This window comes from Lepidochelys olivacea (assembly GCF_965140295.1).
Source record: "Lepidochelys olivacea isolate rLepOli2 genome assembly, chromosome: 2".
NCBI lineage: Eukaryota > Metazoa > Chordata > Testudines > Cheloniidae > Lepidochelys > Lepidochelys olivacea.
In genome coordinates, this window is record NC_140412.1 from 225,816,680 (window position 1) to 226,964,723 (window position 1,148,044).

Consider the following 1,148,044-nt stretch of genomic DNA (forward strand, 5'->3'; position numbering starts at 1 on the left):
CTTGAGAAACAGTTTCAAATATTGGCAACTATGAAAGGGGACAGAGTTGAATGTGGTGAGATGTCAGTGTTATGCAAACTTTTCCTGCTGAGTCCTCACTTTGGGTGAGATTCTCACTCCTGCACCAATCTTTCTATACTGAATAAAGGGACCAGAGTACAATAGTATAAAGGGGCCTAAAAACCCCAGGTCTAGCTGGGGAGAGTTCCTTTGGAACAGGAGCTGGGGGAGAGAGCTGTAGGCTGTCCTCCTAGGACCCTTCTCAAGCCCGTGTGTAGGGGTTGTGCTGGGGAAATGGCTGCGGCTGGGAGAGGAGTGTTTGGAGTGAGGCATGTGGGAAATTCTGGGCAGCACTACTGCCCAGGGAGTCTGCCATAATGCAGACAGACCTCCAGGGCTTCCTGAAATATGACGGGGGAGGGGGACCCTTCAGCCACCAGAGCAGTCCAGAATCGGGAGCGTGCAAAGGTGGTTTAAAGTTACCCTAGCTTCCCACCTGGGCTGTCTGTACCATGCCTCTTAAGAGATGGAAGCCTGAATCTTAATCCTTTAATGTAACTGAATATTTTATTCTGGTTTCATGGTAGTAATCCTGTACACTTCTGTTCACCTCCATCCAGAATTTTAAATGAATGAATTTTAAACAATTTATTGAATTTGCTAATTTATAGGGGTTTTTTAAGCCATATCTTTTAACTAAATAATTAGATATTCCTACTTGGGCAGATTTTGTTTTTATTTTTTTTAAGCTCTAACTATTTAAACAAATCCACCCACATTCTTCATTTAGTGTCCAGTAGCTGTGCATAATGACTGTTTGTTTTCTTCCCCTCAGATGATAAACAGTGGACATACAATACTACAAAGATAATTGCAGCAGCTGATCCCTATGGCAGCCAGGGGACTGATGTGCATGAAAAACTCACTTCTTCACAATATGAATTGTTTCTGGCTGATTAGATTTTCTGCAGAGATTGCACTCAGACCTGTGTCTTCTAGGCACTTCTGTCTGAAGATAGAGAGTGCTGATGCAGATTCATGCCAGGAGAATGGCATTCTAGTAAACAATCTGGCATGCATGGGAGTGGATGTCAAAATGGCAAGAAGGCGACAACCTGGAGTTCTGAAGAAGCTGATCACAAATGAAGAGGGCCTCAAAAAGTTTCTGCAAAGCAAAGGGGCTACTAATGAAATCATTGCTAGCATCATCTCACGTTATCCACGGGCCATAACGCGTTCCCATGAGTCTCTTGAAAAACGTTGGGAACTTTGGAGAAGTATTTTGATGACTGATTTGGAAATTGTAAATATTCTGGGACGTTCCCCTGAGTCCTTCTTTCGTTCCAGTAATAACATGAATATGGAGAAAAATATTACATTTTTCTGTTCTCTTGGGCTAACCTCTAAACACCTTAGCAATATGTTGACCAGAGCACCACGGACTTTTTCTAACAGAGTGGAGCTGAATAAGCAGATGACTGACCTCCTGCATGAAATCTGTTTATCTTTAGGTGGTGAAAACCCAAATGGTTTTGTGAAGCACATAATTTCTAAAAATGTTTTCATCCTCCTGCGGAGCAGCAAGCAAGTGAGTGCAAACATTGAGTTCCTGCAGTCATCTTTCCATCTGAGGAATGAGGAATTACTAGCTCTGCTACATGGCACTGGAGCTGACATTTTGGACTTATCTAATGAATATATAAAAAAAAACTTTACAAATGCTAAAGAGAAGTTGTTATCTCTTGGGTGCACTGAAAGAGAGGTGGATAGATTTTTCATTAAATATCCACGAGTGCTCTTTCTTTCAGCCAAGACCCTCAGTGATAAAATAGATTGCCTCTTGCAAGCAAAGATTCACATTAAACAAATAGCTGAAACTTCTCGCGTTCTGGATTTAAGTATCAGTACTGTAAAAAGCAGAGTCAAGGAACTGGAAAAAACTAGTTATGACTTCAAAACCTATGGAATTGGCATCCTTACTTTAAGTAAAAAGAGATTTGAAGCTAAATTGGAAAAATTACATAGTGCATGGTGATTAACCAAGAGGACAGCATCCATTCTGTGAGAACACAGGGTCAGATTTTGAAATTAAAAAACTTGAAAAAGGGTCCTGTTTTGTTATTTTGAAACTTATTTCAAAATCATTTGTGGTTACTTAGTACTGCTTATTTAGGATAAGTAAATTCTCAGCTATCACTAGCGGGGTGGTATGGGGTGACCAGGAGACCCGTTTAGTGTCTTACTGTGAAGGTAGTGGATCACAGATATTGAAAAGGGTGGGACTGTTTAGAGAGGACTCCAGTTGGAGGAGATATTAGAGATATGCAGAATAATGAATAGTACAGAGAAGATAAGTCAGGTATACTATTTGCCCTTTCTTCCATACAAAAGCAAGGGATCATTCATACCCTTGATTCTGGAACTGGCTTAGCACAGGCAAACCATTGCATCCATTTGGAGCCCCATTGAAGCCCTTGCGGGAGCCAGTTGTTGGACTGGGGTATTCTATTATTTCTTTACATTGTTTCATCTTATCACAGATAAGTAAGATCTAGGAGCCTGTGTCCTTGAGAAATGCATTGAAAGGTCTGTTGATAAGGGTTGGCATAGATGTAGTCTTTATGATAGAAGCATGTCCCCGTAAGCCTATAAAATCTAATAATATGAAGAGTTGGCTTAAATCTAACAGGCACACTTAGAAGGGCAGTTGGTAAAGGGATGTGACATCAAAGTATTGTCCACAGCTGGTGACAGATGATTCATTAAATGCTACAGAAGTCTCTCAGATGAGGACAAATGTACTTGGTATTTGCAAATCATAGATACTTTAAGGAGGTAGCTCCTAAATGCAGAAAACTAACATGACATTATTCCTTGAAGCATAATACAAACTGCTTTTGATTTTAAGAACAGGTAATTCTGTTTATTTCAAGTGTATAATGACACATTTTCCCCACCTAATTACATGATCTAAGGATTTCTGTATATTTACATATGTATGTTTTTATGTTTCTTACCCTTTGATCACGCATCTAGTCTTCTTGCTTTAATTAGGTATAAGTGTCTATTTTTTCACTCCCTCCTTTGCAGGAGGAGAGTGAAGTCAAAGAACTTGGATCCTAAGTCTGAAGTCTAAGCAAAACTTTGGTAGGTACCTGCTTGTGTTTGCAGGTTTTGGGACTTAAATTTGATCTTGAATTCTCAGGATCCTGGGAAATGTACATTTTATCTGAGTATACATTTAAATGTTTACAAGAGAAGCATTACTTACTGAGTAGATTTGCAGCAGAGAGACGCTCAGACTTGCGTCTTCTAGGCATTTCTGTCTGAAGATAGCGTGCTGATGCAGAGTAATGTCAGGAGAATGGCATGCATGGGAGTGGATGTCAGAATGGCAAGAAGGTGACAACCCAGAGTTCTGAACAGCCAGGACAGGTTAGGCATTTTAGAACTCGCTACTCAAAGATTTAAATTTACGTGTAAGAGAGAAATAAAAATTATGAAATGCATAGACCAGTCAAAAAACTAAAATAACACACTTTTAAAGAATAAAATTACAAAGAATATATATGCATTGCAGGAAGTACCAAGAAGTAACAACAACACAAGTATGTGCTGGGAGGGGAGTGGGAAATACTGTGTGCGTGTGACACAGAGACAGTGTGTGTGCTGGCTGCTGGGGAAGTTTCTGAGAGATGCTGTACACTGTCTCTTTAAGGCATTCACTGAAAGCTGTCCCGATCTGTGGAGATGGGGTACCTGGGGATGCGGAGAGACTCTCTCTCTGTGTGTGTGTGTGTGTGTGTGTGTGTGTGTGTGTGAGAGAGAGAGAGAGAGAGAGATTGTGTGAGCTGGCTGCTGGGGAAGTCTCTGAGAGACCATGTGCTGTTTCTTTAAGGTACTCACTCGCTCACTCACCCAGAAAGCTCATTCAGACCACAGCAGCTCTCTCCTGCTCAAGTCCTGAGCCCTCTCCCCTGTTCTGTGGAGATGGGGTACAGGGGCTGGGGAAGGGGACACCCTGACAGCACCCCCTCTACCTCCGCTCTGCACAGTCAGCAGGAGGGTCCCGGGAGCAGCTGCGGGGGGGGGTGGGGGGGGAAACACACCTGAACACACTCTGCCAGATGTGTGTGGCTCTGCTAATCAAGTGCGTGGCATTTGAATCACTTGGAGGGAACACAGCCAGTGACTGTCTCCCATACAATAGCTTGAACAGGAGAAGCCTGTGGATGCTTGGGGCACCTCATGGATGGTGAACAGGAGAGGTAGGAGCAGGTGGTCCCAGTGTTGGGAGATCAGTGACTACAAACTTCGTCAGCATGTTCTTTAATGTCTCGTTGAACCATTCCACCAATCTGTTGGTTTGAGGGTGGTATACAGACATTTTCAAAGACTTGACCCATAGCAGGCTAAAAAGCTCTTTTGCTAATTGTGAGGTGAAGTTGGTTTCCTGATCCCTTAACATCTCCTTGGGGATCCCCACACAGGAAAAAACCTTCAGGAGCTCACTGGTGATGACAGCTGTAGTTGGTCAGAGAAGGATGCTTCGGGGTATAGGGTGGCATAATCTAGGATCACCAGGATGTATTTGTTCCTAGCTGCAGACTTTTCTCACGGGCCCACCAGGTCCATGGCTATTCTTTTCAAAGGGCACCCTATGATGAGTAGTGGTACCAGAGGGGCCTTTGGAATCTTTTTCTGACCTGTCCACTGGCACTTGGGGATGAGTGCAACTTTAAGTGGATGCTCAGCCAGTGGAACCATATAGTCACTCTGTTGCATGTCTCGTGTCTTTTCTCTCACCAAGTGGCCTCTGCATGGTATTGGATGGGCCAGTTGGAATACCCACCTTTGGAACTTCCTGGGAACTACCAGCTGGATTCCCACTTCTCCCTGTCTTGGAATCTTTCATGGCCTGGTATGTCTTTCCTCAAGCAGTTCAAAATGGGGCCACCATTTCAAGAGCTGAGAGTTTAGTACTGTGTTGTCCACATGGGCAATCTGGTCATAAACCTGACCCAAGGTTGGGTCATTGTATTTCTACGAAGTCCGGTCTCACCTGCCAGTACGTCCACATTGAAGGGCGATGGTAGACCTTACTGCTCTGGTTTGGCACTGATGAGTGGTCATTGTACCCTCCCTCACTGGGACTGGGTATCCCAGTTCTCTGGGACCCGTTTAGCTGGATTTGAGGGTTGGTAGTATGTGGTCCCTGGGGCTTTCTGGTCTGGTCTTTGGTGTTTCTGCTTTGGACCCAAGGGAGGCTAGTTCTTTGCCAGCCCAACGGCTTCTGCAAGCATTTTGAGACAGTGCCTCACCACGCATTCACCCCCACCTCATCCATGGGGAGGATCTGCGTGAAGTACTCCATGACAACCTTCTCCATCACCTGAACCCCGGTGCAGCCCTCTGTCTAGAGCCACTTCCAGCAGTGTTCTTTCAGATTCTAGGTGACAGCTTTGGGCTGAGTCCCAAGCAGGAATTCAAAGAAACAGAACTCCTGCTGGTGGGTTATGGGAGATACATTCAGGATATCCAGGACAGCTGCCTTGATGTGGGTGTAATCCTAAATAGCCACCGCAACGAGGCCCTAGTATGTGGCCTGGGCCTCGGCTCTCAAGTAGAGGGCTAGTGGTGACTTTCTTGACCATGACGAGGAATGCCTCTGGGTTGTTCATGGGCCCCATCTTTGTCAGTTTAACCGGCTTGAATGGCATTGGGACGGGACTTCCCTTTCTATTGGTGAGACTTGCTGCTGACCTAGATGGCTGTAGGAGCACCGTCATCTGCTGGATGAGCCACTGCTGCTGCTGCACCATCATTTCTTTAATCAGCTGCTGCTGTTGGATGCTGGATGGTGAGCTGCTGGAGCAGTTGGTTCTGTTGGTGCTGTTGTTTGGCTGCCTGCTATTGTTGTTTTTTTAAGACCCATGTCAGCAACTTCTCAAAATCCATTTTTGCCTCTCCCCACTCCTCCCTGTGTCTCTCTCTCTCTCTGGCCTACTTTCAGGACTTCAGACTCTGCTGCCCGTATTCTCCGCCACATAGGATAGGGGCTTGGAGGGCTGGGCAGCCTAGTGGTTAGCATGCGTAACTTTCAGCCTCTTGCTCCTATGTCTGGGTGGAAGATCTTAGATGTTCCTGATCTTAAGCAGGGAATCTTTGACTTTCCACCTGCTTCTGGGCCTCAGCTCTCAGACCTGGGCCCTTTCTTGCTACTGGGTCCCAGCCCAGAGCCCTGGTGAAAAGCAGAACTGGCATGGTCCTCTCTGCAGCAAGTCCAAGTTTGCTTTGCTAGGCTACTTCCTGCCAGTAGGTCCCTTCAGTATGGGGCATGGCCCCTATAGTCCAACCAGTCAGTAGCTCAGCAAAGAAAGAATCCAAAGAAGCAGGGCCTTGCTGGACCTACAAGTTCTCAGAGGAGGCGGAGGTGGCTAAAGAAGGCATTTAGTCTTACCCGCTCCATGGTCCCCTCACAGGCTCAATCTTCTGTCTGGCTTCCTGGAGAAGGATTCTTCTGACTTGCAGTCTGTCCACAACCATGTGCCTGGACTTCTTAGCTCCCCTTTAACCCACTCCTCCAGTTGGAGCACGCTCTGCAAGCCTGGAGTTGGGGTGGCTGCCTGAGCCCAGTATTGCCTTTTAATCCTTCAGGTCCAGTGTGGAGTTTGTGTACCCCATCATAGGAACAGTAAAACTTTTGGGCCTAATCCTTTTGAGCTCAATGGCAGGATTTCAGTGTAAAAAATATAGGATTGGATTGCTGCTGTGTTTGACAGAGTGCTTTAGTCTTGTTTTGGTTTTGACATATTTTTGGCTCAAAACGGTTATGGTTGGAAGGTAAGCCCTGGTTTAGACTGGGGAGTGTAACAGGGCCTTGCAGGGCCCCCCTTGGTCCTGCCTCTGCTCTGCTCCAAAAATCATGCAGAGGCCTTCTGGCTCAGCAGTCACAGGTGCAGTTTATTTACAGGGAACAATTCCCACCACCGTCTCACCACATACAGCGTGGGGGTTTCAGCCTTAGGGACTGCTCAGTCTCTGCGGCCAAGAAAGAAGGGCTACCACTCTCTGGCATCCCTACCCTGAGGCTTTTCTGCAGCCCCAGGCTAATTAGGCTGGCGGCTGTTTCCCCTTTGCCAATGGGGCACAGGTTTCTCTAAGCAGCTCCAGTCTAACTCCATTAATGGGAGCTGGCATGGCAGAGGGCTGGCTCAGGAGTCCGAGCCCGACACCCTGTCACAGGAAGTCAGAACTCTTTGGCATAAGGGAATTTTTTGTCCTTAGCTCCTTCTTTAAAGGGGCAGGTGATAAGCCATATGCAGCAAAATGCATCATCAGTCCTCTGAAATAAACAGAATTATTTGTCTTTAAAATCAAAGGTAATCTCTTTTTGCTGTACAGTCTGATATTGCCTTGGGAGAGCACCCCCAAAAAGTCACCAGAAATTTTAACTTTATTTCTGCTGATGTTATTTTCAGTGATGGATTTAGAAAATGGAGTTCTTAAAGATCAACAGGGCAGGGTGTAAATATCTGGCAATTTCAGTAGCTTTTATGCCATGCATTTGTTTTTCTTTACTGTTAACATGTTGTATCATTTATCAAGATAAATTAGTATAGGCCATGCTTTTAAAATGGTGTAAAATAATAATTTTAATGGCTCTAATAACAACTTGAGATTGATGCTGGAAAACAGATACTCCAAAATGTCAAACTGAATATTTATTTTTTGGCTCAGATATAAGTTAAAGTAAATGCTGCTTTTGTATGAAATGTCTTTGACTGTCAATGGAAGAATTGTAACACATTTACTGAAAACAAAAATTGGAATGAAACATGGTAGAGTAGAACAGCAGTTATTTCCTTTTTGCCAATCAGAGTGAATTAAAATAATAAATCATTAGGACAATAAAGGAAGATAGTTTGAAACGGGGCTTAGTTACAAGTAGGTATACTTCAATGAAAGAGATTTACAAAAATGATAGGTTCACATATAGCTCACTGATGACCTAGAATTTCCATTAAATACTGTGTTTTCTTTCCATTTTAGTGATAAAGGAGGTAAAACATAAAACCTTGGTTCTTTTTTTATTATTAATGTGTATGTTAAAATAGAAACTTTATGAAGGCAAAGCAAAGAGGTAATAGTTGTTAAATGGAAAAATAACTGGCAATCAGTAACTACAATGGCCAAAAGCCACTTTTGTTTAAAGTTGTCAGAGAATCATAGGATGGAAGCCTTTGGGGAATAATTCATGTTATAATATATTGCTACTAATTACTGGTTTTGTGAAGTGCCCACCTTCATTTGTGAGATACAGAAGATTGTGGGTCACATTTATCCATGGTGAGACCATCAGTGTTATTGCACCAGTGATGAGCTTGACCTTCTGAACCCTGTAAAAATTCTGAAAACAGTAGTATGTGAAATGATTGATGAAAAGCTTTGTTGTATTGCGACTGTATTAACTTGTTCAACACTTTTTGCTGAATAAGGGAAAGTTACTATACTTGCAGGATTCCAACTCTTGGGCCTCAACTTCCTTGTACAAGACAGATAGGACTTATCCAAACTCTGAGGTTTTTTTGACCCACTGAAACACTTGAGAGCCGAATGAAAGCTCTTCTTCTATGCTCCATTCTAGCTGTCACTGCTTCCTCTCAGTTTAGACTCAGTTCCAGTTTAGAACCTTCTGAGGAAGTTCCTGAATGTGGAGGAAGCAAGAACTTTCCTTTAAATAAATAAATAAATAAAACAAAAGTCACAAGATGCCAGCCATCCTGAGGGCTGAAATAATAGAAAAGCTTGACTTCAACATAGTGTCTTAGAACAGAATCACAAACTCTAAAAGAAGATGAGCGCATAGGAATCCTGCGTGCTGATATTGTGAAAGAAGCAGAATTACAGTGAAGGATGTATGTAAGCCTGTCTATATGATATGACCATAACTTTGTCTTAGAATCAGGGAGCTGGAATCCTTCCACATCAAATACTGTTCCTGTGGAACCCCACCTTCTAGAAACCTGTCAGTTGGTAGAGATCTTTCACACTGCAGAAAGGCGAGCCAGCGTATCTTCTACATGAACATTTGTAACTAGAATCTCAACTTGATCAGATTGACTCCGTCAACCACTTGCAAGATAGAAACCATATGTGAGCAGTTTATAGATTTACTCAGTTTGTTCTGGACCACTTCTAGTATAGATTTTGGAAGATTTTTTTTGTGCACGTTCATAGCTCTTGTGCAGCTCAAACTCAGCCTCCAAGTGAATAAAACAGCACAAGGCCACTACTGCCATAGAACTGTATTACAGAACTGTTTGAATGAATTTGTTTACTGAAGTGGTATGGAAAATGTGTTGCTCTGAAAATCATATTGTTGAGTCTGCGGCAAGATGATGCCAGTGCCTCCTAAATAGTGAGAGTATGCTCCTGTTTATCCAAATGGCCTGGAAGATGTCCAAAACTTTTGGATAATGAGGTGTCTGGATAAGGGGAAGTGCTATTTTGAGCTGCAGTTTCACAGGCATAGTGGCCCCTTCACGTAGCTCTGTTAATCGTATGCTAATAACATCTCAACTATCCTCTTAAGACCTGATAGGGCTAATCAACATCTTTATATGGATTAGAATTTAGAGGCTAATTAAGAAATTATTAGTGGGTGACTCATGAATATAGGGGTACATGGGGAAGGAGGAACACACTGTGATTTCAAATAACTATTATTTTGGGTTAAGAGAATTTCGATAAACAGAACTGTACTGTATAGCCTAGAGCACATGAATAGGTTCAAGTATGAAGAAGCACACATTCTTGGGTTCCTGGGAAAAAAGTAACATATTAAAGGATAGGAACCCCTCCCTAAAGCTGTCTAGTGTGTCTAGAGCAAGTATGGAAACAACCTCCTTCAGAGAGTGTCTATACTTTTTTGGGGGTGGGGTGGAGGAGGGTGAAGGATGGGGGGCTGGTATTAGCCTCCTGCATTCTTTGTTGTATCAAACTCTACAGTCAATGTTGTGTGGCGATCTAGCGGCTGGGCCACCAAGGAACCACAATCAACAAAAATGGGGCTCCTGGCCTTTCCTCTGTTGTAGAACCCAAACATTTTCACAATGCTAGATGGTGTGAACTTGGGTTCAGTTAGACAAGTATGACCCCAAAATTTCACCAGGGTCTAAGCGCATTGAGAGGGCGCAGCTGAAAACTGGTTTAATTACTTGTTGCTGGTTTAGTTGGTCTTACCAAGGGTTCTAGGCTACATTATGCTTTTGACATTAAAGTGGACTGAGCTCAGGAACCATGCTCATTTGCATGTTATCCTAGTTCTTGAAGTTCAAGTTCATGGGGCTCTCAATGAATCAGGAGCTTGGGTTGTAAGGAGAGATGATCTTGCTTAAACTGATGACAGGGACAGTATCCTGAGATGAATTGCATTGCAGAGATCTGACAAATCAAGGGTTTATACCACATTATGGTTTTAACACCATGGGAACTGGCAGGTATTGCCGCACGCATTGGGAAAACCATTGCTCCAAAAGTCCCTTCTCTAAATCCTCCTGTCAACAAGCATGACACTCCCCCCCCCCCCATGCATTGTGCTGCAGAGATACTGGCTGCCATCAGATGACTGTGTGTTTAGTGGAGATCCTGAAGATCATATAAACCAGGGGTGGCCAACCTGTGGCTCCGGAGCCACATGCGGCTCCTCAGAAGTTAATATGCGGCTCCTTGTACAGGCACCGACTCCAAGGCTGGAGCTACAGGCTCCAACTTTCCAGTGTGCCAGGGGGTGCTCACTGCTCAGCTCCTGGCTCTGTCCCCACTTCACCCCTTCCTGCCCACTCCCCTTAGCCTGCAGTGCCCTTGCTCCTCCCCCCCCCCGACCCTCCTGCATGCCACAAAACAGCTGATCAGGACGTGGGGGCAGGGGGAGCAGATGGGAGGCTGCTGACGTATTATTGTGGCTCTTTGGCAATGTACATTGGTAAATTCTGGCTCCTTCTCAGGTTGGCCACCCTGATATAAACCCTTGGTTGTCTCTGCACCTAGGAATATGGTGCTGTCAATGTGCTGAGCTTGCATGCTATTCCAGGAAATTTTGTATGACAGCTTGCAGCCTTTGCGCTGACATAGGCAAAGTTTGATGTTGGATCATAAGCAAGGTCCTGACTTTGAGCAGAGCAGTTCAGTGCCTAGGCCAACTCAAGCATTCATCAGAGCATCCCTTTTGTGGGACTTGAGGAAGCACTACCCAAAGGACTCCCACTCCCCTCTGCTAGCCTGATGCCTTCCTGGGACATAGGACTCAACCAGCTAGAAGGTTCTATGAGTACTGTGTAGTGAGATGCGGGTAGAGAAAGCCTTCAGCACAGATGATTCCCTGAAAAAGTGCATGCATACATGTACACAGCATGCATAGGTGCCCCAAATCCATTAAAAACAGCAATGCAAGCCTAGCCTGAGTATTAGACAAAGCAACCATTCTCCACCCTTGCAGAGAGACTAACGTGGTGAGGACAAAGCCACTTTTTTAAGAAGTTGCAGACAGAATACTTGTAAGAACAACCATTCTGAACTTCCACAGGCAGACAAACTAGGGAGCAGCTGCGTTAACTCAGAAAACAACTAAAGTTTTGAAGGAAGCCACAACTGAAACCTAATACCCACAGCTCAGCACCACTTGTGAACTCATTAATTGGAACTTCTGAAGAGGGAGAGACCAATAAAGGCTATGACAGAACTTCCTGAGGTGAGACAACAGCCTAGAAAGTGCTGTAGCAGCAACAGAAAATGCCCGTGCCCAGCACCAATGGAGAACCCCTCTATTGATCACTGTCATAAAGAAAATGATTACGAAGGTTCTAGATGGAAGTGAGGTATTGGCAGCTGGAATGGAACATGAGGAAAGGGCTCATGTTCCACTGCCAATGCCTCAGAAGGCTAAAAATCTGAGAGGCAGGGGAATTCCAAATGTCTCATGCTGCAAAACTGAGACCCAATAATGGAAATCCTGTGTGTATGGTATCTTTTAAAAGAATGTTAATTATTAATGCTCCTTTTTGACATGATGGAAAGAGACCAGTTGAGAGCCTAACAGTGGTCCTGTTGTGTGCTATTTCACAGCAAAGCCAAAAAAAATGGTAAAACTATATTTGGGCATTTTAAAAAGGACAAAAAATTGCTTGAGGCTTTACTGCCCTGAAACATTTATTTTGGTGTATGCCCTATGTGCCTTGAAAATTATTTGTTTTAAAAATATTGTTTCACTTGGAAGAAACACAGGACAGGAGGAGAATTGCCACCAGCTGGAGTTAGCTCACAGCTATATAAAGATTCCCTCACTATTATTTTACCTTCTTGAAGTTCACTGCTGACAGATGTAATAAAGTTGTGAAGTCTGGGCAGCTTCCCAGGGAAAGAAGGAATCTTTAGCTAATAGGACTGGCTTTGAGGTCAGCATGGATAGGGTAGTGCTGAAGGTGGGAGGAGTGACAGTGCTGATATTTTATTGCACCCAAAAGCGCTTCACAAAAGTCATGACCCACATTCCAAAGAGCTTACAAACCACATTGTAGACATGACATGAATTAAGGGGATAAACAAGAGGGATGAGGAGGTATATGGGTAAGAATTTGATAATACATTTACTTATTTTAAGGGATTTGTACATCTTGTTCCCACAGGGTTCTTTTTCATGTCTATAAAAAGTTAGGTAAAGATGAAAAATAATGAATATTATTGTCTCATTTAGTGTAGGCACTGTGGAAGAAATGAGTTCTCAGGAGTGATTTGAATGAGAAAGTAGCACCTTGGTGGAACAGAGTAGTGAGGGCATCCCCATGTAGAATGGAGAAAGACACTTAAACACTTGTGAGAGAAATGGACAAATGGAGTGTTGAGGCCAGCATCAATGGTGGAACACGGGGGATACAGTGCATCAGGTGTGGGCAAAGCGGGAGGAAGTGAGAGGATTGTGCGAGATGCGAGGAGAGATTGGCAGACTGAGGAAGAAAATGGGAGTATTGAGGTAGGAGCCTCTACATCCTAATCAGACAACTATAGCAGGCTGATGAAAGTGTGCTTGCTATACATATGCAATACCCAAAGTGGAGATAGGTGCTTGGTTGTATTACAGGAAAGATCACAACACTGGCTTATGTGTTTCCAATATTAATACTGTACTGAACCACAAACTACTTTGAGCAGAGAATTGATGCCCACCAAAAAGCAGTGGTACAATTCTAGCCCAGGTTCAAGTGGGTACAGCTCCATTGACCTTCGTGGCACAATATGTAAGTGTGCTAAATTTGGCTCAGTATGCGTAAGTAAGAACAATTGTAAATTTTTAAATAGCAACTGTGTGTGTGCAATTTTTAAAAAATATTCTACTAAAGTATTTACTCTTCTTAACCTTCTTGCATATAAATCTTTCCTGGGACTCTTAAGAACAACAGAGCATGCCTTATTGACTCCCTGGTTTCTGCTCTCCTTTGTAGATCCCTAGTTTATGGTCTTAATCTGTTTCACACATTTCCTGATTCTCTGCACTACCTCACTTGTGTAGACCACCAGACTACACCCAAGATCACTTTTGAGAAAGTTCCTTGAGATGTGGTTTCTGCAGTTTGGCTCTGCTTTTCCTCAGGGGCAGCAAGTTCTTTCCCTGCCATCCGGGTTTCTGAATAGATTCCCTAGACTCAGCTTTCCTCCTGGCTCCTAGGTTGTTTTCTTGAAAATAAGATGAAATGACAGTTCCTGTATCAGTCTTAAATTTAGATCCCTTTTTCATATACATAGAAATGATTAGAAAACCCCACAACTTTATTTCCTTGTGGTTTCCCATAGCATTCAGAATACCATCCCTTTATTCTTTTGCAAAGGGAAGAGTGTGTATCTGTATTCTACTTCTAATACTATTAATCATGATGCCGTAGATTGTGATTTGAAAGTTTAGATGGTTAAAGTTTCTTGACTAAAATCCTTCTGTGACCAAGTATCTAAAATCTTGGGTTAGTACTTTAAAAGATACCTAGGATAACAACTTGATCACACACTCATTGTTACATGTTGTTGACCATCTCAGGTAAGTATCGTAAGTATCTCAGAGGACCAAGCATCAGGAAGGGTAATTCAGAATTATTATACTTGTTTTAAAAGGCACTAGGGCAGATTATTTAGGAATTCTTCTGACATAGGCCACCTCAGTTTAAGGGGGAATCCATGTATCCTTGGAGAACATTCCCACTGACATAAAGCAACCATTTTTGCTCTCTGTATCAGCCACAGGAGGTGGAAAGAACAAATTTGGTTTAGATGCATTCTTCCCTACCCCATCCATAGAGAAGTACGCTAAGCACAGTTTGGCCAAATCCTGGCTTCTGGGTCACGGTATGTGAAAGTGCAATGAAAGCTTAGCCTCCCATCAAACGTAGGAGCACAGGACTTGCTGTAACAGATCAGGCCAGTGGTCCACCTAGTTCAGTATTCTTCTTTGACAGAAGCCAACACCACATGTAAGAAACCTTATAATAGGCAATTATGGATTAATTTGCCCATAGGGGAAACTTCTTTCTAGCGTTCAATCAGTTAGTGATTGGTTTATGCCATAAAGCACGAGGCTTTAAATCTCTTCTAAAATGTTTTTGCCATGTCTAGTCCTACTGGGAATTTTCTGTCACCATTTTGTAACAAACAGAAGGAGGAAACAGCCTGTTACCACCAAAGAGATTCCAACACAACAGTTTGAGAATTTTTTCCAGGAGAGGAATATTTTGTTTCAGTTGAGCAGTTTAATCGGTACTGTAATATAAAAAACAACAACCCACCACTAAAACCCAAATCATTTTCAATCTATTGCTTGGACACCTTCACTGAGTGCCTTTTGCCTGAAGAGCCTGATGCCCTTGAGTTTGGGGGAAGATGACAGTGGACCTGCTTTGCCAGCCTGTATAAAAAGTGAAGGTAGATGCTGGACCAGTGGGCTTTGCCAGAAAACAGTAGAGGGGAAGGAGGGAAATGCACTATTCCCTGTCTTTAAGGTAAAGGTAAGCTTTGCCCTGAGGGGCTAGTGGTAAAAGAGATCCATCATGATGGATGGGGGATACTGGAGGTTATGGTAGGAGGTACCACAGGTGGAAATGGGAAGCCATGGTGGAAGCTGGGGTTGACATGGAAGAAACCTTGGGAAACAAAGCTGGGGTAAGGGTCTTGTTGGAGGCAGGTTTCAGGGAAAAGTGCAGAAAGGAAGATTATGAGTGGGCAACCAGAGGCTGGGGAGTAACTGGAGCAGGTGATTTTGGTTGATCCAGGATAACAGGGGGGTTGCAGCAGAGGTAGGGTTTGGGCTTGTGAAACAGGTGCCCAAAAAGTAGATGTGGAGAAATTGCAAGGACCTGAAGGAATCTGGTGACATAGGGCTGGGTAAGGAACTTGTCCAGAGCCTGGCACGGTGTTGGAGCAGGGAGCCTAAAATGACTAGTCACACAGTATGAACCCTGAATAATAATAATTATTATTATAATAATTATCTCAAACAGTCACAGCACATTTTTCATGAACTACAACTAGTTTCATTTTCAAACATTTTAATCCTGTGATGCATGTATGTGAAGAAATCATAATCTATTCCTGGGAAAAAACCCGGTAAACAAACACAAACCTGACAAAAGATGAAATTCATTCAATAAATTATTATAGATGGGTTGGGTAGGTCCACCGATTAAGGCTGCCCAGTACTTCTCATTGTAAAGCCCTGTTTTCAGTTGCTTATGATTTTGCCAAACTTTAACCATTTGGGCTGAAAATTTAACATGGTATTTGCCACAGGCTGATTTTCTTTTAATTTCAGCCAGAACAGTTCAGCCATTTCTGAGATTTGGGCTAAGGAAAAAATTTGTTCTTTCCCATGTTAAAAAATCTTGGCAACCTTTTCTCTGAATAGCTCCAATGCCTCCCCAAATCTATAAGATTTAAAAAATTGCAGTTCACACATGCTCAGTAGAGACCTCTTTGATGTTAGCTGCTAAAATCTCCCATGATTCCATACGCACGGTCAAGCCTCTGATAGCTCCTAACACAGATTGCCTCTGCCATCCTCACAGAGTGAGTATGCTTCATCCCCTCACAGCTCATAGTGCTGACCAAATGATGCATGTGCCATCTTTACAGAGCAACTGAGCATGCTCCAGCTCATGGTAAAGGGGGTTGAGAAGGAATTTCTCTGTGATGGTTGCTCCCAACTGCTCAGGGGCAGGGTGGGGCCAGGCACTGGGATTGAGAGCAGAGGGCCTGTCACACCTGTGCTCTCACTTACCTCTCCCAGCTGGCACTTCAGGCATCATGGAGGAGGAAACTGCCTGATTTAAATCCAGAGGAGACAAAAGCCAGACCATGGGTGAGGAAAAGGAGTATGTTAGTACAGAGTCTGGTGAGCCCATCTGGAGCAGGCAGAGAGAAACTGCAACTTATCAGATAGCCGGGGAGGAGGAAAGGGCAACCTTAATTCTGGCATTTCCTAACAATTCAATGCTCGACTTCAACTTAATGTTCTTTTAACATAGGGTTTTTTTGTGTGTAATTATAAATAGTTTGCAAAACTCTCATAAGAATATAAAACTACAAATGATGGAAAACAGGAGGCTATACACTGGATGAATCCCTGTTTGACACTGAACATGATGCTTTAAAAATAATTTCTCTAAAAAAAATCCTATCTTGAAATTACAGCAGTTTGTACTTATTTTAAACCTGTACATTTCAAAAAAAGTTTCTACTTTAAAAAAAGAAAAGGAGTACTTGTGGCACCTTAGAGACTAACCAATTTATTTGAGCATAAGCTTTCGTGAGCTACAGCTCACTTCATCGGATGCATCACTTCATGCTCAAATAAATTGGTTAGTCCGATGAAGTGAGCTGTAGCTCATGAAAGCTTATGCTCAAATAAATTGGTTAGTCTCTAAGGTGCCACAAGTCCTCCTTTTCTTTTTGCGAATACAGACTAACACGGCTGTTACTCTGAAACCTGTCATTATACTTTAAAAAGTTTTAACAAAACTGGCCTTCCTGCTTTCTGTAGCTAGGTGGAGTATGCGCAACACTGAAATCAAGTCATAATAATGGGAATATAATACAAAACTTGGTAAGAAACTAACTGAAAAGGCTTATAGTGTTGTTTAAGGTATTCCTACATATAAACTTAATTCTTTTTTGGGTATAAATATACTGTGTTGTAACTTTTGGCAACTCTGTAAATAAGATATAACTTAAGTTTGTGTTTTATGCCCCTTATGTAGTACTACATTTTCACTCCATCTAATTGTGAGTAATGTGTAAGCTATCATCATCATTCTGTTTTACCATCATTGTCTCTGCCTCTGTAATTAACTTAGAGTGTTATGGACAGGATGAAAATGGCAATGGGCAGAAGGAAACATTGTTACTCTGATTTTAAAAAATAGAAATAAACTGATACAGTGAGAGAAGAGAAGGGTTTGCTCTTGTCAAAGAGTTACCCTTCAAGATCCCTTGACCAAAGTGACCACTGGAAAATCATTGGTCTTGCTGGTTTCCTGTCCAAATATTAAACAGCAAATTGGTTTTCATTTTTTTTATTGTAGATATTTCAGCTCTCATCTACCTCCATCAGCTTCTGAAAATGTGGTAGGTTGGCAAGATATTTTAAAAACAATAAAATGCATTCTAATCACAGATCTGTAGCAGTAAAAGTAAAGGAAAAAAGGTGTTTCTTAAAAAAAAAAAAAAAAGAAATCCACCACCCTGCTTCTGGCTGAACTGTAGCCTACAATGTTGTATAGAGTTGTAGATTTTTAAGGCCCAGGGGGAGAATTATTATCATCGTCTGACCTCCTGCATAACACAAACCACAGAATTTCACTCAGCAGTTCCTGCATCAAACCCAATAACTTCTCGATGAACTAGGGACACAGAGAGCTGAGGAACAGAGGTTAATTGACTTGCCCAAGCTCACACAGGGAGTCTGTGGTTGAGCTGGCAATTGAGCCCAGATCTCCTGTGTTGCATTCCAGTGCCTTCACCACAAGACAAGTCTCTCTCTCAAGACTTGGACTCAGTAAAGCACTGTCTTTGGCAGTGAGCATTTTAACTGTATAACTGTGTAGTTAAACCATGTGAGAACATAGACTTATATGGCAGGTCTGCCTGCAGTGACAGGGGACTGGTCTCAGTGATCCAGGAAGTCTCTTCTAGCTCTATCTGCTGTGTTTCTAACATCCATTCTACTCCTCAAGGAACAAGTTCAGAAGTGTTTAGGATTGCCATGGCATCATGGGACAGATAAGGAAGTATCCCATAATTCCTCACACTGTGTATACTGAGTTGCACTGCACTGGTGGAAGGAACCAGTATGACTGCCTCTATGGAAGATATTTGTAGCAGCTTTGTTTTTTGTGTTCCTTCAGACTATGTAGATGAGTGGTAAACCATTAAGTCCCTTTTCAAAAACGTACATAGCACCCTATGTTTTCAAAGTGTTGTAGGAGCATTCATGTGCTTCTTCAGCACTCCAGATATATGTGTAGAAATGCAATCAACCTTTTTTACCTATGGAGAAAATGAGACATAGGACTTGTCTACACTACAAAATTAGGTCGAATTTATAGAAGTCGGTAGAATTTGTAGAAAGTGTTTTTATACAGTCGATTGTGGGTGTCCCCACACAAATGCTCTACGTGCATGTAGTTGGTGGAGTGCGTCCAGTATCGAGGCAACCGTCGACTTCTGGAGCGTTGCACTGTGGGGAGCTATCCCACAGTTCCCGCAGTCTCCACTGCCCATTTAAATTCTGGGTAGAAATCCCAATGCCTGATGGGACTAAATCATTGTTGCGGGTGATTCTGGGTACATATCATCAGGCCCCCCTTCTCTCTCTCCCTCCGTGAAAGCAACGGCAGACAATCGTTTCACGCCTTTTTTCCTGGGTTACCCGTGCAGACGTCATACCACAGCAAGCATGGAGCCCGCTCAGCTAACCACCACCGTATGTCTCCTGGGTGCTGGCAGACCTGGTACTGCATTGCTACACAGCAGCAGCTTATTGCCTTTTGGCAGCAGACAGTGCAGTATGACTGGTAGCTGTCGTTGACGTATTCCAGGGTGCTCTTTTAACCAACCTTGATGAGGTCAGGGGTCCCTGGGAAAACATGGGACTGACTCAGCCAGGTCATTACCCTTTTATGTTTCGTCTCATGGCGATTCAGTCCTACCGGCACTGCACTGTCTTTTAATGAGCAGCCAGGAGACGATGATCGCCATGAGACGAAACGTAAAAGGGTAATGACCTGGCTGAGTCAGTCCCATGTTTTCCCAGGGACCCCTGACCTCATCAAGGTTGGTTAAAAGAGCACCCTGGAATACGTCAACGACAGCTACCAGTCATACTGCATTTTCTGCTGCCAAAAGGCCAGCAGTCATACTGCACCATCTTCTGCCAAGCACCCAGGCGATGATGATGGCTAGTGGTCGTACTGCACAGTCTGCTGTCAGCAAGATGTATAAAGATAGATGAAGTGGATCAAAACAAGAAATAGACAAGATTTGTTTTGTATTCATTTTCTCCTCCCTCCCTCCGTGCAATCAACGGCCTGCTAAACCCAGTTTTGCGTTCTATCCTTGAGGTTTTGAGCTCTATCCTTGAGAGGTCCATTCAGTTTCTCACAAAGCCACCCCCTTTGTTGATTTTAATTCCCTGTAAGCCAACCCTGTAAGCCATGTTGTCGGTCGCCCCTCCCTCCATCAGAGCAATGGCAAACAATCGTTTTGCACCCCTTTTCCCTGGATTGCCCGAGCAGGAGCAGACGCCATAGCACAGGAAGCATGGAGTCCGTTCAGCTCACCGCAGCAGTTATGACCATTGTAAACACCTCGTGTGTTATCGTGCAGTTTATGCAGAACCAGCACCTGAAAAACCAGGTGAGGAGGCGACAGAAGTGTGGTGATGAGGACATGAACACACTTTTCTCTAAAACCGTGTTTCCCCACAATTTGGAGATCATGGTGTTAATGGGGCAGGCTCATGCCATGGAACGCTGATTCTGGGCCTGGAAAACAAGCACAGTGTGGTGGGATTGCATAGTGTTGCAGGTCTGGGATGATTCCCAATGGCTCCGAAACTCTCGCGTGCATTAAGGGCACTTTCATGGAACTTTGTGACTTGCTTTCCCCTGCCCTGATGCGTAAGAATACCAAGATGAGAGCAGCCCTCAGAGTTCACAAGCAAGTGGCAATAGCCCTGTGGAAGCTTGCAAAGCCAGACAGCTACCGGTCAGTTGGTAATCAATTTGGAGTGGGCAAATCTACTGTGGAGGTTGCTGTGATGCAAGTAGCCAACGCAATCATTGAGCTGCTGCTATCAAAGGTAGTGACTCTGGGAAATGTGCAGGTCATAGTGGATGGCTTTGCTGCAATGGGATTCCCTAACTGTGGTGGGGCCATAGACGGAACCCATATCCCTATCTTGGCACCGGAGCACCAAGCCGGCGAGGACATAAACCGCAAGGGGTACTTTTCAATAGTGCTGCAAGCTCTGGTGGATCACAAGGGACGTTTCACCAACATCAACGTGGGATGGCTGGGAAAGGTTCATGATGCTTGTGTCTGCAGGAATTCTGGTCTGTTTAAACAGCTGCAGGAAGGGATTTACTTCCCAGACCAGAAAATAACTGTTGGGGATGTTAAAATGCCTATAGTTATCCTTGGGGACCCAGCCTACTCCTTAATGCCCTGGCTCATGAAGCCGTAAACAGGCACCCTGGACAGTAGTAAGGAGCTGTTCAACTATAGGCTGAGCAAGAGCAGAGTGGTAGTAGAGTGTGCATTTGGACGTTTAAAGGGTTGCTGGCGCAGTTTACTGACTCGCTCAGACCTCAGCGAAACCAATATTCCCATTGTTATTGCTGCTTGCTGTCTGCTCCACAATATTTGTGAGAGTAAGGGGGAGACAATTATGGCGGGGTGGGAGGTTGATGCAAATCGCCTGGCTGCTGGTTACGCACAGCCAGACACCAGGCAGTTAGAAGAGCAAAGCAGGAAGTGCTGCACATCAGAGAAGCTTTGAAAACCAGTTTCATGACTGGCCAGGGTACTGTGTGACACATCTGTTTGTTTCTCCTTGATGAAAACCCACCCCCTTGGTTGCCTCTAAATTCCCTGTAAGAGGCAGTCTGTGATCCTGCTGCCGTTCATGAACCTCCACCAGACGCCAGAGCATGTCTGTTTGATCCTGCAGTAGCCCCAGCGTTGCCTCATGCCTCCTCTGATCTTCCTGCTGCCACCTCTCCTCATGTTCTTCGGCCACTGTCCTGTACTCTACTGTTGTATCCCTCCACACTGCTCTGTCAGTGCCAACCTCAGAGAACATTTAATCGCGCGTGTGTTTTTTTTGCTGCCTTATCTGAGATAGCCTTTGGGACGGAGGAGGGAGGCTTGAAACATTCATAGCTGCTGGAGGAAAAAAAGGGAGTGAAGTATTTAAAAAGATACATTTTAGAAAACAATGGCTATACTCTTTCACGGTGAGCAACACTATTCACATTATATAGCACATGTGATTTTGGTACAAGGTCACATTTTGCATCTTATTTTGAGTGCCTGCGGCTTTGGTGTTAGAGATCACACACGCAGTGCTGGGCAACAGAATTCGGCTTGCAGGCGGCCACGGTAAGCCATAGTCTTTCGGCTTCTGCAACCTTCATAACAGCAGCGCCCTCCTTTCCCATATCAAGCAAAGCCCGTTGAGTTGGCCATTTAGTGCTGCAGTTTTCCTGTTAACGTGCAGCAGCAGAAACCAAACTAACCCTCTATCCCCATCCAATTCTCTGGGATGATCATTTTTCCCCTCCCCCCACCGCCTGGCTGGTATCAGGGAAGATCTCTGCTAGCCAAACGCAAACAGCTCAGCACCAATACCTCCCCCCGCCCGGCGAACTGCGGGGAGGATTTCTTTTCAGCCACAGGCAAACAGCCCAGTAGGAACGGGCACCTCTGAATGTCCCCTTAATTAAATTCCCCTATTTCAACCAGGTTACCATGAACGATATCACTCTCCTGAGGATAACACAGTGAGATAAAGAACAAATGTTGCTTGAATGCCAGCAAACATTGGGACCATATGCTGCCAGGTTTTGTCATGCAGTGATACCAGATTACTTGCTACTAGCATGGCATGGTAAAGTGTCTACCATGGAGTATGGAATAAGGCTGCTTTCCCCAGAAACCTTCTGCAAAGGCTTTTAGAGTACCTCCAGGAGAGCCTCATGTGTTACTGGAGGATTTCCGCTCCATCCCAGACACGTTAACAGACTTTTCCAGTAGCAGTACTGGCCATGAATGCATCCCAAGTCCTCAGGGCTACTTAATCATTAAAAAACACTTGCTTTTATAACCTGTATTATATTTTAAAAGGTACACTCACCAGTGGTCCCTTCTCCGGCTTCGTTGGGTTGGGAGGGTATTTTAGTCAGGGTGATAAAAAGATCCTGGCTGTTGGGGAGAATGGTGTGCTGTGTGCTCTTCTCAAGCTCATCCTCCTCCTCCTCCTCATCTTCCCCATCTGCAAAATCCTCAGGCATAGCGGAGAGTACCCCATCATCGGAGTCCACGGACAGGGGTGGGGTAGTGGTGGTGGCCCCCCCTAGAGTTGCATACAGCTCAGCATAGAAGCGGCATGTCTGGGGCTCTGTCCCGGAGCGTCCGTTTGATTCTTTGGTTTTCTGGGACGCTTGTCTGAGCTCCTTAAGTTTCACTCGGCACTGTGTTGCATCCCTGATGTATCCTCTGTCCCTCATGGCCTCTGAGATTTTTTGAAATGTTTTGGCATTTCGTCTTTTGGAACGTAGTTCAGATAGCATGGATTCCTCTCCCCATACAGTGATCAGATCCGGTACCTCCTGTTTGGTCCATGCGGGAGCTCTTTTTTGATTCTGGGACTGCATGGTTACCTGTGCTGATGAGCTCTGCATGGTCACCTGTGCTGATGAGCTCGCCTGGCCAAACAGGAAATAAAATTCAAAAGTTCCCAGGGCTTTTCCTGTCTACCTGGCCAGTGCATCCGAGTTCAGAGTGCTGTCCAGAGCAGTCACAATGGTGCACTGTGGGATAGCTCCCGGAGGCCAATACCTTCGAATTGCATCCACACTAACCCTAATTTGAAACGGCGATGTCGATTTCAGCGCTAATCCCCTCATTGGGTAGGAGTACAGAAATCGGTTTTAAGAGCCCTTTATGTTGAAAAAATGGATGTGTTGTGTGGATGGGTGCAGGGTTAATTCGGATTTAACGCTGCTAAATCTGACATAAACTCATAGTGTAGACCAGGCTATATAGAAAGGTTAAGTGGCTTGTCCAGTGGAACTGTGGTTTAGTAGATTAGGAATTGGTTGAGGAGATCTGTATTCTAATCATGATTCTGACTCTGATTTGCTGTGCAACCTTAAGCAAATCAGTTTCAGTAGGATTTTCCAAAGGGCCCATGGGACTCAGGTATTTTGAAAATGCAACCCATAATCTTCATGAACTACAGTTTCACTGTATGTAAAACAGGGGTCATGATATTTACTTACTTTATAGGGGTTTTATGACACCTACCTAAACAGTATTTACAAAGTGTTGTATTAGTTCTAACTATTAAGATCAGTGAGTAGCGGAGGTGGAAATAAACCTCAGGACCTGAAGGCACCTAACCCTGTGATCAGTCTAGTAGACCATGCTGCCAAATGTTTTGTGAAGAATATTTTACCAAATGTACCAGGTGCTCCACTTGTTTCCAAGGCAGAGTATGAGTGCTGCTATCCTGGATACTACACAGATTGGGCTACATTCTCTGCTGTGCCAAAATCTGCTCAGAGAACTGCAGGGGAGGGGAAGAGGAAGAGACAGTGGGTGCCAGAAGGAAACTATTTATGGTGCTCTGATTTGGTGACTTGTTCTGTCCTGGCTCCAGTGGAGTTTAGAGCAGTTGGTAACAGCCCCCAAATGAGTGTATTGTAGCTGAGGATTGCTGAAGCTCAGCATGCTCTGGCCACTCCCTCTCACCTTCTGTTGCCCTGCCGTGCAAGGCAGGTGGTTTCAGAGATGGCCCACTGGGTGCACCATGTGTGTTAGAGAATGATGTATTTTCTTCTAGTGTTTGGGTTGCAAACACTAGTGCTGGATATTTGATTTACTCTCCACCAACATGCTCATGAAGGAGGTAATCTTTCTGGAGCACAAAGTGAGGGCAGCTACCCCTGCTAACAGTGCTTACTGCCCCAAGAAATGGAATGCATGGGCATGGCAGTTACTCAGCCCTGTCTTTACATATTGTGCTGAAAGGACTGCAAGGTGGAACTCAGTGGCTGCTCACTGCACTCCCTCAGTGTTATGAGAGGTGATATATCTTGCACATAACGCCTCTTTCCACCACACTGTTGGAGCACCACAGAGGTTTCTCCATCCCTCCCAGAACTCCCCCATCTCTCTTATGGTCATCATTTGGATCTAAACATTGGAAGCAAAATGTTAAATACATTCAACATAAACCAACAAATGTAGCAAGACTTTTGAAAAAGTTTAGTTAGAAAAACCTAAATCTGGCACTTACAACAAGTTGACTGCGCTCCTTTCAATGTGCTGTGAAAGTGGCTTACTATGCCTTGGAGGTTTCAGAGTAGCAGCCGTGTTAGTCTGTATCTGCAAAAAAACCAAAACAAAACAGGAGTACTTGTGGTACCTTAGAGACTAACAAATTTATTAGAGCATAAGCTTTCGTGGGCTATAGCCCACTTCATTGGATGCATTGAATGGAACATATGGTAAGAAGATCTAGTAAGAGGCTGATTAATTAAGATGAGCTATTATCAGCAGGAGGAAAAAAAACCTTTGTAGTGATCATCAAGATGGCCCATTTAGACAGTTGACAAGAAGGTGTGAGGATCCTTAATGTGTGGAAATAGATTCAATATGTGTAATGACCCAGCTACTTCCAGTCTCTATTCAAACCCAAGTTAATGGTATCTAGTTTGCATATTAATTCAAGCTCAGCAGTTTCTTGCTGGAGACTGTTTTTGAAGCTTTTCTGTTGCAGAATTGCCACCCTTGGGGGGCTGTCTGTAAGTCAGGACTGGTCTATCTCCCAAGATCTGTGAGAGTGAGGGATCATTTTTCAGGATAGGTTGTAGATCTTTGATGATGCGCTGGAGAGGTTTTAGTTGGGGGCTGAAGGTGATAGCTAGTGGCATTCTGTTATTTTCTTTGTTGGGCTTGTCTTGTAGTAAGTGACTTCTGGGTACTCTTCTGGCTCTGTCAATCTGTTTTTTCACTTCAGCAGGTGGGTATTGTAGTTTTAAGAATGCTTGACAGAGATCTTGTAGGTGTTTGTCTCTGTCTGAGGGATTGGAGCAAATGTGATTGCATCTTAGAGCTTGGCTGTAGACAATGGATCATGTGGTGTGTCCTGGATGGAAGCTGGGGGCATGTAGGTAAGTATAGCGGTCAGTAGGTTTCCGGTATAGGATGGTGTTTATGTGACCATCACTTATTAGCACATTAGTGTCTAGGAAATGGACCACTTGTGTGGATTGGTCTTCGCTGAGGTTGATGGTGGGACGGAAATTGTTGAAATCATGGTGGAATTCCTCAAGGGCTTCTTTTCCATGGTTCCAGATGATGAAGATGTCATCAATATAGCACAAGTAGAGTAGGGGCGTTAGGGGACGAGAGCTGAGGAAGCGTTGTTCTAAGTCAGCCATAAAAATGTTGGCATACTGTGGGGCCATGCGGGTACCCATAGCAGTGCCGCTGACTTGAAGGTATATATTGTCCCCAAATGTGAAACACGTACAAGATCTCTATCAAGCATTCTTAAAACTACAATACCCACCTGCTGAAGTAAAAAAACTGATTGACAGAGCCAGAAGAGTACCCAGAAGTCACCTACTACAGGACAGGCCCAACAAAGAAAATAACAGAACGCCACTAGCTTCAGCCCCCAACTAAAACCTCTCCAGCGCATCATCAAAGATCTACAACCTATCCTGAAAAATGATCCCTCACTCTCACAGATCTTGGGAGACAGACCAGTCCTCGCTTACAGACAGCCTCCCAACCTGAAGCAAATACTCTCCAGCAACCACACACCACACAACAAAAACACTAACCCAGGAACTTATCCTTGCAACAAAGCCCGATGCCAACTCTGTCCACATATTTATTCAAGTGACACCATCATAGGACCTAATCACATTAGCCACGCCATCAGGGGCTTGTTCACCTGCACATCTACCAATGTGATATATGCCATCATGTGCCAGCAATGCCCCTCTGCCATGTACATTGGCCAAACCGGACAGTCTCTATGCAAAAGAATAAATGGACTCAAATCTGACATCGGGAATCATAACATTCAAAAACCAGTAGGAGAACACTTCAACCTCTCTGGCCACTCAGTAAAAAATTTAAGGGTGGCAATTCTGCAACAGAAAGGCTTCAAAAACAGACTCCAGCAAGAAACTGCTGAGCTTGAATTAATATGCAAACTAGATACCATTAACCTGGGTTTGAATAGAGACTGGGAGTAGTTGGGTCATTACACATATTGAATCTATTTCCACACATTAAGGATCCTCACACCTTCTTGTCAACTGTCTAAATGGGTCATCTTGATGATCACTACAAAAGTTTTTTTTCTCCTGCTGATAATAGCTTATTTTAATTAATTAGCCTCTTACAGTTTGTATGGTAAATTCCACCTTCTCTGTGTGTGTGTGTGTGTATGTGTGTGTACATATATATATATATATCTTTTTACTATATGTTCCATTCAATGCATCCAATGAAGTGGGCTGTAGCCCATGAGAGCTTATGCTCTAATAAATTTGTTAGTCTTTAAGGTGCCACAAGCACTCCTGGTTTTTTGATGCCTTGCAGAGAACAGATGATTGCTCAGCGTCAATGGCTTCCCCTGCTGGAAAGAAATGATAGTCTTTGAAAATTTGTGGCAGCTCAGTTTAAAAAAAAAAAAAGAGAGATGAATGATCTAAGGATTAAAAAAAATACACAAATCCCAAACTGAGGTGGAGCTGATGGGAAAACATTATGTTTCTGCATTTACCAAGAGATGTTAGGATACCACAGAATTCATCCTGGATGTTTGAGGACACACATCCCATAGTTCATCCTGGATGATTAAGAACACATCTGCTTCCTTTTCTCAAGGCATTTATTTCCTGTGTTGTTGATGGAGTGGGTGCACATCTTTCAGATCTTTCTGAACTCTGCATTACCTTCAATCCACAAATATGCAAAAGTTGCATATGAAACCAGACCTGTTAACTAAATTGAATCTTAAGGAAGGGTTGAGTTCGTATGTGGATATAATTTATTACAAGTTAAGTACTGGTCATGACCTTGCAAAATAATCCACCAGCACAGACCCTTACTTCCACAGACTTCCACTGACATAAATGGGACCTCATATGGAAGTATGCCTCTTAATTTGCAGATCCCTTTGACAAAATGGGGCCTAAATTCCTAACTGATATAGGTATGTACATTAAAGTTTATCGCTTTAAATGAAGTTACTACTCTATATTCCATACAAGAAATATGAGGGAGAGATGGTTAAGCTCAGGACTGGGAGCCAAAAGCTCCTGAGTTCTTACCTGACTTTGACAGAGGACCGAATCTTGCTCTGTGCCAAGCAAGCAGTAGGTGCATTTGAGGGGAGTTCCTCGTCTGTAGCTATTTTCTACCATCCTTGTTCCATCCGTGTTTCTGGAGCAGCCTTAGGGCTGCATTAAACTATGCTGGCTTCTAACAGCCCCTAAACGGCCATTTCACTGGTGGGGATCATCAGAGTGCAATACATTTCAGCCTGCCCCTCCCTGCTTCCTATGCCTCTTTGCATTGAAAGAGGTGTGGGATAGAGTTGAGACCACAATCTGGGCCTTAATCTGTGGCCTTGGGCGAGGTAAAGCCTTAACCTCTTTCTTTATCCCATTTGTAAAGTGGGGATGATAATCCGTAGCTGTCTCACAGGTGTGTGTTAAGGATAAATTAGGTAAAGTTTGTAAATTAAAATGAAAAATATTACAAGTAGTGAACATTAACGTTATATAATATATAATAATGTAATAATAATATGATAATTGTGTATATAATAATGATATATATAATGTATAATTATATATATATATATAATATAATAATATCTAAACATTATTTCTAGCCTTATAACATTACAAGGCTAGACATTAAGAATGTACTCAAACTGGCTTGAGTTGCTCAGTATTTTTTAAAGAGGAACATATTTCACAAGGAATATCTACGTCACAATGTAAAGTACATGTACAGTGATTGCCACTGAAAAGTCAGCATTCACCAACTGTTACTACACACTAGTGTCTAAGAAACTGCAAAGGTTTCCTACCCTAAATATTGGAAGACACCTTGAATACCACTGTGTGGTAAAATTTAGCAAATATTGAAATGTAGTAACAACAGTGTAAATAGTTTTCTTTGGATATTTTTGTTGATAAGGGCTCAGTTGTGCCTGTAATGAACTGTCCTGCATTGTGAGGAGATTTGTGCCTTAGGGAGGCAAAATGGCTTTTGAACTCCCAGGTGCGCAGGGGCAATGTGCTCGTTCCTACACCTCTTAATGGGATGCGGCATATGTTTCCCACTGCAGCAAACCGATTTGGCAGTGCAGGGGTGGGACATATGGTGGTTAGTGCCCTTATTTTGCACAAACAAAGCTTTTAATACAATTACAATAGAATATAGTATAATATAAATAATTAGGATGTAGTACAGTTTGGTATTAAAGTAGTATTTTTGAATCAATCTAAGTAGTGATAACAGCCATGAATTTTGAGTCAGAAATGTCTGGTGAAGTGCATAGAAGGCTTTCCAAAGGATTATTTTTCCACAAAAGATTAAGGACCAGATACCCCAGAACAAACCTGGAGTAACTACATTTGCTTCAATGTTGGTAATTTTAGTGGAGCTACATCAATATTCAAGTGTAACTGAGATTTGAAATTGGTCCAAACTCTGAAATCTCTAATTTTGAACAATGTGTATATTTAACATATAAATACAGTAAGGGTTTTGAATAGGTTGAGATGCTGTATTTTCATTTAGTTAACTTGTTGATAGATTTTCTTCTTTTGTATATTTCTTTCATTCCTTTCCTTCTAAAAATGGAGAGCCATATTTTTGCCCTGGCTGACTCCCATGGAACTCCATTGACATCTAGGGGGTAGTAGAGGGGTAAATCACGTCAGAATTTGGCCATGAATCAAATCTGGCCCTGAATGACATAACACGCACACTTCTGTGTTGGGTAGGTCCGGCCTTAGAAGATGCCTTAGAGAGATCTCTGCATTTTCTTCCATTTATCAATTTCTTCCTTCCTTCTCTTGCTGTCCACTTCTTCCACATTCTGCCTGCTACATCATTAGTCATTTATATTTCTCTCTTCCTCCTAAAATGCTGAGTCTTCCACCTACCATTTCTCCCTATTATGTTTCTTTTTAGTGGTTCCAGTTGAACACCAACTATAAGAAAAGCATCAAATGGTTTATATGAAACATGTGGTTCTTATTTTGCCCCATTTCCAGATCTGACATATATGCATGTAGGAAGGAAGATGAAGTAGGTAAGCGTGGTAACTGAAAAAGATGTTTTATAGGAACAACTGCTTACATAAGTGATTTAAAAATATCCTGCCAGTTAAAACATTTTTTAAAATGTACATTCTGTATTAGTATCACAAAAATAAATATCTTGCCTTGAAAACTGGCCATTTTATTATCTGTAGTTAGAGCAGTATTTTCCAAAGCCTGGTTTAAACCAGGAGTATTTACAAAGAAAGTAAAACAGAGAGTTAAAAAGGGTTTCAAATTTTTGTTAGTTCATAAACGTCAATTTGTGGCAAAGAAATAAAATAGAATTTCAAGACAGGAAGAAAACAACATTTCATTGGGAGAATCATTCTTTCATGACAGACGACTTTACAGATAGTTTTGAAAATCACCCCCTGAAGGATTAGGAGCTTTTGTCTCATTTTAGCAAAAGCAGGTAGTAATATATTAACGTATATTTAAAGAAGGAAATAACATATGGAGACTCTAGCCCCTTTTCAGGCTGACTGGCAAACCTTTTTCTGTACTTTACACAGAAAATCAATTTTGCAGAATACTGGAGCAACAGGGGACTGTTCTTAGTCTGACTTTGCTGTGGTTTACCATGAGGATTTAGACACTTGAGGGCTAGATAGTCAAAATCTTGCACCGCTACTGTGCACCTAAAAACTTGCATTTCAGTACATAATTGTGTTTCTGAGATCCCATGAAAAGTGTTTAGATACAGGGTGAATTTCACTCCTCATTCCATAATACATGTTAAAGGGAAAGAGAGACTGTGCATATGTAAGGGTTTATACATGCACAAAGCACACGCCAACTCAATGTGTGAAGGGAACTAAGTAGAAATTGAAGATTGGAATACACTGTCATAACTTGTATGTGGGGTCCCCAAGGCTGCAGTGTAACCTTTGGAGAAGAAAGCTACCAGAGCTTTCCCTGGGATAGTGCTTGGGGGTATGCTACAGACCCCAGAATCTAATTTGGATATGGCTAGAAACCTCTTCAATGTTTTTATTGAAATAAACACTACTGGGAATTGTGTGATTATGGGAGACTAACTTCCCGGATACAGATTGGAGGAAAAGTACCACCAGTAATAGTGGTAGTAGTGGATGTGACAGCTGACAGATTTCTTCACCAAATAGTTGCTGACCCTACGAGAGGGGATGCCATTTTAGATTTGGTATTGGTGAGTAGTGAGGACCACATAGAAGAACTGGTTGCAGGGGACAATCTTTGTTCAAGAGATCATGAGCTAATTCAGTTTAAACTAAATGGAAGGATAAATAAAAATAGACCTGGAACTAGGGTCCTTGATTTCAAAACGGCAAATGTTAAAAATTTAAGGGAATTAGTTAGGGAAGTGGAGTGGACTGAAGAACTCAAGAATCTGAATGTGGAGGAGGCTTGGAGTTAGTTTCTGCAACTTTGACAAAGTATCTGAAGCCTGCATCCTGAGCAAGGGGAAAAAATTCATAGGGAAGGATTGCAGACTAAGCATCTCAAAACAGGTAATTAAGAAAAAGCAGAACGCTTACAAGAAATGGAAGAGGGATGGATCAGCAAGGACAGCTACTACCTCTTTGAGGTCAGAAAGAATACAGAGCCAAGCAGAACTGGACCTTGCAAAGGAAATTAAAACTAGTAGTAAAATGTTCTATAGCCATATAAATAAAACAAGGAAAGAAGACGTGGGACCACTAAGCACTGAGGCTGGGGTGGAGATTAAAGATAATCTAGGCATGGTCCAACACCTAAACAAATACGTTGCCTCAGTTTTTAATGAGGTTAATGAACAGTTTAGGGGTGTTGGCAGGGTAGCTAATGGGAACTAAGATATGGAAGTAGAAATTACCACCTCAGATGTGGTAGTCAAACTCAAACATCTTAATGGGACTAAATCGGGGGGCCCGGATAATCTCCATCCAAGAATATTAAAGGAACGGGCACATGAAATTGCAAGCCCAATAGCAGGGATTTTTAAGGAATATGTAAACCTGGAGGTTGTACCCAATGATTGGAGAATTGCTATGTTTAGGAAAGGGGAAAAAAGATGACCCGGGAAATTACAGGCCTGTTAGTTTGACTTCAATTGTGTGCAAGTCTTTGGAACAAATTTTTAAAGAGAAAGTAGTTAAGGACATAGAGGAAAATGGTAACTGGGATAAAATACAACATAGTTTTACAAAAGGTAGATCATGCCCGACCAACCTCATCTCCTTATATGAAAAGTTAACTGATTTTTTAGACAAAGGCAATGCAGTAGATATAATCTGTCTGGATTTCAGTAAAGCATTTGATACAGTTCCACATGGAAATTATTAGCTAAATTGGAGAAGATGGGGATTAATATGAGACTTGAAAGGTGGATAAGAAACTGGATAAAGGGAAGACTGCAACAGATCATACTGAAAGATGAGCTATCAGGCTGGAGCGAGGTTACTAGCGGAGTTCCTCAGGGATAGGTCTTGGGGCCAATCGTATTTAACATTTTTATTAATGACTTTGGCACAAAAAGTGGGAGTGTGCTAATAAAATTTACAGATGACATGAAACTGGCAGATATTGCCAATATGAAGGAGGACTGGAATATCATACTGGAATATCTGGGCAAACCTGGAATAATAGAAATGGGATGAAATTTAATAGTGCAAGATCATGCACGTAGGGACTAACAACTAGAATTTTTGCTATCAGCTGAGGACATATCAGTTGGAAGCGATAGAGGAGAAGAAAGACATGGTTGTATTGGTGGATCACAGGATGACCATGACCTTCAATGTGATGCAGTTGTGAAAAAGGCTAATGCAGTCCTAGGATGCATCAGGTGAGGTATTTCCAGTAGAGATAGGAACGTGTTAGTAGTGTTATACAAGGGACTGGTGAGACCTCATCTGGAAAACTGTGTGCAGTTTTGGTGTCCCACGTTTAAGAAAGATTAATTCAAATTAGAACAGGTGCAGAGAAGGGCCACTAGGATGATCAGAGCAATGGAAAAGCTACCTTATGAGAGGAAACTCAAAAAGTGTGGCTTGGTTAGCCTAACCAAAAGAAGGTCGAGGAGAGATACGATTGCTCTTTATAAATACATCAGAGGGATAAATACCAGGGAGGGAGAGGAGTTATTAAGTTAAGCGCCAATGTGGACACAAAGAACAAATAGATATAAACTGGCCATCAGCAAATTTAGGCTTGAAATTAGATGAAGGTTTCTAACCATCAGAGGAGTGAAGTTCTGGAAAAAGCCTTCCAAGAAGAGCGGGGTGGGAGGAACAAAAAAACTGAACTGGCTTCAAGACTGAGTTTGATAAGTTTATGGAGGGGCCGGTATGATGGGACTGTCTACAAGGGCATGTGACCCATCAGTGACTGCCAGTAGCAAAAATCCCCAATGGTTGGAGATGGGACACTAGATGAGGAGAGCTCTGAGTTATGACAGAGAATTCTTTCATAGGTGTCTAGCTATGGTTGAGGGTTCAACTGATTGCCATATTTGTGATTGGGAAGGAATTTCCCCCCAGGTCAGAATGGCAGAGACTCTGGGTTGTTGGTTTCTTTTTTTTCCTTTCTCTGCAGCATGGGGCACGGGTCACTTGCAGGTTTAAACTAGTGTAAAGGGCAGATTAGTTGTAACTTGAAGTCTTTAAATCGTGATTTGAGGACTTCAGTAACTCAGCCAGAGTTTAAGGGTCTATTACAGGAGTGGGTGGGGCGAGGTTCTGTGGCAATGTGCAGGAGGTCAGACTAGATAATCATGATCAATGTTCCCTCTAATTTTTGACAGGCCGTGTGAGCAAAAAATTTCTTCTGTGCAAATTGTTGTGCTTCTGTGCAAATTTTTGTGCACGAGGTGTTTTGCCATGTGTGTGGGGTTTAGGATCTGTGTGCGCATGCACACATGCACAGCTTAGAGGGAATAGTGATCATGATGGTCCCTTCTGACCTTAGAGCGTATGAGTCTTGTTATGTGTCTAGATGGATGCAAATTAATAAAATGCAGCAGGAGGATTTCAGCCATGTAGGTTACTTGCTAAAATGCTACTTGGGGCAGGATTAGCAGAAGGAGAACTCTTACAAGATTCTACGAGGAGGTACTCTTCAATTGGGCAAATAGACCCACTGGGATCAAGAATGTGTTTAGGATGAGTTAGCGAAGGGAATCCATTAGCTAACTCATCCTAAATACATTTCTGATCCCAGTAAGCACATTGGAGGGCTCAAACATAAAGGAACCACACTTAACTGTTATACAGAAAAAGTCACAATGATATTATCATTCTAAATTTTAGGGTTTTGAGCACAACAGTAATTTTTATTTCACAGAAAACCCTATTGCTATATGACAGGTTTCAGAGTAGCAGCCGTGTTAGCCTGTATCCACAAAAAGAAAAGGAGGACTTGTGCTCAAATAAATTGGTTAGTCTCTAAGGTGCCACAAGTCCTCCTTTCCTATTGCTATAGCAAATCCAGCATACATTACATCTCATTTTTTGTCTGTACATGAAAAATTAGTTTCATGTTAAGCAAAACTACAAGAGTAACATAGCCATGTCACATTACTTGCTAGTCACTCATGTTATTGTGGACAATTATAGGGATATTGATTATACATTCAACATATGACATTTTAAAATGACATCTTAAAGAAGGGCCCAATCCTGTGAAACGGTTAGAGTCCCCCACAAATCTTTTGGTTAAGGAATAGAGAATGATCATCATAGGGAGACTGGTACATTACCATCAGAATAATGCAAGTGATGTATGCCATAAGCAACAGTCACAAGTGCAATGTGTGTCTGTATTGCAGGGTTGCATGCTATATACAGTAGTTGTATTTCGGTGGTCGTAGTGGTGACTAGGGAAATGCATAGTTGTTTCTCATGGTGAGGGTTATACGGTCCAATTCACCACAAGGTCATCTCCTTCTGGCTGCTCTGGGGATTAGATCTTTCCAGGTTCAACACCACCTTCTGCTGCTTGTTGCGTGCCCTGCTGCCTCTTTCTCTCTCACACACGCACTCAGTGACTCTGAGTGCTCTCCCTTTGTGGCTTGGCCTTCTGGCCAGGTGTCAAGGCTGATTCCCCACTCTGGCACTTTGAGTGCAGAAGGTGGGAGCCTGCAAGGATTTTAAAAATTAATACTGGCCACTCCAGGCTTGTATTAAACTCCCAAGGCTACAGCTTCTCTCTGACCTTGGATTGGTAGATGCTGCCACCATGCAAGTGCAGAACCCCTTAGAGAATCCAGGAAGGCGCACTTGGGAATTCCTTCCTGTGGGGTACCCCCACGCCCTTTCACCCCCACTCTGGGGAAGAGCTGAGAAAGGAAAACAAAGAAATCAGCTGTTGCCACCAGCTAATTAAAAAAGTGCACAAACCTCTTAAGACACAAACATCCAAATCCTGTTCTTAAAAAAGGGTAAAGTTTATTAAAAACAAAAAGAAAGAAAATACATCTGGATCTTAGGCTTTTAATAGATTTAAAAATCCCCCTTACAAAAATTAAACATCAAGAATAACCTTCTTGAGGTCCAGCTTAAAGGTTACAAGCAAAAGAAAAGCTCAGAGGAGTCCACAAGCCAATAAGAAATAAACAGAAAAAAAATTAATTGCATCTTTCTAGATATTTTCTGATTTATGAGTAGGTTTTAGGTATGATCTGATGATTTCCATACCTGCCAAAAAGCTTTTTACAGCATAGTCCCAGCCATGTCTCTGCTCTGTCCCCTCTCTCCGGAGAGAAACAGAACAGGCAGGGAAGTTTTCACCAATTTTAAAAAGTTCTAGCTGTCCAATTGGCTCTTTTGGTCAGGTGCCCACTCCTTTTTTTTAACCTGTGGACTTTTTAACCCTTTACAGATAAAGCAGGTAGAGAACAACTCCTAAGAGGGATTTTATAGCTAACTGGTTCACTCTCTACTCTGAGTTCCAGTCAAGGGACCCTATATCTAGCAACTGTGGTCTGCTTTCCCCCAGGCCTTATTGTTATTTCCCTGGACTCCTTCCTACCTCTTCTGGCTCCCCCTCTCTGGGTTTACCAGCCCAAACTCCCTCCTCCCAGGAAGTAACTGCAGACTGCGTAACTCCAAAGCCCCAAACACACCTCCTGTCTCTTATGGAATGACGGTAGACTACTTTCCAAGCAGCCCTCTCTGCTGCCAACTTCCTGGCTTTATACCAGCCCCCCTCCAATTCCTTTTGAGCTGGGCTCCATTATTAATCAGCCTTTCAAGCCCTGGTTTTCTCCCAGGTGCAGCCTATCAGGTTAATTAACCTAATTTAACATTCTCTGTTTTGTGTGGGGTGAACACTCCCATCACAGTCAGTATGAGAACATTGATGCCCTACTATTGATATCCATAGATATACGTACATCTGGATAGCTTCACTTGGGGCCCGATTCTGAATTCTTTATACAGCCAAAAATCTCATTGAGGTCAACAGACATTTTAGGTACCAAAAGAATTCAGGACTGTGGCACTGCTGAACATTTAGGCCCTAATCCTGCAAGTTGTCCCACACAGGCAGACCCTGCACCAGTGTGGAGCCCCATTAACTTCAGTGGGGCTCTGTATGGCCTCAGGAATCCAACTGCACAGACAACCTACAGGATCAGGGCCTTTGGTTGTTTAGAAAATAATGCAATGCTCATGCACCGTTCACCATTTCCACTAGAACTTTTCTCTCTCAACAAATTTCCTCCCCAAAATTAGCAAAGCACACATTCCTTACAGAGGTCTCGCAGAAATGCCAAATCAGAAGTTTTAAAGCCAAACCAGTCTGGAGTTATCGCAATGCCAAAAAGCATCTGAACAATTTTCCAGCAGAAAATCCTCATTCTGTTTTATTCCTTGTATAACTAAAAAAAGGACAGGATGTTCTTCAAACAGCATAAATAAATAAATAATGAATGTGGATTGTAAACAAGCACAAAGAAATTCAGGTGAAAGGTAGTTTTTGGGGAAAGATATAAAGCACTGGAAACAGGGCCTTGGAGAGAAAATTCTATCTTAACCTACCTGTAGTCATAACTGCAGTACTGATACAACACAGTACCATTCAGCTGAAAATTGGTAGATTGTATTAAAAGTTCAATTAGCACTTTCATTCCTAAGTGATAAAAAGGTTCATTCAAGGATTTCTCTTACTGCTGAAGTCTCTACACAAGGACTATTCAAGCAAAATTCCCATTGACATGAAGGAAAGGACTGCAGGATACATGACCCATTGAGACTATCTTGTGTATGAATAAGAGAGACATTAATGAACAATTATTTGCCTCTTAAATCATACAAGAAGATTAACACCTTGAAGACTAAAATAAAAAAAGAGCAGTCAAGAACATTTTCATGGTCTGTTTTCGAAGTAGAAATTCAGCCTGAACATTGTGTGTGAACGAGCTGCATGGAAACTATTTCCAAACACCATAATAGAGACTCAACCTGAACATATACTGCAAATGAAAAAGAAAAACAGTAAGAGGACCAAAAGTGCCACCATGGCTAAACAGAGAAAAAGAGGTGGCTAGAGGCAAAAACAAATCCTTTAAAAATTGGAAGTCAAATCCTATTGACAGGTTTCAGAGTAGCAGCCGTGTTAGTCTGTATTCGCAAAAAGAAAAGGAGTACTTGGGGCACCTTAGAGACTAACAAATTTATTTGAGCATAAAATAAATATTGGAGCTCAAATAAATTTGTTAGTCTCTAAGGTGCCACAAGTACCCCTTTTCTTTTTGAAAATCCTATTGAGGAAACTAGAAAGGAGCGTAAACTTTGGCAAGCCACATGTAAAAACATAATTAGGCAGGACAAAAAAGAATTTGAAGAACATCTAGCAAAAAGACACAAAAACAAACAGCATTTTTTAAAAAAGTGTATCAGAAGCAGGAAGCCTGCTCAATAATCAGTGGGACCACTGGATGATTGAGGTGCTAAAGGAGCACTCAAGGAAGACAAGGCCATTGCTAAATGAATTTTTTTAATCAGTTTTTCATTTTCAATTTTTTTCATTCTGCAGAGAATGTAAAGGAGATTCTCACACCTAAGCCATTCTTTTTAGGTGACAAATCTGAGGTGGTAGTAGGGGAGGTTTTGGAGCAAATTGATAAATTAATTCTGTACTAATATGTCACCAGGACCAGATGGAGTTCTGAAGGAACTCAAATATGAAATTGCAGAACTACTGCCTGTTGCATGTATTACTTAAATCAGGTTCTATACTAGATGACTGGTGGATAGCTAATGGCATGCTGATTTTTAAAAAGGCTCCAGAGGCGATCCTGGCAACTACAGGCCTGTAAGCCTAACTTCAATACCAGGCAAATTGGTTGAAACTATAGTAAAGAACAGAATGATCAGACACATAGATGAACATGATATGCAGGGGAAGCATTAACATGGCTTTTAAAAAGAGAAATCATGTCTCACCAATTTACTAGAATTATTTGAGGGAGCTCAAATATTTAAACAAAGGTGATCCAGTGGATATAGTGTGCTGGGATTTTCAGAAAGTCTTTGACAAGGTCCCTCTCCAAAGGCTCTTAAGAAAAATAAGCAGTCATGGGATAAGAGGGAAGGTCCTCTCATGGACCAGTAGCTGGTTAAGAGACAGGAACCAAAGGGTAGGAATAAGTGGTCAGTTTTCACAGTGGAGAGAGGTAATCAGTGGGGTCTTCCAAAGATCTGTACTGAGACCAGTGCCATTCAACATATTTGTTAATGATCTGGAAAAGGGAATAAACCATGAGGTGGCAAAGTCTGCAGATGATACAAAATGCCTTAGAATAGTTAAGTCCAAAGCTGATGGCAAAGAGTTATAAAGGGATCTAACAAAACTGGGTGATGGGGCAAGAAAATTCCAGTTGAAATTCAGTGTTGATAAATGCAAAGTAATGCACATTGGAAAGCATAATCCCAACTCTATATACAAAATGATGGGTTCTAAGTTAGCTGTTATCACTCAAGAAAGAGATCTTGTAGTCATGGACCGTTCTCTGAAAACATCTACTCAGTGTGCAGCAGCAGTCCAAAAAGCTAACGATGTTAGGAACCATTACAAAAGGGATAGATAGAAAAAAATAACGCCACTATATAAATCCATGGTACACCCACACCTTGAATATTGCATGCAGTTCTGGTTGTTCCATCTCAGAAAAGATATTAGAATTGGAAAAAGTACAGAGCAGGTCAATAAAAGTGATTAGGGTATGGAACAGCTTCTATATGAGAAGAGATTAAAAAGACTGGGACTGTTCATCTTAGAAAAGAGACGACTGTGGAGGGTATGATAGAAGTCTATACAATCATGAATGGTGTGGAGAAAGTGACGAAGGAAGCGTTGTTTATCTCTTCACATTATACAAAAACCAGGGGTCACCTAGTGACGTTACTAGGCAGCAGGTTTAAAACAAACAAAAGAAAGTACTTCTTCACACAATGCACAATCAATTGGTCGAACTCATTGCCAGGGGTTGTTCTGAAGTCCAAAAGTATAACTGGGTTCAAAAAAGAATTAGAAAAAAAGTTTATGGAGGATAGGTCCATTGATGGCTATTAGCCAAGATGGTCGGGGATGCAACCCCAGGCTCCGGGTGTCCCTAAACCTCCAACTGCCAGAAGCTGGGATGGATCATGCGATAACAGGATGGATCATGTGATAATTGCCCTGTTGTGTTAATTCCCTCTGAGGCATCTGGCACTGGTCACTGTCAGAAGACAGGATAGTGGGCTAGATGGATCTGACCCAGTATAGCCATTCTTATTTTCTTAACAGAAAGTTACCTTTTCACTTCTAAAATCATGGCATTTGCACATCTACTGTATGGAAACAACTTTTTTTCTGTCTGCAAAATGCACACTTTCCAGCTTAATTGATGAACATTTAATTGCTGTAAATTCATAGACTCGTCTTCAGGAATGAGCTCATCTGCAGATGGTCAGTCCATATTTCTAGAAATCTAACCAAAAAATAATCTATTTAAACTAGCTGAAATGGAAATTAAAAAACAAACAAACAAAAGTTTCAGCCAGCTTCTGTTAGTGATCTGGAAAGAAAGCTCTGTTAGATCAGTAGGGCTCAGTTCTGCTATCTGAGCATATGCTTCCACTGATATTTTAAGTTAATGGAGGTGGTTTTTAATTCTGACTGAGAATAAACAATGGTGTAAACATGCTTTTCCATGCATTTTAATTCTTCATAGGATTCACTACTGGTTTACTATACTTTACTTATTCTTCTGGTAGAATAAATAAGATCTGGTTTGTTCTATTTCCAAAGCACTAATTACTCCTGGGGGAATTTTGTGCCAAAAAAATTAAAAATTCTGCACATATTTTAAAATTCTGCAAAATTCAGTGTATTTTATTTGTCAAAATAATAGAATATAATCACACCAGTTTCAATTATTTGGTAATTTATTTCAAAATACCTGTCAGCAAGTATTTCTGTAACAATACAGACAACAAAAAAGATTCAGGAAATGTTTTCTGACAAATAGATTCCCCATGAGGCATATTAACACAGAACCATATTTCTTGCACCCCTCAGAAGCACTGCAAAGGCTTGGGGGAGTCAGGGGTAATGGAGGTGGTGAGGGAGAGGGAAGAAATTGCTGGGAAGGAGCCTGGATATGAACGTGAAGGGTTGTTGGGTATGAGCGGGAAAAGTACGACACAGGTTTTTTGGGGGGCAAGAAGGGATTGTTAGGGAGCATCCCCATGCAGACCCTGGCTGACCCCTAGCCTCTCCCATTCAGTCAGGTACATCTGCCCTGTCCCTATGTGTCTCTGTGCCCCCACTCAGCCATCCCCCTTCCCCCTGTAGCCCCGCACCCCCTCTGGCCCTGCACCTCCCTCCCCCCTGTGGCCCTGCACCTCCACTCCCATTCAGACCCTGCCCCTCTCTGTCCTCCCCACTAGCCCCTGTCTGATACTGCAGCAGCCCCATGCTGTCTGTTTCCCCATAGCCCCTGTCTTCTGATCTGGCCGGACAAATGCTGTGAAGAAGACAGGCTCTTTCTCTTCCCTATCCTGACTGGGGCTTGCCAGGAGCAGCTGCTGTGTTCTACTGCCACAGCACCCTCTGGTGGCTAAAAAGCAGAACTGCAGCAACTTTTGCGCTGAATCTATTTTCTGGGAAAAAAAATTAAAAATATGCAGAGCCCATGAAATATGCACAAGTGCAGTGGTGCAGAATTCCCCCAGGAGTAACTAATGTATGATGTCCATAACCTTGGTTGGTTCCACCTAGGGTTAGTCACCTGATCTGAGCTATTAAATTTTACACCACTAGTTCTGTGTACATCAAGATAGCTGCCCCATTAAAATCTGGTATAGGTTTGAAATCTGAGATACTACACTGAATTAGAAAAAGGAACTCAGTTTCCTTTACTCATCTCAGAAGCATGAGAAGGATAAGAATCTCTGTGACAAAATAAAACTCATCCACTGTGCAATGAACCATAGCTACATCCTCATAGACATGCCATGGTTGCCAGAACAGCTCTGACCTTAAAAACCCATTTAAGCTACCAGAGCATTCCTCATGCTAATTTGTTGTAGACACTGTGGCCAGGCACTAGAGGTGACATGGTGAAATACACTGTCAGTGTCTGCTTCTGTTTGTTCCACATTTCATGGAAAGAAGCATTGGTTTCTTTGTATTTAAAGTTTGCAATGTTTATTATCATCGGACTAATGTGATCCATATTATGAGACCAAATAGAGACTCATCAGAAAAAAAATTCTTGAAGTTAAAATAAATTCTGCCTCACAGTGTGTATATAGAGAACTTTTCCTCAGCATGTGTTTGTGTAGGGATCATCTTCTTATTGGGGATATTTTATAAGGTCACAATTTTCACTTCAGTATAAAATGGAAAGGTGAATCTGAGGACAGAATTGGGTCAGAAGGGCTTGATCCTGGACAGGGACTGACCACGTTCAACTTCTGCTTTGGAGGCATTCAACATTGTGCAGAATTGACATCTAAGCCTTCACTGGGAGAATTATATTTTCTCAAAAAATGTCACCTCAACATCCCTTTGCAATGTAAAATATTAGGATTTAATATTAAATTAGGATTACTGAAGAGGAGATATTACTTTTATTAGATTTTATATTTAGTATTTAAAGATGCATTTTTCTTTGTGCACAGCGTTTTGGGAGACAGTTTGCATGACAGATAAGATAAAGTGGTATAATATTGTGCTCCTGTTCCTTGTGGTAAGAAGATCACTTCTCCCTCCTTTCTTTCATATGCCCCTCAGGAATTAGTGCCGATGGTAGTCAACAGCAAGTGTGCATGTTATGGGGAAAGGAAGAAATAATAAAAACATCATCAATCCAAACCTTTGTAAATCTATTTCGGGAAATGGGCAACTTCCATTGGTATCAAGGAAAAGTGTGTACTGCACACTGAAAAAATAACTTTTCAGGCTCTGATTAGATAACGTTCACTTAAAAAAACCAATCCAAACCAAACCCTCCACAGAGCTTGTTAAATCAATACATGAATCCAGCTAAAGACCATTGGAATGTAATAGGGATTAAACCAGTTGGTGCTATAGAAATTAGCTAGGGTTCTTATTCAGCTTACTCTGAAACCTACAGATTTTAATACAGAATGCTATTTTTTAAAGTATCCCATAGAAGTTAATCCTTTCTATATTATTCTATAGTTGATTTAAAAGCTCTGTAGAAAGGTTCCCATTCTTTATTAGATTCTGTAGGACTTTTCCATAAGGTTATATTCATACTTTTTAATGTGGAAAACCAAGCTATATTTCAAACCAAAGCATGCATTCTAATAGAGTTAAAACCTGGAGTGTATTAGATGTGAAAATCAATCTTCAGGTCAGTCTAGTGGCCTGGTATATTGCTTTATTTCTAAGGCAGTAAGAAAACCTCAGGCAGTGATTTTGCTGTGGAAGCAGCAACTGTCAGCACTCACTGAAACTTTTTATACTTGCCACAAATGTGAGTGATATTGCAACCCCACGTAACTCACTCAAATTTGACCTGGCCACCCCTTTGTCATGTTGGAGAATCTGAGTGAGTAGCGTTGCGACCTGATGCATGGGGATGCAATGCCACTCAGATTTGGCCCAGCCTCCCCTCCATCATGACCCAGTGGGGGGCAGTGGTGGAGGCAGACAAGGAGGAGTATAGGGCCAGGGACCCAAGCTGGTCGGGGTCAGGCTCCCCAGTAGGCTCATATTGCTCGCTGCTCTGGGCTGAGCACCACACCCTGCACTCAGCCCTGCTGCGACTGGCCTCGCAATTTGCACAGGTGCAGTTCTGCCTCCACCAAAGCAGCAGCAACCCTGAGCAACCGTGAGGACTTTGCCTTCAGCAGCCGCTTGACCGCACCTGGGGTTGGGTTTGGGAGTCCCTGGTAAATGGGAACAGGCAGGGGCTGGGTTTTATGCCTCCTGCGAGGTTCAAGTCTGAGATAGGGGAGTCCAAGTGGTGCCGGACCCCCACAAGGTCAAGGTGTCTCTGAGCTGGAGCTGGCTCTAGGGTGCAGGGGCTCACTCCCCATCTCCCCTAAGGCCTGGAGGGAGTGTATACATCCCCTGTTGGAGAGCAAGGGACACAGCTGCCAATGAGACACCTAGTTAGAAAACTAAGAATTTAGGTTCCTGCACCCCCACATCCATGTCCTGAAGCACCCCCCGACCCCTCTACCCCACTACACCTCTGCATTGAGAGTACCTCTATACATACCTGCCAAGCATGATGGAGGGGCAGCTGAGCCAAGGTTGAGTGGTATTGTGACCCTGTGTGCCAGTACACTGCACCAAAACTTAACAGACTATAGTTACAACTTCTTTTTGTGTGTGTGTGGGTGTGGGTGTGGGTGAAATCATAACTTAATTTTTTTTTAAATCAGACTTACTTAATTCTGAAATCAGGAATTGCAAATGATGTTGGGGTCTGCTGGCACTGGGAGTATCATAAAGGTGATGGTTTCAGAGTAACAGCCGTGTTAGTCTGTATCCACAAAAAGAAAAGAAGTACTTGTGGCACTTTAGAGACTAACCAATTTATTTGAGCATAAGCTTTCGTGAGCTACAGCTCACTTCATCGGATGCATACTGTGGAAGTTTAGAAGATCTTATTATATTCACACAAAGCATGAAAAAATACCTCCTCCCACCCCACTCTCCTGCTGGTAATAGTTTATCTAAAGTGACCACTCTCCTTACAATGTGTATGATAATCAAAGTGGGCCATTTCCAACACAAATCCAGGTTTTCTCACCCCCCTCCCACACAAACTCACTCTCCTGCTGGTAATAGTTTATCTAAAGTGACCACTCTCCTTACAATGTGTATGATAATCAAATTGGCCCACATTGATTATCATACACATTGTAAGGAGAGTGGTCACTTTAGATAAACTATTACCAGCAGGAGAGTGAGTTTGTGTGTGTGTGTGTGGGGTGAGAAAACCTGGATTTGGGCTGGAAATGGCCCAACTCCTTGATTATCATACACATTGTTATCATACACATCGGTTAGAGCCGATACTGAAGCACCACTGCACAACATCCAATTCATTGTAAATATGTAATTAACCAGGACACTCTGACAATCGAATAAAGAAAACTCTATTGTATGTGATTATGGCTTCGTCAGATATAAAGGGCCATATGAAAAAAAAATACTACAGGTTGAATAACAAAGCACAGCTTGTATTTGAACTTGCCTGTGGTGAATTAAAATGAATTCCCCAAGTCCCTTCACTCATGGTAGTTTTAAATTTTGTAGCATTTTCCAACCCTCTTGCTCCTTCAGGGTCATGAGTGATTAATTTTGTTGACTTAATCTCAACCTGACATTTTTACTGCCAATCCTTCCCGAATTTTAATGGTATAATTTCACTTTAAATTATTTCAATTTGTAGTTCATTTTTTTCATAGAGAAAACGCTGGTTTTTATTTTGCATTTTTAAAAATGCATTTCTTTTCTGTGCATCATTCAAACTGAATCAATAACAACATATGCTCTTCAGAAATTGGGAACATTTGTATGTTTGAGACATTCATATTGACCACTGAAGTCTGCTCAGTTGCTTTTTTTGTCCTTAGTTTATGATTGCATAATTAAATAAGTCTGCAAGCAATTTTAGCCTTAACCTTAATAAGGGTATGTAGCAAAGAATTAATAAGCGTGGCCAAAATTTAATATTTGAGCAAAATTCTTCTTTGTGAGCTGCACTACAGACAGTTATCATTCTGCATGCTGAACCCTTACTGATGTTAATGAAAGTTCAGCGCACATGATGGGACTATTCAGTAGAGATCTGCAGTGTAAATAAGGGCTCCACAGCCCGGCCTGGAGAGAAGAACTCTGCCCTAAATGTATAGTTTTGGAAGATCAAGTATAACTTTATACTAGACCAACCAAGGAATTTTGCATTATACCTAAACATTTACAGAAACATAACTGTAATCCGGTGTAGCGAGCATAAGAGAATACCATAGCCAGGTTATTGTGGGTCAAATTTACAAAGTGACCTGAAGCTGACATCTGTTTGCATGTGCCTTAAATGTGCAGTTTTTGAAAGCTACCACTTATGCACACAATTGCATTTACACACACACAACTATTTGTGTTCTATTCATGCTTGGTTTAGTATACACATCAGCTGTTGCTGAGGCTCCTCTATGTGCTGTGCATTGTGTGTCAGCATGTGTGTCAGACCAGACCCACTCAGCCAAACCGCGAGGAACAAGGTTTTAGGCTGTAAAGAACAGGATTGCAGTCCAGCAGCCTCCTCTCTGCTTGCCTGCTACGTGCTCCCAGCTCAGTCAGTGCTGAGACTCCTGCTGGGAGGGGCAGAGGGGACTTTATATAACACAACCTCTTACAGACATATTCTCCATTTGTTTCATTTACACTCCTCTCAGGTTCCTCTCTAGGCCAGGAGCGGCAGAAGCTCCCTAAAAGTGTGTATGTGTGGGATCACTGGCGCCTGAACTAGCTATGCCACCCTTAACCCTGAGGCTCAGCCCCCCAAGCTGCTCCTTGCCCCAGAGGCCACCCCCACTTGTCTTCACCCCCTCCCCACCATCTCTTGCCCTTACGTCCAGTAAAAAGTGGGAGGACATAGCTGTAATTCAGTGTAGCTAGTATAAGAGAATACCATAGTCAGGTTACTGTGGGTCAAATGACCGGAGTGACCTACATCTGACATCTGTTTGCACATGCGGTAGCTTTCAAAAACTGCACATTTAAGGCATGCACACACAAATAATTGCATCTACACACACAGGAGCCTTTAGAGTAGCGGTTCTCAAACTGCAGTCCGCGGACCCCTGTGGATCCTCAAGGGGGTCCTTGGACGCTGCTGAGAAACTCCTCCCCCTCCTTCCCAGCACGCTAGGGAACAGGCTTCCTACTGCCCTTGCTCTGCGCCGCTCCTGGAAGCGGCCAGCAAGTCCCTGTGGTGGGGGCCGAGAAGTCTCTACACACTACCTTCGCCCCAAGCCCTGACACCGCAGCTCCCATTGGCCAGGAGCTGTGGCCAATGGGAGCTGCAGAGGTGGTTCCTGCAGGCAGGGGCAGCATGTGGAGACCCCCTGGACCTAGGAGCTGCTTCCAGAGGGATGTGCTGGTTGCTTTTGGGAGCAGTCTGAGGTAAGGGCTGCCTGGCCGGAGCCTGCACCCCTCACCCCCTCCCTCACCCTAGGGCCCTGCCCTAGCCCAGAGCCTGCACCCAAACTCTCTCCCAGAGCCTGCACCCCGCACCCCCTCCCACACCCAAACTCCTCCCAGAGCCCATACCCCCTCCTCACCCAAACTCCCTCCCAGAGCTCACACCCTGCACCCCAACCCCCTGCTGCAGCCTGATGAAAATGAGTGAGAGTGGGGGAGAGCGAGCGACGGAGGGAGTGGGGATGGAGTGAGAGAGGGAGGGGCCTCAGAGAAGGGGCGGGGACTCAGGGCAGGGAAGGGGGTGAGGCAAGGGGACTTTGGGGGGGGTCCCCTGAAAATTTTTAAATCAAAAGAGGGGTCCTCGGGTTGCTAAAGTTTGAGAACTGCTGCCTTAGAGTGTGCAATGAGCTCAACCTACAGAAGCAAAGTGTGCAACCCTCTAGTGTATTCATGAACAAAACAAACAGAAGTCACAGCTTTAAATATTAAAACCCTGAGTTGTAAAACGGGTCTAACTCACTTAATCATTTCCCTGCTACTGCAGGGAACTGGTGCATCTCAGTCCCTGCTATTCTCTGCCTGGAGCATATAAGAGTCTACTCTTCTGTAGGCTGTAACACTTTGGTCAGTGGGGTTAGTGTGCAGGTGCTCGGTGCCGTTGGTGGCAGGCGATGGACAGTCAGTCAGTCTAGGTATCAGGTGGTCCTCTCTGGACTTAAACTCAATGACTCTTCTGTCTTTATGATATGATCATCTAGTTATAAAATGATTTTCCAATTATTTGCATGTGGAAAATTGCTGCTGTTACTTACAAGCACTTAAATGGGAGGCTGCTTCTGGGGGGGAAAAAAAAAGTAAATAAAAAAAGACCCAACCTGGACATTTTTCTTTGAATTTAGTAAAGCGAGTATCTATGATGTTAAAAACCTGTCAGTTTAAATATTTTTTATGTATGAAGAACATAGGTTTGGTACTCTTTGCTTTCTATAAGTGGCTAATGAATTGCGAATTCTCAAGAAATGCCTACCAATGTGGTTTTTTGGGGTTTTTTTTTTGAGAAGAAATAAGGTCACATACAAATGTAAGGAGATGATAATCTGTTATAAGGACCTAGCATAGAACCAACTACATCTCACAGGTGGTTAGGTAAAAGATTAACTGAAGTGTAGTTATGATCAGATGAGAGCCTATTGTCTCAACATAATTTCTGTCTGTGGGGCATATTTTCAAATTAAGCTAAAGTTTTTGTGAGCCCAGTCAGGCACCCAAAATTCTGACATGTGCAAGATTATGGCACTGTGCCTAGAACCTGGCTTGTTATATTTCTAAATTTCTCAATGTTTGTGTTTATATGATATCTTGTATCTGCAAAGTTGAGCATCCAAACACTTGAGATCCAGAACTGGAAGATCAGCTGAAGGCCTCTGAAAATGTAACTGTATCTTCAAGTCCTCTCTACTTATACAGTGCTAACAAAAACCAAGTTCACTACTGTCATACTACAGCACCCAAACAGCTACTCCAAAAAGAAAAGGAAGCTGGATTTTATTCAGCTTCAGACATTATCAGAATAGTCAGTGAGGTTTAAACTGTAGAACTTTATTACTTGTGAAGATGTAGGATACAGAAAATACCAGGCTGACTTAGCAAGGCTGCCAAGTTAGAACAAAAATATCTTTTCCCTGTAGTTCTGTGGGCCAGCTGGAATCTGTTGTTATGATACAATCAGGTGCTCTGTTGTTGAGTGACGGGCATAATATTGCAGGTATTCTCCGCTCCTGTGGAGGGGGGGAGGAAGGAGTGACACTATATATGAAAGATAATGTAGAATCAAATGAAATAAAAATCTTAAATGAATCCACATGTTTCATAGAATCTCTATGGATAGTAATTCCATGCTCTAATAAGAATATAACAGTAGGGATCTATTAATCAACCACCTGACTAGGACAGTGATAGTGATGATGAAATGCTAAGGGAGATTAGAGAGGCTATCAGAATAAAGAACTCAATAATAGTGGGGGATTTCAATTATCCCCATATTGACTGGGTGCATGTCACCTCAGGACAAAATGCAGAGACAAAATTTCTTGATACTTTAAATGACAGGTTCTTGCAGCAGTGGATACAGGAACCCACAAGGGGAGAGGCAACTCTCGATTTAGTCCTGAGTGCAGTGCAGGATCTGGTCCAAGCGGTAACTATAACAGGACTGCTTGGAAATAGTGACCATAATATAACAACATTTAACATTCCTGTGGTGGGAGGAACACCTCAACAGCCCAACACTGTGGCATTTAATTTCAGAAAGGGGAACTGTGCAAAAATTAGGAGGTTAATTAAACAGAAATTAAAAGGTACAGTGACTAGAGTGAAATCCCTGCAAGCTGCATGGATACTTTTCAAAGACACCATAATAGAGGCTCAACTTAAATGTATACCCCAAATTAAAAAACACAGTAAAAGTACTAAAAAAGAGCCACCGTGGCTTAACAACCATGTGTAACCCTTCTGCCCGACAGAGTTGGCAGCAACAATGGCTGGGTTCAGTATCTAGGGGTTCTGTTTCAATAATACAATGCAAAACTGGCTCGAGCCCCCACCCAGTGACCTGTGACAATTACATACCACCCCCCTGAGCACCTCTAAGAGGCAATACTTCCCCTCTCGCAAGCACAGAATCTGAGTGTAGCAAAAGCCTTTTAATAAAGGAGGGAAACAATGCAGCATTATGTGGGGGAAACACCACAAACAGGATTCATAACACCAACCATGAGCAAAAGACCCACTCCCAAGTAAGTTTGGCAGTGTCCTTTTCCCCTCAGGGTCTTAAGTCCAGCAACCCAATAGTCACCCCCCGCCCCACAGTTTCTGTCCTTGGTCAGTGCAGCCCCCCAGAGTTCAGATGTTCATCTGCAGAGTTTACCTCCCAGCCTGGGTGGAAGTGGAGGGAGGTATGGGGGGCATCTTACATGCTCCGCTTCTTGGGTCGACAGCGGAGTGCCACGCCTCTCCATGGGGTTCTGCTGCAGTCTTCACCGCCAGCCATCCTTCTGGCCGCTCCTTTCTGCCAGCCACCCTGCTAGCCACTCTGCTCCACTCTCTGTGCCTCTCCGCTAGCCATCCTGCTGGCCACTCCTCTCTACCAGCCACCCGGCTATCCGCTGTGCTCTGCTCTCTGCACTAGCCAACCTGCTGTCCGCTCACCAACTTGTCTTCACCCCCCGCCCCCTTAACACAGCTCTCAGCTCTTAGTAACTTCAGCTGTTTCGAGATTTCAGCTCTCAGTGATTTTTAGCTGGTAGTAGGGGAGCCTCAGTGCTGGTGCACCACTAACCCAAAGTAGGTCTAATGCTTAGACCTAGGTATTAGTGATTTCAGCTCTGCGGCATGTCTCAAGTCCCCTAAGGGAGCTAAAATTAGCTCTGTTATTACGAGTAGAGGGTGAGTTGAGAGTAGTGTTTCAGACCCTCAGAAGGGGCCCACGCTACTATGTACACATACCTGTCCCCAGCCTCTCACAATTCACTGGCTTTTGGAACCCATGTCCCGTGGCTAGCTAGTGCTACTTAGTTGAGGGCGAGTACAGTTCTACTATCCTTGATTCACATAACCAGAATAACAGCGCTTTATTACTCCTGCCCTAATAACAAAGAAACTAGGGATCCCATAGCAGCCAAAGTGACCATTTGGGCAAGCAGTCCATCATGCTAGGCAGAGTGGGTGTGCCCGTGCAAATGAGATCAGCCCCTGAAGTCCTTTTCCACAGCTCACCACCAGATGTCCGGGTAGAGCTCATTCTGACTCTGCTTACACATGTAAAAGAAGCAGTGAGAGATAAAAAGGCATCTTTTAAAAAGTGGAAGTCAAATCCTAGTGTGGTAAATAGAAAGGAGCATAAACACTGCCAAATTAAATGTAAAAATGTAATAAGAAAAGCCAAAAAGGAGTTTGAAGAACAGCTAGCTAAAAACTCAAAATGTAATAACAAAATGTTTTTTAAGTACATCTGAAGCAAAAAGCCTACTAAACAACTAGTGGGGCCCCTGGACGATCGAGATACAAAAGGAGCACTTAAAGATAAGTCATTGCAGAGAAACTAAATGAATTCTTTGCTTCAGTCTTCACGGCTGAGGATGTTAGGGAGATTCCCAAACCTGAACCATCTTTTGTAGGTGACAAATCTGAGGAATTGTCACAGATTGAAGTGTCACTTGAGGAGGTTTTGGAATTAATTGAGGAACTTAACAGTAACAACTCACTGGGACCAGATGGCATTCACCCAAGAGTTGTGAAAGTTCTCAAATGTGAAGTTGTGGAAATTGCGGAACGATTAACTTTTGCAAATCTCTCTGGCCACTCAGTAAAAGATTTAAGGGTGGCAATTTTGCAACAGAAAAGCTTCTAAAACAGACTCCAACAAGAAACTGCTGAGCTTGAATTAATATGCAACCTAGATACCATTAACTTGGGTTTGTATAGAGACTGGGAATGGCTGGGTCATTACACATTGTGACAAAGTTCCTGCTCTACCTTGGTGGGTCTAGCGCTTATTGGTGGATTTGCTCGCCTTGGAGCTTCATAGCAGCCCTCAGCTTGGCCGTTTTTCTGAACCCACAGTCCAGGTCAACCCCTCCTGTGTCTGACCAGGAGTTGGGAGGATTTGGGGGGAACCCGGGCCCGCCCTCTACTCCGGGTTCCAGCCCAGGGCCCTGGGGAATGCAGCTGTCTAAGGTGCCTCCTGGAACAGCTGTGCGACAGCTACAACTCCCTGGGCTACTTCCCCAGGGCCTTCTCCCAACACCTTCTTTATCCTCATCACAGGACCTTCCTCCTGGTGTCTGATAATGCTTGTACACTTCAGTCCGCATTCTCACTCTCAACTTTTAGTACCTCTTGCTCCCAGCTCCTCACATGCACACCACAAACTGAAGTGAGCTCCTTTTTAAAACCCAGGTGCCCTGATTAGCCTTCCTTAATTGATTCTAGCAGCTTCTTGATTGGCTGCAGGTGTTCTAATCAGCCTGTCTTAATTGTCTCCAGAAGGTGCCTGATTGTTCTGCAACCTTTCCTGTTACCTTACCTAGGGAAAAGGGACCTACTTAGCCTGCTCTCCTGCTGTTACCCTCTGGCCTGGGCTTTCCTTGCTTTTTGCCCCTGCTTTAGTCCCGTCCCCCCCCCGCGACCGGGCCAGATGCTTTTTCTTCACTTTGGTTTTTTTTTGCGTTTTTTTTTTTGCTGCCGTTCGAGTGCTGGTCGGCTGCCAGCTTGCCTGCCAGCCCCCCCACGCCTGCCCTCGGACGCTGCTATTGCTTTAGCTGCAACCCCCGGAGGAGGGGAGTGGACGCCCCCAGACCCAACCGTTTTGCTGTTTGTTTGTGGACCTGCAATTAATTGTCTTCTTATCTTTGCTTGGCATTTTTGGAATGCTCTACAAAGACCAGGAGAGAAGACAACTGACAGAGACATCGCCTGGGGAAGCTACAAATCATCGTGGAGGGGGCCGTAAGACTGAGTAACTTTTGAACTGTACTCTTGTGTGGGGGGAGTTTGACTGCGTCTTAACTCTGTTTGTAGGGGCACAGGGGGTGTGACATGGAGCTGCCCCCCCGATCCATCAGTGCCCCCCCAACAGTACTGCAACCGTCACGGCCCCCCCCCCCCGCCATCCATCCCTGCTGGCAACCTGCCCTCTGCCTCTAGCCTCAACTGCTTGCTTTGAATTCCATCACCCGGACCAGACACAACAGCCGACCAAACGAGACTCTTTGGATAAACACGCGTGGGTCCGTGTTCCTCCCCCCCCCCCCCGGACTGCCCATCCCACAGTTTGCCCCTACTACCTGACCCCAACTCCTGTTTCCTTCCCCTGTCCAGTCTGACCCATTTGGCCCCCCCTGCCTGCAGCCCAACAAGGAGAAGTGGTTAATCTGCTTCCCCCTCCCCCCTCCTCCTTCTGGTGTCTCCCCGTCTCTCCCCGCTCACGATGGCAGGGAATGAGAGGGGTGAGGCCCCTCTAACAACCTCAGTTTCCCCTACCCCCCTGCCCAACCCCCAAGCCCCCCCCCCACTGCTGCCAAAACACCTGCCACCGCCCCCGCTGGGGCATCGGCAGCCGGAGGCACCGGGGCGACTATTGCCGCTGCTACGCCCACCGCCCCCCCCCAGATTCTAGGAAAGCCCCCCCGGTTAGCCGGAAAGGCCAGGGTACGAAGAAGGGGAAGGGCCCCGCCACAACCACCAAGCCCTCAATGGCAGAGGCTGCCCCCACCACTGTGGCCTCATCATCGACCATGGCGTCCCTCCCCGCTGTTCCCTCCACCAGCTCTGCGAGCGTCCCTCCCCCGGCCCCCAGGGCATATGCCCAGGTGGTGGCAGCGCCTGCCGCCTCGTCACCTCGCCCCCCCACCGCCTCCACTACCATCAATAGCGGCTGGGGCCCTTTCCCCACCATGACCAGGAAGCATGGCGTCCGTTACCTCCTGGTGCCCGCCTCGCCCCACGTGGAGACATACGTGCAGGCATTGGCGAGGGTGGTAGGACCCACGGCTATTGTGGCGGCCTCCAAAATGTACGGGAAGGTCGTCTTTTTCTTAGCAGTGGAGGCTGCCGCCCAGGAGGCGGTGGAGAAGGGCCTGGCGGTGGAGGGGTGTTTGTCCCCCTGGAGCCGCTGGAAGACCTGGGCGTCCACCTAGTCCTGACCTCCATCCCTCCTTTTCTACCCAATGCCCCTGTTACCCGCTCTCTCCACCCTGGAGAAACCCGTTTCTGTCATCAGCCCTCTCCCTTTGGGCTGCAAGGATCCCATCCTCCGTCATGTCCTTTCGTTCCGCCGGCAAGTGCAGCTTTTACCGCCGCCGGTGGCACGTGATGGAGAGGCGCTCAAGGGGTCCTTCCTAGTCCCCTACCAGGGAGCCCGCTATCGGGTCTACTATTCCACAGGAGAGGCCCGGTGCTACCTCTGCCAATCAGCAGGGCATGTCCGAAGAGACTGCCCCTTGGCCCAGTGGGGAGGGGCACCCGAGATCCCCGAGACCTGGCAGGACATCGGCTCCGTTGTTGCCGATGCCCCTGGCCACCCGACATCTGAAACCACCTCTCCTCCTGCTCGATCCACCGCTGCTCCTGCCCGGGCCCAAGAGACACCTCTCCGATGTAAGCAGTGTCAGGATGAGCTCCACCCTGACATCTGGTGGTGAGGTGTGGCAAGTTGTGGAAAAGAACTTCAGGGGCCGATCTCATTTGCATAGGCACACCCACCACGCCTAGAATGAGACCATAGCTGCCCAAATGGTCACTTTGGCTGCTGTGGGATCCCCAGTGTCTCTGTTATTGGGGCAGGAAGAATAAATTGTTATTACCCTGATTATGGGAACTGTGCTTGGAACTGTACGTGGCCTTTTGTTACGATGGAGGGATTCACCATCATCTAAGTAGCACTCGCTAGGCAAGGGTCATGGGTTCCAAAACTGTGTGAATGGAGAGAGGCTGGGGACAAGTATTAATACTTGGTGGCATGGGCCCTTTGGTGAGGGCCTTACATGCTAATTGCACTTCCTCCTCTCTCCACTGTGGAATATCAGAGCTAATTTTGATTTCATTAGAAGTCTAGTTATAGGCTGCTGAGCTCACTTTGGGCTGACAGTGCACCAGCACTGGGGCTCCCCTATTATAAGCTGAATTCACCTAAGCGCTGAAATCACTGAGTGTTGTGTTAAGTAGTGGGGGAGCCTGAAGATATATTGTGGAGCAGTTTGCGGGACGGCTGGCGAAGCAGTTCGACACGGAGCAGTGTGTGGATGGCAGGAGCTGCTTGTGGGCCGTGGAGCTGAGCGAAGGAGTTCGTGGGGCGGCTGGCGGAGCGGAGCGCAGCTGAGCGAAGGAGTTCGTGGGGCGGCTGGCGGAGCGGAGCGCAGCTGAGCGAAGGAGTTCGTGGGGCGGCTGGTGGAGCGGAGTGCAGCTGCGCGAAGGAGTTTTGTGGGGCGGCTGGCGGAGCGGAGCGGAGCACCGCTATGGAGCTATGGGGCGGTCAGCTTCAGATCACGTAAGGTGCCTCTTACCCCCGTCCCATTTCCACCCAGGTTGGGAGGTAAAGCTCCGCCGATAAACTTTCGAACTCTGGGGCTGCCCTGACCAGGGACAGAGACTTTTGGGGCATTGGACTTTTGGGGTTGCTGGACTCAAGAACCAAAGGGAAAAGGGCATGCCCCAATTTGCCTGGGGTGGGGTTGTTTTTGCTCATGGGTTGTGTTATGAATCCGGTTGGTGGTGTTTCCCCAACATAATGCCACATTGTTTCTCTCTGTTATTAAAAGACTTTTGCTACACTCAGACTATGTGCTTGCGAGAGGGGAAGTATTGCCTCTTGGAGGCGCCCAGCGGGGGTGGTATATATTTGTCCCAGGTCACTGGGTGGGGGCTCGAGCCGGTTTGCATTGTGTTAAAAAGCCCTTTCACATCTCTCATCCCACCGTGGCCCAAATGGTGCAAAGGGGCCATTGTGTCTCTGCACAGGAGGCTTTGGGGACCTCCCCTTATTCTTGGACTTAGATTTGTTCTTGCTGGACTGATGTCCCCTGGTAAGATCATTCAGAGGCTTTACAATCGTAGCATAGTTTTTCACAAATCTGCGGTAGTAGCCACTAAATCCAAGGAAGGTCTTGAGTTCTCTGTAGTTACTTGGACGTGGCCATGTAGTGAGTGCTTCTATTTTATCAGGATCAGTACTCACACCTTCTTGGGACACAATGTGACCCACATACTTCACTGAGGTTCTGCAGAACTGGCATTTGTCAATTGAAAGCTTCAGACCATAATCCTCCAACCTATCAAGCACTTTAAGAAGTCTTTCTTCATGCTCCTCTAAGGTTCTTCCAAACACAATCAGGTCATCCAAATAAACTAACACTTGCAGTAAATTCATGTCTCCCACAACTTTCTCCATGAGACGTTGAAAGGTGGCAGGTGCTCCAGAAATCCCTTGGGGCATGCGTTCGAACTGATAAAACCCTAATGGGCAGATGAAGGCTGTCTTCTCCTTATCTTCTTCTCCCAGAGGGATCTGGTAGTATCCACTTCGAAGATCCAACACAGAGAACCACTGGCTTCCCAGCAAACAGTCTAAGGCGTCTTGCACTCGAGGCATAGTGTACTGGTCGACCACCGTACGGCTGTTTAGGGTGCGGTAGTCAATACACATCCGGATTTTCCCATTCTTTTTGCGGACTACCACAATGGGTGAGGCGTATGGGCTGCGGGACTCTGTAATGATGCCATTCGCAGCCAGCTCCTGAAGATGATGTCGCACATCTTCCATCTCAGAGAGAGCAATCTTCCTAGATCTCTCCCTGAAAGGTCGAGAGTCATGTAGTCTGATATTGTGCTCTACTCCTTTTGCACATCCCACATCCCACTCATGCAGTGAGAACACCTTGGATCTTTCACAAAGTTTCTTCCTCAGGCGATCTTTCCAGTCCTCGGACACTGGTGAATCTCCAAAGTCAAACTTTGCTGGGTCTATTGCCGGAACTGGAGTTTCATACTGGGGTTTTACAATCGACTCAGGCTCAAAGAGGTCTGCTATCTTTTGTCCTTGCTTCACAAAAATATCACGACTCGTTTCATTAGCAATCAGTATAGTCACCCTTTCCTGGGCTTCAGCAGGTAGGGTTATGACTCCACTGGGGACCAGCACTCCTTCAGGGAGCTCTCCTCCCATCGGCTGCTCTATCATTGCTAACGTCCCTTTACTGCCTTTCAGACAGGTACTCATGACAAGCACTTCTTGCTCTGTCCTTGCAGGCACTACTAAGGGGGTTGTGCCCGCGTACTTCAGTGCCCCAAGCGGTAGCTCAGATGTGTCCCTTTTAGCGCTCTCAATTTTCCTATAGGCTTCAGCACAAAGCGTATGGATCATCAGGGTATTCAGGTACTGGTCCCCAGCCCGCCTTCTGCAGTAATCTGCGAGTACCTTGAAGAGACTGGAGTTGGTCCCTATCAGCACAGACACATCAGAAGTCCCTTTAGGGTCAGGGCATATTAAGGCAGCTGTGTCTACCTCTTCTCTCACCCCAGCAACCTCCTCTGGGAATTCCAGGTGCACTATGACATACCCTTGATAGGGGTATTCATCCATGCTGAGGCCACATAGGCCAAGGCCAGTCAGTGGCTGTATAGGCAGGTGCCTAAGCATCTGTTGGTAGAATGACTGAAATATAATAGTCACTTGAGATCCAGTGTCAAGCACTGCTTTACACTCCACCCCTTCAATCCTCACCATGACCTCTGCTCGAGGCCCTATCAGTCCTGCAGGGATCCCAGCTGGACAGTCTTTTCTGGGGGAATCTTCAAATCCTGCAGACCTGGGGGGTCCCCGTCCCCAGACCCTCTGGCAGCTACCGGATCTCTCCCAACTGATCCTCAGCTTTCCATACACTAAGGAGGGGTTTTCTTCATTACGGCACTTGGCAGCACTGTGTCCATCCTGACCACATCGGTAGCAGAAGAATTGACCTTTCCCCCTTCGCCTGGGGGGGATGGTGGCTCTAAGTGCGGGCTTCTCAATCGCCACAGTTTGAGGCTTCTTATTCCTAGAAGTCTTAACTCGGTCAATGGTACTTTGCAGCTCAGCTATCCGTTCCGTCAGGACCTGCATTTGTTGGGCAAGTTCCTCTCTGGTGCTCACCATCAGTACACTGGCCATTTGCAGTGGTGTTGTGCTGGCTGGCTCCGATGTTTGGGCTTCCCAAAACTCACTGGCAGCCTGCCTTTCTTCCTCCTCTCGGACCTCTTTTATCAGCTGGGAGTAACTTGGGGGATGTTCCCGTCGTTCTCTTAGCCGGAGATGAAGTAGAATCGGGTTCTGATACTGAGTTCCTCTTACAATTTGAGCCAGTCTGGCCTGATCCATCTGCTCAGCAGTCACTGCTCCCCTCATGACAGCTCTCTGAAGCAGTCTCTCCAGTCTCTTTATGTAGGCTGAAGCCTTCTCGCCCTTTTGTTGTCGGGAATTAAGGAACTTACAGTAGCTGTCTTCAGGGCCCTCTACGCTCCCAAAGTTGTGTTCAAGGGCCTCTAGGCAGTCCTTCACACTGACCCCAGGGTCAATGAGCTTCAGGGTGCGAATCACATCTAATGCTGGGCCGCCAAGGCTCTCTATAAGGCATCTTCGCTTTTCTGCATCTGGTACGGCCCACTCTTGCAGCATTTCAGTGGTATGCTCTAACCAGGGTTCAAACTCCTCCTCCCCAGCAAATAATCTTAATTTACGACAAGAGTCTGACTCAGCATGGGGCAGCACAACCTTTTCCAATATTTGCCCCAGAGCTTTTGTCCAATCATCAGCCGAGGCTGCAGCCTCCGAGCTAGAAGCTGCTGAGCCAGGGCCCAACAAACCTGACATATTAGCCATTATACAAACAGTAATTTCCTCAAAATATAAGCACAAACAAAAAAAAATATAAATTGTTTCCCAATGTAGTGGATCACTCAACAGGTGCTTGCGAGGGGTACTGACCCAGGCGATCCCGGACGAGCCCCCAAAAATGTAACCCTTCTGCCCGTCAGAGTTGGCAGCAACAAGGGCCGGGTTCAATATCTAGGGGTTCCATTCCAATAACACAATGCAAACCGGCTCGAGCCCCCACCCAGTGACCTGGGACAAATATATACCACCCCCGCTGGGCGCCTCCAAGAGGCAATACTTCCCCTCTCGCAAGCACATAGTCTGAGTGTAGCAAAAGTCTTTTAATAACAGAGAGAAACAATGTGGCATTATGTTGGGGAAACACCACCAACCGGATTCATAACACAACCCATGAGCAAAAACAACCCCACCCCAGGCAAATTGGGGCATGCCCTTTTCCCTTTGGTTCTTGAGTCCAGCAACCCCAAAAGTCCAATGCCCCAAAAGTCTCTGTCCCTGGTCAGGGCAGCCCCAGAGTTCGAAAGTTTATCGGCGGAGCTTTACCTCCCAACCTGGGTGGAAATGGGACGGGGGTAAGAGGCACCTTACGTGATCTGAAGCTGACCGCCCCATAGCTCCATAGCGGTGCTCCGCTCCGCTCCGCCAGCCGCCCCACAAAACTCCTTCGCGCAGCTGCGCTCCGCTCCGCCAGCCGCCCCACGAACTCCTTCGCTCAGCTGCGCTCCGCTCCGCCAGCCGCCCCACGAACTCCTTCGCGCAGCTGCGCTCCGCTCCGCCAGCCGCCCCACGAACTCCTTCGCTCAGCTCCACGGCCCACAAGCAGCTCCTGCCATCCACACACTGCTCCGTGTCGAACTGCTTCGCCAGCCGTCCCGCAAACTGCTCCACAATATATCTTCAGGCTCCCCCACTACTTAACACAACACTCAGTGATTTCAGCGCTTAGGTGAATTCAGCTTATAATAGGGGAGCCCGAGTGCTGGTGCACTGTCAGCCCAAAGTGAGCTCAGCAGCCTATAACTAGACTTCTAATGAAATCAAAATTAGCTCTGATATTCCACAGTGGAGAGAGGAGGAAGTGCAATTAGCATGTAAGGCCCTCACCAAGGGGCCCATGCCACCAAGTATTAATACTTGTCCCCAGCCTCTCTCCATTCACACAGTTTTGGAACCCATGACCCTTGCCTAGCGAGTGCTACTTAGATGATGGTGAATCCCTCCATCGTAACAAAAGGCCACGTACAGTTCCAAGCACAGTTCCCATAATCAGGGTAATAACAATTTATTCTTCCTGCCCCAATAACAGAGACACTGGGGATCCCACAGCAGCCAAAGTGACCATTTGGGCAGCTATGGTCTCATTCTAGGCGTGGTGGGTGTGCCTATGCAAATGAGATCGGCCCCTGAAGTTCTTTTCCACAACTTGCCACACCTCACCACCAGATGTCAGGGTGGAGCTCATCCTGACACTGCTTACACCTACAAGGCACAGAAGAGCGAGGGAGCCCCGCCCTTGCTGTTAACAATCCAACAGAGCCTATGAAGGAGGGTGCAGCAAAGATATTACTGGACATAGGAGAGGGCCCGCCCCAAGGAGAACTGCCCCCCGCTCATGCTGCCTCACCATTACCCCCCCAAGCCCCTGAACCATCGCCTCTGCCCCCCGACACGACCCCTGCTAACCAGCCCCCAGACAATGCTATGGAGGGCTGGACCCTAGTCCAGGGAAAGCGAGGCAAGCGGAAGGCTCGAGCTCCGCTGCACCCATCCGATGCGGAGGCCCCCTGGGAGACCAGGAAGGGAGGCACTGGCACTGAGCCTTCCGCTATGCCCACGAGTGAGATCCATCCACCGGTGTCGGGAGGGGAAGACAAAATAGCACTGGAAGGTAGAATCTCCCCTCCACGGGAGACCCTCCCCTCCTAGACCCCTGAGGAAGTCCCTTCTGCCCGAATATCACCCTAACCCCCCGCGAACCCTGAAGCGACTGTCATAGTGGGCGCCAGAGGGGAGACCCCCGGGGTGGCAGAAGACGACCTCTCCTCCATGTATGAGGAGATCGAGGCCCTAGGTTTGAGCCTGGTCACCCAGGGAGAGAACCTACTGCTGGCTGGCCTCGATCTGGGCAACCTTACCCCAGTCCCCCTTTCCCCATGCTCCCTCCCCATAACTGCCTTCCCGGGCAGGCACCCTGCAGAAGGTGTTCCACCACCTGAGGCCATGGCTGCCAAATCCACCACAGAGCCTGCGCCTAGCATCACTGGGAGCCCCCTCCCCACCCCCTTAACCCTCAAATCTGTTCGGGAGGCACCACCTCTCAGCTGCTTGACTCCCGAAGCCCAGAGCCTCGCCTCTGCCCCCGCCCCCACCCCCGCCCCTGTCCCTGCCCAATCCACCTCCTCCTGCAATGCTATTGCCGCCCCCGGGGTTATTTCCTTCCCGTTTTTTGTGGATCCCCCCCAAGGAGCAGCCTTTGCATTTTCCTGCCGCGACCCATTAGGAGCTGCAATTTTCCCTCCGCCATCCTCTTTTACCTCAAGGCTTGAGACGGACCTAATAACTTGAGCCTGTCAGACACCCCATCGGTGGTCTGCACCCTGCCTGCCCGCCTCAGCAGACCACGAGGCTGCACCAAGAGCCCCACCAGGGAATAATCCGGAAATCGCAACCCCACCCCCCCATGAACTGCGAAAAGCGTTGCAACAGTTTTTAGAAGACATCCGTGGCTCCCGCAACAGGGTACAGCTAGCTCTCCAGCTATGGGGGGACTTTGATCAAATCCTCCAGGCCACAAGGGCCCTTATAAAGGAGGGCAAAGGGAAAGGAAGGCACAGTGCCGTGGCCTACAGGCGGGCCCGCAGCTTCCGTGACGATTTACTCACTTATGGGATGGGTCACGGATTGTTGCGTGACCCACCGGGGGCTGCAAACACCCCCGCCAACAAGGAAACCCCACCCACCCCAGCCCTCCACATGACGCCCCTCATTATTGCAACTTTGAATACCAGGGGCTGTAGGATGGCTCTCCGCAGGTCCCAGGTGCTCTCTTACCTTCGGGAAGGGGGGTACTCTATGGTTTTCCTGCAGGAGACCCATACGGATCCGACCGCTGAGGACAGATGGTGGCTGGAGTGGGGGGATGGGGTCTACTTCAGCTTGTCGGATCATGAAGTAGCTGGAGTGGCGACCCTGTTCTCCCCCAACCTACGGCCCGAGGTGCTAGGGGGTCACTGAGGCAGTGCCGGGCCACCTGCTGCATCTCTGAGTCCGTATGGAGTAACTCGTGGTCAACCTCGTTAACATCTATGCCCTGACAACGAGCCCGAAGCGGCCACAATTCTATCAGCGGGTGTCCGACTTCCTCAGCACCCTAGATTCTCACGAGTGCTTAGTCCTGGGAGGGGACTTTAACACCACCCTTGAGGAACAGGACCGCTCAGGGCCGAGCTGAGCCCGGCCGCTGTGAACATTCTCTGAGAAATAGTTGAACATCACTCCCTAGTAGACGTCTCGTGTGACCACCAACCAGGTGACACTTCCACGTTCACCTTTGTCCGGGTGGAGGCCCATCGGTCACACCACTCTCGGTTGGACCGTATTTATTTATCCCGTTTCCATCTTTCACAGGCCCACTCCTCCAACATTCGGCCAGCCCCATTTTCTAACCATCATCTAGCCACCATAACAGCCTCCCTCTGTGAAGAGAGGCCGGGGCCGGCCTATTGGCACTTTAACAACAGCCTGTTGGAGGATGAGGGCTTCGTGACGTCCTTCCGGGAGTTTTAGCTGGCCTGGCGAGAGCAGCAGCGTGCCTTTCCCTCGGCGCGGCGATGGTGGGACCTGAGGAAGGTGCGCACCAAGCTTTTCTGCCGTGACTACACCCGGGGCACCAGCCGACGGAGAAATGCGGCGATAGAGCAGTTGGAACGGGAGGTCTTAGAGATGGAGAGGCGTCCGGCCGCCAGCCCCGAGGACCCGTCCCTCTGCAGAGCGTGCCAGGAGAAGCAGGAGGAGCTCCGGGCCCTCGAGAACCATCGGGCCTGAGGCGCCTTTGTTCGATCCTGCATCCGCCTCCTTCGGGAGATGGATCGCGGCTCCCATTTCTTCTACGCCCTGGAGAAAACGAGGGGGGCCAAGAAACACGTCACCTGCCTTCTAGCAGAACACGGCGCCCCCCTCACGGATCTGGTGGAGATGTGTGGGAGGGCCCGTGACTTCTACACAAGCCTTTTCTCCCCGGATCTGACCGATCCTGGCGCTTGCAGGGTGCTCTGGGAGGAACTCCCCACGGTCAGCGTGGGCGACCGAGACCAACTAGAGCTGCCTCTCACCCTGGCCGAGTTCTCAGAAGCCCTCTGTCGCATGCCCACCAATAAATCTCCGGGCATGGACGGGCTGACCGTGGAGTTCTACCTCACATTTTGGGACATTCTTTGCCCAGACCTAGCCACAGTCTGGGCTGAGTCTTTGCAGGGCGGGGTCCTCCCTCTTTTGTGCAGGCGAGCAGTGCTCGCCTTGTTTCCGAAGAAGGGGGACCTCTGCGATTTACGAAATTGGCGTCCCGTCTCGCTCCTTAGCACGGATTACAAAATCGTAGCGAAAGCAATCTCGCTGTGGCTAGGGTCTGTGATGGCGGACGTGATCCACCCAGACCAGACCTATACTGTCCCGGGTCGCAGCATTTTTGACTACCTATTTCTAGTCCGAGATCTTTTGGAACTCGGGCGTCGAGACGGTCTGTCGTTCGCCCTCCTGTCTCTTGATCAGGAGAAGGCGTTCGATAGAGTAGACCATGGGTACCTCCTGAGCACTCTGCAGGCGTTTGGATTTGGACCTCAGTTTGTGAGTTTTCTCCGGGTGCTGTATGCCTCCGCGGAGTGTTTGGTTAGGCTCAACTGGACCCTGACTGAACCGGTCAGCTTCGGGCGAGGAGTGCGGCAGGGGTGCCCCCTCTCGGGCCAGTTGTATGCTCTGGTGATCGAGCCTTTCCTCTGTCTCCTCCGCAGGAGGATGACAGGGTTGGTGCTGCGGGAGCCGGAGCTGCGGCTGGTCCTGTCGGCGTACGCCGATGACGTACTCCTCGTGGTCCAGGACCCGGGCGACTTGGCGCGAGTGGAGGCATGCCAAGCCATCTATTCGGCAGCCTCCTCCGCCCGAGTCAACTGGGTCAAGAGCTCTGGCTTGGCGGTGGGGGACTGGCGGCAGGTGAGCTCCCTCCCACCCGCACTTCAGACCATCCGGTGGAGTGCGGGTCCACTGCTCTATCTCGGCGTTTACCTTTCCGCCACGCATCCTTCCCCGCCGGAGAACTGGCAAAATTTAGAGGGCGGGGTGATAGAGCGGATCCGGAGATGGACGAGACTTCTCCGATGTCTCTCCCTCCGAGGGAGAGCACTGGTGCTTAACCAACTAGTCCTGTCCACGCTCTGGTACCGGCTCAACACCCTGGCCCCGGCCCCGGGTTTCCTGACCCATCTCCGGAGATTGATTCTAGAGTTCTTTTGGTCGGGAATGCACTGGGCCCCTGTTGGAGTTCTTCATCTACCCCTGAAGGAAGGAGGGCAGGGCCTGAAGTGTCTGCACACTCAGGTCCGTGTCTTCCGCCTCCAGACCCTGCAGAGGCTCCTTTATAGTGCAGGTAGTTCGACGTGGAGCATATTGGCGCACGCCTTCCTGCGCTGTTTCCAAGGGCTCCGATACGACTGGCAGCTCTTTTATCTTTGTCCAAGAGGTTTTCTGCGAGACCGCTCCAGGCTGCCGGTCTTCTACCAGGACCTCCTCCGGACCTGGAAACTGTTTTCAACGGCCAGGTCCATGGCGGCCACTGTGGGAGCAGATCTCCTCGCGGAGCCCCTGCTACACAACCCCCAGCTCCGCGTGCAGGCGGCGGAGTCCCGCTCCCTGCGCCAGAGTTTGGTCCTGGCGGAAGTCACGAGAGTTGGAGACCTCCTGGACTACGACCAGGGAGACTGGCTGGATCCCGTGACGCTCGCTCGGCGCATGGGGCTCTCCAGACCTCGTACTCCCCGGCGCGTACTTCAGGAGGTGAAGGCCGCCTTGACGCCTGCTGCTCGGGCTTATCTCAACCGAGCCCTGCGCGAGGGCGCACCCCGCCCACCCTCTACCCCAGGCCCGCCGGACCTTTCAATTGGGCCCGTACCCCATAGATCCCAACGAACCCCTCACCCTTTCACTGCGAGACGGCTGCATGAACTGCAGCCGGTCAGCTTCCAAATCGCGCCACAGAAATATCTATACACACTCACGCTTCACACCCTTCACGCCCACACCCTGGTGTCCTGCCCCGATACAAAGTGGCGGGACCTCCTGCCACCTTTAGAGGGTGAGCAACCCTGGTGGGCCAGCCTGTATTCCACCTTGGTCCCAAGGCTCGTCAGGGACATTAGTTGGCGGCTCCTTCACGAAGCTGTGAGCACGGGCATGTTTTTGAAACGGTTCACCCCCATCCCAGATACTTGCCCTTTTTGCAATGTGAGGGAAACCCTGGCGCACGTATATTTGGAGTGTGCCAGGCTGCAGCCCCTTTTCCGGCTCCTCACAAATATTTTATTACGCTTTTGGCTACACTTTTCCCCTCACTTTTTTATTTACACACTCCCCACCCATGGCCCCACAAAATTGCGAGATCTCCTGGTTATCCTCCTCCTAGCCCTAGCTAAAACAGCCATTTATAAAACCAGAGAGGGGAGGTTGGCTAATGAAGCGTCCTGTGATTGTAGGGCCATTTTCTGATCCTCAGTACATTCACGTATCCGGGTGGAGTTCCTCTGGGCGGCGTCCACCGACTCCCTTGACGCCTTCGAGGAGCGGTGGGCGCTGTCCGAGGTTCTCTGCTTGGTGACCCCGTCCGGTTCCCTCCGTCTGACCCTTTGATTGAGGGGAAGAGCGAGAGACCCCAGCCCCAGCCGTTGCCGCTGTGGATACCATCATCACTGTCACCTAGGAGGGGTCCTATCATACGTGATGTACGTCCTCCCCACCCCCAAACTGCCCACCCCACAGCCGTGCCCATCTTGTCGGGCACTCTCAGGAGAGGGATAATCGGTGACACTGGGCATGGCACTAGGTAACTCGAGGGGGTGGAAGACCACGAGTGTCGAGGAAGCCCCCCCGCTCTAGGCCACCAGGTAACTCAGGAGGGTGGAAGACCACGAGTGTCGAGGAAGCCCCCCACTCTGGGCCCAGGCTAGCCTGAACACTTCTCCCTCCTGAAGGCTGCTGTGTTATACCTTGTGTTTGCTTTTGTTTTGTTGCATAGTTTTGCTTTATCCTGTCTTGGTGATTCCTTGTAAGTGTTACACAAATAAAATTTTTTTCTGCTTCAAAAAAAAAAAAGTATTCTCCTATAGCCATCTCACCTGACCCTGTCACATATCCCCCACCTCTGCTCAACACTACGGGGTTGGGCAACTTGGGACGTCAGGCAGTGTACTCGTGACAAGCCATCTGCATTGCCATGGTGGCTTCCAGCCCGGTGTTGTATGGTGAATTGGAAAGGTTGTAGGGACAGGAACCATCTGGTCACCCTTGCGTTCTTTTCTTTATTTCGCTGCATCCACTGGAGGGGTGCATGGTCGGTCACAAGGGTAAACCGTTGACCCAGAAGGTAATAACATAGTGTTTCCATGGCCCATTTCACAGCTAGGCACTCTCTTTCAACCGCAGCATACTTCTGCTCTCTCAGGAGGAGTTTCCTGCTGAGGTAGAGGATTGGGTGTTCTTCATCTCCAACCATCTGTGATAGGACAGCTCCCAATCCTACTTCAGATGCATCTGTTTGTAAAATGAATTCTTTGTTGAAGTCTGGGGCTATAAGCATGGGGTTACTGCAGAGGGTTGTCCATAGATCCATGAATGCTTTCTCTGCGGCATCTGTCCACTTCACCATGTCCGGACCCCGGGCTTTTATCAGGTCTGTCAGGGGACTCGCTCTGGTAGCAAAATGGGGAATAAATCATCGTTAATACCCCACCACACCCAGGAATGCCCGGACTTGCTTTTTCCTATTTGGCCGGGGCCAATTTTGGATAGCTTCTAGTTTGTTTAGTTGGGGCTTGACCATGCCCCTTCCTACAATGTAGCCAAAGTATTTAGCCTTGGCTAGCCCTATAGCACACTGGGTTGGTTGTGAGGCCAGCCTGTCTTAGCGTGTCCAGAACCGCTTCCACCTTTCCTAAGTGGGTTTCCCAGTCAGGGCTGTGAATAATCACGTCATCCAGGTATGCCGCTGCATAACTGGTATGGGGCCATAGGAGCTTATCCAGAAGATGCTGTAAGGTGGCAGGTGCCCCATGCAGTCCAAAAGGAAGAACAGTATATTGAAACATCTATTCTCTCTGGTGTAGAGAATGCCATCTTTTCTTTCGCATCTTTGGCAAGGGGAATCTGCCAGTATCCCTTTGTTAAATCAACGGTGGTCAAAAATCGGGCACTGCCCAGGCGGTCAACTAACTCATCAATAGGGGGTATGCATCGAATTTGGATATCTCATTCAGCCGGCGAAAGTCATTACAAAACCTAGTGGTGCCATCGGGTTTGGGCACCAACACAATTGGGCTTGACCACTGACTTTGGGACTCTTCGATGGCTCCCAGCTCCAACATCCTTTTTACCTCTGCCTTGATCTCCTCCCTTTTTGCTGCTGGGACCTGATAGGGCCTTAAAGTTATCTTTGCCCCAGGGTCTGTGATAATGTGGTGATATGTTTCAGTGGTCCGGCCTGGTTTGGTTGAAAATACATCCTGGTATCGGTTATCATCTCAGTTACCTCCTTCTTCTGGTTTGGTGTCAGATCAGTGGATATACTGATCTGCTCCTGCATATTATTTCCCTGGATCGGGGTCTCTTGGGCCACCACACACGCCTCTCGTTGGTGCCATGGCTTTAAGAGGTTAATGTGATAAATTTGTTCTTGTTTCTGGCGTCCTGGCTGCCACACCTTGTAGGTTACTTCCCCCACGGGTTCAACCACCTCATAGGGCCCCTGCCATTGGGCCAAAAGCTTGCTTTCTGCTATGGGTACCAACACCATCACTGATCCCCTGGTTGGAACTGTCGGACTTTTGCCTGGCGATTGTAAGGGGTTCGCTGGCCCCCTGCGCCTTTTCCAAATGTTCCCATACAATAGGGGTGACCCGGGCTATCTGCAACACATGGTCAATTATTTCTCCCCCATTGGGTTCCTCTTCCCAGATTTCTTTTGCAATATCTAGTAAGCCACAGGGGTGGCGTCCGTATAATAATTCAAAGGGGGAAAACCCAGTTGAGGCCTGAGGTACCTCCCGGATTGCAAACATAAGGTAGGGTAGTAGGGTGTCCCAATCCTTCCTTTCTCGACTTACCACTTTCCTCATCATTGCCCTGAGGGTTCGGTTAAACCTTTCTACCAGCCCATCGGTCTGTGGATGATAGACTGAAATTCTCAGTCTATGTTTATGGAGCAGCGTACAGAGGTCCTTCATTAGCTTCGACATAAATAGGGTACCTTGGTCTGTTAATGCCTCCTTTTGTAGTCCCACTCGGGCAAAGATCCCCACCAACTCTTTAGCTATCGTTTTAGAGGCCATGTTCCGCAGGGGGATGGCTTCGGGGTAGCGAGTAGCATAATCCAGAACGACAAGTATATATTGGTGACCCCGGGCTGTCTTCTCCAGGGGTCCCACTAGATCCATGGCTATTCAGTCGAAGGGGACCTCTATGATGGGAAGGGGTACTAAAGGTGCCCTCAAGTGGGGATGGAGGCTGTGCAGCTGACACTCTGGGTAGGACGCACAGTACCTCCGCACTTCTTCATGTACTGCGGGCCAGAAGAATCATCACAGGACCCGTGCCAGGGACTTCTCTACCCTCAAATGCCCCCCAAAAAGATGACTATGGGCCAGACTTAATACAGCATTCTGGTGTTTTTGAGGTACTAGGATCTGCTGTACCTTCTGCCCCTGTACTGGTGCAACCCGGTATAAGAGATTCTTCTTCATTATGAAGTAGGGTCCTGGTCCCTAAGTTTTCCCTTCCATGGGGACCCCATCTATTTCGGTCACCTCCTTCCTAATGTTGTCGTACATTGGGTCTTCAGCCTGGTCCCGTCCTGGTCCCGTCCAAAATTTCCTCTCCCGGGGCTAATCTGCCCGAGATCTAGGGGGCCAGTCTCTGTTGCCTCTACTGGTTCAGAAGCGTTAGGATGTGGGTCAGACTCGGGTGCTTCTCCCTCCTGGGTGGCCTCCTTTTCAGCTGCTCGGGTCTGCCTACCTATGACAGCGACCCTCTGGCTTTGGGCCAGCCTTCGGGTTCCCAGTCACCCGAGGTCTAGGGCTTGGTACTGCTAGTTTAACCCGGGGTGCTTCTTCCTTAACTGGTTGGGTCAGTTCCCTCGCCATCCTTCGCCTTTCTACCAGCGCGACATCCTCAGCGTAGGTGGAGGGTTCGTTCTGGCTTACCCCAGGCGCGTAGGTCTGGCGGTAGTCCTCTCAGGTATCGGTCGATGACCAGAACGTCAAGTATCTCCTCCGGGACTCAGTTTGTAACCACTTTCATACGAGATGGATGAGGTCATATAATTGGGACCGCGGGGTTTTGTTTTCCTGGTACCTCCACTCATGATATTGCTGGGCCCGCACTGCGGCCATTATCCCAGATCTGGCCAGGATCTCTGCTTTCAGCTATGGGAGTCTGCCGCAGCCTCTTCAGGCAAATCATAGTAGGCCTTCTGGGCCTCCCCACACAGGAATGGAGCGAGGATGCCAGACCACTGTTCTTGGGGCCAAGCCTCCCGCATGACAGGATTTGGAAAGATTATTAATATTCACCAACAGATTAGGTCAGAGGGATTTCTGCATGATTCAGTACTGCACAATTTGGCCCATAAATTTTATTAAGATAAAGATCAATACAAGATGGAATTTTATCCCTGCTAAGTGTTAGTTGTTACAGAACTAAGGTTTTTCAGCCCTTTATAATGTGCATAGGTATCGGTCTGGATCACTTAATCCCTCTCAGTTTATCGCAGCTTCCTCAAAGGCACTAACCTCCATGACCTTTACGTCACCATCTCAGATGACTCCAATTATTCTGCTGTGAGCTCTGATGCTTTCACACAGCCTATACTTAGCTTAAAAAAAATTGAGGAGAGTGGTGGTGGAATGAAAGCAATATCACATGTCCTAACCACGCTTTATACCCTATGAGATAGGCAACAAAAATCTTAGGGTGATGGAGAGGGAATTTTTCTTCCAAATCTGTAGATATCAAGAGGAACACAATTCCACAACACTGAGGTCAGCTGTGTGAAAGCACTATATTTTGGCTTAGCCAACCTGAAAACTGAGGGGGAGAGTAGATAAATGAGCCACAGAAAGTAGGTTATGAGAGGAAACAAACGTGGCTGAGGTTATGCAAGTACACAGGGGTTGAGGTTTGAAGGAACTTGAAAGATAACAGTAAAATTCTGAATTTAAACCTGAGTTTCAGAGAGAGACAATACAGTTGCTTGAACCAAGGGGTAATGTGGAGACAGCAGGAATGATTAAAGGTGAGCTGAAATGCTCTTATACAAAACACCCATAGGCTACGCAAGCCCCCAAATAAGTAACCTGTTCATGTTGAGATTGGGGTCTGATCCAGGTTGCACTGATGTTAATTGCAAAGCTTCCATTGACTACAACTGGACAAGGATAGGCCCTTAAAAATTAAAAACCAAGTTGTACATCTTTTTTTTTCTCCACTCACCCTCCAGTGCTTAGATTCAAGATTCTCTGTTTCCAAAATGCTAACCCTGACCCATTAAGCAATATAAGGAATGAAAGTATTCACCCGCTCCTCTGATTTAGATGTTGCTTGAGTTAGTGATGGCTCCAGTTGTAATAGGTTAGAAGAAGCCAGACCCCTGAACTAAGGTTTTGGCTAGAGTCAGGTGGGAAATGATTTCCCCATCCCACAAGAATTTGATCTTTCAAAAAATTTTCCCGTCCCACATTAGGCAAAAAGTAAAAATCTTGGAAGTTTTCTTGAACCAAAACCCCCGCCCCCCACCTCCAAAAGTTTCAGATCAGGTCAAATGAAATGTTTAATTTTAATAATTTTGAAGTGTTTTGTTTCAATGTTGATCTTATCAGTTTTGAAACTTTTAAAAACTACTGATTATCTTAAATTTTGAAACACAGTCATTTGAAAACAAAAATGGAAATTTTCATTTAGAAAGTGTCAAAACAGAATGTTTCAACAATTTAGAATTGTTCACAAAGTTTCAAAATGGGAAATTAATCAAAACTAACCCTTTCCCATAAAAAGTTTCAGTGAAATGAACTGGGATTTTCCGATAAAAAAATGTTTTGCTGACAAATTCCTGACCAGCTCTAGTCTTGGAAGGCAAAAACCTTTCAGCCCATTTTAAAACGAGCAGCAGAATTTTGGACCGACTTTAGACTGATATTGAAAGATGGTGGCATGCATCTTAGAGATGTAAACATTGTACCAAATGGACACTCATTTTTTGGTGTGAATTAAAGGTGAATTGCACAGCATTCTGCCACACATAAACAGTCATTTCCACCCTGCAAGAACATATGTTAATCCTGCCTTTGATAAGTAGCATAATTAATAACCTTTATTGCTAAAGAATTTACAAATTCTAAATGTCAGAAGTAATATAAGCAACTGTCACCATCCTATGTGAGTGTATACTGTGCTATTTTCCATTCCTTTGTCTATCAAGCTCTACTTCAAATGAATGATACAAAAAATGGTTACATTTTACTTAGGCTAATTAGTGTCTAATCTGTATTATTTTCCCACTTTAATTCAGACTACATTACATAGACATGGATCTTTATACAAAATAGTAATTTTTCACAAACAAAACATCTGGTGCCAGACAGTGGCTGGCATTGCGCTGATACACAGGGGGAAGGGAGAAAAGATACAAGGAACAGCTCATTGCAATATGACTAGCAAAGGCAGGTAATGGCACTAATCTCCTCAGAAGAAGCAGACTGAGGATTGGAAGCTCCCCATTTTATTGGTGAGGGTGGAGAGGAATACATTTGGTATCTTCTCCTAGAATTCCTGGCCAGAATGTCTCCTGGATATTTTCATTGCCGCCCGGTACATCTTCATAACCTGGGGTCTGCGCCATGTTTTTAAACCACAATTTAGATTATTGCTATTATTTAATAGCACTCTCAGGTATCAGTCTGAATCGGGGACCCATTCTGCTAGGTGATTCCAAATAAAGGTAAAAATGGCCCCTCCTACGAGCTAACACTACGGATGAAATCCTGGCCCCACTAGAGTCAATGGGAGTTTTACCATTGACTTTCATGAAGGGCAGGATTTCACCTTGAGAAACAATACATAGTTTATATACACATACTATTTTAATTTTGTTTTGTATTACATATATAAGTATCAAGGTTCCCCAGCTGCCCGTCAGTCTAGCTATCAAACTTCAATACTGGATAAATTGGTTGAAAATAGTTAGAGACGGAATTAAAAAACTACCAAAAAGAACCTGAGAGAGTCAAACCATCACAGCTTTTGAAAAAGATAATCATACCCCTCTATTAGAATTCTTTGAGATTGTCAACAAAATAGTGGATGAAGGAGAAAGAAGTGATATGATTTATTTGGATTTTCAGATGCCTTTTATGCTCTCTCACACAAGAAGGAAATAAGGAAACTAAATCATAGGGTGAGAGGTAAAGTACTGTTATGCTACAGTTATGTAATATAATGATAGTAACTGAAGTGTTATGAACTCAGAAGTCATGTGTGGGGGAGAGAAGGAAGGCAGGTCCTTTCTTCTCTCCCACACACATCAGTCATGCATGGGCAAAGAGTGACAATAATGGATCTATTCATTATGCTTTTTCACTGGCGTTTCCGCGGACCAAGAAATCAATGATTACAAAACACTTAAGTGAAAAGAAAAGGAGTACATGTGGCACCTTAGAGACTAACCAATTTATTTGAGCATGAGCTTTCGTGAGCTACAGCTCACTTCATCGGATGCATACCGTGGAAACTGCAGCAGACTTTATATACACACAGAGAATATGAAACAATACCTCCTCTCACCCCACTGTCCTGCTGGTAATAGCTTATCTAAAGTGATCATCAAGTTGGGCCATTTCCAGCACAAATCCAGGTTTTCTCACCCTCCACCCCTCCACACAAATTCACTCTCCTGCTGGAGATAGCCCATCCAAAGTGACAACTCTCTACACAATGTGCACGATAATCAAGTTGGGCCATTTCCTGCAAGTGAAAAGATAAACTCTATGTATTTTTATTCACTGAGACGTTAACACAAACTTCTCAAACATTTCTCCAGTTTCAGCCCACCCTCACACTGTTTTGGATCTGAGTCAGACCTAAATTTGGAAATGACATTTTCTTGATTCAGATGTGGCCAATATTTCAAAACAAAAGTTTGCTCACAAGATATATATATACACACCAAAGGCAGTGGAATCCTGTATGAATAATTAATCTCAGTGATTTCTGCAATTTGGGACAAGATTTTTAGAAAAATAGTTTGGGAGATTTCAGTGCAATGGAATCCACACCTGCAACCTAACTTGATGCAGTATAAAACCTAATTTCATAGAGTCATAGAATCATAGACTTTAAGGTCAGAAGGGACCATTATGATCATCCAGTCTGACCTCCTGCACAACGCAGGCCACAGAATCTCACCCCCCACTCCTGTAACAAACCCCTTACCTATGTCTGAGCTATTGAAGTCCTCAAATCGTGGTTTAAAGACTTGAAGGTGCAGAGAATCCTCCAACAAGTGACCCATGCCCCAGGCTGCAGAGGAAGGCTAAAACCCCCTACAGCCTCTGCCCATCTGCCCTGGAGGAAAATTCCTTCCTGACCCCAAATATGGCGATCAGCTAGACCCTGAGCATGTGGGCAAGACTCACGAGCCAGACACCCAGGAAAGAATTCTCTGTAGTAACTCAGATCCCACCCCATCCAACATCCCAACACAGGCCACTGTGCATATCTATCATTAATAGTTGAAGATCTGTCCCATCATATCATCCCTTCCATAAATTTATCAAGCTTAGTCTTGAAGCCAGATATGCCTTTTGCCCCCACTGCTTCCCTTGGAAGGCTGCTCCAAAACTTCTCTTCTCTGATGGTTAGAAACCTTTGTCTAATTTCAAGTCTAAACTTCCTGATGGCCAGTTCATATTATATATATAACATAATCCAGATTCAAACACAATGATCACAGTGACTAATTTTTACATAAAAAGAAAAGGAGTACTTGTGGCACCTTAGAGACTAACCAATTTATTTGAGCATAAGCATAGTACTCCTTTTCTTTTTGAAATACAGACTCACACGGCTGCTACTCTGAAACCTGAAATGTTTACATGTTCACTTTTAGAAATGAACAAAGTTATGATATTTTGGAAACTTTTCATTAGATTCCTATCCACCCCCAGCAAGTGGAGGCACCAGTGTAGTTAGTTTGGTTTGAGGGGTTTACACCCTTTGAGTTTTGAACTTCAAAACTCAGAGTGAAACATCTGAAATGGTTGAGTTTCACCTGTGTTCCATAATTTCCAACCAAACAACTTATTCCAGAGTGTTTTGAAAGTTGGCTTAGTTCCACTCACTCTCTTCCCCTCTCCCCATAGACTGGCTAAAACATTCTCAAACTCTGGCCTCAGTTTTGGGTTTGGAACAGAACCCCAAACAAGGCGATTTTCTCTTGGTTAGTGTTTTATTTTGATAGTTTTACAAAGCGACAGGTGGTATATACTAGAATGAAGGCATGCATCAGCAAATTACAACTGGATTTTCCAGCATCAGTAAATATTGTTTATCTTTGTTTGCAAATAATGGTGACTTCCCTATGAATAACAATGAGGTAGGATACAAAGGAAAAGTTCAAAAATGTAAATTTGCACTTTTATTGCAGCTTCTTGTTTTAAGTGCTTAATGCCTATTAATTCAGATGCCACATTTTCCCTTTCTTCTTCATGATCATTTTGACTTGCCCAGCTTAGGAAAAACATTCTGAGGAAATCAGAGTCTTTTTTGTGTATGACTTATCTATAGACTCACTAATTCCAGTCTCTTTTGAGTCCTTTCATGCTGATAACTTCTTTTCAACAAAAATTGTTTAATGACTTTTTTTTGTGTGAAAATTTTCTTTGTTGATTTTACTCTCCTTTCCCCTCCCCAAAAAGAGGCCATATTTTAAACAGAAGAATAACTAACTCTTTGCGTAACCATTTACTTAACTGGAAGCTTGCCATATGGACTGAGAGCAAACCGAAGGCTGTCCCTCATTTTACTTGGCCACACAAAGGAATAAGGGGTAGTTACTTCCCCTGCCCCGCCCCTCACATTTACTGCCCTTGCTCATTTGAGGAAGGCAGCTGAGGCTCTGGCTGCAGGGGAAGATAGCAAGGGCTGCTCATGAAGTATGCTCTCCTCTGTGAGCAAATGAGTAGAGAAAGGGGCAAAGAGGGTAAGGAACAGGAGGAGCCTTGACTCCTCTCCTCTTATTTATTAGCCAGATTAGCTGACAGGAGACAAACCTGAAGAATCAGCTGATCACCTAGGTGTTAGGAGGGAATTTATTTCCCCCATACAGTGTAGTGTAAGTAGATGTTATTTATTTATTTATTTATTTACACGCACTTTGGCCTGGCAGGCATAGGTCACTGCAGTAGGCAGGATCCTGTACACTGGTATACAAGTGTTATGCTGCTGTTGCTAATTACCGTTTGACTGTGAACCACCCAGCACATTTTAAGGCACTAACACATAAGACAATGTGATCCCTCCTTGCCTTAAAGAATTTATATTCTGGAGGGAGGTTACCAGTGGAGTTTCTCAGGGAGCAGTTTTGGGACCAGTCTTATTTAATCTTTTTATTACTGACCTCGGCACAAAAAGTGGGAGTGTGCTAATAAAGTTTGCGGATGATACAAAGCTGGGAGGTATTGCCAATGTAGAGAAGAACCAGGATATCATACAGGAGGATTTGGATGACCTTGTAAACTGGAGTAATAGTAATAGAATGAAATTTAATAGTGAGAAGTGTAAGGTTATGCATTTAGGGATTAATAACAAGAATTTTAGTTATAAACTGGGGACACACCAATTAGAAATAACGGAGGAGGAAAAGGACCATGGAGTATTGGTTGATCATAGGATGACTATGAGCCGCCAATGTGATATGGCCATGAAAAAAGCTAATGCGGTCTTGGGATGCATCAGGCGAGGTATTTCCAGTAGAGATAAGGAGGTTTTAGTACCATTATACAAAGCACTGGTGAGACCTCACCTGGAATACTGTGTGCAGTTCTGGTCTCCCATGTTTAAGAAGGATGAATTCAAACTGGAACAGGTACAGAGAAGGGCTACTAGGATGATCCGAGGAATGGAAAACTTGTCTTATGAAAGGAGACTCAAGGACTTATGACATTATGAAAGGAGACTCTTGTTTAGCCTAACTAAAAGACGGTTGAGGGGAGATATGATTGCTCTCTATAAATAGATCAGAGGGATAAATATCGGAGAGGGAGAGGAATTATTTAAGCTCAGTACCAATGTGGACACAAGAACAAATGGATATAAACTGGTCATTGGGAGGTTTAGACTTGAAATTAGATGAAGGTTTCTAACCATCAGAGGAGTGAAGTTTTGGAATAGCCTTCCAAAGGAAGCAGTGGGGGCAAAAGACCTATCTGGCTTTAAGATTAAACTCGATAAGTTTATGGAGGAGATGGTATGATGGGATAACATGATTTTGGTAATTAATTGATCTTTAAATATGCATGGTAAATAGGCCTAATGGCCTGTGATGGGATGTTAGATGGGGTGGGATCTAAGTTACTACAGAAAATTCTTTCCTGGGTATCTGGCTGGTGAATCTTGCCCATATGCTCAGGGTTTAGCTGATCACCATATTTGGGGTCGGGAAGGAATTTTCCTCCAGGGCAGATTGGAAGAGGCCCTGGGGTTTTTTTGCCTTCCTCTGTAGCATGGGGCATGGGTCACTTGCTGGAGGATTCCCTGCACCTTCAAGTCTTTAAACCACGATTTGAGGACTTCAATAGCTCAGACATAGGTGAGAGGTTTTTCGCAGGAGTGGGTGGGTGAGATTCTGTGGCCTGCGTTGTGCAGGAGGTCGGACTAGATGATCATAATGGTCCCTTCTGACCGTAGTATCTATGAATCTATATTGTGTGAAGTTAAGGACAGCAAGAACATTTCTGTTTACTCTTTTCGCTGTTTACAGGTTTCTTTTTAAATTGTGTCACTTTGCTATTGCCCATTTTTGCCCATTTTATATTTATTAGTCTTTGCTTTTTAGTTGCTTCACCCATGACTATTTGCCCTTTGATTTCTGGGTCATTTATTGCCTTTATTTGAAGTTCAATATTTCCCCCATTCTTGTCACGATGTTCCAGAACCTTTTCAATTTTCCACTTTTTAAGAGCATCGGTACAAACGAAAATTAAGAAAAATAAACTTAGGCATGTCTTGCTAACTCTGTGGGGGCCTGGTCCTACAAGCCTTACTCCCATGAGTTATCCATACACAGTCATCCTATTTACTTAAGTGGTGCTTCTCCCATGAGAGAGGACTGCTCACATGAGTTTGTGGAATCAAGACCTGCAAGACAAAGTACACTGCAATTTGCAATATGAAAGGCATTTTCTTTTTTGAACACATTTGCAAAGACTAAATGGCTGATAGTCATATGAAGTTCCTGGGCCAAATTAATTTCTGGTGTAACTCCATGGAAGCCAATAATTACACGAGGGATGAATTTGGACCACTGGTTTGAGATTTCAGTTTCACTCCACTGAGTTGTAAATTGCTGTGGTCTCACATAAGCAAATATGGAAACACTAATTATTTTAAACTAAATGTATATTGTTGTATTCAAGGGGTATTCACTGCTCTACTTACTTTTTTGTGATTATTTATTTTAAAATGTCTAAGCAGAAGAAGCAGGCCCTGCCGTATACCTGGAAATGCATAAATAATGAGCAAAACCAGAATGATATAGTGCAGATCACCTCACAGACATATATGCACATTTGCAGTTTAAACACTGCCATGTTGTCTGCAAGCTTGGGAGAGTAATTCTGTGAGCAATCACAGTGCAGTCAGAATCAGAAACTTAGTAAAATAATACTACTTTGGAATAGCAATTAAAGTACATGACCTTACAACTCTCATTCAGTGGATGACTAGTCCTGTGTCTAAGAATTATTCACATTATTGATATTACAGTAGGGCCCAGAGGCCCCAGCCAAGATTAGGGCCCCATTGTGTTAGACATGATACAAGCACATAGCAAGAGACAATTCATCCTGAAGAAGTTATTTTTAATTTACATAGACAAGGAAGACAAAGAGTGGAAGGAGACACAGGCAGAGAGATGATGTAACTTAAGGTCACAGAGCAGGTTACTGGCTGAGCCAAGGCCAGAACCCCATCACAGTCCAGTGCCACACTATCTTACTTACATTCTGCCTGCCTTACTCAGGTCAGTAAAGGTATAGGATCGGGCCTCCAAAGCTTAATTCTTATACATGTGGAACAATAACGTCATATATGGCATATGTTATTTTAAATACATTAGTCTAACTTTGCACCTTTTTGTTTAAAATTTACCGTTTTTGGTACCTTAAATCCCACAATAACCATTTAGTTTCTATTATACACAGTATGATCAGCCTAGCTAAAGTATCTTTCCACTGCAAGTAATAATGCAGCAAAAGCCATGTCACATGACTTTAACAGAAGCATTTAGCATTTTTACTGACAGAATCTAAAGCATGTGGTTATGAAGTGTGAAATACTCATTAAAATTCCTTGAGGAAAATCAGTTGAATAAATACCAGTAATCATTACAGTGCCTCCCTTACTGTAGTTTTATAACGTAGTAATTCTTATCACTGCTCTGTTTTACTCTCATAGCAAATAAAAATCTCAGATGCTTGTTCAGAAATTTATTTCCTTCTGGGGCAATTTTAATATTTGTAACTCTAAAGTTTAAAAAGTACATTATACTAACTATGGGCCAGATCATGTCCCCGTGTTTTGCATGCTGCTTTAGTATCTTGGGGACAGTGTGTGCATGCATGTACCCCCTCCATAGCGCCATTCCCCTTTTACGAGACCCCACAGAGGATGTTCTAGAAGGCATTTGGGACCTCTGTGTGGGAACTGGTGGAAACTGGGCAGGCTGGGAGTGTGGAGTCAGCTGGGAGTCACTAGGTGGTCATTGGTTTCAGAGTGGTAGCCGTGTTAGTCTGTATCAGCAAAAAGAACGAGGAGTCCTTGTGGCACCTTGTTAGTCTCTAAGGTGCCACAAGTACTCCTCGTTCTTTTAGGTGGTCATTGAGTTGAGGAACATGTCACCCTAGGCCCCTTTTGTGGTGGGCATCCTTCTCTATAGGGGGAGGAATTCTGGGAGGAGCAACCATAGCCAGGGTTATGGAACTGTGCTGCCAGGGAACAAGTAGGGAGGACACTGAGCTGTTGCAGATGCACAAGACCTGTGTGTGGCCCTGGCCTCATGGGGAACTCCTGGGGCAGCTTTTGAAGGCAGGCTCCAAATCTCATTCAGGGAGATAGGCAAACTCTGACCCCAGATGGAACAATATTAGAGAAACTCCATGAGGGGAATTTTTGTGGAGTTTTCCATCCCCATTGGCCATTGGTTTTAGCATAGGAGTGGGCAATATAGCCCTATCTTTGCCTTGTCTGCCTCACTCATGAGGCAGCAGTGCTAGGGGAACCCTTCAAATGTCCATGACTCAGCAGATACACTCTACCCCTCTAGTGCTGCTGTGTCCAGTCACCAGGGAGCTCAGGCAGCAGTGCCGGGGGGCTTTTCTGGGGCACATGCCTCTGTGGAAAGTACTAGACTCCCCACCGCCCCAGACCACCCACACAGTCCCATTTCTCCCCACATTTCCCCTGCACATAAACTTCTTCTTCCACAGGCTTAGTCTACTTCTCCAGGCCCCCTGAAGCCCTGGTCACCACCTGTAGTCTCACTCTCCCTGCAACCCATGCCCTCTTCCCCAGCCCTTCCCAATCCCAACAGATTGGTGCCTGGTGCACCTTGGAGCTAAGACAGCAGCCAGAAGCCCTGTTTCACCTGCCCCCCTTCGCACTTTCCCTTCAGCCCTCTCAGTGCCCTCCCTTTAAGCTGCTCAGTCTGCCTAGACTCCAAAGTCTCTGTTTTGAGTAGAGGTGGCTAACAGTGCTGAACAAAGGAAGTAGCCAGTGGAAGTTGACAGATCTGTTGACTTTTCTTTGTGGGGAACAAATAGGTTCTATTGAATAAGGGGCATGGCTCTCATTTTTGTTACACTAGAAAATACTTAAAATCTTTCCTATCCCTGAGCTGTTGTGAAAAGGTCTGTGTACACAACGTTTGTAGTTTGTAGGCACTCTGGGTTTTTAGCTAGGAGAAGCCAATCACACATGAGACTCTCAGGAAAAAATCACAAAGGTCTAATTTTAAAAACATTGCCTCTGCTGAAGTTATTACATATTTGAACAAGGAAATATTATAGAACATTCAGCTGGTCTGCAAAAGACACTTAAAACTGGAGAATAATGCCAATAATTAGTATGTGAAATAGAGAAAACCTCAACACAACTTTAACTATGGAGCTACAAGGGCATGTCTATAGCCCAGTCTATAAAACATGAAGCTCAAGTAGTAGAATATTTACTGTAAGCGAACAAATTGCCTGAAGAAGTGATTTGAAATGTGAATATTGCCTGTATTCCCTTTAGCTGATCTTGGAGGCCAAATGTCATACCAGAGAGCTATTCAGAGCAAAACCATTACTTTTTCTTCACAATTCAACCTCAAGGTGGCATCATATCATATCTTTTGCAGGAATACCATTATGTTTCCCTCTTCTACAGAAAAGATTGATGTCTTACAAAACACTAAGCTAGGCTTTCTTGGTGTGATAGATACAGTGAATCATTATTAATGCACTATGTTCCATCCAGATATTGAGGGGGTGTTTTTCTCTAGCTGCTCTTACTTGCTGGCATGTTGGATACACACAATTTTTTCACTGATCCAGGTTTTTAATCAAAATAAAATAAACTTTATCTAGCCTCCTACCAAAACATTTACTATTATAAAATGTCAAATATCAGAAGGGTAGCCGTGTTAGTCTGGATCTGTAAAAGAGGCAAAGAGTCCTGTGGCATCTTATAGACTAACAGATGTATTGGAGCATAAGCTTTCATGGGTGAATACCCACTTCATCAGATGCTATTATAAAATGCTATTTCAATTCTCAAATATTAAGCCTTAAGGGACTATACTTAATAAAGAGGCAAAATTCTTTTCTTTTACAATGAATTGGTCGCAGCCAGATGGGGCTGTGCTGGGTAGTGCTCAAAACTCTCTCAGCTGGACACTGAAGTCAAATCCTAGCTTAGGATATAGACAGAGCTAGATTAAATTCCAGAAGCCAAATTTTGTTTAATTTACCCCTCTGCAGCTCTACTGAAGCCAATAAGGGGGTACATAGAGATTGGAGAAATTTTTCAACTGAAACTTTTTTTGACACCCCCCCCCCCAAAATACAGACTTGGTGACACCAAAACATTTTGTGAATTTATGTCAATTTTTCTGAATTGCCGCAGAAGACTGAAGCGGAGCGATTGAGCTGCCGCCGAAGTGCCGCCGCCAAGGAAGAGAGGGACTGAAAGACCTGCCGCCAAGTTTGCCCACACCCTGTCTGCGGGGCCCAGGGCCTGGGGCAAATTGCCCCACTTGCCCCTCTGGGTGGCCCTGCTGATGTGTGCTAGATTTGATCTGAACCAGCACCCTGGATGTGAAAGGTCTATTAATAAAGATATGCTCTACTCCAACAGCTCCCAAACTTATTGATTTATGTGCTACCTTCTTAAAAAAATAGTTGTGAAGTGAACTGAGAACATCAAGCTCACGTACCACGAGTGGTACACATAATACAGTATAGGAATTAGAACAGAAATTAATTCAGGGAAGTCCAAGGCCTGTGTTATTATCTAGTCTGAATTTCTGAATCACAATGGCCCCTTCTGGCTTTGTAATCTCCTAAACCAGTTACACTTATAGCAATTAATTCCCATCAGCTACAGACCTATAAGGTCTATAAAGCTAGAGCCTCGCAAAATGTTTTGCTGAGCACACTGGGTTGTTTTTGGGAAAAGCAGTCTTCATTCCCAAAACACTGATTTTCATTAATGCAGACTGTTCAGGTGATCAGAACTTTCTGTGATGGAATGGAAATGGTGAAGACAACGTTTTCTAGCATTGTTTTGAGTAGAAACCTGTTAGAGAATTATAGATGAAAATGAAATGAGTTGAGCAGTTTTATCCTGGTCAGACAACTACCACTACATTTGCATTGCATGAAAAAATGCAGCTTAGTTTAAGTTGATGAGAAAACAAGGGTCCATGTGACATAATGACTTGTGTATACACATAGGGCCAAGTTCTGCTGACAGCAGTCATGCAAACCCATTGAATGTAACGGAGAGCAGAATCTAGCTCATAGGCTGATGTGTAAACCTGTGTTTAACGGTTTGATTTACTAATGATTTAACTCAACAGAGAATGCTATCAAAGGCACCATTCTAGTGCACAGTCAGTTTATACTGCAGAAGTGTGAAGCACAAATTCTTCAGCAAGTAAAAGTTTTGTAAGCTAGGGTCAAATAGACTGTTCATGAGTTGATTCCTCAGTACAGATGTGAAATGTGAGTAAAGTTCTGTAAGCTGGTCTTAAAACCTGTTTATATCTGAAGCTTCTGGTCAGGAGAGCCCCTGACATGGGAGGGTGGGAGGTTATAGGTGAGGACATGGGAGCACTGTAACAAAACTGTATAACAGGAGCTTGCACAACGCCTGTCTTCAGCATGACTGATTCTAGCCAGTGCTATTAGACCTTCATAAGGGACAATTTGACCCTTCACGTTTTAAAGGTGAATACCTACTGCTGCATGATAACTTATTTTTCTAGTCTGTTATTTTAGACATATGTTAGCTGGTCAACATTGCAATACCACTAACAATAGGTAGCAAAGGGCATAGCATACAATGCAGAAGCTTGATGATCTTCTTTGGTATATGAGGTTGCAAACTGCAACCCGTGTCAGCAAGAATTTTTGCATCTAAATGGGGATTCATCCTGGGGTGAATAACTTTGACTAGCTGATGAGGCTTTCTGTGATTATGTTGAATCAGCCCACTCGCTGAGAGCCTTAGCCATGTCCTCTTACACCACCAGCATTGCCCATCTTGGGGGCTCCACTAACTAGCTCTGGGTATGCAGGCACATCAGTTTGTGATCTTTCTGCCACTGATGTATCCCAGGACTGAGCCAAACTTCCTATCTATATTCTAGAGGATTTTACGAGTAGCTAGCCAAGCCCTTTCAATTTCTAATTATAAATGAAACATAAGGTCAAGAAACAGATGAGAAACCATGCTGAAGCAATACTGAACTGATTTTTCCTCACTGATTTTTTTGAAGGGTGTTTGCTTGGCTAGTAATATTCTGGGACATACAGACAGAAAACAGTTAACAGAAATGCCTGTAAATGTATTTATTTGGCATTTTGTTTCACTGAGCATAGAAGTCATCTGTCCAATCTTAAATTTTTTTCCTAAGGAAGCAACACAAAAAGACCCTGTAAGACAAAGAAAAAAAAAATCTGCAAATGCTTCCTTGAAACGTGGTCTTTCCCCTGGTTACAAAGTGACATCGATACACAGCTGCAGATTTGTTGACCTACGCATGAGATTGAAAGTGTAATATGAAAAATGAAATTCCCTTAAGATAGATTTTTTTCCTCTTAGATGCAGCTAGTGGGAACAATATAATGACTGGAAGGATCTGCAGACCTCTGTAAAATGTTAGAGAATGTCATGTTGAGAAAGGGCATATGTTCTCTACATCAACACTCCTTAATCTTCTCAGATTTTCACAAAGAAATCATATTAATCAAATCTGCTTTCAGCTATATGAAAAGTATAGTCTGAATGGTTTATAGCTTACAAGGAAATTGAATATAGAAGAAAACCTAGATAGAAAGAAGCCTAGAAGTTTAAATAACCTAGTGTTTTCAGTATCTCAGTTTGTGGTCTTCAATAGCAATGTCAATTATGCATCAGAGAGCTCTCAAACTACCCCATACTATGGAGTGATCCATGAAGGCAACACAGGAGAATAGGAATTGCCACATCAAGTCAGACCAGTGAGCCATCTGCCACTGCCTTATAAAACAAAAATCCAAAGGAAACCTAAACACCCACCACCAGACAGATCAACATAGGGCTGGCTTTTCTCTGGTCCTTGAACCGGTACAGCACCTTCCCACCCCACTTGGGTAGCCCATGTAGGGGCCAGGCGCAATTACAAGCCCTGTGCTCAGGGTGTACAGGGATTGTTTTAGTCTTACTTCCCTAGGGAAGTGTTACTCCAAATGGGGAGGAGATAGGTTGGCAGAAGGCAGGACCCTGGCTTCAGTCCCTACACACCAGCCAGTGGAGGGCGACTGGTATACACTACAGAGCAGGAGGTACGCCATAAAGGGGTGTAATGGGTACGCTCTCTCTGCATTCCAGGGAGCTCTGGGAGCCATTGTACCTTCCTGATACAATAGCTCACTGGGGCGGTGCTGTTCAGCACTGTCCCTTATTATGGGCTGTGCCTTAAAGGCACTGTAACCTACAGAGACCTGTTTTATTATAGATAACCCCCAGTAAAACATGCAACACTTATAAGCTGTTTCCATTGCTATTAGTGTTTAATATTTGTTCAATACCGATATCGTGTATGGGACTTTATGGAACATAGAAAGACATGGTCCTTGAATTTGATTTCCTAAGGCCCCAGTCTTCCTCCTGTAATCCTTCTGGCAACATGCTGGCAGTGTCAAGGGCTTGGTCCTTATTTTATTGGATTCTCTTCAATTATGGCTCAAGCCCCTACCCAGTAATCTGGGAACCTATAACCATTCTGGGTACCTTTATTAGGCAAATCTGTACCCACTCAAGCACAGAAGTTTAAACAAATGAACTTTGGTGGTAGGGGGAGATAAGGGAAAGAACAGGTTGAACTAGGACATATTTACAATTTTACACTTTCCATCATCATTTACCTCAAGCTGCATAAGTCACAGTCCCAAGCAAAGTGAACCCTGAATGGCTGATACAATTTGTTCTGCCTCCCACTCTCAGTTTGTGGGTCCCCGAATTCCTCGCTCACAGTTTGTGCTTTCAGGAATCCAAGAAAATCAGGATTGCTATGATTTCCTCTGCTCTAACTCTGCTGCTCACCTGTTGGAAGCTATGGCCTGTGGGTGAATCCAACTGCCGCTTTCTTCTTCTCTGCTCTCTCTCTGCTTTGCTCTGCCTGCTGGGTGCTGTGGCTAGGCTCAACTGCTGCTGCCTTCTGCCGTTTTCTGGTTCTCAAGTGACCAGAACTGCTGTTGGGCTCTGTTTGCCACTGGCTAGACAACTGGAACCGCTAGTGGCCGCTGCCTACGTAAAGCAATTACAGCTCTGTGATGGGGTATACAAACCCCACACTGGGCAACAAGGGTTTAAGGATCAGCTCTGGGCTCAGCCAGCCCTCTCCTTCCTGCCCTGCCCCGCCCTACCTGAAAGAGATGCACAGACTGGGCGAGGAGTTAAAGAGAGCAGAACAGCTTACTTGGTTGCGGACCAAACGCACAGCTCCCAAGGAAAGGCAGGATTTATCCCCACAACATCTAGCTGAAGGTCCCTCTCTGAGGGCAGGGAGGACCTTCAGATACACCCCGAGGCATTTCCTCCTTTCTCATCTGAACTCAGTTTGTGTTAATTCCCCTTGTGTTGTTTATGGACTACCCTGGCAGGGGAGAGACTTTGAACTGACCTGGCCAGAAGGCCCAGTCACAGGAAGAGCCAGCAGCTGCCCCAAGAGAGAGACAGAGAGAGAGAGAGAGCTGCCATGCCAAGCACGGCCATGAGGAGGTGCCCAGCGTTAAGCTGACCCCCTTAACACCACCTTGCCACAGACTGCAAACTTTGGACAATAGTGGGGTGGTAGGAAGTGGCCAAGGGAGGGCAGCCTTAAGGTGATCCTGGGTGTCAGACCTTTGATAGTTCTCACGGGGGCCCTGGGCCAGAGCCTGGTGAAGTGGGAGGGCCCAGCATCTCCTACCAAATGTCCCCCTCCATGTTGAAAGGCCTAAGCCCTGACCACTACACAATGTTCCCCACAAGTGCAAACCATCACAAACTCTTAGCTCAGGTCTTTCAGATACAAGGGAATCTGGGGTCTTAGAAACCCGTCAGAGTCCCTACCACCCAGAGAAATATTCCTGGTAACAAACAACAAATAAGAAGTCCCCCTCCCCTTGCCCTCTATCTCTGTCCAGGGCCTCTTACCCCACCTAGGCAAATATCAGTTTTAATCAGGATGATGCCATATGCAGTTGTTGTCCAGGCAGGTTCTTAACAGGGTACTCTCAAAAATAGGGGCCCCAAGTAAAAACTTTGTTAAATTATACCCCAAAGACCCCACCTACTTGCAGTTAATATGCAAATAAGGTACTGCCTTACTCAGTTGACACCCCTTGCTTTCCAGCAGATGCCATCAGGGAGCACATTCAATCACCTCCCTTGTTTAATAAGCTTCAGGCCACAGGGTTTAAACTCCCATTGAAGGAAATCAGAGGTGCTGGAACTAGGGGTGCGGGAGCACCCACAGGCGTGAAGTGGTTTCCATTACAGTTTTGTCCAATGGCTTTCAGAACCCCCACTACAAAAATTGTTTCAATGCCATTGAAGGAAATAGGATTTTTGCCATTGTTTTTAAAAAGAGCAGATCGGACTTGAAACAAAAGACCACAGCTCAGACACAAGAACCACCACATAGCAACCCCTTCCCCTTTTTGATAAAAAACCCAAAACATAGTAAATAGCACATCTGCAGGTGGATGATTAATACCGGTACGTAGAATGTTTGGAGAAGAGATTTGAAAAGAGAGAGGGTTGCTTGTTACAATGGAACAAAGAGGGCGCTTCCTTACCATTCAAAACTTTTCTACAAGTTTAATGTGACTTTTTGCAGTCAGATTATATTTGCTTTAAGAAAAAGAGTTAACCCTAAAGAGGAGTCCATTTAAAACTGCTAGGAAAACAGGACATACTTGATGTCTCTCTGAACACATCTGCTTCTGTCTAGACTCTGGAGAAAATCTACTAATAACCAAGACAACAACAAAATTACAGTCATAAGACTAATGAGAATGGGTTAAGTATCTACCAGTATAGTTCCTGCCTCAAGAATAGCCTTTTTTGGAGTTATTGACGTTCTCCCTTGCTTGCAGATGTCATTTCATGTTTGCCTTTGCTATATTTGGAAAGATCTGAAGTTGTTTACATACATGATTACATTGTTTACAATCTGAAGTTGTTTACATTACTGTATTTTAGAGTATTGTCTCCCAATGGGTTCAATGGCAATTCTTAATGTAATAACTGCTAGCCAATTCTGGCTTTTTAATGGCAACCACCCTGTGGTATTTGAGATCAGTAGTATTTCCTTACATTTAGATTAGGAAATACAGAAATGGCAAACATCTGAGAAGAGCTGAGCTACAGGAGGCTTGTAGTTACTCAGCACATCTCAGGATCAGGCCCTATCATTATCTCACCTATTATAGTACAGCAACTGTTGGTAAATGGCGACTACTGTAAATGTCACAAAGCATTCCAGACTCTTCAGAAGATATCCAGTGAATCTGCAGTTTTGTCAGATAAAAATGATGGATTCCAGTACAGGGGAAAATACATTTTTAGGCACTGAACTCAAGTCTGGGGGCAAAGTCTTATTTTTCTTTGGATAAACTCCTGATGTGCAGGTAGTTGTTTTAGTTAAAGCATTCTTGGCTTTGCAGCAATCACACAGAAGTAAGCAATTCACTTTTGGGATATAGAATGACTGACAGAAATAGCTTTTTCTGCCTAACAGCCTCAAATTGAAAAAAGTGACAGCTTTCTATTAGAGTAATAAGACAGTTAAGAGAGGAACTTGCTGTTTGGGCTGCCTTTTTGAGCTTGTTCAATATTAACATGTCTATTTAACAATTCCAGTAAATAGCTGTGATTTTTTTTTGTTGATGTATGAAGTTAAAGAAGTTTTGGTGTATAAAGAGCCAGGCTTGTTAGTGAGCTAAAAGAGGTGGCTAGAAGTGAAGAAGAGTGTTAGTATCATGACAAATCAGGAATAGGCTTTTTACCTTCAGCCCTGTCAGGTGGTGGGTAGGGGAATTCAGCCCCACCCTCTCTGCTAGGTACAAAGGAGTACCTCTACAATGTAACTGTCTCCCTGCACCACTTCCTACCAGCTTCCCTGCACAAGGCATAAAAAACAAAAAACAAAATAATTCTGAGAAGAAGCCTTCAACCTTGCATATGTCCGGAGTCTTTTTCCCTAGGAAAGTCAAGGGTGGCTGAGCCACTCACAGGGTTCCCTTTGCAGCACTTCAGAGTGTAAGTAAATCTGATCAACTCCACTAGCTATGTGTAAGAGAGCTACTCTCTCCCTCTTTTAACTCCTCCTCCAGCCTGCATATGTACTGCAGGTGTGTTGGAGTGGAGCTGTCTGGGCATCCCATCACATGAAGTTATTGAAATTTAGCACAAAGTCAATGAATTTGGTGCCCATGAGTTCTGAAGGTTTTTAGTGTTTGCTTTCCAATTTGCTCTTTTTCCATATATGTGATCTGCAATCAGAGCTGATTCTCTTCGATGTGTCACTGGTCACATTACAGTTTGCTGGCATTAGAAGATGAAGACTTATCTCATCCAGTCCCCAAATCCTTCCAAGCTCTTTGCTCATAAGAAGGGTGGGTACGAGCGGAGTTTGGATGGTTCCAATTCCAAGTGTAACATAGCATATGTATAGTTTCCCCAAATTCTTGAGTGTTTTTTTCTAGGAAAGGATTGGGCAAAGTGTGATTTCCCTTTCCTCCCAGCTGTCAAGGTGACATGCATTATAAACACTGAGTTACTACATTGTCTAATTCATTGATCCACACATTGCCTGAGGATTTGGCAAAACAAATAAAGCAGGAGTTTGCTAAGAGAAAATTCTGTACACCAGCTGTTTCAGGCATGTTTAGTAGCTCAGGACAATTTTATGCAGTGATGGATGAATCTCAAAATATGTAGAGGTTCACTTAGAAGAAATACCTAAAAGTTCAGTTGATTCTTTGAAATCAAACTTTCAACTCTTACATGGTGTAGGAGACAAGGCTGTGTTGGTCAGAGGACATAGGGCTGTCTAAGGACAGTAGGTGGGACTAACTTAAGTCTGGAGGAGAAGAAGGCAGGGTGTCTTGACATGTTTCCCCCTCCACCACAGACTAGTGCCAATAACAAAAGGGAGGTTCCCAAGACCCTTCTGCTCAGAGACTTCCCCCCTCAACCTTGAAGGCTGAGCAGTGGGGGAGATGGAGGAACTCCAGGGCCTGGACTCCTTCCCACTAAGATGCTCCTTCTGCAGGGTTGGGGGCAGCCTCTTCCCAAAGGTTGCTCCTGTTACTGGAAGTGTATGCCTGCTCTTTACAGATAAGATGGAGGACACAAGTGAAAGTATCTCAGTTTTTGTACTAAAAATGTGACTTTTACAACAGGCTCCTCTTTGATGCTGACGCGCCTTTTCCAGCAGCTGAAATTTGAGAATCACTGAACTAAACCTTTTCAGGTCTCCCTTTTCTGATCCTTTGCCTGCCTAATCTCCTGTCCTCCATACACCCAAGCCAAGAAGATCCTTTTTTCCATTTCTCCCCAACTCTCTCCTCTAACACCCCTGCTCCCTCTTTCTTGTCTCAAACAGACCTCTGAATTTCAAGTTGGTTTTCTTGCCTCAGCAAGCCACTCTACTTTGACTGATACCATATTTGGGTGTTTTACACTCTGGCTCAACCAGAACAAGAACCAGAGTCTTTCTTTCTCCCGACCCTTTCATATAACTACTAAACCACATGGTATCCTTAGTACATGTTTTCCCTGCATTCTGTAGCCTATAAAAATGGTAGTATGATACACTATCCTAAACTCTTAAAAGTGCTGTGGTTTGAACAACTGGTCATTCTTCCTCTTTGTCACAGGTTGCCAGATCTGTAAATGGGGAAGTAAAAAGACTGTAAACCAGTCACATTATTGAATATTGAAAAGATAAGCTAATGCAGTATTCTGCTCTTTCATAGAATGGTTGAGTGATTAAAAACATAATTTATGTAAGAAATATTGCACTGGAAACTGAAAATCACAGACAAAAATCATGTAGTCCAGAGGAGGTACTTGTACCAGATCGGATAATTAAAAGTGGGGACTAGAACTTGTTGAGAAATGATTTTTTTTTCTGGTGGAAAAATTTTGACTTTTAGATGAAAAATTGAAAACCAAAAGTTTTTGGGCCAAACCCCAAAATTGCTGACAGAAATCTTTCATCTGAGAAATTATGAATGTTAATTAGGAAATGCTGGTGAGGTACCTCATAAAAGTTTGATAGCATCATGTCCCCCGCCTCTATGGGCTGGGCTCCCTGGTTGGACTATATGCACCATAATGCATCACAACACTGTGTATCATGGGAGATGTGATCTGCTGGAGAACCAGACCCATGAAGGAGAATGGAGGCACAAGACACCTGAATTACAACTTCTTGGTGTCATTTCCAAACCAAAGCTTTTCGGTTTTTGGCTGACTTTTTTTTTTTTTAAATGAAAAGTTAAAGTTTTCCATAGGAAGCAGATACTTTTCATGGAAAAACTTCATTTAGCTGAAAACCCAATTATCAGAGAAAATCTAGCTCAGATGGAAACTTTTCAATGAGCCCTAATTGGGACCAGTCTTTTACAATTTTAATAACGTATTTTGTGATTTTTTTTTAAATACCTCTCATAGTTGTCCAGGGACGCTGAAGAAAACATATAAAAGGGAGTACGGGGATTGGGTAAGAAACACTCTTCATCCATGATGCCATCTGTCCATTGCTAGCTGTATTCTGTAGCAATAAAACTGGAGAATATAATTAAATTGCTCGAAGCTTCTTAAATCAGACATTAAATTAGCAACAGGACTGGCACTTTTAGAATGAGCTGATGATTCTGGGTCCTATTGCCTTCTCTTACTTCATTTATTATTAGTGTTAGGGGGTTTATTCCTTCACCCACTTACTTCCCTGGTCCTTCTCGCATGAACAGAGAGCAACAATACCCAAAGTCCAAAGGTGCAAACAATTCGATGTTTATTGGGGTGAACTTCCAGCAAGCATGATTCCAGTTTCCTTCCTTAGTATCCTCCCTCCCAGCTCTGACACCACAGAGCCTTACACCTGTGTCCCTGTTCCCATTCCTGCCCTTAGCCAAACATGATTCCAACTTCCTTGCCCACATTCCCTGTTCCCATTTTCTCCTTTAGCAAAACATGATTCCAATTTTCTTACCCCCATTCCCTGTTCCCATCTCCCTCCCCCACCCACTTACTTCCTGATTGACTGCAGACTATATAGTAAAACTTGACTTCTGCTTTGCTATACCTTAACCAATCATGTTCCTGAAATTTAACTATCCAATCCTACCATATTGTAACATGATTATGTAACCAATTATATCCCACCACCTTAATTAGTTTACACCCAGCAAAATTAATTATACAGCAGACAGAAACAATCACAGAATCAGACAGAGATTATACAGACAAACAATAGCAAAGTGGGAACTATAATGACAAAACAATACAGAAATGAGGATTCCACATCCCAGCTATTGATAAGTGAGTTCTTGCCAGACAGGATGCTATCACACTAAAAAGAAAAGGAGTACTTGTGGCACCTTAGAGACTAACCAATTTATTTGAGCATGAGCTTTCGTGAGCTACAGCTCACTTCATCGGATGCATACCGTGGAAACTGCAGCAGACATTATATACACACAGAGATCATGAAACAATACCTCCTCCCACCCCACTGTCCTGCTATTAATAATAATGAATAATAATGCTAATAATAGCTATTACCAGCTTAGCCAAAGGCCTTAGCCTAAGAACAGGGCCTCAGACTGTCACAGTAAGAGAAGGCCCTTACACTGGCAGACAGTGGTTTTGATTCTTTCTTTTATACCTCTATAACTAGCCAAGTGATAAGAATACACCTAAATTCTTAGAGTATAGGCCTTTACAGACAGACCTGAATATCTATATCCTAACAGGTTTCAGAGTAACAGCCGTGTTAGTCTGTATTCGCAAAAAGAAAAGGAGTACTGGATGAGCTATTGCCAGCAGGAGAGTGAGTTTGTGTGTGTATGGGGGTGGGGAGGTGAGAAAACCTGGATTTGTGCTGGAAATGGCCCACCTTGATTATCATGCACATTGTAGGGAGAGTGGTCACTTTGGATGAGCTATTACCAGCAGGATAGTGAGTTTTTGTGTGTGGTTTTTGGAGGGGGGTGAGGGGGTGAGAGAACCTGAATTTGTGCAGGAAATGGCCCACCTTGATTATCATGCACTATTGTGTAGAGAGTCGTCACTTTGGATGGGCTATTACCAGCAGGAGAGTGAGTTTGTGTGTGGTGGCGTGGAGGGTGAGAAAACCTGGATTTGTGCTGGAAATGGCCCAACTTGATGATCACTTTAGATAAGCTATTACCAGCAGGACAGTGGGGTGGGAGGAGGTATTGTTTCATGATCTCTGTGTGTATATAAAGTCTGCTGCAGTTTCCACGGTATGCATCCGATGAAGTGAGCTGTAGCTCACGAAAGCTCATGCTCAAATAAATTGGTTAGTCTCTAAGGTGCCACAAGTACTCCTTTTCTATATCCTAACACTCCACCCCTTAAGGTTAACCTGTCCCCCTTATTTTCAGGCTTGACTTGTTTTTTTCACCTCCCTTTCCTGGAGGGCCATGATCTGAGTCTTCTAGTAGCTTGTTTGCTGACTGGATGTATTCATTATTTGCAGCTCCTTTGTGCCCATCAGCTAGGTAATTTGCATTTACGCAGAGGCTTACTAGCTTGCTTCTGGATCCAAAGCTGTTAGCAGCTCAGACACTGTCTTAAAAGGGAAGCATTTTACTTCCACCAGAGTTCTGATTACTTTTATCTCCTGCTCCAAATCACACAGAGATCTGAAAAAGAAAGCACAACCTATTGTGGCCTCTTTTGGAGCCCTAATAGGATTTTAATTGAGTACCATGCTTTATTTGCATTTCTTTTACCCCTTCTCCAATAGGCACTCCACACGTCCTGGGAAAATGCACATTCCTTCCATATAGTTTAACCTCCATAACATTATATTAGCCATATTAATTTTACACAAGGTGTAACTGCCTCCCCCATGCCCACAGAGTTTTCATGCACACCCACCAAAGCAACAATCTGATCCCCCAGAGCCATCCCAAGGCTCAGTGTTCCCATCAATTAGTAACTATTATTATGTTTGCTAATAAGTGTTTAGTGAGTCATGGGAACTCCTGTCTGTAGAAAAGTTTACCAGAATTAAGAATAATACCAATGGGTGCGGAATATGCTGAAATTTGGTACCCATTTATCAAGTATATGCAAGACACAAGAAATCTCTCTCTTTATAGTTTAATTTATTAACTGTTTAGCATAATAATGCCTTCTTCTGTTTTCCACATCAGAGAAGCACTAACAATGGGACTCAAGAGATCTGAGATCTAATCCTACCTCCGCCACAGACTTTGTGTGACCTTAGGCAAGTCACTTATGTCAATCTTTTCAGAAGCCTATGCTATCCAAGTGTCCTGTTGGGCATGCAAACAACAGTGCAATTAATTTTTGGGCACTCAGCTGATTTTAAAAACAGGAGTTTAGTCATGCCCAATTCCTCTGAACAGTCTAGGTTCTGAGTGCTTCAACAGTGCAGGTCCCAGGTGTGGTTAAAGGGCTTGCCAATCAGTTAGTATATTGAAAAGAGTTCAGAGGCCTTCACACACCCAGCCAGATGCTCCCAACTTTGTCATGTCAGAGGCACTGGTGAAGCCATTCATTCACCAGCTACTCTTTGGCTGCTCTACATACCTCACACCACTGTACCCACTGCAAACTGATTAAAAAATTCCAGACACACTGGAGAAAGGGAGAGAGAGAGTGATTCTCAGACAGGCATTGTGCAAATGAGCAATAACTAAGGGGCCTGGGGACTAGGGCAGAGCCAGAGTGGAGGGGACAGGGTGGGGGGATAGGCAGGAAAAGAAAGCTGACGGGGACAGGCAGGTTCATCAAGGGATAAGCAATTCACGGTGAAGCACTGTAACAGCCAATAGTTACAGCTCAACTCCCAGCCATGCTATGGTGGTACTGGTATATTTTGAGGTAACTGATAAAAAGGAGGAGGGCCAGGCTGACTCTGGCTCAGATGCGGAGAAGACACCATTATTCTATAAATAGAATGTATGTGTAGTATCTTACAGATGAGCAGTCAAGCTGAATTCTTCATTATAAATAGCAATGAGGTAACAAAACTTTCAGCTACTTGGTGTATCTGTAGCCTGCAACTGCCTTGTCCTGGGCTGCTTTGTTTCTGCCCAGCAGGGAGTATGGCACTGGAAAGTAAAGAGGGCATAGAGTGTACAGAACTGTGGCATCTTCACCCTTCTGGAGGACTTACTCTATAGCACACAATGAACCATGAAAGGCCTTCCATGACTTCACGTAAATGCGTATCATCCAGAGGTACAGCCTCATCACAGAGCTATCATACCCCTTGGTAAGCTGAAGTGGAATCTTGATAGGGTGATCAACAGGACCTACGCCCTTTTAGTGCCAGTCTGGTCACCACAGCACTAGGAATACCTTAGGAGACACAATGGGAACTGGTCAGTCAGCTGCCTCCCACCACCCCGAGGGACGTCTTCAACACCACCAAGAAAAGGGCAATAGCATACACCAACTTCCCCATGGAATAAAAAAGAAAGGAATTCTAAATCATACAGAACTTCTATGAAATAAATAACTGTCCCTCAGTAAAAGGCAAATGTAATGGGGTTATGAATGGTATGATAAAATGGCACAATACCTCACCCTACGTTATCTCAGTGGGACATCTCTCACAACTTCCTGCATTACCAAGAGGAACAGGCTGCCTGGTGTTCCCTGCCTGTGGGAAGGGGTGGGACATGAATAATTGCAGGGCACTTCCTTTCCCCCCAATCTGCTTAGGATGGCGATGCCAGTAGGGCCTTGCCTACTGGGTTCCCAAAACACTCTGGAATTGGATTTAAGGCTGAAACCCAATTACACTCTCTCTTGAGGGACCATCAAAGCTGCTCGTGAGAGCCTTGGACTGAGTCTGAACTGAAGACTATGGTGAGGGAGCTTCCAAATTGCCTCGTCCTCCCAGCATGGTACCTCCTCCCCAGATGCACCTCTTACCTGCTCAGATCAGTTATCTTCTCAAAGAAGGACATCAGGTTGGTCTGGCATGATCTACCTTTTGTATCTCCCCCCAGAGGACAGAAGTTACACACTGTTAGGCATAGCAGATCTCAAACGTGAGCCCACAGGACTGCCAAGCAAGATCCTTACCTTGTGTATCACCATGCTGCATGGTCAAGTGGAGGAACTGCCACTAATGCCCCACCATTAGAGACTGCACCTGCTATCTCAGTAGGGTCAGGTGACTAGCAAAGGGCTTCTGGTTGGGTATAAAGTTTCCTGTTCCTGTCCTCCTTCTCTGAGCAGCTAGTTCAGTGGTTCTCAACCTGTGGCCCATGTGACATCCTCAGGGCTATACAGGCAGTATTGGATGCGACCCACAATGGTAAATAGGTTAAGAACCACTTAGCTAGTTGCTCAGCATATCGCTGCCTAAATCCCTGAGACTCAGTCTCTGCCGTTTTGTTTAGTTCCTTCTCCTTTTTCCTGGATCCTGCTACTTCATCTGGATCCTGTTACCATGCCTTGTCCCTGCTCCTGGTACCACCTCCTGCTCCTTGTTTGTTGTTCCTGGTTCCTCGCCATGACTCCTGACTGCTGATTCCATCCTTGACCCTTGGCATGACTTCTGACTCTGGCTTCATCCTTGACATGGCTCTGGCTTTGACTCTGACCCTTGGTGTGGCTTCTGGCTCTGACTTAGGTTCTGACCACCAGGTTAAACTGCTCTATTATGGGTCCTGACAGTCTCTCAAAATGTAGCTTCTCACCCAAACTATAAAAACTGAAATATAATCCCAGCCCAAGTATAATAGTACTCTCAGGTCCCCAAGAATGGTCAATAGTGCAGACATTTGGCACCTTCAAAATGTCTGCATCAGATTAACAGTACATTCCAATATGTTCTTGAAAAAGTTAACAGGATATTCCAGGTAAGCTTCATGCTCCACGATATTGTTGAATACCTTTGCAGGAGAGAGCTGACATTACTGATGTCATTAACCATGCAAATGAAGATGCAGATGAGGAGGTTCTACAGGAAGAAGAGAAACAAGAAGGATTTGACAGCACGGGGGAGCAAGGACAGCAGCCACTTTCACCAGACTCCAGGACTGTCAGGTTGAATGGCTTCCTGCTGAGTACTTGAGGCTCAGATCACGACAAGGGTGCTTTGGTATTTAGGAACAAGTGGTCACAGTAATGGGTGGGTACTATAGACTTTTTTGATATTTGGCTTCTAACCCTCCCTGTAGCTGAGCACACAACTAAGCAGAGCAGGGGACGGATTTTCAAAAATTCAGCAGCAGCATCGTCAGTTATGAAAATTTCCCAGATTTCCAGCATACCCTGAACTGAGCCCTTAAATCTCTGCTTCATGCCCAGATTGCTGCTTGGAAATTCTACATATTAGTTTCTCAGTGCCTCAGTTCCCCATCAGTAAAATGGGAATAATAGTCATTCCCACCTCTCAGGTGTGCTGTGTGGGTACGTGGGGCACTCTGATGATATGATGTGTGTGCTACAGAAAAGTAAATAAATAAGATACATAAATTTTGGACTAAATTACTTCCTACCTACTTAAAAACATTGGGATCACGTGTTCTACATAAGCTCTGTAGGTCTATTCTTTCAAAGATGTATGGAATGTCTTTGAACAACCAAGGTATTGTACAGATTTTACTTTTTCTCATATTCTCCATTTGCTTCCCTAAAGGCAATTTATTGAAAAAGAGACTTGCAGCTGAGATTTCAAATATGTCGTAGTCAAAAAACTCTCTGAACTTCCCAGCAACTGAAATGGTTTCAATACAAACAAAATCAAGTCACAATTTAAAATTTATTATATCATTCAGCTAGTCCATAACTAAATGCTGACCTCCTGATTTACTAATCTGTAATGTGAAGGAGGCTGTGTCAGGCATAGGGAGCATGAAAAAAAGGCATGGAGACAAGGGATGGTGAATAAGATGAAGGATTCAGGGAGGCAGAAGCCGTTAGCAGAGTGTATAGTTCATGAGCAGGGGTGCCAGATGGAATAACGGCAGATGGGCAGTACTGTGCAGAACCCAGAAAGTCAGAATGAAGAGCTTAAATTTGATGCAAAATAAAACAGGAAGTCAGAGAAGGGATTTGGGCGGGAGGGGAGTGCAGATGAAGTAATACTAGTGGCAGGGAGGATTTTAGATGCAATATGCACGATGTATAGTCTGATTTAGGAGCTGCTTAGTAATTTATGGATGACAGAAAGCTTCCCCTCTCCATGCGGTCAGTCAGCCCACCCTAATGCCCTGATATCCTGTGCAAATTAGTGGGATTGCTTGTTGGTGAATACTGAATAATTGCCCTTGTCACTGGAGAGAGTAATCACATAAAAATTAAGCCTATGTAAATGCAATCTTGCTTATTAGGCTTTTAGTGTTTTGCTTAACTGTTAGAAAAACAGCACAGTATGTACTGTATTATCAGTATTTTAAAAGTTGAGTTTGACATGAATTCCAGCATTAAAAGTAATCCTATATAAAACTCGCTCCAGGAGCTAATCTATTGCCAGTTCCTGTTTATATAAATAGAGCGACCATAATGAATTAATAAAAATACAAGGCAATTCTTGATGAGCTAGCTAGCTAATGAAACACATACTGTGGATACTTTCTTTAAACTAATACTACTAACACATAAAACATACTGCCTTTGCATACTGGCTCAAATTTTCAAAAGTGGCCTCTAATTTTGGGTGCCCAATTTTAGCTACAAAGGGCCTGATTTTCAGAGGCCTTGAGCACCCGCAGTCAGTGGGAGCTACAGGTACTCAACAACTCAGAAAACCGGGCTTCATCTGGGTCAAGTTAGGGTCCAGCCCATTGAGCTACCCCAAATTAGATGGGGTATCAGTGGATGCCTGATTTGGCAATCTCATTGTGTTTTCATGGCATGTTCTATTAGCTCCCTATGGGTAGTTCAGAGGGGCCACATGGCATCCCCATGCCTACCAGGGAATGCCCCGGGTTTAGGTAGCCTCATTGGCAAATGTAGAGCCAGCTTTCCCAATGCTATGACTCCCGCTCACCAGCAAGAACCCCCAGTGCAGCGAGTCCATGGGGGAAGGGAGGAATATGACTGGGAAGTTCCTATGCTCTGGTTATTTGCCAGATGTTACAGGGCTCTGTATGCCCCAGTCAGAGGATGTAAAAGCTGTCTCCCCTTGGTCCCTGTGCTGGGCCCTGTACTAGCGTAGGGATGAATGAGGTTCTAAGGGAGGCTGTCTGTGCTAACAGTAATTCTATTATGTATCATAGAATAATAGAAGATTAGGGTTGGAAGAGACCTCAGGAGGTCATATAGTCCAATCCCCTACTCAAAGCAGGACCAACACCAACTAAATCATCCCATCCAGGGCTTTGTCAAGCTGGGCCTTAAAAACCTCTAAGGATGAAGATTCCACCACCTCCCTAGGTAACCCATTCCAGTGCTTCACCATCTCCTAGTGAAATAGTGTTTCCTAATATCCAACCTAGACCTCCCCCATTGCAACTTGAGACGACTGCTTCTTGTTCTGTCATCTGCCACCACAAAGAACAGCCCATCTCCATCCTCTTTGGAACCCCTCTTCAGGTAGTTGAAGGCTGCTATCAAATCCCCCCTCACTCTTCTCTTCTGCAGACTAAATAACCCCAGTTCCCTCAGCCTCTCCTTGTAAGTCATGTGCCCCAGCCCCCTAATAATTTTTCATTGCCCTCCGCTGGATTCTCTCCAATTTGTCCACATCCCTTCTGTAGTAGGGGGACCAACACTGGACACAATACTCCAGGTGTGGCCTCACCAGTGCCGAATAGAGGGGAATAATCACTTCCCTTGATCTGCTGGCAATGCTCCTATTAATACAGCCCAATCTGCCATTGGCCTTCTTGGCAACAAGGGCACACGGCTGACTTCTCATCCACTGTAATCCCCAGGTCCTTTTCTGCAGAACTGTTGCTTAGCCAGTCGGTCCCCAGCCTGTAGCGGTGCATGGGATTCTTCCGTCCTAAGTGCAGAACTCTGCACTTGTCCTTGTTGAACCTCATCAGATTTCTTGAGAAGCTCCCCCTGGGCATTTTATAATGAATGGCCTAGTGCTTTTCCTGGGCTTTTTCATTAAAATCCCACAGGATGGCTGTAAAATGGTGCAGTCCCTGTAAGATACCTGTTTAGCACTTGATGGTGACATTAGTGCCATCTACATTTCACTATTGACAGTGTGTTCCTTAGGAATGAAGCAGGAGTTAAGTATTTGTAGAATGGGATAGGAGACTGAATCAGAAGCACAGGAACAAAATTGCAGAATAACATGAAAGATATTAAATGAGGTGGTGGTTAGGGATTAGGGTTTCCTCCTGTCCTGGGTTTTCCAGGGTCATCGCTTTTTAAGGCAGCTGTCCCAGGAAATCTGTAAATCTTCCTGGCACATTAAAAGTCCTTTTTTTGGTCAGTCATACTCCTGATGGCTCCCCCAACCCCTAGGAGCAGTAGTGGAGCAGTGATGCTTCCACAGAGGGAACTCTGGCTCTGGAGTATCCAGGAGCCTTAGGGACAGGGTGGCTCAGGAGCAATGAGCAGGACAGAGAGCTTGGGGCCAGCAGTACCCAATCACCACTGCACCCTGTACTGACTCTGGGGGTCATTGCCAGGTGGGAGCAGGGTGGATCCAGCTGGTGCTGCATCCTGTTTGGCAAGATTGGTGACTGGGGCGGTCCCAAGAGACGGAGCCTGTGGATACTGGTGCCCTTGCCCAAGGTGGGATGGGAAGACAGTGCCCTAGCTATGGGGGCAGGTGGTACCCAGGGGTGTATGTGGTGGGGTGTAGGGGGCAGGCAGAATTTTTTGTACCTCAAGAGGGCAGATGTCCTGGGTTTTTTTGTACCTCTGAGGTGGCAACCCTAGTAGAGATGGATATGGGCCATGAGCCAGAGGATGTAGAAGAAAAACAACTGGAGCAGTGGATCCAGCAAATTGCCTAAAAAATGTACTGATGGGCTGTAAGTGTGAAGCATGAAGCAAGCCAGCCTGAGGCTCATGGCCAGCTCAAGTTTACTTCAGAACTTGAAACTTCAGAAAGCAGCCCTGTCCTTACAGGCCAGCACACTGATGATTATCTTCAGGCAGCACCTGAGTGAGATGAGGCTCAGCATGGGAAGAAATTGGACAGTGGTGACTTGGGGACAATCACTTCCAGGGTCTCCTCATTCTTACTTGAGGGAAGGATTGGGTGCAGCCAGCAGGGGCTGTTACTACCACCTGCATTCAATGTATGCTGCATGCAGGAGACCTACCTTTGCCTTCCATCCACTTCTCCACTCTCCCTCTCACTGGTTCATTCCCTTTTCCAAGCAACTTTCCCTCCTTTTACCCTAAGTTAGCATCCCTTCCCTTCCCTTCCTTCTCTCTTCTGCTGCTGGCACCTCCGTTCTTCTCTTACCCCCAACCCCATCCACTCCAGGCAGTTACCTTTCCACTCTCTTCCCAGTTAGCTCACATCCTTCCTTTTTGTGGATACCCTTTCTTTTTACTGTGCAATTCCCATTCCTTTCCCTCATTCCCCTCCTTTGGTAAACAAGAGGTGAGGGTTATAAATGCAAAGGACAACTGGATAACAGCAAGCCCCTCACCTCCCTTTTTCCTAACCGTGGTTGTGCACACCTCTCAACGCCACCCAGTATGTCATTTAGACACACTAATATCTTTGTAAAATCAAAACCAATTGTTTTCAAGCTGAGTAAAGTGCATGCTTCACAAAGGACTATGTTGCAGTCAAGTTTCAAGCTTCAGCTCCTTTTGCTGAAGCTTTCTTAAAAATAGATATTTGTTTTTGTACAAAGGGAAAAGTGTATATTTTTTCACTCATGTAACCCCAAAACGAATAAACGGATTTGCTCAAACTTTAAATAAATATTAGTATGGGAAGGGACTAACCATGGAGAAAGTCAACTCAAACGGTGATTAAATATAAGTCTGTGAAACAGGGTGTTTATAAGGAGGATTGTTTTGATATCTTAACCATGGCATGGCACAGGGGCAACTGGAAAAAAGTGGTTCTTTACTTATTATTAAAGTTCAGTTGCCAAACACTTACCTAATCTCCAGGAAAAATTAGCCAGGACATAATGCGTTCTTGGATTTTAAAGGGCAAGCTTCTAAAGGAAATACGTGATACCAAGAAATTAAACCTAGAGGACCAAGTTCAATTCTGGTGTAATACCACTGACTTCAGTGGGCTTTCTCTAAGGATAAGTTTGGCCTAGAAAGTTTTCCAAGAGCCAGCTATCCATTTAATTTCTTTCAAAGTGCCATGGTTGTTTCATCAAAAGTTGCTGTAAAAAGCAGAGGTGTTATAAAAACATTTACATTCCTAATTAATAATGAAAGGGAACCATTACAATGGATTTAGTTTTATGCCCCAAATTACAAAACAACTGCTTAGGCTATTAATTACAAGTCAAAAAGGAAAGACAATTTTTCCATCTTGAAAGTTTTGAACTAGGCCGAGTACGATATGGCTTTATCGTTGAGTGCTATGAAATTGTTCCTAAATACAAATGCCAGGAGGAAAAGGGAACTCAGCAAAAGCAATTGAGAATACATGCATTACACAATGGTTTTTCCAGAGACTTATTTTTGCTAAAGCGATTCTTAGTGTTCCAAAATGATAGGTATCTGCCAGTTCAAATGATAAAGGTTAGATTTTTATTTATGGTTTCATTCCAGAAGAGTGGGGATTTGGAGCTCAGTAATGTCCTTGTTTTTGTTTAAGACTAGGCCTAGAACAGAAATGAATGCCACAGTAGCTTGTGCATTTTATATGATGAAGGGTAGTCATTTTCAAAGGGCCTCTTAAACTGCACTGGTTAATGTTGCATTCGACTAAAACACATGAACAGGCAATTATGTGCATAAAACAGGTAACAGTAAATACAGGGTTGTGAAAGAAAATACAGGTTTTTGAACATGCAAGTGGATGGAACCACTAAAAAATATTTGGGCACAAATTTGGAGGAGGCTACTGGAAAGTTTGAACAAAAATATTCTTGAGTTGGAGTGACAAGAAGGTATAAACAGGGTGTGTACGTACACAAACACTTTTCTCCAAACTTCAAAAATGAACTTGGTACCGTATAAACAAGCTGATCACCAGACAGGTCACGTTTTAACTTAAAAGTTTCAATGTTGTGACAAAATTGTTGCAAAATGTGGCTTAATTTAATATTAAATTAAATATTATATATATATCGGCAGTGGTGCCAGCAGCAGAGCTACACATTGTAAGGGAGATTGCAGTCATGTCTGCTACCACACCTCACATTCCTGCTACTCCTATCTGTCAAAAAGTTCTTTTAGGTCCATGGGTAGTTGGTTGTAAGTTAGAGCAGCATTCAGGGTGGAATCAGACCAGTTTCTGGCTGGTCCCAGACTCCAGGGAGACAAAAGTGGCAGACAGTCGCCTTTGTCACAACCCTCCTAATCTGTACGGAGTACAATTCAGCTCCAGATCAGAATCTGGACCAATATCTTTATTTTCTGAATATAAACAACTGCAGTCTTTCCATAGAATCTACTGACTCTAACCTCTAAAGCCATATCCAGTAACAGTTATAAAGTGAAAATTCCTTTATAGCAATTGTGCGCTTGCTGCATACGGCACATTGAGCATTCCTACCAGTATCCTTTTTTCCCTTTGAGCAGAACATAAGATTCAACAAAAAGAAAAGGAGGACTTGTGGCACCTTAGAGACTAACCAATTTATTTGAGCATAAGCTTTCGTGAGTTACAGCTCACTTCATCGGATGCATTCAGTGGAAAATACAGTGAGGAGATTTACATACACACAGAACATGAAAAAATGGGTGTTTATCATGCACACTGTAAGGAGAGTGATCACTTAAGATGAGCTATTACCAGCAGGAGAGTGTGGGGGGGGAGGAGAAAACCTTTTGTAGTGATAATCAAGGTGGGCCATTTCCAGCAGTTAACAAGAACGTCTGAGGAACAGGGGAGGGAGGGGGGGGGGGAATAAACAAGGGGAAATAGTTTTACTTTGTGTAATGACTCAACCATTCCCAGTCTCTATTCAAGCCTAAGTTAATTCTATCCAATTTGCAAATTAATTCCAATTCAGCAGTCTCTCGTTGGAGTCTGTTTCTGAAGTCTTTTTGTTGAAGAATTGCCACTTTTAGGTCAGAAATCGAGTGACCAGAGAGATTGAAGTGTTCTCCGACTGGTTTATGAATGTTATAACTCTTGACATCTGATTTGTGTCCATTTATTCTTTTGCGTAGAGACTGTCTGGTTTGGCCAATGTACATGGCAGAGGGGCATTGTTGGCACATGATGGCATAGACCACATTGGTAGATGTACAGGTGAACAAGCCCTTGATGGTGTGGCTGATGTGATTAGGTCCTATGATGGTGTCCCTTGAATAGACATGTAGAAGAGTTGGCAATGGGGTTTGTTGCAAGGATAGGTTTCCGGGTTGGTGTTTTTGTTGTGTGGTGTGTAGTTGCTGGTGAGTATTTGCTTCAGGTTGGGGGGCTGTCTGTAAGCGAGGACTGGCCTGTCTCCCAAGGTCTGTGAGAGTGAGGGATAATAATAATAGTCGCAGTTTCTGCCATGATTACAAGTCAGTGGGAATTCCAAATTCAGATTGACAGTAGGATTAGTGTTAGTGCAAAACACTACTGTTCAACTCCTTATTCATGCCAGGAAACAGGAACACATCAACCAGCATCCTCAGCAATCCTGCTTGACTTCTTATTTTTTTCAAAATATAGGACATAATCTCTATTCGAGGGCCAAAGTCTACTTGCATTAGAGCAACTCCACCAAAGGCAATTTAGTTACACTGGTGTAACAGATAACATGATTAGACTCAATGGGCCAATTTCTCATTTACAGTTCTTTACACTGCCAGAGTGGTGTAAAGTGGCATTAGTGTAAATGAGAATAATGTCCAAAGTATTCAAGACCTTTTATGAGCTTGGTCCCAGATGTCTGTGCAAACTTCTGTTAAACTGCTCTCCAACCTATTCCTTGTACTCCCCAAATGCAGAGTTTGTCCATCACCTCTGTCAGGCACACATGCAAAGACATGAAAAAATATATTGCTCCAATGCTTTTTTATTCTATGTGTGTGAGAGTAATATGAAGTACCTTCAATAACTGCTGACAAATCTGAAAATTATACATCAATAGTTTGACCGGAGCCTTGACCATTTAGTGCCAAGATTTTTTTCCCAAGTGGGCACGCAAAAACAATCAATTCTGTATCTTCTCGGGGCTGGCTTGTAGATTATTGTTCTCTGCATTGGAAAAGAGTTATGGGAGATATGTTTAACCATAAATGAGAGTAGATAATGTGGTTTTCTGGTCCACATACTTCTGTGGGACAAAACCAAACACATTTTAGACTGAAAGACACCCCTAGTATTTTATTTACTGATTAAATTAGTACTTCATGAACTTGCTAGATCGGGAAGGATTCTACTTCTTTGGTGTAAATTAGACATTATTTAATTATAGGATGGAAACGAAGAATGGTGTTTATAACTCCTAATCTACTTAAGTTATTATCTAAGGCAGTCATGAGAGAATACCTAACATATTGAATTGATTCTTGCATGCTTTATTAGCTCTTCGTATCTTAACTGTACATTATAAGACCCAATTTTGTCATAGGTCCATGAGTGGAATTCCCATTGAAGTCAATGATAGGGTTCAGTGTAGACTGATTGTAAAACAGTTACTGGGACAAATTTTGCCTTCAACTTCATTCTCTGAAACATCACTGGTTTCAGTGGACTTGCTTGAGTTGAGGTGTTAGTGAAAGCTGAATTTGGTTTAGTCTTCTGGAATTTATTCAGATAAGTTCCTTGGAGAGCCAGAGGTTTCTCATTTATTTTTATTTTTTTGAGTGAATTTTCTAAATTATAAAAAATAGTGCAATTAGGGCCCAATCCAGAGTCTTTTGTTTCCTTTGAAAAGCCATTTCTTTTTGGCTAAACAAAAATATTTACCAGCTCTAATGAATGCAGCTGTGCTGTGGGCAGGCAATATACAAATACAGATCTGTATGTGCAGAGCATCAGATGGAGGACTATGTATATATTTTGAGGGCTTAAGTGGGACTTCAGTGGTACTTAGCCTTGTACTGGACCTCAGCAGAAGAGGTAATTTGCCTTAAATGCAGGTTAAACATCCCTGTCATTTGAGTCCAAGGCCTTTGTTAAGCATCAACTGTCAATCATGCCAAATTGTTTGGTGGTATCAGATTTTATCTAGTCAGAACCTAAATTCAAACCAAACATTTTTTTACTTGAGATTGAACATAGATTAGAGCTCAGCTCTGCTGAGAGGAAAAACTAATTCATTAACCTTTTGTACCACCCACGCACACAGTTAAGACCACTTAATTTTCATATGCAGGGTCTAATTGTTTAGACTGTTCGGGTACCTCTTAACTACACTTAATTCAGGCTTTTAACTGGTGTTGTCCCAACCCCCATCCCACTCACACTTATAACCTTTCACCTCAAGTTTAGTGATGCCTTCAAACTGGGCTAGCTGGCCTGGCTGGGGGTGGAGCTTAGAGTTCAAGTGCCACTTTCCCTTGGGCTGGTAACCTGTGTACTTTCCAATGAGGATGCAGGCTAAATCACTGAAATGCTGATAGTCTTCCAACAATTCTCTCCAGGTGCTTAGAAGGACAGACAAGTTGTCCCACAATTCACTGGGAAAATACCATTGCAGTAGCTCAGCATAGAGAACCAGAAGTCCTAGCAACACACACACAGGTGAATTCATCATCACTAGTGAGGACACAGTAACTCAGGCATGACTTTCCGGGATAGCTGCTCATACATGATCTGGACTAACCCAGGTGCAAATCATCCAAGTTAATTTTGAAGTGAAAACATATCATTAATATTAACACATCTCCTACAAAAGTGCTAGTGTAGACCTAGCCTAAGTAATCACATTACACTGACCTGTGGGCACCATTATAACAATAGCTCACAGGTCAGTGTAATGTCATTACTTAGGTTAGGTCAACATTAGCACTTTTGTTGCTATTATGTAGGTCACTCAGGGGTGTGAAAAAGCCATCATCCTGAGCGACATAAGTTATACCGAAAGAAGTGCCGGCGTGGACAGTGCTATGTCGGCAGGAGATGCTGCTTCTGCCAGCTCTACCCCACCAGAGATTCCTCCTACACTGCTATCCCTAGCAGTCTGTGGTTGGTTTAAGAGCTCTTTGCGTTTCTCTGGAGCTGAGAATCCAGGCCTAAACCTTTGTTCATGATCCCATGGTACAGATTCACAGAGAAGAGTCAATACATATACCCTACTGTAATTAGCCAACATTATTTACACAGATGTGGGCCAGTTATGTTCAGGGTGGACGCAGCTTCTGCTCAAGTCAATGCCAGTTGCACCCAAATATGTGAGGGTAGCCTGAGTTTCACATCCTCATAGTTTATAGCTTGTCTACTTGAAAGTTAATTTGATTAAGGTATGATGTGAATTTAAAGTGAAGTAGCTACTCCAGAGTAACACCTTGTGTAAACAAGCCCTTTAAGCAGCCTGTGGGCTGCTGTAATTTGTGACACCTAAAGGGACATCCACCAGCGGGTGATAGCTGAAGCATCATGCAATCTGATCATGCCCCCTTTATGCCACCTCCGTAGTGCAGACCCTTGGGGCACCCAACTAGCAATCTTTCACCAAGCTGAAAATGTACCATTCATTTCTACTCTTTAATTTCTCTTTTAGCCAGATTCTTATGCATGACAATACTTTACCTCTCACACCAGGCCTATTTAGTTTCCTTAATGGACTCTGGGGAGAGACTTTGTCAAAGGCTTTTTGAAATTCCATATAATTATATAAGACATTTATCTTTAATCTATTCTTATGTTGACATGCTCAAAGAATTCTCCTAGGTTAGAGTGGGAAACTAGCATCATGAACTGAATGTGAGTTAGCAGTATCACAGAACACCACCTTTCAGAGTGTTTACTTTGTGCAGTATTTTGTATTTCATGAATCACTAATAAAATAATTGTTTGTATCTTTTCCAATTTGGTGTCTTGTGGAAAGAAGAATAATGGCAATATTGGGTTGGCATTTTCCTTGAAATGAGTCAGATATGAATGACTTATTGGAATGAAAAGGTATGAAATGTACATATAAAAAAAAACAAAGGTCAACAGTAATTTTATTTCCCCCCAGTAAAAGCCTTCATCTAACCAATGACATCTTTATTAATTTTCTTTTCTTCCAATTTATTCTTCCCTTCCTTTTTTTTTTTTCGGGGGGTGGGGTGGGAGATAGGGAGGACAGAGCCCAGGCCCCTTGAATATGGAAAAGATAATGGTTTGCAATCAATGCTCACAGACCAGACAGCTAATCTGAACTTAACCAAAAAGTCAATATTTAGCTGTTCCTTATCAGTGAAGAAATGTCAAGCACAGAGGTAGACATGGACAAATTTCCAACTGATTTCTCTTTTTTATGCTTTGGTGTTCAAAGCTATGTGGAAGAGCTTCAACATCAGATAAGACAAAACTGCCTTTGGAAAAAACACAACAAATGGCAAACTTGCTGCTGCATAGACTAGAGTTTATTTAATGAAAACACACATCAAAAATTCATTCTAATCTCCTCTCACACATTCCAGTGGTCACCTTCCAGTCTGTGTGATGCTAGCAGTTGATAGTAAATGCTGCAGGCAGGCTTTAGAGATAGCAACAGGAAATGTTTTCTTGCTGGGTGAAGTCGTAATTTGTTGCCACCAAAAACAATTGACATAAATAATTTGGATTCTAAAATTGCTAAGGGCTTTAATGCACGAGTGAGGTGCTGACTTGGAATAGCATGGTTGTGCAAGGTGGGTTCCCAAAGTAAAGTTGGTTTTTGGGATTAAACCCTAGTCTTTAAAGCTATGGAAACTTTTCATTTATCAAGCCCATCATGAATGCTCCTTCTGCAAAGATTGCAGTTCATTCAGCTTTTGTCTGCTGGGTAGATTTTTCCATTAAAGATCAGTTAAAGGGATGAATTTAATCCAGTGGTTGGCAATTAGAACTCCTAGGTTTGTTCCCAACTCTGTCATTTACTTCTTTTTGGATCCTATGGCCTGATTTTCAGATGAAATGACCCACAGCTCCGTCACTGGGCCTTGTACCGGGGTGAAAGTAATATTAATCTCTTACCAGTACGGGGGCCAGCTCCGGGCCTCCGGAAGGGGTGGGGCTTCGGGTGGAAGGGGCAGGGCTGGGGGGGTCAGCCTCCCACAGCCAGCCCATCCGCACTGCCTCGTCCATGCCACCCTGGGCTCCGGGTGTGATTTAAAAGGGCCCAGGGCTCTGGCTGCTGCCAGTAGCGGCGGCTATGACTGGGAGCCCCAGGCCCTTTTAAATTGCCGGTCCTGGGGTGGCTGCCCCTTTTGCTCCCCCATCGGCAAGCCCTGCCAGTATGGTCCCTAGTCTCCCCTGATCTCCACGGGATGTATGCAATCATGGTTTCAGCATCTCTGCCCCCATGCTTCCAATGTCCTCAGAATCCAGTTTGTACTTGGGACCATGGAACCCCTGTGGAGCTGGTCCCAAGCATACAGACTCCTGTTCCTCCTTGTCCTGCCCAGCAGGACTACCCCAGTTCCACTGTTGTAAAGGCCCTCTCTGCCTCTGGGAGAGGAAGGGCCATGATTTGTACCTCAGTGGGAATTCTGTGAAATAAATGTAACCCTTCTGCCAGATGGATCTGGCAGCAACCAGGGACAGGCTCAATATTTAGGGATTCCTTTTCAACAGCACAACACAGAACTGTGTCAAGCCCCCCCACACTAACCTGAGAAAATTACACACCACCCCTGGGCACCTTTGAGAGTCAATATTTCCCCACTTGCAAGCACAGCGTCTGAATGTAGAAAAGAAACTTTTAATGAAAGGAAGGAAGTCACCCGACATTAATTAGGGAAAATGCAACAAGCAGGCTGTGAGCAGGACACCCACCCCAGAGTGCATGGGGCAATGCCTTCTGCCTCAAGTCCTTGTATTCTACAACCAACAGTTCCTTTTCTGTACCCCTCTCTGCTCCCTCACCATACCCCATTCACAGTGGTTGTTCTTGGTCAGTGAGGATCCACGATTCAGAGGTGCATCTATGTGATTTCGCCTCCTACCTTGCTTGTTCTGCCATCTGAGCACTTGCTCTGGCTGGCTGTCCTGCCAGCTGTGGTTCCTCTCTGCTGGCCGCCCTGCCAGCTGCTCATTCCACTCACACCAGCTGCTTGTTTGCTGCTCCTGCTAGCTGACTGCTCACTACTCCCACTGTCTGCTCCTGCCGGACAACCCCTGGCCGCTCCCACCAGCTGACTATCAGTTACCTTCTGCTGCTACCTGCCTCTCTGCTGTGACCTATGCAGGTCAGTCTCTTAGTGATGGTCAGCTCTTAGTGATTTTCAGCTTTTAGCAGTGTGGCAAAATACCTTGTTTGCCTCAGTAGGCTCAGTCCTTTTTAGCCTTGGAGGCTCAGGTTTGGGGCAAGGCAAATCCTTATAGGTGGCACTGGGTCCTGCTACTCCTCTCCTCAGTCGGTCCCTTGTACTTGTCTTCCTTCCCTTCTCGGGAGCAAGTGCAGCCTCCCTATTAGGAGGGTCTGGTGTCTTGCTACAAACAGCCTACTGGCAACTTCCCTGATCCCCTCACTCTTTTCCTCCTACCACCTCTGGGAGGGTTTAAAAAGGTCCCAAATAGTTGGGCTCAGCTGAACCTAATTGGTTCCCAAGCAACCCCTTTTCCAGCTGAACCTTATTGCCCCATGGTTCTCTCTCCTCAGTGGATGGGGAGGGGCCTTTTAAACCCCTGGGACTAATTACTACCCCTCTTTTGTAGTTGTTTATCCTGGGTTTAACACAGCAGGATGGGCAGAAATGCTGTCCCACCAAAAGTGGCCCCACAAAGTCACGGGACCTCCTTGTCAACCTCCTCCTAGCACTGGTCAAAGTAGCCATCTATAAGACCAAGAAGAGGAGGTTGATTGAAGGGGTTTCCTGTGACTGTGAGGCCTATTTCTGATCCCGCCTTCGCTCATATATCCGGGCAGAGTTCCTCTGGATGGCGTTTGCTGGCTCCCTTGACAACTTCGAGAAGCAGTGGGCGCTGTCTGGGGTTCTCTGTCTTCAGGTCCCCTTTGTTTGACCCTTTGACCTTGGAGTGGGGCAGTTGCCCCACTCCAAGGTAAAAGGGATTAAGAGCAGCTGATGAGGTAGTTGGCTCCAGGTGTGGCTGACTTAATAGGCCACAGCTGGCCTGGATAAAGGGGCTGTGGGTCCAGGAGACAGAGAGTCTTACTCCAGCCCTGGAGTGAGAAGGGCCTAGTTGCCTAGGAGCACAAGGGTACCTGAAGCAGAGCAGTGCTAGGGAAGGGTAAAAGGAGCTGGGGAGCTCCAGCCTGGCAACTCCCCAGGCTGAGGCCTTGGAAAAGGCCTAAGCAGGCACTGGGAATGCAGAGGTGCAGCCTGAGGATAGGCAAAGGCAGCAGGTCCAACACCCTTGCCAATGATGAGTGGCCATTACAGACTGTAGTCTGCCCTAGAGAAAGGGGGCTAGATGATGACTGGCAGTAGCCACTGAGGCAAGGTGGGCATAGAGGGTTGGGGGGTTCCCCTGGGAGGGGACACTCAGAGTGCGGGGGTACTGCTGGGGGCAGAACCCCAAGGTAAAGGGCACCAGGGTGCGGGAGGGACACAGGGGCCTGAGGCAGGCGAGACACTGGCCAGCAGGGGGTGCTCCGAGGCTGGAACTGAGCTATTTCCTGAGGCAACCAGCAGGAGGCACCACACCAGTGAGTCCACGACCTGCTACAGACCTTCACACCTGTCTCTGTTACATTTTTGGTTGTCCCATGTAATTATTTGAGTTTCTGGACCTTTTGGATCCTTCCCACAGGCTGGGGGAGGGTCCTTTAGCAGTGGGTGGACTTGTGCCTGCCCAGTTCCTGGGACCCAATATGACAAGTGATTTCAGCTCTCATTTAAGCACTTAAAATGACAAAGGCTCCTACGGGGACCTATTTAGCTCTGTCTTTGAACAGTGGGGAGGAACAGGTTAAACCAGACCAGGGACCCTTAGGGAGAGTGCACATCTACTGGCTGGGGTTTGGCATTCGATCCCCTGGCTTAACAAGGTCCTTTCAGCTGAGGGTGACCCCCTCATTTGGGACAGGTTAGGCATAGCTCTGCTCCCCTTTATTCAAACAATAAAGACAACAACACTGATAAAAAAATTTCACGACCCCTGCATTCAGTACTACAGTGATTTGTGACCCAACACCAACCAAAGTTGATTACTTTGATTACTGCTCAATGTGCTGGATATCTTGGCAGAGTAGGTGTGTTCGTGTAAATACAGTTTGCTCCTAAAGTCTTTCCCACTCCCAGCTAGCTGTCAGGGTAGAACTCATTGAGACCCTGCTTACATAAACAAACAAAGAAGCAAACCCCACAACAGAAAGGCCTTTCTTTTCACCAGCATTTTGACTCCCTAATTTTCTGAAATACTTCACTAGTTAACCCATTTCTCTTGTTACTTGTGAAACCAGATTAGCATTGTGAGTGGTTTAACAAAGAAGCATCTTGGAAGCTCAGACATATTACTTACCTCTATTCCTTTACTATCTCTCAAAACCTATTTGACCAAGAACTTCTGATCTACACACATAGTGCACACCACAGAGCCAGAAAATGGGACTACGTTCACATTGAACATACACATAAGTAATAGAAGAATAAACTAACCATGGCATTCTCCAACAGAATGGTTCTCAATTTTAGAATATGCAATAGAAAATGAATTATTAATAAATAATTAATAATCTTTTCATCCCAACCATTTCAAAGTGCTTGATGTACACAAATTGTCAACACTACCCTTTAAAAGAATATGCCTTTTTTTGTGTTCTGCACCTTTAAATTTCTACCAATTGCATGAGGTGCTTGCTGCAGAGAAGATACACCCTTGCTTTTTTATGGGGGCTTTGCTTTTGTTATGTTCTTGTCTGGCTATTTGCTTCTTATAAAATAAATGCCCCTCTAAGTGACAGTATATTGCTGCTCTTTGCATATGGGAAAAATTACAGTCATCTAAATCACATGGTATGGTTTCTGTCTCCTGATTGGATAACTTAGCTCTTATAAACAGGAGCAGTGGCCAAAGAACTCATTAGGGCTCTGTCTTGGCATGGTCTTTTAAGGGGTCTCTGCAGCTTCTCCTTAGTTTGTCCTCCATCAGGGCAGTTCTTGGACCTTCACCTCTAGTTAAGTCTGATGGTCTGCTTTAGTCTCTTGGCTGTGTTCAAGGAGGCAGGCTGGTCTAGGGGTGTCACCCCTTTGCTATCCCAGGCCTTTCTGCCTCCCTTTTCTTCTCTATACTCTCTCCTTTATAGCAGGCTTTGTTTCCTCTATTGGCTGCGGCTGTGGATGCCTGCCTCTGTGACTGGCAGCTCTGACAGCTGCGTGGGGGTGCGGTCATGTCGCTTGCTTGTACACTGGAAAGGTTCTCCTCCCCATTCTATGTTCAGTATGGGTTAGTAGACCCCATTAGAGGCTCTGATTCTGTCAAGGGAATGGTGGGGAGATTTTGGGGAGCGAGGTTCTGGAAATATGGGAATTTTAAACTTATATATTTATGTGTCCCCCACATTTGAAAATATGTGGATTTCTTCCTGACCCGAAGACAGAAGCTAAGTTTGCTGGCAGCTCAACATATTTGACACAATTTTTTCTCTTTTCACATTAACATAAAGTAATTACTGTGATTCCTTGCTGTCTCCCTGCATTAAGATAAAGGTTGGCGTTTTCCCCACTTCTCCATTTTTCCCTGATGCCAGCAGTGAAGTTCCTCCTCTTCACCTTGCAAATGTTAGTGTGGCTGCTAGATAATATTTTAGCCCGATGTTGAGTATAGAGGTAGTTCCACAGAGAAGTTATCCCTGGCCACTGTTTCTACCCTTCTTTCTCTGCCTGTATATCTGGTTACATTGAATTTACTTTGATACATGTTCAAAAGGTCCAAGAAAGAGGCCAGTCATTATTATTATTATTATTTGTATTAATAAGGGCCCTGTCGTGCTAGATGCTGTACAAACACAGAATAAAAAGACAGTCCCTGCCCCAAAGAGCTTACAATCTAAGCATAATATAAGAGATAACAGATGAATACAGACAGATAGGCCGGAGAGTACAAGGAAACAATGGGACTGTATTGGTCAGTATGATAGGCAGTGATCTCACCACACCAGCAGCCCAACTGTTGTCAAGTTTTTTGTAGCAAAGAAGCGTTTTAAGGCGGGATTTGAAGCGGGGTAATGCATTAATTTTGCAGAGGTTCATGGGGCACAACTCCCAAGCATGAAGGCCAGCCTAGGAGGAAAGCCAGCCTAGGAGGAAAGTGGCATCATGGAGCAGGAGTCAACCTTTCAATACCAAATGACAGATGATAGGAAAGGTGGGGATAGGTTGTGAAGGGCCTTGAAAGTGAAGACAAACAGCTTATTTTTGGTGCCATGGAGAAGGGGGAGCCAGTGGAGGGATGCCAAGAGAGGTGTGAAATGGTCAAACCAACAGTCTAGGGAAATGATTTTTGCAGTAGCAATCTGAATGGAAATGAGTGGGTGAGATTGTCAGAGAAAAGTATGTTGCAGTAATTGACACATGAGATGATGAGATCCTGCACAAGAGTAGATGAGTAGGAAAGGCCATATTTTGGAGATAGAATCTCAAAGATTTAGACATAGCTTGGATGTGAGGACCTCGAGAGAGGTCTGAGTCAAAGAGAACCCCCAGATTATGGGCCTGAGTGACAGGCAGGATGGTGGTGTTTTCTACAGTGTTTGAGAAAGAAGGTGGGGAAGGGAGAGTGCTTGTGGGGAAAGATTAAGTGCTCTGCTTTTGTCAGACTGAACTTGAGCTGATGGCTCCTTGATCTTGAGATGTCAGAGAGAGTTTAATTTGGAAAGAAGGATACAGGTCTGGAGTAGGGAAGTAGATCTGTCAATCATTGGCATGGAGATGGTAATTGAATTTGTGTTTGCAGATGAGATTACCCAGAGATGATGTGTAGAGGGAATCTGCTGCTTGATCATCTTCCCTCAATTCCATTTATACTCTCTGCACCTCACTAACATTCATTGTCTTCTATTCTTCTGTTGTGTCCTTATAGCCCAAAGTGACATGCAAATTTTAAAAAGTATATATTTCTCTTCATTTTGAAAATACAACTATAGGCACCATCCAGTGCTCTGGGTGCCTGTTCAATACATTGAACATAAAGAAAGGACTGCCTATATATATATATACCCATCTGAACCTAGCCCCCAACAGTGTTAGAGAAGACGAAACAGATGGGCTTTGCAATGTGCTCAGAAAATTAACAGATCTGGGCTCTGGTGGTCAAAGGGGAGGAGTGAGTTCCAAAGCCCAGGGCCCCCTCAGAGAGCGCATTGGTCCAGCAGATCCCTCACATCTGTATTAAGGGAGCTTCAGCTCAGGGGTCTCTGATGGATTTCAATTGCAGCAATGTGTCAGGGGAAAAGCAGCAATCTCTCAGGTAGCCAGGTCCCAAACTATATAGGGCTTTATAGGTTAAAACCAACACACTGAATTCCACTCGGAAGGTAATTGAAAGCCAGTGCAGATCACAGAGCACTGGTTTAATGTGCTCCCAATGTGCAGCTCCACTTAATAAGTGATAAAATGATATTTTAATAATGTGTGCAAGCAAAATCCTGCTGCATAAATATGAACAGAAAAGCGAGCAGAAAAATGCAGTATTACCAATCACAAGTATTCAGATATTGTGTCAGGAACAAAAACCTCATGAGATTGCCTTAAAAATCATGATATTTTTTAAAAAAAATACATTCTGAGTTCTTTTTATTTGTCTTCCAGTTCCTGAGCCTTACATTTACTTCAAGCTTTTCTCCGCATCCACGAGGGCTAGAAAAGTACATTGTTTTGTTTTTGAATGAAAGCTCAGATTCTTATTCCATCTCTTGAGTCCAGCAATTGGGGATTTAAGAAACACACAAAAAATCATGAGCCTCGCAACAAAATCATGAGTGTTTGCAACACTTGAAATGCATGACCATGGAGGGAGAGAAAAATCACAATTTGCAATTCACAAACATTTTTGTGAATTTTTTTTCCCACCGTAGCCCAATTCTATTTTTAACTGAAGTTTTGTATGTGCTGGAGGTGTCCCCTGGTTAAATACTTGTTTTAAAAATGGCTAAATGTAGGATTCAAACTAAAGGGGAAGTTTGCCATTTGAAGAGATATGTGCTCTTAACTACGTGTCTGGATAATAGAAATTGGCATTAAATAGTTAACTAGTTCACAAAACAAACAAAAGAAAACTGATGTTTCTACTTTCCCTCAGAGAAAAAGCTGGGGAAGAGTGAACGTTTTTTTGCCAGATTCTGGATCCAGTCAAACTGTGGATTCACAAGTTTGACTCCAGCTAGAAAATTATTTGGTTTGCGTTCCACTTAAAAGATCTGGAAAAGAGGCCAGAGAGGACAAATCCAGTGCAATACAGGGTAAAATATGGAACAGAGAGTGGGTAGAATGAAAAGCAAATACAGAGAGATGGACAATTGAATTGTAAAGGGGATAAAAGAAAAGTTCTAATTAAAAATATCCATTAATTTATTTTATGTCTAATACATAATGCTATCTTCTTGGTTCAGCCTCACACTTGGGGCCGAGGGGAGGATATAATCAATAAATATTAAAAGATTCCCTATAGATAGGATTTTTAAAAGTGAATCACTCCAAACCCATGGGTTTTAATTAAAAGAATAAAGGTTCACAAACTTTAACTAGTTTTGTGAACCCTCTGAAACCAAAACAATAGGTTGCATAGGTCACCCATGTCCAGACAAAACATCTCTGCTGCAACTGATGGCTCAGATAAAAGGTGAATAATTGCTGGTTCACCGTAATCAGCACTTCCTGACTGTAATTACAAGTGACATTAACATTCTGCTTGCCCTGAAGGAATCATTTGTTAAATTTAACAGTGAATGAACACACTGTTCACCTTGTTATTTGGGGCAAACTTCCACATGAGGTTGGCAGCCATACTGTGTATTGTGTGCATATATTGAAGAAGGAGATAAACTAGCTTCAGGAGCCACCAATTTTCCCTGGCTTCCTGTTCTGGTGAACCTCGTGCCTACAGTGAAGGAGTTGTACTGTGGAAAGAGTGAAGGTCATTTGCTACACAAACACCTGAATCCATTGCTGAGCCAGGGTATCTAGTCTTGGACTACTGCTGTTGTTTCCATCAGAATGGACTGGTCCTATGAAGAGGGCAAGATGTTGGTGTGCCTAAGGGAAAAAGTGAGGATCCTCAGGACCGCATTTTGTCTGGCCTCAGTAAAACTAGGTCAAACATAGCAAGATCAGACCAGGCTTTCTGACGGCACTGAACTGAAAAGCCCGCCTGCTGGGTTTGTAGAGTTGTGGTTACTTCTTCCAAGGGCACCATTGAGTGGAGTTCAGCTGTATGGAATATTGTAAAGGACATTCATTGGCCAGCAGTTTTGACTGTTAGCTGAAAAGCTGGTAGTCTGAGGCAACCCCAGGATGCTGGCAAACTGCTTTTAGGGCCTAAATGTAATGGTGCTTGAAGTGGCAGAAATATGTATGTGCAATGGATGCACTTCAAAAGTTGTTTTGGTTCTTTGACTAACTGTTTCTGTCCCGCTTTTAATTCTATTAAATGTTGTTTCTGCAATCTGCAGTATGAATAAAAGAAATGAAAGCAATTTTCCTGATATTCCACAAGTGTTTCATAGATTCACAGATTTTAAGGCCAAAAGGCTTCATAAGATCATCTAGTCTGATGTCCAGTATGACACAGCATGTAGAATTTTACTCACTTACTCAAGTACTGAGACCAGTAACTTGTGTTTGACTAAAGCGTATCTTCCAGAAAAGCACCCAGACTTCAAGAGATGGAGAATCCATCACTTTCCTTGGTAGTTTGTTCCAGTGGCTAATCACCCACTCTGTTAAAAAATTGTGCTTTATTTCTAATTTAAATTTGTCTGGCTTTAACCTCCAGCCACTAGTTCCTTTTATGTTTTTCTCTGCTGGTTAATGAGACCTTTATTACTCTAATACATTAATTTTTTCAGGATAGATGTAAATATAGTAACATAACCATACAGGTCTAAACAAAATGTTTTAACATATATTCTATGTCACATCCTCTGCTCATTTGAAAAAATAAATGAAAGGCCCTTTGTGAATGTGTCATAAACATGTGACTTGAGATTGCACAAATTTTGGGGTACAATGTGGTAAATTTGGAATGGAAGCTAAACCCTACATGTTCTTGCTATAATCCTTTTTGTTTTAACCTTAACATAAAAGTAATTCATACCATATATATATATAGTCTTCATTGTTTGTTTTGCATCATTCAACTGCCTGAATTAATATGCTCCAGGCTAGGTCATGCATATATCATTTCTGTGTAGGAGAACGTTCTGTTTGGGATGAAATAAAATAACGTCTACTTATCACTAAAAAGAATAATTGTCTGGAACATCTGCTTTTTGGCCCTCACTTGTGCACTGCAAATGAATTATTGTGCTATAGTTACAATAAGCAGAAATGTTTCTGGGTGACAAAACAAACAATGCAACCTATAGATAGTGTGAAATTCCATGTCAGCTCATCATGCTTATCGTTAGTCATTGCAGACGATATGAGATGATCAATCATTGATATGTATTTATGCTGGTATAACTGAAAATGGTCTTAAAATGCATTTCTTGAAAGTGTTTCATATTGCATGACACTGGCTCCCAGCTTGCTTTATGCATGTTTTGTATTATTTGTTGAATTAGAGCCGGTTATGAAATATAGGAAAAGGCATGATAAATTTGATTTTGACAGATGATGTCTTTTCCCCTGTTCAGACACTATCAATCAGGAAACCCAGGGAGTTTTCATCATTGCCACACTGGACTCAGTGAATTAATGCACACAATTTGTGGAAACTGTGCAGTTGCTTTCTGAAAACTGTCTTGCTTCTTCTCCTATTTTGCCCATTTTCAAGGGCTTTTATGACTATTTACACCCGACAAATGACCTTTTTTCCTCATTTAGTATTATCTGAGAACACATTCTTTCTTCACTGATATGTTTTTTTAAAAAAACATAATCTTCAATGCTGCTTTTTTAATGATCTGATGCCAAATGCATGACTAAGTCTAAGGAGGAAATAAAAGATATTTGGCATTAGACTTCTTGTTACAAAAATCCAGCTGTTTCCTATATTTGGTAGAAAAGCTGGTTGAAACTTATTTGTGAACTTTGCATGATTCTAAACAAAATTTTGCTTCAACTGTGTTTACAACTCATTTTAATTCACTGTGAATGTTTGTTGAAGTGAAGTTTTATTTATACTGATAGTGGAAAAATATGTTTGAGAAACATCATTATGGAATCTGTAGTTGAAATTCATCTAGTAACAAATGAGAATTCGTTTTGGGATGAAACAAAGCTAATTTTGGCAGAAGCAGAAGTAATTTATAAATTAGGTTAGGCCACCCCAAAATGCAAAAATTATTTATTCAACAATTGCGACAAGTGGACACATTCACAAGAGTAATGAACAATCTGTGAGCAGGGGCCGGGTGGGAAAGGCTAAATTCTCAAAATAAATTGTTGAGAATTGTTGTCTTAGCTCTGTTTGGGTGCCTTTGTTGTTTTGAACGGAGATCAATATGAACTAAAACATCAGATGCAAACAACGACAACCACTAAGCCTAACTTGTGATGAATCTTTTTCTCCATAGTGGACCAAACCAAAACCATGGATCCAAATATCCCAGATTTTAGGGGAACTTCATGTCTGGATCAGAATTTTGTGGCTTGGGCCTGTCTCCATTAGCAAATACATGTTATTTACACTTGTTATGCCTTTCAGTACACAAGAACAACCATATAATTACATTAAGAGAAAGACAAAACAAAAAAGAACAAAAGTAAGGTATTCATGAGAAAGTGCAGGTTGTATGTGTCTCCTTCGTAGCAGGTTGCACGTGAATAGTATCTGTAGCTCCCTCTGCAGCATGGAGGTGGATTTCTCTTCATTTTAAGGTGCAGTACACAGTAAATAGGTCATAATGGAATTTTATGACTCAAATACAAGTTTGTCCCTCTTCAAAAATAGCTGTGTGTGAGGTCTTTCACAAATCGCATGGGGGTAATTAACATAATGAGGAAACTAGTCAAAAAGGCTATAGTGTCAAACATAAGGACATTAAACTCCCCCTAGCTTCAATCTGGACACTTTTTAAGCAGACCATCTCAGAGTCACAGAAGACATTTTTACCCCTAAACAAAGAAGGAAGTATGAAGACAAGAAAAATCAGTACAATGAAATGGCAAGGCCCAAGAGGTTACTCAAGTCAAGCAGATATCCTTCAGAAAATGAAAATCTAGTCCAAGGGAGACCAATGGAACAGACTGCAAATTATGGCACATAAAAATGTCAACTGGAGATTGGTATAGTTACGTCTCTCAGGGCTGTGAAAAATCCACACCTCTGACAGATGTATCTGTACCAACCTAACCCCCTGCACAGAAAGTGCTAGGTCAATGGAAGAATTCTTCTGTTGATTTACCTATTGCCCCTGGGGCAGGTGGATTTTCTGCACCAATGGGAGACCCCTCCCATCAGTGTAGGTCGTGTCTACACTGAAGCTGTTTCGCTGTAGCGTTTTAAGTGTAGACAAGCACGAAGTCCTCATGGAGAGATCATTAAAAACCTCTGCTCAGTATGTGATGGTGGTCAAATAACCCCAAATTGTTAGGTTAGATCAATAATTGGAAAGAAAATAACAGTGAAAACATCCCTAATTCCATTATATACATTAATGGTACATCCTCATGTGTTCAGTTCAGGTCACCCTGACTCAAAAAAAGTCATAGAAGAAATAGAAGGGGGTCAGAAGCAGGTGATGAAAATTATTAGCAGCATGGCAATATCTCCATGTAAATAGAGAGTGAAAAAAATTGGCCTTTTTAGAGAGGAAACAGTTGGACTGTGTAAGGATCGGTAAGACTAGAACCCAGGTCTATAGCACTTAGGGCAGCAGATATTTCTACATTACCACTTAGGAGGCCATATAGAGCCATCTCCAAGGAATCCTGAAGAGGCCAGCATGAGAGCACTCTGATTGACTCATGCTTACTACTCAACCCAGGAGGCTGCCCCAGAAAGTTGTCTGGGCAACGGTACAGATGTTTGGCTTGCATGTGCTGCAGACCTGGCCTCTGACCCCTACTTGCTGACCACTGCCTCATGGCTACCCCTTGACTCTGTGGCACCAGCCCAGTAGTAACTACTGGGCCAGACTGCCTATGCCCCAGTCTCTTACAGTCTGGACTGCTTAGCCAGGAAACAGATAGAAGCATACAAAAATGAATAATATAAAGAAGGCACTCAAAACACAAGAATAATGGGGCATTCAATAAAATTGAAAGCTAGCAAATTTAAAACATTTAAAAGAAAATACTTCCGTACCATCAAACAAGACACCTGTGGAACTGTCTGTCACTAGCTATAATTGAAGATAAGAAAATAAAAGACTTTTAAAAGTAAAATACATTTATATGTATAATGTGAATATTCACAATTACATTACATGTGATTAAAAACCACTTAGGTTTATAAACGCTCATGCTTTATGGCAAAGCCAGCCATTAACTGATGAGGTTTAGGAAATAACTTCCTCTATGTACAGATGATTCATCATTGTCCATTACAGCTGGGATTTTGAAAGGAATGTAAGGGAATTAGGCATGCAGCTCCTGTGGATTAGCAATAGGAGATGTTCTACTTTGAAAATCTCCCCCACAAAGATTTTTGCACTTTGCATCTGGTACTGGTAACTGTCAGAGTCAGGATACGGGGCGAGGTGCACCACTGGTCTGATCTGTCATGATATTCCTATTCCTATTATGTGTTTAGAAAAACAGGATTGGGCAGCTTTAGACCTGGGGTGCGTGTGTGTGTTGAACCCTTGAGGAAACATCTGAGAGGGGTATCAATGTGTTAATGCCAGGGAGGTTTGGAGCTATACATTCTCCTTTCAAGTTTGGGTCATGATGACAGATCAATGGGTAAGGAAGGTGGCAAATGCATAAAGGGAAAGAGAGCCAACACAGTGGGGTCCCCAAACATGCAGGGGCCCTATGCAGATGCAGTTTGGCACAAACCTATAACCAGTCCTGTATTAAAAGTAAATCTGAGAGTTCTTTCCTTGAGCCATAAAATCAGCATGGTGTTTATTTCATTATTTTAACTGGTATGGGCCAGGAATATCCCAGCAAGGAGAAAGAAAGCCTATTGATGCAGAACTCATACAAGCCTCAAATTAAAAAATGGATCTAACATTTGGAAAACTTGCAGACATCTGAAACCAAAAGCAACAATCTACAGATTCCATTGAGTCTGACATACTGGACAAAGCCCTTGAAAACATAATGTAGGGATTAGGGGACAATCCTGCATTGGCAGCAGGATAGACAAGATGGCCTAATATGTCTTTTCCATCTCTAATTTCTATGATCCTATGATCCTATAAACCCCCAACTGCAAGTAACTTCATAGGTAATGCTGAAACACCATCCGCAACTTGCCCTTTGTGTCTTGGCATCGCTACTTACTCATCCTGTTCTGAGACCTCTGCAGTACAGAGGCACTACAGGCTGAGTTAAGTGCATGTGGTCATCTTTAACTCTTGTTTCAATCTAGACCCCCATGTTATATGAACACTTTTTTATGTTTTCATTCCCTACAGACCTTTGTATCAGATTAGTGTTAAAAATAAAATAAAAAAGGAAATAAGCCTGTCACACATGTAGATCAGTTTAAAAGGAGTTTATCAGAGCCAACCCGTTGTTTATGTTATTTTACAATTTGATATACAACAAGATCCATCTATTAAGTAACATAAACTTTTAAAATAACAATCTCTTGGTTAATTAATGGGAATTTATCAGGGAATGTTCAAAATACATGTTATTTCTATTCAGTGGGAACCATGGTCTAATACATGGGCACTGGGGTATTTTGTAGAAAAGTGCAGATTTGATTTGATATGAAGCAATTTTTGGGGCACTGTTATGTGGACATGTTTTTTATCAACCACAGGGCCATTATTTTAGAATACACACACATACAGATAGATGTTAAAACAGAAAGACTCACAGAATAAGGTACAAAACCCTTTAACTTTGCAACTCTGTCGAGTACAGATATCACACTAATGATGAGATCTGGGCCAAAACCACTGGCAATATTTTCAAGACTCTAGATGTGTAATGCATCCATTTTTAGTGGAAATAGATCTTGGATAATCCTCTTCCTATGTCGTACTGGTAGTTCAGTGCTGTGTAATATGTCTGAAAACACAGTCCTTGACCAAAATTACACAAAGTCCCATATCTAGCTTTAATTTTTAAGGCCTCGTGTTCCGTTTCAGCCATTGTCCAGAATTGTGGACATCATGTCTTCTTCATGCAAAAGAAAAGTTTCTTCCACTTTGTTAAAATCACAAATCCATTTGATACTAGAGGTAAAGCATTAGTCAGATCCAGACAGAAAGAGAGACCAATCCAAGATCTGCTTCTATTTTTTCAAGAATGTATTCTTTTCCAAGTTTACTGCATACAACATCCTGAATTTTAGACCAAAAATTACTGATAATTAGGCAGGAACAAATAATATGTTCAAAGTTTCTGATTTTGCCACATCCTCCCTGACCTGTATAGTGGCTCCCACAAAAATGTGGAGTATTTGGTAAGAAATGCCACACAGTTACTATAATTATTTCCTACTGTAAATATAGGGGAAAGCTGTGGTATCTCAGATACCATTCAATGGTGACTGTTGGTAGATGATACTTTTAAATGGGAAACTGCGTATGCAGTATATAACTGTGATTTTGTTAAGTGTATCTTGTGTAGCGTATCTTCTGTACAGCTGACCTCTTAATCTTTGACACAATAATTTTTGGTAGAAATCCATGGTAAGAGTTCCATATCTGAGTGCATGGACTAAGAAATGCTGGTGTGAATGTGTGTGTTACTTTGATATACATTTTTGTATATTACCATCTACGTGCATTGCATTCATGCAAAAATAAATACATAAATCTCAGGTTAACTAATTTCTTTTCTTATTTTGCACTCCAGTGTGGCCAGATGGATTTGGAAACAATTCCCAATTAAAAATTCTATATACATAGCACCTTATCATACCAAGACATCTTAGCACCATATCGTGCCAAGAAATACAATTAATAGTTCAGTAACACAAGCCACAAGCCATCCACTGTGCAGCAAGAAGGGGAACAAAAAATAATTCAGGTGTGCTATGAATACCTAGAAAGATTGAATACTTGCTAAATTTCGCTATTCAAACAAATTTATCCTCATAATGCCTCATTATCTTCCCCAATTTAAGGATGTGGAAGCTGAGAGCTTGCTCGTTTGCTTTTTTTTAACCAGTGTAGCTACACTGACAAAGTTGCCCCACTGCAGCTACATCAGTGTTGCTAGACCTGAGGAAAAAAACCTCCTCCTCAACCCAGCAAACCCACCTCCAGTGTAGACAGACCCTAAGGTGGAGATATGAAGTGACTTGCCCCGAATTGCACAGAAGGGAGTGGTAGGGACATCTTTGGGACTCAGGACTTCCTGCTACGGGCACTCCTTTTGACCACATCGTTTCAAGGAGTAAAAAGCTTGCAGTAGTGGAATTGGAGTGAAAATCCATGGTAAGAGTTCCATATCTGAATGCATGGACTAAGAAATGCTGGTGGAATTGGAATGAGGATTTTCTGGATAAAAGTCAGGATATGCTTCTATGGGCACAAAGCTCTAAAGATTTAGAGCAGGTTGCACAGCGGAGCCAAGAGGCCAGTGAGGAAGCTTGGCAACATGTGACCTCCAGAAGAAGAAGGGGGAATGTCTGGGTACCAGCAACACGGACACAGGTAAGTAACCGTTTTCATGTTTTCTCCACAGGTACCATTGCGGAGAGTGGACCAGATGATACGTCTTGGGGGAGAAAGCAGAAGGAGACTCCGCTGGTTGGAAGGCATGAGATGCGCTGTCCTGAGGTTGGGGGTTCCACGACCACCACTCCCAAGATAAGGAGGCGGGTGATGGTGGTTGGAGACTCTCTCCTCAGGGGGACTGAGTCCTCTATCTGCCACCCTGACTGGGAAAACAGAGAAGTTTGCTGCTTGCCAGGGGCTAAGATTCGCGATGTGATGAAGAGACTGCCGAGAATCATCAAGCCCTCGGATTGCTACCCCTTCCTGCTTCTCCACGTGGGCACCAATGATACTGCCAAGAATGACCTTGAGCGGATCACTGCGGACTATGTGGCTCTGGGAAGAAGGATAAAGGAGTTTGAGGCGCAAGTGGTGTTCTCGTCCATCCTCCCCGTGGAAGGAAAAGGCCGGGGTAGGGACCGTCGAATCGTGGAAGTCAACGAATGGCTACGCAGGTGGTGTCGGAGAGAAGGCTTTGGATTCTTTGACCATGGGATGGTGTTCCATGAAGGAGGAGTGCTGGGCAGAGACGGGCTCCACCTAACGAAGAGAGGGAAGAGCATCTTTGCTAGCAGGCTGGCTAACCTAGTGAGGAGAGCTTTAAACTAGGTTCACCGGGGGAAGGAGACCAAAGCCCTGAGGTAAGTGGGAAAGTGGGATACCGGGAGGAAGCACAGGCAGGAACGTCTGTGAGGGGAGGGCTCCTACCTCATACTGAGAATGAGGGGCAATCAGCAGGTTTTCTCAAGTGCCTATATACAAATGCACAAAGCCTTGGAAATAAGCAGGGAGAACTGGAGGTCCTGGTGATGTCAAGGAATTATGACGTGATTGGAATAACAGAGACTTGGTGGGATAACTCACATGACTGGAGTACTGTTATGGATGGTTATAAACTGTTCAGGAAGGACAGGCAGGGCAGAAAAGGTGGGGGAGTAGCACTGTATGTAAGGGAGCAGTATGACTGCTCAGAGCTCCGGTATGAAACTGCAGAAAAACCTGAGTGTCTCTGGATTAAGTTTAGAAGCGTGAGCAACAAGGGTGATGTAGTGGTGGGAGTCTGCTATAGACCACCGGACCAGGGGGATGAGGTGGATGAGGCTTTCTTCCGGCAACTCGCAGAAACTACTAGATCACACGCCCTGGTTCTCATGGGCGACTTTAATCTTCCTGATATCTGCTGGGAGAGCACTAAAGAGGTGCATAGACAATCCAGGAAGTTTTTGGAAAATGTAGGGGACAATTTCCTGGTGCAAGTGCTCGAGGAGCCAACTAGGGGGGGAGCTTTTCTTGACCTGCTGCTCACCAACTGGGAAGAATTAGTGGGGGAAGCAAAAGTGGATGGGAATCTGGGAGGCAGTGACCATGAGTTGGTTGAGTTCAGGATCCTGTCACAGGGAAGAAAGGTAAGCAGCAGAATACGGATCCTGGACTTCAGAAAAGCAGACTTCGACTCCCTCAGGGATCTGATGGGTAGGATCCCCTGGGGGAATAACATGAAGGGGAAAGGAGTCCAGGAGAGCTGGCTGTATTTCAAGGAATCCCTATTGAGGTTACCATCCCGATGTGTCGAAAGAATAGTAAATATGGCAGGCGACCAGCTTGGCTTAACAGTGAAATCCTTGCGGATCTTAAACATAAAAAAGAAGCTTACAAGAAGTGGAAGATTGGACAAATGACCAGGGAAGAGTATAAAAATATTGCTTGGGCATGTAGGAATGAAATCAGGAGGGCCAAATCACACCAGGAGCTGCAGCTAGCAAAAGATGTTAAGAGTAACAAGAAGGGTTTCTTCAGGTATGTTGGCAACAAGAAGAAAGCCAAGGAAAGTGTGGGCCTCTTACTGAATGAGGGAGGCAACCTAGTGACAAAGGATGTGGAAAAAGCTAATGTACTCAATGCTTTTTTTGCCTCTGTCTTCACTAACAAGGTCAGCTCCCAGACTGCTGCACTGGGCATCACAGCATGGGGAGTAGGTGGCCAGCCCTCTGTGGAGAAAGAGGTGGTTAGGGACTATTTAGAAAAGCTGGACGTGCACAAGTCCATGGGGCCGGGCGCGTTGCATCCGAAAGTGCTAAAGGAATTGGCGGCTGTGATTGCAGAGCCATTGGCTATTATCTTTGAAAACTCGTGGCGAATGGGGGAAGTCCCGGATGACTGGAAAAAGGCTAATGTAGTGCCAATCTTTAAAAAAGGGAAGAAGGAGGATCCTGGGAACTACAGGCCAGTCAGCCTCACCTCAGTCCCCGGAAAAATCATGGAGCAGGTCCTCAAGGAATCAATCCTGAAACCCTTACATGAGAGGAAAGTGATCAGGAACAGTCAGCATGGATTCTCCAAGGGAAGGTCATGCCTGACTAATCTAATCGCCTTCTATGATGAGATTACTGGTTCTGTGGATGAAGGGAAAGCAGTGGATTTATTGTTTCTTGACTTTAGCAAAGCTTTTGACACGGTCTCCCACAGTATTCTTGTCAGCAAGTTAAAGAAGAATGGGCTGGATGAATGCACTATAAGGTGGGCAGAAAGTTGGCTAAATTGTCAGGCTCAACGGGTAGTGATCAATGGCTCCATGTCTAGTTGGCAGCCGGTATCAAGTGGAGTGCCCCAAGGGTTGGTCCTGGGGCCGTTTTTGTTCAATATCTTCATAAATGATCTGGAGGATGGTGTGGATTGCACTCTCAGCAAATTTGCGGATGATACTAAACTAGGAGGCGTGGTAGATACACTGGAGGGCAGGGATAGGATACAGAGGGATCTAGACAAATTGGAGGATTGGGCCAAAAGAAATCTGATGAGGTTCAACAAGGATAAGTGCAGGGTCCTGCACTTAGGACGGAAGAACCCAATGCACTGCTACAGACTAGGGACCGAATGGCTAGGCAGCAGTTCTGCGGAAAAGGACCTAGGGGTGACAGTGGACGAGAAGCTGGATATGAGTCAACAGTGTGCCCTTGTTGCCAAGAAGGCCAATGGCATTTTGGGATGTATAAGTAGGAGCATAGCCAGCAGATTGAGAGACGTGATCGTTCCCCTCTATTCGACATTGGTGAGGCCTCATCTGGAGTACTGTGTCCAGTTTTGGGCCCCACACTACAAGAAGGATGTGGATAAATTGGAGAGAGTCCAGCGAAGGGCAACAAAAATGATTTGGGGTCTGGAACACATCACTTATGAGGAGAGGCTGAGGGAACTGGGATTGTTTAGTCTGCAGAAGAGAAGAATGAGGTGGGATTTGATAGCTGCTTTCAACTACCTGAGAGGTGGTTCCAAAGAGGATGATTCTAGACTATTCTCAGTGGTAGAAGAGGACAGGACAAGGAATAATGGTCTCAAGTTGCAGTAGGGGAGGTTTAGGTTGGATATTAGGAAAAACTTTTTCACTAGGAGGGTGGTGAAACACTGGAATGCGTTACCTAGGGAGGTGGTAGAATCTCCTTCCTTAGAAGTTTTTAAGGTCAGGCTTGACAAAGCCCTGGCTGGGATGATTTAATTGGGGATTGGTCCTGCTTCGAGCAGGGGGTTGGACTAGATGACCTTCAGGGGTCCCTTCCAACCCTGATATTCTATGATTCTATGGAGTTGTTCATATTCGTCCCCTCTCCCTGAGCCCATAGACACTTTCCCTTGTGATGTGCATTTGGGACTCTGCAGGTTTTTAGGGGAAAAATGTGTCTGGAACACTGTTAGAGGGGAGCCACTCTGCATAGCCTCCCCTACTAGCCCTACTGGGATCCAGGAAGACTGCCAAAGGATCTCCGACCCCCTCCCCCCGCAAGCCTAAGAGGGGGGTCCACAGCACCTGGAAACCAAATAAGTACAGGGCACAACTAATGAAGTAACAGGGACAGGAGAGCGGTCAAAGGGTCAAACGAAGGGAATCCCCTACTAGCAGCTGGTGGATTAGCATGCCTCTCCAAAGTGTCAGAGGAGGAAAGAATTTGCTGCTCAGATTCAGAGCATTGCTAGTACGTGGGTGTGCCCTACCTGTGAACAGGACTGTCGCTTGTGCATCGGACTCAGCAGCCATCAAAGAATCATCGGTGAATACACCATGCTCTGTGAAGAGTGACAGTGCCATTGATCCCAAAGCTTTGAGGTAGTAAGCAATCGTGATAGGAAGCCAATGGTACTATGGGTCCTACATGAGTCCTGCTACTTAAAGAGATGGGGAACGTGAGGATCAGTGAGGTAAAGCTCACTCCCCTGTAGACCTCTGAGATCAATAAGGATGGAACCAAATTTTCCCAGAGATTCTTGGGCTCCAGGTAGCCACAAGAGCAGATCATGCACCTTCTCACTTCTATGCTTCTCTGTGGTGCTAGTTCATATTTGCAGAGTTTAAGAGAAATTTTTTTCCTTCTGTTGTTTTTTCTGTAGGGCTATGAGACCTGGAAGGATTTTGTTCATAAACTGCCTCATGGACTAAAAGCAAAGGGGAAGACAAGGCAAGGCTTCACTCTGTTTTGGTGTAATAAAAAATAAGAGGGCAGTATCATGGTGGTCTCTAGGCTGAGTTCCAGAGAGAATATACTGACTGAAACCATGGCTGCTGGCTGTGCTATGCTTAACTGCTATGAAAACTGATGGCTCCTGGGCTGAGTCCTTCTACGGTGAGTTTTAGCCAAAGTGAATTTTCACAGTAACTGTGCTGAATAATGTGAAGGAAATTTTGTCAGGCCATTAATGATAGCCAAGCTAGTAGGTCCCACAATGTCACCACTAAGTTTGTGGTAAGAGCGGTTATTTTGTTGTTCGCATTTAGAGTCTTTGCATGTAAATCTGTGTTGGCTCTCCACTTGGTCACAAGCAGCTTAATAAGATGCAGATGGTGCTGCACAAGTGGTCACAGGGATATACAATTCTCTTCAAACATGCAAGAAGAGCTCCCATTTCTGGCACAACATCATAAACCTGAAATCCCAGATCTCTTTTTTGATGTTGGTTTTAATTCACATCTAGATCGTAATTACATAGGAAATCTAAATTAATAGGTATGTAGCAGACAAAGGTACTTTTTCTTGTTCAAAAACATTTCACAATTCCATGGGTGGTCAGGTAAAACTGAAAATACCCACAAATGGCACAGGGCTGAATCAGTCTGACTCTATAAAACCACATACAATCTTACAATTCTGTGGCAGCCTTCAGATAAAAACTTCAGGGTGCCCTGCAATTGCTAGAAGGTAAAAATGGCACAGAAACACACCACATTCCCAAAAGGATCTTATGTAAAACAATACTAAACAGAACAAATAGCAGGTAAATCTGGATTATAGTGGTTCCACCAGTCAGTGCCCTAACCCTCATTTCAACTGGCAATGAAGTCCAAAGCTGGAAAGTCACAAAGGCCTCTGATACCAGGTAATGCTTTAGAGTCATTGTAATTTTATATATTTCTGGGAGGGGAAAAGCAGAAGTTCTCTATAAGTCTCAATGTATGACCAGGAATACAGCTAAACCTGTATTCAGGATCATATAAATCTCTGTTTGTCGATTGTTAGGCTACCCAAAATTTGTATCTATCTCTTTAGATTGGAAATTCATACAGAAAATGAAATGTTGTTTATCTAAAACTTTGATTATCCAAAGGTTTAAGTTGTCCCTCAGACAGTCAGATATTCAGAATTTACCACTGAAGTGTGGTAATGGATAGAAAAGTGACTATATAAAAATGACAGCTTCTTATTCAATAGAGATGATCTCTGGGCATCTATGGTATATCTGCTTGTTTGACTGACAAAAATGCATTTTCAGTGTTGAAAGCACAGCAGAGTTAACAAAGCTACAGAACACTAACTGGATTCTAACTTGAACATAACTAATAGAATTTACAGTCATGTTCTGATCGCAATTACCAATCAAAATCTATCTCTATCAGGGTTTTTCTCTAATGCCTATCACAATATCTCTTAAGTGCTTACTGCTGGTGTGGATTCAAGCTAAAAATTGTGATCAGATTCTCCAAAATTGTAGGCCCCTCTGCTCTCTCTTACCAGCTCATCTTCCTAATGGGTACTTTCTTCCTCTCCCTTCCCACACAATGGATTCTTGTCTTCCTCTCACTCTTGCCTCCTTCATCTTTCGGCCAAGTGAGACAGCTGAGCCCAGTCCACCAGGTGGCTGGTTGGCTCTGGCACCATTCATCTGCTCCTCTGTCTCACTGCTGCATCTGGACTGCCTCTGATCACAAATCCTGGACCCCAAGAAGGCTTTCCTTAACCACTCCAGCTAGTTATGATGCAAAAGGCAGAACTGCAGCTTGCTTTTCTGATGCAAGAGAGAGTCTGCAGCACTGGCAGCTCTAAAAGTAATCATTTGCCTAGTAAACTGAATAGATTTGATTCAGAAGTCATTGAAAGAATAAACATAGAATCTGCATGGAATGGCATTGTTTCAGAGTCACTAATAACTTCACTCAAACCATTAAATAAAGGCAAAGTGGTGCAATGATTTGAAATCAGTTCCATGCTGTTATTAGATTATGTTGTCATGCTAGCAGCATTGTAAATTAAAGTCCTTTATTTTCAATAACTTATGGCTATCATCCGCACACAAAAGCGGCAAGGACTCTTTGCCACTTTTACAGATCCAGTCTAACATGGCTACCCCTCTGATACTTGACATCCATACATAAAATACTCACTGGGATGATAAAATACTCAACCCAAAGATGATATTTTTCCCATCTCAAATTCTAACTAAATTTGATTTAGCCACTTTTGAGATATCTGAGCATTAACAACTGTGGGTCCAATAGTCCCTATGCAAGGTTATTACAGCACTGAAGATGTGTCATGCCGCAAGTTTTCATTCAGTTTCCTGCTTTTTCTTCCCATGGGTGGGATACAGAGTTTATCTGTGGAAGTGGCAGTGAGATCAACTCCTGAAACCCCTGGATTCTCCTAGAAATGTGCAGCTCCTCGAGTCCTCAGCACCTCCACACTGCCATTAGCCTCCCTCTGCCAATGTCCCTGGCTCCAGGCAGCATGGCCAGTAGAACTATACTGCCAAGAACTTTACCACATGCTAGTACCCCTGCAACTCAAGTCCATTCCTGCTCTGTGTGTGTTTGAGGGTTGGAGGGGAGTGAAGGGGGTGTAGAGGGAGAACATTAACTTATGCCTGTTTTCCTTGTGCTTTTGGGGTTGAAAACTAGGTTGGAAGATCAGCTGTCCCTCCAGACCTGACATTTCCTACCTGCATCAAAACTGCAGATGTCAGTCTCCATGGAGGGGGTGTCAGTGGGGCAGGAAAGAAGTGGAGAGTAAGCTATGCAGCTGGCACTCTCCTTCTGTGTCAGATCTTCTGGGTGCTGTTACCCTGTGCTCCTGGAGATAGAAGGTAGCAATGAGCCCTGTGTTTTCTCACTAATTAAGAAGATTTTCAGATGCTTTATTTGTGCCTAGGTAATAAAAATTGCTTCTTATGAAAATGTCATAGTTGCCATGCTTTGGGCCACCCACAGCTTTTGGAAGCAGGCATAATTCCACTGAAGTAGGTTGATTTACTCCCGGGCTGAATTTGGCCTTTCATTCTTAAAGATGCTTTCGATATGTTTAAAAAATATTTTCATATAATTAAAAGTTATAAGTGTTTGAAATGCAGATGCTGCTCATACATAGTATACAGTATTTTACTAGATTTTTAAAGGATATAGCAAGTTGCAAAGGTCTAGGCAGTAAAACTGGGAAAGATGGAAACCCAATTCTACCCTCCTGTACTGTTGTGCAGTGCTTGATTTTGCTGGTGACAGAATTTTAGATTATTACTACCAATGAATAATGTTGTTGTGTTTAGTCCTATTTAATTTAGTCTGTTTGCCTAAGGTATTGATAGACTGCCAAGCACTGTAATATCTCGGTGCTGAAATACAATAAAAGAGAGGGCAGAATGTGTAATTAAAGTGGGTCCACTCTTGCCTTCCTAGGCTTGTCCTTTTAAAAAAATTACTTTAGAATTATTTGAGGGCCACCATTTGACTTACTTGGCAACTATAGAAGGACTCAGGGACTCATGTTCTTTCTAAACTGCAGCCAGCCAATAGAAGCCAATGTGCGTGTGCGTATGCAGTCTTGCACAGCTTGATGCAGCTCCCATTGAAGTCAAAGTAAATGGCAGTAGTTCTTTGACTTCAATGGAAGTTTTATCAGGCTTATAGTGGCCAATCATGACCTCACTGATGTCAGTGGCAAAAATGCCCATTGGTAACAACAAAATTGGCGTTGGGCTTAAAATGATCCACAATAAAAACTGTTAATAACTTTGGTTAATTGTCGTGAAAGTAGGCTGTTTTGCAGGCCAAATCAATAAGCCCTAAGCCAAAGTTATATAGGGATCTGGAATAGGGCTTCAAAAAGGAAACTGTTTAACCTTAACTATGGAGCAACCAAAGCATCTCCAGGGAACAATCCTGAATATGCAGGAGATGGTTCCATATGACCTGGTTTATTGTGTCTCTAATTTGTAATAATCTATTCACCATTTAATAAAACCATCAAGCAACAAACTTTTGCTAGTTTCACTTTACATGTTAGGTCAAATTTATGATGCAGCTCTAATGTTGACCTCCTGCTGTGTTTTGCACAGGAATCTGAACCAGGATGTTAATCTTGGCTTAGAGTTGTGGCATGATGCAGGAGGATGGCACACTGAGGCTTTGGGTTATGAATGCCATGGCACAGGTCAGTCAGCCAACATACAGGTTGGAACATACAGCTGTTACAGACTGCAATTTGTTAGCTGGCATTTTATTTATATTGTCAGTCAACGCTGATAATAAAAACTTTGCCAAAATGTCGTTCCAGTTTCTATAAAATTATTTCATTTTGAAGCTATGCTTCATTAAAGGCTATTTTGCTATTAGCATTAAGATTCTCTGCAACTATAAATTGACTCTGGCTTCAGGTTGGTCACAGACAACTTAATAAGATTCAGATGGCGTACAAGCTATCAGAGGGATATAAAATTCTTCAGACATGCAATAACAGCTCCTGTTCCTGGCACACTATAATATCAGCAAACTCCAGTTCCGCTTTCTGTTTACTGTAGATGGTTTTGATTCACAGCTAAATTGAAATTACACAGGAAATCAAAATATTCCAACTTAAAGGTATGTGACAGAGAGTCTCTTTCACTCTTTCAAGAGCGTTTTATAAATCAGTGGAATGAAGGAGTTTTGCAGCTGTGTATAGCACATTAAAAATTCCAGAGAAAGAAAAATATATGGTAGGAAAAGAAGCCAACATAAAAAAGAAAAAGAGAGAGAGAGAGAGAGAGAGACTAATTCCCATTGACAACTCCTATTCAGAAAATAAGTGTATTTAGCATAAGGAACCATAATTGAACATACTCTGATTACCTATTGTTTAACATGTTCTGAAAATGGAGAAGTAAAACAACAGATGGAACTCTTTGCATTCTTAACCATTTTGTCAATAACTCTATTGAAACTTTTACTGGAATTTCCACATACAAAAGCAATTTCTGATCCCTAAAGTTAGGAATTGGTCCTGTAGATTTCCATGTTGATGTGTGTGCGTGGTGTGAGTATATATCCATACACACACATATACACATGTACGTAGGTCTGTGTATGTATTTGAAACATGCAAAGTGTAATTAAAAAATTAGGTTCTTGGGAATATACTCATCATACTCTTTTTTGCTGTCTACAGAGGATGTGATTCTTTTGGCTTGAATATCTCGCATGATGACAATAAATTTGCAGACTGGACATCAGCCAGCTTTACCATCTATTATATTTTGTTTAGTTTGCTCAGCGTTATTGGCAAATGGCTCCAACATACCGCCATCCCTTCATTCTCAAGGGTATTTGAAAACTTAAAATATATGAATATGTTTTGTGTGAAATTTAGATAGCTGTCAGAATGATAAAAGCTCCAACAACAACTAAACAAAATAAATAAATGCTGGCAGAAAGTAAATGTTCTCTCAACTATGTTTTTTGGATCATCATGATTGCAAATGAATTATTTGCTGATGAATATATGGATGCTGTAAAAAGATTTTAAAAAGACAGGCTACCTTCTAACTAAGCTCACTGTCTCTGCAGTTGGTAAATGCTCCATGTCCTAATTTCTGAGCTGTTCTCAAACTCACTAATTAATTCTACAACTCATATTCAGTAATTACCATTATCATATTTTTTAAACAGCAGAAGGGTTTAAATTCCTCTGAAACCTGGTTTTTTCCTCTCTCTCCAAACAGTGAAAAGCTGTTGAATAAGCACAATCTATTTCTTATCTTTCAGGAGCTCCGGCTGGTTCACAATATAAGCAGCTAAGCTGAAAGATTTAATTCATCTTGTTCATTAAAATTCAAATACTTATAAAGCCACAGATGTTAACTTTTCTGTTATTACAATACAGCTGGCAAATAGAGACCATTGCACCAGTTGGGAGAGTTAAAACCATCTTTGGCGGTCAGATAATTTTATTTAACAGTTTAGCAGACATTTTAATCAATACTTCTGAGAAATCTCCTTTATGAAATTATTATAATGAGTAATTGATTTATATATGCGTTTTGTGAGTCTCAAAATATTTAACAAGATTATATACTACATACAGATAGGGATCAATTCAATTGTTTGTAGGTATGATTCTTACATTCTTTTAAAGTGCTAGGCACAATTCAGCATCGAAAGGAATATGCACTTAAGACATGAATCTGTAATGCTTCTGGTGAGTAGCACTTACTTATGTAAGTAGTCCAAATGGCTTCAATGGGAGTGCTTGAATGAGCAATACTCTCAGTGGACTAGCGTTGCAGAACTGGGCTTATAACATCTGCTGAGACGTTTTCAGTTTCTTCTCTTACTTTTCACTCTATTTAAACCCCATTGAAACTTCTTTTCTCGCCACTTACACTTTGTTACATGGCTCAAGATTCAGAGTTTTTCTGGAATAAGCACTGAAAAGGTCAAGTGTATAATTACATGGCTTGTAGCTGTCTACCTCGAAAATGAAATGTTTTCACAAAGGAATTTCCTTAATAGCACCTGCCATGGCTGCCAGTCAGAAACATTCTGACCAGGCACTAATTTCTAGTCACAAAATGAATGTCTGTCCTATGGGAGACTCCCATTAACTTCAATGGGCTTCAAAAAGCCCTATCTGCGTTTCAACATACAGGGAATGTAGTCTTGGCTGATTTTTTAAATTAACAAAACACTTTTGCTTTAGGTGTATGCCAGAAAACGGACCCAAGTACATTGAAGACTTTACAAACAAGTGTGAAACAGTAGGGCAAAGGAAGGCCTTGTGTTTGTAACTCCATCAGTCTTGTCTCTTTTACAAGCAATACATTCACATTGCAATTAGCGTTGAAAAAAAAAATCTGATTGACCACTACATGTCACCATTGCGCCACACGGACACGTCCCATTTCAGAATCATGTGTTGTCTGGTACAGTATTTTGTGTTGTGGTAGGGAATGAATCTTTTAAAAAGGCCTTTTGGACAAAAAAGCTCAGGTGGTTTGGCAACCTTAAATGCTTCCCTTTGATCAGAAATACTAGTAATGCTGCTAGAGTGAAATAGTATTGTCTGATTCCACCACCAGGAACCCTGAGAGAAACTCTGCTGTGTTAATTAACAGTTGAAGGGTGTAACTCCAATGAAGGTGCACAAGAGCATAAGGAACGAATATGCTGTCAATAAAATCAGAAATTTCTAGTGTCACCTTTGTGCCATCCTTAAACAAATAGTTCTCCTCTATCCCTTTATATTAATTGATTAGGAAGGGTTAAATAAGCATGATTGCCATGAAAATTTATTAGTCATGATTAGTTTTCTACTTACTTTTCTTCTGCTGTATTGAATGCCCTTGCGATAGAAAGAACAAACATCAAAAGTACCTTTTAACTTCACAATTCTTTCTAAATTTCTTTAAACTTATAGGCTATAGGCCGGCTTTCAAACTTCAAAGCATGCAGAGAGATCAGGGTCAGATTGAAAAATTATTCCTTACACTTTAATAAAATATGCATGTGAATTGTATGACCTGGCAGATAAATTATTTGTGTTAATGTAATATTGTAACATTAATTACACACTTTAATTTTTTTCTTTGTTGCTTCTTTACTAGTAAGTACCGTACAAGTGCTAAAATTTGCTTTAAAACATATGATACATTTCACTAAAGCTTAAATTGTTTCCTGACTGAATTGTTGTTCGATGAAAACAACACGCCCTTTTTTGTGGAATTTGTAAGGGGGAAGGTAACTGAGTGCTGTTGCCTTTAATTCAGAGGATTAATGACGGATCTCTTTCCAACTTCCAAAATTTTATAAGTCTTGTGTGTGTGGCGTACATGTGTATTGATTATTCCACATATGCCTACTGCAAATGAACATTGACACATCCGGTTCTAGCTATTGTTGGAGACAGGATACTGGATCAAATGGATTATTCATCTGATCCACTATGGCAATTCCTATGTTCCTAAATATGTATATATATATACACATAGTACACATACTAACACACAGAAATATACTGAAATTTACAGCAGTGACCTGAGGCCAGATATTATTCATATAAAGATCTAATCCGTTATAGAAATGTTCTAAGTTATTTGCTCCAACAAAGTCATGTGGCAATGAATTCCACAGTTCAACTATAAACTATCTAAAAAGGAAGTCTGGGCTTTTGTTTAGATTTGAGAGTGAGCACATACTTGCTGCATGATCTTGTTGAATCATTTCACCTCCCTGCGTTTCAGTCTCCCCATCTACAAAATAGAGACCTCATTCATTAATGCTTGTAAAGTGCTTTGAGATTGTCTGATGGAAGGCAATATAGAAGCGCAAAGTATTATTTTAATAAGTATTTGCTTTTATCCATTTTCATTATTTTGCCTTTTAAAATTCCCTCAACAGTTTTTCTGTTCTTGTACTATGACCCAAGGTAAATTACGGAAAAGGGTAAATAAGAGCCCATCTTGCCTTGTCTGTATCATTCATTATGTTATATAGATCTATCATATTTCCTCTTACTTTTCCTAGCTAAGTAATCCTAGTCTTTTTAGTCTTCTAAAGAATCTGCCTGCCTAATGTTTCAAAGTTATTGAGTGATAGTCCTACTGGGGTTATATTTTTATTTAAAATTCTTTATACTTTTGTGTCACTGTCAAATGGATCAGTTACACTTAGTTCTCTTTACATTCCTAAAATTGTCATCATTTATAAAATAAATTCAGTGAATAGTGTCAGATTAACAGGGCTGCAAAGTTCTCTAGCAACTGAATCAGTATAGCATGGGCAGTACTACATTTCCTACACTGCCTCTGGGCATCAACCCTGACCCGCGTATACCACGTTGAGTGGTAAGAAGGTCTCCCCACTCCACACTCACTCAGAATCTTGGCCTCTCTGCTGAGACTGCCTTCAGAAATGCCACTTTAGTGTTAATTGGTGTTTGAGTCAAGACCATTTGTCCACTAGAAAATGTACTTGAACCACAGACTTATTTCACAAAACTCCAACAAGCATATGGTAGTGACTTCCACTCAGCTCTGATTTGGACTGATCTGGACTGGATTTCAGTCTGTACCCTAAATATGAAACGATCCAGAGTGTATTGCTAAATTTTTGAGCCATCCAATCCTTTGTAATGCAGTGTTTGGGATGTGGACCCAATCATTTAGGCACTAGACTGAGACCACCATGTATTTGTCACCTACTGCCTAAGAAACTGGACCTTGTCGTATTCAAAATTCTGGTTTGGAGATGAATTTCAAAAACTCTGCCGGGTCCAAGTATACTGGGCAGAATACTGATGTCAGAACTTCAGCTTATACAAAATGGATTCAGATTGTTACAGCAGTCCAGAGGGAGCAGTAATTAGGGCTGGCCTAAACAGTTCACATAAAATATCATTCTACATGCACCGTCACCCAAAACACAAATGAATCAAACCTGAAGCCTTTTTCAGGTTTAAACACTGTTTAGTTTTATTTCAGAGTAGCAGCCATGTTAGTCTGTATTCGCAAAAAGAAAAGGAGTACTTGTGGCACCTTAGAGACTAACAAATTTATTTGAGCATAAGCTTTCGTGAGCTACAGCTCACTTCATCGGATGTATTCAGTGGAAAATACAGTGGGGAGATTTATATACATAGAGAACATGAAACAATGGGTGTTACCACACTGTAACCAGAGTGATCACTTAAGGTGAGCTATTACCAGCAGGAGAGCGAGGGAGAGGGGGGGAACTTTTGTAGTGATAATCAAGGTGGGCCATTTCCAGCAGTTGACAAGAACGTCTGAGGAACGGTGTGGTGGGGGGGATAAACAAGGGGAAATAGTTTTACTTTGTGTAAGGACCCATCCACTCCCAGTCTCTATTCAAGCCTAAGTTAATTGTATCCAGTTTGCAAATTAATTCCAATTCAGCAGTCTCCCGTTGGAGTCTGTTTTTGAAGTTTTTTTGTTGAAGAATTGCCATTTTTAGGTCTGTAATCAAGTGACCAAAGAGATTGAAGTGTTCTCCAACTGGTTTTTGAATGTTATAATTCTTGACGTCTGATTTGTGTCCATTTATTCTTTTACGTAGAGACTGTCCAGTTTGACCAATGTACATGGCAGAGGGGCATTGCTGGCACATGATGGCATATATAACACTGGTAGATGTGCAGATAAACGAGCCTCTGATATTGTGGCTGATGTGATTAGGCCCTATGATGTGTCCCCTGGATAGATATGTGGACACAGTTGGCAACGGGCTTTGTTGCAAGGGTAGGTTCCTGGGTTAGTGATTCTGTTGTGTGGTGTGTGGTTGCTGGTGAGTATTTGCTTCAGGTTGAGGGGCTATCTGTAAACAAGGACTGGCCTGTCTCCCAAGATCTGTGAGAGTGATGGGTCATCCTTCAGGATAGGTTGTAGATCCCTGATGATGCGTTGGAGAGGTTTTAGTTGGGGGCTGAAGGTGACAGCTAGTGGCGTTCTGTTATTTTCTTTGTTGGGCCTGTCCTAACCCAGACGTCAAGTCAGACGTCAAGAATTATAACATTCAAAAACCAGTCAGAGAACACTTCAATTTCTTTGGTCACTCGATTACAGATCTAAAAGTGGCAATACTTCAACAAAAAAACTTCAAAAACAGACTCCAAAGGGAGACTGCTGAATTGGAAATAATTTGCAAACTGGATTCAATTAACTTAGGCTTGAATAGAGACTGGGAGTGGATGGGTCATTACACAAAGTAAAACTATTTCCCCATGTTTATCCCCCCCACCACCACTGTTCCTCAGATGTTCTTGTCAACTGCTGGAAGTGGCCCACCTTGATTATCACTACAAAAGTTCCTCTCCTCCCCCCCCGCTCTCCTGCTGGTAATAGCTCACCTTAAGCGATCACTCTGGTTACAGTGTGTATGGTAACACCCATTGTTTCATGTTCTCTATGTATATAAATCTCCCCACTGTATTTTACACTGAATGCATCAGATGAAGTGAGCTGTAGCTCACGAAAGTTTATGCTCAAATAAATTTGTTAGTCTCTAAGGTGCCACAAGTACTCCTTTTCTGTTTAGTTTTATGTTTTCTTACACTTCAACATTCCTTGCAGTTCTCTGGGACTAGAAGCAGAACTACAAAATTTTCACAGGTGTTTATGTGGTATTAGTACCCTGAAGGAAGTCAGGAAACATTGGAAGTCCTTGGAGAGCCTTTTGTTATGAGATTTCCTACCTAATTTCTAGAAAGTTTTGGAAAAGTTCTATGAGTTTTGGGTAAATGTCCAGATTTTAGGATGCTTGTCTGAAAATAACTGAACTGCCAAATCTTTTCAGGTTCAGTAATTGCAATAACAACTCCCAGATAAAATAACTCCATTCATTGCCAATTGTACTTTTGTGACATTTCAGCACCTTCACTTACCACAGGTCTGGATTTGACTGCGTGGTATTATACACTATTAGACAGCCCTGAGGACCACCACTAACAGGAAATACCTTGTCTTAAATGACTGTTTTAAACTATCTTCATGTGGTTTCTGGTTCAAGGAGATGTAGTGTGTCCTGGAGCACTAAGCACAGAGTGGCCAGACTGGAAGCCCTGTGTTCTAATCCTAGCTCTGCCACGGACTTTCTGCAGGGCCTTGGGTAAGTCACTTTAGCTTCCTGCCTTGGTTTCCCCATCATTAACATAGGAAATGATAATGCTTGTGAGGTTTAGTCAATATCTGTACAGTGCTTTGAATGTGCAAAGGGATATACAAACGTTAAATATTATTAATTTTTTTAAGTCTCATTCTCTTTTCCTCCTGGCAGAGAGCCCTTAGGGGTGGAAAGTCTGCCAGACTTGGAAGAGGGTTGTGGCATTAGGTACCTACAACCTTAGTTCCACCAGGGCATTTCTAGGTGGTGAGGACAATTCAAAAAGTAGTTATTGCTGACTGGTGAGGGGAGTAACCAGGATACACACTGATTCAGCATATTCCATTGGTGGCCTTCAGTAGCAGGGCTCTTGTAAAGCCTTCAGTGTGAACTATAACTGTCTTTAACTGGCAGAACCTGTGGGCTGGGTGGTAGTGAAAACATCACCCACGCTCCCTTGGAGTGAGTCCTCTTGAAGTGCAAGGAGTCAGGCTGTGCCAAGAGATGCAGCTTGCACCACCTGAACCGTTACGGTGAATTTAACCCATACTGTATACTAGATAATTGCTATGTTGATGTTACCTTGGTTTCAGTGTAAGAACCAAAAATGTTCTTCTCCTTTTTTGCTTTTCACTCTCAGAATCTCTTAGAAACACAGACTTCACATACTAACAACTGCCAAGCCCAATGAATAATAAAAAACCCCATATTTTATTTACTTAATTTCACTTTTCAAAACCCCTTTATTTTTTAAAAAATATGTTTTGTCAGCAGCAGAATTTGTGACTGATAATCAAAGATTAATAACATTAATAAACTGATAAAACTTCATTCTTTTTTCTTGCTATAGAAAAGTAGATTATTAGGTCCAAATTCTGAAAGACATTTAGGCTCCCAACTTTCAATAGATGTTAGGGGAGCCTATATACCTTGGAGAGTCTGGGCCTTAGTAACTAGGTAACAGCTGTGTTAATTTTCACATCTGGCAAATACTGCCCCACAGTGGATAGGGACTGATCTGGTAGTCAGGAGACCTGGGTTCTACTTCTTGTCAATGGCAGAACTAATAGGTGGGGGTGGAGGGACTGCCACCCCCGGCAGTCTTTTGTGTCTGTGTGGCACCTTTTTAAGCATACTCTCCAGCTGACAAAAGGAGGTGTCCAACGTGAATTTTCACACAGGGCTGGAGAATGAGTCCACCCTTCACTCACCCAGCAGTGGTTGCTCCTGTTCCATGGGATTGGGCCCACCTCTCAACTCCAGGCATTATGACCTGGTGCAAAGGGTCACATGGTGCTGCATAATGTTGCAATACCATTAACTCAAATTTGACCCAGTTGCCCCTCTGTCATGAGGGAGGACTGGCTGGGCCAACTGAATGTGCCAGGTCGCAATAGGGAGCCAGGCATTTGTCTGATCCATGGAGTAGCGTTAGCAGGGGAATAAGTGAGAACTATGTCAAGCAGTCCTAGCTGTGGGACTGGGGATCCACTTATGACAATAGATGTGTATGGCATAATAATAATGATAACTGACTGGGATGAAGCGGAGAAACTGCTTGCCAGCATGGTCGGGGTTAAAGAGAGCCTTTGGGCCCAGCTAGTCTCACTAGGCTGCTACCAGGGACTAAGTGCTATCTCCATGGCCAAGGGAGACTGGGGAGGAGACCTAGGAGCCTCTTGTAACTGATGTAACTGGATAACTGAAGCCCAGAGACAATGCGGGGCTCGGCCTCACCAAACTTGTGACTGCCCCTCAGAAGGAGCCTGAGACCATGGCAGGATGCTGCCCAAGGTCCATGAGGGGCACTACTGGAGGCAAGCCATCCCAGTGGTTTGGACTGTAGGGGCCATGCCCCAAACTGAAAGGACAGTGAACAGGACAGGAAGTAGCCTGGGAAGTGCATTTAGACTCCCTGCTGGGAGGGTCCCCTGTTCAGGGGTTGGCTTGCACAGGGCCCTGGGCTGGGACCTGGTGGAGAGGGAGGGGCTGGATCCCCCTACTCCACCACCTAAGAGTCTGAGGCACCTCGACCAGGGAAACAAGAGGCTGGAGGTCAGGTGGGCCAACCAGTAGGCTGCCCGGCCCTCCAAGCACCCTATCACACTGACTTTTATATACTGCCCCGCCCGGGGTGAGCTGCCCAGGAGAGGTGGAGGGTTTGGGACTCCTGACAGTGGCCTGGGCTCTCTGGGTGGCTCTTACCATAGTCCAGCTCCAGCTTCTGGCCTGGCCAGGGGATGGGATCTTGGGGGGAAGAGGGAGAGGAGAAGCGGGGGGGGGGGAGAGGGGGGCCCTGTGGTGAGGACAGGGGCTAAGGCCCAACACAGCCCCCTCATCAGGAAGAGGTTGGTGCAGCTGGCAGTGGCTGCGCTTCATGGCACCTTATCAGCTCCCCTGCTGTGAAGTGAAGCCCCTGTCATGCTGGCCTGAGGCTATTATGCCCATGTTAAAAAGTGGGCTGTCATGGTCCTCCCACTTTTAAAAGTGTGGGGGGGGGCCCTGGCCTGACTAGCCCCAGGTTCTGGCATCCCTGCTCCCACTGTCAGCCCCAGGTGGCTGGAGCTCCGGTTGACAGCCCCATGTATGGCAGGGCTCCGACTTTTATCCTTGTGCATGGCGGGGCTCCTGCTGTCAGCCCTGTCCATGCTGCATGTGGGGCTGAAATTTGTGATTTCCACCGAAAGGAAGCATTTTGGTGGAAATAATAAATTCTGCGGTAAAAGATAGAATTCTGTGGGGAATATTAAATCTGCACATATTGTGCAGTAGTGCAGAATACCCGCAGGAGTAAATGGCATTGTATACCCACATAATGAAAAAATGGGCTCTACCCCAAAAATTTTACAGTCAAAGTAAGCTATCTTAGAATATCTCTACTCTTTTCACATTTAAATATGAAAATTGCCTATTGATATTCATCCTCAGACTTATATTTAGTAGTTACTGAACAAGAATGCTTAGGAATTAAAATAAGTTTGGTCTTATTTCTGCAGCATGGGGAAGTGCTTGTGGAATGAAACTCATAATTCTATTCAGTTCCTTCTATTTTAAAAGTATGTCACTGGTCAGTGGCAACTCACTGCAATACCATGTGCAGGCTTGAAGATCCGAGTTCACAGTCCCATGCATCCTAATATAAAGGAAGCTGAGAATATTAGTGGAGGTGGCCCTTTGACTCTTCCTCTGAGTGACTGAAGGAGTAACAGTGATGGCTGTTAGAGAGAGCTGCATCTTGCTGTCTTCTCTGGGGAGAAGACTAGTGAGTTAAACATATTTCAGAGCTCAACCACAGAGGGAAGAAAAAGACAAAACTTGGGAGATCCTAGAGAATGCCCCAGAAGAAAATGTAAATGTTATTGTCGTTGTCTTATATTATTATTGACACAGAATTTTATTTTTCCCGAATGAGACATCAACTTGCATATTATCTTTCCCAGCACCATCTTTGGGTTGGTTGATTAAAAAACAATGGAAAACTTTTGATTTCACTCAAGTATATCAAGTTAAGTACAGAAAAAAAAAGTTTTAAGTCTTTTAGTTATTTTATTTCCAGTAATAAATGACTTTAGTTTCTGTCCAATAGCCTTGCCGTAGAGCCATTTGATCAGCTGACTACTAAGACACGTGGCTGTTTTGCACGTATGCTTCTGCACACATACTAGTGCTCAGTGCTTCCCTGGTCCCACATGTGACCTCTATGTTGCCTGTGTTGTTAAGGCAATTGATTTTTCTCAAAGATGTGTCTAGGAGAAGGGTTGAAAAGACAGAGCTTCAAAATGATGATGGAAGGGAAGGTGATAACTCATATGTTCATGAAATTTCACTGTGAATCATATTTATATAATCTGAACTGATATTCTTTTTAGCTAGAGATATTGATAATAAAATATTGCACTTTTCCTCTATTAAAATAGCACACATGCACAAGGAACTCTAGAGATGGAAGTTATTTGAGTTTTTGAGCTCACAGACGAGGCCATAAAACAGGAAAAGCAGTCACAGCAGAAATACGGCATATTGAGTAGGAAACAGGAGAAATAAAACTATATCTAAAAAAGTAAAGGCATTTAACATTTCTGAGAGGTGTAATTGGCAGCAGCAAGGGCCTGCCTGAGATGATGTCTATGAATTTCATTTAGAATCAATAAAATGATCAGTTCAAGCCCCCACCTAAAACCTTATCTACTCCCTGATTTTAGGAACTTAAAATTTAAAATCTATCTAGTCATCAATATAGGTGTTTCTTCCTCAGAACAAGTACTCAGGAATCCTTGGGAATATGGAACCACAAGTTTTATTTGGGAAAAGAAGATAAACATATATTCAAATTGTAAAATGAAATTACCAAACCTCTAACAGTGTAGGAGGGATATGGTCAACCCCACGGGCCCAGTTATTTATTGCCTAGCCTGCTGGGAGCCCAGAACTTCTATTGCAACACAATCACAACGCAGTAAGCTTCACTTATAAATGCAAATTGGTTCAGATGTAGTGAAGTGGGTGTCAGGAGGTCACTTTCCTCAGCCAATCTGCTGCATTCTAGCAAAGTCTGTAGCACCAGGTCCTTCTCTGATCTCTGGCTACAAGGTCTGGTGGTTGTGCAAAGCCAGCTCCATCAGGTATGCTACTGTGAGATCCTGGCTTAGTGAATTTAGTGCTACCAGGCCTGCTACTGCCAGGTCCTGGAAACTGAACTTGACCAGTTTAAGTGCAGCATGGTATGATTCTACAAAGTCAACTCTGCTCCTATCAGGTCTGGTCCCATAAAGTCAGCTCCAGATAGGGATCCTGGATGAGTCTCTGTTCTCTCCTACACAGTCCCTGCTTGAATTTGGGCTCATTACCCGCACAATCTACTACATACCTGTCAGATTAGGGTGACCCACTTTCCCCAGACTATACCTTTCATAAATACACAACATGTATGAATTAATATAACTTTCAAAATCAACACAAACAAAACGATCAAGAACTGCAATGGGGCAAAATATAATTTACATAAATAAAGCTGCCTGCAATAGTTAACTTTTCTCCTTTTTCCTACAGGGGGAACAGAGAGATTCTTTTTCTTTTACGTCTTTTAGCTCTGGGGCATACAGGGAGTAAAACAACATGGTTTAAGAAAAATAAAAGTCCGGTGTGTGCAAGCACACACATATGTACATTTCATAAGTAGTGCTGAATGTTTACAATGGACATGTAACAAAGGCGAGATACCAGAGATGAGAACAAATGTCCGTATAAGAAGATAAAATTGGTCAGATAAAGAGCATTCAATGTAAAAGGATATTTAAAGCTGGCAGTTCAACCTTGCTGAGGAGAGGTGTCTGTCCTGGGTAATTTTCCTAATGGAGAAAAGAAGGTGTGTGGCGGGGATGGGGGGAAACGATAAAGACCTGAATATATAAAGAAGCAAAACCCCATCCAAACCCTATTGAAGCTGAGGTTTTTGCTAACCACAAGCCTTACCATTCACAAATTCATAAAAGGTTACCAGTTTAAGACATATATGGGTCAGATTCTCAGCTGGTGTGAAGTGGAATAGCTCCAGTGACTTCATTTTCACACCAATTTACCCCAGTTGAGGATCTGGCCAAAGCTCACAATGGTGACTTGTTAGTGGAATCTTGGAAAATGAAAATATGCTCTGATGCAGGGCTCATTGCTGTTAGCAAGATTCATGATTTAAGCTTTTGATTAAACAGAAAAAGATGGATAAAAGTGCTTCTTTGTCCACAGCAGCAAAGTGCACCGGCCCCGCTAATTGCATGCAAGCTGGACAGAGTGATATATATTCACTAGACGTTTCTTTTTCTGTGTAAGAGTCTGAGCACTTAAACAAGGAACACATTTTTCTTGTCAAATTCTGAAAATTCAACACCTCTATGTTACTCCCACAAACCCAAGTATTTATGTTTCCCATTAAAAAAATAAGCTGTTCAGGGTCTCATACATTTTAGACAATCCCCTTCCCTTAGTTACCATTGCCCAGCACATGTAACTCAACCTCTTTCTTGGCCCACTGGGTTTTACTGGCTTTCAGGCATGCAAGCGTCTAAGCTTCGTATAGCGGAGAAGTGAAATCTTATTTCCAATCAGTTCTTGCATATAACCCATTTGTTTGTTTGTTTTATTAGGTCGAAGTGTTCTCACAATGACCTGCCTTGCATAATAAGCCAGATTCTGCAAGATGCTGAGTGGCCTAAATTCCCAGTGAAATAAATCTATGGAAAATAGGAACTCTCAGCACTTTGCAGGAGGTATTCAGCATTGGGCATTATGTGACCATGAAGAGGTAATGAAGATGAAACCTTAATTAACAGGATAGGTGTCAATTTTAAGGCTATTGTTGCGTTGCAAGCATTGTAATCTCTAATACAATTGAAACAGAGCAAAACAATGTAGGACTTTTTCTTCCTTCTCTCTGATAGATCCATCTATATTTTCCTTTGGGATCTTTTAAATCACAAGGGATAAATGATTAAAATTTTTATTCAATGAACCTATGAGTAGCCAATAAGGCTGTCGGATTTCATTAGGGACAGCTGAGAAATATCATATTAACATATAAAATAACTTAATTGTTTCCACATTCAATGGGAAAAAAAGTATTGTAATCAAAATAGAAACTAGTCACAATCCCCAATACTACATGTATGGGTTAAAAATAGAAAGGAAAATGATATGTTTTAACTTCAAGATAAATATTCCTACTTTATGAATGCTATTAAAGTGTATCCCCATCTGGAAAAATTGTACCAGATCTAAAAAACTGGCGTTTTTGCACTCCCTAAATCTTTTTGTTAAATTGACCCATATGTCATCATTTTTAACCTCCATGCAGTAATTAACCATTCTGCAAGTCACCACAAGTAAGCCAGAAATGAATCACACAGAGAAAAAAAATACTGTAGCATCAATAGGGTTTAATCCAAGGTAAGCAAACCTATGCTACTACCCTCTTGTGCTTGTCAAGCATAAATGTCATGAAATTTTCAGCAGCTTCCCATGTCCTGCATAACAATTTTGGTTGCAGAAGCTGCAAAGCCTGAATCAAAAGGAGAGACTAAAATGAATAGAACTGCCCTTGAACTCACCTTAAATCGTTTACATTTGTTATCCATGCAAAGCAAAGCATACTTGCTGGCTTGGATGTGAAACTTTTTCCAGTGCCTTGCATAAAATGATGAGAAAATATGCAAATAAGATTAAACATCTTGCAATGCATTTGATCATATCTTCTAACATCTTGGGGGTGGAAGAAATATGAGGAATGGTGTCATTCAGTTTTCCCTCTGTTTTTTGTTAACTGGCAGAATGTCTACATACAGAGAAACAAGGTGGGTGAGGTAATATCTTTTATTGGACCAACTTCTGTGGGTGAAAGAGACAAGTTGGTGCAATAAAAGACAATACATCACCAACCTTGTCTCTCTAACATTGCAGGACCGATGTGGCTACAACTACACTTCATACAGAGCTCCTTTCACTTATGCTGGTGCAAACTGGCTATAAATCTATCCAAGTCAACAGAATTATTCTAATATAAGGCCAATGTAAGTGAGAAAGTCAGTCCTATACAATTTAAGCTGGTGAATATAGTTGAGTCTAGAACTTGCGTTCTAATCTTCGTCCCTCAGGCACAGTGCTCAGAGAGCTGGAGGGGCACACGTCTTATCAATGTACAGCTACAAATCTTTCAGTAAATCTATAGTAACCTAATAACTCCTGACTTAGTATGTGCTTTGTTTAAAAGAATACACTGCAATATTTTCACCCGCATGCGACCTATACCACCATTTAGGTCATTGCTGGATTTGCCCTTGTGAGTTTCATGTAATTTTACCTCATTGCAATAAGGGAAGAATAAGCTACTCATTACTAAACATTCATTTATAAACAGCTGATCTAAAAGAGGTTTGTATGTGTTTGTGTGTACATATCTCTAAGTCTGGGCATAAATATATTATTGTAATTGGATCTGTTATAATCTTTTAGAAATCACAAGAAAATATATTAATATGAATAAACCTCTTAACCTACTGGAACCTAAATGTGCAACCCTATTTGGGAAGAGGTCACAAGATGTGAGAGACAGAAAAACACAGTGCAGCTTTAAACAACCTAGAAATAATATATTTAGAAAAAAATGTCTCTAGCTGAATGTCTTTGAGTCAGTGATTATGAGGTAACAATTTAGTATGATAAAAGTGAGATATTACCAGGTTGGTGTGGGATGGAAATATTTTGGAGTGGGATTCTGAACTTAATTACAGTAGAAATCAAGAATAATTCTATTGACCTGAAAGTCAGATTTTGACCATGGCACGCTAATCTGAGGTGTGTGTCTCCCCTAACGAGGGACAGTTGAGAGGTATTTGAATATGAATTTTAATCAGAACAACCCCATGTGAATGCTATATGCTGATATGTATATAGTTATGGTCCATAAAGTAGTCCTCTACCTTGTGACTATGGAAACTAATTAGGAAACTCTTGTGTATGCATAAGCAGGTCATAAACCTGTGGGGAAAAATAAAAATTAAAGTTATCACAAAAGATTTTCTAAATAGGAGGAATATATCTCCACTCACTCTCTATAGGAGCTGAGTGAAGAGTCAGTGCTGTATTCCAAGATCGGTTGTACAGTTCTACATAAGACCTTATTGTAGCCTTGGGCAATTAGTACAACAACTTCTTGTCCCAGAAACTGAACACTATACAGTATTTGTCAGCATTCTTTGGAAGAAAGAAAAGTATGTCTTAGCCAGTATGTGTGGGGCAAGTGATGTTAGCCATTGACTGGAGATTATGGAGAGCTAAATTTGCCACTTTTGAAAAGAAAGGGACATAAGACAGGAAAGGAGCACAGGACTAGCTGAAAAGAGAGCACACATGAGAGTCTCCCTGGTTTTGTTTTCTTTTTCCTTCTCCCTTTCTTCTCCCTCATCTTCCTCTCCCTTTCTTATCTTTGCCCTTTTAATCCCTCTTTCTAACTTATTTTCTTCTCCCTCCTTTTACTCTCGCTTCCCTTCTTTCCTCTTTCTAAATTTCCTTTCCACCTTGTAGGTTTCCATTATATTTCCTTTTCTATATTACCCTCTTTCTTAAAAAGAAAAGGCTACTGTTGAATCTAAGTATTCCTGTCATCTGTCTTGCTGCTACTGCTTGTCTTTTAGCCAGTTTTCATACTGAACTGGCACTTGCTGGAGGGAGTGCTGTCTGCTAGGTACTGACAGGAAGTTCTGCTTCAGTGCACCTGTCCATTCAGTATAGTAGGATTAGGGGCAAAGAAGCAAAGGGGAAATAGCAGCAAGAACAACTGTACAAACAAAAAACGAGTCGGTCTCCTGAATTGATCTAGAGACAATGGATGTGCTGCATCTCTAAGGGGTGCAGTACAGAACTCACAGTCCAGCGAGCTATGGCAGCTATAAGTCACCTGTGTGCCCTCCCAATTCTGGATTGTTCTCTGGTCCCCAGCTCTCTCTGTATTATAGCAGCCTGTTCTCAGACTGCCCTGTGGGCTACTGCACTGTATACTGTGGCTTCACCCCCTGACAGGCCCTTCTTGCTCCCCAGCCTCACCTATCCCTATGCCAGGATGTGGAAAGGGGTCTTGGAAGGCAGCCTTATGGCTGTCATCAGAGTTCCTACAGCGGGGAATCCTTCCCAAGCCAGATCTGGAGCTTTCAGAGCTCCTTTAGGCTGATCCAGCCCTTTTATCTGATGTTAAGGGGATGAAGCAGGGATGAGAATCTCACCAAATGGAAATGTCATAGTCATTAGGTGAGTTGCACTTTAGACCTTCTTGAGTGCACCCCTCAGGTGACAGACCTGGCTTCCTTCACCTCTCTCAAGGGTGGAAGCACTCCAGTTAACCACTCTGGATTTTAGCCCCCCAACCCTGCTTCCCAACACAAGAGGCCCAACTGGGTTTTGCATTTGTAACTGCCCTTTTACTCTGGGAGCCTGTGCCAATGGGTGATTAAAGGGACTCAAAAAACAGATTCTTCAGAACAAAGCATTATTTATTTCTTCACGCAAAGGTACATAGCATGCCAAGCGAGGGGGTAAAATAACAAAAGGCCTGTACACATAATCTTACATTAATCTTTCCTTGCAAGCTTCTATAAGTTCCCTTCCGCCGAGCTAACCTCTCTCTCTGGCCAGAAGAAGCAGACTGCTGTAGCTTTTCCCTCTCTCTGTGTGCCTCTGACAACCCTCTCACTCTTGTTCTTGCCTAGTCCAGCACCTTTAAGGTTTTAGTCTTCCCTCTGATCCTGAATTTAGGCCTGGGGAAAAGTAAATCTTTCTAGCCTGGTTGGAGCCAAGCCTGACAGCCTCCTTTGACTTATCCTGCCTGACTGCAAGGAGTTAATTTCAAACAGATTAACTGAGGGGCATATGATATTTATAAAAATACATATAACTACTTCATTCTCCACAGAAACCAATAACCTCTCTCATGTCTCAGCAGGGTGGAATGCCCTCTACAGAACTTGATTTTTCAGCATCGCTGGTCTGTCTCTGCTGCAAAGATGGCTTTATGAAACTAGTTGCCACTGCTGCTTTTCTAGTCTTGCTGCCTCAATGCATTCAGTCCTCTTTCAGTTCTGAAAGTCAAGGAAAAGCCAGCAGAAAAACAAGGGAAAGTTTTTTTTTTTTGTCTTACAGCTTAAAATAATTGTTTCACTTAGACCTCAGCAACAACCTCAACCATCAAATGATTTTATTGTTATTTCTTTCAATCAAAATTTTTGCACACAAGTTCTGTAGGAAATGGTTCTATTTGTGACTCACCCAGCAACGTTGAATGACCTTCTGTTACAGTGAATACTGAGTGTCTAGTGATGCATGGTGAATAATGCTGAGAAGGTCATGTAAACAGTGTTATTTATGGTGATTACAGCACTCAAACTTTCTCATAAACTTCCCACATGTCTTTTATAATAGGAATAGCTTAGAAATATTTTACCAATAATTTGCAGTGTTTTGCAGCTAACATGCTGTATAAGCCAAAACAAAAGATGTGTGTGTGTGTGTGTCGGGAGGGAGAATCACTCCAATGAAGCATGGGGCAGTTCTAACTCCCTTCATCCACCATGGATTTTAATTTTTCCAATCTTTAAATTTCCCTTAATCTTATAATAAACGATTTCATTACAGATAAATCAGTGGCATAGCTAGGGCAGGTTAGGATAGGCAACCCTCCCCATCCTCCAGGATATACCATACATCCATAAGCTATGGGATAAAGAAAGAAAAGTCTATTAGTACAGTTTTTTGAAAAGTTGTGTCACAAATCCACAATGCAGTGAGAAGCTATGTTTTCTGTCTTATATAATCATAGCGTAGCTATTATCCACTTGCTCATCTTGTAGCAAATTCAGTGTTGCTGGGATTGTCAACAACATTAGCCAAGAAACAGGAGAAAGGCTCTTGGACCCCCAGACGCCCATAGGTAGAAAGCGAAAGCAATAGGATAGTTAGAAGCACCATACTGAAAGCTTAATATATAAACATATGCAAAGAATGGCAGCAGCTGAGAAAATGGAAAACCAATTGGTTGTATGTGTGTCATCTCTTGGCCCTGGTGTACTAGCTTTGTTTTCTGTGAGTCAAGCATATGACCTGGGCATATATCAAAACCATTCTTTTTTCTGTGAATATTTGCTTCTGTAAAAATAGAATCCATCTGATCTGTATTCATACTTCTTTTTGTGTTCACTTTTCACAGATATTCTAGCCAATAGCTTATATTTGCACTATGGCAGTGCCAGAAGGCCACAACCATCTTGGGTCCTGTTGTGCTGTACATTGTATACCCATATAATAAATGACAGTGCCTGTCTTAAGAGCTTACTGTCTAAAAAATAACATGCGATGGGTGAATGAGACAAACAAGCAAGCTGGTGTGGGGTGGGCTATGGTGAGGAAGACGGGGTAACAGCTATAATAGGATGTGCACAATTCTTAGCTGGTCTGTAGTAGTGATCACAGCTCTCTACATGCCCCCTCTGTGACATCCTGGCACACTCTTATTCACCACTGTCAAATAATTACGTATGTTTTGCACAAAGTATGCCTTGTGAGGTATCATTCTAAAAGTCTTGATCTCCTAGACATTAATAACTCATTGGATTGTGTGTGGTATCATAGTAGGTGAAGTTATGAAGTTTGGCTCTGTATGTGTTACTGAAACGTGTTGTGAGGTTGAAAACACGCACAAGCAGCCTTTCAGGTTCAAGAGGAAAAAGGCCAAAGAATGTTAATGGCTTATTGAGGAAATGCACACAAGCACAAAGATTGCCCCAGGAACTGTGTGTGATAGAAACCTCTCAGACCAGGGCAGGATGGTACTGCTCTGCGGTCCTAGGCTGGGAGGCTGGTGGCCTGCATGTATCTGCAGCTGTGTATGTCCCTACCTGCGTGAATGCTGATGAAAGTGCAAGCTTGGAGGGCTTTGCAGCTTGTCACAGCAGCACAGTGTGAGAGGGAGCTCAGGCTGGTGGGTCAAAGGGCTCAGTGGCACCCCAGGGGGAACCCATCACAGATCACCACATTGTACTTTATTCCATGTGTATTGGAAGAGGTGAGTTTTGAGGAGGGACTTGAGGGAAGGCAAGAACTTGATTTTACAGATTTTGACTGAGAACTTTCTTCACTTTTAACAGGTGCCATGGGTATCATAAGCAAATATTAGAGAATATTTCTATTGTATACATTGTTAAAACTTGTAAGTGTGAATATATGCTCCAGCAGTGTGAATGGAGACACTAAAAATACCATGTTTCAGAGTAAACATAAATGTTTAAATATAAATGTGTATAAATAAAGTCTGCTGCAGTTTCCACGGCATGCATCCGATGAAGTGAGCTGTAGCTCACGAAAGCTCATGCTCAAATAAATTGGTTAGTCTCTAAGGTGCCACAAGTACTCCTTTTCTTTTTTTAAAAATACCATGTGATCTATGTGACCAATCAAAACCAACGGACACAGCACAAATATCTGACACTTGCAATGAATTGCTTGTAAACAATATGAAAACTAAGAATTATTTGCCGAAATTATTTGGTGAATAATTTTGAATAATTAATATAATTAAGAAAACAGATGATAGAGAACTTCTGCCTTGAAAGAGAGGCTAAGTTCATTAAATAGAGGACTTCTTAAGAAATGTTTGCTCAGATCTAACTTCTTATATATTGGGATGTATCAAAAATCACTTGTAAATAAATGAGATGTTTGCAATCCAGTAAGAACATGATGGTTGTCATGTACACATTACTCAGTGTGCTACTGTTAAGTAGTTAAAGTATTGGCTATGGATCTGTGCCCTGTGGGCAGGCTTTTTATCCTGATGCATTTCAGCAGGTCAGCCATTTAAGATCACAGATAACACCTAACTTTCCCCATAACATACAGTCAGAGTTGACATCCCATCATGTATTTTGGGTGATATTTTTTCAGCACCCAGAGAGAATATGTCTTCCCTTTGAAATTTTTAATTACGTTCCTGGTACAGTCAGCATTTGAAGTGGTGGTTTGCAAGCATTCCCTGTAAATGGATGGGCTAGAAGGAAAACATAATGTTGTGGATTTTTACTTTTTTTATTACAGAGAAACAAAAACTAGTGAAAGAGATTAGAGAAAGAGAGTGTCCAGCTTTTTGAACGTGAGTCCCATAGACTGTGTTGTGGGTCTCAGAACAGTTCTTGAGCAGGATTGTAAAACTCTAAGGTAATACATTATTTCCTAAAGGTTTTCCATATCTAGATCTATGATAGCTGCTTTAATTTCTGACTAAGACGCAGTGGTCTCCAGAGCATCCTACTCTGCCAATTGCAAAGCAGGCATATCACACCATGACAGAAATGCATCAGCAGCATTTGGGTGAACTTCACACTATGACATGTTCAGCCTTTTATAAAATAAAGCTCAGACACCATATTAATATTAACATTAACAAGGTGAGTTAGAATTACTCTTAATGGCAGGGATTAATCTAGTCATGGTTTGCAGCTTTCGTCACAGTACTAACAGTGTCCAGGCTTATCATTCTGTTCACTGTATTGTATCTTTACTCAGTGCAATGAATAACTGATTTGGTCTCATTCACAGCAGTAAAATCATATTTCAGCATTTCCACTTTTAGGAAAGTATGAATTTCTTCCGCAAACCATGGATCTGAGCCTTGAGATACTGTAGCTAATCAATTCTATTAATTTCTTATTGAAGCAGTACAAGAAATTTTATGACCATTTAAAGGAGTACTTGTGGCACCTTAGAGACTAACAAATTTATTTGAGCATAAGCTTTCGTGAGCTACAGCTCACTTCATCAGATGCATTCAGTGGAAAATACAGTGGGGCATCCGATGAAGTGAGCTGTAGCTCACGAAAGCTTATGCTCAAATAAATTTGTTAGTCGCTAAGGTGCCACAAGTACTCCTTTTCTTTTTGCGAATACAGACTAACACGGCTGCTACTCTGAAACCTATGACCATTTAAGTATTTCTACGTTCGTGAACCAGTTTAGGAAAGCAGTCAGACCATTGATAGACACTTTTTCCCCTTAATTTGGAATTACATTACACATTATGATCTCAGTTGATAGAGATGTCCCAAATTTACACCACTATAGCTGAAAACAGAATCTGGCCCAAAAACTTTTGAGATGGTGACTTGTTTTGGTAACAAAATTTCATATAAAAGGACTAGATGCACCAGAGAACACAAAGCTAATCATATGACCATTCTACATAGTACATCCATTCAAGGAGCCCTCATGTCTGCTTGTGATGCGATGTACCAGGCCCTTTGAGGCCCCCTCCTACTACTTGCAGCCCCAGAAAAGGAGCAGTGAAGATGGGTCCTCCAGGCCTGCCTAGAAATGCTGCAAGGAAGCAGCCAATCAGAGCACAGAAGGCTCAGTTAAAAGGAACTGCAGGACTTAAATAAGGAAGTTGCTGGTGGGGACCAGAAGGGGTCAGAAGGAATGGAAGGCTGTGAAACTCTACAGGTAAAGAGGCCTGGGAAAGATCCTGGTCAAACAGGGAAGAGACAGAAAACCCAAGAATCTGATGGAACTGAGTGGAAAGCAGCAGTAAAAGGAAAGCAGCATATAGCTGCTGTATATAGGGTCCTTGGGTTGGGGCCTGGAATAGTGGGTGGACCCAGATGCCTTCTTCCACCACTGGAAAAGTGGCCTAAGCCCCAAGAAGAGACTAAGACTCTGTATTAAAAGCCCAAGAAAGGGGCTGGGAATTTCAAAGGCCCAGGGAGTGACCTGGCTGGACAGCTGGGACTCCAGGGAACTTCTAAAGGCAAAGAGTCTTGAGGGAGAGAGCCCTGCGGGCACTGCTCTGTACCAAGGCAGGCATGGATTTAAAGCTAGCCCAGAAGATGCTGAGAACTGAGCCCAGACACAGGGCTACACACATTAACAAGGGGACAGGCCCTGTTGGGCCTTTCATCCATTCACTTATTAACTGAATGACTTAGCTGGAGGGCTAAGCCACTGAAGACCCACCTGATGCAGGCTACAATCAACAGGGGCTACTGGGAGCAGAAAAAGGAAAGAGTGCAGGATCACACCCAGCCAACAGGAGGCACCTGTGAGAGGTGAGTGTGTACTGTCACACTCCTTCAAACTGTTAACAACATATTGCCATAGAACTTGGGTTGCCAAACTTATTGACCCTGTGAGCAGCATACAACAATCTTCAGAAGTTTGAGAACTGGGGCACACCTGCAGGGGCTCAGAGCTTCAGCCCCGTGGGAGGCGCCTGCTGGGGCTCGAGGCTTCAGCCCCGCTCCTGCTGAAGCCCTGAGCTCCTGCAGGCCTGCCTCATGGGGCTGAAGCCCTGAAACCCCCCTCCCTGCTAGGCAGAAGTCCCTACCCACCACCTTGCTGTAAGGCAGAGGTCCCAAGTTCCCCCCAGTTAGGTAGGTGGAGTATGGGGGTGGGTTTAGGGGGCTGCACTTTTTATCTGTAAAAGAGCTCCATTCAGTTTGTGAGCCACGGTTTGGCCACCCCTGCCATAGAATAAAGTTGTAGAAAAAACATTAAGCCATTTTAGAGCATAAACAAGCTCATCTTGGAACTTCCCAGTAAAGTGAGCACATTCTTCCTGTTTTAAAGTGTTTTGTATATTGTAATTTTAGGTTCTTATCCAGAAAATCCTTCATGTCTTACTTAATGTCTAATTCCTGCTCCCACTGGAGTAAATGGTAAATTTCCAAGGGAGTTGTGGATGCTCAGGACCTCTTAAAAGTCAGATTGCTATTTTAAACAAACAATAATAGGAGAGGAAAACCTGTCAAAGAGAGAGATGGATCATAATGACTAATGCACTCTACGTAGAAAGCTAGGACCACTAACAGTTTAGCACAATGACAACAGACATAGGAAGGTTTCAAGGATAGCTCAGTGGATTCACATCAAAGCCAGACAGAATCTGCATCCTGAGAGGAGTACTGCCCTTGTCTGGAGTCTCCCTGAAGTGAACTTTTAAACATATTATTTCTTAACATCTGGGGAAACCACTCAGGAGAGTTGCTGTTTTTGAAGCAAACTTGAGCTGATGTATTTCAATGCATCCAGTAAGAACCTGTAAATATAAGTACATAGGAGATCAATACATCTTTCTGTAAAAGTGTGGTGAGAGAGTATATTCACCACCTGGATAAGTAGCCAACAGAGTGCTGCGATTCCGGGAGATTCTTTGAGACTTCCTACTACAGACACAAACCTATCCATTGCTATGTCTGCTCGCTCTTTATGCTTGGAAGGTAAGTACTTGCATGTTTTCTGTAACTTAAGTTTTAGTCTATTTACATATTTTTATATTTGTGCTTTTCATATGTATCTTTCTACCTGTCATTTATGAATAACTTGTACATCCTGGGCAATTTTTCGAAAGGGAAGAAACCCAGGTCTACACACTGGATGAGTTTCCAATTATATGTCTAATTTGCATGTGTAATTTTCACAATTGTGAATGCAGATCATGTATTTGTGGACGCAGATGGCTAGCTAGACATTTATCTAGTTATTCTTATTCCAGATACCTCATATGTGCACACATTTATGAGAATTTCACATATAAATTGTCCATACCATTGGACACACATTTTTACAAGGGCCTTGGGCTATTGCTCTTTCAAGAATTAGGATCAGCTAGTATTCTCATGTAGTTGGAATCTGCACATCCAAATTAAATGTTTGGCCACAGTCAGTCATCTGGTGAGAGGCTGGTGTAAATCAGGAGTAACTCCATTGAAGTCAATGCTGGTATGCAACTGGTGTGTCAGGAGAACCAGGCCCAGCATGTTCTATTTAATGAGCGTTGGTGTTGGCGGCAATCCCCCGAGGCTGAGAATGATCTCTTTCACAGGTTTAATTTTTCATGGGTCCTTTGGTGACAGAAGAGTCCGATTCTTGAGCCACAGGCTCATTGGCAGACATTGTAGGTGGTGTTGGAAGACAGGGTTGGACCACGATTGCTGCGTGACAAGTCTTCGCCAGTTATCCCTATCCTGGGCTGCTGTGTCCCAGTGTGCGGTGTTGATGCCACATCTCTTGGTGTTTATCTTGAGGGTGTCTTAAAGTGTTTCTTTTGGCTTCCTCGTTTCCTTTCTCCTTTTGTGAGTTGGGCATACAGTAGTTGTTTTGGTAACCGAGCATCAGGAATGCGCACACAGTGCCTGCTCCACTTCAGCTGGGGCTGGATAATCAGGGCCTCAGCACTGAAGATGTTGGCCTCCGTGAGGACACTGACATTAGTGCGATGATCCTCCCACTTTATGTTGAGGATCTTCCAAAGGAAGTGCTGGTGCTGCGTTCCGGGTTTTTCAGATGTTTTCTGTAGGTCACCTAAGTCTCTCAGCCGCAGAGGAGAGTTGGGATTACCACCGCTTTATAACTAAAAGTTTAGTATGTGTTCTGATGTTGTGATTGTTGAACACCTGGCGAGACAGTTCGCCAAAGGCAAGGCTCGCACAGCGAATTCTGTGCTGAATCTCAATGTCTGTCTGCCCTCTATGAGAGATGTTCTGCCAAGATAGGCAAAGTGTTCTACATTTTCCAGTTCTTCTTTGTTGATACAGATCTTCCTTGCTGGGTCTGATGATTGTCCGGGGACTGGCTGATAGAGAAATTTTGTTTTGCCGATGATCAGAGTTAGCCCTAGACTTTTGTAAGCATCAAAGAAGCAATTAAGGGCTGTTGAAGATCCTCCTTTGAGTGTGCAACCACAGCACAATCATCTGCGTACTGGAGTTCCGTTATTGTCACCAATATTACTTTAGTTCTGGCATGGAGACTAGAAAGGTTGAAGAGGTTGCCATCAGTCCAATATTGGATGCCAGTGCCTTGTGGGAGACAGTCTTCGGTTAGTGTTTTCATAGCTGCTAAGAAAATGGAGAAAAGGGTGGGTGCCAGTACACAACCTTGTTTTACGCCAGTTCGGATGACAAAGGGCTCAGAGGTGGAGCCACTGCACAGGATGGAGGCAGTCATCTGGTCACGGAGGAGTCTTACAATGGTGATAAATTTGCTTGGGTAGCCAAACTGTGACATGGTATTCCACGTCTTATGGTTGGCAGAGTCAAAGACTTTGGTCAGATCGATAAAGGCCATATACAGCTCCTGGTGGTGTTGACATTTTTCCTGAATCTGCCTGGCTGTGAAAATCATGTTGATGGTCTGAAGCCACACTGGGACTTGGGAAGTACTTCCTCTGCAAGAGGGAGCAGGCAATTCCATTTGGTGCTCTTCCCTGTAGGTCTGGAGCAAAGCAGGGAAACCCAGGCCTGCCCCCTCCTCTGGATTGCAACCCAGGGACCCTATTTTAGGTGGATCAGACTCTTTCCATCCCTCTGCTGCTCCTACTTTTGCTTTGCTTGGTGAAGTCTTCACCAGGTCTCTAGACTCTGGATCTGTGGTTTTTCACAGCTTCTCCTTAGCCCCTTCATAGCTGGCTTTCTCAAAGACCACTCAGAGTCTTCTCTGCAGCAGTGGGGCTGTATTGTGGGCAGTGTATTTGTCCTTTAAAGCAGTTGATATCTCCTTCCTCCAGACAGGAGTTCTCCCCACCCCAGCCCTCTCCCTGGTGCTGGTAGTTGTATCTTATGCTTCTTGCCTTAGAGGAATCTCTCTTCCCCCTTCTTCAAGCAGGAGTTTCTCCCTCATTCCTCTCTCTGCGGCTGGGAGTTGTATCTCAGGCTTCTTGCCTTGGAATAGTCAGCTGCAAGGCTTTTGCTAGCTTCCTTCAACTGAACACCATTTCCAGATAACCTTCCAGTCAGGAGTGTTCATCAAGCCAGTCTTCTCCTGTCCGTCCCTCCTTGCTGTGAGGGAGAAGGCAGCTGGCCCCCTTCTCCAAACTCCTTCCCAGTTGATGGGGTGAGAGGAGACCCTTGTCCTTAAAGGTACAGCATCAGGGTTCTTTCCTTAACCACCATTCATTTCCAGGACCCTTTAGTCTTACCCTATCTGTTAGACCCTTCTGAACCCTGTGACCTCTCATGGACCAAATCCCCCTCCCCCACCCCCGCCCAAATCATAGGCCAGCATCCTTCTCCTCCTTCCCCGCTGCTGCCACCTCCTCCTCCCTCTGGGAGCACTAACTACCTGCAGCAGCAGCCTCTGCCCTGGCATCTTAATCTGAATCCAGTGTAGAGGGAAGAGGAGGCCCCAGGGTGGGAGGGGGGCTTAGCTTGCAATGGCTGCTCCTGTCCCGCAGGGCTGGGCCAGGTTTCCCACTCCAGGCATTGCAACCTGGCACATAGGGTCAGGTTTGGCTCTGTGCCCTTCCGTCATGATGCCTCTCTCCACCGGGCCAGGATTAGGGTTAGATGTTGGGGCGGAGAGTGCTGCTGCTGGTTGCCTGAGAATGCAAAGGGGATGCTGAGTTGCAGAGGTACTCTCACCAGGATCCTGGGTCTCCAGGGTTTCTTCCAACAAAATCCACCCCAGTTTCTCAAGATTTCTTCAAAGGGGTTCTCAGTCTTGGCCTAGGATGACTGGATAAGCAAGCTATGGGGTCAGTTCTACCACAAGAGACCTGCTGTGCCTCCCTCCTAGCTGGCAGGCTGAGCTGATAATCTAGGGTGTCACAACCCTGTGGATGCATTGTAAAAAAACTGTTTCCCCCTGGGACCACCTCTGAGCTGATCGACAGGCTACACCCAGAGTCAAGTAATCCAACCACTTCTGCCCCATTCACTTGCACAAGGGCAATCAGCTAAGCTGGCAAGTGTGTGTGGGCCTGCATTTCTGCAGTGCACACCCGTATGTACACCCAGTCTGTGGGGGTTGCCATATCCCCTGCTCCTTTTTCTTCAGCCTCTGCCAGATAAAGACCACTTGCCCCTGCTGGTGCTGCTATGGTATCTGCCGCAACAACTCTTGCTAATCAGTAAGCTCTCTTGGAAATGGGTCCAGACATATCTGGCTTCTAGACTCCCCCTTGGACCTGTCAGTGGGGCAGGAATTATTTTTTTTTGTCATGCCCTGTGTCAGACCTGGAATGTCTTTCTGCGTTCCCCACCGCTTGTAGCAAAGTGACTTACCAGCTGGTGTGCCGCCTTATGGTTAGATGTGGTATCACAGCATATTTTCTCTGTAGTCCTGCCAACCAGGTCTGCTGATGGTCCCCTTTTACCTTGCGACTTCCAGCTGGGTCACATTTAATCTCATCCATTTCAGGGTAAACCAGCGTTTTCACCCAGTATTCCCAGAACCTGACAAGTCAACAGCACTGGTCCAAGCCCAATAGTCCTTCTGACCCCTTGTGTTTGGGCTCTTCCTGCTAGTCTTCCTGGTGAGATTGTAGGGGAACCCAGACCTTCCCTCTACCCCAAGTTCCAGCCCAGGGACCCTGGGAGCAAGTGGTTGAGGTCTGTCTGGTACGATCTTTCTTCTTCCATGAGGTAATTTCTACATTGCCCACCTTCTCATCCAGGGGCTTGTATTCTCAGTGGGCATGGATGTGGGCATAGGTGTGCGCATGCACCCCGAGTCAAGTCCCTAGTCCTAGTTCTCAAGTCAACAAAGAAAAGGAAACTAACAGAAATAAAGAGCTGTATCAGCTTCTCTGTCGTACCGCTCAGTGCTCACAGGCAACCAAAGATCGCTTGGCTCTCTGCTCCGCTCCTATCTGGCGGCTGAGGACAAGAGGCCAAAGCTGCTTTCTAACCCCTTCTTGACTGATGCGGGATGGCTACACCCTGTCACACCATCCTTATTTAGCAAAGCATGTAGTACATGTTTAACATTACATGAGCTTAAGTCCCATTGACTTTAATAGTTAAGCATATGGGATGGACTTTACCATGTACTTAAGTGCTGTGCTGTGCCCTAGAGGTCTGCTTCTGCTTCTACTGAAATCAATGGCAAAGCTCCCATTGATTTTAATAGGGCAGAATCAAACCCCTAATGTAGTGTAAATATAGTTGTACATGAGAAATTATGAACATATGTGAATATACTTATTTGTGTATAAATACATGTATTTGTAGAAATAAAAGTTCTTCAAACACTTGGGCAAAAAGCTGATTTAATGAATGAATGTTTGTGGAAAAGTGGTTTGTATTGTAAGTCAGCAAATATTTTCACAAATAACATTTCCATTCTTTGCCCATCTCTAGAGAACACTTGCTTATTCCAATGGAGAGATGATGCAAATGAATGCAGTGTACTTCAGGTAGCCTGGGAGTTGGTGAGGGAAGAGAACTAATCATAAAACAGATATGCATGTTGCAAAAATATAGATGAGTATTAATCGACAATCCTTCAAAATGCATTTCATTTCCTTGTTTTAAATGAGAGCAAATTATTTTCTGTATTGAAAGAGAAAGTGACCAGAAAAATAGAAGGAATAGTAAAGAAAAGGAAAAATTCATGCTCTCTGAGGGCAAGCATGCATTCCGACAAATCCTCCTCACAAGCAAACTGAACTTGTCTATTTACATTGGAATGCTAATATTTTTGTGCATTGTAAAACCTTGCACTTTCTTGAAAATGTCATTCAGGAAAAAAAAATCCTTATTCCCCTGTTTGGCAGAATCTCTTTGACATCTCCTCTCCTCTCCTGTCATGCTTCTGTCTGTTTGAGGATAAATGCACTGCAACTGGAAAAGTGAGATAAATAGCATAAGGAGAAATCATTATAAACCTCAATGCTTGAGCAGTACATTCTTGGAAATGCACAAGTCATAAAACCTGACCAGGCCTGAAAAATAAAAATCCCTCAAATAATAATATAGGATCCCCATGGACCGTTTTTAATGCCTCTTCCACAAGCATAGAGCATTAAGAGATTGAGAACTCTTTTCACTTCGTTTCATGCAGGCTGAAAAACCATATGACATACTCCCCATGCATTTATAACAATATAATGCAGAATAATGGAATTTTCCTTGTTGGGACTGGGCACAGACCAGAACTTGTCTCTGCAAACTGAAATACAACTAAAAGAAATATGGAGGAAACATATTATAATCAAAGCCTAAATATCCTTCCCTCCCTTCCTCTGACAGATAACAAGTAGGCCTGGTGGAAAGGAAACTTCGTCATGTCTTTAACTGCTGCCCTAAAATGGTGAACTCTACTTTATCCTAGATTGTAAGTTCCTTAAAGGCAGGGCCAATGTCTCCTCTTTTCTCTCAACACGATGAGCACACTGTGTCAAAGCTCCCTAAAGCCAATGGCTCAGCGAGCTGATGCGGTTAAGACATTTCAATTTCATACAGCCAGCATCACATCTGACTGCCTTTGAGAGCCTTAATGAATGAGGTACCCGTTTTGCAGCTGGGTGAACTGCAGATGGCTTTTCAGTGTGAGATTGAGGAAGACTTGAACCTTCACCCTTGAGGATTGTTATGTGCCTTAACCACTCTGCTAACAAATAAACAATTAGCAACTCTTTGGCCACCTAAGACTTGATAGTTGTTCTGCAGTACCCGTGGGCCATTGGATCTGAGATGTACTGGAACACAGTGAAACAGAGTTCCTCCTAATGATTGCTACAGAGCATGTTACAGTATGTTCTTGTGTATTGTTCTTCCTTGTTAATAAAGTTAATTCAAGACTGGCTCTCTGTGTAAGCCTTGTTACTGCAGTTATCTCCTCAAGAAAACCATTCCATGTAGTGTTCAATATGCTCATCCTGTTTCACACATGTCAGAATGCTATACCACTGACTTTACAGGACTGGTTTTTATATATGAGAAACATTGTTTAAATTGAGAACCATATTCATCAGGTTACAAAGAAGAGGCTATGGTATTCCTATTAAAAATGGGGACCTCTCTAATGGAAAAAACTTGTTTAGCTCACTTAGTGTTCCCTTTGCCAATTTAGTTTTGAATATCCCTAACAGACCACAACAATCTACCATTAATCCTAAAAATGTGGGGCTGGAAGGGACCTCAAGAGGTCACCTAGTCCAGCGCGCCCCCCCCCCCCCCGTGCTGAGGCAGGACCAAGTATACCTAAACCATCTCTGACAGTTGTTTATCTAACCTCTTAAGAACCTCAGTGACAGGGATTCCACAACCTCCCGTGGAAGTCTATTCCAGAGCTTAACTATCCTTACAGTTATAAAGTTTTTCCTAATATTTAACCTAAGTCTTTCTTGCTGCAGATTAAGCTGATTACTTCTTGTCCTATCTTCAGCAGACATGGAGATCACCCTTCTCTTTATACAGCCCTTAATGTATCAGGTCCCCTTCAGTCTTATTTTCTCAGGATGAAACCTGCCTAGTTCTTTTTTTTAACCTTTCCTCATAAATCAGGTTTTCTAAACCCTTCATCATTTTTGCTGGTTTCCTCTGGACTCTTTCCAGTTTGTCCACATCTTTCCTAAAGTGTGGTGCTCAAAACTGGATACAGTATTCTGGCTGAGGCCACACCTATGCCAAGTAGAGCAGGACAATTACCTCCTGTGTCTTACGTACAACATACCTCTTAATACCCCTCAGAATTTTATTAGCTTTTTTGCAACTGCATCACATTCTTCACATATTCAAATCTATGATCCACTACAACCTCCAAATCCTTTTCAGCAGTACTGCTGCCTAGCCAGTTATTGCCCATTTTGTAGTTCTGCATTGGAATTTTCCTGCTTAAGTGTAGTACTTTGTATTGGTCTTTATTGAAATTTTCTGTTTGGCAAGGTAGTTTTGAATTCTAATCCTGTCCTCCAAAGTTCTTGCAAACTAGCCCCCAACCTCAGCTTGGTGTCATCTGCAAATTTTATAAGCAAACTCTACACTGCATTATTCAAGTCATTTATGAAAATATTGAACAGTACCACACCTAGGACAGACCCACTGTGGGACCCTATGCTTTCCCTTTTTGATCGTCAACCATTATACCATACTCAGTGTTATCAATGAGAAGTTCTTTCAACTAACTTTGCACCCATTTTACAGTAATTTCATCAGACAGTATTCTGTTAGTTTGCCTATGAGAATGTCATGTTAGGACTTTGTCAAAAGCCTTACTGAAATCAAGATATTTCATGTCTACAGCTTCCATCCTATCCACTAGGCCAATAACTCTGTCAAAGAAGGAAATCAGGTTGGTTTGACATTTGTTCTTGACAAATCTTAGAAGCCTATCTTCAAGGTGCTTACAAATATATTAATATAATTTGTTCCAGGATCTTTCCAGGGAATAAAGTTAGGCTGGCTGATCTACAATTCCCCAGGTCCTCTTTATTTCCCTTTTTAAAGATAGGTACTATGTTTGCCATTCTCTAGCCCCCTGGGATCTCACTCCTCCTCCATGAATTCTGAATGATAACTGCTAACAGTTCTGAGATTGCTCTGGCAGTTCCTTAAGTTCCCTAAGCTGAATTTCATCAGACCCTGCCAACATGAATACATTTAACTTATATAAATATTCTTTAATGTGTTCTTTCCCTATATTGCTTGTGTTTCTTCCCCTAGTTGTAACTATTAATAGTGTTAAGTATCTGGTAACTATTTACCTTCTAATGAAGACAGAAGCAGCCTTCTTGATGTCATCCACTTTTAGCTCTTCTACCCTGTTAAGAAGGGGATCTACATATTCCTTCACCTTTCTGTTGCTCCTAATGTATTTATGAAACCTCTTCTTATTGCCTTTTATGCCCCTTGCTCGGTGTAACTCATTCTGTGCCAGAGCCTTTCTGATTTTTGTCCCTACATGCTTGTGCTGTTCTTTTGTACTCCTCCTTCACAGGTTATCCATGATTCCACTCTTTGTAGGGTTCCTTTTTGATTTTTCTGGTCGTTAAAAACTTTTTCTTGATCCATAGTGGCCCCTCTCTCTTTTTCTTATCTTTCCTTTGCATTGGGATAGTTTAATACTGTCTCTTTTGAGAAACTGCTAGGTCTCTGCAGAACCAGGGCTGCCTCTAGGCATCAGCAAAACAAGCAGGTGCTTGGGGCAGCACATTTCTCCGGCTCCCCTCACCCCAACCCCCTGCCCTCGCTCGCCGCCGCTCCGCCTGCTCCCCTGAACACGCGGCCTCTCCCTCACCGGAGAGGGAGGGGGGAGAAGCGGAGCAGCGGCGTGTTCAGGGGAGCAGGCGGAGTGGAGGTGAGCAGGGGTGGGGGGGAGCCACAGGAAGCAACGGGGGCGGGAAATGCGGCATGCCCGGGGGAGGAGGTGGGGCCGGGGATTTGGGGAAGCGGTTGGGAAAGGGCAGAGTTAGGGTGGGGCATGGAAAAAAAGCGGGGACGGCCAAAAATTTTTTTGCTTGAGGCGGCAAAAATCCTAGAGCCGGCCCTGTCCAGAAGTCTTAGATTTTCTTCCCATGGGATCTTACCTACCAGTTCTCTGAGTTTGTAAAGTCTGCTTTTTTTTTTTTTTAAAGTCCATGGTCCTTATTCTGCTGCTCTCACTCCTTCCTTTCCTTAGAATCATGAAATGATCATTTCATGATCATTTTCATCTAAATTGCCTTCAATTTTCAGATTCATGACCAATTCCTCGCTGTTAGTTCGAATCAAGTCGAAAATGGCTCCTCCCCCCCCCCCGTCTCCTGGTTATTTTCTTCATCTTCTGAAACAAAGTTTTTTTTCTCAATCAATTCCAAAAACGTATTGGGTATCTTGTGTTTTGCTGAATTATTTTTTCCAACAAATGTGTCTCACTGTCAATCAGCGTACAGACTAGATTCTATAGTCTGGCTAAATCCACTTGGTATAGGACTTGGGGGGCATGGGGTGGAAAGTAACTTGCACTCAGCTGCAATGCACCCCAATAATGTTCCAATCATGCACTCTTTTTTCCGTTCCCACCCCCAGCCATGCCGTCTCTGTTGTGGCTAGCTCTGCATCACCTGAAGTTTCTTCTACATAAAAGAATTCCCAATCAGTTGGGAAAGCCAGTTTTCTACTTCCTGCAGCAAGCAGAAGAGGGACTAAGATCTGGACATATGTGTTCCTTCTATTAATTTTCAGCTCATAATTCCGAATTATATCTTCAGTTATCCTAAATATTCTTCTCCTTGCAGTTAACCCCTTGTCAGTTATGACAAATATATATATGATTTGCAGTTCATGACTGCTTTTATTACTTTCCAGACTTTCCTCCTTCCCACTGAGTGTATATTTTATTATTAGTTATTGGTATTTGTGGTAGGATCCTAAAGCCCTGTCAGGATCATTGTGCTAAGCCCTGTGTAAATACATAAGAAAACACAGTCCCTGTACTGGAGAGATTATCTAATCTACCAACCTGTGTTTTTACTTTAATGTCTCCTCATGCATTAGTTAGGAAATTTTCAAAGCTGAATAATTTATTATTTTCCCCTCATGTTTCTAATCAGTTTCCTTTGCATTATTCCTCTTTCCTCATCGGTATTTGTAACTCATGTACTAGTCCCTTTCTTAATATGGTACTTACTCCATCACCAGATCTATAATAAAACATTAAATAATGAGAGGCTATATACTGATCCCTCTGGCATGCCACTTGTCATAACCCCAACAGTAATATTGCTATTGATCATTATTAACCTTTCTTTGTGGTCCTTCAGCCAGTTTTCAGTCCACATGACTGTGTTCCTACCCAAACCAATTTGTTTTCATTTTGTAAATAAGATTGTGAGACACTTTATCAAATCCAAATGTAAAACAGCTACCACTTTTTATCTGTTCATTTTATTTTATTTAAATAAAAAAAGCGCTGGAATGTGATTTCACTGGAGGTCACTAGTACACGTGCACTCACATACATTGTTCATTGCACCATACTTTCTTGATCTTTCTTGGTTCTCATCAGTTCAACAAACACCAGTAGGTGGTTAACAATTTTGCTGCATAGTGCTGGAAGCTCAGTTCTCTCCCACCACTTACTCAGCTATCTGTGCTGATCATACACTATTGGACTTTCTGAAGTTTCCTTTGAGACACCCAAAGACTTTTTCAAATCAATGATTCCCAAGTAAAGTATGTTCCCTTTCTAAATACTTGACGGATAGAGTGTAGCATTGTTTATTTAAAGGCTGTCAGATGTTCGTCTTAAACTGGAGGTGAAGAGAATGGTGTATTGATTTGCTGATTGATCACTAATCTGTCAGCAAATCTCTTTTAGACAGAGCAGGGGAATAATTATTCCTCAGTTTACAGGAAATGTAAAATTGTGCTCAGGTCTAAATAGCATTAACCAGTATTTGATATGTTTCTCCTTAAGTAATATGGTAAAGAATATTAGAGTACTTCACATTTAGCTCTGATTGTGACTCAAATGTGAGACACACAAAGGTCACTCAATAAGTCTCCCCCGCCCCCTGCAAAAAAACCCCGCCCCTGCTTATTCACCCAGGTGAAAAATTGCTTTGTTCCTGAATATTGTAGCCTTTGTAGACCTCAGAGAGCTGGACTAAATAGTTTTAAAAACTTCTGCTAAAAATAGAATCTTGTAAACATTATGGACTGTGATGGGGTGGTTAAACCCCACACTGCATAGACAACTCTGGGCCTGGGAAGCCCTGCCCCAGCAAGCCCGCTGGGGCATCCTCCAGTTGGAGGAGAGGCTTAAAAGGAAGTCTGTTCAGCACAGCAGGGTGGTAGGCAGAGAAACTGACCTGCAGTCACTGCTATGCAGGGGTTATGCCAGGAGACTACCCCCAGGAAGAGGACTGCTTCACAAAGCCAGCACTCCCCAGCCTGCAGAGGACCATGGGCTGTGTTGCAAGGGAAAACCACAAGCCATGAGATGCCCTGAGGATGGATAGTGAGGTGGGAAGAGTGTTAGCGAGACCTCAGGTAGTGGATGCCTTCTTTACAGCACCCAAGAGGGCCCTTGGATCAGAACCTGGTGGAATACTGGTAGGTGGGGCTGCCACCGTGGACTCTTACCCTTAGACAGGGCTGCTGCCACAAACTCTAACTGCTAGCTGGGGACCTGTCACAATTGGAGAATGTGGGCATGACAGCCCAGTCCTTCTGATGGACGTAAGGAAGGCCAGCAGAGAGACAAACACAAAAAGGCAATGTGGATGTGGAGAAGTTGCTGAAGTAGGTAGTGGCACGCCAACAACAGGTAACCCAGATGCAGCAGCAAGAGAGTCAATTACTGGCAGCTGGTAGCCCAACACCAGCAGCAAAGCAGCCCAATAACAAAAGCAATTCATTAGAGAGCTGATCACACAACACCTGGTCCAGCAAATGGTGGTGCTCCTGTAATCCCCAGAAACTTCTGCGAAACCAGGGCCAGAGTGCTCTGTGAGGTTGCTGATGCCAGGGATTTAAGTCAAGCTGAAGAATGAATATGAAACTGTCTTGGTGGCATTTGAACCTGTGGCTATTGTGACAGCATGGATACTGGATCATTGGGTTATGCTCCTGACACCAAACCTGACTGGGCTGGGCCAGGCAGTCTATAGGGCACTAGATTCCATGAATATCCAACACTACCATAAAGTCAAAACTGCCATTTTAGACTATTTTGATATCTCCCTCGGGGCATACTGTGAGCACTTTGGGAGGAAAATACCCTCTGGGGCCTGCCCCCGGGTAGTGGCCCAGTGCCTCAAGGAGTACTGCTGGAGGTGGCTAATCCCAGATAGGCAAACTGGCGTGCAGACTGTGGCAGAGGATATTGTGGTTGAGCAGTTAAGTCAGGTTCTCTTGGTTGGGGGATGGGAGTCGGTGCAGAGGCATCAGCCGGGTACATTTTCACAGGCGGTAGGCCTCATGGAAAAGTGCCTGGCAGCTGAAGAGGCATTTCAGAGGCTACACCATCACTGAGCATGGCGGAGCACCAGGACATAGGAGGCCACTGGCTGAGGTGAGGCCTGAGTCCTTTCTCCAGTAGAGAATTGGAGGCTGAGCTAGAATGCCCCAGAATGCACAGAGGCCTAGGGAGCCAGGCAGCACTGAAGCTAAGGTTTCTACAGTCATGACATCCCCAAACAAGGGGGGAAGAAGGGTGGAAGATGGTGGGCATTTGCTTCGAGTATGAGCATCGTGGCCATTTTCAATACTTCCAGAGAAAGTTTAATGGACTGGTGGTGGTGAATAAAGTTACAATGGAAATCTGAGGGAGTTGTCTGTCCAGAGGATGGAAATATCATCAATGTATATCACTGGTTTCCATTAAACTCTTTGTGGAACACTCCCACACCAGCATCAACTTCCTGGACACCACAACAATGGAACCCTACAAACAACTATATACAAGAAACACACGGATCACCACACCTACCTTCATAGATCCAGTAACAACCCAAAACACCAAGAAATCTGTTATTGAGAGTCAGGCATTTGGGCACCACAGAATATGCTCCATGGAGACATTCCAGGATATACATCTTAAGACACTCAAAACCACCTTCATCGAAGAGGGAACTCCACCAGAGAAATAGATTGCATCATGGAACAGGCCATCTAAATACCCTGAAAGAACCTGCTTCAATACAGAAATAAAACCCCCTCTGAGCGCACAAGCCTATTTGTCATGTACCACCCCACACTGGAACCCATACAGAGTATCCTCAAACAACTACAACCCATATTCACAATTAAATTGGGGAAGAAAACTATTAGAGCCTCCCCTGGGATAGTGCTTGGGGTGTGCTATAGACCGCCGGGATCTAATTTGGATATGGATAGAGCCCTTTTTAATGTTTTTAATAAAGTAAATACTAATGGAAACTGTGTGATCATGGGAGACTTTAACTTCCCAGATATAGACTGGAGGACGAGTGCTAGTAATAATAATAGGGCTCAGATTTTCCTAGATGCGATAGCTGATGGATTCCTTCAGCAAGTAGTTGCTGAACCGACTAGAGGGGATGCCATTTTAGATTTGGTCTTGGTGAGTAATGAGGACCTCATAGAGGAAATGGTTGTAGGGGATAATCTTGGCTCAAGTGATCATGAGCTAATTCAGTTCAAATTGAATGGAAGGATTAACAAAAATAAATCTGCAACTAGGGTTTTTGATTTCAAAAGGGCTGACTTTCAAAAATTAAGGAAATTAGTTAGGGAAGTGGATTGGACTGAAGAATTTATGGGTTTAAAGGTAGAGGAGGCCTGGGATTATTTTAAATTAAAGCTGCAGAAGCTATCGGAAGCCTGCATCCCAAGAAAGGGGAAAAAATTCATAGGCAGGAGTTGTAGACCAAGCTGGATGAGCAAGCATCTTAGAGAGGTAATTAAGAAAAAGCAGAAAGCATATAGGGAGTGGAAGAAGGGAGGGATCAGTAAGGAAAGCTACCTTATTGAGGTCAGAATATGTAGGGATAAAGTGAGACAGGCTAAAAGTCAAGTAGAGTTGGACCTTGCAAAGGGAATTAAAACCAATAATAAAAGGTTCTATAGTCATATAAATAGGAAGAAAACAAAGAAAGAAGAAGTGGGACCGCTAAAAACTGAGGATGGAGTGGAGGTCAAGGATAATCTAGGCATGGCCCAATATCTAAACAAATACTTTGCCTCAGTCTTTAATAAGACTAAAGAGGATCTTAGGGATAATGGTAGCATGATAAATGGGAATGAGGATATGGAGGTAGACATCACCATATCTGAGGTAGAAGCGAAACTCAAACAGCTTAATGGGACTAAATCGGGGGGCCCAGATAATCTTCATCCAAGAATATTAAAAGAATTGGCACAAGAAATTGCAAGCCCATTAGCAAGAATTTTTAATGAATCTGTAAACTCAGGGGTTGTACCGTATGATTGGAGAATTGCTAACATAGTTCCTATTTTTAAGAAAGGGAAAAAAAGTGATCCAAGTAATTATAGGCCTGTTAGTTTGACATCTGCAGTATGCAAGGTCTTGGAAAAAATTTTGAAGGAGAAGGTAGTTAAGGACATTGAAGTCAATGGCAAATGGGACAAAATACAACATGGTTTTACAAAAGGTAGATCGTGCCAAACCAACCTGATCTCCTTCTTTGAGAGAGTAACAGATTTTTTAGATAAAGGAAACGCAGTGGATCTAATTTACTTAGATTTTAGTAAGGCGTTTGATACTGTGCCACATGGGGAATTATTAGTTAAATTGGATAAGATGGGCATCAATAGGAAAATTGAAAGGTGGATAGGGAATTGGTTAAAGGGGAGACTACAACGGGTCCTACTGAAAGGTGAACTGTCAAGTTGGAGGGAGGTTACCAGTGGAGTTCCTCAAGGATCAGTTTTGGGACCAATCTTATTTAATCTTTTTATTACTGACCTGGGCACAAAAAGTGGGAGTGTGCTAATAAAGTTTGCGGATGATACAAAGCTGGGAGGTATTGCTAATTTAGAGAAGGACAGGGATACCCTACAGGAGGATCTGGATGACCTTGTAAACTGGAGTAATAGGAATAGGATGAAATTTAATAGTGAGAAGTGTAAGGTCATGCATTTAGGGATTAATAACAAGAATTTTAGTTATAAGCTAGGGACGCATCAACTAGAAGTAACGGAGGAGGAAAAGGACCTTGGAGTATTGGTTGATCATAGGATGACTATGAGCTGCCAATGTGATATGGCTGTGAAAAAAGCTAATGTCGTCTTGGGATGCATCAGGAGAGGTATTTCCAGTAGGGATAAGGAGGTTTTAGTACCGTTATATAAGGCACTGGTGAGACCTCACCTGGAATACTGTGTGCAGTTCTGGTCTCCCATGTTTAAGAAGGATGAATTCAAACTGGAACAGGTACAGAGAAGGGCTACTAGGATGATCCGAGGAATGGAAAACTTGTCTTATGAAAGGAGACTCAGGGAGCTTGGCTTGTTTAGCCTAACTAAAAGAAGGTTGAGGGGAGATATGATTGCTCTCTATAAATATATCAGAGGGATAAATACCAGAGAGGGAGAGGAATTATTTAAACTCAGTACCAATGTGGACACAAGAACAAATGGATATAAACTGGCCACTAGGAAATTTAGATTAGAAATTAGATGAAGGTTTCTAACCATCAGAGGAGTGAAGTTTTGGAATAGCCTTCCGAGGGAAGTAATGGGGGCAAAAGATCTATCTTGCTTTAAGATTAAACTCGATAAGTTTATGGAGGAGATGGTATGATGGGATAACATGGTTTTGGTAATTAAATATTCATGGTAAATAGGCCCAATGGCCTGTGATGGGTTTTTAGATGGGGTAAGATCCAAGTTACCCGGGAAAGAATTTTCTGTAGTATCTGGCTGATGAATCTTGCCCATATGCTCAGGGTTTAGCTGATCGCCATATTTGGGGTCGGGAAGGAATTTTCCTCCAGGGCAGATTGGAAGGCCCTGGAGGTTTTTCGCCTTCCTCTGTAGCATGGGGCACGGGTCACTTGCTGGAGGATTCTCTGCTCCTTGAGGTCTTCAAACTACAATTTGAGGACTTCAATAGCACAGATATAGGTGTGAGGTCTTTTTTAGGAGTGGTGGGTGAAATTCTGTGGCCTGCATTGTGCAGGAGGTCAGACTAGATGATCATAATGGTCCCTTCTGACCTAAATATCTATGAATCTATGAATCTATGAAACTCTTTGTGGAACACTCCCACACCAGCATCAACTTCCTGGACACCACAACAATGGAACCCTACAAACAACTATATACAAGAAACACACGGATCACCACACCTACCTTCATAGATCCAGTAACAACCCAAAACACCAAGAAATCTGTTATTGAGAGTCAGGCATTTGGGCACCACAGAATATGCTCCATGGAGACATTCCAGGATATACATCTTAAGACACTCAAAACCACCTTCATCGAAGAGGGAACTCCACCAGAGAAATAGATTGCATCATGGAACAGGCCATCTAAATACCCTGAAAGAACCTGCTTCAATACAGAAATAAAACCCCCTCTGAGCGCACAAGCCTATTTGTCATGTACCACCCCACACTGGAACCCATACAGAGTATCCTCAAACAACTACAACCCATATTCTATGGGTACTCCATCCCGAAAAATCTTTCCTGAATCCCCTCTTCAGGCCTTCAAACAACCCCCCAACCTCTCCAAGCTCATCAGAAACAAGCTCCCACAGACCAGGACACACCAAGTCAGAGTGGCACCAGACCCTGACAGAACAGATGCAAAACCTGTAGACATATCTCCACAGCTACAGTGATCAACACCGCCCCCCCCCCACACACAAACACCTTTCAAGATCCATGGGTCCTACTTGTGCTTGTCACAACATGTAGCATATCTTATCCAGTGCACTAACAGCCCCAACAATTACGTGGGTGAAACCAGACAATCATTACGCTCTCAGATTAATTCACACAGGAAAATGATGGGGAAAAAAAAACAAAAACATCACATCACTTGTGGATGAACACTTTTTTTTTTTCTATAAAGCAATCACTCTATCTGATCTATCAGTCCTCATCCTCAGAGGAAACCTGCACAACACGTTCAGGTTAAATTCATAACTTTGCTACACACTAAAAATCATGGGCTGAATAGAGACACTGGATTTATGGTTTATTACAACAATCTATAATCTACTAACAACCCCCCCTTCCCCTGCTTCCTCCTACTCTTCCTTTCCTCCCTATGACTGGAAGGGTGCTATTGGGCCACTTCACCTTGAATGGTCCCTTGAAATATGTTAACTACTTATGCTAAACAATCTGTTCCACTTTGTATTTAGCGGTGACATTCTGCGTGAGGTTCCCTGACCTAAAGAAGAGCTCTGTGTAAGCTCAAAAGCTTGTCTCTCCTCAACAGAAGTTAGTCCAAGAAAAGTTATTACCTCACCCGCCTTGTCTCTCTAAGCAGGCCTGTGGCATGCAATGAGTGGTAAATGTTTACTTGATGTCTATATGGTGTGCTTTAAACTGAGATAAAGGCCTACTCTTTATAATTGACATTGTTCTTCCTGTCTTGCATAAGACAATCTGGTGGCACAGCTCTTTTAATGCAACATGTTTTGTTGCTGTAAGCTTTAAGAACTTACTGGGCCTTGCTTTGATTTTTCCTGCAAGCAAATGGCAGCCTGCTCTTGTGCAGATACCTATTATTCATCACAATAAACTCATTCCTTTGTCTGACCAAAAGCTCTAATCGTTTTGGCCATGGGAGCACACCTAGTGTATCTGAGTCCTTAGCTATTAGACTTACAATGAAAATCTCAAGGACTTTTTCTTTACTTATATTCTGTGTCTTGAAGATAAACACTCTGATCTCACAGTGAGTTTAGGAGGATTTATCAACATTTTGTGCACCTGTACGGTTACTCCTAAAGCTTGTCTTCATTAAAACCAACCACGCTTATGTGAACAATATGAAATGGTGGTAGGTGTAAACAAGAAAGACACTACTAGGCTGCAGATTTAAGCTCCTCTTAGAAGGGATGAACCCATTCTATCTGACCTTTCCGGCTGTGCAAACAGCAGTACCGAGTGAGCTGTAGTTAACTTTACTAATACATAGAGATATTAGAACAGAGCCTGTGCTACATATAAATGATGTCTCTGTTTATGAAGTACTTGAATGCTAAACAGAGGTAAGAAAGGAACTACAGTGGTGACAGAAGCTTTTTTCCCCAGCAGTCATGAAATGAGATTGAATTCTCTGCACGTCCCCAGCATTAATTCTTTTGGTTGCCAGTGGCTTCTACCTTCCTGAGACAGCATTACATGGTGTGAAAAACTCCACAATTTATCAGACCGTTAGGAAAGATAACATAGGTCACCACATTCACATTTCTCTTCCTAAATCCTAAAACAGTGAACACCAAAATTCCAGTGATATGTTTTAGTTTAACCAAGAATTACTCAGATTGTACTCTTAATACACAGCAAAGATGACTGAGGAGTAAAGATTACTTAAAGAAGTTAGATGTCTTCAAGTTGCCAGGGCCTGATGCAATACAACTTAGAATACTCAAGGAGATATCTGAGCCATTAGCAATTATCTTTGAAAAGTCATGGAAGACAGGAGAGATTCCAGAGGACTGGAAGAGGGCAAATACAGTGCCAATCTGTAAAAAGGGGAATAAGGACAACCCAGGGAATTACAAACCAGTCAGTTTAACTTCAGTACCCATAAAGATAATGGAACAAATAATCAAGCAATCAATTTGCAAACACCTAGAAGACAATAAGGTGATAAGTAACAGTCAGCATGGATTTGTCAAGAACAAATCATGTCAAACGAACCTAAAAGCTTTCTTTAACAGGGTAACAAGCCTAGTGGATAGCGGGGGGGAAGCAGTAGATGTGGTATATCTTGACTTTAGTAAGGCTTTTCGTACTGTCTTGCATGACCTTCTCATAAACAAACTAGGGAAATACAACCTAGATGGAGCTACTATAAAATGGGTGCATAACTAGTTGGGTGCATTCTCAGAGAGTAGTTATCATTCGTTCACAGTCAAGCTGGAAGGACATATTGAGTGGGGTCTTGCAGGGATCAGTTCTGGGTCTGCTTTTGTTCAATATCTTCATCAATGATTTAGATAAGGCATAGAGAGTACACTTATAAAATTTGTGGATGATACCAAGCCGGGAGTAGTTGCAAATGCTTTGGAGAATAGGATTAAAATTCAAAATGATCTGGACAAATTGGAGAAATGGTCTAAAGAATATAGGATGAAATTCAATAAGGACAAAAGCAAATTCTCCACTTAGGAAGGAACAATCAATTGCACACACACAAAATGGGAAATGACTGCTTAGGAAGGAGTACTGCGGAAAGGGATCTGGGGATTATATTGGACCACATGCTAAATATGAGTCAACAGCGTAACACTGTTGCAATCCCCCCCCCCCCCGAACATCATTCTGGGATGCAGTAACAGGAGTTTTGTGAGTAAGACATGAGAAGTAATTCTTCCACTCTACTCTATGCTGATAAGGCCTCAGTTGGAGTATTATGTCCAGTTCTGGGCATCACGTTTCAGGACACGTGGACAAATTGGAGAAAGTCCAGAGGAGAGCAACAAAAATGATTAAAGGTCTAGAAGAATGACCTATGAGGAAAGATTGAAAAAATTGGGTTTGTTTAATCTGGAGAAGAGACGGCTGAGGGAGGACATAACAGTTTTCAAGAACATAAAAGGTTGTTTCAAGGAGGAAGGAGAAAAATTGTTCTCGTTAACCTCTGAGAATAGGACAAGAACCAATGGGCTTAAACTGCAGGAAGGGCAGTTTAGGTTGGACAGGAGGAAAAACTTCCTAACTGTCAGGGTGGTTAAGCTCTGGAATAATTTGCCTAGGGAGGCTGTGGAATCTCCATCATTTGGAGGTTTTTAAAAACAGATTAGTTACACAACTGTCAAGGTTAGTCTAGATAATATTTAGTCCTGCTTTGAGTGCAGGGGACTGTACTAGAAGACCTCTTGAGGTCTCTTCCATTCCAATACTTCTATGCTTCTATCTCTTAATTAGTTTGCAGCAACTTCTAATCAGACTCTAGTGACTAAGGTTACTGCTTCATGAATGTCAGGGGTGATGGGTCTCAAGCCCTAGTCCATAGGGCTCTTTGGAACCAGTATGTTCAACCCACTTGTGATGGAGCACTTGCCCCACACTGGGCTCTAAGGGTTAATAGATTCTAGGCCCACAATTTCTCTCGCCTTTGCTTCTAAGTAAACTAAGCAGAGGAACAGGAAATCATCCATGCAACTGGGTTTCCCTTGCTTAGGAGTATGTCCTTTGTGCTATCTGCTCCTTTTGCTTGACTCTGATCTCCTGGTAACCTGACTCTGCCTACCTCCTGACATTGGACTCTTGGTCTGATCTTCTGGGATCCTGACCAGCTTCAGCTTCCTATTCTGACCACTAAGCGTGATTCCTGTTCTGACCACTAGGCATGACTGCTCCCATCCTGGTCATGATAATGAAATATTGAATGCATCGAGAATCACTGAAACACTATTTTCCACTGTATGCATCCGATGAAGTGAGCTGTAGCTCACGAAAGCTTATGCTCAAATAAATTTGTTAGTCTCTAAGGTGCCACAAGTACTCCTCTTCTTCTCCTGTAAACCAGTTGTGAAAACCATAGTTACATTATTTTCAGGTACAGTTTGCCCAACAAATGACTGTGGTTCATATATGTGTATTTGTGCTTAGCCACCATTGTAACAATCCTGATATGTCACAAAAGGCTTACAACAAAATAGAAACACAGTCTACTTCAGTTGCAGTGACAGACATTACAAACAAACGTCAAAAAGAAATACCAGTGTCTCACTTGAAAACTTTCAGACTAAAGACTTGAATGGTAGACATGAAGCCTGCCATTTCACATAGATTTTCCTTTTTCTACAAAGCTAGCATGCTGTTCAAGACTAGTTAATTCACCCAACTGTGACTATACTGTACCAACATGTATAGCTAACCTTTTGTGCTCAGAAAGTATGCTTTGTGAAAACATTCTCCTGTCCTCAATTTCAATCTCCTTCTTGCTCCTTCCATCACACAACTTTTCCCCCTCTAGCTAGAGATGTGGGAGACTTTTGGAGCTTATGCCAATGCTGTGCTGTAGAAGCAGCAGGGGAATGATACAAATATGGCTAGGCCTTTTCCTTTCATCCTTAGTAGCTGAATGCTTTGTGTCCATGACAAGCAGTGCTTCCACTAACCTCTGTGACCTTGTCTGGACTCAGACACAGATCTTTCAGTTTTTGGTGGAAGCCAACAACTTGCTAGCACACCACCAAATCGGCTCCTACTACTGAGTCATTATTTTCAGACGCGTTAGATAGTAAATTTACTATTGGCTTCCCTAGTATCTCCTTTCTTTGCTGTTCATTTTGGATTAATTTACTTTAAACAAATAGGAGAAATAATATCTGAATGCAAATCCATGTTCTAGGACTTATTCTAACATTCTTATCCTCTGAGCCACTTCAAGCTTAATTTTAAAAAAATATCCTTTTTACTTCTTTGCCTCCCAAATGTAGCAGTCCCTTGTCCCATCCCCAAAAGACACCTAGTCAAGGTGGATAATGGGGAAGATACACGCTTGGGAGCTTTTCTATATCTAAAAACATCACAAATTTAACTCCTATTATTTCACAGCCCTGCCGGAGTAGAAATGGGAGATTTATGATTGGTAAAGGAGGTTTTCTAGCTTCCCAAAGAGACTCAACACTTGGTGTTAATCCTGGAAGGGCTATTCCCAATAAAATTATTAAAAATTTTATAAAAAAACCTTTGAAAGTTCTGTTTTTTTCCTTTGTCACTCATGTATCATATATAGAATACATGATGGTTTTGGATAAATAGGGCTGGAAGAAAGTTTCCCATCAAAACTGTTTTTCAATGGAAAACTGGAATTTTGACTGATGTATTTTCATGAAAAAATCTTTCTGAGGAAAAATTAATTTTTCCACCAAAAAACGAATGTTCAAACCCACAAAAGTTTTCAGTTTTCTGCTGAAAACCCAAATATTTTGCTTTGGATATGCCTCTGGGATGCTTCGTGAGAGTTTTAGTTCTGTTGTCTCATGTCCCCATTTTCCTCTGTTGTCTGAGTTCTCTAGCCAGACTTCATATCTCTTGATATACTATTAGATTCCTATGACACATCATAGCCACTCACCAAGAGGAGAGTATAGGGTGCATCATGGAAGATGTAGTCTGACAAGAGGTCTCAGCCGATAGACGAGAATAGGAGCATGAAGTACCCAAAATACAATTATCACGAGACACTGTAGCAGCATTCTGGAATCAATATATTTCAGTTTTCATCTGCAATATTTTAGGAATCAATTTTTCACCAAAAAGTCAAAACTTTTAGCAGAAAATAACCTGGTTTTCTGACCAGCTCTAATATAAATGTTTAATCAACACTCTTCTAGGTTTCAGAGTAGCAGCCATGTTAGTCTGTATCTGCAAAAAGAAAAGGAGTACTTATGGACCTTAGAGACTAACAAATTTATTTGAGCATAAGCTTTCATGAGCTACAGCTCACTTTATCGGATGCATGTCTAGGTTGACCTGCATAACTCATTCTTGGCTGCACAGTTGTGAGTAATGTGGCAAACTCAAGTTGATAAAACCTTATGCCACATCACATATCTATCTATCTGCATATACCTGCAAATTTGTATACATCACTGTTATATACTCTGAATAATAAATACTGTATTCCTAAATGAATGGTTTTTGCGTGTTTCCTTGAGCAATTGATTTGAAAACTTCCTATAATGGCATCTAATGTTTGGGGTAGAAAGTGTCCAAGAGTCCAGGAATCTGGATGCTTTAAAGCAATTTCTGGAAGAAAGTCTTTAAAAAGAACATCCCAAGCAGTTGGTTAGTCCAGGGAATTGGAAAATGGATAGGGCTTTTATATCTAGATCAGCAGGTAGGAATGGCTTTTAATATCAATCTGAAGGCTGCTTGGTGGTCTTAGTTGACCTAATTGACCCAGGTCCACAGCACTGAAGCTACCATCCTACTGGACCTGCTTGTTGGTAATCTTGCCAGAAAAGCCAAGGAGTGAATGGGCCTGGAGACGGAATCAGAACTCTTACCGGGTCAATGCTGGGACATATAGGTTTGCATAGCAGGAAGAAGCACCTTAACGATCTCTGATGTACTGTGCTGGTTCTGTGGATAATTAGAGCACTTCACTCTGCACAGCTGTCTATCTAGCACTTTCCATCAGGAAAGCAAGTGTGTATTTATTTTTACATTTTAAAGTATGTAGTGTGACCCACTGGTTTCAATTTTGGCTCCTAACACAATTACCCCGTGAGTGGTTGCAGAATTTACATATCCTCTTGGATCAGAAATGCTAGTAAACAAGCTGAGGATCTGTACATCTTGACATACAAGAATGAGACAAAATTCCTCCCATTATCTACAAATAAGGAATTTTATCACAAAAAACTTTATTGAAACACATCCATTATGCTAGCACAGGTCCAAAATATAGGCAACGGTAAAGACTGTATATCTAAGTGTTTCCCCTGACTTAGGGAAAAGGAAACTGCTCAACTGTCAGAAAAGGATATTTATTTTAGGATAGATTTATACAAAATAACAGTATGAATTGTGTTCCATTAGGTTCCTATCCTGTCCCACTGAACTCAATAGCATTTTTGCCATTGATAATACCCTAAGAACTTATTTGTGGTTGGGAATGGATACATGTTCTACTAGTTCTAAAATAAGATTAATTAAAGAGTGACATTTCACCAATCACATTTATTGCCTATGAGACAGTATCCTGTATTAGAAGATCATGGGAAAATGCAGATTTAGGATCAGGTTCAGCCACTGTTTTTCATGTGGGGTGGTATCTTACTGCTCAGGTAGCCTCATTGTTTCCATGGGACTACTCATAGAATAAATTACTATTCAGCAAGAGTAAGGGTGGTGGAGTCTGATGCTCAGTGACTTATTTTAGATACTCCGCTGCTCTGTAATGATGACAAGTGCTTGGTTTATTGAGCCCAGTTGTGCAAACTTAACTTTTTTGGAGTGTGTCTGAGTGGTGGCTTGTACTCAACTCTGGAGCATCCCCTTGTCATCCTGTTGAAGTGCTGCCATTCTTTTTGACTACCAGCACCCCCTGCAGGCTCTCAGCCTGCCTCTGTGGGTCTTCTATGACTTGGTACTCCAGCCATGTCACAAAGTTCAAAGCCCCTTTTGGGGTATAACAAACTCAAAATATAGAAATAGATCCTTGCCTTTGAAGGCCAGTTATAAACAAAACAGCTTTCTGGGTTAAATTCCCTCTCCAGGATTGAAGCAGAGGTTTCCTTCTCAGCCTGAAGAGCGGGATTGGGATGTCAGTCTTGTTTGGGGGTAATGTCTCTTCGACATCAGGAGAAAAAGTCTGCATTCCCATATTGGGATCCCAGCTGGTGTCATATCATGAAATCATGGGGCTGTAACACCAGTTACCATCATGTAATGCAGGGTTTTATATTTTTCATTGCCTTCATCCACTTTGAAGGAGGTGTGGTCTGTAATCAGCTCACCCTAAATTCCTAGCAGGTAATCTCACAGAGCCACTACTGTCACCGTATGTCTAGGCTCTCTTCTTGCTGGAGTTTATTGCTTAAACAGTACTGGTTGTTCTACTGCTTGGAAGTTTTGTGAAAGTACAACCCCTAAGCCTACTTTAGATGCATCTGTGTGTGAGATAAATGGAAATGAAAAGTCTGAGCATCGAAGCACAGGTTGCTGTTCCAAGGTGTCCTTTATTCTTTAAAATGCATTTTGACACTCCAAAATCCACCGCACCATTTTTGGTGCTGATATCTTCATGAGGTCCATTAATGGGGTAGCCCCTCTTGTGAAATGGAGTATGAAGCAACTGTAATAACTCATTAGGCCTAGAAAGGACCACACTTGCTTTTTGGTCTTTGGAATTTAAGGATTTTCCTCAGGGCCGCTGTTTTACCCTGAAGAGGATGCATTTTCCCATTTCGTACAAGATATTTGGTCTCCTACGTACCAAATTTGCATTTCTCAGAATTTGCAATGAACCCAGCTTCTCCCAGTGACTGCAGTACCAATGCTGCATTGACAAGATGTCATTGCCAATCTGGGCTGAAGATCACCACATCATAAAGACTGGCTGCTGCAAACTGTTGATGGTGACAAAGTATGTTGTCCATGAGGTGTTGAAAGGTGGCTAGGGTTCCATGCAAACCAGAGGGAATGGTTGTAAACAATCCTAGCAGGCTGTCTTTTCTCTTGAATAAGAGAGTAAGGGGTATTTGCTAATACCCTTTTGTCAAATCTAACATTGTAATGTAGTTAGCTTTCCCAAGTTGGTCCGGGAACTTATTTACTCGGGGCATGGGGTAGGTGCTGAGTTATGAAACCTCATTCAGCCTTCGAAAATCCACACAAAATTGGGTCATACCATCTGGCTTAGACACCAGCATGACTGGACTACAGCAAGGACTTTTGGATATTACGTAATGACCCGACTTCTAACATTGCCCAAACTGCTTAATCCACAGCCCCTTGCCACATCTGTAGAATCCAGTAAGTTGATCCAGCAGTGAGGAAAACATAGTGCTGAAATACTCAAGTAAGTTCCTGGCCTGCCGTTGCAGACATGGGGAAAAGTTCACCTTTATAGGTACATATGCAGGTCCTGTGGGAGACTGCAATTCAAGTAATCAGTTGATCTTGAGGGTCTATGAATAAGCCTTCTTGAGCTCTCCACAGCGTCACTAGGTTCACATGATAAATTTGTTTTTCCTTTTTCTTGTTGGGGCAATGGATTTAATAGTCCACTTCCCCAATCTTTTGTAGGACCTCATAAGAGTTCTGTCCCAAAACTGTCTCTCAGTGCTGAGCAGTAATAATAGTGTAAGCAGAGTCAGGATGAGCTCCACCCTGACATCTGGTGGTGAGGTGTGGCAAGTTGTGGAAAAGAACTTCAGGGGCTGATCTCATTTGCATAGGCACACCCACCCCACCTAGAATGAGGCCAGTCCTAGAATGAGGAACTGGCTGCCCAAATGGTCACTTTGGCTGCTGTGGGATCCCCAGTGTCTCTGTTGTTGGGGCAGGAAGAATAAATTGTTATTACCCTGATTATGGGAAACAAGGACAGTGGAACTGTACTTGGCCTTTTGTTATGACGGAGGGACCCGCCATCAACTAAGTAGCACTCGCTAGGCAAGGGACATGGGTTCCAAAACTTTGTGAACTGAGAGAGGCTGGACATAGGTATTAGTACTTGGTGAGGGCCTGAAACATCAATTGCACCGCAGTCTCCCTCCACTGTGCAATATCCGAGCTAATTTGGGGTCTATTGTCTAGCTACAGGTGCTGAGCTGAATTCACTTTGGCCTTATGGTGCACCAGCTGAAATCACTAAAGAGCTAAAATTACTAAGAGCTGAAATTACTGAGCACTGTGTTAAGTAGTGGGGAGCCTGGAGCAGAGCGGAGAAGTTCATGGACCAGCTGGTGGAGCAGTTCATGGGATGGCGGGAGCTGCTTGTGGGACGCTGAGCGGAGCAGAGTGAAACCCTATGGAGCTGTGGGGCAGCCAGCTTCAAATCATGTAAGGTGCCCCTTACCTCTTCTCCCCCCCCCCACACACACGCACATTTTCACCCAGACTGGGGAGTAACACTCTGCAGATGAACTTTTGAATTCTGGGGCTGGACTTTTGGGTTGTTGGACTTTTTGGACTTTGGGTGATTTTTGGATTGCTGGACTCAAGAGACGTTTGGGTTGTGGGACTCAAGAACCCGAGGGAAAGGACATGGCCCAGTTTGCTGCGGTGGGTCTTTGCTCATGGTTTGGTTGATGAACCCTAGCTGTGGTGTTTTCCCAATTTAATGCTGATGTCGTTTACCTCATGTTATTAAAGATTCTCTGCTACACCGAGACTCTGTGCTTGCGAGAGGGGAAGTATTGCCTCTTTGAGGTGCCCAGGGGTGTGTGTAAGATTTTCCCAGGTCACTGGGTGGGGGCTCGAGCCAGTTTTGCATTTACTTTGATGAGAGGGAACCCCTGTGTACTGAACCCGGCCCTTGCTGCTATCAGCATAGCCTGGCAGAAGGGTTACAATAGGACCTGGTCCCCTGAGTGGAAAATTCTTTCAGAAGCCCCTTTATTATAATATAGGGTCTGAGTTTTTGGGCCCATTCCAGATTATCTTGAGCAAACCATGACATGCAGTCTAGGTGTTCACACATCTGTATAATGTATTGTAGCATGTTTTGGGAGAAGAAAAGATGTTCTTTGCATGTTTCTTTCAGTAAACTGAGAATTCCCTGTCGCTGCTGGCCATATAATAAAGGGAGAAAATCCCATTGAAACTTGCTGCACTTCTCGTATAGCAAACAACAGGTATGGCAGTAGTTGGTCCCAGTTTCAAGGGTCTCACTGGTTTCCAAAATGGCTGCTCTTTTCTTCATAGATAACTGTTTCCTGGGATGGGATGCAGCAGAGCACTGAGGCCTCCAGTAGGGGGCCATAGAGGCCTGGTACATCCTATCATAGTCTGGCAAGACAAAGATGTAGCCATAAATCCCCCATCTTTGCACAATCGCTCCATATTTTTAATTGTGTAGCAAATGCAGCTGTCCATGCACAAGAATGATGCCTCCCTCCGCAGTACAGGAGCTGAAGGCTCTCTCCCGTTTTGCTTCCCTAGCTCTCAGGAAACCTAATTTAGCTCTGGGATGTGTTCAGTGTAAAAGAGGGTACTGTGCAAATAGAATACTTGGATGACATTCAAAATCTGCTGGAAACCTTGTTAAAAATAAAAATTGGAGCCCCCTTCTAAACACAGTGGTTCTGCAGGATCCCTGGTTGCTAAATCGTTGAAAAGATGAAGAAATGAGAGATTCTTTGGAGGATAAACCTGTTTATTAATAAGGATTAAAATATATAAACTGATTCACTCAATTGGGCATACCTACCAGCTCTGCATGTGTTCACGCCGTGTCTGTTAACTATTTTTAGCTGTAGAAGATATATGTACTGTATACAGACAGTGAGAATTTAATAGGTTTTTGTTTTAAAAATTTTGTCCTCTGCTCCCACGCAACAGATCTCTTTCCCCTTGACCCTTTCCCCAGGTTTCTTCTCCTTTCCCCTCTTAGCCATCTCCCTATAAGTCTTTTTTCTGGTCTTTTCCCACAGATCTTTTTTTCTCTGCTCCCACTTAGCTCTCTCCACAGACTTCTTTTCTACTCCACCTAAGCCACCTCCCTCCTGCCACAGTTTTATTCTCCACCTTCCCACATCTTCTGTCTCCACAAGTTTTTCCTCCCCATTTTCCTCCCCTTCCTCAGGTATCATCTCCTCCTTCCCCCCGACAAGACGCTCTCTTCCCTCCCCTTTCCAGGACTGAGACGGGCTTGGGCAGTAAACCTGCTCACTGCCAGGGCATCAAAGGCCTGAAGAGCTTCTTCCTGTTGAGACCAAGGTGACTGAAGACTGATAGGCTGATTCTGTCTGTCTAGATTTTATGACATACTCATCTCCATGATATCTGGGGGTCTGTTCTTCCCCATCAGCTCTGGCATAGCTGCAGCAGTAGCAGCAGATCTGATTTAGTGTGTCTCAGCTGATCACAAATAACAGCCAGAGGGTGCAGGGCACAGAGGGGTGCCTAAAAGCACTGCAGGGTGAGCAGATGCCCCTGGAGTTTTACTGAAACCCAGCTGAAATCTCATTTTCACTAAAACTAGTTGGGACACTGTCCCAGTTTAAAGGAAAAGTTCTAATTCAAGTAAATGAGGATGTCTGGGCACTCTTCCTATTCCTGCTTAGAATAGAATTAGGAAAAAGATACAGAGCCATTCTCTGCCTGGCATTTATGTGGGTGTGCATGCGAGGATGAGAATAAGGAGCCTGCCCCTGTAATGGGAGGCTCATGTAAGGGACAATGTGGGGTGATGTGTCAATGGTACAGTGCCCTTCTGGCCAGGCAGAGCATTACCCCATCTGGATAACCCAGAGTTCACCCTATCTGGTTCACCCCAATGAACCCAGAGTTCACCCCATCTGGTCAGGTGGTCAGTCAGTCCTCCTTGTCCAAGTCTTGCTGGGGTGTGTGGGTTTTCTCTGTAATTCCTGGCAGGGTCAGCTGGTCCTGGTGCCCAGGGTAGTCTGGAAACCCCCTCAGTTCTTAAGACTCTCCAGGAGGTTGGTAGTGTTACCCACACACTCTAGGGCACCCCACCTTTACCCTTCTGTGGTCTCTAGGTGTAACCTGGTTAATTTAGACACCCCCACCCTTTCCCAGTTCCTAAGGCTCCAGGTGAAAGGCACCTACCTGTACCTAGTTCCTAGGGCTCAGAGTGTAATCTTCTGCAGGTTTGTGAGGCCTTTTACCAGTGAAAGAGCCTTAAACAGTTATATTCTTAACCTCTACTTATTAACAATTAGCAAAACAGAATACACATGCTAAGCATACAATGCTCACCACTCCCAATAAGGCAGGTAAACTTTTCCTGGTGACCATTCAGGATCAGGTCATCCAGGGCTCCTCAGGCTTTTGCACGATATGGTTGGCTGGGTGTTGAGGTCTAGCAACTCTAATCTTGGGGCTGTGATCTGGGGTTAAGTTCCAAAGAATTTCCTTTTGGACCCCGGTTTAGATAGTTGAACTTGAATCCTGCTTAGCTATACCTTAACCAGTCATTTTAAACTAAAGTGCTAAAAGACAGTATTTTTCATCAATCCTTGCCCATTACGAAATAAATTCTTTAACCAATCAGAGCTGACCACCTTAGTTGATTTAAATCTTGCAAAATTAGTTATGCAACGGACAGAAACAACCAAAGAATCAGTGTGATGGGGCAGGTATGCCCCGCACTGGGACTGCACGGGTTAACCCCTCACTGTGGGCTGAGGAAGCCACGTCCCCACAACCCTAATGGGCATGCTCAAAGTGCAACACCATGTGGTGTTTAGATGCTGCTTGTAATTATTAGAACTGGGAGCACTGGCTTGTCATAAATATAAAGGAAAGGGTAACCACCTTTCTGTATACAGTGCTATAAAATCCCTCCTGGCCAGAGGCAAAATCCTTTCACCTGTAAAGGGTTAAGAAGCTAAGGTAACCCCGCTGCACCTGACCCCAAATGGCCAATGAGGGGACAAGGTTCTTTCAAATCTGGAGGTGGGGGGGAACAAAGGGTTTGGTCTGCATGTGTGATGCTTTTGCCAGGAACAGATCAGGAATGCGAGCCTTACAACTCCTGTAAAGTTAGTAAGTAATCTAGCTAGAAAATGCATTAGATTTTCTTTTATTTAATGGGTTGTAATATAAGCTGTGCTGGAGGGAATGTGTATTCCTGTTTTTGTGTCTTTTTGTAACTTAAGGTTTGGCCTAGAGGGATTCTCTATGTTTTGAATCTGATTACCCTGTAAAGTGTTTACCATCCTGATTTTACAGAGGTGATTCTTTTACCTTTTCTTTAATTAAAATTCTTCTTTTAAGAACCTGATTGATTTTCCATTGTTCTGAAGATCCAAGGGTTTGGGTCTGTGTTCACCTGTACCAATCGGTGAGGATTATTATCAAGCCTTCCCCAGGAAAGGGTGTGTGTAGGGATTGGGGGGGGGGGAAATTTTGGGGGAAGAAGTCTCTAAGTGGTCTCTTTCCCTGTTCTTTGTTTAAAACACTTGATGGTGGCAGCATACTGTTCAAGGACAAGGCAAAGCTTGTACCTTGGGGAAATTGTTAACCTAAGCTGGTAAGAATAAGCTTAGGGGGTCTTTCATGCAGGTCCCCACATCTATACCCTAGAATTCAGAGTGGGGAAGGAACCTTGACATGGCTGTTGAGAGTCTGAAAGGACAGGAAACAGGAAGGAGGGGGGGAAGTTGAGGAGGCGGAGTGAGAGCTACTGAGGGTGCAGCAGCAGCTTGTTAAAGAGGTTTCCACTTTAAAAATAAAAATCCTGTTGAAGTTTGTTAGTACCTTGCCTGGTTGCTACAACATTTTGACGATGTTGCTCACCACTAAAGGACTGGGAAGAGCAGGATATTGTATTGCTAGATGGTCTGCAAGACTACTCTCTTTCAATTATTAACTAGAATCTTAGCCTGGAAACCAAAATGTGGTAGCTGATGGCCTTTCTCACCTGCCTTTGCCTTCACCAGATGGTCCACTGGAGGATGAAGATATAGTAGTTGCGCTTATTACAAGCACTCTTACTGCAGTTACAAAAGAACAATTTCAAGCTGCTTGTTCAGCGTGTCCAATTCAACAAAATCTATGGGAATTTCTGACAAAGAGATGGCCCAGAAACCCTAAAAACCTTGACCCAGTTTTGCTGCCTTATTTTAGAGTTTGGTATGAACTTTTGTTGCTTGATGACTGTGTGCTACGAGGTACACACCGGCTACTTGTGCCAGAAGAATTATGTTCAAAACTCATACACCTGGCACATGATACTCACCAAGGAATTTTCAGAATCAAACAATGACTACGGGATCTGTATTGGTGGCCAGGGATAGACTCTCAAACTGAAGCACTCATAAAATCCTGTGTCACTTACCAAATGCCTGATAAGTCAGCAGTGACATGTACCCCTCCATTACAGCCTGTTTGTTCCTCTTCCTGAATCTACCTGGGAAAAAGTGGCGATTGACATTGTAGGACCCTTTGATACTGCTCCAAGTGATTGCCGTTATGCCATCACTTTAAGAGACTATTTCAGTAAATGGCCTGAGGTAGCGTTTATATCACAGATCTCTTCTGCTACAGTAATTAAATTCCTCTCTTCAGTTTTTAGCAGGGAATATAACCCCAAAGAACTGGTTTCAAATAATGGTAGTCAATTTACTTCTCTGGAGTTTTAAACTTTTCTAGCAGAGAGGAACATTTTACAAAGACGGTCATCCCTATATTACTCTCAAGCCAATGGGGAAATTGAATGGTTTAACAGAAGTCTGAAAGAGAGTTTAGAAATAGCTAAACTGGAAGGGTGATTGTGGATAACCTTCACTACTGATTTCTTGCAAGCATACCGGGCTACACGGCATGCCACAACGCAAAGATCACCCACAGAGTTACTGCATGGGAAACAGCTGAATACTAAACTGAACATTGCTGGATTGTTAAAGGCACGACCTGATGCCCCAACCGAGGATGATGTGAGAAAAACAGTTGAACAGAACCAAGCAAAGTATAAGGCTTTCACAGACAAGCGGCGGGGTGCTAAGGAACCAAAGTCTGAGTGTGGTTAGAATACGAAAACCTGGAATTTTACACAAAGGGGACCATAAATTCACAGCTCCTCTTAAAATCATAGAGAAGGAGGGACCTTACATCTATTGACTTTCTGATGGGCGGGTATGGAATGCTTCTTATTTTGCACCTGCCTATGCACCAAGAGGAGATTATGCCAACACCCAGTCTGCATTGGATGACTTCACCGTAGTATCAACACAACAAGACATTGCATTGGAACCGGGGCTTGAGAGACAGCCTGTCAGACCCAGACGACCACCTGTCTGGACTAGAGACTATGTTATGTAGTATCTACAGTGTTTTCAGTGTGCTATTTCTGCCAACAGTATAGTGTCTTGTTTCATATTTGTTCCTGTGGTTAGAACAACGTTTGTTTTAATTGGGAGAGTTTCTTAAGAGAGGAGGGAATGTAGTGTTTAGATGCTGGTTGTAGTTATTAGAACTGGGAGCACTGGCTGTTGGGAGTCTGAAAGGACAGGAAACAGGAAGGGGGGGGAGTTGAGGAGGCGGAGTGAGAGCTACCAAGGGCGCAGCAGCAGCCTGGTAAAGAGGTTTCCGCTTTAAAAATAAAGTCTTGTTGAAGTTTGTTAGTACCTTGCCTGGTTGCTACAACACACCAGTATAAGAGGGAGCAGCCTGGCTCAGTCTGGGGAAGGAGGTGTGCTGCTGGCCCCTGCTGAAGGGCCACGGGCACTTCACAACGCGAAGGCCAGACAGCTGACAGCATCCCTCAACCCCCAGGCCCTGGACGCGACTGAGGGAGAAGGAGCTGAGAGAACTAGGAAACCATGAGATTCAGAGAAGCAGGTAGGAAGTAACGCAGGGAGTCTTTGTAGGGAGTTGGTTGAACGACCAGAGGCTAGCTCGGTGTGTTTCGGACGGATCCCCGCCAAGCTGGTGACAGGCAACCCCACCACTGACAGGAGCCTGGGTTGGGACCCGGTGGAGAGGGAGGGCCCAGGTCCCCCTATCCTGGCTGCCGCCCCCCTGAGATGGCGGCCCATCCTGACAGTGACTGACTCTGGCCGCTAGGGCACACAGCCCTGAGCCTGGAGGCAGCTATTGACTCTGGCCACTGGGCCGCACAGGCCCCAGCCTGGGGGCAGCTATTGACTCTGGCCGCTAGGCCACACAACCCCAAGCCTGGGCAGCGATTGACTCTGGCCGCTAGGCCGCACAGTCCTGCGCCTGGGGGCAGTTATTGACTCTGACCACTCGACCACGCAACCCCGCCTGGGGGTGCGCAGGCGCGACCGTGGGCCCGACCCGTGACAACCAGACAGAAAACATTCAGAAAAACTATAGAGAAGTAGGAACCGTAAAGGCAAAACGATAAAGATGTATACATTTCACAATCGCAACTGTTGATAAGTGGTTCCTTGCCAGACAGAATGCTATCAAACAACGTTTTCTGTAAACATCTTAAAATCTGTTTCTCTATCTGGTGGTGGTGGGTACTATTACCCAAAACCAGACCCAGATGGTGGGTACTATTACTCAGACCTGACACCATGGGTACCCAGGCCTGGCCACTCCCCTGGGTTCTAACTCAGGACCCTTCAGCCAGGCAGGCAGAATCAGTATTCAATAACTCTGGCTGGGCCCTGAGCTCCTTCCTATCTCCCCTGGCTTCTGTGGCTTTTCAGCCTGTTGGTCTGGTCATCTCAGGGTGCTGTCTCTGAGTAGCTTCTCAGCACTTTGCTAGCTGAAGTTCCCTTCTTCAGCCTGCTTGTTCCTCTGACAGCCATCCAGCCTCTCGGCTTCCTAGCTCTCTTATTGTCCCAGCTGCTGTGAAGCTGCCAGTCAGCATTGACCTTGTTGGGCCAGCACGGGGTGTACAGCCCATGACAGACAGGTAGAATTTCAGTCCCTGTGCCCAGGGGAGTATAAAGGCACTCCCTTCTTATTCTCTTGGGAAACACAATAACCCAAAGGGGAAGGGAAGGCCAAGAAGGAGGCTGGGCTATGGCTTCACACCCGTCTGCCCAGCCACTGGCTATCACTACTGGCTGGGTATACAAAGGGGAATAAGCAGCACCCAAAAAGGAGTGTTGTGGCAGTTTGCAGCCTCTGCACAGCCCGGCATGCCTGGTGAAGCATGGCTCCACACAATACTTTACAATGGGTAATTTGCACAGTCAATCCAATAGTAACTGAAAATATTAAAGCTAGAGGCCTGCTTTTGCTCTCACTTTAGTTTTGCACGGGTGTAACTCTACTGGACCCTATTCACAGTGGCCCCAGCACTTGCTTTAGGGGCAGGTGATCAGGGTGTTCACCCTTGGCACTAACTTCTAGGGTGGAGTGGGTGGGAACGGATCAGGGGGACACACTGTTGCTTGGAAAGCACTGAAAACATTTGTCACCCTGGGTAGCCATGCACCATGAGTAGTCTTTTATGCAAGATTACCTGAATGCAAAGTGGGTATAAACTCTGCCATTCCAATCTGATAATGTTTTCCACCCACTTGGTTTGGTGTAAATTACTGTACAAGGAATGGTAAATGGAGCTGGTTAACTTCAATTAAGTTACTCCTGATTTACACCAGAATCAGCCCCTATATATTTTTTTAACAGTGATCAGAAAGCAACAGCCCATTTCACTCTATGGAGGTGGATCTAAGACCCTGATTCAGGAAAGAATTTAAGCACATGCTTTACTTTCAGCGTTGAATTAATGAGACTTAAGCACATGTTTAAAGTTAATCATGTGCTCAAGTGCTTTCCTCAGTAGGGATGATTTTCTGAATGAAGGTCTAAGAGAAAATAATTGACTATAATGAACCTGCAAATAGGCCAAAGAGAAGAGGATTGTTAATGCTTTCAGGCTCAAAGATGACTAATGTTTAAATATCATGCTGCTACAATGAGATATGAAAGCCTCTTACAGAAGTGTTAAATCAAATCAGGTCAATTTAATGTCATTATAGTTAATGAAACTCTATTTGGGCTCTATTCTTTGCTCAAGACAGGAAGTTGAACAGTCAGGTTATTCTGGAAATGAAATAAATTCCTCCTCATGGACTTTAAGTTCAGAAGGGGCCATCATGATCATCTAGTCTGACCTCTTGAACATTGCAGGCCACAGAACCTCACCCACCCACGCCTGCAGTAGACCGTAACTTCTAGCTGAGTTACTGAAATCCTCAAATCATGATTTAAAGACTTCAAGTTACAGAGACTTCCCTATTTACACTAGTTTAAACCTGCAAGTGATCCATGTCCATGTTGCAGAGGAAGGCGAAGAAACCCCAGGGTCTCTGCCAATCTGACCCAAGGGAATAATCCATCCCAACCCTATACAGTGATCAGTTAAACCCTCAGCATGTGGGCAAGACTCACCAGGCAGACACCTGTGAAAGAATTCTCTGTAGCAACTCAGAGCCCCCTTCCCACCCACCCCGTTCTAGTGTCCCATCACCGGCCATTGGAGATATTTACTGTTAGCAGTCACAGATCGGCTACATGCCATTGTAGGCAGTCTCATCATACTGTCCTCTCCATAAACTTATCAAGCTCACTCTTGAAGCCAATTAGACTTTTTGTCCCACTGCTCCCCTTGGAAGGCTATTCCAGAACAGTTCTCCTGCTAGGAAAATTCTGTTTTCTGCTGAACTCTATAATGTAGGTCTCCAATCAACAACGAGCCTCTAAGTGTTGCAGTATTTGGGAAGAATCTTGAAATTGCCCAGAGGGTGGCCAAGAACTGTAACATAACAGAATTAAAACTGAATAATGAGGTTCTCTGAACCAGAACCATAGAAGTACCTGGGAGAAAAGTTCTTGCACAACTTCTGTTTTGTTGGCAATACTGTCAATAGCTGGGATGAAAACCCACAGAACTAAAGATCAGAACCTAACCAAGTTTTTCCAACTGGTGCTAAAACCAGGGTTTTTAGCAAAAAAGCCCACCCAACAATTTTTAATATTGCTCCTCCTCACCCTGCAAACCCATTTCTGCTGATAGAAAAAAAATCATTTGCTGGTTGTTTGCAGCCCCAGAGGGCAATTCCAAGATGCTGATTTAATTAGAGCATTTAATTAGACCATTTAATCTTAAACACAGGTGCTGCAAAGATCAGTTGTCAAAACAAGAAGAACATTAGGGAATCCGATCTCCAAACCTCAACAATATTTAATGTAATTACTTTATGATGCCTTAGCAATGATACTTTAATATGGTGCACCCAAGTTCTATGTGAAGGTTATTTGGAGGCAGTAGATAGCAGCTTTTATGTTTGTGAAAATATACAGTAACATCATTTTTAGAAATGGGCCAAAGCCAGAACCTTTTACCCTGAATCCTCTTGTAGTTCAGTAATATGGAGCCAGGATCTGAAACAGCCATAGATTTGGTTTTGAAACTCCAAAATGTAATTGATGAGATATTGCAGAAACTAAACCACTATTGCTTACCCCATAAAGAGATGGTCCTGTACTGAAATATTTGATGAAACACCCAACCCCTCCTGACCTTTGGTGCTCCAAATAAAATGGAAAGTGGATTTGAATTTTCCTTAATTTACAGAATGAAAATTAATTCAATGCGGTTTCACAAAAAATAATTCCTGGCCTTCTGGGACATCTATAATTCCTATTCGTTCAATTTAAAGATTTTCTGGTTACCTTGGCTTAACTTACTGCAGTAGATAATGTCAAGACATGTATAGTAAAAAGGTTAACTCAGATATATTAATAGCTAGACTGACACATTAAAACAAACAAAACAAAACAAATAACTTAACTTTGCCCTCAGTCAAGGAATAGGACTTCAGAAGTTCTTATGCCATGACCATTTCAACATCTCTTACTAGCCTTCTATAATATACCCAACATGATTTTGCAGAAAGGAAAGGTCATTTATTTATTTAGGAGGCATCATATCTGCAGTCAAGGACCAAAGATGGCTAGAATATTCTACTAGGCCATCGAAGTCTTCCAGTGATTGGGTATCATGTGCCTTTGAGAGCTCTGAAACCAACAGGGCCCATAAAATTGGTACCCTATCCCAAAAAAGGCAGAACTTTGTCCTCCATTTGAAAGCTGGCTATGACCTGAGAATGATTAGGGAATAAACTTTCCCCTCCCCAACCATAAATCTCCAATTCCAGACCCAAAACAGCATACAATATGTGACTATGTTTATTCAATGAGTCAGAAACCACCTGGGACATTTCCATATTTGTCAGGGTAGCCATGAGATCTTGGGCTAATGCTATCATCTACATTGTGCTAAAATCACCCTAGGCAAGAAGCTTTGGTGAGTCCCACATCAGGTTGGCTAAGATCTCAGGCTTGGTCTACACTTAAAAGTGTTAATAGCAAAGCTATGGTGATTGGGAGTGTAAAAAAATCACACCCTTTGCAGACACTGCTATGCCAGCAAAAGCCATAGTCCAGATGCAGCAATACTGTCAAAATTATTTTGCTGGTGTAGCTTATTCCATTCAAGGAACTGACTTAAGCTATAGTAGTAAAACAGCTCTTTTGCAGGTATAATGGACATCCTCACTAGAGATACCGCAACCACTTTTAATTATAGACAAGGCCTCAATTAAAAATTCAAAGAGCAAATCAGGATCTCATGGGCCAGCCTGTGCATTACACTAGGACTCTCATGCAAGATGGACATGCTCAGATGAATTTATTTTTGGAGTGGGAGACCTCCCACAGTTCAGGTCAGGTACAACCAATACAGATATACCACTTCCCTGAGCATCCCTTTGCTCTTGCTGAAACGAGTACCTGTCATAAAACTATTGGGTTAACAGTTTTCCAGCCAGATCTTGGTGATTTAGCCAAACATCAGAGGATCCATTGATGTTTCTCTGTTCCTTACTTGGGCAACGCTGGCAGGTAATAAAGGGATGTTTTAGGCTGGATCTATACTAGCACTTTTGTCGGTATAACTGATGTCACTCAGGGGTGTGAAAAAACAACCCCCTTAGCAACATAAGTTACATTGACAAGCGTCGGTGTGGACAGCGCTATGTCAGTGGGAGACACTCTCCTGCCAACATAGCTACTGCTGCTCATTGGAACTGGCTTAATTATGTTGATGGGAGAGCTCTCTCTCATTGGCATAGAGTGGATGCATGAGCGATCTTACAGCAGCACGGTTTAGCTGTGCCTCTATAAGCTTGATAGTGTAGATATAGCCATGATGATCTTATGAAAGAACAAACAGGTACAGTGAAATCTCTCTTAAGTGGCCACTCAAGGGGCCCAATACAAAGTTTGTTGAACAGTGATGATCATCTAATGGAGGCGGAGCATAACTATACCAAGAACACAGGGTGAGCCTTTGGTGGAAATGTCCTCAGAAGGAGTTTGTCCAAGGCAGATGGTCTGTTGCATAGATTTCACAATATAGCAATACAAACGAATGGAGCTTGAGAAGGAATATTATTGAAATGCAGACCTGCTGTTTTATGCAGACTTAAAGTCTGTTAGATATGCTTTTGACTTTCTTTTCTCTGAAGAACAAATATAACACAATCCTCCTTAAACACAAATGCAAACCAGTGTGGCAATTAACTAGGAAGGTAATAACAAATGCTATTTAGAAGTTGTAGTGTCTTTCCTGTCTATCTAATATTCTCTGGAGGGCGGGCTAAAGAGAAAGGGATTGCTCAAGGGATGATGTCAAATTAAAAATCATACTTCTTAATGCAAATCTTTCAGCTCTTTGAGGCCAACTTATGTGTGAGTTAGGTACCTAGCACAAGGGGGTCCTGATCTCCCCTGCCCCACTGAGGGTTCTAGGTGCTCCCCTGGTAACATTACAAATCTACTGCTGCTACAAGTGATTGCCAAGGTCACTATAATTGCAAGACATTAGAGAAAAGTATTTTTCTCTGTTTTTTCAGATGTTTAGTTTGTGATTTGGGCAGCAATGCTGTGTGAATATGACCAAGCATTTCAACAGAAGATAGCAGCAAAATTACCTCCACTGAATGAGCAAAACCAAGGACTCATAAATGAAACTTTGACTGTATATAATATGCATAATGTTGAAACTGATTTTTTAACTTTTAATACCTTAAAAGTAAGGTATTATCTCAATGTGTTTTAATAATAATATCATGTGTAGTATGTGTGTGGGATAGCTCCTATATAAAGTAAAAGCAGCCTTAAGTGATATGGAGGAAGAAAACTTGCCTTCTTATCACCACAGATAAGTTAAAAATTTAGCACAAGAGAGGTGACACCAGTTGGTGCATGGAAAGAAAATTGTCAAGAGTCCAATACCATGAAGTGAAATGTGAAACCAGATAAAAACAATCCCCATTTGTATATAATGACTCCATGCCATTGTAAGTTGCGGACATAGAGTAAATGGATAGGCTCCTCCACTTTTATCGCTCTCGGTTAGAAGAGCCAAAATTATTTTAAAGTAATAAATGAGGCAAATTCCCCAGGAACAGTGCATATTATCACCCAATAAATAGGATTAATTTAGATTTTAATATATTACAGCATCTACAATATTTGCTTATGGTGTAGATTACAGTTTGTTTTGCCCCCAACAAGTTTAACTCAGATCAAGCAGGTTTTATTATTATTCATCCATCCTCTGAGAATTATATCTTCTCAGTATTTTCATCATGAAGTGACTGGTTTTACTTTTAAATTTATTTTATTTCTCTATTCTTGCCAAAAAAGCATACAACTCTCTCGAATGGACAATATTTTTCCCGCTTTGGGAAATTTGGATTTAGCAATCAATCCATCAAAACGATTCAGATTCTTTAGGACACTTTACAAGCTTCAGCATTCCACATCTCTCAAAGTTAGGTAATAAATTGACTTTCTTCCCTTCCCCCAGACTATCAAAAAGAGTTTAGATCAACCTGCCCTTTTCCCCTTTGGAAGAGACTACGGAACCTCTTTCAGAGGCATTGCACTCCTTGGCTTTTATTTCACTTCTTTGATTTTATTAATTCAGTGGGCCTTGCTTTAGTCAACAATAATAACTAATTCTCATAAACCACCTTACATCTAGAGAGTTCCAAGTGCTTTACAAATGAGGTAAGGACAATGTAGTCCCATTTTACAAATGTGGAAGCTGTTTCACAGAGGTGAAGTGGCCAGAGCCACGCAGCAGGCCAGAGTCTGAACCAGGAATAGAACAGGTCTAGATGTAAAATGTAAGAACTAAGTAGAGCCCAAAGTCAAATGGGAGCTGTTAAAGCAGCACTGCCTCAGGAGGAGCACCAGCAGCACAGTGCATTCCAGTGCTCCCTGGTGTACTAGTGGGAGTAACGTGCAATACCTCATTTCATGGGCAGATTAGGAGTTTGTGGGGGCCTGGGCCAGAGCAAGTGCCGGGAGCTAGGTTGGAGCGTGGGGGCGTCCCGCGCACACCCAGCGCCCCAGCTGGGAAGCGGGGTTGGGGCACGGGGTGCCCATTTTTCCAGGGGGCCTCCCAATTGGCTTGGGCTCCTGGGCACAGACCCTGTTGATCCAGTGGCTAATCCGCCACTGAGTGTAGCAATTTCCCCTTCCCTCCTTTCTCCCCATGCAACTGACCAGCAGATTAGAGCTGGCTGGTGCCTAATGATGTGGAGAGCTGAATCATAGACGATAAGGGTTGGGAGGTACCTCGGGAGGTCATCTACTCCAACCTCCTGCTCAAAGCAGGACCAACCCCAACTAAATCATCTCAGCCAGGGCTTTGTCAGCCAGGGCTTTGATGGAGCTTATCCACACCCCTCCATTCCCAGTCACTCCCAGAGAGAAGCATCTGGGGCTGTGACTCTAGGGGGATTTTAAATGGGGATAATCTAGTCCTTTGTGAATACAACTGACTTCAGTGTTCAGTGTATGCACTGTTGCTGTAGCTGTGTTGGTCTCAGGATATTAGAGAGATCAGGTGAGTGAGGTAATATCTTTTATTGGACCAACTTCTACTGGTGAGAGAAAGACAAGTTTTGGGCTTATACAGAGTTCTTTTTGAGGTCTGGGAAATGTACTCTGTATGTCTACACAGCAATATAAGATGAGGCTCATGTGTGGGCTCAAGCCTACCCCCCCTTGCATCCACACACCAGTTGTGTTAACCTAGGTCTCAAACCTAGGGTACCAAGACCCTTGCAGCACTGGAAGGTCTGAGCCCATGTTAAGCTGTGACCTAGGGTCCAAGCCCTATTGCTTTCCTATGTACATGTGGCCCCAGCTTGATTTGGGTCCTGGAAGTCCTTTGGATATATCCTAGAGTTCCCTGGGGCAACTTCCTTGGTCTTCTCTACGCAGACAATCAGTGGTGCAGTCTATTGCAAATGGAAACCACACATTCCTTTGCAAACACTCAGGTCTGTGTTAACACATTGTCTGCTGAACACTGGTCTGCAAGCACGTTCTCAGAGAGCCTGCGGGGTTTTCAATCGAGACCGATCAGACAAAGTGTTTTGCAGAGAGCTGCTTCCTCATCACAGGAGCACAGCCAGATTTTGGTGCATGCAGCCCAGGGGCCCCTGCACACGCAGCCCCAGGAGGGCAGTGGGGCTTGGGAGCCAGGCCAGAGAGTGGGGCGGGAATCAAGCAGCTGCCCTGCAGGGAGGGGGAGTGGAGGAGTTCCCAACTCAGCATGGCTGGGGAAGGAAAACTCCCAACATTCTGGATGCTCCCCTCTCTGCTGGGCAGCTGCTTGGTCCCCGCTCCACTCTCTGCCCCCTCACCCCACCTCGCCTCCCCTGGGGCTGCATGTGCAGGGGCACCCGCGCAACCTGCACGCTCAGGGTGGTGAGAGGGAGCCAGCCTCAAAACCTCCCTGCAGCGGTGGCTCCACTGTTGCACAGAAATTTCCCGGAGCAGGGAGCAAAGCTGACAGGTGGGAGGCAGCTCCCGGCTGCTAGGATGTTGGGGGTCATCCCTTCTCCAGCTGTGCTGAACTAGGAGCTCTGCTGCTTCCCCTCCCTTCAGAGTGGCACTCGGTCCCCACTATGCTCTCTGGCTCTTGCTTCCAGGCCCCCCGTGTCCTCCCTGGGGCTGCATATGGAGAGGGGCCCAGGTTGCGTGCACAGTGAGGGTGATAAGTGGGAGCCAGCCCCAAAGCTTCCCCACAGCCTCCCAGGGATCTCTTATCCTTGGATCCCGAGGTGTGGCAGGGTCAGGGATAAGGATCCCCAGGGATGCGTGGAAGCACACTGCATCCCAGCCCCTGGGGATGCACTTCACCGCTCCACAGCCAGCAGCAGCCAGGCTTGGGTGTGTGCGTGTGTGTGTTTTTCCTCTGAAACCTATATTTTATGTCAAATTTCAAAACAAACAGACAAAAATAAACTAACAACCAAACAAAAACACCTTCATGAGCATCCCATTTTAAAAATTAAGAATTGCAAAATTTCATTTTAATAGTTTGACAGCCCTGGAGACTGATGTCCTAATTATCCTCAGAACAGGTGCACACAGGCATTTACCTGCGAATGTGACTCTGCCTCGCAGTGGAGAGCCCATTTCTCAGATTAGATGGTAGTTCAGTGGAAAGCCTTCTCAAACTGCAGTCATTCCAGTGAGACAGCCACAAAAGGAGCTAATTACACTGACTCAAGTCCCGCTAACCCTAGGTTTACATGGCTGTGTAGACATACCTAGTGTCACAGCTAAATACAAGGTGAAACAGATTGTTTAGCAGAAGTAGTTAACACATCTCCAGTCACAGGGGGAGAAAAAGAAAAGCTGTGGGGAGCGGTTAGTGGGTTACAGATTGTTGTAATAAGCCATAAATCCAGTGTCTCTATTCAATCCATGATGTTTAGCGTCTAGCAAAGTTATGAATTTAAACTCCCAGGCTTTTGAAGGTGTTGTGCAGGTTTCCTTTGAGGATGAGAATGGAGAGGTCAGATATAGGGTGATTGCTTTGTGAAAAGCAGTCATACTCAGGTGATGTGGTGTTTTTGTCTTTATCATTTTTCTGTGTGAGTTCATTCGAGAGCGTACTGATTGCCTGGTTTCACCCACATAATTGCTTTTGGGGCATTTAGTGCACTGGCTGAGGCATATCACATGTTGTGATAGGCATGTGTAGGACCTATGGATCTTGAAAGGTGTGTTGTGAGTGGCGTTGATCTCCGCTGCTATGATAATATGTCGACAGGTTTGAATCTGTTGTTCTGGCAGTGTCCAGTGCTGCTCTGAGTTGTGTCCTGGTCTGCGGAGAGCTTGCGTCTGATGATGAGCTTAAAGAGGTTGGGGGGTTGTTTGAAAGCCAGAAGAGTGGGTTCAGGAAAGATTTCTTTCAGGATGTGGTCCCCATCGAGCATGGGTTCTAATAGTTTGATGATACCCATATGGATTCCAGTGTGGGATGGTAGGTGACAACTAGGGGTGTGCGGTCAGAGGGGTTTTATTACTGTGTCAAAGCAGGTTTTCTTGGGGCATTTGAATGGCCTGTTCCATGATGAAATCTACTTCTCTGGTGAAGTGTCCTTGTTTGGTGAACGTAGTTTTAAGTGTGTTAAGGTGTATATCTTGGACTTTCTTCTTGGAACATATTCCGTGGTATCTGAGTGCCTGGATGTATATAACAGATTTCTTGGTGTGTTTGGGCTGGTTACTGGATCTGTGATGGTAGGTGTGGTGACCCATGGGTGTCTTGTTTCACAAAACTATATACAATTTTTGTATTTATTTATAAATTCATATTGGCATCTATACTACTGCCCCCCACCGTGTTTGAACAAAACATTCAAGCCGCCCACTGCCTGCTAATGACCTACCTTCCCCAAACAAAAGATCCATTCCCTATTTTGAATCAAACCCACAAACATTCAATACTAAATAAGGTACTTATACTGCAAGCAGCCCTGTGTGGATGGAGTCTAAGCTATACAAGTTGTAATATGAAGACAGTCCCAGACCAAAAGAGTGTATAATTCAATAGACAAAAAAGATGGGCATTCTGGGAAGCCCAGAGGGAGAAATAATTTAGGCCCTGATTCAGCAAATCACTTACAGGTACCTTCTGTTTGGGATTTCACTCATAAGGCAATTTTTAACTTCCATTTCTTTGTTAACAATTTCACACAGTGTGTCAGTCTCTGTCCCTGCTGTGCTGATCTACAACTGTCTTCTCTTGCTCTTTATAAATCTCTTTCCATCTCTGCTTTCAAAATGTTATCTTAACTAGGATTAATAAAGATATACTGGGGACTGTCTTATCTCTTATAGGAATTATGTTTATAATAAAAAAGCTTTAATCTTGGAAGAGAGATGAAGGTGAAAAGGGAGCTAGAAAGAAAAATTAAAATGTAGGAGAATGGAGGAAGGAGGTTAGGACAGGCCAGTGGTGGACACAGGTGGGCTTGAACCAAAACCTTAGATCCTAACACCTCTGAACTTTGGGAACATTCAAATTCAGATCAAAACTTTTTTGTCTGGTCCCACCTCTCTTTTGTGAATTAGGGATGGATAAGCTGGTTCTGATAAAAGAACCATCCTGATGCTTTTTTGAAATTCAAAAGAGTTCAGTTTTAGCTTTTAAATTAACGTCTGAGCAGCCTTCTCACATCTTGTGTTCAGACAGGAGAGGATGAGGAAATATCAAAATACAACATGAAAGACATGCCTGCCCAACCTGAATGAGGATGTACTGAAAATCTCATGGGAGAAATTGATCATCTGAGATTTCCAGAGCAAAGAGGTCTGGATATGCTTCAGATAAATAGGCAATTATCTGAATTAAATCACAGCACCAAGGTTCTCCCACCCCCATTGTTTAGCTGGAGTATTTATTCTAGGGATGTATGTGGGTCCTTGTACTTTGTAACCTAAGACCAATGATGGCCTCCTCTACCCATGCTCAAGAAACCATCATTTGATGTTTGCGATCACATAAGCTACTGCCTTGACTCTGATCTCGCCGTTCTGGGGAAGGTTAATGAGAACATGGGAGTGGCCATCTCCTGTGTCATCTGACTTTCTCTTTCCTGTGTGACTTTTCTGCATCCCTATCCAGCAAGGCTTCAGCACAACTGAAAGACAGTGCTTATAGAGGAACTCCTCATGTGCATGGAGAGAAGCTGGATGTACATGCCAAATCTGTTTGGGCTACTGGTAGCCTTTGATATTGTTCATCATCAGGACCTGGCAAGAATGGATGGGTTATTTTAAACTGGGCCTGTTCCATCCTCTCACAAGGGCTTGTGAAGGGTAGCTATATATTCTTTCCTAAGGGTTCTTACCTGTGAAATCTGTCAGGGTCCCATGTTGTTGCCTTTCTTGTTAAACATACTGATAACATGTAAACTCATGTAACATGTAAACTCAAGAGTCAGGTCCCCTGTCTGTTATGATCTATACCATTATCACCTAAAATGTGTACTATTGCAATGTGCTATATATAGGACTGGCTCTGAAGGCCACCTGGAAACTAAAGCTGTTTCAACTTGCAGCAGCTCCTCTCTTAAGTAAGGCAGACCAGTGAGAGCATCACACAGGAGTTAGCATGGTTGCCAATGAAACTCAAATTCTTGGTCTTTAAAGCCCTACATGACATTGGACCCAGCCATCTCAGTAAAAAGAAAAGGAGTACTTGTGGCACCTTAGAGACTAGCCAATTTATTTGAGCATAAGTTTTCGTGAGCTACAGCTCACTTCATCGGATGCATACTGTGGAAAATACAGAAGATGTTTGTTTTTATACACACAAATCATGAAAAAATGGGTGTTTATTACTACAAAAGGTTTTCTCTCCCCCCACCCCACTCTCCTGCTGGTAATAGCTTATCTAAAGTGATCACTCTCCTTACAATGTGTATGATAATCAAGGTGGGCCATTTCCAGCACAAATCCAGGGTTTAACAAGAACATGGGGGGGGGGGGGGAAGAGGAGGTTAGGAAAACAAGGGGAAATAGGTTACCTTGCATAATGACTTAGCCACTCCCAGTCTCTATTCAAGCCTAAGCCTCAGACGTTCTTGTTAAACCCTGGATTTGTGCTGGAAATTTGTGCCACCTTGATTATCATACACATTGTAAGGAGAAAGAAAAGGAGGACTTGTGGCACCTTAGAGACTAACCAATTTATTAGAGCATGAGCTTTCGTGAGCTACAGCTCACTTCTTCAGATGCATATCGTGGAAACTGCAGGAGAGTGATCACTTTAGATAAGCTATTGCCAACAGGAGAGTGGGTTTGTGTGTGTGTGGGGTGGGGTGGGGGAGAAAACCTGCATTTGTGCTGGAAATGGCCCACCTTCATTATCATACATATTGTAAGGAGAGTGATCACTTTACATAAACTATTACCAGCAGGAGAGTGGGGTGAGGGGAGAGAAAACGTTTTGTAGTGATAAACACCTATTTTTTCATGATTTGTGTGTATAAAAACAAACATCTTCTATATTTTCCACAGTATGCATCCAATGAAGTGAGCTGTAGCTCACGAAAGCTTATGCTCAAATAAATTGGTTAGCCTTTAAGGTGCCACAAGTACTCCTTTTCTTTTTGTGAATACAGACTAACACGGCTGCTACTCTGAAACCAGCCATCTCAGTGACCACTCTTAGGATATAGATATTCAAGCCTGTCTGCAAAGGCCTGGACTTTAGAATTTAGGTGTATACTTATCCCTTGGCTAGTTATAGAGGTATAAAAGAAAGAAAGAATCAAAATCACTGTCTGCCAGTGTAAGGTCCTTGTCTTACTGTGACAGTTTGAGGCCCTGTGCTTAGGCTAAGGCCTTTGGCTAAGCAACAGAGGCAGCCATAAGCTGGGAAGTGAACGGTCACATCCTCACATTCCAAACTAGTCACATTGAAATAAGGTGCTATTGGGCTGTTAGGCACTATCAGGACAGGATTGTATTCCTGTCACCTCCAGAGAAAGGGAAGTGCCCAGAAAATGTAAAAGGAAACTTAGTTTGATAGCATCCTGTCTGGCAAGAACTCACTTATTAATAGTTTTCAGAGTAACAGCCGTGTTAGTCTGTATTCGCAAAAAGAAAAGAAAAGGAGTACTTGTGGCACCTTAGAGACTAACCAATTTATTAGAGCATAAGCTTTCGTGAGCTACAGCTCACTTCCTCAGATGCATATCGTGGAAACTGCAGCAGGCTTTATATATACACAGAGAATATGAAACAATACCTCCTCCCACCCCACTGTCCTGCTGGTAATAGCTTATCTAAAGTGATCATCAGGTGGGCCATTTCCAGCACAAATCCAGGTTTTCTCACCCTCCACCCCCCCACACAAATTCACTCTCCTGCTGGTGACAGCCCATCCAAAGTGACAACTCTTTACACAATGTGCATGACAATCAAGTTGGGCTATTTCCTGCACAAATCCAGGTTTTCTCACATCCCCCCCACCCCCATACACACACAAACTCACTCTCCTGCTGGTAATCGCTCATCCAAACTGACCACTCTTCAAGTTTAAATCCAAGTTAAACCAGAACATCTGGGGGGGGGGGTAGGAAAAAACAAGAGGAAACAGGCTACCTTGCATAATGACTTAGCCACTCCCAGTCTCTATTTAAGCCTAAATTAATAGTATCCAATTTGCAAATGAATTCCAATTCAGCAGTTTCTCGCTGGAGTCTGGATTTGAAGTTTTTTTGTTTTAAGATAGCGACCTTCATGTCTGTGATTGCGTGACCAGAGAGATTGAAGTGTTCTCCGACTGGTTTATGAATGTTATAATTCTTGACATCTGATTTGTGTCCATTTATTCTTTTACGTAGAGACTGTCCAGTTTGACCAATGTATATGGCAGAGGGGCATTGCTGGCACATGATGGCATATATCACATTGGTGGATGTGCAGGTGAACGAGCCTCTGATAGTGTGGCTGATGTTATTAGGCCCTGTGATGGTGTCCCCTGAATAGATATGTGGGCACAATTGGCAACGGGCTTTGTTGCAAGGATAAGTTCCTGGGTTAGTGGTTCTGTTGTGTGGTATGTGGTTGTTGGTGAGTATTTGCTTCAGGTTGCGGGGCTGTCTGTAGGCAAGGACTGGCCTGTCTCCCAAGGATGACCCAACACTCTCACAAATCTTGGGAGACAGGCCAGTCCTTGCCTACAGACAGCCCCGCAACCTGAAGCAAATACTCACCAACAACCACATACCACACAACAGAATTGGAATTCATTTGCAAATTGGATACTATTAATTTAGGCTTAAATAGAGACTGGGAGTGGCTAAGTCATTATGCAAGGTAGCCTGTTTCCTCTTGTTTTTTCCTCCCCCCCCCCCCGATGTTCTGGTTTAACTTGGATTTAAACTTGAAGAGTGGTCAGTTTGGATGAGCGATTACCAGCAGGAGAGTGAGTTTGTGTGTGTATGGGGGTGGGGGGGATGTGAGAAAACCTGGATTTGTGCAGGAAATAGCCCAACTTGATTGTCATGCACATTGTGTAAAGAGTTGTCACTTTGGATGGGCTGTCACCAGCAGGAGAGTGAATTTGTGTGGGGGGGTGGAGGGTGAGAAAACCTGGATTTGTGCTGGAAATGGCCCACCTGATGATCACTTTAGATAAGCTATTACCAGCAGGACAGTGGGGTGGGAGGAGGTATTGTTTCATATTCTCTGTGTATATATAAAGCCTGCTGCAGTTTCCACGATATGCATCTGAGGAAGTGAGCTGTAGCTCACGAAAGCTTATGCTCTAATAAATTGGTTAGTCTCTAAGGTGCCACAAGTACTCCTTTTCTTTTCTTTTTATTAATAGTTGGGATGTGAAATCCTCACTTCTGTATTGTTTTGTCATTATAGTTCCCACTTTGCTATTGTTTGTCTGTATAATCTCTGTCTGATTCTGTGATTGTTTCTGTCTGCTGTATAATTAATTTTGCTGGGTGTAAACTAATTGAGGTGGTAGGATATAATTGGTTACATAATCATGTTACAATATGTTAGGATTGGTTAGTTAAATTTCAGGAAAATGATTGGTTATGGTATAGCAAAGCAGAACTCAAGTTTTACTATATAGTCTGCAGTCAATCAGGAAGTGAGTGGGTGTGGGGCTGGGAATGTGTGTGGGGGAAATGGGAAGCCCCCTATCATCTTGGTGCCGGTGACTCAGATGCATCGCATTGGATAGGTGAGTGGCAGTCTGTAAGTCCCCCTCCCCAACAGTCCGCGCAGCTGCTTGGAGGGGGTATCGCAAATTCTCGTGATGGTAGTTGCAGGTTCTGGCAAGCCAGGGTAAAGGATTTTTTGGATAAATGGATAAGGAAGAACCAGGGCCCATACCAAGTGCAGGGGTCAACCTGGGATGAGATTAAAAAGGAAATGGAGGAAGTGTTAGGGGACCCAGAGGTATGGGGGGTGGCTGAGGAGCCCACCCTCCTTGGTACATGGGTAGTGGAAGAAGGTCCCTGCCCATGGGGACTGAATGCCTTCCAGGGAAAGGAGGCACTTCAGTCTGCTTGTGAGAGGTTTGAAGTAAGGGCAGCATTATGAGAAGCTGCCAGTAATCTTTCAAGTTTGGTGCTGCTTCAGCAAGGGCTGCTGAAGGGTTGTAAATTAGTTAGGGGTAGTGAAAGATGATTTGGCACAAAAGCAGAGTTAACAGACCACCTTTAGAGACTGAATCCGGGACTTGGTCCTGGGGGAGTGGAAAAAAAAAATTTCAAAGTGCAACCTGCCTTTCCACACTCTTTTGTTTTTCTGACGTTTTAATGGAGGGTACTTTGGATACTTATGTGAGATGTCAAGAAGGAAGTTTTTGTTTAATGATAAAACCCAGTTATATAAATGTAACTGTATGTGCAACTCTGTGCAGTCACATTGGATGGAAGCTTGGTAATTAAATTTTCCAAGGGGGTCAGGTAGAGTGGCTACTACCACCACTACGCTTCTGTCCCCAGAAGCCTTTACAACTATTCTGAGGGAAAATGGGCCCTTTTCCCACAGAAATGGTCTATAAGGGACTGCTGCAGGCAGCAGGCAGAGAGAGAATCTGATCAAAATTATTTGACTATTGGGTAATGTAATCAAAATCACTAAAGGATGTAAGGGGTTTCTTATGGAACTTAACTTGGCTGCTCCTGGTTGTACAAGATGGATGTGTAATCGGGGTACAGTTGTGTAAAAAAGTAATCACAGTGCAAGAAATGTTAGGCAAAAGGGAATTGTGTGTGTGTGCATGGGAAAAAGAAAAGGAAAAGGGGAGGAATGATGGGAACACTGAGCCTTGGGATGGCTCTGGGGGACTAGATTGTGGCTTTGGTGGGTGTGCATGAAAACTCTGTGGGCATGGGGGAGGCAGTTATACCTTGTGTAAAATTAATATGGCTAATATAATGTTATGGAGGTTAAACTATATGGAAGGAATGTGCATTTTCCCAGGACGTTTGTGGTGTATATTGGAGAAGGGGTAAAAGAAATGCAAATAAAACATGGTACTTCATTAAAATCCTAATAGGGCTCCAAAAGGAGCCACAATAGGTTGTGCTTTCTTTTTCAGATCTCTGTGTTTTGGAGCAGGAGGTGAAAGTGGAAAGTAATCAGAACTCTAGTGGAAGTAAAATGTTTCCCTTTTAAGACAGTGTCTGAGCTGCTAACAGCTTTGGATCCAGAAGCAAGCTAGTAAGCCTCTGTGTAAATGCAAATTACCTAGCTGATGGGCACAAAGGAGCTGCAAATAACGAATACATCTGGTCAGCAAACAAGCTACTAGAAGACTCAGGTTATGGCCCTCAAGGAAAGGGAGGTGAAAAAAACAAGTCAAGCCTGAAAATAAGGGGGACAGGTTAACCTTAAGGGTGTGTGTGTGTGTGTGTGTGTGCGCAGTGCTAAAATCTGAAGCTGTGTCTCCGCTATTACCTGAGAATAAACTTAAAGCTTGGTACAGCAGAGAAACTATTGCAAACATAGTCTGTTGTACAAGAGGGAAACTGAGGTACACCACCTCATGAATTTCATAAATGACCAGTGAGTGGGGTAATACACTAGCCTGACTATAGAACAAAATAAGGAAAGCTTGGAGGTAATTCTTCTGTTTTTCCTGCAATTAGCAAGAAAATTTGTAAAAGAAAGTGGTATTATTATTAAGCAATAGTCTGTCCCCACCATGGGGGTGGAAATTGTTTCTTTTGTTTTTCAGACACTGTACAAGCAAGCTGGCGCCAGCGGGAAAAATAACCCAGAATACCATGGATCTGTGTTTTGTGTTTGTCTGTGGTGTTTGTCTTGTTGCTAGCATTGTTGTGTTTTAATGAACAGAAAACCTCATGACATGGGTAGGGGATGGCTTCAAAAGGCTGACCTGAGGGGGAAGATGTGTATAGGAATGCAAAATGCTCAACTAGGAGGCTAGGTAAAAAGAAAAGGAGTACTTGTGGCACCTTAGAGACTAACCAATTTATTTGAGCATAAGCTTTTGTGAGCTACAGCTCACTTCATCGGATGTATACTGTGGAAAGTGTAGAAGATCTTTTTATATACACACAAAGCATGAAAAAATACCTCCTCCCACCCCACTCTCCTGCTGCTAATAGCTTATCTAAAGTGATCACTCTCCTTACAATGTGTATGATAATCAAGTTGGGCCATTTCCAGCACAAATCCAGGTTTTCTCTCCCCCCCGCCCCCCCCACAAACCCACTCTCCTGCTGGTAATAGCTTATCTAAAGTGGCCACTCTCCTTATAATGTGTATGATAATCAAGGTGGGCCATTTCCAGCATAAATCCAGGGTTTAACAAGAACTTCTGGGGGGGGGGGGGGGTAGGAAAAAACAAGGCGAAATAGGTTACTTTGCATAATGACTTAGCCACTCCCAGTCTCTATTCAAGCCTAAGTTAATTGTATCAAATTTGCAAATTAATTCCAATTCAACAGTTTCTAGCTGGAGTCTGGATTTGAAGTTTTTTTGTTGTAATATCACAACTTTCATAGAATCATAGAATCATAGAATATCAGGGTTGGAAGGGACCCCAGAAGGTCATCTAGTCCAACCCCCTGCTCAAAGCAGGACCAATTCCCAGTTAAATCATCCCAGCCAGGGCTTTGTCAAGCCTGACCTTAAAAACCTCTAAGGAAGGAGATTCTACCACCTCCCTAGGTAACGCATTCCAGTGTTTCACCACCCTCTTAGTGAAAAAGTTTTTCCTAATATCCAATCTAAACCTCCCCCACTGCAACTTGAGACCATTACTCCTCGTTCTGTCATCTGCTACCATTGAGAACAGTCTAGAGCCATCCTCTTTGGAACCCCCTTTCAGGTAGTTGAAAGCAGCTATCAAATCCCCCCTCATTCTTCTCTTCTGCAGGCTAAACAATCCCAGCTCCCTCAGCCTCTCCTCATAACTCATGTGTTCCAGTCCCCTAATCATTTTTGTTGCCCTTCGCTGGACTCTCTCCAATTTATCCACATCCTTCTTGAAGTGTGGGGCCCAAAACTGGACACAGTACTCCAGATGAGGCCTCACCAATGTCGAATAGAGGGGAATGATCACGTCCCTCGATCTGCTCGCTATGCCCCTACTTATACAGACTTTCATGTCTGTAATCGCGTGACCAGAAAGATTGAAGTGTTCTCCGACTGGTTTATGAATGTTATAATTCTTGACATCTGATTTGTGTCCATTTATTCTTTTATGTAGAGACTGTCCAGTTTGACCAATGTACATGGCAGAGGGGCATTGCTGGCACATGATGGCATATATCACATTGGTGGATGTGCAGGTCAACGAGCCTCTGATAGTGTGGCTGATGTTATTAGGCCCTGTGATGTGTGTGTGGGGGGGTGAGAAAACCTGGATTTGTGCTGGAAATGGCCCAACTTGATTATCATACTCATTGTAAGGAGAGTGATCACTTTAGATAAGCTATTAGCAGCAGGAGAGTGGGGTGGGAGGAGGTATTTTTTCATGCTTTGTGTGTATATAAAAAGATCTTCTACACTTTCCACAGTATGCATCCGATGAAGTGAGCTGTAGCTCACAAAAGCTTATGCTCAAATAAATTGGTTAGTCTCTAAGGTGCCACAAGTACTCCTTTTCTTTTTGCGAATACAGACTAACCCGGCTGTTACTCTGAAACCTGTCACTAGGAGGCTAGGTGTAATAGCTACTGTGGTACCTGGAAATGGAATGGCAACTAAGGTGGCCCCCACAAGCCCTATGGAAATAATGAGAAGGGGAGGAGCTCACTGGGAATCAATGGAGGGGTGTGTAAAATAGTGTAAATCAATAGAAGATGTTTGGATGTGCCCCTCTCCTATGACAATAGAGGAGCAGGATCAATGGCCTATGCAAGGGGTGGACAGTTGGGAGTACTGTGTATAAGGTGTTTTGCTGGGAATGTATATATTACTGGGGGCACAATTACACCAGCCCATAACCAAACTACACACATCTACATGCTGCTATATGGACTTTGGTGCACAAATGGATCTGTGAATCTTATTGCTGTAAATAAGCCAGGGCCTACTGCCTGATTCCATACCAAGTGGTCAAGCTAGTTTGGACGATATCCCATTTCTCTGTGAACATTCAATGGACTTATGATATGGACAAAAGCAAGCAAAACCTGCAGGGGCAGCTTGTTGCAACTGCCAGCAACTGGACACATAAGATCGTGACCCCATCGAAGGAGGAGAGGCAGTGTTTTGGGGGTGTCTCAGATATTGGACCATACTGCAGTGGTCAGGACTCGGTGTTGCTGTGGATTTTGTATTGTTAACTGTACTTGTGTTACGTTGCATAGGGAGATAACTTATAAGTAATGTAGTAAGCCCTCCAAACTCTACAGTGTACTAGACAACCGGGATCCAACCTTCTCGGGCCCACTCTAATGGGAAGTCTGGAACACTAATTGGAATAGGTGTGGTATGCCCGTATGAGAGAAGGTGCAGGGCACTATACTACACAAGGGGCAATGGGACAAATGGAATATCGACACTTTCCACCTTGATGCCTGGCCCTATCAGGAAATGTGTCGCCATATGTCCTATGCTTTTCCAGGGATACCTGGGCAGGAGGATCCCAAAAGAAAAAGAAAAAAAAGGGGTGGAGTGTTAGGATATAGATATTCAGGCCTGTCTGCAAAGGCCTGTACTGTAAGAATTTAGGTGTATTCTGATCACTTGGCTAGTTATAGAGGTATAAAAGAAAGAATCAAAATCACTGTCTGCCAGTGTAAGGTCCTTGTCTTACTGTGACAGTTTGAGGCCCTGTGCTTAGGCTAAGGCCTTTGGCTAAGCAACAGAGGCAGCCATAAGCTGGGAAGTGAACGGTCACATCCTCACATTCCAAACTAGTCACATTGAAATAAGGTGCTATTGGGCTGTTAGGAATACAATCCTGTCCTGATAGTGCCTATCACCTCCAGAGAAAGGGAAGTGCCTAGAAAATGTAAAAGGAAACTTAGTTTGATAGCATCCTGTCTGACAAGAACTCACTTATCAATGGCTGGGATGTGAAATCCTCACTTCTGTATTGTTTTGTCATTATAGTTCCCACTTTGCTATTGTTTGTCTGTATAATCTCTGTCTGGTTCTGTGATTGTTTCTGTCTGCTGTATAATTAATTTTGCTGGGTGTAAACTAATTAAGGTGGTGGGATATAATTGGTTACATAATCATGTTACAATATGTTAGGATTGGTTAGTTAAATTTCAGGAAAATGATTGGTTAAGGTATAGCAAAGCAGAACTCAAGTTTTACTATATAGTCTGCAGTCAATCAGGAAGTGAGTGGGTGTGGGGGTGGGAATGTGTGTGGGGGAAATGGGAACAGGGAATGGGGTGGGTGTGTGGGTGGGGGAGATAGGAGTAGGGAATGGGGGTAAGGAAATTGGAATCATGTTTTGCTAACTGGGGAAATGGGAACAGGGAATGGGAGTAAGGAAATTGGAATCATGTTTGGCTAAGGGCAGGAATGGGAACAGGGACACAGGTGTAAGGCTCTATGGTGTCAGAGCTGGGAAGGAGGATACTAAGGAAGGAAACTGGAATCATGCTTGCTGGAAGTTCACCCCAATAAACATCGAATTGTTTGCACCTTTGGACTTTGGGTATTGTTACTCTCTGTTCATGCGAGAAGGACCAGGGAAGTAAGTGGGTGAAGGAATAAGCCCCCTAATAACCACCTGTCAGTGCAATGGGAATATTTCAGCTGACTGGCCATTGGCCAAAGTCCATGTATGGTAGGACACTCAAACTTGCTCCTGATGGAGGATAAGATGAGCTTTACCATTGCTACTTTCATGGCTCAAGGCAAGACCCATCTCTGTGGGCATGCTTTCCTCAAGAGAGGAACACAATAAAGGGGTGTAATATCACTGAAATCATTAGGAGCTACAAAATGAAATCTCTGCACAGCGCTTTGAAAATGTAGAGGTGTAAATCTTTGGCATTTTTTGTCTTCTATTGGCATCTTTTTAAAAAAAGCTTCATTGTATGTCGTTAGGTTTGTCTGGAATTATGACTAGAGATGTTGAGATGCTGTTAAACTGACACTGTCAGGTAGAGTTTAAAAAGAAATTCTTTGCCTGTGTGATATATCAGATTATTATAACAGAAGATTTTAAAGAATGCAATATACTTTGCACAGGTTTAAATAACTACACAAGGTGTAAGGCAGTTAGATTTAGGCCCATTGTTTTAACCTAGGTACTCTATTTCTCTCCCTCTCTCTTTCTCTGTCTTGTTATATAGTCTCCATCACTGACAAATCTGACCACCCCCAAAGTATTTACAAACCAACAATCCCTTTCTTTCTTCTCTGGTTTCTGGAGAAATAACAGTTATTGGTTGGCAGATGTGTGTGAATGGGGGCGTTATGTGACCATGTAAAGAATGTATTGTGGGAAAGTAAGATGAAGATATGAGTTTTGAATTTAGTTCTGAATTCAGTGAGTTATGTGGTCATTCTTAGGTATTCTAGGGGTGAGTTCCATAGTGTATATCCTGCTGCTGTGAAAATTCTGTCTCCTGTACTCATGAGGATTCCCTATTGGTCAATTGCTCCAATAGAGCAACTGGGAGGTTACAGTTGAGAATGAAAAGGTCTAATCTTGTGGAGGTCTTGGAATCAGAATGGAGACCTTGATTTGGACTTAGTGTTCACTGAGGACCCAATGCAGAGCACCTGGATGATGAGCTTGTGGTGAACTATGTTGCTGTGCAGACAGAATGTTGCTGTGCAGACAGAATGTTGCACAGCTGAAGATTTTCAGGGTGTATCACTTCATTCTTTGATATAATAAATTGAAATAATCAAGGGCAGAGGTCATGAGTACAGGGGTCACCATTGCCAGATTTGAGCCCTGTAGGATGGAGTGCAATTTCCTAGCCAGCACCCAATGGAAGTGGGTGATTTTTTTTTCCCACCATATGTGTGCTATACCTGTGTATATGTGTAAATATTTGTGTTTGTGCGTAAGAGATGGAGGGAGAAAGAAAGAAAGAAATCCCCCACAAATCTAAATAAAAAAAATACTGTTCCTTTATGAAGCAAATAGGTTAGTCTTGCGTTGGTTGCATTGCTTGCATAGTTGCTAGTCTAATCTTTGTCATAACATTTTTTTTAAGATGTGTGGCAAACTGGAACATAGGTAGAAATATTATATTTTGGTTACAGAGAAAAAACTGGCGCAGCTTTAAAGGCACACATTTCATAACACCACATGTGCAAAGCATTAAAATAATTGTGCTCTGCACATTGGTAACAGACAGAGTGAACAATGAATATTAAAAACACATTCCTAAAGCTGGCCTAGTGGCTTGGCAGCAACATTTTGCATAGGAGACCTGTGCTGGAGTCCAAATGGAGGGGCGTTTGCTTCCAGAGCTGTCAGGGTTTGGCAGTAGTTGAGGTGAAGCTCTTTGGTGAAGGGTGAGAAGGGGTGGGGAAGAAATTAGAAGGGCGTTCCAGCTGTTGCTGTTCAATTTGCCCTACTGGCTGAACCACAGATTGGTTTTAGAAGATATTCTCTGAGGAAATTTGGCTTCATCCATTAGTGGCTGCAGTTGAAAGCTGTAGCAGTGCCAGGGTAAGGAGGAGGAGGGATGGGTATAGAAGAAAAACAATGCAGAGAACAAATGGCAATGCTGGGAATATCCAGCCTGTGTCTATGTTGAGAATACTAAAATGCTCTGTCAAGTCAGATGTCCTGAAATATGTGCTTCTGGCCAAGATGGGGGAAAATAAGCACTCATATGCATGTGCGTACAGACAGGCTCTTGTGGCTCCTACAAAGTGATGATACATATACTTTCAATAACAGCCTATGCAACATATTAAAGACTTAGTAGGGGGTTGAGCAGTGGGATATCCATTTAACCAAGACATTCTGTTCCAAGCATTAAACCATCTCACAATGAACAATTTCTATTTTCATGAAGACTCCAGCGCAGGATGATTTTGAAGATTCTGATATATTTTCTTCAAGCAAAATAACATGATCTCAGAAGCTACATGAAAAAGGAGTTTTCATTTTACAGCAGCGGGAAACTTGCCATGAAAGGCCCAGCGGTCAAATGCCTTCCACAAGAGAGTGCGTGCTACACAGGAGATAAAAGCATCCAGCCACACCCTAAAAATGGGATAGAAGTCAAAGTGCTCCAACTCTAAATTCAGGGGCTTCTGCCATATAACTACAGCTGTGAAAGCAATGTGAAACCAAGATTTTATTAGGAACCATAGCCCAGTGAATATAGAACACTTGGTCTCAAGGTTCAAGTGGTAATAATTTTACAAGGAAATTCTCTTTCCATTTGGCCCTCTCCTCATGATATTTGACTCCTTCTTTTATTAATCTATTTTAGTCATTAGGACCATTTTCTTCAGTTCTCCCTCAATTTGAACCTTAGTTGCCCTTTGTTAAAATATCGTTGTAAACATAAACATGAACTTGATTTAAAAACTGTTTTCTTTTTGATCTTTAGATCCTCATTAGCACCCAGTTACAAATTGACAGGGCACGTCTTCACTAGCAACGTTAAAGTCCTGCCACAGCTTGTGCAGTTGTGGCATAGCACTCGGAGAGAGCTCTCCCAGTGCTATAAAAAACCCACCTCCATGAGGGGAATAGCTCCCAGCACTCGTGCACTGTCTACACTGGCACTTTATTGCTTGGGGAGAGGGGTGTTTTCACACCCCTGAGCAAGCAAGTTGCAGCGCTGTAAAGAGCCAGTGTAGACAAGCCTGTAGACAAAGAATCTTGCTCTTCCATGCTACTGACTATTAAAATGACAATAGGCATATTGAAATAAAGTCAGGCCTCTTGGTAACTGTGAGTCTGGGTGTAGTGAAGGGGAGAGAACTCCTCTGAATTTTAAGCTATGTAAGGCCTTGCCTACACTACAACATTTTGTCGAGAAAAGTTATGTTGAGGACCAAAAAGCGCTATAATAATCTTGCTATTGCAAGTTCACGCTACGCTCCCTCTGTTGGCAGAGTACGTCCACACTAGGTGCTCTACTGTTGACAGTAGGAGCAGTGCACTGTGGGAAGCTATCACACAGTGCTACTGTAACCCACACACCTTCTGGCTGTGGTGTTCCGTCCCATCTAGTGGCACCGAGACCACTTAAAGAGAGAGAGAAAGCAATGAATGAGTCTGCTTTACAGCCTTAGCTAACAGCCAGTTGGCTTTTACCTCATGCAATAGAGGCTCATGCACTAAGCTCCAGAGGTCCCCAGTTCAATACTGCCCACCAACGACCAGGGTCTGTCAGCGTTACATTACTCACCACCTTCTGCCACTAGGACTTGTGGGTTGTCGTAATGGATCACAATGCATCATGGGTGCAGGATCAGTGTCCCATGATGCATTGTTTTCCATCCCAGCATTTTATGCTCTTCTGACTGTAGTGTGCAGCATTTTTCATTTACTGTGCGCCTGCCACCTGTGTAAAAAGATGGATCCTGCAGTGTTCTCTACTGCTCTGTTAACTGTCATGATCACATCATGGATTGCAGTGTAGTTAATCATGAGGAAATTATCTGAACAGGAATTAGAGTTGCCTGACCTGCTGTGTGCCAGGAATAGAAGCAACACCAGATTACTTTTAGCATTCATGGAACAGCTGCACACAGTGGACCGTCACTTTTGGGCTTGGGAAACAAGCACTGAGTGGTGGGTTCGCATCATTATGCAGCTCTGGGTTGACGAGCAGCAGCTGCAAAACTTTCAGATGCAGAAAACCACCTTCCTGGAACTGTGTGTGGCGCTCATGGCCCAGCACTGCGGCACATGGACACTAAAATGAGAGCTGCCCTCTTGGTGGAGAATCTCATGATGATGGCTGTGTCAAAGTTGATGACTCCTGACTCCTACCCATCGGTCGCAAATCAGTTCAGAGTTAAGAAGTTGACCGTTGGGGTTGCATTAATGCAAGTGTGCAGGGCCATTAATCACATCCTGCTGCAAAAGACTGTGATTCTTGGCAATGTGTGTGAAATAGTGGATGGCTTTGCAGAAATGGGTTTTCCTAACTGTGGGGAGCAATAGATGGCAGACATATCCCAATGTTGGCACCGGACCACCTTGTCACAGAGTACATCAATAGAAAGGAGAACTTCATGGTGTTGCAGGTGCTTGTCGGTCACTGTTTCACTGACATTAACGCAGGATGGTCCAGGAAGATGCATGATGCACGCATCTTCAGTAACACTGACCTGTACAGAAAGCTGCAAGCTGGGACTTTCTTTTCAGACCAGAAGATTCCAGTGGGGGATGTTGAAATGCCCATAGTGATCCTGGAAGACTCAGCATACCCTTTACTCCCATGGCTCATCAAGCCTTACATGGGAACCCTGGATAGCAGCAAGGAGCGCTTCAACAATAGGCTGAGTAGGTGCAGGATGACTGTTGAATGTGTGTTTGGCAGATTAAAGGCATGCCGATGATGCCTTTATGGCATGTTATTCCTCAGTGAGAAAAATATTTCCATGATCATAGCCACCTGTTGTAGGTTGCATAATATTTGTGAATCTAAGGGTGAAAGGTTTGCTCAGTGCTCAGTTTGTGGAGAGCTGAGGCAGACCGCTTGGCTGCTGATTTTGAGCATCTTGACTCCAGGGCTATTTGGGGGGCAATGGGGTGCAATTCAAATCAGGGAGGCTTTGAGGCAACATCTTGAGAATGAGAGCCAGTAATATATATTTTTATGCTGCAATCTATCATGCTTCATCAAATCATGTTCTGTTAGGAAGCACTTGTGATGATTTGTGGACTAAGTTTTCAATAAACAAATGATTAAACTGCCTGCATATGTTTTACTGCCAGCTGCTATCACAATTTATAGGACACAAATAAAGATTAGTGATCTTTCAGATACTTTGTTTTTATTAAATACCAATTAACATACACACAAAGGAAGGCTCCCTTGGTGGGAAAGGAGGTTCCAGTGAAGGACAGACTGTCATAGCTGTGTGTAGGTGCAGCTATCATTTTGAAAGCTGTACAAAGGTGTGGAGTGAATGGGAAACCAAGAAGTTCCGGAAAGTTGAAAGGAATGTGTGGGAGGATCTTAGGGAGGGCATGGAAAACACTTCTGGATGGGCTCAAGGGGGGCAGGGCAAGCATGATTAGGGACTTCAGCATCTCTGTTTGCTCCTCCATTACTCTTATCATCCACCCAGTGGCCTTTAGAACAATCTCCTGATTTTCTTTTCTGTCCCACCTTTCCATTCTCTCCATTCCCTGTGCTCCCTTTTTTCGGCATCAGAGAATTCCAGCACCTCATGGAAACTTGCCCCATCTTGGTTGCTTTCTTATCTGGTGGAGGCACTCTGCCAGTGTGTAGGAGGTTCCCCTGAAGTCCACATCTGCAGAAGCACAAGAAACAATACACAGAAACATGATTGTTAGTTACATAAGAACATAAGAATGGCCATACTGTGTCAGACCAAAGGTCCATCTAGCTCAGTATCCTGTTTTCCAACAGTGGCCAATGCCAAGTGCTTCAGAGGGAATGAACAGAACAGGTAATCATTCCCAGCTTCTGGCAAACAGAGACTACGGACACCATCCCTGTCTATCCTGGCTAATAGTCATTGATGGACCTATCCTCCATGAATTTATCTAGTTCTTTTTAGTTTACACACAGCATAGAACCATTATAGTAAAATATACCTCTTGTAACGCAAGCACTTTCTCACTAACCCCTGGCAAGCACACATCTTGGTGAACACCCTAAGCATAATGAGTTTAGCCAGGGTTTTGGGGGAGGGGGCATTCTAGCTGTGGGAGTAAAGAGCAATGGTGGTAATTCATGGGTCGTAGTGCAGGTGATTAGGGATAATATTGTAAATTCATCCACCATTTTCCACAGGCGGAGGTCACTGAAGCAGAGATCTCACTCCTGAGGGTAAGCAAGGGTGCATCTACTGCACACTTGCGGCTTCAGAGCCAGTCCCGATGCTAGTTTCCTAGAGATCTCTCTGGAGGATTCCCATGAAATCTCAGGTGTGCATCAACACACTGTTCCATCGCACTGCTTAGCTGCATAAGGGAATATGCAGTACACAGAAACACAACTAACTTTGTACATTTCTCTATCCCCTCACCCACTTCGCAATACATAAAGCAAAGGAAAGCTGGACATGATATGGCTAAGCAGCATCAACTAAAAAAAAACCACTTACCAGGGGGGTCTCCTCTCTTACTTCTTGCTCACTGGAGAGGGACTGCTGGGATTGGTTAGACATCTCTGGAGTGGAGAAGAGTTCCTGACTCACCGCCCCACCTGGAGACCCTGCCTTGGGCTCCACATCATCCTCTAAGTCCATCTCCTCATCCACGGCCTTGTCCTCTGGGTTAATCGACCACCTCCAGCCCCACCAAAGTATCCATGGGATTTTTGTCAGTGGAGGTGGGGCACTGCCAAGGATAGCATCCAGCTCCTTATAGAACGGGCACCGGAGTGATGGTTTGCCTCCCTTGCATTCAGGTATGCTTGCCTCAGCTTCCTTAGCTTTGCTCTGCACTGCACTGTGTCCTGATCTTAGCTCTTTTCACGCAATCCATGAGAAATCTGCCCATAGGTATTGAAATTCCTATGGCCGGAATACAGCTGGGACTGAACAGCCTCCTGTCCCCATATACTGAGCAGTTACAACAGCTCTGCATTTCTCCAAGCAGAAGAGCATTTGCTACATGGAGCTGCCATGGTTAGCTGGGAAGATGCGATGTGAGCTCTCTATACCGAACAAACAGGAAGTGGAATTTCAAAAATTCCCAGGCCTTTAAAGTAGGAGGGGCATATGGTTGTTTACCTGGCTGTAGGGCAGTGGAGTTCGAACTGCTGACCAGAGCAGTCAGGATGGGCATTGTGGGACACCTCCTGGAGGCCATTTACAGCTGCAAAAAGCCCTATGTCTCTCATCAAGGTGGCTTTATTTTGTTGCCAAAACAGGACAGATTTATCACCAAAAGTTGCACTGCAGGGTGTACATGCCCACTATTTTGTTGAAAAAAGCTGCCTTTTGCCAACAAAACTGTGTAGTGTAGACAAAGCCTAAGGAAAAAAATCAGTATTTCTGTACTTGTAACGTTTCTGTTAACTGGCCATCTGTGGTTGTGGGCTGTGGATACATAACAGTCCTTGGTTTAAAGGAAAGGGATGTGTTGGTATTCATTACAGAATAGGCTCACAAAGGGTCTTTTTGCATTTGGAGGGTGAGTCACTTTCCTAATCCCTTGTATTCTGTTATGCCTGGTGGAGGAAAGAGGCACAGATGACAGTCATCCAACATATGCGGTGGAAAGCAGCTTCTGTGATGTTCCTCCCCATATGTCTGGTGGTTCTAATGGAAGAGTGGGTCATTGTGCCACCCTATATAATATCTAGCCACAGAGCTTTCACCTGAAGTCTTCTGCTACAGGCAGGAAGGGAAACCCAGGAGACCACAGAAGTGTGGGATAGTCCTGGTTTGCAAGAGCAGGGCAAAGGTCAGAGGGACTCTGGGAAGGGAATTTAAAGAGGCATATTTAGTGTTCCTCTTAACCAGGGAATCTGGAATGCTCCACGCACAGCCGTATTCTTGTTAGGGGTTTTGCTTCACCTCAAAATGTACTGAGCATAAACCTGAAACTATAAAGCTGATGGGAAACATGCACGCTTGCAATAATAGCTATGTCAGCCCAGAAATAATATATTAAGAATGAATAATTGCAATAAATGATACATTTAAATGAACAGTCATATCTCTGGAGACACATATAACAGTGGTTCAACTGTATCAAATACTGTTCCTTTAAGGAAGGAAAGGAAAAACAGGAATGTAGGCTTTGACATCCGTGCATACAATATGGTTATGTCAGAATAATGTGCTAGTGTTCATGGATCAGCAAATCCCAGAATGCCAACAGGTCTGTCTCCATTTTCATTAATATTATTAGCAAAAAAAAAAAAAAGGTTGCAACACTGAAGACATTTTCAAATTGGAAAAAATAGTTTAAAATGTCTAAGATGTTGGTAGTAACAGAACTACGTGAAGAAAAGGCTTAAAACAGAATTCCAAGGAAGGTTGTGTCTCTCTCAGCATAGCTGATTTCTTTGGAAGGTCAGATAATGAAATCTAGATATCTTCAATTGCTGCATAACCTTGAAACCACATTTAAGATATGAGAGATACATGCTAACTCTGGCTAATCTCTCTGATTACAATTCTACACAGCAAGTTGTTTTAGTCTTAAAATATGAACATTTCCCTTCTTCAGCTGTAAAATTTAAAGTTCTTAAACACTGTTGGGAATAGGTGAATAATACAGTGAATGAATTATTTACATATCTACTTAAAAATCTTCCAGTTCATGAAATCGTATCAAAATACTGTATCCATCACATACATCTTCATTGTTGCGCTTAGAGATGTGGGGTCTGATTCAGATCTCACTTACAGTGATTTTACATGCTGGTATAATACCATTGACTTCAGTGGAGTTACTCAATTTAAACCAGTGTGGGATCAGAATCAAGCTCACAGAGTAGCTGAGATAAAGGGTAACGTTAGCATTTGGGATTTTAATTATTTGGCTTCTCGGAGCTTTTCAGTTTTAGGACTTCTCACATTTTTCAGATTACCTTCCGTCAAAAGAAACGGGGACTAGTAACAGAATTTCTAACTATAAATAAATAACCTACTGTCTGAAAATTCAGTTTGTCCATGAGTTGCAGGAAGGAATCCTATCATTAGTCAGTCAGATGGAAAACACGCAAACCACAGCACACAGTGCCCAAGAAAAAAAGAATCTAGTGCACTCATACAATAGTTGCTTACAGTTCAATGACTGTGCCCTCAGTATAGTATCAACATGACTATTATTTATGACTGTGGAATGTCTGGAAAACAAAACAATGGGATATACCAAAAGTCTGACACTGATGGGAAAAAGAAAATAGGACCAATAATGATTTTAGACTCTGATGTTAACCTTGTTGAGATGCTAATAAAGCAAGGAATGCTTTGAGCTGCAAAAGCATCTAGAAGAAAATACGTACACAACCACAGTATGCATGGTATTATTTCAAATAGATGGATACAATGCAGGGCACAATTTGACAAGGACACCACCTTGGCAGACTAAAGGAAAAGCCATCCCGATGTCTGTGGAGTGAACACAAGACTGAATTCACTCTCCGAATCCTGCCACCCAGATAAGCACACAGTTACCAGAACCCCACGAGTGAATTATAGCCTGCGTGCACCTTGGGGCTGTCAATTATCTGATATATACCCCAGCCTGCTTGGTATTTGGCTAGTGCCTACCTTTCTTTTTTCTTGAGGACTGTTGGATAGATAGGGCCAATTTCTCAGATACCTGGGCAGCAGCTAGTGACTGCCCCAGGAGGTGCCTGCATATCCAAGGGTAGAATTTAGCCCAGAGGCATTAACTAATCAGAGCCTGAAACCCTCTTCCTCCAACCAGTCCTGTCCCAATGCACAATCAAGAAGTTTATTATTAAACACTCCATGCAATAATATTTAATGTTTGTTCCTTGAACTCTCCCTACAAACTTAATTATTTAAATAATTAACACAATAAATTATTCCTTTGAAAACCACTCTTACTTCCTTTTTAAGCTTTCGTTTTAGCACTCACATTGCAGTGTGTGTTTGGGTTGGTTTATTATTTTTCCCCCCTCAGTAAATTTTCTTTCAGATAGCTGTGGAAAACCTCTCTCTGTCTGTACATTATTCAGTAATCCTCCTGGCTTTGTCTGTGTTTATGGCGTGGCATGTTCCTATCAGATTATTGTCTAACTTGAAAAATTGTATTTCCACCCCAGAAGCACTCCATATGTTGCCCAATAAAGATTTATCATCCACTGATTTGCCAATTGACTTGGAACTATGATTGGAATAAAGAATTCTAACACTGTGTTGTATGGCCTGATTCTTTCTAGATCGACCTTGGTTTCTTAGAGATGTCTTGTAAAGAAACTATGTCCTTGTATGGCTAACACCTTTAAGACCCCTCCTCCATCTTCTCTTTAAAATTCTTCTCTGGGCATGTGTAGCCAGAGTTGAAATTAAGAGAGAAGCTTCCTAACAGCTCAGAGAGCTGTCTCCTTTTTTGTATTTTTAAACATGTGATCCTTATTTTAGGCTCTCTGCCTATTTAAACTTCTTTGATTCTTAGATTGTAAGCACTAAGAGGCAAAGCCCATTTCTTCATCTGTGTTTTTAAAACACATAGCACAACAAGGCCTTGTAAAACCAGCTAGGAAATTAAATGGATTGGGTGAGGTCCCTAGCAAAAAAAGTTGTAATTGCAAGAAGAATAAATGCTTTTGGAGAGGTAAAATTCCCCCTTGTAAATTGCAGTAATTTACTATTATAAAAGAAATTGCAGTTGATTTTTGCTTCTGCCCTCGTTTTCCTCTCACAGATGATTCTCTTTATAAAGTGGAATTACTGCTTTGTTTCATGCCTTCAAAATGTAACGTTCACCTGTCAGTGAACCTTGGCATAAGAGAGAAGAGACAGTGGTGACACAGTTATGGAAAAGGCAACTCAAATTTTAACAGCCACGACCTAGGAATTATTATTATTTAATATTTATATTACAGAGGTGCTCAAAGGCCTTGTTGTGCTATGTGTTGTAAAAACACAGATGAAGAAATGGGCACTGGCCACTGTCGGAAGACAGGATACTGGGTTAGATGGACCATTGGTCTGACCAGTATGGCCGTTCTTATGTTCTTATGAGATCCTTCTGCCCTTCTCCCTTACCCCACACTAACCTCCTGTGTGAAATTACAACAAGCACAGGTTAAGTTAACTGTGGTGGACATAGAAAAGGTTGATTTCTGGCTAGGTGAAAAGGGGACAAATTGAGCTGATATATGGAAATGGCACTTCTCTTGTGGTCCGGCAGTTTTGTGTGGAATTTAAGTTTTCATTTTAAAAAACTTCCTTTGGTACTCCTACTGAAATGAAATTTTCCTGAAATACAGTGTCTAAGAGAGGTGCAAAGTCAATGAAGTGTTAACTCTGAAATCTAATGTGGGAATCTTAGGACTAAATTTTTAAAGATCTGAGGCCCAGCTTCCCTAGTTAGAGATTTGTGATGGCAATTGATTTTCAGGTGCTGTAATGGCTGCTGGTGGTCATTTTAGCAGCAACATCTAGGGACTCTAGGGTGGTATTTCGGATTGTGGTGGGTGGAGTCTGAATAGAGCATCTCTTCCTCCTCCCCAAATGTGGCCCTGGGGTTTGAGTTTTTATTTCAGGTTCAGATCAGTTCCTGTTTGTTTCTGAGCTGGCTCACCCATCTGAAGTAATTATCACAACTAGCTGTAGAAAAAAATATTGAGTAACATGCCAGGGGCTGTATTTTGCCATTGGACAACAGATTTTCAGTATCACTTACACCTAGAGTACTAAGGTAACTGATTATTTTTAGAAGTTTAGCACTGCTGAAAAGAATTCACTTGTATTGCTTCAGGCGGGTAGCCACTTGCCTACAGGTGGGTGGTGGTAGTTTAATATCTGGAATACATTTGGACTTGACTTTCTGGTTTTCTTGTTTCCCAGGTGATTGATTCTGGTGTTTGTAGAATCATTTACTGCATCCTGAACATTTTCTGTATATCTATGACTGGGAACATTTCAATCCTCAGCCAAAGGCACAGGCTGTGTGATAGTTTGAACACATGTAACATTGCTTTATCATTTTAGCTCATGCCCTGTGCAAGTTGCCTGCTATTTTGGAGTAGGAGAATAAATTCAAAGTCATTGATCAACTCTTTCTTTCTAAACAACTTTCATCATCTACAAGAAATTCGTTGAATCCTACAAGAGGAAGACAGACAGAGAGCGCTAAATGGTATTGCCGGTTACTGTCCAGTACAACCCTGTTAGGCAGGTATCTTGTAGCAGCAACATAGGAAAACATAAAAAAGGCCACACAGGAGGAATACATACATGAGAAGCTCAGTTCTGATCTAATAATGAAATACAATGAACTGGGATGGAGGATATTTGAAGTAATGTCAGGAAGTAATAAAGCTTCTGTGACTAAGTCTTAAAAAAAGGGATCATGCCTTGAGATATCTATATTTATATCGATGGATAGATATTAAATGTGTATGTGTGTGATTATATGTAGTCCAAGATTCTTAAAAAAGAGGCTGCCATACAGCATCTCCACCCTCCCGTGGCCGACCTCAGGGTAATCTGCATCAGTCTCCTCACAGGCTAGGGCTTCTGTACAGGAAATCCACCAGTCTTTAACTGTTCTTATGCCCAACTCAAGCTTCTTTATTAACACAATTTTACCTTCTTACTCCCAGAGTCACAGGACGATTCCCCACATTCAACCCCCCAAAGTCCATATACAATAACTGGCTCTTCTTTGTCAGATGATCGTTCTGATCCACCCACTGCTGAGCTCCTCTTCCTTAAAGCTGTCTTAATGCAGTCCTCAACAACTGTACATGCAGCCACCCTACACGAGGCGATGCCTCCCAGGGCTCCCTCTGGAGGCCAGCTTCTTCCCTAAGCCCAAGATCACTTTTCTTTCCCCAGCCCAAGGATTCTAGGTACCTCTCACCTACTGCCTCCCACCATGCTGAGCCTTCTAGTTTCTGCCTAGCCTCCTTTCTTTCTGTCACCTGGGCCCAATAAAAGGTGACCCCCTTCTAATCTTATTCAAAGGAAATTAGGTGGTTGCAGATGAACTAAGGCCAAAGCGTCTTAAAGGCCCAGTGTCCTCTGTGAAGAGTACCTAAAGATTGGCTTCTAACTCCTTATTCAGGCTCCTATACAAATGACACGTTCACAAGCGCTGAGCACACAGCAGCTCCCATTGAAGTCAAACTTTAGGCATCCAATTTTTTAAAATCTTGGGCAGTACATACAGACACATGCACGTTAATTACAGGGACTGATCATGTTTTTCTTACTGTAATTTGTTAATATGTGAATTAAGCTGTGGAGTTTCATGTGTGTATCTCCAACAGCATTATTGAAGTCTCTAGGCTGTGGGGTTGCAGGAGAGGAGGAGGAATGTGCTGGCAGGGTGGATGTGCACACAGATTGAAATTAAACGAGCAGCATTAACCCAGTTCTAAGTGGCCATAAAGGAAACAAGTCAAGTTGTCTTCTTTCTTCTTACCCTGAACCATCTTTATGGAAATGGGAAGTGGTATGGTATCACCATTTATTCCTGTCCATGGCTTGTTCTTCCATTATACCCAGCCTGGTCATGTGCCTGTGTATGATGTCCCACCATCTAGTTGGTGATCAGCCTCTAGGTCTGACTGACCTTGGTTGAGTTTGCATTATTTTCTTTGTCATCCTATCATCTGTTTGTCCTCCATGGTGTCAACACCATTGTAGTATTTTTGATTGCAGCCTATCAAATTGACAAGCAGACCAGTTTCAAATGGAACTCTTTACTAAGAATGGAAACTATACACAGAAATAAGGGAATGTTATGAGCTGTGTGAAACATGGTTGTGAGTTCTGTTAAAACCCCATTGTGATTGGTAGGTGTGAACTCATCCTTTAATTAACTCTACTGTAAGCATAAGCCCCACCGAAGACAAAGTTTTATGTGAACCCACCCAGGAGCTTTTGGCTGAGTGTTGTTTTATGTAGGAGCTTCTTTTTGCGAGGGAGAGATAACACAGATGGTAAGATAAGAGCAGACTGAGATAGAGGCAGCCTGAAGGAACATCTAAAAGCATGATGGCTGACCCTGAAAGAAACCTGGAAAGGGTTTTTTGGGACAGGGATGCAGGCTAAAAGAGTGCTCTTGGTGCTGTGAGCAAAAGAAGATGTTTCCTGCTATTTGATTCCTTCAGTGTTCAGAGACACAGGACTTTGTACATTCTTTGTAAATAAACAAAACTGAATGAAAGAAAATATCACTCTATCAATTTCTACTTCCAACTGGGACAACTTCCCTGAATCTTTGGCTTACCACTCAGGCCAAAGACCTGTAACATAACTAACTACTGTTCTCTAGCTGTACCCTGCAACAATGGCCAATCCCATGCTCCTTTGTTTTGCTCTTACCCAGCATGCAATGCCTTACAGGAAGACCAAGCAACTGCATCAAGAGTGTACAGAACGTGTGACATCTCTGCTCTTCCAAGAGGATTCATTGTATAGGACAGGTGCTGGAGGAGGCTGAGCTGGGTGTCAGGAATCTCAGGTTGGATCCAGATGAAAGGGAGGAAGCAGTGTCGTAGCAGTTCTGTCTACTAGTCTCACCTGGGCCAGTCTGAAGCTAACAGGAATTCTTTGCTCTGTCTTTTGGTATATTTTACTAGCTTTTCCATTAGATGCCTGGAAGATACTATACTAAGCAATCATGTAATCATGAAGCTGTCCTACATCCATCCTTTGTGGAGCTGGCAATGGCTGCAATACTTGGTCACTTTGGAACAGATGCTGTCTACAAAGAGCTCTATTTCTGATCCCCATTTGAAATATGATCCCGGAATCCTGTTTGCCAAGTTACCATGTGCCCAGGTGAAGAGTTTCTCTTTTAACTGTCTACTCCTTGGACATGCAGAGGTCTGAATAGACAAGAGTTAATAACTTGTAGCACATGACTTATTTGACAAATTTATCCTCTTGCTCTTTTTCCATACACAGCAGGGTTTCCTTGAATTCAATCATTATTCAAATATATTCTATGAATAAATAGCCACAAAGTCTGCATTGTCAGATTTTGCCTTGGGCAGGCGATACATCTCTCTAAGGGCTTGTCTGACCATTCTGAACTTGAGGACATTTATGTGGAGAAAGTGTTATGCTGTGGATCACATTTTCTGTGCTGTGACAGTGCTCCTTCTCCCTTCAGTTTGAAAGGCTGCACTGTGTGGTGATACAGATTATATTTGATTCTTGATGTGGGGTGAGTCAAAGAATGTTATGCTACTCCAGAATTACAGGGTCTCCATTAGGACAAATAGTCTCACATTAAGGGTGTTATTCTCCACTTCTGTAGGAATTTTGGGCTAGCACTGGGACCAAGGAACAAAGTTGTGGCTATTCCAGGGATACTGATATACCTACTGGCAAGTCTACACTGCCCAACCATCCAAGACTTCCACTCCTTTAGAACTGTCTGCCTGCATCACGGGTGATCTCCTGCCAAGCCACTGGGCCAGACTGAGTAGTAACTCTCTGAGCCTCAGGCAAGCTGGTAGGTCGGCAAAACAGAGGTATCATATTGTAAACAGGAGGGATTGATCTGATCAAGGAGGGTACCACCGGTTGTTGGTGCTTTGCAAAGGGCCTCACCATGCATGCAAACAGGTCAAAAGGAGCCAGCAACAGAGGCTTTTAGTAAGCATGTGGAATGCTGACAAACTCTCTCCTTCCTGTCCTTGAAGCCAGTTTGATCTGTGAGCAAATACAAATTAAGGCAAAAGTGGCTCCACAAAAAATGAATGAGCAGGGGGTTGGACTAAATGAATGAGCAGGGGGTTGGACTAAATGAATGAGCAGGGGGTTGGAGTAGATGACCTCCTGAGGTCTCTTCCACCCCTAATCTTCCATGATTCTATAAATGTAAATAAGGCTGTGTAGAAAGATCTGGCGAGGCACATTGGAGGGTAAGGTGCCTCCATCTGACTGCCTGCACAAGAAGCAGGAAACAGATTGATAGGTGAAAGGAGTTAGGATGAGAGTTAACATAGATGAGATCTGGAAAATGCTTGACCCCATTGTCTGCTACCTGTGCTGTGGAAGCAAAGAAATGGACTATGCCTTAGTCTGCACAGGTGGAAACCAGCCTACAGAATTATACCTGTCATAAATATAAAGGGAAGGGTAAACCCCTTTGAAATCCCTCCTGGCCAGGGGAAAGCTCCTCTCACCTGTAAAGGGTTAAGAAGCTAAAGGTAACCTCGCTGGCACCTGACCAAAATGACCAATGAGGAGACAAGATACTTTCAAAAGCTGGGAGGAGGGAGAGAAACAAAGGGTCTCCGTCTGTCTATATGCTGTTTCTGCCCGGGATAGACCAGGAATGGAGTCTTAGAACTTTTAGTAAGTAATCTAGCTAGGTACGTGTTAGATTATGATTTCTTTAAATGGCTGAGAAAAGAACTGTGCTGAATAGAATAACTATTTCTGTCTGTGTATCTTTTTTGTAACTTAAGGTTTTGCCTAGAGGGGTTCTCTATGTTTTGAATCTAATTACCCTGTAAGGTATCTACCATCCTGATTTTACAGGGGGGATTTCTTTATTTCTATTTACTTCTATTTTTATTAAAAGTCTTCTTGTAAGAAAACTGAATGCTTTTTCGTTGTTCTCAGATCCAAGGGTTTGGGTCTGTGGTCACCTATGCAAATTGGTGAGGCTTTTTACCAAACCTTGTCCAGGAAGTGGAGTGCAAGGTTTTGGGAAGTATTTTGGGGGGAAAGACGTGTCCAAACCACTCTTCCCCAGTAACCAGTATTAGTTTGGTGGTGGTAGTGGCCAATCCAAGGACAAAGGGTGGAATATTTTGTACCTTGGGGAAGTTTTGACCTAAGCTGGTAAAGATAAGCTTAGGAGGTTTTTCATGCAGGTCCCCACATCTGTACCCTAGAGTTCAGCATGGGGGAGGAACCTTGACAATACCAGAGTCACACTATCTTGTTTACCACTGTACTTTGTCCTCTACTCTATGACTATGTCCTCAAACATTGTACAAAACAAAGAAGTTTAAATAGGTGTGGAAAATTCCATCATTAGAAGATGGGTGAAGTTCTGGAATGGCCTCTCAAGAGGAGTAGTGGGGGCTGTGATAGGGTGCTAAGCAGAAAACTGCTTAGCCAACCCTCTGTCACTCCAGCTCCAATTAAGGGAGGTGAATTGGAGCTGGGTAGATCACCAGGCCCTTATTGGGGAAGCTGGAACAGCTGCTGCCTCATCAGGCTGGAGCTGGATAAGAGCCCCAGGGGAAGGAGCTGGAAAGAGGGAAGCTGTAGTAGAGGAAAGGTAGCGAGGGGAAGCAGAGCGCAGTAGCTTGCCTCCTGCCAGTGGACTGTAAGAAGGGGACTATGTTTATGGTGGAAGGGTGGTGGGAGCACAGCCTGTAAATAAAAGCACCAGGTGAGCACTGCACCAAGGTCTCTGTGTGACTTTCTCAGCCCAGCGGGGGCAGGAGCCAGGAGGGCCCTGCAGGGACTCCGGTACAGGAGCAAACAACTTAATTAGTTTTAAGAGACAGATGGACAAATTTATGAATGTGATTGTATACAGGGTTGCTTGTGATGATAGAGGGTAGGGCAAGGGAGCTATGGGGGTCCCATCTTGTTCATGTCTGATCTTAAAATTTCATGTTTCAGTTGGTCTCCTGCAGTGGTCAGAAAGGGATTCCCTTCTACTGCAATATATTCTGGTTTTTCTGTTCTTCCTCTGAAGCATCAGAAATGGCCACAGCTGGAGATGGGACACTGGGTGGTGGTCCAGGGGTCTGAGATGGCACTGAGCATTCTCTTTCTCGGGTGCTTGACATGCTCAAAGTCCAGCCAATTGCCATATTTGGGATTGTGAGGGAGCTTTCCTCCAGGTCAGATTGGCAGTGACGTTGGGGGATTTCTTTCTCTGTTGGGTGGGAAGTAGGTCAATTGCTAGGATCATCTGGGAATATCTTACTTAATTGTTTCCCTGCCATTCCGGGGGCCTCAGGCTCTGGTGTATCTCAGTCCCCCCCTTCTCTGCCTATTGCACATAACACTTCAGTTTCCTGAGGTCTGTAATACTTTGGTCTAATTCTGATTGCTGAGTGGTGTTGGTGGCCTATGGTGTACAGGTCAGCCTACATGATCTGGTGGTCCCTTCTGGCCTTAAGTGCTATGACTCCATTTTAAATGATAAAATCAATAGCTGTATGTTTGAACATAAGCTGGGAGTTCTTTACCTTATGCTGTTGTGAAGGGAAATAAAGACACAACATCATGGATTGAATTTTGAAAAAACTTCACATATTATACAGAGGAACTATGGAAATTTTCCCTTTTATCAGTATTCTGTAATAAATTGCTTCTCTCCCTAGCTAATGTAACCATAAGCAAGCCCAGCTCTTCCACTAGTGAAACCAAAAGCTGTGTATGACATAGGGGAAGCAAATCAAAGCTCAAATCTAACTTGGCGCATCACTTGGTATCATCCAAATCATACCATGATGATAGCTGGTGCTCACTGCAGGCCTGATCCTCAGAGCCGTTGAGTACTCACAACTTATATTGGCTATCACCAAGGTAGTTGCAGTTTCTTAGTGCCTCTCAGGATCAGGCATCAAGAAGGGCTGTGTAAATGCCAACAACAGAACAATGGCCTTATCTGAAGTACTGTGTCCAATCGTAAAGGGAAACTCCGGCATAATGTGAACAATTCACTAAATGAACCAGAAAGATGATCAAAATCAGAAATAAAAAATCCTTCAGTAGCATCTTGATCAAGGACCTCATTCTCCAGTACTGGAACTACTTCTCCTAACTACAGTCCATCATTATGTCTTTCAGATGTATGACTGTGCAAATGTTTTCTCCCACTGACTGAATCTGCTCTTCATATTTCACATAGAGGATATTTCTGTATGGATTCTGCTCTTAGTGACCAAGAGTGGAGACATAAAAAGAACTATTCAATGTCTTTGGTTACAGAGATAAGTAAAAGAGTCATTGGAATTAACTCTGTAGTAATAGAAGCAATAAGTGCTGGGCATGATGCTGGGGTGCCAGAATATTTATCAACCCATTAGGAGAAGCTGTGCCGAGCTGATAAGATGACTGCAACTGATGAAGTCCACTTGAAGACTCTGATGACGCTGGGACAGATTTGCAGCCATAAAATGCGGATTGCAGGGAGTGCTGCCCTTCTGAGCAGCATGTACTGTTCATCAGCAAAATTATACAATCTACCACCTGGGTCAAGCTTATGGAATCTTTAATAAACAGAGTTGGTGAAGATCCTGGTATATAAGCTCCTCACTGATTAGGAGCCATACACAGAGTGGGCTGCCAAGCAACAATTTCACTGAGTTGGAGGCAGAGGGGAAGGAGGTGGGGGCAAGGTAGGAAAAGGAATCAGTTTCAAGAGTTCTAATCCATGGGCTTCTTTTTAGGCTCTTGCTATATCAAACTGTACCAGGCTTGTGATGGCTCTGTGCTTGGAAGATGAAATCACCCAATTTATATCACTTAGAGCCTCTTACTGTCATCAAATCAAAAGCAGGTTCAGTCATTTTGATTGGAACTAGAGCAGGAACAGATTTTTCTGCTATAATCAGATGTAAGCAGCATGAATAGGGAAGGATTTTTCTCTCCCTTTCTCATTTATAGTTTGCACCTGTATTGTATCCTGGGTAAGACTGGGTCCTAGTGTTTTATTTTAAATTGAGATGACTGAGTGCCTTTCTCTCTTCAACCCTTCAATAGTTGTGAAAAGATTTTATAATCTGCCCTGTCCAGATTGCTTATCAGCTTTACAGTTAAAAAACTGAAGTAAACTTGGAGCACTCTAATAATTTGTTTTGCTTCCTCATATTCATTCTGGGAAAAAGATGTTAAATCCCACTAGAACATAGAAACTATCATGGATTGGGGCCAGAATCAGGTAGTGCCCAAAGGCAGGTGGGGTGGGTATGTGTTTCTCTAAATGGATAAAAGTTATAAAGAACTGAATAGGAGTAAATGAGCCAGCAAGTTGCTTTAGACAGGAAACAGCAACAACATATTGAAGGCATATGGTGGTTTCATCAGGTTATGAATGAGGGTGTCAAGTGTCAAACCAACCAGCCTCCAATGTCTTCCCAAGTGATTCAGTGCTGACTCACGTGGCTTGGCCATCTGCTCTGTATGCCAGTGTCTATGTCCATACCAGCTTGCCAGCTTTATTCATTCGATCCAACAAAAGCTGGATGGAGAAGTCCTTGTGGACGATCTCAAACACATTGGAAGGATTTTGTTTCTTTTGACTTTGCCTTCCTTAGCCTTAATATTGAGCAGGCCACAACACTAATAGCAGACTGAGTTCTCTGGAAACAGGTGATCTGAAGTGTGCACTCTGTGCTCCACAAGCAGGAGGATGAATGAATGAGCAGGAATATAAATGTTTTCCTTAAATACATAAATAAAAACATTGTAAAGTATAAATTTACCCTCCCAGAATATTTTCAACACACATTTCCTCACTGACCTACTCCATGAGATCCAGTAAATGAAAAGAGTAGAAACTAACAGAAACAAAAGAGAAACTGAGAGAATTAGCCTGTTCTTATTGCCCAACTTGAAAGAAGTTCAAAAAAGTGAACAAACAGATTGTATAGATAAAAGTAAATTGGATTATAAACCTCTTCTTGATTTAATCATCTAAAATATTAACACAGATAATTGTTTTTAAATATGATTTTTAACTTGTGTCCTTTTAACACATAAAATACATAATTCCATTTTTTTTGCTTATTTTTATAAACCAAATTCCCAATGCTTCAAATTTCCTTTAAACTGGAGAGTGACCGAACAAAAGAACATAACTTGCCACCTGATAACTCTTTCTATATAGGAGGCACTAAGGAAGGCACCACTCTCTGGGCCTAATGTTTATCTAACATGGGCACTTGCTGTCCATACAGTGAAGGAATATTAACTCTCTGTGTACTTGGTCTTTGTTTTAGTTACCACAAATGTCAAAGCAAGAAAATATTGTTTCTAAATAAATTCCTCTTCATCTTTCTTCCCCAAATGCAAAGTGTTAGCAATTGACAGCGACATGAGACGTTTCCATTGGAGCTCATATACATATCTGCAGCTGGAGATAAAATATTAAGTAGCACATACTCCCTAAAACATTAACACTGAATCCACAGATAATGCATGTTGCTGTAGGCTGTTTTTCAACTGTTGTTTTCACTTCCCACTCACAGAGTATGCTTTTCTGTAATTAAGTATCTCTGTTTAGGATTATAGCACAAATACAGTGGCCCAAAAGGTTTGGAATATACTTAGTTGTGCCAGCAATACAGGCCCTTGAGGCAACAAACCCTCTGTCGCAAGCAGAAAAAAAGACAACCACATAGCTGTCTAGACTCACTGGCTGCTTCAATGAGAAAATCGTAATTCTGCAAGATTTCTAAACAGAGATACTCACTTATTGCAAGTCACTCGCCACTCGCTAACTGAAAAAATAAGTAACAACAAGTTCTACGTTTTCAAAAATGACTGGGGTGGGTGCTCAGCACCTCTCAAAAATCAGGCCCCTTTATCTATCTATGGGCAAGTCTACACTACAGCGCTACACCACTACACTGCTGTAGTGCATCTGATGAAGACGTTCTCTGTCGGCAGGAAAGTGTCTCCCGCCAACATAGTGCTGGTGTGGACAGCGTAAAACTTGCATTTCTTGGGGAGTGGGGACTTTTTCACACTCCTGGGCAGTGTAAATTAACTTATATAGCCCCATTACCGTAGTATCTGAGCACCTAATACTCTCTAATGCCTTTACCCTCAGAACACCCCTGGGAGGTAAGCAGGTTCTATTATCCTGTTAGGCAGATGGAGAACTGAGGCTGAGTGATTTGCACAAGGGCACACAGGAAGTCTGTGGGGAGCAGGGACTGGAACAGGGATCTCCCAATCCAAGACTGGTGCCCTAACCAGAGGCGCCGACTTCTGCTGGCGCTGGTGGGTGCTCAGGCTCACCACCCCGCCCCTGCCCTGACTCTACCCCTGCCCCTCCCCCATTCCAACCCCTTCCCAAAAGTCCCCACTCCAACTCCGCCCCCTCCCTGCCCCTATTCCAACCCCTTCCCCAAATCCCCTCTCCAGCCCCGCCTCCTCCCCAGAACACACCGCGTTCCTGCTCCTCTCCCCCTCCTTCCCAGAGCTTGTTATGCTGTGAAATAGCTGTTTTGCAGCAGCAAGCGCTGGGAGGTAGGTGGAGAGGCGGGGATGCAGTGCCTCGGGAGGAGGCGGAGGTGAGGTGGGGCATGGGGGGGTGGGGAGGGGAGGTTGGCTGCCGGTGGGTGAAGAGCACCCACTATTTTTTCCCCGTGGGTGCGCTAGCCCCAGAGCACCCACGGAGTCGGGGCGTATGGCCCTAACCACTGGGACATCCTTTAAGGAGTCTCAGGTTGGGTATTTTAAAGATTTCAACACCTATTTATGCACCAAAAACAAGTGGCCAGGTTTTTAAAAAGAGTACAATATGTGCCACCTTGGGAGCTGATAGGTGCTGAGATTTGTGGATAATTGGGCTCTTCTTTTGATGCCTAAATGGGAAATGACTTTTACACTAATCTGGGCTCAATTGTGGGGGCTGAGCACTTCAAAATCTGAAAGCGTGCTCTTTCAATAACGTGACCCAGGGGCAAAGTTGGCCTTTGAGCCTGGTCCCTATGCACGGCCTTCCTAAACCAGTAGAACAGTAAGCAGTGGGGGGACATATCTTACCTTTCAATAGCTGAAAATCTATTACATTATATTATATGTAGCCAATGTCCTTTGTGTTAATGTCCTGCTTGTATAAACAGCCTACTGTTATGCTGTAAATTTACCTTTCACTGCTGTGAAGACAGAAATAAATGTTACACAATCAAAGAAAACAAAGTAAAGGGACCTGCAGAAAAGGTGGGTAAACACTGAAACATTCTACCTTCTCAGTGTCAAATGCTGAAAATTCTCTCAAATGTTAGAGCTTTTTAACAATTTGAAATCACATTATAATCCCCTGGTTTAGAATCCTTATCATTTATACAGTTTAATGCCTAGACTCAAGTTACAGTGCTCCAGTCATTTTTTCAATTCTGTCAGACACATTGTAGGATAATCAGAATATTTTAAATGCTAAAATGTGTTAAACTCATTAAAACATTGCAATAGTTTTTATGTATTTTAGCTTGTGTTAGTCACTCAGTATTTTAATCTGACAGATCGATATGTAAAGTAACAACAACTCTAACAATGACTCAGAAAACAGAAATCAAACCATGACTTTGATAAAAGTAATTGTGCTTTTCTCTCTGCCTGACTATGCCAGTTAATCAACTTTAGGGGATACAGCAAAATTATATATCACTCTAAATGTAGGGGAAGATTTTCAAAAGCACAAATTACAATCAGTTATGCACCTAATAGCCATTTGTGCCTTTGAAAATTTTCCCCAAATATGGCAGGAACAAACCTACCAAAAGAGCATCTAGTATTCATATATCTCCTGGGATATAGGCTCCTCTTATTATATTAATTATTATTATTATTTATTTATTAGTACCATTATTAATTATTTTATTGCAATAGTGCCTGGGAGCCCCAGCTATAGACCAGGGCCCCCATTGTGCTAGGTGCTGTACAAACACAGAACAAAAAGTTGGTCCCCTTACCAGGAGTCAGATGAGAAAAGAAAATGGAGGTATTCTTCTAAGTTCCACCCACAACGCAAGCTCTGCTGCACTTAAGACACAAAAATGAGATGCTACTCTCAATAGTTGTGTGTATTTTCATAATCTTTCTTGCATGCTTTGATTCAGAAGTGAAATATTTCACAAAGTTTAAATTTAAATTGCCATCATTGGGCTTCAGAGTCAACACTCCATTGAAATGAATCATAATCTCTCCAACCCATGGTCAACTACCTCTGCCCCCCAATGTTTTAGAAAAAAGCTGGTAGTGGCAGCATGTTTGGAAGGTTAACAGAGCTAAGTTCCATTGGACCATGAAGAAAACCTTCAAAGATGATGCCCTACCAATATCTCTTTCTCTCTTTTATATCAAGGGACCTCCATCTTGAGTGCCTACACCAACCACAAGGAAAAAGGTGGTTACTCAGACAGCCTTTACTCATACTCATCGTTACTCATCCAAACCATAAAGGGGCTTTAAAGTCAAAGCCAAAAGCATACCTGTAAAAATGATATTATATGCATTTTACAGATGGATAAACTTAGTCCCAAATTCAGAGATGGGCAATGAAAATGAGTAGACACATAGAAGGATTCCTGTACGAAGAGAGATTGAGAAGATTGCAATTGATTGGTTTAAAGAGTCTATAAATGGTATACAGGAATAGAATTGGGTGTTTCTATTCATTATACAAGAACAAGGACACAGCTAATAAAATATAACGGCAACAAATTTAAAAGAGATTAAAGGAAATAATTTTTTGCACCTATAATATTAACCTATGGAACGTGCTTCCATAGGATATTGCTGAGGCCAAGAGCTAAGGTACATTTTTGAAAATTTAGGCCCTATTCCATTTTCTGAGTCACAAGTGATTTTAGTTTTAGATTTTAGCTTCAGTTTTGCATACCCAACTTGAGACACCTTAAAGAGACTTGATCTTTCCAAAAGTGCTGAGCAACTGCTCTTTGAAAATCAGGTGCCTTTAAAGTGTCTCAAATTGGGCACCTGAAATCACTAGTCATTTGGGAAGATTTAGGCCTACACATGTATATGTATAGTGGGAAAGCCCACAGTTACATTAGGAAGACTAAATTTTTTTTCCCAAGAAATATATATAATCATAATAAATATAAACCCTCATATTTCAGTGCATTAAGACAGCCACAAATTAACAGAGGTTAGGAATAAACGTCCTCAGTAGACAAATATAAATTGGAGTGAAGACTTATGGGAAATTTTTCCCTGTATTTGCTTTGTGCTACCATGGTTTCTAGAGGTAACAATGACTGGCTGAATAGTTACCATGAAAATGCTTTAATGATACCTCAGTATGACATGATGTTTTGAGCTATATTCTCTGCCATGGATTATTCTTCATGTTGCTTCATCTTCCCAGGAACTTTCATCACATAGCATTCTGCCTGCAATTTGTCTTGTGATATTTCATTGCCCTAAAATTGTTGCATGATGATTGGCTGTGGACATTTAATTGTCCCCTGTTATACATATGCAGCCCAGAGCCTCAGTGCATATGTACAGGGCCAGCTCAAGGATTTTTGCTGCCCCAAGCAAAAAAATTTTTGGCCACCCCCACTTTTTTTTCTTGCCCCACCCTGCCCCTGGCTCCGCCCCAACGCTGCCCCTTCCCAACCCCTCTCCCACCTCCTCCCCCGAGTGCGCCACCACTCAACTTCTCCCTCCCTCCCTCCCTCCCTCCCAGGCTTGCTGCGCCAAACAGCTGTTTTGCGCGCGGCAAGCCTGGGAGTGAGGGGGGAGAAGCTGAGTAGCAGCGGCGCGCTCGGGCGGGCAGGCAGAGGTGGAGCGGAGGTGAGCTGGGGCGGTGGGGGCACATTTCTAGGGGCGGCATGGCCGGCGCTGGAATGCTGCCCCTAGAAATGCGCCGCCCCAAGCACCTGTTTGTTTTGCTGGTGCCTAGAGCCGGCCTTGCATATGTAATATTGGGTATGAAAGGTCCATGACCAAAGGTCCCTGAATAAACGTCAACACATTTTTGCATTACAAAATATCCCACCGTGAGATCTCACTGGAAGCAGATGGTCATAGTGAAAAGTATGCAGCAAGATTATGTGGATCCATTACTAAAATCCCCTTTAAAAATCACCATCTTTTAGGCCAAATTCTGCTCAGATATATTCAGGTGACTCCAAAGTGTTTTGCTAGGATTTAAAAAAAAAATTGTCAAGTGTCTGTATTTTCATGGCTTACAAGTGATTTATACATTCATTGATTTCCATTGGTTTGCAAGGGAATAGCTGAGAAGAGAATTTGGCGTACAGTGATGGAGCTTAAATGAATGGAACATATGCAATGCAAAGAATTATTGAATTATTCTTTTTTCCTGCAGAAATAAAGATAGTATCCTGATAATGTCAGTTCTCACTGATCCTTCCCATTAATATTTTATCAGCACAGTCTGCAGATCTATATCTTGTTAAGCAATATAAGCATTGTCTATTGAATCATTCCATCCTGTGTTAAGCACGGTCTTGTTGGTGCATGACAGCTACCTAATCTGCTTATGCAGTTAGGCTCCACCAGGTGAGTTAGACATGACAGTTCCTATTGGGCGGATTAGAATGTCTAACATTAGGTCACTCTTGAAATTGAAAGTCCCTGCTAATACAGACAAGAACAGGGCCACAAAAAGCACTGTAATCCCATGCCCCAGGCTGATGAAGGCTGAGCTAGTACCTCAGCTGCTCATTTAACCCCTTCAGGCCTTTAGACTTTAGCAACGAAAGGGCTATTGGCTGTGTTCTGCTGGTACAAATGACACTCAGCAAAAAGCTATTGCCTGATCTGTCTGATGACGACAGAAAATAAATAGTTTTGTTCCCCTGCTGCAGATCTCACAGGCATGTGAGAGGCTGACAAAAAGTCAGTAATATTAACTCTAGTGATGAAATGGAAAAATGAGAATTGTGTTGCAATTAGAATAGTTCTCCCTGGGTGTAGGGTATGGGGAGATGGGAGCATTGTGGAAGGGTGCAGTGTGCATTTGTGTTTCTCCTTGGTGTCTCAGCTCGGCTGACCAATGCTGGGGAATGTGCATCTACGGCTACAAATTACATTCACTAGTAGCTGCCTGGGTGGGTCACAATGTGATGTCTAAGAAAAAAGCCAGTTATCTTACCTCTAGTTCCCTTTACTATCCCTACCTCATTTGGGAAGGATAGCACCACTGTCAGTGCTAGTCTGAAGTATTGCTCATGGTCAGAGAGTACAGAATTATAGTTGGGACTAGACCATGAACCCTCTCTCAACCATTTTCTCGTCACAATCCAGACCATACTATATTGAATCTTCATTGTTTTCCATCGAAATCTGGCTTTGCTAACTACCTGACAATCACCAAGAAATATTTGAAACATTTCTGCATTAGTTTCCCCACTCACTCTTCTTCCCCTTCTATCCGTTCACTTTGCTTTTAATTTTGGCTCTTTGGAACATTTGCCTCCTTTTTTCCTTGGAGTCTTTAAATGCCTAAATAGGACCCTGTAATAGGAAATTAAACACTAAAGTAGATAGGTGCTTCAGTGCACGTAACTTTAATAATATGAAAATATATGCATCATACAGTGGTACAAACATGTTACAATAGGTTGGGCTCAAGAAATAACAAAGTGGATTTTGTTTGTTTGTTGCATTTTAACGAATATATGGTATTTCTATTTCCAACTTCTGTAATTTTGAATTTTGACTAGCCCTAGTGTTAATTACTGAAATTCTATAGTCATAGAAAATCAGCAGAAACAATATGTAGATAACTCAACAGGAAAATTCAATATAAACGTAGTGCAGATTTTCCAGAAATAATGAAATTTGGTAATCAGAAGAGCAATTAGGAATTCCCTTCAGAATTTTTCAAGCAAGACATATGTGACAGTTATTACACGAATTAGATTTTAGACATAATGAAAACAAATCTTCCTAAGGTACTGGAAAAATGTCACATTTTGTTTCTAATCCAGCACTCTTTTTTCTTTTTGTCGCACATGTTTGTAAAGTCTTTACACCTTTAAAGGGATTACATAATAGTGATGAGAAAAGGAGGACTTGTGGCACCTTAGAGACGAACCAATTTATTTGAGCATGAGCTTTCGTGAGCTACAGCTCACGAAAGCTCATGCTCAAATAAATTGGTTCGTCTCTAAGGTGCCACAAGTCCTCCCTTTTCTTTTTGCGAATACAGACTAACACGACTGCTACTCTGAAACCTGTCGTCATAGTGATGTAGTACTTCACACTGTCATAGAAATTTTTTTGTGAGGTTCTAAAAGCACTTTACAAACATCGGTGAATTAAGCCTGACAGCACCTCTGTGTAGTAGAGAGGTATTATTAGCCCAATGTTACAGCTGGATAACCTGAAACATACAGAGATAGGTAGAGTGATTTGCCTCGGCCACACAGCAAGTCAGCAGCAGAGCCAGTAATAGGACCCAGGACTTTCAAGAGCCAGGCCCTGCAATGAATACTAGGCAACATTCCCACCATTGCTACAGTATTAACTTCACTATTCAGTAGTATTAAATTATTCTCTCTTTACTTGCTAGCATGATAAATGAATTCCAATTAAACCTTCTATTCTCTGCCATAATTCTCTTTTTGAGTACCTCATGTGTATTGGTGGAAATCCATACATTTTTAACCTTAGCTCTTGTGAGGATCACTTCTTTTTCTATTCAGACACCTGACTCTAAAGTGGGTGTGAGGAGGCAAGTGAAGTCACAGAATTCTATAACATGGCCCACAGCTGGTATAATCATTAATACAGAGGGGTGGCTAGAGCATTCTACATGTTCCAACCTGCAACACTCCAACTGGAACAAAGCCACACATCCATATTGAAGATAAGGGTAGTCCCCATTACATGCATATTTAGCCATGGCTTTTGGACTGACAAGTTACCAATATGGGTCTCAGTTGGGTGCCCTTCCTCTATATCAATACACCATAAACAGTTCTATTTTCAGTTCAGTTCTCAGTCTTTCTGATTTTAATAACTGCTGTATCATTTTCTCCATTTCAGAATCAATCTTCTCAGGTCAGCAGAAAGCCTGATTTTCAGACTCACACTGAGGGCACTTCAGATGCATTGATGCATGTCATCCTGGGAGCTCAGGGCCCTATGTGGAAATCATATTCAGCGGGTGTGGTTTTACTTAACTCCTAATTATCACTTCTTCCCCCCATGGGAGCTGATTGTTTGAGGAGGATCTGTACCAAGAGGCACTGTTTTATGGATGGCAATTGTTAATGTGTAAAACAAAGCCACTTCTTTACACTTGACTAACAGACAGTATCACATGCTTGTTTTTAAGGATTATAAAAGGAATGGTTTAGGTTAAAAATAAATCTAATAGAAACTATTGTAACACTTAAAAGACTATGACAGAGCGCCAGATATTATGCAATCTGTTTGACGCAGCTTCATGAGTTGTGGAATTAAATCTCTGTAACCACAGGCATGAAACTGGTTTCTCATGCTGCTTTTGCAATTGTCAATATGATTTAGAAATAACTAAAATCAATGAAACTTTCGAGGACAGACTAAATGTGTTCATTTTTAAGTCCTCCCTCCCAAAGACAAGTTTAGGAATCCCTGCTCATTAATTTGCACTCATATGCTTTTCATACTGAAGGGCCAGGGAACACTAGTACCAAAGTGATTTAACCATCTAACTGAATGCATTCCTTTCCTTAGGATTCACTAAACCCTCAAACCACTGTCTGCAGATTGTGTTGCTCAAGACAAGAATCCTGTCATGCCAAAAAGATAGAAGGAATAGGCTTCCCAAACCAGCACTTTTGCATTCTTTTTTATCTTTAAAGAAACTTTTCAAAATAAAAGTGTGAAATGCAGTACTTCTAGGGTAGACATTACATTGAAAATATGCCCCTTAGGGTTTTGAATAGTAATATAATTTCTGAGACAAGGATGAGAGTGTGGGTTGGTAATTGAACCCAGACGTGGAAACCAGAAATCCTAGGTTCTAGACCAAGTGTTGCCTCTAGCTCATTCTGTGAACTTGGGAAAGTCTCTTAGGGCAAAATTTTCAAAGATGGGTATTTAAAGTTCAATGTCTACCTTTTGGCACCCAAGTTTGAAAAATTGGGCCTTTAATATCTTTGTGTTCCATTTTCTTCATCTGTAAAATGGGGATAATAAACTCACACACATCACAGGAATGTTGGGAAGCTTAATTGATAACATTTAATGATCCTTGCAAGAAAGGCGCTATAGAATTGCGGAGTATTATCACTTGCAATTCTTCTAGTCAGTGAGGAATAATTAGCACAGAATTTCATATTAACAACGGATTGCACAATTTTGCGAGGTGTGAGCAATTAGGCTAGACTGAGCCTTTAGCACCAGCTGTGTGGTGTGAGAGCTGTGTGACCCCCAGAAGAACCTTGGGTAGGAACTGTGACTCTGAGTCACAATTCCTCCCTGCTCCTACCTTGTTTCCAGGAGAAGAAACTTAGGCCTGGTCTACAGTATGCGGTTATTTCAGAATTAGCTGAGTTACCTCGAAATAAAACTGGTTCCATCCACATGACAAAACAAGTTTTTTCTATTTAAAAGGCTCTTTACTCCGATTTCTGTACTCCACTTTGGCAAGTGGAGTAGCACTAAAATTGAGATCACAGTTCCGGGTTACAAGTACTGTGGGCACAATTCAATGATATTGGCCTCCGGGAGCTATCCCAGAATGCTCCCTTGTGACCGCTCTGGACAACACTCTGAACTCTGATGCCAGGTAGGCAGTAAAAGCCCCGGGAACTTTTGAATTACTTGTTTGGTCACCATCAGCACAGGTGACCATCAGCACAGTCCACCGTCACAGGCAACCATGCAGAGTCCACCATTTCAAGAAACCACGCAGTCCTGGATTTGGAGACAAGCTCCTGCATGGGCCGAACAGGAGGTACTGGATCTCATTGCATGTTGGGGAGATGAATCTGTTATGGCAGAACTACGTTCCAAAAAAAGGAACGCAAATACATATGCTAAAGCCTCCAGGGCCATGACGGAAAGAGGCTACTCCAGGGACACAGAACAGTGTCGTACAAAAATCAAGGAGCTCAGGCAAGCATACCAAAAAGCCAGGGAGGCAAACGGGTGCTCTGGGTCACAGCCCCATACATGCCGCTTCTCTCTTGAACTGCATGCAATTATGGGGGGCGATGACACCACTATCCCACCACTGTCCATGGACACCTGCAAGGTGGGAGTGGCATGGAGCGAGGAGGATGAGTTTTTGGAGGACAAAGAGGAGGAGGAGGAGGACAGTGCACAGGCGGCAAGTGGGGAATCTGTTTTCTCCCCTAGCCAGGAACTATTCTTAACGCTGGAGCCAATAGCCTCCCCCTACTCCCAAAGCATGCTCCCAGACCATGACCCTGGAGAAGGCACTTCTGGTGAGTGAGAGCTAGATCAGAGCCATGCAGTGGGGGGTGGAGGGAAACCCAGCCATGCTGGGCTGTTCGCGTTTAGTTTAAAGGACTCATCCCTGCTCGGAGCCTCATCAGAGCCACGTTGGGCTGTTCGCATTTAGTTTAAAGGGCTCATCCCTGCTCAGAGCCTCATCAGAGCCCCGCGGTGTGTGTGGGGGAGTGGGGTGGGGGGGGGGGGAGGGTGTTGTGTGAAGCGATCATCCCAGAGAGCCTGCAGGCTGTCTGCAAGCTGAATTCTGTTGCCTGGCCACATGTGATGGCTTACTCACACCAAAGTGGCAGGCACTTCAGTATAAGAGGCAAAATGAGACCTTGTACAGAAAGAACATGTGCTGTGTACTATGAATTGCCTGTTTCACTGAGAAATAGTGTCCCCTTTGTTCTCTAAAATGTATCTTTTAAAATACTACCCTCCCTTTTTCTCCTCCTGCAGCAGGTGCAAATGTTTCAATGCAGCCCCTATCTACTCCATCCCAGAGGCTGGTCCAGATTAGAAGGTGGAAAAAATGAACTCGGAACGACATGTTTGCCGAGCTCATGCAGTCCTCCCGCACTGATAGGGCCCAGTTGAATGCGTGGAGGCAAACAATTGCGGAGTAGCATAAAGCGTTTCATGAATATGAAGAGAGAAGGGGTGTGCGCAATGAGAGCAGGCAGGATGCTATGGTCAAGCTCATGGGGGAGCAAACTGCCATGCTCCACTGTATGGTGGATCTAATGCGGGAAAGGCAGCAAGACCATATGCCGCTGCAGCCCCTGAATAACTGCCCTCACTCCTGCCCAAGTTCCATAGCCTCCTCACCCAGACACCCAAGAACACGGGTGGGCTGGGGAGGCTACGGGGACCCACATAGTCAACCCCAGAGGATTGCACAAGCAGCAGAAAGCTGGCATATCCTAAATTTTGATTTGGTTTCTGGACTTGTCCTTCCCTCCTCCTCCACCCCACTAACCCAATATCCCCTCTCCCCCTTCTGATTTCTTTCAATGTTTTGTGCAACAAATAATAAAGAATGGTTTTTAAACAATTGTGACTTTATTTCCTTTCATATATATATATATATAGGGGGTGGGTAACTTTCAGAGAAACAAACACAACTCTCACACCGTACCCTGGCCAGTCATGATACTGGCTTTCAAAGCTTCTCTGATGTGCAGCGTGCCCTGCTGCGCTCTTCTAATTGCCCTGTTCTCTGGCTGTGTGAAACTGGCTGCCAGGCGAGTTGTCTCAACCTCCCACCCCGCCATAAACGTTTCCCCCTTACTCTCACAGATATTGTGGAGCACACAACAAGTAGCAATTACAATTGGAGTATTGGTTGTGCTGAGATCTAACCGAGTCAGTAAACTGCGCTAGCGTGCTTTCAAACGTCCAAATGCACATTCTACCACCATTCTGCAGTTGCTCAGCCTATAGTTGAACTGCTCTCTACTACTGTCCAGGGTGCCTGTGTACAGCTTCATGAGCCATGGCATTAAGGGGTATGCTGGGTGCCTGAGGATAACTATAGGCAATACAACATCCCCAACAGTAATTTTCTGGTCTGGGAAGTAAGTTCCTTCCTGCAGCTGTTCAAACAGACCGGAGTTCCTGAAGATGCGAGCGTCGTGCACCTTTCCCGGCCATCCCATGTTGATGTCGGTGAATTGTCCCTTGTGATCCACCAGTGCTTGAGGCACCATGGAAAAGTACCCTTTGCGGTTTATGTACTGGCCACCCTGGTGTTCCAGGGCCAAGATAGGGATATATGTTCCGTCTATTGCCCTGCCGCAGTTAGGGAACCCCAGCGCATTAAAGCCATCCACAATGGTCTGCACATTTCCCAAAGTCACTACCCTTGATATTAGCTGGTCAATGATTGTGTTGGCTACTTGCAGCACAGCAGCTCCCACAGTAGATTTCCCCACTCCAAACTGATTCCTGACTGACCGGTAGCTGTTGGGCATTGCAAGCTTCCACAGGGCTATGGCCACTCGCTTCTCAACTGTGAGGGCTGCTCTCATTTTTGTGTCTTTGCGCTTCAGGGCAGAGGACAGCAAGTCACAAAGTTCCATGAAAGTGGCCCTACGCATATGAAAGTTTCTCAGCCACCGGGAATCATCCCATACCTGCAACACTATGCAGTCCCACCAGTCTGTGCTTGTTTCCCGGGCCCAGAATCAGCATTCCACGGCATGAACCTGGCCCAACAGCACCATGATCTCCCAATCGCCACATGCCGTGCCGTCTGTGTCCATGTCTTCATCAGTATAGTAATCGCGCTGTCGTCGCTTCCTCGCCCGGTTTTGCAGGTACTGCACATACTGCTGGATAATGCGCGAGATATTTACAATGGTCAAAACTGCAGCGGAGATCTGATCGGGCTCCATGGCTATGGTGCCTGCACAGGTAATCCTGGAAAAAGGGCGCGAAATCTAAGAGAGCAGAGTGGCAGTGGACGCTGTGCTGTTTGGTTCATAGTAGCCGAACAAACGCTGAAAATGGTGCTCTTCTGTGGCTTTCACGGAGGTGGGAGCCCAGGACAGACAACATGGAGAAGCTCGGAAGTGTGGCAATAGCAGGAGAGCAGAGTTGGCAGCGGAAGCTGTGCTGCTCGGTTCATGATGGCCAAGCAGAGTTGAGTTGGAGAGGTGGATTCATAGTAGCAGGAGAGCAGCAGTGCACCGTCTGCTGAAAGCAGTATGGTGTGGACACGCCAAAAAGGTGTGAAATGATTGTCTGCCATAGCTTTCTGACGACACAAACCCAGAAACACCTACGAGAATGTTTTTGCCCCATCGTGCACTGGGAGCTTAACCCAGAATTCCAGTCAGAGGCGGGGACTGCGGGAACTGTGGGATAGCTACCCACAGTGCACCACTCTGACATTTGATGCTAGCCTTGGTACTGTGGACGCAATCCACCAAATTCACGCGCTTTAGTGGGGACACAGAAGACCGAATGTATAAAATAGCTTCCGAAAATTCGAATAGAATAATTTCAAAATAATTTCGTACTGTAGATGTACCCTAACTGTAGCCCTATGCTGGGTGCAGATTACTTCCCTTGCTCATGCAGGGTCAGCTCTGCTGGCTGCCTGGCACGTTGCATGGAGACAGAGTCAGCTACTCCTTGCCCTGCATTTGCCCACCTGCTTGTGGGGATAAGTACTGAACTGCACATGAGGGGAATATTAATATGGCCATGCAGAGAGGTTGGAAGAAGTCTTACTTTTCTTTACTCCCCTGATCTGCCACTTAGGGCTGGATCAAAAATCAGCCACTTAGGAAGACACTATTCCTGGAAAAGCTTACATTCTAATTATTACTACTATGTATCTTTTGTATTTTGGTAACACTCACAGAATGCTAGGCTCTATCCATACAACCAGGAAGACAAGACCCTAGATTGAAGCACTAACAATCCAAGGCTTTGTCTTTCCCGACTCAAATGTCTTTTTTTACAATGAGATAACTAATGCATGATAGTTCTTGTCCTGTGAAATCCTGTGCCAAGATAAAGCAATCCCAGTTTTTAGGTGAGGCAGCTAAACTTGCTCAGCACTACCCCTCATCCCCAAGGTTGGTCTTGCTTAATTTGCCTTGTGGTAAAACTACAGAACTCTGTGTTCGCAATGTTTTTACAGTGAGATCGCTATTGCACATTAATTATCCTACAGTTAAAAGCATACCTGTTCTGTCAGTGAATACACAGCCTCCGTGCCTACTGGTCTAATACGTGTTTGCCTTGCTGTCCCAGCAGTTCTTACCACTCTAGCAGGTCCCTGAATAGCAGCAGTATCAGTATTGTGGGAAACTGACTGGAAGTGAGGTACTGAAGAGGAGGGATGTGTCTAAGAGAATTGCTAAAAGTAAACAAATATCAGCAGGCTAGTTCATTTCTTTTTCTTTTGGGCTTTAAATAGTTACTGGTTTTGCTATCCAGATAGATAAACTCTATCTTGGTAGCCTTCAAAAAGCCCTTAAATGTCACTGGATATTTATTACAGTGCCATTTAGGTGGTAATGCCCCATCTTTCTCATCATACTTTGGAATTGGGTTTCATTCTGGAGAGTTTAAAATAAATATGGCTCTGTGATTTTTGGGCTATGGGAGCAGAAACTCAGGGCCCCTATGGAAAATGAATTCCTTGTTATGTAACTAAAAACTGTTTTGCCACATGTGAGCCCCAGTGACACAGCAGCCATGACAGGTGAGTATATTGTAGGGCTCAGTTCCGCATTCCTTCTGCACCCAAAACTCTCACTGGGTGCTTTGGGCATGCAGAAAGGCAGGATCAGTCCCATGTGCTCAGGCAGGGGAGTAAAGGGCTGTGAATAACCCATACTTCCCTTGTGCTTGCTTCCCATATCATGGGTAACAGTGTGGGGATGGGAGAGTACTTGCCCTCAGGTAGTTACTCTCTGTCCAGTTGAGGTAGCCAGAGAATGGCTGGTCAGAGGTGGAGCCTTGGCCAGCGCAGCTGAGCCAGGCCAGAAGGGGAAGTAAGATGTACCAAGAAAATGACTGGGATAGCTTGCATCCCCTCTCTGGGTGAGGACCCTGCTCAGCTCCTATGGCAGTAACAATGCTGCCCCTCCCTTATTGGACAGTGAAATATGGGTCTTGGGACACAGCTTTGGGAAATTTGGCCCATAAAGCTAGGGTTGTCTGTTTAAAGGAGAATTACCAAACTATTTTATTTTCATACAGTTCTGTTGGGTTTGATTTCCAAAAAAGATGCATGATAATCATCGATCTTTGGACTTGATCCTGTTCACAGCAAACCTCCCAATGACGTCAGCAGGAGTAGTAGTGGGAGCTTCATTTGTAAACCTGTTTGAATGACATTTTACAATATCAATTACTGACACTATATTAAATATTGAAAATCCTGAACCCCAGTAGCTGCCATCTCAACACACTGCAATAATATAACCATCAATATGCAGATAACCAAACATGTCAATACTGTTATTTATTATTAATAATAATTATTATTATTATTACATTTACCATCATATTTTCTGGAGCAAAGCTGCTTCCTTTTTGTCATATTTAAATTAGATTAATTTCTATGTATTTAAAGAATTCTAGGTCCAGTCTGATTTATCTCTAATTCATAAAATACAAATACAGTAATTACAATATCCTGGTAGTCTGTTTTGCAAATAGAATATGGAACTAGTATGATAGGAAAACTAGACATAAGGATATTGTGGCAATGCAGTAAAATTATACCTTCCATATTCTTCAGTGATGCAGGGGCAGTTCCAAACTAGGAAAGATCATTGCTTCTGCTAGACCACAAGGATCTAGACAATTAGGAAGAGGGAAAGAGGCATCTTGGGATGCACGAGGTATTCTGTAACCATGTCATTTATTTCTATTTAAAGAAACCAAAGTCTACACTAGCACCAAAGGTGGAAGTTGCAAAGAGGGAACAAAGCAGCTTATTCAACTGATAAAAAGTGTTCTCTTTTAGAGCTAAGATAGCTATATATATTTATAAGGATATCAGGCAAGGGTCAAGAGGTAATTAAAAAACCTGAGAAGGATGGTCCTGTGGTTAAGATACTGGACTGAGAACCAAGAACTGGTTCAGTTACCAGCTCTGCCAGGATTCCCCGTCTGACCTTATCTAAGTCTCTTTTAGTGCCAGATTTTTAAAGGAATGTAAGCAGCTAAAGATTCAAGTAGGCACTACTGGGATTTTCAAGAGCACTCAGTACCTATATGTATCCTTATGCAGCTAAACAGCCTTAATCTCTCTGTGCCTCAGTTCTCCGTAAGTAAAGTTGGGGACAATACTACTCTCTTTTTCTCACCCATTGCCTGTCTCATCTGTTTAAACTGAAAACTGTGGGGCAGGGATGGTCTCACGCTATGTGGATGTGCAGAATCTCACACCAATCTCATTTGGGGGCCGCAGGCATGGCTATACTGCTATTAACAATGTGTCCTGATTATACAATTTATAGAGACTAAGGCCAAACTGCTGCCTTCATTCTGCAACAAGTGTGGCCTCCAGCTCTCTACTTTAAAGTAATGGAATGTTGTCAAATGTGAGTAGCAATATTTTTGCTATATCTGTCCTTCATTTTGCAGGTGGATGCTCCTAGACTTCCATGCTGTTTTCCCTAATTTCTCAGACTGGCCAGTAATTTGTTCTTTATAAGATGGAGACCCTAACTAACCGCTGCCTTCACTTTAATCAAAGACAGCAAAAATAGCCCTATATCTTGTGGGGTATTCATTTATTTATTTATTTTTGAGGCACGGGCATTCTCATTCCCAGAAGCCTGGAGTGAGAAATATCCCTTGTTCACACACAGCTGACTCCAAATATTTCTGCACTTCAAAGTGAATTCTTTTATTCATCTGAGTGTTTAACTATGTCAATGTGCCCTTGTTATCACATTTAATTGAGTAATTCTCCAAGGTAATATGCCTGTGCACACATCATATAGACAAATTTGTAGATGTATCTTTGGCTTGCAGTAGTTATGGCAACACTCTAATACACTGAGTTATTTAGAGAACAAATAGTGTGTGTGTGTGAGAGAGAGACAGAGAGTGAGAGAGAATATGTGAGTGACCATATAAACACCACCAATAATATATCAAGACAATACATTGAGTTATACATTTTATTCTCACAGGATAATGGAAGGAAGAAGCTCCTGCTTCTCTGTCAAGAGAGAGGCACCGTACATGGCCTACCCTTTCACAGACACAAGAGGACCTTTTATGAAATATCTCGACTTTAGCTGAGAACTGCAGAGTGCCACTCATTGCTTGCTTCATTTTCCCTTTGCATCTCATCTCAAGTTGTGATCCTAGGTGCTCTCATCTGCTAAGGAGGGTCAGGCAAGCACTTGGGATGGATAGCTCTAGAGATGATGTAGGTGCTGATGGAAAGAATGTTGGCAGCTGTTTCACCTCTGAGTACCCAGTGAACCAATGGCCAGCGTTAGAAGGCACCGTGCTGTCTTTTAAATGAAACATATAAGAGCCAACTTGTAGTCATTAAGGGTTTAATCCAAAGCCCATCAGAGACAATGGAAAAATCCCATTGACTTCAGCTTTGATTCAAGCGCCAAAACAATGAAAATTTTTATTAGAAAAAGTGATGCTAAACTTGATGTCCAGGTCAAATTCTAATGTACATAATTACATTTTGCCTGCCAACAGTCCTCCTGTATTTTCAGTGAATATGTATTCTGTATGAGAGCTGGGCAAAGAGTGCATTTTTTCTGTATGCATTCTAAATCAAATCTGATTTTACAGAGCCTGCAGCCTTCATAATTAACTTTCTATGAACATTTGTATAAGCCAGGTTTTGTTTGCACAAATGTTTGGGAGAATCTCATTTCTCCATGTAATTTATCTAATCTGTGGTGGCATATTTCCATGATTTCTATCACCTGGGTATCTAGATGCTGAATATTTATTTATTTGAATGCTGTCTCCTATGAAGCTCTGGCACCCTTGACATACATTTAAAAACACAATAGGAGATAACAGGTAAAAATCAATCAGAGCAGAGCATCCCAGGACACAGCTACTATGTGATCTTCCAAAAGCTGACTGGGATTCAAAATTGCACCTGATTAATAAATGGCAGGTATGCATCCTCAATCAAAGGGGAGCATCAACATGTCTTCTGGTTGCTTCCCCCAACCTAACAGTATCACATCAATCTTAATGAGGTTGAAGTTCAGGCCAGTTAGTTCTATCCCATGCCCCCCTCTCTCTCAGACACTGGGCTAAGCATTCAAAGGTACTGACTGTATATGGTGAAATGGAGTTCTAAAGCTGAGTGTCATCAGCATATTGAAAGCATGGCAGCTCATGCCTCCTCACCTACTCTCCTAACAGGCTGTATGTGGCCATACGCTTGTTTAAGTACAAATTCATAAATTTGCATGAATACGTGTTCTTGCAAGAGCACTGATCTGCTCCAGAACTGCTTACAGGGTGAGCTGGTGTGACAAACTTTGTTGGAACTGCATATTCCAACTTAATTGAAATGCTTTTGCAAAATCAGGTCAGTTTTGCTGGAATTTCATTTTGCAAAGAACTGGAAAAAAACATCCAACAATGTCAAGACAGGACAGTTTTGGAATGAAATGTTTCAATTTTTCATGTTGAAAAGACCTTTTATTTTGAAAGTTTTTGTATTATATTATACGTTTTAATAATATATTTTGATATAATACAAAATTAAAAGTCAAAATAAAAATGAAACATTTCAATTGACCAAAAATAATTTTTAGAAATTTTTCCTTCATGAAGAATTTTGAAAGTTTGGTTTTCTTTCTGTTTCAGCATGAAGCCAGATTTCAAAATCTTGAAATCCTTTGCAAAATGGAACTCCCTCCCTCCACATAGATCTATTCACACCTCCATTTTAGATTGAATCTGAGGCAATTAGTCAGATAATATGGATAAGGATATGTGACCATATTCTTTGCAAATAGAAGTATGCATGTATCTGCAAACACATTGATTGTTTGTGAAGGTGATAAAAGAAAATATTTAATGTAAAATGTGCTGTAAACATATGACTCTTGCTTCTTGTGGTTTGTCAGCCCTTTCCCCTCCATCAGGAAGGAACCCAGTTATTTTAAACCCTGGTGTCCATTTATGTAGCCAGAATATAATGTGCTTGTGGAAAAGGGGAAGGAAAATGTGTAGCTTTTCTTAAAATTCCCTATGCTTGCTTATCTCTTGCTAAATTTGAAGGGCTCCCACTTTCTCCCTAGATATTAAAAGCTAAGAAACGTATTCCGTTTTTCCTACTATACGTAAAGGGTACAACCATCCATTTTTTCTTTGTGCCGAGGCCTCAAGAGCTATTACAATGGGTACTGCAGCCTGCTTGCAACTTGGGGGAAGAATCAGACCTGTCACTCACTGGCAGCAGGGGAATGACCTACCTTTTGAAGTTCCCTCCATTTTTTTCTGCCCTTGCAGCAGCAGGCAAGCAGGCATATCCAGACCTCCCTGCTGCAGACCTGTTCTGAGAATTCCAAACTTTACTTCAAATTTACAGAGTAATATTTTGGCTCAATTATTTGTCTATCTAATTCCCAGCTGTATCCCAGGGCTTCATTTGCTCCTTGTCCCAGCCCTATTCTTGCCTTAATGTAAAGTAGTATGCAATCAAGTAATTAAAGACTGTATCGTAATGCATACACAAAAGTGGGGAGAATTAAAGGTGAACAGGCAATCTAAATCCTGGCATTTTCTAACACCTGCGTACTTCACTTTGCAATCTTAATAATGCTCTTTTAACATAGTTTGTTTTGTGTGTGTGTGCACGCAATTTCCTAGATATTTAACAAAGCAAACTGAAAGAACAGATATTGCTTTATGTGGCATCATACTGACATCCACATGGGTCAGCAGCAGCTTTGCAACTAGAGTTTGTCAGAAATATTCAGACAGAACATTTTTTTAGTGAGAATTTGCTGATTTGTCAACATTAAAACGTTTGGTGGAGTTGGTTAAATTTTGATGAAGATGGAAACCAGGTAGATCTCATGTCTGATCTCCTGCCAGCTCACCCACACGGCTCCTCAACAATGTGCTATGCAAGCTGATGTGGAGTCCCTTACTAGCCTTCCTGGTGGTTTGATGGGGAGTCAAGAGCCTGGTAGCCAAAAGCTGGGGCACTTAGGCTTATGGATTCTTGTCAGCCCAAGCTCTCACAGCTTCCACCTGGTGAGCTGCCCTGAAGCTGGGGCTCCACTCACTTTCATGGAGAATTTCAAAATCAAATTTCAAAATATCAAAATCCTCCACAAAATGGAATGACTTTTCTCTGCTCAGCACTAGTAGGAAACTTTAGATCATATAGACCTCTGCCACTTAAGCTAATGAGGTGACTGATTGCAACAGCAGGTTGTCATCCTCTTTGTGGACTAGCACTAGAGAGGAATTGGACGCTTTCCCTGTGGGTTTCACAGATGTTTGCTGACAGCAGAGGAATGGTGAGACTCAGGAATCTTGGGTTTCATTCCTGGCTGTGGAGTGGAGTGTGCTCTACTGGGCACAGACTCTTCTACCCATTCCCCACAAGCTTGACCCCTTCTGCTCCAAACTGTCCCAGTCCTGTCTCTTTCCTACCCGTGGCCCCTTGTCCCAGCCCTATTCTTCTAACCTAGCTAATCCCAGTCTCCATTCCTCAGTCTTTTCATCCCAGTTCCAGCTTTCTTGTCAAGCAGCTCCTAGTCTCCTGCTCAGGATTCCCTATCCCAGTGTCCTACACACTTCAAGTCCCAGTCTCCTTGCCCAGCCATTCTCAGTTCCCCCACACTCCCCCAGCTTCTTGTCCACAGTCTCCTTGCTTAGTCAGTCCCCTTCTGGCTCCTCATCCAATCTATCTCTCCTCCCCACCCTGAGCTCCAGTTTCCCCCACATCTCCCACCTTTGTTCCTGATCCCCATGGCTCCCAGACCCAATCTTACTCCCTGGATTCTTATCTCTCTCCCCCAACCCTGGCTCCCAAACCTAGTTTCTGCCCTGGCTCCCAGTCCCACTTTCCTTGCCCAGCCAGTCCAAATCTCATAGATTCATAGATTCATAGATATTTAGGCCAGAAGGGACCATTATGATCATCTAGTCTGACCTCCTGCACAATGCAGGCCACAGAATTTCACCCACCACTCCTAAAAAAGACCTCACACCTATATCTGTGCTATTGAAGTCCTCAAATTGTAGTTTGAAGACCTCAAGGAGCAGAGAATCCTCCAGCAAGTGACCCGTGCCCCATGCTACAGAGGAAGGCGATCCACCAATCTCCTCCTCCTCCCAGTCCCAGTTTCCTTCTCATTCCCCTGCCAGTCTTCAGTCCCAGTCTCCCTGCCCAGGCTCCTTGTCCTAATCTACTTCCCCATTCCCCTCAGGTCTGGCTCATGTTACCTCTATAGTCAAATCAGTCAGCTTTCTTGTCCATGTTGCCTGTGCCAAGCAGGGTGTCACTGAGAGACAGTCTCCCTGCTCTCAGTTCAGGTGCCTAGCCCCGGTCTGCAACAGCTCAGAGCCACGACTGCAGGGAAAGCTCTGTTCAACTCTGGGCTAGACTTAATGCGAACAGAATCTGTGGAAAATTTAGCTGCAAAGTTTTAGCAAATCCCTACTGAGCATGTGCAAACTAAAATTTTTCAGAGGCTTATAAATTAGACAAATCTGAGGGGATATTACTGGGGAGACAAAGGGTAGCCCTAATATAAAGAATACTCCCCACCAAATTAAGTCCCTGGTCCAAAGCCTCATGGGCTGTAGAGTTTCTCAAAATAAAAGGTCCCCAGAATTTTTTAACATGAGCAAAACAATAAATTTTTCCCTAGCCTTGTTTCAGAAATGGCTGACCTGTTTTGACAGAAGTTTTCCAAAAGTATTCAGCGTGAGGCAGACACCATGTATGTATGGTGAAATTGATGTTTATCGACATTTACCGATACAAATCTAATTCTTCCAAACTTAACTATAATGTTCTCATCATGTTCAGTAAAAGGAAGTTTCGTACAGATCCCAACATTAAATGCTTCCATTGAGCATCAACTTTATTCCAATCCCACAAGGTCACAGAGCACAACCTTGGGATCTCATTCTGTTCTTTACAGATTGAAGCCTACAGGAGCTACCATTATCCATTGGAGTAGGCCTCCTTAGGGCTACTCTCTCCAATCGCATGAGTTTCTTATTTGACATTGGAAGCTTTCTCTAAGAAGACATAGTATTGTACTTTTAATTCAGACATTTAGTCCTCACAACAGTCACTCCCTTAATAAAATCAAGAAATAGTCCTCCTCTGGTTAAGAATTAAAGTCCAGTCCTTAGCAGCACTGACCATCTGAATGCGGAGCAGTCATTTCTCCTGTATTGAGATTTGTTAGATGGCCACAAGACCATCAATATATAAATTCACCAAGTTCTGGACATTGGTCATTCAGGTTATTGAGAGGCAAGGTGGGTGAGGTAATATCTTTTATTGGACCCACTTGTGATGGGTTTTGAGCTTGAATGCTTGCCTCTCTCACCAGTAGAAGTTGGGCCAATAAAATATATTACCTCATCTCCCTTGTCTCCAAATATCCTGGGACCAACATGGCTACAACACTGCATTCGGGATATGGGTCAGTCAATTTTAGCCAATCATAATTCCTTTCTTTTTGGCAGAAGTCTTCTCCACACCTTAGTGCCTGGGGAAAATGGAAATGTTATTTATTTATAATCTATCTCATTTGGGGTGTCCACATTTAAAGATAATTCTGCATCCCACCATTGAGGCACATGGTTACGAAACTCCCATTGTAGCAGATCTGTTGTCCTTAGTATGAAGAAGAATAGGAACATTATCTATGCTTAACTGAAAATTACCTTTCTCTCAGTAATAAGATCCATAGATGAGGCCCACCCTGGAAACAAATGGTTCTCTGCAGTAGGGCAAATTGCTGTGCTTTTCCCCCAAAGGTCTTTTAACTCAGTCTATAATTTAGGAAAGTGGAATTGAATTATCCTGGCTGTAGAAGTTATCTCAAATGGAGGGAACTTCCAGAGGCAGGTCATTCCCTTGCTGCCCATGACTCATAGACTTTAAGCCCAAAAGGGACCGTTGTGATTATCTAGTCTGACCTCCTGAACATTGCGGGTCACAGATCTTCACCCACCCACTCCTGTAATAGACCCGTAACCTCTGGCTGAGTTACTGAAGTCCTCAAATCATGATTTAAAGACAAGAAGTTTTAGAGAATCCACCATTCACACAAGTTTAAACCTGCAAGTGACCTGTGCCCATGCTGCAGAAGAAGGCAAAAAATATCCCAGGGTCTCTGACAATCTGAGCTGGGGCAAAAGTCCTTCCCAATTTTTGTCTGTCAGTTGGACTCTAAGCATGTGAGGGAGAGCCACATGTAAGAACCTGCAGGACTGGAACCTGGGATCATGGGGGTTCTGTACTGCTGATGTTGCCACATCACGACTGGAAGCTTAGGCTAGGCTCCTACTGGAGGATCCTGGGATGCTGGCCTTGGCAGGACATGCTGCCCAGCAGGACCTGAGTGGCAGCCCCTCGCAGCCCACTGATTGGCTGGTACCAGTATTAAACCAGGAAGCCATGATGGGAAGCTGTCTGAGCAACAATGCAGACTGCCTCCCTGTCTCTGCTTTAGACTCTGCTTGTGATAGAGCCTAAATTCCGGCTTCTGACCCTGGTTTGTCCTTGGATTTGCTCTTCAATTGCTGTCTGTAACCTGGCACCTGACCCTGCCTGACATCTGACTCTCAGTTTGCACTCTGACCTCATGGTACCTGACTTGGCCTGGCTCCTGACTCCCATTCTGACTACTAGGTCTGACTGCCCTCATTCTGGTCATGACACCACCAGCCAGACACCTGGGAAAGAATTATCTGTAGTAACTCAGAGCCTACCCCATCTAGTGTCCCATCTCTGGCCATAAGGGATATTTGCTACTAGGAGCTGCAGATGGGCCACAGGCCATTGTAGACAGTCTCATCACACGACCCTCTCCATAAACTTATCAAGCACAGTCTTGAAGCCAGTTAGGATTTTTTGTCCCCACTGCTCCCCTTGGAGGCTATTCCAGAATGTCCCTCCTCTGATGGTGAGATACCTTCCTCTAATTTCAAGCTTAAACTTATTGATCCATTTGTTTTTGTGTCCACACTGGTACTTAACTTAAATAAGTCCTCTCCCTCCCTGGTATTTATCCCTCTGATGTATTTATAGAGAGCAACTATATCTCCCCTTAGCCTTCGTTGGTTAGGCTAAACAAGCCAAGTGCTTGAGTCTCTTCTCATAAGGTAGGTTTTCCTTTCCTCTGATCATCCTAGTAGCCCTTCTCTGCACCTGTTCTAGTTTGAATTCATCTTTCTTAAACATGGGAGACCAAAGTTGCACACACTATTCCAGATGAGGTCTCACCAGTGCCTTGTATAATGATACTAAGACTTCACTATCTCTGCTGGAAATATCTTACTTGATGCATCCTAGGATTGCATTAGCCATATCACATTGACAGCTCATAGTCACCCTGTGATCAACAAAAACACTCAGGTCTTTCTCCTCCTCTGTCACTTCCAACTGACAGGTCTGGTTTTGGCCCCCTGCTGCAAGCAAGCTGAAGTACCCATTGTAATGGACCTCTGGATCTTATTACTTGAAGAAAGGCAGTTTTTAGGTAAGCACAATACATTTTGCTAATCAGGGAATAGAAACAATTCTATGTGACTGATGTGATAGATTTCAAAACTTGAACATCTAGTACTCTTAGTGAACAGTTTGTGAACATTCCGTGGGCTCAAATGTGCTTGTGGAAAATATTTGTTGAATGACAGTGAAAAAATAACAAATTTAAGGAGTGTTTCTAGACAACTTATATGCAGAAAAAGGGTAAATTATTTAATTGTTCACTACAAATAATTTGTCCCACTCTACTCTGCACTAATTTGTTCTAAGCTGTTCAGTATTGCTGTTGTGCCATTTTCTGTTATCTATTTCCCAACTTTAAGCTTCACAATTTTATAACACTTGCTGTGGAGCTCAAGCTACAATTATATCAGAAGCAGGTCTAATATGCCATGTTCATTCTGCTGGCTGATCGTGTTTGCTAGGGATAAAAAGCATTTTCTCCATGTAGAGATGGACCCAAAGCACAAGATTCAGAGCTAGAAATGGATTTCAAATAAGCCCAGTGTTCAGGTATGCTTGGACTGTGAATTTCATTTTAACTTATAAAGAGAAGAACTATTTACAAAACTCAAATGTAGATCTGGGTTTGGATTTCAAATTCCCAAAACATTTAGGGGCACTTGGATGCAGAGTTTTGATTTGGGACCATTTCTTCTTTTCTGTGTGACTATAAGCAAAACTGTATTTAATTAACCTGTTTTGCATGCTGCACAAAATTTAAAAGTGGTGATGAATGGATTAATACCCAGAAATAAAACAGATCCCAATACCCAGGGCATTAACCCACTTGACCCTCTAATGCAATCAGAGTTTAAAATGGAAGCACAACTAAACATCACCAACTTGTCATGTCGGCTCTACAGGACACGCTGAGCACCACTAGCTCCTCAAAGGGGAAAATATTTTCCATCATCCCAGAGGTTCAGCTTGAAATATTGATGAAATGTTGACTACAGATCCTGTTACCTCTAAAATAATCTGTCACCTGGAACAGATCTTTTAATGCCTGATTTCAGAGTAGCCGCCGGGTTAGTCTGTATTCGCAAAAAGAAAAGGAGGACCTGTGGCACCTTAGAGACTAACCAGTTTATTTGAGCATGAGCTTTCGTGAGCTACAGATGATCCGATGAAGTGAGCTGTAGCTCACGAAAGCTCATGCTCAAATCAATTGGTTCGTCTCTAAGGTGCCACAAGTCCGCCTTTTCTTTTTAATGCCTGAGTACCTTTACTTTCTATCTAGTAAGCTAGTTTTCTGGGCATATCTATCCACATCAAAGAGACCAAAACAGCAGCATATATTACCAGTTAAAGGGTTCACAGAGAGCCTTGATTGCACTACAGTTCTCTCATAATCAGTTTCTATGGTAGCTGTAGTTCAAGTGACTAAACTTCATAGACATTCAGCCAGTGCAAATCAATATAGCTCCATCTGAAGTCACTGGAGATAGGTCAGTTTATACCACCTGAGGACCTGGCCCCATGTGCTTTTTCTTAAAATATTAGATATTAGTAATCATAATTAGTTTTCATTTGCTTTATGTGATGTGCCTTAAATAACCAATGATTTTAGGGTCAGGTTGGGAAGATAATAAATGGCAACAGGCTCCATGCAAAGTCTCATTATCTGATCAGTGGAGTTATGATAATACCTCTGCTCTTGCCAACAACTGGGGATAGTGGCTTTGGAGAGGCAGGCTTATCACCAGGGCATTGCCCCTGAATCTCTGTAAGGACCTCCCCACATTTATGTCTACTTCTGGCTAATAGCCTTAGTGCTCCAGCTAGTAGGTGTCTGTTTTTTATTTTCAAAGTCTAGTGCAGCTCATGTGGAGGTAGTTCCTTCGATACCGGGTGCTCCAAGAGAGCCAACTTTAGTCACAAGGGCTTGAGACCTAACAATATTTATCAGCAGAAGTCAAAAATTTGCACTTCAGAAATGTTTGTTAAAAAAGTTTCCGGTATTGTTTCACTTAATAAGAAAACAAACATGAAGATTGAAAGCAAATAAAGACAAACTTATATAGATTTTAGGGCCAAAATGGACCATTAGGATGATCTCATCTGATCTCCTGCATAGCACAGGAATAGAATTACCACAGAATTTCATGATCAAGCCTATAGCTTCTGTTTGAGCTACAGCATGTATTGTAGAAAGACATTCAATCTTGATTTAAAGACTTCAAGTGACAGAGAATCCATGGCAAGTTGTTCCACTGGTTAATTACACTCACTGTTAAAAACTCACCTTATTTCCAGTCTTGTTTCTGCCTTTTTTCTTGAAAGATAGAGATTAAAAAAAAAAGAACAGTTCATCTGAGGATCTCACCAGGCTTGTTTTATATTGTTCACTAGTATTTTATCCTTTCACCCTTCTTGTTTTCTCACCAGCTCAGCACAGAACTACAGCATTAGACGAGTCCCCCACATAGAGACAAAAACTCTTATCTTCCCCCTTTAAGCTGTAATAAATGAAGGATAATGTCTTTCTACAGAATGACAAGTACAAGCAGAACCACCATAATGGGGATAAAAGGAATTTCAAACAGAGCTGGCAGCATATTATGTTCTATTCGGGTTCTTCTACAGCACCCATCATCATGGTATACGAACACCTTTCAGAGCGGAAACACACAATATGGCTTATAGTGACACAGTAAAGTTAAGTTTCCTCTCCATTTTCCACAATAGTAACCTTTTTAATCCACAGGTAAATGCTAGGAAGTTGGCAGCTGCTTTGTGGAAAAGTAGGGACAAAAAAGTTACTTTTGCATTTGAAGCTGAGAGTGGCGAGGTTTGCGGTCACAGTTCTTTCAGTAAAGAATTCCAGTGTCTCATGTCAGCGGCTGAGAAAGTTCTGTCTCCTGCATACGTGAGCATCTCCCCTGAAGAAGATAGTTCCGTTGTTCCAGAGGAGCACAGTATTTAGAGCAGTTGAGGTCCCAGAAGGTGAAGCAGGCCTCTAGGTATCTTAGGCCCAATCCCATTGAAAACAAGGTCTGAGACTTCAGCATAATTTACTATTCATTAGGGAGCCAGTGGGGCAAGCAGGGGTGATATGCTCTCAGTAACCTGCATTGCTGAGGAGATGAGCTATCACATTCTGCCCCAGATACAGCTCTTTCAGGCATGATGGTACTTTTAGCCAAGGTATATTGTATTGTGGTCTGGAGGCAACAGAAGGTGGTATTGACTGAGACCAATCTGTCATCTGAGAGAATGTGGCCCAGTACCCTACCTAGACACAGATGGTAGAAAACATTTTTGGTGGCCAATGCTATGAAAGAGTTCATTGTCAGTGAGGAATCCAGAAGGGGCCCTAGACTGTGGGTATCATGGTTCATGTGGGGCAAATATCCTTGCCTAAAGGGAATATCAGGAAGGACTCTTGCAGCTAAAATAATGGAAAAAGTCAGACTAAACTGTATTCTTTAGTGGATCTTTGGACACCTCATTCTCCCGTTAGCACATCTCACTACTCCTTTGAGTGTTGGTGTGGATAGCTAATAAAGATGGCCATGTTCTATTTTACCCCAAGTATAATCTGGGACCCTATTCACAGTTACCCTGCACATATTTAGTCATTCACACCAGTACAAAGTGAGTCCCAAACAGGTGCAAAACCCTATCAAAGCAGAATGAAAACATTTTATGCCTACCTTGCACCAGTTTAAATGACCCCAAAAGGTGTAGAGCAAAGATGAGTCAGATCTTTGGTTGGCACTGGAGCCCAGACATCACAACAAAGCATCTAGAAACTCTAGGACTTCTGGAAATGGACTCCAACCCCATTCTCCATCACGGGTAGTCTAAATCAAGACTGGATATCGTCCTGAAAGGTATACTTTACTTCAACCATAAGTTGCTGGGCTAGATATAGCAGGACCACGTGGTGAATGAATAAATACCCTGCATGTAGATAAGATAGCTATGTGATTATGTGCAGAGCTGTGTGATAAAGAGAGGACTGAAAAGAAAAAGGCTGTAGCTTTCTTTACACAAGAAAAAGTAAATAGAACAATATTTCTCTTAAATACTGAAAATAATCAAACCATGCTAGTCCCATCCCATTGGGCATAACATGTGGTCCCACCAATATGTGATAGAAGAACAGCCAAATGGATAACTCCATCCAATTTAATATTTATTGATGAGCTCCATTATCTTATAGAAGTTCAGATCCAATCCCTCCCTAAGAAGCCAAAACTCTTACAATGAAGATCGTTCCAAAATGCCCCAAACCGGGATAATTCCTCAGTAATGTATTATGTGCACCAACACTTTTCACCCAAAGCAGTCGTCACGTATCCTAATATGGACTGCACTACAATTACAGTATCTTATACAGTATATATATATTTTAATGGCCAGGAGTTTGGGACTGTACAAACTTTAGGGTTACAGGTATTCTGAGTTGTAAGCAGCAGTTTCTTACTCTTTTATTGTCTTGGAGAGAAATTTCTTCAGACAGCCTTTTTACAAAGTCCCCTTCCAATATCCTCCCAATAAATAAATATTTGAGCACAGAATACTGTTGAAGTCCTAGCAATAATCTTTGGATTTGCTATAAATACACTTCACAATGCATGCACTTTAGCAAGTTTAAACAGCAGTTTCTCATGTATTTAATGCATTTGCAAAGGTAGAGAATGGAGGGATGCATTCAAAAATCAGGACTGTCCTGGAAGTTTTGGAGGTGACTATGTCATAGTTCAGGTCAACTGCACCTTTATTCCCCCTCAGGTACCCTTCTTTGGCCACAGTTTTTAGTCTTCTGGCTGATGGGAGCCCAGAGTGTGTGCCCTTGGTGGACCCCGGTGGGGGTAATACAGGTGCAGTTGCCCTAAACTGTGACAGGCGGTTCCTAGTGTATGCCCCAGAAGATTGTCCAAAGACAGATTGTGAGTCCTGTGTACACTAGCCATAGACACTGAACCTCCCCATGAAAGCTTTCTGCAGACCCTCTTATTCCTCATCTTCAATAGTGCCAAGGTGGGGTTGTTGAATAGCACACCTGCTCCAGAGCTGCTAATTTTCAGGTTAACAGCTACCAATAGCTGACACAATAGGGAAGACATCATAGTGAACTTTACGTTGCCCTGCAAACCTCCTGTTCATCCTGTTCCTCATACCCCATGACTTCCATACCTGCTACTTGATTCCCCTCTATCATACACCAATTTTACATCAGAGTGATTCTTTTGAAGTCAATGGAGTTATACTGGCATAAAACTGGAGTAACAGAGGGAGAATCAGGCCCTTAGTCTTGAGAACAATTAAAAAAATTGAAATGGAGCTATACACTTTCACACTGCATTACAAATGTGTGAACTCACTTAAATAAGTCGTTTTAATGGTTGGCTAATACAGCAAAAAATAGCATAGCTGGAGACTTGCTGTAAGTGGCTAAGATTGTATGCTTACCCATATTTCTGAAATAGCTTCCCCAAATAATCCCAGAAAAGTCTTTCCTCATAATGGTCCTCCTTGTTTTAAAGACAATAAAGACTATAGACTCACAGGATAAGGGGTTGTTCCAGATCAGAATCTTTATAGAATTCAATAGGATTTTTATAGGACATTTTTATAAGAGTGAAGGTGAAGCAGTTACTGTGTTAATGATCCTTGCTGAGTTTGATGATGAAAAGAACTGACTGGCAAGCGGATGCAAAAGACTGGGACATCTTGAAAGTCTTCCTTAGCCTCTTCCAAAGTAGCAGCTTGAGTCTCTTCTTTAGGAATTTAATAGCACTGGGGTGTTTCCTCTTCTGTCTTTTATCAGCCCTTTTTACTATTGCTATGAATGTTGGATCACTGGTGTACCATTGCTTCCACTTATCTGGAGATGGGCCCATGCTGCAAAATGTAGAGCCAGAATTCAAACCCTACAAAGTCTTGAGAGGAGTCAATCTGGGTTTTTGGTCCTGCCCGTTATGGATAGGGGCTATGATGTTTACTGTTTTGAGGTGATTTGCCTCGTAATTTTTATTTTGATCCAGGCTTAGAGTCCAATCCCCTTCTCCTTCTCAAGTCTGTGGGAGCTGGATTCTGGGTTTTGGTTCAGGTACATTTTTGTATTCATCCAATGAAACCTTCGACCCAAGCTCACGCCCCTTGTTTGTTGCCCCTTTTCAAAGGCAAATATGCCTCCTTGCTGACACATGCCCTCTTGGAATTGTGACTCATGAGCAACCAGGAAGAAAAAAATAGGGGAGTAGGGTGGAGCCATCAGGCTGCTTAGGAAACGCCCTACAGGAGTTGCACAAAATAGCAAGTCCAAACAGGTAACAGGAGAACTAGTTTTCCCCCCGAAGACCATGATTGTCGTAATTACAGTCATATAAATCAATATGATGAAAGAAAAAAATCACATATTTCCAGATGCCCATAGTAAATCTCTTTACTGTAAATTAGAGCTGGAGTTAAGTATGTGGAAATCTCCTATAATTTGGGCCAGAACTGCAAGAAAAGGCTCTAAACTGTGGCTTTGTTTTCATCACAGTATTTTGTTAGGCCTCTTCTTTTTGCTCTATCAAAAGAAAGTTTGGATGCAGCAACAGTCTCTTTACAATAGCCCTGTTATTCAGTTGGGAAAAATAAGAAAAAAAGTACACTAAAAGAGTTGAATGATTACCTTTAATTACCACTTGCTCACTATGCTATGTCAGATACAAAGGTTTCTATATTAAAATGAATGCTTTTGAAAAACACATCAAGCACATTTCTGTGACTTGTCCTGCCAGTGGATTCCAATATTAATCCAACCACAGCAGCACTGCTGAGAACTGAGGTCTGTCCAGAATTTCAATAGCTGTCTCTCTCTGGATCTAAATTATGAGTCTTTTGTGAAATAGCCTGGGTGTCTCATCTATTGACTTTTGTTTAATAATAATAATCAGAGTAAAAGTGCATTGATCTTTTCAGAGTTAGTTTTTCCCCAGTAAATTCTTTTATGATCTTTGTCTTTATTCATTCAGATTTTAGAGCTGGGTAACTATTGATAAACATATAAGATTTTCACGAATATTATTAAAAAAAATTCACAGATTTTTTTCTCCATCATTCACCCAGGGCCACAACCAGTTCTTTGCTTTGGCAGTAAATTCTAATAATTCACCATTACAGTCCTCATTGTCCTTTTTATTCGAAAGTTAGCGTGCAAATGGTTCAAATGTATTCATAAGATCCAAACAGAGGAGATATCCTACTGGGAAAATCCAGGACACTTTTTCCACAATGCTTTCTATTTGTAGTCAGTTTTTTTAGTGCTCTTGAAAATCCGCAACTATTAGCTTGTTCCAGGCATACAGCTGTGCTAGAGTCTCCATACATCTCTGCAAATGTACCCAGTCCTGCCTCGCAACACCCTGCTGTTCCAGTCCTGAGCATTTCCTTCAGCACTAATTGTGCTGAACTGTTCCAAATGGAATGGAAGTTTGGCATTGCCCGTTATGGCCTAGAATCTGCTTCTCATTGTTGTGGTAACACTTCCAGCTGACAGAAATCCACTAGAACCTGAGCCACAATCGCCTGGCTCAGCGGTGTGTGTGTGAGCTAATGTAGCTAAACCAATTTGCCCACCAGTGTCGGGTTTTTTTTAAATATAATACTTCACTGATTAATTGGTTTCAGACTGATTTTCTGCTCATTTTAAATTGTCACCCTGGACTTGCAGCTTGTGAACTGCACCAAGCAGACACTATTGAGGAAAATTTGGTGTTAAAATGTAATTATAGAGCTGACTTAAATCCACAAATGGTAAACAAATTCACAGATAAAACTGGAGCAGTCCTTTATCAGTGGCTCTTCAGGCCAGTGTGGGATCTTACTTTCATTCTTTAACGCGGCCCTGGGTCTTGTCATTAAACAAACAGCAGCATCCCCAGATGCACTCCATGGCACAATCTGAAGCGTCCACTGGTGGAGTGTGTGTTGCAATCTGCAGCCCCAGAGGGGGATCCTAAGGGGAGGCCAGATCCCTCAGAGGCACTCTTTGAAGCTGTACACAGCTCTACGGGGTTTCTGGGAGCCTATCTGCTGTCCAGAAGAATGGGGATGGAGTCTGCAGTTCTGAGAGAGGTCTATACTAGGTGACTTCCATGCAACATCCCACAACGGAACTCGGAGTCGGGGGAGAAGGGTATGAGCTTTTTACTTCCATGGCCTGTAGCTGTAGAACATTGTGCAAGTTTCTGTCACTTTCCTTGTTGCAGGTTTTGTTGAATAGAGTCCCTTGTACCTTGTAATTCTTTAGGATTTGTGTTGCTGGGTTTTTTGCAAAAAGCGATGAAGAATCATCTGAAATTATTTAAAATATGACTTTTGTTTTGCTTGTCTTTCACCAAAAAAAATTACAGGAAGAATGCACAGCACATCATTTATTTGGAGAAGCAATCTGGTGAGGTTTTGTATCCTAAACTGAAACTGTATTCACAGCCATAGGTTTCAAGGGCACAGCACACAGAACTGTAGTTAATTCTGTTAGCTTTCATTATTTAGCATTCACACCAGATGAGGAGCATTAAAACTTTTGGAGAGCTGAAAGCTGAATACTATGGCCAAAATTTTCAAACTTTGGATACTTAATGAGAGGCATATAATTCTTTGTTCAGTTCTGTAGGATAGCTCTACAAACCTATTGAAAGTTTATCATTTTCCATTAAATTCTACAGGACTTGTCCATAAGGGCATATTTAGGCACCTGGATAAATGGTGTGAGTTTCCAGAGGTGCTGAGTGAACACATCTCCTACTGATGTTAATGAAAAGGGCCCACTCCAGCTCTGATTGAAGGTTTTTCATTGATTTCTATGAGAGTTAGATTGGGGTCCACATTAGGCCATTAAATTGGATGCCTAAATATGGATTATGTGCCTACATTTAGCTGTCCCTGTTAGAAAATGCAGGATCTAGAGACATTTTAAAAAACAATAAAGAGTGTTAGCTGTTAATGATGTCAAGATTGCTGGGACCTGTATTATATATAGATGTCTATAATCTGCATTAGTATCTGGTTATATCTTGCAGTCTTCATTAGGGATCTGATCCTGCAGCTAGCCTTCTTTGGGGATTATTCACATGAGTAAATGCAGAAGGATAAGGTCCTACTTATTAATATGTATTATTATGTATTAATATGTATTATGACCTTTATTATATATTATTGCTGTATTGTCTAATAGCTGAACATCAGTTATAGCCTATATTGTCTTAGTACGTGTGTCATAGACTGCACTGTGTCTGTTCTACTGTTCTACTCTGTCATTAGAGCTGATATAATTATTCACCCAGAACAATTTGGTAGATGAATCTGGGTATCTTTCTTTGAATAAATGTTTTGTGAATAATTTTGCTCCAATATTTGACTGGGTTGGTCACATAATATTCAGCAAATAATGTATTGGATGATTTTTACTTCTACCCATTGTCAGATTTTTGCATTTCTGTCAGTCATCAGATTAGCAAATAATTTATCAGTTTTTCTTTATTCAATGAGCTCTAGCTTTCTTACATTTATTACAGCAAAAGGGGGAAAAAAGAGAAAAAACATGATAAATAGAAAAGGTAATGCCACTGTTTCGTCCTGTGTTTATATGATGTACTATTTATGGTAGTGAAAGGAATTTGTTGTCCTTTCTAACTCAATGGTTCTATGATTCTAAAGAAAAACGATTCCTACCATGGTTAAATCCCTAGCTGTGCCTTGCTAGAATGAATATGCTCAGTCTTGAAGCACTGGACCTCATGCAATAATGGCCAAGCCAATTTACTACTTCATCAGATAAGAGTCACAAAAGCAAAATGAAGAGCTTCATATGAAATCTATAATGCATTTTAATATATATTTCTACATATTTTACAGGTTGTAGGAGATTAAAGTGGAAGTAAGTTGTGCCACTAAAATAATTCAACTGTAAAGTTTAGAACAGAGGTGCGTGTAAGAACCATGAAACTATTCTGTGTTTTATAGCACCATTTACATGGAAGATTATATTTACAGCTTTTCCTTTGAATACACATGAAAACGATAGTCAACAGACGCAGGTAAAATAAAACCTTTAGTCTTCAGCTCTCCTGGTTCCGAGAGAGTTGGAAAAAAATTAGACTTAGCCTTAACAAAGCCTCAAAGGAGACATGGAATCCTAGCTAATGATATCCTGTAATCTGATCCCAAGCGGTCACTGACAGCTGTTCTCAGAGCCCTAATGAACCGTGCACATTTACAGATCACTGATTAGCAGAAACTGATACTGGTGGGCACAGACAAGTCCTAACACTATTGGAAATAGCTTTAGTGGTATTAAATAACAGATCTGTTATCATGCGATTACCTGTCTGTAAAATTCCCATTTTTCTTCATTATGCTGCTCCTTTCTCAGGGACAAAAAAAGAGGAAGATTTGTCATCCTTGATACTACACTTGCTGCTTTACCTCTTTAAGTTTCTTTGTCAGCCAAATGGATTCTCCTGTGTCAAGCTCTGAGTGGTGTGTCTGTGAACAGCTATCTCATAGAATGAATGGTAAGGGAAGTTCTGGTAGTTGCCATGTTACTATATACAGTAGCAAGAGGCATAGCAAAGCATGGCATACTTGCACCCCAATGTCATTGACATACTTATGGCTGCATTTTCTGGCTATCTGGTCATAGTAAATTGCATGGGTTCCCACAGAGGAAAAATGTGAGCTCTTAAGAAGTGGAGTCCAGGAAAATAACCGTAGTAGGCAGGCAGTGTCAGTTTCAATCGGTCCATGTATTTCATTAAGAACAGGAGTGGCACAACTTCCCCCTGTAAGCACCTCCTAAGCTTTCTTCTGGGTCAACCCCCATCTCTCTGAACCTCTTTTTAACAGTTAACATCACAAGAAAGAATGTAATACTTCATATTAGCTTTATTTCTAGAACTCATGCTGCTGAATTCAAATAAATCCGTTATATTTGTATTTGTTCAACTGAACTCCTATAATTCCTGATTTACTGTCCCAGCAGGCTCAGTGCTCAAATGACTTTTATCCGTACCTAAACCTACTGGGGGAAGAAGAGTGGGGGGTGGAGTGTTGGGGGTGGGCAGGAAGGGCAGGAACCAGAAGAAAGGCAAGGATCAGGCAAGGTGGGAGCAAGGTGTGATCTAGGAGGGAGGGCAGGGGTGAGGCAGGAGTCCAGGAGCAGGTGAGGAGCAGAGCAGGAATCAGGAATAGGTTTGGATGCAGATTTCAGGAGGCAGGTTCAGATGTGATGGTGGTGGCAGTCCCATTCAGATGTGATGGGAGTCGGCACAGTTGCTCAGATGGCCAATCCAGTTCACTTCCTGGTTCAGGTAGTAGGAGTGAACCAGGTGGCTTCTGGCCTTAGTGCCCCTATAAGACTTCCAGGATTGGCGAAATGCTGCTTCACCCATCTCTCTTCGTGGTGGCTAGATATTGTCAGAGATCCAGGGTGCCCACTGCCTGGGATCCTAACAGTCTGTCCCATTGTGGACCCCATTCATCTGATCAGATGGATGGAAGTCAATTGTGTCATTTTCAGAAGAGATTTTCCTTCTGTTGCTGAAATGTCTGACCCTTGCATAGTTTTGGAAAGATTGTACACTGCGTTGGGGACTTTTTGACCTAGTTCTATACCAAAGAGGAAGTTCAGCTTTTCCATTTGAACTACTTTGCCATCAATTTGAGCTCTCATTTCAGGACTTTTTCTTGCAACCTTCACAGTCTCTGAAGTTGCATATAGTGCAAGCTAGTTCTCAGAAACAGAAGCTAATGCTTCTGCACAAAGAGTTAGTCTTGTTGGACAGAGGACATGGATGCCTGCTGACTTCATATTTTATGTCCTGAGATACAGCATCTCGATTGGGAGACTTCATTTTGTGATTTAATTAACAGCTTCAAGAGTATCTTTTATGATACTTACGATTTTTAATAACCCAGAGCATGGTTCCTCTTCTTGCAGTCTGGTTGCTATATCTGGTATCATGCCTGCCATATTAGTGGCACCATCACAGGAATGTCTGTGACAATTATTGATCCCCAGATTTAGATGCAATAATTACTGATACAATTACCGTACATGGAACAATCAATGAACTTTTCATGAACTTTCATGTCCTCATCCAGATATCACAGATATAAAACCATTTTCTCTTTGTTGGAGAAGTCTGGTTTCATCAACCATAATTATATATCACTTTCTAGAAATTGTCTCAAAAATATCCCTCAAAATCATAAGGGCCATGATTTCCATTATCTGATTTTGAATTATGGGACTTGTGAATTTTTCTTGAATCCTTGTTTAGCCACTTTGAAATATCATGAAGTGGGGACACACACCTCCCCCCAGGGAATCCCCTCCATGTGCCCCCCTCCCCCCCCCGGTCCTTGACTCCTCCACTCTCTCCTTTAGCCAGGGTCATGGACGTGTGATTGCGAAGAGGTGAGGGTGCTGCCAGATCATTTAAAGCTGGGGCACTGCCAAGAGATTTGGGAACAGTCCATGACATAGCTTGGAGATCTCTTAAGTAAAATAAAAATGTTAAGGTGGGTCATGATTTAAAAAAGAGTGAGGAAAATATGCTCTAGCTCAAACAGGAATTAATTCCTGGAAATCCTATTACCTGTTTTAGACAGGAGGTCAGACTAGAGGATCTCAGTGGTCCTGTCTGTCTGTACAGTCTATGAATCTAAAAAGCACAGCCAAAGAATCATGGGTTCCATGCTGTCTGGCCTCTGCTTTTCCTTTGTGAAAAGAACAGAGAACATTGAGGATGGATGAATGTCATTTGGTATAGAAGTCTCAATCTTTGGTATATTTTAAATTGCTCCAATGGTTCCAGTTATTTATACAATTTCTGGACATGTCCTTCTGCAACACTGTAACCTGATTGTTAGACGTCAGTGCCTCCAGTGAAAGTCAATTGAAACTAAAGAGATGGTTTATTGTGGCCATAAAAATGATTTAGCTTCTGGTTTTGGAAGAATAGAACTCTGTTGTAAACCTTCAGAACTGGCTTTATTTTGACTCAAACTTTTATTGATGTTGTAGCAACCATATGATTTCAAATGCAGAAATAAAAAAGCTGCAAAGTATCAAGTTAGGAAGTGATAACAAGAAAGTGACATGTTCAGTGTATCCAATCAATAACACGTTCTTTCCCACTAGGTCTAAAACAGTCTGCAGTCCCTTAGGCCAAAATTCTACTCTTGCTATAAGCAGGCCCAAGGAGAGGGTTCAGCATGGAGCCAGCGTTGGTTCCTCAGATGGTTCCTGAGCTATCCTGTTGGTGCAGGGGTTGGGAAGCCATGCTTTTATCATTCCAAAGGGGAGAAGAATGCACTCATACACACCCTGTATTTGCTGCTGGCTTCAGGTATGTGCACAGTAGAGTCAGGGGCCTGGTCATGTCCCCAGACAAACAAATCCTGTCCCCTTTGAGTCATGGATCCCCAGAGGTCAGAGGAGCTAAGATTTCTTCTTAGTACACAAAGTAGAAGCAGAAGAAGCATGTCCTGCTCTGGTCTGGTGTGGGTGTGCTGAAAGGCTGTCTGCAGCCTTCTCTATCCCTGGTGCACTGTCCAATATTGGGCAGAATTTAACCTTTGAAACCAAATAGTTCACTTTAGTTTATTGTATAGAATGGGTCACATCCAAGACAATATCTTTAGGTTGTTAGGAGCCTGACCTAAACAAAATATCTAATCTTGATGCCACACCATCAATTGGAAATCCAATCAGTTCATTTTAAAGGGTGCATTCAAGTAGTTTTACGTGTTGACCTATAACTCCTGAACAGATCTTAGGGTACAAGATTAAATTATATATCATGCTAGGACATATTAAAATGCTTTAAGATAGTTAAATAGAAGCTTTTAAAGCTGTAATGCAAGATGTGTGAGAAGGGAAATATAAGATATGGTATAATAACTAAGATAAGCATGGCAATAAACTGAGGTCTAGTACGCCTGTTAGTAATTTTGATAATCTAAAGCAAAGAAATTAACATGACTGCTTAATCTCAGGATAGCAATAGCTTTAGCGATATTTTACAATATGGAGTATGTAATGAACAACTTAACTCACTGCAAAAGAACAGTTTATACTTAAAAATGGATGTGAGGGGGGATTTTTTTAGTATATCTGACCATGGGGTTAACTGGATTAACATATTGGAAACACTGGAAAATGTACTGATGCAAATAGTTTGTCAACAATCTGAAACCCAGTTATGGTTCCCCAGATAGCCAGATATGGATATGGAATTGGGACTTAATCAGATATGGTCACTGATATATTAATATGTAAACAAAACAGTATAAAAGCTAACGTGTGTATGTTTATCAATGGGGCATCAGTACGATATAGTACGCAGCAGTCAAAACAGTCGTCGCTATGTAGGATGACCTCCACTTACTCTTCTTTCCATCTTCACATCTAATGGTGTCCTTGAGGTTGTAAGTATGTCACCATTGGGGCATTGCTTTATCTTTTGCCATCCTAAGGCTGTAAGTATGCGTGATCCAGGGGGGTTGTTTTGCACTCCAGGGTTTCTCAGCCTTTTTCTTTCTGAGCCCTCCCCCCCCCACCCCAATGCTATAAAAACTCCATGGCCCACCTGTGCCACAACAACTGGTTTTCTGCCTACAAAAGCCAGGGCCAGCGGGAGGTGGTAGCAAGCAGGGCAATTACGCGGTGCCCCATGCCACGGGGGGTGGGGGGCTGCAAAGCTTAGTTGCTCAGGCTTCGGCGTCAACCCCAGATGGCAGGGCTTGGGGCCCTGGGCTTCAGCCCCGTACGGCAGGGCTTCATCTTTCTGCCCTGGGCCCCAGCAAGTCTAATACCAGCCCTGCTTGGCAGACCCCATGAAACCAGCTCACGGCCCCTCAGTGAACCCTGTACCACTCGTTGAGAACTACTGTTGTACTCTACCTTATTTTCCTATGACTTCAATTATACTTATTTGTACTGACTCAAGCTCATAAAGTCTCTGTACTTCACCAATCTTAAACTCAATAAAATTTCCTACCCGGCCATCTGAGTAAAAGAACCTGTGACAAGCACACCCAAACTAATCCAAGGCTACACAAGTACTACACCTGCCTTGGATCCACCCCTCCCCCCCCACCAAATAACTGAGTTTTTAAAATCACATTTCCCTGTGTTTTAAAAATGTTTCTCTCTCCCCTGTTGTGTGAAAGGCCCATGCCCTGTGTGAAAAGCAGATAGTAAATAGGTCCAATAAGTAGTATTTGAATACTAAGGGTCAAATTAAGTCTTCTATACGGGGAAGATGGGAAAAATGGAGGAGACATAGTGCCAGACCAGTGGCCCTGAAAGCACTATGTTTGTTGAAGCCAAATGCAGATATGTATTGTCTCAAAGGGTGTGGGATGGGGAAGCAACATTAGCTCTATAGATGTATGAGCAGAGATCCTCAGTCTCTGCTCTTGGCCATGGTGCAAAGGGGCCAGAAAGCTGCTTTATCAGAGCAGCTGGGATACCCCTCTCCCAAACACTCTCCCCTCTCCTGTGCAGGAGACACGTTGAAGACAGGAGAGCACATGGCTAGAGTGTGCTGCACTCCAGTGAGCCTTGTGAAGGTAAAAGCCCTAAGGGTCAGTTACAAGCTGGCACAAGTTAGACTGCTCTCATCTCTGATGGGGGCAGAAAAGACCACCTGATGTCCGAAGACCAGAGAATGGCTTTCGACCACCTTTGCAAATACTGCCTCCACAGGTGCACCCTGTGGAGTTCTGTCACCGCTGAGCAACCACACTGTGTATATACTGCCAGCAAATCCGGCCCGCCTTCTCCATGGCAATCCTGGGCACAAGCAGTCAAATTCTGGTTTCCTCCTATGTAGGAGCAAAGGCGCAAGGAGAGAGTATCCATGTTGTTTGCTCCCTTTCCGGGAACCCATGCTAGAGTGGCCATAATCTGACTCTAAATTAAAAGCTGCATTCTTCTTTTGCATTGATTCTGCTGTGGTTGATGGTTCTGGGGCCTTTGGGAGAATTCAGTCTGTAAATAATATAAATGAATATCTAGTGTTCTATTTATTTTGTATGCCAAGATTTCTCTCATAACCTTTAGGACTTTACGTATGTTAACGTTTTAAACTCAATGCACCGTTGCCCAAGAAAGCTTTTCATTACACACCCCACCAGTCAGCCAATTTCACTATAAGATATATGAATCAACATGCTGGAAATATGTAATAGTGTCTTTTTTTTAGTCACTTATCTATAAAGCCTGCATTACCAACAAGTGCCACTATGGTTTCAGTCCACTTCCAATAAAGTTAATGGGAGCAGGAATGGACCCTAAATAAGTCTGCATATCTTAATGAAAACACAAATCACCCTATATTTGGCAACAGCCAGAGTCCTCTTCATCCTCAGACCTCTTATAAGACCTTTGCAATATATCTGATCATGCTGCTTATGTTTACACAGGGGTACTCTACTGTTTTTCCCAATGGCAGACTTTCCACACTTGCCAGCTATGTTTCCTGTTTCCCTTTATAGAACTCTGCAAAGGGTTTTGTTTCGCTTACAGTTAGATGGTATGTCATAAAGTAATGTGCAGTACACAGTGCAGGTCACATTTCTTTTCAGTTCGACATGGTACAGAATGGAATCTGAAAGTTCCCCATGTGATAATTATCTCCAGCTTGTGTACAGTTAGTGTTAAACAAATTCTACATCTGGGGTCTCTCTTCTGAAAAACTCCCTTGGATATTTAGCCAGCTATAACGCAATACATCACTATAATAAGCAGAGCTAGATCCAACCTAAACCTCAAATCTTTACACCTGAAAATTTTGGAGAAATACAAAACTTTGAAGTTAACCCCTTAATCTGTAGGTCTCGAGTTTGCTTTGCATCTTATGTAGTCACTTACGGCCTACAAAATGAGAATGAATCACTACCATTATGGTGTGGTAGCTTTTTACAACCATTTATACTCACCTTGCACTAGCTTACGTGACTATCCAAGATACAAAGTGAAGGAGAATCAGCTAAACCAAAATTGTGATCCCTCCCAAAAGGCACTGAACTTTGGAAGAGCATAGAACCAGTGTCAGAACTAAATCCACATCCTAGTTTTGTGTTTCAGGCCCAAATGCTATCCTGAGTAATACCAATATTTAGTTCTCCACTAAGATGTGTATTCATATCTGAAAACAATTTGCATCCCAACATGACATATGCACTACTGATGAGCATGATTTTCCATGATAATAAAACCAAAATTCTCCAATGAAAGAGCATAAAAATCCATGTTTTTCAGTGATTAAAATGAAATCCTGAATTTTAGTTTCCCTAGCCACAATATATATAGGTATCAGTTGGACACAATGTTTTATTGATATATTTTAAATTTTTAAGCAAGTTTGAAGCCTACCAGTGCCATCAATCATTACAATAAAATAAAATCAATAGAACTGTAATTTATATTTCTTACATATACCAAAAAGTTCTATGTATACTATATTTTAAGAAATTATTTTTAAATGTACAAAAATAAAGCAAAAATTGCTTGTATATTAACATTACTCACTTTCTGAATTAGTCCTGGTTTTTAGCATCTTTTCGTAACTTTAATTACTCATGACGTGAAATTTGAGATGCATTAAACATGAACACCGATTTGCCATTGAGTAACCTCTGTACGCTGGAAGCAGTTTATTGGAGTATGTGTTTAGCTATTGTGACAGGATTGGGCCAGATGGCTACAGGAGAGTAATTTTTTTTTTTTTTTTGCAAAAAAGGTATTTTTTTATTTGCATAACATACTTACAAAACAAAAGAGCAGCATATACAATGTATAACACAGCAACCAATCACAATTGTTTTCTCATTCGCTTTAGGGGAGGGAAGTGTTCAAGCTTGCCTGGGCCAAGAGCGGGGGGCTTCCTCTACTCTTGTGGTCTTCCACCCTTCCGAGTTACCTGGTGGTCCAGAGCGAGGGGGCTTCATCGACTCTCAAAGTCTGCCACCCCCTCGAGTTACCTGATGCCATGCCCGAGTGTCACCAACAATTCCATCCTCTGAAAGCATCTAACAAAAGGGGCAGGCTGTGGGGTGGACAATCCGGGGGGGGGAGGGCACGTGTGAAAGGACCCCTCTAAGGTGGTGGTGTCCGCAGCAGCAATGGCTGGGGCTCGGGTCCCTTACTCTCTCCCCCAATCAAAGGGTCAAAACAAAGGGAGCTGGACGGGGACACCGAGCAGAGAGCCTCGGACAGCGCCCATCACTCCTCAAAAGCATCAAGGGAGTCGGTGGATGCTGCCCAGAGGAACTCCGCCCGGATACGTGAACGGACTGAGGATCGGAAAACGGCCCCACAGTCACAGGAAACTCCATCGGCCAACCTCCTCTCTCTGGTTTTATAGATGGCCATTTTAGCCAGGGCCAGGAGGAGGTTAACTAGGAGATCCCGCGACTTTGTGAGGCCACAGATGGGGAATGCATAAATAAAAAGGTGAGGGGAAAAATGCAACCAAAAACGTAATAGAAGATTTGTGAGGAGCTGGAACAGGGGCTACAACCTGGCGCACTCCAAATATACGTGAGCCAGGGTTTCCCTCAGTCTGCAAAAGGGACAAAGTATCTGGGATGGGGTTGAACTGCGCCAAGTACGTGCCCGTGCTCACAGCTCTGTGAAGGAGCCACCAACTGATGTCCCCGATGGGCCTCAGAACCAAGGTGGAATACAGGCTGGCCCACCGGGGCTGCTCACCCTCCAAAGGTGGCAGAAGGTCTCGCCACTTTGTGTTGGGGCGGGACACTAGGGTGAGGGCGTGAAGGGTGTGGAGCACGAGCGTGTATAGATGTTTCCTTGGCGCGGTTTGGAAGCGTACTAGCTGCAGTTCATGCAGCCAGCTCGCCGTAAAGAGGTGAGGGGGTCAATTGGGTCTACGGGGCAGGGGTCCAATTAAAAGGTCCGGCGGGCCTGGGGTAGAGGGTGGGTGGGGCGTGCCCTCGAGCAGGACCTGATTCAGGTAAGCTCCAGCAGCAGGCAGCAAAGCGGCCTTCACCTCCTGAAGTACACGCCGGGGGGTACAAAGTCTGGAGAGCCCCATGCGCAGAGCGAGCGTCAGGGGATCCAGCCAGTCTCCCCGGTCGTAGTCCAGGAGGTCTCCGACTCTCATGACTTCTGCCAGGATCAAGCTCTGGCGCACTGAGCGGGACTCCGCCACCTGCACACGGAGCTGGGGGTTGTGTAGCAGGGGCTCCGCGAGGAGATCTGCCCCCTCGGTGGCCGCCGCGGACCTGGTCGTTAAAATCCGTTTCCAAGTCCAGAGGAGGTCCTGGTAGAAGACTGGCAGCCTGGAGAGGTCTCGCGGAAAACCTCCTGGACAGAGATGGAAGAGCTGCCAGTCATATCGGAGCCCTCGGATGCGGCGCAGGATGGCGTGCGCCAGTGTGCTCCACGCCGAACTGCCTGCACTATAAAGGAACCTCTGTAGGGCCTGGAGGCGGAAGACGCAGACCTGAGTGTGCAGACACTTCAGGCCCTGTCCTCCTTCTTTCAGGGGTAGATGAAGAACCCCTACAGGGACCCAGTGCATTCCTGACCAAAAGAACCCCAGAGGTTCGGAGGTTAGTCAGGAAACCGGGGCCGGGACCAGGGTGTTGAGCCAGTACCAGAGCTTGGACAGGACTAGTTGATTAAGCACCAGCGCTCTCCCATGAAGGGAGAGACATCAGAGTAGTCCCGTCCATTTCCGGAGCCGCTCTATCACCCCTCCCTCTAAATTTTCCCAGTTCTCCGGCGGAGAGGGATGCCTGGTAGAAAGGTAAACGCCGAGGTAGAGCAGCGGACCCGCACTCCACTGGATGGTCTGAAGCGCGAGTGGAAGGGAGCTCGTCTGCTGCCAGTCTCCTACCGTCAAGCCTGAGCTCTTGACTCAGTTGACCCGGGCAGAGGAGGCTGCTGAATAGATGGCCTGGCAAGCCTCCACCCATGCCAAGTCGCCCAAGTCCTGGACCACGAGGAGCACGTCATCGGTGTACACCGACAGGACCAGCCGCAGCTCCGGCTCCCGCAGCACAAACCCTGTCACCCTCCTGCGGAGGAGGCAGAGGAAGGGCTCAATCGCCAGAGCGTACAGCTGGCCCGAGAGGGGGCACCCCTGCCGTACCCTTAGATGTGGGTTGGAAGGACTGTGCCTGCCAGAATCCATGTGAGGGTTGGGTTTAATTCTGGTAAGCTTATTATCATGCATGTACTTTTATTGATTTTAATATGTTTTCTCGTTAATGTTTTTACCTTAACAATAAAGTAGGCTTGCATGATGTCCTGCATGGCACCTTATAACTGTAACAATTACTCTGTTAACCACGTCTGAAGAGAAAGCAACTAGTTGTCCTTAGGCAAACTGTCTGTGCTGGGGATAACACAGTGTAGGCAAGGAACAGTGTACCCTGTGAAAAAAAAAAATCCTGTATGAAGGATAGAGATGCGGGTCTCCTCCCAGAAAGGTGATGGCTGGGGATCTGGAAGTCTGAGAGTAGGTGTCTTTGCTGGATGCCTAAGGGGAAATACAGCTGCATTTGCCCTGAACAGTGACAGGAAGGCCCTCAGCTCAATCCACAGCCAAGATGGTAACCATCACATATCCATGAGGAAGTTTTGTGGCATTTCACCCCTAACACCCATCTGTAGGCATCCGTTCTTCCTTCATTCACTGGTACTTTACATGCCAAATAGTGCAAATGGCCCTACATATATTTTCTATGTACATGAGGTGAGGGAGGAGGGAAAGCTTCAATGCTGCTGTCTCCTTTGGTTCCTCTCCTCATGGCACCTGTACTTGGTGAGGGAGTGACATTTCCTCACAAAAATTGAGACTGAAATGCTCTGGACATTTCAGAGTGACTTGTCAATGTGGGAACACTACTCTTGTTGACTTATTTATTTTGCTTCTTGGTAGGTTTTGTGTTTTGTTAGTGCCCTGACACTGACTACTACTCATCCAGCAGACATTCTTTCAGAATCTTTTCTTTCCTGAATCTATTCTTTTCTCTTTTTTTTTCTTCCTTTGTGTAAAGGGTATGTACTGGCTTTGTGAAATTCCTGTAGCAAGTTGTGAATGATGTATGAACTGAAAAATCTTTGCCTGGTACACAGTAGGAATACAGAATGTGCTGTGCAGTCACTGCTGTGCTATGCTTTTTCTATATATACAGAATTCATCTCGTATTCATTTTGACAAGCCCTTCAAGTCCAGAAGTCTTCGGGATGCAATAGCTTGTCTGTAAGTGTACCACTGGCCTGTACTGGAATCTATATCAAAATGATTTCTGTGCATAATTGTTCCCTGTACTGGTGAGGGTAAGAGAGCTGTTTCTTTTAGCTCTAGCTAATATGTCAGCCTTTTTAAAGCTTTAGGTACTGAATTTAAATTCAATGCAGCAGGTATACATTGGAATAATCTCTGGGGTGTCTGTTTGTTACAAGCTGTTTTTCAGACAGGGACTTGAACCCTAGACACTGAGTTACTTGTTCTGAACTTGAGGACAAGCTCTTTTGAACTGGGGTGAATACTTCATATTTGCTGTTTACCACCTTTATTCCCTGTGATGGACTCAGTCCTTTCTGTTCCACTGGGCATAGACCTTTGATTTTGTTTTCAGTGAGCTTATGTATGTCAGGAACACATGCTTCTAGGTATGGAAGGAGCACAGGATGTGAAATAGAAATCCAAGAGCAGACTGGAGAGGAGAATTTTAATAACTACAAGATTCATGTTCCTTCTGAGATACCTATTATTAACTTGCAGGGGCTTTAGACTTTTGATTTCCCATGCGTTGTATCTGAAAGGGACTCCCCTGTGCTCAAATATTTCTTCAAGACAAGTGCAACAAAAGGAACTCTCATTTGATATCCCCCAGTTATACTGAGAGGTCCTCCTAAAGTGGAATGGAAGACTCCCTTCCTTCCTTCCTGTATGTTTCTATAGTACACTGTTAATTGATTGGACTTGCTATTGTTTGATACCATCTCTGAAGAGATTGCATACAGTAAGCCCAGAACTGTAATTTCTTCTGATGGTGGATGAATAATGTTCTTGTCACACTTCCTTTTCTGTTCTTTTGTATTCAGCTCTTGAACCCTGGCATAGAGCATGTGATGCCAATATATCTCTCTACTCATGCTTAGGCAAATGAAGTTGATTCCTGAGACTGTAAATGTATTGTAAACATAGCTCCATTTATTGCAACCTCAGTTTCATTAAGCTGGACCAAGGCTATATTTCTGAACGTGCTTCAGCATAATTCTTGTTTTAACTGTGGCGCCTTGGCACTGCCTTGCCCCAATATTTCTTTGAGTAGGTGTGATGGGGTCCATGGGGTGCAACCTGTAACTGTGGGACCACTGAGCCCTCCAAACCCACCAGCCTGGGCTGTCCCTCACCCTGTGATGCTGCCACTGTCAAGCTGCAAGCCTCTGGCAGGTACTGCACTTACACAGCCATCCACAGGCCGGGAAACACCCAACTGAGTTACATGAATGATCGCCCAGCAGCTCATGAACCATCAATTGGGAGGCTGCAGCCAATTCCCCCCCAGCTCCCCAGCTTTGCACCCCAGAACTGTACCATCTTGCACTGGTCAGAAGCCTGATTAGTGTAAGCTCATTGCTTAATTTGCCACTTCCTCAGAGTAGAATGGACATAGACTAGCCTTTGTAGTCTGAGCTGAGATTCCCCAGGCACTTCAATCAAAGACACACTGTTTTAGGAAAAATATAAAACAGATTTATTAACTGCAGAAAGCTAGACTAAGTGATTATAAGTAGCAGGTATAGAGATAAGAGCTGGTTACGTAAGAAACAAAAATAAATTTGCAGTCTAAGTTCTAAGTTAAATAGACTAAGCAGGATTTGACTCAAGCAGTGTCTCACCCTAACAGATGGAACAGTTACTCAATACACAGACTGGATTCCCTTCCAGCCTGGGACCAATCTTCCCCAGTTCAAAGTATTTATCTTTCAGACATTCTTCCAGGTGTTGAGATGGGGGGGTGGGGGTAGGGAAAGGCCAAGTGATGATGTCACTGCCTCTCTTTTATACTTCCAGCTTCTAGGAAGATCCTTGCTGTGATGTTGGGGTTAGGCAGTCCCCATTGGTCAAGCAGTCTCCATTGCATATATGCCTTCTCTAAGGAGCGTCTGGGTAGTGGATTCTTTTTTGATGGGCCATCAATGCTCATCTGGCCAGTGATGGGTGCTCCGTTCAGTAAGGACAAAATCTGGCTGTGGGCATCTCCCAATCTCACAACATATTTCAATAGCACAGATAGCAATACTTCATAACTTCACATACCATGATAGTACATTAATATCCAGTTGGATTGTATGTTCAAGACTTTTAAAAAACGATACTTCACAAGGTATACTTTGTACAAAACATGTCATAATTATATGAGTGTGGTGAGGTTTCAGGATGCTACTTTGAGGTACAGAGTGTCACAGTCAGTTCTCGTGCTGCAACAGTTTAACATACAAAGAATGTCTCTGCATTTACTTGAGTCCAGAAGAAAATAGACAAAGAGAACTCCTATCTTCTGTTTCAAGAAGGTATATGGACATGAGTCCCCTGGGATGTGCCAGGAATTGGATTATCTGATTCTAGTTACACCAATACCACGATGTCAGAGACAGATCCCAAAATGAGTGACAATAAGGGAAAATAACCTCTGAAACATGAGGCACAAGGAGGGACAACATTTGCTAGACATTGTCCCCTCCATCGGTCCCAAAATGTTCCCATTCTCTCCAGTGTCTCCCTCAACTGCTGCCAAAATTTTCTTCTTCCTTTCTTGGTGTGTCTCAGTCACCCCCAAACCTTGCATTTGACACAGCTGGGTCTCTCCGCTGCAACCCAAATGCCTTCTTCCCCTTTCATCTCCCTAGCTTGAAATTCACAGGTTTTCCTCTCCATTGATCCCAGGAAATGAGACGCTTCCCGGCAGCCCCAGTGGTCACTTTGCAGCTCACAGTTTCTCTCTCAGGACTTTTCTGTGACACTCAGGGTCAAGACACCACAGGGGGAGAAGAGGGATGGGAACCCCAAAGAATAAGGAATTGAAGTAGCTGATTGTATACAATCTTATTGTACTATAAAAGTGTATCGAGTGAGATATATAAAAATTGGTGACACGCTGGTTGTGAATCCCTGTGTGATGTATGTACAGATTGTGTATAAAGAGCTATGTATGTGTGTTGGTAATAGATCCTTAAAATACGTTGTGGAGGCAGTGCATATATTGAGCCATCCCTAGACAGAGGAACGTGGATTTCTCTGACTTGATTACAAGCAGAGGACAATGAAAGTACATTTACATATAAGGTAAACAAAGAAATAATGTTAACAAACAACAGAGGAAATAGCTTAGTGAGCTCCCCAGGGATCAAAGTCTGCTCCCCAGGAAGCCTTCCTGGCTCTTGTGGCAGAGATAATGGACTTTGGGTAATATAAGGGGAGCAAACACCCATTTGAGTTAACCCATCATATAGGAGGCATAAGGTACAGCATCTTCTGAGCCTGTGAAAGTTTGACCTCCTAGCCAGGATGGCTAGAGGTGCTGGTAACTTGATGCAAGTATGAAAACTGCTTAGGTAAAGATTGTGACTTGCTAAAATTAAGTTTTAGTCACTGGAAAGTGTGTTTTATTTTGTTTTGTTTTGTTTGTAACCATACCTGTCTCTTTTTCCCTGGCTTAGTACCACTTAAATTTCTGTTCTTTATTAATAATAAATTAATAATAAAATAAATAATATTCTTGCTCTATGACAAAATCATCTCAGTGCTCTGACCTACAGTCAGCCAGGCAGAGCAGTAGGGAGTCTATTCGCTTGGGCCCTCAATCAGGGTGGGGCCACAATCAGTTCAGGTAAGGGGCTCTGGCCTGCTGTCAGGCAGAGCAACAGTGCAGTTTAGGGGCGATTAGCTCTCTGGTGGATGAGTCAACAAACCATTTGGTCCCCTAGTTCAGGTGAGGGCCAGACCAATGCAGGTGTCCTGACCACAAAGCGGGAAGGCTGCCACCCCTGACAGTGGCACGGCGGGGGTAGGGGGATGCAGGCCCTTCTACTCTACCCAGCCCAGGGCCCTAACAGTGGCAGAGTGGTCTGCCACTGGGTCTGCAGGGATATCTGACCACAACACGCTGGCTGGCTTGCAATCATTCACACAGCCGAACCCTAATCAGATCCCCTGGGCTCCTTCCTACACTCCCAGTCCAGGGGTACCTGGGTTCTGCGGTTGTCATTGGTCTCACTCGGGTACACAGTAAGCGGCAGCCCCAACAGCAACCCAGGGTCCCCGGTGCCCGACAGTTCTGGCAGTCCTTCCAGGTCTCTGGCACTGTAGCTGCGCCTGTCAGGTTTCGGCTCCAGCAGCAGGAGAGAGACATTCTGCCCCTCTGGCAGCTCTGCCCCAACTGAGCTAGAGGGCCGGCATTTTATAGTTCCTGTTTCTGATTATTACCTGAAAGGCAAGGTTTAGACTGTCAGTCTCTCCAGGAGTTTGCTGGCAAGTCAGACAGGCTGGTGTGTCAGGGAGCTGACACATAGCTGAGCAGCAGCAGTACTCTCGCTTGCTGGGGCATAGTAACAGAATGGCTTCCCATTTTGGGTGTCCTGAACAGAATGTCACACCTTCTCTTAGGTGATGGCCATAGCATGGTGTTGGACTGGCTCCTGCTTGGGAAGGGGGGGGTATAAAGAGATGGGGAAAATGAGCCAGCAGCTGCAGACAGGTGGTCCAGACATTATGGTGGTGGTGGGTGGCAGATGATAACATGATGAGCTAAGAATGGAAGAAAAGCAAAGGCAAAGGCTTATGGAGCTGATGCTGCAAGAGGTTCCCATTTAGCTGCATGGGCTCTGCTAATGGTGGCATGCGTACAAGTGGCCAGTAGGCAAAGGAGCCAAATAGAGGTCAGCTTATGAGTGTGGCAGGAGAGTGGTTTATGTTCCCAAACACCTTAAGAAATGTGTGATGATCTGCACACTGTGGGATGCTTTTGAAGTGCTCATGCCTTCACCCCCATATAAAATTTGATCAGCCACACAGAAGGAGTGTATGCGGGCACTGAGAGAAGTTTGTGCCACCACATGAGAAGAACACTGGGCCTGCCCCTCAGTGATGTCCTTAATGCAGTGGTTCCCAAACTTGTTCCGCTGCTTGTGCGGGGAAAGCCCCTGGCGGGCTAGGCCTGTTTGTCCACAGGTTCGGCCGATCGCAGCTCCCAGTGGCCATGGTTTGCCGCTCCAGGCCAATGGGAGCTGCTGGAAGTGGCGCAGGCCAAGGGACAAACTGGCCGCCGCTTTCAGCAGCTCCCATTGGCCTGGAGCAGCGAACCGCGGCCAGTGGGAGCCGCAATCGGCCGAACCTGCGGAGGCGGCAGGTAAACAACCCAGCCCGGCCCGCCAGGGGCTTTCCCTGCACAAATGGCAGAACAAGTTTGGGAACCACTGCATTAATACATCCCTTAGGAAGCAAAGTGAAGCAAAAGGCTTGCAAAGTGATCATTTGGGAGATTTGATTTGAATAACCATCAATAGAGGCCAATAATCTTGCTAGCTGCTTCGTGCTCCTTCCTAGGTGAGGTCGTTGGGCAGCCCATCTTCATTAGCATCTAACTTCTGCCAGTATCTAGTACCCGTAACAGAGACTATAAAGCTATCTATGGCACAGAGACAGTTCTGTTCTCACTGGTGTATGATTGCAGCAATTTATCTCCTCATAGCCATGAGGCTATCTGTTACATAAGCACAGCCTGCCATGAGTTACTGCTAATGTCATTTCTGCCCTACTTTCATAGATTAACTCATAGTCCCTTTCTAGTCATCTGATGTCCACTGACCAATGATTACTAGCTAATATTCCAGTTATCAGTGATAATTAGCTGCTTTAAGCAATGAGAGAGATAGATGGTCATTTCTTTTGGTTCTGCCACAGAATTTTATGTGCCCCAGTTTCCCTTCTGTAAAACAAAAATAATAATATTTAGCTACTTCACAGGGATGTTATGACATTTATTAACATGTGCAAAGTGCTATGTGATCTTTGGATGAGAGGTACTTTATAAATTCAAGGTATTATAAAGTAGATACAGAGCTGGGCTGCATTTGTAATGAGGTGTGTTTGTTAAAAGGTTTTGCACTGCTCATTCTAAGGCAAGAGTTCCCAGACTGTGGTCTGCAGAGAGCTAGTGGGCTGCAGAGAGCCTGTTGGTCAATGTAGCAGGGTGCTGGTGCAAAAGCACCTAATTAGCCCCTGCCCAGTCAGCTCCAAGCAGGGGAAACAGATTGGGGCTGATGGAAAAGGCCTGATGCTGGCCTGAGGATTGGCAACACCTGCTGGTCTGACAAGCCAAGGGCTATAAAGACTGGGAGGGAGGGAGAAGTCAGGCAGGGAACTGGCGATCTTCCAGCAGAAGGCTGGCTGTGCCTGTAAAAGAGGAGATTAATCCTGTAAAGTTGTATATAGATAGATGCTGGTGGTGGGATAAGCTTTAGTAAATTGTAGCACCCCCCCCCCCCCACTCCACCTGGTTACCTTCTTTAATGCCAATTGGTTTACAGGTTTTGATGGACAGATCTGGGTTCGTCTGGATCCTGTCACCCAGTCAGCAGGGTGTATCTTCTTTATTTTTTCCTATGAATTTATTTGGTGGTGCCTCCACCCCCCTCGCTCCTTCCTGGCAGAGTCACCAGGGCAGCTTGGATGGAAAATTCTAACCTCAGGGTAACCCCCACTTACTTGCCACATAGTTGGAGACTTCCAAGAAATAACACAAACAAACATAATAATTATATTGAACAGGAGACAAATAACAGGGCAAAACACAATTCTTACGGTCACCAGTGCGCACGCTGATAATACCCATGACTTTCCCCAGTCACGTGACCTGATGTAGCGAATGTAAGATTAGTGTCCCATTGGTACGTATACTTTGTTAGGGCCCTTCATGACCTATGACCACAAAAATTCTTCTCTGCAGTGGTTTAGCAGTGTGGCTGACTGGGTTCAGTACAGCCCAAAGGACTCACAAGTGGGAGAAGCTGGTAAATTCCTCCACAGGTTTAATATGCAGCAGGTTATAAAATTCCCAAACCCTCACTCCCTGGCTTGAGGGCACAGTTCTGGGAGTAGGGGGTCCCCAAAACAAATCCCCTGACTAGCTAAAAGATGGTGCACTCACAAACTCCATGAATGATCCTTGGGTTCAGAGTTGACTCTGGACTCCACAGTCACTGCAGAGGGGCTGATCTCTGCTGGCAGGGATCCTCTTCAGGCAGGAATCAGGCTGCTTTGGTCCTAGGATTTCCCCTCACAACAAAGGGGTGCAGGGCTCAAGGTGCAGACTACACACCTGTACTAAATCCAAACTGTCATCTCCTAACCCAGCGTCCAGACACACTCACAGCAGGCAGCAACCCTGGACTAGCAGCCACAGCAGAGCTGACCATGTGCTGACTGGTCCCACCAAGGGAGCTGGAGGGCAAACTCAGCCTGGCTGGGGAAGTTTCCCAGCAAAACTCTACAAACTGGGAATCATCAGTGGAGAAGGAAAAGCCCAGCTGAGGGATCTTGCTTTCAGGTCTCTAGAGGCTAGTTCTCAGGGGGGACCCTGCATGCAGGCCTGGGACTCACCAGCTCCCCTCACAGCCAATCCTGCCCTTGCTCTGGCTGGCTCCAGACTGACTCAAAAATGGCTTCTCCCCTTTCCTGAACCTCTTATTGGGAAGGACTCCCTCTTGGTTGCTGGGCAGGGAGGCCACCACAGAGTAAAACCCCAGGCTGAGGAAAGAGGGACCGAGGAAGATCAGGCCCTACATCGGCTTAAGGGGAGAAGGTATGTAGCAGGGTGCTGCTGCAAAAGCACCTAATCAGCCCCTGCCCAATGAGCTCCAAACAGGGGAAACAGATTGGGGCTGATGGAAAAGGCCTGATGCTGGCCTGAGGATTGGTAACACCTGCTGGCCTGACAAGACAAGGGCTATAAAAGTTGGGAGGGAGGCAGAAGGCAGGAGAATAGCCAGGGAGAAGTAAGTGAGTCAGTTAGTCAGGGAACTGGAGGTCTCCCCGGGGAAGGTTGGCTCTACCTGTAAAGGAGGAGATTAATCCTGTAAATTTGTATATAGATCTGGAGGTGGGATAAGCTTTAGTAAATAAAGACAGGGGTGTTGCACAACGCTGAAGCCTCTCTGAGTCTGATTGTGGGCAAGCAGGCCCTAGGAAGAGGGGCAGGTTGTGAATCATGTTACTATCAGATAATGCTTAACTTTGTTTCCAAATGCTGAATCATTTAAAGAGAGAGTCACAAATAGCTTAACTTAAACAATAACTGTAGTTACACAGAAAAGTTATGCCCAATCACAAATGGGAAAGTGGTGCTCATGAGACCATTTCTCTATTAAGATGTAGTTCACACTGTGGGGAAAAAAGTTTGAGAATCCCTGGTTTAAGGGAAAGGCCCATATCGGATTTGCTGTGCTTCATCATGTTGTTAATTTTTTTTTTTCTACATCACATGCTTCCCCCCACACCCTACCTGAGCCCCATTCCTTCATAACCTCTTCCCCCCCCCCCTCCCAAAGAATCATCAGCTGAAAGGTAACTGATTCAGTGAGGGAAACAAAAACAGCCTATGCTGAAATGATGTGCTAAAGCAGATATGGATATAGATACAAGGCCATTTAGATATTTCAGCATTGGAAATTTACAAGCACAGTATCAATGAGGGTGTCACTACCAATCCTAATCATGTTCACTTTATTGTCTGAAACAACTCAATTAAACACATTTTAGACCTAAGTCTCCTGACTGTAGGAAAACAAAACATTCTTGCTGCAGAGAGGAAATGATCAAACAGAATTCTTAATAAAGTCATATTAGCACAATAAATCGGTTTCAACAATAAAAAGCATATAAAAGTAGAGTTTTTTGAGGCCACATTTAGGGTTACTTTATAGTATTTCTAATACAGCTGCAGTCAAGGTGCATTAGGTGCATTTCTGGGTGCATTAGGCTTATTAGAACATTCTTGATAGTGGATCATACAACATAGTTGGAGCTTTCTTCTTTCTAAGAATACCATTACCACACAAAACAGTGTACTTTTACACCCTGCAATAGGGTGCGCTTGGTTACAGTGCTTGGTGTTGTACAGTACTCCCTGGCATCAGCCTTCAGTGATTAATATATTTACTTTAGCACATGGCATATAAAACATTAAAAGCGTTTTGAAAATCCCTCAGTTTTTCTACTTCTGAAGGATTATTAACTTCAAAGTCTGAAGAAATGTCGGCCTTCTATGTGTGGAAATGCCAGCAGCCTTTGCATATCCCCACCACAGTACCCAGCAACCCCCAGCAGAGAGCAACGATTACTGCCTTGGTGGCATGAGGATGGCTTTTGATCTCCTAACATATTGGAAATTACTTAAAGGTAAGCCATCTGCTAGCTGAGGAACAAAAATAGATTACATCACACCCTGCCAGAAAGATTGTGTTAAATCCTGTGTATCAAGGCTTTTAATAATTCTATATTAACTCAGCTAATAGGATTAGGTACACATTTTCCTTAGGCTTATTTCACCAACTATTAACAAAAAACTTTTTTCTGTGATGATCTGTAAAATTCCAGAGTGTTCCACTGAGAATAAAAAGAGTTCTTTCAAGAATGAAAAATTTCTTCAGATCACAGTTGCTCTCTGAAGGCACTTACAGTAGGAGTGCACTTTCAGGGTGGTGCATGGGGAGTGACAAGCACTAAACTCCTTTATTATTAATATATTAGTATTAACCATTAACGGTGGATTGCTCAACTACAATGATGTTACGGTTACTATATACAGTAAAACATGTCTAAACAGAACGTTCCAGGGACTGACAAAAATTAGCTTTTTCATGGAGGTGGCCTACTAATAAAAGTAGGGCAGAACCGTGTACATATGCTTGGGGTATGCTTTGGTTGCTGTTTCTTAAGACTGGCTATTGCTTAATAATGATGAATGCTTATCCATGCTTCATTGTTTGTTACCATGATAGCAGCTGCTGGTAAGCTGGTCATATAATAATGGTAAATAGTCTATTTGATACTCACCCTGCTCGTCAATTGCTGAGTAAATTATTAATGAACAAATTCCCCCCCCCCCACTATTCCCCTCCATCTTTAAGGATGACTGAAAACATTTGTTAAATAAATTATTCATTATTTGTTTCTGTCAATCAACAAATAATTTATTTGTGAATACTTTTTTTTACACAGCTCAACCAAGCCTGTGCTTCATAACTAAAATGTCCTCCGTATGGTCTGGCTGACAAATATTCGTTTAATTAATTATGGTTCAGAGTTTAACAAACATAACTATGGTGAATAATATCTTCCTCCATGAGCAGTTCTATTGATTTCAATGGGACTATTGCAGAGTAAAGTACTACTCAGCATGAATGAGAGTGATATAATCTGGCCTATATTAGCAACACATCAGACTAAGGAGTCAGAGTATGTATTTTCTGAATGATGCAAAATGAAAAATCAAGATAACCATGGTTTCAGTCCAGAAAAAACACTTAGGCATGAGCTTAATTTTAAACACATGAGTAGTTTCACTGACTTGGAGTCTATGGGATTATTTATGTGCTTAAAGTAAAGCATGTGCCTAAGTGTTTTGTTGGATCAGGGTGCAAGAAACCATCACCAGTGTCTGAACAGGAGTTGGAGTTTGCTGGGCTGCAGTACAGTGGCGGCCCCAATTAGATGACAGCAAAACTATTTATATTTTGCACAATAGAAATCATTTCCCTTTCTGGCTTCAGATACACCATTGTGCAGCTGTTGGGAAATACCACAGAGAAGAGAGGTGTTAAGCATGGGACTATATTACAACAAGAATTCATCCAGAATCATATTTCTGAATGTTGGAAGGCTGGTATTGCAGAGAGGTCAACTTATCAGTACTGAAGACGTCTCCTGGCTAGGGAGGAAGAAAGGCTTTATGTTTAATAAAAGGAGGGTAGGCTGATAGGAATGCGATGGGCTTCACTAACACAGCCCAAGCTGATTGGAAACATGTCAAGCTGCAACTCTAATGAACAAAGCACACTAGACCTGCTTTTCAGGGCAAAGGTTTAATGTGCAAACCCCAAATACTGCACAAATACCAGCTATATTCAGCTTATGGCTGAATATTGTTTCTATTTATATGCAGAACAGGTAAAGCTTAGACAGTTGCAGGACAAGCGTTACCACAACTCTGCTAATGTGCCTGTACCCTGACCTGGGATGAAAAGATAGTTTCTTCTCCATGCCCATTCAGTCCTTGGTTCCTCTCTCGTGAAACTGTCAGTGGGGGCAATTTGCAAAGAGAAAAGAGACTAAGTTCATTGAATAAATTGTTCACTCTAAACAGTTCCTGTAGATTTAATCGGTCACCTTCTGACTTGGATTTAAAACAGAAAACTAGAGGGGAAAGGATGCTAATTTCTAATTTGAGCCAAATGTCTTCATCATCCTTCATTACTTGCTATGTTACATGAAGGAAAGCACCTTTTCCATTGGGGGAAAAAAACCTCAGTGAATGTCCTAAAGTATGTCTGCACATTTACTTAAGTCTACATGCCTAGAAGTGCATGAAGGGTCCAATTCAACTCTCACTGAAGTCTGCGGGAATTGGACTGAGTGCCCGAACAGCACACTTATTTAGATATGGATTTAGGGCCTAGCTCTGCAACTCTTACACACTTAAGTGAACACTTATTGAAATCAGTGGCATGACTCATATGAATAAGTGATCATTAACATGAACAAGTGTTGCATGATCAGGGTAGATCAATAAGATTCAATATTTTACTTAAACATAACTGCTGAAGACTGCTATACAAGGTGATATCAGTGTGCTGTTATAACATGATATGGTATTTATATAACCACTGGAAGTATAGATGACCTTCTGACTAGGACATGCCCAAAGCCATACCACTTACTGAGCCACTGATTCAACAGATGCTATTTTACGCTTGAATGAATGGACCAGAATTGCAACTAAGACATCAGTATCTCCAGGACTGACATAAGTAATTCTCCGGAACACATGCCAGCTTAACTGGTGAAAATCTGAATGCTAATATTCAGGAAGGTCTTCATTCAAATTTAAATGTCTCAATTTTTCTACATTCAGAAGTTGGTTGCAAGAAATATAGATGCCTTTTTATAATAAAATTAGCTTTTTGTTTGGAGTTGTTTGTTGAGGTGGCCCTTTCAAATGGCCCTTATCTTTGTCACAGTTGACAAGCTTGAACTAGACAATGGTGGGCATTTAGCACCACATAAACTGCAGAATGGAAAATATTCCCACAAGATTTTTGGGAGAGAAAAGGTTGGCATTTATTTATTTGTCCTAATTCTTCACTGAGGGAGGAATTAATACTTTTTTTTAACATAAATGTTATTAATTGTGTGTATTTACAGCTTCTCTACTGACAAAAAGCTCATAAAAACTGTAGCTAAGAACATTTAGTAGTTGTCTATTATTCTTTAAGTAATGCAAATTATTCGATTTTCTCATTTTAATTCGCTGCTCTTGACAAATCAACATAGCTAGGGTCAAATTCTGCAGTCTGGCACATTGGGCCCTTCCTCATTCAAAACTCCCATTGATTTCAGTGGGCATTATGACAGAGTAAGGACTGCAAGATTTGGCTCCTAGTCAATAAATGTTGCTAAATTTTATTTAAATCAATGGCATGGTTTAGTCTCCTTCAGCAACAGGTACCACCTAGAAACAGTCATCCAGTTTAAACTCTCCACAGGCCTGATCCTCCAAGGTTCTGAGCATCACCTGTGATGTGTTGATGAGGGAGTGGAGGGTGTTTCAAACCTCACAAGAAATAATGAACATCTTGCAGCATCATGCCCTAGATGAATATCTGGAGGAGGTACAGGTCTTTGCAAAATTATTAGAATTCTAGAAAATGTGATTCGTTTTGCATGGACTGAAAAGTAACATTCTCGGTGGCATTTGTCAATATTTTGGTTATGGAGAATGCATCCATGTTAAACTTCACTAGGTTGATTAGTTTAGCTTTAATTCTTGATACACAGATAGAAACCTAAATCACAGTAATCTCTCATCCACTTGCCCTGGATATGCTCCTTTATTAACTCTCATGTTCACCTTCTATGAGATTTTAGCTTGAGATACCCTAAATCTCTAAACTTCTAAGAAATGGCATTCTAAGAAGTGGCATTAATTTTTTTAACTTTCTTTTCAAACTAAATGTATGTAGATATTTTAAATCATATTGATACAAGCCACCACATCTAAGCAATTAGCAAACTGGCTACTACAGACTTTACCCCTCTAGAATATCACACCATACTTCCAGATTTTAATGACTAGCTGCATCTTTGCATCACTAAATTCTGGATATGGTATAACTTATTGAAGGATATGTCAATGTTTACCACTATCTACATTGTGTTGCTTCAATGTGCTTTGCTTTCCTGCCTGAGACAAAACAGCATGCAAACTGTTGAAGCTCCCATGACTTTTGACCTCAGCAAGCTTTGTTAGATCATCTTATCTTTACACAATACCCACAAGCATGTATAGGACACTAGAATCAATGTACCGGAAATTCACTGCAGTCTTGAGTCACAGTGCCATAGGCTAAGAAGATGTGACATATATTTCCATATCAAAACAGTAAAAACCTTTCTTTCCCCTCTTCACCAATGCATAACATCCCAAAAGGCAAGAATGGCCTTCAGCTAACACAGATCAATTTTCTTTCAGCTTCAATCACCATTTAATTACTGTTGGCTTCTTTAACCTTTTTCACTTCCTTTATAGATTAGGTTCCTTTATACTCTATTGCCATTTACTTTTTCTGTGACATAATCAAACTTGAAATGATATGATAAAATTTCACATTTTTATTCTTCCTTCCTGCTCTTTATGTTCAATTTACTTCAAAAAACAAATTATTTCTTGAAGGAGAATAGTATTTTTTAATGAATTGACTTTTAACTTTATCATCCTACAGTATCTGCACATCATTTGCTTAAACCAAGTAATTGCTCAGATGACTGGATGGTTTGCTGGATAAAAGGACTAGCTTTTCACCTCTTGGCTCTTTGGTTGATAAAACAACATACCAATATGCTTTGAATGCAGTGAATTTTGTTGACTCAGCTCAGTCTTCAGCACCCAGTACACATTTCAATGCCTCTACTGAACCTGCCGCCAGATAAAATTCAGCAAAATTAACATTTGTCATCAGGAGAAGGCTTTGCTCAGTGCACGTGGAAGATGAATCATCTCTGTGCATGACTATAAAGAAATCAGGAAACTGTTCAGAGCACCCCTTCAATCAAACAGGGTATTGACACATCACAAGCAACCCACTGATACCACTGGGGTTGTGCAGGGTGTAAATCAGGATAAACTATGGCACATTATAGCTATTAAATCATTCTACTTCCTTTCACTGGAAGTATAGGGCACAGTCTGCTTCTGGGGACACCAAAAGATTGCCTATTAACCCTTAGAATACAGCAGATGGGATACCTGACATATACATGCAACTGACTATTAATATATGTACACCTAGCTAATATATTTAACATTGTTTTCCCATTTCTGTTACTCTTGTCTTCCTCCTTCCTTTCCCCTCTATTGTATTTCACATTCTCCTATCACATCTGTCTCCATTTTGGCCCCCTTCCACCTAAACTCCTGGCACAGTTATCCACTCATACTGAGTAGTTTGTGTGACAGGGGCCTTAGGTTGTAAGTGGGAAAGGGAAGGGAAGGTCTTTTTGTTTGAGGATTATAGAGCAGCCAGCACAGTGGGTGGATTGGGGTCTTGTGCACAAATAATAATTAGCTGTTCGTGCCCCTCAGACCAAATTTTTGTTGTTCAATGTAAGCATCTATTTTTTCCATATTTGTCCGTGTATGTCACAGTTCACCCAGAGTGACTGAGTTACAAGTGTCTCGAAACAGCAGATTCTAAAGAAAAAATGAGAATACTGCAAAATGTTTGAAATGGTAGAATAACATTTGGCAGTTGCTTGGATTCAATGTATTCTTTAGTCAACAAACATCATTATAAAAACAGCTTTGTTTCAAGCGATCTCAACATTATAGTCCAGCCAAACCATTTCTTTAGTTTACCCTATGTCCCTTGTGTAGTACATATTTACTCCTCTCTCTGTATATATCAGACTTGTTCGAATCAGGTTAAGCTTGAGGGCTAAACAGGATACAGAAAAGTGCAAACTCGTATTTATTTTTGCCATACAATACTTACCTGCTTTTATGGGTAGTAATTAAACAATTAAATCTCATCTTACATTAATTATATATTACAGCACAGAAGTAGGTAGAAATTAATTCACTGGAGAAATATATTTCATTTTTGGCTCAGTTACATTGAAGTAGCCAAAATGGAGAAAACATTCTTAAATGAACCATGTGGAAGGGAGAGCTCAGAGTATAAAAACAAATGAAAAAATAATACATTTCAATTGCTTTACTGTGGTGTGGAGAACCACATCAATTAAAGATGAAAAAGCCCCTGTTGGTCATCTAATCCTTTCTTCCTAACAGTACAGAATTGTTCCTGGTGGTATATTTTCTTGTAGTTTTTCCAGTTTAGCTTTAAAATTCTCAGGTGATGTGGCTTCTACTTCTACTTAATTAAAATGCTCCTAGTGGCTGGGACCTGGTCTTCTTTAGTTATTTGTAAGACACCACACCCAGCAATGGCATTCTATAGTTAGGCCATAATTTTCAAATATATATGCCTCAATTCAGGCACCGGGACAAAATGTAGATGCCTAAATATGGTTTTAAGTGCCTAACTTTAAACACCCAGGTTTGAAAGTTCTGACCATAGTATATAAAAATAACTCTGTCTAATAGTAACTACTGTAGATTTATATTCTATCAATGTTTTTTTTTTAAAAAGTCTTCAGTTTTAACTGAAGCAGTAAGGATATTTCCTATTGAACTTACAATATCATATTGAACTTGGATATAATTATGGTGAGTCACTCGTTCCATTTATTTTACTCAGCCTTAATTGAGTTGTAGTATGTCACATTCATAACATCCAGTGGGCTTGTCTACAACTGTAAACAGAGCAATAAATCAAACCAACTGCCAGTTTCCAATCCTACCTGTATTTGTATGAAACTTAAAACCATATGGAAAGGGCATCTATTGTCTGGATGTTTAAGAAACACTTTTAAAGATTACTGCATTAGCTTAGTACAGGAAAATGTACAGTGCAGTACTATTTAGGCTCAACACTTTTTGTCCCCAGTGTGTGTGGATTTAGTTTTAGACGACTGATAGTCTCTAACATGCCTGCTAGGAATAAATATATAATGTATATCAAATATAAAAACCTGAGTATTTCAGATTTTTTTTTGTATCTAAATTGAGAGACCACTTTGATAGCTCAGGGGGAATGCTTTGACGTTCAAAAGAGTTATATTACAATTTCCAACAACTGCATTCTATAAAATATTTTAAGGTCTTCCATGGTGAAGATTTTAATAGTAAATAAGTAAAATACAGTTAATCGAAGCTACAAGTAATGAAACAAAATTCCAAGCATCAGCTAATGCAAATGAATGGATATTTTTTGTGTTAATATAGCTCATAAAGCTAGCAAAAGTTCAAAAAACATGACCGATTTCAAGAAGGATTAATACAAAGTCTGAATGTGCCTACTTAATATCTGCATGATGCATTCAATTCTCCGCTATTAGATCAGGCACTTAGTTGAGTGTAATTGGATGTTAAATGTAATTTATATCATAGCTACTAATATTTACAGCATAAGTGATGTGAAGGGATTTTGTTTGACATCTGCAATATACACTGCTTATTTTAAACTGTCGCTGTAACTGAGCAAGGCCCGACCATTCAAATCCATTTACAAATTAACCTTCTCTAGCCCTGGCACGTGAACAATAAGTATGGCTATGATATCTGAATAGTATATGGGGGACATTTTCAAAGGCACTCAGGGGAGCTGGGTGCCTAACTGCCAGTGACTTTCCATGGGAGGTGGAGGCCTCACTTCCCTTTGTGCCTTTGAATATATCCCCCATATTCATAGCACTATTAAAAAGCACCTTTACATTTTTCAGTGCTGTCATTTTTAAAGGAGGTGTATTCCAAAGGAATTCCAATTAACTACAGGAACTACCATTACAAAATGACAGTGGAATCGTATAGGCAAGATTAATTTAACTGGAGTCTTTGTGACTTCCCTATACCTAAGTCCAAATTATCCCTGTCTCTTAGATGGCTGCAAAGGGAAGGGGCAAACTGCCTTTCTCATGTTCATGCCCTGCACAAGGGTCAGGGACAAGTGCAAGGGCTTGAGGGCACACATCACTTCAAAGTGGGCAGAAAGTGACATGGCCCTGTCCTCTCCTCTGGCTTCTGCAGGCCAGGTGCACTGGGGAACAGATTGCAACATTCCCCCCAAAGGATAGTGTGGCCTGTGTATCCCCTTAAGCAGCAGAGAAGTCCGGAAGGGATTGTTAATCGGAGGCTTACAGTGTTTTACTGAATTGGGGCACTCTTCACAATCTAGACTTTAGAATGTTCATAGAATATGGAACCATGTGAAATACCATGTATGCCAATAGGATTGTCATGCTTTTAGTGGTATCTGAAGATACAGAATATTTTGAAAGATGGTAGGTGAACTGATAATGCTGTGTTCTGAACCCAGTCCTACAAACTTCTGAGTGCCTCACGTGAGGTGCTGAGTGCCCTCAGTACCCATTCATTTTGGTGGGCTCTTCTGGATCATCTGCTGCTGCTTGCTCTGTGGCATTAGAGAAAAGGATGAGATCATTCCACACCATCAGCAATCCAAGCAAGGAATGACTGTGAGGTAGTCCACTCTTCTTGTGGCAAGAATCTTGGCGTTAGTGTTAGCCGCGTGGAAACTCAGCTATTGTGTTTCTAAATGCCAGCCTGTGAAATGACGTATTTTGGAAGGAGAGGAAGCAAAACATTTCATCTGCCCTCTAAAGCTATTCATTGCATGCTGTATTTCCATTTCACAAAGTGTAGTTTTTCACTTACAAACATGAGGCATGTGTGTTTACTACTCTGTGCTTCAGTGATTGTGGTGTTAAAACAGCATTGATCAAAAGGGATCAATTGGACTCAAAGGGAGACATTGACCATCTTCTTCCACAGCTTATTCAATTGGAATTGATTTGTCTTGCTTAGAAAGACAAAAAGATGCTTCATTGGTTGGTGATGATCACATACCACTTTCTGGAGTAATGCATGTTGTTGCAAATCAATGAGTTCTAGGTGAGGTCAATGCCTCCTGGTGGCAAGTAACCTCCACATCTCCATTTCATACAGCTTCAGAATGATATAGAGATAATCATGTTGCCAAACTCTGAAGTTCTTACTCAGGATAAATTCATTTGACCATATGGTGAAATCTTTGTTACTTCTAATGTTTGCATTATATTATCTGGATATTTCAGGAGAGAAGTGACATATTACTTTATAAAATATGTAAGGTCATTTTAAAATGTTTGTTCTTGATTGGGTATGTGGTACTGTACAGTGAATATATAGTGGTCAACACTGAAATGTCAGTGGGTCCAGTTCATTCCAGATAGTTCAACCAAGATTGGAGCCCATGGTGATTGTAAGGACATGGAGGGAATGAAGGTGGGAAACAGGGAACAGGAAAGGGAACAGGCTGGCTAGAAGATTTACTCATTCACCAATTAGGGCTCATAGGTAGCTCTGGCCAGCATTTAAAGTTGCCACCCCCTGTTAATGTTTAAAGTATCCATTTGCAATTTGCTTTAATTTTTTTATCCTCTCCCCAATTTTATACCTACCGTTTGTTACTTGATTGAATGTTATTTCTTCCAGGTCAACAGTACAATGGTTTAAATTAAAAAGGAAGCATTTATCATATCATTATTATTATTATTACATTGACAACAGCAACTCTAGGAATAGGAAAATATCACAAATGATTATAATAAGGTCAAAATTGCAATTACTGTAGAAAAGAGTGATCATTGTTAAAAGACAACATTTGACAATGAATACCATAGTTACCTCTAGATTTCTACATTGTTTCCTACTCTAAGTATAAGGGGAAATTCTGGCAATACAGCTATCGCTGTGAGGTAATTGAGGTAATTGTAATTGTTGACAAATGATTACTTCTTAATGGTGATCACTGTATACAACAAACTAAATTGCAACTAATATCTTTTCGTGTGGCCCAGAGCTTGTCATCCCTGTCTGTGCAGAGGTGTTTCCATTAATTAATGCTATATTTTTCCATCTGCAAGACATTTCTTTAGCCGCTCAAGTGGCTCACCCTCTTAAACCATACTTGTTGATTATTCAGTTTAGTCTTTCATGAGCGATTCTACTATATAAAATATTTTTTGAAATCTAGCTAAATTATGTCCACATCACCCTGTCTGGTAATACCAGATGTGACTGAATGTGTTCGGTGTGAACTTCTTTTTGCCGATTCACACTCTGTCATTAAGCGTCTCTTTCTAAGTATTCTATAGCTTTGTCTATGATCTAGTGTTTTCTAGTGAAGCAACACTTACAAGACTGTAGCTCCTTACTTTTCTGTGTCTTATCTAGAGTCCCACTAACATGAATATATATCCATCCTCAGGTAGTTCCTCGGTTTTACAGAAAAGAGAATTAAAGCTAAGGAAAGATCTTGGACCTCTATTAAATGCATGCACTTTGTTCTATTTGGACCATAAATGTTCTTTCAAAGTTATTTTCCACAGATTTATATGCAATCCACAAAGTATGATTCATTTTGTTCACTTACCTTTTGAATTCTACACTTACTGTATCTGTTGAGCGGGTTATAAAATATGTAAGCTGGTGATAGTATACACAAGTATTTCCATTGAGTAGTGGCACTTCAGGTAACTTGACAATACACAACACCTCACAAACCTCTTTTGATGCTTTGAACTAATTGAGTTGGAAGGTATCACATTATTCATGAACAAACAAGTAGCAGACCGCTGCTCAGAGAAAGAAGTGGGGGGAGGGGCTGCTAAAGGGTAAACAGGAGCAAAGAAACACAAAAAGACACCTGTTCTCATTAATTCCAGGGCTAGTGTCACACAGCCCTATTACACAGAAGAATAAAAACTGTAATGAATCTGCCTCAGACTAAATTTGCCATGGAAAAAAGAGGCAATAATGACATTCAAGTTGATTTGGCACACGTTTTGGGAAGATGATGCTCTCACAAATGAGCACTGAATCTGCACGGAGTATGAAAGCAAAAATACATGGCTGGAAATGGTTCCATCCCCCAAGTTTTATATGGAATCTATTTTAATAACATCTAAAGACCAAATACATCAAAATGCAGCAACCATACATTGTTTATGTCTCCGTTACCAATGCAAGATTAAGAACTTGTGTTCTTTGTCTGGTGACCATGTGCAAACTTCAAATATCTGCAGTGAATCTTGACACACACTACAACCACCAACCCCCACCACACCTTCATTTTGAGAGGCAATGTGATCTAGTGGACATAGTAGTTGGTTGAAGGGAATATCCATTTTAATGATGGATAAACCACTGAGGAGGTGGGGGCACATTTTCAGTTGGTTTTCAAAAACATGCCTGCAAAATGTGCAAATGCTGCTTTCTGCTGCTTAATAAACATGAATGGGTCCATGTAATTTGTTTTTTACTTGTGCAAATACATATTTTGTATGAAAACAGATACTCCCCACTGGACACTATTTCTGTAATGGGTCAAATTTTGCATCTCAGATCCATCTCTAAGTAAAAGTGGTGTCGTTTTCTGAAAAGTTCACTCCCAGTAGAGATTGTGGTTGTGTTGGATCAAGCAGAAGTTCTATTTTGTAATGCAGCATTTCTTTGTTCTTTCCTTTGGCATCATTCATACTCTCTTCCCAGACTAATGTCTGATGGTGACTAAAAAAATTTCTTCTTTTTATAAGATTTAATCACTAGTGTTTTAACCAAACACAAGCAGTTGCTAAAACCAAATCAAAAGTATGTGCCAAGTTTCAGTCAACATGGAGAATTTCCTTACACAGAACGGGTATGAATCAAGTTTAGTACTTTAATTAGGACTTGGAGTTGAGGCGGGGGAAGGGAGAGAGATGATCTTTATTCTCTTTTCCCCTTTCATATAATGTAGCTTTGCAATTTGTTCTGGTTTTGTCACTGTGTTTCTTAAGTAATCCTTAGCTATCACTTGAGGGTGCCATGTAAATATGTACAGTGTAATATAATGTAATATAGCTTCACAAAGCCCTAAATGAGTTTAGTTATTCAATATTTTGTTTCACAGATCATTGATATTATCAGTGAGATTTGGTCAGTTGGAGTTCTTGAACTACTTACAGTAAGAGAAAGGGATTTAAATAATAAAATCAGAGTTTCTATTCATTCAGTGTAAAGGACTAAGTCTGAACAGAAAAACAGCTGTATAGCCATTTTCAGCACTCAAAGTCTGGCACAAGGAAACTCTATTCTGCACCCAAATGTCTCTTTCACCATTTCTGTCATTAATTAAAATAAATAAAGCAACAGAAATATTAAAATTGTCCTGCAGTTTTGATCACAAGCAGAGTGTTTCCTCACATAAGTATTAGCTCAGATATTTCTGAAATAGAGTGATTATACAAATAGGAACAGGAGACAAACAGGAAAATGAGAGGGATCTTAGGGTTATCAGTTTCCCCACCTGAAGGCAAAACAAGTGATGGGGCCCTAGGTGATGAAGCTTTGATGGCTTTAATATCTGGCATATCTAGTTTGGGAAGCCAGCAACAGAATAAAAGGAGCTTTGGAAAATTCTGTATACAGAGCGTAGCGGGGTGGTCACCCGCTCTTGCCCTGAAGAGCTGGAAAGCCAGCCCTTGGGGCTGTGGGCTAGAAGCTGGGCTGATTGGTGCCCCAATCGGGGCCCAGCTGGTCCTTATAAAGGCTGGGAGCCAGAAGCTCAGGTAGACTTTCTCTGCTTGTAGAGAGAGAAGGCCAGAGTGAAGCAGAGCCAAGGCCGCGGCTGCTCTGGAAATCCCCCTGGCTGTGGCCTAGTTGAAGGCCAGTTAGGTAGTGGGGTTGCAGGGGGAAGCCCATGGGTAGGCAGAGGTGGCAGGTCCAAACCCCCCTTGCTTGTGATGAGTGGCTTATATACTGCAGTCAGCCCCAATGAATGGGGGCTAGATAGTGACTGGGCAGTAGACAAAGACTGAGGTGAGGTGGGGATAGGGGGGTAGGTTCCCCTGGGTAGGGGGATCCTGCAAGTGAGGGGTTACTGCCAGGGGGCAGCACCCTGGTGTACAAGGGGCACTGGGTCTGGGAGGGACTGGGGGGGCCTGGTGTAAGTGGCACACTGGCCTGCAGAAGGTGATCCAAGGCTGGAAGTAGAGCTAATTCCCAGGACAACAGCAGGAGGTGCTGCAGGGGTGAGTCCCACGCCCTTGCACAGAGAAATAACACAGCAAGGGAATGGGTACAAACAAAAGGGATGTGTGGATCTGAGGGGGAATTAGATATGAAGTGGGCATGCTATGTCATATTGAGTAAAGGCTACATCTTGCCATTTCTCTGTTTGGGAACATTGTACTGGGGCTTGGCAATGCCTGCTAGCTAGAGTGTTTGTGGGAGCTGAGGAAACCATGAACTAGTGCTAGTCACACAATAGGCAGTGGACTCGGCACACAAGCTGCCTAATCATTGTCAAGGTTTTTTGTATGCATCACATCAAGGGAGTGTTTTAAGGAGGATGCTGGCTTTGCTTATATATATGGGGAGCTCATCTCATGGCTTAAGTGTGGCAGCCTCTGCTGAGCCTGGACACATCCTTCTTCTGCTGGATCCAAGGAAGCTGTTCCCTATCCCTCATGTAACTTGCTTATCAAGTTCCAGGTGTTGGAATTAATTACCATATGATGGTGAGTTACATCTACATTTCCACAAGGAGTGTTGAACCAGCAGTATCTTCTGGAGGAAATGCCAAAGTCTTTTCCTATTCAATGATTATGGTGCCTCATTATTTCTAGGAGGCTCCCTCACCTTCCTGTCTCTAAATCTAGCCTTTAAAAGGCTTCTTTAATTGCCACTACTTTAGATACTTTTCACAAGTCAAGGTAATTGACTTTTGATTTGTATGTCCTTAATTATTAATGTTAGATCAACATCCTCATTCTGGATGGATTTGCCTCTCTTCTAATCCCTCTTTATCAATTTTCCCTAGGTATGAAATATAAACTGACAAATCCTGAATCCTCTATCATGGAAATGATTGGAACAATGGCTCACGCTACTCTTTTGGTCATAAGGAGTCTAGAGTGGTATAAAAACGAAACTATTAACAGTGCCATCCAGCTATGCCTGATTTTTTCAGAGCTCAGCTTTTTAGTCTTTTGTCCATCACGCACAAATCCTTTGGTTGTCTTCCTTTGATTTGGCATGAAGACCAGTTGAAAGCTAATGAACTAGTGACCATTGTTGACTCTCTTCCCATGATATTCCTAAAGCTATCTTGAGACACATTTACTCTTTCATTCTGAAAGAACAAACACAAAATGCCCTATGATTATAGGGATCATGTCTGGAACACAAAGGTGAAAAGGTGGTGCTTTTATTTTTTTTGTCAAATCACAAATGCCATCATCCCAACGGGCCTGATCCTTTAGCATTTATGCAGATCTACCTCCCAACTGTCTTGAAGTAAAGCTACCTATAACTACCTTAGACATGATTTATAAGCCCAAAATGGGAGTTTTATTTGCACAGGGACTGCAGGATCTAGCCCAATCTCAGGTGAAGGATGTTTGCATCCATTACTCTTTCCTTAGCTCTTGTAGTATTCCCATATTTTCTCTACTTTAATGCCCCCCCCTTGATTATTAATGTGTAATGGATGCTTTCTGCAGAGTTCAGAACATGACAACACCTGAGAAACCCCATTGCAGTATATGTTGTTTATAGGATTTCAGGTTTGCATTTCCCACAATTTCTGAGATTTTTATAATTAAAAGTCTACCAGCACAGATTCAGATGGTGAAAGAAGCTCCAGAGTTCTGTTTGACCTATTTATGCCAGAATGCATTGTTAAACACTAAAAACCTATTTGTGGGGAGGGGGGTGTCAGATTTCATGTATTAATGCACAGAGCTATGGGATGGACCTGAATAATTGTTTTTGTGCAGCAGTCTGCACTGCACTTTTATTTTATTTATTGTAAACTATGAGTATTTGAGTCATTTAAACTCAGTTTAAGACTGCACAGACAGGTGAGTAATCCTCACAGTGTTTTCAGCTCCTCCTTGTATCTCTTGGCTCTTTTTAAAATTCCAACCGAAGCTGTGAATCCTACCTCAGCAGTGCCCAGTGCTGGTGCCATACCTCTAATCTCTGAACTATGCTTACAGTCATTAAATAATCCATGTAGCAGGCAGCATGATCCAATGGATAGGACAATAGACTGGGAGTTAGGAGAACTGGATTTTCTTCCCAGATCTGACCTGGAACAAATCCAGTCACCTCTGTGTGTCTCCATTTCCTCATGTGTAAAGGTAGGGGCATGGGGAGATCATGATGATATTCTTTGGAAAGTGCTTTGAGAGCTTCAGATGAATAATGCCATTTGAGTGAATTCCAACCCCAGTTTGGAAGGCCAGGCAAGAATCCCACTTTGGGGTCAGCCAGCTGACTGACTTTCTGGAGCTACTTCTGTATGCCCTGTAGGATGCAGAATCAGCCTTTACAGGTCTCTGGCACAGGTCACTTGGAAGGTGGTCTGGAAGGGCTGGCCACGGAAAGAGTAGAGGATTCATCCATTTATGTGGCTCCAATGCTGTACATCCAGCACAAAGGGGCTGAAGCTCTTATTCCATCCCATAGACTAGGATAGAAGCTGTGGGAGAGTTGAGCTACAGCCCTGAACTCTAGAATGGGAGAAGGAGGAACTCTCTGGAGTTCCTCTGGAACTTTACCTCTCTGCAGTCCACCCACACAGCGTCCAGTTACATGGTCTTCAAGCTGGTGTACTGAATTTTACCACATAAGAGCCAAGTTTCCATATTCACCAGCTGGTTTATTTCTGTCCTTCATGACGCAATATTGGTGGCCCCTTTAAGACTTCCATTTCATGTTTTCTAAGTAAATCAATGAGTTTGACTTTACTACTTCTTAGCTCTCTAGAGCAACTTGGGAAAGGTACTAATTTCCTTTTCATTTCAGACACTGCCACCAAAAATAGATGGAAGAATGTACAGTGTATATCCAATGCTGTGGGTTTTGGCTAAGTAATTTAAATGAGGAAAAGTAGACATTAAATAGCTGTTTTGGGCCTTACTAAGTTAGAATAATAAAAGCCATTGCACAACTAAGCACAGTGTGGAAGCAGTAAAATGATAAAAAAAAATTTAAATGTAGTTTGAATAGACTTCAAAAATGTGTTAGAAAACAGTAACTTTCTACTAGAACTGTAAAGTAAAGCTTCACTCCAGAAAATACTGCTTTCTGATTTGGGGATTATTTAATTATTTGTCAAACAATTTATTCATCAAATACACGTCAGTAACAGCTTGTGTCTACAGTATGTAAAAGCACACATGAGGGGGGTGTGTGTGACTAAATACAAATAACACGCACTCTATAACAGACTGCTATTGATTTGCTGTGTTTCTGATGTGCATGCCTTAGGGTGTTCTCCACTGCCCCTGTGGAGCATGTGCAAACTGCAGTGAGGGTCTGATAGGAGGCAAATAGTGGCAATTTTGAGTGCAGTTTGTCACACTGGTTTCACTGCCTAAGTCACAGGCTATGTATGTATGGTGCTCTAATTGCTTCATGTAGACACAGGTGGCCCGTTCTCTAGGTACCTTTTAGAGCAGGCCAGCAGGATCTACATGGAGCAGTTAGCATTCTGTATAGTCACCACAACCTGTGGCTTAGGCAGTGAATTCAGTGCCCTAAACCCAGCTGCAGCTGGCACTGTTGGCCTGGACCACCAGCAGCCACAACAGCCTGCAGGAGGAGGAGTTCAGAGAGTTGTTCTTCAATGCCCACGCCGCCTCCTTCAGGAGGCCTGTAGGCAAAGCCAGGGCTAACTCACAGCTAAGTGCAACATCCCTTGTGCAGTTCTGTCCTGCCTTGGGCGTCTGGGCTCCTCTCCTCCCCAGCCCACCTACAGCATGTGTTGCCAGGTTGGCCCTGCTGCTGGCTGAGTCTGGAGGAGTCCCAGATACTTGGGGTGAACCCTGACTTGACCTGTTGCCAGAAGTACAACAAGAGGGGAGGTGGGACAAGAGGCCCACCACACCCCTCCTTGGCTGAAGACTAGGAAAGTGGGAGAGATCCTGGATGGTCAGCATCCCTCTAATGGGAAGGAGAGGGGAGGAACCCTATATACACACACCCCACTTTCCACACAGTTCACCAGCTGCCCCTGTACACAGTAGCCGTTTTTTGTGTTCACAAAGTGTGTGCCAATGGGTGACCATTTTTTCACAAATATTTCCCTTATTCAAAGTTGTTTGATGGTACTTTATGCACATATATTTTAATCATTTGTGCAATTTGTAAACAATCATCTGATTATTTGAAAATAATTCTTGAGCTTGTTATGTTTCTGTATTGATTTGGGGAAGCAGTCTGTACAATTTATGAATTCTGGTTGAAAGTATGACTCTGAAAATGACTGTATCATTGAATACCTCTGTGTAAATGTGGAATCCAGTATGAGCTGGCAGAGCTAGCGCGCATCCATACCTGCCCCGGGACAATGGAGAATAGATAACTTTGACAACTGTACTTTTACCTCACAATGAGTATGCTAAGGAGATTGGTTGGACCAAGCTAGGCGAACCAGTTTTTTCCCTAACCCCTCAATAAAAGGCTGGGGTTTGGAGGGTAGAAAATTACCAGCAGCAGGATAAAGAAACCCAGGTGTTCATGCTAGCCTTAAAAAGCACAATAGCTGTGTGGGTTAAGGGAAGATCCAGAGAACCACACAGTTTTGAGCAGGAGAGGAAAAGATACAGACATGCTTTCCTAGGAGTGAGGCCTGGTTTAGCTGTGGGACCAACCCAGGTCAAACAAAGTAAGCTGATCTAGAGAGAGGCTCCATGGCTGAGAAGATAAGCCCTATGCTAGCGGAAAAGGACCCTGGATGGCCCCGATCCCAACCCAAAAAAATGCTCTGGAGTGGTGAGGAAACTGAAGCAGGGAAATGGATGTAGAGTTAATATTTTTGTATAGTTACGTGTATTTATCATGCAATTAAGTAAAGAGTAATTGTGTTAACACACGCACAGAGGCTTTGCTCAGGATACTATGTGTTACATGTATCATGTGCCATTGAAGAATTTCACTGTGGACCCAGAGCACCAGCACGGCTGGAATTCTGGGAGAGGATATGTTTAAGCTGTAGGGGTTCCTCAGAGGGTTGGCATTAGTGCCAAGGACTATGGGTAGTTGGCCCATGGGCTCTAAGCTATCAGGAGGAGGTGCTAGCTAGACTGTGCCTAGGGACCCCAAGATAGGGGCTGTGCCTGGACTCTGTTCGGTCACCAGAGGCTTAATGCTTGTACGATCTAATGGTGGTTTGGCTCACAGCAGGCTGGTGGGTGACCAAAAGGGGGCATTCAATTAGGTTGAGACAATTTCTTTCCCTTTATTGGACAGCCTAGCCTTTTATAAATGTAAAAGATCTGTGAAGATATGCCATAACACCTAGAATTTAGGTGTCCTTTGAAGTTTGAACTTTAAAACCACTCCATAAATTTTGTTGCTCAGCCTGATGAGGAGACAGTCTAGCATCTGTTGGGGCTGAGATTGGGAGTGGGGCTTACAGGGTTCTTAGAAGTGTTCATAGAAAAGCTGTTTGAAAGCCATAGTTCCTTTTGGGACTTCACTTCAATAGAACTCATCTATTTTATGTTTGCCATCATACACACTGCATTAGCTGTGCTGTCCAGTAGTGTCTGATTTCTAAGCAGGGATACCAACAGAAGTTCAGCATGATTTGGATGCTGTGCAAAGAAGGTGGAATACAGCAGCCCAGGACTGGGAACAGGTGCAGCAGTAACGCAACAGATGATGATTCTAGGGTATAATCTAAACCTGCTGGTGCAGGGAATGGTAGTTGGTGTGGAATCAAAGTCATTAATTCCACTCCTGCTAGCATTCCCATACAGAGAACTCTAGAGAAGGAGTTGTCTTGTGGCAGATTCATTCTCTCTCTAAATAAATAAATAAAAATTACAAGCACTTTCTGGGGAAGTCTGTCAGGGTGTGAGTAAACAATATCTCAAGTTAGGCAGAAATGTATCTCCCTGATTCTTCCTAGGTAATTCAATACAACCAGAGCAAACCAAACAAAGAAAGAAGTGGACTGCATTAGGTCTCCACACTATCTTTGATACTTCGTGATGATCTGCCTCATCCGAGGTCACTCTTAGAATGATGAAAGCAGGCTTATATTGTGTATAATTCTGCATCTCCAAACGGGCATAGCTTTTCTCCCTCCCCATATCCCCAGCCCTCTCTGGAGCAGCAAGATCCTATAAATGTTGCCAGCTACCACCACCAATGTTTTCTCTGTTGGCTTCTGCTAGCATACAAGCTCCCTCCACACTCTCTCCTTTAAAGTCATACACTGAAGGATCGGGAATGTGGAGCACAAATGGAATGTCATCTGAAACCAGAGGAGTTGTTACACAGTGATGCGAAAAGCGTCTTTCCCCTTGCTATGCCTGAACAATGCTCCTGCAGTCCTGGGACTCTCACATATGCAGTAGCAACCACAATAGTGTTTCCCTGACCTAGCTTTACAGTATTCTGGAATTTTAATTTGTCTCTTCAATAGAAAGACTAAATAAGTCACAAATAGAGAAAGCAGAAGGCAGAAGAGAAATAACATACCTGAACTGAAATGAATTAACAACATTAAATGGGCTTTACAAGACAAAACACGCTGTATCACTCACTGCAGGAATAATGCCATGAGCATGCACTAAGTATTCTACTGGAAGACCCAGTCACTATTACATAGTTGTTCAGTCTCAGTAATTATGTTCTTAATAATAAATTGACGTTTATATAACACAAAATAATTGTCTACATTAATCTAAGTTAAATAACTGCTTTAGGCATGTAATTTACCATCTCTGGATAGATAGTGTAAGCCATTCTGAGGACAAACAAAACAAACAAAAAACACCCAAAAGAATTTTTAAAATGACCAAGAACCAGTTTATTATCAATTGCTATAGAGTACATTGATTTCCTGTGTTCTGTTATCTGAAGACAGTTCTCAACAATTAAATCATTGTCCTTTTTAGTTGAATTTCCTATAATAATATGAATACATCTTACTATAACTGCTGGATCTTTTATAATATTATTTAGATGTCAAAGAAATCATTCAGCTACTTTTATGGCAGGCACAATATAAAAACCTAGATAGGTAGAAGTCACAGGTACAAGATGGAGAAACAAGTGTTACAAGGTACGCTTGGCTCAAAGGTTCAGTTTAGTTCAGATAAAAAGCTGTAAGTGTGAGCACTTGTCCAAATCTTATCTGAATTTCATGACAGGGCAATCTGCTCAAAAACTTTGTGAGCTCAGGAGCTTTCCAGCATTTTGTTAAAGACTATTCTGGCAGTATCACAAGAGTTAACAGCCTCCCCGTGTTCTCACAATCTTCTGTGTTTTAGAAGCCACCTGATCTCTATCAGCACAGCAGTGTGTGTAAGTAGCTATGTCTTATGTGTTGTATGGATCTAGAACATCTAGAACATGGTTATTTGGAGCCCATGTGGTTCTTTCAATTTATGGTTTTTGTTTAAAGAGGAAAAGATACCATTTTTCTATGTACAGGTGACTGCCTAGGGAAGGTAGTGGGAGAAGATGTGTAACTGAAAGGCATACATGCCATCTGGAGGTATACATATTGGACCCCATCCTGGGCCACATTCTGTCTGCTACGTACAAGTCCACCAGCACAAAGCAATCCAAAGTCTAGTAGATACAGGCCTCAAAGCATCTCACCTGTGGAGGGGAATCCTTGGGAGGCATAGAGCTGCTACAGTAGCTCTTACATCATCCCCTTCTCTGCTGCTGATGGAGGGGATATGGCTAAAGGAAGGGGCATTGGCAGGGCTTTCCTGGACCCCAGTGACCTCCAGCTCCCAAACCAGCCCCTTAGACCTGTGCTAGGAGACCAACCTGGGCAGAGCAGACCCCAGAGTTGAACAGTGCAAAGGGCAACTTTGCACTCTCGCTCCTCAGCAGTGCTCATTGGCTGAAGCTGGTAACCTGGTCCCGGGATGATATAACTTGTGACAGCAAGGGGCCTTGTGGTACATCATGAATTTCCCCTGCGGGCAGTATGAGTAATTTCACTTTCTTATGTACTGGGTTGAGCAGGAAGAGGTCTCTCCCTTTTTCTATAAAGACTGTTGGCTGATTGGACATGGAGAGAAGCCTGATGTCTGATATACATAGATTATAATTATATGCCATGTATTTCTCTCTGGCCTCACAAGCCTTAGGACTCAAGATGCGGGAGTTCCAGGCAGAAAACTTAAAACAAATAAAGAAATAAGCTCTGGGAAATTCAGAACTCCATGACCCCACTTTCCTAAATTTTTTGTTTTATTCATAATTTACATTCCATTGTATGTTTTCAGACTTTATTCTTTTTCGGTTAGTTTATTTGTTATACACTGATCATCCCTATGTAAGCATTGAATGGAATAATATAGGCAGGCTGTGATGCTCTATGACTGGAACATTTATATCATTGATATTGCCACTGTTAGACAATTGCAACAAATCTTATACAAAGTACATCATGTATCAATGGAAAAGTTACAATATATCAAGTATGATTATCCAGTTTGTATGCATGTATCATCTTTGTATCTAAAGTTATTAATATTGACTACATAAAGGTATTTCAAACATGTTTGCTCCTGGGGTAAGGCCCAAAAGAAAATTTACATCCAGTCTGGCCAGCACAGTGTGAATGAACTATTTGAGTTGATGGCCCATTAAAGAATACTTAGCTCTCACAATGGGTTATAGAAGAAGCCTATCCCTGCCAAAATATGGTTAATGGCTGCTCCTATGGGTCATCAAAGCATGCAAGGACATGTGACTAGCTCATGTGACCCTGGCCTCCATCTTGTGCCCATAATGTTCCACAAACTAAGACTGAGAGTAGTCCCTCCACATGGGAGAAGGTATAAAAGACCCTGGAAGCATCTACATTTTACCTCTTTCCTGCTCTGGACTATGGATTTACACTAAAAGGAGCATCCCAATCAATGGACTGAGGACCTTCCAATCTTTTGGAAGTTATCAGAGACGGTACAAGCCAACAGTCTGTAATATCACTGCTACAGACCTGATCCAAGAACTTTGCCATGATTATATGTATATGATTTCTTTGTGACCATTTTAACTCTCTCCTCTTTCTTTTTCTCTTAATAAATAACCCTTTAGATATTAGATACTAAAGGATTGGCAACAGCATGACTATTGGGTGAGATCTGAGTTATATACTGACCTGGCTACATGGCTGATCTCTTGGAATTAGAATGACCGTTTGTTTGATGAAACTGGTTTTCAGTAATCACGCATCATAAAGTCTAGTGTCTGGGTGGTGAAACAAGGGCTGGGATGCCTAAGGAGACTGCAGCTTGGATGTCTTGTTAACCAGTGTGGAGAGACAGAAGTTTACTTTTGTTTCTGGATTGGTATATCTAATAATAGAATAACCACCAGTTTGGAGTGAGTCTGCGCTGTTTCTCAGCAGTTCATCATGAATTTGGCATCTTCATCTGTGATCCACTGAGGCATGGTGACACAGGTTCAGCCAGGATTTTGATACCAGAAGTATCACCACCTCTTTCCTGTCCTAATATTTGAAGCTCCATCCCCAAGACAATGAGAGGGCCAGAGTAACACTAAGGTAATACAAAATTTGAAATTTGTTCGTGAGATTTGACATGACACAACATTGTCCGTGAATAGGGCCACATCCTCAGCTGGGAAATGAGGCATATCTCCATTGGACTGAATGGAGTTATTCTCATTACACCAGGTGAGGATCTGGCCTATAGTATTTCAGAACCATCACTGTGTCATATGGGAAATGTCACAAGATCTCTTACAAGAGGTGCTGTGAAATCTTGCAATAACCGTTTTCGTCAATGGAACGAAATGGTGCATTGGCAGAGTCTGTGACGCTAGGTTACAGAGCTCACTAGAGCTGGCAGTGTAATAGCACAAGCACTGTGTCTTCTCTATATCCTTACAATAGTGGAGCCACATTGTCTGCTGGTGAAAATGGTTACAAGTCTATTGAATCCAATGGAGCTGGTCCGCTGCCATTATACATATGTTCTGAAGGGGAGGAGGGACTCTAACATTTTCTCACCCTCCAGCTGAACTAATGTGATTGAGCAAGATGAGGTAAATGCATTGTGAGATACAAACCGCTCTGTGCTGGACTGAGGCTTCCTTTCATACATGGCATTACACGAATGAAAAATGGTGACGGAATATTAAGTTTGTAACATGTTACAACACTGTGTAGCTGACATACCAGTCAATGAAGTTTCCATTAACTTAAAAGCACAAAAGCATTTGCTGAAGTTGAGAGTAGCTTGCTGTATCAGCAGTCAGTTAGCATTAGTCTAGACAATTTTAAGATCATGAGAACAATTGAACCAGACAAAAGAGACATAACCAATTTGTTTAAATGTCCTGTCCAAATGTATCACATTTATGCTGAAATGTGAACCGTAAAGAAACTTTGGAATAGACCTCTCAGTGGAAAATGAAATCTTTTACTGTTATCCACTGTTACTAATCTGTAAATCTTGCTAACTGCTATTTGTGGCCTTGTTGCTAAGCAATAATAGGCCCTGCTTTTGCTTTTGGGAGATTATAATTATTAATTTGAATAAGACAAGGAAAGTATTTCCTTCATCTTAAAGGAATGAGATAACCAATCAACCCACAAAGAATAGCTGAAGTATATGTAGATACTTGCAAGATGTATGTAAATACATAGTGACACACTATACAATTCCATCTAAATATCTAATTTTTCTTTGGTTTAAATAAGGGTTTAGAATGCAGGAATACCTTGTATTACATGACTGAGATTATTAAGCTAGATGGGTGTTTGCCTTGCTGACATATAAAATACATGGAGTATTACAATATTAATTAATGAGGGGAGGGATAGCTCAGTGGTTTGAGCATTGGCCTGCTAAACCCAGGGTTGTGAGTTCAATCCTTGAGGGGGCCATTTAGGGATCTAGGGCAAAAATTGGGGATTGGTCCTGCTTTGAGCAGGGGGTTGGACTAGATGACCTCCTGAGGTCCCTTCCAACCCTGATAGTCTATGATTATACCTGATTTTTTGTCCTAAGGAAGATTTTTTAAATTACATACTTCATCCACACTATAGCTTAGCACTCATCTTCTAGTCCACAACCTGTCCCCTTCCCCACCCCCGCAACCTCCCAACCCCATGCCTCATAACAGAATCCTTAGAATCTACCTGTTAAAACCTGTGGTCTAAAGAGCATGCTCAGAAGAGGTCCAGACCTTTCTTTGAAGGGGACGGAGGGGCTTTCTGTGGCAGCAGGGTCTAAATCACAATGTGCTAAATTCTATTATGTGCCTCAAAGCTGACATTAGTGTGGCTCCATGGGTGTAATTAAGAACAGAATTTGGCCCAATGCCTGAAAAAGAAAGAGGGTAAGATAGTTTGGGTGATTACTATTCTTGCTCAAACCAAAAAGAATAACCACCAGGCCAAAATAATTATTTTATAAAGAAGAAAAGAAAAAACATGTCAGCCAAGACTATAAACAAGGCTGATTGTGAGTGGGAGGTTGGTTTGGGGGAATTGCTTCACAAATGTTCTAATTTTTAATCATAAAATATCTGTGGGGTTGGATGGTCCAGGGGATATGCGCTCTCTCTCATACTTTTCATTGTATTCTGAGACGGCAGTGACCCTTTGGTTAAGGTTGCCCAACACTGTCCATTACGTACCCTATTTTCAGTTACTTACAACTTTGCCAAATTTTACCATTTGGGCAGAGAACATCTGTGCTGGGTGTCGGCCTCAGGCTCCTTCTTTTTTAAAAAATTGTTTATTTATTTTTACGTCAACAAAAAATAGTTCAACTCTTCCTGAGAATGAAGTAAGGGGAAATACATTGTTTTGCCGATGTCAAAAATTTTCTTGTAACTTCCATCCAGAAGCTCTAGACATGCCCATGCCGTGGAACAGGGGCTTGAACTTCGGCAAGCGGGTCATCCTGGTGTCACAGAGATGCCTTTTGATATTCCCGTGAATATTCACTCCAACTGAGTCAAATTATAAACCTCTGAAAAATCCCCATTTGAACATGCTCAGTAGAAGTGTGTTTACAAAGTAGCAGTGAAATTCTCCCAACTTAGTTTGTAGTGGGCATGCTCCACCACCCCCACAGAGCTCACTGTGCATACTCCAGCCTGGAAACAGGACTTGTCCTCCATTGTTCCTTCAAACTCCCACGGCTGAGAGAGAGGGAGACTGACTCTTTTGTGTTTTCAGTGCTCCCCACTCTGGTGCCAGGCAGCCTGGAGAAAGAGGGAGCAGTTGGAATTGAATACAGAGCTATGAGGAGCAGGAATTCAGGATGGGTGATATAGGTAGGGATGGAAGTAGTGGAAGGGTAAACTGAAACAGGTTAGAAGAGGCAGGACTAGAGAAGGACAGGCTGGACCATACGGAGATGAGAGAAGAAGGAGAAGGGAACAGCCATGGGGGAAATAGGAGAAGAGGGGGACAGTGTAGTATGATTAGTGGGACTGGTGAAAGAGGGTCAGGTTTCAGGAGGGACCTGACTTGGTGTGACAGCAGGAGACTCAGGAATGTAATCTGTGATCAGACTGCTAGCTCTCAAATGTTAGAGCCCCAGCAAGTAGCAGTATATTTTATAAAGAATTCTTTCCTATAACTGGTGTTTAGCGGGGGGGGGGGGGGGGGGGGGCTGCAGGAAGAGAGAGGATGGTCTCATGATTAGGGATGTAGAATGTCACCCTGGAAGACTGGATTCTGTCCTGGCCTGTGACACAGTGCTCCTGTGTGATGCTGGGCAAGTCACTTATGCCAGACTTTTCAGAGATGGCTATTAAATGTGTGTTTTTATTTTTGGGTGCTAAACTTGAGTAACCTAGGCACAGATTCTCAAGTTTGGTGCCTAAGGAGGGAGTTAGGCACCTAAATATCTTAGAGGATCTGGCCCCTGGTGCCTAATCTGCAAAAGTGATAAGTGCTCATAACTGCACCAAAAGTCAATAGGAGCTGTTCTGAAACATGTAAAGTGCTAAAATAATTCTAATTACTCTGACAAATCAAAATTCATGAATGAATGTAACCAGTTTTGGCCTTAGCCATTCGGTGCCTAAATTCCCCATCTCTAAAATGGGGATAACCACCCATGCCACAGAGGGCTGTTGTGAACCAAATACATTCATGTTTGTGAATCACTCGGATACTATGGTGATGAGTGTCATAGAAAAGCCTAAGAGGAAATTAATAATTCTGTACTTGGTGTAAGGTTTGAATGGTGTGTGGTAAATAAGGCAACATACCAGCTATTGACTGATGGGGATAAAAGGAAATATTGAATAGCTACCCATTCCATGACCACCAGCCATCCTGTGCACTGAATGAGTCAGACACCTTGTGGGCAAAACAGTATGATCATGCCATTAAATAATGCATATGCACAAAGAGGCTGAATTAAGATTGCATCTTAATACTGGTACTTTTGAGTTCTTGACTTTGCAACCTTAATGCTCTTTTAATGTAGTTGTTTTGCAATGTACCTATATATATATAATACATACACATATACTATTGTAACAGGCATTTTAGAGATGTGTGTGAAAGGGCCATAATAGGAAACAGAACCCTATACCCTTTTGTTAATCACTTTTTCAAATTCAGCTCAGGGACAATGACTGAAAGCCAATACTACCTGAAGGCTATTCAGCAGAATATATGAAATAAATTGGTGGTCTCCATCCAGTTCTAACAGACATTACAAAAAACACTGTCAAGATTGATACTAACTGGCACCCTTGCTGGCAGTTCCAGCAGAGGTCCAAAGACTAACTGGGCATAGAGACTGCACTAACCTCTCAACCCTACAGTGGTCCCTCTGATCAGGGCTGAGGGACATTAGTAGGGTAGAGAGGAGAACAGATTCTGCCCATGTTATACCTTTTGTTTGAAGAAATGGAAGGGTAGCTCTGGAAGATGAAGTCTTCTGGCACCTTTCACAAGTTCAATTAAATAAAAAAAAGATAACAGAGGGACTTTGGGAATCAGAAATAAATTACTGTGACAGTATGGGGGCTGGGAAGGAGTGTTCATTAGACCTTTTCCTTTTAAGTGTCAACAGAGTTTGGACCTACATAGAAGAAGAAAATACCTTTCTAGGTTAGTCAACAATGTTGCTGAAATTCAGGTAGTTCTCCCCTGGAATTCAATCTTTTGCAGCTTCCTTGAATTATTACCATGGAACACAACCCCAACCCAGGCAGGAGTATCCATTCCTACAAGAGCCTGATTAACGCTTTCCACAGGGTCACTTCCTCAAGTTGAAAACATGTCTGTGAGCTACAATCTACTATTAAGGCAGATTGTGAAGACTCCCAAACTTAAGAATGTGCCATGACATTTTTGTAGAAAACGTTCCCACCTTTCGTTCCTGAATCTGGGGCGGGAGGACCACAAACACACACTGTAATTTCTTGCTCTTTTTATATCTTGTTGACATAAAACAAATAGAATGAATACCCAGTAAATACATGGAGTTCCCAATCAATTAAAGAAAAAGGACAAGGATGACTGACCATGGGTATCTCGGTTATTTTCTTTGCTAGGGCTATGCCTGGAGTTATAATAGCTTTCATTTAAGTATTCAATTTTTATTATTTTATCACCTCTCTAGAGATTAAGTAAACAAATCATAAAATCAGAAAGCTGTCAATAATTTTTTTCTAATACTTTAACTTCAAGGTGAATTATTCCATTTTTAATTGGAATTTTTTTAAAGCAATTAATATGCTTTTCTGGAAAAGCATATTCATTCCTATAGTTTTAATTCATCTGCAGCTGATATTCTCTTTAATCATAAATAGTGTACAGAATCAAAGAAAAATACTAATTTATATTTTATTGGTCATGTTTTATCTTTCTTGCTCATTTAAAGCTATTTTCTGTACTTGTAACAGCTCTTAATTTGAATATCTTAACACATATATTCATACACCTATGCCACATATACAAATTAAATATAATTACTCATGTACAAATATGCATATATGTATAGTTATATACACAGAAATGTTTAAGACATTTTTTAAATACATCAAAGGGAATCACTACCTGTTATCCAGCAGCTGTGACCAGAACTCTCTCTTTAACTTGCTGCATTTAATGAGACATTATGTTAGTGTCTTTCTCTCTCTCTCAAAAAAAAATCTACATTAAGATCAGTAAGGGAATTATGTAAATAAAATAGTGAGCCCTGATGAAACAGCAATTATATATCTCTGCAGCTGTGTACTTCTGTTCATGATAGATGATTAACTAGAAAATTGTTTACATATTTGTTTTATGGAGCATTTGGCAATTTAACTAGTTAACTACAGAGGTTTATCCAAAAGTCATTAAAATGTTTAGACTGGCAGAGATCACAGTTGGTGCTTATAACAGGATGGCTCACCCCTTAAGGGCTGGAGCTAGCCAGCCCTGATTGCAGACTGGGTCACCATACGTGGGGGAGACCATGGTGATTTCCCTATAAAGAGCAGCTGAAGGGTACATGAGGGGTGTTGGGAAATGGTAAGGAGGCAGGATGAAAGATTTCTGTAGGGAAGATCTAGAAACCAAAGGAGCTGCAGTGAGCAGGAAGCTCCTACTAGAGTCCCTGACTGAGAGATGGGTTTGGTCCTGGAAGCCAGAATCAGAGGGCTAAGCTCTAGCCAGGTAAGGCCTGGGAGTCCTAGGCCTAGCTCCTACCACAGATTAACTTGGAGAAGGGTTTGGGGGCCTAGAAGCCAGAGGGCTGAAAAAGGCTGAGCTTCAGCCCAGTAAAGCCTGAGGGACTTTGAACTGGGACCTAGTTCTGGGAAGAGGGGCTGGGGACTCTCTATGTCAGGGGTCTCAAACTCAATTTACCTTAGTGCCAGTGCTCAAATCCTCCCAGTGGGCCAGTAATGTCACCGAAGATGGTGTTCAAAAAAGAAAACATTCATATTGTATTTTTTATTTTGAATTTCTTAGAAATAATAAAACTGTCATACAACTTTATACAATTCTTTGCCTGCCAGAGAGTTTTTAGTGTTTGCCAGGCACCTGACAACACTTCAGTTCTGTCAGTTTGTTGATGTTTGGCCTCAGTGACTGAGCAGTTGACACCTTCAGGATTGCAGCAAGGTGGATAGTTGTGTTTGGTATTTTGACTTGTTTATATTCATTGTGGAAGAAAGTGACATTGCCTCCAGGGCTGACTCTGCCCGGCAACTAATGATGCTGTTTCCATTGCTGACTCTGCCTGGCGACTAGTGATGATATCTCTGTACCTCTCCCCCAGCCAATGGGAGCTGTGGGGGGCGGTGCCTGCAGCAAAGATTGCCGGCAGCGTGTCTGTTTGCGTCTCTCCTCCGCGGGCTGCAGTGGGGAGGTTCTCCCTTGGGCCACAGATGGCCCACGGGCCGGGACTTTGAGACACCTGCCCTTTGTAAAGGGAGAGGGTGGCTGAACTGGGGTTGAGGCTTGGAGGGCCAGTATGTAAGGACCTATGGGGTGCTGAAAAGGGGAGGAATTGGTGGTTGGGTACCGCAGTGACCTATGGCTGTGAGGGGTTTCTTAGAGGGTTGCCTTGTTACCGTGCTTTTTCAGCAATCTTATAAAACACAACTGGCTTTAGAACTACATCAGTACTAAACCTCTCTTACATAACCAAGTGCTGCATTGGTTGTTCTGAGGATGATTTTTACATTGTATTTTACTGAAGTGAGCTTGGGAGCCCATTTTAGAGCTTATATTGTTTTCTGGTTTTGATTCAGATGCAAGGAGAAACTAAAGGAGACATCAATTTTGCTATTAAATTTGTGTGCTTCATTATTTGCATGAGACAAAGCTATTCCATAAGGAAAGCTAACTTTACACCCAGCTCTGTAAGAGGCAGCACATAACTGCCTGGCTGCAGAAGGAGTTCCAGGAAGAAATGGCAACTCAAGCATGTGTAGCTCCAGCTAAATCAATGAGACTATGCCCATGTGTAAAGTTAATGATGTGTTATGTGTTTTACTGGAGCAAGGTCAGAGGGCTCAGCACCTTGGGTGATCAACCTTGTTACTTCACCACTTTCAGGGTTCAGTTTATTCTGCTATTATTCTACCTACTCCTTTCCTTCCTGCCCACTTTCTTGCAGGGAATTACACTGTAACTGAATTTTAAAAATTATACTACAGTGAGTTACAATCTACACCCTCTTTTATGCTGTCTAATTGGTTAAATAGACTTTGTAGGGGAGTTGTACCTTCCTTTGAAGTTTGACATATGGGTTCTTGCCAAAGTTAACTCAATAGGCTAGGTTGGCCACTGGTCTGACATAATCCGAGGACATATGCACAAGCAGAGGACTTTGAGAAGCCCCATGCTATAGTTTTTATCTTTTTAAAATATAATTATTTCATGTTAAACTGTTCTTTCCTAAAGAGGTTGTATAAAAAATTTCTCCTAGTTACTCTAGATCAGAGCTGCTGAGTCTGAGGTTAAAAAAAAAATAGCCTTGCAAATTCATCCTGGGATCTGAAAGTCAAGAAGAGTTCTCTCCTGCTCTTGCATCACCATCAATAACAGACTGCAATCACTTGGGGCATAAGTACACAGTGGGGTAACATGCTCTAAGGGGTATGATTTCTAAAGTGCACTCATGGGTTGCTCATTAATTGGTCCACGTAGATCCTGCTTGTGCACACTATAGGTTCCCTAGCGTGCTTTAACAGAGTACTGATTCAAACAGAACTAAAAAGAAAAGGAGTACTAGTGGCACCTTAGAGACTAACTAATTTATTTGAGCATAAGCTTTCGTGAGCTACAGCTCACTTCATTGGATGCATTCAGTGGAAAATGGTATGCATCTGATGAAGTGCCACTAGTACTCCTTTTCTTTTTGCGAATACAGACTAACACGGCTGCTACTCTGAAACAGAACTAAGTTGAAGCACACCAGCAGGGTCTGCACTGACCAATTAATGCATAGCAAATTAGTGCACTTCTAGAAATCACACCCCCCATAGACAAGCCCTTAGTTAACAATTCTTTTGCAATGAGAGCCAGAATAAAATCCAGTTCACCCTCCTACAGCTGTGTTGGCTAATAAAGCTAACAGGAATAGAAACTAGTAAAAGCTTAATTTTGTCACTGAAGTAAACAGGTATGGTTCAGAACATGCAGCGGGAGCAGATCTATTGAGAACAAAGGTGCCATTTTTTTTGCATGGTTCCTTTTGATTGCACCTGCACTTCTAATTCAGTTAACCAAACAACTATCCTATTTCAAATTCTAGTTCAATATAATTTCTTGCCAGAAACTTTCTGTGAAGATCTAATTGCTTAAACAAAATAGCTTAACTAGGACCACTTCCAACCAACAAGATTGGTGAGATGTTGTTGCCCTTTTTGACCTGAGCAGCTAGCCAAAAATCTGGGGTCTAGTAGATTGTTCCAGTTAGGAGGAGAAATTGACAGCAGTCAGATATTCTCTCTAATTCAGTTTTGTTTATTTGCGAAGAATGTGCAAAGTCCTGTGTCTCTGAACACAGAAAGAATCAAATAGCAGGAAACAGCTTTTATTGCTTGTAGCACCAAGAACGCTTTTTTCCTGCCTCCATCCCTGACCAAAAATGACTGCTTCTTGGACCATCTAGTCCTGGAATGCAGAAGCGGAGAGGCAATTCTTGACTTCGTCTTAAGTGGAGCACAGGATGTGGTCCAAGAGGTCCATAGAGCTGAACCCAGGGCCAGCTCTAGGGGTGGCGCTGCTGAAGGGGCAGCAATCCGTTCTTGGGGCAGCACTCTGGCAGCAGCCCCGGCGGCAGTTCGGCGGCAGCACCTCTCCCTTGTTTCCCTCGGTGGCAATTTGGTGGCAACTCTTCTGACTCGGGTCTCGCTGTCGGTGGCAATTCAGCGGCAGCTCCCTCTGATGTTCCTGTTCTCTCTGGCAGTGACACATTCGGCAGGTTGGTTTTTTTGTTTTTTGGGGGTTTTTTTTGTTTTTTTTGCTGCTTGGGGTGGCAAAAAAGATAGAGCTGGCCCTGGCTGAACCACTTGTAATAGTGACCATAATATAATAAAATTTAACAACTTTGGTGGAGGGAAATATCAAAGAAGTCCACTGCAGCAGCTTTTCCCTTTAGGAAGGGGAACTATACAAAATGAGGAAGCTGGTTAAATGGAAATGAAAAGGAACAGTCGCAAGTGAAATGCCTGCAAGCCGCATAGAAACTGTTTAAAAATACCATAATAGAGGTTCAAATTGAATGTATACCTTTTTTTAATTTGGGGGTAAGAGGACAAAAAAAAATGCCACCACAGCTAAACAACAGAGTAAAAGAGGCTGTTAGAGGCAAAAAGGCATCTTTTAGAAACTGGAAGTCAAATTCTACTGAGGAAAATAGCATAAACTCTGGCAAATCTGATGTAAAAATATAATTAGGCAGGCCTAAAAGGAATTTGAAGAGCAACTAGCAAGACTCAAAAACCAACTGCAAAAATATTTTTAGTACATCAAAAACAGGAAACCTGCAAAAGGATCAGTAAGTGCTAAAGGAGCACTCTAGGAAGACAAAGCCATTGCAGAGAAGCTAAATGAATTCTTTGCATTAGTCTTCACTGCAGAGGATTGAGGGAGATTCCCACACCTGAACCATTCTTTTTAGGTGACAAATCTGAGGAACTGTTCCAGATTGAGGTCTCAATAGGAAATATAAATCTGTGGTATGTCCATACCTTGAATAGTGCATGGAGTTCTGGCTGCCCCATCTCAGAAAAGATATACTGGGAAAAGGTACAGAAAAGGGCAACAAAAATGACTAGGGGTATGGAACAGCCTTCCATATGAGGAGAGATTAATAAGATTGGGACTTTTCAGCTTGGAGAAGAGACAACTAAGCGGGGGGATATGATAGCAGTCTATAAAATCATGACTGGTGCAGAGACAGTAAATAAGGAAGTGTTATTTACTCCTTCTCATAACACAAGAACAAGGGGTCACCAAATGAAATTAATAGACAGCAGTTTTAAAACAAACAAAAGGAAGGTATTTCTTCACACAACCCACAGTCAACCTGTGCAACTCTTTGCCAGAGGATGTTGAGAAGGCCAAGACTATAACAGGGTTCAAAAAAGAACTAGATAAGTTAATGGAGGATAGGTCCATCAATGGCTATTAGCTAGGATGGTCAGGGATGCTGTCTCTAGCCTCTGTTTGCCAAAAGCTGGGAATGGGTGACAGGGGATGGATCACTTGATGATTACCTGTTCTGTTCATTCCCTCTGGAGAACCAGGGACTGGTCACTGTCGGAAGACAGGATACTGAGCTAGAGGGACCTTTGGTCTAACCCAGTATCGCCATTCTTATGTTCCTTCTTGTTCTTAAGTGTTTAAAAAATGTAAAAGCTGTTTGCACGGGGGCAATGCAGGTCCCCCCCAAATTGAAGTTCCGTACGCTGTAAACTACATTTTTGCCTAGTTATTATATTGATTACCAAAGAGAATGTTCAGAGTGGGACACATCACAATGTAGTTAAAATGCCATTACGTAGGGTCTGAAAAATAGATGTTGCAGGTCAGAATGTACAAAGTCCTGTGTCCCTCTGAATGCAGAAGGAGTTAAATAGGAAGAAACAGCTTCTTCTGCTCACATACCAGGAACTCTCTCTTCAGCCGGCACCCCGGCCCAAAAACCTCCCCACAGGCTTCTTCCAGGGTCAGCCACCATGCTTTCAGCTGCCCCATCTGGGCTGTCTCTCTCCCTTTCTTCTGTCTTCCCTCACTGTCATTCCCCCCCCCCCCAACCCTCCAATACTCAGCAAAAAGCCCCTCCATCCACACAATCCAGAAACCCCTGAGTGAGCTCTCTTAGGCCTTGTTTTTTAGATGTGGACCCTTATGTGTTTCTTACAACCATCTTACATGAAGGGTGCATTCACACATCAGTTTGAATGAGGGTTTTAATTCAGCTTGTAACAAGATTTCACCCAGCTCATAATGATATTGAATACATTCTCTAGCCACTCTCTGTAGGAAAACCGACTCTCCGGGGCCAATATCCCCTTCCTTCTGTCCTCCGCACACCTCCCGCCACGCCCCAACCCCCCCCAGCCAATAGTCTTCTATAGTCGGTCACTCTTTCATTGTGTGTGTAATCAGTTTAGCTTGTAAACTACTTGAGGCAAAGTCTGTGTGCACCTGTATGGAACTATATAAATAATAAACTAGACCAACTCTCATCAAGTGTCGTAAGACAGATGACCAATTTGTCAAGACCGTAGCTTGCTTCTGAGATAGATGATCCCAGAAGTTTATCCCAATTAGGTTTCTAGGACAAAATTATTGCTGTGGGGAGGGGGAAAGATGCACTTAGCACACACAGTGATGCTATCTTTATTTATTCTCAAAAAGAAAAGGAGTACTTGTGGCACCTTAGAGACTAACCAATTTATTAGAGCATAAGCTTTCGTGAGCTACAGCTCACTTCATCAGATGCATATCGTGGAAACTGCAGCAGACTTTATATATACACAGAGAATATGAACCAATACCTCCTCCCACCCCACTGTCCTGCTGGTAATAGCTTATCTAAAGTGATCATCAGGTGGGCCATTTCCAGCACAAATCCAGGTTTTCTCACCCTCCACCCCCACACACAAATTCACTCTCCTGCTGGTGATAGCCCATCCAAAGTGACAACTCTTTACACAATGTGCATGACAATCAAGTTGGGCTATTTCCTGCACAAATCCAGGTTTTCTCACATCCCCCCCACCCCCATACACACACAAACTCACTCTCCTGCTGGTAATAGCTCATCCAAACTGACCACTCTTCAAGTTTAAATCCAAGTTAAACCAGAACATCTGGGGGTGGGGTGGGGGGTAGGAAAAAACAAGAGGAAACAATTCTGGACGCTAAAAAAACCCCAAACTCTATTTGAGTCTCCTGTGGGGCCTATCTGAATCTCATCAGGTGAGCTGAGCTGTTTGTCTTTATTGCTGTGGCCACCTAGGGACTGGAAAGCATTGTGGCAAGGGCAAGGCAGGATCACACTTCTTTATTTCTGATTCAGTGGGGAAGGTGCTGCTAACACCCTTGGGGAGGGTGCAAAAGGCAAGTTTGTTTAAAGAAGTACTTTCCTGGTTGGTAGATCAAAATAGCCTGTTCCGAATGTTTTTTTGCAACCAACTTGTAATACTGTGTGGAGTTTTTTTCATAGCTTGTAAGGCCAGAAGGGACTACTGTGACAGTGAGAAGTGCGCTTGTCCTATCTAATCCATCTAAATGAGCTTTGAAAAATTCCACTTGCTTCCTCCTCTTAGTGAGGAGTAAACTGTGACAGTGAATATAAACATTGCCAACAGCTTCTGCAGAACCCAAGCTTTCTTTTTTTTTTTTTAAAAAAAAGCAGGTTTTAGCCTTTTTATGGCAAACAAAACTTTAAAATGAATCCAGAGTAAGTGTGGTGCTGCCAGAAGTGGACAGGAAAATCCTTCCCTTCCTATGAAACTTTATGCAAGTTCAAAATGTTTTTCTGTATTGAATCAGGCCAGAAAGTCAATCTCATATTTGCAAACTGAAAAACAGATTTTTTTGAGTGGGTGGTTGGGAGAAGAGGTATTGGGTGATTTGGGGTTAATCTGAAAACATTTTTGTTTTGACAGTTCTGAAATGTTTTGATTTGGCTTCAATTTTTAACTTTTTTTTCAGTCCAATTAGCTAAAATGTCAACATGAAAAGTCACTTGAAACAGGAATTTTTATTTTGAAACCATGTTTCTACTATTTTGAAACTCTTATGACATTGTGTTGGAAAAATTGTCTAAGCTGACCCTGTTTCATGAACTGTTTGTTTCAACAAATCAGCATTTTTCAACAACAAAAATGGTCAAAATCCCTGACCAGCCCTGATGCTACAGCAGCTAGTCAGTGAAAGCTATTGCTTCTGCTACACAGTCGGGCCTGTAGTATCATTCACATGTGTGTCAAGCATGGTTGTGTCATTGCTTCAACACTCTTCTCCATTTACCTTGCTGTGATCCTGATTCTCATCCATGACCGCCTTCCTGGTAGAATGGGGATGACTATCGTATGGACGGTCAACTCCTCAATCTCCGATGTTTCCAAACAAAATCTAAGATCACAAGAACTGGCATCACTAATCAATATGCAGATGAGTGAATCATTCTCGTGCGCACAGAGGCTGACCTGCAAAGTACCCTAAACCTTTTCACAGATGCCTGTCATAGCCTGGGGGTCTCTCTCTCTCAGCATCGGGGGAAACCAAGGTACTCTACCAGCCCTCACCTACACAAACTACTCTTTATACTCCACAAATCGCCATCAGCAAAGAACCCCTGGAAAATGTGGACCAGAAAATGTGGACTTAGCAGCTACCTCTCCCAAACAGTCAGCATTGACACAGAAATTATTTGGGGGGTGGGGGGGAGAATGTCTTGTGTCACACTGACACTTAGTATGTACATTATCTTATTTGAGAAGGTTGTGGTCAGCTCTTGGTACTCAGGCAATTAACTGAGAAAGAGACTCCGACCACGGGCTTTTGAGGGAGATTTTTTTGTGTATGTCCTCATCTTATATACAACATACACACAGAATCATACAAATATAAATGGCTCTATGAAGAGGTATTTTCATAGTGTAGCTATCCCCAAGTGCTGATCCCTCCCATTTCGTTGTCTGGTCACATTGCAGACACCTTGCTCCATATTGTGGGGTTGCGACAAGTTGAAAATTCTTTAAGACCTTTCTCCTACCAGATCTTCCCCTCCTTCTCCTGATGCCAATGACTTATCATTCAGATTTGTTAGTTTCAATATTGCCAACCCCAAACATGCAAAAATAATGAGTTGGACCCCAAAAAATCATGAGATGAATTTAAAAATATTGTTTTAAACAATTTTTTGAATGTTTTTATTTGACTTCTGGCTTTTGAGCCTTTAGGTCGTTCTCTAGTCATATTTAAAGCTATTCTTTGCAACCATAAGAGCTAGAAACTTTTCTTTTCTTTTTTTAAAGGGGAGGGGAAAAAAACCCTAAGATTTTAATGTAATTACTTGTCACCAGGAGTTGGGGCTTTTAGAAAAATATCAAAGAGTGCAAGACTCATAATAAAATTGTGAGAGCTCTCAACACTTTAAATCACCATCTCTGTCTCCCCTCTCTACCCTAGTTTCTTTCTGTCTCCTAACAGCTAATTCCTCAGTCTCAAATAACAAAGCTAGCATGCATGATGCCAGCCCAAACTCTGAATACAGAAACGGATTCAAATTTTGCAGCTCAGGCCAATCTCTTCTCACAGCTGGAAGAATTAAAATCCAGAGAATTAAGAGGAAAATAAGTTTATCATTCTGCAAAATTCAGTCACTTCTCTAAAGATTCAACTTTCATTTTGAAGGGGATGAGTCTTGATAGTTGATGGAATGTGAGCATTCAGAAGTAACCACAGTGTAGTATGGGCTATAGAGATCAAGGGACTGAAGTCACCATTTTGGAATAAACTGAACTACAGCTGGTTGAACACTGCAGTTGGGACCTCCAGCTGCTGCTGTAGGAAAACAGATAATTAGAGCTGGTTGGCTTTTGTTGATGAAAAGAGTTTATTGAAAATAAGTTTAAAATGAAATTTTTTCACAAAAAAATTGGTTTAGATAAAATATTTTTTTCATTGAAATATCCACAACCCTAAAACTTCCAGTTTTTCACAACTGGACATTTTAGTTTAAGAAAACCCCAAATAATAAATTATACACAATAAATGTAAGGAGTATATTTATTTATTTACTGTATAGTAGTGCCTTGGAACCACTAACCACGGATCCGATTGTGCTACTCACCGTAACAGAGAAGGACCGCCCCCACTCCAGTGTGTTTACAGCTTAGGAGTCTACTGGACAGCAGAAATGAATTATGGATGACGAGATAACAAAACAAGAGTTTAGCAGAAAAATAGAAGTCTCAGCTTGCTGTGACAGGATTGTGTAACTTATATTGCAGATCTGAATGTTTTGGGTGCACCTTGAAATACATGTGTAATTTTTCAAAGGAAGACTAGAAGCATACAGAAATTATTACAATATCCCAAAGATACTGTGCCTTGCAACAGTGGATACAGTACTTTTGGAGTTAGAGTTTTGGACATTCAGTCTAGACTTTCTTGTGAAATTACTGTCCTTGAGAAGATGTATAAGATAGTCCTCATTATAGAAGTAACTGAATACAGTATGTACAGTACCATAACATTTTGAAAGGATGGGGATCAACTTATTGTTTGACAAAGCTAAAGCAAGAATGGTAATCAATCCCTTGGCAATAGAAATTTTAAATTTAAAATAAGCTTCAGCAAAGCCTTTGAACCTTCAAACCCTTTATCCTTAAGAAATTAATGGGTCCCTGAAGAAGTCTTATTTTTTTTTCTCTTTCTGATACACACACACATATATACTCCAATTATATTAATCAACAATGCAGCAAAATAATGCTACAGGCCAGCCTCATGGAAAAATCTCTGCATGCCTCTTTTCCCCCAGCATCCATCTTTTCAGCATGTGATTTGAAAAATTCTTTGGATATTGGAGACGACAAACTGTGGGGTTTTTTTGTTTGTTTGTTTTTAAAAATTTTGATTTATGCTAGTTTTGGTTTGCACCCCAAACCCAAGTCATCCCCCCTACAACAATTTCCATTGATTACAGCATCACCTACTAATTAAAGTAACACTATGTGAAAGGGTTCATTCAGCTGAACTTAGAACTGCACTGAGGAGTACTTCAGATGTTTTGCCCCTTTAAAGACAATGGGAACATTGTCTTTTCCTTCTTAGGAACAATTACCATTGTGGTCCTCGAGCTACCATGCCAGCCCCTGCCTTTGGGCAAAAACGAACATATTTTTCAGCTTTCACTTCATCAAAACCTTCTAGAAGTGACCTTCTGTGTAACAGGTATAGATTGTGGCAGCCTTTATTGTGTCTACTCTTAAATCCTGTCATAGTTTCAGTTTAGCTTGGCTTTTCCCAAACATAAAAAGAGACTTTGTGTGTGAACTGTTGACACTGTTTTCCTCTCTAGGTTCCTTTACGTGCCTTTATAAACTGAAAGTCTAAAAATAGATGTCTCCTAGCTTCAGTCTTCTGTCTGGATTCTTCTTGCATTGTTTTGTAACTAGCTCATTTCCACCAGTGCGGCACCATTTTTCATTCTTGTGATGTTTAGCTGATTTTTCCTCTAGCACTACCAGGTAGCACCACTGTATAGAAGCTGTACGTATATTAGCGTTCCTATTATAAACTCCCAGCACTTATATAACTCAGTGGTAAGAATTTGGTTAGGGCTGAAACTTGTCAAGTCTCAGCCTAAACGTAGATTTTTGTTTAATCTCATGTAAATAAAATTGACCTACTGTGGCAGTTTTTTAAATAAAACAAGCACCCAAAGCATAAATAGTGAGCTTTTATAGATGCTGGGCTGAGTTCTCTGCGTTGGCGGAAAGTTCACTATGAAGGAGCTGTAGTGGCTCAGAGTTTCCTCCTCCTCCTCCTCCTCCTCCTGTGTGGCAAGGACTGCAGTTAGCAGATGATGCTGATTAGGGAGATGAGCACAGCCAGGAGTGTAGGAAATGAGCTGATTCAACACATCCCTTCAGCTTCTTCTGAGCTATATCAGATTGTTCATCAACATGACATCCATCTCACCGAAAAGCCATGCTTTGCAAATACTTTGCATCATTTCACTTTGCAACTATGTTGTTGTGTTTACAAACTGTACATGTGTCTTACAAATAAGATGAGCAGGTTGAATGAGACCAATATATTCAGTGATGAATATATCTTGATATGTAAATATATTAAATCATGAACAAGACCATTAGAAAACATGACTTCACTAACCATAACTTTTTAAAACAATAACCAGCCTGATTTTTTTTTAAATGGGGTCTCTGATATTTGCTTTCAAAGAAATTGCAGGAACAACTTTGTGGGTGCAGATAACAGAGTGTGTGTTTACACAAAATAGATATTAATGGCCTGTAAATCCCAGCGCTCTGAAAGCTATATAGTGCAGCTATTTGTGCTCCTAAACTTTTGCAGATGCAACATTAGAAGACCAGCTGAGGCCTTCTTAAAAATCATAGCCAACATGTACAAGACCTACCAACAAAGGTTGGCAAATTCACAATGCTTCTGAAGTGTAGTCAGAAGGCACACCATATTGCCTGTTGTTCTGTTGGCTTTCCACAGTGTTTTATATATTTAACTGGAAAATTCCTCACATTCTTTCCCCTCCCCCCACCCCTTCCAGTACTTTAATGTAGTTCCCTGTCTGCTGTATAAACGTGTCTGCTATTGTCACATAAGCAGAGGGGGTTGTGGTCTGATGCTGAAAATAAATACTTTCCTTAGCTAAGAGGTAACCACAGTCAACCCCCTAGATTATAAACAATTCAAGATATTTAAGTGTCAGTTCCGATAATATACAACATTCAATAATACTGTGCATTAAGAAATGAAATGTTTAGACCCTCTACAGTGTTACGGCCTGGTTCTGACCAGTGTAACTTGAGTGGAGAAATTTACACTTGTGTAAAATCAGTTGAGGCAGATGGAGGTTTATTGAGGCCCTGGCACAAAGAACTCTTAGGGCCCACACATCCCCCTCGCCATGGGGCCCCATCCCTGCTCCTCCTCTCCCCCCAAGGCCCAGCGGCCAGGTGTTTGAGCCAGGCCGTGGTAAGAGCCATGCCACCTAGGGAGCCCAGGCCCTTCCACCTGCCCTGGGTATCGTGCCCCAGGGTTGGGGACATGGGCCAGGGGCTGGTCTTGGGCCCTCTGACCAGGGCAGGTAGTGGGCCCAGGGTTCCCTGCAGTGACCTGGGCCTCCTGGGTGGGCTCTTACCATGGGCCAGTTCCAGCTTCTGGCCTGGCCAGGGGACCAGGAAGAGGAAGAGGAGGGGCAGGGCCTCCAGGAAAGAGAAGGAGCAGAGGACAGGGCCATAGTTCCAGTGCTTGTGGCCCCCTCACCTTCTACCCAGGTTTTGGTGCTCCTGCGGGGGTCACCAAATTGGCCAGGGCCCCTGGCCATGGGCGCCTTTACTCCTTGCCTTAATCTGCCACTGAAAATCAGGAGTGAGATCAGAATCAGGCCCTCTGTAAAAAGGTATATTTTCATAGCATGAGCTGATGGGAACAATAATTAGTAACAGGCCAAAATCCCAGTTCAGAACACTCCCCCATGTTTGCAAAATTTAGATTGGGTCTTCACTTCATGGGCTAAATTCTCAGTCTGGCTGAGCGGTGCTCAATACAAAATCTGAGAGAAGGAAAAAAGGTATTTTTAAGCCACATTCCCAGTTATTCTATCCCTGTAAATAAAGGTAGAGGTTGCAACTGTTGGGGGTGGGTCTCTTATTAGCAGACACAATACTTCACTTTCTTTTGAAAGGACATAATCTTGTTCTGCATTAGGACACCAGCTGCTGCCAAACCAACCAAACAGAAATAAAAACTAAATAAATTGCTGCTTTGCTACCAAACAAGGTAGTTTTAAAGCATATGTTTTGTGGGCTTTTTTGTTTTATTCCAAGCACATTTAGCTTTCTTGAAGAGGGAGAATAGGGTCGACTCATTCTCTTCACTGAGAAATATGTGAATGATATTTTAAAGGGTTTCTATTTAGGTTCTGGAGGGGCACAATTTATATGGTATGCCATGCCATGCCATTCCAGGTATAAAGTTAAGAGGACTTAAATGGCAATCATTTCAGATAGTCAGTCATTTTCAGCTCTGATTTATAATGTTTTTCACAGAAATAATGTCTGGGTTCATAATTACAGGGCAAGTTCCAGGCATCTGGAAAGTGAGTGTGAAGAGATTGAGCAAGTCATTCAAGTACTCAAGTGATAATATATTTCTATACTAAGCTAACAAATTTCCCAATTTCTCTCTTAGTATGTGGAAAAAGAAATTTTGTGTGCTTTAATTACTGATTTGGTCAGGAAAAAATCCCTCACACTACTTCATACAAAACACCAAAACAGCCAGAGACAATTTCTGTTAGTGTTGCTTTTTTTCCAAAGCATCTATTCCTCACTAATGTAACTACCCTACATTAGTGTCTCCTTGTCCTGGATATGAATAAATCATTAACCTTATTTTATTAATGAGGCCAAGCTAACAATATTTCCGAACTGGCTCTGCACTCATATCTTTCAGCAATATACGTGCAAATGTCATCCTGTCGTTCCTAAATCAGGAAAGGTTATACGCTTCAGTGATGTGATTTGGGCAGTATCCAGAGTGTCATAATTGTCACACATGAGACGTGTTATATGCAAACCAGGGAGAAAGCGGTTAGTTGGTGCTAAAATTTGGCTTATCATTTTTAAACTGAAAGGTTTTTTCCTATTTTTTCATTAATTATTTTTTACATTTACAGTATATAGCATCTCTTATCCTAAGGTACTTCACAAATATTACAGGAAATAATTTTCACAGCATTCCTGGGATTACTCTTCTACCCATTTTACACAGGCACAAATTTTGGGAGGCAGTGTGATCTAGTTGATAGAGCACTGGACTGAGACTCGGGTGACCTGGATGCTAATCCTGGCTCTGCCACTAATCTTTGTTGCCTGGAGCAAGTCACTTAACCTCCCTGTGCCTCTGTTTCCCCTCTACTCTTTGCCTGCCTGGGCTACTTAAGCCCTGTGGGGTAGAGCCAGTTTCATATTTTACCATGCCCATCACACAGTGGCTTTGATCTGTTTTCTCAGTGACTTCTAGATCAAATGTGTTCTGCACACACAACATTTTTTACTTTTGTGGGGCAGTTCCAACTACCAGCCCCATAAAGTCAACCTGGATTTCTACAGTCAAGATGTGCTCTTTTCCTTCTCAGTGTCATCACCATTAATAAAGTCTCTGCAGGCTAGATTAGGGTCTCAGTTACACCATGAAATTCCACATTTTTCAAATTTTGCCTTCAGTGATGTGTACGTAACCGCTTTGTGCAACCACATTGCTTTCAGTGGGTTTGCAGAGGTGTCACTGATTAGTACTTTGTTTATCAGCAGAATTGTTTACTAAAAGGCATAGAATCCACCTTACCATCTTTTAGCTGTGTTGGCTCTTCAGTGCTAATGGGTAAAAAGCAATAAAATGTTGGGTTTTTGTCACTAAATCAGCAAACCTGGCACTACATATACACAGGAAGCCCATCAGCTGAGAAGGAGCTGCAACTTGTATGTAGACACTTGTCACAATAGAACTGCATTCTAATGTTTTTATCTATTCTTCAATAATTGAGATTTTCATGGATATCATGAGGGGAGTTTGCAGGAACAAAGAATGAGAGAAATAAAAATGGAAAGGAGAGTGTGTAGTGGGAGATGGCAGAAGAGATGGAAGAGCAAATAAGAAGGGAGACGAGAAGCATGGGAGAGTTAGACAGGGACAAGAGGCGATCAGAACAAACAGCCAGTCAGCAAAAATAAAGTCTAGTGATATAAGTTGGATAGTTCTGATGCTAGACTGGTTGCAAAGGATGTGGAGTATGTGGTAAGGCTCTGCTCCTGCCCTTGGTTCTTGCTTTTGAGGGTTCTTCCTTTGAACTCAGTGCTAACCATATCCTGGGCTATTAAACTTTGTCTCTTAGCCTCAGAGTTTATTTGCTGCAAATATCTGCACTACTTTATTCAGGAGAGAGTTGTTACCTTACAAACCAGGAGCATCATCTAGTCGTCATGATGCTGATGAGATTGCCAGACAAACTCTATCAAGTCAGGAGATTCACCCACTAACGTTGAATTTCCTATCTTTAATTCACAACACTTGGCATATTTTGGGGTTAGGTGTTTTGTTGTTTGTTTTGTCTTGGTTTGTGTTATTAAAACAGCTCTACCTGGGATTTTTTTTCTTTTTTAGTATGTTTTGGAAAATTGCAATCCATGGTGTTTACTGCAGCTATAGTGACTTACCCCAGCTGAGGATCTGGCATTAAATATCCCAACAACATATGCCCCATGCCAATAATCACAAAGGTTTCCTATCATCAGTGCATGTCCCTTTGCATTGCTTTATCTGTGCATTTGGATACTAACATGAAAAGACAGAGAAATAAGCATGATATTGCTCTTCTCCATACGATGCTAGGAAAGAATCCAGGGAGTGTGCATTCCTCAGTAGTCTCTTTGTTTTTGTAATAAAAGTATATTTTTCTACCACATCAGCAAGTGAAGACAAGTGTTATCTGGTGCCAATGAACTATTGCACTTGATTAGAATACGTTAAAGTGCTATTATTTTTAATATTTAAAGCTATAGGGTTGCTATGTAGCTGGGGGGATGGGGACTTTTTTGTGTCTAAATATTTAATGGTTTGTAGGAGTCCAACTAGAGAGAGAATTTCTTCAGGATGTTAACATTTCAGAGGCCCACCCTGGTTTGATAGTTTTTGTTAGCCGTGGAACTGTATTGCTGGAATTTGTTAAGCGTGACATTGTTCATTCTGAGACCATCCAGGACTAGGGAGTAACCTTTTTTCTTTTCTCTTTTGCATACTCCAATTGTAAGTTTTCTCTAAATGTTCTGAGTAGGAAAAAAACTTTATTTGATGTGAGAGCCCTAGTCTAGTATTTTGTAATTAACAAAAAATATTTGTCATCCCATATATGAAGATTTCTGCGCTCCTAAAGCATAATAAAGGCTCAGATTTATTGTGCACATCAGCTATTTTGTGTCACTCCCATGATACGTGGCAGCTGAAATGCCAACTTAACTGATCTGAGTTTATGGTGCAAAGCAGCAGGAGCATACAGGTGAGTCTGGCCCCACATGTACAAATTGTATTTTGTTTTTGCACTAGCATGTATTTCTTTGGGGGTCAGTTGGCTGCACAGTATCTCTTTTATATACATGACTGTGTATGTAACTGTGATGATAAGGTTAAGCTGCTGCAATCAGTGTCATGTCTTCAGGATATGATCAACCTGCCAGAGTTGGTCCTGATGATACAGCTTTGTAACTGGACATCCTGCAGGACAATTTTGTCATGTGGTGTTTCTTTGGAACCAGTAACTGAGTAATTTGATCCATGAGAGGACCTTTCCTCTTTCCCATGACTGCTTAGCTCCTAGCATAGTCTGCCATCCTCAACCTCTATCAGTGTGCTGCCTGCTATAGGTGTGAGCAGCTTTACAACCAATCAGATGCTGCCTAATTACTTCAAATAAGTAGTTTTAGAACTTCAGGCTATGTCTTCAGCTAAGCCTCTAAATTGCATGTGTGCAAATCTGTATTTGTTTGCTCAAACCTGAGGCTTAACTCTGCAATTTGTGATTAAAAAATTTGCTCTGCAGATGTGAGTTTATATGTGCTGAAGGATATGCATGAGACAAGGTGGTTGAGGTAATATATATTTTTGGGCCAATGTCTATTGGTGAGAGAAACAAACTTTTGAGCTTACATAGAGCTCTTCTTCAGGGCACCTCTGTGTAAGTTTGGAAGCTTGTCTCATTACATTGCTCATCTGGTCTTTCTAATATGCTGGGACTGACATGGCTACAACAACACTGCATACAAAGGGTATATGTAACCCACACACTTCCTGGGTATGGTGTTCTGTACCATGTAGTGGCACTGAGACCACTTAGAGAGATTAATGAGTCTGCTCTACAGCCTTAGTTAAGAGGCATATGGCTTTTACCTCATGCAGTAGAGGCTCATGCACTAAGCTCCAGAGGTCCCAGGTTTGATTCTGCCCACTGACAACCAGGGTCTGTTGGCATTACATATGCATGGAATTTTAGAGGACTCACAAAAATAAGAGCTTATCTAGAAGTCTAATGGCATTTGTCATACAATTGACATGGCACAAACTTTTAGTATTTAGTTTAAATTTCTCAGACCAAATGGCAGACTGCCTAGTGTGTGATTATTTGACTAAGGTGTTAAAATGCTATGGTGTAGCAAAACACACAAACAAAAGCCTAAAATAAGCAAGAAAAAACAAGGATCTCAATGGTATGACTGCAGCTAGCAGATGTGTGCTGCTGATTAGCATACTTTGCTATCCTTTCATGTGCATATGTGCCCAAATTATGGCTTGTGCTTACACTAACTGCAAATGCAGTTATCTTATTGCACAAACCCCAAAACATGTTGTATTTTGTTTCTTGGGATTCACTGATAAGTGTGAAGCCCACACATTTCCCTGTCCCCCCACTTTAATCTCTTTTGAAGGCTCTTGAATTACTATCCAGAAGAAAATGGAATCGGATTGTTACTACTCTTTCAAGGGACAAGTTAGGCCAAATTTTAGGTTTTCTAAAACAAGCTATTACCAAACTTAACATCAGTAGATAGATTTCTGTGAATTTTGCAGGTTTAATTAAGACAGTTTATTTTTAAAGGAGAAAGCGTTCCCTGGCATTATTTGCAGCTCAAACATAGTATCATCCTAGTAATGTGTGAGAAGCAGACCGGGAACTAGATTAGGAACTAGAGGTGGTCAAAATTTTTCAGCTGCACGTTTTTCCAACAAAGCTAAAATAAAATCTAAAATACAAAAATATCACAGGAAAATATCAATTTCAACAAGTTTCCAATTTTTTTAATAGGAAAATTTGAAGTGAGGCATAGTTTCAAAGCAACACTGACATTTGGAAATATTGGAAATGGCAACCATTGTCAAAGTTGAAATCCCATGTTGTGAAACTAGTGAAATCAACATGTTGTGTTTGTGAAACTAGAGATTTTGATTGAAAATCCTGTAGACACTTTTTCAGAACTTTTCATTCCACAAATTTTTCTATTTTGATTTTTTTGTCTTTTTCAGGATAAAAAGAAATGTTGAAATTGCAGAATTTCATGTGCAACAGAAATTAATCTATAAATAAATTGGGCAAGTTTGCTTTTCAGTGAGACAATCCTGACCCAGCCTCCCTCTATGGTGCAGTCCAAATAGGTCAAATGGTCAGAGAGAACATGAAATGCTGTGGGAAGGCTCCTCCCTCCCCAGTGAACAACAGTTTTATAACTTTTACAACACCAAATGACCTTACTCCCCACAAGAGGGAGAGACTTTTTTTATTCACCTTTCCTCTACCAGAAGTGGCAAGGTGGGGACTGAGGGGTGAGGGCAGGAATGGCAGGCCATGATTTTAGTGCGCTCTCCTTCTAATGATGCACTCCACAGTCAGGATATCTGCACAAGGAACATTAGGCAGGGACATATTAGTTGGGATTTTTTTTTAAACCAAAAATCAAGAAACCCAAAACAAGACCGACTCTTTATCACGGCAAAATAAAATACGTTGCTAATTGTGAAACATGGGTCAGTTTTAAATTCCCTTTTTCCCCCAGGATTATGGAGTAAAGCAAAATCAGTAACTGCCTATCTATGCAAAGATGGACTAACCAAATAGCATTTGTATGACCAGCAATAGTGATAATGCTGAACTTGTCTCTTTTCTCCATTGCTAATGGAAACTTACCTCTTCCCAATCTACTTGTAATTAACCAACGGTGCTGTTCATTACATTGTGGAAGTGGAATGTGTCATTTTGACCTAAGCTTTAGCACTGTGTGATTTTATTGCATGTTTGCATCTCTGCAAAACAACTGTAAACGTTAATGAAAATACCAGGTAAAGAAACCATGTGGCACAGGATCCCCAAGCAAATGCCTAGGGATCCATTTTAGATTTTGTTTTTCTTTTATTTACCTTTGAAATCAAGAAGGGTATGCTGATCCACCCTGGAGATGGGCTAAAGCTGATCCCTCACCATAACACCTATCAATAACAGTAAGCATAAAAACACACTTCTCTTTCTGAAGGAAGCAGGCTTCAGGGCTGGGCTGTGTAGGCAGAGGGATCTTGGGTTTGGGACAGAGATAACCTAGCATGAGTAGCCCTGAACTGGAAACCCTAGAAGGAATCAAGCCTGGGGAGAAGGTGACATCAACAGGAGTTCCACACAGGGATCCAGGGTAGCCATTCAGGAAAGATACTAGCATGTTAACTATAAAACTGCAGAATTGTGCTAAGTGAAAATGGGCTATTTCTGACTTTCCCCCAGGATTTCCACTGGTTGAAACTTTAGGACATGAATATTTCCATGGTATGCAAACTGTCCTCAGTTTATCTCTTTTGGGGCCTTCTCACACTTAGTCCTATACGGTGAGTCAAACACTTGCAAATAGTCTTACAATAATCAGCTGCATGATGCCAGAAACTGATTTGCCAGACCTCATTTATATGAAAGCTATCTCAATCTGGGTACTGCAGCCGTGGCCCAAAACAAAGTAATTTTATATTCATGAATACATGCATTCATCTATTGTACATGTCTGTCTGAGGGCTAGGTACCAATAATTTGGTAAGTGACATGAACAGATGCTCCCTCCAGAAGTTCAACCTGTCTCTATAGTATATTAGCTTCAATAATATAAAGTACACTGACTCTCTCTTCTGAGTAATAGTATTTATGCATGACATGGAATAAAGCCTACCAGGAGCAATAAAAGGAAGAAAAGTGCAGTGAGCTACCATCTATATGATATGACTTTGTTAACATTTCAACACAGTGTAATCTTTTTGTGCGTTCAAGCAAGATAAATTAATGCATGCTGCTGTGAGACCCGTCAGATCTGACAGATAGAAATGCATTTTAAAAACCCCGTTCAGTGACAAACACTTTACCATTAAGCAAAATCTATTATGGACCTGAGCAATGAAGATAAGCAATCCTACGGTAGCAATAAAAAAAAACCCTCTATATATTCCTCTGAATATGTACAAATATCCTGCAGCTGAGTTCACCTAGAATATTCCGAATGTAAAACATGCATTGTCACAAAGGATTCAAACTTAATCTGGGAATCATGAATATTAGTATGACAGCCTGTGAGTTGCTTGTGAGTAAGAGGTATCAGTACCCACACCGAAAATGCACAAATAGAGCTGTTATAGCTGGTCTTGGAAAAGGTTATAGCTAAAGCTTTGTGTATATTTAATGCAGAACGTCTCTTAGGGATAAACCTAAAAAGAATGACTGTGAATAGAGTGCATATTTTCAAACACTGTCACTATATAAGCTTGCTGTATTTAGGACTTTGAGGTTTTGAAGACTTCTCTTCTTAGGCTACAGTATAGTATATGTAAGTAAATGGGGAATTATTATGGGATGTCAAATGTGTGTTTTCTGACAGACAACCCTGCTAACTGATAGCATAATCTACGGTATACAGACACCACAGTGCTGAGCACAGTACACATACCTAGAAAGATAAATGGATCAGCTTTTTTTCCAGCGTGACTGCTGCACACACTATGGATAATCTTGCTAAGATTGAAGTCAATGGCAAAACTTTCACCGACTTCTATGCTAGCAAGAGCAAGATCAATACGTAACTTGTGGGGAAAATTACGCTATTCTTTGGAACAGGAAAGTAGACTGCATTGTGGTTTTATTAAGCACACTCTACCAAGATATACTAATTTAATAGGCTATAAACCAAGTGTTTGTGTAACATTCAAACCATCTCACAGATTCTCTAGGCCATGGCCAGCTATTGAATTCAATGTAGAACTTCATCAGCGACGATGACCTCTATCTAGTTTTAGGATGAGCATAGTTTGATAAATCATTGTTCTAAATTTGTTTATAATCTTCCCTCTTGTTTAGTTTCTTTACTGCCTAATCTAGATTTCCCATGTATTCTGCCTCATAAAGAATAATTTGTTCAGTCATCGCATCATCTACATTGTTCCTGAAATGATCACTTAAAAAATATTGGGGGCTCTAACTAGTGTCCTGTTATGAACAGCTATATTAAGGTTGTTTTTTCATATTTTTTTTGTCAGCTGGGAACTGTTCTGAGGAGCTGAAGTGACATTTTGCTTTTTGAAGTCAGCTTTCAGACTCCCGAAGTTTTAAAAAAAAAAAATCTTATCCAACAAAGTTTTGTGTGGGTATAACTCACCAAAAATAAATGGAAGGAAAACTGCAAAAAGCTTTGTTCTCATAATAGATCTGTTTCATAGTAAGCATCCTATCCAACCCCTCCAAGTCTTTCTGAAATAGAGAAAGAGGGATGTGGAAGGGGGAAAAAAAGAAAGGGAAGAAAGGCACATGGTGTGCTACAGGCAATGCTTCTGCTACAAAATTGCCAATATGCTGCCCTTGTATGTATTATGTTTCCTCTACATCATCAGAAATGGGCCTATGCAACAAAATTCAGATCTGGATATGAACTTTCTCAAATTTTGTGGGGTGCTTGGACCAAGGCTTTGGTTTAGTTCCTTCACAGAGATTGGGGCCAGCTGCAGAATTCAGAGCCAGAGCTGAACTTTCCTAGAGTTCCTTGGTGTCTGGATCTGCAGTTTTGGCTCCGATTACTATAGAGTGGGTCAGCTACAAATTTGAATCCACATCTGAACTTTTGAAGAAACTGAGGATGTTCTCAGGTTTCAGAGTAGCAGCTGTGTTAGTCTATATCCACAAAAAGAAAAGGAGTACTTGTGGCACCTTAGAGACTAACAAATTTATTTGAGCATAAGCTTTCGTGAGCTACAGCTCACTTCATCGGATGCATCTGTAGCTCACGAAAGCTTATGCTCAAATAAATTTGTTAGTCTCTAAGGTGCCACAAGTACTCTTTCTTTTTGAGGCTGTTCTGTTCCTAGATTTGTGTTTCTCTACTCTCTAGAGTATGTAAAATCCTGACCCCATTGAAGTCAGTGGGAGTTTTCCTATGGACTGTGTTAGGGCCAGGATTTCACATTCTGGCAGAGAAATATCTAACTAGTGCTTTTGGGCCACCATAATCTACATACTTAATAATAATTCTATGAATAAAGCAGGATACTATGAGAGGCTCATTACTGCCTTTTCCCAAAACTCTGAAAAACTTATAAATGAAAGACTAATTTAGCTCATTTATCAAACTCCTCCAAAGATCATTACTCAAGTCACCAAATCTATTAATGATTAATTATTTTTTAAGTGCTGTCCAGTGATAGATTCATGAGCTTACAGAAAAGAAACACGTACCCCAACTCTCCAAACCCTTCCATGGCTCCTCTATGTCCTTTATCTTCTTCCCAGAGTTCTTCTGCCTCTACTCCTACACTCCTTCTGCAGGTCTCCCCCTTTGTCTCCATTATCCATCCCCTCTGCCACTTAAGAGTTTAAGAGCTTCTCTGCCTTTCCTTTACCAGCTTAACCAGCCCCAATCATAGAAAACTTCTGCCTTCCCAGCCATGCTTTTGACATTGAATGATACAAAATTGCAGGGTGTTTGGATCTGGTGTTGGAGTTCTGCCATTTATAGAGATGCCCAAATGATGAACTGTAGCTCTAGATCCAAAATCTGAATTTTCCATGTACTTAGTAGAGCCGGTCAGGACTCCTGACAAAATGCTTTTCCACTGGAAAATCCTGATTCATCGATGTTCCTTCATTCCACTCCAAAGTGCCCAGTATCTGGTGGTTAGGGCACTCGCATGGGGGAGAGCTAGGTTCAAGTCCCTGCTCTTCCTGAACAGGAACTTACACCCACACACCCCAGTGAGTGTCCCACCCATCAGGCAACACAGTCAGTCAATGGGTACATCTCCATTGCAAAAACAAACCACCACACACCCTGTGGCAGCAAGTCTCCAAGCCCGAGTCAACTGACTCGGCTTGTGGGGCTCATGCTATGCTGCTAAAATAAAAGTTCCTGCACACGGTGGAGGCTCTGAGACGCACCCCCCTGCCTGGGCTTCAGAGCCCAGGCTCCAGCCCAAGCAGGAATGTCTACACTTCTATGGTTAGCCTTGTAGCAGGAGCCTGAGTCAGCTGACCTACTGAGACTCTTTGCTGTGGGTTGTGTTTTGGGGTTTTTTTGTTTTGTTTTTGCAATATGGACATACCCGATCTCTCCTGTTGGGGCTGTTCCACTTTCTATAAATAATTAAATATCATTGGGCCAGAGAAAGAAAAAGAGAGACTGACTTTATATGCACCAAATCAGGTAGATCAAGATCTTGAACCTGGGTCTCCCACAGGCGAATGCTTTAACCACTCAAACTATTGGCTAGTCTGAGGTCTCTCTCTCTGTTGTTGTTTTTTTCCTCCATGAAAAATGTTAGAAGGTCTCATTTTCTTTCCAATGTAGACCAGAAACAAAGGTCGAAACCTCAATTTTTTTCACAAAACAGATTCCTTGTTTTTGAACCACCCCTACTAGTAGCATTGCTTTTAGTAAAGTTACCATGTCATTTAAATTTGGCAAAGCCCTGCATTCTATTTCACAGCAACTCAGGAAATAGCCTGTGTTAGCACAGCATGTCCTCTGCTTTTACTGGTTTTACTTAAGTAAATAACTGTCTCACAATGTCTTTCCTTGCTTATGGGATGAAATATTGATTCAAACCATCACTGCAGAGAAATATTAATATTCTCCCAGGCAATTCTGGAGTTTGGCTCTCAAAATGTACTGGAAACACTCAGATACAATTTATATTGAAGGCAGTTTCTAAGCTGCATATTGAGTCAATCATCAGAGTTCTCCTTTCAGAAGTGCCCAGAGATGTTAGTGCCAAGTCTCACCATTAATCAAAAGACATGAGTTTCGGTCTTTAATTTTGATTCTCTTATGAATTTGCATTTTTTCCAAGTCTAGCTTAATTTTTTTGACATCTGTCATCTTAAGAGATCAAAGTGTTCACATGCCATACAAATATAAGTTTCCACACCCATTCCTATTACCAACAGCTACATTTTAAGTTTTAAAAGACCCATAACGTGAAATCATTTTTCCCAGAGCCCCATAGTAACACAGTCACATTTCTACAGATTAATAATTCCCTTTACTGTAGGTCTCATGAATTCTTCCCCTTTCCCACCCCCACTTAATAAAGTCTACACTGTGTGACAAAGCTCTGTCCTTGCCTCTGTGGGTCCCGCATTTCCTGGCGGATTTCGCTAGCCTCAGAGGCTCACTGTGACCCTCCACGTAACCCTTCTCTCTCTAGAGACAAGGGTCACAGTCTACTGAGCCATTTTCATCATAAGTCAGCAAGGGAGGAGAGGAGAAATTATCCTTCCTTGCACAGTCTCTGTTGTCTCCCAGTCTCAGTGATTAATCAGGGGGGAAAGGGGTGGGGGAGCCCAGGCCCACCCTCTAGTCCAGGCTCCAGCCCAGGGACCCTAATAGTATCAGCTATGGTAGCTGACCTTTTAGAAACATGACAAGTACAATTCCCTGGGCTACTTCCCCCACAGCAGCCCTCACTTCCTCAAGCTCCACTTCACCCTTACCTCAGGGCCTCCTTCCTTGTGCCTGATATGGTGTGTACTACTCAGCCTTTCCAACAGCACAACTTCCTCCCACAGCTCCTGACATCCACACCCACCTGACTAACTGGGAGGCTTTTAACTAGCTTCAGCCAGCCCCTGATTGGCTTCAGGTGTGCCAATCAACCTAGCGTTCTCCCTGCCTTCTGGAAAGTTCTTAACTGGCCCCAGGTGTCTTAATTGACCTGGAGCAGCTGCCATTTCACTTATCCTGGTACCAGGGATTTGTTTAGCCTGAAGCTAATATATCTATCTCCCACTACTTTTCTATAGCCATCTGGCCTTGCCCTGTCACAACTGTGATTCCAGTGGTCTGGTGAGGTTTGCACAACATTGTATGGTTGTACTGCTGAGAGACTTTTCTTTGGAAAGCAAAAAGAAAACAAAAGGAAATTAGCAACAGACAAGTTTTTACTTTAAAAAAAAACAAAACCCTCTGCCAAAACTGGCATTTTTTTCAAGTAACACTTCTGGATTTGCTGAGAAGAGACTCATATCCTAATTCAACATTCTTCAAAGGGAGCCTACAAAAAGAGAACGGAAAGCAACAAAATACACCACCATACATGAGTGAGCACTGTAGAAGGGAATACTTCTTAATATTTGGTAATTTGCTGATGAGGTATAGGCTGTGGCTACACACTATATAAACATACAGTCCTGCTTTAGAAACACAGCAGTCAGGTGATCAACTAGAAGAGAGAATCATCCTGTAAGGTTTTCCTACACCCAAACCTCAGTTTAATCTAGACTGCTGTGCAACTTAAATTGAAAAATAAATATGATGCATTTATTTACCCTTGGCAATGCAATAATCAAAGTGCTTTACTACCAAAAGGCCACTACACCTGTACAAAGCAGCTAACTGGGAAACCACAAAATAATCGTCTTGCAGCAGTGTCCAATCAAAAAAGAAGCAGGAAGACAATCAAAACTCAGAGTGACACACGCACAAAATTATAATTAATTTGAAAAGACCTTGCCAGCATTTTCCTCAATAAACAAAAAGCATCAGACGAGTTAATTAAACATTTCCCTAAACAGGACTTTAAAGGACAGAAAGTTAGTGAAAACATCCACAGCAGACATTAGATGTCTTAAAGGGTATATCTACACAGCATTTAGGAGCCCACAGGAGCTAGCCTCCAGCCTGGGTCGACAGAGTAGGGTTCACACTAGCTCTTAAAAAATAGCTGCATAGACAGCACTTTGGAGGTGAGACTTCGGCTGGAGCTGGCTCACCTAGGGAGGGGAGAGCCAAGGAAGGGCTTCACAGATAAAATGTACCTTAAAATATCACCACCCTTCTGATCCCGTTAAATCTGTCTATTTTCCAAAATGGGCTGCAATATTAAATAAAATTGTTTACTCTGCTAGGCAACACAAGAAGTGCCATTGAGTTTCTTTGTGAGCTTGAACAGGGTATGCACATCTGATGGAGTCCTGTCTCTCTGCCTGTTTGCTCCATCCAGGTGAGGTATTGAAGTGCACAACAATCTACTGCTCAAGCTCTGGAGACTACAGCCCAAGCAGAGCTGGTGGGACAGCGCAACATGCTTACAAAGGAAATGCTCAAGATCACTGAAGGGAAAATATACTCAATGTAGTTCTTTTACAGATCCTTCCCATTTATAACTCTCAGTTGGATTCACTGATTATTCCTATTTCTACATTCTCAAAACGTACTAGAGCTGCATTTCTCTGATGGGTTGGGTCCTGGGATGGGAAGAAATAGATCTTGGCAAAACCACATGTGCACTTCTGAGGTGGAGGCCACCCACAGCCATGTTTGTATAATCAATTTTATGTTGAGGAATGATACAAGTGGGGTCTGGAAGTGATACTCAAAATAAATGAAAAAACAAAAGTCTTGAGTCATTCTCATCCTTCTTTAACTCCCAACAGAACATAAGCAGAGCTCCAAAATCTTCCAGCTAGGAAGTATGCTCTGAAACCATCCCCTAACTGCTCAACAGCCTGTTTTACATGGGGTTTCTGATCCTGTACAAAAATTCTGCCCATATTTGTCCATCTCTCAGTATCCCACAGAGCCATGTATTTGTCTTCACAAGATAAGAGGCCATCTTGTGTCACTCCACTGACTTTAATAAATTAGGCCAAAATGTACGTAATAGGAAACACTATTTATTATGTGGACTAAGGCCTTGAAATGTGGCAGAGTGGCAGCAATAGAAGTTTGTCAGCACTAAATATTTAAAGCACATTCAGTAAGATCTTGGGGAAACAACTTGCATATTTCTCAGCCAATGAACCTAAAATAGACTTTCAGGACTGCAAAGCATTTCTGTGTGTCAAGGGTTCTGAACAGAAAGGAACTTGATAGGGGGTGGGTCTTATATGAGGAAAGGGGCTTATGGCAACGTTTGTTCTGAGCTAACTTTTTGGTTTGGGGCTTGTTAATTTTTACCTGCTGGATCTCTTGTTTGTCATAATTTTTCATCTAAAGAGCCTAGGGTTTTAAGATCGGTACTACTTTGTTTAACATTTTTATAAATTAAAAAAAATAGATCTCTGACCTACAATAAGACAAAATTATTAAATATTAAACTATCCCCATTCAAATGTGGATTTCCATTGTCAAAACTACCAGGTTGCTACCAAACCCATGGCAGGACTGTGATGCAGCCAGGCTAAACAAGGAACCGTGCTAATAGCACCATGTGCATTTCATTTAAAAGTCTGGACAAGAGATTTGGAGCAATCAAATTTTTGAATTGCTCCGCTGCAGCTCTGCTCCGGCACCAATAGTAACTGCTCCAACTCCGCTTCGACTCCACTCCGCGCTAGAATCATTCATAATTCATTCTGTAAAAAATTATTGCAGCCATCAAGTCGTCTTTCATAGCCTGCCGCAAATCATTTAAAATTAACTTTAAAGCCGAAAACAGTCGCTCTACACTAGCTTGAGTTGTTGGCATGCTCAAAGCAATTCTACAGACAGGCTGAATGCAGTGTGGGTAGCTGTGAATGGCCTCAAAAACAGACTTAACTTTTAGCCTACCAATAGACTCCATCGCCTCACCATCTTCCTAAAAGTTTCTCTCGAATAATGCTTTATTACAATTATGAATCGCAGAAACTCACCGGCATCTTTCTTGTTTATCCAATTCCATTTCAAAGGCATCATCTTCTGAAGAATTGGTGCTTGAATTATCTCCATTTCCCTGTGATGGTTGAAGACATCTCAGGGATGGACGCTTGAAGACGTTCAGAGTGGAGACGGAAGTTTGAGAACAGCCTGCTATTTCTGAAGGATGTGAATGTTCCGAAACCTCAGATTCGACTGTTGCTGACTCCTTTTGTTGTGTTTCATTTTCTTCAACCTCTTTCACTGAGTTCAAATGTAGCAATAGATTTTGTTTTTGAGTCGTCGAGCAATATCAAGGAGCGCTTCCTTTGCCTTTGGTATTTTCCTTGAGGTAAGAAGAATCTGATACCATGGGTCAACATAAACTCCAGCAAGGAAATGAATATTGTCAAAAAGCTTTTCTTTGCATTTCTGCATAGAAGATAGAATTCCTTCTGCAATTTGTCCACCATTTTCTTGCAAGAATTTTGACAGTTTTCGCCATTCCTTCATTAAATCTTCCAGGGTTACATCAACAGCTTGAAGATTCATGGTTGTTTGGGTTGGCTTTGCCAAAAGGTCTCGCAGCTTCTTCACTTTGTCCCATTCAGCTTTTGTTAACTTGAGTTCTCTTGTTCCAGCAGCAGCCACTTGTTCACAGTAAGACTGAAAAACGAGAAGCCAATCAATCATCGCAAATGTTGAATCCCAGCGAGTCACAGTATGCAATGATTGAATTACCCCATGTAGATCAAGCAGAACACTTCAAATACTTGGGGTTCGTAGTTTGACAACGATTTGTTGCATTTTTGTAAGAAATTTCTTTGCATGTTCTTTGTTCAGTCCATCCCAGATTGCCAACTGAAGAGTGTGAATACCACACCTCATCAGTTGGACTTTTGAGTTGTCCTCATGAAGCCATGTTGGAAGTATGACCCTAGGGTCATTAACCCATTGCTCAGCAGCGTCCATGTTGAGTTCGATTTCATCCATTCCGTTAGTTCCTTCATCAGGCAAAATTGCTTCAGTTCTGTCCACATCCCTGTTCTCAGAGGTAGAAATGGTTTCATTGTCCTCGCTGAAATTTTTGACGGCACATGTCATGTTTGCTGCATTGTCAATGCAGATGCTCAGCACTTGCATTTCACTGGTCCCAAATTTTTCTAAAATAGCTTTTACTTGACTTTTCACATATGAAGAATGTGACGCCCTTCAGTGTCGATTTATGTCCAAGGTTTTTACCACAGCTTTATCTTTTCCTTCTTCGTAGTACTGAGCATTGATTGCAAGGAAATTTCTGTTTCCACGGGTTGCTGCATCCATTTTCAGGTAGCACAATTTTTGCTCCAAAGCTTTTTTGAGCTCTTCGCAACCAGACCCAGCTGTGCTGACAACTAAATGATGAACAGCATCATGCCCGGTCGAAATGCCAAGCTGCCGACACATTTCACCTGCAATTTTGTGGAATCCTTTGTTCTTTAGCCTGAAGGTAGTGAGCGCTGTTGAACTCAAGCAAACCATTTCTATCAGCCCTTCACAGAAAGTATTGGCATCCATGGTGACTGTAACCTTTGAGGACTTCAAATATGAGTCAAGTTTTGTTTGTTCAATTTTGGGTTTCTTTTCAGATGAAGCGCCGCAAAAAATCTTTTCTCAAGGAGTTTTCAAAGAGCCAAATGAATGTCATTTAACCACATCAGCTTTCTGTTTTGCCTCATCTTCCTAATCCTTTTTTGTAACCAGAGCCGCATAGTTTTCAGGATGGTTACGTTTTACATGTCACCAAAGGTTGAAACTTTTCACGGCACTTGTCTTGAAGCTACATGGTTTGAGCTCGCCATTCACTTCCTTTTCCACCTTGCATGTTGCCAATTTCTTCTTTGCTTTTCCCAAAAGCCCAAATTTGGGCTTCAAATTCAAAAGTAGAGACGTCGTTGAGATCCTTTTCCATAAATCGGCTATCAATCATGGGGGGCTGATTTGATTCTTTTGTGCAAGCCATGGCCAAATCTTCTTGTGCTGCTACTGCATCCAAATTGTTTCTTGTTATGATCTTCAAAAAGCAATGAACAAAAGCATTACATTTTTTTATAATGACCTGCTTGTGATATCTTAACCACTTAAGGTACTTCAGATTTATTTTGGATTTTCTGGACAAAAATGATCGCATTTTCTTTTTACACAAAATTATTATTAAAGTATATTTTATTATTTTAACATGTTTCTTGCAGTTTTAGTGAAGTAAAAAGTATTTTAATATACATAATTAATATAAATTTTTATTTATAAATTGCAAGTTAGTTTTTTTAATGAAATTTTGTGGTAAAAATATTTGAAATATTTTCCAAGTTTTTAATTAATATCTCAAAAATGCTTTAATATAGATATATCAATGAAATTTGGTATGTGCCGTAGCATTAGTATGTGCTATCGCTGTTCTACAACATTAATTGTTGGGAAGTAATGAGGCTACACGTTACAAAGTTGAAAATAAACTTTAATTGGAAAGCACATCAAATTTTTGGAAATATGTTTTTGTTTCATCAGGCTGGAAACATTATACAAGATAGAACCTGTTATTTGCTGTATCTTATATAATGTTTCCAGCCTGATGAAGGAGAAATATATTTCCAAAAATTTGCTTTCTTTACTAAAAGGACTGTGCTTGCAATTTGAACCCACTTTCCCGTTAAAGTTTATTTCCAACGTTCTATCATACAACATCATTCAAATAAAATTGTTTAAACTACAGGCGTCCTGAACTGAGGGGACTGGGCCAATTTTATTTAATATTTTTTAAATCTTCGACTATTTAACAGATACAACCCTGGAATATGCTTTAATGCTAAAACATGCATTAAAATGGTACTCTTAATTTATTTTGTATAATTAACCGTTTCCGAGAAAACTGTTTAAAATTTTTAATCTGCTTAGATGCTTAGAATGATACAAACAATTTTACTTATTACTTATTTTTCAACTTTGGAACCATAAATTTTAAACATAATAAATAATAACCAAACGAACGGCTATGGTTTAAATAATTTTAGATAATGTAATATGGTAGCACATACTAACACTAAGACACAGACATAATTTCATTACTTTATATTAAAGCGTTTTTGAGATATTAATCAGAAATTAACTTTTCATCACCTCCTTGAAGGGACCGTAGCTCCCTTAGGAAGAATTTTAGGACACGTGTTCACAGAAATATATTTTCTTAAAATGACCTAAGGATTCACCCCCAAAGTTGTGTTGGACATTCTCCAATCACTCTGGATATATCACAAAAATCACTCATAATTTATGCAAAAATGTTTACTGTATATTTATATGCCTGCTGCATGCGACTTTTTCAGTAAATTTAAAATAACAAACAACGCTACGAAAAGACCGTTGAACAGATGACATATAAAATAAGTCCACCAGAGTGATACAGGAGCATGTACAAATGAACAAATGTACCGGTAACGGGAGCCCATGTGAGAAATGAGCTAAGTGACTAATATCTCTTGCGATATCTTAATATATCAATAAACAAAAACATTATCTTTTTTGCAGTATACTATTTGTGATATCTTAAATGTTGTGTCTTGAGTCACACTTTTCCGTAATCGCAGCACTCAGGCGTCTCGCTGATCAACCCTTACAAAAGAAGTATCAACACACATTAATCTAACTATCTAACTAATCTACGTGACTATGTACTCGCCTAACCTTGGCACAAGGGTGGGAGCAGTCTGTAGTGTTGCTGGATGTCTGATAATTATCTGATTCTTTAATAAAACGTATCTCCAAAAAACTTTGTAATTTTGTATCTGTACATTAAATCTTGATTTCGGCCGAAGTGAGAATAACTGTGACATATTACGTAAAGTGGTAAAGTAGATGTCAATATCAATTGTTATAAAATCTGAAACTTTTTTGCACCTTTAGGACTTTCTTGCTAAATATCATTCATTTTGGATTGAAAATGAGGAAAAAAAACTGGAGCAGTGGAGCAGTCAAGATTTTCTGTGCTCCGGCTCTGCTCCAGCTCCAGGCAAAAACATGCAGCTACACCGCTCCGGGCTCCAGCTCTGGGCTCCTCTCCAATGCCCTGGTCTGGACAGCAATTCAATCAAAATGAATTTTGTCATCCTGGTCAGGACTGGATTCAGTCTGTGTTGGCAGCCATGAAAGGACACTCCACTATACATTTTTATAACCACGACTCATTCTGCTGCTATAATCTTAGATAGGTAGAGTGCACTGCCGTTTCTTGCCTGTTTCTCTCCTCACAACTGTAACTGTTGCTTCACTAATCACAAAACTCAGTGATTATCAGGACGGTGTTCTTGCCACTTGCTCTAGAGAGTAGCTGTTTATATTCAAGGTTTTTCACTTTCTTTCAGTTTTTCCCTCTAACTGTGACTCCTTTTCTCAAGTATAAAAATGTATCTCATCTTTCCCTTCCAGCTACAAGACAGAAAAGTAGCGACTATATCAGATCTGTCTGATATGGCCCTTCTTGACTGATTTGTCTGATGAAAAATGGATAAACAAGTAGAAAATATTATTATCCCAAAGCAATTCTTATACAAAGCATAACAACCTACTAACCCTAGCAGAAGCAGCAACTAACTGAGCTATGATATTTTCATTTTCAAGGGATTTATCTTCTGTCATTGTTATATAGACTGGTTCTGATGTTTATTAAATTGAATGGGATCAAAAAGCCTCGGTGAAATCCTAGACTGAATGAAATAGTGAATTTCTTCATAACAAAATATGGGAATAATAATTGGGAACAATATGCATACAAATTAACCCGCAGGCTGGAAACATTATACAAGACAGAACCTGTTATTTGCTCTATCTTATATAATCTATTCAGGCTGATGAAACGAAAACATATTTCCAAAAATTTGCTCTCCCTACTAAAAGGACTGTGCTTGCAATTTGAATCCCCTTTCCCGTTAAAGTTTATTTTCAACCTTGTAATGTGTAGCTTCGTTACTTCCCAACAATTAATGTTGTAGAATAGTGATAGCACATACTAACGCTATAGCACATACCAAATTTCACTGATATATCTATATTAAAGCGTTTTTGAGGTATTAATAAAAAACTTGGAAAATATTTCAAATATTTTTACCGCAAAATTTCATTAAAAAAACTAACTTGCAATTTATAAATAAAAATTTATATTAATTATGTATATTACAAATACTTCTTACTTCACTAAATCTGCAAAAAATGTTAAAATATACTTTAATAATAATTTTGTGTAAAAAGAAAATGCGATCATTTTTGTCCAGAAAATCCAAAATAAATCTGAAGTACCTTAAGTGGTTAAGATATCACAAGCAGGTCATTATAAAAAAATGTAATGCTTTTGTTCATTGCTTTTTGAAGATCATAACAAGAAACATTTGGATGCAGTAGCAGCACAAGAAGATTTGGCCACGGCTTGTACAAAAAAATCAAATCAGCCCCCCATGATTGATAGCCAATTTATGGAAAAGGATCTCAATGACGTCTCTACTTTTAAATTTGAAGCCCAAATTTGGGCTTTTGGGAAAAGCAAAGAAGAAATCGGCAACGTGCAAGGTGGAAAAGGAAGTGAATGGCGAGCTCAAACCATGTAGCTTCAAGACAAGTGCCGTGAAAAGTTTCAACCTTTGGTGACATGTAAAACGTAACCATCCTGAAAACTATGTGGCTCTGGTTACAAAAAAGGATTAGGAAGATGAGGCAAAACAGAAAGCTGATGTGGTTAAATGACGTTCATCTGGCTCTTTGAAAACTCCTTGAGAAAAGATTTTTTGCGGCACTTCATCTGAAAAGAAACCCAAAATTGAACAAACAAAACTTGACTCATATTTGAAGTCCTCAAAGGTTACAGTCACCATGGATGCCAATACTTTCCGTGAAGGGCTGATGGAAATGATTTGCTTGAGTTCAACAGCGCTCACTACCTTCAGGCTAAAGAACAAAGGATTCCACAAAATTGCAGGTGAAATGGGTCGGCAGCTTGGCGTTTCGACGGGGCATGATGCTGTTCATCATTTAGTTGTCAGCACAGCTGAGTCTGGTCACAAAGGGCTCCTTGATATTGCTCGACGACTCAAAAACCAAAATCTATTGCTACATTTGAACTTGGCGAAAGAGCTTGAAGAAAACAAAACACAACAAAAGGAGTCATCAATAATCGAATCTGAGGTTTCGGAACATTCACATCCTTCAGAAATAGCAGGCTGTTCTCAAACTTCCGTCTCCATTCTGAACTTGTTCAAGCGTCCATCCCTGAGACGTCTTCAGTCATCACAGGGAAATGGAGATAATTCAAGCACCAATTCTTCAGAAGATGATGCCTTTGAAATGGAATTGGATAAACAAGAAAGATGCCGGTGAGTTTCTGCGATTCATAATTGTAATAAAGCATTATTCGAGAGAAACTTTTAGGAAGATGGTGAGGCGATGGAGTCTATTGGTAGGCTAAAAGTTAAGTCTGTTTTTGAGGCCATTCACAGCTACCCACACTGCATTCAGCCTGTCTGTAGAATTGCTTTGAGCATGCCAACAACTCAAGCTAGTGTAGAGCGACTGTTTTCGGCTTTAAAGTTAATTTTAAATGATTTGCGGCAGGCTATGAAAGACGACTTGATGGCTGCAATAATTTTTTACAGAATGAATTATGAATTATTCTAGTTTGTATCATTGCTGATGACATTTAAATTGCTTTAAAAGTCTGAATAAAAATAATGTTTTTTTCAAAATTACAGTATGCACTTTTTTATTTAGTTAAAAATTAATTTGAGTCGGAGCGTGGAGCGGAGTTGGAGCAGAGTTGGAGCAGTCACTATTGGTGCCAGAGCAGAGCTGGAGCAGAGGAATTCAAAAATTTGATTGCGCCAAATCCCTTAATTAAATAACCATCAGTGCAAGGTTGGAGTCATTTAACGGTCTGATTCAATGCCTGTTAAAGTTACTGGAAGTAAGGAAGAAGGAAATAAAGTTTATGTGGATACCATAATGAAGTAAAAATAATTGTAAAACAATTGTTCTATTTCTTTCACTTTTTTCTATTTAATCCTTACCACTATTCTTCCCTCTGCCCCATATATAGGATTGGTGAGGTTGGAGGTTTGGTTCAGATCGCAGTATGTAAATGCTTATCCAAACCTTACTGGAAATATCAAAATCTTACCAGGATGCAAAAACTGGGTGTCTAATAAAATAACTAGTACCTTTTACTTCTAGGCAGGCCAAAGACCCCATGCCAACATGCTTTTCTCTTTTTTTAACAGTATCCCAGCACTGGCCAAAACCTGGAAGTGTAGAGGTGTGTGAAAGTTCAAAATAGTTTTAAAGGTATCCAAAGTTGTTTGGGGCTTTTTTGCTTTGTTTGTTTGTTTGTTTTTGTTTTTAAACCTTTTGAGTTCACTTCTGGTTTGGGAGGAATAGACAACTCAGCTATGAAGACTCCATGTGTGCACATGAGGGGGTGAGATGGGGAGTACACATGCACAAGAAAAAAAATTAATTGAAAATCTACTTAAATTTGACAGCTGGCACTCTTAGTGTTACAATGTTACAGATCCAATGCAATTGCCTACCTTTGTCTGTTGGCTCTTAGTTCTGAGCACTGTGAAATAGATCTGTATTCTGTGTTCTGTGCTGGGAGGAGTTTATGACTAGATTATTTGAACAAAAGAAACAGACTGAAGTACATGACTAGACCACAGGCATTTGGAACCAATAATTCAGTGGTGCTGGAACAATTTTTATAGTGGGGATGCTGAAGGCAGAAACCATGCATTTGGGTTGTTACTACTACTTCAAGCCAGGGGATGCATCAGCACCCCTAGTTCTAGCACCTATGCTGTAATTGTAAACTCAGTGCTGTGCTGAACTAAAATAGCTTTCTAAATGGCCGTAAAAACTAGAATCCTTCATCTGTCATTAACAGTTACTGAGGAAACGATCCAAATTAAGTATTGTTTTATGCATCTTGTAAGATCTGACCAAGAAAAGGTTTTTGGATAGAGTGCAGTAACCTTACTAATGACCCAGCAGGCTACAGCTATCGAAACGGACTAAATGGGGCTAATGTGTGTTAAAAATAAGTTTCTGATCTTTTAAAAAAAATTATACAACATTTTATTGAGGACAACCAAACAGTGAGGCCAGGTTCTTATCTAACTTTTCTGTGTGTTTGCTGTGAACATAATAACGTGGTTTGAAAATGCTTTGACTTCTCGAGGTCCCTTCCAGACCTACATTTCTGTGATTTCTATATATTGCACATGAGGATTCTTACTTTGCTGAGGGTAACTTACACATGGGCAATAAAAATAAAGATTATAAATTACATTTTTAGGACCATTGTAAACAAATTGAGAATAGTTTTCTCTGTGTGTGGATAGGAATGATGCATTAACCATTGTGAATAAGATGGTCCCTGGTGCATTGTAAGGGTCATAGAGCAGCCTGTGTTGCAGTTTTCCCATCCAAAGAATATAAGATGCACTTTTCTAACCATTAAATCCTCAGGCATACAGTATACGTGTGGATAGGAATAATTTCATCATTAGGCATTCATCTTATACCTCTTGTGAATACAGGACTGTCTCATAAGCATCTTTGGCGTCTCTGGAGCTATAAGAGAGGCTCTCCTGTGAGAGTGTTGCCACCTTTATACATAAAAGTAGATCATAAAAAATAGGTGATAAAACTGATCACAGTAAACTATTTGCATTTACAAACTGGGACAAGCTAGTCTAAAAATTAGGTAATAAACATAGAAACCCTGATCCTGTTGGCTGCCTATCCCTTGATCAGGCCTACAACACACAAATATTGGCCATATGCAAGCCAGTGCTCAAAGGGGCCTTCTCTCCACTTAAATCACCCTTTTGAAAATTCCTTAGGGTATGTCTACACTACGAAATTAGGTCGAATTTATAGAAGTCGGTTTTCTAGAAATCGTTTTTATATAGTCGATTGTGTATGTTCCCACACAAAATGCTCTAAGTGCATTAACTCGGCGGAGCGCTTCCACAGTACTGAGGCTAGCGTCGACTTCCAGAGTGTTGCACTGTGGGTGGCTATCCCACAGTTCCTGCAGTCTCTGCTGCCCATTGGAATTCTGGGTTGAGATCCCAATGCCTGATGGGGCAAAAAACATTGTTGCGGGTGGTTCTGGGTACATGTCATCAGGCCCTCCCTCTCTCCCTCCGTGAAAGCAAAGGCAGACAATCGTTTCGTGCCTTTTTTCCTGAGTTACCTGTCACTGTATGTCTCCTGGGTGCTGGCAGACGTGGTACCGCCACCTTTCAGCTTCAGCCCTCTCTTCAGCCCGCCACTTACTCTCCTCAGCCCGCCACCTCTCCTCCCGGTCATTTTGTGCTTTCCTGCACTCTGACATTGTCTGCCTCCACGCATTCGTCTGTGCTCTGTCAGTGTGGGAGGACAGCATGAGCTCAGAGAACATTTCATCGTGAGTGCGTTTTTTTCGCCTTCTAATCTTCACTAGCCTCTGGGAAGGAGAAGATCCTGTGATCCTTGAAACACATGCAGCTGGTGGAGAAAAGAAAAAGGGACAATGGTATTTAAAAAGACACATTTTACAGAGCAATGGGTACACTCTTTCATGGTAAACCTTGCTGTTAACATTACATACAAAGCACATGTGCTTTCGTTCCAAGGTCGCATTTTGCCTCCCCCCACCATGTGGGTAGCCCCTCACCCCTCCCCACTCCCCGTGGCTAACAGCAGGGAACATTTCTGTTCAGCCACAGGCAAACAGCCCAGCAGGAATGGGCACCTCTGAATGTCCCCTTAAGAAAAGCACCCTATTTCAACCAGGTGACCATGAATGATATCACTCTCCTGAGGATAACACAGAAAGATAAAGAACGGATGTTGTTTGAATGCCAGCAAAAATACACTGCAATGCTTTGTTCTACAATGATTCCCGAGTATGTGCTACTGGCCTGGAGTGGTAAAGTGTCCTACCATGATGGACGGAATAAGGCTGCCCTCCCCAGAAACCTTTTGGGAGTACATCCAGGAGAGCCACGAATGCCAGAGCAAATTAATCATTAAACATTCTTGCTTTTAAAAGGTACACTGACAAATATTTTGGCATTTCGAAAACTTACTGAGGCGGCCAGGAGCACCTCGGACACAATGATGATGGTTTTCAGGCCTATTGGCAGACACCATACCATGGCAAGCATGGAGCCCACTCAGCTCACTGTGGTGGGGCCATAGACAGAACCCATATCCCTATCTTGGCATCGGAGCACCAAGCCGGGGAGTACATAAACCGCAAGGGGTACTTTTCAGTAGTGCTGCAAGCACTGGTGGATCACAAGGGACGTTTCACCAACATCAACATGGGATGGCCGGAACGATTGTCTGCCGTTGCTCTGATGGAGGGAGGGGCGACTGACGACATGGCTTACAGGGTTGGCTTACAGGGAATTAAAATCAACAATGGGGGTGGTTTTACATCAAGGAGAAACAAAAACAACTGTCATACAGAATGGCCCCCTCAAGGATTGAACTCAAAACCCTGGGTTTAGCAGGCCAATGCTCAACCCACTAAACTATCCCACCCTCTGATATTTCAGGCAGGACTGAATCTCCATGAAAGTTTTCAAGGTGCCCCTGACGGACCTCACCGAAACGATTGTCGGCTGTTGATTTCACGGAGAGAGGGAGGGAGGGGGGAGAAAATGAATACAAAACAAGTCTGGTGTATTTCTTGTTTTGATCCACTCCATCTATCTTTTACATCTTTGGCTGGCAGCAGACAGTGCAGTAGGACTGCTAGCCATCCTCATCTCCTGCCTGCCCGGCAGAAGATGGTGCAATAGGACTGCCTGCAGGACTAAAGAGAATGACCTGATCGAGTCACTCCTAATTTAGTCCCTTCGCCCATGTCTGCCCAGGCGCTCCTGACCGACCTTACGGAAGCGGCCAGGAGCACCTCAGACACAATGACGATGGTTTTCAGGCTTATAGCTCCATCTGCTACCACAAGACAATGGGTTGCTGCTGCTGTGTAGCAATGCAGTACCACGTCTGCCAGCACCCAGGAGACATACGGTGATGGTTACCTGAGCGGGCTCCATGCTTGCCGTGGTATGGCGTCTGCACAGATAACTCAGGAAAAAAGGCGCGAAACGATTGTGTGCAGTTGCTTTCACGGAGGGAGGGCCTGATGACATGTACCCAGAATCACCCGCAACAATGTTTTTTGCCCCATCAGGCATTGGGATCTCAACCCAGAATTCCAATGGGCAGCGGTGACTGCGGGAACTGTGGGCTAGCTACCCTCAGTGCAACACTCCGGAAGTCAACACTAGCCTCGGTACTGTGGAAGCGCTCCGCTGAGTTAATGCACTTAATGCACTTAGAGCATTTTGTGTGGGGACACACACAATCGACTATATAAAAACTATTTCTAAAAAAACGACTTCTATAAATTCGACCTAATTTCGTAGTGTAGACATACTCTTAATCAAAGAGGCACAACTCACCCCAACAAGGGAGCAGCCTGCTATCTGTTTATCTGTTCTGGAGTTTAAGAATAAAAGTAGTGATCTGTTGCAACCTACCAGCAAGAGTAGTTTGTTTTTATGTAACATCTCTGGGTGTATGCTGTGAACATGACAATAACATGCTTTGAAAATTGCATTGTTAAGACCTCTCTGTCACAGTGCTTTTGTTCCCATGTAACTTCACTAACTTCAGTGGAGTTACTCCCAATTTAAACCAATCTGCAAATCAGGCCCATAGACTAAGGGCTATTATCTATTGATGAACAGAGATTTATGTAATAGATTATAAAGTACAGGTGGTCATCATTTTAAGGTTTTTTTTAAGGATAAGTATACTGGACTCTTTAAGTGCTTTGAAATGACTGATAAAAAGTGCTATAAGGGTTATGTATTTTTTTTAAAGATTTGATGTGGTTGGAAAGATTTTATGTTGTTCTTTTTTAACAGAAAAATTCAAATTTTTTTACATTGGGAAAAGGATATTTTGTTTGGGAAAAAAAAGATTTCAAATTTTTGTTTCTCTCTCTCTCTCTCTCTCTTCTTCCCTTCTAGTCCCACATTTTCCCATCTCAATAGTAAACAACAAGAGAAAGTGTGTGTGTGGTGGGGAACATTCTCACCTTTTGACTTTTTTCCCCAGTGGAAAAGTAAAAATAAGTTTAAAAAATGAGAGACAGTGTGTCATTTTCTCTCATTTTAAAACATTTTTCATACTTTCCCAAGGAAAAAAATCTTTAGAAGTGCAAGAAAATGTCTTCTCTGTCTGTTCATTAAAAACAAACAGACAGACAAACAAACAAACAAAAAACCCCAAACACTTTTCTCCAATTATTTCCAGTGGAAAAAGTAAGTAATTGAAAATTTTTTCCTCACTTTTTAACTTGTATCTTTATTACCAAACGTATACTTTTGAGAAATGTCTGCCAATAAGTTTTAAAGCTGAAAATGAGTATTCAGTGAAGGCGAAATAGATAGGTCTTCCCAGAAAATAGGTGAAGGTGAATGATGTACACTGGAAAATGTACCCCAAGGAATAATCCTGAAATGGCAGGTCTTTTCCATGCTCAACTTCCATGTTAAGAAAAAGAGTCAAGTGGATTTAACAGGCCTAGTTCTTTTCGACTAAGATCTAAATCTGTGTGATTAAATAACTGTGCAACACTGACAGCGTAGATCTGCTGACCCACTGGTATTTATTGTTTCTCCAGCAAAGCAGGCTGAAAAACTCAGTACTGTCTTCTTGTCTGATACTCAAAAATTGCTATGCATTTGTTTGTGTCAGTATGTTTTAAATATCTTATTAAAAGATTTACCCTGCAATTATCATATAATCTAATGTGATCATAACATGACACTTGACAGGATACAGCTGAAAATTCCAGCTGCCTTTCTGGATTAGTAGCACAACAAGGCTGATTTTACAACTGTAAGTAGGAAGGTGGTAGGGTCAGTGAAAAGGAGTCTGCACAGTTTATGCAGACAGATGAAGCTGCTCCCAAATCATTGTCATTGCCATTCACCTTGTTAGTAGTTTCAGCAAACTGAATGGGTTGAATTATCCTTCTTTCCAAGAAGGGACTCTTCAGATCAGGTCAGTGGTGAAGTATGTGAATAAGGAAATGCAGGGAGTTTAGAGAAAGGGTTTAGTGTGCTTTGGAGTTTCAAGTATATGTAGCGCTCACTGGGGGACACCAACTTCAGGAAAACCAACTCAAAGTGCCATAGTAGATCCATCTTCAGGGAGTTCACAAGCCAGTCTCCCTCCCCACAAGGAATTTCTCTTTAGGGACTCAGACAGGGACATAAAGAAAACTGCTCCAGGCTGTATTGTGGTCCTTGAACAACAGAAGAAGACGGCTTCTTTGGAGACAGGGAAGACTTATGACACACACAGTTACCAAGGTAGCAAAATAGGAAGTCAGAGCAGACAAAGACCCACTTTCACCCCCTGTCTCTTACTCCTGAGGTTTCTAGTCATTTAATTAGCCTCCATCCCATAATAAACAAGGGCAGAGAACAGTACTTCCTCAACCAATGCTTTCATGGGTAGAAGACAGAGGAAGCAAGTCCTCTGACAATTTCAGAAAAGGAAAGGAGACAAAGTTACAGATCCTAGGATCATGGCAACAATTTGACAACTCTATTATTTAGTATTATTTGTATTTAGGGTGACCAGATAGCAGGTGTGAAAAATCTGGACGGGAGTAAGGGGTAATAGATACCTATATAAGAAAAACCCCCCAAAATCGGGACATCTGGTCACCATATTTGTATTGTGGTAGCACATAGGAGCCTCAGTCCTGGACCAGCACTCCATTATTCTAGGCACTGTACAAACACAGAACAAAAGGATAGATTGTAAGCTTTTTGGGGTACTAAGGCCCAGCTCCTCAAATATTTAGACATCTAACTCACATTGAAATCAGCAGGAGATAGGCTCAGATCCTCAAAGGTGATTGTTAGGTGGTATCTAAGTAATTAGTAAGACTGGCAAGAATTCGTTACATTTCCATTTCCACCATAGAACATAAATAAGAATACTATAAGAGGCATACAGCTAATTCTGTTTATTTCATTTCCTTTAGGCAAACTTCATCAAAGAAAATGGAAGAAAGAGAATTCAAGAGGCAATCTTAGGGTACATCACAATCAGAGCTGTTTGAGAAACAGAAAAATGCATCACAGAAATTTCGGCTAATACAATTTCTGTTCCATTATTTTACGAAATAATTTGATTTTTCATTTTCTAAATTCTCCATCAAATTTTAAGACAATATTTTTTATATTTACTATTTAAGATATTTTAGAATTTTGAACTGAAAAATATTCCACCATGTGACTGAGCTGACAAAGCAAAACCAGAAATACAACCTGCCCTCCAAAAAACTGAAACAAAAAAAATCATAATCAGAAATACATTTTTGCCAAACAATCCAAAAGGGCTTAATAAATTATTTTTACATTGACATTTTTTGGAAAAACAAAATGATTAGTTAAGACGTTTTTTCACAAACAATTTCATTCTTGAAAAAGGACAAACTTTGACCAGCTATTGTTGTAATGAGTAGCGCTGCTCAAAGTGCAAAAAAAAAGACCAGAGTCATCGTCATCCTTCCTTTGGCAACACTTCAACTGAAAGCAAAGGGTTTTTTTGCAGTGGGAGAAAAATAAAACCAGTCATGCAGGCAGGAATACTGAAGAACTAGCAAGTGACATAATTAGGAAATATTACATTTCAGCCATTAAAAATATACTTTTAACAGAATAGCCTCCCAGAAACAGGAAAGTAACAATCCTGCAAATAAGTTCACAGGTAATTAGGCATGGAACTTGGTCTGGAATGCAGACTGCGGGGAATCTGGCACATTGAGGTGAAAGTTCACAGTTTTGAACAGCAAAATAAACCAAACCACTGAAAGTTTTCTGTTTTCATTCTCTTTCAGCTTGTCACTCAACACTGGTAAACATTTTTGTGTGGGTGGATTACTTTTCCTCCCTTTCTGCGTAACAGTCTGCACAGCTGCTTTATCTCTAGGAGGGACTGTTTGTGTTCCATACAGTGACATAATCGGCCTTGTTGTTAAAGGGAGAAAGAGAGAAATTATTTTCATTACAGTAACTCCTGGAGGCCTCAGTCAAGACTGGGGCCCCATGGTGCTTGTCACTGGTGTGAGACACTTTCCTTTTCTCTCTTTAGGGCTCAACTGGACAAGACAGACAAAGGGTGGGAGAGGAAACAGAGACAGAGAGGGGAAGTGACTTGACCAAGGTTACATAACAGGTCAGTGACAGAGGCAAGAATAAAGCTAGTGACAGCACCAGAACCAGATCCTCATCCCTGCTCTGTCCCCATAATACTGGGTTAAAGGGCTGGCAAGGTAAAAATGGCTCTAGAAATCCTGTATCTAGCAGAGGGAAGAATCCTCTGATGCAGGAAAGATGGAAGATGAATGTAGAGTAGGTTTCAGAGTAACAGCTGTGTTAGTCTGTATTCGCAAAAAGAAAAGGAGTACTTGTGGCACCTTAGAGACTAACCAATTTATTTGAGCATGAGCTTTCGTGAGCTACAGCTCACTTCATCAGATGCATACTGTGGAAACTGCAGAAGACATTATATACACAGACACCATGAAACAATACCTCCTCCCACCCCACTCTCCTGCTGGTAATAGCTTACTAAAGTGATCATCAGGTTGGGCCATTTCCAGCACAAATCCAGGTTTTCTCACCCTCCGCTCCCCCACACACAAACTCACTCTCCTGCTGGTAATAGCCCATCCAAAGTGACCACTCTCTTTAAAATGTGTATGATAATCAAGGTGGGCCATTTCCAGCACAAATCCAGGTTTTCTCACCGCCCCACCCCCCCTCCAAAAACCACACACACAAACTCACTCTCCTGCTGGTAATAGCTTATCCAAAGTGACCACTCTCCTCACAATGTGTATGAAAATCAAGGTGGGCCATTTCCAGCACAAATACAGGTTTTCTCACCCCCCCACCCCCTTTTTTCAAAAAAACACACACACAAAAACTCACTCTCCTGCTGGTAATAGCTTATCCAAAGCGACCACTCTCCCTACAATGTGCATGATAATCAAGATGGGCCATTTCCAGCACAAATCCAGGTTTTCTCACCCCCCCCCACCCCCATACACACACAAACTCACTCTCCTGCTGGCAATAGCTCATCCAAACTGACCAGTCTCCTTACAATGTGCATGATAATCAAGGTGGGCCATTTCCAGCATAAATCCAAGTTTAACCAGAAAGTCGGGGGGGGGGGGGTAGAAAAAAACAAGGGGAAATAGGCTACCTTGCATAATGACTTAGCCATTCCCAGTCTCTATTTAAGCCTAAATTAATAGTATCCAATTTGCAAATGAATTCCAATTCAGCAGTTTCTCGCTGGAGTCTGGATTTGAAGTTTTTTTGTTGTAAGATAGCGACCTTCATGTCTGTGATTGCGTGACCAGAGAGATTGAAGTGTTCTCCAACTGGTTTATGAATGTTATAATTCTTGACATCTGATTTGTGTCCATTTATTCTTTTACGTAGAGACTGTCCAGTTTGACCAATGTACATGGCAGAGGGGCATTGCTGGCACATGATGGCATATATCACATTGGTGGATGTGCAGGTGAACGAGCCTCTGATAGTGTGGCTGATGTTATTAGGGTGAGAAAACCTGGATTTGTGCTGGAAATGGCCCACCTTGATTATCATACACATTTTAAAGAGAGTGGTCACTTTGGATGGGCTATTACCAGCAGGAGAGTGAGTTTGTGTGTGTGTGGGGGGGGGCGGAGAGTGAGAAAACCTGGATTTGTGCTGGAAATGGCCTAACTTGATGATAAGCTATTACCAGCAGGAGAGTGGGGTGGGAGGAGGTATTGTTTCATGGTGTCTGTGTATATAATGTCTTCTGCAGTTTCCACAGTATGCATCTGATGAAGTGAGCTGTAGCTCACGAAAGCTCATGCTCAAATAAATTGGTTAGTCTCTAAGGTGCCACAAGTACTCCTTTTCTTTTTGCGAATTTAGAGTATGTTCTTTAGCACTAAAGAAGACTTGTCAATGTGAGGTGTTGGGGTTTCAGTGAACCTCCACCATACCATGAAGGTTACCACTGAAGTACTACTAAAATAGTCCGTGTTAGCTTTACAATTGTAATGCAGCTACTTGGTGCATTTTTGTTCATGGAAGTTACCTCATGTAACTAAAGCAATTCATATCCTTGGACCACAGATACAATTATTAAATAAATAATGTTTATACAGAGGGGTCCGGGACTGGAACCCTTCTTCTTCTAGCCCCTGACACTTTAGCCTGAGGAAGAACTTTTAGCTGGTAATAGTAGTAATAGAGCCCATCTGTGGGATAGCCACTAGAGGGCAACCTCAGAAATGCATCTATGCAAAAATCAGTACAGTACAAGCATAGCGCCATAGGGTGACAAGGTACCCAAAGGCTCATCTAGTCTAAGACCCTGTCAGGATTTCTTGTGTCTAAACCACCCAAGACAGATGGCCATCCAGCCTCCTTTTGAAAACCGTCAGTGACAGAGCTTCCACGACCTCCTTAGGCACAATCTCCTTTATGGCTCTCAACAAGCAGAGTAGTTCAAATTAATCCCTAAAGTAAGAGTCACACCAGGAATCAACTGAGCTGCTCCTTTGATTATCAAATTTCATATGTTTTCTTGGCTGTTCATACCCTTCCTTGTAGGGTAATGGTAGCAGCAAGGCAGCAATGTCAGCTGCTGACAGCGCCGGGCTTTATGCAGGACTGACAAAGAGCGGTTCTGTGACACTATATTCAACGATTTCACAGAAACCACATGACTTTTTAGAAGGCTTATTCTGCATTTGTGTGGCGCCATTGACCCTGACCCCTCTGCTAAAGTGGGGTGTGCTTTTATGTCAACAGAACAGGAAACAATATTAATGAAATAGACAAAAATCCCACAAAAGACTCTGACTCACCCTGTTTTGGTGGCAACTTTAGAAAACTTTCTGTTTCAGCTACTGTTTTGATTCTCCATTCCTCCCTCCCATTCACACCGTATTCTTGAATATGTGTATGGTCTTGCCTGTTCTTCCTACCTACAAGCAAGCCATTTAGTAGTACAACTTAAAATATGGGCATCATGTCAGGTACACAAGCAGCCTCCTTGTCCCACACTCTTGAGCTCCACTTTGAGCGTGTAACCCCAAAATGATTTAACTGAAGTGACCAGGAGTGGGAAATTGTTCACCAGACTGCCAATATAATTGTAATTGGACTTCTTTGCACTTTGCTTCAGGAGATGGCAGTGAAAAGATTCAGCTCTGACACCACTGATGGATTGAGTAACTGACTTCAGTGGCTCCAACCAGCACTGTGGCACAAAGTAAACAGCTTAGCTGATGACTGACGTACTGCAGCAGGCACTTCAAACGTAAGAATTATAATTTACATTGACGTTATTTGGAAAACCCTAGCCTAAGGTCCTCTATGAGAAGTGTGCTCCCGAAGCTAAACAATTAAGTATAGCTACTAATAAATTATATTGTGAAATTCCATATGCAGGTTTGTTTCACAGACAGGCAGGTGAGGGTATGCTGAGCTGTGTGTGATGGGAGCCGTGAATTAAACAGACCTAATGACCTCGTTTCTTCCCAAATACTTGTCCAAATTTAGTTAGCTACAAAAAACACACTCCAGAAGTTATAAACTGCACACATAAGTGCAGTACAATTCAGCTTCAACTAGCAAAGGTGTCCACATCAGAATGTTGCCTGTGAAATAACCTCCTTTCCTTAATGCACTTCGAGCAGGCACTCCAATATTACTGTAATAAGAGTAGAACTAGAAGAAACTGAATAGAATATTCAGATAAACGGAGATTAATATTGCCACCCCATTACACTTTAGAAACGATCTGCATCAGTTAGTTGGGCCAAAACTCTGAACCCCTTTGAATTCTGGGGACTGTTTGGAATTGAAACACCATATCTAAACCTGTCCCTTTGGTTTTTGTCTCAGGAAGAAGCCTATTTTTCTTCTTTTGGTTACAATGTGGTGAAGTTCTCATGAGACCATTTTGTGAAATTTTGACCCTAGTTGGTGGCAATTTCATGAGAACAGCTGATCTGATGATACTGATGTCATCTGATGCTCTTGTGAGATTTCCACTCTTTCAGCAACTTGCAGGATTTCAGCACCATCAAATCTGTATCTGAACACTAGCGCTGATTCAGATTTGATTAATCCTAGTCCAAATCCAAACACCACTTCTAGAGCCCAAACCCAGTTTAAATGTCTGGGTGAGGTAGCTAGGACATCTGAATTAGACTCAGGGGATCTAGGGTTGGATTCTGTACTGCAGCTCTTCCAAAGGGCATTAAACTAAAACAAACTGTCACTTTACTGCTGAATGACAGTGTCCATGCAGGAGTATAAAGCACTTTAACTCACGGGTGTTAAATTCATACTTTCAACTTCACTTTCCTGAGCATGCCCATGAAGCCTGGCCCTTAGAGCTCACAGTCTGGGCAGAGATGGGGAGTTAAGGTAACTTTATACCACGTCCTGCCCTCCTAATCTTGTGCTGCTCCAGGGACTGGCAATTCCCGAGCATAATTTAGACACCTTTCTGGGCCTGACTAACGTATGGCAACCTCCCTGGGCTGCCCTATGAGCGCCAGTACTGCCTGGAATCACTGCAGCTCTACATGCTACAACCCCAGGAAATTAAAAATATGTCTAAGGTATGGTGCTCCTCACATCCCCTTTAATTATTCCCCAGACCGTCTCCTTTTCTTCCAGTCCTCTCTGCCTCCTGTACCAATACCGCATAGAGTAACAAGCTGAAGTTTAGAGCTAAGCCCAGCTCCTGACTGAATGATGCTTCTGTCTAACAACTGCTATTAAATCACAAGTGCAACACATTCACCAAGTACCTTGTAAAACAAAGGGCTGTGAACTCGTTGCAATGTGGTGGTTGATTTATCATGGAAACAACAGAAGGAATGGAATTTCATTAGGGAGTCTGATCAACCTTTTCTACTGATGAAGATTTTGATGGATTATGTGAGATCGAGTCAAGCAAATGCACATGCCATTACATTAATATAGTAAAATGTTCTTTGGCAGCTTATCTCTAAGTACCTCTGCAGGACTATCAGGGTGTTAGCAGTATTGTCCAACTCTACAAAACTCATACTGCAGTATAATGGAGACATCTAAATCCTTAGGAGAAATAAGGTATATTCTGAATGGAACACATCACCTAGGATGACCAGATGTCCCAATTTTATAGGGACAGTCCCGATTTAGGGTCTTTTTCTTATATAGGTTCCTATTATCCCCCCAGCCCCCCACCCCACCCCCTCTCCTGATTTTTCACATTTGCTGTCTGGTCACCCTAACATCACCGTCCAGGGAGATGGCTGTCCTTTGGTTAACGAAGTGTTCTGTTGAGTGTAAGTCAGATAATCAGTATTATACTGAAAACTAGAAAAATGTATTGTTTCCAGAGAATTATGCATTGCTAAGCTCCTTTCTGCAGCTAAAGTATAAAATGGGTGTAAATCTGACTGAGAAGGGTCAAGTTACACCCAAAAAGAGTAAAGATCAAAACGGGAATGATGCAGTCAGAAAGGCCCAGGCAGCAAGGAGTGTGAGAAGACAAGCAGTCACATCTTCGTTTCACAAGTAATTACCTTGCATTTACTTTGCGCTTCCTGTCTATTTGTTGTATTCATCTGTTGTCTCATGTGGTGTACTTATTCTGTAAGCTCGCAAGGGCAGAAACCACATTTTTTTTGTACAGTGTTTGGGGACAGCCTAGCAGAATGGGGCCTCAACCTTAGTTGGGGGCTATAGATCACCTCCGTTCTGTACATTGTGTGATTGACAGGTCTGAATGCAAGCAGAGACTTGTTGCTCTCTGTGGTAGCAAGGGGCATGCCCACAAAATAACATAGGCATTATCTACTGCCTAGAGGAGAGGAAAAGGCACTGTGTGTCCATCTCTCTAACAGGGTGATCTGCCCTTTTGGCAACCAGGTGGCCTAGGACCAGCTGGCAAGTGGCTGAGAGAGCTCACTTGGAGGAGAGCTACAGGAGCAAGGCTGGCTTTTGTGTGTGATGCTGGAGCAGACACTGTATGTCTACACTGCAGTCAGACACCCATGCTGGCCCATGTCAGCTGACTCAGGCTCACGGGGCTGTTTGATTGCAGTGTAGATGTTAAGGATTGGGCTGCAGCCTGAGCTCTCAGCCCCTCCCCCTCACTGGGTCATAGAACCTGGGCTCCAGTCTGAGCCTAACATCTAGGCTACAATTAAACAGCCTTGAGAGCCTGTGTCAGCTGGCAGGGGCCAGCCATAGGTGTCTAATTGCAGTATACACATACCTAGACAGATGCAGCATGAAAGGTCTCTGGCCTCCTGCAGCTCCTGTTGGCCGAGCAGCATTGCTGTAAGTACTGATAAAAAGGACTTCAAAAGTGCCAAGTACACCATTACAGAAGTACTTATAAGTACACATACAAGTATCCTGTGGAAATAGTGCTTATGTATTTATAAGTAAGAGCACAAATACAAGTATTTTCAACTTCCATAAACCCTGCAATTGTCAGGGCAATACATGGACAACTATCTAAATAATACAAGCATGCAGTGGAAGAGAAAGAAAAATAACAACTATGAAATTTTATTCATATACACAAATAAGCACTGAATAACAATAAAAAACAATTGCTTATAAATGTAAACAAATTAAAAAATTTCCTTTCTCACATATATAAACATATACACAAAATTATGTACAGACAACATATCATAACATGAAAGGGGCATTTTTCTTCAGCAGCATAATCTCAAACATTTCATCCTCAAGATGGTTCCTTTGTGTCGGAATCACTACTGAATAGTATTTCTATGCGAGCAGAGCTTGGCAGTGTGCTGTTACATATGAGGAATAACCTAACAACTGCTGGCTATCTTTGCAGTTGATTCAGTTCATGCGATGGATCATGGAGGAGTTGCATCCCAATGACTTACCTACATCATCTGCAGATGCCTTCTGGTTATCAAAGCCATAGAAATTAGTGGCAGCTTTGGATGTTGTAGGTTGATCTATATGCTTCAGTAGGTTGTCACAACAAACCAGATCTTGTTTTAAAAAAAAAAAGTTCCTGTCCAAATTTTCTCTGATCCTGATTCTGCTGCCAGTGCAACTTAAAAAAATGGGTGTGATGCAGAAGCTGCAACAAATGACTTTGTACTTCTGTTATTCACAGTTGCATCAAAGGTCAAAATATGCATGAACCATCTTCAAAGTCCCTCCTTCAAATTATTGACCAATCAATAAAACACAGAAAAGCCCTGGCAGCCAGAACTCAGGGCCTGGAACTCTGAAGCCAGGACAGTGGGTTCTGGGAGCAAACCATAATCTGGGACAGTTGGGAGGGATGTGATGGTTTCAAAAAACTATTTTGAAAAAGTACTTGCAGATTTTTAAAAAGTTACTTGTTCTTTAAAAGGTACTTGAGCACAAGTTCTGATTACAGAATATTTAAAGTACTTACGTACAAGTCTGTACTTTAAAATACTTAAGTACAAGGCTGTGGCTAAGGGAATAGCTTTGTTGAGAGGTTTGGGTTTTTTTGTTTTTAATTAAGAAACTGTACCCTGAGGAAAGGGCCTGATTCAGACTCTGGGTTCAGTGGTTCAGTCCTTCCTGATCCAGGGAGACAGGCCCAGCAGCCTGTAATCCTACTTACATGTCAGTTCATGGGCCTATGCAGTTTATCCAGGAATTCAAATACAACCACACATGCTGCAGGCTACTAGAGTTGTATATGCTGTGGGAGATAACTGCATCAACTGCTCCCCACAGATATAAAGCAAGTGAGGTCTTGATGAAGGACAAAGGATTGGCAGTTGTTGAACAGACAGCAAACAAGGTCTTAGTGAAGCACAAGGAGAAAGCAGAGCCCAAAGGAGGCCATCTAGGAAAGGCAATGTAAAAAAGAAGCCCAGCTGCATGGTAGGGGGTAAGTAGCTATGTATGGAACTGTAAAGAGTTGCCATCATTCTGTTTTCTGTTATTGAACCTTTCAATGGTGAAGAGTTGCTTTTCCTGCTGCTGGGGTAGCTGTGGCTTTGTGTTTCAGTTTAGATGCAGAATGTTAAAGTGAGTCTGGTTGTTAAGTTTCTCTTTATCAGGTCAGAAACTTATTTTTCTTTCCCTCTTTTGCTATTTTCCTTAACCTGAAACAAGTTATCTAGCCTGAGAGATACATGTTTACATTTTATATAACACATTCTGGCAAATATAATTAACAAATAAACCCCCCAGAAATCACTGATACATAATAGTACATCACTTGTTACACTGGTGCACCTATTTTTGACTTGTTTGACGCTGCTTTATCTTAAAGGATTGTTACATGTTTCATCCACAAGATAGATGTACACCTCTTCTGTATAAACCATGCCCACTTTCAGCTGGGCACACACCCCTATTGGCTTTATATCTAATTACCCTCCTCAGAAGCCATGTCTCTCAATTTATATGCATTTTGCATAATTGCATAGATAACAGAAGATGGACTCAAGGTGTAAATGGCCTTCCCATCCTTTGGATGCCCTCTTACCCCACCAATGAATTAAGCCCAGGAAGGGATATCTTGGAATTATACCCATTGTATATGAATTTATTCAGAAGATAAAACTCACTAATCTCTTTTTAAAGAACTGAATACATTTTTTTAAATGGGCCTATATTTAACCATGGTCCAATTGAATGGCATCATCCAGTAATTCCACATTGATGTAATACATGATGACAATAAAGAACAAATAGACAGGGCCAAATTCTACCCTCAGTTAAACTTGTAAGGTTGCATGGGTGTTCAGTGTAACAGGACAGAGTTTTGGCCAATCCTTTCATGGGATATTAATAGTTAGGCTGAAATATGTACATGGGGAATGTGTGTATTTACAGGGTCGGATTTAGGGGCAGGTGTCCCAGGCGACTGTCTAGGGTGCTGGGCTTGGGAGGCACCGGGCTCAGGGTGCTGTTTTTGTTGTTAGCAACTAAAAGGAAAATAGAATGTTTGAAATAAAATGTTTTAGGTATTCCGTATGTGGATTCATTTTTCACTAACCTCCTAGAATGTTCTGGACCTTTGTAGAATCTCATGGAACCTTCCAGACTTTGAGAACTACATTTTCCTTGAACCTCCTAAAATGTTGTCAGTCATGCCCTTGTGGGTATATAAGGGGTGGGGTATCGCCATTCAGTCAGTGAGATATAAGAATGAAGTGAAGGAAGTGAAGTGAAGTGAAGTGAAGTGAGATCCCAACTGTGATATTGTGAACCTTACTTTATTGTGTAATCATGAAAGTGTCCTTGTATTTTAAGACTTGAAGAGTGTAAGTAGCAATTAATAAAGGATATATTTAATGAGATGCTAGCGATATCTATTAAACCCATATCAATGTAAAAATATAAAAGAAATACTGTTACTTCTGTTGCCATGCTTAACACATGCTGTTTGATCACTTTCTAAGATTGAGGAACATAGACTTTTGCTCTCCCTAATACTGTTTTCCCCAATAGAAAATAAAAGTCCAAAAAAGCCTTCAGGAGCTCAGTATAGGAAGCAAAAAGCTCAACTGCAATCTAGTTTGCAGCAAGGGGCAAATTTGGTGGGAAAATATCTGAAACAGAACAACATAGACTGGGCTTTAGGCAGTAGTGATCATCCCAGTGCAGAAGAAATTGAGGAGAGAAGCATAAATGATGGAAGTCCTGTTACTAAGGAATTAGCAAATTTACCTGAAGATAAGGAATGGAAATGTGAGGAAAGCGATTGAGAATTGTCCAGTTTTCCTGGCAGCATAAAGGAGAGTGATGATAAAGAAGAATGTGGCTCACAAGAAAAGGCGAGTAATGACAAAGAAAAATCTGGTTTACATGAAAAGGAGAGAAACAATAAAGAAGAATCAGCCTTGCATGATGACAGAAACAGCAGTGAGAAAAATTGCACACCACAAATTGATATATCAGATCCCGCTTTATGGCCGGCCATCCTAAACTCTGACAATATTGATCGGAAAATTTTGAATGGGCTGGGCAAAATCGAGGTTAGAAAGTTTCCAGTAAATGAGCAGAAGAGCCACTTCTCAAAGTCACACTGCGAAAGAGTGGTAGAGAATGGTGAGAAACTGAATCAACATTGGCTAGTTTACTCAAAATCAACTGACAAAGTGTTCTGTTTTTGTTGCAGAATATTTGTCAAGAATGCCAAATTGTTGCCTGCACTTGCCGGGTACAATTACTGGCATAACTTAGCTGATGCTCTGAAGCAACATGAAAATTCACCTGACTGTTTTACGGTCTACTCCAAATGAATGGAGGTTGAGTCCAGGCTCAAGCTGAATAAATGCACAGATGTAGAAAACCAGCACATTCTTAATGTAGAAACCCAGCATTGGAGGAAAGTGCTTGAGCATCTGACCCTCTTCCTTGCAAAGAATAATTTGGCTTTCCAGGGTTCATTGGATAAGTTGTTAACTGAACATAACAGTAATTTCCTCGGTTTGGTAGTGCTCCTTGGGAAATATGATGATGTCATATAAGAGCACCTACGTTGAGTAGTTCATAAAGAAGCTATGGACCATTACTGCAGCAAAACAATTCAAAATGAATTGATTGACCTTATGGTAAGGAAGGTGCTTGATAACATAATGATGCAGCTCAGCAAAGCGAAGTATTACGCCATAATACTGGACTGCACTCCCAACATTAGTCACAGTTAAAATATGACATTTACAGTAAAATTTGTTGACGACAAGGATGGCTGTATCCCAGGAACACTTCATGTGTTTCTGGTCTGTGGACGACTCTACTGGAAAAGACCTAACAGAAATGTTTATGAACATTTTGAATGAGAGTAAAACGAAGCTTCAGGACTGCCACAGCTAAGGCTATGACAAAGGCGTAAACATGAAGGGAAGAAACCATGGCATCTAGGCAAGGATCCTTGTGCTGAATCCAAGAGCTTTCTTCATGCCTTGTGGCTGCCATTCCCTCAGCCTGGTTGTGTCAGATGCAGCATCATCTTCTTTAGATTCAGTATCTCTCTTCAGAGTACTACAAAGGATATATGTCCTGTTTTCAGCATTAATTATCAGGAAGAAGATCCTCACAGACTGTGTTTCAAATCTGACCAAGAAGTCACTGAGTGACAGTCACTGGGAGTGCCACATTGACAGCGTAAAGCCAGTGAGATAACAAGTGACTGAGGTTTCTGACGCCCTGATGAAACTGGCACAGTTGAGTAAAGCCAAGGCCAGAATCTGACACGAGGTGCAAAGCCTGTCAAACCAAATCACTGACTTCAAATTTCTGGTCTCATTTGAAGTTTGGCATAAAATCCTGTTCCAAGTAAACGTTATAAGCAAATTCAAATCAGTCGCCGGACTTTGCAACCACTACTACTTTGATGAGAAGCTGCCTTGATTTTGTTGTGGCCTACACAGACAAAGGATTTGAGGATGCCATCACTGCTGTCAAAGAAATGGCAGAAAATTTAGTAGTCGAGCCTGTCTTCAAGGAAACTCGAATTCATTGGAAGAAGTTTGGTTACAAGGGCAGAGATGAGCTGATGGGAAGCGCGGAAGAAAAATTCAAGAGGGAGCTTTCTTGCTCACTCATTGACACTGCTCAAATGTCCATCGAAGAAAAGTTTGGACAAATGAAGCACCCTGAAAAGAGCTGGCCTTCTCTAATAAAAACCAAAAACAGCACATCATACATCAATGCCAAAAATACAAACAAAACATTTCCACATGCAATTACCCCCCAAAAGAAGAGGGAGAGAAGAGAAAAACCACATATGACAGATGCTAGTCACATTACTTACTGAGCTATTGAAAGGCATTCAGATGTCACACTGATGCATGTAGCATAAGAACTTAAACAGAATAAAATAGAATATCCATTAGTAAATGGCATGAGGACTAAAAGAAAATGCAGTGTCTTTCACCTCTAATTGACCGGGTCAAATCCAGCTCAAGTTAGCAGTGACTGAAAGTCATTGTCATCTTAAGGCTTGATGCCCAATACAAAATTAGCTGCTGGGCCATGAGCCATTGCTTCAGAATCACTATCCAAGCTCATTACCAAGAGAATACAACACCGTCTATAATAATGACAGCATAGTATAGTTTCTGTTTCTTTCAATAACCATTTATACTTTGGTTACCTCAGTGTTGATTGCAATTTGATGTTTTGATGTCTGGACAATACGGTATGGTCCAGATTCTCCTTTACCTTGCACAGTCCTTTATACCTGTACAGTGAGAGTGCCAAATAGTTGTACAATGCTACCATTTTGGTTCTGCAGCATTTTACACCCACTTTTCACTGGCATAAGTGATGACACAAGGTAGTGAAGAATCAGAGCCTGTCTATAAAGTCAGTTCCTCAAACCCTTTGTACTGTGAGTATTTCTAGTGAATTGCACTTTCTTTAATGAGCTCTGGAGTAATGTTACATCATCATTAAAAAGGACGTGAATAGTTATGGAATTACGGGTAAAATATTAAAAACAAGTTCTGCTTATACATTTCAGAGGACTAGTCACACAGTCCTCATTTTGAAAACTGGCATTTCACAAGGTGATTTTTTTCTATCTAAAAAAATATGTGAAATTGTTTCCCATAGTGCCTTGAAAAAGCCATAATACATTTTCAGTTACAAAAGGCTTTGCAGAGATTTCCTGAGAAAACTGGATAAAGATGGGTAATTCAGTTTTTTATGAGATTTTTTTAAAGCCCTCACTTTACGTATCCAAGCTCTTGCTGGCTAGTGCAGTATTTGCAACTCTAAAGTGCAGGAAAGGTAACTGAGCCTTTCAAAAAGCAAATAAACTTAGATTTTTCTCTATCAATGTTGGGCATGCCAAGGATGGGCAATAGAGCGGTGGCTCCAGAGCTTTTATAATAAAAGTGAAAGATGAACAGTTGAAATAATATTTACACTTTTGACAAGGAACTTGACAACCCATGTATGGTCCAGAAAAAGGCAGAGGCATTTGTTTAAGATTAGTGCACATTGCCAATCAAGCAGTGGTTTGGGGACGGGAAGGTGGATGGCTCAACTAAAAACTCATTTTTAATTGTAACCTGAGCCAGGATTTGAACTTGGGTGGCAAAAGATAAAAGACCAGTTCATTGGCTCATTACACACCTAGCCTCCCACAACCAGCCATCACTATAGTCTAGTGCTTAATTTGTAATGAAAGAGGTGCCAGGGCTCAAGCAATTTTTTTACATTCATAACGGATGCGCAAGCCCAGAGGTGCTGCGACTAATAACTGCCAAGCCTACAGGTGCCAGAGCTCAGCCCTGGGAAGCGCTGACACAAATTCAGCCCTGCTATATTCTATTCTAGTTTAGCTGCTCTGAGGCAATGGTATTGTGTTGCTCATAAACAGTGATAGACTCAATGACATTTTTTTAAAAAGTCTCCCCAGGCCTTACCTCAACTCTACTGTGAAGCCGAGTGTTGGTACCTCTAGAAAACAGTGTTAGGTCTTTGTGTCCCAGGCACAACTTGTTTACTGCCCCATCCTAAGTGAATAATAAGAGCTGGATCATTCTGTTAGGACCAAATTCACTCCCAGTGTAAGTGGGTGCAACTGCCGTTGAAGTCAGTAGGAGTTCTACCCACTGAATTTACCCTCAGAATGGTACCTGACAGCATTTGAAGGCAGAGACAAAAACAGCTTAAAAGAGTTGATCACAGACAGAAAACCCCTGAAAAGATGAGGAGAAAGGTCCTCTGGGCAGGATGCTAAATATTGGTTTTTTTAGAGATATTTTTATGTAATTTCGATTTAGGCTGCTGATCCCAATCCTCCAGCTACAACTACAGGGAGAAGATATTGAGCGCATTATCATGAGCTTCATTGTGCTATCATGACAGGTTTCAGAGTAGCAGCCGTGTTAGTCTGTATTCGCAAAAAGAAAAGGAGTACTTGTGGCACCTTAGAGACTAACAAATTTATTTGAGCATAAGCTTTCGTGAGCTACAGCTCACTTCATCGGATGCATCCACTGAATGTATCCGATGAAAGGGGGCTGTGGCTCACGAAAGCTTATGCTCAGATAAATTTGTTAGTCTCTAAAGTGCCACAAGTACTCCTTTTCATTGTGCTATCAGTTTTCTTAGCTGGACATTTTCTTTTTGTTCTGTTAAGACTCTCTGGGTCTTCCTCCCTGCATGTGCAACAAACTGCTGTGACAACAAACAGGCAGGATGGTCAGGTACAGAACTGTGACTCGGCTCTGGGTTCTGTGTACAGTTCTCTCACAGACTTCTGGTGTGACTTCAAGCAAGTCCCTTCTCCTGTCTGTGCCTCCATTTCCATGCCTGTGAAAGAGGGGTAATTTCCCGACTTCTCGGGGGTGTACTGAGGCATAAGTAATTAATGTTTGTAACATACCTGAGAAGTACAAAAGATGATTATGTTTAATTAAATGGCACCTTTGATACCAAAGCTCCGAATCAAAAAGACATAGAAAATGCTTAAGTGTACAGCTCGCCGTGCTGGTCACACCTGCCTACACACCAAATGTGTCAGCCTGTCTACTCTGACCCTGCATTCCATTTCTGCTATTTTAAAGTGACCTTTGCTCTGCAGAAACTCAATAATCATTTCTGATTAGTCTACAGGCCAAGAGCTTAGCAGGAGTCAAAATAAAGATTTGACATTTTGATGGTTAGTGAAAACAGCCATAGTTACGTTAGGACAAAAAAATTATAAGCCGAATGGCCCTTCATGCTTCAGGATATAAGCCATTCCCTAAAGGTATGTCTACATTTTGAGCTGGGGGTGTGATTCCCAGCATGAGGAGACAAACTTGTGCTAGCTATAATTGAGCTTTCACACTAAAAATAGAGAATAGCTGTGGCAGCATGAGTTGAAGGATGAAGTAGCTACCCTGAGAACGTGCCCCAGGATATTTACTTAGGGTGGCTCCCCGCTTTCCACTCTACTCAGTGCTGATTAGGTCTCAGCTGAACTATTGTGTCCAGTTCTGGGCACCACATTTCAAGAAGATGTGACCAAATTGGAGAAAGGCCAGAGGAGAGCAACAAAAATGACTAAAGGTCTAGAAAACATGACCTATGAGGAAAGATTAGAAAAAAATTGGGTTTTTTTAAGTCTGGAGAAGAGAAGACTGAGGGGGACATGGTAACAGTTTTCAAGTACATAAAAGGTTGTTACAAAAAAGGAGGGTGAAAAATTGTTCTTCTTAACCTCTGAGGATAGGACAAGAAGCAATGGGCTTAAATTGCACCAAGAGAGGTTTAGGTTGGACATTTAGGCGTAACTAGCGCCAAGCACAGCAGGAACCAGGACATGGCCCGTTATATTCTCAGATTGCAAATATTTGGCTGAATAAAAGATGCAAACTCGCATTGTCAATATTCATGATCCCTTCTATCCTCTTCTTCTGAATATTCGTGCAAGAGAAATTTTGTTTGCAAAAACAGTTGTTGAATGAGAAAAGTGTTCTGCCTATTCATGGAAACATGTATTCCCCAGTGGCTCTTCAAAAAGCTCTTTGTGGGCTTGGGAGTCATCCACTCAGGGAACAGAGACATCATCATGGGCCAGATATTCAAAAGAGCTCAGCTCCCATATAGATTCCTAAATAAGGAGCAGATTTTCAGAAGAGCTCAGTACCCATAATACACCCAATACGTGTAGTTCTTTTTGAAATGTGAAGACACATGTTTTGGTGCCTAAAAATGGAAACTGAACTCTTGAAAAATCTGGTCCTGATTTTGGATAGTGAGCTATTTTGAAAATCTGGTGCCATGCATTTTAGAACAGAGGCCAATCACAAAGTACAAAGAAGGAATTATGAATAGTGAATAGTCAGAGAAGTAGTCATAGGGAATACTTCATGAGTGATGTCTAGGCCGTAAGCCAGTAAAATTATTTAAAGCAAAAAGCAAGATAGCTCTAGATCAGAGAAAGGGGCTAAATTCATCACATTAATTATTCAAATCAAATAGTTTACCCCATCATAGTTCTGATGAAGTCTCAGTCTCATTGCTTTCTGGGTTGGGATAACTTCTAGTAATTTGGTAAGAGGGGAAACAGAACACTCAACATAGTAAACTTAGGTAATAATATTATTTTAGGTAGGGCTGGTACCACTGCCTATTAATAAAGTTGTCCAGTACTTCCCATTGTAAGAGCCTCTTTACAGTTTCTTCTGCTTGTAATGTCAATGCCCTTAGGTGGGTCATCAGCAGCAGGAACTGTATTTAAGACCTCTAGATCTTAATACATGAGTCTCTACTACATGAGCTAAAAGACCTACCATTCTAGCCAAGGCAGTAACAGACTCCATCTTCTAGTTGCTCCAGCTACCCCCTAGAGGGCGACACTGCACTACACTGAACAGACACAGTTTACGCAACTTTGCAAATTTTAATAATCTGGGCTGAAATTTTCCATGTCCATTTGCCCTTGTTACCTTAAGTCATCTTCCTTGTGAATATGTGTTATGATACAGGCTTTAATTATGGGATCACATACTATTTCCCCCCAGAACCCGGCTTTATTCAGTGCATAGGCTGGACCTATCTGGGGCTCAGTCAGGGTTGTGTAATAAAGGAGACCTTTCTGTAGGACCCCTGTAGGTTGCATAGGCAGCTTTAATTCTGGCATATTGAGTACTTGACTTGGAACATTCATAATGTTATTTTAGTGTAATTGTGAGAGTAATATTATGTATATCTTTATTATAAAAATATATGCACCAATATAATATTTTTCACTTTTGTAGCATCTTTCATTAGAGGCTTGTAAATAGCTTTAGAAACATTAAGCAACGAAACAGCTAATTAAGCATTGCGACTATTATTTTACAGATGGGGAATCTGCAGCATAGAAAGGGTAAGTGATGTGTCAAAGGTCACATAGGAAATCTATATTACAACTAAGAATAGAATTCAGATCACCCAACTCCCATTCCTATGTGTTAACTAGCAGTTCCATCCTTTCCTACAAAACCAGAACACATATCCCCTTTCTGAGAGGAATTCCTTTAAAATATTTATCTAACACTGCCTGGTAGTCTGTCCTCCCAAAGGAAGTTCATAGCATGGCATATTTTAACTCTGCTTCTATATATGGCCAGAAGGAGGAAAAAATCCTACTTTTCACATATTGAAAGCCAAAGGGAAACAAGCATTCAGTCTCCAAACACAACTGCCCTCAAGTAGTTGCATGCTCAAAAATTAAGACTCTGATGACTCTGGGTTTGATTTATAGATTTCCATCCTCTCTGTGACAGTGATCTGAAATATATGATTTACGCTACATAATTTTAAGCAATGTATATTTGACATTCACATTGCCTAACAGGAGTTTCCATGTCAGAAGATTTCATCGTTATAACAACATTTTGAAATGTGTTAATTAGCTTATTCCTAACTCTATCTACATCAGTGGTTAATTATAGACTTAAACCAGGAATATTATAATAAAGTGTTTCATTAACTATCGTCTCTAAATATGTATAGTGCAGCTACAAGGGTAAATTCAAGAACAGCCAATGACATTTCACAAGATATTTATTATCCTGTTCAAAGGGTTCCAGAGGTAATAGCCATGAATAATGTTAGTTTTTAAATGCTGTTTTAATGAAGTCGATATTTGCAATAGGTAGGATTCGTGCAGCTCAAGGGTAAATTTCCGTACAAACACAGGGCCAGAGTCTGAGAGCTTTTGCATGGTCATTGAAGAGCCAAATGGAATCTATGGGCCCAATTCTGACCTCCAGTTTCACACTGGGGCAACCACAATACCTTTAAATGCTCCTGCTTGACATCAGTGTGACAGAGATCAGAAACCATTTCTGAGATTTTAATGGGAATTGGGTTTTCAAATTCCCTAGACAACTTTGCAAATCCCACCCTATGTGTTTTCCTCCATACTGTGGTATAGAAAGCAGCAAAATACGATGCTAGGACCCCTCATCTCTCTGCACATTTTGATGTGACAGCCACAGCAACTATCAACAGGGAGGAGGAGAGCAGGTATGTCACCCACAATCAAGGGAGTGGCCAGTGGGTCCACCTGGTAAAAATCCCACATAGGGGAGTAGTGGGGCAGCTCTGAAGCTCACCATCACACTCCCAGCAGTGGGGTGGCTATATGGGTGCCCAAAACCTGAAACATAATTGGGACTGAGGATCCCTTCCCTCAACCTTCTTGTTTTGGAGCACATTTCCACAGAAGCAGACTTTTGTGTTCTTTTTTTCAGAAGAAGGTCCCCCAGATTTTAAAAATATCTTGGTGTGCTGGGGTGGAATCCCCCCAGTCTCCCCCCCCCCCCCCGCCACACACAGCATTTAAGCATTAAGAGGAGCTCAATAACATCAAGAAGTGCATCCAATTATAGCTGGAGGGGCCAGGCTCAAGCTGGGATGAGACCCAGCTGGAGAGGAATGGGTGGCTACTATAAGGGAGGGCTTCAGGAGGCAATGGTGACCCAGGGGGAAATTGGGCCTTGAGGGAGAGGAAGCATTGGAAAAAGGTCTGGAAAGCTGGGCTATAAGGGAAGGGAACGGCAGTGGGCCCTGGAATGAGGGCAGGGCTGGGTAAGGGCTTTGAAAAAGGGAGTTAAGCACTGAAGGAGGGCCATGGTTAAGAAATCTGGGCTCTGGAGGAAGGCCCAGACTAAAGGGGAAAGGAACCACAGACGGTCCTGCATGAAGGTGTTCATTGTCTGGGACTGTCCCTGAAGGGAGAGCGCAAGGTGGGGAGAGGAGACTTCTAAAACAGGCCTGGGAGAAGAGAGACTCCAGGGAAACCTCCCTGAGGTTCAGTGGCTTGGGAGGAGGTGGCCCTCCAGGATGAAAGCCCTGGGCAGCAGTGTTCTGTGACAGAGTGAGGAGGAACTCTGAGGTGCCTGGGAGAGGGGCAAAGAGAATGCAGAGGATTGATTCTGGGGAGGATGAAAGAGTTTTTGTTCCTTTGAGTCTGGGCATTGTTACCCCAAAAGACTTAAATGTGAGCCCTGGAAGAGAAGGCCCAGGAGTGCCTGCTGGCAGGGCGTAAACAGGAAAAGGAGATGCTACTCCATGCCTGGCCACAAGGAGGCCCTCCAATCCTTCACACTTGGATTTTGAAGCCAAAACATGCTAGTTTAGACTTACTATGCCTCTTCTGAATAGTCCTTGCCTTGTGCTCTTGCATGTAGTCCAAAATGTATGTGAATTTTCAGAAGGAAAAAAACTTATTAGGTATACTGATGTAAGTAGAAGTGTGCAAATAACTGATTTCAGTTCATGAGCTAGACAGGAAATAAACTGAAAAAACAAATTCATTTCAGGCTGACCAGAAATAAACAAATTAAAAAAAATTGGCCAACCAAAAAAGTCAAAAAGATTTCATTTTGGGTTGAAGGAAACATTTTATTTGTCCATAAACAATAAGTTTAATTTAGTTTGAGGGTTTTTTAACCTTTTGAAGTAAGATGGAAGTAAAATTCAAAACAAAGTAATTTCAAATTCAAAAATCAAAACATTTCATTTAAAAATGTCAAAATGAATCATTTGATTTTTTTTGACCAAAACAATTGAGTGAATTCACAAAATGTTTTGGTCAACCTGAATCTGTATTTTTCAGCAGAAAAAAGATTTATCCAAAAAACTTTGCTCATCTCTCAATGTAAAACCTAATGGCTAGAAGCTCCAGAAGGGGAAAGAACTTTCTGCTCCCTCTATTGGTGAAAAGAGGAACATGCTGCCATACAAAATTTCATTTGTTTTAGCTACCTACTCACAAATTCCTCTAGCGACACTTGGTTGGTCATCATAACTATACATGAACTTGGATTTTAGGGGGTAGTGGGCTCCCAGAGAAGCTAAAGAGGGAAAAGAGCTTTTATCTTGTGGCCAATACTGAATTTTCAAGGAGACAGAACTCTGCTCAAGAGTCCTAAATGCTCTTGGTTTCCCTCCTGTGGGGAATAATACACACTGAGGATTTTGCTGCGAGCGATGATGCAGAGCCAAGATTTTGCTGCAGTAGACAGCACAGAGGACTTCACAGTCAGAGATGATAGAGAGATGAAGTAAAGGACAGCAGCAGAAGTGAACTCTGGTGAGACCCTTCCTACTCAGCATCTTCAGGAAGCTGAATCACTAAACTGGGATAGGTGGTGATGCCACCAGGCAGGAACACACAAGCAGTTCCCTTGGCACTGGAGACAGACATGGAAAGAGATATTTGGGCTACTGCTACTTGTTGATCCCAACCATTAGTGGGTTTTGGGGATGGGTAAGGTGGTGAGGTCAAGAGGCTGTTACGTATGGGACATTCTTACTGGTAGGTGGGAAGGGAATTAGATGGATTATTGTCAAAGTTACTGGGTGGTGGGAGGGAAGGTTATTCTATTTGCATATGTATTCTGTTGATGGGTTTTCCCAAGTTTATGACTGTGCTCGCTTCCCCCAACAAAGATTTCCTTGGTTGTACACACTCTTGGAGTGCTTGTGAATGGGGAAGTTCTGCCTGTTAAGGGCACCAAGGGAGCGTGCATTTAGTTCTCCTAGGTATCTGCATGGTGGCTTAAGTCAGTTTAGTTATTTGTCAAGAGGGACTTTAGGTATATTGAACCTGATCTGTTTATCAGTCATTAACCACCTGGCAGAAGGGTTACACAGTGAATGAGAAAGTGGTGTGGCACAGCAATCTCAATGCAATGACACCAAAGGCAAAGATGAGCAGTCAGAAGAGACATGAGAACTAGACCTGTAGAGTGGAATAAGTTTACTAAGCTGCTCCCAGTTCAATTTTAAACTTGTTAGGGTCAGTGGCATATAATTCCATTTCAATAAGTTCTGTTTTTTATTGTCAGATGCCCAGTTTTAAATAAAAATCTCTCATCCTACCATAGTGATTGCTGGATGGAGCCAGGTGAAACTTCGTAGTAGGCCTCCCTCATCATGCTATTTCTCTCCCCTTCCACATATTCCATGTCTTCTTCCACCCACACAGCCATGATACCCATTATCTCTCTGCCCTTGTTAATGTACGTCTGTACCCACTCGCTCACAGAGGCTTATGCAGAGGCACCCACATAGATGCTTCAAAGTTTTTTCCTGCTACTCCCCCCTTTCCAAGAGGCTAGAGGGAGGGTTTCAGCTGAAAGAATGTGCAGGAGCTTTTCACAGACAAGCAGCAGTGTCTCTGTCCCAAAGGAGGCTGTCAGACCTTCTCTGCCAGAAGGGCAGTAGGATTAGTAGCTTCAGTGGGACTACTCCTGTCAGTAAGTGCTCTCGAACATGAGAAAGGGCTCCACAGCCAAGCTCTGACTGAAATTTTTCTTTAAAGAAAATATTTTCATCAATAAGCAATCTGTAGGACAAGGGAATTAAACACTAATGTTCCCCCCGTCACACAACACGGTTGTTGATAAACTCGTTTATGTAAAAATGTATAGTACTGCTAAGTATTATTTTTATTATTCCATTTGGCATCTAATGAACAGCTGAATATCATGATGATATCCTGAATTGATTTGCACAGGCTCTAAAACAGAGATCACCCATCCCAATTTGAAACTCAGACACAGCATGTTAGCCAAACTGATGACTGTAATTATTTGCAAGGCATTTCACACAGCTTGTTTTTAGGAGTGAGCAGATCACATGATACAGCAAACGTTTTCAGATTTGTCTAGCAATAATGGCTAACCTGACAACAATGCAATAATTGGGAAAGGCCCAAGCTTAATCCTGAGCTCAAATTTATATCTTGGAGATGAATCACTCAATACCAATTTGGATATTTATTTTCACACAGAGGCACGTAAGTTACTTCTGCAAAGTGTATATTTGCCACACCTGGATTTGCACATCTAAACCAGGTTTCAGAGTGGTAGCCGTGTTAGTCTGTATCAGCAAAAACAACGAGAAGTCCTTGTGGCACCTTAGAGACTAACAAATTTATTTGAGCATAAGCTTTTGTGGGCTAAAACCCACTTCATCACATGCATGGAGTGGAAAATACAGTAAGCAGTATATATATTACAGCACATGAACAGATGGGAGTTGCCTTACCAAGTTCAGGGTCAGAGGATTTCCACCCCACCATCAACCTCAGCCTCGACCAGTCAACACAAGAGATCCACTTCCTGGACACTACAATGCAAATAAGCGACGGTCACATAAACACCACCCTATACCGGAAACCTACTGACCGCTCTGCCTAACTACATGCCTCCAGCTTTCATCCAGACCACATCACGATCCATTGTCTACAGCCAAGCTCTCAGATACAACCACATTTGCTCCAATCCCTCTGACAGAGACAAACACCTACAGGATCTCTATCAAGCATTCTTAAAACTACAATACCTGAAGAAACAGATTGACAGAGCCACAAGGGTACCCAGAAGTCACCTACTACAGGACAGGCCCAACAAAGAAAGTAACAGAACGTAACTAGCTGTCACCTTCAGCCCCCAACTAAAACCTCTCCAGCGTATCATCAAGGATCTACAACCTATCCTGAAGGATGATCCCTCACTCTCGCAGACCTTGGGAGACAGGCCAGTCCTCTCTTACAGACAGCCTCCCAACCAGAAGCAAATACTCACCAGCAACTACACACCACACCACAGAAACACTAACCCAGGAACCTATCCCTGCAACAAACCCCGTTGTCAACTCTGTCCGCATATCTATTCAAGGGACACCATCATAGGACCTAACCACATCAGCTACACCATCAGGGGCTCATTCACCTGCACATTTATCAATGTGATATATGCCATCATGTGCCAGCAATGCCCCTTTGCCATGTACACTGGCCAAACAGGACAGTCTCTATGCAAAAGAATAAATGGACACAAATCAGACGTCAAGAATTGTAACATTCAAAAACCAGTAGGAGAGCACTTCTGTCTCCCTGGACACTCAATAACAGACTTAAAAGTGGCAATTCTTCAACAAAAAACTTCAAAAACAGACTTCAACGAGAAACTGAAGAACTGGAATTAATTTACAAACTGGACACCATCAAATTAGGCCTGAATAAAGACTGGGAGTGGATGGGTCACTACAAAATAATTTTTCCTCTGCTGATAGTCACATCTTCTTGTCAACTGTTGGGAATGGAAGACGTCCATGTGATTGCATTGGCCTCGTTAGCACTACAAAGGTAACTTTCCCTCTGTTGATATTCAGCCCTTTTTGTCAACTGTTGAGAATAGGCCACTTCCACCTTAATTGAATTGGCCTCGTTAGCACTGATCCCCCCACTTGATAAGGCAACTCCCATCTTTTCATGTGCTATAATATATATACTGCTTACTGTATTTTTCACTCCATGCATCTGATGAAGTGGGTTTTCGCCCATGAAAACTTATGCCCAAATAAATTTATTACTCTCTAAGTGCCACAAGGGCTCCTCGTTACATCTAAATCAGAATTTGATCTCCCAAATGCCAATTGTGAATATGCAAATAACTTACTGCATACACAAATGAACTCGTCCACACTATTTCAGTTAAATTTTCTTCTTCAATACTGAGCCCAACAGTCGGCGACAGTGATAGTTCGCCATTTGGTCTGTTCCTGTGCGGCTGCAAGGGCTTGGACTTTCAACCTGTCAACATCAGAACAAAATTGATGCACCCATGTAAGAAGAGTTCTGCCTCTGTGCCATCTCCATCCCTTGGTTGGTGGAATTTTATCCTGGATGTTGCAAGCCACCCGGAGAACAGAGTTTGCTGGAACGTCCTGCGGCATTCTGGAGACATATCTGAAAACTGTAAGACACCAGCTGCATACAATGGCCCCAGTAGTCTGTAGACTGGAGCGACCATAAATGTCTGTGTTATGAATGAAGTTGTTCCACTTTATGCCCAATGTCCATGTTTCACAACCATACAGCAGTACGGAATGGATACAGCTCAAACAGATCCTGAACTTGGTTGTCGTGCTGAGATGATGTTGATTCCATATTTGTCATAAACGGCCCATGGCAGATGCTGTGATGCCAATCCGGTGAAGAACTTCCATTGAGAGTTAGAGAACTGGAGAGTATAGATCCCAAATAGGAAAAGCTGCTTCCATGGTTTCATTATTCAAAGAAATAATGAATTTTGGTGCTCAAAATTTAAAATGTAGCCCTATAAATAGGAATAGCTCAAGCTCACTTTATAATGTAAAAGACAAGACTATAACTATCAATAAAGAGGAAAAAATAGTGACCCACTTAAGCAAACCACACAAATTTTCAAATGTAAATGAAAACCAGTTTCCTCCTACACTACATTTAATAAAATGAGGTGTCTAGAAATATCAAAGACATGTTGACATTCATCAGTTTCTCAGTTTATAGCCATGGATGTTTTATGAGGTTGCCCTATGTTAAATGCATTTGTTTCTATCCCGTGTATTTACTGCCTGATGAATACACCCAACGGAATGATACCACCTCGCCTTCAAACAGGCTTCTCCCACACTCCACTCACTAATATTAAATATTCATATAGTTATCACTTACAATACTTGTTCATAATTTTTACCTCAAGAAAAAAGAAATTTAGATAGGTGTGCGGGGGTGGGGGAGGTTATTCTGTTGCTGGAGGCTGACACACAAACTGCTTTTACAAAATGAACCCTACAGACTGCAGAAGAAATCAACATGTTTGATCATAAAACACCTTTAAAAAATGGAACAAAAATTGTGTTAAAATGGCTTCCGCAAAGCAGCTCTGAGTGTTTTGTTTTACTGTTTTCCAACAGCTGCTTTGCTGGAACAGAAATTGTCCAGGTCAGCTCTTCTTTTTCTAGATGCCTTTCCCCTACTCCATGATAGGGAGGTTTTACCTCAACTACTGTCTCCCAGAAGAGTCAAGCCTGGAAAAAATACTTTCCCTCAAGTAAAAAACTCATATTTGGCTTGAAAAAAAATGCCCTTTCTGTATTAAATACACAGTTGTTGAACATATTTCTGTCCATGTCCATAGCTGGCCGCAGCTTTAAATGCTCTACCCTGACTGAAAATGCTGTGGCTTGTGCCAGTTGTGCAAGGGACCAAGCACCCTCATCTTCCACTGAGTGTAAGTTCAGGAGTTATTTGAAGTCAGTGGGAGTTTAGGGTTCTTAGCACTCCACAATTAAGTATCTTGCTCACAGGCAAAGCTTTGGGACCCTGATTCAACAAAGTACTTATGAACTTTAAGGGGACTACTTATGCACTTAATACTACATAGATGCTTAAGTGCTTTGCTGAACTGGGGACCTGCAGAGGGGAAATAAATAGTAAGCATTAGCACTCGTTGAAAAATGTAGAAAAATCTTCATGAAAATTTTTCAAAGCATTTCACAAGTTTTGTTGAAATTTTGAATGTTCAAAAATGTTGTCCACTCTATACACTGGTTTAATATATTTTTTTCACAAAAACGCTTGAAAAATATTTGCAGTGGTGGATTAATGTACCAGCCCACGGGTGCCCCTGCAACAGCACCGGAAGTGTGGGGGGGCATTGGTGCCAGAACTGTGGCCTTGCCCCTCCTCCTCTTCCCCTTGAGGCCCCATGCCCCTGGCCAAGCCAGAAGCCAGAGCCGGGCTGTGGTAATTCACCCGTCATTGCCCATGTCTAGCTGGACTGCAGGAGTGGTGGGACTACTACTGCAGACTCAAGGCTGGAGTATACTAGGAACATGGAAGGAAGATTCCTTCTACTGTCAGCTGTTATGAGGCTCTTTCCTGACTACTTAAGTTTGGTGTGAAGGACAGGATTTACCTTTAAAAGCAAAATTATAGGATGGATTCTTATCTTACATAGAATCATAGAACTGGAAGAGACCTCGAGAGGTCATCTAGTCCAGTCCACTGCACTCAAGAGTTTTTTCCTACACATATACTGGTGTAGACAAGGAGTAACTCTAGTGAAGTCAGTGGCATGAAGCCAGTATGAGCTCAGATTCAGGCCCACTATGCTTATAGTTTAAATGAAATCTGGTAAAATGTATGGGTTGAAATTCGGACCTATTGATATCAATAAGAAAAATTCCCAATAATTTCAATGGGGCAAGAAGTTCACCTATAGACCTCAATGGCATAACTTTTAGAAATCAACAAGGCAATATGTTTTTATGTAGCATAAAAAGCTTCAGATATGTTAAATAAATAAAAAGCAAAATGATCCACTATTAAGTGGCACAGTAGTTTTGGAAAACAAAATAATATTGACCATGAAATCAGTATTTTCAAATTTATTTATAATTGACCTCTCCCTACATTAATGCAGCCCTTTTCAAAAACTACTATTATTACTTGTATAATAGTTTTTTTATGTGGGAAAGTAGGTTAGATGTATTTTTACTGTTCCTAAATTGTGGATCTTTCTCTGTCAAGACTAAGTAATTGGGATCAATCTTGCCAACCAGTTAATTCATCAACAGCTGCAGGTCCTTCTGAATGATCAGCCAATTGTTTCTGACCAGCACCCTACTTATTTGGAGTCAAAGCTTGACCACACTCTGTCCTTGACAATACACTGAGGAGACACGTGCTAAAATCCAGTTAAGAGTCGCACTCTGCCGAAGACTTGCTGGCAACTCATGGGGCATTAGTGAGGCAACCTTATAGACATTTATTAATGCCCTAATTATTGCAGCTGTTGAATACTATGTGGCAGCATGGGGCTCCAGTCATCACTGTGGCGAATTGGACTCAATTATCAACTCTGCGCTTAGTATCGTTACTGGTGCAACCTGGACAACTCCAGTTCTAACCTTACAGTCCTTGCAGGCATTGCTCCTCCAGCAATTGGGTATGAAGGCAAGGGCCTGAGTGCATTACTACATGCAGCCAACTATCAAAGCAGCTTACTTCTCAACGCCACATCAAAAAACACTGGCAAAAGTCAAGATTCCTCTTTTCTGGCATAGTTGAACCTCTCAGACAGTACGTCAGACACAACCTTTCTGAGGAACAGTGGCAACGGGTAGTACGGATCTATATTTTGGATTGATGGTACATTTCCTGACAGATAGACAACTCATATCTGTATCTCCCAGTCTTGCCGGATTAGCTCCTGCATGCCCCATAGGATTACCATAAGAATCCTGTTACATCAGGTTAAGTTATGGTCATGGGCAGTTTAACTTACATCATTACCACTGGGGCTTCTTGAGCTCCACATCCTGCCCCAAGAAGCTCAAGAACAAACAATCTGCCATCTGGTTATAGACTGCCTTCTTTATCATCTAGATGATGGATGGATGTGTTTGATGTCTCTGGACAATGTTGCTGTGATTGAGTGTCTACATCACTTACCAACATCTAATTCATTGTTTGTGCCATCAGAAGCCATACACCAGAAGACTATTACATCAAACACAGACCTGATATATTTTGATAATGACAAAACTACACATCTGAAATCTGTATTCTGTACCTCCTGGGAAACCTAAAACGTGGGAGGGAGACAATTCAGGTAAATGTGGCTCAGAGGCTTTTCAGTTTTATCACATCTGATCCATTTACCTCAAATCAAAAGAGCACAACATTGCAGAGGATTACAGACTGGCCACCATAAAACTGACCTTATTTTATTTTACTACAGTTTCTTGGCTCTACAGATTTCTAAATAAATATAAAGTCACTAGCAATCAAACAGGCAAGTAAGAAATGATAAGTGTTTTGACAGTGCTCATAACACTTTGAGGTATTTTTAGCATAGTTCTAAGTCGTATTAGCTTAACCTGTAATAGAATATAAATGAGCCCATATGGCAGAGATGTAATTATGTTCCATGTGAGAAATCCCTGTGGTAGATTTGGAGAAGAGAGAAAAAAAACCTCACCACATGTGCCTTCTGGAGGGCACGATTTACAGATGATTACTTACTCATTTGCATTGAGAAGAATATGAAGTAACACAATGCTAACAACACTGTAATGAAAAGGGCAAGCAAAAGACTTGACACCCTGGGGGTGCTGATCCCTATGACTGACATCCAGTTAGGAACAGAGAATTTTTCCCCTTAGGGAGTACATTTTATGAAGCGATCTTTGATTACGTGGGCACAGTAATCATGAGTCTTAATTATTATTACTGCAAGAGAATGGGCTACAAATCTCTAGGGACCATCTCTGTCACAGATACTTGGCTGTTGAATGCTGAAAATGAATGTTTACCCAAGGATCATTTTCATTCCAACCTGATATTTAGTTGAAATTTCTTTGACTACTAGTCATGAAACATTAAATATAGATTAGAGGCAGAGAGATGTTGAAAGTTAAAATTCACCAGAGGTGCACACCCGTGTACTTGAGAGACAACCCCAAATGTTGTCCAGATGTTGTAGCAACAAGGCTGACGGTTCCCAAGCTGCAGCACAGCCACAACAGAAGAGAAAGTGGATGTTTAGCATTCCACAGGCCTTCTGTTTAGTTTACTTGCCGTGTATTAATTTAGCAGAAAGTCCTAACAGCCTGTTCGTGGTAGATGTTACAAAGTCCGCACTACCCTGAAAGAATGAAGAAATTCTTTTATAGCAGTAAAGGGAGTATAATTCAAAGCACATAACTGATTTTCCACATTTTCAAACTGTGATAAGACTAAGCATTAGCAGCAGAAACATATGTCTGCAGTTTTGCCAATGTTTCTCAATGAATTTAAAAAAATGCAGCCTCTAACTTACTGGTTAGATTGTTAAGTTGTTTGGGGCATTTCAGTGGCTATTAAGACACTTGCAATAATAAAGTGATCTGGGAAATAGACTCAGGGATGAGGTGAAGAATCATTTTATGTAGCAGGATATGCCAAAAAAATTTAATGGCCATTCAAAATAATTCTCTACAAGAAGAAGCATGTTAGAAGAACACCATATCTTTCTTCTTAATGAATTGGCGCTGTATTTACATGTTAGGCACATGTACCTCTTCACCCCTTTCTATACCATGTGAACAAACCAAGAGAGGAACATTGATTGCATGAAATGGTTTTTTACAAAGATAAGCAAAGGCTAAGCAAAGTATCTACAGAGTAACACTGTTTTTGACCATAATGTTGGTGCAGCCACAAAATTGTTGTATCAGTGCATTCTGGGACTCCTGGTGTACTTAGCCCATTATGTCCATCACTACTTCTAGGAGCAGGATCTTTTGGATAATTCACAAATATAAGGCGACACATTGCCTGGTGGAATTAGGAGAGTCAGATGAACAAGTGCAGCTGCAATTCATAGATACATTTTTAAGGTCGAAGGAACCACTGTGATTGAGTCTGACATTCTATATAAAATAAACCTTAGTAGTTCACCCAGTAATTCCTGTATCAAACCCAATAACTAACAGGTGAACTACAGCATATATTTTGGCTTGATTTCCAGACTCCAAGTGACGGAGAGTTGGAGAATCCACCAAATTCTTGATATGTTCATTCAATGGTTTACTGTTAAAAATGTGTGCTTATACCCAGCTTCCAGAAATGCCTATGGCTTCCTGTTGACACTGGGAAGAAACCATTATTGGTTGCACTGCTTCAGCTAGATCTGAGTGAAAGATCTGCACTCCTGTTGTTGCAACCAAACTTATAACCAATACTTATAAAAAGACCTGGGACATCTGTGGCACTGTACTAATGCTACAAGCTCAAAGTGTTACAAGCAGTGATTTCAGCAGTACTTCTCACTTACTATAGATGTGTCCTTATACAGCCTTAGTTTTGCAGTATGTCACACAAGTTTGACAATTTTGGCCAGCTATTGGATTGGAAAGTATACGTGGACTAGTAATAGAAGCAAAAACAATCCAGTCTGGTAGCACATTGTGTTGCCACTTTGAGGACCCACATTTATGAACAACCTGTGACTCTCATTCCATGTATTGGAGGCACTTAAAGAATGATTCAGTAGACTAGAGCCAAGACCAAATATTCTAGCTAGAATTAGAGCCTAGATGCTCATGGAAAAAGAAGAGTAAATTGTGAACCCTCTTTCCCTCTTCCCCCTTTCCTACTCGCTGAAGACACAGGAAACCAAAAAACCACCCTCTGAATTGGACTAGCATTCGTGACTGATGGACTATTAAATCTCAAGGTGAGCAGATCATCAGGTGGGATCAGAAAGAAAATCCCCAGCATGTGCATCATTGGTATTTTCACAAATACATTAAATACTTAATATAGGGCCGGCACTGTCAAACACAGGAGAACAAACTAGAGTGGACACTCATAGGAACAGTTACATTAGAACCTATGTTCTGATGCTAATTTTTTTCTGTGTAGTTTGCCACACTGCAGCACCAAACAGGGGTGCTGGAACAATTTGTACAGTTGGGGTGCTGAGAGCCATTGAATCATACTGTAAACCCTGTATATGATGGAGACCACTTCAAGCCAGAGTGGTGGAGCAGCATGCCCAGCATCCCTAGTTCCAGCACCTATGTTGGCTACTGACAATCATTTCTCCTCCAGCCAGAAGGGGAGTCCCACATTCAGTCAGAAATATCAAAAGAGATGAGGTACAAGCAGATTAAGATGGCAGTTGTTATACCAGAGGGTGAGTAGGTAGCCTCAGGACCAAGGTCACTAATATGGCAAGACATGCACCTAAGAGAACTAAAATTTTGGCAAGCATACTTTTTTGTGACTAGAAAGTTTTAATTAAGACTAGTTCTAAAAATTACATCAGACGCCTGTTAGAGTAGGAGAGAGGCACCAGTACCTACACAGCAAGTGGACGTTTGCTACATTAGGCCTTTCTCAGCTTCCATTGAAGTCGTTGGCAAAACTGTCTTCAATTTCAATGCAATTGTGACCATATCACTGGTGTATTGCAAACAGGAATGTGGTGTTTCAGTTGGAAACTCTTAGCAGTCTGGTTGGGCCCTAAGGAAACTTAGCATTCCTTTTTTTGTGTGCTGGCTTTGCAAGTGAGCCAAAGGCCCGAGACTGCCTTGAGGAGCAGGATATCTCTGTCAGTCATGATAGCAAGCTAGTTGATTATTCATTAATCATACATTAGGTAAAACACAACATTGGGTGCCAAGTGGCCTTCAAAAGCATCCCTCTGTTAAAGTTATTTTACCTGCCATTCATTGAATACTTATAATTACAGGCATATTTCCAATTTTAGTTAATTTCAATGCACTTTTATCGGAAGCGAGGATGAGGGTTGTGGTGGAGGGGGCCTCTGTGTTTGGAAAGGGAAAGTAAAAGAGAAGTAGATGAGGTTCCTTCAGGAATGGTCATGAGGGAAGGGAAAAGAGTTCAGGACTGGAAACAAGTCAGCTCACCTTCACTCTCTCAGCAGAGCAGTGAGGACATGAATGTTCCCAGTATTGCTAGGGTTAATGTAGTTTGCATAGGAGACTGAAGTTCAGGAGATTAGTAATGGGGTACAGAGCCTCATTCAAATTTGCCCCAGAATGGTAGCGACTCAAAGCTGTCACCCATCCAATTACTATTTGGTGGAATGTGACAGGAGGTGATAGTCTCATACCTATGCCTAATGGACAGCTGCCCATATCACAGAAACCACCATAATAATTGGCTCCAGTCTGAGCAGTCTTATCAAAGAGACCAAGGAGACTGAGTGACACAGTTCAGATTTCATGCCTATCTTTCATTTGTAGAAGTGGTTCCACTAGAACCAGGATTCGAGTGCTAAGTAGCACTTGCACTTCCATTGCTTTTGCTGCAACCGCTCTGGGACAGAAACATTCATTTCTGGACCTCTAGAACATTTCATCAACAATAAGTTCATTTGTTTAAAAAAAAAGAACAACCTTATGTGAAATGGGTCATTGGCAAACCCAACTCCTTTGGAGAATTAGTACCAGCTGTAGGGTCAATAGAACATAATGGCAAGTGAATGATCCTTTTTAAAAATAAGATTCAAAGACTTGAACAGACGTGAATCCTTTCTGTTGTTTAATTTACCAACCTGGGGATATAGCCTGAAATATGAATAGTGAAAATGGCAGCCCAAGAAGTGAAAAAATAATTGATGGCTTGTCCCCTCTGACACCTCGTTTTCCTTCTAGTAGCCAATCAAGGCGAAAACAAAAGGGAGATCAGTATTATGGCTATAAGATGCTGAATAACTCCTAATAATGACCATGTTTGTTGGCATAATTGTTCATGTTGATTTGTAACTTGTGTTGCCAACTCTCATGATTTTGTTATGAATCTAATTATTGTTTTCCTTAAAGCCCCAGCTCCTGGAGTTCAGTGGATATGTGACGATTTCAGCCTTCCTTCTTAAGGAAAAAGTAAGTTTCTAGCCCTCGTGGCTGTGGAGAAGCTTCAAAATGTGACAAACACCCCAATGGCTCAAAAAGCAGAAGGCAAATGAAAAGAGCATCAAATCTATTCATTGTACATAATCTCATGATTTTCAAGCCAATCGTATGATTTTTCGTGAGCCTGACTCAGGATTTTTGAACATTTGGGGTTGGCTGTAGTCACACCCAGAAAGCTCCTGTGTGTCTTGTTGAAGTCAATGGGACTCAATGGCACTCAGCAACTTGTTGAAGTTGATGGCACTCAGCAACACACAGAACCTGGCCCTTAAGCAGCCCAACGACTTTTCCTGGTTTCTGCACCTTGGCTGCTTAAGAACATCACATAAACCCAGCCAGCGTGCCGCACCATTATTCAAATGGAAGAGCGATGGTCTTAAGTAATTTTCAGCCATTTTTTGTTTTGCTGTATTTCTAATTATGCTTAATTTAAAAAAGACTTGTGTATGTTTCCAGTCATGTGGTGGCTGATCCAGCTCCCCTTGAAGTCAGCAGCAAAACTCTTTCTGAGATTAATGAGACTGGGCTCTTCACACTGTATCTACACTAAGGGATGATAGATTCCAGCACAACATTTGGGCAACACCTGCAGGCTGAATCAATTCCTGTGAATATTTTAAATGGGTGTCACCATGAGGAATTGATCCCATAATTCATGGTGCCTTTATTACCTCTTGCAGGCTGTCCACACCCAGTTTCCAAACTGGTTTCAGGGAAGCAACATGTCTTGTTACTGACTGCAAAGCAAGGCTATTTGCAGAACTAGGAGGAGGTTGGGGCCTGCGGTGGACGGCATCAGCTTTGAAAGTCTATACAATATACATATTTTTAAAACACAGAACTGGAAAAAATATACAATGACAGAAGGGCCCCTCTGCACATTCTGGCCATCAGTATGTTGTACAGGAACAAAAGTAGCCTCATTTTAAATATGTTGGACAGCTTTGCTTTAGAAAACTCTAACCCTGAAATAACTACTACTGCTTGGGATGAACCTTTAACATGTACTACCACAGACAGAATTTCAGAGGAACTAATGTGAACTGCATTTTTTGGTGGGGAGAGGGAGGAGAGAGGTACTGGAGATTCCCAGATTCTTAGATAAATTAGCTGCCACTGGAAGACAACCATGTACTCTGAATAAATTGGACCTGAGTAACATTAGAGGTGCTTTTAGGGCTTAATGAAATGAGCTGCCACTGGGATCTGTCTTCTCAAGAGAAGTTTGTAAATTACCTTTGACCCTACCCATATTTTTTAAACTTAAAAATTCATTTTTGAAGCATTTTAAAAAGTCCTGGGTTGAAATCCTGACCCTATTGAAGTCAATGGGAGTTTTACGATTAACTTCAATAGGTCCTGGATTTCATCTTGATGTAAGAGATACTTACAACACTGGGCCCAATCGCCCACTCCTGTGGAAAAATCAACTGGAAACTCAGCTAAGCTCACCTCAGAGTTTCCCTCCCATTTTCTCTTGAGGGGAGTGGATTTCTAATCTCAGGGTGGAGAATGTGACATGGGGACCTCTGGGCACCGTTTTCTGTCGGAAAGCAGGCTGAAATCCTATATATCCTGGGATTGTAACGCAGCAAGAGCTGGCTTTTCCCTAGTACTCCTCACATTCCCCTCTCCCACCAGCTAAGAGAACTCTCTAGCTGACCATTGGCCTGTCCCCTTCCATGGGGGACCAGGAGGCATGAAGTGAGCATTAGTTCTGTGTAAGCCAGTATTAGCTATCGAGATTTCTCCTCTGCTGTGCTCAGAAACAAAAATATCTCAAACAGGAGCTGCTCCTCTGGCTCCACCTTTTGCTAGACATGTGAACCCCAACACCACAGTTCCTTTGAGGGGCTTCTGCGGAGTGGACAAGCACACCGCTGAGCCCCTCTTCCCAATTCTGGTGACATGTGCTCCTTTTACCAAAGCAAGTGGAGCAGATCAGCTAGGCCTATGTACTGAAGAAGGAAGGGTAAAGACCAAGGAGTTTTAAACAGGAACTTATTTGCAACTCCACAAATGTAGAGGCCTGAGCCTGCAAGATTGTGAGGACTTCACCTTTCCCTTGAGGGGTTAAGCACCCTTCCTATCCACGGATTTCAATAGCCTGAAACAAACTTTGCTTTGACTTTTCAGAATTCAATTAATGTTTTTAACCCAAAACATTGCTTGAGATCTTAATTGAGTAAGGGCCTCATCTCCAATTGGCCTTCAGGGCCCACAACACCTCTCAGAATTGGGCCCAAATAGATGTACAGCTCTAAAATACAGATAAATGTATTTACAAGTAAACTAAGGGCCTGCCACAGAAAAATCTGAGTTTGTGGCTAGCTGTTGCTTGTGCAACAGCCTGTGGTGTCATCAACACCAGTAACAGGAGCTGTATTTCTCAAGAGGGCTTATAGACCTGATCTGTTCCTGTGGGAGAAATACAGATCCCTGAACACAGATCCTTGCAGGTAAGTCAAAGAGGAATTATTTTCAAATATGTTTTTATATTGTATTTGTTTGAAAATTTACATCAACCAAAGTACATAGGATCTTTGACAATTCACTGTAGTTAGTAGAAATGCAGTTCAGTTTACCTTGAAAGGAAAGCAGGGTAGGATTTTCAAACCACCCCATCAATTTAGGAACACAAGGCGCAGTGACTTTCAATGGGATTTTGCTCACAAATCACTTAGGCACTTTTGAAAAGCCAACCCATAGTCACTTTGGCCCAGATCCCCAAAGATAGTTAGGAGCCTAATTCCCATTGATTTCAATGGCAGTGCGACAGGCCCATTGATTTTAATGGGAGTTAGGCTGCTAAATATCTTAGAGGATCTGGGCCTTTGTCGCTTTATAGACCAAATACTCCCATGTTTCCCAAGGACACAATTTTATAGGGATACATTGACTTTTCTTCTTAATCTCAAATCAGCTACAGAGAGCTGCTTTATCAGTAATACCTAGTACTATTTATGTCTGAGCAAGTGGCTAGTCCCTATTTGTTCATACTACACTGATTAGTATTAATGCAAGATCAGCTCTTTCTGGAAGGTATTTTTTAAAAAAAGATGACATGAGTGACAGGAGCTGTCAAACAATTTAATTTTTAGAGCAAAAGTCACTTATCTTTCATCCTGGTTCGACTGGAGGTGGCAAACAGTTTCCCTTCTCCACAACTCACTTTCCCTCTATGGCTTTTCATGAACACTGCCAAATTACTCCACCTCCTGATGGATTACAAGGGCCATATTCTACCATTAGCTACACTAGTGCGACCTCCAATGTAGTCAAAATGTGGGTTGCCTAGGTATATCTAATAGCAGAATTTAGGCTCCAGGCAGCAGAAAATCTGCTAAGGATGTTGTGGTGGTACAAATGTCCTGCAAATGTCCTCTATGGAATGCAGGGCTTGCAAGCAGCCAAAACAGCCCTCCAACCTAGGTGAGAGGAGAAAAAACAGTGTGTCACTAAAGCAGCCAGGGAAATGTGCTAATTCAGTATATCCCCAGTATAGCGTCTACCTGTAGGACACTCATGGAGCTCTCAGAGGAATGTAAATATCACCGCTGGGGAAGGTGTCAGTCAGTCCTCCATTCCCCAGAATGCAGCAGCACTCAATAAATCAATTATGTGGAAGGTGTCAGGGAGGATAGATCTGGTCTTGTCTGTCTAAAGTAGACTGTAAACTCTAGGATATTAAACTGTCTTTTAGGTTTCTACAGCACCATGCACATTAGTGGAGGTAAATAAGTAATAACTTGGAACAAAACAACAATGCTCATTCATATGAACAAACCAACATAAAAAGTCAGTGGGGTGTTGTTACCGCTCAGTTATATTAGCCTCACTACTATATTAGTCTCACTAAGATGGTATTGTGACTAACAAACAAGGCATGCAATTTAGCATGTAAACAGTTATAAAGTACAACAGCCCAACTGTATGTGCTATTTTAAAAGCAAGAAATATGTAATAACAAAATATAAAGATCTACCAGGCTTAGGGATTTCGGCTACTTGAGTTCATCTTCTGACTTTGTCATCAGCAAACCCTTCAATAAAATTATATCCTTTTCTAAAATTTGCATTGTATAAGTATGGCTTATTTTAATAAAACTGTACTAAAGCTGGAAAAAACCCACAGACTGTTCTTGGTCACACCAAGAGATACTGACAACATCATGGTAGCATGAGCAAAGCTCACATGATTTGTGATACTATTAAAATAAGAAGGAGATACAGTCTTATTTGCCATTGCAGTCCATCATCATCAATATAACTATTTCCTGTAGACAGTTAATTTTAGTTCCACTGTTAGGGCCATCAGATTGATTAAATTGCCATAGAAGTTATTTTAGGTCTTCCACCATGAAATATCTTTCTTGCTAGCTGGCAATGGGAGTTTTTCTATATTAATTCTCTTCATATGCAAAGATAATTTTTAAATTATATTGTAATGATTATGACAAACATACACAAAGGGAAATCACAATAGCAGTTACACTATTATGTTGTTCACTTCCTCTTATTGCAACCAAACCCTTAAAGTATTTTGGGAAAAAAACCATCTGATTAGAGGATGGTAACTAAATGCACATATTATGGGGTTTTTGAGTGCAAGCCTCACTGATGACTGAATCGTCATAAAATGGCATTGCTTCCCTGTATGTGATATTGGTGTGTGCATGTGGGTCCTCAAAAGGGCTGTCTGACCAGAGTACAAGACTACAGTTTATTTACTCGTACAGCTGATTTGAATGAAAACAGGGGCAAGCCCTGGTCTGTGGGAGAAGCCTTGCTGTGGTTGCACTGGAAAATTAATTTAAACATATGGGGAGGTCTGAAACAGGGAGATGTTCATGGATTACAAAACGGTAATGTTTTTCTATTGTAGAATTAAAAATATTGGCTATAATGAAATGATCAAAATGTTGCTTTTTCTTTTTCTTTGTGAATTATTACCTTATTATATTAAAGCCTGTTTTTTTACTAGTTTATTGAGATCTTTACTTGTAACATACAAATCTTGCCTACTAATAACCATACAAGTATTTTGCCACCTAACTTATAACTTGATAGCTTTTAAAGAAGATTTAACATTACCTCACCAACTGACACAGCTTTAAGTAAATGTACAGTGTAAATTTCAGTTTATAGTTGCATGAAATTAAGTGTTGATTTTTTTTCTTTGTTTACTTCCAGGACACTCTTGTCAATTTATCCAGCTTGATTTGATAGTTATTGGGCTAACCCCAAAGCATTTTGTGCACAATATAAACATCAAGGCCCCAGTCTCTTGAAGTGCTAACCACCCTAAACTCCCCCTGACTTCATAAATTGTTGGTGCCATTTTAATAAGATCTTTGATTAACCATGCCTCCACTTATTAAGTCACCAAGCTTTGTTTCCTTTATCTCTTTACTCATTTTAAAAACATTAACATGCTAAAACTGCTGAACTTTAGAAAATGTGGGGTACTTGTAGCACCTTAGAGACTAACAAATATATTTGGGCATAAGCTTTTGTGGGCTAAAACCCACTTCATCAGATGCATGCAGTGGAAAATACAGTAGGAAGATATATATACACAGAGAAAATGTGTTACTCTCATCACTCTTCGGCACTGTAAACATATTGAGGGCATCAGATGATTCAATGTTTGAGGCAGAAAGAACTCTGTCCTTCCCTCTTTTGTGTGGATTATTGCATATCTTGCAAACTCAGCTGGTGACCTGTATGTCTGATAGATTTAAGATTAGGGGTGTTGCATGCCAGTACCAACATAGCAGAAGACAGAAGTCACAGGATCTAATGTACATAAGTGCTTGCAGGATAGAGGCTTTAAGACTGTGATCTCCTTGTAGCAGAGCCCATGCTTTTCTATGTTTGAAGAGTGCTCACCACAAAAGGTCCTTCCTTGATCTGAAGTTGCTGGATCTCATTATGGTACAAGTAATAAATAGTACAAATCTAACTGGATCTTTAAAAACAGGATATTCATAGTCGAGGCTGAATTATGTTGTTACATGGGCCTGTTTAGGTACTGCAGAGATCTTAGCACGGTAGGTGATAGCCACCAAGAATATTGCAATTATATTGTCTGGGCACTAGAGGGTGAATGGAGGATGAAATAACAGCCTTACCTCAGTTTCCAAGTGAAAAGGTCACACTATAAACTAAGTTTGTGAGGATTCTCTTCACCATTTACATGGAAAGAATCTTTAACTGCACTTGTACATGATAACAGCTATTGAGCTAGAGATATACAGAAATGCACCCCCCATGTTAAGTTAGAATGTAGGTCTATTAGAATGCAGCATTTCAGTTTTTAAAAAATAGCCTTTTAAAATATTCTTGTAAATTGGCAGTTTTGTGGATAATTTATGTGAACAAGTTAAAAGCCCTGAAAAAATAGGATTTGTTACGGAAACTACAGTGCAAGCATGCTACTTTACAAATAGTGCGACTGTTACAGAAGGATGAACTCTAGTTCAGCATCCCCAGTTCTCCATGCTATCACGATATTGCCCTCTATAGAGAATAGCTAGAGAAACATGTTTATTTATATATGCCTGCTCATTTTAGATCAGTGGCATGCTAAATGAAAGAGCATAGCATTTGATTAAAGAATGCCTTTTACCAATATTCTTTAGTCTCTCAGTCAAACTTTGCCATATCAAAGCTTTTGTTATATTATCTTCTTTATGAGACACAAAGTAGAATTTTGCAACATTGTTTCTTTTTATACTACAATACAGTCTACTCATAAATATGGCATACCAATTATACATAGCGTTGTCAGAAATCCTATGTCTTTCTAAATACCCTTGAGCTATGGAACACTGGATATGTTTGGAGTATTTTACTATGGTGAAGCATAAATTATTTTAATATGCCCAAAAGAAGGCACCTTCATATTTGTTTAATCTACTTAGACTTGACTTTTACAAAAAGTCCTAAAAACCACGATAGGTGCATTTGAAATATGTAGACAAATAAAAGTATGCCAAAGAAAAATGCAAGAAGAAAGTTGTGCATTATGATAACACCCACTAATGACTTATGGAAATTACTGAATTTTGCAAATTAGCATGCAAATGAACAAACAACAAAAACAAGAATGATGCACAAATAAGATGGAGCTTGCTGCAACAATTTAATTTTATGATATACTGTAGTCTATTCTGTAAAAATAAAGAAGACTGAGCAATGTGAAATTCCCTATATTTAAATCTTGGAAGCACAAATTATAAAGTGTGCAGACCCGAACTGGGTAGACTAGCAAAATGTTACTTTGTATAGAAATGACATTTCCATTATTAAATACAAAAATTGTTATAACCCTAACGCACTTTCTGCAATGCATAAATGAATAAACAAATATTCGGTTTCAAGGTAACTGGTCAAAATATCTCTATTGCTGTAATTATTCACCTGACCATAAAGGACCTGCACTTCAAATGAAGCTGAATGGTTTGTGCTTTAGACCATTGGAACTGAACGCTGAGCAGTACTACTGTAACTGCTAGAACAGAGAATTTTTTTAAAAAAGACAATATTTAAGAAAATGGACAGTACATTTATGCTACAATAAAAAGCCCTATGGTTAAATTCTGCTCTCATGTCTATGAGGGCAGATTTTCGCCTCTAATTTCTAAGTCTTGCTTCCTTCGTATTGCATGTTAATTTTTGCCTGATCTTTTTTATAAACAATTTATATCCCCTACAATTCTGTATAATGAAACACAGTGCTACCTTATAACAGTGGAAAGCGTCAGAAACAAAAATCTCAATTATTCAAGTATGCCTACCAAAACCAAACCTCTAAAAAGGCACTTTGGAAGATAACAAAAATGTTTTGGAAAAAAGCTTAGAATGTATGTAGTTCTTCAAAAACCGGAATGGAAATATTTTCATGTACATATTTTACAGCTCTGGTTTAACTAAACAGTCAAGATTCCAAGAAAACAAAAAGGGCTGCATACGAAAATATTCTGAGGAAGACAATTGTTTATATTTTATAAACACAGCTTGAATGTGATTCTGGCAGTGAGAAACTGGCTAATTTTTTAATAGCAAATATAGAAGGGTTTTTCCAACTTAATCTCTCCTTTGCCAAAAATAAAGAAATCTGCAAGCTTCTTTCTTCTCTTGCCATATAGCAGATCTCTTCTTGGATTTCACACCATCAACCATATCCTATCCAGGATCTTGAACAGTATACATTAGTTCTTTTGAAGGATTAATCTGGACTGTCCTAGACATAAAAAAGAAGCTGCATAATGCATTCCTACACTGAATTCTAGCTTGTACTGTGAACGCAGTTAAAAAACAAACAAAACAACACCCAAACCTTGTAATATATGAAAATAATGAATACAGCATATATTGAGTTACTGTGAGGCATATGTAAAAGGACAAGATCATTTTGTACAAAACCTCAATTTATTTAAGAGAAATTAAAAATATGGTATTTAATATATATAAATTTCTATTCCTCTATAAATATAGATGATCTTGTGATAATGAAAGAAATAAATGAATACCAAATTCAAATACCATTGCATTTCAGGATATGGTAGGCAGAGATAACATTTATGAACCTAAATACAGACGCTTGTTATATAAAAACTTTTAAAAAATACAATCAGGAGAGAGAAGCATTCTGTTTTTTTCATACAGAGGACTAAATATTAAAATGCATCTGTGAAGAGTTACATTTGATGTGTCTTGTTTAAACCTCTTAAAAAAAACAGGAGCATACATTTTTTAAAGATAGCAGACATATTGCACACATGCTTCACAGTATGCAACGTAATTATGGTACTAGAAAGGACATCAGAGTTTCCTTAAAGTCTCATATCCCATCAGATTATTTTGTTTCTTGGTTGTTGTTGTTGTTTTGTTTTAATAGTGGAATAAATCATCCCTCCCTCACAATTTGTACATAATGGAGCATTTTAATACAGGAGCATTTTAATGTTTTCAATATTTCCAGATTGAAAAGTCAATTTATAGATTTAATAAAAAAGCTGAATACTGCATGTCATTCCAACTAATCTCTTTTTACTGAGCTCATATTTTCTGACCCTGTTTATATTGAGCAGTCTATTAATCTAAGTAAATATCAAGTACCTCAACACAACCTTCCAGGTCGTTCTCCCTCAACAGTTTCATTGACAGAAGAAACAATGTTATATCACACACAAGCTGACCCATCAAGGAAGCAGATAGCCAAGAAACTGAGCACACACAAATTAACATTTATAACTATCCTCAGTCTTCCTTCCCTCCACACACTGTGAAACTTTTGGGACAGCAACAGCCAATAACCCCATTTCTGATGAAAGGTTAGCCAGATCAATCACCTCTTGGGTTTCCATTAGAAAAAGAAATAAGTTTATTAAACAGGTTAAAAGGAAAGGTTGCTATCTATGCTCTCTTATCTCTCTTAAGCCATCAAACATACTATAGGTGCGGCTGATATTAGACCTCCACTCCTGACCACTGACAAAACAAACACATGGTACAGTTAAATTTAAAAAAACAGAAGGCAGTCAGTCCCCCCACCCAGTGCTAAGTGTTGACAGGTTTAGTCTGCTGCTCTGCCCTGATCAGACACCTCTGCGCAGGGCTCAGGAGATTGTTCCCTCAATGGTTGGGTAGCTGGGATAAGATCTCCTTGGGTATATATGGCAAGGACTAGACATGTCTGGTATTGGGCAGCAAGGGTCAGACCATCTTCCTCTCCACCATCTATGGCGGAGCTCACAGAAGTGAGGTAAAGCCGTTTGCTCCCCCCATCCCCTCAGGATGCAGGCAGCAAGACTCCTCCATTATGCATCAGGTATATGGGGCAGGGATCAAGTCAGGTGTCTGTGCCCCTCCCCATTCCCACCCATCTTGTAGGCTGGCTGGGATCAGGACCCAGCCTGTGTCAGGAGGAACCTTAGGGAGTTACAGCAGCCTCAATCCAGGCCATGCTGTTCGTGCAACTGAACTCCAAGCAAAACCATTAAAAAACCTGTGCTGGGATGAAAGGAGTGGTTTGTTTTAGTTGCTTTTATTTTTCCATCCTGTACTAAAATGAAAAATAAAATCCAAAGCCAATTAAAAACCGTGAGGAACATCTGCAAATGAGTTAAAATGTCCTAAAAATAAAAAAGGTGAGAGATCTTTGTAATTTACAAATACAAATATACTTACAAATCTTACACAGGCTATTTACAACCCTCTCCCCCAACCACACATAATGTTCAGTCCCAACAGGAGGCAAAGCCTGTCCCATCTTAGGAGTTTCCCCACCTGCCTCCTTATTCTCACTTCCCTGCAGGCTGGAGAAACGGCTAGCAGTCTGAAAAGTTTGCCAAGAGTGGATGTGCAGCAGCCTCTCCCCCCTTCCCTGATTGCGACTGTGGGCACACAATGGAGTTTGGTCCCTCACCTGCCCTCTCTGGTTGGGATGGTGGGTGTCCTTCGGCCTAGCTGAGCTGGGTTTCACACTGTGGTTTCCCCTTGCTTGCTGTTGGTGAGCCTGGTATAGAACTTCCTCCAGGAATTGAGTGTTTTCCCCGACCAGATCCAGAAGCCCGAGGTGATACCCACAATTAAGGTCATGAGATATTTGATCATGAAGACAGTAAAGTCAGGGCTCATGGGTGGATGGTGGTAGCTGTTGTGGTTACTGGGGCAGGGGATGGCATAGCTCTTACAGCTCTGGGCGACCCAGCTGCTTTCCCACTGTTCCCTAAAGGCTTGCTCATAAAAATAGCAGGCGATGACTATGGTGGCAGGCACCGTGTAGAGGACACTGAAGACCCCTATCCTCACCATCAGCTTCTCCAGCTTCTCTGTCTTGGTGCCATCGTGCTTCATGATGGTCCTGATCCTGAAGAGGGAGACGAAGCCGGCCAGCAGGAAGGAGGTGCCGATGAACAGGTAGACGAACAAGGGGGCCAGCACGAAGCCCCGCAGGGCATCCACGTTGTTGATGCCCACGAAGCAGACGCCGCTGAGCACGTCGCCGTCCACCTGCCCCAGGGCCAGGATGGTGATGGTCTTGATGGCGGGCACGGCCCAGGCAGCCAGGTGGAAGTACTGCGAGTTGGCCTCGATGGCCTCGTGGCCCCACTTCATGCCGGCGGCCAGGAACCACGTGAGGGAGAGGATGACCCACCAGATGGAGCTGGCCATGCCGAAGAAGTAGAGCATCATGAAGAGGATGGTGCAGCCCTCTCGCTTGGTGCCCTGCGCCACCGTGCGGGCGCCGTCCTCGGCGAAGCGCTCGTTGCAGACCACCCGCTCCTCCAGCAGGAAGCCGGCGATGTAGGCCACGGCCACGGCGGTGTAGCAGCCGGACAGGAAGATGATGGGCCGCTCCGGGTAGCTGAAGCGCTTCATGTCCACCAGGTAGGTGAGCACGGTGAAGAGGGTGGAGGCGCAGCACAGCACCGACCAGATGCCGATCCAGGTGCGGGAGAAGCGCAGCTCCTCGGGCCCGAAGTACATGAGCCCGTAGAGGCGGCCGGGCTCGCAGGGGGCGCCGCAGTCCTTCTCCCCGAGGAAGCGGTAGTTGAGGTAGGCGGGCACCTTGAGCGCCCGCGGGCAGGCGAAGCGGCCGCCCCGCTCGCCGCCCGCCGGCCCCGCGCCGCGCTGCTGGGGGTGGCTGGTCCAGAGCTCGGGCAGCAGCGAGGGCGTGGGGGTGCCGCGCTCGGAGGTGTTCTGCCCCACGCACAGCTCGCCGGCGCCGTGCACCGGGAACTTCTCGCAGCGCAGCGTGTCGGGCCACTGGAAGCCGAACTTGTTCATGAGCGCCTCGCAGCCCAGGCGCGCCCGCTCGCACAGGGAGCGGCAGGGCGGCAGCGCCTGCTCCAGCACCGTGCACACGGGCGCGTACATGGAGCACAGGAAGAACTTGAGCTCGGCCGAGCACTGCACCTTGACGAGCGGGTAGAACTGGTGCACCTCCAGCCCGGCGTCCTCCTGGTTGGTGTGGCCCAGCAGGTTGGGCATGATGGTCTGGTTGTAGGCGATGTCGGTGCACAGCGGGATGGAGATGGGCTGGCAGTAGCCGTGGTCCGGGATGGAGATGCCCCGCTCGCCGTTGTACTGCTGGGGCTGGCCCCGGGCGGGCAGCACCGGAGCCTCCGCCCACAGCAGCAGCAGGAGCCCGAGACACCAGCCGGGGCGGCTGCCGCTGCCGCGCCTCTTCCTGCCGCCCGCCGCCGTCTCCCCGCCGCGAACTTCCCGGCCGTGCCCGGACGCCCCCGGGGGTGCCCGCTGCTCAGCCATACTTCGCCGGCCCCTGCCTCGGCGCCGCTGCCGCCCCAGCCGGGCTCCCGCCGCCGCCTGCTGCCTCTGCTGCGCCCGCATCAAACTTGAGACTCATGAAGGGGGGCAGGGCGGCGGGAGGGGGACACCCCGAAACTGCCCCGCTCCCGGCCCCGCCAGCGCTCCTCACTGCCCCGCAGAGCCGAGTGGCGAGAGGCGGCGCGCGGCTCCCCGCGGCAGCTCCTGCCTCCGCCGCCGCCGCCGCCTGACCATTTGTGTCAATCCCTCAAGTGCGCTCCCCCTCGCCTCTCTCCCTCGGACCGGTTTCCAGGCGCCCCGCAGTCTGCCGTTCGCCAGAAGGGAGGAGCCTTGAAACCGACGCCTGAGTTGCCTGCGGAAGGGACCGTCTCTCAACATCTCACTCAGCTGCCAGGCGCAGAAGGAGGTTGGGTCGCCCAAGCGCCGCTTTTCAGCCTGTCCAAGGCACAAAGGGAGCAGAGGCGGGGGCTCGCGGTTGGGGGGGGGGGGGGTCACTGTGAAGGAGGCCAGGCTTGATGGGTTTTGCTTTAAAGGAAAAAAAGAGGAAGGCTTGGGAGGAGAATAGCCCCATATGCTGTGAGAGCATAATGAATAGAATAGGGCAGACAATTGCTTTTCATTTTTATGGTTAAAAACTCTGCAGTTCACACTAATGAAAGAGGGTGAGTCAAGGCTAGGATCAGAACAGATGTTTCTAAGTTAAAGTTTAGTGTTTGCAATTTAGGAAACACATTTGTTCCATAGTTTTACAATAAAAACTTAAAGATTGTAACCTGATGCAAGAGATTCTTTGGATTCTGGTAAATATAATAGTGCTAAGCTCGCATTGTCTTAACACTTTGAAAACTTTAAATTGACGCACTATGCCAGTGAAGTACATAAGTAAAACTCTAAATGTCATTTGTAAACCAAATAACCTCTTCCTAGCAACACACACCAAACAAACCCCCAAACCCTAAAACAGCCATTTTGTGTGGAACCCTCAAAAATATGAAGCCTCAACTTCCTCTCTGGTATGAGTTCATAGATGTCAAAGATTAATTTGACCACTGTCTTCAGAAAGTGATGAGAAAAACATCAGCCTGCAACACAGAAACTTTGAAATATGCTTTAAAACTATCCATTTGCTGTTTTAACAGATCTGTCAAAGGGGAAGGCTGGACCTACCAAGTTTTGTTATAATAGGCATTTGTGTTGTCCCTCTTCTCTGCTTGCCTGCTCTCTCTTTGTGAAGATTTGTGCATGTTGTGATACCCTGCATCTTCAAAGGAATGGAAAAACAGACAAAAAACCAACACCAAAAAAGCAGGATGGAAAGACAGTTTGTGCCAGCAGAGCTAAGAGTAGCTCTCTCCTGAAAAGTTAGGATTTTAGGAATGTTACAGACATTTTTTAGAAAGAATTGATAGATTCCCCATAATCAATACAGCACAAAACATTGAATTGGTTAATATATGTTACATTTTGGGTCCATCAGTCTTGACAGTGTCCCTTTAAAGAAAGACAACTCTCTTACTTCCAGCTCCATTCAAAACGCAGCAGGGATTTTGGGGAGTGGGAATCAATATTTGCCTCAGGGCACAATCATAGGGGTGGGGGAGAAAGGGATTGGGGGGATGACAATATAATTGTCAGGCTTCCAAAAGGCAATTGCAGAGAATGGAGAGTAAAGTAAATTAAAAACTGTGAATAGTAACTGAACATCTTTGTAAGACTTGTATTGCCATAATTTGTTTAGTGTAACAGTTTTTTTGGCACAAAAATGAGGAACAACCCTTTGAAATTAGGGTCCCTGATAGTTACACTGAGTATATACTGGTGGTGTTCTGAAGGTTGAAAAATAAAAATAAGTATCAAAGGGCATTTATCATATCAGTGTTGAGTTACTTTTACATTCTAGGATAAATGAACTATAATAACCTAAAATATAAAAGTAATAATTACAACAGTTTTTTCTTGCCTAGCAGACAGTTAGTTTAGGTCAGTGTAAGATTAAAGCCACCTTACTTACAAATACCTTGGGACAGGTTTTTCTAAAATATACACTACTTCTGTAGATTGCATGTTTTGTTGAGTGAATGTGCATACAGTTATTACCAAGGATAGCCATTTCCTCCTATGTTTCTAAGCTACATGTGCTCACAGCCAGAGGAAGTCATGTTGGCTCTTTCAAAATGCATACTCAATTTATTAAAAGGAAAAAACTGGTAAAAGCTAGATGGGAAATGTACTTTACTCACTGAAATTCAATAATAGTAATAATAAACTAGGCTCCTATAATCTCAAAGTGTTTTACAAACATGGAGTATCTGGATCCAAGAACACCTCTACACTGTGGAAATTCAAATTCCCATGTTTGACTGACTGTCCCAAAATCACACAAAGATACATTTCTTACCATCATTACTGTGTGCCCAAAGTCAGTGGCAGAGTCAGGAACAGAAGTCCTGACTCCCAGTCCAGTGCTCCGACATGTTGGACAGCCCTTTTTCTTTCCCTAAACCAGTGGTTCTCAAACTTTTGTACTGGTGACCCCTTTCACATAGCAAGACTCTGAGTGCAACCCCCTCCCTTATAAATTAAAAACACTTTTTTATATATTTAACACCATTATAAATGCTGGAGGCAAAGCGGGGTTTGGGGTGGAGGCTGACAGCTCATGGCCCTCCATGTAATAACTTCACGACCCCCTGAGGGGTTCCAATCCCCACTTCGAGAACTCCTGCCCTAAAATTTTGAGGCCTTGCAGTATATTGTGCCATCTTCAATTTGTACACCGAGGCACTGTATATCACACTTTTATTACACAGTGTCAGAAGAAAAAGAATCTTTGGCAAAAATGGGGCAAATGAAGCCATCCGAATCCTTTGGTCTGGAAGAAAATGTGGTAGAGAACTGGAGGAAGTGATTGCATGCTTTCAAATTTTTCTGGAAGCAAGTGACATTACAGAGAAATAGGAAAGCGTGAAAACCACCACTCTGCTTCATGTGGCAGGCCATGGGCATTGGAGGGCTATAACACATTCCTGTGGGACCATGAAAGGGAGTTGGAAACTCCTATGAGGTGGGGAAGGTCTCAAAGCCCGAGCTCTAGCCTGAAGGTTTTTAGCCCTGCAGCCCAAGCCTGAGTCAGCTGACCCAAGCCCTGAGACTTGGTGCCAAGGGGTTTTATTGCAGTGTAGACATACCTTCGCTGTCTATCTTGTCGTAACAATAGATGTCCTGTTTTGGACCAGAATAAACATGTCCACTGAAGTTAAAATGTCCAAATAGGAAATCTGCATCAAATATCAACTTATAGACTATAAACCTCATTTGGCTCACCATGGGATTCTAAGTAAGCTAATAACTGATTGTGAGCCACAGTTCACGAGTGCCTTATTGTGGCAGTTCTCCTTGACATATTTGTTTTAGCACATCACGTCAAGCCCTTACTATTTTTAGTCACATGTGTTAGGATAAAAGTCAGTACAAATAGCAAAAATGTGATAAAATAAAATGTAGCTGATTCGAGGATTCCACAGCTATCACTGTAGGATCATCACAACATACCTCAGTGTTTTATTAGGGCTAAGATTTCAGAGACCGACAGGTAGAAAAACAAAACCCTTAATCTACATATAACAAACTTCTTGAGCCCAAGACAGTTAACCCTGGGGTAGGTACCAAAAGATTTATGTGCCTGAAAACTGTAAAAGAAAATATACTCTTACAAGAATCCCAGACAGACGCAGCCATTGCAAAAGTGTGAGAGATTTCAAACAGAAAGTGTCTAGCCACCCCCCAAGGTAATGGCCACCTGCATGAAGAACATATGTCATGACAATGTCTGAGGGTCATTCCTATAGGAGAAAAAAAAGACATATAAAAAAACCTAAGCTGGACCCTGGCAGTCTGTTTCTTGGGAGATCCAGAATGCTACTGTCAGTGCTTCTGTACTGACAGAAATAGCACAAACCCACACAGTCATTGGCAATGAAAAATATCAGGAACAGGGAACATGAGGCCCATGTGATTGCCTGCCCAGCAGCCAAACAGGCCACTGCATAAAGAGTCGTTCTGAGAACATGAAGCCATGTGACCAGAAAACCATTTAGGCTCAGAGGCAGTAGTTATCAAAGATGCAGAACAATCCTCTTTTCTGTCAGAGGGTTCAGGTCATCCAGCCCTGAAATCTATCCCCAGATATCTCTATTTATATATTTTGTTATTAGTTTGTGGTTGTCAGTTTTGGTGGAAATTGTGTTTTATCTACACTTAATTTGGGGAGAAAAACCTACCATGTGATAGCTTTTCTAATCCTGATCCATATCATGTAACTTGGGACAGGAATAAATATCAGTCTCTTAGGAGCTCTCCTGGAAGTTAGACCCTTTTTACATCTCATATTAAAGGAGGCACAAGAAGAAATGATAAGCACATTCAAAGTGCACTATAGAAAGTCTCTTCATCACAGTACCCACAACAATTTTTCTGGTCGATAATGTTTATAGAGCAGTTTAAACTAAACTCAATATATATTGAGCATGCAGGCTTATTATTTGGTTTTGTCTTCTTCTAGAAGAAATGTAGATGATCCCTTGTAAATTAAAGCCCTATGTTGCCTGTGCTTCCTGATCTATTCTGTGATTGGATGAGAGAGAAGCTGGGACTGTAATCATTCTAGTGCTGGAACAAGTTTTTTGGAGAACAAGAAAAACTCACCACTCTTAAAAGGGCAATTATAGCTCATGATTCATTTTGTTTTAGGGAAAACATGCACATTTCTCTCTCTCTCTCCTTTTTATTTTCCCATCTTAAATTAATTCTTCTAAAATTATATATATACAGTGCCTCAAAACAACCCAGTTTCTTATTGTTGTGTCTCCCCCCCCCCCATATTTCCTGGATTTAGGGCCTGATCTGCATCCTTATGCTCAAGAGTAGATCTATTGTTTCATTGACACTAAGTAAGTGAGTAAAGCTTTATAAGGTTTTGCCATACACCAAGAAATTCACAGTTAAGGCTGCTCTTGATCTCACACTGTTTGGGGGACTGGTTTAAATCCATTGATTTCAGTGGAATTATTCCTGATTTACGTCAGTGTACATGAGGTCAGAATCATGTCTGAACTGTTGCTCAGAACATACGTGGCAGGGGATGAGCGGTTGTGTGTCTTGTTCTTTTTATGCATGCATTTCCCAATAACATTAGCGAGCGTTATTTATGTAGATTGACAAGAGAGTGTGAGACAAGGTCAGATTTATTGATGTCCTGGAAGGGACATATCAGGGTCTTGCAAATGCCCTTGTTAATGGCCTTGTTCCCTACAAAGGAGAATCTCAGTTTTCACTTCAGAAAGAAATCTTTGCTCCTTTTCCTTGCAAAGATAGCCTTGAAAATATAAACCAGTACATGGATGTAAACTGACCAGGGTAACTGAAAGGAATGAGCTACCAGGTTCCACTTCTAAGAGTCCTTCATCTGCTGAACTCACAGTTTCTATAAGATGTGTCACTTAAGTTTGGGGTATAGTTCAAAGAACCTCCTTATTAACCCTTTCCAAAATCTTCAGGCTGGCTCCGATAATAGTGGTGTGGTAAAAGTGGGCAAGACGAGAACGAGAACAAAAATTTGTTTCATAGGCTTTTCCTAAAATTGGAAGGCAGACTCTACTTTTAAAATGTTCAGCTCTCTCTGAAGCTGGCTACTGACCCAGCTGCTGCACACTCAGACAGCTGTCATGGCATGGTGTTCCCTCCATTCCCATGGCAGCTGTTTCCAGTGGAACTCTCCTTCCTGTGTCCCCATCAGAATCTCTAGGAATACATGGGGGATGAACCACATGGTTCCTATACACACAGCAAGCTGCTCCAGAGGTATGTGAGGAGGAGAAAGCGAAGCACTTTAAACAACTCATCACCCCTGTATCACAATTCTGCATGAGGGTGTCTGCCTTCAGATCAAAAAGAAAAGGAGTACTTGTGGCACCTTAGAGACTAACAAATTTATTAGAGCATAAGCTTTCGTGAGCTACAGCTCACTTCATCGGCTGCATGCAGTGGAAAATACAGTGGGGAGATTTATATACACAGAGAACATGAAACAATGGGTGTTACCATACACACTGTAGAGAGTGATCAGGTAAGGTGAGCTATTACCAGCAGGAGAGTGGGGGGGGTGGGTGGGAGGAGGAGAAACCTTTTGTAGTGATAATCAAGATGGGCCATTTCCAGCAGTTGACAAGAACGTGTGAGGAACTGGGGGCGGGGGGGGGGGGGAATAAACATGGGGAAATAGTTTTACTTTGTGTAGTGACACATCCACTCCCAGTCTCTATTCAAGCCTAAGTTAATTGTATCCAGTTTGCAAATTAATTCCAATTCAGCAGTCTCTCGTTGGAGTCTCTTTTTGAAGTTTTTTTGTTGAAGAATTGACACTTTTAGGTCTCAGAGTAACAGCCATGGTAGTCTGTATTCGCAAAAAGAAAAGGAGTACTTGTGGCACCTTAGAGACTAACCAATTTATTTGAGCATGAGCTTTCGTGAGCTACAGCTCACTTCATCGGATGCATACCGTGGAAACTGCAGCAGACTTTATATACACACAGAGAATATGAAACAATACCTCCTCCCACCCCACTGTCCTGCTGGTAATAGCTTATCTAAAGTGATCATTAAGTTGGGCCATTTCCAGCACAAATCCAGGTTTTCTCACCTTCAACCCCCCAACACAAATTCACTCTCCTGCTGGTGATGGCCCATCCAAAGTGACAACTCTTTACACAATGTGCATGATAATCAAGTTGGGCCATTTCCTGCACAAATCCAGGTTCTCTCACCCCCTCACCCCCCTCCCAAAAACCACACACACAAACTCACTATCCTGCTGGTAATAGCTCATCCAAAGTGACCACTCTCCCTACAATGTGCATGATAATCAAGGTGGGCCATTTCCAGCACAAATCCAGGTTTTCTCACACACACCCCACCCCCATACACACACAAACTCACTCTCCTGCTGGTAATAGCTCATCCAAACTGACCACTCTCCAAGTTTAAATCCAAGTTAAACCAGAACATCGGGGGGGGGGGTGTAGGAAAAAACAAGGGGAAATAGGCTACCTTGCATAATGACTTAGCCACTCCCAGTCTCTATTTAAGCCTAAATTAATAGTATCCAATTTGCAAATGAATTCCAATTCAGCAGTTTCTCGCTGGAGTCTGGATTTGAAGTTTTTTTGTTTTAAGATAGTGACCTTCATGTCTGTGATTACGTGACCAGAGAGATTGAAGTGTTCTCCGACTGGTTTATGAATGTTATAATTCTTGACATCTGATTTGTGTCCATTTATTCTTTTACGTAGAGACTGTCCAGTTTGACCAATGTACATGGCAGAGGGGCATTGCTGGCACATGATGGCATATATCACATTGGTGGATGTGCAGGTGAACGAGCCTCTGATAGTGTGGCTGATGTTATTAGGCCCTGTGATGGTGTCCCCTGAATAGATATGTGGGCACAATTGGCAACGGGCTTTGTTGCAAGGATAAGTTCCTGGGTTAGTGGTTCTGTTGTGTGGTATGTGGTTGTTGGTGAGTATTTGCTTCAGGTTGCGGGGCTGTCTGTAGGCAAGGACTGGCCTGTCTCCCAAGATTTGTGAGAGTGTTGGGTCATCCTTTAGGATAGGTTGTAGATCCTTAATAATGCGTTGGAGGGGTTTTAGTTGGGGGCTGAAGGTGACGGCTAGTGGCGTTCTGTTATTCTCTTTGTTAGGCCTGTCCTGTAGTAGGTAACTTCTGGGAACTCTTCTGGCTCTATCAATCTGTTTCTTTACTTCCGCAGGTGGGTATTGTAGTTGTAAGAAAGCTTGACAGAGATCTTGTAGGTGTTTGTCTCTGTCTGAGGGGTTGGAGCAAATGCAGTTGTATCGCAGAGCTTGGCTGTAGACGATGGATCGTGTGGTGTGGTCAGGGTGAAAGCTGGAGGCATGCAGGTAGGAATAGCGGTCAGTAGGTTTCCGGTATAGGGTGGTGTTTATGTGACCATCACCTATTAGCACCGTAGTGCCCAGGAAGTGGATCTCTTGTGTGGACTGGTCCAGGCTGAGGTTGATGGTGGGATGGAAATTGTTGAAATCATGGTGGAGTTCCTCAAGGGCTTCTTTTATATTGTCATCAATGTAGCACAAGTAGAGTAGGGGCATTAGGGGACGAGAGCTGAGGGAAGCATTGTTCTAAGTCGGCCATAAAAATGTTGGCATACTGTGAGGCCATGAGGGTACCCATAGCAGTGCCGCTGATTTGAAGGTATACATTTCCCCCAAATGTGAAATAGTTATGGTTGAGGACAAAGTCACAAAGTTCAGACACCAGGTTTGCCATGACATTATCGGGGATACTGTTCGTGACGGCTTGTAGTCCATCTTTGTGTGGAATGTTGGTGTACAGGGCTTCTACATCCATAGTAGGTAGGATGGTGTTTTCAGGAAGATCACCGATGGATTGTAGTTTCCTCAGGAAGTCAGTGGTGTCTCAAAGATAGCTGGGAGTGCTGGTAGCGTAGGGCCTGAGGAGGGAGTCTACATAGCCAGACAATCCGGCTGTTAGGGTACCAATGCCTGAGATGATGGGGCATCCAGGATTTCCAGGTATTCCGTAGCCCCAGTGTTCATCTGCTTATGGATATCCCAATAGCCACAAACATGAAAAATTCCCTTTTCCATCTGTGAATGGTAAAGATACTGTACCATCCTCTATTGGATTCAGACATAGCGATGGTGGTCTACTCATTCATTACCTGCAGACTTGATTATTGTAAGTCTCTGTACTTGGGTATGAAATTATAGACCTTAACCAAGCTGCAGTTTGGTTCACAGCACAGAAGACTATCTGCTCAGCAATGCAGACCACTGAGATGCCTTTATCCCAGTGATCTGCTCTCTTCACTGGCTTCCTGTTGAATATTGGGTCCAATTCAAGATTCTGCTTCTCACCTTCAAAGCCATACATGGGATTGATCCAAGTGAGCTGAGGGACTGCCTCACCCCGAGCAGCTGTGACCTTCTGTGACAGCTGTATTCTATAGGGCAGTGTCAACCTCAAGGTGACTGTACAGGAGGCAACTCTTGGGCAGAAAATGGAGCTATTGCAGCAGCTGGCTCCCAAATCTGCAACTCCCAAGAAGATATATGAGTGACCATGAACCTCAGCACTTTTAGAGCAAAATACCAAGCCCACTTATTTGACCTACAGTTGTCATCCCACAATAATGTAAAGTCCCATCCCTGCTGACTATAGGAAAAAGAGCGAGAGAGAGAAATATCTCTTTGTTCATTCTTTAATTTTTGGGGGCTCTCTGATAGCGTGGTGATGGGCACTATATATGAATCTAGATGACAGATAGAAAAATAGAGTGAAAAATATACTACATGTAGTGCAAACTAATGTGGAAGGCTTTTTAATGGAGCCTCTTGTTAAAATTTTGGAAGCACATTTGCTCTCAGGTTGTGTAGAATATTGCATATTGTTCACTGCTCAGAGACTCTTGCACTATTTAGACAGTAGGACAGACAAGTTAAAGATGACATCTTTGACGGTCTTAAGGTTAATAAACAAAGTGGAAAAGGTGGCTACCTACAAAGCCATTAATCTCTTGTACAGGGATATATTTATGTACTTTTCACAATGCAGCTTATTTAAATACATTTTGCCTTTTCAAAATGTAGATTGTGACAAGCCATTAAGGTATATTGTGTTTTTTAAATCTTTAAACGTTAATAAAAAATATTACCTCATAGGCAGTAAAGGCTTGCTAAGAAGCATTATATTCTGTCATGTAACTGCAGGATAGAATGTATTTGAGCACTATCTAGGATCTCCATTGTGCTCTTTTGCTCTTTTATCCTACAGTGAGGATACCTACAGTACTGGGTGTATATATCTTTCTATGCATTCATTGGCCTGGAGGTGTTAGAGTTAAAAGGTCCCACATTGTCCTTTTGGCAAGGGAGGGTAGCCGCAGATCACCCTGAACTTTATTGGTGCTGCCTCCAAGATGGCTGTAAGGGTTAGCTGAATTGCCTCATAGGGTTGCCAGGTGTCCAGTTTTCAACCGAACACCCAGTCAAAAAGGGACCATCCCCAGCCCAGTGAAAATGAGTGAGTGAGTGAGGGTTGGGGAGAGCGAGCGATGGAGGGAGTGGGGATGGAGTGAGCTGGGCATGGCCTCGGAGAAGGGGCGGGGCAAGGGTGTTCGGTTTTGTTGGGTTAGAATGTTGGCAACCCTATAAATGGGGCACTTTTACCCCCTCCCTGCAGGAGGTAAGCCTGCTGCCTCCAGATTGCATAATGTAGAAATTGCACAATTGCACTCAATCCATAATGGGAATTCCTTGGCTTGTCATGAACCCATAGACCTCAAGCCTCTTTCTGATGTTACTCCAGTCTCATTTCATTCCTTCAAAATTCCCATGGGACTTGGTTCCCATGCAAACCTCTAGCACCTACACACCAAAAGAAACATATCAGAGCAAGCCTAATGTTGAGACAATGATTCACTTGGAATGCTAAAGACGTGATGTATGTCTGCACCCTAATCGTTTTTGACATTTCCACTTGGCTACTTCCACTGTATCTTTTTCTATTGAAATGTTCCACTGTAGGTTTAAGGGACTTAGGCCTTGTCTATATGAGAACATTGTACCAATACTAAACTAGATATATTTAGACATTTATTTAGTTAGATCAGTGCACCCCTTCTTCACTTGTGTGGACACTCAGATTTCACTTTCAGAGTGCCTTTTATAGGTTAGGTTTAGTTGATTCCTTGCTGCTTCAAGTTTAATCAATAAGAAGCACTCACGCTTATAAGTGATCACACCAAAGGCATCGCACTGATTTAGCTGAAACAGTACAGTTCTCCCACAGGTAAGGCCTGGTGATAACAACTGGTCACGTATACACTCTGGATGTTTTTACAGACTTTCTACCAAGTAGACGGGTGTACGCTAAGGGGTTCCATTTTGTAACCCAATAGGACTATTCCATCTTACTGGGATAGTAGCTTATCACATACATTACAAATACTGTACAATTTACTATATATTTTCACTCTCTTTTTAAATCATATGATTTAAGTGAAGTGTTAAGTGCTCTATTGTCTGCACTGGCTGCTGATTAGAGAGGAATTTAAAATGTTTTGACCTATCCAGTCCTAAATGGGCTGGCCTTGGACCTACTTATCTAAGAGATGACTTCTCTTCCTGTGCCATAGCTGAGATTGGCAAAGGAACTTGGACTTACCTTCTGCCCAGCTTGGTCTGCTATAGTCCAAATCTGTTGACTCTTAAAGCATGTTGCAGAGGCCATCTATTTCCCCTGGCTTTGGAAGGAATAGGAGGAGGTGTGATGATAGGGCCAGGGAATTTTTCAGCCTTTATTCCTTGACAGCTGTTGTTGATAAAGGGAGATAGGTGGCATTGATAAAGCAATTTGGGGGAAGCTATTATGTTTGTATTTTTTAAAAATTGTCTGGAGTGCCTAGAGCTGTAGATAGGCGTTCTCATCTTTTCCCTGCATGAATCTAAATAAATAAATGAATACGGAATCATAGACTACAAAATATATAAGATTTTGCTATCATGTCCCCTTTATATTAGTTTGAATCTAATTCCATCTACAGATGTATAGTATTGTAGAGTTAGGGTTTTGAGATTGGACAAGCATAGCCAGAAGGCTGCCAACTGGCTGTCCATTCTGAAGGCATTCAAATGCATAAGTTACTCCACATCAAAACTGAGTTGTGACTAGTTCAAAATTGCTTCAAAATCAGCCTGGCACAGACAGCAGTTTAAGAAGTACTTAAGAATTTTGCTCATACAGTTACTGATTCAGGAGCCTAACTTTAGGCTCTCAGGTTTGAAAATGTTGGCCTGTGTGCCAAAGTCAACTCAACTTTCTGTGCCTTAATTTAGCCATTTATAAAAGAAGGTTAACAATACATGCCCATCTCACAGGGATGTTGTGAGGCTTAATTCATAAATGATTGTAAAGTATTTTGAGAGTGTTGGTTGAGTAGGTCACTGTATGTGAGTTGTTATGTATATTACTTCCTGCTTAAATTTGATTGTTAGCTTTGAAGGGTTATGAAATGGATATGTTTCTTCAGTCAAAAAAGTTTGCTGGCTACCGAAATTTAATACAACTAAATCAGTTCAAGAGGTTTCTAAAATATTCTTGAGGAATAAAAAAAAGTGTGTATTTTTTTTGAAATTACACTAGGAAGAAGTAAATATATCCGCTCTGTGTATATATTATGTACACACCATATATATGGATGGAGCAAGGAAGAGAGAGAACTAACTACGCCGGTAACTGCAAAGATATTAAGTTCTTTCCAAGACCTAACTTCACAGCATTTTCTGTATGTAAACCAGTACACTAGAATAACTGAAATATCTAACAGAAATTAAGCAAGTGTGTGTGTGTGCACCTCTGAGAAAAGTATTAATACAGCAATACAATTATTGAGATGGTCTAAGAAAATATCTTGCCCTAAAAATGTAAAAGCTTTGTGTTCAAAGGGTTTAGAAAATAAACTCTCTTTCTGGAGAGCCCTGCCCCTTGGGATTTGGCATAAAAAAGTAAAGAGAATTTCTAAGAAATATCAGGTTGTCTTTGCTGGCCTATTTTTTCTTTGTTCTGAATGGAAACATCTTGAGCTCAAAAGGTAAATTCCATTGACTGTAGATTTTAATAAGTGTGAGTTTAGAAGAGAAAGCGAAGGGTGTACGAAATGTGACTGCATTTTGCAGCCCCTTTTTTCGTCTTTTTTCTTTTGATAAGCGCTTAACAGAAGTCTATTCAGTGAAAGCTGCCAATTCTTACATTTACTATATGCACAGATTGGGAATGTCAGAGAAAATATGTGTGGCAAATTAGGGTGACCTCTGTGGCTTGAATTTCAAATGAGAGGGCAAAAGAAATAAGGGATTTATCTACTATTTCACTGCACTCACTTGTGATTTCTTTCCATGGTACCTTTATAAAACTGTCCTAAAGCCATTATCATAACTGAATACTTTGCATAATGGAAAACATAGTCACCTCAGATCTTCTTTTGCATGACAAACCCTTCATTAGAAAAATAATGGGATGGAAATGGAATTGGTATTTACTCTGGCTGGCATACAGGGTTATTCTGGAGAGGAAAAAATCTGGTTTTAAAAGCATCAAAGGCAAAAGAATTGAAGTCATACTCAGTACACTAGGGAATTGATACAGGCAGAAAAAGTGTGCATCTATTTACTGTAAACTGTTTATAGTCCATTTTATAAGCTAAAAAACAAGGGGAAAGTGATACAAATATCTCTTCTACGGTGAGATGTTCCTTAATCTCATAAGAAAAGGTCCTCATATTATTCAAAAAAACCACCCATCGTGAGAAACCAAAATATTATTCTGTACCAATAATGGGCCACCCTACAGTTCTTATTGAACTGTAATGCTCATATAGACTAATGTGAAACCATATACCACAATATTTCAGAACTGTATAATACTGAAAATATTCAGCACTGGTGAGATACAGTCCTTGGGTCAGTCTGTCCAGGGTTATGGATCTTTCTCACAGAACTGAGAATAAATATATCGAGCTAGATCCTCAGCTGGTGTAAATTATCATAGTCAATTTACATCAGCTAAGGACCAATCTACAATGCCTTAGGATCTAGGCAATTATGCAGGTAAATGGTATATCATTTGCAGAATACATTCATGTTCCTGCACACACTGACAGACACAGGCAGCTAGTCCCTTTTGAGTCCATGCACGTGTAAATATTTTCAAGATCATAGGGTACCAGACAGGTAACAGATACGGCAATTTTACCTCCCCCCACCCCGCAAAAAGTATCTTTACAATTTTTTTTTAAAAATGACATAAATGTGGCTGTAATAATTATAAAATACATATACAAATGCTGTTGAAAGCCAATGATTAAATGAAGTGGCTGGGGTGTGGATTTAATTTCTGTGATTAGTATTTCAAATCATCCCACCTGGTTTGAAGTGAGTTGTAAGCCTTTTGATAAATGGACTGAAAAGTTGTCTTGATTTAGTGTATTGTACCTTCTGTGAGTACCAGAGTCCCTCTGCTGAAATACTGTATTGTAACTTCCTTAGAGGAATATTGCTCAGTGAATCAGCAAGAGCCCGCCCCCTTCCTCTTCCACAGCATGAGTATGCCAGACAGGATTTTTGTGTGTCTCTCTGTCTCTCTCATAGCAGAAGCATACCACTGTCACAAAATGCTGCTCAGTATCATGCCTTGAAGATAGCAATAGGTCCTGCAGTAACTGCACATGCTTAGTGAGTGTATTCCTCTCCCTATGGTGCATTCCATTAACAGACTGCTGTATCAGAGTTATGCTTAATCTACTAAAACAATGGTTACAGCTGTAAAGGCAAAAAGATTCTAAAACAAAAAAAGAGGTTCTAACAAGAGAAATGTCGTCTAGTCAGATAACACTGAGCAGCAGTAAATATAAGGCAGCAGGATTTGCTTTGTTTTGTTTTAAGATAGCAAACTCAGTCATGGCACCATTTGTAAATGCAACAGACATTTTTCCATTCCCCCGCTTTAAATAAGCTGATACTGGATGCTTTTTAGCCGGTTCCAATTTTGGTGTCTACTCTATCTGACCCAGTGAAAACAAATAAACAAAAAAAAAAATCCCATAAGGAAGGGCAGGAAGTTCTGAGAGCTGTTACATGGTTATTGTTACTAAGGAAACCACTTCCTTAGTATTCATGTGTTCAGCAGATCTGTCTGCCTGTGTCTGAGTCTCAGGCAACATCATGAAGTGAGTAGCACCAGGAAGAATAAAGACCCAACCCAGTACAATCTACAGTACAAGTGTCAAAACCCACTAGAAAAAAAAAAACGTTTCGGTAAATCAACTCTAAACAGCAACGTGCTTTGTCTTAGTATTGTTATTGTACCAGGGCTGAGTATGCTTGTGATGTGAGGGGTGAGGAGCTCTCTTCCTTCGGTCTCGTACTCTCTGCCTGAATCACAGCCATAGCTTAAGTGTTGGCGGGGGGGAATTAACATTTTTCAGTACTGAGGGGTCAGAACCCTGGGCTCAGGCTCCAGAAATGCCGGTGAGAAGTACCACAAAGCAGCAGCCCCCTTTGCCCCTCCCCGACACCCTCACTAACATCAAAAAGTGGTTACCTTATCAGCAATTATCCCACTACTGATGCATTTGTTTTCCCTCTACTGCATCTTCTTGAAAAACTCAAATGAAAGAAAGAACAAGCAAGCAAACAAGGTTGCACACCCTCTAGCTGAGTTTTTTTGGCCCCAGGCTGTCAGCTTTAGCACTAGCCCAATATGTGAAGAGCATGCTATTGATGCTTCTATTTTATTGTCCTCCCCATTGGCCTCCAATCACAAAGTAGGTTTTTCAGTACATAAAAATTCCTGTGGAAGCAGTTAGCAAATTAACCACTCTGAAAATTGTTGTTAAAAGTAAAGTGCTCCCATCAATCTCTCTCTCTCTCTCCTCATAGTCAAACCTGTGTATCTAAATACAAACTACAAGGTTTACGCCTGCAGTAAAAATGGGTAAAATTGCAATGTGCAGGCATTGTGCATAGAATGATCCAGGGGTTCTGTTCACTTGCTGTTGGTGAAAGATATTTCTAACCTGACATTTCAGAGAGAAACAGAGGTCTGTGAGAGGCAAAGGGTGAGGCTAAGGGAAAGAGTTACAGAGAATAGGTACAGAAAGAATGTCAGTGTCTGGGTCTCTAACGAAAGGGAGAAAAAAGAAGGAGAGGAGATAGACAGTGACACAGGGAATAAGTTGTTTTTCCAAGAAGTAGTATAATGAGCTTTCAATAAGGCGAGACGATCAGCAACTAACTAAGCCTCGCTGAATTTGGAGACTGAAACTCGATACATTAATGGGGAGGAGGGCGGGAGCGAACCCAGAAACTGCATGGAGAAGCCCTCTACAGAAGCAGAGCCTCTCAAAGAGTTTTTTAATTTCTCTCCTTTTTCGAACTATTGAAAAATAATATTTTACACCCTAAATTATAAACTGTTAGTAATGTGAATTCACGTGGGACTTCACAAACATAGGGCTTGATTCTACTCTTATTTCCAATAGTTTTACATCAGTGTAACTTCATTAACTGAAAGAAGTTATTTCGGCTTTACACTGGAGCAAATGAGAAGAGAATCAAGCCTATGGAGTTCAGAGATATTCCCTGCCCTAAAGAGCTAACATAGACAAGGAAAATCAAGACAAGACACAGGATCACAGGTCAAGTACCAGTAAGGAAGGGTGGTACACAATACATCCTTCCAACTGCACATTGGATTCTATAGTAGACAATCTGATCTGCTGATTGACTAAGTTAGAAAGAGAATCAGAAAATGCTTAGCATAGACTGTGCAAAGTAGAACTTTCTAGCACAAATCACCAGTGAAGAATTCTGTGAGTTAATTATTAGTTAAATAATTAATTATTACTACTCGAAATAAAGGAAAGAAATTGCTGCACTACAGACTGAAAAATGCAGTGAACCAACAGAGTTCACAAAGTGTGGATGGAAGGCACCCACCAGAGGCGAAAAAGCCAATACACTAAAGAAAGAAACTGAAAGAAATTGCTTATTGATGCCCTGAGTTTTGGATGATCTGATAAATGTGAATAAAGTTTATTGTATTTCTTTCAAGTGACAGCATAGCACCACAACACAAGTAAGCACTTCCACTTTTCAGGCTTCTGGGTGTAAAGGACAGAGATGAGCTAATTTTGGAGGTCAAGCAATGTAAGAATTTGTACTAAGGATAAGGAAGAGGGTTCCCTGGACCAGTGATGAGCCCTGCATAGTCAGTAAAACAGGGGGACCAGATTCCACCAACGGAGAACAGTGCAATCCCTGTTTGAGCTTTGTTCATGGCAAAGCTACACCTCATTAGGAAGCTGATACCTATCTTTCAGGGAATCTGTGGCTATGGCGGAATAGCTAACAAAATTAACAGCAAAAAGAGCAATTAGGAGGAAAGACAGCCTTGGGAGCAAGAGACAGACAGCTCCGCTATTTGTAGGATGGGGTGTGCTAGTGGCAGAGAGCTGGAGCTGCAGGAAACACCTCCTGTGGTTCTCTGAAGCTGCAGTTGTCTGAAGAGAGCAGGAGCCAAGTCACCGGCTTCTGCTGTGCTTTGAGATGTGCAGTCAGAAGCAAGTTAGAAAGGGAGACAGACCCCACCAGCTGAGTTTGCACTTCCAGCAGGAGCTGTGACAAGGACCCCAGTCTGCAGGAGATCAGCCGGTCTGTTCTGAGGAATAGGCCATGGCACAACCCTAATTTGCATGCAAAAATTCTAGTGCAAGAGGCAACAACTCAGTGGGACTAGTGGGTTTTATGGTGTGAGTGATGGGTCAGGTTTCAGTAAGTTATGATCAGGAATGGGCCCAAGACAAACCCCTGTACCTGAATGACACTACTTTTTGAAGAAGGCTGAGAATCCAGATCTGAACTTCGTTGTTGAGGTCCATATCTATTTACAATATTCTGAACAGGAGGAAGCAGTGCAGAAATAGCTAAGGAATCAAATAATAGATATTGACGGCCACCCATTGTGATCTGAGCACTGGATAGTTTGCTTGTGAACCATGAGGGAAGTTGATGCTGATGAAAGCTCTCTCAGCCAAAAATCAAAAATCTTCCAGGAACACGTTTATACTTCACAGTGAAAACTAAAGCAAAGCCGCGGCTGCTTTTAGAAATGCAGGCAAAAGACACATTCTTAACTTTTCCGCAGGTTACAGAGTAAATGAAATGTTTGACAGAGAAGACTATATGTTGGTAACATTGTTCGATTATCGTTTTGTAAGGGGAAGATTAAAGCCAGGCTTTCAAGGAGTTTAGACATTTATCACAGAAAATACTTTGCTGCTAAATGCAAGGAGACTATGAAGTCAGCCCCCCACTCTCCCCATCCAGGAGAGAGCATCATTCAGAATCAGAGCAATATCCTAGGAATGCACAGAAAGAGAAGATGAGGAAACAGTTGCTCTGTTAAAAACAAATGTTATTAGCCCTTCTTTGAGAAAGAAAACAACATTGCGAACATCTGCAAAGAGCTGGGAGAGGCACATCGATAGCATGGATGTGCAAATTTACAAAACCAAGGGCCATATTAATAACTTGTTAGGCCTCATGGATGCACCACATACATTGCACATAGATTTCTAAATCAGAATGACTGCACATAACCGGATTGGCTTGCTTTTGTAATTTGAAACCATGATGATGAGTGTTGTATGGAAACACAAATCAAATGGTAGGAAGAAACAAAATTGCTTCAGATCACCAGCAACAGAAAGCCTGTCATTGATTATTCAAAAATTATCATGTTACAAACAGAGAAATGCCATTGAGCTGAGTGCAAGGCCTGGCTTTGCTCAGCCAATGATTGTCTTCATGGCCGATTTCTCAAGGATAAGAAGCCTGGTAAGGCTGATGCTGCAAAGGTTCTTAGTTGATAGTAGAAAGTAAGTGTGGAGCAGCTAGAAAAATGCTTCAAATTATTTGCATAATTTATTGAAACATAAATTATGTGCAGAATATAAAACTATATGAAAATATGTGTGCATCTGCGTCTCATTACCCATAGTGCGCCCCATGTAATCAAAGGAGAACCATTATGGGATTTCTCTTGTGGCAAACAGGAACACAACTCTTTTTCTTTTTGAATGAACCATCTATGACTGTACCAGCACCATTATCAAGAGTAAAAGAAACAGACTAATTTTAAGGGAAAAAGAAATAGACAGCAATTGCTCCTTAGTAAAATGAGTGTCCCCGTAGAACTTCCTTTGTTTTCTAGGTTATGAGTGCAGCATCATACTTACATATAATATTGTAATACATAGAATCTAATTCATTCAAGTTTATTTAAAGTGAACCCCTCTGTATCTGACATGCTTCCTAAACTTCTTGTTTGGGACAGAACATTGTATTTATCCACTTCAGTTTAATGTGCTAACAATCGCACTTACATTAGTTAGTTTACAGAGAAATGTTCACTTCATATCGGAGCCTCCATGTCAGCAAACTTCAAGTCTCAGAGTGACTATAATCATTTTGCAAATGTGACCCTCACGGGATAAAAGTTGTAGATCTGTTTATGTACTTTTTAAATATCAGTTCAGAATTCCAGGGTCCACGTGTATGCCCTCACAACAATGCAAACACTAATAGGAAGCAAAGAAATCATAAATTAAAGCAGTGTTCACAACCAACATTCAGATGCAACTTTAACTACCAAACTTACCTTCTGCCCACGCACCATCTCCACGAGGACTACTTCTAAACTTTCCAAGCCTCTGAGGAGTTTCAAACAGTTGCAGAAGAAACAAGAAAAATCAGACTGACATAGCTCTCCCTTTCCTTCGTATGTGGAATTTCCCTCATAAAATTATATAGGGCTGAGGCCTAGGATACACTTTATGTAGTGCTGTCCAATTATAGGTTGTAATGTTCAATGTCTCTACTTTTCAGAACTACAAATGGGATCGTTATACTGCTGGAAAGTTGAGATTCCCATTGTTCCACTAGGAGGCTGTTTGTAGCTTTAAAAGGTCATCAGAAACAAATTTTTTTAGGTTATCATTTAGAATTAATTTTTCTTTTTCTGAGAATTATTTCACAGTTGGACTCACCAGTATCTTAAGACCCCTGAGGGTTTTACAAGTGAATAGATATGAGAAATGGTACCAATAGCATTTGAAAATACTTTCAAAATATTTCTAAAATAGTTTTTTCTGTAGAATGTGTCAAAATGTCACCAGTTGTGAAAAATGTGAGCAACCCAAACTCATGTCCATAAAACCTCTATACCATACCACACAAAAATGTATATTCTCTATAAAGAAATAAATCTCAAATACAAGTGGGACCATTAATAGATTAATAGTTTTGAAGGCCTAAAGGGACATTTTGATAATCTAGTATGACCGCCCGCATAGAACAGGCCATAGATGTTAACCGAGTGATTCCTGCATCAAATCCATAGCTTCTAAGAAATCCTGGCCCCACTGAAGTCAATGGGAATATTTCCATTTATTTCAGAAGAGCCAAGATTTCACCCCCACTCTTCTTCTAAAGACTTCAACTGATAGTGAACTTACTACATCCTTAGGTAAGTTGCTCCATTGGTTAATTATCTTCATTGTAAGATAAGATTGTAATTATCTTCATTGTACCTTCTTTCTAGTCTGTATGTGTCTGCTTCAGCTTCCAAACACTGAAACTTTCTATGACTTTTTTCTGTTAGATTAATGATCATCTGTGATCAGTTATCTCTTCCCCCTGTAGTTGTAGACCATGATCAAGTCATCAGAATAACTATGAGAAAAATAAAGCAGGTAGAGATGGAGGAGAAAATACTAAATAGCACCTCTCTTTCTCTCTTTGTAGTAAATGTCCAAGTTAAGAAAACCCCACCTAATACTATTTTTCTCACTCAAGCTCCAAGGACCCCTTAAAGGATAATATTGGAATCTTTTCTTCCTTGTTTGGAAGAAAGTAAGAAAAAGATCAGGATCTGGGGCAACTGTGCCTTTACATTTTCTGATTCTGCCTCAGATCGTCACATACCAGTACAACTCCCAGTTACTTTAATAGGAGTTGCATGGAAATATTGGAGGCCAGATGATGGCCTTTGGGTTTTGCTATAATCTGCATATCTGGAAGTGTTAGAATATATGGGCATAATACCTGAATAGCAGGGTTATATTCAAGTACTTTTTAATGTCTATTGAATTCATGGAAGCCATTGGCTCATATTTTACTGGATGACAGTTGAGTCTACTACTGTATCAACACTGCAAGGAGAATTATTATCCGTCTTTTTTATTCTACTAGTCAGCCATTAGTATGAGCATTTAAACGCGTTGGGCCCAATTCTATCTTTACATATTCATGCACAATTCCCACAAGTGCAATAGAATTTCCACAGATGTATCTGCATTTGGACCCCCGTACAGATTTGGACCCCAATACAGTAAAAAAGCTGGTTTTAGCTTAGTGATTTAAATATAACATTTCCTCTTTTATTTACTATGCAATATATTTAGTTGAAAGCTTGGAGTCATAACTAAGAAGTGAAACTGAGGGAAATGACTGGTAAACATATGTGCCATTCGATGAAAAAATCCAAATTAATCTCAGTGAAAATTTTTAAAAGGTATTCAATTTTCCGTTTTGTTCAAAAAAATTCTGGAAATGTGATGTTTCAATAATAAAAATCAAAACAATGAAATAAAAATGTTCATTTTGTTCCATTTTTAATTGAATTTTATTCTTTTTTGAAAATCAAACGTTATGTTTTGTTTTGTTCTTTCTTCTTGTGTTCTTCCTTCCTGATCCCCTTTTTCTCTCTCTTCCTCCCCTCACACTGGAAAAAGGGGGGGAAAAAGTAAAAGCTGGCGAGAAAGTGGGGAAAAACATGAAAGAAATGCCCCCTCCTACTCTCTTTCACGTTTTCTATTCTTGGGTGGTTTTCAAAATTTCTTTGCAGTACAGATCTCTTGTGCATTATTTTAATTTTAGATTCTTTCTAGTCCTCTTTTGCAGCACCTTGTGAAACAAAATTGTTGCAGCCTTTCCAAAGTGACACTAAACATTGAACCATTGGGGTCTGAGCTGGCAAAGTGTCTGCTAAATCTTCTGAGCCTGGCAAAGATTCTACTAAATGTTTGCTCAAAACACGTTATCTAAAGCAACATTAAGCAAGCCCAATGAACATAAATGTGCCCATTCTCTGTTACTGGCACATTCTAATGAAGTATTCTCGGAGTCAACATATTTTGGTGGGAAGTTAGCTCAGTAGCTAGATTCACAGAGGCAATAGCTAATTGAGCTCAGTATCTGAAGGGCATTTCAGGTTTCTGTTAAGAAAGTTACTTTATATGTGGTACAGGCACATCAGACGACTGGATAAGAAAATATGGAGGCTAATGAATATGGAGGTTTTATTTAACAAAGGATGTATTTTGATGTATACGTTAAGAACTAGCTGAGTGAACTGATGGCATGTGGCAAAGCCAGATTTAATTCCAACCTGTCATTCATTCTCCAGTAAACTTTTTTTGTTTAAAGAGTAAGGAAGAGTGTTTCCAGTTTCCCTGCACAGCATGATTCTCCTTCCAGCACGCTGCTGCACTGGGCTTGTTTTAGTCACACATCTATCTCCATCCCGCACAAACCTAATATGCTTTCATTTTTACTGTAGCTTACCACAGAAATGTTGGCACATGAAACTGAGGCTCCAGATATTGTTACTAATGCTGGAGAAATGAATCCCACATTGCTTAAAGCCCCCTGTGTTATCTCTCTGTTGTTCTTCATACTGGGATACTGTCTAATGTGGTCCCTCATATCTGGGGCCTTGGAAGACCTGGTCCAAACACAGTCAGGAAGCCCTGCAGGCCCATCTGCTAAGAAGACCTCACTTACCATTTAATCATTCTGTTTTTTCCCCCACCCATCCTTGCAACTGAAAGCGTGGGTGCATGTTTGGAGAGGGCACAAAGGGAAGAAGAGAGGAATTTAGAAGTCAGGACAGGAAGTAAGTAGCCGGGGAGCACTACCACAATATTATTCAAGGGTAGTAGCCTGTTGGTTGGTTTCTGAAGCAAGGAAAATAGTCAACAGGTAAGGGTGCCAGACAAGAGAGGAGAATTCTTACCACCTCCTCTCCCCAGCCACACAGGCACTCAGCCATCCAATATCCTCACTTCCCTTTCCCTAGTGTCTTTCCCCAGAGGTCTCCACAGGGATTGTGGGGCAGACAGCAGGCAGCGCCAAACCAGCCAGCTGGGTCTGAGGGGCAGCCAGAGCATTCCTCTGCTCAAAAACCAGTGCTTGCTCACTGACTCTGTTTGAGCTAGAGGAAAAGTGAAGTGCATGGGTATAACTAACTGTATGTGGGACTGCCCCCAACCTGGGGCTCCCTACCACCCAGGTTACATGCTCTATGCAAACCACAGCAGTGCCTCTGCCTTGTGCATTTTAAACACTGACATTGATCATGTCTCTGGCAATATTTTTCTCTGGGCAGATTTCTGAAAGGGAGAAAGTTGGGGGCATGTGTACGTACACATGCGAGAGCAATAGACAGAGCTTGCAACTCCTCGACTCACCACATTCTCTTTCCCACAGCAAAAGTGCAACTCTGGTGCAACTATTCTGTACGTTGTTTCTTCTTATTAGAACATACTATCTCCTCAAGACCAAGACAGGAATTCAGAATACTTACCAGCTAGATGTGAGCAAGCCGCAGCTACCTCCAAAATAGCTATTTTAGGACTACATGCATTGGCTGTCAAATTTAAAGGGGCAGACCCCAAGAAAGGCATACTGGGAAAAGTACCTATGAAAAGCCAGCCCTCCTATGTGGAGGGTCAACAGAAAGGGGCTGTTTTTATGTACTAATACATCACTACACAGATAAAAAAAAATTTTATTATGTTATATGAGTTTACTTGGTCTGCATGCCAACTGAGGTTTAGTTAGGGTGACCATATGTCCTGTTTTGGCCGGGACAGTCCCTTTTTTAAGCCCTGTCCCAGCTGTCTTGACTTTTTTTGCAAAACTGGGCATCTGTCCCATTTGCTCTTGCCAACTGATCATCCACCTTACCAGGGTGCAGAGGAACATTTGGGGCGTGACAGTTCGGGTGAGTGTCTCAGGCCAAGCCAGCCCTGCACATGAGCGGGGGAGAAGTAGCACGGGCTGGCCCCATGTGGGCCAAAGTGGGGGAGCGGCGCGGGTTGCCCAGCTGGGGCCGAGCAGTGGTGAGTGGTGTGGGCCGGGGCAGGGTGAGCGGGTGGCTTGGTCTGGCCCCATGTGGGGTGAGGGGGGAGAGAATGGCTTGGGCCAACTCTGCATGGGGGTGTATGTTTCACGCCAGCAGCCGATGCCTAAGGCTAGCCCCAGGTGGTGTCCCATTTTCCTTTTGGGCAATATGGTCACCCTAGTTCAGTGCATGCTAGGGACCTTGAGGGATTTTCACACGCTTTCAGGAGTTGTAACCAAGTTCCCTAGCTCACAAGGTTGTTTATTACATTTTGCAACAGAGCTAACATGATGTTGAATGCAATTTATCCTACTCTATGCTGACCTGATACTGACCATGAACGAGCAACTCTTCTCAGTCATGTTTGAATATATGCGATATTCTAGTACAACCAAACCATTTGAACATTCAGGCAACTTGTTTACAACTAACAAGCGGTTCTGAAAATCCCTAAAAATGTCTGAACATTCTCAGCTGAAATGCTTAACAGGCCACTTGTGTCCCTGCAAGCCTTTGAAAATATTGGAATTAAGCTATCTGTTCCTTAGTTTTTCCATCTGTAAAATGTTCCGTTTTCCATCTGTAAAGCCCTATGCCATATGTCTCAGGTGTGTTGTGAAGATCACTTCATTAATGCTAGCAAACCCATTAGAGCCTAAGCCGGAAGGTGAGTGCAAAGTATTACAATTAGGTAAATGTTAAGATGTGCATTCGCTCTTCAGCATTGCTGTGACACAGTGGCCTATCAATGCCCAGTGGCAAAGGGTTCATGCTTCTTTACAAGCAACTCCTATCTCAGACCTGAGAAACTCACTACATCTAATACCCACCTTTCATGATATTTAGTCATGAAAGGTAGCGTGTGAGTGGTCTGTTGAAAGCTTGTCACTTATCAGTACTCACAATCATTGGGAAATGTGCATACGGATGAGCTGTAAGGAATAATGTAACCATATTGAAAACTATACCTTATGGGCTTGGCATAAAAATTAGTCACCAGGGTGCCATATGTCTTGGTGACTGCCCCTGCAAGCAGGAGGGAGTTATTACTCCCCCTGGTCAGCCTGTGATGTAATGCAAGGTTCAATTGTCTACCATTACCCTAGCCCAGAACAGTTAATGGAAAATCATGAAAGACAACTGCAAACAATCAAACTCACTTGCAGGTGAAAAGGACCATTGAACTAGACCATTGAACTGTCTGTGGCCAAAGACAAACGACTGAAGGTGTATCTACATTACAACTTACGTCAGTATAACTTACGTCACTCAGGTGTGTGAATAAGCCACCCCCCGCCCCAAGTGACAAGTTACACTGACTTAAGTGTCGGTGTGGACAGCCCGATCTTGGCGGGAGAGCTTCTTGTGCTGCCATAGCTACCGCCTCTCAGGGAGGGAGGGTGGCTTAATTAAGTTGATGGGAGAGCTCTCTCCCATCGGCTTAGAGTGGCTACACTAGAGCATTATAAGTGTAGCCATAGCCAGAGTCAGTATATCACAGGCTGGAGATAGGTGCTCTGCATCCATTCACTCAGGTGACATCTTATTGAATAGAGGTTTTTTTTCATGCAAGATTGGATCCTGGGTCCTATAAAGCCAGTCAGCTCTGCAACAGACTGACCGGGGGGAGGGGGGAAAAGAACTAACTTTGTTAGATAGAAAAGATAACAGTTAATAAATGTAGGCCCTAGTTCATGATTTATGATTTTGTTTTGTATTGTACCCATTTGTTTCCATCACTCTCTTTTGTTTATAATGGAAGCTCTATTCTTTCTTACAGTAAAACAAAAGGTGGTGTATTTCAGTGCCCACAAGTGCTGTGTGTTACACAGGAGTGGCGATTTAAATGAAAATTGGGGTACGCTGTCCCTTTGGGGGCAGAGGATCTGGGAATGCTCTGAGTAGCCAGTGTCAGGGGCTCGCTATCACAGGAGAATGGGTCAAGGGGACTCGGGACCTCGAGTGCATCTATCGTTAACCTGCAAGTCAAAGACAGGGCTGTCATCACCCAGTGCTTGAATAGCTGCTGGTGATAAGGCACTAGCATCCAGCTACCACAGGCAAGACTCCATCTCACTAGGGACAGGCAGTAACAAGGTGACGCACAGTCCTGGGTACCCCAAAAACCATCTCAATGGCACCCTGTAAGCACATGATTCCACATGGTCCTGAGATTCTAGTGTTTCAATGGGGTACTAATATGCCTTTTAGGCTTCAATAGTATGTTATTTTACTGGAATTCCTTCTGTGGCCCTGAATGTTTTTGTATATTGCATCGTTTATATGAATTACTGCACTGATCCTTTGAAAATTGATTTAAAAATCTCTCTCTGCTTGGTCTTAGCCTAGCAACCCAGCCATGCAGCCTGGCCCCAACAATTATTGGTGGTCTCTCTGGGACGGAGGGAAAAAAGAAGACAACTTTAGAATCACATTCTACTAACTCAGTAACTACCATTGGCAGGGATTGACTGTGAGGCTGATCTCAGCTATTATTGTGCTTGGCTCGCTCTCAGCATGACTCACTGCAGACAATATAGAACACCTCTCACAAGAGGAATGAACAGTAAATACTTGGCCCTGGATTTTTTTTTAATCTTGTCAGGTTTTCCCTGATTTGTATCCTTTATCCTAGCCCTCGTGCTGTATAAGCTTCTCAAAGTTAATGTCCATAACACCACCACCCACTGGTAGCACAAGGCTGTTCTGCCACTGTAGGGTTCTCACTGCAAAGATTTACAATGCCAGCCATTATTCAGAAACGGTATGTGTTAACCTAGTGGCACAAGGTTGCTCAAACACCTTCCCTCTGGTTTTTCTTTTCTCTGGGGGAGGGGTGGGAGGGCAACAGCTATTACAGGCAGGGCATCTTTTCCTTTGCTGTAGCAGCAGGCTAGTTTGGGAAGAAAATATTAGGGCCACAATGGAACGGAGCCAAAGGCATTCAAAATTAAAAATGCAAACCTTGTACGGAACATATAGTACAATTAACAGCTTAGTCTGAACAAGGGCAGTGGTTATTTTAACCTACATTTTAAACTAATGTAATAAGCCTTGGTTTCCATCTATATTTGCTATTATGGTACATTACAACTGCCAAGTGAGTAGTAAGCCATGAACACCAAGTAATGAATAACCTGGTAATACCAGGTGCCAAGGGATATTATGGTACTCTACAACAGCAAAGTGAGTAGTAAATCATGAACAACAAGTAATGAATAACATGGTGAAGCAAGGGATTAAAATGGTAACGTCTTCCCCTTCTTTCCCTGGGCCAATGACTACAGTGGAAACACGTCAACCTTGGGGGTCAGTGTGTGTAGTGCCATAGGTTGTTTTCGTGCAGCTCCCTCTGGGTAGAGGATGACAATTCCCTGTTGTGGCAGCTTTGGATATTTGTTTTCATTCTGCATTAGAACAAAATCAAGACCTTTACACCATTTTCACAAGAATGGAATTGTGTCAAAATGTCCATTTTTGGATCAAAACCTGAGCATTTGTGGTTAGGACACTGGCCTGAGATGTCGGGAGACCCACTCTTCCTGATTCAGAGCTAATTTTTTCCTACCAGCTCATTCTAGAATCAGACAGAGCAGGGACCTTCAATATCCATATCCCATGTCACTGCTCTAACCATGAGACTATAGAGTAGGAGCAGGCATCTCTCTCAAACACACACACATTTGCAAGTGAGGCTGAGTGGGGTTGCTTTGCTGTTCTCTCTTTTGGGGACATGAGGTTTTTGTGTGTGTATGTGTGTGTTTGTTTAGTTTTGTAGCTGTTGTGGGTTTAAGTTCAGGATTTCTTCTAGCCCAGAGGGACAGAGGCCTCAGTTTGTTGTGGATTCTGAGGGTTTAACCTGTGGCTATGGGTTGCAGATTTTGCCTCCAAACTCTGCCTCTGTGGAGGGGCATGGTCTAGCTGTGGGAAGGGTGAAAATTGAAAATGTGAGGTATGCCTCCCTTGTGAGCACAGCTGTTTTTATGTTTGTTGCCATGTGTTGAGCAGGTGGCTCTGAGGACAGGGCGGTTATTTTTGGGAAGCCTGAGTTGCCTCAAAGGATGATTTCCCCTCCTTTAGGCAACGGTGCAAGGTGTGTAAAGTTAATATTAAATGTTTGTCAGCAATTCACGCAGCAGACAATCATGAGCCTTTGCTGGAGTATGGAGGAGTTAGCATTGGGGATTGCGGAACTTGAAAAAATCTTTCATGACACTAATGATGCTGGGTTGTATGAGAGCTTGCAGTATAAAAGCCAGCTCTTGTGGGACCTGTTGGATAGCAAAATTCAGCGTTCACTGGTTAGGGCCTGATTTTAGAGCTTTTCTCAGGTGGACGCACCTACTCAGTTTTAATTCAGCCTGGAAAAGACACATGCAGAGTGGAAGATGACTGGCCACTTCAAGATGTCATCGGTCCAAGAACATTCAGGTCCTGTGGGGATTAGGAACTTTGCTATGAATTTTTTTCTCAGATCTGAATGCCTCAGAGCATGTGTGGCCATCTGAGATTCCGTGGCTCCTTGAGGATCTTGGTAAGATCTCACTCTTGGGTGTGGACAGACTTGAACGAGATCTGACACTCTCAGAATTGACTTCTGCCCTACATGGTTGTGCTCCATGGCAGGCACCTGGTATTGATGAGTTGCCTGTTGAGTTTTACAAAGCCCTTTGGACCCTTCTGGGGCCTGACTTACACTCCTGAAAAACCTAGAGCATCAGTGAGAAGATATTGCCACTCAGTTCTCATCAAGTGGTTATTTTTGCCTAAGAAGGGAGACCTTGAAGAGGTGACAAATTGGTGACTTGTGGCCCTGCTTTGCTCAGATTAAAAACTTCTATGAAAGGCCTTTGCAAATAGATGAAAACTGAGAGAACTCTCATCAGACCTAATGCATCCCTAACAGATCCATTTTTGATAACATTTTCCTATCATGGGATGTAATTTCAACCTTCAAATGTTTGAATTGCGTTTTGGGTTGATTTCCCTTGATTGTGACAAGGCTTTTGATCGTGTAGATCATGGCTTTATGTTTTGTGCCCTTTGTGCTTAAGGTGAATGGTTTTGAGCAGCTCCCTTTCAGCCTTTAGGGGCATCAGACAGGGTTGTTCCCTTTTTGGGTTATTATATGCTTTTTCTATCAAGCCTCAGTTACGCACATTGCGAAAGTGCCTTTCTGGCCTTTCCCTCTTCCAGCTTGAACTCTGGTGAAAGTAGTCACATATGTTTACGATATGACTGTGTTTATTACTCATGCTTGTAATGTCCAAATTTTGACTGGATGTCAGCGTTCTTTTGAGAAGGCTTTCTCAGCTTGAATAAACTGGAGGAAGAATGACACCCTCCTGCTATGGCCTTGGATGATTTCCTGCCCCCTCCACCTTTGCCAAGGGGCTACTGTGGAGCTGAACTGACTTTAAGATAATGGGCATTATGCTGGGACCAGATGGTATTTTGGATTGGATTTGGGAGGGAGTTACGGAAAAATTGGAGGGGAGGTTGCAAAGGTGGAAGGGATGTTTGCCTCGACACTCATTCCAAGGGCAGATGTTAGTCATTACAAGCAAAATGGCCCCTGTGTTGTGGTATAAGTTCACAGGTTTGGATCCCTCTGCGCAGGTTTTTAGAAAACGTTCGTTTGGCCATTGTTGGCTAAGGCAATGTGTGCTGTACTTGGTGGTTGTGAAAACGGGGGGGATCATGGTCTCATTGATCTTTTGATCAGAGTTGCTACTTTTCTGTTACAGTTTCTGCAGCAGTTCTTTGTGGATGATCCTGTTCCTTGGAAGCAGCTAGCCGTTGCTTTTCTTCAGCTGGTAGGGGATTTGGGTTTTGATCAGGAACTTTTTTTTTTTTTGGCTTATAGGTGCCTCAACACTGAGGTGTTACCTGGTTTTTATCAAAGCCTTTTTAACATGTGGAGTTTTTTTTAAGTTGAGGCCACTGGATAGGTACCTGCAGTTCCCATGACTGCATGCTGAACCTCCTGTTTATAGCCCTGCTGTGAGGATTCCTAGTCTTATTTACAGGAGTCTTGTTTCTTCCCTTATTGCAACAGCTGCAAGAAAACTGATTAATTTAATTTATTTTTATTAATTTTACCCAGGTTGCAGCAGATATCTTGGTTGCCAGCTTGGTTTCATTCCATTTGCTGGGTTTCTTGGTTTTTAGCAGCTCATCCTAGAGGCGGTATTGCCAGGCTAGACAATTGTCTCCTCGAGTGAGCCATTCCCAATTATACTCATGTTTCTGTTTTCTTGCTTGTTGCAGATTGGGATGTTGACAAGCCTGGCAACTTGTTTACCTTCAATGGGTTGTCTGAATTTACTTTTCTTAGCTTAGGCCACACGTCACCGTATACGTCTGTGGCACAGCTTCGTCATTTTCGAACACTTGGTGATTATCCCGCTAGGATATCAAGACGACAGCTTCTGGTGACGGACTCGAGCCATCCAGCCTGGAGAACTGTATACAAGCTCCAATTGTGACGAGGATGGGTGATCTCCAATGCAGAAGTCTCCCCAGGGCTATTGCCACGAATGTGTTTGTGCATCGTGTACACTCTTAAACTGTCTGTGTCACGTCCTTTTTTTGTCACATGGAGGGGAGACTTTTTTCATATGTTTCTTACGTGTTCCAGGTTACTACCATAATTTGTTTTAATTCAGGCTATTTTTTGGTTATTCTCCCTTGATTTTTCTCCCACTAAATTTATTTTTACTTTTAAGTATAGGTTCACAAATAGAGCCTTGCAAACTTTATTTTGGGTCAAGCAAAGATGGCCATTTTAAAAAGTTGGTGGTGTAAGGTATTTGGTACTAGGGTTGCCTATATTCTTCAGTTCTTTTAGATTTGTAATTGTTTTATGCCTTCACCTGGAGTTTAGGTATTATATGCTTATAAATGCTTTGGCTCAATATATTCAGTGGTAGCTATTGCAAATGCACTTTATACTGTTCAGGATGGGCGATTATTTTTGAATTTGTAATTTATTTTCTTGTTTTTACTGTGTTTCTGTACTGATTTTATTAAAAGGGTTTTTAAACGTTTCTCTCTCCCCCATGCCCCTTTCCCTAGATTAAAACTTAATCGAAACAGCATATTTTGGCAACTTTTTATTTTGTCAAAAATGTTCTGACCATCTCTGCTTCTGGGCGCTGATGTCTGTGAAAGTATGTTGCATCTGTTTAGCATTCTTTGGCTTGAAGTAGGACCTACCCAAGATGATGGCTGCAGAAAACGGGAAGAACTTTAGTAGACCCCTCTGGAGAATTATTATTATTTTAAGGAACATGTTGAGGCCCATCTGTACAGGGCATAAATGCTTGCAGATTGCTCAGAAAACAAATGAACCAATACCCAAAGCAGCAGTTACAACCATTAAGTTAAATCTTACATAGAATCCTCTCAAAGCTTGTATGAATTGGTGATGAAAGAAAGTATGAGCTTGGAGTTCAATTGTTGTAAAATTGGAATAATACAGTGGTAAATCGGGCAAATTGTCTTAATAGAGCTAGGAAAAATTCAGTGTTTGTTTTGAATAATTTTGCACAAGAATTGTCACTTCCATTTCATGAGAGTTTGCAACACATCAAAGTTTGATGTCTCAGTTTGATACAATAGTAATTTTCACATTACATGCAAAACTATATTTTGGACATATTTTTAATATAAATACCATCTCTAAAAATGAGCCCATTTTTGCTCAGATATTTTTGCTAGGAAACAGCCTATTGCCACTTAAAAATAGGTCACTTTTTTTTTTTTTTTTTAAAGTGAAGCATACCATGAATAGGTCTATTATGTTCATAACAAAATGATAAAAAACAAAAAACCCCCAACATCCCTCCAACCAAGCAATTAACATCATATTAGGTCTAGATAGGTCGAATTTCAACTATATTTATTGTTGTATTTTTGTTTGCCCTACATAGATACTGTCACCTTTAAAAAAAAATAACCTCTTCTGTGCACTATTATCATGCTACAGAATTCAGCAGAGTATTCTGGAACATGAAATTAAAAGAAGAATAAATATATGTTCAAAATTTACTTCACTAATGCCACAATTTTAAAATGAAGCATGTACTTACATCCTATTGGTTTCAAATGCTTGTCTAAGCATGTGTTTTTAAGTGGCTTGCTGAATTGGAATGTGCTTAATTATGTGCTTAAAACTAAGTGTGTGCTTACCTGCTTGGCTGAATCAGGGTTTAAAGACTCTTCAACTTATCATCTACAGAGTGCTTTTTGCTGTAGTTCCATTCCTTAAAATATAATTGTTTTCAATTTGTATAGCTCGTAAAGAAATTGTTTATAGATGGCGTTTGATTCCAGTTGAGATCCATCATATTTTTGCTTCTAGAGAGGGGCTCTGTTGGAGGGGTTCAGAGAAAGGGGAACGTATTTGCACACGTGGTGATTATTAAAAAGATTCATCTTACGTCAAAACGCCAGCTTCCCAGGGATCCCCTGACCTGCTTACATAATGCTCCAGTAAAGGATCCACATTTTAAAGAGAATGACAAATTAATATCTTTTTTATGGTTAGCAGCTAGACTCAGGATTGCACATTCTTGGAAATGTGGGACCCCTCCTGCTCTGGAATTGTAGTATAGTAAAATATGCACTGTCCTTGTAATGGAAAAGACTCCACAACAAGTATGTACACAAGAGAAGCACCAAAAACAGGATAAGTATTTAGAAATTTGGCCATCCTTCCTAGCATACTCCCCAGCCAGAATCTTTAGTCATGTTCTTTCAATATTAACTTGATCCTAAGTAGGTAATGTACAGTGAAGTATATTAATGATTTATTGTAATGTTGCCTTAACAAAAAGTTTTTAAAAAATGTTCACAAGCACTATCCTTCTCATTTATCTGCAAAGAAATTTGTACTGTGTGGTAGTTCTACAGAGCAAGCACCAAGGAGAGAAGAGAGATTCTCTACCCTTTATTCAATATCATGTTACAAGAAAACAGTTACAGCTGACAAACCATTACATCTTTCATAATACAGACAAATTACAAATTGTAACAAATGTCACATTTATTTTACTGTACTGTTTACTATGCTGCTGTTCTGAAGTATGTGTGTGTATTTATATATATATACACACACACATAGACACACACATATATAATTACATTAACATTGTTTTCACGTACCAAACCCCTGTTAAAAAGAATGCCTCTTACTGAATCATACAAAAAGCCAAACTGAAGTTGGTGAGTGGGTATTTTGTATGCAGCACTGTCAAAATGCAATTTTGGGGTGGGATTTTTTAGTGCATCCTCTTATTTTTGCTTATGTGAAAAAAATGCAAGGCAGTAACATACAGTTATGTCCACCTTTATGTTGGTAGGGGAGATTATTGTTATAGGTGGCAAAACCACATATTTCTATTTATATGGGATGTCAGTAGTTTGCCCCCAAGTATGTACAGCCTAAACATCATTTTATATAAACAAAGGTTACAAAACCAATAATATTCACAGAGGAGTATTTTGTATAGAAGCATAACGTAGAGCACTGAGAACACGTTTCGTCATGTGTGCACTTACAAAGAACACACTGAGGTGTATTTCTCCCACCGATCAGTGGGGAATTGATTATTGTAATGTCCTTGAGCATTAGTGGGAGTTCCCAGTGTAAAGTTCTCCCTCACACCAAGGGCAAGAATAGACCCCAATGTCTGCAGCATTGCAGATAAGCGTTTTCATGTGCTGCATGAACAGATTTGCTATCCTAAACCACGCTTTTCTGAAACCCACCCACCACCCAATCCAGGATACTATGCAGTGATGTAATGTTGATACTATCATAGTGCTAAGGGGTCCTGATTAGTGCTGTGCAGCGCCCTACTGGGTATGGTTCATGTAGGATTGAAGATCAAAGCCAGCTGGAGATGGTAACATATATGGTTAAGTTCTATGAACCTGAACTTCGAAGAAATCCTCCCTTCCACAGATCAGCCCCTCACCACCTCTCCTTTCCCCTCCACCTACTATTAATATTTTTATGGAGCTACGACATGCCTTTGAACTTTTACTGGCCCACTGCCACGCCCCTGGATTTTCAGGGATGTCAGGCAGCTGCCCCCCTTCCCTCAGGAAAAGCCACCACCTCCCCTCAACATCAGAAAGAATCTTCAAAGGACCAGCAAGGCGGTAGAAGGGAAATTATTCCACTGTTGCTGCCAGCCATGGTATTATTGACTAGGGGCAGGTAGCGTCCCATAGCTTCACAAACTATTGTGCTCGAGGGAGTAATGGCCATTCCTACCCATACTAAGCAGCTAACCCAGGGCTTGGGAGTGTGAAGTGCTACCTAACGTGATGCAGCGGCTGATAGCAGGATTCTTTCCTGGCTCCTGCTTGTCTCTTCAAGAGCCAGTTTGCCTCCTCTTGCTTCCCTGAGACCCTTCTAGCTTTGGGGGTCAGCAGTGGGCCTGTGCAGTGCACCCTGGAAAGTATTTAGAGGGAGAATGGCCAGCCAGTACTTCTTAGGGGAGCAGGGGAGGAAACACCCAGTTTCAGGATGCTGCAGCAGGATTGTTTAGTCTTCCAAAGAGAGATCCAACGTTTAGTTGGGGTTCCTAATTGATGGGTATTGGAGGGTGACAACTCGCTAAGTACAGGCTGCTCTGGAAGGAGAGGGAGGGGGAGCAGAGCTGTACAATCACAACCACCCAGGGCTAGGGAGCACAACCACCCAGAACTCAGAGCCCTATCTGCTGTTGAGTGGGTTTGAGGAGCCGTGTGAACCTTTTCGAAGTCTTACTCCCAACCCCATCAGCTGTCTGAATGCAAGCTGTCCGTCCATGAAGACAAACGCTCACATTTCAGAACTTCCTCAAGAGAATAATAAATCTGCTAATGAGCTCAGGCCCACAGTGTTCAAACTTGGGTGTTTGAAGTTAGGTGTGTAAATAAGTGACCTGATTTTCAGGAATACCGAGTTCCCAAAATTCCACTGGGAGTTCAGAGGTGTGCTCAGCCCCTTTGAAATTTGAGTCACTTTCTATTTAGACACCTAAATCTAAATTCACATACCCAACTTCAGGCACTCAAATTTGAACATTTTGGCCATAACCATTAATGATTGCAATGGTTGTTTAAAAGTGGGAGAGAAGAGAGTGATATACACTTGATTTAAGCAAATGCTATGCTTGATTTACCATGGATAAGTAAGGTGCTAGACTTGTATCCTTCCGAAGGGAACAGTTTGGGGAATTACTCTCTATATCAAACCACCAGATGTTTCACGGAGAAGCATAATTGCTCACCTCCCTATTTAAGCTGACAAAGTAAAAGATATAGGACTAAGGAACTACCCTTATTTTCCTAATTGAAAGCTTTATTACGTTTTCAAAAATTCTTCAGATTTTTGAAGTAAAGCCTTTCTTAAAAAATAGCTAATTTCAAACATCAAATTGCATATGATTTAAGTAGCAAAGATAATGTACAAAAGATTTTTCTCTAAAAAATAAAATTAAACATGTAACTCAAAGCAAATGACATATAAGGCAATTTTAGTTTGTGATGAGTTTGAAAAGTTCAGTGGGCTTGCTGCTTATTTTTTCCACCTCCTGTCCTTGTAAGTACCGGAATGAATTTGTAGTAAGTTTTAAAATAGGATTGTGATTTAAGTAGCTTTCATGTAGTTTTTACAAGTTTCTAAACGACAGAGATGTCACAGGGGGCATATGGTTTTAATGACTGTGCAACTATTGGGTATATTTTCACATCTTAACTGTGTTTGAAAGTACAGAACAATGTTCACCGTAGTTCATAAAAGGAAACCTCTACTGGTAGCTTTTGGACAATCCAGGGTTTGCCTTGTTGGGTGTTCTTTCCTAGTTCCCAACAGAAACACTGCTGAGTTTAATAAAGGGGCAGTAACCCAACTCTTTCCCCCTTTCCCTCCAAACAAAACACTAAATGCGAAACCAATGTGGTTTTTGGCAGTTGATGCATCCAGGAAGCAGAGGAACTTTACGTTTTCAATAAAATAGTCTAACAAGCCCTTCTGTTTAAGCACCGTTATAACTCAACAGCAGGATTTGCCCCATTCCCAGTCTCTCTGAATTCAAAGTTTCATACATTAGGGCAATCATATTCCACAAGTTCCCCTCAAGCCCTGCCTCCCCAATCCAGGGGAGCTGGGGTCTCCTTTTTTTAAAAATGACATGACTGCACTGTTTGCCAAGTTTGCATTCGAGTGATTCAGTCAAAAAAGAACTTAAATACACAGTAGCTGGTGGCGTCCTCCAATCGGATTAAAATGTCTAAGGAAAGTAAGTGAAAGTGCTTTGGTGTGGAACAGCAAACCTTTTAGATCGGGGTGACTTTTCATTTTGCTTTCTAAGAAGCAAAACAACAAAGGTAGTTTTAGTGGCTCCTTCAGCAAATACAGTTTCTGTACCCTAGCGTCTGTCCTAAAGTAAACTCAATTCTGTCTCATGCTCTTTTTGTTTTCTTTTTCAGAAAATATCCCAGAAGTTAAATAGGGTGTGAAAAAAGTAAGTAAAGATGGAGCCAAGACATATAAAACGTATTTAAAAATCTGTATTAGCGAAGGGTAAGGAATTCATCACTGTATCCGTTAGTATAGTATGTCCTGTCATTTTTTCTTCACTGCAGGCCTATTTTGTAAAGTGGCATGCTATGCAGCCTATGCAGAATAACCAAATGCTGAGTTTCTAAATAAACATGCAATTATTTCCAGGTTTAAAAAAAATGGATGTGAACATTCTGAACAGTTAAAAATCCACTCTAGGAATAATGGCAAGACACTGTACTTATCCGTCAATCTGAGGACTTGGGCTTGTCTAGCTAGAAATAGCCTCCCTACTGGTTGAAAAATATGTCCAACTCTCAAAGAAAACACACACTTTTATGCCACTATTGGGTTTTATGCACAGACATTACTGAACAAGCGTGAACACCCAATGTGTTGTCTTAACGTATTTAAGACCTTGCTGGTGAAAGCATAAAAATCTTTACAAAGAGGCTGTGCTGCAGTGGAAAATCAAACAAAATCAAATGCAAAAGGCTGAAAAGAGTACATCCCATGTACCAGTAAGCAAAAGCTAAATCTTCACATAGTTCTCTGAAATCACAAGGTATCCAAATGCGTGCAAGGTTTTAAGTAAATTGCAGGGAAAAACTGGGTCTTGCCAGCTTCAGTTTTCTTTTGAATGAAATCCACCAGAGAGAGAAAAAGGAGACAGGGCCACGGTTCCTTCAAATCATTGGTCCTCTCATTAGGTTTTGTTTCCCTCCTGTAGAGTGGTGAGCGTAATCCTGTAAGGACAAAATAGATATTATAAGCAGTCTTATGACTTGCATCATTTTATGATTTCTGAACCTAAAAAATATGTTTGCCCAAAGCCAGCCCTCATTACTTTATTACTCCCACTCTAACCAAAATACTACAAACACAAAACATATTTAGATGAGGTGTCTCAACAAAGCAGCAAACCTAAAGCAGTGATCCCCAAACTTTTTCTGTTGCACCCCACCTTACCCGTAATGGAATCAGCCACGCCCCCATGGGAATCACGGTCAGAACCAGGCCAAGGCCTTACTCAAAGTCCGGGAAGCGGTCGGAAGTGGAGTCTTATCTGGGGCCAGTACCCGGGGTTGGGAGCAGAGCTGTGGCTGGGGCCAGAGGCCGAGCAGAGCTGGGAGCAGAACGGTGCTGGGTAGTGCTCCCTCCCTGCCCCCCGTAGGGGCTGGCCCAGGCCCCACCGCACGTGCCCCTCCGAATGTTCCTTTGCATTCCCCAGGGGGGCGCGCCCCGCAGTTTGAGGACCACTGCCCTAAAGCCAGCATTTTCCAATTGGGTGCCTAAACTGAGGTGCCCAAGTCCTTATTAGGGGATCTACCTAAAAGTGGCCTACTCTTCAGATGGGCCATGAGCACCACCACATTCAATTGGGAGTGTATACACAGGTATACATGGTACCAGACAGCTGTCTCTGCAGGAGATGCTCAAACCCTAGGCAGGTAAAGAGGAACTTGCTGCTTATTGGTGTAGCATTTGGAGTTTATAAGCTATGTCTGCTCCCTTCCCTTGCTGCTTCTCCTGTACTGCACCCAGCAGTTGCCATAAGGACCATTCTCCTCTCCTAACCAAGAACTGGGCAGCTGAGGCTGATCTGCCTGATAAACAGATTCCCTCAGACTTTGCCCAAAAACGGAGTTCACTTATACGTAGGTATATATAGCAAATAGCTCTGTAAACTCCACCTGGTAATGATAAACACCCAGGAACACAAAACACTCATTTTTATTCTGGTGCTTTTCTAGCATATGTATGTTGTAATCATTTCCCTAGTTTTATCTTTGAATCATGCCAATGATTTCCATTTCATCAAACTAACTCCCAATTACTGATTCTGAAAAGATGGCTTGTGATCATTCTGCTATTTATTTGGGGCCAGCCAAACAGATGGAGGACCCGGAGGGCATGATCCTGAAGTATTAAAATAAAAATCCCATTGACTGTAATAGGAGCTATAACTGAGTAAGGGCTGTAAGAATCAGATCCACTGGAAGGATTTAAGTTTTGTCACTAGCACTTTTAACCTTCAAAAATCTCCAAATGGATTTCTGTACAAGCCCTTTGCTGATGAAGATCAGGAATTCTGTAATTACTAAAGACAGGTTCGAAATACAGATATAATTTTTAAAACAACTGGTTTTTCCAAAAGATGAGATTTGAACTATGGGCACTTGTTACACTTTTAAGTGCAATTGCAAGGATAGATTGACAATATACAAGAAAACAGCACTTAAAAAGGCAGTTACGTAAAAATATTTATCAGACTTAGAGCTGTGTTGGAATTAGCACCTCCTAAAACTCCACAAATCAAACGGTAGGCGCCACAGACTCCAGTCTATAAGGACCTCATTTCAACACCAGGAAAGAAACGATGAAACAACTGCCTGAAAAACTAATGCAAACTGCAGCTTCAAGCATAAGACTTTAATTGCTTTTTTCATCAGAAGTAGCTTAAACAATTTCCACCTTTTGCAATTTCTCTCTCTCCACCCATGCCAGGCTCATTACCACAGTCCCTGAGTGCTCCTCTCCCTCCCCATTAAAACTACACAGCACCTGAGCTGGATCAACAAGAACACATTATGAGTGGTGTGTGGCAGTCAGTGTCTTATGGCCTCTTGGCTTTTGTTCGACCATCTCTGGAGTCCTATGTGGGTTGTTTTCCAATTGCCTTTGTGGTTCATTTTGGACACCTACCAACACTTTACTCCAGGCATCCACATGAAAATCCCACTCTTTTGTTGGCTGCTGGTTACGGTTGATGACTCAGTAACTCTTGTTTTAAAAAACATATTGAAGATGACTTCTCTAGCTGACACTTATGTAAGTTTAGCCAAAAAAAGAAGCGCAATATTTTGGGGGTTCAAAATTTCACTAGTGCTCAATGGTGACATTTTGTTGATAATATTCCCCGAATTCCAAGTTTTCATAAACTAACACTGCTTAGTGGAGACCCCCACCATCCTCTAAGGAAACAACTTATAAACAGGAAGATATATAGATCAGTGGGGATAGATGGGTCTCTACCACCTTGGGTTTATATGCTGCACCCCTAACTTTGGTCTGGTTGGCCTGCTGATCCTGGAGCTGCTTAAAAAATGTCATTGCAGGCAGAGAACAGCTGGCCATACTATAGGGGTAAACATATAATGCTGGAGTCCCGGGACTTGGTATAACAAGCAAAGCAGACATCATCCAATATGAATGGCAAAATGATTGGGACATAAGACAAGACCCTGTCCAGATGCTGCTTTTCAAAGTAACCAGATCTGGGATAACAAAGCTTGAGTCTCTGGCATTTGTAACAGAAGAACAGAGAAAGAAGTTTCCACTAAGGGCACAAACTGCTCTTTGCCACAGTGAACAAACAAAAACTTTCCCAGTGACACTAAAGATTTCCAGTTGCAAAACACCTAAATTCTCCAAGCTTTGGCTCTCCATGTAAAACTGATCAGACACAGACAACTGTCAAATGAAGGGCCAAGATCTGAGAGATCGGGGCCAGCTCTAGGTTTTTTGCCGACCCTAGCTCCGAGAGCGCAACTGCCCAAGCAAAAATAAATAAATAAAATGCCGCCCCTGGAATTGTGCCACCTCAAGCACGTGCTTGCTTTGCTGGTGCCCAGAGCTGGTCCTGAATGAGATGCTACAAGCCCTCTGTGCCATGCCACGCACTCTTCATTCCCTGGTGACATTAATGGAATTTGAGGGTGCTCAGTAGCTCACAAACAGATGTTCAGCACTTCACAGAAACAGGCCAGCCGTTGTGGAGAACACAAGAACCAGGGGTCACCCAATGGAATTAATAGGCGGCAGGTTTAAAACAAACGTAAGAAAGTAATTCTTCACACAACGCACAGTCACCCCGTGGAACTTGTTGCCAGCTGATGTTGTGAAGGCCAAAGGTTCAGAAAAGAATTAGATAAGCTCAGAGAGGATAGGTCCATCAAAGGCTATTAGTCAAGATGGTCAGGGATGCAGCCCCATGCTCTGGGTGTCCCTAAGCATCTGACTGCCAGAAGCTGGGAAAGAGCGACAGGGAATGGATCACTCGATGACTACCTGTTCTGTTCATTCCCTCTGAAGCATCTGGCACCAGCCACTGTCGGAAGACAGGATTCTGAGCTACATGGACCATTGGTCTGACCCAGAAGGGCCATTCTTATGCTCTTATGCTAGCACAAATGATTTATGACACTAAACAGCAGAAGCTGCCAATTTACGTGCTGGGAAACACTGACAGCATCATTTTGGTTACAAGATGGAATAAGGACCGACAGTGGTGATTAACATGTGGAGTAATGTTCAAAGCTTTCTATAGAGGCTCCTTTGTTTTTCTGCTGTGGCGCTGAATAAGAACCCTCCGAACTGTTACAGTGCAGTTCTCCCATCCCCAGCGCTGACTGCTTCGGAGACACCTTTCCTTTGGCTTTCAGGTTGGGATGGAGTCATTCCGAAAGGGTTACTGAAGAGCAATGTGGTCCACGCTGCCCCCACCCTTCAAGCACGAAACATCGAAGACCCAAGGCTGTTTCTGAACCAGGATTCTCCACACAATACCACAGCACAATTCCCAAGCTCCTTAGCAATTCTGCTTTTGCATGTAAAAAAAAGAGATCCATTTTAGAAAAATCCTCACTAAAACTGCTTATTTTTTTTCTGATCATACAAGTCAAAGTTTTGCTTGGTGACTTTGCCGATCGTGTGTATGGCCCCTGGTCACAGCTTTGCTTATAAAAGCATAAGCTGTAAAATGGAATATTTACAATTTACGATTTCCCAAGAGCAAACAAGGGCTCTTTCAGATCTCCTTAAAATACCTTCTGACATGAAACAGACTGCCTTAAAAATGAACTTTTATTTTTGCACTGCAGGATGAGGCAGTTTAGATTTTCATAACATCTCTATTAAAAATAATAAAAGATTATAAGCCAGTTAATGATGCATCTGAAATATTTAATGATGCAAATCAAGCCATGTAATTCTATGTAATTGTAACTGTATGAAATTCTGTGCTGCATACACCCTGTTTTGTCATATAATTTATTAATCCAGCTTAAAAATAAGCAATGAATAACTGTATAATATTGCAGCTGTTGATGTAATAGCAACACTATTAAACGATACAAAAGCTTTGTATTTTAAATATTAATTCTAAGTTTCAAGGCCTGGGGCAAGGGTGGGATGACTAAGAGGCCAACACTTCCTGAAGATTTTCTTTTTTTTAATTTATAAAAGGAGAGTTCTTCCCTTTAAAAATATTTATCTCTGGTTCCCTTACAGGCTACTTTTGGCAGCCTCAGCATCCTTCTCAAGGTGCTATTAATTAGGGAGCAAATTATAAAATGGGGTAGAGCTGTGCTCATGCAGAGTCCTTAACATGCAAAGCACACTCCGGGTACAGTTCTATTTACACGGCTGACTGTTGGCACCACTTTAGACAGTTTATTCCTATGAAATACGGTTGTAAACACAAATGCAACCGGATAACCAGGGGAATACTGCATTTCCTGGAAGGTGAAATATACTGGCAATTTAAGACCATCAACATTAATTTAAGTCCCCTCCCCATATTAATATACCCAGCTATTACTCCAACAAATTGTAGAATATTAACAGATAATACATTTCTTTCTTGCTTATTTTTTATTCATCTCTGTACGAGTGAAGCTATTAAAACAAATATATTATCGATAAAATTTGTATTCCGGTAATATCTACATACAGCTCTTTGCTATAAATGTTAATTAATTGGATCACCAATACCCATAATGCAGCTTTATTCTGACCCGCATGCCCTATGAACTAGATTTTTTGGGGATTCAGTTTTCTTAAAGCCAACTGTCAGCATCATGTGATGGAAGAGATGAAAAATGAAAATGAGCATTCCTGCTGTGCAGGTGAGTGACCTGTGGGAGACAGCTCTGCCGGGCAGGATTTTTACACGTACCAGACGACACAGACCAATTGATGAGATCATCGTATACCTGCCACCAACTAGGCTCAAGAGACTAATTAGAGAGAGTACTGCCTGCACAGGCACCCCATTGACACCTAATTTGCTCAGCCAAAGCCTTTGGGGAGAATGTATTATCTCTGCAGCTGCACTTCATGCATTTCTGATTGGAGGCATAAGCAAGAAGTACTTCATCACTCTCTTGAGCAAACTGAATGTATAAGCCCTTAAGTGCTGAATACAAGCAAACAGAGAAATTAAATCAGGACAGCCTCTTACAAATGCTTCACCCCCCTCAAACATAGGTACATATACATACATTATTTTAGCTCTGTCTATATGCACACACATGTATATACATAGCATGTATAAGTACGTGTATGCATAAAGGTATGTAAAACATACATATTTAAACATTATATAAATACATATTTTAAAAAATACAATTTTTATATATTACAAGGTACTTTGTTTCTCAAATCGATTTGCACTGCGGCAAGTTTTAAAAAGAATTATTGTCGTATTTTATAAAAAAAATTATTTGCAGTATTGTTAGCTTACGCCTTCTATTTATCCACAGGCCAGGATCAGTACAGACAGCCGCCTGTTAGGTTTCTTTACATATCTTCAGTGGCATTAGCTCAGAGGTGAAATAAGTGATTATTTCAGTACCGATTGTAGCTCATTTGTAGGCTTCTCTTCCATAGGCTAAACCATACAGCTGGTTTGTTGAGGAATACTATTCACAGAGGCTAAGTATATGGCTACTCAAAACTGGTTTCTCCTGGGCTTTAGTTTTATCCAGTTACTCCATGCTCCTGCAATGCACTGGTGAGCCAAGTCTTAAGGCCAGGATTAAAAATTTATTTTAAAATAGATTTTTTGATTCTAGAAATAAACTATGATTTTTCCAAACTGGCAATGTTTGTAGGAACTATTTTACAGCAGAATTTATTGTGCAATTCTCTAGTTCACACACCCCAGAATTCAAACAAAAAATGGCAGTCTCTCACCACCTCTCAGCTAGATCTATTAGAACCGTGCAGAAATGAGGTCTCTTATTTCCAAGACCTTGTCTATACACTTGCACCAGTTTAAATCTGTGTCTTGAATTTAACTAAATTGGTGCCAACTCCTGTGTGGACACTCTCAAGTTGGTTTAAGAGTGTCTATGTAGAATTTTGCACCAGTGTAACTAAATTGATTTTAAAAGAGATTTTAGCTAAATTGGTGCAAGTTGTGTGTATAGGCAAGGTGTAAGCCCTAATTTAACCAGCCATATTAGGGCAGTGAGACTCAGCCTTTTTCATAAAATGGATCACACCTTAATACAGACGGTATCTCCTCCCATTCTGTCACACAGGCCACATCCCTTCCAGATCAATTTATATTTATTTGTAGCTGTCTTTAATTGTAGCTTATCAAGCTGGAAACAAACTGAGGAGCTAGCGCTACGTGATCAGCCAGTGTGATACAGAAGATTTACTCATATGCTATGAAATATCATCAGAACCATGCTCGTCAAATAAGTAAAATGTTTTCTGAGGCATTTTATTTACTCTTCTATATGTGTCTTACTTCTTTACTGTGTTCATTTGCTAATTCACGAGTCTCTCTGATTTCAGTCCCAAATAGAAAAATATTGCTGCATATTCTAAACCACGTCCAAAAACCCTAAGTTAGGAATATTAATAAAAATGTAGGCAGTGTCTGTTTTTCATAGTTCCTGATCCTGCAGAGAACTTTGCCTGGGATACTTCCTGCTCCCACACAACATCCCTCATTCAAGCACCTGAATGGAGATCACTGCTGGATCGAGATTTGGTTCTGTTTACAACTAAAAGACCGAGTAAATGAATTGCCAGGTATGAAGAAGTAAACTCAACCAGAAAAAAATAAGAGTACTAACATGGAAATAAATAGGAGTATTCAAATATCAATGCATTTAAGAAAATAGCAGATAGCCACCAATAGGGTTGTCACCTTTCTAATCCCAAAAAAGTGAACACCCTTGCCCCACCTCTTCCCCGAGGCCCTGTGCCCTGCTTACTCCATCCCCCCTCCCACCATTGCTAGCTCTCCCCCACCCTCACTCCCTTTCACCGGACTGGGTCGGGGGTTGGTGTGCTGGAGGGGGTTCGAGGTGAGGGCTCCGGCTGGGTGGTGCTTACCTCAGGCAGCTCCAAGAAGCGGCCGGCATGTCTGGCTCCTAGGCGGAGGGGCCAGGGGACTCTGCGCACTGCCAGTACCCGCAGGTGCCAACCCCACAGCTCCCATTGGCTGTGGTTTCTGGCCAATGGGAGCTGTGGAACCAGCGCTCAGGGTGGCATGCAGAGCCCCCATGGCCACCCCTGCGCCTAGGAACTGGACATGGCGGCTGCTTCCAGGAGCCATGCGGAACAAGGGCTGGCCGGGAGCCAGCCTTAGCCCCGCTGCACTGCCAACCAGACTTTTAGCGGCCCGGTCTACAGTGCTGACTGGAGCTGCCAGGGTCCCTTTTCAACTGGATGTTCCAGTTGAAAACCAGATGCCTGGCAACCCTAGCCACCAAGGATAATGGGCCTATTAGTATGCTGCAGTGGACAGGGCACTAGATTGGGACTCAAAAGACCTGGTTCTGTTCTTGACTCTGCCACTGAATAGATGCATGATCTTGGGCAAGTCACTTCACTTCTGTGCGTGTCTGTTTTGTTTGGTTAGATTATAAACTCAATGGGGTAAGAACTGCCTCTTACTGTGTGGTATACAGTACCTAACACAATGAAGTCCTGATGTTTATTTGTGACCTCCAGGTGCTCGCATTATATAACAATAATAATGAGGCAAAAATCCTGGATCTGAACAGCAGCAAACTCTGAAGTATGTGTTTGAAATCCTAACCCAGATCTGACTATGAATTTTGAACCTGTCATTATAATAGTCCCAATCAAAGCCCTAGATATTCTTTAACTTTAGATTGTCAGAAATCTGAATCCAGATGTTGTAGCTTGGATGCTGTACAATACCTATTATAATGGAGGTTTGATACCTAACTGGGACATCTAGGTGCTATAGTAATATAAATAATCTCTTAGAACAACAAATTTAGGGAATTTTTGCACTCAATACTCAATTACAGAATACCTTGTACACAGATCTCTCAAAACTCTTGCACATTTGTTACTGGACAAAACAAAAATGAGTTAGCATTTTATTCACTATTTTTGTTTTCACTAATATTTGGTAACATACTTTGTAGTTTATCTTTTAACCTTTGGGTGGCTGTGGTAACTTCCAAGCTAGTTGTTTCTGTGAGTCTTTCAGCAAAAATTCTCTACTACCCCACACTGGCCACAGCTGTATTTTTTTTTTCTTTCCTTGAGTAGAGAACAAAGCCCACAAAGCCTTTTTCAATTACCATTTGAATAAGGCTTCACATGAAAAATGGCCAGGAAGGAATCTACTATACCTCTTCCAGTCTTTGAGAATAAAATAGAGTTCTCTGCAAGTGAGCTCTGGGAAAGTTAATACTTCAGACAGAAGTACTACAAAGATAGTAGTCTTAGTGAGTTCAATATAGTTTGCAAGCAGAGTCATATGAACCTTATTTTAAAAAAGAAAGAAGCTTAATAGCTCAGTCATCAAGATTTTGGAACACATCAAGAATACAGAAATATTGGTACCTCTTCTTTCACTAGAATGTGCTTTTCAAACCAGACAATGATGGGCCAAATTCTTACAACTTCTTCCATGCTCCTGTTTGTTTTTCCGGTTTCAGCTCTGACCGTCAGCCCTCAGGCATGACACTTACAATAATTTATTGACTTGTCACCTCCGAGATTGGGCCCAATAAGATCAGTGGGCAAAAACTCACTCACAGACATTTATCCCCACAGTTGTATAGTAAAACTAAGGAACATAACCCGAAGAGCTTGCCACGCTTTTTCTTGTCATCTGCTTGGTGGCAGTCTCCTCAGTACTGCAAACATTAGGTCTCTTACCCTTATGTTTGCAAAGAAAACCTGCCAAAGGGAACCATCTGCACATAAACTGATGCAATGTTGTCTTCCTGCATTTGCGATCAGACAGCCACAACCAGTTGCTCTAGGATGTGTTTGTACATGGTGCCTAACACAGTGGGGCCTGATTTCAGTGGGGGCATCTCTGTATTACTGTAAAACAAATAAATAATAATAAAAGACGTGAGCTGCCCACATTTATATCAACGTGCTATTTAATGCTGATGCCTAATTAGAATGACTTAAAAGCCAAGGTGGATTTAAAAAAAAAAAAAGAAGCCTTTACTGTTGTTCATGCTAATCAGAAGAGGTTGGATTTAACAGAACACAAACAGGAAAGACCTATGAGGTCAGTGGTGTACTGCCTAAAGTGCTTTGGCTGCTCCTGGGTTGAACCTCTCTCTGGAGGTGTGGAATATATATGAGAGAGCAGATGGGAGAATTCCTAGGTGCACTCGATAAGCCAAACAGAATGGTGGGAGGGACTGGAAGCTTTAGCAGGAACCACCAGCCGAGGGAGCTTTAACAGACTCATTCTTCAACTAAAATAATTTCTCATAGCTCACCACTTGCTGCAGGCTTCCATTTTCTGCAAGTCTGACTTCCTGACTCGCAAACAATGAATTCTTTTCAGATACGCAGAAATATAGTGAAATCTGTCTTAACTGATTCCTTAGCGGCAAAAATTGGTTGCATAATGGAGAAGGGCTACTAATAAAGGAGGAGCAGAACTGAACTCAAAAGGTTGGAGGATATTTTGGGATGGTCTCTTATGATAGGATATTGCCTAATAAAGACAGCCATTTTGTACATGCTTCAGGAGAGCAGAGAACAAGATGGGACTGAGGGCCTATGCAGTAGATGGAAATTTTGTTTTGTTTTGTTTACAGACTGATTCAGTGGAATGGCTTCTCTCATTTTTCTGACTTATCAACAATTACTCAAGAAGTAGGAGTATAATAGTTGTGTGCTTAAGGGATCAAGAAGCTTCAAGATTAATTTAATTAACAATTCAGAGACTTTCAAAGGACCAGAAAAACGTTTAAGTTCTCTGCAATCTAATTTCTAACTGCAAATGAACAGTGTAAACCACTGATGGGCAACCTGCAGCCCATCAGTGTAATCTGATTGCGGGCCGCGAGACATTTTGTTTACGATGACCGTCCGCAAGCACGGCCCCCCCCCACAGATCCCAGTGGCTGTGGGTTGCCGTTCCCGGCCAATGGGAGCTGTGGGAAGCGGTGGGCTGCAGGGATGTGTTGGCCGCCTCTTCCTGCAGCTCCCATTGGCCGGGAACGTCGAACTGTGACCACTGGGAGCTGCGGGGGGCCATACCTGTGGACGGTCAATGTCAGCAAAATGTCTCGCAGCCCACAATCAGATTGCCCTGATGGGACGCATGCGGCATGCGGGCCGTAGGATGCCCATCACTGGTGTAAACCTTACACTGTAAGGCCAAAGGTCAAGGTGAACAGATTGAGTATTCATTCCTCAATCCAAATTTCATGAATGAAACGTACTGAATTTCTATAAATGCCTGTCAGCTGACTGATCTCCAGTGTTACACAACACTGGAATTGTGTAAGCGTCTTTGGAAGTACTTACATTTGTGAACACACTATTTGTCTGCCTCTGAACTGAAACATCACAACTGGCTAACAGTCTCAAAGCTTCATGAAGTAATGTTTGTGGTCATCACACAGATAAAAGACATCAGTACAGAGAAAAAGTTCTGGTTTTCCTATTGATAGTTCCCCCCCACTGCCCTCAAGCATATTTTGTCTATGTGTTCTGTGAAATGAAATGTCTACATAGAGCACTCTGCAAAAACATGACTGCATGTTTATATCTGATTAAAATCCTCTGCAAATTTATATGCAAATTAGTCTGGCCTTTTGGTTCCAGGGAAGTTGCCAGTACAGGCTGCAGTGCTGCCAAGGTTGTACACTGCTAGAGTAAAGGTTTCACAATCTACTGTGTAAAATGCAATATACGTTAACTGCATGCTAGATGAGCTGTTAGCATCCACCTCCTTTGAAAAGAAGTTTAGGGGCCACATTATATGAAGCTCCAGTATCTTACAGGTAGTTAAAATACGGCATTTTGCATACACATGATCAATATATTCAATTTTGCTACATGGTTAATCGATGTTCTTAGAGCACATTTAAGACTTCTGGTGCAAAATAATCAAGGGGAGCTTGTGTCTAAATCCAGATGCAATTGGTGAGAAGGAACTGCAGGAGGGTCTAAGACAGTGATACTCAGATTGAGAACTGGGAGCCGCAAGTGGCTCATTAATGTGTCTCCTGCGACTCTTTGCAGCACACATGATGTTAAAACACTGTGTGATTTAATTATTAACCAGTCTAAGTTATTAAACAGTCAGGATGCTTTTATTATGTTATTAACCAATTGCAGAATACTTGGTCAGTCATTCTGCTATGAGTATATATATAATAGTATATGAAACAATGAACTTACACTCCTGTGGCTCTTTTGAGTAATGTTTATTGCTAATTTGGCAATGAACCACTGAGGTCTGAGTATCACTGGTCTAAGGAATGGTATGGACAATCTTTCTGGCTCATTTAAACAAAATAAACAAGAACTATTCAGGTCTTAAAGATAGCTCCATGAAGTACTGAAAATATTTTAAATAAGCACAATTCAACAGATTCAAATATTATTCATGACAAAAAGTGAGGCCGTACGAGTTTATCTATCATTCTCAGGGTCTTCAAAATACTTTTTCAGTCTCTGGAGCCAGTTTTGGTTCTAGCTACCTTTGTAAATATTTTGATGTGGGGAATGTGTATTTGGGTGGAGGAAAGAGAAAGAAATAAGAGACAGGAAAGCAGAAACCTCAGAAAAATTCATTTTTCATCCGTATTTCTGCTTTTGATACATGTTTTCTCCCGTGTTTCTCTCCAAAAGGGAATACTTTTGAGACCAGGAAGGAATTCTTAATTAATCTGGAATGCTGATTTATGAGAGCCTTTGTTTTTAGCTGAAGAGAAGGGACATCATTACAGTTGCATCCTGGATAGCAAAATACTCTTCTGGTTGAAAGCTGCTATTTTTTAAGACCCATCAGGTTATACTACTCTATTTGCTGGTCTGGCTTTTCAGAGACTGAACATCATGCCAAAGTAGTCACATAAATTAAAATAAATCCTATAGAGCAGCATTGCAAATAAATAAGTATATATAAAATTAAATAGAATGCAAACCTCACAAGCTGAATCACAAGGTATATGAGATTAAATGGCGGCTTTAAGTAACAGATATAATTCACATTTTAGAATGTTTCCCACTACCATTATAGTACATAGGGCTATACTGTGGAGTCCCACAAAGCACACCACACCACAGAAGAGGGACACAGAGATCAGAAAGGCTTGAAGTTGACCTTCTGAAGCTGAGGTTATAGTCTCCCAACCAAGCAGAGACTGAGAATCTACAAGGAAAGGAAGCCTCAGTTCTGCATGGCAGTTTGTCCCCTCCATGCTACCTTTCCCTCCTCACTGTGCTTTCATTAGCTGGGTCCCCACATGGCTGTGTAGTTGTAACACCTGAGGGAAGCAATGCTGCTTGAAGTAGCATGAATGACCATTTGGGTTTCTGACTGAAATTCTGTGGGATGCTACAAAGAGCAACTGGTTGCCTGTTCTATCCCTCCTGGCGCTGGTCTTTTATAGAAAGTCACATGGAAACCTAACACTGTAGAACCGCAGCAGAGGAGCATCTGTAGAGTAGGGGAGGACAATATTGCAGAATGGCAGATCTAATTGCGGACCCCTGATTTGTACTAGTGGAGAGAGAAAAAGCGAGCCTGGAAGTTTCATTTCCTATGAGAAGTAAACATTCTATCTAAGGTAGGAACTCTTTTCATGCCCATGGTCAAATAAGACCAATGATTTTGGGTGCCCAGTTTGAGACACCTTATAGTGGCCTGACTTTCAGAAAATGTGGAGCAGACACTCTCTGAAAACTAAGACTTGTTTTAAAGGTGTCTCAAGCTAAGCACTCAAAACCACTAATTGCTTCTGAAAATCTTGGTCCATATTTGTATCTAGTTCTGTAATACATTCTATATGTTCCTCATGTTGAACAAAAATAATAGATATTAGATCAGGCATTACCTATACCTATGGTTGGTACATAAGAGTCGGAACTATGGTCAAATAGGTAACTGTAACCTTTTCTTTCAGAGGCATTGCATCAGTTTTTCTTGTAACTGCCAAGGAAAAAATAATCTCTCTTTTGAAGCCCTATTATATATTAAATGTAAGGTTTTGCCTGGTTCATTTAAATAGTTTAAATGACAGAAGGTTAAGAACAGAAAAGTCTTTCACCAAAGGTGGTTAGTTCTTTTTCAAAGATTTATTATTATTTGAAGCTTACTTTCACTGCATTCCTTTACCTTGGCTATTTCCCAAGTGGGTACCAGTTAATTAAATAGGATTTTGACCATTTAACCTTCCATATAAACTGTATCTTTACCTAGTCTATTTCAATAAATCAAATAAAAAGCAATCGTGGCAAAATACGTATTTTTACAGCTGTGAAAAAAACAAACATGTCTAATAAGGCTATTTGTAAGTACTTAGTAGTCAAAGCTACAGCAAGGAGTCATGGATGATTTTAATTAAAAAAATATGGGTGGGTATATAAATTCATTTATGATGGATTTTCTCAATCAAACTTTTCTAGCATTATTACAGAATAATGCTGTAGTCTCATAATTACTCATTTATTTATGGCAACTACTGTTCAATCCACTTGATTAACTTGCACTTGTTTTATGATTCATATAAAGTGTAGCTGGTCTTTAAAAAAAAACATTGAAAGGGATGAGGATAAAAGACGGGGGAGAGGGAAAAGGAAGGAGAGATAATAAAAACAAAAATAAAACCAGGATAATTTGTTGCGATTTCTATAGACATTAGACTTTCTGGGGTCAGATTTTTAAAGAATGGGGAAATGAGTGCAGAAATCTAGACTTATGTTTACGAACACAGGTAATTGTTCATTTGTGTGCCCTTTTGCACACAATCACCCATTTTGTATCTCCAAGCATAGGCTTGCGACTGGAAATGCAGGCTTTTGTGCGTTTATCTATTGCCCCCTCAAAATATTTGGCCTTTTCTTTAACTTCATCAGGAAATCAAGTCTATTCTGGGTTTGAAGGATTACAGTAACAGTTTCTGTAGCCAAAAGATAAAAAAAAATTAAATGATTAACAATATCTCACCTATGAAGAACACAGAGACAAGTAAAGCCACCTTTTTGTAATTTGCATGTGACAGTGGTTTTTCCTGGTCCTAGAATCTGCAGTGGCAAAGAATTTGCCAATGAAGCAGGGGAACTGATCCAGTCTTTCTTCCACTGCAGGAACTTTACAGTTGAAATATTACAGAAGATGTAATGTTCTGCATATTTTAGAACTAAATCCTGCCAACACCATGGATTGCTGTGTAAATAGTGATACTAACAGATGCACTACAGTAATCCTCAGCTAGAAGGTGAGATCACATCTGTTCTGGGGTGATAATTCTTTGATAGATGGCACCTTCCTATTCTATGACACTCCTCTTAACCTGACATCGATGAGTTGCAATCCCCCCCATAAATCATAGGTTGGTGGAAGAAAGCAAGATAAATGTATCATCTGCAACATAACTCCCTTCTCACTTTGCAGACTGATCTGCACAAAAGTAGTGATGTAGCCTTGTGAGCATGGTCCCCTGAGAACCTACTCACTAGAACCCTGTGCAGGGCTATGTTTTTAATCCCGCTCCCACTCCACCCTGCAATATCCACTTCTACCGTGTTTCTTGCATTTTTATCCCACTCCCACCTGCAAAAACCTTAGCTCCCACAAATCCTGCAAGATGCCCCCATGCTACTAATTCCTCCCCTGCCCCAGCCAAAAAACAGTCAGTTAATATATGATATGTATTAACGGAATTCAGACCCAATTTTTACCACTAAAAGAAAAAACAAATCTTGCTTAAACCATGTAAAAACTTCTTTAACTCCCACTATAATAGATATCAAATCTCTTTCTATCCCTCACTTAAATTTATGAACTAAAATATCTTAAAAAAAAAAGAGAGAAAAACTTGCTTTACATTTCTGAAATTCTATTTATGACAAACTGACAAGAGATTTAGTCTTCTCCCGCAAATTACCATAGTCTCGTTTTTTTGCCCACCTAATCCCACCCACAATAAAGTACATTTTACCTTCTCCTGCTATTATGGCAGCAGGACCTGCGGGATCACAGTCCCGCTGCAGGGCTCTACTTTTATTCACCTCTTCATACACTATAAGTGCTGGATTTCGTGGTGCCATGCATGATTGCTCCAGAAATGCTGATTGTCGGTCTTTCCTTGCTACAGTATCTCATGCCTGGTTTGCGGTCTTGTATATAGTGTGATAACAGGAATTAGCGGGAAGAAATAGCTTCTGTTTTTCACATTTCACAGGATTGGGGTGTACACGCTGAACAATAAGCAACAACAATTTTCCTGCCCCCGTACATCGCCTCCCCACCAAATCAAAGCCCAAAAGTGAACGGTGCCTTGAAAAAAGACTCTTTCAAAATGAAAGACTGAAAAGTAAAACAAACAATTTAAAGGGACATTAACAGCCTAAAAATCCTGCGTGAGAGAACATTTTACCTACTACTGATACAAACACCTCCAACAGTAAAGTAATAGTAGTCCACAGAGATTAGAGAAAAGTGTTTTTTCTCATCTGTGCCTTTTGTGTATGTCAGGACTTTGTATATAGTTATTTTCATTGTTTCCCCTGTGGTGTCTTTCATATATCAACAGTAACAGGGGAAGAGAAAAAGACTTTTAAAATAGGAAATATTATGGTAAAGCCACTAAAAATGGCAGAGGGACACGGGTAATGTAGTACCCTAAAGAACTTTAACTCATTTTACAAAATTGACTAAAACAGGGTGTGTTTCTTTAGCAAAGGTTCTAACCAAGAGCACCAGAGCTCCTGTTTATGCAGAAATAAAACAGTCACCACTGTCAAGGAAGAGACTGATATTCTACCCTGGGAAATTTCAAAAACATTGACACTCCAGGGACATTTTGGCTAATCTCAAGTAGCTAATTTTTCATTTGACCTTTGTAAAAATCTATCAGTGAGGTTGTTAAACTTGTAATTAAAACACAATGTAGGTTCCACACTATTTATTTTTAAATATAAGCAATTTCTATATGCATTGCAGACCGTGAGAAGACAAAGTGAGGGCCGGCTTTCCCTTCTTCCATTTTGCTGATGCTAGAGGCCCCAGGAAGACAAGAGGATTCTGAAGTTCACACAGCTGTTCTGACTATTGACTCTCAACATGCTTCTGGGTTGGGAGTTACAGGTTAACAGAGTAGCTCAGGGAAAAATGGGCAGTCAACAGGTGGACAAGGCAGCATGAGGGGACCACAACCAAGTGAGCAGCTATGATTGAAAGGGGGCACAATGAGGCAGCAATCAGGTGATCAGGAGCAGGAGGAACCAGACAATCTGGGCAGCACAGAAATACTACTGATCACAGCAGAAACTGTTGCAATATGAAAATGAATTCCTACCTTCAAGGCTCATATGTCATCACACTAAACTAGCTGAAGCTGCCTAACAGAGGAGGCAGCCTTGTAACAACTCAGCAGGACAGTAGTAATTAAGGTGCCACCCACTCTGCTAATCCAATTCAGCCCCTCCTGATTTGCTATTAAATATTAATGAGTGAGGAGTCAAGAGGAGGAAATTCCTGGCAGTCAAACCAGCATGTGAGTGAGGCTCTATGCTTTGCATACATCTTGTGCAAACTAGCTCTAAATGCAATGTCAAGTGACTAATAGTGGTTAAACTAGAAGATCTGGAATTTGCCATGTTTTGAGTCATCCGATCTTTGATCAGGACATGTGGGAGAATGAAACACAGACACAAAGATACATTTTGAAATAGAAAGCTGCAATGTTATTAACTTTTTACTTTACTGGGGGTGAGAAGCTCCCACAAACACACACATACTGCAGAAATTTACTTAGATCCAGTGCAATGTTAAAAATGGACTACATGCCAAATAGCCAATGTTCAGGATTGGCCCTTTTTTATCTTAGCTCCTAGGATTCAGCCTAGCTCTGAAGGGGATTTGTGGGGGGAGGGGAAGAAACAGAGGGAGGAGCCGGGGAAGGGACAAGGGCAGAAGAACTTAGTCTCTTATGCCCTGGTATTCTCAACCTATAACCACTAGAGCACACCCCTCTCCAGACTCTGGAAGAACCCATTATTCCTGAGTCACTACCATTAAGTGGATACAGAATTGGTTAAACAACTGCAAACAAAGGGTAACTATTTTGAATTGGAGGGAGGTCTCAACTGCGGTTCCACAGGGACCTGTTCTGGGTCCAGTGTTGTTTAACATCTTTATTAATGATCTGGAATAGAGAGCATACTGATCAAATTTGCAGATGATACAAAGCTAGGGAGGTTTGCCAACACTTTGGAGGATAGAGCTAAAATTCAGCGGGAGCTTGACAAATTGGAGAACTGGGCTATAGACAACAACAACAAAATTCAAAAAAGACAAATGTGAGGTGCTACACTTAGGGAAATAAAACCAAATGCACAAATGCAGAATGGGGGATAACTGGTTTGGCAGCAGCACTGCTGAGAAGGATCTGGGAGTTGTGGTGGATCACAATCTCAACATGAGTCAGCAATGCGATGCTGTTGCAAAAAATAGCAAATGCAATTTTATGTTGTATTAGCAGAGGCATAGCATACAAGTCTCGAGATTGACAGTACCTCTCTACTTGGCGCTGGTTGGCCTCAGCTGGAGTACTGTGTCCAATTTTAGTCACCAATGTATAGAAAGGATGTTGAGAAACTGGAAAGGATCTAGAGACGAGCAACAAAGATAATCAAAGGGATGGAATGCAAGCCATACGAGCAAAGGCTGAAGGAACTTGGTATGCTTAGATTGGAAAAGAGGAGATGGGGGGATGGGGTGGGAACACATGATAGCGATCTTCTAAAACTTGAAAGGCTGCCATAAAAAAGTTGGAGAAAAGTTGTTCTCTCTTGCCACAGAGGGCAGGCCAAGTGGCAATGGATTCAAACTACTGCATAGCAGATTTAGATTAAATCTCAAGAAAAATGTCCTAACTGTAAGAACAGTAGGACAATGGAACAGACACCTAGGGGTGTTGTGGAAGCTCCTTCACTGGAGGTTTACAAAAGGAGGCTGCACAGCCATCTGTCTTGGATGATTTAGACACAACAAATCCCACATCTTGGCAAGGGTTAGACTACATGTGGATCCTTGTGGGCCCTTCTAACCCTATGGTTCTATGACTCCTCTGCTGTCTAGCAAAGAGCTGTGAAACCATTTTCAAAGTGTATCCCCATCTTCCCCTAGTGGCAGGTCCACATAGAAAATAATAGCCTCCTACTGCCACCAGTTACTCAATTAACTCAAGTGGTAGACAGCTGTGCTGTAGATTTATAGATCCCAATCCCACTGATGACTAATGTGGTGGTGGTGGTGGTTCATACGGTTCCATACAATTAAATTGTTTTTTCTTCAATTTTTAAGTTTTTAAAAACTTAGGAAATTCTATCCAAGAAAACTAAATTAGGAAATGCCACAATAATGGTTGACCATACAACCTTAATTCAGTTCCCATATGTGTATGCATTATGTTGTAGTCTGTAACTGCATGATCATATACTATTTTTTTCCACAGGATTGCAGACTCTTTGAGTGCACAGGATGGATGGTGAGGAAAGAAATAAGGCTATGAGGTGAATAAGGATGATGTCTAAGATCCCTGCCTTGTTTGTTGCTCAAGTTGGAACGTATGTAGTAAACGAAGCAAGGGACTTCAGGAAGAGAAAGGATGGTCTCATGGTTGAGACAGCTGAATATATCCTGCAGAACTGGATTCTGTCCCTTTAATAGGTGGCAGGTTTAAAACAAACAAAAGGAAGTATTTCTTCACACAATCCACAGTCAATTTGTGGAACTCTTTGCCATGGGATGTTGTGAAGGCCAAGATTACAACAGGGTTCAAAGAAGAACTAGATAAATTCATGGAGGATAGGTCCATCAATGGCTATAGCCAGGATGGGCATGGATGGTGTCCCTAGCCTCTGTTTGCCAGAAGCTGGCAATGGGCGACAGGGGATGGATCACTTGATGATCACTGTTCTGTTCATTTCCTCTGGGGCACCTGGAATTGGCCACTGTCAGAAGACAGAATACTGGGCTAGATGGACCTTTGGTCTGACCCAGTATGGCAGTTCTTATGTCTTCCATCAAAAGTTCCTATGTGATGCAGTGCAAGTTATATAATCAAAGTTTTCACAGGTGGTCACTGTGTGTTCTTGTGTGCCCTGCCCAATACCCTAGGGGTCTGATTTGAAGAAATGCTGAACACTCACAGCTGTAATTGAGGTCACTGCAAATGAGGTGTACTCTGCATATATGAAGTACCACTAGATGTTAAGTTTTCTTCAAAATCAGGCTCTATGCTTCTCAAATCAGGCACCCAAAATTAGCTAACAATTTGTACTTTAATCTAGGCACTTCAGTTCCCCAGGTGTAAAACAGGGATAATAATACCAACTCAGCTTGCCGGGGTGTTGTAAAGATTAATTAATTAATGTTTGTTAAGAACTGAGATACAATGATGAGAGCACCACAGAAAAAGACCATGAGGAAATTAATAATCCTGTATTTAGGGCAGGGTTTGGATGGTGTGCCGTAAATAATGCATGGGGCCAGACATTGAATGATGAGGATAAAAATAAATGTTGAACAGTTACTCTTTCAGTGACCACTGTCCATCCTCTGCACTGAATGATGCAAGGTGCTGCAGAAAAAATACTAAGTGATCATGCAATTAAAATCTTTTTATCATAATGCATATGCACAAGGGGACCAAACTAAGGTTGCATAGGCAACCTTAATTCTTGCATTGCCTAATTTGTGAGCACTTGACTCTGCAGCTTAATAACGTTCTTTTAATATACTTTTTTAAAATGTAATAACACTATAAAGAGCCAGATGATTAATTATCTTTCCATTTAGTCACAATCATCATGAACAACATAATAAGAAAAATGGGATACTAGGCTGAAAACTTGTCTTATATAGATTAACAACTTGCAAAATTTCAGGTGAAAGAAACAACTATTTTTATATTACAAGGCTATAGAGAAAACATTCCAGCATTCATGTCATTGTTTAATTTGACAAAGAAAGATAAGAACTTGTTGCTTATTCAGTATGAAATGTATTCCATTTTGAGAACTTTAAAACTGTATCTAGCATATGCCTTCTAAAACTTAAAGGCATTGTATACTGGCCTGTTCTTTGCACTAGTTAGTTTCCTGTTGAGTAGGTAAAATGCTTGGCAGCCCTGGGGAGACCGCTCAGAGGCTTAAGCACTGAACCATGAACTTTTCTGTTTACCATGATATTAAACAAGTAGACACTCTCTCTGACATTATGGAAAAAAAAAGATTCTGTTAAAGTATTTGTTTCACTACTGTTCTTCTGAACCATAGATCTATTAAAAGAGATATTTAGGTAATTTATAATGACAATAATATAAAAATGTTATTCAATTCAGTAAACTGAGTTAATACAACATTTAGTTTAAACACACAGAGGTCAAAGAATACAAACTTAAAGTTGAATTTGGACATCAAACCTATGGGCAAAATTTAAAAGTGATGTGTAGGATGGTGAAAGTTAAACCTCTTTACAATAAACCCCCTTACTCTCCCCTAGGTCTACTTATATCCAACCTAACCATGAGAGAGGGAATCTAAGCACATCCAATTCACAACTCAGAATTTAAGCAGACACAATAACTTACAGGGGTTGCTCTGCACCTTGCAGAATTAGACTACAAAAAAGACTATGCCTTTTACTCTTACCTTCTTCTCCATTCCTTTTTAGGGAATGCTTGATAGCTATAGATAAGGCACAATGACAATAAAACATATGACATATATAAATAGAAGGCTAAAGTGCCATCATTAATTAACTCAGTTTTACTCCCATAGACATTAAATATGCACACATACGTATATACATATCCACTATGTTATGTATACATGTTTCCCCGGGCTGATACTTCGTATCACAGTATTTAGCTCAGAGCTAATTTCTGAGTAAAAACTTGGCCTGAAAATAGGGGCTTACAAACGAACACTAATAAACCTTTAATAATAGGGACTCTAGCAGCCACTGCTATAATAGCTTTGCGATACAAAACCTGTGTCAATTTATGGACCGCCCCATAAATCTTCTCTTCTCTTCTGGATTTAAGTTTTCAGCCAAAGAAAACCACCTTTTTCATAAAATTAATGAAAACAAGCTGCTCTCTGCCTACTGATATAGTGTTTTTCTTAACTACATTTTTTTCTTTGAATCATATATCCTGTAGTTTGATTAAATCTCCTCACAAGTCAACTAAAAATTAGAGCTTTGCAGTGTGAACCTCAAAGGTGGTGTTTACTTGGAGAATGTAAACCCATCAGGCCTAGAAAGCTAATATTTAAATTAAGAATAAGAGCAATATGCAATTTTTTTAAAATTATTTCACTGCATAAAGTTATTTTCAGGAGTTAAAGTTTTGAGAGAAATATGATCTAGGCAATGTCTTTATTAGATATAAATGTACTGGAAAAATGAATATAGATAAACTGAGAATATTAGAATTCTATTTAATCCCATGAGGTAGTAAATTGGGATTTCTAAAGCACTTAACGCAATATATCTGCAACGAGGGGTTAAATATATAAGTGTGAAAAGTCAAAGACAAGAGTTAGATTAAAAGGTTACATGGAGACTGTTGAAAAACTGAAGCCATGCTGCTAAATAGGCATCCAATAGACATTTCTTTAGGCTGAAGCAGCCAATGGCATATAGTATGTTCTAAATAAATTCACACACAATATATAAATTTAATTCTAGTGGCAGCCCGGGATCATATTTTCTGTTTGGAACCAAAGCAGTAGATTCTCTTCTATGAGTACCAAGCTACACAGACATGACAGAGCTAATATAACTGCTCATACTGGAAAATAAAAGTGCCAGTCTATGCACTAGCTACATTGTCAGGTCACAATCGCTCTGAAGAACCCCTTAATCCCTGCTACTGGGCCCAGACCAATTCCCAATGAAGTAAATGGAGGCTAGAGGAGATACCCATTAACTTCAGTCATAATTGCATCAGTGCCTATACTTCAAAATTCTTCTCCATTCTGAATCACAATTAACCTGAAGAATTAAAGTCTTCGTCATAGAATATCAGGGTTGGAAGGGACCTCAGGACGTCATCTAGTCCAACCCCCTGCTCAAAGCAGGACCAATCCCCAACTACATCATCCCAGCCAGGGCTTTGTCAAGCCTGACCTTAAAAACCTCTAAGGAAGGAGATTCCACCACCTCCTTAGGTAACGCATTCCAGTGCTTCACCACCCTCCTAGTGAAAAAGTTTTTCCTAATATCCAACCTTTGTCAGGCTTTATCATCCCAATTCCTTTCAGTTCCTTGTTTTTTTTTTTGACAGTGAAATTCAATAACGCAAACTCCTCCATTGACCTCAGTGTCAACTGTGCCTCCTTATGCCAACAGTGAATGTGGCCGTATAACCTTTCAAAGTCTCTATCTATGCAAAATTTCATCATTATCAGACTCAACTCACAGTATGTTTTTCTTCTACAAAAATGTGGGCAGCAGAACAAGAACTTTCCTGTATTTTGGCAACAAATGTCTCCAGAAACATCGCCTTTAAAATCATTATTTGTATGTGACATAAAAAAATCTATTCCAAAGAAGGAAACACAAACAGAGAATAAATTTCCATTATTTTTTTTCAGAGCAATTTCCTAGTTTAGTTATATAAGATGGAAATAGCCAATGTCTTTTTCTAATGTGTCTCTAATCTCTTCTTCCCTGCCTCTGTTGTCAAAAAAAGTGATATATCTGAAGTGCAGAGATTCATTTCAATCTACATTGTAAGTAGCAGGGCAAAAATCTTGTTATACAGGTTTATATAGCTATCCAAATGCAAGTATGAAAACTTTTTCCTGAAAAACTGCACTTAATTTTATTGACTTCAGTGGGATTTAGGCACATATTTAAAATTAAGTATGTGTTGAAGAGCTATCCTGAACTGGTAACTATATGAACAGGGAATGAACAGATATGATTTTCTTTGAGTGCAAAATCAGAGAATTCATAATATTTGTTAGTATTCTGGAGCCAATCCAATGCCCACTGAAGTCAATGAAGTCTACATATCAATTTCAATAGATATTGAACTAGGACCCATAAATACATTCCATTGCTTTCATGTTTATTGCTTTTATTTTTAAAAAACAGAATATGTCAAACTATGGAATCATAATTTGTATCTATGTTAAAAATAGCTGATATAGTTTGATTGGTTATTAAAGCTAGTATTAATATCAGCGTTTAATAAAAATGTCAGTGTTTTTTTCTTTTCTATTTTGTTGCTGTTGTTAAAGATACATAGTTATTTCTTGAAATCTTCTGCACCCTCAAAATGGATTTTAACAGGCTCTTACATTAGTTGTTTTAATTAATATCATTAATCGTCTGCCTTTGGAATAAACATGTCACCTAAGGCCAGGTTTATAAAGGTATTTAGGCACCTAACACACTGAAATCAAAGCATGAAATCAATGGGAGTTCGGTGCCTAAACACGTTCAAAAACTTGGCCCTAGAGCTTGTCAGGAAATTGTCAGAATGACTACACAAGGAATACTCAGATCTCAGTGGTTCAGGAGCCAAATTAGTGATCAACATTGCTCAAAAGAGCCACAGTAGTGTGAATAACTGGGGAATATTTAGTTTTTATACACACACACATTATTCTCACAGCAAATAACTTAGTGCAAGTTAATAACTTAATTGATTAATAATATAGTAAAAGCATCCTGATTCTCAGCTGGGTTAATAATTAAATCACACAGTGTTTTGATATCATGCTGCAAAGAGCTGCAGGAGACACAGTAAAGAGCCACTTGCGGTTTGAGTCTGAGTAGCACTGCACTGTACTTTAGGTCATCTTCTCATTTGTTACTTTTGTCACCAAGTAGTACTCATGCTCAGAAAGTATCTAAGATACTTCCAGGAAATGCCTGAAAATCTCAACACATTCCTAAACAATTTAGTTGTCACTTAAAAAGGAGATATCTATAAAGTTAGCTAACACCTTTAAAACATGATCACTCTAAATTACAAAAACAGTGTTAAAATATTATTTGTAGAAGTGGCTACTCTGTAAGTCTACTAGATAGATGTCATATCTCTTTGCAAAGTGCTTCTCTTTTAATACGCCAATTTGTAATGTTCAACAATGATATGTTCTTTTAAAGAAAAAAAGCAAATAGTTGGGGGAAACAATTATAAGTTACCCTTTTATCATTATTTTTATTCCTGTTATAAAGTTGAAAACCTTACTCCCTTGGGTATGCATCTGTCTGTGAAAGTACAGGGACCAAGTTATCAGAGCATTGCTAATGCAGCTGTATTTGATCTCTGAGGAACAGTTTGTGTCATCATGGAGCAAAAGTGCTGGTGAAACATTTATCTAGATAAAAGACTTCAAGCAGTTAACCTGCTCAGCAGAGGCAATGCAACCAGGCAACAGGATAATGACCTCTACCCAAATGTGGAAGGTATATCAATTTAATACCATGGCAGCTAGACAAAAGATAATGGTAGCTCAGCAGGAAAACATTAGCAAGGCTATAACTCTGGGTACTGTATGTGAACAGAATGATTCAGAAGTACAATGCAGCCTGGTATTTTAACTTATAACAGGGATTTTTAAAGGAAATTTATAATTTGGTTTATACTTGCATTTTAAACACTTCATTTTTCTCTTCCAAGAAAAAAATCCCAATGAAAGAAATCTACTGTATGGATAAAAGTCAGTACTACCAGTACTTCGATACAAACACCATCTGTCACTTGATGCAGGAAATGTTGGAAGGCCAAGCTATTTCTTACCTAACTTTATTATGACACTACATTTTAACAAACTAGCAAAACCTGATGAGCCTTGTTTAGCTAGCTGAACCAGTTCTAGGAGACAGATTAATCAAATTTAGTATGCAAGTTTATTTAGGTTTATAACAACTTGAATTGTTTAGCATGACCTTCTTTTAAAGGAAAAAGGAACATTACATTGTGTTTTTGCTGTACAGTACATCTTGTATATATAGGTGCCATTCTTTCACTGACATATAGGAAGTTTGGTTTTTAAAATATTTAATTTTAAAGTAGTAGCATGATCCGACCTGCATGTTTATCTAAAGATCTTTACTTTATGACAGAGATTTTAGTCTGTCAGGTTTCCTCTACACATGGCAGGCAGCTGTCAGAACCAGTGTGAAGGGTGAAGGGTCAGTGCAGCTTCTCTGTTAAATCACAGGGTTCCATCAACATCTCAGAATTCCTGCAGAGTGGGAGCTGGGAGACCACAGATTAGAGTACACTGGAGTGTGTATATAAGGTCACTTCACGTCTATCAAAGTGAAATCAAACTGGTAAGCTGTACAATACATTTCACTGTGTTCTGTGTTCAGTGAAAGTAGCAAGAAAATGGCCATGTGTGTAGCAGACCACAGTTTAACATAAAATTTCACATTGTCTTTTAAACAGATGGATTTATTGTTTGCAAAGACATGTTGACTGTATACACATCACATAAATGTGTTGACTGAGAACTGTGTTTCATAAATTCTTCATGTCAGACACTGAAAAATCAAGCACTTGTTGTTCAAGCAATTGTTTTCAATTAGACTGCAGAAGTTAAATAAATATTAAGTATAGGAACCAGATGTTTACATTTACTGAATTCTATGGACATAAATTTAGACGTATTACTTCTGATAGATGTACTTCAGTGCTTTCCCATAATGTGGTTTAATATCTCCTAGACAAACTTCAAATGTATGAGATCAGTAGCTGTATCATCCTAAGGATCAGTCTCGCCTTAAAACCGCCTCTGTGACTGCTGGCCCACAGACGCCTCTTAAATGTCCGAGGATAGGCTGTTCCTTATCCTAAGAGTGTAAATCCTATTTAGACAAAACCATGTAGTGCTGTTTTGCACATTAGCTACTTCCCCAAGCCTTCCCTCTCCCAGGGATGAAGTCAAGGGTTTTTCTTGCCTGAATGCTGTATCGGGCTTTTTGGAATCAAGCCCCATCATCTATATACATGTATTCCCCCATCATGACAGTATCTGGACACCTATTGTAGAGCCAACTGAGCAAAAATGTGTCCCTTGGCAAAACAAAATATATACTGGGTATCTGATATGAAGAGATTAAATGGACAGTACAGCACAGGATTTTTGCTGCCCGAGCTCTGGAATGATTGTGACAAAGATCTCCCTAACGGTCAACATAGAAGCGGAAATTTCCACCTCTGGTGATCATGGGCAGGAGTCGTGTTCGGCAAAGGATACATTGGAAAAGCGTTTTAACCAACAGAATTTGTCTAATTTTAAGATAAAAAATTGTGATATATGAGCAGTTTTATGAAATTTCAGTATTTTCCCACAGCAACGTATATTTTACGGTCTGGACAGCTGGAAAAAAAATTGCAAAGCTGAAGTCACTCTAGATCACATGGTCAACAGGAATCTTGCAAATTCCTCAAGAAAATTTACCAGCCTAGGTGAAAAATAATCTGCTAGCCCAGCCTTACCAAAAACACCAGCACATGCTACCAACTCCCATATAAACACATGTACTCACTCCCACCCACATGCTCCTGGTCACATGCACTCTCACATTTGAATGGATGGATGCAATCACATCCCCTACATGTTCTCTTTCGCACACAAACTCAGATATCTTGCGCCTGCAGGAGGAGGCAGCGTGCAGAGCCGCCTGCCGCGTCACCACTTAGGAGCAGCCGGAGCCTGGGACAGGTTGCCACCTGTAGGGAGCCGCCCGATGTGAATGGCCCCTGGATCCAGCACCCCGTACCCACTCCCCAACCCTGCACCCCCTCCTGCACCCAAACTCCCCCCCTCTTAGTTAACCGGCATTTTTAACTTACTAGCATCCCCCAATCCCCCAACATGCCAGATAAAACAACTTTTACTGTACATCCCAATTCACCCCCATATTCCAGCTTGGTCACCCTTCCATTCTGACTAGCAGCTGCAAGTGGCTCATGGATAGAGGGTTTTCTTCTGCCATAAGAGCTAGAAAAAGGTAGGTGAGGGGTTCGGTTTATTTTTTTTTCTGGATGAAAGTGTAGATTCTGAATAAAGCTTCCTATTCACCCTGGGCAAGGAGGATATTTTGCAAGGCTGATCTAGAGGAATAAACACAGGCCAACGTTACAAGAAGTTCTAAGTTCCATTCCCACTTCTGTTGCTGACTGACCTCAATCATCATAGAAATGTAGGGCTGAAAGTGACCTCAAGAAGTTACCTAGTCTAGCCCAGTGAGCTGAGGCAAGACCAAGTGTAGCTAGACCATCCCACCAGCGTTTTTTTAATTGTTCTTAAAAACCTCCAAAGATGAAGATTCCACAATCTCCTGGAAGCCTATTCCAGTATTTAACTATCCTTATAATTAGAGAGGTTTCCCTAATATTTAACCTAAATCTCCTTTGCTGCAGATTAAGTGGATTACTTCTTGTCCTACCATCAGTAGATTTGGATATCAATTGATCACCATCCTTTTTATAACAGCCCTTAATATATTGGAAGATTTATTAGGTCCCCCCGCCAATCTTTTCTCAAGACTAAACATGCCCAGTTTTTTAACCTCTCTCATAGGTCAGATTTTCTAAACCTTTTGTCACTTTTGTTGCTCTCCTCTGGACTCTTTCCAGTTTGTCCACATTTTTCCCAAAGAGTGACATCCATAACTGGACACAGTATTCCAGCTGAGACCTCACCAGTGCTGAACTGAATGGGATAACTACTTCCCATGTCTTACACACAATACTCCTGTTAATACACCTCAGAATGATATTAGCTTTTTTCACAACTGCACCACATTCTTGGCTCATGGTAAATTTGTGATCCACTATAACCTCCAGACGTTTTACACTGACCTAGAAATGTACAATGAGCACAAGTAAATCAGTAAATATAATTGCTCCCATTTTACAGATGGGGAATATTGAGGCTGAGAGATTAGAGCTTTCTGTGAGAGTTGCTTAGGGATCTGCCCTTGGTCCCCTTCTCTTCTCCCTCTATACTTTACCTCTGGATAACCTCATCCGCAAACACAAATTCAACTACCAGGCCTATGTGGACAATTCACAGACCTGTCTCTTTCTAGCCAAACAAAAGTTTCAGCCTGTAACTCTGATATCTCCTTGTGAATGGCTAGCTATCAGCTCAAACTCAACAGCTAAAACGGTGCTCCTAATCTTCCCCCTACAAGCCTTCCTTCCTACTTCTTTTCTCAATCATTGTGGACGACACCACCACTCTGCCTTAACCTCGCTGTCATCTTCAACTCAGGCATTTCTCAAAGTCCTCATGTCAAGGCTATGTTTAAGTCTTGCAGATTTTTTCTGTGCAACACCTCTAAGTTACAGCCTTTCTTATCCATCCACACAGTTACAACTCTGATCACCTCAAGTGGCAAATACTGCAATATCCTATTCCCTGGCCTTGACAAATATGATCTTGCTCTGCTCATATCCATTCAGGATACTGCTGCAAAGATCATTTTTCTAGCTTATCACTTTGAACATGTCACCGTTCTCTTTGCATCTCTCCACTGGCTCCCCTTCTTCATCATATTTTATCCCCCTACCTATCATCTCTCATTCAGTATCAAAAGGTCAACAGTGTACAATAATACAAAGAAATAATAACAACTTAAACAACATTTCTGAAGTCAGAGAACAAGTCAGTGTAAGTCATGAAACCCCTCTGAATCTCAGTCTACCCCTCTGAAACTTAACTGATGTTTGTAAATGTCTGTATAAATGCAAAATATTAAGGCCACATGGTGGCAGGTGTTGGGAAAAGAATTCAGGATCCCACGGTTCCCAGTCCTGTGCCATTCCTCTGGCCATGTGGCTTCAGAGGAGAGATGGGGAATACCACAACTGCCTCCACATTTCCATGAGAAACCAGCTTTTCAAAATTTTGCATTCTTCATTGTGAATAATTTTCAATCCCCTGAACTTTGGTGAAAAACTTACATTCCAAAGTGGAAGTAGGGAGGAAAGGGGTGCAAAATGTCACAATTATTTGTCAATAATGTTCTCACCAACCTCACTTTCCAACTCAAAGTTTATTTTAAAACCATCATGGCCCAAAGGTGCATTGCTTCCCTCCAGAAGGACTGCAAATAGGTTTTACTCTAACACTAAGGCTTTAACATTTCTCATGGTTTGTGTGGTACCTGCAGGGGACGATAGAAATTATGGTGCATGGAAGGCATGCAATTCATACGCATGAATTCCCTGCTTCCCCAATTATTTCTGTAACTCCACCATGCACAGAACAGTTGGTGATTTCTCTTTTCCTGGGTAGCATGCCAATTTTTCCTTTGGGTAGGTCAGCCTGCTACATAACGAAAACATACAGCCCAGAAGGCTCCTAATGTAGTTCCAGAAGCATTATAATTACATCAGCTTTACTGTAAAGGAAAAAACAATACAACAAAAGAAAGTTCCACAAAACAAATAGCAAAACTTACAAGAAGAATGAATGGCTCAGTGGATTTGTAAGGATATACAAACGTTCATTTCAGGTGACAATGTTTGAATGTGGTGAACATTCAGTAGTTTGTCCAGTTCTAGTGGGCAGGTACCATCAACGCAATTTGACACCCTTGGTTGATAATCTCAAGAGAAGCCAAGGATTAAATGGATCATCAAAACTCAGCTATTCTTACACTCCTGCCTGTAGTCTGTAGACACAGAATGCATTGGTAGGGCAGTATAGGTAAGCTTCTAGTGGTCATGCTGTATATAGTTTGTTTTAGAAAATTTCAATGGCCCAATGTGATCAAATTTATCTTCCACGAACACTAACGATTCACTGAAAACATTTAAATGACTAATTGCCAAAATATGTTCTCATTGAAAAGGCTAGTTATTGACACTCCTAAAATTAAGAACTTTTGAATAATTATATACTGGAGCAAGCCAAGCTTATAATTATTCTATTGGGCTGGTGAACTAATACTATTACAAGTCATTATTTACATGTTGTTAGAGGCATATGGCAAATCTAGGTCATACCATTTTATAGTTTGTGTATTACTCATTTTTAAAATACATACAGAAAAAACCTATAACTTCTTTTCCAAAATTAATAAGGGAATCTCTGATTAAAAACTTCCACACGAGCCTGGTATTTATTTACTCATTTTACTTTAAAATAAATAAAAAAATGAATTTTATCTCAATGTTCAGTGAGGTCATGTCCACCAGGATTGTTAGGATAAAGATATTCAGTCTTTCATCATAGACATACAACTTTTAACAAGAGTAATCTCTAGCTGTTAAACAACAATGCCTTCTCTGTATACCATGTGTGGTAATTTAATCATGCAACAAAATATCTGTACAGCAATCCAGTGATAATATTGAACAATGCTCATGAATTCAATTAATTTTAGGAAAATGTAGCTTTGATGCTCCCAATAAAGTCTGTTTTCATTACATCTATATAATAAATAAACTAGCCCCTCACTATTCTTCGTGCCTGTTTAAATGCAAACAAAATATTTGCCCAAAAATCCAGTTATAGAAGTTAAGTGAGGACAAAAAGTACATGAAGGTACCTTTATTAACAACTTTCAAAAGAACATAAAAATAACATTTGTAAATATCAGGAACTTTTCTGGGAAGTCCTTAAGCATAACTAAAAAAAAATCCACTTCAAATTTTCCTTCTGCTTTCACTCCCAGGTATTCCCCTTCTCTCTCCATTTTCTGTCATCTGCTTTGACAGAGACAAAATGTCAGTAAGAAAATTAAGGCTGCAGGGAGGCCTTGTAGTGGCAGAGTTTCCCTGCAAGCTGCAAAAGTGGGAGATGACTCCCTTAAAAAAAATAAAATAAAATAAATTAATAACCTAGTCCTGGACTAGAAATAGCATTTCTATATGTAAAAACACGATGGCATTCAAACCAGATATATCACATTTCTGAAGGACTAGAAACAGGACCTTCTAATGCAACTGGTAAGCAGAGATTCCCCACTTCAAAATTGTGCCAACACTTACATCTATTAGACCATAAAACTGTGTCATTTTTTAAGTGTAGAAAAGCATTTTGGAGGTATTTCACCTTTATTAGATTTAATTTTTCTCTCTCCCTGACACAATTGGATTCACATCACCTGGCTTTAAGGTGGAGAGAGACAAGAACAAGTCACAAAATTTGTTTGTAAAAATCTCTAAAACATTTATAAAATAGTTTTTCATTAAAATATGTATAATATACAGAAAACATGATGGTGGGATTAGATATAAAAGTTTTAGCAACATTAATTTGGAATGGTTGTATTATTCACAAGTGGCATAGCCACAAATAAATTATGTAGGTCACCCAAAATGATTGCTGACGAAGCCACACCAATATGCATTCCATATATAGTAGTACGTTTTCATAAGAACACAAACACAAATATGCAAGCCCATTTACACATGTACAGTTTAAGCAGGGAAATTCCTGCACATGCTTTGGAGTATCTGTATGCCTAAAACATGCTCTTCTAAAAACTGTGCTCTGACCTCTGTGCACTGATCAACTTGTAAGTAAGTAAATATTATAGAAAATACAGATGTGTACCACAGAACGAATGCGCCATTACTGGGGAGAATACTATATCTCATTATAGTTCAACAATGTTGATGATGGTAATAATAAATAATGCTTGCAAAGCAAGGTACTATTCAACATGAGTAAGGATGTCAGAATGTGGTTGATAGCTATTAAATGTGTCCTATTTATTGTGCAAGTTCTTTTCAGTTAGATAAAGCATGTTTTCACAAACTAAATGTTATGGATCCGTAAATAATCAAACAGATTGTGTATGCTAGGTACAACTGTGCGTAATACTTGCAACATAACTCTGGCCTTTTGCAATGTTGTTATAACAATCTTGGGGTTTGTTGTGACTGTTGGAACCAAGTGGCATAGGGATCACTGAAGAGCGATCACAAAAATACCTCTCTTTCCCTACGGTCCCTCAAGCAGCTGGGATCAAATAACTCTCTCTCAGCTGTCTCTCTTCTAAATAAAAATATCTTCCTCACTGTACACGTATCTGTGGCAAGTTGATGTCTATTTCCTCTCTACTGTTTTGTTTTTCAGACCCGCAACCTCAGATCACAAGGGGTACTGAGACTATAAAGGGCCTAATATGATGTTTTACAAACTTGACTCAGATTGTTTAGGTAGGTAAGAACCAGAGGCGGCTCTACCAATTTTGCCGCCCCAAGCAGTCGCTGCCGAAAGCCGCCGCGGCGGGAAAAGCAGTGGGGCTGTCACCGAATTGCTGCTGCGGGACACGGACGGCCGCCCCATTCTAAATGCCTCCCCAAGCACCTGCTTGGAAAGCTGGTGCCTGGAGCTGGCCCTGGTAAGAACGTGGGTTCAGGAGGACCTGTCTTCTTTTGTTTAAGAAACAAAGGCATTGAAGAATGATGCAGATAATGATCACAAATAGAGATAGTAGGAATGAATCATTACCTAACACCAAATCTAAATACCTTTACTATATAGACTATGACTGTTAGAAATTCTTGCTGAGCTTTGCTATTTTTGTGCTACTGACAGATATTTTTAGTTGAGTACAATGAATCCACAAACACTACTAGATCCAAATATATTTTTTCCACTTTTCAGCAACAAGTAAAAGTTTAAAAATGTAGCCACTAATCAGATGCTTTTATGGATTCACAGTTGACTATGCTATTGATAATATCCAACCAATACCTCTGTGAAAGAAACATACTTTAGTTAGTTAGGATTTGATCAATGAACTGATATACTGCAGTTTATGGGCTTGAGTCTGCTCTTACTAACACTCCACTTTGGTTTCAGTGGAGACATTCCTGATTTTCACTAGGTTAAGAAAGAGGAGAATCAGGCTCTCTGATGTTATATAAAGTGTATCAGTGTACATGCACATCTACCTTTACTTGTCTTAAGTGTGCCATTTTTAAAAAAACGTAATTGTCTAGCTTTCCACTTGTTTCATCCATTTATCACATGACGATTGCACATAAGCGTACAGGATTGTAACAAAGATACAAGCCAATTTGGGCTATGTAACTGCTATTCTAATGCTTAATGATATGTATACATAAATGCTTGGAATATATATATTGTGGGTAGTTTTATCAGCATAATATATACATATAGTATATTAGTCAACAGTACAGTGGAGAGTTAAGTAGCGGCCTAATTCTGCAGGCCCTTGAAAGAGAGAACAAAGATCTTGAATGTGCTGCAGGAGGCAAGGAGAAGCCAGTGTAAGGAATGAAGGAGGTAAAGGAAGATGGCTTTGGTGGCAGCATTTTGGATGGACTGGGGGAGGGTTGAGGTTGAGTGTTGGGGTGGAGAGAAGAGAAAGTTGTAGAAACTAAGGGTTTGGAAATAGGGTTTGATGTTGGGAATATGATATGCTGGAAGAGCCACAAAAATGCTTGTTCAGTGAATAATGCTGTAAATCTTGAGACTCTGAGGGAGTTTAGGTAAAAAAGTGGACAGATTACTTCAGCTACAGTGCACAAATGCAGTTAAATGATCAGAAACCACATTTATCAAAAAGGGTATTTTAAACTCCAGACAGAATAGATTAATTTACAAGTTGTATAGTTATCTGAAGCTAGTTTTGAGTGTACTTGCGTTTACTAAATTTCCTGGGGTTCAGTTGTAATCATTTTGCTACTGTTCTTTACTTCTTTTTCTTTATGAACTGCAGCCTGGGTTACTAACATTTATTCCTCAATAATAATGACTGGGAAATGTCTAAGCGCAGGATATAATTTGTTCTCACCAAGTTTCCTGTAGGATTTGTTTCTGGGCAGTAAAACACAACAATCTTTTAATTAAAAGAATGTGTGTTTGCTACTTTGTAGAAACTAGGAAATGTAGTTCATATAGTTAGATAGAGTGTTCTATGCACACCATGCTTTGATTACCTGTGATAGTGAAATTAGAAACAACTAAGCATTGTGTGTTTGTGCTCACAAAGTAGGTAGTTAGATGTCCAATTATTACCACTGCATGTGCCAATAACTGCACGTGCAATTTAGGTCACTTACACATTTATTTAACAGATTGGCTGGCCTAGTCAAGTGCTCAGACATCTAAGGGTATGTCTACTCAGCAGCTAGGATGTGTGATTCTGATTCCCAGCTCAGGTAGACATGCAGGCACGAGGTTTTCTGGAGCAAGTGCCTAAAACTAGCAGTGTGTTTGAGGTGGCTTTGGCCACGGCTTAGACTAGCCACTAGAGTACTTACCCAGGGGCAGGATTGTTCTTGGGCCGCTAACCTGAGCCTCTGCCTATGCTGCTGAAGCCACACTGCTATTTTTAGCATGCTCGCTTGAGTGTGTGTGGAGGAATCACACCTCCCAGCTGCTGTGCAGACATACCTTAAGTGACCTGAACTGCATTCACAAATATTTATGGGACGTGTGCACTAAGCTGAGCTTGCAAATTGCAGATGCACAAAAGAAGGCCAGCGTTTAAAAGTCAGTCCCTAAAGGATATCCTGCAAGATATTTATCTTCTTTTGCAAAACTGTAGGGGAAAAATAGGAGATAGGGTTGAGACCTTTTAAAAAACTGGGCCCAAAGTGTATTAAGAAGGCAGTCTGCCTCTGTGGGGAGAGCGGGGGAAGATAGTTGTCTTCTCAGAAGAACCATCTTTTATTTGTATTAATCTCAAAACCCTCTTCTCCCACCTCAGAACTCGCTGCTTGTGAAAGCACTATAGTGGGGGTGGTGGTAGTAATATACCTGGAGGAAAATTTGATTTAAAGATGACTCAAAATGACGTTTTCAATTCTCTGCCCTTTTTAGGCAGGCTTATCATGCATAAACATTAAGTGGCAAGGGAGAGATCCCTATCTAACTTTGGTGCCTTGAGACATAAAAATACTTGAGAAAAAAAGAGAAATTCCTTAGTTCCCATCTGTTCTCCCCCTCCTCAGTGAAAATCAACCCTAATGTCAGTCGTTAGTTATAGCTCATAGTTTTCAGCGGGCATGACACTAAACTAGCATTTTCTGTTTTTAGTTAACAGCAATGTGAAGGTGCCAGAAAATATTTGTCAAAACAGTGACGTTTTCCATTTACGAGTGCTGCTTCCATAGCCAAATGACCGCAAGATCAATCTTGCATTACAACCTTAATGCAAAGCACAAACTTACTGAATATACTGTTCCTGCTGCCAACATATGTTTGCTGAATATTAAATAAAATGTTCACAGATATTAAAAATGTCCAGATAAAAGTTTTTTTTATGGGTAAGATTGCTGAAATTCAACATGACTGCCCATTCTTTATGGCAGCCCTGAAGTGTACAGTTTAAATACTTAATCTTTACAAGATGGTTCTAGACAGCACGGATCTCATACATACTTTGTTCTTGTTCTGTCTACATTTGAAACAGCAAATATTTCAACCCGGCACCTTTATTCCTATTAGGGTTAAAAAGGTAACCTGCCTTCATAACGATAATTTACTAGGCCTTACTTTTCTCTTCAGTTCTTTTCTCAGTTAATTTAATATAAAGGCACAATTGCCTGTGTCTTGCCATTTTTCCAGGTGGACTGTCAGGAGAAATATACTATAACAGCAAGATGTGTAATATTGAAATACTGTGGCACATGTGAAGAATAACTGTATGCAGATGGAAAAAAGACACATGCACAAATCCTATTCCATGTTTCAAAGCCTGAGGATGTAAACATGTGCAGGTGAGGTCCACATGGATGTGGGAAGATACAGGCTTCCTCTCATGTCTGCTGTATGGCTGCTACTCTCTATAGGGAAGGGGTGGAAGAACGGTTGGTAGATGTGTAGTTGCAAATCCATCACTGCTTGCTTCTTACCCATCTTCTGATCTGATCCTATGGCTGTGTGGAAGGAGCCTCCATGGAGCACAGTTCACTGGAATGAGGATGAGGACACTTGGAATGGGCCATTACATTTTGGGCTTACTTTTGCCGTGACTTCAACAGAAGCAAGATCACTTCTTTTATCTGTATATTTCATAGATTAAATATACAGATAAAAGAAGCCTATTTATTTATTTATTTATTGCGGATCTGCATCTATATTCAGAAAAGCAGGCTCTAGAAGAAGTTCCTGACTCTAGAGAAAGTCAGGTCCATTTCAAAAGACCTGGCTCTAGAGAAAGGTATAATATGATCCAATGGCTAGAAGTAGAAAGTAAACAAATTCAGAGTGGAAAAAAGGCATACATTTTTAATGGCAAGAATAATTAATCATTGGAACAATTTACCGAGGGTTATGGTGCATTCTCCATCGACAATTTTATATCAAGATTGGACGTTTTTCTAAAAGATGTGCTTTAGGAATTATTTTGGGGACGTTCTATGGCATGTGTTATACAGGAAATCGGACAACACGATCACAAGAGTTCCTTCTAGCCTTAGAGTATACAAATCCATGAGAAGTACAAAATTACTCTTTCCCCTCAGTAGAAGGTAGGCAGTTATTATGCTGCTGTTTTCTCCGTTGAGTTGTCTGTTTTGAAGGGCGATTGGAGGAAAGCTTTGAATTCTGGTGGGGACTTCAAAGGTGCTCAGCCATCAGGAGCAGTATGGAAAACCTACTGAATTAGCACACTCAGCAGTTGAGCAGTTCCCAGCAAGTGCAGCAACCTCCCCTGGTGGTCTTATGCCACTGGGGACCTATACCACGGTTTGTGTTAACATATTATGGTGAATTAAGCATGAGTCTGCCCCATGGACTATTTTAAGTTATATGCAAGTAGGGATCTACTCAAGCAGCACAATTCAGAGCTAGATTTCAAACACCACAAAGTTAAGAGTTTACTTGGATTTGGGATTTTGGTTTGTTTGGCCAATTATAAAGACAAACTATGTGACAGATGGATCTGGGATTCAGACCACCTCTGAAATTCCTGGAGGTTAGTGCAAGAGATTTATTTTTAGCACATAGTGTATTATTCAAGTCTACTACAAAATCATGCTGGATAGGGGATGTGGTAGGATGGACAAAAGTGGGGACAATAAATAAATGAAGAAGAGTATGTCAGGAAAAAGAAAACAACAATCCCAAAGTTTTGCCAAGTATCAGAACAACTGGCAATGTAACTGAATGGCAGGGTCTGATCATTTCCAAATTTTTCCGTATGCAAGTAATAACCATAACTTACTGGGAAGCTGTGCACATTGTGCATTGTTTGGTTACAGTCTGTATGTTTCCCAGTCTTCCTTAAGGTTGATAGAATAAATTTACTGTGTGCTAGAAGCTTCTTTTTTGCTGACAGAAACCAACTACATTTTGTTTCTTTTAAACGAACCAGTGTACTTTTCACTCCATAAATCTCGTATTACTTCCTTCCTTTCCAGTTATTCTTCACCAAATTGGGAGGCATTCTTAGCAAAAGTGGACTATGGTAGCAGAAGTAAAACAGCAAATCAGGGTGGAAGCTGCATGAGGAAAGTAAATCAAACAAAAGCAACAAGGTCATTGTGATCTAACAAGATTTATGGGGAAAGTAAGGTGCATATAGATTTAATACAGAGCTGGATAAACATTACATGAAGGAAAATAGTATTAAAAATAGGCTAAACACTAACAGATGATTTGGGAAATTAAGTACTAGTTTATATTCAAGATAGAAAGACACTGCCAGATTTGCAAGTTTCAAATGAGACACAAGTTGGAATAACAAGTGATAATGAAATACAAACACACAACCTGAAAGGTAGAAAATGTGGAACAACTTAATTAAGGAAAAATCACCATCTCTTCAGCACCGAAAGAAAAACTTGCCTTGCAAAATATCAGCTGTAATGCAAACCTTTTCAAACAAATATTTGAAAAATTCCTTCAGCTGGTTTTAAGTGATAGGAGTACAAAACAAATTCAAATGTCACTGGCTGCAGAAGCATCTGGTGTGTATGTAGAATTTTTAAAAGCAGCTGTAGTTTCAATGAGAAATTTGGCAAACACTTAGTATAATAAAATACAACCAGTTTTTCAGACTTTTCCAAATGGCTTGAATATGTATTTTTAAAATACTTGCACGGTCATGTAGAGATGTAAAAAGATGTAACTACGATATTATTTGGGTCGGATACAAAGCCTGGCCAGTGTATCTTAAAAGGATATTATAGTAAAAAAGAGGGTGTTGAATTTGCAAGTAAATTTCACACATTATGTATGAATATAAATGTGAACAGTAGGTGATAATGAAATGCAAGCAAGTAAATGCACATGATAAATCAGAGACCTTTGGGAGATGGGACTGGGGCAGGGGGGCTGAAGGGGAGGAAGAATGTCACATTAAATGTACCTCTCGAAAGTTTAAGTTGTACCTAGGTAGACTTAATATTAAAATAAAATACACGTGAAGAAAGGGATCTTGGGCAACAAAGGATGATACCAAGAAGGTATGGAGGCAGAATGTATATTCATAGTAATGACAGAAAATGATATGCATAAACAGAGGAATTATATGTAAGACAAGGGGAGATAATGCTTCCATTATACAAAACAACAGTTAGGTCTCATATGAAATACTGGGGATTATACTGGTCACCAAGTTTAACAAAGATTTCCACGTCTTAGAAAAAGTCCAGAGGATGTCCCACAAGACACACATGGTATCTGAATAGAAATCATTCCCTCTGGGGAATGGCTTAAGAAAATGGATATGCTTGGTTTAGAAAAATACATGCTTGAAAGGTTTGTAAATAGTGGTATTGTACAAATATATAAAGGGGCCACACAGCAAAGAGGGAATTCACTTAGTTTCATTATAGGATCATTGTACAATCTGTGGACATAAATTATAATAAGGAGGAAAATTAGATGAGATATCAGGAAGAGCTTTTTCACTCAAAGGCTTCTTAGAATACACAGCCCAGGCTTCTCTGATTTTACCTTCCAAATGGCAGTGGATGGTCTAGAAGGGCAAATATTTCTCTTCATCTCAGTTATTCTTGCTCCTAACCTGCCTGCCCATTCAATAAATAATATTTAAAATTTCTTTAAAATGGAGTATTACACACATGCCCCCACCCTACGAGAAACTGGGTCACTTTCTTCAGAATAGTTCTAGTTTATTGGAGACAAACTACACACTATGGAAAAAGAGCTGCCATTACATACAAATTTATCTGATAGGATCTATAAATGGCAGGCACCTATCAATTTCAGGATCATGCTGGTGAGGTCTGCTCTCTTCCTTTTCCTATCAGACGTGGCTTTCCGGTGGCAAGCAGAAGCAGAGTTTGATGTCCTATCATGGCCTTCACTGCACTTGAAGGATTTTCATATTGTTTTATTACAAAGTGGGTTTAAAAAAATAAAGCACAATAAATACAAAAAGTGTAAATAATTAATATTATAGCAAAAATTGACCAAAGACAGGCACTTAAGAGTTAAGGCTGTTAATGTGATTGCACTTGTAACCTTAGATGTTAATTGTTCTTTCACAACAAGACTGATGCTCCATATTTGGTTTATCTTCATTCTGAATATTTTGATTCCAAGCCCCAGGGTAGGGGGCATGTCTGGGTAGAAAGAGGCCTGGCAGGGGCATTCCTGTGCCCTACTTAATACCTGGCTTTTGGAATGATTGCTGGAGACCTATGGTAGCTGCCAAAAAATCAGGGCAGTCTCCAGGCAGCTATAATCTGCAGCAGGAGATCAGCCTGGCTTTGAGTTGGTTGAGAATTTAGGGCCTAATGCCACCTTCGCCAAATATATTTTAGGTAGCATGTAATGGAAATATACAGAACTTATGGTACATTAGAAGCTGAACATGAAATACAAGAACAAGGAAGATCAATCTTTAAAAGGTATATGTAACATATAATTGGCAATTTTTTTTAAAGAGATTCTCAACAGTATCTATATTGCATGTGTATAACATTACAGGGAAGGATTTTAGAAACAGGCATTCTCAAATTTTTTTTTTTAACTGGCTCTCAGGCACGTTGTGCCGCATACATGGCACTCAAAGGGTTAATTACACAGCTGAGTGTCGGCTTCATTTACTGCTGAGAGGAGAATGTTGTAATTTTTTGGATTTATGAATTGCTTAGGTCAGTCAGCATCTTGTGCACAACAGACTCTGTCTAGATCTATTCCTTACCTGCTGGGCAGAGACAATTCCCTTCACACTTGGAACCCTGAAGCCCTTTAAGCTGCTTGCTCTGTAACCTTGGCAGCTGGGCCTCACACAATTCTTCATCTTTTCCAACTGGGCCTCACTAAATAAAAACTATGGTCCCTTGTTAGCCAACAACTGAGCGTGAAATCACGACATTGCAATCCCCTACTCCACAAGTCAATCAATTTTTTTTCATTACAGATTTGTATGCTAGGGTCAACAAGAAGAAGAAAACGTATGGAACAAAACGCACATAACAGAACAACAAGGGGGAAAAAATAAACCCTATGCTCCATGCTGGGTAGGATATACGACACTGAACTGTTTACAACAGGTCATAAATCATCACTGAGAGTACAGTGTTTAGCATCCTATCCTAAAGTTTGACTATTACTTTAAAAAGAACAGATTTTAACATTAAGTTGTCGGTAATTGTAAGTGAAAGGGTAAGTGACCGGGTGTAAACTGCTAAATTTCCTGGATAATATTTGTATTGTATCAGTAGTTGAGATTAATTAATTAGTTACGAGAAGGATTAGATAAGGGTTTGCTGGCTAAAATGACAGAATTTTAGCTTAAGAGTCTGCTCCACAACTACACCCAGATCAGGAAACTTGTTTACAATATAGTAGTCCCCTGGCCGAGTTAAAGCAAGGTTCTAATTTTGTATTGTGTGGTACATAGTATCTTAGCTGCTTTCCTGAATCATGTTAAAGCCTTAGCCCAAGCCTTAGATTTGAATAAGCCCCCAAACCTCATATCTTAACATGCCTGAACCGTAGACTTATGTAAGGCTTTGTCATAGTTCAATAACACAGTGATGGCCCCATCTACATTGTAGATTGGAACTGGGTTTTTACTAGGCATGCTTTAACACAATATGTTTGTAATGGTAGTACAGACAGGGGGCAAAGGTCATAATGTGAGACCCACTGATATATGCTCAATATCTCCATCTTAATTTCTAACAAAATTCACAAACCCATCGCACATCCTCTGTGCAGCAAGACACCAGATACGCATTACTGGGACAACAGAAAACCCAGTAGGTTTTCCAAAATCTGGACTCCACAATTACGGCAAATTTCAACACTTAAAATAATTTCTGCAAAATCTAAAATTGTTAAAATTAGCCATGTTCTATTGTGAAGAGAGCCTTCTCCATGTGAACGTTCATAAAGCTCTGTTGCCTGATAACCTGTCCTTGCAGAAAATTGTTTTCAGCCAAACAATAGCAGTGTGAAACGTGAACCTAACTCAGTGATATGTTACCTTTAAAGTCCAACTGGGGAACACTTAAATGCTGGCAAACTTTTGGTGGTAAATAAATAATAAGTAATATTAAGCAACAGCAATTTATGACCCATAAGACAGCCTTTATCAGAGGCAGAACTACCACTTATATCCATGGGGATTTAGGGCAGTACTGCATATGGTCCACGGACCCAGCTGCTCAATTCAAGTCATTTTCAAAAAGCTCTGGGCCAAATTAATAAACCCTCATGAAGCCAAGTGGGATTTAGAACAGGGAATGAATTTGAATCCACATCTTCAGGCTCTTTCTTCCTCTGTTATAAAATCCACTTTTTTCTTCAAAGAAGGATGTTGCTGTCTTATTGCTGAGGCTGGATGATGCCCATTCATCCTTGGAATTTTACCATTTTATTTCCCGTATCTCCTTGTGTAGCAGTCACAACTGACAATGGGGCATGTCTCTGTTTTTATTTATTTATTTTAACTACCCCTACAAGCCAGCAAGGTAGTGCTGTGGAGTCGAAAGGCCAACACTTAACCTCTAGTGATTTGCAGATGCCTTTGTATTACCTAGAACTTGATTCTTCTCTTACACACACTACTTTTAAACTGGCATAACTCCACTGACCTCAGTGGAATTATTCCTGATTAGACTCATGTAAGCATGAAGAGAATCAGAATCCTTATCTCTCACAGAAATGGAAGTTGAATCTAGGCTGAAGATTGCTAAGGTCTCCCACTGTGCTACATTAAAAAGAGATAGGTTTCAGAGTAACAGCCGTGTTAGTCTGTATTCAGTATCACAGTGACTTAATTCAGTTTTATAGCATTTTACTAAAAATTTGAGATTCTCAAACTGCAAAGGTACAAAAGAAGTCAACAAAAAATAGGAAAGTTCCTTTCAATTTTCAGCAAATATCAACGTTTTTCCGCTACAAGTTTCCATTAGTTTACCAGAGGTCCAGGTCTAGGCTGAAAAAGAGACCAGCTCATCTCCAACTCCTGGTTATTGTTCACAGCAAAGCAGATGAGGAAAAATTTAAGTACTAATACATTTTATTTATATAGGGCTATCTGCCAATGGTACCCAAAGCACTCCACTGAAAGCAGCACAGAAAAATACCATTCCAGGTTAAAATGACTAAAAATCCTACCAGATTAAAAATAGACCAAATAAATCAGAATGCAGTTGGAAAACAGATTCAGGAGGTGCTAATGGTGACTCTATAGTTGTGGCGGAGTTAGTGAAATAAAGAGGTCCCTATATACTCTTTTAAAGAAGGCAAACCTCTGGCATGTGTCAAGCCCCACAGTATGGTATTCCCAAGACATGAGGCAGCAGACTCAGATTCAGTACGAGCTATACCTCTTATGCTCTTGCAAGTTTTTGAGATCAATAGCTCCATGTCTATTAACCTCAAAGGGCAAAAGAATATACAGTAAAGAAAGCCTAAAATTCAGAAACTTGCTTAGAATCCAGGACTTTAAGACTTTTAAAATAATTGACAAATTTTTGAAGTCTATCCATGTGACAACAAGCTGTCAATAGCACATATAGAGCAGCAGATAGGCAAAATGCCTGCTGCCCACTCTGGCAATAAGTGTAATGTTGCACTGCATACTAGCTTCAGACAATAGATCACCCTTTTGGAAAGCCCATTACAGAGTGCCCAGAATTAATCTGATTTGGGTTTTTTCCCCACCAACATTTTATATATACAGAATATTTTCAACTCTCATCTGGGGTTTATTTTTGTATTAATTACCTCAAATTATGAAATTTCCTAAAAGTTCAAGAAAGGAGAAATAAAAGATTTTATGTGGTCCTTCTCCCCCTAGCCAAGTCAAAAAGAAATGCTCCATCAAACTGCTTCACCTTTCATCTAATCCAAAGAAAGAAGAAAAAATAACTCAAAGAAAAATATAGTTCTCACTTGGAAATTTATTTTGTTCAAAACAATACATGTTATGATTTTGTACATAGGGATAGGTGTTTCGCTCTCTGTAAATTTGTAGGCATTATGGTTTAGAAGATGATTTCCAGTGTACAACACTAGAATTCACCCACCAACTGCTCTTAAGAACTCAACTGGCTCCTAAGATTTCTTGCTGAAGTCTTCCTTGTGATGAATTGGCATATGAGCTTCTATGTCTTTTTTATGTCCCAGTTGGATTGGGATGTGAATGTGTTTCCTTCATGCTAAGGCTGAGAGACAGAACTAAGATGATTGGTGAAAGGGTCTCCAAGTACTGAAGGTATTTAATTGACTTACTTGATTAGTGCTTTGAGGTTTGATTCTTCACTCAGATTGTCCCATTTCTTGGGGATGATGAAAAAGATTGAGTACATCCCAAAGGAACACCACAAGAGACAACCGACTTAATGACTCCTGTCTCAGGTTGATGTTTGGACAGTGGAATGTCTTCAGATTTCTGGGAATCTCTTGGTCTTGAGAACTGATGGAACCATCTTGACACAGTCCAGGCAAGCTCTAGAACATAGCTGCTGGATATTATTTCAAACACCCATTTGTCTGAAAGGTTGAAATTTGTACTCAGGTTTATCAGGCCGTTATTGAATGGCCTTTTGTTTCAAGATGTCCTCTGACTACTCTGGTCTCTTTGGAAAGCTAGATTGTGGCTTCCCCCAAAACTCTTCCTTTCTTTCTCATTGAATTGCTTATCACTACGGAAGCTGGCTATGAGATTAAGACATCCAGGTTTGGCGGTTGAAGTCACAGATGCCTGCATGATATCACAGAACTAGCGAATTACCTAAGTGAGTATACCATAAGGGAATGACATCATCATCAGAAGGGGACCTTACTTGTCTTTGCAGGCAGTAATCTTTCTAAATGCCTTGCAAACCAGCAACAATGAATCTGGAAAATCATACTGGGGATGAAAAGGCCCAACTGTTTCTTCTTGTTTGTGTTACGACTGACAAAAGTGTTCCCCTCCGAGGAAATTATGGAGTCATTTGTGTCGTCTGCCATTATTGAGTCCACACTGGAGAAAGTGATGTATGGGTTCCTTTGCTCTTTTTCTATTATGATATTTGATTGATCCCATTTCATTTTTAAATCTCCCAAAAAAATACTATGGGTAATTTCTCCTCTTGCTGAGTTTGAAAACCAAGTGCCCTGATTACAAGCTTTGACAGTCTTAAGCATATCTGAGGCTCTCTTCTTGGGTTTGAAGGGCTATTTTGCCTAGTCTTACTGGCTGGCTTTGCTCTATCAACGTTAAATTCACACAGATTCAGAACTCCAGGTTGTGAGGGATCATAGCTGTAATAATAACACCATTAGAATCCATGGGGTATAACTTTTACTAACCTTGACCCATATCATGTGCCTGAAGCCAGGAACTTAGTAGCACTCCTGCGTATACCACTTCTATTCAATACTTGTCCATCCCTACCTTTGTTACTGACTGATAGTCTCCATTGGAGGGATTTAGTTAACTCTGGAAATATTTGCTTGTTAGAGACAGAGTCACTCACTCTGCTGATCATAGAGTTCAAGTCCAATACAGCTGAAGTAGCACTCTGGGACATTATTGTCATCTGCAGGTGCAAGGACTTTGCCTGCTTGCCTGTGACAGCATTCCCAAGGAAAGAGAGACCTGGCTTTTCCATCATCTCTGTGGTTGGGGCCCTCCTCTGCTCACCACAGCCAGTGTTCCCCTAGACGAGAGTGATGGGACCTTGATTGTCATTGCCCACATGGGCGGGGACACTGCCTGCTTTGTTTGTTTCTCTGTGCAATAGTATAAAGCTCTCGCAGCTATCATTTGTTTGCATAGGTGGGAACCCCACCTGCTTGCCCCTAACGGTGTTCCTCCTTTAGCTTCGTCCTTTTGGCTTCCCATTGTCTTCAGATTCACATGTGGCGGACAGAGCTCACTGGAAAAGGTTGTGTAACAATGTTGGAGTTCATTAAATAACGAACAGGGAATGAGAAAGGAACAAAACTTTACTAAAACAAACTGGAGAATGTCTTTGGTGAACTGCTGCACACAGCCATGCTATGTTCCCAGCCCCTGACTCCAAAGCACATCTCCAAATTCCTACACTCACAACATAGTCCCTTACAAGGGAGCATCTCCAAATCACAGTCTTTCATAAACATCTCTCTACAGGTTGGTTTCAGGAAGAGCAGAGATGATATTTTGCCTTTGGTCAGGTATGCTTAGCTTTTGACTCCCTTATGAGTGGCTACCCAACAGGGGAAGTAGAGGATTCAGCACTGTGGTAGCAAAGCCAATTAAATTAAGCCTCCAAAAGGCCCCAAAGTGCGTCTCTACCAAGAAAAGAGTTAAATATAGACAAATTCCTGTTTTGTGAGATCTTTCATTTTAACTGACTCCAATACTTCTGAAAGTACAGACCAGCAGAGGAAGGATATTCTGTGCAGGGAAACAAGAGTGGATACAGTTTATGAGAGACCTGGAAAACTGATATGTTGAGGCTGGCATCATGGGGTAAATAGAGAAAATGGGGGAACAGCATGTTTCAGATATGAGGTCCTTTATGCAACATATTAAGTTAGCTTCACTTGCTCAACACTGTAAACTCAGCTTTACCCTTTGAACTCACAGTAATGCACTACTGAACTCTTATTCAAATACTACATAAAATAACTGGCATATAAATTGTCTTTTTTATCTGAATATTGGTAATTTGATAAACTAACACTTGCTCTGCCCAGAGCTTGCTCGACATCAGGTAAGTGGGAATTAAAACACAGAAAGTGCAAATGAAAACAGTGTCGCCTTCTCACTTTCTACTACTTACCACTGTAAGAAAAAAACACGTAGAGATAGATATCTTTACCACATTATGAAATATGTAGATTATAACAAAATAAGTTTCTTGGGAGGGGGCGGGGAAAACTACCTCACTGGATTGAGGACTCAAATGCAACGCTGTCCTACAATGAAAAAAATGCTTTTTGTCTGCTTATTTCTGTTGAAGTTTTCAAAATAATTACAGCTAAAGGAAGTTCAATAGGTTTTTGTTAGTTTTGTCAGTATATGAAAATGTTTCCAGTCATCACAATAATGTGAAATTACATTAAAAGTAAACCTTCATGGGACTCTCCAATAGAGTATTAACATCTTTCCCACCAGAGCATTATGGTTTTAATATACTTTCTATTTTTAAAATTTCGTATGCTTGAGGTAGCTAGAATGTCTCCTTACATGACACAGCAATTCAGTAATTGCTCAAGACCCATGCCTGTAAATGACTATGTGACTGGAACATCTGAATGTCACAGAATCTGTGTGAAAGAATCCCATGACTTATCTGAACAAGGTGGCTGATTCCATGTGTACAAATATGGCAGTCTGCCAAGCTGGAAACAGGGACTGAGAGATTGTAAACTCTTTGTGGCAGGGATTGTCGTTTAATAAGCAACCGTACAGTACATAATGGGACCTAACCTGCTTCAGCCACTATCACAATACGAATGTTAAATAAATAATAATTATAATACAAAGGTTGGGTCTGTACATTATATCGAACACTTTCTCAAGAAAGCAAAACTAATGACAACTCAAAATTAAAAAAAACGTGGTAAAGCTGAAGATTTTACATCATATGACAAATACCTTAAACGAAACCTTAGAACAGCTTTAAATAATAGAATGACTTACCAGGTATCCCTAGAATTGAAGATGAAGAACTTCACAAGAAGATTAAATAATTAGGGTGACTTATATACAGCAAATACAATGACTGATGGCTAGGAAGACTGGAACAATTACTAGGTAGGAAGGGAAATCCCATCAGATTTAGCTGAAGTGGATTGATTTGTAGCTGACATTATAAAGATGACTACTTACAGGAATGTAAGAATTATGGCTGAAGGCAAGTTAACACTTTCAAGTTTACACAGACAAGTAAGATATTTTTGCTATGGCTCTGTAAATTATACATAGGTCAGCTGTTATGGACATGAAATTTAGGTGTTTAAGAATTAAATGGAGAATACTGCTCCTGTAAAGCTATACATGCATGCCAAATCAAGGAGAAGCAAGAAGAATAGTTATACTTTGTTTACACAACCATTTGAATCAAACAAACATGAAACAGTCCCATCAGTTGAAAATCTTTTGAACTGGTGAAAGGATTTATTACTTTAAACCTGAATTAATATGTGAGAGGCAAAAATGTAGATGGTCAAGTATGTCCATTTGTATCTTAGGGAGATACTATTCACTTAAGTGAAGAAATGCAGCAACTTAAAAAAATGCATAATAAATACAAAAAATGTTTCACTAAAATTACTCATGTTCTTAACTTTAGGCACATTCATAAGAATCTTTTGGAATTGAGATCTATATAGGAATCATGTGCAGAGTTTTGAGTGCAGTATAGCCTATCATCTAAAACCCCAAAGAGTTTAACTCATTAACTTGCAACAATCTTCTCTTCACTTTTAAAGAGAGTATTTTCAAATCTTTGCATCCACTCAAATTAGATTATGATCTTTTGAGGAAGCAGTTCTTTCAGTATCTCCAGATAGAAACTCCATTAAATTTCCTGGATGCTTGATATTTCACAATTATCTGATTCAAGATTGTAATCACCATTTAAAAATAAATTACGCAATAAAAATAATTTTTAACGTAACTGAATAGGTGAGGATTCTCATTCAAATAAGAAAGTCTCATATGAAAAGGGTTTAAGAATCTATGACAGAAGTTCCAGGAATGACTCATTGTTCTAAATGCTGGAAAATTTCTACTTGCAATGAAAACACAGAAATTTAGTAGAGTGCAACTCTCATACAAAAATACAATAAAGCCCTTCAAATAATTAATTAGTATTGATATTAATTTGTTAGAGTAATTAACTTCCAGTGCTTTGAAAGGCAAAATGCAATGGAAAGTTGATCAGATAAAATAATTGCTCTGTTAAATATGTTTTCTTTGTGCCAAATAAAAAGATACATAATAAAAGAGGAAAGCTCTATTTTGAAGAATCTGGCAGGGAGTTTTTGGTCTCAAATATGACCTGACTCAGCATTCTTAGAATGGTCTGTGGTTTCTGCTACTATGTTGGCAAGAAATTAAAATACAATAGACACCATTAAAATACACATGACCATATATGTGCTCTGGGTGTCACACAGCTATCTACCAGAGAATGCACAAGTTAACTAACAGACTCTACTCCCACCTCAGCAAGACTGAGCTGCATTAACCCACCTGTGGGAGGAAGCTTGCCAAAGCCATATTCCGAAAAGTCTGAATAAATGGCTCATGAGCAGGAGATCTCTACACAGGTCAGATGGGGAATGGCCGCCTTTCCTCCAGTGCACAGGACATCTGCATGGCTGTTCTGCAGATGCTACTACAGTCCATAGTCTATAGCAGTGGCTGAGTACTCCCTTACCCCACATACAGGGGTTTATCCAGTGGATCTGCATAATTGTGGATTCACTGGCCATGTGTCAACCATTCTCCTCCACCCTGTCCCCAAGCATCTCCCATGTTGCAGAGGAGAAAGCCACCACCTAGCATTACTCTAAAGCTGGCACTTGTGAATAAACTCTGCACAGACTGTCTTCTCCTACATTTAAGACCTTCTCAACATGATTTGACCCACAGTCTTTAAACAACATTGTGCCTTGCTTTAGCCAATGCTCCAGCAATTTTAGTACTTTTCTTTCATAAACTAAATTCACCCTCAAAAAAACAAAACCTGGGAGGAAAGCCCAACAACAAACAAAGAAAAATGAAAGAAGCCCTCTTCTCTCAATTGTGTTGAAAATATTGATGCCAATTTTGAATATGATCATCATAACGTAGGCGTAAGACATCACAAAGTCATATGGCTTCTGACCCATCCAAGAGGGAACAATGAATGTTTTCCAAATGAAAAAGGAGGAAACAAATAGGGAAGGATACGTTTCTAAGAAGCTATTACAAAAGGTAAAAAGACTGTCTGGCAAAAATTTAAAATTAGACATGAAAGACAGTGCCCCCTTTGAATTAACCAATTTTGGTGTAACAAGTTAATTTAATTGTATGAAATGATAGTGAGAGACAGTTAGAATGTCGAATTTGGGTTTGCATTGTGAGCTGCATATTTTAAAAGTTGAAGCCCATTGCCACACCTTATAAAGTATGCAAAGTATTCCAATGCCTTCCCAACTTAAAATGCAAATACCGATTGTATCTGTGATTAGCCAATTTGTCTGCTTGCACACTAGTGGGCTTTGAACATTTTATGCTTCTAATTTTCAACAATTGGAATATATTTTTCGTACTCAAAAATTCAAAATTTTATCATGATTGTGTCCTAAAGGTTTGTTTTAAAAGTTTGGGTGCACTAGTATTGCACTGATCCTAAAATCTGCATTCATTGTCAGACTCAGGTAGCTGTTGAGGATAGCAATACTTTACAAAGTTGGAGAGACACTGTGTTTCTAACCTTATGAGCTGGCATTGGTTCTTTCAACAATTTTGTCTTTAAAATGAATAACTAGCTGGTATACTAGTGTGATGAGTCATCAAATCAGTCCTACATCTCTCTTATAAATAGATGTGACTATTCCTTTATTAGTATTCTCATTCAACTGTAGCTGGGAATAGGTTTTGCTATGTACTTACATTATACCCAACACTATTAGCTTAAAATATTGCTGATTTTGTTTAAATTTATAAGAAAGGTTTTTATATTTTGTCATAAAATATTATTACAAAGAACTTTTATTTTAAGTGTGTTTTATAACATCCAACCCATTGTTTTCAATATATACCAATGCTTGGAAAACATTAAAACACTGCATCAGAAAATGGATGCTATAGTGTTCTTTCTAAAGAAATTAAAAAGTAAATAAAAGAAAGTAATAAAAAGATAAAGCCTTCATAGAGAAATGCAGCAATTATATCACCACAACGACAATATAACCCAAAACTTTGCAAAGGCTTTGATTATTGAACCATGGCTGAAGTGAATAATTTGGCTTTCACTAAGAAAACAAGCACATTCATTCTCACCACAATGGAGAGAGGCAGTTTTAATTAAACCTTATCAAAAGATGAATAAAGAATAAACTCAATACCCATTCCACAGGACTCTATTTTTATCTGTTTAGTTTAAGCTTGCCATGTTCATGCAATAATTAACCACTGTCCAAGGATTGCTGGAGTTGTGTTAATGTTGGTAAAGATTTAATTAGTTCAATTATCTGGAGAGTATTGAAGGCTCAGAACAGCACTAATTTCTTCAGGCTTTATATGTACCTCAGATCAAAATATATTAAACTGAAATATAAGTGAACAAAGGAAACCTACTATTTCACTTCTGTTATTGAAAGAGAGTGTATATTTAACAATCTTAGTGCCCTAGCTTTAAAATGGATCTTTAGAAGAACAACATGTTGACAGTGGCTTCTCTCTCTCTCTTTTTGTTTTAAAGAGCAACTTTACTAAAATCAGTTGGTAAATATCTTAGCACAGAATTAGAGTTTACATTTTAAAGAGGAAAATCTATGATTTTTTAAACTTCAATCTAGGAAAAAATGTGGTTCCTTTTACATTTTTTTCCCATTGCCCACATATTTTCTCTCTTTCATGGAAAGTGAGGCATTTAAAAAAGCATTGAAAGCACAGTGACACAGACAACTGTTTCAATCTGTCAGACAGCATGGACAGACAGTCGGGATCATTTCAGAAAATAGAATGGCCCCCCAGCGGTCTGACCTTCCTGGTGGGAAAGAGAACACAGTGCTGTGCTTGACAAGCTCAGCAACAAAGAAGTATATTTAGTTCCCCCAAATTCTGACACGCTTCTCACAGGAAAAAATGCAAAAGGGAATGAGGGGGAGTTTACTACTTCTAGCAAAGCACGATTTATAATTTGAGATTTCACATGTCCCTCAAAACAAAAAGAAATGAATGAGAAGTAGAAAACATCCACATCAATGAACATACTGGTCATAAATGTGGGATTTCATCTCTTTTCTATTTTTACAAACTATGCATCTTAACATTAGAGCTAATTTTGGGGCATATGCACCCTTGATCTGTGCATGCAGCTCCCAATGATGTAAAACGGAATAGTGCCCATTAAACTGCACGGCCCTTTTTATCACTGAAAGACCATACTATTACTATTATTAAAAATATTTCCACTGGATGATTAAATAAACCTTCTCTGAAGACTAAATACATTTCTATATGTTATATTTATTATTACTGCATTTCTTTATTTCCCCAACATTGTATTGAGCATTGTGTGTATATATATATATATATTATATATATTTTTAACAACCACAGTTATATACAAGATCTCCCGCATATGAAAAATTCACGTTTGTTTCCTTGACTGGGTAAGAATGCAGTGGAGGATGTTTTCATTTCCAACTAAGCAATGAAAAATTATGAGTGAAAAATAGGGAAAAAAAACCCACTTGATACTTAAATTGAGAAATGCACTTCAGACTGGTTGGCTTCAAGTTCATCTATAGGTTTTTATACATTGTCAACAAATATATTATGGATTGAGTTATTCTGTATTTTCTGGCTGTGAATGTTCTATGGGAAATAACCAAAGTTGTACTTTAGATACCTAATTTGCACTAGTTACATTGATAAGAAAAATGTAAGCACCTACAGGCATCTATTAGCTACGTTCACCCAAGCTGATGCATGTGGGTATAAATTGCTCCAGTTTGTGCCAGCTGATCCCCCTGAATCACCCCAGAGGAGCAGGTGGTTTTGCCAGTGTTTGCCCTCACCTTCTGGGTTTCTGCAGGAAGGAGGAGATAGAAATACTAAATTACATTCAGGTTTACTGAGGAGTAACTGGCAGAGACTGCTCAGGAAATAACTTTATGCAGAGCATACATATCCTGGCCTCCAATGTGTGGTCACTGGCCTGCACCACCCTTTTTTTAGGGTTGCTCTGTCACTCCATGGATAGGAAATCTTCTGGTGCTGTACACTCCATCCCTGTTAGACTTGCTAACACTATAGCGTGTATAACAGCATAGACATAGGAGTGAGCTGGGCTAATTTCTAAGTATTTATTGGCTGTAGAAATGTTATGTGCCAGGGTCAAATTCTATCCTTGAATAAGCACAAAACAGCTCCTATTCAAACTAAAGCAGTTGCAACACATATTTGAGAGCAGAATTTGTCCATAAACATATTTTATATCACATGAAAAAGTTTCAATCTTTTTTCTCCTTAGTCATAACAATAATAATTGAATCACTTGAGACAGTTGCACAACAAACACACACAAAAATACTCATACAGAACAACTGTATATTCTGTTCTACAATGGAAACTGCTGTTAGAGGATGCTCCTACCCTTGGTCCTTGGGATTAGATTAAGCACTCTTTACTTCTACATTATAGAAAATTCCAGGTGTATTTTAAAGACATTTTGATTTGGCTTTTATCATCTTAACATCTTCATCTGTCTATCATAGTGGAACATACTATGTTGCTTTATAATGGCCACTTGAAACTTAATTGCACAGAAATTTGGCTAACTAAAGATGCTCACTGATTTCGTATCTGAATACAGTACAAACTGCATCATACCCTGTAAAGTATTTCTGAACTAGCATAGTCTACATTAGGTAATATTTTTTATTACAAAAAATATAATACTGGATAAAAATGTTTCTTTCTAGGCTATAGCCATAGTCTTATAACAAAATCCAGTATATTTTCAGATTCTGTCCTTATTGTATTGCCTCTTCTGTAGCTCGGCACTAAGCCCCTTCCTGACATTGTGCAATTTCTATAGTTGTTTATATCTAAATTTTAAAATGTAATTTTGAGATGGCAGGAAATCGCATATCATAATAATAATTAACCATATTAGGAGGAAGGGAGGGAGAACACTGACTCACTTAACTTGGAGGCCTTTCTGTTTCTCTTGCTACCTCAAATTTTTTCAAGTATAGTTCTATCTTGTTTTCTAGCCTGCAAACATTTTGTGGTACATGAGTTTGGTTGAAGAAAATGAGGGAATTTTGCACATAATAAAAGGAACTTTGGGGTATTTTGTGAACATAATAAAAGGAACTTGTTCAGTTTTGCAGAGCAAGTCATTTTTACCACACAAATTCCCTGCTTTTGTGCTAGTAAAGGGGAATACTTTGAGCCCTTTCAGTTTAGAAGATCTTCAACAGACAATAGTGTGTAAACAATCCACAAGTACATAACTTTACTAGAACAACCTCAAAGCTGAGACTGAGGCTTTTAGAAAGGCCCCTTCATCAGATTTCCTTCTACTCTTCACCCTGAACAAAGCCTTGGCTGACAATACAGAAATCTCCTCCTTTCTTCGGATTAAACCCCCTTTGCAGAAAAAGTATGCAAATGCTGTACGTGGTTCCCTTGTCTGAGGCTACTCTAAACCAGCTATCTTTTCACTGTCTATTTTACTCAGGCAGACCATCCTACTGGCTGACAGGGAGACCAGCCTTCCAATTCAATATCTTTCACAACACTGACAGTTGGATCCTGGGGCCTGCCATGGACTCTAAAAGGAGCTCATTTAGTCATAATTAACTATTCCCTGCATATTTCCTAAGGTATGGTAATTGTGCTAAAAGCCAACAAGTGAAGCATTCATTCAGGTTTTCTTTTAAACTTTGTTTTTCCACAGCAGTTTTATTTTTTTCTTTTCTTTTTTTTTTTTGTCTCCTCCTTGGTAACATTCAGAGTAAAGAGAAGGAATGAAGGTGGAGATAGGGAGCTGCAGTAAAACTGTGATCTAGACAGTTCAAAAGGCAAAGATTGCCATACGATACTGGACTCCATGGCAGGACTAAGCTGTTCAATTGGATAAACAAAGAAAAATGATACGAGTAGAATGAAGCTAGCGTGATTAATACAGAATAGCCAGACCAACGTATTTGGAGAACAGGGGAGTAATGAATACACATTTCCAATTCCTTCGATATGATGATAATTGGATTTCTGTTTTCATAAACATCTCCCCTTTGTCAGTTTATACATACTTGCCCAACCTACAATCTTCCAAAGTAATGCAGATTCAGAGTATTTTAAATCTGCATAACTTAAATGCCTGTGCTTCCCCTATCTGCACCACACACTTTATAATCCCCACCGTGACAAACAAAACAAAAAAGCAAAAAACCAACCCACTCTCCTCACTCCTAACAACATACAAACTAAGGAGCAAATCTTGCTTGGTTTACACACACAACCAGTTCCATTGACTTCAGTGGGGCTACTCACATGAGTAAGGCAAGAAAAAAACTGGTTCTAAATGCAGAATAGATATGTCCCTGCTAAGGTGGAACATTTTGGGGAGTTGATAGGGATTATTTACCTTAAAAGGCAAAATTTGGCCATCAAGTCTGCACTTATCTGGTTGTTGTTTTAAATTAAGTAAGAAGATCTGACAGCAGCCTCCTCCTCACATGCTTCATGTTCTGCTGGAATTCTGCCATCTTTCAGAAGTATGGAACTTATCAGCTGCCTGTTGGAAGCCTTTGCTAGGCCATCTCCAAAAGGAACAGAATGACCAAAATGCTGAAGTTCCTCATATTCTACTCTTTTCCTCCTTGTATTTGGACCCAGAAATCATCACTGACCTTTGCAGAGAGGCCACCATTCTGGGGCTTACTCACTGCGATTTGAGCAGCTATGCCAAATAAAATGTAAACAACAAACAAACAGAGAAAATAACTCTTGGCAGAACATAGCATTGCATTTACTCATACTGTTATTTTTGTGTGTTATTTTTACAGTGCTCAAAAGTGTGCTAGGAACTTAAAGAACAAGAAAAAGATGGGCCAGTCATCTGAAGAATTTACAGTCCAGAGCTCGGACACAATACAACAAGTGAGGTTTATAAACAAACAAAAAAGAGGTAAGGGTGGAATTAGGGCAAGGATTTCAAAAATATATTCACGGAGTCACTCTTTTTAGGTATGTTCTTATCTTGATGGGTGGTGGTGTTTTTGTTTTTAAGAATATTCCCTTATACTCTTATACTGAGCATAATGCTCACTTTATTTGTGAGTGTATTTACGATACTCATGTGATACTTCCTCCTTTGCCCCGATTTAATTTCTCTCTCTTTCTCTCTCTCTTTTAAAGTACAACTATCCTTTGATGGAATAACATACATATTTGAAGCTTCTCAATGTGAAGACAGGGAATTGGCTAAGTAAATGTGTTTTGAAAGTCCTCTCTCTCAACTTTATACTTACAGTACTGTAAGTTTGTGGGTAGGTGTTTCCTGCAATGCCATGTAAACTCATTTTAAAAAAATTGTCATCTTGTTGCTGGAAATCTTAATAGTAACAGTTTGATTCTGTAGCCAGATAGGCATGATTATCATCAGCTGCTAATCTTTTGTCCTTATCACCCCACATATTGCTGTATTTTGGATAAAGATCAGATTTCCATGATATTTAAACAGGAATAAACAAATGTGGCTCTTCCTAAACATAATCTGGTGAAGATAATGTCATTAAAAAAATCTGCTCTTTCACAAATGAGAAGAGGGAATGGATCATATCTATGTGTAGGTTTCCTGGATTTCACCCCATAAGGAAGTTGGTTATAAAATTCTCCATCAGAACTTTTTGTTTGGTGGAAAAAAAAATGTCTTCGCCATCAACTTCGCTTGTCTAACTGTCTATACTAAAAACTTAAGTCGACCTATGTTAAGTCGACTGCAGTAATTACTGAGGTGGTTCACATCCACACTATCTTCCTTCCGTGAATGGTGCATGTCCTCACCAGGAGTGCTTCCACCGACTTAAGAGGGGCAATGTGGGGCTGCCAGGAGCATGGCAGCCCTCTGGGCTCCCAGTGGGGAGCTCTGAGCCTGGAGCCAGGGCACCTGCCAGGCTCCCAGTGAGGAGCAGGGAGCCTCGGTGCAGCCGTGCTCCCAGCGCGGAGCTGGGCCTGGGGACCCCGGACAGCAGCCCAGATGGGAGCAGGGCTCTAGGAGCCCGGAGGCAGCTGGGTTCTAGCTGGAGCCCCCCACCCTGTGATCACCAGGGTCACAGCCTGATCTGTGAGGCTTTCTTGGAAATTTCACAGCTCCAGCTCAGAACTGAAAATTGACAAGAATGACAACCAACAGCCGATGTAAGTAACCTGCAGTGTCTACGACACTGTGTCGCCCTAACTACAATGGCATAAGCCCTGCATCTCACCTGGAGGTGGAGTTATTATGTCGGTGTAGTATTGCACTTACATAGATGGGAGCAAGGCTGCAGTGTGTACACTGACATAACTGATGTAAGGCGCCTTAGGTTGACCTAACTGTAGTGTAGAGCAGAACTAAGAGGAATCATGTCTGCTGTTACTTTACATGTGATGGGTTACTTCTGTTGATTGGACAAAGGCCACTAAACAGTACATCTGGATGAACCTAGAAGGAAAGGAGATCAGCCCTCAACATGCTGTTTGAGTCTGTCAATGGTCTGTGAAGTAGGTCATAATGAAATTCACTAGTGAAAGGTCTGAATTTTTATATTACTATGTTCACACAGAAATATCCCCAGCCACAAAGGCTGACAGATTAGGATCAACTGACATTTATTATGTGATAGACCACTGAGGAGCCTGAAAGATGTTTTGTTTTCGAACGCATACAGAATCAAACAGTATTCTTTGCCCAAAAGATCAGCAGGCATGCCTTTTCTTGGAGATGAAAAGGACAGGTACGAGAAAGGAATTTTGTGTTCTTTGGGTGGCACTTCTACTGATTTCTTACCATGTAGTAAGTGATCAACGGTGAAGAAGAATAGAGCAAGTGGTGGAATGATGAGAGAGAAACGTATCAGATGGGTACCACAGTGGCAAGTGAACTTCTGTTAAAGGCTATTTTAAAGATTCCTGGAGATCAAGGTTACCATGCTTTGTGAATGTCAGCAAGTACCTATTTTTGGCACTATATAAATAAAACAAAGAAGGGAATAAAATAAGCAACAGTATCTGTAGCTGCTCTGGAGATTTCATCCGATGGAGCTCATGGTTTCCCTGCCCACACTGTCTTGACCCCTCTGGGACAGTATGTCCTCTCACAGCTGCATAGTTGGAGAGATCTTCTGCACCTTTATGCCTCTCTGATGCACTCATATATCAAGATGGAACTGGTATCTTCCTGTGTCCTCTGTCTTCCACAGTAATTCGACAACAGGGAATCAGATTTTCCAAATCACTCCGTTCCATTGAGGCATATTTCAAACACCCCTCTGACATCCCAGGTACACTACAGTTTCTCTTTCTTATATTTATGATTCTGATAGAATAAGGGAGGACTACTGTGACGTTATCTGATTAAAATATGACCATGTATATCATTGTTGCTACCACTGTTATACAATTGCAAAAAATCTTGTACAAAGTGTGTCATGTGAGGTGTCAATGGAAAAGTTATGATTTGCTGAATAGGATTATCCTATCAGTATGCATGTATCATGTTCATATCTGAAGTTATGAATATTGACTTTATATCTGTATTTCAAATGTGTTTGTTCCTGTGAAAACCCCCACAAGGTAGTTTACATCCAGTCTAGCCAGCACATTTTGAATGGATTATTCAAGTTGACGGCCCATTAATGAACACAATGGACCATGGAAGAAGCTTATCCCCACCTGATGGACTTTCCTGTGGATGTTCCAAGCAGAATATGGGTAATGGTCCCTGCTATGACTCATCGAAGCATGCAAGGACATGTGACCAGCTCATGTGATACTAAAATCCATCTTATGCCTCTGCTTTTCCACTAATTATGCTGGGGGCTTTGTTTGGGACAATGACATTCCCGCCATATGGCAGAAACTATAAAAGGCTCTGAAAACATCTCCATTTTGCCTCTTTCCTGCTCTAATCTCTAGACTGTGGACTTATACTAATGGGCGCATTCTAACCGAAGGCCTGAGGACCTTCCAATCATTTGGAAACAACCAGAGACTTAACAAGCCAGCAATTTATTTCATCACTGCTTCAAACCTGATACAAGAACTTTGCAATTATTGTATGTATTTGATTCCTTTCACCAATTTTAACTCTCATCTCTTTTCCTCTTATAAATAAACCTTTAGATATTAGATACTAAAGGATTGGCAACAGCATGATTGTTGGTTAAGATCTAAGTCATATATTTACCTAGGTATGTGGCTGGTCCTTTGGGATCAGAAGAACCCTTTGTTTGATAGGTTTCAGAGTAACTGCCGTGTTAGTCTGTATTCGCAAAAAGAAAAGGAGTACTTGTGGCACCTTAGAGACTAACCAATTTATTTGAGCATTAGCTTTCGTGAGCTACAGCATCCGATGAAGTGAGCTGTAACTCACGAAAGCTTATGCTCAAATAAATAAATTGGTTAGTCTCTAAGGTGCCACAAGTACTCCTTTCCTTTGTTTGATGAAATTGGTTTTAAATAACCATTCACCATTAAGTCTAATGGCTGGGTGTTGGAACAAGATCTGGGATACCTAAGGAGACTGCATTTCTGACTTCATTTTTGCCAGTGTGGTGAGACGAAGTTTATTTTTGTTGCTGGTTTGGTATATCTTGTGATCTTGTGGAAGAACAACCACCAGCTTTGGGGTGAGTCTGCCCTATTTCTCAACAGTTTGTCCTGAAACTTGTATTCTCAATTGTGATCCACTGAGGTACGGTGACAACTATGTCCTGCAATCTGTGGGACACAGATCTTCTTTGGTGAGAGACCCTCTAGGGCTCTCAGAACCACTGTGTCCTGGTGAAACAAACAATGCTGTGGCTAAGTGGTAGAAGCTCCTACTTCTGATATCAGATAAGCTGGCATGGTGGCTGCTAGGAAGATGATTGATTATCGAATTACAAAGATGCAGAATTTAGGATTTTAAATGGTTGTGAAGACCTGCAAAAACTAAGTTGAGAATCCAAGTCCAGCCCTTGAAAGCACAGAAGAGGTCTCAGCTTTCTAGCTGCCCTGAGGAAATGTGCCACATTCGGGTGATCTAATGAAAACAAAAAACTCGGGACTAAAGCATGGACTCTTGGCATGCTGCCCAGTATGCCAATGGCCAGGTTGTCCTGAAGTGAATTGCAAGATTGATATGAATCATTATGGTGCCATATTCCTTTCTCTCATATTCTAACTTATCTGAGCATGGCCTAGAAGTGCATTCTTTCTGAAAAGTGAGAAAGGGCATTCAATGCCACTGCCTCATGAGTTTTCCTCCTTGAATAGCAACATATTTCCACTTTGTGGCTATATGTTCTGGCCCATATTCTCCATATTGGAATGGTTCTTGTATATCCTGGAGAGAACGAGGTGTTGAAAAACCCTCCTGCACTAATGGAACCAGGGTAGCACTTCAGCACAGCACACTCTCTCTTACATTCTCCCTCCCACAAAGATTTTTGAATTTGGATATGGTCTGGAGGCAGGCCCTGTTGATTGCAGACTGGTGATTTTCTATCCTGCTTTGTGCCAGAAGCTTAATTCTTTTGGAGATGACTACACCAGAGCGGGAAACTGTCTGCACCAATGCCAAGTTACTCTTCTGTTGGTTGATCTGCATTTTGTGAATGTCTGTGCTCTGGGGGACTACCTGTCAAATAAAGGATGGCATCTAGCAAATCTAACTATGAGTAGAACTTAATAAACACCCAGAGCACCATAGAAGTCAATCAGGAGTGCCTAACATGTATTTTGAGGTGATATGTATGACCCTCAGGAACCTCCTGTGGGCCAGCCTGTGTGTGTAAACATGCTTCTTCAAGACTTAGATCTGGTCTACACTACAGAGCTATGTCAGCATAACTATGTCATTCAGCAGTTAATGACAAAAGAAGAAAGAAGAAAAGAAGAAAACAGAAGTTTTTTCTTCTTCAAAAGAAGAAAACAGAAGTTAAGAAAGGAGCTGGAGGGAAAAGTGTAGAAATAGTTCATTGCTGGGCTTCTGGTTAATGGAATTTTGTAGTCCTTCAACCAGTCCTATCTTACCACATTGACACTTACGCAGAGTCATCAATTGAGTTATATTTCAAACATGGTTAAATTATTCAGATTAAAACATTTTCAATCAAAAACTGCAAACACTGCTTGAAAACATTCCCCTAGATCAGCGTTTCTCAAATGCAGCCTCCATGGCTGCATGCGGCCACCAAGGGCTTTTCTTGAGGCCACAACCTCCTGGGTGATGGTTGAGGGGTGGGGGAGCAAAGCAGCAGCCCCTCTCCCGGGGTCACCAGGAGGGGTTGGTCCCTGCCCCCCTCTGGAGCCACACACACTGTAGAGCCAGGCGACCAGTGTGAGTCCCCCACCTTCCTGGGGGCTTGGGCTTTAGCCCTGGGGTGGTGGGTAGGCAACAGGCTCTGTACCTCAGCCACAGGGCTTTGGGCTCTGGCCCCAGGCTCACCCCACCGCCCCTGGCTCCTGCTGCCTCTTCCAGCCCCTACTCGTGCAGCAGGACCCCAGGCTCTAGGCCTGGACTCACCCCCTAATAGCCCTGACCCCGCTGCCTCCTCTACCCCCCATCCAGTCCTCATTGCCCCTGGCCCTCCTGCCTCCTTACCCACCTCCCCATTCAGGATTTAATTTGTCCCCCAGCTTGCTGGGGATGAGGAAGTCTGCTGTGAAAAGTGATATTAACAAATATACAAATATCACTTTTCACAATAGCAGACTTACTAGCTAGCAAGTCTTAAAAAAACAAACAAACAACCCAAAAAAGCAAAACAGGCAAAGCACCTTATTTTTGCTTCTATTCTGTTTAAGGCCAGTAAAGAATAGGAACAACTGTACCTTATTTTTATTACTGACTCTGCATAATAAATAAATTACAATGATTTGGACATGTATATGTGCATATTTATTTGTTTTTCCTAAAGTTAATTAAGTACTTTAGGAAAAATTGTCAGAGCGACCACCACTAAGAGTTAGTGGCTGCATTCTGAGGCCACCAAAAATTTTGTTGTGAGAACCCCTTCCCTAGATCATACTGCATTTATGTGCATGCACTGGGTTTACTGAAGCACTTGCATGAGAGGAAAGTGATCAGGAACAGCCAGCATGGATTCACCAAGGGAAGGTCATGCCTGACTAATCTAATCGCCTTTTATGATGAGATTACTGGTTCTGTGGATGAAGGGAAAGCAGTGGATGTATTGTTTCTTGACTTTAGCAAAGCTTTTGACACGGTCTCCCACAGTATTCTTGTCAGCAAGTTAAGGAAGTATGGGCTGGATGAATGCACTATAAGGTGGGTAGAAAGCTGGCTAGATTGTCGGGCTCAATGGGTAGTGATCAATGGCTCCATGTCTAGTTGGCAGCCGGTGTCAAGTGGAGTGCCCCAAGGGTCGGTCCTGGGGCCGGTTTTATTCAATATCTTCATAAATGATCTGGAGGATGGTGTGGATTGCACTCTCAGCAAATTTGCGGATGATACTAAACTGGGAGGAGTGGTAGATACGCTGGAGGGGAGGGATAGGATTCAGAAGGACCTAGACAAATTGGAGGATTGGGCCAAAAGAAATCTGATGAGGTTCAATAAGGATAAGTGCAGGGTCCTGCACTTAGGACGGAAGAACCCAATGCACAGCTACAGACTAGGGACCGAATGGCTAGGCAGCAGTTCTGCGGAAAAGGACCTAGGGGTGACAGTGGACGAGAAGCTGGATATGAGTCAGCAGTGTGCCCTTGTTGCCAAGAAGGCCAATGGCATTTTGGGATGTATAAGTAGGGGCATAGCGAGCAGATCGAGGGACGTGATCGTTCCCCTCTATTCGACATTGGTGAGGCCTCATCTGGAGTACTGTGTCCAGTTTTGGGCCCCACACTTCAAGAAGGATGTGGATAAATTGGAGAGAGTCCAGCGAAGGGCAACAAAAATGATTAGGGGTCTAGAACACATGACTTATGAGGAGAGGCTGAGGGAGCTGGGATTGTTTAGCCTGCAGAAGAGAAGAATGAGGGGGGATTTGATAGCTGCTTTCAACTACCTGAAAGGGGGTTCCAAAGAGGATGGCTCTAGACTGTTCTCAATGGTAGCAGATGACAGAACGAGGAGTAATGGTCTCAAGTTGCAGTGGGGGAGGTTTAGATTGGATATTCGGAAAAACTTTTTCACTAAGAGGGTGGTGAAACACTGGAATGCGTTACCTAGGGAGGTGGTAGAATCTCCTTCCTTAGAGGTTTTTAAGGTCAGGCTTGAGAAAGCCCTGGCTGGGATGATTTAACTGGGAATTGGTCCTGCTTTGAGCAGGGGGTTGGACTAGATGACCTTCTGGGGTCCCTTCCAACCCTGATATTCTATGATTCTATGATTCTACTTTATACAAAACAGTATGATCCTCTAACACGAATGAAACAAAGTGCAAGGGCTCATGCACACAGACCATGAGTCACTGTACTGGATGCTGGCTGTAATCGCTAAGCACTGAGGGCACTGCTTAGTCTCATAAAACGTCACACATGCGGCTTTGCATGTGTTGTTCAGTCTTTGTTGGAGCTCATTTCTGTCTGAGGGGTGACTCAGAAAGCTGGGTCACTTCATGAAATGAATGGTGTCAATTTCCAAAGACAGCTCAGAAATTTGAAAATGAAGATGTGGAAATATGTGGACAAGTATGTAACGTTCTTTGTTTCTGTCCTCACTGGGCTACCAAGGAGCCAATTAGGAATAATTAAAAATAGATAAGTCAGCATTTGTGGGAGCTTCAGACCCAACTTCAGGACTATCTTCCTGTGACCCGGAGGGGCAAAAGAGGTGGATCACCAACCCTTTCATTATTATTACTATTATTTATTTGTGGTAGCGTCTAGGAACCAAGATGGTGTTGACTTCGGAACACTGGCTGGGCCACTGCAAGACAGGATCTCTTGTAACAAGATCTTGCAGTTGACACTCTCAAGCCAGGATCTCAGCAGATTCCAGCCTTCTCTGAAGGAGAAAAATTCTGGTAAAATTAAAGGGATTTATGGCTGAATTTTGTGGTGTGGTTCAGGAGATACTGGCTGGGCTACTTTTGCTTACTAGTCCAACCTTCAACTTGTGGGAGACACTAACTGTGAGGGCCCTGGCAAATTGCTTTTTCAGTAGGATGGTAAAGGTATTCTTTGGTCCCTGATCATGGCCCAAGTAAAGGCTTTCCCATCTCTAGCTCCCATGTCTTTTGTCCTCCTGCCTGTCCAGCTCTTGCAAGAAGCAAAGAGGGTCATCCTGACACTCATGTATGCGCCTCATAGAGTGCCCTACTCTTGTAGCCCACTTCCACAGGTTTATATGCTTTCTGGGTCTTTAGCCTTAAATCTGTCCTGACAGTCAATGCACCTGACTATTTCCTAAATGGCTTTTCTCCTTCCCTAACAAAATTCTAGCTCCACTCCCACCCCCAAATCATTAATGTACTGTATTTTATCCAGACTCCCTAATATTTGAAATATCTAAGCAAAGTAACAAAATAGGTTTTCATACAATGATGATGCATCATGAACTCTTTCAAATGGATTTTAAATTTTTTATTCATTAAATAGTGTTATTCTGCAGGGCAGCAGTTCTTAACTGGGGCTCTGCGGCCCACTGCGGGGGGTTGCCAAGCAGGGCTACTCAGAGTCCCGAGCCCTGGCACCATGCAGGGCAGAAACCCTGAAACCCAGGCAGCCTGCACAGCAGAAGCCCCAGTGCCCCATTGGATGGAAGCCCCGAGCCTGGGTGCCCCATGGGGCAGAAAAGCCCCGTTCCCTGAGCCTTGGAAGAAGCCACCCTGCGTGGCTAAAGCCCTGGATCCCAGATCCCCAAGCTCTGGCAGAAGCTGCCAGGTGGGGCTGAAACCCTGGCACCCGGGCAGAAGCCCAAAGCTCCGAATCCTGCGGGGTAGAAGCCTTGACCCACCAGCCCCTTCATCCGTCCTGAGAGGCAGAAGCCCTGCTGTGGCTCAAGCCTGAGCCCTCCCTCAACAGCTGAAGCCCAAAGGTTCCACCACCCCAGGCCCTGGAGTTTCTATAGCATATCAGAGGTGTGTGTGTGGAGGTCCTCTGAAAGTAAAAGGTTGAGAACCCCTGCTCTAGACAAGCCCTGAGTTGGTTTCTGATCCATGCCTGCTTAGTTTCCTTACTAGCCACTTGTGAGCAGCATCTTGACAACAGCATTTTCAAATACAAATGATGGCAAATTGTTCTTGTTCTGCTGTTTTACTCATGTGCCCAAAGAACTGGAATGGTTTAGTCAGCCATGGGTTTTCCTCTGCTAGTTATTTCGTATCACAGAGACAAGGTGGGTGAGGTAATATTTGTTACTGGACCAACTTCTGCTCCTGAGAGAGACAAGCTTTGGAGCTTAAAGAGAGCTCCTCTTCAGCTTAGGGAAATGTACTCAGAGTGTCACAGCTAAATACAAGGTGGATAAAATTGTTTAGCATAAGTAGTTAGCACATATTTCAAGGGACCTTTCAAGTTGAAGTGGCCCGTTAACACCTCTGCAGTCCTAGGGGACGAGGAGGGGTTAGTAGGTGATAGATCAGGAGTGGCCATGTAACTCTTTTACAGTTAAAGTACAGCTCACAGCAGCCCCCACATTCTCTGCGGGGGGGTGAAGGGGGAAGAGAAACTTGGGGCTTCTGCCCACAGCAGGGTGGTGGGGCTCGGGGCTTCTGCCCTGCAAGGAGGGGCATCTCAGGGCTTTAGCCCCATGGGGTGCCTGCCAGGGCTTGGGACTTCAGCCCTGCTCCTGCTGAAGCCCTGAGCTCTGGAAGAAGCTGTACCGCAGGGCTGAAGCCTGGAGCTTCCCAGCCCCAAGCTGCTCCCCTGCCACAAGGGACAGAAGCCCCGAGCCCCCTGCCCTGCGGGGCAAAAGCTTCCCACAGGTGAAGCCCAGAGTCAACCCCGAGGCTGAAGCCTGGAGAGCCATGGAGTTTCTATAACATGTTGGGAGGGGTGGGGAGGTGGGGGTGGGGAGGTGGGGCTCCAAAAGAAAAAGATTGAGAACTCCTACTATAGGGAATTTACAGATTTACATAACATCGGCAAAATTCTCCCTTCAGGTCTGCACAGTGGAGCTCGATTCCAATATTCTGCTCTCCTTATTGTACATGCACAGATCTGAGATATATGCATGTATGGGGAGATCTGAGTACTAGAGCTGGTTGCCGCGGTGTGGACCAGAGAGGAAAACTTGTATTAAAACAAGCCACGGCTATTTCATTACTGTCTTTGAAAAAAAACTCTCTCAAGTATATAAAAAAGGGAAAGCTGAAGTCAGAGAAATGCTGAAAAGACACACGTGCAGAGTCTGAATACTAAGCAAACATACCTCAGAATTAAAAAAAAAAATTAAGCAGTGCTGTACATGACTTGCAACAACAATCAAACTTGCTAGATACATGTTTAAGATAAATGAGATAACATTCCTTGTCAAGAGATGATACACTTTGCAATACAAGTTATTCAAAGGCAAATTGCTGCTTTTAAACCAAGTTTCCTCAGTCTAAAATGGTATTAGTGTTTCCACGATGTTTTTGATAAAGGATCCAATTCCATGCCCATTTAAGTCAATAGGTGCAGGATTGAGCAGAAGTGTAGGCAATGGCATGCGCAATATTGTTTTCTCCTAGTTCAATCTACCATCATTTTTCAAAAATGTTACCTATGTAATTTAATTTTCCCTGTCATGCAATATAACTTATACACTCAGATACAGAATGATGAAACAATCAATGGCTAGTAGCATTAATAGCCAAGGTTTATTTAACTCCCTGGGACGAAGATTCTGCCTGCAATTTTCAGTCACAGAATGTCTCAAACAACACTGAGTATTTTGTATGGCTGAGACTCGATATATGCATCCTATAAGTCAAAGGTAGCCAGGAGACCTTGTGGTTTTTCATTTATATTTAATTTTAAATGAAAAAACATACATTTTTAAACCATATTTTTCAAAAAAATCTTTACTTTCTAAGGGCATATAATCTTTTCTGGAAATGAAATTATATTGTGAAACTGGAATTGCATTTCTGATTTTATCCAGTCTGACTAACCAAAGATAAACATGAGCTGTGTTATAATTCAGTCTGCCATTGAGACACATTTTTCATAACAGTAGCTTAAAAAAGATAAATCTTTGTGTCCAAAAACCCAAAACCATACCATACCACGTTTATAATAAATGCATTTTCTATCTACCAGGTTCTGCCGAACTGCTACAATTGCCCAGATAAACCATTTGAGAGTATGTCAGGTTTAATTAATACAACATGACCTGATCATTTCCATAGCAAGGAAGAAAGAAGTTTGCATTCTTTAAATCCAGAGCTCAACCTGGAGATTATGCTAAATTGCTTCATTCATAGTCCACACTCCTCCGCACATGTCAGGACGACAGCATTTGTCCCCTCTAGTAATAAACAAATTATACATGAAATCAATTCCACTTCACAATAATTTTCCCAATTGGATATTATCTTTCCTCCTCTGCTCCCTCTAGTTAAGCTTGCATCCTGTAACTTGCTAATGAGCTGGGGGCTTTCTGTTCCAGGTGGCACCCCCTGCCTCGAAGTCATGACATTTCCCATTTTGAATGCTGCTGGCATTTTTCGACAGCTCCTGCTAACTAGCCTTTTTGACCTGCACTAAGAGGAACTCATCTGATCGAATCCTCTAACCTGCCAATCATTCCAACAAATGATCTTCACAGTCACTCCCAAGACAGGGGGAAAAAAAGAAAGAAAGAAAAAGCTAGCAAGAGAATGAGGGAGTAGGCAAGCGAGCTGCCTCTGCAGCTACCTAATGAGAATACTTTAAGTCTCTGAGGCAGCTGAAACACTGAAAAACTGGTGGGAAAATTAGGGCAGAATTGAATGTCTAGCTCTGTACTTACTGATTTCTTTCCATCCTGAGATCATTTTGAGAGCAACACCTCTGAGATGTGCCATTTTCTAAAGAACACAAGTAAATTTTATCATATAAATAGAAAATATATGTATTTCCTCTGCCACCACCAATATGTGGCCCTCATAATTCTGCTCTGCCAAATGGTGTTCTTTACAGAATTAATTAGGAGCTGTAAACTTGTTATATTAACATTTGCACCTAGGAATTATGAATTTTTTGGGTCATGTAAGCCATAATTAGTATTTTAAAACCTAATTTAAATGCTGGCAATATTTACCCCTCTGTTTTTAGGCACAAACATCTGTAAACAACAAATATACTTTGAACATAGTTTATATGAAGTTTTGTGGGTTGAAAACAAGCATAGGAGTTATGACAATGAGTGATTTGTTTTGGTTTAGTTCATTTTACAGTGTGATAGGTTAGCTACTGTTGAATTATTCAAATGCATTAGGAGACCTGTTTAATTTTAAGATTTTTTTTTTTGCTCTTATAGAACTTTTAACATTAAATTTGTTCCAGATCAGGTTCAGTAGGTGGATAGTTCAGACTGAAATAACAGATTTAGAAGAAAATACATAAACTAAGCAGCTACAGTGTTGTACTAAGTAAAGTAGTACATATTTCATGTAATAACGAATGCAAAACTTTTATTAAGGGATTATACAACAACATTATATGTTGTCTTTATACCATTACAACACATGTAATAATATTCAGCACATTCTCATGATATTGTTCCTCCCGTTTATAGCAATTATGTCAAAAGATATATTTGCAACAATTATAGTATATAATTAATTGCTCTCTACCATTGCATAAAAATGATAATCCACAATTTAAAAAATCAAGACGTGTGCAGTCAAAATTATATTAAAACATCATTAGTCATTTATAACACCACCACACAATTATAGAACTATAAGTCTTAAACTCCACTTCTGAGAAATCAGATGACACTGCTTCAGTGTTACCCTCCTTTGTTGTGCCAAGGTATTGGCAATTTTAATATTTTATTCTGAATTTGTCTGCTTTTTCCCCTGAGACCTTTAAGATTATTTTAATGACGTGCAGCTATGGGAACAAAAGTCAGACTAAACTGTAAATTATGGGGCAGTGTAAACTCATGCAATCTGATCAATTGACTCTTAAAAATATTACTGCATTCATGGGCCCAATTCTGCCCACAGCTGAGCACACTCAATTCCTATTAACTTCAGTGGGTGTTGCATGTACTTATCCAAGAACAGAATTTGGCCCTGAGGGGTTTTAGTTTCTTTGTTTCATAGTCTACCACCATAAACTATGCAAATGAAATATTGATACAAAGCTCTTGAAACCACTTATTCATAGAAACCATCCCAGTGCATACTGTTCAGAGGAGTTTACTGAAATAGATTTGTGTTTTATGATTTTACTAAAAGTAAAATGCTTTATTAATTCTGAACACTGCAAATTATGCCTTACAGGCAATGGCTCTCATTAGATTTGCTGTCTCTATAGGTTACAGGCCATGTGTCAGCACTAGAAACTTCTTCTTTGTCTGGGAACCTAAGTTTCTCCCCTTCAGTGGTTCCACTTTTTCCCCCCATAGACAAAGCCTAACTGAGGAATCATGTGACAAAATAATCCTAAAGGAGAGGTGACCGTCCATGAGAGAATAGGATAGTTTAGAGCTTCTTTTGCTTCTCTTCCAGTCATTGTCATTTAGACATTGTCCTCTCTGCATTCAAATGTCATCCCAGACTATCAGCCCACTTCAACTCAAACAGCCTTTTATGCCTAGACACTTCTTAGAGCATGAGCGGACCACAAAGACTGTCTAGTGGGAATCGGTTGCTATTCTAATATTAATAATACAATACAGTGCACATGGGGCACACAAGATTCCGTTTTCTGTATCCCAAATTCAAGAACAAAAACATGAAATGAAAAGATGGATAAACAGTGTTAGCTGAGCATTTGTGTTATTGAAAATACCACCAATATCTTCAGAGATTAACTGCATTATCTGAGATTGCTAAATTAGAATCCTATACACTGAAAATTACTTAAAACTACAGCTAAAAATGCTTAAGGGTAAATTATCAGAAGTGAACTAAACATAAGCATCAGACTATACAAAGGTAGAAAAAAAATGATATTTTCCCTTGATGCAAGTTCAACTTTAACATTAGCGATACTTCCTTCCTAATCTGGCGGCTGTGTAGCTGACCTGACTGTGAAACAATGCAACTCAAAAATACACCTATAAATATGCAACAACAAGTTCCAACAAAGAATAATATAGAATATACAATCACAATACAGAATGTATAGACCCTAGCCTGGGATATTTCAAAAGCTGGTCATGGCAAGTGCTCTGAGGTAACAAGCCAAAGTGTGACCACAGTCTCTCATTCTGTCTTCCTCACTGCTCCTTTTCCTTCATCCTCAACCCCTTCCCCGCCCCATTCCCCACCCCAGTGGGCCTTTTAAAGAAGCATCTTGCACTAGTACTAAGCACTTGCCTTAAAATCCTGCCCACAGTTTGGGAAGCTCTTTTCATGTTACTGTATTTAATCAGAACTTCTCTTCCCCAAAAATCTCTTCCAATGTAGTTCAGGACTAAAAAAAAATAAAACATTTTTTGCCCTCTTTTGCAACATGTGCCACTTATCATACAAATACCTATCTAATACCTTTGCTGCTCCTCTGGACCATCTTATTTGAACTGCTGCTTCTGTTCAGGGTCTATTTCTTACACATAGAGGAATATGTGCTTTCCTGGCCTTTTATGAATGGACCTGATTGGCCTACTAGGTCCAGTGTTTGAATGGCTTAATGAGACCATGTGAGAGGCTCCCACCAAGTGTGGATTCTTTCATGTCAGTGGATTTCCAACTCCAAATGTGGATTTGATTCCCGAAATCCAAGGGAGTTGTGTATTCCAGTGTTTCTTGTACTGAATATTACCAGCAGTAACAAAATCCATGTTAGAGTAGAATATACTAACTATGGACACAATTTAGAAAGCACTTAAGCATGTGCTTAAGTACCACTGAGTACATAGGGCTGATAATGGAAAGCCTTTCTGTGGCATATAGGTCCCCTTGGCCACTGCTCCATCTGCAGTTGGCTAACACAAATCCTATGTGAGACTGAAAGATAGCCTAGTGCTGACCTGCTACATAATGGATGAGAATTTTATCCTCTGAGAATATGCATGCTGGACATACTGGTCTCATTGGATTCAAGGTGTTTGCATGGTTGGGGCTTGAAGGAAGAGCTTAGTCTATAACTTCCATTTTACACAAATTAGAACAAAACAGCTTCAAGATGAGAATATAGTCCAATGCCTGTGGCTTTCTTGGACAAATTGCTATATGCATATCATTTAGGGTGTTTTCCATCAGCGTGATGGCCTTATCCTTTGATGCTAACTAAAACACAGTAGGAGTAGCCCCATAAAACCATTATGTTACTAACCTTCTAAAATTATGGCACTAAAAATGGTAAAAAGCCACAAAAACCTCTAGGATCCTGCAGTTCTCTTTGCATACTCACTACTAATTTAACATTTTACAAAATTAATGCCACAATTTCAATTCCAGTTAGTACTATTACTGGACTCAAACCCAAATTGCTTTCAGCTGGCCAACACAACTGCATCTTATTAGCCTTTTCACTAAAGACAATTTATGCAAATCCAGTATTTTTAGTTAAATAATTAAAATGACCCTCAACATTCATTTATAGACATCATTTGGTAGTGAGAGATGCAAGAAAAATTAGGACTTTAAACACCCCCATCTTTAGTATGTAGGCTTCCATCTTTTCAGTTGGTGCAACACGAATGCTTTATACAACTATTTGAATCCAACTCTAAAAAATCCCAGTATCTTTAAAATGGTTCCATCTATTGTGGTGATGTTACACTTCAGTGTTATTTTTTCTACAAAGACTTTGTTTTGCATTGAACTTAGAAATTCTGGGAAGGATAAAATTCTGTGTGGGGTTTTCAGCTTTTGATTAAATAAACAACTACAGAATCAAAGTCAAGTTAGCTAGTAAAGTAACTCAGTCCAGCAATTCCCTTTACTTCATTATAGACCCTATTTCATTATAATTACTATAGTTTTATCTCCTGATGCTGCTCAGAACAGGAATTAGAACCACAGTATATAGCTTTCCAGAGTGATTTAGCAGTGATGGGACACAGAGGGTAGAGAATAGCAAGGTGATGATGAATTAGAAAGACTTTTCAAAACAGACTGACTCATACACTGCTGGACTATAGCTTCCCCACAGCTCGAGTTAAAGAAAAGCTTTTAAAAATGATGTTCCTATACAGCAGTGCTGAAGAGGGTATCTTACACTATTTGTAAATGTGTAAGGAGAAGAAAAAAACTGAAAATGAAAATATTTGGCTTGATCTGTAATATACTTCTCATCAGACATAAAAACAAGCTACTAGATTGGAAAGAAGCATTTTTACAAAACATTTTTGTGTTTTTGGACATCATGCTTTTTTAGCCATTAGCAGTTTTTGCCATTCTACTAGGAACTGTTGTCCAGTAAGCTTTATTTTGTTTCACACAGCTGACCTGAATGAGGATATAGCATTTCTGATTGGCTGGGTTTGTGTCACTTGCTGGCTTAAATGGACATAGAAGAAAGAATTCAGCATCCTGCAATTGAAATTCAGGATTGCTTGTCTGCATGTGCCTGTGGAGAAGCAATACAAATAAAGACCACTTTTTGTTTTGTTCCAGTGAATTGTCAAGGAGATTTATAAAGCCAGGGGGATCTCATTATGGTAATACAGGTTAAATACTTTAAAAGCACATGGCGTTACCATCCTGAATTAAATTGTCCCTGCTGGCTCTAGGAGGCACACAATAATTGGTCAGAAACACATCTTTGTCTTTGTCCAATCAATCGGAACTCAGGATATGAATTACTATGTGAGAACATATCATACAATGTGATAACAGATAATGTTTTGCCTTTTCAATTACCATTTGATTTACCCTCTACTGGAGAAACAAGTTTTGGCCATAATTTTTACTGACCAAAAGGCAAAAATGGCTCTGGTGTTTTTTTGTGGCCCAGTCTGGTTATTACAGAAGCTAGCAATGGCAGAGCTGTGTGCAACCACCAGTTTTTGTTTTATAGGTATTGACATGTTTACTGCCCATTAGAAAAAAAAATGAAGAAAAATATTAGACATGAAAGAAAGATATTTTGCTTTCTCATGAACCCTCCTAAAACATGATTTTTGGTTGTAGTCAAGAGCTTTTATCACAGAGTTCTACTCATGGGCAACAAAGACTTTTCCCTGATATAACTCCTGGTGAAATTCTGTGCCACTGCACACTTGCAGAATTCATGTCCCCTGCAGATTTTTTCTTCCAGCAGAAAATACATTCTGCCGGAAGGCCCTGCAATTACACCTTTTGTCTACCAGGGGCTGCTGTGGCACCAGAAGAGAGGGCAGCAGGCTCAGCCAGCCATGGCAAGGGAGGGAAAGAAACTGCCTTCCCCATAGCGCCTTGCCAGAAGGGTCAGATGAGGAGGCATGGGATATGGGGGGAATAGACAGAGCGGGCTGCTGGGGGGGTCACATAGACCGGGGTTCAAAAGGAAGTGGCATAGGAGCTAGTGGAGTGACAGCATTGAGCCAGAGCTGAATGGGTGGGGGTGCAGGGACACATGGGGATGGAGGAGAGAGGGTGAGGGGATTCATGGGGTCAGAAGCAGATGTGTCTGGCTGAATAGGAGAGGCTAGGGATCAGTCAGGATCTGCATAAGAGAGGTTTCCCAACTCCCTAACAATCTCTCATCCCTCAAAAACCCCCCAGCCTGTTCCATATTTCTCCCACCCACATCCAACAACCCTCCAAGTTCACTCCCAGGCTCCTTCTCAGCAAATACTTCCCTCTCCCTCAGCTCCTCCAAGCTTTTGCACTCCTTCTGAAAGGTGTGGGAAATACATTTCTGTATTGTTCTGCATTAATATACTTAATCTATTTGTCAAAAAACATTTCCTGAATCTTTTTTGTTGTGTGTATTGTTACACACATACTTGCTGACAGGTATTTTGAAATAAATTACCAAAATAATTGAAACTGATGTGATTATATTGTGTTATTTTGACAATTAAAATATGCAGAATTCTGCAGAATTTTAAAATATCGTGCACAGAATTTTTAATTTTTTGATGCAGAATTTCTCCAGGAGCACTGATATGGAGCTCATTATTTGATATTTACTATTTTCCCCCCACTAGTGAACAATCTTCAAGATGGTCTTTGATGATTTACTGTGCTGGTGTTTTAGGGGATGTACGCTGTCTGTCCAGTACGCCCCAGGAGCAGCGGGACAACGTGCCATTCCCTACTTGGGGTTCATGGCAATGCCATAATTTAGCCCACAGGGAGATCACATTTGTAGATGTCAGGAAATCATATCTGGGGGAGATAGCCTAGGTTTTCAAAAAACCAGGTAACTGCTTTCTCACCATTGTTTTGGGATTGTTGGCAGCTGTATAGCAGGCAGGCAGCAACAGCACTGCTATACTCCAAGAACAATAGTGCCTCTCTGGGATGTTGCGAATCCCTTCCCAGCCCCTGCTAACAACTCTGTTCCTTGCATTAATTTCTCAGGTGTGATTAGCAGGAGATTTCTGAGGAAGAGTAATTGGGGAGGAATGGGTACACAGAGGAGCCAAGGGAGGAATCACTGAGGAGAAGGAGAACACAGTCTCAGTCAGCCAAACTTCTGGGTATTTGTGCATTCTGGGGAATTTTACATAATTTTTCTTTGCCATTTTCTATCACTCTTCGAAGAAGAAAACAAGTCAACGTTAATCAGTAACACATCAAGCTGAATGGCAGAACCAAACCTGCTTAGTTATAACTCAGTAGTTTTAGGGAGACAAACTATTTAAAAATATTTCTTCTTTTTAGATGGTTGATGAGCAGAGAAATATTTTATATATTGTACATTTTAGGATCATCACTAGCTTCTAAGACTGCGCCCATAGAAATGAAGAAGATAGTTCAAACCTCGGAGATTGTTTCAGGCTCGCATAAAAGCATCTGTATTCCTGTCTACTTTGCTCTCATTTCCTTTTTATTTTGCTTCATTAGTGGCAGAAAAATCTCTCAAACATCTCAATCCCTTTCACCCCTTCTCAGTTTATGTACCCTGAAAACCTCCAATTCTGTTCCAGGCTCTATGGAAGAAAGTAGATCCAGAGATGAGGAGAGACATTTACTATTCCTTCACAGTGCTGCTTTCTACTCCTCTGTGCTCCTAATAATAATACTTATATAGCTCTTTTATATTTTCAGACATCTGCACAGCCCTAACCTACTCAATTTTCGCAAGAGCTTATGGGAAAGGTAGGCAAGTATTATCATCTGCATTTTACAGATGGAGAATTGAAGGCACAGACAGGTTACATGTATTTCCCAGGGTTACAGAGCAGGTCAGTGTCAGAAGACCTGAATCTGAACTTTAAGATTTCCAGATTCATTCCTGAGATCACAGTGCTGCCAACAAACTAACTTACACCCGAATTTTCTAAAGTATGCAGGTCAATTTGTACATACCTACCTCAGGCTTTTGAAAACCATCATGCACATGCACGTCAGGGATATTTTCCAAGAGTCATTGGAGCAGGGCCATAAACCTGGGTCTTGGTCCTCCCAACTGAGGGCCCTAATTACTGGTCTACAGAGTCACTCTTTTTTTATACACATCCAGCCTACCCTATAACCTAGGGATTAGGGCAATTTTGCCTTTGTTACCATTTTCTCCCCAGTTGGCTGTGTTCACCTTGTATTATACTTAGATTGTAAACTCTTTAGGAAAGGGGCCATTCTTTTGTTCTGTGTTTGCATAGCACCTAGCGCAACAGAGGTCTGATCTATGATCCGTAGCAAGTGCTACTGCAATACAAATAAATAATAATGATCAATTTGCAAAGTGCATTGGGATCCTATGGAATGAAGGATGCTGTTCTGTACATACGTAAGATATTGTTCTGGAGTAGCAACCTCATCTCTCTCTCACACACACACGCACAGTGATTCAGCATCACCAGAGGGCAGCAGGAGCGTGTTAGAAGGGAGCCTTATTCCCTGTAGAGGGAAGAAAGTTTGCTATAAATTAATTAAGGCACCTGAAGCCAGTCACATAATAAAACCCCCCTGCTTCAATCAGACAAGAGGAGGAGTTGAAGCAGAGTGGATTGGTGTTGGAGCAGAGAGCAGTTTGGAGGAGCTGAAGCAGAGTGGATTGATGTGGGAGTAGAGAGCAGTTTGGAGGAGTTGAAGCAGAGCGGATTGGCACTGGAGCAAAGAGCAGTTTGGAGGAGTTGAAACAGAGTGGATTGGTGTTGGAGCAGAGCGCAGTTTGGAGGGAAGCAGAGGAGAGTTTGGAGAAGTGCTGCGGTGGGCTAAGAAGACCAAGACCCAAGGTAAAGGGACACCTGGTTTGTGCAGAGGGAGGGCAGGAAGCCCCATAGGCTGAAGGGCAGGAGAGGGAAGTAGGCTAGGGAAGGAACTGCTAGTTCTAGTGGTTTACCGCTATCCCTAGGGCCCCTGGGCTGGGACCCGGAGTAGAAGTAGGGCCTGGGTCCCTCCCTCTCCACTCCCCTCCTCTAGGACACTAGTGGGGCAGTTAATACCCCAGTTCAGGGGCAAGAAAAGGGTGCCCTAGAAACCTCCCCCCCCAAGAAGAGAAAGCGCGAGACCCATCATAGTAGTGCTGGCAATTTGCCACAACACACATATTTATACACACATACATATTTTATATATATATATATACACATACACACACACACACATATATACATACAATCCCACGCTCTTTCTTTTTCTAGGGCTGTATTTGACCCACTGTATCCGTTTTGGTATGGAAAAGAAACCACCTAATTCTGTTCATATAGGTATTGAAGAATGAGAAAAATTTCCTTCTTCCCATTATTTTAACAGCTTACTTTCACATATGAACTTCCATTGCGAATTCTGTGCAAATTCTTGTTTGGAGGCAACAGAAATGAGATTTTGTACATAAGCTTCCAAACAAAATGTATTCACCACAGATGGGCACATTCTAACTTTATTTTAGATGGATGATATATCATGTTGAAACAGGCAAGGCTGAAGACATGTCTGCAGGGGCACAGCTCCAGGAAAAAAGTAGGGCTTAGCTTGTCAATAAAGATGTAAACAGACTGCTCTGAGACGGTCTAATTTCTGACATTAGAAAGTCTTAAAAGCTTTGCTGGAGAAGAGCATGTGCAATAACTGGGACAGATTGCCAGAAATGAAATCTGATCACGTCAGTTTTCCATAGTCACTGTTTACCCTGGAAACCACCCCCTTAACAATACAGGTTTTTAAAAAATAGAATTGAACATCATTTTATAATGGTAGAGACTGCAGTTAGAATTTATTGGGGATGTGCATCTGATATTGTAACATGTACACATAGCTAACAAGATTTATTTATTTTTCACAAAGAATATTAACAGTATGAATATGAGATTATAATATACATTAGGCTAGTTTTATAGTGGGCGATACAGTAACATTACAGTTTACCTCACTTCCCAGTAGCTCCTTGCTAATTTATTGATGTCAACAATACTAAACAGTAAAATATATTTTAACCTGCAAACAGAAAAGTGCTAGGGTAATGCCTCTTTCAAAAGAGGATTCTTTTAAACAATGGACTAAATTCTGAAGTGACATAAGGCCAATATGAGATATGCTTTGGGTGCTCCATAAATTAGTAAGAAAATGAGTGTAATTGTTGCCTAAATTGTGCAGATAATGGAATCACAGAACTGTAGGACTAGAAGGGACCTCAGTAGTTCATCTAGTCCAGTCCCCTTTACTCAAGGCAGGACTAAGTATTATGTAGACCATCCCTGACAGGTGTTTGTGTAACCTGTTCTTAAAAATCTCCAGACGGAGATTCTACAACCTCCCTAGGCAATTTATTCCAGTGCTTAACCACCCTGACAGTTAGGAAGTTTTTCCTAATATCCACCTAAGCCTCCCCTTGCTACAGTTTAAGCCCCATTGCTTCTTGCCCTATCCTCAGAGGTTAAGGGGAACAATTTTTCACCCTCCTCCTTGTAACAATCTTTTATGTACTTGGAAACTGTTACATGTCTCTTAGTCTTCTCTTCTCCAGACTAAACAAACCCAGTTTTTTCAATCTTTCCTCAAAGGTCATGTTTTCTACACCTTTAATAATTTTTGTTGCTCTCCTCTGGACTTTGTCTTATTTGTCCATATCTTTCCTGAAATGTGGCACCCAGAACTGGACATACTACTCCAGTTGAGGCCTTATCAGTGTGAAGTAGAGTGGAAGAATTCTCATGTCTTGCTTACAACACTCCTGCTGATACATCCCAGATGTCGCTATGAAAAAAAGATGTCTAACTCCATTTAGGTATTACAGGCACAAAAGACATCCTAGGAGGTGCAGGTGGAAAAAGGGGACATTGGTGGTCTAAAAGAGTGTATGTCAAAGGGAGGAAAGCCCTGCTAAGCCTATACTGTGGTAATAATGCAAACAGACAAAAAGTAATTAGTAGGTCCGCACAAAATATAGAACAGGCATCCACCTATTTTAACCTACTCTTACAACATGAGAGACATTCCCTACAGCCCAGAAACATACGGGTCTCCACAATGCTGTTAGAAAGTCTGATGCCATAACAAGCAGAATTTCAACACTGAAATATGTTTTAGATCTTATGATTGAAGAGCTGCGGGCTCAAACTGAATCCACACAAGACCAAAGCGATGATGGAAGAAAAGGAGATTTATTTATAGGAGCCAGCCGAGATCATTCCCTCCATCAAGGGCATTGGCCCTCTATTTGTCGTGGTGGTAAACTCCGGATAGGACTCTTAGTCTTATTGAACTCACCACTAGTTTCTCAACCCATATCTAATAGCAAAAGCAATATGAAATGCCTTCTTTCTTCAATACTGCACCAGAAATCAGTTACTCCCTCTAGGTACCAGCTTGTAATGACCACTGACTGCTATATCAGTGCAGAGTTTCCTATTGGCTTCTGCAACATTCCCAACATGTCAACCACCTTAACATGTCAATCAGCCCACCTCTTCACTGTGCCTGGGACTAACAACTATTTTACTCATGCAAACTCCAAGCTCAGATTTACACACATGCACCTAATTCCTTTTTTTTTTTAAAGTTGTTCTTTTTTGCACCTCTAAAGCACAATTTAATCCAATGCTGTATTCAAATAAATTATTTCTGATAAGCATTCTTACCTGCATTCTCTGTAGTAAGTCTAAGTATTCTCCTCAGTGCTTGCTGTTTGATAAACCTTTGCCATAACTATTGTTTTTCCCAAAGACTCTCATGCTTTCTCCAACCTCTAGTTGTAATCTTACATTCGGTACCGTAAAAATAGAAGACACTGTGGAAAAAGTGACAATTCAGAATCGTAATTATTTTACTTTATGATAAATGTATTGCTTTAAAAATATTCAGCTAAATGCTGTGGCAGACATTGAAATAAGGAATAAGCTTTGTGCTACTTCTAAATTATTTTAAAAAATCTTCAGTGGGAAGGAAGTAGGGTTGTTTATGGGGGAGATTATCTGAGCAGACAACATTGTCAGACATCTTATAAAGAGTTGTGTCTTCATATTTTTTTGTTTGTTTTTTGTTTTTGCTCACTCTGCTCCCATCTGTGATTCATTTTTTTCCTATTACTTTTGAAGTTTCTCCTGTATAACCTTTAGAAATATACCAGAATTTCTAAAAATAAGACAGGACGTTCAATAATTCGATTTCATGTCTTCCAGCTTCAAAACTTTGCTGCCTGTGGAACTGAGCCTCTGCATTTGCCTTCCCTCCATTGCAAAAGAACAGAACAGAACCACAGTGTTAGAGACCATTAAAGTCTTTTAAAAAATATCCAGTGAATATTTAAAAGCAAATCAAATATATCTACATAGTGCAGGTCCAGTCTATATCAGATCTGTCGCTGAGCCACTGGAAAAATCTGTATCAAGATTGCAAGTTGATGGCAGGAAAGTGTGTGTGGAACTAATTATTAATGGCCATGATAATATTAATGATGAATGTCAAAATAGAAATGGTGAAGGGTTCACAATAATGATCAAGAAACCTAATTCCAATTAAAATGCCTCAGACTGGTTGAGAGAAACCAATATTTTATTTTTTTGCAAGCATTAGCACCTGTGTATCAGGCTGTTAGCCATAAAAAAAAAATCTATTATGTGTCCCTGTGAGATTGAGAGAACAAAATTACAGGTGCACATTTAAAGGTTAAACTAAGGCCTTCATAGTTTTTTTTTTTTTTGTCCGACAGATATTAATGCAGCTAATAGGTGTTAGAGTCACCACATTATTTGTGTACATTTAAAAGATTCAGCTATTTTTATTGTATGGAGACTGTGTTTCACTATTTATTATAATACATAGTCTTGTAATTATCATCTCTGTTGTACTGTACTCATACTAAAATTTATTTGGGGTGTTTCTGTGGCCTTTTTTAAAATCAGAAGGTGTGTTATAAATTATTTACACACTTATGCATGGAAACGCTTATGAGCTTATTTAAGTAGGAAAGAGTGAGAAATTATTTTATGGAAAATGAAATCGGGCACAGTTAGTACAAGTATTTAGTTCCTCTATTACAGCTCAAGTCTGGGGTTCTTGGAAGACTGTGTGATCTCAGGTATTGTACTGTATTTCCAGTATTATAAGATTAACTATTCCTATGTCTTTTTTTAAATTTTATACACTGAAAGTGAAGATTGCAGTGTAGGTTAGGTAGAGTTAGTTGGAAAATGGAATTCCCATCCCATGGGCAATTCCAACATTTCAAAACTTTTTTCATTCTGAATCAGAACAAAAAGTCAACATTTCAACATTTGTCATGAAATGTCAATTCCAAAAAGTTCAAATCATAATATTTCATTTCAAAAACATCAAAATGTTATGTTTCAATTATAGCAAAACATTACAATAAAGTAAAAATTATATGTTAAAATTATATCATAAAAGTTAAAATGTTGATATGATTTGTTGACACTTATTCTATAAAAAGTTCATTGAAATCCACACTTTTCCACATAATGTTTTGATTCAGATGAAACTCCAATTTCTGATGGAAAAGTGTTTCTGACAAAATTCCTTCTAATGTGAGGGATTCCTTTCCCCCCTCACACAATTGTGATTCTCCACAGACTTTTTATGTTAAAGATTTCAATTTTGCATGTGGACTTTGCAGTATAATGTATGTTCCATGAAGAGGACCATCTGTAACATGGACTCCGAAAATGGCCTTGTAGTGTTTTGATTGCAAGGCTGTTGACTGTATTGTGTGCAAAATACCATTGCATTTATCCAAAAATTTTACTAAAATAAAGTATAAATAGGAAATCTGTCCAGACACCTGGATAAAGTATTAACTCAGACAAATGAAGTCACCAAAACAAGTCATTTCACTACAAAGTAAACATTTTCCAAAGTCTCCAAAGTATATGACTTCTTTGTTTTGTAAATATGTTTACAAGTATATCCAAGTTGTACTAAATAGAAATGATTGTAGTATTTGATACTGGGATTGTCCTTTCTTGCATCTGGATTTATGCTTCATAATGATTATCTACTAGACACAGAAAGAGTATATCTGTAACTCAAATTTTACTGGAGGCATTTAACAGAACCTTGCTTTAAAATATAATGATTTTTCATCTTTATTCTCCCCCCTTCAAAAGGTTTCGCTGCTCCTGATGTTTAACGTTATGCAAAGACGTGTTTCTGCCAATGAATATCGCCTTATGGTTATGCTTCTGCAAATAACCTGCTGTGAGCTGATAAAAGGATTAATGCAGCCAAAATTCTTAATCTGTGAAATTACAAATTAAATTCTCATATTAAAAATACCACCCTGAGGTATTTTTTGTGGTTTTAATTCCCCTCTGGTGTTCTGCATACATTGTGCTTGTTAATGACTAGGACAAGACTGTCTCTGTTGGCAGCCTGCTGCAGAGTGATAATGTGTAGGCATTTACTTCACTGATAGAACTGGATTTAACCACTGACTGATAAACTAAGTGGCAAGTGGGTAATAAGTCCATATTAAGAGAAAAGTACTACTACAGAATTCAGAATTCATAGACTATCAAAATCCTGGCTAGACTAAATTGCACAGTCAGACAGGATTGAGATGTCACCAGTGCAGATTGATTTTTGTTTTCCATTTAGTGGGAAAGGGATAACTGAACTGGCATGTTTGATTAGCCATGAACTAATGAATCTCTTTGCATCATACTTACAGCAAAGACAGACTTCCTTACAGCATCATTAGCTTAGGGTGCATTGGAAGGAGGGCTGATGTATGGATAGGCAGGTGAGCATCCTGGATCTAGTGTTAACAGAGTAACTGAAGATCTATTAGCACTGCAGGTGAATTGGAGAATATAACCTGTAATTAGTGACAAGGATTTTTATCTCCGCATTCTCCAAAATGGGGGTTAGTCCCAAAAGCAGGTACCGCTGGGGAGTAGGGTACCTTGAGTGCCAGTTTACAAAGCTGCCTCAACAGGAGATCCAGTGCAGTTAACTGTTGGAGACAGAACAACTAAAAATTTGGAAGAGGGAAAGTTGACTTACTAAAAGTGAAGTAAACAAAAAAAATCTACTGTTGACCAATATTTGCATCCTGGGCCCAGTTTTTCAGACATTAATGTCCAAATCTCACATTTTATTGCTCCAATCAACCATGCGTAGGCACATAAATGCAATTGTTACATGACCACATAATGATTTAAGTCTCTGGATATTGGATTTGGATCTCCTATTAAGGTACCTGTGTTTGAAAACTGAAAACAACTTCTATGGTTAGAGTGCAAGAATTGATTTAAATAAAAATCACAAATAAGATTCCCATGAGATACCTATTTATGGTAACAAAACAGTCTCTGGATCAAAAATACCCTTATGTATTGTAAGCATGGGTTTGCCAGAATTCATGGTGGTGACAGTTAGCATTCTGGGAAAAGATAAGGAAATCTGTGGTATAAATATTTCACGAATATTTAAAAAGCAATTGACAGCATTTGTGCTGGATGGAACATTTTTGCCAAGACAACTGGAAAGCGTTTTATTTTATAGGAGAAACAAAAGAGCTGTGTGTGAATACTGAAAGCATTCTCAGCTAATAAAATGAAGTTTTCTTCTCATACATTTCAATTCAGCAAATTAACCAATTGTCTACTTTGTGTTCCTCAGTCTTCTGAATGCCAAGTCTTTTTAAAGGGTTATTGTTATAAGAGATGAAGTGTCTGAGAATCAAAGATTGCTGGATTTTTATCCTGTGTGCTGCAGCTAGTTAAAAAGTACTCTCTGTTATGATGTGAAAAACACTAAATATGTAAATTGTATTTTTTTCCTTTTGCTTTATGACAATTCAGATAATTCTCTTGGCTGCACACATAATCAAATACAAAGATAGCTAGCTGCAGACTGCAGAGTAGAGATAGCAAAAGAGAATCCATTTTTTCCTGTGTCAAGCAAACTATGCAATTTGAACTACAGAATTTTGCTCAAATATATATATCTATCTATATACTGATTTCCTTGCTTTTATTCAGCTCAGAGGTTGTGTCATACTCACTATCAGTTAGCTCCCATAGCCGTGGGGGCAGATCACTGAAATATTCGTGGCTCAGGGCTGCCTGTGCTGACAATCTGTTCTTTGGGAAACACTGAAGAAGTTTGGAGGCCAGATCCTCTGCATGATTCATATAGCTTAGCCTGAAACACAAGCAAGGAGAAGTAAAACAAACATACCTATGTACAAGCTGCTTACTCTCTTTACTAATATCAGCTGGATTCAGTATAGTTAAAAATGTAGAATCTCACATCACTGAAGATTCAGGGACTGAAAATTACACTGGTTCCACGTTTTTCTGTACTCAGTGCTAGACCAGTGCCAAAAACATACTCCTTAGAGTAAGGGTGAGATTGTTGTGATCGATATCTTATGAATCACCAGAACATGTATATCATATAAGCTTTACCTACCACTGGAGGAAAAAGCACACAACTCTGATTACCATTTTGCTTTTCCCATCCCTATTTCAGTTGAACATGCTGCTAACTTGAGAACTGCTACACCTACAAATGACTTCTACCATCTAAAAACATGAAATCCTAGCTTTCAAATGACAATAAAAGTCTCTGAAGTTTCTGAGACAGCAGTTATGAAAACAAATCATATTTACCATACTATATAGGTATCCTCTTACTTACATTGCAAACTCTTTGGGGCAGAGTGTGATGCTGACAGACCAAGTGCCAGCTCATGCCAAGATCCCAATGTGTTTAGACTTTATGGAATGCTTGTAAGATGCTTCATGTATTAATCCTACTTATAATATCTGTATCCCATGTTATAAAGTTAATGTTTAAATGTTTGCTCTGTGACTATAAAAATGTTTGTTTGCTAAGACTGTAAGTTCCCCACAGTCATCGGAGAAGCATTACCAAGTGTGAAATATAAGTCTACCCTAAGAGGTGTTATCTCCTGCTCATCAGGAAGGACTACTGAATCCAAATGGGTCTTATGGAACAAAGACTTTGTCGATTGCTCCCCTCAACATCCATGAATAGGTTACGTGCAGGAGCGCTCATCCCATCAGCTTGGATTCTGACAAGGAGAACTGGGTCTCTTTACCATATGGGCTCAGTGACAAAGATTCCTAGAAATAACAATTATCCTCAAGCTTCTTGGCTTGGTTTATCCCCAAAGGGCATAAAAGCATGCTGGTCATAGAAGCCTAAATTTAAGATTGTTCCTCATTTGTGTGTGTATGTTTATTTGCTTTAATCTTGTAAATAACTCTCTTATTTCATTCCTTAGTTAACAAATCTTTACTTAGTTTATTACAGGATTGGTTACAGGCGTTGTCCTTGGTTTGAGATCTGAGTACAATTGGCCTGAGGGAAGTGACTGGTCCTTTGGGACTGGAAGTAACCTGAATATTGATGTGATTTTTGGTGCAAAGTGACCATCTATCACCTAGTCCAGCTTGCCTCAGGGGACTGTCTATGACTCTGTAGTAGGAATGCTCTAGTGCTTTAGGAGTTCACACTTGTTATTGGGTTGGTGAAATCTAATTATAGATCATACCACCAGTTTGGGGTTTCTGCCCTGTCTTTTGACAGTCTGCTCAAGAATTCATTGGTCTCGAACCACTCCAGACTCAGATATTGTCTTTTTGTTTTGTGTATACACAGCATAATGAGGCCCTTACTCTTCTCTGAAGCATCTAGGTGCTAATGTAATACAAATATTAAACAACAGCAGTTGAGGTTTTAAACATGATGAGTGAATTTAGATCCAGGACTCATTCATTTTAATGCAACTTGTGTGGCTAGATCTCCATTATAAATCTCAACCTAGAACAGCAGCATTTGGAGTGAGGAAAAAGCAAAACAATAATCAGAGTGATATCACAAAAGGTCTGTTATCTTCTAATCTGCCAGGTCCAGAAGTTTTTTGGGAGACTGGTAAACTTTTCCATACTCTGGCTTTGGAAAAAAGTGTTCCAAAAGAAAAAAGGCTGGATCCTGCACACACTGAATATATCTTCATCATCATTTTGTTTTATAAATTCTAGCACACTTTTTTAACTAAAGATCTGTTTTCAGACAACAAAACCAGAACACCAATAATTTAAAATGCCTCCACTTTGCAGTTCATGAGTTGACAAATAAGGATATTAGATAAGCAGGCCAAACTATCAAAATGTTGGAAATAGATACTATTATCTGCCTGTCATGGGGCACAGACTCACCCAGCGCCGCCTCCTGCTGGCTGCCTGAGAATTAGCTCTTTTTACCAGCTCCGGAGCACCCTCTGATGGTGTCTCGCTGTCGCTGGCCCCTGTGTCCCTCCCGGACCCTGGTGCCCTTTTACCTGGGGTGCTGCCCCTCCAGGCAATACCCCACAGATCTAGGTCTCCTCTCCCTGGGGAACCCCCCACCCTCTATCCCCACCTTGCCTCAGCCAATGGGCTACTACCAGTCACCACCTAGCCCCCTTTCACTAGGGGCCGATTGCAGTCTGTATAAGCTAGTCATCATAGGCAAGGGAGGTTTTGACCTGCTGCCTTCCCCTGCAACCCAGTACATCCAGTGGCCTCGTACAAGGCCCTGCTGCCTGGGGAGTTGCTGGCCCGGAGCTCCCCAGCTCCTCTGGCCTTTCCCCAGCCCTGCTTCACTCCAGTGCCCTTTAGCACTCAGGCAGCTAGGTCCATCTCCCTCCTCAGCTAGAGGGAGACACTCTGTGCTCCTGGCCCACTGCCCTCTTATAAGGGCCAACTGGGCCCTGATTAAGCCAGCCGCAGCCTGGTTGGGGCATGGCCCCCAGCTGAGGCTACTTCTCCCAATCAGCCCCGCTTTTCCTTCTCTGCCACAGCCCTCTCCCCAGGCTGTTTTAAGCCTTTTAAGGCAGGAGCAGAGTGACCACCCCGCTACACTGCCCATAAAACTCCAAAGCCTCCAGAGTTCCATCCAAATTTAGATTAATAGAATTTTGACATGAGGACAGTTAGTCCTTCCCCTTGTTTGTCTCAAGCTGATTTTCTGGAATATCACTCAAGAAGCAAGATGATGTATAAGAAAGTGTCTCTCTTTTTATTCTCAGGCGCTTGTAACAGTGGTTTGAGGTTCAACAGTTTATAACTGTCACACTTACAGGTGACCAGAGAGCTGAAAATCATAAGCAGGTTACAATGAATAAAAGATACACCAGAGAGAACATCTCTGTTGCAGACTTCATAAAGACTCAACTTCTTCTGCCCATCTTACCATACTCAGAGTTACAGTACAATGTTCAGTATGCTTATGAAAGCGACAAACATCTCTTAAAGCTACTCTAATCAAAATAACACATTCATTACAAGAGGAAGCACAATGATTCCTCTCTGGGGTGGCTTTACACTTTCTCTTTAAGACTTTAGCAAACTCTAATAAATACCAGTAATTAATACAATTAAATTATGGGCTGACATATGTAAGATATGCTGCTATTGATAGTGATCCAAAAATGTGATATTCACTGCATTTTGGATCTATGACATCTGTGTGCATTATAGGGATTTTCCTCTAATGAGCCTATCTGCTCCATTCTTGCGAACAGATAGGATATTTGTCCAGAGAATTCCTGGGTATCAACAATTGACTGGAAAAAGTTGACAACCTCAGGCCATTAATCCCAGCTAGTTATTATTTGAAGAAATTTCCAGGACTTGGTTTTTTATTGTTATTCTAGGGTAAACATATGCAAAATGCAAAAGGTACTTTTCAGTGTCATTTTGCTATATCTTTTCCTTTTTCAGTTTGTGGTGCAATATGGGCATCAATGTCAGTCATTCACCATAGCCTAAGCTTTGCCAGAGGATTAATTCCAGGTTCCTTAAACAATTGTTTTATTTGGCTTTTCATGACATTTACAAGGAAGTGCTTTACAAACCAGGACACTGGTAAATGTCAGTACACATACTGCTAATTAGGGGCTGGCAGATAAAGTCTGGGAAAAATCACATTCATGTGGGCACACCTAAACTTCTAATGAACCAGTGATTACTTGGAGCTAGCAAGGCCTGACTTAGTGAACGGCATATGGCACTGGAAGCCAGGAAGTGTGTGGCCTCGGGCAATGTTGTTGTAGTCATGTTGGTCCTGGGATATTAAGAGAGACAAGGTGGATGAGGTAATATCTTTTATTGGACCAACATCTGCTGGAGAGACAAACAAGCTTTCAAGCTTACTGGGAGCTCTGCAGAAGGAAGCTTGCCTCTCTTACCAGCAGAAATTGGTCAAATAAAAAATATTACCTCACCCACCTGGCCTCAGGCAAGTCATTTAGGGCAAAGTTTTCAAATGCCTCCATATTTAGGAACCAAAATAAGAGAGTCCTGATTTTCAGTGAGAACTGTTTTCAGAGTAACAGCCGTGTTAGTCTGTATTCGCAAAAAGAAAAGGAGTACTTGTGACACCGTAGAGACTAACCAATTTATCTGAGCATAAGCTTTCGTGAGCTACAGCTCACTTCATCGAATCCGATGAAGTGAGCTGTAGCTCACGAAAGCTTATGCTCAGATAAATTGGTTAGTCTCTAAGGTGCCACAAGTACTCCTTTTCTTTTAGTGAGAATTGTGGGTATCTAGCACCTTTGAACATTAGGACATGTATTTCATTACCTGTATCATAGAATCATAGAAATAAAGGGCTGAAAGGGACCTTGCGAAGTTATCAAGTCCAGCCCCTTGTGCTGTATCAGAACCAAGTATACAGGTATTGTGTCCAACCTATTCTTAAAAACCTCTGATGATGCAGATTCCACAACCTCCATTCAAAGCCTATTCCAGATCTTAACTACCCTGGTAGTTAGAAAGTTTTTCCTAATATCTAACCTAAATCTCCCTTGCTTCAGATTAAGCCAATTACTTCTTGTCCTACCTTCAGCGGACATGGAAAACAACTGATCACCATCCTCTTTATAACAGCCCTTAACATATCTGAGACTGTTATCAGGTCCCCTCTCATTCTTCCTGTCTCAGAACTAAACATGCCAGGTTTTATTAATCTTTCCTCATAGGTCATTAATGAAAATATTGACTAGTACAGGACCCAGGACTGACCCCTGTGGGATCCCACTAGATATGTCCTCCCAGTTTGACAGAGAACCATGGATAAAAAATGGTTACTTATCTGTATTGTAACTGTTGTTCTTCGAGATGTGATGCAGATGTGTATTTCATGTAGGTGTGTGCGCACCCAGCGTACTGAAACCAGACAGCATAGCCCACCAGTACCCATAGGGGTGAGTGCACTGTAATCCCTGTACCTCCCCTGGCTTTATAAGAGTGGCACCACCCTGACCCCCCTCAGTTCTCTTGCACCAAACGTCATGAGCACAGACTCCAGTGTACAGAGGATGGAGGGTGAGTTGTGGAATACCCACCTGCATCATATCTCGAAGAACAACAGTTACAACACAGGTAAGTAAATGCTTTTCTTCTTCGAGTAGGTGTAGTCGTGAATTCCATGTAGTACTTGCAGGAGGTGGGGCTCAGAGTCAGTGTTCCCTCTAATTTTTCCCCACCCATGTGCGGAATGAATTTTGTTGTGTGCACCAATATGGAGGTGATGTGTGACAGGCTGGTACACACAACAAAATTCATGTGGCGGTGGTGCGGCTGAGGGGTTTGGAGTGTGGGAGGGGGCTCAGGGCTGGGGCAGAGGGTTGGGGTGTGCGGGGGGGTGAGGGCTCTGGCTGGTGATGCGGGCCCTGGGGTGGGGACGAGGATGAGGGGCTCAGGGATGGGACAGAGGGTTGAGGTGTGTGGGGGAGTGAGGGCTCAGGTTGGTGGGTCTGGGCTCTGGGGTGGGGCTGGGGATGAGGGGTTTCAGGTGCAGGCTGCTTTGAGGTTACATCGGGGAGAGAGAACTCCCCCAAGCTCTCTCTCCCTCTCCCCCTGCAGCAGCACCTGGGCTCGGGGGGAGAGGTGCCTCTCTTCACCATGGCAGCTCCGGGGCTGGGGTTGTGGGATAGGTGCCTCTCCCCCAGCTACAGCAGGTCCGGGCCGGGCCGGGGCAAGGGCGCCTCTCTTTCGGTTGTAGCAGGTCTGGGGCCCCGGGATAAGCACCTCTCCCCCAGCAATAGGAGGGCTGGGGCTGGCTGGCGGCAGCCCTGAGCCTCTGCGGCACTTAATAGGCTGCTACATGACCATGCAGCTTAGAGGGAACTTAGCTCAGAGTCTATTTGAACAGACTGAAGGTTTGCCTTCCCAAAGTTTGAATGTGATCTGGATGCAGTAGTAATGGCATAGGGGTTTGTAAATGTATGTACAGAGGACCAAGCGACAGCCCTGCAAATATCCAATATAGGAATGTCAATTAGAAATGCGATCAACATTGCCAGGCTCCTTGTGGAATGAGCTTGTACCCTTTGAGGAGGAGCAGTCAGAGCTACTTCATATGCTGTCATGTTACAGGAAGTTATCCACTGGGAGATTGTCTGTGAAGAGATCTCTTGTCCTTTAACTCAGTCCGCATATGAAACAGATGAGGTGAAGAATGGAAAGGTTTAGTCTTATCAATATAAAAAGACAAACATAGCCCGATAAACAGCGTGAAGATGCTGCTCATTTGGGGTTGAATGTGGCTTAGTGATGAACACTGGTCGATATATAACTTGGTGATGAATATTATGGGTACTGCTAGACAAAGTTCTCCAACTTCAGCATGCTGGCCATGCAAACACTTACATGGAATACATGGCTGCGTCTACTCGAAGAACTATTCTCTGAGTATGGTCTTTCAACCAGTGGTACACCCACCTTATAGTAGTTTCATCTTGTAGTAGTTTGTAGTTGTTTGCTTATGAGAAAGTCAAGTAGAACTGTGTCAAAGGCCTTACTAAAATCAAGATATATCACATTTACTGCTTCCTCCCATCCACTAGGCCAGCTACCCTGTCAAAGAAGGAAATTTGGTTGGTTTGGCATGATTTGTTCTTGACAAATCTATGCTAGCTATTCCTTAAACATAACTCAAATGTAAAAAAAGTTTTTAACTTCTCTGGCCCTCATTTTCTATATTTGTAAAATGAGGATGATAAGAAAAAGGAAAAATGTGAAAATAAGCATTTGTGTGAATTCTGAATTACAAGTTTGATTTAAATATGTTAGCATCCTATTTATGTTTGCTTTCTTGAATACATTTGAACATGCAAAATTATGAGTGCATGAATGTTGGTGGAACTTGGGTATCTGGCCCATAACCAAGATTTGTTTAACTAAGAAACAAATTAAGTTTCCCAAAAAAATGAAAGATACTTTGAGTGGAAGTAGTTTATAAAGCCAAGACCATTCTGTCAAGGAACAAAAATAATACTAGCTGACTTAGATGACCAGTCAAGAAGCAAATTCCAAATATCAAATAATCAACACAATACTCAGTACAAATACTATGCAAACCATCTTTAGCTCGAACATAGTCTTATCTATTAGCCAAACAATTTTGAACAGGCAAATAAATTAGTAACAATTGGGACCTGTTCATGGAAAATTTGTGAACAGAAAAAAAAGGACTAAACTTACCGAATAAAAAGTTTGCAATGAATAGTTTGACCTACTCTGACTATAATGGTTACTTACCCCTTATAATGTTTAGAGGGGTGTTGTGAGGATCAGCTGTTTTTACATTGCTTTGAAGTTTCCAGAAACTAAGTTATTAGTATTATTATACTCTCATGCATTCATAGATTTTAAGGCCTGAAGAGACCATTACAATCATCTAGTTTGCCTGCCTGCTTAAAACATACCACTGAAGATCACCCATTAATGCCCGCATCAAGCCTGTTACCTCTAACTGAGCTAGAACATACCTTTAAATCTATGTAAAAGTTCTATTTTTGTTTATGTAGGTTGGCTCAGCAGTGCAGCAATTGTTCTCCAGGAAATTTGTCTTTTGCAAAGATCATTTATGGAGATTAGCTGGACATTGCAAAAGGAAATATGCATGTGAAGTCCTGAGACTTGTTTAAAGCAAGTCATTCTCCAACTTATTAAAAATATACTGCACGTTCATATACTATGAACACATCTACTACATGAGAACTTGTTGGTGCGATTCATTTAATACATAATATTGGTACCTTTTTAAAAATACGCTCTTTTAAAGTTCCCCTAGAAATTAGTTAAATTTATCTGATATACATTTCAGATCGTATTCCTTAATATGGGGTGAGGGGGGGAGAGAATTGTATTTTCTGATTGAGTTCTGTATGTAGGTGCTATATTCTGTAGAAGAGTTTTTAAAAAATCAAAAGAAAAAACTTTTGAATTCCTAAATACACCTCTTTCTATATGGTGATAGGGTGGAATTTCATACAATATGGCTTTGTATCTACGACATAATAGCATGTTTTGTCTCACAGCACTTGGGCCATATAGTAACTTGGCACGCAAGATATGGCAAGTCTCAATATTCATGCTTCACTTACTGTCACACTAATCACTTTGGAATGGTTACTGGTCATGGCAGCATACATAATTTCTATAGAAAATGCTGCATACAGCCAAGTACAGTGAAGCCCTTAGCATTGACCATTAAATTATATGAAAGTGCTGGTACAAGTAGTAATGGAAAGATTTTTTAAAAGAGCTAAACTGTCAATATTTACAAAAATACCTGCTCCCTTAAAAATAAAAGCTCTGAGTATACCCATCTCCTTAGCATAACAAAACAAATGCCATTTAGTTTATTTCACTTTAAAGTTATGACTAGGACAAGAATTGAATAGTTGTAAATCTCACTGGATTATAAGAATTTGATTTAATTTCAGAAGAGGTTTACATTTCTTTCTGTTGCAAAGGCAGGTCAGTATTTGGTCAAGCAGAACATGACTAGGATCACTGAAGTTTGGTTTAAGCTTTTGAGAAAAAAACCCAAAAGATTCAGGCATGTGCAGTGAACTTCTGAACTCAGGGTGCTTTGCTTGTTAAATGAAATGAAGAGCGGGGTTTAAATTCACATTAATAATTAAGACGTGGGTATTTAAAACAAACAGAGATTAGTCCTGTCTATGCATTTTTGACAGCAAATGAGGTGAATACTTTCCCAAGGTAAACAGATTTTGTTTTGTGTTTACAATTTCCAAATCAAACTGTAATTTGACAGTAAAACTCTCACGGCATACTTCTAATTTGTTTCTCTTAAGGCACCTGACTCCCTTAATTCCCTTTGAAAATTCCAGATCTGCCTCCTTTTGAGTATGCAAGGAAATACTATAATTATTACTTCATTATTCATATTGCACTACTGCTGAGAGGCCCCAATTGTTATCAAGGCCTCTTTGTGTGAGGTCCTGTATAAAGATATAGTAAGAGACCGTCATTGCCCCCAAACAGCTTGCAATCTAAACAGACAATGGAAAGGAGAAAAGATGTAGTATTGACATTTTAAGGCTGGAGAATTGAGAGAGAGAGAGAGAGAGAGAGAGATTAAGGGGGATATTTTCAAAGCATGAAAGGCAGGTAAGTGCCAATGCCCATTGAAAGTACCTTTAAACATCTCCTCCTAGGTGACTCAGAGTCACACAGCAAATATAGGGCAGAGCTGGAATTGAACCAAAAATCTCCTGAATATCTGCCCAGTGCTTTAACTATGAGACCTACACTCTACCACACTTCTCACCTAAAGCATTGGATATGCTTGCCAAAACAAGTTATAAGTAGAAAAACCACATCATTTAGTTGAGTCTAAAGTTTAAATGGAATGAATATGAATGGTAAATGTCTTATAGTGATGAAGCCTGTATTACACTATAAATCCAAAATGTTACTAAAGAGTAAACGGTTGTACTGTGATTTTTGCCACATCACCCAACTTGTGTTTTTAACTCACAGGACTCCTATCCAGTAAACGACAGAGACAAAAATGCATTTCCTTCTTGTCCCAGTTTTAGGCCACTCCTCAATGCTGATATAAAATGGTGCCAATTTTAGGTGTGATAGTTAACGTTTTCTTTGTCAAGCCATTCAGTCTTCAGTCAAAGATATCCATATTTGTATTTCTGAGAAGTACGGTGCTTTTTCTGCTACATAAAACATTACAATATTCTGTAGCAGGTAGATCTCTTTCTGGAAGGGCTTATATTTAACAGATTTGAAGTGTACACAGTCAAAAGGACATCTTCATACTCAAGAAAACTATTTAAACCTGTACCAATGGTGCAGATTAAAATATATTTAAGATGGTTATTATTCAAGCCAATTTCTTTCATATTAATTTGGCTGTGTAGCTGAGCAGTCTAATATGGGCAAAGTTAAGCAGTTGCATAAGTCTTTGCAGGACTGGGTCCTTAGTAATGCTTTGGCTTTCTTTTCCCAGGAATAGAATTTTTTTACTGGGTAAAACATGGCCAAATACATTTGAAGGGAATGGGTTTGAATGAGACCCAACTGAAACACACATTATTTCTAGAATCTTGACACAAGCTGAAGTAGTTCTGTATTTCTGAGCATGAGAGAGACTTCACTAGGAGTACGCACATGTATAAAGTTAAGCGTGTGTGCCAGTCTTTGCAGGTCAGGGCAAGGCCTAATTTGAGTAACATGCATGCTTAGGGCTCCCATTGACTCCAATGAAACCATTCCTATGATTCAGAGTATAGAATTTTACCATGTAGATATAAAATACTGGGCCATCTTAATCCCTACTGTAACTCCACCAGAGTCAACTGAATTACATCAGGGATGAATTTAGCCTATTATCATTACTGTGATGAAATCACTATAGTGAAGACCAAACTAGTACTGCTCTCCACTTTGGATGCTTTTAACTTCTGATGCAAATAAAAGCATAAAACCTAAAAATTGTGACAAACATCTACAACTATTGAAGAAAAGATTTTACATTGCCTAGTCGGTCTACCCCAGTCTAGCCTGCTGCCTGTGTAAGATGACATACTCCCCTGCAATAAAGATTTGTGAGGAAAGAAAATAGTATAAATCAAAGACCAAACGAATGCCTAAAGGAGGCATACACTGTAAAAAGAATTGTTAAGGCAGTGCTACCCTCATTGTCTGTTGATTTATTTTGTCAGATCACAAAATAAAGAGGCTCTTTACAAGGTTTCCACTATTTCCATAAAAGTGTATGAAAGAAAAGATTATTGGAAATGTACAGGTTAGTTAGCTCAGTATCTTTTAACTATACTTGAATAGTTTAGCATCAGTATCCTTGTTTATTAGGAGTACTGGAAAGGTGGCTAAATCTTTATCATTAAAATAAAAGCCGAGACAGACATCAATGATCATTTTTCCTGTGGTCTTTGTACATTGTTATAAGTGTAAGTGTTTGATTTCTTGGTATTGCCAAGAATGTAGGTGTTCAAGAAGGCCATAGCCCTATTTAGACAAGCTATGTAGGTGAGCTGATTTAGTGCATTCCAACAAGGTAATAAGTCTGACCTATTTGAACCAATCTCACTGAACAGTCACACAGCTGCTGCTAACTGGAGAAAAAGCCAAGATGAATACTGTGTCATGATAAAAACCGTAAATGTGGCACATAAAGGCCACCAACAAGGGGGACATAACTACATTACTTATGAAAACATTTGTGCTAATTAGTGTATCTTGTTAAAAACATTCTTGTAGGAATTTTTAAGGCTAAAATCTACTGGCCGATATATATTTCTAATACCAGTTTCTAAACTTAACGGGAATGTAGAATGAAGACCATAATCTTTTTTGTCCAGTAGCCTGGTTTGAGGATTTTTAGAAAACAAATATGTGGAACAGGAGACTCAGTAATGCTTTAGTCCAGAAGATTTAGCACTAGGTGCTGCTGAATGCACCAAATAGCAAGAGTATGAACCAGTCTACACACTCAAAACAACTGAGGTCAATAGGGGTTATTAAGCTCAGTTGTATAGAACCAGGTTATAAAATGCCTGTGTGGACATGGCCAGATACAATCAGGCTAAAACGCATGCTAGGTTTCCACTGGAGCTAATTTCTCACCCTGTATGGCTCTGTCTATACTAGGCATGAGCTATAGGTTAGCATGGTATATGCTCTGTATAGGTGCATAATGTTCCTTGCAATGCCTACAATGAAAGATCTGCTTTGCCTCTTGCTGAATCAATGTCATTTACATTGTTTACTTTCCCATGAGGTGTGATTATAGCTCCTACAACTGGCTGTCTACTTAAGCCAAAGCATTTTTTAAAACTTGACTACAACATAGTTTGGGCCACAGATCAGACTAGTGTGTTATCACCTGGGTCATCCACAGCGTTGATTAATAATCATGATTGAGAATGAGGAACAAATGGGAGAAAGGACAATCTTCAATACATGGACCATGCATGAGGAGATCTGCATTCCCTTCCCAGCTCTGCTACAGGACCCAATCCAGGAACACAAGCAAACACATGCTTAACTTTAAGCACATGAGTATTTCCATTGGGTTCAATAGCTTTACATATGCTTAAACATGAGCATGTTTCTAGGTGCTTTGTTGGACTGGGGCCTTGATCTACCTCTGCATCAATTCCTGCAGCAAAAAAATGAAGATAATATGTCCACCTATCGTGCCCTGAAGGACTAATTCCTTTAAAGTTTATACAGCATTGTAAGATCTTCAGATGGACAGCACTACAGATGTGTAGGCCATTTATTATAAACTTGGCTGATTTGAGCTTTGAACACAGAGCTTAAAGAGAGCCATTCTGCATATGATTGACTTAAACTTACCTTATTTTTCTTCTTTCTAGGTCCTGACTTCCACACCCATTGGCTCTTGCTCTATTTGATGCCATAGACTAAACTATGCTGGGGTTATCACACCTTCTATAGAAATCCAATGCAAACTACTGCCATTTCATAGACATAATGCTCTTATTTTACAATATTGCACAGTTTGTCTACATTAAAAGTAATCAGATTATATGTCCATTGGGATATGGGAATAAGGCTATGTGAAAGTCAAAACACCCAGTGCAATATTGTGTACAGCATACGATTTTACCAGGATAATGCATGCTGAGGCACCACATGGAGTGAGAGCCATTAAATTTGGTGTTAGGAACTAGGAAGAAATAAAAGGAGGTAGCTTTAAATGCAAGTATAGCATACGTCAGATGATCCACTTACTCCCAGGGATATTTAGGACATTCTGGCACATAATTGTAGAATTGCGGATTTTTAAAAATTTCAAATCAATGGAATTATTTTGAGTGTCTTTTTCTTCTCTTGTTTAAAACTGACAAACTGTTTGAACAAAAGTATGCATAGGTAAGCTTTAAGGTTCATTTCATACTTCCTTGTTTGCAATTTTCATCAATTTATTTGAGTGAAAAATATTTCCTGAGAAAAGTATTTCCCAAGAAATTTTAATCATATAGTTCCCCTTACCATTTTTTCCCAGAAAGGTTTTAACAATTACTTCTTTTCACCATCAATCAGTTATCTTCTTTCAGCATACCAGTTAGTCCAATATTAAAGATATTCATTACGGCAGACATATAATAGATTACTTGCACCATGACAGAAGATTTCAGAATATGTTGGATTTATAGTTTATTGGAAGGTCTTTCCTTGCGGTAAATGTAATTAATAAAAACAACAACTTGGTAGCTACATTTAATCATAAGCTTTATATTCATTTGAAAACATTTAAAAGGCATGAATCTTCCAATAAAGATAGTGCTTTCAAAAGGTCTTCTTCATGCATCTCAGCAAGCTGAACAATGTATCCTTGGAAAATAAATACAGCTAAAAATAATTACTAAAAAAGCCATCATTTTATGGGCTATTATTTCACCAGAAAACGGGGAAAATATATCTTTAATCCTGAACAAAAACTCTTCAAGGTTTATGTTCTCTATAAACCTTTCACTAGGAATTGAAAATATAAGTTAGTAATGCAATAAATGCCCTAACAAATATATCAGATTTTTCACTTAATGCTTTTTACAGGCTTAAACCAAACTGAGTGAAAGAAAATCACTTTTTACAGTCTGACTCTTACAGGAAGAATGCCTTTCTGTTATGCTTTTTAAAAGAAGGCATGGTGAATTTATATCAACTTCACTGAATCTTGGGACTTGATAAAAGGAAGAAAATACGCCAGTGCAGTTAACATTCCATAGCATTCTTTCTTCACATATTTATTTCCTCACTGACTGGACATACGCCAGGGGTAACAAAAAAAAAAGAGAGAGATAGAGATAGAGAGAATAAAAAAAAACAACACAGAAGTAGCTAGGAAATAAACCTTTGGCACATCATGCAGTCAAGGCTCTGCAGGTTTCTCTCTCTTTTAGCACCCTGCATTGTTACACTCCAAAGGATTCATAGCAGAGGCTGAAAGAGAGAGAGCCCAAGAGTATGCGAGATGGAGAACTTTGGGTTTTGAGTTTGTCACTGGGTGCAGCTGCTGGGGTTGCAAACAAAGTTCTCCCTTTTAAACGACTGTAAAGGAAAATACAGCTGTCCTTTTGGACCTACTGTCTTTTGAAATCTAAAAGCATCCATGTCCTAGTAAAGAAACATTAGTACTCTCTCATAAATTTCAGTCCTCGTCTCATATTTTAACATCTTTGGTTTGAAACGTCTTAATTTCACTACAGTGTAAATAAGAACTGGTTTGTTTGTTCAGTACTCCGACAAGAATTTGCTGCAAAGATTTCAGAATGCAGGGAGTGGCCTGAAAAGGATGACCTCTCTTTAGTCACTGAAGCCAAAGACCATTTATCACAGTTAACCTACCGATCTGTCCTGCAGGGACTTCACATCTGTCAAACACTTGGAGACAGCTACTTATCCCCTCCTCTTTTCCCTCCCTAAAATGTCAGACTGGTGTGATTTTTTATTATTGTATGTTTTTCAGACTAATGAAAAAAGTTTTATGGGTATGGCAAGATGAAGTGTGCACTTTGTATTATTTATACAGCCCCTTAAATATGGATAGGGATTTGGAGAGAAAGAGAATGCCTTCACTCCAGAAAGCTTACAAAAGTAAGAAACCAAAGCTGTAAGACTTAAGCGTACACCTAACTTTGTGAGTCTGCTGAACTGAATGAGACCATGCACTTGTGTAAGTGAAGCATGCAAAGTCTTTGCTAAACTGGAGTATAAATTAAAACATAACAGCGACTTGATGAATTGCAACAATCAGTGTGGGAGAAGGAGGGCCGAGAATTACACCAGTAAGATCATGTTGATAGATCTTAAGGTATTTCAAGATTATATATGCACTCACAAACATTATATATATACACACATATACATACATATAACCACACACACGCCTCATTCTCCACTATGCCACAAAAAGCCAGTTGCAGCTCCTAGATTCTCAGCCCCTTGGCCCCATTGGAAGTTAGGGCAGCAAGGGGCTCTCTGTCACATACCCTTCTCCCACCACACCATCCCCCCACCTGTCTGACACATTCTTCTTCCCCCTTACATTGGTGAATCCTCCTGTGGCATCTTCTAATAGGTTCAAGCTCATTTTGGCTCCATAAACAGCAAAAAGCAAACTTGGCAGACTGGAGAATCCAGTCCATAATCTTTAATGATGCTGTTAGTTGGAGAAGATGACTAGGGTTTTAATAGGCCTTCTGGAAGTAGTGTGAATCCCACAAGATATTTGAAGGAGAAAAGGTGAGAGCATGGTAGAGTGGATTGAGGGGAGTTTCCCAGATGTAGGCAGCATTGAGGAAGGAGGGAACAATGGTTATAGTTTGGCGCGTGGCTTGAGCAGAGATGAACATGGCTTCCCACTGAACTTGGTGGTGTTATAAAGAAGGTGCAGCATTGCACGACACATTCAGTTCTTTGCATTTCTGAAGAGTTTTCATTAGTTACATTTACCTTACTGAGATTTATTTCTCTTCTGCTTAAGCCTTTAAAATATGAGCAGTTTGGTAATGAATGACTAAAATAGCAGTTCTGTATATTTGTTATCATTTAGGACCAATTAATTATTGGGTGGTTGGTGTTTTTACTTGCATCTTATTCATGAGTCAGGGTGAAGATACCAGATGACTCAAAAAACTGTCTATGACAATCTTCAACTACTTTTGCACATCTCTAACTGTCATCATAGTATGAAAGAGGTAGGCAGATCTACATTGGAAATCAAAGCTGAGTATCTAGACATGTCCCAGTTTTGGCTGTTTAAAAAACAAACAAAAAATTATTTATGGTGGTTCCCATTTATGGGCCAGATTTTCAAAAGAGCCGAGCCACCTTTGTTGTTGGTTTTCTGGAGAGTCTGGCTCCAAACAAACAAGAAAACGCACACCTCAGCTCCTATTTAGGTACCAAAATAACTGGACAGATTTTCAAAAGAGCTCAGCATGTTGGGTGTGTGATATAAACTGAGCTCCTTGTAAATCTGGCTGTCAGGGTCCCAATGAGAGCTGCTGGGTGTGGAGCACTTTTGAAAATCTAGTTTCCCAGCTGGTAGGTGCTTTTCAAACCACCAAGGAAGACAGCCCCAGCTGGAAGGACAGATAAGTGGAGAATAAAGGACTGTGAACAGTATACAAACGTATATAATTTATACACAAGTCAACTCGATTCACTGAAAGCAGTGTGGAAGATGTGGGCGTTCAAAAGGGGTTTTGTGGATGAGCTCACAGAAGTAGTCCCATGCACTGGAGGCCACATGGGAGAAGGAACAGAGGTGACTGTGGGAGAAGCTGAAAAGCTTGAGAGCATGGGCAGAACAGAATTGGTGAGAGGCAATTCAAAACTTGACAATGGAGGCTAAGTAGGAAGGGGCAGAGTTATGCAGAACTTTGAATGTGGTGACACAACGCTTAAATGTGATGCGATAGTAAATGAGGAGCCCGTGTTGGGGCCCAGTGAGGAAAGTTACATGATCAGATCAACAGAAAAGGAAGTGGAGTTCAGTGACTGCATTTTGTACGGCCGGAGGTGTAATGTGCATGCTTGGGAGGCCAGAGAGGAAAATACAGCAGTAATCAAAGTGAGATCTAATGAGGGCTTGAATGGGAGATTTGGTGCGGGGATGGAAAGAAGAGAATGGATGCTGAGAAGGAAGAAGCTGCAGGATTTAAATGGAGCCTGGATGTGTGGGACAAGAAGAGGGCAGAGTTTAAAATAACCCAAGACTGGGGGCCTGAGTGATGGATAGTCATGTTAACAATGATAGAAAAGGAAGAAAAGTGAGGAACTTCCATGGGAATCCCAAGTAAGTAAAAAAGTGGGAGTAAGGACATAGTGTAAGTGCCCATATCTGTTCGCAATTAGTTATCCACAAGATACTCAACTTGGTGTGTGTGGTGGATGTACTACTCTGTAAATGATGTTTTAGTGTTCATTTCTGCTGCTACCACAGCGTTCCCATTCATACAGCTTGCAGGGTCACTACGGCTAAGGATGATTATTAAAACAATGGCTAGAAGTGGGCCATTACAGTATGCGGCACGGGCACAGATCCCACGACCAGCAGCATGGCAGTACTGCTAACTCTGCTCTCCCAACAATCAGTTTTGCTGGGAAATCACAATGCTCAGTGCTCTGCTTATTTCCCACCAACTTCTTTGTTGTTGTTTTCATACAGAAGGTTTGATCTCTCTATTTTAAACAGTTGTAAGGCTACATCATGGTACCAATAAAGGCAGGTTTATGAAAACTAACCCTGCAAACCGGGGAAAAGGCTGACCCAGTAGCACTGTCCACACTGCCACCCATAAAGCTAGACTGTGTGGTCCAGTAGACGGGCCACTGGACTGGGAGTGAGGAGGCATGGCTTCTACAACCCGCTCGACTGCTGGCCTGCTGTGTGACGTTGAGTAGAGCCTGGCAAATTTGCAGATGTCTGCTTTATATCCGAGAGCCATGTCTGTGGGTCGCAGATCTGATGTGGATACAAATTTTGTATCTGCACAGTGATACTAGTCAGCTCTGTGTTCTTGGGGAATCAGGGCGCAGTATCCAGCCTGTCTGACTCATGAAGGACAACCCCCCACCCCAGCCTCTGCTTTAACCAAAACCAATCATAGAAGAGACTTACAGCAAGCAATAAAAAGGCGGTGGGAGACAAACCTAAACCCCTCCTGACAAGGGTAACAAGCTTAAGGCAACTCCCCTAGCCTCATCTGCATCAAACATGGGACAGGGAGCATCTCCATTAGCATACAGAATGGAGAACAGAGATTCCAAGGCAAGAACTCTGGGACCAGTAAAGCAGGGAAGCACTGCATCATGGGGGATCTCTGCTCCAGATGTTAATGAACCTACCCCTGCATGCACCCAGCTCAGCAGTTATCAGACCAATTCTAGTAATGAATCCTTGATTTATATCCAAAATACTGAAGCTGCCTAACTGCATTGTGAGCTCCCTTGAAGGGACACCACCCATAGCCAGGAATGATCAGTTCCTATTGTCAAGCCTAAAGAAAACCCCTGACTCATCAGTTTACCCATAAACAAATCTAGTGTTCTCCCTTGAACCACTGTTGTTTCCCTACAAAAACCCCTACCCATGCTCAAGTGTTCTGATGCCTGGATCCACTGGGACTTCATCTTCTCCTGAGCTCAGCCTATCTCCAGCACTCAGAGCTACCACCATCACCTGGGAACTCCAACCAGTTCAAGCTTCATGCAGTGGTGAGACCCCAGCTCTCTCTCTCTCTCTGTTTTCTTTTCTGTCTCAGGTATAACTTTTTAACCCTGACGTGTTTGATCAGGTATAGTTTTCTCTATATAACTTTTGTAAACTTTAATAATGTAATTGTTATGTTTGTTTAGGCTCTCCTTGTGTGGTTATCACTATTATTCAATAAATAACTTTTATGGTTAAGCTGGTTGCTTCCCTCTCTCTCTCTGAACTTTGCTCTTTGCTCTTCCCCATTTACTCTGCAGCAACGCTCCTCTCACCTAAGCTGTAATGCCCAAACATATTATGGGGTTTGCTCAAGTGCGTTGCTACCAGAAATGTGAAAGTGGGGATAGGGACGTGCTGAACCTTTGACATACGAGGGTGGCAGCTTGGAAGTGCTGCTCGACCCAGATTACGGAGTCCAGGGGCATATAAGGGTGGCAGCTTGGCAGTGCTGCTTGGCCCAGCCTATTGAGCCCAGGGACATCTAAGGGGTCAGCTTGAGAGTGGTGACTGACCCGGTCCACTCAGACTCGCTGTGTGTGTGTGTGTGTGTGAGTGTGTGTGCGCGTTCATCTGATTCTGGGGCTGGAGGAACCTAGGTCCTGCAGGGTAGCTCCATTGGGAGGGGACTTGCAGAAGGGAGAAGTAGAGCTCCATATGAAAACACAAGTGACACAAGCAGTACATTGACAGAATTACAGGACCCCCCCACACAAGAGTAACCCTAATAAATGAGCATACCCCAAAGTAACGGGAAAATCTGGTAACAGGACTCTAACTTTGGGGATATCTCAGTCTCTCTGGGCCCCTGTTCCTTGGTCAGCCATCTATTTAAACTCAGAACTTTTTGGGGCAGGGACTCTCTCTCACTGTGTGTTTGCTCTGTGCCTAGCACAAAGTGGCCCAATCTCACTACTGTAATATAAATAATGGTAATATTGATCTCTCACTCAGCATGCAGGCTGGTTGTGAGAACACTTTGGAAAACACAGGTGCAAGATAACAGCATGATTTTAAGAAGAGCTGTGCTGCTGTGGAAGACTTTGTGTACTTGCTGGATGGTGAAAGGGCCCCCTTCCCACAATAGATGTCACTAAGCAGGAAAACCATCTCCGGGTTATTGATAGTACAAATAAAAGCTTGATCCTGCTTATGGGATCACACACTCCCTGCTGCAAATTTCCACTGATTTGCATTAAAAACTCTCAGCATTCTGCATCAGTATGCTGACAACGTGGTCCTCCTTTGTGGATCATTTTGAATTTAAACAAGTAAGGTAAGAAGTCCTTATTGGAATTCATTAAGTAGGATACTGCAGATTTCTTTGGTCTGAAATTTTCCTATAAAATTCAAAGCTCTTTGAGAGAACTTTTGGTCTTGCCACAGGATTTTGCAAATGTATTAAACCACAGTCCTATACAGCACTTAACAGCAGACTAAACCTGAAAATTTGTCTTGATGGACATTTCTGCTCTGACTCTAGTGCTACCGAAACCATATTTTAAATATTTTTAGCTGCATATATTTCTGATAACACAGGGAGATCCAGGATTTAAGAATCCTATTTCCTTTTCCAGAATATGCTGCAGGAGTTGGCATCTATGTACTACTGTGATTGACATATTAGATAAAACAGACAGATCCCACTAGAACCATGCCCTGCCCCAAGCAGATGAGCATCCTTGGTGAAATCTTAGCCGCACTGAAGACAATGGGAGTTTTGCAATTTAATTCAGTGGGGACCAGGTTTTCACCTTGGATATTTTTCTTCAAGCCTCAGCTCCTGGAAGCAAGTGATCAGATGAAAATCTCAACTTTCATTTTAAAAAAAAGTTTCTATCCCTCATGGTTGCAGAATAAAGCTTGAAAATGTGACCTGAGTTGCACCCTAGAGGCTCAAAAATATGGCAAATAAAAAGAACCCCCAAATTATTACCTGTTAAAAATCTCATGATGTTTAAGTCAACCTTCATGATATTTTGGGGCCTAACTCATGATTTTGGGGTGCTTGGGGCTGGCAATACTGGGGCACTCTCATGAAGTACAACCACTAATAGAGAAAACAGTTTTAAGGCTATGATACAATATGACTAAAGGAGGCAATTCAAAAGGAAAATTGAAGTGACAGACTCTTAATTCATATCATCACGAGAGAGAAGTTTTCATGCTGATTGCCCTCGCTTTTGTCAGCTCAGGCCATGACCTCAACAATAGTTCAAGTCTGATTCTAGGTATCCAAACAAAAGCAAGCACTGGATTTGCAAGAATATTTTAAGGATGCATTTGTCTGTTCTCAATTTTTTTTTCCATTTAAAAAGTCTACAGTCGGATTAAGGATTCACATATCTAATCTGAAAATTTAGAAATTTTCTTTATTTTTATTTCAAACCTGCTCACAAACAACAGCAACCATTATAAAAGAAACACAGCTGGCATCTTTATTGGTTTATTCATTGAAGGATTTAGCTGGACAAACATCACAAAGATGGAGACTGATTTCACTGAATTTATGATCAAATATTCTCCAGTACTGGAACTCTGAAAGATGATTATGAAATGTGAATAATTTAAAGGAAAGTTATTTAGCACTGTTTGTAAATCAAGTCCTGTGGGAGTAAACACAGCTGAGGTACTAGCAGACAGTGGATATGTTGTACTATTTATAACTGTTTATAATAATGCAGCAGACCTTTCTGTCAATTAACATTTCTCTTCACTTATTGATAATGCCATTTATGTATCAATGGTTTCATTGGCAACTCATTAGATAGATATTCCACTAAAGCATTTTATTCTAAATTTAAATTAGGATTTATTGTGATCAGAGAACAACTTAACTAACCTAGTAACTCCTTTCAAAATTAGACAATTTTTTCCCCTACAAAGACTTAATTTTTAAAATAATTTTATGGGCTTTCCATTAAGAGCCAACATGAAGTCTATTGTTAAGACCAATACCAGGAGGGATATAATAATTTTAAGACAGAATTTATGCCTTAGGATATGGAATTGACTCAGTGCCTGAAAGAAAAAGGTCAGTTCCCTTTGGAATCACTTGCCTCTCTGCCCTCCAGCGATAACAGGTGCACCAATGCTACACTGAGTCTCTTTATTCACAGCGTATTGCTGAAGATACGTAATCTATCCTCTCCAGTTTTAAGGCAGTGGCAAGAATAATTACCTTATGTCTGCCCATTTTGACAACCAGGTCAAGTGGACGCTGAACATACACACCTGGGTTTAGAGCAACTAATCTACCCACAGGCAACATCTCTTCTAAGCTTTCAAATTATATCTTGGCACTTTCTAAGAATGATTTGTCTGAAGGCTTCATTTAATCTATTTAGCAAAACTGTTCATCTAATACACAGTCATAAAAATAAAGGGAAGGGTAACCACCTTTCTGTATACAGTGCTATAAAATACCTCCTGGCCAGAGGCAAAACCCTATCACCTGTAAAGGGTTAAGAAGCTAAGATAACCTCGCTGGCACCTGACCCAAAATGACCAATGAGGGGACAAGATACTTTCAAATCTGGGGCCAGGGGGAGGGGAACAAAGGGTTTGTTTGTCTGTGTGATGCTTTTGCCAGGAACAGATCAGGAATGCAGCCTTACAACGCCTGTTAAATTAGTAAGTAATCTAGCTAGAAATGCGTTAGATTTCCTTTTGTTTAATGGTAAAATAAGCTGTGATGGATGGTATGTATATTCCTGTTTTTGTGTCTTTTTGTAACTTAAGGTTTGGCCTAGAGGGATTCTCTCTGTTTTGAATCTGATTACCCTGTAAGGTATTTACCATCCTGATTTTACAGAAGTGATTCTTTTACCTTTTCTTTAATTAAAATTCTTCTTTTAAGAACCTGATTGCTTTTTCATTGTTCTTAAGATCCAAGGGTTTGGGTCTGTGTTCACCTAGGCAAATTGGTGAGGATTCTTATCAAGCCTTCCCCAGGAAAGGGGGTGTAGGGCTTGGGGGGATATTTTGGGGGAAGACATCTCCAAGTGGGCTCTTTCCCTGTTCTTTGTTTAAAATGCTTGGTGGTGGCAGCATATGGCTCAAGGACAAGGCAAAGTTTGTACCTTGGGGAAGTTTTAACCTAAGCTGGTAAGAATAAGCTTAGGGGGTTTCTCATGCAGGTCCCCACATCTGTACCCTAGAGTTCAGAGTGGGGAAGGAACCTTGACACATGTGTTTCAAAGTTTGAAATAGATCATAGTTTTTACATTAATTATGTAGAATGCCATTTGTTAACATATAACTAATTTTAAAGAACTGCATGAGAAAATAAGAACGCTGTTTCCTTGCTTTAAGTGGCATAAATTTATTGCCATAAGTCCTATGCCACAGCACTCAGAGACCTAGGAAGTTGGGGCTTGAAGGAGCAATAGCCAGAAATGTGGAGGCAGAAGAAGAAAGATACATTTAGTTTTTTCTTTTTTGGCATGAATTGCAAAAGATTCTTGGAATATGATCACGAGAGGTCCTGGAATATAGAGGTTAAATGAGGAAAAAGTGGCAGTTTAAGGGTCATTTCATTTTATGAAAACTGGCAGTCAAAAGAAGACTGAAGAACCCTGATCAAACTACCATAAAGATCAGTTATAAATATTTGTCAAAGGCCAAGATGTGCTTTGATTTGGCCTAGCACCATGAAGCCTTTGATTGTTATGGTGCACAACACCACCTCCAAAAGCTAGCGATTGCCCAAAAATCTTTGGCTGACATAACTGCAGAATCGTGAGGCTTTTCAGACTGACCTCATGCTAGTTACAGAGGTGGTAATACTTATCTGCAAGGTTGTTTATTAGCTGACTACACTGACACTACTCCCTTCCAAGTTGATGTCCACTGGTGAGGTGATAAGTAAAGATGAGAAACAAAGAAACATGGGAGCTGAAGAGAAGTATTCTAGGATATACTATGATGGGCAAAATAGAAAATATAAATCCCATCCCAATGACATCAATAGGGGCTGCTGGATGCTCAGCACTTCTGAAAATCAGCCTACCCTTTTTCAGGTGGCTAATTTTTGGTAGTCATTTTTGAAAATCTTGGCCTTGTTGTCCACAAAAATGAAATCAGACTCACAATATGACAGGTTTCTAAACCACAGCACAGCCTGTGCTTCTAAGGGGACATGAATTGCTCAGACAAGTGCATCTAAATATGGCTCAAAGAGACAGAATGTTGTAACAAAGTCATGATCTAGAAAGGAGAGATTTTAGCCAGTGCAGAAGCCACCCTGGACTTTGCCTTTAAAAGAGAGGAATTAATTAAGACTGTGAGAATAGAGTAACAGGAAAGTTTGGTGCTAGTGACAATGAACTACTGGAATTCAAAAGAGGAAACAATTTCTTAGACTACAAAAATACTCAAGTCACACCATCCCAAAAGCATCATTTTGGGAAATCAGTATAACATCACCTTATCAGGGGAAGCGTAGAAGAAGGTAGGAACAACTGATGTAGTTTTAAAAGAGACATATTAACATATTTGAAAAGTTAACATATTTGAAAAGTAAAGAAAAGTAGAGTCAATCAAAAAGTAATGAATAACATTATTAAAGAACATGTTTTGGAAAATTCACAATTGAAAACACTGAATAAATATAAACCAACATATCTGTGTGACATTCACATCAAGGCCTCAAGGAATTACTTAATGAATTCACCAGACTAATGCAAAGTACTTTTCAAAAGTCATGAAGGACGTGATCATAACAGGATTTTGGTAGAAAAGCAAATTCAGAGCCAATTATTTTTTTTAAAAAAAAGTCAGGGCAATCTTGGCAATTTTTAGCTGGCAATTCTAATTTCAAACCTTAGTAAAATAAATGGAATCAACATTAAGAGGGAAAAAAATTGTAAGTGGATAATAAGAAAAAAATGATAAGCAATACATAAATGACCAACAAAAAAGCAAAACACATTAGACAATTTCATCACTTTTTAAAATGGACTTAAATATTAGTGGATCAGCACAATGCAGTAGACGTAATATATCTGGACTTTTAAACATTTGATTCAGTGTCTCACAAAACCTTGCTCTAAAGACAAATTCACATGATCTTGGATATAAGCACTGTCACATGGACTGAAAACTGGCTGACAGGCCATAAACAAAGGATAATGATAATTGGCCATGTACAGAGTTGGAGGGGATGGATCCAGCTGTGTGCCACAGGGATTAGTGTTAGCCCCAGTTTTATTTAACATCTTTATTAACGATCTGGACTAAGGGATAACAGCACATTAATTCAGTTCACAGATACTAAATTAGGAGGTGTTGCAAACACCAATGAAGACAGAATTAATACAAAGGGATTTATAAAAATATTTATGGGCAGAAAAAAAATATATCAGAAGGATTCAGGATGGAAAACTGCAGACAAATACATCTATGGGTAAATAATCCCAATCCCAGATATTCAGTGGAACAGAGATACTAGGAAAGTACTAATACCCACAGAGTCTTGTCCAATAAGAGAGTGTGAACTGGATATAAGCATGCAAGGCTATAAGGCAGGTGAAAAAAAGCCAGAATGGTTTTGTATTGTACTTGCAGAGGTATCATAGATGGGACAGGTAGAAGATAGTATTGATAAAATTGCATCTAAGTTATCAGTACTAGAAATTAGTTTTTAAAAAGTGGAGAAATACTTATGGTTAAATGATGACTAAGGGGGTATACCATAGTGGTTTTAATTATCTAAAGTGTGTGAACATTGTAAGGGGAAGGAATAGTTAAAGATAGTGTAAGGGGGTAAAACTAGGAATAATAAGATATAACAGAGCAAAGTGAAATTGTGGTTGAATATCAGGATATATATATTCTAAGAGACCTCACTGTCAGATTGTGGAATAATCTCGCATAAGAAATGATAAATGTCTCATCACTTGAGACATTTAGAATTAGAATGGAGGAAGCCCTCAAAATAAACTGCAAGCTTTGGCACAAGGGATAGATTATAGAATCTAAGTAGGTCTTATCAGTCACTTATTTCTATATAATTCATAACACCACCATCACTAAGTATTATACACTGCTTTCCAACTGTAGATCTCTGATGCTGCTGAGTTGGGCTGTGGACGTAATGGGTCCAATTCTCATTTGCACTCAGGCCCCTTTACACTGGCAGAATGATGTAAAAGGACCCTGACATGGGCGCCTTTTACACTGTCAGAGCAATGTAAACTAAATAGCCCGTTAGGGAATATGTTTTTCTAAAGACCATTTTGAATTGTAAACTGTTAACTACTCAAATCTGAAAATCCCATATATTCAATATTTGGCTTTTGAATCTTTTTCTGGTCTTGCTTCTTCAGAAGGTTTTCACTGACTAACGGTTTAAAAATGTGAGAATCTGGCCCTTGAGTCCTATCCTTAAACTTTGCCAGATATAAATATGGAAGGCATCAGCCCCTACTATTATAGAAGATCTTGTTTGAAGGAGAAATTTCCAGCAGTTGACCTGTGTTGTGAGGCTAAGGTGCCATATACTAAATTCTATCACGTTGGCGAATTAGTTACATTAATTTTAACATGCTAGGGAAGAACAGATGTGCAGGGAACTATCTAAATTCTTACTCATCGCCATAATGTGTAAGCACTTTACAGATCCTTCTTTGAAATATACACAGAGACAATTAGCTTTCTCTCCTCATTACCCTGTAAGGGTTTACTGTTGTGAGAAAGCTATTGTAATCTGAAACAGTGAGTTTTACATTGTTTTCTGTAAAAGAACATGTGCAGACATACCTGAAGTGAACAGTGCAGGACCAAAGATAAAACACAGTTCAGGTCCCTCCATACTTAAAAACCAAACCAGGTTTTAAATGAGTTGAGGACCCCCAGTAGAGTAACATGTGCAGTGCAGGTGGAATTTAATATTGGATGGAACTAAAACCAATGTGAGTTGGCTGCCAGACTGCCTTAGACTCTTGAAAACCCCAGCCGAGGAACTGCAGGGCTTAGAGTAATGCCCATCTTGCATTTTAAGTACCATGTGTATGATTCCATAAGTACCATGTTCTCTATCTCTGTAATTGGACACCTTAACCAAAGTACTCATTCACTGTTACTTCTTTGTTTCTCCAAAAGGCTCTCAAAAGTAAAATAGGTCTATTGTTACATCTAGCTTAAGAGCTTCAGGGATCAGATTTGTCACATAATAAGCCTGTTGGGTTTATCTTCTCTGCCCTTTGAATAGTCCAATAACGTTGATATTCTTGGCTCGGGTATGATTTTCCATTGGTTCTAATCAATATTTTTTAAAAGTTATTACATATTGCTTTATTCTGAGCAGCTGTTTTCCAGCTAAACTGGTTAGGTAGAGAGATATCAAGCTGTGTCAGTCATTGCTCTACCTTTTCTACTCTGGCTTTAAGATTTGTCTCTCTTGTGGTTGGAGTAACTAATATGTGATTGATTACCATCACTCTCAGTATATTATCTGTAATGTTTTCTCTGTTCTTGCCTCTGTTTTCTGTAGAAGAGCCTGTCTCACACCTGGGGGTACTGTAAACGTTTGTAAGCAGAATGCCATTCTTAGTGGCCTGTCCTCACTTAAATTAATTGACTGTCGTTATTAGGGGTCTACTTAAATCGCTGAGAAATCACACAGTTTTCATGGGTTGGTCACAGCATAAATAGCAAATTTTGTGGATGTGTTCAGGCAGTATATATACAACAAGTATTGTACTGGACTATAGTTACCTTTGTAGTCGCCTTGGGTAAGGGAGTATGCTAAGTAAATAAATACAAATGAAGTATAATATTAAAGCCCCTAATCACTGTATTTTTGGATGTAATCCTTTTAAAAGACATTGTATACAGCTCATGTATACAAACAAGAAAAGGGGTTGCATTATCCTTAGTCCTGCCGTCTGAAAAAGAAAAGTGGAGGGTGAGTAATCTTCTCCTGAACCATACGCAGTCTCAGGCTTTGTGCGCCTGCCACGCACAGACTACGAGGAAGTGGTTGGGATGTTACCTTGAGGCTTGGGAAACATGGGATCAATTCCCTGCTCTTGGCACAGACTTCCTGTGTGACTTGATAACTCAGCTTAATCTCTCTTTGCCTCATTTCCTCATTGATAAAATGGGAATAGCATCCCTTCCCTACCTCACAGGGATGTTGTCAGGCTAACTACATTAAAGACAGTGAGGGGCTCAGATAGTATCGTAATGGGGGGCATATAAATATTTATGCTTGATAGACTCGAGTGCATCTGTCTGTGCTTGCAAACCGCTGGGGTGAGGAGAAAAGGAGTAAGTATGGGACACGTGGTCCTATTCTTCCCTGACATTGACCAGCAAAAGCAGGAGCACTCACTGCAGCTTGTGAACATAGACATTTATGTGGTTGCACAAGCTGTAGATCAAGAGCAGAGCATGATTTTCTATCAGTTTAAAGTAGGTTTAATATATTTTTAAAAATATCGCTAAGTATTTTAAATAAACCTCCTCTTATACATGCTTTAGGAGCTGCTCTAACCCAAACAGTGGTTCAATAGTGTCAGACCCAAGAGGCTTTCAAAAATATTTCCCAGTTAGGCCCCAATCCTGCAAAGACTTGCAATCCTAGAATTTAAGGTCCGAAGAGACCACCAGATCGTCGAGTCTGACCTCCTGTATATCAAAGGCCACCCACACACTACCCCCATTAATTTTAAACAACATGAATAGTTCAATTGAAATTAAAGGGACTACTTACCCTACTTAAAGTTAAGCACATGTGTAAATCTTTGCAGGATCAGGGCCTTAGACATCCTTTGACACTGATCCTCCAGAGCCATTAAGAGGTCCACAGTAACTAACTGTTAACAGTATCAAAACAAATCTGTCTACCCAAACTACTCTAAAAAAAACCCAACAGTATAACCTTATTTTCGTCCGCTCAGTTTTTAAACACTAGGAGGGTCTAATTCTCATTCTGACTAGCCTGCAAATTTGGTTTAAACAAACCAGCCCATTCTGGTATCATGAATGAAAAAAATACTGAAAAAAAGAAATCAGAATTACGTAAAAAATGCTCTCTTTGATTAGAAAACATGTTCTTCAAAATGTATTAATAAATAAAAGCATACTTTCCAGGCTGAGTCACTCTATGAGGTTTTTTAATGTTAATTTTACAGCTGAATTATAAACCCCTGTGAATATGTCGTCTACAGTGGAAATATTGATACATCCTTCACTACAGCAGTACTATCCAGCAACACACTAATACTGCACACTAATAAAGATTTACACTAGAAAAAGAGAAAATGCTTTACACTTTTCAAATATAAATGATACATAATTTTGAGAACAAAATATTTCCTATCATATCAGAGCCTGAGATATGAAGCACTGAATTCTACTGAAAGCATTGTCATTGCTTTCAATCCCCTCATTTATGCTGAAAATTTGTAAATCCTTTATTCATGGAACATAGAAAACGTGTACATATTTTTGAAGAGCTTCCTTATAAATGAGGAAGCTCTGGTTTCATTTGCAGCAGATTGTGATGGAATCATGTTCTGTGTCAATTCTCAGACCACAGTTTTATTTTAAACAAACAATAGATTTTGTAACAAACAAAACCAACACACAATAAGCTTGGAGAAAATACGTGGCTCACAGTGTCATGTTTTCAATTCAAATGCAATTATTATTGTTATTTTTACCATGACAGGGTCCAGAGGCCCAAGTATTGATCAGGGGCCCCATTGTGTGAGGTACTATTAAAACAGGTAGGAAGACAGAGTCCTGTCCCAAACAACGTGCGAGCAAGTTTGTTTTATATATACCCATCCATTCATCCCAGAGAGGGGCTACTACTCTGGGAGTACAACAGTGCTACTGCTGCCTATCTGATATATAGCTACCAACAGTCCCAATTGAGACAGCAGTTACCTGGGAAAGCCTAGGTTTGCCCCAGCCAAACCTGAACTCTTGACAGCAGTGGATGTGATCTTTCTGTGGGCTAAATCATGGCATTACCTCAAACCCCAAGCAAGGGGTGGCACATGTTGTCTTGCATACTGGGGGGTAGGAGAGGGAAGGAGACACAAAATCATAGAAATGTAGGAGTGGAAGGGACCGTGATAGGTCATCTAGTCCAATCCCCTGCATTGAGGCAGGACTAAGGATTATTTACCATTCCTGGCAGGTGTTTGTCTAACCTGTTCTTAAAAACCTCCAATGAGGGAGATTTCACAACCTCCCTAGGTAATTTGTTCCAGTGCTTTGCCACCCTGACAGTTAGGAACATGACCACACTGGGTCAGACCAAAGGTTCATCTAGCCCAGTATCCTGTCTTTCGACAGCAGCCAATGTCAGGTGCCCCAGAGGGAATGAACAGAACAGGCAATCACTAAGTAATCCATCCCCTGCTACCCACTCCCAGCCTCTGGCAAACTGCAGCTGGGGACACCATCCCTGCCCATCTTGGCTAATAGCCATTGATGGACCTATCCTCCATTCATTTTTCTAATTCTTTTTTGAACCCTGTTATAGTCTTGGCCTTCACAACATCCTCTGGCAAAAATTCCAAGGTTGGCTGTGCATTGTGTGAAGAAACACTTCCTTTTGTTTGTTTTAAACCTGCTGCCCATTCATTTCGTCAGGTGACCCCTAGTTCTTGTATTATGAGAAGGAGTAAATAACGCTTCCTTATTTACTTTCTCTACACCACTCATGATTTTATAGACCTTAATCATATCCCCCCTTAGTCGTCTCTTTTTCAGACTGAAAGGTCCCAGTCTTATTAATCTCCCCTGTATTAATATGCCTAGTAAGGAATCTATTTGTCAAAACCATTTCCAGAATCTTTTTTACTGTCTGTATTGTTGTAGACATACTCATTGACAGGTATTTTGAAATAAATTACCAAAATAATTAAAACAGGCGTGATTACATTGTGTTATTTTGACAAAATATGCAGAATTTTAAAATAGTGTAGCAACATTTTTAATTTTTTGGTGCAGAACTCCCTCCCGAGTAAAATATGATTCAAAAAGCCACAGCAGTATTTCTGTTATAGAAATGTACATAGCACACTCAAATGACAAAGATGAAGTCAAATTTTAATCTTTCCATTTGATTCCACACAACATTATTTGGGTTAAATGATGTCAAATAGTATCTGAGTTGAAGCTGGGGCTTCATTTGAACATTGGTAACGTGAAGCAAGTTCAGAACTGATAAATGCAGGAGTGGGTGATTCTGTGTTGCTAAGAATGACAAAGAAGCAAAAGGCATTGTAAATTAGCTATGGTAACTTCAGCATGAGCTAGACCATATGGACAGAAAGTCAAAGAATGCAGAGTAAATTTAAAAAAAAAAAACTTACTTATTCCATGCTTGTCTAAGGTTTTTAGAGCTGTACTGTGTAAAGCGTTCTGTAACAAAAAGAAAGACATTTGATTATCTTGTTTAATTATATTAAAAATATGTAAAAACATTTTAACTAATGGCGGTTATCATTCCTCCCATATGCCAAATCTGGAAAAAAGAACAAAGTGAGAAGAAGGGAAAAATAACTTTAAATAATGGACATATTCTGTGACTGATTCTCATCTACACAAAAGCCACTTTACATGCACTTTAAAGCCATGTTATATTGCCAGAGCGTTACAGAGAGGTTTTAAGTGTAAATAAGAATCAGACCCTATTTTTCATCATCATAAATAACATTCTCTGTTACCTTGCTGTCATGACTCCACATTTCCCATGTAAAAACATTTTAATAGTAAGTGAAGTGAGCCCAGCTTTATGTTAAAGTTGGGGGCAGCTGAGAGCTATGCTGGTCATATGAAAGTCCTCATGCTAAAAGATCCATAAACATAACCAAAACTCCATAATTATAGTGACTGCATGTTTCTTTACCCACACACACAAACTAAGTTCTAGCTGTAAATATTGCCCTGACTAGTGCAGGGATAAGGAGCAGATCTATTGTCCTATGGTTCCTCTGCAGAAGGATATCTTCTGGCTAGGGCAGGATTTTAGGAAGAACATTGGGGCTAGGCACTGTGTTGCTCCTCTGAACAGGAGCAAAATGTGTCCCAGTTAACAACAGACATGCTAGATAAATACCTTCAAATCACAAACTGTAAAAATGGGATGCTGTAATAGGCCAACGTTCCTACTGCTGTGTCATGTTAAGTAGTTTGGATAGATCTCCCCAACATTATGCGTTCAATGAGATGCTACCTAGATTTCTGCTAAAACTTTAAAGACCCTTTTAAAAGGGGGCTTTACTTTCTGTGAGTGGTACACATAGCACAGGACCATGAAGTTACAGCAATTTTTTGTACTGAATGGATCACACCATCATAAACAAAATGAAAGTGACCTTTGGTTTTCAAGAGCAACTTAAAATTAGTTGAATTGTTCTTTATTTGTACAGGTAACCTTGTCACGTAACTACTGGCAACTCGGAAAACAACGTACATGGTTACAGACAACACAATAGGAAAATCCTACTGTCAATGGCAATATTTTTCTTTAAAGTTGCAGCAAAATGGATGACCAGAATGAGTGGCATGTAATCAATAAAAACAGTTGGGTGGAATTAAAATGCAGCTCACCTCAGCAAAGTAACTTGGTAAAAATGGAACCATAGGATTTCAGACTTTTTTCCAGCATAATTAAAGAAGTGAAACACTCCTAGTTTAGATGCAGTTATACCAGCATAAATGTGCCTTACGCTGAAATAGCTTATTCTGGTTTAGGAACCAAAATAAGCTATACCAGTATAATGTACCTTTATACCAGCATAAAACTGTGTCTACTCTCAAGATTTTACTGTCATAGCTACCTTGGCCAAAAAAAAAAAAAAAAAATATCACGCTTTTTAAGGCCATGTTATAGAAGACCAACACAAGGATTAGAAAGTCAAGATGGCTTCTTCTACTTTGTGCATCACCAACAATAAAGATTCTGCAACTGAGTCATAGTTAATAATTCTGTAGATGAAGCATGAGCTAGAGCAGCACCTCGCTGACTGTACTACTACAGTAGTACAGGAGTAAAATCTAGGAAAAATGTATCTTAGTCAGCAAAGAAAGGAGACTTCTAAATATTCAAGAAGCAGATCTGTTGAGCAAGGCACCCTTTTTACAGTTTCTCCACAAACTAGAAGAACTCTTAAGCTGGATCCATAAGAACCATTCATCTGTCTGTATCTATGTTATTTTGATGTATTATTTTAATATTTTATTTTGAAAATTGGAAAAAACTCAACTCTGAGACAACCTGTGCAAGATAAAATGTGATAGGATATGAATACTCTAGTAATAAAAAAGTATGTTTCTCAAAAAAGTTACCTCACAAAATAGAATTTGTTGACTGGCGAACTATTATGAAACTCATAAAAGAGCGAAAACTTTTGTTGTGATGATTCCCTGATAAAACATACCATAAAATTACTGGTTTCAGAGTAGCAGCCGTGTTAGTCTGTATTCGCAAAAAGAAAAGGAGGACTTGTGGCACCTTAGAGACTAACAGTTAGTCTCTAAGGTGCCACAAGTCCTCCTTTTCTTTTTGTGAATACAGACTAACACGGCTGCTACTCTGAAACCTGTCATCATGCAAGGCACTGAATTTAGCCGTATGGAGTGGAAACATTTGTTAGTCTCTAAAGTTCCACAAGTACTCCTTTTCTTTTTTCATAAAATTACTGATGATATACATGAGTGGTAATAATATGAAACACTACAATGCTGAATGTTTTTATGCTCCTCTATTCTAATAAAAAGCTTCGTAAACTACCAAGAACTTCAGTAATTACAGAACCTTCCCATTCCAATTATGGTTAAATTAAAGAAAATTCATAGCACATTATCTAAGGCACTCACTAGCTTGTAGCGTAACAGAGAAGAGCAATTAATTTAAACCTGCAGGGTGATTTTTCACCTATTTTTATCGTGCTCTGACACTGCAGTGGAGGCACACCAGCAGGGGTTAAGGAAAGAAAGAAGAATAGTAGAGAAGGGAGAAATGGGTGAGTACATAATTGCACCAAGTAGCAAGTTACAAGTTTCCACTTCAGTTCTCTGTGCATACACTGTGATTAAATAAATAAATTAATACTCTTCTGAGGCATACAGAATAACACCACAGAAAATTCTGAATTCCTCCTTTTATATAAATCTTCATTACATACTGTATTGTATGTACTAAAACTAATGTAACTATAACATTACAAAGAAATAAAAAGAATGCTAGACCTTTCAGTGAAGCACACTATGCAAGTACCCAGAACCATTATTACATGCCAGATAACGGAGGTGTGAAGACAGTAGTGGGAGACAGTGTCCGTAATCTGATATAAATAAAGTCATAACAGGTGTAAAAACCCAGGAATTCATTATACATTATGCATTAAGTGAAGAGATATAATCTCAGCAATGGGAATGTGATGACAAATTAATAGAGAAATGAGCATTATAATTTGTCTTAAACCAAGCCCATCACTTAATGTCTCAACCACTGTTGTTTTGGGATGAGATCTTGGCTCCACTGAAGTTAATGGTAATTTTTCCATTTAGCTTGATGGAGACACCAGTGGAGAACCCAAACTGGGTAACATGTAGCCTTCTGGTGAGTATGGAAAAGGGAGAAAGGGTGACAAAACAGGAAAGCACTCAAAAAAATAGAAAAATATAAGCTGGGTGGAAGGGGTCAGTGCCGGGAGGGAGGGAAGGAGACAGACAATGGTCAGAAAAAAATGAAAGAAAAATGGAGATTTAACAACAACATGCTCCCGCATGGCACCTGGGAGGCTGACAAGGTACCCATCCATCATGTGAGGGGGGTTCCAACACAAGAGGTTGTGAACAGAGCTTGTCAGAACATTGTAATAAAATTACTCCAAAATATGCTGTTTTGTAAAAGCTGGAAAGTTTAGCAGAGATGTATCTTTTTCAATGACATTTCCATCACAAAGACAGAGACACTGATCTGGCATGTAGGAGATCCAGGCAAAAGTCCCTGCTCTGATTCAGACTGAGCTGTGATGAAGAACTCTGCTCTGAATGAAGAATGGAAAAAAAAAAAAAGGCAAAACCTTTAAAATTGCTGTGAAATGGGATTGTTGCCCTCTGGTCAGTTCTAGCTGTGAACAACTGCAATGACTGTTCCCATGCTGGTGGACTCAAGCACTTGGGGATGTGTGCTACGTCAAAACCGTGGATTTGGGATAGTTTGGCTTGTAACACTAATCAAGTGTAAATTCCATGTAAACAAGTCGTATTAAATAATACTGAAGTCTGTGCAAAGCTGTGAACATTTTGGACACCCCACCCCAAATCTTTTTTGAGCTCTTACACAGGTTTATGCAAACTGAACCATGGTAATGAGTACAGTATGAATGACTAGATTGATTAGATTAGACCGACAGGTAGCACAGCGCAGGCTACCCTGGTACAGAATACAGATGCATATTTTATTGATCCTGCCCTTAAGGGATACTGGTACATCTTTGTGCACTAGGATTCAATACTTGGTTTTACTTACTTAGTATGAGCACACAACTGATACTGGGTAACAAAACAATTTAAAAAATCTTCATGCCCTGTAACCAAAAGAATTCAAGTCAATAACACAACCCATCATCAGAACTCCACAATGGCAACATTGTACTATGTGTCCAGTAATCCCACTCCACACTACCAAAAAAAAAAAAAAATTGTAGGAATCATTAAACCTTTCAGCAAAATTGCACATCATAAAGTTAACAAAAGTGTTACCCTTAAACTAAGGAGGAAACATATTGTCACTTAACCATCCTCTTACAATTAATTCTGCATCTTTAGAAGACCAAAAAATTTAAGGTGGGACTTTCAAAATGGCCTATGGAAGCTAGGTGCAAAAATCCAAATGATGATTAGGCACCTAACTCCCTTAAGCTGCTTTGAAAATCCTGGCCTTAATGTCTAAAAGACCTATCTTGGTTGCACTACAAAACTATAAACCATTGTTATACCAATGAAATGTGAAAGAAATTGATAAATCTTGCCCTGATGTTGTTAGGAAGGAGAAGTATAACCAAAATGAATATCCTACTGAAATTCATGCTTCCTTTATATACAGCCTCCTGCTCTGTTCTAAACCTCTCCTAAAAGAAATCCTGTCTGCACCACATTTATCTGGCAAAACAATCCCTGTAGGAAGAAGGGAGAAATACTAACTCTCGTCTTTGAAAAAGAAGGATTTTCAAACTCTGTTACTATGCAGCATGATTATGTTTCCGCTTCCTCTAATTGATATTGAAAATCCCCCAGAGTGGATCAGCCTATTAACACTCTCCCTTCCAGTCCAAGAAGCCCTACATATTACTTTATAAAATCTCTAGGTAAACAAGGAAAGATATTAAACACAGAAAGATATTTGTAAACTCTTAGATATGCCTACTCTAACCAGAGCCTCATACTAATGTTCACCTCAGCCAGCTTCAAAGAGTAGCTCCAGAAAGGTAGTTTATCTTTCCAATATTTTCTCAAATCCATAAAATCTATAACCCCTGTATCCCCACATAAAAAGAGACCTTTTTAGGTTAAGCCAACTTTTACTTGGTTAATAAACTAAAAAAAAATATATTAATGATGAATCTGCACTATTAAACAAACATGCCTGCCAATACTATTTATCTAAAGCACTGGGTGAAATTTAAATTCCCACAACATTCCAGATATAAATTCCTTTCCTTCAGAAGCTTCCATTGACTCAGTGCCATCAGTCACCAAATTCATAATGTCAAACCAGTTATTCTCAACTTTTTCCATGCTATTGCCATACTGAAAATCAACAGAAGGACAACAATGAAGTTTACATCACTTCAGTAGGACAACAATTTCACCCTATGCCAGTACATTACAATATATAAAAGCGTTGGTGCCCCCTTTTCAGAAGTTTAACAACTACCCTCACCACCTAGCCATAAAGAAAGAGAGAAAGGTTGCCATCTCCCCAGCCCGGGATGAGTACCCGTACTTTAGACCATACATTATTTCAGAACAGCTCCACATAAAAATCCATCCACGTAAAAACGGATGATATTTACTTCCTCAGTAAATCACTTTGAGATCTAAAGGTGCAAAGCGTATGAAGTAGGTATTATCTCTTAACTCTGTCTTGTGAGAACCAAATGATTCTGGGGCTAAACACCACCTCCCCTCCTTCCATCACAAAATCCACACATTTTTTAGGTTAGCTCAACTTTTTCTAGGTTAATAATTTAATGAATATATAAAATATAAAACAAACATCTCATCCCGACAAAATAACAATTTTAGTCAAGAATCTACGTAGGAATGTTGGAGATATAACTTTCCTTTCTGTATTTATTTGGAGATTGTTCAAAAATAAATGTCTAATGGTGATAGCATGTGAATTGTACAAGGCAAGGGTTCTCAACCTGTGGACCAGGAGGTCACAATTTCCCTTTTCTTGCCGTATTGCTAAATGGACGGGAATCCCAGTTAGAAATGGGAGAAAGATCATCATGGGGTGGGGAGGGAAGCCCCCGTATATAAAAGGTTGAAAACTCCTGGTAATGGAAAAATGAATCAGGATGAAACTGAAAATGAATTGACATGAGCAAGCACTTGAAGAAGAACCTGATTTATTGAGGAATGGTATAAGCAAATAGCTCATTGTTACACTATGGAGGAGAAGGGCTATGATGACGGAAAATATAAATTTGCCACCTGTTATGAGAGAGTCAGAATTTATGGGAGAAACCAAACCTCACTAGCCAAAACCCACCTACATGCTACTTCTCTCATAGAACTATAAGACGGACAGGACTAGGCACTACTGTGAACAAATCATACTGAAGCAGCGAAGAGAAGAGAGGTGAACAGAGGGAGTTTGCCTGGGAACAGTCCGAGAGAAGCTACAGTGAGTGCTGCAATACCCCGGGACTGGGCTGTTTTCTGAGCTGAATATCTGAGTGTTTAATCTGCTGTGACCCTTTGTTTGACTGTTAGTTGCAGGGATTGTTTGACCCCGTATTTGTTTGAAAAGTGTGACTGACAACATGTGGTTGTTCGTTTGAAAAGTGTGAATTGGGAGTGCTTTGTTCCAGGTGGGCCTTGAGTGGTTGATTGGATGGAAGGCTTTGAGCCAGGGCAACTGCTTCAAGCTAGCAGCCTTATAAAAAAGCAGCCAGTTGCGAATTCATTGAGTGCCGATCAGAGGAGAGGCAAACAGAGGGAGTCTGCCTGGGAGTTCACCTGGGGGCGGAGGGGGAGGGGCTTCCCACAGAGTTTTTGCCTTTCAGGCTTCTGTGAGCAGTAAATACAACATCTGAAGAAGGTCTTAGAAGGAAGACAATAGGGAAAGTGAGTGATCAGCTGTTGTGACCTGCACAGGATGTGCCATGTTTGTCTTTTTCCCAGAGGACAGAAGCAACTTCGTCTGTATGAAGTGAAAGCTGGTCTCAATATTGGAAGAGAAGGTTAAAGGACTAGTGACCCAAGTACCAACCCTGCGTTGCATCAGAGGAAATGAAGACTTTCTGGACAGAAGTCAGTGTTTGGTACTGCAGGCACGGCATGCTGAAGTGGAGAACAGGGAAGAAAATTGGCAGCATGTTGTGACGTTGCACCCCATAAGGCTTTATGGAAATATGCTTATGAATGTATATATGATATAACTGGAGTAGGTTTTATGCTACATGTGCCATTAACATATCTCTGTAAGGTTAAGATGTACTGAATCTATTCCTCCTATTTGTATGCACGTATCATTTCTGTGTTAGAAGTTATGAATATCAGCTGTGTACTTGCTTGATTTCTAAGTAGCCTTAGAGTAGCAGCCGTGTTAGTCTGAATTCGCAAAAAGAAAAGGAGGACTTGTGGCACCTTAGAGACTAACCAATTTATTAGAGCATAAGCTTTCGTGAGCTACAGCTCACTTCCTCAGATGCATATCGTGGAAACTGCAGCAGGCTTTATATATACACAGAGAATATGAAACAATACCTATTCCCACCCCACTGTCCTGCTGGTAATAGCTTATCTAAAGTGATTTCCAGCACAAATCCAGGTTTGGATTTGTGCTGGAAATCACTTTAGATAAGCTATTACCAGCAGGACAGTGGGGTGGGAATAGGTATTGTTTCATATTCTCTGTGTATATATAAAGCCTGCTGCAGTTTCCACGATATGCATCTGAGGAAGTGAGCTGTAGCTCACGAAAGCTTATGCTCTAATAAATTGGTTAGTCTCTAAGGTGCCACAAGTCCTCCTTTTCTTTTTAAGTAGCCTTAGTAAAGCATTTGGTCAGCTTCTTGAGAAAGGAATGTGCAAGTTAAGTGTCCAATCAAGAAACACTTAACGAACAATGGATCTTGGAAGGCTCCAATCCACATAAGAGGTCTACTTGAGGATGTTCAAGATAGCATGTGAACCATGGCTGCTACCTGCAAGTTCTGAATCATGCTGTTGGGTCGCCCTCAAAGTTATATAAGTATGATAGAATTATAATTATGTAGTAGTAGAAACAAAGATAGACAAAAGAATATATAGGTATTGTAAAAAAGTATGAACATCAGTTCCATGCTGTTGAATTTCACTCTGTAACAAATGCAAGGCTAAGGTGCTAATTATTTCAGGCTGGTACAGGACAAAGAGTCTGTGCCGGAAAGTGATAAGAACTTTGAGTAAACAATGCTGTTCTTTAAAACAACACCCTGATGCTCTTCCCCTGCTGGGGCCCCTTGTCATGCCTATGTAAATCTTGTATCCAAAGAGGGAAAAATAGATAGTGGGATAAAACTTGTGAAATGAATCAAGAGTCACAGATTGTGTTGTTAAGTAAAAGAATGAATGATGAGTGCATGGAATTGAGAGCCTGAAGCAGGGAAATAATTGGTTAGTAAATGGTGCCAGCCTAATCCTAAGAATTTCAACCTTGATATCGATGGGCCGAAGAATATGCAAAGTGGAGATAACTGGATGACCCCCGGAGGGCGAACCGGAATCCACCCAAAACGCATCAAGGAAGAACAAGAAGATAACACCTAGCCATCATGGAGCCGTCATGGATGTACCACCTGCTGATTGAGCTGATTGATGGTCATCTCAATTGTAAATTCAGCATGATGAAGCAACTTCCATAGACTTGTATTAAACCAGAGACCTATAAAAATTGGGTCCAGGAACTGTGTTTTTTGAGTCTGGTTCTACGACCACCCTCCAGGAGCATTGGATGCGCATCTGACGACTCAGCTCCACTCTCATGTCCAGGCCAGTGACTTGGCACAAGCAACATCTAGACTGGTAACTATAACAACCTTAATGTAGAACCTGTGTGTGAATGTCTGTGTGTGTGAATGGATCTATACAGAAATTGCATATAGGAATATTTTGTTGTATTTACAATAAACATGGCAATTTGCCTTGTCTCTCTTACAAGATCCTGTTGGTGTCATTTTTATTAGTGTAACAATGCATGGACATGTGTCTTGCCCATGTGACTCCAAAACTCTATCTTGTCGCTGGGATTCTACACAGAGGGAGGGAAGCGTGTCCACAAGAGAAAGTCTATTTAAACCCCAGGGAGACCCCTCCATTTGGTCTTTAGCTGGCTCAAGAGATAGCCTCTCCATCCCCAAAGGATACTTGAAAGAAACTGGAACAAAGGACAGTAACCACGGGGGTGCTGAACCCACAGTGACTGAGCGCTGGACCCAGACTAGAAGGAGACTGGTATGCAAAAGGAAGTTTACTGGAACACCTCTGAGGGTGAGGTTTTATCTGTATTCAGTTTTCTTACTGTATTAGGCATAGATTTGCATGTTTTATTTTATTTTGCTTGGTAATTCACTTTGTTCTGTCTGTTACTACTTGGAACCACTTAAATCCTACTTTCTGTATTTAATAAAATCACTTTTTACTTATTATTTAACCCAGAGTATGTATTAATACGGGGGAGGGGGGAGAGCGGCAAACAGCTGTGCATCTCTCTCTATCAGTGTTATAGAGGACGAAAAATTTATGAGTTTACCCTGTATAAGCTTTATACAGGGTAAAACGGATTTATTTGGGATTTGAGTATCTGAGTGTTAAAGACAGGAACACTTCTTAAGCTGCTTTCAGTTAAGCTTGCAGTTTGTGGGACGTGGTTCAGACCTGGGTTTATGTTTGTGGCCGGCAAGGGTGTCTGGCCAACTAGGCAGGGCTCTGGAGTCCCAAGATAGCAGGGCAAGCAGGGGCAGAAGTAGTCCTGGCACATCAGTTGGCAGCCCCAAGGCGGTTTCTGTGATCCAACCCGGCACACATGTGACCACCAGAAGACTAAAGAGGCGAACCCATGTACCCCCAATGCACATAGAAGTAAGAAACCGTTTTCAGTCTCTCTGTACAGCTACTAGGGTGGAGAATGGTTTGGAAGAGTCCTCTGAGGGAAGGGACCAGAAGGAGACCCTACTGACCAGAAGGCATGGGATACCTTATCCTAGGGATGGCAGTTCCACGACCACCACTTCCAAGAGGAGGAGATGGGTGATGGTTGTCGGAGATTCCCTCCGAAGGGGGATGGAGTCATCCATCTGCTGTCCAGACTGGGAAACTCGAGAAGCGTGCTACTTGCCTGGAGGAATTCAGGATGTGACGGCGCGTCTGCCAAGACTGATCAAGCCCTCAGACTGCTACCCCTTCCTACTTCTCCATGTGGGCACCAATGATACCTCCAAGAATGACCTTGAAATGGTCACGGCAGACTATGTGGCTCTGGGAAGAAGGATAAAGAAGTTTGAGGTGTAAGTCGTGTTCTCGTCCATCCTCCATGTTGAAGGAAAAGCTCCAGATAGGGATCCTCAAATTGTGGAAGTAAATGTGTGGTTACGCAGGTGGTGTCAGAGAGAAGGCTTTCGATTCTTTGACCATGGGATGTTGTTCCAGGAAGGAGAATTGCTAGGAAGAGATCGGATCCACCTGACAAGGGGAAGAGCATCTTTGCAGGCAGGCTTGCTAACCAAGTGAGAGAGCTTTAAACTATGTTCGCCAGGGGATGGAGGCCTAAGCCCTGAAGTGACTGGGGAGGTGGAAACTGGGAGAAAACATAAGGAGGAGGATGCAACAGGGGGTGCCTCCTGATTCATACTGAGAAAGTAGGGCAATCAGCTAATTATCTTAGGTGCCTGCACATGAATGCAAGAAGCCTGGGAAACAAGCAGGAAGAATTGGAAGACCTGGCACAGTCAAGGAACTATGATGTGATTGCAATAACAGAAACTTGATGGGGCAGTTCACATGACTGGAGCACTGTCATGGTTGGGTATAAACTGTTCAGGAAGGACAGGTACGGGAGGAATGGTGGAAGAGTTGCATTGTATGTCAGAGAGTGGTATGATTGCTCAGAGCACCACTATTAAACTGGAGAAAAGCCTTTTGAGAGTCTTTGGGTTAAGTTTAGAGGCGAGAGCAACAAGGATGATGTCGAGGAGGGCATCAGCTATAGATTACAAGACCAGGAGGATGAGGTAGACAAGGCTTTTTTTGGACAACTAACAGAAGTTTCCAGGTCACAGGCCCTGGTTCTCATGGGGGAGTTCGATCACCCTGACATCTGTTGGGAAAGCAATACAGCAGTGCATAGACAATTCAGGAAGTTTTTGGAGAATGTTGGGGACAACTTCCTGGTGCAAGTCCTGGAGGAACCAACTAGAGGCTGTGCTCCTCTTGACCTGCTGCTCACAAACAGGGAGAAATTGGTAAGGGAAGTAGAAGTGGGTGGCAACATGGGCAGCAGTGCCCATGAGATGGTCAAGTTCAGGATCCTGACAAAAGGCAGAAAGGAGAGCAGCAGAATACAGACCCTGGACTTCAGAAAAGCAGACTTTGACTCCCTCAGGGAACTGATGGGCAGGATCCCTCGGGAGACTAATATGAGGGGGAAAGGAGTCCAGGAATGCTGGCTGTATTTTAAAGAATCCTTATTGAGGGCGCAGGAACAAACCATCCCGATGTACAGAAAGAATAGCAAATATGGTAGGCGACCAGCTTGGCTTAACAGAGAAATCTTCAGTGACCTTAAACACAAAAAGGAAGCCTACAGGAAGTGGAAACTTGGACAGATGACTAGGGAGGAGTATAAAAATATTGCTCGAGCATGCAGGAGTGTAATCAGGAAGGCCAAAGCGCAATTGGAGTTGCAGCTAGCAAGGGATGTGAAAGGTAACAAGAAGGGTTTCTACAGGTATGTCAGCAATGAGAAGGTGGTCAGGGAAAGTGTGGGACCCTTATTGAATGGGGGAGGCAACCTAGTGACAGATGTGGAAAAAGCTGAAGTACTCAATGCTTTTTTGCCTTGGTCTTCATAGACAAGGTCAGCTCCCAGACTGCTGCACTGGGCAGCACAGTATGGGATGGAGGTGAGCAGCCCTCAGTAGTGAAAGAACAGGTTAAGGACTATTTAGAAAAGCTGGACATGCACAAGTCCATGGGGAAGGATGCAATGCACCCGAGGGTGATGAGGGAGTTGGCTGATGTGATTGCAGAGTCATTGGCCATTATCTTTGAAAACTCATGGTGATAGGGAGAGGTCCCAGATGATTGGAAAGGGGCAAATGTAGTGCCCACCTTTAAAAAAGGAAAGAAGGAGAATCCGGGGAACTACAGACCGGTCAGCCTCACCTCAGTCCCTGGAAAAATCAAGGAGCAGGCCCTCAAGGAATCCATTTTGAAGCACTTGAAGGAGAGGAAGGTGATCAGGAACAGTCAACATGGATTCACCAAGGGCAAGTCATGCCTGACCAACCTGATTGCCTTCTGATTGCTTGGCAACATGTGACCTCCAGAAGAGGTAAGCGGAATGTCCGGGTTCCAGTAACACAGACACAGGTAACTAACCGCTTTCATGTTCTCTCCACAGGTATCGTTGCGGAGAGTGGACCAGATGATATGTCTGGGGCGAGAAAGCAGAAGGAGACTCCGCTGGTTGGAAGGCATGAGATGCGCTGTCCTGAGGTTGGGGGTTCCACGACCACCACCCCCAAGAGGAGAAGGCGGGTGGTGGTGGTCGGGGACTCTCTCCTCCGGGGGACTGAGTCATCTATCTGCCGCCCTGACCGGGAAAACCGAGAAGTCTGCTGCTTGCCAGGGGCTAAGATTCGTGATGTGACGGAGAGACTGCCGAGACTCATCAAGCCCTCGGATCGCTACCCCTTCCTGCTTCTCTACGTGGGCACCAATGATACTGCCAAGAATGACCTTGAGCGGATCACTGCGGACTATGTGGCTCTAGGAAGAAGAATAAAGGAGTTGGAGGCGCAAGTGGTGTTCTCGTCCATCCTCCCCGTGGAAGGAAAAGGCCTAGGTAGGGAGCGTCGAATCGTGGAAGTCAACGAATGGCTACGCAGATGGTGTCGGAGAGAAGGCTTTGGTTTCTTTGACCATGGGATGGTGTTCCATGAAGGAGGAGTGCTGGGTAGAGACGGGCTCCATCTTACGAAGAGAGGGAAGAGCATCTTTGCCAGCAGGCTGGCTAACCTAGTGAGGAGGGCTTTAAACTAGGTTCACCGGGGGAAGGAGACCAAAGCCCTGAGGTAAGTGGGAAAGCGGGATACCGGGAGGAAGCACAGGCAGGAATGTCTGTGAGGGGAGGGCTCCTGCCTCATACTGGCAATGAGGGGCGATCAACAGGTTATCTCAAGTGCTTATATACAAATGCACAAAGCCTTGGAAACAAGCAGGGAGAACTGGAGGTCCTGGTGATGTCAAGGAACTATGACGTGATCGGAATAACAGAGACTTGGTGGGATAACTCACATGACTGGAGTACTGTCATGGATGGTTATAAACTGTTCAGGAAGGACAGGCAGGGCAGAAAAGGTGGGGGAGTAGCACTGTATGTAAGGGAGCAGTATGACTGCTCAGAGCTCCGGTACGAAACTGCAGAAAAACCTGAGTGTCTCTGGATTAAGTTTAGAAGTGTGTGCAACAAGAGTGATGTAGTGGTGGGAGTCTGCTATAGACCACCGGACCAGGGGGATGAGGTGGATGAGGCTTTCTTCTGGCAGCTCACGGAAGCTACTAGATCGCATGCCCTGATTCTCATGGGTGACTTTAATTTTCCTGATATCTGCTGGGGGAGCAATACAGCGGTGCATAGACAATCCAGGAAGTTTTTGGAAAGCGTAGGGGACAATTTCCTGGCGCAAGTGCTAGAGGAGCCAACTAGGGGGGGTGCTTTTCTTGACCTGCTGCTCACAAACCGGGTAGAATTAGTGGGGGAAGCAAAAGTGGATGGGAATCTGGGAGGTAGTGACCATGAGTTGGTTGAGTTCAGGATCCTGACGCAGGGAACAAAGGTAAGCAGCAGGATACGGACCCTGGACTTCAGGAAAGCAGACTTCGACTCCCTCAGGGAATGGATGGCCAGGATCCCCTGGGGGACTAACTTGAAGGGGAAAGGAGTCCAGGAGAGCTGGCTGTATTTCAAGGAATCCCTGTTGAGGTTACAGGGACAAACCATCCCGATGAGTCGAAAGAATAGTAAATATGGCAGGCGACCAACTTGGCTTAATGGTGAAATCCTAGCGGATCTTAAACATAAAAAAGAAGCTTACAAGAAGTGGAAGGTTGGACATATGACCAGGGAAGAGTATAAAAATATTGCTCGGGCATGTAGGAATGTTATCAGGAGGGCCAAATCGCACCTGGAGCTGCAGCTAGCCAGAGATGTCAAGAGTAACAAGAAGGGTTTCTTCAGGTATGTTGGCAACAAGAAGAAAGCCAAGGAATGTGTGGGCCCCTTACTGAATGAGGGAGGCAACCTAGTGACAGAGGATGTGGAAAAAGCTAATGTACTCAATGCTTTTTTTGCCTCTGTTTTCACTAACAAGGTCAGCTCCCAGACTGCTGCGCTGGGCATCACAAAATGCGGAAGAGATGGCCAGCCCTCTGTGGAGATAGAGGCGGTTAGGGACTATTTAGAAAAGCTGGACGTGCACAAGTCCATGGGGCCGGACGAGTTGCATCCGAGAGTGCTGAAGGAATTGGCGGCTGTGATTGCAGAGCCACTGGCCATTATCTTTGAAAACTTGTGGCGAACCGGGGAAGTCCCGGATGACTGGAAAAAGGCTAATGTAGTGCCAATCTTTAAAAAAGGGAAGAAGGAAGATCCTGGGAACTACAGGCCAGTCAGCCTCACCTCAGTCCCTGGAAAAATCATGGAGCAGGTCCTCAAAGAATCAATCCTGAAGCACTTGCATGAGAGGAAAGTGATCAGGAACAGCCAGCATGGATTCACCAAGGGAAGGTCATGCCTGACTAATCTAATCGCCTTTTATGATGAGATTACTGGTTCTGTGGATGAAGGGAAAGCAGTGGATGTATTGTTTCTTGACTTTAGCAAAGCTTTTGACATGGTCTCCCATAGTATTCTTGTCAGCAAGTTAAGGAAGTATGGGCTGGATGAATGCACTATAAGGTGGGTAGAAAGCTGGCTAAATTGTCGGGCTCAACGGGTAGTGATCAATGGCTCCATGTCTAGTTGGCAGCCGGTATCAAGTGGAGTGCCCCAAGGGTCGGTCCTGGGGCCGGTTTTATTCAATATCTTCATAAATGATCTGGAGGATGGTGTGGATTGCACTCTCAGCAAATTTGCGGATGATACTAAACTGGGAGGAGTGGTAGATACGCTGGAGGGGAGGGATAGGATACAGAAGGACCTAGACCAATTGGAAGATTGGGCCAAAAGGAATCTGATGAGGTTCAATAAGGATAAGTGCAGGGTCCTGCACTTAGGACGGAAGAACCCAATGCACAGCTACAGACTAGGGACCGAATGGCTAGGCAGCAGTTCTGCGGAAAAGGACCTAGGGGTGACAGTGGACGAGAAGCTGGATATGAGTCAGCAGTGTGCCCTTGTTGCCAAGAAGGCCAATGGCATTTTGGGATGTATAAGTAGGGGCATAGCGAGCAGATCGAGGGACGTGATCGTTCCCCTCTATTCGACATTGGTGAGGCCTCATCTGGAGTACTGTGTCCAGTTTTGGGCCCCACACTTCAAGAAGGATGTGGATAAATTGGAGAGAGTCCAGCGAAGGGCAACAAAAATGATTAGGGGACTGGAACACATGACTTATGAGGAGAGGCTGAGGGAGCTGGGATTGTTTAGCCTGCAGAAGAGAAGAATGAGGGGGGATTTGATAGCTGCTTTCAACTACCTGAAAGGGGGTTCCAAAGAGGATGGCTCTAGACTGTTCTCAATGGTAGCAGATGACAGAACGAGGAGTAATGGTCTCAAGTTGCAGTGGGGGAGGTTTAGATTGGATATTAGGAAAAACTTTTTCACTAAGAGGGTGGTGAAACACTGGAATGCGTTACCTAGGGAGGTGGTAGAATCTCCTTCCTTAGAGGTTTTTAAGGTCAGGCTTGACAAAGCCCTGGCTGGGATGATTTAACTGGGAATTGGTCCTGCTTTGAGCAGGGGGTTGGACTAGATGACCTTCTGGGGTCCCTTCCAACCCTGATATTCTATGATTCTATGATGCTATGATGAGATAACTGGTTCTGTGGCTATGGGGAAAGTGGTGGATGTAATATACCTTGACTTTAGCAAAGCTTTTGATACCGTCTCCCACAGTATTCTTGACAGCAAGTTAAAGTAGTATGGATTGGATGAATGGACTATAAGGTTGATAGAAAGCTGGCTAGATTGTCAGGCTCAACGGGTAGTGATCAAAGGCTCAATGTCTAGTTGGCAGCCAATATCAAGCAGAGTGCCCCAGGGGTCTGTCCTGGAGCCGGTTTTTGTTCAACATCTTCATTAATGATCTGGATGATGGGACAGATTGCACCATCGGCAAGTTCGTGGATGACGCTAAACTGGGAGGAGAGGTAGATACGCTAGAGGGTAGGGATAGGGTCCAGTTTGACCTAGACAAATTGGAGGATTAAGCCAAAAGAAATCTGATGAGGTTCAACAAGGACAAGTGCAGAGTTCTGCACTTAGGATGGAAGAATCCCATGCACTGCTACAGGCTGGGGACTGACTGGCTAAGCAGCAGTTCTCCAGAAACAGACCTGGGGATTATAGTGGATGAGAAGCTGGATACGAGTCAACAGTGTGCCCTTGTAGTCAAGAAGGCTAATGGCATATTGGGCTGCATTAGTAGGAGCATTGCCACTAGATCAAGGGAACTGATTATTCCCCTCTATTTGACACTGGTGAGGCCACATCTGGAGTACTGCATCCAGAAAGGATGTGGACATATTGGAGAGAGTCCAGTGGAGGGAAACGAAAATTATTAGGGGGCTGGGGCACATGACTTATGAGGTGAGTCTGAGGGAACTGGGCTTATTTAGTCTGCAGAAGAGAAGAGTGAGGGAGGATTTGATAGCAGCCTTGAACTGCCTGAAGCGGGGTTCCAAAGAAGATGGAGCTAGGCTGTTCTTAGTGGTGGCAGATGACAGAACAAGGAGCAATGGTCTCAAGTTGCAGTGGGGGAGGTCTAGGTTGGATATTAGGAAAAACTATTTCACTAGGAGGGTGGTGAAGCACTGGAATGGGTTACCTAGGGAGGTGGTGGAATCTCCATCCTTAAAGGTTTTTAAGGCCTGGCTTGACAAAGCCCTGGCTGGGATGATTTAGTTGAGGTTGGTCCAGCTTTGAGAAAGGGTTGGACTAGATGACCTCCTGAGGTCTCTTCCAACCCTAATCTTCTATGATAAACCATACTCTGAAGTATGCAAGCTACTGCCAAGAAGGCTGTATGAGCGGTAGAATGAAGGTACTTGCTTACTTTCATCAACATGTAATTAAAAAGAAAACCTGTTAAGTAGTGGGACTGAAAGTGCATATTTATTATGACTTGATTGAATCACTGACTCAAATAGTAACTAGTTATTAGGGAATCAAATCCTTTTAGATAATTTTAAATTTCTCTACATGCATTTATTTTGTGTAGGAACACAGTGGTAGGCAAGTATATTAAATTTGCCTGGAATTTAAAACTAAAATAGTGCTGCGTTGAATATGAAAATTACTAAGTTTAAAGGAAACCAATGTTATCTGAAAAACCTTTATAATTAAATTGAGCAAAATAAACTTGATTTTCTCTGAATTACTATGCTAAATGTACAATGATCACCATCTTCAGAGGCCTGTCTCATTGTTAAGATGGATTTTCATACAAGCTTCGTATTTCACTAGTTGAAGCTGATGTTCTACCACATGAAACAAATGAGTGACTTCAGATTTTCTGTAAATTGCACAGACATTAAAACATGTTTAAGATTTGCTTCTGAAAACAGGTTCAAGCTAGTAAAAACTCTCAACTAATGAAATGGTCTGTTCATAGCTAAGTGCTATGTAAACAGATTAGAGCTCTGTATAGTTATACTGTGTGGCTATCTTACTAGCAAAAGCAGATACATGATATCAATATTTCTCACCAGAAAGAAAAATAAACTATTTTATCCTTCTACAGCCTGTAGATTATTATTAGGATTTAAAAAGCTAACAAACAGAATAAGAGCGAGTAGGTGGCTTTATGTGGCTATATATACACATGTGCTCACACATATACCTAAATGCTCTCCACTGAAAACATTATATGCTTGATAAACAGGCTCTTTCTGACAGCCTTGCATCAAGGACAGGTTCAAACAGAAGAGAATTTCAGCAGAACTCACTAGTGAGCTTATTAGCAGACCCTTGAAGGAACCACTGGTCTGCTATGAGAATTGAAAAAAATAAGTACTTGCATTTTAAGTAACATAAAACGAGTTTTGTTTTTTTTCATCAGTCAGGAAACACATGAGCTATTATACTTATACCATTTATTTGCCTTGAAGAAAATCTAGAACAGGGGGGAAAAAAAAGCTATGCAAAGAATTAAAGCGGACTGAATTTTTATTTTGATAGCTTTATTTTCAGCAGTTTTGATAATCAGCTTCTCTAACCTATACCACTTAAAATGCACAGAGTTTGACTTCAAACTCTTTTCATGTTATTAATAAAAACATGCTAGTTTAATGTGTATTTCTTGATTACTGTTCTTCTCTATTTAAAACCAAATGTGATTTGTTTCAATGCAAATATTTAAACATTTATCACAGTAATATTTTGAACAGATTAGTAAACAGGCTTCTTTAAGGTGTGTTTACTTTCAAAGTAAATACATTTTTAATACTGAAAAACAATAACATATTGTATTTGTGACTGTTCTATAGCATACCACTTTCATACTAGAGATTTTAACATATATATTGCTATTATGTCATCTAAAGGTTGAAAAGACAAGTGAACCATGCAGTCCATCCAAATCCTCAAGTACTATAGAAAGCAAGAACATACAATTAGGGCTTTTTACTGAACTACAGCAGTAGTATTCAGAGCTGCATGACAGTCATGAGATTCAAGCTCTGCCTTCTTGGTCTCAAACTGACAACCATATTATTAAGAATCAGACCTGCCCCAGGATGAGATGATTCTCTCACTTAAAATAATGAATTCATCTCTTCAGTGAAGATTTGCTGATGGAGATAAGACAGACATACTGTCCCTGATTCAGGAAGGCATTTACATGCTCAAGTCCCATCAAAGTCAGTGCTTAAAGGTAAGGACACATACTTAAGTGCTTTTCTGAAATGAAGCCTACGTAAGGAGGGCACTTTTGGACTTAGGGGCAGGTTATGAATAACCCATTTCTATGTTACCCCATACTGTTTTACCAAGAATCTGCCTTCTCTGCCAGTCTCTAAATTGCATTGGGGGTTGAATCAGGGAAATGGGAAAAGAGAAAGTCAGAAAGGTGGGATAAAGCCTCACTTTTGCGCATCACTTCCCTCACGTACACCAGTTACAGCTTGGATCTTTTCCATTTGAATATGTACGAAATCACTGACAATCACTAAATTTGGGGTGTGCAAATTTTAACTGTCAAGATTGAAAATGTTTGTCACTGGGCTAAGTTAGATAGTGATTCAGTAATTGTGTGGGCTAGTTAGTTATAACTGGCAGCTACCTCATCCACATTATTAAAGGAAAACTGTCAACATGATAATTATTCAATTTTTTCAAGTGCAGTTTAAAATAATTTTGGGTACTACACCTGCACCCTTCAGTTCCCTCCAAAGTGGAGGTTACTTACCTGTCACTGGGTTCTTTGAGATGTGTGTTCCCTATCTGTTTTCCGCTTCAGGTTACGCATTTTCACCTTTGAATCAGAGAATTTGAAAGTAGTGTCCATTGGTTCATGCATGCGCCCTGGTTTGCCTTGTGCTTCTGTCCCAGGTGACAAAGATCACGGCAAACCAACTGCATCTTCAGTTCCTTCTCCACCATGTATCTCACAGATTTGAAGCAGAGAGAAAGAAGGGCGGAAAGTGGAATACAGATACATCTCAAAGAACCTTCAGTTATAGGAAAGTAACCTCCTCCTCTTCTTCAAGTGATGGCCTCTACTGCATTCCCCTGAGGGTGATTAACAAGCAGCATCTAAGCTGGAGGTGGGTGTGAGAACAAGGGCGGAACGGTCACGTGGCAAACCGCTGTGCCAAAGGAGGCCACCGAGACTTGCACCAAGGCATAGCGTGTCACGGAAGTGAGTACAGAACTCCAAGTGGATGCTCTACATAGGTCTCTGAGAGGCACGTCATGAAGGGATGCCGAGGTAGCTTGAGCTCTTGTGGAGTGAGCCCATACCCTTGTGTATGGAGGTAGACTTGACAGCTGGTAGCATAGTTTAATGCAGCAAGAAATCCATTTGGAAATTCTCTGGGGGAGATGGCCTGTCCCCTGCCACACAATATAGGGGACTTCCTAATTGGTTTAATTCTTTGCAGGTAGAAGGCCAGAGCTTGGCGGATGTCAAGGGAATGGAGTAGACTTTCTTCCGCAGATACACGAGGTTTCAGGAAGAAAACAGGAAAGTGAATGGATTGGTTAATGTGAAACTGGGAAACCACCACTGGAAGAAATTTAGGGTGTAGACATAACAAGATTTTATCCGGAATACTGTGAATGGCAGGCCCACCATCATAGTGCCGAGTTCACTGACCCTTCTCACTGAAGAGATAACAAGGAAGGTGACTTTCATGGAAAGGAGGGACCTGGAGCACAAAGCTAAGAGTTCAAACGGGGGCTTCCATGGAGAGAACAAGATTCAGGTCCCATTGAGGCACAATCATTTGGAGGGGTGAGAAGGTTCTGAGGAGGCCTTTCCAAAATCTAGTGGTTAATGGGTTTGTAAAGACAGAGTAATTTTCCACTGAATGGTGGAATGTGCTGATAGCTACCGGATGGACTCTCCAAGTGCTGAGGGCGAGACCCAATGATTTTAAGGATAGGACAGTCTAGGATGAGAGGAATTGCCAATGTTTCTGGTAAAACTCCTTTTTGCTGTGCCCAGGATGAAAACCATCTCCACTTGACCCAGTGCTCGTTGCTTACACAGAAGGAACATGAGCACAAAGTACAGCTTTTGAAGCCAGCATGCTGGGGCATTGTCCCCGGAAGGGCGGGAGGTGGGTTGTCACCCCCCGGGTGAAGAAGTCCAATGGGAAAAAAAAAACTAGCTAACTAACAACTGTTGGTAACTATATACAACTAGAAGCTACATACAAAAAACAGGAATGGACAAAGAGTTCACTTAGCAAGCCAAGAGCACAGAGGAACAGGCCATACAACGGTAAGAGGGAACTGGAGTGGCGTTGACCCGCACAGCCTCTTAAAGCCTCAGACACACCATGCGGCCGACACATGATGCACATGCGGGCCAATGGACACTACTATAAACAGTTCTGGCTCTGGTGCGTCGTGCACATGCACATGCATCTCTGGAATCCGTATAGGGACCATCACTCGAAGAAGTAGTTAGTGTTGCAGGGGGATGTATAGCTTACCTCGGCCTCCCAGAAGCTGGTAAGAGCTCCAGCACTCCCAGAACAGCAGGCATCCCCAGATCCCAGGGGAGGCAGAGAGAGGGGCTCAGACCCACCCCCAGAGGAACAGAAGGCCCCAGATCCTGGCACGCACACACACACCATGGTAAAGAAAGGGACTCAGCCCTCCTTCCCCCTCCAATCTTGGCCCACACACAGGAGGGGAGAATGTGGTCTGACAGGTGCCTCTTATTCTGCTCCAGTATCCCTGCCACTTACCCCCATGTGCCCTTCTCAGTGTTCCTCCCCCTACCTAATCTGAGTCCTCCACCTCCTCTCCTCTCCCACCCATCCCCATATTTCCCTCTCCCCCTATTACCATGCCCCCTAACGCCCTTCCGTCCCAGCAAGCATTCACATGTTTAACGTTTTTTCACAAATACTTTGATTACGTTTCACCCCCCATTAAAAAGCACTTTACAGAAAGATTTTAGCAACATGCCTTCAAAACTTTTCCAGATTTCTACCCTAGATGGGACTTGAACTTACACTGGCTGGGCTGGTTCAGGTTCAAAAGCATATTACTCATCCCCTCCAGCTGCAGAGGAAGCTTTCCACTAGACATTCTCTTTCTCTCTCTCTACATGTGCTCAGTGTAATGTGGTTTGTGTTAGTCTTAGGTGTGAGCCTAACTGGAGAATAACAACTTCTTTTGCTAATAGCATTCTGAATTTTGTTCCCCCAAGGGACTAGTGCGTGCCATACATTCTCTGGGGCAACCCTTACACAAATAAGACCCTTGTGCCAGGATCAGAACCATAGTTTGATCCCCAGGTCTGGACAAAAAAAAGTTGTCAAAATATGTCAACTTTAAGAAAAGCAGGGTTTTTTGGGATGTGCTGGGAAGGGTTGTATCTCAGGAACCCCTTGGTCAAATGACCCCAAATTTGGTCACTGACCAAACCCCAAGCCTCCATGAGGCACACCAAATTTCAAGGCAATCCGAGCAACTGAATGGATTGTAGAGCAATTAGAAGAGTCATGGTTTAAATAGGTTTCAGAGTAACAGCCGTGTTAGTCTGTATTCGCAAAAAGAAAAGGAGTACTTGTGGCACCTTAGAGACTAACCAATTTATTAGAGCATAAGCTTTCATGAGCTACAGCTCACTTCATCGGATGCATACTGTGGAAAATACACAAGATCTTTTTATACACACAAAGCATGAAAAAATGGGTGTTTACCACTACAAAAGGTTTTCTCTCCCCCTACCCCACTCTCCTGCTGGTAATAGCTTATCTAAAGTGATCACTCTCCTTACAATGTGTATGATAGTCAAGGTGGGCCATTTCCACCTTGCTCAAATAAATTGGTTAGTCTCTAAGGTGCCACAAGTACTCCTTTTTTTTTATGGTTTAAACAGAAAGCTGGTCTTAACTTTAACTATAGCAGAGCTAGTGCTCCGCTGCATGTGAGCACCCCCTAATCATGTGAACCCTCATTCTTAGATCTGTTGAGTTCTGAAGTTAGAGTGGAGAATGAATATCTACTTACTACCTGTAATTACCCAGTGATGCTCTCTCTAAATTATTGACATTTTAGGAGACCAAAGAAATTTATAAAAGCATTTATACTGTAGCTCAATTCATCAACTAACCCTTCAAAAATCATTACATATATTTGCTTGTGTGTAACGGTAACTTTGTGAGACTAACAGTCTAAGCAACATTTAAGAGATGTCTTTTTTAATTACTGGATGTAGTTGCTTCTTCTCTGTCTATGAAAAACATCTGTGTCTCCATTCATATTAACTGCTAGTGATGATGGCTATGCATGGAAGGGAAAATTTAATTCCTCTCTTGGATAAGATTTTTTGTAACTAGTCCATTGCAGCATGGGATAGAAATGCCAGTACAGGAGTTTAGAATACTATGAAAAAAATCATTACCTTGCAATTCTAACAACCCTGTCATAAATGAAGGGAGGGGGTAGATCCCTTTTATGGGCACCCAGCCAGCAGCTATAAAAATCCCACTTAGTATCTGTTCACTAATTGTTCTACCAGTAAAGGGTTAAAAAGCCTCACTGCTATGCATAGGTAAAAGGAAGGGAGTGGGCACCTGGCCAAAAGAGCCAATGGGAAAGCTAGAACTTTTTAAAATTGAAACAAAACTTCACTTTTGTCTGTCTGCTGCTGTTGTTCTCGGGGAGGGAGCAATTATGCTGTGAGAAGCCTGGGCCACGTATGAAAAATCATCAGTATCATACCTAGAAACTACTCCTCTAAAGCCCCAGATATGTAAGTAGATCAGGAAATGTCTAGGAAGACGCGACTAGGTTTATTTATTTCTTTTATTTTTTGTGGCTTGTGGATTCCTCTGTGCTAAGCCCAGGTGCTTTTGTTTTGCTTGTAAACTTTAAGATGGACCTCAAGAGAGCTATTCTTGATCCTTAATCCTTGTAGTAGGTTTATATTTTTTTAATCTAGCAAAAGGAAGTTCCTCGATGTATTTTCTTTATTTTATTAATAAAATTTACTTTTTTTAAGAATAGAATTGGATTTTTGTGTCTTAAGTTTGTGCACATGCTGTTTAATTAGCTGGTGGCAACAGCTGATTTCCTTTCCTTTGAGGGTGCCCCACAGGAAGGAATTCCCCATCCAAGGTCAGAGAAAAGCTGTAACCTTGAGAGTTTAATAAAAGCCTGGAGCGGCCAGTATTAATTTTTAGAATCCTTGAGGGCCCCTATCTTCTGCACTCAAAGTGCCAGAGTGGGGGTTTAGCCTTCCCTTCTTCTAAAAATATACAGTATGTCTATAAATCAGAAGTCTCGACATCTAATCCAGTTTTCTAAACCATCAATTGCATCTTAGATTCAGAGATACTAAGGTCAGAAGGGACCATTATGATCATCTAGTCTGACCTCCTGCACAACGCAGGCCACAGAATTTCACCCACCCACTCCTGCAAAAAACCTCTCACCTATGTCTGAGCTATTGAAGTCCTCAAATCATGGTTTAAAGACTTCAAGGAGCAGAGAATCCTCCAGCAAGTGACCCGTGCCCCATGCTACAGAGGAAGGCGAAAAACCTCCAGGGCCTCTTCCAATCTGTCCTGGAGGAAAATTCCTTCCCGACCCCAAATATGGCAATCAGCTAAACCCTGAGCATATGAGCAAGATTCACCAGCCAGATACTACAAAAATTCTTTCCTGGGTAACTCACATCCCACCCCATCTAATATCCCATCACAGGCCATTAGGCCTATTTACCATGAATATTTAAAAACCATGTTATCCCATCATACCATCTCCTCCATAAACTTATCGACTTTAATCTTAAAGCCAGATAGATCTTTTGCCCCCACTGCTTAAATACCTCAGGATTCTTTAGTGATGGCTATATCATTTTGTGGGACATAAGCCCAGTACCCTAGAAAGAAATTAACGTAAAGCTGAGCTCCTGCTTGTCACTGAAAATTGTTCGGTCATATTCAAGATACAGATATGCAACCTCATTGTCTTACCAAGACATGTTAAGGATGGTGCAACAGAACGCAATTTTCTAGTCCCTCTTGTGAGCATAAATAAGAAATGCAATGTGTGTAAGGTAGTTAGCCAGCACTGTATTACAATGTCACATTACATTCTTTTTATAAGATGATGCTGTCCTTCAGCAATGTTCACATGCTTGCTTCCCCCATCAGGGGGCACAAAATCTTCTCCATGGCCGATCCTTTTATACAGGATGTTCTGGTGGATACAAACGTGATCCCACTTCTAGTTCTAATTATATCACCTTTTCTGAAACCTTTGATAACCCTGTTTTTTCTCATACTGCAGATATTAGAGATCATCAACATTTCAATTTTTTTTTAATTTCAAAATTGTCAAAATTAAAAGGGGAGGAGGGAAAGTATTTTTAAAAGGTTAATTCCCCACTACCACCAATTTTTCAACCAGCTCAGAATATCTTGCCTAGCAATTTGATTGCACAGCTATTTGACTCAGTGTTTAACAGAAAGAGTTGACTGGACTTTTGTGAAATTCTATTGTGAATGCAGTTAAAGTTTGAAAAGCAAGCACTCATTTTCACATACATTGTACATTTCCTAATGTTTGTTATTTTGCTAAGTGTGGATTCTCCTTTACCTCAGTAGCAGTCAAGCATAGATTTAATCACTCACCCTACCAGGCAACAATAGGTTCATTAACATGAGGTTCTAGTCTCTACCACTTTGTACCAGGGGGACCACCATTTCTCCTCATAGACTGTAGGATGGTCATCATGTCTCTTGTCTTCAACAAAATCTTTATGATGTCTCATCAGTTCCCCTCTTGCTTACTGTAACTGCTTCTGATTATAAATCCCTACTCTTTAAATATCAAGAGGGCTTCTGATGATGCATACAGAGTCCATATTCCATGAAGCAGAGAAGAGGTGAACAGAAATTGAAGGAACGGCAGGAACTGGGCTTAAATGCAGCTGCTGATATAAAAGTTTTAGCTTTTCAGGGGAAAAGGTAGGCTGGGGACAAAGGAAGCTCCTCCTAATAGCTTTCAGGGAAGAGCTCAGGTCTCTGCAAGCCAAATATCCAAATGTTTGGTCAAAAGAGGTTGACACGCTCAACAGAAAAAACCTACCTGTGGCCAATGGCTTGGGTTGTCAGGAAGGGCTGGTTGGAGCCAGGCTATATTTTGGACAGAGCTGCAGTAGTCACAAGATATTCTCCCTTTGGTCTATTATGGACAAAGAGAACTAGGGTGAGGTAGATGACCAGGTTAACCAAAAGAACCTTAATGAGACAGGACCACGTGTGCCTTCTTAAAGGGACAAGACTGGTTAAGAGGACCAGACAGGACATCCAAATGCAGAACTAGAAGTGGGATCACGTTTGTATCCACCGAACATCCTTCATAAAAGGATCGGCCAGGGAGACGATGCTGTGCCTCCTGATACAGCAGCAAGCCACAGCCCAAGGTATCATGCTCCAAAGGAACTGTAGAATTAGTTGTAAGCAATTACATTACAGATGCTGTGGGCCCATCTGCACCAGTGACAACTGGCCTCTCAGCAATGCCTGCGGGAAGTGTAGCTGGCTGAACACCAAGAGCATGAGCCAATACTGCAAACTCTTATTTTTTTCCGTGAGTGCTAGGAGGCCAGCTCGGACTGAAGCCAGTATCACAATGACATTAGAATCTCCAGTCCTCTCATAAATTTCAGCCCTGGCTGGGAGAATACTCCCTCTGCCTTCCCCACTCTCCTGCCTCCTGGGGAAGGGCAGACAATCAGTGCTGCTGCAGGAGACAGACAGAGCTCTCTCTCCTGCTCTTGCCTTATGCAAACTAGGCAGCAGCAGAGGGCAGCAGATCTTGCCTAGGTGGCAGGAGCTGCCACACAAAACCACTGTGGCCCCTCCCCCCACCGCTGCCATAACTACTGAACCATCAGGTTTGGTTCCCCACCCCACCCCTAAGGGAGGCATGACTCCCCAGTTGAGAACCTCTGTTCTAAGCAGTGGGACGGGGTCACACTGAAGTTTTTCCTAGGGAGGGGGGAATTGACTCATGATTTTAAAATTTTGGGGTTAGCAGCACTGTTGATCTGGTAACTGCCCAGCAACTGTATTTTGAGATATTAACCCAGACAGCAGGACTGGGGCCATTTCAAAAAGCTAATAAGAAAAAAATAATAAAACTAACTAGGCGAGTCTCCAAGCAAAGTTCTTCGACTCACTAGTTAGGTCTGTGAATCCAGTACAGAAGAGAGGCTGGACTGAAAGAAAGGATTAGAGTTCAGGCAGCCTTGCCCAGTGTCTGGAACCAGAGACATAGGCCCAATTGCTGATATTGCCTGAGAAGCTGGTAGTCTTCTCTGATCTAGCATCAGATGGAGGATTTCTTTCACTGCATCTGTGAGGATGGGATAAGCTCTGATAGAGCAGGAAATGCTAAGACTCTGGATAGCGGCTCAATTTCAGATGAGATTTACAATAGTAAGTGATTAAAGCAGAGTCCCATAAAGAATTTTATATATCCAATTCCTTGTGCCCTATACATATCTCTGACTGTTTCTGCATTTGGCCCACGAAAAATCATTAGCAGGACATATGGGCAACAAAATAGAATATTAAATTCAATATTGATAAATGCAAAGTAATGCAAATTGGAAAATAATAATCCCAACTATACACACCAAATGATGGTGTCTAAATTAGCGTTACTACTCAAGGAGGAGATCTTGGAGTCATTGTGGATAGTTCTATGAAAACATCTGCTCAATGTGCAACAGCAGTCAAAAAAGTTAACAGAATATTAGGAACCATTAGGAAAGGGACAGATAAGACATAAAATATCATAATGGCACTATATAAATTCATAGTACTCCCACATCTTCAATACTGCATGCAGCTCTGGTCACCCCATCTCAAAAAAGATATCTTAAAATTGGAGAAAGTACAGAGAAAGGCAACAAAAATGATTAGGCGTACAGAGAATCTGAGGAGAGATTAAAAATACTGAGACTGTTCACCTTAGAAAAGAGATGACTAAGGGGAATATGATAGAGGTCTGTAAAATCCTGAATTGTGTAGAGATAGTGAATAAGGAAGTGTTATTTACTCCTTCTCATAACACAAGAACCAGGGGTCACCAATGAAATGAACAGGCAGCAAGTTTAAAACTAACAGAGACGTACTTCTTCACACAACCCACAGTCCCCCCTGTGGGGCTCTTTGCCAGGGGATGTTATGAAGGACATGAATTTAACTAGGTTCAAAAAAGAATTATACAAGTTCATGGAGGATAGTCCATCACTGGGGATTAGACAACATGGTCAGGGACACAACCCCATGCCCAGGATGTCCCTAAACCTCTGATACCAGAAGCTGGGACTGCATGACAAGGGATGGATCTCTCGCTAATTGCCCAGTTCTGATCATTCCCTCTGAAGCATCTGGCACTGGTCACTGTCAAAAGACAGGACACTGGGCTAGATGGATCATTGGTTTGACCCAGTATGGCCATTCTTATGTTCTTTTTCTGAGGAAGGAAAGACCCTACCCTGATCGCTGACCTACTTCTTTGGGGGCAGCTATAGATCAAAATGCCCAGAACTTTAATGTATTAAACCCCAATTGTTGCTAGGTGGCCCCAGAACAAGTTGCCTGAAGCTTGCTAGTTTTTCTTCTACATCAGAAACAATCTGTGCCAGGAGAGAAGTGGTCTTAGTAGGGTCAATAGAAAAGCATTCGTCCAGCTATCAGCACATTCTCATAATAATAGAATCCACCAATTTGTATCAAAAGACAATCCCTCTTCATTCTACACTGGTGAAAAGCCATTGCTTCAGCAATGCTCGACATGTTTTCCTGGATGGGGTCATGCCATGAGATATTAGCAGACCAGATTTGCATTAAATGAAAAATACCTTTTAATAAAGTAAAACATGATGAGTGGATATAAAGGAATGTGCAGGAAGTGAGGGATATATCCGTTTACTTAGTAACATTAGTTTTATCTTAAAACAATGAAGGGAATCAGTTCACATTTCACCTTAATATAGCATGGACGCATGGACGTGGTGTATGGGTGCTCTGGGAATAAACAAAGATTATTAAAATGAATATCCATTAAAAACAGATACTGGACTAGATTACTAGATGTGCCCATACAGGGAAGTAAGGGAACATCAGATGCGGCTTCCTGCCCAGCATGAGTTACCTATATCACACGTCATAACGTGAGTGGGAAAGCAGCTTCCTTGGAACTGCTACTCCCTCTCCCACTCAGTTGCGCAGGCAGAGGCAGACCCATGCCTCCATCCCCCCAAACATATGAGCCAGCACCACTGAGCTGACATGGAGGAGGAAGTAATTGGCCTGTTCCAGGGCAACACACCTACACATTGCCCTTACTCAGGCCTTGTGGCAAAGCCATAGGCTAGTCCATAGTAAATACTTAGGCACCAACCCAGATTTCATTAGGTCACTGTCATCATTTACTATATGTTTGTACAGTGCTCAGCACCATGGGGCCCCCAAATGCTCGAGACCTCTAGACTCTACTACAATAATAATAATTGTTTTTACTTTAATTTTTGTTTTAACTTCCCAGAACAGCTTGGTCATTTGAGCACGGATCACTTCTTTACAAACAGCGCTTACACATGGCCCATGTTGGCTTACATAACCAGGCTGGAAGAGATGACACCTGAGCACAGGGAGATACTATAAGAAAATCAGGATTACAAAATTTTGGAACTGAGTTAGGAAGGCAGCTGTCTCCCATTTGGTCTATTTTGTATTTTTAAAATTAAGTATTTAGATCAGAGGTGGGCAAACTACGGCCTCCGGACCACATCCGGCCCGCTAGACCGTCCTGCCCGGCCCCTGAGCTCCCGGCCGTGGAGGCTAGCCCCCAGCCCCTGCCCTGCTGTCCCCGCTCCCCCATAGCCATGCCGCCGCGTGGGCAGCACTCTGGGTGGCAGAGCTGTGCACTCCTGCTGGGCAGAGCGGCACTGTGTCTGGCTCGGCCGGATGGCGCGACTGCCAGACATGCTGCTCAGAGTGGCACGGTAAGGAGGCTGGGGCCGGGGGTTTGGATAAAGGGCAGAGAGTCCTGGGGGGGGAGGGGGCCGTCAGGGGACAGGGGGCGGCGGTTGGATGGAGCAGAGGTTTTGGGGGGGGGCGGTCAGGGGACGGGGAACTGGGGGGGTTGGATAGGCATGGGGTCCTGGGGGACCTGTCAGGGGGCGTGGGTGTGGATAGGAGTCGGGGCAGTCTGGGGACAGGTAGCGGGGTGGTTGGATAGGGTGTGGGGTCCCAGGGGGCCTGTCAGGGGGCAGGGGTGCAGATAGGGGTCAGGTAAGTCAGGGGACTGGGAGAGGGGGTTTGGATAGGAGGTGGGGTCCCAGGGGGATGGTTGAGGCGGGGGGGGGGCTCAGGAGGGGGTGGTTGGATGAGTCAGGGGGTTCTGAGAGGGGTGGGGGCCAGGCTGTTTGGGGAGGCTCAGCCTTCCCTATCCGGCCCGCCATACAGTTTTGCAACCCCAATGTGGATCTCGGGCCAAAAAGTTTGCCCACCCCGATTTAGATGAAAAACAGTGTTGAAAATCAACCCAGTAGGTGATTTACTAGATGGGATAAAAGTATTTGCAAACACAAACGGGATGGTTTTGGTGGAGGGCAAGACTAAGGGACAGCAGGAGATGACACAGCAGACAACTTTCAAACTGGTTTCATGATTTGGATGATACGGCGCTATCTCAAAGGGACAAAGGGCTAGTGGGTGAAATAAATGATACAAAATTTTTACATTCCCATTTACCAACTGAGAGCCTCAGAAACAAAACAGGTGGCTAATTTAGAGCTCTCTATGGTTGGCATAAGAAGTGGACTCATCATTCAGCCTGAGAGAAGTTTATTCACATTTTAGGATATTGCTCTCTCTCTACTGACCAATCTCAGCAGAATATCCCTGACATCATTGCTTTTGCTAACTGCAATACATGGCAATTAGGCCTGTGGACACTGGAATGGAGAAGCAGCAACCCAGAACATTGAAAGCAGTGTTTTTCAGATGTTACTTGTGTCTCCCTAGTAAAATGTGATTAGCTCCCTGAGGCAGTGACCGTGTTTTACTGAATCACAGAGTAAAAAATTAGTTACCTACATCTGAATGCAGACAACAAAAAATGAAATTCTGTTTAAACTCTGCTTGTTTTATTTTTCAACTCCACAGATATTTAATTAAGTTGCCAGAATTTTTTTTACTACAGTCACTATTTATTACTGGTACCTTCTGCTCAAATTCCATTGTTTTATGCTTTTAAGCAGCTGAGCTTATAACATCAAAGTCTGCCTTGAGCGGATGCTAATGTTCTAATCATCAGTGCTCTTCTTGCACTTCTTTCCTTTCAAATAATTTGTTGTCCTTACTGTTTGCAACTGCTACGCTTAAATTATAGCTCATATATTTATGTTTAGATGGGGATGTTACTTTCTTAGGGCTCTGCTCCACACACAGAGAAATTTTGCCTGACTAAGGAGTGCTGAACAAACTGTTGGAAAAAGAAAATATATTCCACGCTTTCTATTTTTAAGTACAATAAACTCATACGTCTTGGACACAGATGGAATCAATTCAAATTTGGCAAGACCATTTCAGGTTCACTATATTGTACTCTGGGACTAAGGAAACAAAGAGACTAAGCCATTTCAAAATTATAAATCTGAGAAGTGTTAAAATAAAGCATTAACTCTGCTTCTGCTAGTACAAGGTTACTCAGGAAACTCTTTCAGTCAAGTTCACTCGGAAAATCTCTTATAGGGTGTAATTCATCCAAGTGCAGAGGGTCCATCTAAGCACTATAGGAAGGGTAAGGGGCTGGTTGAGCAGCTGCGAAAGAGACTATACAACCCCTGTGCTCTCCAGAGAGGTTTCCCTGATGGCCAGACACAGGTCAGCATGAGGGGCAGCTTTTTGGATAGTGAAAGGGCCATGTTATACATCCCTAACCAGAGCCAATGTCCCTAGCAGCCCCAAAAAGTGGTATTATTCCAGCTCAGCCCGTAGGATGCAGTTCTTGATATGATGCAAGGCTTGCTTCATGCCCAACCCCTATGCTGTAGGTGTTGGATTTTGCTTCCCCAGTCATTCTGCATTTCACCAGCATAAAGCCCAGGCTTTACGCAGGTGAGGCAAATTTCATCCCTACTGTTGTACAAACCAAAAACTATGCATCTTTGTAACATGTTAGAAGGGCTTATTTCACATTTTCATCATTTTGCTAAGAATACATGTGCACTAAGAGGCTGGAGGGGGCAAAGGGAGCTCTGAGCTAAACATACACTTGCAGCAAAAAGAGGCCTTTTCCCCATGCGGAGGAGCAGACGTCTCTCAACCCCCATGTAAGTGGATGGGAATTAAGGGTGCTCAGCACCTTGCAGCAACAGGCCTCATACACATGAAAACAGTCATCAACCAGGATAATAATGATTTTTGCTTGAAAATATGCATACTTCACAGGGGTGGAGAAAGGCTGAAAGAACAAAGAACACTCTATGCACCCTCAGGGAAATGGAGAAAGTGTTGAGTGACCATTTACCACATTGCATTTATCTTTTTTTCCTCATTACTGCATTTTTATGGTTGGTATGTGTTCAGAGCTGGCAAAATCCATACTCTGTAACAGAGGAAACAAAAACAAATCCAACACAATGGTCATTTTAATAATAACATGCTTCTGTTACATTTCACTAAATGCCAGCTGTCAATTTATTTCCCAATGTCCCTTTGCAAAAATTGATAGAACAAACCCTCACTGCATGATGCACTTCTAAGCCGTTCTCTAAAGAGAAAGTTTCTTGACTGCCATCTACTGTTCAAAACATTTTATTCAACTCCATTTTTTTTGGTGACAAAAATACAGCATCACCAAAGCCAAAAACACGTCCTGTTTTTCCACTTCCAATATCCCAGGGTATTAACAAATGTCTTTGGAACTTTTCTGAAAATAGTGTTTTCTTTAATAAGAATTAAATTTACACACAACTGTTTTTGCATTTTAGAGGAAATCTTTTTTTAATCTAGAAAGTGTTAGGATAAAACCCTTCCAGATTTATTAAATAGATGTGTGCTATTATTGAAGGGTTCCTATAGTATTCTATGATGAGCAGCTGTACATCACCCTCTTTCTTTCCAGGTCTTTTGGATGACATAAGCCCCAATCCTGCAAACTTGTTAACTTAATTATGATCTCATTTGAGTAGAATCTGGATTCCATTTCAGAGCAGTAGATCTTGGTACCTACTTCCAGCCTAAATACTGCAATTTATAGATTAAATTCAAAATAGAAGTCTACTTGTGGAACAGATAAAACATCATTATTTTGGTTGCATCCTAGCTTATAAGGGTTACCAACTGGTGTTTGCTTAATAGCAAGAGAAACTTCCTAATGGTTAAATCTATTCGACTGTGGAACAGGTTTCCAACAGTGGTAGAAGCAGCACCATCAGTGTGGCCATTTAAAAGTAGACTGCAGAAAGTGTTAGATAATACAGCAAACTAAACAGTGGCAGAGGAATAAGATGTTTCCGTCTTCAGCTTCCAGGATCCCTTTCCCTATCACTTCGATTCCCCCCTTCAGTACATTATAATTCATAGATATTGCATCTGTTGACTAGTAATACTGGTCCTACCACTCACAGGATATGTAAGATTGCTGTGCAACATGTCACATTAATATGCTACAAAGGGAAATTACGGCTAAAAGTCAAAATCCAACTAACATAGTGACATGTGAAATGCTAAAATGAATGCACGGCGGTATGCTTACAATGCACCCGCTATCCTGCAAAACTATTCCGATGATTTTGGAACAATGTTGCAGAAGTCCATTAGTCAGTAAGTAAATGTGCCAAAAGGTAGGAGCATTGTCTCAAAATCCTTCTGTCAGCTAGCACGTAAGATTTTTAATGTGTTTTCCTGGAAAGAGTGAAATCTTGATAACTTGTTGTTTAATCCTACCTGGCTTGAAATGGGGTAAAGAATGGACTCCAGGCCATGTATCTTCATTTGGTGTTCCAAGTACCTGTTAGCAAAAGAAAAAAAGACCTCTTTAATTTTAGCACTGGCAATGCTTGGCTTTTATATAGAGCCATTCTTCCACAGACTACAAAGTACTTTACAATACAAACTGTAATTAAGCTTAATTAATGAAGAAAAAGTTAATTGACTTACCCACGGTCAAGTCAGTGGCAAAGTCAGAAATCAGACACAGGAGCCCTGACTCCCAATCCTTTACCCCTTGTCAGTAAATTGGACAGTTTATCACAGGGGTTCTCAAACTGTGGGTCACAACCCCATGTTAATGGGGTTGCCATGGCTGGTGTTGGCCCTGGGCCCCAGCAAGCCGGAAGCCCATGCCCAACCGTCCAGAGCTGAAGCCCAAGCCCAGGGTTACATGCCACTGCCCAAGGAAGAAGTCCTTGGGCTGCCTGGAGCATCTGCCCGGAGTGGTGGGGCTCGGGCGGCAGGGTTCGGGTGGCCTCGGTCTTCGGTCCCAACTCCTGGGATCGGGTAGTAATTTTTGTTGTCAGAAGAGGGTCACAATGCAATGAAGTTTGAGAACTGCTGGTCTATCAGATGATAGATATATTAAAACTGACATTTCACTGACAAATGTCAACCTATTTGTACATCATAGAAAGCAGAAATGGCCCAGAGTAGGCCTTTGAGCTCACCGGAAATGTAGATCTTTGTAATCCTAAACAAACTGAATGGACATATACAAGTTAAACTATTTTCAACTCCAAGAGCTTGCTAACTGCAATGTAGCAGATGTACACAGATGGTGAACCAGACTTCTAAGAATGCAGTAGGAACCAGAACTTCAAAAGATTGCCCTTAATTTTACATGCATTTAGTGCTCATAAAAACTGAAAGACTGTGGAGACAACAATCCTCCATCTACCCACAGAACAGCTTCTGCATCTATTCTCTTCTGTGCCAGTTCTTATGCTGCCCTTATCATCATAATATCTGAGCATCTTCCACCAGTGCATTAAGAGATGTGACTAACATGTACCATATGTGGTTAATTCTCACTTGCATGCTTTACTCAAACAATTGTGCAGCAGCCCTCACCACTGCTACAGCACATATGTTTCACACACATTTGTCTGTAGAAAATTAAACAATTAAGTTTGGGGAATATCCCAGAGAACACCACATCCACAGTTTCAGCACTACATATATCCTGAAATGTATGTCTTTTCCACACACACAACCTGTTTCACCATTGCCCTGTGTAGTCATTTACACTAGTGCAAAGTGGGTGAGAGATGCTATCAAATCAGAATGGTAGCAATTTACATCTACTTTACATTGGTGTAAATGAATACAAAAGGTTCAAGGCAGCAATGAATTAAGACTACTTCTCCCCCTCCCCTCCTTGTTAACATGGAGTAAAATCCCTGGCATCTATGACACAATGTAAAGTATTTCACCCTCTTCTTGAGAGCATCTCACTGCCAATGCAGCATGAGAAAGATTCAGCGTGAGAAAAATCTGAAGTAACACATTTTTCACAAAGTCAAAAACAATATGCAATTTTTCACTCAACTTCGCTAATTCAGTCACCAAAATCTCTAGAACTTTTCATTTAGTTTTTGTGAAATTTTAAGTGTCACTCATAAAAATTATACTCAAAACAGTCATCAATTCACAGGGTAAAATCTAACCCCGTTTAAGTCAATAGGATTTATGTCATTGATTTCAGTAGGGATTTCACCCTACATCTTTAAGGCCAGAAGGGACCACTGTGTTAAATTAAGTCAAAGCACAATTGTCCAGTCACGCCAGAAGAAAGACCGGGGGGGCCATGAATGTGATTTAATTAGGCCACAACTTTATTCACTTCTAATATCTGGGTGTACCCAGGAACAAATTTTACAGTGCAGGAAGGAGAGGGTTCGGTTTTCTGCTGATCCAGATGCAGGAGCCCCAAACCCTCTTCCTCAGCTCCCTGAAAGGGGGCTAAAAAGGGTTAGGAAAAGGACAGCTCCCCACTGTACAAGACGTAGGAGCCCCAAACACCCTTACTCTGCCTCCCTTAAGGGATACTTTCCTTCAAATTCTTTTCCAATCCATTTTATCTGATAACTGTATCCTTTCCATACTGAGCACGTGCACTGGACATCAGCCACTAGTTTTATGTACTAAGTTGCAACATTCTAACCCAACCCCCTACATCACCCCAGTGGGTCCCAGACCAGCTGTGGGGAAGGTGAAAAAACCCATTCTGCCTTGGCCAACAAATTCCCTCCCAACCCCCAAGGCGAAGGGCAACTGGCATAATGCCTACAGCAGGTCAAGAGGGAACTTGGTGCTTTTGCCAAGTTCCTGGGTTGGCGCTGCCAGCGCAATCCTGATAAATCAGGGTCTCTCTACAGCTGAATGGGGCATTAACCCTCTCTTCCAGTGAGCATGAAGAGCCGTGCAGTGATCTTCTGACCTGGCCCCAACTGCTTCCTGCCCTTCTTGTCTACCCCTGTAAACTCCCCCTCCTCACCATCTCTTGTAAGAAGTCCTTAAAGGGGCAACACAATTATCTTCCATCTATCTGGACAAAGACCCCCACGCATGAAGGTTGTGTTGGGCACAATGGCTGGGGCCTAGTGAAGAATCCAAGACTAAGCTTTTCTCCTCAATCTGTAAGGAGATGGGTAACAGGTAGGGCTGGGTAGTGGGGTCTGTGTGTGTAGTGGCGGGGGGACAATGTGAGCAGGCTTAAATGAAATGTTAATGCATCTGTTTTCAATGGGTATTTGAATTTGGTGATGTGGTGGGTCTGTTTCTTAACTGGAGTGTTTTTAAAAGAGTGCCAAGGATGCCCAATGCCTTGGGATGGACGGCATTGTATAGTAGAGTAGTTAAAAATTGAAATAGATGGTTAGGGAAGTAGCTTAAATTTTAATTTGTACAATCTTAAATAATTGGGATTCCTATTTGTTGTTCACAGTAACTACTTTCTACAGTAACATTAATATCATGACCAGTGGCTTTAAAATCTGATTTATAACAAACTGATCATTAAAAAATACCAATTTATATTCTCTCTAGGGGCTATATTTATTAAAAATATTGAAAATTATCACTGGAATTTAAATTCATATTAGAAATCAGGTAAATGCATATGAATGAACATTCTACTTATGAAAAGTCAGTATCCAAAACTCATTCATAAATCTATCTCTAGCAGTTTTGTTCCTGAGCGTTCTTCTTAACTTCAGTAAAAAGAAGTGCAAGCAGTTATGTCTCAAAGCAAAAGCAAATCTGAGGATGATGAGTTCTCGTGTCCCTCTGTTTTATTGATTATTCAGGGAGGAGGAAGCGATAAAAAATCACTGATAAAAGAGTAAATAAGAAGCAAAGATGACAGTGAGAGCAGGCAGCAAACCTGCAACTCCAGGTGAGCAAAAAAAATGCTATAATGCAAATTAGAGGGGAACAAAAAGATCCCCTCTGAGTAACTTAAAAAGGACGCTGGTAGTTTCTTATAGCAGAGATGCTATGCATCACAGGTGGTTTCTTTTAGTGTACAAAACTCAGGTGTGTCACTACTGGTAGAACCTGGATTCTTATGACCGTGATCAAGAACACTCCTTCCCATCTGCACCTCCTGGGAAGAGCATGACCTTTCCTTCCCAATGTGTACCTTGCCAGAGATATCCATGCCTTATCACCTCAAAACTGGATTACTGTAATGCGCTCTATTTGGGGTCACACACTGAGACCACTTGGAACTCAGCATACAGCTCTCTGTTTACTAAGTGCAATTGCACCCTGAAGGGCATTTCACATCTGTGCCTGAGGCACTGCACTGGCTGTTGTTTTAACCTATAAAATCCTTTACGGTATGTGACCTGGGTGCCTGAGAGACTGCCTCTTTCCCTGTCTCTTTTGGCACAACTGAGATCAGCAGAGGCTCTCAAGGTGGAGCCCCAAATGTAAAAAAGAGGGAGCTGTTGGCAGTGGATCCCCATGAGGGGTCCTCAGCTCTGGAATTCACTCCCCTCTCTTGGTGCAGCAGAACCACTTCTGTTAAGTTTCAAGGCAGGCTGCAAAGCCTATCTTTTCTCTGAGGCTTTTGGGCATGGGCTTGGCTGAGGAGATTTTCTTTCTTTCTTCTTCTTTTTTTTTTTTTAAAAGGACTGCTATGAAGGGGTTTTAAAATCTTTTTTATTGTGTCACCCATAATATATCTGTGTACTGAGTGTGGGATGACCTGGGCAATCTGATGTTTATTATGAAAATTAAATTTATGTAAGGTCAACGAGAGCATTGGCAGGGGCCTGTACATGTTAGCTGAGAGTTGAGGTTTCAGAGCTCTGGCTCTGCTATTTGCCTTCTGACATTCAGCAAGTAATTTAGCCTCTCTGTGCCTCAGTTTTCCTATCTGTGAAATGGATACAATAATACTAACCTACAAGCTGTGCTGCAAGCTTTAACTCTATGATTAATTATATTTAAAAAATCATCCAAGTTTGCTGAGTGATTTACAGCACAAACACAAAGGCATCACCCTTTCGCTGAAGTGTTTTCTAACTAAAAGGTGCTCCTTTTAGGTGGATGCATAGTGATCCAGCCAAATACAGTAAACAAATGCAGCATTTAAAATGTAACACAACTAGTGAAAATAAACAATGGGGAGCAGGGAGGGAAGGGCAAGAGTAATAAGATCATATGACTACTAAGTTATGGTATGTGCAGACATCCTGTTGATTGCATTAAAGTTTTATTTGTAGTTAATGTTTATAAAACACTGTTTTCAATATTTCAAAAACAGTGTTTAATTCCTGATTGAATGAGAGGTGCTGTGCACTAGAACTGTGGTTCATTCACAGCCTAACTTCCCCTTTCTTCTTTCTTTTCATTACTCTTATTGACTGAAGGAGTGTGTGTATGTGTGTGTACAGTGCTAAAGCAAGGGGTGAGAAGCCAGGAAGTGCCCCTGATTCACTTGTGTCATGATCAAGTAAAATAGTTCTTTGCAAAGCCATTTTCTTCTAGCTCTGTATAATCAGTTCTTCTAACCAGCAACCATGCACTATAATTCTGTCATGCCAGCAGAGGGAGCCAGTGGATTAAAAACAAAGATTTTTTTCCAGCTCTTCCAAGCGAAGCAGTAAGTATGCTTGAAAATGTTGTGTATTTTGTAGCACACCTCAGCAATTCAATGAACAATCCCTCTAAATAACTGTATCACTAAAGGAAAATTATTCACCCCCTCTCAATAAGACTCCCTTACATTATCAGTATTAACTGTCCAGTATTTTAGATGAGATTGATGTGCCCTGTATATACACACATACACACTCTCCTTCAGTCAATAACAGCAATATAAAGAAAGAAGGGCAAATTTAGGCTGCGAGTGAGCCACAATTCTAGTGTCTAGCCCCTCTTCTGCACTTTACAGGTAGAAATCAAAGCTAGTTCATATAATCTGAAACCTAAAATCTTAACATAACATGAAGAAGGTTTGCTGTGTTGAGGTAACATAAGGATCAGAATAAGAGAAACAAGGAAGTAACTTTGGTTTCCAAAATGACATAGGAACCAAAACAAAAGGCTTTGCTATGTGATCACTTTTCACACTAAACTGTGACCAATTCCCCCCCAGCCTTCCTATTAATTTTCTGTCTATATATTCTAACACAGTCACAGCGTCTGGGAGCCAGTTACAAAATAAGTTCTGCTCATAGTAGGACCCAAACTCTCTACATCACTTTTTCTGTTGTCAACAGTGGCTCTTCTGCCAAAGACAACCAGGGTATTCCATCACTTGGATTATTATTTATAGGGTGGTAGCACCTATTGGACACAATCAGCGATCAGGACCCCATTGTTCTATGAATGGTACAAAGACACAGTGCTTGTCCCAAAGAGCCTACAGTCTAAACATACGAGAAAATACAGCAGGTAAAGATAAATGACTAACAAGGAGGACAAAGTAACAGTGAAACAATCCTACTTGGCATAATAAGGAGGAATAAACTTCCTGTCCACTGCCTAGGCATTACCGAGAGTTTTGAAGGCATCATGTCAGGGGTGGTTTAAAGAGGGATTTCTGTGGGAAAGCCAGTACAATGCGGTAAGGGATACCGAAGAATTTATCTTAGCCAATTTACTGAAAAAGAGGGTACTTTAAGACAGCCACATATTGTCCTTATGGCACACTCCACATAGCTAATACGCTGTTAGCCTGTTGAATGTAGGGGTCAGGCAGGAGAAATGCAGTTTTATCTCTAAGGGTATGTCTTCACTGTAGAGTTGATTCAGGCTTTTACACCAGTATTGATCCTAATCCTCCTCCATCCACACACCAGGTTTAGTAGCGCTCTCTCTGCCCAGGCTAGCGGGCACAGCTGGGGATGTGGGTTCCAGCTTGTGTTCCACTTTCCCATAGGCTCACTTTGCAGCAAGAATCCAGGCTAAAAATCACTTGAGTGGTGATAGTCCTCCAATGCCTTCTCACAATTAACTGTGTGTGTCCAGAAGGACAGACAAGTTCACCCATAATTCACTGGGAAGAATCATAAAATGGCTCATCTTATGGCAGCACAAAGAACCAGGGGATGCACCCCTAGAAGTCTGAGTTGTGCAGGAAATGGTTTTCCTGTCCCAGGAAAATTTTCAAGATTTTCAACATTTTTTCCCTTTCTGCATTTGAAACGGACCTTTCAAATATTTTCTCACCCAATCCCCCACCCAACAAAAAACAAACAAGCAAAACCAGACTCGCCCCAGGAAAGCCAATAGCCCAGAGATTCAAACACTTACCTGAGGCTTTTGCTGGTTCATACCAAGGACATGAACCTGGGTCTCCAACATCCCAAGTAAGTACCTTATCCAATGGACTATTGGCCATTTGGGGTGGGGAGGGTGGGAGGTCATAGTGCATGAATCTGTGTCTGTCTCTCTCTCACAAGTTCTATCCTGAGAATCCTTCCCAATGAAAATTTTGTCAAAAGAGATTCATTTCTGTGAAAAGTTTTGGTTTTGATGGTTCTACATTTTCTGATGAAAAAGCGTTCTGTCAAAAAATTCCTAACCAGTTCTAGGCCTACTGCCACACAGCACCAGTGAGAACCCAGCAACTTGGGTAGGGTTTTCAAGTGTAGATGCTCATACCTTGGGATAGCTACCTGGGGTGCTCCAATCTGGGTGCTGATCACCCAGGCTAACTGTGGTGATGACTTACCTTAGGGGGAGCTGCTCTCTATGCTCATGCTTGATACACTAATTTGAAGGAGTGAACTCCTGGTGCCCACTGTCATATTAAACGACAGGCTCAGTAATAAAACACTTAAAATAGCTAAAGCACCTTGGGAAATAAAGGGATTTTACTGTAACTGGTTTGACTTTTTGAGTTGGAAAAGAAACTGCTGCTTTGCTTTTTAAAATTAGTTTTACAAAGACCTCACTAATGCACTGCCTGGTATCCAAGCCAACCTTTATTTTGTGGTCGTCATAGCTTGTGAACAGCATAACACTGTCAACATAATGAGTCATATTGTCCTATATTTTCTTCAGAGAGCAAAAATAATTACATAATGTTGCATAATGGCCACTCTGGTAACATAGTTTGCCTAGCTGATCTGGGTCCCTTGGGGGATGACCCTTGGCTTAATTCCTTCCCTCCAGCTCTTTCTGAAGTGGTGGAGTAGCCAGTAATGGGCCAACAGATTCACCTCAATTGCAGAATATACAAAGCTTTATCCTATTAAAAACAAAACTCAGAGTACAGTGCTTTAATATCTGGTTATGTACAATTTCCTTAATATTTGGTATAAGAATTCTTGGTATTCCTCAAGAAAGGTATTGGTTTGAGGTTGTCGCCCCCACCACAAAAAGACCATCCAGCCAGAAACAGATCCAGAAGTTTGCAATGACAAGGCAGGAGTGTGAGCAAGACCAGAAGGCCAATGAGTTACACTTTGTTAAAGACAGGCTCTATGAATTCCTGGCTGTTTACTGTATTCTCTTTTAGACTCTTCATGTATTGGGTCAACTCTTGATGGATAAACATTAAAGCAAATCCATTCAAAAAGTCCTCAGAGCAGATCACCATTTTTTGAACTAAGAGGTGTTTGAGAGGTTTTGTTCTCTCCCCCCTCCCCCCCAAAAAAACAACCAACCAACCAACCCACCCACGGACTTTTAAAAAAAAAAACTCGTGTGGAAAAATTGTCAAAAATTCATTCAATTTTCATTTAGAAACTTTTCATTTCACTTCACACTTAGTTTTTCCAAAAACCATCAAGAAGATTTCAAATATTGTCTCTCCACTAGCTGATCCACCACACAGTACATTATGAGAATCCTTGGCTGTGGAGCATCATGGGAGACGATGGCTGTCTGGACAACAAAACCAGAGAGGAGAATGGGGGCATGAGGCATCACAGTGGCATTTCAAAATCATCTTTTTGTTTTCTTCTCATCTGAAATTTTTTGGCTGGTCGTGTTTTCATAAAAAGTCGGTATTTTCTGCAGGAAGCAGATATTTCACAAAATGCTTCATTTAGCTGAAAACTGGACAATTGTCAGCCAGTTCCTGCCTAGTTCCCAGGTGGAAGGAGAAGTCAAGCAGCACTGTGGAATCCAGGAAGGGGGGAGGGATTTAAAAGTGGGAATAGGAGGGCCAGCAGAGCTGGCTTTTAAAGCTCAGAAGCCTGATGAGCTCCAGGAGCGCTCACCACTTTGTTTTCAGAGAAGGATTTTCCCAGTCAGAAAAGCTACTCTGACTGCCTGTAGATGGGTTGCTAAGGCTACGTCTACACTACTGCAGTAAGTCGACCTACGCTATGCAACTCCAGCTACCTGAATAACGTAGCTGGAGTCGACATACCTTAGGTCAAGTTACCACGGGGTCTACACCGCAGGGGGTCGATGGGAGAAAATCTTCCGTTGACTTCCCTTACTCTTGTCATCGGGGGTAGAGTACAGGGGTCGACTGGAGAGTGATCTGCAGTCGATTTGGTGGGTCTTGACTATACCTGCTAAATCGACCATCGGTGGACCAATCTCAGAGTGTCGATCCTGGCTGTAGTGTAGACTTGCTCTAAGCATAAGGCATCAAATCCAGACGGCCTTACAGCAAAAATTGCTCATGTGGCCTCCTCTTTTGCTGATGAAATTCCCTTCTGATCTGCTGAAGAGAAGAAGTTTATTTGATATCTTCTTGCCATTCCTTCTGTGCTGAGAAGTCACTTGCTAAAATCTTTTCCACTTACAGGGAAGATGGTCGGAAGCTTTCAAAATCAGTCATCAAAAAAGGAGGAAAGGACAACCTGACAAGGCAAAAACGGTTCTGCGGATCAAAATACTACAAAGTTCTTCTCGAGAGTGTTCGCCCTGAGCGAAATAATCGCCATCTTCACCATGGTGAGGCCAATTTCATTGCACTGCCTGGCTTCCAATGTCATTGAGCAGGAGAGATATATAGCAATTGGGGACATTCAGCAGCTTTCTTCATCTTCACATTTAGTCTTTCTTTGTCAAAAAAAATTAAAAAGACAGATGTAATGACTACCAGTATATTGCACGTATTGGCTCAAAGTCAGATGATTGACAATTGCATCTATACTTCCTTGTCTTATTCTGCAGGGCATGATATATGGCAGTTAAGTGTCAGACTTAATATTCAAAAGAGAGAAAGAGAAATGGAATTGTCTTGATACCAGTCATTGTTTTCACACCAGGAGCTCAGCAGTTCAGTTTCCTTGAGGGACAATAAATCTATCATTTTGGATTACACACTTCCACATCTAACAGTGATGGGCAAACAAATGTTATCTTTTGGAAGATACTAAATGTTCCAGGGTTCCTAGCTAGATTGACAAATTATATCAATTCCTTCTCCAAAATGGCAGTGCTCATCAGTTAAGGTTGCACCAACATATCTGAGGCTATATACATATAGCCGTTTATTTATTTGGACTTATACACAATGAAAGGAGCATCTACTGTGGCTCTAGCTGCCCATGAGGTAACTTAAAATACAGTTATCGAAGCCTCATTCCCATCTAACTAAACTGCAAAAATTCCATACAATCTCTGACCAGCAAACTAACCAACTCAAAAGTGAAAATGAGAAAGGATCACTTAGTGGCTGAGACACAGGCCTGGGACTGAGGAGGTCTGGGTTCAATTCCCAGCTTCACCACAAACTTCCTATAAAATCCTGGGCAAGTCACTTATTCTCTCTGTACTTCAGTTCCTCATCTATGAAATTGGGATAATAATACTTCCTTTCTCTCATCTTTAGTCTATCTTTTGTTTACAGTGTATTTATAGCGACTAGCACAGTGAAGTGCTGATCTCCTTTGCGGCCTCTAGATGCTACTGTAATACGTACAATAAAACAACAATGTTCCCCTCCTCTTTTCCAACCACTGACCTCTATCAAAATTTTCATCTCTTTTAAAAATAGGAAAGGAAAAAAGGTGAGAAGAAGAGATTCCTTATATTAGAAATACACAGACTAGAGACTCATTGCATGGGAATGAGATATGAAAGAAATAAAAACAATCTTTTTGAAGAGCTGACTCAAGATGGGAGACATTTAATTAAAATTCAAGTTTTTTATTTTTATTTATAAATCAGGCTCCTGTTATTGCTAGATTTATGTTGTTACACTATTTTATCCTGATAATTTAAACATTTACAATTGATATAAAATAACAGAGGAAACAAAAATCCCACAGTCACCATTTCATCATATGGAGTAGGTAAATGTGCACTAGAATATACATTTCAGTGTGAAGTTCAGACATTCAAATCTAAACCACCGGGCACCCATAACTTAGACCCCAGATTTATTAAGAGAAAACAAGAGCTTTTTGCACTTTTTTTGTTTGCTTTTCATGAAAAATGGACTCTTCCATTAAAAAAATGGAAGTTTGACATTTTTCCACCAGCTCTGCCCAAAACAATAAGAGATAACTTCAAGTGACAGATGAATAATGTCTACAGCATCCACAAGAGCAATGCAGAGACTGTGAAAAAGAGAAAAGCATGTTTACCAACAAATAAAGCGCCCTACTAAGCAAGTTCTTTTCTGCTGTGCAGATAAGTGATAGCGTTGCATGAAATATACAAGTTGCTAGAGTACATTCTGTTCTGTGTAGCGTGGGGAAATCAATAAAAGCAGAATCGAGTGTGTGTAAAATAAAAGACAAAATCTTTCAGGCACTATGCAGTATTTTTACATTCCATTATGTCAGAGAAAAACGCCTACTTTCATCCATGAAGAGTGTTTTGTTATCAAATCTATTTCAAACAACATCAAAGTGACAAGCCAATAAGGATGAGAAAAGCAGGCCAGATAAAGTTAGCATTGATCTTCCCACAAAACTTGAACAAAACACAAGCTGAACTTTTTTTAAAATTATATTAGTCTTTTGCTCATATTTATGCTGCTTAGTTCTGACCAGGATCAACATAAGAAGTGCAAAGTAGGGTGAGAAAACTGTTCTTGCTGTACTGCTGGCCTGAGTGGAAGTGGAAAGTAAAAGGAATCTTATCAGGAAACCTATTTAACATGTGATTTCATGCCTACTTTTGTAGAGCTGAAATGGTTCTCCTTACTTTTACGTATTTGCCCACTCCAAATGTTTGGAATTTCTCCCATCACTGGCTCTGTTCCACATGTACCACTTTGATAGTACAACTAAATTCACAATTTTTTATTTAGAGGTAATTGAAACGACCACTTGGAGGGCCCACTGGCAGAGGGCCTGGAGCAATTCTGTTGAGCAGGAGTAAGAGGATAGGGGAGGGAGGCTGCAGGGCACGCATACCCCCTACAAGTATGGAGTCCAGCCCCACCCAAGCTTCCTGCACAGCAGTGCCCAAGAGATGGGGAGTACGTGAACCAGAGTGGGGTGGAGCCAAACGGAGGGAAGCAGATGATTATCTTATTGGAATTTAGGGCTACTTCAGCATCCACAGCTGCTCTGTGGCCTGGAGGGGACAATCTGTCTTGGTGCAGTACTTACATGGCCACATTACTCTCGTGATTCCTTGTTCATTTCCATGCAGCTGCCCCGTCTGGCTACTCAGTCTATGTGCTGAATATGTCCCTGGGCTAATATTTTATGGAACTCCGTGGAAGAAAAGCAGACTAAAGATTGCACCGGAGCAGGATGTGAAATCCTGAGTCACACTGCAGCACTGATAATGCTTGATTCATCTGCATTCCTAACTGCTCAGTTGGGTGAGAGATTTGTGCATGGAGTTGTTAAAGAATCAAGCCCTACGATTTATTTCCTTATGTATTTGCAGTAGTGGCTGTCAGTGAGCTGCATTTTTTAAAAATAATATGCCCATAATTCAATCAAAATTGAAAAGAAATCAAAGCTCAGCCTATTTTGTATAATTTTCACTAGAAAAAAGAGCAGCTGTGAAGCAACTGCTCAGAATTAAATGGTACTAATCTTGAAGTCCCTGGTAGGTTTTCCATTGTGCAGAAACATTCTCCCTCTCTAACTCCTCCCCAGAATGTCTCTTCACATCTATTCAGATCACTTATGAACAAGGTACTCTGTACAATTGTAATGGGAAATGTGTAAGGGGGCATTCAGTCAAGTAAGTAGCAAGAGAATTCATTAGCTTCAAAATGCTCCCTGACATCTATAAACTAATTAAATGTCAGACGTGGGATTGGGTAGTAACCTAAAATCCTAGAGCCCTAGCCAGGCCAACATCTCTCTGGCTTTCTGTGCTGCCCAAGCTGCAGGAGGCTCCACAGCAGGCTGATCATGGGTTGGAACAAAATAACCCAGAAGCCTCTGCACAGTTGGGAGTTGTAGAGCTGGCCCAGAATGGAGAGGGAAAACTCACGCCGAAGTGACCTACCCCGTCCTGGACAGATCTATCTTCCCCATCTCCACACTGGGCTGGCTCAGCCTGTTGGAGTTGCCAGTATATTGCTGCCCCAAGGCTGACAAATTAGAGAGACTGACTGGTTTGCATTAAAAACAAAATCAAGCCTTACAGCTACGTGAGGAAACTCAAACTGCAGCTGCTGGAGAGGAGTGGATGGAGGCCTTTGCTCTTGATTACTACAGCTGGGATGCCTCGGCTCTTGGCCATTTATTGGAGAGTGAGAAGGACTGTTTCTGTCTCTCTTTAGAAGGACAGGGAACTGTCTCATCTTCCCCCCGGGGGGTCCCTCCTTGACAAGCACAATTGTTGTCAGACCTTGAAGCCCTTTAACATCTGCCCTGGTTTACAATGTAGAGAGGGAGAAGTATGCCTTTGCAATTTGGGAGTCTGCCATCCTGTCTGCACAGCCAGTGTGGCGCACGGAATAGCCCTGCCCAAGCAGCTACAGGAGGTACCTCTGTCCTTCTAATTGCCTTCTATGATTGGTTACCAATTTTTCCACTGATTTTAATTCAGCTGAACACAAGTTAAAGCCTAAGACCCATATGAGGATTTTGCAAGCCCGGCTGTGCTGGCTCAGGCAGCCAGCTCATTGGAACTTGCTGCGGCTGAGGGATATACTATGTGGGTCTTTCTAGAAATGCTGGCATATCAAAACAGCAAAGCGGTTTTTGTATCAGAGCCATTTTTGAAGACCACAAAGTTGGCACAGATCGCATACACACAAATTCCTATTGAACGTCACAGTGTCCAATCTCATTGGCATGGGCCGAAACATACCATTTCATCATGACATTTAAAGGTCTAAAGCTACCATCACTTCTCAAACCCTGTAATAAATTTGACCAAGTTTATATATCTTAATATGATAAAAACAGTAAGTAAATATTTTAAGATTAAATAAAATAACTTTTCTCCATTATAGTATTGCTCTTTAGTTTTTAAAACAAAAACATGCATGTTTTCAGCCAGATCCTTGGCTGGTGTAAAATCTGCACAGTATCATTAAAGTCAGTGGACCTATGCCACTTTACACCACACGAGGATCTAGCTCTGGGATTTTAGTTTGCATATAAATATATTTACATATAGCATTTTACAAGAGCAAAATCCCACTCCAAAGTAGTAAGATATACTGTACTTTTTGGATGCTGGAAACACTTTGTTTCTGGCCCCCTGCCTAGTTAAAAGACACGTTAGGAATAAGTGTATCCCATTATGATAGTACACTAAAATTTGTCATTCCTTCTGCACAGGGAATAGCACATGCACAGCACAACAGAACCTCATTACCTGATAGAGTCACATGCGCATTGCAAAGGAGGCAGGGTACAGTGGTCCATTGCCATACTACAAATGGGTTCACTGTAGTGCTGAGATCCAGGTGCAAAAAAATGACTGCTATCAAGACTAATTCTTTTCTCACTTTTTAAGAAAATATATTAAGCCTGGTACTCAACTTTCATAGTACAGCACAATACTAGAGTCAGATCCATTGTTAGAAGTTTTGGTTATTTTCCCAACTTGCATTAAGCTTGAGCTTGAACTTGCATTAAGATTCATGTGAGCAGATCCCTGTGCCTGAAGCATTAGGCCCTTTGTCTGTCCCCCCCCATAAGAGGTCATTTATTCAATGTACTGTGGGTTCAGGAGGCCAGACATGTTGCCCTTTGCTGTTTAGAGAACGTATGGTCCAAGATATAACAGTGCTACAGTATTTCTAAAATGGCCAATGAACCAATAATAGAGCTCCAGTTGTGTGTGTGAACGGACAGAGGGTGGATATTTGTGCAGTATTCTTATATGTTCAGATATCCTGCTTATCCCTACAATGGACCTAACCAGAATCCCCGATTCAAACAACTCTTTAGAAGTCCAACTCCTATAACTGTAGTCATCTCAATTTACCCTGCTTCAAATGTGCTTCCAACAGCAGAACCTCAGGGCGCTGCTCACTGTAAAGCTAATTCAGACAGAACAGCTACATTCTGATATTTAGAAAGCAGGACTCTTGTGAGATTGAATACCTTTCTTGAATGGAGCAGACCAGCAGAGTGGACAGACTCTTGGTTGTGTTAAGGGCACCTCTTAAAAAATCTGTGGCTCAGCCCATCTGTGTTTGAGGGGAACAGGCTCTTCAAAAAGAAGCTGGTATTTTTGAACATCCTCATGAGATCCTAGGTAGGAAAGTATCATCAGCGTTTTACAGGTAGGGGACCCAGGCACTGGTTGATTCTGAGTCTTACCCAAAGCCTATCAGAGCCAATGGAAAGACTCCCACTGACTATCAGGGGAACTGAACCAGGCTCTGTGTAAACTGCCCAAGGTCAGGCACAGACAAACAGTACCTTGAACTGAACCCATGTGTTGAGCCAGTCCAGTGCATTAAAGCACTTTACTCACCATTCTGGCCACTGTGCTTTAAGAAAGATTTGTCTAGTAGCACTTTATTGCTTCTTAATTGTATTTTATTAACAACAACCACCACCACCCTGGGGGTGATTAGAGATTTTCACTTTGCTTTCAAGTAAATCAGGGTAAAAGCTGACAGGACTGCAAATGAAGTTCAACTGGAAGAGCAGCTGCACTGACAGCTTCAGTGGACAGATTTGTTTTCTTTGACATTAGCACAGTCAGTAACTTCACCTGTGACTGCTGAGTTCTCATGTTCTGAGTCACAGGAACTAGGGGTAGAGTGTCTTCTTCGTCCCCTAAACGCTAGGGCAGTGGCTCTCAACCTTTCCAGATGATTGTGCCTCTTTCAGGAGGCTGATTTGTCTTGTGTACCCCAAGTTTCACCCCACTTAAAAACTACTTGCTTGCAAAAAGTAGACATAAAAATACAAAAGTATTTTCAGGAGCACATTACTCCTGAAAAAATGCATACGTTCTCATTTTTAGCTTATAATTATAAAATAAATCAATTGGAACACAAATATTGTATTTACTTTTCAGTGTATAGTGTGTAGAGCAGTATACACATGAAATTTTAGTTTGTACTGACTTCACTAGCCCTTTTTATGTTGTCTGTTATAAAACTACGCAAATATGTGGATGAGTTGATGTACCCCCTGGAAGACCTCTGCGTACCCCACAGGTACACGTACCCCTGGTTGAGAACCACTGCTGTAGGTAACCGATGCATGAGCGAGCCACAACCACAGCCTTTGGTCTTGGTGGAGCGCCAAGACTGTTCCCTCTTTGCTCTCCCAAGGGCACAATCCCTGCTAAGGACAAAACTGGCATGCAGGGGGCAGCAACCTGCATTGTAGGAAGAGGTACATTCAGTGGGTGTGCTCCTCCAGCATGCTAAGCGTCTCTTTGTTTGACTAGGGAACCTCTGGTTCATCTAAACAACTACTGGGAGAAAGCCTCCCAGCCCAGGTCCACAGACCTGTGTCAGTGGGGCTCACAGTAGTGCACTAAACATAGCTGTGTAAACAATGACTTGGACTGGAGCTCAGGCTCTGAAGCCTCCCTCCTCATGTCACCAAGCCCAACACACACTGATCCCAGCCACAGCGTTTACACTGCTCTTTTTAGCGCGCTAGCATGAGCCCTACTAACACAAATCTGTGGATTTGGGTCGGGGGGCTCGCTCACAAGTGCAGTGTAGACATACCCCAGCATGTTAGGGAAGCTCTTTGTAGGGCTATATAGGCATTTACACTTAGATCATCAACACAGATTCTGAGCACCTGTTCTTCATACACTGCTTAGCAGTGGGGGTTGAGAGAAAAAGATACTTCCCTGAAGCTGCTAGTGCCTGCTAAACACTTTCCCTTCATGCTCACTGGTGCTGGAAGGACTGCAAAAGTGGGGGGTCCAGGGAGACACCCATAGGCCAACTGTCCTGGAGCCCCTGCCTCCTGCTCCTTACCCAAGCCTCCCTCCTGGTGAGGCCCTTGCTCTCAGGTGATGGGTCCATCCCGTGACCCAGACCTAGCCAGTTATTGGCACCCAGAGGTGCCTCCGCCATGGGCCCAGCAAGCATCATGACACACAGTGGGACCTGGCCAGCACGCTGCATGTAGCATGAAGCAGAGTGGGACCTGGATGCTGGCTGGGCCACCATGCACTCCCTCCCAGCTATGAATGTGTTCAGGTTGTAAAAAGTGGGGGATATGACCCCCCCTATTTCAGAAGTGTGTCAGAGGCAATGTCCTTTCCCTCCGCACACCCTCTCCAGTGCTTGTGCTCTCACTTCTTCTCTTCCCAGTTACTTCTCCACTCAGTGTAACATAGCAGGGAGCTGGGCACAAAAGGCAGCTGTAAAGAGGAGCAGTGGGGGCCTGGGGACAAGAGGATACACTGCCTAAAAGGAATTGTGTAGGGGGGCCTGGACTAAGATAATGGTGGGAGGAGGGGGTAACCGGAATAAAACCAAAACAAAAAATGCGGAGCTGCTGAAACAGTAAAGAAGAGAAATATAGTGAGAGGGGAAGAAAGGAGAAGCACAAAGATGGGGGGAGGGTAGAGACACAACAGAAAAAATTGCCATGGTCTTAAAGGTGTCCTATACAATTTTTCCTACTTAGTGATGCTGAATGCAACAGTAGCTTTACTAGCTACAAGTTTAATTACTACCAAAGAGCCTTCTTTGTACACAGTCTACTGAACTCCCTTCACCATAGTGGAATTTTCAACTGAGGATCAAGGGGGAATTAATACAGCCTTAACTTTATAGGTTGGCATATAGACCTTAATTAAAAATGTAATCTGGAAAAATGTATGACACTCCTCAGCTAGTCACACTGTGAAATACAATGTCACAAACTTAAACCTATAAATCTCTCTAGAGGGAGAATCAATCCCTCTAGAAATATTTGATTAAAAAACCCCCCAGAACTTAATAGCACAAAGAACCAGCTAATAATTATGTTTGTACATAAAAAAGTATGTTTGTGCAAAGTGAAGTGTATTATTTATGAGTAATTTTCTCTTTCTGCTCCCCCTCAGCATGCTTCTTTCCTCTTCAATTATAAATCCCACAATTGGTCAATGGCCCACTTCTGGGTGCAAAGAACTCTTTCAAGTTCTCATGAAATCACAGGCAACACCTACAGTTTTGCAAGGGACACTGACTGTGAGTTTATATTTGTGTAAGGGCAAATCATTTACACATGTATGGCTTGTGATACAGCCCCATGGGAAAGCCCACAGAATGGCTGCAAGGCTTGCACAGCCCTGCTTTAGATTTGTGTACTGATTATGCTAAGTCCTTCATTACAAACATTGTTGCTATTACAACAGAAGTACTGGAGAGGTGCATTTCAAAGACTTCAATGAATTAGTAGGATGGGAAATGCTACCCTGGTGAAACAAAGATAACTGTGGCTAAGTTAGTTAAAGCGAGAAAGCAAACTTTCAGTAAGTCTAACTTTAGTGTGGTCACAGTTGATCTCTTGGACTGTAGGAGGAAGGAAGAATTAACAGTGGGGGATTATTATTAAGATATTATTAATAAAAGGCAGCAATAGCAGGAATACCATGGAAGTGTCAAGCAAGTATATTCTGATCAATGAGAAGTGAGAGAAGACTAAAGTGGATGAGTACTAACAACAAGAGCAATTGTGGTATTCTGGTTCCAAAGAAAAGGTTACCTCCTAATACTTCTGGTAACAAAGCAGAAAGCACATTAAGTAGATGCTTGTTGCGGCTTTTTTTAGGTTTTTAGCTATTTACTCCTATCCGATGACATGCTGTATGGAGTAATACCGCACAGGGACTTTATGAAAACTAATACCTTAGGATTGGAGCACTTGACTTATTCTGGCTTTACACCTGGCCTTTTTTGCACTTCTGCATCACTGACCAACCTGCAGCAGCCTGCAAAGAAAAGCACCCTACTGGCACCGCTCCTATGAGAAACAAGCTCACAACAATGCTACTACACAGTTTGGGACAAGAAAGAAAGAACAGCATCCGATTGAAACTGCAGGGGGTATTTAAGTGAGGAGAGTACTATCCAAGTTGGAATTTGGTCAGGAGACTGAAGCTCACCATCTCCACTTTCATAAAAAGTGTCATGGGCTCCTTAATGGCTACACAATTAGGATGTCTGCTTAATAAGTGCAACTAAATACCTTCGCACATGCTCACAAAGTAGCAGCTGCAGCAACAAGCTTTGAATTACAGGCAGTCAAAGGAAGGGACGAAATAAATGACCAGTATTTTAACCCTTCTGGAAGGTGAACACATTCAGTAAGCTTTGCTTTCTTTTTTTTTGCGATAAGGCTGGCTAATTAATAAGAGTTGTAAAACAATTCTATTCTAGTCTATGGAAGAATATTTAAAGTTGATTTAAAAATTTTATATTATGCAAATGGCTTACGATATAGTGAATTCTACTATGAAGGAGAATACTTCTGAGGGCATTCTGTGCCAAAAAAATTAAAAATTCTGCGCACAATATTTTAAAATTCTTCAAAATTTTGCAAGCTTTATTTGTCAATAAATAAATGCAGAGGCTCCAGCATGGAGTGGGGCGCACAGGCCACTGATTGTATGAAGGTGGGAGATCACCCTGCAGCCTTCCTACCCTCCCACTCCCAGGACACGGACTCAGTGGTGAGGCTGCACCTGACCCTGACACAGCACAAGGCCTGGGCCTACCCAGAAACACCCTGGGGCCCTACTCCTCTGCGCCAGGTGCACCAGGAATGGGGCAGGCAGGCTCAACCAGGCAGAATCCAAGTCTGGAGGGGCTCAATGTGGGGTTAGAAGATTCTGTGTGGGACAATCCGGGTGCAGGCAACTCAGTGCGGGGTCTAGGGTGTGGGAGGATCTGGATGCACAGAAGTTTGTTGGGGGGCGGGGTTTCCAGGTGCAAGTGCAATGGGACTCTGCAGGGGCTTCCAGGTGAAAGTGGTTAGGGCTCAGTGGAGGGATCTGGGTGTGGGGATCATCAGAAGGGTCTGGGTGTTGGGGGAGTGGGTCTTGGTGTGGGTCTGGGAGCAGCTACTTGGGGGTCAGTGGTGTGGGGGTCTGGATGTGGGGGCTCAGGGTGATGCAGGGGGTGGGCCTCATCAGGGTGGCGGTTTGAGTGCAGGGAGCTTAGTGAGGGTGCAGGGGGGCTCCAGATGCAGAGGTTGAGGTTCAGTGTTGTGGGGTTCAAGTATGGAGGGCTAGGGGGTTCTGGGTGTATGGAGTGAGGCTTGGTGGGGGTTTCTGGGCACAGGAGGTCCGGATGTGTGGGGGTTGGGCGGATGGGGGACCAGCTGCCCATGCAGTGACCCCTCCCCCCACAGCTGACGAGTGATGGGGGCAGGAAGCAGGGGAGGATGCTGAGCTTCGTGCAGCTGGGGGAGGTTTCTGGGGGTGGGTCTGACACATCCCTAGCCACTCCTTGCAGGGGAAGAGAAAATCCCATCCTTTCCTGCTTCCAGTCCACCCAGGACTAGTAGCTGATCCCGGCACAGAGTATGAGCCACTGGCTGGGGTGTCCACGGCTCTGCAGTGATTTCTCTCTCTGCTGGCTGGTCTGGGTGCCTGAAACGATGTACCTGTCCAGCTGGGGAGGGGTGCGTGACTGCTCTTGCAGCTTCTCTTTGCTTCCCTGTCAGAAAGTCATTTTTCTGTAGGGAAGTAAAGAAATCGGCAGGGGACATGAATTCTGCACATGCAGAGTATACAGTAGGACGACAACAATATCCTTTACTGAGGATCTCTTGAATGACTTCCCTTTATAAGAGGACCCATTAATCCACTTGTGTGGTAATAATTCTATTTTCCTTTACAAAAGTTTCATAAAATAATCCAACTATCCGAAACAGGGTGAGTAGCCATCTTATAATGAGGATTCTAAGTGGTGAGAAAACCATATGGCTGGGGGAGGTGACTGGAGTTTTCCAGTTGAGCAGATGGTAAGGAGCAGAATCCTAGTCTACACTAGAAAAGATTTGCTTGTACAGCCATCCCAGCAAACTCTTTAGTGGGGCTGGCAATAAAGTGCTTTTCCCTTTATTGTTTATACCAGTCGCCTGAGTGAAATAAGCTACATGTGGAAAAAAAAGCACTTTTTGGCTGGTATAATGGCATCGACACTAGGGCTTTTGCCAGTGTATAATGTCACAAAAACATTCCTCCCCCATCCCCAACTGACATTGCCATGGTAGCAAAAGTTTCTATTGTGCACCTGCCAGAGACTCTATTTAAGGGGGGGGCACGGTGATATTGGGGGGCAGAGGGTGCTGACCTTCACCATTTGCAAACTACACGTGCAGGAGAGGGAGGGCAGGAGGGATTCTGCCCAGCCTGAAATGCAGACAAACCTCAGATTCACAGAAGGGGTTGAGATCAATGTAGGGGAGGGTGCACCTCAGGACTTCATTATTTGCAAAGATCCAGAATTCCTGCGTGCTTGAAGAGTAAAGATTGTTGTGGTGAAGACATTTTTTTGCTAAGCCTGTAATCCTTCTTTTACTGCCACATTGTCCCCAAAGAGGTTAAATTACAAGCCCAGAGTGCTCACAGCCACAACTGAGCTCTGGGGAGCGTGTGCAAGTGACTGGATGCCTTGGGATGCCTGAGGCACTGGTTTCAGGGTCTAGGGCAGCTGGCCTGCAGAGTCCCACATGCCAAAGAAGGGCACAGACAAGGGGTGCGAGTCTGACAGTGTGTCCAAGAGACTCAAAGCTAAAAACAGTAACTAAACTCAGTCCAGACCCAGGTGGCTTGGAAGCACATGGGACCCAGTGACTGGGTCCACTCACAACAGATTGATGCCCATCCATAAGAGCACAGGGCCAGCCTGTAACACACATGTAAAGGTTCACACACACACACACACACACACACACAGTCAGATCACCTACAAAATATTTTCAAAATATGAGATTCTTTAAAAATTAAGGAAGTACAGTTGTAAAAACAATTATGGCAATCTTTAGCATACAGTAAGGTGCATTCAAATTGAAAGTGTGTCCCCCTTTAAATCTTGGATGCCAACTGGTTTCTCAGTTGACAAAGTTATAAAAATCGAACTGTACTTTTTCAGTACAACAAATGACCACTTAAAAAGAACATTTCCTTTTATTTCTCCTCTGGATATGATCATCATCAATGCCATCCTCATTTATGAGAGTACATGGCCCTTTGTACTACAAGATCACAACACACTATTCTGTAACAATTTGCCTCATGCAGTCATCTGTTTCATCTCTCAGTGACACATTTTGGAGTTTTCTGCAATAGCTATTTGAATTGTGTTTTGCATAGAAAATGCACAGTGAATAATTCAGATCAATCTACTTTCTGGAAAACAGTAAATGCCGTAAACTTTCTTACTTACAAGTATTTGGAAATAGACAGTGACAGCCAAAATATTGTTCCATTGTGGCAGCTTCCCACCGTTAGAGCAAATAATGTGAACAGAGACATTTACTCCCTGCAACTGCCCACCAAGAAACAGTTTTCATAAGGCCAGCCAGTTATTCCAGATAATCAGAGAATATGAGCATTCAAAAGAGTAGGAAAGGAAGAAACCAATGAACAAGAGTTGATAACAACACCCTCTATTTTGACGTGCTTGGTTCCAACATCAATCACACTATATGAACATGAAAGTGACTGTCGGGTACTTTTCTTACCCTCCAAATTTTTGCTTTGTACCCCTTACAAACATGAACATATATCTTTCCTTTACTGATTTTGTCCTTTTCCATCTGGCAAGTGTGGATTTTTTTGAAGTCTTCAATACAGCTTAAACTTAACATGGCTCTTCTGGTTGTAACTTTTATCTTATTACAGGAAGAAGCTGGTGAAGTTCTGGAGAAAAGGTTTGTTTGGTAAAATGTGCTCCTTCTCCTGATTTTTTGCTTGGCTCTGCTGTAAAGAGCAAAAGTATCACAATACTGTACTTATTATGAATACTTGGTGACTATGTGGTACAATCTTAAAATGTATATTTAAATCTAGAGGAGAATGTCATAAAATTTTCCAAAGTAGGTCAAATTTAACATCCAAGCTATTTAACTATTTTCCTTTAATGAACCAGAAATGCAGATGACCTAATCAAACTGGATTAAATATTGGCTCTTGAAAATTAAAATTCTCTAAGCTCATCTGATGATTTTGTCTTGAAAGGTGCTGAGATCAATGCCACTATGAGTGGGGGACACTCCATTTTACAGAAAGTGCTCAGCACCTTGCAGAATAGAGCCCCACATTTTTTAAACTCCATGACAGTTTTTCAGGAAACACACATCTACTTAAGTGCATCCCTATTCAAGACAGCACTTCAGTGATTGCTTAACTCATAGCAAGTACATAGCTCCTATTGATTGTATTGAATAACAATGCATTCCTGAATTGGGGCCTACGTGATGGTACTGAGACCTTTGCGCTGAAAGTGTGAAACGTGGGGAAGTTAAGTTATTCATCTTGAAGCCCTTAAGGAATCTTGTGCAAATAGACATGAAATTTTTCTCTTATTTTCTTAATTTCTCTCCAGAATCATTGAAAATTGTCTAATGATAAACAATAATTTTGGCATTCACTCTGGTCCTCTGCCTACGCTGCTAGCATTAGAATTGCAACTGGGATTCAAGCAAAACAGAAGGTGTGGAAAGTTTCCACTGTATTATGCTTTGTTCCTTTTTTTATAAAAGAAAAAAGATGGAAAACAGTTTTTGAAAACTCTATCTGATTTATCAACTTCCTTAACAAATAAAACCACATTTTATTGCTAGATTAAGGAAAAGCACATATAACTTGTATATCACAACATTATTTCACTGTAACACAAAACCCTTGTTGACTTTTGCGTAACTACAAACAGATTAATACTTATGTTCAAATGGACCTCTAAGCCTCCATTTAATGCGCACAAACCACTTGCTCCTAGATTTTTGTGCAATGTCATCTGCGCACAAAAATGATGGGTTTTACATGTGTAAATTCCATCATCTGTATGAACAGAAAACAGCTCACAAAAAGGGTGCATGCAAAGATATTCATTGAGTGTAAATCAATGGAGCTACACTGATTTTGCCCCTTCCCCATGTTTTAAAATGCAGCCTATAATTATTTCCTTAGATGCAACAGTCAGCCCTGGAAGTGAAACAATACTGGTTTATAATTATAGCATAGTCTTCTTTTAACAAGTAGAATATGGCAGATATGAGATAAACAGCACAGTCGCAAACACAGAGCCCTGGAAAGAATTCAGCCTCCTGCAGTGTTTGAGGTGCTAGCAACATAACTGCAAAAGTTGCAGAAAAACATATTAAAACATCGAATGGCTGAACTCAAGTCAAGCAAAAACTAGGAGAGTACAGTGTATTGGAGCTGAAACTTGCATCCCTACTCTTGCAAGTACCCCACTGAATTCAATAAGACCTGTGAGTGAGGGCTGTAGAGTCAGGTCCTTTCTTTGTGGTGGGTATGTCTACACATGCATCTGCTAATGAACTGGGATCGCAAACAATTTTTGATCTGCATTTCGGCTCACTTAACACATTATCAGTTCACTTTTAACATCTTATCAGTTCATCTTCATTGTTAAAAAATATAGGGTCTTTTTTGCATGTCTGTATGGGACTAATACCCATTACAAAACTGGACTTTTTGTAAGCTATGCTGCAGCTAGACAATCAGGCAGTGGCTATACATATAAACATGCTAAGCACAAGATACTCTATTTAGTTGATATTAACTCTCACTGACTAGACTTGCTAAAGATCTTCCTGTTTCATCTGATATAAATACAGCTTAGTGTGGTGCTGGATAATATCTCCCACATTGGGTCAGACAATACCTTCTTTTGGGGGTTGCCATAAGAAACAGAAACCAACATGCAATTCTCTTTTTGAGATGGAGCATAGGATAGGGCAGAGGTGGAGGGTGGAACAAGGAGATAGCAAAGCACTATTTGTTTCCTATTCCTGAAGCCCCATTTGGAGTCAGAGCCATTGTCGGGCACAAATAAATAAAAGAGCCAAAAGTTGTGGAGATCCCCAGCATGGATCTGATGGTATCACATGGCCTTGAATGTGCACAATGCTATCTGTCCTTTTACTACTAAAACTGTATGGCCACATAATTTTATCACTGCCGTGGAGATGTGTAAGGAAAACACTGACCACATTTGGCAGAAGTGCTGATCCAGAAACTCTGCACGCAGCCAAGTCAACAGCAAAGACCACAGAAAAACAATCAAAGGACAAGCTTGGTATAAGATCTGCTGCCACTGTAAGGGTGAAGAAATCGACTGAAATTCTTAAGTTAAGCAAGTGTATCTCCAAAGGTACAGGGTTTGGCTCAGGATATCACTAACCTGGATCTATAGTAGTGTATTGAACAATGGTGAACACAAACAGCTCTACTGATAAATAAAAGTCCAAAGACAGTAACCCTCATGCATGCTAGTCCTATTGACATCATCAGTTACACAGGTTGGGGTGCCGGTGATTAATTCAATGGCAGTTCTGCAATCAGAGAAAGTAACTGAAAGGGCAGCTATTTGCCTTTTTTCATCACTAATTGCAAAAATAAAAATGGTGAATTTTATGTACACTCTATGGCTGCATGAAGTCTATAGGTAAATTGGCACAGTATGCTACTTATTTTTTATTCATTCTCCTTACACTTTGTGGGAAGCACAGCTCAACTTTCTGGTTCTTTTTTAATGATGTTTTTGGTTACTCTTGAAAATTGTTTTTTGTTCTCATGAGGAGGAGGGAAGTTGTTGGGGGGAGAAGGGGAAAGGGAACACAGCCCTTCAGGGAAGACTGTACGTTCCCTCGCGAGGGGGGAGCAGGCTGGAGAACCCCTTTCCATCCATGTTCAGTCTTCTTGTACTCTGTTCTATATACGATTAAGAGGGAAGCTGCCCATTGAAAGGAATTAAAGGCATTCTCCTTCTAAATCTTCAGTAGTGTAGAGAGAAAGAGGTGCAAAACCAAAATCCACAAATCAAAAGCAACTTACAAGACATGAAACATATTCAAGGGAAGAGAAATCAATGCCAGCCTTGACTATTTTCTCAGTTCCTGAAATTTTACTATTTAGATCTAAGCATCAAAGAGAAGAATTTCAAAAGACACAGAAAGCAGAAAACAACTGCCCATATTACCAACTTCCAAATCCATCTCTTTACCCTCTTAAAAACCCCCTATCCTATGATTACAGACATTAGAAAAAGAACACTCTTTTAGATTATCTAGTCCATGTCCTTGCCAGTACATAGTGGTTTTCTAGACTATATTCTGTTCTGTTTAGTTTTAAATGATATATTTGTATCCAAAATAAAGAATAAAAGACTAAAGATTTTACAAGGATGTGTATTGTCAAGGAGTAGAAGCTCAAAGAGGAGAGTAACTTCCTCCTCAGAGTCCCACGCAGAAACACACAAGGTCAAAACCTAAATCCAACTTCTGCCTCACAACCAAATGTGTTCCATCTGATCCAAACAAGCTGTATTTGGGAACCAAAGTTTTTAGGAGTAGTAGGAAAGCATGCATTAAAAGTAGTGAGGAAAGAGGAGACTTTGAGGAAGTTGGGCAAACTGTGTGCATTATATAGGTAAACTTCAAACAAATAATAGATAAAATATTCACCCATTGGATTCAGCATTATTGCTCCAGAAGAGGTGTTCTCAACAGAATGTGCTACAATGACATTTCTGGCCCAGCACTTGACTGAATGAGCGCCAGGTCTGCTGAAAAAAGTTATTCCAGGCTTCAGATGATACAACTGATACGAAGATGTGGAACCACAATGAAATAGCTCAACGGCTTCACAAATGCCTATTAACATTAGGGTTTCAGTGCTAATGTTAGTATGCAACATTACATAGGTGACATACTCCTTGCAGTTTGTTATATAAAGAACAAATCTTACCCGCTTCTCACCTAATACACACACATTCCCCCACAGCTACTCAAATTGCATGCTATTTTAAAGGAAAAGACAATTTTTCATATCCAGCACTGAAATTTCAAACACAGGACAAGTCTCGCATTAAAAATACATGCAGAAATTTATGGGGTTTTTTTTTGGCATCATGCTTCTGGGATTAACAAAATGGGTATAGTTTCCTTTTCATTATTATTTGTAATATCATGTATGCTGGAACACAGCAAAGTATTGTCATTCAAAACCAGGGAGGGGTTTGCAGTACTTTGTGGCATGCATGTCAGTGAAGAGAGGGGGTTCTGGCTGTGAACTAGCTTCCCAGCTGTGTCATATTACCTGAACTGTCATGAACAAAGCAGCTTATTCATTCCACAGCCACATCTGCACAGTGTGTCTGCATTTATAGTCAGAGCAGCATTTTGATTTTTGCTACCCCGCTTGTGCAGGGAATTTGTACAGGATCAGAAGACCTGTCTTTGTATCATCCCTATGGTGGAAAGTAGTTCTGAGAGTACGTCTGCACCGAAATCAGAGGTGTGACTGCAGCTCAGCTAGGCATACCCATGCTCACCTTAATCCAGCTAAAAACATCAGTGAAGATGCTGTGGCACAGACCCCAGTGTGGTCTACCAACATGAGTATGTACCCAGGGCTCCAGATGGGCTTGCACTTCACTCATACTTTCAGCCATGCTAGCTGGATTAAAACTAGTACAGGTAATTTTCTGGAGGATCTGGCTGGTGAATCTTGCCCATATGCTCAGGGTTTAGCTGGTCGCCATATTTGGGGTCAGGAAGGAATTTTCCTCCAGGGCAGATTGGAAGAGGCCCTGGAGGTTTTTCGCCTTCCTCAGTAGCATGGGGCACGGGTCACTTACTGGAGGATTCTCTGCTCCTTGAAGTCTTTAAACCACGATTTGAGGACTTCAATAGCTCAGACATAGGTGTGAGGTTTTTTGCAGGAGTGGGTGGGTGAAATTCTGTGGCCTGCGTTGTGCAGGAGGTCAGACTAGATGATCATAATGGTCCCTTCTGACCTAAATATCTATGAATCTATGAATGCCTCCCTGAGCTACAATCACACCTATGGCAGCAGTGTAGCCACTCTCTGAGTGTAGCACAAAGGCTAAAAAAGTACAGTTCACATGTGGCTTATTTTCCAAAAAAGAAGTTTTAAGAACATGGGGCAAATTCCTTCTGCTCTCTAGTAACTCCCAGAATCTTGGTTTAGTGAGATAAAGCCAAAAGCTGCACCCAGCTACTTCTCCCTCTAACAAAAAAACAAAACTGGCACAGAACAGATAGCACAGGAGTCAAACCTGGTCTAGTTTAGGCACATGAATGCAGATGGTAGAAACACAGATATTAAGCTATCCAGGCCTGATCTTTGACCATTGCTGAGATACAGTCAGTGCAGCTTAGGAGAGGGAATGCACAGGTTACCCTTTGTACACCACTGTTCCTGGGCTGTCTAGATGCCATGCCACTTCTCAATGTAATTTTATGTAGTCTTAAGCTAATTTATGATGATTCCCAAAAGCCCCAAAGAGTTATTTCTTTGCTGGAGTAAAGGCACAACCAGAACATGTCATTTTTTTCTTAATCGCACCCCTGGCACAGTCTGACTGAATGCCACTTGAAGCTCCCCCTCTGCTTGGAGAATCCTTCAGTAGTTGACTAAACTTCATACTTTCTTGTGTATATACAATTACTTGAGTATATAGGAATGTTGGATTTGCCATACCAGATCAGACTACTGGTGCAACAAGCCTAGTATCTTGCACTTAGCGTAGGCCAGTATGTAATGCCTCAGAGACAGACAAAATAAAAAAAATGATGATGCACCTAGCCAATTGTGCAGTGGGGTGAAAGGAGGAAATCCTGATGACTGCAGTTCATGCTCCGAGGTTGAGGACTGGTTGACTGTATCTTATAGGATTATAATATTAAAGAGTCAAAAGCACATCTGTACCCTTTCTGGTGAAGTGTTTGCTTTGCGAGAGACAGAGCTTGAACAATGCTTGGCTGGGCTCTGGTTACCCAGAAGGGACTATGCTGTAACCTTCATTTCTCTATGCTAACCAAGGACTTCCAATGCTGTGTTCCAATTGACTAATAAACCCTACTGTTTGAAAACGTTAGCTGCGGATGCTTTCAGAGGTGCATTGCTCCCTAAGATTGTATGAGTCTCCCTTAGGGGTCTGTCTCAGTGGGACTAGCTGAACGGAACTCATGGTGTGAAACAGGAGTGCGGAAGGCCCAAAGGTTTAGTCCAAGGTGGTGAAGCCGCGTGGCTTAAGCTGGAGGAAGAGTGAAATCCCTAGGAGGGTCAGGCATGCTGAAGGGGTCCTCCTTGAAACTCTTCCAAAGCTGGGGCATAGCACTGAATTTGTGGCTCCGTGACAAGTACTCCTCCATTTTACTTAATAAGCACATAGTTCTTTAAGCAAAATTATCCATACGTTCTAGTGTCTGGATGAGTAAAACAAATCCACCACAAACTGACAACTGGGGTACAAATAATGTGTACTTTAAAATGGTAATTTGCAACTTTCAGTTCACAGTATATTGTATATTACTGAATCAGGCCCCAATCTGATATTAAATCCAAGTGTATGCACGGGGTTCAGCCCTGCTACAGTATTATACTTGATTTTGGTTCCTGAAGTTATTTAAAATAAGCATAATATCTAAAAATAGTCCAAATGAAGTGCTCGTGTTAATAAACAACCAAAAGGAAAATCAATGAACAGAATAATGCATGAAGTGTAATAGGAAGATCAACCTCTTTTCCTAGTCCATTAAACATATCAGTTTCATTAAACCCCTGATAAATGTAAACAACTAATACATAAGCATAAATGAACAGAAATACAGGTTTTGGGATGTATTCTATTCTTGATAAGGAGGAGAAATGGAAGAGCACTTAGAGAATATGCTCTTTATTGTGCACTTGATAATCTGTGGAAAATTAAGGTACCACATATTTTAATTATATTTAAATAATAATGGAAAATAGATTTAGAGCCAGCTATTTGAGAAGTACATGGAACTGCTGTTGACAGGCTCACGCTGTTCACATCACATTAAATTTAGTTGTCCTAAATATTAATCAGTGCCTTTCCTTCCAAAATACAAGTTTGTAAGAAAAAGAAATTCAATCATATTTCAACTGGCATAGAGTAATGAATCTTACTGATGTATTTTTTTTATATTGCAAGAGGTATGTTTTAAAATACCTGACCTCAGAATACTGCAGAACTAAAGGATCAATGGGAGTGGCGTATTGTATTGTATATCTGCTTTCAGAACACCACAATATTGTATGAAACGATCCACTGTTGAAGAACTTAAAAATGTGAACTAAAATTCTCTCCCACCAACAGAGAATTGAAGAATTTTATTGTTGCTCCAATAAAAGATATTACCTCACCACCTTGTCTCTGCAGAAAAGACTACTTTGGCTGGCTGATCTGTATTTCATAGCTGTTATAAGGACTCAGTATGTGGGAGTTAATTGTATTAGTTATCTTAAATAGCAACCTGATTAGTTTTGCACTTCAAAGTTATTAACCACCTTAGTGTACACAATTCACTGGAGAATGAATGAATTTAATCCTTCTGTTCAGAAACAAAGGGAACAAGAATAATCCCTTGTTTTATAACTTTTAAATAGATAACTTCTTAAACTCTTAATTATGAAAATGGTATTTTAGAGAGGCACTTTAATTACGGATGGCTGGAAGTTTCCTTTACAAACCCCTATTTTAAGGGATTTTAATTAGGATTTAAGAATTAACTCTGGTTAACTACATGCCATAAAAGGCTCCATCAAAAAGCTTCTTTTTTATTCTTTTAAAGCTTGGACAAGATCAGTCTGACCTAAAGAGACCAGGTCAAAAAATTATCCCCAGTTATTTGAAAGGCTGAACTTGTTACTTGCAGCTACAGTTTAAAACCTTTTTCTTCTAAACTATAATTTAGAAGGCCATTAATTTACATGGTATTTGGTATTTTACCAAATAAGCCCCCTCCAGAAAAAAAACAAACAAAAAAACAAAAACAAAAAATCAAGCTTGAGAGTGACCAAAATGTTTAAAAAATTCTACATGATATATACATGCTTGTACTGACCCTGTCAAATGTAGCAATAATTTATTGTTTTTAAACGTTTTTTAATTTCAACAAAATACACTATTGTGCAAGGTCAATAATACTTCCAAAAATCTGAGTATGTGTTTAATATGATCCATGTTTAAAAGTCTCACCTGTTGGTAAAATAGCAGAGGAGAGAGAAAAAGGAGGTGGAATTACATTCCACACTTTAAATGAGTAGTGCACAAATTTAATAAAGCAGAACTTTTCCCATTACTTACTAGTATATTAAACAGAAGTTGATTGACAATACATTACAATTAAATATATGTAACCCTTCTGCCAGGTTGAGACTGCAGCAACAAGGGCCAGGCTCAATATCTAGGGGTGCCTCTTAACAATACAAAACAGGACCAGTTTGAGCCCCCTCCTAGTAATCTGGGAAAACTTCATACCACCTCTGGGCACCTCTGAGAGGCAATACTTCCCCACTCACAAGCACTGAGTCTCTGTATAACAAAAGAGAACTCTTATGAAAAGGGAAAGAGAACTCAGCATTAATTTGGAAAAATACCACAATCACATTCAAAAGCATACAACCATAAGCAAACCAGACCCTACAGTGCATTGGGTAGCGTCCTTTGCCTCAGTTTCCCACCTTGCAGGAACACATTTGTATTGTGTTGTGACTTTTCCCTGTAACATTTCGCTCCCCTCTCCCGCACCCCACTCACAGTTAGCAAATACCCAGAGTTCTGAGGTGCATTCATGTGAGTTCACCTCCCACCGCTGGGGAAGGGGGTGGAGTTTGAGCAATGCCTCTGTTGCCACTGCTCCTGCAATGCCACGTTCTGAGGTTCCATCACTTAACCCAGCACTTAGCCATTTTAGCGGGGAGCCTCACAGCCAGTGCAATCTCTGTGGTATCTTCTACTGTCCTCACACAAAGTCTAAGGCTTAGCCCCTAAATCTGCTCTGCAGTGATCTCAGCTCTAGGAATCACCAACCAGAAAACAAGGACTCTCAATTGAGTCTAATCAGCTCGGCCATAAAACGCTGGAGAGAAACAGATCAAATGGTGTCTAGGACTATTTAGGCAGAGTCCACACCACCAGGTAGGAACACCTATCCCCACCTACTCTTCTCTGGGAGTTGGCATCCCCTATCCCATGCTTGCCAAGTGAGGTTCAGTTTAGGGTGTCCAACTCAATCAGGGCATGCTAAGCACAGTTCTGCTGTCCTTTACTCATACAATAAGGATAACAGCATTTCATTTCCCCTTCATGCAAATACTAGAGTGATTTGTAACCCAAAAATCAGCCAAAATCAATCATTTTAGCAAAGCAGCTCCATCTGCTGTGCACCTAGGCAAAGTAGGTGTGTCTATGCAAACACTGTCTGCTCCTGAAGTCTTTTCTCCCAGCTCATCACTAGATGTCAGAGGAGAGCTCATCCCGACCCTGCTCACATACAGCACAGAAGCAGTTTAGTCCTCTACATTGCAATGGGTCAAGCTGCACAGGTGTTTTGACAAGGAAGAAAGAACATAATGCGACTTTCACATCCTACGTTGAGTTTGCAGATCTGACATTTAGAAAAAGCATGTTTTGCTCAAAGACTGAGAAACTGTGATGTAGAAATCAAGGGACAAACAAACAAGGAGCTCTACGCTGCCATTCTTAGAGCTGCTTTTCAGAGCTGAACTGTACTTCACTACAACAGGTGTGCAATATTAATTGCCCAGGCTCACAGTGATTAGAACACCACACAGATTTGGTTAGAAGGAAGGCCATACCTTTAGTAGCTATGATGTAACAGAACAAGGAGCGGAACTGCCAGGCAGCTCTTTCCCACACAAGCTAACCTGGAAGGATAAATCTAGAGCAGCTCAAACAAACAAATGGCTGTAAAGCCAGAGCAATCTTTCAGAAGAGACTACCACTCAACCCCTCCTGCTAAATCCACCCAGGCATCAGGACCAAGCAAGCCCCAGATTCCCCTTTTTTGTAATAGGGCTGAGGTGAGAGGTACTTCTTTCGGAGGCCTCCCCTGCTTGCCATATAACAAACAACAATGGTCCAATCAGAAGCCAACCAGGCCAACATTTGGGACTGTATTAGCCACCTCAGTTAATCTGCACGGGGCACCTGCTAAACAATTGCAAAGCTCCCAAGGTCTCTGAAGAAGGAGAAAACACTCACATAGCTTACTACTGATCTGTGAAGTGAACAACATTCTTCCTAGCCTCTTAAAAGGGCACTGGCCAAACCCCATAGCAAAATGGGAAATCCAGCGGTAGAAACAGGAAAATAAGAAAACAACCCGAGAGCGAGGGCCGGTGAGGAAAGAAAACTGGCACGAATGGTGGCAGATCCTAGGAGGAGCACTATGAACTGGACTTCCCAATTGTGGTGGTGCCATTACAAGAAGTGGAAGGTTGACCAGGGAAGAGTATAAAAACATTGCTCGGGCATGTACGAATGAAATCAGGAGGGCCAAATCGCACCTGGAGCAGCAGCTAGCGAGAGCTGTCAAGAGTAACAAGAAGGGTTTCTTCAGGTATGTTGGCAACAAGAAGAAAGCCAAGGAAAGTGTGGGCCCCTTAATGAATGAGGGAGGCAACCTAGTGACAGAGGATGTGGAAAAAGCTAAATGTACTCAATGCTTTTTTTGCCTGTCTTCACGAACAAAGTCAGCTCCCAGACTGCTGCGCTGGGCATCACAACATGGGGAATAGATGGCCAGCCCTCTGTGGAGAAAGAGGTGGTTAGGGACTATTTAGAAAAGCTGGACGCGCACAAGTCCATGGGGCCGGACGAGTTGCATCCGAGAGTGCTAAAGGAATTGGCGGCTGTGATTGCAGAGCCATTGTCCATTATCTTTGAAAACTCGTGGCGAATGGGGGAAGTCCCGGATGACTGGAAAAAGGCTAATGTAGTGCCAATCTTTAAAAAAGGGAAGAAGGAGGATCCTGGGAACTACAGGCCAGTCAGCCTCACCTCAGTCCCCGGAAAAATCATGCAGCAGGTCCTCAAAGAATCAATCCTGAAGCACTTACATGAGAGGAAAGTGATCAGGAACAGTCAGCATGGATTCACCAAGGGAAGGTCATGCCTGACTAGTCTGATCGCCTTCTATGATGAGATTACTGGTTCTGTGGATGAAGGGAAAGCAGTGGATGTATTGTTTCTTGACTTTAGCAAAGCTTTTGACATGGTCTCCCACAGTATTCTTGTCAGCAAGTTAAAGAAGTATGGGCTGGATGAATGCACTATAAGGTGGGTAGAAAGTTGGCTAGATTGTCGGGCTCAACGGGTAGTGATCAATGGCTCCATGTCTAGTTGGCAGCCGGTGTCAAGTGGAGTGCCCCAGGGATCGGTCCTGGGGCCAGTTTTGTTCAATATCTTCATAAATGATCTGGAGGATGGTGTGGATTACACTCTCAGCAAATTTGTGGATGATACTAAACTGGGAGGAGTGGTAGATACGCTGGAGGGCAGGGATAGGATACAGAGGGACCTACACAAATTGGAGGATTGGGCCAAAAGAAATCTGATGAGGTTCAATAAGGATAAGTGCAGGGTCCTGCACTTAGGACGGAAGAACCCAATGCACAGCTACAGACTAGGGACCGAATGGCTAGGCAGCAGTTCTGTGGAAAAGGACCTAGGGGTGACAGTGGACGAGAAGCTGGATATGAGTCAGCAGTGTGCCCTTGTTGCCAAGAAGGCCAATGGCATTTGGGATGTATAAGTAGGGGCATAGCGAGCGGATCGAGGGACGTGATCATCCCCCTCTATTCGACATTGGTGAGGCCTCATCTGCAGTACTGTGTCCAGTTTTGGGCCCCACATTACAAGAAGGATGTGGATAAATTGGAGAGAGTCCAGCGAAGGGCAACAAAAATGATTAGGGGTCTGGAACACATGACTTATGAGGAGAGGCTGAGGGAACTGGGATTGTTTAGTCTGCAGAAAAGAATGAGGGGGGATTTGATAGCTGCTTTCAACTACCTGAGAGGTGGTTCCAGAGAGGATGGTTCTAGACTATTCTCAGTGGTAGAAGAGGACAGGACAAGGAGTAATGGTCTCAAGTTGCAGTGGGGGAGGTTTAGGTTGGATATTAGGAAAATCTTTTTCACTAGGAGGGTGGTGAAACAGTGGAATGTGTTACCTAGGGAGGTGGTAGAATCTCCTTCCTTAGAAGTTTTTAAGGTCAGGCTTGACAAAGCCCTGGCTGGGATGATTTAATTGGGGATTGGTCCTGCTTTGAGCAGGGGGTTGGACTAGATGACCTCCTGAGGTCCCTTCCAATCCTGATATTCTATGATTCATTAAGCCAAAGAGCTGTCCATGCAGCCCATGAATGGACCAATCAGGCTGCAGTGGTGGGAGTTGGGTACTGCACTTCTCTCTGCTCTGTCAGTTATCATTATTTGTTAAGTACTTTATAGTTGAATAAAGCATCACTCAGTAGGAAATACACTCCAACTCTATCACCACTATTTCTGCCATCCTTCTGTTCCTTCTCTGTCTTTGTATTCCCTCTGCATTTCCATCCCTGCAGCAAATCTCAATCCTCACCCAACCTTCATGGGCTTCACTCCCACACCATGGCCTATTCCATCACACAAAATAATCATCAATAAAAGAGTTAATGCTAACGTTAAAATAGCACAATCTTAATGGGGGCATCTCTGACTCATTATTTTAGACTGTTTGCAGATTCAGCAGAGCAACATGGCATCTTTTTTTTACTGGACTTGCATTTGGAAGCTTTTCTTTACAGCCAGGAGAGCTACAAACATCTTTTTAAAATGAAAGCTTGGATTCTGCATAATCTGAACAAGTCATGCAAGTCTCAAAAATGTATCAGGGCAGGTTGGATCCGGCTTGAGGCCGGGTGTTTGACACCTGTGCTCCAATAGAGAAAAGTAAACACTACAAATAGAATAGTTCCCTGGGGTTTTAATAGACACATTTTATTACTCACATTTGTAAGGTAGCATATTAATCCAGAAATAAAGAACTTACCAGAAATATTCTTTCGAGTTGGTCTTGAATGTCTTTCATTCCAGGAAAAGCAGCAACTCCTTGAATCATTTCTACAAAGATACAACCCACTCCCCTATTAAAAAAAAAAGTATACAATATTAGATTTTCTTGAGATTAAATAATTAATACATTAAACACTTGTCTCTATCACCAGCATTACGTCACCACACTCTACTGTACAAGGATGGCAGGATGACAACTGGAATGGATGAATGTGTTGAAAACCAATCCATACCTTTAAATAGTCTCTTTTTCAAACATTTTTTCAAGAAACAGTTTCTGCTTAGTTGTCACACTGATGATGTATAAAAAGGATCCATTCACCTAGGGTCATAACCTTGGACCATCTTAAGTAAGGCTCCACAGCAGCTTTGAAAAAGATGTGGCTTGGTTGCAGGAGGAAGAGGGGCAGCAGCAGAGAAAATATCTCTTGAGAGACTGAGACAAGCTTCTGTAGTTCCCGAGGGTCTGGCTTTGTCAGTTGGTTCAGCCATTTGTGCATTCCCAGGGGAAGCTACAGACCCTCATCTGCTTCTCTTCCCTCTGCTCCAAGGGGGATTTGCATCTTCTCCAAGATTTGATGTTCAAGAGCTAATAATCTATTTAGGTATCAGTGGGATGCATGATTTGATAAAACATTTTAATTGTGTTTATTTCAATTACATTTTTTTCTAAATGTATTTATTCTTGTCCATGCACACACATTATATATATGCAATATAGATAAACACACTCATTTGTGCACATGCACACGAGAGATCATTTTAACAAAAATCTGTCAATCCAACAGCTTTATGTAGAGTTATACACATTTTACATATCCATTAAGCTTTCTCAAAGGCAACTAGAGGATTTAACCATGTTACTACCATTCCTTTCAAATCCAAGTTGTGTCCTATAGCTATCTTTGGAAGTCCCAACCTTAACCTCTTATTTAACTTTGTTCTCAGAAGTCGAGTGTTTGGAATATAATCATGAAACATTGTTTTTTTCCTTATTTATGATGATGACTATTTATTTAGGCAGCAGCATTTAATTTTACTGTCTGTGTATATTGTGAGATGTGTTGTCTGGAAGAAAGTCTCCTAATAAAAACAGATTGCATGTTTTCAGTTAAGTGAGGGAATGTCTCACTGAACATTTGTAGACGCCACTCGGTAAAGATCACCAGCAGAGACCACATTCTTTACTAAAAGAAAAGGAGTACTTGTGGCACCTTAGAGACTAACCAATTTATTTGAGCATTTTCGTGAGCTACAGCTCACTTCAAAGTGAGCTGTAGCTCACGAAAGGCAACAGGATACGATTCAAATTTATTAAAAAAGAAAGCTTTTATAATACACCATTATTTTCTGATTCTACTTCTCAAAGATTGAATACCTTATGCAAACATTTTCCTTTACCTCTAGAGAATAAAGAAAAACAACAGACAGTTCAGATCCATCCCTAGTTGTATTCAGTCAGTTTGAAAAGAAGGAGATTAAAAAATGATGTTCCATATGCCCTTGTTGGTTACTGAAGGTACTGGATTGATTAAACTGCCACTCATCGTTTACTCTGGTTAATGCATCATTAGGCACAGATAGGCACAATATATCTTCGTCAAATACTTATAAACAGTATTTACATCTCAGGCAAGGAGAAATGCAGAATTTTGGACAGGAGGTATTTACTCAAGATAAAAAAACTGAATTTGGTCTGGAGGACAGAGGGAGTAGAGTTCTATTTTTGCAACCAGACAACAGACATTAGATTAAATTAGTTTAAAATTTGAAGAGCATGTACAGGTATCTACAGACAAGCACTTAATGCATATGTGTATTTGAAATACAATAGAAGATTAAGATTTTAGCAAAGAATTTTATATATTGCCTCTCAAAATCTTACTTGCATATTTAATGGAAATTGACTCCAGTATGGACTAAAAATTGGATGAAGATCTGTAAATTCATTATTAATATACTGCAATGTCATAAGTACTACAAGGACTATTTTAGATATTGTTTGACACCATATTTTTTATTATCTGGAATAATTCAACTAATGTGCTTTTTATCCCTTAAAACATGATGCTAAATCAGGAGGTGTTGTTAAACATCACTGGTGAGAAAAATAGAGAGACTTATAGGGCTCAATCTTGTAACATTCTGGCTACAACCTAATAAAGCACTTAAGCTCATGTTTAATTTTAAGCACAAGAGTAGCCCCATTCACCCAGCATATTGCAGGATTGAGCCCTTAGAGGGGACAAAAATATGGGCAGAAAATAACAAAATAAGATTCCTCCTGGGAAAAGGTAAGAAAACACACCTTAGAAAAAATAAACTAAAATACAGATATACAATAGAAGGAAAATACATAGAAAGCCATAATACCAAGTAAGGATCTTGGGGTAATGAAGCTCATGCAAGTCAATAGGAGTTTTCCCATTGACTTCAACAGACTTTAGTTTAGATCATGACCATAATGAATAGAAAACTGAGTATGAGTACATGATAGCCAAAAAAAATTTTGTAATCAAAAATCAAAACGCATTTGTGTTGTATGAGCACAGACACCAAATCTCTATGCAGCCATTAAGTCTGTGTACATTTTCAGGCATCCCAAAACAAGAACATATCAACAAACGGGGGGGATTTCTTAGCAGAGCAACAAAAATGATTATTACTGGAAAAACTGACTTGTAAGGAAAAGATAAAAGAACTCCATATATTATTCTTGGGTAAAATAATGAATGGGGCGGGGGGAGGGCGAGGCAGAAATAGGATGACTCTGTACAAGTATCTGAAAAGTATGAAAAACAAAGAGGACAAGGAATTGCTTTGGATTTCACTGGTCCCCAGAACTGAATATATACCAAAGAGGGTAGAAGTAATGAGATGCAACTAAGAAACAAAAAGAAAAGGAGTACTTGTGGCACCTTAGAGACTAACCAATTTATTAGAGCATAAGCTTTCGTGAGCTACAGCTCACTTCATCAGATGCATATCGTGGAAACTGCAGCAGACTTTATATATACACAGAGAGGTATTCTCTGTGTATATATAAAGTCTGCTGCAGTTTCCACGATATGCATCTGATGAAGTGAGCTGTAGCTCACGAAAGCTTATGCTCTAATAAATTGGTTAGTCTCTAAGGTGCCACAAGTACTCCTTTTCTTTTTGCGAATACAGACTAACACGGCTGTTACTCTGAAACTAAGAAACAGAAAATTTAGGGTGAGAGTTAAGGAAAACTGCCTAATACTGAGGTCAATTATACTGTGCAATAGCCTCCCAAAGGAATGGAAGGTCCACTACTCAAGTCATAAAACTAGTTTGGATGAAACACTTAAGTATATTTTCCAGGGAACTATCTTATCTTGCATTAAGCGGCAGGTGGACAAGATGAGCTAATAGATCTCTCCCATCTCTAGCTTCTATGATACAAGGTTAATCAGAGCATATTTCATACTTCAAGAAGTAACTTTGCTTCTATTGTCTCTCCCCCTCACTCTATACCCACCCCATTATTTATTTATATATTATTTGTACACATACATACATACCCTATAGTGAGTGACATTTTCAGGTAAAGTGTTTGAGAAAGTGTGTGTGTCACATTGAAGAACTTTGGCAATAGTTCAAGAATTTGATTTAGCATTTCCTACACCCTTTGGAGGTGGTCTGAATTCTAATTTGCAAACTGAGTTGCTGGGCTTTTGGATACTTGATTCAGGAATCTTTGAAATGGAACAAAATGGGATACCTTGCAAAGCAAACATGACAAACTTAAATGACAGCCATTGAATGTTAAAATGTGTGACTTACCCTCTGACAACAATAAGCATGACTAAGCCTATTGATGTACTGATGATACCATGTGTGGCCATCCATCTAATATTGTCCACCCTAATTTCCTAGGGCTATATCCATCACCATACTACACAGAGAACTATAAAGGAAGAGTTCATGTTGTAGCTCAATGGGTTACTCTGAAATTTGAATTTAGATAACAAATGACTATCTAATGAGAAGCTTAAATGGCTACAGAAATTCCATTTTTATGCAGAGCATTTGTAGGCCAAGAGTCGCAGCTCATAAAAAATAACTTGTTTGGTTGCCATTATACAGTATTTTAAGAAATTAATTTTTGTTTTAATTCTGAAGAATTCTGTCCATATAACATTTGATATAATGCACAAATTCAAATTACAATCTATCTGGATGTGAATTTATAAAGCCTTTGCAATATCTCTCTTTTACTTGACACTTTATCTAAAAACTTATTAAGATTATTCATGTCCATTGAAGTTGCTGGGGTGTGTGGTTTTTTGGTTTTTGTTTTTTTTTTTTTTTTTACTTCTGAAGAGATCCATATAAGTGACTGCAAAGCTATTTTTGATTAACAAGTTGTTTTCATACTGATTTTTATTGTTTTATTTAAATGCAGATTTTAAAATTTGCGTGGACAACTGGGGAACTTCACTATAACAAACATTGAATAGTCTTTGCTGAATGAACAGCTTTTCTATTGCATTAATTTGCTAACAAGAGACGATATTCAGCATCATGTCACTTCAGAATCGACATTCAGATTTTGAAGACCCAAGAAAGCTACATCTGGCCATGAAGCCTGACTTCAGATTGCAAGATTTGGCTCTCTGGGAGGAGACATATTTTGAAAGCACTAAATGATCACTTTAATACTTCTGATAAAGTTACTTAACAACATTTATAAAAAACACAAGAGGAATAATTCATGTAACTCAGATTTTGTGCCAGTTTTCCAAAAGTGACAGTCCTTTTTTATTATAATACCTGCTTAGTATTTTCTCCATCACCACCAAGAGGCAATATTGGAATACTGAATGCTTTACCAACACCAAAGGTAAACACTACAGAAACTAGAAACAATGGGTTGCACTTCAAAAAAAGTACATGTTCAGGATTAATAGCGAAGTAAGGACAATTAAACAGATTTTGTTTCAGCTACTTTACTAAATTGGAAATTGTATACACCAATTTTTACTCCCAGGAAAGGCCTTGTATCAAGTCAATGTGTGGATGTATAATACATCTCTGAATAAGGTATTGTAAAGGATAAACTGTATGTAACCTTGACTAATAAGCCTGCACCTGCAAGGAATTGTTGCTTTTAACTACCCCTGATTCATGGAATCTGGTTCTCTGACAGAAACCACCATTGACTTTAATGAGTCCAGGATTTCACCCCTGTTGTCTACAGGCATGATCTCCAAGGAGCTGAGAACACTCAACTCCCACTGAGGGGTCTAATACCTTGCAGAATTGTGTCACATGATTGAACCCTAAAAAAACTAAATATCACTGGTTTCAGCAGATGGATGTTTATTAAAGGTGAATGAATAATTTGCAGTAAATAATTTAACAGCTGCCAAACTATGGTATTTAACTTTCAGCCAGGTAGGAGCCAGTGCAGGGCTGCACTGACCCAGATGGAGCTTGGATAGGGACTGTTCTACACACAAAGTTGCACAGTTTTTCCTGAAGTGTGATTGTGCAGGCAGGGACACATTTGTCTTGGAGATTAAATGCATGGCTTCACAGATGGTGTCTGTGACGCTGGGAATGTAGGTGCCAGCTCTTGACAAAGCTTTAGAGCTCAGCCAAGCACTGACAAATTCATTGCTGGAAACCAGTCTGTTTCACCTGTGTGTTAGTATGGTTAAGATGGGTATTTGACTTATAACAATGTGTTTAGACTTTATGAAATGCTTTGTGAGTTTCTACATGAATTAAGCTCACTTATAATATCTGGATCACATACTATAAGGTAATATTTAAGTTTTTGCTTTGTAACTATAAAAAATGTTTGCTCTAAAACTGTGAACCCAGTCAGGAGGGATTGTTTCCTGCCCATCAAGAAGGCCTATCAAAACTAAATGAGCCACTGCAGGACATCACAATACAAAGACTTAGTTAATTACTTCTTACTACCATAAAGAGGCTACCTGCAAAAGGGCTCATCCCATGGGCTTGAAATCTGGAAGAAGGAAATAATAATACCTGACAAAATACCTCTTTTGTTGTCTGGACTCTCACAGGACCAGAGCTATGAAACAGAAACAGAGATCCCCAAGATCAACCTGGGTTAGCCCTAAAAGATATTCAGAGCTGACAGATTACTACAGTTCTCTCACCTTTTGGAACCATAGACTGTAGCTTATTTGTGTATATATGCTTGCCTGCTTTAACCTTGTAATAACTCTTTCTTTTCTTAGTTAATAGATAATAGTTAATAGATCTTTTCTTAGATAATTTACTATAGGATTGGCTTCAAGCATTGTCTTTGGTGAGAGATCTAAGGCACAAAATGACCTGGTGTAAGTGACTGGTCCTTTGGGACTGGGAGTAACCTGAATATTTTGTGATCTCTGGTGTATAGCAACCATCTATCACTAAGTCCAACTTGCCTGGGTGGCACGATAGACTGGAGTGCCAAGGAAACTGACTGTGACTCAGGGGAAAGACTGTTCTAGTGCTTTAGGAGTTCACACTTGTTACTAAGACGGTGAAATCTAATTATAGAACACACAACCAGTGTGGGGTCTTTCCCCTGCTTCTTGACAGTCTGTCCTGAGTCTGGCACTCATAGTCATGAGCCACTCCAGACAGTCTGACAGTGTTTATGGGAGGGCTTTGGGTTCCTCAAGCATGAAATGCTGTTCTGGGAAGGAGGACTGCTGGGAAGACATGGGTCCACCTGACCATAAAGGGGAAGAGCATTTTCATGCATTGACTGGCCAATCTAGTGGGGAGGGCTTTAAATTAGGTTCAAGAGGGCAGGTGTATAACCCACAAGTAAGTATAAAAAAAGGGAACCTTAACAGAGGACTAAAGGTGGGGGCAGAGAAAGATGAAAAATCACAATAGGGTCATGGGAGCAAAAAGGGTAGCAGTGGGGAAATCAACTCAGCATCTCAGATGTCTGCACACAAATGCAAGTAGCATGGGGAATAAACAGAAGGAACTGGAATTATTAATAGATAAGCAAATCATGACTTACTTGGTATCACAGTGACTTGGTGGGATAAATCTTCTGACTGGAATAGAGGGGTATACCTTGCTCAGGAAGGACGGGGGAGAGGGTAGGGAGGAGGTTTTACATCAAGAAAATATACATTTGTTCTGAGGTCAAGAGGGAAGTGAGTTGCAGACCAGTTGAAAGTTTCCAAGAGCAGATAAAAAGGGAAAGAAACAGGAGTGATGCCATGGCTGGGGTCTAGTACAGACCATTGAACCAGCAGGAGAATGTGAATCAGTCATTTTAGAATAAACAATAGAAATTTCAAAAACACAAGGCCTGATAGTAATTGGGGACTTTAACTACCTAGACATCTGTTGGAAAACTAATAAGGCAAAACACAAAATGTCCAATAAGTTCTTGAAATGTATCGTGTATGATTTCTTGTTTCAGCAAGTGGAGGGCATAATAAGAGGGGCAGCCATTTTAGATCTGATTCTAACAGAGAGGAATTGGTTGCAAACCTCAAGATTAAAGACAATATAGGTGAAATTATCATAACTGATAGATTTGATTAATTTAAGGAAAGGAAGGAGTGAGAGCAGCAGAATAAGGACAGTGGACTTAAAAAATCTGCTTTTTGGAAAACAGAGAACTGGTAGGTAAGATCCCATGTGAAAAAAAAATCTGAGGGAAAATGAGTGCACGAGACCTGGTAGTTTCTCAGAGACAATAGTATTAAAGGTACCATGCCAAACGATTTCTATGTGAAAGAAATATAGCAAGAATAGTCAGAGGCCAATATGGAGCTCTTTAATTACATGAAAATTGTAAAGGAATCCTACAAAAAGTGGAAACATTAACAAATTGCATGAGTACAAAAGAATAGAGCAAATATGTTGGGACAAAAGCAGAAAGGCTAAAGCACAAAGTGAGTTATATCTAGCAAGGGTCATAAAAGGTAATAAGAAGGGCTCTATAAATACATTAGGAGCAAGAGAAAGATGAAGGGAAGTGTAGGTGGGGAAGGAGAATAATAACTGCTAACATCAAGGAGATTGAACTATTTAATGCCTATTTTGCTTCAGTCTTTAATACAAAGGTAAATTGTGACCAGATACTTAACACAATTAGTATTAAGAAGGGGGGAAGGAACGTGAGCCAAAATAGGAAATGAACAGATTAAAGAATATTTAGATGTATTCAAGTCATCCAGGCCTGATGAAATTCATCCTAGCGTACTTAAGGAGCTAGCTAAAGCAATCTTGGAACCAATACAGATTATCTTTGGGAACTCATGGAGGATGGGTGAGAGCACAGAGGAATAAAGAAGGGCAAACACAGAACCTCGCTTTAAAAAGGAGAACAATGGGGAATTATAGACTAGTCTGCCTAACTTTGATACCTGGTAAGACACTGGAACAAATATTAAACAAGTTAGATATGTTCAAGTTGGCAGGGCCTGATGAAGTTCACCCCAGGGTTTTTAAAGAACTAGCTGAAGAAATCTGGGAAACATCAGCGATTTATCTTTGAGAGCTCATGGAGGGTGAGTGATGTTCCAGAGGACTAAGAAAGAGCAAATACAGTACCTCTCTTTAAAAATGAGAACAAAGAGGACCTGAAAAAGTATATCCCAGTCAGCCTAACTTTGATACCTGGAAAGATACTGGAAGACATTAAACAATCAATTTGTCATCACCTAGCGGATAATAATGTAATAAATAATAGCCAACATGAATTTCTCAGGAACAAATCATACCACCCCAACTTAATTTCCTTCTATGACAATGTTTCTGGCCTGGTAGATGAAGGGGAAGCTGTAGATGTGATATATCTTGATTTTAGTAAGGCTTTTGACAGTCCCACATGACAGTCTCATAAGCAAACTGGGGAAATGTGGTTTAGAAGAAATTAATATAAAGTGGGTGCAAAACTAGTTGAAAGACCTAACTAAAAGAGTAGTTATCAATGGTTCGCTGTTAAATTCAGGGGATGTATACAGTACTGTCCTGCAAGGGAGTGGTCTTAGACTGATACTATTCAATGTTTTCATTAATTAGTTGGATAATTGAGTGGAGAGTATTATAAAATTTGTGGATGACACCAAGTTAGAAGGGGTTGCAAGAATTTTGGAGGACAGGATTAGAATTCAAAATGACCCTGACAACTTGGAGAATTGGTCTGAAATCAACAAGATGAAATTCAATAAAGACAAGTGCAAAGTACTACACTTAGAAAGGAATAATGAAATGCATAACTACAAAATAAGGAAAAAGCCAGCGAGGTGATACTACTACTGAAATGGATCTGGGGGTTATAGTGAATCACACATTGAATATGAGCCAACAATGTGAAGCAGTTGCAAAAAAAAAAAAATAGGGGGGGCCTAATATTCTGGGATGTATTAACAGCAGCGTCATACATAAGGCACAAGAGGGAATTGTCCCACTGTATTCAGCTCTGGTGAGGCTTCAGCTAGAGTAATGTGTCCAGTTCTGGGCATCACACTTTAAGATGTGAACAAATTGGAGAGAATCCAGAGAAGAGCAACAAAAATTATAAAAGGTTAAGAAAACATGAACTATGAGGAAAGGTTAAAAAAACTGAGCATGTGTAGTCTTAAGAAAAGATGACTGAGGAAGGACCTCATAACAGTCTTCAAATGTACTAAGGCCTGTTTTTAAGAGGGTGGTGATCAATTGTTCTCTATGTCCACTGAAGGTAGGACAAGAAATCACCAACTTAATCTGAAGCAAGGGAGATATAAATTAGTTATTAGGAAAAGCTTTTTAGCTATAAGGTAATTAATCACTGGAATAGGCTTCTCAGGGAGATTATGGAATCCCCATCATTATCTAACCTGTTCTTAAAAACTTCCAGACACCAGCCAAAAATGGTCTACATATACTTGGTCCTTAGTCTGCGCAGGGAGCTGAACTAATTTACATCTTGAGGACTCTGATGGGGTGTGTTCCCCTCACTTGCCATGAATGGGGTTAATGCAGACCAGTGAGACCAATTAACCTATTAGGCTGCAAGCTGGGGTATAGTTAGGCTGAGAGGAAAACCCTATTTAGGGGAAGCTCATGTCTGCAGGAACAAGCAGGGCCTCTATAAAGCCAGGGAGCAGGGAAGTAGTCGGCAGTCATTGCCTGGGGAAAGGGAGGTGTGTTTGGGGCTACAGAATTTATTCTCCAGTTACTCCCTGGGAGAAGGCAGTTGAAGCTGGCAAATCCCCCTGAGGGCAGGAGGCGGAAGTGTAGGAAGGGCTCAGGGAAAACACAGGTTTAGGTGAAGACTTTACCTGCTGCTTAGAAGGTCCCCGGCTACAACCCGGAGTAGAGGCGGGAACCCAGGTGGGCCTGGGTTCCCCTACCAGCCACTAGGAAAGTGGCACCATCAGAGCAGTGAATGAGAAGACTTCCTGAGACAATTTGTAAGGAAAGACTCTGATAACCTGGAAGGGGAGGACTACAGTAACCTGGCCAGAGGGCCAAGCCGCAAAGACAGAGCACCCTGAATCACAGACAGAGAGCAAGAGAGAGAGAGAGCAGGGCATGCAGCGAGCAGTGGAAGTGGGCGTTGGACCTGGAAAAAGCTGATCCCCAGAGTGGCTAGGAGGAGGAGGCCCCTAGCAGTGAGTAGACCCCGTGACAAGGACCCTGCCAGCCATACATTTATTATCCTGATTCTATGTTTATTCAAAACAACTGCATGCTCATACGTGATGCTATCTATTAATGGAACTGGTCAGAAAAAGAGGTGGTTTTTTACTGGTGAAAAATTTCAATGAAAATCCGAAACATTTTGATTCAGAAATGTCACTGCAGTGGCTCATGGCCGTTGTCACTTGGGTGCCTCATGCTTCCATTCTCTTCTATGGGCTGTGCTCCCTGGTCAGACTATATCTCCTGTGATTGCCTCCCCTCTTGGAGAGGGGAGACAACAACACCTGGCTGTTGTGCGTCATGGGCAATGTTTTCTAGCCAAGGAGCCTGGCCCTTTGTAGGTGAATGGGGATAGTAGGCAACCAAACAACTCCTCCCACGAGGGAGTACATCCAAATAAAAATATTTGGACTTTTTCCAACAAAATGATATTTTGTTGATGAAAAATTTTAAATTTCACAAAACAAAGTTCATTTAGTCAAAAATTCAATTTTTCATGAGGTAAAATTTTTAATCCATGTTAGTTCTGAAGGGTGCGATCAGATTCTTTTCTGGCTCATTTAACCGCCTAAAAACTAAGGTTCTGAAGAGTGGTTCTGTGGTTCCCCTCCCCGTGCTGCAATGTTCCATTCCAAATAAAATATACCCTGTCAAGGTTTCTTCCCCACTCTGAACTCTAGGGTACAGATGTGGGGCCTGCATGAAAGACCCCCTAAGCTTATTCTTACCAGCTTAGGTTAAAAGCTGCCATCACCAAAGTGTTACACAAAGAACAGGAAAAGTGCCCACTTGAAAACGTCTTCCCCAAAAAATATCCCCCCAAGCACTATACCCCCTTTCCTGGGGAAGGCTTGATAAAAATCCTCACCAATTTGCATAGGTGAACACAGACCCAAACCCTTGGATCTTAAGAACAATGAACAGCAATCAGGTTCTGAAAAGAAGAATTTTAATTAAAGAAAAAGTAAAAGAATCACCTCTGTAAAATCAGGATGGTAAATACCTTACAGGGTAATCAGATTCAAAACATAGAGAATCCCTCTAGGCAAAACCTTAAGTTACAAAAAGACACAAAAATAGGAATATAGATTCCAACTTATTTTATCAGCCATTTAAACAAAAGAGAATCTAACGCACATCTAACTAGATTACTTACTAACTCTTTACAGGAGTTCTGACCTGCATTCCTGCTCTGGTCCCGGCAAAAGCAGCACACAGACAGAGAGAAACCTTTGTTTCCCCCCACCCCCCACGCCGTTTTGAAAGTATCTTGTCTCCTCATTTGTCATTTTGGTCAGGTGCCAGCAAGGTTATCTTAGCTTCTTAACCCTTTACAGGTGAAAGGGCTTTTCCTCTGGCCAGGAGGGATTTAAAGGTATTTACCCTTCCCTTTATATTTATGACATACCCCATTTGCAAAATCACTTTGTGTGTGCATCTGTGCAAGTAAACTCAACTGCTCAGATTCTGAGCAACAGAACACCAAATTGAGCAGCATTTGCCCAGCAAAATTTGCCTGTTGAATATGTATTTCCTATTCTTAGGGAGTTTTTGTTTTTCGGTTTCCTTTGTGTAATAAGGAGATTTCAAAACTGAATTCTCTGCTATGTATGAAACATCTCTAAAATTGACACACCTTTGTTGATAGATCTGGTAAATGTGTAATGCCAAACTAAAGACAATATTCTTCAGGAACAGGAAACTAAAATTAAATGACTTTCCAACAGCTAAGAACAAAAGAGGCTTCTCACATGAACCTGACCCCGGGAGAATTTTCCAATCACAGATTAATTCACCTAATAAAACTGCTCATTGTCAGTGTCTTTTCCGGAAGTTTAATTAACAATATCTTGATGGTTATCACAGCATCCTGACCTCTTAAGGATTAGTATTTCTCTGGAGTAGAACTTGTTATGGTTGAGAGCATCAAGGGCAAAAGAACCAATTTTCCCTGCTGTTGTCTCTCTTTGGTGCCTCAAACAACTAGTGCTTCACAGTGTAGTGGGATTACTAGCCCCAGACTCTTTCATTGAAAACTGTTTACAAGGGATGTAGAATAAAGATGCCTCTGTCATGTCCCCTGTGTAAATAGATAATGTAATGCACCTGTGTCCTAGAGAAGACCATTTTTATATACTATCTTAATTGTTGTCATAGGTCTGGATTGGACAAGTATTCATGAAAGCAGACACAGGATTATGGTAAATACTCAATTCTGCTTTCCAATAATGGGAGAACAGATTACAAAAGCAAAATAGGGATCATTGTACCTGGGAGGAGAGGGAGGGAACAGATTGTGCATACGTAAAATATAAAGCTCGAGATGACTACTCTTCTTTAAGCTGAAATCTGCACTGAGATCACTGTCATCCCAGCTGCTACAAAGTTAAATAAATTAATGTAAATCTGAAGGCAGAAATGTAATGGAGATAATGGTGATCTAATATGCAATTGCATTACATTTGACAGGAAAAGTTATAAGTGATTTCTTCCACAGTGATAAGCACAGTTAATGTTAATTAATTAAATGAAATTTTAAAAATTGGCACATTGCTTATTTTACCTGAATTGTGACTAACCTGTCAGGCATTCATTGTATCTTTTAAAACAAAGAAATCTGTAGTATGGATAAAATATAATAAGACAGTTGCCAGCTGTTTGGCAAATATAGATTATAGCCAGCTACATGTTAAAATAAAATATCCCTAGGGACTTCCAGCTTTTAAAAAACAGATGTAGCAGTGCTTACATTGTGAGAATCAAAAAGCCATTAATAACTTCCTTGAATCAAGTATCTCAGCTGCTCAAGCTCAGTTCTTCTTGTAAGAAACAAACAGATAAGTATAACAGGTTTTTTACATTTTTATATTACCTTTATATGGTTTTTAGTGTTTTATAAAACCTCTAGGTATAGAAGCTTAAAGATTATTTCCCCTGCACTGACTTTCAGAGGACTAAAATCGAAGGATTAAAAAAATTTATACCAGAGGCAGTGTTAAATGGTACTTTTACCTACCAGTAAGTCCTCATCAAGAAAAAAAGCATATCCAAGGCTATCATAACTCCTTGATGCAGTCTCAGGTTGCATAATATGTTCACACAATGCCACAGTATCATATGCTGACAGCAGTAAATCACAACGCACATTGTATTGATTTCCATCACTAGCTGACACCATTGATGTATGTATGTCTTCATTAATATTCTTTTACTGCCAGAGGCTATTTAAACAGAAAGCTGGAAAATGTAATACTGTATGTGGATCATTAGCTTCTAGTTACTAGCCTAATGCCCTACTATGGCAAATGAAGCATAAAAATAGCCCACAGTCACTGCCACCTGCTTCCCAGCCACTGTCCAGTGGTTAATATTTGCACTCCTATCACACAGCTGCTCTTCTACTCAATAGCAGATCCATGTTCAATTCCTTGGAAACCCCAATTAAATGTCATTTATCATGGCTAAAGTCAGTGCCTTATGAGCTTTTTTCTAAATGGAAAAAACAGATGTGTATTTTCTCTCAATACTATTTAAATATTTCCATAAAGTGACGGTCTGCTTTTGCAATGAAGATGTATGTGATGAATCGGGACACAGAAGGCACACTAACATAAGGAAGTAACACTAATAATTGTATATGGATGTTAATGTCACACAAACACACTTGTTGGTAATGAATTATCTTGGCATCTGATACGAGCAAGGATTCTCTTTCTCTTTTCATTCTGGGAAATCATTACTTAGTCGAATTTAATCGTGGCCCAACAATATGCTGCTTCTGTAAAAGAGCTCCCATATGATCTGTTCTCCAATATGCCTTACTGTTAGACGTACCAAGTTCATAACAATATTTTCAACAGGCAAGATCTCCTGCATTTCCTGAATATAAACTGGAGAACATGGGGTGGGGTGGGGTGTGAACCTCAGTGTTCAGTCCTTTCATGTGCCATCTGAGTGAACTGTGTGCTCTGAATAACATTCTGATCCTGTGATTGCTCAGTGTCAGAACACTGTGCCAGTGCACTGGATTCATAGCTTTGATCAGTGCAATCAGTGTTGCCTCATTTTTCATTTGGAACAAAGCTTTCTCCCCGGGCACCCTGGATCTCTTTTGGGCCTGTGTTAAAGGTCCTGCCACCAGGGGATGTCAATATTTTATGTCCGTTATTTAAGACATTTCTTTTTGTGCCCTCCAGCAAGCACCCTTGCCTCACCGCCGAGATCCAGACATGGAATATGATTACACTGGTTAGGTCCTTCCTGGACTTCGCTTTTAATAGAGTGCTCTCTCTCTCTCTCTCTCTCTCTCTCTGTGATATGGGATAGGATGCAGAGAAAAAATTTCTAGACACAATTAATGGTTGCTTCTTGGACCAGCTAATCCTGGAACCCACAATGAGAGAGGCAATTCTTGATTTAGTTCTAAGTAGCACACAGGATCTTGTCCAAGTCGTGAATATAGCTGAACTGCTCAGTAACAGTAAACATAATGTAATTAAATTTAATATTCTTGTGCGAGAGGAAATACCAGAGATACCGAGGTTGCCTTTATAGTAAATCTAAAGTATCTCTGTTGCATATTTATGGTTTAATTTGGTCTCCCAGTTTGGCACGGTAACTCTGCACAGTTCAGATGAACATTACATGTCATTTTTTGTAAAGTATTTGCTAATAGAACTGGTCAAAAATGCAATTTTTTTTGGTCAGGAATTTCCAAAATATTTTTCTTTAATAAAATCCTGTAAAAATGTTTCAGTTTTCAATGAAAAAACAAGAACCAAAGAAGTTTTGGTCTTCAAAAACCACTTTTGGGGGGGGGGGGGGGTTGGGGGTTCAAAAACTAAAAAAGGATAATCAAATCAACCCCTCTGAAAGTTTTACTGAATATTTTTGTTTTTTGTTGAAAAGCTGAAAAATTTCAACCAAAATGAAAATTTTGCACAAAGTTTTTTGTTTTGTTCAAAAAGCCATTCCACATCAAAGAAAATGTTTTGGCCAAATCTATTTATGAATTTTGCAGAGAAAACTTTTGAAAATGCTCCCTTCTTGGAATTTTTCTTGCAGTTCTTTGGGTTCCTCTAGCTTAAGTCAGCAGCCCCACAGTTCCCTACTTAAACACACACTGAAAGCATACAGAGATAAAATCTGATCATTTAGGACAAATTTGAATAAGTTAAACACATGGAGTTTTTCCTTTTTTATGATAACCTATATGGACAGTGCCAAGTTTGGTTGACAGAAATCCTCAGATCCATCAGCTACTTTTATTCTTGAACGTACCCAGATTCACCAGCTGTGCTCTGAATGTTCCCCATCGACTCAGGTTGCTTTCTGGGCAGAGATGAGACTCTACGAGATGTTGAGAGAGCCTGGGGTGGGAGACCTGCCTGAAGGGCTCCTCAGAACACTACTTGGGCTCTCCAAGGCACCACACGGTCAACTGGGTATCATATGCTAACATACTACTAATAGCTAAGGTAGATTTTGACCAAATACCAGGGCAGAGCTTTTTGTAACAGAAGACTCTGGGTTTTATACCTGCCATTGCTGTGAAGTTGCGAGTGGATATGATGATGGTGAGCAACACAGTGACAAATGCAAGGTCCTAACTGGCCATGGATTTGTAACAATAGTTATTGCTGTTATACTGTACTGTATTGTTTGTATCTCAAATTATGGCACTTCCCCCTTTCCCTGTTGTTTATTAGGAGATAAAAGCTACTTTCTCCAAAACAAAATTTCAAATTAAGACCACAAAAGATACGGAATACCAATTAAATTGCTTCTTTGTTATTGTTCATGCTAGTCATGTATCATTACTGGATACCCACTGTAAAGTACTGGATATATAGGCAGGGGGCTGCTTTCAGGAAGTACTATCTGGGAGGATCCACAAGGATTAGCACACACAGGCAGTCTATGCTACACCATTAATTTTAGTACATATTTGTCTACACTAAGTCAAAGCGAAAGCAACTAGATGGATTATCCTGTATAAGGATGCTATTCTTACCACATGTCAAGGCAGGTGGAGTATTCTGTTGAGCCCAAAAGGACATCTGGGGGTCTGTACCACAGGGTAACCACTTCATTAGAGTATGTGTGGCTGGGGACTGATTTGGCTCTTGCAAGACCTGTAGAATATACATAATAAAAAAGCAATAAGCATAAAGAGAACAAAGAAGTGTACAGTTAAGATCTTAAAGGCAGTGTGTGTGATATGAACCTGGATGTGTGTTGCATGCAAGACTGCTTTTTGTTTCTTCTGGCCTAGGAGTAAGTTAATTAGTGAAGGAACATAAGATCTATCATTTAGTTCATAGCTAAACAGATTTGTTATTTTGAAAGAACAATAAGACAAGTCTTTGATAACTATAACGACTGAAGTAGCTTAAATTTTTATTTATATTTTCATAGATATAAAAATATGGTGTGGGAATAATCTCATCATCTGGAATTTTATCTTTAGCATTTATTTAGCATTCTGAAAACACAGTATTCAAAAGTATATCAGATAAATCCCTAAAGGTCAATTATTCAAAGTGAGGAAGAACAAACCCAGCATGACAACACAACTCTAGATAACAGGTGGATTCTTACAGGGAATTAATGACTCCTGTGACAGGTTTAGCTTATATTCACATACGGAAAAAATACATTGAAAAAAATATTTGAATTTTCAAGCATATATTTTGGTATTCCTGTGACAAACAAAAAAAAAAGGGGGTTGCCATTTCCTACACCATTCATCTTTCAACTCATCACTTTTCAGCACTGATAACCTTTCAATTTAATAGGAGTACTTGTGGCACCTTAGAGACTAACCAATTTATTTGAGCATGAGCTTTCGTGAGCTACAGCTCACTTCATCGGATGCATACCGTGGAAACTGCAGAAGATATTATACACACACACACACACACACCATGAAACAATACCCCCTCCCACCCCACTGTCCTGCTGGTAATAGCTTATCTAAAGTGATCATCAAGTTGGGCCATGATTTAACTGGGAATTGGTCCTGCTTCGAGCAGGGGGTTGGACTAGATGACCTTCTGGGGTCCCTTCCAACCCTGATATTCTATGATTCTATGATTCTTGTAAGCTTCTTTTTTATGTTTAAGATCCGCTAGGATTTCACCATTAAGCCAAGCTGGTCGCCTGCCATATTTACTATTCTTTCGACTCATCGGGATGGTTTGTCCCTGTAACCTCAACTGGGATTCCTTGAAATACAGCCAGCTCTCCTGGACTCCTTTCCCCTTCAAGTTAGTCCCCCAGGGGATCCTGGCCATCCGTTCCCTGAGGGAGTCGAAGTCTGCTTTCCTGAAGTCCAGGGTCCGTATCCTGCTGCTTACCTTTCTTCCCGGCGTCAGGATCCTGAACTCAACCAACTCTTAGAATCATAGAATATCAGGGTTGGAAGGGACCCCAGAAGGTCATCTAGTCCAACCCCCTGCTCAAAGCAGGACCAATTCCCAGTTAAATCATCCCAGCCAGGGCTTTGTCAAGCCTGACCTTAAAAACCTCTAAGGAAGGAGATTCTACCACCTCCCTAGGTAACGCATTCCAGTGTTTCACCACCCTCTAGTGAAAAAGTTTTTCCTAATATCCAATCTAAACCTCCCCCACTGCAACTTGAGACCATTACTCCTCGTTCTGTCATCTGCTGCCATTGAGAACAGTCTAGAGCCATCCTCTTTGGAACCCCCTTTCAGGTAGTTGAAAGCAGCTATCAAATCCCCCCCCATTCTTCTCTTCTGCAGGCTAAACAAGCCCAGCTCCCTCAGCCTCTCCTCATAACTCATGTGTTCCAGTCCCCTAATCATTTTTGTTGCCCTTCGCTGGACTCTCTCCAATTTATCCACATCCTTCTTGAAGTGTGGGGCCCAAAACTGGACACAGTACTCCAGATGAGGCCTCACCAAAGTCGAATAGAGGGGAACGATCACATCCCTCGATCTGCTTGCTATGCCCCTACTTATACATCCCAAAATGCCATTGGCCTTCTTGGCAACAAGGGCACACTGCTGACTCATATCCAGCTTCTCATCCACTGTCACCCCTAGGTCCTTTTCCGCAGAACTGCTGCCTAGCCATTCGGTCCCTAGTCTGTAGCTGTGCATTGGGTTCTTCCGTCCTAAGTGCAGGACCCTGCACTTATCCTTATTGAACCTCATCAGATTTCTTTTGGCCCAATCCTCCAATTTGTCTAGGTCCTTCTGTATCCTATCCCTGCCCTCCAGTGTATCTACCACTCCTTCCAGTTTAGTATCATCCGCAAATTTGCTGAGAGTGCAATCCACACCATCCTCCAGATCATTTATGAAGATATTGAACAAAAACGGCCCCAGGACCAACCCTTAGGGCACTCCACTTGATACCGGCTGCCAACTAGACATGGAGCCATTGATCACTACCTGTTGAGCCCGACAATCTAGCCAGCTTTCTACCCACCTTGTAGTGCATTCATCCAGCCCATACTTCCTTAACTTGCTGACAAGAATACTGTGGGAGACCGTGTCAAAAGCTTTGCTAAAGTCAAGAAACAATACATCCACTGCTTTCCCTTCATCCACAGAACCAGTAATCTCATCATAAAAGGCGATTAGATTAGTCAGGCATGACCTTCCCTTGGTGAATCCATGCTGACTGTTCCTGATCACTTTCCTCTCATGCAAGTGCTTCAGGATTGATTCTTTGAGGACCTGCTCCATGATTTTTCCAGGGACTGAAGTGAGGCTGACTGGCCTGTAGTTTCCAGGATCCTCCTTCTTCCCTTTTTTAAAGATTGGCACTACATTAGCCTTTTTCCAGTCATCCGGGACTTCCCCGGTTCGCCAAGAGTTTTCAAAGATAATGGCCAATGGCTCTGCAATCACAGCCGCCAATTCCTTCAGCACTCTCGGATGCAACTCGTCCGGCCCCATGGACTTGTGCACGCCCAACTCATGGTCACTGCCTCCCAGATTCCCATCCACTTTTGCTTCCCCCACTAATTCTACCCGGTTTGTGAGCAGCAGGTCAAGAAAAGCGCCCCCCCTAGTTGGCTCCTCTAGCACTTGCGCCAGGAAATTGTCCCCTACGCTTTCCAAAAACTTCCTGGATTGTCTATGCACCGCTGTATTGCTCTCCCAGCAGATATCAGGAAAATTAAAGTCACCCATGAGAATCAGGGCATTGTAGGGAGAGTGGTCACTTTGGATAACCTATTACCAGCAGGAAAGTGAGTTTGTGTGTGGGGGTGGGGTGGGGGGGTGGAGGGTGAGAAAACCTGGTTTTGTGCTGGAAATGGCCCAACTTAATGATCACTTTAGATAAGCTATTACCAGCAGGAGAGTGAGTTTGTGTGTGTATGGCGGTGGAGGGGTGAGAGAACCTGGATTTGTGCTGGAAATGGCCCACCTTGATTATCATACACATTGTGAAGAGCATGGTCACTTTGGATGGGCTATTACCAGCAGGAGAGTGAGTTTGTGGGGGGGAGTGGAGGGGAGGGTGAGAAAACCTGGATTTGTGCTGGAAATGGCCCAACTTGATGATCACTTTAGATAAGCTATTACCAGCAGGACAGTGGGGTGGGAGGAGGTATTGTTTCATGGTCTCTGTGTGTATATAATGTCTACTGCAGTTTCCACGGTATGCATCTGATGAAGTGAGCTGTAGCTTACGAAAGCTCATGCTCAAATAAATTGGTTAGTCTCTAAGGTGCCACAAGTACTCCTTTTCTTTTTGCAAAGACAGACTAACACGGCTGTTACTCTGAAACCTTTCAATTTAATGGAATTATTATTTTTATTATTATAAAAAATAAAAGCAAGGAAAATCCAGTGCAAACAGCACTACAGTGGGAATTTTCCAGAGCTGCCTCACCTCCCAGAGTCAAATTTTAAAACAGTAGAAGCCCACATCCATTTACAAAGAATACTCAAAAGTGTAGATCCACAGTTGCATCCATAATTACTAACATTGTGCATATAAATCAGGAAATTGCATGTTTAAAAAGCTTTATTCCCCAACTCCCAGAAGATGAGCATTATAGAGTAAAGGAACTCAGTTCCTGGAAGGTCTGGGAGCAGGAAAGACTTTCCTCTCGAATGAAACCTTCCAATCCACAATCTATTGAAAGAGTAGCATTTACTATGGCCATTCTTAAACCTTGCCAATTCCCTGAGATAGCTAAATAATATTACCTTAGCAATTGCCACTCTATTAAAATATAGGGACATCCAAGGCATACTGCTAGTACTAAGGTAACTATAATTTATCTAAGGTAAAACTTGCAGATTTTTAGGAATGATCACTGTATGCTCACAGAGAACTTCTTCTAATCCTTCCCACAAGCAAGGGACCATGATTCAGGGACATAGGCATTTTCAAGTCTAGGATAAATGCTTGCACCACAAGGAGGGAGAATTTCTCTGCACAGTCCACTCCTGATTGCTTTTCTACAGTCATGTTCTGGTATTCTAAAAGCTGCTGTCCTCACAACCCCTGAAGTTGGGAGATACTGAGCACATGCAAGTAATGGGAACCAGGAGTGTACACTGTTGGATTTTCATTACCCAAGATCCATAAACCTGGAAATCCTGGGCGCCCCATCATCTCAGGCATTGGCACCCTGACAGCAGGATTGTCTGGCTATGTAGACTCCCTCCTCAGGCCTTACGCTACCAGCACTCCCAGCTACCTTCGAGACACCACTGACTTCCTGAGGAAACTTCAATCCATCGGTGATCTTCCTGATAACACCATCCTGGCCACTATGGATGTAGAAGCCCTCTACACCAACATTCCACACAAAGATGGACTACAAGCCGTCAAGAACACTATCCCCGATAATGTTACGGCTAACCTGGTAGCTGAACTTTGTGACTTTGTCCTTACCCATAACTACTTCACATTTGGGGACAATGTATACCTTCAAATCAGCGGTACTGCTATGGGTACCCGCATGGCCCCACAGTATGCCAACATTTTTATGGCTGATTTAGAACAACGCTTCCTCAGCTCTCGTCCCCTAAAGCCCCTACTCTACTTGCGCTATATTGATGACATCTTCATCATCTGGACCCATGGAAAAGAAGCCCTTGAGGAATTCCACCATGATTTCAACAATTTCCATCCCACCACCAACCTCAGCCTGGTCCAGTCCACACAAGAGATCCACTTCCTGGACACTACAGTGCTAATAAACAATGGTCACATAAACACCACCCTATACCGGAAACCTACTGACCGCTATTCCTACCTGCATGCCTCCAGCTTTCACCCTGACCACACCACACGATCCATCGTCTACAGCCAAGCTCTGCGATACAACCGCATTTGCTCCAACCCCTCAGACAGAGACAAACACCTACAAGATCTCTGTCAAGCTTTCTTACAACTACAATACCCACCTGCAGAAGTAAAGAAACAGATTGATAGAGCCAGAAGAGTTCCCAGAAGTTACCTACTACAGGACAGGCCTAACAAAGAAAATAACAGAACGCCACTAGCCGTCACCTTCAGCCCCCAACTAAAACCCCTCCAACGCATTATTAAGGATCTACAACCTATCCTAAAGGATGACCCAACACTCTCACAAATCTTGGGAGACAGGCCAGTCCTTGCCTACAGACAGCCCCGCAACCTGAAGCAAATACTCACCAACAACCACATACCACACAACAGAACCACTAACCCAGGAACTTATCCTTGCAACAAAGCCCGTTGCCAATTGTGCCCACATATCTATTCAGGGGACACCATCACAGGGCCTAATAACATCAGCCACACTATCAGAGGCTCGTTCACCTGCACATCCACCAATGTGATATATGCCATCATGTGCCAGCAATGCCCCTCTGCCATATACATTGGTCAAACTGGACAGTCTCTACGTAAAAGAATAAATGGACACAAATCAGATGTCAAGAATTATAACATTCATAAACCAGTCGGAGAACACTTCAATCTCTCTGGTCACGCAATCACAGACATGAAGGTCGCTATCTTAAAACAAAAAAACTTCAAATCCAGACTCCAGCGAGAAACTGCTGAATTGGAATTCATTTGCAAATTGGATACTATTAATTTAGGCTTAAATAGAGACTGGGAGTGGCTAAGTCATTATGCAAGGTAGCCTGTTTCCTCTTGTTTTTTCCTACCCCCTCCCCCAGATGTTCTGGTTTAACTTGGATTTAAACTTGAAGAGTGGTCAGTTTGGATGAGCTATTACCAGCAGGAGAGTGAGTTTGTGTGTGTATGGGGGTGGGGGGGATGTGAGAAAACCTGGATTTGTGCAGGAAATAGCCCAACTTGATTGTCATGCACATTGTGTAAAGAGTTGTCACTTTGGATGGGCTATCTCCAGCAGGAGAGTGAATTTGTGTGGGGGGGTGGAGGGTGAGAAAACCTGGATTTGTGCTGGAAATGGCCCACCTGATGATCACTTTAGATAAGCTGTTACCAGCAGGACAGTGGGGTGGGAGGAGGTATTGTTTCATATTCTCTGTGTATATATAAAGCCTGCTGCAGTTTCCACGATATGCATCTGAGGAAGTGAGCTGTAGCTCACGAAAGCTTATGCTCTAATAAATTGGTTAGTCTCTAAGGTGCCACAAGTACTCCTTTTCTTTTTAAGGTGCCACAAGTACTCCTATTCTTTGTCCAGTTTTACATGTTCTGGCATTTTTTTACCTGGTCTCCCTGGCTACAAATCAGCCCAGTGTCTGATTGCACTGAATTCCATGTTGGCAAGAGTTTCTTGGGAAACGTAGATTGCACACCTTGCAGAAGCTAAGCCACCTACAGAACCCTTGCTTGTGACTACAGGTTTATACTTTCACAGACAGTGGATACTTGTACAGTAATTAAGACTGATAATTTTGTTCCTAGCATGAATGAGCAGTTAAGAGTCTGAAGTGCTTTGAAGAGCTATTTTTACTTATATGCCACATGACTAAAGGGAGGCAGATTCTATTCAGATTGAGGTGTGAAAGATCTCAGCTAGATGTAGGGTGACCAGACAGCAAGTGTGAAAAATCGGGACGGGGGTGAGGGGGTAATAGGCACCTATATAAGACAAAGCCCCAAATATCGGGACTGTCCCTATAAAATCGGGACATCTGGTCACCCTAGCTAGATGCCAGTGTGGAAGAGAAGGAAACATATGGAAACCCCGATACTCCTACATTTAAAAGAGTTGAAGAGACATCTAGACAATTGAGAAAGGGAGAAAAAACAAGGAGGTACTATAACACGGGAGTGGGGGGCGGGGGGAATGAAAATCCATCCTGCCAGAATGAGCCCCTCTTCCCAAACAGAAAATGTGCTCCCTGAACTAAGGTAGAGAAAATAAAAGACAAACTATTCTCAGTTCAGATTTAAGTAGGTGGTTCTAGATTACATGGACTTAGAAAATATTCATTACATTACTGACTGCCACCTTTTTCAGGCTGGCACATAGAGCTTTCCTTGTGCTGGCCAGTTCAGCTGCAGCTTCTCACCTGCCACCCTGGATCAGCTCCTCTGGTCTGCCTTTCCTGCTGCCACATCTCCTCCTCCACTGATACCTGAACTGTAACTAAACATACTGCAGATTTTTCTAAGTGCCACTTCTTCAGAATGCCACCTTTGGTCCTCTCTCCTAATCCAGTCGCTTGGCAACTCACCCCTTATCCTTAAATCTGCTCCTGACCCCCCAACCACCATAAAACAAGGTCATCACAGGTTAGCTACTGTATCTGGTTTCTGAGACAGACAGTTGTCTGAGGGGGTTGCTTTCACTGCTGAAAGGAAAAATGATGAACAGAGCCTTGGCGTGTAAGACAACTATGTATCCGAAAATGTGTTGAGGTCGCTTTTGTATTAGTGTTTAGGAACTTCAGTGCAGCAAAGTAGCAAAATGGCACTGAATGGGCTCAAGGATGTCTTTGTGTTTGAAATGATGGCCTGAATTTTCCTCACTGTGCATGTAGACCAGTTAGGCGACTGACTGCCCAAAATGCAAGTGAAACTGCAGGTGTAATTTATGCACATGACATTATGCACATTTAGATTCATATGTTCAAACTTAGTGCACGCACTTTGGATCGTCTCAAGGCATGAAAGAATATCTTCGTCCTTTAGAAATATTTACAGTTTATTTAAATACAAAATCATCAAAAATATGAGAAACTAACAAGACAGCATTTCTTATTTTGATGCACCAGATATGAATAAATGACAGTTACCAGTTTTTCAAATATTCTTCTGAAAAGAAATGGTTACATATTTTATACCATTTGTGCATCCAAATATGCTTACTCATGCAAAATTTATTTAACTGCATCTTTCAGCTGAAGGAAAATGTAGGGTAGGATTAATTAGCACAGCATGTTCGATCACTTTCTTTAAGGTTCCTTGTCTGTTTCCATGGTTACACTACAGGAAGAGAGAATCTCTTTTGAAAAAGACAGCTTAAGGTTGATCATCAAAACTTCTAATCTTAATGTGAATAAAAAGTCAAAAGGTAAATGGAAGAGATCACCAGGTAAATACACAATATTTGCATAGTGCTGCTTATACACTTTTGACCTGATGATATACAATGATAACTTCATGATAGTTCAGTGAAGTATCTTTCAGCTCCTGTGCTTTTGGACAGATAAAAGGTCACCAGTAAAAACATCCTGCTGCTATTGTCCTATTCTTAAAGTAACCAGAAACCATAAGGCACAGTTACTAAAAATCAGGTCATATCAAACCCACCATGAAACTTTTGTATAATTTTTCAAAGAGTTGTGTTATTAGGTTTGTGTACTACTCTGTGTGTTGAATGTTACTTATATGTACATTTAATTGAAACTAAATAAAATAATGATACATTACATTCTAATATTTTACATGATATAATTTACCAGTATTATGAGAAAAGGTACAATTTTCTTTAAACGTTGCTGAGTAAATTACAGATTCAAGAATATTTTACGACTATGGATAAGCATTCAACACAAAGGCCCATTCGGATCCCAGTATATTTTAGTTTTTACCACCCAAAAACTCAGGCTGCCACATGCTCTGTGTAAAAAAAGTCTTAAATATATGAAGATATTTCACCATTCGATAAATATAATTTTCTCCCTTTGTGGGGCCTTATCCTGCACCTCAGGCTCAGGGAAACAGTGTCCGAGTTTCCCTAATCTCTTTTATTGGCAAACACACACATCGCCTTATCACTTAATATTTTTGTATTGTATTTACAGTTGAAAGGAGGCAATGACTTATACCCACTTTGTGAGCGTACTGCTAGATGTGTGGCACAAATATCTATCAGATATCTCTCTAGCTATGTGATAGCTATCTAGCCAAGTTTGTGTCGAAATCAGGAGAAACTTATGCACATCTTCCATGTGTGGGTAAAGGAGGGAAAATATGCAGGTGCACAAATGTGGACTTACCCACAGTCTGGAAAAACAAATCAAACTCTATATAAATACACATATACTAAACCCCACATAATTATTTGTTTAAATTAATACAGACATGTGCATCAGTATGTTTTCTCTTCTATTTCAGTGTTAATATGCACCTCATCTTCACTTAGATACAAACAGCTGGGTTCTAGCAGCACGAGATGAAAATAGGAAACAAAGGGGATTTTATTGTTATTCTCCCTCTTCTCAAAGCCCTTAGAGGTCTCCTTGTTTAGCAATCTGTTTAATTCTTTAATAGATACTGGTAGTTTGGCATAATTGGCTTGTAAATACATAATTCTTATTCAAATTATAAAATAAATAAAATTATCAAATTGTCGATTATAACTATCTATTTCAGTTGACCAAAACAATGGCACTCACTTCTTGGTCACTCATCTGAATGGTACATTTACCCAGGAAATGCCTGAATGAGAACAGAACACAATACAAATAAAAAATGGCAGAAAAAAATTATCACTATTTCAGTAAAACATGTACCAAATGTCTATCCCAGTAGGCAGTGATTACAGTCCAAAACTTTACTTTGGTTCCTAGATCCTTCTCTGTTTATCTGCTTATTTAGGGCTGCCTAGGTCCTTCTAGAATGACTCAAGTCATAGCTGTACCTGTCACTCTATTCTATGTATTACAAGCTACATCCCCCAGCCCTCAAGGAAGAAAACCACCTGCAATGCCTGAAATTACCGTTCTGATCTAGCCACAGGGATACAGGTTTGAATGTTTCCCTTCAGCCTAACCCCAGTAAATAGAATTAGGATTTAGTTAGCCAACACCTACTTTTCTGTCCCCTGCCAAAACTCTTCTACTGCAAGAACGACCCATCACTAGAGACAGCTAACACACTACCAAGCAGCTTCGCCTCATGACTATTCCCAACACACTCAAACTATGACTGGGCATCCAAGTTAGAGCATGCGAATCAATTATTGAGCGGTAGAAGGCAATGGCACTGTAGTCTGGAGATAGAGCCCAACTGTTCACATGGCAGGCATGACCTATAGCTAGCGAGAAGTGAGCTGCAAAGGTGAGCAAGCTTTGCAGTCATAGAAAGGAATCTCTGTCCCCCTCCAAAGCCACTTTTAAAAATCTCTGTACACCCAGCCAATCAAACTGCATCTAGCAATAAAGTGATGCTAGACAACAGAAAAGTGGGATCACATGAAGAGACCAGTTGTTGATGGAATGCTGGGGATCCCATCAGCTCCTCGGAAGCGCAAAGCCATCTTAGCTTTGAAGCTATTTTTGCTTCTCAGTTTAAAATTCTTTTGTCACTTGTAGAAAAAGCCTACTGGGGTTGAACAGAATACCACAATTACTAGACTCATTCTTTTCCCATTAGTAGAGGGGAGCAAAACTAATAATTGCCATTTCAACCGAACAGCTGTCACATGAAAGAGCAAATAATATAAAATGTTGCCCTTTCCAAGAAATGAGAAAATATTTCTTCTTACAAACTTCTCAATCAGTCTTAATATGTTCATACTGTCTGTGTTATTCTGAAAACAGGAAAAAATGGTGTAGGCAGCAAAACTAAACATCTGCACCAAGAATGTAAACACAACCTCATAGTACTTAGTGTTTCTAAGCAATTCCACATCAGTGATAACATCCTATCATATCTGCATTAATGAAGAAACTGGAATGATGAATATAGTATATGTGCACACAATACTTTAACAGCAGACTGATTTAAATCTTGCTTTCCAGTTTCTGGCTTCTTATTTAATGAGCCTCACTTTATTGTCATGCAAATATTCTATATGAAAATAATGACCTCTGTTGTCAACAGCATCACAGCATGAACACACCACTTTGATGGAAAGACGAAAAGGTGAAAATATATAAGAATTACTCATTTATACTGCTACGCTATTAAGGTAAACACAAAGTTAACAGTATTCACTGTACAGATGGTTCTACATTGGGAGGAGTTGCAAACAACAGCGAGGAAAATACTACAAAAGGATCTAGAGAAACATGGGTAGAAAATAATTCATCTTGGAAAAATGAAAGCTAATGTATCTAGGAAAAATAATCTGAAACATATTCTCAATGAGATGGAGAAACCCTGGGAAGCAGCTACACCGAATGAGAATTAGGGGTGATACTGGACACCAACTTAGACATGAGTTTGGAATGTGATAAGACTAACAATGATTAGTGCAATTTTCAGATGCATGCACAAACATATCACTTTGAAAGAAGAAAGGTAAGTAGAGCATATTGATACAGCTTTGAAGAAACCACACTTGCGCAATATTTCTCTGATTTCCGAGAATCACATTATTGGAAAGATACTGACAAATTGGAGGGAGGTTCAGGACAGAGAAATGAAAATGATCCAGGTGTACCAGAGGAATTGACTTATGTGGACAGACTACAAGAGCTACATATGTATCGTTTGACTAAGCAATGTCTATGATGGGGACATTATAATAGTCCATAAATATCTGAAGAGTTTAAAACACAAAATATTAAGAACAATTTATTATGGTACACAGCAATATAGCTAAGAGCAATGTGGGAAAAGGACTAAGAGACAGCTAGTTACAGATCCCCTAGCATCAGAGCAGACTGCTCCACCCTGAATCCTACTATAAATTAACTCAAACTTCCAACAGATGGTGACAGTCCTTTATGGACCAGCTGAGCATAGCCTGAGTGTATAACCAGACCTACTGCTTGTGCAAGTTCAAGTAGGATGGGTTCGGACAGGGCAGCTACACAAGCTCTGCGCCAGACACGAAGTTCCCTATCCTGAAAATTCTTAGCTGAGCAGATCATCCAAAATTTTTCCAGCTATTTTGTGCTGCTGCAAAAGGGCTAGAACAAAAAACAGAAGCTAGCCCTTTAGACACAGTGAGCTGTTAAACTGGGTTAGTAATAGTTCATATTTTATATCCTCCCATCACAGCTTTTCATTCCATCGGTTATGGGCCAATTGTGAAGAAGCTCTCTTTGTAATGCACTCAGATACCATGGTGATGGGAACGATATCAGAATTGAGACAAGTAAGAGAGATAAATTAGGCAGAAGTTTCATTTGTATAGTTTTATATCCTTACACCTGTTCTCATTCTTTAATATTTATAATCCTGTTTCTCTTATTAGCCAGCCTTAGTCTCCATATGTCCCTGCAAAGCTGCTGTTGACATGGTGCTGCCACACAGGCCAGAATCTCCATCACATTCATTCGCGATCGTCGGTAATCACGTGAGCGATGACTTCTCTAACAGTAGTGCTCTGAAATACTTACAAATCACCGTGTTGGCTGTTCTCCATCAAACAAATGCCCTCCTTGCTCCCTACTGGGACATTGCCCAGAAGAGCAACTCATTCCAGGGGGGTATTAAGATTCTAATATTCAATCATTTCTAAATCAGTGGTAAAATTTGGGGAATTTGCAAGAAAGGAAATATTTTAAATTATGGTAAGTTAAGAGCGTGGTCAAGTGCCCGTAAATTTGCTGAGGAACAGATATAACCCCAGAAGCAGTGTGATAGATATTTTAGAAAATAAGACTATGATAGGGCTGTCCAGGAAAGCAGATTCATTTGTAATCGGGGCGGGAGGGGGGATGGGGGCAGAACAGGACCAACATTAACATCCAAATACAAATATTTATCTATAAATGGATCTGCTTATCTATCATTTGAATACTTTGACAGTGGAGTTTGCTCTTCATACGAGACATTGCTATTTACTTGTGTTTCTGTGCAGGATTGGATTATTGTTGAATAATAACGGCAATGAAGTCTTGGCAGCATGGATGGCGGCACAGGCTGTACAAGCCCACCTGGATATGTACTGGAGTGGCTAACCCATGCTGCCATGGCTTCACTCTTATTGTTATTCAAGCTAGCTAGATCAAAGCTAGCTCAGGTCTGGCTACATCTGCTGCAATCACACCTCTGACTGCAGTGTAGACATACCCTCAGTTATCCCTGGGGCCTTTCCAGCCTCTGGAGCAGCCCAGGATCAAGAAGGCACAATGGTGACTTAAAGTGTCTTGTGACCCTCATCTTCCCTGGGCTATGAGAGTTGTGCATTAAATCTCTTTGAAGAGTAGCCCGGAATCTCACCCACAGTGCCTAGGTACTCCAGCACAATTTATACCTACTACCATACTAGTCTCCAAGCTAATAGCACTCACTCTTTGGAGAACTCCACCAGTCAGTGGGCCTGATTCTGTTCTCACACTAGTTTAAGTCACGGGTAACGGCACTGAAAGACAATGGAACTACGGCACTGTGCAACCTGCTCAAATTCAGCACTTAATTCTACATGTCCCTGCTTTCTTTTGTAGGCTTGCCAAACACATCTAAGAATGACCATTACTGCAGGTGACTTAACTTGAATATGTATACCATTAGAGACATTTTACAATTATTTTTGCTTTGCTTTAAAGTGCAAAAATGGCAAATGTACTGATACATTGCTTCTTCAGAATGACACTTAATGTGAAAGGAACCTCCCGAGTCCTCAGATCCATCTGCTCAAGTGAATTCTTCCTCAAAATCCATTAAACATACGTCATCCTAAATTAGTTAAATCATATATCTTGAAGGAAAAGTTTTATGTGAAAGTTTACATTCCTATAGGTCCTTGGCTTTACACCAGTAATCATGTATCCATACTCTTTCAGAGCTATCCAATCAGATCATAATACAGTTCTGCAACAGAAACTTCTATCATAGAAAATAAATGAAGAGAGGACTTTTGATATAAAATAATTATACTAGAAGTATCTTAAGATTGTGCCTTACACCAATAAATACCTGGAAATCCACTGTTAAGAATCAAACCTTCCTATTCAGTACCTATGTGTAATGAAGTGATATGAAAATTGTGAATGGACCACAGTAGAATCTTCTAGGGCAACAAACAGTTAAAGACACAGATCCAAATTTAGCCTTGTTATAAGTAGATGCGGTGCCAATGAACTCTAGGGAGATGCATAGACGTACATTAGAACTGAATTTGGCGCCCAAGCTGAGTTGAAGATCTATTACCACTGAAAGCAAGCCACCTTTCACCTACTGAACTGGCATTTCCTGAAGCAATAACTCCAGTAGGTCACTGGGAGAAACTACCTCTGACAAATTTAATACAGTAGCAACCAAAACACTCAGAATAGTAAGCTCAACACGCAAAAAACCCAAACACACACTGAGGGCCAATTCAATATAAAATCTTGAACATTCAAAACTTTATTTAAACTATTGTTCATTTAGGCACCTAAAGCTCTGCACACTTACGGAGTTTTGCAAAACAAACTAACATAGCTGTATGTCAAAATTCTGAGCCTAACTGGGTTGGTTAAAATAATAACCTAAAAAGGTATGTAGAAGCAGTAGCAGCAAACAGTCTCAAGGAAGATTTACGTGGCTGAATGCATTTTGAATAGCTCAAACTTAAAAGTCACAACCTGACAGCGTATTCATCCTCGCACGTTATCTGGAGTAGACAACCTATAGGGCAAGATTTGCAATGTTCAAGAGTATTACAAGACCGCCTGGGCAGAGAACTGCCATAGTTTCAAAGGGCCGTCATAGAAAGTCTAAGCTCGTACTTGTGCTAGAGCGGACAACTCTCTTTTCCTTTGAGGTCTACAGAGAGTTTAGCAGCTGCAGCACATTTTCAGCTCCCTTACTCGATGACTTAAGCGCCTTTGCGACATCAGCATTGGCAGTATAAACAACACCCCAATCCTGTTCTGTTCTAGTTCCTTTTGTTCAGTACTGGCTTCCACCGTCAAACCTACCCACTCCAACACCGTCTAATTTAACGTTATTGTAATAAAATTTAGAGACTAAGGAAAAAATAAGCTATTTATAGTTCTAAAATCTTCACAAAAAGTGACAGCCTCTTCATGGTCACAGAAAGAAGTGACTACTGCAGCTGGCAAATGGATAGATGGGGCCAAAGCCCCATGTGCGGTAAATTGGTGTTGTTACATCAACTTCAGACTAACAACTTTGATTTGTAACAGCTGAGAATCTGGTCCAAGGTGTACACTCCAGAAAACTTTCAATTTAGCATAAAGGTCCTCTCCACCTGAATAATGCAGTTATCCACGTAAAACTATACCCGTGGTGTAAATGCAAGTGCTAGTGATTATGGTTAGTATTGTTTTAAAACTTTATTTTCCCTTGAGATGCATGATATTGCATTGTTGCTGCAGCTTTCACTCTCAACAGCAATAATTTAAATTTGTTCTACCCTTTTTCCTCATTACATACCATTTAACTCAACAGCTAAATAAATCAGGTTCTTAGTAATACATAGACTTTAGGTGAGGATTAGAAATACAGTAAATGAAAATGTTCATTAACACATGGTCTGGGTATTGTTATAGATGGGGCCAAAGCTATTATAGAATCTATTAAATCTCTGGAAATGTCCTTAAATACATAAATCTCTTCAGGAACCTTAAAACCTCATTTTTCTTTTGTCAGCTCTAAAGCAAGATTCATTCAATTAACATTTTTTTCTCAATACAGAAAGTAAGAACCTGTTAATAGAGAAAAGTGCTGTCTAGAAGTCTACGGGAACAAGAACTGTCAAGTTCTAATTCCAGCTCTTAACATGGATAACCATTCACTTAACCTTTGTATCATAGTTTCCTTACTTCTAACATACATTAAGGGTGATGTGGGGTTAATGTTTATGCAACACTGAAAACGCAAATGACTGGGTAAGTGCTCAGTATTACTATTATAAATAGTTCCCGTCATCTTTTGGGTATTCAGAAGGCCAACTGCTGCAAAGGAAACAGAATAGTCGCACCTTAATGCAGGTAGATCTTTATGAATTACTCTCGCATTTGCATTAATAGGAGAGATGTGCATGTACAATAAATCCTAGCACATCAAGAGGAGATTGTATCCTTCAGTAACAATGAAAATTTAAAAAAACTCATTAAACACTACATATATTAAATAATCACCTATATAAAGTTGTGAAAACACTTTTATATGCAATTAAACAAAAGCTTTGTTTTAAATCTTTTAAAGAAAAATGTAACAGGTTATTGACTACATTTTTAATTCATTCTTTTTTTTAAAATTCAGTCAGAAATAATTATTTCATTTCATTTCATACTAAATAGAATATATTTATGTTAGTGGATCCATTTAATCATTTCCTGTTAATAATCTTTTCCTTTGCACCTCAGTATCTTTGTTGTCTTTATATTAAACTCTTTTCTTTAATCCATACTATTTTCCCTTTAAAATATTCTTTAATTTCTATTTAGTTTGTGTATTTTTCTGTATAACAAATCTGCATAACTATTAATGCATTGCATTTTATTCACCATATAATGATTTTAAATTGTTCCATAAATTGTCTTAAATAATACAGTGTTTTGTTAAAGGCTCTTTAAATAAAGGCTCATTAAACAAAAACTTAATTACAGCAGGATGACAAGGAGCTGAGAGCATTATGGAAGTCAAACAAGAGACCTTGATTCAAAAGCTTCATTGCCAGGCCCCTAGGATACTAAGTACATGAGCTCATTGGTGGAACAGATTTCAGAGTAGCAGCATGTTAGTCTGTATTCGCAAAAAGAAAAGGAGTACTTGTGGCACCTTAGAGACTAACAAATTTATCCGAGCATAAGCTTTCGTGAGCTACAGCTCACTTCATCGGATGCATTGGTGGAACAGTTTGCCATTTTTCAGGCCAGAGGCAAATTATATCACTGAAGAGATTGACTTAATGACCCACTTTTCAAAGGAGCTGAGCAACCACTGTTCTCATTGAAGTTAATGGAACTTGCAAGTGCTCAGTGACTCTGAAAAATCAGGCTACAAATTAAATTTTTAAAAACAAGAACATTTCAAGAGGGACATCTCTGTTTTATTTTGATTTTTAAGCTATTTCATTATGTTTGGGGTGTAATTTTATTGACTAATAAAACCTCACTTCTAGCTTTGCCAAAATGCCACTGCTTTACTTATAATTCTTCTCCCACTGGTCTGAGCACTTCACTCTTCCTTAAATCCTTTACTGGCTTCTTGTCTTACTAGGTGCATGCGGTATTTTGTCACCATAACCATACCAGAAGCACCCAATGTCGAATTTTAAGAAACTTAAGAAAGAAGGTGCAATATTTTAAATACTCTCTCAGTTCAATGCGATGAATAGGCCTGTTTTATAACAAGAGATGTTGTACAGTTCACTCTGCAATTTCTTGAGCTCTCAGACTAGGAAGGATCTTGGACCGGGTCAACCTCAGGCTCTGAAGAAAGTGGTGTTAGTCATTCTGTAGGTAACTACTGCTGACCTGGGGCAAAGGTGCTATAGTTTGGATGAAACCTAAATCCAAGTAATTAAAAGATAATTTTTGTGCAAGTGAAAGGGTATCCTGACCAAATACCAACTAGATAATTATAATACATTTCTCCTACCTAAAGGCTCAATACTAGTCCAACTAAAAATCAATGGGAGTTGGATTGGGCCCTACATTTCCCCCATCTGCTTTTAATTAGAGACATATTTGGTGAGTCATTCCCATCTCTAGTTACTTATTAGCATAGATAGGCTGTCACAGTGTACCACTGAGGTGGTTGTATTTTACTTGTAAGGGAAAAGAAAAGGAGTACTTGTGGCACCTTAGAGACTAGCCAATTTATTAGAGCATAAGCTTTCATGAGCTACAGCTCACTTCATCAGATGCATATCGTGGAAACTGCAGCAGTGAGTGAGTAACCCTGTTCAGTCTAAGAAGCATGCTGAGTTTACTTATGGTAAGAGAAGTACATTATGAAGTACATTGCATTACTTATATCAACAGAGTGGAATTTTCTGAAAAGTTTAATTTCAACACCTTCAAAAAGCAGTCAGTGCAAACTGTCAAAAAATGTAACACGATGGCTAACTTGCCTAGCAGTTTTGTCTTGTACTCTGTTGAAGGGAAAGGCATTAACAGAGATGACCTTAGCAGAGCAAATTCAGCCTCAGGGTTTCCACAAAGACTTTGTATCCAGTTAGTAAAGTATTTTCCCATTCCAATTTCATGCCATAGAACTAACATGAATCCCCACTTGAGTCTGTCAGATGCTCTTTCAGAATCTAAAGTCACAATGGCAGTTTTCGTAAGCCTGTCTGAAAGATCAATATCACTATCAGATCTCAGAAATGATTAAGACTGAGGTTTACTATGCAATTACATAAGCTAGACCAATTTAGAGTAAGAGGTGTCAGCAAAGATATTGGACCAACAACTCCTTCATCACATCCACCCCCTTTCCCTCCGCTGCCCCCCTCAGCCTCCAATTACCACACACATTATGGGTCAGAAAGGCCTCAATGGACAATGTCTGGCATCACAGCAGGAAATCAGACCCTCCCCTGGCACTGATAATAGTATATGCTCTAGTCATTGGAAACTTTGATACCACCCATACACTCCTCTCTTTTCTCCTTCTCCACTACATGTCTCTTGTGGGCAGTATGCAAGGAGATCATGAGAACAGCATATGCTGCCATTTCTATTCTATCCTACATACTATTCTATATAGGTTTTTATAATGCGCTCATCACCCTAGTATCTGAGCGCCTTCCAATAATGCATTAAGCAACGTGACTACATGTCTATCACATGTTGTTTAGTATGATTTTTTTATTTTAAATATACATGTTGCTATGCTTATATCGGAGAAGGAAAGGACAAAGAAATCATCCTTGCACCGGCAGCAGAAAGTCGTGAGATTTGTGATAGTCCTTAGTTTCTGGGAGAGTTCATTCCAGAGCATCTCACCACCCACCGAGAAGGTTCTGTCTCTCACATGGATGAACTTAACTCTTATTGTTGAGAATTCCATTGTGCCAGGGAGTGCTGTCAACCACAGTCTTCATCTTGGAGCTGTAAACTGTCTTTTAGGTATCCTGGGCCCAGGCCATGGGGCACTTTGAAGGTAAGGAGCAAGACTTAAACTTGATTTCTATGGCAAGCCAGTGTAGAGACTGGAGGACTGGTGTGATGTGATCATGAAGTCTCTGTCACTGTGGAGATGCGCAGCAGTATTTGTATCAGTTCGAGTTTACTAAGTACTGTGGGTTTCATTCTGAAGTATGCTACATTGCCATAGTCCAGCCAAGAGGTGAAAAAGGCATGATAAGCGAGGCCAGGTCTTCATCCACTAGGATGAGACAGTCTCCAAGCCAACCAGAGATGGCAGAAAGCATTACTCACACTATTGTGATGCGAGAGCTCAGTGCCTGTGAAGAACCCAAAAGTACACTCAGACTATGGACTGAACTGACCAATTGTGGATGTGAACCTTCAGTCAAAGACTGCACCGTGGCTGCAAACTCTTCAAAATACTTTCCTCTGGTCACCCAGCATTATCTCGGCTTCGGTTCAGCTTCAGTCAGCTGTTCTTTATCCATAAGCTGATCTTATTCAAGTGCACAGGGTCATTTTGGCAGACCAGCAAAATGCCTGGACCACTACAGATAATTGGAATATTGATTAGCATGCTTATGGCCAAAAGCAGCTAAATCAGTAGGTCTCAGCAGGCCTCTGCAACAGCCTTAGCACATCTAAGCAAGAAGTCAGGAGGGGAAGGATTGATGGGAGAGCCGACCCTGTGTCCTTCCTGATAAGATCTCTGTTGACATTGCTGAGGTATATGGTTTGGAAAAACAGGAAATTTATCTATATCTGCCCTTTGGGATGTGTTTATCAGGGCCCTCAGGACATCTGTCTAATTAATGGTTTGGGGAGACCTCTTGCTTAAACTTTGAAGTTGTTTGGTTAACAAGTTTTTTTTTTATTGACATATTTTTGTTACTCGAACCCATTAAATAAGGAGAGAAAGTTAAGTGTCTCTTTTAGGGACACTTCAGGGACACAAATTAGGGTCCCCAACAGCAGCTAAAAGACGGGCCAACCAGACAGTTGTCATTCCACTCAAAGACTGCTCCAGACCTCAGTAATTATTGATTTTGGGGGTATTTTACTAACCTGTTGAAGATGTGTGTAAGTGCTTGATATTAAAATAAAGCGTAGCTTTAAGTGAAAGCACTCTTGTATTGTACTGTTTGTGTCAGCCACTTATCAGTCAGACGGCAACGTTTCCACTGATTTATTTCCTGCCACCGCCTCGCGAAGAGCAATAGTTACCAAAAACTTTGGGTTTTAAGAACCACAGTAACACAAGCACTGGAACATCTTGGTTTTAGTGGTGTGGTTATATATGGTGAAGGAAAGATAGAGCTGTTTGTCATTTCCATATTGCTGTCACTTGAGTCCATATCATCTGACCAGTTCACTTAGTGTTTATATGTAGATTTTGAAAAACACCAGAAAGAATATCCTGTGGAAAGAAGCCACTCCCCATCAGTAATCTCAGCCCAAGGCTACCCAAATCAGAGAATTAAAAAGCATTTTCCTCACTGCTCTGTCACCCTGGAAAAGTATTTGACCAGCATGCCAACCTGTCCAAGCCTCTCTGGCCCTCCACCTCCACAGTCCTTATTGCCAGAAAGTTCACTCCCACCCCACAAGACACTAGGTTTTGGGCTCCTATCAGCCAAGTGGGTTCCTTGACTGTGGCCTCCTTATTCCCCAGCTGGCTCTAGAGAATGGGGAATTCTCACTAACTTCAGGCAGTGCACAAGAGGCCACAGAATCACAGACGTAGGGATGAAGGGGACCTTGAGAAGTCTGCGCTAAGTCCAGCCCCCTGCACTGAGGCAGGACCAAATGTACATAGACCATCCCTAACGTGTTTCTCCAGCCTGTTCTTAAAAACCTCCAAAGATGGTGATTCCACAACCTCTTTTGGAATCCTATTCCAGAGCTTAACTACCCTATAGTTGGAAAGTTTTTCCTAATAGCTAACTGAAATCTCCCTTGATGTACATTAAGCAAGTATCCTACCTTCAGTGAACAGGAGAAAAATTGATCACTCTCCTCTTTTTGTAACAACCCTTAACATATCTGAAGACTTATCAGGTCTCCCCTCAGTTTTCTTTTACGCATGACTCAACATGTCCAGTTTTTTTAATCTTTCCTTTTCTAAAACTTTCATTTTGTTGTTGTTCTCTGGATTCTCTCCAATTTGTCCACATCTTTCTTAAAATGTGACACCCAGAACTGGATACTATACTCCAGCCAAGGCCTCACTGATGCAGAGTACAGTGGGACAGTTACCCCCACCCATGCCTTATATAAGGCACCTAACACCACACACCAGAACAACATTAGTCTTTTTCACAACTGCACCACATTGTTGACTCATTTTTAATTTGTGATTCACTATAACTCCCACCTCCTTTTCAGCAGTACTGCCACCTAGCGAGTAATTCCCCATTTTATAGTTTTGCATTTGATTTTTCCTTCCAAAGTGTAGTATTTTGCACTTGACTTTAGTGAATTTCATCTTGTTGATTTCAGACCAATTCTCCAAGTTGTCAAGGTCATTTTGAATTCTAATTCTGTCCTCCAAAGTGCTTACAACCCCTCCCAGTTTGGTGTCACACACAAATTTTATAACCACACTCTCCACTCCATTATCCAAGTCACTAATGAGAATGCTGACAAGTACTGGATCTAGGACTGACCCCTATAGGGCCCCACTTGTATGCTCTCCCAGTTGACAGCGAATCATTGAGTATAGTCCTTCAACCAGTTTTGTACCACCTTCAAGTAATTTCATCTGCACCATATTTCCCCAGTTTTGCTTATAAGAATGTCATGTTGGGACTGTGTCAAAAGGCTTACTAAAATTAAGATATGTCACATCTACCACTTCCCCCTATCCACTAGGCCAGCAACCCTGTCAAAGAAGGAAATTAAGATTGTTTGACATGATCTGACAAATCCATGTTGACTATTACTTATAACCTTACAATGCTTAAGGTCCTGATAAACTGATTGGTTAATTTTTTCCAGTATCTTTCCAGCTATCAAAGTTAGGCTGACTGGGCTATAATTTCTCAAGTAGTCTTTGTTCTCCTTTTTAAAGATAGGTACTATGTTTGCTCTCTCTCAGTACTCTGCAGCCTCACTCATCCTCCATGAGCGCTCAAAGATAAATTGCTAATGTTTCTGAGATTGCTTCAGCTAGTTCCTTAAGTTCTGGGGTAAACTGCATGAGGCCCTGAAGACTTAAATACAGCTAACTTATTTAAATATTCCTTACCCTGTTTTTCCTACTTTGGCTTGTGTTCCTTCCCCCTTGTTAATATTAATTGTGTCAAATATCCAGTCACAATTTACCTTTGCAGTGAAGACTGAAGCAAAACAGACATTAGACACCTCTGTGAGATGCCAGCTTTCACTCCCTATCCCGTAATAACCCATAATGGGGAGAAAGAGGCACTATAATTCATGCACATGTTGTCCTTCCTCTCCCACCCAATCATCATAATCTCATAACAAAAATTCCAGACAACACGTAGGTTGCCAATAGAGCCCTGACAATGCTTGTTCTTCCAAAGGAATTATGACAGATGCAAAAAGGAGGAATGAAATATTGTTGAAAAAACGGGGGGGGGGGACCCTCAGAGTTGTCATAATTCTAAGCACAGAGATCATAAGCAATCCTTTGAAGACATTAAAGCTATTTCACACACTCGGTAGAGCTCAGCAAAACAACCTTATTGTCTCTGTATCGTCAACAACCCAATGTAACAGGTTCTTGGGCACCAGGATGATCTCTTGTATCAATATCTCAAAGATATTTAGGGGATGTTTATTGAGAAGAAAAAAACATTTTCTTAGCTCTGGTCTACGCTGGAGGGGTGTGGGGGATCGATCTAAGTTATTCAACTTCAGCTACATGAATAACATAGCTAAAGTTGACGTACTTAGATCAACTTACCCATGGTGTCTTCACTGCGGTGAGTCGACTGCTGCCACTCCCCCTGTTGACTCCACTGCGCCTCTCGCAGAGATGGAGTACAGGAGTCGACGGGAGAGCACTCGGGGGTTGATTTATCAAGTCTAGACTAGACGCAATAAAGCGATCCCCGCTGGATCGATCGCTGCCCACCGATCTGGCGGTAATGAAGACATACCCTTAGGTTAAATAACTTAGCTTCTCATTTTAACGGTAAACTAGATGGTACTACTCTGGTCCCTTGTGACATTTCCAAGCACACGCTCTCCACAGTAAAAATCTCCATGAAAATTCACAGAAACATTCTTGGTCTATGTACAGCATCCAGTTTTTAAACCGCATCTCCATTGAGCATAACTCTCACAAACCCCAAACCTTTTAGCTCATGCTATCTATTATTAATCAACCTCTATGTCTTTAAGGATGTTCTCAAGGTTTAATCATATTTATTTGAACATTTTTCTTTTATTGATCATTAATAAACCCCTGAAAATTTAAAACAGGACCTCCTCCATGCAGATGACCCAGGCCTCCTACAGGTTCCCATATATCTTCACAGACCCTGAGGGACCCAAAGGGTTTGAGTGAAAAATTTCTGGGGAAACTTCACCTCCCAATGAAGAATTCAGGAAAATTTCCATGAAGATCTCCTTGTGCAGATTTTTTCCCCCAAAATCCACTCCCACAGAAGATAATGATCAGTCCCAAGAACTTCAGGGACAAATACTGAGTTTCTGACCACCAATACTCGTACTCTTTGGAGTAATCACACATAGCTCGGACCTCCCAGGAGGACAGTTCAAAGCTGTCATTTCTAACTGTGATCTTTCGAACGTAAGAGAACAGCATACAACTTTAAACAAGAACTCCATTTAATATGTAATCTCAAAAATCCACAACAGTAGATATTTCTCCATCTTTGACAATTACAATAAAGCCGGCAATATTTTATTGTTCTGGTCTATTTCTATTTCAATATTGTATTTTGTATTTGTATTTTACAGCCCCTCTTCTCAAATGCTTAGATGTTCATAGCCACACACTATCTTGGCAACAAAAATAATAATAATCAGCTGTTGTGCTTGCAGCCAGGGCCTAAAATAACTTGTAAAAGTCAGTGTACATACTAAAGAGAATGAAGTGTCAATTACAAGCAGTGACTACACAGCAGGCATCTGTACTCTACAGTAATTGCACAATCCAAAATACAGCCCACGCTCCAGGAGCCTCCAACTTCTCTCATCTGAAGGTCTGTTCATCAGAATCCTATCAGCACAAGTAATTGCTGTTCCCTGGTGCTGCAACAGGAAAGCTGGTCCCAGGGAAGCTTCATCAGCAAGCAAACACCTGAAATTGAATTCCTGGTGGCATAGGTATATCAGTCTATTGGAATAATAGGACAACAGCCCCACTAATACTTTGGCTAATTTTTCCCACATCCACACAAGTTGATAAAGTTATATGATTCCAAGCTAAAGCTAAACTTTCACTGTTTTCTACACCCATGCTGGGTGGGATTTTCAGTACACTAACAGCTGAGGGCAGCGTGCCTATTCTCAAAGGCATTGTGCATGCTTTTAATTTTTCAGTGGGCAGTTTTACATAACTATATTTTTGAGGCATACTGGTATAGATTCTTTCCTCATTTTAACCACTTTTATACTTATAACACCATTGACTTCCCAAGTTACTCCTGATTTACACCAACAACCAGGAGAAGAATCATATGGATTGCTTACACTTTTAATAAAAATAACATTAGTAAATAATAGCTTTTAAAAATTGAGAGTTCTGTATACTGTAATTTAAGTCAGTATGTAACTGGCACAGATGTGATTTGGTTTAAGGTTACAGAACACTCATTTCCCCTGTAATACCCCAACCCCTCATCTGGATCTTTGCTTTCTAGATGACAGAGTAGAACCAAACATAAAATATGAAACTAGTATGGCTCTAATCAGCTGGTCAGCAGATACTATGGTAACAGGCATGGTACGAAAACCTTGATAGAACAGATTGGTTGAATTAGTCACTTGAAATCTAGGAATCAGATTTTCAAAAGTGTTCAGAATTGCTTAATTCTCCCCCCATTGAAGTCAATTCCGAGGCAGTGTTTGCCCAATGCTGAGAACTTTTGAAAAACCCACCCTATGTCTTCTACATGAAAACCGAACAAGAAAGTGTCTGCAATACTTCAATCCTTATTTCCTTTCAAAGTCTTTGAAGCACTGTTTTCTTGTGAAAGTCTATGAGGAGACACTTTCCTACATTAATTTGAAATGTAATGGTAACTGAAATATCATTATTGTTATGTTGCTTTAATATACAGCAAAAGTGAAGGGTTTCATAAAGTGTCCATATAATAAACAATATAGATCATGCACTTATTGACTAGGCAAAAAATCTGATCATATCTACATATACTGGGAAAGTATGCCATTTTTAGGGTTCTCTCTTTTAGTATGTGCTTCTATCAGATATTGCACAATCATTTGACACTGTCTATAGTTGAGATAAATATGTTTATTCTGAGAAATACTGCAGCTTTCAAAATTTCTGCAGAATGACATCACCAAACAAAACTGATCAGTTTTTCAACACACCAAAAGCAATCCTGTGTAAAGGCTAAACAAACGTATATGCAAATACAGGAGGCTTAAGATATACAAATAGCTAAGTGAAGAAATTGTGAACGGAGGCCAAAGGAAATTAGCCAGGAAGTTTGATTTCTTTGTATGGTGGGTAGCTTAAAACAAATGGTGGTATTCTTTTCAATTTGTAATTGAAAATGGCTCTATTCATTAAAGGTTTAGCACCTTGTTTCTACTTAGAGGACAGCTTGGAAAAAAAAAAAAGCTTTAAATCAAATTCACACACAAGATCAAAATTAATTCTTGCTCTTATTTAATCATTTCATAGGGAGAACTCCTAGCATATTTTAATATTTCTTAGAATTTATATTAGTTTTAGAATAGAAAGAAAAAGAGTTTACTTCTTGTCTACTTTGTGTAGCAACAATTATTTTAGACATATTCTTCCATCTCATACAATGTCATGAAAGCAATTTTTTATACTTTATCAATTTTTAATTTGATACAGTCTCTGGTCTGTTTTCCCTTTTCCTTTGATTGCTGAGTCTCTCTTCTCATAAATGCTCTTTCCATAGGCACAATACAAAAGCAATCCTCCCTTGGTTACTTCTTTGCTTTGAAGAATGACACACACATAAGAGTATCAACATCTGGGAACTCTCCACAGCTTAAAAAAAAATAAAAAAGGTTGTGTCTACAGTTACTCAAAGATTCCAGCTCAGCGGCAATGTGATGCACTAGCAAGCAGGAGTGCTTTTTCCTTCAGCATGTTTACCCAAGAACAATGATCTACCAAAGCCAACTTCTGAGTATTTGATATCTTACGCAGAGGGAATAAAATAAACCTGAGACTGAATTAAAAACTAGGGCTGCACTGTTGATTTTTGTAAACTTATGAAACCAAACTCTGAAGGTCTTCTCTTCTGGGACTGAAAGGCCGTTAGACTAAGATTTTATATTTAATTACACTGGCAAAGTCAATCCTGTCTCTGACACAAGCTCATTTCTCCTCGACTTCTCTTCTAATTTGAAAAAAGCCCCCTAATGTGTTGTCATTAATCCAAAATATAATTTACACAAATTTCCCTCCCAAGAACCTTCTAGAGAAGAAGTAGCCTGGGGGAGGTAGAGCTTCAACAGCAAAAAGGTTTCATTTTATGTCTTTGGTAGAAGAGTGTCATTTATTTTGTATAATTGCATAGTATTATAAAAAGAGAGGGATATTGGTCTTCTCATTTCCCATGCCATCAGTGAAAGGGGTCATGACCCTCCAGCCATTTGCCTCATAGTTTTTAATTTTTCATCTTGATTTTCTGGAGGGAAATTTAACCCGTCTGGTTTTCCATTTCACAAGGTCATGAGCCATGAGGGAAAAAATAACTTGGAAAAATACAGACTTATAATCTTCTCTCAATATATCAGTTATAGAGTATTACATAGATTTTTTTGGTTAATCAAGACAAACATAAGGGATTAAAAATTCTCCCTGACACCATCATACTGCAATTGAAATATGGGCGCTGAATATTGTAAGGACTTTTTCATTTACATGTATTATCTCTACCTGTTCTTCATTTATAGACTGTGCGCTTTCAAAGTAACACTGTATGCAAGCCTTACACGCGAGCCCTGATTTCTTGTCAACACAAAGAGGTGAAATGCTGGCCCCACTGAAGTCAATGGAAGTTTTGCCATGGACTGCACTGGGGCCAGGATCTCACCAGAAATATGCAATTAGGGCATTTCCTTACCTAAGGGGGTGAAGGCTGGTAATACAGTGAAGTAATCTAGAAGTGCTCAAGTGGCCTGCTAGAAACTGGGAAGTTTCTCTTGTGATTTTGTGTTTCCAGTTCAATAAGACACTTACCAGAGGTGGTGAATTTTCTAAATTTTGATAACCTATTTGCTTGCTCTCTACCCCAAGGAGGAGGGTGTAACCTAGACCCAGTCTAGTGTATGCAAGGGGAATTTACAGGCTATTGCAGTTTTCAGCAAACATTGCTGACACTTTTTTTTTTTTTTTTTAAATGTCCATAATTTTCTCCTATCCCTGATGTTTAGGAAGGTTTTTGGAGGATTATGTTCTGTGTGTTACAATGAGACATGTATAGTCAGTTCACGCCAACTATTCTGGCAGATCTATGCCTGTCAAACTGGACAAGTAGGATGTGCAGTGACTTCATAAACGGGAAAGGATTTCATTAGGCTCAGCTAAAACTTAAGCTGATTCCCACAGGCCATGAACTGAAGTAATTTTTACATTTCTTATAATTTTTCATTTTTATTTAACCACCTCCCCCAACCTAACAAAGGTTCTTTTCAGATGAGAATTATATATTATTTATTTGTGTTACATAAAGCCTAGGGGTCACAGTCATAGACCATGACACTATTGTGCTAGGCACTGTACAAAGATATATGAAAGCCATTTCTTGCCCCACAGAGTTCATAATCAAAGTAACTACAAAGCCAGAAGTTTGAAACTACACCTGGGTTTCCTACTGTCATGTCAAAAAAATGTAGTTACTTACTTTTAAAAGTGGGAAAAGCCTGTTTCATTCTTGTTTAACTCAAAATGGCTGAATGGAATTTCTCAGTTTAAAAAACATCTCCACTAGTCACAGAGAATCATCAGTACAAAAGGAAAGTTAAGAGGGTCTGAAAAGTGGGATTAAAATGAAAACTGTTTGCAACTTTAACTATACTTTTCGCTACCAGCCAAAGCCACAGTATCATCAGAACCTCATGAGTGGAACTAGGCAAAAAAAATTTGGAAAATGGTAAATTTGCCAAAAAATGTACTGTTCAGGATATCAAAACTATTTATGAATTTAAGTCAAATTCAGTAAATAGTTTTAGCCAAAAAAACCCAAAAACAAAAAACATTTTTAAAAATTCTGAAATGTCAGAATGTTTCATTCAGCCAGAACAATATATTTGTGATTTTTCATTTTGTGAAGAAAAACAAAACACCATACCGTTAGCTCAAAACTAACCAATTTTTTTTCCTGATTTTCAGTTGGGTTACTGAACCAAAAAATCAGCTATTTTGTCAACTCTACCCTTGAGCTGTTTAGATTCTTTTAAGACTATAACTCAAGTTACTTTCATATCATCCTTGGATCTCTGTATATTTAACAGATACGGCAAAAGCAGCAATTTCAATAAAAAAAATAAGTCACCTCAAATGACACATATTTCATCAGAGAGCTACTGTATATTTCACTGCAAGCATAAATACCTAATGATCCCCCTATGTTTCATGAATTTCTCTAAGAAATGGAATTTTATTCTACAATGTATCATCCTGGAGAGCAGGGGTCTTCAAATTTTCTTTTAAAAAAGCAATTCTTGTTCAAATCTTGTGGCATCCTCCAAGTATTAAAAAATAGCAACAGAAAATGGTGAGTAAGGCTATACATGACTGGTTTCTGATATTGTTTCTTTAAGCTGCTTCACAATCTACAGACTAATCAAATTTATGTGAACTGCGATCAAATGAAGCTCGATTTCTTTCCCCAGCACATTAAGCGCACACACACAGCTGCTACTCACAGTAACTTTAATTACAGACAAAATCACCATTAAATTACTAGTGAAATTGTCAATTAGCATGTAAGGTACCCTCACTACACTTGGTAAATAGAATGGGAAGCCCAGAGTATAGGGCGAGCTTTAAAAAAAAAAGGCACCTCAAGAAGCTGATGGGCCACATTCTCATCTGGCGTAGGCTGATGTAGTACCACTGAAGTGGACGGAGTTATGCTGATTTTCATTAGCTGAGAATCTGGTCCAGAGTAAGATACTGAACTCCTCAAGCACTTCGTCAATATTTGGAAGTTTACACCTGATAAGCCAAAGTGTTTTTTTTAAGTCACCGAGAGTTGGTTTACACTAGGAACTTATGTTGGTATAACTACGTCACTCAGGGGTATAGAAAATGCACACCCCTGAGCAATGTAGTTATACCAACTTAACCCATGGTGTACAGAGCGCTATGTCTAGGTGTGGACTTCTCCCGTTGACATAGCTACCTCCTCTGGTGGAGGTGAAGTACCTACACTAACAGCAGAAGCTCTCCCAGTGGCATAAGTAGCGTATTCACGAAGTGCAGCTGCGCTGCTGTAAGTGTAGACAAACCCCAAGAAAAGCATTACCATTTTCCACATCCACACTGGCACTATCCTTTAGAGGAAGAGGCACTGCTACAGTAACTGCTAGAAAAGGAGGGTTTTCAAGGAAGTGTTGAGAAGGGACATCTTTACAAGAAAGGGGTGAACAATGTCTCATACCGAGATGCTTTATAAAGAGTCGCCCAATGCCCAACAAGGGATCCACAATGGGTACTGAAATCAGTCCACATAATCCTGGTTTCTTCTAATCATCAGAAGAACATTACTGATTTCCTATTTCCTCAAGCCTCATTCAATTATTGGTCATTTCATGAAAGTTAAATCCTATTTCCAGATCATTATGTCCCCAGGACTACACACAGAAAGGATTGTCCACTAGACATGACCTGTTCATTGTTAGGCCTTTTCAAAGGTTCTCTCCTAACGTCTAAGTCTTAAGTTATGGAGATAACGAGAACTGAACTACTTGCAGTATTATCATCCCTTTCTAGTAGGATTTGGAGTATTTATTTATTTTCCACTCACTAGTTTTAATCAAATATTATGTTGACCATAATCAATTTCTTAGCTCTGGAGAAAAAATTACAATTATCTGCAATAAAGTAGGTGTGTCTAAGGAACAGGAAAAATCAATGAAACCATCTGTCTGACATTCCCACAACATTATAAAATAGACATTTAATTAACTGCTTTCCTACCAAAGTCTGCCAGCTTTAATTCCCCCGTGTCACTGATCAGAAGGTTCTGTGGTTTCAGGTCCCTGTGCAAAATGTAACGCTGGTGGATGTAAGACAGTCCTCGTAGTAACTGAAATAAAAATAACTGAAAAAGAGGGGGACAAAAAAATGACTTCTGTTAATATTTGTATGTAATGCATCAGATTTCTACACAATCTGCAGGGGATTTGTATTTTATGGTAACAATTTCTTATGGCTTCATCGTCATACAACTGCCCACTCTCCAATTTTTTAAAACAGTTTTCAAATGTAAAAATAAGGAATATATTTTGCAGAAAACGATCTCCAATCCACAAACCCCACCGCTTCACACACTGAATTTACCTGATTTAAAACAACACAAGAATACTACTACAAGCAGAACGCTCAGTTTCTACCAAACTGTAATTATATTCCATTTATCCATATAGCCTTAGTGATTAGATGATAGCCTGGAGACAGATGTGTATCTGCACTAATTATAGGAAACAATAAGGTAGGGTGGTGGTGGGGAGACAGGACCAGGGAATGGGATAGAGGAGCTAAAACAAACAAAATATTAAGGGTATAAACAACTCTCTCTGCTTCTCCAAAATGATTTGAAAAATGACGCAGGTAGGGTTTCCCCCCAAAAGTTTGATAGGAGTCAGCTGAGTTTTTTATTTTAAAAAAACCCAGTAACACAGGTTTCACTGAAATTGAGGCTATTTTTCACACACTAAAAGGTCTTTAAGGTAGGTTGAATTTGACACTCCTTGCCAGTGCCCATTTTAAATGTCCACCAGACTCTACAAATGCTTTAGTGTTTAGCTTTCCCTTTGTGCAGTTGTGCAATTTGTTCTTATGAAAAAGAGCTAGATGATTTTTTTCAGATTTTCATGCGTCTTCCGATAGGCCCTGCCACTAAAGGATGGCAAATCTCACCCCTTGTATTAACATACATCTGGTTTGTTGAATACAGATTTCGCAGAGGTTGTCTATGCATACACCTTTTTAAAAAAGCTATGTCTGCTTGGACACAAGCCCTTCCTGGTATTATAATTATTAGAAGAAATATTCTGGTTCCCACGAGGAAACGGCACTATCCCCTGTATTTTAGATATGCGAGGTTCACATGAGGTCATGGAAGAATTACTCTTTACCTATTAGTCAAGTACTTGGCAAATAAAGATGACCTCCTGCAAGACTTGGGGATCCATACCACCAAACCCAAAGATTTGGAAAAAGTCAACGTAGGCACATTAATAGTCACTAATTAGCTAGCAACACAACCCCTACATTTATTTAAAGAGTATTCAAATGAGAAAACATACTAAATAAGGTTATGAAATCTGATTATAGAAGAGAATAAAGCCTGACATGAAAGGAACAGAAATGTCACATTACTCAAGTTGAAACAGATTTAGTTACATTCCATTCCCCCTCCCCCGCAAGTGCAGACACAATACTACTGTATGTTTTGCTATTTAGTCAGGGCACAAAGAGCCATATCAATCAGCTTCTTGCCCAGGTTCAGCTTAACAATGTGCTGAGGAAACGTAAGAGCAGTATACCGTAAAAAAAAAAAAAAGCAGGAAAGTGATAAGTAACATACAGATTCCTTTGTGAATTAGTCTCTTAGCCCTGGTCTACATTATGAGTTTACGTCAAATTTAGCAGGGTTTTTAGGTAGATTTAACCCTGCACCCATCCACACAACAAAGCCATTTTTGTCGACTTAATGGGCTCTTAAAATCGATTTCTGTACTCCTCCCCAGTGAGGGGATTAGCTGAAATCACCATGCCGGGTCGAATTTGGGTTAGTGTGGACACAATTTGACGGTATTGACCTCCGGGAGCTATCCTACTGTGCTCCATTGTGACCACTCTGGACAGCACTCTGAACTCAGACACACTGGCCAGGTAGACAGGAAAAGCCCCACAAACTTTTGAATTTCATTTCCTGTTTAGCCAGTGTGGCAAGCTGATCAGGATAGGTGACTGTGCAGATCTCATCAGCAGAGGTGACCATGGAGTCCCAGAATTGCAAAAGAGCTCCAGTGTGGACCAAACGGGAGGTACTGGATCCGATTGCTGTATGGGAAGACAAATCCGTACGATCAGAACTCTGTTCCAAAAGATGCCAAAATATTTGAAAAAATCTCCAAGGGCATGAAAGACAGAGGCTATCACCACGTGAAACTTAAGGAGCTTAGGCAAGCCTACCAAAAAACCCAAGAGGCCAACTCCCACTCGGGGTCAGAGCCCCAGACATGCCACCTCTATGATGAGCCGCATGCAGTTCTAGGAGGTGCCCCTACCTCTGCCCCACCTCTGTATGTGGACTCCTGCACAGGGGGAGTCACACACAACAGGGATAAGGATTTTGGGGACGAGGAAGATGATGAAGAGTGGCAGGTTGAAGATAGCGCATACCAGGCAAGTGGAGAAACCTTTCTCCCTGACAGCCAGGAACTGTTTATCACCATGGATCCAATACCCTCCCAACCTGGGCTCCCAGACCTTGAAGGCGGAGAAGGCAGCTCTAGTGAGTGTACCTTTGTAAATATAATACACGGTTTAAAAGCAAGCGTGTTTAATGATTACTTTGCCCTGAAGACTTGGGATGCATTCGTGGCCTGTACAGCTACCGGAAAAGTCTATTAACATGTCTGGGGATGGGGTGAAGCGATCATCCCAGAGAATTGGGTGGGTGGGAGGGTTAGTTGGGTTTGTGCTGCACGTTAACCCGAAAACATCAGCCCGTCCTTTTAAATGGCGAACGTGTCTTTTTCAATTTTAAATCTCCCTTTTTTCCTTCCAAATCTGCAAATGTTTCAACGCTGCAACTAGCATCTCCGTCCCAGAGGCTAGCGTAGATAAGGCGGTGAAAAAAACACACTTGCGATGAAATGTTCTGAGCTCATGCAGTCCACTCAAACTGAAAGAGCCCAGCAGAATGCGTGGAGGCAGACAATGGCAGAGCCCAGAAAAGCACAAAATGAACACGAGGACAGGAGGGACGCGGGAGAGGACAGGTGGTGGGAGCGACAGGAGAGGTGGTGGGATCAAGAGGAAAGGTGGCGGCAACATGATGAGAGGAGGCAGGATACAATGCTGAGGCTACTGAAGGATCAACCTGATATGCTCCGGCATATGGTTGAGGTGCAGGAAAGGCACAGACCGCCACTGCAGCCCCTGTGTAATCGACCGCCCTCCTCCCTAAGTTCCATAGCCTCCTCACCCAGACGCCCAAGAACACGGGCGGGGGTGTTCGGGCCCCCAACCACTCCACCCCAGAGGACTGCCCAAGCAACAGAAGGCTAGCATTCAATAAGTTTTGAAGTGCAGTGTGGCCTTGTCCTTCCCTCCTCTCCCCCCTCCCCTACCCCTCATGGGCTACCTTGGCAGTCATCCCCCATTTTTCTGATGAATTAATAAAGAATGCATGAATTTTAAACAACAACGACTTTATTGCCTCTGCAAGTGGTGATCCGGGGGGAGGAGGGAAGAGGAGGGCAGTTGGCTTACAGGGAAGTAGAGTGAACCAAGAGGGCAGGTTTTCATCAAGGAGAAAAACAGAACTGTCACACTGTAGCCTGGTCAGCACTGAAATTGGTTTTCAAAGCTTCTCTGATGCGCAGCGCGCCCTCCTGTGCTCTTCTAACCGCCCTGGTATCTGGCTGCATGTAATCAGCAGCCAGGCGATTTGCCTCAACTTCCCACCCTGCCATAAATCTCTCCCCCTTACTCTCACAAATATTGTGGAGTGCACAGCAAGCAGTAATAACAATGGGAATACTGGTTTCTCTGAGGTCTAACTGAGTCAGTAAAAAGAAAAGGAGTACTTGTGGCACCTCAGAGACTAACCAATTTATTTGAGCATAAGCTTTCGTGAGCTACAGCTCACTTCATCGGATGCATACTGTGGAAACTGCAGAACAGTATTCATCCGATGAAGTGAGCTGTAGCTCACGAAAGCTTATGCTCAAATAAATTGGTTAGTCTCTAAGGTGCCACAAGTACTCCTTTTCTTTTTGCGAATACAGACTAACATGGCTGTTACTCTGAAATGAGTCAGTAAACTGCACCAGCATGCTTTTAAATGTCCAAATGCACATTCTACCATCATTCTGCACTTGCTCAGCCTGTAGTTGAGCAGCTCCTGATTACTGTCCAGGTTGCCTGTGTACGGCTTCATTAGCCATGGCATTAAGGGGTAGGCTGGGTCCCCAAGGATAACTATACGCATTTCAACATCCCCAGTGGTTATTTTCTGGTCTGGAAGGTAAGTCCCTTGCTGCAGCTGTTTATACAGACCAGAGTTCCTGAAGATGCGAGCATCATGCACCTTTCCCGGCCATCCCACGTTGATGTTGGTGAAACGTCCCTTGTGATCCACCAGTGCTTGCAGCACCATTGAAAAGTACCTCTTTCGGTTTATGTACTGGCTGCCTTGGTGGTCCGGTGACAAGATAGGGATATGCGTTCCGTCTATGGCCCCACCACTGTTATGGAATCCCATTGCAGCAAAGCCATCCACTCTGACCTGCACGTTTCCCAGAGTCACTACCCTTGATATCAGCAGATCTTTGATTGCATTGGCTACTTGGATCACAGTAGCCCCCACAGTAGATTTGCCCACTCCAAATTGATTCCCGACTGACCGGTAGCTGTCTGGCATTGCAAGCTTCTGGAGGGCTATCGCCACTCGCTTGTGAACTGTGAGGGCCGCTCTCATCTTGGTATTCTTGAGCTTCAGGGAAGGGGAAAGCAAGACAAAGTTCCATGAAAGTGCCTTACATATGTGAAAGTTTTGCAGCCGCTAGGAATCATCCCAGACCTGCAAAACTATGTGGTCCCACCAGTCTTTGCTTGTTTCACGGGCCCAGAATCGGTGTTCCATGGCATGAGCCTGCCCCATTGCCACCAGGATGGCCAAATTGCCGGGGCCTGTGCTTTGAGAGAAGTCTGTGTCCATGTCCTCATCAGTCTTGTCACTGTGCTGCCATCGCCTCCTCGCCTGCTTTTGCAGGTCCTGGTTCTGCATATACTGCATGATAAAGCGTGAGGTGTTTACAATGCTCATAACTTCTGCAGTGATCTGAGCGGGCTCCATGCTTGCCATGGTATGGAGTCTGCAAGAGAGCAGAATGGCAGCGGAAGCGGTCATTCAGTGACGATGGTTTGCAGACCTACTGCACCGTCTGCTGCCAGGACAAAAGCAGCCGAGCAGAGTTGCAGCGGAAGCGGCCCTGGGGGACCACCAGGAGAGCAGTGGCAGCAGAAGCAGTGGCTGACGACCTGCAAGGTGGATTCATGAGAGCAGGAGAGTAGAGTTGCAGCGGAAGCCCATGAGACACAACATGGAGAAATTCGCTATCGAGACAAGAGCAGGAGAGCAGAGTGGCAGCGGAAGCGGTGGTTCGATGACGACGGTTAGCAGTCCTACTGCACTGTCTGCTGAAAGCAGTATGGCGCCCGCATGGAAAAAAGGCACGAAACGATTGTCTGCCTTTGATTTCACGGAGGGAGAGGCGACTGACGACATGTACCCAAAACCACCCGTGACAATGTTTTTGCCCCATCAGGCATTGGGAGCTCAACCCAGAATTCCAATGGGCAGCGGAGACTGTGGGAACTGTGGGATAGCTACCCACAGTTCAACGCTCCAGAAGTTGACGCTAGCCTCAGTACTGTGGATGCACTCTGCTGACTTAATACGCTTAGTGGGGACACACACAATCGACAGTATTAAAATCGCTTTCTAAAAATCGATTTCTATAAATTCAACTTAATTTCATAGTGTACACATACCCTAAGGTGCCACAAGTACTCCTCATTTTTTTTTTTGTGAATTGTAGTGAGCATGGAGTTTGTGGTGCATAAAAACCATTTTTAGGGCAGGAAGTAAAACTGGCTTTCATTATGGCCTTAGAATTTAGATTAGGTATTATCAAATGGCTTCCCAATAATTTTTGAATACAAAAATGCGAAATAGGGCCAGTTTACGCAACCATCCAAGAGGTATTTGACCACAAAGATGGATTTTAAGTGTGCAAAGAAACCACAAGCATTTCAGATTACTAGAACACTATGATACCAAGAATTCATATATAATACTTTAGTTCAACTGCCTTTAAGGCAATGGATCAAAATGATCTTATGTGCTATGTCCAAATAGGAAACAAAACAATACAACTTCACAATGAACGAAACATAATGAATTACAGGCTCTCTGAGAACAGAGTTGGAAAAAAAAACCTCTTAGCTTTATTCAGCCCTCAAACATGTAGTTTTCATGATAACTTCCATGACTAAGCTAATTAATTTTCTTGCATAAATTACTATGGTCTTAATTGTCCTGGGGAGCGGAGGGGGGAAAAACAGTGGGAGAAAAAAAGCCCACTGGAAACTTTATAAGGTGAACCATGTTGCATTTTCCCCCTTCTTTCCTGAAGGGAAGATTTTTGTAATCTTGGCCCGAGGAAGGACTTCAAAATGGGGCTCTAGAAACAGAAAACCAGTAGTGTCATGGAAAATAGGCAGCAAAGCTTCACCACATGCCTTTATGCCACTGGCCCTTTCCACCTCCTTCTGAACCCATCTGCACAAGACCCCCACCCATGGGGAGCAGAAGCCCTGATGTGGAGTTAGTGCCACCTGGATAACCATTAACTCCCACCTAAATTTCTGATCAGATATCAACTAGGTTAGGAGGGTTATGTGCCACTTATAGTGGTCATTCCTCTGTCTTTACCCTCTCCCACCTGCAATATGCTCAATTCTAATTGTCATGGAGCCTCAACCTGGTGGTTTGTGAGAGGGACTCTGAGGAGTATGCAGCTGAAACAATGACTCCTCCTAGCTCTGCCAGAATCTTTAGCTCTCTCCCACTCGTGTAAGCAGAGGGGACCCTACAAATCTATGTGCTTAAGTTCTTCTGTCAATAAAAAGGTAAACAAGTCAAGTTCTGTGGACACTATGGACCTATTCACGTACCTGCTGTAGTCAATGGCAAATCTCTTATTGACTTCAATGGGCAGAAGGATCGAGCTGTGTATGGGGATGGAGACGGGAGTGGAATTACAGAGACAATAAATGGGACTTGTCCTGACATGTTATTAGTAAAACAAAAAGTGGTATCAAATAAACCAGGCTGCAGGACTGTCAAATAACCTGCAATTATGAGACTATGACATCATGCTGTGGAGGTAGCTTATAATTAGCAAGAACTGAGGTTTTGGTCATTTTGAAACATTGTGACAGTGAATGAATAAGTTAGAGGAGTGACAGAAAGTGGCAAGAGAAGGAGAACAGAAGTAGGCTCAGTTGAAGTTATTTTTATTTTTTAGCTGTCAGTCTTTGGAAAGGGCTAATGTTACATGATGATGATCGATAATCTTTAAAACCTTCCAGTTACAAAGTTTGAAAAGTGGCATTTGAGACCTTTCCTTATTTAATACATCCGTTAAAGAAGCACATTCTTGCGATAACAGTTATACTGTCTGAACTTTCATCAGAGTAGTTGGTTTTCAAGAGGGGGCTGCATGCAGGCCATATCTATTCAGAGATATTAAAAGGTATTAGCCATGTTTAAAATATAAGAGAAAGAAGCACAAAATGTTAACATCTACAAGAGACAAAACCAGATATCGCTGCTCTCCGTGTAAGGCCTGGACCATTCTCCCCAGTGTTCACAAACAAGGCCTGATCCAAAGCTCAGTGAAGACAATGGGAAGATTCCCATTGACTTCAATGGGCTTGCATCAAGCCATCACAGCAGGCTGTCCATGTGCAGATCTCAGCTGCCTCCACAGCACTGGTCCCTCCCTCCAGACCCCACAGAAAGTTTATTGGATCCAGGGTACATGCTCATGGGAGGGTAGGGGCTGGACAGGTTGATGTGGAAGAAGTTTGCTGTACTGGGGGTGCAGGAATGCACCTCATCCCTCTCCCACATAGATTCTCCAGACAAGACAGTGCAACATGAGGCTCTATTACCTTTTCCACAGACCATCTCTTGGGCGGGGGAGGAGCCCAAGACGACTTGGGCCTTGCAGTGCCTCAGGAGACAACAAGAGACCAGAGCTGGTGCAGATGCACAAAGGATTTGCCAGGTTTATAGCTTAGCCTGGCAGTCCTTTCTATGGGGATAGGAGGACTTTCTCTGGATGAGATGACATGGAGGGATCCGTATCAGAGCTCCCTCCTGTGTGTTTTACTGCAGGAGGGGATGATCTGGCCTCGAATGCGTACGCAGAGAGCTGTGTAGAAGCTTTCATTCTACAGAACACACACAGGTCCAAATCCTAGCCTCACTTTATCAACAGCATGAGAATTCACATGGAGTTGAGCAGCTGAGATGGACATTGCACTGAAAGGGACAAAGATTAGAGTATGGCTGGATTAATGTTCAGATCTATAGCAGAATGTCTTGTCTCGATTCATATTGCAGCATTAGCAGAGTTGACTTACACACACACACAGCATAAGCTTTATCTTCCTTGATAATATAGCTGATACTCATGTGATGCCTATCAAAAAGCGTACCTGTGAGGTATTACTTAATCATTCGGATTCTCCTTTGTGTATTCAACATGAATCGATACCATATTCAGTCTTAATAGGCAATCAAATCTAAAAATACCTGTAAGTGACACGCAAGATGCCTCATGTCTGAAACCAGTCTATTTTCCCCACGATCCAGAGGATACTGTAACCTCGGATTAATTTTTGGTTAATTAGGCGGATGAGTGGAACGGGGCAATACATACAACAGAGTCATATAGCTAGTAAAATAAACATGACCATATGTCATACTTGCTTAGTTTTTTTTTTTAATAAAACATCAACATAATGTTAAAAAATTCTATTTGATCATATGAATTGCCATTAAGCACAGAAGCAATGACAAATGTCTCTGTGCGACCTCTGTTAGCATGTCCAAAGCTGATCAAGTGCAATCTCTTTTACCACTGTAGGTTTGTTATTCTTTTTTCTCTCCCACCATGATAATAACCATGAGATAAAATGTAACATTTCATTTCTAACAGTATCCTGGAGATGTATTGTGCTTTTTTAGGTCAAAGCTTTGTAGGCGCTCTCATCTCAATAGTCAGCAGAAGAAACTTCAGGAACAAAGTGTTGACTTGACATGGACTTGCATCCCAAAGAACAAAGGATTTTATCTGACTAAAAATATTAGCCAGAGTTAGCATGATTTCCACTATCATAATAAGTTTTATTTCAGTAAAAGCTGGCCCTGTCTTAATTTCCCAGAACCTATTAGACAGGCTTCTCTAAAAAGCAGGGTTTAAAGATACTCTTATCAAAACCACATTCTTAGAGGCTTGGAGCCTGATCCTGCATTCCTAACACACAGAAAAAGTCCCACTGAAGTCAAATTTCACACAAATATTCAACAATGGAATGAAAATTTCACTGGAATGAAAATCTCATTCAGATTCTAAAGATATACAGAAATTTACACTTGCCTGTAGCAGAACTGTAGTGAAAACAGCTCAGAAAGTGTTAACTAGCCAAGTTCTATATTTGATTTTTTTCTCTCATCAGTACATCTCCCCACTACGTGCTAAAGTCATTTGTAATGAGGGACAGTGTGCATAATTAACTGAGCTTGATGATACTCCTTTCTGATCAGTTAATATAACGTAGCAACTTAGTAGCTGATGTTCAATAGGTGAAAGATTCTTTTCATTTCCTTTTCCAGAACTATTGAGATTAAAAACTCTCCCTTCTACCTTTCATCTCACTGATGCACTCGCATGCTGAAATAGTTCAAGAGTGACTTGTATTATAATACATCATCAATTCGAAGAACACTATTTCTGAGGACGTATTTTTTTCTTTTCATCTTGACTATATTTCTTTATTTTAGCTGAAGCATAAATGTATCAAAATATATATGTTCAGTGAATGTTTTTGTGTATATTTCTCTAATCTCACAACATATTATAGAAACTTCATGAAACTCGCATGTTTCTTAATACAGTAATGAAGGTTTTGCATTTAATGTTCATGTTTGTGCATGGGATTAAATCATTACTGTCTAAGTGGCAAAGCTAACAGAAAGTAGAGTGAAATCCTGATGACATAGTTAATGTCCGATCACTAGAAAGTCTCATTTAAAAATCAATTTTCAATGCTATCTGTAAAAGACTACCTTAATTTGGCATGACATTATTCTGTCTGTTGTACACCTGCTTGTTCTCTGAATGAGGAATGAAAAACAGCAACTTTAATCATATTAAACTACATATCTTCCTATTTGGCATATCTATTAAAATATTTTCATATTTACACCAACAGCATCACTAGTTTCAGTGAATATGACAGATATTTCACAAGTAATATACTAGTTTTAATTTGTTCCAAAACCTGATCTGGGAAAATAAGAAGAGCAACCACGACATGTAGATATTTTAATGTAAAAACATCTCTTCAGCCAAACTATGGTGACTAAACAGAATAAGTAAGAGAAGATATATTCTCATCTAGATGCATGAGGCAAACCCATCATCTCCAGACACTTTACCATGGTTTAGTCATCTAAACTCCTGTTTGGCTAGATGATAAAGTACCACGGGAAGTTTCTATAAAAGTGCCAAAATTCTGGACTTTCTGATTGCTGCTGCTCGTCAATCATCCGGACAGAAGGAAACCCCTCAATTCTGGATTGGTAGAGTCAGAGTAAAGATGGTTTCTTTTTTCTCTCTCACCTGCTGATCATTTTTTCCAGAGTAAATAAATAACACAAAGGGATAAAAACATACTATTAGGACACTGCCTAGCTGTTATGTTTTAGTAAAGAATACATATTTTAACTCAGTACTATTAACCAATGGCAGTTTCTGTTTAGTAACAGCCACTGGGTAATACTGTATTATTGGCATATTTTCAGAAGTCATATTTCAAAGATAATAAGCCACATTTGGTTAAACATAGAAGAGGTTAACTAACTACTCCTATGTTCTTAATGTTTCCCTATGTTTTGTGCTCCAGATTATTCTAAAGGAGAAATCAGTTCAGTTATTCCTTTTGCAAATATAAATATTTATAAGTCAAACACCCTAAGGCTTTGACTCGGGTTGTTAATTTCCAGATTGGTCATTAGCTCCTGAAATTATCCATTTGTCAAGAACAGATATTATTTTAAAAACTATAACCATTAGTTAAGGGATAATGTTCATGATGGAGGACTATGGGAGGCAATAAATGAATTCTGCAAGTGACAATTAAGCGACAGCATGAAGATGAGATTTTTTTTAATAAGAGCACACACCATTTATTGTACGCATATTTCAACATTCTCAGCATTATTCTGTACTTCCTTTTTTGGAGGCCAGTAGTATAAACTTACTTTTAATAGAGTCATAATTTTATGATTTGGGATTTGTACTTGTACAGATTCCACTGCACGGTCCCCTCCACTCAAATTTTAGCTCATTAGATTCTATGCAATCTTTCAGTTATATTTCTCACCAACTATCTCTATAATCTAATCTGTTCTACACACACAAGTATTACAGTATCCCACAGAGTTTTGTCATTCCTCCATGTTTCACGAATACCTATTACTTCAAAGCCCTCCCTCACATTCCAGTTCACTTATTTTTGTTTTTTGGGGGTTTTTTTGTTTGTTTTTTTTTTAAATAAAACCAGATGCAGTTTTCTTGCTGCAACCTGAATCCTGCAATCTTTTGCAGAGTTTAGGTTGCTGGCCTGGGAAACAGGAGACCTTGATTCAATTCTCCACATTGCCACAGACTCAGTTGCCCTCTCCCCATGCTTCAGTCCCCCCAGGAATGTTGTGAAAATAAAATAAATTTGTGGTGCTCATATAATATGGTGATGACAGATAGGAATGTAAACTGGGCTAGTTTCAGATACTAGATGCAGTATCTGGGGGAAGACTGATTCTCCCTGCACCTAAAACTCTGCACTGGGGCACTGATGCTCTGCATTTGTCCAAAATGCTGGAGAGACAAGGGCACTGATGCTCTGCATTTGTCCAAAATGCTGGAGAGACAAGCTGCACAGGAGAAGGAGGAAGTCAGAGCAGTAGTATTAGATGGTGGAGGGAGTGAGCTGCTCCTTCCATCCCTTTTCAAACGAGGTCCTATCAGCCTGCCTGTTTTGTCATGCTGAATATTTTTTGGATGGGAAGCAGTTTGATTTTATGTTACCCTCTGGCAACTCCTGGGTAACTCACTTTAGGGTTGTATCCCACCAGTTAAGACACCATGTTAGAAGAAAATGTTTACTTAACCTATATTACAACAATCTTTGTCCAGTCTAAGTTGCCTTATGAACACAAACACACAAGAGCCAAAAATTACCTGTAATGTTAAAAACAAATCTCAGTAGTTTTTCTGTAGCCTCAGCCTACTTCAACACAATATCAACTCAAATAATCTAAGGACAATTACCTTCCATATTATTTTCCGCTTTAGACATGGATGCAAAAGTAATCCAGGCATAATTACTATGATCTCAAATTCCATCTGTTCTATCCGCTCTAGGACAGGGGTGGGCAAACATTTTGGCCCGAGGACCACATCTGGGTATGGAAATTGTATGGCGGGCCATGAATGCTCATGAAATTAGGGTTGGGGTGCAGGAGGGAGTGAGGGCTCTGGCTGAGGGTGTGGGCTCTGAGGTGTGGCAGGGGATGAAGGGTTGGGGATGCTGCAGGGTGCTCCGGGCTGGGACCGAGGGGTTCAGAGAGCGGGAGGGGGGATCAGGGCTGGGGTAGGGGTTGGGGCACAGGAGGGGGTCAGCGGTGCAGGCTCCAGGCGGTGCTTACCTCAAGCAGCTCCCAGAAGCAGTGGCATGTCCCCCTTCCAGATCCTACACGGAGGTGTGGCCAGGCAGCTCTGCGCACTGCCCATCCTCAGGCGCCACCTGTGCAGCTCCCATTGGCCATGGTTCCCAGCCAATGGGAACGGCAGGGGCAGTGCTGGGGCAGGGGCAGCGCTTGGGGCAGGAGCAGCATGCGGAGCCCCCAGCTGCCTCTATGCATAGGAGCTGGAGGGGGGACATGCTGCTCCTTCCAGGAGCTGTGTGGAACATGGCAAGCCCCCGACCCCGCTCCCTGGCTGGAGTGGGGCAAGCCCCGGACCCCACTCCCCGGCGGGAGCTCAAGGGCCAGATTTAAACATCTGGAGGGCCGGATGTGGCCCCCAGGCCGTAGTTCGCCTACCCCTGCTCTAGGATTTATGGGAAATGGGCTCAACCACAAAATAATCAACATATCAAGACAGGAAGGTCATTTTACTTACAGACCAAATGAAGCTATATTTGGAAATGTGATGCTCTGGAGTAAAAACAAGTATATTTAGGTACTGATTGAGAGTAGAAAAGCTAAGAGACCAATTTTAAAGGTGCCATACATTTCCATTAGAGTTGGGTGTAATAGAGAAAGAAAAAAATTCTTCAAAATGAACTAGGTTATAGGGTTTCTAATTGTTGGTAATTGGACCACCGAGACCCAGATCCCTTCTCTGCCTCTTCCCTCAAGGCCCCACCATCGTCACATGCTCCTCTTCTCCCGTCACTCAGTGAATCGTCTCAAGGAGCCTACCTGCAGGTAGGAGGCGGCCCTGGCTGAGCAGGGGCTGGCACAAGTTAATGACCTGGCGACTCTCCCCACCTCATGGTAACCGGACTTTTGGTTCGGATGCCATTAGGATTGCCATGTCCCATTTTCGACTGGACTTTCTGATCGAAAACCAGACACCTGGCAACCCTAAATGGCACCTGGACAAAAAAGCTGAAAACTGAACTGTCCAGATAAAACACGGACGGGTGGCAACCCTACTAGGTTATGAACTTGCAAAATTGGAACACTTTTACAGGTGGCTGCTGCTAGCACTCAGGAGACCTGAGGACAAAAGAATGTCCAAAAAACTAGATGGAATGACCAGGAGATGGCCAGAGAGCAAAAGGGAAGGAAAGTAGATAAGCAGGGAGGCAGCTGCAAAAGTCATATGGGGAGTGGCTGCTGTGGCCATCTGAGTTTACGCTACTGGAAGCAATCATATATAGTTAGAACTGGGGACTAGGAAGTGCAAACAACTTCCACAGGCAGCAACAACTGGGGAAAAGAGATCTGAGCACAAGTCCAAGGAAGCTGGGCCAGCTGCAGCTGAGAGAAAACAAGGAGAAAGTCTGACAGGGGATAGAAAGTCAGAATTGCTCCAAGAGAGGCCTAGGACAGACACAATTCTCAAGATACTGCAAGAAGCCCTTAATGCGAGATGTTCTTAAAAAGCAAAAACTGGGGGTGCCGGATCAGTTACTGAGGAGTTCGAACTTCTGCTTTAGAGATTTCATCAGCAGGGGGAACAAGTCTCCACCACAGTGACGGGAAAGGGTGGGCCACAGGGAAGGGAAAGGGTGGGGCTGTAGAAAAAGCTTCAGCAAACAGGTGAATGAGTACAACTTGACTTTCACCACACACAGAAGAATGCAGAAAGTGAAGATGTTGATCACATTTGGACTGAGACAGGAGGGAGATGACATGAATGGACGCCACCTGGAATACCAGTGGAGGTGGTTGAAACATGTTTTGCAATAGAAAATGCCTGTTTGATTGAACTGAAATTTTCATCAAAAAAGTATATGTTTATTAAAAAAACAAACTGTATTTTTTGTTTTTGACAATAACCCACATTTTTAGAGGACAAACATTTGATGAAAGAAAAAAAAAGTTGTCAACATTTCTCACAGGGAAAAATAATCACAATCACCTCTAATTACCAGGCAACATCCACACATCAAAAGCAAAGCCAAGCCCACACATGTGAGGCCAAGGGTTTAAAACTTATCTCTCGCCAGTGGACTTGAAAGAGCGTCTTTGTTACCAGGTTGAAGAAACCCTGAGCTTGCCCATTCCTATTAAACTGCTCCCTAGAGTCTCAGTTAATAATTACCTTTCCTCCCACCAGCCATACATCTAGTTAAGAGTTTGTATCTCATATACTTATATTTTCTTTATTGACAGCTTTGGTAGAGGCTTATTTGTTACCAAATGTGAACATGAGTATTTACTGAAAACCCACCAGGTGAAGAGTCTATAGGGCCTAGTGTTTGGTGTATCTGGGGTTCAACATTTGGCTCCTAGCTCATCAGGCCACTACAAGGCATCTAAACGCATTTGGTACGTTGACACTCACATTTACACTAATCAGGGAAATGGGGTGTGTCACTAGAATATGAAATAATATATCCATCCCAAACTAAAATCCAACATCCAAGCAACCCTGCATCTCAAAGGGTCTAAAATGCATGTGTCAATTTTGAGATTTGGGCCCAGGAGAGAAAAAGAGAGAGAGAGGGAGAAAAAAATTTTGAAATATTTACACACACACACACACACACACACACACACAAGCACGCACGCACACGCCTCAATCTAATAGTTTGGGAAGCAATCCTTTTTGTCTTTGTTTAAATATGATGTCCAAAGATTTTTACAATGTAGATTATTTTGAGATCTTCCTCTTTATGCTTACATACAAGGAGTAAGCAAAACATTACCACTATTTTAAATGTGTTTAAATGACAGTAAATAGTATTAATGGAACCACGAGGAAAGGCAATATGACAAACGCAATACCCAAGACGACACTAGTACATGTGTTGATTTTATTCCACTTGCAATTTTGTTCCTAAGATAAAACCCTAGGCAACTGCATTGTCTTCAGCTGGCAAATAAGGAATAAAGATGATTCATAATTAGGCTGGGATGTCCCATGGACACCAAAACTTTAATTAAGGATGCCTTTGTTTCCACATACTCAATGCAGTGACTAATACCAGAAGTCATTCCATTTAGTATAAATGTTGTTTCACAGGAAATATATTGTATAGTATTCTGCAGAAAAAAATATGTATATTTACATATTTATAGTGATTTATTGCTAATTACACTGGAATGTAGGCTATGGGTACACACTTCAAGAACAAAGCTGAAAGTTGAATGTCTTCAGCCACCTTGGGAAAGCATCTATAGTTTACTATCAGAGTGTAGCCCAGACAATCTAGCATGGCTTAGTGCTGCTAGAGCTTTGTTGCTTAATTTGAAATTATATTTTAAAAACTGATCTGGAGAAGGATTTATGCAGTATTTCCTTCTACCATGGAAAGTACTTGACAGTAGAAGGAAGGAATATAAACACCTACTTCAGACAATTCTGACTAGATTTCTTGTAAAATCATTTGTTAACCTTTTTCCTCTTTCAGGTGTCTGTTTTGCTTGCACAACCTCCTCTCTTACTTTCAATGAGCACAGTTTTTCTGTCCATTTTCATCTCCCTCTTGCTAGAAAAACTAAACTGGGAATATTAAATACACAAAAAAATTAGTTTTATGGGTTTTTTTCCAATGGAAAAGAGAATTTAAAATGTGTCCTGTGAGAGGCTGCTGGAATCAGGAGGTCAGCTAGGAGAGAAAGGTGGCCAGTTTTAAACTGCCCCTCCTCCCCACCGGCTTTTCGTTTTCCTCCTGCTCTCCTTTCCTCTAACACATTTCCTGAACTTGAGTTCTTACATCAAGACCTTGAACTAAAGAGTCTAAATGCAGCTCCTAGTTTAACTCCCTACTCAAGGACACATTTCAAAGCCGCCCAGCTGCTTCTTCAGCATTGCTGAATGCTTTGACTAGGCTGGCAGGGTATCAGGAGTTAGGGCCTGCAGTTAGACTACTTACCTGCTAGCTTACCTGCAGGCAGTCTTAGGAGCACAGCTGGGCCACAACTGAGTTCTCCTGATTGGCCAAATTGCTCAACTGGCTGAGGGGGATCAACACAGACCTGTCTTAAGACCAGCAGCAGGATGCTGGCTATTCAAAGCATTTGCCCACGGCTGCAATAACCCCTGCGCCTGCTTGTTCCCAGGCATGCCCCTGCCTTGCCTCACTCCAGGTAATCCAGTTCTGACCTGCGGCTCCGATTCCTGACCTCTGACCTTAGTTCTGACCCTTGGCTCCAGCATCTGGACCCCGGGGAGCTATTCCAGGCTACCAACCCCTCCTCCAACCACGAGGCACGACCATCCATGCCCTGATCCCTGACACAGGGTAACCAGCAGTTTCCCTTTGAAGTTCTTCTGCAAGAGAAGCACTAGCATTAGGGCTTAAAGGGATGATACTGCTTTCTCTCCCAGCCCAGCCAAAGTATGCAGCAAAACTGGAGAAACAGCTGAGCAGCCTTGAAACATGTCTACAAGTTGGAAGCTCAACTAGGAGATATATGAATGGGCTAATTCTGATGCTGCCTCAGCTATTGTATAGGGTCTCTTTGTAATACAACTGGAGTAGGGGAATTGGAGCAGACATGCAAAGCACAGAAAGGCTATGCACACCCTGTGCACTGGCATGAAGAGAGACGGATGGGGCTTTGTGAATTCTCATGTCCTCCTCACACACACGAGTTATAAATGCAATGACTTCCATCCTTAGACCTCTGATTGCACAGTGCAACCCCTCTGCAGCCTTGGGATATTAAACACCCACACCCACACGTCTATGTATGCATGTGTGGACATGCCTGTTTCTTTCTCTCTTCCCCCTGCACATCTCCCTTTTGCCCAGCTCAACTACTTAGGCATGACACTGGGCTCAGATTTTCTTCAGTTTCTTCACAAGAACCCAAGATAAGGAATTTAAGAGAGGAAGGCTAGAGAGGTAGACATAAGGGAGTTTGGGCTGCATACTAAGAAAGAGAGTATATCTATAAATGTGCTTTCAGCTACATTTTTCAGCTACTAGATGTGTCTGTTTTAGAGATCTAGGCAGTGTGTAATCCCCCTGGGAAACAAGTGAGGCAAAGCTGGGTCTCAAGCATGGCGGTTTGTTTGCTCTGTTATTTCCCTTAATAAATAAAAAGAAAGACTGATTCTAAAATTCCATACATCATTTCCATATATCAAAGACATTGACTGCCTTTGCTGCTGAAGCCTGTAATATTTTGACCAGTAGGAAAATGGGTTTAAAAAACATTGTAGGGGAAAGATACTGAAACATTTCCCCTTATTTCTTTTATTTAACCCATTTACCATTGTGGGCATAAGAATATATACAGGAAAGATACATTGCAGAAAAAAAATGGAGAGACTATTCTTTGAAATCAAATAAACCAAATATTTCCTCTGTCCTTCATATGAGACATTAATGGCCTAATCCAACGCCCATTGATGTCAAGGGGAGTCTCTCTCATGACTTCAAAGGACTTTGGAAGTCTTTTCAGCTTATGTCAGATGGTTGTCCAGCTGAAAGTTAAAGAATCCGTAACACACTGCGAAGTAAGCAGGAGTATTTAATTCATTGTTTAATAAAGACTTTGAGATATCTCAAGAACACACTCACAGAATTAGTATTGAGAGAGTAGCAGGGAGAGAGAATCTGCAGTGAATGAAGTTACTGCAGCCCCACTACTTGTAAGAGATGCATTAAATGGTAACTATTGTTCTAGGAGGGAATGCTTTGTCTTATTTTCTAGCTGAAGTATGTTTTTCTAACAGATTGCAGGACTGGGGGGGAGGGGGGAAATGCCAAATTTTACTCAACATTTACTACCAATGTGTTTCATATTATTTTATGAGTCGTCAAAATTGCCTGAAATTTCAAGGGTCCAAAATATTCTCACAGAGTAATTTCTGAAATCCACTTCTAGCTCAAAATGTCAAGATTCCAAAATGCCACACATTTGAAATTTGCCAAAGAACTGCAACAACCAATGCTTTGTCAATTCTGGAGAGAAAACAGAAAGGAGAGAGATACAGACATACACAATGGCAGGCGGTGACAAAAGAATGTATGACCTTTGGTTCCACCTCCAGAAGTGGTATCGGCATCCGTACTAAATCATACACCCCATTATCTGCCAATCCCATTAGAGAGGATAATGTAAGCCAGGTTCCACACAGGGAAAGTAAATACAAAAGCATTTTTCAAAGCAATATTAACCACCTTAACAAAAATTACATACAGACCTGGTGATGTGGGAACCTCAAACATTTCAGAATCTGGATACTTACCCAAAGTACCTAAAACTATGGATGGTGGCAGCCCTATGCTACACACAAACCCTCCCACATTTACTGAGAGCAGTGGTTCTCAAAGTGTGAAGCACACCCCACTAGGGGGGCACAGAGGAACATTCAGGGGGGGCATATGGTGAGGCTGGGGCTTCCAACCCCACTACAGCCCCAGGCCAGCTCCACCTCCAACCCCATTTAGCCCCCAGTCCAGGTCCAGCTCCACCCTCACTCCCTGTCCACCCCCAGACCAGCTCCACCTCTAGCCCCAGCTCCTCCCCCATTCCCACTTCTGCCCCCCAGCTCTGCCTTCAACCCAAGCTCCACTGCTGAGGAAGTCTCAGCTGTGCAGTAATGTGTGGGGGAGGGAGGGGGTGTTGTGGACAGATTCTGTTACTGTTAAGGGGGGTGTGACAGGAAAAGTTTGAGCCTCACACCCCAGTTCTTTGGAGGACCACTCTCCTCTCTGGTGTCTTCATAAGGCCACCAGGCAGGATCACTATACCCCTAAAACCCTTAACGGTCTTTGGGATGCGAAGTAGGCCCTCCTCCCCCACCCCTCACTTATGCAGCAAGTGTGATAGAGCCAGCAGCACCAACAAAAAATGGTACCTGGTAGTTGGCTGGTAGTAGCTTGTCTAAATTAAACATAAATCCTTAACATGGTTGCTATATACGTTTTCTCTGTACACATAGGCAACTTATTTGGATCACAACTATGTATCACAACAATGTTTAAAACATGCGTATTGTTGTAGCATGCACAGAGCACAGTTTCAATGACAATCACTTTATATTTGTTGTATAAAAATACCAGAAGCACAATAAAGGAAGATTTCATCCTTTAAAAAGCTATTATGATACACACATACATTTATCTACAATTATGTACTGTTGATGGTAATTTTAGTGGAAGCAAGGGACAATTAATCAAATTACCATTATACTACTATACAGGTGATCACATTTAAATAATCAGATTCTTTCCTTTTTTAAAAAAATCTTATTTTACTTCTTTAAAAACACCTTTTGAATTTTCCATGGGAAAATCTTTACTTTTTTTCATGACCTCTTCTATTTCCCTCCTCCTTCTATTTCTCCCCACCCCCCATTTTAAAAAGCCAAATACTAGAGTAAAATTCTCAGCATAGCAAGTGGGGATTTAAACATTTCCACAGCAGCAAAACAATGAGAACAGTGTCAAAGCACAAAACAAGTTCAACAAATATTACCTGAGTGGTCTGTACAAATAAGACATACTTTGCATGTCTGATTGGCTTCTGTTTTATGCTAAAATAATTTGGCTGACTTCCTAGAAGGTGAATGAATTGAAATGTCAGAAGATCACTCTTTCCCCCACTCCCCCCCTTCATTAAGCCCAAATAATACAAATATCCATCTTTGGATGCATACTGTGTGATACTTAATATCTGACTTTCTACAAACAAACAAAATAAAATCAAGTTAGGTCTTAAAACTACTTGATAAAAATGAGAGAGTTGAAAGTTTTTATACTGAATTTATCTTTAAAAAGCACTATGGACAAAATATTCAGCTGCTATAAATCAACCTAGCATTGATTAGTCGATGAATCTGTACTGATTTATACTAGCTGAAGCTTTGTCCCTGACAATTCAAAATATTTCATTCAAGGGGTTTTTTTTGTTGGGGGGTGGAGGAGCGGCACTATTTTCTTATCTTCAAAGTAAGCAAAGTGTGTTCTGTCACATTAAAACAATATTTATATGTTAATTTTGGCTTACCATCTATTTACACTGTTCCCATTGTTCTGCTGTGGGAGTGTTTAAATTACAATTGTATTTTCATTTAAAAAGAGGAAAAAATGCAACATCAATAGAGGAAAATTTGTGGCCAAGTTAATTTTATCTACCAAGGAGAAAAGCTTCAATGAAATATTTCACCGTACCTTCAACACAAGTTTACTGTTACTATATTCTGCTTGAAAGTGTCCTTTTAACTCTTACCTTCACATTGTCTGGATGAAGTCCTCCAGGATGTTTGTCCATGTACTGACATAAATCAGTGTGCTGAAAAAGGCAAAGTGGAAAAACTGTATTACTATCCCCATGACTACATTAATATTCTTCCACTTCAAAGTCACTGTTTTCGCTGGACAGAGCAAATGGAAGTAGGACATGTATTTTCTCAGTTATACCATGATGGCTTTACCTCCAGGCTCCATTCTTATTAAGCACCTCTATACTTGACTCATAAGATTATTGATAAGAACTAAATTGTATCTAGTTTCCTTCTCATTTCTCTTGTACATGGTTAATTTATTAATTTACATCTCCTTCTAGCATACACAATAGGTCATCTCTTAATCTATAAGACTCCATAATACCATCAATGCCCTATAGGTAACATCCAGGGATGGGGGAAATCATATAACAAAAACATCACAAATCCTGCTCACACTATTGACATAGAATATCTTTGGAATCAATGTTTCATGTGAGTAAAACAAGCAGGATTTTGGCCCAGGATTATTTATAGAAATAATTCTTAAAATAGCTGTAGAACAGATTGCTGAATATTGTTCAGTACAAAAAAAAAAAAGATATGATGAAACATGGCAACATGCACGTGTGTACATATGCGTGGTCGATTATTAGAGATGTCAGAAGCAGATTCATAGTGAAGATGTGTTAAGGTTTGCACTTATAGCAGGATTAAAATCAGTTTCTCACTTTAATGATTTAACAGTCTCTGAATTTACCACAATAACTCTCCAGATGACAACTGAACTCTCCATATAAATTCTTAGTAAACATTTATTAACTTTTGCAGAGGAAACATTTGAAAACACTCTCTTTTGAAATCCCCCTCCCCTCCGTTTTTTCCCTTCACATTTCTTTTGGCTCTGACCAGTATACCACCTTTATCAGATAAGGTGGTATTTTGATTCTCTGCTCCATACCCACAATGTAACTTCTGAAATTACGGTCAGGACTGAAAGAAAAAGTATCAATTGGCATAACCGCTAACGCACTGGAGCTGATCTTTCCATTCAGGAACTTGGACAGCATCTTGGGGGGGGGGGGGAGAGAGGAGGAAATCAACTAGCATTTCTGCACAAGACAGTTGTCAATATATGCACTGCATGCAGGGACAGGCCAGTTGTGTGTAAGCAGTGAACCAGGTGAGAGTCTTGGAGAGAAGTTTTCTTCCCCAAGCCAGAATGGTTTCTTGGGTCTCATTTTGTTACCCATACAACCCCAGGAACCTTTCTTTTATGTTCATTCAGAAGTCTACTATATACCTAGCCACTAACATTTCCTCCTGATAGGATTCAAATTAATATCAGGAATAGCCACTCCATGCTTCGTTGCCTTCTTGCCTCCACATCTAAGCTATCCTTTATTCTCACAACCCTTCTCCAGTGTGCCAATATTAGAAAATTAATGTGGGACTCAATCAATTTGCTGAAAGTATTTTAAAATTAGTAAAAATTTAAATATATAATTTAAAACATTATTTCTTCGATGCATACATTCAGTCGGCTGGACATTAGCATGTTTCTTTAAGAAACTCTGCTGTGGCCTAAAGACAGCAAATATTCTGTATGTAGTGGAAATTTCTAGGTACTATAATGTGTGTGTATATCACAGGGAAAAGGAAGAGGAACCTATTCAAATGGGCATGAAGACGTAAGCAGAGGAAGCAATTTCCTCCCAAACACACGCTACGAAGAGTAATGTTTATTGGATCAATTTACAGTTAACATATCACTGAAGTAGTCTAACAAAGAAAATAAAAGGTTAGTTCATGCATTTACTTCCCCTATCAGTCGGGCTGCCAATTTTGGTTGGACTTATTCCTGGAGGTTTCACCACATGACTTAGTCTTTAATTAAAAATTAATGTTTAATTCCTGGAGACTCCACGACAATCCTGCAGGGTTGGCAACCCAACCCGTCAGTGTTAGTGTGAGTTAGTTAAATTGTATTTTGTACAGAGGTTTATACTTTAAATGTGATCCTTTTACTTTCATTTTTTCCAGCTCTAAAATCCACTTCAGTATTGGCTCCCCAATCTTTCCCTCCAAATCTTCTGGGACCATAGCAAGAACTACCCAATCACTCTTAACAATTCATTACTACATTGAACACTCAAGGTTCTGTTTCATTGATTTATTATTAAGTTTCCTTGATGTTGATATAAAGTCACCTTTGTCACCTTTTAGGTGTTGAGTGATTGATACTGCTTGAGCACTAAATCTAGCACAAACATATAATGCCTTTTGGCAAAACATCTGAAACATCATTACTGCAATGATGTAAACGTTTCTTTTCCAGTTGGCGTGGAATAAGTTTCTTCCTCTCAATCTCTCTCTGATTATAGCAGTAGAACAGCAACCTCCATGGAATAAAATGTTCTCATTTAACTTCCATGTGAATTTTTGAATAAAGACAATTTCCATTATTTTTGATAGAAGTCTTAGTCAAATTTTTTGACAAAAACTTCACTGAAATTTGCTTTTTAAAAACATACGATGAGAGACAAGCATTGCCCTCTACCATGTATATCAACGACATACATGCATTTGACACACCTGCCCACATCACTGTGGATACTCATACACAACAGGGCTGCAGTTCAGGCAACCTGGATTTCCCCTGCAGTTCAGCCTTCTAGCACCTAAGGATAGCAAAGCAGTGAACTCCTGGGCTCGATCCTGCAGGAGGACCTCCATGAATTTGTGAAGGGAGTCCCAGAGGCTAAAATTTCACCTGCCTAACACAGCCTGGTGGTTAGACAAGTGAAATTTCACGCTTGCTGTTGAATAAATCTTTCTACCAAATAAATCTAGTCTCTTGGCATCTTCATTTTTCAGTGTGCCAATGACTTGGCCCCGCTCAGCACCAGCCAGTCCCTTTCATTAACAGTGGACACGACCAGTGACGCTGCTAGAGGGTGTGTATGCAGGTATATATGACCTTTTTGAAGGAACATAATACTTCTTTTCTGCCTTCTTGGAAGTTGGCAGAATAGAAGAGGGGGTCTCCCACAGCGATTTGGCAATCTTAAGGACCCCTGGTTGGACAGCAGAATGACCCTGGTTGGGGTGGAGGAGGATATAAATGTTAAAGAGGTTGTCAGACTCCTCTACAACCGCCTCAATTTTTAAGTTCAGGTTGGTAGCCACCCTATTAAGAAGGGCCTGGTGCTCCTTGAAGTTGTCAGGGGGACTGCCCATTTGGGAATCTGCCACCACTTTGTCCGGAGACGACAATGATGAGTGCACCGCCGGAGGAGGGGTGCGTTCCCCTTCCTTCTCCTGGGACGTCTCCTTACTTGCTGGAGTCTGATGTGCTGCCCTCACCTCGGATTCGGTACCAAGTTCCGACTCTGGTGCTGGCATGGTTTGTCTGAGGCGGCCAGGGAGGACTGGTGAGAATACAGAACCAGCATTATGGGCACACCCCACAGTTCCAGTACGGCCACTGAAAGGAGAAGGGAATTGCTCGCTTGCTTGATTCTAGTAGTAAAGGGCAATGGAACTGAATATTGGCACCATTTTCCCCAGGCAGTGGTGATTTTAGCTGATACCTCACTCCTGAGGATATCAGAGGCAGAGAGAGCACAGCTGCTGCTGCTGGTGTTCTGAGGCCACCTGGGCCCCTATGCTGCTAGCCTGTGTACTGCACTGGTGCCTGCTGAAGTAATTGCTGAGAAAGTATCAGCAGAAGAAATGAGGCAGCCCTCCCCAGAAACCTTCAGCAGAGGATTGCAGAGTACCTCCATGAGGACTGCAGAGTACCTCCATTATCGGTGCACATAAACAAACTGCTCCGCGTCACCCCTAAGTCTAGAGGGGAATGAAAAGCTGATAGCAACTCTACCTCTGTCAGGACTGGCTGGACTGCAGAAGAGTCAAAAATAGGTCCTGGCTTGCTGCACAGCTGGATCCCCCAGTTACCAGTTCCCCATACTCCTCCTCATCATCATCCATCTCCTCACTGTTTGCGGCAAGGGCCTGTGACTTGGGCTTCTCAGAAGTAACCACAGTGTTCTTGAGCAGGGAGGTGGGAGTCCTCCACCAAGCATGGCTTGCAGCTCTTTGTAAAAGCAGCAGGTCTGCGGCTCAGCACTGGATCTATTGTTGGCCTTCCGGTATGCCTGCCGCAGCTCTTTGGCTTTCATGCAGCACTGCTGCTGGTCTCTGTTGCAGCCTTTCCACACTCCCCGAGCAACCTGCTCGTAGAGGTCCACATTTCTACAGCTGGATCAGAGCTGTGCCTGCAGAATTTCTTTTCCCCACAGGCCCAGGAGATCCAAATATCTCCTGTGTATTCCAGGCAGGTGTGTGTCTGAAGTGTTTAGCCGGCATGGTCAGCTGGGAAGTTACACTCAACAATGGAGAGTTGGTAGGTGTGCTTGCCCAGCTAGGCAACCAGGAAAAGGAATTTCAAAAATGTGTGGGTCCTTAAAGGGGAGGGGTGTCTTCCTGTCCACCTGACCCCTGGGCAGCAGAATTCACAACGGTGACCAGAGCGGTCACTGTGGGGCATTGTGAGACAGCTGATGGAGGCCAGTAATGGTCAATGTAAGTAACGCGGTGTCTACACTGACTGTGTTGACCTACCTACAATAGAACCTCAGAGTTATGGACACCTCAAGAATGAATGTCAGACCTATCACCTGTTTTGGCAATCAGGAAGGAACTTTTTCCCCTTGGGCCAAACTGGTAGGGACCGGAGGGTTTTCTGCTTTCCTTGCTGCATTGTTAGAGGAACAACTGATGTAAAAGGAGTAGAATAGGAGTTTTATTATTAGGAGGTAATAAGGGAATGCTTAGTTCATCACAGTTTACAGCTGGTATCCAGGGAAGATTACACACAGACAAGCAATACTGAATAATAATTTTTCTATGATGCATTCCCTGCTAGGGTCTCAAAACACTTTTCAAACCTTAATGAAGAGAGGTTAACACCCCCCATTTTATGACTGGAAAGATTAAATGACTTGCCCAAGACAATACCTTGGAGACTTTGAGAATGTCTCAAAGGCAGTAAAATTACATGGGATTAACAAAGAGCAGAATTTGGAACAAGAAATATGGGATTAAAGGATAGGATCTAGGATTAAAAAGACTTACTTGGACTATCATTGTTTGTTTTGTTATTTTTCTCTGTAAACTGCCTCAACAAATTTAAATTATTTATGCAAATAACCCATGGAGCAATATTTCATAATGTAATTAATTGGTTTTTGCTTGAAATGTGTTGCAGAATGTGAAAGGTGATTCTTATTCAGTAAAACCATGATGTACATCTGCAGATGTGTGCGCGCAAGCAATTGTAAAGGGAGAACTAATCAGACAGAGAAAAGTTTATGTGAACTAATCTGCTTCTGGAGAAGAGGGAATATGTAAATAAATAAAATCAGGAACAAAGGTTAAAGATTTAGGTCCTCCTCCACCTTACAAAAAGGATTCAAATTATGAATAGCTGAGTAAGCCACAAAGTAAAGATATTCAAGAACATGCTCTTGTGATTTATTTTAAAATCAAATATTTTACCTTTTGACTTTAGCCAGTTGAGAGATATTTGAGAATCCACTATCAAACATGCAACAGCTCGCACAGAAAGGCTAGAAAATCTCTCACTAAAGATAAGGTAACTCACAGAAAATGAGCTCTATCTCACAAGCCTTTCTATAATAATTTTACTAATATAGTATTCTCCTAATTTGATTAGTCATTTCTATTCCCCATGCAGTATAATCTCTCTCTCCCCTCTTCCTCAGTCATGATAAAGCTACACGTGACTTTACTGTCCCATAATTCTGCCTAATTGGTTTCAGCTGTCATTTCTGAAACTGAAATGCATGGACAGCCCGAGGCTTCTGAATGGAAAAGGAAGCATTTCCAACCACATTCCCATCATGTAAAACCAGCAATGTGAAAGAGCTCTTCCATTAAAACAAAAACTGTACTATTTGGCTTCTGGCAATGACATCATTGGCAGCAGACAGATTGTATTGTTTCACTGAGGCAGCAAGACTGTTTCAAGCCATTCTTTCCTGTTAAAAAGAGTGCACACATTATTTATGCCCTAGCGGTTTTACTGACTGAAAGTTTCCCATTTTCACTAACAAATTCTTAAACTGACAATACAGTTTACCAAAAACATTGATAGCTGCAGTAACATTTAAAATGGAGGTTACAAAAGATCACAGGAAAGTTAATTTTATTTAAATGAAATCTATAAAGTAATCTGTTGATTGCTATAGTACAGTTTTAGTCACCACATTTAAAATTTCTGAAGCTTCTAAGAATGTCACAGAATTCTTTACAATGGAAAGCAATGGAAATATTCATATAATGATGATCTCTATTCCCTTATATTGGAAAGGAAGGGGTTCACCACATCCCTAAGAATCCTCCTGAAAGCTATTTCACAAAGTGATACTCATGCAATTTTCAGACAGAGAAGGGATGGAAACAAGACCAGCAAGGCTGATGCAGCAAGGGGTCAAGGAGAAGAACATATATGAGGGATTTTAAAAAAAGAAAAACCTTTGAAAACAATTTTGCTAACAGATGTCTCTAGTGTCTTGGAATTCCCACAAACTAGCAACAAGGACAAATTTACTCAGAAACACATGGGTGATACTGTATAGAAGAAGAAAAAGCACATAATTTATGCACCAAGTCTAACCAAGGTGTTCTGTAAAGCAAACAGATATGCCACTGATATGTGATTTTCTCATGGTTTTGGTGGTTCTTTGAGGAAAACATTTTTTGGTTATTAATTAATGCAAAGTTTCCTTTAAGTACATGGAGAACTCCTGGATTTGTGCCACGGGCATAGATTACTTTCAGAGAAGGCTGAACTGTCTTTGTGGAGGGAGTTCTTGGATGTAAACTCCAAAATACATGTTCCATAGAATTGCGGAGGCAACAGGAGAGTCCAGGGCTTACTCTTGCACTTCCCTGATGGACAAAAATCCCCTCCTCTCCATATCTCTGTACCTCAGCCATCCCCCATCTCCTCCAGAGACATTTATGTCCACATACTTTTGCTTGGAAACATGTAGCTAATATGTGTGAACACACACCACATTCAAATTCAAAATAAAGCAATTAAGATACGTAAACTTATAATAATGCAATGTCAAGTGTACTTCAGATGTAAGGAGAGGAAAATGTAAGGTTCTCATAGCAATATTGCACCTCCTATAATATAAACAATAATAAATAGCATACATAAAACATTTATAAAGGAAGAGGAATAGAAGACATTGCATATGCCATATATACTTTAGTTTATATTGGTAAGAGAACTGTAACTTATTCACTTCCTAACTTTTGAGTGTTTTAAATAACAAAAGGTTAGAGCAACATATGTTTTAATATTTTAGTTTCCTTGTTTCTTCCCCAACCCTCTACCCCCAGGAACAGTAGACTAAAAGCACCTACCACTTTATACTTTAATAGCAATTTACACCTGAGGATCACAAAGCATTTTATAAACATTGATTAATTAAACCTCACCACTCCTCTCTTTGAGGTAAGTTAATTTTAATTATTATCCCCATTTCACAGTTGAGGAAAACCACATAAGAAAGGTGCTGTCGATCCAGGAATAGAGCTCAGATCTGGTTCTAAGTTATGTGCTTTAACTACATGATCATCCTCCCTCTAAGAGTAAGTCTACACTTGGAGCTGGGAGCGTGGTTTCCAGATCAAGTGGACAGACACTCATGCTAGCAGCTCTCATTTAGCTAGCATGCTAAAAACAGTAGTATAGCCATGGTAGCCCAGGCATTGGTGTGCGGCACCACAGGTTAGCTGGGTCTCAATGGGTTTGTACTTGAGGCAGCTGGCCCATGCTGCCGCTTGCCGCTGCCCGTGCTACTGTGGCTTCACTACTATTTTTCATGGGCTAGCTCCAGCAGAACCATCAAATGGGCTTGGGGTTTTTTGACTTGGAGAAGGCTTAGGATTGTGTGCTAAGAGAACTAATTGGGTGGAATTTGTGATGCAGAGGTGTGCCAGAAGGATGTGTCTGTCTTATCTAGACTACATATAATGGAATGACTACTGTAGTCAAAACAAAATGGAGCTGGTGACACAGAGGCCCATTTGCAGTTTACTACTCTGTGTCAGCTACTCTTGTCAGACCTGACATACTCATTACACCTAACACACTGTTGTCATCATCTGAATCTAAAAGGTGCCAGGTAAGAGACCATTGGAAAACTAATGACTTACTGATCATTAATATTCTTGCATGACATATGTGTAACTTTAGCGCCCTCGTGGCCAAGATGGAGTCTGCTCTGCAGGCAGCTCTGGCCAAGAGACAGCGCGCTCAGGAATGCAGCAGGTAAAATTCCCTCCACCCCACGGGCACCTGTTCAAACCCTCCCCCCCCCCCCCAGAGTGAACACACCCACCCACAGGAAAAGTACAATGGATATAATAAAGGGAAATATTTATTTACAGAGGGATGAGAGGAGAAAAACAACAATGGGAAGTATAGGGGGAGCAGTAGAACAAGGTTGCATCCAAACCAAGGCCTCACAGGCCCAGCGGTAGCACAGTCTGAAAGGGCAGACACTGAGCAATGTGTCACAGACACAGAGTTCAGGAGTCCTGAGCAAAATTCCAGTTCAATGGTGAGTCTTGGGTGCGCCTCGTCATCTTCAGCGCCAGTGAACTTTCCCCAGCAAACCCCTCCGGTGCCCTCTTCTGCCGCTCTCTGCAAAGCCACACAGAGCAACCACCTCCCCACTTAACTAGCTAGCAGCCTCCCTCCTTATTCCCAGTGCAGAGTCACAAGCCCCAGTACTCACAGCCCCATGCAGCTCTGGGCAGCAGTGATACTGGATCCAGCTCCAGGCTGTCCTTCTCTGGCGATTCCTCCCTGGCACAGTGCGCCTCCTGGCTCCTGTACTTGAGTGTCCCTGATCGGCCACCCTGTCCTTCCCAGGCTTCAGGCAGGTAGCCTCTCTCCTTCACTTTTTGTCCAGGGCCTCCTGGCTGCAGCCCTTCTCTTACCCGGGCTCCAGAGCCACACCCCCAAGTTTCCATCCTTTCTCTCACTGCTCGCCCTCCCCACTGGGAAAAAGATTTAAAAGGGGCCATGCTCTCTAAACCCCAAGGGGTTACATAGGTATGGGGTGTGTACAAAGACTCTAAATATGTGCTAAAATTATGTACTTAAAATATGTTCAGCAAACAGCCTGGCCTGCCACCCCCTAACTGGTTGCCCCCAATTAAAGATAAGTTGAGGGAGGCTAGGCTACTTTGGTATGGGCATATCCAGCACAGAATTGGGAGTTATATTGGTAGATGGCCCTTACAATGATCATGGATGGAAGATGATCAAGGGAGAAGACAAAGACTTGGTTCATCAATGGATCTTAGGAAGACCAATTTGCATGACAGCCAGGTGTACAATCACAAGTTTTAGAAGAAGGCTATAAGAGTTGCCAGCCCCAAATACGGAAGTGAGATGAAAGATGAAGACAATGACAAACTCGAGCAGATTTAGCACGGGTATGTCTACAGAAGCTGGGAATCGCTTCACTCCCATTAATGGCCTGAAGCACCTTTAACCTACATTACATTCAAGGAGGGTCAACACTGCAGTTACAGGGCCTAACCATTTAGGGCCTAATTTTCACAGGTGCTGAGCACTGACTTCAACTGCAGTTAAAGGTACTCAGCATCTCAAACTCAGACCCTTAAAAATTTTAGCTCTGCCACAGGCTTGTACTACACCCTCATGCAAACCACTTAATCTCTCTTTGCCTTATTTTCCCCATCTGTAAAATGGGAATACTACTACTATATTATATCTCAGTCTCATCTGTAACACCACTTGAGAGGTGTTGGGAAGGTAAAGTCACTACTCCTCAAGTGCTTTGAGATCTTCAGATAAAGGTCATTGCAGGCCTATTATGAAGAAATATTAGTTAAAGAAAGTACATAGATACCAACTATGTTATTTCAGTGAGACAGTTAGCATCATATTGCAAAATATTAGAAAGACTTTCTACCTGGCATGCTCAGAATAAAGAGGCAGATCCTCAGCTTATGAAAATTTTCTTAGGCCTATGTTCCTTGAATTAAGTGGTCCTAAAACAATTTACACCTGTTGGGAATCTCCCATGTCTTTATTAAATGCTTATAATATAATATTTTGTAAAATAAAAAATAAATTTGTAACAAAGCAATTAGCCCTCTATGAGGATTAGCCGCTTATAAAAGGTCAAATTGAAAAATTTATCCAATTTTGTGTTGTGTGCACTAAAAAGAGTATTAACCTATTCAAGTGCAAAAACTCCGTCGAATCGTGAAGTCAACGAATGGCTACGCAGGTGGTGTCAGAGAGAAGGCTTTGGATTCTTTGATCATGGGATGGTGTTCCAAGAAGGAGAAGTGCTAGGCAGAGACAGGCTCCACCTAACAAAGAGAGGGAAGAGCATCTTCGCAAGCAGGCTGGCTAACCTAGTAAGGAGAGCTTTAAACTAGGTTCACCGGGGGAAGGAGACCAAAGCCCTGAGGTAAGTGGGGAAGTGGGATACCGGGAGGAAGCACGAGCAGGAGCGCGCGAGAGGGCAGGGCTCCTGCCTCACACTGAGAAAGAGGGACGATCAGCGAATTATCTCAAGTGCCTATACACAAATGCAAGAAGCCTGGGAAACAAGCAGGGAGAACTGGAGGTCCTGGCACAGTCAAGGAATTATGATGTGATTGGAACAACAGAGACTTGGTGGGATAACTCACATGACTGCAGTACTGTCATGGATGGATATAAACTGTTCAGGAAGGACAGGCAGGGCAGAAAAGGTGGGGGAGTTGCACTGTATGTAAGAGAGCAGTATGACTGCTCAGAGCTCAAGTATGAAACTGCAGAAAAACCTGAGAGTCTCTGGATTAAGTTTACAAGTGTGAGCAACAAGGGTGATGTCATGGTGGGAGTCTTCTACAGACCACCGGACCAAGGGGATGAGGTGGAAGAGGCTTTCTTCTGGCAACTCACGGAAGTTACTAGATAGCAGGCCCTGGTTCTCATGGGAGACTTCAATCACCCTGATATCTGCTGGGAGAGCAATACAGCGGTGCACAGACAATCCAGGAAGTTTTTGGAAAGTGTAGGGGACAATTTCCTGGTGCAAGTGCTGGAGGAACCAACTAGGGGCAGAGCTCTTCTTGACCTGCTACTCACAAACCGTGAAGAATTAGTAGGGGAAGCTAAAGTGGATGGCAGGCAGTGGGAGGCAGTGACCATGAGATGGTCAAGTTCAGGATTCTGACACAAGGAAGAAAGGACAGCAGCAGAATACGGACCCTGGACTTCAAAAAAGCAGACTTTGACAACCTCAGGGAACTGATGGGCAGGATCCCCGGGGAGAACAACATGAGGGGAAAAGAAGTCCAGGAGAGCTGGCTGTAGTTTAAAGAATCCTTATTGAGGTTACAGGGACAAACCATCCCAATGTGTAGAAAGAATAGTAAATATGGCAGGCAACCAGCTTGGCTTAACAGTGAAATCCTTGCTGATCTTAAACACAAAAAAGAAGCTTACAAGAAGTGGAAGATTGGACAAATGACCAGGAAGGAGTATAAAAATATTGCTCGGGCATGCAGGAGCGAAATCAGGAAGGCCAAATCACATTTGGTGTTGCAGCTAGCAAGAGATGTTAAAAGTAACAAGAAGGGTTTTTTCAGGATTGTTAGCAACAAGAAGAAAGTCAAGGAAAGTGTGGGCCCCTTACTGAATGAGGGAGGCAGCCTAGTGACAGAGGATGTGGAAAAAGCTAATGTACTCAATGCTTTTTTTGCCTCTGTCTTCACGAACAAGGTCAGCTCCCAGACTACTGCACTGGGCAGTACAGCATGGGGAGGAGGTGACCAGCCCTCTGTGCAGAAAGAAGTGGTTCGGGACTATTTAGAAAAGCTGGACATGCACAAGTCCATGGGGCTGGACGCGTTGCATCTGAGAGTGCTAAAGAAGTTGGCGGATGTGATTGCAGAGCCATTGGCCATTATCTTTGAAAACGCATGGCGATCAGGGGAGGTCCCGGACGACTGGAAAAAGGCTAATGTAGTGCCCATCTTTGAAAAAGGGAAGGAGGATGATCTGGGGAACTACAGGCCAGTCAGCCTCACCTCAGTCCCTGGAAAAATCATGGAACAGGTCCTCAAGGAATCAATTCTGAAGCACTTAGAGGAGAGGAAAGTGATCAGGAACAGTCAGCATGGATTCACCAAGGGCAAGTCATGCCTGACTAATCTAATTGCCTTCTATGATGAGATAACTGGCTCTGTGGATGAGGGGAAAGCAGTGGACATGTTGTTCCTTGACTTTAGCAAAGCTTTTGACACAGTCTCCCACAATATTCTTGCCAGCAAGTTAAAGTAGTATGGGCTGGATGAATGGACTATAAGGTAGATAGAAAGCTGGCTAGGTTGTCGGGCTCAACAGGTAGTGATCAGTGACTCCATGTCTAGTTGGCAGCCGGTATCAAGCAGAGTGCCCCAAGGGTCGGTCCTCGGGCTGGTTTTGTTCAATATCTTCATTAATGATCTGGAGGATGGCGTGGATTGCATCCTCAGCAAGTTTGCAGATGACACTAAACTGGGAGGAGTGGTAGATACACTGGAGGGCAGGGATAGGATACAGAGGGACCTAGACAAATTGGAGGATTGGGCCAAAAGAAATCTGATGAGGTTCAACAAGGACAAGTGCAGAGTCCTGCACTTACGATGGAAGAATCCCATGCACCGCTACAAACTAGGGACCGAATGGCTAGGCAGCAGTTCTGCAGAAAAGGACCTAGGGGTTACAGTGGACGAAAAGCTGGATATGAGTCAACAGTATCCCCTTGTTGCCAAGAAGGCCAATGGCATTTTGGGATGTATAAGTAGGGGCATTGCCAGCAGATCGAGGGACGTGATCATTCCCCTCTATTTGACATTGGTGAGGCCTCATCTGGAGTACTGTGTCCAGTTTTGGGGCCCCCACTACAAGAGGGATGTGGAAAAATTGGAAAACGCCCAGCAGAGGGCAACAAAAATAATTAGGGGACTGGAACACATAACTTATGAGGAGAGGCTGAGGGAACTGGGGTTGTTTAGACTGCGGAAGAGAAGAATGAGGGGAGATTTGATAGCTGCTTTCAACTAACCTGAAAGGGGGTTCCAAAGAGGATGAATCTAGACGGTTCTCAGTGGTAACAGATGACAGAACAAGGAGTAATGGTCTCAAGATGCAGTGTGGGAGGTTTAGGTTGGATATTAAGAGAAACTTTTTCACTAGGAGGGTGGTGAAGCACTGGAATGTGTTACCTAGGGAGGTGGTGAAATCTCCTTCCTTAGAAGTTTTCAAGGTCAGGCTTGACAAAGCCCTGGCTGGGATGATTTAGTTGGGGATTGGTCCTGCTTTGAGCATGGGGTTGGACTAGATGACCTCCTGAGGTCCCTGCCAACCCTGATATTCTATGATTCTATGAACATGTATCGTGTTTAAGGAAATAAAATATTTCCAGTGAGATTTGTCATCAGACAGGACAGCTCACTCATTTCTAAAGATTTCATTTACCTGTTTGACTCAGAAACTATCTGTCCTTGATTGCTTGGATTTTTTTGGTCAAACTTAACATTTATACGGAGTTTATAAAAGGGTTAATAGATGTAAATCATGATACAGAGATAAGCAATGTGTTATGATTATAGGAATATCAGTGGAAGGTGTTCTAAATGGTTATAATCCATAGTTACAAGCAATTTATTGATCTGTTGCACAATTGATTAACCATTTGTTAAAACATCTATTAATTATTTATTAATGCTTGGGTCAGTCCATCCAATTTCAGTTGTGAGAGAAATGAAAAAAAAAAGCAGAAAACCCCATTGAAATTCCACAAAGTTTGTCTGGAGGGGCCAGGGTTGAATGCCCCCCTAAGTGGCATCATTACCCCTCCAATTCTATGGAAACCCTTCAATATGCTCAGCAAATCTTCCCTCCCTCTCAGACACTGTCTACTTTTCACACTCATTTCTTCGTTCGTTCCTTCTGACTCCTATGTCTATATCTCCCTTCTCCTCCTTGTGTGCCAAGCAAACTTCCTTTTTCGCCCTCAGAAATCCCTGCAGAAATCTCACTTCCTCAAGCTAGTGTTGTTTCCATCACCAAACTGCACTCCAGCTTTAGCAGGACCTGGTCTCATATCTATTCATTAAAAAAGGTTTGAAAAACAATGCTTTCCCTAGAGCTTTATTCCCTTATCACCTGTTCTCCATCTATAGGATTTCCTCTCCCTCTGCTCCTCCACCCATGTTCTATTGGCTTTTTCACTGAGCAGTCCAATGTAAATGTTTCGTTTCTTCTCTGTGCAGAGACCAGGGGGCCTGCAGGGTAAAAGAAATGGGAAAAGCAGCTTTCTCCCTCCCCTACTAAAAGCAAATGGAGAGCTCCTCGCTTCACCCCTTTCCCAGACTTGGGGGAACCCTGTTCCCTCAGATCTCCCCCTCCTTTCTGGCTGGTGAAGGAAGGACTCACTAAGCACTGCAATCAGAGGTGGAGCAGCAAGAGAAGCTGGTGCCTGGCTGGAGAGTTTCTGGGCTTCTCAAGTCTTTACTGACAGTGAAGCAGGAGCAGCCACTGACAGGAGAGGAAAATAGGAGATTCCTGCTTTGGATCCATCTACTTTTCACTCCTGTACAAAAAGATCTCTCTTCCCACTAACTTTCCCTCTCCCATAAAGGAGAGAGACCCCCACTCCTTGTTCCCTCTTCCTTCCAAAGGGAGAAGGGAAGGAGACTCCCTTCACCACCAGCTCCCCTTCTCCTCCTGAGATTTCAGACACGAGAGGCAGATGAGTGACCCCGTATATAGTTTGCATAGTAATCTGGGACCCTAAAGGGCACAGATAAATGTAAAAGAATTTGACTCACTAATGCAGATTTTATGACATATCAACGTTTTTAATGATCTCTTTATTTTCAACTAGTATAATTCTACTCTTCTGACAAATAAGACAAAAGCATTTTGATCTAAGTTATCAAAAAATGACTATTTAGGGTGCCCAACTTAAAAAAAATCTTAAAGGGGCCTGATTTTCAGATGGAAGGTGCTCAATGTTTTCTTAAATCAGGCCCCTTTAAGGGGTCTCAAGATGGGCACCCAGTCACTAATCATTTTTGAAAATTCAGGTCTGTGGCTCTTTTAATTGTAACACACTACATAGTTGTACAAACTGTGTTTATGTCAAACAAGAAACATATTTCTGCCATAGGACAGAGTGCAAAAAATAGGAATGAATGCAATTTATTAAGCCAATTCATTGCTTAAGCAAACTATGTTTTGGGTCTTGTAATCAACCAATGAGAATTAACTTATATCTTTAATGGGAAGTAATTTTAAAAAATAAGAGACACACAAAGATTAAAATAGGAAAGGTAAACTGAAAATCCTTGGTTTAAAATTATATAGTCTTGTTAGTCTGGGAGCTTTTTCCCCCCATTAATAGCATAGTTGAGGCATAAATATAATTATTCCTCACTAAGAATCATGCTTTCAATTATCACATATCTGTTCTCATTTCAGTTCTTGTTCATAAATATTAAAAGCATAATGAAAAGTATTACTAGATATATTCATTTTTCATATGCCAAGTACTGAAGGACATAATAACCAGTTCAGTTATTGATAATATATCTGCATAATTATGTGTCATACTACAAATCTCATTAATGTTTAGAGATTGCATTGTACTAAGCTTGTACCGTTTACTGGAGATTTTTTAAATTAGTTTAATGTTTATGGATAAATTTGTCTTCCTTCTAAAAAGACAAATGAAGAACTAATAATTCCAACTAGCGCCAAGTTTAGTAAAAGCAGACATGAAACCTTCTTCAAGGAGCTCTGCTTCATCTCTCACCTGCAACCCTCATCACTTCCTCTGTTGGCTCAGTGTGAACGTGGCTTATGCACCTTTCTGTAGCTGGAACACCCCACAAGGTCATACCATCTTCTGACAGGGCCTTTACAGGAGGGGAGCAAACAGTCATGCTCCTCTACTGGAGTGTGCTGGTGAATAGGCTTTTGTCTGCAGTCTCATAAGCCACAAAGTGCATTTTCAGGAATAGGGGAGATAAAAATAGAAGATAATTCCACTATTAAAGATGAGTCAAAATATTTTTCATTTGATTTTGGAGAAATTGTGCTAATATTATTTACAAATGGCCTAAAAAAATACACTATAAAAATTGGGAAGCAAACATACATACTATCCTACAGGGAAAAGCAACTAACTCCGGGGGAGGAGGGCATCAGCCACCCAGCACACAACATACTGCACTGCAGGAAGGGGAAATACTTAATCAAGGACCCAAGGAGAAACTCTGAATCTTAAAAAAATTGACATCAACTGCAACATTCACACAGAGCGCATCAGACTTTTATTTTTAGGGACTTGTGTAACAAACCCCTATACAGCTAACTACATAGTACCAAATTTACCTGCCACAGAAAGATGAAAGACCGAGTCAATCCTACCAAGATTTGAAACAATGGTTCCAGGGAGTCCAAATATTCCTCTCTATTCAGGGAATAGCAGGTGCCTTTCAGTCAATCAGTTATAAATTTAAATTTTTCTCTTTAGTCTTCTGTTCAGCAGAGCTTGAATAATGCTCAATTATTCATGAATAATTAGTCGATGTAATAATCGCCAAAGCATGCTAAGAATTATGCCCTAATATTAAACTACAGTATATATTATCCAACACTGATATTAGTTCTGTCATTCAGATGGTGCACGTCTCTCCTGGGACTGAAGGATGTGGGGTCACATATCACACCAGGACTTTGCTTTATATGCAAAGCGGACAACATTTCACTGTGGGACCAGAGGAGGTGTTTCTGTCAGATGAGTTGTCAAACAAGGACCTTCCTTCCTGATTCTGGTGGCCATCAGTGGAAGTTAAAAAAAATTTGGAGGGGCGGGGGGGACTTTGATTATATATATAAAAAATAAAATCAATCAACTATGTAGACAGACAAAATTCCAATAAAGCAACTTCCATTTTGAGCTATTGCTGAGCAGATAATGGGGGTCACATTTGCCTATCCAGTCACTATACTATCCATTTCTAACTCATTACTGTAAAGCATTTTGCAATACTTTGAGTCTGAAGGGTGTTACATGAAACTAAACTCCGTTCTACTGTTTCACGGTCAGCTCTGAAATTGGACAGCCCTGATAATCTAAAGTATGCCATCAGTATTAATTTATCTATGGAATCATCACCAAATTGATAACCTCCTGGCTCCATTTGCTGAGCGCTCTTTCAGATCACTAACCATTCATCACTTATTTAATTACTCCATCTCAAAAGATTTTTATTAAGTTTGAAATTGTCATTAGTAAGAATATAATAATAGTTCTAAGATTTCACTTTTAGAGCAGCAAAACATCATTATAAAATCAGCAATAGGTAGGAACTAAAGCAAACATGAACCTCCAGTAAGGTCTTTAGGCCTCAATCCTGCAAATACTTATGCACATGTTTAACTTTACTCAAAAGTAGTCCCACTGCCTTCAGTGGGATCACTCACATGCATCAAGTTAAGCTCAGGTGTAGCTGTTTGAGATGTTGGGCATTTTAGACTTGCAGATGATTAGACTAGATATGACAGTTGGATGATAGATAGAAAATGCATTAAAAATGTCGGTTGCAAAGTCAAACACTCAGAAATCAGGAAAAAGTCCAATTTAACTAATTTTACCCCGGCAACCTTAATTTCTACCCCTTTCTGAACTCATCTAATGAAATGACAGAGGCCAGGGTCCTGTGAAAAGCATGTGAGCATGTAATTGAAGACTATATCATAATGCATATGAACAGGGAGTCAGAATTAAGGTTGCATGGGTTATCTTAAAATGGACTTTTCCTAACTTACCAGTGCTAAACTTTGCAATCTAAATAGCACAGATAACAGATTTTTGTAAGTAATCTCTTTCAAACTCTTTCTTATTAAAAGGGTAAAGCAGATTTTGTTATGTACAACTGGAACAACTTCCCCATCAGGCACCATCAGGAGAGTCAGAACCTTGAACTTGCTGAACAGACTTCTACTACTTGAGATGTAGGACTAATTGTATTCAATGGCAATGGGAGAAGGCTGTCATGAAGGGAAGGGGATGGATTGCCTGCACCATGTTCTGGGTCCAGTGAATTGTAGAGTGAGTCCTTCTTGATCTCTCTTCCTACATGCCACCCTGTGTTTGGGTGGAGTTCCTGCACCACATGGTACCCCATATATTGTTGAATTTCACTGTTGCAAAAGGATCCATAATGGTTATTGAAGTTATTTCCTCATATCATTACCAATTACTTTTGAGTACTATAACTTGGAAACTGAAATGGCCTCAGTCTTGCAAGGTCCTGAGCACCCTCAACTTCCAATGAGTTAATGAGAGTTGAAAGTACTCAGCACCTCATAGGTGTAAGCCTTAAGACCCCAGTTCAGAAATCATTTATAAGTTCAATGGGACTGCTCGCAGGCACAAAATTAAGCAAGTGTCATACATTTTTTTGCAGAAGAAGGGCATATGCATTTTTAACTCCATATGGGGGAGGTGTAAATATTAGAGATGGTTGGGAAAAGCAAGATGTTTGAAAGGACAAAAAAAGGCAACAAATTCCATGAAATTTCTCATGGAAAACATTTTTCATTTCTCAGCCAGCACTACTAAATAGAGCTAAACAGTAGTTGACATAAGATCGCAAAACTGTATTCATGTAAAATTATACAAATATATCTCCACTGTCTGTTACATAATATTAGATGTCAAGACTTTTTTAATGCTGATTCAGTTTATAAGTTAGGCACACTGGAATAATTGATTAAACAAAAGGAATCAGATTTGTGTTGATGTCTCTACACCTGATGTAGGGAAACAGTGATGTATGCAGCTGCTCTGCACTAGTCTTCTGTAGTCAAATAACCACATTATTAAAATATATCATTTATATGCAAACAAACGAGGTGAACGTCTTCTCCAGATGATAAACAGTGTACTTCATCTTGTAAAAATTAAGTGATGCTACCGAGAAGAGGGGGAAAAACTACTATACTCTCTTAAGTATTAATCCAGTCCATATTAATTTTATGATAAAATCAGTCAAAGTTTAAAAAACCAAACTAATAACGCAAAAAATGCAGAGCTTTATTGGCTACAGTACAATGACAGATATTCTATTAAAGCCAAATCTCCTCTAGACTCATTTGTTTCGTATAAATTACATGTTCTTAGATCCATCTGTGAAAACTGGGAGGTTAATTATGATGGTACATTGCATGATTCCACAGCTAAATGCTGAAGTAGTTCTACACCGGTACCATATGTCTGTCTTAGGAAAATGTAGAAAGATTAATTAGGAGTTCAAGCCCAAGATTTGGGAAAGTAATACTCTGAACACAATTAGATCGTTACACTGTGTACTATGCAAATGAAGTTTTAATTAATAGCTGAAACATCAGTCGGGGGAAAAATAAATCTATGAAGCCTAAATTGTATGCATCAGAGTTTCCTTACTGACATTGCTTACTAAAGAAGGTCCTTTCAGAAACCATGCACAACAAAAGTCATTTTCAGTTGTCACACTCATAGATATTACCTGTAGAGCATTTTAATCCTATTTGCTCTCCTTACCTATTTTTTAATTACCATCTATCCTGACACTAAAGAAAATGTTCTCACAAATAGGCCAGGCCCAGGACACATGTTAAATAAACCAGCTGAAAAGTCATTTTAACATTACAGTGACCGGAAGTGTTCTTACAGCCACTTAACCACCTCAGAGACAGGGCTATTGTAGCAAGCTTTCCAGTTTCAAGATATTCCATTACAAAACAGCTCCTTTTATAATATTCACTCTTACAGAGAGAGCAATGGGTTATCATGTGCCTGTTCCAAATCCCACTGAAGTTAATGAGAGTTTTTCCATTTACTTCAATGGGCTTTGGATCATTCCCTAAAACTAGGCTTGGCAGAATTCCATTTTTATTTTTTCATAATTTCAATGGATAACAACATTTCTTTTAAAGTACTTTTTTTTATTTTGATCAATTTAAATTTTCACAGTTGCTGGCTGTAAGAGGGAGGTCAGACAATTATTTCTCGACAGTACATACTGAGATTCAAAATATTATAACTTATAATCATTAAAACAAATATTCAAAATCCCATATCAAAATATACAAACTAAATATCCTTAAATCAAACTCTGAAGTTCTCAAGCAGCATTTTTCTTATGTTGCCTATCTGTAAACATTTCAATAATCATAGATGGAATCATTTTTGTCACTTTGTGTATGTATGGTAAAATCAACATTTACCAACAAAAATTAAACTCTCCCAAGCTTACCTATCATGTTAAATTAATTTTACTTACCACATATTCAAACACAAGTGTCAATGTCTCCTTGGTGTGAATGATGTCATGAAGTAGCACAATGTTAGCATGTTTCAATCCTTTCAAAAGAGAAGCTGCAAAGGAAAACATACACATTATAAAGAACATGTTACTTCCACCAGAAATAAATATTTTCTAGTGAAGGATTAGCCCGTTTGTTTTTAAAATAATTAGAATGGTAATCAGTCACTCTACAGATTTCATTTGCTGGCTGGCCATCAATGGCTTGGTCCTGAGAGGTTCTAAAATGCCCTCAGTTATATCCTTCCACATGTCTCAAGATTAGGGTTAGGCAAAATTTTTGGCCAAAACTTTTCACGCAAAAACAACAGATTTGAATCAACCAAAATATTTCACAAATTTATGTCAAATTCACTGAATTGTTTTGGTAATTAAAACAAAAAAAAAACCTAAAAATAAATCTGGACAAAAACAAAACAGTTCAATTTGAAAATGTTTAAGTGAAATGTTCCAGTTTTTATCTAGATTTTTAAGGGTTTTTTTTTTTTTATTAAATGAAAACAATTCAGTATATTTGACACAAATTTGTGAAATGTCTTCTTTGACCCAAACCTGCATTTTTAGGGGGGTTAAATTTTTCAATTTGAATGACTTTGTTTTGAAATATACTTCAATTTTATTTATAAAAAAGTGTTCATAAGTAAAGCAAAATGTTTTGTTCAGCTCAAAGTGGTTTTTTTTTTACTTTTTGGTTTGCTGAAAAATACGATTTTTTTTTCATCTCAGGTGTATCCAAAATGACATCCCCCGCTCAGTTTTTCATTACAGCCAGTGAACTGAAAAATCATTTGTTCTCACAGCTCTAATGAGGATAAAGCTGTCCTCCTCTCAATGTTGTCTTCTCCATTTTGCCAGTCAAACTGAACCCTGCTCTAAGGCAGAAATAGCAGGGGTTTCACTTGAGTGGTCTCTACTGAGTGAATCAAACCATTATCTTCTGGCCTATCAAATGTGTATGTTGATTTTATAATCTAAAATCATAATATCTATCTCGGATAAGATCTGAACATTTTTCAAAATGACATTTCCCTTTCATAGGCAAAACACAAAAGGAGCTTTCTAATTAAAGGCAATCACATATTCTGTACATAGCACTTTGATAACTTCCCCCCATTCACGTTCAGATTTGAGGGAATTAACTATTTGTATTAGTCAGTGATAATAGAAAAATAAGTTAAGTAGTGTTTTCATATTTTTTATAAATGTTATCAACTCATATTTCTTATTAACATCAGCGTTTTAGAATAGTGACAGAAATCTTTATCTACTGAATCTGCAGAAGATTCCGCCTTCCCCCAAAAAATTTTCTTTTGCACTGCAATGCATATTTAATGCTTGCTTCGCAATGCATAAATTTACATGTATATTTAATGTTCCACAAGATATGCCATAGTTAAGGAATATGATATGACAAGCCATGTGTTGTTACCAATATCAACATGCCATTGGTGACTTGTCATGCATACATCTGAGAAGGATTCATTCCAGACATCATCATGGAGTGTATTATACACATAACTACACAGAAATATATAGTATGTCTCGGTAGTCATTTACCGTGACTTTAATTTTTCCTCTTCCCTGTTGTTTTGGAAAATAATGAAGCACCAGATTGTACCAACATTATCTGCATGTGGGTATCCCTCCTTCCCATGCACAGAAGAGGCTCAGACACTTCCATGGCACAGAGTAGAGTGTACTCTGATGGGTTGGGACTCACCAAGGAGATCAGGAATGGACAGCCCTGCTTTGGGTGGAGGCAGGCACACATTGTCTCCCAAACTGGTCCTCTAGGGATTACCCTGAAAATGTAATACAGCTCTGGGCAACAACTCCATTGCAACATGCAACTCGCCCCCACTCCATTTAAGGATTCTTGTTTGGCAGTCCCTGCTAGCACCCCACTACTGGAGCTATGCTGTGAGGAGGTGGAGGATGATGGAACAGGGACACACCAGGGATCCATAGCCAGTGTTCCACATAGATGACTTTGGCCTCAAGTGACTCCTACAGGAACTTGAAGGCTGGATCCCAGGCTCATTGGCCAAAGGTAAGGCAAACCCCTTCTCTTGATAGAACAGTTGGGAGAATGCCACAAAGGATCCTGGCTGAGATTTCCTCTTCTTTAGTCCCCCCAGTTCCTGTAGCTTTTACTACTGCTTGATATCAGGAATGTTCAACTCACCACTCCACACTCTCCCATTGAGAGGGAAGCATTAAAAATATCCTGACACAAGCTTAGTAGAGCTACATCCTGAAATAGTATTTATGACCTCTTTCAGTCTTCACTGTTCAGGCTACCTCCTCTAGATGGCTATTACTTCATTGTTAAAAACTGTAAATGGGTCATTAAAGCTTAAACAGTACATTGTAAGCAACACACCCTCAGGTTTTTGTTCAGTCGCTCCTCCTACACATTCCCCCTTACTCCTACCTCTCGTTTATCATCTGTAATAGCTAATTCTCTCATAGACTCAGACTTTAAGGTCAGAAGGGACCATTATGATAGTCTAGTCTGACCTCCTGCACAACACAGGCCACAGAATCTCACCCACCCACTCCTGTAACAAACCCCTGACCTATGTCTGAGCTACTGATTTCCTCAACTCGTGGTTTAAAGACTTCAAGGTGCAGAGAATCCTCCAGCAAGTGACCAATGCCCCACGCTGCAGAGGAAGGCAAAAAAACCCCAGGACTTCTGCCAATCTGCCCTGGAGGAAAATTCTTTCCCGACCCCAAATATGGAGATCAGCTAAAACCTGAGCATGTGGGCAAGACTCACCAGCCAGACACTCAGGAAAGAATTCTCTGTAGTAACTCAGATCCCACCCTAGTATCCCATCCCAGGCCATTGGGCATATTTACTGCTAAGAATCAAAGATCAATTAATTGCCAAAATTAGGCTATCCCATCATACCATCCCCTCCATAAACTTACCAGTCTTGAAGCCAGATGTGTCTTTTGCCTCCACTGCTCCACCTGGAAGGCTATTCCAGAACTTCACGCCTCTGATGGTTAGAAACCTTCGTCTAATTTCAAGTCTAAACTTCCTGATGGCCAGTTTATATCCATTTGTTCTTGTGTCCACATTGGTACAGAGCTTAAATAGTTCCTCTCCCTCCCTGGCAATTATCCCTCTGATATGTTTATAGAGAGCAATCATACCTCCCCTCAGCCTTCTTTTGGTCAGGCTAAACAAGCTAAGCTTTTTGAGTCTCCTTTCATAAGACAGGTTTTCCATTCCTCGGATCATCCTAGTAGCCCTTCTCTGTACCTGTTCCAGTTTGAATTCATCTTTCTTAAACATGGGAGACACATTATGGGGGAGACAATATTCCAGATGAAGTCTCAACAGTGCCTTGTATAACGGTACTAACACCTCATTATCTCTACTGGAAATACCTCACCTGATGCATCCCAAGACCGCATTAGCTTTTTTCACGGCCATATCACATTGGCTGCTCATAGTCATCCTGTGATCAACCAATACTCCGAGGTCCTTCTCCTCCTCTGTTACTTCTAATTGATGTATCCCCAGTTTAGAATAAAAATTCTTTTTATTAATCCCTAAATGCATGACCTTGAACTTTTCACTATTAAATTTCATCCTATTACTATTACTCCAGTTTACAAGGTCATCTAGATCTTCCTGTATGATAACCCGGTCCCTCTCTGTATTGGCAATACATCCCAGCTTTGTGTCATCCACAAACTTTATTAGCACATTCCCACTTTTTTTTGTCAAGGTCAGTATTAAAAAGATTGGTCCCAAAACCGATCCCTGAGGAACTCCACTAGTAACCTCCTTCCAGCCTGACAGTTCACCTTTCAGTATGATCCGTTGTAATCTCCCCTTTAACCAGTTCCTTATCCACCTTTCAGTTTTCATATTGATCACCATCTTTTCCAATTTAGCTAATAATTCCCCATGTGGAACCGTATCAAATACCTTACTGAAATCTAGGTAAATTAGATCCACTGCATTTACTTTGTCTAAAAATAATCGATTACTTTCTCAAAGAAGGAGATCAGGTTGGTTTGGCACAAGCTACCTTTTGTAAAACCATGTTGTATTTTGTCCCATTTATCATTGACCTCAATGTCCTTAACTACTTTCTCCTTTAAAATTTTTTCCAAGATCTTGCATACTACCAATGTCAAACTAACAGGCCTGTAGTTACCCTGATCGCTTTTTTTTCCTTTCTTACAAATAGGAACTATGTTAGCAATTCTCCAGTCATAGGGTACAACCCCTGAGTTTACAGATTCATTAAAAATTCTTGCTAATGGGCTTGCAATTTCATGTGCCAGTTCCTTTAATATTTTTGGATGAAGATTATCTGGGCCCCCCGATTTAGTCCCATTAAGCTGTTCAAGTTTGGCTTCTACCTTGGATGTGGTAATATCTACCTCCATATCCTCATTCACATTTGTTATCCTACCATTATCCCTAAGCTCCTCATTAAAGACTCTCTATAAACATATCAGAGGGATAATTGCCAGGGAGGGAGAGGAACTATTTAAGCTCTGTACCAATGTGGACACAAGAACAAATGGATATAAACTGGCCATCAGGAAGTTTAGACTTGAAATTAGACGAAGGTTTCTAACCATCAGAGGCGTGAAGTTCTGGAATAGCCTTCCAGGTGGAGCAGTGGAGGCAAAAGACTGAGGCAAAGTATTTGTTTCGATATTGGGCCATGCCTAAATTATCCTTGACCTCCACTCCATCCTCAGTGTTTAGCGGTCCCACTTCCTCTTTCTTTGTTTTCTTCTTATTTATCTGGCTATAGAACCTTTTACTATTGGTTTTAATTCCTTTTGCAAGGTCCAACTCTACATGGCTTTTAGCCTTTCTCACTTTATCCCTGCATGTTTTGACCTCAATAAGGTAGCTTTCCTTGCTGATCCCTCCCATCTTCCACTCCTTGTAGGCTTTCTGCTTTTTCTTAATCACCTCTCTGAGATGCTTGCTCATCCAGCTTGGTCTACAACTCCTGCCTATGAATTTTTTTTCCCCTTTCTTGGGATGCAGGCTTCTGACAGTTTCTGCAACCTTGACTTGAAGTAATTTCAGGCCTCCTCTGCCTTTAGATCCACAAGTTCTTCAGTTCAATCCACTTCCCTAACTAATTTCCTTAATTTTTTTCAGTTAGCCCTTTTGAAACCAAAAACCCTAGTCACAGATCTATTTTTGTTTATCCTTCCATTTAGTTTGAACTGAATTAGCTCATGATCACTCCAACCAAGGTTGTCCCCTACAACCATTTCTTCTATGAGGTCCTCACTACTCACCAAAACCAAATCTAAAATGGCTTCCCCTCTCATTGGTTCAGCAACTACTTGGTGAAGGAATTCATCAGCTATTGCTTGCAGGAAAATCTGAGCCCTATTATTATTACTAGCACTTGTCCTCCAGTCTATATCTGGGAAGTTAAAGTCTTCCATGATCACACAATTCCCATTAGTATTTACTTCATTGAAACCATTAAAGAGGTCTCTATCCTTATCCAAATCGGATCCCGGCAGTCTATAGCACACCCTAAGCGCTATCCCAGGGGATAGTAACTGATGGAAGCAATCCTGGAGCCAAATTCTGCCTATTGTTTTTGAAAACTATACCAAAAGAAAACAACATTTTTTGACCCATAGGCTAAACATGTATGATTTAATAAGTGGACTGCATTTCCCCCTTCTTCTGCCGCTCTCCAAAAAAAATCCTTATTTTTTTAAGTGGCATGCACAATCTAGAGTATGAAGACATTTAGAAACATCTCCTTTCAAAACAAATGGTCACAAACAACTGTCGCTGAAATCTCACAAGGCATTTTGCGTAAGTTCTTGTTCAGAAGAGGATAGAACTGCAAAAATTCCACTAAATTCAAAGATGGAACCAAACAAGTAGCATCTAAAAGGCAGGAAGACTAGAGGATCCAGCAGCATAGGTCTCTGTGACAGACCTGAATTCAATTTTGAAGCTGCCAATATAGTTGCTGTTGGAGCTCAACAAGGAATTAGGTGCCGCTGCTCCTGCTGTTACAGCTAGAACAAAATATTCTTCTACAGATTGTCAACCAAATCCAGTCATCATCACCTACCAATTTCACACTAAACATGTTTGGGGGACGGGGGACGGGGTGGGAGCACGGGACTAAAATATTGTTGAAACAGCACTTCAAGAAACCACAACAGCAGCAGAGAATATACCAATATGTACAGTATACTTCGCATTTATTCTGAAAAACTAATGATGTAATATTACTTTGATACTAAGATTTTTATCCTCACATCAAATGTAAGGTAAACAGATGGCAGCATTTTTAATTCATTTCCCCAATGAGTCTTCAGCAGGCATAGTAGCACATGAGTCTTTAAAAAAAAATCAGTATTTGGACTAAAATATTACTACATTTGTTTGAATGCATTGCTTGTTCTCTATTAAATGTTTATATTCATTCTAATACAGGATAAATTCCTGAAATTAAAAGACTCACTTGGGAGTCAGGCAGTGAGATAAAGCAGTTGTTAAAATGATTACAAACCACTACTTTCTGTAATCTACAATGCGTTCAATAATGCTCATGCCTGAGCCACTGTTACTAAGCACCTCTCAGAAAAAGGGCTAAAGTTTCTCCATTTGCATACTTACAGTACACAAACTAGAAATCTCTATGTTGGATTAGGGTTCCTTGTACATTTTATGCCTTTAATGCAAAATGGGTACTGGAGATCATGGGCAATAGTGTTTTGAGAGCTTTGACAAACAATTGTGTGTGTGTGTGTGTGTGTGTTACTTTGTGTATATATCATACCACCTTAACTAAGATGGAAAGACATGTAAGCATTTAATGAATGAAGCCATAAGACAAGGTAGCTGCATCCGAACTTCAAACTGTGTTTTTACCAGTGATGGGCCAAAACCAAAAACTTTGCTCTGAAACTCCACCCCCACATAAAACTCAGGTGGATTGAGTAGACTGGAACCCACAAGGGGTTTGGTCTGGAAAACAAAAAACCCAAATAACAAGGTTCTTCAAAACCAACACACAACTTTGTTGACCCATAGTTTACTACTACTCCTTGAAATTAAAATTGTGAGGAAACTTCCTGCTGGGAAATGTTAGGGTTGCTCTGTGCAGAGACAATTCATCCTAGTGACTCCCTCTTCCAAGTATAAAGTGGCCCTCATCTTAAATCTTCCTGTAAAGAGTCAGAGAGGAGTAACAAGACAGTAGAAGGCCAGAATTGCCTTTGAATAAAGTATTTGCTGGTGCTTCATTGGTGGGTACAAGAAGTTATTTTGCTGAAGGAAAACAATCACATTAGATGTGATTAACTGCATGGTAATGTTTAGACTCAATCTCCTTAATGAAGATGTGGTTTAATAATTTTACCAAGCACATCTGTGTGAAGTCCCTCTGTGCTGAGTCCACTTGGTAATGCAGTGTATTCTTAAAACAGGCACCATGTATAATAGGAAAGAAAGAGTATATCTAATGATTAAAGCATTGGAATAGGAGTCAGGGAATCTTGGGTCTTACTCTTGACTTCACCATTGTTGTGCTATGATCTTGGGCATGTCATAACCTATCTGTGCCTCAGTTTATCCATCTGTAACACTGGGATAATGTGTTGACAGCACTACTCAGTTAATGTGTATAAAGCAGTAAAATACAACTTCATTACAAGGAAAACGGAAAATAGTTGATATTTTAATTGGAATGAGTTAAGTTCAGCCATTAGCTGGATTTTTATATAGCTGTATTCATTATGTATGGTAATTGCTGTCCTTTCAGATTGTCTACAGGTACAGACTGAAGGTTAAAAAAAGAATGAAATGTCATTCACATATTAAAGAGTAAAAATGAAACAGAAAGATCTTATGTGCCAGCTCTATCTAGTCGTAACCAGTAATAGCTTGTCTCCATATTCTATTTCAGCATTTAAGAAGAGGTCAGTGATGTAAAGTAAAAATATTCCACTGCGGACAATAAACAATTATGTCATTTCTTGTCGTACTTTGACACATCAGGTGTTTAGCACCTTTAGTACTTTTCAGTGCTCTGTGTGTGTGTGTGTTTATTTTATAGGTGGGGCTGATAGCACCATTTAAGATATTTCAAGCCTTACTTACCATTATAAAACCCTGTTTTCAGTTGTTTAATAAATTTGTCAAACTAACTGTTTTGGCTGAATTTTCAGAGTAACAGCCATGTTAGTCTGTATTCGCAAAAAGAAAAGGAGTACTTGTGGCACCTTAGAGACTAACCAATTTATTTGAGCATAAGCTTTCGTGAGCTACAGCTCACTTCATCGGATGCATACCGTGGAAACTGCAGCAGACTTTATATATACACAGAGAATATGAAACAATACCTCCTCCCACCCCACTGTCCTGCTGGTAATAGCTTATCTAAAGTGATCATCAGGTGGGCCATTTCCAGCACAAATCCAGGTTTTCTCACCCTCCACCCCCCACACAAATTCACTCTCCTGCTGGTGATAGCCCATCCAAAGTGACAGCTCTTTACACAGTGTGCATGACAATCAAGTTGGGCTATTTCCTGCACAAATCCAGGTTTTCTCACATCCCCCCCACTCCCATACACACACAAACTCACTCTCCTGCTGGTAATAGCTCATCCAAACTGACCACTCTCCAAGTTTAAATCCAAGTAAAACCAGAACATCGGGGGGGGGGGGTAGGAAAAAACAAGAGGACACAGGCTACCTTGCATAATGACTTAGCCACTCCCAGTCTCTATTTAAGCCTAAATTAATAGTATCCAATTTGCAAATGAATTCCAATTCAGCAGTTTCTCGCTGGAGACTGGATTTGAAGTTTTCTGCCTCCTAGTGGAATTTTTTTGGAGAAATTTCAGCCAAAACAGTTCAGCCATTTCCAAGAATGATGTTAGGGAAAAATACATTGTTTTGCCCATGTTACAAAATGCTGGTGACTTTTCCTTTGAATGCCATTAGGACCACCATGATTTGGAGTGGAAAGTCAAAATTTGGTCTATGTGTCATGATCGTACCTTTTGCTACCACATGAAAATCTGCCCAAAGTTGGCCAAGTTGAAAGCCTTTGATAAATTGCAGTTTGTACCTGTTCAGTAAAGAGTGCTTAGATTTTAGCAGCTAAATTTCCCCAAAGATTCCGTCTGCAATGGACATGCTCCAGCACAGGGCTGAGCAGGGCTTTCCCCTGCAATTGCAGCTCTGAGCCGCTGCCTACTCTGCCTCATCCAGACACCTGTCCTTCCTGTAAGGTCAGCGATCTCCCTCCTGTGCCCAGGCCTCACTGAGGAGGAAGCTGCCTGATTCAAATGCAGAAGAGACAAGAGCCAGATGTCGGGAGAGTGGGGCAACATATGGAGGAGTTGCACAGATCAACTTAATTCTGTCATATTTAAACTTTTGAGTCCTTAACTTTAAAAACATTAGTAAGGTTGCAGTGTAGTTTTTGTGTAAGATATCTATACATGTGTATACATAAGTGGGTAGTGTATGTATACACACACACAGACAGAATAAAGTAAAGTAGTAATGGGGTTAAAAACTTGTAGAAAAAGCTGGCTCCACTGATGTCAAAGGGAATTTTGTTATCAAATTCAATGGGGTCAGGATTTTGCCCCTGGTGTGTCAAACTGTGACAAGAGATCACTTAGCTACTCTCTCTCTCTCTCTCTCTCTAATGGATTTCTTTTTGTAGATAAGTACATTTTTGTATTTGCTGTAGGTATCCAGGGAGGTCTTGGCAGGAAAGGAATGGGCATAACTGAGATTCGCAAAAACCCAGTTAACTACAAGCATATTTCACTGTCCTATTTACACATTAAGAATTATATATAAAGATACATTTTCCTAAAAAAATTACTTTGTTATATTTCTTACTGAGGCATCTCCTCAAGCAAAAGTACTGTATAAAAGGCACTGTGATATTATTTGTGTCAGCATGTAATCAGGCTGCAGGAAAAAAGGCTTGTGGCATACGTTTTGCTATTTTTTAAGAAGGGAGAGAAACAGAAACCTTTCAAGGATCATGTCAATTTCATTTTTATGGGTGGGTGAGGTCCAATATGCCTTTTTGCTAACAGCTGGAAAATAATGCTGCAACTAACATGACATCATTTTGTCTCCTGTGGAATGATTTAGAGATCAGAGAAAGGTAGTGGTGATAAAAAACAAACCAGAAAATAAATCCATCAATAATATTTACTACAATTAAAAATTTTTAAAGTTACGTAGTGAAAATTAGACAAACTATGTTTTAGTTTGCTATTGAAAGAAGTATAATATGAACTAGGAGTACAAAAAGATCAGGATTTGTTAGTGTTTTAAATGAAATATAGTTACAGCATTAGTAATACATTTACTAACAAATAGCTTTACGACAGGTGGAGTTTTAAATAATTAGCAATTAACTTTCAAAGCACTAGAACCTTGATGTAGAACACTTGCTACTATAGCAGGGGGGAGGGGAGGGGGTTTGGGGGGGAGGGAGAAGAGAAGGAAAGCCAGGAAATCTCAGGCTCCACAAACAACTTCTGTCCAGCTAATGAGGAGACATGCATTATATTTTTTTCCATCATCCAACTGCGCTAGGTGCTTCAAAATCAAAACAAAATGGCAAGATCCCTTTCTCAAGGAACTTACGAACTAATTTCAGCTATGACATAATGAGGCAAATAAGAAAGTAGGGAAGAGTTGGGGGAAGTCTACCAGGGACATCAACAAGATTAAAAAGTTACTCAGTGAAGGCTAGTGCCCTTAGCATGAAGGCATGTGGGAGTAAAATTTTCCTTTTCTAGATTAGTTCAGTAAATAGAAAATGTAGTTCGCTATTGCTTGTGCCCTACAGAATTCAGGGCTGTCATAAATATAAAGGGAAGGGTAAACCCCTTTGAAATCCCTCCTGGCCAGGGGAAAGCTCCTCTCACCTGTAAAGGGTTAAGAAGCTAAAGGTAACCTCGCTGGCACCTGACCTAAATGACCAATGAGGAGACAAGATACTTTCAAAAGCTGGGAGGAGGGAGAGAAACAAAGGGTCTGTGTCTGTCTGTAGTCGTCTTGGCCGGGGATAGACCAGGAATGGAGTCTTAGAACTTTTAGTAAGTAATCTAGCTAGGTATGTGTTAGATTATGATTTCTTTAAATGGCTGAGAAAAGAATTGTGCTGAATAGAATAACTACTTCTGTCTGTGTATCTTTTTTGTAACTTAAGGTTTTGCCTAGAGGGGTTCTCTATGTTTTTGAATCTAATTACCCTGTAAGATATCTACCATCCTGATTTTACAGGGGGGATTTCTTTATTTCTATTTACTTCTATTTTTTATTAAAAGTCTTCTTGTAAAACACTGAATGCTTTTTCATTGTTCTCAGATCCAAGGGTTTGGGTCTGTGGTCACCTATGCAAATTGGTGAGGCTTTTTATCCAACATTTCCCAGGAAAGGGGGGGTGCAAGTGTTGGGAGGATTGTTCATTATTCTTAAGATCCAAGGGTCTGGGTCTGTAGTCACCTAGGCAAATTGGTGAGGCTTTTTACCAAACCTTGTCCAGGAAGTGGGGTGCAAGGTTTTGGGAAGTATTTTGGGGGGAAGGACGCGTCCAAACAGCTCTTCCCCAGTAACCAGTATTAGTTTGGTGGTGGTAGCGGCCAGTCCAAGGATAACGGGGGTAATATTTTGTACCTTGGGGAAGTTTTGACCTAAGCTGGTAAAGATAAGCTTAGGAGGTTTTTCATGCAGGTCCCCACATCTGTACCCTAGAGTTCAGAGTGGGGGAGGAACCGTGACAAGGGCCATGAAAAATGCATCACGGACCGTGAAATCCGGTCACCCCCCCCCCCCCAGGGTGAAATCTGGTCTTTTGTGCGCTTTTAACCTATACTATACAGAATTCAGGGGGGCGTGGGGAGGAGAGACCAGCATTTCTCAAACTGGAGATCCTGACCTAAAAGGGAATTGCAGGAGGATCGCAAGGTTAGTTTAGGGAAGTTGCAGTATTGCCACCTTTACTTCTACGCTGCCTTCAGAGCTGGGTGGCCGGAGAGTGGCAGCTGCTGACTGAGGGCCCAGCTCTGCAGGCAGCAGCGCAGAAGTAAGGGTGGCCATACCATACCCAGCCACTCTTACTTCTGCGCTGCTGCTGGCGGCGGCTCTGCCTTCATAACTGGGATGCCAGCTAGCAACTGCCACTCTCCAGCTGCCCAGCTCTGAAGGCAGCGCCGCCTCCAATAAGAGTGCAGAAGTAAGGGTAGCAATACCACAACCACCCCTGCAGTAACCGTGCGACCCTCCCGCCCCACAACTGCTTTTGGGGCCAGGACCCCTACAGTTACAACGCTGTGAAATTTCAGATTTTAATAGCTGGAATAATGAAATTTATGATTTTTAAAATCCTATGACCATAAAATTGACCAAAATAGACAGTGAATTTGGTAGGGTCTGTCAAGGTTCCTCCCCCACTCTGAACTCTAGGGTACAGATGTGGGGACCTGCATGAAAAACCTCCTAAGCTTATCTTTACCAGCTTAGGTCAAAACTTCCCCAAGGTACAAAATATTACCCCTTGGACAGGCCGCTACCACCACCAAACTAATACTGGTTACTGGGGAAGAGCTGTTTGGACGCGTCCTTCCCCCCAAAATACTTCCCAAAACCCTGCACCCCACTTCCTGGACAAGGTTTGGTAAAAAGCCTCACCAATTTGCCTAGGTGACTACAGACCCAGACCCTTGGATCTTAAGAACAATGAACAATCCTCCCAACACTTGTACCCCCCCTTTCCTGGGAAATGTTGGATAAAAAGCCTCACCAATTTGCATAGGTGACCACAAACCCAAACCCTTGGATCTGAGAACAATGAAAAAGCATTCAGTGTTTTACAAGAAGACTTTTAATAAAAAATAGAAGTAAATAGAAATAAAGAAATCCCCCCTGTAAAATCAGGATGGTATATATCTTACAGGGTAATTAGATTCAAAAACATAGAGAACCCCTCTAGGCAAAACCTTAAGTTACAAAAAAGATACACAGACAGAAATAGTTATTCTATTCAGCACAATTCTTTTCTCAGCCATTTAAAGAAATCATAATCTAACACATACCTAGCTAGATTACTTACTAAAAGTTCTAAGACTCCATTCCTGTTCTGTCCCCGGCCAAGACGACTACAGACAGACCCTTTGTTTCTCTCCCTCCTCCCAGCTTTTGAAAGTATCTTGTCTCCTCATTGGTCATTTTGGTCAGGTGCCAGCGAGGTTACCTTTAGCTTCTTAACCCTTTACAGGTGAGAGGAGCTTTCCCCTGGCCAGGAGGGATTTCAAAGGGGTTTACCCTTCCCTTTATATTTATGACAGGGTCCTAGCTATTGTCTTGTACCTGTCACTGTATTCTGGGAGCATTTGGCTGAAGAGAAAGAAATGGCCTCGTAGACCAGCTGGGAAAGCATGTTCCAGGCGCAGGAAATGGCATGGAAGAAAGCATGGAAATGGCAGTGATACAAGCACAAAATTGGGCCCTCTGACCATGCAATAAGAGAGAAGGTGAGGTAAGTAGGCAGCATCAGAGTCAGGCAGGGTGACAAATTTGCAGCTGATACAAAATTATTTAAATTAGCCAACATTACAGAGGAGCGTAAGGAACTCCAATGGGACCTAGCCATGATGAATGGGCAGCATCGCTGCAGGTGAAATGCAATGTTGCAGATACAAGGTAATGCAACTGGAAGTGATCATTTCAGTTACTCATACTGAGTTCAAAATTAACTGTATCCACTGCAGAAAGCTCCACTGATCATCATAGACAGCCTGATGTAAATATCTGCTCTGTGTGCAACAACAATAAAAAAGCAAACAAAACATTACGCTATATAAGGAATGGGATAGGAAACAATATTGAAAATGCCATTATAAAACTGATCTAAAATTGTACTGAGTTCTGTTCTAATCCCCGCCCCCATGAAAGAAGAGGCTATAGCAGAAATAGGACGGGTTGGCTGAAGAGCAGAGGGGTGGCAGCACAAAGCTAGCGGCCAGTGACAGGGCAGAGAAGAAGTGACTTACAGAAGAAGGAACTGCATTACCAGCCAAGGAGAAGGCTCTGAGGTCTCTCTCCCGCAATTCTTGATATGTTTTATGAAGCTATGTTTTAACTATGAAATCAGAAATATTCCACTGCAAGGCCAAGTGTCTGCATGTACCTTAACTTCTGCATCTTGTAATTTCAACATTTAAACTGTGCAGTCTTACTGCTGCATTAATATAGGGCTGTTTGTGTTTAACACATGCTACAATTTAGTAGGATATATCTGTGCTGTGAGTAACCTCTTAATATGATCCACTGTAATCCTTGACATGGTGTAAATTATCATGGTAAACACTTGTGATACTGCACCATAAACTACTGCCACCTTTCTGCCAGTATTATCCTCCTTCCTCACAAATCCTATTATCTCAATATATCACAAGTATTTCTTTAACATAAAAGGAAACCATTCCATCAGTAGTCAGGCTCATCTGTCATAACACATGGGGGACAGACATGTCATCCAGCAGCCTTTTTGCTCACTCTGATGCTCTGCGTGATCTCTGGGTCATGTCTGGGTTCTCATCCTGTCATTTATTTATCATTAATCATAGTAGTTCATACCATCTATCATCAGCATTAGTAGAAATGACACGTAAGCAGAAAGAAGAGAAAAGACAATAGATATGAACCATGCAATATATATTGTATATCACCTTTCACTAACACTGCAGAAACTTCTAACCAACAAAATCTGCATTGCTACAAGATTTCCAAGTTCTATTTAAAGATGACAAAGTATTATAACACCATGTCACCACCTAGATAACCACGTGCATGTTTAAGCCTTGTGGGCGATTTGGTTTAATTTTATAGTTTGCTTCTAAAAAAATTTCCAGCAATTTTCCCCAAAGCAAAGAGATGGCAAAACAATGTTTATGCTTATTTTAAAAGCAGCTGGCCCTCTGAGGAAGATAAGGAGATACTAGAATAGGAAAGATAGGCTGAAGGAATGTCTCACCTTCATGGTGTTGACATCCACAGCTGACAGTAACAAGGCAATAAGAAAGTTAAGTGAGGCTTAGAAGAGATTTGGTTCATGTAAGCTAGTAATTTCTCTCTCCTATTCCAGCATGGAAAAAACTCTCAACATCTTCAACTCATTCTCTTAATACTGAATTCTGTGTATTGTATTATGTTCCCAACCAAAATATTAACATAACTTCATATCAAAAGTCAATTTGAACAATAACGCAATTAAAACAAGTCCAAACAACGTGCAAAAATACGTCAAACGGATTTGCCCACATACCCCAGTAACACCTGATGTCTTTTTTTAAAATAAAATGATCACATGCCAAATATAATAACCAAGGCCTCCTCTGCTGTATGCAGATATTAAAAATCTTTTCCCCTTCAAACAAACTTTATTCTGCCCTTGCAGTGATGCCATGCAGCAATCATTCTATTACAAGGATGACATTTTAGGGTTTGTGATCCCGGATTATATACAATTTATTTTTACAGATTCATTATTATGGGGACCTCATTAGGCTAGGCACTACACAATCACATAGTAAGAGAGTCTCTGCACCAAAGAATTTGCAATCAAAATACATAAATGGAGAGAGGGTCAGAGGCATGAAGAGATGAAGGCCCAGACGCTCAAAGGTACTTAGATGCCTAAGCAGGATTGCCAGGTGACAGTTTTCGACTGGAACGTCCGGTTGAAAAGGGACCCTGGTGGCTCCGGTCAGCACCACTGACTGGGCCATTAAAAGTCCAGTCGGCAGCGCAACAGGGCTAAGGCAGGCTCCCTTCCTGGTATGGTTCCTCGCACCGCGTGGCTCCTAGAAGCAGCAGCATGTCCCCCCTCCAGCTCCTATGTGTAGGGGGAACCAGGGGGCTCCGCATACTGCCCCCACCCCAAGCACCGGCTCTGCAGCTCCCATTGGCCAGGAACCGCAGCCAATGGGAGCTGCAGGGGCAGTGCCTGCGGACAGAGCAGCACGCGGAGCTAGAGGTGGGGGACATGCTGCTGATTCCGGGAGCTGCTTGAGATAATCGCTGCCAGGAGCCTGCACCCTTGACCCCCTCCCATGCCCCAATCCCCTGTCCCAGCCCTGATCCCCTCCTGCCCTCTGAACCCTGTGGTCCCAGTCCAGAGCACCCTCTTCCACCCCCTAACCCCTCATCCCCATTCCAGAGTCCTCACCCCCAGCCAGAGCCATCATGCCCCCCACACCCCAACCCCCTGCCCCAGCCCAGAGCCCCCTCCTGCACCCCAAATCCCTCACACACACACCCCGCATCCCAAACCCCTGCCCCAGCCCGAAGCCCCATCCTGCACCCCAAACCCCTCATCCCCAGCCGGAACCCTCACCCCCTCCCGTACCCTAACCCCCTGCCCCAGCCAGTTAAAAATGAGCGAGTGAGAGAGGGTGGGTACAGCGAGCAAGAGAGGGATGGGGGAATAGAGTGAGCAGGGGTGGGACCTTGGAAAAGGGGCGTGGAAGGGGGCAGACAGGGGTGTTCGGTTTTGTGCGAGTAGAAAGTTGACAAGCCTAGGCCTAAGCCCTGATGCTGCTGCACAGCTACCAAGCAGCTTTGAGCCCTTGCTGAAGTCCCAGAGGCTTTGAAGTGCAATTCAAACTGGGGACGGGAGGGGAGGGGGGTGACATCTTTCAGCAATGGAGCCCAAACCTGTATCTGAGCATGCCTAAATCCTGATATCTGTCAGACCCCATAGCAGGAGGGCACTGATAGTTGGGGGTATGGCAGGGTGACAGCACAGAACCTGCCCAGAAGACAGCCAGGGGCAGAGGGAAAAGTAGGATGAGTGTCAGGTATTGACCAGGAGACAATTTCAGCTGTCAGTGCATAGGCTACCAAGGCACCTTAACTCCAGGAGAGGGTTTGCAGCTGAACATCCTGAGAGGAGGGAGGTTCCTATCTATGACTTGCAAGGCAGGCACACCAGGTCAGCTGCTTGAATGACTGAGCATCTTATCTTCCAGCATCTCTCCTCACCCCACTCTTCAGCATATTGTATAGGGAGCTTGGGTGCCCAGCGTGGGCCGAGGATTCCACTAGGTGGAAGGCTGCTGAGGGGTTAGGTATTGCAATGCTGAGGATCTGGGCTGAAGGCCACTTGCTTGCTCAAGGCCACGCAGTAACTCAGTGGCAAAGCTGAGAATAGCACAGAAGTCTCCTATCCACTAGCTGGCACTATATTAGATATTCTTTCCTTATGGCATCACTAAGACAGTGTTAAGGCACCACAGGATGCCTTAATGATGCATTTCCTTAATATGTTTAGGATTTTTAAACCTTAACTCTGAATTTCATGAGTAATGATTGTTTCGGGATAATTACAACAGCTTGGTAAATTTTGTTATCCTTAATTTGCTGATATGAACTCTCAACATTAATTCTATCTTAACACTCTTTTCTTTTCTTTATCTAGAATAGAAAAAAGACTTTACTTCGAAATCTGGTAATTCAGCCATGAGGTTAAACTTCCAATTATACAATTTTGATATAATGACATTATCAAAAAGTGTAACCGCAGAGTACTCACAGTATAAATACCATGTAATTAATTACCAATATTCTAAACCTACAAGTAATTCAGGTATTAAGTTAAGCTTCAAGTAGTGGTAATTACAAGTATAAAGAATTGGAATTGTACTGTAGCTCTGATTACTATACCTGTATTATGAATTGCAACACATCTATTATTCATGTAATAAATCTATAATTACACACAAAAACCAAGTTAAAAGAACGTTACTGACATAGCAAAGTCAAGTACTTAACAATTAGGCAACACCAGAATTAAGGTTGCCTGTGCAACCTTTATTTGGCACCCTTGTGTGTATGCATTATGGTTAGAGTGGGGTGACATTTTTTGTGCACAGGTTTTTGGCTGAAAAATGGTGATTTGGGCTAACCAAAACAATTTGTGGATGTGGGTCAAATTTGATAAACTGCTTCAGTCAAAAAAAAATCTGAAATGTTCCTTTTAGATTTTTTTTTAATGAAACATTTTGATTTTTTTTTATTAGGCATGCCTTTGTTTTGAATTTTACTGCAATTTTATAATAAAAGATTAAACATTCTTGAAATGAAACATTCTTTCAGGTTGAACAAAATGTTTCACTCAACCTAAAAGCAAAGAATTTTTTTTTCAAATTTTCAGTTCAGCCACTAACAAATCAATTATCCACTCAACTCTAATTACCGTACAGTCTTTAAATTACATGATTACATACTATTTTCTGCATAGGACTCTGCCTCAAAGTATTTTTCCCTTACCTTATTCTCACAAATGGGTGAACTGTTTTAGCTAAAAATTTCCAAAAAGATCCACTTGTTGCAGACACCCTGCATAGATAATTTCAGCTTGAACAGTTAAAGCTTTGCAAAGTTATAAGTAATTGAAAAGGTAATTAATAACAGGAAATATTGGGAACCCTTTATAATAGGTGGCGCTACCAGTCCCATGTATGTTGAACACTCAAAACTGCATTTGAAGTCAATGAGAACTGTTAATGCTCAGCAAATATGCCTCCCACCTGCCTCAAAAAGTGGGGGAACTTGATGGAGCTGGTGGTGAAGAGGGACAGTCAGTGAGGGATACCAGGTAGTTCCTCCCCACTGGAAATGTCTAGCACCCATTGGCCAGCTAGGGGGTAGGGAGAGAAGGGTACCGATTGGCCAGTATTCCACAGTTGACAGGATTTAGCCTGGAGTGAGGGCCATGAGGAGCCTCTTTTGGTTCCATTCCAGCAACTCCACCCGACTCACCATGAACTAGGAATAGGAACCCGAACTGACAGATGCAGGGGATCTCCTCTAGCCAATCACCCATTTGGGCATCAGGAAGGAATTTTTTCTAGCATAGACCAATTGTCAAGGACCAGGGAGTTGTTTCACCTTCCTTGCAGCACCTTCAAGCCACAGTGGGTAATATAGGAATGCACTTACGACCTATTTGATGTTCTTGGGTTGAGCTATTAATTCATTGCAACTTGTGGCCGGTTTCCAGTGTGTTAAAAGGATAAAATGGACAGTTCCCAGAGGTAAAAAACCTGGGATTTGGTGAGACTTTGTGGGCTGAGGTCCCCAAATTTCTGCAACCTCTGGGTATGCCTACACTGCAATAAAACACCTGCAGCAGGCCCATGGCAGTTGAGTCAGTCTCACAGGACACCGGCTGTGGTGCTATAAAACTGCAGACATTTAGGCTTTGGAACCATGTGAGACTGGAGGGTGCTAGGACTCAGAGAGAGCTGAGGGGGAGATGAATAGGGGGAGGGATAGCTCAGTGGTTTGAGCATTGGCCTGCTAAACCCAGGGTTGTGAGTTCAATCCTTGAGGGGGCCATTTAGGGATCTGGGGCAAAAATTGGGGATTGGTCCTGCTTTGAGCAGGGAGTTGGACTAGATGACCTCCTGAGGTCCCTTCCAACCCTGATAATATTCTATGATATTCTATTCTATGAGTCCTGGGGGTTAGACTGAGGAGAGCCTACCCCGAGTTACAGGTTATATGGTAAGGAGCACTGGAACCAATTAAATACCTGGTATAGGAGAGTATGCGCAGGTACACCTCTCCTGTGCTAAAGTTTAGTAAAAGCTGGGTCCTGCTGCTTAATTCCATGCACGTCTATCCTCATTTTGCTGCTGGGTTCACATCAATCGAAAATCAGTCTCAATGGGTTTAATCACAAAGAGAGCCATGAATGCAATGATTATTCAGTTCTAGTTCTGTATTTCATAACTTTTTTCTACAAAGGATACAATATATTCATAACATTCACTTTTAAAAAAGAAAATCCCTTTGTATGCTAGATCAGGGGTCGGTAACCTACAGCACGCAAGCCCATTTTTAATGGCATGCTGCTGCCTGCCAGGGCAGCAGCAGAGTAAGATTAAAAATCCTGCCCTGCCCAGCCCGCTCTTCTCTGCCTCCCGTGGGCATGGGGGAGGGGGCAGAAGCTTGGTCCTGCCGGCTCCCCTGCCTCTTCCCGCAGTGTGCTGGGTCCCTCCCTCCCGGCCGATCAGCTGATGGCCCTTGCGAGGGGGTGGGGGAGGAGTGGGGTCAGCGTGCTCCCTGCTCCTGGCGGAGGCAGAGAAGAAGCATGGCCTTGGAGAAGGGGGGGGTGGAAGCGGGGCATACCCCCTCCAGCCCCCTCCCATGAGCACCCCATGACCCCAGCCTACACTGCTAGCCTGCTGCCCTGACTCCCCCCTCACACACACCCAGCCATCTGCCCCGCACACACCCCCAGGCCCCTGCCCTGAGCCCTGTACTCCCCTCATACACACCCAGCCCTCTGCTTGACTCCTTCACCCCCCCCCCCACAACCCCAGCCCTGACTCTGGCACCCCCACACATACCCAGGCCCCACACACCCCATGCCCTGACACCTGCACCCCCCTCACAGGTCCCCAGCCCTCTGCCCTGACTCTTGCACCCCCCCAAATACCCCATGCACCCCCCACATCCTGACTCTTGCACTCCCCACATTCCCACCCCCACCCTGAGCACCAAATGGGAGCTCCTGCACCCCCCCACACATTCCCACCTCCACCCCTCCCACCAAATGGGAGCTGCCCAGGTAAGCTCTCCACACCCAAACCTCCTGCCCCAACCCTGAGCCCCCTCCCTCATTCCAGCTCCTGGCCAGACCCTACACCCCCACCTGCTCCTTCACCCCCAGCCCTGTGCTCAGTACACTCCCACCCTCAGCTCAGTGCAGAGAGAGAGGAAGAGAATGGGCCAGAACCAGGGAGAAGGTAGGTACCCACTCTATGTGGGCAGGGCCGGGACCCCAGACCAGCAGCGGGCTGAGCAGGTCCAGCAGCCGGGATCCCAGCTGGCAGGAGCCAGCAGATGGAACCCCTGAGCAGCAGCAGCGGGCTGAACTGCTCAGCCCACTGCCGGTCTGGGGTCCAGGCCGCCAGCCCCACACAGCCGGCTGCCAGTCTGGGGTTCTGGCTGCCAGCTCCTCGCCAGCCAGGGCCCCGGCCACAGGCCCCGCTCAGCCTGCTGCCGGCCTAGGTGAACGGAACCCCAGACCAGCAGTAGGCTGAGTGGGCCAGAGGCATAAGATCAACATTTTTATTTAATTTTAAATGAAGCTTCTTAAACATTTTGAAAACCTTGTTTATTTTACAATACAATAGTTTAGTCATATAATATATAGACTTTTATAGAGAGACACCTTCTAAAAAACATTAAAATGTATTACCAGCACGTGAAACCTTAAAGTGAATAAATGAAGACTCCGCACACCACTTCTGAAAGGTTGCCAACCCCTGTGCTAGATGTTCTATTTATTCAGTGAGTCAAAATACTCAGTCAAGAAAATCTCTCTCACTGAGTGAAAGAGATATTAAGAATCCCAGTGAAATGCACAAAAAAATTAGAATCCTGGCCACAAGAGGTGTTTTTAAAAAGTAAAGCTGGTTAAAAACATTTCCATTGGAATTGAATGTAAAATGGCTTTTTGACCAAATGGAAGACTTCTCCCCCCCCACACACTTTCCCCCCAAAAAAAGTTTAGTTTTATTTGGGGGCAGGGGGACAGGGAGATTTGATAGTCGGAACATTTTTGAAGAATTTTTTCAATTTAAACTTTTTCAGTTTCATCAAGATTTCCCAACCAGTTCTAGAAGGAGGCATTATTGCTAAAGGAGCATTTGGATTCAACGTTAACACACCCATTACCCTATATAACAAATACTTCTGTATAACAAGCAGACTCCTCGAAAGAGGATATAATCCCTGAACCTTTTAGTGTCACAGAACCCTTTTTTTTTTTCTTTAATGGTCCATCTCTACTTTATATTGCATCTATGAGGTAAAAAGGCTCATCATGTTTCTCATAAAGGCTTCAGGAAGCCCTAGAGATGAAATGAAATTGCTTTTGAACAATATTGATTCCTAAGCCAAGGTTTTAGGTTACAAAATGACATGGTTTTATTGGTCTGCTTTAAAGCATCCTATTGCTTGGTTGTAAGAAAAGAATGTGTGTGCTTCTATTTATGTTTCTCTAGAATTGCAAACAAAAGATTGGGTTTTGATCTACAGTACACTAATGAAGCACCCAAACTGATTTAAGAGATTGCACCAGGCTGACAATTTAAGACTGTAGGCTGTTAATTTTTGCTAGTAATCATAGGGCGAGAAAGAGGAGCTATTAAATCTTCCATTTGAGCCCTTAAATCTTTAGGACAGCTAGTTTCTCTTTCACTGCTCACTGTTAATGAGATCAGGGGCATTGGCCTACTCAGATTACTGGTAAAATCAGAAATGTACTTTCACAGACTTTCTTATGTCAACAAATTAGGAAAATTCTGTTCCTAAAATTTAGGAAATGTTCACTGTCTCTACACCAACTAAAATCCAAATTTTGGATCATTCACATTGATTTGGATTTATTCTTGGTTTTGGAAGGTACCTCTGTAAAGCTGAGGTTTCCCTAATGGTAACATTTCTTTACCTGGACATTATTTCAAAATAAATTCAGATTGGCACCAATCACACACATTGCAGATTTGACATGTTAGTAGTTGTAGTGCATACCATGCCATGCGCACTGCTACTGCTGACATATGCCATGTCATGCCAAGTCATGTTATGCACTTACAGGTCATGAAATATACCGTCTAAAAATACATAATCTAAAATTTCAATATGAAAATTGTTTTGAAACATTTATTTTTTCAAAACATTTTTAACTGAATTTATTTTCCAAAATGAGAGGGGAAAAATCAAAACAAATTTTCATAGAAATTGCTACCATTTTGAAAGGTTTCATTTTCAGCAAAATCTCATTTTCCAACAGGAAACTTTAATCAATTTTTTTTCAGCCAGCTCTACTCTAGGGTCCACGTGTCATGTTTTCAAGCTTTACTCTGCAACCATGAGGACTAAAAATTTGGGGGAGGGTGGAATGGAGATTAAAATGAAAGGTGAGACATCCATGTAAGTATTTGATGCCAGGAGCTGGGCCCACAAGAAAGATGCCCAATATCATACTTAAGATACAACTGAAAAAATTGGCAAAACTAGCATGCCTCATTTGCCTACTTGTATAGCAGAATTCCTCTAGTGACTCTTTCCTTCTTCCAATCCACCACTAGTTAGCACTTGCCTTTTCTGCTCTTCTCCCTTGTCCCCTCCCTGACTAACGAGTTTCTATCCCTTTCAGTCCCTCTCTTCTGCCAGGTCCACCTCCACCAGCTCCCAGCTGTGTTTCCCTTGTACGCTCTCAGTCTCTCTCGTCTCTTTCCAAGCGCTGTCACCCTTTTCCCCTTTGGGCTTCTTTCCTACCCTCTGAACTGTTTCCAGGATGCCCCTTCTGCTGCCCAGTGTGTTTCAGGCTCCCTCTTGCTGCCAGCTCTGTTCATCCCCCAACCCCTGCCTCTCCGCTGGCTTTCAGCTGCCCATTTTCTGCCATCTCCATTCTGGCTTGTTTCCTGTCGCCTTGAACTCCCTTTTTCCCATCCTCCATTAGCATCTCACTTCTGCTCCCTGTTTCCCTACTCACTAATATTTCCCTTCTAGTTTTCCTCTCACATACCATCTGCTGTCAATCATGCCTGCACCATGTCCCGCACCTGCAAGTGCCCCCATTCTGTTTAGCTCTTTGTGTAATATTAATTCTTCCTTTTATGAAGTGGTGGTATTCATTCCGTAGTTAAGGATGAAGGTAGCCATCCAATGTAAATCCAGTGTTCACTCCCTCCCCAACCTTCTCCCAAAAGAAACTATGCTTGATATTTTGCACATTGTATCTTGTACCAGGGCACATTTTTTCTGGGAAATTTGGTAAAAACTTCAGACCAAGGTATTATTCGATATTTTCATTAATGACTTGGATAATGGAGTGGAAAATATTGCATAAAAATTTTTAGAAGGGAGGAGTTGCAAGCACTTTGGAGGAGGAGATTAGAATTCAAAATGACCTTTTGACAAAACTAGCATCCCTTCCAGCCCTACATTTCCATCACTCTATATAGGGAAGCTGAAACTAAAAATATTTTAAAATATTAAATTAAATATCTCAATTTTCTTCCTCTTTTCACCATAAGAATTCTCCAAGTCTTCATAAATGCTTTCCAAAATACTGTGTCAACATGCTTAATGTGTCTATGAAGTTAAACTGTAAATACTGTAGCTGTTGAGAGAAAGGTGAATGAGATATAGCACCTACATTTTCTATATTAAAATCATACTTTCACTGCCTTGTTACATACCTGCATGAAAATAATATTTTAAAGTCTGGAAAAAAAAATTTTATTTTAAGATAGTTTATAGATGAGTAATGCAGTGCGCTTATCTCATAGTGCTAATAAAACACTGAAGCACAAATTCTCTCTTTTTCAGTTTCAAAGAATCCGGATACTGTAATAGCTGTAGTCCCAATTTTACAATGAGATCTGCATGGATACAGCAATTAATCTGCACAGAGCTCCTTGTGGGACTGGAGCCCATACTATCTCAACCTTGTTATGCATGCTAAAGGAGACACCCTCATGTTCTTTTTAAGTTCACTGGAAAGCAAAAAACAAAAACAAAAAAGTCCAGATTGTCAAAGCTATCAAGCACCTGCATTACCCATGGACTTCTGTGGGATATGTAGTTGCTATAGACTTTTACCCAGTACTTCTAATTGACCTAGAGCATATCTTTAAGGAAGACGTCCAAACTTCTAGCTACAGCCCAGCTGTGAAGGTGCCCCAACCTTACCCACAACCAGGGCAGTAAGGATTCTGCCCCTCTGACCCCTACTATTTGGTCAGACTTTGAAAGGAAAATATGCATTGCCCTCAAATCTTTTCTTCTGCCTTTATATGGATTTATCCTTATTTGTGCCAGCAAGCCAGCACATGAATACTGATAGCTTGAATTTTTTTTTTTGTGAATCAAAACTACAATCTTCGGCCTCTCCAAAGCCTTGTGAAATCATGCATTTTTGATTATATAAATAAGCCTCTGTCTTATGAGCAGAGCCTCAAGCGATTCAGATGTTAATTCTTTTCAGGAATCTTGCTGTGAAGCCAGTATTTCAACCATGTCGGTTTCACAACCCAAAGTAAATTTTCCTGAGAAACATCTAATTGTCTAATGAAAAAAGTCTTCAAGACCATAAATATATGAAGCCTAGACTACCTGGAGAAGTGTCAGAAGTTCTTCACACCACCTTGCCAATGAGTTTTAGTCTTGCTTTAGGGGGACTTTCTTTCAGATCAATCTCCATGCCCGTTCAGTCCTTATACTCTCTCCTGACTGCCAACAAGGGCATAAATCGTAAGCGTTTTTATGACCTATCCATTAAGTACTGAGCTCATACAACCTGCCACCAAATTCAAGCATCCAAATATTTTCTTTAACAGAACTATGTGAAATTTTTGAATGAAAGTTTTTCCATTAAAAACAGCCTTTTCTAAACAAATTTTATTGGGGGAAAAAACTGTTGATTTTTTTTCTGGGAAAATGTCATGCTTATTATTTATAGGGAAATTTTTATTAAAAGGTCTTGTCATAGAAATATATTGATTTTTGGTCAACAAAAAATGTGATCGCCTATTGATAACATTTTTGATAAAAAATGTAGAATGGGTTCATTCTGAATGCTCCCAAACAAAAACAATTTCAAATTTTATTTATCTATTTTATTGTAAATTTTTTTTCCCCACATTTTTCAACCAGCTCTGCTTTAATTTATTACAGTAACTCGTGGAGTCACGGTTTCTTCTCATGTTAGAAGCTGTGGAAAGTGACTTGGGGAGAAAATCTCTGCAAGGATTTTCCCCACAGAGTTTTTCCCAAATTATACAAGTCCAGAGTGGAGGGTAGGTTTTGCCTCTCCCAGGAAAGTGCCAAAGGATCTATTCCCAAACCTGGTGGATCCTAGGGGATCTAAGGGAGGCCAGGGATTTCTGCGCAAAGACTCTGTGCTCCCACACCAATGCTGGGTCCTGGTGGCACTCCTACCCACATTTCTCTGGTGGGGTGGTTCCCCTGGAGTTCCACTACCAGGGACTTGACTCTCCCAACTGCAAAAGCCCCAGAGGAGCCCTTGTGGTGAGGGTATACACACAAACTATCTGGGGGCTTAGTCTCTTCTCCAGGTAAGATTCACGGGGGGTGAGGAGGGAATGATTTATATCCCCTTCTGCCCCTGCCCCCTCACCCATACAGTTCCTGGACCAATGCAGAGGATTCCACTGGCTCTGGATAAGGGAGCTCAGCCCAATCCTGCCTGGACAAGGGCAGATCTGCGCATAGATGATCCTCTCCGTGTGTGGATATGGAAGGGGCAGAAGTGGGAGGGGAAGAACTATCTAGCCATTTAACTGAATCAGAAGAAGAAACATGAATCCACTTAGCCTAGTAAGTGGGTCCTTATTTACAAGCCACAACCAGCTTCACTCAGTTCTTGGGTTCAGTCTCCAATTCAGCTCCAGCTCCAACTGCTGCCACAAAATACGTTCCAGACCTTAGAAGTGAAGTAACTGCACAGCCACCACAGTGTTTAGTGCTGAATACACCACACTAATGACTTTCAGTCACTCCTGACCTGAGCTGTACTTAAACCAGTGCCCCAGAGTGAAAGGCTCTGGTATCCCATTACTAAGGTCTGACTTATCCAATTCCCTTTCATCTCAAATGTGAAATGTGATCAATTAACTGCTTGTGATTTATGGTGTTTATTTCCATTACAATGATGTGGATATTCATTTTCATTGCTAAAAAGTGACTGAAAAGACCATTATCTAATTTAAAATGTAACTCTTCATATTGGTTATAAAGCCTGAAAGCAACAACTTTCTTGTGCTGTACAAATAGGTACCAATATGAACCACATATTTAACTCTGTGTAGCCCTCCCTCTCCGACACCATTCCTAGGGGCTCGAGGGAAGCAGCTCTGACAATAGTCCAAAAGCAGCAATTGGGAAAGTAAAACTAAAATATTTCCTGGGCAACCCTGAGTCTGCGGGAAAACTCTAGAAAGGGAAAAGGCCAGCTCTATCTATGGCCCTGAAGAATCGCAGTGTATAGCTGTGACTTTAAGAGAAGATCTATTTCCCATAGCTTTTTCACTGTTTGAACTATAAATGGCTGCTTTTTCCCGACAGGATGACTTAATGGTGTTGACTTCACTATAGTGTCATCATGCTGCTGTAAATCCCATGATTATAGTGACAAAGGAGCAGACTACCACAAGCACCATCCGAATCATAGAATATCAGGGTTGGAAGGGACCTCAGGAGGTCATCTAGTCCAACCCCCTGCTCAAAGCAGGACCAATCCCCAACTTAATCATCCCAGACAGGGCTTTGTCAAGCCTGACCTTAAAAACTTCTAAGGAAGGAGATTCCACCACCTCCCGAGGTAATGCATTCCAGTGTTTCACCACCCTCCTAGTGAAAAAGTTTTTCCTAATATCCAACTTAAACCTCCCCCACTGCAACTTGAGACCATTACTCCTCGTTCTGCCATCTGTCAATAAATCATTTTATTTAAACTTGAGAACCAGCACACACTGCAATCTCAAGGATATTGAAATTAAAGAATAGGTCACACAAGGAAACAAGAACTGATTCTTTACCTCCAAAAGATGGAAAAAAAGGTGGCAAAACCAAAAAGAGAAACAGGAACGGACTTATGCGCTTCTGGGTTTTCTGCCTTCCTAATTATTGAAAGCCTCATTCTGGAAAAGTTTAAAGTTTTTAAAGAAGAATATTGTAGTTTGCATGTTCTGTAATGAATGCAAAAGCAAAATGACAATACACCAACAGGCAAGGGCTAAAACAAAAGGATACATGCTCAATAACGGATACACACAATTTCCCTTCATGCAATGCATCCAAGCAGAATTGGAAGCATAGTCAGAGAGAAGCCATTTAGCTCTTAGTTGGCCAGCTGATGGCAAGAGAGGCAGTCATTTTCCTCAGTGATGGCCAGACACACTATGTCTGATGAGCTCAGTCAGTGTGTCATGCCACATTGTTGAACAACTCACATATGAAATTTCCATGAGGGAGACTCATTACAGGCCTTCTCTGTATCAAGAATGCAAAATATGTATGAAAATATTCCCGTTATTTCTTAATGAATAAGGCCTGTAGTTAGGAAGTAAACACACTGAGCATAGGGAAGTACCTTAGTGTGTGGCTGCCACCTCAGTCTGGCAATAAATTGTTTCTCATATACAGCACAGAAAGTGTCATTTACTTTCCGGCAGCCACATGTGCCAACTCCCCTTGATATCAGATGTTCTCCATGTTAAAAAAGACTAGTACGTGACCCTTAGAAAGGATTTAGCCATGTACGTTACCCACTTTTTAATACAAATTAACATTATATGATGCACAATAGTAACATATCTCTCTAAATCATTCAGAATACTGTGCCTTATAAATATCTCATTTGCCAGAGTCTTTCACGCACTGTGCATTGTGGTAATGAAAAAGGAGGCTCCCCGACAATATTTTAAATTTACATACAAATTAGTATGTTCTGCCTTCTTTTCAGCAGTTCAGAATTCCAGCTGTGTCTAGTATTCAGTAGCCACAGATGCCTTATTTATTTATTTTTTAATATGGGGGTTAGAGAGTTTGTACTTGGAAAGCAGACTGCTCTTTTGTGCTCTTATTTGACATTTGCTGTCTTTAATAAATCGCAAATAAGTTCTGATGGGACACAACTGTTGAATGTTATCTTTTAACATACAAAAAAGGCCCATGAAGAAGCTAAAAGCTAAGTCAACTGGTGCAAAAGCTGAATTGCCATATTGTTCAGATATCTTGGAGGCCCAGGGTACAGACTGGGAGAACAAAAGAAGCATTCAAAGCGATTCTGACAGAGATTAATACTACCTCTGATCCTGGTCAGTGCACAACCACTGCTCTGAACAGACAGCTAGCTATACTGTTGCTCAGATTATTATTTTCACACATAGGAGACATAGCAAAGGAACACTAACTTGAAAGCCCCCTAGGATTAGGGACACTAATACACAACACTAGAAGCTTTGCACACTGGCTGGTGTCAAGATCTAATTTTTCCATATAGTCCAGGAATTCCTGGAGTGGTGATCAGAAGGTCTCTCCCTCAGCATTCCCTTCCAGTCCAAGAAAGAACAGCATAGCTGGCTTTTATCTCTGGTACAATCAGCATCCTGCCAGCACCTGCATTCTCTAGTCCATGAGTTCTCAAACTTCATTGCACTGACCCCCCACCCCCACCGACAACAAAAATTACTACACCACCCCAGGAGGGGGGACCGAAGCCTGAGCACACCTGCCAGGGGGAGGAAGGGGCAAAGCCCAAGCTTCACTACCCCGGGTGTTGTGGGGGGCAAAGCTGAAGCCCAAGGGCTTCAGCCCCAGGAAGAGGGCCTGTAACCTGAGCCACACCACCCAGGACTGAAGCCCTTGGGCTTTGGCTTCAGCCCCAGGCAGGCTTCAGCCCCAAGCCCTAGCAAGTCTAGGACAGCCCTGGCGACCCCATTAAAATGGGGTTGCGACCCACTTTGAGGTCCTGAGCCACAAATTGAGAACTGCTGCTCTAGTCCCTCAAAAGAAGGATGGGGAAAGCTAATGCTGATCTCAGCAGAATGGACATATCCTTTAATTTTACATAGGTTTTAGCCAGTATACAAGACGACTAAATCTGAATATTGTTTAGAATGCCTGTTCCCTCACACATTCCCATGCCAATCAGGGACCACAAATCTTTAGCAAAGAGGTTTATGGCCAGGTCACAAGGGAGGAAGCATCCTGCATAACTGCCCTTCTGGTCCATGGGCTGCAGCTTTTCCACATTTTTTTCTCCTCTACATGCTGTGCAGCACTGGGTGTGGGTGGGGGGCAAACTAATGAAAGCCATTTCAACAAAATCAAGGCTGAAGGAATAGTTCAGATGTCTATATTGAATGAGAATAGGACAAAATGTTACACTTGTCCAACACAGATGGCTGCAGTAAGACAACAGAGAACTAAAAAATCAATTAGAAAGCCTTGGGATTCCGATTTGGACGAAAATCATGAGACTATTTGGCATTCTAGAGGGAGGAGAGACAGATGACTTAATGGTGTCCTGAGTTAATGCATTTGTAATGTGCTACGTTTGGAACAAGCACAAGATTCCTTATACCAGAGCATCTCCTCGAAAGGAAGCAGGGCTGTCTGCAAAAGGCTTATCATATTTTAAAGTGACCGAGGATGAGGAGAGGATTCCGGCCATTGCAAAGAAATTCAAGGGCACTTAAAGAAAGTCTCAACACATTCTTGTCTTTCTCGAACTAAGCCCAAGAACACAAGCCAAAGGAAGATCACAGCTTTCACTTTAAAATCACTACGTAATTTCTAGCCAAACTGTGGGTAAGATATTCTGGGGGGAGGGGGGGGAGGAACATATTCTGCGAAGTAGATTAAGCTATGAGAAACTGGAGAAAATTACAGCTCAGACATTTCTGACATACCTGAGCCTCTCTGATCTGATGACAGTTCATAGTTGAGTTTGTTTAAAATTCAGGTTATGATTTCTAATGGGAAATGTCGCTATCATTTTACATCCACATCCCAAAGAATCCAAAACATCACAGATTCTCTTGGAGTGGAGATAAACATGAATGCTGCACTGGGCCTATGAACAGCAAGAAGCCTGGAAAGGAGTGTGAACAGATTCTGTTCACTCTCCACTGCTTCTAGCAAACTGAAGAGAGGCTGTACCATTTCATCAGCATATTGGAAACGGAGCACTACATAATTTGGAAAGGCTGAAACCATTCGACATGGAGATACTATGGTGTCCTCATGCAATGCATCCAAGCAGAATTGGAAGCATAGTCAGAGAGAAGCCATTTAGCTCTTAGTTGGCCAGCTAATGGCAAGAGAGGCAGTCATTTTCCTCAGTGATGGCCAGACACACTCTGTTAGGCTTATCATCTGCCTGTTTCAGACAGTCACTTCACAAGCCTCTCTCAGTCACATGGTTCAGAAAAAAATTAAGGGAAAATATTACAAAAACTGCAATGGGGGGGAACTACAGCTGGGAAAAATTATGCGGGGAGGGGAGTTGGGCAAAAAAATTTTACCAAATCTTTCCCCCCCTCCCCACGTAAAAATGCAGGCCCTAAATATCTTGAATTCATGTGAATTTTACCAACTTGTTTCATTCAGAACAAACCCTTAAAAAATGCCAAAACAGTTGAAATGTTTCCTCCCAACATTTTCAAAATCAACTGTTTCAATTTGAAATAAACTTAAGGAAATTTCAAGACAGAGTTACTAAAAGTAATTTTAAAACAAAACCAAAATTTTAAAACAAAAAAAAGTTTGAAATGAAAATGAAATACTTCATTTTGCATGAAACAAAATGTTTCCTTCAGCCTAAACCTTTTCCCACTTTCTGATTTGCCGAAAACATTGAAAAACATATTTTTGGTTCAATCCAAAATTTTTTTTTGTTTTCTTTGTTTTTCAATTTTTTTGGAATTTCCAGAGAACCATAAAATCTTACTATTTACCCAGTTCTGGAAGGGAATTTTCTGCAGGTATGCCCATGCTCCAAGTAACTGCGATCCAAACAAACTTCTCTCTCTGGATATAAATGGAAGACGAAATTAAACATGAATGAACAGTAAAGAACGATCCTGTATTGCCAGGGAGATGGACTGCATTACCAAATTCATATTCTATTTCTAACTTCTATGATTAATGGTAGCAGTCCAGTGAACAATAGGCCTAATACCATTACTCTTCCAAACGGTACCATGAAATCTTTGCTAACTAAAGGCTGTTAAGACCCCGGTTTATTCATCATCCAGAAGTCAAAAGCTGTAACAGCACAGTACTTCCTATACTATGTTGGAGCATTGTTTCAGCATGATCTCATGAGATAGACAACTTCTGAGTCCCCAATATCATTGTCTGAGGTTCTCTTCAAGATGGCATGGATAAACAGTCTGTGTATATATATATATATATTTGGTAATGAACATGTATGGCTGCTTTATAGAATCATAGAAATGTAGGGCTGGAAGGGATCTCGAGGGGTGATCTAGTCCAGCCCCCTTCACTGAGGCAGGACAAAATACACTTAAGACATCCTAGTTTGGCATTTGTCCAACCTGTTTTTAAAAACCTCCAATGATGGAGATTCCACAACCTTCCTTGGAAGCATACTCCAGAGCTTAACTATCCTTATAGTTAGAAAGTTTTTCCTAATATCTAAGCTAAATCTCCCTTGCTGAAGATTACGCCAATTATTTCTTGTTCTACCTTCAGTAGATATGGAGAGCAATTGATTATCACCCTCTTTATACCAGCCCTTAAAAAAATTAAAGATTTACCAGGCCTTCCCTCCCCAAGTCTTCTTTGCTCTAGACTACACATGCCCAGTTTTTTTAACCTTTTCTCATGATCAGGTTTTCTAAACCTTACATCATTTTGGTTTCTCCCCTATGGAATCTCTCCAATTTGTTCACCCTTTAAGGAAGATGTGGTACACAAAACTGGACACAATATTCCAGCTGAGGCTTCACTAGCGCCGAGTAGTGAGAACAATTACCTCCTACATCTTACGTACGATACTCCTGTTAACGTACAACAGAATGATATTGACCTTTTTCATAACTGAATCCCAATGTTGACTCAGATTCAATTTGTGTTCTATTACAGCCCTCAGCTCCTTTTCAGTAGTACTACCACCCCCAGAGTTATTCCCCCTTTTGTAGTTGTGCATTTGATTTTTCCGTCCAAGATGCAGTACTTTGCACTTGTCTTTACTGAATTTCATCTTATTGATTTCAGACCAATACTCCAATTTGTCAAGGTCATTTTGAATTCCAATCCTGTTCTTTCAAGTGCACACAACGCCTCCCATTTTATAAGCACATTTTTCCCTTCATTATCCAAGTAATTAATGAAAACATTGAATAGTACTAGATACAGAACAGACCCCTGTAGGACCTCACTAGATACATCCTCCCAGTTTGACAGCGAACTATTAATAACTACTCTTTCAACCACTTTTGCACTCATCTTATAGGAATTTCATCTAGACCACATTCCCTTCATTTGACTATGAGAATGTATTGTGGCACTGTATCAAAACCATCACTAAAATCAAGATATATCGTGTCTACAGCTTCCCTCCCCCACCCCATTTCTTGAGCCAGTAACCTTGTCAAAGAAGGAAATTAGGTTGTGGTTTGGCATGATTTGTTATGACAAAATTCATACTGGCTGTTACTTACTATGCTATTGTCCTCTATATACTTACAAATTGATTGTTACTATAATTTTACAAGCATTCTTATACAATTGTGTTTTTCATCTTGTATCCGATAACTGAACATACAATGAAATAATACATTGATTTCTGCAGGAAACCCAAAAACTGTTAATCTTCTGTGTGTTTTCTGTTTAGTTGCTATTTGACATCAATTCTCCAGAGAAAAAAGTCTGATGGAGAGCTATTTTGTAATCTTGGAATTTTCCAAGTTCAAAGAACAGGCAGTTTGTATGGTTTGTGGCATGATACGGGACTTGGACAATTCTGCTGGAAATCTCTAAGCTTTTAAACTTTTATTTTTTGGGGGGCACATGGACTATATGGATGAGAATGAAATATTTTGTGCCATTGTTTCTAACCCTCTTGACTGAAAATGAGCTAAGGCTTAACACAAAAGAAACAATGAAATGCAGATTCCAATTCTTTATAAAGGAAGTACATTTCTGCATTATATTTTTACTATTTTTAGCTTTTGTAACACACCAATAGATCAAATACTTGACATCTATAATACACCACTAACGAAAGAGTGGAAGGGGTCATAAATGAGACCATATATTTGAATTCCTAGCTGTGTATTCCAAGTCTTAAAATTTTTCTTTCTATTTGCAATAGAATGTGTTCTCTGCCCTCTCGTGTAAATCAAAAAATGTTCTACAATTATTCAGACCTGTAACCAGTACCAAATACATACTGTACTTATGTTAAAAGTTCATTAGGTGAATGCTTACCCATATTGAATCTTGAAGTGCAATGTCAGTGGTAGGTAGGACACGTCTCACGTGCGGAAGTATTACTACTGTTTTGTAATGCAGTAGCAACCCAGGGTCCCATTCAGGACTGGGACCCCATTATGCTATGCAGCCTACAAACACACACAGGTAAACACAGTCCCTGCCCTATAGAATTTATCATCGAAATCAGTGTTTCTCAAACTGCGGGTTGGGACCCCAAAGTGGGTCGCGACTCCATTTCAGCCCTGGGCAGTGGGGCTCAGGTTACAGGCCTCCTTCCCGGGGCTGAAGCCCTTGGGCTTTAGCCTCCCTGCCTGGGGCAGTGTGGCTCAGGCAGGCTCAGGCTTCAGTCCCCTCTCCTGGAGTCATGTAGTAATTTTTGTTGTCAGAAGGGGGTCGCAGTGCAATGAAGTTTGAGAACCTTTGATCTACATTATATAGGGCCCTACCAAATTCATCAATATGAAAAAAAGCATCATAGGCCGTGAAATCTGGTCTGCTCTCAGTGAAATCTGGTCTTTTGTACACTTTTACCTTATACTCTACAGATTTCATGGAGGAGACCAGCATTTCTCAAACTGGGGGTCCTGATCCAAAACGGAGTTGCAGGGGGGTCACAAGGTTATTTTAGGGGGTTGCAGTATTGACACCCTTACTTCTGCGCTGCCTTCAGAGCTGAGTGGCCAGAGCGTGGCAGCTGTTGCCCAAGTGCCCAGCTCTGAAGGCAGCACCCCACTAGCACCAACCAGCAGCCACCGCTGTCCAGCTGCCCAGCTCTGAAGGCAGCTCCTCCACCAGCAGCAGTGCAGAAGTGAGGGTTGCAGTAACACAGCTCCCCCTCCCAACGACAGCCAAACACACACACAATAGCCTTGCGACCCCTCCACCACTCCTTTTTGGGTCAGGATCCCTACAATTACAACACTGTGGAATTTCAGATTTAAATAGCTGAAATAATAAAATTTACTATTTTTAAAATCCTATGACTCTGACATTGACTAAAATAGACAGTGAATTTGTTAGGGCCCTAATTATAAAAATTGGATTACTACAAATAAAGAAAAAATGAGCAACCAAAGGTAGGTAAAAATTAGATAAATGCATCTTTCAGGATTAAAAAGAAGTGATTTAATTGAAAAACTGATAACATTTAAGCAATTCTTTGCTTAAATATATTTGCTTTCTTAACGTTCGGAAAGGCATATCTCAGGAACAGTAAGTGACTTGATATTAAAATACCAGGATTGCGTTTAATTAAGAATAATCAATTAAGTTAAACACAGCCAAGTTGATAGAGATATAGATATGGGAGGATAACATATGAAAAGAAAGGACAAGCAATGTCATATTCTATGAGAGATGGCCAGCCTGGTCATGCAATAATTTTAAGAACCTGCCAAAGAAAGGAACTTCAGAGTAAATGAGTTAAGTTCACAAAGCAAGTTAGACATTCGGCTTCGGAATGTTTGTCTACACACGTACATGGGAACAGAGACCTACAAAAATGCCTTCATATTGATCATGAAGAATTTCAATTACCTAGTTATCAAGTAAGGTAAAATTGTGGTATGATCAAGAAAAAGTTTGTTTCTAGAAGTAGTTTCCATTACACAATTCAACAGCCAATCTAGGAGATCAAAGGTTCTGCTAAGCATATTACAGGAAATTAAGTGGGTATTATACATGAGATAAAGGTTGAGCTGGTGAACTATTGCATTGGTTGTAGTGATTTTAATATGATTTTTTTCAGACGCCTACTGATATTAATACTTCCACGCAGCAACAGCGATTGCTATATTGAATAAACTTGAGCCATATTTAACACACGGAAATATACATTGGCTAATGCAGCTTTTATAAAAGTGACTTTATATGAAAATATACTAAGTAAATCATTCCCAGATCAACTGATGTTTGAAACAGGACACTGTAGGCCAAATTCAGAGGGGATGAGGGAGGTGATAAAATCTACACATTGGTATGCTGACAGTAGAAGAGAATCTGAGTTTATGTAATTCACATGCCATGTAGTCAAGAAGGTGATGTAGGTTAAAGGAGTGGCCTATTTGAACTCTCACCTACTTACACCCTCTTGCTAGCTGCTTTTCTTACTACTGTACATCTTCTCTCTTCTGGCTCCTTGGAAGCAAATTAAATTAGCTTTAAGAAAAGGAGCACTTGTGGCACCTTAGAGACTAACAAATTTATTTGAGCATAAGCTTTCCTCACGAAAGCTTATGCTCAAATAAATTCGTTAGTCTCTAAGGTGCCACAAGTCCTCCTTTTCTTTTTGCAGATACAGACTAACATGGCTGCTACTCTGAAACCTGTCATTATGCAAGGCACTAAATTAGCTTTGACTCAGTGAGCTAACTTCAGAGGTGACAGGGACCCAGCAATTTGCATGTCAGTAAGCAAGTCTGCAATGCTAAAGCAGCGTAAGACAGGGCAGGGAGAACGTGCAAGATAGAGTCACTTCTGAATTTGGCACTATGACTTCAAGAGGCAACCAGACAGCAAGAACAGATGAGCTCTTGTAGACCTGATCCTATTTTCAAGCAAATGTACCTCTGAGTCAGAAATGGGAAAAAGATGTATAGAAAATGTATGCTTTTGACAAAATTACTCTCAGTCTCAGCAAAGTGTTTCCGCTGAAGTTTTCAGGGAGATGACAAAATTTATAATTACTATTCTCTGCTTTTGTGGTATTCTGCTTATTTATTTTTTTGTTCCTCAGTTTCATTTACTGTTCTTTACTTTGCTCTCTTCCCTTTTTGCCTACCCTCACTTATTTTTCTTCCTCCCAATCACATTGTTTTCAAATGCTTTATTTTGCTGCATTTCTTAATTTAATCTTTTTCCCAATTGCTTTGTTTTCCTTTGAGTCCCATTCTATTGCTGTCACAATGGCAACAATATGCTTCTCTACACACAAGCCAACTACAAAATTCCCTCAGCATGAGTACTGCTGAAGATTTCAGACTGTGACTTCCCCTTAATTAGCATCACACAACATCTCCAACAGGAGGAACACAATGCAGGAATTATATTTTCCCTCCACAGCTGCCTGATGAGTCATGAGCGATGTTTAACAATTAATTTACACCAATTTTAATTTATAAATTGCTGGATTTTTGCCTGAATTTGATACACTGATGGAAAATTAGAAAATAGGGCATGAGTCAGCAAGAATAAAAACTGTCTGGCTTCCACATTATGAAAAGCTCTGGAAAGAAGTCTGTGTGTATAACTTGCATGCCTGCATGCAGTCCTCTGGCTCATGAAACACATTTTTGGCTTATTAGATCAACACTACAATGCAAATAAACACTGAAATTAGAATTTGACCTCATTTATAAATTGTAGCTTTCCAGCTCCTGCTATTGCAGTCCAAATTGTAGGGCTGCATCCTTTAATCAGGGGATGGAAAAAAAGAAAAATTCTTCAAGCAGGTTTAAGTAGCTCAGAGTCTCCCAGCCTCACCACTTTTTTTTTTTTTTTTTTTAGTCTAAAGTATATCGGACCTCTCCAAGAGTTCAATATAAAGTATTTATTCTACTTTCCATTTTTATGTCTATACCTAGACCTATGTATGCCTAGTACAGTTCCGCCTCAATACTGAAAAGATTACCTTCAGTTACATTTTTCAGTGCATTTTTCTATCCTTTTCTGGTTCTCAACTAAAGTTTGTGTTCACCAAAAAATAAAAAATATACTTTTCCCCTTCCTCTCCCCAACCCCAAACCACACATAGCTTCCATGGCACACAAAAGCTACAGAAATAGATTTCCATGTGGCATCCACAACCCTATATAGAGATTCCCCAGCCTAGAAGACAGGAATATTCCTAAGAAAAATCTGTTGGGCGTTGATCCAAAGCCTGCTGAAGTCGAGGGAAAGATTCCTATTAACTTAAATGGGCTTTGGATCAGGTCCCAGTAAAGATCATCATACATAATTTGAAGCATGTAGGAAGTCCCATTGAAATCAGGCAAGTGATCACGCTTCAAGTCTTATACATGACTAGGTGCTTTGTTGGATAGGGGCCTTGGAGTATTAGCATTTCAAGCCAGGCTGTTTGTGGGCTTCTCTATGCTAGAAAGTTTTCCTGCTTTAAACTATATGAATATCAGCTGGGCTGACTGGAGCTGCCAAGGTCCCTTTTCAACCAGGTGTTCTGGTCAAAAACCGGACACCTGACAACCCTGCAGGGCCACGAGCAGGTTTCCGGGGGGTCCACCAAAATAAACCAGAGAGCAGGGCCAGCGTTAGACTCCCTGAAGCTCAGGACAAAAAACCAATGCCCCAGTCCCACTGCCTGGGGCTGAAAGCTGAAGCCTGAACAACTTAACTTCGCAGTTCCCCAGTTGCCTTGCTTGCTACCCTCTAACGCTGGCCATGGCTTTTAATCTACTAGATCGGCAGAAAAACAGTTGTTGTGGCACAGGCGGGCTGTGGAATTTTTATAGCATGTTGGGGGGGCTCAGAAAGAAAAAGGGCTGAGAACTCCTGCCCTTTGTAACAAGTGAAGATGAGTAGGATGATCATGTCTATTCACTCTTAAAAAATCAGCAATAAATTCACTAAAAAATTGGGGGCGAAATGATTTTAAATATCCGCAGCTCAGTCTCTCAAAAGACAGACCGACACCGGATGACATTAACACTGGAAATGGGAGTTATGTTACATGCTCCTAAATATCAACATGGTCTCAAGAGCAAACTGTTTAAAAGTAAATAATATCTATTCACATGATATTTGTTCGAAAATGTTTAATATGTCAAATGAATCAATAAATATTATTCTGGCAGCACTACAAATACAGACAATGCAAGTTTCCTCACACTAGCCCATCAACTGGCACCTCACCCATTCTGGGAAGACTGGTTAGTACAGTATTAATGCTTATGCAACGATGTTATCGTCTGTTCTGCTGAGACTGATAAGAGGGTCAATTGGGCTGGTGTTCTGATATGCCATTAACCTTTCTCCCCACCGTAGGAACTGCACTGGGACTGTCAAGATATTTCATACAGACCACTGAATAGCTGTATCAGAACTTGCTACCAACCTAAAGCTTTGTCTACATTGGCACTTCGTCAACAAAACTTTTGTCATTCAGGGGTGTTAAAAAAAAAACCACACACATACACACCCCCGAATGACAAAAGTTTTACCGACGAAAAGCCATGTACATTGGTCAAACTGGACAGTCTCTTCGTAAAAGAATAAATGGACACAAATCAGATGTCAAGAATTATAACATTCATAAACCAGTCGGAGAACACTTCAATCTCTCTGGTCACGCAATTACAGACATGAAGGTCGCTATCTTAAAACAAAAAAAACTTCAAATCCAGACCCCAGCGAGAAACTGCTGAATTGGAATTCATTTGCAAATTGGATATTATTAATTTAGGCTTAAATAGAGACTGGGAGTGGCTAAGTCATTATGCAAGGTAGCCTGTTTCCTCTTGTTTTTCCTACCCCCCCCCCCCCAAGACGTTCTGGTTAAACTTGGATTTATGCTGGAAATGCACCTTGATTATCATACACATTGTAAGGAGAGTGGTCAGTTTGGATGAGCTATTACCAGCAGGAGAGTGAGTTTGTATGTGTATGGGGGTGGGGGGGTGAGAAAACCTGGATTTGTGCTGGAAATGGCCCACCTTGATTATCATACACATTGTAAGGAGAGTGATCACTTTAGATAAGCTATTACCAGCAGGAGAGTGGGGTGGGAGGAGGTATTGTTTCATGGTCTCTGTGTATATAATGTCTTCTGCAGTTTCCACAGTATGCATCCGATGAAGTGAGCTCTAGCTCACGAAAGCTTATGCTCAAATAAATTGGTTAGTCTCTACGGTGCCACAAGTACTCCTTTTCTTTTTGCGAATACAGACTAACACGGCTGTTACTCTGAAACCTGTCAGTGTGAACAGTGCCACTTGTGGGGGGTGGAAGTGTTTTATCAGCAGGAGAGCTTTCTCCTCATAGTGTAGCCATACCCTGAGATAAATCTGAATCAGTGACCGGAAGGTAAAAGGTTTCTTCTTTCACCACCAGTCCTTATCTTTGGCACTCACCAACAGAGTAGGCCCATTTAAACAAGGCATGTGCAGCAACTTCTGCAAAGCTGTCACCAGGGAGCAGCCAGGGTGGCTGATAAGAAAAAACAGAGGGAGTGGAGCAGAAAGCATGACAGACCTCTGACCCTCAGCTAGAAAAGAGTCATCCCTAAGCCAGACAGTCCAGAGGTGGCAAAGAGGGAGGGGGACAAAAACCCAAACCATACACAGTCTTTTCTTTAAAAAAAGTTAATCAGCCACCCTGTTTTTAAGGAGCTTGCTATATTTGTCCCTGAACCTACATGGCTCTCAGTCAAAAAATGCAGAGATATGTTCTATATGACTATCTTTCAGAAAATATGGTCTCAAATAAACAAAAAGTTCAATCTCTCCTCATTTTAGGTGCTGCTTCACAACAAGAAAAACTTCCCCAACATATTATACCAGTGACAGTCCCCACCCCCCTCCCAAACATACATTCTACTTGGTATGTCACTTGTACCCAAATAGTAGTTCTCAGACAAGCCAAACCACAGAGGCACAGATTTGTTTTATTTAACATGAACTCCCACGTTGTAGGGAGGTTTTGATTTTTGAAGTACCAAAGCCACTTCCTACAGGGAACATAACCATATAATTTAAAATCTCAAGCTATTCAGTATAGCCTGGTTTTGGAAAGAGTGAGTGCAATGCAATTAAAAAACAAACCATGAATAATCATTAAACATGAGTGCATACCTTCCCTGATAGCTGTAAATGGAGTTCCTTCCTCCTCTTGTAATCTAATCACCTTCAGCGCCACCAGCTTCCCATTTACCCTGGGGGGGCAGGGGCAGGGGGGAGGGGGAAGGAGGACAGGAAGGAAAAAAAGAGAAACATACGCAAAATTAATTAAAAAATGAATACTCCAATAACAGGGCTTATTTCCCATCATGTCTTATTTAGTTTCTCCCTGTCAATGTCAGTGATTCACTTGTGGCACAGTAAGAAACACTTCATAGCCTCCATAATGTCAGCTTTAAATATTCACATTCATGTAATCCAAGAAGTGATCTCAGCTTTCTATGAGTCAGCCTCTGTTTCCTTTCTATCATAGCATTAAACTGGAGGCTTTGTTTAAAGAAAGCATAGCATTGTAAAAATATGGTTTATTTCTTTGATCATTTAATCCAAACAGAACTTCCATCAATAATTCCACATATGGTATACCCATTTTTATATTTATTTTTCTCTTCTCCCTGAATTATGCCCCACAATAATTACCTTCCAATAGTCATGGAAATTTGAGGTGGAAAATATCTGTTAGGTCATTCTGTCCATTTCCCATTAAAGAAGGATTATTCCCTAAAGTACATTCTTGAGTGCACTGCCCAGACTAGTTTTTTATTATGACGACACCTATTTATAAGGTTTAAAATAATGTTCCCCCATGGATCAAGCCTCACAACAGATGTCTGTCTCTTTTCAGCTCTATTCAACTGAAGTAGCTTCCAGTATTTAACATTTAAACGTAATTTCTGCCTAATCTGCCCAGTCTGCTCAGACAGTTTATCCAGGTGAAGGACTCAGATGACCAACACCATCTTCAACAATCTCCTCCTCAAAAGTATACTCCTGCATTAGGACTTTAAGAGACTCCCTGAACATGAAAAGGATAATTGGGGATAGCATTCCTAAAATGGTATGATGCAGTTGGCAACAAGGATTATTATTACAATTTCTTTTAAAAAATATTTTAAAAATTAGAGTTTGCAGCTGAAGAGCCCAGGAGACTGACAGAGCTTTCGTACTCCAGTAGTTGAGGAGGCAACTTATTGCACTGAGCCTTAAAATATGTTGTTCTGAATCTTGCAGCAAGATGACACGGACATCTAATCCAGTGATCAATTCAGTTGCTCCCTCAAGCTTTATTTTTTAATATTTAATTACAGGGTTGCTACTGTATTTTTATTCTCCTATTTATTAGTAGTATTTAACATTTACACTGTAATAGTGCCTAAAGGCATCAACTAGGTTGGGCCTAGGTGCTAGGTACTGTACAAACATACAAAACTCAAGATACCTTAAAAAGGCCTAATTTTTCGAAGGGTGGGGTGCTCAGGCCCCTTTAAAGTATCCCAAGTATCCCAGTCACTAGTCACCACTGGAAACTTCATCTGAGAATAAATTAGGGGGTTCCACTTATTAATGTTTGACATTTATTTGTATTTAGATTTTGGTAACAAAATACACCAGGTGTCTTTTAGAAAGAGAAGACAACAGTCTTTGCCCTAACGAGTTTAAAATCTGAATACACAAAGGAAAGGTGCAAGAAAAATGTGTCTTAAGGAGGGATTTAAATGAGGAGAGGGTGAAAGTTTTGCGGACCCAGGCCAGGAAAGGTGTTCCGTGTCTCGCTGGCAATGTGGAGGTCAGCAGGAGAAGCAGAAAAATAAGATATTGAGGCTGGCATCACTGGTAGAGTGGAGGAGATGGGGCGGTGGGGGAAACGTAACAAGAGACAAAGACTGGTAAATAGGGAGAGGAAGCGTAAGGAAGGGGTTGTGTTATATAGGTTATGTTCTTTTTTTTAGTCTGAGGTTATTGGTCTTTCTTCTACCTAGTCAATTAATTTTACCACAGACTGGCAATGGAAGTAAAAAAACTATAACATTAATATCGATGAATCTTCGTGTTCTTAATTTGCAATGGATGAGGCAGTTGAGGGGAGAAACGTGGTTATCATTAGCATTTTGTATGATATTTGTCATTTGCTTTGGTAGAGCTCTGGGCAACTATTAATGCTATTGAAATGATTCAACTCATCTTGAATGCTTGGTTGCTCAGGGACTGAAATATCCTGTTTTTGTCCCAAAGATACCAGTCTCTTACCTTTCAGAAAACAATTTTCATCTGATCTGGTTCCAGTTAATTATTCAATTGCTAAGAGCTCTTTTACTTTAGTTCATTCCCTTCCTTAAGTGCGTATTTTGGGGCAATAGAAGGTGAATTATCATCAGTTAACAGTGATAACTGGATGTATTTTCCTCTTCCAGCTGTTCCCACTGAGGCAATCTCAACACTGTCATGCCTTGTCAGAAGTGCAGATGTGGCTACCACAGAATCCTTACAATCAACACTGAAGAAAACTGTCGTGCTGAAAATTAGCTCCGCAACCTATTAAAATCTGCCCATGCATTTATTTGGAAGATAATCAGACCATACTTTACAATAATACCAGGATGAATGGCTTAATCTTTGTCTTCTACGACTGTGTCTTCTATCGCTTATGTTATTATACTCAATATTGGATTAATTATTATTATTATTATTATTATTATGAAAGGTAAGTAGGAAATACTGCTAGGCACAGACCCTTTAGGCAACCTGACAATATGACAGTATTGCTGTATCTTCTGACATGTAGGATTGTTTATAAGGCAACTCTATGCTCACTCTTCTCCCCAATCAAGATAAGGATATTTCACTTATCTCAGCATCTCCCACCCACATTGCTAATTGCTTCATGGGTTCCTATTAAGGACAATATTGATTATAAAATCATTGCATGGTCTGATTCCTTTCTAAACTAATAGGCTTGCTCTCTCTGCCTCCTCTCCCCCAGCTCCAAAAATTCCTTGAGATAAGCTGCAGAGCGTCTTACCATCTCTAAACATCATTTGAATTAATTCTCATCTAGGGTCTTTGTTCACTCTGGCCCTCCGGTTATCACTAGGAGCTGATGGATAGAATATTTAGACTCAGGAGAATTTTAAAAAGTCTCAATTCAATTCATTTTCGTTTACTGTTTTAAAATTACTAGTTTTGGAATTTTATTGTAAACTGTTTCTAGCATGCTTTGCATGAAAGGCGTTAAAGAGCTATGGGTTTATGTAAATGTATATGGCACATAATAAATTGTGCATGTTTTAAAATATAAGTGAGCTTCAGACCATTTGAACCAGATGTTTAAAAAAAATCCTAATAAAATGTATACGTTACACAACATTTTCCAAAACAGACTGTAATGCCAGCAAGACCCAAATGAATTACATGGAGAAAACACGACTGTTTATGGGAAAATGTCGGCGATTAGAAACAATGTAATGCTCTAATCATGCATCATTAACAAAATCTAATACTAATGAATATAAAGCAATTGAGGGCTAATTGGTTTTTCTAGCATAATATGGATAATGCATATCTAGGGAACAAAAGGTAAGAATGGAATACTATTTATTTTCACAAGTTCTTCAGTTATATTTAAATATAATAAATGTTTTAAATACCCTTAATGGGTTCAATTTACATAAAATTCACCACTAGGATTTCAATCTGTTTATTTTGTGAGGAATTTTATTGCTGGCTAGAGTTGAAACTTAGTTCAAAGCTCTAGTAAGCACAGACTTTGAAAGACAAATCAGCAGATGGCATCTATACTGTTCTTTAATTCCTGATATTACTCTCATATCTCAGAAAAAAAATAAAAATTTGACTCATGATATAGTTATTCATTTACATAAAGCTAAAAACTTCTCTAAGACCGCTAAATCCCTCATATTCAACAAAACGTATTCTGTAGTTATAACAGCTTCACAAACAGATGTCCAAAGCCCCACAGAGTTAATAGTCTTAATAAAGCCATGCTCTGCTAGCATTCTGCTTTGAAAGGAAACCTGCTATAAAAGTAAATCTGTAACCATTTTAGTCACTTCATATTACTCCACAGAATAAAATTTGATCTCACATTCAATGAAATATTTCTTTTAATCATAAACATTTGAGAAAGTTCAGTGTAAATATGGATTATATATTTCTTCTGCAGAAAGGAGTTACTCATAACTTTACCAGTTCTGCTAACAATGTATTTTTTCCTGTAAGTATTCAATAGAATAAAGTGAACCTGCCAATATATCTTTCCAGCTTCTATGACACTTTTTTTTAATTATTAAAAAGAGTTGAAGGCAAAACTATCTAGTTACTTTATTTTAAAAAGCAGAAATCAATTAAGTAATAAATTAGGGACTATTTTCTAGAGTGGCTGTTTATTATGATAAGCTTGATAAAAGATCTAAGGCTTCCAAGAGACATGGTAGATTTAGAATATTCATTTTTGCACAGCTAAAATATTACAACTGGGACTCCGGGAACAAATCCATCAATTCTTCAAAGAATTCACAGTTTAGGTTCATGGACAAGACGACACAATTTTATAGACCTTGTTTTTGAATAAGAAGCATGAACAGAGTGAAAAAATATTTACCTCCAGATCCACATCCTCCACTCAAGACAAACTACATTAAGCATAACTAACCATATTTTATAAAAACATATATACATATACATAACTCTATACGTGTGCACACATTGTGTGTGTGTGTGTGTGTACACATACTCAACCGCTCTTTTTAACACATGACTATTGAAAGAATATGAATTACTAGTAACAGTTTAAGATTAAGAAAACAGCTCTGCCTGTAGTTTGCTATGTGCCATACCAGTGAAATGTACATTATATGGATAAGTCACAATGGTAACTAGGTACTAAGTATTATGTTTAAAGTAAAGATGTCCAATAGACATTAATAGATTTGAAATAGATATACTATTTGTACAAGTACAGATTAAATAAAAATCCTCTTCAAAACAGGTACAAAAGTCACTGGTCATAGGGACACCTATGGTTCTAGAAATGGCAACTATTCTATTAATATATTTTTAATGGCACATGCACAGAGATAAAGAACAAATTTGTTCCTGAAAGTAAAGACTATGGGTTAGGTACTCTTCTCCCGTTATCTGAGCAGAGGGGAGGAAAGCAGCATGAAACTGGGACAGATAGCATAGGAAAGAACAGAAGGCAGTGTTCCTTGGCACACTTTTAACTCCCTTGGGAGCCTGCAGAAACCACTCTGTAAGTCTGAAGGGTCCCAGAACAGATCTGGTAGTATGGCTGCAGAAGGGTGACCTCTTTTATAATTTTGTAGTTTGATATCTCATTTGATCTCCTATTGGAAGGTATTGTGTCATTCTCAAACGGAAAACACACTGGTGCACAATGACATCTAGTTTGGGGACTCCGTAAGGCATGTCTACACTTACGGCGGCGTGTAAAATACAGACATTACACACCCAGCTAGCACAGGTATAAACAGCTGTGTAGATGGTGAGACACCGCTTAGGCGAGTAGAGTGGAATGCCCTACATGTCCGAACCTTACGGTATGTACCCTATACGGCTCTCTCCACCTTGCCGCCGCCTTTCACTGCTGCACACCACAGTGACAAGAGTGGATGCAGCTGGCTTTCACCGTTTTTTGCCCATATTCTAGAACGTGCTGCCAGTGTAGACAAGGCTTTAGTGTTTATTCTGTCCCCCAAACATGCACATATTTCCTATTATCATTAGATTATCATTATTTTTTATTACTATGACACAAGACACCTGGTTTCTGTCCCAGCTCTACCACTGACTCAGAGCGTGACTTTGGGCAAGTCATAATTATTCAGTGCCTCGGTTTCCTCACCTGTACAATGGGAATAATAATGCTTATCCACTTTTGTCAAGTGCTGTGCGAGTTACAGATGAAAAGTGCTCATTATTATCAATATATAGAAATACAGTATACACAGTATGCCAGTTGCCATTGTATCTAGGTGCTTATACACACAGAGATACACACACGCACTATCTAGCTACATATACATAAACACACACTCTTACTATTTGTTTCAGCAATGCATTTGGATTTTGAGAAATTGATTATAGGAATGAAGACTGTCATGTATACATTCACTGCGATTCTTTCATCCTTCACTTAGAATCCTCAATTCTGGACAATTCTTAAAGCTTTTAAACAGGAGAAAATAGTGTGTGTAACTTCTTTCAATGCTTAGCACTTCGTTAAGTGTCAAACTCTCCATCGCTTGGCATTTTAAATTAAATTTTTTTAAAAATTTGCTCTAGTTCAGCTAAAAGTCATTGTGATTTGATAAAGTATTTATTTATATTGGTACACAGGCTTAAAAAAGGGCATCTATCCATATGTTCTAGGAACCCTTGATATAACTTAAAAACATGTCACAAATAATCTCCTATGGATAGCAGTACAATTTAATATAACCCCCACCACCACCAGTACGCACTATGCAGGAAGTCGGACTAGATTACTGTAATGGTAACATCTGGCCTTAAAATCTATAAATCTATATTAATTTCACAACTACCTGGTTGGGTAAATAGAAAGGTCCCTGCTTCATTTACAGCAGGTCACTAGTTTTGTATAAGCTACAGGAAAAAGTGGCTTGGAATATATTTAAATCACAGAGGGAAAGGTTCAAAACTAATTAGTTCTGTGAAACCAAAACAGCGAGAGTTTTGCAAAAGCATGAACGAGAGAAGATCTTCTTAACCCTGTTGGAAAGAGTTGTCAAGGTGTGAGCAGAGTCTGAAGGAGCTCTCCCCTGACATCGAGAGATGAACTGGAGGTAAAAGACTTCAGGATCAGACTGTATTGGCATAAACACACCTACTCTGCCTAGGTATTCAGCTGACAGGTTGCGTTGCCAAAGAGATACATTTTGACTAGTGTTGGGTAACAATATGGTTTGGTACTGACTGCAGGGGCAATGAAATGTATGAGTAAAAGGGGAGTAGAACCATGCTCAGCATGCCTTGATTGAGGGGGTAGCCCTCAACTGAACTGTACTCGCTAAGCAGGGGTTAGGGATGCCAAAGCCCGGTGAAAAGAGAGAAAGGCTGGGAACAGGTGTTCATACCTGTGGTATGGGCTCTGCCTAAGACTCCTAGACAACATTTGACCTGCAACAAAGACAGCTGAGTCATTGTTTTGCTAAGTGATCACTAGAGCTGAAGTCTCTGATAATCAGGTCTCGCTGTTGAGCCTTCGATCTGCTGCAGGACAGCGTTGCTGTAAAGGAGACTGCCCAGCCTGCACTAGCAGCGAGGCCCCCCCCCAGAAAGCTGGGTTAAGTGGCAGAACCTCAGCATGTGGCATTGCACAGAGTGGCAGGTGGCAGCAGAGAAGCAACAGCAGCTCCACCACCACCACCAGAGTGAACGATGGTGGCAGACTGAACGGTGGCAGCGGCAGCCAGTGACTGTCTCATCAGGCGGTGAACAGAGTGAGCCAGCTGCAGAAGCGTCAGCAGCAGCTGAGTCATTGCTGGATACTTCCCCCTTCTCTCCCCAACCCCCCACCCCAAAGAGTGGGAGGTGACCCCAAATGAACACACTGTGAACTCTGGGTCTTTGCTGACCAAGGACAGCCAACTGTCAGTAGGGTGCAGTGGAGGGAGAAGAGAGTGATGTGATTTGTTAAAGGGACATTCATTTGTTGGACTTTCCCATCACAAGATGGGAAACTGAGGCAAAGGACGCTGCCTAACGCACTATGGGGTCGGGTCAGCTTATGAATGCCTGTTTTTTGATTGGTTGTGGTGTTTTCCCAAACTAAGGCTTGGTTCCCTTTCCCTTTTAATAAAAGTTCTCAGACTCAGTACTCAAGAGTGGGGAAGGATTGCCTCTTAGAGGCACGCAGGGATGGTGTTAAGTTTTCCCAGATTACTGGGTGGGCACTCAAGTTGGTTCTGTGGTGTAATGTTCAGAGGAACCCCTAGATGTTGAACCTGGCCTTTGCTTCTGCCAACTTCACCTGGTAGAAGGGATACCTGATCAACATGGTGAACATTCCAAATACGAAAATGAAGCTAAAATGAACAAGCCATGAAAAGTGAGTTGAAGATGTGTAAATTAAGCTGCTGTCAAGTAAAATAGACACTGGGGAGCATGTCATAATGATGCAGAATACTGCGTTGGTACAGTGAAAATTATACCTTGTGTAGCTGCGGATCAAAGCTGTGGTTAGCTGGGAAGAATGACAGGAAAGACACAGCATGCCCAGCAGGCTGCCAAAGCCCACAGGAATTGCAACACCACACACATAAGAAAGCCAGCAAAAACCTACAGGAGCCACAGCTAAGAAAGCAGCCTGGGAGGGAAAAGGATGATGTGAATTCAGCAGATGCACAAGGAAAAATATGAGCTCAAAAATAGGAAGAGCAAGTAACCCCAACAATCACCTGTCAGGGACTATGACACCACTAAATTGAAAAGCAGACTATGAACATCCATGTGCATAGGGAAGATGATGTACTATTTGAGTGCCACAGTCCCCCAGAACATATGAAAAAATAACCATAGCCAGCTAGTTGTTCATAAAGGGTACTGGAATATAGTGAGACACAAACCAATATAGACAATGGTTAAGCCATGTGTTGACTGTATAAGCCGGGGTGGCCAAACCGCGGTTCGCAAGCTGCATGCAGCTCTTTTACAGTTAAGGTACAGCTTGCTGAGCCCCCCATGCTGCCCCATTCTCCACCTACCAGAGTGCGGGGGGGGGGTTTGGGGGGGAGGGACTCTCAGGGCTTCTGCCCTGCAGCAGAGTGGTGGGGCTAGGGGCTTCTGCCAGAGACGACTGGTGCCTGCTGGGGCGGGGGGGCACAATTTAAAGGTTCAGCCGTCCTCAAAGCTTGAGTCACATCCTCCTCTTACCCTCAGCGGCCCCTCCCTGCAGCTCCCAGCTATTTGCTGCTACTTCTCCCCACAGCCACAGCTCCCAGATTGCTGGCTCCAGCAGCTGCGGTGCAGGGAGGGGGCCCGGCAGCACCAGGTGGCAAAAATCAGGGGGCAGATGTGACCCCACTTGCCCCCCCTACACATTGCCTCTGGTTTCTGCCCAGTGGTGGGGGGGGGGTCTTGGGGTTTCAGCCCCGTGGGGCACGCCTGCCTGGGCGCGGCTCTCAAACTTCTGATCATCATCATGTGCGGCTTGAAGGTCAATAAGCTTGACCGCCCCTGGTATAAGCATCCCTCATTGTCGTAAGGCTTTGAAATCACTTGGAAATTGCAGCTACTGCAGAATAAGATGGCTGGCCTATCTGAGTGGTATTTCACACAGATGTATGCTTCAAATTCACCACTTGCTCCCAGCGGATTCCCAGGTGAAGATTAGAAGGTATTGGCTTTGACCTATAAAGACCAAAAATGGCCTGGCTACCCAAGAGACTGCCCCTCTCCTCATAGTAGATACTGAAGCTGTTGTGATCAGCTGTGGAACTCAAGCTCTCAGTCCCCAGTTCAAATAAGGAACAGCAAGGGTCCTTGACTCTAGAACTTACTCCCCTTATCCTGAGCTCAGATCTATTAACTTTAATGACACTCTACAAGGCCTATTTATTCCCCAAGGTTTTCCCCTCACACAGTTAACGGTGTTGTGCACAACTGGATTTAGGATAGATTTGCCCCATCTTGGTTTAGGAAGAGGAATTTTATGGTGAGCGTGTTGGGGAGGATTTTGTGGATTGATCTGTTAGAGTTCTATGTTTTTATAATATTTTATGTGTACATGGAGGTATAGACAGATGCCTTTTTAGTAAAGTGAATTAAATAGTAGCAACAAGCAAGGGTAAGCGTAGAGGATAGAGATACAGAAGCCACAGGCATGCCAGTGGGATTCTTCACAAAGCACATCCAGAGATGTGTGGCAAGACAACGAACTGTAGATGCAGATCATGTTGCTCTGAGACTTGTTTTTCAATCCCCCACTGAGTACATGTACGTGACTACACAGCAGAGGAGCAAAACCCACAGCAGTCACAAGTATGCCAATAGAGAGAGCAAAGTAAGGCTACTCCTCCCCAAGTCCTCTCTAAGTATTTTCTGCAGAATGGAAAACATACCTAACCTTCTACCTTTTCAAAGCCACATTTTCAAAGTAAGATAACCTCTTCTAAAATTTCCATGTATCTAGATTACAAAGGACGATATCAGAGAAAGCATTTCTTGTGCTAATCTGTATTTTCAGTCAAATACAATCGAACAGTAATATTTTCGAAAAGTACCTACACTTCTTCAGTGGCTTAAGACCAACGGACAGTCAATGGGCCTTGAGCACTTGTGGCTGATTAGAAGCAAAACTGACAAATGATCACAACATTAGTCACACAGAAACGAGATGACACCTGCATCATTCTTCTGTGGTATTATCAGATCTATTAGCCTTATATCACTGGCTGTTTTTAGCAACATTCAGCTCAGAGTGGGATGCTAGATTCCAGCCAACATGTGGGGTAAGCAGGCTTCCAGACAGGACTTTATACAGCAAACAATAAGTTAATTACCGGTAGAGACAAAAAGCAAGTGGTGAACGTGCAGGACAGGAATCTCCAGCTCTGAGCGTGAAGACTAACATGAACTCAGCGAAATATATTGACCTATTTCTACAAAAGCCAGTGGAGCAACAAATGGCTGTTCTGCTATTTCTACAGAAAATAATTACCCTCCCAAGCAGGTAGGTATGTCAACCAGTTTAATAGCAAGCTAGCTTGTGTGTCTGTCTCCTCTGTTCCTAAAACAATACCTTACAGCTACTTCACAATCCTTTGCGGCCTTGGATCAACAGTATCTAGTTTAAGGAAGGAGATATCAGTCATCCAACTAGCTCTTAACCTAATTTTGCTGAGTTACTGTCCTATCTCTGTGCAGTAATGTGTTTTAGCAGGAAGGCAAGGTTGGGCCTCACTGAGCCCTCTGTAAATTCCATGTTACAAATACGGGAACAGCTTTCCATAGTTGCCGATTTAGTATGCATGCTACCACAAATTTTGGTGAAGGAATGGTATTAGCTAACTTTGCACTCTTATACAGTATGCAGATTTGCAGATTGTGAGCTTGGCCTTTGCTTTTTTATTATTAAATTCCCCTCACCATTTTAGAATCAGGACAAGAATTTAAAGGGGGAAAAGGAGGTCATTTTAACAAGCAATAATGGGAAACCTGGAAAGTGTAAAATACTCTAGAGGCAAAAGTTGGGGGAAAAAATTAGTGCCTAAAACTAGGCTTTTAAGCCCATATTTAATTTCAGCTATGCTGTGCTTCCAGCAACTCCCATTGAAGTTTACAGATGAGGGTCAGGGAGCTTCTGAGTGCCCTGCACTTCGTGAATCCAAAACTTATACTAAAGAGCAAAATTAGTGAAGGGCTTTATCTCTGAAAAGGCAAAAGATGACAACTAAGGAACCTGAAAAGCCAAAGAAACCACACTGCTTCAGCCAATCTCTTAACACAGGGTCACAGGCTACTAAATTCACTACAATCTGAGCAAATTTTCTCCATATACGAAGGAATTTGTCCCAGAATGTTGAGTTTCTTAAAAAAATTCTAAGGTTGACTTTTAAATCAGAGCTGCAGGAGGCTGGAAACTTGAAGTCATCTCAAGAATCTTATGTTGGGCTCCTCTTTTGTCAGTGTTAATAATGGCATCCCAGCCACCCCATGCAGGGTCAGAAAACCCATTTGTAATTAAAGTCTCAAGCTTTTGGGAGGTGCATACTGATAACTTAGAATGCAATGTGTCTGCAGAGTTCAAGTAGCGTTTTTAAAGTTTGTGGTTCCACAACGTATTTAGTATATTTAATAAGTGTTTATTAACACACAATGCTATAATGCACTTCTTGTATTTTGCTCCATCTCTGCAAAAACTGGGGAAGAAAATTTGACCTGGATTATTGCTCCCAGGTGCTGCACTGAAGAATAGATGCAGTCATTTCATGTAAGCCACAATCCTGCAATGAGCTCTATGTGGGTGGGCCCTGTGCCCTCAATAAAAGCAGCAGTGCTCCTCATGGGCGCAGGGTCCACCCACACAGAGCTCGTTACAGGATGGGAACCATAGAGAGGGTGGATATGAGAATGATTTACACTGGAAAACAGGGGGGACAAAGACAGTGGACCCTAAGGGGGGTGGGGGCTGTGCAAAGTCGAATGAATAACTGAGAACCTGAAGGCTGGGGTCCATCCAATGAAAGAGGATCCCAGGAGTACCTGTAGCGCAGTGAAAGAAAACTGACTGGGCCTGGGGCATTCTTACTGTTAGAAAGAGAGACTCAGGGATGCCAGTAATTGGACTGGGGAGAGCAAAGAGGATTGGGACTTTCCTAAAGACGGTAAAAGAAGCAGGTGAGAACACCCCACTTCAGGAGGTTTTTCCAAAGGTAGTGGGGGGACAAGAAGGAGTTGGTTTCAAAATAAAAACGCTTATATTGACAGAGGACTTGAAAAGTGGGGAGAATTTTATAATTTTTAAAACATGAAAGAACTGGTGGGGGGAAGGATCAAGAAGCAAGCAACAAAAAAAATGAAAACCGCATGGAAAGTAGAGATGCAACAAATTACATGACTTTTTTGTTTACAGATAAGCAGCACTCACTCTACTCAAGAGAGCAGTCTGAAAACTCAGTGTGAGAAGCAATATACTTGAATATACTGTCACACCTATATGCTTTGTTCCCATTTAACTGGCATTTCTGAGCCTCTTGCTATAGACATCTTTGCTGAAAAATGCTGAGAGCTGTAACACTAGCAGTATGGATGCACAACAGAACAGAAATACAACCCACAATATTAGATTGGGTCTTACTGAAGGACTGAAAGCATAATCTTCACCAATCTCCTTAAGAGGCAATTGCCATAGTGTACATTGTTTCCCAAATCTCCTCCCACCCCCAAAAATCCTGTTCCCCCCCCACCCCACCCCCTTTTTTTTTTGTTATTGTTGATGCTCGATTTCAACAGCCATCCCTGAGAGGTGTGGTGTGATAACTCAACTGCCATTATGTGGGGACTGTTGATAGAAGTAACTTTTTGATGGCGACCAAGGTACTTTGTACATATCCAGTTAGATGATTCGAAGACATAGCTATTACACCTACTATTCAGCAGCTATCCGAAGAATGCTGAGAGAAGAGCAGCTTGCATGCTTCCCTTGGATGTACATTTTCAAAGGGTTTAGCCAATGTAGGCATTCGACTCTTATTAAAAGTTAGAGGGAGCCATGTGGCTGAAGCCCAGCACATTACTTGCTTTGAAATTTGACTCCAAAATAGCTCACTTAAGGATGCGCTGAGTATCTCCCAGCCCACTGAATAGCGGTCTTAGTCCTCAACTGCACCTATTTTCTATGACTAGCCATCATAAAAATAGAGGAAATCATTTTCAGCATTACCATTTTAACCCAAAACTTGGTCCCAATCAAGGTGAGATATTAAAACAGCACAATATCACCTTAAAGGCAAAGAAAAGAGTGTTTGAACATTTTAAAGTCATACATACCTGTAAGGTTATGGCTAACTGAGCTAAACTAATGACTTGTGGGGTGGAAAGCTAACTCCATGTTCCTCCTAAACCTTCTCTACTTTGCCTATCTTCTGTTATTATTGATAACACTGTCATTCTTCCTGTGGCCAGGCCCCATAACCTGGGAGTCATCTTTCAGTCCTTCCTCTCCTTTTCACACAGACACTTTTCCTTAATGTTTGCCACTCACACCACAAAATGTAGGCCTTGATCTTGAAAAAGTTTTATACATGGGAGTAATCCAGGGGCTGCTCATGTGTGTAACATTATGTATGTAATTTTTCCAATATCAGGTCTTAGATTATAAGTGCATTGCAGAAAGAACTGTGTCTTCCTACTTAGTCTGTAAAGTCCTTAGCACGGTCTTGGATGCTGGAATAATACACTTTAGAAAGTGTTTGAGCCAACAGTGCAATGTCCAATACAAAATTTACCAGAGAAAGGTGTTCTGCATTAGTTTGCTTCATGCTAGAACCTCAGCTTCAGGTTCGTAAAACTCAACTAAATTTATTTTCAAGCGTGGTTAAACTGTCTTGCCTTTTAATTTTAAAAAAAAACAAAACGAACATAAGAATGGCCATACCTGGTCAGACCAATGGTCCATCTAGTCCAGTCTCCTGTCTTCCAACAGTGGCTGGTACCAGATGCTTCAGAGAAAGTGAACAGAACTGGCAATTTATCAAGTGATTCATTCTCCTGTCATCCAGTCCCAGCTTCTAGCAGTCACAGGTTTACGGACACTCAGAGCATGGGGTTGCCTTCCTGACCATCTTGGCTACTGGCCATTGGTAGGTAAGTTCACGGAGGATAGGTCCAACACTTTTTTGAACCTAGTTATACTTTTGGCCTTCACAAAATCCACTGTCAACGAGTTTGTGCGTTGTGTGAACAAGTACTTCCTTATGTTTGTTTTAAACCTGCTGCCTCAATTTCCTTGGATGACCCCTGGGTTCTTGTGTTATGTGAAAGGGTAAATAACATCCTTAATTCTACTGTCTCTACACATGACTTTAGAGACCTCTCCTGTATTCCCCCTTCTCTCTTCTTAGCTGAACACTCCCAATTTTTTACACTCTCCTCCTATGGAAGCTGTTCCATCCCCCCAAATCATTTTTGTTCCCTTCTCTGTACTTTTTCCAGTTCTAAGATATCTTTTTTCAGATGGGGCAACCAGAACTGCATGCAGTATTCAAGCTGTGCCATGTATTTATACAGTGGCATTTTAATATATTTTCTGTCTTATTATTTATCCCTTTCCTAATGGTTCCTAACATTCTGTTAGCTCTTTTAACTGCTGCTACTATTTTCAGATGACTGTCTACAATGACTTCAAGATCTCTTTCTTGAGTTCTAACAGCTAATCTAGACCCCATATTTTGTATGTATAGAATCATAGAATAGTAGGATTGGAAGGGACCTTGAGAGGTCATCTAGCCCAGTCCCATGCCCTCTTGGCAGAATTAAGTATCATCTAGACCATCCCTGACAGGTGTTTGTCTAACCTGCTCTTAAAAATCTCCAATGACAAAGATTCCACAACCTCCCAAGGCAATTTATTCCACTGCTTAACCAGCCTGACAGTTAGGAAGTTTTTCCTAATGTCTCACCTAAACTGCCATTGCTGCAATTTAAGCCCATTGCCTCTTGTCCTATCGTAGGACGACAATTTACCTCCCCCTCTTCGTAACAATCTTTTACAGACTTGACAACTGTTATGCCCCCTCTCAGTCTTCTCTGCTCCAGACTAAACAAACCCAATTTTTCTAGGTCATGTTTTCTAGACCTTTAATCAGTTTTGTTTCCCTTCTCTGGGCTTTCTTCAATTTGTCTGTATCTTTCCTGAAATGTGGCACCCAGAACTGGACCCAATAGTCCAGTTGAGGACTAATCAGCACAGAATGAGTGAAAGAATTAATTTTTGTGTCTTGCTTACAACATGCCTGCTAATACATCCCAGAATGATGTTTGTTTTTTTGCAACAGTGTTACACTGTTGACTCATGTTTAGCTTGTGATCCACTATGATCCCCACATCCCTTTTTGCAATCCTCCTGCCTAGACAGTCATTTCCCATTTTGTATGTGTGTAACTGATTATTCCTTCCTAAGTGGAGTACATTGCATTTATCCTTATTGAATTTCATCCTATTTACTTCAGCCTATTTCTCCAGTTTGTCCAGATCATTTTGAATTTTAATCCTATCTTCCAAAGCACTTGCAATCCCTCCCAGTTTGATATCATCCACAAATGGTATAAGTGTACCCTAGGCCATTATCTAAGTCATTGATGAAAATACAGTATTGTTGGGATTATGTTTACCAATGTGCATTACTTTGCATTTATCAACATTGAATTTCATCTGTCATTTTATTTCTCGGTCACCTAGTTTTGTGAGATCCCTTTGTAACTCTTTGCAGTCTACTTTGACTTTAACTATTTTGAGTAATTTTGTATTGTCTACAGACTTTGCCACCTCATTGTTTATCCCTTTTTCCAGATCATTTATGAATATGTTAAACAGCACTGGTCCCAGTACAGATTCTTGGGGGATCCAGTTATTTATCTCTTTCCATTGTGAAAGCTAACCATTTATACCTACTGTTGTTTCCTGTCTTTTGAACAGTTATTGATCCATGTGAGGACCTTCCCTCTTACTCCATGAGAGCTTAAGAACCTATGATGAGCGAACTTGTGAAAGGCCTTCTGAAAGTCCAAGTATACTATATCTACTGGATCACCCTTGCCTACATGTGTGTTGACACCCTCAGTGAATGCTAATAGATTGATGAAGCATGATTTCCCATAACAAAAGCCATGTTACCTCTTCCCCAACATACTGTGTCATCTATGTATCTGATAATTCTATTCTTTACTGTAGTTTCAACCTGTTTGTCTTGTACTGAAGTTAGGCTTACTGGCCTGTTATGCCAGGATCGCCTCTGAAGCCCTTTTTAAAAATCAGCATCACATTGGTTATCCGCCAGTCATTTGGCACAGGGGCTGATTTAAGTCAAAGGTTACATACTACAATTAGTGTTCTGCAATTTCATATGCGAGTTCCCTCAGAATTCTTATGTGAATACCATCCGGTCCTTGTGATTGATTACTGCTTAATTTATCAATTTGTTCCAAAACCTCCTCTATTGACGCCTCAGTCTGGGACAGTTCCTCAGATATGTCACATGAAAAGAATGGCTTAGATGTGGGAATTGCCCTCACATCCTTTGCAGTGAAGACCAATGCATAGAATTCATTTAAACTTCTCCACAATGACCTTGTCTTCCTTGGATGCTCCTTTAGCACCTTGATCATACAGTGGTCCCACTGATTGTTTAGCAGTCTTCCCACTTCTGAAGGACTTACAAAAAAAGTTTTTGCTATTAATTTTTAAGTCTCTTACTAGTTACTCTTGAAATTCTTTTTTGGCCTTCCTGTTGCACTTGACTTGCCAGAGTTTATGCTCCTTTCTATTTTCCTCATTAAGATTTGACTTCCAATTTTTAAGAGAGATCTTTTTGCCCCTAATTGCCTCTTTTACTGTGTTTAGCCATGGTGGTGGTGGTGGGTTTTCTGGTCCTTTTATTGTTTTTCTAATAGTGTTTATTATTATTATGGTGTTTTTAAAAAGTTGCCATGTAGTTTGCAGACTACAGTTTGCAGACATTTCACTCTTCTGACAGTTTCTTTTAATTTCTGTTTAACTAGCCTCCTCATTTTTTGTGCAATTCCCTTTGTTGAAGTTAAATGCTAGTGTAGTGGGTTTCTTTGGTATTTTCCTCCCTTACAAGGATCTTATATTTAATCACACTATGGTCACTGTTACTTAGTGGTTCAGCTATATTCACCTCGTGAACTTGATCTTGTGCTCCACGTATGACTAAATCAAGAATTTCTTCTCCCGTTGTGGATTTCATGACTAGCTGCTTCAAGAAGCAGTCATTAATGTGTCTAGAAATTTTCTCTCTGCCTCTCAGCCTGAGGTGACATGTTCTCAAGCAATCTGGGTATAACCGAAATCCCCATTATTGTTGGGTTTTCTGGTTTTGTATCCTCTTTAATCTCCCTGAGCATTTCACAGTCACGGTCACCATCCTGGTCAGGTAGTCAGTAGTATATTCCTACTATTATACTTTTATGATTCAACCACAGAGATTCTAAAGTACAGTTTGATTCATTTAAGGCTTTTACTATATTTGCCTGTATGCTTTCTTTCACATATAGTGGCATCCTACAGCACAATATACTCTTTCATTCCTATAGATTTCGTACCCTGGTATTACTGTGTCCCATTGATCATCATCTTTCAACCAAGTTTCTGTGATGCCTATTATATTAATAACCTCCTTTTATACCAGCCACTCAAGTTTCAGTATCTTGAACCAGATGTGCTCCATTGGTCTTTGGGTAACCAAAAAACTGACAAACTGGGTCAGACCAATGGCCCATCTACCCCAGTACCCTGCCTCAAACAGTAACCAGTATCAGAGCTTCAGGGGAAGTGTACAGAACACAGCAGCTGAAATGATCCACCCATCTTCCCCTCCAGATTTCTGGCAGTCAGAGGTATAGGGTTGCCACAAAAGTGTGGGGTTGTATCCTTGACCATCTTGGCTAATAGCTAGGGTCCTACCAAATTCATGGTTCACTTTGATCAATTTCACGGCCACAGGGTCTTAAAATTAGTCAACTGCACGATTTCAGATGTTTATATCTGAAATGTCATGGTGTAGTAACCATGGGGACTCTGATCCAAAAGGGGATCATGGGGGTGGGGTCCTAAAGCTCTTGTAAGGGGGTTGTAGGATTGCCATACTCACTTCTATGCTGCCTTCAGAGCCCAGCTGCGGAGTTTCCTGCAACTGGAGGTAGGTCCGATCTCCCCAGTGCTGCTTGGAGTGCCACAACCAGGGGCTCTTAGCTGCTAATCAGGGCTGGGGCCTCGGACAATTTGAAAAATGGGTGCCCCAGCCATGGCAGGAGTCACAGGGTGGAAGCCCGGATCCCTGGCTGGAGCCATAGGGGTGGAGAGGAAGGGCCAGCAGCCCCAAGCCAGGCCCCCCTGAGACTGGGCAGGAGCTCCAGGGGCTGGCAGCCCCAGTCTCTGAGCCCAGGTCTCTGAGCCACAAGGGGGTAGAAGCCCTGAGTCCCGGCTGGAGTCCACGCCCCCGCAATCCCAGCAGCAGCCCCAAGCTCGAATGCCCAGAGTCCAGGCAGGAGCTGCAGGGGGTGGAAGACCCAAGCCCCGGCAGGAGCCTGGGCACCTCCCAGCCCTGGCAGGAGCCATGGGGGCGAAGCAGCAGGCCGGGCATAAGCCAGGTGGGAGAGGGAACAGTAGGCCCAGAGCCCAGGCACCCCGAGCCCTGGCAGGAGTTGTGTGTGGGCAGGGGCGGAAGCCCCGGAACTAGAGTGTCCCAAGCTCCGGCAAGAGCCACTGGGGAAGCAGTCCAGAGCCCACCTCTGGGGCTGCTGCAGCATAGGGTGGTACACACTCACTTCTGTGCTGCCTGTGGGGGAGGGTCTGATCTCTCCCCATAACAGCTGTGCAGGGAAAGGATAAGTCCTGTCTCATCCCAGCCCGGCTGAGATTACGGAGATCAGATTTCACGGGGAAGGTCTTATTTCACGGTCCGTGACATGTTTTTCACAGCCATGAAATTGGTATGGCCCTATTGACCTATCCTCCATGAACTTATCTAGTCCTTTTTCTTGAACTGGAGCTTTAAAAAGTTCATCTCTCAAATAGGCATGAACAGATTCACTTTACATCCCTATACAGAAATTTAAATTGGTACTGGGACAGGATCCCCAACACCTTTTATGTGCATGTGTGAAACAGTGCGACATGATACACAGATGAAAAAGTAAGCAGGCTTCACTTCTAATGGAACACCACTGGATTTTGAAATGAAACAGATGGGAAGCGGATTCTTCACAGATTTTAAAAGGTCCACGAGCTACAGCACTGCTTTTTTTAAACCATGGAATGGAACAAACTTGAATTAGGGGTGTATAAGTGGGATGTGCATATATCACTATGTCAATTTGTTGTTCAATCCATAGAGCACCAAGTTACTGGAGCAGGAATCATTATGGATTGTCCTCTAGCAAGAGACTAGAACTGGAACATAAGGAAAAGCACAAACAAGTTTGTTTACACTTGCAGGAGATAATGCTGCCCGCTTCTTGTTTACAATGTCACCTGAAAGTGAGAAGAGGCGTTCGCATGGCACTGTTGTAGCCGGCGTCACAAGCTATTTACATGCCAGACGCGCTAAAGATTCATATGTCCTTTCATGCTTCAACCACCATTCCAAGGGACATGCGCCCATGCTGATGATGGGTACTGCTCAACAACAAACCAAAGCAGTGCAGACCAATGCATGTTCACTTTCATCATCCGAGTCAGATGTCACCAGCAGAAGGTTGATTTTCTTTTTTTTTTTTTGGTGGTTTCCACATCAGAATGTTGCTCTTTTAAGACTTCTGAAAACATGCTCCACACCTTGTCCCTCTCAGATTTTGGAACATACTTCAGATTCTTAAATCTTGGGTCAAGTGCTGTAGCTATCTTTAGAAATCTCACATTGGTACCTTCTTTGCGTTTTGCCAAATCCACAGTGAAAGTGTTCTTAAAACCAACAACATGTGCTGGGTCATCATCCGAGACTGATATAACATGATATATATAGCAGAATGCGGGTAAAAAATGAGCAGGAGACCTACAATTCTCCCCCAAGGAGTTCAGTCAAAAATGTAATTAACACATTTTTTTTAACAAGCGTCATCAGCATGGAAGCATGTCCTCTGGAATGATGGCTGAAGCATGAAGGGATATACAAATGTTTAGCATATCTGCACTACGGTGTTTATCATTTTAACAGTGCGAATATCTGTAGTAAAAATAATATAAAGTGAGTACTGTACACTTTGTATTCTATATTGTAATTTAAATAAATATATTTGAAAATGTAGAAAAATATCCAAAATATTTCATTTCAATTGGTATTCTATTGTTTAAACTGTGATTATTTTTTTTAATCGCAATGAATTTTTTTAATCATGATTAATTTTTTTGAGTTAATCACATGAGTTAACTGCAATTAATCGACAGCCCTATTATTAACAAGTACAGTTTAAAATTCATGATACTGATTCTGTAATTCAAATCTATTACTAATTTGCTGTTGATTACAATGGAGAAGCCATGAAGATTTGTTAAAAGTCCAATACAGCCCCCATTAAAATTAAAAAGTATTTCTAACAAATCTACAGGTCCACTCCATTACAAACAAACAGAATATTTCTAACCAATCTGAGTTTATAAACACATTCACAGCTTATCACTGAATGAATAAGATTTTTTAAATTAATTTCAGATCACCTATATGGATTTAAGGGAACATGTCCGGCAAATATGTTTCTTTAGTTCAGATTAACTGGAAATCAATTTGTAGGATATAATTATAGCCAGACACTCATTTTAAGGCTATGATTTTACTGGGTATTTTGGGTGATAAGCCACAAGGCTGAAACTTATGTGATTTCCTATATTACTAGAATCCCAAGAGAAAAGTAAGTTTATTCTATTTACTGATAATATGTCTGGTATTTATTAAGGCATGTAATTAAACAGTAATATACAGTAACTGCACTTCCTTGAATGAAATTTAGATCTTTTGTTATTTCTTTAGACTGTGACAGGATTCTAATACTTAATGGATAAACAGCAAAATTTCTACTGCCTGATAGGGAAGAAAAAGCTGGGTCTCCTCTTAGCGATTACGTCACAAGGAATATACTTAGTAAGTGCATACTTATTTTATGTTTAGAAATAATTCTTTGCTACTCAAGCCAGTCAAAAGTTTTTGTTCCTGTTAGTCTAAAAGCTATTGAGAGATAACATCAGCCTCATTTTGATTCTCTGCAAAAAAATTTATCTATTCACTGCACGATTAATTTTGCACTATTTGCAGTACTACATGTTCCATTAAATTAGGCATATAATGTTAACATATCTGCTATCTTCTTCCTTTCAGTAGTCATTCTGTCATCTGAACTAAACGAAACTGAGGCTCCTCTCTGATGGGAAACACTGGGGCTTGATAGCACAGAGTAGCAATGCTCACTAGCGGGGTGCGATTTCTGAAGCACACCAGCCTGTTGCATGCTACACTGATCCATGTAGACCCTGTTGAAATGATCTAAAAGTTCCCTAGAGTGCATTAATTTAGCTGTTTTAGTTGGTACACTTGAGAAATCACACCTTCAGTGCACATTACACCTTCAGTGCTCTATATAGACAAGCCCAAAGTGTCCTCTCTCTATGACACATTGGAATAAGGTTCTTCTCAGAGATGCACAAGTGTACCAGGCCCCTTCAAGGAGCTGCTTTATTAGTAGTATTATGAAAAATTCATGTATACATACTATAATAAGTTAAAGCACTACTTCAGGGTAAGATACGATCCCTGACAAAAAGTGAACTGGAACAAATAATAATGTATGTGGTAATAGTGGTTAAATTCAACATGCTTTTAGCATTATTCACAATCAAAGCAAAGTTACTGTCCCAAGAGGATTCTTTTCCTCAGCTATTGCTGCAAATACCATGCACTGGTAAATATTGAGTAAATTGGGTAAAAATAAATGGGTAAATATTACCTGGGTAAATATCACCTGTGTAAATATTACCTTGATTTTTGAGGGTGGGTTTCTATATCATAATATATCTGCTTTTGTGAATGAACTGACAACAGTGCAAAATTATGTTAGGTCACATTATGCTACCTCAGCCCCAAAAAACTATAGAACAACAACAAAAAATAAAACTACAATATTTGTTTATCATTGTTCTAAGCAACTCAGAAGACATCACTATCGATAGAAGGTTTTCTAAATGGTCTTAACTAACAAGCTGAAATACTTGGAAGGATTGATTTTTCATGTGTATATTGAGAAAATACTGAAGGAGGAACTCATTGACCGATATAATGAAGTGTACAAGATTCTGAGATCCTATTTAAGAAAATAACAATGCAGAGCTATATTAAAATGTCCTAGCACAGAGGTACTATAATATCTTACGTTACAATCCTTCACTCTGATCAGTGCAAGAGGACCTGTAGATTAGCACTGAAGACAATGGCATTGCACATGAATGCATCGATTCTGCATCCAATTGCAGGATCATAGCCCATGTATATAAAATGTTTGCCAACCCTTTCCCCATATTTAATAATAATAATAAACCCACTTACTTGCTTTTCCCTTTGTACACTGTAGCATATGATCCTTCTCCTAATTTTTCCAGTTTTTCGTAAGAGTCTGCTTTTCCAAACTTGGGGCTTGTAGGCTAAATAAAAATAAAGGATGGAACTTTCAGCATTAACACCAAAATTAACTGCTTTGATTCAACCATGAAAGACTAAACAACATTACCGAAACGGATGGGATTATGTCTGAATTTTTTTAATATTGGCTGCAAGAATCCAGCAGAACTAATGTAGAATGTTTAATAGGCTGCTCAAATAAACATCATTCAACACTTCAGATGGTGGTTACCTATTTCAACCATATTCTTGTATCAGTGGAGCCATCAAAAGGAGGCTTGTGTTTCATTTTTGGCATAGAAAACTTTATATGCAGAGGTGGATCATTTCCAACTAAACCAACCAATCTGTTTTAATAAATGTAATTCAAGATTCTAATCTTCTCTATAAAATGGGCAAGGTAATCACATAGGCCTGCTTAGATGAAAACATGTAAAAAATACTGTCAGTGGCACTTAGGGCACTGAGCACCTCCCAGAAGATCTAAATATCTTATGGAATGGGCCCCGTAAGAGTGAATTTCACTTCTGAATTGATCCTAAAATTCTTTGGTTTGCATACACAACCAAAGCATGCCTTTTAATGGTGTGTGTATGCAGTATGGCTTTTTATCATCTTTATTCTTAATGACTGCTGCCTGGGTTTCTATAACTGAATCAAGTTAACTACGGTACTTTGTTCAGTGAAAAAGCAAAAGGTCAGATTTTCAGTTAGTGCAATCAGACATAGCCCCCACTGGCTTTAGCAAGAGCCCTAAGGAATCTGCCCTAAGCTTTTACACAAACCTAACAAAACTGACAATAACTAGAGCTGTGAAGAGTAGAAGTTCATACTGCACCTTTAAAAATATACTCTAAAATGATTAATTTGGAAGTGCTGAAAATAAGGAAAATTATGCAGAGGGCTCTGTCTTGTAAAATTGCACCATTTATCTTCATTTTGTTAAACAGAGCCTACTCAGCAGGAGAATACCAAACAATGTTTCTCGCAATCTTCATTATTTCAGTACAATAGTCTATGAAAACAATTACGTACATAACTGTGTCACTTTGTAGACATGAATCTCTGATACATATGTGAAAGTATACATGTATATATGGAGAGAGAGAGAGAGAGAAAGTTATGGCATACATGAGGGTGCAAAGTGGTATAAATATTTCTGGTCAAAGAAAACCACTTTGTTTTTGCAGAAATTTTCAATTTTTGATTTTCAGTCACGGATTCATTCTGGGTTCCTCCCTCTTATATTTTTCCAGTGCAAAAGGAGAAGAAGAAGAAAAAAAGAGAGAGAAAGTGAGATTATGTTTAAACTATTCTCTCCCCTTCCCCCATTTTCCACCAGTGGAAGAGGAGAATAGGGAGGGGGAAAAACTAAAAACACAAAAATTAAGGACCAAAAACCTAAATTAAATGAAAATGTAATCACTAGAAGGAGAAGGATCCATCAGACAAGGTTTGTCTGCTATCAGCTTGCTTCCAAGTGAGCCATTACCAACAGGTATGGATGTGTATTTGTTTGAGGGCAAGGAGAAAGTAGTCCACAATATAGTAGGTTTGCAAAACTATCAAAAAAAACCAACCACCCACCTTTGAGGCTCCTCCATCACTAGATTTCCATGTTATTCGGATATGATGAAGCTGGTTTACTGTGTTTTACTTTTCTTATATGTAGTTTGCCTATTTTCATGTTGAGACTTACTTGTTCCGTTGTTTTGGGATTTTTGTTTTGTTTTGTTTTTTTGTTTTTGTTTGTTTTATAATACCGCCAGTTGCCATAACGTAGAGGTCTTAAGAATCGCTATTGCTTCAGGGTTCTGATAGGTAATCCATTACCATAAAAATCAAATAATTATTCCCTCAACCACAGACTCACTTCCCCTTATTCCAGCCGTCAAAAATATTGGTTTAAAATCATAGCTATTTGATTCACTCCCCGCTTGGAAGCCTGCTGCATCCCCACTGAGAGTAGGCAGAGGATGAGAAGAGCTTGCATTGGGCAGGACCAGTATGATGGCCATAGGAAGAGCTCACTACTGACTATGCAGGAGAGGTGCCTGTGTTGACTGCCTCTGCCTGATGGGTACCTCTGCCACATGCATCAGCAGCTGTTGTGCTACAAACTCCAGCTTCATAGAAGCAGGATGGGCCTTGTCTCTCTTACTATACAGTCACAACTCCCAGTTGGTCCAGTGCCTGGTCATGCTGAGTGAGAACAGCCCCAAAGCAACAAGAAAACTATTCAGTCACCATCTGTCCAGACCCAGCAGAAAGACCTGGCAGCTCTTCTCCCCTTTGCAGACCGTGATGCCTCAGTACCCCAGGTTGGCCCTCTGATCTAGCAAAAAGGGTGTCCTTTCAGTCCTCCTGAAGTGGCACAAGGCTCTGCATTGGATTCTGGATCCACAAGTTATCCCACCCAGTGGTCCAGCTTGGCTTTCTGATCTAGCTGGACCACTGGGTGGGATAACTTGTTGATCCAGAACCCAATGAGATCCTTGCCACTTCCAAAGGTGGAATCAAAGTGTACACAGTCCAGGCAGTGTCAGACCCTACTGGTGTGTCTCCCCGCAATACAGTGTAGGATGTTGTAGGCCAGGTGTTCAGGCACCTAAAGAGGCATATTGGTGCTTAATGGTATTTTCAAAAGCTGCTATCTGCATCTTTAGATACCTATATATCTTTAAAAACTGGCCCTTTAATTTGTTCGGTTACTCCCTGTATTATCTTTCAAAAGCACAAATTAACAGAGGCTGCTGCTATGATACTTTAGCATGAAACTTGCAAACTAATCTGCAAGATATTTCAGAGACCACAAAAAACTTTGAAAAGTGATATTGAGAATGCACACCACATGACAATTAATCTTTGAAAAAATTCACCAATTGCTGATGCTAGCAGTTAATAATTTTGATTATTAAACGTGAAAATAAAATTGACACTAATTTACATTTCACAATTTCACATGGTACCTTTCTACATTTCACTCATCTTAGAAAATACAGTATACTAGTCAGTTTAATTTTCTGGTTCTTAGTCAATAGCCTTGTATTGCAATGTCTGGGTTGAAAAGGCTGCAGAGGTTGATCTTCTAAAGAATTGAAACACTCTCTATTAATATTAAATTTTGTAAAATTTTGTTATAAGTTATAAATTTGGAGTCTAAATCATCTGAAATGCCATGTAAACTCTGAAATCCCAAATGTTTATATTTAAATACATTACTGCATACACAAAATTGCATTGGGTTTTTTTTCCTCCTTTCAGTACATCCAGTTTCATATGTCTATTTCTGAAATACTTTACAGAGCAAAATCCATAGCTATAGATCTTTCTATAAAATACAGGAAAGGCCACTCATTCCCATCTATTTTAAATTAGCCTTTGATTGTTACAGCAAACACCACCATTTTTAAAGTTAATAGTACAGTATATAAAAAAACTGAAGACCTTAGAACAGTTTATTCAATCCACAGCTTTCAAATGTTTAAAAATTATTTTTCTTTTTTGTTCAAAACCATGTTTCTTTTGATAAATCAGCTGTCACAAAACAGAGAACATGCAGATAAGAAACTACAAGCCTTTTGGATGACGACAGAATATAAGTGATTTTGAACATATGTGTGGAGGCTGATTTCAATCCCTCCCAAGCATAAATTACAGTACTACAAAAAACACATGATGTTAATATGATGGCTGAATTTAGCCTGAAGTCACTTTTCTGTTCACATTTAAAAAAATTATTAACAGAACCTATGACTTAGGTATGTGATAATAAAAGCAGAGGTTTTAAAAGAGATCTTTCATTATCTGGAAGATAATTTTATCTAGATGGCAGCTACTCAAGCCCCTGAATATGACACTTGATTTCTCTTTGCTCAGGAGGTAGCAAGAGATGTGGTCAATGATGTGCAGATGACTTGTGGATATAGTTTTTTGAGAAAAGAAAAGTTTCCTTTTAAATATAAGCTTGACCCATAGGGGAAAAAACGGTTACTAGCCTTCCTGCTGTTCAAGATATGTTGCTCAGGTCCATTCCATGCTAGGTATGTGTGTGCCACGTGCACAGATGCTGGAGATTTTTCTCTCAGTGATATCCAGAGGACTGGCTGTAGTGCCAGCATAAGGGGTGCCACCGGCTCCGCACCCTCTCAGTTCCTTCTTGCTGGCAACTCCAACAGAGGGGTAAGGAGGGTGGGTCATGTAATGGACAGGAGCAACACATCTTAAAAAACAAGTTACAAAAGGTAGGTAACTGGTTTTTCTTCTTCAAGTGCTTGCTCATGTCCATTCCATTCTAGGTGACTCTCAAGCAGTACTCCAGGAGGTGGGTGCAGAGTTCATGGATGTGCTGACTGCAACACCGCTCTCCCAAGACTGGCATCATCACAGGCTTGCTGGACATAGTGTAAAGGTATGAATCAATGACCATGTTGCAGCCCTGCAGATGTCCTGGATTGGTACTAGTGTGAGGAACGCTGCCGACGAAGCTTGGGCTCTCATGGAATAAGTGGTCAAGATGGCTGGAGGCAGAACCTTCACCTGGTCGTAGCAAGCCCAGATACATGCAGTTATGCAGGACGAGATTCTTTGGGATGACACAGGCAGCCCTCTCGTCATTTCTGCTACTTCTACAAAGCGTTGTATAGACTACTGGAAGGGCTTAGTCTTCTCAACATAGAAGGCGAGGGCCCACCTAACATCCAAAGCATGGAACCGACATTCCCCAGCAGTCTTGTTAGGTTTCGGAAAGAAGACAGGAAGAAAAAAAATGTGTTGGTTGTTTGGAATTGCGAAACCACCTTTGGTAGGAAGGCCGGAGGGGAGTGCAGCTGGACTTCGTCCTTCAATAACACAGTATAAGGGGGGTTCTGATGTCAGGGCTTTGATCTCTGAGACCCTTCTGGCCGAGGTGACTACCATCAGGAAGGCAACCTTCCAAGAGAAGCAGTATGGGGCAAGATGCTAACAGCTCAAAAGATGGCCCCCTGAGCCTCGACAGCACTAGGTTTAAGTCCATGGCAGAATCGGATCACAAACCTGAGGGTAGAGTCTTTCCAGGCCCTTGAAAAATCTGACCATCTTGTGGGAGAACACTGATCTGCCCTGCACTGGAGAGAGGAAGGTTGAGGTAGCTGCCAAGTGGACCTTAATAGAGGAGAGAGACGGATCTCGATGCTTTAGGTGGAGCAGATAGTTCAAGACAGACTGCAGGGAAGACCGGGATGGAGAGAGATTCAGTTTGGCCATGAAAGTAGCCCTGGTGGAAGGTTTTCTGCTACCTATCAGGACTTGCCAGACTTGTTCCGAATAGGGCTGCTTTTCAGGGTTCAGCCATGCAGCAATCATGCCATCAGGTGCAGGGATGTAAGGTTCGAATGAAGCAACTGGCTATGGTCTTGTGAAATCAAGTCTGAGTGGGATACAAGCATGGGTAGAGCTGCCACTGAAAGATCCAGAAGCATACTGAACCAATGCTGAAGAGACCATGTGGAGTTATCAGGAATAACCTTCACCTTGTCCCGCCTGATTTTTAGGAGGAACTTGTGAACCAAGAGGATCAGTGGGAAGACGTATAGTAGGCAGTCTGCCCAGGAGAGGAGGAAGGCATCGAAGAGGGAGCCCCAGCTGTGCCCGTTCAGTGAATAGAACTGATGGTATTTCCTGTTCTGTCTGTGGCGAACAGGTCCACCTGGGGAGGCCCCCACTTCTGGAAGATGACACTGATGACCTCCGGATGAAGAGACCACTCACGGTGAGAGGCAAAGGACCTGCTGAGGCAATCCACTAATGTGTTTTGGGCTCGGGGAAAATGTGATGCTTCCAGGTGAATGGCATGTTTCAAGCAGAAGTTCCCTGGCACAGGGCTGAAGATTGAGCCCCTCCCTACTTGTTGAAGTAATTCACTGATGCAATGTTGTCCATCAAGACACGCACCACCTTGCCTGAGACCTGGGAAGGGACACCTGCAAGCCAAACATACTGCTCTGTGTTCCTTAACATTTATATGCAGGGAACGTTCCTCCTGGGACCAGAGGCCCTGAGATTGTTGAGGTGGGCTCTCTAATCCAGGTCTGATGCATCCAAAACTAAGGTTACGAACAGATGCAGGGCAGCAAAGGGTACTCCTTTCATTAAGGAACCTGGGTCGCTCCACCAAGTCAGCAAAGCGAGGACTGCCAGCAGAATCGTGAGTATCGAGTTTAAGTTGTGTCTGCTCAGGGAGTAGACTGACGCTAGCGACATTTGTAGGGGTCTGAGGTATAGCCTTGCGTACTGCACCACATAGTTACATACTGCCATCTGACCCAACAGTTTGAGGCAAACCCGAGCGGTTGTTAGTGGGTGGGTCGTGACCTTGGAGATCAGGTCCAACGTAGCTCGGAATCTGGCCTCTAGTAAGTAGGCCTTGGTCTGGGTCAAGTCAAGCACTGCCCCAAAGAACTCTATTCTCTGAACCGGGACCAAAGTTGACTTATGCTCATTTATCAACAGTCCCAGAACCTGAAAGGTGGCCTGTACTGTACTGATGCTGTACTGGACCTGAGCCTGCCAGTGGCCTTTGATCAGCCAGCCGTCGAGCTACAAGTAGATATGGACACCTCAACGTCTGAAGAAGGCTGCTACCACCGCCATACACTTAATGAAGAGCCATGGGCTGCCAGCAGGCCAAAGGGAAGTGCTGTGCATTGGCAGTAGTGTTCATCCACTACAAACCTCTCTTCTGGAGGGAGCTGCTACAGCCAGTATGTCAACTAGGCTGGGTGAAGACTCCTTTAGCTCCCCGACTTCCAGCCCCAAGTTTGCAGTGACCCTTTTCAGGAGCTCTTGATGGGCCCTGAAGTCATCTGGCAGTAGTAGGTTACTAGGGCCTGCAACCACCTCATCCGGGGATGACGAGGAAGAAGCCTGCACTGGAGGGGGGGCTGCCTCCTCTTCCTCAACCTGAACCACATCCATTGGGGCCATTTCTCAGACATTGGTACCAGAGTCAGGGTCCAGCGCCATATGGGAAGAAACAGTGACTCACCTCTCGGACACCACCGAGTGTGAGCGGTGGGAAGGGGCGCCCTGTACTGGGAGAAACCCCCACGGGTTCCAACAATGCCACTGCATTAGCCAGTGGCCTGGTGGCCATGTGGCAGCCAAGGGGCCAGTACCGAAGTCCAATGCATGGGCTGGGCACCAATATGACTTTGGTGGAAAGAAGGATTTTTTTTTCAGACTCCGAATAGGATTCTTCCCTCGAAGACTATGGCAACGCAGTATCCGCTTCCACCTCCAGGCAGTGCCGGGGAAATGGTAACCACTGATGGGCCGGAGATCACTACATCGGGACCATGGAGGCTTTTCCCCTGAACAGTGCCACGGTGCTGCAATGGAGCTCACCGCCCCTTGATCCCTTCTATCCCGTCGCTTTGGTTAGCAGGGGGCCTTGAAGGGTCGTGGGATCAGGAGGGACATCAGGTCCTTTGCAGCCGGAGTTTAAGGGGCCCACAGGCACGAGGTCCCATGACCGCTCCCAGGAGTCAGAGGTGGATCCTGGACTGGACGTGGTGCTCTAGGCAGAGCCACCAGAGCTAACAGTGACCTTAGTGGCCAAACAATCTCTCCATCCTGGTCTTCCCTGCAGTCTATTGTCATAGAATCATAGAATCACAGACAGCTGCAGCAGCACAGGAGCCAGCAAACAGCTGTAAATGGGAAGTTTGAGTGGGAGTTTGCAAGGGGAGTTTGGGGGGAAAGACTAAAAGAGCCAGGCAGAGGAACAGACAGGCTAGCGAAGGGAGTATGTGGTGTTCTGGTGCTCGTTGGGGGTTGGGGGGGGTTGTTGTGGGAGGTGGTGTTTTGCTTTCATTTGTTATTCCCAGACTAACAGGACTTTGGTGGGAAGGCTATGACAGATACAGAGGCAGCAGTGGAAGTGACCCAAGCAGTGAAGATGACTGGATGTGGAAGCTGCGGCATGTACATGATCCTGGAGGGGGTACCTGAAAAGAGTTTCGTCTGCATGAAGTGCCACCTGATAGAGCTGATGGAATAAAGATCTGAGGATTGGAGATGCAGGTGGAAACTCTGGCTGAGTTTAGAAGGGGGTTCAAGCAGATGATGGAGCAAAGACATGAGAAGGCTGAAGGGAGAAGCTCAGACTTGCAGATGGAAGCAGGACCAAAGAACTCTGAGGTGAGACTGCTGGGTGAAGAAAATAGACAGTGGAAGCATGTGACTAAGAGAATCAGGCAGAGGAAAAGATGGGCTAGTGAAGGAGAAATAGAGCTCAGGAACAGGTTTGCGGAGTTGGAAAATGAAGACAGGGCACAGCAGGCACTGAAGGTGAGAAGGCAAGGAAGAAGAGAAGAGCAGCTAGTCCTACGGGAAGAGGGGACGATAACGCTCAATGGAGAATACACTACCAAATATGAGCCCCAGAAGGATATGGGATGGATTGCAGGGAATTGCAAGGGACAATAGGAATCGAGAGGACTTGCAGCCAGAGGGAAAAGGGGATAGACTGGAGAATCGCAACATCACCAGGAAAAGGCAGGTCTACATGATTGGGGACACCTTATTGAGAAGAAGAGACAGGCCTGTAACCAGAGCTGATTCAGAGAACAGAAGGGTGTGCTGTCTGCCTGGTGCTAAGATATGGGATGTGGACCTGAGGCTGAAGAGGATCCTAACAGGAGCGGGAAAGAATCCATTGATTATCCTTCATGTGGGAACAAATGATATGGCTAGATTCTCGCTGGAACATATCAAGGGAGACTATGCCAGGCTGGGGAAGATACTTAAGAAAATTGAGGCTCAGGTGATCTTCAGTGGGATTCTGCCTGTTCCTAGAGAAGGGCAACGAAGGTGTGACAAGATTATGACGATCAACAGATAGCGCAGACAGTGATGCTATAAGGAGGGCTTTGGGATGTATGGCCACTGGGAGGCATTCATGGACAGAGGACAGTTCTCTCGGGATGGACTTCATCTGCGTAGGGAGGGAAATAGACTTCTAGGATGGAGGCTGGCACAACTGATTAAGAGACCTTTAAACTAGGAATTTGCGGGAGTCGGTTGGGAGATGTCCAGGTAATCTCCACGCCGGATTTTAGCATTGAGAGGGAAGAAAACGAAGTAAGAAAGGATACAGCTGCGGGTAGCTGAATGGACATAAGGAGGAAGGGCAGTGTGGATACCAGTCTAATAGACGGTAGAATGTCCATGCTTAATCGGGTAAAGAACGTGAGCGAAGCAAAACAGAAAAAATTAAGATGTTTGTACACCAATGTGAGGAGCTTAGGTAACAAAATGTAGGAACTAGAGCTACTGGTGCAGGAAGTGAAACCGGATATTATAGGGATAACAGAAACATGGTGGAATAGTAGTCATGATTGGAGTACAGGTATTGAAGGGTACGCCCTGTTTAGGAAAGAGATAAATAAAGGCAAAGGTGGTGGAGTAGCATTGTATATCAATGATGAGGTAGAATGTAAAGAAACAGCAAGTGATGGAATGGATAAAACAGAGTCCGTCTGGGCAAAAATCACACAGGGGAAGAAAGCTACCAGAGCCTCCCTTGGGATAGTGCTTGGGGTGTGCTATAGACTGCCAGGATCCGATTTGGATAAGGACAGAGACCTCTTTAATGTTTTCAATGAAGTAAATACTAATGGGAATTGTGTGATCATGGAAGACTAACTTCCCAGACATAGACTGGAGGACAAGTGCTAGTAATAATAATAGGGCTCAGATATTCCTGGATGCAATAGTTGATGGATTCCTTCACCAAATAGTTGCTGAACCAACAAGAAGGGATGCCATTTTAGATTTGGTTTTGGTGAGTAGTGAAGACCTTAGAGAAGAAATGGTTGTAGGGGACAACATTGGTTTGAGCGATCATGAGCCTATTCAGTTCAAACTAAATGGAAGGATAAACAAAAACAGATCTGCGACTAGGGTTTTTGAGTTCAAAAGGGCTAACTTTAAAAAATTAAGGAAATTAGTTAGGGAAGTGGATTGGACTGAAGAACTTGTGGATCTAAAGGCGGAGAAGGTCTGGAATTACTTAAACTCAACATTGCAGAAACTATCAGAAGCCTTCATCCCAAGAAAGCGGAAAAAAATTCATAGGCAGGAGTTGTAGACCAAGCTGGATGAGCAAGCATCTCAGAGAGGTGATTAAGAAAAAGTAGAAAGCCAACAAGGAGTGGAAGATGGGAGGGATTAGCAAAGAAAGCTACCTTATTGAGGTCAAAACATGCAGGGATAAAGTGAGAAAGGCTAAAAGCCATGTAGAGTTGGACTTTGCAAAGGGAATTAAAACCAATAGTAAAAGGTTCCGTAGCCAGATAAATAAGAAAAAAATGAAGAAAGAAGAAGTGGGACCGCTAAACACTGAGGATGGAGTGGAGGTCAAGGATAATTTAGGCATGGCCCAATATCGAAACAAATACTTTGCCTCAGTCTTTAATGAGGAGCTTAGGGATAATGGTAGGATGACAAATGGAAATGAGGATATGGAGGTAGATATTACCACATCCGAGGTAAAAGCCAAACTCCAACTGCTTAATGGGACTAAATCGGGGGGCCCAGATAATCTTCATCCAAGAATATTAAAGGAATTGGCACATGAAATTGTGAGCCCATTAGCAAGAATTTTTAATGAATCTCTAAACTCAGGGGTTGTACCCTATGACTGGAGAATTGCTAACATAGTTCCTATTTGTAAGAAAGGAAAAAAAAGCGATCCGGGTAACTACAGGCCTGTTAGTTTGACATCGGTAGCATGCAAGGTCTTGGAAAAAATTTTGAAAGAGAAAGTAGTTAAGGACATTGAGATCAGTGGTAATTGGGACAAAATACAACATGGTTTTACAAAAGGTAGTTCATGCCAAACCAACCCGATCCCCTTCTTTGAGAAGGTAACCAATTTTTTAGACAAAGGAAATGCAGTAGATCTAATTTACCTCGATTTCAGTAAGGCATTTGATACTGTTCCACATGAGGAATTATTAGCTAAATTGGAAAAGATGGGAATCAACATGAAAATTGAAAGGTGGATAAGGAATTGGTTAAAGGGAAGACTACAGGGGGTCATACTGAAAGGTGAACTGTTAGGCTGGAGGAGGTTACCAGTGGAATTCCTCAGGGATCGGTTTTGGGACCAATCTTTTTAATACTGACCTTGACAAAAAAAGTGGGAATGTGCTAATAAAGTTTGTGGAGAACACAAAGCTGGGAGGTACTGCCAATACAGAGAAGGACCGGGATATCATACAGGAAGATCTGGATGACCTTATAAACTGGAGTAATAGTAATAGGATGAAATTTAATAGTGAAAAGTTCGAGGTCATCCATTTAGGGATTAATAAAAAGAATTTTTGTTATAAGCTTGGAAGTAACAGAGGAGGAGAAGGACCTCGGAGTATTGGTTGATCACAGGATGACTATGAGCCACCAATGTGATATGGCTGTGAAAAAAGCAAATGCAGTCTTGGGATGCATCAGGTGAGGTATTTCTAGTAGAAATAAGGAGGTGTTAGTACCGTTATACAAGGCACTGGTGAGACTTCATCTGGAATAGTGTGTCTCCCATGTTTAAGAAAGATTAATTCAAACTGGAACAGGTACAGAGAAGGGCTACTAGGATGATCCGAGGAATGGAAAACCTGTCTTATGAAAGGAGACTTAAAGGGTTTAGCTTGTTTAGCCTAACCAAAAGAAGGCTGAGGGGAGATATGATTGCTCTCTATAAACATATCAGAGGGATAAATGCCAGGGAGGGAGAGGAATTATTTAAGCTCAGTACCAATGTGGACACAAGAACAATGAATATAAACTGGCCATCAGGAAGTTTAGACTTGAAATTAGACGAAGGTTTCTAACCAATCAGAGGAACAAAGTTCTGGAACAGCTTTCCAAGGGGAGCAGTGGGGGCAAAAAGACATATCTGGCTTCAAGACTAAGCTTGATAAGTTTATGGAAGGGATGATATGATGGGATAGCCTAATTTTGGCAATTAATTGATCTTTGACTCTTAGCAGTAAATAGGCCCAATGGCCTGTGATGGGATGTTAGATGGGGTGGGATCTGAGTTACTACAGAGAGTTCTTTCCTGGGTGTCTGGTTGGTGAGTCTTGCCCACATGCTCAGGGTTTAGCTGATCGCTATATTCGGGGTTGGGAAGGAATTTTCCTCCAGGGCAGATTGGCAGAGGCCCTGGGGGTTTTTTGCCTTCCTCTGCAGTGTGGGGCACTGGTCACTTGCTGGAGGATTCTCTGCACCTTGAAGTCTTTAAACCACGATTTGAGGACTTCAGTAGCTCAGACATAGGTTAGGGGTTTGTTACAGGAGTGGGTGGGTGAGATTCTGTGGCCTGTGTTGTGCAAAAGGTCAGACTAGATGATCATAATGGTCCCTTCTGACCTTAAAGTCTATGATTCTATGAGTGGCCCAGCCCAGGTCTCAATGCCACTCCCCGCTTGTCCCTCTTCAGCACCGGAGAGAGTGCCCCCTCTCAGTGTGCTGTTTCCTACACTTCTTCCTCAGTATTGGGGGTGAAGAACGGTTCCAGAAAGAGCATGGTGCCTGTGGAGCGCTTCACAGAAAAACCTAAATGCTTGGTGCCAATTCGGAGTGGCTCAGCTAAGAGACTGGTCTGAGGGCTGCCTTCATGACTAAGGCCTTCAGACAAATGTCTATCTTTTTGAGTGTGTGGTCTGAAGCCTCTGCAGATCTGGCACTTCTCTTTAACAAGAGTTTCCTCAAGGCACTTTAGTCAGCCAGAGTAGGGTCACTTACTATCATCAGCTTAAAGCCTGGGAACCCAGCCCCTGGGGCTAAAGTCCCTCGATGACAGGGACAACTATTCATGCTATTATATACAGTAACTTAGAACTATATACACTAACTACAATAACTATTCAATGCAAGATAAAAGAGTCCAAACCACTGGGAAAGAAGCCTTATAAAAGCAAACAGGATCATTCCAGGAAACTGTCATGGGTGATAAGAAGGAACTGAAAGGGCGTAGAGCTGGCGGTGCCCCTTATACTGGCGAACACGCATGGGGCTCCAGAAGGCCTAGGACCAGTCCTACTGATACCGCTGAGGGAAAAATCTCCAGAAACCGTACACACGGCACGCACACACCTAGTATGGAAGGACATGAGCAAGCACTCAACAAAGCAGCATTGACTTTAAGGAGGCCAAAAAGGGAAATAAAGCATTCAGACAATAGAAAAGAGCATCTAACTTCCAAGAAGAGACTGTTCTGTGTAAAAAGTCATTTTTGGTTCTTTCAAGTCGTAGTTGTGGAGGAGGAGCTCCTTGCTAATCACAGGTTTTCGAACAAAAGAAGAGTAAGGAGAGGAACTGAGAGAAGACAAAAAGGAAAATGAACCACTTATCAAGATAAAATTGGAGGACAAGTTTCTTGTATTGAAAGGGCTCCAAATCAGTTACTGTACAGGCACTAATAGTAATGGCACAGGCAAATTTGACCCTCCAGAACAGGGGTGGCCAACCTGAGCCCGAGAAGGAGCCAGAATTTACCAATGAACATTGCCAAAGAGCCACAGTAAAATGTCAGCAGGCCCCCATCAGCTCCCCCACCCCGCACCTCCCGATCAGCTGTTTCATGGCATACAGGAGGCTCTGGGGGGAAGGGGGAGGAGCGAGGGCACTGCAGGCTCGGGGCGGGTGGGGAGCGGGGCAGGAAGGGGTGGAGCGGGGGCAGGGCCTTTGGCAGAGCCAAGGGTTGAGCAGTGAGCACCCACCGGCACATTGGAAAGTTGGCGCCTGCAGCTCCAGCCTTGGAGTCGGTGCCTGTACAAGGAGCCGCATATTAACCTCTGAAGAGCCGCATGGGGCTCTAGAGTCACAGGTTGGCCACCCCTGCTCCAGAAAGTTCAAAGATATGTACTGAAAAGGTTCAAAAGCAAAACAACACAGATTCTACACAGGGATGGGTGCTCTAAACTAAGGAATTCTGACTTTTGAGGCAGCTAGAAGGAAACAGGAAATACAAGGAAGAGATGACAAGATGCACTGTTTCCCAGTGATGCTGAGGGCTCACAGAGCAGCCACCTAAATTTTGGGATCGCTTAATTTGAGAAATGAATTGAAGCCATCAAACAGGAATTCAGACAGCTTTCCTTCAAGTGTCAGGATCAATGTTCCAAGCATTACACTAGCTAAAAAAATATTTTCCATATTTTTCTGTTATTTCTAGCTATGGAATCATTCCTATATTTAACAAGCATCTAGTGCAGTGAGTCAGCATGTCCCTGTGTTTGCAGATTCAATCTTTCAGGTACCAAGTGGTCAGAAAACTTTTGGTACTGTTAGGATGAAGAACTGGCCACTGGAAAATGAATTCTCATTCAAGGAGGACTGCTCATTGTTTCAAAATGGATGAGAGAACCAAGGTCTCTGAGACTAATATGGAGCAGGTGGAGACAGAAGAATCCTCACCATCTCAAACCTGCATTTGGACCTCTTTCTCCCTCTCCACTGGCAAATGATGGGACTTCAGTCTTCTTGTATTCTAAGAGGATTAGTATTTGGGTGCAAAAGCAATGACTTAATTCAGGGGACAAGGGACAACAGAGATTCCTCCTGAAGCTATATGGCTTGACAAAAATTTGACTTGTATGGGCTGCCCAGACCAAGTCTTTCTCCCATTACTTGGAGAGACTAATTAATCTGAAGAGTCACCTTATAAATCACCCAAATAGTGAAAAACATGGGTCTTCTTCCTGTTCAAAGCATACTAGTACACTCACCCTATGCTTGGAGACGGCAGAAAGCACAAATTGGAGGCCAAAAAGTAAAGCCACTCAATGACAAAGGCCCTTAATATGAAAAAAAAAAAAAAGTTTGATTAAATGGATTTATGACAACATGAAGTAAGTCCCCTTCAGTTCAATGGAGCACAGGAATCCTATTAACAAGGGGAGAGGAAAGAGTATGCCAAATGGGGGGAAATGACAGTGGAAGAAATTGGCATTTCAGGCTCATGGGAGGGAATCAGAAAACACAAATTCAAAAAAATATATATGTGGGAGGTGGGAGAATCTTTTTTAAAAGAGTGTTGGCAGGGTCACTGTAACTAATTTCAAATGACCACTTCATTTACATACATTATAGGGTATTTAGCAGGTTTAATCTGGGATCCTGTAGAGTGACTGGGCATTATATTCACTTGTGAACACCACCTTTTAGAAATTCTCAAGAATCAGTGGATTATTTGGTAAAGACAGCTTTAATGGAAAATTACATCTAGAGCCACTTGACTATTCTTATACAAGCTGTGTGGGTTACGTTCTCATGCATTTTTCATAACTGCAAAACAGCTTGTGAATGTCACACTTTACCATCACACTCCTGAGCCTAAAGTTTTAAATAGATTTTTTTTAACAGAATATTAAACTTCAAAATGAAATTATCCTCAAGGGAAAAATATTATGTTCACAGTTCCATTGTAAATTATTTAAAATCCAAAATGAAGATCCATCTGTTTTGCTATATACTAAATTCATTGTAAGGAAAAACTGAAAGTAAAGGATAAGTCAATAGATAGTCCTTTACAACAACTCAGGGTCTATTCCCTATCGTAGGAGAGAATATCTTCCAATGAGATGCTGGTAAAGCTTTCATTACCAAACCCCACACAGACTCTCGGGAGGTACACGTTTGTAGAGAGAACAGTTCCTATTACATGCTAGAGTTAAATAGCTTAGGATCAAACCTGAAACAAAGCTGGCTATGAGGCAGTAAGTGACATGTAAATCTGTCCAAATCTATAAACCTCCTGTGCTCTGAGCTGACCAGTCTTGGGGACAGTTGGGCTCAGTGTATGAGGGGTACAAAGAGAATCCGGTGCCCAAACTGCAGTTGCCAATGAGCTTTCCAACCCCCGCCCCACCCCCAAGTTCTCCTAGGCATATCCCCATCCATGTTCCAATAGATGTGTACAAATTCATGGCTATTAAGGTCAAGGAATACTTGCTGCTCAGCTCCTGCAAGGGAGTCGGGCAGTCTTTGTAGGGTTTTCTTTTCCTCTCCTTTCCCAAATACTGAAAGGTATGTAGGAAAATCTTTGGATCAAAAACCATACCATCTCACCATGTCTCATTTCAGAACTACCATCCAGGCCAAGTTTCACATTCAGCCAGGAAGGGATATCTCCCACACAAAACTCAGAAGCTCCCTAGCCACCACAGTTGGATACCAGGAAGGATGGACTGATGGGATGGAGAGACCACAAAGGTGCTCCACACCCACCTGAATGGGAGAAGTAGGAAAGGGTTAAAGTTGCATTTAGGATCATCAGCCAAGACACAGCTGAAGGTTCCTTGCTCCAAACAGCTTGAGCCAAGCCACTGGCCCTTACTAACCACAGCTCTACATTCATGAGTTTTACATTTATTTATTTTTATAACGAAATCACATAATCAGACTGAAATATGAAATGGAAAACTGCCCACATAGAAGAGATTTCCACATTCAGAAAAAGTCAAACATTTTAAATACAGTACATTCTGCTTATTAGCAGCCCCTCGGTTGCCAGCAAAAAGTTGCTATTATCCAGCAATTGCTAACAAGCGGAAGTTAGGTTTGTGAGGCAGCAGTCAGGGAAAAAAGTGCTGGGACATGCCTTTCCTGGCTGCAGTCCCACAAGCCTGCCTGCGGACAGGGCAGAAGCAGTAAGAGGGGGACTGCAATTCCGATGCCAAGGCTTCCCAGAGGGAGTGAGGCTGCTGAGGGCCAATGGAGCTGCACGCTACCACTCCCTACACTCTCCAGGGGGTCATAACACATTGTTTATCCAACTTAACTTGATATGAATAAATAAACTACTATAATTAAAATCCTTTCCGTTAACAACAAGGTGACAGAAAATTTGTATTTTTTTTTAATACCAAATGTATCAAAATAAGTGTTATTTAATCTGTGAACTAGGTATGCAGAGACAAGGTGATGAGGTAATACTGGACTTTTACTGGACCAACTGCTGTTGGTGAGAGAGACGAGCTTTCAAGTTTATACAGAGCTCAAGCTCTTACACATTACCTCACTCACCTTGTCTCTAATATCTTGGGATTAACATGGCTACTACACCACCGCACACAAACAGATATGCCTACAGTTTGGAAATGCATTGTAATTAATAGATCAATGACACAGACATTACAGGTTGCCCTTGTAAAGAAAAAGTGATTAGGTAAACCTAAAGAAGTCACCAGCTAGTGCAACATGAATAACACTTAAATATCTCTTTGTGCTGTCGATTACTCACAGTTAACTCATGCGATTAATTCAAAAAAATTAATCATGATTAAAAAATTAATCCCAATTAATCTCAGCTTTAATCACACTGTTAAACAATAGAAAACCAAGTGCAATTTATTAAATATTTTGGATGTTTTTCTACATTTTCAAATATATTTATTTCAATTACAACACAGAATACAAAGTGTACACTACTCACTTTATATTATTTTTATTACAAATATTTGCACTCTAAAAATGATAAAAATAGTATTTTTCAACTCACCTCATACAAGTATCGTACTGCAATCTCTTTATCGTGAAAAACGCAACTTACAAATGTAGATTTTTTTTTGTTACATAACTGCACTCAAAAACAGAACAATGTAAAACTTTAGAGCCTACAAGTCTACTAAGTCCTACTTCTTGTTCAGCCAATCGCTAAGACAAACAAGTTTGTTTATATTTTTGTGAGATAATGCTGCCTGCTTTTTATTTACATCACCTGAAAGTGAGAACAGACATTCACATGGCACTTTTGTAGCCGGCATTGCAAGGTATTTACATGCTAAACATTCATATGCCCCTTCATGCGTTGGCCACCATTCCAGAGGACATGCTTCCATGCTGATGACTCTAAGAAAATAAATGTGTTAATTAAATTTGTGTCTGAACTCCTTGGGGGAGAATTCTATGTCTCCTCCTCTGTTTTACCTGTATTCTGCCCTATATTTCACGTTATAGGGGTTTTGGATGATGTCCCAGTATGTTGTTCATTTTAAGAACACTTTCACTGCAGATTTGACAAAACGCAAAGAAGGTACCAATGTGAGATTTCTAAAGATAGCTACAGCACTCAACCCAAGATTTAAGAATCTGAAGTGCCTTCCAAAATCTGAGAGGGACGAGGTGTGGAGCATGCTTTCAGAAGTCTTAAAAGAGCAACACTCCTATGCAGAAACTATAGAACCTAAACCACCAAAAAAAAAATCAACCTTCTGCTGGTGGCATCTGACTCAGATGATGAAAATGAACATGTTTCGGTCTGCACTGCTTTGGATCTTATTCAGCAGAACCCAGCATCAGCATGGACACATGTCCTCTGAGATGGTGGATAAAGCACGAAGGGACATATGAATCTTCAGTACATCTGGCACGTAAATGTCTTGCAACGCCAGCTACAACAGTGCCATACAAGCAACTGTTCACACTTTAAGGTAACATTGTAAATAAGAAGCAAGCAGCATTATCGCCTGCAAACATAAACAAACTTGTTTGTCTGAGCAATTGGCTGAACAAGAAGTAGAACTGAGTGGACTTGCAGACTCTGAAATTTTATATTGTTTTATTTTTTGCAAGTAATTCTACATTTGTAAGTTCAACTTTCATGATAAATAGATTGCACTACAGTACTTGTATTAAGTGAACTGAAAAATACTATTTATTTTTACAGTGCAAATATTTATAATAAAAAATAAATATAAAGTAAGTACTGCATACTTTGTATTCTGTGTTGTAACTGAAATCAATATACTTGAAAATGTGGAAAACATCCAAAAATATTTATATGAATAGTGTTCTATTATTAACAGCACGATTAATCGCACGATTAATTTTTTTAATCACTTGAGAGCCCTAATATCTATCAAGTAAATAACACCTCAGTTATTTTTTCCTATCCTACCATAAAGTCACTTGTCCGAAAAATAGCCTGGAACCCAAATTTGGCTGTCAAACAATAAAATAGGACTCAAATTTTCTTTTTAAAGCAAGATTATATAAATTAAACATTGCACTATATTGTATGTCCCCAAGACTGCTGATCTGAACTTCATTTTACAATCCTGGATGCTTCAACTGACCAGCGTGAACAATCTGAAATTGTGCCTCAGGTCCTAAGAAAGTATCAGTGAATGGCAGTTGTATTCCATACTCCGATTTGGGCAGGGGTGTGCACAGAGAATCAGCTATGTGCCTGTGCTCCAAAATACAGTACATGAACATGACAGTCTGAATGGAGCCAAAGAAACTTAGCAGAATACCACAACTTGCCTGACAGGTCTGCCTTCTTCTGCTATTCAGTGGTGGTTATATGAAACCTGAGGCAGGAGAACTCTTATTTTCAGCATCAGGTCAGATACACCAGTCACTCACTGCAGCCAAGATTTGTATGTGTACCTCACCAGCTTGTCCAGGTTACTGGAATAATTAAAGGGACAGTACCAACTTGAAAAATCACACCTCTCTCTATGAAAATGTTTTGTCTATAGTTCCAATTAGCACCTAATATTACAATAACTGAACAATTAGAGAAAAAATAAAACCCTTCTTTTCCCTCCAATTTGTTCTTTGTGCTTAATGGTTTTCATTGTTTCTCCCATATAGTTTTTACATTATTTGTATGACACTTTCACCCAGTTGTTACAGGGGAAAGAACACCATATTTTAAAAAGCATTTGACTGTAAAACCAAAGAAATTAGCAATGGCACTCTGGGAAAGGTGCACGATCGGACTACTTTGAATTCATTTTCTGAAACAGACTACCTTCATTTCAAGTTGATAGTGTCTCTTTATGTTTGGTCTGTATTAATGTTTTGGGTTGTCCTGAGCTGTTGGGCAATGAAGTTACCTAGCTGGCTACACGCATAATTTTAACATGCAGATTTGTCATGTCCAAAGGAGTAGCAGAAAATTAGAATTCCTGATGCCTGTCTGAATTATCTGTGTTTATCAAAGAGCATCAATCTCTTCCACTAGGAATTTTATTCAACAACAAGATTCAGTTTCTTTCCCAATAAATAATTCTGTAACTGCATGCAGGGACCTCTAATCTAGGTAACAGTATGTCTACACAGGATCTGCAGTGTGCTTCCCAGAACACAAAAGCAAGCTCCCAGCTACTGTGTATAAATACTCAACATTTGAAGAATTAACCAAAATACTAGGTCATAGTTTTACATAATGAGTTCACATCTGTCAGATGATTTTAAAGTCTAAACATGTAAGCAAACAAAAAACAATTCATGCAACAACTTCTCACTTTATGCTACAGAACTAATTAACAACCTAGAACTTCTATACAGCTATGGAGAGGTGCAACATTAATTTAAATGATGCAAGTTGCTTAACAGCAAATCATTTCATTTCTGAATGGCAGAAACTTTGCCCAGGAACATACAATCCCAGATTTCACAAAATCCTCTGTGTACTATCTCTCAACAACAATAACAGAAGTTGCAGTGTGTACATTGAGAATATCCCACCTGCTGAGCAATTATTCTCCATTTGCTCTTCACCCAGCAACACAAAGCTGCCCTACAGCTGTTTCAGCTATTGCGACTGATTGAACTAGAGGCTAAAGTCCTAGAATATTCTAATGATGTCCTCTAAAGAAGTGGTGTGGTTAAACCTTGAGAATGTTTGTTATCTTTTGGGTTACCTCTATATTCTAGAATGTGAACTGATAGGAGACTGGAATTAAATGATCAGAGAATGACACACAGTTGTTTTGATGAGTGCTACAGAAGTGAAGGCATAGGCAGGCTTTAAGCTATGGTAGGAAAGAGGCAAAATGACAATTTTTGCCTAATGCAAAATAATTTGACATGCATTTTCAAAATACTAACCAGGGCAGAAAGTGGAAATTTTATTAAACAAAAGATGAAGATATTACTCATCTATTAAAGAATCCGTACATAAATGGAGGCTTACCAAAAAAGAGAGAGATAACTAGAACTGAAACAAAATTATAGCGATTATGACCTAGAGGGCATAACAAACTTGGCAGTGTGCTTCTCATAACTGAAATGCCAACTCAGATGGGTGTAATCTATATGCCAGAAGTATTTACAGACCCAGCAAGGTATAATTTGACAATGAGGAATCTGGTAGTGATTCTTTGACTAAAAATACAAGGAATAAGTAGTAGAGGAAATGATGATGGGTATCTGCGACAGAACACGAAGCCTAGAAGAAAACAAGACCAAAAAACCTGTATCAACTCATGTTACTCAAAACCACAGCCTGTCATCTCCTAGGGAATCTAACCATGCAGACATGCATTGGGCAACAAGACAGCCAAACACGCATCAGAACTTTCCCAAATTACATATAAGTTGAGTGGACGCAAACCAGAGGAGAAACTATCCTGGATCTACTGAGAGGTGGGAAATATTTGAGAATTCAGCTCAGCCTCCCTTTTTACCACCTCCCACCACCACCACCCTTTCTTGCCCCAGAGAGAGACAGACAGACACACTCAAAAGGCGGCATAGCAGTGTCTGGCTAGCTGGGTTGGAGTTTGCTGGGGATTTCCCTGTGTGGATGCCAGTGGCTCCTTTCCCACTTTCAATCAAGGCTGTTCCTCCAGCTCAAGGAATCCTCTTACTGGCCAGGAGGGAGGGAAGTGTGCATGCCCTCTCTCCTTGGGCTGAGCTGGGGGTGGATCAAAGGGGCCATTCAGTCTCTCTTGCTACTGCAACAAAATTTTCCTTTCATCCTACCTGTGCAGTGGAGGAGGGGCAGGGCTTAGGGAAAGCAATCAGTCCATAACCTTGGGATGTTTTGTTGGCATTTAATTACTGAATGTATGATTTACCATTGCACTCTCCCTCTGGGGGTGCAAGATGCCCTTTCTGGGGGTGCGAGACATGCCAGATTTTTTTAGAAGATAAATCATCGAAAACACAAATTAAGCACAGGCAGGTAAGTACAACTACTTTGTTTAATCAAGCCTATGTATTTATTAACATTATACTTTTTTTAAAAATTACTGTAATATACAAACAAAAAATATATCTAGGTTTAAAGAACTGACCTACTTCAATGATTTTTTTTTATAAGTGGTGCGAGAACAGATTTTTATTTTGATAAGGGATGCGAGAACATATTTTGAGAACCAAAGGGGTGCAGGCTGCCGTAAATGTTAAGAACCACTGGGCTAGACAGCATATCCGCTTTGGTAGCCATTTTGACCTTGGGGTTTGCCAGTCAGGACCAAATGTGGCTCGAGTCTAAGCAGAGTGCTACAGTTACCCATTCCACAAAGACTATGTACACTCCCCTCCATTCACATTCTTGTTTATTAAAGTTGCAGCCATTGTAATAAACTATTTTTATCTTGTGAGTCTCTTTTTCGGAATTCCATAGGCAAGAACAAGAGAAGTGACCAAAAGCTATATGGAAGCAGTACAATAAGAAATTGGTTCGTAGATGCAGCATGTAAGGGTATTTGAGTTAAGAAAAGAGGATTCTGGAAATGAAGAAATCAAGTATCTGATCCTAAAAATCCTTACACACATACTTAACTTTATTCTAGGGCTGTCAAGAGATTAAAAAATTAATCTGCGATTAATCGCATTGTTAAACAATAATAGAATACCATTTATTTAAATATTTTGGCTAAACATAGCTAAAGATAGTTCCTTTTAAAATATAACCTTTCCTACAAAGTACAGTCCCCTAAGGGCATGACATCTTATCTGTTAAATTCACATGGGTTAAACAAAGCTCAGCTCTAGAAAAGAGAATTTTGACATTTCTTCATAGAAACAGAATTTTCTCAAAATTCTGCCTGATCCAGAAAAGACAGCAGAAAAGAATCAATCTTTTAAATCACTTTCATGCCAACTAACTTTTGAAGTGTTCTTTGCATTCTCCTTGAATCTGTAATCTTTCTCTCAAAGGTCACACTATTATGGATTTATCCTATTACAGTAAAAAGAAGATACAATTTTTCAATAATTTGTTAAGGTCTCTTGTGGGACATCTGTCTGGGCACTATTCATAAAAGACATGACATTTTATTTATCAACCTACTTTCAAAATATTACATCACATAAGGAAAACAAACATGATACTGCATTGATCAAATTCCTTTCATTTTTCTCCACATGCAGCATGGTTCTATCAGAAAACAGTAACCTTATTTTCACTTATATATTCCATTTAAAATACGAAGATTTTAAAAGGTACACAAAAAAGTCAAAATTGGCCCAAGATTCAGATTTAATAGAAATATACTTTTATAAAACCTAAGACCAAAATAAATGTGACTACATTGTTTGGGGGGTTTTGTGTTTGACTGACTTTCCAGGGAAAACAACTTTTCTTTGGAAATAAACATTCCCCTGCAAAGTTAGCAATCCAAATACTTCAGCATTGTACTTGAGGATGAGACCCTAAAACTGAAATTGATTAGACACTGTCCATAAACAGTCCATAAACAGGTGAAACTAGCTGCCCAAGAGCTGAGAGAATTGTCAGATTAAACACAATATTGCAGTGAAATGTAATTTAGATTTTTAGTAGCAACAGTAAAGGGATTTTTCTTTTAAATGCATTAGTTTTAATCTGAGAGGAATGCTTTAAGAAGTGTTGAATTTCATTTACAAAGGTAAGAAACATATACCGTATTTATGCATTTGGTGTAGAAACTGGTAATATAGCCAGATGCACTTACAGAGCTGGGACTAGAATGTCGCCTGACTTTAGGAGATTCTTTCCCTGCTGACGTAGTTTTGAAGTTAATGCAAGCATTGTTCTCTGAATGGACCCTCTTCACTTGACTAGTTGGTTTCTCAAATGGATCAAAACTGCTCTGTGTCCTCTGAACTCTGACTTTTTTGTCCTCGGGAATTGTGTCCAGGGGTTTGATCACTGAGTCCATTCCCTGGCAGTTCCGTGTAGACATCTTTGTGACACATATCTGAAAAAAAAAAAAAATTACATGCACTGAATATAATGGATACACCTGAAATTAAAAGAGATGAAATTTCAAGTGTAACAAGAACACATTTTTTAAATACTGAAATTTTATAAAATGTGTATTTTTATACACACACCACACAATATATATATACAAACACACAGATATATACACAAATAAGTATATCAGATGTACTACTTAAAGGGTAGAGGAAAAAAAGATAGAAAGGATAAGAAAGGAGGAAGCAACATACAGTTTGTATAATCATGTAAAATGACAAATTCAAAATAAATGTCTCAATAGAGGTCTATTTTATTTAAACTTTTGCAGGCTATTCTTTGTAACGGTGCCAGTCCACTTCATCCCACAGTCACTGGTATCTGCAACCAATATCGATTTCCATTTATTTAAAATTGGATGAGAGCGAACTTAAATAAATGATACCAGTTTACATACATACTTTTGTGCTGCACTGCAAAGATTCAATACTAGTTTATAATTATTGTATTCTTTTAAAATAATGCTTATGCAGTATTATCACCACCACCATATGCCCCAGAAAATCAAATTAGTAAATCAATACCCAAGCACTGAAACATGAGAAACCTCAGCCTGACGACACACTAAAGCACAAAGATCAGAGTTCTCATTTGTTCTTGCCACAGGGTTGAACTATATTACCTATGTTTGTGACAGGGGGCTCTGATCCTGCAAACATTTAGGCACATACGTATCTTTTACACATTCAGGTAGCACCATTGTGATTACAGATTGCCAGCTCTAGTGATTTTACTACGAGTCTTGCAAAATTTGTGATTTTGCTTGAAGCCCAGCTCCTGTACTCATGTAATTATATGACACAGTTTTGGGGGGGTTTTTTGAAAGGTTAATTTTCTAACCCTTGTGGTTGCAAATAAAAGCTTGAAAATGGGATCCACTTTAAAAGCTCAAAAACCCAAAGGCACAGAAAAAGAAACCAAAACACAGTTTTGAAATATCTTGTGATTTTTAAATGTTTGGGGTTGGCAATACTGATTTAGTATCACTACAGATGTGTACAGTTAAGCAAGTGTATAAGTATTTGCAGGGCCCTTACTGATGATATTTTGAAAACTTGCTGAAGCAATACAAATTGGGTGTCACACTAGGGATCAGTTTTAGAGATGTGTTTGTGCAGGGCGCCTCCCTCACAGCTATAACTGTTACCAATGCAAACAAACATTTTCCAACAGCAAATCATTCTTCACAGTTCCCTTTATGGTTTGGTTGCTTGAAATCCAATTTACTTCGATTGTTCACTGACAGTAATACCCAGTAATGCCTTCATGCAAAAATAAAGGATACAATACAGAACAAACCAATCATACTCTTGAATATAACTACACTCCTCCATAAACACCAAGAAAACACAATGGTCCAAAGACTGCCTTCATCATTAAATATTACGTACACTGTACAGCACTATCTGAACCACCAGAGACAGGTTTAACTCTAATTAAAGGTACACGACTGATATTCCAATACAGGGATTACAAGTTTCATTTCTTACTTAAAAAGACAATCAACTAAAACTTCATCACTTTGAAAACTTGCCACTGGTACCAAAGATTAGGAGCAGTGCCTGTTCATCCTAAGCCATACACACATTTTTGGGCAGATTTTGTCTTAATGGCTAAACTTTGGTATATCGTTACTACCACAAAGACCAAATAAACTGGTTGGTTTAGGAGTTAAGTGGGCTTTTCCCTTTTAAAATGCATTTCCGTTCCCCCTACCACTATGCCAGCCACAAATACACACACCACTTTAAACACTTAATATTGCTCTTTCTAGACATACACTGAAATCAGTGATGCTGGTGCACAACCCAAGATGTTTCTGACACAATAAATGCATGAGCTAAAGCTGAGGTTAAACAGCAATGTTAAATTTTGGTGCCATTAATGTTTTCCCAGTAAAATAAAATCAGTGAAGGAAAAAAATTTCTCAGCTTCCAAGATATTATGAACTAATGAATGAAAAACAAAAAACAAAATAATAAAAAGGCTTCTAAAACACACGTGTCTTAATGAAATTGTTAACGATCAGCAGTCGGCCATTAAACTTAAATATTTGCAATTCAGTGTAATGATGCTGTGATTACTGCATCTGCCTTACATGGAGTTTTGTTTACATGTTATGCTGAAGAACCTACTGCCCAATTGCAGGCTCTAATATGGGTTAAGCACATATTACCTACAGAAAATACACAAAAAGAAAAGGAGGACTTGTGGCACCTTAGAGACTAACCAATTTATTTGAGCATGAGCTTTCGTGAGCTACAGCTCACTTCATCGGATGCATCCGATGAAGTGAGCTGTAGCTCACAAAAGCTTATGCTCAAATAAATGTTAGTCTCTAAGGTGCCACAAGTCCTCCTTTTCTTTTTGCAAATACAGACTAACACGGCTGCTACTCTGAAACCAGAAAATACACAGGCAGCAGATGTGCTGCCATCTATTGTGTGTAAAAGCAGTAATGGTAATAGCTTCAAATTGACAGGTTTCAGAGTAACAGCCGTGTTAGTCTGTATTCGCAAAAAGAAAAGGAGTACTTGTGGCACCTTAGAGACTAACCAATTTATTTGAGCATGAGCTTTCGTGAGCTACAGCTCACTTCATCGGATGCATACCGTGGAAACTGCAGAAGACATTATATACACACACAGAGACCATGAAACAATACCTCCTCCCACCCCACTGTCCTGCTGGTAATAGCTTATCTAAAGTGATCATCAAGTTGGGCCATTTCCAGCACAAATCCAGGTTCTCTCACTCCCTCACCCCCCTCCAAAAACCACACACACAAACTCACTCTCCTGCTGGTAATAGCTTATCCAAAGCGACCACTCTCCTTACAATGTGTATGAAAATCAAGGTGGGCCATTTCCAGCACAAATCCAGGTTTTCTCACCCCCAAACCCTATACACACACAAACTCACTCTCCTGCTGGTAATAGCTTATCTAAAGTGATCATCAAGTTGGGCCATTTCCAGCACAAATCCAGGTTTTCTCACCCTCCGCCCCCCCACACACACTATTACCAGCAGGAGAGTGAGTTTGTGTGTGTGGTTTTTGGAGGGGGGTGAGGGAGTGAGAGAACCTGGATTTGTGCAGAAAATGGCCCACCTTGATCATCATACACATTGTGAAGAGAGTGGTCACTTTGGATGGGCTATTACCAGCAGGAGAGTGAGTTTGTGGGGGGGGGGGGGCGGAGGGTGAGAAAACCTGGATTTGTGCTGGAAATGGCCCAACTTGATGATCACTTTAGATAAGCTATTACCAGCAGGAGAGTGGGGTGGGAGGAGGTATTGTTTCATGGTCTCTGTGTGTATATAATGCCTTCTGCAATTTCCACGGCATGCATCCGATGCAGTGAGCTGTAGCTCACGAAAGCTCATGCTCAAATAAATTGGTTAGTCTCTAAGGTGCCACAAGTACTCCTTTTCTTTTAGCTTCAAATTGAATGTCTTAGAGGGCACTCCTTCACTTCTAGGTCACTAGTTTGAATCTAGACTAGGTTAAAATCCACCCAAAGAGATTACCACCTGGAGGTCGATGTAAAATGCCCAAGTCACAAAATCCACCGTCAAAATTTGCTCCAAGTGGTCACCTTCTTGGAGGTTCTGCAGCTCAAGAAATGAATGGAAATGCAGATTGAACACCACTCATAGAAGTGCCCCTTTCCAGGAGCAGAAGCTGTGGGAAGATGGACAAGTCTGGACTGCTACTGCCTCTGCTCTGCCTGTACTGTGAACAAAGTACATCACTCACTAGTTCTGTCAAAAATCCATTCACAGACTCTTTAAATCTACTTCCTCAGCCAATTTAATGGCAAGAGATATATTTTCTCTTTCCTGGGCACATGGAAGTGTTATACATGCACATCAAGTGAGCATGAGCTATGGGATACTGAAATCCTCCGGAATCTGAATTAACTAAGCATTTGAGGGACCCCCAGAACTTTCTATTCGTAACTTTTCATATGCCAGAATTCTGTCATTTTCAAATGGGTGTGTTTCATCTGTTTGACCTGTTTTCCTCATGAAACTCTAAAAAGGAATGCTTTTTGACCAAACAGGTGGCTTGAACAACACTCATACATTCTTCCCCATCTATTGTCAGAAAAAGAGAATTTAGGACTAAAATCTACCCTTTGCTAAATCTGAAGTTTGAAATGTCAGCACTGAGCCATTGGTTAGTCTCTAAGGTGCCACAAGTACTCCTTTTCTTTTTGCCTATATGAGGTATGGCTTATTGTACTATTTTGGGGGTCTTTTTTCTGCACATGGAAAGAGCCTTCATTTTATCTAAGAAGTCAGCAGAGGATGCCTGGCACTGTACACACAGTACAGTGTGAGACAAACTAAAACAAAATTCAGATTTGAAAGTAGCTGTCTTTTCCTTACATAGCATAAGAAATACTTTTGTCATTTCTTCATATATATTCTTATATTTTGGCCACTCAAAAGGCTGTCAGAAATACATGCATGGCTATATAAACCTGGTTTTGGACCAAGTAATCTAACTGAGAGGTTCTGAAACAGAGGTCAGTAGACCTTTAGTGGTCTGAGACACACTTGCTGGTGGTCTGGAGCTGGCTGGCCTCTGTCTTACTTCCAGCAGTTTATTTGCATTACAGAGGAAGGATGATTTTACGGTTAAGACACTGGACTGGGTCTTAGAAGATGGGGACTCTATTTCAGCACTGTCACAGATTTCCTGTGGGATCTTGGGAGCAAGTCACACGATCTCTGTGCATCCATTTCCCATCTGTAAAACAGGAACCATAATCCTAATCGCTGCTGATGCTAAGATTGGTGGAATGGTAGATAATGAAAAGGGACAGGACAGTCACATGGATCACTTTGTAAACTGGGCCCGTTCAAACAAAATGTGTTTTAATACAGCCAAAATGCAAAGTTATACATCTGGGAACAAAGTATGGAGGCCAGACCTGAAAAACAGGGGACTATATCTGGGAAAATAGGTGACTGAAAAAGATTGAGGGTCAAAGTGGATTAACAACTTACCATGAGCTCCCAGAGTGACCCTTGGGTAAAAAACAGCCAATGTGATTCTTGGATGTAGAAACAGGGAAATGAGTAGGAGTAGAGAGGTAATTTTACCTCTGTACATGGCATTGGTGAGATCAATTGTAGAACTGAATGTCCAGTTCTGATGTCCGTATTTTAAGAAGGATGTTGAAAAACTGGAGAAAGTGCAGAAGAAAGCCATAAAAATTATTCAAGGGCTGGAGAAAAGTCCTTACAATGAGTGATTTAAAGGGCTCAATTTGTTTAGTTTATCAAACAGAAGATTGAGAATTAACTTGATTAGTGTATGAATACCTTCACAGGGAAAAAATACTGGGTATTAGAGGGCTCTTTAAACTAGTGGAGAAAGGCATAACAAGGACCAATGGCTGGAAGCTTAAGCCAGGCAAATTCAAATTGGAAATAACTCACAAATGTTTAACAGAGCAAGTAACCACTGGAAAAACTACCAAGGGAAGTGGTGCATTCTCCAGTGCTTGATGTCTTCAGAACAGGATTGGATGCCTTTCCGGAAGAAATGCTTTAGTCAGCCACAAGCTATTGGACTGAATACTGGGTAACTGGGTGAAATGTAATGGCATGTGTTATGCAGCTAGATGATCTAGTAGTCCCTTCTGGTCTTCAGCTCTATGAATATATGAATACAGTGCAATGGGGCCTTAATCTCAGTTGGTAATTCTAGGTGCTACCATAATACAAAACGACCACCACATTAAAAACAACTTAAAATCCACACACTTCTCTATTACTGCTTTTTCATATAAGCATTTGCTATAGTTCACACTCAAAAACAGCTCCAATTATTTGGTGTAGCAGAATCGGTGCTGATTCTTCAGTATGGGCAAAAGGTGTTTTAAGCCCCAATTTGCCCTTCTATGCCTTAGAAGTTAGCTCTGGTGCAGCTACACTAATTGCTGGCTACCAGTTGCTGAGTTAGGGCTTTTCTAAGTGTACACAAGACCACAGGAACATTTCGTAAGTGCAAATGGGAGAAAGTTGTTCACAAGACAGCCTGTGTATTAAATGTGGCCCTCACTATGAAAAAGTTTCAGAAACTTTGATCTAACAAACAATATCATGGTTAAGGCATTAAACTATTGAAACAATCAGCACTCAGACTAATGTAGTAGCAGAATGGTCATTTTTCTTCATTTTACTTATTGCTTGTATTTAAAGGGTAATGTCCACTTTTAAAAGTGATTTTTCTATTCAGTAGCCTTTACCAAGGCTAGGGCAAGTGCTCACCCTAGGTGACGGGCTTGGCTTCCTTCACCTCTCTCACTTTCTCATCCCTTCACTGAATCACACTTATACTGAATCTTTGTGTGGCAGTGTCCCTGTCTGCTAACGATGGCTCCTCTAGCAAGTCCCACTGGGCATGGCCCCTGCTGGAGACTTCCTTTCAGGAGATGTAACCAGTAGCTGATTAAACTGATTCAAAACAGCGCTCTCAAAGCCTTTTTATTGCTTATTCATCCAAAAGGTAAATAAGTAGAGAAAAGGGTTGGCATGCCTCAGCCTAGGACTTCCCCCTGCTTTCATATCTCTGAGAGAGATTTGTGTTGAAGAGAACAAAAAGAGAGAGAAAAGAGGGGCGGATTAAAGGAACGTGTCTGCTACCTGAAATCCTTAGCAAAGGAATCTTGCTCCAGCACCTGTCTGCATGGTGCACTTTTCTTTACTTTTGAGACAAGTGGAGGTGAGTAGATTTCTGTAGTGAACTGAAACATTTAACAAACTAATCTCAACATTAATTTAGCTACTTCACACTTTATTTTAAATTTATGAACTGAATGTGTTATTTTTCCAATAAAATTAAAGAATTATTACACTCAAAGCCAGACAGTAAGAAAAAAGTGCTTAAAATTGAACAATTTCATTGAATGCCTGCCAGATTTTAGAGTTATAGAAACTAACATTATTCCCTATGATTTTCACACCTGCTGATCCACATTTCAGAAACATATAGTACTGAATACTCAGGTGTAACAAAGCAGTACCCAGCAGACTCGAGGTGGGAACAGGGGACCCCAAAAGTGGCTTTCCAGCCCTCTTTTGTCCCACTCCTCCAATCCCAGGAACAATTGGGTGATGGCCCCAGCACAAGTTATAGGAGACTCAGAACTGTTCGAATTGGAAATACGGCAGCTGTTACAAATCTGCAAGTTTGCTCTTATATCCACAAAGACCTCTGGAGCACAATCCACTCTGGTCACACCTCCTCACATACCAGTGCATGGGACATACCAGAACTATGACATTGGTGTGGAGCCAGCTTTCCACCCTTTTGGGATTACCCCATGTTGAAATACTGCAAATGGCAGTAAGGGCTCAATTCTTCAATTTGCTGAGCCCTCTAGATGCACTTCAGCAAAGCGCTTAGGCATGTGCTTAATTTTCAGCATGTGAAAAACCCAATTAAAGTCAATGGAACCATGTATGAGCTTAAAAATAAGCTTGTGCTTAAGTGCTCAGCACCTTACAGGATGAGTGCTTAGTAGGAATGAGGATTCAGCCTATAATGTTCAGTCAACAACTAGCTCCATATCTGGGACTACTTTTTTTTTAAGTATTCTATTACCCTTGAAATCCATGCATTCAACTAATATTCATTATGGTCCTGAATGTCCCCTTGATACTTTGCCTGTCTATCTAGGTACTTGGTAAAGGAGATAAATTCCATTGTTACAAGACAGGTTTCAGAGTGGTAGCCGTGTTAGTCTGTATCAGCAAAGACAACGAGGAGTCCATGTGGCACCTTAGAGACTAACAAATTTATCTGGGCATAAGCTTTCATGGGCTAAAACCCACTTCATCAGATTCATGGAGTGAAAAATACAGTAAGCAGTATATATATACAGCACATGAAAAGATGGGAGTTGTCTTACCAAGTGGGGGGGTCAATGTTAATGAGGCCAATTCAATTAAGGTGGAAGTGGCCTATTCTCAACAGTTGACAAGAAGGGATGAATACCAAGAGAGGAAAATTACAAAATTACTTTTGTAGTGCTAAAGAGGCAAATGCAATCAAGGTGGACATGGGCTATTTCCAACAGTTGACAAGAATGTGTGCGTATCAGCAGAGGGAAAATTACTACAAAAAGTAATCAAGACAATCTATTTGTATGTGAATTTCAAAGAGATGTACAAGACCAGCAATCATTAACCCATTTATCTGTAGTAACAGATCAAGGGAGATGCTAAGTGTATTTGTCTGTGTTTACCTATATCCTGTTAGAAGTTTAACATGTAACCAGATTAGCTTGTAGATGCTAATGTCCTTTCAGGTCTTAATTGTTTTCTATTATGCATGCAGATGGTTCAGTTAACCTTAAGATCAAAGATGTAAGATACTGTGGGAAACTAATATTATCTATATTCGCAAAAAGAAAAGGAGTACTAGTGGCACCTTAGAGACTAACTAATTTATTTGAGCATGAAACCTGTCATTATCTATATTGTCTTCCATTTAATTATCTATGCTAAAATAAGTACTGGCTAATTACGTTATGTGAATAAATGACCTCTCAGGTCTGCTTAAATTTCGACAGGGAAGGGCTAAGCAATAAGAGTGAATTCTCATGGAAGAATCTGAACAGATTCTATACCTGAACTGCCTATTGGACTCTAACCTTTTAAATTGGTTCCAGAAAGATTTAAATCAGCAGCCTTACCATCTCTATGAAACTTGTACGGGGAGACTTTGGAAAACCAGTAAAGTGCCTGAAACCACTATGGCTTATTGCTAAAAGCAGCCAAGTCAGCAGGCTGTAAATTAGCCAAATCAGCAGGCTTAGTTTAACCAAGGCAGGAGGGGAAGGGGGTTTTTTTGGTACCACAGAAAGGGCAGCTTGACCCCGCATCCTTCCTGATAAGAATTGTGTTGAAGTTGCTGATACATGCACCTTAGAAGAGCAGGATGTGCCCCAGGAATGTCTATCAGGACCTCAAGGCTGCAAACCCACCCCTGGTTAGATCGATAATCAGAAGGAGCCTCTTGCTTGCCCATTGGAAATGGTTGCTTAACAAGTTTTCTTTAAGGGACATGTCATTCTATTACTAATGTATAAATAAGGGGGAAAAGTTTGAGGTGGGAGGACTCTTCAGGACTGGACTCTCCCTCTGGATGCATCTTGTGTTCCCCACTAACAGACGGGCTGCTGTTGTGCCACTCGAGAGCCTCGCTCAGCTTTGGTAATTATCAAGGGTTGAGGGTGCTTTACTAACCTGTTGCAGACATGTATATTAGTGCTTGAGACTAAATAAAGTTTGGCTTTAAGTGAAAGCACTCGTGTTGTCCTGTTTGTAGCAGCCATCTATCGGTCTCCCGATTTATTTCCTGACACCACCTCGCACAGAGTAAAAGTTACCAAGAGCTTTGGGTTGAAAGAATCCTGGGTAACAAAACTGACCTCGGTACTTTACACTTATCTGTATGTATATTGATCATTTAACCACTGCAACGCTCTTATTACTTTTTTCCTTTTATTATTAAGCCTTTAATCTTTTAGTTATTAAAGGACTGGCATCCCTGTGATTATTGGGTAAGATCTGAGACTCATATTGACCTTGGGATCAGTCCTTTGGGATTGGCAAACCTCACATATGGTGAATCTGGTTTTCAGGAACCTCTCACTATATTAGATTGAGCTGCCTAGATGGGAGCAAGGGCTGGAATGCTTAAAGGGGACTGTATTTTACTTTTTGGTAACCACTGTGGTATTGCAGAAACTGTTTTGTTACTGGCTTGGTGAATCTAATTATAGAATAACCTACCAGTTTGACGGACTGTTTGCCCTATTCTTTGCAGTCTGACCTGAGTATAGCATTCTCCGTGTGGCCCATCCAGGCACCCGGTCACATTAAGAATTGCTCATGTAAGCAAGATCTGAAGGATCAGACTTAAGTTTTGACAAGATGCACCCATTTTTTCAGGGGACCCTCAATTGGCCAGGGCCCCTGAGCTAACCTTCCACTGGTTAAACATCACAAGCAGCTGCAAAACCAGATGTGCCATAAGGTTCTACAAACACATCTTACATTTTGGGAAAACATGTCATATTCTGTTTTGATTGCCCACATGAAATATTATAAACAAAGTTGAAATTAACCCATTTTCCTCATCCAATAAACACAAAGTTTTAAGAAATTATGCCAAATAGTCTTCTCAGTTTGGTTGCGTCTTCCTCTTTAAATTTCTGATCACTGGCCTGAGTAAAATGGGTTCTGTTTAACTATTTCCCATTCTAATTTGTAGATCCTGAAGATTTGGATAGTGCAGATAATACTTGAATAAGCACACAGAGGACTGGATGTTTATCCAAATTGAAACTTTTGAAGCTTCCTATTTCTACTCTGTTCCTAGATAGGGGCTATGAAAGAACATAGTTAGGGGATCTGAGTTCTATTCTCACCGGGGGGCGGGGGGAGGGGGAAAGAGGATCATTGAATAGCTTCGAGGAAAATCATTTAATCTGTGTTGTTGAGGTTTTTTGTCCTTCAACTATAAAATGGGGACAATGATAATTCCACTACACAAATAAAACGGTAAAGACTAATTCATTAATTTTGTGAAACATCCAAAGAGTTTCTCAAATTAAATAGGATAATGAAATATTTGTGAAGTTAGGGCCATCTCCCATGAAGTATCACAACAAGAAGAAGTTACCTTGTGTAATAATGATGGTTCTTTGAGATGTGTATCCCTATGGATGCTCCTCTGTAGGTTTGCCTGAGTCCCTGTGCTGCTGATCAGAGAACTTTGATAGCAGCCTGTCCAACCCACGCATGCGCTGCTCCCTGCCTGCCACGAGGCTAACCAGCCCACATGGGCAATCCCTCCTCAGTTCCTTCTCTACCACAGTTTCAACTACTAGAACTTCAAAGTAAAGGGGAGGTCAAGGAGAACCCATAAGGGGACACATCTCAAAGAGCCATCATTACTGCACATCATCTTCTTCCAGTGTCCCTATGGGTACTCCAGTGTAGGTGATTCCCGAGCAGATTCCTGAGGCTGGGGCTTCAGAGTTAAGTCTGTTACAGATGATAGCACTGTGGCATCAAATCTGACATCTGCAGCGGAGTCCCCGAGGATGGCATAATGTTCTGCAACGATATGTGCAGATACCCAGGTAGCTGCTCTGCAAATTTCTGATATGACAATACCCTTTGGGAAGGCGACGGAAGAAGAGACCAATCTCAGAGTGTGTGTATACTGAAGATGGAGGGATGCACCATTACACATCTAGCAGAGCTTGACACAGCTTGAGGCCTATTTGGAGAATCTTTGAGCTGAAATCGCTGTATTGTTTGATCTGCAACAAAAAGGAAGTGTCTCGGAGATTTTTCTGAAAGCTCTTGTTCTGTCCAAATAGAAGGCCAAGGCTCTCCTCATGTCTAGCGTATGGAGGATGGCTTCCCTATTATCCTGATGAGGTTTAGGATAAAAGGTTGGAAGTTGAATAAGCTGATTTATAGAAAAGCGGAATTCATGTTGGGAGCAAACTTCGGACATGGTCTAAGAGTGACTTTGCCAGGGAAGAACACAGTGAAGCAGGGGGTCCGCCATCATATCTCCCCTATCCTTCTTGCTGAGATAATGGTGATCAGGAACACTGTCTTCATTGAAAGGTGAGTTAACGAACAAGTGGCCATGGGATTCAAATGGTGGTCTAGTCAGTCTTTTTACCACCATGTTGAGATACCATTGAAAAATAGGAAGTCTGGGTTGGGGAAGGAGATTTGCTATGCCTTTGAGAAGCCTCTTCATGGTCTGATGAGAAAAAATGGAATATCTTTCTACCTGCTGGTGGAAGGTTGCAATTGCTGCTAAGTGAACCTTTAGCAAGCTGATAGACACCCAATTTCTTGAGAATCAACAGGTAGTCGAGGATTACCAGTAGTGTGGTTGCATTCAGGGTGATGACTTTGGGCTGAGATCAGATTTGACATCTCTTCCATTTTTGTAGGTCGGTACGACAAGTAGCTCCTTTTCTACTGTGTAATAACACCCCCTGTACCTCCTCAGAGCAAGATGTCTCTGTGTGCTGGAACCACAAAGCAGCCAGGTTTTGAGTGGCAGAATCCATAGGTTGGGATGGAGAGTGCATCCCTCGTTCTGCGATAGCAGGTATGGAATGATTGGAAGAGTCATCAGTGGACATAGCATCAGCTGTGACAGGTAAGGGTACCATGTCTGCCTGGGCCAGGTGGGAGCAATCAGAATGTTTTCTCTCTCTCTTTTCACTTTCTACAGGACTTTCAGAATTAGAGGAAATGAGGGGAAAGCATAAAGACGACCTTGTCCCATCGGAAGAGGAGAACTTCCCCCATGGAGTATCATCCAATCCCCACTCTAGAGAAGTACTGAGGACATTTCTTGTTCCAGTAAGTAGCAAACAGGTACTGTCAGTTCTCCACATTTCTGGAATATGTCGTGTAGGATCATCAAATCTATTTCCCAACTATGGTCAAGTGGGAATTTGTGGCTGAGGTTGTCTGCTGTTGTGTTGTGTACTCCTGGCAAATAGGCCACTGATATTAAGACATTGTGGGAAATGCACCAGTTCCATAGCTTTAGTGCTTCCAGGCACAGGAAGTGTGATCTGGTACCTCCTTGATGGTTTATGTAATACATACAGGCCACATTGTCCGTCATGACTTTTGTGTGCATGTCCTTGATCATTGGGAGGAAATAAACACACGCATTTCTGACCACTCTGAGTTCAAGCAGTTGATGTGAAGGCACGTCTTGGATAGTGACGATTTCCCCTGCACCGTGAGCCCATTGAGATGCACATCCCATCCTATGAGGGATGCATTGGTAGTCAGGAGTAACAATGGGGGAGGTCAAACAAGTCAGATTTCCTTACATACGTTACACTGGGTCTTTCCGCCAGTCCAAGGATTACTTGGAGGCATCTCCTGTGTAGTCTGACATGAGCTATGACGCATGTGCCCTTGGCTATATACCTCAGGAGTTCGAGGCAGTGTCCGGCTGAAATTTGGGGGCTAGATTGTACTGTCTCTAACAGAGTGGAGAGGCTGAGGAATCTGTGATGAAGGAGGAGCGCCTTCACCTGCATGGAGTCACGGTCGGCTCCTATGAATTCTAGTCTTTGTACGGGTGTTAATGTCGAATTTTGCACATTGATTTGTAGGCCCAGATTCTGGAACAGGTTCAGTGTAGTCTGGGTGACTCACTGGGCTTCAGCGAAAGAGTGTGCCCTGAGAAAGCAATCAAGGTAAGGATAAATCATGATGCCCTGAGAGAGTAAGTGGTCCACCACTACCAACAGAACCTTGGAGAACATCCTGGGGACTGACAAGAGGCTGAAAGGGAGTACTCTGGATTGGTAGTTGTGTTGGCCCAGCATGAATCTCAGGTAATGTCTGTGACTTGGTAGGATGGAAATGCAGATATACGCATCTTGGAGGTTGCGTGCCGAGAACCAAAATTCCTTTCTCTAATGCTGGAATAATAATCAATAGGGTGACCATCTTGAAACTTCTGCACCTTGATAGAGCTACTGAGCACTCTGAGGTCCAATATGGGTCTCCAACCTCCCTTTTTCATTGGTATTAGGAAGTAGCAAGAGTAGAAGCCTTTGCCTCTTAGGTGCCCACGCATAGGCTCTATGGCTTCTATACCGAAGAGATGGTTTACCTCCTGGCCTAACCTTGTGAGAAGCATCCTTTAAGGGGAAGGATTTTTGAGAGGAATAGGAAGGAGACATCGATGGCATATCCACCCTGGATTATCACCAACACCCATTTGTCGGGGGTTATCTGTTCCTGGGTGCTGCAGAACAGTTGACTGTCTCCGAAGGGATGGGTGGGGTTTTCCAGCATGAGATGACAAGGAGAATGTTCTACGGTACCTTGACCAACCTGTCAAAACTGCCACTTTGAGGTGGAGGACTGAGAGGAAGTTGGTTGGGATCCCAACTGCTTTTGTCTGGGGAATCTAGGCTTCTTCCTCTGCGGCTTGTAAGATCTTTGTGACAAGTACTAAGATGTGTATTGTGATGAGTGGGACTTCAGTGGTGGCTGAGGACTGTACTTTCTTTTGTAGGCAGGAGTATAAATCCTGAGGGATCAAGAGAGTTACCCTAGAATCCTTCAATGTGTGAAGGGATGCAACTGTCTTCTCAGCACATAACTTCATCCCTTCAAAAGGAAGATCTTCCACTGTAGTTTGGACTTCTTTAGCGAAGCCAGATAAGTGAAGCCACAAAGCCTGTCTCCCCACAATGGTCATGGAAATCAAGCATGCCACCATGTCAGCTGCATCTAGCACGGACTGGAGGGACATTTTAGCCACCACCTAGCACTTGTTGACTATGGCCTTGAATTAACCCTTGTGAGAATCAGGAAGTTGCTCAATAAATAAACCAAGTTTTGTGTAGTCACGTTTTACCAACAAGGCTTGATAGTTTGCTACGTGGAACTGGAGAGTAGCTAAGGAATATGCCTTCCTGCCGAACAGATCTAAATGTTTCCAGTCCCAGTCAAAAGGAACTGATTGTACACACAGTTAACTCTAGGGGCCGCCAGCACCAATGATCAAATTGGGAGGCAGGTGGGAAAAGAGAAATTCCATGTCCTTTGCTGGCACGTAATATGGCCAAATAAAAATACAAACCAAGTAACAAAGAAAAACCTTCAATGGAAGCTAAAATGAGCAATTCTAAAAAGAGTTAATGATCCTCAAATGGACACCTCTGTCTCTAGCCAGGGGTGGTTGAGAAGGAACTGAGGAGGGTCACCCATGTGTGCTAACTAGCCTCATGGCAGACAGGGAGCAGCACATGCAGGACTGACTACTACCAGAGTTCTCCGATCAGCAACTCACGGACGCAGACACACCTACAGTGGAGCACCCATAGGGATATTACTCAAAGAAGAATCACATTATTTCTTGAAATATCAAAAATATCCCTGAATATAAGATTCTGCATTTAAACTGCAGATTTCCAGGATGTATTTATCCCTGATATAATCACAGCTATCACTGACTAGTGTCTATATAGCTGCAAAAGCAGAAGGCATTAATTTGCACAGTTTCCCATCCGGACCTGAATTTTTCTTACTTCTAGAAAAGGTATTTTATTTTCCAATGTGCTTTAGCACAAAAAAGAAAATTTAGGATTAAACAGTCATCCCAATACTAAACACATCACTCTGAAATGGAGCAACTGGCCTTGCAACACAGCAGCCATGTCTGAGACCAAATAATGTATCACATTTAGTTATATGGCATTGCAGTGGTCCCTCGCTACTGGCAGACCACAAGTGACAGACTTATGAGGGGCAGCTCCAGCCCCTTGGGCGGGATGAAGCACAACTGTCTTTAGCCCCAGCCACATGGCTGGGACAGACAGCTACAAATAGTCTGTAGAGGGGCTCTGGCTCCCTCTGGGTGGGGCAGAACCACAAATAGTTAGGGCTCTGGCCTGTGTTCAGAGCTGTAACAGTCTTATATAAGCCCAGGCCCTCAAGCAGGGCAGAGCAGCAAACACATAGGGCTCAGGCAGGGGTGAGCACCCAATATAGTCTAGCGAGCTCAGGCAGGGGGTAGACTCTAACAGGCCTCCTGGCCGAAGATGGGGAGGCTACCAACCCAGAAGTGGAGTGTCAGGGAGTAGGGGGACACAGACCACAAGGGGACATAGGCATCCCAGCCCAGAGCCCTAACAGTAGCAGAGTGATCTGCCACTGGGTCAGCTGGGATTCCAGGCGCAACACCCTGACTCGCTGTCCGGCAGCAGAACTGGACTAGAGTCTAGTCCCCCTGGGCTACTTCCTACCACATTCTGGGTATAGGGTCCTGTGGTCCAAAGATCCCCTATCTCCTTGGGGTATTCAGCCACTGGTAGCTCCGGCACCTCCTCTGGGTCCTCATCTGCCTCCCCTGACAGCAAAGCGTCGGTCCACTCCGGAGCTAGGCCAGGTTCTTGCAGGGGCATCTACTCCCTAGGAGAGGCATCTCTCCTCTCCTGTGGCTCAGCAGCAACTGAGCTCCTGGGCTCTCCTTTTCTACTTCCTGTCTTGCCCTGGTACTTCCGGTGAGTGGGTGGGTTTGGCTCTGCCCACCCAGGGGTGTGTACTGTTCCCTCACACTCCAGTTCGGAGGGAGGCCACACTGCCTCACTGAAGGTATTTTTACAGCTAGATAGGAGGATAGCACCAGCAAATATCAAAACGACAACGGCACACTCTAAAAGGCAAAATAAAATAAATTAACACACTTTTGTAGAAATATTGGATTTTGACCTTTTCTGATGATGGAATGCGGTTTAGTATAGTTTTTGGAAGATTATTCAGTTTTGCTCAAAGAGATTTTGAGATTCACTCTTTTTGCGGGACAAGACACCAGCAAAACTCCTTCTGCCTGTGACCATATGTGGCTATTAGTAACTCCTGGGGGCAGCTCACACAATTCTCCAACTCCCCTGGAAGGCAGCAATAGAGGACACATTCACTGGTCCAGAAGTCTCTGTGATGGCGGCAGCAGCACCAGCCTCAGCAGATTGCTTAATGTGGAGAAGAGGGCCTAACTGTTGGGACGAAGGCATGGAGGCAAGTTGGAGTCACCTTGTGGAGCGACAGGGGAGGAACAATTACTGGAGTGTTCAACAGAAGCCGATGACAATTGTGAAGGGTAAGCAGATAGTACACTATTAGTGCTAGAATAAGAAAGTCAAAGAAACAGTTGATGGGTACAGGCGGGACTGGAAGTAGGCAGCAAGTGTGTTGATAATATATGAGGGGAAACACGGGATGGAATGAAGTTGGGTTAAAAATTTTGAGAAAGAGAAAAAATACCATTAAGGAAAAACCAAAGAGAACAAAATATAATTTCCAACAGAAAAGCATTAAGTAACTACAAGGCAGCAAATTGAGGTTATTATAAGGTCGGGGGGAAAAGGAGAACTTTGATTCTGAAAGTAATAAACAATTTTGTGCTGCTTCCTTTCTCCACTCCCTTGTCTGTATGTTGTGCATTCATACGGTAAGCTGCTCATTACAGGGATAAATCTGATTCTAGGTGCTATTTAAATAAAACGATAGTAATAGGGTGCGGAGCCTCCCATCAGCCAGTTAAATGCACAAGGAAAGACAAATTTTGGAGTCTTGTGGTGGGAATCTGATCGTATCATATAATCCTTATTGTACATATCCCTTCACAGGTGTAACAGAACAAACCTAAAGCAGCTTCTTTATCAATCTTCCTGTCATATCCCCATATCAAAAGCTTACTCCAGTAAGGATGGTTCTCCTTTTGAAGTCAAGGCTGCTGTTAAAACCCAATGTCTTTGTCATCAGGATGATTACAAATATAAGAACTGAAGTGCTGTTCAGAAGAAATTTTGAGCTGGAAGCTCTTACATTAATACTCCATTTTCACCTGAAACACTCAATCCAGCAGGTGTAGATTCTACTGAGAAAAAATTAAGTGGGCTCTACTGCATCACTGAGACAGGTGGCTCATTATCCCACCTATATGTAAGGGAGGTGGGATGGGTCCTCCATGGGAGAGAGAGGATGCAGTGTGTGAGCTGAGCAGTCCTGAAGTAGGAATACCGGGATCAGCACAAAACCTGTTTCTCAGTTTGGCTGATCTTTGCTCTTTTATTGTTTTCTTTGTTAATAAAACCAGCCTTCTAGAAAGGGGATCAGTTTTACATTCGTACATGAATTGTAGTTGTAGAATAGGTTGGGAAATGAATCTGTTCATAATCACTATGTTTCTGCTGACATGGTAGATTTGTTAGGCTCTTCTTTGTGTTTCAGCGATTACCTCCCACAGATTTTGTTTGATAATTACTTCATTAAATCTGTTATGAAACAGTCATATTTTTTGGAATTTTCTAAGCGATATTAATGTAGTGCTAAATTATATTGGATTTCAACAGCTTTTCATATACAAGTTCATAACATTAAGAGAATTTACCTGTACATGTATAACTAACTATTAACAGCACGTGTTCAGCACTTGATTCAGGGGAATGAAGGGCCCACTCACGCCAAGCAAATCAACTGCTGAAACCTTTTGATACATAGTACAATATACAGTTTGCTTTTGGGGTTGTTGGAGTTTGTTTTGGTTTTTTTTGGGGGGGGGGAGGAGTTGGATGAGCTTTCAACGTAAATTATATGCATACATTTATTCTGCTAATGTAGTCTCTGAACATTAGTGCTGTCTACTGAATCTAAGCACAGGACAGACAGCTAGGAATTATTGAATTTGTTTTCTCTCTATGCCAATTATTTGCCTTGTAATCTTGGACAAATTGTGAATCCTCATTTATAAAATTAGAATATATTTATCTCTCAGAGCGGGTGCAAGGTTTAAATAATGTTTGTAAAGCACTTTGAAAATGCACAGAACTATGCAAGTGCTAATTATTATTAAAATTATGTAGATCTCAGTATCTCAACTTCATTTCAAAGTATGTGTAGTTTCAATAGATGAAATTAAACTGCTTCAGCAATGTGCATGCCGCATATATACTAGCATTGCAAATGTGTAACAGAAAACAAAAATATAAGAGATAGCTTCTATACACCATTGCTGAGTGACCCATTAAGATCTGCGGTCTGTATTCTCCTCTGTAACCGTATGAACAGCATTTAAAAATAAAAGATTAAAAAAATGTATTTTTAAATCACTTTCCCAACCAAAAAAAGTGTTTTCTACTCAGCCTCCTGCTCCAACAGATGGCTACATGTGCAAATATGATTCAAATTCCAACACAGTTTTCCTTCCATTAATGCATTATTAATGGTTTTATATTAGTTAAATTATTAATTTCATATAAATCTTTCAGAGTTTAAAGATTTATATTATCTCCTCCAAGCCTCTATTATGATCATGAAGTGGTTAAAGGAACAGACATAAAAATACAGTAGCTCCTCCAACACCCAGATATGCTCTCATTTAAGGGTGTTAACAGGGGAGTGCTTATTTTTGCTGGGATTCTGAAAATAACCACAATGGAGGGAGATTTTAAAAGGCATAAATGGCGATTAGGTACACAATTATTTTCAATGGGATTGGAGTGCCAAACTCCCTTAGACTCCTTCGACAACCCCAGCCACTGTGCATGCATCTCCATTCCTTTACATCCACCACCATAAGGTACCTCTGGTCCAGAGTAATAAGAAGATCAAAACGTACTCAACTTGATTAGTTTAATGCCTGTTCCTGGAGCATTTGCTCTTGAAAAACTCCCACTGAACTGGGCCCTTTATTCATAAAATCCTGTATCCCTAATTTTTATGGCCAATGGCAAATTCCAACTGAAAATGTGGATAAAATCATGGCCACAGGTCAGAGCCCTCCTATGGCTTATTAGTTACCCAACATCAAAACCTAGTGTTGACGTCAAAGCATTTCCTCAGCAAATAGAATAACTGGTGATTCAGTAAGCAAATCTCCTAAACCAAGAATTATGTTCTCCTACATGCATCCTGTGCAGTAAATACCTAAAAGACTGTATATGGTCAATATTGTTCACACATTAACTGCAATGGCAATCGATGGGATAGAATGGGGCCCCCCAAAATACCAACTTGGTAAAGACTCTGCTCAACGCAGGTTCTTGAGCCAGTGAAAACTAAGATTAAAACTCAATTTGTGATTTAATAATAGAAAATAAAAAATCCTCACAGTCAGGTACAAATCTGAATTAAAAAGGGATATTTTAATTAATAAGCATTATGTGCAGCAAAAAGAGCCTGACTCGGTCTGCTAAAATCAATGTGGGTCTTTCCATTCTCTTCAGCAGACTTTGGATCAGGGCATGAGTGCCTCCGAAGAAAAATATCAAAGATTCCTATAGTCTAATGGTCTGATTTTTCTTTCTCCTTCCTCCAGAATAGTTGATGGTATGTTGCTTATTTATTTCCTCCTCCTCCCCCGCAACTTCCTTTCCTACTACTCTCTCATCCTTTTTGCCTTCCCTTTATTCTTCTTCTCTTCCACTCTCTCTCTTTTTTGATGTTTTTAGTTGCCACTGTGGAAAAGCTAAGAAGATGTAATGAATTTTATATCTTGATCTGATCATGTTTTCCAAAGCGTTAGCTCTACTGCCAAGAAAGCCATCTCTCCTTTTCTCACCACTGAGGTCAGCAGCTTCACAATTCCTCAGGAGCATAGCTCTGAAGGGAGGTCAATGCCACAACTAAAGTAGCGCTCCCTAAGCTACGTTGGAGGAGTTCCATGGAGGCCCCTTTAATATTAAACTCTGAGACCTTGGATTTGACCAGATATTCTGTGGGGACCCCATGTAGAGAGCTGAGCATCAGGGCTGTCAGCAGCTGTTGCTGAGGCAACACGCTGTGTTATTCTGCATTAACTGATGCTCTTTTAATGCTGGAGTGCTCATTCATTGCTGCAGTGAACTGCAGTAGTCCAACCTGACTATTGTGCCAGGTCTTTGTTTAATAGATGGGACCCAATCTTCCAGCTTCATAAACGGAAGAAAACATTCTTATGGTTGTCACTATCTGCATGTCCAGCAGGAATGAGGTCCCGTGGGTGTGCACTGACTTCACAAGCTGGAGGCAGACTCGCTCACAGGAAGATGAGAAAATAGCACTTGTTATATCTTTCATGTGTTTCCGTACTCCCACAGACATCACCTCCACTTTGCCAAGGTTCAGCTTTAGTCACTGCCTTTCATCCCGGTACTGATCTTGGCAAGCAGAAAGATACCTAGGAAAATGTTGCTAACTGGGTCACAGGTAAGATGATGAGAGCTGGACATCATATACACATGACTGGCAAGTGCATCTGTGGCTTCTCAACAATTTTCTCCCAAATGACTTCAAGTAGATGTCTAAGAAGACAGGGGATCCTTGAGGAAGGTTACAATTATCCCAGTAGAAGTAGGGTCATGACAAAACCTAAACCTAATTTCCCCTATACTTATTTCCCCCTCCTGTTATTCACACCTTCTTGTCAACTGTCTGAAATGAGCCATCTCATTACCACTTTGAAAGTTATTTTTTCTCCCTTGGTATCCTGCTGCTAAGTGAATGGTCTCTTTAGACTGACCTCACACTTGGTAAGGCAACTCCCATCCTTTCATGTATTTATACCTGCTCTTGCATTTTCCACTCCATGCATCTGATAAAGTGGGTTGTAGCCCACAAAAGCTTATGCCCAAATAAATTCGTTGGTCTCTAAGGTGCCCTTTGTTTGACCCTTTGACCGCACTCCTGTCCCTGTTGTTCATTAGTTGTCCCCCGTAATTATTTGGTTTTCCAGGTCCTGTGGACCCCCCCCTTAGGCTGGGGGGGGATCCTTTAGCAGTGGGCGGGCGAAGTTGGGATCCACTTTCTGGATCCCAATAAGGCCACAAGGACTCCTCATTGTTTTATCCCAGTAGAGGAGACTATGACTATTTTACTCAGAACATTCAATCAGGAAACCTTGAGTGTTCTGGTAGGAAAAGGACGATGCCTGAATTCTGAAAATAACCTTAAAAAAAAGACAGAGAGAGAAAAGGCATTGAAGTGAACTCTTAAATAACTAGGAAAAGATATGATTGAACTTTGATGAGTGTTTCTGAAATAGCTAAAAGAGACTGCATAAAGGCTAGGATGGAAAAAGGACTAAAAGAGTCATTTATTCTCAGGTTTGAACACAATTCAGAGTTCTGAGACTTTTCTACCCCAACTTAGCTCCTTTGAAACAGCATCTACCACTGCCTTTTTGGTCGGTTTTCATACCAGGACATTCATCTTCTGATCATAAAGTGGCCACAAAGTTTGAGAGTTCAGCTGCAGCTGCACAAATAACTAAAAGAAAGGTATCCATGTTTGTGTTTGAGTCTCACACATGTATATATCTATTTTTTTAAATAGGTGATTGTTCTCTACAATTTGGGATGCAAAATAATGACCTGAATGTAATATGCTTCAGATTTGGAATGAAAAAATCTTAACAGAATTTTCCAGAAGCTTCTGCATATTTCTGTTGGCCTTGCAGTAACTTTCAAAGCAAAAAGGTGTCTGAAAAAACATAATACAATTGGTTTAACTGATGTACTGCACTTAAAAAAAAAAAAAAAAAAAAAAAAGTAAAATTCCCCACAACCACATTACGCCCCCACCCATAACTAAGGATTCTGCTAGATTTTATAATGAAACCCATAGTATCAGAGATTATGCTGAGTATCATGAACTCTGCAGTTTATCTTTTTTCTTTAACATAAAAAATGTAAAAAGGAAAGGTTTCAAACTGATGGTTGCTGCAAAGGTTTCAAACTGATGACTGAGCATAGCTGTAATCGCATAAAATTACTTCTGTGAAAGGTTTAAAAACAGTATATTTGCAGTCTGATTTCCTATAAAATTATATATTTCAAAAGAAGAGTAGGAGACAGTGCTGCCTCTTAGATTGTTTCTTTGGAAATACTTATTATGGTGGATTTATTACTGTGCTAAAAATCCACTCTAAAAAAATCTAGAATTACAGCAACTTGGAAAATTTATAAACTTGTCCCAAAGGCAATAATATATATACACAGTACAAGAAAATGGGAATGAAAAGCTAGATATTTACCGCAAGGTAAAGAAAGGGAAGAGAAACCATATATTTGAAGGAATCCTTTCACAATATACAAAGGACTAAGCTGATGTTTCAAGGGGGGGAAACTATTCGGATATGAATGCGGGAAAGGTAGCATGGTACTAATCAATAAAACAGCCCTCAGGAGTCTATCAATGAAATTGACTGACTTTCTAATAGAGAACCTTCCTCTTATTGCACTAAAAAGAAAAGAAATGCTGGCTTCCAGCATTCTTCTAATACAATATAGACCTCACCTAAAGGAATTTTAGTTCAGAAAGCAAAATACGTTTGACTTTAGAATTTAAATCAGGTGCTAAATCTTTCCCAAATCCAGTAATAGACTTTGGGGGCAGTTCCTAAGCATCACAGACTTTAGTACATACCTATATTTTCATTAGATAAATCTAATGCTCTCATTTTCCTTTCCAGAAGTCTTGTGAGAGATTGATCAATCTGGATGAAATACCAACCATTACGCTGTGAGCTGCACTCAATGGAATTTTTAGGAGAACAATTGTTAATCAAACCAAGTTCATAAAATAGGCATGGCATAGCCTGGAACCCAACCTCAATCTCTTCTTGTCTTGCAAGAACTTTGCTGAGTGGAGAGGGGGTCTGACAAATGGTCTGAGAAGTATTCAAGGACTTTTTCTTTTATTTTGGACTACCAGGTGCTTTAGGGTAAAGTCTGAGGCATTCCAGAAAGTCTACATTTTTAGATAGGGATTGTTACCATCTTATATTCTGCAAAGCTCAGTGACTTAAGACAATGTTGTCACAGGGACTGCTTGACAAATTGCGACTGATCACACCTGTTGACTAAAGGCAAAACATGCTGCAAGCTTCACCATGCAGGAGACTTGCTGACTGAGCAAGGATTTTCCTGTAATAGTGGATTGCACTAAAGCTTTGTGACTCTTTCTAGCAGTGTCTGAGCCAAATAAGGTTGTGAGTGTTATGAATTTTTGTTCTGCAGAGTAATCAAAAGCTTTTTTAGAGTACTATCAATTCTCTTATGTATAGGGGTCTCAGGGAAACAAGAATTGTTCTAATGGCAGAGAACACTTACTTGCATGGGAAGCAACTTGCAGGTCCACCTTCAAAGAAGCTTCATGCAGATTTTGCTTTTATCTGGGGAGTCCTCAGCTTAGAGACATTGTTAGAAAAAACACTTTTAGAATCCCGAGTTTATCAGGGTGTACGCAGCAAGGTGAATTGGGAATATGCTTGTCTGAGTATTTTCCTTGTTGACTTTCAGGCCTTCTGAATGCTTCCTGGGGTGTTCTAGGAGATTTTAGATCATCTAAGATCTAACTTTTTCAAGTTCTTTCTATCTGAATTTTGAGGAATCAAGGAAGAATCTGAAAAAATCCCTACTTTTTCCACAAATAATGGTATTATGGAAACAGTTCTCTTTACCATCCTTACCTCAGCTAATTAGAAGATTAACATTATCCTCTGATCATCTAGATCAGTGGTTTTCAAACTGCGAGTCGCAACACAGTACTGGGTTACAGAATGTAAGGCACTGGGACGCGGCGGCTCTGATCAGCAGTGCTGATGGGACTTTCAATGGCCCGGTCAGCAGTGCTGCCAACTTAAGGCAGGCTAGGTCCTACCCTTTCTGACACCGCACTGCACCCTGGAAGCAGCCAGCAGCAGATCTGCCTCCTGAGGGGAGGGGGCAAGAGCTGCATGGAGCCACTTCCGCCTAGGGGACAGACCTGCTGCTGACTGCTTCTGGGGCGCAGCGCAGTCCACAGTGCCAAGACAGGCAGGAAACCTGCCTTAGCACCCCCGCTGTGCTGCTGACTGGGAGCCACCTGAGGTAAGCCCAGGCCCCCACCCAAACCTGGAGCCCCCTCTCACCCCAAACCCCTCATCCCTACTCCGTTGGGTCGCGGGCATCAACAATTTTCTTCAACTGGGTGGCCAGAAAAAAACTTTGAAAACCACTGATCTAGATGGTCTTGACTTTTCCAAGAGGCTTACAAGTGATTATTTGAGGTGATGGGAAGTGGCCTGGAGAGGGAATGCCTTGGCATGACGAAGTGACTCATGTCAGGAAGCCCCTTAGTTTAATCTACTTGGGGAAGGACCTCATCTTTTCACTTGTTTAGAAGGTGCCTAACACCCTTTGGGCCATATAGCAATAAACTAAAATTAATAATTACAAGGCCAGAGTGACGAGGGAGCCCGAAGAGGTACCCTCTAATAGATATAGACTTATCTCACACGGTTACAAATGGGTTGTAACTATGTAATGGAGCCACACACTGAAGAACAGCTAGATAATCTTTATGAAGCATTCAGCAGTGTCTCTCCCTTAAACCATGCTTGTCAGATATATTCACGTTTCCCAAGTTATGTTTTTAACTTTTCTGCAGATTTCTCCTGTGTCTGTGTTAATCTGGAATCTGTGTTAACTAACCAACAGTTTAAGAAAACCACCACCAAAATTTTCATATAAAAAAGGTCTAAAATGCCCTTGGCTTAATTTTTAATCTCAAGAGTAAGAGCTTGAGAGTCCAAGAAGAGGAAAATGTACAGATAGGTAACCTGCATTGAACGGAATTGCTGGTTTTATTTTCATATATGAAAAGATAAAGAAAAATCTTTTTTTTTTTAAGGAAATCTGAAAACCACCGAGTCTGCAATGCTGTTGTAGCCATGTCAGCCCCAGGATATTAGAGAGACAAGGTGGGTGAGGTAAGCTCAAAAACCTGTATTCTCTCTCAAACAGAAGTTGATCCAATAAAAGGTATTACCTCACCCACCCTGTGTCTCTAAACATTGAGTCTCACAGAAAAGTTTAGGAGATGTAAAAACAGCGCCGTTATTCAGCGAATTGTTACACCACCTTTACCCTTCTTTACCATTTGCTCAAAGAAAAAAAAATCCAAACCCTTCTTTAAAGTTTCTTCAGTTCGTTGAAGGAGTGAAACACAAATAGTCAGAATATTTGATCTATTACAAGGTAAAGGAAACCTGTGGTGCATTTCTTATGCTGAGAATGGTAAATAGCAGTTTAAGCCAGGGAAAATAGATCAGTCAAAATCAGCTTGTAGCTGAAGTAATTCTTTAAACAGACATGCCTGAGATTATCCTAGCTGACCAAAGAGAAGACGCTTTCTGATACCTGTAAGAATGTAAATTGGGGTTTGAATACAGTGTGTAACAGGTAGTTTATATCACTCATATTTAATTCACATGTAATAATATAGTACACTGAGGAGAGAATCTTAAAGAATATATATTTTTAAGAAAAAGACACACCTAGAAAATAGCTCTGAACAATTAAGATTTTATATAATATCCTAGATATATGTCTAACTTGCCCCCCCACTAAGAATAACACCCACAATAATCTGCTACAAACCTAAAGAGTGAGTAGATATTAACACTATGCTTCACCATCAAATTACTACTGTACTAGTTTTGCCACCCTCTACTGTATTTCTACAACTAATTTTTACCTGCATTACTTTATACAACATGTGAACGTCAGACATGCATTTCTGCTAAGATGAAATTCTGTTTTTGACATTATCTAGGTGTAAAAAATATATTTACTGACTAAAATATACTATAGAACAGAAAAATGTTTTAGTTTCATTAAATTTTAGTTTAAAGTAAGTCTCTGGCTTGATGCAGAACTCAAAATATTACCTGTCAATTAATATCACCAACAATATTTCAAATTGCTATGCCATGTTATGGTTATGTTCTTATCCTTATTGCTTGTACTGCTCATAACCGAGTAAGTGGTTTTGGGGGGTTTTTATGAGCATGCTGCTGCCCCAAGCTTTCATACATGCTGAAATATTCTACAGTGATCTAAAATGCTGCCAACACACTTCTACTCCAGCTATTCAAGAACGACCACCGACAATGACTACATTACTTTATAAACATGAAAACAAAACAACCAAATGGCTAACCAATCAAGAAGATACATTCCATATGACAGGTCAGCGTATTTCAAGATGGTTCATGGTATATTTTCCCATATTAAGCAAATCTCTAATTTACTAAAGACATATATTCCAGTCAGATCTATCAGGATACAGAGACTTGTTTGCAGAAATGAAAAAGTGGCTGGTCACGTCCTTCACTCACTTGTCCCAGAGGGCAGTCAGCCAAGCATACACCAGCAAAATTGTCTATATTGTCCTCTTTATACTATAATAAATAAGGCTGTTTAGGAGATCAATAGAGCAGTAGCAAAAAAAAGCAAACCTTTTCCCTACCTTTTTACTGATATTCAGAAACCAAAAGCGATATTTAGGGAGTCTCACAAGGCTGTACGCTAAAAAGCCTCATGTGGCATTCCGTGCTAACCACCACATTCATCTGTCTAGGCTTTCAGTGTTCAAAAAAACCCACCACTGACATGCACAGAATGAATCCTGCTCAAGTTGGAAGCATGTGATAACTCGGGCTCTGGTTTAACAGGAGATCCCAGCACTCAATCTTGTATTTTAAACAAACACCATCTTACCGTTTTGCTGCTGTTAGATTCAGGTCAGATTCACCTGCAACTCTTAAACATATCTCTAGCAACGTTAGTGTTTGCAGTCAGTCTCGGCTCATTCAGCAACTGAATTCACATCTTTCTGCATTAACAAGCTGAAATGGTACGGCTGTACTACAGCTAAGAAAGGGGGAAATCTAAAGCAGAAAACAAAGCAATCCCTAAAGGCAGGATAATCCCAGTAGAGCGTAATATAAAAAGTTACAGGTGAACACAGAGAGCAGAATTATTGCTGATGCAATTTAGACAGAGAATTATGTTCATTCTGAAAAGGTATTTTAAAAAATAGGATGGACTTGCCTGTGGAGTTCCCAGAAAGGCAGACTACCCAGGCTCTGCAGCAGCATTGCAGCCAAAGTAACCGTGCATATGCTATCTAGGCAATTTACAGCAGTGTCTTTTTGAAAAGATATTGATTTACAATGCAGTGCTGGTTCAATGGAACATAGAACTGGAGCCAAAATAGCTAATGATGATTTTATAGAAATACAGAAAAAACATTTAATCAAAAGAGTGCAACTCGTCGTGCCCAATTCAATTATTTCCCTAGTACAGAAGGAAATCAGTAGTGTCCTAGTGACAAATGATATTAAAACAATAATGAAGGGCATCTGGAAATGAATGCTAAGGATACTATGGCTCAATTTAATGCATTTATATATAGCTGATATGCCTTGCGTATGCCGACCTCCTTTCCCATGGACCATGGAAAAATATCAAATTAAGCATCTCCGAAGTATGTAACTACCCAAATATGAACAAGTAATTACAGCTTTATAATTATCAACCTTAGCATATAATAAAGAATATATAAAAATACTTTCATCAAAGAATAACTAAGCAGCAGAACATCTATGCTGAACTCACTGCTGAGCCTTACTGAGCCTGGGCGTGGTACATTGGAAAAGAGGTCTGCATGGGCAAGGCACATCGACTATGGTATCTCAAAAAGGACACCAATTTCTCTGTATCCACTGCTCTCATAGCAACCCCTACTGGTCACTGGGTCTGTGTTTGGTACTGACTTCAAGGAAATCTCCCCTGCCAGAGATTAGGAACTGCATCCTGGATTGACTGACAGAGGAAAGGGATTAGCAATAGGTGAAAGCTAAAACAGAGGAAGAGGCTAAAATGCAGCTCACCCTACATGGCTTAATGCTCTTACAAAATAACTTCTCTGCTTCACTCTGAGTATGGGAAAATCTTAACACAGAACAACAAAATATGCAGGACAACTAATGATCTGAATGCAGCCCCAATTTACAGTTCATGCAGTCCCACTGAATTCAGCAAAGCACTTAGCACACAGTCTCAAGTCTATTCCCATTCTGAAGAAAAGTCTTAAGAACATGTTTGAACTCCATACCTATGCCCACATCCCACTGAAGCCAATGAGACTTAAGCATATGTTTAAGTGCTTACTAAATAAAGACCTAGATGTGTTAATGAACTAAATAATCTTGTCTGGCACAAGCAGCTGCAATGACTGTCAGAAAGCTTGAATGATGTCATGCCATCTCCATAAGATGCTCAAAGCATGAAGTAAGATCTTCAAGAGTTTTTCTTTCCATCATCTACTTCCTAACCCCAGTTACCAATTCCATGTTACAGATCACCTTCGAGTTTGTTAGTTTAGTCTTCTTCACAGCAGATCATCTTTCAGGACCATTTTATGTGAAGAAAGAAAAGCTTCAGCTCCTGGCAGAAGACACAGAAAATGTTTCTCCTAAACAACCAGACTAGACATGAAGGAAATGAGAGACCAGCAACTAAAGTAGTTACGTTATGAGAGAAGAAGGTAAAAAAAAGCTAGGTCAGTATTGCAGTTGGAAATCAGACGTCTATGGAAGAAAAAATATCTACATGTGCCCTGCAAGTCTATTTAAGATTGAAGGTTTTGATGTAGTAGACTATGAATAATTTGCCTCACAGGATACTAGACTGAGGAAGTGGCCAGAGATAAGAAGGTGGGGGAAGCACTGATAGTGGACACCTACCACGCTATCAGTGCACGTCTTCAGTTATATCTGGTAAAAGACTTGGCAAAAACACCAATGAAAAACCTCTATTGAAGATCTGAGGCCTCAGTGCCCCAAAAGCATGGGCAAGCGGAAGAAGATCAGGACAGCTCAGAACACCACCTCTACATTCTGAGAATCCATACTTAGAAAACAGACAGTTAAAGAGGGCCAGCACTGGTCAAACAGGCATTTCTACACCTGACATTCTGAGCATGAAAAAAGCTCCTGCTGAAAAGCTGGTCAACCCAACTGTCTGAAAAACAGCTTCAGAAACCCCCTGTGTGACACCACCCATTTTTACTGTTCCAGATACCAGAAAAGAGAGGGATGCCACACAAAAAAACGGGATGTAGGAAGAAAGAGATGAGGAGCAATGAGAAGGAGATTGCAAAAATTCTGGTCTGGTGAAGGGAAAGAGATGGAGGAGGCCAAGAGCAAACAGATTAGGAGTAAGATTAGGGAGAAAATGGTTGGTCTGAGGAAGTAAGAAGGTGCAATGAAAAGAGAGCATGGTAGTAGGAAAAAAAGAGCACACTATTGGGACTAGCATAGAAGAAATGAACCAGAGAGTGCAAAAAGAACTCAAGAATTAAAGAAACACAAAAAGAAAGATGAGAGATTGAAAATGAAATTTGAGCGAAATGGAACAAGCAAGAGAGGACTGTATTTTGAAAACCACTGATTTTTGTTGTTTTTATTCATATTTCTACATGTATTGTATTTCTCTGGCACAAATGGAAAGGAAAAGGCAGGGAAGAGAATTGAAAAGCAAATTTTGTTGAAATGGTGCCATTATATTGTCTGCCAGTGGCAGACCCAGCACTTATTTCAGGCAGCTGTATGACTTCAGTGTAAACAACTGTTATAAATTAATAAATAAATAATAAATGATTAAACAAACAGTAATAAGTCACCAGGACCAGACAGTTTTCACCCAAGAGTTCTGAAGGAACTCAAATATGGAATTGCAGAACTATCATCTGTGGTATGCATCTTATCATTCAAATCAGCTTCTGTACCAAGTGACTGGACATAGCTTATGTTATACCAATTTTTTTAAAAGGCTCCAGAGGCAATCCTGGCAATTACAGGCTGGTAAACCTATCTTCAGTACCAGGCAAATTGGTTGAAACTATAGTAAAGAACAAAATAATCAGACACATAGATGAACACAATTTGTTGGGGAAGAGTCCACATGGATTTTTTAAAAGGGAAATCATGCCTCACCAATCTCTTAGAATTATTTGAGGGGGACAACAAATACATGGACAAGGGTGGTCCAGTAGATAATAGTGTATTTGGAGTTTCAGAAAGCTTTTGACAAAGTCTCTCACCAAAGGGTCTTAAGCAAAGTAAGCAGTCATGGGACAAAAGGAAAGATCCTCTAATGGATCAGTAACTGGTTAAAAGACAGGAAGCAAAGGGTAGGAATGAATGGTCCGTTTTCAGAATGGAGAGATGTAAATAGCGGTGTCCCCCAGGCGTCTGTACTGTACATTGCTGGTCAACATTTAATAAATGATCTGGAAAAAGGGGTAAACAGTGATGTGGCAAAATTTGCAGACAAGATAAATTTACTCAAGATAGTTAAGTCCAAAGCAGACTGCAAAGAATTACAAAGGGATCTCTCCAAACTGCGTGACTGGGCAACATGGCAACAGAATGCCAGATAAAATTCAATACTGATAAATGCAAAGTAATTTAGTTTTCACTCAAGACAGATCTTGGCGTCATTGTGGATAGTTCTCTGAAAACATCTGCTCAATATGCAGCGGCAGTCACAAAAAAAAAAAAAGCTAACGGAATGTTAGGAACCATTAGAAAAGGGATCGATAAGAGGACACAAAATATAATGCCACTATGGGAATCCATGGGACGCCCACACCTGGATTACTGCATGCAGTGCTGGTCACCCCATCTCAAAAATGCTGTTAGAATTGGAAAGGATACAGAGAATGGCAATAAAAATTATTAGAGGGATGGAACTGCTTCCATATAAGGAGAAATTTTAAAAAACTGGGCCTTTTCAGCTTGGAAAAGAGACGACGGGGGGGGGGAATACGATACAGGTCTATAAAATTGTGAACGGTGTAGAGAAAGTGAATAAGGAAGTATTATTTACACAAGAACTAGAGGTCACCCAATGAAATTAAAAGGCAGCAGATTTAAAACAAACATAAGGAAGTACTTCTTCGCACAACACACAGTCAACCTGTGGAACTCACTGCCAGGGGAAGTTGTGAAAGCCAAAAATATAACTGGGTTCAAAAAAGAACAAGATGAATTCATGGAGGCTATTAGCCAAGATGGTCAGAGAGGCAACCCCATGCTCTGGGTGTCCCTACCCTCTGATTGCCAGAAGCTGGGAGTGGATACCTAAGGATGGGGCTCATTCAGTAATTCCCTCTGAAGTGCCTGGCACTGGCCACTATTGGAAGACAGAATACTAGGCTAGATGGACCATTGGTCTGATCCAGTATGGCCGTTCTTATGTTGTATTTACACTAACAAAGGGAGCTGTGCTGCAAGAGGGCTAACTCCCATGGTCCATTCCTCAGTTGTGACTGAACACAGTTTGGCTACTAGCACAGAACACATTTTGATGCTGTCTGTTGTAACAGATAAACTGTTTTAGCCCATGGATGAAAGGTGGAACTGGAAAGCCAAATAAAGGTGGGGCTGGCAGCCAAATGAAGCATTCAGTCACAACTGAAATTTATCAGCCTACATAACTGGTGTTTCTGGCAGTTTGTGAGCCCTGTGCAGAATTGTTTTAAGAATCTTTTTCTGATCTACTGCTACTTTATCATCAAACAGTCTTCAATACACATTAATAAATTGCTTAGGTTTCCAAAAACTATTTGGAAATGTATTAAAAATATTGTGCAACAGCCTTTACGCTCTCATCATCATAAATTATGCTACCTTTTGGATAGATAATCATACCAGCAGGAGATTCCACAATGCTACCTGTAATTTGAGAATTACTTTCAAGTGCACTTCAGAGTTAGTTCATAGTGGGGCTAAGACCTTTTGAGCTTTCTGGGCTAAGCAAAAGTAGTTATTTACAAAATGCTGTAATAAGTGGATGCCTACATAATGCGACAGCTCTAATAGTCAATCAGCTAACTATAAAATCCATGATTTATTAATAAGTGAAAAGAATGGCAGTAAGTTGCTTCTGTTAGTTCATACTATATACAGCTCTGATTCACTTTATAGTGAATTTTCTGTATCATATGGGCTGGGTTGGTCTTTACTCTTCCCACTCTATCTTCCATAATTTGGAAGCTTGCTGAGTACCATTTCTTTTTCCTTCAATCTAATAAAAAGAAATCTGGATCAGCTATGGTCCTTCTGCATCCACATGGGTAGAGCCTGCTTTCTACTGGCTTCTAACAATACATTGTCAGGACAGCTGTATTGAATCAGAGTCTCCAATTTCTTGTTTTACTTTGACTACTGCAGATGGAATTTTACAAGCAGAATAAAGAATAATGTACTCAATAATTTAAAAAGTTTACCGACATGTGAAACTGTACCAGATGTCCAGCCAGGCACCTAATATGCCAAATAGCCAGAACAGCAACTGGACTGACCTAATCTCTGGACCACTGAAAAATTTTATTTCCTTGGTTCTTTTTCCAATTATAACATTACATAAATTAAGACACTGACCTATAAGAATAAAAGGGGACAAAGATATGCAGATGTATGCATAGAAAGGCAGTGAAGTTATCAAATGGAGACATAAACAGAATATTGTTCATTTGATTGTGTGGAAAGTTATTCTGAATACACCATGCTGTAAAACTTACTCCACTTACACAAATATTTGCACACTACCATTCCACCTGCATTATCTCTCAGTGTGACATTTTACTTAAAAGTGAAGTACAACTCACTGTAGTACTTACTCACTTCACCAAAAAACTTTGAAATGACTTAACTACAAATTTTAAAAAATGTATTACACAGTTTATGAAGCAATTATTTTGTTTTGTAAGAAGACAAAAATATTTTTGAAATTATGTTCATAGGCTACAGTACCAGAGAACCCTAGGTACTGCTTTTATAGCTCTCCATAAAGTACTTTAAGATTTGACTTTAGCCCTTAGAAATTTTCAGATCTATATAATGTAACAATTAATCTTATTCAGTTATCTTTCAAAAATTTTCAGGTTAAGTAAGATCATGCTGCGACAAAAATCGGGATGCTCTTTGGTGATTGTTAATACACCTGCACGACACTACCATGGTGTATCTGTCTCATTAATGGGATTGGATAGTTCACCATAGGGTCTGTCTGTGTAGTAGAGTTACCCTACCCACCTAGGAAAGGCAAAAGGAGACCTATTTTATAGTCACCTAACAGCTTTCCCTTCAAGATCATAGACAGAATGCCAGAGTGAAGAGCCTTAACGTTTCTAGCCTATTCTCCTTGAGGAGAGCCAAAACCAGTTTCAACAGGTAAGGGTCAGAGTGACAGAACTGGAATGAGGACAGTTATTAACTAAAGTTCAGTGCAAATCATTGCAGTCTAAAATCCTTGGGTAAAAGATATTTAAGCATCATGTCTTGGTAAAAAAAAAAAAAAAAACTATTTTCTGAAATGCTGCAAAGACATCTAACAGCAGTAAAATTAAATGTATGTTCTCTTCAATGAAAGACAGCAGCAAGAGGTATAAGATCATGTAGCCAATTAATTTTAATCAAAAGCACTCAATCTTCTCAAACCTACAGCTCCTAAAAGTATGTAATTTTCATATTTGCCATATAGATAGAATTTTGTGTAATCAACCAAAAAAAAAACAAAGATTAGCTTATTTTCTTATTGACAAGAATTGTTAAGAAAGAATGTTAGAAATACAGATTACAAACCCCAGCTTCTTTAGGATGAGCAATATCTCAATATTGACCAATATACTTCCTAATGACAAGAGGTCACCTCACTGAACATTTTTTTATTTTCAGATTACATCAAGTCTTACAGCCAATCTCACGCTGGGACTAATCCCAGTTACATCCTATTTCGAAGATATCCCTACCATTTGAGTGGCTGAAAGAAGAAAGTCCAGCTCTCAATTAACTGAAACTTGGCACAGTAAGAAGGGTTCATGTTCAGCACCATAGCCAGTTTAAATATGATGTACATTGAAATCTAGTATCTTTTAATGGACATTTTCTGGATTTCACTTCCCCTTGTTTCTCATTTTGAAGGTATCCACATGAAAGCTCTGATTTTCACACCAGCTGTGTTCTTTCCATATTTCAATGGACTAGACAGAGACTCTCAGAACTGTGATTTTAAAACTAAAAAGATTTTGCGCACCAATGTAAGCTATTGTGGTTACAAAATTAAAGTCACATTATCTTCACACATCTGTGAGGTAGATGTCAGAAACTAGGAATAGGCTGTATGTTTTAGAGCTAACAGCATCCACATTGCAAAACCATTTGATCTGCCTCTATTCTAACTTCAAACAAGTGTTCATCTTTTGAATCACTTTTTCCATATTGGCCATCATAAATCTCCAGAAGAGGATTAATACGTGTAATCAAAAACATCTTCACAGACCAAATCAATTATCTTTATTTCACTGTCCAAGAAGATCAGCTTTGGAAAAAATTTACTGAGTTATGGTTAGCATAACTAACAATTTTGAGCCCTTCAATATGTAGCTAAATAGTAAATGTTCAGGTTAAACAGTTTTAGCACAAGTGTTTAGAGAACTGTATGGATATTTTATCTGATACTCCATGGACAGCTGTGTGTTATAAAGCAATTAAGAGATCACACTCATTCCATACTCTTTGTAGCATTTTTTAAAAATGGTGAGTTTGTGATATAGAAGCTGGAAAACGAGTCACTAAACTCATCCCATACAGGAGCCACCAAACATCTATTAGATGGGAACAACCATTATTCTTGCTGGGCACAATTCAAACTCAAGACTTCCAGGTGACAGGCTCTACCGCTCATTAGCAGTAGCAAGCAGTATCCAACCTTCCCTAAGTGCTAATATTACACCTTTGAGAATGAGGCTTGCTTTCTGGAAAGGTAAGTTTTACATTAAGTACTTGCCTTTTTGAAGGTTACCCAGACAGAGCTTTCCCGTTTGAAAACACCAGCAAAATCGCCCACACGATTACTCTCAGTCCGATTCATACACGCATTACAAAGGAATGGGGCAGCTCCCATTAGCCAAAATAAAAACACTAAATATACAATAAAACAATCTCCACAATATCCACATTTATTTCTAAATACAATGTTGTGCAATATAAAATCATTTCAACAATTATAATTATTCTAAATTCCTCACTCTTTCTCCCCCACCTGCCCCCAGTCAAACAGCAGGTTTGAATCCACAATCTTCAGATCCATAGCTCTGACCTTTTCTACTTCAGCTAAAGGAGTAGTTGGTGGGGAAAACATATTGACATCCCCCTGTGCAGACTAGCCCATAGAAGGGGATATAACACACTTTGTTAATGGCTTAGACAACTATTTGTTGAATAGCACTCGGCTGTTGGGCATCAGGATTCCTGGATCTTATCCATGGCTGTAGAAACATTGTGTAGTGTAATGGTTAGAGATAATATAGCCAAATGTAAAGATATCCCTGTTGGGTCATTTGTAGGGCCTGAACCCAGGACTTCTGCCTGTAAAAATAAGACAATACCACTTGATCAAAAAGACCATCTCCGTTAGCAGTAGCAGACACAAGACTTGACATATGGTCAAGACATTAGGAGGAGGAAAGAGCCACAATGTGTTAGTGTAGGTTACATAAGCACACAACTTGGCACAATACTTCTGAAAGGCAGTGTGACAAAGAGGAATTATACTTTGATCTGTCATTTTAGAAACAGGGATTCTATTGCCAGCTTTACATATAGTGACTTTTGTACCTTCTAAATTACCTTATTTGTAAGACAGGTGAATGAAATACCCCTACCTTAGGGAGAAAATTAAGACCTTGGTTAATAATAAGGGTTGTGAAGTGCATAGAAATATTAACAGCATTCAGTGAAAGAGATAGGACTAAAACTCATGGTCTTTTACTTTGCAGCTCAGTTCCCATTTGCCTCAGATTAGAGGGAGTTTGTGGGGGAAGGACAAATTCTCTCAAAAATGTGTAATATTTTGTCAGTTCTGTAGAAATTCATGATGCATCTGTCAAACGCATATGCCTCAAGATGTGTCACATTCGGTAAATCTGATGCGAGCAAGATGGCAGCTAAAACAGGTTTTATACTAGAGTGGAAAGGGAATAAAAGGAGGAATTAATATCTACTTCTTGAGTTGAGAAAGCCTGCCTTTTTAAAAAAAACAAAAACAAAAACAAAAAAAACTACCTCCCAGTTTTGGAGCATGATTTGTTCCTTGGTGGTTCTGGTATGGTCATATATCAGCAATAGCCAAAAGTGCTTTTTCCCCCCACCTATGCTTGGTTAGAAGGTTGCCCTCTTTCAAATAAGGACCTTATGATAGTTATCCATGCTTTGGTCACCTTCAGATTAGATTACTGCAGGGGTCCTCAAACTTCATTGCACCGTGACCCCCTTCTGACAACAAAAATTACTACACAGCCCCAGGAGAGGGGACCGAAGCCTGAGCTCGCCTGAGGTCCACCACCCTGAGTGGGAGCATAGGCACCGACTTCTGCTCGCGCCGGTGGGTGCTTGATCCCCTCTGCCTCTGGCCCTGCCCCAACTCCACCTCTGCCCCACCCTCTCTCGCCCCGCCCCCATTCCAACCCCTTCCCCAAAGTACCCGCCCCAACTACGCCCCTTCCCTGTCCCTATTCCGACTCCTTCCCCAATTCCCCTCCCTGGCCCCACCACTTCCCCATCTCCTCCCCTGAGCATGCCATGTTCCCGCTCCACCTGCCTCCCTCCTGGAGCTTGCTAGGCCGCCAAACAGCTGGCGGCGCCAAGCACTGGGAGGGAGGCAGAGGAGCAGGGACGCGGTGCACTCAGGGGAGGAGGAGAGGGAGGTGAGGTGGGGCAGGAGGGGAGCTTGGCTGCCGGTGGATGCAGAGCACCACTAATTTTTCCCCGTGAGTGCTCCAGCCCCGGAGCACCCTCAGAGTTGGTGCCTATGAGTAGAGGACCCAAAGCTCAAGCCCCACTGCCCCAGTCGTGGGGACCAAAGCCAAAGGCCAAGGGCTTCAGCCCAAGGTAGGGGGCCTGTAACCTGAAGCCCTCGGACTTCGGCTTTGGCCCTGGGCAGTGCGGCTTGGGCTTTGGCCCCGGTCCCCAGCAAGTCTAACGCCAGCCATGGTAACCTCATTAAAATGAGATCATGACCCATTTTGGGGTCCCAACCCACAGTTTGAGAACTGCTGGTTTACTGCTCTACTTGGTCTACATCAGACAGCCACTTAAACTTCATCTGGTGAAATACGCAGCCCTGATTATTTAGCAGTGCCCCCCTCAGGGCACATATCACAGCTGTAATCCAGAGATCATGCCTCACCAATCTACTGGAATTCTTTGAGGGGATCAACAAGCATGTGGACAAGGGCGATCCAGTGGATATAGTGTACTTAGATTTTTAGAAAGTCTTTGACAAGGTCCCTCACCAAAGGCTCTTAAGCAAAGTAAGCTGTAGTGGGATAAGAAGAAAGGTCCTCTCATGGATTGGTAACTGGTTAAAAGATAGGAAACAAAAGGTAGGTATAAATGGTCAGTTTTCAGAATGGAGAGAGGTTAATACTGCTTTCCTCTAGGGGTCTCTACTGGGACCAGTCCTATTCAACACATTCATAAATTATCTGGAAAAAGGAGTAAACAGTGAAGTGGCAAAATTTGCAGATGCAACAAAACTACTCAAGATAGTTAAGTTCCAGGCAGACTGCGAAGAGCTACGAAAGGCTCTCATAACTGGGTGATTGGCAGTTGAAATTTCCTGTTGATAAATGCAAAGTAATGCACATTGAAAAACATAATCCCAACTATACAAATAAAATGGAGTCTAAATTAGCTGTAACCACTCAGGAAAGAAATCTTTGAGTCATTGTGGATAGTTCTCTGAAATCATCCACTCAATGTGCAGCGGCAGTCAAAAAAGCAAACAGAATGTTGGGAATCATTAAGAAAGGGATAGATAATAAGACAGAAAATATCACATTGCCTCTATATAAATCCATGGTATTCCCACATCTTGAATACTGTGTGTAGATGTGGTCATCCCATCTCAAAAAAATATATTGGAATTGGAAAGGACTCAGAAAAGGGCAACAAAAATTATTAGGGGTATAGAATGGCTTCCGTATGAGGACAGAACAACAAGACTGGGACTTTTCAGCTTGGAAAAGAGACGACTAAGGGGGGATATGATTGAGGTCTATAAAATCATGACTGGTGTAGAGAAAGTAAATAAGGAAGTGCTAGTTACTCCTTCTCATAACACAAAAACTAGGGGTCACCAAATGAAATTAATAGGCAGCAGGTTTAAAACAAACAAAAGGAAGTATTTCTTCACACAATGCACAGTCAACCTGTGGAACTCTTTGCCAGATGATGCTGAGAAAGTCAAGACTATAACAGCGTTCAAAAAAGAACTAGATAAATTCATGGAAGATAGGTCCATCAATGGCTATTAGCCAAGATGGGCAGGGATGGTGTCCCTAGCCTCTCTTTGCCAGAAGCTGTGAATGAGCAACAGGGAATGCATCACTTGATGATTACCTGTTCTGTTCATTCCCTCTGGGACACCTGGCATTGGTCACTGTTGGAAGACAGGATACTGGGCTAGATGGACCTTTGGTCTGACCCGGTAGGGCCGCTCTTATGTTCTTATATGTTGGAGATGGCACTGGCTTCTAATCAATTCCTGGGTTCAATTCAAAGTATCAGTTTTGATCTATAAAGCCCTGTATGATTTGGGTCCTTTGCATTTTAAAAAGACTTTTTTCCTCCTCATGTTTTATCACAGCATTTGAGATAAAGTGACTATCTTTAGTTGCATTCACCTAGGGTAGAAGAGCATTCTCAACAAAGAGCACTGGACTCTGGAATTTGATCCATCTTGCGTGTGCACTAAATCCCTATTTTCCCAGGCTGTCTTAGAGGAAGGGGTGTGATTGAGATAGAGTGATCTGACTAAAAGAGGGGTCTTACAGTAGAACCTCATAGTTAAGAACACGTTGGGAATGGAAGTTCATAACTCTGAAATGTTCGGAACTCTAAACAAGATGTTGTTCTTTCAAAAGTTTACAACTGAACATTGACTTAATACAGCTTTGAAACTTCTTATGCAGAAGAAAAATGCTGCTTTTCACCATCTTAATTTAAATGAAACAAGCACAGAACCAGCTTCCTTCCTTTGTCAAATCTTTTTTTTTTTAAACTTTCCCTTTAATTTTTTAATAGTTTACATTTAACACAGTACTGTAGTCTCTGCTATTGCCTGATTGTGTACTTCCAGTTCCAAATGACGTGTGTGGTTGACCAGTCAATTCGTAACTCTGGTGTTTGTAACTCTGAGGCTCTACTGTACTTTGGCAGGATGGGAGGAATTTAAGGCCTTATTTTTACTCTTAGGATCAATTTTACCCCCATTTTCAAAAGCCCCACAGAAAGCCGTTGGAAAAACCTATCGCCTCCACTAGCATAGTGCCTCAGTGCAGGGGAACTCCATAGGGAATGAAAAGGAGGTATTCTTCCTCAAACCATGTAGCTATCCTGGCTGCTGCTACTATAGTCTTCAGACTGCAGGGACTTCCACCTTATTTGTGCCCCGATACATGGACAGATACACTAGCTCTGTCTGCACTGATTCTTCCACCCCCAACTCTTCCCTTTCACACTTGTGCATGTGGAGCAGGGCTCTGTGAAACCCAGGGAGTAGGCACCTTCCATATGGATCCCCTTGCATTCGGCCCTAACTCTCCCCATGCCATTGAACTACATGGATTCTCACTAGAGAGCCATCTATAGCTGTAGATATTAGGGCAGGATTTACCCCTTAATGAGTTAGCTCTTTGTACCTTAAGAATGTTTGCTTACCTGTCCTTCTGGCACTTAAAAAAACCCATAAACTGTAAGCCTTATCAGAGCTTCCTATATGACTTACCTAAATATTATATACAGTGGACGATGAAAAATATACTCAAGAACAGTAGTTCTCAACCCGCAGCCTGCAGGCCACATGTGGTCCAGCTGTGTGCTAAAGGCCACCAGGCTGCGCAGCAGGCTCTGCATAGTGGGGTTCCGGAGATGCCGACTGGTCCCACAGGGTCCGGGCTCTGACCCACAGGATCGCAGTCCAGGGTCAGTATCAGGGCTGTCAGCTGGCCCCAGAGTTGGGGTCCGGGCTTCCCTTCCGCCCTGCCCATACCCAGGGCTTCATTCCTGGCCCCACTCTGTGGCAAGATCTGTGGGCAGGAGGCGCTGGACGTACAGGTCTGGGGGCGGCATGCTCTGGTTCTCAACCTATGGTCCAGGTAACACACTGTGGGCCGCATATGTGGCCCATAATGATAAAAAGGTTGAGAACCACTGTTCAAGAAGATTCTGTTAGTGTGGTTTTAATCATTAAAATAGGCATCTAGTTCTGTAGCATAATATTAATTCAACAGGGAAAACCAGTCAATAAAGAAGTCTTTTTTAAGAGATATTCATTCAATCTTTTTAAGAAATCACTGAAAAGAAACTATACACTGTAGATCTAACCATAAAATTTAATTTAAAAAGTATAACCTGTGCTCCCAGTATAACAAAATCAGCTCTCCAGTGGAATGATCTCTCTTTGTGCAATTTGTTCATATCTAGGAATGACAACACCTGATTAACCTGGCAAATAATCTCAATCTCTTTTCCACCCAGGTAAGCATTCTCTATCATATAAGAATTGAGAAGAAATGAAGGTTCTACAAATCCTGGAAAAATTACTCAATAGTTTCCATAGAGCAGACAGATAAAAGATTGCTGGTGAAATCCTGGCTCCACTTACATTAACAGCTAAACTCCCATTAACTTCAACAGACCAGGATTTCACCCTGAATAGTCAGGATTTTGCTACTATGTAGAACGATAACAATTGCGGTCGATTTTTTGTTGCTGTTTTATTTGTTTTTAATTTCCAAACATCTAAGCTGGAAAAAAAAGTTCCTAGGTTAATACTTGGAGCCAATGTTTTTAGTTTATTCATCATTTATTGTGTGATGTTATAATTAACTAACGTGTTATGTCATATATAATCATTGCATGCTAAATAGAGTTAATTTATAGGATTATAGAAGTAGAAGACTGATCAGTAGTTAAAACGGATAATTATTTATTAGGTATCTAAGTAAGAAAGGCTAAAATGCAAGGCCTATAGGCTGAGCCGTGCAAGATTTTAGCTTAGCTATCTTAGGCCTTGCATTTTAGCCTTTCTTACTTAGATACCTAATAAATAATTAAGAAATGCTGATATAAGTAAGTGACCAAAGAATAACCTGAGGCCCCAAGCAGTCACCCTAATTGCCCCACAGACACCCCTCAAAACCTTTGTGCAGGACTACGTACTTCAACCTGCATCACAAAACAGGAAATACATGCTTATCTACCCCTAATATCTTTCAGGAACACATTTCAGAATTCCCAAGCTCAAAATAAAATCTAAAAATATGCATTATACCAAATTGCTATGCAACTAAAATATGATACAGCAATATATCACCATACTGATGTGTAGCTGCCTTTGTGTTTACATGCTAACTTTGATTATTACAATCCACACACAAGTAATCCCTTTTCTAAATTCTTTCAAAAGAATGTACCCCATCTCATTTTAGACTGGTTTTATACAAGATTATCTTCACACACCACAAAAGACCGTAAGCTACACAAACAACATAGCCCCATAGGTTCACCCTTGCTATAAAAATGAACAATATTAATCTGTATATTTCCTTAGGCTGATCCAGCGCTGTATACTACTACTCTTGATTTGTCTTAGAAAAATTGAGAGGAAAAGCCACTTTATCTCACTTCCCACAATAGGGCAACAACTTCACAGTGAGTAGAGAACATGAACTGAAGGTTTTATTCTCTGCGAACAGAAAGGCAGTGCAAAATTGGGACCCAAAGCTAAATTATTTCACGTTTTTGAAAAAGGAACTTATTCTTTATGCATACAACAACAATTGCATCTTAAGAATTTAGAATTTATCAGTTGCTAAAATGTCTATTTAATACAGGGTTACCAGTAGTGGCACACAGAGCATCCAGGAGCACTCATCATGGTGTTAGGTCCTGTACAAACGGAACACGATGACTTTCCTGGCCCCAAAGAGTTTACAATCTAAGTACAAGATGGATACAGACAGGTGGGGAACCGCAAAGAAACAGTTTGACAGCATTAGAAGCATGATAGACAGTAGTCTCAACCAGGGCTTAAATTCTCAGAGATTATTTCCCGGAGTCCCCCATACTGCCCACCCCCCAACATGCTGTAAAAATTCCAGGGCCCAGCGCAGGGCAGGGGTGAGGGGAATGCCCTCAGGGCTCTAGCCACTGGGTGCGGTGCAGTTCTGCCCTACAGCAGGGTGGTGGGGCTAGGGGCTTCTGCCCCGTAAGAGGCAGTGCTGGGGCTCCCCCTGCGTTTGAAAATATTTACCGGAGCTCTGCTCCAGACAGCTCCAGCAAGAGATGGCTCAGCTTCCTCAAATCTTTCTCTGCCACACGAGCATAGTGCTGCTGGAGCACTCCAGGGCATTGCTCCAGCACTTCAAAAATAGACTCAGCATGCTCTCTGCTTGCCAGCTCCAAACCCGGCTGCCCCATGCACATATACACTGCCGACCCTGCATGGGACTTGCAGTCTGTCAGGCGGCTGGGCTCCCTGTCTCCATGCATTACAACTCTTACCAGGACTGGTAAGAGGCTGGGGCTACGCACTGGGGAAGCAGTGGCATGTGCAAGCCAGTCTGGTGGCATCTGCCAGAGCTTCAAGGATACCGGCTCAGCTCAATTGGGATTAATACCTCTGCTCTCCCTCGTCCATGTAGGCTCCTTCAGGGCACCTTCCCCACCCCGCCCCTCCCTCTAGCTCTGCTAGGCCACAGAGCCATCCCCTGCCACACACACACACACACCCCGGCCCCCATACACACACACACAAAAATTGCCCTATTTCCTACTCCTTTAGTATGCCACATTTTACTTTGTGTGCTTTGGCATTACATTAAAAACAGTGATAAATAAATTACCAGAACCCTGCTGCCAAGCTGCTCTGACTTGCGTTTGACCTCAGCTTTATGGCATTAAGAACAGCCTCACAAATGAAGCACCTAGTGTTAAGAAATATTTCAGTTTTTTTTAGCAGGGATGAAAGAAAAGTGTTCCAGACCTCATGGTACTATCCCAAACATTAGATGTTAGAACTGATAAGCCAGATGCTTAAAGTAAGAACTAGATATTTATCTTCAAGGGTTTTTAAACTAACATCACGCTCGATCCCTATTATCCTAACAGCGCCCTTTGAAGACAATGGGATTCTTGCCTTCATGAGGAGTTTTGGGTCAAGCCTTTCACTGGATCAAGCCTTCAAGCTGTGAGAGCCAACGGGCTGGAGTGGGGAGTTGGGCCCAGCCTCGCTCAACAGGAGTCACCACTGTGGGGTGAGCTCACTCTTCAGAGACACCTCTTTGTATCAACCAGGGTAAAGACAGCAACCCACCCCTCAACACACACACGCACACAAGTGCAGGACCTGACACTAAACCCAGAGCCTAGACTCCTCTTGTATGAGCCTGGGGACCCGCCCCCACTCTGCACACCCAGTCTCCTCCAAGAATATTTTCACCAACTGCCTGTGTTCAGCAGACCACACCAGAGGCCAAACCTTTGTCAAACCAGGGCTGGCTACAGAATTATCACAGAATGGGTGTGTTTCTTGGGCGAGGGGGGGGAGGTGGAAGGTCCTGAAAGGATCAGTTCTTGTTTCTTTGTTAAATAACATTTTTATCAATGACCTAGAAGAAAACAAAATCATCACTAATACAATTTGCAGATGAGACAAAACTGGAGGAGAAGTAAATAATGAAGAGGACCGGTCATTGATACAAAGTGATCTGGATTGCTTGGTAAGCTGGGTGCGAGCAAACTGTGTGTTTTAATATGGTCAAATGTAAATATATCTCTAGAAACAAAGAATGTAGGCCACACTTACACAAGAGGGGTCTCTATCTTGGGAAGCACAGACTCAAACAGACTTGAGGGTTGTGGGTGATAATTAGCTGCATATGAGCTCCCAGTGTGACACTGTGGCCAAAAGGGCTAATGAGATCCTTGGATGCCTTAAACAGGGGAATCTCGGGTAGAGAGTAGAGAGGTTACTTTAGCTCTGTTTTTGTCACTGGTGCGATCACTGCTGAAATACTGTGTCCAGTTCTTGATGTGCACAATTCAAGATCGATTTGGATATACTAGAGAGGGTTCAAAGAAGAGCCACGAGACCGATTAAACTACTTGAAAACATGCCATACAGTAATAAACTCAAGGAGATCAGTCTACTTAACAAAACAGAGGGTTAAGGGATGATTTGATTACAGTCTATAAGTACTTACATAGGAAACAAACATTTGATAATGGGCTCTTCAGTCTAGCAGAGAAAGGTATAACATGATCCAAAGACTGGAAGTTTAATCTAGACAAATTCAGACGAGAAATAAGGTATACATTTGTTAATGGTGAAAGTATTTAACCATTGGAACAACTTACGAAGGGTCGTGGTGGATTCTCCATCACTGACCATTTTTAAAATTGAGATTGGATTCTAAAATATATGCTCTAGGAATTATTTTGGGGAAGTTCAATGGCCTGTTTTATACAGGAGGCCAGACTAAATGATCATTGGTCTCTTCCGGACTTCAAATCTATTAAATTAATCTATGAACGCTTTTTTGTAGGCATCACAACAAAGGAGAGTTTCAAAGAGGAATTATTTATTTATTTTATGAGTGAACTTCTTTTTCTCCTTTCCCTTTGGGTAAATGAGGACACTGGAACAGGAGATGAAAAATGATATGGGAAAGGCAAGCGGACTGAACAGTGAAAAGAGAATGAGAGAAGGGAAGTTTGGTGTGTTATCTATTGTAGATCTGTACAGCTATCCCTAAAAAATAATGAAATTATATGTATAACTTCATTATTATTATTATAATGTATTATTTGTATTACCATAGCACCTAGGAGCCATAGTCACTGTACATGCATCGTTAGCTTGACGCACAATATCATTCCCATAACTATTGTTTCTCATACTAAATATATAATCCAACATTAAATTACAGTAACCTGTCTTCAACCACCAAGTTTAGCAACAAGCCACTTATCCTTCTAAAGAGCAGAGAAAGTGCCTCCCACACAACACTGGGTAGGCTTTACTTGAGCATTTCCCTTCCAAATTCAAAGATGGCCTCTATACAAGTATTGGGCCCAGTCTTCCAAAGGGATCCACATGCAAGGACCCTTACTTTTTAGGAGGAGCAAGAGGCTACACTTAAGGATCCCTTTTCCAGATCAGAACCAAAAAAAAAAAAAAAACTTCTCATCAAAACATATAAACTTTAGTTTGCCCTTGAAATGCTACAGGGAAAATGCAATTGAAAAGTTCTGCTGAGGAAAGGGTTTGATAACTTCAGAAATGCAAATGTTGTTGGATAGCTCTTGAGATGTGATCCCCTCACAACCTTGGCTTTCTTCGAGGGAAAATTTATGCACGAGTTGTTCTGGCACATGCATGGGGCCAACCATTATTTTGACAAATAATGACTGACACAAATAATTTTGTAATCCTTTTACAGCTTTTTACATTGAGGGTTTGTGTATATAATAAGATGAAGAAAGATGTGGGAATATTTTAAAAGGATGAAGGGAAGCAAGCTGGTTACTAAACAGATAAAATTAGAGGTACTAAAACTCAGGCTAGCAAGAATAAAAATCCATCTCAATACTCCACTGAGGCCACACACAAAACAAACACAGCACGACTTACAAATATCTTAAATTAACTTTTAAACCTCCCATGTCTATCTTAGGTACTTATATGGCCCCCATTACTAAAATATCTGAGTGCCTCATTCCAACCCTGTGAGGTCAGCAAGTACTATTATCCCCATTTTACAGATGGGAACCTGAGGCAGAGACAGGCCTATGGTCACACAGAGTCCATGGCAGGGCAGGGAACCTCCCAAGTCCTAGACTAGCTGACTAACCACAGTCTTCTCCTACTCCCCTCACCCCCCAAAAAAAAAACAGAAAACAGTGATTGGCTTTAAAATCATGATTCTAAAAAATACACTGTCATGTTTTCAGCCTTTTCTCTGCAATCATGAGGGTGACACACTGCTTCTCACATGAGCACTTCATTACAGGAGCTGGGGCTTTAAGAAAAATACCAAATAAAGTGAGACTCACAATAAAATCATGAGTTGGCAACACTGGATGCCCAGTGGAAGAATGGGGGTTAGACAGAAGGTAAACCAGCTGAAGTAGTAGATGCAAGGGACATTGTTTTCACAGCTAAAAGCTTATAATCCTTTTTTATTTTAACAACGTTTTATTTAATATTCTAATAGAAGGAGGACGATCTTTTTCAGTTCTTACCAGCTACTCCCATAACCCCAGCCTGCCATCCCCAATTGAACATAATGGATAGAAGGTTATTTTTAGTCACATTTAGCTGAGCACCACTGGAATGCTGTACCCAGCTGGGACTTAACCAGGAAGGTCCAGCCAGCCAAATAAATTGTAATTCAGACAAACCCTGTCCAAAACCAATGTTTGCAACCTTAATATTTTATTCAATGTAGTGGTTTTGGATGTAATTTCTTACTTTTAAAAAAATTAAGAAAACCAATTCTATCATGTGGAAACCTACTGACACCAACTTGGTCCATCAGCAGGAATTGGACCTTTAGATCCAAAGCACCACCTTCTATCACTTGAATTAATGGAATAAGTGGTAGCAGTAGTAGGTTGTCATCCTTTATGTGGACTAGCAATAGAAGGGGATGACACACACTCTGCTAGTGGGCTTCACAGCTTTTTGCTGACAGCTGAGGAAGGTAGAGACTCAGAACTCCTGGGATCAATTCCTGTTTCTGGAGGAAAGTGAGCACTAGTGATTAGACTCTTCTCTGCCCGGTGACCCAGATACTCTCTGATTCTGTGACAAGCACCCCCAGCACCTCCTGGCCCCGAGAGGAGCAACTGCAGGAAAAGTTCTCCTCAGCTGCTGCAGTTGTGGATGGAGCATGCTCAGTCACTCTGTAGGGCTGGCGCATGCATGCACCGTTTGACCTGTAGGGACATGCTCAATGAACATGGAATCTGACATTTTAGCTGCCAAACTCTAACGAGTCTGTACTGAGCATGTGCAAACAAACTTTTTCAGAGACTCATAACTTTTGGAAAAAATTTATGGGGATGGCAAAAGGCATATTCCTGGCCCTAGGGCAATTGCCTTGCCAAATTTCAAGCCCTGAGTCTGGGGCTGCTAAAATTTCTCAGTAAAACAGTAAGAATTTTTTTAACATGGGAAAAGCAACATATTTCTCCCTAATTTTGTTTTCAGCAACAGCTTAATCATTTTAACTGAAGCTTTAATTTAAAAAAAAAAATTAGCCCAACTCAGACACTCACCATAGATGATTTCAGCATAAACGGTTTAAGTTCAACACAGGAAAAGACAAGTGAGAACAGCTTCTTACCATTATAAGGGGGCAGGCAACCTGAACTACAGGGTGACTACTAGCTCCACCCAAAATGAATAAGCAAATGTCACTCTTAAAAATGATTGTGCACCTGCTTCTGCTACAGTACGAGTAGTAACGACAGGCTGCTACACCTCCCTGTCAGCGCATCTGAGCAATTCATAGATCCATGAGTCACTCCAGCCTCCATTTCCCTCTACCCAGGGAATGGCCCTCTAGAGAGAGCTTGGCTTTACAGCCTACACAGGCGAACAGGCCTCACTACATGGCCCCTCTGCTTCTTAATGAGTCCTCCTGCTGTGCAGTGGAACTACAACAGCTCTGTCAAATTTTTGACCCTCCATGAACTTGAGGAGGAAAGGGGTGGGGGGAGAGACCAGAATATCGAACACAGGGAGGAAGGGGGAGTCCAGGATTTCACTCACTATATAGGAAAGGATGCCCTTTGAATAAATACCAGCCCTGAAAAAGGGCCATATCCATTTTCCTGTTGATATATTTCTGCTTTAAACAAGCGCAAAAACTTAAATAACCCATATCATGATTTTTTGACAGGCCTATTTACTGGCTGTATATTTAAACATCCAGCAAATGAAGGTCAAATAATTCAAATTCATCTTTGAAAAGTAAAGTGTAGCTTAACGCTGCTTCACTAAGGACCATTTTTAACATGATTACTAGCAAAGCTGTCAGAAGTGTATACAAACATCTGAAATAAATTCTTGGCTTATACCACTGTCATCAGACTATCATTATCCTATTTTTCCTCATCCATCTTACTAGCAGGCATCTATCACACAATGAATGAGGCAGCCTTCCAACCCCATAATGCAGAATATTATGGAAGCACTGTACACTGCCATTCCCTACACTAGCTCAATGGAAATTCTAAAAGTTACATAAGCTTTGAGGTTTTGTGAGATGTGTGGAAGGGGATTACTAGAAAAGAGCATTGATTAAGTCCTTGTATAATTCCCAGGATGAGAATATAGGTGTCAGAGTTGGCGCATTATGTTTGATATGATCACATACTTCAAGCTTGTGCTAAATCAATATTAAAACATCTGCCTTTATTCAGCTAACTCAAGCTCAACTTTTGGAGGTGAAAGGGCAAACTACCATTAGATGTTGAATTATGTAACATGCCTCCATCGCACATAGTCTAGGAACAACATCCATCAAATGCATCCCTGGGGTCGTTTTCCAGAAATATCCATGTACATTTTTAATTGTTGCTTTTCATTCCACATCCAGGTAATATAAACAACATTAGAATGCCCTTTATCAAACAGCTATTCTTTTACTAGAGCCTCAAAATGTGGCTATTCATCGCATCAAAACAATATAAAAAGAATTAAAGGAATTAACATTTCTACATTTCCATAACATACCCTAATATGCTGTATAGACAATATGAGACAGGGAAACCTAATATTAGGTTAAATATTCTATTAGCAATTATCTGATACACAATGTATATAAACCATTAAGTTACAATAAAATATACATTAAGCAGAACATTTCAGAGGTACATAAACATATAGATATAAACAAAGCAAATAAACTAGAGTTTCTTCTAGCTGAAGCCATACCTGGAGGTGTGCATTGATAAACCGAATCATGAAAACACCTGCAGAGGTACAGAAAACCTAAGGAATAAAAGGTACTGTGCAATGCTGATCAGTAAAACCAAATTCTTATTTCTTAAACTGTAAGCATCTTGCAAATGTACAATTTTCAATTCATTATCAAATATCATAGAAGCAAAAAGGGCCTGATCCAATACCCACTGAAGTCAATGGAAAGACTGCAATCAATGTCAGTGGATTTGGATCAAGCCCTAACTACAGAAGTTTCCTCTTTGGCAAACCATTTAACTTTTTCAGTTACCATGCTCATATGTGGAAATACTATCCATTTGTACTAATGTAATAAAGAAAAAAGAATTAAGCTTTTATTAATAAAAAGCAGAAACATGTTGCACCCTCAACAAATGAGCATACTTTTATTCCACTGAGAAAAGTAGCAAAGTAATAGTACATCAAATCAGTTTATTTCACATGTTTACTTACAATGATACAATACTGGGCTGCTCTAGAACAGGCAGCCAAAACGTGGCTGAAGTCAGTGAATTTGTTAGGTTTTTGGTTACTCAGAAACAATTTTTTAATATAACTTAATTTTATATTGTTAAACAGGAACCAAAAAAAATCCTATTTCTGCAATCAAGAGGACGCTGGAAATTGAAACAGTATTTTTCCCATCCATACTGCACCCATGCAATGACCTGTCAATGCAAGAACTTTAATTCCTCATGGCATAATACAATAGCATTCTAATAACACTACATAAGCATTTTGTCATTATTAATGAATTTAGTATTCATTGTAACAAGAAAGGTCATAACAATGTCATTTGTTGATATTATGGATGTCTTATGTAGTGTCCTGCCATAGTAATTTCCATTGGATTTCAACAAGAGTTTAAAATGCTACGGGCATTCACTGAACCACAAATTACATACAATTAGCATATTCAAATGTGGACAAGAATGCTTTCTGGGCAAAAAAGGATTTGAATGCAAGCTTAGCACCATTTTCATAAGTGTGCGGATACTAAAAATCCTTAAAGAACAAAAGAACTACATGTTAAAGCAAAAGACTAGGACCCAATATTCTTTTTCTCTCTCCCACCCCATCCCTAGGAATGAAGGTATGGGGGGGTGCATAGGTGTACCTGTTGGCAATGTTCACTATGGGACAAATGGCTTTGCCAGATAATTATGAAATGGTATTCTGAGTAGAGCTTGTAGCAAAGTAACTCAGATTCTAACAACTAACAGAAATTCTCTGTAGTATGAAAAGTAAGGGCCGATGCTTTTAGAGCAGGAGAATCCTACCCCAATGTTTCTGTAGCAAAGGTACAATCATAAAGCCTATTGTAACAAGGAAGTTTTTTACAATATTTTCTGATCCTCAAGAGGCTTCTGACAGCTCTACTTCCAGAAGCCACAAGTTTAAGAAAGTAAATTTACTTTGGGCTCATCAGAAAAAAACCCTATAAAATCAACATTGGTATCAATATACCCAAGTATTTCTCCGGCCTCTATCACCACAGCGTCTGAGCACCTCGCTAACATTAATGAATTTACCCTCACAATGTATCTGAGAGATAGAGGGATCATACTTCCCTCACACACAGATGGGAAACTGAGGCCAGCTATTTACTTTTTTCCAAGATCTCACAGCACAGGAACTATGCAGCAGAGCTGGAACAAAAGCCGGATCTCCTGAGTTCCAGTCCAGTGCTTTCAACACAAAACCAAAGATTTGATGTTTCTATTTAGCCCTGGCCTTCTTCACAAATTATATTAAACGATTTGATTTGATGAGCTCCAGTAACAACAATTCCTTCTCTTACTCTGTAATGTGTTTCACTCAATGCAATGAATGTCCTTAGGGTTTTAAAGTTTTCTACTAAACAGTCTGAATTTTCCTTGGTTTAACATTAGCTTCAGACCATTATTACTAAAAGATTTCTAGTAAATACACATTTCAGGTTCTTCAACCCACATTTCCTCCCACCTTTTCTTTCATTCACTGCTTATTATTTAAGATCATTTGTAAAAAGGGAGCATAGGAGACAGTTGCATTAAAATACTTTAACAAATTATTTTATCTTACTAAATGCTGAATTGCTACTGATCAAGAAGTAGTCATTGCTATAGAAACATTTACAATACATTAAATTCTAAGAATTCATTTATGCTACAATTTTTGAACACTTAAGAGCAAATGTATCATAATACTCTCAGATAGCTCTCAAAGAAACGTAATCATCTTATTATATCAATGCTTGGTCATTTTTCAATAGCTACTATATGGTGGTCTGCCTGTGTTTCTGTTATAATCTGTCTTTTTAAGATGTTTATAATTTAGCTGTAAAAAAAATTACAGTGAAATTTTACACGATAATTCTCAGCCAGGAAATTTGTTTTTCATATGGGTGTAGAAGAGGAGCATTATGGTTAATTGAAATTAGGTCTGTCTGCTTAGATCAGTAGGTGGGTCCATGCGTGCGCACACACTATACCACTTGTTTTTTCAGAGATTTCTCTATTTGCTCAGGCAAAAAAGTGACCAAACCCGACAGACATCTAAAATTATATTTTAAAAAACAACTGAAAATGGCAAGATGTAATGGCCATCTGCCTTTGAACTGATACATCCAACACATAAGTCTATGGAACTATATTAGAAATTAACACAATACAAGCTATATGCTCTTAATTAACTATTAACTTCTCTATAGTAAAATAGATTACAACACAACACTTTCTGTGTTGCCATTGTATCATCTGAATGGTTCTGTAGCAGCACGTAATGCAGTTTTAAGGTGGCAACACATCTTGGATGTGGCATCTAGTGTGTTTAAGTATTGCAAACCTGCACCTAATCACAGAGCATGATTCAAATTGGAAACGTCTGACTTTTCTTCCTTTTTTCAATTTAAATTAGATGTCAAAGATACTTTTATCATTATTTGTATTTATTTCTATTTGTGCTTTGAATCTCTGAGGAAAGCACCAAGCACTCCTCATCCTCCTAAAATGCTCAACACTGGATCAAAACAACAACAGTGAAATGTTGTCAGATGTCTAGCTTAACCCTGATGAACTGCAAAAGGCAGATGAAAGACCTCAACTGTATAGTGACTGATTTGAACGTAGGTATTGTGTCTTCATGATTAGTAATGACGATCAGAACAGCAACTTTTAATATATTGTCTTCAGTCACGAAGAACTGACAACAGGGGCGATGATTAATACACCCAATTGATTTACAAAGTGTAATGGTATCTGAGAGGAAGACAAATAGAAACTCATTCCATTTGACTCCAGGGTCTCATCTGACTCATAATTGAGATCATCACTCCTATTCTTATTGGAGCACTTTATAACACCAACACATGAGTCCCATTCCATATATTTTATGCATGTAAAACGAAGTGTAAGAAACAGATATATTAATTTGAGGGGTGGGGTGCTACTAGCACAAAATATTTTAAACAAGGTGATAGTAGCACAACCTTGGTGAGAAAGTTTACCAGAGAGCGCGAGCACATGAATAGCAATAACTAAGCCAAACCCACAATGAATATTCTAGTCATCTTCAGTAAAAGATACATCAGACATTAGCCTCTTTACTGCATTTTGACCCATCATCTATACCTTCATATACAGCCTGGTGTTAATTTTAAACCAGTAAGAATTTAAACCTGTACACGGGTCCACTACATACAGCAAATGACTGGCGTCTTCAAGAGTAAGCAGCATCAGTGGGGAGATTATAAAAGAATGCTCTATTTTTTTTTAGCACCCACTTCCACACTACTTTATACGTAGCGACAGCTAAAGCACTTCAAGAACAAAAGTATAAATATACATGTTTCCTAGATCCTCAAAATACTTTCCACAACACATTATGTGTATTGTATAACACACTATTCCCTTTCCACTGATAAAAGTAAAAAAAAAAAAAATCCCTGATATTCCCATAAAATCATAGTTTAATACAACTCACACCCTATCACATTTTTTTAAAGGCTTCTAATTGATTTTGCTATTGGCCAAAGCCCACACACTTGGGAGGTATTCTCAGCCTTTTGAGCACACTTACATACAGTTTAAGGACAATAACCACCCTGTAGCATCCGTAAGAATCTATGAAAAGGATTAGCTACCAATCCATCTATTGAGGAGCGACATTTAAGAGTGCATTTACATTTTGATTGTTTGGTTTCTGTTGTTGAGTGCATTAAGCTGAATCCCATCCCTTCCCCTCTCCCCCTTTTGAAGGGTAAAAGAAAAGGAAGTAACCTCCTAAATATCATAATCAGAATACTGCCATCAGAATAGACGCACAGTTGAGTACTGTCTTTCATCATAGTTTCAAAGGAACAACTTAGAATGGGGTGTACTTGGGGTGGGGGTCCTCCAGAAATACTAACTTCCTTCAGATGCTTCTTTCAAAGATTTCCTAGAGTGAGCAAAGACAATCAAAGGACTGGTTACTCACCTTGTACAGTAACTGGAGTTCTTCAAGATCTGTCTCTACACGTGTGCTCCACTTCAGGTGTGCATGCACTCCATGCAGCTTCCATTGAAGATTTTTTATTTGCACCATCCTCAGTTCCTTCTCCACCACAAAGTCCCACAGAAGAAACGGAGAAGCAGAGGGAAAGGAGGGCAGGTAGTGAAGAACCCATAAGGACACATCTCAAAGAACTCCAGTTACTGCACAAGGTAAATAACCTCTCCATCATCATCAAGTAGTGTCTCTATGGGTGCTCCCACTTCAGAGCTGTGTGCAAGACTGAAGACAAGACTGCATTCCCAAGCATAGCATCCAATCTAAAAGAAGGGACTACATAATGCTGGAGACGGTACTGAAGTCCAATTTGCAGCCTTGCAAATCTCCACAACCTAAGTGTGTTTGAGTAATGATGCCATAGAGATTGAGAAAGCCACTGTGGAATGAGCTAACACCCTAGGAGGAGGTTATATATCGGCAGTTCATAACAGAAAATAATACATCCAGATATCCACCCGGAGAGTTCCCAAGTAGAGTTTGTAGACCTTCTGGGTGTGTCAACAATTCACATGGAAGAGACTTCCTAAATGGCTTGGTTCTTTCTAGATAGAAGGCTAATGCCATCCTGATGTCCAAGGTTTATAAGGCAGCCTCTTCCCTGGTCTGATGTGGTTTCAGGGAAAAGATTGGGAGATGGATGACTTGACTGATGTGAAATTAAAGGTGACACGTCAGGTAAGAATTTAGAATGTGGATAAAACAAAATCTTGTCCCTGAAGAATACTATAGAGAGTCTGCCATTAAATCCCCTATTTTCCGAACTCTACAGGCAGAGGCGATGGCTACCAAGGCAGCCGTTTTCATGGGTAGGTCAAGGAAGGAACAGGTAGACGTTGGTTTGAAAGGAGGTCTCATAAGACACTTAAAATACTACACTTAGATCCCATACAAGAATGGGTTCTTTAGCGTGAGGAAAAACATTTCTCTACCCCTTGATATCTCACTGTCAAAGGATAAGTGTACACTGGGAATCCCTCAACTGAGGAATGAAAGTCTGTTATAGCTGCCAAGGGAACTCTAATAGAGCTCACAGATAATCCTGACCTTTTTCCAATTCCAGAAGGTAGCCATGAACATCTTAGAAGCAAGAATGAAAGGAGGAGAGAGACGGCTGGTCACACCAATTGGTGGATCTCTTCCATTTCTGGCGATAAGTATCCCCTGTGGCTCCTTTGCTACGGTGTAACAGAAAGTCTATTCCCGCAAAACATCAGGGAGCCAAGTCTTGAGGCGAAGAATTCCTAGTTTGGGACGGAGAGCCTGACTGACATCTAGAAGATGGGGAATGGACAGAAGACTGGTGGCCTGACAAACAGCAAGGCAAATCAGATAAGGGTACCAAGTCTGTCTGGAGCACAACAGAACTATTAGCATGACCTTGGCTGTTTCTTTTTTGATATTGTTCACCACTTTTAATACTAAAGACATCAGAGAGAATGGATACAGAGGGTCCCTCACCCACAGAACGAGGAAGGCAAATCCCAGTGAGTAAGGGTTCACCACCACCACTCAGACAAAACTGTCTACATTTCCTATGGGTGATAGTGGTAAAAATAACTACCTCTGGAAGTGCCCACGTCAGAAACATGGGATTGAGAATCTGGGAATGCAACTCCCACTCCTAATCTTGGCAGAAGCATTGGCTGTGGTGTCTTGTGTGCCTGGAAGGTAACTGCTGAAATGAGGATGTGATTAGCTAGACAGCAGTCCATAGCTTTATCACTTCGACACAAAGAAAAAGGGATCTTTGTTCCCCCTTTGTCGATTCACGTAAAACATACAAGCTATGCTGTCAGACATTATATTGATAGATTTGTCTGATTACTGGGAGAAAGTGAACACAGGCTTTCCTGGCTGCCCTCTGCTCCAAAAATTTGATGTGCAAACTAGCTTGTTGGATAGACCATCTGCCTTGAATAATAAGTGTCTTTAGATGCTCCCAACTCAACAAAAATGCATGTTATTATAGTGATAGCTGAAGCAGGCTGGATAACTAGGACACCTGTACAGATAACATGAGGGTCCTTCCACCAACTGAGGGAGTCTTGCACTTGTCGAGGGAGTGACAATAATCTGTCCAGACTGCGTTAGTTCCGAGAAAACTTTCCTGAGCCATCCCTCGAAGCAGGAAGGGCATAACCTTGCATGATGTGTTACAAAGGTATGTACTGCCATATGTCCCAAGAGTTGAAGACAATTCCTTGCCGAAGTCTGCAAGCTTTTTTGAATTTTTGCAATGAGGTTTGATAGAGTTGTAAGCCTATTTATGGGAAGGTAAGCTCTGGCCGTTGCTTCATCTAAGGATGCCCCTATTCATTTTATTTTTTGTACAGGGGTTAACATGAACTTCTCAATATTGATCTGGAAACCTAACCTGAGGAAGAGGGTCTTCATGGTGAAAAGCATCTTGTCCTTGATTTGCCAATCATCAAAGTATGATAAAACTATCATCAACTTTTGACGAAGATGCACAGAAACCACTGCCAAAACCTACTCGGAGCAGAAGACAGACTGAACAGCGGCACCCATTACTAGAAGTGGTCTTAACCAACCAGAAATGAAATGAATCTGGTGAGAGGACTGAGTCACAATATGGAAATGCAGCTCCTGAAGGCCAAGGGCTGAAAAAAAAATCCCCTGGGTCCAACAGTGGTACTACAGCTACAAGAACCACCATCCGGAAGTTTTGCACTTTCACAAGGTTGTTTAGGAGTCAGAGCTAGAATAGGTCTCCACCCTCCATTCTTTTCTGGGACCAGGGACATACTCGGAGTAAATACCCTTCCCCCTGTGCCGAACAGAAACTGGTTCTATGGCTCCTAATTGTAGAAGGGAGTCAATTTCCTGTCTCAGCAAGTGTTTGCGAGGGGTCCCTGAAGAGGAGTGGGGGAGCAGGGTAGGGTGGGGCAAGGGAGATAAAAGGATGGCGTAACTCAATGTTATAACCTCCAACATCAATTTGTCCCATGTAATATGTTCCCACACCTCTTGAAAATGAGAAACAGAGGGACGGAGGGAAGAAGGCAGGTAAGCTGTTGCAGCTGTAGATACAAAACACAGGCTTGTTCCAGGGTCCCTCCACCTATCTGTCAAAATTGACATTTTGATGAGGATAGTTGATTAACTGACAGATGTAATGGATAGTCTCGTCCATCGAAATCTTGTGGGGTTTTTTCCCCCCTAGACTGCTCAATTGGTCTTTGGAAACCAGAAAACTGGATGGGATGGGAACTATTATAGCTTTGTTTGCATGTGTATACATCCCAAGAGATTGCAAGGTGGCCCTGGAGTCTTTCAAAATGTACAATAATTCTTTGGTAGTCTCAATAAAGAGTTTCAAACCATCAAAGATATTTTGGACTTCCCTAAGGAACCCACAGAGCCTGAGCCAAGATGTCCAAGGCATGACAAGTGCTGTGGAAATGGAGCAACCTCCAGTGTCAGCAGCATCTAGGGAAGCTCAAAGGAATTCTAGCTAGCAGCTTACCTTTGGCTAGGATGTTCAGCTGGAAGGTGTTCAATAAACGAGCTGAATTTGGAATAACTGGTGTGATTGTATTTCGCCACAAGAACTTGGTAATTTGTAGGGTGAACATATTTCCCTGTGATGAATACTGGACAGCTGGTAAAATTACTGGTATTCAAACAGTAATCAATCAGAACTAAGCAGTACAAATATTCAAGTTAACATCAAGTTGACTGAGCCCCTGTTAAAAAGAACACTGCGTAGTTGGATTCTTTTTATTTACCTTCTTATCTTTAAGGCTTTAGGGCTCACATGGGGGAGAAGTGACACACACAAACTCCCATACCTCTCTCTCACGCAGGGAGGAGGGTGACCGACCGACCCTCTGTCCCAGGAGCCCAGCCAGGCATGATGGGCAGACCCACCTCTCCTGGTACCTGGCGGGGGGGAGGGGGTGGCTAAAGAGGGTCACATGCCCCACCCCAGATTTCCCCTCCAAGGTTCACATCAGAACATGGCCAGCAGCAGCCTTTCGGCACTGTGCGGGAGGGAAGGGATGGGAGCTGCTTCCAGCCGCAGGGGAGGAGGGGTGGAAGAGATGACCTGGCCCGTGTCTTTGCAGAGCTCATCTCTTCCCCCTCCCCATGTGGCTGGAAGCAGCTTGTCCCTTCCTGTTCACAAAGTGTCAAAGGGCAGCTAACATCTCTAGGCTGCTGATGAGACCAGGGCCAGCTCCAGGAACCAGTGAAGGAAGCAGGTGTCTGGGGTGGCCAATAGAAAGGGGCAGCACTCCATCCATCATCGGGGCGGCATGTCCAGGTCTTCGGCAGCAATTCGGCAGTAAGCCCTACAGTCCCTCTCTTCGCTTTTGGCAGCAGCTCAACCAGGCTTGGTTTTTGGGTTTTTTTTCCTTCGCCACTTGGGGCAGCAAAAAAGCTGGAGCCAGCCCTGCCACCAACATAACCCAGCCCCCTCCTGCTACAGTGCTGGCAGGAAGGGGTTAAGCCCTAAGGATGCATTGTGCACCAAGGCCCAGCAAACCTCGCCAGAGAGTTGACTCAGCAGGGGAGGGTGCCTAGAGGATGGAGCAGCCCCGCACACCCAGGGGGCAAGACCCAGGGCAGGGCAGGTGAAAAGGGTGCTAAGCCCTTTCTCTGGTGGCTGCTGTGGAGCCTGCAGGTTCAGAGTGTGAACAGGCTGGAAATTGCTTTCCCCCGCGACTCCAGAGCTTAGCTGAGAGGTGAAGAGGCTTCCCCATGCCAGCGCTGTGCGGGGCTTTGGCACGTGCAGGGCTCAGTTCCTCCTAGCGAGCGCCCCAGGCCAGAGGGTCTTGGGCTTTCCCAGGGCAGCAGCCCAGCCAGAGGCAGTGGAGGAAGGAAGAAGCCTGCCTGCCAAGCTGCTGGTGAGCTGAGCGCTCTGCCGGGGGTGGTGGTGAAGGGGCATAGCAGGGAGAGGACAGAGAGAGGGGGAGCACATAAAGGGCCGATGGGTGGACAGCAGAGGCAACATGTAACCGGCTTTCCTTTCCACTGATTTAATTAAGTGGATATGGCAGTGGGTTTAGATTGCATTATACGGTCTGCACTTCCAATCACCTCTACAGAAGAACCCAACCGGAGGAGCTGAGGTTTGCCTGCCAAAATCCTTCAAAGTTCCCTTTCCCAAAGTTTTATAGAATATTCTTTAAAATCATGTTTTCTATTTAACCTTGTAGAAAATGAAAGCTCAGATATAAATTCATGAACATATTTTGATCACTTTCTTTGATCTGATTGACTACGAACATGAAACAGAGCAAGGTCAGGAGAATAAATAAAAATGCAGCACCTTCCCTATGCCTTGCACTTTCCAGTCATTTCCTTTGTGCCTATTTTGTTTCCACAGCTTACTATGTGCAGGGATTGAAATTATGCAGTCATCTCCCTCTAGAAAAACAAACAATGAATGGAAGGCAAGTTATATAAATAAAGTTTTTCTTCCCTAAGACACCTCTGTATGCCTTGACTTCTCTATCCGGTTCTCAAAACAGAAATGCATCAGAAGTTAACGCTGGGGAGCACGAAAAAAAAGCGGGGGCAGCCAAAAAATTTTTTGCTTGGGGCAGCAAAAATCCTAGAGCCGGCGGCCCTGGCTACAAGTGTTCTCCTGGTGTGAGATCCAAGGTACAAATGACTTGGGGTAAGTGACTGGTCCTTTGGGGCTGGGGGTAATCTGAATAATGCTGTGATTCTTGGTGTAAGGGACCATCTGTCATAAGGATAAGTTCACCTGAGTGGCAAGACAGACCGGAGTACCCAAGGGGACTGTCTCTGACCCCATGTTAAGGCTGTTATAGTGCCTGAGGAGTTTACACTTGGCAGTTGGCTGGTGAAGTATAGATTTGGGAGTTTGTGCCCTGAATGGTCTGCCCGAAGGCTGGTACTCATGCTTTTGAGTCACTGAAGACAGTGTGACAGAAGGTACCAATGTGGTGATTCTTGCCATATCAAAAATGAGGGTTAAAAAGCTAGCGTCAGTCTCTTTTAATCAGTTAATAACCAAGCTACAGAAGTACTGCTCTTAATCATTTAAACTAGGCAAATGTTTACATTCGTGGGCAACTCACAGGCCACTTTGCCAAATGTTTTCCTCTAATGCTCCAGCTGCTTTTCAGTTGCACAGCTGGCACAGTTAGAATTCTCAGTTTACATTTTACCCGGTGAAATGGCCAGTATCCCAGTGGATTAATCTGTTCTTGTGCGCAAAGCAGATATCAACTTCACAGAGACTTGACACTTACCTAACCTATTGCTACAGCTCAGAAACACAAAAGGGATGTTTTAATTATATTTCTTATTTATACAGTCCCACAAGTCAATACAAGGTAGTACAACAGGAAAACCAAAAGGGCACAAACATGATCTGGGGCAGCACCCAATAATACAATATAAAAAGAGTGACAGATAATTTTGGCTGGAATGAAATAGGCAACATGTAGGTATGGAGGTTTGGAGAGAGAAAAGAGGAGATTGCGGCATATATTAATAGGGACAATAATCCAATAAAAGGGGGCAGCAGCAAGGAAGGCACAAAGTTGAGAACAGAAAAGGGAGATAGAAGAAGCTGATAGAAATGATGCTCAAGCAATGAAAGGAAGGAGGGAAGTTATAGATGGCAATTAAGTTCTGTAGAGTTCTGAAGGTGAAGGGGGAAGTTTTGAATTTTATGCGAAAGAAGAGGGACAGAAATGTAGTCCCTCTAACATCTCAACTTGTCAATTTAGCAGTTACAGTTAGAAATTAAAGAACAACAATGAACCAGATTACAATTTAGAAGGGTGAAAAAATGGACACTGAAAAAACAAAACTGTGTCACACTTGTACACCAGCTATAACAGTCACTTCAGAAAAGGATTTACTCAGCCAATTCATAGACAGTATTAATGGTTACAGTCTAGAACTTATCTTAGCTGGCTAGGGATACAGGGTCATTCACCTGGTCTAAACAACTAGCCCACAATGAGTTTGAGCTTCAGGTTAGGTTTTGGTCACACACCCGGTTTTCCATGTCTTTTCTTGGCAAAAACATAAAACCTGCAGCTCTGTAACAAAGGCCTCATTCCTTATTAATACTATCAAAAACTTGATAAAAGAAGTCGGTCTTACACCATGCTTTGTAGCTCACCAAGGCTGGATTCTGATGGACAACTGGACAGACCAAGTTCAACAGGCATGAAACCTCTGTCTTTTCTGTAACTTAACTACATACATATTTTTACTATGATGCCAACAATTACATGCACACCACCACTGATTAACTATGGCTAGATCGTCAGGCTCAACGGGCAGTGATCAATGGCTCCATGTCTAGTTGGAAGCCAGTATCAAGCGGAGTGCCCCCAGGGTCGGTCCTGAAGCCGGTTTTGTTCAATATCTTCATTAATGATCTGGAAGATGGCATGGACTGCACCCCCAGCAAGTTTGCAGATGACACTAAACTGGGAGGAGTGGTAGATACGCTGGAGGGTAGGGATAGGATATAGAGGGACCTAGACAAATTAGAGGATTGGGCCAAAAGAAATCTGATGTGGTTCAACAATGACAAGTGCAGAGTCCTGCACTTAGGATGGAAGAATCCCATGCACCGCTACAGACTAGGGACCGAATGGCTTGGCAGTAGTTCTGCACGAAAGGACCTAGGGGTTACAGTGGATGAGAAGCTGGATATGAGTCAACAGTGTGCCCTTGTTGCCAAGAAGGCCAATGGCATTTTGGGCTGTATAAGTAGTGGCATTGCCAGCAGATCGAGGGACGTGATCATTCCCCTCTATTGGACATTGGTGAGGCCTCATCTGGAGGATTGTGTCCAGTTTTGGGCCCCACTCTACAAGAAGGATGTGGAAAAATTGAAAAGCGTCCAGCGGAGGGCAACAAAAATGATTAGGGGTCTGGAACACATGACTTATGAGGAGAGGCTGAGGGAACTGGGATTGTTTAATCTGGGGAAGACAAGAATGAGGGGGGATTTGATAGCTGCTTTCAACTACCTGAAAAGGGGGTTCCAAAGAGGACATATCTAGACTGTTCTCAGTGGTAGCAGATGACAGAACAAGGAGTAATGGTCTCAAGTTGCAGTGGGGGAGGTTTAGGTTGGATATTAGGAAAAACTTTTTCACTAGGAGAGTGGTGAAACACTGGAATGCGTTACCTAGGGAGGTGGTGGAATCTCCTTCCTTTGAGGTTTTTAAGGTCAGGCTTGACAAAGCCCTGTCTGGGATGATTTAGTTGGGGATTGGTCCTGCTTTGAGCAGGGGGTTGGACTAGATGACCTCCTGAGGTCCCTTCCAACCTGATATTCTATGATTCTATGATCATTCCAGCCAGAGAGAGCTTACCCCCCAGGAACCGAGCATGAGAATAACCCAGAGGATCATAATCCCTGCAACAGAATGTAGGGAGCAGTGACCCCTCAGACAGCAGAGTCCTAGCCCAGTCAGGGCTTTACCCATTGAAACCAACACTTTGAACTACCCACCAGAAGTGAACAGTGCCTAATGAAAAATAGGAGAATGGAGGTAACATGCTTAAAATAGTGTCCTTGGCCTAAAGGGATTTCAGATTCCATAAAAAAACTCCACCATAAAACACAAAACATGAAATATTGATTTGGAGAGGGCTTTTTTTAATCGTTTTTAAAGTGATATGATCTAAAGTGCAGGAGATGGGAGACAAACATTAAATAACCACCAGATAAAGATACTTAATTTAATATGACTGCATAAAACATATTACAGCAAAGAATATTTCTCCTTGAAGTGTTATGCTACATTTTAAACAGTTCTGTGTTTTTCCTGCTCCAAAGGATCACCACAGCATCTTTCCTGAAACAATTTAACTCTGATTTTTTGTATAATTCATTAAGCACAGAACACCATTTTTCTCTTTTATATCAACAATACTGTGGACAATATACTTTAAGCAGATTGTCCAACAGACAGCTTACTTAAGTGGCCTAATTTCAAACTGTGTTTACATAATGGAGCATTTATCTCAGTGCAAATCATTGCCATTGAAAACTCTAGAAAAGCAGTGAGTGTCCTATTGTCTGAATGTGAGCAGGAAAACAAGATATTAATTTAGTTTATTAGGTCTTTGATTTCTGTGTACAAGACCCTGTTATACATTCATTGCATGCTAGAATACCCATCAATATATAAATCATATCACTCCTTAATTCTCATTAGAGTAATTGTTGGTAGCTATAAGGGTACAGTATGCCTGTGTTCCACAGTAAGGTGCAATATTAAATAGCCTATATGAATAAATATGATTTATGGTTGAACATTTGTTCTCAGTATACTCAGAATAAGAATGCCAAAATGGCAGGACACTTTACAATCTAATAAAACTATAACTAGTGCAGTATACTTACAAATAGTAAAAATACATCATATAAATAAGTGATTTGACTCATGTCTTTTTACTACATGTGTAAAACCTTTTACCTTTTAGGCTTTTGTGCCTACAGCACCAAAATTCTACTCTGTGCATGAGCCACCCACGCATAATGGCTTAGCTCAGAGGAAGGGGGAGAGAATCGTTTCCACTCATCAAGCCACAAATGGACAGCAGAGCCATTCTGCAGCCACAAGGCTCCAGAGGTTCCTGAGACCGTGGTGCTCCCCTTCCATAAGGACTGGAATGATCAGTGGATTCGTGTGGTGCAGACCCTTTAGTTATGGTATGGGCAGGACTGAAATGGTCATAAATCAGTTTTCCATACAATACCATCAGAACTCCTTGTGGGACACCTGAAGTGTCCTAGCTTTTATTTTATTAGTCAAAACATTTGTTTTATAACTGTAAAATATTTGTTCAAGGGATATCGTCCTGCTGAGTAGCATTTACTCTATTTACTGGGAACAAAAAGTCCAGTGGAACAAGCCTTCAATGTGATGAACCATGTTGGTTTGGAGTGAAGAGAAAAGCTGAATGAATGTTAGACACTATCAAAGCTGCTCTTTTAGTCAAAGTGAATGGTAACAACCCTTATTCAGTGTTTTATCAAACTAATTCAGAACATTAGGCCTTGGGAAGAATCCTCCACTCTAACAAATATGCATATGATCATGGTTGAGTCACAAGCTGGCAGTAGTGACACAAACACACACAGGTGAGGGAGTTACATGTACATTTAGCTGAGTATTTTGTGACTCCCCACCAAAAAAATAAGAAGTTGCCACAAAACTGCCTTGGTTTTGAAAATATGGTCCCCTAATCATAAACTAAGTCTTTCTCTGACCAGGAATGTGGAAGGGGCCCTCACAAAGCACAGCCAGACAGTGCACCTGGCATGTAAATATGCTTCATGAGCACCTCGCATCCCTAACTTCAGTACTTGAAAATGATCCATGGCAGTTTCGATGACTTCAAGCATCTCCGTGCCTGTGACACAAGGGGCATCATTTGCCCCATAATATTTTTGAGTTAGAGCTTGCAAGTTGTAGAATACGTGTTGATATCTGAAAATCCACTCTGAACTAAAACCTAATATCCATTTCATTCTATTTATAGTCTTCCGTATTACCAAATTTTAGCAATCCTCATTGCCTATAAGGAGAAAATCAAAGAGACAGACACGACAAATTAGAAAAGAGTAGTATGAATAATAGATGGGTGGATTTCCCCTTATGACAGTTTTTTAAATAGTCCTGAATTAACAGTTTAGGTTAGATATATTTACAGAAAGTAATATAGGACATGTCTGCTTGAAGCAGAATTTTGGAACATATGATCCCGAGATGTTCTATCCATTATTGTATTAAAATGTTCAGAAGATGGTCTCCACATTGAAATGTCTTCAGGTAACTTATTGGTTGAAGGGCTGAAATTGCTTTATACTGAGGGGAATGTTGACTAAGAGTAAGGAGAAGGTATTATCTCTGTACATGACTGTAGTGAGTCAACTACTGGAATACTGAATACAATTCTGGCGTCGAGACTTGGAAAAGGATATTGAAAACTGGAGCAGGTTGAAAGAATACCTGCAAGAATGATCTGAAGCCTGGAATACATGCCTTGCCATGAGAGACTTAAGGAGCTTAGCTTACAAAAACAGAGTGATCAAAGTGATGCTTCATTAAGTCAAGTCATGGTAGTATCAGCCTACTGTGCCCCATATCCAATTTATTCCCAAGTACTTACCTCCTTTGTAAAGCACTTTGAGGTCTACAGATCACAAGTGTTATATAACAGAGAAGTTGAGGAGTACCACCTATCTGTAGAACTTGGTCATTTTCCCCTCTAAGCAACACAACAGAGTGGGTCTTCAGGAGGAATGAATGTGGGAGCATATGGGCCTATAGATTTAGAGGCTATGGTCTTTCAGATCAGAGGACTTGCAGTTAGGTTTTGCCTCTAACCTGCTCCAGCTTGTAAAGCATCTTCCAAGAGCTTCATGCAGTTTTGGGGATAAAGACTCCCAGACCTTATTTGTCACATGCTGGAGAATTTTGTTTAGTGTTACCAGAAGGTTCATGATGCATTGTTTTCATTTTATGACATGGTATCTGGTTAAATACACAAGTGTTCGCTGAAGAAACAGATCTACCTACAGAAAAGTTTTAAGTTTGACCTAGTTGCTGTTCTCTGTGCGAAGCAGCCTTCCATTCTCAGAAAAGGGTGACATTTTGTTGAAAATGTCCCTGAGAAAAAATTGACAAATAAAAAAGGTTATTTAGCAATTTAGCAGCAGAGCATTTGCATTTATGTGTATGGTACTACAGCTATCCTGGAATGGTAGGATATGCTCCATTTCTCCTCCACGGGGTGTTCTCTAAAGTCTGATAAATCAGCTGAGAAGTTGATGTCCTTGTATAAATTGACAGCTATCCCAACTCAATATTGGACGGAGCCTGATTTTCCTCTCACTGAAAGTAATTCCAATTACCTTCAATGGAGTTACTACTGATTTAAATGTATGTGAGAAAAGAATCATGCCCTCAGTCTTTACCTTGGTCCTCTATGTAAATAGGTTTTGTTTATTCCCCTATGTGCCCCCCCCAACCACCACCACCATCACCAAACACACACCACCAAACCTCAAAAATAAGAGTTTTCACACTAGCCCTATATCCTCAGCACTTCTGAAAGTTCAAAAGTGACCAAGGCTTGGAAAATCCAGTCCCCATACCAAGGAGGTAATTTACACCCACTGGTGTATGCCAGAGATTTTCACAGATAAAAATCAACAAGCTGCTAAGAGTTAACAACTGTTGCATTTGTGCTCCTATTTAGAGAACCTCAGTTGTTCTTGGAGAAGCATCCATAAATTTCAGGTGGTCACCTGAACTATTCAAACTTTCGTTCAGGAAAAAGAGCTATATATCCACAGCCCTTCCTGCTATAGCAAGGTCGGAAATAATAGTCCTTCCTCATAGGACAAAACTTCTATGGTCTTCTATGAAAGAAAGATATTTATGTTTTATGTCCTGGCCAAAACTAAGGATTAACTTTATATATATTATACCATTGACCTGTGAAACTCACAACCACAGAATATATTGAAACAAATAGTTTCACAAGATTCAAAAAGGGATTGAACACATTATGATTAATGGCATCTGTATTAAATTAACTGGAATAAAAACTGCAAGAGCCTCAATCTTCATGCTCCAGGGCACAGACTTATCACCAGCTGAGGGCTTCTTGGTACAGTGTTGCACTAGAGAGCAGTTTATGACCTTGGATAATGTTGCAGCCCATTGCTGGAGCTGGAGAAGACCATTGGTATTTTCAGTACTGCCATTCCTACATTCCTCAATCCAGATGCATAAAAGGGACGGAAGATTTTCTAAAGTTATTTTAACAGTGGTGCACCAAATGTTCTCCAAACCTCATAACGGTTTCAGATTCAGTATAGTCTGAATGCCAGGCAAAGAAATAGCCAGTTCCTTATTTATCTGAACTAGTTTTTCCCCTACCTAACCTGCACTCTTTTTTCATGACACTCTCTACTTCTGAAGCTGAATATCTCACAGAAACTCCTAGATGCTATGACTCTGAGAACACACAACTAGTGGAACTTAAAGACATCATAGCTTTTTCCACACAAGGACTGAAGCCTTCCGTACTTTCAAATATAAGAATCCTGCTGTAGTTAATGGAGATATTTCTATACTTAATATTCAAGCATTAGATCCCTTTCAGTGGTTGCTCCCTGATGGACAAGATTCATGCTGGAAACCTATCCCATATATTCAATGTTGGCAGACCAGAGTTCAACAAAAACTACATTTAGGGGGCCAATCCAAAGTTAATTGAGACCAATGGAAGTCTCTCCATTGACTTTTAATAGTACTGGACAGGACTCAATGTCAAGCCATGAAACATTTGTATACTTTTTTTTTTTTGGTACACACACAAATATTTAAGATGTTATACCATGGAAAAATGCTACAAGATTTTAAACACTTTATATAATTGAGGTGTCTTCCTATATGTACAGAGAGAAAAATCTGCTCTTATTTACACTTGTGTAAATGCAATTAACTCCATCAAAATCCAGGATTTAGTCCAAATGTTTGTCACACTTTACGTCTAAAAATTAATATTTATTTAAGCAAAGTTTCCATTCAAAACAGAATGCTGTTATTTATGCATTGTTATCAGAGTGGAAAAGGAAACTCCTGGCCATTTCATTGTCTCTCTAGTCGCAAGGAAGAACAACACTAAACATTTACAGTATCCCCCTCAACAAAAATAGTTAAAAATCTGGACAAGATGTCCACAAACACTGAAAAACCACTAGCAAACACATGCACTGATCAAAGTTAGAAGTTATGGTGTTTGAGTACAGTAGATTTTTACAACAATAAATTACAATGGGAAAAAAATCATTTGTCTTGCATATAACTATAATTCTGAAAGAAAAAGCAACAGCACTGTATTACTTGGTAAAGCGCCCAAGCACTCAACTTATCTCAAATGAATACACTATACACATTTTTGCAGCAATAGAAAGTTGTTATACAATGTGCCACAATAATAATTTTTTTTAAATAGAAACTGAGCCTCATTACATTATTTCAACTTAACATTCGGCACATCAAAATGTAAAATTGCATCTAAATAAAAAATATAAAGCGTATAGAAATGTAATAACTGTATGATAGTACTTTAATATTTATTTTTAAAAATCACCAACTGGTTTGTGCGGGTCCTCTTTCCTGTGGCTTTCTGGTAAAATGCTTGTTGAGCTGAATTATCTAAGAAGAGTCTAACAGGGAAAAAAGGTACCCCACAACAAGCCACAACCATATACTAAAAGATTATCTCCATAAATAATATTCCTAGATTACTTCTATTTAAATCAGAAATTTGAAAAATGAGGCTAACCCGATAAGTTTTGTTTTTTTTAAAAGCATCACTGCTGTTAGTTTTTTGGGCCCAAAAAAAGAGACAGTATAAAGTAAATTATTAGAAGCAAGTATTTTCTACTGCTTTTCTAGGTTTACATGTCACATTAAAGGACTTGCACATATCCCTTGGGAGATATTCCACAGACTAATACATCACAACATTGGCATGTTTTTCTTGGCATTCAGGCTAAATTTACCTCTTTTTAACCTCACTCTTATTTCTTCTGTTAAGCTAACTTCCTCTCACCAACAGAAGTTGGTCCAATAAAAGATACTACCTTACCCACCTTGCTCCTTTCCATTCACACTTAAACATTAAGAGGTTGATTTTTAAAAGTATATCTGCTTCTAAAGATGCAGATAGGCATCTAACTTCCAGTGTGCTTTTGACAACCCGCCATAGCACCTATGTGCTTATGCAAAGCTGGCCTTAGCTAGATCTAATCACTTAGCTAAGACGAAAAAATACAACATATTTTGATGTAGATATGCCAATGTGGTGTCATGTATTTCAGTTCCCTCATGTCCCCATTCTCTTCTATGGCCAGGCACCTCAGCTGAACTTTATCTCCAGGAACACACTACATCCATAGCTCTGCAAATGCTGCATTGCCTTCCTTCACCAAGAGAGAAGGCCATAGTACGTCATGGGAGATATAGTCAGACCAGGGAGCCCAACCAGACTTCTGGGGAGGATGGAAGCATGAGACGCGGTGGCATTTCCAAATCAAAATATTTCTGTTTTCTGTTTGCAGAAAGTCAAAAGTTTGTGAAAAATTGATGAAACTTTTCATTTTCATTGAAATTTGGGGGAGGGAGTGGAATTCCTCACCTGCTCTAATAATTATATTCTTTAACTGTGAAGAATCCCTCTTCCTACGAGATATACACACCTTTAAATGCAATGCTCTCCATTAGGAGTCAGATTTTGCCAACAGTTACCACAGGGGAGATATTGGGAAAGAGTGGTAATCTCATACTTCTGTAGACAGGAACAGTATGCACCTAAGCAGATGTTTGTGGGATCTGGCCTTTAATATTTTTTCCTATAAGTCCATCCTTCCAGTTAGTGCTGAGTGAAATTTTTCAAAAATATTTATTTTAAAATGCACAAAATCAGTGACACCAACATGTTCCATGAATTTATAATTGCTTCGCCAAATTGTTTCAGCTGAAAAAATCCCAAACATTTTTTGTAGACTAGATGGTTAGTTGACACATTCAAAATGAAATTTTAATTTTTCAGACTGAAACAACTTTTCATTTAAAAACTTCCTTCAATTTAATTTAAAAAAACATTCAGAAACACTCAAAAGCAAAACAATGTTTCATTTTGGGTCAACTGAAATATCTGTATGACCCAAAACAATCATTTGTTTTACTTTTCAGTTCACTGAAATTGAATTGTTTTGAGTTGACCTGAATCCATTTTTTTTTCTCAATTTTTTGCAATTGCCAATACACAGAAAAATCAATCATTTAGACAGTCCTACCTCCCGAATTGTAATGGTTTTACTGCTCATCCTACTTCCCTCCAATTTGTCAAAATCTTTCAGGTATTAGAGCTCCCAGCTGGAATAATGTATTGTAGAGGTTCTCTCACCAGGCCTGCTTTGTAATGTGATGTCTGTGTATGCCACCCAAAAATCTATCACAGGTTTTTTGTTGCCATGTCACATTGTATATGCACATAGTATGTGGCCCATCCAACCTCCCTAATTCTCTTTCAGCTTTACTGCTTCTCAATTCAATTCATTAAATAATTGAATATATATGATACAGACACATGTAACTTTGTATTTGCTCAAGTTAATCTTGTTTTGTTTCTGTTACCTATGCTGCTAACGACTGTAGCTTCCTTTACATTATTTCCTCTGTCCCCTGAATCGTTACTGTTTTTGTAATAATCTACTTGTATGCCCTAGAATGGATTTAACTAACATATGTTAACTTGAGAGAGGGTTCATATGTGCTTTTCCTTTTTTATAATATCAAGCTCAAAACCTAAGATGAGCACAGTTGTGGGGGGTTTTTTTAAATAATTCAGTGAAAAAATATATTTCTTTGAGATGTAAATATTTCCCCTGCAGTGCTATGAACAAAAACACCACATACATTGTTAAAGGCATGGGAACCAGAAGGTGAAAGTGATTCCAAACAAAATGAACCACATGAGAACAGAGGGAAAAAAGAACTCCCATCACCATTACTGGCTGAAAAAAAGAAGAGCCATTTCAATAAAGCTTGAGATTGTTCTAGTGGCAGTGGGAGCTGTTAAGTAATGGGAGAAATAAAAATCAAATCTTTTTCTGGGTTCAGAGGCCAGTGCAAAATTGGGGGATGGGCAAAAACAAGAGGGAGATGTGAATCTCTTCAGAACAATTCTGGGGCAAACTGGTAAGAGCCCCTTAAAACTGAAAGGTGCTCTAATATACAATTGATGGGGGGTGGGGGGAAGAGACAAATTAACCTTTGAACTTGGAAGCTGAAGTAGCATACAGACATTCAGGAGTAACAGACCAATAAATATACCGAGAAGCTAGCAAAAGAGTATAAAACAGTCTAAGTTAGCCAGTACATTCAGAACTGGCAAATGAACTTTAACAACAGTAGGGAATTATTGGAGAAGTCAAACTAGAGCCGGTGTGTGTTCTGAAGTGAGAAAGAGGTTTTTGCTATTTTGGTCTTTTGGGGGAGAGAGGAAAAAAAAGTTACCTGAAGTGGTAGGAATGAATATCTAATTCTTTGACTTGGAGGTGTCTTTCCATAGATCTGTCATCTTACAAACAGGAATGAATGAAGTCTGATCTTGCCCCCCTAAGATAACTATATTTTCCACTTTGTACAGATGTAAAGGGCGTGGTTAAGTTTTTATTTCTTCTCTTATTTAAGTACACAGTGGATGTGTGATTTGCTTAGGGTGACACAGTGGCAGAGGCATGACTGGTACCCACGAACTCAGACTTACTATCCACCACTCTAGCCACTAGACCAGAGTTTACAATGGTAACTAATGAAGACTGGATATTAAAGGAAGAACTTTTGATTCACCATGGTGAAAACCGTGGCTTTCACAATCGTATTGGCTTATCTAGATACACATTGCTGTAATGTGAATTTACAGTGGGGTTCATGTACCAGCATTTGCAATCTAAGTCGGAACACTGGGTAAACATGCCTTGCTACTTCTGTATGTACAAGAAAAGTGTGTGTCATGTTACAGCTCATGTTACCCAACCACCACCAGTCATAAATATGATGCTACATCATGAGTTTGGGGGGGGGGGGAGGAGAGCCACTTCTATAGCAGTCTGAATTTAAGTCACTTTGATGCCAATGAAGAGGGAAGAAACTGAAGGAAAAATAGAGCATTTTTAAAAGAAGCATTCTACCTGGGCAGAACAGGTGCTATACAAAGAAAAGTAGTCAAGGTTTTTTTATTATTTTTTTTATTATTATTGCTTGTTTATTATACAGGTTCCAAAGAGAAGATTATAATGCTATTGAAGAAATACAATTCCACTTTAGTCCCAACTGAAAGGATGATTCAGCAAATTTTCATTATTTATTCATCTTTATAAAGAAGTCTCTCTCAAGGTCTATGCCAACCCTCTTTAAGATGCTTTAGTGTAATATGCAGAGCAAGTTGAAAATTGTTGAAGTGCATTTATGAAAACATATCCAAGTACAATTCTCATAGACTTAGACAGGAGCTGCACGCACATATCTGAGGACAGAATTTTACTTATTCTCTTTTATTAATCTGAAAGGTGAGCAGGACAGCCCAAGACGAGAAAAGCCATGCTGAAGCCAATGCGCCACTCCTGACATAAGACACCGTTGTGAAAGGTGTACATAATGCCTTATCCATTAAGTTGAGTTTCTCTCTAGAGAAATAGTGGACACAGGGCATGGAGCCACCTGGAGTTGTTGGGAAATATTGTGACATGAATGACCCAGGCTCGTTGCTCAATGCCAGGTGGCCTAGCAGCAGAGTGTGGAGTTAAGGGGGTTTTTACATGTTTCAAACACAGGCTGGAACAAAGCTGTCTATTAAACATTTTGAGTGAGCAAGCAGGTGGGTGCTCTGGAGGTCCCTGGGGAGAGGAAATAGTATGAAGAAAGTTGTTTCTTCAGAGAGATGCTGGAATATAGTATCTGGGATTTCTCCATCTCGTGCTCAGGGAAACGGAGGTATATTTTTATAAATAAACTACACTAATGCATACTTACTTTAGGCCACTTATTTCTCATCCAAATGAAATCATAGAATCATAGAATATCAGGGTTGGAAGGGACCCCAGAAGGTCATCTAGTCCAACCCCCTGCTCGAAGCAGGACCAATTCCCAGTTAAATCATCCCAGCCAGGGCTTTGTCAAGCCTGACCTTAAAAACCTCTAAGGAAGGAGATTCTACCACCTCCCTAGGTAACGCATTCCAGTGTTTCACCACCCTCTTAGTGAAAAAGTTTTTCCTAATATCCAATCTAAACCTCCCCCACTGCAACTTGAGACCATTACTCCTCGTTCTGTCATCTGCTACCATTGAGAACAGTCTAGAGCCATCCTCTTTGGAACCCCCTTTCAGGTAGTTGAAAGCAGCTATCAAATCCCCCCTCATTCTTCTCTTCTGCAGGCTAAACAATCCCAGTTCCCTCAGCCTCTCCTCATAAGTCATGTGTTCCAGACCCCTAATCATTTTTGTTGCCCTTCGCTGGACTCTCTCCAATTTATCCACATCCTTCTTGTAGTGTGGGGCCCAAAACTGGACACAGTACTCCAGATGAGGCCTCACCAATGTCGAATAGTACCAGTAGATGGCATTCAAGAACAGGAAGCATAGTTCATGGGCTCAATAGGAGCAGTAGAACTTGTTACACGCTCTGGCAGCTCTTAACACCTACTCACACTGCTCCCCTCCTATTTTTACAAAAGGAAAAATATATATTTGCCCACTTCCTTCCTTTACCAAAATTCAATTTTATTTTATAGGATTTTGATTAAAGGGAAGCAGAGACTTTTAAAGTTGTATAACCTTTGCCAAACAATCACTGGCTAGGAAGTACTTCCTCTGCTTGCTTTCGATTGTATTCAGTATCCACCATTGGCATTTGCTACCACTCAGTCAGCTGCTATGGTCTCTTTGGGTTGCAACAGAATTGTATTATTGACATATAGCTTTCATCAGCAGATCAGCTGTATATCTGTAAGTACCTCGCAATACACCTTCCCTTGAAATGAACATCTACCTCTGTACAGCAATCAATACATGTGTAGTGTAAGATCTACTCTGGTGGCAACCGGATAGTATCACTGTCCAGAACAGTGAAGAGCAGCAGCAACCATGCTGCCCACTTCTAAATAAAAATAGAGAGATCTAAGTGGCAACCTCCAATTGCAGCATTTTAAAATGTAAAATTCCACCCCCTGGATTAGCTTCCCTTTAAATGACTGGCAAATTATACACCTATCGCATGCCAGCTGGTATTTTCTTTCTGTAGTTTTCCTTTGGTTTTTCTCACTCCGTCAATTAACACAATACAATTCATGCCCTGTCGTGTCTTATTGCTTAATTATGTACTTTGTGGAACATAGCTTTAAAAAATGAAACTATCAAGCTGAGAGAAAAATAACAGGACGACCAGATGCGTGGAGATGAGAGGGGAGGACAAAAGGCATTTTGAGAGGGAAGTGAGAGATTGTGTGAGCACTTGTAGGGTGGGAAGGATGGAGGGAAATGAAAATACAGAACAAGAAGATTATGTGAGATACTAGGACAGTCAACTTTTTTAAAAAAATAACCACCATGTGTGATAGTAAATATTGCATCCCACAGTTATCTAATATATGATTTTAAAGACTTCAAGCTGTTTGCTATGGGCTCTCAGCCTGGTTTCATTCCATTATTCAAAGTAGACACATGCTTTATAGCAGGGGTGGCCAACCTGAGCTTGAGAAGGAGCCAGAATTTACCAATGTACATTGCCAAAGAGCTACAGTAATACATCAGCAGCCTCCCCATCAGCTCCCCACCCCCCAGCGCCTCCCACCCACTGACAGTCCACCAATTAGCCCCTCCCCCCTGGCACCTCCTGATCAGCTGTTTCGCAACGTGCAGGAGGCTCTGCGGGGGAGGGAGAGGAGCGAGGGCACAGCAGGCTCGGGAGGGGGCAGGAAGGGGTGGAGTGGGGGAAGGGCCCGTGGAGGAGCCAGGGGTTGAGCAGTGAGCAGCCCCGGCACATTGGAAAGTTGGCGCCTGCAGCTCCAGCCCCGGAGTCGGTGCCGATACAAGGAGCCGCATATTAACCCCTGAAGAGCCGCATGTGGCTCCGGAGCCACAGGTTGGCCACCCCTGCTTTATAGAAACAGTGAAACAATGTTGCATTACCTCGGCAGAGATGAAAAAGAGGAGTTGACAATATAGTGACAAATCTTCCTTTATATACAACACATTTGTAGCTGGGTTTTCAACTATTTTCACATATTAGCTATTTTAAAGAAAAGGAACTGTGAAGAACAGCTATATAAAATAAATATGTTATTCAGTACATATTTTAAAGAAGATGGGCAATTACAGAGAACATGACCCCCAACCTAGAAGAGGGCCCTTGCATTAGCATAGAGCCCCACTGAGGTCAATATCAGTCTAAATCCAATTTGCGGGTTTCAGGATGAGATCTTCAAAAGTGTTTACACGTGTCAGGGTACATCTACGCTTAAAAAAAAGACCGGGGGGGGGGGGGAGGAGGAGGACCCAAAGCAGAGAGTCTCAGAGCCTAGGTCAACTAACTCGAGCTTGTGGGACACATACGATGGGGCGAAAAACAACAGCATAGGCATTTGGGCTTGGGCTGGAGCCTGGGCTCTGAGACACTCCCTCATCACCGGGTTTCTAAGCTTGAGCGCCAGCCCAAGCATTTTTGCTGCTATTTTTAGCCCCCATAGCACAAGCCCAAGACAATTGACCTGGGCTCTGAAACTCGCGGAGAATGTGGTGGAAGGGGTGAGGGGAGATGATTTTGCAGTGCACACATATCCTTAGGAACATATGTGCCATTGGAGACAGTAGGATAGGTTTCTAACCCACTTAGACGCACTTAAAAATTCCACCCTTAAGACAAAGCTAGGTCAAAAGCAGGGTCACAGTGGGACTATTCCCAAGTAAACTCCATCTTCTGGGGAGATAGGAGGATTGTGTCTTCTCCTGGGTGTGCCATTCTTTGTTTTGCTAACAAAAAGGAAATATGTAAGTTCAATTTGAACAGACCATTATCTACAAAAACATTAATATTCTGGCATGCTCACTGTGGTATCATGAAACCGCACTGAATCCCTTTTAATGTCACTTGCACATTTCATTGGAGGTAGGTGGTAATTTTGATCAAATTTTGTCAAATCAAATTATGTTAAACCTTCCTGCAAATCAAGAGCCAGTTTTTTCTTAAAACGAGATTTTAAATCAACTCTTATGATTATAGCATTGCGTTATCTCCATTCAAAGAAGCCTGAAAGCAACACCCTCTTAGCTAATGGGATAGAATACTTTAAGCTAATTGTACTCAAATGAAAATTCTCCACTAGAACCAAGTATGGTTCTTTTGGCTATATCTTCTGAAACTCCCACTGCTTTTCACAGTAGTCATTTTTGCATATTCTGTCCTCCACCCTTGTACAGTATTATACAGCACAAGGGAATGGAAATCAGAAAAACTGTTTACAAAGTGTTGCAACTTCAGAAGTTTCACAGTTTGCCAAGTATAAGAACTTTTCCTAAAATTTAGGATCCTTGGCGCTCTCTCTCTCTCTCTCCACACACACATACACAGTGATGAGCTGCCAAAAGCTGAAGAACTGGTTCCTTCAGTTGCTCCGGGTCTTCGGCGGCACTTAAGGACCCGCCACCAAAGACCCGGAGCGAGTGAAGGACCCGCCGAAGACCCGGAGCACTGCCGGGTGAGTAAAACTTAAAAAGGGATTCTCAGGGGAGCCTCTCCAGCCGAAAGTTCAGGCGGGCCAGAAGGATGGTCCCGCGGGACGTAGTTTGCCCACCCCTTTAACAACCGGTTCTAAACCAGCTTCAAAATTTATTAACCGGTTCGCGCAAACCAGCTCCAGCTCACCTGTGTGTGTGTGCGTGTGTGTGTGTGTGTGCACCCCTATTCCATTCATTGTACTCCTTCCCTATAGGCCCAATCTCACAGTGGGATTCACTAGAAGAATGGATCTACTATGCAAAGTTCCACTGCAAGATCAAGACATGTTCATAAGATCAAAATCATAGTAAACTATTATTCTAAATAAATAAGCAATGAAAATAAAACAATGAAAACACTGTACTTCTTGGCTTTCCTAACCTAGGACCCAATCTTACAAACACTTATTCATGTGAAAAAAAATTCTTTGTTTCAGTGGGATTACTCATGTAGGTAAAGCTACTCACATGCATAACTGTTGCAGAATTGGACCTTTGAATTACCTACTAATTGGCCAGAGAGTTACTGGAAACTTGTTAAGAGAATGCTACAGCTTATAAACATATGATAATATTCCGGTAGAAGCAGCTTGCTTAGTTTTGATTAGCCCTTTCTCGTTTTACACTAACTTTTTAAAACTTTCAAATATCCACTGCTGAACCTGATTGAACCTCCACACAAGTTCATCATAAAAAAGTACTCTTCTTGAGCCTATTGCTATTATAGAACACAAATGCAACAGTCCTTATTTAGCAATGTAACCTAAAGAACTGAAATGCTGTCCGCCTTTTGGGTAAAAGGATTAAAACAAACATTAACTTTTAGCCAAGTGTTCATTCTTACAGAAGTAAAGTAAATGAGGGCCTCTTTCTTTACCCTAACATAAAATATTGGCCAGAAGCCATAATCCTTAATACCAAAAGCAAAAATACCAAAAGTAAAATTTCACAGATCTCTGCTGATTGCCTATATACAAGTATTCAATGCTCTTCAAGTTGACGAAATTTAACTTTCCATACACTACTTATTCCTTATGGCTTTCTATGTCACTACTTTTTAAAAGTCAGAAGACACAATTTAATAGACTGCTTCAATTTGTTTAAGATCAGATTAACTATCAGAAAGCCTTATCAGTATCCAAAAACCACAAGCAAATTCATTTTTGGCTGACTTCCTCTTGTAAATACTATTGCACTTTTTTATCGCATAGCTACCTTTGCTAAAGTTTAATATTTCAACTAAGTGGAGAACTATTACAACAAAACAGAACTAGAAGAAAAAGTAACCATTTTAACAGAGAATTATCTATATAAAAAATAGATCGGATTAGTCTGTCCAATAATGAAACTGGACAAGACTGGCTAAATCCTTAGCACAGCACAAATGTACTGTATTTCACTATGCTGCATAAAAGACCCATCCATAATCCGAGATGGTATGACTGCAATGCAGCTTACAGGAAACAAATTCCATAGCCAAACGATGCTGACTTCTTCCTCAAATAGGCTTTGCTGATTCCCTTTCCATTTGAGCAGCACCAATGAATGGGAAAATATAATCTGATCATCGACTGGCATAAAATCACTAATCTTAACAAAAACAGCTTAATCAAACAGGATGTCAAGTGCTTTAAATCAGTTCCAGCCTATGTTTTACAAATTCATACATTATCTGGGGCCAGGCTCTCTATTCACTGAGTGTCATCTCATGAACAGACAAGGGGACATTGGGGACAAGAGAACCACTCAGCTGAACTGCCATCATGACCACATTTTAATAGAAACCAGAGAGGGGTGGGGACTAACCTCTGAGAAAACAAATGTTTTATGAAGCACAAAGAGAGTGGCTCATTTTCACCAGGGAATTTTATTGCGAATTCTTCTGCTTTTAAGTAAAAAAAACTGCCATAGGATATTATGGTCATTTGCACATCAGGCTTCCAGATAACAAGGCAACATCTTGATTACAAAAACATGGACTGGAATATGATTTAACTAAGAGTATTGCAATGTTGTATTGTACCATACATTTATGGGGAAATAATCCACACCTTAATGTTTTAATTCTTATTAAAGTCACTAACATACTGTGTCACCAAATGTATGTATTGTAGATGAAATATAAACCTACAGTAAACTTGTTAACAAGGAAAGAAATGTACATTCACCAGTCATTATATCCCTTTAATACCATATAAAACTATTATACTACCTGGTGATAAAGCTACATATTAAATGGCAAATCATTACTTCCCTAAGGTAGACAATATTCCTCAAATGCTGCCCTTGATCAGTGGGCATAGTTTCCACTGACAACATGTTCAGAGCAGTACAGCGCCCTAACTATATTTTTTTCCTTTCATGATAAGAGTTTTAGAGGCTATTTCATTATACCCAACTCCAAACTTCTTCAAAATTCATTTTTTACTCCCTTTAATCCTTTTTACACATATTTGAGAAGAGGCTAAATCTTTTGTTTTTACAGTCCTCTTTGTAAGGGATGCTTAAATTGGAAAGACATTTCCACAGAGAATTATTGAATACAGTCAGAAACATATTCAAGTGCTCGCACAAAAAATAATTCCAACTACAATGCTAAAAAAAGTTAACATTCCAGTTAATGGCCATTACAAGTGGAAAAATAGTTTCTGATAAGTAATTTAAGTGTTTTTCCCGCTAGGGAAACATAAAATATATGAACATCTTATGCATATTGCTATACACTAACAGAATTAAATAGTAATTCCAGCACACAATTCAGTTCTAATCTTGTACCCATTAGCACCATCGATCTGTACACAAAAATACACACAGATGTACTCAGTAAATATACTGACCAGATTTCAAGGGTACCTTCAATCCGGCCTCCACATGGCATTACACTGGTATATTACACATTTACACTCCCAAAACCCATTGTCGAAATCTGGGTCCATAATGCTTTCAGATAATAGGATGTGGCCAGAGCTGTGTGAAAGTTGCAATGAGTTCAAAGTCAGCCCAAAATTACTTGGCCTCGGAGTCTATCAGCAACCTGAAAACTCAGTCCCAATTCACCAAGAAATCTGTGAACCTTTAGAAAAATTGGATCAAAAACTTCAGAGTAAAGCCTGCATGAATTTTTTTGTTCTAGGTGGCAAGCATCCAAACTCTGTTGTTTCACACGTTTTGTAGTTTGAACTAAGTTATGCTCTGAATTTTTGAATTATTTCTAATCCCAGAGTAAAACCAAACTACAGGAAATGCAAAACCAACATGACATGAAACTTGAAAAAAGCATGGATGAACACGTACAAACTGACTAATTGCATACTTCCTACACAAGATCCCTATAAAATTCCCCTTAAGTCACCAACTCTCCAACATTCTTCAGTCCTTTATCATAGATCTCTTATAGCTGGTAAGATAAGTAGTTTTCTTTAGTTATAAACAGAAAGCAACTTAAGAGTCCCACTTCCACACCTGTGTGCATTCCTCCGTTTTTATTTACATTCCCCTCCATAGTTTTTATGAAAGTGGTGCTTCACTATGCTCTTGAAATCAGTACTTTTTTACACCTTAGGTACTGCTCTTGTTCTATGTACATCTCTTCTAACAAAACTGTATGCTAATCTCTTTTGTGCTTTTATTACATAATCTTTAAATTGTAAATTCCTGAGGAGGTGATAGGTCAGTTATCTTTTGATCTATGTACAATCCTCGAATTTCCAGTTTGAAATAGTTGACCAAAAACAGTGCCTGAATTCCTGCTTTGTCCCATGCCTGACTGCACCACTATCCCTTTTCAAAAACTCCACATTCTGAGTTCAAGTCTTCGTTATCTATTATGGACACCGGAGCCGAGTATCTTCCCCAGATACAGAATCACACATTTACATTTTCTGCCAACAGCAGCATGCACAAGACTAAGTGGGTATAAGAATTTGCAGAACTGGGCACTGAGCTGGGAGGATTTCATTTTTAAGGTTGTTTGGTTTTGTCACCAAATACTTCCTTACCTTTAATTCAAATATATGCAGCCATTATTTGTCTATGTCACTGTGGATAACACCACTCTTTCACAAATTTCATATTCTGTCTTGGAAATATGGTGCACAGTAGGGGTCGATGAGTCCAATATCTTTGTACAGCTTCACTCCCATCTGCATCTAAAATTGATTTTTCTCCCCTCCGCTCCCAGGTGTTTGATAATTTTGTGGAACAAGAATGTCTAGTACAATTCTACATTTTAAATATGTAAGGATCAGAAAGTTGGGCAGAACATCCACATTCGATGGATGCTCTATGGAAGATGAATGAGGAACTATGGGATGAGTAACCAAAGGGAGGAGGTCAGAATTGCAGCCTTAATCTTTTGATGAGCGAACGTATTTTCAAACGTTTTAATAGCTGTCGACTCTTAGCAATAGGAACATAGTAACAGTTACATCAAAGGATAGACTGTATAAATTTAAAATAAACCCTTAACAATAATGTAATTTTAGTACATTTGAAATTGTAATTATACATGATACCCAAAAAGCTTATCGTGCTTGAAAAAGCAATTAAACTGATCTACTGAAAGCATATTGTTTTGTACTTCTACTGCAGTTAGACACCCATGGCTGGTCCATGCCAGCTGACTCGGGCTCATGGGGCTCAGGCTAACGGGCTGTTTAATTGCAGAGTAGACATTTGGACACAGACTGGAGCCTGGGCTATAGGATTCTCCCATTTCACAGGATCTTAGAGCCTGTGCTCCAGCCAAAGCCCAAATGTCTAAACCACAATTAAACAGCCCATTAGCCCACGCCTGAGTCATCTGGCACAGGCCAGCCACAGGTGTCTAATTATAGTGTCAACATATCCCTAGAACAGTATTAATCTTTATCTGAACAAAATAGATTTGATATTCTTTCAGGTATGTATACCCCTGCCCCATTACCACAGCATCCAAGCACCTCACAATCTTTAATGCATGTATCCTCACGTGACGTGGGAGGTAGTGAAGCACTGTTATCTCATTTTACAGATGTCAAACTGAGGCACAAAGAAACTAAGGATTCACAGAGGGGCATAGGTCTACCTAAATTTTAGGTACCTAGAAAATCACTGGGATTCTCAAAGCCTGTGTTAGGTGCCAAGGCTCCCTATACAATGAATGCGGTGAGAGAGGCACCTAAGAATGGGATCCACAAAAAACAGCATGGTAGGCAGGGAGATGCTTAAGCTAGAAAATGGGAGATGGCAATGAAAGGTGTATGTCCCAAGTCCCGCCCCTCTCACAGTTAGATGCCTTAAACTGGGCTGCAGGAAGGCACTTCTCTTTGCTTGAGACCCACAGCTGAGAACCTGCTCCTACAGTCAAGTGCCCAAGGTGTTTTTGTTTTTGTTTTTTTTGCAAGACCCATGTTCAAATCCTCTCATCAGGCAGAGGTAAGTACCCTGGTAAGTACTCTAACCATGGGGCCATAAGTTATAAAGGAAGCAGCACCACCGCCTCCTTCTCCAGCCAGCATTTGAATGGGCCATGATAGAGTAAGAGTGCTTTCTCTGAGCATACCAAACAGATCAGGCCCTGCCAGTGAGATAAGTGGGGGAGAAGGTCTCTCTTCCCTGCTTTGAGGATTGTGCTGGGGCTTAGGCAGCCAGATGCCTAGAGTGAGGCAGCAGCATGCTAGGAAACTTTTACAGAGAAAATTTAGGTGCGGAGTATATAGCCAAGCAAGGGTTTTGTGAATACTGGTGCCTTTAGACTCAGGCACCTAAATCCTTCCGTAAATCTGTCCCTAAGTGATTTGCCCAAGCCCACACAAGAAGTCTGGAATAGAACAAGGAATCAAATCTAATTCTCCTGTGTGCCAAACTAGCACCCTTATCACTGCACCATCCTCTCTACATTGCTAATTAATACCATTTAAAAAAAATCGTTCACTTGCACTTGACAGTGTGTTCAGCCTTTGTAGAAATACTCAGCAATACATTGTACTGCTCATTCCAAACTAATGCATTATGCAAACTCTAACATCAATCAGAAGAAAACTATACACAATGAATGCAACACTGTTCCCTTGAATACCTAAATGAATTGCTTTGTTAGCGTACAATTTTTTGTAAAATTACTCAGTAGTAGTGTCTGCTGATAAATCTGAGCCTGGAAAATTACACCAGTTTCCTCATTCGTCTCCCTCACCATTTATGTAATTGCACCTGATATTTGTGCTTTGATTTTACTGATTTATATAAACTAAAATTGGATGAATCAAGCCAATTTTAAAAGTTAAATCCAGAACATAATATTTCCATGAAATTCAACTGTTGGGCAAAGCCTGATCACGCAGACCCAAAGCCCCGACTCTGTCTAGGGAAATTTAGTAGATAATTTCTAAAAGGAAAATGTTATGTCTTACTACTGCCCTCAAACCAATATCTTTTTCCATTTATGTGAAGTGCTCAGGAGTAAGTAATGCATCCTTAACTTCTTAACTTTGTTAAAATAACTTGTGTCAAAGGCAACCCTGACAGACAACTTCCATGACTTCAGTTTGCTCTGCCTTTTATTACGAACAGCAGACAAAAGGTGAGAGAAAATTTTATTTTATTTATTTATTTTTAGTTATAGCATACAGGATTCTACAGGTTTAGTATGCAAACAGATGCAGAGACAGACAGACACACACACACACACAGTACAAATGGAACACACACATTTCTAATACCACTACATAGTTTCAACAAAGATGTTGCCTTTCACCATGAAACACAACAGCAAGTTAGTCCAAGATTACCAAGTAGCACACACCCCACCTTCAATATCATTGGGATGGCAAGAGGGGCCTGAAGGGGAAAAGCCTCCATAGCGTGTCATTTATTGCAACCTACTGGTCCTACTGAAAAGGTAGTTTGCCAAGCTTCTACCTGTCATTAAATACAATAATTAGGCAAATTTTAGCACATTGGGCAGAACAGAACAAAAAAAAATATACTATGTGGCCATTAGTGGGCCTAAATCCTATATGCAATTTCCACAACTGTGAATTAACTGAGCAAAGCTAATCCAAAAAAATTTCATCAAAATAGTTTTCCATCAGAAAATACCATTTTGACAATCAAAATGTCACAAAATCAAGTTGATTTTGACAAATGTAATTTAGAAAATAATGGAAAAACATTGTTGTTCAGAACAGAAAGCTTGACTTTTCATTTTGAAACAAAAATATGCTTCAGAGTTTACTTTTTATATATACACATCTAAATATTTTAAATGGTTGAAAATGAGATGAAGTGTTTTGACTTTATCAAAACAGAACATTTCAACTAACCCAAAGCAAAGTCTTACGGAATTTCTTTTCATAAAAAATATCAAAGTTTTGACTATCCTCCAAATTGGGATGAAAAATAAATTTTGAAATTTCATCCTGCAGAAAAATTGAGAAATTTGTTTTCTGACTGGCCATAGAATTGAATGACTGCCACCATGGCTCAGCACTGGGGATGGAACCCAAGACCTCCAGAATAAGAAATACTGGAGGATGAAGGGGTAATCACTAGTAGCCAGCATGGATTTACCAAGAACAAATCATGCCAAACCAACTTGATTTCCTTCTTTGACAGGATAAGTGATTGGGTGAATTGGGGGAATGTGGTAGACATAGTATACCTGGACTTCAGCAAGGCTTTTGACACAGCCCCACATAACATTCTGATAAGTATGCTGGAGAAATGCTGGCTCAACAGAACTACGTTAAGTGGATACATAATTGGTTAAACAACCGCAAACAGTAACTATTAATGGAATGATGTCCGATTCAAGGAAGCTGTCAAATGGGGTTCCACAGGGATCTGTTCTGGGTCCAGTGTTGTTTAACATCTTTATTAATGGATGTAGGTATAGAGAGCAAACCGATCCAGTTTGCAGATGACACAAAGCTAGGGAGGGTTGCCAATACTTTGGAGGATAAAGCTAAAATTCAGAGGGATCTTGATACTCTGGAGAACTAGGCTACAGGCAACAAAATGAAATTCAACAAAGACAAATATAAAGTACTACACTCAGGGAAGAAAAACCAAATGCACAAATACAGAAAGGGGGAATAACTGGCTTGGCAGCAGCACTACTGAAAAGGATCTGGGAGTTGTAGTGGATCACAGCCCCAAAATTAGTCAGCAATGCAATGCTGTTGCAAAAAAAAAAAAAAAAGGCTAATGCAATTTTAGATTGCATTAACAGAGGCACAGCATGCAAGTCACAGGGGGTGATAGTACTGCTCTACTCAACACTGGATAGGCCTCAGCTGGAGTACTGTGTCCAGTTTTGGTCTCCAATGTATAGAAAGAATGTAGAGAAACTGGAAAGGATCCAGAGGCAAGCAACAAAGATGATCAAAGGGATGGAATGCAAGCCACACAAGCAACAGCAGAAGGAACTGAGTATGTTTAGTTTGGAAAAGTCAAGATTAGGTGGGGGACATGACAGTGGTCTTCAGATACTTGAAAGGCTGCCATAAAAATGAAGAAGAAAAGTTGTTCTCTTTTGCCACAGAGGCAGGACATGAGGCAATGGGTTCTTCAAACTACAGCATGGCAGATTTAGATTAAATCTAAAAAAAAAAAGTCCTAACTGTAAGAACAGTAGAACAATGGAACAGATGCCTCAGGAGGTTGTGGAAGCTTCTTCACTAGAGGTTTTCAAAAGGAGGCTGGATAGCCATCTGTCTTGGATGGTTTAGACACAACCAGGGGTGAAAGTAAGATAAAAGACTTACTGGTATGGGGGCCCGGCTCTGAGGCCCCCAGAAGGGGCAGGACCTTGAGCAGAAGGGGCAGGGCCTTGAGCAGAAGGGGCAGGGCCAGAGGTCAACCTCCCCCAGCCAGCCCTTCCATGCTGCCTGGCATGTGCCTGCCGGGGCTCCGGCAGCAATTTAAAGGGCCCAGGGCTTTTGCCGCTGCCATGGCAGCAGCAGCCAGGAGCCCTGAGCCCTTTTAAATCACCGGGCCCTGGGGCAGCTACCCCTTTTGCCCCCTGCCCCAATGGCCCTGCCAGTCGGGGGGGGGGGGCGGGAGGGAGTGAAAAGAGGCAGTGATGTCAAAGCGCTGCCACAGCATATGGGTGGGTACCAGCAGCCACTTCTTACCGGTATGCCGTGCCGGCCCACTTTCACCTCTGGATACAACTAATCACCAGCCAAAATGCAGGATTTGATTAGATGATCCTTGTGGTCCCTTCTAACCCTATGATTCTAAGAGTTATGTGCCTCTCCACTTGAGCTCTTGAGCTAAAGTAGCAGTTTATTTAGATATTTTAACGGACTCACATCTGGAGAGGACATAACACAGTAAGTTGTGGGTTACACAATTTTAGCATTTGCATAAGCAAATGGTTAGATTTATAATTGGTCATATACTTGTGAAATTAAAGCAACTACACTTGCAATTGCGGTTCACATAAATTAGGATTGCAAGGACACATGTATGCATCTATAGTTGTGGGGAAAAAATGGCCCATAAATTTCAGCATTGAAATTTAGTCATCAGTCCAACACAGCCACATTAATATAGCAAAACAGTTGTCACCCTACCCCCTGAATTAAGGTTTGTGTATCATCTTCCTATAACTGTGACCAGTTTGCCCTTTTATTAGCAAAAGGATGTTTCCTGTAATCTCATTTGGAACATATCCCATTCATCTCAACTCTGCTCATATCAGACGCTAGCATGCAGCTGTGTACATTTGTAATTTATTTCTATCAGGTGTTCAATACATATTCCAACATCAATGCTAAAACCATGTTATTATCCAATCAATCAAGCATAAACGTTTCTAAGGTCAAAGCTAGCAGCTGCTATGGATTGACACAGCTCCAGCAAAGAGCAGCTCATTCAGAATTACTTACTGGGATTCACCTCAACATCTAAAACGCACAACTGTGCTCCATGTCACGGTTTTCTTCTTTTTTGTCTCATTGCCCCATTTGCCTGCTTTGCTTAGCTGTCTAATCAGCACACAGGGCCACAGACCCGGAATTTATCATCAACATTAACTACTTTTCCCCAGCATTGACTGTTACAGACCTCAGAAGGCCCTTTCGAAACACTGTAAGCATCTTATCTTAGGATGCTACCTGAATACATTACGCTTTGAATCCAAGACAATACAGACAGATCAGTTGATCAGCTTGATTTGAAAGACTACAATGAGTTTCAGGAAGACTCCTTAATATAGACAGAAAGCAGTTATGGGACTGAACTGTCTTCAAAACAACCTATGTGTAAAATGATTTTGGCATTTCAAATATTTTCAGATTAGGAAAGTACAAACTGCATGAGGATAAACAGGATTCCAAATTCCACTTATTTCTGAGGAAACACAAAAATATCAAGTTTTCCCAATTTTTTTCTTTATTCTTCTGAAAGGCAATGAGCTTGATACAGTAAAAGCTTTGTTATCAGGCATGTTCAGAGTCTCAGGGGTGCCGGTTAATCAAATATTCTGGTTAACTAAGAGTTATACTTACCAATGGAATACTGTAGTGGTGCAGGTGGCTCACTCCAGTGGGGATGGGGCAGAAGCAACCAGGGAGGCTGTGGAAACCTGCAGCTAATTAGGGCGAGGCTTGTTAGGAGCCAGACAGGAGGCAGCTGCTGTGGCAGCCTAGATATAAGGAGCTGTCCAGCAGAGCAGAGGGGAGTCTCTCCCTGATAGCACCTGAGACAGAGCGGTGCTGGACAGGCTCAGAAGAGCAGAGGGTGAGCTCTGGCCTGTTACCTCCTAGGCTGCAGACCCCTGCCAGAAAGGGACAAGAAGGTGCAGGGGCCAAGGGGAAGGGGCCCAGGGACAACAGGCGGACAAGGGGAGAGAAGGAGGGCAGAGAGGCTGCCGCTAGAGGATCCCTGCGTCGGGACCCAGAGTAGCGGGCGGGCCTGGGTCGTCCCCCCCTTGCACTGCACCTGGCCATGGAGGAGCATGGGCAATACAGACTGCAGCTTGCCCCTGAAGTGAGGGGCTAGACTTTGGGTTGTGGTTGGCCCCTGCGGTGGGTGCAAGCAAAAGGACTGCCAGGACCCCCAGAAGGGGGGTGAGAAAGAAGTGGGGGGCACTGCCAGAGGGCAGTGTCCTGAAGAGGATACCGTCGAGCAGGGCGGCAACGCGGATCCAAAACAGCAGAGTAGAGGAGACAACAGGCAAGCCACCACCAGCATGAGGCACCGCAGTGGTGAGCCTGAACCCGTTACAAATACCAATTTTCAAAGAATTAGAACACAATAAAATGAATAAAGTATAAAATACAGTAGTACAGTATACAGGTACTCACCAATCCAGTAGTAGTACTGCACTGCAGAGTGGTTGGTTTTTTGAAGCACATAGGTGTATACAGGTAAAGTTTTCTATACAGTGGGTTACCTTATGACACCACGTATCACTATGGGCAGCACATGGCGTACACCCAGATCACTAAAAATACACTTAACACTAAAACTATACATAATATAATCTTTGATGATTCAGAAGGCACTTCAGGATCTTACAGTGCTTCAGGGTCATCATTATCAAAGTTAATCGTCATTGTACAGTAGATGCAGAAGGTGTAGGAGATTGGGCTGAATCTGTACTGACCCTATGACACACCCTGGAAGCTGCTTTTTTGAATAAAGTCCTGATATCCGCTTGCTTGCTTGTCTTCTGCCGCTTTTGCGTAAAAGTAGAGGACAGAATGAGCAATCGCGTAACTTCCTGGGCAATATAACATGGCTGCCTTTCTGAAAATTTAACTATTGTATCAAAAGCTGAAGCAACCTTTCCCAGAATTATTTTGTCCTCTTCACTAAAATCTTCTTCTTCATTGTCTTTATAGTGTTCTTTGACCTCTCAGGATTCAAAATATTCTCTATTATTTTGGTATCAGTAACAGTATGTGTCACTTCAACCTCCTCATCTGCTTCAATCCACTCTTCTATCTCACCTCCATGAAGTTTGTTGATGGGGTGTGAAGAAAGAATATCCTTCACCATTTCAAGAATTTGTACTAATGTATTTTTTCCTAACTCTTACTTTAAAGCTTTCCAATTCATCCTCATCAGAAGACACTTTTGCAAATATAACACTAGGCCACAATTTTCTCCAAGCTCTCCTTAATGTTTCACTTTTAACAGAATTCCAGGCACAAGCAACATTAAAAATTGCATCTTTTATGTTATAACAAGATTGAAACTCCTGAAAAGTCCTTCATGATCGCTCAACTTTCTCAGAAAATCTCTTCTGTAGTAACATTTCATATTCTGGATAATGCCCTGGTTGAACCAATGAAGTAACATTGGTAAGCAGGAAGATGGTAAAAATATTACCAGACACTAACTGTGTTTCATGATGGTGAGCTCTACAATTGCCTAGCAATAGAATAGCTTCGCTATCTTCAGCTAAGCCTATTTTTCTAAAATGTTCTTTCATTGCAGGTACAAAAACTTGATGAAACCAATCATAAAAAATTTCTTTGTCCATCCATGAATTACCTAGTGCTTTGTAAACAGATAAATGTGGACCAGGAAACGTACTCTTGCATCAAAACATTCCTACTCTCGCCCTTTTCAAGATGTGTACAAATATCTATTTTAATGTCAACACAACGCTTCTCTCCTTTGCTTTTCACTGTAATTTTGGATGCCATAATCATAGAGTGGCATTGCTATTTTACGATAAACAAAGGACAATACACCGAGTGATAAACCGACTGATCACAATGGCAGATACAAACAGAAAGAACAGCATTCGGCTCTTCTCGGCTAACTCGAGCATAGTCCAACTGCGAAACACGAAAGCCATCCATCAGAAAATGCAAAGGGCTCAGTCAATTGCATTTGCTTATAAAAATCTTTTGGGGTGCAGGAAGGGGCTCCGGGCTGGGGTGTTCGGCATGTTGGAGGGGGCTCCAGGCTGAGGCAAGGGGATGAGGGTGTGGGAGGGGGTACGGGTTCTGGGCTGCGGGTGCAGACTCCGGGGTGGGGCCAGAAATGAGGGGTTCAGGGTGCAAGAGGGGGATCCACGTTGGAGCAGGGTATGGGAGGGGGTGAGGGCTCCAGCTAGGGCTGCAGGCTCGGGTAGGGCCATGGATAAGGGGTTTGGGGTGCAAGAGGGGGCTCCAGGCTGGGGCCAAGGGGTTCAGCGTGCAGGATGGGATGTGGGGTTTGGGCTCTGGAAGGAGTTTGGGTGCAGGAGGGGGCTCGGGGAGGAGGTTGGGGCACAGGTGCTGAATCCGGGCTGCACTCACCTCAAGCGGCTCCCCACAAGCAGCAACATGTCCCTGCTGCTCCTCGGTTGAGGTGAGGCTAGGCAGCTTTGTGTGCTGCCTCCGCCTGCAGGCGCCGTCCCAGCCGATCCCATTGGCCGTGGTTCCCAGCCAATGGGAGCTGTGGAGCCAGCACTTGGGGCAGGGCGGGGACAGCGCACGGAGCCCCCATGGCCATTCCTCCACCTAGGAGCAGCAGGGACATGTCGCCACTTCCGGGGAGCCACACGGAGCCAGGTAGGGACCCTGTTGGCCCCACACCAACTGCACTATAGACCAGACTTTCTGTGAGGATTAGAAATGCTGGTTTATAGAGCTTTCCCATTGGTACAGGCCGAGATAACACAGCTTTTACTGTATATGGTTTATTAGGAATCCCAGCTTACATAAAAGGAATAAAATAACAACCACCAAGCACCTTCCTCACAGCAATTTTTGGGTCCACAAAACAATATCAGGATCTCCGTGCCTGACCACAGGGCTGGCGATAGATCAAATGGCACCCCAGGCAAGGCGCATCTTCAGCGCCACCACCCCCCTCTACTTGTTAAACTTTTGAATACTTCATTGTTTATTGCATTTGTAGCCCACTGCACAACTTTGATGCATGATTTCTCTCTGTCATATAACAGAGTTAACAGAGGTCCAGAAAATTCTAACTAATTCACTAACAGAGGTTAGTGAAAAAATGAATCTACATATGGAATACCTGAGACATTTTGCTTCAAGCATTCTATTCTCTCTTTTGTTGCTAACAACAAAAACAGCATCCTGGGCCCAGCACCCCCCCAAGCCCAGCACCTTAGGAGGTCACCTGCCCCTAAATCTAGCTCTGCCTGACCATGCCTATGGGAACCCATTCATGACAACCACCTCTGGCCCGGATCCTACAAGTCTGTCCACTGATATGGAATAAACTTGCAGGCTGAGAGTATGTTTCTTTCCAAAACCCACACTAGGTAAGACTGTGCCACAATCATAACTTTCACCTGGGGAGTGGGGGGGGGGGAGAAAGAGGAGAAAAGCACTGCCCCATAGCTTACGCTTTAAGGAGCTCCCATTCAAAGCTGTCACAACTCCACCACAGCCTACATCTCTTATCCCTTTCCACTGGCCCCTCCACTCTGACAATGCTGCCAGGCTACACACTAATTGTTTCTCTCTCTTACTCCAGTCTCTGCATTTTTCCACACTGTCCCCTCCATCTGTGCAAATGTTCTTTCTAATGTGTTTTTCCTGCATGCTGAGCGAGCAGCTATGAGAGCATCAGTTCAATCCCTACCACTGCTGTTGCACACGGAAGAGAAAAAAACATGATCAACAGCAAGTAAAGTGAAACTCAGCTTGTACACACCTATAAACAGACTTTACATACAGAAAGGTGAAGCATCAAGTCACATGCTTGAGGGGACTTGAGAGAGCCCCTTATTAACATTCTGCTACAAAACGATGGGATGATTCCCAACTCCAAAAGCGCTGTCCACTCCCAGAGTGGAATTCTGCAAATCTTCTCCTTTTGGAATAGATAAGACTACTCCAAATGGCTAACAGTCTCAAAAATGAGTGAGGGAGGAGAGCCCTGACCATCCCCTCTCTGCACCTCCTCCCACACCCATTTCAAAACTACACAAGAACCCGGTGCTATACTGTCAATATACTCTGCACACTTTACAGGAATAAAAACCATATGGTTTTGCCATATGTAACCTCTCTCCTTGGTTTGGAAAAAATATCTGTGCTTAAAACAGGGTGGAAAGAGTAATGAGTAGACCCCTTCAATACTGTGTCTCTCCTCTTCATAAGCACATACTGAAAGTCTAAAAACGCTAGTGTATTCGCCTCTTGATTTTCAAAACTGCTTTGAAAATACAAATACCCACAGTATTGCTCACTAAAATATGTACGTGGATCCAATGACCTGGACAATGCAAACAAAGGAGGCTTGAGTCTAAATTTACCACCTTCTCTCAGATTCTACCGCCAGAAATAGCTCTTAAACCTGCCACTGGTATCAGATGGGAAAGGGGATGTGGACATGAGTCTTGCAAAACAAAACATTAAAACTACCTGTACTGATGGCAGGAACCCTACCCCCATTTATCTGTGGGGGGTGGGGGAAAGGGGTGGTATTGACACCAAGACCCTGTGCTAGGCTTCATTTCTGGTCTAGGCTTATATACTGGTCTTCGATGAGGTGGGAAGACCAGGTGGTTCTCCCCAACAAGTTGTGTCCATCCTCTTTTACCACATTTTCACAGCTGGTAGAATTTGGTAACAGGTTTTCTTATAGTGTTTATGTTGCTGAAGTTGTGACCTTCCATATCTTTTAGAATAACCAAGGAATAGTAGTCATATGAACATCCACTTGTTTTCCTATTGATTTTAAAATGGAAGCCAGCTCTTGTTTTTGTTTAGATTTTAAGCAGCATGAAAATAATGTTTCTATCTGCCAAGGGGTCTTTTCTTCCCCTGATATTTGTAACTCCCATTGACACTAAATGGAAGTTAGCCATATGTCTAATCACCTCTGTGATACATAACTGTTTAATAGTGAATACAGGCAACATAAAATACCAATGACTGTGTTAAGACAGTCCAGGTAAAGGTCCTCAAACATAATCAGTGCCTCTTTCTCATTAATTTTTGAAAGAAAATTCTCTCTTCTCTATTTTAATATTAAGTCATGCACATGAAATAAGGAGCGATCTAGAGTTACAGGAGAATACCTGCTCTTCACCCCTCAAGTTCCATTGTGATTCTTGAAAAAAAAAGAGAATTACTTCTTCTCAAGGTTCCTCCCCCACTCTGAACTCTAGGGTACAGATGTGGGGACCTGCATGAAAAACCTCCTCAGCTTATCTTTACCAGCTTAGGTCAAAACTTCCCCAAGGTACAAAATATTACACCCGTTATCCTTGGACTGGCCGCTACCACCACCAAACTAATACTGGTTACTGGGGAAGAGCTGTTTGGACACGTCCTTCCCCCCAAAATACTTCCCAAAACCTTGCACCCCACTTCCTGGACAAGGTTTGGTAAAAAGCCTCACCAAGTTGCCTAGGTTACTACAGATCCAGACCCTTGGATCTTAAGAACAATGAACAATCCTCCCAACACTTGCACCCCCCCTTTCCTGGGAAATGTTGGATAAAAAGCCTCACCAATTTGCATAGGTGACCACAGACCCAAACCCTTGGATCTGAGAACAATGAAAAAAGCATTCAGTGTTTTACAAGACGACTTTTAATAAAAAATAGAAGTAAATAGAAATAAAGAAATCCCCCCTGTAAAATCAGGATGGTAGATATCTTACAGGGTAATTAGATTCAAAAACATAGAGAACCCCTCTAGGCAAAACCTTAAGTTACAAAAAAGATACACAGACAGAAATAGTTATTCTATTCAGCACAATTCTTTTCTCAGCCATTTAAAGAAATCATAATCTAACACATACCTAGCTAGATTACTTACTAAAGTTCTAAGACTCCATTCCTGGTCTATCCCTGGCAAAGACCAGCATATAGACAGACACAGACCCTTTGTTTCTCTCCCTCCTCCCAGCTTTTGAAAGTATCTTGTCTCCTCATTGGTCATTTTGGTCAGGTGCCAGCGAGGTTACCTTTAGCTTCTTAACCCTTTACAGGTGAGAGGAGCTTTCCCCTGGCCAGGAGGGATTTCAAAGAGGTTTACCCTTCCCTTTATATTTATGACACTTCTCTTTGGGAATCCAGGCTTTGGCTGATAGACAAGGTTAAAATAATTCAAGGAGTCATTCCTCCTACACCAGTTTGGGACTGTGCCATAATGACATTAATGTTGTCGGAGAATCTGATGTCACAGTCCCCGATTCCTTGAACAACCTGTCATTTCTGATGTTTTAAATCACATTATATGCCACAATTTTGCTATTTCTTTGAAAAGTTGCACAGTTCTCCCCCATCTCCTCCCCACCCAGGTACTAAAGTCTACTTAATCTGAGACTTCTTTTCAACATTTCAACAAAGGGAGAAAGGTTGGTCTTGTGATTAAGGCACTAACCAGAGACTCAGGAGATCCGGATTCAATTCCCAGCTCTGCCACAAACTTTGACTTTATGCAAGTCTCAATCACACTGTGCCACAGCCCCCATCTGCAAAATGAGGATAATACTTCCCTATCTCCAAGACCTGTTGCAACAATGATTATGAAGCATCCAGATACTTTACTACTGGGATCACATGGAGTACCTCGACAGAAGTGAAATTCATGATTAACATACTTTAGAAACAGTGTCTCTGAATTTCATTTTGCAACAGGAAGCAGGTAATCCAGATACTTATCAAGACCTCTCTCTGGCTCCAGTCAACCCTGACCAAGTAATTTACCAACAGAGCTTTCTATCAGTACCTCTTTGGACAAGAGAAAGGAGCCTCCTGGCTTGCAAGCCACACAAGCTCCTCGAGGCTTCTGCTGTGTTTCCACTTCATGAGATTGGACAGCTCTACAGACATTAGTTATCACCACTTCCCAGGAAACTATTTAAAAGAATGATGGAGGACGCTCTGAGCAAGTTCACCACTCTTTAAACAGCTCAGTACCTGAAGACAGCAGTAACCCCCAACTGGGCGACATTCCTACACAATTTTGACCGGTATTCTACAGACGAAAAAGCACTTGGTAAATGCAAAGCATTATTATCCACATTTCCTTAGGTAACTAAGGCACAGAGAAATGTTCAAGAATTTGCCTGGAATTCACTATGGCTTACTGATCTTCGGCTGCGAAACCTAGACACCCAAGTTGTAATCTCAGATGCAGTAGAACGTCAGAGTTACGAACACCTCAGATATGGTGGTTGTTCGTAACTGAATAAAACATTATGGCTGTTCTTTCAGAAGTTTATACCTCAACTTTGACTTAACACAGATTTGAAACTTTACTATCCAGAAGAAAAATGCTGCTTTTAATTTAAATGGAACAAGCACAAAAATAGTTTCCTTACCTTGTCAATTTTTTTAAAATGTTCCCTTTTTTTTAGTAGTTTATCTTTAACACAGTACTGTTCTGTAAAGTATTTGCTTCTTTTTTTGGGGGGGGGGAGGTGTCTGCTGCTGCCTGATTGTGTACTTCTGGTTCCAAATGAGGTATATGGTTAACTGGTCAGTTTGTAACTCTGGTATTCATAACTCTGAGGTTCTACTGTAATTTACTATGATGTAACAAGAAAAGGAGTACTTGTGACACCTTAGAGACTAACAAATTATTTGAGCATAAGCTTTCGTAAGCTACACCATGAAAGCTTATGCTCAAATAAATTTGTTAGTCTCTAAGGTGCCACAAGTCCTCCTTTTCTTTTTGTGGATACAGACTAACACTGCTGCTACTCTGAAACCTGTTATGATGTAACAGTTTTTCCAACATTCAGTAAGTTAGCACTCTTTGGCTACTGCCCTGGAGTACTGTTCTTCTAAATTACAAGAGAAAATCCTAGTTCGTCACAATACAACAACCTTAATTGTAACTCAAATACGTATTATTTTACCAGTAAATCTCAAAATATAAACACATCACAAAATCTTTTTGAAAAACATGATATATGAATACAATGGTCATCTCCAAAAGCAAATTCATGTGTCTATATTTGTTAAAGTTATAGGTTTGGCCATGAATCAGTAAAATTATATGCTGTTCCTGTTAAAATGCATATACATTATTTAAGAACAATTATACATAGTTTACCAAAACAATTCTGCTAGTTAGTTAATAAACATATTATTTGGTACTATTTCCCATTTGACATTAAATAGCAAAATATATTTTCCTTCAGGAAAGCTATGTTAGTCAGCTAATTCTGGAAATCTACTTTAATACCCACAAAACAACACAAGCAGAGGTTTATCATTAAATGTAAGTGTTCTGTATTTTGAAGGTTTAATCCTGATTATTTTAATGTAGTGCTTTCAAAAGCTGAATTTCCTGCTGTTGGTGTTGTCTGATGTAAGGTTTGAAAACAACAAGAGAAATATATTTCCCATGGAAGGACAGCATGGTACATGATGTAAATTGTCATAGTTCGTTTGAAGCATACTATAATTTACACCAACTGAGGATGAAGCTCATTAATTTTAGGACAACATCATCATCTTTATACACCATCTAAATCCCCTCACTTAGATTCCCACCCTGTTATTGGCCAATCCTCCAAGGTGCTGAGTCCCCTCAACTCCGAATGGCTGATTTCAATGACAGAAGTTGAGGTGGCTTGGCACTTCAGAGAATGCGCTTACCACTTTGTAAGACGCACTGTTTAAGTACGTTGCTATGCAGGGACTTTTAAAATCCCTATTATTAATAATTACACCATAAGTAACAATGGCTCTTTAGCAGCCATTCTAGTCTCTCTTGGCAGTGAGACTAACTCCACTTATTGCAGAGCTCTCCAGCACTGGGTACCATACGTGCAATAAAGTCACATGCTGAAAACAATCACATTTTTTGTGAAAGGAAATTGTGCATATTCTATACAAGTATGCATACTGTTCTGATCACAAACTATTAAAAGAAAAATACGCTACCCAAGTGCACTACTTTCATACCTTTAGCTTCAATTTGGTCAGGCCTTTAGTCAAAAAAAATTTTTTTAAACTCAAAGCAAATATTCATTTAATATTGTCTTTTCTGGGTGGGGGCTGCGTAATACAAATTAAAAATAGCAAAACTAAATACCTCCTTGTTTCCCATATTTTCTAAATGAACATAAAATTTCCTCTCAGACTGAACACTTTGGTGCCACATTTCTAGTCAAAGCTAATTTGTATAGCTGAGTTATTAACTCAGGCAAATGCTGATTTATAATGGAAATGCTGACAGATACTTAACAATAGCCGTGCAAATAGCACCAATATATTAAAAAGGCATCTCTGCAGTACGTGATTCTAATGCAGCCCCCATCAATATTTTAAATGGCACATGGAAAGCAATAATACTCCATCTAGAAATGGTTTCCATAATAAAGTCTGTTCACTTTTCAGATAAATATAACAATACACTCAAACCACAGCCACAGATCTATTCAGAGAATAGGAAATGAAACTGAACTTCACTGCATCAAGTGTACACGCCACATAGAAAGTTAATTTTTTGTTTCAAACACACAATTGCCTGTAATAAATTACTATAATACAGTACATATATGACATTCACTCACCATTCATAAGAGATCAGCAGTAAAAAAATGTATCATGATAAAAAAAATACTAAAATGAGGGCACCAAATATATGTTACAAAAACTACAACCACAATGTAGCAATTTCTGATTAAAAGACCCTACTCCCCAAAACAGTGGTGATGCACAATAATGTAACTGCTTGCTCCATTTTTCTACTATGTATTAATTTTGTCTAAAGCGAGCTGTACTATTCAAACATAGCAAGACAGTCTCTTCTCCAAAAAACTTATCTGCTAAGGGACAGAACTGTATTTATTTAGAGAAAAAAAGTTGCCCCTAGAATCACATTAAAAAAAAACACAAACAAAACCAAACCAAACCGAACCCAGCTTAAAGCAATTGTCCCTACAGTCCCATTTGCAAGCAATACCCAAAAAAGAACTTGGTAAATAGGGGTTATTCTTATCATGAATGGATAATTAGAGGGTTAAATAAAACCTGAACAAACAACAAAAGGTTAAGAGAAATTGGACGAATCAACGAAAGTTGCAGGGGAAGTGTCGTCATCAAATAACAGTATTTAATTTAAGGATTTTAAAAAGGTGAGAAGGAAGATTATATACGCGATTTAAAAAACCACCATCTCTTCTACTCCTTTACTGGTGTTTTCTCTTGTAAGTTCTTTGGGGAAAGGAGCATTTATGCATCCTGGGTCCTATATAGATAGATAGGAATCTGTTGCTTCCCCTCCCCTGAAGGCATCCTCATCCACTTTTCCCTTCTCTACACTCCATGTTTCTCTCTCCTCTCTCTTCTCTCTCCTCTCTTTTCTCTCTGCTTCTACTCTTACTTAGGCCCACTTTGCACTAGAAGAGGTTTGCTGGTCACTGAGAGCCAGATTGTGCCTTTTGCTGCACACCCATGTGGGGACATAAGGACGCACTGACACCCTTACAGCCTCCTACTTGCTACCTGCATCATGGATAGCATCAGTTGGAGAGAGAGAAGCCTTTGTGGGGCCACTACTTCCCCTCCTCTGCATGTGGGCAGGGAGTGGGCCAGCAGGAAGTGGGAAGAGCCCTCTCCAAACATGCTAGCCTGCATGCAAGGGAAGGAATTTGCACCAAGTACGGGGTTGGCATAAGTTACATCCCAATGTGACTAAGTGGGAGAACCAGAGAACAGACTGGGACCAAATCACAATACAGTCCCAGTTGTCCAACTATACAGAAAGGACAGGAGACACTTGATACGGTTTTAATCAAGCTGCAATTTAATTATTAGATGTCTGGGACTACCCAGCAGATAAAAAGAGCGTAAAGTGTAGGCAACTCCATCTTCATTCAATATCTACCCGGGGGGCTTCCGCCAGCCCCCCTGTTTTTCCATTCAGGTCCTTCCTGAGCCAACCCATGGCGGGGACCTTACCATCTCCCACCCCCTTCCTCCCCCCCGCCCCACCATGAGGGTTAACGTGGGCTATATGAAAGGGGGGTTGGCTCCCTGCCATACCAGTCATAGCAGCCCCCAACTCCACCTCCCTACCCCCATTACAGTCCTTTAACAAACATCTCTTTTTTTAAGTCCTTTACCAAGCCATTTATCCAGTCACTGTGTCCCTTCCCTCTGGAGTACCTGCACTGGACAGCCGCCCCACACTCACATAATGAGTTACAACATCATAGCCTAACTCCCGTCCCCACTCACCATAACAAAGCCTCCCTGGAACCTGCTGTGGGGAAGGCGAAAAAAACTCCCACTCCACCTAGGTCAATCCCTCCCAGCCCGAAAGGAGCAGCTAGCATGATGCCCACAGCAGGTCCTGACCAAACCTGGTATTTTGCTAGTAAAGGGGAGGGAGAGTGGGTGCTGCTCCGCCTGTTCTGGGAAAAGAGATTCTCCTGCCAGGCTTGCCCCTTTTCAACTCCCCAGCCCTTCGGGTCCCTTCAGATGAGTCAGCGTTGCCCCAGTGACCCACTCCCCTTTCTGCAGCAGCTTCTGAGCCTCACTTCCCCCTCCTGGCCATAAGGCGCTAGTCCCTCTCCTCTGGCAAGCCGGACAACATCCCCTTCCCTTCCCCGCCCCCAATTAAAGGTGCAGTGCGATCAGTCTGCTTCTAGAGCAACACATGTACACACTGCCACATGCCCCGGGCCTAAGGCAAAGCCACAATACAGAGCAAAGTCAATAGCATGGTACGTAACTCTGTGTGTGTGCGCACACGCGCGCATCAGCTTTTGATGATGTTCTAGATGTGTGGATGCGATGAGAAGGATGCAAGGGGACATTACAGAGTGGTTTGTTGGGTAGTTGTCGGCGTATCTGACGATCCTTCCAGTGTATTGAAAGTGAATTGTTTGCAATTGACTTATCACTGCACTTATATTCATTTCTTAAAATAAGAGATATTGGTTAAAAATAAGCTAAAAGCTCATATCTAATTTTCATTTACCATTTGAAAAACAAGTAGATATGAAAGCATTTATACAGATTTCTGTCACAGCCAATGCTTTTAACAGTATTTCAAATATTTACAGCACAATTTAAGTACTTTTTAAAAGTACTGTACACAGCCATTTATAAAAATCTTCATAAATCTCTATAAATAGAAAATACATTTTTCCATTTAATCTGTAGTCTGAAAAATTAGTGTTAGCAAAAGTTCATTTATACTCCACCTATGCATCAGAAACAACATGAGGAAAAAGTACACCTGTACTCCTCTACTTTCCTTCTCCAGAAGTCTGTAATACTTTCTCTTGAATGGTACAATATCAGTTTGACAGGAAAGCAACATCTAAACAGAGCGACTCAAAATACGTGAACTTTAAGATAAAGCAGGACAGAATGTTATCCAGAAAAATGTGTTTCCTCCCAAAAGTAAATAATTGACTATTTGAAAGAAAATTATGTAACGGATAAGGATTTCTTATTATGACACACAAACATTTACACCATCAGTATCAGATCATTAGCCAGCTTTTCCATCTGGACTGTAATTGACTTTTCTAAAATTCTTTTTAGCAACCAACACACTTTATGTTAAATTAGACAACAGTGAATGATTGGATTCATAGTGAGAAGATAAAAGATAAGCACTAAGCATCATTTTACAAATCCCTAATCCTACAGAGATTTACGTTCATGCTTAACTTTCTGTACTGAGTAGTCCTATTGGTGCTTAACTTTACATACTCAGAGTAGTTCTTCTGAAGTCAATGGGGCAACTCCGAGTAGGGAAAGCTAAGCATGTACTCTAGTCTTCACAAGATCAAAAACTAAGGCACCAACATCGCAATCTCTTCTGGCCCCCATGCAGCTCCAAGTGCAGAATTGAAGCCTTTATGTTATGAAAGAAACATGACAAGTGGATGCTACTGCCTAGATAAATACATTACATAATATATAAGATATGTTCAACAGTACAGTCAATATATTGCTTTGCATCATGTTTGTTCTTGCCCGTGAATTCAAGCAACACCTAAAACTCTCTCTGGAGAAGGTGAAAAAGTGACAGGTATAGTGAAAAAAAAGGAAAGAGGGTTGATAGTTACCCAGGATAGTTACCAAGAATTTTCTGTAGTATCTGGCTGGTGAATCTTGCCCATATGCTCAGGGTTTAGCTGATCTCCATATTTGGGGTCAGGAAGGAATTTTCCTCCAGGGCAGATTGGAAGAGGCCCTGGCGGTTTTTCGCCTTCCTCTGTAGCATGGGGCACGGGTCACTTGCTGGAGGATTCTCTGCTCCTTGAAGTCTTTAAACCACGATTTGAGGGCTTCAATAGCTCAGACATAGGTGAGAGGTTTTTCGCAGGAGTGGGTGGGTGAGATTCTGTGGCCTGCGTTGTGCAGGTGGTCAGACTAGATGATCATAATGGTCCCTTCTGACCTTAGTATCTATGATAGCACAGGTAAGGGCAGCGATGTTGGGTGTGATGATTTTTTCCTCCTCTTAGTCATCTTTTTCTTTAAAGAACATAAAGTCACCATGTGCCCATAGCGCAACAGAAATGCCAGCAACAGTTTTGCGATAGACTTCAGTGGTGCAAAACAAAGTTCATCAGTTTAGAAATGCCAGAATGCATTTAAGGAGTGCTTTTTGATTACTGAACTCAGTTGCTAACTTCTGTCATACAGACAGAAAAGTCTTACAAAAAAATCAAGCTAACATATAAAAGGTGATCATTCACTACCCTTTAGCTGGTTTTGCATACTCTGCTTTGGGATTAAACTTTTAGTATTTTACTCCATAATGAGCTAGTTCCGCAGCAAAACTGTTACACCATAATTAGCTAATTCAGGTCAAAGCTATCTCCAGAGATTCATTCATTAGAGTTGCTCGTGCACATTCTTTTCCAAAACAAAGTTGAAAACAACTGAGTGCCTGTTCTTAAACCGTACAAGATGCTGTTAACCATGAGTTACAGAACATTCATAATTATGCCTCAATTTTAAAAAATCCTCAAGTCTGACTCATCAAGTTGCAGCCAAAATGGCTCATTTTCAACATTATGCGCACAATCCTTTGAACTTCTAAACTAGCAAGATTCTAGTCACAAAGATTACCACCGAACATGGAAACAGTGGAAAAATTATGTCCCACTTCCAAAATAGGTTATGCTTTGGTTATGCACACAGCTTCAACGGACCTCAATGAGAGAGGTGTGTGCACAACAGCCAGACTAAGTATGTCAGGTAATCCTCCACAGAGGACAACAGTAGTATTGACAACAACTAAAGGAGTTGCTTCTAAAGCTCAAGTGGTAGAGCCTGTACTTAGGTGCTGAAGTTGAGGTTCGGTCCTTGATGACAATCCACAGTGTGCGAGAATAACGTGCACTGAAGGCACTTACAGTCTTATCCTGCAAGGGTTGTTCACATGAACTCCCATTGATTTCAATGAGAACTCCTAGCATGGAACAATTTCAGGATCAGGTGCTTATAAGGAAAGAAAGATAGCAAGTCTTCAGTGAGACCACTCACCGTAGTAAGTGTTTACAGCACTGGTTCTTAAAAACTGGAACTACTAGGTATTGGGGTTCCCCTGAGATCTCTTCCACACAGCTCCCCAAGAACTCAGTTCAACTCCAGTCTTGTCAGTCAGGTTCCTCTAATGTCATACAATCAAACTACGCTTCAGTTGATCAGGCACAAGTGTAGGGGGTGGGTACATCCAAAAGTTACAGCAAACTTCTTCCCTTATATAACTTCACACACAGGGGTGAAAGTAACTTAAAGGACTTACCGGTACTCTGGAGTCCTGATGAAGGGGCGGGGCTTCAACCGGAAGAGGCGGGGGCCTTTAAATTCCCAGGCACTTTAAATCAGGATTTAAAGGGCCTGGGGCTAAGGCTGTGGGAGCAGCAGCTGGGAGCCCCGGGCCCTTTAAATCACCCCCTGAGCTCCCAGCTGCAGAGGCAACTGAGAGCCCTGGGGTTCGAGGGTAATTTAAAGGGGGCTATTTAAAGGCCCTGGGGCCCGCTACTGCCCCAGCCCTTTAACTTGTCACCGGAGCCCCGCTACCGCTACCCCAGGGCTCTGGCAACAAGGCTCCGGGGACAATTTAAAGGGCCCGGGCCGGATTAACTTTTTGTGGGCCTGGTGCCAAACATATTTGAGGGCCCCCCTGTGGAAAGAAGAGGCCGGGGCAAGAGCACAGCGGGGCATGATGGTGGGGTGGGGAAGGATTGGACCCCAGCTGGAACGAGGTAGGGGCCGGGGCAAGATGAGCACAGTGAAGCATGGGGGGAGAATTAGTCCTTGCTGATTGGAGCAAGGCAGGGGCTGGGGGCAAAAACACAGTGGGGCGGGAGCTAGGGTTGGTCCTTGGAGCAAGGGAGGGACTGGGGGTAAACTGCAAGGGCAGCAGGGCTCAGGATGAGGTAAACAGGATCCCCCACTCACTCCCCTGCCCACATATAATGGGTACCTACCTTCTCCCTGGTTCTAGCCCATTCTCTTGGTCTCTCTCTGCACCAAGCTGAGGGTGGGGGTACACTGAGAACAGGGCTGGGGATGCAGGGTCTGGGAGGGAGTTAGGGTGCAGGAGCAGGCTGGGGGTTGGGGTGCAGGGTCTGTCCAGGAGCTAGAATGAGGGAAGGGGCTCAGGGTTGGGGCAGGAGGTTGGGGTGTGGAGCGCTTACCTGGGGCAGCTCCCATTCGGTGCGAGGGGTGCAGGTGGGTATGTGGGGTGGGGGAGGGTGCAGGAGCTCCCGTTTGGTGCTCAGGGTGGGGGTGGGGAGGTGCAAGAGTCAGGGCAGAGGGCTGGAGGTGTGGCCTGGGGTCATGGGAGTGTGAGGGGGGTGCAGGAGTCAGGGCAGAGGGCCGGGGTGGCTCCCTGCCCTGAGCAGCTCACGGCAGGGGACTGGAGGGGGTATGCCCTGATTCCACCCCCTTCCCCAAGGCCCTGCCCCCGCCTCTTCTCTGCTTCCTCATGCCAGCAAACAGCTGATCAGCAGCAGGGAGAGAGAGTGAGGGGGGAGGGGGAACGCAGGGGGAACTGGGGGAAGAGGCGGGGGATGGGGGAGCTGGGCTGCCAGTGGAGCCTGCCCTGCAGCAGCAGGACAGAGCTCCAGGAGAAGGCAGCACCAAGCTTCTGCCCCCATAGGAGAGCGGGGGGCAGAGAAGAGCGCCAGGGCCCCTTCCGAGCGTGGGCCCTTCAAATAGCCGCTGGAGCCCCACCACCGCTACCCCAGGGCTCCGGCAGCGGGGCTCTGGTGCAAATTTAAAGGGCCCGGGGCTCCAGCCACTGCTGGGAGCCCCAGGCCCTTTAAATTGCCACCTGGGGAAGCCGGTCCGCCCCAGTACGCCGTAGTGGCTTACTTGCACCTCTGTTCACACAGCACGTTTACTATAGATTGCATTACACATTCTGGAATTGGCTTGGTTACCAATCCCTGTACAGCATGCACTGTCCATGCACAACTTACTGTTTTCCTCATCTTCACATTCCTGACTTATCTTAGCCACAATTATTACTAATACTGTGCTTAATATAGACCAAGGGTGCAAGCTCACCTCCCTTGGTATAGGCCACTAGGGTGTAATTTTAACTTGTTTTGCCTTTAATTTTAACTTTGTATTTATTTTAATTACATTATAAAAACTGAAATAAAAAATACATATTTTGTACATTACAACAGAAAATTCAGGTGTGAAAGAGAACATAGACCTGGGTTTATACTAGAAATGGCTGTTTTTAGCTACCACACAATATTTATTATTAGCATAGATAGTTTTTACTTTGCCACCATCCCAACCATACTGTGCAATTTGGAGACTGTTTTCCCAGAATGAACCCACATGCTTGGCAATTCTATCTGTAAGACATATACTTGCACAAGTGTCCCTCAGCAAACAACAGTACAAGTGTGGAACTTTTTAGACCTTGTCTTGATAAAGTATTTGAGGAGGAAAAACACAGTTGTTTTTACACCATATGGGCTGCTGTGGTTTTACATTTAACTTCATGGTATTGGACCCTTGTTTTTTTATTTTTATTATTATGCACCAAGTGGTGTCACATTTTCTGTATTACATTTTTAATATTTATGGTGATAAAAGAGCAAGTTTTACTATTATTTATGTTTAAGGCTGCTTTTATTTTGTATAGCATGTGGGTTTTTTTTTTACATGCTACACATGATATTAAAACACATTGACTTAATATTCTCCTTTTTTTAAAAGCAATTTCAACATTACTTAAGAACAGCAATACTGGGTCAGACCAATAGTACATCTAGCCCAGTATGTTGTCTTCAGACAGTGGCCAATGCCAGGTGCTTCAGAAGGAATGAACAGAACAGGCAATCACCGACTGTATTATGTATATTATACACAATTAACAAACCTTTGTTAATGAATTCTTAGCTTTGCTTATTTAATAGACGCAGTTCTTTTGCTGAAATACTTGGTTATGTTCTCACAGCATCTCTGTGTTAGCTTGGTTTTAGAATATACTAATTTTTAAGTGTTTCATTTTTGTACCAATTCTATTAAGGGTTTTTTAGTGTCGTTTCTCCCCCTCACTTTGGTAGTTTTATGTATTTTAAAGTATATTTTGTTTAGAAAGTTGTTTAACAGTTCTTAATTATATTTTATTAAATTTTAGTGGACAATTTTTAGATAAATGCAGATTGGTAAAATTTAATAATGACACAAACTGAACATATTTGTATATTTTAATAGGTTTTAATTTTAAATTGGGATGAGTTTTTAGTTTAGAACTTTTTTATTAACAAAACTTTACTATATATTTTTTTTTGTTTTTATTTTATAGTTGGTAGGTGTTTTCCTCTTTTTTCTTACAATCTGCTCTTTGAGATTATTAATGCTCCTTGCATTGCTCTTAATTGCATTGCTCTTAATTAACTGTACCCAGGTAGGGTGACCAGATGTCCCGATTTTATAGGGACAGTCCTTATATTCAGGGCTTTTTCTTATACAGGCGCCTATTACCCCCCACCCCCTGTCCTGATTTTTCACTTTTGCTATCTGGTCACCCTATACCCAGGTTACATTTCTTCTAATACATTTGGAAGCAGTCAAGCCATAGAGAAATCCCTGTTTCTTTTTTGATGATTTTGACTAAATTGTCCATAGTCCAATAGTTTAAACTAAACTGTTTTTGAACCTGTAGCAACCAGCATAATTGATTATTTACAGATATATTTATTAGGAAGGGCCCATTTCCTTCAGAATTGCTGTAAAGGTTTTTTGTGGGGAAGAAGCATATATTGGTGGTAGTCATCATCTATCAGTCATCTGCCCTTTGCATAATTTGTTTTATAACTAAGGGTTTTACCAGGTATGACTGCACCAAATTATACCAAGTATTTTTCACACTTTTTATATATTTTTACATTCCCCAACTGCTTTATTCCTTCCAAACTTTGCAGTGTTTATTTGTGCAAAAGTTTTTTTTAATTTCTCACTGTTAAAAAAACTACATATTTTTTAAAATGACTTTTTTAAGCCAAACTTTTTCAGTGTTTTTTTTAAATAAAGATTTTAGGACTTATTTTTTAAACTTAGTACACTTTACCTGCAAAGCTATACTCATTAAATACAGCTCTTGAAGGATGGCTGCTCTTTACTTTGGATTTATGTAAATAGGTAACCGACACTGTTTTCTCCCTGACCTTTCAGGGATTTTTTTCCATTTAATTTATTTCCTCCTCTACATCTTTGATTTCCTTTTTATGCCTTTCACATTTATTCCTTAAAGTGGCACACTTTATTTGTAAAGTTTTAGCCAGGACCAATAATCCTTGTGAAACATCTGCCTTGATTTGGGCTTTCTTTGCCTTAGGATTAAAAAAACAAAAAAACAAAAAAAAAATTTTTATAGTAGCCAATGGATCTATTTTTTAATCTTTTATTGGCATTTAACAGACCTTTGCTATGCTCTTCCAAGTATTTTTAATACCATTCTTTGAAGTTCGCTTTCTTACTCTCTTTCAGTCTCCCCCTAACACTTCTTTGGGGAGTCCATAAGGCCTGCCCTTAGAGTTAACCCAGTTTTCCAGCATGGCACTCACTTCCTTATAGTTAAACCCTTAAATTCTTCCAATACTTTTTTATTTTTATTTTTTTAATGCTAGGTTGCGACCCTTATGTGTATACGTCACCTGCTCCAAGCGTGCAGATCTAAGTGACGGCACCAGTGTGCTGGGGTTCCCCCAAGACCTCTTCCATTCAGTTCCCCAAAAAGTCAGTTTGATTCCAGTCTCATAACTAGGGTTCCTTTATTGTCATACATTCAAACTACACTTGAGTTGCTCATGCTCAAGTGTAGGGAGTGGGTACAGGGTATAGCACACATCCAAAAGTACAGAGGAAACCTCTTGCTTTACACATCACATTGCATGTACTGTACATTACATCACACGTTTTGGAACTGGCTTGGTTACTCTGTAAGAACCAATCCCTATACAACAGGCACCGTCCATGCACAACTTACTCTTTACCTCACCTTTACATGCACAACTTATCTTATCCATAGTTATCTATTGTAGATGGTTCCCTGGGCATTCCCCTGATTTTAGCTAGTACAGACATTTTGTTTCCAGGCTAATGACCCATTTACCTCCCTAACACTATCACCCAAGAAATGAGGCCTCATTCATGTCCAATTACACATGTCCATACTAGGTATCTGGATTGACTTTAAGATGGAATAAATCAGTATAAATTCCTACATCCAGCTAAATTCCTACTTGTGCTTACATGCACATTTATCTTCATAATCACAACTAAAAAGGGACTGTGTATTAGGAAATCTAAGAAAATAAATCTAAAAGATAGCTTAGTAAATGTGATGGCAGATCCACCAAATACCTCAGAAAGAACGGGAAGAGAGACACAATGAAGCAGGAGATTTAAGGGGATTTAATATCTCTGACAGCCAGGACTGATGAATGGTAGATGCAAGATGGAAAGAATTGAGTACTTCCCTCTCTAATATTGGCCGGTGGCCAATGCTAGATGCTTCAGAGGGAATGAACAGAACAGGGCAATTATCGAGAGAGATCCCTCCCATCATCCAGTCCTAGTTTCTGGCTGAGGATTAGGGGGGTGTCTGACCATCTTGGCTAACAGCCCAATGACTCCAAGATCTCTTTCTTGAGAGGTAACCGCTAATTTTGTATGTACATTTGGGATTATTTTTCCCAATACGCATTACTTTGCAATTAACATTGAATTTCATCTGCCATTTTGTTGCCCAGTTTTGTGAGATAACTAACTCTTTGCAGTCAGCTTTGGACTTAACTATCTTGAGTAATTTTGTATCATCTGCAAATTTTGCCGCCTCCTGGTTCACCTCCTTTTCCATATCATTAATGAATGTGTTGACCAGCACATGTCCCAGCACAGATCCTTGAGGGACCCCACTATTTACCTCCCTCCATTCTGAAAACTGATAATTTGTTGCTACCCTTTGTTTCCTCTCTCAACTAGATACGGATTTATGAAAGGACCCGCCCTCTTTTCCTATGACTGCTTAGTTTGGTTAAGAGCCTTTGGTATGGGACCTTGTCAAAGGCTTTCTGAAAGTCCAAGTACACTATATCAAGTGGATCAACCTTGTTCACAGGCTTGTTGACATCCCCAAAAAATTCTAACAGATTGGGGAGACTTGATTTCCCTTTACAGAAGTCATGATGATTCTTCCCCAACATACCATGTTCATCTATACTTCTGATAAGCCTGTTCTTTACTATAGTTTCAACCAATTTGCCTGATACTGAAGTTAGGCTTACTGGCCTGTAGTTGCCAGGATTGCCTCTGGAGCATTTTTTTTTTTTTCAAATTGATGTTACATTAATGAACCTCCAGTCATTTGGTACAGAAGCTGATTTAAGCGATAGGTTACATACCACACTTACTAGTTTCACAATTTCATTTTGAGTTCTTTCACAGCTCTTGGGTGAATATCATCTGGTCCTGATGACTTATTACTTTTTAATTTATGAATTAGTTCCAAAACCTCCTTAATTGACACGTCAGTCTGTGGCAGTTCCTCAGATTTCTCACCTAAAAAGAATGGCTCTTTAACCTGCTGTTTACACCCATAGTGGCATTTTTTTGGTCCTCTTACTATTTTTCTGATTTTTATTTGAGGGTATACATTTAATCTGAGGCTCTTTCATAGTGTTTTTAAATAGTTTCCATGCAGCTTGCAAGCATTTTATCCTTGTGACAGTTCCCTTTAAGTTCCATTTAACTAGCTTCCTCATTTTTCTGTACTTCCCCTTTTAGAAGTTAAATGGTACTGTGGTGGGTTTCTTTAATATTTTCCCCCTTACAAGGAGGTTGCATTTGATTACATTATGGTTGCTATTACAGAGCAATTCAGCTATATTTACCTTTTGGACCAGAGCCTATGCTCCATTTAGAACTAAAATCAGGAATTGCCTCTTCCCTGGGTTCCAGGACTAGCTGCTCCAAGAAGCAATCAATAATGGTGTCTAGAAATTTAATCTCTGCATCCCACCCTGAGTAGAGACATACCTAGTCAATATGGGGATAGTTGAAATCCCCCTTATTATTGGGTTTTCTGTTTTTGTAGCCTCTCTAATCTCCCTAAGCATTTCACAATCACCATCACCATCCTGGTCAGGTGTTCGGTAGTATATTCCTATTGTCGTAGTCGTATTATGTAAGCATGGAATTTCTATCCATACAGATTCTATCGTACAGTTTGAATCACTTAAGATTTTTGACTATATTTGGCTCTGCATTCTTTCACATATAGTGCAACTCCCCAACCACTGTGAGCTACTCTGTCATTCTTATATATTTTGTACCTTGGTATTACAATGTCCCACTGATTATTGTCATTTCACCAAGTTTCTGTGATGCCTATTACATTAATATCTTTATTTAATACCTGGCACTCAAATTACACCATCTTAATATTTAGACTTCTTGCATTTGTATACAAGTATTTACAACATTTGTCAATACACAGTTGTCTGCCTTCCTGTGATGTAATTAAATGGGACTCTATTTGGTTTGACTATTTCTCTTCAGCCTCTGTCTATATTTTATCAACTTACTCTGTATCCTAGTAAAGAGGATAGAATGTATCTTCTTTAATAAGTCCACCCCTAAAGATGAGGTCCGGACCGTGTGTTCCTCCACATCTGTCAACTTTCTCCCAGCCCTTAGTTTAAAAACTCCTCTATGACATTTTTAATTTTTACAAACTGGCAATCTGGTTCCATTTTGGCCTAGGTGAAGCCCATCCTTCCTGTATAGGTACCTTCTTTCCCCAAAAGTTCTCCAGTTCCTAATAAACCTAAATCCCTCCTCTGAACACTACTGTCTCATTCACACATTAATACCCTGCAGTTCTGCCTGTCTAACTGGCCGTGTCTGTGGAACTGGAAGCATTTCAAAGAATGCTACCATGGAGGTCCTGGACTTTAATCTCTTACCTAGCAGCCCAAATTTGGCCTCCTACCTTTCACCATGTCATTTGTACCTACATGTATGACGACCACCAGCTCCTCCCCAGCACTGCACAGAAGTGTATCTAGATGTCTCCCGAGGTCCACAACCATCAGGCAGGCAATTCACCAGACAGTTCTCCTCCCGGTCATCACAAACCCAACTACCTATTACTATTACCTGGCTCTTCCTAATAACTGAGGTCCCATCCCGCAGATGGGTATCCTCAGTGAGAAAGAATACCAATACATCACCCGGAAGCAGTGTGCCAGCTATGAGATAAATTTCTCTCCACTCCAGTTTAACGTTCTCCTTCCCCAAGACCTTCATCCTCCTCAACAGCACAGAGGTTGTCCTAATTGGGTAGGACTGCACTTCTGTGTCCCTGCAAGTCTCCTCTAAGGACTGCTTTGTCTCCCTTAATTCCTCCAGTTCAGCCACTCTGGTCTCAAGAGTCTGTACTCAGAGTTGCTTGCAGCAAATGCATATGTAAGCAACCTGCCCATATGACAGGTAATCGTACATGCTGCGTTCAGAGCAATAAACTGGATAGTCCCCACTGTGTTGCTGGGCTTCTGCCTGCATTTTTTTTTTTTTTTTAACTCTTGCGTAGTGGGGGGAGGGGGGAATTTGACGAGGAGACAAGGGGTTGGCCTAAATTTAGATAATGTTTGTTAGCCAAACAATGTTAGGTGTATCTGCCTCTCACATTCCTTCTCTGAATTCCCTCACAAAATTCTCCTGTTTGCTAGCTTCTCTTGTTGCTTAGGCGCTAGCTTTTTAAATCCCAGCTCTCCCTGACCTAGCCCTGCCCCCTTGTCAAGGGATTCTAACGGAGTTAGGAATCAAACAGCAGCAGACTTCAGCCTCGTTAATAAGCTCTCAGCCTAGCCATCATGGGCATTTAAATTAAGCAACAATAACTTGGAACGTGAAATGTATGAATCACCTCATTGAATAGAGTAAGTTACAATACCTTAAACAACTGAAATGGATTCTGACAAGACAGATGGGTTAAAATGTTGACCTAGCATCTAAACATTTCACGTTCTCACCATTGAATTTCACAGACATGGAACTGAATTTCAAAGACACAGAAAGAGCTAGAGGATGGAAGGGAAGGACAGCGAGACGCAACACAACCAGGATGTTTACATAAGTGTTACATCACAACAACAACAGAGCCAACAGTCAACATTCAGAGTCCACATCTGTGGAGTGCACATGCTCTTGTTTGACCTGCAGTAACAGGCGCATTGATAACATAATTAAGGCACACACACAAATGAGGAAAGTGGGCTTAGAAATACATTCTATTTGGAAGTGTTCCTTTGAGATCCATATTCATAAGCCTTTTCAGAATGAAGGCTACAGGGTTAATATCCCATCTCCTTGGACAGATCCCCAGAAGATCTCTCCCCCAGAGAAGGAAGGATTCAGACTGATTTCCACTGCTCAGCACTTACTCAAATAAATGCATAAAAATCAGAAAGAAATCCAACAACAGTTGGGTGTTTTTTTTATTTTTAGTGGCGTATACTGCTCGGTCAGAAGAGATCTCTTCCTACAGAACATGTCAAAATAACTTAGAAATGTCTACAGTTTATTTCTTAGAATGGCCAGTGAAGTATTAAATGTTTACTAATACTATTTTATAAAAATCAAGAAGTTTTCTTTTTTAATTGCCCTCTGCCATAATTTGTTAATTTTGAAATAAGCTAAGGTGAATTATACTGTTTCAAGTGCAGCCTCTCAACAAAGGATTCAAACAATTGAGCTAAGGCCATTTATGTCCAGTTTGTAATACAAATCCGTCTGGCATCCTGTATTCAACAAGTTTAAAGAAAGAAAAGAAGAACAATTTCATATTATTGACTAGTAACTATTTTGCTCTGTAGTGTGAAAATAATTTACGATTGAAAAGTGATCTGACAGTTACAGAACATGCCCATTAAAACATGTAACAACTCCATTATTACAATGCATCTGCCACCATCCTCCAAAACAATGATGCACTTGTTACAATTTAAGACTACTTCCTAAAAACACCTGAATGCATACTCATCAGCTGCCTTTTACTTAAGTCAAATGGACATATTTGAAGGTCGAGACCTAATTGATCTCACTGTCAAACTTTTCTTCATGGTCAACCTCAGTTTAAAGAAAAGGAGTACTTGTGGCACCTTAGAGACTAACCAATTTATTTGAGCATGAGCTTTCGTGAGCTACAGCTCACTTCATCGGATGCATACTGTGGAAACTGCAGAAGACGTTATATACACAGAGACCATGCAACAATACCTCCTCCCACCCCACTCTCCTGCTGGTAATAGCTTATCTAAAGTGATCATCAAGTTGGGCCACACACACACACAAACTCACTCTCCTGCTGGCAATAGCTCATCCAAAGTGACCACTCTCCTTACAATGTGCATGGCAATCAAGGTGGGCCATAAACGCTGGAAATGGCCCACCTTGATTATCATGCACATTGTAAGGAGAGTGGTCACTTTGGATGAGCTATTACCAGCAGGAGAGTGAGTTTGTGTGTGTGTGTGGCCCAACTTGATGATCACTTTAGATAAGCTATTACCAGCAGGAGAGTGGGGTGGGAGGAGGTATTGTTTCATGGTCTCTGTGTATATAACGTCTTCTGCAGTTTCCACAGTATGCATCCGATGAAGTGAGCTGTAGCTCACGAAAGCTCATGCTCAAATAAATTGGTTAGTCTCTAAGGTGCCACAAGTACTCCTTTTCTTTTTGCGAATACAGACTAACACGGCTGTTACTCTGAAACCTCAGTTTAAACTTTAATTTTATCCCAATAATTCAGTTATTAGTAGAGCTGGTTAGCACATTTTTAATTAAATAAAATGTTGTCAAAACAAAAACATTTCCAGGGATGTATCACTTTTTACAAAGTTTTCACTGAGAAGGTTTTTTGAGAGAGAGAAAGACAGACTCTTGAACCTGGATCTCTCACATTCCAGACCGGTGCCCAAACCACCAGATTACACCCATAAACCTCTTCCCAAAAAGGTTCAGGCTTTGATCTGAAAAGACAAACATTGACACAAATACATATTCACAAAAATGTTCAAAATGTTTTCGTTTCATTACAATGCAGAATAAAACCAAATTTTGAAACCTTGAAAACTGACGTGAAATGGAATTTTTGTCCTCTGGTCACTTCTGGTTATTATCCCTTGTACCACCAGTCCAAGACATGTATTATGAGGACTCCACTTATTCCCTTAGCCTGAAAAGACAAATCTTTCAGAGGCCTGCTTCTTCCACATACAATATATTTCTCATAGGGAAAGGAAAAGGAATCCCCCAGTTATCCACACAACAGACAGAATATTGGCAGATCAGTATGTGACTGCATTACAAGACAGAGTAAGAATTTGCGAACTTTTTTCCAGGCCTTATAACTTTCACAAATAGCAACCGGTTTTCACCAAAATACCAAAATGGCACATCTAGACCATTTCAAGTTTCTGCCTTGAACCACAACAGCTGATCAAACAAAAGGTTGCAAGACTTGTTCTAGAGGGGAGAGCATTCCCTATCACCACCGTTACCACCACCTTCACTTTCAATGAAACCTGAACCATTCTTGATAAACTTTGCAAACCCCCACCCAAGACACAACACACTCTTGGCATAGAAGAGAACCTGCCAAGTTTAAGCCCCTAAAAATGACCTTTTAGAATGGATATGACTTATACAACATTATTTGTAGGTGTTGTTACACCAATCATGTAAGTACCTATTCCCATCGCTAATCACAATAGCTCCAGGAACAGTGATAGCAAAAGAGGCAGAGTCCCAGGTTCAGATCCCACCAGAATGATTCCCAGATCCTGGCACATGCCACCATTGTCAATAAGTCTGGCAGCACAAGTTGCTGCCAAACTCTCCTCCACTGGGGAGCCAGTGCAGACCTAAAGGCAAGTACTGGTGGCTGGGGAGGAGAGGGAATAACTACCAGAATTATTGGGGGGAGGGGGAGAGAAGAAGGAGGGAAGGGGGGAGGAAGAAAGTCCCCATCAGCCTATTTCCCATAGAACCCCTGGCAGAAATTGAAGAGGTCACTTGAGAAAATGAGGACTCCCTGCCCCTTCCCACCCACACACACCAGAAGAAGGGAGCACCCTAAGGTGACTCTAATGGAATGCACAAGTTGCACATCCCTTCTGACTTCTGCTAGTTTAACCCAGAGACTACTGTCTCCTTGCTGTGTGATATAAGGACTTCACATGGGCCTCTAACTCCTGTAGTGTACATTGCTATTCAATATTACCAGGCTTCTCATTTCTAAAGCAAGTGCATATAATGTTTTCCCACAGATGCATTATTTTACATTATTCCAAGCTGCTTGTTCCTGCTTGTGTTTTAACCTGCCTAAGACCATTTTCTCCTCTCATCTTCTTTGTTGGAGCAGTCTGGGACAGTCCTCCTCTCTTATGATCTATTATCCTATGGGCCCAGATTCAGCAACCTCAGCTGAGACAACACAAAATCAGGCTTTCAGAATGAGATTCTTTATCTACGTTTAAAAAGGTAGGTTTGATACATATCTAACTGCAACTCTATCTTGCGTGTATGGTCATTTACCAAGTTGTCAGGCCACATAAATATTATGCTTACAATGCTTATTCTAACCACCTTACTGGGCATTGTTCAAGTATGTAGGCTGAACAGAACAACCACCATATGTCACTGTAGTTTACACCTCTGTTAACATGCATGAAATAATCAGGCAATGGATAACCAAGCCGAATCTTGTATAAATTTCAGTCTTCTAAATCTGCCCAGCCTACCTAAGAGGGAAGATGGCAAAAGATGACCTAAACTTTTCATACCACAGGTTCTTCCCAAGACACACAAATCCCACTCTTTCCTAGGTCTTAGGTGCAGAGGGCTCATTGGCAATTAATCACATTTAAGCAAGTGTTCCCTATTCCTGGATTCTACAAACAGATACTCTCCAATCCTGGGAGTGAAGAAACAAGTTCTGTATAGTTAGGATACCACCACCCCCCCCAACCTCTCCTAAAAGTGAGAGCATGGGATGCTTCTGCTTCCATAAGCCAGCCACTGCCCTCCAGAAGGACAAAGATATCCCATGCAATCAGAACACTTCTCTTCCAGGGAACCTTGGCAGCTCCTTATGCCAAGAGTCACTTAAAAAAATCCTATTTTGGTTTCCCTCATTACCATTCTACCATTACTTTTTCCACATACTGTACTCAAATTCATCTTCCTCTCTATTCGCTGCAGATCTGCTCTTACACTACATCCCTTTTCACTCTTCAAACTCAATCTCTAGACACGCATTCTGGTGCACAAGGTCACAAGACTAACCTCCTTTATACCAACGAAACATTGCTCATGTGTAAAAATCAATATTCCACTATATAAAGCAAAGAAAACCAACAACAGTGAAGTAAAGTAGACTGCTGTCTATAATTCCTTCCTATGGTGGGATTATTTCAAAATCAAGAAGAAGTTTGGACAACTACACCTAATAAAAGAGCTCTGATACTCAGGTATGCCTTTCACAATCTCAAAAATATAGCAAAATACCGAAACACAATTGAAATGCAGAAATACAATTCACTATTGCCCACTACCAGCAAACCAAGCAACTCAAATGAGCCTCTCCCTCCCAAAAAGGTTTGTAACGTGTGTGCTAACCCACCTTCAAAAAGTTACCTGTATTTTATTTTCCTAACGGGCTTTAGGAAAAGGAACCTTCCTACAAGTTTGGCCGCTAACAAAGATAATTAACATCTCTAATCTCTTTCAGAGGTTCCCTCTATTAAGTTATTTAGGCCTCTGGACTTCCTTAGCTGCTTCAGTTGATACAGTTATATAGGAGGCGCTTTGATTTATTCCCTCAACACAACTGAAGTGCCATAGAAACAGTTTTTCATGGAATGTTTTGGCTGAATATATTTGTAGATATTAAAATGTGTTTCTCAAAAGAATACAAACTTAAGTTTTTTTAAAATTTACTCTCATTCTGTAGTATATGATATCTATTTAGCTTGTCAAAGAAGACTAAGAACCCTCCAGGTTACACACTGTACACAAATTGTATTAAGTGGTTCTAATCTAGGGGACAAAGGAACAACAATATCCAATGACTGCGAGTTTAAGTTAAAAAAACTCAAATTGGAATAAGGTGCTCCTGCAAAGGTAATTAACCATTGGAACAGGTTACCAAGGGATGTGATGAATTCATCACCATCACTTGAAGCTTTAAATCAAGACAGGATCTCTTTCTAAAACACATGCTGTAGTTCAGCCACAGGTTACAGGGCTGGACAGCATTCACTTTTCTGGTGGGGAAGAAAATGCCCATTGCTGCAGAATGAGAGTGAAATTCTGCAGCCTGTGCTACACAGAAAGTCAAACTGAATCATCACAGTGGTCCCTTCTGCCTAGAAATGCATGACTAAAAACCTATGAATCTAAACAGAGTGTCTGTAGGCGACTTCTTTGCTAGTCAATGGAACTAAGGCTCACAAGCTAAAAATGGCCATGACTACCTCTTTGCATATGACATTTTCTCAAATGGGCTTATCAGCAATTTGAGACAGCAATATAAAACATGAAGCAATATACTGAAGTTTGTGAGCAAGAAGAATGGAGCAGACAAACAGCAGGATAATAATGAAGTCTCCATGTCAGAACCTATGATAAAAGAGAAGAGCAATTCCCTCGCTTTACTTCAGGTGGATTTCAAAGGGAGGGCAACTGTACCTTCAACTACACTGGAACCCTCTTTCTGGGGGAGACAGGGCACAGGCAAGAAGAAATAGCATTTTGGGAATCAAGAAGATGGCATGAAAGCGAACGTCCAACTCCTAGTCCACCAACAAAACTAGAAACCAAGACAATCATAAATATTCAAATGAAATTTTAGAAGACTTAAGTACCTGATCCAAAGCCCACTTGAGCCAATAGGAGTCTTTGCATGGATTTCAACAGTCTTTGGATCAGGCTCCTAAAAGAAAGGATTTATAAATCCACAGCCACAGTGATCCTGATGCAGCTTCTGAGTGGTCTGAGATTTGCATATCAAAAGGAACTGGCAGAAGACACAAACACAAGAATGTGTAGCTTATAGCTGCCAATGGTAGTTATTGTTGGGGGAGAAAAAAAAAAGATACAGGGCAACATGAAAATAAGTTATTACAGTGTTTTCAGTGTGAAACACCGTGAGGTCAATCTTCAGTACTTTTAGGATCTGGATGTATTATGAACATTACTGAGCCGTGACAAATATAGGGCCAATACCAACTCAGTTACATACACAAATAAGCCAGAAGAAGGGCTTACAAGAAGTCCATGGGACTACTTACACATTTAAAGTTACATGGGAGTTTAAGTGCTTTGATGGATTGGTGCCAACATGAGCAAGATCTGCCCTATGCTCAGAAAACTTTAAATTTAAAAAGTAAAAACTTGGTTTCATCATAGCAACAGTAACAAGAAGAGTTCAGGTACAAAACAAAAGTGACAAATACTGCAGAATTTTTCTGCAACTTTATTTCAGGCATACATTATAATATATTTGCCTATGGAGAGACCTACCTGCACCAGAAACAGTACTAAAAGGCTTCCAGAAAAAATTAAACACATTCTGTTTCTGAGATATGAAATTTAATCGATGAACCAGGACGACCCACAAAATGTATTCATACGCTTTGCTGTCCTTGACTTTTCTTGGTCTTAATTCACTAGAGAAATTGATTTCATATTCCACAGAAAGCAATTATGTTTTATATAATTTTAGCAGGTTTTTCTTCAAAGGGGAGAAGTTTCCCACAGTAGTCTATATAGCTGAGCTACTGTATCCAATGTAGAACAAACAGTGAATCTATTGATTGACAAAGAACGAGCAAGCTCCAAGTGTATGTACAACATGTAGCCACGGACCTGGCTGTATGCCTGTAGCAAGCAGTTTTAAAAGTGAGCTGCAAAAGAAACACTCCATTAAGATGTGTAAAGACAGATTCAAATGGATGCTTTTATCTTGAAATTTCAGGTCTCAGCTACCCTGCTTTTGCTAGAGGACATTATGGAGGGCTAGAAAAGAATACGGATACCACAGAAGGCTAAAACCTAGATAAACCTTTCCCTACTGAGCTAAGGGCTAAATTGGAGGTGCAGTATATTTTTAGGCCCCACCCTCAAACCCTTTGGTAGCTATGGTATGATCCCTACTTCATAGGCTGGTTCTCTTCCATGCAGGGATAATCTATGCTGTGGACAAAAATACAAAACACCCTTTAGTTCCATGCTGGGAACAGGAGAGGGAGTGTTTCAGCTGCTTGGTGAGAGGATGGTTCACGCTAACTACATTTACTGTTTCAGTGCTCTATCTCCCACATTCTAGAGCATGGACTGGAGGGTGCTTGAATAATAACTGGCCCCTTCTCTCTTATCCCCACATCCTTGTATTTATGCTTCTTGCCCCCACAATTTTCAGTAAGGCTATATCCCTTCAGGAGTGTCAGTACTATGCCCATTAGCCAGAAGATGCTGGTGGTGAAAGAATCACAAAGACCCATTTCAGAAACGGTCTGGAGATTTTCTTGGGACAGTTTAAGATTGTCAATTGCTCTGCTGCTGTTCTTTGAAGTATTAGTTCTCAAAGGAAAATATGTCATTGTTACAGGGTATATAGTTATTGCTAAAGATTGTTTTATACTCCTTAGTGAAAACTGTCAGAAAAAGGAGAAATTACATTCGCCTGTGCCACATACCTTCTTTTTATTTATATTTTAGGATAGGTAATTGATAGAAGCTGTTGTGTTGAGTCTAAAGAGGATTACTTATACTTTTTGCTGTTATTCTATATTATCAGTTAATAACTGATAAGTTTTCAAGTACATAAAAAGTTGTCACAAGGAAGAGGGAGAAAAATTGATCTCATAAACCTCTGAGAATACAACAAGAAGTAATGGGCTTAAATTGCAGCATGGGCGGTTTAGGTTGGACATTAGGCAAAACTTCCTGTCAGGGTGGTTAAGCACTGGAATAAATTGCCTAGGGAGGTTGTGGAATCTCCATCATTGGGGATTTTTAAAAGCAGGTTAGATAAACACCAGTCAGGGATGGTCTAGATAACACACAGTCCTGCCATGAGTGCAGGGGACTGAACTAGGTGACCTCTGGAGGTACCTTCCAATCCTATGATTACCTACATACACACACTTTTCTTCTGCAAAATGTCACCCAAAAATAAGGAGGGGACAGATATTGACAATGTCACACCTACCCCTTTTGTATGCATACTGGGGACAAAAGAAAAGATTCTCATTTATTTTCCTCTCTATGAGCCTTCTCTCGCTAACACTGCAGCAATCCATATACTGATCAGCCAGACTCCCTTAAAGACTTACTTAAAAAAAAATATTACTCCTGCCATGTACACACTGAATTCAACCAGAGCATGTGCAGAAACAGTCTCATTTGTACAAATGGAAACCCAGACACATAAGAAACACTGTTGAGCTGTATATGAGGCCTCCTCCACAGGTGGTATGTGCAATTTGCTTTCCTTTAAGATTTGAAAGTGCTTCATACTTAACAGGTGGATTTTGTTCCTTCCAAAATCAAGTTCTAGTTTAAGGCAAGTTATTGATAAAGCATTTTCTTCTTGGTTACGTGGATTGCATTTAAAAACAACAAGAACATCCTGTCAATTTTATTACAAACAATTCAGCCTCCTACAGACACCAGAAGCAAAGCAGCAAAACGTGCCAGATTTCTAATAAAACCGAAGGACTCAGGCTACATCCATACTACAAGCTAGGGAGGGGATTCTCAACTTGCACAGACATTCTTGCGCTTGCTCTCATCTGAGCTAGCACACTAAGAACTGGACTGGAGAGGCAGTAGCATGGGCAGCAGTGACATGTGCTAGCAGCCCCAGGAGCACCCAGGGGTTCAGGTAGGTTTGTGCACAGGGCAGTTAGCACATTCACTGCTGCCCACGCTACTATTTTTAGCTTTGCTAGGTCAAATGAAAGCTAGTGAGAGTATGTCTACACAGGCTGGGAATCACACCCCTAGCACGTAGTGTAGATACAGCCTGAGCCACCATACTTACCAGCAAACAGCAGCAATTCGCTTACAGGTGATCCACGTTCTAACACTATGTGGACAGCTGTTGTGGATGGGGCCCACCTGTGCCAGAACCATGTTCTAAAGACTATCATATCTTAGCCATGGCTCTGAGCTAGGGATTCCTTTAGTGTTCTAACAAAGCTTGACCTGCCTACACTGCCTCTACTCCAGAGCCATTTACAACACTTATTCATGGGTACAAAGCCTGAGCGAACAGGACAAAACAAATCTGGCCCCAGGGGTGCTAGAACAATTTGTACAGTGCTGAGATCCATTGAACCAAACTGTAAACCCTGTATATGACGGAAACCACTTCCAGGCAGGTGTGGCAGCATATCCACCCCACACCCTACCTCCCGCACTCCTACTTCCAGCACTTATGTTTGGCCCTAAAGTCTGAACCAATGAAGTGAAAAGCACCAAGTGCTTCCTCACTCATTTATTTCAGGATCAGGCCATTAAACAGTGAGGTACCTTCCGTTCAAACCAAAAACATAACCGCTGCCTATGCCGTAGCAAGGTAATTATTATCCAAGTCCTTACGCTCTGAATATAATACAGAAGAAAATACAAATAGCCAGAAACTGTAAGATTATTTCATGGAAAGGAAGAGATGCTGCTATTCATTTCCATCTATGTGGTTAGAAGGAAATGTAAAGTAATGACTTGTGATTGATTACATTACCGGCAATTTCTCACACTAATAAATCTTGTGGTCCAGGATAACATACTCTGAACCCCATTTCCACCAGAAACAAGCATCACGAATCACCAAGTGTCTGCACTTGTCTTGCAAATTAAGAGAGTCTTAAATCATATTGTATGTTTTGTGCCCCACACAATTTAACTTTGGCTCCACTGTGTTGGTGCCACCACTTGTATAGAAACTGATTGGTGAATAACTTCCTAAAGGAGGATTAATCATAGCTTCAGGTCTAACCAGAGCATACTACTTATTCAACCAACACCAAGGACCCAACAACAGCAATGTCCTGTATGACGTGTTCCCTCAAAAGATATTCAGTTTATATCTTTTATATAAATATGTATATAGTGTTTATTATAAAAACGACTAATGGCTCAGTTCTGTAAAGCATTTTCTCACTATGTAACAATGTAATACTTCGCATAAAATATGTTTATAGAAACGAGCATTCAGCTCAAGGTCTTCCGTAAAAACACTCATCTGATAGTCATTAGGGAGGTGAAAAGATACTCAGATTATATGCATGTACACATACGCACACTAATATGATAAAGCAAATGTTACTTTTAACATTAGCAAGAAATCTGTAGCAATTAAACATATCTGGATTAAGTAAGGTACAAAGATATTTAACTTACCTCATCAAGGCTGCTATCTTCTTTCTTCAAGGCTTTAAAATAAAAAAAAAAGAAAGAAAAAGAAAAAGAAATTATGTCACGCATTTCAATGAATATAAAATAATTAACTCCGGGAATAAAAAGAGAAAAATAGAGTAACTTTTTTCTGTAGTAACAGGAAAGAACAGACTGGCCTGAATAACAATTTTATAATCAAAATATGAAACTGTAAATTGAATGTAGAACTGCACAGCATGTATCTGAGAAATATTTTTCATAAATATGTAAATCAGGCTGTCGTCTCAGGTTAAAGGAAAATAGGAGTCTACAAATTTTTACTTTAATTCCTATTGAGCATGAAAACACTTCAAGGAGAGTGACTGAACTGCAGAAAGCCATGTGTAAAGCAGACCTATCACATACACCATAACAGATTCAGTTCATATAGAACTCAACATTTCCAATACAACAGAGCATGCATTGTGACCAGCATTCATTATACTCTTCTATGGTTTACATTAAGATGACAGCACAGATCTCACATACTATGATAATGTTTATTGCATGCAAATACACTATCAGCCAAAGGTGAAGTCAACATAGGAGAGAGACTTGGCATGTGAAGCAGCGAGCCAAGGCGGAAAAAAATGGTGTGAGCAGTTTTGCAGCTCTGACAGAGGCTAATCCATTTGAAGCATTTCATTGAGCCTACTAGATACCTGCACTGAAATGTAAATTAAGTTAATTTCTTCAATTCGCTACTGGAATTGTATCAGCCTGCAGGCTAATGGATCTATTTAATTTATGCACATATTGTGGTCACATCATCCAGAAACTGCGTTCTGAAATGAATTAAAAACCACTACCTCCATGAGTTTGCTCTTTGGTGACTACCTTGAACAGTTAAAATGAACCAAGTCATAGTACTGCGGGATTGGAGTATTTTTACACGGGTTTATATGTTTACAGTTAGCAGCTGAATGGTGAGAATTGTAGAGGTTATGCTGCCCCAACATCTAGAACAATCCTCCTCTCCTCTTCCACTTAGTGCTCAGTTTCCTCCATAAAATCATTCCCTCAAATCATCTCCTCTTGGGTCTTGTCTACACTGGTGAAAATGTGACCCATAAATCTATTAGAGGTAGCAATGGTGGATAGGGCTCAGGCATTTTACTACTATATTGTCAGACAAAACACCGCTACTGTTTTGCCTGTGCCACAGTTTCTATCATTCCTACCACAGGTGGTGAATTACCGGGCCCATTTTTCCAAATGCAAACAAGGCCCAGAGGTCTTGTCTTTTGTTTGCCTTTACATTGCAAGCTCATTGGGGCAGAGAACATGTCTTACTTACAGCCTGAAAACGACTTATCTAGTTTTTATACTAAGTAACAGTATTGGTGTTTTGCCAAGTAGTTTGGGGAGTACACTGTACTTTGTGTATCAAATGTAATTTTTATTGCAATGAAATAAGGACTGAAGACAAAAAGTTTATACACTGCAGCAGTGCCAACCCCAGGTGTTCAAATAGCATGAACCAGGCCCCAAAAAGTCATGAGATTAGGAGAATATATACACATTTTCCATTCTTTTAATTTGATTTTGGGTTTTGAGCCTGTAGGGGGCACTTTAGTCATATTCTGAAAAAAAATCAGTGGAGAAAAACTTGACAAAATGAATCGGAATTCTCATGTAATCACAGATGCTAGGACTTCAACAAAAACACCAAATGTTACAAGTCTCATAATTGAATCATGGGGTGGCAAGCAATACGAATAACGTTGGGATAGGGCCAGAAATTAGGAATTCAGGGTGTGTGAAGAGGCTCTGGGTTGGGGGAGGAGGTTGGGGTGTGGGGTCTGTGGTGGGGCAGAGGATGAGGAGTTTGGGGTGTAGTAGGGGGCTCCAGGCTGCGACAGGGGGTTGGGGCACAGGAGAGGATGGGGGCTTTGGAAGGGAGATTGGGTGTGGGAGGGGGGTCAGGGCTGGGACACGGGGTTGGGGTGCAGGCTCTGGGAAGGAGTTTGCAGAAGGGGGCTCTGGTGTGTGGGTTGGGGAGAGAGAGGGCGTGAGGGTGCAGGCTCCAGGCAGTGCTTACCTCAGGCAGCTCCCCAGAAGGGGCAACATGTCCCTAGGGTCCAAGGCAGACGCATGGCCAGGCAGCTCTGCCCGGTGCATGCTGCCCACACAGCTCCCATTGGCTGGGAACTGCAACTGGCTGGGAACTGCAGAGCCAGCGCTTGGGGCGGGGGCAGAACACGGAGCCCACTGGCTGCGCCTCCACCTAGGAGGCAAGGGACATATTGCTGCTTCCGAGGAACCGCACGGAGCTAGGAAGGGAGCCTGCCTTAGCCCCGCTGCACTGCCAACCAGACTTTTAACAGCCCGGTCAGCAGTGCTGACTGAAGCCCTTTTCAACCAGGTGTTCCAGTTGAAAACCAGACACCTGGCAACCCTAGTTATGCTGTATTCTGGATATTTTTCTAGCTTGTCTTTACCTTTAATTGTATTTTAACTTTGACTGAAATGGATATTTAAGAATTGTGATATAGAGAAATCAAAATATGAGGATTTTCTTAGCCAGTAAAACTAAAACCCTTGACAATTCTCAGTTTGAGAATGAAATTTTAATTAACAAATAGCTATCTGACCTAGGGTTGCCAGGCATCTAGTTTTCTACTGGAACACCTGGTCGAAAAGGGATCCTAGCAGCTTCAGTCAGCACCGCTGACTGCGCTGCTAAAAGGCCAGTTGGCAACAGAGCGGTGCTAAGGCAGACTCCTTGCCTACCCTGGCTCTGCACAGCTCCCGGAAGTGGCGAGCACGTCCAGCTTCTAGGTGCAGGTGCAGCCACAGGGGCTCCGCACGCTGCCCCTGCCCCAAGTGCCAGATCCATAGCTCCCATTGGCCAGGAACCGTGGCCAATGGGAGCTGCGGGGGCGGCGCCTGCGGGCAGAGCACCCTGGCCCCTCTGCAAAGGAACAGGACACAGCTGCTTCCAAGAGCTGCCTGAAGTAAGCGCCGCCCAGCTGGAGCCCCTACCTTGAACCCCCTGCACACCCAACCCCCTACCCCAGCCCAGAGCCCTCTCCAACACCCTCAACCCCTCATTTCTAGCCCCACACCAGAGCCCGCACCCACAGCTGGAACCCTCACCCCCTCCCACATCCCAACCCCCTGCCCCAGCCTAATGAGAGGGAGGGTGGGGGAGAGCAAGCGATGGGGGCGGGGAGATGAAGTGAGCGGGAGTGGGGCCTTGGAGAAGGGGCAGGGCAGCGGCCTGTTAGATGAAGTGAGCGGCCTCGGGGAAGCAGCGGGCCAAGGGTGTTTAGGTTTCTGCGCTTAGAAAGGTGGCAACCCTATTATAAAATGGCCACTCCAAAGGTGGATCACTAAAATGCAGATTTTATACCACAACCATATATGTTACATACAAATGATACGTTATTGCCTCATCATAATGATAACTTTTACAATAAAATGGCTCTGAAAATAAAAATGTTAATAGCTCACATACCTAAAAGTGAATTTGTAAACTATGTGAATTCTTATCAGCTGAAGTCATAAGCTTTATATTGATTATTAAATTCCCATTAAGCAGATACACTAAATGCTCAGAACTACAACACCGACATTTTTATTTTAGTGCACGGAAAACATACAATGTTTTCTTTCATTTTTTTCCAGCTGGAAATCAGAATAGGAGCATAAAAAAACAAATAAAATAGCATCGATTGAACAAGCCCCTTAAAATACATTTTTGGTGCTAAACTATATACACTAGCATTAGCAGATGTCTTAAGTTATTTGTTCTAAAAGAACTTGATCATAAATTTCTTCAAAATATGCCTTTAATCAATGCTTAAAGTAGCCTGAAAAACGTGTGGCAAGGGGGTCTATCATAATCTGGGAATAGCAGCTTTGGTAAGAGTGCTTTAGACTAGAGCATGCCCTCTTATGCAAACTGGCTCAATGCCTTGCGATCCACCCCCCCCCTACTTTAAGCACTGCCTTTAATTAATAATTTATGCATCTTATAGTTATTTCATTTTGATACATATTTAATCATCAATCCTCATATGATGTTAAAATACTAACGACACAAGGATTTGACTTGATTCTTTTAAACAACTGATCAGCATACTATATAGTCTATTAATTTAAGTGGATTCCATATTTTTCCTTATCAAACCAAGGAAATACGACTTTGTTCATAGAGGGTCAAATTAGTTTGCCAAGCCAGAGACAGCTACAAAACGGTCAATAGAAATCTATATCTTTAAAGAAACTAAGCATTACTTAGCTATTTACATTTCTTAGAATATCATGAAGAATATTACAATCTTTTGGTAAGTGTATTTGTAATAAATTTTACAACCAAGATGTCCTTTCTACTGGTAGAAGCTTTCTGATATTTCAGACTGAGCAGGCAGCGAATTCTGAACTTTTGCACTGAACAACTATTAGTTGTGCAGCTGATTTAAGAATACTGAGTTCAGCCCAGAAACAGTACGCGTTTCTTTCAGTACACCACAGATCTACACTGACCGTCAGTAGACTACAAATGACCGTTCCTGTAGGATGAAAGTTGAGGGAAGGGCAATTTGGCATTAGACATTTTTCACAACAATGAAATAGTTACTCAAGAGCGGGTACGCTAGACAGTATGGGCCAGACCACAGCTACAGAGGGTGGGAAAAGCCAGCATAGCCAGATCTATGCCACCCCGTTAACCCCCAGAGGCAGTGGCTGAAGTGCCCTCTGTTGCAATGATCCCAATGCACATAATGGCTCCTGAAACTGCTCTGATCTGTGCAGGGTCTGAAGCTGTCCCTGGATGTGTCCTGAGGATCAGGGGAGCACAAAGATGGTTTTTAAGGCTCCACCCCTCACCAGGTGCACCAAGTAGAGCTCTGAAACACCCAAGGATCAGGATCCCTAGGTAACTACTATCACCACTAAAAATGAAATCATTTGCATTAATATACTTACATTTTTCTTCTGGCAACAACTGATCACTGTTTAACATATTTTGCACACTGCAAATCACCACAAAGTCATAGTACTACATCTACAACCATACAATCGAAAAACTGAAGAGATCTTGAAGACATCCCCTCCTGCCCCCCGAGATTCAAGGGGCTCTGCTAACAGTGTTAACAGTTACGCATACTAACATGAAAAATCAGTGAATGAGGACCTCAGATTTATATACACAGTTCTTATCAACCAGGGCTGTTTGATATGACAAACTCTCTCTGATAACTGTGAATTAGGGCTTTACAGTATGAAAACTATTATGTTTGGTGACTAATTTCTGGAGAGTAGTTAGCCCTATACCACTAATATCTATTACAGAAAAAAAAACTTTCAGTATTATACTGATTTCCTAAGAATAACTATACATTATGCTTTCACTGCTTTAGGGGGTTATGGTATGTGTAACTCTTGAGTTCAAACACAGTTTAAACATTTTATAATTTTTCCCACAGTTACACTCACTGTGTTACTATATATTTAACCCTATTATCCAAAAATACCATCGAGAGCCCATGAAGAAGCTACCATGAAAAACAAGAAAGGGAAGACTGTTCTTTTCACCTATCAAAAGTGTTCTTTAGAATACACATGCCATACCAGGAATTCAGCCTATGTTCGGGGAGCTGAAGGTTCCAGAATGAAAAAGAACCCAGATTAGACCAACATGAATATGGTATTAACAATTTGATCTCATCAGGAAATTGCCAGAAAAAGGTGTAAGGCCATAAACAACAAAAGCCATTAAACTAACTGTTAAGGCTCCTTCTAGAGCTGTTTTGCTTTCCTCTCGCGAGCCTCAATGTATGAGTTAAGAATGTCAGTCTTAAACTTTGAATTTCCTGGTACGTTATTTAAATATAGAGCGGGTTTTTTTGTGTATGGCTATGGGTCGTACAGGAGTGAGTAGGTCCAAACCCCATGCTGGTATAATAGAATGTTTTTCCTATAAATGGTATGGATTAGCAAGAAGGCCAAAATATCAGACCAGGTGTATGTGGAACAATTTCACGAGTAAGGATTATTTTAACAAAAAAATTACTTAAGTGCACTTCTACCCTGTGGAGCACACTGCACTACTGTAATCAGAACATAACTTTTGCATCAAAAACCAAGTCAAAGAGCCCAAGGGAACCAAAAGGTCCTTTTATTTATTACTGAAAGAGAAATGGAGAGATAAAGTTGCAATACATCATATACTCAAAAACATGGAACAGCAGTAGGTGTAAACTCCAAAACAGATGTAATTCAAGATAAAAATGTATGGCAGTTCAAGTCACCATTACATGAAGACTTGTAACGGTGCAGCAGCAGTCAAAAAAGCGAATAGAAAGTTGGGAATCATCAAGAAAGGGATAGATAATAGGACAGAAAATATCACATTGCCTCTATATAAATCCATGGTACGCCCACACCTTGAATACTGCATGCAGATGTGGTCGCCTCACCTCAAAAAAGAAATATTGGAATTGGAAAAGGTTCAGAAAAGGGCAACAAAAATGATTAGGGGTGTGGAACAGCTTCCATATGAGGAGAGATGAATAAGAATGGGACTTTTCAGCTTGGAAAAGACGCGACTAAGGGGGGATATGATAGAGGTCTATAAAATCATGAGTGGTATAGAGAAAGTAAATAAGGAAGTGTTATTTACTCCTTCTCATAATACAAGAACAAGGGGCCACCAAATTAAATTAATAGGTAGCAGGTTTAAAACAAACACCAGGAAGTATTTTTTCATGCAACGCACTGTCAACCTCTGGAACTCCTTGCCAAAGGTTCTTGTGAAGGCCAATACTATAATGGGGTTCAAAAGGGAGCTATATAGGTCCATCAATGGCTATTAGCGGGGAATAGTGTCCCTAGCTTCTGTTTGCCAGAGGCTGGGATTGGGTGACAGGGCATGGATCACTTGATGATTACCTGTCTGTTCATTCATAGATATTAAGGTCAGAAGGGACCATTATGATCATCTAGTCTGACCTCCTGCACAATGCAAGCCACTGAATCTCACCCACCCATCCTGCAATAAACCTCTCACCTATGTCTGAGCTACTGAACTCCTCAAATCATGGTTTAAAGACTTCAAAGTGCAGAGAATCCTCCAGCAAGTTACCCGTGCCCCATGCTGCAGACGAAGGCAAAAAACCCCCAGGGCCTCTTCCAATCTGCCCCAGAGGAAAATTCCTTCCTGACACCAAATATGGTGATCAGCTGAACCCTGAGCATGTGAGCAAGATTCACCAGCCAGATACCCAGGAAAGAATTCTCTGTAGTAACTCAGATCCCACCTCATCTAACATTCCATCACAGGCCATTGGGCCTATTTACCATGAATAGTTAAAGATCAATTAATTACCAAAATCATGTTATCCCATCTTACCTTCTCCTCCATAAATTTATCGAGTTTAATCTTGAAGCCAGATAGATCTTTTGCCCCCACTGCTTCCCTTGGAAGGCTATTCCAAAACTTCAAGCCTCTGATGGTTAGAAACCTTCGTCTAATTTCAAGTCTAAACTTCCCAATGACCAGTTTATATCCATTTGTTCTTGTGTCCACATTGGTACTGAGCTTAAATAATTCCTCCCCCTCTCTGGTGTTTATCCCTCTGATATATTTATAGAGAGCAATCATATCTCCTCTCAGCCTTCTTTTGGTTAGGCTAAACAAGCCAAGCTCCTTGAGTCTCCTTTCATAAGGCAAGTTTTCCATTCTTCAGGTCAACCCAGTACCCCTTCTCTGTACCTGTTCCAGTTTGAATTCATCCTTCTTAAACATGGGAGACCAGAACTGCACACAATGTTCCAGATGAAATCTCACCAGTGCCTTGTATAACAGTACCAACACCTCCTTATCTCTACCGGAAATACCTCGCCTGATGCATCCCAAGACCGCATTAGCTTTTTCCACGGCCACATCACATTGGCAGCTGATAGTCATCCTGTGGTCAACCAATACTCCAAGGTCCTTCTCCTCCTCCGTTACTTCTAATTGATACGTCCCCAGTTTGTAACTAAAATTCTTGTTATTAATCCCTAAATGCATGACCTTACACTTCTCACTGTTAAATTTCATCCTATTACTGTTACTCCAGTTTACAAGGTCATCCAGATCCTCCTGTATGATATCCCAGTCCTTCTCTAAATTGGCAATACCTCTCAGCTTTGTATCATCCGCAAACTTTATTAGCACACTCCCACTTTTTGTGCCGAGGTCAGTAATAAAAAGATTAAATAAGATTGGTCCCAAAACTGATCCCTGAGGAATTCCACTAGTAACCTCCCTCCAGCCTAACAGCTCACCTTTCAGTATGACCCCCTGTAGTCTCCCCTTTAACCAATTCCTTATCCACCTTTCAATTTTCATATTGATCCCCATCTTTTCCAATTTAACTAATAATTCCCCATGTGGCACCGTATCAAACACCTTACTGAAATCTAGGTAAATTAGATCCACTGCATTTCCTTTGTCTAAAAAATATCTGTTACTTTCTCAAAGAAGGAGATCAGGTTGGTTTGGCACGAGCTACCTTTTGTAAAACCATGTTGTATTTTGTCCCATTTTCCATTGACCTCAATGTCCTTAACTACTTTCTCCTTCAAAATTTTTTCTAAGACCTTTCATACTATAGATGTCAAACTAACAGGCCTGTAGTTACCCGGATCACTTTTTTTTCCTTTCTTAAAAACGGGATCTATGTTAGCAATTCTCCAGTCATACGGTACAATCCCCGAGTTTACAGATTCATTAAAAATTCTTGCTAATGGGCTGGCAATTTCATGTGCCAATTGCTTTAATATTATTGGATGAAGATTATCTCCCCCCCCCCCGATTTAGTCCCATTAAGCTGTTCGAGTTTCGCTTCTACCTCAGATATGGGAATATCTACCTCCATATCCTCATTCCCGTTTGTCATGCTACCATTATCCCCAAGATCCTCATTAAAGAATGAGGCAAACTATTTGTTTAGATATTGGGTCATGCCGAGATGATCCTTAACCTCCACTCCATCCTCAGTGTTTAGCAGTCCCACTTCTTTCTTTGTTTTCTTCTTATTTATATGGCTATAGAACCTTTTACTATTGGTTTTAATTCCCTTTGCAAGGTCCAACTCTACATGACTTTTAGCCTCTCTCACTTTATCCCTACATGTTCTGACCTCAATAAGGTAGCTTTCCTTCCTGATCCCTCCCATCTTCCACTCCCTGTATGCTTTCTGCTTTTTCTTAATCACCCCTCTGAGATGCTTGCTCATCCAGCTTGGTCTACAACTTCTGCCTATGAATTTTTTCCCCTTACTTGGGATGCAGGCTTCCGATAGCTTCTGCAGCTTTGACTTGAAGTAATCCCAGACCTCCTCCGCCTTTAGGTCCATAAGTTCTTCAGTCCAATCCACTTCCCTAACTAATTTCCTTAATTTTTAAATGTCAGCCCTTTTGAAATCAAAAACCCTTGTCGCAGATTTATTTTTGTTTATCCTTCCGTTCAGTTTGAACTGAATTAGCTCATGATCACTTGAACCAAGGTTGTCCCCTACAACCATTTCTTCTGTGAGGTCCTCACTACTCACCAAAACCAAATCTAAAATGGCATCCCCTCTTGTCGATTCAGCAACTACTGAAGGAATCCATCAGCTATTGCATCTAGGAAAATCTGAGCCCTATTATTATTACTAGCACTTGTCCACCAGTCTGTATCTGGGAAGTTAAAGTCTCCCATGATCACGCAGTTTCCATTAGTATTTACTTCATTAAAGACATTGAAGAGGGCTCTATCCATATCCAAATTAGATCCTGGCAGTCCATAGCACACCCCAAGCACTATCACGGGGGGGATCTAGTAGTTTTCTTCCCCAATGTGATTTTTGCCCAGACAGACTCTGTCTTATCCATTCCATCGCTTCTTATTTCTTTACATTCTACCTCATCATTGATATACAATGCTACTCCACCACCTTTACCTTTATTTCTGTCTTTCCTAAACAGCACACACCCTTCAATACCTGTACTCAAATCATGACTACTATTCCACCATGTTTCTGTTAACCCTATAATATCTGGTTTCATTTCCTGCACCAGTAATTCTAGTTCCTCCATTTTGTTACCTAGGCTCCTCGCAGCGATGTACAAACATCTTAATTTTTGCTGTTTCGCTTCGCTTCGCTCACATTCTTTACCCGATTAGGCATGGACATTCTACAGCCAGCATGACCTATTAGACTGGTATCCACACTGCCCTTCCTCCTTATGTCCATTCTCCTACCCACAGCTGTATCCTTTCTTACTTCGTTTTCTTCCCTCTCAATGCTAAAATCCGGCATGGAGTTTACCTGGACATCTCCCAACCATCTCCCCAAAATTCCTCGTTTAAAGCTCTCTTAATCAGTTGTGCCAGCCTCCATCCTAGAAGTCTATTTCCTTCCCTACTCAGATGAAGCCCATCCCGAGAGAACTGTCCTCTGTCCATGAATGCCTCCCAGTGGCCATACATCCCAAAGCCCTCCTTATAGCACCACTGCCTGAGCCATCTGTTGATCGTCAAATTCTTGTCACACCTTTGTTGCCCTTCTCTAGGAATGGGCAGAATCCCACTAAAGATCACCTGAGCCTCGACTTCCTTAAGTGTCTTCCCCAGCCTGGCATAGTCTCCCTTGATATGTTCCAGCGAAAATCTACCGGTATCATTTGTTCCCACATGAAGGACGATCAGTGGATTCTTTCCCGCTCCCTTTAGGATCCTCTTCAACCTCAGGTCCACATCCCATATCTTAGCACCTGGTAGACAGCACAGCCTTCTGTTCTCTGGATCAGCTCTGGTTACAGGCCTGTCTATTCTTCTCAGTGAGAAGTCCCCGATCACACTGAACTGCCTTTTCCTGGTGATGGTGCGATTCTCCGGTCTATCCCCTGTTCCCTCTGGCTGCAAGTTCTTTCCATTCCTATTCTCCCTTGTAATCCTCTTCAACCCTCCTGTGGCTCATATTTGGTGTAGTCTCCATTGACTCTTCCCCTTTTCCTATATGACAAGCCGCTCTTCTGTTCTTCCTTGCCCTTCCACCTTCAATGACCACCTGCTGAGCCCCTTCTTCACTTTCCAACTCTGTAAACCTCTTCTTGAGCTCTATTTCTCCTTCACTAGCCCATCTTTTCCTCTGCCTGGTTCTCTTAGTCACATGCTTCCACTGTCTATTTTCTTCACCCAGCAACCTCCCCTCAGAGTTCTTTGGTCCTGCTTCCATCTGCAAGACTGAGCTTTTCCCTTCAGTCGCCTCATGTCTTTGCTCCATAATCTGCTCAAACCCGCTTCTAAAATCAACCAGACTTTCCACCTGTATCTCCAATCCTCAGATCTTTTCTTCCATCAGCTCTATCAGGTGGCACTTCATGCAGACAAAACTCTTTTCAGGTACCCCCTCCAGGATCATGTACATACCGCAGCTTCCACAACCAGTCATCTTCATTGTGTCTTCCACTACTTCGGTCACTCCCACTGCTGCCTCTGTACCTGTCATAGCCTTCCCACCTAAATCCTGTTAATCTGGGAAACACAAACCAAACCAAAACACTACCACCTACAAATACCTTCTCCTCTAACAGAACTCCCACCCAAACTCCCCTGTTTACAACTCTGTTTGCTGGCTCCTGTGCCGCTGCAGCTATCGGATTCCCTTTGGGACACCTGCCATTGGCCACTGTCAGAGGACAGGATACTGGGCTTGATGGACCTTTGGTCTGACCCAGTATGGCCATTCTTATGTTCTTAAGAGAAGACCCAATTATTAGAGTAAGCTCAGCCAACTGCCCCACATGCTGATGCCAACCCAAAGAATCAATGTATGATAATGCACATACAAACAGTCACTGTCCTTATAATAGCCATTACTATTGCCAAAGCATTTTATTAGTAGACTCGGGTCTTTGTATATTTAATTTACTTGGACCAAGTTTTTCAAAAAAAGGTTCTACATTTAAGCTCCTCAGTAAGGCCTGATCCAAAGCCCAATAAACTCAACTGGAGTCTTTCTACTGAATTCAGTGAACTCTGGATCAGTCTCAATGGGTTTGTCTGCACTGTATTGTTAACCTGGGCTTACAATTGCTGGATCCGGCATCTGACAGCTGTGCTAAGATGTCCATACTTCACCAAATAGACTGACAGAGGTCTACAGCCTGAGCTGCACCACACTATACAGTGACGGGGCTTGGACTCAAGTCACAGCACGTCTGCCCAATGTTCAGAAGACTCAAGTGGAAATAAAATTTTTGGAAGTTAGCCCTGTTGGGCCCTGATCTTGCAAAAGACTTAGAGTCAATGGGACTTCTCACAATACATTAAGTTAAGCCTGTGCTTACGTCTTTGCAGGATCAGGGCTTTATTTAAGAAGCTAACTTTAGACACCCATTTAAAAAAAAAACAAAACTTAGTCTTGGTTTCTTAAAAAGCAAAACTTCCATGGTTATATATTTTAACTATTATCTACTTGATCAATCAGATCCACCAAATACATAATTATGCTTTTTATTTTTTAAAAAGCATATTTCTAGCTCTGGACATGTGTGATTATACAAACACTATTTTCATATGGGGATACAAGGATTTATGATGCGGATGTAAATATTTGCTCCAAACTTGGAACTTATTATTCCTCCAGGCATCATTTTCTCCTTTATAAATATGAATGTTACAGGAAGACAAAGGAAAGGTGTTGTCTGGATTCAGATACTTTCTTCCATTTAAAAGCCTACAGTTCTTAAATATTAGGGTTTGTAAGGAGTTGATTTGCAATACACACACCAAAAATTACGGCACCAGTATACGGTCTAGCATCCTCTTGATGTAACTGTAGTAGATTCACATCACAAGGACACTACATGCCACATTCTCTCCTACATTCAGGCCACTTCACATTGTACTACTGGCACAAAGCAACTTTAAAACTAGCAGAGCCAGCCACAATGGGATCAGACCACTGTGTGGGAATCCTCTGGTGAGACAGTGCATAATGAAGAGCATAATGGCCCTGAGCCTACCCCCATCTCCACAGTCAGGGTAAGAGGCATGACAAGGGGAATTAGGTGTGTCTGCACCCAGTGATCCAAGGTTGCCACTCAGGGCCATTGGCAAACAGCGTAATTTAGAGCAGCCAGGGGCCCACCCTTGTGCTCAGCAGCTCTGAATTATGGGAGAACAAAGACAGCTTAAATTAAGACACCTTTGCATGCCTCCCAAGCTGCTCTGCTCCCCCTTTTGGCTGCAGTCAACGACTATTCTTATGCTATTTGTGTGAACTGAAAATGAGATACTAGTTGATTTAGACACCACACCAAAAATAATCACAGAAATGTAGGACTGGAAGAGACCTTGATAGGTGATCCAGTCCAGTTCCCTGCACCGAGGCAAGACTAAATATTATCTAAACCAGTGATTCTCAAACTTATTTGATCGGGCCCCCTTTCTTTGTACTGTAGTTGTTTACACCCCTTCCCTCCCCCCAAGTACGTATACCACCACCCAGCTCTCAAGACAGAGCATAGAGAAGTGTCTGCTGGCCGGGCGCCCAGCTCTGAAGGCAGGGATGTGCCAGCAGCAGCTCATAAGTAAGGGAGGCAATGTGAAAAGTGATATTTGTCAATATCAATTTTCACAGCAGACTTAGTGCCCCATTGTCACCCTTGCTTCTGAGCTGCTGCTGCCACCCTGGAGGTGACAGCCAGAGCCCTGCCACCTCCAGGTGAGGGATTGGGAGGGGGCGGGGTGAGAGGAGAGCCCGAGCCTGGGTGTCGGGCTCCAGCTGTCAGCCCCTGGGCGGCAAGGCTCTGGCTAGCCTCTTCATCCCCACCTCCTGGTTACGCATGACCCTTCTGCATAAGTCCCTGCCACCCAGGGCTGATAGCCAGAACTCTTAAATAAATAAATAAAAAGCATAGAGCTCACACCTCCCTTGGAAGGCCTGCCCCATAGTTTGAGAACCGCTCATCTAGACCAGGGACAGGCAAACTTTTTGGCCTACCGGCCACATCTAAGTATTGTACAGTGGGCCATGAATGCTCACAAAATTGGGGGTTGGGGTGTGTGAGAGGGTAAGGACTCTGGGGTGGGGTCAGAAATGAGGAGTTCAGGATGTGGGAGGGGGCTCCGGACTGGGGCAGGGGGTGAGGGATCCGGCTAGGGTTGGGGTGCAGGAAGGTGCTCTGGACGGGGACTGAGGGATTTGGAGAGCAGGAGGGGGATCAGGGCTCGGGCAGGGGCGCAGGATGGATTCAGGGGTGCAGGCTCCGGGTAGCGCTTACCTCAAGCGGCTCCCGGAAGCAGCGGCATGTCCCCTCTCTGGCTCTTGTGCAGAGGCGCAGCCAGGCAGCTCTGCACATTGCCCAGTCGACAGGCGCCACCTCTGCATCTCCCACTGTCTGCAGTTCCTGGCCAATGGGAGCTGCAGAGCCAGTGCTTGGGGCAGCGTACAGAGCCCCCCGGCTGCCCCTATGCGTAGGATCCAGAGGACAGGACGCTGCTTCTGGGAGCCACGTGGAGCCATGGCACACATGGAGCAGGACGAGCCCTGGACCCTGCTCCCCAGCAGGAACTCGAGGGCCGGATTAAAACGTCTGAAGGGCCAGATGTGGTCCCCAGGACATAGTTTGCCCACCCCTGATCTAGACCATCCTTGATAGGTGTTTGTCTAACGTGTTCTTAAAAAACTCTAACAACAGAGATTCCACAACTTCCCGAGGTAATTTGTTCCAGTGCTTAACTACCCTTACAGTTAGGAAGCTTTTCCTACTATCTAACCTGAAACTGCCTTGCTGCAATTTAAGCCCATTGCTTCTTGTCCTACCCTCAGTGGTTAAGGAGAACAATTTAACACCCTCCTCTTAAAAGCAACCTTTTACGTACTTGAAGACTGTCATCATGTCCCCCCTCAGTCTTCTCTTCTCCAGAAGAAACAAACCCATTTTTTCCGCAGCTTCCTTCAGAGGTCATGTTTTCTAGACCTTTAATCATTTTCGTTGCTCTCCTTTGGACTTTCTCCAATTTGTCTACATCTTTTCTGAAGTGTGGTGTCCAGAACTGGACACAGTACTCCAGCTGAAGCCTTATTGGGGCTGAGTAGAGCAGAATTACTACTTCTCGTGTCTTGCTTACAATACTCCTGCTAACACATCCCAGAATGATATTTGCTTTTTTAGCAACAGTATTACATTGTTGACTCTCATTTAGTTTGTGATCCATTTTAACCCCCAGATCCTTTTCTGCAGTACTCCTTCCACGGCAGTCATTTCCCATTTTGTATTTGGGCATTTGATTAGTACTTTGCATTGTCCTTATTGAATTTCATCCCATTTATTTCAGACTATTTCTCCAGTTTGTCAAGATCATTTTGAATTCTAATTCTGTCCTCCAAAGCGCTTGCAATCGCTCCCGATTTGGTATCATCTGCAAATTTTCTAAGAGTATTTTCTATACCATTATGAATCATTTATGAAGATATTGAATAGAACCAGACCCAGACAGATCCCTACAGCAATGGTTCTCAAACAGGGGTACATGTACCTCTGGGGATACTCAGAGGTCTTCTCAACTCATCTAGTTATTTGTCTAATTTTACAACAGGCCACATAAAAGCGCTAGCAAAGTCAGTTAAAACTAAAATTTAATAGTGACAATGACTTAATTTATACTGCTCTATATACACACTGAAATGTAAGTACAATATTTATATTCCAATTGATTTATTTTATAATTATATGGTCAAAATGAGAAAGTAAGCAATTTTGCAGTACTACTGCGCTGTGACACTTCTGTATTTTTATGTCTGATTTTGTAAGCAAGTAGTTTTTAAATTAGGTGAAACTTGGGGATACGCAAGACAAATCAGACTCTTGAAAGGAGGTACAGTAGTCTGGAAAGGTTAAGAGCCACCGCTCTACGGGACCCCCACTTGATATGCCCTTCCAGCTTGACTGGGAACTATAGATAACTACTCTCAGAGTATAGTTTTCCAACCATTTATGCACCCACCTTATAATAGGTTCGTCTAGTCTATATTTCCCTAGTTTATGAGAAGATCATATGAGACAGTATCAAAAACCTTACTAAAGTTGAGATATCTCACATCTACTGCTTCCCCCCATGCACAAGGCTTGTTATCCTGCCAAAGAAAGCTATTAAGTTGGTTTGACATGATTTGTTCTTGACAAATTCATGCTGACTGTTAGTTATCTTCTAGGTTTTTACAAACTGATTATTTACTCCTGTCTTTCTGAATACCAAAGTTAAGCTGACAGGTCTACAATTCCCTGGGTTGTCCTTATTCCCCTTTTTATAAAAGGGCAAATATAGTACCCTTTCCCAGTCCTCTGGGATCTCTCCTGTCCTCCATAAGCTCTCAAAGATAATCGCTAATGGTTTAGAGATCTCTTCAGCCAGTTCCTTAAGAATTCTAGGATGTATTTTAATCAGGCCCTACTTACTTAAAGACATCCAATTTGCTTAAGTAATTCTTAATTTGTTCTTTCCCTATTGTAGCCTCAGATCCTACTACATTTACACTGATGTTCATTATGTCAGTTGTCCAATCACTGCTAACCTTTTTGGTGAAAACAAAAAAAGGCATTCAACCCTTAGTCACTGCTGCATTTTCTGTTATTGTCTTTTCCTCCTTATTGATTAATGGACCTACCCGTCCTTGGTCTTCTTCTTGCCTCTAATATATTTGTAAAATGTTTTCGGCATTTATGCCCCAAGCTAGTTTAATCTCATTGTGTGTCTTGGCCTTTCTAATTTTGTCCCGACGTGCTCGTGTCGTTTTTATGTATTATGCCAAAGATATAAAATGTCAATTTGAATGAAAAATATTAAAGTGCAGAGAACAATGACAAAGAATTCCAAGAAGATCAGTAAATAACAATTTTTAAGGCAAAGCAACCTGATACCAAAAAGAAAATTAGATAGTAATGCCAGGAGATGATAAGGTCAGCAATACAAAGTATAACATGCTATCTCAACACGGTTTACATCAGCAAAAGAATGACAGGATTTAGCAGCAAGAGATGATGGACAGACTTCTTTTGTTTAGTCTCCTAACCATCACTGCTTAACTATCATCATCTGCTTTCCGACCTCATGCCTCAGCCTTAAGGGGATGTTGTCTGGTGGTGTATTTTTTAACAAACATTTTACCTGTTGGACAAACATTAAAAGTAATTTACTTTTCTACTAGACGTGCTTTTATTTTTGTCTAGATCTCTCAGTGTAGCATTGAAAGCAGACTAGTCAATTTTAATTTTATTTCTTTTCAGTCAATTCAATTGCAGGCTCATGCTGTAGCATCTGAGTTTCAGAAGGTACTGAGAAATCTTTGTTAGTTTTCAAACATTATCTATAGGAACACTCATTATCTATAGGAACATTATCTACAGAACACTGCTAGAGTTTTTCAGTTTTGTAAAACACAATGCATAGCAGCTTTGTAAAGCACAATGGTACTTGATAAGTAGTTAGACGGGCAGAAAGAATCTTTACTTATAAAGCACAATTTCAGTTTAGCATCTATCAGGCAAACTCCATCCCAAATTACTTTGCAGAGCTAAATAATATATTTACAGAGATAACAAAATTAAAGTAGAGGGAGAGAAAAATTAGGAGATAGAGGCCTGAGGAAAAAGATGGCATGAGGTAGGCTGAGACAAGGAGGTACAAGAAAGCTAACACATAACTAAATCTGATCCTCTAGGCGTAAGAAAGTAATTCTACCAGTTCCATACCACTTCCTTTTGTCACCTATGTTACAAGACATCCTCAGTATACTGTAGGGAAACAGACAAGTGATGCCAATGGCCTAGACTGACCCCACAAGCCCCTTCCAGCTCTGCTCACTTATTAGTCAGATCTCTCTCTCCTTGTAGGCAGTGTTGTTCTAGCCCTGTTGGTCCCAGGATGTTAGAAAAACAAGGTGGGCAATATATTTTATTGGACCAACAGAAGAACTCTGTGTAGCTCCAAAGCTTGTCTCTTCCACCAACAGAAGTTGAGCCCATTAAAGATATTAGCTCAACCACCTTGTCCCTCTCTACATCCCTCTAGTTAGTTTCATTACAAAAGGAGGGGCTGGAGTTTACAGCCCTGACTCTTTAGGGATGAAGGGCCAAGTCCTGTAGCGCCCAAGTAGGCTAAGCTCCCTGGGATGTGATCGCCCCCCCCAGCTCCAGAGGTCTCCTGCCAAGCGGACGGTTCCCCGTGGGCGTGGGCAGCACGCGTGGATGCCAGGATGCCCCCCGAGGCGCCGGGGCAGGCGGCGCAGGGGGCAGAGCGGAGGCGGCGGCCGGGGACCCGACTCACCTATTCGGCTGAAACTCTCCGACAAAGTTCTCCGCAACTTTTTCATCCTGCTGCTTTTCTCGGCGGACTGCGCGTCCAGCATGGCACAGCTCGGCGGCGCCGGCCCAGCGCGGGGGGAGGGAGGAGCCCGATCGCCCGCCGCCCCCCGGCTCCCCTCGCCGCGGGACCCCCTTCTCCCCCGCCGCCGCCGCTCACACCGCCGGGGAGGGAGCGCGCCGCGGTGCCCAGGGCAGGCTCATCGCCTCCCGTCGGGGCTCCGGAGCCAGCCCGGGCGGGGCGGGGCGGGGCGCGGGCGGGGAGGGCAGCTCGGAGCGGCGGGGGTGCCCCGAGGCGCGCGGGAGAAGGGGGCAGCCCTGCCCGGGTGCCGCCGGCTGCTCGGACCCGCCCCGGTTAGCGCAGCAGCAGCAGCGGCCGCGTCCCCGCCAGCTCCGAGCCGGGCGGCAACTCCAGCAGCCTCCGCTGCGCCGCCCTCCCCTCCCCTCCCCGGCCTGCCCGCGCTCCCGCCCCCGCCCCGGCCCGGCGCGCCTCGCTGATTGGCCGAGGGAGCCCGGCCGGGAGAGCGCGGTGGCGGTGGCCTTCGGGGGCGAGGGCTGGCCGGCAGGGGCGGGGCTGCATACGGGGGGCTGGGGACCAGGCTGCTGGGTGCGGGGGGGTTGGTGGGAAAGGCGGCGTGGGGGGGGAGGGAGGTTCAGGCTGTTACGGGGTCCGGGGGGCGCGTTGGTGGGACCAGGCTGATGGATGCGGGGCCTGGGGTTCAGGCTGCTGGGTCCGGAGGGGGGGTTGGTGGGACCGGGCTGCTGGGTGTGGGGGAGGGGATTTGGTGGGACAGGCTGCGGGCTGCTGGGACCAGGGGGTTGGGATCGGTGGGTCCAGGCCGCTGGAGTCATTGTGGACAGTTCTCTGAACTCATAGAATCATAGAAGGTTAGGGTTGGAAGGGACCCCAGGAGGTCATCTAGTCCAACCCCCTGCTTGAAGCAGGACCAATCCCCAATTTTTGCCCCAGATCCCTAAATGGCCCCCTCAAGGATTGAACTCACAACCCTGGGTTTAGCAGGCCAATGCTCAAACCACTGAGCTATCCCTCCCCCCCAGTCCACTCAATGTGCAGCGGCAGTCAAAAAGAGCGAACAGAATGTTGGGCATCATCAAGGAAGGGATAGATAATAGGACAGAAAATATCATATTGCCGCTATATAAATCCATGGTACGCCCCCATCTTGAGTACTGCGTGCAGATGTGGTCAGCCCATCTCAAAAAAGATATATTGGAATTGGAAAAGGTTCAGAAAAGGGCAACAAAAATGATTAGGGGTATGGAACAGCTTCCGTATGAGGCAAGATTAATAAGACTGGGACTTTTCAGCTTGGAAAAGAGGCGACTAAGGGGGGATATGATAGAGATCTATAAAACCATGAGTGGTGTAGAGCAGTGGTTCTCAAAGCCTGTCCACCGCTTGTGCAGGGAAAGCCCCTGCCGGGCCGGACTGGTTTGTTTACCTGCCGCATCCGCAGTTTCGTCCGATTGCAGCTCCCACTGGCCGCGGTTCGCCGCTCCAGGCCAATAGGAAGCGGAAGCGGCGTGGGCCAAGGGTCGTGCTGGCCGCCCTTCCCGCAGCTCCCATTGGCCTGGAGCCACGATTGGCTGAACATGCGGACACGGCAGGTAAACAAACCGGCCTGGCCCGACAGGGGCTTTCCCTCCACAAGCAGTGGACCGGCTTTTAGAATCACTGGTGCAGAGACAGTAAATAAAGAAGTGTTATTTACTCCTTCTCGTAATACAAGAAAAAGGGGCCACCAAATGAAATTAATAGGTAGCAGGTTTAAAACAAACAGAAGAAAATATTTTTTCACACAACACACTGTGAACCTCTGGAACTCCTTGGCAGAGGATGTTGTGAAGGCCAAAACTATAACTGGGTTCAAAAGGGAGCTAGGTAGATTCATGGAGGATAGGTCCATCAATGGCTATTAGCCAAGATGGGCAGGAATGGGGTCCCTAGCCTCTCTTTGCCAGACGCTGGCATTGTGTGACGGCATGGGTCACTTGATGATAACCTATCATTCCCTTTGGGGCACCTGCCATTGGCCACTGTCAGAGGACAGGATACTGGGCTTGATGGATTTTTGGTCTGACCCAGTATGGCTGTTCTTATGTTCTTACGCAAGGGGGCAGGGGGAGTTGGTGGGTCCAGGCTGCTGGGTGTGGGGGAGGGTTGGGGGTTCAGGCTGATGGGTGCGGGGCAGGAGTGACTGGTGGGACCAGACTGATGAGTGCAGGGAAGGTGGGACGAGGCTGATGGGTGCAGGGGAGGCGGAGTTGGTGGGACCAGGCTGATGGATGCAGGGGGGGTGGTTTGTTGGTGGGACCAGGCTGATGGGTGCAGGTGGGGGGGTTGGTGGGACCAGGCTGATGGTGCAAGGTTTGGGGTTGGTGGGTCTAGGAGGGTGGTTGCATCAAGAAGCTGGTGCTGAGGAGAGGGGCTAGTGGATTTAAGAGACCTCACATAGCGAGGCTGTGGCTTATCTCACCCCGAAGGCTACGGACAGAGGATGGAAGGGGCCCTCTGGTCTGCCGGCTGTTTGTGTTGATCTTCCTTTCAGTGGCTTTTAACAGGGCAGACCATAAGGGAGATCCCACTTTTACCACAGCTCATGCCATCAAAGATTAAGAGCATCACTGAATTGTACATTAAACCCAAGGCAAAACAATTTGTAGATCTCCAGCTACTAATTATTATTCTGGGGTGCCTGTCACTGTGGCATGGATGCATTCTGTAGGGATTGAGTTGGCAAGAAATACCAATTACTCATTAGGACTACTATATGCCGCACCACCCTACTGCACTGTGATCTAGAGCACATACACAAAGTGGAATTAAGCCAGGGGAGGGTGAATGCCAAGCAAGCAAGAGTTCACTTCCAACAGCAGTGGTTTGCAATGCTTACACAAGAGAGGAGGCTGAGATGGAGTAAATTCTAGAGTGAGATCTCACCACCCTATTCCAACTTGTCTCCAACTCCTATCAGCTGCACCCTTGGGACAGTTAACTTAGGCATTCTGGAGAAATGCAATTGGTGTAGGAGTCAAAGATAGAGAAGAGAGTCTTGTAGACCTTGTCTAGAGTAGGTTTAAAGGGGTAATGTTACCTAACACCTAACTAATGGTTAAAAGGATAGTATGGACAAGGCACACTGACTCTTCAAGTCCAAACATAGTCCACCCCCCTCCGCAAGACTTTAAAACACAGCCAGATAACACAGCTTCAAATGTGTTAGTCTGATGAGTGTTGAGGGCTTCTTGATTATGTTAACTCAGTTGAGCTAACATGATGATCTCTTGGCCAATCAAGACAGGGCCTTAGAGTGTGTCTAGGCTAGAATAAGAGGTGAGTATTTAAAAAAAACCACACAAAACATGTTAGCTAACACAGGTTAACTAACACTTTTTTAAACCCTGGTGTAGGGCAAGGCACACCACCTAGGTTACAACAGAGCTAACTAGCATAATTTTACAGATATTACATTGTGTCCATTCCATCTGTGAAGGAATGTTTCAAATCATGTTAGCTAACTCAATTTAAAAAGCACTAGACAGGCACTTGTGCCTAGATCATCTGCAACTGTCAAGTCTTTGGGGTAGGAACTGTCTTTTGCAACATGCACATACACTAGAGGTGTTGAACATATGGCCTATGAGTCAGAGCTGATCCACATGATGTATTTGTGTGGCCCTTATGACATATACAGATTGTGGAGAATATTAACTTGCCTTTTAAAATGTACATTTCCTTAGCTCTCATGATTGTGAAGAAAACCTTCCAAATGTGAACCAAAAGTAAACAACTTATGCAGTGTTGCCTTTCTGAGGGCTTATATACACGGGGAAATGTACTACACCAATAATAATTATACCAGTAATTATAAAAGCAGCTTTTTTTTTTCAGTTTAGCTTATTGAAGCAACATAAACTAACAAAAAAAAATGCCCACTGTTATTCCAAAACAGACTTATCACATGGGGAGTTGTACAGGTATAACTACAGCACCATAAGGATACTAGTAATGCCGATCAATTTCTCTCAGTAGACAAGCCTCAGTCTGCAGACAGCCTGAAACAATAGCTCTCAAAGACATGAATTCTGTTGTCCCCCTTAATTTCACTGGAGTGCTAACTAAAATAGCACTTCAATGTCAGTGACTGGGAAATGTTGCAGAGAAGAAAATGCAAAGATAAAGAAAGAAAGAGAGATGCAAAGACAAGGAAAAGGGATAGAAACAGAGATGAGCATGGGGTAGGAAGAGGGAGAAAGGGTGCAAATAGGAGTGGACCTACTTCCCACTGAGTGATACTGAGTGTGACAGTGAAGTACTTAATAAATAATAGGAGGACTTGTGGCACCTTAGAGATTAACCAATTTTTTTGAGCATAAGCTTGAAGTGAGTTGTAGCTCACGAAAGCTTATGCTCAAATAAATTGGTTAGTCTTTAAGGTGCCACAAGTACTCCTTTTCTTTTTGATATCAGTGAGTATTCTTGCTCTGGACAGAGGCAAGTACAGAAATGTATACTGTTATCCATGGACCATACCCAAAAGTAGAATTTGACCCTTTCTGTATAATGAGTTTGACACCTCTGGTGCACTCAGCTCCTAGTACAATTTGGATTCTGATCGCTGGTTGAGGTCTTTAGGTGCTAATGTAATGCAATTTATGGTTTTGTGTATTGCAAGTAATGATTCAGTTTCACCCAGGGATGGATGAGCCGCAGCGCAGAGGAAAGAGCACAGAGGCAGGATATAAACATGCTGATTAGCCCTGTGCAATTGCATTCTACACTAGCTCTGTCTTCAAGTGGTCCTACACAACTAAACCCAGGTAGAGCACATTGCAGCAATGTAGCCTGTAGGTGTCGAAGTCACATGGGACAAAGTCACGTTACAGTCTATCTGGAAGTCATTCTAGTTTTCATCTTGGCCAGATTTTTATTTGAACTGACTTTTAAAAAAGAAATTATGAGGCATTAGCCTCTCCTTTTGAACAGTGTCTGCAGCGGGATTTAAAAGTGTGCCAGTGTATAAACTTACATGTCCAGTGTCTTTTACTCTTGTTACGAATAAAAGACTTTGTGCCAAAGTTGTCCAAATGTCTGTCAGGCTCTTTGGGGGCAGGAGAGAGAGGCTGTGTTGTTTTTGGAGGCATATGAGCAGAAATGTTAATAATCCCAAATCAGCTGGTTGAACAGAAAGCCCATGAGGGTGTGACTGTGATGCTTTTTTCAGAGTAGCAGCCCTGTTAGTCTGTATCCACAAAAAAACTAAAAGGAGGACTTGTGGCACCTTAGAGACTAACAAATTTATTTGAGCATAAGCTTTTGTGAGCTACAGCTCACTTCATCGGATGCATGTAGTGGAAAATACAGTGGTGGGATTTATATACACAGAACATGAAACAATGGGTGTTACCAAGGCATTGCATTTAGCCGTATGGAGTGGAAATCTATCAACTTCACTGTATTCGCTACTTCGCTACTCTGAAAACTATAAGGAGAGTGATCAGATAAGGTGAGCTATTACCAGTAGGAGTGGGGGGGGGAACCTTTTGTAGTGATAATGAAGGTGGGCCATTTCCAGCAGCTGACAAGAATGTGTGAGGAACAGTAGGGGGGAAAATAAACATGGGGAAATAGTTTTACTTTGTGTAATGACCCATCCACTCCCAGTCTTTATTCAAGCCTAAGTTAATGGTGTCCAGTTTGCAAATTAATTCCCATTCAGCAGTCTCTGCTTTGTTTACCTGAAACTTGAGGGATCATGCGTGATCTATTGTCTTGTGCTTAAAGACTTCATTTGGGACAAACCAATGGACGCAAGAGACTAGCTGCTCTTACAAAGCCCTGAACTGCGTCAGGAAAGGGAAAGGGACAGAGAACTGAAAAGTTCCAGGAACAGAAGAAGAAAAGACAGCGCGATGTTATTTTGTAGTTCTGCTTCTCGTGCATCGGCTGCTCCAGGCTTTACATCCTGCAGTCCCTCGTCAGGTAACCCCCCGTTGTTTTAAATCAATGGGAGCTCTGCCTGCCGACTAGGGCCGGTAGCCTGGTGCCAATGAAAGTAGACAGCTCTTAGGCTCGGACACCCCGAAGAAGCCACCGGCAGCGTCCCACAGACCCCGATGAAAGAGCAGCGGGCAGCCGGGCAGCAATCTGTAAAACACCCAGGGCGATGTTTGTTCTTCCTCCCTTTCTTGGTGGTTTTTGCTGGAAGGAAAGAAAAGTGGAAGCGTTTAGTGCCTTTGTCTGTGTGTCTCCCCGCTCTCCCCCCCTCCTCGGCCCCCGTTGCTGTTTCCGAGAGCACCAGAGCTGAAGAAAACTCATGAAAAGAAAAGGAGTACTTGTGGCACCTTAGAGACTAACCAATTAATTTGACAGGTTTCAGAATAACAGTCGTGTTAGTCTGTATTCGCAAAAAGAAAAGGAGTACTTGTGGCACCTTAGAGACTAACCAATTTATTTGAGCATAAGCTTTCGTGAGCTACAGCTCACTTCAGCTCTGAAACCTGCAAGCACCTTCTTGGCTTTGATGCTGGCAATACTCCCCCTCCCGCCCCCTACATTTCTATGGCCCAGCTCGGGAAACCCATAAAGCGGAAGCATGAAATTGCCAAACCGCAGAGCTGCAGCTATTACAATGGTGACGGTTTATTTTCTTGCAGCGTCTGGGCTCTCTGCTCAGCTGGGCATATTTGAACATCGGACTTCGCAGCCCCGAAGAAGTTACCGATGTGCACTCAATGCTAAAGAGCATCAGCATTGTTACACATACAGGAAATCCCAGCCTTTGTCCTTGCACACCTTAGCCAAAAGCGTCTACACCGTTTTAACTTGTTGACAAAATGGACTCTGTACAATGAGAATTTCTGCCAGGCGATTTGTTTAAAGCACAACACCCAGAGTCAACCCCCTAAAGACAGAACAGGAGGAAAAAGCAGGTAGAAAAATAGTCCTTATCCCAAGCAGCTTCTTGGCCAGCTTTGGGGGAAGAATTCAGCTGAACTCAGCCCCTCTAGTTGCGTGACTGTGAATCATTCTGCAAACTGAGGGGTTATCCAGCGTGGTGAGCAATCAGTCCTTTGGCCAAACCACCCCGGGATTGGTATTGCAGGGCTGGAGACTGGGGAATGCTAGCCTGCCTGCTGTGCTCTGAAGTAAGAAGTCAGTTGTGTTATTTATGAGGGGAAATAACTGGGGGGTCTTCAGTTGGTTTATTTTAGTATGACCTGTTTGATGGGGATTGTGGGATTGATATAACCCATCTCCAGACCAGTACTGGGCATGGCAGGGTCAGTATCCCATATCTCACATCTGCAGGACAGTGCAGACACTGTTCCTTACTAGAAGGGAAAGAGGGAGATGATGAACACCTAATCTCCGATCTGGGGTGCAGAGAATGGCTGACAATGCTGGGGGGAGACGGACGCTTGCCAGACATCCAAGTACATGGGGACATAGTTTTATGTGCTCTGGAGTCTCAGTGCTGTACCATCTTCTCCCCTTCCCCGTGTAACAGCCCCACTGGTTTTGCTTTGGGATCTCTGAAAGGAGATGGACTTAAGTTATTTGAATTTGCACTGGAGCAAGAGGCTGAATTTCAAAACTTGAACTGTGCATAAACAAGCAAAAAACATGTCACACAAAAAGAACTCATTGATCCAGTGCCTGTCAGTGCTGTGTGCATGGATCATTGTGCTGTGGGAACAAGCGTAAAACCTGACAAACCCCATCCTTCGCGGGTAGGATTGAACCTGGAACCTCTGGAACTAAATGCATGAGCCTCTACGGCATGGTCTGAAAGCCATATGGCTGTTAGTTTAAGTCTGTGGAGCAGACTCATTAATCTCTCTAAGTGGTCTCGATGCCACTAGATGGGACAGAATACCACTCCCAGGAGGTGTGTGCTTACACAAGCACACTCAGACTGGCTGATTATTCAAGATTAGCAGGAGGGCAGTTGGGATGGGGATGGGGATGCGGGGAGGAGGGCGGAGAGAGAGTAGGAAATAGCTCTCCAGCAGGACAGGCATAGGCTTTTGGGCCTCCACCTGACAGTCCAAAGTAATGTCACAAATCTTCTTTCTCCTTTGCTGAGGAAATTCTCCTTTAGGCCAGTTGGCTCACCGTGGAAAGATTTCATTGCTGGGAGAGCATGTTTGCTGGATGCCAGGAGCTGGTATTTGACAATGCTGCAAGTCTTGACTGACCCTCCCAGGATTAGGATCCATGTGAAAGCGCTACTAGCCCCTATTAAGAGTCTCACTTTCCCTGTGTCCTCTAGTCGGACTTAATCCAAGATGACTGCTCATTTTGTGAAGAGAAGGATGGGCTCTGACAGCACAAACTGAGCTGTAGCCTCAGGGATATGACCTTTAAGCTCTGCTAGCAAAACGCATTAGAGACAAAAATTAAACTTTGGCAGTAGTGGAAGGGGCGTGCGTCTGGTCCTGGAAAAGTGCTCTTAAAGCAGAGGAGAGATGTCAGACTTCGCCTTTTTTGGCCCTGGCTATGAAGTAGTGATATTTATTAACCCAGGAGGATGAATCTTGTTTGTGCATTGTGCATCTCTGCTGATAATCAGAGCACAAACAAGGAAGCTAACTAGGAAGTTAATTTCAGATCCTCTCAAGCCTGATTACAGCTTCATATAGATCCTGTGCTGTGGCTTAGTAGGTGATGTGTTACGTTCCCACATGGATTAGTCAAGGCTACAATGTCGAGAAGAGAGTTTGGCTTTCCCGGCTAGCAGAAACCACACTTTAGCAGTGACCTCTCAGTCTGAGCAATCTGTGAATGTTTGTCTCTCTGCACTACCCTCTAGTGGTGAGTCCTTTTGAAAACTAATGTATATGAGACCCTTATATCTTACTTTGTATTTACCATATACTTGAGCATTGGAACTTAATAGCCTCAGACTCAGAGACAATCTTATTATCTCTGTTATAATTTGTACTCCCTTTTAGGTTTTTTTTTCCTGAAATATGCAGCTGTCCCTTTCATACCTAGGCACGTGTAGCTTCTTTCATTTTGGCTGAGACAAAGGCAAAGAGAGCCCAGCCTGGAGAAACAGTGTGACAAGAAACAAAACTGTAGCCAGTAAAGGAAAATAAATGGCTGTCATAAATCTACCCACTTCAAACTACTGAGTTAACAGAAGGACTTTAACTGTAACCCCAAAGCATTAAACATCACATGTTACAGTGAAAGTTATGTAATCTCAGTGGCACTGCTGAGCAAATATAAGTATATTAGGTTTGCAGGAATTTGTGTGCTAAGATACTTTCCAATTTAAGGTTACTTGGCTACCTAGCAACATCACATTAAAGCTGAATGTTCCTGTGAAATAAGAGAAAAATATTTTAACCAGCTAATTTTCTTGTGCTGTCCTGATAAAGGGCTTGTAAAAGAGAAAATGGTATTTCTAGTGAAACGACCTCAGCCATTGTGGTATAATGTGCTAAGGGCATTGAAATGCTCAATAAATACTCCCATAATGAAGATGATAAATAAAATTGGAAGCAGATGGGATATGATCCATTTCAATGCATTCAAAAAGCATGTGTAAATCATATCATCTCATCATAAAGATTGAATGATGGGTGCTTACTGTATGATCATTGCTATTTATCTACAGGTGACTATTTGGCCATCAGCAGTGTACTCAATCTGTGTATACTACGTACTTATGCACATGCGCGTGCTCACACATACACACACACAAAGCCCAACTGATTCTGGGATGTGAAAATACAATGATAATTTTAAAATGACAACTATTCACTGATGTCTCAAAAAAACAAGGGTGATTTAGAGAATAACCTGACTATATCTCAAGGGCTCTTGAGTTTTTGTTTGTTTAATAAAGCTTATTAAACCACAGGTACCATAAATATTCTCGAAAGGATGTTAGAAGATGTTAGAAAGGATGTTAGAAGGATGTAATGCTGGATTCTGTGAGCAGCTCTGCACCCTCAGTTCCCAGTGGGGTGCTCAGAACCTCCAAGGACTGGGCCCATAGCGTGAAGCTGACCTGACAGGACTTAAGTGTGATGCCAGGGGTGCATAAGTCTTATGCTAGCAGCCCCCTACAGAGGGATGAATTTTACACACAAGATGGATAATACAAAATGTGTAGGTGCTAAAGTCATCAGAACTGCAGCTTATAGGGCAGAGTGGACAAGTGCATGACTCACCTTTCACACCTGAAAGTCTGGACTTCGTTCTTTAGGACAGACATTTTGTGGTCTGCTCAAGTTACTGCAGTTCACATTCAGTACTTAAACTATTTTAAAATCATTCAGCCCACATGCCAATCTCTGCTCAGGGGAAGGCTTGGATAAGATGTCTTAAGGTTTTTATAGCTCCTATCACTGTGGTAACAAAGCACCGCAAAAAATTAAGCAGCACAAAAATCACAAATGAGGCATTAAAGATTGAATGAGTCTCTGTACTTGTCTGTAACGTATCCGGCACAAACCGGTGTTGAAAAATCCCCCTATAACAGGATTCACTAAGGTTATTTGTTATTTGCATTGTGGTCACACCTAAAGGCTCCACTTAGCCATCAAGGCCTCACTGTGCTAATTGGTGTACACACACATAACAAAGAGATGGTCCCTGTCCCACAGAGCTTACATTAGAAGTATGTGCTGAGACAATAGGTAGATAAAACAGACAAGGTAGCACACATGAGCAGTGAGACGAGTCAAAGCAGCAGGCACAGCAAACCAGCTACCTACCCGTTGTTTCAGAGTAACAGCCGTGTTAGTCTGTATTCGCAAAAAGAAAAGGAGTACTTGTGGCACCTTAGAGACTAACCAATTTATTTGAGCATGAGCTTTCGTGAGCTACAGCTCTGTAGCTCACGAAAGCTCATGCTCAAATAAATTGGTTAGTCTCTAAGGTGCCACAAGTACTCCTTTTCTTTCTACCCGTTGGTGAGTGTTTTGTAGGCATCATAGCAGAGGTGAGTTTTAAGGTGGATAATACAGTGGCTTTGTGTATTTTTATGGGGAGCTCCTTCCAGGCAACATTAACATCAGGGGAGAAAGTGGAGAGGCATTTTAAGGAAAATTGAACTGATAGGCAGTAAAGGATGACATCACTTTTGGCAGACCACAAGCAGGGGCTGATGGCTCAACAGAGAGATGATTCACAGGTTAGCTCAGTCTAAGGCCTTAAAAATGAAAAGAAGTAGTTTTGTGTTTGAGGCGATGGAGAATGGGGAGCTAGTGGAGGGAGGCAAAGAGGAGGGTGAAATGGTCAGCATGACAAGCCGGGAAGGTGATTTTTACAGCAGCATTTTGAAAGATATAAAGGGCATTTTCGTCAAGGCCAGAGTGGAGGAAGTTGCAGCTGTCAAGATGTGAGATGAAGAGGGCCTGGGACTTCAATTTTAGCTGTGTGGACAGAGAACAAAAGCTGTATCTTAGAGAAATTGGGCAGGAAGAAGCTGCATGACATAGACATCACCTGAACATATATGAAAATAGGCACTAACCAAATTCCCCACATTTATTAAAATAATAAATTCCATACATGATTAAAGAAGGGGCTCATTGTAAAACTCAGAAGAAAAACCAAAGTCTATTTTTTCTAAATCTGTGACTGAATCTAGGCACACCTGTTAATTAAAGGACTTGTGAAAAGTCAATTCAGGACAATGCTGTGAAAATTTAGCCCAAAGTGGTGCTATGAAAATACAGGCCACAATGCAAGTTATCTGTAGAGTGTCATTCATACAAAATCTCATGAAACAAGTCAGAGCAGATTGCACTTACGTTAGAATTAATGATATCAAGTACCATATCCCATCAGTCTAAAATCAAATCTGCAAGAGAAAAGTAGAATTATGCATCTTATGTTCCTGATTGTTGAGATTCCCCATTATATTTAAACCAATACATATATGTATATTGATGATATTATGAAATGTTACTTCATACAAAAACAGCTAACAAGACATTATAACTTCACTCTGAAATTCCCTGTATAATCTGCCTATACGATGTACTGATTGTCAGACAAGGGCATCTAGAATCAGGACCTAATTCCCATTAACTTCAATGGGAGCACACTCAGCATCTCTCAGGTCCAGCCTCACATAGTCCAAACATTCTTACCAAATTTAATTACCAAAAAGGCTTAGTTTAGTTAATATTGGATCAGATTCATTATGGTCCTGAAGATGCACATAGCCATTGATTATTAGGGAGATATGCCTGCTTCCATCAGCTGTGTATTTGGCCTAAAAATACACAGTTGGTTTAGGAGATATGCCTGCTTCCATCAGCTGTGTATTTGGCCTACAAATACACAGTTGGTTCAGTTTACTTATTTAAAACTTAAAACATGTATTTAAACAGTATCTTCCTAAAAATTTCGAATAATTTACCTGTGTTCCAAAGGTTTTATTAATTAAATTTCAAGTGATTCTTACATGACTAAGACTAAAAATATAACTGTAAAAAATACTAAAAACTTTTATTTATATTTAGTAGAGGTAATTAGCTAAGAAATAAGTTTATTGAATTTAAATGTTTATTTAGTGTAAACATACACAGACTAAAATGCTTCAGCTAGATCAGCATTTTATTATTCCCATCACGTGAGGCCCAGCATTAAGCACTTTAATATAGGCCAACAGCAAAGTGCTTAGATAAATTGATCTGGCTAAAGTGCTTTAGTATAGGCACAAGACAGATACTTCCAGCTCAAGGAACTTACAAGCTTACCCAGCAAAGGCAGAGGAATCTATATGGTCCCCAAGCTGAATAGCTCCCAGATTTCCTTTTGCTTTTTATTTTTCCATTCTAAAAAGACCCTCCAAAACAGGGAAAGTAAATGAAAACAAAAATAGCTTTCATGGAATGTTAAGGCTGACAAATCAAGCACTCAAAAGACAGGAAATTCCAAAATTTAAGCCTGTGTTAAAATTGGGAAGAAAACAATCACATATGAATATCCTAGCAAAGCTCCATTGAAGTCATGTAGCGTTTTCTATTCTAGGTTCCCTTAGTGCTTTATGTTTTTTTCTATATGTGTATGATAACAGCTAGAATGTACAATGTGGCCAACTTAATGTAGTGGGAGCATAGTAAGAGGGTGATTTAGGCAGTCCCAAGGGTAAGACTGAGAGTGCGGGGGGATTTTCACAAAATAGGCACTTTAGCACATAGCAATCAGCCAAACCCAGAATATATATTTAAGACCAACAAAAATAGTATACCATCAATAAGTTCCTCTATTAGGGAAAAAAAGCTCAGAGGAATGCTTCCTTATGTAAAATGTTTTTCAGAAAAGTGTTTCTAAGAAATACGGTTCTAAACAAAGTCACTGCTAACACTGCATCTCCCTGAGCTCACAACAAGAGGCTTTTCTAATTGCATGTAGAGCCCAAGATCTCATAGAAGGGAAACTAAGCCCACCTGTTACTCCATTCCAATTAGACTCAGCAAGATCCCTCATGATGTTGGACCCACCTGCTCTATTAATTCCTCTGGCTCACAGGTGCTACTCTGTCCCAGGGAGCAACCTCACAGTTTAGGAACTTTTCATGCTTGATTTCTCAACTGTTAAAAAGAACATGGAGGAGGCCCATGGGAAGCTGATTTCTATCACATGTACCCATAAATGGCCCCATCCGTACGATGGCAACAGCTGAGTAAAAAGAGGGATCTCAAACAGAGAAGGGTGGGTACACACTGGGATAAGACAGATGATAAAGGGGTGAAAAAAGAAGCTGCTTATCACAAGGAACAGTTGGGGGCTTTCTAACCTTGCGTTGAAATTTTTTTCAGTAAAAATGAATTTTTGATTATATGGAAATGTTCACACATTTTTTGTTGAAATTTTATGTTTTCTTCTCAAAAAAGGGAAACTAGAAAACCCAAACAATTCAGCACATTTTCACTAGCAGCATCTGGCAGGGGTCGCACATGCACTCTTCATGTCCACGCTCCCCCATCCCCGGCCCCCAAGGTTATAAAAAGTGCAGTGACCCTAACCACCACTTAGTTCCTTCACTGCCCAGAATCCATATTACAAGATTCTGAGTGGTGGGAAAGGAGGGCAGGTCATGGGATCTCCGTGTGTAGACATCTTGAAGAACCACAGTTACTATAAAGTAAGTAACTGTTCTTTCTTCAAGTACTGAACATGTAGATCCCACTAATTAATTCTGATTAACCAGAAGTTATCTTTGATGCAGGTGGGAGCTAGGAATTATTTGAAAAGAGATTGTAGAACCAAAGGCTGCAGAAACATGCTCTGAATGGGGGTGAGGCAGAGGAAAGAGAAGGAGGACTAAGGTGCAGGCTGAAGTCTAAACATACTAAGCACCATATTAAAATACCAAGCCTGTAAATCCCCCGAGACCTGTTTCTTTCCTAAAACCTATACTCAGACAGACACATAAAATAATTGCTTCAACCATAGAGAGCTTCCCACTCCTAAAATGGATTTTACCCTTAAAGTCACAGTGGGCTTTTTTTTCTTTCAAGGCTCAACTGAACTTTAAAAAAAGAACAGAAATGAGAAATTGTCAGCCTTGGTTTGAGTGGTGGTATCCTTCCCGTTGTGCTCTGCATATTTAATGGTGCAGGGTTTTATTTCTCTGCACTCGTGGTAGTGCTGGGAGTGAATGAGTAATGGCAACAACCCAGTGTAAATGCTACCCAGACACACCCCAGGTGCCAATGCCCAATCCCCACAGTGTATCCCTCTGGCTGGTGCATGTGTCCCAGGCTGCATGTCTCTGCTGTGTCCTACAATGGCTAGAAGGGGAGACTGGCTGGTCCAGCCATTTGAGAGTCACATGAACAGCCACTTCTGCCAGGCAGCTGGGGTCATACACTGTGTCACTCCTGTGTAGCAGCCCTGGCTAGTGCAGTCAAGATGGCGAGCTGAGTGAAAGAAAACATGGAGAGGAGACTAGAGCTGCTCCTACCTGCTCCCCAGTTGCTGGTCTAATCCCAGGGGCCGGGGCAGTTGCTCCCAAGTCCCACTCTTGCCTCTGCCACCCCACGCATGCATGTGCAACCAGAAACAGACATGTCCCACTCTTGCCTCCACAAGATATTGTGGGGGAGGAAAACATTGGGGGCTGATGTATGTTTCCTCTCCTCCAATATTTCCACTGAGGGGGTTGTGGCCCCCACTGCCCTCCCCCCGTTCCATCACCCCCATGTAGAACTGCCCTTCCAAAACCGGAATCTGATCTAGAAGCAGACACTAACGAATAATGTTTCATAACAATATGAGCTGGAGTCAGAGGAGGCTCTAAATTGGTACCTATCTCAGACACCCTGTTGATGTCACTTGTGCCCTGCTGGAGTGAGTCCAAACGTTTGAAGGAAGGCTTATCTTAATAACACATGCAGTCTTTGTGATGAAATAGACTGGAGATTTAAGAGGAATAAAAAGTCCTGAAGTCTTATGAAAAGATTCAGTTCGATCCAGGTAGTAATAACAAAGATATGTTTACATCTATGGTATGCAGTTTAGCTTCAGCTAAAGACAAATAAGGTTTTTGGGGGGAAAACTGGGAAGGCCTGGTCTACGCTCCACAGTTAGGTCAACATAGGGCAGCTTACGTTGACCTAACGCAGTAAGCGTCTACACTAAAGTGTCACATGCACCAATGTCAGTCGCCCCCTACACTGACTTAATAACTCCACGAGAGGCATAGTGCTTAAGTTGATGTAGTTAGGTTGACGCAGTGACACTGCACTAATTTAAATCCCAAATTGGAGCAATCTTCCTTACATGATGAAAAACTTGAATTAGACCCCTCAGAAATCTACTCACTGATTTATCAGAGAAAACTGAACCTCCTTCTGTTTGTGGATGACATGCTGAAATTGCTGCTAAGTGCACCTTGGTAGAAGGAATAGGTAGTCCCAAATATTTTAACTACAACAGGTAATCCAAGATAATCAGAACAGAACACTGGGAAGGAGTATAACAGTTAGATAATGCCCAAAATGAAAAATATTTCCATTTTGCAGAATATGTAATCCTAGTAGATAATTTCATGCTCTAAAGTAAGATAGTCTATATCTCTGAGGAACATTCCTTATATAACAAGGGTATCCAGATGCTGTCCATGTCGTGAGATGTAGAGAGGCTGGATCTGAGTATACAACTAGATCATGAGTCTGTGTTATCATGTCATTCTGAATTGGAGGCTTAATAAACTGGTGACTGGACAACACCAGCAGATCCAAAAACCAGATCTGGCAAAGCCAAGTAGGAGCTACCAGTATGACCTGGGCTGCTGCTTTTCTTACCTTCCTTAACACCCTGGGAATCAATGGGAGAGGATGGAAAGCACACATCAAAATAGTATGACCAACAAATCATGGAAGTGTGCACTATGGGTCCTAGACTCTTTCCTGCTCAAGAACAGACTATCGGACACTTCTTGTTATTTTAAATGAACAAGTCTATTCGGTGAAACCCCCTGTGACATACCATGGTACAACCCAGACTAATGAGCAGCTATGTCACCCTTGGCCTGGAACCCCAGAAATGTATGTCCTGTACTGTCCAGACCTTTCCCGAACAATAGAAGTCTATTATTCCTTTAAGAAAATAATATGCAACAACCTGTCACCCCAAATGGAGTTACCCAGACACTTCAGTTTAAACACACTGGATTAGATAAAACAATAAAACAAGTTCATTAACTATAAAGAGAGAGAGTTTAAGTGAGTACAAGGAATGAAGCATAAAAGTCAGAAATGGTTACAAGAAAAATAAATATAAGGCATTTACTAATGTAAAAGTTAAACTATATCAAATTCAAGCTAAGTTTCTCACCACATGCTTTCAGCCGTCTTACTGACCAATCCCTGTAGGTCAGGACCCCGCTCCCAGAGTCCAACAAATGCTTCCTCTGTCATTTCAGGTGCAGTAAATGCAATGGGCAGGGAGAGTGAGAGGGGTGCCTTTGGGTGTTTGTCCCTCATTTTTATAAATTCAGTCCCTCTCTTGAAAAACATTTCCAGCTGGGCAATAGCAGACAGAATCTATGTGGAAGGATGTTCTCTGCTGTTTTTTTCACCTGTTTGAACTTCCTTTGTCTTTCCTTCCTGCTTGATGACTCTATTTACTTCTCAAACGCAAATTAAGGTGAAAAGCACACATTCCTTTATTTAAGACAGACCTCTTTACCAGCTTCTGTTTGGGCAGGGCTGTGGGCTTTGGAACATGTGTTAACACCATACAGGGAAATCTTATAACTTTGCATACAGTGTTGCCACACATTTTATCAGGACAATACTAACCAGAAAATTGTAAGTTTTCAAATGACACCTTACAAGGCATACTTTGTACAAAGATTATTATAATAGTGTGTAAAATGTGAATACTGGGTTATATTCTGTCTCACCTCTATGCTTGGAAGATTTGGTCCAGTAAGAAGCTATTTAATTCCCATTCGTGGGTCAAGGTCACTTTTCTGCTTAGAGTCAGCCAGACCATTGTTCTCCCTTGGAAGATTGAGGACATACATTTCTGGGGGGGGAATCTAAGACTGGGAGTGTGTTGGGGTCACCCTGCAGTATAACCCAGGCTGGTGAGAGCCAGAGCTAAGCATGGTTGGCAGGCTGCTGTTACACACAAACACTCAGGGTGTGACTTGCATGCTGGAATGCTGCTTGTGAGCGGCCCAGGTGGGAGCTACTTCAGCAAAGCATTGTGAGGCACCCTAGGTCGCAGGGCAGGGGTGATGGAGCTGCTCATGAGTCTAGACTGGACCCTGGTATAGCGCAAAGCCCTTTTCTACCAATTCTTGAGGAACAAGTTCTATCAATCCTAGATTGATTAGATCATCTATCTCTTGAAGCATAGCACTCTTATGAAAATGGTCCCTGAAAGGTGACTGGAAGGGGTATGGGTGGATGGAAACAGAATGGCATAGCCATCCTTGTGACTTAAAGTACCACTGATCCATAGTAATCGCCATCCATGCCTCCTGGAAAAAGGATAGACTGAAACCAAAGGGAGGGAGGAAAGGGGACACATTCTTGTATATTACTCCAAGATCCTTGAGTGTCGCATCAAATTTGATGCCTCTGTGTCTGTCCCGATTGCAAGGTTACTGAAAGGATGATGGAGCTGACCTCTTATTTTGATACCTCCATCTCTTCTTGGATTGGTTAGAAGATCGCTGAAGATAAAAATGAGCATGGTGTAGTGTTCCTATATCTGGAGAAAGAAGAATGAGGATGAAATTGCTTCCTTTTAAAAGCATAAACCTTGTGATCTGGGAGTGAATCTTGAGTCTTTCAGTGAATGAAGAGACTTTTCCATTTCAGCACTGAACCAGATTGACTCTGTGAACTGGCCCCACTGTCTCACCCCCTTACTCGGTTGAAAAGCTAGAAAGGCATATAACCAAATGGATGGAGATGCTGGAGACTATATACAGTTCAGAAAGGCTCTACTGCTTAAGTTTGATTTGAGACCCAAGGCTTACAGAAAAAGGTTTTGAGGTGTGCAAAAAGCCCCGGGGGTGATCTACATGGAAGCCACCACCCTGATGAGAGAATATCTCCACAAATGAGGTATGGGGTCACATGTCACTAAGATGGAAGATTTGTATAAACTGGTTGGGTTGGAATAATTCTATGAGATCTCTCCTTGAACTTAAAATGTGGTTAGTGGATAGAAAGCCTAAGGATCTGCATCGTGCAGGCCAGTTGGCAGGTGAGTTCGTGGACACTAGGTCTGAGAATGAAAAGAGACCTTAGGGAGTGGCCTAAGCATAGGTCCAGAGAAAGGGAACCAATGGAGGCACCCTAAAGTGGGACTTGGGAGCAACTTCCCTGAAGCCTGATGCTGTGACCAAGGGAGAAAGCTCCCTGTCTACCCTCACTGGGAAGGCAGGGACAGAGCTGAGCCTTGTGCTAGGTGAAACCCCAGCTGAGAGTGGGGGAAGTCAGGCAGGGAAGGAGGACTGCCAACATGTTTGCCCTGTCCAGGGGTGAAAGAAGCCCTATAGGGGGTAAAACAGCTGGGAGGCCACTGCTGGTAACAGACACATCTGGTCTGAGTGTGGTCATGACCACAGTAGGTTCTCTTAACCAAGAGAGCCCAAATCACAGCCCATCAGAAAGGTGGGGATGGGGAACTCAGACATGACTCTGCCCTGGGGGTGAGGGCAACAGGTTTACTCCCAAAGAGGAAATGGGTTAATCATAGAATCATAGAATATCAGGGTTGGAAGGGACCCCAGAGGGTCATCTAGTCCAACCCCCTGCTCGAAGCAGGACCAATTCCCAGTTAAATCATCCCAGCCAGGGCTTTGTCAAGCCTGACCTTAAAAACCTCTAAGGAAGGAGATTCTACCACCTCCCTAGATAACGCATTCCAGTGTTTCACCACCCTCTTAGTGAAAAAGTTTTTCCGAATATCCAATCTAAACCTCCCCCACTGCAACTTGAGACCATTACTCCTCGTTCTGTCATCTGCTACCATTGAGAACAGTCTAGAGCCATCCTCTTTGGAACCCCCTTTCAGGTAGTTGAAAGCAGCTATCAAATCCCCCCTCATTCTTCTCTTCTGCAGGCTAAACAATCCCAGCTCCCTCAGCCTCTCCTCATAACTCATGTGTTCCAGACCCCTAATCATTTTTGTTGCCCTTCGCTGGACTCTCTCCAATATATCCACATCCTTCTTGTAGTGTGGGGCCCAAAACTGGACACAGTACTCCAGATGAGGTTCCTTGCATACACACAACCCTCGGGTTGGGACACAACTCCAGAGAGGGCCTGTCAATGTGCAGGAGCACCTTGCATCCCTGTCTCACCAGACTAAGGGAAATCAGAGATATGGCTGGGTTAAGACCAAAAGCTCATGGGATTTACTCCAAACTAGGGGTAAGGACACCACTGGCTACAGGCAAGATTGCTGACACATGGAGAAATGCGGGTGTGACGTGTCATTCCATATTCTTTATGAAAATATGCTTATGATATGAATATGACCTAACTAACTGAGAAATACTTTATGCAAGATGGCTCATGTAAGATATCATTGGAAAGGTTATGATTTACTGAATGCAATTATCCAGTTTGTATGCCTGTATCATTTCTTTATCTGAAGTTAGGAACATCGACTATGTATCTGTATTTCAACTAAGCTACTTTGCGTGATACCCACTGCTAACACTTCAGGTACAACAATGGAAAAGCCAGATAGAGCGGCTGGCCCCTCAGTGAGGACAATAGATTGAAAAGCTTGGCCTTCCTGTGGATGCTCCATCCTGCCACTGACTCACGGACGCTGTGATCCTACAGAGTCAGGTGGTCTTGTCACCTCAGGGCCGGCTCTAGGTTTTTTGCTGCTCCAAGCAAAAAATTTGTTGCCCCCCAAGTTCCGAAAGTGCAAGTGTCCAAGTAAAAACAAACAAACAAACAAAAAAAGGGTGGCCGGAATGCCGCCCCAAGCACATGCTTGCTTTGCTGGTGCCTAGAGCCGGTCCTGTGTCACCTGATACTAAAACATTACCTTGGACTTCTTGTAACTTTTCGCAGTAAGGGGGAGGGGGGGTCAAATTTGGGAAAAAAAGGATTCCCGCCTTATGTAAATCCTATTTAAGAGTTTGGAGGAAGGCAAACAGGACTCCTCCTCTCCATGGCCTGTCTGCCCAAGAAGAAAGGCTGCATAAGGGAAGGCAAGGGGGGAGTCCAGACTGAGACAGGGTTCCAGTCTGAAAAGGAATATAACTGGAACTCTGAACCACAGAAACTTTGCAAACTGCCTGCAACAATATCTAGGGTGAAAAATACTATTTGTAACCAGTTTCTTTAGTGAAACTAGCTTAGTTTGCGTGTTTGATTTCATTTGCTTAGTAATCTGCTTTGTTCTGTTACCCCTTTTACCACTTAAAATCTACCTTTTATAGTTAATAAAATTTGTTTGGTTTATTATTAAACCCAGTTTCTGTAATTTATAACTGGACGGCAGGGGGAAGAAGCATGCACACCTCTCTCCACATTGAGGGAGGGCACGAATTTCATAATATATCTTTGGGTCTGCACTCCAAGGGAGGTAGACATGAGAGTTTTTTCCAAAGCTTAGCTACAGATTAGTATTTTGGCTGAGGTTTAGATCTGTAATTTATTATGACCCAGTCCTGCAAGGCACACCCTTAACTCTCATGGTCTCAAATAGATCTAGTGGGCACTCAGTATTTTGCAAGATCAAGGCCTTTTTTGCGGGGGCCTATCCTTTCAAGGGCACATTGTCATCCACTCTTATACTTATGCGTAGCTTGTCATATTAGATGCCCTGTAGGTTGAACAGCTAACACTTTGGACAGATCTCTGTAAACAGGAGATCTGATTACTGTGGTATAAAAAAGAGCTACAATTGAAAACTCCACTTCTTCTCACGGTAAAATTTAAAAAAGGACTTCTAAGGGTGGTGGTTTCCAGTTGAGTGCATAAGGGAATAAGGACAAAGATTGAAGGTAAGCCTCGATCTGATGAATTACACCAGCTTAACAAGTTTATCATTCTCATGATTGAATGTCAGAACCATCAGCATATATTGTTGCACTGACTTTTCTCTTGGTGATATTGAAATTACCTCTCAACAGAAAAGGCAACAGAGGGCAGAGCTTTTGTGCTGTCACTTGGAGTCAAGTACTTGCTTGGCAGATAAATAGGCATTAGAACAAGCAAAGTCACTTTGAGAACCGAGCAAGCACTGCATCTGTGTATGTTTTAACACAATAAAGTAAGATACAGCAATCACAGAATCATAGGACTGGAAGGGACTTTGAGAGGTCATCTAGTCCAGTCCCCTCCACTCATGGCAGGACTAAGTATTATCTAGACTGTTCCTGACAGGTGTTTGCCGAACCTGCTCTTAAAAATCTCCAGTGATGGAGATTTCACAACCTCCCTAGGCAATTTATTGCAGTGCTTAACCACCCCGATAGTTAGGAAGTTTTTCCTAATGTCCAACCTAAGCCTCCCTGCTGCAATTTAAGCCCATTGCTTCTTGTCCTATCCTCAGAGGTTAAGAAAAATAAATTTTCTCCCTCCTCCTTGTAACAACCTTTTACAAAACAATTTTCAAGTATGTCCCCCCTCCGTCTTCTCTTTTCCAGACTAAACAAACCCAATTTTTTCAATCTTCCCCCACAGGTCATGTTTTCTAGATGTTTAATCATTTTTGTCACCCTTCTCTGAACTCGCTCAAATTTGTCCACATCCTTCCTGAAATATGTTGCCCAGAACAGGACACAATACTCCAGCTAAGGCCTAATCAGTGCAGAGTAGAACGGAAGAATTACTTCTCTGTCTTGCTTACAACACTCTTGCTAATACATCCCAGAATTATGTTTGCTTTTTTTGCAACAGCATTACACTGTTGACTCATATTTAGCTTGTAATCTACTACAACCCACAGATGCTTTTCCGCAATACTCTTTCCTAGGCAGTCATTTCCCATTTTGGATGTGTGCAACTGATTGTTCCTTCCTAAATGGAGTACTTTGCATGTGTCCTTTTAAAGCTGCTCAGTCTTCTGGATCACCCCCCTTCTCTTTCAGACCAACTTATGTTAACCGGTTGTAGCCCTGTAATGTTAGTTTTCAGCTTTGTCAGACCATGGCTTGCAATTTATTGGAGACAGCGTGCAAGGTCCTCAAAGCTGACAGGTTTGCCATTTGTCTTCCAAGTGTGTGCTGGGGTACCCTTATCTAGAGCCATTGTCTTCTCCCCGTTTGTTCATTCCACAGCCCCCAGTAAGCTAAACCAAAGCACTCATACAGGAAATCTTATAACCCAACATACTATAACTTCCCCTCATCCACCAGGTCAAATTGTTCATTAAATTATTACATTTCAGTAGGTTTAGATTACATAGTCATGGACTTGCTATCAGTTTTACTTCACTGACTACAAGAAACATCTAAATGTGTAAATGAGATATGGAACATGAGAAAACACAGCGAGATGGAAAGGGAAGTGATTGGTATTTTTGCCAATTAACGCTAAGGCCAAGTGCACTTGAAACGTGTGTATGTACACTGGCATGCGTGCACACACACAGCACTAAAGGCATAATGCAGATTCTCAAATGGGGAGGCTGGGCTTCATGGGGGAGACTCAAGCAAAATCTATGCAAAGAGAAAGAAGAAAAAGGCTCTTTTTGCTTAAAATTGGCAAACTGAGAGCTCAGGATTTGATATTCAATATAGAATACTGACTATTTAATGGATGATGCCTCTCAGTCTAAGTCCAAAGTGAAAATGACAAGAAATAAATAAAAGATGAACAGGCTTCCTTAGCCACAGAATTAACATAGGCTTTCAAAATGAACTACATCTTAGGGTAGTATTTTTTAAGTGACTTTTAAGGGAGGCCTAATTTTTTTCTAATCTCGTGTAAGGCAACATTGGGAAAACCTGTCAGAGTGGCTATTTCTATGTGATGTCATAACAGAAAACCCGCTTTTGGGAGCAATCCTGGGACTTTTGCTCATATGGACCATCTTAGAAAAGAGCCATTGCACAAGGTGATATTGAGCCTGTAGCAAGAGAGTGGGTAGAGCATGTAGCATTCTTCAATGCCCTAACGGCCGATTTCCTTCTTCCCATCCTTTTTCTTGGGAGTCTCTCTTCTTTTCCTGGTGGTGAAACACTTGTAAGGTCATAAAAGCTATAATCAAAACATGAAAGCAGGGTTCCATGCTTCAAGGAGAGGAAGAAAAGAACAGCAAAGGAGGGGGTCGAGTCAGCCTTTAGATAACCTCTGTAGCCTCGCTTTGTGGTGGATTTTGCAATAATGCTTTCTGTACTGAATGTTTCCAGATGGGAGAAGAGAATGCTAATCACAACATCTTGTCCAAAAACCACAAAAGTTTAAAGAGATGGTTTTGTAACCTGCCCCTTCCTGGACATACCCTTTATTCAACACCGGTGTCTGAGTGGCTGGAACAGCCTTTTTTAACCCTCTAATCTTCCCCTCAGGGCAATGCACTGTAAATATCAAGTGATCTTGGCTGCTTTTCTTAACTTTTTTTTGAAGGCCCTGCAGATCTCTTCAAAACCTACTGATTGACTATGCCTCTGACTTCGGGGTTTGAAAATTTCATGAAACTTTTATTTAACCCAAGTAAACAAACAAGACCATAGTATTTAATAACCTTTTTACTCCATTAAGTACAGCCTAGTCTTAGAAGAGCCTGGAAGTGCTTCCCCTCACAACTATAGTTTAGCTTTCCAACTTGCCGAGATCCTGTTCCTTCTCCCCAGAAGTCAACTGAGGAGTCTTCAAAATTCAACCCCCCAAATTTCTGTATGGGCCGTCTGGCTGAAGCTTCCATCCAGAAGTCCAAGCCTGTCTCTCAACGTACCCAGCAGCATATGTTTTTAGGTTTTTGTCCCCAAAAATACCCCATGATGCACTTTTGTTTAGCACTTACTCTATCACAACATCTCATAAAAACTTTCTCCACAGATGGTGCACAGAAAAGTAACTGGCTAATGTAGGTTCTTATTTTAAATGTTCAGTTTCAATTATGTGAAATTTAAGGTGCTGTTTTTAAACTTATAAAGCTCCTACTTGGGAGCCAGTTTCCTGAGCTAGTTCTCTTCCCCCCATCCCAACCCCAGCCAATTTTGAAACAGGTGCAGTCCCTTTCTTTAAATAAGGTGGGCAGACTGCCTCTCTGACTTTTGTCCCTTTCCCCCCCAGCTAGGATTTCTTAACTTTCAGAGCAGGCCGCAAAATCCTTTTTTTTTTTTTCCTCTGCAGGCATTTGGGGAGAGGGAGATAGAAAGGAGTTGGAGGCTAGGTGAAGGGATGAAGAGTCTGGTTTTATGATTACATTTGGTTTCTGCTGGTCTAGTGTTATATTGCTTTATTAATTTTATTTTGTATTTTTAAATCTGTGAAAGTCCCTGTGCAGGGGAGAAGCACTTCTGACATATGTATTCTTCTAAAGACTCAGATTTTCATTTATCTCAATTAAATTATGCTAAATATTGTCTCTCCCTGAAGTCCACAATCATTTCAGAAAAGCTTACATATTCTAAAAAGCAAAACAACTACTCTAAATAAGCAAAATTCCTCATTTTACTTTCATTTTTACAATATCACTCTGACCTCAGGCAACTTCTGCTTACATAACTAGCTAGCATTTGCTCAGCTCTAAAGTGATTGGTGTGTTATATGGTTATATTTTTCCCCACACAGATGAACTGTTCTTGAACAAGCAATTACAAACCTTCCTTGCTTACCCATTAGAAATACAGGTCTCTTTTCACATTTGTTTCCCCCCCCCCAAACATGTTTCTTATTGCTATTTCACACAAGCCACCTTTCCCTGCAACATCTGTCTCTTTTCTTTTCTAAGACTGACAATATTCCAGGGGAGTGATGGAAAATAGATTGACAGCGAAAAAATTTAGAGCAATGAGTAGCATTTATTATTTCTAACTGTATTTTCCCTTATCGCTCTGCCTCTACTGGAAATATATACCACTACCATTATAATTTTTACTTTCTAGTCTACAACTATTAGGTATAATTATCCACAATGAGGCCAGATGGAAGACAGACAATTCTGCTAAACATTGTAATTCAACACAATACTTTGGTTTATGACAAAGTGCCAGACAGTTACAGTAGCAGCTGTAGAATAAGGGGTGAGGTAAAACCGACCCAATTGTTCAGAATACATGCTCAGAGGAAGGATATAGTCACGCTCTCACCTACTGCCCTCTCATCTAGGGAGGTTAACTTGCTCCTATTGATCTTTCCCAAAAAAACAAGTTGATGGTCACTGAATGCTGAAGTGCAGTAAGTTGCACTTTTTTGGTAATGGGAATGTACACAGATGCAATATATGCTACCCCATTTGACTCTGTAAGGCACTCGTTTTGTGAAGAGGAAGCTTCAGTGTTCACCTGGAGTAACAAGTCCAGGATTCAGACAGTTGCTGGAGTGACTGAATTGGGGGAGAGGTGCTGAAAGAGAGTAGCTGAGTACATAGATCACTGATGCAAGACAGCTACTGTGAATGCCTAAAATGAGCAAGGAGATTCATTCATCCAGATATGCAAAGACATACATGTACACTGCAGTGTGAGGTTTTAAACTTTTAAAAGTCAGTGTCACACCCCTAGTCATAGATTTGTCTTCTAAAGAGTAAGCAGAACCTTGTACATAAATAACTATTTAAGTATCCTTTACTCTCCTTATTGTGAGGGTTGATTTAAAAAGAATCTGGCAGGAGAAAAGAAATTATATTTAAAAAAATATTTAAGTTAAAACCATACAGAAGTTCAAGATAGTTTACTTTTCCTCATTGAGGCTGTTTATTATTTTCATTTTGCTTGGGAAAGGAAATTAGCCCAGTCCCTATTATTCCTAATATGGTTATTTTAGAAGTTTAACTCTGAAACGTTTTTTAAAGAAATGAGAACATTTATTTTAGGATTATTATTGTTTTTTTAATGGTACCTCCTTTTTTTAGCTTTAGTCCTAAAACTGACAATATCTGCTAAAGTAAGAGGGAAAACAGACGGAATGAAGGAAACCAGTTTAAGTGAAGGGGAGGATATTTATTGTGCAAATCTGTAGTAGGAATATCAACAATATGCACTGGGTTGATCAGACATTACAGGTGTGGTTACTCTGTTCCCTTTAGATTTGTTTATTTATACAATCATTCTGTTTGCTTTGTCCACAGAATGTGGGGGAAGGGAATCTCATTACTGAAAATGAACAAAGGAGTCTAGCACACACCTGAGCACAGACAAAGAAAGATGTTACGTTACATCTGTCTAATGCTATTTCACTCCATTACTTGGAGCTAAATTAAAATTCAAAGACTGTCAACCTTCAGCCTAAGACAAAGCCAACATGTTTTATGTAAGTAACTGTAACCGTGCCTCGGTGGGTCACAACTGAACACCAAATTCAGGACAAACTTCTGAGAAATAGGGCAGATATACTCCCAAACTGGAAGTATTTTGAGAAGTTCGTCAAGAATTATTTCACATTTTCTAGTAGATTTTTGAGGTACTGAGGTCCAATACTGAATTCAGTAGAAGTTTACCTTTGGTTTCAATAGAAGCAGGATGACATAATGCTAAACTTTCAGTTTGAAGTGTTACGATAACTTGTTTACACTTTACATTTTCCTATGCCCCATTTACTGTTTCACATTGAAGAAGGTACATACACAATATGTGCTAAGAGACTGATTATATAGTTTCCAATATATACTTTCTTAGTGCCTGCAATTTTGGCAAAAGAGCTACAAAACCAGTATGTTTAATGGAAAGATAACACAGCTCTACCTACCTTATATTTAAAACCATAACATTAGCAAAAAATACTAATTCCATATGCTCAAAATATTTTGCTTCTTCACCCAGTACAAATTCCTTAAAAGTCATACTGACAGCTTTTCCCCTTTTGTTAGAGTACATGACAGCTTTTCACATATCGTAGCAGGTGCAAATAAAGCTTTTCTATTAAGTCACGAATGTCACTATTTGGGTTGAGAGATGTCGGGCAGACCTCCATCATTTTTACCAAAGGCATCTCCTGGGAAAACCACTATGCTTTATTTCCACGCTATCAACTCACTCTTATCACACATTCTTCTTCAGACAGACATATGAATAGTACTTTAGACTTGAGAACAGTAGACAGTTGAAGAAACTTAGCAAACTGTGCTCAGTCCATTGGGCTCAGTTTCATGAGTTCCAAGCAAATAAAAAAAAAACCTTCTACTCCAGAATTACATTACGTCTTCAATTATACTGGGGATCCAAGAACTGGCAGTTGCTTGCTTTTATAAAAACATCTGTTGAGGAAAAATATTCTCAGAAGGAAAACCAAAATAAAACGGCAACTAGTCTGAGATGAGTGATAGAATCTAATTACTCATAGCTTAAGTATATGCAAGCATTTTGATACTGCAAAGAATGGCAATTCACCTGACCATACTAAGGCAATATCCACTTCATATTGTATGTACATGGTGTTAGATTTTCTTTTTGTCAGAGGACCAGAGAAAGCCAAATTGCATTCTTTTTCCCTACTCAAACCCTATATTTGATCATTTCCTTAAATATGCTTTTTATTCACAGAAGCCCTCTTTAGGAAGAAAAACAATGAATAGCTGAATTCAAGATGTCTAGTTAAGAGTTCTCCTCCAGCAAGGTTGATAAAAACAACATACAAAGGCCTTCAGTACTGTAAATTTATTCAGCAGAAGATAATACAGAGTGAAATCCAACTATATAGAATTGGAAATTCACATTAAATAATTTGCTGACATGATGCAGAATGCAGAGGTTCATTCTTTTTTCCTCCTTCATATTTAAAATGCTCAAGGAAGGCATTTGTGTATGAAGAGAAAAAAAATGAAAATCCACCAATCCAGGAAGATGACAGAACTCAATGTATTATGAAAATTTTCCCACAAAAACTCAAAGGTAACAAATATGAAATTATTATACTGTTAAACTGATGCTATCTTGGCATCATGCAGTATTTTTAATTTAGAGAATTGTTCATGGAAGAAAGATTTTTAAAACAGCCTGATATTACCTCTCAAGCTTACACACAAATGTATATTAAGATTTTGCATGCGTTTCAAAAAGATTTTGTGCCCGTTTTACTAACTCAAAACTTTTGCTCCACACCAAGGACACAGAAATGTTCATATATTACCAGGCTATTACATCAGATTATGCTATGCAAAAAAAAAAAAAAAAAAAAAAATCGCATTTTGCATTTTAAAAAAACTCTTCACATACTATTTTGATACTAAAGAATTTGTACGCTGTAATTATTTCTTGTCAATACCAATACCACACTTCTGCAGTATCAAACGCTTCTGTTACTCTTGCCATCACTTATGTGCATACAACAGATTTAGAAAAAAAATCTTTATTTAGGAACATGGGAACAGAGGTTTTTTGTTTTTTTTGTTTTTTTAAAGAGAAAGGTGAGCTAAGATATTAGTTCAAATACATGATTAGGAAGTTAACTATTTAAATCAGATTCCAAAGAAAAGCTTTATTAAAAGTGGAAAGGTGACATTTCACATTTAATGAGAGCACAATTGGCAAACATTTCGAAAACCAAAAGTGTTTATAAAAATTTAGTTCTAAAAGATAAATATGCCAGATTAAAAATACATATTTTAGTAAATATTTGTGCATTTATTTTTACTGTCTGAAAACCTGCAAAAAAAGAAGCCTGAAGACCGCTGAAAAGCAATATAAAAGTGCTCATTTATCCTGGAATCTTAGTTTTCGATGAGGAGATTCAACAGTGTCTGTTTTCATTCATTCTCAAATCTACTGTAAGGATGATCAGAATCCTGAAGGAGACCTGAGAAAAGAGGACAGCATTTATTAATTATTTGTATTACCATAGTGTATAGGAGCCCTAGTCAAAGACCAGGAATTCTGCTAGGTTCTGTACAAATACAGAATTTTAAAAAATGGACCCTAGTCTTAAAGAATAAGATACAACTACTCATCTATAGTAGATTAGAAATAAACTCTTAAGTCATTTTATTTCTCAACCAAAAGTCATGAACTTTACATGAAGAGTAAAACATAAAAGCGAGAAAGATTTTTTCATGAAAAGTCATTAAGGAGAAACAGTATTTCTCACTTGTGAAGGATACTGTAGCTATTTGCCAATTCTTTACTTTATCAAAGACTAAGTGTGGAGATGGCTAAGCAGAAACAGTTTCAAACTGCTCTGCCAATAAATTCAGCTTTGCGGTAAGAGGACCATCCTTTCAAAAAGGTGGGAGGTCATCATGCTGGCTTAATTCTGTTTCACTCTTGAGCAAAAACCTGTCAAGTTCAATCAGTGATATGCAGTAGTTCTGTGACACCAGCCAATGTCCTTTAAGGACAAATACAGATCACCTGCAAACTCACTGAAACTACTGGGGACAAGAACAAAGGCATCACCTAAACCAGGTCACAGTGTGTGCTTTTATCAAAGATTTTTAATGTAACCAGAATATTGCCACAGAAAGCACTGCAAAGACATTGTATCTGTGAACATCTTCTGTAAAGCTTAGTTCAGCAATAATCATTGTTCCATACAGTGGTAATTTTCAACAAGACCTTGAGAAACTTACTAAACATCCACTAGCCAGAAGTGCATACTGAGGATAAAGGGGCCCAGAGGAGTCTAGTGGCAGACCCATGCTGTGAAGGAGCAGAAGGACTTTTGCTATCCTTCATATTGGTTTTGGCAAGTGATGCCTGGAAAACCTGGAGCACCACCTTTCCTAGCTGCTTTGTCTTGGGCAGGTGGCAGGAAAATAGGTTGATGAAGTAAAGCTCTTGATTAAATTCCCCTCTTCACAACAATCAGTACCAAGAAAGGGGAAGAGGAAAGAAGATTGTACCATTCATTCCCAACCTCTACATTGTGTCCCAGCATATGTTTATTCACTAGGTGGAGAGGGTGCGTTTCAATATCTAGGTGCCTAGCATTCACTGCTCTGTTTAATGAATACAAGCAAACAGGGGCATGGAGCGCTGGTCACAGGTACAGTTTAGGCAGAGTGCAGCAAGTAAGATATCCAACTGCCAGGCAAGACAATATTAGCCAGTTTTACTGGCTAACAGCCAATACATTTTCAAGCCCTGTCAGTAGAAAGCTTGGTATTTACAGTAGGCTGAAATGTGATGAAAACAACCATTCCTTTAGGGCTACTTGTTCCCTAACGCCCAACGTAACTCATTCATATTTGTGAGGCAACATGTGTACATGGAGAGGAGTGTTTACCTCATTTATTTTCAGGACCACAAAAATTCTCAGATATATAAATATTTACACTGTACAGATGTTTACATTGTAATAGGATTTATAGGGGTTAGTAAAATAAAATATTACAATCACTTGAATCTTTGATATGATTCAAAGCTATATATTACATTACTTGAATCACTGATAATTCAGAGCTTTATTTGCAATACACAAAACAGTCTCTTATAAATGGTAGGAATGTAGGAGATCTAGTGAATTTGATGGATGTCCCTATTTATGAATTAAAACTAAATGTTTTTAAATTCTTTGATTAAATCCTATACACAGCCAAGATCAAGCTTGTATACTTATTGTGTATAACTTATTTTATAGCCTTCTATCCTTAAACCAGTATCAGAAAATATATCGATCTTTTAGGTCTATTTTATTGTCAGACGTTTTCCATGAACAAATATGACAGATTTATCTTACTACACAATAATGTATATTCAGAAACTGGATTCAGGAGGAACAGAATTTTCATTAATTCATCATCAATTTTGGCAGATTGACAAAGAATCAGTAAAACGTACTCCCATATACGCGCACTCAAAGTAATGTGCGTGCCTTTATAAAAGGAGTGCACCAATTTTTTTTTTTATAATCAGCAATCCCTAGGGTGACCAGGTGACAAGAACAAAATATCAGGACATATGGGGGGGGCAGCCACAGGCTCATCCCCCCACCAGGGCTGGCTCTAAGTTTTTTTCCCGCCATAAGCAAAAACAAAAAACAAAACAAAAAAGCAAGCAAACCTGGAGTGCCGCCAAAGCAAAATATCGGGACAAATGGTGTCGGGACGCGGGACAAACAACTAAATATCGGGACTTCTGGTCACCCTAGTAATCCCTCTGGAAGTTTCTATACTCCAGTAAACAACTTACTTTATTATATGTAACATATGTCAATAGAATAATGTGCAATGCTATAGTATATCCTTGGCAATTCAAGCAGGGGAGTAAATATTGGATATCATCATATCCTTATGCAAAGATGAAAAAACTAAAATCAATGACATGTTGAATGTAGAGAGGTTGGGTTTTTTTTACATTCTGGATATAAATTTGTCTCGACAGTAGCTATTTAAGAAGAAATAAATTAGATGCTTTACACAATATTTAGCTATATAAAATTAAAGTAGCAATACTAGCTATGAACATTTATTTTACTACACTGGTCACTAAGTAGACTATAAATTCTCTGCACTGATTAGATTCCACATAGAATTCCAAGAACCTAACTTCTAAAGCCTTTTCTTACAGTGAATAAAGAATCAGTGACAAAATGAACTTTGGGATGAAAGGGTCTTTCTGATAAAATAAAATCCTTTGAAGCCTTCGTAAAAAAAGAATCTTATGCTAATCAAAAAGGTTCCCATCTTGACTAGTTGCCCTAACCAGCGGGAATCTAGATGTGACAATTGCTGCAACTAAAAATGAACACTGTGAAAACTTATTTTTCCCCCTGAAAGGAATTCACACATTTTCTTTATTTTATTTCTCTGTGTTAAACCTTGCCTGGCGAAGTTCTAATTAACACCTGCCTTTCATAAGATTGGTTTAAAATACCATACTTTACATGATCATTCTAAAAGCAGCACAGAATAGCTCCAGTCACCACTGCCATCAAGAATGAATAGAGGTGGTATTCTGTCTCCAAGAGTGCCAAATCCAAATTCTTCAAAGGAAGGTATGAAACTCCTATAATGCACTTCCCCTGTGCAGTGTTGTATGGTTAAGTATCCTTCTTACCCCAGCCACTGATCGTTTAGACTGTTAGTCCTCATACTTTATAGCATACGTAATTTTGTCCTACCTAGCATTACTGCAGATGCTTTTCATAGTGATATTTGTTTTAGTTTTACTAAACTATTCGGCTTAATATCCTTTAGTGCAATTTCCACAATTATTAATATTTTTAACTAGTTTTCACTTGTTTTAATTTCAAGGAGTTTCCTTTTATCCTAAAAGGGATACTACATATTAGGGTATCTAAATTTTCAGACCTAAACCTATAGGTCAGTCCAGTGTGGGTATTACAGCTCACAAGCCTGCCTGATTACAGGGAGAAATTTTAATTTCACAGCACCAAGAACAAAGGCTCCTGAAACGAGCGAAGGAATTTTCATTTACCCTATCCTCAAGGAGACTAGGAATGCATAGGGGAAATGATATGCCTTCCTTCCTTCCTTCCATGCTGCCTTCAGAGCTGAATGGCTGGAGAGCAGCAGCTTTTGGCCATGAACCAGCTTTGAAAGTAGTGCCACCAGCAGCAGCACAGAAGTGAGGGTGGCATGTCATGGGGGGGGGCATTCATCACTTTTGGGGGGCAAGGCCGGTCTTTTGGTGGGTGACTGCCCAGGACGCTGTGGTCATGGGGTGCTGTGTAACTCTCTGCACCCCTCCACACGCGCTGGGCCCGGAGCTGGGGAGGGGCAGGGCTGGGATGCCCCAGACAGGGGCTCCTACCATGTGCCGGACTTCGTCCCCTGCAAGGGCATCCCGGGGCTGGATAAGACCTACTTCCAGGACCCTCCCGAGCTGCAGGAAGCTCTGCGACTGCTGGTCAGGAGCCCAGCTCCGAAGGCAGCGTTGTCAGTAGCAGCAGCGCAGAAGTAAGGGTGGTATGGTGTTGCCATGCTTACTGCTATTGGTGCTGGCACAAAGGAAGGGTGCCGTTCCCTTCTGCAGCGCTGCCTTCAGAGCAATGGGGGTGGCAATACCACAACTCCCCGCCCCACCAGCCATTTTCGTGTCGGGACCCCACACTGTGAAACACTGATCATTTCAGATTTAAATATCTGAAACTGTAAAATTTAAGGTTTTTTAAATCCTATGACCACGAAATATGGTCTGTGAATTTGGAAGGGCCCTACTTATATGCCTTGCTTCCAACCTCCCCTTTGTTTTTATTCATCCCACCCATGCCTGCCACATCTCATACACCAACATTTTTAGTTTCTTCCTTTTCTTATCGGCGAATGCAGATTGAGATCATCACGAGAAACAGAGACCAGAAGACAGCAGTGAGTTGCTTGTATTGTCTCTTAGTGGAGAAGGAGACTTGACATATGTGATGGTGGGCAAAAAGGATCTGGGGAACCACCAATAAGAGGATGGGCAAAATTGTAGGTGTGGTGACAGGCTAGAGCCAGCTGCTACAGCTTGGATGTTGTGGTTCAAAAGTGGAAGTATCTGGAGCTGAAAGTCAGATAGTTGAATTCAGGTAGAGCTCACCCACTGTCTTGAGCTAGGCACAAGGAGCTTCTCTCCTTGTGGTGGTTTTCCTTTTGATGTAGGTGTGAAAACCCAACCTTTGGTTTGGACTTTGAAGTTCAGAGGACAAACTTGTTAGACATGTCTCCTGAAGCCCAGTATAAGGGCTGACTCAGGTCACTTCTGAGCTTGGTCATGAGGAAACAGGCTTGTAAAAACCACAAGCAGATTGCTCCATCTCCCCCATTAAACACAGGTTTTCTTCCTTAAATTTCATATTATATTTCAACTTCAAAATAGTCAACTTGCTCTCAACTCTTAAGTTACAAGCTAATAAAAATAAGTATTACAAAAATTTTAAACTAATGACTTAGAAGAGATTCAACTGTTTTGCATTCAGAACACTACAGAAGGTCAAAGTAAAATATACCCATCTAGGCCAGTATAACTATTTCTTGTGATAAACTTTTAAACATAAATGTTTTATGTAAAATCAAAGTACAGAAATAGGATTATGCACCATTAGAATGACTATCAAGTGTCTTTACAGAATTTAAGAGGAAACAAGGAGTGTGGAATCCCCAGATCATGAAGGGGAATCATCATGTGTAACTGAAGACAAAGGACATTCTTTATCATCTTGGAGAGATAGGCCTCTTCCACTACCACCAAGCAAAAATCCAGAAGTACAGACAGTAAAGCAGCATCTTACTGATGCTATATCAAATGTACAATAGCAGCAAATATGGGGGCAATTAAATCATAGTTTCTTTGTATATTACGCAAGCTGGAAAATACTCTAAATTCAATTTTAAAGGTTGTTAAACCATCAACGTATAATTTGAATAATCATACTGCATTCATATATTCAAGCAAATGAAAAATAGTGACAAATTTTGCAACAAAAACAATTCAAAATGAATATTCCCCATTACTAAAGCTCTATTGCTTCCAGTGCTCCCAAAGGACTATGGCTGAAGTGAGCGACACTTGCAATGCATTATAAATGTGTAATTACCATTTAAATGGGATAAGAAAAGCTGGTGGGTGAAAAGGGAAAAAGGCATTCCCTTAAAGCCAACCAAGGGCTGACATTTCAGGCATGATCATCTTAATTTACAGAGTCAGGTTAACAAAGCCATTGTCATTCTGCCACTCGTCTTTGCCTACTTAACAGTGAATCCCCTCTGCAATGTGTAAGAGGCAGCGTAAAATAATCTAGTGCCTCCATAATTTTCTGCAGCAATTTTTATCAGACTGTATTTACTAGACAGCTAAAAATGAAGAGAGATCAAGGAGATTCAAGGCTGTGCTGAGGGCCTGTATCATGTCTCATTTAATTATTTTTATAATCATATTCAAAGATGAGAATGAGCATTTGTACTTTATTCAGTGTACTAACTTTTGGACTAATATATTTCAGAATAAGAGTTTCATCTATTCGGAGTCATTTGATGTTGCTTGAGGATTTAAAAAAAAAAAAAGGTATAACATCTCTCCTTTCAACTATTTCCTATTCAACCACACACATCTTTATAACCCAGTTTGGTGCCTCTATTGAAAAATCTATTAATTATGAGAAATTGCATTTGGATTGATAATATAAATAAGTGTCGTCTGAAGATGCAACAGATGAAACTTACCTTGCAAATAATCCGTTTTATAAAAAAGTTAACTTTTGACGTTTCCAAGTCTAATTGTTAAACTATTATGTGGCAACTGCCCTGTAAACAAGTTGGGTGCAAACATGGGTACATCTAATAATTTTATTAGAAGTCAAGACTAATACTTGCACACTGGGGGCTGGAATGTGCTCCCACTGAAGTCAGAGACAGAACTATTGACTTCAGTGGGAGCAGGGTGACACACTGACATGCATGCGATTGAAGAATGCATCTGCAAGCGAGCTTGGTAGATTTATAGCCAGAATGCAAATGATTACAGGGCTCAATCCTGCAAGGCACTAAGCATTCTGACAAGATCCAGCAAAGCATTTAAGCAAATGCTCAACTTCAAGCACTTGAGCAGTCCCACTGACTTCAGTGCTGAGTGCTTTTTTGGATATTACAGGAAGCTCAGTACCCCACAGGACTGAACCCATCAAGTCTGCATAAATACAAGTGGGGATGGGGGGGTATATTAATCTTAAAACAAAATTCACTGACTAATTCTTTTTTTATTTACGTCCATATAACTCAATCAAACATTTTAAAACGGAACAGAAGTTCGAAGGCCAAGGTCAGTGATGTTATACACTGCTACAAAATCAAAATTTGTGAATTATATGCACACTTAAAAATTAGAGTTTCTGTAACAATTTTCCCTTCTCCTACTCTTAAGATTCACTAAGGAGCTCATGTTATTGCAAGCTTCCTTTATCCAAGAAAATCCCTTTAGTGCTCAACTAAAACACTCCTGCATATGCCAGTGGACTAGGTGCAGAATGATGAAGACAATCCCAGCTCCTGTCAATCAGTTTAACAAGAGACTGGAAATTAAAATGGTTTTGAGTGGCTGGTCAGAGCTCTAAATACAGAATCACTATCTTTTTAATTTACATGATAAAAAAAACACAGTATATCTTTTTATCATGCATATTTGAATACATGGCATCAGTAGCCCCACGAACAAACCAAATCAAAAAAGGGCCAAGATTGACAGCTCTGAATAATGAAGACCTCCAGTAAGATGCATAACACAGGCAATGGTAGTGCAAAGCTCCCTCATACTTCCCTATTCTCACTACTGTGCCACAAATCTATTTTGGAACAACTAACAGCAGGAATGAAAGTACTTCAGGCTCCAAAATCTCCATTTAATCCTTGTTTTCCTGCTGTGAATGCTAATAATGATTCTAATTATCAGCCACATGAAACTGGACTAAGGCCAGACAGTCTACTTTACTTAGGCTACTGAACGGTCGAATAGTAGTGACTTTTCATCACTATTAACCTGGACTTAAAATCCTAACGTGAAAGGGTCCGTATTCATTACCAATCTGATGGGAATATGTCTATTTAAATAGTGTGAACAGGGAAGACAAGACTTTGTTCAGATATTACAGTAAGATTAGCATACATACCATATTTCTTGCGTATCTCATCCTGTTTCATTTTTCTTTCATGTTTCCTGCAAAGATTATTAATAAATATGAAGAAAAGTTTTATATTTTAGATTGTTTCAAGACATTTGATAAGCAAGGTATAACAACTACAATTGAGTCCATTTGGACCAGTTTTTTTTTTTTTTTTTTTTTTTTTTTTTTAAGAATTCTGCAATAATTAGAACTTTTAAGAGCCATTTCTAAAGCTTACAGCTCCCAGTTCTAAAACTCAGTACAACTCCCCATTAACAAATCAAGCCATCAATTAGGATCATATTAACAAGCAAGGAAACTGAAAATACACTGCCTTAATTACATCCAGGGAACTATCTCATAAATGTCACTATGCTGCCCAGCAGGGAATATAGTTGTAAAATTCATATCTGATTGCATGCTGCAGAATGCTAATTCAATATCACAAATCTACAAGGAGAAGAAATTTTATATTAGCATTATGATTTGGTTATACATTACAAGGAGTAAATTAAAATACAGCTGTCTAAACTATACCATCAACTTTGCAAAAGGAGTAACTTTGGCAACTAATATTTTTATATACTAGTGGAAGAATGCTTTTCTAATTTGTTTGAAATAAATGCTTTGATAATAACTTTTTTAAACAAAATAAAAACATACTAGAGTACAGTAATATTTCTGTTTACTGCACTTTAGTTTATGTTAAAAAAAGGAAACAAATGTAACATTTCAAAAGTAACCACAAAAAAAGTCTTGCGATTCTGATGCTGGTGTACCATCATGCTATTGCTAATCTCCTTCAGCAAAATTCGTATGGAGGAGCAGGAAAATGCTGGTTTGTTAACTGCTAGTATACATGGGGTTGATGAAACAGTGTGCTGACAGAACTCTGATTCTTGTACTCAGTATCAAGACTGAGCTGAGCACTAGAATCTGAAATTAGTGGTATATTGACTTTAAGGCAAAGATCAGACTTTTACACAGAGGAAAGTATAGCTAAGAGACAGGGCAGGCCGGCCTGTGGCGAACAAATGAACTGGGAACCAGCTGATCAGGATTCTATTCCTGGCTCTACCTATGACTTCCTATGTGACAAGTCAAACCTCCGTCAATTTCCCCAACCGTAAGACAGAACATATCAGCTCTTCTATCCTCCACCCCTTGTGTCCCAGCAATGTTCTGAGGGTACCTGTGTTAATGTTTGTTAGGCATTAAGTGAAGACATCTTCGTGTGCAGCAGTCAAACAACAACATTAGAATGTAAAAAAAAATGGAGACATACTAAAAATATTATGTAGCACTGGTAGTCTCTAGTTAACACTGCCTAACAGCTTCAATGGTAAGACCCTGTTTTCAGCTGCCAGTAACATTACCAATCTAACCATTCAAGCTGAGATTCTGCAAGCTAGCTGTCTGTCTCTGGCTGATTTTTCTAGGGTGGAGTCTGGAAGACGACTGGGAGGAGTTTTGGTAGAAATGATTTTGCCATGTCTGAGAACAAATTTAGGGGAAAATACATTTTGCCATTCTTAAAAGATTCTTACAACTTTTTCACTAAAAAGATCAGAGCCTCCATACTTTGGAACTGAGACTAGAAATTTGGCAAAGGGGAGTTGTCCTAGCTCCAGGTATGCGCTTTTTCACAAACCACCCAAGCAGTTCACACGTGCTTAGAGGCTTGTTGCAGCTTGACAGCTAAATTCACCAAAGATTCCATCTGCACTGAGCATACTCCACTGCCATAAAGTTCCTATGTGTCAACCAGATTGCATGTGTACCATCCCCAAGAGCAACAGTGTATGGTCTCTCCCAGGACCACAGGGCTGAGCTAGACTTTTCCCTAGAATTGCTCCTCCCGGAAGCTTGGTATTGCTGAGGCGTCAAGCACCAGAACTGAAAGCAAGGAGACTGACTGATCTGACTGCTGAGGCCCCGACAGCATGGAAAAGAAGTTAAAAAAAGGAAAAAGGAAAAAGGAGGAAGACAAGGGAGATTAGAGGGATGAGGACTGAGGGCTTGTCTTCACTACTGGGAAGACTGACGCTGCTGCAATCGATGGCAGAGCACTCTCTGGTCAACTCTGGTACTCCAGCTCCCCGAAAAGAGTAAGGTAAGTTGACCGGAGGGTGCCTCCTGTCGACGCAGCGCAGTGAAGACACCACGTTAAATCCACCTAAGCTACATCGACTTCAGCTACATTCTTCACATAGCTGAAATAGTGTAACTAAGGTCAATTTACCCTGATAGTGAAGACAAGCCCTAAGACAAGCTGGAGAGGACAGGGATAGAAGGGATGAAGTTTCAGGTGGGGGACAGGATTCCATAACCCCTAGAAGATACACTGCTCCAGAACCCGGAAGTGAAACCAGGAACCTGGAGTCTCCACATTCCTCTACTGTCACCAAATATCTATAAAACCACTGGCAAAATGTTTTGTCATTCTCTAGTGAGTAGGCCACATAGATGATGAACAGCCACTTTCTGCTACCAGCTACTACCTTACTTCAAGTGGTAGAAGGCTATGTTGTGGTTCTAAAGATCTGAACCCTGGTGATGACTTATGTGAGGGATCAATATAATTCCACGTGATGTAATTTTTTCCCCAGTTTGTTTGAAGAAAAAAAAAATAGAAAAATTACATTAAAAGCCACATTAAAAAATGGTTGCCTGGGCAACCTTAATTCTTCTTTATGTTGCTCCTGGGAAAATTCTGCACCACTGCACGTGCGCAGAATTCATGTCCCCCGCAAAAAAATGGCTTTGACAGGGAAGTGAAGGGAAGCTGCAAGAGCAGTCAAGCATCACTCCCTAGCTGCGCAGGTACATTGTTTCAGGCACCCGGAGAAGCCAGCGGAGAGGTAAATCACTGCAGGGCTGGGCTGGAGGCAGGAGAGGACAGGACTTCCCCTGCAAGGAGCATCTGGGACTGTCAGACCCACCCCCACCAAACCTCACCCCATACACCCAGAACCCCCCTAGTCCTCCATACCTGAACCCCACCCCACTGAACCTCAACTGCTGCATCTAGAGCCCCTCTGCACCTAGACCACCCCCCATTAAGCTCCCTACAATCAAACCCCCACCCTGATGAGCTCCACCCCCACACCACCCTGAGCCCCCACATCTAGACCCCAACACCATGGACACCCAACTAGCTGCACCCAGACCCCTAACCCCCCAGCACCCAGACCCCTCTGCTGAGCCCCACTTTCACCTGGAACCCCTGCAGAGTCCTATTGCCTCTGCACCTGCAACCCCCTCCCACAATGAGCTTCTGTGCACCCAGATTCCCCCACACCTAGACCCCACACTGAGCTGCCTGCACCCAGATTGTGCCACACAGAATCCTCTCACCCCACAACTGGATCCCCCCCACCTTGAGCCCCTCCACACTTGGAACCTGCCTTGTTAAGCCTGCCTGCCCCACACCTGGTGTGCCTGGCGCAGGCCCCCAGGGTGTTTCTGGGGCAGTCGCAGGCCCTATGCTGCGTCAGGGTTGGGTGCAGCCTCACCACTGAGTCCGTGTCCCGGGGGTGGGGAGATTGCAGGGTGATCTCCCACTTTTGTACAGCCAGTGGCCTGTGCTCCCCACTGCCATACTGAAGCCTCTGCATTTATTTATTGAGAAAACTTGCAGAATTTTAAAATATTGTGCACAGAATTTTAAATTTCCCTCAGGAGTAATATTATGTGTATTCATTATGATATAGGCTTTAATTACCTAATCACAAACTATTTTTTTCCCACGGTACCCCTGACTCATTCAGTGCAAAGGATAGCCAGTGCCCAGGGAATGGATCAGTGTTGTATAGTGAATGACAGTGTTGTCTATTGAATCCCTACCTCATTTGCTGTGCATACTGAAAGGTGTGTAGTAAATGAAGCAAGGGACTGCAGGAAGAACAAAGGCTGATCACCTGGTTAAAACAACTAAATGCTACCCAGGAAATCTGGATTCTATCCATGTCTCTGCCAGAGTTCCTATGTGATGTTGGGCAAGTCACAAATTAAACTTTTCACCAGTGGTCACGAACTGTATGTTCTTCATTTTCTGAGTGATCACCTCTAGACACCTGTGCAGAAATGCTGAGCACTTAGCTTCAACTGAAATCCATTGGAGCTCTGCTCTGAACATATAAAGAATTATGAAATGCTGAATACTCTGGAAAATATCAGGCCCATGGCATCTCAAATTGGGCATCCAACTTACTGGACACTTGACTTTAATCTTCTATGCCTAAGATCTCCATCTGTAAAATAGGGATATCACCTTACCTCATAAGAGTGTTAGGAAGATTAATATTTGTGAAGCACTGCCATTAAAAAACCCATAAATAAATTACTATATTCAGAGCAGGGTTTTAATGGTCATGGAACTATACACTAAACGATGGAGCAAATGAAATACTGAATAGCTACCCATTCAAACATCACTATCCATTCAGCAGAAGCAGGTGTAGGCCTACAGTTAAATGTACTTTTTAACTCTAATTCAAGCATGTGTTTAGGAATCTTAACTCATAACCAATGGTTACTGTGACTGTTCATAACCAGTGTTTAAAGTTGTCTAGCTTTTAAAGTTAAGCTCACTAAAAAGGAGCTTAATTTTAAACTTTAAATTTTGAATCATCTGTTTTTAACCTGCTTAATGGTCTTTTAGCTCATTCCTTTATGAGTTCAGAACTTGCTTTTATGATACATCAATGACTTAGAATACAAAAATGCATTCTGTACCATTATGACAAAACAGTTGCCTTTGTTTTTAAACCAACATTTGAGCTGTAAATAACTAGACATGCCTCCAGAAAGATAGTAACACTGCTAGCCATCTGCTCTATTTAACAACTACTATTCCCCTCACAAACATTAAGTCTGCAATAAACACGCAATCTAAACATCTCCAAGTAGGAAACACACTTATATTCCTGGCTATTTTAGTAGCTTGTACAGCTTGTTAGCCATTGCTACACAGACTAACAGTTACAGTGTGTCCTGGCATATGTTCAGGTTGTGTTCCTGAAAAGGGCAATGGATACCAGGGAATTTTTCCCCGTAAGAAATAATGGTCCGCCCTGCCTCTTGCCGCCCCACCCACCTCCGCCCTGCCTCTTCCTGCCCAGTTCCACCCCCTCCTTTGAGCATATCCTGTCCCCACTCCTCCTCCTCCCTCCCAGTGCCTCCTGAATGCCAGGGGAAGAACCCAAAGAAAAGCCTCACAAAATGAGAAGCGATGGATATGCTTATCAGGACCCAGGGGAACTGGAACACATTCCCCTATTGATGAACAACGGATATGCGAAACGACCGATAAAGGGGAGAGGTATACTGGGGACCCCCTGTATGATGCAGCCAATAAACAATATTAACATGTAGGGTTGCCAACCCTCCTGGTTTGGCCAGGAGTCTCCCAGAATTGGGCTTGATCTCCCAGAGGCTACTGAAGTCAATCTGGGAAATTTTAGGCCACAAAAAGTCCGGTGGCGCAGTGGGGCTAAGGCAGGTTCCCTACTGCCCTGGCTCCATGCCACTCCCAGAAGCAGTGACATGTCTGGCAGTGGCTCCTAGGAGGTGGCTGAGCCAGGAGGTCTCTGTGCTCTGCTCCCTCCCCGAGTGCCGACTCCGCAGCTTCCACTGGCGGCAGTTCCCCATTCCTAGCCAAAAGGAGCTGCAGGGGTGCTGCTGGCAGGGGCAGCCTGCAGAGCCACCTGGATGCCCGTGAGCCTAGAGCTGCTGCCAGACATGCCGCCGCTTCCGAGAGCCACATGAGGTGGGAGCCACCCGGCCGCAGCCTGCACCCTGAACCCTCTCCTGCACCCCGAACCCTCTCTTGCACCCCGAACCCCATGAATCAGCCCCCTTCCACACCAAACTCCCTCCCAGATCTTGCACCCCACAACCTCTTCCACATGCCAACCTCCTGCCCCAGCCCTGAGACCCCTCCCGCACCCAGACTCCCTCCCAGAGTCTGCATCCCAAACCCTCTGCCTCAGGTCACAACCCCTTCCCACACCCAAACCCTTTCCCATATCCTGCACCCTGAGCCCCATTCCGCATCCCAAACCCCTGCCCCAGGATCAACCCAGAGCCCACTTGCATACTCCAAATCACTTGGCCCCACCCCACTCAAACCCTATTCTGCACCCCAACCCCGTGCTACAGCCCAGATAAAGTGAGTGAGGGTGGGGGAGAGTGAGAAATGGAGGGAGGCGGCCCTCAGAGAAGGGGCAGGGCAGAGGCGTGGCCTTAGGGAAGAGGGGCTGGAGGCCAGCCAAGGGTGTTTGGGATTGTGTGATTAGACAGTTGGCAACCCTATTAACATGGTATCTTATAGTGGATTTCTGTAAATTGCATGTAGAAAAATCTGAAATTTGTCAATACACCAAGAGTCACCGTACTAAAAACTAGATACTACTGCTTAGCACCTATGCTATTTACATCTTAAAGCCCTATACTAGTTTTATAAACTCCCATGAAGAAAGCAAGCATGTAATACTCCCACATTACATATGGGAAAAGAGACAAGACCACACAGAAAGCTCAAAACAGAACTCGGGCAGACACCATATAACATCCATTTATCATTACTATTTATAATTAAGAACTCTGAAGTCCTGTCTGCCTTTCTACTGCTCTAACCACAAACTATTTACACCTGCAATATTCTTCAATTTGTCAGAACTCTTTGGAACTCTTCAGGATTCAGTGATAACATTTCTTGCCTGTGACAATAAGAGGTAACTAGAACCATTAGCCTTGCCACTTTATTCTAACAGACACCTACCTTTTCAAACAACCACTTCCTGAATATATTCTTGGAAGACCTTTATGAATGGGTGGTGGACTTGATTTAATAGGCCTTTTTTTATCTTGCTAACTTTTGTGACTTATGATTGAGTTGTTCTATGAATACTTAAGTCTATCAAGTCGAAACTGCTTGCAAGTGCAGCGTACAATACCCTGAGAAACTTCACTTGTACTATACATTTTAGTCAAGCTATTCTGGGCACTGAGAATGCTGGGAACACACATGGTGTTACTGAATAGCTGGTACTGAATATAAGAGCATTTTTTCTTTAAACACTAAGCTTCAGAAATAACATTTCTTCCACACAATAAGTTATTAGAACCAGAACAGCTGTTTAGAAACTCTACAGGAGAAGTTTAAGACTGGTGATGTAGTTCCAAAGATATTTTTGAAAATATTTTTGGATACTTGAAAAGGCTTCAAACACTAATCTCCTCTTTTGCAAAGCCATTTCCAAACCCTCCCAAGCAGCAGCACCAGCAACCACCACCACCACAATGAAAAGGTGGTAAAATGAAGGTAGACTACATCAAACTAATTAAGACAACCACTCTAGGGGATGCTGCATTTCCAACTGCCTCTGCTGATCTAAACAGCCATTTATGAAAAAAAAACAACGGTATCTAAGGAAACAGCTACAGAAAGAACAGTGCTGCACCTAACTTTTACTCTGGGGGAATTTGCCTCCCCAAAATTAAAAATTATGTGCATATTCTGCATATTTTATTTGTCAAAAACAACACAATATAAATCACTCCAGTTTCAATTATTTTGGTCATTTCAAAATACCCGTCAGCAAAGTATGTCAACAATAAAGACAACAAAAAGATTCCCCCAAGAGTAGAGAGTTAAAGAAACCCCTATGACAACCTAGTTCTAGTTGGGAGGTGCTGGAGGGGGCTGCATGGGTCCCCCCTTGCCCAGACAGCTGCACCCCTTCACTTCCCCAGAGCCCCGCTGTGGGGGTGTACACCCGTGCCCCATCCCCTCAGAACCCAGTCACAGGCTCTGCTCCATGCAGCTTAGTTACTGTCCCTCTGGGGGTCGTGGTATGGCCCTGCCCTTCCTCACCCTTTGCCAGAGTTGAGTGTCCCAGGCCTACTCACATTCCCAGGTGCATGAGGATCAAGCACAGCAGTGCAGAACCTCCATCTCGCCCAGTACGGGCACGCCACCCCCTACGAGCTGGGCTCTGCAGAGTCCAACAGCCCCTAGTGGCAGCCAGCAGCCCCAGTTCTGTGGGGAAAATGAAATTCTGCACAAATTATACATTGTGCAGTGGCATTGAATTCCTTCAGGAGTAAATTTTTCACTTGCAACTTAACCCAGACTGAGAAACTAGCAGCTTCTTAAGAAACAAGAACTCTCCCCCTCCCCCCAGTCTTTCTGGTGTATTTCTGCAGAATTCCCCCAACCCCTGTCAAGTGGCTAAGCACTGCAGACAAGTTGTTAACTGAACGTTATCTACGTAACTAAACTTTTATTTTGAATTAGCTTTGGGAAAGGGGTGCCTAGATGTTTTTACACGACTGGTGGGATTCAGGCTGGGTGCCGCAGAAGTGACGTCTAATGAAAGAAAAGGATCCAGATAGGGTGGTAGGAAGCAGGCTAGGCAGTGGGTCAGAGCCAATCATCTCTTTGTGACAACCACCATGCATTCGCAGCCATTTTAAGTATCTTAACTAGGGCTGTCAAGTGATTAATTGCGACTAATTGCTGGATTAAAAAAATTAATTGTGATTAAATCGCACTGCTAAACAATAACAGAATACCATTTATTTAAATATTTTGGGATTTTTCTACATTTTCAAATATATTGATTTCAATTACAACACAGAATACAAAGAGTACAGTGCTCACTTTATATTTATTTTTGATTACAAGTGTTTGCACTGTAAAAAGACAAAAAAATAGTATTTTTCAATTCACCAAATACAAGTACTGTAATGCAAATTATCATGAAAGTTGAACTTACAAATGTAGAATTACATACAAAAATACTGCATTCAAAAATAAAACAATGTAAAACTTGAGAACTTGCAAGTCCACTCAGTCCTACTTCTTGTTCAGCCCATCGCTTAAACAAACACGTTTGTTTACATTTGCAGGAGATAATGCTGCCCGCTTCTTGTTTACAACGTCACCTGAAAGTGAGAACAAGTGTTCTCATGGCACTGATGTAGCCGGCATCGCAAGATATTTACATGCCAGATGCACATGCTTCAACCACCATTCCAGAGGACGTGTCCATGTTGATGACGGGTTCTGCTCGAAAACCATCCAAAGCAGTGCGGACTGACACATGTGCATTTTCATTATCTGAGTCAGATGCCACCAACAGAAGGCTGATTTTATTTTTTGGTGGTTCGGATTCTGTAGTTTCTGCATTGGAGTGTTGCTCTTTTAAGACTTCTGAAAGCATGCGCCACACCTTGTCCCTCTCTTATTTTTTAAGGCACTTCAGATTCTTAAATCTTGGGTCAAGTGCTGTAGCTATCTTTAGAAATCTCACAGTGGTACCTTCTTTGTGTTTTATGAAATCTGAAGTGAAAGTGTTCTTAAAATGAACATGTGCTGGGTCACCATCCGAGACTGCTATAAACATGAAATATATGGCAGAATGTGGGTAAAACAGAGCAGGAGACATACAATTCTCCCCCAAGGAGTTCAGTCACAAATTTAATTAATGCATTATTTTTTTAAACAAGCATCAGCATGGAAGCATGTCCTCTGGAATGGTGGCTGAAGCATGAAGGGGCATATGAATGTTTAGCATACCTAGCACGTAAATATCTTGCAATGCTGGCTACAAAAGTGCCATGCAAATGCCTGTTCTCACTTTCTGGTGACACTGTAAATAAGAAGAGGGCAGCATTATCTCCTGTAAATGTAAACAAACTTGATTGTCTAAGCAATTGGCTAAACAAGAAGTAGGACTGAATGGACTTATAGCTTCTGAAGTTTTACATTGTTTTGTTTTTCAGTGCAGTCATGTAACAAAAAATTCTACATCTGTAAGTTACACTTTCAGGACAAAGAGTGCACTACAGTACTTGTATGAGGTGAACTGAAACATGCTATTTCTTGTTTATCATTTTTACAGTGCAAATATTTGTAATCAAAATATACAGTTTGACTTCAGCTACAATACAGAATACAAGATATATATGAAAATGTAGAAAAACATCCAAAATATTTAATACATTTCAATTGGTAGTTGCTTGTTTAACACTGCGATTAAAACTGCAATTAATCACGATTAATTTTTTTTAATTTCAATTAATTTTTTTTTAGTTAATCATGTGAGTTAACTGCGATCAATCAACAGCCTTAATCTTAACTATAACTTTTTTCAGGGGTCAGATCTAAAATGATGTGCATCTTGTAAAATTACAGAATTTGTTTACCAGTTAGAGGAACCATTACAGTCTCAAATTTGGAAGCTTATGTACTGTATTAAAAGACACCAAGGTTGACATCCCTGTCAGTTTTAAGTCTTCCAATAATTACTATTAATAGTGTCAGATCTGTATCTCCCTCTTCCGCTAATAATTTACCCAGTTATACTACTCAAAGATGCCCTTAATAAAAGCTAGTCCATTGCTTGTTATCACTTTGGCAAAACACAGAGCATACTTGTAAGTAGATGTCTTTCACATCCTCAAACTTTCTCTGCTTGATATAAAATCGTGTTGACTAAATATTCCTCCCACCCTCTGGCAATGCACACTGCCAAAAAAACCAAACACACAAAAAAACCCAACAACTAAGCAGTTGCATCCAGAGTTAATGACAATGCTTTTCCATAGTTCTATGCAGAGGACGTATATCTGTGATGGCAGCATAATGTATTATCTCTGATCCTTCCAAGATGAGGTCTCTTGAAAAGAGTCACAATAATACCCTATCCTTTCCTTTTTCGAGTATGTAATACCACATCAGTACCATACTATACCTATATTTATGGACATGGTTAACTGTGGAAGACCATGCAGTGTATAAACCTAAAGGTATTCTGGGTAGGCAAGTCCTGAAGTAGTTCCATGATAACAGAACTAAAATTAAGCCTGTCAGCTATGTTTTGGTTCATGGACATAAGACTGCATATTGTTCCTCTGCTGTTCTCAAATTGGAATGCACTCATTCCACCTAGAACTGTTCAGAATAAGCAAGTGGAAATATACTGCAACATACACATACTTCACAGAGGAGAACCCTAGATTCCTAAATATATTATTGCCGGGTTGCCCAGCAGAATTACATTTTAGGTAAATTTTCAGAGATCAGGTATGCAAGAAACACAATTTGGCCCATCAAGCTGAAGTTAGTGTATAATTTCCTATAAGCAAGGGACAAGGAGTCTATTTATTTGAGAATACAGAAAATCTTCCCAAAATGATCCTCCCACTGCAACATGTAGTGGCGAATACCTTAATTTTAGAAGGTTTCAGAGTAGAAACTGTCTTAATCTGTATCCACAAAAAGAAAAGAAGTACTTGTGGCACCTTAGAGACTAACAAATTTATTTGAGCACAAGCTTTCGTGAGCTACAGCTCACTTCGTCAGATGCATTCAGTGGAAAATAAAGTGGGGAGATTTATATACACAGAACATGAAACAATGGGTGTTACCATACACACTGTAAGGAGAGTGATCAAGTAAGGTGAGCTATTACCAGCGGGGTGAGGGGAGAAGAGGTATGACCTTTTGTAGTGATAATCAAGGTGGGCCATTTCCAGCAGTTGACAAGAACATCTGAGGAAGTGGGGGGGGGGGGAAATAAACATGGGGAAATAGTTTTACTTTGTGTAATGACCCATCCACTCCCAGTCTTTATTCAAGCCTAAATTCATTGTATCCAGTTTGCAACTTAATTCAAATTCAGCAGTCTTTCCCTGGAGTCTGTTTTTGAGTAGAAGGCCTAAAAGTGGCAATTCGTCAACAAAAAAAAAACTTCAAAAACAGACTCCAATGAGAGACTGCTGAATTGGAATTAGAGTCTGTTTTTGAAGTTTTTTTTGTTGACGAATTGCCACTTTTAGGCCTTCTACTCAAAAACAGACTCCAGGGAGAGACTGCTGAATTGGAATTAAGTTGCAAACTGGATACAATGAATTTAGGCTTGAATAAAGACTGGGAGTGGATGGGTCATTACACAAAGTAAAATTATTTCCCCATGTTTATTCACTCCCACTGTTCCTCACACATTCTTGTCAACTGCTGGAAATGGCCCACCTTGATCATCACTACAAAAGGTTCCCTCCCCCCCTTGCTGGTAATTGCTCACCTTACCTGATCACTCTCATTACAGTGTGTATGGTAACACCCACTGTTTCATGTTCTCTGTGTATATAAATTTCCACACTGTATTTTCCACTGAATGCATCCGATGAAGTGAGCTGTAGCTCACGAAAGCTTATGCTCAAATAAATTTGTTAGTCTCTAAGGTGCCACAAGTACTCCTATAATTTTAGAAGATTTTGTCAAAAGTAAAATGGAGCACAAAGTAAGGCAGATTTAAGCAAAGCTGCACAGAAGCTGCATAGGGAAAGATCAGTAGAAACATTACAGTATGGTCAGATTTAAAAAAGCTTTTGTACCTTTTTTCTGAATTATGGAAGTTAGTTTAAAAAGTACTGTATGATGAGCTCAGTTTGTTAACAGTGTACACTATGGCAATCACAGAAGCATGCCATTCTAGTTTGGTTTCAGAGTAGCAGCCGTGTTAGTCTGTATTCACAAAAAGAAAAGGAGTACTTGTGGCACCGTAGAGACTAACAAATTTATTTGTTTACAAACAATACTAGAAGTACATTTTTAAAATGCCTTTTTGCGAAGATAGCGGACAGCTTATATAAATCCTCCTGTTTGGATTTGTCCAGTAGTTGATTTTCACTCTACATCTTTTCCCTCAACCACTGCTCTCCTCTCCCTTCCAACTGCTGGCGGTCATCTTGCTATCAATTTACCACTAGATCAGGCAAATTGCTCTCTTAAGAACTGGAGCAAAAACGATCTGTGTAGGATTTTAGGGGACCCTGCATCAAGTAGAAGATCTTACAAACACTATAGCATCTCAAGCGCACAAAAACTACGGGTCTTATCTGACCTATTATCACAATAAAAAAAAACTTCACCAGTGCTTCTCTCTCAGCCTGGTTTCTATCAGCCAATAGCTCCAGAAGTGCTATAAGCACACAGTATCTAAGCACTGAATGCGGATTATAAAAGCACTGTGGGAAAAAAATCCAGAAGGCTAGTTAATACTTAATCCTGCCCTAGGTTCAACAATGGAATGCTAATTATGAAAACATCAGATTTTCAAATTCTGTGGGAATTCTGTTGTAGTGAGCATCTGTATCTTGAGTCACCAGAGGATAGTACGGGTACTTTCTGACCTCTTTTGGGAAAGGCATGAGTGCCTTGGGTCTCCTCTTGAAGACATTAGCTCCCTGCTTCCTCAAATCGACATCTGGACTACACGGTTTGCTGCCTAACTGCAATTGCTGTTGTGCAACAGTTTTCAAACTGGGGGTCAGGACCACAAAGTGGGTCCCGAACAAATTTTAATGGGGTCACCAGAATTGGCTCAGACTTGCTGGGGCCCAAGCCTGAGCCCCACCTCCTGGGACCAAAGCCGAAGCCCAAGGACTTCAGTCCTTGGCAGCAGGGCTCAGGTTACAGGCTTGCTGTCTGGGGCTGAAGCCCTTGGCTTCTGCTTTGGTCCCCCTCGCCCAGAGTGGCGGGGCTCAGGCTTTGGGCCTCCTAACCCGGGGTGGCAGGGCTTGGGCAGGCTGAGGCTTCGGTGCCCCTCTGCTGAGGTCGTGTAGTAATTTTTATTGTCAGCTGGGGGCCACCGTGCAATGAAGTTTGAGAACCCCTGCTGTACTGGGTTCCAGAAGTGGTGATCTGTAAGATAAGGAGGACTTTTAAAGTCTATATCAGATCCACTTCCAGGATCTGTGAGTGCACAAAGAACAAGTACGGGTTGTAAAGCACTGACTTGATATGCTTTAAGTTAACTAAAAAGAAAAGAAGTACTTGTGGCACCTTAGAGACTAACCAATTTATTTGAGCATAAGCTTTCATGAGCTACAGCTCACTTCATCGGATGCATACTGTGGAAACTGCAGAAGACATTATATACACAGAGACCATGAAACAATACCTCCTCCCACCCCACTCTCCTGCTGGTAATAGCTTATCTAAAGTGATCACTCTCCTTACAATGTGTATGATAATCAAGTTGGGCCATTTCCAGCACAAATCCAGGTTTTCTCACCCCCCCCCCCACTCCCCTTTCCAAAAAACACACACACAAACTCACTCTCCTGCTGGTAACAGCCCATCCAAAGCGACCACTCTCCCCACAATGTGCATGATAATCAAGGTGGGCCATTTCCAGCACAAATCCAGGTCTTCTCACCCCCCCCCCCCCCACAGGCACAAACTCACTCTCCTGCTGGTATTAGCTTATCCAAAGTGACCACTCTCCTTACAGTGTGCATGATAATCAAGGTGGGCCATTTCCAGCACAAATCCAGGTTTTCTCACCCCCTCACTCCCATACACACACAAACTCACTCTCCTGCTGGTAACAGCCCATCCAAAGCGACCACTCTCCCCACAATGTGCACGATAATCAAGGTGGGCCATTTCCAGCATAAATCCAAATTTAACCAGAATGTCTGAGGGAGGGTGGGGGGGTAGGAAAAACAAGGGGAAATAGGCTACCTTGCATAATGACTTAGCCACTCCCAGTTAACTTAACTTAACTGCAGCATTAGTGTACCACCTGTAGCTACTTTGGAACTTCTCATCTGGATCCAGGTAGAGAGAGTAGCAATATTCTAAACTGCAGAGTACAAATACATAAGTTCCTATGGTTAGGGTATTATCCAGGAGGAAAGGATGGATTCATCTTGATAGCTGGAGTGGGAAGACAACACTTTAGGTAACTGCTGCTACTTGAATGTCCAGGGTCAATAAGTCCAGTATGATACTTAAGGTGTGCATACACTTAACTTCAAGAATGCACATGCCTTTAAAGGGTAAGATGCTAGTGCTCCACTGCTTCTCACAGGATTTCCCCGCTGATCTTCACCCAGGCTCCAATCTTTTCTACGTACTGAGATATTTAGGACACAGTGCTGTCTGGGTGAATGGCACAAACAGACCTGCCTGTCACCTGCATATGGCGGACATCATTGTCAACTCACTATACTTCCTAAAGATTACAGATTGATGTTAAATAGCAGCAGTGACAGAACTGAGTTCTGAGGAACTCTGCTTGTCAAAGCTCCTAAGGAGCAGCAGCAGTTGTCCATCATGGACTCTCTGCGGATATTTTTGACAGGAAAGAGTGGAACCAGTTTAATCCAATTATATCAATTAATTCCAGGACAGGTGGTCAGGTGAGTGCTATTTCCAACAGGGTAGAAGATAAACAATGAGTCACAGAATTGTTGCAAGATATGTTTTGCTCTCTCTTCATTAAAGGTTCCACATACAATAATCTGAATACCTACAAGATAACTACTAAAAAACTCAGACTGTGAGGTTTTTCCTTACGAATTCATAACAATTAAATAATAATGCATGTATAAGTACATAAAAATGCAGAATTTAGATCCAAAGAAAACAAAAATACCTACAAAGTGCTCTAGACACAATGGGATAGAACAGTGAAGTGAAGAATGTGCAAAGGATTTTATTTTGCTTGGTTTTCAAATGCAATTTGAAGATACCTCCATTTAGCTCACTGAAAAGTAACAGAATCACTCAATGCCCATTCATAATGATCAAGCATTTGATGTTTTAACACAACTGCATCATACCAGTGCTTTGTAGATTAGTATATTTATTTCACTTTCATAGTAGAATGTTTGTGTTTATCAACCCTGAAAGTTCTTGCAGAGAAATCATGTGAGCAGATATAGTCCGTAGTACACAATGTCACTTCCCATCATTTCCCTCTTCTCCGGCCCTCATTTTCAAAATCAATTCGTGAACTGTGATCTGGCATTGACCAATTCTGGGGTTTAGAACAATATTTCCTGCTTTCCATTAAGAACCAAATCTCACTTTTTAAGAAAACAAAGTTGCATATCGTTTGAATAGCAGGAAGCACTGGGATACATTATGGAGTGACAGCAATCACTCCATAGCTAAGGTTGCATCTGTATTTATGTTCTAAAACAAGTTTCCCTCCATCCTCCCACAAAACCAATCTCTAAATTGAAAATTTAACCTCACACAGAGGTAGATTTGTCCTACAAATGTAAAGCAAATTAGACAAGAGTTTCTAACTATGACACCCTAAATAGAGCTCATAGTTCAAACAGTCTAACTTTTTCCACTTCACAGCCAAAAAACAGAAAAAAAGAAAAGAAAAACAGTGTACTAGACTCCCCTAGCTCAGAGCTAGTGCACAGCACCAATGTTTAGCTGAAAAACATTTAATTTCAGAAGCTACCTCTTCAATTTCAAACATTGCTATGGATTTATCTGGTCATGCAGTCTTAGTACAACATGCCATATGACTGCTGGATGCCTGAGTTTTCTTTTTTTTTTTAATTTTGATTTTAATTTCTCCAGCCTTTTACATTGAGATCTGTCTCTGCAAAGAAAGCCAGTCAGTACCTTGGCTTCTCAATAGAAAGATTTTCCACCAAAAGATCTTTTGAAGGGCAGCTCTAAGGAGGCTAGAATGCATCCCAAATCTTTGGCCCACCACCGAGTCCCAATTTTCAAACACCGCTCTCCACGCCCCACCTTCTGAGGCCCACAGGAAGTCAGCCTGACGACCTTAGGAAATTCAGAGTAGATTTTCCACAGGATGGGGGAAGATCAAGAACCCAGAAGGGAAGAACCAACAACAAAACTGCTGGTCTTAAGAAGCTCTTTGATCTCTCAGACCTTAGTAGGTTCACTGGTACCACCATTGAACCTCCACAACCCTTAGTAGGCTTGTTAATTCCCAAAATGTGTCTGCTACATGCAGGTGGGCAGGGAGAGCCCATTAGTGCTTTTTTTGTAGGGGTGAATGGGAGGAGAGCGAGACCCAGGGAACCCTGATGAATATCTTAAGACTTACAAATGGTTCCTAAGAAGCTTTCTGAGAATTGCAGCAGGTGGGGTTGCCCTCCCCAGAAGTGTCACAGGGGATGGATGTTAAAGAGTGCCAGGGGGCTGAAAATCCTACTGAGAGCTTGACAACAAGGGGAAATTTACCTCCTAATTATATCACTAGAGCTATGCAAGTATAAAACTCTCCATGCAGACATTCTTATTCCAGAACAAGAACATCCACACAGGGACCTGTACTGGTATAGCTACAGTGGTATAAATACAACAGTATAATTTTGCCACTCAGTTCTCCCATGTAGAAAGAGCCCTTAAGATCATGTAGGGGGGCACCAGGGAAGAGATCACAGGAAGCCAGGAAGAAGTCTTCACCTCCCAGAAAACCCCTACACAATGGACCAAGAGCACAAGTCACATAGGCCAGTTTTTCCCCAGGTCTGCTGAATCTCAAGCCTCCTGACAGTATTTTCCACCTACCCATCTTCCAATGCCTCTACCATCAGCTATTAGAAAGAAAGGGAGGCACACTTCTACAGAACCTAAAAGGTATATAGAAGAAAATGCTAAGGGCCTACAGAGGTATAGAGAAGAGGGACTCCCTTTTTGAGGACCTTAAATGATCTGCAGCATCAGTTTCCTCAACAGGAGAGTGGATAGGTACTGCAATTAACAGGGAACTTGTTGCCAGCTGACCAAGTGCCTACTGATTCCCTTCCTTGCCTGCACCCCCAGACTTCCTAAGGTCTGCTACATAAAGATGCCCTTACTGTGAGCCTCCTACAGTTTGCAAGAATAATTCCTCTCCAACCAAACCTAGGAGCATTAAAAAATACTGAAGTAAATCCCTCCCTCCAAGACTGTGCAGATAAGTCTGCAGGCACACAGTGATTTAACTGCATATCAACTTTTTTTTTTTAAAGTGTTATTTAAAAAAAAAAATTAGAAATCCAGTGAATTCAAGGTTAAGGTTGCATTCTTTAAACAAGGCACTTAAATTACCTTAACTTTGCCTCCCTAGCTATGCCATAAAACAATCAGAAACTTTTCATTTTATTCATCCTTAGTAGTTTCATTTACATGGAGAATACCTTAAATCTTAACTGGAGAATGACTGAGTCTCACAGTGACGTCAGCGTACAAGGATTCAGCATATACTATAGGTGAACATATATGTTAGATGGGGGGGATCTGAGTTACCCAGGAAAGAATTTTCTGTAGTATCTGGCTGGTGACTCTTGCCCATACGCTCAGGGTTTAGCTGATGGCCATATTTGGGGTCGGGAAGGAATTTGCCTCCAGGGCAGATTGGAAGAGACCCTGGAGGTTTTTTGCCTTCCTCTGTAGCATGGGGCACGGGTCACTTGCTGGAGGATTCTCTGCTCCCCTAAGTCTTTAAACCATGATTTGAGGACTTCAGTAGCTCAAACATAGGTGAGAGGTTTTTTGCAGGAGTGGGTGGGTGAGATTCTGTGGCCTGCGTTGTGCAGGAGGCCGGACTAGATGATCATAATGGTCCCTTCTGACCTTAGTATCTATGAATCTATGTAAGCTCAGACCAATGTGAGAACTGCAAAAATGGTTACCAGTGGGACAGACAAGACTGTCCATGACCACTGCAAGCAGTTGTATCTTTGGCACTGTTTTCTTTTTTTTTCCACAAGGTGTTAAGAACTTTGCGTAGGCAATAACCTTATTAGGCAAAAGGGCATCTTGTTAGTTAAATATAGTCTCTACACTACGTGTTATGATTTTATTGTATGAGTCACTCTTGATTTCCAATATTTCTGTTTACTATAATTTGATCTGTTCTTTGTTAAATAAACATATTTGTGTTCTATATAAACTAACCTAAGCACTGTGTGTTAAGCAAAGCTGTTTTCTAAAATGTAACTAGTTAAGCTATAATCTGTAATAAGAAGTGGATCTGCTAATTCTGGGAGTGTGCAGTGGTTAAGGGGCTTGATGCCCAGAGGGATGCACAAAGGACTCAGGGTTGGACTGTGCCTATTGCTAGCCTGCAGAGGGACCTGTGTAGACTGCATGTTGATGGGGTGTGCGTCAGGGACCCAGGCAGGCATAGACAAGGCTTCTTCATGCTAAGAGCAGGAGGTAATGAGGTGCTCCACAGCCCCGGGAAGTGTCATAGAATCTCATTAATTGTGGCATTCTGTGACAGCACTCTCCATAGACAGCACAACTTCTGTCTTGAGACTTGAGAAGAGCGTCACAGATCTTAACAACTGTTAGACATGCGCATCACTCAACACAGGTTGGTATGGTACTTCAGTTTTCTTTAGGCTGATTATGAAACCAAAACGATTGACTGCATGAGCTAAGTGATCAGTTATAAATTGAATGGCATGAATCAATGCTGACAAATACACTTTTTCTACAATAAATTTTTGTCTCACTTTCTAAAAAGATCAGGCCAACTGACACCTGACATATAAACAATGCTCATTTTGGATTAAGTCCACAAGCAAATTTGAATTTAAAAAAAAAAAAAAAACGATTATAAAGCTCTTTTTAAGCACAGCTGAACAGTCATCTTCCCGTGACATCACTGCATATTTTCCCAGCCCGATATGAAAGATCCAGAAGTTGGGATCGATTTTGCCAAAGCATTTACACTGAAAGGGTGCACACTCCCCATCAATGAATTGGAGAGGGAAGCATAGGCTCCAGCAGTGCTCCTGTATCCCAGCGTTTTCCCGCCTTAGCCACTCGTTAAAAATGAAGGATTAACTGAAAAATAAATGGCTTAAGTTTACTTACTAAAAAAACCACTAAAATAGGGGCTAGAATTGCCCTGGTCAGTTACATGAACACTCCCCAAACATCAGTGGCTATCTGTGTAAAGTGCTCGAATATGACTGTATATGAATGTTTTTTCATAGCTGACCACTCATGCTTTTTTGCATGCATGAGTCGAAGAAACTCCATTCCTGAGATGCTAAGTTAGCATCTTAGCTAACATTTTATTAAATACAAGTTTGCACTCAATATATACCATGACCAGCTAATACATTTTAAAAATGTTAAAATGTGTCTACACTTGTTGCAAAGTTATGCTTAAAAATACATCAACCAACACATTTTCAAACCATCTATGTGACCCTGTCTTGTCTAGGAAGTGTCTTACCTCTGCCCCTTCCTGTCCCTATTCCCCTCAGTGGAGCGTGATCTTCAAAGTCCTATAAAAACACACGTCGTCCCCTCAAGCCCCAAAAGAAGGGCATGAATGCAAAAAGATAAACTTGTTGTGTAAGTCTACACAGTTAAAATAAAGCCAGAAATTCAGCTAAGGTGGCTACCGCAAAGTTAAGTCGGCCATATATTTTAAGGTAATGTTTAACATCCACTATATTAAACTATTCATTTAACCAGAAAAACAAAATTCACATGTGCTACATGGCAGAGTTAACATATGCAGGAACGTTAAACTCCATTTCTTGATCTTGATTTTAACTGTGCAAAACTTAGCCTTAAATGCAAAGTGCTTAACTGGTAAGCAATTTCCAGATCACAAGTATGAGCTTTCCTGTGGTTTTGTTTGAACTCTGTCTTTTCCTAAGTAGTACAACCTTCAATCCCCAAAGTAAAGAGCACACCAGTTAAATCAATGGAAAGGAACGTACACTGGCTCTATCCAGTATTTGAAGTTGCACTGTCTTAGTCAGAATCAAATATCGTTACAATGTCTGTGCTTATATTTTCCTGTTAATGTTTTATCTTTATTGCCCCTGCCTTCTTAGATGGCTCTGGGTTTTGGACTGTTTGTTTAATATATACTGTATTCCCTAGGAGCTAAGGTTACTACTTGTGTACTAAAAATTCTACCAAGAAGTGTATGGTTATACATTATATTTCCAAAACTCACCGCTGAAGAGATTGCATTCGTCTCTCCTCTCGATCTCTGGCAAGTCTTTCTTCCTCTTCATCTGGTACACTAGAAAGAATTAGTAATTGTATACTTTTGTCACATTTCTCCAATTATCTCCCAAAACTGAATGCATGATCTGGAGATGTGTTAATCAGAAATACTGATAAGTCTCAACATGTGTTGGTTGAGATGTGAAGACTAACAGTACCATATGACAGGTTTCAGAGTAGCAGCCGTGTTAGTCTGTATTCGCAAAAAGAAAAGGAGTACTTGTGGCACCTTAGATCGAATGCATCCGATGAAGTGAGCTGTAGCTCACGAAACCTTATGCTCAAATAAATGTATTAGTCTCTAAGGTGCCACAAGTCCTCCTTTTCTTAGTACCATATATGTGCACTTACATCAGCACTTAAGCAGAGCAACAGTGACATCCAGTGGCTAGAACAGGATAATCACAGCAAGTCACAACATAGATGTGCCATACATACATATGTTGTATGTATGGCACATCATACATAGATCAGAAGGGGCAGTCTGAATTCAGCAGTTCATTAAAGGACACAATCAACTGTCAAGTCACATTTCCATATAGTTGTTTTAAAAACTTACTATTGTTACAAGTACCATCCAAGAATACTAAAAGTGATTACAGTGGAAATGTTTTTAAATGTGTATGTTTTGGGTACATCTTACATAGCCAAAACCCCCCCCACAGCAGCAAGTCTCAGAGCATGGGTCAATTGACTTGGGCTCATGGGTCTTGCACTACAGCTTGGGCTCGAAGCCTGAACACCTACACAGCTATTTTTAGCCATGTAGCGCAAGCCCAAGTCAGTTGACCAAGGCTCAGACTTGCTGCCTCCGTTGTTTTTTTTTTTTGTGTGTGTGTGTGTGGGGGGGGGGGGGCGAGGGACACACTATGTAGCTGGATCCTTTTCCATGCAGTCAATTTCTGTTTCCTCTGTTTGTGTGGGCCTCTCATAGAAAGGGGAGAGAAAAAAAAAAGTAATTTTTTTTAATTGTGGAAGATTAATTTGGGGATAAGTCAATAAATTGACCTTTTGTGAACCTGACCAGATTTCAAAGTGACAGCATCTGTTTAAATATCCTCTGTCTGGTATAACTTCAGAATGAATCCATTGTGGCTGAAATATGTGATACAACAGAAGCCTCTAACTCTTGCACAGCCTTTTGTAAAACTGGATTATCAGAGGGGCTAGGAGGGACTACATAATAGTCCCAACTCACATTTCTGTTCCAAAATATATAGACCCCCTAACAGCTATGACATCCCTCTATAGCAGGGGTTCTCAAACTGCGTGTCAGGACCCCTCAGGGGGTCACGAGGTTATTATATGGTGGGTGGGGGTCACGAGCTGCCAGCCTTCACCCCAAAACCTGTTTCGCCTCCAGCATTTATAATTGTGTTAAATATATTAAAAAGTGTTTTTAATTTATAACGGGGGAGTCGCACTCAGAGGCTTGCTATGTGAAAGAGGTCACCAGTACAAAAGTTTGAGAACCACTGCTCTATAGGACTTGGAATGTATAGTATTTATTATTGGACAGCATTGGAATTTAAAAGTATTTTCCTGCTTCGAACCACTCCAGGGAAGTTCTCAGTTAAGCTTATCATAGAAGTCAACTAAACTAAAAGTAACCATCATACTTTAGTATTTCAGCAGACTGACAAGTTCAGAAAGGGGCAATAGATTGGCATATACCATTAGTTTCATGAACCTTTAGCTCTGAAGAACATGGAAGCAGCAAAACTTCTGGTGCAAGATGCTAACAATGATAACCAACTGCAAATATACTAGGAGAAGCCCTGGGAGTCTTGGAACCTGTAGCATGAACAGAGCCAGAGGAGCCATTGGCACCAACGGTGCAGGGATTCATATTCCTGAATGCTTGTTGGCTGAAGGTGATGGTGGTTGCTTCTCTATTCTGGGGCAGTCAAGCTCCAAACACGAGATGTCTATGCGGCAGCCAGAAGTAAGGTTCCCAGGCTGGGCAGACAGACTTGCTCTCTCAGGGCCTGCATTACCAAGCTAAAGATAGCTGTGCGACAATGCTGCACTGGTGGAGGCTCAGGCTAGCTTAGACCCAGCAGGTAGAGTGAACTTGAACTCAGATTACTAATGTAAGCCTCCACTGATTCCACAACATCCACAGTTATTTTTAGCCTGTTAGCGAGAGTCTGTCTATCTGGCCTGGGAGGCTTGCTCCCAACTGTAGTGTAGACAAACCCATGGAAACCTCCTCAACACGCTTTTCTTGCCCTCGTTTTGGATCACAGCTGAGAATGGTACGGACGCCTCCTCAAAACAAAGTGCCACTTGAAATTGGTCCCGTTCTGATAGCTTCATGCGCTAATGCAGGCTTCTTTGGTGCCAAGGGAGGCCCCCGAATTACAGAGGGGATTCCGGATTAGGACCAAGATTCTTCAGAACCAAAGAGATTCCATGTAACTGAGTAACGGTAGCTGCCTGTTTACGAAGAGATGCATTCTTTAGCAGGGAAGCCCCCAGAACCAAGGAAGTCTCACAAGGACAGGAACTTTATGAGAAACAGGACACAAATAGTGAAGATGATTTTAGCACAAATGGAGTCCTGGCACTGCTAGACTCACAACTTGGCACCAATGTACAGTCTTCAGTGCTAGAGGCCATATGCCAGCTGAAGACATTAGATTTAAAAATTTTAGTAAAGCTAATGTTAAAAAAAGTATATAATACATAGGTTAAGAAAAGAGCATCTGTACATCTGGGTATAGTGCTTAGATTATCCACAAATACCAAGTTTGTTTTTAAAAGTCATATGATACATAGAGTACATAATCAGCAATAGCCTAAATTTAGGTGAATAGATTTAATAGTACAGTTTAGATATTAGAATCTGAATACTCAGGTATATCACTCATGAAAAGTTGTACATAGATTTGATTGTGAAAAGCAAAAATATATCGATGAGTGGAGATTCTTAATTACTGAGTGACAATTAGGTAGGTTGTCCATTTAGAAAATAGTGACCTTCGAAAACAGGGGTCCTCTTCAGATTGCTTCTGGCTCTTGAAGTGATGATGGTGTGCCCTGTGTTCTTCACCTGTGGTACTAGGACTACCATCTCCTGGCAATCCTTGCACCACGCCCAGTGGCAGCCGATATGCTTCTCCAGTTGTCGCGTAGCGTTGCAGGCATAAGTCCAGAGCGAAGCAGTCTCCCCAGTCTTCCAAATTCACCTTTCAGCGAGCCGCTCAGGTAGGTGGCGACACCTTGAATGGAGGTGGTTATGGCGATTCACTTCTTGACGGCATCCTGCAGAGCACACTCCGCAATGTTCCTCACCGTGGCATCTGAGCACGTCAGAAGGCGGAAGGCATGAGTGATCACGGCAAAGTCGCACAGATCACCCATTTGAGGGACGCTGTCGCCACCCTGCCTGTGTGAGATGTATACTAGTTCATTGCTGGCCCTCTGGGGAAGAAGCATCCACTTCTTCACCAGCTGCTGGATGGTGTTGCCTGCTTTGTTAAGAGGTACCTCCGCTACAGCGGATCCCCTCAGAATGAATGAGAAATACGGGGGGATTAGGAAGGTGTTCAGAGCATTGATCTTCTGCCACGATGCCAGTAGGGAGGAGTCAGTCCTGGCCACCTCTTGTAGGATCTCCGCGATGGTATCTGCTGGACGCGGAAACCCATCAGCATGCAGAGATGTTGGTATGCTTGCCTGTCCTTGAGGAAGATCATGGGTTCGCCCTGGACGTGAAATGGCATCGCCTGGACCAAATCCCTTCTACTGCCATCAATATGCAGGGATGCACACTTCCTGGTACTGAAGCAGAGTCCCATCCAGTTGTCAGCCTGGCTGGTGAGGTCAAGCATTTGTTGGAGAGTCTCAGGGTTGTCTGCGACCAGGACCAAAGAGTCTGCGTAGGCCAGGATATTCACTCTGTCATATAAATCAAAACTTCTAGACTGCTCAAATGAGTGGCTCCATGGCTAAGTTGAAAACTATGGGGCTCAAAGGGCAGCCTGGCTCCGGATAGGAATTTCAGGCATCTCTCCTTCCATGGAGTGGATGGTGGCGGTGCAGGCTTCAGACAGTTCCTGGATTAGTTGGAGAAAGTTTTCAGGTATCCCAAACTCTCACAGCATGTCAAAAATGTGCTGATGGGGCATCAATCCAAAAGCACTTGCCAAGCAGAGCCATGCTATGGCACACTGCCTCCGTGCCCTCCTGGCCATGTGGATGGCAGTCTGAAGGACAAAGTTGTGTGCGTAGCAGCCTTCACATGACATGAAGCCTTTCTGGATGGAGTGGATGGCTCTTCCGTTCACTGACCAGTCTGTGATCCTAGCCGAGAAGCAGCTGGCATACAGTTTGTACACGGTGGAACAGAGAGAGATGGGTCTCCAGTTATTGGGGTCGTCTCACTCACCTTTCTTGTAGGCGAGCACAGTCATAGATTTCTTCCAGGAGCTGGGAGTACAGTGGAACTGTTTGCATTTGTTGAAAATGGCAGCTAGTACCAGGGGTCTAGTTTTTTCAGGAAGTTGTAACGAATGCCATCTTTTCCTAGGACTGTGTTTTTGGTCTTTGTAAGTATGGTCTCTACTTCCTGTGATGTAAAGTCTTGTTCCAGGTCCTCTGCATAGTCAACCCGGGGTAGAGGATGAAGGCACTCTGGATGCTGCACGTCGTTCTGAGCTACATGGTAAAACACACCCTTGAAGGTTTGGGACAGGATTGCGCAGTAGGATGAAGGCCCGTCGAGGATTTCTCTTATAGCCTTAGCGCTGATCGACCAGTAGAGCTTTTGGATCCTGGATGCTGCTGCTGTGTCATAGCAGCAACTGATGTTCCTTCTCCTGGCTTCCCTCATGTTGTTGCTGTGGCGTCTGGATGCAGAAGCTCTGTGCGCAGTCTGTGAGTTCTCCTGAGTTCCTTTCCTCCCAGATATGATTTCTGCAGACAGATCTTTAGTGAGTCTGTCTACAAGGAGGTCAAAGTCCTCAAAGAAGGCTGTCCTTGCCAACTCCTCCATCCAAGCGGCTTGCCATGGTGTGGCAGCCCTCACCGTGGGCCGCTGCTCTTCTGGCTGCTCAATCTCCGCAGGCTCAGGCTGGAAAACTGCTGTGGGATTAGTCTGTTGTCTTTTTCCCCTCCTGGCGTTGAGAACTCCATTCGGCCGGATCTTCCGGAATGAGGGCAGCATCTTCCCTTATGGATTTTAGGGCAGCACTGGTCCTTTTAGGAAGAACAGTTTTAGAGGCAGCGGTATTGGCCCTTTTAGGGATGCAATCTTGCTTTGGAGCTTCTGGAGCAATGCTAGTCTGTGGATAAGTTCTGTCTGGGGGGGTCTTTGATGCAGTGAGAGACCTTCTGGGGTCAAGGTCCCATTGGGTGGTCTTGGAGGCTGTTGTGGTCCGTCTAGGGTTGGGGTCCTGTTGCATGGTCCGAGCAGTGGAGATAATCCTCCACTGGCTGGGTCTCGCTGAGTGGTCTGTGAGGTAGTGCTAGCTCTTCTGACGACAGGGTCCTGTGAAGTTACCTGCGGGGGGTGCTGACCCTTCTGCCAACGGCGTTGTGCTGGACATACTGCAAGGAAGCACTAAGCCATCTGGAGATGGAGTTGCTTTGCATCAGCTGCGAGGTAATGCCGATCCTCCTCTTGGCAGGGTCCAGCTTAGGGATTTTCGAGGCAGTAATATCCAGTTGGCTGGTCCCAGGGGCAGGGATAGTCCTTCCCTCAGTAGATGGTTGGACCACCTTTTCATGCTGTGGCTCTAGAGGAAGAGGTTGGGATGCAGTAGCCAGAGTGTTTGGGGAGTCGGAAGCCGGAGCTGGCGCACGTGGTGTTTCTGCTTTCGGAGCCGAGATGGGGTGGTGGCAACACAGACTGATAGAGTTAGACTCTTCCAGTTTGCAGGTGCCTTGATGAGACTTACATTTCTTCTGCCTCTTGAAAGGCAGGTTGCAGAGGGCACATCGAAACGCAATCCGGTTGCTATGGATTCTCTTGAGGTGTCTGCTGAACCGCCAATGCACTGGAATCCTCAGACTAGATAGCAGAAGGGGCAGAGGAGTGTGTCCATAGGGAGGGGATACTGGAGATAGATGCAATCATTCTCCTTTTCTTCTCCCTCTGTTAGATGGGCTTCAGTCATATTAGTGGATTCGCTAGATGGTTCTCATTGCTCTGGGACAGTAGTGTGATATCACAACCTATCTGGCAGAGATTTCTTTTTCACAGGAGCCATCCTTGATGCGCTTGGCACTGAAATCAAGAGGTCTACTCCACTCCTTAGGTGGAGGTACTGGATGAGACCGGCCAAGAAAGCTTACTCTGTGAGAAAGGCTCAGAGCCTCGATTGCCCATCAGCATGGGCCTGAAGCGTTGAAGACTTGCACAGTGCAGCAGTTTGGGAAAATCCATTTCCACCAAACAGAACAAACGGGTACACATAGCCTTCTCTGGGAACACAGATGGGAATGACACACAATTTAAATCCATGTTTTTTTAAATCTTCCTTCTTGGTAGCTACAGATCAGCTCTATTTCATTGGCACAGGGACCAAAAATGAGAAAACAGTGCAATGGCACAAATCGAGTAATATCTAAAAAAAATTCTAAAGCACCTAACAAAAAACAACAAACAAGGATAGATTATTTGGTGTACAGAACCTTAGAAATTCCTCCAGATATGGAGAGAAAGTCCTTATCCCTATGGCAACTGAGGAAAGAAAGGACAACAGCTAGTTGAGACTGCACTGCCCTTATAAGCTTGCTCCAAATATGCAGTGCCACAAGAGGACACTTGTGCTGCCCCAATGAACATTATTTTCCAGAAGGTGTCTCAATTAGGATTATGCACCATTTAAAAAAAAACAAACAAAAAAAACCCAACTATTGCTGTCATCCCATATACAAATCAAACAAGACACTGCTTGCTTATTGGATCCCTTTGAAGTATGTTAAACAATTAAAGAATTAAACCTGTGGCAACAAGTGAATTTCAGAAACCCTCTAAGATCTTAGGAATGTTTGAATTTTGTAAAGCTTGAAACTTTTTTGAAACTAACTTAGGCATCCTCAAAGCCTCTGAGCAAAAAGGTATCTCTTTATCTCTACTATGATCATGACATTTGTGTAAATTAAAGGAAAACAGGATCTCTGACAACTGATTCCTGAGACAGTCTACTGACTGCTAGCTGAAATACCCTGAAGCAGACTCAGGTGCCTGGACACTAAACTATATTGAAATGTTGCTTGGTTTATACAGGATAGATACTAATTTTATTCCTTGTCTTGGCCCACTTTTGTTCAGGCACGAACTAGCCTTAAAAGATTCTTATTATCTGTACATTTTAGTACGTTAGAAAATGATGAGTGATATATTGCTTATTTACTAGATAACTTTTTGCTCATGATCTGTGTCAAGTTGCATTAGAATAGTAACTGAATTTTAATTAAACACAAAACAGCATTTAAATTTTATTAAAACAAAACAGCCTTAAATGTTTTGGATATATAAACGTCTCTTATCAAAATATGTTTCATATTTACAACTAAATTATAGTAAGTTTAGGTCTTAAGATGCCTGTCTTAAATTCAGATTTCATTTTAAACAGATTTTAAAAAAAACAACTTATTTAAACAAAATCAGATTTCATTTTTATTCTTTTAAAAATCATTGATTTTTATCTACCCTGGCAGGGAGCAGACTCAGGATGTGGTATTTGTTTATTTTTTAAAAAATGTTGCCGACCCAAGCAGTCGCTGAATTGCGGCCACAACAGCGGCGGAGCTGCCGCCGAATTGCTGCTGGGACTGGAAGAGCAGCAGGGCTGCCGCTGAATTGCCGCCGTGGGACACGGACTGCCGCCCCATTCTCAATGCCGCCCCGGGCACCTGCTTGGAAAGCTGGTGCCGGCTCAGACAGTTAGACAATCATTTAAAACAAGTGAAATGAAGAAAACTAATGGATCTTATAACCGCAGCCTGTCCTCAGTGGATACTGTAGCTGCTATACCATAAATCTGTTTCAATGAAGAATGAATATTAACTCAAAGTGTAATTTAATTTGCTATCTAATGTGCTTTGATTCAACTACCTACTCTAATAGTTACATGACATTTTGTACAATTAAATATTAAAGCTTTTTTTAAAAATTTAAATTTTACATCGATCTTTGGAAAAAAATCCTGTTAAGATGATTGCTAAGTTTTACACACATCATACATACTCTGAGATTTTTTTTTTAAATATATATATATATATATATATATATATATATATATATATATGAGAATAAGTGTGCATACAATCTTTATTCATTTTACTTTCTTACCAGGAAGATGTGATTAAAGAATACCAAAGTGGGGTGAATAAATATGTTTACCTCTCTTTTAACCAAAAAAAATACCAAATTTGTTTTACTTCCAAATTAAATTTCTAGGAGAGCTATTGGAGATTATGCATTGTAGGACCAACAAAGCTAATAAAAGAAAAATATATTTACCCCCTAGAACGCCTTCTGCAGTAGCAGCAGTAACAGCAACAGACACCAATTGACAGCAGAATGAGTCCTGCTATTACAGCTATGGCAATGATGAAGGCCTCAAAGTTCACTGTAAAAAAAAATATATATATGTGTGTGTGTGTATATATAAAATTAAACAACTTGTAAGACTTGAGCAGTGGTCATTTGAATTTGTCTTCTCCCTGCTTCCTCTGATGAACATTTGGTCTTTCCGAGTTTCATCTTTGGTTTTTTTATGCAGTACTCCTATAGGAGTTTTAGTAAAATAGCTGCTAAAACGACACGTTATACAGTTTCACATAAGAACTCTGCCACTGCTACTCACTGAAAAATCATCATTCACCAGATTGAGATTAGGTTGCTTTTTAATCCCTTTGTTAGTCCTCTCCTTTTAAACTGTCCATTCTACTCTTGTACATAAAAACACATCCTCATCTCAGATTTTGACATGGCAATGAAAGTTCCCTCCCAGTTTTTCTACATACACTATGATTTCTCAGTTACAGAGCTACAGGGTGTTTTTTGCATAATTGGGTAATTTATAACCACTATACAGATCTCCCAGACATTTTCAGAGCATAGATTTTTATTTTTTTTAAGATTAGAACCATTAGAGTCAACAACTTGCATGGTTAAATCCTGGCCCCAAGCATCTGTTGTGAGTTCTGGCCACGGAAGAGGTCATTAGAAGCTTTGATGAAAGCTGCTCCAGTGGAATGCAAGAGACAAAAAATGGACTGGAGAGGATTAGGAATGGAATTGGAGGAGAGGAACTCTAGACCGTAGCTGTGGACTGTGCATTCAATGAGTTTAGAGATGAAAGGGAGAACGGGTGTTAGAGAAGTAAGGGTATTTTTAAAAAGCGTTCTCAACTCTCCCAGATCCCATCCCTTATTTTATCCCCTTTCCTCACCACAACCGCTTGCTGCAACAGATCTCCAATGCAGCTCACAGATGTGTTCACTCTCTTCCTTCACATCAAAAGCCAGAAGTTTACAACTGTGGATTTGTGGTTATGCATTAAATGACAGAGCTCCCTAACGTAATTAAGTAGAACCATGAACATTTTTTCAAGACATTGCATTCTCAAATGTATTCCTTAGTATGACACTTCACCGCAAGATTTAATCTGTGTTGTGTGGCATCTGTGAAAGGGATCTTAAAAAGGAAAGACTCCTGCTACAGACCATGTCTAATCCAGCACCAACAGTGGCCAGCACCAGATGCTTCAGAGGAAGGTTTAAGACTTCTGCAGTGGTAGATGTGGGGTAATATGACCCCCATTAGATCTTATTCTGGTCTCTAACAATTAGAGTTTTGCTTGCCTGAAGCATGAGATTCAGTATCCCTTCAAAAAAATGTTATAATTAATTAATTACAACTCTGGATATACATATAAACATTCAATCCTTTCTGAATTTACTAAATTCTTAGCCTCAGGTGACTTTCTGTGGCAATGAGTTCCATAGTCTAATTATAGGTTGTGTGTAAATTATTTCCTTCTGTTGGTTTTGAATTTCTCATTCTTCAATTTCATTAAATATCCCCTTTTTGAATTATGGACAGGAGAAGTAAAGTTCCTAATCTACCTACTTTATGCCATTCATTATTTTAGATTTTTTTTTCCCCATATTCCCTCTTATTTATCTTACAACCCCATTCTTTTTCCATGGCCTTGATCATTCTTGCTGCCCTTCTCTGTTGCCCTGCCCCCACCCCAAAGCCCGCAATATCCTCTCTGATGACATATCTCCCCTCACTATGACTAATTTTCAACTGATTCTTTTCAATAATTCACTAACACTTTGTGTTCTTGTTGGTTTGTTTTTTTTAATCTAAAATTGATGTTTTTACTGAGTTGTAGAGAAAAGGCCCATCAAAGTAGAAATCAAGATGCAACCTTAACAATGCTTCTGACTGGCATACTTCAATATTTATGGAGACATCGGTCCATCTCAACAGTTAAGCATGACCCCCATTTTGCACTGAGAGCAGGGAGTCAACCTCCGTTTTTTATGAAAATACATATCCTCCCCAAACTTACAGCAAATACTCACTGAGTACAGAATGAGTTTTCTGAGAACTAACAAATAAATTCCAGTTTAAATTAATTTTTAGAATGGACTCCAAACAATTTAGCAACTGTGTCAGAATTTGTCTTGTCCGGATGATCTGAATATAGAAACAATACAGGATCTTAATTCTTCTCTATAGTTAAAATTCATAAAAATCTTATGAATAGATTATTTAACAAATTAGACTGTAATTAAGCTTATTAACAATTGTATCCAACTGTTATGACTAGATAGGCTATAAATAGGGTCAGTTTAACATCTCAGGTAATTTAAGAGGGGCCACTGTAACTTCAAACAAACACTGACTCAAGCAACCATCATCTTTACCCTATAACTAATCTTCATGAAACAACTTTACTGGGGTTGTAAGTAAATCAGTGGCATGAGGGAGACCGGCCACATTCCAAGAGTTCTTAATGGTAGATTTGCCCAATTGTGTCTGCTCTCTTAGGTTATGTCTATACAGGGATAAAAACCAAAAGTGTGGTCAAGCAATTGACTATACAATTTAGCAAAATGGAACAAATATCAATGTCATTCTGTGTTCCTGCATCCACCAGCTACTTTATTTGCTTATTTATCCATAAAAATACAATAAATTCAACTGATGTTGCTTTTACACTCATCTTCCTCCTTTAGCTTTGACCAACCATTTGTCAGCATGTCACGTTCCAGATATCACTGGTATCTGGGACCTATATGTTCTCCAGCTTTCCATTTTTCCACCAATACACAGCTGAACATGAAAATGCATTTCACAAGCTGCACTGTTCATTTTCAGCAACACTGAGTCAAAAATAAGTGGCTTTGCTTCATTTCATTTGCAAAAAAGACAAACAATAGCACCATCCTCAATGTGGTATTAGTTCCCTGCTATGTCTGGGACAAACTCCATGAGACCATATATTCATATGACATGCTGCAGTGTAGAACTTGTAATAACTCGAGGGGGTGGAAGCAGGGGAAGTCTTTTGGCAACTGTTCACTTATTGTGCAGAAGGTGTGCTAGTATGAAGTTTTCATCTTATGGTTAAGCTACAGTCAGTCAATCTACAAAATGAAAACCTGCCTAAAATAATTGCAAGTACTTCCCATACTAATGATATATAGAAAAGAATTTGTCTGCTCAGCACACCATGTGGCATCAGAAGTTGAACAGTGAACAGTAGTTTTCAGGAATACATAGTTTGAGTTTCTCTTTTAAAAGAGAGTAAATCAAACAGTTCAAGGAACAATATTTATGAATTGTAAATCTCTCTTTAAAATCTCTATCACTACTGCTGTAAGACTAAGGCTTCCTTCATGTCTCCAATGGCAGATAAAACTTATTTTAATAAAAAATTGGATTTTTTAAATTTAAATTAAATCTATATCTTTTTTAAAAAATATACCTAGTTAAAATTAAAATTGAAATTGACAACCTATGTTAAGGCCTAAAATTACAATATATTAAAATAATTTAAATTAAATACAAAAAATAATATTAAGCAGTATGCTTGCTCCAATTTTTAAAGAAAATCAAACGACTGAAATGGAAGTCACTGGCTAAGCTAAGCACATGGAACCACAATTGGTTGAATTGCTAAACCAGCTTTCAACAGCAATAGCTTCTTCTGCAGAGAGAATATTTTCTTCATTTCAGTTTATTCAACTAGTTAAGTTGAACAACTAGTTAATTCCAAGTTAAGAAACTAACTGAATGTTGAAAAAAGCAGGAAAACTTGTTCTCCTCTTCCAGTCGACTAAAATATAAGTGTGAGAGGATACGATCTACTAGTTCTAAAATCTTGAAGGACATGGTAACCAAAAAAATAACCAGTTAACTAATTACAGATAATACCTCATTTCTTTAGTAAATCTATTAGTTTTAAAAGGGAAAACATATATTGATAAACTTTTTTTATGTATCCATCACATTTAAGGTATTATTTTTAATACAAAAATTTTAAAATGTTGTTTTTGTGCATTAATTAAATTTGAATTTCCATCCCAACAGAACTTGGCACAAATTGCAAGTAAAAAATTAGTTATCTAGTAAATAACGAACACATCATCGTTCACCATTTTCTAACAAAATATAAAATTGAAAAATTAAGAATCTGAATAAATGTAAATTAAGATATAGAACAGTTTAAATAAATGTGTGTATCGTGTATCCTCAGAGGAAAAAAAAGCACCAACTCTGGTGTGCAGGCTATATTTACCTGCGAAGCAACATGTTTTAATGGCTACCAATCAATGAGAATCAGCTATTCCTTAGGAAAATAACTTAGAAAGTACAAATGCAAAACATGACTAAACTACGTCTTAAATCAAGGTTTCCTGCTTCCTGATTTAAATCATGATTAAAATGTGACCTAAAATCAAGCCACCCTGATGTCTCCTAGTGCCCACAAGTGAGATTCTTGTTGGTCCATTTTGGCTCTGAATTCACGGCAGGGATCATCACTTCCTTTCTATTTTGTATAGCACCAATAAAGCTTCTCACAATGACAAGCCATGTGGGTTACACAGACCATAGGAGTCACAATCCTTACATTAAGAAAAGAAGTACTTGTGGCACCTTAGCGACTAACAAGGTGCCATAAGTACTCCTTTTCTTTTTGCGGACTTGTGTTACAGACTAACACGGCTGCTACTCTGAAACCAATCCTTACATTATTCATACGCAAAACTAATTTGTGAATTAAAGTTGCTAGGCTGCATAATTTGTCAACACAAACTGTAAAAAGGAAATGAGCAGTGAAGCCACGCTACTTATCAGCCCCTCTCCCCCCCCCCCACTTTTCTTAAAAGCCTCAATTGCATCTCTTCAGCACCCACAGCCAACACACCTCCATCCTTAGCCTGTACCACTCTCATACGCTCTTGAACTTTCCATTTGCATTCATTCTAGTGGAAGTACTGGTATAGTTCCAGTTCTCTGCTGCCATCATAGCTGTCTGTGCATGCTGAGGAGGCAGCCATGAGAGCGGCAACATACTTCTATCATGCTGACTCCCTTCACTCAAGGTGAAGAAGGGCACATACATCATCCTATCTCCTGTAGAGTTGGAAGAACAACCCCTTTAAGTGTCAAGGTGCTGATGTGCTTACTAAGGCAGAGCACCACGACTCTGTACCTCAAAAGGCTGTTCCTAAGGATCTCAGGCAGTGTACATTAGTGAATCCCACCAAAGATGCTCCTTGGGTGAAACATATTCTAAATCATAAATACATGGTAGTCAACTTAATTTTGGAACAAAAATCAATATTATCTTACTATAGCTTGAATTACAAGTAATTACATCTGTTTATTAAAATTACTATTAGTACCTACTCCAGCAAACACCCCATCGAGCATCGTAGAGTGGACACAGTGAAGATGATGGAAGAATACTTCTCACAGGATAGTCCATACAAGTGTTTTTTGTATTACACCAAAGGCACTGCATAGGAGAGAAACAAAGACATATTACAACTACTGACCATCAAACAGCTATTTACAAACAAGGGCCCCAATACAACAGTCCCTGGACAGAATATCAAATTTAAGTGAGTATGAACACTATGTCCTGTGATCTTGAAGAATGAAGCCCTACATGAATTATGGAAGCCCTAGTCGCAGTTCTACAGTTAGGGCTAAACTGAATTCATACTTAGAAAAAAAAACTTTCAAATAATGGTGTTAAATATGAAAAAAATAAGTATATCCCCCCATAACTGTAGCACTTACTCTTCAATTACTGAATGATCTAATATTTAAGTAATCTGTCAATCTGAGTCAGAATCACAGAATTCAAGGCCAGAACAGACCACTAGAGCAGAGGTTCTCCATTCAGGTGGTCCGTGGATAGTTCCCTCTAAGGTGCGTGCCTGGGCAGCCGCACACGAGACAACAAAGGACCATCCACCTAATTCGTGGAGCTGTGCAGGGAGGGCTCCAGGAATTAGGAGCCTGGACCCTGGAGAAGACGCACATGTAAGGTGAGGTGGTGGCCTTGGGGTGAGAAAAGAGGGTGGGGGGGAATCTGGGATGTGCAGGGCTGTGGCGGCCAGAGAAAGAGGGGACTTTCCCCAGCTCCAGGGGATGGTTATCAAAAGCGCTTTACAATAGTTAGCTAACAGTACAAACAACATTTGGAAAGATCATTAAGTGGTCCTCCAAGACCCTCAGCAATTTTCAAGTGGTCTGCGGGGAAAAAAAAAAGTTTGAGAACCACTGCACTAGAGCATCTAGTCCGACCTGCTGCAAATCACAGGCTAACACCACTAGTCATACACTAAACCCAACAACAGAAATGAGACCAAACTAAATGAGACCCACAGGAGACTAGACTGGGGAAACTGATTCTTCCTAAAAGTGGTGGGGCAGAGGAAGCGGGAGGAACCGCTCCCTCCATGGCCCCATCTCTCCCCATGAGGTCCCGCCCCATGGCCAAGTTGGAAGCTAGAGCCAGCCTGGGGAGCCCGGGCCACTCCAGCTGGCCAGGGTGGGCTCCCCCAAGAGCTGCCCTTGTCCTGTGTCTCTGCCCCCTTGGCCTCCCACGCAGGACAGGTAGAGGGTACACAGCTCCCTACAGCTGCCTGCATGGTACTTACCCCGACCGGCTCCGGCTCCCAACCTAGCCGTGGGCCAGTGCTTTAGGGGCCAAAGAGCCATAGCCGGGCCATGGTAATAGCTGTCCAGCAGCTGTCCCTGGTCATAGCATCCCTTCCACGCAGAGGTGCGCATCTCCTGACTGGGAGCGTGTGAGCCATTTATACCCACTAGTGTGACCAGGGACAGCTACTGGTGAGCCTGGTGCCCGCCACTGTGGGCAGGATTGGGGCAGTACAGCCATGCCAGAAGAGCTGCCCAGGCTGGGTGCTGGCTTGTGCGAGTGGCAGCCTGACATGCTGCTGCTTTTGCTGCTGTGGTTCCTGGCCCAGTCACTGGCTATGGCCCTGCTTGTCTTGCTCGTTGTCGCTAGAGCCCTGTTACTCAGTGGACATCTGCTTTATATCCATGGACATACATTTTGTATCCATGGAGGGCTCTACCCAGAGTATTCCTGGCACCTTTTTCACTGCCACCCATGCATAATGGGTTCTTCTTTTCAACTCTCTAGATCTCTTTCCAATGGCACTAAATACTTCCAAATACATAAATTCTTTCTTATGATTCATCTTCTCTCCTGAAACTTTAATAATGAGCTCTTCTTCTACCTTCCCTACATTCACAACTTCAGTTTTTGTTAACAATTTCAAAACACAGACTCCCACTCCGATACCCTGTTTACCAATTTCTTTGCGGTCAGACAAAAGGGCCAGATCGTCAGCATGTATTAGTTTTCTGTCTCCCCACCGGCTTGGTTCTCCTACTAATTAACTCCTTAACTAAGATGAAGAGAAGTGGACTCATTGTCTCAATCCCATCACCTTAAAACTCCCCGAAATTCCATATATTGTTACCACCTGAGCTCTTGACCATCAAGACAGCTCCTCTAACATCTCCACTTCCTTACGTCCCTTTCCCTTCAATATTCCAAATACCAACTTCTGCAGAACCAACTCATACGCTTTCTCAAGATCATTAATACTGAACAGCAATTATGCCCTCCATTTATCATTCTTCCAAATGTCTGTCTCGTTGCAAATATTTTATTGTGTCTATAGTACTCCTTTCCTTTCTTAAAGCCATGTTGCACCTCTCCTATATATTCCTGCTATTATTTGTAAATACAAATACCATTAAGCTCTAATCGTAATTGTATGGTTATTGAATAGTGTTGCTATGGGACACAGTTAAGGTTGTTTGGGTGCCTTAACTGTGCATTTCAATACCTTAATGTGTTTAGATTTCTCTTAAATTTAACCTCAACTCTGAATTTCCTGGGATTGGTGTAATTCCAACATGGCTATAATGTTTTTTCCTCTTAAACTAATGATTTGTACTCAGCCTTAATTCTAGTTTAATTTTTATCTGGGAATATAATATTGACACTAGTTCAGAATTCCTTCACCACACAACTGAATCAATGAAGAAATGTAGAATGGGGTTTTAATAGGAGCCCTTTCAGGACATGTTTTAATAGGACCTACTCACAGCAGAAAGAGATTTCATCTAGAAACTATTCGTGATCCAATTGTACTAACAAGAAAATAGCTCTTAGAACCAAGATCTAATTTGCAGAGTATGCTGTTTTGTTTCTCTTTACAGGAGTCATGTTAGAAAATAAAATCCTGACATCAATGAGATACTCATTCCCTTGCAGGTGGGGAAGAGCAATTCATTACTTGTAGCTTGTGGTATGCAGGCTGTTTTGGTTCAAATAATCTTTCTGAAAAAAGGGGCACTTCACTTTACAAAGAACATCTAAACAAGCAGAATGCTTTAATTTCCCCCAAAATGAATATCTTTACAGGATCAATGTTAGCTAGTTCAGCCAACACAAACGAGCACCATTTCTTATAATATGCAAGATAAACTGTATGAACATATGAAGAACAGCCAGCCTAATATCAGCTTGACTGATCATTAAAGCCACTGCTAAACTGCTGCTGGCTGTAACTAATAGCGTGGATAGATCAACTTTAGCACTTTCTGGAGACTGCCTATGTTACAAATGCATGCAGTCCCAAGGGCAGAAGATTTGGTATGTGACAGCACAGGGTAAAATGAGAAAATTCTTTAACAGATTTATTCTTGATGTCAAATTAGGAACTGCCTTACTACAGCTATTCTTTTTACGGAAGCTACAAGACAACCAAATTTCACTGGTATTATGAAACATCTGTCTAACTTAAGTTCTCAAATTCATGACAGTCTATAACTGAAAATTGAAAATATTTAGCTGGTCTATTTAGGCAGAGATTATCATCATAGTTTGCACTGTATTCTGATAATATTTTAAGACCCAAATTTAGACTGGAATCTGTTAGTACGGACTCCAGATTTTACATGATGTCTAAGTGAGCTTGTGGCATTAGGCTGTACTCATTATCAGGATAATATCTTATTAGACTCCTGACAGAATTCATATCGCCCACATATTTCTGTGCCCTCCATGCAGAAAAATGCAAAAGAAATCTGGGGGGAGGGGAGGAGACGTGCCTCTTCCCAGGCAGCACATCTATTCCAGTGAGCCTGCAGCAGCCTAAGTGATACAAACCACTGCAAGGGGAGGGGAGCTGGACGTGTGTGCCTGCCAACAAGCGAGAGACACTCTTGGCTTGTCTACACTGGCAATTTACAGCGCTGCAACTTTCTTGCTCAGGGGTGCGAAAAAACAGAGCTGGCATCTAAACTCTCCCAGTGCTCTGCCGTGACTACACAAGCCACGTTAAAGTGCTGCTGTGATAGCAGGCCATGGTAGTGCTTTAGCGTAGACTAGCCCTTAGTCCCTCTCCCTTGCTACTGCGTCTGGGGGTGTGGAGGTTGTAGGTCTTTTTAATTATGCAGGAGGAAGGGTCCTTCCCGAGGCAGACATGTGTAGTAACATTGTTAATGTTCCTGTTTTTAGTTAACTGTTCCCATTCTCAATCAATTCTCCAAGGAGCATAAAACCTGTAAAAGTTTTAAGGCCCCTACATTGCCAGCGTGATGTAAAGCCTTATAAATGACAGTAGGGGAATCAGCTAGGAAGATCTATGTGCTTTCGCACTTTTTTCCTGTGCCAAAATGGCACAATGGGGTTAGATTACAGCTCAAGATTTATTTTACTTACCCATTAAAAAAGAGACTTTGAGGGCAAATAAAATATTTACCAAGCAGTCAATAAAAGGCCAGGACAATCAGAAGCAAACACTTCCCGAAGTACCCAGCCAGGTCCAGGACAATGATTAGCAAAACTATAACTTTCATGTGTAAAAGTCTGAGCAATTTAAAATGACATTCCAGTTTGGTTTTTTTAGCACTGTCTGGCGTTCTGTAATATAATTTAATTTAAATGAAAATCCAGGATTATAACTGGAATGCAGGGTATTAGTTACAAAGTATCTAACTTAAGTTTCATGTGTTTAGGAAATGCGGAATAGTTATTTTAACTTTTTTCTGTAATTAATTAAATAAATGACCAAAACAACTGAAACTGATGTGATTATATTGCATTATTTTGACAAAATATGTAGAATATTGCAGAATTTTAACTTTTTGGTGCAAAATTTTTATTTTTTTGACACAGAATCCCCCATGGAGTATCATCATCGAAGCAGAACAATTCTTAGTCTTGTGAATGCAAAAAAATGCTGCTTCCTCTATCTTCTATAATTAGAGGTACAGCATACATAGGACTAATCTCTGTCACTGAGGTAAGTCACTGCTGTTTTAAAAAGCTGGGTGTAATTTATTAGCGTCAATTTACTTTGTTTTTAGGTTTTTTATTTTTGCTAGTATGCCTGAAATTTATTTTAGTAATATAAACTTTAAGGACTAATTCTGGCCAAAACAAGGCATGAGGGGAATGGTAAAGAACAAATTAAAAAAAAAAAAAATCTACTTTTCTTAAATATCTCGGAAAAAAATAAAAAGTTAGGCTTTTTTAAAAACAGGGAAAGAGGCAATATAGTCTCACACAAGCGAAAGAGTTTAATATGCAATGTTAAGAAGTCTTGTTTGTATTAAGTCTCTTGTTTTGGAACTTCTTGTCCCCAGTCACCATCAAGCCACCATGCATGCACACAAACAGGGAGAACAGAAGCCTCTTTTTCACTGCATTCAATGCCAGACATCCTGCAGATGGTCTATCAAGAGGTAGTGTTCAGCAGATAACATAACTGGTAATTTTATAACCACATCAAAAAGAATGCCATTAAGCTCTCTTTTCAGAAGTCAATACAGAATGTTCAGTTACAAGATTTAAGGGCTCATGCCACAATTTTTCAGATGTGATACCTAAAATAAGGCACCTGAAATCTACATTTAGGCACCTAAATAAAAGTGGCCTGATTTCTAAAATGCAGAGCACTCACAATGGAAACTGCACCTGCTCCAGAAACTCCGAAGATCAAACCACTTTTATTTAGATGCCTGAAGTTTGAACATTCTGACCTATATGGTAGGGATGGTAAAAAACTAAACCAAGCAACTAAGTCAAGCTATATTGGGTGAACTCACACCCACTGCAGTAATTACTATGGTGATGCACGTCCACACTATAATCCTTGGATCGGTGGTGAGCGTCCTCACCAGGAGCGCTTCCACTGACCTAAGAGGGGCAGTGTGGGGAGCCTAGAGCCTGGTCTCTCAGCTCCCTGCCAAGAGCCTGGCTGCCCCACAGGATCCTAGCCAGCTGGAATCCTCCCCTGCCCGACTCCACATTCCCTGCCAGCGGAAGCCACCCAGGGCTTCTTGCCCTCCCATTCCTTGCCAGGAGAAGCCACCCAGGGCTTCTCGCCCCAGGAGAGCAGGGTTCAGCTGCCTTGGTTTCTTGGCCCGCCCCTAACCAGCTCCCTGCCAGGCTACTTGCTGGGAGCGGGTGTGCCCCCCTGGCTTCTCACCCCAGCTCTCCACAGAAGTGGAAGGCAGCTACCAGCCTTTCTTGTCAATTTCCCAGCTCCTGTTGTGAAACTGACAAGACAGCCAATGTACCAGATGAAGTGTCTACACAGACACTGCATCACCCTAACTACACCAACATAAACCTTATACCTCTTGTGGAGATGAAGTTATTATGTCAGTGTAGTAGGGCACTTACATCGGTGGGAGGAAGCCTGTAGTGTAGACACTGGTAGTGTAGACCAGCCCTAAGATTTAGTAGAAATTATCGTCTAGTCCCCAAATGCATATTTTCATTTTCTGCAGCCATCTATTTTACTACCAAAATAAGCAGCTGGGTATTTTTCTACTTTGACAATTAAAAAAAATCATTTCCAGTGATCTAATGCCTTTACATTGCATACATAAATGCTAATGGTTTAGTTATTTCTGCCTTTTATATTTTTCTGTGAATTGGCTCAGTCATGTGAATCGGCTCAGTCAAGTCTAAACTCATCTCTCCAAGGTCAGTCTTGATGATATTAAGGCAGTCTCACTGCATCATCCATCATTCTGTCATCAAAGAAGTATATACATCGATAGTTTGATAGATTTTGAAGATGTAACATATTTACATTTCTTCTGGTGTCTTCAGCACACACACACACACACCTGTGAATTTATTTTCTTCTCAATGCACCTGAGTAGTTCTCACTTGTGTTGATGGAAAGCGTGTCTGGGGTGTGTGTGTCAGGAATACACCTATTAACATGCCAACATTTTGGTACTTACAAGCAGCATCTATTCAAAGAGAAAATACTAAAAAAAGCTTCCTATACATAGCAAATAAGTGATAAGTGAATTCATCAATAGTTACAAGCTCATCCTAGATGACTCACATGTACCTTCTCCTGTCTTCTACTTCAAAGATGATGAGAACCTTTATTTATTGCTTTGCTAGACTCATGTTGAGTTAGTGGAGGACTAACAGCACACACACTGAGCAACTATTCCAGCACAGAGAGAATCAGCATATTTCATCTTGTTTTAAAATTTGCTGTCCCAAGGCTAATCGGGACTAAATGAAATGATCCATTACAACAAAGTAACATATGTGGGAGAACACAAGACTGTTTATCTTTTTTTAGTGAAAAGATGTTTTACAATAATTTCTACAATTTCTACTTTTTCATTAGCTGTATGAACAAATAATGCTTTATATGACGCTGGCAAATCAAGTGCCAATTCTGGCTAAAGCTGAAGCCTTTAGCTAAGAACTGACAAACTCATAGCTGGAAACCAAATCAGCTTACCTGTATGTTAGTATTGTTCAAAATAAGTATCAGTCTTATAATAATGTATTTAGTGTTTAGAGCTCTACAAAATGCTTGGAAGTTACTACATGCAGTAATCTCACTCGTAATGTCTGTTTTCCCTGCCAGAAGGAAATATATAAACTTTGCTTTATAACTTTGAAAATGTTTGCTTTGAGCTTGTGAACTCAGGCATTCCCCCGCCCATTCAAGAGGCTTATCAAGATTAAACAGGCCATTAAGGAACATTGCAACACAAGAATAGGTGAATGGCCTTATTGAATCTTGGAAATGCAACGTGTAAGGGAGCTCATCTCATGGACTGGAAGACTAAATGTAAAAGATAAAAGAGGGTCACAAGAGAATTTTCATGTCTTTGCTGTTTGCATCTCACATGGCCAGAGACTCTAAACTGAACCAAGAGATCCCTCCAGGGTTATCCCTGGATTTGCCAAAACACCTTGTGAATTGACAGATCACAACTCCTCTCACTTTTAGGATTTAGATTGCAACTCATTTGTGTGTGTACGTTTGCTTGCTTTAACCTGTAAATAACTTTCTTTTTTCCTAGTTAATAAATCTTTAGACAGTTTATTACAGGATTGGCTGCAGGCAGTGTCTTTGGTGAAAGATCTAGGGTACCAGTTGATCTGGACGTAAGTAACTGGTCTCTTAGGACTGGAAGCGACCTGAATATTTTGTGATTTTTGGTCTAAGTGACCATTTATCACTAAGTCCAGCTGGCCTATGTGGCAAGATAGACTGGAGAGCCTAAGGGGACTGTCTGTGACTCTACAATAAGACCGATATAGTGATCCAGGAGTTCACATTCATTACTGTGTTGGTGAAATCTAATTATAAAACGTATCACCAGTTTTGGCTGTCTGCACGGCTTTTGACAGTCTGCTCCGAGGTAGGCACACAGCCGTGAGCCACTCCAGACAGCATGATACTGTCTAATGACTTATACTACTTTGCTATCTCCTTCCCCACCCTCCTCTGAGCCTGTGCGGCACAGCTATGGAGTTAGCTGTGGTAAGACATTTCAGCATCATCTCATTAAACGTAAGCATCACCAGATTCTCTGACCCCAAAATAGTGTAAAAAGATGACAAAACTTACTGAAACATTTTTTAGACATTCTTCACAGGACTTGAAGGAGAAATTAGAACATGCTAGAAAAAAAGAATTATATCAAAGTTATGAACCTTTTTTAATCAATAGTATCAAATAATACAACTTTTTAATCACAGCATGTATACACAAAAATGTAACCTCATCTATCAAATACATGCAAAGAAGGAATGGTGAGTTTGCTTCTATATTTTAAATAAAAGCTTTCATTTCCACTAGTATTTTAACAAGTAAAATGACACTGAACACTCAATTTCACCTCCACACTGTTTAGGAAAAAAAACTTATGCCCATGCCTGGCTCTAATTCGCAAAAGGAAGATCAGTGAAAGAGGACTGTTCTCTCTAAGATGATTACAGAAGACTTAATCCGTGAACCGTGAGTTTTGAGCTTGCCTACATCTTTGCTGAAATTCTGTATCTCTTGCAGTTAAATTTGAAGGAAACTGAGCTCTGAAACTTTGGAAGCAGAAGCCAAGCAATGCCTAACCTGGATTTAGTATCAACATTTTCCTCCTTTCCATAAAATGTCTCAAGAACTTTTTAAAAAGGTTTAAAAAATAAAACCTCGTGACAGGCATTTTCTCATTCTAAGAGGAAAAAAACTTTCTGAAGACAGGAAACCAAATTACTTAGCAAAAAACTCAACGAAAACTGTTAAGGGATGTTTTAAAAGCCAAGTGATATAGGAAGATTTAATCTATATTTTAGTTAGGTTTTACAATGAAAAAAATATCTTCAAGCACAGAAAACCCATTGTTGTTCATATTGCCTAAGGATGACTACAGTTATAACTTGTAGCTATTTTTCAGTTGCAGGTAACAGGATGCAACTTGCTTGCAACTCAGAAAAAGTTTAGAGGTTAATGTTTGTGAAATGCCATCCTGACTGTCTGGTCCTTCATCCACAGCACAGATAGAATAGCTTCTTCTCACTGGCCCAATGAGGTGCCTCAGTCCTGACCTAAATGGACCACTTCTAGAGACTAAAAGATAGTTCAGTCTACTTGCCCAACCAATCCTTGATTTCCTAGCTACTCTGCCAAAAGGAGTTCCAACTGTAATTTTTTGTGTGCAAATACCTATCCACTAGAAACTGGCACGACACCATCAATTCATTTCACACAGGCCACACATAGCAAGTCATCGGATGGTAATGACTGCTAGTCAGGAATATAGTTCTACTTTTACACAACCATCCAGTAGTCATAAATAGGTAAGAAATGTTTTAAGTCTACAAAAAGAAAAGAAGTACTTGTGGCACCTTAGAGACTAACCAATTTAATAAATTGGTTAGTCTCTAAGGTGCCACAAGTACTCCTTTTCTTTTTGCGAATACAGACTAACACGGCTGTTACTCTGAAATAAGTCTACAAAAATTGTCAAAGAGCTTAGGGTTTCTTTTTCCAAAACATCTAGAAGATATTTAAACCCCTACATTTCATAATTTATTGTCCTGCTGCTTTGACATTAATTCTTAGTATAACACAAATCTGTGCTTTATTTACTAGTATATTCAGATTAATAAATTAAATTAATAAATTTTAAAACCCCTCACTGATTAGTTCACATTGTATCAAGAAGTAGCCAATACAATGAAGAAACTAATTCTAATGACAGGTTTCAGAGCAACAGCCGTGTTAGTCTGTATTCGCAAAAAGAAAAGGAGTACTTGTGGCACCTTAGAGACTAACCAATTTATTTGAGCATGAGCTTTTGTGAGCTACAGCTCACTTCATCGGATGCATCACGAAAGCTCATGCTCAAATAAATTGGCTAGTCTCTAAGGTGCCACAAGTACTCCTTTTCTAATTCTAATAGTATGGCCAGTACACCAACCTCAAGCAAAAAATGGAAATCAAAATTTAGAAAAATTCATAAAGCCTATAGCAAATATTCCTTAACTCTCCAAATGTAAGTTTTCAGTAATGTTATGCCACCTGGGCAAAAAAACATTCACAATGATCAGAGCTACAAAACTGAAGTTTCTAAATGAAGTTCAGGAAATTGGTTCATTCAGTGCACTGGTATTGTCAAAAAGGTATGAGAATACCAGGGATTTTTAAATTTTCTTTTAAACGGATGACCTTTTATAACTGAAGTCATTCAAAGCAAAAATGAAGCAAAAACCCAAAAGAGCTACGCTAAGAAAGTAAATAGGGTGCAGGACTAGTTCAACTCTGAAATTTCACAGGCTCTCAAGATTTGGCAGATAACCTAAAACCTTGCGTGCTCTTTGAAGGACTGGGGCCTGAACAACATAACCAATGATTTCTTTAGATTTATAAAAATAAACAGTACCCATATAAAAGCTCTAAATGCCAAATATTCTGATTGTGGAATTTTTAATATACACGTCAGCCAGCCTCACTCCTCTTACAAAGCAGCAGTTCACAATTTAATAAAACACCCCATTACACCAGACACCCTATTCTGTACTATCAAAATGACCATGGGGGGGGGGGAGAAGACATTTTAAAATCTTTTATTTGTTGTTGTTACAACACCTAAAATTACTGTAAGTGAAAGATAAATTAGAAAATATATTTTCTAATTTTCATTTTGTTTTACTCTGTGCACTTTATAGCACAGCTTACAGCTGTTTTCACTATTTGCTTTGCAGTCAGGTACAGCTTTCCCTTTCCTGTTTGTGTTGGTCTTTCAAACAGCAACAGGGGAGAGAGAATAAAACATTTTTAAATATAGGAAAATGCAATCAAAACCAAATATTGGTAGGCAGATTCAGAAACCATCCAGTACTTAGAAACTACTTTCAAGTCTTTTTAACATAACTGGATTTCAAGTTGATAATATATCCATAAAATTTCAAGATTCCAAGGCCTTGTCTTTACTAGGAAAAAGAGGTGTATTTTTAACACACACTAAAAATCAAAACTTCCCTTTTCTACATAGTTTTTGTATTGGGTTGGCTATTTCAGGTAGGCAAGTGATTTTTTTTAACCCCAATAGTTATAACAGTTGTATCAGTATAAAGATGCCTGATAACTAGTGGTAAATAATGAAGGTATCAAGTCCTTGATTCAGAATGATCTGGATTGCTTGATAAATTGGGTGCAAGCAAACAATATGCATTTTAATATGGCTAAATGTAGATGTATACATGCACAAAGAATATAGTCCACACTCACAGGAAGGGGGACTCTATTCTGGGAAGAAGTGACTGAAAAAGATTCAGAGGTTGTGGTGAATAATCAGCTGAACATGCACTCCCATTGTGATGCTGTGGCCAAGTGAGTTAATGTGATCCTGGGATGCATAAACAGGGGACTCTTGAGTAGTAGAGAGGATATTTGGTACAATGTGATCACTGCTGGAATATTGTGTCTAGTTATGGTGCGCACAGTTCAGGAAGGATGTTGATAAATTGGAGAAGGTTTAGAGAAGAGCCATGGCAATGACTGAGGGATTAGAAAAAATGCCTTGTAGTCAGAGACTCAAAGAACTCAATCTATTTATTTTAGACAAGAGAAGTGACTTGATTACAATCTACAAGTATCTACATGGGGAACAAATATTTAATACTGTGCTGTTCAATCTAGCAGAGAAAGGAATAACAAAGGAAGTTGAAACTAGACAAATTCAGACAGGAAACAAGGTGTCAATTTTTAACAGTGTGAGTAATTAACCACTGAGACAATTTACCATGGATCACGGTGGATTCTCCATATACTGACAATTTTCAAAACAGGCTGTTTTTCCTGAAAGATATGCTCTAGGAATTATTTTGGAGAAGTTCTACAGCCTGTTATACCAGAGGTCAGACTAAATGATAACCATGAACCCTTCTGGCCTTGGAATCTATGAATCTCACACAGGATTAAGCTACCATGATATTAAACATCCTTATACCACTGTAACTGCATCCACACTAGTGGGTTGTACCACCTAACTATACCAACACAGTTAAAGCTGTATAATTTTTGTACATAGAAAAGCTGTAAGATTTTAACGTGTGTTAAAAATACACTTTTCCCCCTCACCTAGATATGGCCTAAAAGGAGATGAAGAGCTGAATGTAGGAAGTACACAATTCCCACAGTGCAAGTAATCAATGTTTAGAGTCAGATTTGCATTCTCAGAGCACACTATTTTACAGAGGTGTTAGCTGCTCTGGCTCTTGTTGGTTCATCCCATATTTTAGTAGCAGAATAAAAAAAAAGTCCACTTTTGTCACAATACATTGAGCAGCTGGTGGGGGGGAGGAAGAGAGGAAATTTAATATTCCTTTTCACGGAGAAATCTTTGTGGAAGACAGCTGGTCTGCTCAAATTGAATCCTGAGTATTCATTACAATGTACTTCTCACAATCTACTTTAATGAAAGCCAACCATATTAAAACATTTTCTTGTAACACCTGTCAATAACTATTAAAGTTGGAAGATATTTTTACCAAGAGCCTTCAATGGCCTGGCACAGTTCTGGTGCCCAGAGGATAACTAGTATGGCAGTAGTCCATCAATCTAGAATACCTCAACCATTCCTCATTACAAAACCCACCCCTCATGTATGAGACAACACACAGAGGATGTATTCTCTCCTCTTCAAACCTTTTGAAAACCCTGCTGTTCTACCAACCTGACCAGTACTAAACCAAGAATGAACGGCATGAGGATTTTAGCTAAAATATAGACATTTGTGACTCCACCACTAATCTCTTCGAGGCAGTCATTTTATTTGTCCAGCATACTTTCTCTGGAGCATAGCCCCATCCCACAATAATAGTGCTGTACAAAGAGCTGAGTCCTGCAGACTGAGGCTTGCTCTAAGCAACAGAGTCAGATCGATGTAAGACCTACAAAATTAAGTTGACCGGAGTTAGGTCAACCTACAGCCACCATAGTAATTACTGTGGTGGTTCATGTTCACACTACATGCCCTCTGTCAGTGGTGCCAGGTATCAGAGAGTTAGCTGTGTTAGTCTGTACCCACAAAAATAACAAGGAGTCCGGTGGCACCTTAAAGACTAAACAGATTTATTTGGGCATAAGCTTTCGTGGGTAAAAAAAACCCCACTTCTTCAGATGCATCTGCATTCAGTGGTGCGCACCCTAACCAGGAGTGCTTCCACCAACTTAACTGTGACAGGTACGGACAGGTGGAGTCCTCCCTGCTCTGGGCCTGTCAGCCCTGCCATGAGCTCATAGCTGGAGGTCCCCCCACTCCAACGGGCTGACAGTCCAAGCCAGTGCCAAATGCACCCATGTAAATTTCGAGAGCAGAGCTCATCAGCCGGGAGAGGGGAGGGAGCTCCAGCTGTGAGCTAATTTAGGTCAATTTAAATTTTGTAGTGTAGAGAAGGTGTGAAGCTATCCGATGTGAAACCCTGGCCTCGCAGTTACTGCAGAAAGAACTAAAAAAAAAAAAAAAGGACAACCCAGTTCCTGTTTCTCCGTTAGGCTCTTGTCGGGAGCCTCACCCCGGGTGAGTCACAGCTGGCCCGTCTTGGGGACAAACTCTGCCCCTAGGGTGTTTTAGGGCAGGTCTACACATTCACTAGAAATTTACACGGGGGGCAGTGGGGTCTCGTTTTTTCGCCCTGTTCCCATTACCCTGCCTATGCAGCACCCCAGGCGGGCTGGAGAGAGGCCCCGCTACTGAGGGCGGGAAACCGGCCTGCCCGACACGCACCAAGGCACGTGCTACCCGGGGGGGCAGCCAACCTCTGTGTCCCCCCCCCGGAGCCCAACCGCACTGCAGTGGCGCCCCCCCGGAGCCCAACCGCACCGCACCGGCGGCCCCCCCCAGCCCCGGAGCCGGGCGCCAGCAGCCCCCAGAATCTAACTGCGCGGCGCCCCCCGGCCCGGGCCCCCTCACACCCCTCAAGCCGGGGAGCCCCCAAGCCCGGCCACGGGCTCCGCTCCGCGCAGCTCCCTTGCTGTCCGGCCCCGCCCCTCCTCACCCGGTACAGTCGGGTCTCCCGGGCCCCTTCCCGACCCCGGGCGGATGAGGACCAGGCCGGGCAGCCAGAGCGCGCAGAGCCGCACGGCGTCCATCCCTGCCGGGCCGAGCGCTCCGCTGACCGCGGGGCCGCGGCGCACTCGCCGCCTTCTTCCAGGGCGTGCCGGGAACCGCAGCCCCGAGCGCCGCCTCCCGCGCAGGCGCACTGCCAGCCGCGGAGCCGGGCTGTGCCGGGTCCAGCGGCCTCTAGCGGCGGCCAGCGGCTCTGCTGCTGTCGCCACCCGGCGGTTCCTGCTCGACAAGAGCCCGTGGCTTGCCCGGCTGCTCCAAACGCATGGCAGGCTGGCTCCCGGGGGCTGACTGGGAAGCAGCGGAGCGCCAGCTCTGTCCTCGTTTCCCTCCCCTTCTGCCCCGTGGTGTGTCTCCCTCTGATGTCTTTCCCTGCCCTAGGAGGCTCAGTCTGTCTTTCCCTCCTCTTTGCCCATAGTCCCCTCTTCTCCTCCTCCTCGCCTTCATGGTGTGGCCTCTCCTGGCCCCTTTGGGCTTCCTTTTGCTTCCACAGTTACCTGGAGTTAGTACCCTCAAGTGACTGCTCTGGCGCTAGCCTAGCTCCAGTGAGAGTGAACACAGGCTTCCGAACAGCCCTGGAGTTACACAGAGTGACTGGCTTAGCAGAGCGATGGCTCCGGCAGAGTGACCCCATTAGCTGGTGATTTGTTGTAACTGGAACTGTTGCATCCGCACTACATTACTCTAGCATCAGCATCACTCGAACTTCAGCCCCATGCCCCGTGAAGGGCCAACTAGCTTGAGTTTAAAGCACCACTTTACTTGAGCTAGACATTTTTGTGTGTGGACTGTGGACAGAAGTCGAGTTGGGGTAACACTAAGGCCTTGTCTACGCTGCCACTTTGCTGCGCTGAAACTTTCCCGCTGAGGGGTGTGAAAAAACACCCCCCAAGCGATGCAAGTTTCAGCGCTGTAAAGCGGCAGTGTAGAGAGTGCTACAGCGCTGGGAACCACGCTCACAGTGCTGGGAGCTACACCCCTCGTGGGGTGGGGTTTTTTACAGCACTGGTGACGCGACGACACAGCCACTTTAAAGCACCGCCACGGCAGCAGCTTGGTAGTGAAGACTTACCCTAATTGGGCTGGAAAGACACATCCTTTGTTGGACTGGAGAAAGAGTCTGAGGGTGCTCCCACTGCAAAAGGCTGGTTTGTGAGGCTACCTACTTAGCTGTCCCTCTCATCCATTTCTCTGCAGGGAGGCACTCCCAGTTTGCAGGCCATCAGAGTACTGAAGGCAACAGAGATTGGCAGCAGCTACCTCTAAAGCATCCCAGATTTTACCAATCTGAAATCCCAGCTACCCTGGGACACATGACCAGAAACCAATGATTGTGCTGGGAATTTTGTGGGTTTTTTTGGCAAATATGACTTGACTTGGGTGCAACTAAGAACAGGTTCATCAGAACATACAAAATGTTACAAAGTTTTGTCATCAGAGCCAGTTTTGGGGATTGTATGGAACCTGTAGCTAATTGGCTCCCACGTTTTAGAAGACAGCCCTAAAAATAACATAAGACAGTTGCCTGAGTGCATTAGCTCGCGCTCTGACTATTCTTAGGCAGAATTAAAGAGCGAAGATTAGGCTTTGTCTACATTGGCATTTCAGGGGTGTTAAATGAATGCCAAAAGTTTTACCAACAAGAAGCACCGGTGTGAACACTGCTTTGTCAGCAGGAGCGCTCTCCTGCCAAAGAAGCTGCTGCTGCCGCTCATGGGGGATGGAAGTTTTTTGTTAGCAGAAGAGCTCTCTACTAGTCAGCTCTGGTAAAACACCCAGCAGCTTGGCCTTCTGGCTTTTCAGATTAACACTTGGGCGGGGCAGTAGGGAAGAGAAGGCAAGGGAAGGAGTGTTGCCAATTTTTGTAATTTTTTATTGAGTCTTGTAATATTTGGTAGTTTTCTTAAAGCCCCAACTGCTGGAATCAAGTGATTACATGAGAATCCCAGCTTTCATTTAAATAAAAAAAATTCTAGTTGTCATGGTGGTGGAGAAAAGCTTGAAAACATGAAGTGAGTGCACCCCAAAAGCTCAAAAACCAGAAGACAAATAAAAAGGACCCAAGACTTAAAAAAACCACTTGTCTTTTTTTGTGGCCTAACTCATGAATTCTGAATGCTCAAGTTGGCAAAATATTATTATTATAGACCCCATTGTGGTTGGCACTGTACAAACACAGAACAAAGAGAGATTTGCTGTCACCACTGCAACACTTCCCAGCTACATGGAAGGGGGGGTGAGGAGAAGGAGAAGATGTACAGTTCACCTTCCTTATCATGAGGAATGAAATGAAAGAAATAGGATGTGAGAAAGGTGGGGAAAGACGTAGGCCCAGATCCTCAAAGGTGTTTAGGCCACAGAGACCAAGATGGGAAAGGAGCAGGAATAACTTCACGAGGCTTTAAAAAACCTGAAGTCCACTATATGTCACATATTGCTTTAGTTAAAAGTAAAGCACAAGGTTTTATAAGGTCTGTACAAATGGATCTTAACTCTTGAATCACTTGGAACGTGTTCTTGGAAATTTCTCAAAGCTTGCATCCAGTAGCTAGAGTTTCCATGACCTGTATTGAATTATGTCTGAAGCAGAACAGGAGCCAACTAGCTAATTCTTACATGTTGCGTTTCAAATTACAACTTGATTACAATTCTTTCTCCTGAATTGCTTGTAGTTCATTAGTCCTCAAGAAAATGGCTTTCAAATGGGGCAACAAGTTATGACAGAGGCGGAAGACTTGAAATAAGAGAATTGATTGAAAGTTATATGGAAATAGTGTAATCATTTGGCTCTTCTAATCTATCATTTATTCCACTGAGAGGCAAAATGTAAATATAATTTATGAACAGCTACTGTAATTCTGTTACTATAGCCATAGCTATAATAACGAGTCATCTTTTTTTTTTCTGATTGGGTAACCACTACCTCAACTGTTATAAATCCTGGGTAAAATAGAACGAAGAGGTATGATCCCTTCCAACGAAACACGGTTTGGAATCAGCAAAAGGTTGAAGAAGAGGATAAGCTGAATACCAAACAACCCTCTCCTGCCAAAAAACCATTCATCAGAAAATGTTCAGGTTTTTAACCAGATCTAGTTTAGTATCTCTCATAATTTCCTTGTTAAATACAAGTAATTACAAGTAATATGATTTTTATAATGGTCAGCCCTGTAAACTCAGCCTGTGCTCTGAGAGTTAAGGGGAAATGTTTCCATTTTTCTGCATTACCATCAGTAATAAGGTTCTAAAGGTCAAGTTATGCCCTTAGTTATGCAGCCTTGTTATTTTCAAATTGATGCCTTTAGTGCCTTTAGCAAACAGGGAAAGATTAAGAATGAGCTCTCAAAACTGGATACTCTCAAAAAAACCCAACCTTCGACACAAACTTCCTCGTGGCTGGACTTTACTAAAACTAGACAAGCCATTTACAACACATACGTTTCTTCTCTACAAAAGAAAAAGGACGCTAAATTATCTAAACTACTGCATGCCACAAGGGGCCAAAGCAATGGTTCCCTTAACCCACCCAGCAATATTGTTAATCTATCCAACTATACTCTTAACCCAGCAGAAGAATCTGTCCTATCTCGGGGCCTCTCCTTCTGCCCTCCACCCCCACGAACATGATACAGTTCTGTGGTGACCTAGAATCCTATTTTCGACGTCTCCGACTCAAGGAATATTTCCAACACACCTCTGAACAACATACTAATCCACAGAGACCTTCCTACCAACACTACAAAAAGAAGAATTCTAGGTGGACTCCTCCTGAAGGTCGAAACAGCAGACTGGACTTCTACATAGAGTGCTTCCGCCGATGTGCACGGGCTGAAATTGTGGAAAAGCAGCATCACTTGCCCCATAACCTCAGCTGTGCAGAACACAATGCCATCTACAGCCTCAGAAACAACTCTGACATGATAATCAAAAAGGCTGACAAAGGAGGTGCTGTTGTCATCATGAATAGGTCAGAATATGAACAAGAGGCTGCTCAGCAGCTCTCCAACACCACTTTCTACAAGCCATTACCCTCTGATCCCACTGAGGGTTACCAAAAGAAACTACAGCATTTGCTCAAGAAACTCCCTGAAAAAGCACAAGAACAAATCCTCACAGACACACCCCTGGAACCCCGACCTGGGGTATTCTATCTGCTACCCAAGATCCATAAACTACAATCCATCGGTGATATTCCTGAAAACACCATCCTGGCTACTATGGATGTAGAAGCCCTCTACACCAACATTCCACACAAAGATAGACTACAAGCCATCAGGAACACTATCCCCGATAATGTCACGGCAAACCTGGTGGCTGAACTTTGTGACTTCGTCCTCACCCATAACTATTTCACATTTGGGGGAAATATATACCTTCAAATCAGCGGCACTGCTATGGGTACCCACATGGCCCCACAGTACGCCAACATTTTTATGACTGACTTAGAACAACGCTTCCTCAGCTCTCGTCCCCTAATGCCCCTACTCTACTTGCGCTATATTGATGACATCTTCATCATCTGGACCCATGGAAAAGAAGCCCTTGAGGAATTCCACCATGATTTTAACAATTTCCATCCCACCATCAACCTCAGCCTGGACCAGTCCACACAAGAGATCCACTTCCTGGACACTACAGTGCTAATAAGCGATGGTCACATAAACACCACCCTATACCAGAAACCTACTGACCGCTATTCCTACCTACATGCCTCCAGCTTTCACCCAGACCACACCACACGATCCATTGTCTACAGCCAAGCTCTATGATACAACCGCATTTGCTCCAACCCCTCAGACAGAGACAAACACCTACAAGATCTCTATCAAGCATTCTTACAACTATAATACCCACCTGCTGAAGTGAAGAAACAGATTGACAGAGCCAGAAAAGTACCCAGAAGTCATCTACTACAGGACAGGCCCAACAAAGAAAATAACAGAACGCCACTAGCCGTCACCTTCAGCCCCCAACTAAAACCTCTCCAATGCATTATCAAGGATCTACAACCTATCCTGAAGGACGACCCGTCACTCTCACAAATCTTAGCCCCCCAACCTGAAGCAAATACTCACCAGCAACCACACACCACACAACAGAACCTCTAACCCAGGACCCTATCCTTGCAACAAAGCCCGTTGCCAACTGTGCCCACATATCTATTCAGGGGACACCATCATAGGGTCTAATCACATCAGCTACACTATCAGAGGCTCGTTCACCTGCACATCTACCAATGTGATATATGCCATCATGTGCCAGAATTGCCCCTCTGCCATGTACATTGGTCAAACTGGACAGTCTCTACGTAAAAGAATAAATGGACACAAATCAGATGTCAAGAATTATAACATTCATAAACCAGTCGGAGAACACTTCAATCTCTCTGGACACTCGATTTCTGATCTCAAAGTGACTATCCTTCAACAAAAAAACTTTGAAAACAGATTCCAACGAGAGACTGCTGAATTGGAATTAATTTGCAAATTGGATACAATTTAACTTAGGCTTGAATAGAGACTGGGAGTGGTTGAGTCATTATACTAAGTGAAACGATTTCCCCTTGTTTATCCCCCCCCCCCCCCACTGTTCCTCAGACGTTCTTGTTAACTCCTGGAAATGTGCTGGAAATGGCCCACCTTGATTATCACTTCAAAAGGATTTCTCTCCCCCCACCCCACTCTCTGCTGGTAATAGCTCATCTTAAGTGATCACTCTCCTTACAATGTACATTTTTTCATGGTCTGTGTGTATATATAAAATCTCCTCACTGTACTTTCCATTTTATGCATCCGATGAAGTGAGCTGTAGCTCACGAAAGCTTATGCTCAAATAAATTGGTTAGTCTCTAAGGTGCCACAAGTACTCCTTTTCTTTTTGCGAATACAGACTAACACGGATGCTACTCTGAAACCTTTAGCGATAGTGTGTAACCTCATCACCTTCAGTAGCTTTCCTCTGGTGTAACTGATTGGACCTTTAGTAAACAATTCAGTTAATAACACACTAAATTGATTAGAATCCAGGTTACTCTTCTTTGTCTCTTTGTTGTTGTTACTATACTGGTTCTGCAGGGCTCACAGGACTGTGTTTGTTTTTTTTTTAACCCAAACACCCTTTTCTGGTACAGTGTCAATTCAGCAAGGTACTTAAGTTTGTGCCTAACTTAAGCCTATGAGTAGCCTCACTGAAATCAATAGGTCTACTAACATGCTTAAGTATCTTGCTGATTTGGGGCCTTTTGTCAGCAGATCTGATTACATACACACAAGGAGCAGATCTGCTGAGTAAGCAGGTGCAGTTTTAATGTGGTAATTTTTAACAGTGAATCTTAAAACATCCCTGTGTGGCTGAGAAGTACTAATAACCTCATTTTACAAACAGGGAAACTGTAGCATGGAGTTTATGTGGTTCCCAGGGTCACTCAGAAGGTCTCTGGCAGAACAGAGATTAGAACCCAAAGCTCCTGATTCCCATTCTGCTGCCTTACCATAACAACCAGCTTTCCACAAGGACTCTTGATTTTAACATGTTTATTGGGGATCCAAATAATTTGAGGTGGGCATGACATTCCAGGGTGCAATCCAGATCAGTGAGGGGCATGTCACCCCTGCTCTACAAGCTGGGGTGCCTCACAATGCTTTGCTGCTGTAGCTTATAACCTGGGCTCCTCACAAACAGCCAAAGAGCATGCAGATCACACCCTGAGTGTCTGTGTACAGCTACAGCCCTGGTCCAGCAACTCTGACCCCAGCAGCCTGTCAACAACACACCGGCCACACACTGGCTTCTAGCAGCCTTGGTTACTACCTGCAGGTTGACCCCAACACACTCCTAGTCCTGGATTTCCCCCCCAAAATGTGTGTTCTGCACTGTCCAGCGCTCTTCTGGACAGTCAAGATATATTAGGTACATTGTCCTTCTAAAGGGATCAACATACAACATTGCAATACCTTAAATAGAGTTACCCAGACAATTCACAGCACTAGATTAGTTTTAATTAAAGAATAAAACCAGTTTATTTAACTACAAGGAGATAGGTTTTAAGTGAGTACAAGTATAGGGCATTAAAGTCAGAAGTGTTTACAAGAGAAATAAAGATAAAACACATCCTAGTACTAAAAATTAACAAACTAGACTTGGTTCAAGGTGAAATCCCTTACTGCATGTTTCAAGTAACATTGCTGACTGAGCTCTCAGGCGAGGATCTGGTGCCAAAATCCAACAACTGTTTCTTTTGACGAGAGATGGATGGGGAGAGATACCTTGAGTGTTTTTGCCCCTCACTTTTATAGTTAGGTCACCCTTTAGAAATGCATTTTCCTGAGGGTAACCCCTACATAAAGTTAATTACTGCTGTGAGGACAGAGACAAAAAGTCTGGCAGTGAAAAAGGTTCCACGCTGTTGTTTCCTAGATGCAGATCTGTTTTTTCCTGCCCTGCTTCTGTGCCAAAGAATGGCCACGTGGTGGGTGATTGCCCATCAACTTTGAGAAACAAGTTTACTCACTCCCCAGACTTGTCTAATAAGCACACTTCTGTCATGATTTCATCTTAAATTCATAACTTTACATGTAAAGTTGCTACATACATTTCATCATGATATTATTGACCACTGAGTTATTCAGATGATACCTCATAAGGCATGTTTTGTACAAAGATTATTACAATAGTGTGTAGGGTGTGAATACAGAGGTACATTCCATCACAGTGGTCATCTGGATATTCCAAACGATATACTAATCCCCAATCTTGCAAAGGTTTACATTTGGGAGCAGTCCAATTCAGCATGTGTTTGCAGGATCACGATACTGGAATGTAACGAGGAGTTAATATAATTAATCTTATTAAAGTATTTACAATTTTCCCATGAATTTACTGGGACAAATTCATCCCTCCTATAATCACTGAAGTCAAACAAGAGATGAATTTGCCCCATTGTATTCACAATAGGTTAGTTAGAATCTGTTGAGTAAATATGATTTTTAAAATGTACCTATATGAATATTTATACAGTGATCCTGGAGCCATATAGGCAGATAAAAATAATGCATTTTTTTGCCTCATCAGCAAGATGGTGTGCTTCACAGGCTTAGGAACACTTTTGACCGCTAGCTGTTACAATTCCTGTCACACGTACAAGGCATGGTAAGAACTTTCTACGGGATCTAAAGAAAGTGCTTAGTAGTGAAATAAAAGGTACAGGTCAGTTACAACTGCCAAGTGCATTGTTCAACAGAATGGTTCATTGTATTGAATTTCAACTCTCAATTACATTACAGCATACTGTGGTGAGATTTATGGTTATAATAACATAACTTAAAATGACAAGCCAAGTGCTTTAAAACTCATGTTTCAGTTAAAATTGGCAGCATATAAATAGCTGCTACTATTTAGTCCTCTCTAATATTTCAAATACAGGATGATAATGGATTTTCTGATATAGTATATGCTGAGTGGATAAATGCTAGACAGGGCTCAGTGATTCTTGTTGAAATTTTTTTAACTTGCCCGGACAGGGTGTCTAATTATTAAATGCCAATTTTAAGGCTTCCAGCTCCCTGGATGAAAGGTTGGGTTTGTTCTTTCACTGAACAGTTTTGTAACAGGATGTTGGATCATATTAAAGAAGTTTGTATTAAAATCACAAATGAGTTTGATTCCCCATAGTTTAAATTCTAGGGTATCACTAATTAAGAGGTCTCTTGGTCTCATATTTTTACTGTTTCTCTCCCTCTCTCTGTGAAACTTGCAAGCTGCTAATTGTATTAGTACATCCTAAAACAGAGCCTGTTCTCAAAGCAATACTTTGTAACAACTACTCACAGAGAGAGAGAGAGAGACTCAAAGCGATACTCTGTAACAACAGAAACAGGACACAGAGACTCCCCGCCCTTTTGTTGTATTTATCTCGCTTTGTTAACAATTGTGATTAAAATAGAGATAGAGGATGTATGTGGATGGATGCTTGCTGTGGATAATAACTGAATGATCAGGGAGGTGCCAGCCTAAGAATGCAGTGTCCATCGGCTGAAGAAGGAATCAAGTGGAAACAACCAGAGGACCCCCGGAGGGCAGGCTGGAATCTGCCCAACAGCCTCAAGGATGGGAGAACCAAAGAACAAGACAACATCTGGCAGCACGGAGCCGTCAGGAATGTGCCATCTGCTGATTGATTCCGCAACAGCATGGTGAAGCAATTCCCATAGACTGGCATAGGAAGAAATTCCTATAAAAATGGACTCTAGAAAGTGAGAATTTTGGGGTCTGATTCTGCAAACCAACTTCCAGGAGCATCAGATGAGCATCTGACAAGGCCCTGCTTCCTCCTCATGTCCAGGCCAACTGGCCAGTGGCTTGGCATGAGCAACTCTAAGGCTGGTAACTATGATGATAACCTTGCAGAACCTGTGTGTGTGTGTATGAATAAATATGAAATTGAATGGAACGTTATTGCTTTAACTAACTGCTTACTATGATTCTTTCTGTATTCACAATAAATGTGGCATTTTGCCTTTTCCCCTTTTATAAGATCCTGCTGGTTTTTATTTTATTGGTATAACGAGGAAACCTGGCTGCATTACTTTTATCCACGCAAGAAACAGTATTTGTGTTTAGTTATCTGCCATTTTATACAGCATAGTTCCATACATGTACACAGATCATGGCAGAAAAATCATCAGCATTATTTCTCTTGTGTACAAAACAAAATTCATGATTTTATATAGGAACATGGGATTCATCATCATAGAGCACAACACTAGACTATTTAATCTAGAGACCTGACCATGGCAATAGCCTATATCACACATTTCTGCAGAAGTTTAAAAAGAAAGAAACATTTTTGTCTATTATCATGATACTAGCTCTCAGCTTTAGCAGTACAATCCTACCAGATTTGCCTGAAACAGAAAGCTACTGTCCTGAGAAGGAACAGCATTACAACTGCTCCTGTGGCATTCCACACCTCCATTCAGTATTTGGGGCATGATTCTGCAATGATAGGACTTTAGGAATTTAGAAATGGCCATTTGGATACCTGTGCCAGGCAGACAATATCAGTAAAATTTAGCTATGTAACTTATATTTGTAAGACTCATAGACTTTAAGGTCAGAGGGTGCCATCATGATCATCTAAGTCTGACCTCCTGCACATTGCAGGCCACAGAACCTCACCCACCCCCTCCTGCAATAGACACATAACCTCTGGCTGAGTTATTGAACTCCTCAAATTATGATTTAAAGACTTCAAGTTAGAGAATCAACCATTTACACTAGTTTAAACCTGCAAGTGACCAGTGCCCTATGCTGCAGAGGAAGGTGACCCCTTCCCCCCAAGCGTCTCTGCCAATCTGACCCCAGAGAAAATTCTTTCTTGACTTCAAATATGGTGATCAGTTAGACCATGAGCATATGGTGAGCAGTTAGACCAAGACCCACCAGCCAGACACCTGGGAAAGAATTCTCCATAATAACTCAGAACCCTCCACATTTAGTGTCCTATCACAAGCAATTGGAGATATTTGCTACTGCAGTCGCAGATCAGCTACATGCCATTGTAGGCAGTCTCATCACACCATCCCCTCCATAAACATATCAAGCTCAGTCTTGAAGCCAGTTAGGTAATTTTGCTCCCATTGCAAAAGTGGGGGCAAGGAAGCCAACTGATTCTCTAGATTCCCCTTCTTCTCGGACCACCCTCAGGAGCACATAGTACTAATGAATACAACAATGGGCACGCTGTGGAACACACATTTGCAGGAGCAGTGATTGCAGGGACCAACAAGAGCCATTGCCATCTTGTGCAAGTTAAGAAAGCTGACCCTGGCTTCTTCCAAAGATGTACAAGTTGAAGAGAATGGGGAGGACAAACTTCTCCCCCTGGTGAAAGTATTCAAAGGGAACACCATGAGTTGAAATTTGCAGTTTAATCCTAGATGGAGAGAACGAGACATTACTCCTCTGATAAGAAGTCACTTATTACATTGGAATGGGAATGAGGGCGAGGAAAGAATATCTGTATGAAAGAAAATGGAAAAGTAGGTGAGAATACATTCATGTCTCCCTTCTGTAGGATAAAGTGATATTGCAATTAAATCTCCTGTTAAAGAGCTTCAAGGGTCATATGGTAGGATAGAAGATGGAGGCTAGGGAGGAAAACATGGAGGGTGAACTGAAAATGCCAACAACAAAAGGTTCAATGGGCCCAAGCAAAGATTAGTGGACAAAGAAACAACAGCAGCAATCTTGTCTTATTACAAACGCCAAGTGATAACTCAAAATTAGGCAATCTGGAGGGGGCCTCAGGTCAAATACTGACTCCTCGAATAAGAGACAGAAAAGAGCTATAGTGGTTTGGACACAGATAAGACTGGCAGCAAGTAAAACAACTACCTGAAACCTTACATGGAAGTTTAATTGCTCAAGAAGAAACACAGAGTCTTTCCATACCATTTACTTTTATTTCGTGAACAGAAAAATATAAACTCAGTTATAAACAAACGCTCTCTGTTGCTACAGCCGAGGGTTACAAAAAGTAAAACCAAATACAAGGAACTAGAACACGTAGCTCTGGAAGTAGTTTGCACCACCAGCACAGAAGCAGTGAAAAGGGCCTTTGGCACACCCTGCAAACATGAAACATCTCACACCCGCTTATGATCATATCAAAGCAGACCCAGTAATACTTGGTGGTGTCTGTGACAGGCAGCACACAAACTTCTGGGGATCCTCATGCCTCTGATACACCCCAAATACCAGTTTCCCTAATAAAATGAGAAAGCATCAGCTGAGATATTGTTACTATCTGGTAACAAATCCAGGCATTGGAGAGATGTGCGGAAGGTAAGACCCAGGAGACTTCCTTGCATAGCATAGAAAATTTGTGAGAGAAGATTAGAATTCTGTTGGGAATGTGAGTCACTCTATAACAAAGGCAGGTATGCCGCAGTATTGCTAACACAGGCCCTTAGAATGAGAAGGCAGTCCCTATGGAAACAAGCTCTCAAAAGGAAGCTCAGGGAATCTACATGTGTGACCTGTGAACTAATCCTGGGGCTGCAGGTTTTACTTAGTAGGTTATAGATGGTTTGGTCTGTTTGTCCAGCTAGCTCAGAGGCATTTTGCATCAGACTATCTTTGTTCTGATGTTATCTACAGCCTAATAAATTAAACCTCTCGGAGTTGTTTTCCTTTTGATAAAGGCAAAAAGGCCCTGGCGGTTAGTGATAGGAACTGAGGCCCAGCTACACCTGGCACTAAAAATAGGATTTTGATTTCATTTGTGTGAAAACCATGAGGTCTAGTCCCTGATATTACTTTGATAAATGCTCAGACTAGCAGCTCTTAGGGGAGCCATCAGATGATGCAGCACTGAGTCCTCAAAACAATCATTGTCCTTAGCCTTGTCTTGTAGGACGGGACAGGCAGATTATGCTTCAGCCATCAGGATTATTGATTCTCCTGTGTCCCACATTTCCTTAGCCCAGTAAGATACTATGGTGTCTTGTTATATTTCAGGGGCCATGTTGGCTATCAGGTAACTGGGACTAATGTGCCAGAAGGAATTACAAAATTGATGGCCCAACAGTAACTCATGCAAGAGTAGCTATCAGCCCAGCTAGCTGCTCAGCTGCAGCTAGCAACCTAACTGGCAGGCTAGGAATAACAGCAATCCCAGAAGCTCTGAGTGCCCAAGCTTGCTATGTCCTGCTCAATTTGCAGCACCATCCATTAATTCCAGTTTCCCAGTCACCACAATGGGCCCTGGGCCACAAGCGAGATGCCACAGGCTCAACAATCGGCCCTGTTCACACTGGAAGCTGAGAAAAATCAGAGATAGCTGCTAGAAGATAGGGAGCTACCAGAAAGACATAGGAAGAGGTCAGGTAGATCTGGTGACAGCCCCCCACAAGCTCTAGGCAGGACAGAAAGGTGGGGAATTAATCTGATGACTGGGCCTTTTTCTTTAACTGATGTCTGTGTATTACACATCTGAATCAATCAGAACAAGCAACCCCAGAAAGCACCATGATTGTGTACAGTCACATTTATCTCCAGTAAAGCTGTGGCAAAAATTCCTGCTACTGAGGCCATTCCAATGAGGAAATATTCCTGGTATCCCAAGTCAGTTGTCGCCTGCCTATTATTTCTTTTAGTTTAATTTTCTGTTTAAAATCATAGGGAAATATTAATAAATATCAAGCTTTTGGTTGGTGACAGAGCCAACAATAGTCAGAAGGAATTTATAAAAGGCAGGATTTTTTTTTGGACAGAATTACAAAATTAGTGGATCTGAGGAATGCATTAGATGTAATGCATTTGGAGTTGATTAAAGAAGTTCAAAGATTTTCTGGCAAAGTCAATGACCAGTGGAAGATCACGTAAATACGTTTTGTATTTTAACATGCATGGTGCAATTTTAATTTTTTTTCTGTATAAAAAAAAAAATCTAAAAAGAAACCACATCTATATGTAAAACACATTTTATTAAAAATACATATTTTCTGTTTTACATAAAAAGAACCCGCACCATAATTAAACATTACTGAAAGTCAGACTGGAATTCTACTTGGAAAAATACAAGATTTTCATAAACAAAGAGAGATACAGCACAGCACTCAAAATCATTTTCACTTGGGACATATTTTGCAACTCACATTAACACTCCTTAGTAGATATAATCGTGCAGTGTGTTTATGAACTATACATGATGAAATAGAATATCTTTAACAGAGATGGCCTGAATTGAAACCCAGAAACTTTGGGATTCACAAGCATCAGAGCTAAGGCCCATCTCAAAGTTTTAGAGAGGTACAATTTCCAGAGCAAGGCTTTATCAGCTTAACAGCAATTTATGCTAAGGCCTTTAGAGCAGAAAAATCAAAGTCAAAAAGCAAAACAGCTGCCAAAATACCAGAAAATCCACCAATTTAAAAATATACCTATATGGAACACAACACCAGATGCATTTGCTTTCAACTGAAAATCCTCTTTACAGAAGAAGAGCCCAGAGTCTTATAAGGTGCTGAGCATGTGGAGAAGCTGGGCACCCTCATTTCCTTGTCAAGTCAATGGGAGTTGCAGGCACTGAGCATCACTCCAGAGGGTTCGGCACCTTGCAGGTTCAGGATCTAGGAGCAGAAGAGACACTGGCCATGGCTGAGGAAGGTTTACTGGCAAACTCAGATCATTCAGAATAAGGCCTGGGGATGGACCTCCACCCAGTGTTTCCTTTGCTTTAGTGACCCAGACTAAGCAGGTAACAGCATGCATAGCAGAAACAAATATTACAATTATCTGTACCAGGACAATGAAAATGACCATAAAGCATAGATCCACTCTAAAAATAACTGTGTAGGAATGGCCCCATAGAGTTCATGTGTTTTATGATGCCATATAAAATGTGCTCTGGTTGAATGTAAGACCACATATTTTCTAACTCCCTGCTCTGCAAACTTAGTCTGGGGTCTAAACACACTAACAACGGAAATAAAAATCCTGGGAGGGCACCATTTGCCCTGTGGAATATTTATTACTAGTGCTAATACATGGAGAAGGAAAGATCCCAGCTTGACTCTCACAGATCCCAGCTTGTGTTTACAGGGCAAGGAATCAGAAACAATATTTTTTTCATTTTTAAACTGCGAACGGAGCAAATTTGTTATGGAGTTAATGAGTCACAAATACACAATAAACTCCACAGTGCCGCTAACAGAGTCGCTTTTCAGACTGGAACCACATTTCAAACACGAAAGGATTTGAAGCGATCAGAAACACAGTGAGTCAGAAATGTGTCTGTACTGAGAATATTACACTTCAGCGTCAGGCCAGGATTTTCAGGTGTGACTAGTAATTTTCAGTGCGCAACCTGAGAAACTTTGATTTTTCAGAGGGTGTGCACTAGCACTTTATGAAATATCAGGGTCCTTTAATGTGTCTCAAATTACGGGCTTATAATCACTTAATCTTTGAAAAATCTTAGCTTACATATCTACTTATGAAGCTTTCGGATGACTAGGGACTTCATTTTAGGGGGATGGAAACTTCTCTTCAAAGGGAGCTAGAAACCAACTTGGGTCTAAAAAACAATTAAATAGGGGAGAGATCTTGAAGTCAAGGGCTGGAAAGGTGAAATCCTTATCTGTAAATAAATAAGATACAGCCTGAAAAGCCCAACAACCACTGCTTAAAAAAAAATTCCCATTAACATCGTCTTTGAAAATACACACGTTTGTTTTCATTAATATATACATAAGACATCCAGAATGAGGACTCTTTCCCCATGTGGTTACAATCTGCTTCCCAAAGAGGCATGTTGACAGCCTGTTTATAATACAGCAAACAGTGTTTTTATATTCTGTAAAATTGTTCAAGGTTTATTCAATACATTTGAAATCTGGAGGACATTCCGCTCCAGAACAGAATGATGCTAAAGCAGTTTTCACTTTAGGCTTGTTCTACTTGATGACAACGCCCCTTAAAATACAATATTCAAGTTTTAAACCACAATGTTTGAATTACAAGTGGTATTTTTAAATAAATCGTAAAATGGAAAAATCTGATGAGATTCATAATTTACCAAAATCCACTGAATGGAATGAAAATGCACTGAAGATGATCAGGGGAAAAATCCCAACCTCTGAGATTTAGCCCAGGCCATTGCAATAGGACTGAGAACTATTAGTTGAACTTTTTTTTATTAAATCTCTGATTTTTACTTTGAGATTAAAGGGTAATTTGACACTAATGCTGCATTTGAAGTTCATAAGCAGATGGGTTTTATTTATGCACAGTGGAAAACAAAGAACGTTGTAACAAGACTTAATTAGTTTGTCAAATACTGTTTTCAGAGATCACATCCCAAAATACATGCAAAGTTTTGTAGTCTATTTTCTACTCATCTTCCTGCTCTAACTAGCGCATCATATTCTTCAGAGTGTGCCATCCTGTAATGGGAACTGCACTCCACAAAAAGCCCCATTGTCTTTAGTAGGGCAATGCACGGTGGAATGGGTCTACCTATATGGTTCTTATTGCAGGATCAGGACATAGGAATAGCTCATCAAATCAGTAAAGACGGTCAAAACACCTTTGGTCTGAATAAGCAGGAGGAGGAGTGGATGTGCAAGAAGGTCTCTATAAAAATTATTTTTGATCAATAGCATGTCATTACAGCATTAGCAGCAGTCGATATTTTCCAGGAGTAAATTCAAAGAAGAGATTGGTCAGAAATACATTAAAAAGTAAGACTTAAAAATATTGTGGACCCAATTCTCTATGGTCTTCAACCTTATACAATCTGATTTGGGACTATATTACACCCACTTTGCTCAGGTGTTAATAATTAAACATGGGCCAAAGCAGCAGAGAATCAGGCCTTCAATTTCTAAGGTTTGAGCCAGAATAAACGTTTGGGTTTTGAAACACATTTTGTTTTCTTTAAGAAGCGTGTGTTACAACAGGAATGTCAATTTCTATGGCAGAGAGCCGAGATCGTGCAGAATAGGGCTGGGAGGCATAGCTGTGCATGCTGGAGGCATGGGAATAGAGAGGCTGCCAGAATGGGGACGGTAAGGTTTTGCATGCACAATACCAGATAAATAACAGAACTGAAGTGAAAAACAGGCCTCCTGCACTGGCAATGGTAATATACACTGAAATATCAAAGGTAAAAACTGGCTCATATTTTTTGTTCAGGTAGTTGTTATAAAAAATTACCCAGATTGATGGTGTGAGACAAATGGCACATGCAAGTAGAAACAACAGACCAGCCACAAGGTGGCAGCCTGGACTATTTACAAGACATTTAGCAAGTTTGATGTTTGGTACATTTGACACAAAGGCAGTGTTACACATGCCGATCAAACAGAGCAGCAGAGCGGAGACAGCAGTTAGCATACTACAGGGGATCGCAAATTGGAGAACCCGTAAATCCAGCTGATCGACTGCTGTGTACCACTCTGTGTCATATATCACACAGTCTCTGCTTCCATCAAAGCGTGCACACTTAATCCAGAGTCCAGTATAAACTGTCAGATTCTTTTCATTTTTGTTGAATGTGTGCAGTCTCATCAGTCTCCAGTTAGGAAGTAAAACTGCAGCAAAAAGTCCGGCTACCGAGGCTGTTCCACTGAGGAAAGCCAGTACTGTCGCTGCATGAACATCCCGGCAGCCCATGTTGGCCCACAGAAAACACTCCCTGTGATGAAAAGAGACGGGTTCAGAAGGGAAGAGTCTTAAAAGGAACATTTTAACATAGCAGAAAAGCAAATCTCAGGACCTGCTTCTCCACAGCCACGGACCATGTGGAATTGTTTACACTAGTGTAAAATGAGTGCAAAGCAGGTGTAAAACACTGCCATTTGGATCAGTAGCTTTTTACACACACTTTGCACAGGCCTAAGCATTGACACAAAGAGCAAGAAAATGGAGATTCAGCCTTTGATAAGTTACTGTCAGTAACTGTCAAGCTTTAAGGACGAACAATTAACATTCCTTTTCTTAAAACTCACTTCCTCTGCATCTGAGTGCTAACCCTCTGAATAAACAAACAAACAAACAAGAACTCTGTAAATCAGACAACTCTTCTGCTTCTATGTGCCAGGTCTGGTGGAGAGCTGTGTTGCCAAATGGTGATAACCCTTTCCTTCTGAATATCATCATTATCCCTCTCCCTATCAGGGTTTGTCATCTGATTTTAGTGTGTAAACTCCTAGGGACGGGGTGTAGGGTAACATTTTCAGCAGTGCTTTAGAATCACATTTGCAAAAAGCGACCAGGCAATTTGGGGTCCTCAGTTTTTGGGTGCTTAATCTGAGACACCTTAAGGATACCTGATATCCAGAAAGTGCTAAGCACCTACCTTTTAAGGTGTTTCAAGTTTGGCACCCAAAAAACAGTAGACACTTGAAAATGTAGGCCTGCCTCACTGAAAATCAATAGGACTTAGACTCCTAAGTCACTTACACACTTTTGAAAATGTTGCACTATGCACACTTATACAGTGCTACATAACTATAAATACCTTACATAGCAAGAGGATATGTGAAATAATAATAAACTGCTCTTCACTACTCCAAGTGTTAAAATTCTATAAAATGTTAACTAACCCCTCAATTATAATCTAAACTTACTTTTTTAAAAAGTGAGGTTTTGAACACCACACACACACGATACAATTACTTGTTACCTTCCTACCAAATATTTGAGGCAGATACAAACACATTAACCAGATGCAAAAAAAAGTGAGTCTTTTGTCTGTGGTATTTTTGTTTTATAGTAAAGTATAAAAAAAGCAATTAGAGTTGCTTGTTAAAAAGTTATAAATGTCAATTCTCTCTGTACTGAACTCTCAGCACACAGGGTCCTAGAGCCCGGGACTGAGCCCAGAAGTTTACACAGCACCGAAACAGTCCCGCAGCCCAAGCCCCGTGAGCCCGAGTCAGCTGGCAAAGGCCAGTCGCGGGTGTCTAGTTGCTGTGTAAACATACCCTCACTTACCATAAAGGCAACATTTATATACTGCACACCTAGCTGAGGGTAGGCCACACCCTCCTCGTCTTACTCAGAGGAGCACTCTGATGGGAGTTAACAGGACTATCCCATGAGTAAAACAGCCCAAAGGTGCCCCTTTTTCTGTACCACAGTTTACTTAACATATGCCTCAATCTAAATGTTTAGAGCCACATCAATGCATATAAGACTCCAAGAAATAATAGATAAATTTACACCTCTAAATTTGGGAGGTAATTTTAGCTTTAATACGAGATCAAATGTTGTGTCTTGCGGCTTAAACACTAAAGCAAAAACAGACACAAGCTCGAGAATGGCATATCTGTCAGGCAGCTGTGATAAGACACAAGTCCCCTGGTGGAAGGGCATTCTCAGCAGTGGGACCACTGGCTACGGATCTCCCTGCCAGAAGAGATCAGAACAAGTTCAAGATTTATCACTTTCAGAGGTCAACTGCTAACCCACTTTGTCCACAGATCCCTTTGCGATAACAGAAACTGTAAAAGCAGTTAAGGGTCTTAGGAAGCAGGGAAAGAAAACATATGAGGACAGAGAGGTCAGGTCACCTCTCAGCATCCTCAGAGACCCTTGGATCCTCAGGTATCTAGTTTTTCCATAGAATACTGGTAGATGTAATTATGCCAGTTCTATGTAATTATGTGCGCAGTTCTAGTGAGGGCTGGGACAGCATGGTTAACTCTGTCTGCTGTACCTGATACGTGGACAGAGGACATCAGTCTCCAGTCTGTTTTTGGCTGCCTTTAGGCTGTACTACAAGGTCTATTTATATTGGCTGGCCTATTACTGTTTTTTGAGTGCCTCCTCTTTTTTCTTCTTTTGCACACCAGCTATCCCTTTCTACCCAACCGTACCTACTTCCTACACCAGTGGGGCCTTAGATCAGCTTAGACACTCGCGGCTGGCCTGATTCAGGCTTGGGCTGTTTCACTGTTGTGTAGACTTCTGGGCTCAGTCTGGTGCCTGGGCTCTTGGACCCTGCGAGGTGGGAGTTCAGTAGAGAGAATTGACATATTTTGTGGTATGGTTTCCCTGGTGGTTATTGGATTTGTCTTGCTCCAGACTTGCTTTAATATTGTATGGTTGTGTATTTGGGCTGGTTTTCTTTTAGACTCATTTTATATCGTAGTTCTGCATGGTGTTTACATGCTTCCTGTGTGAACTTTAAATATTTGTTCATAAATATTTATTTGTTTGTAAATATGCATTTGATAAGTGCATATCCAAATCCAGAGGAACTCAGAGACAAGGGACAAAGGGAGAGAGGATATATCTGGTCCTATTGTGAGCTCATGAAGGAGTAACAGAAACTTTGTCGGGTTTATTTGGATAGCTGGGTACATTTTTCTAATCGCAAAAGAGCTGGCATTGTGAGGGAATGGTATAGCCATACCGTCCAGTACAATACAGTACTCCTTCTCTCCTCTCCGGATTCATAAACCATCTCTTCAGCCAATCCACTATGTTTAAATGAAGAGAGAGGATTTGCTATGCTGTCAACGCTTGGGATTAGTGGAAATGCAGATGATAAACAGGATACCAGTGCTATAACATGAAGCACTTAATTATGAAATTGTGTTTTAACATCATCTTCCTGGTGTGCAAGAATTAGGAATATACAAATTATATCAAGGTTCCTGAGAAATGTTTTGAGAACTAGCTCACAACCTCTTTGAAGGATACATGCTTCACATGCCACTTTAGTACAAATTGCAGCTACTTGTGGACACCACAGAGAACATACCTGTAGTAAACAACCTCTTATACATTCATGTTTCTAGCCGTATGCTAATGATGATGTTAAAGGAAACAGTGGCACAGTAGTTATTTCCAAATCTGTTGTGGCCATGATGACACAACACACAAACAGGAAAGGTTCTGTAAGGTCCTGTTTTGCCTGTAAACCAGCATTCAGATACTATGGTGATGGATGCTATATGCTATGGGGATGGACTCTAGGAAAAGCCATCAGCTAGACTAGATAGATGCCAAGGGTGACAAATTCTGATGTAGCTACAAAATACCTTTCCTATTGTTATTGCAGGTGGTGGAAAAAGGGAACAGGAGGAGTTTGGCAGCTGAAGGAGGGGCTAGATAGGGAATAGGTTCGGAAACGTGGGATAGTATGGCATCAGAGGTAACTAACTGGCTGCCCATGTCATCATGGGAGTGGTGTAGGGAGAGAAGTACTTGTAAACTCTCTCCCAATTACCCCACGACTATCCACTCATGTGTCCTTCAGGCCTCCCTGCCTAATCCTCATTGTAAAACCTTCTCTACAAAGGAGTTGATCCAGCTCTCACTGAAATCCATGGAAAACTTCGACTCACTTCAATGGGAGCTGGGACAGGCCCTTAGAGATTAACACAGGGAGCAGCTTCACCTAGGCCAGGTCCTAGCACTGCTTAGTTTGACACATAATGGAGTCTGAGGCTCTCCAAATCCCAGAGAACAGAGAGCGTTGAGCAGTATCCTCATTGTCCATTGCAGCAGAAAAGACAAAGACTGACCTGTCTTTCGGATGAGATGTAAAACTGAGGACCTGACCATTTGTTGTAATTTAGGCTTCCCCACCATCATTCACATGTGCAAGGTTGTTAGCTAAAATATGCTGACCAATTTTTCAATTGAGGTAACTACACTTTAGCTTCTTGTGATTTCAGCTGAATCCCGTACCTTCCCTCCCACCTTCCTGTTCTAAGTGGTAGTGTTGCTATGCACTGCTAAACATGAGCTTTGGGCTCCATGGAGCCATACAAGTTCTCCTTATTAAATGGGCACTGAGCGTCAACCATCCTCTCCATCTCTATGAGTGGTCCCTCCTGTACTGTGTGCAGAAGCTGAAACTTGCCATTCTGTTCTTCAGAGTTTTATCCTGCATTCCTCAAAACAGTATCTGAGCATCTGTCAGCAATGCAATGAGCAACATGACTAGCATCCGTCACGTGCTACAGCTCTGCAGTTAGGGAAGAGGTCTCCAGGATTGTCAATCTGCAACTTGTCACGAACGCTACACCACTTATTCAAAAGCCTTAACACAGGAAAAAAAAAAATCTAGAATAAAAATGATTTTATTCTTCACGTGATCAAATATTCAGGCAGGACAAAGACTAGTGACAACTCTAGAGACTTTACTGTCACCGAGTGACCTACCCAGACTTTCCCGAACTGCATTACTCAGCATCTTCTGGTTCTCCAGTGATAGGGAAGTGAAATGGGAAGAAAGATGGTCTTGTGTTTAGAACAGGTGCAGAAATCGAGGTACCTGGGTTCTCAGACTGGCTCTAGCATCAATATGCACATCATTACACAAATAATGGCAGGGAAAGCAGTGTATATATTGTATAGAGCAGGGGTCTCAAACTCCTGGCCTGTGGGCCATCTGCGGCCTGAGAACCTCCCCAAAGTGACCCGTGGGGCTCCAGCAATTCTGGGGCTGGGTCTCCCCCTTGGCCCTGCCTTCCGCCCGCAAGTGCTCCCCCCCGCGCTTCCCCCGGGCGATTTACAATGGCCTGGGGCCCCTCCCACCACTGGCAGCACAGTGGAGCTGAGCGGCTTCTGCCAGCTCGCTTCCCGTGTCTGCCAGCTCCACCCTGTGGCCCCGGGGCGGGACTGTGCCTCTGTGTCCTGCCTCTGCCCTGAGCACCCCTGCAGCCAATGGGAAGCTGCGGGGGTGGTGCCTGGGGGCAGCAGCGTGCGGAAGCACCCCAGGCTGCCCCGCCTTGAAGACCCAGGTAAGCACCGCACCCCCCGAACCATTCCCAGAGCCTGAACCCCCACCCCATACCTCCCCCAACCCCCAAATTCCCTCCCATATCCTGCACCCCCTCCCTCCACAACCGCTCCCGCCCCCAAACTCCCTCCCAGAGCCTACACCACAGCCCTCCGCACTTCCTCCCAGAGCCTGCACCCCGACCCCTTGCCCCAGCCCAGAGCCTGCACCCAAACTCTAGCCCAGAGCCTGCACCCCTCAACCCCTCGTGCACCCCCTCCCGCCCCCAAACTCCCTCCCAGAGCCTGCACCCCTCCTGAAACCCCACCCCAGTCCAGAGCCTGCACCCAGCATCCAAACTCCCTCCCAGAGCCTGCAGACCCCCTCCCCCACCCCCAGCCAAACTCCCTCCCAGAGCCCAACCTCTCACCCCTTCTGCATCCAAACTCCCTCCCAGAGCCTGTATCCTGAACCCCAATCCCCTACCCCAGACCTCCTCCCCCACCCAAACTCCCTCCCAGAGCCTTAGGCAGGTGGGGGGGAGGAGTTTGAGGGGGTGGAGTTTGGGGAGGGGGGTCCTGGGCGGCATGAGTGACATTATTGGCCCGCTGGGAGGATTTGCGGACTGGCACTGGCCCTAAGGTAAACTGAGTTTGAGATCCCTGGTGTAGAGGTTGAGTCTTTTTCCTCCTCATGGAGGTAAGGTCAAACCATTCTGAGATAAGGAAATAGCACTTTTTTTTCGCTGGTTACTAAAGACTTCACTTCTCTCCTCCACTTTGTGGGGTCAGGCAGTTATCTCTAATCACACAGACAGTGGCAGTTTGCCCTAGGTAGCAAATATTGCTAGGCAGGATGTGGCTTCAATTGCTAATATTGCTCAGAGGTGAGCTGCTTGCATAAGGACAGATAATACATACTCACCAAAAGGTGTATTCAAATAAGGAGAAACCCTGGCAACTCTTGGGAGCAGAAAATACGTACTCTTGAATCTAGGAAAGAGAACATTATGAGGAAAATGTCAATTGCATGTTTTCTTTCATGTAATTCCAGGTGCAGCATTAATACAGAAATTCTGAAATGGCTGCAAGCAGGGAAGAGCCAACCATTCTCCAACACACGGCTTAGAGTGCAAAACCACTTTTTTGCCTTTATTGTTAACTTAAATAAAATAACAGAACATAACATTCAGCCTAAGCTTTCTCCACTCCTAGAGTTTTTCCCTACAGGACCACCTATGCCTCTGCCCCTCTATCTCTTTGTGCCAAGGCTATTTAATCCCCTTCCTGACATCAGGGTGCCTCAGCAGAAGAGGCCTCTGTTGCTGGGGAAGTTCCCAGATGCTGTCACAGAGATATTCAGATCCCTGAGTCTACATTCCTAGTGATAAATACCATTTAAAGTTGTTATTTCAGCTTTTGGTTACCAATTTGAATTTAACCAGTCAGGGTGAGAGTCATTGAGGACAACAGAAATCTTAAAGAAGACACACAACTTTGTCATACTTGTGGGGATTTCTCCCTCCTCCAAACCAATGGAATTTCTCTGGGTGAAAGGGCATAAACGAAGTAGGAAGAGGAAGGAGAACTGATTTTTTAGGAGAGCAGGTAGAATGTATTGGCTAGCGTGTAAGTGTAACTACTGTCCTCAACTCTGGAGGTTCTCCAACTTTTTCATTCCACAGACTACAACGGAAGAGAAAGATCCTCTCACGGACTTTCCTTACCCCCATCCTCAGTGCCCTGCTCCCCCAATTTCTTGGTTCTCAAAAGAGCTCTGCTGATCAGTGCTTAGAACCACTGCTCTACTGGATAGAATGTCAGACCTGCAAGTAGAACGAGGAGGACTTGTGGCACCGTAGAGACTAACAAATTTATTTGCGCATAAGCTCTCATGGACTAAATAAAATTGTTAGTCTCTACGGTGCCACAAGTACTCCTCGTTCTTTCTATTGACACAGACTAACACGGCCACCACTCTGAGACCTGCAAGTGTTTGTGACTATGTCACCTTAGTAGCTGAGTCTAAAGGGGATGTTTATTTATTTATTTTTGCAGATATAAACGGTGCCTATTAAGCAGCCCCTAGGCAGATGCACAACAGCTTACTGTAAGAACTTGGGCAATCTCCTTCAACAAAACCAAAGAAACCCCTTCCTTGCCACCCATGCAGAATCCAACAGACCTCACTCACATACAGGAAAATAAAGATTCCCTCTATTAAAATGTCTGGGTAAGCCGAGAGACCTAGCAGTGTTCTGTTATGGTCCCCAAAGTTAAGTATTGTTGAACTAAAAGAGAAAGTGAATTTCAGAGGCTAAGGCCCTCTACTATGAACTTGCTTTCATCATGCTCCAAGAGACTCAGAAATCCATAGACTATCAGCTCCAGTTTCCCATTTGATTTCAAGTGCCACGTTAAAAACGCACACAACCCCCCCCCTCCAAACCAACAAACACACACACACGAGGAGAGAAACAAATACTAAGGGTACGTATGACCCAAACTATAAAGGGACACGTAGATCAAAATCACCATGTTCCAGAGAAAAGTACCAGAAGCCAGTGCAACCTATAGAAACCATCTATTAAACCCAATGAAAGAAAAAAAATCTCTGAGCAGGTGGGTAGTTGCATCTGTACTCGCTCGAGTTTCTAAGTAATCTTCAAGCATCACTCTAAGTAGAGCAGTGATCCAATCTGGAGGTGACAAAGGCATGTATAGGTAGCTATAATGGAGTCCGCACCAATAAAAAGCTCATAATAGTGACACTTACATAGTGCTTTGAAAGCGTACATGATTCGCTGTCAGTGGATGAACTACGTCAAACACACAACAGTCTCTTACTCCAGTATGGGCTTAGCCTGTGGGCACAAGTGGGTACAATACTACTAACAGTTACAGAACATTCAGCTTTACCCTAAATGGTAGAGACTTCTCTTCCAGGAGTTTAAGATCTTGAGTTCTAGCCTCACTAGCCAATATGTGAGCTAGGCAGCACCTGTGCTCAACAATGAGGAACAACTGTGGGACTTGAACAGCTGTGCACCCCAGCTGCTCAAGAACTAGTTTTAAATTGTGAGGAAGAGGAACATGAAATGTACTAGCTAGTGTGTATGCACAGTACTGCATCCTATCAGACAGAATGGCAGACCTGCTATACTGTGGGATCCAAGGCATCCTTTATGTCTGACACACAGAAGTCATAAGCCTTAATACCACTACATAGAACAGAGATTTTCTCTTAGCTCATATTTTAAGGATATTTTGGAGCAGAACATCCTCAGTAGAACTGATTAAACAATGGATAAAATTATTCAGAGCTTATATTTACTGAAGAAAGCATTAATCGGAACATTATTTGGTAAGCTCTCAAGGTGGGTGAATGTTAAAAATAAAAATAAAAAAATGTATTTAATGTATCATAGCATTTTTATCAGATACATTATTCAATGAATCTATAACCCACTCTAGTCCCAAGTCCTAGCTCCGTATTCATTCATTCACCCAGGAAGTCTGCACGTTCTTTAGAGGGTAGAATAAATTCTGCCTATGCAACCACAGAATTGCTAAAAGAGGAAAAGATACAACTACACAGCCCCAATTTTTGCAAAAGGTTATAAACAAATCACATCTAAAGAAGAGTAATATAACGCAGATCACAGATTTATAGACAGAGGCCTCCAATTAGTGGGTTACAGGAATAATCTACAACAACATTTTCAAAAGATTGTGTCAAGTGTAATTATTATGCTAATTGATCCAAAAATTGCATTGAGCTATGGTTAAAAATACAGCAAGCACACTAATTCACTAACCCAGAGACCTTTCCATGAATGCTAGAATATATTATAGTGGTGATATTTAACAATCACAGATATAATCTCAGGTTTCAGAGTAGCAGCTGTGTTAGTCTGTATTCACAAAAAGAAAAGGAGTATTTGTGGCACCTTAGAGACTAACAAATTTATTTGAGCATAAGCTTTCGTGAGCTACAGCTCACTTCATTGGATGCATTCAGTGGCTATTTGAGCATAAGCTTTCGTGAGCAACAGCTCACTGAATGCATCCGATGAAGTGAGCTGTAGCTTACGAAAGCTTATAAATTTGTTAGTCTCTAAGGTGCCACAAGTCCTCCTTTTCTTTTTGAGATATAATCTCATTTACCAAAACAATTTATGCTACAAACTAAAAGTCAACAAGAGTAGGAAACCTAGAATCTTGCAATATGGCAGTACCGAGAGCCCAGGCTAAAGTCGAGCATATTTCAGAGTACACAAACAGCAAAAGCAAGTGCCTCTTGTGACTAATGAAAAGATGAAGGAACTGTTGTTAAACAGCCTACGACCAACCCCTACAAATGGCAGCACTGCGTGGGTTAGAATGTGAATCAGGACATCATCATCATCAAAACAACTTCAGTCTGATTATTAACCCCTTCCCCCCCCACCGCATTTTTATTACGTTTGAACATGAACACCCAGTAATACGGAAAGAGCCCAGTTCTGTCAGGAAATCTAGGCAACTAAGCTCTCATTTCATGCTATAAAGGTATAAATAAAAAGGGATCATCACTACAATTCTGCTTCTCTACCACCTGCAGATATGCAATCCTGGTTTTTCATTAGCTATAAACACTGAAATCCACCCGATCCTGAATAGAAAAAGCTTAAAAGCATTATAGGTAAACGCCTGAAAAGCGACAACATTGCTAATCACACATACCCGCTTACTACGCACGCAACTCGTTATTTGCAAACACTAAGGAGCGGCTGGTGTACCTGTTTTTCCTTTTTCTCAGCCTTTCAGGAAGTCGTGGCCTTCCCCAGAAATACTCAAAGTCTTCTGGGATTGTAGTCCTACTTCTCCCCGATGTAGAATTTATTCCAGTTTCCAAGACTACAACTCCCAGGATTCCCTCTTGGAACTATTTCCTATCCCACAACCTTCACAATCTGCTCCGACAGCCTATTCCTGCTATGCCACTGTGGTGTAATGTGATCAAGCCCTGCAGTCAATCACCATCTTTTGCTAATAGGTAAGGACAATAACAGACAGACAGACACACACACACAAAATACACGGAGATAAAATGGAACACATTTGTAAGCAAAAGTTATACAAATAACTGTAAGCACTTCTCAGAGTTCTTTTTCAGTATCACCAACCCCCAACATAAAAAATCATGAGTTAGGACTCCCAAAATTATGAGATTGGCTTAAAACTCATTAAATGTAAAAAATAATACATTTTGGGTTGTTTTTTTAAATTTTCCTTGCGCCTGAAGTCCACAAGGCCAAGTTTTCAAGCATTCCACCAGAACTACAATTAGGCTAGAATATTTTTTTTTTTGAAGTAAAAGAAAGAAAAGCTGAGATTCTCATATAATCCCATAACTCCAGAAACCAGTGCTTAAAAAAACCCCAAAACCAAAACAGAAAACACCATACCCACAACAAATATCACAAAACTCACAGTAAAATCATGCGAATTGTTGGCACCGCTTTTCCCCAATAAGTTTACAGTAGTTTGTCTTCCAGGAATTGTATAATAATAAATAATACCAAGCTCTTTTCATCACTAGATTTCAAAGCATTTTACAAAGCAGAGAGTATCATTGTCCTGATTTTATAAATGGAGAAACTGAGGCATAGCAAACTGAAGTTACTTGCTCAAGGTCATCCAGGAGGCAAATGGCTTTTTATGGAATAGGTCCAATAAGGGATCCCTGGGTCATTTGTAGTCTACCTAAATTTGCATGGGGCAGATACAGTAAGTCTAAAACATCACTACATGCTGGAAATCTGATGGGAGAAGAAATGCAGGAGGCAGTCAGCAAGGTGGTGCCTTGGTCTTATTGAGCTTGCCTTGTGTAGACTGAAAATCTGTTTATCTCTCCATGTTTCAGAGAGAAGGGAAGTTTATTTTTTCAGGTGAATACAAACACCAAGGCTTTCTTGTATCTGTATTTAGCATTAGGGAATAAAAGAAGAAACAAGGGAAGGTTAAACTGTTAGACTGTTTCCAAATTCCTCTGAAACATGAGACAAGGATTGCATTAGAGGTGGATTAAGAAGGCCTGGATCCTCTAATACATTGGCCTGCTATGTCTCAGGCCGATCTACATTTAAAATTCAGGTCAACATAGTTATGTTGCTCAGGGATTTGAAAGATACACTGAGCAATGTAGCTATGCTATATTAACTTCCAGTGTAGATGCAACTAGATCAATAGAAGAATGCTTCCATCAACTTGGCTGCCATTGCTTGGAGAGGTGGCATTCCTACACTGACAGAAAACCCCTTCAGTCACCCTAGGGTGCCTTTACACCACAGGTTATGTCAGTATGGCTACAGCACTGTAGCTCTGCCAGGGTAGCCCCTGTAGCACAGACATTCCTTCAGCATCCCCTCTCCTGAACATGCTATCACAAGGTCTCCTCCCTTCTTTGGTTTCCCCCTTCTTCATGCTGAAAGGAAAAATGATGGGCTGACCACACTTCTAGGGGAAACCACCACTTCCCATGCCACCTGGCTGGAGAGGCTGGTAAGAGTCTTTAGACACCTGAACTGAGAAATGATTTACAGCTTCTGCTTAAACTTCTTATGTAGCACTTTAACTTTAAAGGAATCCAGTTGCCTGTAAAAGTAACACCCAAACTAGCATCAAGATGAAGGGATACCAAAAACGCCATAAGATCTTTATTTGAAAATGTCAATTAAAACCCAGAGAAAATAAATTCTTTTACCCTTCCTTAGTGGGTTCAATAAAACAATGGATGTTCTTGTATTAACCTTCACTTACACTGAGAGATTCCCATAAATGCTGCCATTAGTTGAATTAGAAGGGTGGTTAAATGTCCAATTTTTAATTATGCTCCTTGCAGCACCTTCCTCCTCAGTGATTCAACGACGAGCGGTTGGATTTGTGTGTGTTAAAGGTCTCAGTCACATCCCACTGTACATCACACATAAGGTCTAAATGGCTAACCAGAATATGGCTTTGAGCAGTCATCATTCACACCCTTGTGTCCAGCCCAGTCAGTGACGTCTGAACAAGCTCCCCGGTCTGCTTGTAAAACAATATTCTGCACCCTGCAGTGAAGTAAGTGTGACAGCGAGTCTGTCCTGCATAGTGTCCAGCTCCCATTGAAAACATTGATTTAGCCAAGTAATAAGGAAATGCAATTGGTGTCAAGTATTAAAAGTTCATCAGTATAAAAGATAAAAGAATTGGCTAACAATGAGCAAATTATGGTTTCCTTCCTAGTAACTGCTTTTAAATTTACAGAGGATTTTACTAGTATATAAAAATATTAAGTCTGATGAATCCAGTATTAATTTTGCCTTTGGAAATGTTATAATGGACCTTTGAAGTGGAGGACATATTGTACAATGAAGGAGTACTAGTTGCTTTTTAGTAACATTTAATGTTCATTCATTATACAAAACCTGGAAATCAACCCCCCCTCTGACAGGCAATTCTTTTCCAAGAGAGAGGTTGCTCACTCTGCTTAGATTCATGACCTACCCACTTTTAAAGTAAAAGGAGGAAGTGTGTTTAAAATTAAGGCAGGGAATGTGGAGTTGGGACTTTTTGTGATCTTGGTCATTTTTACTTAATCTTCTTCCCCTCTGTAATACAAAGATAGTCCTAGCCCATGCTTTCCTCTACTTCTGTGAGGAGAGAATAGCAGAACCCAGCAGGTGAGAGTAGAAATGAAGAATGACAGCTCTGTAGCATGCCATGCTCTTCTATGCCCCCACATCAGCCTCTCTCCCCTATGTCTCATTCAGATTTCTACCAATTCATAAGTGGGGGCCCAACCAATTTCACAGCCATGAAAAACATGTCAGACCATGAAATAAGCCCTTCCCCATGAAATCTGAGCACCCCAGCAGCGGGGCTCCTAGCTGCAAGTCCCCGCTGGGCTGGGGAGGAACAGGACTGGTCCTTCCCCTACCTGGCTGCTTTTGCACTTGGGGAGAGATCAGACTCACCTCAGAGTGCCTCCCCTTGCCGCAGGAAGCTCCAGAACCTCTGGGTCTGGAGCTTCCTGCAGCTGGAGGAGGCTTGTGGAGGTGGGTTCCATATCCCCCTGTTGCTGGGAGCATCCCAGCAAGCTGCTGGGCTGGGAAGGGACAGAACTTTGCCTTGCCTGGCAGCTTAGGCAATAAGGGGAAGGGGGGGCAGGAGAGAGAGAAAGTCAGACCCACTATTGGGTTGGGAGCCCCAGTTACACCACCTTGAAATTTCAGGCATAAACCAACTGAAAATGTGAAACTGGACAATTTTAAAACCCTGTAGCTGTGAAATTGATCAAAATGGACCATGAATTTGGTAGGGCACTATTCATAAGATAACCAAATACAAAGTGATGTTTGAGTGCAGGCCAGATTCTCTGCTCCACTCAGCTGCAGCCCCTAAGCACTAGAGAATGCCCACATCCCTGTTGGAAGTTTCCCCTGGTGCAAAGAATGCCTAACAGAAATACAGCCAGCCTACCCAACTCCTACAGAAGCACAACAGGCAGCCCCTGGGGGATTTTTACCAGCTGGCTGGGTTTAGAGCAGCACCCAGGTTGCTCTTCAGTCTAGTAGGGCTGTAGCCAGTATAGAACCAAAGCATAACAAGCTCCTTATCTCTCCTACATGAAGGGATCAGAGAGAATTTATGCAGTGGGGGAGAAATGGAAGCCTAGAGCACACACACACACACAAGATCCACATGCTTGTGGTTATAGGAAAGATATTAGAGCCATTTAGCACTTGATGTTCTGTGAGTACTTTTGTTTGGCCAATCTCTACTTCCAAAACAGATGGTCAAAGTGACTAAAAACAGGAAACTATTTGGGCAATTTGTTGATGGCCACATAAGTGTAGTCATTATATTAACACTTGTCTTTTAAAAGCTAAAAGAGTTTAGGAAAAAAAATCAAAATCTCTTCTACAATGTACCATGTTCTTCACGACAATACACTATTTTACATGCTCAGTCTATTATCAAGCAAAATCCCAATTTCAACCACTCTCCTTTAAGGCTTTGGTGTGTGTGTGTAGGTAAGTAATAAATACCACCTATAAGATTAAGAACAAAAAACAAATTCCACTCATATAGAAGACTATGTATTTGTTTCTTAGAAAATTCACTGTACATCTGCATGATATTATTCATTTTACATTCTTAGACAGTTTTCTTAAATTGCCCTGTTCTTACAATGTGTGTCAGATAAGATTCCAGATTTGCTTTCAAAACAAGAAGGTTGAATTGATAGTGGCATAGAGTCAGAACTATGAAGTCGAGTTCAATATCATGAGGACTGTATTCTTGACAAACACAAATTTAGCATCCACTGAGATGTTCATAAAGATTGATCCAATATCCAAGAACTGATTTCCTCCTTTAATTATGTTATACTTCTGAAGTCTGTAAGATACGAAGTTTCTCTTTCTGATATTCTTCATTCTCCTTCTCTGCTTCTTCATCTAGCGATTTCCGTATACAGGTTTTTAGTTCCTCTATTCCTTCTCCAGTATGTGCAGATACAGGGATAATATCTTTGAAGTCTATGGTGCAAGTTGGAATCAGCTCTTTCTCCACTAAACATAAAGAGTCTGAAACAGAGCATACTTATTACACAGTATTTCTTTATACCATAAATCCATAAAACTTTACCAAATTGGGACTTTAGCTGAATTTTAGAAGATAGATGAATGACTGGAATAATTAAATTTGGAATCTTTCAAAATTTGTTTTTAAAGAGTTTCAGAACAGGAATACTAGCAATAGCCGTTTGATTTTTGCATTCTAGTGCACTTGCACTCCTAGGTTGAGATTATGGCCTGCAGCCCTCAGGCAACCACAGAACTCTCAGTCCAGAGGTGGTAGGTGTGTGAACCTTCTTGAATTCTGATCCGCTCCAGGATGCTAGAGCAACCCCTCTGTAACTCAGACAGCCATGGGGGGGGTCTAACTAAGATAGAGCAGCCTCCCTAAGATTTCCCAGAATCTCTGCAGCACTGTGGCTCTGCTCCTGACAATGACCCCTGTGCCACGGGGCTTGGAAAGAGGTCCTCAGAAGACAACCGTATTGTCTTCCGCTGTGCCTGTGCTGGAGGAATTCTCCCCTACCTGGAAGCAGACTTTAAAGCATTTTCCAGGCTGTTCCTCCAGCCTTATACCCTGACTAAAGGGACTAGGCACAGATGAGGATCTCAGCTTCAGGCTTGCTGTCCTGGGATTTTTGTCTACTCTAAGAGCAAAGCCAGCAGACACTATTATTCACTACCAGGATATGGCTCCTAAATAAAACTAGTCTGTTCCTATAAGTTTCACTTTTAAATAATTAACTAGATGATCTAATAAGCTTCATTCAATTTCCAACATCTCCTTGCCAACCCAGAATTATCACAACTGTGTATTTACTAGTACTTTTGCCCAATTCTACGTATGTCCCAACTAACAGGGCTAAAACTCTTATAGTAGAGTTTATAGTACTGAGAGAGCAGCTGACTGGACAAAGTTATGACTGCATCCTGAACAGATTTAGGATGAAATCCTAACCTCAATGAAGTCAATGGGAGTTTTGCCATTGACATCAGTGGACCCAGGATGTTACCCTGAAGAGATTTAGAAGAACATGTTTCTTTCCTCGTGTGATACTGAGCCAGAAGGGGTTAAGCAACCAGCAGGCTAAATGACCCAAATTCCACCTTTAAAGGCATTTTAGAAAATTATATATATACACACACACTAATTAGGGCCATTCCTTATAAACAGCTAACAAAGCCAAGTTATATATATTCTAGAGCTTTGAAATGTAAACTTATATGGTTAGAGAATTAGAAGATACTGATTGTGTCTGTGTTTACCTATATCTTACCAGATTAGCTTGCAGATGCTAAATTTCTCTTCCTGTCTATTACTACGTTCCACTGATTCAGAGATCAAAATGGAATATTAACATGTAGATGAAACTTGGGTGTAAATAATATCATTGTCTATATTTCTCTTTGAAGTTTGTAGTAAACTACTAATGAACCTTTAGTTGCATTGATTAGCATAAGGCCATTAACTAACCAAATTACCTGTGTATACATAGGAAATAGGAATTGACTTCAAAGCAACCATGTATATTACCTATTCTTCACCCAAGGAATGCCCACTGTGTTATCTGTGTCAAGAGGCTAGAGTAGCCTGCCAGAGATTTATAAAAGAACTCTAGGGCCTGATCCAGTCATCTCATATCTGCTTAAGCTTGATCAGGGACGCTTGAGTTGCAAGACTGAGATCTCCTGTGCCAGTCTGGATTACCCTGCTATTTCTCATGGAAGAATTTATAGTCTCTGTACATGGACTATCTATTGGATTATAAATCCAGGGAATGGATTATGAAAGAACTTTCTGCAGCTCACCCTCTCTACTATGAAACTGACCTAAGACCTTTACTCATATCTGTAAAGTCTTTTAACCATATCATCACTTTTTTTTTAAAAAAAAGAACCTTAGTTTTGTTAATAAGAACTGGCTGTAAGCATGTATTTGGGTAAGATCTGAAATATTCATTGACCTTGTGGGTAATGTGTCTGATCTCTTGGGATTGGTAGAACTTTAGATATGGTGAAAAAGATTTTAAGTAATCCTCACCATATTTGATTAGATTGTTTGGGTGGGAGCCCAGGGCTAGACTGCTTTAAGGGAGCTTTGTTTTGGGCTTTTACGAAGCCAATAAGGTATTGTAAAAGTTGTTTTGTTGTTGGCTTTGTGAATCTAATTATTAGAACCACCACTAGTTTTGAGGCTTGTCTGCCCCATTCTTTGCAGTTTGCCCTTATTGAACAATCTCAGCGTGGCTCCTCTAGCAACCACAACTGCTGACCCTTTTATAAATGAAGTTTTCATACAGAATGTTTAGTGAATACCCATCTTTTTGTAATACTTGAGATCTCCTGGCTAAAGTCAGTCAGGAACCTAGAGTTTAAAAATATACAGAGCAAGCAGCCAAAAAGAGGGACACAGGGGAGGGCCTCAAACTTTCCAAATAAATTTTAGGTAAAAATGAAGACTCTCTCTGCTTATTCTATTGTTTAACATATTTATCATCAGCTAACAGATACTTCCACAAATATTTACAAAGGTAAATTACAATCTATTTATTATAAATAAGAAGCTACTGTGCATTAGGTTAGTTTACCTTGAGGATTCTGTAGTTGTTTCATAAGTTCTTTCAAGCTATCTTGTGCATTAGGCAAATCCATTTTATTAATGGCAAGAAGTGCAGGCTTTCTCCGAAGCTGCTCTTTGTATAATTCTATTTCCTAAAAACAAAGTTAATTTGCCTTTGTAAAATTTTATTTTTAAAAAGTAGAAAAAAAATGTTTTGAATTATGTTTTCCTCTTTCATTTGTTTAACTGTCTGAAGAATCAGTGTTCACTACAAAAAGAAAAGGAGGACTTGTGGCACCTTAGAGACTAACCAATTTATTTGAGCATGAGCTTTCGTGAGCTACAGCTCACTTCATCGGATGCTCATGCTCAAATAAATTGGTTAGTCTCTAAGGTGCCACAAGTCCTCCTTTTCTTTTTGCGAATACAGACTAACACAGCTGTTACTCTGAAAAGTGTTCACTACAGCACTGAAATCTACTGATGTGCTCACTGTTGATATATTCACACACAGTTTGAGAATGTCAACTCATTTAAATGCATTTACTGTTGGTACACAGCCTGCACCCTTGTGATTCAATCTCTTGTAAGGTGTAATGACAGATTTGTTCTTGTTAGTCACATCTGTATTAACATACACAAGCATCTACTAATTTCTTGACGTAACTGGTCAGAAATCTCTCAGGGCTTACCTTCACAGCTTGATTTGATACACTCGAGTTACCGCACTCATGGGCTTGTCTACATGGTACAGCAGTGCACACTAGAACAGTGTGAATTCTAAGCACACCAATTTTTTGCATGCTTACTGACCCATGTAAACCCTGCTTGTGCGGACAAGCAGGGTCTACAAAGGCCAGTAAGTGTGCAACATGTTGGTGCGTATTAGAATTCACACCCTTCTAGTGTACACTACTGCACCATGTAGACAAGCCCACTGGAGTTACAGAGTGATAGGATGAGTTGCTGTCATTGAGCTGTTGCATTCCCACTGAATTATTAGCTTGAGCATCACTCAAACTTCAACCTACCCCCGCGATAAACCAGCTAGCTTGAGCTTAAAGCACCACTTAACTTGAGCTAGATTTGTGTGACAGAAAAGGAGTGGAATTAGGGGTAACACTTGAGTTATAACTCAAGCTAACTGTGCTATGAAGACAATCTCTGAGACAAAGCTTAGGGCAACCACATTTTTAGGGTTTGGAATTGTTGTATAATTTATTCTTAAGTTTTATAATGACAAGATCTCTCCTATGGCATATATCAAAAGGTATCATCCCTAACTGTGAATCACACAGCACAGGAATGTACAATGGCATAAGCTGAAACAGGAAAAAAAATATATTGGAAGTCACAGAACAGGGGAGGGGGAAGCGATTGAAAAATAGATTTTTAAAGATGGAGTTAAGTTTAGTCAGTGGGGATAATTGAAGAATGCAGGATAGGCCATGAGACTCTGCACGTGGCCCCTAAAAGGCGATGGGGTTTTGCGAAGTTGAAGACTGATATCTCATCAAGCTCCTAAGACTCAGGCCTAGTCTACTCTTAAAAATTAGATTGACCTAGCTTTACGTGTTCAAGGCTGTGAAATAAGTTTCACACCCAGAGCACCACAGTTAGGCTGATCTAGCCCTGCTGTAGATGCAGCTTGGTCAACAGAAGAATTCTTCGGTTGACCTAGCTACCACCTCTTACAAAAGGTGGACTAACTACATCAATGGAAAAACCCCTTCCTGTTGATGTAGGAAGCATCTATGCTATGGCACTACATCTACAGAGCTTTAATGCCATAGCTGTGCTGCTGTTGCATACACATAACCTCAGTTACCTCATGGTTTGGACAGAGCTCAAGCCAGGGAGTTAGCAGATGACCTGTTTTCCATTTCCTAAAAGGCAGCCAAATCTGGGGACTGAAGAGCTCTGGTTCTTCACTCAGCTTGGCCTTCACACACATCTCCTTACAGATGCAGCAGAAGTTAATGAGGACACAGCTGTGTCTAAAGTTTTGTCATCTGCCTTAAGTACATCTAGAAAGTTCCCAGCCTTTTAAGATTGCTAGTAAAAATGATTAACCACACTGGATCCTCAGCAGCTCCGTCTACTAATCTAGCAGTCAGCTTACATGCACTTTTAGCTATTGTTTCTTCACATCTACACAGTATTAGAGTCAACATTTAAAGGGATGCGAAGTTACCTGTATTAGAAGCAGTATAGTTTCAAAAGCTGTTCTGAATCGAGTTTTTGAAGATAGACGAAACCCAGAAATATCAACCTAGAATGAATTATAAAGTTAAATCACACACACACACACACACACAACTACCCCCCAAATACTACCATTTTTCAAGATATCCAGGCCCAAGAATGACTTTTTGGTCTGTTTTAAGAGGCTCTTGTTGCACAATGGCTACCTAATGTCTGAGCTGTGCTAGGAACCTTTTCATGCTGTTGAGCAACAGGCAATCTCTATGGCCTTCATCAACATAAAATGATAGATATTATTAGATTTCTAGTTTAGATACTATATTATATTTGTTTATAACCACAGCTAGAGTAAAATAATACATGACAATTATGAAGGAAATGTTTTCTCAAAGCCAGCAGCCATAAAATCTCAGGAATTTAGGTTTACAGGATAGTAAATTCTAAGCTAAACAGAATAAAAAACTAAAGTTACCAGGTTATTTAAATTATAATATTTACTTACTACAAAGAGAAGCTGTTTGGTTCTTTCTACATGCTTGAGGAATTTGTGGCCCATTCCTTTGTTTGCATGTGCACCTTCAATCAATCCTGGAAGATCTGCTACTGAGATCTAGGAAGATAAATGAAAATTTGTCAGAAAAAAATGGTAAAGTAATTATAACATCAACACCTCAAATGACTACAAACAAGAACAAACAGAAAAGTATTCTGGGGATGCTTATTTTATGAGGATCTTATTTCGTAGCTACTTATTTCTGAGAATTGTTATTGGCACAAAAAGTGGGAGTGTGCTAATAAAGTTTGCAGATGATACAAAGCTGGGAGGTATTTCCAATGTAGAGAAGGAAAGTGAAATCATACAGAAAGATTTGGATGACCTTGTAAATTGGAGTAATAGGAATACGATGAAATTTAATAGTGAGAAGTGTAAGGTCATGCATTTAGGGATTAATAACAAGAATTTTAGTTACAAACTGGGGACGTATCAATTAGAAGTAACGGAGGATAGCTCAGTGGTTTGAGCATTGGCCTGCTAAACCCAGGGTTGTGAGTTCAACCCTCAAGGGGGCCATTTAGGGCTCTGGGACAATACTGGGGATTGGTCCTGCTTTGAGCAGAGGGTTGGACTAGATGACCTCCTGAGGTCCCTTCCAACTCTGATATTCTATGAAAGGAGGAGAAGGACCTTGGAGTATTGGTTGATCATTGGATGATTATGAGCCGCCAATGCGATATGGCCATGAAAAAAGCGAATGCGGCCTTGCGATGCGTCAGGTGAGGTATTTCCAGTAGAGATAAGGAGGTGTTAGTACCATTATACAAGGCACTCGTGAGACCTCATCTGGAATACTGTGTGCAGTTCTGGTCTCCCATGTTTAAGAAGGATGAATTCAAACTGGAACAGGTACAGAGAAGGGCTACTAGGATAATCCGTGGAATGGAAAACCTGTCTTATGAAAGGAGACTCAAGGAGCTTGGCTTGTTTAGCCTAACTAAAAGAATCAATCATAGAATATCAGGGTTGGAAGGGACCCCAGAAGGTCATCTAGTCCAACCCCCTAAGGTTGAGGGGAGATATGATTGCTCTCTATAAATATATCAGAGGGATAAATACCAGAGAGGGAGAGGAATTATTTAAGCTCAGTACCAATGTGGACACAAGAGCAAATGGATATGAACTGGTCATTGGGAAGGTCAGACTTGAAATTAGACTTTCTAACCATCAGAGGAGTGAAAGTTTGGAATAGCCTTCCAAGGGAAGCAGTGGGGGCAAAAGACCTATCTGGCTTGAAGATTAAACTCGATAAGTTTATGGAGGAGATGGTATGATGGGATAACAGGATTTTGGTAATTAATTGATCTTTAAATATTCATGGTAAATAGGCCCAATAGCCTGTGATGGGATGTTAGATGGGGTGGGATCTGAGTTACTACAGAAAATTCTTTCCTGGGTATCTGGCTGGTGAATCTTGCCCACATGCTCAGGGTTTAGCTGATCGCCATATTTGGCGTCGGGAAGGAATTTTCCTCCAAGGCAGATTGAAAGAGGCCCTGGAGGTTTTTTGCCTTCCTCTGTAGCATGGGTCACTTGCTGGAGGATTCTCTGCTCCTTGAAGTCTTTAAACTGCCATTTGAGGACTTCAATAGCTCAGACGTAGGTGAGAGGTTTTTCCGCAGGAGTGGGTGGGTGAGATTCTGTGGCCTGCGTTGAGCAGGAGGTCAGACTAGATGATCATAATGGTCCCTTCTGACCTTAGTATCTCAGTGGCAATATTTACAAGCAACTGCAAAACACTTAAAGCCTGTCATCAGAAGTCTGCTTTAGCAGACAAATAAGGGGCTATAAGTTTCTGCTGTTCTCCTCAAGCAGCATTTCTGGTGCTCAGTAGGGTGACGAGACAGCAAATGTGAAAAATCGGGACAAGGGATTGGGAGAGTGTGTGTGTGTGTGTAAAATAGGAGGCTATATAAGAAAAACCCCAAAATCGGGACTGTCCCTATAAAATCGGGACATCTGGTCATCCACCTACAGAAGAACACTGTTTATCTGACCCTCCATTATCCAGCTGTCCATGTTAGCTGGACAACCAGCATACACAGGTACAAAAAGGAGTGATCTCCTTTGGCCACTAGATTTTGCACTTTCCCATTCTCCAGTTCTCTCTGCTTTTTGATTATCAGATTTGGCCCAGTCCCAATTAGTTCAGATAAATGGAGTTCTGCTGCATATATTTACCTGTTCTCAGAAATCTAGAAAAATAAAAGTGCTAAGGGCTTCAAGTCTATCCAACACCTACAAACCAGAGGCTGTTATAAAGGACGAAAACCTGACAAGAGCCCAGGGCCAGTACTTGGTAGGAATCCCTGCACCCTTGCCTTTTCCCAGCAACTGATGACTCAGTTTTCTATCAAGATGTTGCTTCAATATCTTGCTGGTGAACGCCACCCCCACTCACCTTTATACTGGCCTCTGGCTAGTAGGTGTTTGCTAAATATGTCAAACCCTGCTTCAGGATTCTCCATCTAAAAAGACATGGAAATACATTAAAAGGCTATACAGTTTCACCTACATTTACTAAACAATCCATGAAAGTTGAATGTACAGGGAAAATCTATTTTCTAGTATGATGGAGTTTGCTGGAGCTGGCATATCACTACGACACTTTTATATTTCCTCCTTATCAAATAAAACAAATTGCCTGTACAAGCAAATGAGAAACTCTTGCTGGTATCTGATAATTGACAGACTGTAGAAAAAAAGTGTCATCCCTAGGGATGTGTAATTATCCACTTGGCAGAGGATGTGCCACTGATTCCTGGCAGATCAGTTCCTTTTCAGGATTAAAAAAAACTTTTACCCTGTTATCTGCAGCAAAGGGCTATCTTGTTTTGATTTCTTCTCAAAATTATTAAAGTTGCCAATTTAATCTCCCAATTCAGGGACACATTTTGCCTTTAGATGTGTGCACAATTCCTATGGAGGCTTGTGTGCGTCCATGAAAGGGTAGACTTTTGTTCTTATCTATTCATAATACTGGGAGAGTTACAGGGATGTACAGATATTTTATGGAATTTTCAGTTCGGGTAGGTTAGTCCAAATTTGTGCAGGTAAAATGCATGTCTGTACACCCTGAGAATCTGGGCCTGACAGATTTATTTACCTGATCACGCCCATTTTATAAACAATTTTAACCAATATGCTAAGGACTAAAAATCAACTGTAATTAATTTCCTGTTTAAAACTACCATCTCCCAGTAATTAGCTGTTTATCAACTAAATTTCCATGAACAAACATGAAGTATTAGGACTAATTAGAAATAAGATTATCCTTTAAAAACAAATAGCGAACAAAACAAAGAATATAGCCAAACAAACTTTGTTTAATTTTTGCTCCATGGTTGTTTCAGTTTTGTGTTTCCTGTAACCCAATAGTTTGATCTGAAAAAATCAAAATTCTCTGCTTTCCCTGTATTTCTCTAACAAAAAAAAAAAAAAAAAAAAAAAACACACAACAAAATATGCAGGAGATGAAAGGGACAGTTTATATAAAACATGTTTTTGTAGATAGTGCTTGGGTACTTACTCTACTATTAAAAAAAATCATGAAATTTATTTATACCCCTTGGGTAGCATTTTGGGCTTGATCCTGCAAGGTGCTCATCCCCCTTGTGAACTCAGTGGGAGTTGGGGGGCGCACAGGAATTCTTAGCTCCTTGCAGGATACAGTACTTGTGAACCTCAAAGCACCAACATACTGTATCAGTTAATTCTATTTGTATATAAGCTACGTTGAAAGTAGGCAACAAGAAAATAGACACAGTAGATATTTGCTCAAATTAACCAAGATAATTTTTTGAGCAGGCACGAAGTGATCAATTACTAAAATATGTATTTTAGTTTTTCCAATCCTTTAACAGTGACCTATTAATATCAGCTGCCAGGGAAACAGTTATACAGGAAGTGCAGTATTTAAATTCTCAGTCATTTCATGGCAGTAAAATGCAAAATTCTGGTTACTTCTGTATTTTTTATTACCACCATATTCAATAACTTAGGGAAACTCATTTGTTAGATGAGTAACAAAAAAGGTGGAGAAGAAAGCTAACATTTAGGTGAAGAACTATTAGTCTGTTACTACAGAAACCTAGTTCCTTCTGTTAAGGGAAACAGAAGTGGGAACCACTTTTACTTTCACCATTTTTGCGCCATTAACTATTGGCGTAAAAAATAATGCAGTAACATCCTTAAGCAAAGAAAATATATATTTGAAAGTATGATTTGGGATTAAGCTCCATTGCAGAAGATGAAAGGCTGTAATGACATTAATCTAACTAGCCATTATACCCAAATGTATAACAAATTTAATTGCTTTTCAATACCAACCTGCTTGTAATCTGGATACATGATCTTTCCCAGTTCAGGTTTTACTGTTGTGACTGGATGGGCAGGATAAGAAAGAAAGAAAGGAAAAAAAAAAAAGCACTGTATATTAAAAGTGACTAACATTATAAAACCTTCATGCCTCTCCTTATGTATTGGATCTAATTACTCATGCCTTCGTTTGGAACACTTCCATTATAATATATTTATATGAATGACATTATGGAGTTACATCAGAAAGTACTACGATATAATGTAACGGATATGAATCCTAGTAAATATCAACTAAACCCCTTTTGAAAATTAAGGCCACACTGAAAATTTGCCACCACCACCAACTTTTCCCTCATTGCTTTTATCTCCCCTAACCATGTTGATCATACAGCAGCTACTGCTTCCATTTTTGCTTTTCGTCTCCCGCAGGACACCGAGCTCACAAAACTAACAACTAAAAACAAATCTCTGTAGTTGTGGCCTCTTCAGTGCTTCTATCATGCTTCAGACTTTGTGCCACAGAACTTAAAAGATACATGTGAAAACAGAAGTAACAGGAACAGAGAGCCCCAGTAATGGTGCTCAAGGGAAGCTACCTCTCTTTCTTGCTGTCTTATGAGTTGTGGAAGAACTGAAATAAAGGTGAAGAGAGTAATATTTAGTAGGTAATAACATCTGTAGCAACTGTAGGCAGCTCCTACTCTCCAGTTCTTTTCTAAAAGTTGTTCAGCCAAGCCATAGGAAAGGCCTATGTTCTCAAGTAATGTTACAGCAATGAAAAATAATGCAGTTTGTACTTACAAGGATAATCTGCAATCTGAGGTTTGGCATGAGAAATTTTGCTTAGCAACGAGGATTTTCCTGCATTTGGAAATCTAGAAGGAAAGTTGGGATTTACACAATGAATAACTATTTATGTCACACTTCCATATGCGTTACTATTGAGTTAAATGAACAAAATACTGGCAAAGATATAATTCTATTATTTTTTTGCATTTCTGACAATCTCCCCCCCCCGCCCCACCAGAATCAATACTATTTATGAAGTGAGCTGTAGCTCACGAAAGCTTATGCTCAAATAAATTGGTTAGTCCCTAAGGTGCCACAAGTACTCCTTTACTATTTAGGCTGTTAAACCCTTTGGGGGCAGGAACTGTCTGTCAGTATGTACTTGCACAGCACCTAGTGTACTGGGGCCCTGATCTTAGAAATCATAGAAATGTAGTGCTGTAAGTGGCCTCTAGATGTGATCCAGTCTATTCCCCTTCGCTGAGGCAGCATTAAGTATTCCTAGACCATCCCTGATGGGTGATTGTCTAACCCAGAGGTGGGCAAACTACGGCCTGCGGGACCATCCTGCCTGGTCCTTGAGCACCCGGCCAGGGAGGCTAGCCTCCGGCCCCTCCCCTGCTGTCTCCCTCTCCCCCACAGCCTCAGCTCGCTGTGCCGCCAGCACTCTGGGTAGTGGGGCTGCGAGCTCCTGCCAGGCAGCGCAGCTGTGAGAGCCGCTGGCCTGCCCTGCCCCAGTGCTCTAGACTGCATGGCAGCGTGGCTGTCAGTCCTGGTGCTCTGAGCAGCATGGTAATGGGGCTGGAGGGGTTGGATGGGGGTGGGGTCCGAGAGGCGGTCAGGGGACAAGGAGCAGGAGGGTTGGGAAGTGGGAGGGGGCTGAGGCCAGGCTCTTTTGGGAGGCACAGCCTTCCTTGCCTGGCCCTCCATACACAGTTTTGGAACCCTGATGTGGCTCTCAGGCCAAAAAGTTTGCTCACACCTGGTCTAACCTGTTCTTAAAAACCCTCCAGTGATGGGAGGAGATTTAGGTTGGATATTAGGAAAACCTTTTTCACTAGGAGGTTGGTGAAACACTGGAATGCGTTGCCTAGGGAGGTGGTGGAATCTCCTTCCTTAGAAGTTTTTAAGGTCAGGCTTGACGGGGCCCTTGCTGGGATGATTTAATTGGGGATCGGTCCTGCTTTGAGCTGGGGGGTGGACCAGATGACCTCCTGAGGTCCCTTCCAACCCTGATATTCTATGGGGATTCCTGTTCCAGTACTTCCGTGTTTTATGTAGAACACTCCTGCTAATATATCCCATTGCCTTTTTTTGCAACAGCATCATTGTTAACTCATTCACTTTGAGATTCACTGGCTAGCCAGTGAATCTCAGTTTTGAATCTGCACATTTAGTTTTTCCCCTTCCTAAGGATAATACTTTGATCTTGTCTCTTTCAAGTTGTTTCATCTTGTTGATTTCAGACCAGTTCTCCAGTGTATCAAGGTAATTTTGAATTCTAAATCGGGTTTTCTAAAGTGCTTGCAACCCACCCCCCAGCACTGTCATCTACAAATTTTGTAACTGTAGTCTTGGCTGGGATCTCTAGGTTTCTGTAATACAGACAATAAAATGTTTTATACAACTTGCTTTTTTCCCCACAATTTTGAAAACCGTTACAACTGTTTATAAGAATGCAGACAAACTAAAAGACTTTCTGAAGGTTTCAGGGATGAACTCATTTACAGTGAAACTTAGTTTACTGGACAGTGTCATAATATTTTTAACCAAACTTATCTTTCCTGTAAACTCAACAGTGCTCCTGAGGTCTGAGCATAAAATATCTGGAAGTGCGATGAACCTTCATGTGTAACAGCTTTAAGTGACATTCTGCTCTCCAAAGGGGCTTCGTTAAAAAGACATTGAGGTTCCAGGTTTACTGTGTCCGATTTCTATACCAGACTGCTGATTTGAAAAGTAAAAAGATATTTTTTCTAACTGATAGCCTTGCAAACTCAGCCTGGTTTCTGGTACATGTATCATTCCAGTAACAGAAGATTCTACAAGTCAAATGCCACCTTCATTTGCACTTCTGCTACTACTGCCTTTTGCAGGGTTGCACAGATATACCCAAGTACACAATCTGAAGATAAAACAGTTCTACAGGTGGTCATGAAATTGGAACTAAATTAACAATTCTGTTAATTTTATACACTTCCAGTGTGATCTTGGGCAAGTCACAGATTCTGCGCACCTTACCTCCGCCCCCCCAAAGGCAGGTAATAATACTTTCTTACATCCCAGGGGTGTTGTGAAGATACATCCGTTAAAGACTGTGAAATGTTTTGAGATCTACTGACGAAAGGCGCTGTATAAGGGATAAGTATTATTGAGGAGTGTACCAGAAAAAACAACAAAAAACCCCAAAACAAACAAACTTAGCTCATGCTCCAAGATCTGAGCCGATTATGCAGGGTGCTGACTATAGCAATGCCTCCCATGCTCCCCAAACCTTTTCCACATAAGAAAGCAGCAACAACTGAACATGCACAGCAAACAGGTCTTCTGAGTCAGGCAGTGCCTTTTTGCTTACATACTTTACAGAACAGACCCACACTTAAAGAGCTAGAAATAACCCTTTTCAAAATAATCATTTTGAATGTATAGTGTCTAATCAGAAAAGTATTATTGTCCCATTTTACCCATGATTAAATGGAGTTACAAGACAGTTAGGTGCCTTACTCAAAAAAAAAAAAAAAAAAAAAAAAGTCAACCTCAGGCATGGTCACAGGAACAGAACACAGTTCCCAGTCACTCAACAGAAGGAGGAGTTCATAAGGGACCTTGATTTAAGTCAAATTTGCAGACCATCACACGGCACTATATTTCACTACAATACTAGATCTAGGATAAATAAGTTCCTAAATAGATATTAAAAGTCACCTGATCAAAAGTGTGTGAAGGTTAGGAATCTATGGTGGGGTAACATAGATCTGCAATTAAAAATAAGAGACTATGGTCTTGCAGTCTGCTGGCCCACAGAGAGAAGCATTTTCCTTTATTGCCTGTAATGCATTATTGGTTGAGGAATTCACCATGTTGTGAATTTAACCATAAATTAATAAAATCAAACTCTGTTAAACAGCAAGAGGGACACCAACTAATTAAAAAACTGATATTTTAAAAGACTTAATTCCTTATAATGGAAGAAAATGACTTTTATAATAGGAAAGTTATTGGAGGAATTTAATGCTCTCTGATGATAGAAGAAGCCATACAGACAATTCGGAATGTTACGCCTTCCATTTCTTCAAGGAAGTATTTTGTTTCCATCAAGGCTCAAAGCATTCTCTTTGAAGCTCAATTGCAACCTCTCTTGTACCTCACAATCTGTACCCAGACCGGATGATCCTCCCTCAAGACCATAAGATTTCTTGATCTGATCTAATAGCAAAGCACTTGTGTATATGCTGAAGTAAAAGCAACATACTCAAAGAAAAGATCAAAGTACAGGCACTAACAGGATATCAGAGGTTGACTCACAATTTTGGCTAGGAAACAATCTTCATCAATCATGATTCTATGCTTTTAATGAAAGCCTGTCAGCTCAAATATGAGCCAAAACTTAGGATTTGTAATAACAAAAAAACCCAAAACACACCAGCCTTTACAAAACCTGAGACCTAAGACCAAGAGATCTAGGACTATTTTTTACAATTCTTATGCCAGTTTAAACAAATGTATTGCACTACAGTAAACTGTAGCACTGTGTTAATACATGACAGCCTGAAACTGACCTCAGATTAGAAACTAAAGTGAAACTAACGAGTGCATTTTCATTGTTCAAACTAGGAAAAAACGCTTTTAAAAATGCTTTCAGTTGTACTCTCATAAAGGATGAGTCTAATAGTTCAGGAATTTTTCTTCATTTTTATACATATGTAGCCCCCCACCCCCTGCAAATCCATTTAATAAAATTCACATTAAAAAAGTGAGACATCTCTTCAGATCTTAATAAAAAGCCTACCATGAGTCATTCCCTCAGTTTTTGTGCCTGAATGCCACACATCCTAAATAAATACATTTGTAAGTTACTGTGCCACCTGATATTTTGCAATATAGAGAGACATGGCCTATGAATATTAAGAGGCACAGATGCAGACTATCCAACGTATATTCTTCTTCCTGTTATTCACAAAGCATAATTTGTCAGGGAATTTTTATGTCCCACATATTAAAACAAAGACCAGCTTCTTATACCTTCACAAAAGTAATGAGAAGAATATTTTAAAAGGTTTGTGGCATTAGTAACTACAGGTATTGGATTCATGAGGTGACCCAAACCATCTAATATTTACATTTTTCACATATAAAACTCTGCAAAGAATTATGCATATAAGGAATCTTATGAAGCTCAGTTTGACTCCTTGCCTGTGTAAAATTACTCACATGGATAGTGTTTGCAGGACTGGAGCCAAGTGATCATGTTTTGTAACATCACAACCCCTGAAGATGGCTAGCAAAATATCAACCTTATTCTCAAGTTGTTGAATATCCAAAGTAAACATATCTGCACATTTCCATCTACAAGTACTTTGCTCATTATGCATCCATAAAAAACTTTAAGAGTAACTCACTGTCCATAAAGTATAGGGAAAAAAACCTAATGAGTTCTTAATAAACAGTATTTGCATGGTTTTAGTGCCTTAGATGCTTTTCTTCAGATTTCCTAAAAAAACCAAAACAATTCAAATTTGTATTCCTTTTATCGGTGGCAGTGAAAATGCAGACTAAATGCAAATGAAACAGAAGGACCATAGTTCAAGGTTTTCCATACTCTCCTAAAAATATGCCAGGATGCTTTTCTGAGGCCACATCTACACTACCCACCGGATCGGCGGGTAGTGATCGATCTATTGGGGATCGATTTATTGGGTCTAATGTAGACGCGATAAATCAATCCCTGATCACTCTGCCATCGACTCCGGAATTCCACCAGAGTGAGAGGCAGAAGCAGAGTCGACAGGGGAGCGGCGGCCGTCGATCCCGCACTGCGAGGATGCGAAGTAAGTGATTCTAAGTCTATCTAAGATACGTCGACTTCAACTACGCTATTCTCGTAGATGAAGTTGCATATCTTAGATCAATTCTCCATTCCCCTCCCCCCCCCTCAGTGTAGACCAGGCCTGAGAGAGCAGATTCCATATCTAGTTTTAACAGCAATGCCAAAGAATAAATATTAAGGAGACCCACTTGTGCCAGTACTTGGATGGTAATGGCAGTTTTTGCAATACAGCTACCAGTCCACTAGGCCTTGGCTTGAGATTCCCAATTCATTTCACATATATTACTGAACAGCCATCTGATATCATTATCAACCTCACCTGGATTCAGACCAATGGCCCCGCATTCATCCAACCATGAGTAATCAATTCTGATAACTCATTGTAACAACAAAAATGAAGTAATAGGTTGAGACTTGGTCATGAGTTTTTTTGTTTTTTTTTTAAAAAGAGGCATGTATTCCCCTTCCCACCTCACTTGAAGTGCTTTACTTTAAATTATACTCCTAAATGTTTAACTCACAGATAACAGACTCCAATACTCACCCAACTAAGCCAACATCTGCTAGAAGTTTCAAATCAAGATGAATTGTTTGTATCTGGCCTTTCAAAGGCAAGAAATTTGTAACCAAACAGCCACCAATACCTCCACGAGCTACCAGTATTCTGTCTCCTGCTTTATTAAGTTCTCCTGAAAAATAAAAATTACTAGTCAGAAAATGAGTACTTGTGGCACCTTAGAGACTAACCAATTTCTTGAAAGCTTATGCTCAGATAGCTACAGCTCACTTCATCGGATGCATACTGTGGAAAGTTTAGAAGATATTATATACACACAAAGCATGAAAAAATACCTCCTCCCACCCCACTCTCCTGCTGGTAATAGCTTATCTAAAGTGACCACTCTCCTTACAATGTGTATGATAATCAAGGTGGGCCATTTCCAGCACAAATCCAGGGTTTAACAAGAATGTCTGGGGGGGGGGGGGGGAGGTCTGAGGAAAAAACAAGGGGAAATAGGCTACCTTGCATAGTGACTAAGCCACTCCCAGTCTCTATTCAAGCCTAAGTTAATTGTATCCAATTTGCAAATGAATTCCAATTCAGCAGTTTCTTGCTGGAATCTATTCAGGGGACACCATCACAGGGCCTAATAACATCAGCCACACTATCAGAGGCTCGTTCACCTGCACATCCACCAATGTGATATATGCCATCATGTGCCAGCAATGCCCCTCTGCCATGTACATTGGTCAAACTGGACAGTCTCTACATAAAAGAATAAATGGACACAAATCAGATGTCAAGAATTATAACATTCATAAACCAGTTGGAGAACACTTCAATCTCTCTGGTCACACGATAACAGACATGAAAGTCGCTATTTTACAACAAAAAAAAACTTCAAATCCAGACTCCAGCAAGAAACTGCTGAATTGGAATTCATTTGCAAATTAGATACAATTAACTTAGGCTTGACTGGAGACTGGGAGTGGCTTAGTCATTATGCAAGGTAGCCTATTTCCCCTTGTTTCCCCCCCCACCCCCCCCCAGACATTCTTGTTAAACTCTGGATTTGTGCTGGAAATGGCCCACCTTGATTATCATACACAATGTAAGGAGAGTGGTCACTTTAGATAAGCTATTACCAGCAGGAGAGTGGGGTGGGAGGAGGTATTGTTTCATGCTTTGTGTGTATATAATAAGATCTTCTAAACTTTCCACAGTATGCATCCGATGAAGTGAGCTGTAGCTCACGAAAGCTTATGCTCAAATAAATTGGTTAGTCTCTAAAGTGCCACAAGTACTCCTTTTCTTTTTGCGAATACAGACTAACACGGCTGTTACTCTGAAACTAGTCAGAAAATATAGCTGTTGTGCAACAGTTAAGATTCTCCATTACCAGGTAGACCTGCTGTCAATGAAAGAAGAGACTTTCCACTAGTTTCTATATAAACCCCTTGGGCTTGGTGCAGGTCTCTGCCAAGAGTCAGACATTTCAAGTCCTAACACCAAATAACTACATGAAGTAGAGTTTCTCTTTGGAGTTGTTATCCCTCGAAAATGAATACACAGTATGGTCAAAATGGTAGTTGATACTAACAAGCACGTGATTCCAAAAAGAAAGTAACACTAATCACATGTAAGCTCAATATACTAGATCTCCCAAAGTATTAGTTTTAAGTGGTCACCACCACCACATTGTATCATGTAGTTGGATGTGGGTTAAACCAAGAAAACCCACATGTATCAGTAGTTTTGATATTTTTAGCCATGGCTATAATAGCTTGTTAACCAAATACTTTAAACTTGAGAATTACACAGCCTGTTTTAACCACCAAACTCATTAGATATTACAGGCTCTTCCATTAAGATTCCTGCTGTGATGTCACCACCTATCATTACCATATTTTAGAATTGTAGTTAAACACTAGCATAATATATATAATTTACAAAAATACTTACAGATACCACCTTACCTACATCATACTTTAATCCTGCTTAACACTTAAACAAAGGAAGTATTCAATAAATAAAAATCATTTTTATTACTAAAAAAAATAATTCTGAAAACTACAAAAAGGAGAGCACTCTCCAACTTCAAGGTTATAGTTTGAGAAAGGGCCATTTCAGGAGCCTTGCACAGATAATCTGAAATTCTTTCCACTGTTCTAGACACAGTAGTTACTTTCAACACAATTATCATCATGGGTAATCCCTGAGATGCTGAAACTCGGCCAGTTTTATAGTTCAAATAACTGAGAGTTACAAAGTGGACAAGTAACCTTTCCAAGGTCATGGAGTAATTCAGTGGCTCACTATAAAACCAACCTGGCTTCCAGCCTTTAAATCTTGTTGTGGGAACATGTTCCTGGTACTATATCTGGAGATACAAATTAGTTATAATTATGCTTTTGGAATGAGCCTCTAACATCAGAAGTCTCCTGCATGTGATTCTGTCTCCCCACATTTGTCTCAACAAACAAATCCTTCTATTTTGTCTTAAAGATGAAACATCTACTAAGAGCCTTTGGTGTGAAGAGAGTACACCCAGCAAACGATGTGTCAAACTACCTTATTTTCTGCTATCTCAAAATAAAGGAAAAGCAAAAGGTTTTTACCAATCTGTTTCCCATCACAGGAAGTAACTGAAATTCCCAAAGGCACATCAACTTCACAATCTGTTCCCTTTTCACCTTTCAGTGCACGGACACTATAAAAAAGTTAGACAGTAAAAAGGTCTTAAGGGATATTTTTCTTTCAGGTTAAATATGTTCAACAATATAAATCAGGTCACAATATGTCCTTACCTACTGTTGACTCCTGCTCCAGCTACAAAGCGTTTCTGGGGAAATCTGTCTTTAATTCTCTTTAAGGTAGTTTTTTCTTTGGCTACAAGCCAGACATCACCACCTCTCCCTCCTTCTCCACCCAAGCGAGGATGCCCCATTCCACCAGTTCCTCCTTTCACATAGATTCTTAGATCATCTATAAAGTTGCCATACTAACAACATAAGAAGTGTTAAACTGGTGTTTCATATTTATCCCACCTGCCTTTCACGCATACACTGTTAGTAAGCTCCTAAGCACCAGCCCCGGCAAGATGGCATTATCCTTCTAAGTGTTAGTGAAAAAATACTTCAGGAAACTCATGCTGAGTTACCTCCCCTGCTCCAGGGCACGTTGTGAGAAGGAACTGGCGGGGGCTTGCCAAGGCCTGCTAGCAAGTCCTGCTCTCCTAGCCCTAGCGCCGGGAGGATTTGTAAATGCAACGCTGAGCCCCTCGAAGCCCGGCCGCAGGCTCTGGGTGCTCCCCAGCAAACCGGGCACTGGGCAGGACGACGGGAGCCAGCTGCGTGCTATTGCTGGGCGGGCGGGGGGGGGGGAGAGCAAAGCGTGGGACGTCCCAACGTGGCCCGTCGGGCCAGACCCTTTCCCACGCCGGAGGCTGCTCATCTTCGCCACCCCCAGCCCCGCTCACACGCGGAGCTGCCGCCCCAGACTCCGGCCGCGGACTGTCCCCTCCCCGCGGCCGCCACAGGGCACGCGGCGCGCTGACCTTCCGGAGCAGCGCGCGGCTCCCCCGCACCATCCTGGCCAGGGCCCCTCAGCTCGGGCCTAGAAGCAGGGACGCAACGCGCGAGCGCAGCCGCCGACGTCGTGGCGCTTCCCCTCCGTAGAGAGGCGCGTGCGGCGGCTCAGCCCGCCCCGAGGGCGGGGCGTTGTGTGCGGAGGGGCGGGCGGGGTAGCGCGAGGAGCAGACCCCGCGAGGCGAGAGGGTGGGGCGGGGGGAAGGGAGGGGACTGCGGGGAGATGGGCGAGTAGAATGGGGGCGAGTAGGGTGGGGAAGCGCAGGAGGGCCAGGGACAGCGTGCGGGGGTGTGCGGGGGCTTGAATTGGGGCAAGGAGGGATGGGGTGGAGGGGAGCTGTGGGGGCAGGAACAGTGAGGGACAAGGGGAATAAGCGGTTAGCGCTCTGGATGTTGTGGGTTCGCCCCAGCTGCTCCAGAAAGGGACTTGGGGATGACAGTGGGGGTGGCGGGTGAGAAAACCTGGATTTGTGCTGGAAATGGCCCAACCTGATGATCACTTTAGATAAGCTATTACCAGCAGGACAGTGGGGTGGGAGGAGGTATTGTTTCATGATCTCTGTGTATATAATGTCTGCTGCAGTTTCCACAGTATGCATCCGATGAAGTGAGCTGTAGCTCACAAAAGCTTATGCTCAAATAAATTGGTTAGTCTCTAAGGTGCCACAACTACTCCTTTTCTTTTTGCGAATACAGACTAACACGGCTGCTACTCTGAGAAGCTGGATGTGAGTCAGCCATGTGCCCTTATTGCCAAGAAGGCCAAGGGCATATTGGGCTGTATTAGGAGGAGCATTGCCAGTAGATAGAGGGGAATAAACACTTCCCTCAATTCGGCACTGGTGAGGCCCCACCCGGAGTATGGCAGCCAGTTTTGGTCCCTCCACTACAGAAGGGATGTAGACAAATTGGAGAGAGTCCAGCAGAGGGTAATGAGAATGATTGGGGGGCTGGGGCACATGACTTATGAGGAGAGGCTGAGGGAACTGGGGTTATTTAGTCTGCAGAAGAGAAAAGTGAGGGGGGATTTGATAGCAGCCTTCAACTACCTGAAGGGGGGTTCCCAAGAGGACAGAGCTCAGCAGTGGCAAATGACAGAACAAGGAGCAGTGGTCTCAAGTTGCAGTGGGGGAGGTCTAGGTTGGATATTAGGAAACACTATTTCACTAGGAGGGTGGTGAAGCACTGGAATGGGTTACCTAGGAAGGTGGTGGAATCTCCATCCTTAGTGGTTTTTAAGGCCCAGCTTGACAAAGCCCTGGCTGGGATGATTTAGTTGGTGTTGGTCCTGCTTTGAGTAGGGGGTTGGACTAGATGGCCTCCTGAGGTCTCTTCCAACCCTAATATTCTATAAGGGGCCCCCTTGAATTATTGGAGGTCCTAAGCAATTGCTTATTCTGCTTATGTCTAGCACAGACACTGAAGCCCATTATAAATTTTTGGGCCATTCTATCTTCCCCCACAGTTTTAACAACTTTTTAAACATTATGTTTTTCTGTCTCTTTCCTTGGCATAGGACTCTTCAGGGTTGGGAACCATGTGTACAAAGTGGTTAATGCTTAACTTAATTCCTGATTGTGTCAGTGTTTTCCCTATAATTTTCATTTTTCTCCTCATCGCAGAATGAATTTAGGATGATATCTTTATGTAAAAAGTTATAAATATTTTCTACATTAAGATAAATTAGGGTGATATAACTTTTTACTAAACTACCCTTTTCCATAATTTATATTTAATATATTTTTAAACAAGTTTAAGGGAGAATGAATAGAATCTAGACTTCCAGGCCTGGGCTTTTGAACTGCTCATACTTCCTCTGTCAGTCATAAATAAAACTAGGCTGTGCTTATTCTGCAGCTGGATTGTTGTGCTGATGAGGATACATGAGAAATCTTGACTGACTCTCCCTGCTCTCTGTTGATGGATATGGTGAATGAATAAAAATACCTTAACTGAATGAGAGTCCATAGTACTCACAATATACAGGGCTTTTCATACTTAAGCATCATATCCAAGTATGTACTTATTTAATAGTATTTTTAAAAGGCTTGAAAGTTAATTGAGCCATTTTTCTGGACCAATGTCTTCACCTATATATGGAAAAATATGGAGAAGAGCATTTGATTATGTTGATAATTTGCTAATTTTACTGCAGTTTTTTTGTTATCAACTTTACAGCTGGGTTTGGCTAATAGTAGCTGTAATGCCTGCAAATACTGCATGTGTTTTACTTTATTATAATGGAGTCTTCTGTAGGACTTGCAAATGTTCTTTTGCAAATACAACAGCAAGGGAACATTGCCAGACCACATGGCCAAGGTGCACAATATTGGAAGTAACTTCATTAATGATTATTGTAACAGGGTTATGACTCACCACCACTGGCACCTCCAGCTGGTTGCTCCAGGAATTAGCTCATCAGCTGTGGAGCACCCTCTGCGCATCATGTCTCACCTGTTGTCTGCTCTGCTAGTTTGGGACCTGCGTTGCTCCCCGCTTGGTAGCATCCTCTTCAGCCCTCCAGCAGTGTCCACTACTCCAGTCTCATCCCCTTTTAGGGCAGGGGAGTGGGGAGTTAACAGTTCTTCATCTTGCACCTGCCTCAGTGGCCAACCACAACCCCAAAGTCTAGCCCTCACCTCAGGGCAGTCTGTCTCAGCCACACTCCTCTGTAGCCAGGTGCAGTGTAAGAGGGGGACCCAGGCCCACCCACTACTCTGGGTCCCAACTCAGGGACCCTCTGGTGGCAGCCTCTCTCTGCCCTCCTTCGCTCTCCTCTTGTCTGCCTATCTTCCCTGGGCCACTTCCCCTTTGGCCCCATGCACCTTCTCAACCCTTTTTAGCAGGAGCCAGAGCCCTCCTTTGCTCCCCCCAAGCCTGCCCAACACTGCTCTGTCCAAGGTACCACCTCCTTACTAGTTAGGGAGAGACTACCTCCCCTTTGCAGGGTAGCCTTTATATAGGGCCCAGCCTGGCCCTGATTGGCTGCCTCTATCTTTGTCCCGATTGGCTCTCCACAGGCTCTTGCTGATTGGCTGCTGGTCTGCGCAGCCTCTCTGGCTTGTTCTCGCCCTTTTCCTCATGGAGTGGGGCAGCTGCCCCACTACAATTATGAATCATATAGTGTCATAGTCCGTGTTCTTTACTTGTACGTCAGTATGCCCTAATATGTATTCTCACTACTTCTTTCAAGTTCAGTACTGCTTGGTTTTCAGGGTCTTGAGTCAGCATGACAATTGATAATACCAATGGCATAATCTATAGATACATTTGTTCTTGAAGACACTCACTCTAAGGTTACTAGCAGGCCTTGCATCATAAAATGCTGGTCACCCTCAACTCCCATTGACTTCCAATAGGAAGATAAATATGTCTGCAGCCTTGTCCAGAGATATTACCAATGGTTACATTAATTCAGCTGCATAACGGCAACATCACTGAAGGTGAAAGAAGGGAAACCCAGGAAAATGAGAATCTTCAATGCAGCTTAAGTCAGTGAGTGTTGATGGCACTCACTAGAATCAACACCACTTGTTCTAGCACTAGTTCTGCTCCAGCACTGAGCAAGTTCATAAGAAGAACAAGAATTAGATTACTTATTATACCATTGCCTTTTAAATGAGCCATGCTTTAGGGGTCTTCACCGCCAAAGTCTTCATAATACAGAAGAAAAATAAAAGAGATGCTAAGATCGCTGGTATGCGTCTCAAAGCATCTACGGTGTTTAGGGGGTTTCTTTATCAACTGCATTGCTTTTTAAAATATATATATATCGTTATATCATTACCCTAAAAAACCCAGCCAATTTCACCAGCAACTTACTGATGCTGGTGTTGTCATCTTCTTTTAATTTGATTTGGGTGTTGAGTTATCCAGTGGGTGTGCCAAGCAGTGGGCGTACTAAGTGTCCAGCTTGATTGTAGAACACCACCATTTTTTTGCTTGATGTCACACACTGCTAATCAGTGATGCACTGTTTATTGCAATTCCATTGATTCAATTCTTTATCTGCAGTGAGTCCTACTTACATAACAGATTTAAAATAGCAAGGTGTGTAATCATACAACAGAATTCAGTTGTGGAATCATGCATATGGCTATTAGAGGTTTAAAATAATTCAAACTGATTTATATTTAATTGATTAATATTCTTTATATATAATATACCTTTTCCATTCTTATTATTTCTACTCACATTTTAAAGGGCTCACACATCACTGGCCATGATAATTGGAAAATTTGCAAAGGGCTACATCAAATCCTAATTATTACCTATCTCCATTCTTTCATGAAAAAGGTTAGTAGGTTGGGCAACAATTATATCATTACCTTAATGAAAACAAGTTATTAAATTGCTTTCCACCTGGGTATTAAATCCCTTTCAATACAGGTTGTCTGTAATTCAGTTTGTATACGCAAGTCAATTTTTTTTATTATGAACAAGAACCATCATTGATGTTCATTTTTTAAGTTAAGAAATGCTTCTGATTTAATTAGCATCAGATATTTCCATTTAGAACAAAAATGAAATGGTCCAAATAACACAGCTTTCTATTTTTCTCTTGCTTTTCTAAAAGTTTCTGAAACACATCAGTACAAAGTGGTGAAGTTCGCATAGATTATGCTTTGAATTTGACAAAAATAATTAATTCAAAAACGTTTAGGCTTCTAAAGTTTTAGAACATTGATGCATTACGTTAAAATGCTGTTTATGTAAATTGATCATTTAAATATATATATATATATTTATTTGACAGAAAAATAGATTTAACAAGTGGCCTGCGTGTGCATTGCAATACGGTAAAGATCCACTAGATGGAACAACTTCAACTACTATGGCAATTAAAAAAAAATCAGTGGAGCCGTTCAAAATTAATGCAGTAGAAAATTATTCATATTGGAAGAGTTTGAGAGAAAAATGTTTTATTTTGCCTTAATTTAGATCAGTTATAAAAAGTTCTGATAATCACATATAAGCACTGTGATTCCTTTCTTTCGGCCCAGTCCGGAAAACCATATTCATGTGAGTAGTCCATTTAGGTCCTTTGGAGCTCTTCCTGGCTGATCTACAGAACAGAAATATCATAATGGGAGAGCAGAATACTATCAAGTTAAAACTGTTTTAAGCCTCCTTGCCGACTGAAAGAATCTCAGGAATGTATCCTGTAAGGTCAGGGCGGATTGCATAAAGAGAGCAGTGTGGAACACCCAGTTCCTATCTTGACTCCAGGCGGCATGGTATGTCAGAATCCATATGGGAGGAGGGGACATGATCTACCTTTTGTAGTTCCCAAAAGGAGTTCACTTTTAAATGCTCCCTAAAAACACTGGAATAAAAATTGGGTTGATAATACTACCTTAGAGATGTGATAGTCTTACTTAATAAGTCTTTGCTAAATTCTTTGATGCAAGCTTTGAGATCCTTGGATAGAATGTTATAGAATTCTATCCTTCCATAGATGCTATGCAATTATTAGGTCCCAATCCTGAATTGAACTCCACGCAGGCAGACCCCTGTGCATGCACAGAGCTCCACTTAATGGTGAGTTCCACCTGAGTGCAGCCCATTGCAGGAAGGGGCCTTAGTTTTCAGAGGGCAGTTTGCCATAGTTATAAATCCTTAGGGCTTGACTGTCAAATGCAGATAATAGTGTGAAGGGGAATTAGAGTTCAAAATTAACCTTTCACATCCTTTCTTATTTTGGGGGCATCCTAAGATACCAGGTGTGTCCCTTGGCTGGCGGATGCGGGAACCCCATACATAATATGAGCCACTCTGAATATATTGAATGAGCAGCTGTGGATCTATGGTTGTGAGTCAGACCAACTACCTGTCCTTGTAAAAAAGTAAGTTATAAAAACAACTCTGATAAAACAGTCTGTCTCAATTATCCAGCCTCTCTGTCAGTTAGGCTCTTGGAATTGAGTCGACAGCGAGTTCAAATGGAGGTATGAAGGGGGTGCAGCAAACTCGTGAGGGAATTCCTTGCCTGTAACTAGTGCTCCTGAGAGCTAAAACTAAAACTAGTGCTGGGTGCTGCTGGAGCATGATGAACCATGTGGGACTCTGGGAAACTGACTCAAGTAATTAGAGAAATGACTGTTCAATATTAGTATTCTTGGAGTATGCAAAATGTGATGGACTGAATGTGGAAGACTCCATTCAGACCTGACCAATCAAGACCCCCCCCAAATAAACAAGTAAACAAACAAACAAAATTTGGCAAATGCTACCGCCCCACCCCCCGAACAGGAAATGTAATGCATTCCATCAGTGAAGAAGAATAACTTGGTGTCTGCTGGCAGGATAAAGTAACCAGCGCTGAGGTGTTACAAAGGATTGGCCACTGGACTATAGAAACAATGATTAAAAAAAAAGGCTGAATTGGTTTGGACATTTTGTACAGGTATCAACACTATGTATTTCTAGACAAGCACTTGACAAGATACCACCTGGTGGAAGACAGAAAAGAGGAGGACAACAGATGACATGTAAGAAAACTAGTGAGAAGAATGTCACTGTTATGGAAACGGACTATAATGGAGCAAGAAACATGGCACTTGACCAATGGTGGAGGAAAGACTGGGTAGTCTCCTGTCACAAGGTGCAAGAGTCTCTAATATAAAAAATAATTACAATATTTTTGAAGGGGGTCATTTTCTTATCAAAGAATTTTTACAGAAATAATTTCCTAAGGGAATTAGATAGGATATTGGGGAAACAGAGTCAAATAGCAAAGGCCTATGCTTCTCTATTTGGGAGGGTTAGCTTACATAAGAAAAACCCACTCCCTAGCATTCTAATTCCATAGATGCTGTTCTGGAAAGGTCTGATTTTAGGGTTAAAAAAGAGCATATAATACTATGCTAAGAAATCATATGGAAAGAGAAAAGTTGAGAATAGGTAATAAAATAAATGAAAGTATTAAATGTAAAATGAAAAATTGATTTAGGGCCTAAGTCAACGCCCATTTAAGTAAATAGAAGCCTTTCTGTTAACTTCAATGGCCATTGGATTGGGCTTCTTAAATCAGATTTTCAAAGGTATTTAAGCACCTGAAGATGAGATGGGCACCTAGTGGATTTTGCTTCTTTTAATTCTTCAGAAAGCTCACTGATTCTTCAAAAAGCTCAGTGATAGGTTCACATCAAGTCACTGTATACTCATCCTCTGGCTGTATTTCTTCATATATCTATTTTGGCCCAGTTAGGTTCTTTTTACCTCTTAGATGCAAAGGAAATAATAGTCCCTCTACTAATGCTTTAAAGGCTGTCAGTAGACAGCTAGAGTTTTTTTGAGTATCATCAGTTTCAAAGCACATTTGGATTTGTGTCTCTAGTATTGTATAACTAGTTTTGATGACAGTGGTTTGATCACATTTTCACATAAAAACAGACCATGGCTCCTGTCATATTTCACCAATGCATATTCTGAAATTCTAAGAACAAGTCTTACTATATACTTGTATTCTTTTTCAGATCTTGCCTTTAGAGACAGAAAGTTCTCTGGCACAGAGACTCTTCATTATCCAGCTTATTTTATACCCTAACAAGGTTGCATATGCTATGGTGCTCTATAAATTATTATTAATATCTAAAAGCCTATGGTGATGGGTTTGGTCACAGAGATCCCCTTGGGACTGTCACCTGACATGCTGAGATTACCTCTGAGCCCATTTTCCCTGCCAAAGGTTGGGACTCCAGAACCCTGCCTTGTTGATCCAGACATGCTAGCCTGCTACAACACAGACCCAGGTCTGGGCATGCCCCCAAAGCTGCAGATTTTTAACCAAAAACTACTCAGCAGGTCTTCTATCTCAAGCACCCAGACACCCAGTTCCCAGTGGGATCCAAACACGAAATAAATCAGTTTTACTCTATATAAAGTTTATACAGGGTAAACTCATAAATTGTCTGCCCTCTATAACACTGATAGAAAGATAAGCATAGCTGTTTGCTCCCCCAGGTATTAATCACTTACTCTGGGTTAATTAATGAACAAAAGTGATTTTATTAAGTATAAAAAGTAGGATTTAAGTGGTTTCAAGTAATAACAGACAGAACAAAATAAGTCACCAAGAAAAATAAAGCAAAAACACGCAAGTCTAAGCCTAATACATTAAGAAACGTTTACAGGTAAAATCTCACCCTCAGAGATGTTCCAATAAGCTTCCTTCACAGACTAGACTCCTTCCTAGTCTGGCCCAGTCCTTTTTCCTGGTACAGTCCTTGTTAGTTCCAGCAGACATCTTAGGTGGAAAGCAGGGATGGTCTCATAACTGGCCTCCTCCTTTGTTCTGTTCCACCCCCTTTTATAGCTTTGGCACCTGGCGGGAATCTTTTGTCTCCCTGGGTCCCCACCCCTCCTTCTAAATGGAAAAGTACCAGATTTAAGATGGATTCCAGTATCATGTGACATGGTCACATGTCCTATGAGACCCCAGCCTCCATTCTTCCTGGGCTGGCCTACACTACACAGGAAGGCTTGCAGGTGAATAAACCATTTACAACTAATTGTCCTAGTCAATGGGAGCCATCTAGATTTTAAGCCACCATTAATGGCCCACACTTTGCATAATTACATTAGGACCTCAGAGTTATACTTCATATTTCTAGCTTCAGATACAAGAATGATACATGCATACAAATAGGATGAACACACTCAATAGATTATAAGCTTTGTAATGATACCTTACAAGAGACCTTTCGCATAATGCATATTTCAGTAACATCATATTCACACTCATAAGCATATTTCCATAAAACATATGGAGTGCAATGTCACACCTATATAAAGTAGCATTTGTAAAAATGGAATGACTTGAATTATGGTCTTAATCTATTGGGTGACAGCTGTGCCAGAGACTCAGATTCAAGAAGAGAACAGATATAGTTTAGAAAGTTAGATCTACCTGACATCATCCAAGATTGAGCAGGGCATGTATCTTGCACCAATAGAATCTTATGCTGTGATTTTGTCAGATCTCACAAACTATGCAGAGTTAGATTGGCATATTACCTGGATGAAAGACTTCAAGGAAAAGCAGATGCTGCAAGAAAAGGTTTTGGTGTTTCAGTAAGTGGATCTTTTTGTAATTCTTTAGTGAGCCACTCTGCCAGCATGGTGTTGGAGGCAACTGTGTTGGAAGAGCTGTCTTTCAGATGGCAGATGTCTTTCACCAGTAATCATTTAAAATTCTATGGCATTTTTCTCAAGTGCAGGGCTGTGGCTGTCCAAGGCAGCATGGACCTTGCCAGTTTAGAGCCTTGAACAACTTCCTTCTACTAGACTCCCTAGAACAGCTTCTTTAATAATTTGCTCATCTCTGAACAGCCGGCAAGCAGGTGAAATCCAGAATACCTTTGTTTTGGTTAGTTAATAGAGCTGAATAGTACCTATGGTGTAAAATGCTTTTGTCAAGGTTCCTTCCCCACTCTGAACGCTAGGGTACAGATGTGGGGACCTGCATGAAAAACCTCCTAAGCTTATCTTTACTAGCTTAGGTCAAAACTTCCCCAAGGTACAAAATATTCCACCCTTTGTCCTTGGATTGGCCACTACCACCACCAGACAAATACTGGTTACTGGGGAAGAGCTGTTTGGAAACGTCTTTCCCCCCAAAATACTTCCCAAACCCTTGCACCCCACTTCCTGGACAAGGTTTGGTAAAAAGCCTCACCAATTTGCCTAGGTGACTACAGACCCAGACCCTTGGATCCTAAGAACAATGAACAATCCTCCCAACACTTGCACCCCCCCTTTCCTGGGAAATGTTGGATAAAAAGCCTCACCAATTTGCATAGGTGACCACAGACCCAAACCCTTGGATCTGAGACAATGAAAAAGCATTCAGTTTTCTTACAAGAAGACTTTTAATAGAAATAGAAGTAAAGAAATCACCTCTATAAAATCAGGATGGTAGATACCTTACAGGGTAATTAGATTCAAAACATAGAGAACCCCTCTAGGCAAAACCTTAAGTTACAAAAAAGATACACAGACAGAAATAGTTATTCTATTCAGCACAATCCTTTTCTCAGCCATTTAAAGAAATCATAATCTAACACATACCTAGCTAGATTACTTACTAAAAGTTCTAAGACTCCATTCCTGGTCTATCCCGGGCAGAAACAGCATATAGACAGACGGAGACCCTTTGTTTCTCTCCCTTCTCCCAGCTTTTGAAAGTATCTTGTCTCCTCATTGGTCATTTTGGTCAGGTGCCAGCGAGGTTACCTTTAGCTTCTTAACCCTTTACAGGTGAGAGGAGCTTTCCCCTGGCCAGGAGGGATTTCAAAGGGGTTTACCCTTCCCTTTATATTTATGACAGCTTTATAATAACTGGGCTCAAAAGAGGAAGCTGTTACTGGTTGTTAAAAACTTGTGGGTGAAATTAGTGCCTATGAAAGTGAAGGTCTAATAGTTTGGCTTGAAGTATCATTCCCTCAGAGAACTCAGACAATGCACGTGCAACAATACTTCAGGAACTCTCTTAAGAAACTGTCTGTGGTGGAACTGTTTTAAGAGATGTACGCAACTGGAAAAAGCCATCTCCAAATTCATTTTCACCAGTGACCAAAGACAGGATTTGAACATGGGACTCAAGAAGCCAGCATACTGAGGGTTTTCCATTGACTTCAGTTGGACTGGTATTTGGCCCTCACTCAGTGCAGCCCATGGCCCATAGGGAAGAAGCTTTTATTATCACATTTATTGTGCTGCATAAAAACCACAGGTGCTCTACCTATTATACACATTGACTCAATTATGACTCCCCCTTCTCTCCTCCACCATTCTTCTGTCCTCATTCTCTACATGCTCATTTTGTCCTTTTCTTAGCTTCTCTCCCTTCTCTCTGCCCTGTCTTTCTCACACTTGCAGCTGCAAGTGTCCTCACCCGCATCTTCTTAAGGTGTTTCCATGGTGTGGAAGAACAGCATGTTCAACTCCTCTGCCAACTCCTGCAGCTGAGGCTTCTCTGCTTGGGGTTCTGTTGACTGTTCTCCCAGTTGTCCAGCTCATTCTGCCTGGCTCTGTCCAAGAATAAATAGCCAGTGCTCTTGTCCTACTGCTCCATCTTTAAGTGCACAAACATAATGTAATACTTGCAGACTAAAAATGCCTCAGCAATGTTAAGAGTTGTGGGGAGGAAGAGGGTCACAAGCTTGTGAAAAGTAATGTGACTGCAGGAATGGACTTAGGGACACCTGAAACAACAACACTTTGCATTAACAACGTGTCTTCCATCCAAAGAGCTCAAAGCACTTTACAGACATTAATGAGTTGAACTTCACAACCTTCCTGTGAGTTAAGATAATGTTACCCTCACATTACTAATGTGGAGACTAGGGCATTATTATGTGACTTGCACATAGTCACACAGGAAGGCCACAACAGAGTTGGAAATAGAATCTGTATCTCCTTTAATAAGGTTATCTGTTGGGATAGCAGATAGAACTAAACAAAAAGAATCCAGTAGAATCCTTCCCGCTGAAAGGGACAGGGAAGTACTCAAAGTTTTAAGTATGGTGGGATGGGGGATGGGAAGAGCATTTGCCTCCCTAAAAGATTACTATGTGTGTAGTCTCCTTCGTTGGCTGCACAGTCACACTGCCTGTTTTGAGTGATGCAGAAGCTGATTTCCTGCCCCGGCCTCCTACTTTTATGACAATTACTACAAGGTCTTTATGAACACAAAGTGGCCTGTGTTATGCATGCTGCAGTGGTCGTATGAGCTAAGAGCCGTGACTCATGTCAGAAGATCCAATACAAAGTGTAAGCTTCAGAAGTCTCTCCTCCCGCTAAGGATATGGAATACTTTCAAATGCACATGTGAGTCAAACCTTTTCTCTACTCTGACTATTCTGTAGTGGGCATAGCAACAGAAGGGAATATAGAAGACAAAATATTTAATGTGAAAAATGTTTATTAGTTATTATAAAATAAATCAACCAGCTTTTCCTTGGGGCAAAAAGTTATTACTAGTAAAGAAACAAAAGCAAAAGCAAAAAGGATTAATTAAAAACTGGGGTAGATGGTTTGCTTCCCCCTGCTACATGTGCAATATAAATGTGTGCATTTGTTCTGTGCCCGCAGCACTAGTTTCTGCTCCAATTTTCTGGAGTGGCTTCAGGGGCTGTGGTAAAGTACCAGTGAAAATGAGGTTGTAAATATCCCTTTGAATGATACACAGAAAATAATTTAAATTACTAGAGGAAGACACTAGAGACTTTTAAAAGTGCTGTAAAATTACCCCCAAATCAGGGAATCTCTCTAAAAATTAATCTCAAATCAGGAAATTTCCTACTGGAACCTGATATGGCATCTATGTCCCAGGTAAAAAGCCCATTTTCCATACATTTGAAGGCTCTCCTTGTTTTGTGTGTGTGTGCATGCATACATACAGGATAGTCGAGGGTGCATTAAAAAGGTGTGTTTCCATGAAAACTTAGATGTATACAATGATTGGGGCTGAAATACGGGTAGGATAAGAAGTTAACACTCTAACGTGGAGGATGAGTAGGGAAAGCAGTAACTTTTCTGATGATCTCGGATAACAGGGAAGTGTGACACTTTAAAATGTCTTGTCCTCACACTGGGAACACAGGACAGGGCAGAATCTATCTAGGGGACTGGGGGACAGCAGTACTGAAACTATCTTGGCAGGTTGAAGTTTGTGTTGAGGGTGGGAGCCTTTGAGCACATTCATGATTTCGAGAGATGTGACTTCTTACATTTTTAGTTTGCACCTCTGTCTCTGTCCGTCTCCACCCCCACCTTATACACACATTCTGAATGGGACAAGGGGACAGACAGGGACTTGGGTGAGATTGACTCAGAGAAGGTGATGTCGATAGGGGTGGGACTTTCAGATCAATAGCCCCCTGTCCTCTCCTTTTCCACTGGCTCAGTTAATGCTGCTGCTGTTGCTGCTTTGTCAGTGTCAGTATCTTCCTAGGCTCTGTGCAGTGCAATTCCAACTTCCCTAGAGCAGCAGCCTCTTCAGTCTACTGGACTCGAGCAGTCAGTTCAGGACTTTATTTCCTTTTCTACAAGTGGCTGATCCCTAGTGTTTCACGGGGTAGAGTATTTACTCACACCACAGTATCCCTGTAAGTATTTCACTTTGTTACTTACATTATTGCCTTTGTGAAACTAATCTGTCCTGCGCTAAATAGTGGCAGTCGTTAGCTCATGACTTGTCAAGTCCCACTCAGGAGCTGTTCTAGGGTTTGCTTCTGGTTCAGGGGTTCAGATGGCAATTGACTTTTGTAATTTTTGTTTTCTGCTTTTGGCAGCTGATAAAAATCAGTGGTGACTTCAAAGCTCCTGTTTTACTGCTTCATAACCAAGGCACTTACATATCCTTACTGTACCAGTGAAATGAAAGTAAGGAAGATACATAATTTCTTTCCTGTTTTACTGAATAATTTTTTCTAATAATACAGGCAAGAACAAACATTCAGAGAAACTTGAACACATGTTTTCAAAATGTTACTCTGCAGAAGAAGGTATAACCAACTGACCTTTAACCATAGATAAAAAGGAAAGGTTTAGAACAGAATTAGATTCAAAATATTAGTTGTTATCTAGCTCATATACATGTAGTGAGGGTGAATAAAGGACTGGTTACCAGCACTTTGAAAAACCTTGTATTACTATTATTATTATTGGCTCACAAAATTATTCTGGTTGGAAACCCAGTTGGCAGACACAACAAATTCCTGGGACCCAGTGTAAAACTTTCTTTGGCCCAAATCACTATTTTGTATTTACATGACACCTCTGAAAGTTGGTAGCTCACATACTTCTTTGCTGTTTTTATTTTGAGAATTGGTAAGAGAGTATCTGACTGCGGTGAAAAGTGTGGTTATAAATGCTGTGACAGATAAATCTGCAGGGTGGCATTTAGGTGAGATACCAAATGAGGGGGAATGTTTTTGAATCTTTACTGTCATCTGTCTTTTTCCTCAGTCTTGTTTATGTATCTCTACTCCGCTCAGCCTGCTGACATAGTGAGAGGAGGGGCTAAAAAAAACCAGCTAAAGGACAGTGAGCACAGAACAGGGATAGCGTAGATGATACCTGCCTCAGAGCTAAAAGTTGGATAATGGTTTTGGGACGCTTTGCGAATCCTATTGCTGCTGCTGGGTTTGAGACAGTTCTCACAGTCTTTTGCTTCTTTTCAAACATTTCTTTTTGGTGCCACAGCTGAAGCCATCCTGGACTGCTGTGTTCCAAGTGTTAACTAGCTGGTGCTTAACGCTGGTGCCTGGGACTTGGAAATCAGTGACAAAGTTGCATTCTGGGCCAAGACACTCTCCAAGAGAAGAAGCTGGTGTTGCCTTCCGACTCTAAAATGATCAGTCTAATCACTGGATATAATCACAATACTGAGCCTTTCTGCAAGGCTTGCAAATTGCTTTAACAACATTAATTCTTCTCACAATCCTGTAAAGTAGCTTCATATTATTATCCCCGTATTATATAGAGATAGTTAAAAAAAGAGGCTCAGCTTAGGTTGTGACTTACCCAAGGTCACATAGCAAGTCTGTGACAGCGCTGGAAATAGAAAACAAATCTGCTGTCTCCCCACGGGCGTTTGAAAACTACAGTGAAGGGCTCTTCCAAGACACTGCTCTTACGGACATGTTTAATTACTGGGTCATCCAAATCATGACAGTGTAAGTTTACTCTGCAGAGACATAATGAAGAGTTCAACCTTAACTCCAGCCTGCAGATCTGCCTGTGTTGTGAGTAGGCTAGCAGCATTTGAGAGAGTGACCTCTTCAGGCAGTCAGTAGACGAATAATAAGATTCTCTTGACTGAATGCTAATTGTTTCCCAAGCGGTTGGACAGTTAACAGTTTGTATATCCCTGAAACAACAATAGCCATTTAATACACTTCATTGCACATTGGTGTTTTCCTATACTTCGTGTTAAGATTCTGAGGCATGTGACTCTTGGGTTCAAATAGAGGAGATGGCGCTAAACCTTGGGGAGAGACGACCTATTCTGTCAAAAATGGTGAAAGGCTTTCATTGACTTCAATGAGATTTGGATTAGGCCAATAAGACATAATTAACTTGGTCTGTGCAAATCATTTTATTCCACCTGTGTTCATGCACTGGGAATATATGGATGCTGAGGAGAATAGTTGTTGAATTAAAATAAAAGTTTCATCACAGTGAACTAGATTTCTTTTTAAAGTGTGCTTCATTTGGATTTGAATAATAATTAAAAATTAAAGACACAGAAACAAATATTATGTACTGAAACAAATCAACAGTGTTCTTCCTACTTACAAGGTACATCATGGCTCCGGCTCTTTCATCTCCCAGCTTTCATCTCAGCTGCTTTCTTATGTATGTCTTCAGTGATAAAATCCAGACCTGTAATTTTCCATCAGTGCAGCTCAGTCAATGGTAACAATAGTGGAAGCTATAGGGCAGAGAGAGCTCAGGTGTTTTAACCATTGTGCTATCTAACCCTGTTCTGAGAGACAAGGTACTGGACCAACTTCTGTTGGTGAAGAGAGACAAGCTTTTGAGCTACACAGAGCTCTTCTGCAGGTCTGGGAAATGTACTCAGTGTCATAGCTAAATACAAGATGGAACAGATGGTTTATCACAAGTAGTTATTCTGAGCAGATAGAGCTGCATCCATCGAGAATTTCAGGTCAGAATTTTCCTAGTGTAGATCAGCTCACAATGGCTGTATACTCTGTCGTGTCTGACTTTTCATTATGACTGTAGGGTTGCTACTCTTTGCCTCTTCCATTCTGCTCTCTCTAGATAGCTAATATTTCATGCATACACGTTAGAAAAGCTATAATAAATGTTTGCTTAATTTCAATGCAATACTGAAAGAAGACAGCCTTGGATTTACTCTTTCCTCTGTTATGGCTGGAAAGGCTCATTCTGTGCATACACTTACTCACTCGTGTGCAACAGTCTACTCTTTGCCCTGGTACTGCCAGTCTGCATCGGAACTGCCAGAACTGCCAGTAGTGCAGATTGTTTATAATCCTGATACTTGATTGCAATAATTTTAAACACGAATGTTATAATTCTTTAAATCTCTACTAATAATTGAATAACTAGCAGAGAGGCAGGGTAGTCTAAACACAGGAGTGGTAGATGGGAGCTCCTGTGTTCTAAGATCAGCTCTGAAGCCAACTTAGTCTATGACTATTGGCAAGTCACTGAATGTTTTTATCTCAATTTTGCCATCTGTGAAATGGAGTTTATGATACTTAGCTGCTTTGCAAGCATATTGTAAAGCATATTAATGTTTATACTAGTGCTTTGGAAATGAAAAGTGCTATATAAATGTTAAGTGTTATGCATGACCACAATTCATAAATCATCTCAGGGATAGCTTTTAAAGTTATGTGAGAAAGGATTAGAGAAGGGCAAAGTCACTATTGTTTTTATGTCCTTTCTTTCAGGTACCAGTGTGAAGCATGGACTCTGTGTGTAGAAAAAGGTGGTACCTTCAATTGGGCTGTATATTGATAGTGAATTTGGTTTATGCCAATCCAGAATATCAGAAAGAACCTCCTGGAAGCCTGGGTGAGATTGACCATCACTGCTGGGAGATCTCCTCTCACAGGCTGGTGGAAATGAAGAAACTCAGGGTAGCAGATGCTATCATTGCTCTCTGGGATTTCATGATGTTCCTAAAAGAATCACCTAAGGCCAAGCATAACGAACTCTTCAATGACTTAGCCCAGAACTTCTGGGATATGTATGTCGACTGTGTGCTTTCAAGGTCCCATGGAATGGGCAGAAGACAGTTACTATCTCCCAATTATTTTTCCACATACCCATAGAGAACCTCACAAGGTAACTTTAATGTACAATACTAACCAACTAAATACAAGCTATTAAAGCCATAATATTGTTCCATCCTTCAATGGTCTATTTTTCAGACAACTCAACACAATAATTTCTAGTTTTCTGCCCATCTTTCTTTATCAAATGCTTTTCAAAGCCATTTTAATAATAATTTACATCTTTCTCTCCTTTTACATCTACAGTGCATCAAATTTTGAAGAATTGTGTGTGTTGTTCAGATTGTGCTAGATCATATATGTCCATATAACCCTACTATGTGCTCTGTTCAAGGCAAATTGGGCTATATATTAGTTATTATATTTTTACCAAGGTTTTTCTTAAAAGTGTCTGTGTGAATTTAGTGCTCATAAAAGCTCATCGTGCCAAACTAACAAGGTTGGAGACTGAATTCCTCTGTTTATTTACAGAACAGATGTAAAAGAAATAGCAACAGTGACATCTTCATAGCAATTATGCTTCACCTCTGACCTGGAGAAATGATCTCTCGGAGAGGTTCAGATTCCCTGTCCATTCAAGTCATATCCTTCCCACTGACACATACTATTAGTGCTCATTTTTGTAACATGGACACCTGGCCACTGAGAACCACCAAATGGTAACAAATTCACTGGTCACTCTTGCTTTTGGGGGAGATTTGAACTGGCAGCCTCTGGATGACCAGCTCTATATCTTATTAACCAATCCCCAGAGACAGCTTTGCCCCAGAGTAATATAACCCCAGTAGATTTTTTTTATGGTGGCAAAGAATTGAGATTGAACATGACACACAAAATGAATAGACCAAGATAAAAGATATCACATAACCCTAGCCTTCCTAAACAGATTGCTAGGATAATAACTAGCCCTCTTTTCTAATCTTGCAGGGTCAGACTTCTCAAAACATCAGTTTTAGGCCAAAATGGGAGAAAATTGAAGATACCTTAGCAAGATGACATCAAACTGAAGGAAAAGAGCCTGCTTGTCAAAAGCACAGCCTGTACTGTAGCTGCTTATTGAGCATTGTTCCTTTGATGGGTTTTGAGATTTTGTTTTATGCTGAACAAGCACTTGATAATTGATAAGTTCTTCAGATGTGTGTTACCAACGTTTCCCTTTCTTTAAATGTACCATGGTTGCCTTTCCCACCCCTCTGCACGTGTGAATGCTTTATGTATTTTGAGTCAATATCTGTGTTCTCTCAGGTAAATCTATCTGTTTAAACTAGTGTTATATTTTTGTAGACATTCATCTTGCAAATAATTATTTTTTAAAATGTTAACTGCAATGGAAACCCAATATATTTTTATACATTAAACAGACTGCAATGGTAACAAGGATATTTTATACAGTATCATGCACATGAAATGGATTTCAGTTTTAAGATCTGCAAAAAAGTGCCAATATCAACCCAAAGGGAGAGATTATGCTTGATGTAGTGTCTTGCGCAGCCTCTAAGTTTGTATTTGATCACTGCTTGGTCTTGGTTATAGTTTAATTAAAATATTTTTCTATGCAACAAAGACTGAATAATAGTCACTGTCTCATACTTGTCCATTTGTGTAGCTGATTAGTTACAAATACAATATATATATATAATATAAAAAGGGACAGTTATGTATTTTGCATAAGATTAGCATGTGCCCAATGCACCAAGGTGGGAGTAAAAGGGGTGCAATGTATCCCACCCATGGGCTACTTGGGTTGCAGCACAGTGGGAGAGCCGCCTCAGGCAGATGGGCATGGAGTGGAGAATGGATGGAGTCTTGTCTCCACTACAAGAAACCAACCAGCACAGCACAGCTGGCAAAGAGGGGGCAATAACCGGCTACTAGTCTCTTCCCAAGCAAGGGGAACTTAGTAATGAACTGTGATTCTCCAAGTCAACACTTGTTTTCTGGTTTGCTCCTGGAGCTGTGCAACTTATGGCAGAATGTTAAATCAAGGTCTAGCCCTTTACAGGGGTGGCACTGGGAGAGCCTTGTCGGGGCTATAGCCACCCCAAAATTTGCCTTACCCCCCCTGTAGCCACTCCTCCCAGTGCAAAAGTCAAATGTTACCCAGAAGGAAGGGTGGCATGGTATGGTATTGAGGGTGGCGGCTGTTGGCCAGGTGCCCAGGCTCTGAAGGCAGCGCTGCCATCAGCAGCAGCAGAGAGGTAAGGGTGGCATTGCCACCCTTATGCCTGCAGTTCTGCGCCGCTACTGGCTCTGACTTCTATCAGCCCTGCCCCAAAAATCCTACTGGGCAGGAGCAAAACAAGTGTGATTTCACTGGACTAGGAATTTGACAGGATTCTCCTGCTTAAAGGGGAAAATATCCAGAAAGCTTCCTCAAACCCCCAATCACTGCCTTAAAATTCACAACCTTCTTACAAGGAGGGGATGGGCCTTCTTGTGCTGGGAGCGGATAACACTCCAGATGCTGGGTGCAAAGGAGGATATGTTTTTGTGAGGTCTTAAAACTCCAGACTGCTTGAAGTCAACTTCTACTCACCTGAAAAGGACAAACTCTTATTACGGCTATAATATTTTTGTTATCTATCCCAAGCCTTGGGACTTAAGTTTCAAAAGAACTAGCATATGTGTGACACAGTTACCAGTTGAATAACCTGCAGGATGGGGTGGAGTGATTCTTAGGGCATATTTGTAAAGGGTCTTTACAATGGGTAAGTGATGAGACTCACTAGAGACTCTTGCAAATGTGCCATACTGCAGTCTGGATTCCAGTGTGCACCAGTCCTGAATTTACTTCAGTTTGAACTGCTTCTAAACTATGTGAGATGTGACCCAAGCCATTTGCCTTAATACATGCGGTTTCACTGGCTTTGTGCACTTGTGCTGGAGCCCCAGGTCTAGGACCCCGCAGGGTGGGAAGGTCCCAGAGATCAGCCTCCAGTCCATCCCTGGAAGTCTACAAAGTAATGAAACAGCCCTGCAGTTTGAGCCCTGCGAGCCCGGGTCAACTGGCAGGGGCCAGCCACGGGTTTTTCTTTGCTTTGTAGACATACCCTTGGAGAGTTAGTGAAAGATGGTTAACTTAAAATAATTAGCTGAGGATGCTGCAAGGCATCAGATCAGCAAGACCTTTCAAAATAAATTTGTTTATTTATAAAACAAAAGTTGAATTTTTACTACAATCCTCATTTTGACTTAATAGCTATAGATGGAGTATGCTTCATTAGAGACCCAATATATAAAGCTGGATCAATTGTTTGCCTTAGAGAGCTCAGTTTAGCTGAGCTTTCTACCTTGGCCATATAAACAGTACAGTAATGATCCAGGATTTTTCAGTGAATAAAAAAAAGTTACTTTAACTATAGTTCATTTACAGAGGTGTAAAATGCATTCACACTCATAAAGTCACCTTTTATGCTCATTTATATCAGCACTATTTTTGAACTGAACAACAGTTGCAATGCACCATACATATTTGAAAGGACTCCATCCTGCAAGGTACAAGGAGTCCTCAATTCTCATTGATTTCAACTGAAGATGAAGGGACTCAACACCTTGCAGGATCAAATCTAATATTTTTTTATATTTTGATGCCCTTGTCCCAATGCAAAGTGGTCTCGGATATCTTAAGAAACTATAGTATATTGACTATACATATGCTAAGATCAAGTCCAAGGTACAATAATAATAAGTTCAACAATGTCAAGGCATGTATTATTATTCATACATGGAGTACTTCACAAACAAGTCCTTGACCCAAGTGATTTACAATACAGTGTAAACAATTAGTTCAAGTGGGACTTTATTGGCATGACAAGCTATCCAACAAACACTGACGAAGAGGTGGATGAGGTTGATTGGAGGAGGCAGTGCTAAGCATAAATGGAAGCCTGAGGAAGACATTGAGTGAAGTGTGTGAGAGAACAAAGGCTAAAAGATTAGACAACATGTAACACATGAGTGGGTAGAGGAGATGAGAGAGAATATTGGTCAAAGCAGTATTTTATTCCTAGAGAATAAAAAATGAATGGTGTTGAGGTGCAGAACAGGAGGAATCATAGGAAGGTTTAAAACAACAACTGATGCAAGAGCCAGTGTTGAAGGTCTATGCACCAGGAAGGCCTATTAAAATGTCAGCAGATGCTTCACAGTCTGGGTTAGGTGCAGTGATTTTACAGAAGCATGAGGCTTGTCGGCAACCAGTGATATATGCATGCAAAATCACTGACGGAGGAAGAAACCGTATATGCACAGATTGAGAAGGAGCTTTTAGGAACATTGTTTGCCTGTGAGAGATTCAATCAGATAATGAAGTTGAATTGGACACAAGCCCTTGATAGCATTATTTAGCAAACTGCTAAATGACTGTACCTTAAGGCTTCAAAGAATGATAAAGCTGAAAAAGTATGATTTGGTTGTGACCTACACACCTGCTAAATTCATGTTCACTGCAGATGCACTTTTCAGAGCAGTGACTTCCACTTCGAAGCCAGAGAAGACTTTAGAGACAGAGATTCAAGCCTATGTGGATCTGATTGTAAAGTCAATTCCCATAGCTAACAGGAGACTGCAACAAATAGCAGGGGAAATAGAGAAAGATGAATCTCTGGGGATCCTTAAAGAAGTGATAATTAAAGGGTGGTCTGAAAAATAAAGTACCTGCCGTGCAAGTATAAGACTATTGGAACTGCAGACATGAATTTACTGTGATAGATGGGGTGATTTTCAAAGGCAGTAAGGTCGTAATTCCAGTGTGCCTCCAAAAAGAAATGCTACAGAAGATCCATGATGGTCATTTGGGAATTGAGAAGTGCAAATAAGTGAGCACAAGAGGTTGTGTATTGGCCATGGATCAATCACGACATTACTGATGTGGTAGGAAACTGCTTTTCATGCTTGAAATACAAGCCATGGCAACAGGCAGAGCTACCGCGACCTCATCCGTTTTACAAGGATTTACGAGAAGGTAGGCACTGACTTATTTACCTGGCAATCAAAGGATTATTTAATAGTCACAGATTATTATTCTCTGTATCCAGAAATTTGCACACTGCACAGTGCTAATAGTAAGTCAGTGATAAGTGGCATGAAGGGAATCTTCTTCAGACATGGAATTCCAGATGAAGTCTTTAGTGATAATAGATTGGAATTTTCCAGTGCAGATTTTAGGCAATTTGCCATAGATTGGGATTTTCTTCACAAAACATCAAGTCCAAATGACCCCCAATCACACGGACTTGTGGAAAAGTCTATTCGGTCAGTACAGAACTGTATGAAAAATATTTTGATAGTGGGGGCAATTTGTATAAAACTTTATTGGTTTACTGAAGTACACCCCTTGGAGAATGGCTTTTCTCCAGCTCAGCGGTTAATGGGAAGAAGGATAAGATCTAATTTACCAGTTACTGATTACTTGCTGAAATCTCGTAGCCATGAAACCATATGGAAAATGAAAGAAAATCAGAAGTGGAAGCAGAAATATTATTTTGACAAAAGGGCCCGTGATCTCCCACCTCTTAACTCAGGAGATGGGGTGAGCCTGAGCAATGACACCTCTGGTACTTGGGCCAAAGGGGTACCATATAAGAACAGCTGCATCCAAGGATTATGTAGTCCAGACAGACCCGGGGGACACATTTCGACGTAATCAAAGGGATCTAAGAGTAATCCCAGAAAGTTCCAAAACACTGACAGAATATGCAGACGTTGGCATTTCCCAACTGACTGATCATTTATCATCACAGGAGAAAGTGTCAAGGAACAAGAGAACAACTCAGATTCCAGTGAAAAGCTGACACTGAGAAGATCAGAGCAGGAGACTAAATGTTCTGAAAGACTCAGAAACATGCTAACCTGCCTGAAGAAGGGGTATTTGAGGAAAGTGAATGGTAAAGACTCCAGAGTGATGTGCTGGTAATCTCTCCTCTCTAGGTAGCTGACACACTGGGTTTATAGAAATGTTTATAGATAGGCTGAGAATTTAATGTATGTGTTATTAGCAGGGCCGGCTCTAGGCACCAACAAAACAGGCACGTGCTTGGGTCGGCACATTTCTAGGGGTGGCATTCTGGCGCTGGCCATGCTGCCCCTAGAAATGTGCCCCCGCTGCCCCAGCTCGCCTCCGCCTGCTCCCCTGAGCCCGCCACCGCCGCTCCGCCTCTCCCCCTCCCTCTCAGGCTTGCCGCGCATGAAACAGCTGTTCCATGCGGCAAGCCTGGGAGAGAGGGAGGGAGAAGCCGAGTGGCAGCGCGCTCGGGGGAGGCGGCGGTGGTGGAGCGGAGGCGAGCTGGGGCGGGGAGCGGTTCCTCTACCCCTCCCCTTACTTTCTGTGCTCCCCCTCGCTCACCTCCGCTCTGCCTGCTCCCCTGAACTCGCTGCCTCTCCCTCGCCTGAGAGGGAGGGGGGAGAAGCAGAGCGGCGGCGTGTTCAATAGCTGAGGCACAGAGATCCAGCTATTGAAGCAGGGTAAACTGAGCCTAGCACAGATGGCCTCAATTATCAGAGTCAATGGACCTCTGGAACACACACTGCATGGAATTCTTTATTCATGAACATTTTTTTTTTAAAGCAAAAATATATTTTCATCTATAATCATTAATCGCAAGCTCTTCTATATATTTAACCGAAGAAATACAAATAGATTATATCTTACAAATAATGTTTGGATATATATTAATGAAAAAATACAAAGCACTGTCTGAAACAGTACAGGACAATGTTTACTTTACAGATACTGGATCTTTCTTGAGTGGGTCCAACACTTTAACTCCTTTGATCTTTTTTAAGGCTCCTCCACGAACAGAGAGCTTTCTAAGAGCAAGGTCTGTGTCAGCCAGAGGCCCTCCAGTTAATTCAGAAGGTGTACTTTCTACAGTTACCAAGCGACCAGATGCAATCTAGAAAACAAAACAAATGGCTTGACATGCATATTAGTCTTTAAAATAAAATGAAATGAGAGTTAACTCACAGGCTCTCTCTTTTCAAAATGCTACTCAGAAGCTGGAGATGCATTTTGAAGGTTTCCTAGCTCCTCTCAAAATACTCTTTAAACAATATACATAATTACTCCATCAATAATGTAGACCGAACAGCTTCTTGGCTGATATTTTGATGCACTGTGCTGCTCAGCCTTTGTCTGATCTTTAGCATGCAAGAAAAGAGAAAAATACCCCCCAGCTCTTCTATACTTCTCATCATAAGAAAAGAGAATCAAGTTCTCATTAGAAGAATAAAATGTTGTGCAATGTATTCTGCTATTTGGATTTGCAGTGTTGCAAGTATTTTAGCAAAGTAAACTCGTGGCTTGTAATGTACTGGTCAACTGGCTACCTGAGGCTGGTTTGTAAAAGATGGGGAGAGCAGTATTTCCATTGTTTATAGTCTAAGATCATTCTGTAACTGATTCCCAGAATCCCAAGTTATATACGTTAGTGCATCATACCACCCCACAAACTCTCTCCACCAGGCTTGATTATGCCTTGAGAATGAGGAAATAAGGAGACTATAACCTCTTTCTCTGATACTCTTCTACCGCTCTCATCTATTGCCTTCAGAAACATTAGACACACAATGTTTTGTAAGGGATCCCTGGGGGTGGGGGTGGGAAGGGGGAAAGAGGGGAGAAGATGGGACAAGCGTTTGATGTGGAGTGGCTTCTAGATGAGATTTGTTTTGATCATTAGGTCTTCTACAGACCCACAGTTTTTCCACTATACTATCCATCTTTAAACTGAATAGGTTTAAAGCCTTGGAATCGCAAATTCTCTGTCCTGGACTGGAGACCTCAGGGGAAAGCTCAGAATTCTCAGGTATGAATGGCAGATATTAACTGTAGTCTCCACAAAACAAACCAACCCAACAACATACAGAGCTCCTTTAGACCATATCTGGTCACACACTGGCCTTCTGCAACAATCATCGTAGATTCCTCTCTCCTCACATATAGAGAACTTTCTAGTGGAGGGATCTGGGTGCAGGGGGAGATTCTTGTTCCACAAATACGAGCTGTAGATTGCCAGCAATGTGTGTAATTTGTAATTCTCATGTGCAGTGTTGCTGACGAATATGATGTTCTACTGATAAATTTTCTTAATTTATAGTTCTTTTGTAGCATGGACTCATCTCTCCTTGATTTTCTGCAGACGCTGGAACAATTATTCAGGGCAGCGTGTCCAAGAAATTTAATCAGATCCACATTAAAAGAATTTGCTACATCTTGTCTGCTCAACAAGACCCCACAGGCACAGAAGCAGAAGTAAGTCAGAAGCCCTGAGCTGCCTTCACAAGGCACTCTGACTGGAATGGCGATTTTTTCTTTTCATCTCAACTTCAAAATGTTAGATAGCAAGTCTTCTCCTGGGCTGTCAAGAGTTCAAGATACAGAGACTTGTCATGCTCCCAAGAAGATCCTGAAAGCATCTGAAATCTTCTGAGGAAGAGGTACTTGTACACACACTCATCCCAGGTAATAAAGAAAAGGGAAAAGACGTGGATTAAACTTGAACCTTCTTTTTCCAAAGACTTTGTCTTCAGCCACGTAAGATGGGATATCTGTGAAGGAATGGATAACTGGAAAGGAAGTCTTTACGGAAGTCATTAACAGCTGCACAGGTCTTCCCAGTGACAGAGGCACAAAGTCCTGTTCTCTCCAAATTTTTCATAGAAATCCTCCTGTGATACCAAGTTACAGGGGAGAACAGGGGGTCTGAACTCCAAAGACTAAGCAAGTGAATCAACTGGTTGTATACAATGTTATGGATTCTGTCACTGCCTGACCTCTTACCTCCGGTGCCTTAATGATATGCTGCTAGAGCTCAGAGCCCGACACCAGTAGCAACCTACAAATGCAAAGGTCTCACTGTGGATTTCACCAGCCTAGTTACTCTTTGCAGGGTGATCCCAAAAGTCTTCCCCATTCCAAGTCTCCCCAAAACAGTCTATCACGCATTTTTAATCTACCAGTTGCTCAGATTTTTCCCCTCTGGTTCCTCACCCCTGAAGTAGTGAAACTTGCCCCCAGTTATCAGTTCACTTTGGCACATACGCTCCCCGCAGATTGCACAACAGATACCTGCTTGGGGTAAAAGTAACCCTCCCCCCCCCCAGATCAGGGGAGGGAAAACTTTTTTTGGCCTGAGGGCTGCATCGGGTTTCGAAAATTGTATGGAGGGGGGGCATAGCCCGCTCCCCTATCCGCCCCCCCCCCACTTCTCGCCCCTGACAACCCCCCCCCCAGGACTCCAGCCCCATCCAACCACCCCATCTCTCTGTCCCCTGACTGCCACCCACTGCCCCATCCAACACCCCCTTTCCTTCCTTATGCCCCCATGGAACCCCTGCCCCATCCAGCCACCCTTCTCCCTGCCCCCGACTGCCCCCGGAACCCTGTCCCTGACTGCCCCCTGCCGCCCCATCTAACCCCCCCCTTCCTGACTGCCCCCCTGGAATCTCTGCTCCCATTCAACCACTCCGTTCCCTGCCCTCTGACTGCCCCAACCCCTATCCACCCCCCGACCACCGTCCTGAACTCCCCTGCCCTCTATCCAACCCGCCCTGCTCTCTGCCCCCTTACCGTGCAGCACAGAGCACCAGGTCAGGCCGGGCTCTACAGCTGTGTTGCCCCAGGAGCTTGCAGCCCCGCTGCGCCACCTGGAGCATTGCGCTGGTGGTGCAGTGAGCTGAGGCTGTGGGAGAACAGTGGGGGAGGGGCTGGGGGCGAGCCTCCTGGGCCAGGGGCTCAGGGGTCAGGCAGGAAGGTCCCGTGGGCCGGATGTGGCCCACAGGCCGTAGTTTGCCCACCTCTGCCCCAGACAGAAAAAAAAATATATCAGAGATTCAAAGATGAAATAGGAAGAAAAGCAACACAGTTACACAGAAAACACAGACGCAACTTCAGGCTTTACATTTCCATATTAGTTAAATTCCATTTTCTAATATAAGTTACCTATTGCCTCTGAACAGTTTCTCAGCATACCCTCTGGCACAGAGAGAATCTAGCCTTTCACAGACCACACTCTGCCTACAGGCAGGCCCTGAATTTTTGGATGTCCTTCACTTCAAATCCCTTCCTTTGTAAGGGTTTGCAGTTTTTTCCCCCCCGTCTCTCAGGTTATGGGGATTCACGGCAGGGGAAATGACCCACCAATGAAGGTGTGCTGCTGTAGAACGTCTGGCAAAGACACTCTATGCCAACCGGAGAGAGGTCTCCTGTCAGCATAAGAAAACCACTTCCGCGAGAGGCAGTAACTATGTTGGTGGGAGAAGCTCTTCCGACAACATAGCACTGTCCACACCGGCACTTAGGTCAGTGTAACTTATGTCGCTAAGGGGGCTTATTCACACCACTGAGTGACATAAGTTACACCGACATAAGTGCTAGTGTGTATGTAACCCACACACCTTCTGGGTGTGGTGTTCTGTCCCATCTAGAGGGATCAAGACCACTTAAAGAGAGAGAAAATGAGTCTGCTCTTCAGCCTTAGCTACCAGCCAGTTGGTTTTTAGCTCATGTGGTAGAAGCTCATGAACTAAGCTCCAGAGATCCCCAGTTCTATCCTGCTCACCGACATCTGGGGTCTGTCGGCGTTACATGTACAAGCCCTTTGTTTTCCAAGCCTGGGGATTTCTTTTCAGTTTCAAGTTGTTTCAGTGTTTTCCCATTTCCCAATGTCTTTTTTCTAACTGGACAATGGATGGGTACTTGAAATTAGTTTTGTGTAAAATAACTGGCTTGGCAGGAGCTGCCATCCTCTCCCCCTTGCTATAACATGTACGTGAAATTATAGTGCGGGACATGAACATACTATTGTATATACATCAATACAAAGATTCATAATCACTGTTTGTATACATATCTCAATGACCATCAAGTTCAGAACATTGCAAGCATTCATAAAAGATTTTACTTGTCAGATTTTTATGCACAATAACATTGTATACAATCAGTTGATTCAAGTGCTTATTCTTTGGAGTTCAGAACCCTTGTTCTCCCCTGGGGGTGTCTGGACCCTGACTGTCACACTCTCTTTAGAAGATTGACCCATAAATGGTAGAGCCTACATTTCTTTACAGTAGCTTCAGATCACAGAGACTTTCTCTGACCAGTTTCAATTCCTTGATGCCTGTGGATGTGTTACAGTGGTTGAAGTGGTGCTTACTAACTACGCTGTGCAGACATCTACCTAAAAAAAGACAAGACTAACATCCATCAAGAATGCTTTCAGGACTCTTTCATGGTCTTTGCAGGCTCAAGGAATAAAAGCCACACTGCTGGAAAAGGCCTTTGTGATAAAAACCCTTTTCTGAAGCATCAAAGGCATCAAAACATGTGCATTCATAATAGACATCTTTCTGCTAAAAAAGGCACAGTGCTTTAACCTCACATGCTTGGGTCTGGTCATCAAGGACATTTCTTAAAGCAACTTGGGAAAAAAAGGGGATTGAACAAAAGATAGAATAGACTGAGATCAACTCATTTCTGGAATGGACAGGGAGCCTAACATTAAAAAACAAACAAACAATAACTAACTCTTGAGCCTAAACTACACTATTTTATTTCCATTAGCTTGTTATTGTGAGTTAAGCTGAATGCCTGGAAACTTTACTTACTGTCGTATTCAGGCCTTTAATTTTAGTTGAGTGGAGTGTTGCGTTTTGTCGTCTCGACTTTGATCTAGACGCTTCTATTGATTTTTCCTGAAGTCTTTTTGCTTTCTAAATATATTTAACAAAGTAAGAGTTATTTTTATGAGAATCAGCACTGCACTACATGACACCAGACAGAGAATGGTGTAATTAGTACTATAAAATAAAACATGAAGGGTCATTTCCATTTACTTTTAACGAAAGTATGAATAATGGGAATATAAAGTCTGTAATATGAATTGATTCATCAAAATGTGTTGGAAAACAAAACAATTTGGTATTGCAGCCAGGAGATAAGAAAAAAAAAAAAGACAGAACAGAGTAAGTGTAGCCATTAGTACTCTGTCTTGGGCGTGTGATCTAGTAGTCAGAATAGGGAGTGGGAGTCAAGAATCTGGGCCTTTATAGCTCAGCCACTCAACCTCTGCTCTTGGACAAGTCCTTTATCCTCTCTATACCTCAGTTTCCACATCTTTGAAAGGGAATTGATACTAGAGACTACCTCAGAGGTAGGGTATTGTAAAAGTTAAGCATTAATAGAGGCTGAGAAAAGGGTCAGAAGGGATATGACAGACCTATAATTAGTAGCTGAGGGGCAGAAGAGGCAGGAAGCTCATGAGAGCTGTGGTGTCCCAGGCTGCTCAATACCTTCCCAACATGCAAGTTTTTCTTTCGTGTTTTGGATTTGCATGGTGGGCGGACATTCCCCAGAATAGGCTGGCTTCCTGCAGAACCAATATCTGACTGAACTAGATAATGAGCCTGGAGGTTTTTTTTAAAAAAAAAATCTCTTTATAGTCAACTTTTATTCTTCACTTAGTTTTAATTCATGACTGCAGGTTACACCTTGCCACACAGACTGAGCAACTCACAGCCTAGATCTCTGCTACATGCCTGAACTCGGTACTCTTATACCGAGACCAGTTTTTTCCTCAGGTGTCTCTTTTCAAGAATGAACAGATTTGGCTACAGACACATTTCATTGTCAATAATTTCCTTCAGTCCCCAAATTAGTCTCGTTGTCTTACTCTGGATTCTACCCTGGATGTCCTTTTTGAAATGTAAATGCAAATATTGTACACAATAAAAGTGATCTTGGTATCAGAACAGATTAGCAAGCCTCAGGTTATCTTCAGATATTTGCTGTGGGAAAAACCAAGGGAGGGATTATAAAAAAAAAAAAAAAAAAAAAAAGAAAACGACTGCCAAATTTGCAGTTTCAGCCTCTCTTTTTGGTATCTGCTTTTGCACATGAGCATGATTGTACTTGCAGAGAGAGAGTGCTCATCCCCACTTTGTGACTGGAAATTGAGGAGCAGCCAGGTTACTAGTGACTGCACAGCTCTGCCAAGAAGCCTTTGTCTTCAGTAAAGAACAGCATTTCTGTTATGTGTTATGAATAAAAATAATACCCCCCAGCTCTTCTATACTTCTCATCATTAGATCACAAAAAGTTCTTCATAATCTTTAATATATTCATCTTCACTACACCCATAGGGATGTATTATTATCCTCATTTTACAGGTGGGGAATTTCAGGCACAGACAGAATAAGTGATGTGCCCATGGTCACACAATAAATCTGTGGTGGAGCAGAAAACCAAACCTGGGTCTCTCAAGTACTAGGGAAGTGTACTAACCACCGAGCCTTACTTACTATCAGAGCATTACTGAGTCAGGTTTGAGTCCAGCTGTAATTTCTATAGTAATATCCTTGTACTCAATACTGAATAAAGCTGCTTGGAATTGTTCAATGATATAACAACATTGCTGATATAAATTCCCCCAAACACTTCTTACCTTTAAAGCCTCATAATTTGATGTCCGAGTTAAGAAATCTTCCCAGGATTTATTTACCATTTCTCTCTGTTTATGGATAGCTTGAATCTACAAGGTGACAAGAGATTTGAGGAGATGTAATACACACTGTATTTCCATTAACTGTATTGAATTCCTTGCTCCTGATGCTTGTACAATGCTTCCACCTATTTACCCTGATTTTGTGGCCTCCCCCCTGGCTTTTCTTAATGTAGCACTTTTCCTTTGCCTGGAAGGATGACCGGGATCAGTGCTTCTCTAGTACTGACTAGAGGAGACTGCCAGAGAATGTTGTGCTTTTCTCATTCCCTAATAAAGACAAGACACATCATCTCTGTTGCAAACCAACTCTTCGCTGACCCTTAAGATGAAGGGGCCACAGCAAGCAATACTGACAACTCTGTGATTGAGAAAGGAGAAATCCTTCAATCCTACCTACTTTAAAGCTGCATGGAAGAGGGAACTGAGATACAATCAGTTGTGGTGGGAAGAAACAGATAAGAAAGGGAGGGGAAATTACAATTATGAGACAAATAGAAAGACCTGGAGCGGGGAAAAAAGAAAGATGCTGTATGCCCTCCTAGTGGAAAGGAAGGCCTTAACTGGAGTATTGTGTCCAGTTCTGGGTGTCACATTTCAGGAAAGATGTGGACAAATAGGAAAAAGCCCAGAGAAAAGAGCGACAAAAATGATTAAAGGTCTAGAAAACATGACCTATGAGGGAAGATTGAAAAAATTGGGTTTGTTTAAGAGAAGAAAAGAGGGGACATAACAGTTTTCAAGTACATAAAAGGTTGTTACAAGGAGGAGGGAGAAAAATTTCTCTTCTTAACCTCTGAGGATAGGACAAGAAGCAATGGGCTTATATTGCAGCAAGGGCGGTTTAGGTTGGACATTAGGAAAAACTTCCTAACTATCAGGGTGGTTAAGCACTAGAATAAATTGCCTAGGGAGGTTGTGGAATCTCCATCATTGGGGATTTTTAAGAGCAGGTTAGACAAACACCTGTCAGGGATGGTCTAGATAATACTTAGTTCTGCCTTGAGTGCAGGGGACTGGACTAGATGACCTCTCGAGGTCCCTTCCAGTTCTATGATCTGAAAAAATTCATTTTCATTTTCAGGCCTTTTGACAGAAGCAAGCAAAAAGATTCTCAAAATAGGAAGAGGTAGGGTAGTACTGGTGCCTCTTATAAGCTTTAGTCCAGTGAGTAGCACATTCACCTGGGGGGTGGGAGATCTGGGTTCAGTTCCCATCTATGGCTGATGGGAGAAAGGCTCTGAACCCAGGTCTCCCATATCTCAAATGAGTGCCCTAGCCACAAGGCTAAAGCTTATAAAGGGAAGCACCACCTCCATCTTTAGCTCCTCCAGCCATTTTGTGAATCCTTTGCTTGCTTTTGTCAAAATGCATGAAAGTCTAAACTAAATTTTTTGGGTTGAACTGAAATGTTTTGACATTACTGAAACATTTTGACTTGAAGTTTTTTGTTTCAGTAATGTCAAACCATTTCAATTCATTTTGGTGTGAAATGTTTTGGGACTTTTCAATGAACTGAAAATTTTCAAAAATGTCATTTTTAGTTTGACCCAAGAAGACTTCTCTTCCCCCCTCCCCCATGTTTCCAAAACTAACCATGAATCAAAAAAAGTCCATTATTCATCCCGCTCTACGTTAAACCGTATTGGAACCAGTTTTACCACTAATCCTGTTTCAGCTCAGTTTTGGAAAACTGTACCCCTTCAATTGTAAATACTGCCCTTAGAGTTTCATTATGAGAAAGATCTATTTGTAACGATTGCTTTACAGTTAGTATAACCTTGCCCTTTCCTCTTTTGCAAAAGACGAGAGACAGACCTAACAAACATAGTAGTATGATTACTATTTGGATTCTACCAGTGGTGATACATTGCACAGTTGTTTCTTTCATATTGCTAATTAAATATTGACAAAATTATAATACTTGAGAAATAAAATTAAGTTTTTAAAAATTATTTCACTTTAACTGCTGATGAAATCTGAAGAGAATACCTTAATACAAATATGGTATGACTTTGAACTCTGTTAAACAAGATAATCTTACTAATATAAGTAGTCAGCAAAATAATATATACTGAAGTAAATGGGCTTTTCTTGAATAAATAGTTCATGTCTTACCTTGGAGTAAACCTTTTTTTCCTCCTGGAGTTCTTGGTGCTGTTGACTTTCAAGCATTTCAGTCTGGAGAGTGGCAACCATCTTTCCAACATTTTCTGATGCCTCTGAAATAACTTTCAAGGCTTCCTCATCAGGAGTGACTGGTCTGAACATTTCTTCTTTTAGTTCTGCACATATTTCACTCCAGACTTCTCCAACCTTTGTGTTAAACAGACTATTTTTTAAAAAGGCTGATGTTTATTTCTGAGAGTTCCAGCGATTCAAAATACAATCGACATATCCTCTCCCGCTCTCCTTTTTGTTAAGTTTTATTCTCCAGAATGCTTACACAGTGCTTGTCTTCAGAGAGTTGAACCAGGGTGTGAATCTGCAGCCACACCATCTTTTTTGGTACAAAACTGCCTTATCAGGCGGCCATAACAAGTTGCATAATGTGTGTGTGCACACGCATGCACAGGTGCTCAAGAAGAATAAGACAGAAAAAACTTTTGAGGGTTGTGTGTTAAATCTGATTTTTAACTTGTATATATTGCAATTATAAAGGGGTTCTTTAGCTGTAATACATTTTTATTTTTCTTGTATTTTGTGTGTGTGTGCGCGCAAAAGTAGTAACATTTAAAAAAAAATACTCACTTTAAAGTCAAGATATCGACGTATGACAGCAAGTGTGACAAAATCCTTAGCAGACAAACCAGGCAAATTTTCAAAACCTAAAAAAGTATTGTTAATTATTATTTAGATATGAATGACATCACATATTTGTCTTAAATTATAAGACAATACACCATGGCACGCACCGAGTGTGACAAAATGTTATCAAATGCAGAAGTGTTGTCACAAATTTGTATAGTATCTTCACCAAACACTCTTTAATCCTGTCAGTTACTTGTGCTGGCTTCTGGTGATAAGATAGCCACTTCCCTATAACTAAATTGTTCTGTATTAATGCTTTACTTATGGGTGTCCACACAACCTTCATATCACCTGTATTGCCATGGCTGTGTTATGTCTCTGCTATTCTTGTGTTGCAAGGAAATGTTCCTCTATTTAAGTCAGATTTCATAAGGGACAGATGTAGCTAACTCCTTCCTTATTGAGAAGCATGGTACTGTGACTCCAGTAAAAAGTGATGAATCATGAAGGAGCAGAGCTATTTAGCAGAAGAGTCATACTACAAGGATTTTGGTACTTTCTTTCAGGGATTTGTACTGAGACCCTCTTCTAACTCCTGAACTCAGCCTTGCAAACAGAATGACTCCAGTATTTTATAAAATGCTACTAAGAATAAATGTAAACAGAGAGGGTGGAGGCAAGGTCCAGCTACTAAGACTTTGAATTCTCACTTTTGTGCATGTTGAAATTTCAATAATAATATCCAATTTACATAATTTTGAATTGTTCAGCTATTATATTTGCCCAAATCTCATTATAAATTTCACATTCACAAAATACTTGTAGCCCAACACTGTAGTATATATTTATTAGAGTATGTTTTACATCATTTTACAGGTTTAAAGCATTTTGTGACACGTAGCATGGCATGAAAGGAAAAGCCTTAACAGATTTTTTGGATCTGCCATATCACAGACCAAAAAACAGTATATGACATGGCTTCACTGAGAGGTATGCCACACAGTTTTAAATGCTGTAAAAAGCTTTCCAATTTTGTATAAACCATTTCCATGCTATTTGTTTCTCACATCTGGTATTCTGAACTACATAAGCAATATGGAGATGTTATGTGTGAATCATAGATACGTAGGGATGGAAGGGACCTTGAGAAGTCACCAAGTCCAACCCCCTGCACTGTGGCAGAACCAAGTAAAGCTAGACGATCCCTGACAGGTGACAGGTTGGACAAACACCGACAGGTGTTTGTCCAACTTGTTTTTAAAAGCTTCCAATGATGGGGACTCCATAATGTCCCTTAGAAGTCTATTCCAGAGCTTATCTACCCTTATGGTTAGAAAGCTTTTCCTGATATCTACCTTGAATGTAGGTCAAACATGTATAGCAATGGCTATGTTGTGCTGCTGGTGAAGAAGTTCAGATTAATGATAAATTTGAAAATTGGGATGCAATGTGTACTCCTTACCTAGCTTGCATAATACAGAATAAATTTTTGCCCTCATGTTTTCAGACACTTCCATGATAGCAGTGCTGGGGCAGTTGGCAGACATTGGGATCACTCCTTGTTGTTCTTGGAAGCTGCCAACTAAAGGTTTCTTTGCATCTAATAATTTCATAACACACACACACACGAAGTTAACAAGTGTCAGGTTACACATTATTAAACTTTTATAATTTTTTAAAAATAGGTTATCTGGTTTAGGTTATATGTTAGTCAACCACTATATACTGATATATTTCACTATTCATCCTTGGTCACCTCCAAAACTGAGGTAGTCATCTCATTTAGTGTATACCCACACAAACCTGGAATAGCTCCATTGATTTGGTGTGAGATAGGGCAGAATTTGGGCCAGGAAATGCTGATTAATACTGATAACTTCTTGTGACAATAAAATTTTTTTTCCCTTTCTTGCTATTTCACATTTTATATCCATATAAGTTATATGCAAGAAGCTCTCAACATTAGAGGAAAACCACTTTCAAGTAAACTTTGAAATAGGACATAGAACTCTCCTTAAGGACACAGCTGATACACAGCTGCAGAATGAAGCTGTTCAGCTGTCAATCATTAAAAAGGAATGGACAGCTGAGGATATTAGGGATAGTTCTCTTGCCAGGTAATGAAGCAAATGCCACCTAGTGGCAAACCTGTATAACAAAATTAAAAAAAAACACCTTTATATGTAGGCATTTTGAGGTTGGTCAGAAGAAGATACACTGACATAGGAATGAGATTCACTATAATTTATTTACATTTGAAGGACTCAGTTATTAGAAGAATAATTTATTTTCTACTTTATTCAATGAAACTGCACATAGATGGTTTAAAGTCTGCTAACCCTTACCAACAATTCTTCCATGTTGATCATGTTTGACTCCCAGCTCCAAATCCTCTTGTTTCCACAAATGTATTAAAAGGCTAGCTGCAGTCTGATCTTTCTTCCCTCGCCAGGTGTTGATGTGAGAAGCAGTTTTAGAATTGTCACAAAATTCAATCAATATTCCAAGAATTAGGTTGCATATGTTCTTTTGTTTTAACTTTGTCAAGGACCAGGGAAAAGAGTTGAAAGTAGTTTAGAACACAAAGAAATTCCATCTTCATAGCCAAAACAGAGAAATCCTATGGACCAAACTGTTCAAAACTGGTCACCAAACGTACTTTCACAAAACTTCCACACGCACTTGTATGTGGAAGGCCCACAAGCTTTGTGTGAGTATCTTAGGTTGCCAGTAGTAAAATGCTGGCCATGTGTCTATAAAGTACCTTTTAAGTCCCTAATTCATCAAGGCACTTAAAGATATGCTTAAGTCTATCCCTATTGATTTCAATGAGACTTAAGCATGTGCTTAAATGCTTTTCTGAATCAGGACTTAAGTGAATAGCCTATAAATAGAAGAATCCATTAAAATATAAATTTGAGTGAAATTAACACCGACAAATAATTTTTTAAAAACAAAGATAAAATGAGAAACTTGTATGATATATGCATGTGCCCTGGAGTGTAGGTACTTACATTGAGTGAATTAACTGCTCTGGGTTTCACATGATATTGTATACCGATATGGTACTCTCAGCAGGAGCAATAACAAAAAAGGAAAAAGTTGCTATTTTTCTATGTTTTAGTACTAGTGTTATTCTCTAATAAAATAATAAATAAATAAATAAATTAATACCTACTGCCAACAAATCCAGAAGGAGAAAAATGCCCTCTTTTCTGAGAAAATAATCCTCTGTGATGTAACATCCCATGACACAGCACCTTAAATGGAAATAATTTCCATGTTAGAAATAACACCTTTTACACTATACAACATCCTAGCAAACATGCAGATAATTTACTTTAATGTGTTGCATAAAAATATCATTTGATATAACTGGATGTTTACTGGGAAACAGAAAAGTGGTACAGTACCCATCACTTTATCACTGCATTTAAATATATTAACACTGCATTGCTTTTAAAAGAAGAAAATAAATATACTTGCTAAAAATTGATTGAAGAGCCACTAGTGTTAAGTATGTTTCAGAATTTTTTTTTGGTAAGGTTTGTTTCAGCTGCTGTAGGTTAGAGCAACCTCATTTGGGCCCCAATCACCTCAGAACCAGGGGAGATTAAAGGCTTGTCTACACTGGCAAGTTTCTGCACAGTAAAGCAGCTTTCTGCACTCAAATTGCAAATGTGCACACACTGCAAGCCACTTTGTACGCAGAAATGCCTCAGTTGCAGTGCTGCAGAAAAACCACCTTAATGAGAATCCTAAGGCTATTTGCGCAGAGGCTCCAGCGCTCTATTGCCAGTGTAGACACTTGATTGCTTTCTGCACTGTAATTGGCCTCCGGACCCATCCCATAATGCCTCAAGTGACCAATCTGCTCATTGTTTTGAACTCGGCTGCCCTGGAGACATGCACCCCTCCTCTTTCAAAGCACTGTTTCTGACAGCCGTTGCGTGCTGTGCTGATCTGCTCCGTGACACAAAGCAAACCATTAATGTGGAATGCTTGTGCTGTTGAACACAGAGGCAGAGGTGTGTGTTGTGTGACAGAGAGAGATTACTGTACAGAGAGCCCAGGGAGGGATGCAGAGGCTGATGTCGGGGTTTCCCCCTCCCCCTGCCTCAAGACTGGTTGCTTCCTGCCGCTGTCTGAATTTACAAGACTGCATGCTGACACACACTCTGTTCCCCAAAACACACTGTCTCTCTCCTCTCCTCCTCCCTATACACACACACACACAAACTCCCTGTCACACACACTTCCATCCCCCTCCCCGCTACTTCAGTTGAAAAGCAGCTGGCGATGTAGTAGGATGCCCATGGGATTGGGAAACTTGTATCATGTGACACTGTGCCTGCCCCATGCAAACCCTCCCCAAAGCACCCTGCGGCCAGTTGCACAGTGGAATAGCTACCACAATGCACTGTTGTCTTTGCCATTGCAAGACTGCAAATGTGGATGCGCTCCAGCATCACAAAGAGCACAGTGTGGACACGCAGCAGCGGTTTAATTCCAGCGTTTTAATAAAAGTGGTATAACTTGTGCAGAAACTTGCCAGTGTAGACATACCCTTAGAGCCACTTCTACTTCCTCAAGTTCATGGTCAGCATCATCTGAAGATTGAAACCAGTGCCTAAAGGACTTCTTTGCATATCAGTGATGTAATCTTCATTCAGTACAGCTCAAAGCCACCTTTCTACTATCTCAATCCTGGGTAGCCTGGGGGCAGAAACAGCTCACAGTACAAGATATGCTACTTGTATCCAGTAGGTGTGGCAACTGTGGATGAGTTCACAAGGTGCTCCACCTCCCACCTTTGGCATGGCCCTTCCTTACTCCCAACAGGACACCTGTGTCAAGAGTGGGAGGAGGAAGTGGGTGGCCTAAAGCCAAGCATTGCTTGTGCAATCCAAGAATTTTCCTGGCACAGGAGAAATCTTCAGCTGCTCTTTTAGGGCATCTTTCTGTCTGCTATGGGTGAAATTAGTACCAAGGATTGAGCCCCAGATCTAGTATGAATTGAGTACAAAAATATTTTTATTATGATTTAGTCAAAAGGCATAATGAACATTTAAGCACCTTAAATTAGAGAAAGGTCTTCATGTCTAGAGAAGAGTAACAACTGTACAAACATAAAATACAAGACTTCCCTTTAACAATTACTGTTATTAAAATAGTTCCACACTTACCACAAACTGTCTAATGTGCTAAAAAGGAGTCGATTATGACCTAATCCACTATATAACTTATTTGGATCCATCTTCATGAATGGCATAAGTATATCCACTCCTCCACAGCCAAACAGTTCCTGTTAAGACATTAATCAAAACTGTATTTTTCCTAAATACACACAAAATCTCAAACAAACAAAAACTAAATCATGTTCCTTGTATCTGTATTAGTCCTTCCTCATGAACTAGAGGAGATTTTTTTCCTTATACTGACAGTGCTAAAATAGATTTTCAGTTTTTGATTCTAAAAGTCCTTATCTCACTATTTCTTCACCCCAAACAAACATATTTTCACCCCTTTATTTAGATGATGCAAAATGCTAATGACAGGGTTCTGTCAACTGCTCAAAAGGACTATGAGTAAGATGATGGAAGTAAAATGCAACATCACTGAAACTAGTTGTCAGAGAGCCTTTTATTCATGAGTGGTGAACTTCAAATGATAGTTACCTTTGAAGAAAATGGCAGTGTAATTTAAATAAAAACGTATTTTGACTTTTCTCACAGAATAATGCAGTAGGATTACCTTTCTATGAAGATCATTTTCACAGAGAGTAGACAAGATAAGTAATATATCAGTTTGAATTTCCAGTACAATGGCATCTTCTTTTTCTTTAGATTTGTTTGCTATATGCTTTAATATATCTGGAATGACAGACAAATTAAAAACATGAGTGTCCTGTTTTACACAGAAAAGCTCATTATATCCAGTTACTACCTTTGCTGATATTTTTAAAATAAAATTTTCCAATGCAAGTACTCTATTGTCTAACACAATCTACCGGTGCTATACAATATTTATCTACTGAGCTTCACAAAATCTCACATAACCTGTAGTATTCCTGAATGAAAATTAGTTGCTAACAATAAAAATTAAGGATTAGATTGTGTAACCTTTACCCCATGGACTAAAGCCAGTGGAACTACAGGCTTGTCCACACAGCAAACTACTGAGCTAAAAACCAGGTGTGAATCTACAGAACACCAGCTTGCTGTGCACCAACTTGCCATGTGGATACAGAGCAGTGAAAGTCCCAGAGCACGGCTTAGTGTATAGAGAGCAGAATACTAAGCAGCACTCCAGGACTATCACTGTGCTGTAGTAATATCCATATAACCAGTTAGTGAGCAGCAAGCTGGTATGCTGTAGATTCACATCCTGGCTTGCCACAAGATAACTCACCAAGTAGACAAGCCCACTTAAGTACCCTCCCAGGATAAATTAAAGCTCCACAATTTGATATCCAAAATAAGGGGTGAAATCCTGGCTCCACTGCAATCAATGGGTGTTTTTCCATTGACTTCAGTGAGACCAGAGTTTCATCGAAGGACATTAAACCCTTTATTTCTCTCCAAAATAGAATTTCTATTATAAGACATTCCCTATCTTCCACATCATGCCATCATTAGATTCCTCCAATTTTGGTTCTGTTGCACTCCTGGAAGTTTTATTTAAAAAGCAAAACAAAATAAAAATAACTTTGTAAACAATTCCTGACTTCACAACTGACACAAATTAAAAATAATAAATAGTACATTATAGTAGGTATGCTATATTGGACTAAGAAGTGGTCTGAGGTGCAGAGTGGGACAGAACTAGAGAAGCTTTACTCTGCATTTCTCTCCCTTATTCTCCTGGCACAACATTTAACAGATAAAAGACTTATGTGTAGGCACTGATTCTGCATTTATACAAAGGCCCCTTTACACCACTCTGGCAGCAAAAGTGAGTGTGAGTTACATTTCCGCTCATTTTAAGGTCCCTTTTCTCTGTCAGAGTGCTTTAAAATGGTCTTAGTGTAAATGAGAATTAGGGTCACAGTCTCTGACACTGCTCCTATCCAAGTCAACAGGAGTTCTACCATTGATTTCAGCAGGCAAGGATCAGGGCCATAATCATGAATGTAAATTATATGGGAGTTCAGAGAATACAAAACAGTAATGGGATCCACAACCTTTCACTCCTAAACTCTGAAGTGCTTTGAGATTTACTGACAAACAGTGCTCTATGAGAACAAGATATTATTATTAAATCATGGATTCAGATCAGTTCAGTCAATTCTGGTAAAAAGTTATCATAGGATACTTGTTCAGAGACCAATGAGTCTGCTACCCTTGTGAATACTCTCACCAAAAAAAGGATAAAGAATGAATTAAGATGGATGTTAAACTATTCTCTCATTGCAATTCAGTGTAGATTCTCTCCACCCTCCAGAACAATCTTTGTGTTATGTGTTTGTACAGTACCAAGCACAATGGGGCCCTGGTCAATAATTGGGGTCCCTAGGTGCTACCATAATAATAATAATAATTAGACAGCTTGCACTTGCAAATTATATCCCTTGGCTTTACAGAAGTATTCTATTTTGTGTGTGTGTTGTAGTGTCACAACATTAAAACAAATTAAATCAATGAATTTTTACATTGTTTTCACTTTTCCCCCTACTCGTGCTCTCACATATTGAAATTTTTCAGCAGTCGGGGACATGCATTAAAAAGTAAAGCACAACAACATGGATGGATCTGGATATGTCTAACTGATCAAGAGACCATACTTTGACAGAAAGGTTTCATGAAAGAGATTACTAGTAATTCCTTTTTTAAGTGAAGAAAGGCAAGTATCTCAGATAAGAGTCAAAGCTGGTAATTGATGACGACCCTCAAGTGTTAATATCTATGAACTAGTACCTGTACCACATGGCACAATGTTGTTTGTACATCAATATTAGAAATTTATAAAAATGGAGCACATCTAATTTTATGTGCTAGAAGGTAAAAATAGGAAATTAGAGAACATAACATTCCCAGTTTGTACACTTATGTGCAACATTTGAAACACACTATATTCAACAGAAGAACGTGCTAAATATTGGATAAATATCACAACATAAATTGTGCTTTACCCAACAGTTGGTTAATTGCTCCCTGATCACAAAGATCAAGGTTCACAGCTTCGTCACAAAGGGACACCACAGGTCTCAGGACTCTCAGACTATAGCGCATCTGTGCAAGTTTGTTGCCACGACCACCTGCACCATGGAAACAGTTACCTTGACCGAAGAAGGGATCTGCAGATAAATCAAAACAAACATCTGCTTTTGCAATTTAGTGTAGATTCAAAATAAAATTGTGCTTTCAGTTGCTCTTTTGCAGATTTCAAATAAACCAAAACCAAAGTAACTAATCCCTTATTAAAAAGGGCTTTTTGTTTAAAAATAATTTTCTAATAAGAAATCTTAAAATACTTATAACTATACTTTTTATTATCATTACAAATGTGTTTTAATGAGTATTTTTAATTATTTCAACAATTTAGTTAGCTCAGTAAGTTACTGACTAGTTTTTTTCAGTGGAATCCGTGCTCCAATAAGACAAGTAAAAGAACATAAGAACGGCCATACTGGGTCAAACCAAAGGTCCATCTAGCCCAATATCCATCTTCTGATAGTAGCCAGTGCCAGGTTCCCCACAGGGAATGAACAGAACAAGTAATCATCAAGTGATCCATTCCCCGTCTCCCATTCCCAGCTTCTGGCAAACAGAGGTTAGGGACACCATCCCTGCCCATCCTGGCTAATAGCATTGATGGACGCATCCTCCATGAATTTATCTAGTTCGTTTTTGAACCCTGTTACAGTCTTGGCCTTCACAACATCCTCTGGCAAAGAGTTCCACAAGTTGACTGCGGGTTGTGTGAAGAAATATATTCCTTTTGTTTGTTTTAAACCTGCTGCCCATTAATTTCATCAGGTGACCCCTAATTCTTATGAGAAGGAGTAAATAACACTTCCTTATTTACTTTCTCCACACCAGTCGTGATTTTATAGATCTCAATCATATTCCCCCTTAGTCGTCTCTTTTCCAAGATGAAAAATCCCAGTCTTATTAATCTCTCCTCATATGGAAGCCGTTCCATACCCCTTATAATTTTTGTTGCCCTTTTCTGAACCTTTTCCAATTCCAATGTGTCTTTTTTGAGATGGGGCAACCACATCTGCATGTGGTATTCAAGATGTGGGCATACCATGGATTTATAGAGACAATATTATATTTTCTGTCTTATTATCTATCCCTTCCTTAATAATTCCCAACATTCTGTTTGCTTTTTTGACTGCTGCTGCACATTGAGTGGATGTTTTCAGAGAACTATTCGCAATGATGCCAAGATCTTTCTTGAGTGGTAACAGCTAATTTAGACTCCATCATTTTATATGTATAGTTGGGATTATGTTTTCCAACGTGCATTACTTTGCATTTATCAACATTGAATTTCATCTGCCATTTTGTTGCCCAGTCACCCAGGTTTGAGAGATCCTTTTGTAGCTCTTTGCAGACTGCCTGGGACTTAACTATCTTGAGTAGTTTTGTAGCATCTGCACATTTTGTCACCTCACTGTTTACCCCTTTTTCCAGATCATTTATGAATAAGATGAATAGCACTTAGCTCAGTATAGACCACTATTTACCTCTCTCCATTCTGAGAAGGGACAATTTATTATATCTTTTAACCAGTTATCAAACCCTGAGAGGGCCTTTCCTCTCATCCCATGACAGCTTACTTTGCTTAAGAGCCTTTGGTGAGGGACCTCGTCAAAGGCATTCAGAAAATCTAAGTACACTATATCCACTGGTTCCCCCTTGTCCACATGCTTGTTGACCCCCCTCAAAGAATTCTAGTAGATTGGTGAGGCATGATTTCCCTTTACAAAAACCATGTTGATTCTTTCCCAACAAATTATGTTCATCTATGTGTCTGACAATTTTGTTCTTTACTATTGTTTCAACCAGTTTGCCTAGTACTGAAGTCAGGCTTACTGGCCTGTAATTGCTGGGATCAACTCTGGAGCCCTTTTTAAAAATTGGCATCACATTAGCTATCCTCCAGTCAACAGAAGCTCATTTAAATGATAGGTTACAGATGACAGTTAGTAGTTCTGCAATTTCACATTTGATTTCCTTCAGAACTCTTGGGTGAATACCATCTGGTCCTGGTGACTTATTACTGTTTAGTTTACCAATTTGTTCCAAAACCTCCTCTAATGACACCTCAATCTGGGACAGTTCCTCAGATTTGTCTCCTAAAAAGACTGGCTCAGGTTTGGAAATCTCCCTCACATCCTCAGCAGTGAAGACCATTGCTAAGAATTCTTTCAGTTTCTCTGCAATGGCCTCAATGTCCTTGAGTGCTCCTTTAGCATCTTGATCGTCCAGTGGCCTCACTGGTTGTTTAGCAGGCTTCCTGCTTCTGATGTACTTAACATTTTTTTTTGCTGTTACTTTTTGAGCCTTTGGCTAGCTGTTCTTCAAATTCTTTTTTGGCCTTCCTAATTATTTTTTTACACCTTCACTTGCCAGAGTTTATGCTCCTTTCTATTTTTCTCACTACGATTTAACTTCCACTTTTTACAGGATGCCTTTTTGCCTCTCACTGCTTCTTTTACTTTGATGTTTAGCCACAGTGGCACTTTTTTGGTTCTCTGACTATGTTTTTTAATTTGGGGTATACATTTAAGTAGAGCCTCTATTATGGTGTCTTTAAAAAGAGGGAAAACTGAGATTACCAGATTAAGTGAATATTTATCTGTATCATAAAATACTCATCTGATTAAATTTATTTATTTCTGTGCAGGAAACACTCAAAACTGGAATAAAAAAAAGTAATGTGGGCCAGCTATGAGGTGCATTGGATGAGCTGTTGTGTAGAAAACTGTAGAGCATCTTTCTTCAGTACGAGAGTTCATTCCTATTTAAGTTTTTCAAAAACTGATGAGAAAACTGATATAGTTCCTGTGGGAACTATATTTGAAAATTGTATTCCATGTTCATCAGTTTTTCTGTTTAATAGTTGTGTTGTATTTTCAGGGCCATGATATATAATTGGGATGGATGTCTAAAGTCAACTCACCTTGGCCCACACACCATTCTAGAAACATAAGGAGACGAGTATTCCCTTGACAGGTCATGTAGTCATCCACTAACAATGGAGCCACTGAAGCTAATGTAGCAATTGCATGAAGCTGTAATTCTTCATATTGGGCTGCTGACCAGTCACGTACACCAGGCTTTTCATTTGGTTTTACATAATGAAACAAAGCCAGCACCACTTTACCCTCATTTAGCAGCTGCAGATTCAAAAGATAAATAGGATACAGATATAGCTTAAAGATGTCACATGAAAATACGAAAAAAATCTAAGAGACTCAGTCAACTAATTTTTAAAATAGTTTTTAACTCAACTGTTTACAATTTCCTCCTTAAGGCTTTTAAAATGTACCCTTCAGTGTTTAGGCAATGCACAGACTCTCTCTGCGCATGATAAATGGTCACTTTACTATCACCTTGTATCAATGGTCAGTGGATCAAGCCCTCAACGAGTTTGTTCTAATTCAGTGATTAATTTAAAAAAACAAAACAAAAAACAGTGTGTTGTTAGTCTCTTGGATAAAGCTGTTGGGCCACATCTTCATCTGGTATAAATAATCATAGGGGCAGGGACCTCTTTTTGGTCTTTGTTTGTACAGCCCTATAGCACAAAGGAGTCCCACTTATGGGCCAGGACCTAAAGCTGCTACAATAATACAACCAATAATAATAATAATTATAAAATTGAAGTCATTATGAGGGTAGGAGGATCTGCATCACAGGAGGCAAGTTTGATGGGGGTGTCAGGGATGTTTTGACTGTTGCGGGTGATGTTAGTGGTATGGTGTAATGCTGATATAAAAGGCTCAAAGACAGGTGTGTGGTGGGAGGACAGTCGCAACTAATGACAAGCTTGATGCATGATAATTCTTAGCTACCATATGCACTCAGCTAGCCTCTCATCAGTTTTACTGACTCATTGCCCAGTGGCTCCTTCAGGCTGTCAGAATCTGCAGAAATAGGGAGAAAATGCCCAGGACAGGACAAGTCTGTACTAGGAAAATTACCCGTGGTCGGCAATAGGAGCAGGTACATTGAAACTAGTGCTGAATATAGTTCAGTGAAGACAAATACTGTTCATATTCTGCACCAATTCAGTAAAACGTGGTTTCTGAGACAGTGATGAACTTGGCTTGTCCTCGTCTACATTTGCATTTGAGTCATGCCCAGCTTTCGCTTTTCAGAATAGGTAATTTTTTTTAGTGTTGGACTAGATTTGCAAAACCTCTAAAAAATAGACACCTTATATTGCAATACAGCATCAGCACGAGGTCTGAAGCTAAGTACTGGTGTAAGATTATGAATTATTCACCTACAGATGAGCATATGGACATGGACAGTAAAGGATATTGCTATGATCAGTATAATGCTCTCATTTATTTACACAACCAATTTGGGTACAACTTACCTGTACTGCACACAGATCTTTTGCTAAGACTGCAACCATGTTAAACAGCAATTTTTTCAGCTCAAAGTCTTCATAACTGTAGGTAAGCTTAAGACCTCTTACCAAAGGATTGTGACTTTTAACTGGGAAGGAAATTATAGCCAAATTACAACTAAAGCTAAACAAAAAAATCAAAATATGATAATTAGGAAAAAAGCACTTATATTTCACATGTGCAATAAGAAGACATCTTACCTTCATTAAACGTTGCTAATAGAATTAACTGCTTAGTAAATCCACTTTCCTAACAGACATACAAAATAAATGTTTTAATTAAATCATACCTCATAATTTCATTGTAAGTTTTACTATTTTCTTGACAACATTTCAAAATGTCAGCTCTCATTTGTCAGTATATTCAGCATTTTACCAAATTAGGTGACAAGGTATTTGGTAATCTAAGGGTTCAATTAATCAAAATGTATACCTCATTCTGCACAAATATATGCAAGTCTGTGGAATCCCCAAAAGATTGGCATTCACTGGTCCAGTCTGGCACAGATGAAGACAACAGTCTCATAGTGTGGTTAGGGCTAAATTTGCAAAGTGGCTCCCTTCATTTGTGAGCATACAATTTTGCCAATTTGAGTAACGTTTGTGCATTCATTTGTACACACATACGTGTGTTTGTGCGTGCAATTTGTGCATGTAAATATGCTTTTTACATTCAAATGATAAAAATTTAAAACTGATCACATGAAAATTGTATGCATGAGTAATGTGGGCTCAAATGGATGCCACATATTGAAAATTTGGCTGTTATGGTCCATAACAAAAAATAGATGTGAGCAAACTATAGCTGCCAGACAGCCAGTTGAGCAACAATACCTCCAGGACTGGACATAGTACAAAGAACTGACTAGACAAATTGTGCTCAGTCCAATAGTCTCAAACTGCAAAAAGCACTTTTTGTCATTAGAAAAATACTGCAATGATTATTTATGGGCCTCCTCACAAAAGAAAAAAAAAAAAAAAGAGGACTTTTGTCATACCATAGAGGGATGAAATAATTAACAGATTTCCAACTTGCTTCAATATTCATTGAACAACCACAAAACAGCCTTTTAATGAAAATAATTTGTTGGAATACTAACATGCATATTTTTCCTCTAAATGTTAATTTGGTAATAAACTAAGATGGAAATTGGTTAACAATTACCACGCTACCCCCTTTTTTAAAAATAAGAGTTGCTGCTACTGGTAAACTCAGAAATGCTAACTTTAATTTTATTATGTGCCTTATTTTTACAGGAAGTTTGCAATTCATATGTGGTAAGACATTCTTTTCAAACTTTTGAAATTTCAAATCGCTGGGCTGAGCAAAATGGCCATTTTTTGTTTAAATGACTGTTTCATGAGGTATTAGAAGCATTACTATTAGAAGTATTACTATTATGGCATTATGTTAAATGACAAACCAGAGATTTATGTAATTAGAGGAAAAACACATATGAATAAAAAAAAAAGTGAAACATTAACAAGAAAATTTATGAGATTACCTTCAAGAGAGGACTCAATCTACTGCCTATATAAGGTAATGTACTTGACTACCCATCCCTTGAACCTTATGGATAGTCTCCATACACAATGCAAAATAAATACAGTGTCCAGTCTAAACTGAAAATTTTTCTTCCATCATGGAATATTAGGGTTGTCAACCCTCCCGGACTGGCCAGGAGTCTCCCAGAATCAGCCTTGATCTCCCAGTGGCTATTAAAAGCCATCTAGGAGATTTTAACATGCCGCTAAGAGTCCAGTCAGCGGCGCAGCGGGGCTAAGGCAGGCTCCCTACCTGCCCTGGCTCTGTACGGCTCCCGGAAGCGACTGACATGACTGGCTCCTAGGTGCAGGGATGGCCGCGGGGTCTCTGCATGCTGCCCCCACTCCGAGTGCTGACTCTGCAGCTCCCATTGACCGGGAACCATGGCCAATGGGAGCTGTGGGGGCAGTGCCTGCAGGCAGGGGCAGTGCACAGTACCGGCTGGCCGCCTGAGCTTAGGAGCCAGATATGCCAGTCGCTTCCAGGAGTTTCCTGAGGTAAGCCTCCCAGCCGGAGCCTGCGCCCCTCACCCCCTCCTGCACCCAACCCCCTGCCCCAGGCTCAGCCTGGAGCCCCCTCCCACACTCCGCACCCCTCGGCCTCAGCCCCGAGCCCAGACCCCAAATACCCCCTCCCACACCTCAACCCCCTGCCCCAGCCCAGTGAAAGTGAGTGAGGGTGGGGGAGAGCATGCGACGGAGGGAGGGGGGATGGAGTGAGCAGGGAGTGGAGCCTCAGAGAAGGGGCAGGGCAGGGGCATGGACTCGGGGAAGGGGCTGAGCAAGGGTGTTTGGGTTTGTGTGATTAGACAATTAGCAACCCTATAGAATATACTTGTTTTCCAGAAGTAATTTACAGTTCTCATTTCCTTTTTCTTAGTCCCAGGCTTAATCTTTGAGCTGATTTGTAGGTTGTCATAAAGTGCATAATTTCTCAATTTTTGCACTTTTATGTGATGGAGAAAAAAGGTTGCTAAATATCTACTGTAGCTACGATCACAAAGATTAAATGCCTGGGCCCAGATCCTCAAAAATATTTATGCACCTAATTCCCATTGACATCAATGGCAGTTAGGCACATAAAAACTTTTGAGGATCTGGGCTCTGAAAAATTCAGACATAAAATAAGCTACTGTAAAAGTGTGATAGACATTCTAAAATGGCCACTGGGAAAACAGGAAGCGTCAATTAAATTCTATGTTTCCATATTCCAAATTATAAGGGCGATCCAGCAAATGTGTACTCAAGTGTGAAACTTAATGTGAAACTCTTATTCAAGCAAAGATGAATTCCATAAAAGGAGAACATGCCTGACCAGGCCCCTAACAACATCTAGCTGATTCATGTAATCAGAAATTTGTTTGACTAATTATTAGTTATGTCACGACTATTTAGAATTCTAAATCTACAACTGTGAAACAGAGTAAAAGAATATTAGCTTATTTAAAACAAGGCACCGTACAGCTCTCTCGTAAAAGCTATGAAGTATTCCAGAAGATGTGGGCAGTGAAGTAAACACACACTTCTTAGGCAACTTATTGTAATAATCTTATTCCTTAGATTTTCCAAACAATGAGTACAGTTTTAAACATAAGGCTCCCTGTAACAGGACACTTCTGTTAAGGCTTGCAGTTATTTTTGTTTTGTTTTCTCACTATCAAATCATCTTTATGTTATTGGGCAGGAGCTAACAGTATTAAGGGTTTGAGTGTCTGAGGCAGAGGGAACTACAGAAAGAAACAGTCTTCCTGGAAGGAAAGCCCTGAATAGCCAAGCATGAGAGAAAGAATAGGCTGAATTTAACAATACAGTAAATCCCAAGGAAGTGGTAATTTTGGACTATATCCAGTGCATACAGAACAGGGTAGTTAATATGTTACCAGCCTGTAAGGCTCAAAAGTATGAATACTCACGATCATTGGTGCTCCAGGGTTTTCAGCTATGAGTGTGGCTATTACTAAGAGGTCGTTTCTCAGCTGGCGATCATAGTGACGGAAACCATGCATGAGTAAGTTCACAAACACTTCCTTCAAAGCACTTAGAAGAAAATGAAAGTCAGAGTTTTATATTCCTTTTCATATTCTATTTATGTGCAGCTCCTGAGTACATGAATCCCATTGCAAGTCAGACTTTTCAAAGTCTACATTAGTGTGCAGTTGCAAGCACCACAACTTCCCAAGGTTTTTTCAAAATTGATATTTTATACGTACCACGGTGTATTTAATTTAAGCATCAACTGCTAAAACAGGCATAATTGGACACAAATCTTTGTTTTACAGGTGTTAAATTGAGTTTATAAAGAGATGTCTATTTACTCAAGCAAAGGTATACTTAACTGCATCTTGCTGTCTGATTAAAACATTTCCTTTAAAAACAGAAGGGCAAATCCTCAGTGAAAGTCAACACAACTCCATTGACTAATGGAGTAATGTAGCTGAGGATCTGGTTCTCAGCCTTGTATTTTATAAAACATATCATTTACTACTAATTTTATAAAAGCGGCAAAGAGTCCTGTGGCACCTTACAGACATAGACTAACAGACGTATTGGAGCATAAGCTTTCATGGGTGAATACCCGCTTCGTCGGACGCATGTAGTGGAAATTTCCAGAGGCAGGTATAAATATGCAAGCAAGAATCAGGCTAGGAATAACGAGGTTAGCTCAATCAGGGAGGATGAGGCCCTCTACTAAGCAGTTGAAGTGTGAACACCAAGGGAGGAGAAACTGCTTTAGTAGTTGGCTGGCCATTCACAGTCTTTGTTTAATCCTGAGCAGTTTCTCCTCCCTTGGTGTTCACACCTCAACTGCTTAGAAGAGGGCCTCATCCTCCCTAATTGAGCTAACCTTGTTATTCCTAGCCTGATTCTTGCTTGCATATTTATACCTGCCTCTGGAAATCTCCACTACATGCATCCGACGAAGGGGGTCTTCATCCATGAAAGCTTATGCTCCAATACATCTGTTAGTCTATAAGGTGCCACAGGACTCTCTGCCGCTTTTACAGATCCAGACTAACACGACTACCCCCTGATACTTTATTTTTTTTTAGCATTGCAGTAAAGCATTGCATTGATTTAAGGCCGGATTCCACAGTCCTTTCCTTCTGCAGGATCAGGCCCACAATAATTACTGATAAACTGCATAACCTGCATTTCTCTTAACATGCTGAGAGACGAGACATCAAACAAAATGCAAAAATCCAGTAACATATTATTTTAGTACTACACAGATTGCTCCAAAATTGTAATACTAGTTTACATAATGTTTGATTGTACTTACTATATACATTCCAAATTACTGAGCTGATTAACAATTTCTTCTTTTGACATGTTTTCTAATAAGTTCCATAGGATTTCTGATGAACGGAACAGTAGCTGTCCAGAGGGATCAGCATCATTTAGATGAGAACAGATTCTGCTGGCTGCATGGGCTTTCATCATAAGTTTACAATTTACTCCTGTAATTAAGAAAGTCTGAATAATCAACTCCCTGCAGGTTGGTAATTGTGTGTGTGTGTGTGTGTATGTATATATATATATATATAAAAAAATAAAGAAAAGCATATCTGAGATAATGAGATTGTTAAAAAAAATCCTATACTAACCAGATGTGGAGAGATGCTGTAGGGCTTTAAGTACCCATAACTTCTCAGCAAGTTGATTTTCAACCAATGCTAGAGACAAAACTAGAGTTTCTGCTAAACCTCCTAATTCAGCCATTTGTATCTTATAGTTTGCACTTGTAGAGTGGAAACCTGTATGTACAATAGTTGAGAGTTATAACTATTTAGACATGCATAATCACATACAATATCTAGTTTTCTTCAAAAAATGGATGAAATGTGAATTTCAGTAATTTTAGTGAAAATTATCGAAAGTGAAACTTTTAACCAAGATCAAGACCTCATTGTGTTAGGTGCTATACAAACATATAGTAAGAGTTGGTTCCTAGCTTGTAGAGTTAACAGTCTAACACACAAACAGTGGAAGAGGAAACAGAGGCACAGAACAGTGAAGTGACTTGCTCTAGGTCACACAACATGTCAGTGGCAGACATGGAACAGAACCCAAGTCTCCTGAGTCCCAGTCCAGTGCCTTAATTCTCTGAACCACGCTGCCACTCATGATTACCATATCTGTCTATCAGTCAGCATGACTAAATCCCATGGCTTAACATGACTCCTCAAGGTCATGTTGACTAAATTTGAATTGCCAACATTTGTTTTTTCCTTTGCCTATGCATACAGAAATCACTACTGTGGTTCTTTTTGTAGTGTAGATGGGGATACAAGTATTGAGATGAGCAATTCACAGTCTTATGTTCCACCTAATCAAGTAACAGAAAGTTTAGTTTGAGCAATTTTTAAAAGACAAATGACATCTTAGAGAAAAGGCCAATTTTTGTTGTTTTTAAAAGACGAGATTCTTGTAAAAATTTCCCTTATTTAGTACTAGTCAAACACATCCTTCATTTCCTCATTGCAAGTGGTTCCTCTGCCCAATGATGACCTCTTCCATTTGCAGATCTGCCTGCAATGTCAATCCTGTTAAGTGTTGAGCACTCTGGCCCTAATCCAGCAAAGCATCAACACTCTCGTGAGTAGCTCCATTTACTTCAGCAGGGTTAAACATGTGCTTTGACGCTTTTGCTGCTTTGCCAGAGTGCTCAGCACCTTACAGGATCATACCTCAATTTAAACCCCAGTCCTGCAAAGATGTTAAGCACATTAATAGTCCCACTGAAAAATCATTTTAGAGAACAGTGTCTACCAAGCATAAAATACAGTTCCTTAGTTTTGACATAACACCTCTTACTTTCTGTATCTAAAGGAAAGGCAAAATCTCCAAGAATTTCAACACTTATTGAAGTTAAGTGGAACTACTCAATTATGTAAAGTTAAGCATGTGTATATATGTATTTGCAGTATTTGGAGTAATTCTTTTAAAAACTAAAAACAGATTGCTTTGACATTTCCAGATTCCTGTAATTGGAGTGAGAGCACCAACCTGAGCTTTGCAGGCCAAAGAAGCCAGATTAGCCTATTACCAAAGTCACAGAGTCAAAGGCCCTGTGGAACCACCAGATAATCCAATGCAACCTCCTGTATATACAGGCCACTTGTACCATCCAGCACCCATGCACCAAACCCAACAAACAAAATTAGACCTAAATATTAAAACCCACAGGAGACTAGACTATTATGTGCCACTGGTAGAGAATAGGATGGATTAAGGGGTACCAGGGTCCGAGATCCCCACATAGCAGAGACATGTCCAGTTGCTGTAAGCTTCCTAAATCATAAAACCCAGGAAGAGGAGACAATGCTGCCTCTCTAGAGGTCATATGGCCAAATCAAGAATTCTGTATTTTTCCCCCACTTCCAGCCCCAAAGCCATCCACTCCTTTTTCCTGTATCTTTCCTGTTTCAGAATCATCATGGCCCTCCCCACAATCATTTGAATAGTTTCACCCTAGCCCCCCAAAATGTTATAATAAACAATGTCTAACTAAATTAATCTTGCATATATTGTCAGATTAGACAGATACATTCAATGCATACACATGGATAATTTAATTTTAATAAAATATTTTAAATGACAATGCATACATTCCTATTGAATATATTAATTGCACATTCTCCAATGCGGTCTATTTAATTAAGGTAATTATGGCACTTATCTGTGCAAATAAAAATTCTTAACTGGAGTCAGAGCTGAGTGCAAATAGCCATTTCACAGTAGATGACAGATCATATACATTTCATTGTTTCATTCTTGCAAGATTTTAAAATTGTGTATTTTACCTGCAAGCTGTTTGTTTGGTGGCTCTGTGTGGTAAAAGCTAATAATACACTTACAGATTTGTATCCTCACTTGAGAGCTGGGCACCCTCATCAAGTAACCTGTGAGAAACAGACAAATTCTGATTTGCAATTTTTACAAGACAGAATAGTTTAAAAAAAGGTCATCTGAGTCTTCCTACTTACATCCCCCTGTACGACATTGAGTAATGTATGTTCCTTATTACTGTTTACACCCTGTATATATTTGTGTTCACTCCTTATGAGGGTAACCATCTTGGGCCGGTATTAACTTATCCCAGGTTTGACTATAAATACCTGAGAGACAGGATTCACTGCCACAGATGGGGAGGAAGTGGTTTTGGGAAAATGGCCTGGGGTTTATAAAAAAAGCCTATTCTGCTGCCCTTTGTTTTACAGCCTGAGGCTGGAGTTCCCTGAGCAAGGTGGGCTGGAACTTCACCCTCTCCAGAGTGGTGAGGGAATAGGCCAACTCAATGGTTCCAGACAGTTTCTCTCAGAACAAAGAAAACAGGATTACTAATACGGCAGCTGACACCATGGCTGCCATATTAGTAATCCTAGCTTCTAGTGAGGCACAATGGGATATAAGGGGAACATATAAAAAGTATCTTTTCAACAGAATAGGGAGAGAACTGGAGAGAGCCATGTTGTGGAGATAATTTAATTGGGCATGCTCCCCAAGAGAGACTGACTTGCTTTCTTTTTTAATTTTGTAATCCTCCACTTTGTAATAGGTTTTGGGGCACGCATCACCAAAGACGGTCTGAAACATGTGGGTCTATTTTGATATCTCTTTGGACAGATGAAAATAAAGACCTCCAGGCTGGAGAACTTTCTGTTCCCAGGTTCCAAGGAAATTCCTTTTTGTTTGACCTGTCACACACGGCCTTTTGCTCCACCTCTCTATTGCTCAAGTCTTCCCACTTGCTGACCTGCTATTTCTCTTCTCATTCCCACCTCTATTGGATAGTCAAGACCCCATGCTCTCTTGACCCACAGAGCTTGTGGTGATGGTGTTCTTTGAAAAACTCAAGTGTAATAGCTAAGATTCTCAAAGCAAAATGAAATCAGCCAGTGGACCAGGCTACAGGAGTCATACTGGTTTATTTCGTGAGCTCTCCTGGGCTAACCCTGGTGGGCAGCCTCTCTCACTAGGAAGAAAGAAACCTCATTGGCTAATCAAACAATTAGGATTCTCCAATATTCTGAAAGCTGCACAGATGAAGTTCATAGCAAAGTAGAAATGCTTCTGAATGCTGGAAAATTCAGAATGTTGACTGACTCAGGAGATAGCAAGAACTTGTAATTATAAGTGCGGTAACAAAAAATCATATAAATTCTAAGCTACAACTGAGAAGATAATTGTGGTTCTTTTTATTATGCTGGAGGGTATTACAGCACAGCAATCTAACTTACCCAGTTGTGCAATTAATTCTAAAGTAACTGGGGTATAGTTTACTTCATCAGATAATTTCTTCTTTAAAAATGGTAACCTACAAAAATTGAGCAAGCAAGTTATTATAAGTATCCTTAGAACACAGCAGAAAAAACAGATTAATCAAAACGTGTTTATGCTGATACCAATATTAGATAGAAAATCAATATCCTATGTTCTATCCCATGAAATTCATTGAAGATGTCTTGGAAAAACTGTCCTCAAGTATATTCTTTGCAGACACTGATCCCAGAACAAAAATGTTTACTTTCATGATCTAGCAACTAATTTTTTGGCTGATAGAAGTAAATGCCTACAGGTACCATTGTAGTAATTCATATTTGGTAAACCAGGAAATAATCCCAGCAAACAAATCTCATTTAAGTATGGAAGATTAAACTCAATAACTGGGGTGACATCAGTCATATGCCAGAGGCAGGCTATGAATAGACATGCTCACCACAGATAGGGAAAAAGGAACCTATTCCTAGGCAGGACAGCTAGGAATATGGAAAAATAGAACTATTAATTTGACTCCAGGTAGCCTAAATACAACTCTCTCTTTAAACTGGGGTATTGTTCAGATAAATTCACTCAGATACTATGAGCACAGAGTTTATGTAATAAATAAACACTATAAAATTGCCCTCATATTCAAATATTGAGATGTTATGCTCCATTCACGACATATTGTTGTGCATGCACAGCTTTGCTGTAGGTTTTCTGGAGAGGGGTTAGGTATGAGCAGCAGAGCCAGAGGAAAAGAAGGGAGAGAGAAAATAATGGGGCAAATGGGGAGAAAGAGATGGAAAAGGTGAGAAGGAAAGAAGTGTGAGCAAGATAGGCTAAGAAATAAAGGTAGTGGTGGAAGAGTAGAAAATTGTAGGAGAGACAGCACCAGCTGCTAAAAGGAACTTCCAAGTAACACCTACTCTAATTATTGGCTTCTCCTCTTCACCTATAAAAGCACTGAAGTGTGGAAACATCCCTATCGGACAAAAATTAAAGTAAAGTAAAGAACTGGGGTCCAATGCCATATCCATACATTCACTGCAGAAACTAGTATTATTTCTGAACTCTACAATAGGTGAAAATTTACTTCTCACTTGAACGGATACTGTGTTGTATGGACCTGTCATAAATATAAAGGGAAGGGTAAACCCCTTTGAAATCCTTCCTGGCCAGGGGAAAGCTCCTCTCACCTGTAAAGGGTTAAGAAGCTAAAGGTAACCTCGCTGGCACCTGACCAAAATGATCAATGAGGAGACAAGATACTTTCAAAAGCTGGGAGGAGGGAGAGAAACAAAGGGTCCGTGTGTCTGTCTATATGCTGGTTTCTGCCGGGGATAGACCAGGAATGGAGTCTTAGAACTTTTAGTAAGTAATCTAGCTAGGTATGTGTTAGATTATGATTTCTTTAAATGGCTGAGAAAAGAATTGTGCTGAATAGAATAACTATTTCTGTCTGTGTATCTTTTTTGTAACTTAAGGTTTTGCCTAGAGGGGTTCTCTATGTTTTTGAATCTAATTACCCTGTAAGATATCTACCATCCTGATTTTACAGGGGGGATTTCTTTATTTCTATTTACTTCTATTTTTATTAAAAGTCTTCTTGTAAGAAAACTGAATGCTTTTTCATTGTCTCAGATCCAAGGATTTGGGTCTGTGGTCACCTATGCAAATTAGTGAGGCTTTTTATCCAACATTTCCCAGGAAAGGGGGGGTGCAAGTGTTGGGAGGATTGTTCATTGTTCTTAAGATCCAAGGGTCTGGGTCTGTAGTCACCTAGGTAAATTGGTGAGGCTTTTTACCAAACCTTGTCCAGGAAGTGGGGTGCAAGGTTTTGGGAAGTATTTTGGGGGGAAGGACGCGTCCAAACAGCTCTTCCCCAGTAACCAGTATTAGTTTGGTGGTGGTAGCAGCCAGTCCAAGGACAACGGGTGGAATATTTTGTACCTTGGGGAAGTTTTGACCTAAGCTGGTAAAGATAAGCTTAGGAGGTTTTTCATGCAGGTCCCCACATCTGTACCCTAGAGTTCAGAGTGGGGGAGGAACCTTGACAGGACCTTACACCTTCACTGCAAAGTTTTGTCATGTTGCTGCCATACACATAAGAAACTGAAAACTTCATGATGTACTCTAATTAATCACTGTGGGGCATCAAAGCAGCACAATTAGTTATACTTAGAAAAGTAAGAAATTCAGTTGCAATGTTGTATATTTATCAGCTGAAAATGAGTGATCAAAAATGTTAAGGGGAAGTCTTCTGTATAATCTTTATTATGGCTGCAATTTCCAAACTAAAAGGAAAGTACTGACAAACATGAAATGAATGACACTTTAATTCTGATTTGCAAATAATGTAGAATAGTATGGCAATGAAGATGTTAAAAAGCCCTTACAATTAAATGTTACATTCTAAAGTAGATTAAAAATCGATAAAACCAAAACAAAACCCTCAAATTGTTTTTGTATTCCAGCCCCCCCAAACTGACCTAAGGTTTATCACTTCATAAAGTTTATCTAAAGCTATTAAGGTCCCTTTGTTTCACCTCAGGTTTTTAACTCACTGGGAGAACATTTTGAAACAACAAAACACACCTTAACAAGACTTATTGTTTAATCTCTTGGGGGCCAATCGTCCCAGAACACCCCACTGCAGGCAATGAGACACCTCTGGAAATTCTGCTTTCTGGCATCCCAGGGTTAATTATAATACAGTTCTAAGTGCAGCAATAGGTAGTTCCATAGTCACTGAACTACTAAAAACGGTCTTTTTGTGTCTACAGCAATCATACACGCAGAAAATCAGTTTATAAAAGGGAAAGAAGGGGAACCAGTGTGTGCCTACTCATCTCACAGAGGTGTTGAGAAAATCATTTAATATTTGCATAGCACTTATATAAGTCCTCAGTGCTATTTATTATTAAAGACTGATGTACTTACCCGCATAATTTAAGAATTTCACATGTAGGCTCTATGAAAGCCTCTTGGTCCTGAATTTTTTCTGCACATAGGTTAAGAATTTTAAATATTTGTGCTAAATCCTTAAGAGGCTTTTAATGTTCAATAGTTAAGGAAATTAGACTGTTAGAACTCCTGAGAATGAGGAAAAAAATGTACTTTATTTTCGGAAAGAAATACCCTACTCCAACACTGTCAGATTTGGATAACTAAAATTAGACACATAAATCCCTATTTAGGTACAGTAACTATAAGTGGCTGGATTTTCAGATGTGTGAAGCACCTGAGGTTTCTTACCCATTGATCTCACTGGGAGTTATGGGCACTAAACACCACAGAAAAGTATGCCTAAATATGGATTTATATGTCTAACTTTAGGGACTCAAGTTTGAAAATGTGAACCAAACACACATTTGTAAAGTAATCTTTATACACAGTTTCACCTATCATTTCTAGATATTTGTTACATATGACTGGTACTGTTAATACATATACATATATATAAAAAAGCATCCAGCTAATTAATCTGATTTGGTTTTATTTAAATGTCACCTTATGCCCATGAGTCATTATTATTCTTATCCGCATTTCTTAAGTATTAATCAATATAGCACTTAGAAACCACATCTGTGCTGAGTTGTAAAAGCTGAAATTACATTTACGTTTGCATAGCCTTTTATCTATATTTTTCTACGTTATTGTATACTGAGATTTTTCAATTCTATTTTGAAGCACATAGCCCCAAGCATCCAAATAATATTTCTTATCCAAGCAACCCTAGCAATGATAAGTGTGCATAGAAAGCCTTCTCTAAGTCAGTGGTTTTCAAACTTTTGTTTTGGTGACTCAGTTGAAGAAAATTGTTGATGCCCATGACACAATGGAGCTGGGGATGAGGGGTTTGGGAGGGGCTCAGGGCTGAGGCTGAGGGTTGGGGTACGGGAGAGGGATCAGAGCTCTGGGGTGGGGGGTGCAGGAAGGGGTTCCGGGTTTGGGGGTGCTGAGGCAGGGGATTGGGGCATGGGGTTGGTGCATGGGCTTACATCGGGCTAGTACTACAACTGGTCAGCAGTGCAGTGGAGTTGCTAAGGCAGACTTCCTGCCTGTTCTGGCACCGCGGACTGTACTGTGTCCCGGAAGCGCCCAGCAGCAAGTCCGGCTCCTAGGTGGAGGTGTGCAAACGGCTCTGCATGGCTCTCGCCTGCAGGCACCACCTCCCAGCTCCCATTGGTTGGGAACTGGCCAATGGGAGTGCAGAGCCATTGCTCAGGATGGGGGTACCACACGGCACCCCGTAGCCCCCCTGCCTAGGAGCTGGACCTGCTGCTGGCCACTTCTGGGGTTTCAGAACAGGTAAGAACTAGTCTGCCTTAGCTGGGCAGCACAGCTGACGGGATTTTTAATGGCCTGGTCAGCGGTGCTGACCAGAGCCTCGAGACCCAGTGCCTTACATTCCATGACCCAGTACTGGATCGTGACCCGCAGTCTGAAATCCACTGCTCTAAGCCAGTGAATAACTTATGAGTGAACCACTGCTGCTATCAGGGAAAGCGATACATTTCTATGAAACGTAGCTGATGATAAGCAACTTTGCTGAAAAGTCAAAAATATTAAAAAATATAAAATACCACATCTTATTTGAACTGTAGTTTCCATAGAAGAGAGGGAAAAAAAAGGATACAAGCCCTGTTTCATACTGCTTCACCACTTTCTTGAGAGTTTCTAGCTGTCCATCTTCCTCATTATTCTTAAAAAGAAAAAAAACGACCCTTAACTTTAAATTGCAGTGTGCCTTTAAAACCTTAAATGATCTTGGTCTATCCCCTTTTGAGTACAAGTGCAAGTGGAAAAATAGATTAAAAAGTCACAAGATACTATGAAATTCTGAAAGCGTTCAGCAGCAAATCTTGATCTAACCATATTTTTTTAAATGCACAGAACACATTATTATAATCATGCAGAGTCTTTTAGTAATGGATTTTTTGGTTGAATGTGTGGGCTCACTGGCTTAAATCATCTGACAGCACTATAAGCTTGTCTGATAAGTGAAGTAGTATGTCATCACAATTGGTATAGTGCCTGTATGAAAGTATGGTGTGCCATTTTTATTTTAAAATTAGACATACTGATGTATTTTAAAGATGCATTGACATAGGATAGATTTATTAAGAAATGTTGTATTACATCTATTGCATCTCAAATTGTTGCTAGGAAAATGTCTAATGCCACACTAAGTAGTGTACGCACCAGCCTGTTGCTGTTCTTTGTCTGCCTTCACTGGCAACTTCTCAGTTTCAGACTCTGAATATATTCTCACTCCTTACATGTGAAGCCCCAGAAACGTATTCTCTCTTTTCCCACTGAGGCCATTCCATCCCTTTTAAACAATTATTAATTATTATTCATTATTTGTACTGTGATAATACCTAGGAGCCCCAGTCATGGACCAGGGCCCCCAGTGTGCTAGATGCTGTACACAAACAGAACAAAAAGTTGATCCTTGCACCAAAGAGCGTACAATCTAAAACAAGAGACAACTGGTAGAAACAGACAGTCAGATGGAAGAGTATAAGGAAATAAGACAATATTGGTCAGTACAGTGGACAGTGGTCACAACACACCAACTGTCAAGTTTTTGACATCATACAAAGGAGTATTTTAAGGAGGGATTTGAAAAAGAATAATGAGGTAGCTTTGTGAATGTTTATGGAGAGTGCCTCCAAAGCATAAGGGGCAGATTGGGAGAAAGCTGGTTTGAAAATTTAACACGTGGCAATGGAGACTGGTGTCATTGGCCAATCGGAGGTGAGCGTTGACAACTTGATAGCATATGAGAAGCACTAAGTTGGTTAGGTATAAGTCCTGATGGGCCTTAGAAATGAAAACAAGCATCTTAAGTTTGATGCAATAAAGAAAAGAGAGCCAGTGGATGGATACAAAGAGGAATTATATGGTCAAGGTGAGGAGCTAGAAATGTGACCTTTGCAGCAGCACTCTGAATGGACATGAGCCAGGCAAGATTGTATTTGTCCTCTCCATCTATTTAACCACTGCCCACTACTATTGGAAAGTTAGTGGATTAAATGGACAAGAGTTCCAATCTGGAGTTGCAGTTCCCATTATCTGTACTCCTATTGAGGCGATCCTGCCTGCATACAAACCCTTAATTTTTCCATTCTTCTGAAGCACCATTTTTGATATCGACCAGTTTTTTAATAAAGCTCAGATTCTAGAACTGTCCAAATTCTCTCCTTTGCTACAGTTCCCATATCTTGCATAAAATCCCCCTTTGCAGCCAAGAATCTCTCAATGCCAGCACTGTATAGGCCTGGTAAAGGGGCAGTGCTGGAAAAGGGACTAAGGGTATGTCAGGACATGTCAATAGTGGCACTGTAGAACACTCCACTGTGGCTATTCTGAGGTCCTTTGCCACTAGGCAAGGCTACTGTCAGGGCCGGCTCCAGGCACCAGCGTTCCAAGCAGACACTTGGGCCGGCAGTTAGAAACGGGCGGCAGTTCCTCCGGTTGCGGCGGCAATTCAGCGGCAGCTTCTCTGCTCCGCCCACTGCAGCAGCAATTCGGGGCAGCTTCTTCCTTTGCTGTTTGCGGTGGCAGTTTTTTTCCACTGCTTGGGGCAGCAAAAACTGTAGAGCCGGCCCTGGCTCCTGTAATTTAGAGTAGCCAAGGAGTTGCTCTAAATTAGACCAGCAGTTGTTTCAGCCCACTCACCAGCCCAGAATCTAAAGGCCTCCTTCCCCGTGTTGCACCTACGTGTGCTTTGCTGTCTGGAGGTGCACCACACAATCTCACAAAAAATATTTTTATGAAGATCATGCACAGCTTACTCTTTCAGCTGTAGGTTATAAAAAAAAAAGAGAGAAAGACTGGCTCTTCTTAGATTTTGTAATCAGCAATTTGATAGGTTCAATGAAGCTGTTGCTTAAAGACAATAAATGATTATGTTTTTACAGTCAAAGGGAACTTTTATAATTCTTGTGTATTTGATTTGTCAAATCTTCCTACAGAGACCAAAATAATCTTTTGAGGTCCAGGCTATAACTGAAACTGTTTTTCTGTGTGTCTATTTAGTCCTATTTGTTCTTGACTCCTGAGCTTTATAAATGTTCTCCCTCCTCCAATTCAAGCCCTTAGAGAAATGTTAGCAGCTAATATGGGCAATCACATACATGCTGACAAGCTTTAAACAATTCTACATGTTGTAACTGCTTTCTTAGTGGTGGGTTTCAAAATCTACAGTTGCCATCTTGGACAGTCAATTGCACACCAACACCGTGTCATTTGCCCACGTGGATTCTATAATCTACACATTTGCAACAATTTTTTGTGAAAGTTCATATTTAGGCACATGAATGAATATTTAACACAAATGTTCATGGGTACCACTGTTCCTTGACACTGAATATCTTCAAAGACATACTTGCATTGTAATTCTACCAGTATAATTCTTCCATTTTGAGGATTTGCAGTCCTGACCACTGAGGCTCAATATCTGGCTATTTAATTGTAACATGTATTTTATTATTACCCTTACAAAATGTATCACAAGCCTTTTTCCTCATGTTATACTTACAGAGTTGGAATCTTCAAGTAGTTTGATGACACGATTAAGGTCCACAGACTTCAACTGAATACACTACAAACAAATACAGTTCTTAATTTTTTCAATGTTTAAAAATGCTAAAATTGAACAATGTTAAATATGAGCAAAAAAGGACCTAAACTTTGAGGCTATAATTCTAGTGAGGGGTGCGAGGGATATCACAGATAATGAGACTCAGGCCTTGTCTACACTGCAGGATAAGCTGATGTAAGTTACGCAACTGTAGTTACAGAATTTACATAACTGAAGTCAATGTAGTTTACATCGATTTACTGTGGTGTCTATACTCTTGCATCAAGTATTAGGGGATAGCTGTTGTTTTTGTGGATACAGACTAACACAAGGAGTCTGGTGGAACCTTAAAGACTTAACAGATTTGCATCTGAAGAAGTGGTGTTTTACTCATGAAAGCTTATGCCCAAATAAATCTGTTAGTCTTTAAGGTGCCACCAGACTCTTGCATCGACACTCTTGCATTGACATAGCTTCTGCCTCTTGTTGAGGTGGAGTACTGAAGTTGACAGAAGAGTGCTCTCCCATCGACTTATCGCATCTTCACCAGACCCAATAAATTGACACCACTGCATCGATTGCAGCAGTGCTGATTTAGCCCACAGTGAAGACAAGCCCTGAATCTCTAGTGGTTTTGAAGTTACAATAATAGGGAATTATAGCCTAATAATTCAAAATATAGAGCTTTCTTCTGATTTTATATAAATGCCTGAATAGGAGTCCCAGATTCCCATTTGTATTCCCTCTACCCATATCACCTCCTCAACCTATCCCTTTCTGCAGTATTACTTCCTAGGCAGTCATTTCCCATTTTGTATCGATTGAGTTTGACGCCAGAAGACACTATCAGAAAAAAATAGTCTAGTCTGACCAGTTGCATATCACAGGCCACTAGACCCCACCCAGTTACCCCTAGATTAAATTGAAGCGTTACAGCCCTTGTGAGACTAAACTACATGTGCCACAGGCCCCTAGGATAGCAGGGAATTGATTTGGTGAGACACACCCAGATGCAGCACGGAACCAATTTCCATGTGCTTCAATCTTCATCACAACCACACAAACTAGATTTTTTTTAAATTGAGAAAGCCCACTTAGGACGAGCAGGAGCCTTCCGTGGGTAAATGCCAGCCCCTTGTTCAAAACCCAACCTTTCATTCGGTAAAGACAAGCAACCACCCCCAAACACGAACCGACTGTAAACGGGTGCAATACTGTCCGTCTCCTCCACCACCGAGAGCCCCCTCCCTCCGCCGCAGCGCCCAGCAGGTGGCAGTGGGGCCACACGGCTGCTGCTCAGAGCCAGCGAGGCTGGCGGGGCCGGCGGGGCAGGTTGCCGCTGCTGCGGGGGAAAGCGAGGGGGAGCAGCAGAGGCGGGAGGACTCACAAGTGAGGGAGGGGAGAGGCCCAGAGACCGGCGGGTTCGCCTCTGCCCGATTGCCAGGGCCAGCAGGAGCCTCTGAGGGCAGCTACAAAAGGCGCCTCCCCACCCAGTAGGGCGCACGGACCATCCCCCAGGGGACGCCAGGGGAAGAGGCAGGGACGGGACGGGGAGTGAACGGGACGGCGGGTGCTGAGCGGATCGTTCCTCCCTCCCCCAGGGACCGTGCTTGGCCCGCTGCCCGGGGCCGGGCTGTCGGCGCTGCTCACCCTGGGTCGCGCTCACCTGGCTGGTCCGCAGGGCACTGTCCGTGGCCGGCTGCGGCCTGCGCTTCTCCCTGCCGGCCAGGTGGGCCGGGGCGGGGGCGCCGTCGGGCCCGGGCGGCGAGGACATAGATGCGGCGAGCGTCGGGATCAGTGCGGGACCCGGGCGGCAGCAGCCGCCACCTCCCTGCTCCAGCGCCGGCACCAACACAAGCCGGGCTCCGTTCCCATGGCAGCGGGGGAAGCCGCCTACGGCAGCCCCAGGGAGTCAGAAGAGCTGCCAGGCGCGTTCGAAGGCGGGGAAGTCAGAGCAAAAGCTCCCCCTAGTGGCCAGCCCAGGGACAGACCTGGGGGTCGGAGGAGGTGGAGCGCGGCCACATCCCATCCCCACCTCAACCCCACCGTCCCCAGCAATTCCCTCGCTCACAGCACTTCCCTCCCCCCCACCTCAACCCCCTCACTCACAGCTCATCCCGCCACCTCAGTCCCCCTCACAGCATGTCCCTCTGACTCCCTAGCCCACAACTCCCCTCCAGGCAACCTCCTCATAGCCTATCCCTCTGCCTCCCCTACACACCAAAAGCCCCACACAACAACTCCCTCACCGCACAATGGTAACATTCTCTAGGGTACAATCTGGATGCTGAACAGCTGGGTCCCCCCCAATTCTCTAATCTGGGGTGCCTTTTACAGTGCTTCACTGTGAGAGCAGCCACTCCTGGCCTTGCTCATATACAGCCTCTAGCATGTAAATTACTCCCAGCTGAGTTATAGGAGTGATTCTAGTGAGCCACTCCTGAATTATATTGCAGAGCAACGCCAGCAAATTCCCAGTGTAACCCACACACTTCCTGGGTGTGGTGTTCTGTCCTATCTAATGGCACTGCAACCACCGAGAGAGAGAGAGAAATTGTCTGCTCTACAGCCTTAGCTGAGAGCCATATGGCTTTTAGCTCATGCGGTAGAGGCTCATGCACTGAGATCCTGGGTTCGATCCCACCTGCTGATGACCGGGGTCTGTCAGTGTTACACCAGTTCCAGACTTCTCCCCTGAAATGTCCACCTGGACAACATAAGATCATAGAAAATTAATAGAAAATTCTATGCACAAACTCTGTTACCTCAACTGGAGGTTCTAAGCACTTCAATCCAAACACACTGGCTTAGATAAAAGAAGTTTATTAACTACAGAAAGATAGATTTAAAGCAATTACAAGTAATGAGGCATAAAAGTCAGAATTGGTTACAAAGAACAAAAGGTAAAACACAAAGTAATACCTAACTTAAAAAGCTAAGTGAATTTAAAGCAAAAGGGTTCTCTCACCATATGCTTACAGCAGTCCAGCTAGATTCTATCAGCCAGGACCACTCCCCCAGTTCATTTATGCTTCCTTTGTTTTTTAAATACTGTTAATGCAGTGAGTAGAAATGAGGGAAGAGAGGTGATTTAGGGCCTCTGCTCCTCATTTTTACATCTTTTCCTCCTCACTGAGAATAATCATCAGCTGGGGTTCAGATAACAGCAAGTCTGTTTCTTTGCAAAGAGATACATTTTTTGCTCACACCATTCTTTCCGCCAAAGGATGGTAGCTTAACCAGGTGAGTTATAAAAGGGTGAACATAAGTGCAGAGACTGTCACAGCAACCCTCTGCCTCCCGTACACATCAACCCCTCACAGCGTGTCCCTCAACCTCCGCTACACATCACCCCCGTGGCATCTTCCTCACATGTAAGGGAGCATCCTTCCACCTCCCTTACACGTTGGTCCCCTCACACAGTAAAGCCCTAAAAGCATGTTCCTTCGCCTCCCTTACACATCAACCCCTCTCCCTGCAACCTCCTAGGACTGTGTCCCTCCACATCATTCCCACAGCAATCCCTTCACAGTACATCCCTCTGCCTCCCTTACATATCAACCCCCTTTGCCTGCATCAACCTCTTCACACTGTACTCCTGGGGAAATTTTTGCACCACTGTGCATGAGCAGAATTCATGTACACCGCATATTTCTTTGCTTCCCCACAGAAAAATAACTTTCTGACAGGGAAGCAAAGGGAAGCTGCAAAAGCAGTCATGCAGCACTACTTAACTGTGCAGGTACATTATTTCAGGCACCCAGAGCAGCTAGCGGAGAGGTAAATCACCGTAAAGATGGAGACACCCCAGCCAGTGGCTCCTACCCTGAGCCGGGATCGACTGCTAGTCCCAGCTGGGCTGGAGGCAGGAGAGAATGGGACTTCCTCTTCCCCTGCAAGGAGTGGCTGGGGCTGTGTCAGACCCACTCCCAGAAACCTCCCCCAGCTGCAGGAAGCACAGCATCCTCCCCTGCTTCCTGACCCCATTCCTCCTCAGCTGGGGGGGAGGGGTCACTTTACAGGGAGTTGCTCCCCCATCCACCCAACCCCCATGCATCTGGACCTCCCATACCCAGACATCCCTGCCAAGCCTCACCCCATATGCCCAGAATCCCCCTTGCCCTCCATACCCAAACCCCACCTCACTGAACCTCAACTCCTGCATCTGGAGCCCCCTGCACCCAGATCCCCTGCCTCTAGACCCCCACTCCGCTCCCTGAACTCAAACAACGACCCTGATGAGCCCCACCCCCCTGCATCGCCCTAAGCCCCCACATCCAGACCCCCATGTCACTGACCCTCAACTAGTTGCACCCCCACCCCACCAAGCCCCACTCCCCAGCACCCAGACCCCCCTGCTGAGACCCTCACACCTAGACCCCTTTGTTGAGCCCCAACCACCTTCACCTGGAAGCCCCTGCAGAGTTCCATTGCAAATACAACCCCCCCGCCCCATGAGCCTCTGTGCATCCAGATCCCTGCACACCTAGAACCCCGACTGAGCTGCACCCAGATTGTCCCACACAGAATCCTCTCACCCCACACCTGGATTCCCCCACACTTGGATACTGCCTGGTTGAGCCTGCCTTCCCCACACCTGGTGCACCTGGCGCAGAGGGGCAGGGCCCCAGAGTGTTTCTGGGTAGACCCAGGCCTTGTGCTGTGTCAGGGTCAAGTGCAACCTCACCACCAAGTCCGTATCCCGGGGGTGAGGAGTGGGGGAGCTGCAGGGTGATCTCCCACCTTTGTGTAGCCAGTGGTCTGTGCTCCCCACTGCCATGCTGCAGCCTGTGCATCTATTTATTGAAAAATAAAACTTGCAGAATTTTAAAATATTGTGTGCAGAATTTTAAATTTTTTGGCACAGAATGTCCTCAGGAGTAACGAGGTGTCCCTCCACTCCCCTACATATCACCACCATGGCAACCACCTCACAATATGTCTCTCAACCTCCTCTACACATCATCCCCCCTTGCAATGCCCTCACAGCGTGTCCCTCTGCCTCCCCTACACATCACCCCCCACACACGGTCCCCCTCACACAGCCTGTTCCTCTGCCTCCTCTACAGATCAGTCCCACAGCCACACAAGGCATCCCCCTCACACAGTGTCCCTCCGCCTCCTCTACACATCAACCCCTCCCCCCACACTCTCAGGGGGCTTGTCTGCAGTTGACATTTATTACTGATTAAGTTAATATGTGAATTTAAAGGACAGAAGCTATTCCAGAATAAGAGTGTCAATATGGGGAGCTGTTCCTGTGTAACAATAATACCTAGCTCTTATATAATAGTTTTCATCAGTAGATCTCAATGCTCTTTGCAAAGGAGGTCAGTATCATTATCTCTGTTTTACAGATGGGGAAACTGAGGCACAAAGGTGAAGGGACTTCTACAAGGTCACCCAGTTGGCCAGTGACAGTGGCAGGAATAGAATGCAGGTCAGTAGGCCACACTGTGTAGACAAGCTCTGATAGATTCTGAAACTACAACCCTCCCCCCACCAACACACACACCTCTTCTGTTGTGTATACTTCCTTCACTACACACACCTCTACTAAAACCTTTAGACCACACACACTAATAGAACTGGACATGGCTGTGCCAAATTTCCCCTCTCCCTCACACTAACATCCCCCCACTTTCCCTGACACCTTCTGGAATCCAGGAGTCTAGTCCCTGCACACAATAATGGAGCTGGGGCCCTGACTCTTGCCAAACCTCCCACTATACTATGTCATGCACCCTCCACTACACAATCCTTCCCACTACCTGCACTAACAGGACTGCTTGCCTTATTGTTTATTGACCGTCCAATTAATTAAGTTCTTTTTCCAGTCTGTGAATTTTTTCACGCCATTATCCAGATTCCTGCTCATTTTCCTTATTTTTAACTATTTGGCAGATAATTTGGACAAATAATGTTCAGTCTGTTAGGTGTCATCTGCTCACTTCTGTTGTTTGGGGTGTATGGTTATTCACTTCAGTTACTTGGTACTGTCCCTCACTGGATGACTGCAGCAAAATTCCTCATGGTGCATCATGAACACCCTTATTTCCATGCAAATATGGTTATTTGTATGGAGAAAAGATATTCTCCAAACATTAGTAAACACATCCATTTGGGTGTATGCATTAAAATAGTCCAAACATAGGTAAACTGAACAATGTTTTTGTAGTATTCAGCCTGCTGTACAGCTGTGTCCCTGCACTCTGTACCACTCCATCACCACAAGCACCATATTCACACCTCCACAGTACATATACTTCCCCATCAGATAAATTACAATCCATCCCTTGCATTCCTTCACCTCATACAATGCACAGACTGCACTCTGCCCAACAAATCTCCTTTAAAGAGACAAATGCACAGCAGCTTGTTGCTTTAACTGGAGTTAATAATCACTTCAAATCAAACACAGTTCTGGGTTGATTTAGAATAAAGATAAAACAAGTTTATTGAACAAAAGAGATAGGTTTTAAGTGAGTTTAAGTACAAGGGACAAAGACAAAACTGTTACAAGCAAATAAAAGTAAAATATGCTTTCTAGTGGCTAAGACTTAACTCAACCAGCTATAGGCTTGGTTCAAAGTAGATTTCTTACATTTTCTTTTCAGCCAAGACTGACTTTCTCTCAGTTAGAACCTTCCACAGAAGTACTAGTTGCTGACTTCCCTTGTCTTCCTAGGTGAAAGATCTTTGCCTAAGCAGGTTTGACACATATATTCAGTTCCCAGAGACTCTAACCCCCTTGGTTGACCTATCTTTTTCAGC

The 1,148,044-nt window shown here is 41.7% G+C and overlaps 6 protein-coding genes and 1 long non-coding RNA gene across 14 annotated transcripts in view; 2 read left to right on the forward strand and 5 right to left on the reverse strand.

The window, feature by feature from the left end:
* Nucleotides 1-2,874, forward strand: part of MTERF1 (mitochondrial transcription termination factor 1) — an 8,600-nt gene extending 5,726 nt beyond the window's left edge. For all 5 annotated transcript variants that reach the window (XM_084618570.1, XM_084618571.1, XM_084618569.1 and 2 more), the window contains one exon: nucleotides 836-2,874. In XM_084618570.1, coding sequence (XP_084474696.1) covers nucleotides 890-2,035 — 1,146 coding nt within the window. In that variant the 5' untranslated portion in view covers nucleotides 836-889 and the 3' untranslated portion in view covers nucleotides 2,036-2,874. The remainder of the gene's footprint in view (nucleotides 1-835) is intronic.
* A 397,067-nt stretch (nucleotides 2,875-399,941) lies between these two features.
* FZD1 (frizzled class receptor 1) lies at nucleotides 399,942-404,180 on the reverse strand. Its single transcript, XM_084620019.1, has one exon. It carries the CDS (start codon nucleotides 403,759-403,761, stop codon nucleotides 401,887-401,889), a length of 1,875 nt encoding a protein of 624 aa, XP_084476145.1. The 5' UTR covers nucleotides 403,762-404,180; the 3' UTR covers nucleotides 399,942-401,886.
* A 32,318-nt stretch (nucleotides 404,181-436,498) lies between these two features.
* CDK14 (cyclin dependent kinase 14) lies at nucleotides 436,499-941,842 on the reverse strand. 3 transcript variants are annotated; one of them, XM_084618492.1, is made up of 15 exons: nucleotides 941,388-941,842; nucleotides 923,039-923,070; nucleotides 801,498-801,743; nucleotides 777,703-777,797; nucleotides 754,989-755,068; nucleotides 714,052-714,146; nucleotides 693,594-693,656; nucleotides 672,551-672,674; nucleotides 641,823-641,943; nucleotides 625,134-625,227; nucleotides 589,226-589,289; nucleotides 555,208-555,256; nucleotides 524,319-524,458; nucleotides 519,934-520,082; nucleotides 436,499-440,868 (listed from the first exon to the last, which is right to left on the reverse strand). In XM_084618492.1, the coding sequence occupies exons 1-14, from the start codon at nucleotides 941,467-941,469 to the stop codon at nucleotides 519,967-519,969; spliced, it is 1,401 nt and encodes a 466-aa protein (XP_084474618.1). In that variant the 5' UTR covers nucleotides 941,470-941,842; the 3' UTR covers nucleotides 436,499-440,868; nucleotides 519,934-519,966. The 3 variants fall into 3 exon arrangements, with proteins under 3 accessions (XP_084474618.1, XP_084474619.1, XP_084474620.1); XM_084618493.1 differs by lacking the exons at nucleotides 923,039-923,070; nucleotides 941,388-941,842 and adding an exon at nucleotides 828,928-829,023; XM_084618494.1 differs by lacking the exons at nucleotides 923,039-923,070; nucleotides 941,388-941,842 and adding an exon at nucleotides 828,677-828,744.
* Nucleotides 546,432-562,717, forward strand: LOC311515435. The gene is made up of 3 exons (XR_014710136.1): nucleotides 546,432-546,502; nucleotides 561,649-561,761; nucleotides 562,262-562,717. It is a non-coding gene; the product is annotated as an uncharacterized lncRNA (long non-coding RNA).
* A 26,162-nt stretch (nucleotides 941,843-968,004) lies between the features above and the next one.
* Nucleotides 968,005-1,027,952, reverse strand: PTTG1IP2 (PTTG1IP family member 2). Its single transcript, XM_084619112.1, has 7 exons — nucleotides 1,027,754-1,027,952; nucleotides 1,021,824-1,021,876; nucleotides 1,013,272-1,013,380; nucleotides 1,007,857-1,007,965; nucleotides 999,328-999,396; nucleotides 978,560-978,606; nucleotides 968,005-970,816 (listed from the first exon to the last, which is right to left on the reverse strand). Exons 1-7 carry the CDS (start codon nucleotides 1,027,845-1,027,847, stop codon nucleotides 970,767-970,769), a joined length of 531 nt encoding a protein of 176 aa, XP_084475238.1. The 5' UTR covers nucleotides 1,027,848-1,027,952; the 3' UTR covers nucleotides 968,005-970,766.
* Nucleotides 1,027,953-1,041,332: 13,380 nt separating this feature from the next.
* On the reverse strand, nucleotides 1,041,333-1,054,950 carry CLDN12 (claudin 12). 2 transcript variants are annotated; one of them, XM_084620302.1, is made up of 3 exons: nucleotides 1,054,845-1,054,950; nucleotides 1,050,989-1,051,056; nucleotides 1,041,333-1,045,021 (listed from the first exon to the last, which is right to left on the reverse strand). In XM_084620302.1, exon 3 carries the CDS (start codon nucleotides 1,044,997-1,044,999, stop codon nucleotides 1,044,262-1,044,264), a length of 738 nt encoding a protein of 245 aa, XP_084476428.1. In that variant the 5' UTR covers nucleotides 1,045,000-1,045,021; nucleotides 1,050,989-1,051,056; nucleotides 1,054,845-1,054,950; the 3' UTR covers nucleotides 1,041,333-1,044,261. The 2 variants fall into 2 exon arrangements, with proteins under 2 accessions (XP_084476428.1, XP_084476429.1); XM_084620303.1 differs by having other exon boundaries at nucleotides 1,054,789-1,054,866.
* A 4,222-nt stretch (nucleotides 1,054,951-1,059,172) lies between these two features.
* CFAP69 (cilia and flagella associated protein 69) lies at nucleotides 1,059,173-1,143,114 on the reverse strand. The gene is made up of 33 exons (XM_084621126.1): nucleotides 1,142,937-1,143,114; nucleotides 1,141,229-1,141,291; nucleotides 1,138,319-1,138,384; nucleotides 1,136,620-1,136,729; nucleotides 1,133,655-1,133,731; nucleotides 1,132,218-1,132,316; nucleotides 1,130,019-1,130,168; nucleotides 1,129,694-1,129,871; nucleotides 1,128,327-1,128,450; nucleotides 1,125,070-1,125,118; nucleotides 1,124,836-1,124,957; nucleotides 1,123,411-1,123,627; nucleotides 1,120,409-1,120,573; nucleotides 1,118,032-1,118,150; nucleotides 1,117,464-1,117,582; nucleotides 1,115,456-1,115,537; nucleotides 1,114,623-1,114,815; nucleotides 1,113,740-1,113,877; nucleotides 1,112,278-1,112,354; nucleotides 1,111,645-1,111,842; nucleotides 1,109,470-1,109,556; nucleotides 1,107,635-1,107,739; nucleotides 1,102,751-1,102,923; nucleotides 1,079,204-1,079,237; nucleotides 1,078,455-1,078,648; nucleotides 1,078,266-1,078,357; nucleotides 1,075,690-1,075,834; nucleotides 1,070,111-1,070,184; nucleotides 1,069,319-1,069,371; nucleotides 1,064,936-1,065,043; nucleotides 1,064,423-1,064,500; nucleotides 1,062,257-1,062,380; nucleotides 1,059,173-1,059,677 (listed from the first exon to the last, which is right to left on the reverse strand). The coding sequence occupies exons 1-33, from the start codon at nucleotides 1,143,042-1,143,044 to the stop codon at nucleotides 1,059,475-1,059,477; spliced, it is 3,924 nt and encodes a 1,307-aa protein (XP_084477252.1). The 5' UTR covers nucleotides 1,143,045-1,143,114; the 3' UTR covers nucleotides 1,059,173-1,059,474.
* Nucleotides 1,143,115-1,148,044: the final 4,930 nt, after the last annotated feature.

Excerpts from the sequence above, each read along its gene's own strand:
- FZD1 (XM_084620019.1), bottom strand. The coding sequence starts at position 403,761 with ATGCGGGCGCAGCAGAGGCAGCAGGCGGCGGCGGGAGCCCGGCTGGGG.
- CDK14 (XM_084618492.1), bottom strand. The coding sequence starts at position 941,469 with ATGCTGGACGCGCAGTCCGCCGAGAAAAGCAGCAGGATGAAAAAGTTG. Across the intron at positions 923,071-941,387 it reads GGAGAGTTTCAGCCGAATAG|CCTTGAAGAAAGAAGATAGC; the intron begins GTGAGTCGGGTC and ends TTTATTTTAAAG. Across the intron at positions 524,459-555,207 it reads CTTAGACAAGCATGGAATAA|GCTAAGCTATATGAATCATG; the intron begins GTAAGTTTTTTT and ends CTTGTGTTTCAG.
- PTTG1IP2 (XM_084619112.1), bottom strand. The coding sequence starts at position 1,027,847 with ATGGACGCCGTGCGGCTCTGCGCGCTCTGGCTGCCCGGCCTGGTCCTC. Across the intron at positions 1,021,877-1,027,753 it reads GGGAGACCCGACTGTACCGG|CATGTTCTAATTTCTCCTTC; the intron begins GTGAGGAGGGGC and ends CTTTTTTTCTAG. Across the intron at positions 1,013,381-1,021,823 it reads AATGTCTAAAAAATGTTTCA|TGCCTTTGGTGTAATACAAA; the intron begins GTAAGTTTTGTC and ends TCTCCTATGCAG.
- CLDN12 (XM_084620302.1), bottom strand. The coding sequence starts at position 1,044,999 with ATGGGCTGCCGGGATGTTCATGCAGCGACAGTACTGGCTTTCCTCAGT.
- CFAP69 (XM_084621126.1), bottom strand. The coding sequence starts at position 1,143,044 with ATGTCCTCGCCGCCCGGGCCCGACGGCGCCCCCGCCCCGGCCCACCTG. Across the intron at positions 1,111,843-1,112,277 it reads GTCGATATCTTGACTTTAAA|GTTGGAGAAGTCTGGAGTGA; the intron begins GTGAGTATTTTT and ends TTTAACACAAAG. Across the intron at positions 1,079,238-1,102,750 it reads AAAGATCCAGTATCTGTAAA|GATGGTGCGGGGGAGCCGCG; the intron begins GTAAACATTGTC and ends GGCCCTGGCCAG.